The sequence below is a fragment of the Oncorhynchus clarkii genome, chromosome 25, assembly GCF_045791955.1.
Source record: "Oncorhynchus clarkii lewisi isolate Uvic-CL-2024 chromosome 25, UVic_Ocla_1.0, whole genome shotgun sequence".
Taxonomy (NCBI): domain Eukaryota; kingdom Metazoa; phylum Chordata; class Actinopteri; order Salmoniformes; family Salmonidae; genus Oncorhynchus; species Oncorhynchus clarkii.
Window position 1 is genome coordinate 3,370,210 of NC_092171.1, and position 1,039,791 is coordinate 4,410,000.

At 41.8% G+C, this 1,039,791-nt stretch overlaps 4 protein-coding genes across 6 annotated transcripts in view; 1 reads left to right on the forward strand and 3 right to left on the reverse strand.

Annotated features, from left to right (window-relative positions):
* Positions 1-133,647: 133,647 nt before the first annotated feature.
* Positions 133,648-145,616, reverse strand: LOC139383939 (photoreceptor cilium actin regulator-like). The gene is made up of 2 exons (XM_071128559.1): positions 141,914-145,616; positions 133,648-134,018 (listed from the first exon to the last, which is right to left on the reverse strand). The coding sequence occupies exons 1-2, from the start codon at positions 145,270-145,272 to the stop codon at positions 133,898-133,900; spliced, it is 3,480 nt and encodes a 1,159-aa protein (XP_070984660.1). The 5' UTR covers positions 145,273-145,616; the 3' UTR covers positions 133,648-133,897.
* Positions 145,617-174,401: 28,785 nt separating this feature from the next.
* On the forward strand, positions 174,402-257,533 carry LOC139383723 (CAP-Gly domain-containing linker protein 4). 3 transcript variants are annotated; one of them, XM_071128279.1, is made up of 15 exons: positions 174,417-174,515; positions 186,695-186,847; positions 191,638-191,777; positions 192,761-192,854; positions 193,149-193,310; positions 194,023-194,141; positions 201,018-201,260; positions 202,115-202,250; positions 202,542-202,673; positions 214,184-214,366; positions 214,771-214,905; positions 232,710-232,833; positions 252,487-252,551; positions 252,803-252,878; positions 255,144-257,533. In XM_071128279.1, the coding sequence occupies exons 2-15, from the start codon at positions 186,709-186,711 to the stop codon at positions 255,529-255,531; spliced, it is 2,136 nt and encodes a 711-aa protein (XP_070984380.1). In that variant the 5' UTR covers positions 174,417-174,515; positions 186,695-186,708; the 3' UTR covers positions 255,532-257,533. The 3 variants fall into 3 exon arrangements, with proteins under 3 accessions (XP_070984381.1, XP_070984380.1, XP_070984382.1); XM_071128280.1 differs by lacking the exon at positions 255,144-257,533 and having other exon boundaries at positions 174,402-174,516; positions 252,803-253,556; XM_071128281.1 differs by lacking the exons at positions 174,417-174,515; positions 186,695-186,847 and adding an exon at positions 188,467-188,529.
* A 4,717-nt stretch (positions 257,534-262,250) lies between these two features.
* LOC139384000 (c-ros oncogene 1, receptor tyrosine kinase) lies at positions 262,251-940,512 on the reverse strand. Its single transcript, XM_071128628.1, has 29 exons — positions 939,747-940,512; positions 720,098-720,208; positions 702,318-702,473; positions 591,758-591,962; positions 410,169-410,302; positions 378,400-378,531; positions 356,838-356,975; positions 356,245-356,348; positions 352,114-352,286; positions 350,166-350,260; positions 339,878-340,012; positions 324,974-325,139; positions 315,730-315,877; positions 313,204-313,314; positions 305,017-305,155; positions 303,278-303,448; positions 301,310-301,408; positions 300,756-300,914; positions 298,390-298,503; positions 291,147-291,333; positions 289,536-289,626; positions 286,725-286,789; positions 286,251-286,380; positions 279,387-279,484; positions 273,700-273,792; positions 265,037-265,138; positions 264,372-264,506; positions 263,750-263,840; positions 262,251-263,408 (listed from the first exon to the last, which is right to left on the reverse strand). The coding sequence occupies exons 1-29, from the start codon at positions 940,510-940,512 to the stop codon at positions 262,251-262,253; spliced, it is 5,406 nt and encodes a 1,801-aa protein (XP_070984729.1).
* Positions 940,513-1,032,326: 91,814 nt separating this feature from the next.
* LOC139383970 (WD repeat-containing protein 43-like) overlaps positions 1,032,327-1,039,791 on the reverse strand; it is a 44,035-nt gene continuing 36,570 nt past the window's right edge. The window contains exons 16-17 of the mRNA XM_071128595.1: positions 1,036,647-1,036,705; positions 1,032,327-1,036,425 (exon numbers count right to left, since the gene is read on the reverse strand). Coding sequence (XP_070984696.1) covers positions 1,036,285-1,036,425; positions 1,036,647-1,036,705 — 200 coding nt within the window. The 3' untranslated portion in view covers positions 1,032,327-1,036,284. The remainder of the gene's footprint in view (positions 1,036,426-1,036,646; positions 1,036,706-1,039,791) is intronic.

Sequence of the window (1,039,791 nt, forward strand, 5' to 3'; positions counted from 1 at the left end):
TGAAATCATTTTTAATTCTCATCAATAGTCAGTAGATTTGGTCAGAAGTTGTGGTCAGTAGTAGTGGTAAGTAGTTATGTGGTTCAATAGTTGTGGTCAGTAGTATTGTGGTTGTGGTCAAAAGTTGTGTGGATATAGTCAGAAGTTGTGTGATCAGATGTTGTGTGGTTGCGATCAGTAGTTGTGGTCCCTAGATGTGGTCAGATGTTGTGTGGTTGTGGTCAAAAGTTGTGTGGTTGGGGTCATTAGATGTGGTAAGCAGTTGTGTGGTTGTGTTCAGAATTGTGTGTGGTTGTGGTCAAGATCAGAATTGTTTTTGTTGTTCAAATGCCAGATTTGAGAAGCAGACGAAGATGTGAGTAAGTCGTTACAAAGTGGAATAATTAGCTAAATTGTGTCAAAAGTGACATGATTTCAAGTAGAGACAGGCAGTTGGAAGTGATGATAACACAATGGGGATCTTTAGAATCATGATGAAATGCCATGAAAGTGGGTTTGGGCCCAAACAAATTGACAAAAATGTGTGCAAGTCCCACAATAAAACAATTATTCCAATTTAGTTAATAAATTTGCCTTTTACTCATCAAGAAACAGTACATAAAAACACCAGTACTTGATTTCACTTCCATATTAAAATCAAGAAGAAAAAAACAGCTTACTGCTGTGCAATGTCACATGTAATCACTATCAATGAAGACTAGGGTGGGCCAATTTCTATTGTAGATTTTCTCAAATTGAAATAAAAATAAAGTAGGTTCTGGAAGTATTCTAAGGGTGATTACTATTTTGCATAATAATTATTAGAAGCACTAAACATACATTAAATGACCAAAAGACATCTCATTCCAAAATGGTTATTATTATGGAGTTGGTCCCCCCTTTGCTGCTATAACAGCCTCCACTCTTCTAGGAAGGCTTTCCACTAGATGTTGGAACATTGCTGCGGGGACTTGCTTTCATTCAGCCACAAGCGCATTAGTGAGGTCTGGCACTGATGTTGGGTGATTAGGCCTGGCCCGCAGTTGGTGTTCCAATTCATCCCAAAGGTTTTTTCATGTTTTTTTACCCCCTTTTCACCCCAATTTCGTGTTAGTCTTGTCCCATCGCTCCAACTGCCGTATGGACTCGGGCGGGGCAAACCCGGAAGACGCTGGGCCAATTGTGCGCAGCCTCAATGGACGCTGGGCCAATTGTGCGCCGCCTCAGGTCTCTCAGTCACGGCCGGCTGCGACACAGCCTGGGATCGAACCAGGATCATCCCAAAGGTGTTTGATGGGGTTGAGGTCAGGGCTCTGCGCAGGCCAGTCAAGTTCTTCCACACGACCTTGACTAACAATTTCTGTATGGACCTTGCTTGAAAAAGGAAAGGGCCTTCCCCATAGGGCCTTCCCCCCACAGAGATGGAAGCACAGAATTGTCTAGAATGTCATTGGATGCTGAGCGTTAAGATTTCCCTTCACTGGAACTAATTTGAACGGCTGATCTCCCCATGTGTGGTTCCCACCATGATGCATGGAGGAGGAGGTGTGATGGTGTAGGGGTGCTTTGCTGGTGACACTGTCTGTGATTTATTTATAATTCAAGGCACACTTAACCAGCATGACCACCACAGCATTCTGAAGCGATATGTCATCCCATCTGGTTTGCGCTTCCAGGCTGTGTAAGGGCTATTTGACCAAGGAGAGTGATGAAGTACTTCATCAGATGTCCTGGCCTAAACAATCACCCGACCTAAACCCAATTGAGATGGTTTGGGATGAGTTGGACCACAGAGTGAAGGAAAAGCGGCCAACACAGCATATGTGGGAACTCCTTCAAGACTGCTGGAATAGCATTCCAGGTGAAGCTGGTTGAGAGAATGCAAAGACTGTAAAAAGCTATCATGAAGTCAAAGGGTGGCTACTGGTAAGACAAGGACCGACGACTATGTATTTTTGTAAATAACAGCTGGTACACGATATCTAAGGAAGTCTCTAGCTATTGCTCGCCTGAGGAAGAGTATCTCATGATAAGCTGTAGGCCACACTATCTACCTAGAGACTTTTATATGTATTTTTTGTAGCTGTTTACATACCACCACAGTCAGAGGCTGGCACTAAGACAGCATCAATTTTCTTGCTATGCCCTCAGACGAACCATCAAACAGGCAAACTGTCAATACCAGATGAAGATCGAATCGTATTACACCGGCTCTGACGCTCGTCGGATGTGGCAGGGCTTGCAAACCATTACAAACTACAAAGGGAAGCACAGCCGAGAGCTGCCCAGTGACACAAGCCTACCAGACGAGCTAAATTACTTCTATGCTCGCTTCGATGAAAATAACACAAACATGCACGAGAGCATCAGCTGTTCCGGAAGACTGTGTGATCACGCTCTCCGCAGCCAATGTAAGTAAGACCTTTAAACAGGTCTACATTCACAAGGCAGCAGGGCAAGACGATTACCAGGACGTGTACTGCGAGCATGCGCTGACCAACTGGCAAGTGTCTTTACTGATATTTTCAATATCAGTCTGTAATACCAACATGTTTTAAGCAGACCACCATAGTGCCTGTGCCCAAGAACTCTAAGATAACCTGCCTAAATAACTACCGACTTGTAGCACTCACGTCTGTAGCCATGAAGTGCTTTGAAAGGCTGGTCATGGCTCACATCAACACCATTTTTCCAGAAACCCTAGACCCACTCCAATTTGCATTACCGCCCCAACAGATCCAGAGATGACGCAATCGCCATTGCACTCCACACTGCCCTTTCCCAGCTGGACAAAAGGAACACCTATGCGAAAATGCTATTTATTGACTACAGCTCAGCGTTCAACACCATAGTGCCCTCAAAGCTCATCACTAAGCTAAGAACCCTGGGACTAAACACCTCCCTCTGCAACTGGATCCTGGACTTCCTAGCGGGCTGCCCCCAGGTGGTGAGGGTAGGTAACAACACATCCGCCACGCTGATCCTTAACACAGGGGCCCCTCAGGGATGAGTGCTCTGTCCCCTCCTATACTCCCTGTTCACTCATGACTGCATGGCCAGGAACGACTCCAACACCATCATTAAGTTTGCAGATGACACAACAGTGGTACGCCTGTTCACAGACAAAGACGAGGCAGCCTATAGGGAGGAGGTGAGAAACGTGGCTGTGTGGTGCCAGGACAACAACCTCTCCCTCAATGTGATCAAGACAAAGGAGATGATTGTGGACTACAGGCGAAGGAGGACCGAACATGCCCCTATTCTAATCGATGGGGCTGCAGTGGAGCAGGATGAGAGCTTCAAGTTCCTTGGTGTCCACATCACCAACAAATTAACATGGTCTAAGCACACCAAGACAGTCCATTTTTCCCCCAGGCGACTGAAAAGATTCAAAAGATTCTATAGTTGCACCATTGAGAGCATCCTGACTGGATGCATCACTGCCTGGTATGGCAACTGCTCAGCCTCCGACCGCAAGGCACTACAGAGGGTAGTGCGAACAGCCCAGTACATCACTGTGGCCAAGCTTCCTGCCATCCAGGACCTCTATACCAGGTGGTGTCAGGGGAAGGCCCTAAAAATGTCAAAGACTCCAGCCACCCTAGTCATAGACTGTTCTATCTGCTACCGCACGGCAAGCGGTACCGGAGCGCCAGGTCTACATCCAAGAGGCTTCTTAACAGCTTCTACCCCCAAGCCATAAGACTCCTGAACATCTAATCAAATGGCTACCCAGACTATTTGCATTAACCCCCCCCCCCTTCCCCTTCTTTTACACCGCTGCTACTCTCTGCTGTTATCATCTATGCACAGTCACTTTAATAACTCTACCTACATGTACATATTACCTCAAATAGCCAGTGCCCCCGCACATTGACTCTGTACCGGTATCTCCTGCATATAGTCTTGCTATTGTTATTTTACTGCCTCTCTTAAATTACCTGATACTTTTATTTCTTATTCTTATCCAGATTTTTTCAACTGCATTGCTGGTTAGGGGCTCTAAGTAAGCATTTCACTGTAAGGTCTACTACATCTGTTGTATTCAGCACATGTGACTAATAAAATGTGATTTGATATGTTTAAAACTTTTTTGGTTACTACATGATTCCATATGTGTTATTTCATAGTGTTGATATCTTCACTATTATTCTACAATATAGAAAATAGTAAAAATAAAGAAAAACCCTGAAATTAGTAGGTGTGTCCAAACTTTTGATTGGTACTGTAGTGTGGGATAATTAACAGTAGCAGCAGTGTATGTGATGAGTCAAAATAATTTGTGCAAAAAGTGTCAACCGGACAGTTAAATAGTTAACCAATAGCTATCTGGACTAACTATTTATCAGTATTATGGCTTGGGGTTAGAAGCTGTTCAAGGACCTGTTGGTTCCAGATTGTTGCATCAGTACTTCTTGCCTTGCGGTAGTAAAGAGAACAGTCGATAACTTGGGTGACTGGAGTCTTTCATGATTGACACTTTCCTGGGTTAGAGTTCCTGGATGGCAGGGAGCTTGGCTCCAGTGATATACTGGGCCATACGCACTACCCTCTGTAGCGCCTTGCGGTCAGATGTCAAGCAACTGTTGTTTACGAAGCATGTGACAAATACATTGTGATGTGATTTGATTTTGACATAGGGCTGAGGTTGAGGGTACATATGGCTGAGGGATCATAGGGTGGACCCCCACAGATACTCAGACGAACTGGAAGAAATAGAAATGTTGGGACCAGCACCATTGTGGAATAACACCGCATAACATCGAGTGGCAAGATACTGCAGCTAGCTATGGCCACATGACTTACACAAAGGCTTTTGCGGCAGCATTTCTCCTACCAGTTAACATATTTTCCCGGGAGGTTCGCCACTGAATGAAATGTTTGGTATTGTCATCAGACCTTGCAACAGTAAGAAATCCTTTCCACCATTCTGGGGGAGACAGAGAGCAGGGACCAGAGAAGGGTGGATTGCTGTGTTAATTTGTCTTGAGAAGACAGAGCCATAATTTCCTACACTGGCACTGATCTCGCAGTAATGAATGTTCTCCTGGTAATATTCTACAATGTTTACACTTGTTTCATGAGAGCAAAGAATCATGATAATGAAAATATTGCCCTGGCATTATGCATGCACGGAGCTTTTGATCACAATTTAAACATCCCCTAGACCCCCACACACATTCAATTTCCATCTCTCTCACACACACCTGAACTCTATATATGCAATTCTGTCTCTTTTTCTTGTTAAAGCATATAGCCAGGGGACTTTTGCCTGGGCTAAGAAAAGGATCCGTGCAGTACTGCTGTTCTAAAGTGAGCCTGCAACTTAATCCAAGACTGAGGCCTCCAGGGTACCACTAGAGTCTGTAATAGGACTACTGAGAAGTACCAAGGTTGCATCCCAAATGGTACCATTTTTCCTATAAAATGCCCTGGTCAAAAGTTGTGGGACACAGACCATGTTCTTAGAAATATTAATCTAATTCCTGGATATGGAAAAGGGGAATCAAAATTGTATTGAAAATATGTATTGAAACTATTTTCAACTCGTTCAGTCAATAGTAAAAATATTTCTAATAATTTCGTTAATTTGATTCAGTAATGATCAAAGCATGCAGGACCCCAATGAACTAACAACTCGAAACAATCATGATTCTACAAGCCTCTCGTCCACCATAGGGGGCTTATTGGAGCTGTCATGCGAACTTTACATTATTAATTCAGATTGGGCCCATCTGCTAACCTGGACCTCTAATAGACTTTCTTTGAATTAAATGCAACTTTTGATCCCTGGGACATTGGCAAGTGGGCTAACAGCTGGGCGTTGAGTTGGTTTAACAGTGAATGTTAGTTCACAACATTCACCTTTATTTCACAAATCACCTTTGTCAAATGTTTTATAAGCCAATGTGCAGTATTTCTCTGAAAGCATAAGCATAAACTTGGCCAGAATCGTGGCACTGCTGAGATGAAAATGGCAGATGGTAGCAACGGGCATGTGAAACTGACAAAGAACCCGGCAAACATGACCCCATTGGTATAGGGTGGGCAATACACGTAGGGCTAATACCATGAGCTCATATTGGGGCACAAATAAGACCAATAAGGGCAGCCGATCCAAAGGTTGGGCTTTTTTCAGGCAAAGTGAGGGCTGCCCTTACCAGAAATGGGCTGTCTACACAGGGCTAATACCTTGGGGCCATGAGCAAAGTCACATCAACCCAATGTGGGCAGCTCAAATGGGGGCAATATTTTTACCTGCATGTTTGCTGGGAAATACTATTTTTATCTCTTCTTGAGGTAAGGCAACTTGTCTACAAAACTGAACATCATGCCATTTTCACACTCCACTGATGTGCATAACCATTATTACATACAGTGTATCATGAAACAGCATATTCTTCTGTAACAACATGCTTTTGAACTGTCTTATATTCTCATGTTGGTGCAACCCACACCCGAGTGTTATGTCTACTAGTGCCAAAATAATGCTAATAATAACTTAACTATACTAATTACTACGGTAATAACTATACCAACTAAGGAAATAGTAATATTCACAAATTACTATTTGGCCAAGTTTGCTTAACATAGATCGTGATTATGCCGTACTTAGCATCTGAGATCTTATTGGTGTGTTCAGATAAGTTTATCATACAGTTAAAAACCGTAGAATTTATTCAAAACATCTGCAGGCAATTTGGGATAAAGGAGATCTTACAGACAAGATCAAATCCAAACAATTGCAATTTACAGTAAAGCAAAAAAAAGAAAGCAATCATTACACTATTTCTCATATCGAGTCTTAACATCCCAATGAAGCTACAATGGTTTACGGGGTGCAGAGTATGAAATAGCAACCTCTGTTTGTTACCAATAAAACTGACAAATGGAAAGATGAGACATGGTATTGAATGATAAAAAAAACATAAGTTTAATGCAGTATTAGTATCATAATGAGTGGAATAGGCCATATGGAAGTCAGAAATCTTAAGTTATAATAGTGTCATCATTTCCACATTTGAAACAAGTTATGATATTGATTTGTTGCTGGTACTTGTCATTGGGTGCATTCATTGTAGTTCGATCAGGGCACCGGGTGGTCAAAATGTGCACATGCTTGCCATTGGTCCTGAAGTGAAATGTCCACCTACCCAGGCCACCTCTGGAGATAAAAACAATTGCACCCATTGGCCAAGCGTTAGGTGGTAGGGCTTGTTGCAAATTATTTTTGAGGTAGAGATTTACGTATTTTTCCAACCAAGGTATCACATGCACAGTATTCCCCCGAAAAGGATAAATAATCACAAGACCTACATTATAACCCAAAGAGTTCTAGTGATATTCTGCCACACATAATACAACAGGTTTCTTAAATCCTAACAAGCTTGTTTGTACTGCTAAAATCCAGCTGGTCCCAAATCTGTAGCCCATACACTTCATGGGGGCAGTCCGTTTTTGTAACACAAACATTCCTTGATAGATGAAGGGCTTTTGTAGGTCTTCTCTCTTCTCCTCTTTTTCCATCTCTCTTTCTTTCCCTTTAACAATACCCGGGGGAAGCGATTACTATGGTAAGATTTCACCGGACTTGTTTTTATTGAGTTCCCATGAGTCTTTGCTGCATCAAATGAGCCAATAAGAAGCTGCAGTCACCACCTTGGCCTTGCGTGGGTGCTCTGCTTATGTCGGATTGGACAGTCCAGTGGGAGGTTGGGGTATGGACAAATGTTCACCAAAGATGGTGAATAAATGAAGATGGTTCACTCGGGCCATTTACCATTGAAAAAAAGTCAATCATTTCGACTGCTCATGAATTTAATTTGACTAAATAAGTATATATAACACACTGTCATTGTTAGAATCTTAAATATCACAAACAGAACTGGAGTTATAACCATTTTAAGGATGGCATTTTTTATGTTTTTTTTCCATTGCCCCTCCTTCTCCCGACAGTAGAGCCTGCTCTGCTCCTTCTCCCAACAGTGGAAGGTGCTCCGCTCCTTCTCCCAACAGTGGAAGGTGCCACGCCCAGTTAATAATCACCCAGGTAATTGCCTCGAAACTGAACCTAAACTTTACCGTAACTAATTTCACGCATATAACAACAGATTAAATAAATTAAGTAAAGTATGATGGGGAGAAAGTGGGAGAATGGGTGAGTTGATGAGCAAAGGGAAGCGAACAATGTATAATCATGAAATCACCAACTGTGAATGAAAAACAGGGCAGGCTATTGTATTGGTACAGTAAATTTTAATTATAATCTCAAAATGCAATGTCCCTATATCAGTCTCCAAAATTAAAGCAGTCTTATCAGTTGACTCTGTCCTACTTGGAGTACACAGTTAGAGCGTGCACATAATTTACAATGGTAAGAAGACCAAGACGAATGGATGCACATGCTGCGTTAACGCTGCTACAAGATCTGAATTAAACAGACTCAGATGGTGGGGAAGAAATGAATTATGATATCTCTGATTATTCTTCTGATTACATACCTCCGAGGCCTAAGAGCAAAAAAGTCAGACAGTACGCACTGAGCACACCACCAACTGAAATTGTGAGACAGAAAGGGATGGCACCGTTTGGATAGGACAAGCTGGTGACAATGCTACGGGCCGATTATCAGCACAAAATGTTATCACTGAGAGAGCAGGCCCTACTAGAGTTGCAAATGTATACTAAATATGAATAATTCTTTACAAAGTAATTCAAGTATAAATTACCTAAAATACGATGGATTGCCATAGATTTTCTGTTAATTACCAAATTCTATCAATTGATGTGTCTATGGAGCATTTGGTGGGAAGAACGTGTATATGGAGAGCTTCTGGTCAGACATGTTTTCTTTGGAGAAACCATGTCACGTCATCGCTACAGAGAGATCATGCGTTACCTCTGTTTTGATGACAAAGAAACGAGAACACGACGCCTGGAAACAGACATTTACTATGGTATCCAAAATTTAAATAATTTACTATTTTTGACTGCTATCATATGGACACATTCATTATAATGCCATTATTGCTTTTGTGCAGATTTTTCCTATTTATCTAGCACACTAGGCGCTGATAATGATGTTTAGGCTAATGATGTTTTCATAATTTGACCACACATCTTGCTGAACCTGCACTGTAAAGCCCAAGACATTTTTTAATCGAGTACTTTTAACAAGTTGAACTCAACTTGTTGAACTCTACTAGTTAGGGGTAGGCGGGATGCAAATGTCTCAACTGGCCAATTGCCAGGGAAAATGCAGAGCGCCAGATTCAAATAAAATACTATAAAATTCAAACTTAAATCACACATGTAAGATACTCAATTAAAGCTACACTCGTTGTGAATCCAGTCAACATGTCAGATTTAAAAAATGCTTTTCGGCAAAAGCATAAGAAGCTATTATCTGATAGCCTGCTCCATCTGCACCATCAGTAAACAAAGGGGTTAGCATATTTCAACCCTGCAGGCGCTACACAAAACGCTGAGATAAAATATAAAACATGCATTACCTTTGACGCGCTTCTTTTGTTGGCACTCCAATATGTCCCATAAAGATCAAAATTTGTTCTTTTGTTCGATTAATTCTGTCCATATATATATACAAAATGTCCATTTATAAAGCACGTTTCATACAGAAAAAAACAGCCTACAAAAAAACGCAATGTCACTACAAAATATTTCAAAAGTTGCCTATAAACTTTGAAATATTTTGGCAAACTACTTTTGTAATACAACTATTAACGTATTTTTAAACGTTAATAATCGATCAAATTGTAGACGGGGCAATCTGTGTTCAATACAGGAATGAAAACAAACCAGCGCCACTTTTCAGGTCTTGCACAACTCACAAAAGTTTACCCAGTTCCTAGTTGGCCTACTTCTTCATTGCACAAAGGAATAACCTCAACCAAATTCCAAAGACTGGTGACATCCAGTGGAAGCGGTTGGAACTGAAAACAGGTTTCTAAGAAATATCCCTTGGCAATAACATATAACATAAACAGTTAGTCCTCAGGATTTTGCCTGCTACATAAGTTCTGTTATACTCACAGACATGATTCAAACAGATTTAGTAACTTCAGAGTGTTTTCTATCCAAATCGATGAATAATATGCATATCTTATATTCTTGGCATGAGTAGCAGGAAGTTGAAAGTGGGCAGGCTATTTATCCAAAAGTGAAAATTCTGCCCCCTAGCCCCAAAAGGTTTTAACATGTTTATGTGATACTGACTAAAAACTAATTGAGAAGTTCTAGTTTTAAGACAGTTCAATTGTCGCACGCTAGTTTGCAATTTTGACCTGTTCTTCTGTGTTCAATGAGCTTGCTTGAGCTAAGGTGGGAGGGGTGGCAATATCTAAGGTGCATCGTTAAAAACTTGCAATGTGCACGGGTGGGGATATTTAAGACCAACCAAACGCTGGTCTTAACAGTAATGTGGTTGATTATGGTATGGATTTTAAAATCAGAAGTGCAGCCTATCCAACCTTGACGGACAGTGCCCATATGCACATGGAATAAGAGAGATGTGCTTTTTGTGCACGTATACCACGTATTAAGAAACACACACAAAAAAAATCAACCATTTTGACACATTTGATTAGAAACCAAGCAAATCCTCCCCTCCTGTCAATGAAGGCTGTTTTTTGTCTTTTACAATGCATTTGCTAAATAGAGAGACTACTTTAAAATAAATCCTAATCACCAACTCTTTATTATAAAAGGAGCATCATTATTGGGAGCATCCCCTTTTTAATCTGTAGGCTATTGTACATTATTTTAGCCAGCTCCTGTTATTATTTTGGTGGGTGTAAAACACCCTCCATGTAGGCTATGCCCATCATGGAACGAGAGGTGAAATGATCCGGTGACAGTTGTATTTAGAAACATATTATTTTCCTGTAACAATTGTTTTTTTCCCATTACTTTGATTAAAAAAACATGCTGACTAGACCAGGCACATGTGTGCGCATGTTGATTTTGTATATCCACATCAGACGCGCTCCGAACACGCAGGTTGAAATATCAAAATGAACTCTGAACCAACTGTATTAATTTGGGGACAGATTAAACTCAGGAAACATGCATGGACATTTAGCTAGCTGCTGTTGCTAGCTAATTTGTCCTAATTTGTCTTGGGATATAAACATTGTGGTTGTCATGTTATCTAAAATGGATAAGGTCACACAAAATTGTGTGTTCTCTACTCCGACAATTATTAATCCACAGATAAAAGGGGAAACCTAGTTAGTTTCTAGTAATCTCTCCTCCTTCAGTAGTCTTCTTCTTCTATGGGCTTTATATTGCAGTTGGCAAACTTTAAGGTGCATTTTTACCACCAACTGGACTGGAGTGTGGACCTCAGTTCATCGTTCAATCACCCACATGGGTATATGCTCCTAAAAATCTATGAGGATATGGGAGAGGCGGGACTTTGAACCAAGTTCTATTTTAGCACCTGACTCCGCAGACGCTCGTTGGCAAATGTGAGCATTTTAGATGAAATGATTGAATAATATGTATGTGTACATTTATTTTCCAACGCTCGTAATCACCCCACTCTCTCCCAATCCGGCAGTGGATACAGTTACTATTAGAAGTGTTAGCAGCTGATGTTATTCTTCAATAGCACAGACACCAAAGCAAATCAGTGGGAGAAAAATAGGTTTATTCAAAGAGAACAAATCAAAGTTATGCTCAGAAATAGACGGCAAATGTTCCTTATTCCCTGTCCTCAGTGATTCTCCACAGAACAAAGTAACATGATGACATTTATAAACCAACCCTATTCTGTGGTTGACCACTTAGAATTCCTTGCAGTAAAATTGGGCCAATGGCCAAATAACAAGTATCCAATTTCAGGCTCAATGTATAGACCAATCGAACCAATGAGAACTTGCCACATGTAGCTTTGAGTCTAGGACTGAAACTCCTACACAGATTCTAATCAGATGTTGAACTGAAAAACAACTATTTCCACTGATCGTTAATTCCCTATTGACCTCTAGTCCTCTGCGTTGTGTATTATCTTAAAATACTCTTACAGAAGTTATAACATTAGAATGATCAACAAAGAGATTTAATGGTGGTAGTCAAGGAACAATTGAGGCCTGGACAAATATAATTGACTCTGAAAAGATAATCTCAGCTAAAGCCCACATACAAAATAAACAAACAATATATAACAGCTCAACACATGCATTGCTACAAAGACTATTGACTGTCTGTGATTTGAAGCCCCCCCCAACCCCCCCCCTAAAAGGAAATTAAAAAAGGTTGGTAAAATCTTTTAGGCTACCCTTACCCTACTATAATGAAAGCTGGTTCAACAGAAATGCATCTGGTGTAGGGTTGCAAAGCTAAGTTAACCAAAGTTACCGGAATCTTCATAATTTTTGGTTATTAACAGAAAATATGTGGCAATCTATTGTAATTTAGGTACTTTATACTTTAACAACTTTTTAAAAAATGTATTCATATATAGTGTCCATTTTTTATATGTGTCAATATTGTACATGAATGTGTAGACCATATAGACCATATGGTTCCATATGGTTCAAGAGAAAATAGCCTAATTAATGAAAAAGAAATCCAAATCAACCCTTCCAACCCCAGACATTTTTCACAACTGTTACCAGTTTGACACCAAAACATTGACAGCAAATACATACTGACAGAGTAAAATAAATACAATTTGTGTGAAATTAAATATAAACCCTCACATTGGGCGGCAGGGTATTTGTAAGAATTTGTTCCTAACTGACTTGCCTAGTTAAACAAAGGTAAAAATAAATATTAAAAACCAATGGTATTTACTAAGTTGAGCTAATGAGATGTGATTTTGCCTGGCATAGATAATGTGCTCACTCGTCAGGACACTGTTGTTCAGAGGAGCTAGCCAACAACACAGCTAACACAATAACTTCAAGCTGGAAAAACTGCAAACTAGTTGCACTTTATTTTGTTTGACCTTTTTTCAATTTACATTTCTTTGTATATAGCCATAAAAATGATACCAGCTGATTCAGAACTTTGACTGGCTGAAAAACGCTGCCTGCCCATCTGTCTCGTCCCAACTCCCAACACGTTCATTACTATGGGACAGCTGGAGATCAAATTTGAATATTGAAACAATGTTGCAAATGTCGGAGAAACAGACACCAAGGTTTATACAAATCTCTGCTGTTGAAAACTAAATGTTAGACAAAAAGAAATGTAAAGATAAAGTCTTGATGCTTTTTATAGTGGAGATCAAGTTCATAAAGTGCCTGGCTAGGCTGATGAGACAGTGGATTGCGCAGGCAGATGGAACAGAGTAAACAGGCATTTTACCGTCATAGATTTAGCCGGTGGTAACTTGTGGAATAGACACCAGCTGGAATGCGGTTTTAACCAATCAGCATTCAGGATTAGACCCACCCGTTGTATAAATGTTTTACAGCTTTGTCATTCTATTTTTATTTAATTGTCACATATTTTACATATGTTAAGGCCACACAGAGGGCCAGAGATCATTGCAGTCACCTATAAAAGTCTGAAGTACCCAAAAGGGCCACTAGATGTCTTGTGATAGATTACAATACATTTTTGAAAGATACCAACATTCTGGTAGTCTACTAGTATAGCTAGAAAGTTTACAGTAGTACACATTCCCTTTCTTATTATCTTATCTTTCTTATCCTGGCCATGCATTAGCCAAGTAGCCTATCCATAAAAGGTTTATAAATATGACTAATTTCAGGAAACTAGGCGTATGTCGCATGTTACTACTTCCTAGAGTCATTTGAACATAAACATTTATGTTTTAACAAAATGAGTTTTTGAGCAAAAATCCCATCTGTAACATGTGAAATTTCCTGTGCCTTAATAACAAACTTGTATGCCATCTGTAAATACGAATAAAACATTTCAATTACGAGCCTAGTTGGTTTAGCCACGGAAAAAGAAGGGGACCTTCCCATTAGCCATGATTGGCTGAGATAATGGATGGGCAGGACATGCCGAGTTCGGGTTGGTCTTCAATGTAGCACGCTTCTATCTATAACATGAGTTGCTCAGTATCTGTAGGTAATCATTTTTCTAATGCAGCTTTTTTTTTATGCCGAAGAACTGTATAAGTGTTGCTAATGCTGTCCACTTTCTGGAGGACCGAGTTTTGACATCAGGGAAATGCCCAGTGGAAGCAGAGTATGATAGCTAAGGAGATGGAGAAAATTAGTGTGTTTGATTGCAAATAATGCAGATGGAGTCGAAAAAAGAACATGCAGAAGAAGGCTGTTGTATTAAACACCTGTCTCTGGAATATTTCTTCAAACTAAGGGCAACCATGGCAGGTAGCCTAGTGGTTAGAGTGTTGTTGTTACGGATACAGGTATCCTGTGTCTGTGTGTATCCTGTGTGTTTCTTTTCTCTCCTTATCCCCTCACAGGTGAAAATCATTACTCCCCAATCAGTCAACAATCAACCCATCAATCAGAAGACACACCTCCTCCTGTTTCCTACCCTATCACAGTTCCTTTCCCTTGGTTTAAAAACCCCATCATTTGTTTGTTCAAGAGCTCAATCTTTGTAATGCCATGTTGGTAGATAGCTGTTCTTGGTAGATTTCAGGAGAGCTCAATCTTTGTAATGCCATGTTGGTAGATAGCTGTTCTTGGTAGATTTCAGGAGAGCTCAATCTTTGTAAATGCCATGTATGTAGATCTCTCTCTTTGTGTATTAATTAACCTCTTCTTTTGTTTGAGCACCTCCAAATCACTTTGTCATCTCCTGTGAGTATTGTTTTTGCTTATGGTGTTTGCTGGTGGGAAAAGGGGAAACCAAGACAAGTCGCCCATGGGCATACACTACCCGTAGGTAAACTTTGTTAAAACACACTAGTTAGAACTGGGCGGACCACCCACTGTATTTTTGGTTAGTTAGTTAGCTGTTGTTGAAATAGGCTAGTCTAGCTTAGGGGTGTTTTGAATACTTATTGTTTCTTTCCTTGGGTCCAGCTCAGCCCCTTTTTCCTGCTCCCCCCATTACCGTGTGTTTTACAATAAACCCTGTTTGACGGTATAATTTCAGTTGTCCTGGTTATTACGTTCACACTTTTACTTTGTCACAATTATAATTTACATGAGTTATGTTACGGGTCTCACTACCATCCCCCCTAGACTGTCGGGCCAAAAGGGATTCGTAACATAAGTGGAGCCTCATCCGGGATCTGTCTTTACTGACACCCATGCCGCTCATGTAGATTGTTGTAGTGGTATAGTTCAGTGTTGAGCGTCATAGCTGAAGTAGCATTAGTGTTTACTATTTTCGTTGGCTCTTGTGAAGTAGTGTAAGATGGCTACTTTTGATTTGAAGTCCTTTTTGGATAATCCTTCGTGGGAGGTTTTTGATAAATGTCGTAGAGTTGATTTAATGACCTTGGCTGACCATTACTCAATATCGATTCCGCAGAGTGTAGTTAAGGCGGAGGTTAAACAGCTAGTGTTAAATGTATTGTTGGAAGAGCAGGTGCTTGTGTTACCGCTGCCTGAGCATACTACCACTGTAGGGGATGTTGCTGCTCCTGTAAGCCCATTGGTGTCTGATAATGAGGGCGAGGCTCAAACACCAGCCACATTGTCCCATTTTGATCCACTCTCCCCACTGTCAAACGGTGATGCCAGAAGGGATGTCTGTTTAGCACAGTTCCAACTAGAGGTGGAAGAGAGAGCCCAAATTAGGCGAGAGACTCTCCAGTTGGAGATGTGTAAAATTGAGGCAGAAAGAGAACAGCGGCATTTAGATTTGGAGATGTGTAAAATTGAGGCAGAAAAAGAACGAGAACGAGAACAGAGGCAGATGACGTTTAAAATGCGCCAGATGGAACTGGAGGCAGAGACAGCGAGGCTAGCCTTCGTTCCTACTGTGCCTGTTTGTGAGCCGTCCTCACCTGCTGTGTCCTCAAACACGTTTGACATTAGTAGGCAGATAGCCTTAGTACCTTTGTTCAGAGAGTCGGAGGTTGACTCCTATTTTTGTGTATTTGAGCGTATAGCCGTAGCATTGAAGTGGCCTGAAGAGGTATGGTGCCTATTACTTCAGTGTAAATTAACTGGTAAAGCCCAAGAGGTTTTGTCAGCGCTACCTCTAGAGGACAGTTTGAATTATGAAGTGGTCAAAGCTACTGTTCTTCGTGCCTATGAGCTTGTGCCTGAGGCATACCGACAGAGATTTAGGTCTCATAGAAAGTCTTCTAGTAAGACTTATGTGGAATTTGCTAGAGACAAGGGAAATCTGTTTGATAAATGGCATGCTGCTAGTAAGGTAACTGATTTCAACTCTCTTCGGGAGTTAATCTTGTTGGAAGAGTTTAAAAATTGCTTACCCGAACGCATTGTAGTTTACCTAAACGAACAGAAAGTATCCTCCCTGGCAGAAGCGTCTGTGTTGGCAGACGAGTTTGTGTTGACGCACAAGAGTGTGTTTTCGGCTCAAACTGAGAGTAGAACCACTGAGTTTCCTACCTTTAGCCCTAGTCGGCCAGCAGTAGTATATCAAGCACGGCAGAAGAATGAGCGTTCCTGTTTCTATTGTCATAAAGTGGGACATATGATTAATGATTGCTTCCTGCTTAAACGCAAACGAGGGATGCCTCTTCGTGCCAAGCCGCCAACAGGTGTTGCTCTAATTCGTACGGTTGTGAGGTCTGCAACAAAACAGGTGCCTCAGGGTAACTGTAGCTTGAAAGACCCAGTCCCCGACCGCAGTTATGAACCATTCATTTTCGAGGGGTTTGTGTCCCTAACGAATGACGAAGCGTCTCAGCGTCCGGTTAAAATCCTTAGAGATACTGGTGCGGCGCAGTCGTTTATTGTCTGATGTGTTGCCCTTATCTGACGATACATACTGTGGTTCCAGTGTGTTAGTGCAGGGTATTGAAATGGGTTTTGTCCCAGTGCCGTTGCACTTTGTGAAAGTACACTCTGAGTTAATCAGTGGAATATTCAGAGTGGGGGTACGTCCTAAGTTGCCAGTGAAAGGTGTGACCTTTATAATGGGTAACGATATTGCCGGAGGAAAGGTAGTACCCGTATTGGAAGTATTGGATAAAAGTGACCACTCTCTCTCGAATGAGTTGGCACAGAGTTATCCACATGTGTTCCCCGCTTGTGCTGTCACTCGTGCTCAGGCACTACAAGAGGGTGACGTGATAGATTTGTCGAACACTGTTCTGTTCAAAGAGGATGATCAAGAGGATGGATTGTGTGATACCTCTGAGAAGCTGATCACCTCTGACAAACAGCCCAGGAAAGAATTAAAGAACGTTGAACTTATTGCTGATGCAATACAGTTACCAGTCACTCGTGAGCAGCTGATTGCTAACCAAAAGGTTGACAACAAGCTTACTAAATGTTTTTCTAGTGTTGTCTCGTTAGAAGAGGTGAAGAAGAAGAATGTGGCTTACTTCATTGATGGTAATCTCCTCATGCGTAAATGGAAATCCCATGTTGATGCAGGTGGAGATTGGAATGCTGTTTACCAAATAGTGATTCCTACAGCCTTTCGACAGAATGTGTTATCCCTTGCTCATGATCACCAGTGGTCTGGTCATTTAGGAATTACAAAGACTTATGATCGGATCCTTCGACATTTCTTTTGGCCGGGTTTAAAACAAGATGTGGCTCAGTTCTGTCGGACATGCCACACATGTCAGATAACAGGAAAACCAAATCAGGTTATTCCTCCCGCTCCTCTTTGTCCCATACCTGTAATAGGTGAACCATTTAAGCATGTGGTGGTTGATTGTGTCGGACCGTTACCGAAGACAAAATTGGGTAACCAGTTTGTGTCTCGTGTGTAAAAATGATTTTTGTATGTTTTGGCAAGGTTGACGTTGTTGTTGTTGTAGGTATTAATTTTGTTGTGAGTATTAATTGTAATACTGTGGTCGCAATCCCTAGGGTTGCTCTTTTAAGGGTGGGAGTGTTACGGATACAGGTATCCTGTGTCTGTGTGTATCCTGTGTGTTTCTTTTCTCTCCTTATCCCCTCACAGGTGAAAATCATTACTCCCCAATCAGTCAACAATCAACCCATCAATCAGAAGACACACCTCCCCCTGTTTCCTACCCTATCACAGTTCCTTTCCCTTGGTTTAAAAACCCCATCATTTGTTTGTTCAAGAGCTCAATCTTTGTAATGCCATGTTGGTAGATAGCTGTTCTTGGTAGATTTCAGGAGAGCTCAATCTTTGTAATGCCATGTTGGTAGATAGCTGTTCTTGGTAGATTTCAGGAGAGCTCAATCTTTGTAAATGCCATGTATGTAGATCTCTCTCTTTGTGTATTAATTAACCTCTTCTTTTGTTTGAGCACCTCCAAATCACTTTGTCATCTCCTGTGAGTATTGTTTTTGCTTATGGTGTTTGCTGGTGGGAAAAGGGGAAACCAAGACAAGTCGCCCATGGGCATACACTACCCGTAGGTAAACTTTGTTAAAACACACTAGTTAGAACTGGGCGGACCACCCACTGTATTTTTGGTTAGTTAGTTAGCTGTTGTTGAAATAGGCTAGTCTAGCTTAGGGGTGTTTTGAATACTTATTGTTTCTTTCCTTGGGTCCAGCTCAGCCCCTTTTTCCTGCTCCCCCCATTACCGTGTGTTTTACAATAAACCCTGAGTTTGACGGTATAATTTCAGTTGTCCTGGTTATTACGTTCACACTTTTACTTTGTCACAATTCTAATTTACATGAGTTATGTTACGGGTCTCACTACCATCCCCCCTAGACTGTCGGGCCAAAAGGGATTCGTAACAGTTGTACTAGTAACCAAAAGGCTGCTAGATCAAATCCCTGAGCTGACAAGGTAACAATCTGTTGTTCTGCCCCTGAACAAGGCATATCTACACTGTTCCTAGTGTAGAATTAATAAGAATTTGTTATTAACTGACTTGCCTAGTTAATTTTTTAAATAAGAAATAAAAATGTCTGAGAGAGGGAGAAGCATTCATCCATGTATACGGGTAAGAGAGTCTAGCTAGCTACATTTCCAGATATTTTAAGTTTCAAATTTAGTCAGTCGTTTTCATTGCTAGCTAGCTGACGTTACATCTATGATCTGTGTAGTAATTTGCTTTCCTAGTTATAGCCTAATGTTAGCTAACATTGAACCTAGCTAGTTTGTTAGCGTTAGCTACCAGCATATTCTTGCAGGGTACTAATATTATGAATTAGGATTATGGTTCATTGTTTAGCTAGCTCATTTCATTAAACTTTTTATTTGATAGTGTTTGTTTACCAGAGATGGTAATGTGAAGAAAAACATGACCTGCTCCGAAGTCAAATTAGGATATAACATTAGGGAAATGAGAGTGTCCAAGTTCTAAAATTCTCCGGTAAAATGCCTTGCTTTTATTTCGTCAAACTAGCCAGCCAATTTAATATTAGCTAGATAGCTAGCTAAAAAGCTAGATACAAAACATTGTTTTGAATGTTGATTTTAGCTGCCTAGTTAGATTGTCATATAATTAATACATTTTTAAACAGATGGGTTTATTGGTTATAAGTACAGCAGGTATGCTCTTTTGGACCACTAGAATGCTGATATCATGCAGCCTGTTATTTTTTGTGTTAATACTTTTTCATAATGACAATGACATGTTTGTGTAACATTAGTGCTAGTATGAACTTGGACCCAGCTGCAGAGAAACACAGCAGGCAGAGGTAAGGGTAAATCCAGAATATTTACTTGAGGTATTCATAGCAAAACAACAAATCAAGGGCACACGAGTACACTGAACCAAACTTGAGTCCTGAGCAACTGGCCCAGTCCACAGAGTAACCTAAAATAGTCATCCAGCAGATGATAAAAATAAGCCCAATCATGGCCACCTGGATACTAGAAGTAACCCACGGGTGCTCTCCAGTGGCAACCTCAGGTAGTAGACTCAAGGGAGAACCTGACTTGTGACAGTTTGTTGGACGACAACTGTCTACAGACATGTAGATAGACGTAGTATAAACCAGCCTTTAGTCTTGAAATCTTTGGTTGTTTAGTACACCATTATACTCACTCTGTATAGCACTTGGCTTCACGTGAATCCTTAAAAAGAAGAGTGGGGGTAAGGCTTAAGAGGGTGTGAACGATGCAGACAAAGAAGAGCTCTCCAGTAGGTGGTCCAAAACATTCAAAAGCCATTTTCTCAAAAGTGGGGTTACAAATGTATCAACTTTCAAAGCAGAATTCCTTTCCCATTGTTCCTCAACTATTTTCTAGTATCTACTTTTATCCAATGTAAAAAACACCATTTCAAATGTTGCTACATATGACCAAATCGAGCCGGTCGGTCACAAATGGTCTACTCATGAGGCTTTTGCCCTCATGCTTCTGCATTATTCACATACCTGCAGTGAATAGGCTACTCCATTTGGCTTGTATCCATCTCCATTTCCAAAGAATGCCTCTAGTCCAGTTACCAAAGATGCGCCCCCCCCAAACACATTCCAATTATACAGTCCTATAATGCAATATCAACGGTAGGCTTAGGCTATTTGCTAATTGAGAACGTACCTCACACATACAATACAATTTACGGGAGCCTAGTATTTTTTTATTTCAGGAGAAATGTGATGCGTAAAGGCCAATATTTGTTGAAGCCAGTTACAACAATGTTGACTGTCAAGACTCCAAACATATTGAGCAAACACTGGATGTTTTTTTTTCTCCTGTTGCTATTACTCGTTACTGTAGCCTATGCAATATAATAAACTGTATCAATCCACACTAGACTAGGTAGAGAATATTCCGTGCCCCCAGCCGAATTGGAGTTGATGACAATCCAAAGACCATCAATAACCTACAGAACTTGAGACAACTGCATGCAGTATTAAGCCATGAAACGCTCATCACACCTATAATTCATCAAAACCCAGCTCTTTCATGCCACCGCCAGTTATTGCACTCATTATTCCCGCAGTGAAAATAGCAAAAATATTTCTGACACACCCCCAAACTATAGCTCTTACCACCGGCACTAAGATTTAGAATTGCGTTAGCTTTATTAAAATAGAGCTTTAAGTCTCTTCTCTGACTGATGATCTTGGTAATGAACAATACGATGTGTGCAACATCAATCTGGGGTTCTCTTCGCCCTCCCATTCCCGTCATGTTAATCATAATGCTTTCACTGATGTCTTCATCTTGTGCCATTATGATTACGTGTGTGAGAAATCCCCAGTCTATTTCTGTCTGGGAATTCAATAGAGCATAGTCTGCCGCCTGATTGAAATGGATGTGTCGGGGGATGAGGAAGTAATAACCACATCACCACCAGAAGTTTTCTGAGGGGTATTACTTTTGTTGGATTGGATTTTTTTTTTTGATTTACCAACCATTGAATCCAGAATATTGAGTCAAACTTTTTTGGGAGGTTACTTCATAATAATCTCAGAATTTAGTTTTAGTAGCTGTCAATTGATGATACAAATATGGCAACATCATACCTGATATAATGATTTGAAAACACTAAACAATAATGTTAAAATAGGGTAAATATTAAGGGCTCTATTTTAACAAACCTAACAAAACTGTAACTCTAAACCCTGTTGGTAGCACTATAGGTTTGAGGGTGTGTCAGAAATATTTTTGCTAAATTCACAGCTGTTATTATGAGCCAAATAGCTGGCGGTGGAGCGAAAGGGCTGGGTTTTGATGAATAAACAAGTTGTAGGTGTGACAAGGGCTGAGCCACTCAATGGCCAATCAAGACGTTCCATGGCTTAATACGTTTTGTCTCGTTCTATAGGATATTGAAAGTCTTTGCATTGTCATCATCTCCAACTGGGTGCATGGAATATTCTAGTCCTAGTCCATTGTGGATTGATCCTACAGTTTAGTACAAAACAGACTAGTAATGAGACTAGTAATGACTAGGTACAGACTAGTAATGAGTAATAAGAACAGTAAAATAGAGCACTGCAGGTAAGCGTCACCAGTAGACCATTGAGAAACCATTTATGGATAGGCTACTTGTGAATGGCCAGGATAAATCTTCTTCAGACTAGGGTCTATTTTTCTCCACTTCATGTCTGACTGACATGCCCAAAGTAAACTGCCTGTTACTCAGGCCCAGAAGCCAGGATATGCATATAATTGGTGCCATTGGATAGAAAACACTTTGAAGTTTGTAGAACTGTTAAAATAATGTATGAGACTATAACACAATTAATATAGTAGGAGAAAATCCAAAGAAAAACCAACCAGAATAAAAACATTTTGAGAGCCCATGCTCTTACAATGGAAAGCTATGGGTCAAATGCAATTCCAGCTCCCAGATTGAAATTCCTATGGCTTCCACCAGATGTCAACAGTCTTGCTAAAGGTTTCAGGCTTCTTTCTTCCCAAACTAGGAAGAATTTTGAGTTTTTTTTACTGGGAGTCAGAGTTGGAAATCAGTGTGTGCGTGCATGACGAAGATGACACGCACCTGCTAGGTACACTTCAACTATGACAGACAAAATGAGAAAAAAATCACATTGTAGGACTTTTTATTAATTTATTTGCAGATTATGGTGGAAAATAAGTATTTGGTCAATAACAAAAGTTTCTCAATACTTTGTTATATACCCTTTGTTGGCAATGACAGAGGTCAAACGTTTTCTGTAAGTCTTCACAAGGTTTTCACACACTGTTGCTGGTATTTTGGCCCATTCCTCCATGCAGATCTCCTCTAGAGAAGTGATGTTCTGGGGCTGTTGCCGGGCAACACGGACTTTCAACTCCCTCCAAAGATTTTCTATGGGGTTGAGATCTGGAGACTGGCTAGGCCACTCCGGGACCTTGAAATGCTTCTTACGAAGCCACTCCTTCATTGCCCGGGCGGTGTGTTTGGGATCATTGACATGCTGAAAGACCCAACCACGTTTCATCTTCAATGCCCTTGCTGATGGAAGGAGGTTTTCACTCAAAATCTCACGATACATGGCCCCATTCATTCTTTCCTTTACACGGAACAGTCGTCCTGGTCCCTTGCAGAAAAACAGCCCCAAAGCATGATGTGTCCACCCCCATGCTTCACAGTAGGTATGGTGGTCTTTGGATGCAACTCAGCATTCTTTGTCCTCCAAACACGACGAGTTGAGTTTTTACCAAAAAGTTATATTTTGGTTTCATCTGACCATATGACATTCTCCCAATCTTCTTCTGGATCATCCAAATGCTCTCTAGCAAACTTCAGACGGGCATGGACATGTACTGGCTTAAGCAGGGGATACGTCTGGCACTGCAGGATTTGAGTCCCTGGCGGCGTAGTGTGTTACTGATTGTAGGCTTTGTTACTTTGGTCCCAGCTCTCTGCAGGTCATTCACTAGGTCCCCCGTGTGGTTCTGGGATTTTTGCTCACCGTTCTTGTGATCATTTTGACCCCACGGGGTGAGATCTTGCGTGAAGCCCCAGAACGAGGGAGATTATCAGTGGTCTTGTATGTCTTCAATTTCCTAATAATTGCTCCCACAGTTGATTTCTTCAAACCAAGCTGCTTACCTATTGCAGATTCAGTCTTCCCAGCCTGGTGCAGGTCTACAATTTTGTTTCTTGTGTCCTTTGACAGCTCTTTGGTCTTGGCCATAGTGGAGTTGAGTGTGACTTTTAAACTGATAACAAGTTCAAACAGGTGTCATTAATACAGGTAACGAGTGGAGGACAGAGGAGCCTCTTAAAGAAGAAGTTACACGTCTGTGAGAGCCAGAAATCTTGCTTGTTTGTAGGTGACCAAATACTTATTTTCCACCATAATTTGCAAATAAATTCATAAAAAATTCTACAATGTGATTATCTAGATTTTTTTTTCTCATTTTGTCTGTCATAGTTGAAGTGTACACATGATGAAAATTACAGGCCTCATATTTTTAAGTGGGAGAACTTGCACAATTGGTGGCTGAGTAAATACGTTTTTGCCCCACTGTACTTCTTTCCGTATGAAAAATTATAGTTTAATTATATTTTAGGGTACCTGAGGATTGTATAGAAATGTATTTTCACTAGTTTTAACAAAGTTTTGTGGTAGCTTTTTGGATTCCTTTCTCTGCTTGTTGAACGAGTGGATTACTCAAATCATTGATTAGTTGGCGCTAGACTTAGATTAACAAGAATGTAAGCTTTTAACCGATATAAGACACTTAATTTTATTATTATTTATTTGAAGTGCGCGTCCTCCAATTTCACCGGAAGTTGTCGGCAGGTGGCGGGACGCCTATCCCAGAGAGGTTTTAATAAGAAAGACACCTTACACATTGCCGCTGAACCAGCTTTCAAACTTCCGGACGTGTCTCCATGCTGCTTTGCTACCTGCCAAAATGTTCAGTTTTTACTTTTAATAACCGTTTAATCAAATGAACAAATTTACCAGCATCTAAGTTTTTTCCTAAACTTTTTAACCCTGCTTTATCTGCACATGGTTCTACAGGACCTCCACCAGCCGAAAAAGCAAAGTAGTAACATTAACACTAAGCCATCGAATTGCAGTTGCTGTACTCATAATATACAGGAGAACTGCCACTTATGGTGAGGATAGCTGTGTTGCAAACTCAACTTCATATAAAATCAGGCAAGGGCAATTTAAGTGTAGGAAAGGATTAAAGTGTCTGTGCCACCTGTAAGTAAAGATAGTAGTATATATCCCCCCTCCCCCAAGGCTTCTGTAAAAACATGTTGTAGGTATGCTCAACTGGTGTCGCTCATTCAGTCGACAGAAATGTTCAACCGGTTCTGAGGACAAGCCTTCTCAGGCCTCTCCTCTACCCGTTACGGTGAAGTCTCCCACCATTAGCTCTGACAAATTGGCAACCTTAGTCTTTGGCGACTCCATTACGTGCAATATTAGACTTAAAAATAATCATCCAACACACTGTTTACCAGGGGGTAGGGCTACCGACATAAAGGCTAATCCGTAGAGGGTGCTGGCTAAGGCTAAAACTGATGATCGTAGAGCATATAGGGATATTGTTATCCACGTCGGCACCAGCCATGTTAAGATTGTCGTGACTAATTTCATTAATCTGATGACTGTTAATCTTATCAACTATGTTTAATTGTTACCCAATTAAATTAATCATGTAACAATTAACTCATTAGGAATATGGGGCACCACGAGAGTGGATCTTTAAAGAGTTACCACCTGAATTAAACTCTAAAGGTCCTTACCTATCACATCCATAAACAGTCAACTTATTAAATCATAATCTCTTATCATATCATCATTCTGAACAGTCATAACCTCATGCATCTGCAAAAACCACAGACTTACACAAATTGGTTTAATTATTTATTTACTAACTAACTAAATAGTAGCAAAGGACAAACATACACACGTAATTCATTAGAAAAAGGTCCCTACCAGACTGACACAATATGGCGGGAGAGAGGGACAGCGAAATAATACTAAGGTACATTTAGAAACTACTCTCACAGTAATCATATACTTAACACACGAACCGCCGCCAGTTTGGAGTAAGAAATTATGAATGTATTTACGTGTAAATGTCTTGGTTTGTCGTGTCATTCTGAACAGAACTGTAGAGTTGATATCCCTTCCATTCGTTCCTGAAGCTGCCTCTTTAAATATAGGCTAACCAACCGTGTCGATGGTTCCCATTGGGGTGATTGTGAGTAGCGTGCAATGGTGATTTGACAAGAGTAGTAGAATAGTTCAGATTTCAGAGTTCAAACCACTTTGGACGTGAGATGCAGCTCGATGCCTTTCTGGTCTGATATGTTAATTCTTAACCCTTCATTTTATACAGTTCTTCAAAACACGCACTCTGAGCTCACTCAAGGGGTGGTGACTACTCACTTGTACAAGGTTACATTAACAATTTCCTCTTATGGTTTCTAAGATCACATCCCTCTCTTAATTAAATCTTCTTATAGCTTGGGGGCAGTATTTCAACATCTAGATGAGAAGCAAGCCCAAAGTAAACTGCCTGTTACTCAGGCCCAGAAGCTAGGATATGCATATAATTGGTAGATTTGGATAGTAAACACTCAAAAGTTTCCAGAAATGTTACAATAATGTCTGTGAGTATAACAGAACTGATATGACAGGCGAAAATCCATCCAGGAAGCGGCATTTTTTTATGTGGGTATTTTCAATTGAATGCCCATAGAGTATCTAATGGGTAAGGACCCAGATTGCAGTTCCCATGACTTCCACTAGATGTCAACAGCCTTTAGACATTGTTTCAGGCTAGTTTTCTGAAAAATGAAGAACAATGAGACCTTTCTATCATTGGACTGAGGAAGAATGCAGAGCTGGTTTGCGCGCGTGACCGAGTGCACGCCGTTTGTTGTTTTTCCTTTCTATTGAATACGCTATTGTCCGGTTTAAATATTATCAATTATTTAGACAATTGACAACCTGAGGATTAATTATAAACATCATTTGACATGTTTCGACGAACTTTACCGGTACTATTAGGATGTATTTGTCTGCATGTTTTGACCGCCTTTGAGCCAGTGGATTACTGAACAAAACGTGGCAACAAAACAGAATTTTTGGGATATAAAAGAGGGACTTTATCGAACAAAACTAACATTTATGTGACTGCAACCATATGAAGATCTTCAAAGATAAGTGATTAATTTTATTGCTATTTCTGACTTTTGTAATTCCTTTACTTGGTTGCAAAATGTTTGTATGCTTTTGTAATCGGGGCGCTGTCCTCAAATAATCGCAAGGTATGCTTTCGCCGTTAAGCCTTTTTGAAATCTGACAAAGCGGCTGGAAGTTAATCTTTAAGCCGAAGTATAACACTTTTTATGAATGTTTATTATTACTATTTCTGTATTTGGAATTTGACGCTCTGCAATATCATCGGATGTTGTCGAGGTGGGTCGCTAGTGGAACGCCTGCGCCAGAAAGGTTAACAAAAACACAAATAATTTTTCATATACAATGTAGAGAATGGAGAAATGTAGTGTATATACTTTTCAAGTTACAGTATTTCCTTTATAACCTTTTTAATGACATCACAAAATAATAACCAAAATGACATTATTATTCTTTAAATTGCCTCTATTCCCCAAGTTCTATGTTATAAATATTGTTCCCGGTATTCGCTTTAGAATGACGGACCCCATCCTAGCTGGAGGGGTGCTCTCAACTTATCTATCAACATAGACAGGGCTCTAACTCCTCTAGCTCTACAATGAAATAGGCTGCAGGCCAGGCAGCAGGCTGTTAGCCAGCCTGCCATTTTAGTGGAGTCTGCCACTAGCACAGTCAGTGTAGTCAGCTCAGCTATCCCCATTGAGACTGTGTCTGTGCCTTGAGCTAGGTTGGTCAAAACTAAACATGGTGGTGTTTGCCTTAGCAATCTCACTGGAAAGAAGACCTCCTCAATTCCTTTCATTATTGAAAGAGATTGTGATATGTCACATCTCAAAATAGGGCTACTTAATGTTAGATCCCTCAGTTCCAATGCAGTCATAGTCACTGAACTAGTCATAATCTTGATGTGATTGGCCTGACTGAAATATGGCACAAGCCTGATGAATTTACTGTGTTAAATGAGGCTTCTCCTCCTGGTTACACTAATTACCATATCCTCTGCGAATCCCACAAAGGCAGAAGTGTTGCTAACATTTACAACAGCAAAATAAAAGCTTCTAGTCATGAAATCTATGCAGCTTACTCATTCACTTTTTAGTTACTGTTTACAGGCCTCCTGGGCCATATACAGCATTCATCACTTGAGTTCCCTGAATTCCTATCGGAGTTTTTGGTGACTTCAATACTCACTTTCACAAGTCCATAGACCCACTCCAAAAGACTTTCCGCGCTATCATCGACTCAGTGGGTTTTGACCAACACGTTTCCACAGTCAAACGCTGGATCTAGTGTTGTCCCTTGGAATAAATATTGGACTATCGGACTGCTATCTTATTATGTTTCCAATCGCAACAAATAATCTGCTCAGACCTCCACCAAGGATCATCAAAAGCTGTGCTAAAAATTATTGGACAACCCAAAGATTCCTAGATGCCATTCCACCTACCGTAGGATGTCAGAGTACAACAATCGGTTGACAACCTAACTGAGGATCTACATTTAACCTTGCGTAATACCCTAGATGTAGTCGCACCCCTAAAATCAAAAAACATTTGTCACAGGAAATTAGCTCCCTGGTATACAGAAAATATCAGAGCCCTGAAGCAAGCTTCCAGAAAACTGGAAAGGAAATGGTGCTGCACCAAACTGGAAGTCTTCCGACTAGGTTGGAAAGACAGTATCGTGCAATATCGAAGAACCCTCACTGCTGCTCTATCATCCTACTATATTGAACATAATGAATGGCTCCCTATCCTCGGGATGTGTACCAAACTTACTAAAGGTGGCAGTAATAAAGCCTCTATTGAAGAAGCCAAACCTTGATCCGGAAAATGTAAAAAAAAATATCAGCCTACAGTGCCCTGCAAAAGTACTCATCCCCCTTGGCATTTTTCCTATTTTGTTGCATTACAACCTGTCATTTAAATCGATGTTATTGTTTAAATTTTATTTTTATTACATGTAATGGACACACACGAAATAGTCCAAAATGGTGAAGTGAAATGAAAAAAAAACGTGTATATATATATATATATTATTTTTTTTTATTACTAATGGAAAAGTGGTGCGTGCATGTGTATTCACCCCCTTTGCTATGAAGCCCCTAAATAACATCTGGTGCAACCAATTACCTTCAGATGTCACACATTTAGTTAAATAAAGTCCACATGTGTGCAATCTGTGTCACATGATCTCAGTATATATACTGTACACACCTGCTCTGAAAGGCCCCATAGTCTGCAACTCTACTACGCACCATCATGCAAATGGCACCATGAACACCAAGGAGCTCTCCAAACAGGTCATGGACACATTTGTGGAGAAGGACAGATCAGGGTTGGGTTATAAAAATAATCAGAAACTTTGAACATCCCACAGAGCACCATTAAATCCTAGTCAAAGCCCAGACCTCAATCCAATTGAGAATCTGTGGTATGACTTAAAGAACCCAACCAACTTGAAGGAGCTGGAGCAGTTTTGCCTTGACGAATGGGCAAAAATCCCAGTGGCTAGCTGTGCCAAGCTTTTCGAGACATACCCCAAGAGACTTGCAGCTGTAATTGATGCAAAAGGTGACTCTACATAGTATTGACTTTGGGGGGTGAATAGTTATGCATGCTCAAGTTCTGTTTTCTGTCTCCTTGTTTGATTCACAAGAACAAATATTTTTGCATCTTCAAAGTGGTAGGTATATTGTAGAAATCAAATTATACAATCCCCCCCCCCCAAAAAAACTATTTAAATTCCAGGTTGTAAGGCAACAAAATTGCCAAGGTCTTCATGTTGCCATTTGCTTGGTGCTGTTGCAGACTCTGGGGCATTTCAGAACATGTGTTTTTGTACTGATATCATGTGACCGATCAGGTGGACTTTATTTAACTAATTATGTGACTTTTGAATGTAATTGTTTGCACCAGATCTTATTTAGGGGCTTCATATCAAAGTTGGTGAATACATATGCATGCACCACTTTTCTGTATTTTATTATTTCCAAACAAGTTATTATTTTAATTTCACTTCACAATTTGGATTATTTTGTGTATGTCCATTAGATGAAATAAAAATAAAAATCAATTTAATTGACAGGTTGTAATGCAAAAAAATAGGAAAAACAACAAAGGGGGTGAATACTTTTGCAAGAGATTGTAAGGAAGTGGATGCTGGCAAATGTTTTACTTTTAAACTCAGACAAAACAGAGATGCTAGTTCTCAAGAACCAAAGATAACTGCTGTTGGATCTGCCAAATAATCTTGACGGTTGTACAGTCATCTCAAATAGAACAGAAGGACCTCAACATTACTCTGGACCCTGATCTCCCTTTTTGGACAGCTTTTTTTCCATCCTCGTAACATTTTTCTCCAAAAATTATGCAGAAAAACTAATCCATACTTTTGTCACTTCTAGATTAGACTACTCCAATGCTCTACTCTCTGGCTACCCGGATATACAATTAAATAAATGTCAGTTAGTGCTAAACACAGCTGCTAGAATCTTTGAATAGAACCCAAAAATGTGATCATTTTACTCCAGTGCTAGCCTGGCTTACTGTTAAGGCTAAGGCTGATTTCAAGGTTTTACTGCAAAACTACAAAGCATTACGTGGACTTGCTCCTACCTATCTCTCTGATTTGGTCCTGCCATACATACCTACATGTACGCTAAGACGCAGGCCTCCTTATTGTCCCTAGAATTTCTAAGCAAACAGCTGGAGGCAGGGCTTTCCCCTATGGAGCTCCAATTTTATGGTATGGTCTGCCTATCCATGTGAGAGACGAAGACTCGGTCTCAACCTTTAAGTCACTGGCTATATAGTGCACTTCCATGCCGTTTCTCTGAGGGGTGCATCACTTGAGTGGGTTGAGTCACTGACGTGAACTTCCTGTCCGGTTTTGCTCCTCCTTGGGCTCATGTGGTCGAAGAGATCTTCATGGGCTATACTCAGCCTTGTCTCACGGTAGTAAGTTGGTGGTCTGATGAAATCTTTCTAGTGGTTTGGGGGCTGTGCTCTGGCAAAGTGGGTGGGGTTATATCCTGCCTGGTTGGACCTGTCTGGGGGTATCGTCGGATGGAGCCACAGTGTCCCCCGACCCCAACTTTTAATAAAGCTTTGATTTATTTCAAAATAGTTTCACGAGCCAAACCCTTTATCAATAGTCTTGACAACTTGGTGAATCCATTGGGCATGACTAAACAAATTGCCTTCATTGAGCAGGGTTGATGTTTATTGTAGTGAGTCTTGTCCTGGAGATAGAACTGAGTAATTTTCCCCTTAGGTCAGCGGCAAAAACAACATTTTTGATCTTAATTTAAGGTTAGCGTTAGACATTATGGTTAGCAGTGCGGTTAAGGTTAGTGTTAGGGTAAACATTTTTAGGTTTTATGACTGGCGTACCAGCAAGTTACCACCCTGCAGAGCTGCCTCCAGAACGAGATTCATGAAGAAAAATGCTAACCTGCTTCATTGAGAGGACTAGAGTTATGCTTGATTTTTAATCAAATGAAACAAAATGGGGAAAAACATTAGTTTGTTATGTTATTAATACAATGTTTATGGGAACAAAAAGCACACCTCTACTGTTCTATGGGCATTGTGCATCAGGGCTGGATAGGCAGCCACTGCCTGTTCACCTCGCTATCATCCAGAAGGCAAGGTCAGTATTGGTGCATCAAAGCTAGGACCAAGAGACTGAAGAACAGCTTCTATCTCAAGGCCATCAGACTGTTAAATATCCATCACCAGCACAGAGGCTGCTGCCCACATACTAAAGTGGCCAATTGAAATCATTGGCCACTTTAATAATGTTTACATATTTTGCAATACTCATCTTGTATGTACATACTGTATTCTATAATATATATTGCATCTTAGCCTATGCCGCTCTGACAGTGTTCATCGACAAATTTATTTATTCTTATTTCATTCCTTTACTTAAATTTGTGTGTATTAGGTATGTTGTGAAATTGTTAGATATTGCTGCGCTATCGGAACTAGAAGCACAATCATTTCGCTACACTTGCAATAACATCTTCTATACACGTGTCTGTGACCAATAAAATTTGATCTAATGATTTGTTTTGACCTTCTGTTGTTTAAATTCATGCCATATCCAACCACATTACCGCTAAGACCAGCTTTCGATTGGTTTTAAATATCCCCACCATCACGTACTGAAATGGACAATTTAGTGCATGTTTTTAAGGACACACCTCAGATATAACTCCCCTCCTACCTCAGCGCAAGCGAGCTCATTTATGGCAGGTCAATTACCAATCTTGGTGCTATGGTTTGAAAATAGAAGAGCACCGGCTTTAACAGGCTGAAATTGCAAATGAGAGTGCATTTGACTATTGCGCTGGCTTAACGCCAGCCGACGATAGAGTTAAGAAAGGATTAAAGCTTCCCATTGGTCAACACATTTTCACTGCTCAAACTGTTCACAAGTGGCCACAAAATAAATGGGAGAACATTTTTAAATTCAAAGCAAGTCCCACTCCAATACCAGTAGAAAATGATGTTGTTTTGCTCAGCAGGAAACAGTGAGGAGGTATAGTATGTTTGCCCATGATGGGAACCAATAGGTTATACCTCGACTCGGATCATGTTAGGGGATCTGCTCTGTGTCTCGACAAATTAATTCCCATCACTGTCTCCGGCCGCCAACCGCCTGTCCAGCCATCCTAATAAGAAATGGATTATGCCATAGTGAAACAATCTCCTCAGACAAATTAGGCGGAAAATGTATTATAATGTCGTAAAAACACGCTGAAAGGGAGAAAAGCCTTTCTCCATTCATTCCAACATAGCCTGTGTCGATCAATAATAAGGACTGCGTTTATGATAATTATATTTAGAATTCAATGAAATGAGTCGAGATTTGGTCGTTGGTCAAACCTGCAAGTTAATTAAGTGTCAGAGCCTGAACTTTCCAATACAGTAATCCACAAACCTTCAGACTATTACAGACAAGATTAAATGGTTCACAGTTAACCCTGAGGCTTTCACTTCAAATCAAACTTCTAGATCGCTAAAGTGCACAAAGGGGATTTTGCAAGCAAATGAGAATTGAGATGGTGTTGCACATGCTGTTTTCCTGAACATGACGATACGCTCTCTCTCTCACTGTGAATAAATTATTCATTTATAATCCTCACTGAGACAGGATTTTTAGTAACTGTGAATTGTGTAGCAAATGACTTCAAAAGATAACATCATCAGCTAACAAAAAAATATGCTCATGTACTTCAGTTTGTATTGACTGCTATGTGGGTATAATAAAAATAACTTTTATCATAAATCTGTGATATTGTAGCAACTTTGCTGGTAGCTGGGAGCAGGGCACAAACACAGGTCCTAACATGCTATTTATTAAACCAAAGAGCCCTGACACATTGTTTGGGTCAATATGGAGCATTTACAGACATGGTCACTGGTTACTACATTTCCCCTCCCTCCAGAAACTCGTTCTCATACGTCAACCTTCTATCTCAAGCCCCTTCTCACCACTTTGTGGGTGCCCATTTAATGTTTTGACCACTGCCTCACTGAATAATATATTGCCTGGATTAAATTAGGGGTGCTCTATCGATCTCTCCATACACCCGTCTGAACCTGCTATCCTAGAAGTCGTTTGAGCTGAGGTCAAAATGGCGTGATTCATGATTTGGGTACATCGACTCTGGCCCAACCCATTGGTTTCTGGGACCAGACCGAATGGTTTGAATGTGTTCGCATTCAAGTCATCGGGGGGAAGCAAATCCAGACTCATCATTGATAGCGTTTGGCCAGAACGATGTGGATGGGTAGGCAGGCAAATGGGTATACCTACAAACTGGTTGAGTCAATATTATTTTCACGTCATTTCAACAACAAAAAACATTCTTCCTTCCTTCTTCCATGGAAAACTGACTCGATTTGCAAAAATAAATGAAAATCACCCAACGTTTAACATAATTCCAACGACACCTGGTAAAAACATTTTATATTTTACTTGAAATTCAAATGAGCTAACAACTCAATCAAATGTAAATCAAAACTAGACGTTGAACTGATGTCTGTGCCCAGAGGGATACTTGAACTTTACATAATTAGATACAAGTCAGTGGGCACTGTACAATAAACTGTTAATAAAAGAAGGCAGGCATGATAAAATGTAACTTAATGTGACTGACTCAAATGTGTCTGCGAATTCACCACCCAGTAACTAATTAATTAAAGTACTGTACATTATTTTAGGGCCATCTTTGTCAGTTCTGTCTGGCCATTTCCTCATTGTTACATCTGCTCCTGCCACACCCTCTACTTCTCATCCTGTGTCTCCCTAACCTGCCTCCAGCACACCTGCAGCTCTCCCTCTCTCTCTCTGTGTGAGTGTATGTGATTGTGTGAGTGCAGACAGGTGTGCTGGAGGCAGAGCAGATCCCTACCAGCTGCAACCTGTTCCATAATCAAGATCTCTACAAATACTCAGCCCTGTCATTTCCATGCTGCCAGATTGTAGCCTCTGCTCAGTCAGTCTGTGGTTCAAGCCATTTGTTCCTTCATAGATCTCATTATCCAGTTGAGCTTGTTTATCCTTAGCTTGACAATGCTTTTCTCTCCGCTATAGTGCCGTCTGCTCTGACTCTGGTCCCTGTCTCCAGTCCCTCGTCTCGTCAGCCCTGCTTCCCTGCCCTGGACCCCGCTCTACAGCTTCCTTGGATTCTGCTCCGAACCTGCTTTCCCTGCCCCTACTCCCTTGTCCCAGCCTCAGTTCCTGGTTCCCTACTACCAGCCTGAGCTTCCCCTGGCCTTGCACCCCATCTCCCCCCAGCTTTTCAATAAATACCTTAGTTACCTTTTCCCGGTCTCCTCGTCCGCCACACATAACACTCATGGCCTTACATGGAATTAATGAGGTGTCGTAGTAGGTATCTACTGTACTTCACTGAGTAAAATAGTTTAGCATTATTCACCAACAATCCTTCATCGCATTTGAGGGCATGAAGGTCATGAGTCTGCAAAGTTGCTGGATATTAGTAGGAACTGGAACAAGCTGTCATACATGGTCATTCAGAGCATCCCAAACATGCTCAATGGGTGACATGTCTGGTGAGTATGCAGGCCATGGAAGATCTGGGACATGTTCCACTTCCAGGAATTGTTTAAAGATTCTTGCGACATGGGGCCGTGCATTATCATGCTGAAACATGAGGCGATGGATGAATGTCACGACAATGGGCCTCAGGATCTCATCACCGTATCTCTGACTTAAAATTTATATTGATAAAATGCAATTATGTTCATTGTCCGTAGCTTATGCCTGCCCATACCATAACCACACTGGCACCACGGGGCACTCCATTCACAACATTGACATCAGCAAACCGCTCGCCTACACAACGCTGTCTGCCATCTGCCCGGTCCAGTTGAAACCGGGATTCATCATGAAGAACACATTTCTCCAGTGTGCCGGTGGCCATCGAAGGTGAGCATTTGCCCACTGAAGTCTTGGTTCCAACTTCGAACTGCAGTCAGGTCAAGACTCTGGGGAGGACAACGAGCAGGCAGATGAGCTTCCCTGAGATGGTTTCTGACAGTTTGTGCAGAAATTCTTCGGTTGTGCAAACCCACAGTTTCATCAGCTGTCCGGGTGGCTGATCTCAGACGATCCCGCAGGTGAAGAAGCCAGAAGTGGAGTTCCTGGGCTGGCATGTTTACACGTGGTCTGCAGTTGTGTGTCCGGTTGGACGTACTGCCAAATTATCTAAAATGACATTGGAGGAGACTTATGGTAGAGAAATTAACATACAATTATGTGTGCAAAAGCTCTGGTGTACATTCCTGCAGTCAGCATGCCAATTGCATGGTCCTTCAATCTGTGGCATTGTGATGTGTGACAAAACTCTACATTTTAAAGTTGTCTTTCATTCTCCCTAGCACAAGGTGCGCCCGTGTAATGGTTGTGCTGTTTTTTTCCGCTTCGTGATATGCCACACATGAAATATATTGGCAAAGGAGAAATTCTCACTTATGTAAACACATTTGTGCACAAAATCTGAGAGAAATAAGCTTAGTGTGTATGGAAAATTTCTGGAATATTTTTATTTCAGCTCATGAAACTGTACACATATATTTTTGTTCAGTATATTTCAATCTGTGGCAATATCTATAGCCACTAGTGGCAAACGGTTTACCAGAAGCCATTTCTGTTGAAGACCAATCAGATGGCTTAAAAACATCTGTTGGAAAATGGAAACCTAGCTGCCTACCAAAGTCATCCTGTGAGTGTCTTAAACTGGTGCTGTGATTTTCAAGACCGTGATGAGAAATGTTTTCCATTAGATTCCACAGCCACAAAGTCAAAATTGGCAATATACAGTATGTGCTTTTCAACCATGATAAACAATGGGTGAAATTAGTGGAAGGGAGGGGTTTGGCCAAGAGTTGTAGTTGGTGAAGAAGGAAACTTCACTTCCTTCCTAGGCAAAAAGGCAATCACAATTGTTAACGGCATCCCCGCGAGCATTCCACGTAGTTTGATATGTTTGGTGTTAAGGTTTTCTTCCGTCGAAAGAGAGGAGGACCAAAAGGAAGCGTGGTTATTTGTATACATCTTTAATTAATAAAGCTGAAACCACAAACAGTATACAAAAACGTGAAAACCCGAAACAGCCCTATCTGGTGCAAACAGAGACAGGAACAATCACCCACGAAACACTCAAAAATATGGCTGCCTAAATATGGTTCCCAATCAGAGATAACGATAAACACCTGCCTCTGATTGAGAACCACTCTAGGCAACCATAGACTTACCTAGACAACTCTACTATGCCACAATCCCATAACCTAAAAAACCCCAAGACAAAACACACCACATAAATAACCCATGTCACACCCTGGCCTGACCAAAATAATGAAGAAAAACACAAAATACTAAGACCAGGGAGTGACATTTGGTATGGTTACATAAGACAAATGGTTACTTAAAACCTGTTGGGGCAAGGCGTTCAACTGAAAAGGTGGCGCAGGGAATTCAAAAATAATCTTTCGAAATATTTAACTTTAACACATTAACAAGTCCAGTACCTCAAATGAAAGAAAAACACCTGGTTCATCTACCCATCCTGTCAGATTTAAAAAAATGTTTTACAGCGAAAACACAACATATATTTACGTTAGACCACCACCAAACCAAAGAAAAAACGCAGCCATTTTGTCCAGCCAAAGATAAAATCACAAAAGCAGGATTAGAAAAAAATGAATCACTGACCTCTTGAAAATCTTCATCAGATGACAGTCATATGACATTTTACACAGTATATTTATGTTTTGTTCGATAATATGCATTTTTTTTATCCAAAAATCTCGGTTTACATTGACGCCATGTTCAGAAATTCCTCCAAAAAATAATTATAGAAAGCTACGCCAGATAACAGAAATGCTCATCATAAACTTTGACTAAAAATACATGTTCTACATATAATTAAAGATACACTGGTTCTAAAATGCAACCGCTGTGTCAGATTTTTTTTAAACGTTACGGAAAAAGCCTAACATTGCAATAATCTGAGACGGCGCTCAGACGTAAGAGTATTTCTCCACCATGTTGGAGTCAACAGAAATACGAAATTACAACATAAATATTCCCTTACCTTTGATGATCTTTCATCAGAATGTAGTGCAAGGAGTCCTAGTCCCACAATAAATCGTTGTTTTGTTCCATAATGTCCAATACTAGTGTCCAAGTACCTGCATTTGCTATCACTTTCAGCTCACGTGCCCAAAATTGACTGCTGGTCCAAGATAACTTGCACGAAAACTTCCAAAAGATATATTCCAGGTCAAATAAACTGGTCAAACTAATTACAGAATCAATCTTCAGGATGTTATTATCATATATATCCAATAACGTTTCAACCGGATCATTCGTTTTCATCTGGGGCCGAATGGAACAGCCGTAGCACCCACAGAGAGATGCGCCACAGCAAAATGGCATTCTGTTGCGACACTGACTATTTTCCCTCCCATTAGGTCAAAGTTCACAGCAAATGCTCCATTACACTTTCTACTGAATGAGGACATCTAGTAGAAGGCGTAGGAAGTCCAGATCCATATCTTGTTGGGAAAGGAGGGGGCGATGACGTCAAAGTTGCCCCAACTTTCAGAATTTCAAAACTTGGTTGGAAGATTGCCTGCCCTATGAGTTCTGTTATACTCACAGACATAATTCAAACAGTTTTAGAAACTTCAGAGTGTTTTCTGTCCAATAGTAATAATACTATGCATATATTAGCAATCTAGGACAGAGTTTGATGCAGTTCACTATGGGCACGCAATTCATCCAAAGTGAAAATACTGGACGCTACCATCCCACCTGACCAACATCCGGTGAAATTGCAGAGCGCGAAATTCAAATGACAAAAATCGTCATATTTAACATTCATGAAAATACAAGTGTCATACATCATTTAAAAGCTTAACTTCTTGTTAATCCAGCAGCTTTGTCAGATTTCAAAAAGGCTTTACGGCGAAAACACACCATGCAATTATCTGAGGACAGCGCCCCGCACACAAAAGCATTCGATAAATGTTCCAACAAAGCAGAGGCATCAAGTCAGAAATATCAATAAAATTAACAGTTACCTTTGAAGATCTTCATCTGGTTGAAATCACAAGGGTCCCAGCTACATAACAAATGGTCCTTTGTTCAATAAAGTCCTTCTTTATATCCCCAAAAAAGTCAGTTTAGTTGGCGCGCTTGACTCAGTAACCCACCGGTTTCCCTCGTTCAAAATGCATACAAATGAATCTCTTAAGTTACCAATAAACTTTGTCCAAACAAGTCATACAACGTTTCTAATCAATCCTCAGGTACCGTAATATGTAAATAAATTATAGAATTTAAGACGGAGAATAGTATGTTCATTACCCGAGATAAATAACGAAGTGCATGCCCTCACCGGAACGCGCTACAAACACTACAGCCAAAATGGGAGCCACGTACAAAAACTACAAATTCTAGCTCATTTTTCAAAAAACAAGCCTGAAACTCTTTCTAAAGATTGTTGACATCTACTGGAAGCCCTAGGAACTGCAATCTGGGAGGTATTCCTTTTATATTCCCGTGGTGAGCCCCCAAAACAATTCCCGGATGGATTTTCCTCTGGTTCTAGCCTGCTATATCAGTTCTGTTACACTCACAGACATTCCTTTAACAGTTTTGAAAACTTTAGAGTGTTTTCTATCCAATACTACCAATTATATGCATATCCTAGCTTCTGGGCCTGAGTAACAGGCAGTTTACTTTGGGTACCTAATTCATCCAAACTGTCAAATACTGCCCCCTATCCCGAAGAAGAAGGCAAAAAAAAAGAAGACAAAATGAAGGCAAAAAATGAAAGTAGGGTGGTTGGTCGGGGTAGGCGTATAACACGAATGTCTCGCAACCCAAAGGACAGCTTTAGCATTTTAGAAACGTTTCAACAACTTTTTAGCTATTTTGCAACAAGGTAGCATATTAGCTAACACTTCCCCCAAGCCTAACCTTAACCGTTTCAGCTAACTTTGAACCTAATTCCTAAACTTAACCCTAACCCAATAACCTAACCTCTAAACTAGCTGACGTTAGCTAGCTAGCTAAAGTTAGTCACCTAACTAGAATCCGTAACATATTGACAAAAGTGAAACGGTTAAGGTTAGGCTTGGGGGAAGTGTTAGCTAATATGCTACCTTGTTGCAAAATAGCTAAAAAGTTGTTGGAACGTTTCTAAAATGCTAAAGCTGTCCTTTGGGTGGCTTGGGCCAGTTGCTGTGAAGGGTGCAGAGCTGTTGGCTAGGGTTGGGGTAGCCAGGTGGAAAGCATGGACAGTCGTAGAGAAATGCTTAATGAGATGCTTGATTACTGTGTTTATTTTTCAGTGGTGACAGTGCTTCCTAGTCTCAGTGCAGTGGGCAGCTGGGAGAAGGTACTCTTATTCTCCATGGACTTTACAGGGTCCCAAACGTTTTTGTAATTAGTGCTGCGGGATGCAAATTTCTGTTTGAAAAAGCTAGCCTTTGCTTTACTAACTGACTGTGTGTATTGGTTCCTGACTTCCCTGAAAAGTTGCATACCGCAGGTACTATTCGATGCTAGTGCAGTACGCCACAGGGTGTTTTTGTGCTGGTCAAGGGCAGTCAAGTCTGGAGTGAACCAATGGCTATATCGGTTCTTAGTTCAACATTTTTTGAAAGGGACATTCTTATTTAAGATGGTGAGGAAAGCACTTTTAAAACCTGTTGAGGATTTAGCGATCCCCTTTGGGAACATCCCCTCCCACGTTCAGCTGGAACGGTGGCGCATGGAACGCAAAAATATTCTTAGAAATATTTAACCTCCACACATTAACAAGTCCAATAGCTCAAATGAAAGATAAACACCTTGTTCATCTACCCAGCATGTCAGATTTTTAAATGTTTTACGGCGAAAACACACCACATATTTATATTAGACCACCGAAACCAAGACAAGAGGCAGCCATTTTGTCCCAGAAAATATAAAATTATAAAAGCAGGATTAAAAAATAAATCATTCACTAACCTTTTGAAAATCTTCATCAGATGACAGTAATAGGACATGTTACACAGTACATTTTTTTTTCTTCAATAATATGCCATTTATATCCATAAATGTCCATTTACATTGAATTCATGTTCAGAAAATACTCAAAAATGTCAGCAGAAAATGTAGGTAGCGCCGCAAGATAACGTAAATAGACATCATAAACTTTGACTAAATATACATGTTCTACATATAGTTAGAAAGATACACTGCTTCTTAATGCAATCGCTTTGTTACATTTATTTTTAACGTTACAGAAATCGCTCACTATTCAATATTCTGAGACGGCGCTCAGACATAAGCTATATTTCTCCGCTATGTTGGAGTCAACAGAAACACAGATTTCAGCATAAATATTCCCTTACCTTTGATGGTCTTCGTTCAGAATGTACTGGAAGGGTTCATACTTACCCAAAACATCGTTTGGTTTCAAGTCTTGCATCTTTGTATTAGCTACTGCTAATAACATCAGCTGAAATGCACCCAAAATGTCCTCTGGTCCGGAAAAGTTGCGCATCAAAACTTCAAAATTACATATTATATGTCGACTAAACAGGTCAAACTAAGTGCAGAACCAAGCTTTAGGATGTTATAAACATACAAAACAATTTTCAATTCAACCGGTCATTGTTTGTCCTTCTCCGGAGTGCTGGAACAAAGGAATGGCTGGGACCAATTCGCGCCCTAACGCACAGGTATTTTCTCGCGGCACTCACTCAATTCACTCCCATAGGGCCAATTCTCGCGGGATTTGAACGATTAAACGCTCTACTGAATGAGGACATCTAGTGGAAGACATAGAAAGTGTCCCCAGATCCATAGCTGGTTGGGAAGGGTGGGGGCGATGACGTCAGTTGCCCCAACTTTCATGACCACAAAACTAGTTTGGAAGAATGCCTGCCCTGTGAGTTCTGCTATACTTACAGACATAATTCCAACGGTTTCAGAAGCTTTAGAGTGTTTTCTATCCAATAATAATTATTATATGCATATATTAGCAATTTTTGACAGATTTTTTTTCAGTTTACTATGGGCACGCAATTTCTCCAAAGGGGGCAGTAATCAGCCATATCTTTACCAGGATAATTAAAGAACAACCAGGCATCCTCTACTGACGGGATGAGGTCAATATCCTTCCAGGATATCAGGCCAGGTCAATTAGAAAGGCCTGCAGAAGTGTTTCAGGGAGCATTTGACAGTGATGAGGGGTGGTCGTTTGACCGCGGACCCATAACGGACGCAAGCAATGAGGCAGTGATCCCTGAGATCCTGGTTGAAAACAGCAGAGGTGTATTTAGAGGGCAAGTTGGTAAGGATTATTTCTATGAGGGTGCCCATGTTTGCGGATTTGGTGTTGTACCTGGTCGGATCCTTGATAATTTGTGTGAGATTGAGGGCATCTATCTTAGATTGTTGGGCAGCCGGGGTGTTAAGCATATCCCAATTTAGGTCACCTAGCAGTACGAACTCTGATGATAGATGGGTGACAAACAATTCACATATGGTGTTCAGGGCACAGCTGGGAGCTGAAGGGGGTCTATAACAAGCGGCAACAGTGAGGGACTTATTTATGGAGAGATGGATCTTTAAAAGATGTTTCAAACATGAGCATAGACCTGGACAGTATGACAGAACTCTGCAGGTTATCTCTACAGTAGATTGCAATTCTGCCCCCTTTAGAAGTTGTCTCTTGACGGAAAATGATTTGGGGATCGAAATTTCAGAATTTTTGATTGACATGTCTATGAGTTCGCCTAGGGTGAGGGTGGCGTCCCGACAAGCTAGCTCCCTGCGGATGTCCTCCCGGAGGCTAACCCGGTAGTGGTCCATCAGGGCCCTGTCGTTCCAACCCGCTCCAGCGGCCAGTGTCCGAAACTCTAGCGCAAAGTCCTGTGCGCTCCTTGTCTCCTACATGAGGTGGAACAGCCGTTAAACCGCCGCTCGACCCTCCGGTGGGTGGTCGAACACAGCCCGGAACTGGCGGGTGAACTCAGGGTAGTGGTCCCTCGCTGAGTCTGGACCCTCCCAGACTGCGTTGGCCCACTCCAGGGCTCTGCCCGTCAGACAGGAGACGAGGACGCTCACACTCTCCTCTCTAGAGGAAGTCGGGCGAACGGTAGCCAGGTAAAGCTCTAGATGGAGCAAGAATCCCTTGCACCCGGCAGCCGTTCCATCGTACTCCCTCAGGGACACGAGCCGAAGAGTACTGGTCCGGACGCCGCCGGAGAAGTTGGTAGTGCAGGTTGAAGAGGAGCTGGAGACGAGGTAGGGAGGCCGCTCCTCTCCCATCTGTCCATTCTCTCCAACGCCGTCCCGATCCGGTGTAGGATGGCCGTGTGATGGAAGACACGCTTTTCCATGGATGGGAGAGGGGGCGCAGCTACTCCTGCTGACTCCATGGCTTATGGTGTGGGCTTCTGTCACAAAAGCTAGGAGTGGTGGGTGTGGAGTCAGGCGCAGAGAGCAAAGCTTCTGATGTAGACATATTTATTCAGCTGGGTCTAGCCAACATACAGGCACAATGACCAATAAACAGTTAAGCCACCAATGGATCACAGTGTGGCATTGTGTCCATATGGCAGAGGCTAGAGCTCTCACCATAGTTTAATTTCACTTTTAGATTTTGATCATTTTACTTCACATTTTTATGATTCAACCACGTGATTTTGAGAAGAAAAAAAATATTATTGAAATGAAACTGTTCCACAAAAATGTGCATATAAAAATGATCATAACTGCCATTCAGATTGGTAGAAATGGTAGGATAAATTGTAAGCTTCCCCAAACTTGAAACTGCCTATGACCTTTACTATTACACCCATTAAAAAATGGCGAACAAGCAAGTACATGCACACAAGGGAGGTCCCATGAAAAAACTTGCACACCTATGGAAATCAAAGGCCCATCCAACTGATTTGTTCTGGTGCCGATCCTGGGTTGATGAGTACTAAACAAGTTGCATTGGCACTCCCGAGTGTGCAACAGCTACCCACTGGGCACAGACTATTCCACATTGGGTCAATGTAATTTAATTGAAATGACGTGGAAACAACGTTGATTCAACCCATGTGTACCATTTCCCTTCTAAATAACAAATTACTTACGTACTTATTAAATGAACAGAGAAAAGAATAAAGACCAACATTACTAAAGGGTAGGGTATTACAGATTATTACAAATACATAATAACAACCATAGTCACAGTGATGTGGGCATTTCAACATGTTGACCATATGCACTGGAATAGAGACAGGTTGGTTAGATTTTTTGAGGCCACACCACACTTTATCCCCATAATGACTTAAGCACGATTGATGATTCATAATGTAATGTTCAGAAGCCAAAGTAATTGGTTTCCCTACCAGTGTTCAAACTCTGTGATTGTACAATGTTACGGAAACCACTTGTTAAACTCAGTCCATAAAAATCACAGAAAAGCCTTTCCCCTTTCCAATGCATCTTTCTTTCTCTCACTTCCTTATTTTCTCTTGGGCCCCTCGACAGCCTGAAATTGTCTACTTGGGGGTAAGTAATTAGCTTTCTCATCGTCTAGCCTGTGAAACTCAACCATCTTAAGCGATATCTATTCAAGTCGTTGAAAATTCAATTCTCAGAGTAAGCCGTCACAGCATAGGTTGGTAGCCTAAACTGATAAAGGAGTGATGGAATATTCAGCTCAGCCTTCCCCCTGTCGGCAGGGCTGGATTAATGTAGGTGCTCAGCGGGGTTGAAGTCCCCTGTGCCCAGGCCCATGGGGGGCCCTAGAGGAAAGCAATTATTGTTATTATTATTAGTATTTATTATGAAACCTCAAAAGCTGGTGCCAAGGTAGCAGCTACTCTTCCTGGGGTCCAACCAAAATTAAGGCTGTAACACACTGTACATTATAATACAAATTATAATAATTAAAACACATTTTCCAACAGATTTCACAATACATTGTGTGTGCCCTCCGGCCAAACCGCTACTACAACACACATACCAGGTGTGTATAGTGTATGTTATTTTTGTACCTGTCTGCTGTTCCATCGGATGTATTAAATATTAAAAAAATCTAATCTGATTTTACTGCTTGCTTGAGTTACTTCAATCAAATTTCAATCAAATGTATTTATAAAGCTCTTCTAACATCACCTGATGTCACAAAGTGCTGTACAGACACCCAGCCTAAAAACCCAAACAGCAAGCAATGCAGGTGTAGAAGCCCGGTGGCTAGGAAAAACTCCTTAGAAAGGCCGAAACCTAGAGAGGAACCAGGCTATGAGGGGTGGCCAGTCCTCTTCTGGCTGTGCCGGGTGGAGATTATAACAGAAAATGGCCAAGATGTTCAAATGTTTATAGACAAACAGCAGGGTCTAAAAATAATAATCACAGTGGCTGTAGAGGGTGCAACAGGTCAGCACTTCAGGAGTGAATGTCAGTTGGCTTTTCATAGGCGATCATTCAGATTATCTCTACCGCTCCTGCTGTCTCTAGAGAGTTGAAAACAGCAGGTCTGGGATAAGGTAGCACGTCCGGTGAACAGGTCAGGGTTCCATAGCCGCAGGCAGAACAGTTGAAACTGGAGCAGCAGCACGGCCAGGTGTAACCCACTCAAGTGGTGAACTCCTACGGACGGCATGGAAGAGCACCAGTAAGCCAGTGACTCATCCCCTGCAATCCCAGCGGAGAGAGGAGAACCGGCCAGGCAGAGACAGCAATGGTGGTTCGTTGCTCCAGTGCCTTTCGTTCACCTTCATACTCCTGGGCCAGACTACACTCAATCATAGGACCTACTGAAGAGATGAGTCTTAAATAACGACTTAAAGGTGAAGACCGAGTCTGCATCTCTCACATGGATAGGCAGACCATTCCATTTAAATTGAGCTCTATACGAGAAAGCCCTGCCTACAGCTGTTTGCTTAGAAATGCTAGGGACAGTAAGGAGGCCTGCTTCTTGTGACCGTAGCGTACATGTAGGTAAATCAGAAAGATGGGAAGGAGCAAGCCCATGTAATGCTTCGTAGGTTAGCAGTAAAACCTTGAAATCAGCCCTAGCCTTAACAGGAAGCCAGTGTAGAGAGGCTAACACTGGAGTAATATGATCACATTATTTTGTTCTAGTCAAGATTCTAGCAGCCTTGTTTTGCACTAACTGAAATTATTTAGTGCTTTATCCAGGTAGCCGGAAAGTAGAGCATTGCAGTAGTCTAACCTAGAAGTGACAAAATCATGGATGAATTTTTCTGCATAATTTTTGCATTGTTATGTAGATGGGAAAAAGCTGTCCTTGAAACAGTCTTGATATGTTCGTCAAAAGAGAGATCAGGGTCCAGAGTAACGCCGAGGCCCTCACAGTTTAATTTGAGACCACTGTACAACCATCAATAATAATTGTCAGAGTCAACAGAAGATCTCTTTGTTTCTTGGGACTTAGAAATAGCATCTCTGTTTTGTCCGAGTTTAAAAATAGAACATTTGCCGTCATCCACTTCCTTATGTCTGAAACACAGGCTTCCAGGGAGGGCAATTTTTGGGCTTCACCATGTTTCATCGAAGTGTACAGCTGTGCGTCCGCATAGCAGTGAAAGTTAACATCATGTTTCCAAATGACATCACCAAGAGGTAAAATATATAGTGAAAACAATAGTGGTCCTAAAGCGGAGCCTTGAGGAACATCAAAATGTACAGTTGATTTGTCAGAGGACAAACCATCTACAGAAACATATTGATATCTTTCCGACAGATAAGATCTAAACCAGGCCAGAACTTGTCCATGTTGACCAATTTGGGTTTCCAATCTCTCCAAAAGAATGTGGTGATCGATGGTATCAAAATCAGCACTAAGGCCTCGGAGCACGAGGACAGATGCAGAGCCTTGGTCTGGCGCCATTAAAAGGGACTTTACCACATTTAAAAGTGCCGTCTCAGTGCTATGATGGGATCTAAAACCAGACTGAAGCGTTTCCTATTCAGGAAGGCAGCTCACTGCGCAACAGCTTTTTCAAAAAAAATGAGAGGAATGGGAGATTCGATATAGGCCGATAGTTTTTTATATTTTCTGGGTCAAGGTTTGGCTTTTTCAAGAGAGGCTTTATTACTGCCACTTTTAGTGAGTTTGGTACACATCTGGTGGATAGAGAGCTGTTAATTATGTTCAACATAGAATGACCAAGCACAGGTAGTAGCTCTTTCAGTAGTTTAGTTGGAATAGTTGATGTGGAATAGAGTATAGTAGTACTGTGCACCTCCCATAGTCTGTTCGGGACTTGGGGACTGTGCAGAAACCTCTGGTGGCATGTCTTGTGGTGTATGCATGGGAGTCCGAGCTGTGTGCTAGTAGTTTAGACAGACAGTATTCAACATGTCAGTACTTCTCACAAAAACAAGTAGTGATGAAGTCAATCTGTCCTCTACTTTGAGCCATGAGAGATTGACATGCATATTATTAATGTTATCTCTACGTGTACATTTAAGGGGCAGCCGTGATGCCCTGTTCTGGGACAGTTGTAATTTTCCCAAGTCCCTCTTTGTGGCACCTGACCACATGACTGAGCAGTTAGTCCAGGTATGAAACAACTAGGGCCTGTAGGACCTGTTTTGTTGATACGGTTGTTAAAAAAGGCAGAGCAGTGCTTTTAATTGACAGACTACTGTTGCATCAATATGTTTAGGCCATTACAGTTTACAATCCAGGGTTACTCTAAACAGTTTAGTCTCCTCAACTTGCTCAATTTCCACATTATTCATTACAAGATTTAGTTGAGGTTTAAGGTTTAGTGAATGACTTGTCGCAAATACAGTGCTTCTAGTTTTTGTAATATTTAGGACAACTTATTTCTTGCCACGCATTCTGAAACTGACAGCAGGTCTTTGTTAAGTGTTGCAGGGATTTCACTTGCTGTAGTAGCTGACATGTAAAGTGGTGAGTCATCCGCATACATATACAGTACCAGTCAAAAGTTTGGACACACTTACTCAAGGTTTTTCTTTATTTTTACTATTTTCTACATTGTAGAATAATAGGGAAGACATCAAAACTATGAAATAAAACATCTGGAATCATTTAGTAACCAAAAAAGGGTTAAACAAATCAAAATATATTTCATATTTGAGTAGCCACCCTTTGCCTTGAAGACAGCTTTGCACACTCTTGGTATTTTCTCAACCAGCTTCATCTGGAATGCTTTTCCAACAGTCTTGAAGGAATTCTTACATATGCTGAGCAGTTGTTGTCTGCTTTTCCTTCACACTGCAATCCAATCATCTCAATTGGTGATTGTGGAAGCCAGGTCATCTGATGCAGCATTCCATCACTCTTCTTTTTGGTCAAATAGCCCTTACACAGTCCAAAGCTATGTTGAGTCACTGTCCTGTTGAGAAACAAATGATTGTCCCACAAATCGATAACCAGATGGGATGGCGTTTTGCTGCAGAATGCTGTGGTAGCCTTGCTGGTTAAGTGTGCCTTGAATTCTAAATAAATTAGACAGTGTCACCAGCAAAGCACCCCCACACCATCACACCTCCTCCTCCATGCTTCACGCTGGGAACCACACATGCAGAGATTATCCGTTCACCTACTCTGTGTCTCACAAAGACACGATGGACTGAAGGACAGATTTCTACTCATGTTTCTTGGCCCAAGCAAACTTCTTCTTATTGGTGTCCTTTAGTAGTGGTTTCTTTGCAGCTACTTGACCATGAATGCCTGATTCACGCAGTCTCCTCTGAACTGTTGATGTCGGTTACTTGAACTCTGTGAAGCATTTCTTTGGGCTGCAATTTCTGAGGCTGGTAACTCTAATGAATGTATCCTCTGCAGCAGAGGTAACTCTGGGTCTTCCTTTCCTGTGTCGGTCCTCATGAGAGCCAGTTTCATCATAGCGCTTGCGATTGAACTTGAAGAAACTTTCAAAGTTCTAGAAATGTTCTGGATTGACTGACCTGCATGTCTTAAAGTAATGATGGACTGTTTGTAATGGATCTCGTCCTCCTCTTCTGAGAAGGAGTAGTGAGAAGGATCGGAGGACCAATGCGCAGTGTGGTAAGTGTCCATAATGTTTAATCAAAATTAACACTGAAATACAAAACAATAAACGTGAATCAACGACACAAACGAAACAGTCCCGTGTGGCACAAACACTGACACGGAAAATAAACACCCACAACTCAAAAGTGAAACCAGGCTACCTAAGTATGATTCTCAATCAGGGACAACGATTGACAGCTGCCTCTGATTGAGAACCATACTAGGCCGAACACAGAAATCCCAAATGATAGAAAAACGAACATAGAAAACTCACCCAACTCACGCCTTGACCATACTAAAACAAAGATATAATAACAGAACTAAGGTCAAAACGTGACACTGTTGTTTCTCTTTGCTTATTTGAGCTGTTCTTGCCATAATATGGACTTGGTCTTTTACCAAATTGGGCTATCTTCTGTATACCACCCCTACCTTGCCCCAACACAACACATTTGCTCAAACGCATTAAGAAAAGTCAAGGTAAATATTGCTTGTGTAGAGAATATTTTAATTGTCAGTCATTTCCAAAAAGGCTATAATTTCTTTAATTTGTGTTAGAACTTTTTAATTTTTTAAATATTTTATGCATTTCAGGTAAACAATATGCTAGCTGTAATACTAATCAAAGCATGCTAAGCTGTCTGGCAATTTTCTACAGAAACTGTAGAAATGTAATTTCCATCACAAACTTAATTTTTTTTTTACCTTAGGCTTATTTAATCATGTTTTAAATTATTTGAATCTAGAAAATGCTCCAAGGTGTGCACAAGTTAAAAACTAAGTAGTATTTGTCTTTAGTTTTAGAAGATGCCACATAAAGCAGCACAGAGGTCACAGACATATTGAAACAAAATACAAATAAATATCCTATACGATACCAGGAACATCTGCAAAAAGACAGGGAGCAATACTGGAAGAAAAAAGAGAAGGGAGAAGTGAAATCTATCTTTGAGCTTACAACGCGAGAACAACGAAACAAGAGATGGCAATGACAATGTAACCAACGGAATAGAAGACAGACTTTAAAGAGAACAGTTTCAATGGAGACCTACCTATCAGCTAACACACCACCTCAGGCACCAGATGGCTTGCAGCCAGAACATGAGGCTAACATACCTGCCCCTAACTAACCTACCCCTGATGCACACCCTGGTACCCCTTCCTCATCGTCTGCAACATGAATGAGAAGTCAAATACTTGCTGGAAGGAAAAAGGTTGGAAGAGGTCGCACAAAAGCATACAGAGGTATTAGTATGACAAATGCCAAACATGATAATGGTTTACGGAAAGTGAAAAATACAAAAAAAGGTATGATTGACTGGTGAACAAAATGAATAGACAAGATTCCCCAAAGACAAAGACAGAACAGCAAATTAAGTGAACTCCGAAGAGCTTGAGAAGGATTTTATTGTTGCAAAATGCCATCATTGCAGAGTTAAACAAAAGTATTAAAAAAATGTGCAGTGCCAAAGACAAACAAGTGCGCTTCAAAAATTCTCAGAGGCAACATCCTGAGAAAGTATGGCCTGGTCAAAGCCGCAAACAGAGAATTTGGATTTTCAGCAAAAGCAATGAGGGCAAATGAAAACAGGCCATCAAGTCTTCAATACTGCAGGAAAAATCAGTGTAACAGAATTAGCACTGCCACAGAAGAGAAAATAACTAGATTCTATGAACGTGATGACAACAGCAGAGCAACAGGGGAAAAGAACGCACTAACGAGGAACAAGAAGAAAAAGCAGAAGCACTTCTTGAATGCCGCAATTCAGAACCTTTATCAGAAGTTTAAGAGGGAATATTAAGAAATTCAAATTTCCTACTGTGAATTCTGCAAAAGATGTCCTTTTTGGGTTGTCAAGCCAACAGCCCGGGATAGGGACACAATGCCTCTGCAAAACCCTTGCCAACCTCCAGTTCATGGCGGACAAACTACAGTATCACAAAGTGATCAGCTGCAGCAACATTGAGAAAGTTATTGAGTCTTTGTGCTGTGAGAACCTGAAGAAAGAGTGCATGTATAGAGAGTTCTCCCTTTGCCAAGCAAAAGAGCTTAAAACATCTGACTTTTATGCTGGTAAGCAGACATTGTGGTTTGAGTGGAAAAACAAACCTGAAGAGAGAGAGAGGGGGAAACATGGAGAAGTTCACTGTACATTTGACAGTAAAAGAAAAAGGTATGTGGCACACTGCAAATTCTGTTGGAGGACTTCTCCAAAAGATTGAAAGAGAAGTTGGGGAAGCACGTGTACAACATACGACACCAATACTCAACTGAGAGAATGAAGAGAATCTGGAGAAAGAGGAGATCATTGTGCATATTGACTTTGCAGAGAACTACCTGTGTAAATACACCGGTGAAATCCAGGCAGTTCACTTTGGTGATTCTCACAAGCAGATACCCTCCACACCTGTGATGGATATACCACAAATGATACAGTTTCACTTTGCTCACTGAGCTCTTCTATGCGGCATGTTATCTGGGCCCATCTCTCAAAAACACTGGCCTACTTCCTTGAGCTCTGCCCATCGGCTACTGCTGTACACTTTGTGAGTGATGGGCCTACCACCCAGTATACGTCTGAAATGTTTAACAATGGTTGTTGTTCAAAATGTTTGCAATAAAATATTGTCTTCATATGTTTGTTTTTTTACATAGATGCCATTTCCACCACACCTTGTCATTTCAATCACAACCCATATTTTGAGGTAAATGAGTAAATTATGTATAATTTACATACGGAAATAATATGATTGTTATCATAATCTCATAAAAAGGTTGGATGGAAATATATTACTTTTAATGATAAATAATTGTTTTCACCTTTCACCAAGGCAAGTGTATAGATTCAGGTATCGTGTTGAATTATTAAAATTAGGAAAACTTTAAAAATAATTTTAAATAATATTCAATACAAGTTCATGTACAAATGTATAAGAAATCCGTTATAAATCAATTGTATGATATTTCATTTTCAACTAAAATTGATGTTTAATGACGTGATGGAAATTACATTTGTGTATGGCTATATGGGAAAATTGTCAAAAATATATACATTCCTGAATAGTACGATCGCAACCATTATCAGATATAGTTTCTAGACAAATCAAAGACAAGTACAATACTGGTAAGATGGTGTTTGAATAAGTTACCTTTATTTGTCATACGGTTCCAACTTGGTGTACAGAGAGAGCACTGTAAGAACGGCCCAAGTTCTTAATTTTGTCGCTGTACATTTCAAAATGACAAAACAAATAGTTACAGTTGAAGTTGGAAGTTTACATAAACAAGTTTTAATGACTGCAACTTAAGTGTTTCAACCACTCAACAAATGTCTTGTTAAGGACAACAAAGTCAAAGTATTGGAGTGGGCATCACAAAGCCCTGACCTCAATTCCATACAAAAGTTGTGGTCAGAACTTAAAGAGCGTGTGTGAGCAAGGAAGCCTACAAACCTGACTTAGTTACACCAACTCTGTCAGGAGGAATGGTCCAAAATTCACCCAAATTATTGTGGGAAGCTTGTGGAAGGCTACCCAAAATGTTTGACCAAAGTTAAATAATTTAAAGGCAATGCTACCAAATACTAAATGAGTGTATGTAATCTTCTGACCCACTGGGAATGTGATTTCGCATTGTGGCCAAAGTGAAATGGAGACAGTAGATACAGCTGGTCTGTTGTAATATAATAGAGACAGTAGATCTAGCTGGTCTGTCATAATATAAATGAGGCAGTATATCTAGCAGGTCTAATACAGGGCTCATATGAACATTTTCTTTCACAGTGACACTGACTCCGAATGGGAGCCCCCAGTGCCAATGTGTCCATCCCCCACTGAAGCTGGTTCATCCAGCTCCTGCCACAAGTGGTGTTCATCTGCCCAAATGTATTTCTATGGTTATCCACCATTCCCAATACAATCACACACAATCTATTTTGAATACTATATAGCTATTTAGATTAATATAAAATACCCAATCCTTGTTTGAATCATTAATTTGGGTCTGGGACTGATAGGTTAATTTACACAACAATGTCTTGAAGTGTGCAGTTCTGCATAACAGATTTTGGAATGCTGTCATCTAATTTCCCCATCAATCTGCCCATGCCTTTGCACTATTTAAGTCAATGAAGGACTTTCTGGTCTCTTTGAAGCTGCATCAGTATGTCTTCCCGACAATCTTGTAGACTGGTGTTGGGAGGACCATTGGCAGAAGTCTTAAAGCAATATTACCTTGTGGATCTGGAGAATAGAATGTTTAGTGAATAACGTATTTGTTTCAGGAAAAACATTTATGAATATCTGAGGCACCACCAGCAGGGTCATTTCAAACTCTTCAAATAGAAGATATTGGGCCTGTTTCTCTCAGCTGGAGAAGCAATGTCTTTTGTCCTTGAAGACCACAAACTCCCAGTGAGTTTAAAATGGAGAAGTCCTGAGCACTCTGTAGTAAAGTAGACAAGCAATTACTTTTCGGGTTGCAGTTAATCATTAGTCTGGATAACACCTAACTCTCGAAGTCCTGCTGACCTCAGTCTGGAAAGGCTCTTTGATGTTGTCAGCACAATACGTAGATAAGGCGGTGGGTTAGCTGTGCTTTTACTGGTTGGCTCTCCTGTCTTTCTCACTCAAACACCTACACTCGCAGCCACACTTATCTCACAAGTGCCGCCCCCATCTAATGCAACAATTCGATTTCCAAATCCAAACAATGAGAAATCCCAACCCAATATTTTTTTTTTTGCCCTGTCGCACAATTTATGAGTGAATATTGCACTCAGCCTCCTTTTCAGACCAGTGTGGTCACAGCTCTCCCTGTGCTGTGAGTCACGTGGTTTGCATCAGCTAGGCTAGTTAACAACAAACAGAATCTAAAACATTTTAAAAAATATAACCCATCATGAATGGAGTATCCAACAGACGTGAATACTCTTAGACTATCACGATTGTCTTGGCCCCATTCTGTCTGGTCCACTGAGCCCTCTGGATCGTGGTCTCCTTCATGTGGCAGCAGGGGTGGCTGGTAGCCTAGTGGTTAGAGCATTGGGCCAGTAACCGAAAGGTTGCTAGATTGAATCCCTGAGCTGACAAGGTAAAAATCTGTTGTTCTTCCCCTGAAAAAGGCAGTTACTGTTCCTAGACTGTTATTGAAAATAAGAATGTGCTCTTAACTGGCTGCCTAGTTAAATAATGATTAAATCAAATAAATGTGCCAGCCAGATGTTGTTGCTCAGTCACCTGGACTGTCCTCTCACATTTGACATTATTGTGTCACAAAGTATTCAATTTCTTATAAATTCCATTAAATAATACATTTTCAAAATACACAAAAAAATCTTTCAACATGTACCTGGCAAGAACCTGCTACTGCTCAAGCTTTATGTGTCTCTTGATGTGTCCACAGTCTTATGTATTCATGTGTGTGTCCCAAGGACGTCCTCTCGTTTATAATTTTTGTTATGTTTTTATGTTCTTCTTTAACTTCAGGCTATAGTCGAGTCGTCCAACAGCAAGAGCATTTCCTGTTCCATCTCTTCAGCTGCAAAATAATTAGTGAAAGGGGGTAGCTAATCAGTTGCACATCTGAATGCATTTAACCAAAATGTCTTCTACATTTAATCCAACCCCTTCCAATCAGACAGGTGCAGGGGGCTGCCTTAATCGACATCCACGGCTTCCAGGAAGCCGTTGTTGTTGGGGGATAATTACCTTGCTCAGGACAGAACGGCAGAATTTTCCACCTTGCTGGCTCGGAGATTCAAACCAGCGACCTATCAGTTAATGGCTTAAGGATCTTAACCGCTAGGGGGGAGATTTAAGGGATAGTTTCACTGACATTTCTAGATTAAGTACTTTGAGGGAAGGGTTGAGTAAAGGATTAAGGAAAGTGCACAATTAACAGGGGTGGCAGTAACTTTGAGGTCCGAAAGGCAGGCCGATATTCGAACATCCAAGCTGCCTGTGGGGAAATCTGCAGGGAGTGATCCGTCAGCTAGAGGTTTACCAGCTACAATATCTCTGTATACTACCTTCTACTACTGTGACCTTGAGCAAGGCACTTTACCCCTAAGTGCCCATGAGATGCTCCCAGCCAATGATATGTGTGTGTCAGGTTGGTCACTATGACAGGATATCTGTGCAAATTACCAATAAAGCAAGTATGATCAAATTAAGGCCAGACTATTGATGGTAGCTGTACTGTCTCTAGTCACAAAGTGGCTGCATGGTTCTAAGAGGTTATGGTGAAGTTAAGTCTTTCAAGTTTCCATTAATTGGTTATCGATGACAATGTGGAAGACGTACAGTAGATGCTGTTTTACACAGGGTCAATCTGTGTCCCACCCCTCCACCCCCCACAAAGCTCTGTCCCCACTCTCAAAAAGGAATTTCTCAATTTCCAATCATTCAGCGTATCTTTACAAAGCTGCCCATTTATTGGCCTTGACTTCTGCATTGAAGTACAGAAATAAAGAAATGTTGGAAACATGGCTACGCTAACTTGGCTACATCAAATTGAAAGTAAACTCTTACATTAGCTAGCTAACATTAGCTAATAGAATTTGCATCCATCCTCCCCAACTTCACAAGTCCGACTAAAGCTGCCACTGTCAGAAACCATTGAAAACAAGTACAGTAACGCTAGTTAACTCAATCAACATGCAAGCATGAGATAAGACTGCCAAGTAGCTTGGTTAAATTAACCCAGCTGGAGAAATAGTAAAATCTAGCTATGGTAATTTTGCTAACATTATCTAACAAGTGAAACAGTGTTTGAAACCGTCCAGAAGAAGTTTCAGACTTAGCTAGCTACCATTACAGATACTGACATAGCTAGCTTGCTAGTTACCTAGCAAAACCTCAACAAAAAAACGTACATTTAGCTATATTCCGCTAGCGGGACACCTGTCAACAACATCCAGTGAATTTGGAGGGCTCGCAATTCAAATAAATAATTGTAATATTAAACATTAATGAACATACAAGTATCTTATATCATTTAAAAGCTTAAATTGTTAATCTAACTGCGCCCACATCAACATATTTTTCAACCAGCACAGGCTTCACAAAATCACAAATAGCGATTAAATAAATCACTTCCTTTTGAAAATCTTCCTATGTTTGCAATCCCAAGGGTCCCAGCTACAACATGAATGGTCGTTTTGTTAGATAAAATCCTTCTTTATATCCCAAGAAGTCAGTTTAGTTGGCGCTATCGATTTCAGTACACTCGTTCAACATGCAGACAAAGGAGTTCAAAAAGCTACCGCCAAACTTTGTCCAAACAAGTCAAACGAAATTTCAATGTATTATTCAGGTACCCTAAAATGTAAATAAACTATAATATTTAATACGGAAAGTAATATGTTCAATAGGAAAGTCAAATTAGTAAACCGTGCGCCGAAAGACTGATATTGTTCCGGTGCTCTGTTGTGGAAATTTCCTGTATTACCAAATCTTGAGAGAGCAAACCACATACAAGTCAGAGTTATCATAAAGTCCATCTTTAATTATATGAGCTCCATCACAACCCTGTTACTCTCAGATCAATTCAGTGTCTATAAATGAATTATCTGAGAGTGCTTACATATTGGCAACTGAGATCCTTTATAGCAAAGACACACATAGTCAGACAGCATTGGCTATAAATTATCGTTCAGCTTGTTCTCCTAAACTAAGTTCTTATCTCGTTCTTGGTACCACTTAGGACCAAAAACATTACCTCATCCAATGGCATATATCAAATACACCCCCTCCTGGACAAGATCAGAAAAGACAGTGAGCCTCTTAGGTCATATACTAAATCAAGATAAGGGCAATCTCATAGGGGACATGTAAATAGTTAGACACATTCCCATAAGACTAACCTTTCCCCTCTCTGGGGCCCAATGTGACTAAGCCCTAGTCAGAGAAGGGATAACTGCAAACTGCAAACTGCAAACAGTATTATCCAAAAGAAGACATTCTAATGACAAATATCTCACATAAGCATGCTATTAAAATCCAACATCTTATTTATCAATGTTACCTAACTAATTCTGATTCTGCCCCGACAGCACTCTTCACTAAAACTCTAAATTATTGCTCGTTTTCAAGAAACAAGCCTGAAACTTGAATAAAGACTGTTGACATCTAGTGGAATTGCAATCTGGTAACCGGAATTACATAGGAACAATAGGTTTCCATTATAAGAGCCTGGGATGTCCTTATAAGAGCCTGTGACTTTTTTCTTCTGATTTTTTTGCCTGCTATATAAATTCTGGGCCTGGGTAACAGGCTGTTTACTTTGGGCATGTCAGTCAGGCGGAAATTCAGGACTGCTCAGTCACTCAGTGGAACTAAAACTAGAATACATGCAAGTGTTCTGTTGGACCTGACTCACTGTTGGTGGGAGAATTGGACAACTTTAATAACCCAGCACCAACAACCCTACCTTGCTGTATTTACAGAATACAACCCAACAACCCAACAATTGCCCCAATGCCTGCAACCCATCCAAACAACCCAAAATGTTTTAGAGTAACTTCTCAAAGCCATGATTGCAAGAAACCTTGACCTGTCTGGTGCTCACATATTTCTCTGTCCTCAATTTATTTGAAAGCTTCCATCTGTATTTTTCCTTGTAAATGATTGCATATAGAATGAGAGAAGGAATAACACATGATCAAGATGAGCTAGCTACTAGTTTAAAGCAATGAAAGATTTAATTGTTACAAAAAAGGAATGTATGGGCGACATGTATGAGAATAATACCAGCATTTGCTTACCTTAGCAATCTTGAAGACAATACACATATTATATCACTCAAAAAAAGCATTGTCAAGGACTGTACCACAAACATATTTCAGGGGTGTTGATGCATCCTCCTCTCAATACAGCCTCTATTCCAACTACGGCAGGATGATCAGACCGCTGCCAAGTAGGTGCTCAACTTCCTGACAGTAGCAGCCTCCAGTGGATGGAATGAGCCGGCGCTTTGTACGCTATTCAGAAGAGGACTACGCGAGGAGGTCCAGATGGCACTGGAATGTCGAGACAACAACCTCTCCGTGGATGCACTCATCGCAATAGCCATCTGCCTGGATAACCTACTTCAGGAGCGTCGGTACCCTCATCACTTCTCTACCTCCCTCAGTTAACACTGTATCAGAGCCTGAACCCATGGAGGTAGGGGTCGCATTCCCACGGCTGAGCGACACAGACCGAAACAGCTGTGACTCTGTCTTTATTGTGGTCAATGGGGCATCAGCTTCAGCAGTGTCCACCTCTTGGGGCAGGTGTGAGTATCCAATCTTCATAATTTTCTGCTAAACCCTTTTAAGTGTCAATCGCAGTAGCTGGCTGCCCCTCGTGTACTGTTTCTACAGCACTAGTAGAATCCAGTGCTGTGGGGAACTTTACTGAACAGACCCTTGCCTCCTCTCTGAACATCACCTCATACCCACTCTCCTCTCTGTTTCCAGTCCAAGCATTTGATAATCAGCCACTAGGAAACGGAACCATCACACACATTACCACATCACTCACCCTCAGCGTGGAGTCCATGCATCAGGAAAACTTTCCCTTCTTTGTCATTAGTGCACCAGTTCACAATATCATTTTCGGCTTCCCATATCTCCAATGCCATAATCCCACCGTCTCATGGTCAAGGATGTGAATTACAGACTGGGCACCCAAATTTCGGAGGACCTGCTTTCCGGTCCCCTCTCGAGTCGTAGCCCCTTGTTCTGCTATAACATGGTAGCAGCACAAAACATGGTACAAACATTATTGGGCACAGACACGAGCACAAAGAGCAAGAAGGTAGAGACAACAATACATCACGCAAAGCAGCCACAAGTGTCAGTAAGAGTGTCCATGACTGAGTCTTTGAATGAAGAGATTGAGATAAAACTGTCCAGTATGAGTGTTTGTTGCAGCTCGTTCCAGTGTCTAGCTGCAGCGAACTAAAAAGACAAGCGACCCAGGGATGTGTGTGCTTTGGGGACCTTTAACCCTCCCGTCGTCCTCGTATTGTGTCTAGTCCCCGCGTCCTCCGGGTCACCCTGTCCCATCCTGGCTAAAGGCCCAATGTGAGCAAGTGTGACAGTATGCGTGTGAACAGCCTTTGCAGAAGTATTACACCTGCAGCACACCGTGTGTGTCTTGGAGTCCTTCTTGGGTGGGATACTAGTCGGATACTGGGTCCGGGTCGCTCTGACCCAAGAGCGCAGAGAGCAGAGCACAGAGCGGGGAGCCAGGCACAACCTCGCCTCTCTCGCAGACTCTCTACTACACTCAACAGCATACGCCTCGCCAGTGGCTGGAAGGGTCGCTCTGACCCACGAGCGCAGAGCACAGAGCACAGAACGGGGAGCCAGGCACAACCTCGCCTCTCTCGCAGACTCTCTACACTCAACGGCATACGCCTCGCCAGTGGCTGGCAGGGTCGCTCTGACCCACGAGCACAGAGCACAGAGCGGGGAGCCAGGCACAACCTAGCCTCTCTAGCAGACTCTCTACTACACTCAACAGCATACGCCTCGCCAGTGGCTAGCAGGGTCCCTCTGACCCAAGAGCACAGAGCGGGAGCCCTGGAAACACAGGGCCTTGGTCGCTCTGACCCACGAGCGCAGAGCACAGAGCACAGAGCAGGGAGCCAGGCACAACCTCGCCTCTCTCGCAGACTCTCTACTACACTCAACAGCATACGCCTCGCCAGTGGCTAGCAGGGTCGCTCTGACCCAAGAGCGCAGAGCGCAGAGCACAGAGCGGGGAGCCAGGCACAACCTCGCCTCTCTCGCAGACTCTCTACACTCAACGGCATACGCCTCGCCAGTGGCTGGCCGGGTCGCTCTGACCCAAGAGCAGAGAGCGGGAGCCCTGGAAACACAGGGCCTTGGTCGCTCTGACCCAAGAGCGCAGAGCGCAGAGCACAGAACGGGGAGCCAGGCACAACCTCGCCACACTCGCAGACTCTCTACTACACTCAACGGCATACGCCTCGCCAGTAGATTCGCTCTGACCCAAGAGCACAGAGCGGGAGCCCTGGAAACACAGGGCCTTGGTCGCTCTGACCCACAAGCACAGAGCGCATAGCACAGAGCGGAGAGCCAGGCACAACCTCGCCTCTCTCGCAGACTCTCTACACTCAACAGCATACGCCTCGCCAGTGGCTGGCAGGGTCGCTCTGACCCACGAGTACAGAGCGGGGAGCCAGGCACAACCTCGCCGCACTCGCAGACTCTCTACACTCAACGGCATACGCCTCGCCAGTGGCTGGCAGGGTCGCTCTGACACACGAGCGCAGAGCACAGAGCACAGAGCGGGGAGCCAGGCACAACCTCGCCTCTCTCGCAGACTCTCTACACTCAACGGCATACACCTCGCCAGTGGCTGGCAGGGTCGCTCTGACCCACGAGCAGAGAACACAGGGCAGGGAGCCAGGCACAACCTCGCCTCTCTCGCAGACTCTCTACTACACTCAACAGCATACGCCTCGCCAGTGGCTAGCAGGGTCGCTCTGACCCAAGAGCGCAGAGCGCAGAGCACAGAGCGGGGAGCCAGGTACAACCTCGCCTCTCTCGCAGACTCTCTACACTCAACGGCATACGCCTCGCCAGTGGCTGGCCGTGTCGCTCTGACCCAAGAGCACAGAGCGGGAGCCCTGGAAACACAGGGCCTTGGTCGCTCTGACCCAAGAGCGCAGAGCGCAGAGCACAGAACGGGGAGCCAGGCACAACCTCGCCACACTCGCAGACTCTCTACTACACTCAACGGCATACGCCTCGCCAGTAGATTCGCTCTGACCCAAGAGCACAGAGCGGGAGCCCTGGAAACACAGGGCCTTGGTCGCTCTGACCCACAAGCACAGAGCGCATAGCACAGAGCGGAGAGCCAGGCACAACCTCGCCTCAACAGCATACGCCTCGCCAGTGGCTGGCAGGGTCGCTCTGACCCACGAGTACAGAGCGGGGAGCCAGGCACAACCTCGCCGCACTCGCAGACACTCTACACTCAACGGCATACGCCTCGCCAGTGGCTGGCAGGGTCGCTCTGACACACGAGCACAGAGCACAGAGCACAAAGCGGGGAGCCAGGCACAACCTCGCATCTCTCGCAGACTCTCTACACTCAACGTCATACGCCTCGCCAGTGGCTGGCAGGGTTGCTATGACTCAAGATTACAGAGCGGGAGCCCTGGAAACACAGGGCCTTGGTCGCTCTGACCCACAAGCACAGAGCGCATAGAACAGAGTGGGGAGCCAGGCACAACCTCGCCTCTCTCGCAGACTCTCAACTACACTCAACAGCATACGCCTCGCCAGTGGCTGGAAGGGTCGCTCTGACCCACGAGCGCAGAGCACAGAGCACAGAGCGGGGAGCCAGGCACAACCTCGCCTCCCTCGCAGAATCTCTACACTCAACGGCATACGCCTCGCCAGTGGCTGGCAGGGTCGCTCTGACCCACGAGCACAGAGCGCAGAGCACAGAACGGGGAGCCAGGCACAACCTCGCCACACTCGCAGACTCTCTACTACACTCAACTGCATACGCCTCGCCAGTGGCTGGCAGGGTCGCTCTGACCCAAGAGCACAGAACGGGAGCCCTGGAAACACAGGGCCTTGGTCGCTCTGACCCACGAGCACAGAGCGCATAGAACAGAGCGGGGAGCCAGGCACAACCTCGCCTCTCTCGCAGACTCTCTACTACACTCAACTGCATATGCCTCGCCAGTGGCTGGAAGGGCCGCTCTGATCCACGAGCGCAGAGCACAGAGCACAGAGTGGGGAGCCAGGCACAACCTCGCCTCTCTCGCAGACTCTCTACTACACTCAACAGCATACGCCTCGCCAGTGGCTAGCAGGGTCGCTCTGACCCAAGAGCGCAGAGCACAGAGCACAGAGCGGGGAGCCAGGCACAACCTCGCCTCTCTCGCAGACTCTCTACACTCAACGGCATACGCCTCGCCAGTGGCTGGCAGGGTCGCTCTGACCCACGAGCACAGAACGGGGAGCCAGGCACAACCTAGCCTCTCTAGCAGACTCTCTACTACACTCAACAGCATACGCCTCGCCAGTGGCTAGCAGGGTCCCTCTGACCCAAGAGCACAGAGCGGGAGCCCTGGAAACACAGGGCCTTGGTCGCTCTGACCCACGAGCACAGAACGCATAGCACAGAGCGGGGAGCCAGGCACAACCTCGCCTCTCTAGCAGACTCTCTACTACACTCAATGGCATACGCCTCGCCAGTGGCTGGCAGGGTCCCTCTGACCCAAGAGCACTGAGCGGGAGCCCTGGAAACACAGGGCCTTGGTCGCTCTGACCCACGAGCACAGAACGCATAGCACAGAGCGGGGAGCCAGGCACAACCTCGCCTCTCTAGCAGACTCTCTACTACACTCAATGGCATACGCCTCGCCAGTGGCTGGCAGGGTCCCTCTGACCCAAGAGCACTGAGCGGGAGCCCTGGAAACACAGGGCCTTGGTCGCTCTGACCCACGAGCACAGAACGCATAGCACAGAGCGGGGAGCCAGGCACAACCTCGCCTCTCTCGCAGACTCTCTACACTCAACGGCATACGCCTCGCCAGTGGCTGACAGGGTCGCTCTGACCCACGATCGCAGAGCACAGAGCACAGAGCTGGGAGCCAGGCACAACCTCGCCTCTCTCGCAGACTCTCTACTACACTCAACTGCATACGCCTCGCCAGTGGCTGGAAGGGTCGCTCTGACCCACGAGCGCAGAGCACAGAGTGGGGAGCCAGGAACAACCTCGCCTCTCTCGCAGACTCTCTACACTCAACGGCATACACCTCGCCAGTGGCTGGCAGGGTCGCTCTGACCCACGAGCGCAGAGCACAGAGCGGGGAGCCAGGCACAACCTCGCCTCTCTCGCAGACTCTCTACACTCAACGGCATACGCCTCGCCAGTGGCTGACAGGGTCGCTCTGACCCACGATCGCAGAGCACAGAGCACAGAGCGGGGAGCCAGGCACAACCTCGCCTCTCTCGCAGACTCTCTACTACACTCAACTGCATACGCCTCGCCAGTGGCTGGAAGGGTCGCTCTGACCCAAGAGCACAGAGCGGGAGCCCTGGAAACACAGGGCCTTGGTCGCTCTGACCCAAGAGCGCAGAGCGCAGAGCACAGAACGGGGAGCCAGGCACAACCTTGCCTCTCTCGCAGACTCTCTGCTACACTCAACAGCATACGCCTCGCCAGTGGCTAGCAGGGTCGCTCTGACCCAAGAGCGCAGAGCACAGAGCACAGAGCGGGGAGCCAGGCACAACCTCGCCTCTCTCGCAGACTCTCTACTACACTCAATGGCATACGCCTCGCCAGTGGCTGGCAGGGTCCCTCTGACCCAAGAGCACAGAGCGGGAGCCCTGGAAACACAGGGCCTTGGTCGCTCTGACCCACGAGCACAGAACGCATAGCACAGAGCGGGGAGCCAGGCACATCCTCGCCTCTCTAGCAGACTCTCTACTACACTCAATGGCATACGCCTCGCCAGTGGCTGGCAGGGTCGCTCTGACCCACGAGCACAGAGCGGGGAGCCAGGCACAACCTAGCCTCTCTAGCAGACTCTCTACTACACTCAACAGCATACGCCTCGCCAGTGGCTAGCAGGGTCCCTCTGACCCAAGAGCACAGAGCGGGAGCCCTGGAAACACAGGGCCTTGGTCGCTCTGACCCACGAGCACAGAACGCATAGCACAGAGCGGGGAGCCAGGCACAACCTCGCCTCTCTAGCAGACTCTCTACTACACTCAATGGCATACGCCTCGCCAGTGGCTGGCAGGGTCCTTCTGACCCAAGAGCACAGAGCGGGAGCCCTGGAAACACAGGGCCTTGGTCGCTCTGACCCACGAGCACAGAACGCATAGCACAGAGCGGGGAGCCAGGCACAACCTCGCCTCTCTCGCAGACTCTCTACACTCAACGGCATACGCCTCGCCAGTGGCTGACAGGGTCGCTCTGACCCACGATCGCAGAGCACAGAGCACAGAGCGGGGAGCCAGGCACAACCTCGCCTCTCTCGCAGACTCTCTACTACACTCAACTGCATACGCCTCGCCAGTGGCTGGCAGGGTCGCTCTGACCCACGAGCACAGAGCGGGGAGCCAGGCACAACCTAGCCTCTCTAGCAGACTCTCTACTACACTCAACAGCATACGCCTCGCCAGTGGCTAGCAGGGTCCCTCTGACCCAAGAGCACAGAGCGGGAGCCCTGGAAACACAGGGCCTTGGTCGCTCTGACCCACGAGCACAGAACGCATAGCACAGAGCGGGGAGCCAGGCACAACCTCGCCTCTCTAGCAGACTCTCTACTACACTCAATGGCATACGCCTCGCCAGTGGCTGGCAGGGTCCCTCTGACCCAAGAGCACAGAGCGGGAGCCCTGGAAACACAGGGCCTTGGTCGCTCTGACCCACGAGCACAGAACGCATAGCACAGAGCGGGGAGCCAGGCACAACCTCGCCTCTCTCGCAGACTCTCTACACTCAACGGCATACGCCTCGCCAGTGGCTGACAGGGTCGCTCTGACCCACGATCGCAGAGCACAGAGCAAAGAGCGGGGAGCCAGGCACAACCTCTCCTCTCTCGCAGACTCTCTACTACACTCAACTGCATACGCCTCGCCAGTGGCTGGAAGGGTCGCTCTGACCCACGAGCGCAGAGCACAGAGTGGGGAGCCAGGAACAACCTCGCCTCTCTCGCAGACTCTCTACACTCAACGGCATACACCTCGCCAGTGGCTGGCAAGGTCGCTCTGACCCACGAGCACAGAGCACAGAGCGGGGAGCCAGGCACAACCTCGCCTCTCTCGCAGACTCTCTACACTCAACGGCATACGCCTCGCCAGTGGCTGACAGGGTCAATCTGACCCACGATCGCAGAGCACAGAGCACAGAGCGGGGAGCCAGGCACAACCTCGCCTCTCTCGCAGACTCTCTACTACACTCAACTGCATACGCCTCGCCAGTGGCTGGAAGGGTCGCTCTGACCCAGGAGCGCAGAGCACAGAGTGGGGAGCCAGGAACAACCTCGCCTCTCTCACAGACTCTCTACACTCAACGGCATACACCTCGCCAGTGGCTGGCAAGGTCGCTCTGACCCACGAGCACAGAGCACAGAGCGGGGAGCCAGGCACAACCTCCCATCTCTCGCAGACTCTCTACTACACTCAACAGCATACGCCTCGCCAGTGGCTAGCAGGGTCGCTCTGACCCAAGAGCGCAGAGCGCAGAGCACAGAGCGGGGAGCCAGGCACAACCTCGCCTCTCTCGCAGACTCTCTACACTCAACAGCATACGCCTCGCCAGTGGCTGGCCGGGTCGCTCTGACCCAAGAGCACAGAGCGGGAGCCCTGGAAACACAGGGCCTTGGTCGCTCTGACCCAAGAGCGCAGAGCGCAGTGCACAGAACGGGGAGCCAGGCACAACCTCGCCACACTCGCAGACTCTCTACTACACTCAACGGCATACGCCTCGCCAGTAGATTCGCTCTGACCCAAGAGCACAGAGCGGGGGGCCTGGAAACACAGGGCCTTGGTCGCTCTGACCCACAAGCACAGAGCGCATAGCACAGAGCGGAGAGCCAGGCACAACCTCGCCTCTCTCGCAGACTCTCTACACTCAACAGCATACGCCTCGCCAGTGGCTGGCAGGGTCGCTCTGACCCACGAGTACAGAGCGGGGAGCCAGGCACAACCTCGCCGCACTCGCAGACTCTCTACACTCAACGGCATACGCCTCGCCAGTGGCTGGCAGAGTCGCTCTGACACACGAGCGCAGAGCACAGAGCACAGAGCGGGGAGCCAGGCACAACCTCGCCTCTCTCGCAGACTCTCTACACTCAACGGCATACGCCTCGCCAGTGGCTAGCAGGGTCGCTCTGACCCAAGAGCGCAGAGCGCAGAGCACAGAACGGGGAGCCAGGCACAACCTCGCCACACTCGCAGACTCTCTACTACACTCAACGGCATACTCCCCAACCGTGGCTGGCAGGGTCGCTCTGACCCACGAGCACAGAACGCATAGCACAGAGCGGGGAGCCAGGCACAACCTCGCCTCTCTCGCAGACTCTCTACACTCAACGGCATACGCCTCGCCAGTGGCTGACAGGGTCGCTCTGACCCAGGATCGCAGAGCACAGAGCACAGAGCGGGGAGCCAGGCACAACCTCGCCTCTCTCGCAGACTCTCTACTACACTCAACAGCATACGCCTCGCCAGTGGCTAGCAGGGTCGCTCTGACCCAAGAGCGCAGAGCACAGAGCACAGAGCGGGGAGCCAGGCACAACCTCGCCTCTCTCGCAGACTCTCTACACTCAACGGCATACGCCTCGCCAGTGGCTGGCAGGGTCGCTCTGACCCACGAGCACAGAGCGGGGAGCCAGGCACAACCTAGCCTCTCTAGCAGACTCTCTACTACACTCAACAGCATACGCCTCGCCAGTGGCTAGCAGGGTCCCTCTGACCCAAGAGCACAGAGCGGGAGCCCTGGAAACACAGGGCCTTGGTCGCTCTGACCCACGAGCACAGAACGCATAGCACAGAGCGGGGAGCCAGGCACAACCTCGCCTCTCTAGCAGACTCTCTACTACACTCAATGGCATACGCCTCGCCAGTGGCTGGCAGGGTCCCTCTGACCCAAGAGCACTGAGCGGGAGCCCTGGAAACACAGGGCCTTGGTCGCTCTGACCCACGAGCACAGAACGCATAGCACAGAGCGGGGAGCCAGGCACAACCTCGCCTCTCTCGCAGACTCTCTACACTCAACGGCATACGCCTCGCCAGTGGCTGACAGGGTCGCTCTGACCCACGATCGCAGAGCACAGAGCACAGAGCGGGGAGCCAGGCACAACCTCGCCTCTCTCGCAGACTCTCTACTACACTCAACAGCATACGCCTCGCCAGTGGCTAGCAGGGTCGCTCTGACCCAAGAGCGCAGAGCGCAGAGCACTGAGCGGGGAGCCAGGCACAACCTCGCCTCTCTCGCAGACTCTCTACACTCAACGGCATACGCCTCGCCAGTGGCTGGCCGGGTCGCTCTGACCTAAGAGCACAGAGCGGGAGCCCTGGAAACACAGGGCCTTGGTCGCTCTGACCCAAGAGCGCAGAGCGCAGAGCACAGAACGGGGAGCCAGGCACAACCTCGCCACACTCGCAGACTCTCTACTACACTCAACGGCATACGCCTCGCCTGTAGATTCGCTCTGACCCAAGAGCACAGAGCGGGAGCCCTGGAAACACAGGGCCTTGGTCGCTCTGACCCACAAGCACAGAGCGCATAGCACAGAGCGGAGAGCCAGGCACAACCTTGCCTCTCTCGCAGACTCTCTACACTCAACAGCATACGCCTCGCCAGTGGCTGGCAGGGTCGCTCTGACCCACGAGTACAGAGCGGGGAGCCAGGCACAACCTCGCCGCACTCGCAGACTCTCTACACTCAACGGCATACGCCTCGCCAGTGGCTGGCAGAGTCGCTCTGACACACGAGCGCAGAGCACAGAGCACAGAGCGGGGAGCCAGGCACAACCTCGCCTCTCTCGCAGACTCTCTACACTCAACGGCATACGCCTCGCCAGTGGCTAGCAGGGTCGCTCTGACCCAAGAGCGCAGAGCGCAGAGCACAGAACGGGGAGCCAGGCACAACCTCGCCACACTCGCAGACTCTCTACTACACTCAACGGCATACTCCCCAACCGTGGCTGGCAGGGTCGCTCTGACCCACGAGTGTAGAGCACAGAGCACAGAGTGGGGAGCCAGGCAGAACCTTGCCTGTCTCGCAGACTCTCTACACTCAACGTCATACGCCTCGCCAGTGGCTGGCAGGGTTGCTATGACTCAAGATTACAGAACGGGAGCCCTGGAAACACAGGGCCTTGGTCGCTCTGACCCACGAGCACAGAGCGCATAGAACAGAGTGGGGAGCCAGGCACAACCTCGCCTCTCTCGCAGACTCTACTACACTCAACGGCATACGCCTCGCCAGTGGCTAGCAGGGTCGCTCTGACCCAAGAGCGCAGAGAGCAGACCACAGAGCGGGGAGCCAGGCACAACCTCGCCTCTCTCGCAGACTCTCTACTACACTCAACAGCATACGCCTCGCCAGTGGCTGGAAGGGTCGCTCTGACCCACGAGCGCAGAGCACAGAGCACAGAGCGGGGAGCCAGGCACAACCTCGCCTCTCTCGCAGAATCTCTACACTCAACGGCATACGCCTCGCCAGTGGCTGGCAGGGTCGCTCTGACCCAAAAGCACAGAGCGGGAGCCCTGGAAACACAGGGCCTTGGTCGCTCTGACCCACGAGCACAGAGCGCATAGAACAGAGCGGGGAGCCAGGCACAACCTCGCCTCTCTCGCAGACTCTCTACTACACTCAACTGCATACGCCTCGCCAGTGGCTAGCAGGGTCGCTCTGACCCAAGAGCGCAGAGCACAGAGCACAGAGCGGGGAGCCAGGCACAACCTCGCCTCTCTCGCAGACTCTCTACACTCAACGGCATACGCCTCGCCAGTGGCTGGCAGGGTCGCTCTGACCCACGAGCACAGAGCGGGGAGCCAGGCACAACCTCGCCTCTCTCGCAGACTCTCTACTACACTCAACAGCATACGCCTCGCCAGTGGCTAGCAGGGTCGCTCTGACCCAAGAGCGCAGAGCGCAGAACGGGGAGGCAGGCACAACCTCGCCACACTCGCAGACTCTCTACTACACTCAACGGCATACGCCTCGCCAGTGGCTGGCAGGGTCGCTCTGACCCACGAGCGCAGAGCAGGAGCCCTGGAAACACATGTAGTGGCTGGCTGAGTTGCTCTGACCAACGGGCACAGAGCACAGAGCGGGGAGCCAAGCACAACCTCGCCACACTCGCAGGCTCTCTACTACACTCAACTTCATATGCCTCGCCAGTGGCTGGCAAGCTCGCTCTGACCCACCAGCGCAGAGCACAGAGCACAGAGCACCACTATAACACTTGGTTGCTCTCTAGCACACAGCAGGGCATGTCTGGACCCGTGTAGTGGCTGGCAGGGTCGCTCTGACCCACGAGCACAGAGCGGGGAGCCAGGCACAACCACGTCACACTCGCAGACTCTCTACTACACTCAACGGCATACGACTCGCCAGTGGCTGGCAGGGTCGCTCTGACCTGTGAGCTTAGAGCACAGAGTACAGAGCGGGGAGCAAGGCACAACCTTGCCACACTCGCAGTCGCTTCACTACACTCAACGGCATACACCTCCTCAGTGGCTGGCAGGTTCGCTCTGACCCAAGAGCGCAGAGCACAGAGCACAGAGCACAGAGCAGGGAGCCAGGCACAACCTCGCCACACCTGCAGACTCTCTACTACACTCAACGGCATACGCCTCGTCAGTGGCTGGCAGGGTTGCTCTGACCCAAGAGCGCAGAGCGGGGAGCCAGGTACAACCTTGCCACACTCGCAGACTCTATTACACTCAACGGCATACACCTCGCCAGTGGCTGGCAGGTTCGCTCTGACCCAAGAGCGCAGAGCACAGAGCACAGAGCACAGTGCACAGAGCAGGGAGCCAGGCACAACCTCGCCACACCCGCAGACTCTCTACTACACTCAACGGCATACGCCTCACCAGTGGCTGGCAGGGTTGCTCTGACCCACGAGCGCAGAGGGGGAGCCCTGGAAACAGGGCCTGGGTCGCTCTTACCCACGAGCACAGAGCACAGAGCGGGGAGCCCTCCACACACAGGACCTGGGTCACCTTGACCCCAGGACCACGGGAGGGTTATCAGAATATGACTGGCAGAATGGGTGTTGTATGTGGAGGATGAGGGCTGCAATAGATATCTCAGATGGGGGAGGGAGGCCTAATAGGGTTTATAAATAAGCATCAACCAGTGGGTCCTGCAACGGGTATACAGAGAGCAGTGATGTGTCCTACAAGGAGCATTGGTGGCAAATCTGATGGACAAATGGTAAAGAACATCAAGCCGCTCGAGAGCACCCTTACCTGCTGATCAATAAATGATGTCTTCATAATCTAGCATGGGAAGGATGGTCATCTGAATCATGGTTAGTTTGGCAGCTGGGGTGAAAGAGGAGCCGGAAGGTCAACGGGGTGAAGTATAGATTACAGCTCCGCAGTGACTACCGTATCTAATTTCATGTCTCCCTTCTCAAGCCGTTTGTTCTTGGTCCCCTGGCTGAGGTTGTCCCCCATGACACCCCTCTGTCGCACCTGGAAGTTGAGGGAGGTCCCGCCTTTGCTGTCAGATCCCTACTGGACTTCCGGCGTAGGGGTCAGCTCCAATAGCTGGTGGACTGCGAGGGGCAAGGTCCAGAGGAACGGTGTTGGGATCCCAACATCATCCATGATTTCCACCTTCGCCGGCCTGCTACTCGCCCTTGAGGCCGTCCCCTAGGCCGCCGGGTACTGTCACGTCCACTCTAGCTCCCCCTCCAACTCACACTCAACGTCGCCGGTTTAATCACTGGCTCTAACTACCATCATTACGCACACCTGGCACCATTATTATGCGCATCTGAGCCTCATCATGAGACACAACTGGATTTCATCACTTCACTGATTACCTCATCTACATTATATATGTCACACCGTTAGTTCCATTACCCAGGCAGTATTGGTTGTGTTTCGTGTCCAGATGCTACTCTTGTTTTTTATCAGTCTATGTGAATTGTATTATTAAACTCACCCCCTGTTCTTGCTTCTTACAGGTCTGTGAGAGCCAGAAATCTTGCTTGTTTGTAGGTGACCAAATACTTATTTTCCACCATAATTTGCAAATACATTCATTAAAAATCCTACAATGTGATTTTCTGGATTTTCTTTTCTCATTTTGTCTGTCATAGTTGAAGTGTACCTATGATGAAAATTACAGGCCCCTCATCTTTTTAAGTGGGAGAACTTGCACAATTGGGGGCTGACTAAATACTTTTTTGCCCCACTGTAGATACTTTTGTACCTGTTTTCCCGATCATCTTCACAAGGTCCTTTGCTGTTGTTCTGGGATTGATTTGCACTTTTCACACCAAAGTACGTTAATCTCTAGGAGACAGAACACATCTCCTTCCTGAGTGGTATGACGGCTGCGTGGTCCCATGGTGTTTATACTTGTGTACTATTGTTTGTATAGATGAACATGGTACCTTCAGGCGTTTGGAAATTGCTCCCAAGGATGAACCAGACTTGTATAGGTACACTTTTTTTCTGAGGTCTTGGCTGATTTATTCAGATTTTCCCATGATGTCAAGCAAAGAGGCACTGAGTTTGAAGGTAGGCCTTGAAATACATCCACAGGTACACCTGCAATGAATTCAAATTATGTCAATTTGCCTATCAGAAACTTCTAAAGCCATGCCATCATCTTCTCTGGAATTTTCCAAGCTGTTTAAAGGGACAGTCAACTTAGTGTATGTAAACCTCTGACCCATTGTAATTGTGATACAGTGAATTATATGTGAAATAATCTGTCTTTAAACAATTGTAGGAAAAATGACTTGTATCAAGCACAAAGTAGATGTCCTAACCGTCTTTCCAAAACTATAGTTTGTTAACAAGAAATCTGTGGAGTGGTTGAAAAACGAGTTTTAATGACTCCAACCTAAGTGTATGTAAACTTCCACATTCAACTGTAGCTAAGCGCTAGCCAGTCAGATTTAAACTGGTATAAACAAAATGTGTTTAACTCTATACCATAAAACAAGACATTGCTGGCTAGGTATCATTTAGCTAATAACATGTTAAAGTTTATTAAGAAGTTTAATTAATTAGATACTCATGTTAAAAATCCAAAACTTTGATTAAAAAAAGACTGAAAAAACCAGTGCCAGCAACATTCTTTCCTCCAAAACAGAGTTAGTGGCAGCATTCTCATTCTCTACCCTTCTTCCGAAGTGTGTACTCGTTCACGCCTCCTCATTCATTCTAAAGCATTGGATTGGTGCAAGCAGGGCTGAAGGTAGTTCCCACCATACTGCTTACACTAGTCCATTCCCTTTAAATACATGAGGGGGAGTGTACGAGTGCACACTTCGGGGGAACGGTAAAGAATCAGAACTGTTTTGGACCATATTGCCCACATGCGGTGTTACCACCAGCTGAGAGGACAACAACATTGTGTCGTGAGAGCCTTTGTGAAAGGTCAAAGTAAGCAACAAAGACACTGTTTTCCTCCTAAAATGTCACGGTATCCCAAGAGTTAGCTTGACTGACAGGAGACCTTATCGAGTGGATCAGACTACTGGTGGAGGGAATGCCACTGTGTTTGTGTGGGCTGCCTCTTCATCATCTTCCATCCCTGTCCCCCATTCCCCCTAGCTTTCTTTACTTTCAGCTTGGGCTATCCTTTCCGTAGCAGCCCTGCTGTGGAAGGAGGGATATATTAGCCAGTTCCTCCTCCTATTATGACAGTGACAAAGCTGCCGGGGCAACAGCAGTAGCAATAGCTCTGGTGGCAGCAGTGGTGGCCTTTCTCATCCTCTGTCGACAGGTTTCATTGCTTGCAGCTTTGGATTTTTATCTAAGGTGGCACCTCTAGACACAAGATAAATGAAGAAAATTCCCTTTCAAACAGAAGGGGGATTCAACGGTATTCAAGGTGGCATTAACAATTTACATAACTGTTGCAGTTGGCAGTAAGCAGCTTTCCCTAATAGGCTGCATTAGAGCGAAGAGTAGTATAGAATTTTTACAGCTGTTACTAGTACAACTCAAAATAACCACATCACAGAAAAAAGCCAATATAGAGGGTTAAGTGCCTTGCTCAAGGCCATATCAACAGATTTTTCACCTAGTCAGCATAGGGATTTGAACCATCAACCTTTTGGGTACTGGCCCAATGCGCTTAGCCAACCTGCCGCCACAGTTAATCACAATGTGAAGTATCAAAACTCTGAAGTGTACAGCGTCGCTCTACTAATTCAATGCCGCGGCGCTGCGACCTCCAACACCTCATTAACTGTCCTCAATTTGAGGGAACATGGAACGGGGATGTAGGCGCGTCATTCACTATGTAAATAAATTGTTGCTAATTTGAACTAATTATTCCAGCTGCAGCTGAAACAACTGAAAACCCTCGTGGGCATTTAATTAAAGCACAGCTGCTGGGAGAACCATAACACTTTGTTGTCTCTCTGTTTGTTATTAAAGAGGCTTGCCGGGGAGTGTTTTCAGTTAATTTAAAGTCACAAGCAAGGCTGGAAGTAAATCGTCTGTAGGCTGATTGATATCATTGATATGAATTAGTGGGCGGGGGTTGGCAAACTTTTGACTGGTACTGTAAAATTTGTAAATTCGTGCATATCGGTTACGAAGCAAACTGCAGTCAGGTCAAGACCCTGGTGAGGACGACGAGCACGCAGATGAGCTTCCCTGAGACGGTTTCTGACAGTTTGTGCAGAAATTATTTGGTTGTGCAAACCCACAGTTTCATCAGCTGTCCGGGTGGCTGGTCTCAGACAATCCCGCAGGTGAAGAAGCCGGATGTGGATGTCCTGGGCTGGTGTGGTTACACATTGTCTGCGGATGTGAGGCCGGTTGGACATACTGCCAAATTCTCTAAAACAACGTTGGAGGCGGATTATGGTAGAGAAATTAATATTAAATTATTTGGCAACAGCTCTGGTGGACATTCCTGCAGCCAGCATGCCATTTGCACGCTCACTCAAAACTTTAGACATATGTGTTATTGTGGTGTGTGACAAAACTGCACATTTTAGAGTGGCCTTTTATTGTCCCCCAGCACAAGGTGCACATGTGTCATGATTATGCTTTTTAATCAGCTTCTTGATATGCCACACATATCAGGTGGAGTGATTATCTTCGCAATGGAGAAATGCTCACTAACAGGGATTTAAACACATTTTGAAAGAAATACGCTTTTTGTGCACATGGAAGATTTCTGGTATCTTTTATTTCAGCTCATGAAACATGGGACCAACACTTTACATGTCGCGTTTATATTTTTATTCAGTGTACTTTAAAAAAAATGATTTTGTTGATCAGATAATATGAATTGAAAACAACTTATCAATCATAAAAAATACTCTAAATTGTAAATATTATCATTACAGACATAAAAACGATTTATACAGTTTACTTACCTTGTTGTCCAAATCTGAATGATGGAGCTGCCAAAGTTAGTCATAACCTGTCATATTGAGTGGGGGAGAGGTGCCTCCCTGTGGCAGCAGCGTCAAATGACCCATTATGCAAGTTTTTCCTTTTGAGAGAAAGGCTAATTTCCACCCCTTAAACAATCATATATCATTAATGCAGACATTATAACCTTTCAAAAGAGGTGTTTTATGAAGAAACATGTTTCCAATTTTTTTTATGAACAGTGTGGAAAGGGTTTTACTTTCATTTTTTTTTTTTACACCAGCTTCATACAGCTGAAAATATTTTGGGATATGGAGAATATATTTTACAACGGTTTAGATGGTACAATGATTCTCTACACTCTACTTGCTTGTTTTGTCCCATAAACTGATATTAGGAGAGCTATTACAATTTTAGCAACTAAGAAATGGCAGTGATTTCTGCATAGTGCACCTTTAAGGCATTTACATATCATAATAATTTGAAAGATTGAACAATAAACAAGTTGCTTAAATCGTGTTTGCTTACATAGATTATGACTTTACGCCAATTAAGATAAGCAGAGTAAGGTGTTTACATGACTAATGCCATATTCTGCCTACTGCCATCAGTTTAATATTGAATTATTAGTGTGCATGTAAATGTACTTATTGTCTGTTACAGACAGGGCAGGTAAATTCTTGGTGTGGTGGTAGAGGTGCATCCAGCAAAGGCCTGTATGACTCACACTTAATAGTATTTAGCTGTAAAGTGCTTTTTAAGACACTAGTCTACATATAGTCTTAATACACGTTTCAATTGATCCATTTGAAGAGCAATACAGTGTTCTCCTCTCTCCCTTAGATCCAGTATGAGAATGATAGCATAATCATCATCATGATCCACATTGTTATGATCATTCTTATGGTGACAAACCAGGGCTGTATTCCAAAGGCTTGGAGTGTATGTGGATGATTTCTATAGGGTAATGGTATTGACGGTGGCTTCGTGAGTGAGTGGTGTGGTTGGGAATTTTGGTTCTAATCTCAGCATCAAGAACTAAATGGTGCAACGGTCTAAGGCACTGCATTGTAGGCTGTGTCACAACTAGGCGTGACCAGGAGTCACATAGGGCAGCTCATAATTTGCCCAGTGTCATCCAGGTTAGGGGAGGGTTTGTCCGGGGGGTTTTACTTGGCTCATCGCACCCTAGCAACTTCTTGTGGCGGGCTGGCTAACGTTAGTTGAATGGGGGTTCCTTTGGTGTGGCTGGCTTCCAGGTTAAGCAGGTGTGGTTAAATGGGTCATGCTTCAGAGGACACATGACTCAACCTTCACGTCTCCTGAGCACATTGAGGAGTTTCAGTGATGAGGTTGAATATCATGAAATTAGGGAGAGAAAGGGGATAAAATACTCCAAAAAAATTCTCATGTGAGCACTGCAGGGCAGAAACTCTTTGATCCTCCAAGCAAAAATTCTCAACATGTATTCCAAAATCGTGAATTGTCCAGTGACACAAAACTAGCAAGCCAGATGTTTTGTTTCTCATAAATCCTAAATGTACAGTGGCCCTAAAGGGACAAAAAAGCTTTTATAATAAAGTGACAGCACACACACACATTTGAAAGTCACGAGAGACTAGTGTGACACAAATACAAGAGCATGGGTGAGGTGCAACAGAAGAGAGATAGTTACCCCACACACTGCAATTTCCATCTTGTATGCGTTGTTATTTATGGAAGAGTGTGTATTTGTAGGCATGTACTATGCTAACTGTGTGTCTGCGGAGTTGAGTGTGTGACCTTGTGCATGTGTGCAATTTCAAGTTGGTTACCCCAAAATTAATAAATAGAATCATAGCTCTAGTTTGTCCAAGTACCCAGAAAAAGGCACACCTTACAATGCAATGTGTTGGCCAATATTTGACAACCGCTATTGAGTAGAGTCTTAGGGCTATCAGACTGGCATGTGGGTGTTTTCAAATGGCACTGTTTTTATGCTCACAGGAGTGTTTACAGACATATTAAATCTCTCCATATCACAAGCTGTTGTCCCCACTTGCTTCAAGATGTCCACATTGTTCCTGTACCCAAGAAAGTGAAGGTAACTCAACTAGATGACTATTGCCCTGTAGCACTCACTTCTATCATCATGAAGTGCTTCTAGAGGCTAGTTAAGGAGCATATCAGCTCCACCTTACCCAACACCCTAGACCTACTTCAATTCTCATATCACACAAACAGATCCACGGACAACACAATCACTATTGCACTGCACACTGTTCCATCCCAGGGTTTCCCAAATTCGGTGCTGGGGCCCCCCCTGGGTACACGGTTTGTTTTATGCCCTATCACAACACAGCTGATTAAAATCATCAAGCTTTGATTATTTGATTTTTTTTATTTAACCTTTATTTAACCAGGTAGGCCAGTTGAGAACAAGTTCTCATTTACAACTGCGACCTGGCCAAGATAGAGCAAAGCAGTGTGACACAAACAACAACACAGAGTTACACATTGAATATACAACATACAGTCAATAACACAATAGAAATGTCATATACAGTGTGTGCAAATGAGGTAAGATAAGGGAGGTAAGGCAATAAATAGGCCATAGTGGTAAAATAATTACAATTTAGTAATGAAACACTGGAGTGATAGATGTGCAGAAGATGAATGTGCAAGTAGAGATACTGGGGTGCAAAGGAGCAAAAAAAATATAATAACAGTATGGTAATGAGGTAGTTGGATGGGCTATTTACAGATGGGCTATGTACAGGTGCAGTGACCTGTGAAATGCTCTGACAGTGGGTGCTTAAAGTTAGAGAGGGAGATATGTCAACAGCTTAAGTCATTTTTGCAATTCATTCCAGTCATTGGCAGTCCGTGATTGTCTGTAGACCAATCCACATACGTCTCATGTCTGAGCTGTTGAATTGCGACTCTACTTTGTCTTTATACTGACATTTTGCTTGTTTGACTGCCTTGCGGAGGGAATATCTACACTGTTTGTATTCATCCATATTCCTAGTCTCCTTTCCATGGTTAAATACGGTGGTTCGCGCTTTCAGTTTTGCGCGAATACCACCATCTATCCACGGTTTCTGGTTAGGGTAGGTTTTAATAGTCGCAGTGGGTATAACATCTCCTATACACTTCCTTATAAACTCACTCATCAAATCAACGCATACGTCGATATTATTCTCTGAGGCTACATGTAACATGCGTGGATTCCGATTGGTCAGACCATCATTAAATAGTCCTTAGTGCATATACTTCCTGTTTGAGTTTCTGCCTATAGGAAGGGAGGAGGAAAATGGAGTCGTCGTCAGATTTGCCAAAAGAAGGGCAGGGGAGGGCCTTGTACGCATCGAAGAAGTTAGAGTAGCAGTGATCCAGTGTTTTTCCAGCGCGAGTGCTATCGTCAATATGCTGAAATAATTTAGATAACCTCGATCTTAAATTTGCTTTGTTCAAATCCCCAGCTACAATAAATGCAGCCTCAGGATATACTGTATGGTTTCCAGTTTGCATAAAGTCCAGTGAAGTTATTTGAGGGCCGTCGTGGTATCGGCTTGAGGGGGGATATACATGGCTGTGACAATAACCGGAGAGATGTTAATTCCTGCGATGCACAAAGAATCCAGGTGGCTGTACCTACAGCATATCCCAAGAGAGCCATGTTTCCGTGAAACAAAGTATGTTACAATCCCTGATGTCTCTTTGGGAAGCAACCCTTGCCCTGAGTTTGTCGACCTTGTTATCTAGAGACTGGACATATATTTTGGTGGGCATTCTATGTTTTGTTTTCTATGTTTCTTTATTTCTATGTTTTGGCCGATATGGTTCTCAATCAGGGACAGCTGTCTCTCATTGTCTCTGATTGGGAATCATACTTAGGTAGCCCCTTTTCCCTCCATTCAGTGTGGGTAGTTGACTTTGTTAGAGGCATTATAGCTGAAGTTAAGCTTCACGGTCGGTTCTTTGTTTTCTTGATACATAAATAAAAGGAATATGTACGCTCAATACGCTGCACTTTGGTCCACTTATTCTTTCCAGGAAGACGGCCGTGACAATTATGATATTCTGAGAGAGCAACATGGCATTCTAACAATGCAATTAGAAATGCCAGACGGGCTCATTTTTCTATCTTAAGCACTAATAATAATAATTAGAGAGTGTTCTTTTTGACCCTTGATAGCCTGATAAATTCTACCCCCTTCAAACCTGTGAACTTTACTCCACATCTAAATGTGCTGAGTTTGCGGCATATTTCAGAGATTCCCATCATAATGTTGGTTATCAGTCAAGCAATACCTGATGAGAAGTTTGATGATACGTTCCCTAGATTACCAACCAAAGGCTCTATGAATGTATTTTCCCTGGTTGACACAGACATGCCCAGGAAAGTGATTTCACAACATAAGCCTCTACCTGCCTCCTCTATCCTATCCCCACCACCTTCTTCAAAACAGTTTGAGAGACAGCCTTAGTTGCTGTAAAGTGGTAAATGATCTTTGAGCCAACCCAGATGCCAAATAGCTCTGTCTTTTTACTCTTAGATTTAAGTGCTGCATTTGACACTGTTGACCGTGATGTCCTTCTGGACAGACTGGAGAGGTGGTTTGGCCTCTCCATCCAGTTCTTTAAAAAAAATCTAACTAGGCAAGTCAAGTAAGAACAAATTCTTATTTACAAAGACAGCCTATCCTGGCCAAACCATAACAACACTGGGCCAATAGTGTGCCACTTATGGGACTCCCAATCACAGCTGATTGTGATACAGCCTGGAATTGAACCAGGGTGTCAGTAATGACACCTCTAGCACTGAGATGCAGTGCCTTAGACCGCTGCGCCACTCGGCAGCCCCAAGTTGTAATTATGACTAAATTTCCACAATTTATATTCTTAAAATGTGAATTTAAACCTAACCCTAACTAATGAAAGCCAGGTTTGATGCGTTGGTCCACCAGACCTTCCTCGCAGTTGGGCGGAAGTGTCAGGGAATGAGATTGGAAGAGCTATCTTTATTTTATCCTTCCTGACTGCTGATGAGCTCTTAAAGTGGCAGCGCAAGGTAGAGGCTCTGTGCAGGATTTTGCCATAAGAGATCATAGCTTTCATCTGGATTCACCTGGTCAGACAATGTCATGGAAAGAGCATGTGTTCCTAATGTTTTGTACACTCAGTGTATAGCAGCCTACTCAATTAATCAGAACTATTCTTACTATAATGAACTGCTTCAGCTTCTATACAGCATGAATTCTACAGATAACACATATTGGGGTACCACAGGGTTCAATTCTCGGGCCGAATCTTTTCTCTGTATATATCAATGATGTCGCTCTTGCTGTGGGCGATTCCCTGATCCACCTATACGCAGACGACACCATTCTGTATACTTCTGTCCCTTCTTTGGACACTGTGCTAACTAACCTCCAAACGAGCTTCAATGCCATACAACACTCTTTCCGTGGCCTCCAACTGCTCTTAAAAGCTAGTAAAACTAAATGCATGCTTTTCAACCGTTCGCTGCCCGCACCCGCCCCCCCAGGACGGTTCCGACCTAGAATATGTGGACAACTATAAATACAGAGGTGTCTGGCTAGACTGTAAACTCTCGTTCCAGACTCATATTAAAAGTCTCCAATCCAAAATCAAATCTAGAATCCGCTTTCTATTTCGCAACAAAGCCTCCTTCAATCACGCCGCCAAACTTACCCTAGTAAAACTGACTATCTTAACGATGCTCGACTTTGGCGATGTCATCTACAAAATAGATTCCAACACTCTACTCAGCAAACTGGATAGAGTCTATATTAGAGTTATATAGAGTTATATTGCACTTGTGATTTAATGAATATAAATATTTTTAGTAATATTATTTGAAAGTGGCGCTATGTAATTCAGTGTTTGTTGATGACAATTATCCCGCTAAAGGGATGGGTAGCGTCAAGAAGTTATCGTTAAATATACTTTTTTTTTTGGGGGGGGGGGGGGGGGGGTACTTTGCAAGGCCAGGATAAAAAATACAGGACGCATTGCTGTTGAACCAGCCTTCATTAAAGTAGCCTGGGGTAAGGGTAGCCTACGGAGGGCTTGGTTTTTAATCATATTAAAACACCAACAATATTTCTAAATAGGATGGGGTCATAAGCATAATATCATAAATAATTTATTTCGTTCCATGGCACAATTGTATTGTTGTCTATGTGCAAGGCAGATAAAAAAAAAAAAACTGCAGTTGATATGACATTATAGAAGGAATGAACAGTTTGGAAGAGCATGTCTTTGGTATTTGGACGATGAGTACTCTTTAAAAATGATGATGGATTGCCTACTTGAACAAGCAAAATGAAGTAGGCCTGTGGAGGCCTATTACTGAATAGTATGCCTATTAGATAGTCTGAGGGTTGGCCATAATATTCGCAATACCTACCTTTTTTAGGTATCTCCAAACTTGTTAAAAAACATTTCCCTTCATTTCCACTCCTGCCTGCTTTGTGTCCAGTTGAGAGGTGCGTAGATCTTAACCCATATCTGAAAGGCACAATCTCCAGATTACAGTATATGACAACATCTGCATGGGAGCAAGGCATGAGTGTCGAGCTAACCGATGACATATGGCAACATAGGATAGAGCGTATCCACACCTCATTATTTTTCATAAGGAACGACCTCATTCAGTTCAAAGTTTTGCACTGTCTCCATTACTCAAATGACAGATTGGCAAAATTATATCCAAATGTTGACCACACATATTTTGGTCCTGCCAATCTTCGAGTAGCTTCTGGGACCCCATCTTTTAGGCATTCTCACACGTGTAACAAAACTATTAGCCCCAATCCGTTCACTGCTATTCTGGGAGTACTTCAGCTAGATCAGAAAGTTACCACGCATCAGGCGAATGTGATGGCATTTGCCTTGCTGCTAGCTTGCCGTTTTGTCCTCTTTCATTGGAAGTCGACAAAATCACCTTCTTTAATGAAGTTGGTTAAGGCCGCTGGAAAAGTTTGACTTCACCTCTTTAACATAATGTAAATGGTTTATTTAGTAAGCAGTCATGTCTGGTGTAGTGGCTATGTATTGTGCTGGTAAGATTCCATTATAATTTCAACACCTGTTATTTTGTCTTTTATTTTTTATGCTCTATAGTTTCAATTATTTTACCTGGCAAGTCAGTTAAGACCAAATTCTTATTTACAATAACAGCATACTAGGGAGCAGTGGGTTAATTGCCTTGTTCAGAGGCAGAACAACATATTTTCACCTTGTCTGCTCTGGGATTCGATCCAGCAACCGTTTTGGTTACTGCCCCAACGCTCTAACCACTAGGCTACATGCTGCCCCTAATTATTTTTCTATCCTGTCATTCGATGCTGACTTACTGTTTTTTTCTACAGCCTGGGCCGGTGCGTCTCGGTCCTGGGGGCCCGGGTGGTGCACATCTTTGTTCATGCCGTAGCGCTAGTATACTCGACTCAAACTTACCAACTCATTATCAAGCCCTTGATTGGCGTCGTGTTTGCTGGAGGCTGGGGTGGGGGTGTGCGCCTCTTCTGGGTTGATGATAAAGGGGCGATGATAAAGACTATGTTTCACAACAGTGAAATGTCCTTTAACCAACAATGCAGTTTAAAAAAAAGTTTTAAACTTCTCTGGGATAAGTGGGACGTGTGAAAATGCAGAGCACCAAATTCAAATAAATTACTATAAAAATTTAACTTTCATGAAATCACACATGCAATACACCAAATTAAAGCTACACTTGTGAATGCAGCCAAGGTGTCAGATTTCAAAAAGGCTTTACGACATAAGCAAACGATGCTATTATCTGAGGACAGCACCCCAGCAAACAAACACAGACAATCATATTTCAACCCTCCAGGCGCGACACAAAACGCAGAAATAAAGATATAATTCATGCCTTAACTTTGAAGAGCTTCTTCTCTTGGCAAATAGTGCGTTTGAAGATGTATTTTCATAGATGCTAAATACCACATTTGGAAGAAGACATTTAAAGACATTTAAAGTAGTCAACATACTTGAAGTTGGTCCAAAATACATCAAAAGAAAATAATACTGCATGATCAGTTTGATTTGGAGTTCTGATATTTGGCAAGAGTGGTAAATAGTACAGCAGTTACTTGTCCTAGGGCAATATTTCCAATTTGTGATGATGGTGGCACAGTGGGCACATGTCTGAACCTTGGCAATGCTGCTTGCTGCTTTAATTATTGTTATGTTCCTTTTTCTGTTGTTTTTGGTGAAAAAAATGCTAATTCCTGTGAGATTAAAAAAAAGCCCAGAACTGTGTAACTTAGAAACATGGTATAGGCCCAATGGCCACACCCGCTAATGTAATACCATGCCAATTGGCCACATGGTCACTGCTATAACAAGCAATTGAAAATGCTAACTTTGAAAGGAGAGCTCCCCGCCCCCCGTTTAAACTAAAGTCATGTGGCGTTGTTGGACAGGAAAAAACATTCATGCAAGCTCATTGGTTCATAGCAGCAGTATTGTTTCAGCGATAGTTTTGGAAAATAGTATGTTTGAAGATGTGCATTCATTGGGGCTACTGGAGAAGAAGACGTTTAAAGTAGTCAACATCACAAAAGTCAAAAATACAGATGTAGGCACACACACAGAAACATACATACACACACACACACACATTGGAATTTATTTGAAAATCGGGTAGGGCTTATTCATTAACTCAAGTGCTATAAATGTTTGTTGTGTTACAACTCATTGCTCATTGCTGCAAGACTGAAAAGGTATTAGATATACAAGGGCATCTGAATGCAAGACAGCGGGGTGAAAGTTGGGAGGGATAGAGAGTTCAGTAGAATGCGAGGGAGTTGTTGATTCCTTGGGTTTAGATTTAGTGAATGATTTTATGATGGTGAAAATATGCCAATATGCCTATATATTAACTGATTACCTGAATTCAATTCCTGGTTGTGTACTAACTGTGTTAACTTGTCCTGATTGGATAGTTCTGCTACAGAGTGACAGAAAAGGATGCAGTTACACTGAGTTATACAGGGTCATTAACATGAGAGGCAGGAGGTGTCACACCCTGATCTGTTTCACCTGTCCTTGTCTACACCCCCTCCAGGTGTCACCCATCTACCCCATTATCCCCTGGGTATTTAAAACCAGTGTTTTATGTCTGTCTGTGCCAGTTTGTCTTGTATGTTCCAAGTCAACCAGCGTGGTTTTCCCGTGCGCCTGCCTTTTCTATTCTCCTTTGCTAGTCCTCCTGGTTTTGACCCTTGCCTGTTTTCTGGACCCGCCTGCCTGACCATTCTGCCTGTCCTGACCTGCCACACTGTACCTCCTGTACTCTGAACTGGTTTTGACCTTTTGCCTGTCCACGACTATTCTCTTGCCTACCCCTTTTGGATTATTAATAAATATCGAAGACTCCTCCCGTGTCTGCATCTGGGTATTGCCTTCTGCCCTTATGAGGTTTCTAAAGCACGAGAGAGGATGTGTATCCATGGAAATTATTTGAGCCACTTGTGCATGTTCTGATGCTTAAAATATGGTAATCATGTTTGGCATTTGTCTATATCCACTCAGATGTACAGTACATGTACATTGTTATCACAGTGAGGAAAAAGTTTAACCTATGTCTATTTGTAAGTGTCTGTTATATATAATTTGGTGAACATCTTCAATGGCCACTTTCAGCAAAATCTACTCAAGGTCTTCAAGTGTTTTTGTAACGCTGTCACTTTAAAAATAGAGCTGATGCCTGCACAGAATGTTGCCAAGTGCAAATGTATATCAGATAATGGAAAATCAGACATTTGTCAGGTCATCCGTGACTAAAGAGTGTATCAAGATAAGCATGTGAAAGTTATGCCAGACTAACGTGAAGGAGTTCAACGTGAAGATTTCAATCAAATTGGTTTGTTGGTATTTGTTGCAGTAGAATCTCTGATGGTATGTAGCTAGCTAGGTAGTGACAGAATAACGTTGGTTATCTAACTAGCTACAACGAACAGGTTGTGGATAACAAGCTAATGTTAGTAACAAATTATTGGTGTTTTTTTTATTAAGCAGTTTTATATCTACGTCTTTAAGATGGTGGTGGATAGTGTCAGACTGATAGTAACGTTATCAACTGTGAGTGGAATTACAGTAACCAACTTAGTTCCTAACCAACATAGTTATTAGCTACTCCACGTTACTCACCTTGTGTTATTTTAGTTGAAAGACACTCTTCATAGAATACTAGAATGGACATGAACATTAATTTGTGGAAGCATCATGATGTCGAAGAGAATTCCCTTGGTAGATAATGCGGTCGACATTTGATTGTGAGGAATTCTAAATCAGGTGAACAGAAGTACTTGAGTTCCTGTATGTTGTTGTGGCCACACCACGTCTCGTTAACCATGAAGCATACGCCCCCGCCCCTCTTCTTACCAGAAAGATGTTTGTTTCTGTCGGCGCGATGCGTGGAGAAACCAGCTGGCTGCACCGACTCCGATAGCGTCTCTCCAGTGAGCCATGTTTCCATGAAGCAAAGAACGTTACAGTCTCTGATGTCCCTCTGGAATGCTACCCTTGCTCGGATTTCATCAACCTTGTTGTCAAGAGACTGGACATTGGCGAGTAGAATGCTAGGGAGTGGCGTGCGATGTGCCCTTCTCCGGAGCCTGACCAGAAGACCGCTTCGTTTGACTCTTTGCAAACTGGAATCCATATATCCCGTGGCTGCATTCATTGTAGCTGGGGATTTTAAGGCTAATCTGAAAACAAGACTCCCAAAATTGTATCAGCATATCGATTGCGCAACCAGGGCTGGAAAAACCTTGGATCATTGCTATTCTAACTTCCGCGACGCATATAAGGCCCTGCCCCGCCCTCCTTTCGGAAAAGCTGACCACGACTCCATTTTGTTCATCCCTGCCTACAGACAGAAACTAAAACAAGAAGCTCCCGCGCTGAGGTCTGTTCAACGCTGGTCCGACCAATCTGATTCCACACTCCAAGACTGCTTCCATCACGTGGACTGGGATATGTTTCGTATTGCATCAAACAACAACATTGACGAATATGCTGATTCGGTGAGCGAGTTCATTAGAACGTGCGTTGAAGATGTCGTTCCCATAGCAACGATTAAAACATTCCCAAACCAGAAACCTTGGATTGATGGCAGCATTCGCGTGAAACTGAAAGCGCAAGCCACTGCTTTTAATCAGGGCAAGGTGACCGGAAACATGACCGAATACAAACAGTGTAGCTATTCCCTCCACAAGTCAATCAAACAAGCTAAGCGCCAGTATAGAGACAAAGTAGAATCTCAATTCAACGGCTCAGACACAAGAGGTATGTGGCAGGGTCTACAGTCAATCACGGATTACAAAAAGAAAACCAGCCCCGTCACGGACCAGGATGTCTTGCTCCCAGGCAGACTAAATAACTTTTTTGCCCGCTTTGAGGACAATACAGTGCCACTGACACGGCCTGCAACCAAAACATGCAGACTCTCCTTCACTGCAGCCGACGTGAGGAAAACATTTAAACGTGTTAACCCTCGCAAGGCTGCAGGCCCAGACGACATCCCCAGCCGCGCCCTCAGAGCATGCGCAGACCAGCTGGCTGGTGTGTTTACGGACATATTCAATCAATCCATATCCCAGTCTGTTGTTCCCACATGCTTCAAGAGGGCCACCATTGTTCCTGTTCCCAATAAAGCTAAGGTAACTGAGCTAAACGACTACCGCCCCGTAGCACTCACTTCCGCCATCATGAAGTGCTTTGAGAGACTAGTCAAGGACCATATCACCTCCACCCTATCTGACACCCTAGACCCACTCCAATTTGCTTACCGCCCAAATAGGTCCACAGACGATGCAATCTCAACCACACTGCACACTGCCCTAACCCATCTGGACAAGAGGAATACCTATGTGAGAATGCTGTTCATCGACTACAGCTCGGCATTCAACACCATAGTGCCCTCCAAGCTCGTCATCAAGCTCGAGACCCTGGGTCTCGACCCCGCCCTGTGCAACTGGGTACTGGACTTCCTGACGGGCCGCCCCCAGGTGGTGAGGGTAGGCAACAACATCTCCACCCCACTGATCCTCAACACTGGGGCCCCACAAGGGTGCATTCTGAGCCTTCTCCTGTACTCCCTGTTCACCCACGACTGTGTGGCCACGCACGCCTCCAACTCAATCATCAAGTTTACGGACGACACAACAGTGGTAGGCTTGATTACCAACAACGACGAGACGGCCAACAGGGAGGAGGTGAGGGCCCTCAGAGTGTGGTGTCAGGAAAATAACCTCACACTCAACGTCAACAAAACTAAGGAGATGATTGTGGACTTCAGGAAACAGCAGAGGGAACACCCCCCTATCCACATCGATGGAACAGTAGTGGAGAGGGTAGTAAGTTTTAAGTTCCTCGGCGTACACATCACAGACAAACTGAATTGGTCCACCCACACAGACATCATCGTGAAGAAGCCGCAGCAGCGCCTCTTCAACCTCAGGAGGCTGAAGAAATTTGGCTTGTCACCTAAAGCACTCACAAACTTCTACAGATGCACAATCGAGAGCATCCTGTCGGGCTGTATCACCGCCTGGTACGGCAACTGCTCCGCCCACAACCGTAAGGCTCTCCAGAGGGTAGTGAGGTCTGCAAAACGCATCACCAGGGGCAAACTACCTGCCCTCCAGGACACCTACACCACCCGATGTCACAGGAAGGCCATGAAGATCATCAAGGACAACAACCACCCGAGCCACTGCCTGTTCACCCCGCTATCATCCAGAAGGCGAGGTCAGTACAGGTGCATCAAAGTTGGGACCGAGAGACTGAAAAACAGCTTCTATCTCAAGGCCATCAGACTGTTAAACAGCCACCACTAACATTGAGTGGCTGCTGCCAACACACTGACTCAACTCCAGCCACTTTAATAATGGGAATTGATGGGAAATGATGTAAAATATATCACTAGCCACTTTAAACAATGCTACCTAATATAATGTTTACATACCCTACATTATTCATCTCATATGTATATGTATATACTGTACTCTATATCATCTACTGCATCTTTATGTAATACATGTATCACTAGCCACTTTAACTATGCCACTTTGTTTACATACTCATCTCATATGTATATACTGTACTCAATACCATCTACTGTATCTTGCCTATGCCGCTCTGTACCATCACTCATTCATGTATCTTTATGTACATATTCTTTATCCCCTTACACTTGTAGTAAGGTAATAAGGTAGTAGTTTTGGAATTGTTAGCTAGATGACTTGTTGGTTATTACTGCATTGTGGGAACTAGAAGCACAAGCATTTCGCTGCACTCGCATTAACATCTGCTAACATGTGTATGTGACAAATAAAATTTGATTTGATTTGTTGTCTGATAGCTAACAAGCTAACGGCATGTAGCTAATGTGTTAGCCACCTAGCTAACTTTGCCAAAATGTTGTGAAAGGCGGTAGGATGGTTAAACTGATCACAGATTTAATCTTTCCACTGAAGTCTCACTTTGTACAAGTAGTACCTAAATGGTTTCACTGACCTTTCTGTGTGTTTAAACGTTAGCTACCTTTTCCAACAATAACAGTGTTGAAAATGTGTTTTGCAAAGTTGGGTTACTTTGCTGTAATCATCATGTCTGATTTATGATTTCCCTATCTGTTGGAATAGGTCCAATTTAAAATATTTAGATTGAAAGACTTCCACATTACAGTCGTGGCCAAAAGTTTTGAGAATGACACAAATATTCATTTTCACAAAGTCTGCTGCCTCAGTTTGTAATGATGGCAATTTGCATATACTCTAGAATGTTATGAAGAGTGATCAAGAGTGATCAGATGAAATGCAATTAATTGCAAAGTCCCTCTTTGCCATGCAAATGAACTGAATCGCCCCAAAACATTTCCACTGCATTTCAGCACTGCCACAAAAGGAACAGCTGACATGTCAGTGATTCTCTCATTAACACAGGTGTGAGTGTTGATGAGGTCAAGGCTGGAGATCACTCTGTCATGCTGATTGAGATCAAATAATAATTGGAACCATTGTTCTTCCTCTGTCAACCATGGTTACCTGCACGTGAACACGTGCCATCATCATTGCTTTGCACAAAAAGGGCTTGACAGGCAAGGATATGGCTGCCAGTAAGATTGCACCTAAATCATCTACTTATCAGATCATCAAGAACTTCAAGGAGACCAGTTCAATTGTTGTGAAGAAGGCTTCAGGGAGCCCATGAAAGTCCAGCAGCTCCAGGACCTAAAGTTGATTCAACTGCGGGATCGGGGCACCACCAATGCAGAGCTTGCTCAGGAATGGCAGCAGGCAGGTGTGAGTGCATCTGCACGCACAGTAAGGCAAAGCCTTTTGGAGGATGGCCTGGTGTCAAGAAGTGCAGCAAAGAAGCCACTTCTCTCCAGGAAAAACACCAGGGCAGACTGATATTCCTCAAAAGGTACAGGGATTGGACTGCTGAGGACTGAGGTAAAGTCATTTTCTCTGATTATAATCCCCTTTCTCATTGTTTGGGGCATCCGGAAAAATGCTTGTCCGGAGAAGACAAAGTGAGCTCTAACATCAGTCCTGTGTCATGCCAACAGTAAAGCATCCTGAGACCATTCATGTGTGGTGTTACTTCTCAGCTAAGGGAGTGGGATCACTCACAATTTGCCTAAGAACACAGCCATGAATAAAGAATGGTACCAACACATCCTCCGAGAGCAACTTCTCCCAACCATCCAGGAACAGTTTGGTGACGAATAATGCCTTTTCCAGCATGATGGAGCACCTTGCCATAAGGATTGCAGAGGTCTTGAAAAAGAAGGGATAGCTACTGGGTGTGCCGGATTTTCCTCCAGCCCTGCTGAAAGATCAGTCAGCTGATAAAGGTCATGTTGAGCAACAGATTTTTTACAATGTGGTGTGTTACAGCCTGCACACCCAGGAGCTTTCCTGGAGTATGTTAGATATTGCAACATTATGGAAATCTAGCTAATGTTTTAGAAAGAGGCATTATGTTGCCACACTTGCCAGCAAATTATAAACATAACCATCTAAGGATGAATACACACAGACACACAAACACACACAATGTACACACACAGTTGGCACACTCAACACTTTTTAGATTGACAATCAATGTATTTGATAATATACTATATATGTAAAATGTTGCTGACATCGGCTAGCCTAATAATCCCGTCTCTTGTGTGTATTGTGGATGGTGTTTTCGGGTAAATTATAACACACCACACATTGGTAAGGTCTCCATCTGTTTCGCAGATTCAAAGCAAATTACTTTTTTCTCATATGCGCAAACGTGCACACTCACTCACTTTCACACACAAACACACAAACATTTAATGTCCATATGTAGCTCGTTTTTGGTCACAGATCCAGGAATGGCTGAAGAATTGCAACATTTACCTAGAACTAATGCTGCAGATAGCAATACTGGGTGATTTTGAAAATTCATAGTCAATCAATCAATAATATAATAGTTATTTAAGCGAAAATGTTTCTTTAATTTACACTCTGTAGAAACTACGAGAATAAAACGGTTCAGTACTTTTGTGAAGCATTACAGCACAGTTGAAAAATATATGGCAAATAGAAATCCAATATGGTTGGTGTTAAGAGATACTGTACAGTGGGGAGAACAATTATTTGACACACTGCCGATTTTGCAGGTTTTCCTACTTACAAAGCATGTAGAGGTCTGTAATTTTTAATCATAGGTACACTTCAACTGTGAGAGACGGACTCTAAAACAAAAATCCAGAAAATCACATTGTATGATTTTTAAGTAATTAATTTGCATTTTCTTGCATGATATAAGTATTTGATCACCACCAACCAGTAAGAATTCCAGCTCTCACAGACCTGTTAGTTTTTCTTTAAGAAGCCCTCCTGTTCTCCACTCATTACCTGTATTAACTGCACCTGTTTGAACTCGTTACCTGTATAAAAGACATGTGTCCACACACTCAATCAAACAGACTCCAATCTCTCCACAATGGCCAAGACCAGAGAGCTGTGTTAGGACATCAGGGCTGGGATTGGCTACAGGAAAATAGGCAAGCAGCTTGGGGAGAAGGCAACAACTGTTGGTACAATTATTAGAAAATGGACGAAGTTCAAGATGACGGTCAATCACCCTCGGTCTGGGGCTCCATGCAAGATCTCACCTTGTGGGGCATCAATGATCATGAGGAAGGTGAGGGATCAGCCCAGAACTACACGGCAGGACCTGGTCAATGACCTGAAGATAGCTGGGACCACAGTCTCAAAGAAAACCATTAGTAACACACTACGCCGTCATGGATTAAAATCCTGCAGTGCACGCAAGGTCCACCTGCTCAAGCCAGCGCATGTCCAGGCCCGTCTGAAGTTTGCCAATGACCATCTGGATGATCCACAGGAGGAATGGGAGAAGGTCATGTGGTCTGATGAGAAAAAAATAGAGCTTTTGGTCTAAACTCCACTCCGTGTTTGGAGGAAGAAGAAGGATGAGTACAAGCCCAAGAACACCATCCCAACCGTGAAGCATGGAGGTGGAAACATCATTCTTTGGGGATGCTTTTCTGCAAAGGGGACAGGACGACTACACTGTATTGAGGGGAGGATGGATGGGGCCATGTATCGCGAGATCTTGGCCAACAACCTCCTTCCCTCAGTAAGAGCATTGAAGATGGGTTGTGGCTGGGTCTTCCAGCATGACAACGACCCGAAACACACAGCCAGGGCAGCTAAGGAGTGGCTCCGTAAGAAGCATCTCAAGGTCCTGGAGTGGCCTAGCCAGTCTCCAGACCTGAACCCAATAGGACATCTTTGGAGGGAGCTGAAAGTCCGTACTGCCCAGCGACAGCCCCAAAACCTGAAGGATCTGGAGAAGGTCTGTATGGAGGAGTGGGCCAAAATCCCTGCTGCAGTGTGTGCAAACCTGGTCAAGAACTACAGGAAACGTATGATCTCTGTAATTGCAAACAAAGGTTTCTGTACCAAATATTAAGTTCTGCTTTTCTAATGTATCAAATACTTATGTCATGCAATAAAATGCAAATTAATTACTTAAAAATCACACAATGTGATTTTCTGGATGTTTGTATTAGATTCCGTTTCTCACAGTTGAAGTGTACCTATGATAGAAATTACAGACCTCTACATGCTTTGTAAGTTGGAAAACTTGCAAAATTGGCAGTGTAGCAAATACTTGTTCTCCCCACTGTATATATATATTTACCCCAAAAATATATGGGGGATTGGAAATTATGCAGACAAGTACATTGATGGAATCTGTCCACAATATTTAAGATGATCAAAAATAAATATAAATAATCACACAAATATTTGCACATAACGTGCAAGTCTCAAATCAAATTTTATTTGTCACATTCACGTGTTTAGCAGATGTTATTGTGGGTGTAGCGAAACGCTTGTGTTTCTAGCTCCAACAGTACAGTAATATATAACAATACACACAATCTAAAGGAAAGGAATTAAGATTTTTTAAATATTTGGACAAGAAAAGTCAGTTGAATAGACTAAGATACAGTACAATAAGATAGAATGCAGTGCTATACAGCAGTGCTAGCTGTGCCGCTAGAGATCCTGGTTCGAGTCCAGGCTTTGTCGCAGCCGGCTGCGACCGGAGACCCATGGGGCAATGCAGGGATGTCCTTGTTCCATTGCTTTCTAGCGACTCCTGTGGCGGGCCGTGCATGTGCATGCTAACACGGTCGCCAGGTGTACAGTGTTTCCTCTGACACATTGGAGTGGCTGGCTTTTTTTTAAAGCGGGCATTGTGTCAAGAAGCAGTGCGTCTTGGTTGGGTCATGTTTCGGAGGATGCACGGCTCTCAACCTTCGCCTCTCCCGAATCCGTACTGGAGTTGCAGCAATGAGACAAGACTGTAGCTACCAATTGGATATTGTAAATTTGGGGAGAAAAAGTGGTAAAAAAAATTAAAATAAAGAATACATATGAGTGTTGCACAATCAAGTTACACATTTGAAGTCTAATGTGAACATCTGTTCATGAAATACCTTGATGAATGCCAAGAGCTGAAATATCCTATTTAAATTTTTGCAATAAATAAGCTCTTCTTTCACGTTCTACTGTCCTCCAAGAGTTGCTGAATTTCCTATTTCCTTCTGTTGTTTTTCTTGCCAGGATTGAATGACAGTGGTGAACTTCTTATATGGCACGTAAATGAGGAGGCCATTAAGAAGAGTTGGGCTACCTGCCAAGTAGTGTTGTCACAATACCAACATTTTGACTTTGATACCGATACCAGGTTTAGTATCTCTCTCCGGCGCCGACAGAGATGGCCGCCTCGCTTCGCGTTCCTAGGAAACTATGCAGTTTTTTGTTTTTTTACGTGTTATTTCTTACATTAGTACCCCAGGTCATCTTAGGTTTCATTACATACAGTCGAGAAGAACTACTGAATATAAGATCAGCATCAACTCACCATCAGTACGACCAAGAATATGTTTTTCGCGACGCGGATCCTGTGTTCTGCCTTACAAACAGGACAACGGAGTGGATCCTATGCAGCGACCCAAAAAAACGACTCCGAAAGAGAGGGAAACGAGGCGGTCTTCTGGTCAGACTCCGGAGACGGGCACAGCGCTCACCACTCCCTAGCATTCTTCTTGCCAATGTCCAGTCTCTTGACAACAAGGTTGATGAAATCCGAGCAAGGGTAGCATTCCAGAGGGACATCAGAGACTGTAACGTTCTTTGCTTCACGGAAACGTGGCTTACTGGAGAGACGCAATCCGAAGCGGTGCAGCCAACAGGTTTCTCCACGCATCGCGCAGACAGGAAAAAACATCTTTCTGGTAAAAAGAGGGGCGGGGGCGTATGCCTTATGACTAACGTGACATGGTGCGATGAAAGAAACATACAGGAACTCAAATCCTTCTGTTCACCTGATTTAGAATTCCTCACAATCAAATGTAGACCGCATTATCTACCAAGAGAATTCTCTTTGATTATAATCACAGCCGTATATATCCCCCCCCAAGCAGACACATCGATGGCTCTGAACGAACTTTATTTAACTCTCTGCAAACTGGAAACAATTTATCCGGAGGCTGCATTCATTGTAGCTGGGGATTTTAACAAGGCTAATCTGAAAACAAGACTCCCCAAATTTTATCAGCATATCGATTGCGCAACCAGGGGAGGAAAGACCTTGGACCATTGTTACTCTAACTTCCGCGACGCATATAAGGCCCTGCCCCGCCCCCCTTTCGGAAAAGCTGACCACGACTCCATTTTGTTGATCCCTGCCTACAGACAGAAACTAAAACAAGAGGCTCCCACGCTGAGGTCTGTCCAACGCTGGTCCGACCAAGCTGACTCCACACTCCAAGACTGCTTCCATCACGTGGACTGGGAGATGTTTCGTATTGCGTCAGATAACAACATTGACGAATACGCTGATTCGGTGTGCGAGTTCATTAGAACGTGCGTTGAAGATGTCGTTCCCATAGCAACGATTAAAACATTCCCTAACCAGAAACCGTGGATTGATGGCAGCATTCGTGTGAAACTGAAAGCGCGAACCACTGCTTTTAATCAGGGCAAGGTGTCTGGTAACATGACCGAATACAAACAGTGCAGCTATTCCCTCCGCAAGGCTATCAAACAAGCTAAGCGCCAGTACAGAGACAAAGTAGAATCTCAATTCAACGGCTCAGACACAAGAGGCATGTGGCAGGGTCTACAGTCAATCACGGACTACAGGAAGAAACCCAGCCCAGTCACGGACCAGGATGTCTTGCTCCCAGGCAGACTAAATAACTTTTTTGCCCGCTTTGAGGACAATACAGTGCCACTGACACGGCCTGCAACGAAAACATGCGGTCTCTCCTTCACTGCAGCCGAGGTGAGTAAGACATTTAAACGTGTTAACCCTCGCAAGGCTGCAGGCCCAGATGGCATCCCCAGCCGCGCCCTCAGAGCATGCGCAGACCAGCTGGCCGGTGTGTTTACGGACATATTCAATCAATCCCTATACCAGTCTGCTGTTCCCACATGCTTCAAGAGGGCCACCATTGTTCCTGTTCCCAAGAAAGCTAAGGTAACTGAGCTAAATGACTACCGCCCCGTAGCACTCACATCCGTCATCATGAAGTGCTTTGAGAGACTAGTCAAGGACCATATCACCTCCACCCTACCTGACACCCTAGACCCACTCCAATTTGCTTACCGCCCAAATAGGTCCACAGACGATGCAATCTCAACCACACTGCACACTGCCCTAACCCATCTGGACAAGAGGAATACCTATGTGAGAATGCTGTTCATCGACTACAGCTCGGCATTCAACACCATAGTACCCTCCAAGCTCGTCATCAAGCTCGAGACCCTGGGTCTCGACCCCGCCCTGTGCAACTGGGTACTGGACTTCCTGACGGGCCGCCCCCAGGTGGTGAGGGTAGGCAACAACATCTCCTCCCCGCTGATCCTCAACACTGGGGCCCCACAAGGTTGCGTTCTGAGCCCTCTCCTGTACTCCCTGTTCACCCACGACTGCGTGGCCACGCACGCCTCCAACTCAATCATCAAGTTTGCGGACGACACAACAGTGGTAGGCTTGATTACCAACAACGATGAGACGGCCTACAGGGAGGAGGTGAGGGCCCTCGGAGTGTGGTGTCAGGAAAACAACCTCACACTCAACGTCAACAAAACTAAGGAGATGATTGTGGACTTCAGGAAACAGCAGAGGGAACACCCCCCTATCCACATCGATGGAACAGTAGTGGAGAGGGTAGCAAGTTTTAAGTTCCTCGGCATACACATCACAGACAAACTGAATTGGTCCACTCACACAGACAGCATCGTGAAGAAGGCGCAGCAGCGCCTCTTCAACCTCAGGAGGCTGAAGAAATTCGGCTTGTCACCAAAAGCACTCACAAACTTCTACAGATGCACAATCGAGAGCATCCTGGCGGGCTGTATCACCGCCTGGTATGGCAACTGCACCGCCCTCAACCGTAAGGCTCTCCAGAGGGTAGTGAGGTCTGCACAACGCATCACCGGGGGCAAACTACCTGCCCTCCAGGACACCTACACCACCCGATGTCACAGGAAGGCCATAAAGATCATCAAGGACATCAACCACCCGAGCCACTGCCTGTTCACCCCGCTATCATCCAGAAGGCGAGGTCAGTACAGGTGCATCAAAGCTGGGACCGAGAGACTGAAAAACAGCTTCTATCTCAAGGCCATCAGACTGTTAAACAGCCACCACTAACACTGAGTGGCTGCTGCCAACACACTGACACTGACTCAACTCCAGCCACTTTAATAATGGGAATTGATGGGAAATGATGTAAATATATCACTAGCCACTTTAAACAATGCTACCTTATATAAATGTTACTTACCCTACATTATTCATCTCATACGCATACGTATATACTGTACTCTATATCATCGACGGTATCCTTATGTAATACATGTATCACTAGCCACTTTATACTATACTATGCCACTTTGTTTACATACTCATCTCATTTGTACATACTGTACCCGATACCATCTACTGTATCTTGCCTATGCTGCTCTGTACCATCACTCATTCATATATCCTTATGTACATATTCTTTATCCCCTTACACTGTGTACAAGACAGTAGTTTTGGAATTGTTAGTTAGATTACTTGTTATTACTGCATTGTCGGAACTAGAAGCACAAGCATTTCGCTACACTCGCATTAACATCTGCTAACCATGTGTATGTGACAAATAAAATTTGATTTGATTTGATTTGATTTGAAATACTTGATATTCAATACCGAAATGATACCAAAACAGAACCACAAAAAACCACAGGCCCTATCTTATCTACTTTTTCGCCCAGGTTATTAACCCGGAGAAAGAACTAGGCCCTACATTTACAATGTGCTTGTCAATTGCTTGTTCTCAATCTGCTTTATAAATAGGAATGTTTTCAGCACTTTTATTTCCACGACTGATCAGAACTTGTTTTCTCATGGCTCTCTCTTGTCTCTCTGCAGCAGACACATGGGCAGCTGATAGCCTAGCGGTTAAGAGTGTTGGGCCAGTAACGAACAGTTGGTGGTTCAAGTCCCCAAGCCAGCAAGGTGAAAAATTCTGCAGTTCTACCCTTGAGCATGGCAGTTTACCCCCCAGAACAACTGCTCCTTAGGTATTAAGGCAGCCCCCCACTACTCTGATTCATCTGGGTTGTGTTAATTGCAGAAGACACATTTAATATCCCCTTTCCCAATATCTTTGGAACATCGAATTGCAATAAAATCAAAGTATTAAATCACAATGCATATAGAATTGTGAAAATGGCTAATTCTGTAAATGTGTCCTTTTAAAGTAAACTTCATAGGTTAGCAAGTAACACGGGACATTGTTCAGTGTCTGTCTGGCTCACTGTATAAGTCAATTTGTCAACTCAAATTATCCCTTCCTTGGACCTGTTGCCTATTCAGAGGCCACACATCCGCCGCTCTCTGAAATGTTTCTCAGGCCCTGCTGAGCCTCATGTCCATGATGCTGAAGAATCATACTACAGCATGCAGTAATTCAACATCTTAAGATACTACATGTGTGCAATTCACAGAACGTTTTCATCAGGGGGGGGGGGGGATCTTTGGAGAAATCTTTGGAGAAATTGATAGTGTGGTCAGCCAGTACCCAGAGTTGGAGCTCAGGGCGTTGCAGGTTTTTTATTAAACCTTTATTTAAGTCAGGTTTAAACCCTAACCGGATGACGCTGGGCAAATTGTGCGCCGCCCTATGGGACTCCCAATCACGGCAGGTTGTGATACAGCCTGATATCGGACCAGGGTTTGTAGTGACTCCTCTAGCACTGAGATACAGTGCCTTAGACTGCTTTGCCACTCGGGAGCTGGTGCAGCTAGTCATGCTTTAGTCTAACTACACATTCAGCACCTGCTGGCGGTTAACATTATCAAGAAGATGGTACCAGAGGTGAGAAGTATATTCAAGCAAGTAGAAACCTTGGTGAGACTTCTTAGTGAGTAAAGCCTGTGTTTCTAAGTATGCTGATGACTCAACACTGTACACGTCAGCTATCACAGCAAGTGAAATCAATGCAACACTAATCAAAGAGCTGCAGTCAGTTGCAGAATGCGTGGCAAGAAATAAGTTACTCCTAAATATTTCAAAAACTAAAAGCCTTGTAGTTGTGATAAATCATTCACTTAACCCTAAACCTCAACTAAATCTTGAAATGAATAATATGGAAATTGAGCAAGTTGAGTAGAATAAACTGCTTGGAGTAACCCTAGATTGTAAACTATCATGGTCAAAACATATTGATCAAATCAAAAACAAATTGTCACATGCGCCCAATACAACAGTTCACCTTAGTAGCTAAGATGGGGAGAGGTCTGTCCATAATAAAGAGCTGCTCTGCCTTCTTAACATAACTATCAACAAGGCAGGATCTACAGGCCCTAGTTTTGTCGCACCCGGAATACTGTCCAGTCATGTGGTCAGGTACTACAAAGAGGGAAAATTACAATTGGCACCAAACAGGACAGCACGGCGGAAAACATGTCTCAGAACATCAATGACACAGAAGAGACTGACGAATGTTCACCAGGAAAGGTTGGACAAGTTAGAGCAGACAAAAATCTGCAAACGCATAGTCAGTATGTGACATCCGCTAAATATTTTTGGGGATAATTTATTTGAGTCCAGTCCAGCCTCTGTCAGCCACCTTCAGAGCCCATCACTGTCTGCCGCCTAGAAAGGTCAAGTCCAGTCTCTGTCAGCCATCTTCAGAGTCCAGCTAGTCTCTGCCTCTTAGAAAACTCCAGTCCAGCCGCTGTCATCTGCACTCAAAGCCCAGCCACCGTCTGCACTGTCTGCCTCCTTCAAAGTTAGTTCAGTTCAGTCCAACCTCTGTCAGCTGTATTCAGAGCCCAGCCAATGTCTGCATCCTTCAAACTCCAGTCCAGTCTCTGTCAACCACTTTCAGATTACATCAACCCTCAAGCTTCAGTTCCAGTAAGTATTACTCCTGGACTAATTTAGTTTCACTGGAGACTCTCCACTTACACACAACCCCCCCCCCCCCCCCCCCCCCATATTAAACGGATTAAATAAAATGTTTCTCTCACCCATCTACACACAATGCCCCATAATGACAGTGAAAACATGTTTTTAGAAAATGTAGCAACTTATTGAAAAGGAAATACAGATATTAATTTACATAAGTATTCACACCCCCGAATCAATACATGCTAGAATCACCTTGGGCAGCAACGACAACTGTGAGTCTTTTGGGGTAAATCTCTAAGGGTTTTGCACAATATTTGCACATTATTCTTTTTAAATTCTTCAAGCTCTGTCAAGTTGGTTATTGATCATTGCTAGACAGCCATTTTTCAAGTCTTGTCATAGATTTTCAAGTGATCATGCTATTTAATCAGCTTCTTGATATACCTAACCTGTCAGGTGGATGGATTATCTCGGCAAATGAGAAACGCTCACTAACATGGATGTAAACAAATTTGAGAGCAATGTTTTTGGGCATATGGAGCATTTTTATTTCAGCTCATGTAACATGGGACCAACATGTTGCGTTTATATTTTTGTTCAGCATGGTTGACAATGCCTACTCACAATTGGTCAAAACCACACGATGCAAACCGATGACGTCATTGGAAAAACTTATCGTCCTCACTACAAAACATAGAAATGCACCGGTATCATATACAGTGCATTTTAAAACTTTTCACACCCCTTGCCCTTTTCAACTTTGTTACATTACAGCCTTATTCAAAAATTGATTAAATAAAACAATTTCCTCATCAATCTACACACAATACCCTATAACGAATAGCGAAAAACTTTTTTTTTGCAAATGTATAAAAAATATAAATACCTTTTTTACATAAGTAAAAAAAAAGGTATTAAATTCGACAACATGATTGGAGTCCACCTGTGGTAAATTCAATTTTTGGGAAATTATTTGGAAAAGCACACACCTGTCTATATAAGGTCCCACAGTTGACAATGCATGTCAGAACAAAAACCAAGCCACGAGGTTGAAGCAATTGTCCGTAGAGCGCCGAGACAGGATTGTGTCGAGGCACAGATCTGGGGAAAGGTACCAAAACATTTCTGCAGCATTGAGGGTCATGAAGGACACAGTGGGCTCCATCATTCTTAAATGGAACAAATTTGGACCAACCAAGACTCTTCCAAGAGCTGGCAGCCTGGCCAAACTGAGCAATCGGAGGAGAAAGGCCTTGGTCAGGGAGGTGACCAAGAACCTGATGGTCACTCTGACAGAGCTCTAGAGTTCCTCTGTGGAGATGTGGGAACCTCCCAAAAGGACATCCATCTCTGCAGCACTCCACCAATCAGACGAAAGCCACTCCTCAGTAAAAGGCACATGACAGCCCGTTTGGAGTTTGCCAGAAGGCAAACCTAAAGACTCTTAGACCATGAGAAATAAGATTTTCTGGTCTGATGAAACCCAGATTGAACTCTTTGGCCTGAATGCCAAGCGTCATGTTTGGAGGAAACCTGGCACCATCCTTATGGTAAAGCAAGGTGGTGGCAGCATCATGCTGTATGTATGTCTTTCAGCAGCAGGGACTTAGAAACTAGTCAGGATCGAGGGTAAGATGAAGGGAGCAAAGTACAGAGAGATCCTTGATGACAACCTGCTTCAGAGCATTTTTAGTAAACATGAAAAATGAAGTTGAAAATGTAAAAATAATATTTGAGGAAATGCTAAATAATGGACATTGAGATCAAAAACAAATAAAATAAAAAGCTTGCAGTATACTTAGTGCTCCGTTGACATTTCAGAGGTTTGCGTGTTTTTGAGATTTTTAACTTTAAGAACAGGAATTCCACAATATGAAAACTATACAATAAAATGTTTCAAAATCAATATCTATCTTACCTCCTATAATTGTTTATGTCCTCCAGATTTGAGAAGAAAGATGAAGTGTTAAACAGTGAGCCTGTCAGCTAGCCTTAATTCTCTCATAGTGTCCAGCCTGGCTGACATAATCCTATTTTTGACTGCTTGAATTAGTTACCCCGGGAGGCAGGTAGGCTAGTAGTTAGAGCGTTCGGCCAGTTACTGAAAGGTTGCTGGATCGAATCCCCGAGCTGACAAGGTAAACATCTGTCATTCTGCCCTTGAATGAGGCAGTTAACCCACTATTCCCCAGTAGGCTGTTATTGTAAATAAGAATTTGTTCTTAACTGGCTTGCCTAGTTAAAGAAAAAAACAAGTTTTTAAAATGTGATAATCCTACAAGGATAAAAACTCCAATAACTTTTGAATAGATTATGATGGAGACATGAGGTTTGGACCATTGGAGAGGTATCTACACAATTATTTTACCCATTGGTCCAAAAATGCATTTTGGATTTTGATTGAAGGCATTTTCAGTTCGTTTTGGTTGTGCTTCAGATTTATTTTGTGCCCAATAGAAATTAATGGTAAATAATTTGTTGTGTCATTTTGGAGTCACTTTTATTGTAAATAAGAATATAATACGTCCAACATTTTCTAGCATTAGAGCTACGGTTAATCCATGTTTTATGTTGCGAGCTACACATTATTTTTACATCTTTCAAACGGGCACATTCTTCTCCTCTACCCTGCAACTCGTCCCGTGTCCTTGGTATACAAGAGATGTAATTTCTGTCAATATGCCTGGTAAAATAATGGTTAATAAACAGTATTTGGCATGACAGGCCCCATAAAGTTATATTTTGTCATTTCCCGAATGTGGTTTTCTCTGTTTTGTATTTTGCTTTGCTTTTTAGATTTTTATCTCCGTTTTTTTCTTCTCAAAATTACAAGTATCCATAGAGAAACAACAAACATGTATATTCTGAGTACATGTCAATGCTTAAATCACATCAGAAGACCATTTTTGAGGTCTTGACAAAAAAACAAGGAAATTGGGAAAATTTGCTGGAAATTAATTGGCAGATATTGTGTTTTGTTTATATAATTTTTTTAATGCCAATAGTGGTTAACCAGTGGTGGGTTAATGTCAATGTGGATTTGATTGGATAGTAGCTGGGAGCTTTAAGTTTATGACAGTTTGCGATTGAACAAATAAAAAAAATGCATGTACAGCTATTCATAAGTTAGTTGCGAGCTACTGTTAGCTCGCAATCTACCTGTTGGAGACCACAGTTCTAAACAGTTCTACATTAATGTGGATGCTAGCATGATTACGAATTATCCTTAATGAATGAAAGATCACACTCCCAAGACATGCTAACCTCTCACCATTACTAATAACAAGGGTGTTTAGCATGTCTTGGAGGTATGATCTATGACCCTCTTAACTTTGTCACTCATCATGATTCCTGATTCCTTTAGGATTATCTGGAATCATGGTAGCATCCACAAAGTATTGTCTAAATCAGTGGTTCTTAAACTTTTTAAAGTCCCGTACCCCTTCAAACATTCAACCTCCAGCTGCGTAACCCCTCCAGCACCAGAGCCAGCACACTCTCAAATGTTGTTTTTGCCATCATTGTAAGCCTGCCACACACACACACACACACACACACACACACACACACACACACACACACACACACACACACACACACACACACACACACACTATACAATACATTTATTAAATATCAGAATGAGTGTGAGTTTTTGTCACAACCCAGCTCGTGGGAAGTGACAAAGAGCTCTAATAGGACCAGGGCACAAATAATAATATAATAATAATCAATAATAGCTCTCAAATTTTTCAACAGGTTTTTTTTTCAACATGTTTTTTACAAAAGGATAGGATAGATGAAAGTTTGATTTTTTCCCAACCTATAAAGAGGGTGCTCTAGCCTGTTGCGACTCTAGGGGCAGTATTTTCATTTCTGGAAAAAAAACGTTCCAGTTTTAAACAGGATATTTTGTCCGGACAAGATGCTAGAATATGCATATAATTGACCGCTTTGGATAGAAAACACTCTAACGTTTCCAAAACTGTAAAGATATTGTCTGTGAGTATAACAGAACTGATGTTGCAGGCGAAAGCCTGAGAAAAATCCAATCCGGAAGTACCCCATATTTTGAAAGCGCTGCGTTCCAATGAGTCCCTATTGAGCTGTGAATGTGCTATCAACCAGCTTACGCTTTCTACGTATTCCCCAAGGTCTCTACAGCATTGTGACGTAGTTTTACGCATGTATGTTGAAGAATAGCCGTAGGCGGCTACATTGCGTAAGTGGTCACATGATGGCTCCCAGGGTGACTCGCGTAAAATACAGAGGTAGCCATTACTCCAATCGGTCCTACTGAAAAATGAATTGTCCCGACGGATATATTATTGAATAGATATTGGAAAAACACCTTGAGGTTTGATTATAAACAACGTTTGCCATGTTTCTGTCGATATTATGGAGCTAATTTCGAATATTTTTCAGCGTTTTCGTGACTGCAATTTCCGGGCGATTTCTCAGCTAAATGTGAAGAACAAACAGAGCTATTTTGGAAAAAATGAACTTTGGCTATCTAACTGGGAGTCTCGTGAGTGAAAACATCCGAAGTTCATCAAAGGTAAACGATTTAATTTGATTGCTTTTCTGATTTTCGTGACAAGGTTGCCTGCTGCTAGCAAGGCATAATGCTATGCTAGTCTATGATAAACTTACACAACTGCTTGTCTAGCTTTGGCTGTAAAGCATATTTTGAAAATCTGAGATGACAGGGTGATTAACAAAAGGCTAAGCTGTGTTCCAATATATTTCACTTGTGATTTTCATGAATAGGAAGATTTTCTAGGAAGATTTATGTCCGTTGCATTATGCTAATTCGTGTCAGGCGATGATTACGCTCCAGGACCCGGGATGTGGAGTCACAAGAAGCTAGCAAACAAACAGCAGAGACCTGAGGACACCATCCGACCTGGAACTGAGCTCCCAGGCTTGCAAGGACAGACAAGATACAAATTCAATTTGCACTAAGGTGTGAAGTAAAAGGTTCAAAGGCCTTTGGGTCCAAGAAGTGGCAGGAGTCTTTTAAGCATCCTCTGAAGCCCTCTCCTGTTTTTCAAAAACCATTCCCTGGCATTTTCTACAAGAAATCTTCCTCCAGAAATAAAATCTTCTCCCAAGTGGGTGTGACACCTACTCCCGTTGCCTGCTGCACTGCTACTTGGATTCCACCTGCCAATTTTTTCACTGTCTGCCCTGGCCTGTCTCCCCTGTCTGGTACAGGTACCCCACCACATGCACCCCTCTCTCCCGAGCTTTCACTCGCCTCCAGCACTCATGCACTGTTGGGACGAGTGACTCTGAACTTACAACGGCTAGCCCCAAGTCGTTTAGTTTAAAAAATATATACACTGCTCAAAAAAATAAAGGGAACACTTAAATAACACAATGTAACTCCAAGTCAATCACACTTCTGTGAAATCAAACTGTCCTCTTAGGAAGCAACACTGATTGACAATACATTTCACATGCTGTTGTGCAAATGGAATAGACAACAGGTGGAAATTATAGGCAATTAGTAAGACACCCCCAATAAAGGAGTGGTTCTGCAGGTGGTAACCACAGACCACTTCTCAGTTCCTATGCTTCCTGGCTGATGTTTTGGTCACTTTTGAATGCTGGCGGTGCTTTCACTCTAGTGGTAGCATGAGACGGAGTCTACAACCCACACAAGAGGCTCAGGTAGTGAAGCTCATCCAGGATGGCACATCAATGCGAGCTGTGGCAAGAAGGTTTTCTGTGTCTGTCAGCGTAGTGTCCAGAGCATGGAGGCGCTACCAGGAGACAGGCCAGTACATCAGGAGACGTGGAGGAGGCCGTAGAAGGGCAACAACCCAGCAGCAGGACCGCTACCTCCGCCTTTGTGTAAGGAGGAGCAGGAGGAGCACTGCCAGTGCCCTGCAAATTGACATCCAGCAGGCCCCAATTGTGCCCCTATTGTGCATGTGTCTGCTCAAACAGTCAGAAACAGACTCCATGAGGGTGGTATGAGGGCCCGACGTCCACAGGTGGGGGTGGTGCTTACAGCCCAACACCGTGCAGGACGTTTGGCATTTGCCAGAGAACACCAAGATTATCAAATTCACCACTGGCGCCCTGTGCTCTTCACAGAGGAAAGCAAGTTCACAATGAGCACATTTGACAGACGTGACAATCTGGAGATGCCTTGGAGAACATTCTGCTGCCTGCAACATCCTCCAGCATGACCGGTTTGGCGGTGGGTCTGTCATGGTGTGGGGTGGCATTTCTTTGGGGGGCCGCACAGCCCCCCATGTGCTCGCCAGAGGTAGCCTGACTGCCATTAGGTACCGAGATGAGATCCTCAGACCCCTTGTGAGACCATATGCTGGTGCGGTTGGCCCTAGGTTCCTCCTAATGCAAGACAATGCTAGACCTCATGTGGCTGGAGTGTGTCAGCAGTTCCTGCAAGAGGAAGGCATTGATGCTATGGTCTGGACCGCCCGTTCCCCAGACCTGAATCCAATTGAGCACATCTGGGACATCATGTCTCGCTCCATCCACCAACGCCACGTTGCACCACAGACTGTCCAGAAGTTGGCGGATGCTTTAGTCCAGGTCTGGGAGGAGATCCCTCAGGAGACCATCCGCCACCTCATCAGGAGCATGCCCAGGTGTTGTAGGGAGGTCATACAGGCACGTGGAGGCCACACACACTACTGAGCCTCATTTGGACTTGTTTTAAGGACATTACATCAAAGTTGGATCAGCCTGTAGTGTGGTTTTCCACTTTAATTTTGAGTGTGACTCCAAATCCAGACCTCCATGGGTTGATAAATTTGATTTCCATTGATCATTTTCGTGTGATTTTTGTTGTCAGCACATTCAACTATGTAAAGAAACAAGTCTTTAATAACAATATTTCATTCATTCAGATCTAGGATGTGTTATTTTAGTGTTCCCTTTATTTTTTTGAGCAGTGTATATTGTGCATTTTGCTATTTGCCTCATGACTCCTGCATACTTTGTTGACCACAAACTTTCTTTACCCAACCATGGGACAGACTGTTTGTTCCCCCACTCGGGACTCTGACTTTCTATTGGTTACACAGACTTTTGGCAACCCATCCTATTCTAACCTCTCGACAGCTTTGTATTCATGTTACCTGATGAAATTGCTGTACAATTGCTGTACAATTCCTCTATCACAATCACTCCTCTTTCACCCCAGCTGCCAGTATTTAGTATTTAGTTTTAATGCTAGTGAGGGCCAAGAATCCACTCTCACATAGGTACGTGGTTGCAAAGGGCATCAGTGTCTTAATTGCACAATTTTCCAAGGCAAGAAACTCTGAGCGCAGCCCTATCTGGAAATCTGGCAGTGGCTACGAATTAAATTCAATTTTCACAGAACTGCTGGTTGCAATTTCAATGTGGCTCTCTTGTTCAGATATCGGTAAGTGGACTGGAGACAGGACATTACCTATGTAATTGGCAACCCAGCTCACTCAGATGCTTCGCTATATCACATTGGACATTGTCCGTAAGCTTGAGTTCATTTGCACACAAAGAATTATACAATAATGGAAAGACCTGTGTGTTGTCCTTGTTAACGCAGAAAGAAAAGAGCTCCAACTTCTTAATTATAGCCTCAATTTTGTATATATATAGTTGCGGAGAGTCCCTGTAAATCCTAGATTCAGATCATTCAGGCGAGAAACGTCAAATCAGTTTTCTTGATCTTCTGATCTTGTGTGAAGATAATGTTCTATACACATCTTTACAGGAAGCCTACTGATCGTAACAGTTTGTTGAGGGCTGATAGTTGTCACCCACTTCCCTTGAAAAATAGTTTGCCCTACAGCCAATTCTGTCGAATCAAAATAATTTGCAAAAAACAATCCGATTTCAACAGAAATATGGCTGAGACGCAAAGAAAGTTCAAGGAGAGGGGCTACAAGAATGATCAGATTAATATTGCCATTGAGAAAAAAACGGAAAAAAAAACGAGACATTACCTTTTTCAAGGTCAGTCTCGCAAAAAGACGCATTCTTGCGTTCTAACTACCCGCTATTCAAAGTGCTCTGAGCAAATATGGGGAATTGTTCACAAACATTGGCACATCCAAAAATCCGATGATAGTCTCGGTAATGTGTTTTCAGACCTTCCCTTGGTCGTATTCTCGCGGGGCAGAAATCTCAGAGACCAATTGGTAAACTCTGATTTACCACCCCAAGATATTCCTGGACAACGTCTATTTGCGCCCCTACTGGATGGAAATTACAAATGTAATGGCTTTGCTCAATGCAATGGCACTTATAAATGTAGATCCTTCAAACACCCACAAACAGGGAAATTGATCCCAATAAAAGGTGTTATTACGTGCTCCACTAAGGCAGTTATTTATCTTATAACTTGTCCTTGTGGTAAAAATTATGTAGGTAAAACAAAGCGCGAATTAAAAGTACGTATCTCAGAGCATCGTAGCACCATTAGGTGTAAAAACTTTACTTATCCAGTTGCGGCCCACTTCTTGGAGGCAGGCCACTCGATTTCAACTCTGCGTTATATTGGCATCGAACATGTCACCCTCCCTAGGAGAGGGGGTGACCTTGATAATTTATTGTTAAAACGAGAGGCTGCCTGGATCTTTAATTTGAAGGCCCTTGCGCCCTTCGGTCTCAACGTAGACTTTGATCTGAAGCCATTCTTGTGATTATTGTGACTTTGCCATTGTAATTGTTTGTAAGCTTGTGTAGTCAAATTAATCTATGATCGTATGCTATCCATTTGTTGTTTGTATGTTGTTCTTTGTATGTCATTTTAATATTTGATTATTAACCAATGATATTAGGCCACTCTTGGCCATGATTACAGACACCCGTGTCTTTTGACACTATATAAACGAGTCATCCCGCAGTGTTTGTGATTATACCCTGATGAAGACAGCTTGGCTGTCGAAACGTTGGTAATTACATTTTTGCATCTGAGCTCTTGAGTGTGCGGCTCTCTTTTATTTTCGAGAAAAAACATCACCCAGATAGGCCAGTCGTGTGAGAAACTCGTCATCATGCAAGCTGTCAGACAAGTGAAAATGATGGTCAGCAAAGAAAACTTTAAGCTCGTCTCTCAATAAAAGAAACGGGTCAATACTTTGCATACTTCTGTATGTTGTAAAAGCCTTACATGGTCGCTGCCCATATCATTGCAATATGCAAAAAATACAGAAGAGTTCAGGGGCCTTGTTTAATAAAATTAACCATTTTCACTGTAGTGTCCAAAGCATCTTTCAAGTTGTCAGTCATTCCCTTGGCAGCAAGAGCCTCTCGGTGGATGCTGCAGTGTGCCCAAGTGGCATTGGGAGCAACTGCTTGTATGCACGTTACCAGTCCACTATGTCTCCCTGTCATGGCTTTAGCGCCATCAGTACAGATACCAACACATCTTGACCACCAAAGCCCATTTGATGTCACAATGCTGTCTAGTACTTATACAATATCCTCTCATGTTGTCCTGTTGTCCAGTGGTTTGCAGAAGAGGATGTCTTCCTTAATTGACGCCCCATAAACGAAACGGACTGTCACGTTCTGACCATAGTTCTTTTGTGTTTTCCTTGTTTTAGTGTTGGTCAGGACGTGAGCTGAGTGGGCATTCTATGTTTTGTGTTTCTATGTTGGGTTTGTTGTTTGGCCTGGTATGGTTCCCAATCAGAGGCAGGTGTTTGTCATTGTCTCTGATTGGGAACCATATTTAGGTAGCCTGTTTTGTGTTGGGTTTTGTGGGTGGTTGTCTTCTGTCTTTGTGTCATTGCACCAGATAGGACTGTTTCGGTTTTCACATTTGTTAATTTGTATTTTGTAGTGTTCTTGTGTATGGTCTTGATTAAACATGTTGAACACTAACCACGCTGTGTTTTGGTCCTCCTCTCCTTCAACGGATGAAAACCGTTACAGAACCACCCACCAACCAAGGACCAAGCAGCGTGGTAACAGGCAGCAGCAGGAGAGGCAGCAGTAGCAGCAGCAGGAGAGGCAGCACTATTTAGAGACATGGACTTGGGAGGAGATCCTAGACGGGAAAGGACCCTGGGCACAGCCAGGAGAATATCACCGCCCCAAAGAAGAGCTGGAGGCAGCGAAGGCGGAGAGGCGCTGGTATGAGGAGGCAGCACGGGGGCGCGGATGGAAGCCCGAGAGTCAGTCCCAAAAATGTATTGGGGTGGCACACAGAGAGTGTGGCGAAGCCAGGTAGTAGACCTGCGCCAACTTCCTGTGCTTACTGGAGGGCGAGAGAGACGGGGCAGGTACCGTGTTATGCTGTAGAGCGCACGGTGTCCCCAGTGCGGGTGCATAGCCCGGTGCGGTACATACCAGCTCCTCGTATCGGCTGGGCTAGAGTGGGCATCGAGCCAGGTGCCATGAAGCCGGCTCTACGCATCTGGTCTCCAGTCCGTTTCCTTGGGCCAGGCGTACATGGCACCAGCTGCCCACCCAGACCCTCCCCTATAGGTTCGGGGGGGGGGTTACTGTCACGTTCTGACCATCTTTTGTGTTTTCTTTGTTTTAGTGTTGGTCAGGACATGGGCTAAGTGGGCATTCTATGTTTTGTTTTTCTGTGTTGGGTTAGTTGTTTGGCCTGATTTGGTTCTCAATCAGAGGCAGGTGTTTGTCATTGTCTCTGATTGGGAACCATATTTAGGTAGGACTGTTTCGATTTCCACATTTGTTGTTTTGTATTTTGTAGTGTTCTCATGTATGGTCTTGATTAAACATGTTGAACTCTAACGACGCTGTGTTTTGGTCCTCCTCTCCTTCAACGGAAGAAAGTGCCCGCCACATCTGTTGACTCATCCAGCTGTAACGCATATAATTCACTGGCTTGTATGCAAAGCAGTAATTAATTCAAAACATCTCCTGCCATATCACTGATGCATTATGAAACAGTTTGATGAATGCATGGTCTGTATAGTTTTTTTTTCGCCTTTTCCCCCAGCATTGTCCCAGCCATATCCGAGGGAGCAGGTACAATTAAGTCCTCCACAATAGTATGAGGCTTCCCTGTCCTAGCCACTTGGAAGCCAACCATATAAGACGCTTATAGCCCCTTCATTTTAATGATATATGCTGCTTTTATACATCTTACTACTTGAAAGTCGTCTTTATTCTCGCTCCAAAAACTCCTGTGGCTTATTTTTCAAATTGTCATGTTTCGTGCAAGAGTGAAGGTTTCTCGCGAGAGAGTAACAATTAATGTGATTGGATGTTAATTATTTGACTAGGCTACCTGTATTTGACATTGTGTTGTTATTTTGCTGAACACTAAATGGTTTCATTTTATTTTTGGCAGTGAAACGAGGCTACTCAGGCATGAAAAAACCTCACCCAAATGTATAGCCCTGTTGGAAAATATAAATGTACTCTTTGAAAATGTGAAGATTATTTTTTTTAAAGTTAATCACATTTTTATTTGGCGTACCCCATAAACGGCATTGTGCGTTGTCCTGTCGACAGAGCATGAATTAAATAAACCAAATCAAATTTAACATTAATTTCTATTGGGCACAAAATAATTTGAAATCATTGTGTTTTTTTGTCATTGATTAAGGATGTGCTTAACAACTGATCAGAAATGTTGTGCGTTCAAGTGTGTTATTTGCGTCTGTACGTTGTGTGTAAAAGATTTCTTCATTCTCATCACATGCACAAACAAATACAATGCATGACTGATCTGTCTTACCTTAACTTTCTGTTATTGTCTTTTAGTGATTTATTTTTCGGTGGACTGAAAGTAGAAACCAATTTCTAGATGATATACATTCAAAATGAATAAGCACAGGTATGCTATGACTCCTCCATCTATACAAAATTAAGAGTGGAAAGTCAGATTTTACTGCCAGTAAAATCTGAAATAGATTCCTTTGCCAACACTTCCACCTAGTGCAATGAAAAAAAACTGTGTACATAGAAGGTTTATGTCAAATGTTCATTTCCTCAGTGCCGTCCGGTCTCAAATTTCTCCCTAACCCTTTCCATAACCCCTCGATGTTTGCAGATCTGTAAGGTCTGGATAGGTATAAGCAGTGCAGTTACTTCCACCTTAACGATCTGCAGAAACAAAGGGTTAGGCCCAAGGGGGAGAGTTAGAGAATGATTTGTCTGGCGGATAAGAAAAGGATCATAGGATCATGAAAATTAAATGATCAGTACCCCCCCTCACTGAACTTTATCAACTACTATTAATAAAATAGTTACCATCTTAGATAAGCTTGCCGATCATGACTTTTTTAAAATCAAATAAGAAATGAGTGTATCAAACTTTAATAATTGAACACATGGAATCAGGCCCAAATGGTTCAGTTTGGTAGAAGTGGAATTTTGATTTAAAGCCTCATTGAGAATAAATCATTTTACAGATTGTGGATACTAATGGGGGCCGATTCAGACGTAGGAAATGTACACCTTTCCTATGCACTTCTCAGTATTTGGTTTTCAGACTTATTCAGTCGTGTAACGTCCTCTGCAGGAGTGGCTACCTGATGTCATTCAACGGCTGAAAACCCAAGCGAGCACTTGTTGGCAAACAGATTTTCTCATGGAGTTTTCATTCAATAGGGTTTTCAGCTGATGTATCTCAAGCCCTTCATTTAAATAGGGTGTACCTTTAAGTTAGACTTTTGTCGACAGACTCACTAGAAAATATTGAGAGAACGGGTTCAGAATACAACACACATGTTTTCCACCGCCAAGGAAGCTCAAGACTTCTTGGAGAAGCACATCAAATCCAACACACAAGGGGACAAGTTGGCAGATGTAAACCCCTTGACTGGGTCATTATTCAGGTGATACCCATGCACAATCACGTAGTTTAGCCTATGGCTTATGACGCTGCCCTCAGCACAAGACAAGACACCTCAAGTTTGGGTACAAGGAACAATATTACTGTTATTGCTGAGCATCGAACTTGTTATAATTATTTTGCCTATGGTCAAGGACATTTACACAGTGATGACAACACGCCAATTAATGAACAATGGAAAATATATGGAGGTGTCATATATACTCCAACTGTTTTCTAATGTGGCTACAGAACATTGAATCCATTTGGGTAAAAAATGGCAATATAAGTTGGTAGCTATCTCCCTACTAATTTGTTTAATTTTGTATTAAAAAATATATACTGGCAAGAAGAGATGGACAGACATATGCACTTACCAATAGGATGCATAGGGAGTGATTAGCTCCGTTTTGTAACGACAAAACTGGTTATATGTCGAAACCAGACAACAAAGTTTAAATTTAGCCTCTAAAATCGATAAATCAACATATCTCCAAGCAACTGGGAGAGTGTGAGCGATCAGTTATGTACAACTGCGACTCAATCAGTTGGTAAAGCGGCGCGGCGACAGGAATCCAGCAAGCCATTGCTTCCCCAAGAGGAAAAGATAAGGAGACGCAAACGAGAGTAATGAACAGTTACAGGACTATACAGGAAAACATAGCTAACATGCTCTCAATGCTCACCCAAACAAACTGCTACAAAAGAACATTCGCCTCAAAGTAAAGTAGAGGCTACTGTGTCAGACACTCAAAAACAAGGTGTACGCATGAATGAACAAGATAACAAAATGTGCCTTTTGGAAACAAAGTTGCAAACTTTAGAAGATTAATTGGACCAGCAAGAAAACACAATGAGAAAAAAACAACATGATAATATTGGTGTTGCCGGAAGACGAGGAAAAAGCAGACCTTTTTCGGCGTGAATGCTAAATAGCCACGCATGGTAATCTTCAAACTGTGTAACTATCAAACCAAAATAAACATCCTGAGGATGTATGTATATATATATATATAAATGTGTTTTTGCTTTGTCATTATGTGGTATTGCATGTAGATTGAGGGGATTTTTTTTAATCCATTTTTAGAAAAGGGCTGTATAATGTATCAAAATGTGGAAAAGAGAAGGGGACTGAATACTTTCCCGAATGCACTGTACATTTCAATGCATAGAGCATGGTGTTATTTCAAACTTTATAAGAGCTATTGATGAGAGCTAGGTAAATGAGTAATTAATTTGAATAAGGGAATTGTGAATATATTGTTTTAAATACTGTGCCATTATGCAGAATGTATATTCTACTGCCTTTTAACTTGCAGCGATGGGCACTCTCGAATGTCTTAATTATAGTCTACCCCGACTTTCTCTCTTTCCTATTTCTATCATGTTAAATAATAGCCACTATCGGTATCGACCTTCAGTAACCACACATATTCAACTGACAATTTACTCTTCCATTTGGTGAAGCCTACATTATCATTCCTTTTAATTACATTGTTTCCTTTACCTTGATTTGCTTCCTCTGTAAACGCCATCACGGCCATGTGGTCGTTTATGAGGAGAATCATTATAACAGTTGATAATTAAAAAAATAAGACATCTAGACTAATTCAAATCGGATGCAGACCAAGCTGCAACAGTTTGAACCCGATGCATGGCCCAACAGTTGGCCGTGTCATCACACAGTTCCACGGTTAATGCAGGCAGGAGACGAGGGTACAGCCTACTATTGTACACTATTCTGCCTATTACAATTCTATGTACACTAATCTGTACTCTAAATATTACAATGGGTTGGAAACAAGGTTTTCCATCTGTTCCCATCCCCCCTAGCAACCAGGATAGCTTGTCAGTCCTCCTCTCCCCAACCCTTCCCCTTGGGCCTAAAAACAAAGAAAATGAAAAGCATGAAAAGAAGGTACATACAGTGCCTTGCAAAATGATTCACCCCCTTGGCGTTTTTCCTATTTTGTTGCATTACAACCTGTAATTTAAATTGATTTTTATTGGAATTTCATGTAATGGACATACACAAAATAGTCATTGTTTCAGTGAAATGAAAACATTTTAAAAAGCCCCTAAATAAGATCTGGTGCAACCATTTAGCTTCAGAAGTCACATAATTCATTAAATAAAGTCCACCTGTGTGCAATCTAAGTGTCACCTGATCTGTCACATGATCTCAGTATATATACACCTGTTCTGAAAGGCACCAGATTCTGCAAAACCACTAAGCAAAGGGCACCACCAAGCAAGCGGCACCCGGAAGACCAAGGAGCTCTCCAAAGTACAGAGAAGTACGGATCAGGGTTGGGTTAAAAAAAATATCCAAAACGTTGAATACCCCATGTAGCACCATTAAATCCATTATAAAAAAATCGAAAGAATATGGAACCACAAAAAGCCTGCAAAGAGAGGGTCGTCCACCAAAACCCACAGACCAGGCAAGGAGGGCATTAAAACTTCTTATGGCTGGGGGTTAGTATTGAGTAGCTTGGAATAATAAGGTGCCCAGAGTAAACTGCCTGCTACTCAGGCCAGAAGCTAAGATATTAATATTATTAGTAGATTTGGATAGAAAACACTCTGAAGTTTCGAAAACTGTTTGCATGATGTCTGTGAGTAGAACAGAACTCATATGGCAGGAAAGAACCTAAGAAAAAATCCAACTAGGAAGTGGGAAATCTGAGGTTTGTAGGTTTTCAAGTCTTTGCCTATCCAAGATGCAGTTTACATTTGGTCCAATTGCACTTCATAAGGCTTCCACTAGATGTCAACAGTCTTTAGAACCTTGTTTCAGGCTTCTACTGTGAAGGGGGAGCGAATAAGAGCTGTTTGACAAAGGGGTCTGGCCATGAGAGCTAGCTGCATTCCTTTTCATTTCTAAAGACAAAGTTTTTGTCCGGTTGAAACATTATTGAAGATTTATGATAAAAACATCCTAAAGATTGATTCTATACATCGTTTGACATGTTTCTACGAACTGTAATATAACTTTTTAGACTTTTCGTCTGGACTAAGTGTGCCTGCGCCTCATGAATTTGAATTTGTGAACTAAAAAACAAAAAGGAGGTATTTGGACATAAATAATGGACTTTATCGAACAAAACCAACATTTATTGTGGAACTGGGATTCCTGGGAATGCATTCTGATGATCATCAAAGGTAAGTGAATATTTATAATGCTATTTCTGACTTCTGTAGACTCCACAACATGGCGGGTATCTGTATGGCTTGTTTTTGTGCCTGATCGCTGTACTCAGATTATTGCATGGTGTGCTTTTTCCGTAAATCTTTTATGAAATCTGACACAGCGGTTGCATTAAGGAGAAGCATATCTTTAATTCCATGTACAACACTTGTATTTTCGTCAACATTTATGATGAGTATTTCTGTAAATTGATGCGGCTCTGCAAAATCACTGGATGTTTTGGAAGCAAAACATTACTGAACATAACCCGACATTGTAAACTGAGAATTTTGGATATAAATATGAACTTTATCGAACAAAACATACATGTATTGTGTAACAAGAAGTCCTATGAGTGTCATCTGATGAAGATAATCAAAGGTTAGTGATTTATTTATTTTTTATCTGCTTTTTGTGACTCCTCTCTTTGGCTGGAAAAATGGCTGTGTTTTTCTGTGACTAGGTGCTGACCTAACATAATCGCATGGTATGCTTTCTTCGTAAAGCGAAAGCATACCATGCTTTCGTGGTCGGACACTGTGGTGGGATTAACAACAAGTTTATCTTTAAAATGGTGTATAATACTTGTACATTTAAGGAATTTTAATTATGAGATTTCTGTTGTTTGAATTTGGCACTCTGCACTTTCACTGGCTGTTGTCAAATCGATCCCGTTACCGGGATTTCAGCAATCAGAAGTTCATCAGGGAGGCAACAAAGAGACCAAAGATAACCTTGAAGGAGCTGCAAAGCGCCACAGTGGAGATTGGAGTATCTGTCCATAGGACAACTTTAAGCCTTACACTCCACAGAGCTGGGTTTTAGGGATGAGTTGCCAGACAAAAGCCATTGCTTAAAGATAAAAATAAGCAAACATGTTTGGTGTTTGCCAAAAGGCATGTGGGAGAATCCCCAAACATATGGAAGAAGGTACTATGGTCAGAGACTAAAATTTACCTTTTTGGCCATCAAGGAAAACGCTATTTCTGGTGCAAACCCAACACCTCTCATCACTCCGAGAACACCATCCCCACAGTGAAGCATGGTGGTGGCAGCATCAAGCTGTGGGGATGTTTTTCATTGACAAGGACTGGGAAACTGGTCAGAATTGAAGGAATGATGATGGTGCTAACTATAGGGAAATTCTTGAGGGAAACCTGTTTCAGTCTTCCAGAGATTTGAGACTGGGACAGAGGTTCACCTTACAGCAGGACAATGACCCTAAGCATACTGCTAAAACAACACTTGAGTGGTTCAAGGGGAAACATTTAAATGCCTTGGAATGGCCTAGTCAAAGCCCAGACCTCTATCCAATTGAGAATGTGGTATTACTTAGATTGCTGTACACCAGCAGGAACCCATTTCATCTTGAAGGAGCTGGAGCAGTTTTGCCTTCAAGAATGGGAGAAAAAAAACATGTGGCTAGATGTGCCAAGCTTATAGAGACATATCCCAAGAGACTTGCAGCTGTAATTGCTGCAAAAGTTGGCTCTACAAAGTATTGACTTTGGGGGGGTGAATAGTTATGCACGCTCAAGTTTTCAGTGTTTTTGTCTTATTTCTTGTTTGCTTCACAATAAAAAAAAATATTTAGCATTTTCAAAGTGGCAAGCATGTTGTGTAACTCAAATGATACATCCCCCCAAATCAATTTTTATTCCAGGTTGTAAGGCAACAAAATAGGAAAAATATGGAATCATGTAGTAACCAAAAAAGTGTTAAACAAATCAAAATATATTTGAGATTCTTCAAAGTTGCCATCATTTGCCTTGACGACAGCTATGCACACTCGATGCACTTATTGATGAAGCCAGTGACTGTGGTGTACTCCTCAATGCCATCGGAAATGCTAGAAAAACAGTCCTGTAGCTTAGCATCTGTTTCATCTGACCACTTTTTTATTGACCGAGTCACTGGTGCTTCCTGCTTAAATCTTTGCTTGTAAGCAGGAATCAGGAGGATATAATTATGGTCAGATTTGCCAAATGGAGGGCAAGGGAGAGATTTGTTCATGTAAATGTGGTGTAGAGTTTTTCTTTCCATCTGGTTGCACGTTTAGCATGCTGATAGAAATGAGGTAAAATGGATTTAAGTTTCCCTGCATTAAAGTCACCGGCCACTAGGAGTGCCACCTCTCGATGAGCGTTTTCCTGTTTGCTTATGGCGTTACATAGCTCATTGAGTGCAGTCTTAGTGCCAGCATTGGTCTGTGGTGGTATGTAGACAGCTACGAAAAATTTGAAAACTCTCTAATTAGATGTTGTGGTCTACAGCTTGTCATGAGATACTCTACCTAAGCTGAGCAAAACCTTGAGACTTCCTTAGATATCATGCACCAGCTGTTGTTTACAAATATATATAGACTATCCCCTTTTGTCTTACCGGAGGCTGCCGTTCTATCCTGCAGAATACAGTGTATAACCCAACAGCTGTATGTTATTCATGTTGTCGTTCAGCCACGACTCTGTGAAAATTTAGAAAAAGCTATTGCACAGCAACACACTGCCTCCTTGAAGACAAATAATGTATACGAAATGATTCAGTCTGGTTTTAAACCCCATCATAGCACTGAGACTACACTTGTGAAGGTGGTAAATTATCTTTTAATGGCATTAGACCAATGCTCTGCTTCTGTCCTCGTGTTCCTAGACCTTAGTGCTGCTTTTGACACAATTGATCACCACATTATTTTGGAGAGATTAGAAACCCTAATTGGTCTACACGTACAAGTTCTTGCCTAGTTTAGATCTTATCTGTCAGAAATATATCAGTTTGTTTCTGTGGATGGATTGTCCTCTGACAAATCAATTGGACCTTTCAGCGTTCCTCAAGGTTCCGTTTTAGGACCAGTATTGTTTTCACTATATATTCTACCTCTTGGTGATGTTATTCAGAAACACAATGTCAACTTTCAGTGCTATGCAGACGACACACAACTATGTTTCGATGAAACATGGTGAAGCCCAAAAATTGCCTACTACGGAAGCTAAAATGTTTTACTTTAAACTTCGAACGAGATGCTATTTCTAGGTCCGAAGAAATAGATCTGCTGAACATATCAAAAATATTTCAAGTACAGCTTTTGTCCATCGGTACATTGCAAAAATCAGAAACTTTTCGTCCCAAAATTATGCAGAAAAACTAATCCACGCTTTTGTCACTTCTAGATTAGACTACTGCAATGCTCTACTCTCCGGCTACCTGGATAAAGCACTAAATAAACCTTGCTCAGTGCTTAACACGGTTGCTATAATCCTGACTAGAACCCAAAAATTTGATAATATTACTCAAGTGCTTCCCACTCAACATTGGCTGCCTGTTAAGGCTACGGCTGATTTCAATGTTTTACTGCTAACCTACAAAGCATTACATAGGCTTGCTCCTACTGATCTCTGATTTGGTCCTGTCGTACATACCTACGTGTACGCTACTGTCACAAAACTCAGGCCTCCTAATTGTCCCTAGAATTTCTAAGCAAACAGCTGGACGCAAAGCTTTTTCCTATTCAGCTCACTTTTATGGAATGGTCTGCCTATCCATGTGAGAGACGCAGACTCTGACCTTTAAGTCATTACTGAAAACTCATCTCTTCAGTCGGTCCTATGATTGAGTGTAGTCTGGCCCAGGGGTGCGAAGGTGTACGGTAAGGCACTGGAGCGACGAACCACCCTTGCTGTCTCTGCCTGGCAGGCTCCCCTCCACTGGGATTCTCTGCTTCTGACCCTATTACGGGTGCTGAGTCACTAGCTTACTAGTGCTCTTCCATGCCGTTTCTAGAAGGGGTGCATCATTTCAGTGGGTTGAGTCAGACGTGATCTTCCTGTCTGGTTTTGCGCACCCTCGGGCTTGTGCGGTGGAGTAGATCGTTGTGGGTTATACTCAGCCTTGTCTCGGGTAGTAAGTTGGTGGTCTGTTGATGTCTCTCTAGTGGTGTGGGGGCTGTGCTTTGGAAAAGTGGGTGGGGTTATATCCTGCCTGGTTGACCCTGTCCAGGGCTATCGTCGGACGGGGCCACAGTGTCTCCCGACCCATTTCTGTCTCATTCTCGAGTATCTATGCTGCAATAGACTTTGTGCCAGGGGGCTAGATTCAGTCTGTCTTATCTGGTGTCCTCTGTGAATTTATGTATGCTCCCTCTAATTCTCCCTCTCTCCCTTCCATCCAGGAGGACCTGAAAACCAATGCAAATGTTTAGCAGTTTTTGTGTATTCATTTGAGTTCAAATCACTTGCTAGAAATAAGCACATCAGAACTTCCTAGTTTATTCTTATTTCGCAGCCTGGAGTGCCTCTTCATGGGCCCCTGTGGCTCAGAACACATTTTATGATCTGAGGGGTGAAGCCTTTGGTTACTTCACCACAGGCCCTGTGGTAAAGTAGGCAAAGACTCCACCTATCAGTGATCACCTAGGTGACTCAAATCAAAGGTTTTTGGTCACATACACATACAGTTCATTCGGAACTTATTCAGACCCCTTGACTTTTTCCATTTTTTTTTGCCGTTACAGCCTTATTCTAAAATGGATTAAACACGTTTTATCTCATCAATCTACACACAATACCCTACAATGACAAAGCAAAAACTGTTTTTTAGACATGTTTGGAAATATATCACATTTACATACAGTAAGTACTTTGTTAAAGCACCTCTGGCAGTGATTACAACTTTGAGTCTTGGGTATGATGCTACAACCTTGGCACACCTCTCAAGCTATGTCAGATTGGATGGGGCACGTCACTGCACATTTATCTTCAGGTCTCTCCAGAGATATTCGATCAGATTCAAGTCCGGGGTCTGGCTGGGCCTCTCAAGGATATTCAGAGACTTGCCCCAAAGCTACGCTTGCGTTGTCTTGGCCTTGTGTTTAGGGTTGTTGTCCTGTTGGAAGGTAAACCTTCGCCCAAGTCAGGTCCTAAGCGCTCTGGAGCAGGTTTTCATCAAGGATCTCTCTGTTCATTGCTCAGTTTCTTTCCCTTCATCCTAACTAGTCTCCCTGCCACTGAAAAACGTCCCCACAGCATGATTCTGCCACCACCACGCTTCACTGTAGTGATGGTGACAAGTTTCCTCAAGATGTAACACTTGGCATTCAGGCCAAAGAGTTCAATCTTGGTTTCATCAGACCAGAGAATCTTGTGTCTCATGGTCCGAGAGTCATTTAGGTGCTGTTCTGGCAAACTCCAACTCATGGAGACCTTTTAAGCTGTTTTTCAGTCTCTGTCCCAGCTTTGATGCACATGTACTGACCTTCCCTTCTGGATGATAGCGGGGTGAGCAGACTGTGGCTCGGGTGGCTGATGTCCTTAATGATATTTTTGGCCTTCCTGTGACATTGGATGCTGTAGGTGTCCTGGAGGGTAGGCAGTGTGCCCCCGATGATGCTTAAGGCAGACCACACAACCCTCTGGAGAGCCCTGTGTTTTTAGTGTTTTTAAGTTGTATTCAACCTATATTTAACTAGGCAAGTCAGTTAAGAACAAATTCTTATTTACAATGACGGCTTACCCCAGCCAAACCCTCCCCTAACCCGGACGACGCTGGGCCAATTGTGTGCCGCCCTATGGGACTCCCAATCACGGCAGGTTGTGATACAGCCCGGGAATGAACCCAGGTCTGTAGTGATGCTTCTAGCACTGCGATACAGTGCCGTAGACCGCTGTGCCACTCAGGATCTCCGGTTTTGGAAGGTGCAGTTGCTGTACAAGGCCGGGATACAACCCGACAGGATGCTCTCAATGGTGCATCTGTAAAAGTTTAAGAGGATCTTAGGGGCCAGGTTGAAGAGGTGCTGTTCTGTCTGTGATCCAGTCTCTGTGGTAAGGGGTCAAAGAAAAACCTACACCTTCAGAGAGTGCCTCAGGATGAGATAAAATGTTCCTATGAGGTAAGTTTTAACTCAAGTTTTTATGTCCTTGTACAATTATAGTGTTATAACAAAACAAATATATTAATGGAAAGATAAAAGGGTTAGTATCCACATCAATGACAACATAGAGCTCGTGTCACGTTCTGAACATAGTTATTTTGTGTTTTCTTTGTTTTAGTGTTGGTCAGGACGTGAGCTGAGTGGGCATTCTATGTTGTATGTCTAGTTTGTCTATTTCTATGTTTGGCCTGATATGGTTCTCAATCAGAGGTAGGTGTTAGTCATTGTCTCTGATTGGGAACCATATTTAGGTAGCCTGTTTTGTGTTGGGTTTTGTGGGTGGTTGTCTTCTGTCTTTGTGTCTATGCACCAGATAGGACTGTTTCGGTTTTTTCCACATTTGTTGTTTTGTATTTTGTAGTGTTCACGTTTATTGTCCTTATTAAACATGTTGAACACTAACCACGCTGCATTTTGGTCCTGGCTGGAAGGGATCGCCTCCTATGGGAACAGGCGGAGGCAGCTAGGAGAGCGGAGGCAGCCGGAGAGAGGAGCCAGCGATATGAGGGAACACGGCTGGCAAGGAAGCCAGAGAGGCAGAAAATATATTGGGCGGAGGCACACAGGGAGTGTGGCGAAGACAGGTAGGAGACCTGTGCCAACTTCCTTTGCTTACCGGAGAGCGAGAGAGACCGGGCAGGCACCGTGTTATGCTGTGGAGCGCACAGTGTCCCCAGTGCGGGTGGATAGCCCGGTGCGGTACATACCAGCTCCTCGTATCGGCCGGGCTAGAGTGGGCATCGAGCCAGGTGCCATGAAGCCGGCTCTACGCATCTGGTCTCCAGTGCGTCTCCTTGGGCCGGCATACATGGCACCAGCCTTACGCATGGTGTCCCCGGTTCGCCAGCACAGCCCAGTGCGGGCTATTCCACATCGCCGCACTGGCAGGGCGACCGGGAGCATTCAACCAGGTAAGGTTGGGCAGGCTCAGTGCTCAAGAGCTCCAGGGCGCCTGCACGGTCCAGTCTATCCAGTGCCATCTCACCGCACCAGCCCTCCGGTGGCAGCCCCCCGCACCAGGCTGTCTCTCTGTGCTTTGTCTACGGGTGCTCCTGTCTTTCCAGCGCTGCCAGAGCTTTCCGCCTGTCCAGAGCTGCTAGAGTCTCCCGCCTGTCCAGAGCTGCTAGAGTCTCCCGCCTGTCCAGAGCTGCTAGAGTCTCCCGCCTGTCCAGAGCTGCTAGAGTCTCCCGCCTGTCCAGAGCTGCTAGAGTCTCCCGCCTGTCCAGAGCTGCTAGAGTCTCCCGCCTGTCCAGAGCTGCTAGAGTCTCCCGCCTGTCCAGAGCTGCTAGAGTCTCCCGCCTGTCCAGAGCTGCTAGAGTCTCCCGCCTGTCCAGAGCTGCTAGAGTCTCCCGCCTGTCCAGAGCTGCTAGAGTCTCCCGCCTGTTCAGAGCTGCTAGAGTCTCCCGCCTGTCCAGAGCTTCTAGAGTCCCCCGCCTGTCCAGAGCTGCTAGAGTCTCCCGCCTGTCCAGAGCTGCTAGAGTCTCCCGTCTGTTCTGAGCTGCTAGAGTCAGTCTGCAAGGAGGCGCCAGAGCCACCAGTCTGCAAGGAGCCGCCAGTCTGCAAGGAGCCGCCAGAGCCGCCAGTCTGCAAGGAGCCGCCAGAGCCGCCAGTCTGCAAGGAGCCGCCAGAGCCGCCAGTCTGCAAGGAGCCGCCAGAGCCGCCAGTCTGCAAGGAGCCGCCAGAGCCGCCAGTCTGCAAGGAGCCGCCGGTCTGCAAGGTGCCACCAGAGCCGCCAGTCAGCCAGGAGCCGCCAGAGCCGTCAGTCAGCCAGAAGCTGCCAGATCCGTCAACCAGCCTGAGTTATCTCTCGGTCCTGAGCTACCTCTCGGTCCTGAGCTACCTCTCGGTCCTGAGCTGCCCCTCGGTCCTGAGCTGCCCCTCGGTCCTGAGCTGCCCCTCGGTCCTGAGCTGCCCCTCGGTCCTGAGCTGCCCCTCAGTCCGGAGGAGTTTGTTTAGTCCAGTGGGCCCTTTAGTAGGGTTGCCAATCCTAGGTCGGCGGCGAGGGTCGCCGTTCCTAGGAGGAGACTAAAGCGGACAAAGACTATGGTGGAGTGGGGTCCACGTCCTGCGCCAGAGCCGCCACCATGGACAGATGACCACCCAGACCCTCCCCTATAGGTTCAGGTTTTGCGGCCGGAGTCCGCACCTTGGGGGGGGGGGGGGGGTACTGTCAGGTTCTGACCATAGTTCTTTTGTGTTTTCTTTGTTTTCGTGTTGGTCAGGACGTGACCTTATTGTGTCCTTCTTAAACATGTTGAACACTAACCACGCTGCATTTTGGTCCTTCTCTCCTTCAACGGAAGAAAACCGTTACAGCTCATGTCAAGTTTTTCTGTTATATACACTTGTGAAGTTATGTATACCCCAGATTGTTAATATCAATGACAAAAACATACATTAATTACTGTCTGTGCCAGTTCCACCCCTTTCTGTTCCAATTTACTATTTCAGACAAGACACACCTCGGGGAGGCCTCCCTCCACAGGGAGTAGGGAGGTACAGGTTGTCAGGGTTAGTTTTGGTCCAGGGGGTAACGCTGGTTTCTGTATGGAGTTAATGCACTGGAACATTGCATTGTAATGTTAATTTGTTTTTCCGGCAGATGCTAGTACCAGTATGGCAGAATTCATGAAGAAGACGTTGGACGAAACCCCAGTAAAAAGGGATAAAAAGGTTGAGGTCCATGTGATTAAAATAAAAAACCAACATCACACAATTCCTAAAAAAAACACATGGAGGACCTAAACCAAAGGCTTTCTGGTAGTTTCCAAAACATGCCACACACAAAATAAATGGAAAAGGGTGAATGTGGATAATTGCTTTGTAAGTCCCCTGCACTCAAAACAGTTACACAACTACCAAATAAGTATTGGTCAGATGGCTTTTCATAAAATAAATAAATAAAATTACGTGAGAATAGGGTTTGTCGACAAAATAAGGGCCGCTCATATGTGTTGGTATTGTAGTTTAGCATCCTGATGGTGAAGGGAAATCGTAACGCTACAGCATACAATGACATTCTAGACGATTCTATGCTTCCAACTTTGTGGCAACAGTTTGGGGAAGGCCCTCCCTGTTTCAGCATGACAATGCCCCCGTGCACAAAGCGAGATCCATACAGAACAAGTTTGTCAAGACATCAGTGCCAGAACTCACTAATGCTCTTGTGGCTGAATGGAATCAAGTCCTGCAGCAATGTTCCAAAATCTTGTGAAAAGCGAAGTGTTCAACGAGAGGGTCTCCACATACTTTTTGTTAAGTGTGTTTTCCACATTATTGTCTGGAAATCCTCAATGCTTCAGGAAGCTTTGTTTCCCCACTATTCGGAGACCCTTGTAGGTACGGGCCCAGGTCTCCCTGGTCTGAATCTATCACTGAAAAAGCCTATTTTAGGCATTGGTATTAGGTTTACGGTTAGGGTTAGAATTAGGGTTAGAATTAGGAGTTAGTGTTAGGGGTTAGGGTTAGGGAAAATTACATTTTGAATGGAAATCAATTGGAATCATAATCAAACACATTGTCTTATATTATGGAACTGTGCCCTTGTCATGACTTCCGCTGAAGTCAGGCAGCGTTCGGCGGGTGACGTCACCGGCTTTCTAGCCATCGCCGCTCCATTTTTCATTGATTCATTTGTTTTGTCTTGTTCCCTGCACACCTGGTTTTCATTCCCCAATCACACTGCATGTATTTATTCCTCTGTTCCCCCTCATGTCTTTGTGTGAAATTGTTTGTGTTATGTGTTAATTGTTGACAAGCCAGACTGGTTTGCTTATACCGTGGTGTTCACGTAGATGTTTATTGTTAAACATAAAATATTTGTGACTGTTCTGCACGTTTTGCACTTTTGCCTATGGGCTGGAGGTTTTGACACAATTGCGTCCATCTGTTGGTTTTTTCTGCCTCAATAAAGTGTGCGCCTCTCCACAACTCTCTGCTCTCCTGCACCTGACTTCGCTACCAGTACGCACACACTTGACAGCCCTATGAGACACCTGGTCTGGAATTGCCAAAGTGTTGACTTCATTCTACGCCTGACAGTCTGTGGTATTGCTATACAACAATGTGCGGGCAGTAACACAACTATACGTCACTTCAACTCCAACATATTAATTGATTGCCTTTTCAAATGATAGAAAGTAGCATTTTGTGGCCAGTATAAAGTCAGATTACTAATTAAATTCACTCTGTGGAAATTGTCAAATATCTTGAAACACAGAAAATGGCTAATGGCAGCCCGGAACGCAACCATTGACTGTGAATGATTGCAGACAGGGACACAGACAGGACATTGTGCTGGTGAGAATGGAATAGGGCCCTGTCTGCAAACAATCACAGTCAATGGCCGTGTTCCAGGCTGACTACATTACAGACACATGCCAGATCTCACAATGCCTGGATAGGTGTTTAACATATCAGCTAAACACAAATTATATAGCAATCAGATCCACGATTGTGCAGTCGATGACATGACATGCAATCAATGGTTGATGCAATTTTTGTATTGTGGTCGCCTTAGAAGGCTACCAAATGCTACGCTGACATTTAATTTAAGTAGAATAACATTATTTCTCGCGAGGGGCCTTAATTTATGGTGTCAGACACATGCATCTGTGGTTGTTGGGAAAGATTTTCTAGATTTTTTTTGCTGTAACTGGTAGTGTAATGCAGGTTGCAGCTTCATAGATGTCTAGCAGTGCTAGTTGAAGGAGACAGGGATATACCAGGGATGCATTTCTAACTCTGTTATATTAGTTTGGATGATGTTCCCTTCCCTGTCCCTAAGGGAACGAAGGTTCATAGGTTACACCTTTCACGACACGTTCCTTGGAGATCCCCTTTTCTCTCACAGCCTCTTCCCCCTATTGGAGTAGATCGCCTTAGGACAGCCACAACTGCAGCTGAGTGAAAAAGGAGAATATCAGTCCTAGAGGCTCCAGAACAACACCAGGAGATAGAAACAACAATTCACAAACGAAACGCTAGACAAGGTGACCAGTGTCTATGAACTTCTATTTATTTTCATACAAAGATATCTTTATCCATTCACCATGTTAAAATGGTTTCCTCTGTCCATGTATAGACATTGCCATGCTAAAGTGGTAATGTTTGGGTTGATTAAAGGGAGAATAATATATATATATATATATATATATATATATATATATATATATATCTTTTAATTATCTTCATATTTAATCGATTTATGTCACCAAACTAACACAAGTGAAATAATTTTCTTTGTTCTTGTGCTTCCGGCTCAAAGTGAGGTAAGCGTGGATCAATGCCTCCCCCCAATGGACAAGGGATGACATTGCAGGCGCCACTCAACACTGTCTATCCCGAATGACAGGCTGGCCAGACTGAGAGCTCATCAACCTCCAACCCCTTTGGCTCCCACCCTGGGCCCAAACCCCCAGTCTTATCAGCTTCCCCTGGGGGATGATAGCAAAAATGAAACCCAACAAAGACCCTGAGAGTGACCAAGAGGAGAGACCAGTGTCAGTTATTTATCTAATCAACTAACTATGTTTAATTGTTATCCGATTTAAATCAATCATGTAACAATTAACTCATTAGGAATTGGGGCACCACGAGAGTGGTTCTTTACTGACACAATATTGTGGCTTGTTACAAAAGAGATGGAGATAGAGAGATGGAGACAGAGACATAATACTTCGATACATTTAGAGGCTGACACGCTCTCTAAGCTCACTCAAGGGGAGGTGACTACTCACTTGTGCAAAGTTATAGAAACAATTTCCTCTTATAGTTTCTAAGATCACATTCCCATCTTAACAAATTCACATTCATAATTTTTCATATTTCATACACAACATAGAGGATGGAGACATGTAGTGTGTATACTTTTCAAGTTACAGAATTTACTTTATAACCTTTTTAATGACATCACAAAATAACAACCAAAATGACATTATTATTCTTCAGACCGCCTCTGACCATTCCCCAAGTACTATGTTAGAAATATTGTTCCTGGATGGGAGACCAGATGCTGCTGGAAGTGGTGTTGGAGGGCCAGTAGGAGGCACTCTTTCCTCTGGTCTAAAACAAAATATCTATCTATATATACAGTGGGGAGAACAAGTATTTGATACACTGCCGATTTTGCAGGTTTTCCTACTTACAAAGCATGGAGAGGTCTGTAATTTTTTATCATAGGTACACTTCAACTGTGAGAGACGGACTCTAAAACAAAAATCCAGAAAATCACATTGTATGATTTTTAAGTAATTAATTTGCATTTTCTTGCATTACATAAGTATTTGATCACCTACCAACCAGTAAGTATTCCGGCTCTCACAGACCTGTTAGTTTTCGTTTAAGAAGCCCTCCTGTTCTCCACTCATTACCTGTATTAACTGCACCTGTTTGAACTTGTTACCTGTATAAAAGACACCTGTCCACACACTCAATCAAACAGACTCCAACCCCTCCACAATGGCCAAGACCAGAGAGCTGTGTAAGGACATCAGGGATAAAATTGTAGGCCTGCACAAGGCTGGGATGGGCTACAGGACCATAGGCAAGCAGCTTGGTGAGAAGGCAACAACTGTTGGTGCAATTATTAGAAAATGGAAGAGGTTCAAGATGACGGTATCCATGCAAGATCTCACCTCGTGGGGCATCAATGATCATGAGGAAGGTGATGGATCAGCCCAGAACTACACGGCAGGTCCTGGTCAATGACCTGAAGAGAGCTGGGGCCAGAGTCTAAAAGAAAACCATTAGTAACACACTACGCTGTCATAGATTAAAATCCTGCAGCGCACGCAAGGTCCCCCTTGCTCAAGCAAGCACATGTCCGGCCCGTCTGAAGTTTGCCAATGACCATCTGGATGATCCAGAGGAGGAATGGGAGAAGGTCATGTGGTCTGATGAGACAAAAAAAAAAATGCTTTTTGGTCTAAACTCCACTCGTCTTGTTTGGAGGAAGAAGAAGGATGAGTACAACCCCAAGAACACCATCCCAACCGTGAAGCATGGAGGTGGAAACATCATTCTTTGGGGATGCTTTTCTGCAAAGGGGACAGGACGACTGCACCGTATTGAGGGGAGGATGGATGGGGCCATGTATCACGAGATCTTGGCCAACAACCTCCTTCCCTCAGTAAGTGCATTGAATATGGGTCGTGGCTGGGTCTTCCAGCATGACAATTACCCGAAACACACAGCCAGGGCAACTAAGGAGTGGCTCCGTAAGAAGCATGTCAAGGTCCTGGAGTGGCCTAGCCAGTCTCCAGACCTGAACCCAATAGAAAGTCTTTGGAGGGAGCTGAAAGTCCGTATTGCCCAGTGACAGCCCCGAAACCTGAAGGATCTGGAGAAGGTCTGTATGGAGGAGTGGGCCAAAATCCCTACTGCAGTTTGTGCAAACGTGGTCAAGAACTACAGGCAACGTATGATGATTGTAATTGCAAACAAAGGTTTCTGTACCAAATATTAAGTTCTGCTTTTCTGATGTATCAAATACTTATGTCATGCAATAAAATGCAAATTAATTACTTAAATATCATACAATGTGATTTTATGGATTTTTGTTTTAGAGTCCGTCTCTCACAGTTGAAGTGTACCTATGATAAAAATTACAGACCTCTACATGCTTTGTAAGTAGGAAAACCTGCAAAATCAGCAGTGTATCAAATACTTGTTGTACCCACTGTATATATTTCCCAATGCCCCAGGGCAGTGATTGGGGACACTGCCCTGTGTAGGGTGCCGTCTTTCGGATGGGACATTAAACGGGTGTCCTGACTCTGTGAGGTCATTAAATATCCCATGGCACTTATCTTAAGAGTAGGGGTGTTAACCCCGGTGTCCTGACTAAATTCCCAATCTGGCCCTCAAACCATCACGGTCACCTAATAATCCCCAGTTTACAATTGGCTCATTCATCCCACTCCTCTCCCCTGTAACTATTCCTCAGGTCGTTGCTGCAAGTGAGAATGTGTTCTCAGTCAACTTACCTGGTAAAATAACCAATAAATAATTGTTCCATTATTCGCTTTAGAATGTGTTAGAGTTCCGGCGGAAAAATGTCTGTGAACAAAGCCACATTCCTGTGTGAATTTGGAGAGGGAGCTGAAAGGAAGATGGCTAAAAGTTCTCACTCTGTGGGTGAGAGGGGGTCTGGCTGAAGTCAAGCTGATCCGACCCATCTGGATCCTCACAGGACATTCATGACACCAGATATAGTGAGTCCTGAAAAAAGACATGAGTTAGAATGCCATATTAGAGCACTCAGTGCTGATATGTTGACGTACAGTAAAGAGTACTTTTGATTGTCGTAGGCAGGGCCGGCCCTAGCCTTTTGGGAGCCCTACGTGAGATCTGGTTGTCCCATAGCACCTTGTGGGCAAAACATTTTAGTGACCCCGTCTTGATGGTGGAAAGAAAGAAACGTGGATTTCCTGCAATTCTACACAGTAGGAGTAGCAAAAATGTTGCAGCCCACATGAAAAAATACTACAGTTTGTTATAGAATACTACAGTAATTACTATACACTAGTATCCCTTGATAATGTGTAGTACTTACTATATAATTCTGTAGTATACAGTTCTGTAGAATACTATAGGAAATACTACAGTACACTACAGTCTGCAAAAAAGTAATATTTTTTAACTATAGTAAATACTACAGTATTTACTTAGCATATGCCCTTCCCATTCGCCTCCGCCATAAGTATAGACCATATATTGTATTCCCTACAGGTTACAGAAAAGAGCAGACCCTCAGACCCACCTACCTACCGGTTGTGGAAAAGTTGCTATTTTAGTGTTTCTCCAGTAGGTTTCCTCAAAGAGAAAGCCTCCAATTCTATGACAAAGATATTTTAAAAAAACAACATTATAGTAAATACTTCAACAATGTCTGAAAAAAACACTACAGTAAATTCTACAGTATACCATGGTCCATAAAAACACTACAGTAAATACTACAGTATACTACAATCCACAAAAACACTAAATTCAATACTATGGTATATACACAACTGTTTTCTTTAACTACGGTATTTACAGTGCATTCGGAAAGTATTCAGACCCCTTGACTTTTTCCAGATTTTGTTACGTTACAGCCTTCTTGCATCCCCTATTTTGTCTCTCAACAGATCTTAGATCGTGTTCAAGTCCAGGGCTCTGGCTGGGCCACTCAAGGACATTCAGAAACTGATCCCGAAGCCTCTCTTGTGTTCTCTTGGCTGTATGTTTAGTGCCGTTGTCCTGTTGGAAGGTGAACCTTCAACCCAGTCTGAGGTCCTGAGCACAATAGAGCAGGTTTTCATCAAGGATCTCTCTACACTTTGCTCCGTTCATCTTTCCCTCAAACCTGACTAGTCTCTCAGTCCCTGCAACTGAAAAAAATCCCCACAGCATGATGCTACCACCACCATAATTCACTGTTCAACATGCAAAGGAGTCCAAAAAGCTACCGCTAAACTTCGTCCAAACAAGTCAACCGACATTTCTATTTAATCCTCAGGTACTCTAAAATGTAAATAAACTATAATATTTCATACGGAAAGTAGTATGTTCAATAGGAAAGGAAAATTAGTAAGCGGACCTCGCACGCCGAAAACTGATATTGTTCTGGTGCTCTTCGCACCAAAACTCAAAATTCTTGCTTGTTTTTCAAAAAACAAGGAAGATTAGTTAGCGGACCTCGCGCGCCGAAAACTGATATTGTTCTGGTGCTCTTCTCACCAAAACTCAAAATTCTTGCTTGTTTTTCAAAAAACAACCCTGAAACCTTGAATAAACACTGTTGACGCCATAGGAATTGCAATCTGGGAGACATATTTACATAGGAACAGTAGGTTTCCATTATAAAAGCCTAGGATCTAAAAAAAAACATTCTGGTTGGTTTTTCTTTGGCTTTTCGCCTGCCATATCAATTATGTTGTAGTCTCGGGCATTTAAAAAAAAAAATTAAACATATAAGTGTTTTCTATCCAATGCTACCAATTATATGCATATCCTGGCTTCTGGGCCTGAGTATGAGGCAGCTTACTTTGGCCACATTAGTCAGGCAGAAAACTAGACCCTATTCCTATTCCTATTTAAAGCAAGCTTTCTGCAACTCTACACATTTTGCCATGGGCCAAATAGAACATTATGCACTTATGCCATGTTAATGATATCTGAGTGAGACTGATTAACAAAATCAATAGGGGCCCCCTTGAGGTCATGGACCCTGGGCACCTTTCCTACTTACACGGTTGGTGTTCGGCCAAGATTGCTACAACTTTAGATAGCTTGCTAGACTAATTTACCAATCTAAAAATGGTTAGCTGACATGCTAATTGAGTGTCAGTCACTGACATAACAAAATAAAAAGTGCTGATGCACAACCACATTTCGAAATGGAACCTTGTATTCTAACTTTCAACAGTAAGTTGAGACCCTGATTGAGTCCCCCCCTCACCCCCAAAGTAATTCATTTTTCACTTTAAATTATTTTTGGTTCGGGACCTTTGTAACTGGTTGAGCTTGTATCAATTGCCAGGAGAATGTACTACAACAGGGACATGGTTTGTAGTTATTTTACAGTATATGTATGTCTGGTCAGGTTCATCACAGCATGGTAGGTGAAATCTAAAATCTCACATTTCAGGCTAGTCCTTGCAAGCACATTTTCAAGTCCAATGTCTCAAATAAACCTATAATCAAGTCAGGGTTGTCATTGCTTTCTTTTCTCAATTAATAATTTTCCCATAGAATTAATAACGATTAGAAAGGTTTGAGTAACTTTTTATAATTCTGAATTCAATTCCTCTTGTCTGCAGGTTCTCTACGCTATGATGTCCCCCCCAAGGCTCTCACCTGAGGGCCAGTGTTCCCCCTGCCACTGCCCCCTACCCCATGCAAGACAAGAGTGGACCAGGACATCACCCTAATTGTCCCTCATCAATCAGTAAGCAGCAGTCTGAGTCACAATATGCCACAGCACAGTCCTGCGCCCAGTACACAAAGTGCAATTAATATATATTGCAACTAGAAGAGGGTGTGGTGTTCAGATCTTGCAAAGACAGGTCGGAGAAGAGAAAGGAAGGAGAAGGAGCTTCACCCAGCAAAGGTTAACAGATTGGCAGTGTCTGGAAATATTTATTTATTAATAACTGTTGATGTTCAAAACTGTGCACCCTCCTCAAACAATAGCATGGTATTCTTTCACTGTAATAGCTACTGTAAATTAGACTTTGCAGTTAGATGAACAAGAATTTAAGCTTTCTGCCAATAGCAGATATGTCTATGTCCTGGGAAATGTTCTTGTTACTTACAACCTCATGCTAATGGCATTAGCCTACTTTAGCTCAACCATCCAGCTGGGGACCCACCAATCCTGAAGAAGTGTTGAAGTAATATGGTTACAGGTTCATCTGCATCACCTAAAGCCCATTCTTGGGGTTAGCTGAATTGACCACCAAGTGCTAACAGTCAGTATTTTTGTGGAAATATTCGCTCAATCATATTTCTCAGACACCGGAACTTGTTAATTCAAATAGACTTTATTAAAAAGTAACAAGCCAAGCAGGCCCATGGATCAACTGCCGGACTCAGTCTCTATCCACTCCTTTTATACAGTTACATGCTTATAAGCCAGTCTTTATATGTTATTTGCCGAATCTAAATTTTCCATGTGGGTATTATGCTAGCTAAAGTTCAATCTTTGAAGTTGGTAGCTAACTCGAAAATGCATCTTCTTTAGGAGTGCTATTTATATCCTGTCGACTACTGATCATTCATCCATACTGTGTGTGTCTCATCGTTGCAGATAATTTATGACAAATGTGTAAAGTACAGTGCGGCAAAAAAGTATTTAGTCAGCCACCAATTGTGCAAGTTCTCCCACTTAAAAAGATGAGAGAGGCGTGTACACTTCAACTATGACAGACAAAATGAGAAAAAAAATCCAGAAAATCACATTGTGGGATTTTTAAAGAATTTATTTGCAAGTGATGGCGGAAAATAATTATTTGGTCAATAACAAAAGTTTATCTCAATACTTTATATACCCTTTGTTGGCAATGACAGAGGTCAAACGTTTTCTGTAAGTCTTCACAAGGTTTTCACACACTGTTGCTGGTATTTTGGCCCATTCCTCCATGCAGATCTCCTCTAGAACAGTGATGTTTCGGGGCTGTTGCTGGGCAACACGTACTTTCAACTCCCTCCAAATATTTTCTATGGGGTTGAGATCTGGAGACTGGCTAGGCCACTCCAGGACCTTGAAATGCTTGTGTGTGTTTGGGATCATTGTCATGCTGAAAGACCCAGCCACGTTTCAGCTTCAATGCCCTTGCTGATTGAAGGAGGTTTTCACTCAAAATCTCACGATACATGGCCCCATTCATTCTTTCCTTTACACGGATCAGTCGTCCTGGTCCCTTTGCAGAAAAACAGCCCCAAAGCATGATGTTTCCACCCCCATGCTTCACAGTAGGTATGGTGTTCTTTGGATACAACTCAGCATTCTTTGTCCTCCAAACACGACGAGTTGAGTTTTTACCAAAATATAACTATTATATTATATTTTGGTTTCATCTGACCATATGACATTCTCCCAATCGTCTTCTGGATCATCCAAATGCTCTCTAGCAAACTTCAGACGGGCCTGGACATGTACTGGCTTAAGCAGGGGGACACGTCTGGCACTGCAGGATTTGAGTCCCTGGCGGCGAAGTGTGTTACTGATGGTAGGCTTTGTTACTTTGGTCCCAGCTCTCTGCAGGTCATTCACTAGATCCCCCCGTGTGGTTCTGGGATTTTTGCTCACCGTTCTTGTGATCATTTTGACCCCACGGGGTGCGATCTTGCGTGGAGCCCCAGATCGAGGGAGATTATCAGTGGTCTTGTATGTCTTCCATTTCCTAATAATTGCTCCCACAGTTGATTTCTTCAAACCAAGCTGCTTATCTATTGCAGATTCAGTCTTCCCAGCCTGGTGCAGGTCTACAATTTTGTTTCTGGTCTCCTTTGACAGCTCTTTGGTCTTGGCCATAGTGGAGTTTGGAGTGTGACTGTTTGAGGTTGTGGACAGGTGTCTTTTATACTGATAACAAGTTCAAACAGGTGCCATTAATACAGGTAACAAGTGGACAGAGGAGCCTCTTAAAGAAGAAGTTACAGGTCTGTGAGAGCCAGAAATCTTGCTTGTTTGTAGGTGACAAAATACTTATTTTCCACCATAATTTGCAAATAAATTCATTAAAAATCCTACAATGTGATTTTCTGGATTTTTTTTCTAATTTTGTCTGTCATAGTTGAAGTGTACCTATGATGAAAATTACAGGCCTCTCTCATCTTTTTAAGTGGGATAACTCATGAGCACCAGCTATCAGTGTATTAGCCTGGTTTTGTTAGTTTAGGAAAATATGTGGTACATTCTAGGTTACATTCTATTATATTTCTTCACCGCAAGAGTGTGACATTGAGTCATTTCTGGTTAATTTGATATCTTTTGAATACTAAAATGGATGTTTATTCTGATGTTCTAAATATGAGAGTACACATGGAAACAATGTATTTAATGTATTATAGTATATTAGTAATTATTATAAATGGTTAAATCCACTATATGATCACAATGACTTTGATAGACATTTCGATTGTTTCTTTTGTTAGTATATTATACAGTAGATTTATGGAGAATTACTGTGGGAGTGCTATTGATATCCCGTCAACTACTGACCATTCATCCATACTGTGTGTGTCCCATCATTGTAGCTTAGGAAATAAATGAACTATCCATCCATTGCTCCTTCCTGTGTTGACTTACTGACTTGAGGGATTGGACCAGGCATGTCACACTAAGTACCTATGCTGGGCAGCGAGTCAACTAGATATGGCTCTGAAGGCAACACTTGCTGACAACCTACAGGCCAGCACTGAAACTTAAACCCACAGAGTGTGCTACTTTACAGGACCTGCTGCAGTCCCATACCACAAGTGACAATGACAACCCTATAGGCAAGTCCTTACAAAGAACAAAGCACATAGAGATTATACAAGGAGAAAAAGACTGAGAATGTTATTGAGAAAAAAAGATTAATGATGGGTGTCCAAATTATGAAATGGTACCAAGATAGAGCAGGAGAGAACATGAAACCCTTAATACATTTATTGAGACCTCTTTAAGACTTAAACATAACAATCCCCATTAAAATGAGAATGATAGCTAAGTACGAGATCTGACATAATTGTTCTGGATATTCAGATATGATATGTGACTGTAAATTGAATGTTGTGCAAAAAGCAATAACAAGTAGTACAGTATGCGTTTTGATTGAATTCCATAGTATCGATTTGAGTCCAAACGTCAAAGTTGTTCATGTATGCACATTTTTATTGGAAACAAATCAAGATAGAAAAACAAGAGAAATACTTTGACAAACCAAAATAGGAAACATGGAGTTGAAAATGTTTAATGGAAAATATAAGTCAGAAAGAGAGTCTATAAAATGAGAAATAAACACGTATACACACATGCACACACACACACACACAAGCACGCTGAATCCAGAATACAATAACATAATAGAAAAATGTCTCTGAGAATAATTAAAGGGAGTAGTGGGTAGTGGTACCACCTGGTAAAGAAGCTTTCTTGGAATTAGCACTCCCAGTGAAAAAAAAGTATTAAATCCTCCTGCTAATTCGTAATCCGACTTGGTCTTTCACTAACCAGCCCCCTCATTCACAATGTAAGGCTCTGACCCACAATGCATAGGTCCGGGTGCGAAGCAGAGCGGGCATTCCATCTAAAGTCCGATTTGCTGTCCCATGACTTGTCGTCTCTGGTTGGCTCGTCCTCCAGCCTATGGGAGTGAAATGAAGAGGTGGTTTGAGGATTAGAGAAATATCACAGGTTGGTCAGCAACCAGTTAGCACAGGGCAGAACAAGCTACGGTTAGTCATAGTGGAATAATGTGTTAAGGATTAGCTAGCTACATACTACTGTTGGCTACCTGGATGAGGAAAATAGAGGGCACACAAAATCTAGTGTTATGACTTCACAGTAGCAAGATCAGAGTGAAAACATAATGATTTTAAAACAGTTAATCATTGTAACTCAAAACGGAAGGGTCAGGGTACTTGAATGGTTTTGAAAATTCACCATCAGTCTTGTATGTCTCATCATTGTGCCGTAATCTCCTTAAAGAACTTCAATTTTTTTATGCAAAGCTCCCCTCTCACCCACCTAATGTCATTTGGCTGGGAATAGTTCTGCAACATTCAAACAAACCAGTTTTGCAGCATTAATGTTGCCCTAGTGGTTTTCTAGTAAAACAGAGAATCGACAGAACTTTGTGTGAGTGTCTTTGAGGTTGATTCAATCTGTACCACTGATGGTCTGCACTGTGCACAATTGACATTTTTCACAATTTCACAGTATTCAACCTCATAGTGTGGAAAAATACATAAAATGCAGGAAATTACATTTTTGACTGCACTGTATTAAATGTGTTTATGGAATTAATGCTGTAGATTGCACTGCATTATGGGTAAAAAACAGAAGACTACTGTTATTAACTGTAATTGGCAGCCTCTTGTAAAAGTTTCACTACCATACTGCCTTTTTTTACAGTAAAAGCTTATGCCTACTCTAGATTCAAATCTACAACCTCATGTTGTCGGGTGAGACACATGAAGCTTAGTAAATATCTCCTTGAAACAGCGGTAAAGTGGAAGAATATTTTCAGCAGCTGCTGACTTCTCTCTCCTGGATGCTCTCCTGCTCAAACTGTTCCGTTCTGTGTTTCACCGCCCCGAATAGATTTTCCCCTGTTCATACAGTGGCTTGCGAAAGTATTCACCCCATTTGGCATTTTTCCTATTTTGTTTCCTTACAACCTGGAATTAAAATATATATTTTTGGGGCTTTGCATCATTTGATTTACACAACATGCCTACCAGTTTGTAAATGCTAAATGTTTTTTTATTGTGAAACAAGCAAGAAATGTAAAAAAACAGAACTTGAGCATGCATAACTATTCACCCCCCAAAGTCAACAATTTGTAGAGCCACCTTCTGCAGCAATTACAGCTGCAAGTCTCTTGGGGTATGTCTCTATAAGCTTGGCACATCTAAACACTGGAATTTCCGCCATTCTTCAAAGCAAAACTGCTCCAGCTCCCTCAAGTTGGATGGGTTCCGCTGGTGTACAGCAATCTTTAAGTCGTACCACAGATTCTCAATTGGATTGAGGTCTGGGCTTTGACTAGGCTATTCCAAGACATTTAAATGTTTCCCCATAAACCACTCAAGTGTTGCTTTAGCAGTATGCTTAGGATCATTGTCCTGCTGGAAGGTGAACCTCTGTCCCAGTCTCAAATCTCTGGAAGACTGAAACAGGTTTCCCTCAAGAATTTCCCTGTATTTAGCACCATCCATCATTCCTTAAATTCTGACCAGTTTCCCTGTCCCTGCCGATGAATAACATCCCCACAGCATGATGCTGCCCCCACCATGCTTCACTGTGGGGATGGTGTTCTCGGGGTGATGAGAGGTGTTGGGTTTGTGCCAGACATAGCATTTATCTTGATGGCCAAAAAGCTACATTTTAGTCTCATCTGACCAGAGTACCTTCTTCCATATGTTTACGGAGTCTCCCGCATGCCTTTTGATTTTTAAGCAATTACTTTTTTCTGGCCACTCTTCTGTAAAGCCCAGCTCTATGGAGTGTATGGCTTAAAGTGGTCCTATGGACAGATACTCCAATCACTGCTGTGGAGCTTTGCAGCTCCTTCAGGGTTATTTTTGGTCTTTTTGTTGCCTCTCTGATTAATGCCCTCTTGGTCTGGTCAGTGAGTTTTCGTGGGCGACCCTCTCTTGGCAGGTTTTTTGTGGTCCCATATTCTTTCTATTTTTTAACAATGGATTTAATGGTGCTCCGTGGGATGTTCAAAGTTTTGGATATTTGGATATAACCCAAGCCTGATCTGTACTTCTCCATAACTTTGTCCCTGACCTCTTCGGAGAGCTCCTTGGTCTTCATGGTGCCGCTTGCTTGGTGGTGCCCCTTGCTTAGTGGTGTTGCAGACGCTGGGGCCTCTCAGTATATATACTGAGATCATGTGACAGAACATGTGACAGTTAGATTGCACACTGATGGACTTTATTTAACTAATGATGTGTCTTCTGAAGTTAATTGGTTGCACCAGATCTTATTTAGGGGATTCATAGCAAAGGGGGTGAATACATATGCATGCACCACTTTTCTGTTGTTTTTTAAAAATAACATTTTGAATTTTTTTTTCTTTTTTTTTTCGCTTCACCAATTTGGACTATTCTGTTTATGTCCATTACATGAAATCCAAATAAAAATACATTTAAATTACAGGTTGTAATGCAACAAAAACGCCAAGAGGGATGAATACTTTTGCAAGGCACTGTAGATTTAGGATTCTACCCAATCCCAATTTTAATTTATCTCTTTGTCTCTCTTTCACCCAACACAATATAGGTTTTGAATTAGTGTTGTAATGAATCCTCTTCTTTGGTTAAATACACTGTTCATTTATATATCTTTTTTTACGGTATTATACAATACAACTAATAGCAATGTACTAAATTGTTGTTAATCGCAATGGTTATTTTAGGCGTAATATGTAAATGATACCGTAAATTCCAATTAAATGTTGGTTTAACAGTACATTCATGTATTTCAAATGGTACTGCAATTCCACCCCACAGAATACAGTACCTTACCATGTTTTTGGAGCGGCAAAAACCTTTTTACCACATGGTGCGTGGTATTGTTGTTTCTGTCTCATCTACATATTTTGAGGCGTGCCTTGTAAGACACTGCATTTGTTGCATCTGTAAGTGAAAGTACTGTACCAATTTATTTGTGGTTGTAGGTCCCAAACAATAAAATGTGTATAGGGGACAGAATGGAGTGGCAGCAAGCGTACAACCTTTAATGGTTGAATATTTCCCATGTCCTTGGTCTATTTTGCCCTGTACTCCCTGCAAGTTTGGAAACCTTTGCCAAGGCCTCTATAAGTGCAAGTGATATTAAAGAACACCTTCCTAATATTGAGTTACAGCTCTTTCTGCCCTCAGAAAAGCTTCAATTTGAAGGGGCATGGACAAGAAGTTGTCAGATAACTGGCTGTCCTTTGGGTGGTGGACCATTCTTGATACACACGGGAAACTGATGAGTGTGAAAAACCCAGCAGCTTGGCAGTTCTTGACACACTCAAACTGATGCGCCTGGCACCTACTACTGTAAAATACCCTGTTCAAAGGCACTTAACTCTTTTGACTTGCCCATTCAACCTCTGAATGGCACACATACACAATCCATGTCTCAATTGTCTCAAGGCTTACAAATACTTATTTAAGCTGTCTCCGCCCCTTCATCTACACTGATTGGATTTAACAGGATCATAGTTTTCACATGGATTCACTTGGTCATTCTATGTCATGGAAATACCAAGTGTTCCTAATGTTTTGTACATTCAGTATACATATTTGATATGCTGTAATATGAAAATATATTACCTAGCAGCCAACCTGCTTGCACCAATCCCATGCTGTTACAGGTAAATACTGTAAAATACAAACCCCACCTTCCCTCAATGAATTTCATTAATTAATTAATTTATTAATTACAATTGCCGTTAAAACATTACATACAGTCCGAGTATTGGTACCATAAAAGGATTACGGTAACATACTGTAAATAATGTAAATTACTGTACATTTTCAGCATTATACTGGCAGCAGAGTTGCAAGCAAATTACTGTAATTATATAATACAGCTGTGTTGCTGTAATGATTACAGTGGTCTCAATAACTATTAACTAACTAATAATACAGCACTGTTTCTTACTGTAGAACATTTTACAACATCCCTGCTGTAAAGCAAAATTACAGTATTTACCTGCTAACTCACCTGGCAATTTAACGCTGCAAATTTACAGGGAAAGTTTTTCAGTGTAGGGACAGTGTAAGTTGAGCCATAGTTTAATATTTTGTCAATGTACTTCTTCAGTGTCATTCTGTCTATTTTTTCCTTCCCCTGCTGGTGCTCAAATGGACTTCCCTTCTCAGTTCTTTGACTGCTCTTTCAAGAACCTCCAGGGGGACTAGACCCCTGCTTGTTAAATCATCAGATTAAATGAACACAATTTTAGTCTCCAAGGCATGATGATGTCTGCTCTGTAACAATGAAAATGCACTTGAGTTCAAATGCATGACAAATTGCAAAACAAAGTCGAAGCATATTTTGCATAAAACTTACTAAATGTGGCCTCCCGGGTGGCACAGTGGTTAAGGGCGCTGCACTGCAGCGCCAGCTGTGCCACCAGAGACTCTGGGTTCGGGCCCAAGCTCTGTCATAACCAGCCGCGACCGGGAGGTCCGTGGGGCGACGCACAATTGGCCTAGCGTCGTCCGGGTTAGGGAGGGTTTGGCCGGTAGGGATATCCTTGTCTCATCGTGCACCAGCGACTCCTGTGACGGGCAGGGCGCAGTGTGCGCTAACCAAGGTTGCCAGGTGCACGGTGTTTCCTCCGACACATTGGTGCGGCTGGCTTCCGGATTGGATGCACGCTGTATGGCTTGGTTGGTTGTGTATCGGAGGACGCATGACTTTCAACCTTCGTCTCTCCCGAGCCCGTACAGGAGTTGTAGCGATGAGACAAGATAGTAGCTACTAACAATTGGATACCACGAAATTGGGGAGAAAAAGGGGGTAAAATTTTTAAAAATATATATATTTTTTTTATTTTTACGGACTAAATGTAATCACCATTTGTATGGAATATGAAGGAGCCATTGATTCAACTTGCCCCTGGCCAAATGGCACAATTAACCCCAAAGCAAACATTTTGACTCCAGTATATTAGCAAACACAGCTACAGTACAAGGACACATTTTCATGCTAAGTTTAGGACTAAATATTGTAGCTTATAGAGACCCCAACTGGTGTATAAAACAATCTAATTTGGTTTAGATACAAGCTTCATGAAACATATAATGACTTTGGGGACCTAACTTGCTTACCACTTTTCCATGTGGTTTCTTCCTTCAGACTCCATGAAATGATGACCTCTTCCTAAATATTTGGTCACATTATTAATTTTGTTTCCTAGAAACAAGGGATGGCTCCAGGGCTGGCACTAGCCTTTAGGCAGCCCTAAGCAAGATTTGGTTGGGGGGCTCCCCCACCTCCACTTTAGTGCCCCCTCTCTTGACGGCGGAGATACATTTTAAAGTACATTTCCTGCTATCCTACTCATTTTACCATTGGGAGTAGAGAAAATGTTGCAGCCAAAATGAAAAAAACTGCTTACTATAGAATACTACAGTACTTACTATACAATTCTGTAGTAAACTACAGTACACTGTAGAATACTATACTACACACTGTAATATCCTCGATCATCAAATTTTATTTGTCACATACACATGGTTAGCAGATGTTAATGCGAAGGTAGCGAAATGCTTGTGCTTCTAGTTCCGACAATGCAGTAATAACCAACGAGTAATCTAACCTAACAATTCCAAATCTACTACCTTATACACACAAGTGTAAAGGGATAAAGAATATGTACATAATCATGTGTAATACTTGAATATTATAGTAAATACTACACTATTATCCAATAAAAATATCACTGTTAAAATTACTACAGTAATGTCCTCTAAAACGCAACAATTTTTTAACTATAGTAAATACTGCAGTATTTAATTTCCAGATACCCTGCCCGTTCCTTTTGTGCCACCCATAAGTGAGAAACCTACAGTATAGACCATATGTTGTGTCTCCTACAGGTTGTAGAAAGAGCAGGAGCTTGGAATTATCCCGTCAGACCCCAATCCTACCTACATGGAAATGGAAAATGTGCTCTTTAGTATTTCTCAATTGGGTTTCCTCAAGGAGAAAGCCTCCACTTCTATGTCAAAGATATTAAAAACAAAAACACTATAGTAAATTACATCAGTCTGAAAAACACTACAGTAAATACTACAGTATACTATTATCATCAGAAACACTACATTAATTACTATAGTATATATACTAACTATAGTATACTTTAGTTTTATAACACATTTCATGCGATGCTACTCATTTTGCCATTGGGCAGAGAAAAATCTTTGAAGTTTAAAAGAACATTTCCTACAATCCTACACATTTTGCCAAGATGTGTTAATGATATCTGAGTGTCAATGACTAACAAAATCAAGGGCCACTGCCCACCCCTGGGCATGCACGGTTGGTATTCGGCCATCATTACTAAAAGTTTAGTTAGCTGCCTTGCTGACATTTTAATTTAGTGACTGTCGGTGATAAAAAGTGCTGATTCACAACCACATTTAAAAATGGCACCTTGTGTATTCTACTATTCTAACTCTCAACAGCAAGTTGAGACCTCGACTAAGTTCCTAAAAATATTTATTTTTTTGCCAGGGGGCCCTATGCGACCGCTTATGTCGCTTATGCCTGAAGCCGGCCCTGGTGGCTCAACTACACCCTTGGCATGACCTACCCCACTCTCCCCTGCAAATGTATGTCAGTTATTTTAGTAAAACAAACTAATCGAACTTCTTCAAGCCTAAAAACACAAAACACTGCACTTTGGAGAAGTGTAGATGGTTGTTTTCCAACTATTTATACAGATTTTATGATTTGGTTACCAAAAGGAGAAGACTAATGTGACCTGAAACCTTGGGAGTAGTTTTCAAGTGTCTTGTAATTTTATCACCTATATTGGTCATAGATTTCAAATTACATTCATGCTGGTAGTCAAACCCTAATGGTTATGTATAATCTTATCAAGCATAATTTCCTCTCAAGTGGTTTTATATCAATAGCTCAACGAAACCAGCAGGCTTCAAAAAAATTAAATATGTGCTCAAATGTTTACACCATGACAAGTGTGTGAATCCATTACATTTTCCCTCTAATATTCGTCTCTGAATCTGGGTGACATTAAACACCAAAAAAGTACAAATTGATTTCATAAAAAGAGACAAGGGTGCACTTTGAAATACCATTGAGATTAGTAAATAATTTCTCCAATAGTATTTTCAACTTGAGTGATAAGATAAAAGAATGCTACATTTCAAGCATGAATGCAGTTGTCATTTTATGTAACCCATAACAAGTTGTGTTGATGAAAACCCGAAAGTAGAAACCTGTCTAACATGGCCCACAATTAGTAAACTTGATTTCAGAGGTCATGCATTTTAATATTTGTGATTTGTAATACTAGTTTTAGTCGAGCATAGAGCACATAGTCTTATGGCTATTGTGAAATGAATCAAGTCAATAGAATAGTTGAATGGTGCAGAAAGGTGAGCATATGTGCTGACTATTTTTAAATAGACGGGTACATGATGCACATGCCTTGTTCTTTCATTTGCAGTTTTTACTAAAACAGGATGATAATCGCCTCATGAAGACAGCCAATTATTGGTTCATATTGTTTCCCTATTAGTGATCCCATACTGTGCTACAGCAGAGAGGGAGTTTTGACTACAAGGAGAGTGACAGGGGGCTTTTCCCTTCTTTGAGGAAAACAAATACTCATTGCAATATCCTAAATCATAGACATACCCTTCCTTCGATAAATTTGCATGCGAACACATCGATTTATGAATTGAAAGATATTAGAGCATACGACTAGTGGGAGCATACTACTTTATTATTGGATTTTGAAAGAGAGAGATTTAGTTAGAGGGAAACATTGACACTCACCCTTGTGTGCTGATGGCTGGCTCACTCCCACAAGTCTCTGCGAATGAGACGATGGTTGCCCTGGGTGGCAGGCTTAGACTGGGCCTCTGGTCTGAGTGGCTGCGTCGGATGAAAGGCTGTGGCCCTCGCACGGACATAGGGAGCCTGCCACGATCTCCCCAAGGACGTGGGACAACATGGCCACCGGTGGAGGCCACCGGTGAAGTCTGTGGGGGGCGGGGTACGGGATAAGGCTGGGCCTCAAACAGTGAGGGTGAGGCCGGGCAGAAAACAGAGCGAGCGTTACTTATTAACTGAGAGATAGCTGAAGCCCCTGCGGTAGAGTCCTCGCTGTTGTTCTCTCGTCTCCATCTTTGTACCCTAGGGGACGCTGGTGGTGAGGGTGCCTTGAAAGAATGTGTGGAGCCAGAAGAGCTGGAGTTTGGGGTCATTACTTGTCTTGAGGCAGGTGGGCTTGGGAGTCTTCTCTGAAGTGGTGGTGGGGTGGGAAGTTTGCGAATGACCGGAGGGCTGGTTGAGGATGGAAGCATAGACCGCTTTCTGAAGGTGGGGGGACTGGGGAATCTTCGATGCAAGCAGGTTGGGGTTGAAGGTGTGGAAGGCAGTATTCGAGTTGTAGATACAGGCAGGGTAGCAGGTGGTTGGATACTGACGGTTGAAGTGGGAGTCACTGTCTTAAAGGCGCTGTCATCGCTTTGTCTACATCCCGATGCAGCTCGATTGGGAGAGGGCCACCTGGGCACATCCTGACCTTTCTCCATCGAAGACTCTGAGGAGTGCCGCAAGTGGATTACTTTTCTGGCTTGCTTGTAGAGAGTGGCCGCCACCTCTGTCTCTGGGTTTACCTCCAGCTGAGGCTCATTGTGGCTAACCCTGGAACTAGCAGAGGTATTCTGCCGTACAGTCCAGGCAGGGGGCATGCTGCTCGAGCCCTGGAGCAGGTTGCCTCTGCTGGGTAGCAATGGCACAGACTGCATGGAAGCACGCAGCTTCTGAGATGCAATAGCCATCTTGGGAATAGGGGATCGGCCCCTACTAACAACCCCATCGTCTATGTCGCTTACTGTGAGGCTTTGTGCACCTTCAAAGGAATTGTCCATCAGGACCTCAAGAGGAGGGGGTGGCAGACTTTGTACGTCTAAGTCATCTGTCCTACTGCTGACCCCACTGCTCAGTATGGCCTCGATGTCACCTACTCCAGGCATAACAGGGACCCCACACTTTCGAACACCTTTGATAGGCCCTAACATTTTGGAGGGCTCTTGGTTGGGCTCTTCAACCCCCTGGCTGAAGGTGTCAATCAGCCTTTTGACAGAATTCCTTCCCCGGTACAGCCCTGAGGACAGACGAGGTGACAGTGGAGGGCTAGGAGGTGGGGTGGCTTTCAACACCCCCTTGGTGGTTTTCTTGTCTTTCTTTTCTTTTTCCTCCTCCATGTCCTTGCTTGCCCCCTGTTCCCAGGAGCTACGCTTAGTGGGCACTGCCTGGTCCTGAAATGGAAAAGTGTTGTTTTTCTTCCGCAGGGTGGATTGTAGACGTTTGGATGCCAGGGACTTTGCAGTATATCCTGGGTTCTGTTTAGTGGGACCTGTCTTGGCATTCTCTTCCATCCTGCCTTTGCTCATCCTCTCTAGCCTCTGACTCAGATCTTTCTGTGTCCTCTCTAGTTCAAGCAATGTTGGATCTTCACCTTTGCTGCGGAGGGATTCTACAGACTGTGAACGACCCTCTTTGGGAACAGGGGTCTTTTTAATTGCCCTCTGTACAGGAGCTGCTGTTTGGGGCCTTTTTGGTGATTGCTCCTCCCCCTCTGTCCACTGGCGCCTGCAGGTCTTGGGGCTGTCTGTTGGTTTAGTTTTGGCACTGTCACATTGTGAGGGAACAAATCTAATCTGACCACTTATGGCATCTTTCATTTTCAGGGTCATTTCCACATTTTGAGGGTTCTCTATGCGCCTGGGTGCCAGGCGACTAGGTTGCTGGTTAGGATCAGATGGTGAGGAGTAAGATTGCTTCCTGCCACCTTCTCCCTCTTCTTCCCCCTCCTCATCATCATTGTCATCCTCCTCACCATCATTTAAAAAGGCAGATCCTAGTAGTGACTCTGTGTCTTTCTGCTCTTTACCCATTCTGGTGCAGGCCGAGTCTATGGAGTTTAGGGAGCTGCTTGGACTAACTTTCTTGGTAAACTTTCGCCTTGGTGCCCCTTGCCGGACTAGGGTAGCATTGCTGCCAATAGGGCTGTAAGGAGTGGTTTGGTTGGTCGCAGTGTACTCACAGCTTTCACTGTGAATTATTTCAGACCCAGCTAGTGACTCGCTCTCGGCCCCAATTCCACTGTCCTCACTGAACAATGCAGAGTCCTCTGGTCCGGTCGTACGGAGTGAGGCAGCCTCAATGCGGGTCAGCAACTGCATCAGTCTTGTCTCTACATTACGCTTAGCTTTTAATTTCTCCTCCAGCAGCTCAGAGACAGAGATGAAATACTCAGCTGCCTCCTCTAAGGCAGAGTCCCCAATGCCACCCACAGACTGACCCACATTTTGCATCCTTTGAGTGGTATACTGAAGTAGCTGCTGCAAGAGGTCTGGTGAAGACTCAGCATTGGTGGATCCAGACTTGAGGGGGGTGAAACTGGATAGGTTTTTTATTGGGCTTGGCCAGGCGAGATGCTGCCCATTGTCCTTCAGAAGCCTTTCACCCTCGTCTGCCATTTCCTCCAGCCCTCGGTTGATTTCCTCGTAGCGCATAGCCATGAAGGTCACCATTGGCTGCACAGACACCTGGGTTTGGGTTGCCTGGTCCAGGAGCCGCAGCAGAATCTCATATTTGCTGATGCTTGGGTTTAAATAGGCATACACAGCCTGGTGGGCTTTCACTAAAGGTTCCGGAAAATCAACTTTCTGCTCCACAAGGGGATATTTTTTCTCCTTCTCTTTCTTTTTGGTCGGTTTGATTCCTTTGCCATTTTTCTTTGGTTTTCGTCCACCCTTTTTGTCAGCCATATCTTGCCTATCTCCTTGTTTCTCTTTTACATGTGGCCCTGTCTCTTGAGTCCCCACTTTTTTGTCAAGGATGACCCCCTCTGGAACCAACTCGGTCAGGGAGGGTCTTTTTTTCTGTGGGGTTGAAGGTGCGTCCTTCTGAACAGAGTAGTTCTGATCAGCCAGTCTACTCTCCCCACTTCCCCTCTCCCAAGTCTCTCCATCTGTGTCTCCTGTTCCGGAGGAGCCTCCACCCCCTCCATCATCAGACTGGGACTTCCCTTGACTCTCTTGGCCCCCTGGTAGTAGTGTCCTTCCCCTCCTAAAGGTGGCCTGACCCGGAAAAGTGTTACCTTTAGACGGGGAACAGCCCATTGCGGCAGCTCAATTTAAGTTGATTTCTTCAGTGAACAAGAACTCTGTGAAACTCCCACAAAGACGGAGGGGAAATAACCTTCACAAAGGAAAGAGAATAATAGCCAAGGTCCTTAGCTATCAGCTGCACCTGTCATCTTCAGATGGCTCCAATCTGCAACAGAGTTGTTGATACTGGCAGGTTCTTTATCCTTACAAAAAAGAAGACAAACAACACAAAACAGGGACAAATCCATTCAAACGTGTCCTATTTTCTTGCCTATCATAGATAGGTTTAAACAAAATATCCGCATATCCATTTTCATGTTTTCTGTTAATTCCCTTTGCATAACATCAACATCTTACAGCTTGTCCTATGGAACAACATCCCTGTGTACTTGTAGAGGACGAGAAGCTGAAAGGATTAGAGAGGCTTTCAGTGAACTCCTCAGTGTGCACATGGCACATTAAAGCAAAGAAAAAAATCACACTTGTAAGACCTTAAGCTCATTACGGTAATCAGGGCTGCTTTCAGGTGGCTTTTAATAGAACAGACAACAATATCTCACTGTTTAGTGCCCTAGCCAAACCCAAAGGATACTCTAAATACAGTATACTGCCAAGTAAAATGGACTGGATGCTCAAAATCGACTCCTATATTAATATTGTTATTTCAATACAACAGATGAACCAATAGTGGGTTTTCAACTGAACTCAACCTGAACGGCTTTGCTCATGCACATTATGTAATCCAAAGTATACTTGCAACCAATAGCTGGTTATTCTACACTCTCAGAAAAAAAGTTGTGGTTAGACTACAGCATTGTTCCCTGGTGTCACGACTTCCACTGAAGTCGGCTCCTCTCCTTGTTCGGGCAGCGGTCGATGTCACCGGCTTTCTAGCCATCGCCGCTCCATTTCTCATTGATCCATTTGTTTTGTCTTCTTCCCTGCACACCTGGTTTTCATTCCCCAATCACACTGCATGTATTTATTCCTCTGTTCCCCCTCATGTCTTTGTGTGAAATTGTTTGTTTCGTGTTAAATGTTGACGCGCCAGAAGGGTTTGCTTATACCGTGTTGTTCACGAAGATGTTTATTGTTAAAATTATTTGTGACTGTTTTGCGTTTTGCACTTTTGCCTAGGGGCTGGAGGTTTTGACGCAGTTGCGTCCGTCTGTTGGTTTCTCCTGCCTCAATAAAGTGTGCGCCTGTTCACAACTCTCTGCTCTCCTGCACCTGACATACCAGTATGCACACACCTGACTCCTGGGGTACAAAAATATCAAATACACATTTTACCCCCTCTGGAATCAACTCGGTCAGGGAGGGTCTTTTTTTCTGTGGGGTTGAAGGTGCGTCCTTCTGAACAGAGTAGTTCTGACCAGCCAGTCTACTCTCCCCACTTCCCCTCTCCCAAGTCTCTCCATCTGTGTCTCCTGTTCCGGAGGATCTCAAATGGTATTGTTCGGGACCTTTTAGGGTATATGCGCAGATAATTTAGTATAATATTTTTTTTATAAAGGTACACTCATCACACACTCGCAACAAAATGGGTACGGTGACGCATCATTTCTGTTTAAAAGGGTGGATGCATGGATTAGTGGGGGAGTGACTTTCAGTTAGTTCTTTCTGGGCACCCGTTAGTTGAAGTGTTGTACCAGTTTAAGTGATCTATGGTTATGTTAATATTTGGTTTTGCATGTCTGCGTTATAAGCAGGTTGGTATTTAATGAGCTTACTATTGTACTAGAGCAGTGGTTCCCAAACTTTTATAGTCCTGTACCCCTTCAAACATTCAACCTCCAGCTGCATACCCCCTCTAGCACCAGGGTCAGCACACTCTCAAATGTTGTTTTTTTTGCCATCATTGTAAGCCTGCCACACACACACTATTCGATACATTTATTGAACATAAGAATGAGTGTGAGTTTTTGTCACAACCAGGCTCGTGGGAAGCGACAAAGAGCTCTTATTAAAGGACCAGGGCACAAATAATAATATAATAACAATCAATAATTTTGCTCTTTATTTAACCATCTTACATATAAAACCTTATTGTTCATAGACAATTGTGAATAAGTCACCACAGGTTAATGAGAAGGGTGTGCTTGAAAGGATGCACATAACTCCGCAATGTTGGGTTGTATTGGAGAAAGTCTCAGTCTTAAATCATTTTCCACACAGTCTGTGCCTGTATTTAATTGTCATGCTAGTGAGGGCCGAGAATCTACTCTCACATAGGTAGGTAGGTGGTTGCAAAGGGCATCAGTGTCTTAATAGCACGATTTGCCAAGGCAGGATACTCTGAGCGCAGCCCAATCCAGAAATCTGGCAATGGCTTCTGCTTAAATTAAATTTTCACAGAACTGCGTGTTGCAATTTCGATGAGACTCTCTTGTTCAGATATCGGTAAGTGGACTGGAGGCAGGGCATGAAAGGAATAACGAATCCAGTCATTTGTGTAATCCGTTTCGGGAAAGTACCTGTGTAATTGCGCACCCAACTCATTCAGGTGCTTCACTATATCCATCAGACTGTTAAACAGCCACCACTAACATTGAGTGGCTGCTGCCAACACACTGACTCAACTCCAGCCACTTTAATAATGGGAATTGATGGAAATGTATGTAAAATATATCACTAGCCACTTTAAACTATGCTACTTAATATAATGTTTACATACCCTATATTATTTATCTCATATGTATACGTATATACTGTACTCTATATCATCTACTGCATCTTTATGTAATACATGTATCACTAGCCACTTTAAACTATGCCACTTTGTTTACATACTCATCTCATATGTATATACTGTACTCTATATCATCTACTGCATCTTTATGTAATACATGTATCACTAGCCACTTTAAACTATGCCACTTTGTTTACATACTCATCTCATATGTATATACTGTACTCGATACCATCTACTGCATCTTGCCTATGCCGCTCTGTACCATCACTCATTCATATATCTTTATGTACATATTCTTTATCCCTTACACTTGTGTGTATAAGGTAGTAGTTTTGGAACTGTTAGCTAGATTACTCGTTGGTTATTACTGCATTGTCGGAACTAGAAGCACAAGCATTTCGCTAAACTCGCATTAACATCTGCTAACCATGTGTATGTGACAAATAAAATTTGATTTGATTTGATATATCACATTTGACATTGTCTGTAAGTTTGTGTTTATTTGCACACAGAAAAATGATACAATGATGGAAAGACCCGTGTGTTGTCCCTGTTAATGCAGACAGAGAAGAGCTCCAACTTCTTAATCATAGCCTCAATGTTGTCCAGCAAATTGAATTTAGTTGCGGAGAGTCCCTGTAATCCTAGATTCAGATTATTCAGGCGAGAAAAAACATCACCCAGATAGGCCAGTCATGTGAGAAACTGAAGTGAAAATGATGGTCAGCAAAGAAAACTTTAATCTCATCTCTCAATTTAAAAAAAAACGTGTCAATACTTTCCCCCTTATAATAACCAGCGCACTTCTGTATGTTGTAAAAGCGTTACATGGTCGCTGCCCATATCATTGCATAGTGTAGAAAATACACAACACTTTAGGGAACTTGCTTTAACAAAGTTAACCATTTTCACTGTAGTGTTCAAAACGTCTTTCAAGCTGTCAGGCAGCAAGAGCTTCTCGGTAGAAGCTGCAGTGTACCCAAGTGGTGTCGGGAGCAACTGATTGCACACTCGTTACCACTCCACTATGTCTCCCTGTCATGGCTTTTGTACCATCAGTACAGATACAGTGCCTTGCGAAAGTATTCGGCCCCCTTGAACTTTGCGACCTTTTGCCACATTTCAGGCTTCAAACATAAAGATATAAAACTGTATTTTTTTGTGAAGAATCAACAACAAGTGGGACACAATCATGAAGTGGAACGACATTTATTGGATATTTCAAACTTTTTTAACAAATCAAAAACTGAAAAATTGGGCGTGCAAAATTATTCAGCCCCTTTACTTTCAGTGCAGCAAACTCTTTCCAGAAGTTCAGTGAGGATCTCTGAATGATCCAATGTTGACCTAAATGACTAATGATGATAAATACAATCCACCTGTGTGCAATCAAGTCTCCGTATAAATGCACCTGCACTGTGATAGTCTCAGAGGTCCGTTAAAAGCGCAGAGAGCATCATGAAGAACAAGGAACACACCAGGCAGGTCCGAGATACTGCTGTGAAGAAGTTTAAAGCCGGATTTGGATACAAAAAGATTTCCCAAGCTTTAAACATCCCAAGGAGCACTGTGCAAGCGATAATATTGAAAAAGTTCAAGGGGGCCGAATACTTTCGCAAGGCACTGCACCAACATGAGCAGCAAGTACGTTTGGCTACATGGAATTCCTGCGAGAGAGTAACGGTTAATGGGATTGGATGCTAATTATTTGACTGGGCTACCTGTATTTGACATTGTGTTGTTATTTCGCTGAACACTAGATGGTTGAATTTTATTTTTGGCAGTGAAACGAGGCTACTCAGGTGAGATAAAAACCTCACCCAAATGTATATCCCCAGTGGAAAATATAAATGGACTGTTTGAAAATATGAAGAAAAAAATATGTTAAAACAAATATACATGTGTACATACACACACACACTACCGTTCAAAGTTTGAGGTCACTTAGAGAAAAGTAAATTTTTTGTCCATTGAAATAACATCAAATTGATCAGAAATACATTGTAGGCATTGTTAATGTTGTGAATGACTATTGTAGCTGGAAACGGCTGATTTTGTATGGAATATCTACATAGGCATACGGAGGCCCATTATCAGCAACCATCCTTCCTGTGTTCCAATGGCACGTTGTGTTAGCTAGTCCAAGTTTATTATTTTAAAAGGCTAATTGATCATTAGAAAACCCTTTTGCAATTATGTAAGCACAGCTGAAAACTGTTGTCCTAATTAAAGAAGCAATAAAACTGGCCTTTTTTAGACTAGTTGAGTATCTAGAACATCAGTATTTGTGGGTTCGATTACATGCTCAAAATGGCCAAAAACAAAGACTTTCTTCTGAAACTCATCAGTCTATTCTTATTCTACGAAATGGAGGCTATTCCATGTGAGAAATTGCCAAGAAACTGAAGATCTCGAACAATGCTGTGTATTACTCCCGTCATAGAACAGCGCAAACTGGCTCTAATCAGAATAGAAAGAGGAGTGGGAGGCCCCAGTGCACAACTGAGCAAGAGGACAAGTACATTAGAGTGTCTTGTTTGAGAAAGAGACACCTCACAAGTCTTCAACTGGCAGCTTCATTAAATAGTACCCGCAAAACACCAGTCTCAACGTCAACAGTGAAAAGGCGACTCGGGAGAGCTGGCGTTCTAGGCAGAGTTCCTCTGTCCAGTGTCTGTATTATTTTGCCCATCTTAGTCTTTTCTTTTTATTGGCCAGTTTGAGACATGGCTTTTTCTTTGCAACTCTGCCTAGAAGGACAGCATCCCAGAGTCGAATCATCGATGACGTTGTGACTGGTGTTTTGCGGGTACTATTTAATGAAGCTGCCAGTTGAGGACTTGTGAGGTGTCTGTTACCCCAAACATTTGAACAGTAGTGTAAATATGTATATACAGTGGGGCAAAAAAGTATTTAGTCAGCCACCAATTGTGCAAGTTCTCCCACTTAAAAAGATGAGCGAGGCCTGTAATTTTCATCATAGGTACACTTTAACTATGACAGACAAAATGAGAAGAAAAAAATCCAGAAAATCACATTGTAGGATTTTTTATGAATTTATTTGCAAATTATGGTGGAAAATAAGTATTTGGTCAATAACAAAAGTTTATCTCAATACTTTGTTATATACCCTTTGTTGGCAATGACAGAGGTCAAATGTTTTCTGTAAGTCTTCACAAGGTTTTCGCAAACTGTTGCTGGTATTTTGGCCCATTCCTCCATGCAGATCTTCTCTAGAGCAGTGATGTTTTGGGGCTGTTGCTGGGCAACACAGACTTTCAACTCCCTCCAAAGATTTTCTATGGGGTTGAGATCTGGAGACTGGCTAGGCCACTCCAGGACCTTGAAATGCTTCTTACGAAGCCACTCCTTCGTTGCCCGGGTGATGTGTTTGGGATCATTGTCATGCTGAAAGACCCAGCCACATTTCATCTTCAATTCCCTTGCTCATGGAAGGAGGTTTTCACTTAAAATCTCACAATACATGGCCTCATTCATTCTTTCCTTTACAAGGATCAGTCGTCCTGGTCCCTTTGCAGAAAAATCAAATCACATCAAATTTATTTATATAGCCCTTTGTACATCAGCTGATATCTCAAAGTGCTGTACAGAAACCCAGCCTAAAACCCCAAACAGCAACCAATGCAGATGTAGAAGCACGGTGGCTAGGAAAAACTCCCTAGAAAGGCCAAAACCTAGGAAGAAACCTAGAGAGGAACCAGGCTATTTGGGGTGGCCAGTCCTCTTCTGGCTGTGCCGGGTGGAGATTATAACAGAACATGGCCAAGATGTTCAAATGTTCATAAATGACCAGCATGGTCAAATAATAATAATCACAGGCAGAACAGTTGAAACTGGAGCAGCAGCACGGCAAGGTGGCCTGGGGACAGCAAGGAGTCATCATGTCAGGTAGTCCTAGGGCATGGTCCTAGGGCTCAGGTCCTCCGAGAGAGAGAAAGAAAGAGAGAGAGAATTAGAGAGAGCATACTTAAATTCACACAAGACACCGGATAGGACAGGAGAAGTACTCCAGATATAACAAACTGACCCTAGCCCCCCGCCACAAACTACTGCAGCATAAATAAAAAGAAAAACAGCCCCAAAGCATGATGTTTCCACCCCCATGCTTCACAGTAGGTATGGTGTTCTTTGGATGCAACTCAGCATTCTTTGTCCTCCAAACATGACGAGTTGAGTTTTTACCAAAAAGTTATATTTTGATTTCATCTGACCATATGACATTCTCCCAATCTTCTTCTGGATCATCCAAACGCTCTCTAGCAAACTTCAGACGGGCCTGGACATGTACTGGCTTAAGCAGGGGGACACGTCTGGCACTGCAGGATTTGAGTCCCTGGCGGCGTAGTGTGTTACTGATGGTAGGCTTTGTGACTTTGGTCCCAGCTCTCTGTAGGTCATTCACTAGGTCCCCCCGTGTGGTTCTGGGATTTTTGCTCACCGTTCTTGTGATCATTTTGACCCCACGGGGTGAGATCTTGCGTAGAGCCCCAGATCGAGGGAGATTATCAGTGGTCTTGTATGTCTTCCATTTCCTAATAATTGCTCCCACAGTTGATTTCTTCAAACCAAGCTGCTTACCTATTGCAGATTCAGTCTTCCCATTCTGGTGCAGGTCTACAATTTTGTTTCTGGTGTCCTTTGACAGCTCTTTGGTCTTGGCCATAGTGGAGTTTGGAGTGTGACTGTTTGAGGTTGTGGACAGGTATCTTCTATACTGATAACAAGTTCAAACAGGTGCCATTAATACAGGTAACGAGTGGAGGACAGAAGAGCCTCTTAAAGAAGAAGTTACAGGTCTGTGAGAGCCAGAAATCTTGCTTGTTTGTAGGTGACCAAATACTTATTTTCCACCATCATTTGCAAATAAATTCATTAAAAATCCTACAATTTCTTCTCATTTTGTCTGTCATAGACGAAGTGTACCTATGATGAAATTTACAGGCCTCTCTCATCTTTTTAAGTGGGAGAACTTGCACAATTGGTGGGTGACTAAATACTTTTTTGCCCCACTGTACACACATTGGTATTTTTAAATGTGAATCATATTTTTTATTTTGCGTACCCCCAATATCATTGTACACCTGTTTGGGAATACCTGTACTCGAGGAAGCTCTGCAGAGTGGTCACTAGCTGGCACAGCCACAAGGTCATGCAATCTTTTGATTTTAAACCTAACCTTAACCTGACTGCTAACCCAAATGCCTAACCCTAACCTTAAATTATGACCAAATTATTTGATAATTTTAGTTTTCATACATTTTACGGTCAGTTCTGCCTCCAGGGCAAGACTTTTGACTATAAACGCCAACCTGCTCTTTGTAATGGCTTACATAAGAATGTGACAATGAAGAGCTGTAAATAATATTGTAGTGAAACTTGGTATGGACTTCTTGGTGTAATGGTTAAGGTGGTGGCTTGACAATCGCTGGACCCAGGTTCAATTTCTGGTTGGGGTTCCCCTTGAATTCGCTCCACTGGTGTCAGAAGAGTGATGGCAGAGAGATTGTTAAGTGTTAGGGACCTGATATTGAGAAGAGATACATTTTTGCCACTTACAATGGACCTATGGCTTTGTCACTGTGGTGGTACCATAAAAAGGCCTATGATACACTATTGACTATTTTAAGGTACGAAATGCAAGAGGACACTTGTGTGTCTATACTTAATGGTACAATGCATGTACCTTACAAGGCACCACTACAGTGACCCCACTATCACAGACAATAAACTCTGTAACTGTTTTAAAGTCACCATTGGCCTCTGAGCGGATTCCTTCCTCTCCGGCAACTGAGTACGAAAGGACGCCTGTACCTTTGTATAAAAACCTAAAGTGATACTGGCAAGGGCAGCATGCGGGTCTTTATTTTCTTTAAGATTTAATCTAATTATTCCTATGCAAGCCGACTCAGATGTTCGAGTGCTTTTCCTATTTTGAAATACACTGCTCAAAAAAATAAAGGGAACACTTAAACAACACAATGTAACTCCAAGTCAATCACACTTCTGTGAAATCAAACTGTTCACTTAGGAAGCAACACTGATTGACAATAAATTTCACATGCTGTTGTGCAAATGGAATAGACAACAGGTGGAAATTATAGGCAATTAGCAAGACACCCCCAATAAAGGTGTGGTTCTGCAGGTGGTGACCACAGACCACTTCTCAGTTCCTATGCTTCCTGACTGATGTTTTGGTCACTTTTGAATGCTGGCGGTGCTTTCACTCTAGTGGTAGCATGAGACAGAGTCTACAACCCACACAAGTGGCTCAGATAGTGCAGCTCATCCAGGATGGCACATCAATGCGAGCTGTGGCAAGAAGGTTTGCTGTGTCTGTCAGCGTAGTGTCCAGAGCATGGAGGCGCTACCAGGAGACAGGCCAGTACATCAGGAGACGTGGAGGAGGCCGTAGGAGGGCAACAACCCAGCAGCAGGACCGCTACCTCTGCCTTTGTGCAAGGAGGAGCAGGAGGAGCACTGCCAAAGCCCTGCAAAATGACTTCTAGCAGGCCACAAATATGCATGTGTCTGCTCAAACAGTCAGAAACAGACTCCATGAGGGTGGTATGAGGGCCCAACGTCCACAGGTGGGGGTTATGCTTACAGCCCAACACCGTGCAGGACGTTTGGCATTTGCCAGAGAACACCAAGATTGGCAAATTCGCCACTGGCGCCCTGTGCTCTTCACAGATGAAAGCAGGTTCACACTGAAAGCAGGCTCACACCCCTTGTGAGACCATATGCTGGTGCGGTTGGCCCTGGGTTCCTCCTAATGCAAGACAATGCTAGACCTCATGTGGCTGGAGTGTGTCAGCAGTTCCTGCAAGAGGAAGGCATTGATGCTATGGACTGGCCCGCCCGCTCCCCAGACCTGAATCCAATTGAGCACATCTGGGACATCATGTCTCGCTCGATTCACCAACGCCACGTTGCACCACAGACTGTCCAGGAGTTGGCGGATGCTTTAGTCCAGGTCTGGGAGGAGATCCCTCAGGAGACCATCTGCCACCTCATCAGGAGCATGCCAGGCGTTGTAGGGAGGTCATACAGGCACGTGGAGGCCACACACACTACTGAGCCTCATTTTGACTTGTTTTAAGGACATTACATCAAAGTTGGATCAGCCTGTAGTGTGGTTTTCCACTTTAATTTTGAGTGTGACTCCAAATCCAGACCTCCATGGGTTGATAAATTTGATTTTCCATTTGATAATTTTTGTGTGATTTTGTTGACAGCACATTCAACTATGTAAAGAAAAAAGTCTTTAATAAGAATATTTCAGTCATTCAGATCTAGGATGTGTTATTTTAGTGTTCCCTTTATTTTTTTGAGCAGTATATAATTATCAGATCAAATGTATATCTACTAGAAGGCCCAAATCCATGGGTGAAGTCATTGTGCTTGCTGAAGTTAGGGACTTTCTTATTAAGGATGTCGATGCTAAAGATATGTATGGCCATGATCTGGTGTTAGATGCAGTTTTCTTATTACTTCTTGTTTATAGTTTTCACCAGCCTTGTCATTAGGCGTACCTCTTGTTTTACCTTAAATAAACATAAACAAGCCACCAAATATATATCGTTATCCTAGCTTAAGTTCAAGTTTAAGTCTTTTAAATCTTTGAAGACCATTTTAGTTCACCTTCAGAGGGTCACCTTACCAAACCTCTTGAGGATTAGACACTTTTTTTCAATTTTCACCTAAAATGACATACCCAAATCTAACTGCCTGTAGCTCAGGCCCTGAATCTTGATACCATTTAAAAGGACTTTGAAACACTTTGAAGTTTGTGGAAATGTGAAAGGAATGTGGAAAAATATAACACATTAGATCTGTACCATCATCTTTGAAATACAAGAGAAAAGCCATAATGTATTGTTCCAGCCCAGGTAAAATGTAGATTATGGACACTAGATGGCAGCAGTGTATGTGCAAAGTTTTAGACTGATCCAATGAACCATTTAATTTCTGTTCAAAATGTTGTACCAAGACTGCTCAAATGTGCCTAATTTGTTTAATAACTTTTCTAGTTCAAAACTGTGCACTCTCCTCAAACAATACCATGGTATTCTTTCACTGTAATAGCTACTGTATATTGGACAGTGCAGTTAGATGAACAAGAATTTAAGCTTTCTGCCAATATCAGATATGTCTATGTCCTGGGATATTTTCTTGTTACTGACAACCTCATGCTAATCGCATTTGCCTACGTTAGCTCAGACCTCCCGTGGGGGACCCACCGATCCTAAAGAAGCTTTTGTTTTAGGCTCACTGCAGTAAATATACCCACACTTCCCAAGAGGACTCTATTAATAGTGGGCCTGAAAGGGGAACACCTTTAATTATATTCTCTGGTCGACTGTAGTTCAGCCTCACTTGGATCAATATATTACACAAAAGGTGACAAGAGAAGAGATAAGAGGGTAGAAACAAGTGAGGAGAGGGGTGAGCAAGTTCAGAAATATGGTAACAAAAGTATGTTCAAATGTTCAGTTCAGTAAGTCTTTATTGTTCCAGAAGGGGGAAAAATACAGATATTTTACAACGCGAGTCCATAAACAACATTTACAAATGATGAATAAATACAGTATAATAAGGATTATAGGAAGTTCAAATACATGCAAAAAAAGGCCAAAAAGTAAAGAAGTCAGTGGCACACAGAGCAGCAAGATTAATTTCACAACAAAATAAAAGTTTAAATACAGAAAAAGTAGAATTATTAAAATGTAAATCAAACTTGTATAATATATTGATCATACACTGTAAACCCTGTCATTACTCAAAACTTTTGAGGAAACCCATTGCACTTAGTATATCTGAGTACAGTTACTTAGTGATTTTGTAGTCCTCACTTAAACCGATAGTCACTGCGATCCTGTAGGGGGTTCACAATTGAGGTGTATAAAAAATAATTTAAAAAATGCGCCCACTAAGCCCCAATATAATTTCCCTGTGTGCCTTGCCTTTTCGAGTGAATTGTAGCATTACCACCCATGACTATATTTGTTAGTAACATGGTTGTTGAATTTGATAATTTTTAGTCCTGTGGCCTTCAACAAGTGAATTCCTAGGTGAATGTTATCATTATAATTAAAATGTTTTATGACAATACATTACATACAGTCAGGGATGGACTGGGAGTAAAAAACGGCCCAGACCAGCACACCAGAACTGGCTGTGTATACTCCCCCACGGCCGCCCTGCTAATGAAAACATGACCAGTCCCTAATACGACCACCTAGCTGCATCACAACCATTGATCACCATTGCAGTACTACTTTAAAAAGGTTGCGGAACGCACACACACAAATGCTGCACATTGTTATAAAACCTCTACAGAAAACACACTGAATTTGTCATGATTGAACTACCTCACATCACATGAAGAAAATATGTCACTATTATATGGCTTTTCTCTGCAACTCTATAGATCACCATGTCAGTATCCAGGGCCATTAGGATGTCCTTCCCGGTGGCCATCAGCATTAAAGGCCTCTAGGTGTTCTTGTGAGAGAGTGCTCTTGATATACTTTAAGGTAGAGAAACTTCACTCACAAGCTACCTGGGTAACAGAGAGGGTGAGTAGGAACTACCTGGGTTGCTGAGAGGGTGAGTAGGAACTACCTGGGTAGCTGAGAGAGTGAGTAGGAACTACCTGGGTAACTGAGAGGGTGAGTAGGAACTACCTGGGTAACTGAGAGGGTGAGTAGGAACTACCTGGGTAACTGAGAGGGTGAGTAGGAACTACCTGGGTAACTGAGAGGGTGAGTAGGAACTACCTGGGTAACTGAGAGGGTGAATAGGAACTACCTGGGTAACAGAGGGTGAGTAGGAACTACCTGGGTAACTGAGAGGGTGAGTAGGAAGTACCTGGGTAATGGAGAGGGTGAGTAGGAACTACCTGGGTAACTGAGAGGGTGAGTAGGAACTGGTATCCAAGGCCAAGTATATGGTATGCATCAGTCAGCAGGTTGTACCGTCTCAGCATCTGCTAACACAGTGGAAATTCTTTGCAGCATGAGCAGCATTTATTCTTCATTTCCACCTCATCTTCATTTCCACCAGGTCATCCACCACTGTCCTGGTCATGTATTCCTCCAATCCTGAACTTTTACCGTTTTTCCACTGTACAGCGAGGCTCTGCAAATTGTCAACAGTTGCTCTTGTAACAGTATAATTAAATTGTTAAATTCCAGCATAAAATTGACATTATGCCACCTCCTGGTGGATTACTGTGTTTACATTGTCTAACACACTCAGTGATAAAGGTATGGGATTCTGGGTAATCCACAGCAGAATTATGAAGAATTGCTGTGGGTGAGTTGAAAATGTAATGGTCTAGGGATAGAAATGTATAAAGTTGACATTAAATCATAAAACCCACATTTTACCTTGTACATTAGCAATTTATGTTTAGTAATTAATGTTGTTGGTTTAGCGTCAAATAAGCCACTCTATGTGTTACTTGCCATGTGAGTTTTATGCTAGCTAACCAATGCATCTTCTTCAGGAGTGCCATTTGTATCCTGTCGACTACTGATCATTCATCCATACTGTGTGTGTCCCATCATTGCAGGTAATTTATGACAAATATATAAAATATATGTTTTATAAACTCATGAGCACCAGCCAGCGTATTAGCCTGGTTTTGTTAGCTGAGGAAAATACGTGGTACATTCTAGGTGTATTATATTTCTTCGCCACAAGAGTGTGACAGAGTAATTTCAGGTTAATTTGATTTCTTTTGATACTAAAAAGGATGATAGTTTATTCTGATGTTGTGAATATGAGATTACACATGGATTTTTTTTTATTTTTATTATTGTTAAATCCACTATGACTTTGAAAGACATTTCAATTGTTCTTTTGTCAGTATATTATACAGCAGATACATGGAGAATTGCTGTGGGATTGCTGTTTATATCCCGGCTACTACTCATCATTCATCCATACTGTGTGTGTCCCATGATTGTAGTTTTGGAAATAAAATAACTATCCATCCATTACTCCTTCCTGTGTTGACTCACAGACTTGAGGGACGGGACCAGGAAGGTCACATTGGTGCTGTGACCTGGATCATCAATCAAGATTGGTGTTCCTCATCGAACTGGGAGCCGTCCTATCTTCTCAGTCTACAGGCAGCGAGAGGAAACACAGATACATCTGTCATTTGTTACGTTTTTTTTTTCTTCATTTTGAGCTACTACAATGAGTTTAAACCGTATTGGTTGTTCAGATCTGCTTACACCTGTCAATGTTGGTAGGGGAAGAGGTGTGTTGAGGTCACCTATTCCTTTCCCAACTGGTAGTACTTGTATGTGTGTGGTGATGTCAATGTTAGTGAAATTGCAGGGGAAGTTCCTTTAGTCAGTGGGGACAATGCAGCTTCTCATGGTCATCATGTAGTCAACTCACCTAGGCCCCAGGTTGTTAGCACCTCCACTCCTAACCACAAAGATGATTCAGTGCTAATAGGCCAGATGAGTACCATAGTCCAACAGATAGGACAGCAGCTAGCTGATAGCATTATCTTGCACTTCAGCTCTAGTAGCCCAACAGGAGCTACAGCCACAAGCCAAAGTGAACCAAGACAGAGACCTGACCCTCCAGTTAGCCAAGATCTAGACTTCTCCCAAGTCCAAGTAGTCACCCCAAAAAAAGTCTAAGAACCACCTTCCTTTAGAGGGGTGAGATCAGACACAATTACCTTTGATGAATGGGAAGAGGCCATGAAAAACTAAATTAAAAAGGAGCACATGAAAATAGAGGAGCAGGCCGAACAGATTCTCATCCATCTCAAGGGAAGAGCAAAAGATGTAGTCAAAATTGAAAATCAAGAATAGTGACATTGACATTCTAGCTAACCCAGATGCCATCTGGGTTAGTGTCCTCAGGAAGCATTTTAGCTGCAGTCAATACTCATATATCCCACTTCAAGATACAAATCTACCCAAAGAACAGGAGGACCCATATGAATATTGGCTTAGATTGAACCGTGCAGCAGACACTGCTACAGAAGGCCTGAAGGAACAGGGTAAGGCAAATGAAGATCTTAGCACAGACATCACACGCATGTTCATCAGGAACTGCCCAAGCAACGAACTAGCCTTCACGTTCAGAGCCAAAACAATTGACAAGTTGTCTGCACCTGAAGTACAAGATGTGTTAAACGACTACCATGCAGAGATGAGCTTCAAAGCCACCGAAGAAGTACACAGAGAAACAAGTGAGAGAATCAGTGAACAGAGTCAAGGTTAGTTCCACTTCAGTCCCAGCCGCAGATATACAGGAGCCACAGCAACCTAAGAGCTCAGATCACTGCTCTAGAGAGAGTAATTGATATGCTAGAGAAGGTATTGCTGTGGGGCCTTAGACCAGCTCAAATCTCGGGGAAACGGACTGCTAGTAATCTACCCAAGATTGAAGGCCTGAATGCCACACCTTGTTCTGTGTGCAAAGATTGCACTTACTCTGCTCTCACTCGTTGCTGTGAGAATAGACTGTGTTCAGTGTCATTCAGCTCACCATTCTAGATGCAACTTTCCGAAGACGAAAATTGATAATGAGAGTAAACCTCCCAACACCACCACTGATATGGAAGAATGTGAGTCCCTATACAAGCTTTACAGCGATAGTATCCCTGACAACAAAACTGTAATTTTTCAAATGACACAGAGAATTCCAAGAGCTGACAGTTTATTTTACACACCAGTCTCTATTGTAAATGGCCCTACACTAAAAGCAATGATTGACAGTGGGTCAATGGCATGCACTCTGAGTAAGGGAGCCGAAGCAAGCCTTTTTACATTCTACTCCGGACATGAAAATATATTTGGCGGATGATGTTGTTATTGTTGGCTGTGGTGGTCATCAGGTTACCCCTAAAGAAATGTATGATCTTGACTTCGCAGTTTGCGGATGTAAAATCATAATCCCTGCACTTGCCGTGCCAGGCCAAGTTGATGAGATGATACTGGGCAACAAACTATAGTTTGTTAACAAGAAATTTGTGGAGTGGTTGAAAAACTAGTTTTAATGACTCCAACCTAAGTGTAAGGAAACTTCCGACTTCAACTGTATCTATTCTTTTTTTTTTGTGTGTGTGAATTTTACCCCCTTTTCTCCCCAATTTCGTGGTATCCAATCTTGTCTCATCGCTACATCTCCCATACGGGCTCGGGATAGACAAAGGTTGAAAGTCATGCGTCCTCCGATACACAACCCAACCAAGCCGCACTGCTTCTTAACACAGCGCGCATCCTACCCGGAAGCCAGTCGCACCAATGTGTCGGAGGAAACACCGTGCACCTGGCAACCTTGGTTAGCGTGCACTGTGCCCGGCCCGCCACAGGAGTCACTGGTGCGCGATGAGGCAAGGATATCCATACTGGCCAAGCCCTCCCTAACCCGGACGACGCTAGCCTAGTGGTTAGAGCGTTGGACTAGTAACCGAAAGGTTGCAACTTCAAATCCCCGAGCTGACAAGGTACAAATCTGTCGTTCTGCCCCTGAACAAGCAGTTAACCCACTGTTCCTAGGCCATCATTGAAAATAAGAATTAATTCTTAACTGACTTGCCTAGTTAAATAAAGGTTAAATATATATATATCCATCCCCTGGACCAAAATTAACCCAGCCAACCTGTGAAGGGAGGCCTTGTCTGAGAGAGCAAATTGGAACAGAAAGGGGTAGAACTTGCACAGAGGGAAAATTCATGTAATTTTTTTAATTGATGATATTAACAAGCTGGGGAATACATAACCCATTTAACAACTCATCTATGGAAATGTACCTGGACTTCACAAGTATAGACAACTGAAAAACTTGACTTGAGTTCCATGTTGTCATTGATGTGGATACTAACCCATACACCCTTGTATTCTGAAGAAATGGAAAGATACATTTGTTAACAGTATAATGTTATAAGGAGATAAACTTAATGGTATAAGGATGTAAAAAAAAAAAAAAGTTAACACTTACCTCATGTTTTGTCTTGGGGTACTCTCTGTATGTGCAGGTTTCTCTTTGAGTCCTTGCCACAAAGACTGGATCACTGAGTCACCTAGGTGATCACTGAGAGGTGGAGCCTTTGCCTACTTTACCACAGGGTCTGTGGTGAAGTAACCAAAGGCTCCACCACTCAGATCATAAAATGTGTTCTGAGCCACAGGTGCCCACGAAGAGGCACTCCAGGCTGCTAAATGAGAATAAACTGGGAAGTTCTGATGCGCTTAGTTCTAGCAAGTGAATTGAACTCTCAAATGAATACACAAACACTGATAAACATTTGTATTGGTTTTCTTAAAAAACAACAATGGGCAAGACAATAGTCTGTAGACTATGGGCTGTTCATGTTAAATTTGCAACAGGTTGGATCGGAGGTTTGAGTAAAAAACGGATTATACACATAATCCATATTATGACCACTCTATGCACTCTAATATGACCACTCTATGCAAGTCAAACACATTCAGTCTCAGTAGCAAGTTGACAGAAGTTTGCTACGACGGGTTGGTGTCACATCACACGGGTAGCTAAATTGTATTTTTTCTTTGGTTACGAGTTAGTGAACGCGAAGGAAATCTGCCCGTCCGCAGCGTGCTGTCAGCCTGGCGCGCTGCTAATTTGTGTGATAGCGGCTCTGAAAACATTTTGCGGTTTGACGCTGAAAATAATGCTGCTCAGTGCTAGGCTTGAATGTACAACCCAGGGTAGCTTAAAGCAACAGTTACAATCGGTACGTTCTGACTTTACCATCTTCCACCGAGCCTGAAAGAACCGGAGAACGCAAAACGGAAGTGCGCATTTTGGAACATACGTATGCTGTGAACAACAATAGCGGAATCAGCGGTTCGCCTTCAAAATAAAAGTCTCAATTGAAACTGATAAAAACGGGAAAAAGTATGGAATGTTATTTCTCGCTGTTAAAGTCCCACAATAAAAGCTACGACACTAATATTTGTGAAACATCTTTACAGTTGTATTCTCTGAGTGTCACTGAGTAAGCTGATACCCCATTTCATGGACCCAAAATTGTTTCAGTATGATATGTTAGATAAAGGAATAAAGACAGACACCAATGTCAGGTTCAATAGCCTTGTTTGTGCATTGTACAAATCCCTACAACTGGAGTCCCGGGGAACAGTCCGGCTAGTCGATTACCTATCAACTAGACTCCATAACAAAAATCAGCTGTACATTACAATATGAATGTCCAATACGCACAATAGACTGAATAGTATGAGGATTCTGTGTTATGCAATATAGCCCGTTACCATATATGTGATTGAATATTATCTGCTGTTGGCTTGTGTGGATGTATGTGTTATGCAACATAGCTGACTTGAAACATTGTTAACAGTTTCAGGACCATGGGCCTTTCTCATGATGGAAAAATACAGAATGTCATGAAGACAGGACCTGTGCAATGAGTTGGTGGGGGCACATTCAGAACGTAGTGTTGCGAGAACAAACAGTCTTTTGTTAGATAACAGGAGCCAGGTGCCTGATAACTGTATATTCTACACAGCTACAGCGACTGACCGCTGAAGCGCTAAGGGGGCTGGGACCAGCCTCTGCGCCAACAATCAACAATAGGCTGGGTGAGTCTAAACCACGCCCAGTCTCTACTCTGTGACAGGCCGGCTCGGAAGCAGGAACTACCCCTGTCAGAGTATATTTATAATATCTTTGTCAAGAACAAGTCAGTTCTCCGTTTGCCCTGCGAGGTGGGACAGAGAGCCCGTATATACGAAAATTGCATTTACCACTTAATGCTTAGCTAATAAACAATACATACCATACAATCGGTGACTCATTGTCATATTTATCCTGATACCAGATTCGAATTGACGCAACTCTAACAATTGTTGACCCCCGAACGTGATCTGGTGAAGGGCTTCGCTGGACATTGGTGTGCCAGCCGATTGGCCAGTACTGTCGTCAGACGGTGTGTCTCACAAATCCTGACCGGTCAACTAAAAAAGGTAAGCAGAGACATGTTGCGAAAAACTAAAGTTCTGCACATCGGCGTTATCCAAATGTAGTTTTGTAAGACTGTAACGGTTCTCCTCTTGTGAAGTAAAGGCGGACCAAAGCGCAGCGTGGTGGTTGTTCATTGTATTTATTGACGACACTATACATGAACAAACTAACGAAAACAAAACAAGAAACGTGAGAACTCAAAACAGCCCTGTCTGGTGAACACTACACAAAGACAGGAACAATCACCCACAAACAAACAGTGAAACCCAGGCTACCTAAGTATGATTCTCAATCAGAGACAACTAATGACACCTGCCTCTGATTGAGAACCATACTAGGCCGAAAACATAGAACTGCCCCAAAACATAGAAAAACAAACATAGACTGCCCACCCAACTCACGCCCTGACCATACTAAATAAATGCAAAACAAAGGAAATAGAGGTCAGAACGTGACAGTACCCCCCCCCAAAGGTGCGGACTCCGGCCGCAAAACCTAAACCTATAGGGGAGGGTCTGGGTGGGCGTCTGTCCGCGGTGGCGGCTCTGGCGCGGGACGCGGACCCCACTTCGCCATTGTCTTAGTCCGCCTTATTGTCCGCCTCCGTGGCTTACTCACCATGCCCACCCCTCTCAATGACCCCACTGGACAGAGAGGCTGCTTGGGACAGAGGGGCAGCTCGGGACAGAGGTGAAGCAGCTGCTCGGGACAGAGGGACAGCTGCTCGGGACAGAGGGACAGCTGCTCGGGACAGAGGGACAGCTGCTCGGGACAGAGGGACAGCTGCTCGGGACAGAGGGACAGCTGCTCGGGACAGAGGGGCAGCTGCTCCGGGCGGAGGGGCTCTAGCGGCCCCTGGCTGACTGGCGGCACTGGCGGCCCCTGGCTGACTGGCGGCCCCTGGTTGACTGGCGGCACTGGCGGCCCCTGGCTGACTGGCGGCACTGGCGGCCCCTGGCTGACTGGCGGCACTGGCGGCCCCTGGCTGACGGGCGGCACTGGCGGCCCCTGGCTGACGGGCGGCACTGGCGGCCCCTGGCTGACGGGCGGCACTGGCGGCCCCTGGCTGACTGGCGGCACTGGCGGCCCCTGGCTGACTGGCGGCACTGGCGGCCCCTGGCTGACTGGCGGCACTGGCGGCCCCTGGCTGACGGGCGGCACTGGCGGCCCCTGGCTGACGGGCGGCATTGGCGGCCCCTGGCAGACGGGCGGCATTGGCGGCTCCTGGCAGACGGGCGGCACTGGCGGCGCTGGGCAGACGGGCGGCGCTGGCGGCGCTGGGCAGACGGGCGGCGCTGGCGGCGCTGGGCAGACGGGCGGCGCTGGCGGCGCTGGGCAGACGGGCGGCGCTGGCGGCGCTGGGCAGACGGGCGGCGCTGGCGCTGGGCAGGCGGGAGGCTCCGGCAGAGGCGCCGGACAGGCGGGAGGCTCCGGCAGAGGCGCCGGACAGGCGGGAGGCTCCGGCAGAGGCGGAGAGGCGGGAGACTCCGGCAGAGGCGGAGAGGCGGGAGACTCCGGCAGCGCTGGAGAGGAAGGCTCTGGTAGCGCCGGAGAGGCGGGAGACTCCGGCAGCGCTGGAGAGGAGGAACGCTCTGGACGGATGGGCCGGAGAGACAGCCTGGTACGGGGAGCTGCCACCGGAGGGCTGGGGTGTGGAGGTGGTGACGGATAGACCGGGCCGTGCAGGCGCACTGGAGCTCTTGAGCACCGAGCCTGCCCAACCTTACCCGGTTGAATGGTCCCGGTCGCCCTGCCAGTGCGGCGAGGTGGAATAGCCCGCACTGGGCTATGCAGGCGAACCGGGGACACCGTGCGCAAGGCTGGTGCCATGTAAGCCGGCCCAAGGAGACGCACTGGAGACCAGATGCGTAGAGCCGGCTTCATGGCACTTGGCTCGATGCCCACACCCGCACTGGGGACACCGTGCGCTCCACAGCATAACACGGTGCCTGCCCGGTCTCTCTAGCCCCCCGGTAACCACAGGAAGTTGGCTCAGGTCTCCTACCTGGCGTAGCCATACTCCCTGTTAGCCCCCCCCCAAGACATTTTTGGGGCTGACTCCCGGGCTTCCATCCACGACGCCGCGCTGCCTCCTCATACCAGCGCCTCTCCGCTTTCGCCGCCTCCCGTTCTTCCTTGGGGCGGCGATATTCTCCTGGCTGAGCCCAAGGTCCTTTACCGTCTAATTCGTCCTCCCATGTCCATACCTCCTCGCGCTGCTCCTGCTGCTGCTTTCTCCTTTGCCCATTACCACACCACTTGGTCCTGTTGTGGTGGGTGATTCTGTAACGGTTCTCCTCTTGTGAAGTAAAGGCGGACCAAAGCGCAGCGTGGTGGTTGTTCATTGTATTTATTGACGACACTATACATGAACAAACTAACGAAAACAAAACAAGAAACGTGAGAACTCAAAACAGCCCTGTCTGGTGAACACTACACAAAGACAGGAACAATCACCCACAAACAAACAGTGAAACCCAGGCTACCTAAGTATGATTCTCAATCAGAGACAACTAATGACACCTGCCTCTGATTGAGAACCATACTAGGCCGAAAACATAGAACTGCCCCAAAACATAGAAAAACAAACATAGACTGCCCACCCAACTCACGCCCTGACCATACTAAATAAATGCAAAACAAAGGAAATAGAGGTCAGAACGTGACAAAGACACCTGTTTGATGTAAGTAACCAAATTGTATTAATTTATATTGATAAAGGATCATAAGGAATGCTGTGGTGAATGCAATTTTGAAACTGATCAGATCATTTGTGATATGACAGTAAATGTTATGTACTAGATACTGGGTATCAAGTTTGTTTGAAGTTAATAAGTCAGGGACTATTAACAAGTGTGAGTGTGGGTAAACGTAGGTATAACAACGAATGTAATGTACTAGGTACTGGGTGCCAAGTGTGTATGTGGTGGGTCGGTGAACCTACTGGAATGTATGTGTAAACGTAGGTATAACAATGAATGTAATGTACTAGATACTGGGTATCAAGATTGTTTGTAGTTAATAAGTCAGGGACTATTAACAAGAGTGAGTGAAGTTCTGGGGCTACTCAAGTGTGAACGAAAGTGTGTATATGCATGTGTGAATGGGGTTAACAAATGTATGCGACTGGTCAGAACGTGTGAATGAAGTACATTAGATATTAGTCGACGTACAAATATCGGTTTGGATGGTCTGCGTATAATGGTGCAGGCAAGATACCTGTGTTATACTGAGAATGGTTTACTGACTGATTGTAGTACACTGGGTATTAAGTCGGAGCGCTACTACCAAGTTTGAATGACCTGTGGGTATTTCTTGAAGTCATATCATAAATTATTAGGGGTGGTAGTAACGTTAACATAGATTAGAGTGATGATTTTACATTGGAATTAATCCTAAATTCATATTACAATTGAACCCTAATTTTGTTTAAGTTAAATAAAATAGAACGCAATATAAACGTTCAAAATGACTAATCAGAGGTCGAAAAAGTATTGAAAACATTAAAGTCTACTCTGGAGACCAACGGGGGTAAAAATGGGAAAGATTGGAAGAAGCAAGGGAAAAAATTATACAGAGAATGGACAGAAGAGGGCAGTATCGCCGCGCCCAACGGGCTCCCAGTCGACGGGGAGCCTGGTTGGATATTGGAGACGCTAAAACTGAGAATAAGGAGAATCCTCGCTGGGGAAAAGCTTAGACCATTGAATTGTAATGTTTTCTGGGAATTGTCTCGGTGCTGCAGTTTGCTAGTACAGACGATTATGATGGTATGGTTATTGGCGGGGAAACTCAATCATTTGAATGGTGTTGGGGTAAAGTTTTTGCCTTCGATGCGGGGGACTGGGGTTCGTGTCTCAGCCTTGACATCGATAGACTAAAATTCATTCTGATTATAATTCATCTATTTGTATGTTTTGCCTGGAAAAATACGGTCGCTAGTGTTTGTATAAGATATGAACTGAAGTTTTTAATATGTTGTTTAGGTTGAATTGAGAGAAGAATTCATTCAAAATAATGGCGAGGCAATTTCGATGTAATACGTTATGTTGCCCAAAATGATCTGCTGGAATAATGTATTGAGACGGGAGTCGTATTTAAATAAATGTATCATAAAAGAGAAAGTTACCTAAACCTGATTCATTTTAAGGAATAACAGAGAGATACGATAAAGTTTTGTGCCATCAGGTTGTTATATTTTTTTTATGAATCGACTGACATACGATATAAATTGAGCAAAGAACATGGTACGTTTAAAATGTTGGGGTATAGAAAGTTGGGAAGTTCGGTTGGTTTTACTTTTTCGATAGAATTTAAAGCAGAACTCAATCTGAATAGGGGAGATATATATACGACAAGAGGCAGGCTGACTTGCGGCGCCATTACGTTGAATAAACAACAACGTTCCTCAAATTATGACAGAGAAAATGTGTTGTGGCATTTAGAGGGAAAATGCATGCGTTATAGCTTTGAGTCACTTTTCAAAAGTGGCTAAAAGTTCCAAATACATTTTTAAAAGGGAGCTGAATATCGTAAGGATAGTCTGAAAAGATGCTACAGCTAGCAACAGAATTGCTAGGCGTTCCATTGGGCTATATTTGGCTATAATATAGGGAGGTAAGAATAGTTGAATCGTAAAAAGTTGTGATTGTTTCCCGGGTATTGATTTTTGGTTAGGTAACGCCAGTGAATTCGAACAAGAAGTTAACGTATTCTAAACATTATCTGTTTTCAATACGGGGAACAATGAAAGGTCTACAATAGGGTATGGCTGGCTGGGACATGTTTTATTTTAAAGGGACAGTGCACGTTTATCACAGTCGTTTGAGTGTAATGGCAGGGTATAACGTATTTTGGGGCGACAATTTGAAGAGAGACAATGGGTTTTAGACATAACCATTAAGGTAATTTAAAACGAATGATTTCATTGGTACAATATAATTATTATAACTATTAGGTTTTATTTGTAGTAAACGTTTTGGGTTTAAGGGGATTTCCATGTTCCCAGAGACAAGATATCTTAAAGGGGTACACTCACATATGGAATATTAGGAGTTTTATTTTCTGAGTTTTGATTAAACAAGTGATTTTTTTAAAGATAAAGGGTTCTTTAATATGTCTAATATGGTATGGAACACAAATGTAAGGGATGGTGTAACCTTTGACCTGCTTTCATGGCTCTCCCAGGTGGTCTGATCAGCCACAGGGGGCTGAATAATGAATTTGAATAATGAATTTGTGGTCATGGGTAATACTGTGTTTCTTTTAAGGTAAATACATTTTAATTTTAGTTTTTTTTTTAAGAGTTTAATTAACCTATATATGGACTTTAGAAATTGCCACCATAGACATGTTTTTCTAAAAATCCATGAGTTTAGATAAAACCAAACAGTGAGACATTTAGTTAAAATTTGGAAACATGAGAAAAAGAGCAACAGACAGATAGGGGGAAAAGGCAGACAGAGCAGCCCCCCCCCCCCCCCCCCGCTGCGGAGACCTTGGAAGTTGGAGAGCAGAGAGGAGAAGTTTTAGAAGGGCAACCAGGACGAGCAAAGATAGCAGAATGGGTAGATAATAGTTACTGAGTGGAGACAAAAGGGAGAATTGGACATGTGGAAAATGAAAGGGGCGCTCCTACATGATAATGTCAGAACATAAGGATAATACTAATCTTACCTAAATCATTATTTAGAGTAGGTAAGGTTGTTACCTGGGCAGAGCCAGGGATCAAATGGGGGAGGGTGTCCGTATGGGGATTACATGATAACCAACTTGGGACAGTTCTGGGATTGGAGAAGAGGGTATCCTTATAGCATAGGGGATCCCACAAAGGTGGATAGGTTTTCCATGATATGGGGGAAACCTGGGAGCACTGTTGAACTCTGTAAAGGTGATGAAATCCTACTAACCATTAAGTCCATTAAGCTTTCTGATGCAGGAACCTATACCATCGGTCTGGAAAGAAATGGGGCAGACATGATGGGTGTGTTCTCTGTAAAGGTGCTGCCGAGGCCACCGCGGTCCCAGACGAACCAGAGCCAGACCCAGACACACTCCTCCACCACTCCAGGCCCGACCCTGCCTCCACCAACCAAAATACCAAACCCTATCCAGGTAATTAATGTTAAGGATATCACAGATAGCGACCAATTGGGCACTGAAACTGGATATGACAGTAGGGAAAATATGTGGTTGGCATACATGTTGTGGTCTGTCTATATATGCTTGCCAATTGATTCTTCATGAGATGCACCTTTGAGCAATTTAGACAACTGGTTGATTGTTGGTTGAACTAACACTTTACATTCCTTCATGAGTGAGGGTCAATTTCACCTGCACGATTCATCAATTCACGTTTTTGTACAAAAGGTCTAATAGAAATGTGTAAAACCATGCTTGACAGTTTATGACAAATAGTTAAACAATTTTGCATGTAATGGCGTATGCAAGGAACTAATGCCTAGATGTTTTGAGGGGTAAGACTATTAAACAGAGAATCATCTACTATATTTTGATCAACATGACATGAGCAATTGATAATGTGGAAAAAAGCTGACACTTGTACGTTATCGATTGCAATTTGTTCAAAGGAATAAGAAATTGCTTTAATGATGTGTCCAAGTGACTAGATGATTTGGAATTGGTACAAGTAGTATCAAGAATTGCACTTTTGATCTAAGAAATGCACCAAAGTGACTGAGAAAAACTGTAATCCCAACTCCACCCTTTGTAAGACTCTGTCTCTAGTGTTCCCGGAAGTCCCTCCTCAAAAGACTCCCTGGGGTGTTAAGGCGTACTACAGTTGCATCACTGGTACAGGTAGGGGTTTTGACTATAGGCAGTTGCCTGCAGCAGATTGTAGTAATAACATAACCATTAATGCCACCTGGCCAGTGAAAGGCTTGAATCAAACTAAGGGTGTTGCTGATGTATGGTGGATGTGTGGCCCAAACAGGCATTTAACACCTGTCCTTAGAGGTAACTGGCAGGGTACGTGTGCTTTAGCCAGTCTGATAATACCACTAACCATTATTGAAGTTACAGCTCATCAGCTCCTGGGATCAACTAGAAAAGTACCCAATGATGTTCACCCGTACTCCAGATATAAGCGTGATACACCTTGGTCTGAGAAAACAGATAATATACATTTCAACCTACTAGGTGTGCCAGTGGGTGTTCCTCAGGGATTCTAGGCTCTAAACAGGAATGATGGTTTATGGCATCTGCTCCCCATTATTGGCCCAGCTATTGTAGATGCTACACAGACCTCATGGATTAATTATATATACTATAATCAACAACGTTTTGTTAACTATACCCGCTCTGCCCTTACTGCTATGGCCGAGCAATTGGAGGCTACTACCAGGACCGCCAGGCAGAATAGATTGACTTTGGATATGATCCTGGCCAGTCAGGGAGGGGTTTGCAAAATGTTTGGTGAACAATGTTGTACATTTATACCTAATAATACCAGTCCTGATGGGAGTATATCAAAATCAGTGGTTGGGTTGGACGAGCTTTCGGCAGAAATGAAGGGCGTGGCTGGGGTGGAGGAGTCTGGCTGGATGTCTTGGATGGGGGTGTGGCTTGGTGAGTATGCATCACTGGTGGTTACTGGATTTCTGACCCTAATTCTTGTATTTTTGTTATTGATGTGTTGTGCTGCTTGCATCCTACCTTGTTTGAAGAAGTCTGTTACAGATGTGGTACAGGCTTCAGGTATGATGCCCGTGCTTGATGCTCCTGAAAGAGATGCAGATACGGAATCTAACTTCCGGAGAAAGACGGGGCTGACTGAGGATTACCCCTGGTTTTCTGTGGGTGAGGTCGTGGAATGATAACTTCTTAAATACATAACGTGTACGATATAACTTGTCCTCTCTTATGTGAAGGTTTAGAGTCCCTGGGTGGCAAGGAGCCCACCTGGTACAGGATAGGAGTAGCTGAGAGGACCAGATGGTTTATAATAATACTTTGCTTTGCTTTACTCTGTTTTCAATGACCAAAGTTTTATCCTATATCTAACATGCCAATAAACAATAAGGTTTTATCCTATTTTTGGGAGAGACAAAAGCATATATCTTTTGTTGATTTTTTTTTTCTCCTATTTTTCTTTGTTGATTTTCTGTTTTTCTGTAAAAAAATAATATATATTTTTTAATAATAAACGTTTTATAATTTTCATGAAATGCTATTAACATGTTGGGATCGCTGAAATAAAGGATAATGAGTGACACCCTTGTGGGTGTCAAAAGGGGGAATCAAAAACTCCAGTTTATATATATATATATATGTTAATCAACAAAGGGACGTGCATCACTTCATATATTCAAAAAATAAAGGTTTAAAATTCCTGGGTTCATCAGCAACCTAGTATATTGGATGGTGTGGTTATACCCCTTGCCGGTGTAAAAAGGGGGATTATGAGGATTCTATGTTATGCAATATAGCCCGTTACCATATATGTGATTGAATATTATCTGCTGTTGGCTTGTGTGGATGTATGTGTTATGCAACATAGCTGACTTGAAACATTGTTAACAGTTTCAGGGCCATGGGCCTTCCTCATGATGGAAAAATACAGAATGACATGAAGACAGGAACTGTGCAATGAGTTGGGGGGGGGCACATTCAGAACGTAGTGTTGCGAGAACAAACGGTCTTTGTTAGATAACAGGAGCCAGGTGCCTGATCACTGTATATTCTACACAGCTACAGCAACTGACCGCTGAAGCGCTTAGGGGGCTGGGACCAGACTCTGCGCCAACAATCAACAATAGGCTGGGTGAGTCTAAACCACGCCCAGTCTCTACTCTGTGACAGGCCGGCTCGGAAGCAGGAACTACCTCTGTCAGAGTATATTTATAATATCTTTGTCAAGAACAAGTCAGTTCTCTGTTTGCCCTGCGAGGTGGGACAGAGAGCCCAGATATACGAAAATGTAATTTACCACTTATTGCTTAGCTAATAAAAAATACATAGCATACAATTGGTGACTCATTGTCATATTTATCCTGATACCAGATTCGAATTGACGCAACTCTAACAATAGTGAGGTGATTTCGCACAGTTGAAGTTCCACAATAAGAGCTACAACGCTAATATTTGTGTAATTTGTCTAGAGTCTATTGATGCACCGTTGCGTCAATCTAAGTAACATAACAAAAAAATCCCCATCAAAATCTGTCAATTTAATCTAGAGACGTCTCAATCCGCCTATGGCAACCTTCCGCATCTGCGGTGGAAGGTGGCCGAGCTACTATGGTGTTTGTCAGATCATGAGACATCCTTCTCACAAAAACATCTGTCGCGTCCTAACGGTTTGGCCTACAAACTAATATGACCTCTATGGAAAAATGAGACTCATGAACACAACTCCTCTGAAGGTAAAATGTACCGGTTTAAATAATTTATGGAAGAATGGAGGTAGTTTTGTGCCTACCCAAAAAGGGGTTAAATATGTGTAAAAAAAAACAATATATATTTCCTGAGTTTTGTTATATCTCCTAGATATAGGACAGACACAGAAACCTTATTCCTTATGATCCATTTTTTTACTGTCTTTTTTTGTACATGAATGAATGTGTTATTCAGTGCGTTTCTATGGGCTATAGTAGTAAAGGCCAAATTCAATATTTTATCAAATATTTTTTATATATATATATATTTTTATACCTAAAAGGGTCCTACATTTCAAAATCAAATAGATACATGATTCATCGCCTCCTCAGTGGCGCAGTGTGCCACTAGAGATCCTGAGTTCGAGTCCAGGCTCTGTCGAAGCCGGCCGTGACCGGGAGACCCATGGGGCGGTGCACAATTAGCCCAGTGTCGTTGGGTTTGGCCTGCAGGGATGTCCTTGCCCCATCACGCACTAGCGACTCCTGTGGCGGCCAGGCGCAGTGCATGCTGACACAGTAGCCAGGTGCACAGTGTTTCCTCCGACACGTTGGTGTAGCTGGCTTCGGGGTTAAGTGGGTATTGTGTCAAGAAGCTGTGTGGCTTGGTTGGGTTGGGTTGTGTTTTGGGTGGGCGAACGGCTCTCGACCTTCGCCTCTCCCTAGTGCGAAAGGGAGTTGCAGCAATGGGACAAGACTGTAACTACCAATTGGATAACACGAAATTGGGGAGAAAACAGGTTAAAAAACTAAAATAAATAGAAAAGATACATGATCATCTTAAAACAATTCCATATGTCAGTTTAACGTCCTCAAATCTGGGGATTATCAGGTGGTAACTCTCCTAGCAGTTGTCAGGCCCGATGTGGAGTTATCACATGATAAATCCTGGGTTCTCATACCTTATTGCTTAAACAAATCTTGTTTTAGCCTTATCTAGTACAATTGTGGCTTGATTCCACTATTTTTATCGGTTTGCGTTCGTTTCAATGTGGGACTTTTATTTGGAAGCCGAATCGCAGATTCCACTATTGTTTCTCACAACACACACGTCAACGTTAACATCGAGTTGAGGAATTTAGTTTCATCATCATGAGCATCCTGGACCAAATACAGAGACAGATTGCTCACCGGTTACCTTTTCCATAGGAAGACCAGGTACTGTAAATCGTTCTCTCTAAAGTGTTTGACATTGCACCAATAGCTAGAGTGGCAAATTGGTACGAGGTTGTGGTTTGTTGTTGTTTTTATGCGCAGCAAGCTTGGCCTGATCAGCTGTGGCAATTCATGCAGTTGTGTAGCTAGCTAACTGAGCGTAAATTAACGTTACCGTTTCATATCATTGTCATCTATTTAATATTTTGAGTAAGGATCATAATTTACTCGTGAATGACACCGTAGCTAGTATCTGCGAAAATGATCAGCAGTGTATGTGAATTGGTAACTTGTGTAGTTAGCGTCAACTACTGATGCAGAGCCTGTCTGCATGAAATGGACTAAGCTAGCAACCCGGTCTAGTCGAAATATTGTTTTCGTTTAGACCGGGTTGAATCTGACTATTGAGTCTTCTAGTTGATAAAATGCATATGATATTTACAGCTCACGCTTCACCAGGATCCATTGTGCTGGTTTGTGAAAGTATATTGACAAGATTATCATGTATCTTGCTGCTGCTAGCTAGCTAGCGGGAAATGACAAAACACCCAAATAGGCTATACAGGGCTTTTGGTAATTGTATAGATGGCCTGGTTAATAGTCAAAGAGCTACCCCACTTTGGAGTCCCTATTGCTAACTGCTGCCACAATGACATGTTCATTTCTGAGGGACAGATATTGGGTTCAGATATAGGCTTCCGAATGTCACAGCGGTCTAAGGCACTGCAACTCAGTGGTAGATGCGCCACTACAGACCCTGGTTCGATTCCAGGCTGTATCACAACTGGCTGTGATTGGTAGTCCCATAGGGCGGCGCACAATTGCCCCAGCGTCGTTAGGGTTTGGCCGAGGTAGGCCACATTGTAAATAAGAATTTGTTCTTAACTGACTTGCCTACTTAAATAAAGGTACAATAATAAAATCCCGAAAGGACAATGTAGTGCCAGACCATGTCACCTGGAATATTTTTTTATTTACTGGCCATTTGAAAAATGTAAAGACCCATATGTAATGGGGAGTCCACCCACGTTGCTCAGAATGACATAAATCATATTTAGATTATGGTAATTCACTTTAACAGAACAAGCAACTCCTGTTAGCCAATAAACTTAATTTTCAAACATTTGACAAAATGCAATTCAGGGGAAAACTCCATCCTAAACATTGCACCTGGTGAGAGTTGTTTAATATGTGACAGAAAATAAAATCTCCTTTAGAAACGTAAAAAGAGGGGGAATCTAAAGATGCAACAACTAGGATGGGCTGCTAATATGACTAGGATTGTGCCTTTGGCTTTTGGACAGTGAAAGAAATGTGATGAAAACCAATAGAACAGGAGAGAAATGGCATATGAGGAGTAAATAGAAATACATTTGCCAAAACGATATAATTACTCCTGTCTATACATAAATATTTCACCAGAAAGCATGACTTGGCCACAGAGGAGTCAATTTTTATTTTATATAGCTGTGGATTGTTTCATATCATGCCAATTTGTGAAGCCCACAATTTGGGCAGAGCGCATGGCAATAGGCCTAGCTGATTGAGTTGCAGCTGTCAGTGAAAAGCATCTAAAATATGTGTGAAGATAATGTCTTGAGTATTCTTTAAAAAGATGTTCAAACGTTCATAAATAACCAGCAGGGTCAAACAATAATAATAATAATCACAGTGGTTGTAGAAGGTGCAACAGGTCAGCACCTCAGGAGTAAATGTCAGTTGGTTTTTCATAGCCGAGCATTCAGAGTTGGAGACAGCAGGTGTGGTAGAGAGAGCGATTCGAAAACAGCAGGTCCAGGACACTGTAGTAGAGGTCGACCGATTAATCGGAATGGCCGATTAATTAGGGCCGATTTCAAGTTTTCATAACAATCGGAAATCTGTATTTTTGGGCATCGTTTTTTAAAATGTTTAATTTTTTTAACACCTTTATTTAATCTTTATTTAACTAGGCAAGTCGGTTAAGAATACATTCTTATTTTCAATGAAGGCCTAGGAACGGTGGGTTAACTGCCTCATTCATGGGCAGAAAGACAGATTTTCACCTTGTCAGCTCGGGGGATCCAATCTTGCAACCGTACAGTTAACTAGTCCAAAGCAATAACAACCTGCCTCTCTCTCGTTGCACTCCACAAGGAGACTGCCTGTTACGCAAATGCAGTAAGCCAAGGTAAGTTTCTAGCTAGCATTAAACTTATCTCATAAAAAACAATCAATCATAATCACTAGTTAACTACACATGGTTGATGATATTACTAGATATTATCTAGCGCGTCCTGTGTTGCATATAATCTGACTGAGCATACAAGTATTTAAGTATCTGACTGAGCGGTGGTAGGCAGAAGCAGGTGCGTAAACATTCATTCAAACAGTACTTTTGTGCGTTTTGCCAGCAGTTCTTCATTGTGCGTCAAGCTTTGCACTGTTTATGACTTCAAACCTATCAACCCCCGAGATGAGGCTGGTGTGACCGAAGTGAAATGGCTGGCTAGTTAGCGCTCGCTAATAGCGTTTCAAACTTCACTCGCTCTGAGCCTTGGGGTGGTTGTTTCCCTTGCTCTGCATGGGTAACGCTGCTTCGATGTGGTGGCTGTTTTCGTTGTGTTGCTGGTTCGAGCCCAGGGAGGAGCGAGGAGAGGGGCGGAAGCTATACTGTTACACTGGCAATACTAAAGTCCCTATAACAACATCCAATAGTCAAAGGTTAATGAAATACAAATGGTATAGAGGGAAATAATCCTATAATGACTACAACCTAAAACTTCTTACCTGGGAATATTGAAGACTCATGTTAAAAGGAACCACCAGCTGTCATATGTTCTCATGTTCTGAGCAAGGAACTGAAACGTTAGCTTTCTTACATAGCACATATTGCACTTTTACGTTCTTCTCCAACACTTTGTTTTTGCATTATTTAAACCAAATTGAACATGTTACATTATCTACTTGAGGCTAAATTGATTTTATTGATGTATTATATTAAGTTAAAATAAGTGTTAATTTAGTATTGTTGTAATTGTCATTATTACAAATACATTTTCTATTTTATTTTTTAAATCGGCCGATTAATCGGCATCAGCTTTTTTGGTCTTCCAATAATCGGTATCGGCATCGAAAAATCATAATCGGTCGACCTCTAAAATGTAGCACGTCCGGTGAACAGGCCGCAGGCAGAACAGTTGAAACTGGAGCAGCAGCACAACCAGGTGGACTGGGGACAGCAATGAGTCATCAGGCCAGGTAGTCCTGAGGCATGGTCCTAGTGCTCAGGTCCTCTGAGAGAGAGAGAGAGAGAGAGAGAGAGAGAAAGAAAGAGAGAGAGAATCAGAGAACGCATACTTAAATTCGCACAGGACACCGGATAAGTATGGATTAATACTCCAGATATAACAGACTGATCCAAGCATAAATACTGCATAAATAAATACTGGAGGCTGAGACAGGAGGGGTCAGGAGACACTGTGGCCCCGTCCGACAATATCCCCCTGACAGGGCCAACCAGGCAGGATATAACCCCACCCACTTTGCCAAAGCACAGCCCCCACCACTAGAGGGATTTTCACCAACTTACTACCCTGGAACAAGGCCGAATATAGGCCATGAAGATCTCCCTTTAACGGCACGAACCCGAGGGGGGCGCCAACCCGGACAGGAAGATCACGTCAGTGACTCAACCCACTCAAGTGACACACCCCTCCTAGGGACGGCATGGAAGAGGAACAGTATTTATTAAACTTTTATTTAACTAGGCAAGTCAGTTAAGAACAAATTCTTCAAATTCGGGGAACAGTGGGCTAACTGCCTTGTTCAGGGGCAGAACAAAAGATTTTTACCTTGTCAGCTCAGGGATTCAATCTAACAACCTTTCAGTTACTAGTCCAACGCTCCAACCACTAGGTTACCTGCCACCCAGTAAGCCCCGTAATAAGGTTAGAGGCAGAGACCGCAAGGGTGGTTCGTTGCTCCAGTGCCTTTCCGTTCACCTTCACACACCTGGGCCAGACTACACTCAATCATAGGACCTACTGAAGAGATGAGTCTTCAATAAAGACTTAAAGGTTGAGACAGAGTCTGCGTCTCTCACATGGATAGGCAGACCATTCCATGAAAATGGAGCTCTATAGGAGAAAGCCCTGCCTCCAGCTGTTTGCTTAGAAATTCTAGGGACAGTAGGGAGGGCTGTGTCTTGTGACCGTAGCGTACGTGTAGGTATGTACTGTAGGACCAAATCAGAAAGATAGGTAGGAGCAAGCCCATGTAATGCTTTGTAGGTTAGCAGTAAAACCTTGAAATCAGCTCTAGCCTTAACAGGAAGCCAATGTAGAGAGGCAAGCACTGGAGTAATATGATAAAAGAAAATGCCAATTATTTCGCATTCATTGTTTTCATTGTGTGAATTGTGTTCCCTTTGATTGTTTGTTTATTTTTATTAGTTCCCCATGAGATATCATCGGTACTAAATAAATGTAATGGGAAAAAGAGTAGCTCCAGTCAAGACACATAGAAAGGGAGGCGGACAGGCTGAGTAGAGAGAGAAATGCAAATGAAGAACCTGAATTTTCCTTATTTTTTTTACCGTTTTTATTTGTCGGCTTTATGTATTTAGACTTATTTGAAGATTGAAGTTTATAGGTCTACTGCTGCATTGGCCTATAGGCTATGAGTTCCATGCACTCTTTAGCCACCAATGGATCACGGTTTATTATTGTGTCCATATGGCAGAGGCTGGTGCTCTCGCATTAGTTTAATTTGAACTTTTAGATTTTTATAATTTTATTTCAGATTTCTATCATTAACCTCTTTGGGCTGGGGGCAGTATTGAGTAGCTTGGATGACTAAGGTGCCCAGAGTAAACTGCCTGTTACTAAGGTTACTAAGATATGCATATTATTAGTAGATTTGGATAGAAAACACTCTGAGTTTCTAAAACTGTTTCTAAAACTGTTTGAATGATGTCTGTGCGTATAACAGAACTCATATGGCAGGCAAAAACCTGAGAAAATATCCAACCAGGAAGTGGGAAATCTGAGGTTTGTAGTTTTTCAAGTGATTGCCTATCCAATATACAGTGTAAATGGCGGGTATCTGTATGGCTTGTTTTGGTGGCTGAGCGCTGTACTCAGATTATTCCATGGCATGCTTTCACTGTAAAGCTTTTTTGAAATCTGGCATAGTGGTTGCATTAAGGAGAAGTATATCTTTAATTCTATGCATAACACTTGTATTTTCATCAACATTTATGATGAGTATTCCCTGTAAATTGATGTGGCTCTCTGCAAAATCACGGGATGTTTTGGAGGCAAAACATTACTGAACATAACACGTCAATGTAAACTGAGATTTTTGGATATAAATATGAACTTTATCGAACAAAACATACATGTATTGTGTAACATGAAGCCCTATGAGTGCCATCTGATGAAGATCATTAAATGTTAGTGATTAATTTGATCTCTTTCTGCTTTTTGTGACTCCTCTCTTTGGCTGGAATAATGGCTGTTTTTTTGTGAGTAGGCGCTGACCTAACATAATCGAATGGTATGCTTTCGTCTGAAGTCTTTTTGAAATCGGACACTGGTGGGATTAACAACAAGTGTATCTTTAAAATGGTGTATAATACTTGTATGTTTGAGGAATTTTAATTTTGAGATTTCTGTTGTTTGAATTTGGCGCCCTGCACTTTCACTTGCTGTTGTCGTATCGATCCCGTTAATGCGATTTCAGCCGTAATAAGTTTTTAACTATGTGACAATGATTTTGAGAAACAAAAACGTTATTATTGAAATTAAACTGTTCCACGAAAATGTGCATATGAAAATCATAACTGGCATGCAGATCGGTAGAAATGATATGATAAATTGTAAGCTTCCCCGGTCTTTATAAAACACACACACACACACCAATTTAATTCCACTTTATTATGTAAATTAACCTATAGGCCATTAATCGTGATGGTCAAATGTATTACCATCAATGAATAAAAAGCATTATTTTGAAATGGGATTTTTTTTTCTCAGTCATTTTTTGGGGCAACAGTTTTATCAACTTTTTAATAAATTTTTTTTATCGGCCAAAAGCCGGGAACTCCAGTTTTGTGTGTGTGTGTGACTGCTCTTTTGTTGGTTTTGACCTAGCCCATGAGTGTGTCTGTGTGTAGTCTGTCTACCTAGGCAGAGAGGTGGCCTCCCTCATTAACAATGATCAGACCAAGGGCTTTCCGAGACTAGTGTGTGGTTGTGTGTGTGTGTCTTTATTTGCCTGGCATCAAAGAGGACAGGTGGCAGTGGAAAAGGTCTCCCAGTCTCTCTCAGTAGGGCTAGGCAGGATGTGTGGTTACCCAGGTGGTGCCACCTGGCTGCTGTAGGCATTTCCATTGGCACCAATAAAGAACCTATACTAGGAGAGTAATTGAGTTAAGCTCGTGTGTGTTGATATGTAGCCTTTTCATAGCTTTTAAGTAGATTCTACCTGAAACAATACAAGAAAGACCTCTAACCTCTCTGGCGCCGGCATTCCGCTAGCGACCCACCTCGACAACATCCGGTGAAATTGCAGAGCGCCAAATTCAAAATACAGAAATAGTCATAAAAAACATTTATAAAAAATACAAGTGTTATACATCGGCTTAAAGATGAACAACTTGTTAATTCTACCGCTCTAAAGCATACCATGCGATTATCTGAGGACAGCGCTCCGCTTACGAAAGCATACGAACATTTTGCAACCAAGTAAAGGAATTACAAAAGTCAGAAATAGCGATAAAATTAATCACTTATCTTTGAAGATCTTTATATGGTTGCAGTCACAAGAGTCTCAGCTACACAATACATGTTTGTTTTGTTCGATAAAGTCCCTCTTTATATCCCAAAAACTCAGTTTTATTGGTGCGTTTTGTTCAGTAATGCACTGGCTCAAAGGCGGTCAAAACATGCAGACAAATACATCCTATTAGTACCGGGAAAATTCGTTGAAACATGTCAAACGATATTTATAATTAATCCACAGGCTGTCAATTGTTTAAATAATCTATAATATTTCAACCGGACAATAGCGTATTCAATAGAAAGGAAAAACAACGAAGGGCGCACACTCGGTCACACGCGCAAACCAGCTCTGCATGATTCTACAATTCACAAGCCGGAAACAATGTAGTGGAAGCCATAGGAACTGCAATCGGGGTCCTAACCCATTAGATACTCTATAGGCATTCAATTGAAAACTACCCACATCAAAAAAAAAAACACTTTCTGCCATATCAGTTCTGTTATACTCACAGACATTATTTTAACAGTTTTGGAAACTTTAGAGTGTTTTCTATCCAAATCTACCATAGGATATGACACATGTCATTCAGGAGTTCCAATGGGGCAGTCCCGTTTTATTTATCTTATGTACTTACACAGAAAGTAATATTTGCATGATTTAGCTTATTCATTATTTGTTTGCTATCATTCATGTGACTGACCAATACTGGTTCATGCATGTGGCAGACCAATACCTCACGAGGCTTCTTCTCTCCAAGTTGAGACCTTGAAACTGAGATATCATTCTCAAAACATGGGTTTGGGCACAGTGATGATTTCTTCCAGGTGTTCAATCAGTCACTTGCATGAACACAAATGGGTTATTTAAAAAAGCATAAACATTTCCATCACACACCCCTTTGAGCAAGATCAAGTTATTTATTAGACTTGGGATGGTGTATCAATACACTCATTCGCTACAAAGATCCAGGCGTCCTTCCTAACTCGGAGGAACTGCCAGAGAGGAAGGAAACCCCTCAGGGATTTCACTATAAGGCCAATGGTGACTTTAACCCTTTAGAACCCATAGCGGCCATCGACGGCCTGTCTTTACATTACTATAGCAGCTGCAAACAGCCTTGTTTTACTCACAATAATATCTTTGTCAAAATCGCAAAATGAGCTTGCTAACAACCTGTTGTCATATTCACGTGGCTGTTGTCATCAACCATTACCCCGTTTCCGGTTATGCGTTCATTTGACTAAAAATGACTACGCCAAAGCGGCTACGACTTTTCACTGTAGAAAGTGATACGGATTCGGACACGTCCTTGCACTTTTAAAAGTGATGATGTCGAGGTGAGTGAACACCTACTCATGGAATAGAAACACCATAATATTAATCACGTTAATTAAGCAAGTAATAGTCAAAAGTTTGGACACACCTACAACTCATTCAAGGGTTTTTCTTTATTTTTTATTATTTTCTACATTGTTGAATAATAGAAGACATCAACACTTTGAAATAACACAGGGAATCATGTAGTAACCAAAAAAGTGTTAAACAAATCAAAATAATATTTGAGATTTGAGATTTTTCAAATTGCCACCCTTTGGCTTGCACACACTTGGCATTCTCTCAACCAGCTTCACCTGGAATGTTTTCCAATAGTTTTGCAGGAGTTCCCTCATGCTGAGTACTTGTTGGCTGTTTTTCCTTCGCTCTGCTGTCCAACTCATCCCAAACCATCTCAATTGGGTTGAGGTCGGGTGATTGTGGAGGCCAGGTCATCTGATGCAGCACTCCATCACTTTCCTTCTTTGTCAAATAGCTTTAATGCATGGAAACTTAATTCAGTTTTACCTAATTTCTATCAGCATGTTAAATGCACAACCAGAGGGCAAACAAAAGCTCACCCTCCATTTGACAAATCTGACCATAATTCTATCCAGCTGATTCCTGCTTACAAGCTAAAATTAAAGCAGGAAGAATCAGTGACTCGGTCTATAAAAAAGTGGTCAGATGAAGCACATTATAAACTTCAGGACTGTTTTGCTAGCACAGACTGGAATATGTTCCGGGATTCTTCCGATGACATTGAGGAGTACACCACATCAGTCACTGGCTTTATCAATAAGTACATCGATCCCACAGTGACTGTACGTACATACCCCAACCAGAAGTCATGGATTACAGACAACATTCGCATTGAGCTAAAGCTGCCACTAGAGCTGCCTCTTTCAGGGTGCGGGACTTTAACCCGGAAGCTTATAAGAAATGCTGCTATGCCCTCCGAATAACCATCAAACAGGCAAAGCGCCAATACAGGACTAAGATCGAACCATACTACACTGGCTCTGACACTCGTCGGAGGTGGCAGGGCCTGCAAACTATTACAGACTACAAAGGGAACCACAGCTGCGAGCTGTCCAGTGACACAAGCCTACCAAATGAGCTAAATCACTTCTATGCTTTCTTCGAGACGAGCATCAGCTGTTCGGGCGACTGTGTGATCACTCTCTCCATAGCCGATGTGAGTTAGACCTTTAAACAGGTCAACATTCACAAGCCGCTGGGCCACATGGATTACCAGGACGTGTGCTCCGGGCATGTGCTGACCAACTGGCAGGTAGCCACGTCCGTAACCATGACGTGCTTTGAAAGGCTGGTAATGGCTCACATTAAGACCATTACCCCAGAAACCCTAGACCCACTCCAATTTGCATCCCCCTCAAACAGATCCACAGATGATGCAGTCTCTATTGCACTCCACACTGCCTTTTCCCACCTGGACAAAAGGAACACCTAAGTGAGAATGGTAATTCATTGACTACAGCTCAGCATTCAACACCATAGTGGGTAGGGTAGGTAGTAACACATCTACCACGCTGATCCCCAACACTAGAGCCCCTCAGGGGTGCGTGCTCAGTCCCCTCCTATACTCCCTGTTCATCCATGACTGCATGGCTAGGCACGACTCCAACACCATCATTAAGTTTGCAGACGACGATCAACGACGAGACAGCCTATAGGGAGGAGGTCAGAGACCTGGCCGGGTGGTGCCAGAATAACAACCTATCCCTCAACGTAATCAAGACAAAGGAGATGATTGTGGACTGCAGGAGAAGAAGGACCGAGCACGACCCATTCTCATCGACGGGGCTCTAGTGGAGCAGGTTGAGAGCTTCAAGTTCCTTGGTGTCCACATCAACAACAAATTAGAATGGTTCAAACACAAGACAGTTTGAAGAAGCCACGACAAACCTATTCCCACTCAGGAGACTGAAAAGAGTTACCTCAATTAGCCAGACTAACCGGTGCCCCCGCTCTTTGACACTGTACCAGTACCACCTGTATATAGCCTCGCTACTGTTATTTTCACTGTCATTTTACTGTTTTTTAAATGTTTATTTCTTTACTTATCTATTGTTTATCTAAAACTTTTTCTTGTTTTTTTTTTTTACATACATTTCACTTGGTTACGGCTTGTAAGTAAGCATTTCACTGTAACCTGTTGTATTTGGCGCACGCGACAAATACACTTATATTTGAATTGAAAATAAGAAAAGGTTCCATATCAAATTATACCATGCCAGGTTGGAGAGGATTGGTGCATTCCCCATTTACAATGTGGATGCTACAATGATTACGAATAGTCAAATCAAATTTTATTTGTCACATGCGCCGAATACAATAGTTGTAGACCTTACCGTGAAATGCTTACTTACAAGCCCTTAACCAACAAGTTCAAGAAATTGGGTTAATAAAAGATTTACTAAATAAACATTAAGTGAAAGAAAAAAAAATCTATCAAAAAGTAACACAATACATGTACATAACAATAACAAGGCTATACACAGGGGGTACTGGTACCGAGTCAATGTACGGGGTACAAGTTAACCAAGTTAATTTGTAAAGTGACCTTCTAAAGTAGTGCTGAAATGAGTCATGATGAGTAAGAAAATTACAGAAGCACAAGTATCATACCCCCAAGACATGCTAACCTCCCCTGTTATTGTAATGGTGATAGTTTAGCATGTCTTGGGGGTATGCTAACTTTCTCACACGTCATTATTCCCCATTCATTCAGTACTATCTGTAATTCATGAATTAAGCATCCTCATTAATCTAAGAACATAGATTAACAGCTACTCGCTACTCTTCATTGTTGCTCTTTATTTATTATTTAGTTTAGTAAAGTAAATATATTCTTATTTCTTAACTGCATTGTTGGTTAAGGGCTTGTAAGTAAGCGTTTCACTCTAAGGTGAAACCTGTTGTATTCCACGCATGTGACGAATACAATTTGATGTTTTATTCTTATTTACAATAAAAGTGACTCCGAAATCACACAATACATTGCAGAGTTCATTTCTATTGGGCATAAAATAATTTGGAACACAACCAAAACAAACAGCAAATGCATCCAACAAGTTTGAAGATTCACATGATGGATGTAATCATTGCGCACTAGGAATATGGGACCAAATACTACACTTTTGAATACTTTAATACACATATGGGAATTTGTCCCAATACTTTCGGTCGACTTAAATGAGGGGACTATTTCTAAATGGTTCACCCGATATGGATGAAGATAGCCTGCACTTTAATCTTGTTATCATTATATCATTTCAAGTCCCAAGTGCTGGAGTACAGAGCCAAAACAAAACAATCAAAAATGTGTCCCTGTCCCAATACTTTTGGAGCTCACTGTATGTGCTGTTGGTTGGAGTCAGCACTATTAAATGGGTCTGCTCTACACGAGGGCTTACATATCCCTATTTTCCACTATTAATTCTGTTGAAACCGGAATTGTGGTATAATAGTACACAGTAGCTATTTTTTAATCTAGTCAGTTGGAAAGGACCCTGTAGTTATACAACCACATTTTCTAACATGGTTTTTAATCCAACATAAACAACGACAGAATGTGTAGTGGTTGAACGTTTCCACTAAGTATATATTTTTTAAAGACAGGTGTGGCCCAAAATCCATGCAGTGGGGTTGGACTTGGACCAGGTGACCCTCTAAAACCTTTTAGAATTCCTGTTAGAAAAGTAATTGTGCATATAAATGGATAGGCCATTCGTTTAGGAGAATCAGACCTTTTTATTTGCATGCCGTTGCCTGCCATCCATTTTCTCATTTATGTTCTGCTTTGATAGCAATGATGATGAAATGGTACTAGGCTAGATGGATTCTGATGGTAAGATCTGAGCTAGTGTCTGGGCTTTAGCTCAGGGGGCTATCAGTTTTTTATCACAATCAGTCACAAAGTAGCATGTAGGCCAATGGTGTTTTTTCTTCTGGTCTGACAAGTCATCTGTAATATACAGCACATGTGATAACTGCTGATGTAGCCTAAAACTTTTGATTGATTGGTAGATTATCATGACCCGTATTTATTACTCTGCTCTTGTCTGTGTGTCTATAGGCCCTGGGTGGGAGATGACCAAAGAGGATGTCCCGGTGCCAGAGTCTTCAGAGGGGGACACTGACCTGGGCCGTCACAGCACGTTGTCCCACAGTGGTGTAGCGCGCCCCACCATCCACCAGGTGGCCTCGGCCCCCATGCCCACTGACTGCGGTAAGGAAACACAACATCACATGAAATTCAGATCTAAGTGTATTGAAAGATTAAAGTGCATTTGAAACATTTCATTAGGCCTACACGTAAAAAAATGTAATGCACACACTCAAAGGCATACAAATGTCAGTCACACACACACACACACACACACACACACACACACACACACACACACACACACACACACACACACACAGTACATACAGTACATACATCCTTTGATTGTTAATATAATCCTTAAAACCACACTGAGCTGACAGATATGAATGGATCTATTAAAACAAAAACTATAAGTCTGACATATACTGTATATCTGAAAAATGGCTGGATTCAGCTCGCTGTGGTGATTTCAATGGTGTGTATTATACTGCCATCCAGGGGACGTAAGTGGTACTACACCACCTCGTGGTGTGCTTTGTACATTTTCATTGGCTCAGAGAGGCTCATGTGATGTCAACAGCTATAGACAAACTTCTGTGTGGTTTGACCACCAGAGGGCATCTTTGAGAAGCATTTGATAGCCTTCAATAATGGCTGTACTAGAGAATGCTGACACGCGGTAAACTGGCGTTCAATTTCCCGACGGCGAGGAAGGAGTAGGCTGTCCTTAAAAATAAGAATTTGTTCTTAACTAATTCCATATATGTTATTTAATTGTTGTGATGTCTTCACTATTATTATGCAATGTAAAAACAAAGGGAAAAACCCAGGAATGAGTAGGTGTGTCCAAACCTTTGACTATTACCTGCTTAATTAACATGATCAATATTATGATGTTTCTATTCCAAGAAAAACGAAAAACCCACTGGGTTTCCGTTTGGATAGAATGGAAAATATGGCACTGTACAGCGTGACGGTCGGGAGTACAGTACTGGGCTATTTTGCTAAAGAATCCCTGTGTCGTGTGGGCAGGGCACGCGGGAGACCGGGGTTCAATTCCCCGACAGGGAGGAAGGAGTAAGCTGTCCTTGTAAATAAGAATTTGTTCTTAACTGACTTTCCTAGTTAAATAAAGGTTACACTAAGAGCATAACATTTCTACCCCCTAATTGTATAATTGTAGTCCAACCAATACGCAAATGTAGATTCAGTGAAAATAAAAATCTCATTGATTTATCAAGACCAGTCCCCATGCTTGTCTCAGACCAGCGCAAAATGGTGCTAAAATAGTTGTAGGCTATTACTTCAAATCCTATTGCTTCTAACTTCAATATGCTCTTTAAATAAATAAGCGCTACACCACTTTTAACAACACATTCACTCAACACTAGTGAGACTCATGTCATCTACGGTAGGCCTACAGTATATCGATAAATCTGACGTGACTCTCCCCCAATAATTATATATAGAGGATTGGAGGATATTTCTGTAATTCAGTGATATTTATTCCCATAGTAATTCGTTATGGATCCATAACTAAATAAACATCTGCATTTTGCAATAATATTTTTATCATTATTTTATTAATGAAAGCATAAAGATTTGTTATTTAGAATGATTTCTGTTTCTAAAGGGAGAAAAACCTACAGTCATCTCATGGGTCTCCCAGTCGAGGCCGGCACCGGTATTGAACCAGCATCTTTAGCAACACAGCTTGTACTGCTATGTAGTGTCTTGGACCGTTGCACCACTCAGGCGCTGTACAACGTGACCGGTCGGAAGTGGCCTACACTACTACAGTAAGAGCAAAATAATCCTAACAAAATAAAAGAATAACAACCTTAGTGTAAAAACAGTTTTAGTAAGTAATACTGAAGTTGTGCACAATTATCAGTTTCTATTTAGGTTTGTCGCCCAGTCATTGTCAGTTAGAGACACAGTAGGACTCAAAAGCATAATCAGTGCTCTAACTCCCCCTTGCGCAGATCTGGAGCAATGAAGTGGTGACACAGGGTACAGTACTAAACCACAAATTATCTCTAAGTCCCACGGCGCAAGCTCAAAACTTTTAAAGGAGGAACCACTGTAGTATACGTAGTATTAGACAAATCAGCGTTGTAGTGGGTGTGGCCAACAACGCCATCTCCGACCCTTTAGAGGCCCTTCTCTTAGCCGCAGAGACAACTTTGCAGTTTAGAAGCCAATTCCCTACAATTCTACACATTTTGCCATGGGGCTGAGTGAAAATGTGCAGTTTAAAGCACATTTCCAGTAATTCTAAACATTTTGCCATGGCTTATGCCGTGTTCTTACGCTATCTGAGTGACTCAAACATTGTAACAAAATCAATGGAGGCCCAAACAACAAAGCACAAAAACCTCAACCAAATGTATTGCCCCATTGGAAAATATAAATGGACTGTTTGAAAATATGAAGTACAAAAAATTATAAATATTTATGTATTTATTTTGGCGTAGAGCAGGTCAGCCACCACGGGGAGACTCGTCGAGGCCTGGTGGAAGACGGAGTCTACATCACGAGGTGATGGCCCCCTCTGCTGGACGTGCCAGGTCTCGACGGGCTCTCCGGCCAGGACTAATTGAGGCTGATTGTGGTTGGTGGGTAATCAAGGGCTGATTGCTCACCAGCTGTACGAGTCCCATAAAGCTGCCAGAAGGGCAGCACACAAGGAGAGGGACTAGGCGAAGAAAGATGACTTCCGTGTAGTTGGAGACGGTGCCTGAGCTAAAAGGAGGGAGTTCAGTTTTTGTGCCTGACAGGATACAGCAAGACCCTGAGCCCAGAAGACGGTATCCCGGAGAGGGTCTCATGGGGAAGACCTATCCTTTTCTTATGATTTATTATTTAAATAGGCATCCTTGAAACCAAGCTAATCCTACTCTGTCCATGTCTGATCTGTTTAAGCATCTTGACCAAACCCCCTGGTCTGCCACAATATATTTATCAGTTGAAGTCGGAAGTTTACATTCACTTATGTTGGAGTCATTAAAACTCGTTTTTCAACCTCTCCACAAATTTCTTGTTAACAAACTATAGATTTTGCAAGTCGGTTAGGACATCTACTTTGTGCATGACACAAGTACATTTTCCCAACAATTTTTTAAAGACAGAATATTTCACTTTTGCATTGCATCACAATTCCAGTGGCTCAGAAGTTTACACTAAGTTGACTGTGCCTTTGGGATAGGGGGCAGTATTTATCACGTCCGGCTGAAGAGCGTGCCCAGAGTAAACTGCCTGCTACTCAGTTTCTAAACCTTTTTGAATGATGTGTGTGAGTATAACAGAACTCATATGGCAGGTGAAAACCTGAGAAAAATCCAACCAGGAAGTGGGAAATCGGAGGTTTGTAGTTTTTGTAAGTGATTGCCTATCCAATATTCAGTGTAAATGGGGTCAGATTGCACTTCCTATGGCTTCCACTAGATGTCAACAGTCTTTAGAACATTGTTTCAGGCTTCTACTATGAAAGGAGAGCGAATAAAAGCTGTTTGAACCAGGGGTCTGGCTTAAAGAGTGCAAGCTCCGTTCCCTTTCATTTCTAATGGCAAAGTAATTGTCCGGTTGAAACATGATTGAAGATTTATGTTAAAAACATCCTAAAGATTGATTATATACATCGTTTGACATGTTTCTACGAAGTGTCATAGAAATGTTTTGACTTTTCGCCTGAACTAAGTGCCTGCGCCTTGTGCATTTGGATTACTGGACTAAACGCGCAAACAAAAAGGAGGTATTTGGACATAAACATTTATTGTCTAACATGGAGACCTGGGAGTGCCATCAGATGAATATCAAAGGTAAGTGATTAACTTTAACGCTACATCTGACTTTTGTGACACCTCTCCTTGGTTGGAAAATGGCTGTATGGTTTTCTGTGGCTAGGCGCTGACCTAACATAGTCGCAAAGTCTGCTTTCGCCGTAAAGTTTTGGAAACTTTAGAGTGTTTTCTATCCAAATCTACTAATTATATGCATATTCTAGCTTCTGGGCCTGAGTAGCAGGCAGTTTACTCTGGGCACCTTATTCATCCAAGCTACTCAATACTGCCCCCCGTTCCCAAAGAAGTTAACCAAACCAAGCTCTTATTTAGAGCGACTTAGTCAGTGTTTTCAACTAAGGTTGATAAGACAACCACCTATCAAAGCCATTGCAATTAAAACCTTACTTGCCGCAGTCAGTGGTAGTAAGAAAAGACAAGTGCAAGTAAGTGATGGTGGCATCATTGCTCTTTTCTCATCCACCCAGGTTCTTCTGTGATTCAGATGTCACAGTTGGTTAGAGCATGGTGCTTGCAACTCCGGGGCTACATTCACCAGAGCACAATGTTGTGGGGTGTTCAGATATAACTATATTGTGTAGTACAAAGCTGCCTGGCATTGTAGAATAATAGTAGTAGAATAAGGAATCTCATCTGCTCTATTCGTGTCATTTCATATTGCCTTGGTTGTAGGTTTCACTTATTGTATGCACACGTACAGTCTACTGACTACATGTATTAATTGCAAGCAGACCTGGGTTTAAATATTAATCGCAATCGTTAATATATATTTTTAGAATTTGTTGTACCCTGTTTTGAGTGGCAGATGGGCGGGGTTTGCATTTTTGTGACTTCTATTACTTCCATTTTGCCAGACATCCTCTATCAAGCCCAAATTAAATATTTGAAATTATTTGAATTACTATTTGAACCCAGGGTGTATTCATTAATGCACACAGTTGCGAACCATAACAAAACGGAGCATATCCCATTAGACAAGTTCAGGTTAGTCTCTCCCCGTTTCAGCCATTTGCTTTAATTTGGTTCCTAGTGAATACACCCCAGGTCTCATTGCAAGTGACATGATGAAAAGTGTCTTTCTGTTTTTGCTCTCGTTCCCTCCAGAGTTCTCCTTCTTTGACCCCGAGGAGCCCCAGTGCAGGGAGGTGCTGTTTGAGTCCAGCACCACGGTACCGGAGCTGTTCGCCGTACTCAGGCAGTGGGTGCCCCAGGTCCAGAAGAATATCAGCCTGATCGGAAATGAGGTGACCCTTATTCCTCCATTACACCTAGTTTGTGTTCCAAATGTATCCGTCTTCCCTATTTAGTGCCCTCAGGGCTCTGGTCAGAAGTAGTGCACTATATCAAGGGCATAGGGTGACATTTGGGACATATACTTAATATCTCTCCAGGTTAGTTCATTAAGATAACCCATTTGTTTAACCTCCTGGGGTTGTAGACAAAGAGACAACACAAAGGACATTGTCAATGACGACACTAATGCCTGATTCACACTATGGAGCTGACCCATAGTGTGCTGGCGTCAATATTTTATTTTCCCATTGTCCATGCGTAACTAGGCCAAGCCAGTACGTCTCGTTTTGGCTTTGCTCGATTTGGGTCTATAGTTTGAATCCGGCATCAGTCAGCCACAATCAGACATATTTTTTACACAAAAACGTTCATTTGTATGATAAAATAACTATTCAGTGTAGCTAATCACCTGTGGAAAACATTTGTATTGATTTAAATACTGCAACATACTATACAGTACAGTGAGCTCTGATCTTGAAATCAAACGTAATCTCTCTCTTCCCCATGTCTTAGTGCTCAGTGTTGCGCCAGATTTCCCCCGCCCCCCCATTTTTTTAATTACTTTCTCTAGATAGTGTGGCAACTGGATAATTGACCCCCTGAGAAAGGGAACAACTCTGCCTCTGTCCTTAGGGAAATTTAGCATTCAGGCAGGTGGACATTTCTTTATGAATTCCAAAGCTTACAACTTGCTTTAGTGATAACATAGCACTGCAAAAAAAAATAAAAGACCTCACAAATGACTTCCCACAACAAAAGTGATAGCCACCTTTGTTTGGGTTTCCAGCTTCTGAAGTTAATATCGGTTCAGTGCTGTAAAATCCCTTGGTCTCAGACATTTCTAGGTTTTCATGGCTATTATTAGATCTGTGTTGCACATAGCTAACTTACTATTTAGACATAGCAGTGATGCTTATCGTTGCACCACTGTTAGATCCTAAAGAGAGGCTGTGGTGTGAATGACCGAGATGGCTTGACCGACATGAGCCTCCTGCACTACTGCTGCAAGGCGGGGGCACCCGGCATAGGTGAGTATATATGTGTGTGCCTGCATGTGATTGAGTGTCTTGTTTATCTGTCTGTCTCTCTCTCTCTCTCTCTCTCTGTCTCTCTGTCTATGAGAAATACTGTTTGAAAGGCTTAAAGTCTGCCCTGACATTGTGTACTGTAGTGTTCAGCCATTGACCGACCGACTGTCCGTCCGCCTGTCTGTCCGTCTGTCTGTCCGTCTGTTTGAAATATTGTTTGAAGGCTTAAAGTCTGCCCTGACATTGTGTACTGTAGTGTTCTGGCAGCCATTGACCGTCTGTCTGTCCCCTTAGGTGACGCAGACATGGCGGCCAGCTTCGCCAAGCAACTCCTGTCCCTGGGGGCAGAGCCTGGTCTGCGGTCGCGGTGGACCAACATGAGTGCCCTGCACTACGCCGCCTACTTCGATGTGCCCCAGCTCATCCGGGTGGTTCTGCATGCCTCCCAGCCCGGGGGTGAGGAAAGTGGAGATGGGGGAGAGAGGGGAGTAGGTGGTGGGGGGGATAGGGGATAAGAGAGGGGAGACACTTTGGGCTGGATAGATAAATTGTGGAAGAGATAACTGGAGAGAATGCTACGAAGGGAAAGAAACTTTACTACCAACACTGTCATTTGATACTTTGTCCCCCTGCAACCACACTCACATGATCTCAAAAAATAAGGATTCAAGCTTCCAGTTTTCAGAATAGGACACTCATACAGTGTGTGCAAAGGGAGTACTTGTGTAGGCAAATATGCTGAATAATCTGTAGGCAACAAGAAACGCACACCTGTTTAGGCGAGGTGCTAACTAGCGGAGTAGAACACATGAAAAAGAAAAGGAGAGCTGCACACTCTCTGAGCTCAGACGCAATCATTGTATAACCAATGTTTCAACAGACTGTGTCTGTCAAGGTATAATGACAAACACTGAGCTCCTAGAGTGTAAGACTCTTACATTCTTTTTCAAATATACTGAATAAACAGACACAAACAGTAAATAGACCACACTTACTGTTGTCTGTTCAAATAAAGAAGAACCAAATACAATTTGCTGACCTCTCTCTCTCCTTAAACTTTTTGTCTTCTTGTGATGATGAAGCATTGAGATATAAAGCACATTCCTGCAAAAGCAGACAATGAAGTGTTATTTAATCTAATTTGATTGGATCTATGAACTTGTTTCAGAGGTAGACACCACCTGCAGTGACTTTGACTTCGGCACGGCCCTGCACATTGCCGCCTCCAACCTGTGCTCCTCCGCAGTCAAGTGTCTGCTAGAACTGGGAGCTAACCCCACCTTCAGGGTATGTTCCCCAAATTGCCCTTCTCCTTGGATAAACACTTAGGGCTGATTTCCCAGACACTTTCAACAGAGAACCTAAATCGCTCTGTGCTGTACATTTGCCTGGGAAATGTGGTGTCAATGGGTACCTTTTGCTTCCTGTAACATAATTCAACTCAGCTGGTACCTGGTACCACCTACCTAACTAGCTTAGAGGCTGTTCAGCTGTCTCTCCTCACATTTGACTAATGTAAAACACAACTCAAGACCACTTTACTACCATTTTACCATAAACACACTGCTGGTTTGATTTATAGGAGTGGGTTTTATTTAAATACACACTCACACGCAAACACACATACTACACATGCCTTCTCATTCATATAGAAAGTCTGCATTTCTACGCATGGATGTTCTCCATTCCACTCATGTATAGTCATAGTAAATGAATATATACACCACACACAGTCACACATACCGTCACACCTCCTTTCCGCTCATTCCCCGTTCTCTCGAAATTATACCCCTCAGGAATGTGCAATCCTTGTGACACAAAGACCCCGTCGAGCAGATGTGTGTTTCTTTGCCACTGAAGGTGTCACACATCCCTCCTATGCCCGACTCTCGCTTCTTCGCTTTACCCTCCCCAACTCTCTCATTCAGTTCTCTCCCGCAGGTTTTTCCTGCAAATTAACAGCACTAATTTATCTCCTAAACCAATTTTACACCCCCTCGGTGCGAGTGGAGAGGAACGCAACACCAGATGAATTTTCATTGTTGATATTATTTACCCCGGCTAAAAAGCCCGCTGTGTCTCGAACAACCTGCGACTCCTGTTTAAGCGTTTAAGGCCCAGAGGGGGGACAATTAAAGAGTCTCTGTGGCTCAGTCTTTAGCATCGAGAAACATTTTGGTTGGTTCTCAGGTAGAGGTAACGGTGCGAGGGAATGTTCAAGGCAATATGTTTGCGGAAACATTTTGTCAAGGTCAAATGAAAACAATTGATTGATTGGTTGATTGCACTCTTTCAGATGCCCAGCCCATACCCCGATGACACTACTTGTATAGTATAAATAATAATAGACTTGTTCTATATATCACTTTTCATTAGTAGAATCTAAGTCATTTTGATCTGGCAGTTCTTCGGTGATGGCTTTCCACAGCTTTAGAAGGTAGGCAGTTCGAAAAGGTAGTATCTTGAGCGGAGGGAGCATATATGGAACAGCCACGCTGGGAGGTAGAAACATCTGACAAACAGGCCACAGCGTTCTTCATCGGGTACCTTTTTGTCTTCGATGTTCGCAGTCCCTCTTCTGTAGGTAGGCTGGATCGTCCACTACTGAAATGTAGCACCCACCTGGGTGATGCTTCGACGACTGAAAAGCATAAGTAAGACCATCACACCTCAGCAGTAATCTGGAAAAGCCCCCCTATGGGGCGAGCTTCTGCATCCCCTCACACCGCAGTCCACTTCCCTCTAGGAACCGGGGCAGGTGGCCAAAAAACTGATGCTGTTAATCTGGTGTTGCATAATTCAAATCATATTAGCTAGCTATATTAGCTTGCCAAGCCAAAACAAAACAGACTTGCCATAAGCAGTCCTGCAATTCCGTGGATCACAACCAGGTATTACAGTTCATCTCTCAACAACTTATCAAAAAACAAAAAAAGTTAATAAAAAAAAATGCAGTAGAAAACACTTTGATTGCAGAGATGTAGGCGGAGGATATACGTTCTCACCCCCTCCCACTCTACTGTCCTGTCCCTATAAATCTTATTTGAAGAAAAGCTCCTGTGTTAGTCCTCCATACTGCCATCCCCTCTGTTTGATTCAGTAAGGCTTGTGACTCACCACAGCACATTGTTATTCAGCGAGATCTGCGAGAGAGGTGATGGGAGTTCATTCATGTTGTGAAAGGCACAGGCTTGGCAATTTTGAAGTTCGTAATCATCTCTCCGAGCCCCGATCACAATCTGTCAATTAGAAAGATAGAGTTCATCAAGAAGTGTAGCTTCATGGGTATACTTCCAATAACATACCCGAGGAGGATGACAATGATTGTTAACTGTACGTTGTAGTTCTGCCTATTTTTGGGGGGCAGGGAGCGTGGAGCTTATCCTTCCTCTGTAGTTTCATGTTTTCTTTTTCATGTGCACAAGTGCAGTGTAATACCTTTTCTTGTTGTTATTTCTCAACAATGCAGTAATCAATATCAATTGTACTGTAAAAATAGATTAAGTCAAGCAGAACAAAAGCAAACGAGAAATAGAAATAAGAAGAACACAAGAAAGTAAGTACGCTCTATACATTGTCAGTTCCATGGTCAGTGCCAATACCATATTAATAATGTGCAGGGATACTGGAGTGATAGAGGTAGAAATGTATAGGGGTAAGGTGACTCGGCATCAGGATGTATGACAGAGTAGCAGAAGCGTATGCCAGTGTGTGTTGATGTGTGTTAGGTCAGTATGAATTTGTGTGTGTGAGCAAATGAAGTGTTTGTGTGTGTTGGAGTGTCAGTGTTTGGGAGTGAGTGTGTAGAGTGTGCATAGAGTGAGTGTTCATAGAGACAGTGCAAAAATATAAACAAACTAAAAGGGTCAATGCAGATAGTCCATGTAGCCATTTTGGTAGATATTTAGCTTATGGCTTGAGGGTAGAAGCTGTTCAGGATCCTGTTGGTGTCAGACTTGTTGCTCCAGTACCGCTTGCTCTGTGGAAGCAGAGAGAACAGTCTATGGGTTCTGGGCCTTCCTTTCACACCGCCTGATATGGAGGTCCTGGATGGCGGGGAGCTCAGCTCCAGTAATGTACTGGGCTGTCCGCACCACCCTCTGTAAGCACCATGCAATTGAGGGCAGTACAGTTGCCATACCAAGCAGTGATGCAGCCAGTCAAGATACTCTCAATGGTGCAGTTGTAGAACTTTTTAAGGATTTGAGGGCCCATGGCAAATCTTTTCAACCTCTTGAGGGGAAAGAGGCACTGTCGCGTCTTCTTTACGACTGATTGCGTGTGTGTGGACCATTTTAAGTCCTTAGTGATTTGGACACAGGAACTTGAAGGTCTCGACCCGCTCCATTGCAGATCCGTCGATGAAGATGATCGTGAATATGCCTGCCAGCTGTTCTGCACATGCTCTGAGAATGAGCCCTGCTATACTTTCCGGCCCTGCTGCCTTACGCCTGTTAACCTCATTAAAAACCTTACTCACGTCGACATCGCAGAGCTAGATCACCCAGTCCCCTGGGTCAGCCGTTGCCCTTGTGCACAGCTCAATAGTTTTGCATTTTTTTAAAGCATGCATTGAGTTCATCTGGTAGAAAGGCATCATTGGACAGATTACGGCTGGGTCTTCCTTTCTAATCTGTAATGCACTGTAGCCCCTGCCACATGCGTCAGGCGTAAAAGCCTGTGTAATAGGATTCAACCTTGTTCCTAGATTGTCCTTTTGCTTGTTTGATGGCTCTGCAGAGGGCGTAGCAGGACTTCTCGTACTTTTTTGTGTCCTCAGCCGTAGCCTCTGTGTTTGCTGCGCTAGCCCTGTGTGCGGTAGCCTAACCTTTATTTTAGCGCCAACCTCTGTGTTAATCTAGGGCTTTTGATTGGGGGAACAAGTTTTTTGTGTATCACATTTACCATTTGGCCTCAGTTGACGCAGTACACTAAACAGGCATTCGTTTGGAATACCAATGTCTTCAATGTGCTTTGAATTTCCCCTCTCATCTTAGACAAAGTGCTTTCTCATATAGGCTCACTCTGAGGCTTTTTGTCTCTGTAGCACTGCAAAGTGCATGCTGAGGGCTTTGCTTCAGTGGCTCCCTGATTTAACTCTGACATTTACTTTGAATAGAGACTTGCACCAGGTGAAATTGACAACGCGCCCTCATCCAGTGTTGTCCATATTTGCATTCAAATGGATTTGCCTCTATCATTTTGCCCATTCTGCATCATTGGATATGTTTTATTTCATCACATGAGGGCAGCAGAGTGCTGGCGTATCTGTGAATCGATTCTGCTCCTTACACAACTAGAGTTTCGAGGAGAAAACTGATGTTTGATTTGGCACAGTGTACTGGCTATACTTTTCAACCTCTCTCGAAAACAAGACTTGGTCTCCAAGGAGTACAAAGATCCAAGACTATGACAGTGCTAGAGGGCATAAACATTAATCGCCAGCTTAATACGTAAGCATGAAAGGGAAGCAGGGCAAAAATACATTGCTGCCTTTCTTTATTCCTAATTGACCTAGCTGTTACTAAGTCTATGAGCTGTCAAGAAACGTACTGTTGATATAAGTTGAACATTTTGTCTGCTCCTTTTTCTATTACATATTTTGAAGGAGAATGCATTGTACTTTTATTCAGACAACAAGGAAAGGGTGAAGGAGCAGGTAAAGACATAGGACAGGATGTGGTTTGAACTCCTATTACTGGGGATAATGTGTAGTCCGGAGTCAGACAGAAGTGGTGGCACTGCTATCTGCTCTGCTCTCTTTTTTGGTGTAATGACTTTTGGCTATTTCCACATTCCCAAATTGCTCCCAAGGTTGATCCAGACTTGTGGAGGTCTACAATTTTTTTTTCTGATTTTTTTTCTGATTTCTTTTGATATTTCCAATGATGTCATGCAAAGAGGCTTGAGTTTGAAGGTAGGCCTTGAAATACATCCACAGGTACACCTCCAATTCACTCAACTGATGTCAATTATCCTATCAGAAGCTTTTAAAGCCATGACCTTATCCAAGCTGTTTAAAGGCACAGTCAACTTTGTGTATGTAAACTTCTGACCCACTGGAATTGTGATACAGTGAAATAATCTGTCTGTAAACAATTGTTAGAAAGATTACTTGTGTCATGCACAAAGTAGATGTCCTAACCGACTTACCAAAACTATAGTTTAACATGAGATTTGTGGAGTGGTTGAAAAACGAGTTTTAATGACTCCAACCTAAGTGTCTGTAAACTTCCGACTTCAACTGTATCTAACAATGGAAAGCAACATGGTTGCTACTGTGTACGTGTCCATCTCTCTGATGAGCTATTTAGTGCAGACTAGCATTAGCTAGCCAGCTTTCGACTGAAACTGGTCCAGGTCAGTTGTTAGCACTACTAGCACAGAAACCATATCAGTCAGTGGCCGAAATTGCTATCTTGCTTCTTTGCCGAGCTACTCACCGTTACGAGAAAAAGCCTGTCCAAATGTATGTCCTGGCTTTGTTGGCTGCCTACTAGCCCCTCTTTCACATTTTAATAACGGTTCAAGACGTGGTTTGATTTGCCTGCCCAACTTGCTATCTTGCTGCTATCATCCACCGCGAGCCACCTACCCTTACAACCCCTCGGCAAACTACTGCCCATGTCGCAAAGAATCCCTTCTCCCAATTAGAGAAGCTGACCGTTTCGCCCTGACCGCCGCCCATGGCAACTGTTGCTGTCGGAAACAGATGCCAAGAGATAAACAAACTATTTGTTTTGGTTGTTAGTCTTGTAACCAGACATGACATGTTAGGCAGCCACCCTCCAGGTGGTATGAACATAGCCTTCATTACAGTTAACTTTGCAAAGTTCCGTATTTTCTTGTTATTATACGTGAGCTTTATCTTTCCCGCGTCTCCTCTGAGCACTAAATGACTGCATTGGAAAATATCTTAACACGCTAATTGGTCCGTTGATTCTCCTTAACACCTGTCTGCAAATAAAGCAGCTACTGTAGGTAACTAGGTGCCCAGCTGGAAATGTAAAAGAGAAAATTACAGAAGAGCTGCACTGGCAAAGTCAAGGTTTTCCTAGGAATGAAAGTATGGAACTGAATTAAAGGTTGGAAGAAAATGACTACCTGCCACACACCCACTGCCATTTAAATTCATTCCTGGTCACCTGAAGGGCTGTTTTTAACACATCATAACTAGCATTACGTTAACACCCATGGCCTGACTTTAAACACATTCCAGCTCACACATACAGTTCCTTCTGAAAGTATTCACACCCATTGACTTTTTCCACGTTTTGTTGTTTCAAAGTGGGATTGAAATTAATTTAATTAGCTTTATTTGTCAACGATCTACACAAAATACTCAGTCAGTGGAGGAAAAAAATATAACTCAGTATTCATCCCCCTGAGTCAATACATGTTAGAATCACCTTTGGCAGCGAAATGTTGAAAAGGTCAAGGGGTGTGAATACTTTCTGAAGGCACACACACACACTCTTCTATCTCCAAAGACCTTAATGCACTAAGGATATGCTTTTGTACAACAACATGATAAATTACTTATATAACATTCATATCATATCGACAGACATTACACATATACGTCAATCAGCAGCGTGTCCATTAGCACAGTGTGAAAGGCAAGCTCTTGCAGAGAGCTCCTTTGACAATTCATAAAGAACCACTCGCCCCTCCAGAGGGGTGGGTGAGTGAGGTCCCAATTACTTCAGCAGCACCAATTCAAACGCCCTCCCTCGTCTATTACACCTCTGAAGCCATCTCTCCTCTGACACCTCAGTGCTCTGACTGTCTCTCTGACAGTTATGAGGATCTCTGAGGCTTAGCCATTTCACTGAACCGGGTGTGTGCCCGCGTCAATGTACTGCACATGAAACACCGATAGGGTGTATTTTCGTTGGTATTGGTGGTAATCAAGTCCAAACTTGAGCTTTCCAGACCTAAGTAGAACCACCAGTCTCATGAAGTGACATTGTTAACTTTTTTGAAGGCTCATTTTTGCTCTATTACCACAGACAGCTGCTATTTTAAAAATCAGCTGGGGATAAATCCGTCTACTTCAGTGTTGACTCTCTCTTCTATTCTTTTTTATTCTCTCCCTGTCTTTCTCCCTCTCTCTGTACCCTCATTTATTTTCCTCTTCTTGCCCCATGTCTCTTCCCCCAGAACGATAGGGGCCAGTGCCCGGCCGACGTGGTATCCGAGCCCTTGGACATGCTCTTGGAGATGGCGGACGCCGCCACCCTGGCCAAGGAGCTGCGCAGCCTGCTGAGAGAGGCCCTTCCCCGGCCCTGCGCCCCCCTGACCCTCCCTGCCCAAGATCCATCAGGCCTCTCCGACAAGGCTCGGCTCCAGCTCATCACCATGGGCATCCAGCTGGGCGACCGCGTGGTCATCGCCGGTCAGAAGGTAAGCGGCCAGTTCCATAGCCATCAATGAAGGGTCTCAAATCCACAGCCTGTCATTGGTTGATTGTCCATAACTGGTAGAGAAAAAAGGAGCCGTCTGCTAATTTGAGTGAATGATTAACAGCTCATCTGCCAAGACAATTACTGATTGTAACTCTTAACAATATAGCACTCTGTGAAAGATCATGACACTCTAGCCCCAGGATAATGTCTATGACAACACCATCTTTGGCGGTCAAGTATGTTTTTCTTCTTCTTAAGACAAGGGAAGGAAAAGAAAGGGATGAAAAATAATAGAAAAAGGTGAAACGGTGAATTTAAGGACTTGTAATCTGTGTTGTGTTCCTGCCTGAAGACACCCTCACTCCTACACGCACACACTCCAAACAGATTCTGAGTGCACGCGTGTGCACACAGACAGACAGACAGGGCCCCCTCAAAGAATAAGCTATTAATGAATTCCCACGCCACACTGAGAGCGAGAACGCCGGGCGTTGAGTTCACACAGATTGGCTAATCATAACCCTATTTTCTCCCTGCCGCTCTGGTGAGCCAGGCACTTTGATCTCTATTTTCTTTTAATTCATTTTTGTCCCTTCTCCTCTACGTGTTTATAGTTTTGGACGCATCAAAACACGCTTGAGTTGCCACGGGTTCTTGATAGGGGGGCCTGCCCTTACCTACGTGCGCAGCCGTGCTCTCCCAAGGATGGACAGATAGAGGATGAAACATCCATATTGAGAGAGTTTCCCCCCCCACCCTATTTTTTTACTGACTGTTTATCTTTTGGAGTAGGGCCCTGTTTGTTGTCTCTATAGCTGTTTAATGTGTGTGTGCATATGTGTGTGTATTCAGGTGGGCACACTACAGTTCTGCGGCAGCACCGAGTTCGCCGGCGGTCTTTGGGCCGGCGTGGAACTCGACCAAGCGGAGGGGAAGAATGACGGATCCGTCGCTGGAGTTCAATACTTTTCTTGCCGCCTCAAACACGGTATGTCCGCTACAACCCCGACTGACAGTACTCCCTAAGCATTAATCAATCCAATCGCTACGTATCACCTTAGACTCAGTCGATATCCTCCATCCGAAGCTATTAGGACCTATCGAACAAGTTGGTTGCTCAATGGCGTCTCACTATGGCAGGAGCTATTCTCCTCATGTGAGTGAACATCTCAAATGGCTGCCCCAATCTGGTGTTTGGCCCATTTTGACCTCTTGCTCTCTTCATTGCTTTTAGCAATCTCTTTTTCTCTATCTCTTCTCACATTCTCCCCCCTGACAGGGATCTTTGCACCCCTGTCCAAGATCAGCAAACCCTCAGAGCGATGCAAAGCCAGCACCCAGAGAAGTGCCACCCCCATACGGCCCTCTCAGCGCATCAACCTGTCGCGCGTCACCTCCAAGATCAACACAGGTAACAGTTTCTCTGACAGGGACTTCAAATATTTGTACCACATCAGTGGATGGATGGATAGGCTACAGGGTAAAGGATAGTTTGGCCTATAGTCCCTCAGGCCACAAAGACAAATGAACCTACCTGTGATGGAAAGCTCCCATCGTTATGAAAGCATAGAGAAACTACTGAGCCTGAGGGGCTGAGAGGTTGAGTTAGGGAGGTAGGGAGCGGAGTCGGACAGGTGGGAGAAGATGGAGAATGGCATAAAGGGAGGAGAGCCAATTTCCACTTTACCGTTTATCTCATTACACCCCCTCCAGGATGTGTTTTCTGGGGACCCATACACATTAATGCATTATTAGAGGCAACACATCACAGAAACACACACCTCGCCACCTCACCCTCCTTAATGACATTAGTTTTCGATTTAATGTCTCAACCCCCTTCCACCTCAATATGCTTCCACTGGCTGAGACATAACTCTGAAATGAATCCACTCTGGGCAGGGGGGGGTGTACTCTATAACACAAAGCCATGATTCAGACTGTAATGGTCATGTAAACCATAGCTTCTCCACCTCCCTGCTGCTCGGGGTTGGCTAGAAGAGGGGCCAATGACGAAGTCACAAACCCCATGAAAAGCGAGGAGACTTATCTCTGCTAACCAGATTTCTGCGAATGCCCGACGGAAAGGCGCAATGCCACCTCTGATGTTTGTGACTCGATCTTTCCCCCACCTCACCTGGGAATGAGTAGGTTTATCTGTCTGTCGGAGCTCTCCGGGGCAGAAGTCAAGTTCTCTCCCAAGCCTTGATTGGATTGTCTTGTCGTGGTGGCCTGCCTTTTTCGCTCCTTAATACATGCTTACGGAGAGCTGCCCACGGTGATGAGGCTTCTTCAGAGGAAAGATGGCAAGCCTTGGGTTTGGGTCTCATCCTCTGGTGCTATTGCTTCTCACCATCTCTGCTAGCTTGTTGTTGTTGATAATAACCATCTTGACCTGGTCTGTGGCGGTCATGAAATTTTGTCAGACGGTTATTGTCATGCAACAGTCTGCCAGTCTCACGGTAATTGACCGTTAATTAACATACACACGTTTAGCATCTCCAGGCCTCCACGTATACAAGCCTTTGGAACATCTACATTTATAAAAGTCTAATAGATAAATTGAATATACTGTACCATCACAATAAATCCATTATTTATTTTAGGCAAGTATAAAGAAACGGTTTGATAAGAAGAACATTTATTTCAGAAGAACAGAATGAGAACTGCATGTTACTGTCTATGTGCCATAGCCTGTAGGCTTGTTCATTAAGCAGACAAGAGATGTTTTATTTCACCTTTATTTAACCAGGTACAACTGCTACCTGGCCAAGATAAAGCAAAGCAGTTCGACACAAACACAGAGTTACACAAGGGATAAATAAAAGTCAATAACACAATAGAAAAATCTATATGTAGTGTGTGCAAATGTAGTAAGATTAGGGAGGTAAGGCAATAAATAGGCCATAGTGGCGAAATAATTACAATGTAGCAATTAACACTGGAGTATAGATGTGCAGAAGATTAATGTGCAAGTATAGATACTGGGGTGAAAGGAGCAAAACATAAATAACAATATGGGGATGAGGTAGTTGGGTGGGTTATTTACAGATGGGCTGTGTACAGGTGCAATGATCGGTAAGCTGCTCTGACAGCTGGTGCTTAAAGTTAGTGAGGGAGATATGACTCCAGCTTCAGTGATATTTGCAATTTGTTCCAGTCATTGGCAGCAGAGAACTGGAAGGAAAGGTGGCCAAAGTAGGAGTTGGCTTTGGGGATAACCAGTGAAATATACCTACTGGAGCGCGTGCTATGGGTGGGTGCTGCTATGGTGACCAGTAAGCTGAGTTAAGGCGGGGCTTTACCTAGCAAAGACTTATAGATGACCTGTAGCCAGTGGGTTTGGCGATGAATATGTATTGAGGGCCAGCCAACGAGAGCATACAGGTCGCAGTGGTGGGTTGTATATGGGACTTTGGTGACAAAACGGATGGCACTGTGATAGACTACATCCAATTTGCTGAGTAGAGTGTTGGAGGCTATTTTGTAAATGACATCGCCGAAGTCAAGGATCGGTAGAATAATCAGTTTTAAGTGTGTATGTGAGTAAGCCGATGATGTGAGTAAGATCTTTAGACAGGTCAACATTCACAAGGCCGCAGGCCCAGACGGATTACCAGGACGTGTACTGCGAGCATGCGCTGACCAACTAGCAAGTGTCTTCACTGACATTTTCAACATCTTCCTGTCCGAGTCTGTAATACCAACATGTTTTAAGCAGACCACCATAGTGCCTGTGCCCAAGAACACTAAGGTAACCTGCCTAAATGACGACCGACCCGTAGCACTCATGTCTATAGCCATGAAGTGCTTTGAAAGGCTGGTCATGGCTCACATCAACACCATCATCCCAGAAACCCTACACCCCAACAGATCCACAGATGATGCCGTCTCTATTGCACTCCACACTGCCCTTTCCCACCTGGACAAAAGGAACACCTATGTGAGAATGCTATTCATTGACCACAGCTCAGTGTTCAACACCATAGTGCCCTCAAAGCTCATCAATAAGCTAAGGACCCTGGGACTAAACACCTCCCTCTGCAACTGGATCCTGGACTTCCTTTCGGGCCGCCCCCAAGGTGGTAAGGGTAGGCAACAACACATCTGCCACTCTGATCCTCAAAACTCTGACCCCTCAGGGGTGTGTGCTTAGTCCCCTCCTGTACTCCTTGTTCACCCACGACTGTATGGCCAAGCATGACTCCAACACCATTATTAAGTTTGCTAATTACACAAAAGTGGTACGCCTGATCACAGACAACGATGAGACAGCCTACAGTGGCTTGCGAAAGTGTTCACCCCCCTTGGCATTTTTCCTATTTTGTTGCCTTACAACCTGGACTTAAAACAGATTTGTGGGTGGCTTGTATAATTTGTTTTACACAACATGCCTACCACTTTGAAGTTGCAAAATATTTTTTGCAACAAGAAATAAGACAAAAAAACAGAACTTGAGCGTGCATAACTATTCACCCCCCTGAAGTCAATACTTTGTAGAGCCACCTTTTGCAGCAATTACAGCTGCAAGTCTCTTGGGGTATGTCTATATAAGCTTGGCACATCTAGCCACTGGGATTTTTGCCCATTCTTCAAGGATAAACTGCTCCAGCTCCTTCAAGTTGGATGGGTTCCGCTGGTGTACAGCAATCTTTAAGTCATACCACAGATTCTCAATTGGATTGAGGTCTGGGCTTTGAATAGGCCATTCCGAGACATTTAAATGTTTCCCCTTAAACCACTCAATTGTTGCTTTACCTCCGTCCCAGTCTCAAATCTCTGGGAGACTTTAACAGGTTTCCCTCAAGAATTTCCCTGTATTTAGCACCATCCATCATTCCTTCAATTCTGACCAGTTACCCAGTCCCTGCGATTGATTAACATTCCCACAGCATGATGCTGCCACTACCATGATAGTGTTCTCGGGTGATGAGGTGTTGGGTTTACGCCAGACATAGTACAGCCAGTACCTCACTGGGGCAAAGCTAACTGACATCCAGGACCTACAGTTGAAGTCGGAGGATTACGTACACCTCAGCCAAATACATTAAACTCAGTATTACTGTCACGCCCTGAACTTAGTTATCTCTGTTTTCTTTATTATTTTGGTTAGGTCAGGGTGTAACTAGGGTGGGTATGTTAGTTTTCTTGTCTAGGGTTTTTTATATATCTAAGGGTTTTGTAAGTCTAGGGATATGTATGTCTATGGTGGCCTGAATTGGTTCCCAATCAGAGGCAGCTGTTTATCTTTGTATATCTTTGTAATACCATAGGGTATTTGTGGGTTCTTATTCTATGTTTAGTTGCCTGTCTGCACTGTCCGTATTAGCTTCACGTTAGTTCAGTGTTGCATTTCTTTAATAAATTAAGAATGTACGCTTACCACGCTGCACCTTGGTCGCTTCCATACAACGACCGTGACAATTTCACAATTTCTGACATTTAATCCTAGTAAAAAAAAAACTGTATTAGGTCAGTTAGGATCACCACTTTATTTTAATGTGAAATGTCAGATTAATAGTAGAGAGAATGATTTATTTCAGCTTTTATTTCTTTCATAACATTCCCAGTGGGTCAGAAGTTTACATACACTCAATTAGTATTTGGTAGCATTGCCTTTAAATTGTATAACTTGTGTCAAATGTTTTGGGTATCCTTCCACAATCTTCCCACAATAAGTTGGGTGAATTTTGGCCTATTCCTCCTGACAGAGCAGGTGTAACTCAATCAGGTTTGTAGGCCTCCTTGCTCGCACATGCTTTTTCAGTTCTGCCCACAAATTTTCTATAGGATTGTGGTCAGGGCTTTGTGATGGCCACTCCAACACCTTGACTTTGTTGTCCTTACGCCATTTTGCCACAAAATGCCTTTCAGGTCGATATAGGTCTCGTTTTACTGTGGATATAGATACTTTTGTACCTGTTTCCTCCAGCATCTTCACAAGGTCCTTTGCTGCTGTTCTGGGATTGCACTTCTCGCACCAAAGTATGTTCGTCTCTAGGAGACCGAACTCGTCTCCTTCCTGAGCGGTATGACGGCTGCATGGTCCCATGGTGTTTATACGTGCATACTATTATTTGTACAGATGAACGTGGTACCTTCAGGCATTTGGAAATTACGACCAAGGTTGAACTAGACTTGTGGAGGCCTACAATTTTTTGGGGGCTGGTTTTCTTTTGATTTTCCCATGATGTCAAGCAAAGAGGCACTGAGTTTGAAGGTAGGCCTTGAAATACATCCACAAGTACATCTCCAATTGACTCAAATGATGTAATTTAGTCTATGAGAAGCTTCTAAAGCCATGACATCATGGCTGCAGGTAAACATCAGAAAACTGCAGGTAAACTACAAGTTTCCTTTTCGCACTCTTGTCCCTGTCAAATTCTCATGTTCTCATTTTCTCTGTCTCATTTTGTCCCTTTATTTATTTGTCTACGTGTGGGGAAAAGGTTCTCCATCCACCCCAAAAATCACCTGATAAACCAAAAAAGCTGCCCAGTTCCTGAAAAGGGCACAGATGACACCCCTGAGGCCAAGACAGGTACTATAGTCAAATTGGAATGGCCTGTCTTGCACTGTGTTTGGGAAGTATGAATTCTTCCCAGAATGGGTTCCAAAGGCTTATCATACACTACCAGTCAAACGTTTGTACACACCCACTCATTCAAAGGTTTTTCTTTATTTTTACTATTGTCTATTTTCTACATTGTAGAATAATTGTCAAAACTATGAAATAACACATTTGGAATCATATGTTAACCAAAAAATTGTTAAACAAATATATTTTATATATATTGTAGAGTTTAGATTTTTCAAAGTAGCCACCCTTTGCCTTGATGACAGCTTTGCATATTCATTATTGGCATTCTCTCAGCCAGCTTCACCTGGAATGCTCTTCCAACAGTCTTGAAGGAGTTCCCACATTGGCTGCTTTTCCTTCACTCTGCGTTCCAACTAATCCCAAACCATCTCAATTGGGTTGAAGTCAGGTGATTGGAGGCCAGGTCATTTGATGCAACACTCCATCACAACTCCTTCTTGGTCAAATTGCCCTTACACAGCCTGGAGGTGTGTTTTGGGTCATTGTCCTGTTGAAAAACAAATGATAGTTCCACTAAATGCAAACCAGATGGGATGGCGTATCGCTGCAGAATATTGTGGTAGCCTTGCTGGTTAAGTGTGCCTTGAATTGTAAATAAATCACTGCCAGTGTCACCAGCAAAGCACTATAACACCACCTCCATGCTTCATTGTGGGAACCACATATGCTGAGATAATCCGTTCACCTGCTCTGCGTCTCAAGCAAATCTCTTCTTATTGGTGTCCTTTAGTAGTGGTGTCTTTGCAGAAATTCGATGGCCTGTCTCATTTGAATCGTTGATGTTAAGATGTGTGTGTTACTTGAACTCTGAAGCATTTATTTGTGCTGCAATTTCTGAGGCGGGTAACTCTAAGGAACATATCCTCTGCTGCAGAGGTAACTCTAGATCTTCCCAGAGTGTTTCATCTGAACATATGACATTCTCCCAATCTTCTTCTGGATCATCCAAATGCTCTCTAGCAAACTTCAGACGGGCCTGGACATGTACTGGCTTAAGCAGGGGGACACGTCTGGCACTGCAGGATTTGAGTCCCTGGCGGCGTAGTGTGTTACTGATGGTAGGCTTTGTTACTTTGGTCCCAGCTCTCCGCAGGTCATTCACTAGGCCCCCCCGTGTGGTTCTGGGATTTTTGCTCACCGTTCTTGTGATCATTTTGACCCCACGGGTTGAGATCTCGCGTGGAGCCTCAGATCGAGGGAGATTATCAGTGGTCTTGTATGTCTTCCATTTCCTAATAATTGCTCCCACAGTTGATTTCTTCAAACCAAGCTGCTTACCTATTGCAGATTCAGTCTTCCCAGCCTGGTGCAGGTCTACAATTTTGTTTCTGGTGTCCTTTGACAGCTCTTTGGTCTTGGCCATAGTGGAGTTTGGAGTGTGACTGTTTGAGGTTGTGGACAGGTGTCTTTTATACTGATAACAAGTTCAAACAGGTGCCATTAATACAGGTAACGAGTGGAGGACAGAGGAGCCTCTTAAAGAAGAAGTTACAGGTCTGTGAAAGCCAGAAATCTTGCTTATTTGTAGGTGACCAAATACTTATTTTCCACCATAATTTGCAAATAAATTAATAAAAAATCATGCAATGTGATTTTCTGGATTTTTTTTCTCATTTTGTCTGTCATAGTTGAAGTGTACCTATGATGAAAATTACAGGCCTCTCATCTTTTTAAGTGGGAGAACTTGCACAATTGGTCGCTGACTAAATACTTTTTTTGCCCCACTGTATGTTAACTGAGATTTTTGATGTTTTGAAAATGGCACCCTGCACTTTCACTGGCTGTTGTCATTTCATCCCGTTAACGGTATTTCAGCCCAAAGAGGTTAAACGAGGCTTACGGAGACTTGCAACAGCTTATGGAGAAAGACACCAAACTTGACCTCAATTCTATTACCTTGTCTGACTATTGGAGGAAAGGCCTAATCCCCAGAGGACTCCGTATTATGAAGTTTCCAGCTAATGGAGCACAAGGTAAAACTGAATTTAGAGATAAATGGGAGACTATTCTCAACAGGTGTTATTTTGACCTAATGATACTTCTAATATAAACATTTAAAAAGGACAGACATGTAGTCCAAACAGAAATTGAATCAATAAAAACGGAAAATCACACAACAGTGACAATTCTAACAAAGCACAATGTGATACGATCTTGAAAGAAGTCTATTGCGATGGCAAGGTCTTTGCCTGGAGAAAACCAACCCACAAGAATTCAGAATCGCATCCGCAGAGGAAGACTTGACCTGTTTCTTTCAATTTTCCAAGAGGTGACGATGAGCATCACCCCAGACACTCAGAGGCCAGCTCCTCCCAAGATTTTTTAGAGCATGAAGAGGAGCCACACAGGTTCCTCAACGAGAGAGGGAGATTTTGATTTTGATGTGGAGAATCTGTTTAAAGGACTCTAACCAAACACAACATAATCTTTCTAAGACATAGAGGAATGCAGTTAAATCATTGTCCAAAAATGGACGGTTTGTGGTTAAAAAAAGCAGACAAAGATGGCGTTACAATAAGTGTGGTAAAGACAAATATGTGACAGAAGCCTACCGTCAATTAGACAATGATGAATTCTACCAATCTCTTACCTTCAACCCTACAGAGGACCTAAAAACTGAATTGAAAGGGATCCTCACAGAGCTAAGGAGAATGGCTACATTTCAGACAATGAGTTCAAATTTATTTTCAATGGCAGTCCGCTTATGGCTTATTTTTACCTTCTTCCAAATTTCCGCAAGAATCTTGAAAACCCCCCAAGCAGACCCGTCATTAGTGGTAATGAAGTCTGACAGAACCCATCTCTAAGTACATTGATTACTTTAAGCCTTTTCTGCCGTCACCCCCAGCCTATCTTCAAGATACCACAGATGTGTTGAAAAAAATTAAGGAATTGAACAATATGGGTACAGCTTCCTTATTAGTCAACATGGACGTGGAGTCTCTATACCATTAAACATGAACAAGGATTGGTAGGTATGCACCATTTCTTGAGTACCCGGCCTGAGACCCAGATGCCACCTACATAATTAATTGTCTCACTGACTGAATGGACTTAATATCCTTGTCTTTCAGGACCGTATTTTTAAACAAGTCAAAAGATGTGCCATGGGAGCATGCTACAGCCCTTCCTACGCTGGTTTGTACTTGGGTAATTGTGAAAATGACTTCATTTTGGATCCTTCTAATAACCAGTTCTTTGACCGGATTATATGTTTGGGACTCTATATTGATGATGTTTGCCTGTTCTGGTCCGGCTCAGAAGATGAACTTATTTCCTTCCACCAATAACAGCATTAACCCTAACATCAAACTAACAATGGAGTACAGCAAGGATAACATACATTTTTTGGACTTTGACAAACATGTAAAAGGTTGTTTGCACACATCAATCTTTAGTAAGCCTACAGATGGGAATATCATTCTGAGGGTAGACGGCTTTCACCCCAAAAGGCTAAAAGAGAACATTCCATATGGCCAATTCCAAAGAGTCCTCAGAATTTGCGATCTGGAAACAGACTACAGTGTCAAATCTGCTGAATTGGAGAATCACTTCTTGAATCGTGCCCTGAAATATACAGGTATATGGGCCAGACGACTTGACAGAGAGAACTTGTTGCATAGGGGAGTGCCTCGTGATACATCAGAGAGAGTGTACTTTGTTACAAAATACAGCACTGAAGCAGAGATCATTAAAAAGAATTGGAGAATCATCCAAAGCGATACACTCTTCCCAAGTCTTCCCAGAGCCACCAGTAATAAGCTTTAAGAGATGTCCTACCCTAAATGACAAATTAGTCCACAGCTATCTTCCTGGTGACTCTCAAAAAACTTTGCTAGATCACAAACCCAGGGTCTCTTTTAAATGCAACCATTGCAGAAATATTTCACAGAAAAAGTATTTTGTTGACACAGCTTCTAAAATATCAAGTCAAGCATTTAATTAACTGCAAAACCACTGATGTCATCTACAGGTTGGAATGTCCACAGTGCAAGGTGTTCTACATTGGACGGACAAAGACCGCCTTAAGACCGCTTAGCGGAACACAAGTACGTCATACGGGTAGGCAATAAAGACTACCCCATGGCAAGGCACTACAATTCCTTACACCATGGCAACCCTGCCTCCCTACAAGCTATAGGTATTGATCATGTTCCGGCCTCAATTAGAAAAGAGGACCGTCTTAAACAGCTAAATCTTTGCCCAGTCATATGTAAGGTTAGAACTACCTTTCTAGGCGTTTTGATGCTTGTAGCTTGGAGTTGATTTTTTTTGATAACATATCTACAGTATTTCACTTTTTAATGTGTAAAGTATTGCTAACTAGGTGTTGTTCAATCTATTTTGTAACCACTTCCTCTTCAAATTGGGTCTGATTAGACAAATCTGTTCAAAAGGGGACATTGTATTAACATTTCTTTGTACTCCCTGACGGTCATACAGTTTAAATGCGTCTGATTTTTTAAATCTTTCTGGGATAGGGGGCAGTATTTTCACGGCCGGATGAAAGGCGTGCCCAAAGTAAACTGCCTGCTACTCAGGCCCAGAAGCTAGGATATGCATATTATTAGTCGATTTGGATAGAAAACACTGTGAAGTTTCTAAAACTGTTTGAATAATGTTTGTGAGTATAACAGAACTGATTTGGCAGGTGAAACCCAGAGCACAATACATCCAGGGAAAACATTTTTGAGGTCAATCTGTTTTCAATGGCAAGCCCGTTTTAATAGAAATATGCTTGCAGTTCCTATGGCTTCCACTAGATGTCAACAGTCTTTAGAAATTGGTTGATGTTTTTCCTTTGAGTAATGAAGAAGTAGCCCTTTCCTTTCTGGGAGTCGAGCCAAATGGACTCTTTTGTTTGGGGCGCACGACCTGAAGCTTGCTCCACTTTGATTTTATCCGCTATTGAACACAGTTTATCCCGTCTTAAATTTAATCTGTTATCTACTTTTTAAAATACCTAACGTTGGATTAGGAAAGTTGTTTGAAATGTTTGGACCAAGATTACAGGTAATTTATTAGATAATTTGTAGTTATGTTGGGCGAGTTGGAACCAGTGTTCTTTCTGAATCAAACGCGCCAAATAAATTGACATTTTGGGGATATAACGACGGAATTAATCGAACAAAAGGACCATTTGTGATGTTTATGGGACATATTGGAGTGCCAACAGAAGAAGATCTTCAAAGGTAAGGCATGAATTATATCGTTATTTCTGAGTTTTGTGTTGTGCCTGACGGGTTGAAATATGATTGTCATGTGTTTGTTTGTTGGGGTGCTGTCCTCAGATAATAGCATGGTTTGCTTTCGCCGTAAAGCCTTTTTGAAATTGGTGGCTGGATTAACAAGAAGTTAAGCTTTATTTTGCTGTATTGCACTTGTGATTGTATGAAAGTTAAATATTTCTAATAATTTTATTTGAATTTGGTGCTCTGCCATTTCACCGGATGTTGTCAAAACGATCCCGCTAACGGGATTTGATACATAAGAAGTTTTTAAACCTTTGTTTCCGTTGAACATGTCATACAAATAAAGGCATTTTAATTAATTATATGAAGAGTGCCTTGGTCCTCCTTTCTTTTTGAAAACTGTTTAATTTTATCTCTGGGACCCTCAGGATGACAAATCAGATCAAGATTACTGAATGTAAGTCACATTATTTACCTTCAGAGGTGAATGTATCAAACCAGTTGCTGTGATAAAATGTTTTATTGTTGTGCACAATCCTCAAACAATAGTATGTTTTTTTTTGTTGCTGTAATAGATACTGTAAATTGGACAGTGCAGTTAGATTAATATCAACATAAGTTTTCTGCCCATATAAGACATGTCTATGTTCCGGAAAGTTAGCTGTTGTTTACATTATCATTCTAATCACATTATCGCATATTGAGCCACAACAGTACCGGTTTAGGGACAACGATAAAATTGATACAATGTCGATCCATTTAAGCAGGCGTGAATTGCGTGCTTCATGGGACCCAGGGAATGATATAGATCTCATGGCAGACATGATAGAAATGGATGGTTTGGTATTAAGATTGTAGGCACACACCCTGCTGTGTGATTTAGGGTGTAGAGAAAGAGCACTTCCTCTGTACATGTCTTGCAAGCTTCGGTTGGAAGCTTGATGCACTGCTTGATCAAAGTGGTGTGCAGTGACTGATTTCTGGTAGTTTTTCTCAAGGCCTTACCACATTCATCTAAACATTGTCTTCTGATCGCATATCTTGTTTTTCCCATTTATATTATTTTGCTTATGGTGAATTATTAACTTTTACCTCTTCGCTAACTGTCCACTCCTTATTTTCCTCCCCCAGGTGCTCTCTCTCGTTCCCTCTCTTCCTCTTCATCCTCCCTGGACTCCAGACATGGCCTGACCGTGCAACCTCGGCCATTTCCACGACAACGGCCTCCCGCAAGGCAGCGGCGGGAACGGCTTCAGCCCAGCTCCAAAACCATGCCCCCTCCGACCCGGTCTAATCCCAGCCCCAGTCTCATTGGTACTCCACTTTCGTGTCATAATTTCAAACCAATGAAATCCACCTACGTTGCTTTGAGTGATATCCATGTACCTTATATGGTGGAACCAGTTTAAAGTCGTAGAGGAGCCTTCATTTCGCTCTCTGATCCAATTTATTAGTTAGTTACATTGACAATTGAGAGTCACATCGATTAGTGCGCTCTTGCGCAGTATAGCCAATAATTACTTTAGTATTGACCTTGAGGCCATGGTAATGTTGAGAGCTGAAATTACTATTATTATTATGTCCAGGAAGGTGCTTGAATAATAAGTCATAATTATGATGGTGGCATTAGTGAACATTTTAATGGCTTCCCTGATGTTACAGCTGCTTACGGTGTTGGTAAAAGCATTAATATTCTCTCTCCCCCTCCCATGTTCCAGTACCCCGGAGCCGGACTCCCTCGGCCAGTAGCTCCGTGTGTGACGGGCCCGAGGTGCGCCTAGGGGAGAGGGTGTTGGTGGTGGGCCAGAGAACAGGGGTGGTCCGCTTCTACGGCAAGACCAACTTTGCCCCAGGTCAGATCACTGTCTATTCCCCAAACCCACTACACACATCATGCTACATCCACTGGTAACCATGAGAACTGGCATAATAACTACCATACTAACAGGGTTGCGGTCAATTATGTTTCAATTCAGTCAATACGGAAAGTGTTATGAAATGACGGAGTCACCCATGATTCACCAAACAATATTTTGAAAGGGGAAGTTAAGTATTTTAAGCATGTTTTCATTTCAGTCTCCTCCATATCCACTATGACTCATGTGAAGGTCAAATTTCAGAGGAGGAACTTCTTGATGCAATTAAAGCCTTTAAGTCTGGTAAAACTCTAGGGTTGGATGGCATACCCGTGGAGGTATACAGTGGCTTGCAAAGGTATTCACCCCCTTGACATTTTAAAGTGGTCCTATGTACAGATACTCCAATCTCAGCTGTGGATCTTTGCAGCTCCTTCAGAGTTATCTTTTGTCTCTTTGTTGCCTCGGATTAATGCCCTCCTTGCCTTGCCTGTTCTATAATATTTGGTGGGCGGCCCTATCTTGGCAGGTTTGTTGGTGTGCCATATCCTTTCCATTTTTTTATAATGGATATAATGGTGCTCCGTGGGATGTTTAGAGTTTCTGATATTTTTTTATAACCCAACCCTGATCTGTACTTCTCCACAACTTTGTCCCTGACCTGTTTGGAGAGCCCCTTGGTCTTCATCGTGCCGCTTGCTTGGTGGTGCCCCTTGCTTAGTGGTGTTGCCGACTCTGGGGCCCTTCAGAACAGGCGTGTATATATACTGAGATCATATGACAGATCATGTGACACTTAGATTGCATACAGGTGGACTTTATTTAACTAATTATGTGTCTTCTGAAGGTAATTGGTTGCACCAGATCTTATTCAGGTGCTTCAAAAAAAAGTGGGTGAATACATATGCACGCACCACTTTTCCATTTTTTTTTTCTAGAATGTTTTGAAACTAGTTTTTTTTTTTTTTTTCCCCACTGTGTCCATTACATGAAATCAAAATAAAAATCTATTTAAATTACAGGTTGTAATGCAACAAAATAGGAAAACCGCCATGGGGGTGAATTGTTTTGCAAGGAACTGTACCAATCCTTTTTTCAATATACTCAGAGGACTGTTATTAGCATGTTTTAACCACTAGTTTTTACTGAAACAGGGTCCAAGTGGTAAATATAAAGATCTAGTCCATAAAAAAAAAATTGCGACCTCTTACACTTCTGTGTTGTGATGCAAAATTAATTACATAGAATTAAAAAGGTGTTGTCGGATATTATTCATCCTAATCAGACATGTGTTTTACATGGACGATATTTTGGAGATAATGTAAGTACTGGAAACAATAGAACACTAATGAAAAACATGGAAAACCAGGCCTGGTATTCATAGCTCACTTTGAAAAGGCTTTTGATAAAGTTCTACTGGAGTTTATATATAAATGCGTGGAATATTTACATTTTTGAGAATCGCTTATAAAATGGGTTAAAGTTATGTATAGTAAATAATGGCTACTTCTCAAAGTGTCGGAGTAAAACAAGGTTGTCCACTATCGGCATATCTATTTATTATTGCCATCGAAATGTTAGTTGTTTAAATCCAACCGATCCAACAATAATATCAAAGGGTTAGATATCCAGGGCATTAAAATAAATGTAATTGTAGGCTGATGTTGTCTTTTAAATCCATATTTTGGATCCTTCATAGATTATCTAGTTTTTCTAACCTCTCTGGATTACAACCAAATTATAATAAATTGTACTATATTATGTATTGGATCACAAAAAAAAAAAAACTTTTACATTATCGTGTAGTTTACCAATAAAATGTTCCTATGGTGATGTGGACATACTCGGTATACATATCCCGAAAGAGAGAAATTATCTTATCTGCCTATGGAAAAATCACCCCGATTAACTCTTTAGTCATGTCCCAGTTTACCTATTTGCGTATGGTCTTGCTTATACCAGTTTTATTAATTATATGAGCTAAAAATATTAAATTTTATTTGGAATGGCAAGGCAGACACAATTTAAAGGGGCCTATTTTTAGAATATGAATTTGGAGAGCTGAAATTCTTAAGTATTAAAGCGGTGGACTTCTCACTGAAGACATCAGTCATACAAAAGTTATACTTAAATCCGAACTGGTTCTCTAGCAAATTAATAAGAATGTCTCACCCCATGTTCAAGAAAGGCCTTTTTGCTCTTTATTCAGTTTATAACCTCTTACTTTCGGTTATTTGAAAATGAAGTAATCTCCAAAATATTGCTATTTTTAAAACAAGCCATAGAAAGTTGGTTGAAATTTCAGTTTAATCCACCAGAAAACACAGAACAAATAATGCAACAAATATTGTGCTTAGACTCAAAAAAAGGTATAATCTTTGTAAAGGATATCATAAATAGGACTTGTCAAGTTATGTCACACATACAGCTAACTAAAATATATGGAAATGTCTGCTCTACCCAAAATTACAACCAACTAATTGCAGCATTACTGCAAATATGGAAGAGGCAAGTGGAAGAGGGAAAAGTAAGGAACTTCTCTGCCGGCCCTGCATTAAAGTCCAAAATTGGTTAAATAAAATAGTCATGAATGAAAAAAGTTTACCAGTTTAATTTAAGGACCAAAAAAATCACAACTTTGCCATATAAACTCAGCAAAAAAATAAACGTCCTCTCACAGTCAACTGAGTTTATTTTCAGCAAATTTAACGTGTAAATATTTGTATGAACATGACAAGATTCAACAACTGAGACAAACTGAACAAGTTCCACAGAAACTTAACTAACAGAAATGTAATAACGTGTCCCTGAACAAAGGGGTGGTCAAAATCAAAAGTAAGTCAGTATCTGGTGTGGCCACCAGCTGCATTAAGTACTGCAGTGCATCTCCTCATCATGGACTGCACCATATTTGCCAGTTCTTGCTGTGAGATGTTACCCCACCCTTCCAACAAGGCACCTGCAATTTCCCGGACATTTCTGGGGAGAATGGCCCTAGCCTTCACCTTCCGATCCAACAGGTCCCAGACGTCCTCAATGGGATTGAGATCTGGGCTCTTTGCTGGCCATGGAAGAACACTGACATTCTGTCTTGCAGGAAATCACGCACAGAACGAGCAGTATGGCTGGTGGCATTGTCAGGCTGGAGGGTCATGTCAGGATGAGCCTGCAGGAAAGGGTACCACATGAGGGAGGAGGATGTCTTCCCTGTAACGCACAGCGTTGAGATTGCCTGCAATGACAACAAGCTCAGTCCGATGATGCTGTGACATACCGCCCCAGACCATGACAAAACCTCCACCTCCAAATCGATCCTGCTCCAGAGTACAGGCCTCGGTGAAACGCTCATTCCTTCAACAATAAACGCAAATCCAACCATCACCCCTGGTGAGACAAAACCGCGACTTGTCAGTGAAGAGCACTTTTTGCCATACCTGTCTGGTCCAGCGACGGTGGGTTTGTGCCCATAGGCGACATTGTTGCCGGTGATGTCTGGTGAGGACCTACCTTAAAACAGGCCTACCATCCCTCAGTCCAGTCTCTCTCAGCCTATTGTGGACAGTCTGAGCACTGATGGAGGGATTGTGCATTCCTGGTGTAACTCGGGCAGTTGTTGTTGCCATCCTGTACCTGTCCTGCAGGTGTGATGTTCGGATGTACCGATCCCGTGCAGATGTTGTTACACGTGGTCTGCCACTGCGAGGATGATTAGCTGTCCTCGCTGTCTTAGGCGTCTCACAGTACGGACATTGCAATTTATTGCCCTGGCTACATCTGCAGTCCTCATGCCTCCTTGCAGCATGCCTAAGGCACGTTTACGTTGATGAGCAGGGACCCTGGGCATCTTTCTTTTGGTGTTTTTCAGAGTCAGTAGAAAGGCCTCTTTTGGTGTCCTAAGTTTTCATAACTGTGACCTTAATTGCCTTCTGTCTGTAAGCTGTTAGTGTCTTAATGACCGTTCCACAGGTGCATATTCATTAATTGTTTATGGTTCATTGAACATGCACTTGAATGATGCTGAGTGTGTGCAAAGCTGTCATCCAGGCAAAGGGTGGCTACTTTGAAGAATCTCAAATATAAAATGTATTTTGATTTGTATAACACTTTTTTTGTTAGTACATGATTTCATAGTTTTGATGTCTTCACTATTATTCTACTACTATGTAGACAATAGTAAAAATAGAGAAAGACCTTTGAATGAGTAGGTGTTCTAAAACTTTTCACCGGTAGTATGTATTTACAAAGAAATATTTGAGGGATTGGAAATGATGCAGACCATTATATTGATGGAAGCTACAATCTATCTGCAACCTAAAAAGTGTTCTGAAATTCTACTGGCAAACGCTTACCTACATACACAAATCTATGGGGCCAAAGGTAAAATCCTTTAAGTCATTTTTATTTTGTGCAAACTGCCACCTAAAGGAAAGACATTGGGGATGGGTGTGGTTACCGCATAATTACAATACAGTGAGCTCCAATAGTATTGGGACAGTTACACATTTTTGGTTTTAGCTCTGTACCCCCACACTTTGGATTTGAAATGATACAATGACTATAACGTTATAGTGCAGACTGACAGATATAATTTGAAGGTATTTTCATCCATATTGGGTGAACTGTTTAGAAACCAAAGCACTTGTTATACATAGTCCCTCCATTTTATTGGACCACAAGTATTGTGACAAATTTAGTTTTGGTCCCATATTCCTAGCACTGTTAACATCAAGCTTGTGACTCTACAAACTTGTTGGATGCATTTGCTGTTTGCTTTGGTTGCTTTAGATTATTTTGTGCCGAATAGAAATTTATGGTCAATAATGAATTTTGTCATTGGAGTCACTTTTATTGTAAATAAGAATATGTGTTTATAAACACTTCTACATACATGTTAATACGACCATGATTACAGATAATCCTGAATAATTTGTAAATAATGATGAATAAAAAAGTTAGATGCACAAATATTACCCCCCCCCAAGCTTACCTCTTGGGGTATGATATTTGTGTGTATTTATTATAGTAAAGGTGAGGATGCTGCATTTTACATTTACTTAACTTTTAACTGCATTTGTTGATAACTAATCTAAAAAAAATACTCTGGATACATTCAATAACATGATAAGAATATCCTTTCAACATTTGGGGTAGGTGCAAAATAAGAAAAAATAATTAGTAGCATTACACAGTTCCTAGTAATTTCAATGCAATTTAATAAAGGAGAGTCTTCAACTATAAGGTGCTTTTTTTTTTTAGCTCTGCTGCTGAGGAACTACAGCAAGCAGACTTGTTTTGTTTGGAATAAAGCCCTGCATCCCCACCATCATACAATTACTGTTGTTGTTTACGCAATCCAAAATTGTTCCATTATAAATCGCAATCTGGGTCAGGTGGGCATCATTTCAAAGCTTGTTATGTTGCCCAAAAAAAAAATATGATCTTAGTGTTAGGCTTTTACAAGGCAATTCAGAAAACGGGTTAATGTTCTCCGTCACTGCGATTCATTTCAGCTATATGGATTTAGATCCACAATAAAAATCTCCTGGTGGATAGGGGTTCAACTAAATATATTTCCAAATAAATGTATTCTCAAATACTTTATTTTCTTGGTTACGCAGTGTGCACTGAACTGACATGCATGATTATTGCTGACACTCTGATGTTCAGATGAAGGGAATGAAATAGTCTGTAATCCGCTCCATCGCGGTGCTCAACTCAAACAGCGGTGTGTAGCCTACTCTAGCTGCTGGCAAAATAATTCAATGCCTCTACTTTTTCACTCAGGATATAACTTTCCAGTGCTACTATTCTTGCCATGTAATGTTGTTATTAAAACTAAATCAGACATCTCCATAGTACAATAGCTTACCGATTTACCTAGTCGGCTTGTTCTGTGTTCTATGCGAGAGTCATGTGGAAGTAGGAGTGCTGAGGGTGCTACAGCACCCCCTGATAAATCAGAATTTTAAAAAATATCATAAAAAATGTGTAAGTATAACAAATGTTCACAAAAGTAGTGCACTGGGCCTTTATTACTCCTGTATGAGCAGACCAAAATAGTTGTCAGCAGCACTGGGAGAAAAAATTCTCACAGCATATCCAACCATTTGTAATTTAGGTACAAAATGAAAACAAGGAGATGACAATTAGGCTTTACAGGTAACATAGTATGATGTTCATTATAATTTACTTAATTCATTTTTAGCAATGTTGCTTTCAAAAAGGTTGCTGCTGTTCCCATAGATAGACAGTACATGGTTGCGCTATGTATCATTGACCCTGGATAAGCTAAAGACTGGGCTAACACAGCTAACCTTTTAGGTCAATAATATGCTAATTTTGTAAACAATTTGCTGCCTTCATAATCCTGAGAGAAATTGAACTAGATAGTAGCTAGGTTAGCTGACTTTTCTCAAAACAAACATCATTCTGGCTAGCTACTTCATTTCACGCTTGCTAGCTTGTACACAGCCAAATATCACTCCAGAAACACAATGGGTAAATGGCGTTCTAAAATGTTTCATGGTGGAGACAAACGAGGGCGATAGTGCAGGGGTTGAGGAGGAGGACGTTGAAGAACGAGTGAGAAGATGGAAGTGGATATGGAACTTGAGGTAAAACAACTGATGGATGGTTGGGCAGTGGGTATGGAGCTCGAGATAAAACAACAGAAAAGGACACGAAATGGATGTTTCCGCAGTGATGATTTTCATGACCACAACGCCCGCTCGCATTTTAAGGCCCGCCTTCCCACATCCATGATTTGTTGGGAGAGTTGGCTGTCTGAAGAAGACCCATCTTAGAAATGTTTTTGTTGATTTTGTCGTCGTTGCCAAAAGAATGTAATTGAAATCAGACCCTTGACACTAATGCCTATGGTCTGGTTTTTGGGACTCATGGGATTACACCCATGAGCAATCCCCAGGGTAAAATTCTCTACTGTATGGAGTATCGTCATACATAATATTAAGCATCATAGTGCTGTATATTTGTTTTCTCACTTGTTTGTACTTCTGTTGCCATGCCAAAGCATTTCCTACAAGCTGCCTTAATCAGGGTTAACAATTTGTTATTTAAACATGTTCACCAAGTCAGAAACAAACAAAGCTGGTTTTCAAGGGATTTTCATGTTTGCAAGTTTATGGCAAGTTGTTGATAGTATATTGAAGTATATCATGCTCTTAACACATGTTCTTTACATAGCGATTGCGGTTGCATTGAACATTTCCATTAGCATTGAGTAATAGTGGCAGCAGCATCACTTGACCTCCCCATTAGCAATATGGATTATGCAATGTATACATGATACGTAATATGCAGTGCCTACTGAAAGTCTACACACCCCTTGCAGTCTTCACATTTTGCTGCTTTATAATTAAATCTAAAAAGGATTACATAAAAAAAAAAATCCTACAGATTTACCCAACCTTCTAAATTTTAAAAGTCAAAGATAATTCTAGAACATTTTCCTAATAAATACTTTAAATACTTTTTTTTCTTCTTGATGTCTTAGAGTTAATACTTGGTGGAAGCAACTTTGGATCCATTACAGCTGTGAATAATTTTGAATAAGATTCTAACAAACTTTATGCAAACTTCCTGTTATTGCTAATGGATAGAGGTTAGTATGTCTTGGGCATATGATCTTTGACCCTATAACTTTCTCACTCATTATTTAAGTTTCACTCAGGATTATCTGTAGTCATGGTAAAATCCACATTAATGTAAGGGTGTTTAGAAACATATTCTTAATTATAATAAAAGTGACCCCAAAATAACAGTACCTTATTTACCATAAATTTCTATTGGGCACAAGATAATCTGAAACACAACCAAAACGAACCGCAAATGAATCCAACAAAGTAGTCTCAAGCTTGATGTAGTCAATCCGTGCTAGGAATATGGGACCAAGTACTAAACTTGTGACTACTTTATTTTATAAGAATCGTTAGGGGTGTCAACAATTTTGACTCCTACCTTTTTGAGGATAATACGTATTACTTGTTTTAAAAAATCTATATCGCTGAGCAATTGTATTAGTATAAAATATAATTTCAGACTTTTTTTGACCCTACAATGTGCATTCGGAAAGTAGTCAAGCCCCTTGACTTTCTATGTTACAGCCTTAATCTAAAATATTATTCAGCCTTATTATTTTTCCTCATCAATCTAAACGCAATACCCCATAATGACAAAGTGAAAACCGCTTTTTAGAAATGTTAGCAAATGTATAACATTTTTTAAGGAGAAGTGGATCTAAAATTCCATGCATAACACTTGTATCTTTTAGCAATGTTTATTATGAGTATTTCTGTAAATTGATGTGGCTCTCTGCAAAATCACCGGATGTTTTGGAACTACTGAGCGCAAATGTAAACTCAGATTTTTGGATATCAATATTGATTTTATCGAACAAAACATACATGTATTGTGTAACATAAAGTCCTATAGTGTCATCTGATGAAGATCATCAAAGGTTAGTGATTAATTTTATCTCTATTTCTGCTTTTTGTGACTCCTCTCTTTGGCTGGAAAAATGGCTGTGTTTTTCTGTGACTACGTGCTGACCAAACATAATCGTTTGGTGTGCTTTCGTCGTAAAGCCTTTCTGAAATCGGACAATGTGGCTGTATGTACAACAAGTTCATCTTTAAAATGGTGTAAAATACTTGTATGTTTGAGGAATTTTAATTATGGGATTTCTGTTGTTTTGAATATGGCGCCCTGCAATTTCACTGGCTGTAGGCGAGGTGGGACGCTACCGTCCCATATATCCCAGAGACGTTAATGCAACCGCTGTGTCAGATTAAAAGAACTTTATGGAAAAAGCACACCATGCAATAATCTGAGTACGGCGCTCAGACACAAAAATAGGCCATACAGATACCCGCCATGTTGTGGAGTCAACAGAAGTCAGAAATAGCATAGTAAATATTCGCTTAACTTTGATGATATTCATCAGAATGCACTCCCAGGAATCCCAATTCCACAATAAATGTTTGTTTTGTTCGAAAAAGTCAATTTATGTCCAAATACCTCCTTTTTGTTTGCGCGTTTAGTCCAGTAATCCAAATTCATGCGGCACGAGCACTAGGTCCAGGTGACAAGTCAAAAAGTCCCGTTACAGTTCGTGGAAACATGTCAAATGATGTAATCAACCTTTAGGATGTTTTTAACATAAATCTTCAATAATATTCCAACCGGAGAATTCCTGTGTCTTTAGAAATGCAATGGAACGCAGCTCGCTCTCAGGGGAGCGCGCGTGATCAGCTCATGGCAAACACCTGATTGAAAGAGCTCTCTTTCTCGCCCCCTTCATAGTAGAAGCCTCAAACAAGGTTCTAAAGACTGTTGCCATCTAGTGGAAGCCTTAGGAAGTGCAATATGACCCTGTAGACACTGTATATTCGATAGGCAATGAAAAACTACAAACCTCAGATTTCCAAGTTCCTGGTTGGATTTTTTCTCAGGTTTTTGCCTGCCATATGGGTTCTGTTGTACTCAGACATCATTCAAACAGTTTTAGAAACTTCAGGGTGTTTTCTTTCCAAATCTACTAATTATTTGCACATTCTAGCTTTTAGGCCTGAGGAGCAGGCAGTTTCCTCTGGGCACCTTTTTATCCAAGCTACTCAATACTGCCCCCCAGTCCCAAATAAGTTTTAATTGAGCTCAGGTGCATCCTGTTTCAATTGATTATCCTTGAGATGTTTTTTAAACTTGGACTACACCTGTGGTAAATTCAATTGATTGTACATGATTTGGAAAGCCACTCACCTGTCTATATAAATCCCACAGTTGACAGTGCATGTCAGAGCAAAAACCAGGCCATGAGGTTGAAGGAATAACCGTAGAGCTCCGAGACAGGATTGCGTCAAGGCACAGATCTGGGAAAGGGTACCAAAAAATGTGTCCAGCATTGAAGGTCCCCAAGAACACACTGGCCTCAATAATTCTTAAATGGAAGAAGTTTGGAACCACCAAGACTTCCTAGAGCTGTCCCCCCAGCCAAACTGAGCAATCGGGGGAGAAGGGCTTTGGAAAGGAAAGTAACCAAGAACCCTGATACAGTTCTTGTGTGGAGATGGGAGAACCTTCCAGAAGGACAACCATCTCCGCAGCGCTCCACAAATGAGGCCTTTATGGTAGAGTGGCCAGACAGAAGCCACTCCTCAGTAAAAGGGGCTTGACAGTCTGCTTGGAGTTGGCCAAAATACACCTAAAGGACTCTCAGACCATGAAGAACAAGATTCTCTGGTCTGATGAAACCAAGATTGAACTCTTTGGCCTGAATGCTCAGTTTCATGTCTAGAGGAAACCTGGCACCATCCCTATGGTGAAGCATGGTGGTGCCAGCATCATGCTGGCGGGATGTTTTTTAGTGACAGGGACTGGGAGACTAGTCAGGATCGAGAGAAAGATGAACGGAGGAAAGAGAGAGATCCTTGATGAAAACCTGTTCCAGAGCGCTCAGGACCTCAGACTGGGGCGAAGGTTCACCTTCCAACAGGACAACGACCCTAAGCACACAGCCAAAACAACACATGAGTGGCTTCGGGACATGTCTCTGAATGTCCTTGAGTGGCCCAGCCAGAGCTCAGACTTGAACGTGATCGAAAATCTCTTTTTTAGAGACCTGAAAATCGCTGTGCTATTGGGAGAAACTCACCAAATACAGGTGTGCAGAGCTTGTAGCGTCATACCCCAAAAGACTCAAGGCTGTAATCGATGCCAAAGTTGCTTCAACAAAGTACTGAGTAAAGGGTCTGAATAAATGTCATATTTCAGTAACTTTTTTTTAATGTACATTTGCAAAATGTGAAAAAATTGTTTTTGCTATGTCATTATGGGATATTATGTGTAGATTGATGAGGAAAAAAACTATTTAATCAATTTTAGAGTAAGACTTTAACATGACAACCTTTTGAAAATGTCAAGGGGTCTGAATACTTTCTATATGCACTGTAGCTCAGTATTTGAAGTATTTATTTTATACAGTCATTATTGCTTATCTTTTTTGCTGTTGTCTATAATTTCAGACCCCACTGTATATCATATACGTAAATATAGCTATGATTGTGTTTTCTGTACTAGTGTTATAAACTCTCCACTGGAGAAAATGTTTGGTATCACTTTACTTGAAGCGTTATTGGAACACTACTCTGCAGGATCAATCCTTTAGATACACGAAAGCCAGAACTAGTTGGGTACTATTAAGTGACAATTGACGGCTTTGGGCAGGTCTGTCTGTCATTCGGAACAACTTTGGTGCCACACAGTTTTGTTTTCGCTTCATTCAGCCATTTTCAAGGTGCTGTAAAAGGGTCATTCTTTAAAAAATATATATATTTCACCTTTATTTAACCAGGTATGCCAGTTGAGAACAAGTTTTCATTTACAACTGCGACCTGGTCAAGATAAAGCAAAGCAGTGAGACAAAAACAACACGTGATAAACAAACATACAGTCAATAACACAATATAAAAATCTGTAGACAGTGTGTGCAAATTAAATAAGGAGGTAAGGCAATAGGTAAGGCCATAGTGGCGAAGTAATTACAATTTAGCAATTAAAACTTGAGTGGTAGATGTGCAGATGAGGATGTGCAAGTAGAATACTGGTGTGCAGAAGAGCAGAAAAAATAAAAATAATGGAATGAGGTATGTGGTTGGTTGGATGGATGGGCTATTTATAGATGGGCTGTGTACAGTTGTAGCGATCGGTAAGCTGCTCTCACAGCTGATGCTTAACCTTAGTGAGGGAGATATACAGTTGAAGTCAGAAGTTTACATACACTTAGGTTGGAGTCATTAAAACTCATTTTTCAACCACTCCACAAATTTCATGTTAACAAACTATAGTTTTGGCAAGTTGGTTAGGACATCTACTTTGTGCATGACACAAGTCATTTTTCCAACAATTGTTTACAGATTATTTCACTTATAATTCACTATCACAATTCCAGTGGGTCAGAAGCTTACATACACTTAGTTAACTGTGCCTTTAAACAGCTTGGAAAATCCCAGAAAATGATGTCATGGCTTTAGAAGCTTCTGATAGGCTAATTGACATGATTTCAGTCCATTGGAGGTGTACCTGTGGATGTATTTCAAGGCCTACCTTCAAATGCAGTGCCTTTTTGCTTGACATCATGGGAAAATCAAATGAAATCAGCCAAGACCTCAGGAAAAACATTTGTAGACCTCCACAAGTCTGGTTCATCCTTGGGAGCAATTTCCAAATGCCTGAAGGTACCACTTTCATCTGTACAAACAATATTACTCAAGTATAAACACCATGGGACCACGCAGCCGTCATACTGCTTAGGAAGGAGACCCGTTCTGTCGCCTAGACATGAGCGTACTTTGTTGCGAAAAGTGCAATTCATTCCCAGAACAACAGCAAAGGACCTTGTGTCACACCCTGACCTTATATTCTTTGTTTTCTTTGTTATTTTGGTTAGGTCAGGGTGTGACATGGGTGATGTATGTGTTTTTGTCTAGGGGTTTTGTATGTTTATGGGGGTGTTTCCTATCTAGGTGTTTTTGTAAGTCTATGGTTGCCTAGATTGGTTCTCAATTAGAGGCAGTTGTCTATCATTGTCTCTGATTGGGAACCATATTTAGGCAGCCATATTCTTTGGGTATTTTGTGGGTGATTGTTCCTGTTACTAGTGTTCCTATGTGTTAGTGTTCACATTACGGGACTGTTTCCTCTTCGTTGATTTTGTCGGTTTATTGTTTTGTTCGTTGTTTAAGTATCCCATTAAAATATGTATTATCATCACGCTGCATTTTGGTCCTCCTCGTTACACCTTGTGAAGATGCTGGAGGAAACCGGTACAAATGTATCTGTATCCACTGTAAAACTAGTACTAAATCTACGTAACCTGAAAGGCCGCTCAGCAAGGAAGAAACCACTGCTCCAAAACCGGCATAGAAATTGTCAGACTACGGTTTATAAATGCACATGTGGACAAAGATCGTACTTTTTGAAGAAATGTTCTCTGGTCTGATGAAACAAAAATAGAACGGTTTGGCCATAATTGCCATCGTTATGTTGTGGAGGGAAAAGGGGAGGCTTGCAAGCCAAAGAACACCACCCCAACCGTGAAGCACGGGGGTGGCAGCATTATGTTGTGGGGGTGCTTTGCTGTTGGAGGGACTGGTGCACTTCACAAAACAGATGGCATCATGAGGAATGAAAATTAACATCTCAAGACATCAGTCAGGAAGTTAAAGCTTGGTCGCAAATGGGTCTTCCAAATGGACAATGACCCCAAGCATACTTCCAAAGTTGTGGAAAAGAGGCTTAAGGACAACTAAGTCAAGGAGTTGGAGTGGCCATCACAAAGCCCTGACCTCAATCCTATAGAACATTTGTGGGCAGAACTGGAAAAGCACGTGCGAGCAAGGAGGCCTACAAACCTAACTCAGTTACACCAGCTCTGTCAGGAGGAATGGGCCAAATTTCACCCAACTTATTGTGGGAAGCTTGTGGAAGGCTACCCAAAATGTTTGACCCAAGTAAAACAATTTAAAGGCAATGCTACCAAATAATAATGGAGTGTATGTAAACTTCTGACCCACTGGGAATGTGATGAAAGAAATAAAAGCTGAAATAAATAATTATCTCTACTATCATTCTGACATTTCAAATTTTTTAAATAAAGTTGTGATCTTAACTGACCTAAGACTGGGAATATTTACTCTGATTAAATGTCAGGAATTGTGAAAAACTGCATTTTTAAATGTTTTTTGGATAAGGTGTATGTATGTAAACTTCCGACCTCAACTGTACATCCCTCCCTACCTTGTAGGCTTACCCAGTATCGAAGGCTTGGCTCGACAATCTCCAAATGTCGTTAACAATGGCAATTCTGACATGTTAATCTTGGTGGGGCAAACACAACCAATATTTTTCAAATATTTTTTTGCCATTAAATCCACTGCACAACATTGTATTATTTCATTATGCCTATTTGTCTTAAAAGAAAGGAAAATACAATCACGAGCATTCACTTTTTTATGCAATATACCGACGCACAGACAGCACATTGCTCAAACAAAACAATCCTTGCAATATCAACTGGAATTACATGGGTCTATTAAGTCAAATCAAAATCCAACTGTCACATGCGCCGAATACAACAAGTGTATACTTTACCGTGAAATGCTTACTTACAAGCCCTTAACCAACAGTGCAGTTCAAGAAGAAAATATTTACCAAGTGGACTAAAATAAAATGTAATAATAAAAAGTAACACAATAACGAGGCTATATACAGGAGGCACCGGTACCGAGTCAGTGTGCAGGGGTACAGGCTAGTTGAGGTCATCTGTACATGTAGGTGGGGGAAAAGTGACTATACATAGATAACAAACCAACAGCGAGTAGCAGCAGTGTACAAAAGGGGGGAGGGGAGGGGGAATGTAAATTGTCTGGTACCGATTTTTATGAATTGTTTAGCAGTCTTATGGATTGGAGGTAGAAGCTGTTGAGGAGCCTTTTGGTCCTAGACTTGGCGCTCTGGTACTGCGTGCGGTGGCAGAGAAAAGAGTCTGTAACTTGGGTGACTGGAGTCTCTGACAATTTTATGGGCTTTCCTCTGACACTGCTTTTATATAGGTTCTGGATGGCATGAAGCTTGGCCCCAGTGATGTACTGGGCCATTTGCACTACCCTCTGTAGCGCCTTACGGTCAGATGCCGAGCAGTTGCCATACCGGGCGGTGATGCAACCAGTCAGGATGCTCTCTGGTGCAGCTGTAGAACCTTTTGAGGATCTGGGGACCTGAGGGGGTCTCCTGAGGGGGAAAAGGTTTTGTTGTGCCCACTTCACCACTGTATTCTTATGTTTGTACCATGATAGTGCATTGGTGATGTTGTTGAGAAAACTGTTTGATTGAGAAGAGACTGTCACTGGCAAACATGGTTTAAAGACCCAACAGCGTTATTTAGTTTCTCCTCCTCGTGAAGAAAAGCACATGAGCTAAATATAAAGTAAGCAAAACAATGAAATCATTCCAACATTATCTAAAATGATTAATAAGATACTGTACTAATGAGTGAGACCTATATAAGCAATATAACAATTGGAATTTACAAACTTTGTAATGTACAAAAACAATTATAATGTACAAATATTAATGCGCGAGTAATCGATATAGCTACCTGTTATAGGCACAGAATTCAGATCATGGGCCGTTCTTACTGTGTTATCCCTGTACACCAAGTCAGAACCGTAGGATAAATAAAGGGGCCATATAAGCAGACAATGAAAGCTCTTGCATTATTCGATGATTACATTTCTCTATAACAGGTTATAGGCTGCATGTGCACCACCAAGTCAGAACTGTAGGCAAAATTAAGGGGGGTAAATACACCAAGTTATTAAGATGAGTTACATAAAATCTTACTACACAACATTCAGTCGTGGCCAAAAGTTTTGAGAATGACACAAATATTAATTTTCACAAAGTCTGCCTCAGTTTGTATGATGGTAATTTGCATATGCTCCAGAATGTTATGAAGAGTGATCAGATGAATTGCAATTAATTGCAAAGTCCCTCTTTGCCACTCTTTCATAGTTTTGAAGTCTTCTATTAATTATACAATGTAGAAAATAGTAAAACTAAGGGAAAACCCTGGAATGAGTAGGTGTGTCCAAGCCTTTGACTGCTACTGTATATACTGTGCATTCAAAGTATTCAAACCCCTTGACTTTTTCAACATTTTGTTAGGTTACAGCCTTATTCTAAAATGGATTTGAATACCCCATGATGACGAAGCAAAAACATTTTTGCAAATTTATATTTAAAAAATTACATTTTTCACATAAGTATTCAGACCCTTTGCTATGAGACTTGAAATTGAGCTCAGGTGCATCTTGTTTCCACTGAGCATCCTCAATATGTTTCTACATCTTGATTGGAGTCCACCTCTGGTAAATTCAATTTATTGGACATGATTTGGAAAGGCACACAACTGTCAACAGTAGCAGTCAAAAGTTTGCACACACCTACTCATTCAAGGGTTTTTCTACATTGTAGAATAATAGTGAAGACAAACTATGAAATAACACATATGGAATCATGTAGTTAACAAAAACGTGTTAAACAACGTTTTACATTCTTTAAAGTAGCCATCCTTTGCCTTGATGACCTTTGCCTTGATGACAGCTTTGCACACACTTGGCATTCTTTCAAACAGCTTAACCTGGAATGCTTTTCTTTGCAATTTCTCACATGGAATAGCCTTAATTTCTCAGAAGAATTATAGACTGATGAGTTTCAGAAGAAAGTTATTTGTTTCTGGCTATTTTGAGCCTGTAATCAAACCCACAAATGCTGATGTGCCAGATACTCAACTAGTCTAAAGAAGGACAGTTTTATTGCTTCTTTAATCAGAACAACAGTTTTCAACTGTGCTAACATAATTGCTAAAGAGTTTTCTAATGATGAATTAGCCTTTTAAAATTCTAAACTTGCATTAGCGAACACACCATTCCATTGGAACACAGAAGTGGTGTTGCTGATAATGGGCCTCTGTACGCCTATGTAGATATTCCATTAAAAATCATCTGTTTCCAGCTACAATAGTCGTTTACAACATTAACAATGTCTTCACTGTATTTCTGATCAATTTGATGTTATTTTAATGGAATAATTTTTTGCTTTTCTTTCAAAAACAAGGACATTTCTAAGTGACCCCAAACTTTTGAACGGTAGTGTATTTTGATTTGCATGACTTTTTTTTTTTGGTCACTTCATGATTCCATTTGTTATTTCATAGTTCTGATGTCTTCGCTATTATTCTACAATGTAAAAAACATAAAAAAATAAAGGAAAGCCCTGGAATGGGTAGGTGTGTCCTAACTTTTAACTGGTACTCTCTCATAGAAGATGAATAGAAGATAAGCTTAGGCCTAACCCCAGAGGGATAGAGATATGCTGGTGGCATGCTACGACACCGATGGCTACTGCGTCTGTAATACAGATATAGACGTACAAAGGAAGGTCATTCGTTCATTTTCAATCTGAATTATTTGTATAAGGCATTGTAGTAGTTACTCTGGTAGGCCGGAAACCGTCTTCCTCAGCAGCTCAAGTTCAGCTGTCGGAGTCAGTTGGTACTAAAGTTTAATAATAGCCACACCATACCAAACGTTTCTAAACTTTTTATTAGGGTAAAATCAGAAGTAAGTTAAGCCATTGTTTATAGGGAAGATACGATTAGAAGAGCAATTGTAAACCAGGGAAAAACGCGCTACTCTCCCCAACCCCCCCTCCCCCAGTAAATTTCCATTGGTCCTTAACATCATCCATTGGAATACATCAAGCTGCTGAATCTTGTTGAAGACAGTTGTTTAAGAATGTGACTACATTGGATATTGTAGACACAGCATGCAAGAGTTTCTTCTACATGAATGCACTTACCCTTGTCTTGCATTGTGATATTTGCAATCAAGTATTGAATGCAAATATTGAAGGGGCAGCAGTAGCCTAGTGGTTAGAGTGTTGGGCCAGTAACCAAAAGGTTGCTGGATCGAATCTCCGAGCTGACAAGGTAAAAATCTGTCGTTCAGCCCCTGAACAAGGCAGTTAACCCACTGTTCGCCGGTAGGCCGACATTGTAAATAAGAATTTGTTCTTAACTGACTTGCCAAGCAAAATAATAAAATGGATGGCCTCGAGAAGCTGCTTGATGGCCTCGAGAAGCTGGCCTTGAGAAACTGCTCTAATCATGGTTTGACTTTGACTGTCTGTCCGCCTCTTTTTCTATCTATCCATCTGTCCCTCAGGGTTCTGGCTGGGGATCGAGCTGGACAAGCCCAGCGGGAAGAACGATGGCTCGGTCGGCGGGGTGAACTACTTCAGCTGTCCTCCCAAACATGGTGTCTTTGCCCCTCCATCACGTGTACAGAGGTAAGTACATACCCCTCTGGGCTACACCATTTTATATTTGTAAACAACAAACAAAAAAATCTGTAAGGATTGTCTTTAATTATTTCTCACATTTAGAAATGGGATTAGAGAAAAAAATTAACTGAACCAAAGGTGCATCTGGTGAATGTCACTGGCACAATTACCGCATAACTGTGTAACTGACGGTTATGGATGAAGACTGTGATGAAAATAAAATAACCGCCATATGTGGATTGAACAGCTCACTCAGGGCGGGATGAACGGGCATTTGTGCACTTGAGTCCATTTCTGCTAAAACATGGACTCTTAACAACGTGATGAAACTAGAAATAGAATGAATAGAACGGGCTTGGAACCTCTAACCCTGGAAATTTGACTGGTAAACTGAGTACACTCAGAATGGCTGTCTGTTATTGTATTGCAATCATTTCCATGGTAATGTAGAATGTTCATTCAAATTATTTCGAAGGAATTAATTAACATAATTTCAGTGCATATTAATGGGTACACTTACTGCTCTACTTCCTGCTTTGCTCCTATGGGTACGCTCACAATGGCCGCCAGTCCACCCATTATGACATCATTGACTTCAATGGGGATGCCCATTCTATTCATTCTATTTCTATGGCAGCACATGCACGTGAGAGTGGAGAAGAGGATAACCTGTTTTTCTTTATTTTTTTCTATTCGAACGGTTATCACGGTGACATCAGTAATTTGGCAGGCCAATAACCATCATCCAAACTTCCATGACCATCACAGCCCTATTCATTACACTCATCAATATTTGGATGGCACTAACAAGCCAGGCCTCGACAATGCCATTTGTGAGAGCTGTTGAAATATTTGATTTTTGCTTTCTTGAGGACACTGCTAACAGTCCAGATTGGGGATTTACTCGACCACGGGTGTCAAACAGGGACAGGAAGCTAAGGCCTATTCACAGCCAAGCCGACTGGGTTGTGTTCATTACGAAACAGGGAAGGCCAAAGGGCTACCTGGCCTGGTCTGTCTGTTAGAAATATATACATCACATTTTATTGGTCACATACACGTTTAGCAGATGTTATTGCGGGTGTAGCGAAATGCTTGTGTTTCGAGCTCCAATAGTGCAGTAGTATCTAACAAGTAATATCTAACAATTTGACAACAATACACACAAATTTAAGTAAAGGAATGGAATTAAGAATATATATATTTGGACGTGCAATATCGGAGCGGCATAGACTAAAATGCAGTAGAATAGAATACAGTATATACGTATGAGATGAGTAGTGCAAAATATGTAAACATTATTAAAGTGACAAGTGTTCCAATTATTAAAGTGACCAGTGATTTCAATTCCGTGTACAGTTGAAGTCGTAAGTTTACATACACTTATGTTGGAGTCATTAAAACACGTTTTTCAACCACTCCACAAATTTCTTGTTAACAAACTATAGTTTTGGCAAGTCGATTAGCACATCTACTTTGTGCATGACACAATACATTTTTCCAACAATTGTTTACAGACAGATTATTTCACTTATAATTCACTGTATCACAATTCCAGTGGGTCAGATGTTTACATACACTAAGTTGACTGTGGATTTAAGCAGCTTGGAAAATTCCAGAAGAAGATGGCTTCAGAAGCTTCTGATAGGCTTATTGACATAATTTGAGTCAATTGGAGGTGTACATGTGGATGTATTTCAATGCCTACCTTCAAACTCAGTGCCTCATTGCTTGACATCATGGGAAAATCAAACGAAATCAGCGCAAAACTGAAAGCACGTACCACCACATTTAATCATGGCAAGGTGACTGGGAATATGGCCGAATACAAACACTGTAGTTATTTCCTCTGTTAGGCAATCAAACAAGCAAAGTGTCAGTATAGAGACAAAGTGGAGTCGCAATTCAACGGCTCAGACATGAGACGTACGTGGCAGGGTCTACGGACAATCACGGATTACAAAAAGAAAACCAGCCCTGTCGCGGACATCGACGTCTTGCTTCCAGACAAGCTAAACACCTTCTTCGCCCGCTTTGAAGACAATACAGTGCCACAGACACGAACCGCTACCACGGACTGTGGGCTCTCCTTCTCCGTGGTCGAGGTGAGTAAAACATTTAAACGTGTTAACCCTCACAAGGCTGCCGGCCCAGACGGCATCCCTAGCTGCGTCCTCAGAGCATGCGCAGACCAGCTGGCTGGTATGTTTACGGACATATTCTCTCCTTATCCCAGACTGCTGTCCCCACATGCTTCAAGATGGCCACCATATCACCTTCACCCTACCTGTCACCTTAGACCCACTTCAATTTGATTACAGCCCCAATAGGTCCACAGATGATGCAATCGCCATCACAATGCATACTGCCCTATCCGATATGGACAAGAGGAATACCTATGTAAGAATGCTGTTCATTGACTACAGCTCAGCATTCAACACCATAGTACCCTCCAAACTCATCATTAAGCTCAAGTCCCTGGGTCTTGACCCCTCCCTGTGTAACTGGATCCTGGACTTTTTGACGGGCCACCTCCAGGTGGTGAAGGTAGGAAACAACATCTCCACTCCGCTGATCCTCAACACTGGGGCCCCACAAGGGTGCGTTCTCAGCCCCCTCCTGTACTCCCTGTAAACTCATGACTGTGTGGCCATGCACGCCTCCAACTCAATCATCAGACGACACAGCAGTGGTAGGCTTAATTATCAACAACGACGAGACAGCCTACAGGGAGGAGGTGAAGGCCCTCCGTCAGGAAAATAACCTGTCACTCAATATCAGCAAAACTAAAGAGATGATCAAGGGACTTCAGGAAACAGCTGAGGGAGCACCCCCCTATCCACACCGACTAGACAGCAGTGGAGAAGGTGGAAAGTTTTAAGTTTCTCGGTGTACATATCACCGACAAAATGAAATGGTCTACGCACACAGACAGTGTGGTGAAGAAGGTGCAACAGCGCCTCTTCAACCTCAGGAGGCTGAAAAAATGTGGCTTGTCACCGAAAACACTCACTAACTTTTACAGGTGCACAATCGAGAGCATCCTGTCGGGCTGTATCACCGCCTGGTACGGCAACTGCACCACTCACAACCGCAGGGCTGGTGCATTCTGCACATCGCATCACCCGGGGAAAACTACCTGCCCTTCAGTACACCTACAACACCCGAGTTCACAGGAAGGCAAAAAAGGACAACCACCCGAGCCACTGCCTGTTCACCCTGCTCCCATCCAGAAGGCGAGGTCCGTACAGGTGCGTCAAAGCTGGGACCCGAGAGATGTTTTTCAATCTCAAGGCCATCAGATTGTTAAACAGCCACCACGAGCACAGAGAGGCGGCTGCCTACCTACAGACTTGATATCATTGGCCACTTTAATAAATGGAACACTAGTCACTTTAATAAATCCACTTTAGGAATGTTTACATATCTCGCATTACTTATCTCACATGTATATACTGTATACTGTTTTCTACACTATCTATTGCATCTTAGGCGCTCTCACTGCTCATCCATATATTGTATATTTAAATATTCTTATCCCATTCCTTTACTAGATTGTGTGTATTAGGTTTTGTTGTGGAACTTGTTAGATATTAGGTTTTGTTGTGGGATTGTTAGATATTACCTGTTAGATACTGCTGCACTGTCGGATCTAGAATCATAAGCATTTCGCTAGACTCGCAATAACATCTGCTAACCATGTGTATGTGACCAATACTGTTTGATTTGACACATGGCTGGTCGAATGCCGAACTCTTCAATGCTGAAACATCAATCCATGGGTGAGACAGTGCCACTTTTTAATTTGTGCCTCAATCAAAATGAAAAAAGTAATCTTGCAAATTCAGCAGGCTGTGGTGTAAAATAAGCTTTTAAAAGTGTTGACGTTATTTTATTAATTATTGTTAATGCTGTCTTTGGTGTGCTTATGTAACAGATGTGAAACGGCTAGCTTAGTTAGCCGCGTTTCAATCGGTGACGTCACTTGCTCTGAGACCTTGAAGTAGTAGTTCCCCTTGCTCTGCAAGGGCCGCGGCTTTTGTGGAGCGATGGGTAACGATGCTTCGTGGGTGACTGTTGTTGATGTGTGCAGAGGGTCCCTGGTTCGCGCTCGGGTATGGGCGAGGGGACGGTCTAAAGTTATACTGTTACACTTATCAATGCACAAGCACCTTTTTCCCGCTCCTATCGCTTCTTGTGGAGCTTGTCGCGTGGTGGCCATAGACATATACAGTGCTTTCAGGAAGTATTCACACCCCTCGACTTTTTCCACATTTTGTTGTTACTACCTGCATTTTGTGTCACTGGTCTACACACAATATCCCATAATGTCAAATTGGAATAAGGTTTTACCTTTTTTTGTACAATTTAGTTCAAGCCTAAATAAGTTCAGGAGTAAAATATGCTTAGTAAGTTACATGGACTCACTCTGTGTTCAACAATAACATGATTTTTGAATGACTACCTCATCTCTGTACTCCACACATACAAATCTCTGTAGCTCCCTCAGTCGAACAGTGAATTTCAAACACAGATTCAACCGGAAAGACACGGGAGGTTTTCCAATGCCTCACAAAGAAGGGCACCTAAAGGGTAGATGGGTAAAGATAAAAACATTGAATATCCCTTTTATCCCTTTTAGCATAGTGAAGTTATTACTTAAACTTTGGATGTTTTATCAATACACTACAAAGATACAGGCGTCCTTCCTAACTCCGTTGCCGGAAGGGAAGGAAACTGCTCAGGGATTTCACCATGAGGCCAATGGTGACATTAAAACAGTTGAGTTTAATGGCTGTGATAGGAGAACAATGAGGGTGGATCAACAACATTGTAGTTACTCCACAATTACTAACCTAATTGACGGAGTGAAAAGAAGAAAAACAATATTCCAAAGCAATATTCCAAGCATCCTGTTTGCAACAAGGAACTAAAGTAATGCTGGCATAAATGTGGCAAAGCAATTAACTTTTTGTCCTGAATATTACATTTTATGTTTGAGGCACAGTGGTGGCTGCCTCATGTGATGGGTATGCTTGTAATCATTAAGGACAAAGGAGTTTTCCCAGGAAAAAAAAGAAACAGAATGGAGCTAAGCACAGGCCAAATCATAGAGCCTTGAACCTTGTTCATTGTGCTTTCCTGGGAGAGGAATTTACCTTTCAGCTGAACAATAACCTAAAACACAAGGCCAAATCTACACTGGAGGTGCTTACCAAGAAGACAATGAATTACAGTTTTGTTACAGTTTTGACATAAATCTACTTGAAAATCTATGGCAAGACCTGAAAATTGTTGTCTAGCAATGATCAATAACCAATTTGACAGAGCTTGAAGAATTGTGAAAGGAATAATGGGCAAATGTTGCACAATCCAGATGTAAAAAGCTCTTACAGACTTACCCAGAAAGACACACCGCTGTGATCGCTGCCAAAGGTGCTTCTACAAAGTATTGACTCAGGGGTGTGAATACTTATGTAAATGAGATATTTCTGTATTTCATTTTCATAAATTTGCTTACATTTCTAAAAAACATGATTTCACTTTGTCATTATGGGGTTTAGTGTGTAGATGGGTGAGGAAAAAACATATATTTAATCCATTTTGAATTCTGTTAGTAACACAACAAAATGTAGAAGTAAATTAATAATTTCTGAAGACACTGTAATCCATAGAAGGGTTTTGGAACCTCACACCCTGGCAAATTGACTGTTAAACTCATGGGTATCCTAGCAATAGCTGCCAGTCTTGACTTGAATGGGAACTACCATCTATGAATTATATCTCTATGCTTGGTTAGTTTGTTTGCCTATCGCAAATTTAAAAATACAATCCTGTGAGAAATGTACCATTTGGAAAGCAAATGCTGTCCTTACTAAATGTGTAATGTGATGATTTTACGTACAAAACCTTTTTAATAAAATATTTAATCAGTCGTCTTCCTCAAATGAAGGGGATGATGACAATATTTGCGAGACGTAGGGTATCTGATTTCGTTGGTCCTCAACTCATGCCTCAGACGAATAATTCAGGATAAATGGAGTTAGCCCTGAGTTAGCCTGCCCCGGAGCAGGTTAGTTCTGAAAGCTTCATTGCCATAGAAATTAACCTGGCCACTTTCACGGTACTGGTTATTCCAGGTTGAACTCAGAGTTGACCAAAGTTACCTCGCTAACTCGTCAAACATTATTCGTAGTATAGAGCTCAGGATGAAGCCCTCTCTGTTGCCGTCTCCTTTGTCCCACCGGCTACAGCACTGTGCTCCCAGTTCACCCCCAACAAGCTGATCGCTGTGTCTGTGAATGCATCCCCACACAAACACACACACACACAGGAGACATAACACTAAAACAATTAACAAACCTATCAATAATTAGGAATTGATGATTCATCATAATAATATGGTAAGTGAGTAATGCACCAATGCATCACCGGGGGCAAACTACCTGCCCTCCAGGACACCTACAACACCCGATGTCACAGGAAGGCCAGATAGATCATCATGGACAATAACCACCCTAGCCACTGCCTGTTCACCCCGCTATCATCCAGAAGGCGAGGTCAGTACAGGTGCATCAAAGCTGGGACTGAAAAACTGAAAAACAGCTTCTATCTCAAGGCCATCAGACTGCACATTAGAGGCTACTGCCCTATATACATAGACTTGAAATCACTGGCAACTTTAATAATGGAACACTAGTTACTTTAATAATGTTTACATATTTTTCATTACTCATCGTGTATGTACTGTATTCTATTCTACTGTATCTTAGTCTATGTCACTCAGACATTGCTCGTCCAAATATTTATATATTCTTAATTCCATTCCTTAACTTAGATTTGTGTGTATTGCTGTGAAATTGTTAGATATTACTGCACTGTCGGAGCTAGAAACACAAGCATTTCGCTACACCCGCAATAACATCTGCTAAACACGTGAAGGTGACCAATAACCTTTGATTTGAACAATAAATCATGCGAAGCAGCTACAACTGTCAGTAAGTGTCCATGATTGAGTCTTTTAATGAAGAGTTGGTGATAAAAAATGTCCAGTTTGAGTGTTTTTTTGCAGCTCGTTCCAGTCGCTAGCTGCAGCGAACTGAAAAGAGGAGCGACTCAGGGATGTGTGTGCTTTGGGGACCTTTAACAGAATGTGAATGGCAGAATGGGTGTTGTATGTGGAGTTTGAGGGCTGCAGTAGGTATCTCAGATAGGGGGGTGAGGTCTAAGAGGGTTTTATAAATAAGCATCAACCAGTGGGTCTTGCGACTGGTATACATAGATGACCAGTTTACAGAGGAGTATAGGGTGCAGTGATGTGTCCTATAAGGAGCATTGGTGGCAAATCTGATGGCCGAATGATAAAACACATCTAGCCGCTCGAGAGCACCCTCGCATGGGTAGGATGATCATCTGAATCAGGGTTAGTTTGGCAGCTGGGGTGAAAGAGGAGGAATTACGGTAGAGGAAACTAAGTCTAGATTTTACCTTAGCCTGCAGTTTTGATATGTGCTGAGAGAAGGACAGTGTACCGTCTAGCCATACTCCCAAGTACTTGAATGAGGTGACTACCTCAAGCTTTAAACCCTCAGAAGTAGTAATCACACCGGTGGTTACCAACCACATTACCTTTGTTTTGGAGGTGTTCAGAACAAGGTTAAGGGCAGAGAAAGCTTTTTGGACACTAAGAATGGGGAGGGACCAGCTGAGTATAAGACTGTATCATCTGCATATACATGGATGAGAGCTTCCTACTGCCTGAGCTATGTTGATGTAAATTGATAAGAGCGTGGGGACTAGGATCGAGCATTGGGGTACTCCCTTGGTGACAGGCAGTTGCTGAGACAGCAGGCACCAGGCTAAAGACCCCTCAGAGACGCCAATACTCCTTAGCCGGCCCACAAGAATTTAATGGTCTACCGCATCAAAGGCTTTGGCCAAGTCAATAAAAATAGCAGCACAATATTGCTTAGAATCAAGAGCAATGGTGACATAATTTAGGACCTTTAAGGTTGCAGTGACACATCCAAAACCTGAGCGGAAACCAGATTGCATACCAGAGAGAATACTATAGACATCAAGAAAGCCAATCAGTTGAATATTGGCAAATTTTTCCAACACGTTTGCTAAACAGGGCAAAATAGAAATTGGCCTTAAATAAAATACACACCGTGGCTGCCTTCAATGTAATCTGAGAAAGATTTAGGGAGTCGCATTTCTTTACGACTTGGTCAGTTGTTTAAGCGTGTCCCAGTTTACGTCACCTAGCAGATCAAATCCAGACTTAATGTAAGGGGCTAGGAGAGAACTTAGAGTACAGGCCGGTGCTGATGGTGGACGATAACACCCAGTAACAGTCAACAAAGAGCTATTTGAAAGTTTAATGCTGTCGTGACGTTGGTACCATTTTTAATGTGATGATGATTCGTTTATCAAATCAATTGACTATGTTTAATTATCACGTTGTTTTAATTACTCGTGTAACAATTAACTAATTAGCAATCTAGGGGCACCACGGGAAAATGTTGTGTAAGTCTCTGGTTCTCCACCGGAGGTCACCATGTCCTTTGTAGTTGTAGTAGGTTGGTCTCAGAGTGTCTGTTAGAATGGATCTTCCAGAGGTGTACCACGTGGTGTTCAGCAGGCCTTATTCTTCACTCTGTTTGTTTAAAATATATACCCTAGAGAGATACCAGTAGTGGTGAGAGGAAATTATTCTTTGTCTCCCGTCTTCGGTCGAGTTTCTTAGGCTAACCGTGCATAAACAGCTGTAGACTAAATGTTCCTGTGTAGTCTTCTTCTTCAAGAGTCTCCACGTTTTCTGGTCTGTATGTGATTTTCTTCTTCTCTGTTGAAAGTTTCAGAGTTTCTAACCATTTCGTACATTTCAGCTCACGCTGTCGGTCACACTGGTCTAATGTGGAGTCTATCCATTTTACACGTCCGGCTTACCGTCCGTATGCTGGTCTGTAGAGATTCCAACCATTTCAATGTGTGAATGGTCCTCATATTCTCTCATGTGAATTTCGTTAGCTGTCCTTTTATGCCCCCTCCTTGGAGGCCGGTTCCATGACGTTGCCACGTGGTCTGTGCTCACGTGGGTGTAGTTACTGACTGGGTAAAACTTTAGAAGACTAAAATTAAATTTAATCTTCTCACAAATAGTTTCATATTTAATCATATAAGTTCCACAACATTTAGATGTCAATTTGATAACTGGGACGTATACATTTGTAGAGTTACCATTATTTGGTTATACCGTCCTTAATGATATCCCAAAACAACAACTGATTTGACATAATTGTTCTTTATGTCCTTCCCAACCAATTCCCGCATTCTTTGTGTAAGGAATATTGTCTCAATGTCCAACCTTTTGATGTTACAGTACTGCAAAGTCTCTCTCTCTGTGGAAACAAAGGCATTTTTAACTTCCGTTTCTGCAGAGTGGGAGAGAGAGTTCCTGCAAGGTATTTAAGATCCGGTTGTTAAATCATTAAAACTCTGGTGGGAGAGAGAGGGGGGAGGGGATCTGGCTATCTGTCAGCCCTGTGCCGAGCGGATCTGGCACCTATGATCCTCATCCAAGAGGGAAAGTCATGACAATGCTTAAAACCAGCAAATCAAATTATTTGGGGGCAGACTTGGTGGAGACAACTGAGCACTGAAGGTGTTCCTTGGTAAAGATTGCCACTCCACCATCTTTAGAAGATCTGTCTTGCCGAAAAAGGTTCAAACCAGAACGGTTAACATCAGTGTTCAAAACACTCTTTCTTAGTCCCGTCTCAGTAATGAATAACACATCTGGATTGGAGCTGTGAACCCACACTTTTAATTGATACATTTTTGGTAATAAGCTTCTAGTGTTAAAACCTCTTTGGGCTAGATGGGACGCTAGCGCACCACCTCGACAAATTCCCGTGAAATTGCAGAGCGCGAAATTCAAAATACAAAAATCGTAATATTAAGCATTCATGAAAATACAAGTGTCTTACATTGATTAAAAGCTTAACGCTGTTGGATTAACAAGAAGTTGTCAGATTTCAAAAAGGCTTTATGGTGAAAGCATACCATGTGATTATCTGAGGACAGCGCATACACCAGCATTTAAAAACATTTTTCAAACCAGCAGAGGCGTTACGAAAATCAGAAATAGCGATAAAATAAATCACTTACCTTTTGAAGATCTTCCTCTGTTTGCAATCCCAAGGGTCCCAGCTACACGACAAATGGTCGTTTTTTTTCGATAAAGTCCTTCTTTATATCCCAAAATAGTATGTTTAGTTGGTGCGTTTGATTCAGTAATCCACCTGTTCCACTCATTAAACATGCAGACAAAGGAATCCCAAAAGTTACCGGTAAACTCTGTCCAAACAAGTCAAACAATGTTTCTAATCAGTCCTCAGGTACTCTAATATGTAAATAAATGATCAAATTTAAGACGGAATGTAGTATGTTCAATACCAGAAATAAATAATGAAGTGCTCGCCCTCATCCACGCACGCCACAAGACTACAGTCTAATGAGAGACACCTTCAAAAACTACAACTGCTAACTCATTTTTCAAAGAACAAGCCTGGAACCCTTTCTAAAGACTGTTGACATCTAGTGGAAGCCGTAGGAACTGCAATCTTGGAGTAATTCCTTTGAATATCCCATAGACAAGCATTGGAATGGCATGTGACCTTCAAAAAAAAGATCTGGATGGATTCTCCTCAGGTTTTGGCCTGCCATATCAGTTCTGTTATATTCACAGACATTATTTTAACAGTTTTAGACACTTCAGAGTGTTTTCTTTCCAATGCTACCAATTATATGCATATCCTAGCTTCTGGACCTGAGTAACCGGCAGTTTACTTTGGGCACATCAGTCATTCAAACTTCCGAATACTGCCCCCTAGCCTTTTGTATTTATTTTATTTCACCTGTATTTGACCAGGTAGGCTAGTTGAGAACAAGTTCTCATTTGCAACTGCGACCTGGCCAAGATAAAGCAAAGCAGTACGACACATACAACAACACAGAGTTACACATGGAATAAACAAATATACAATCAAATATACAGTAGATAAATCTATATACAGCATATGCAAATGAGGTCGGATAAGAGAGGTAAGGCAATAAATAGGCCATGGTGGCGAAGTAATTACAATGTAGCAATTAAACACTGGAATGGTAGAATGTACAGAAGATGAATGTGCAAGTAGAGATACTTTGGTGCAAAGGAGCAAGATAAATACAGTATGGGGATGAGGTAGATTGGCTGGGCTGGGCTAATTACAGGTGAGCTATGTACAGCTGAAGTTATCTGTGAGCTGCTCTGACAGCTGGTGCTTAACGTTTAATGAGGCAGGTAAGAGTCTCAAGATTTTTGCAGTTCGTTCCAGTCATTTGCAGCAGAGAACTGGAAGGAGAGGCGGCCAAAGGAGGAATTTGCTTTGGTGGTGACCAGTGAGATATACCTGCTGTAGCTCGTGCTACGAGTGGGTGCTGCTATGGTGACCAGTGAGTTGAGATAAGGCGGGGCTTTACCTAGCAGAGACTTGTAGATGACCTGGAGCCAGTGGGTTTGACGACGAGTATGAAGCAATGGCCAGCCAACGAGAGCGTACAGGTCGCAGTGGTGGGTAATATATGGGGCTTTGGTGACAACGGATGGCACTGTGATAAACTGCATCCAATTTGTTGAGTAGAGTGTTGGAGGCTATTTTGTAAATGACATCGCCGAAGTCGAGGATCGGTAGGATTGTAAGTTTTACGAGGGTATGTTTGGCTGCATGAGTGAAGGATGCTTTGTTGAGAAATAGGAAGCAGATTCTAGACTTAATTTTGGATTGGAGATGCTTAATTTGAGTCTGGAAGGAGAGTTTACAGTCTAGCCAGACACCCAGGTATTTGTAGTTGTCCACATATTCTAAGTCAGAACGGTGGGATTCGATAGTGGTCGGTAATCTGTTTGTTGACTTGGCTTTCGAAGACCTTAGAAAGGCAGGGTAGGATAGATATAGGTCTGTAGCAATTTGGGTCTAGAGTGTCTCCCCCTTTGAAGAGGAGGATGACCGCGGGAGCTTTCCAATCTTTGGGGATCTCAGACAATACGAATGATGTTGAACAGGCTAATAATAGGGGTTGCAACAATTTCAGCAGATAACTTTAAAGAGAGAGGGTCCAGGTTGTCTTGCCCGGCTGATTTGTAGGGGTCCAGGTTTTGCAGTTCTTTAGGAACATCAGCTATCTGGATTTGGGTGAAGGAGAAATGGGGAGGCTTGGGCAAGTTGCCGTGGGGAGTGCAGGGCTGTTGACCGGGGTAGCCAGGTGGAAAGCATGGCCAGCCGTAGAAAAATGCTTATTGAAATTCTCATTTATAGAGGATTTATCGGTGGTGACAGTGTTTCCTAGCCTCCGTGCAGTGGGCAGCTGGGAGGTGGTGCTCTTTTTCTCCATGGACTTTACAGTGTCCCAGAACGTTTTTGAGTTTGTGCTACAGGATGCAAATTTCTGCTTGAAAAAGCTAGCCTTAGCTTTCCTAACTGCCTGTGTATATTTGTTCCTGAAAGCCCTTAAGAAGTTATGCAGAAAACCCAGGCTTTTACAAGAGCAGATATCAGAGCACAAGTCAGAATTGGGGCTAGCAACAGTAGACGGGCCAGGGTGTGCATGCACATTTCCAGATATCATCAGCAGTAATACAATCAGGGAATGGCAAAGGACATGGAGAGCAGTGTTGATTTATGACATTTGAATGTGCATTAAATGGCAACAAGATCATATTGTGCAGCAATTTCATCAGGTAACATGAATACAAAGCCGGCAAGAGGTGGTTAGAATAGGATGGGAGGCCAAGAGTCTGTGTAACCAATAGAGAGTCAGAGTCCCGAGTGTGGGAACAAACAGCCTGTCCCACAGTTAGGTAAACAAGCAAGTTCATAGTCAACAAACACGCAGCAGTCATGAGGCAAATGGCATAAAGCACAATACATTTTTTTACAGACTTGGGGCTAGCCATTGTAAGTCCAGAGTCACTCGCCCCAACAGTGCGTGTGTACTGGAGGAGAGCAAAACCTCGCGAGAGAGGGGGCAGTGTGGCAGGAGTACCTGTACCAGACATGGGGAGACAGGCCAGAGCAGATGGTAAACAGTTCGCCATGTGGAATTCAAGCAGCAATGGGAGTAGGTGTCACACCAACTTGGGAGAAGCTTTTTTTGGGAGGCAGATTCCTGATAGAAAATCCCAGCTAGCTAGCAAGTCTCTGTCCGCCGTTTTTTCCACGTGGAAAAGGAGGTTGTTAGCGAGCTATAGCTCTTCAGTTTCTGTGCATGGTCCTTTACAACATCCAAACAAAGTTGTCCTGTGGCTGTTGTATTTTGGAGATTGCGAGGAGGTTATCTTCTGATGTGATCAAATGTGATTAAATACTTTCAAGTGATATCCTCTGGGTCCACATTGTACATTTTGTTATACAGTTGAAGTCGGAAGTTTACATACACTTAGGTTGGAGTCATTAAAACTTGTTTTTTAACCACTCCACAAATTTCTTGTTAACAATCTATAGTTTTGGCAAGTCGGTTAGGACATCTATGTTGTGCATGACACAAGTCATTTTTCCAACAATTGTTTACAGACAGATTATTTCACTTATAATTCACTGTATCACAATTCCAGTGGGTCAGAAGTTTACATATACTAAGTGCCTTTAAACAGCTTGGAAAATCCCAGAAAATTATGTCATGGCTTTAGAAGCTTCTGATAGGCTAATTGACATAATTTGAGTCAATTACAGTGTACCTGTGGATGTATTTCAAGGCCTACCTTCAAACTCAGTGCCTCTTTGCTTGACATCATGGGAAAATCAAAAGAAATCAGAAAAAAAATTGTAGACCTCCACAAGTCTCTTTCATCCTTGCGAGCAATTTCCAAACCCCTGAAGGTACCGTGTTCATTTGTACAAACAAATGTACGCAAGTATAAACACCATGGGACCACGCAGCTGTCATACCACTCAGGAAGGAGATACAGTGCCTTGCGAAAGTATTCGGCCCCCTTGAACTTTGCGACCTTTTGCCACATTTCAGGCTTCAAACATAAAGATATAAAACTGTATTTTTTTGTAAAGAATCAACAACAAGTGGGACACAATCATGAAGTGGAACGACATTTATTGGATATTTCAAACTTTTTTAACACATCAAAAACTGAAAAATTGGGCGTGCAAAATTATTCAGCCCCTTTACTTTCAGTGCAGCAAACTCTCTCCAGAAGTTCAGTGAGGATCTCTGAATGATCCAATGTTGACCTAAATGACTAATGATGATAAATACAATCCACCTGTGTGTAATCAAGTCTCCGTATAAATGCACCTGCACTGTGATAGTCTCAGAGGTCCGTTAAAAGCTCAGAGAGCATCATGAAGAACAAGGAACACACCAGGCAGGTCCGCGATACTGTTGTGAAGAAGTTTAAAGCCGGATTTGGATACAAAAAGATTTCCCAAGCTTTAAACATCCCAAGGAGCACTGTGCAAGCGATAATATTGAAATGGAAGGAGTATCAGACCACTGCAAATCTACCAAGACCTGGCCGTCCCTCTAAACTTTCAGCTCATACAAGGAGAAGACTGATCAGAGATGCAGCCAAGAGGCCCATGATCACTCTGGATGAACTGCAGAGATCTACAGCTGAGGTGGGAGACTCTGTCCATAGGACAACAATCGTATATTGCACAAATCTGGCCTTTATCGAAGAGTGGCAAGAAGAAAGCCATTTCTTAAAGATATCCATAAAAAGTGTTGTTTAAAGTTTGCCACAAGCCACCTGGGAGACACACCAAACATGTGGAAGAAGGTGCTCTGGTCAGATGAAACCAAAATTGAACTTTTTGGCAACAATGCAAAACGTTATGTTTGGCGTAAAAGCAACACAGCTCATCACCCTGAACACACCATCCCCACTGTCAAACATGGTGGTGGCAGCATCATGGTTTGGGCCTGCTTTTCTTCAGCAGGGACAGGGAAGATGGTTAAAATTGATGGGAAGATGGATGGAGCCAAATACAGGACCATTCTGGAACCTGATGGAGTCTGCAAAAGACCTGAGACTGGGAAGGAGATTTGTCTTCCAACAAGACAATGATCCAAAACATAAAGCAAAATCTACAATGGAATGGTTCAAAAATAAACATATCCAGGTGTTAGAATGGCCAAGTCAAAGTCCAGACCTGAATCCAATCGAGAATCTGTGGAAAGAACTGAAAACTGCTGTTCACAAATGCTCTCCATCCAACCTCACTGAGCTCGAGCTGTTTTGCAAGGAGGAATGGGAAAAAATGTCAGTCTCTCGATGTGCAAAACTGATAAAGACATACCCCAAGCGACTTACAGCTGTAATCGCAGCAAAAGGTGGCGCTACAAAGTATTAACTTAAGGGGGCTGAATAATTTTGCACGCCCAATTTTTCAGTTTTTGATTTGTTAAAAAAGTTTTAAATATCCAATAAATGTCGTTCCACTTCATGATTGTGTCCCACTTGTTGTTGATTCTTCACAAAAAAATACAGTTTTATATCTTTATGTTTGAAGCCTGAAATGTGGCAAAAGGTCGCAAAGTTCAAGGGGGCCGAATACTTTCGCAAGGCACTGTACATTCTATCTCCTAGAGATTAACGTACTTTGGTGTGAAAAGTGCAAATCAATCCCAGAACAACAGCAAAGGACCTTGTGAAGATGCTGGAGGAAACGGGTACAAAAGTATCTATATCCACAGCAAAACAAGTCCTATATCGACATAACCTGAAAGGCCACTCAGCAAGGAAGAAGCCACTGCTCCAAAACCACCATAAAAAAGCCAGACTACGGTTTGCAACTGCACATGGGGACAAAGATCGGACTTTTGGAGAAATGTCCTCTGGTCTGATGAAACAAACTGGTTGGCCATAATGACCATCATTATGTTTGGAGGAAAAAGAGTGAGGCTTGCAAGCCGAAGAACACCATCCTAACCGTGAAGCACGGGGATGGTAGCATCATGTTGTGGGGATGCTTTACTGCAGGAGGGACTAGTGCACTTCACAAAATAGATGGCCTCATGAGGAATGAAAATGATGTGGATATATTGAAGCAACATCTCATGACATCATTCAGGAAGTTAAAAGCTTGGTCGCAAATGGGTCTTCCAAATAGACAATAACCCCAAGCATAATTCCAAAGTTGTGGCAAAATGGCTTAAGGACAACAAAGTCAAGGTATTGGAGTGGCCATCACAAAGCCCTGACCTCAATCCTACAGAGAGTTTGTGGGCAGAACTGGAAAAGCGTGTGCGAGCAAGGAGGCCTATAAACCTGACTCAGTTACACCAGCTCTGTCAGGAGGAATGGGACACAATTCACCCAACGTTTTGTGGGAGGCTTGTGGAAGGCTACTCAAAACGTTAGACCCAAGTTAAACAATTTAAAGGCAATGCTACCAATTACTAATTGAGTGTATGTAAACTAGAGGTCGACCGATTATGGTTTTTCAAGGCCGATTATTGGAGGACAGAAAAAAACTGATACCGATTAATCGTCCGATTTATTTAAAATTAAAAATAAATGTACATATATATATATATATATATATATATATATATATATATATATCTCATATACACACACACACACATTTTTGTAATAATTACAATTGCAGCAATACTCAATTAACACTTTTTTATTTTAACTTAATATAATACATAAATACACACACACTGCTCTGAAGTGACAGTGATACTGATTTAAGTTACCTGTGATGAATGTTGAAAACAAAAACTGTAATTTTTATATGCAGGAAATCCTATTTTAGTAATGGACATGGTAAGAATTGACGACCAAAGTGCAAGTCATAATTCCCATGGCACCTTCTAGCAAAATCTGAAAAGCGGTTCCTTCATTTATTCCATAGGATATTTTTAGATTCACTTAAAATAAGGTCTGTGTTTCGTGTAGGCTTACACCACCGTGCCAATTTTATAACTGTGTAGATATCCATAGGACAAGGTAGCTCTGATAAATATTGGCTAAATATAAGCGAAGATCATTTTTTTTGTAGAGTGGATTTATGAAAATATGTTGACAAACGTTACCTTATCCTAGTGAGATTTACACGGGTATCAAAACGCCGAGGCGGTTTAAGCCTGCACGAAACACAGACCTTATTTGAAGTAGATCAAGACATTCTCTATGGAAGACATGAACGGTAAAATAACGAAGGAAACCCTTTCAAGTTCATCCACACGTTATTACAGGAATTATAACGCGTCGACTATTTCTCTCTAAACCATATACCTTTGACTAATCCGGAAACTATCACCTCGAAAACAAAACGTTTATTCCGTTCCATATTTTATCTAACGAGTGGCATCCTTGAGTCTAAATATTCCTGTTACATTGCACAACCTTCAATGTTATGTCATAATTACGTAAAATTCCGGCAAATTAGTTCGCAAAGAGCCAGGCGGCCTTAACTGTTGCATATACCCTGTGTCTGCGTGCAATGAACGCAAGATAAATTACACAATTTCACCTGGTTAATATTGCCTGCTAACCTGGATTTTTTTTTAGCTAAATATGCAGGTTTAAAAATATATACTTTGTATTGATTTTAAGAAAGGCATTGATGTTTATGGTTAAGTACACATTGGAGCAATGACAGTCATTGATCGATTTTTATAAGATAAGTTTAATGCTAGCTAGCAACTTACCTTAGCTTATTGCATTTGCATAACAGGCAGGCTCCTCATGGAGTGCAATGTAATCAGTTGTTAGAGCATTGGACTAGTTAACTGCAAGTTTGCAAGATTGGATCCCCCGAGCTGACAAGGTCGTTCCTAGGCCGTCATTGAAAATAAGAATAGTTAAATACAGTTTCAATTAAGGTGTTAAAAAAATATATATGCAAATTGGCGCCCAAAAATACCGATTTCCGATCGGCCCTAATTAATCGGCCATTCCGATTTAATCGGTCGACCTCTAATATAAACTTCTGACCCACTGGAAATGTGATGAAAGATATAATATCTGAAATAAATCATTCTCTGTACTATTATTCTGACATTTCACATTCTTAAAATAAAGTGTGTTTACATACACCTTAGCCAAATACATTTAAACGTCTGACTTCAAATGTTTCTGTCTGTTACCCAAAATAAATTAAATTCAATCAAAGCAACAATATATGCAATTCAACTAGTTATAATGCATAGTAATAATGTTTGGTGGCGAGACTTGTGCTATTAATACAAAAAATCCAGAAAATTCCAAAGCTAATTTGAGCTATGTACTAACAAGGCTTTTCAGCATAAGCAGCTTGACTACTCCTAGAATACTGTAGCTTTATTGATCAACTGTTCTTCAACAACAGATGTACTCACATTGGATGGGTTGATTAGGATTCAAACCTTCTCTCAATCAGCCTAATGCGTACTCTTCGAGTAGGTTTACCCCATTAATGTACTTGGTAATGTAAACATGTTTTTTCATGCAAGAAATCATCCCATTCCACTAATTGAAACATGATGGGGAGGTTTTCCTGGACACAGAGTCAAGGAAGTTGATTCATTTGATTGAAGTTTCTTTTAAAGGTAGACGGCACTATACATACGTATTTACTAGCAACCTATCAAGGAAGAGGAGTCAAGAAAAGGGGAAAGTAAGTCTTATTTGTTTTAGATGTTGAGATGGAATTAATTAGTTTGTTTATTTTTATTATCTCGTTCCGTCTCTCCATCTACCTCCTTACATTTTCTTCCTCTCCCAGCTCCACACCTGCAATCATCTTTCTCATTTTTCTTACTCTACTTTTACTGTGTGATGAGTAGAGTTTTTTTTCTGAAAGGATTGGACTCCTTTTCTCATTCTTCCCCTAATTTTTTTCCCTAATTAACCTGCGGGGCAAGCGGGAAGCTCTGCTAAATCTAGGCTTGGGCTAATAGAGATCTTCCTCTCGCATTCTCTCCATCACCGAGAGCCAGAACAGTCACTCTTTCTCTCTCTCCTTCTTGCTGTCTTTCTCTTCCTGTCAGCAACTATCAGGACCCATTAGATAACAAATAGTGAGGCGTTACTTTTTTCTTCACATTTTTTCTGCTTTCTTTCATTCCCCCCTCCTCTCCTTTTCTGCTTTCCAAACAAGATAAGGCAGTTTTTTTGCTAAATTCTCCACTTCGCCTGCCTAAGTGGTAATGGTTTTCAAAGCTCCAGCTATTATCGCTGACACACAGCGGCAAACACATCCACCAAGTTGGACAGGCACCTTGTGCTGGGATACCACATTTTTATTTTATTTTGTGTCTATTCGAGAGTTGATGAATGGTAGGTGAGCGGTTCTGGGTCAATTCCATCTCAACTCATTCCATTCCGGAAATTAATGGATAATCAATGGTTTAATTGGAGAAATAGCCCATTATTTTAAATTATAACTTTTTTCCTGCCCTATTCTTTTAGTGAATTTCAATTCATTCCCTGTGTAGTGAATACGCTCAAGTTGAAATGGAATTGACCCCAACCTTGTACTGCCGATTTTGTAGGGTGTTATTAAAGAAGGCTGCTGTTTCCGGATCTCAGTAAGGGCTTTAACGATTGTGTGTCTTAGACTTTAGTGTAAATGTTTTTTAATTTTATTTAACATTTTTCCACAGGATCCATGGCTCTATGGATTGTCTTTCAGAGCTGTCCTCCTCACGTCTCAACCGTCCTTTTGCTAGTGAGTTTTTGGCCTTGGTTTTTCCTTATTTATTCATTTATTCTTGCAAACGCTGAGTAAACTTAATTAACGATGATAACATTTTAATGATGGAAAATGCAGTTGTCTTCATGTCACAATTATTTCGGTACCCTTCACTGTGTGCGTGTGTGTGTCCTTCTTTGTATTTGTTTATGTTAGTGTGTGTATGTGTACTTCATATTTGTGAATCTGTCTATGTGTATTCACACACGTGGTCTGTCATATTTCAGGAATCAGGCGCAGCTTCAGCACGTCGACGGCCATCGCTGCCCAGAAGGAGCAGAGCCAGAAGAGTCCCGTCAACAGGTTGCCATTTTCTCATAAGCACTCTCCTCCACATTCCACGTGTCTGCATTTCTCCTCCCTGACCGTTTTCAGCTTTCTCCCTAATCCCCCCACCACCGGAGATAAAATCAATAGTGGTCAGCAAAAAGTATAGTTTTGGAGAATTGCCAGTGCTCGATAGCAGGGTTATAATGAGTATGAAAGCAATCCAAGATCAATCCATCTCCTTCGCGTTCCTCTCCCTCTCTCGTTTTACATCTTTCTCTCACCCCTCCCATTCCTTCCCTTCCTCCCTTTGCCACTCTCTACATTCTTCCCAGTCCATTGTCTCATTTTCTCATTACACCCTCCTTTCACTATTTTTACTCTCCTTTCCCCATCCTGATTTCTAATCATCTTTCTCACGCTGCACTATTTCACCCTCTTCCTCTACCCTTTTACTCCTTCTCTTGCTTGCTGCCTTACGCTCTCCCTCTCTGCTACCTTACTCTGCTTCTCTCCCTCTACACTCACCCTTCTCTCTCCACCTCTAACCCCATTCATCCATCTCAATCTTAATTCAATTTAAGGGGCTGTATTGGCATGGGAAACATGTTTACATTGCCAAAGCAAGTGAAATAGATCAAATAAATGAAATAAACTGTAACAAAATCAGCAGTAAACATTACACACACAATAATAAAGACATTTCAAATGTCATATTATGTCTATATACAGTGTTGTAATGATGTGGAAATGTGACTGACCGGCTGAAATCGGTCTTATGTATAGCGAAATCAGATTTTTTTATTTTTACATTGGATAAAAGTAGACAGCTACAAAATTGTGTATCATACACTGCATTTTTTGAGGAAAAATGGAAAAGTAATTCTGCTTTGAACGTTGAAAAACTTGTAAACTGACATTTGAGAAAAGAGCCTTTGAATGTTTTGGTACTTATTGGAGAGCTCTCCTTTGTCTACACCCATTCCAGGTAAACGGAAAGTGTCCAGATAAAAATATTTGACGCTTTCCCAGACACACTTGTTTAAATTGATGCGTCATGTGAAAGAAATGCTATAACCCCCAGCCACATCCAATGGTGGAATTCCTTATATTTAACCATACGGCACAAGTTTATTTTTTTCATTATTATTGACGGATAGCCAGGGGCGCACTCCAATACTCAGACATAATTTACAAACGAAGCGTTTGTGTTTAGCGAGTCTGCCAGATCAGATGCAGTAGGGATGACCAGGGATTTTCTCTTGATAAGTGTGTGAATTGGACAACTTTCCTGTCAAAATGTAAGGAACATGTATGGAGTAAAAAGTACATTAAGAAAGAAAATAATGTAGTGAAGTAAAAGTTCCCAAAAAATATAAATAGTAAAGAAATACTTGTAGTACTTTAAAGTATTTTTACTTAAGTACTTTACACCACTGCCTTCACACCAAAGTCAAGGTATTGGTGTGGCCATCACAAAGCCCTGACCTCAATCCTATAGAACATTTGTGGGCAGAACTGAAAAAGTGTGTGCGAGCAAGGAGGCCTACAAACCTGACTCCGTTACACCAGCTCTGTCAGGGGGAATGGGCCAAAATGCACCCAACTTATTGTGGGAAGCTTGTGGAAGGATACCCAAACGTTTGACCCAAGTTAAACAATTTAAAGGAAATTGTATGTAAACTTCTGACCCACTTGGAATGTGATGAAAGAAATAAAGCTGAAAAAATCATTCTCTCTACTTTTATTCTGACATTTCACATTCTTAAAATAAAGTGGTGATCCTACCTGACCTAAGACATGGAATCTTTACTTGGATTAAATGTCAGGAATTGTGAAAAACTGAGTTTAAATGTATTTGGCTAAGGTGTATGTAAACTTCCGACTTCAACTGTATATCAAAATCACCTAGAGATTGTCTTTTACTTTTTTTGCTTCAGAAGTAGCTTCAAACTGAATATTACTCACTCTGTTTTGTGTTGGATGGTGTTTCCATGTTCCGCTGTGTTTCTTCTGCAGTTTTTGGTTTGTTAGAAGTTTTTTATTGATTGTCCTTGCTGGTAATAGTACATTCAGGTATTTTTGTCCAAAATCAAGGTTTTACTTACTGAATTTTGATTTGTATTGAAGGTTTTAATGTTGAGGTTAGTATGCTCTAGAAGTCCTTGCAAATGTTTTAAATATTTTATCGACATTTATTCAACTCTAATTCTATATTTTTTGCAGAAGAACTCAGGAGCCCATGAGCTCACTCTTTTTCTCTCTTGCTCCATCTCTCTTTATCTCTCCCTCTCCCCTCAGGTCACGTTCCAACTCCCACCGTCGGCGCTGGAGCACCCTGAGTAGTGGCTGGGGTCCGGGAACAGGCGGCACAGGAAGCTCCGGAGGAACCACTGCCACCACCACCACCTCGTCTGGCTCGGACGCCTCAGTGCGCCTCCACCTGGGCATGCAAGTGCTGCTGAGCAGTGCGAATGAGATGGCTCTGATCCGCTACATGGGCCAGGCTGACTTCGCCCCAGGCCTGTGGCTAGGCCTGGAGCTGCGAATCGCCAAGGGCAAGAATGATGGCCAGGTGGGCGGCCGCCGCTACTTCACGTGCCGCCCGGACTACGGCGTGCTGGTGAGGCCCAGCCGTGTCACCTACCGCGGCATTAATGGTGCCCGGCTCGTGGATGAGAACAGCTGAGGACACTAGGACCCAGGGGGTTGGGTTAGGTGGGTGGGAAAGCAGTAGAGCGAGCATATCGGAGAAAAGTTTCTGTTTGTTGTTTGTATTTTTTGTTTTTGGGGGGGGGGGGGGGGGGGGGCCTAGCGAGTTTCCTTTGTTCGTTTTTTCTTGGGTTTTGTGTTTGTTTCTTTTGCTCCTTGAAATGTCCCCCAAAAACAACACTACCTAATTAGTTATTGTTATATACATTTAAGAAATGTTTTATTTGAAGATGTATGTTATGGTGGTGTGGCTAGCCTACATTTTAACTACACATCAGCTAGTTTGTCCTATTTACTTGCTGATTTACCTGTTTTGTTTTACCTGTTTACTCTACCCGTTGACCATCAATGGACACTAGAAAACTAGATATTACATTTCAAATTGAGACTACGAGAGTTGTCATGCTATTGAACACACTGTAGGTATGAGGCAACAAGCTTTGATTGTCATAGATAGGTTTGATAGGGTGAAAGAAAATCATTTTCAGAAATATTTATACTTGTAATTTTACTGTGTGATTTGATTCAATTGATGGAAATGCACTTGATTGATGGAAAATATGTATAAATCCGATACAGTAAATTAATACTTCCATTCTTCCCTAAGCTCCCTCACTGTACTGTATGTAGAGATTTGAACTGATATCAAGGCTAACCTCTGGTCAGCAACGCAGCTAAGCACCTTAAAGCAAGACAATGTCCTGGTACAGAGGTACTAAAATATCCCCTGATTTGAGCACTTTGGATTAAATGGATAAGGCTGTTTGTAATGATAATGCAGGGTTATCTTGGTTCACTGCTGACTGTCCTAAATGAGCGAGAATGTGCACTGTGTTTGGCCAACACTGAATTTGCAGTCGCTGCCAACTTGTGCTGAATTGCTAATTGACCATCAGCTCCTACACCCTAGGCACTGCTGTGGATCTGAGCGGATTGGATGGGTGGAAGCAATATGGTAATGGCTTCACCTTGCCTTCTGATTGGCTGGGTAGAAATATTGCTTATACCTATCAATCGGTTTCAGATCTACAGGAGTGCATAAAGGATATGGGCTAGGGGTTGATTTGGAATTCAGCCATATTCAGCCATTAATGCTATGGCACCCACTTGAGTACTGGTATAGTGCCGTCAAGTGATGCCAATTTATACAAATATGGTCCTACACTGACGTGACACTCATAGGCCTATTGATGTATGCTACCTACTTTTGGTCAGATTGAACACCCCACTGGCTCTGTGACATAAGATTTGTCTAAAGATAACTTCCATCTGCACGACTGCTAATGACGTCTTATGTCGTCCTTATGACAAACTACAAAATGCTTTGTGAAAGCTGGTTTCCGTGAAGCGCATTCCAAAGTTATATACCGATAAAGATTACAGTCTTGACAAGTCAGCAGGCAACAAGCTATTGATTATATCTGTGGAGAAAAAAAGAGACCTTATTTAACACAAGCTCCATGTGCCACCCAATAACAAAGGTAGAACGCAACAGTAGCCCAGATTCTGAATGCGATGTACCATTGATCGGTCTGGTTGGGCCCTATGCAATTGAAATGTGTTGGCAGGACGAATCATGGTTGCCTGAGATATTCGCCTGAGGTTTGGAGATGAAAGAAGCTCGGTGGTATGAGTGCTAATTCAACTGCTCGTATCTCTTCTCTGTTGTCAGTTCTGTTATTTCTGTAACAGTCACCGTCGTAACAGTCAGGTCTGTTACGGTCATTGTTGTGGCAATTGAGACAATTGTGTAACAGTCATCGCCTTTTCAGTCAATTCTGTAACACTGTTACTTAGTACTGTTGGGTTCTATAATGTCGTCTCAGACGACACATGATCGGAAAGCCCAAGTTAAAATGCACTTGAAAGTCATTGGTTGCATTGTGTGTCTGCGCAGCGAAAGGGTTTCAGTATGGAATAGTGGCACGTAGTGTAAAAATTGTATTTGTAAAATGAATAAAGATTCTATTCTAATTTCACCGTTAGTTTCTCTCTGTCTTTTGGATGCCTGTGCGCCAAACCTCCCATGTGGGCGGACTGTCTATTAGCAAACGCCTGAATGACTTCAGCAAACTTTCCATCCCTGTTTGCAGCGCATTCAGAAAGTATTCAGACCCCTTGACTTTTTCCACATTTTGTATAAAAATGTATAAAAAATGTCAAATTGAAATATCACATCTACATAAGTATTCAGACCCTTTACTCAGTACTTTGTTGAAGCACCTTTGGCAGCGATTACAGCCTCGAGTCACACCTCTATTTGGAGAGTTTCTCCCATTCTTCTCTGCAGATCCTCTCAAGCTCTGTCAGGTTGGATGTGGAGCGTCGCTGCACAGCTATTTTCAGGTCTCTCCAGAGATGTTCAATCGGGTTAAGTCCAGGCTCTGGCTGGGCCACTCAAGGACATTCAGAGACTTTTGCCGAAGCCACTCCTACATTTTCTTGGCTGTGTGCTTAGGGTCGTTGTCCTGTTGGAAGGTGAACCTTCGCCCCCAGTCGGAGGTCCTGAGCGCTCTGGAGCAGGTTTTCATCAAGGATCTCTCTGTTCATCTTTCCCTCGATCCTGGAGGGTGCCAGGTTTCCTCCAGACGTGATCAATCTTGGTTTCATCAGACCAGAGAATCTTGTTTTTTCATGGTCAGAGTCCTTTAGGTGCCTTTTGCCGAACTCCAAGCGGGCTGTCATGTGCAATTTACAGAGGTTTCCATCTGGCCTCTCTACCATAAAGGCCTGATTGATGGAGTGCTGCAGAGATGGTTTGGGATTATGGAAGTTTCTTCTCCATAGAGGAACTCTGGAGCTCTGTCAGAGTGACCATCGGGTTCGTGATCACCTCCCTGACCAAGGCCCTTCTCCCCCGATTGCTCAGTTTTGCCTGGCAGGCAACTCTAGGAAGAGTCTTGGTGGTTCCAAACTTCTTCCATTTTCGAATTATGGAGGCCACTGTGTTCTTGGGAACCTTCAATGCTGCAGAAATGTTTTGGTACCCTTCCCCAGATCTGAGGCTCGACAAAATCCTGTCTTGGAGCGCTATGGACAATTCCTTCGACCTCATGGCTTAGTTTTTGCTCTGACATGCATTGTCAACTGTGGAACCTTATATAGACAGGTGTGTGCCTTTCAAAATCATGTCCAGTCATTTTAATTTACCACAGTTGGACTCCAATCAAGTTGTAGAAACATCTCAAAGATGATCAATGGAAAAGGATGCACCTGAGCTCAATTTTGACTCTCATAGCAAAGGGTCTGAATGCTGATGTAAAAAGGTATAGTTTTTTTTTTCTAATAAATTTGCCAAATGTTTTATTTAATATATTTTAGAATAACAAAATGTGGAAAAGCTCAAGGGGTCTGAATACTTTCCGAATGCCTGATGAGAAGAGAGATGTCTGGGGGGGTTACACTTTTTGATCGATTACAAAATGGGGCTTAACCGTTCTCATTTGGAGGCCAGATTCCATCAGTCCTGTAATAACATGGTTTATTCCCTTTATTTGTTGATTCAACTACTGCTCTGGCACACTGTTTTATACTGAATTACACAGCTACTTCTAACTCAATGAAAACTATGCGAGTTTCCGGGATGCATGACTTTCCCAAGAAATATCTAAGTATGCCAATTTACTCTGAACAATTAAAGGCCTCTGTAACAATATTTATAGGATGTCCCTATTCAACTGGGACAGTCAACTGTTTTTTGCATTTGCCACATGGACAAAAACAATATCTATCTGCTACTGTGTAAAATCCTGCAATGGATGTTTGAATCGAGCTGTATAAGGGCTCGATTCAATCCATAGCGCTAAAGATCCGTGCTACAGCGCAATAAAAATGGTAAGGCAATGTTCCCACGTTAGCGGAGACTGCATTCACGGTAAACGTCGGCTCAATCAGGAATTTCCTTTCAATTTCAATCGCGCTATAAACGCTGAACTTCCGCGATACGGAGTGAATCGAGTCCTAAGTCTGAGTGAGTTAAGTCAAGTCTGGCAGCAGCAACCAATAGTCATTATATAGTAATTTATTAATTTTGGCAGATGTCATCTGAAGGGCAACATACAGAGGTTACCAGTCATAGTACAATACATCATAATTACAACATGTTACAGATGCAATTTAGTTGGTTTTTACAAGGAGCAACGGAGTTCAGATGAGTTGCTGCAAAGAAACAGAAAATTATGTGAACACAGCCACTGGAGATGAGCAATTGTGCAACATGTTACTCGAACCCTCTATCATAAGCATAAACCAAACAACACCTTGTGTTATCAAATGTTTTCACTACAACAGCTTGTAAAGCTTTATGAAAGAGTGTTCAAGTAAAGGGTTAACAACATAGCCAGGCAAACAACTGACACATTGGCACTTCCTGGATACACTCAAATCAACTTAATCTTAGCTTAGCATAGACTAGCACTCATGTCCATTTGAGACTTAAGTACATGAAAGTTGATTCGCACTGTACATTAAAATTAATTCATAATCACAATATTTTTGAATGTTTAAAAGCAGACTGCATTGACAGTGTTGAGGCTATGCACATTGAATGTAAATGTAGACATGGTTGATAACTGATGGCGTAAGAAGTTAGATCATCACAAAATATTAACCATAGATTTTTCACAAGTGGACCACAAGCAATTTGTATTCAAACTTTTCACTCAGAATAATTTATATTCTATAGTAGTCATTCTTAAAATAGAAAAGATAAATTATGCAAATGTATTAACATTGAGTACTTTAAAATAGCAGTTTAGGGGTAAAGACCTATTCAGCAATGTTTAAATATAGTTGCTGGGTAAGGCAACAACAAAAAAAGTTCTGAATCAAGAAAAGGTTGTTGAAAAAAGGCCCCCAGCAAAAATGCCAACATTTCCTATTTTAAAAGCACACTTTCAAATTAAATTAATCTCCAACTATGTGTCCATGGAAGTTGATGGAACACTCATTTCTGTCTTTCCATAGAGGGCCATAATATATACATATGAGAAATGGAAGGTAAACTTGCCTGAATAAACGGTATAAAGTAAGCCCCCATTGTATTGTGCCTCGAATAACATTCTTTATCTCTCTTTCTTTCTCCCCCTTCTCCCTCCATCTCTTCCTCTCTCTCAAACACACAAACATATGCACACACAGATGAATGCCCCTTACTCACGCACCTTAAAGTTCAAAAATAGCCACCCACATGCAGTGCTTATGGCACCATTACACCCCCCAACAATTCCCATTCACTCCCACCCTTATACCATAGCAACATTCAACTAGATGAGTGCATTTAGTTTCCAACTATCTGAAATACCATTCATTGGTCAATTTAATTCGACATTGGACAAAAATTCCTGCTTCTAAAAAAATGCCAAATAGCTAACCAATGTCAAATGAATTTGGATATGGTTGGGTATAAGAAGTGGGTTCATTTAATAATATACAGAGTTCCCAACATAATAAATAAATGAGAAGGCAGGCAAACATCAACAAACACTTTCATCCTCTCCGGAATCCAGTGTACGATTCTCACAATATTCTTGTAAAAAATCATTTCTGATTGGTGAATCAACTGCCAAGTCCAGAAATCCCAAAGGAAATGGATGAACTGCAATGATTGACGGCCAAATAAGTTAATTAATGCTACAGTCAGTTAGACATCTGGCAGATGTGTATTGTTCTCAGTTACCATGTTCTACATGTTTTTGATTGTGAAACACAAACTGTTTGTTTCCCGAATGACTTGTGATGAATGGCTGCATTGACATCTACAGAGCCACGAAGATAAGCGGTCGACTCGTGAAAACATTGCGGATAAATTAACTAGTTCAACCAGATGGAAACATTTCACCCTGTCCTGTTACAATAGCTGACAACTCATTTAGCCCGCTCTCTTTGTATAGTGTATCACTCCCTTAGCGGCTACATTTTAGCAGGTGTTGCAAAATGTCCATCGTTTCTGTTTTACTAGCCAATGGTCCACAACTTTTTCTTCCCAATGGTCTTTGAAGCTCTACAATGTGCTTTAAAGTAACTGCCCAGTGAAAATCTAACTTTTATATTCTGTTAATGTTGTTGACTCGTCCTATACTCGTATTTGTGGCCAAAGCATGAATTGGGGGGGGGGAAACACTTCAAAACTCTCTTCAAAAAATGGTTGCTATTTCCTCATAGAACATATCATCTCCCTGAGGAGGATGAGCTGGCCAATCAGTGGTCTGGAGGAGGATGAGCTGGCCAATCAGCGGGCTATTTACGTGAATATTGTTTATGACTGGTATAAATCCATACCATTCTGTTGTTGGGGTACGCACACACCATTCCAACACAGAAAAGCTACTTTTTAACATACTCATTTAACCATTTTTGGAAGGAAAACTATTTCTCTCATATTTAAAGTAATTATAAGTCAAATTTCATAGAAATCTGGAAACACTGGGCAGTTACTTTAACAACCATTGGTATTTCCGCAACCATTTTAGAGATTATTTTACTCTTTTTTTTTTACTCCGCAACCATTGGCCAGGTGAAAATGGGTCAGTCCAATCTGTGGATGAAACCAAGGCGTCGAGACGGGGAGGGGGGGGGCTCGTAAGGCGGCGGGTACTGTCCTGACACAATGTTGCACGGAGTACCATCTAGTCTGGCTGTACGCCTGTCTGCCTATACACATGGTCTCTGAGGTGAGAGACAAAAATAAAGGTTGGGCTAAAGCACCGTGGCATTGTGGCCCTCCATCCGGGGCAGCCTGGGGTCCTGCACCGTCCCCATGGTGACCAGCAGCGGACGGCTGTCCTCGGCACTGGCCGTCGTCGAGCAGCTCAGCGACAGCTGGGTCCCCTCCACTCCTCTCTGGAGGGCCACGGGTGGCGGGGGAAGAGGAGACGGGGGAGTATGGGGGTTGACAGGGTTAGTGTGGTGGTGGGTCGCCTCCAGGGGCAACCCTTGCTCCTGGTAGCCGTAGCCGATGTTCCCGCAGGGGAAGTGGCGAAGTCTGAAGAGGGGGACTGGGGGGAGGGTGGCAGAATCTAACAGGAGCGGGGTAGGGGCAGTGATATCCGAGAAGGTGGCCTGGGGTGGGGGCGGAGGGGGCAAGAGGGGCTTGCAGAGCCCCTGCTGTTGCTGCTGCTGTTGGTGGTGCAGGAGCTGCATCTGCTGTTGTTGATGCTGTTGCTGCTGTGGATGGAAGGGATACGGTGGCTGGAACTGCTGCTGCTTGTGCTGCTGTTGCTGGAGACCCAGGGCCCCCGCAGCCTCGGCCACAGTCCGCCCCTGGTACTCCTGCCCTTCGCCCGGAACCCTCCCACCTCCAAGCCCCCCACCTCCACTGCCCATGTCTCCCTGCCTTTGCTGCTGCTGTTGTTGCTGCTGCTTCCTCTGCTGCTGCTGGAGGAACCAGGAGCCATAGGTGGGGTTCCACAGGTTGGTGGGCTTCCCATTGTGACCATCCTTATCCTTAGGGTAGCCCTGGGTGAAGGCCAGATTAATGTGGCCCCCCTCTGGGTTGGGCTGCTGGGTGGAGATGGGGGGAGGCGCCTTGAAGGTGGAGATGAAGGAGGTGGCTGTGATGGGGGTTGTGGTGAATGTCTGAGGGTGGGGGTGGAACTGGGGTTGTTGCGCCATCATCTGGGGCTTGATAGTTTCGGGGGGTTGGCTGGAAAGGAGGAGGGGCTGGTTGACTGTTCGTTTCTCCTCGTTGGAGTCGGGGGCAGAGGGTGGCGGTGCAGGGCCCTCCCCGTCGGGCATCTGAGTGGACACCAGCAGGGGAGAGGCCGTGAGATCCTCAGGGCGCATGGGCACCCGCTCCTCCGCTTCGGGGAGGGGCCCATATTCCACAGGCAAGGTAACAGTCACCACATCGGGGTCCTGGAGAGGATAGGGAAGCATTAGACACTAACAATGGCAAACAACGTGCAATGACATCATGAACATTACCGTTGTCTGAATTTGTAGAAAATGACACGACACAAGTAGAGTTCAAAATGTCAATTCTAATGCAACCATGATTGACTTTATTTAAGTAGATGACAGAAACAATCTCAAAAGGAATACAGCTTTTACACACAGACAGACAGGTTATGAGCTGTATCACATTATAAAATATCCATACATAATAAAATAACCTCTTGGCAGTAAAACAGACATTTAATACTTGAGCACAGTTCCAGTGCAGATGGGTGTTGACTCTCGATGTTCACACTCCCTACCTGTAAGCAGTAGTCAATCCTCTCCAAGATGGTGGAGAAGTTGGGCCTGTCCTCCGGTTGATGCTGCCAACTCTGTGTCATTATTCGGTACCTGAAACACATACACACACACACACACGACCACAAGCACAATCAAAAACCATATATTCCCCCTTCGATGATAATTGTTTGACAGACACAAATTCACGCACACTTTATCAAAAGTGCCGCCTCCCCGTCATAATACCACTCGACTGATTTAATACAAATCATTCTGAATTAAGTGTAATATCCCGCTAGTTTGAGTGATCACCGTTGAAAAGTCAGTAGGGGTAAAACAGAATCCTGGGGTACCCCCCAAGACAGTGCAAAATCAAGCTTGAGAAGTTATTGATATTTTGTGTGTTTGTTCGCTTGTATCCATGTGTATATCTGCATTCTATGTATGTGCATGAGTGAAAACAGTATACTGTGAGGTTGTGTGTGTAATATCTATGTAACAGAGTAAGTTCCATCCCTATGTGAGTGACAGTTCAGACAGGGACAGAAGTTGACTGAGTGACAGTTCACTTTCAATCTCAAGAAAGTGCTTCACTAGCACACATCTGCTACATGTGTTTGGATGGTATGTGATTGGACTTACACGGGCCCTGGGCAGTTTTTGGGAGGGTCCATCCTTCCCCCGCTGGTGACAAACTCCAACACTTCCTGGTTACTGCGACTGGGATAGGGCATATAGCCCAGAGAGAAGATCTCCCATAGCAAAACCCCAAAGGACCTGAGAGAAAGTAGGAGAGAGAGGAAGAAGGAAAGTGAGAGGGGGGGAGTGAGAGGTAGGTGAGGGAGCAAGAGAGGAATCATTTGTATTTCGTTTTTAGACAGAAGAGAGAATCATAAATCTTAAGGGTGATAAGGGCAAAGTGAGGGGTGAAGGAGGGAGGGAGGAAGCCTAGTGGTTAGCGCATAGGGCCAGTAACCGAAAGGTTTCTAGATTGAATCCCTGAGCTGACGAGGTAAAAATCTGTTGTTCTGCCCCTGAACAAGGCAGTTAACCCACTGTTCCTAGGCCGTCATTGTAAATAAGAATCTGCTCTTAACTGACTTGCCTAGTTAAATAAAAGTTACATTAAAAATAAAAAAGGAGGACAGCAGATAGAGTAAAAGAGGAGGCTTTCAAAAGGTGAAAAAGAGAACGTTCCATTGAAGGACGGAAAAAGGGAGGTAATGGAGACTGGAAGGGTGAAATGAAAGGGAGTGACATTCAAGAGAACTGAGACATCATTGAGAGTGAGTTACAATGGAACGTACCACGTGTCCGTTTTGGATGTGAAGATCCCCTCCATGAAAGCTTCGGGAGGCATCCACTTCACAGGCAGCATGGCGCGCCCACCCTTTCTGTAGTAGCTCGCCCTGTGTGGAGACAAACCCGTTCACACACACAGGGGGATCTTGTTAGACACGCTGCATGACTTTATTGAAAGCACAGCAGGTAGAAAAAGGGATGAAAACAGAACAGAAAGAAAAATAGGAAAATAAATGAAGACAGAGCCCCTAGTTTGACTCCTAATTATCCTTAAACCTCTGAAGACTAGCCACATCCATTCCAGTTGGAAGAACTTAAATGTTTTATCTCAGAACACTCAAAAGTTGGATTCTCCACCGACTGTAGTATAAAGGGAACATGGGTGTTAATAACACTCGGTGGAGACTAAGGATCCTGAATGCCTGAGACATGCCATTAAGTTATCCTGACAATCACACCTCACTATTGTTACAGCCCCCCCCCCCCCCCTCTCCCCATTATTGTAACATAGGGGTTGAACAATAGTTCTGTATATCTACCCTAATCTTCACTCATCGTGGAGTTCTATGACAACGGTACAGTCGTCATGACTGTCGACGTGCGCCAAGCTCCAGGTTTAAACTGCTACGTGCTGTCTGAGTTCCATCATGATTCAAATAGGTTACATGTCAATAGGTTACATGAACAACTACACGGATGTGACAGAGGAAAGAAAGGTAAAGTAATGGAATGGAATAATGCAAAATGTAGGCTACACATTTAAGGAAACTAACACTAATGCTACAGTTATGTATGTGGGTATTACCAAAGTTTGACTCCGATAGTGGCTAATATTTAAAACTTCTTAGGGCTAAGCCCCTTTTTTACCCATTTCCTCCAGCAGTCTATGTTCAAGGTTTCCGGCTTGTAACTTCAAAAACGAATAAGAAATATCAGATTTAGTACAGGGACACAGTCTTGGAAATGTGTGTTTGCGCCCCATGAAGACAGGACGCACTTGCTAAAATCAGTTTCCTATTGAACATACTTCTTTCAGTAATAACTATCATAGTTTGATTACATTTCCGGGTATCTGAAGAGTAAATAGAAATGTATTTTGACTTGTTGAAACAAAGTTTAGGGGTAGATTTTCATATTCCTTTCTCTGCATGTCAAAGTGGATTACTCAAATCGATGGCACCAACTAAAGGGACTTTTTGGGATATAAAGAAGGATTTTATCTTGCAAAACCATTTCTGTAACCATTTCCATGTCTTGATTTGGCGTGAAGTGTCCTCATCATAACAAAAATCCCCAGAGTTTTCAAAGTAACAGAATTTTCTAAATACCCTTTTCTCAGGCAGATGGACACCTACTTAGCATTTATTTTTTTAAATGTGGATCCTTATTAGCTTTTGCAGAAGCAGCAGCTACTCTTCGAGGGGTCCACAAAAAACACAAAACATGACAAGTAACAAAACACTGATACCCAAAGACAGACACCCAAATACAATGATATACAAACAATACAACACAAATTAAACAAACAATACAACTAAAACATAATGCATGTGTGTGAGTGTGTGTTTGTGTGTGTGTCCGCCATTCCATGAGTTGATGTTTAGTCCGATTTTTTAAGGTAATAGGAGTTCAATGCAATCATGACTGTATAAGTTCAATGCAATCATGAATGTATAAAACTGTGCATTGCCATGTATTCATTTTGGACTTGGGGACTGTGAAGAGACTCCTCCTGGTGGCATGTCTTGTAGGGTTTAGTTTATTAAGATCCCCAATAGCTACTGCACATGCAGCAGCTACTCTTCCTGGGGTCCACATAAAACTTAAAAATACAGTGGGGCAATAAAGTATTTAGTCAGCCACCAATTGTGCAAGTTCTCCCACTTAAAAAGATGAGAGAGGCCTGTAATTTTCATCATAGGTACACTTCAACTATGACTGACGAAATGAGAAAAAGAAATCCAGAAAATCACATGGTAGGATTTTTAATGAATTTATTTGCAAATTATAGTGGAAAATAAGTATTTGGTCAATAACAAAAGTTTATCTCAATACTTTGTTATATACCCTTTGTTGGCAATGACAGAGGTCAAATGTTTTCTGTAAGTCTTCACAAGGTTTTCACACACTGTTGCTGGTATTTTGGCCCATTCCTCCATGCAGATCTCCTCTAGAGTAGTGATGTTTTGGGGCTGTTGCTGGGCAACACAGACTTTCAACTCCCTCCAAAGATTTTCTATGGGGTTGAGATCTGGAGACTGGCTAGGCCACTCCAGGACCTTGAAATGCTTCTTACGAAGCCACTCCTTCGTTGCCCGGGCGGTGTGTTTGGGATCATTGTCATGCTGAAAGACCCAGCCACGTTATATATTCAATGCCCTTGCTGATGGAAGGAGGTTTTCACTCAAAATCTCACGATACATGGCCCCATTCATTCTTTCCTTTACACGGATCAGTCGTTCTGGTCCCTTTGCCGAAAAACAGCCCCAAAGCGTGATGTTTCCACCCCCATGCTTCACAGTAGGTATGGTGTTCTTTGGATACAACTCAGCATTCTTTGTCCTACAAACACGAAGAGTGGAGTTTTTACCAAAAAGTTATATTTTGGTTTCATCTGACCATATGACATTCTCCCAATCTTCTTCTGGGTCATCCAAATGCTCTCTAGCCAACTTCCGACGGGCCTGGACATGTACTGGCTTAAGCCAAGCGGCGGCGTAGTGTGTTACTGATGGTAGGCTTTGTTACTTTGGTCCCAGCTCTCTGCAGGTCATTCACTAGGTCCCCCCATGTGGTTCTGGGATTTTTGCTCACCGTTCTTGGGATCACTTTGACCCCACGGGGTGAGATCTTGCATGGAGCCACAGATCGAGGGAGATTATCAGTGGTCTTGTATGTCTTTCATTTCCTAATAATTGCTCCCACAGTTGATTTCTTCAAACCAATTGCAGATTCAGCCTTCCCAGCCTGGTGCAGGTCTACAATTTTGTTTCTGGTGTCCTTTGACAGTTCTTTGGTCTTGGCCATAGTGGAGTTTGGAGTGTGACTGTTTGAGGTTGTGGACAGTTGTTATACAGTTGTTATACTGATAACAAGTTCAATGAGGTTCCATTAATACAGGTAACGAGTGGAGGACAGAGGAGCCTCTTAAATAAGAAGTTACAGGTCTGTGAGAGCCAGAAATCTAGCTTGTTTGTAGGTGACCAAATACTTATTTTCCACCATAATTTGCAAATACATTCATAAAAAATCCTACAATGTGATTTTCTGGATTTTCTTTCTCATTTTGTCTGTCATTGGTGAAGTGTACCTATAATGACAATTACAGGCCTCTCTCATCTTTTTAAGTGGGAGAACTTGCACAATTGGTGGCTGACTAAATACTTTTTTGCCCAACTGTAAATTACAAATAAAATAAGAGTTCTATATATAGGAAATACACCAAGAGACTATTAAGAGTTGAGGTCAGGGCTCTGTGCAGGCCAATCAAGTTCTTCCACACCGATCTCGACAAACCATTTCTGTATGGACCTCGCTTTGTGCACGGGGGCATTGTCATGCGGTAACAGGAAAGGGCCTTCCTCAAACTTTTGTACTTTTGCAAATAATTGTCTATAATGTCATTGTGTGCTGTAGCGTTAAGATTTCCCTTCACTGGAACTAAGGGGCCTAGCCTGAACCATGAAAAACAGTCCCCTACCATTATTTCTCCTCAACCAAACTTTACAGTTGGCACTATGCATTGGGGCAGGTAGCATTCTGCTGGCATCCGCCAAACACAGATTCGTCCACCGGACTGCCAGATGGAGAAGCATGATTCATCACTGCAGAGAAAGTGTTTCCACTGCTCCAGATTCCAATGGCGGCAAGCTTTATACCACTCCAGCCGATGCTTGGCATTGCGCATTGTTATCTTAGGCTTGTGTGCGGCTGCTCAGCCATGGAAACCCATTTCATGAAGCTCCCGACAAACAGTTGTTGTGCTGATGCTGCTTCCACAGGCAGTTTGGAACTCGGTAGTGAGTGTTGCAACTGAGGACAGATTATTTTTACGAGCTAAGCACTTCAGCATTTGGCGGTCCCGTTCTGTGAGCTTGTGTGGCCTATAACTTGAACTGGAAACGCCTAGTCGTTTCCACTTCAAAATAACAGCACTTACAGTTGACCAGGGCAGCTCTAGCAGGACAGAAAATAGATGAACTGACTTGTTGGAAAGGTGGCATTCTATGACGGTGCCACGTTGAAAGTCACTGAGCTCTTCAGTAAGGCCATTCTACTGCCAATGTTTGTCTATGAAGATTGCATGGCTGTGTGCTCAATTTTATACACCTGTCAGAAACGGGTATGGGTGAAATACCCGAATCCACTCATTTGAAGGGGTATCCACATACTTTTGTATATACTGTATAGTGTACATATTAATATCCTTATATACAGTGCAGTTAAATCAGATCTTTAGAAAGAGCAGAGGCGCTATGAAACAATGTTATTTTTTTCTTCATTTAAACTTGCTTTTTGCCTAAGTAAACGCTGGTGGCAGAGCATTCAACGATGACATGGCTGTATACATAACTGAGCGACGCATTAAGTCTGTTATTGGTTTGGGTACCATGAAGAAACACGTAGTGGCATGTCTGGTGGGGTATCTATGTATGTTTGAAGTGTATGCAAATACAGTTGAAGTCTGAAGTTTACATACACTTAGGTTGGAGTCATTAAAACTCGTTTTTCAACCACTCCACAAATTTCATGTTAACAAACTATAGCTTTGGCAAGTCGGTTACGACATCTACTTTGTGCATGACGCAAGTCATTTTTCCAACAATTGTTTAAAGACAGATTATTTCACTTATAATTCACTGTATCACAATACCAGTGGGTCAGAAGTTTACATACACTAAGTTGACTGTGCCTTTAAACAGCTTGGAAAATTCCAGAAAATTATGTCATGGCTTTAGAAGCTTCTGATAGGCTAATTGACATCATTTGAGTCAATTGGAGGTGTACCTGTGGATGTATTTCAAGGCCTACCTTCAAACTCAGTGCCTCTTTGCTTGAAATCATGGAAAAATCAAAAGAAATCAGCCAAGACCTCAGGAAAAACCATTTTAGACCTCCACAAGTCTGGTTCATCCTTGGGAGCAATTTCTAAATGCCTGAAGATACCACGTTCATCTGTACAAACAATAGTAGGTAAGTATAAACACCATGGGAATCAATCCCAGAACAACGGCAAAGGACCCTGTGAAGATGCTGGAGGAGACAGGTACAAAAGTATCTATATTCACAGTAAAATTAGTCCTATATCGACATAACCTGAAAGGCCGCTCAGCAAGGAAGAAGCCACTGCTCCAAAACCACCATAAAACAGACAGACTACGGTTTGCAACTGCACATGGGGACAAAGATTGTACTTTTTGGAGACATGTCCTCTGATTTGATGAAACAAAAATAGAACTGTTTGGCCATAATGACCATCATTATGTTTGGAGGAAAAAGGGGGATCGTCGCAATCTGAAGAACACCATCCTAACCGTGAAGCACGGGGGTGGCAGCATCACAAAATAGATGACATCATGAGGATGGAAAAATTATGTGGATATATTAAAGTAACATCTCAAGACATCATTCAGGAAGTTAAAGCTTGGTCGCAAATGGGTCTTCCAACTGGACAATGACCCCAAGCATACTTCCAAAGTTGTGGGAAAATGGCTTAAGGACAACAAAGTCAAGGTATTGGAGTGGCAATCACAAAGCCCTGACCTCAATCCTATAGATTATTTTTGGGCAGAAATGAAAAACTGTGTGTAGCAAGGAGGCCTACAAACCTTACACCAGCTCTGTCAGGGGAAATGGGCCAAAATTCACCCAACTTATTGTGGGATGCTTTCTACCCGAAACGTTTAACCCAAGTTAAACAATTTAAAGGCAATGCTACCAAATACTAATGGAGTGTATGTAAACTTCTGACCCACTGGGAATGTGATGAAAGAAATAAAAGCTGAAATAAATCATTCTCTCTACTATTATTCTGACATTTCACATTCTTAAAATAAAGTAGTGATCCTAACTGACCAAAAACAGGTCATTTTTACTAGGATTAAATGTCAGGAATTGTGAAAAAACGGAGTTTAAATGTATTTGGCTAAGGTGTATGTAAACTTCCGACTTCAACTGTAGATTATATAAGTGGTTAGGCATTTTCATCACACAATTGTTTCTTTTTAAGACTAGAAGAGAAGTAGTCAATTTCTACTCAACCCTCAGTCATGAAAGACTATCATGCATGTTGCTTTGTTTTGAGCCAAGTGCAGTCTTTCTTTGCTGACCGTATTACTGGACAGTAATCAAGATGCGACAAGATCAAAGCCTGAACAACTAGTACAGTTGATCTTTGTGTAAAAAAAGAAATTTGAATCTTTGTTTTTATAACACACATACATCTCCCCATCTTCACAACAACTTTGTCAATATGACTTTACCATGATAACTGACCATCCAATGTTACTCCTATGAGTTCAGTTTCTTCAACTATGCTCAACTGCAGTTTAGGTTTAGGTCTAGAATGCTTTGCACCAAATACAATGCTTTGGGTTTTAGATGTATTTAAGACCAGTTTATTTCTAATTACCCATTCTGACACTGCCTGTAACTCCTTGCTAAGAGTCTCAGTGCCTGTAGGTGCTGATGTGTAGACTGTGCAATCATCAGCATACATAGTAATTTTATCTTCTTGTAAGACAAGTGGCAAATAATTTGTAAAATAAAGAAGTGTAACGCCCCAAGGCAGCGGCCCTGAGGGATGCCGCACTGTACATAGCTGATGTTAGAGAAGTTTCCATTGAAGAATACTCTGAGTTCTATTGGATAAGTAACTCTCCAAGTGTGTGATGGCAAGTTCGTTTTTTCAATAACAAATCATGATCAATAACATCAAGTTAATAACATCTAGTTCATTTTATCCTTGTTTTCATTTCAACAATTTACTATCTGTGAGGTGCTAGATGCCTTGCTTAAGATTGATGTAAAAGAAAATCCGCTGGAGCTGTTATGCTTGATCCACTTTTGCTGCAGCTCTCTGCCCCTCTGATTGTTGAATCCTTAATCCATATTTTTTACCTGAAAATTATATCTGGTTTGGATGGCGGCCCATGTACTTCCCCTTAACGAAGGTGGTGACACTTGTGACCTAAATAATTAAAACCCTATTTCTAAACGTTCTTGTCTAGCTATACTATTAGAAGCCTTGATTTATTATCAGGTAAGATCTTTCTTATCTTTGAAATGTATCCTAAATGTACATCAGTCGGGTTTTAGACCAGCACTATCTCTGCTGCATCCCTAGTTATAAATGATGTTATTAACTGTGTGGATAAAAGGCTGCATTGTGCTGCTCATCTTCATTGACCTGTCAAAGGCTTTCAATACTATTGATCACTCACTGCTAATTCAGAGGCTTTCCTCAATTGGCCTAGAGCAGGCTGCATATAACTGGTTTAAAAATTACTTGACAGATAGAACTCGAAGCATATCTACTAATGGTGTTAAATCAGTTTTCCTGGATATTACGAAAGTTGTCCCGCATGGGTCGGTTCTGGGTCTTTGTTAACTGTTTTCATTAACAATATCGACTTATCTGTAAAAAAAATATATAAATAAGTACAGTACCTGCCTTGTATGCCGTTGACACTGTTGTGTATGCTATTGCCGCCACGGTTGGCCAGGCTCTATCTGAACTACAGTCTGCCTTCATTGTATTACAGAAAAACTTTATTGACCTGAAATTAGTACTGCATGCAGTTTAAACTAAGCATATATTGTTCTCTAGAGCGCATAAAAAGCTGTCTTTAATTAGCATATTGATGAGTTAGAAGCTGAGAATAAAAATGTGGCTTCTTCAATAGAAATAGAAGTGCCTCTCGCTAAATAGTAGAAAGCAGATTATTCAGTCAATGTTCCTATTGGTCCTAGTCTATGACTGAAATTCACTTCATTAAAGCCGTCAGATATCATAGCGCACTGGGCTTTATTACGGGCAACAATTTTAGCATTCATCATTGCAATCTCTACCAGAAAGTTGGTTGGCACTCTTTGATGTCACATCGGTTGATACATGGCTATGTTTTCAGTTATAAAGCCCTTTAACAAAACGTCCCACTGTACCAAACATCATTACTAAACTTTAGACATACGAGTTATCACATCTGGTCTGTGGCCTGAATGCAAAGCGCTATGTCTGGAGAAAACCAGCCACAGCTCATCGCCCATCTAACACCATCCCTACTGTGTGCATGGTGGTGGCAGCATCATCCTATGGGGATGTTTTTCAGCTACAGGGACTGGGACACTGGTAAAGATAGAGGGAACAATGAATGGAGAAAAATACAGACCAATCCTTAATGAGAACCTGCTTCAGAGTGCAAACGACTTTAGACTGGGGCGAAGTTTTGGGACAGTCCCACTCTTTACATATTTTGTCATGTTTGGATAAAGGTGAAATGTAAATGAGAGAGTGCTGAAATAGTAGTAGGCCAGACTCGACCCTTGCTTGCAGCAGTATATTGTACATGTGCTCGAGAGGCAGTAACCCAGACAGCCAGACCATCCCAGACCACAAAAGTATACCTTCATAGTAGCTGGGTTTAAAGAGTGTGTGTGACGGCAGTACCTGTAAATGTCCCTGGCCATTCCAAAGTCCCCTATCTTGGCCACTCTCCCCTGTCCTTTGGTGGTCAGCAGGCAGTTCCGAGCTGCAATGTCCCTGCAAAGTAACAAGACAAGAAGAACCTTACAGAGGAAAGTGTTTGTGTTCAAATCACATTTTATTGGTCACATACACATATTTAGCAGATATTATTGCATATGTAGCAAAATGCTTGTGTTCCTAGCTCCAACAGTGCAGTAGTATCTAACAATACACACAAATCTGAAAGTAAAATAATGGAATTACGAAAAATATAAGTGTTAGGATGAACAATGTCGGAGTGTCATTGACTAGAATACAGTAGAATACAGTATATACATATGAAATTAGTAAAACAGTATGTAAACATTATTAAATTGACTAGTGTTCCACTATATAAGTGACCAGTAATTCCATTTATATGTACAGTACATAGGGCAGCAGCCTCTAAGGTGCAGGGTTGAGTAACCGGGTGGTAGCCGGCTAGTGACAGTTTCTAACTTCAGGGCAGGGTACTGGGTGGAGGCCGGCTAGTGATGGCTATTTAACAGTCTGATGGCCTTGAGATAGAAGCTGTTTTTCAGTGTCTCGGTCCCAGCTTTAATGCAACTGTACTGACCTCGCCATCTGTATGATAGCGGGGTGAACAGGCCGTGGCTCAAGTGGTTGATGTCCTTGTTGATCTTGTTGGCCTTCCTGTGACATTGGGTACTGTAGGTGTCCTGGAAGGTAGGCAGTGTGCTACCAGTGATGCGTTGGGCAAACCACACCACCCTCTGGAGAGCCCTCTGGTTGCTGGCGGTGCAGTTGCCATACCAGGCGGTGATATAGTGCGACAGGATGCTCTCAATTGTGCATCTGTAATAGTTTGTGAGGTTCTTAGGGGCCAAACCGTATTTGCACCTTCTTCACCACACTGCCTGTGTGGGTAGACCATTTCAGATTTTCAGTGATGTGTTCAGTGATGAGGAACTTGAAGCTTTTCACCTTCTCCCCTGCGGTCCTGTTGAGGTGAATCTAATATGGTGCCAGAGGAGGAGCCGGAGGAGATGGCTGCCGTATTACGACCTCCTAACCAATTGTGCTATTGTGTGTGTTTTTTCCAGTATTTGTAACTTATTTTGTACATAATGTTTCTGCCACTATCTCTTATGGGGTGGCAGGTAGCCTAGTAGTTAGAGCATTGGGCCAGTAACCTAAAGGTTGCTAGATCGAATCCCCGAGCTGGCAAGGTAAAAATCTGTCGTTCTGCCCCTGAACAAGGCAGTTAACCCACTGTTCCTAGGCCGTCATTGTAATTAAGAATTTGTTCTTAACTGACTTGCCTAGTTAAATAAAGGTACACTTTTTTTAAAGGAGGACAGCAGATAGAGTAAATTATTGTAAATATTTTTTTATCCTTTTTTTTTTAAAGGGGAGGATCAGCTTTAATATTGCGGATAGATTGTTGCTTCCATCAATGCAACTGTCTCCATAATTTCTAATCCCCCATATATTTATATGCTGGCACTAAGACCGCACTCAAAAAGCTGTATAAGGCCATAAGCAAACAGGAAAACGCTCATCCAGAGGCGGCGCTCCTATTGGCCAGGGAAACTTAAATCCGTTTTACCTCATTTCTACCAGCATGTTAAATGTGCATCCAGAGGGGAAAAAACTCTAGAGCACCTTTACTCCACACACAGATACGCATACAAAGCTCTCCCTCGCCCTCTATTTGGCAAATGTGACCATAATTATATCCTCCTGATACCTGTATACAAGCAAAAACTAAAGCAGGAAGCACCAGTGACTCGGTCAATAAAGAAGTGGTCAGATGACACAGAAGCATGAGAGCATCAGCTGTTCCGGACGACTGTGTGATCACGCTCTCCGTAGCCGATGTAAGTAAGCAATTTAAACAGGTCAACATTCACAATTCCGCAGGGCCAGATGGATTACCAGGACGTGTACTCCGAGCATGTGCTGACCAACTGGCAAGTGTCTTCACTGACATTTTCAACCCTTCCCTGACTGAGTCTGCAATACCAACATGTTTCAAGCAGACCACCATAGTCCCTGTGCCCAAAATCACTAAGGTAACCTGCCTAAATGACAACCGGCCCGTAGCACTCACGTCTATAGCCATGAAGTGCTTTGAAAGGCAGGTCATTGCTCACATTGACACCATTATCCCAGAAACCCTAAACCCTCTCCAATTTGCATACCGCCCCAACAGATCCACAGATGATGCAATCTCTATTGTGATTGTCTCCACCCTCTCCAGGTGTCACTCATTTTCCCCACGGCGCTGGGTTTTTCTTTGTGGAGAAGAAGGACAAGACCCTGCGTCCGTGCATTGACTACCGGGGTCTTAATGATTTAACGATCAAGAATCGTTATCCCCTACCCCTCCTCTCCTCGGCCTTCGAACCACTCCAGGGAGCCACCATTTTTTCCAAACTGGACCTTCGGAATGCCTACCACCTGGTTTGGATATGCGAAGGAGATGAGTGGAAGACAGCCTTTAATACAGCCAGTGGACATTATGAGTACCAGGTCATGCCGTTTGGACTCACCAACGTCCCCGCTGTTTTTCAGGCTCTAGTAAACAATGTGCTCCAGGACATGCTAAACCGTTTCATGTTCGTTTACCTTGACAACATCCTGTTTTTTCCCCGGTCTGCCCAAGAACACGTTCTTCATGATAGACGAGTCGTTCAGCATCTCCTGGAGAACCAATTGTTTGTGAAGGCCGAGAAATGTGAGTTTCACCGCTCAACAATCTCCTATCTAGGATATGTCATCGCTGATGGAAATGTGCAAATGGATTAGGAAAAAGTGAAAGCGATGGTGGAGTGGCCTCAGCCTACGTCAAGGGTGCAGTTGCAACGTTTCCTGGGGTTCGCTAATTTCTACCGCCGTTTCATTCGGGGCTACAGAACTCCAGCGACTCCCCTCTCGGCACTCACCTCTCCCGAAGTACCGTTCACATGGTCTCCAGTGGTTGACAAAGCCTTTGTGGAGCTGAAACATCGGTTCACCACAGCACCCATCCTCGTACATCCGGATCCATCCCGTCAATTTGTGGTAGAGGTTGATGCTTGTGATGTTGGAGTGGGGACCATCCTGTCCGGCAGAGAGGAACTATGACGTTGGCAACAGAGAACTCCTGGCTGTCAAGTTGGAGCTGGAGGAGTGGAGGCATTGGCTGGAAGGAACAGCCCTTCCTGGTCTGGACCGACTATAAAAATGTGGAATATCTCAGTACAGCCAAGCTCCTTAACTCCAGGCAGGCCCGGTGGGCTTTATCGTTCACCAGATTCAACTTCACCATTTCCTACCGCCCAGGGTCCAAAAATGTGAAGCCGGACGCCCTCTCCTGCATATACAGTTCCTCTGCCACACCCTCGGTCTCCGAAACCATTCTCCCTACCTTATGCCTTGCCCCTTCATTGGTTTAAAACCTTGGTTCGCAAGGCCCAACATTCCCAGCCGGAACCTGAAGGGGGCCCGGCTAAACGGTTATTTGTTCCTAACTTAATCCGGTCCCGGGTCCTGGAATGGGCTCATTCCTCAAGGCTGACCTGTCATCCAGGTTCTCGTCGTACCCTAGCCTTCATCCGACAATGTTTCTGGTGATCCACAGTGATTCCTGAAATTTCTGCATTCATCACCTGGTGCTCAGAACAAGACTCCACAGCAAGCTCCTTCGGGCCTCCTTAAACCACTACCTGTCCCTCATCGTCCCTGGTCCATATATCTCTCTGGGCTTTGTCACTGGGCTCCCTCCGTCTGATGGCAACACTGTTATTCTGATGGTAGTGGATCGATTCTCCAAGGCCGCCCATTTCATCCCTATCCCCAAACTAACCTCTGCCAAGGAGACGACCCAGCTTATGGTGCAGCACATCTTCCCGATCCATGGACTCCCGGTGGACGTGGTCTCCGACCGGGGTCCTCAGTTCTCGTCTCAGTTCTGGAAGGCATTCTGCACCCTTATTGGATCGTTGGCCAGCCTGTCCTCCAGATTTCATCCCCAATCCAACGGCCAGTCGGAGCGAGTAAACTAGGACCCAGAAACCACCCTGAGATGCCTGGTCTCAACCAACCGCACTACCTGGAGCCGATAACTGGTCTGGGTGGAGTATGCCTGGAACACCCTTCCCTGTTCGGCCACAGGACTCTTTCCTTTTGAGTGCTCTTTGGGGTATCAACCTCCAGTCTTCCCGGGACAAGAGCAGGAGGTCATCGTACCCTCGGCCCAGATGTTTGTCTGCTGCTGTCGACGTACCTGGAGAAGAGCTCAGGCGGCAATTGTCAAGATCAACTCCAGGTATCGTCGACAAGCGGATCGTCGTTGGACCCCTGCTCCCCGCTACCGCATAGGGTATTGCTTTCCACTCGGGACCTGCCCCTTCAGTTGGAGTTCCGCAAACTGGCCCCCGTTGCATTGGTCCTTTTCCCATCCCCGTACCCTCCTTATTCACCCTACCTTGTGTCTAGGATTAAGCCTGTGTCTCACAGTCCTTTGTCTTCTGTTTCTAAGCTTATCCCTCCCCCCTGGGTCATCGATGGCCAGCCAGAGTATACGGTGTGACGCCTCCTGAGCGTTCGACCATGGGGCAGGGTTTTGGGAGGGTTATGGTTATTTTATTTTTCTGGCACCACTCCGTCAGGGACCTCACCTCCTACCTGTTGGCTGTCTTGTCATTGTTGGTAATCAGGCCTACTACTGTTGTGTTGACTGCGACTTGATGATTGACTGCGTGGCCACGCAGTCATGGGTGAACAGGGAGTACAGGAGGGGTCTGAGCATGCACGCTTGTGGGGCCCCTGTGTTGAGGATCAGCATAGCGTAGGTATTGTTCCCTACCTTCACCACATGGGGGTGGCCCGTCAGCAAGTCCAGGACCCAGTTGCATAGGTCAGGGTTCAGACCCAGGGTACAAGCTTAATGATGAGCTTGGAGGGTACTATAGTGTTGAAGGATGAGCTTTAGTCAATAAACAACATTCTTATATTGCTATTCCTCTTGTCCAGATAGGGTAATGAGCAGGGTGACTGTGACTTTTTGTGAACGGATGTTGTACCTAATAAACTGGCCGGTGAGTGCATGTGGACACCCATATGTTGTTGTAGTATGATAAAGTGTTTGCAACTGTTTGAGATTGTGTGAATGTGGGGTCTGTGTCTTTGTGTGTTTGTGTGTGCATGCGCACGTATGTGTGCTGGTATGTATAAGTGGGTAAAATGAGTTTGTGTGTGAGAAAGAGTATGTGTCTGTCACTGCATATTATGCTGGTTTGACTATATGTGAACACTATGTGCACACACTTACACTATAAATACACAATAGTATGTGGACACCCCTTCTAATTAATGGATTTGGATATTTCAGCCAGGTATATAAAATTGAGCACACAGCCATGCAATCTCCATAGACAAACATTAGCTGTAGAATGGCCTTACTGAAGAGCTCAGTGACTTTCAACATGGCACCGTCATAGGATGCCACCTTTCCAACAAGTCAGTTCGTCAAATTTCTGCCCTGCTGTTATAGCAGCAAATGGGGGACCAACTCCGTATTAAAGCCCATGATTTTGGAACGAGATGTTCGACAAGCAGGTGTCCACATACTTTTGGTCTTGTAGTGTAAGTCCATGTATGTTTTTCTACCATAGTAGGCCTACCGGTGTATAAACTGGTTCTCCTCCAGGTATTGGCATCCCTGTGCGATATCTCTGGCCACGTTGAGCAGGTCCACCATGGAGAGACTAGAGGGGTGCTCCTATAAAGACATACCAGACAGAGAGGGAGAGATCAGACTCATACATACAGAGAGACATATACAGAGATACAAACAGGTGGGCAGACAGACAGACGGATGTACTGAAGAGCAGAGCAGCCAAACACTTTTGTTGTTCTTCTGTTAGCTTTCAGACTGAAATATTTTAATCTACTCAATAAAGTACCCCTACACTCAAAAAAAGAAGGTTATTGAGGGGTTCTTTGTCAATGGTGACCCTGCTGAAGAAAACAGCATACATTTCAAACTGGTCCATGCTGGTCTATTTTTTATTTATTTCACCTTTATTTGACCAGGTAGGCTAGTTGAGAAAAAGTTCTCATTTACAACTGTGACCTGGCCAAGATAAAGCAAAGCAGTTCGACACATACCACAACACAGAGTTACACATGGAATAAACAAACATACAGTCAATAATACAGTAGAAAAAAGTATACAGTAGTGGCCAAAAGCAAGCATTTCATAAGTGTCAAAGGCTTTTACTGACAATTACATGAAGTTGATGCAAAAGAGTCAATATTTGCAGTGTTGACCCTTCTTTTTCAAGACCTCTGCAGTCCGTTCTGGCATGCTGTCAATGAACTTCTGGGCCACATCATGACTGATGGCAGCCCATTCTTCCATAATCAATGATTGAAGTTTATCAGAAATTGTAGGTTTTTGTTTGTCCACCCGCCTCTTGAGGATTGACCACAAGTTCTCAATGGGATTAAGGTCTAGGGAGTTTCCTGGCCATGGACGCAAATTATCTATGTTTTGTTCCCCAAGCCACTTAGTTATCACTTTTGCATTATGGCAAGGTGCTCCATCATGCTGGAAAAGGCATTGTTCGTCACCAAACAGTTCCTGGATGATAGGGAGAAGTTGCTCTCGGAGGATGTGTTGGTACCATTCTTTATTCATGGTTCTTAGGCAAAATTGTGAGTGAGCCCACTCCCTTGGCTGAGAAGCAACCCCACACATGAATGGTCTCAGGATGCTTTACTGTTGGAATGACACAGGACTGATGGTAGCGCTCACCTTGTCTTCTCCGGACAAGCTTTTTTCTGGATGCCCCAAACAATCGGAAAGGGGATTCGTCAGAGACAATGACTTTACCCCAGTCCTCAGCAGTCTAATCCCTGTACCTTTTGCAGAATGTCAGTCTGTCCCTGATGTTTTTCTTGTAGAGAAGTGGCTTCTTTGCTGCCCTTCTTGACACCAGGCCATCCTCCAAAAGTATTCGCCTCACTGTGTGTGCAGATGCAATCACACCTGCCTGCTGCCATTCCTGAGCAAGCTCTGTACTGGTGGTGCCCCGATACCGCAGCTGAATCAACTTTAGGAGACGGTCCTGGAGCTTGCTGGACTTTCTTGGGCTCCCTGAAGCCTTCTTCACAACAATTGAACTGCTCTCCTTGAAGTTCTTGATGATCCAATAAATAGTTGATTTAGGTGCAATCTTACTGGCAGTCATATCCTTGCCTGTCAAGCCCTTTTTGTGCAAAGCAATAATGATGGCACGTGTTCACGTGCATGTAACCATGGTTGACAGAGGAAGAACAATGGTTCCAATTATTATTCGATCTTATTCAGCATGACAGAGTGATCTCCAGCCTTGTCCTCATCAACACTCACACCTGTGTTAATGAGAGAATCACTGACATGTCATCTGGTCCTTTTGTGGCAGGGCTGAAATGCAGTGGAAATGTTTTTGGGAGATTCAGTTCATTTGCATGACAAAGAGGGACTTTGCAATTAATTGCATGTCATCTGATCACTCTTCAAAACATTCTAGAGTATATGCAAATTGCCGTCATACAAACTGAGGTAGCAGCCTTTGTGAAAATGAATATTTGTGTCATTCTCAAAACTTTTGGCCACGACTGTAGTGTGGAAGTCTTTCAATCTAAATATTTTAAATTGGACCTATTCCAACAGATAGGGAAATCATAAATCAGACATGATGATGACAGCAAAGTAACCCAACTTTGCAAAACACATTTTCAACACTGTTATTGTTGGAAAAGGTAGCTAATTTTTAAACACTTTTCGAGAGACCTGAAAAGTTAAACATGGCGCTGTCACCGACTGACCAAGAAAGGTCAGTGAAACCATTTAGGTACTACTTGTACAAAGTGAGACTTCAGTGGAGAGATTAAATCTGTGATCAGTTTAACCATCCTACCACCTTTCACAAAATTTTGGCAAAGCTAGCTAGGTGGCTAACATATTAGCTACCTGCCGTTAGCTTGTTAGCTATCAGACATCATGATGCTGCCACAAATTAATGTTCATGTCCATTCTAGTATTCTATGAAGAGTGTCTTTCAACTAAAATAACACAAGGTGTGTAATGTGGAGTAGCTAATAACTATGTTGGCTAGGAACTAAGTTGGTTACTGTAATTCCACTGTCAAAGTTGATAACGTTACTATCAGTCTGACACTATCCAGATGCACTCACACCTGAATGCTGCCATTTCTGAGCATGCTCTGTACTGCTGGTGCCCTGATCCCGCAGCTAAATCAACTTTGCGCTTGCTGGACTTTCTTGGGCACCCTGAAGCCTTCTTCACAACAATTGAACCGCTCTCCTTGAATTTCTTGATGATCCGATAAATGGTTCATTTAGGTGAAATCGTACTGGCAGCAATATCCTTGCCTATGAATCCCTTTTTGTGCAAAGCAATGATGACGGCACATATTTCCTTGCACGTAACCATGATTGACAGAGGAAGAACAATGATTCCAAGCACCACCCTCCTTTTGAAGCTTCCAGTCTGTTATTCAAACTCAATCAGCATGACAGAGTGATCTCCAGCCTTGTCCTCGTCAACACTCACACCTGTGTTAACGAGGCAATCATAACAAACTGAGGCAGCAGACTTTGTGAAAATTAATATTTGTTTCATTCTCAAAAATTCTAGCCATGACTGTATATACAGTGTGTGCAAATGAGGTAAGGCAATAAAATAGGCCATAGTGGCGAGGTAATAACGATATAGCAATTAAACAATGGAGTGATAGATGTGCAGAAGATGAATGTGCAAGTAGAGATACTGGGGTGCAAAGGAGCAAAATAAATAAAGTACTTATGGAGATATGGAGTATCTCCACAGTATGGAGATGAAGTAGTTAGATGGGCTGCTCTGACAGATGGTGCTTGAAGTTAGTGAGGAAGAAAAGAGTCTCGGGCTTCAGCGATTTTTGCAATTCGTTCCAGTCATTGGCAGCAGAGAACTGGAAGGAAAGGCGACCAAACTAAGTGTTGGTTTTGGGGATGACCAGTGAAATATACCTGCTGGAGCGCGTGCTACGGGTGGGTGATGCCTTGGTGACCAGTGAACTGAGATAAGGTTGGGCTTTACCTAGAAAAGACTCATAGATGACCTGGAGCCAGTGGGTTTGGCAACGAATATGTAGTGTGGGCCAGCCAACAAGAGCATACAGGTCGCAGTGGTGGGTAATATATGGGGCTTTGGTGACAAAATGGATGGCACTGTGATAGACTACATCCAGTTTGCTGAGTATATTGTTGGGGGCTATTTTGTAAATGACATTGCTGAAGTCAAGGATCGGTAGAATAGTCCGTTTTACGAGGGCGGCATGAGTGAAGGAGGCTTTGTTGCAGAATAGGAAGCCAATTCTAGATTTAATTTTGGATTGGAGATGCTTAACGTGGGTCTGGAAGGAGAGGCGACAGTCTAACCAGACACCTAAGTATTTGTAGTTCTCCACATATTCTAAGTCAGAACCTTCCAGAGTAGTTAAGCTAGTCGGGCGGGAGAGTGCGGGCAGCAATTGGTTGAAGAGCATGCACTTAGTTTTACTAGCATTTAGGAGCAGATGGAGGCCACGGAAGGAGTGTTGTATGGCGTTGAAGCCTGTCTGGAGGTTAGATAGAACAGTGTCTAAAGAAGGGCCAGATGTATACAGAATGGTGTCGTCGGCGTAGAGGTGGATCAGAGAATCACCAGCAGCAAGAGCGACATCATTGATATATATAGAGAAAAGAGTCGGCCCGAAAATTGAACCCTTTGGCACACCATAGAGACTGCTAGAGGTTCGGACAACAGGCCCTCCAATTTGACACACTGAACTATATCTGAGAAGTAGTTGGTGAAGCAGGCGAGGCAGTCATTTGAGAAGACAAGGCTATTGAGTCTGCTGATAAGAATGCGGTGATTGACTGAGTCAAAAGCCTTGGCCAGGTCGATGAAGACGGCTGCACAGTACTGTCTTTTATCGATGGCGGTTATGATATCGTTTAGGACCTTGAGCGTGGCTGAGGTGCACCCATGTCCAGCTCGGAAACCAGATTGCATAGTGGAGAAGATACGGTGGGATTCGAAGTGGTCGGTGATCTGTAACTTGGCTTTCAAAGATTTTAGAAAGGCAGGGCAAGATGGATTTGGGTCTATAACAGTTTGGGTCTAGAGTGTCTGCTCCTTTGACGAGGGGGATGACCACGGCAGCTTTCCAATCTTTGGGAATCTCAGACGATACGAAAGAGAGGTTGAATAGGCTAGTAATAGAGGTTGCATCAATTACGGCGGATCATTTTAGAAGGACAGGGTCCAGATTGTCGAGCCCAGCTGATTTGTAGGGATCCAGATTTTGCAGCTCTTTGAGAACATCAGCTGTCTGGATTTGGGTGAAGGAGAAGCGGGGGGGGGGGGGGGGGGGGGGTTGGGCAAGTTGCTGCAGGGGGTGCTGAGATGTTGGCCGGGGTAGGGGTAGCCAGATGGAAAGCATGGCCAGCAGTGGAAAAATGCTTATTGAAATGATCGATTATCATAGATTTAGGAGTGGTGACAGTGTTTCCTATCCTCAGTGTAGTGGGCAGCTGAGAGGAGGTGCTCTTATTCTCCATGGAATTTACAGTGTCCCAAAAAAAAATTGGAATTAGTGCTACAGGAAGCAAATTTCTGTTTGAAAAAGCTAGCCTTAGCTTTCCTAACTGACTGAGTATATTGGTTCCTGACTTCCCTGAAAAGTTGCGTATCACAGGGGCTATTCAATGCTAATGCAGAACGCCACAGGATGTTTTGTGGTGGTCAAGGGCAGTCTGGGTTGAACCAAGGGCTATATCTGTTCTTAGGAGGATGTTAAAAGTTAATTTGTGGAATTTCTTTCCTTCTTAATGCATTTGAGCCAATCAGTTGTTTTGTGACAAGATAGGGGTGGTATACAGAATATAACCCTATTTGGTAAAAGACCAAGTCCATAATATGGCAAGAACAGCACAAATAAGCAAGGAGAAACAACAGTCCATCATTACATGAAGGTCAGTCAATCTAGAACATTTCAAGTGCAGTTTTAAAACCCATCAAGCGCTATGATGAAAGTGGCTCTCATGAGGACTGCCACAGGAAAGGAAGACCCAGGGTTACCTCTGCTGCAGTCCTTTTTTGTACTTTTTGAGGTGGAGCGACCCATGAGACAGATAACATTTTTAGTTGAGCTAGATTAGTAGCAGCAAGATAAGGTATTGGGAAAAAATGGTGACAAAGTGATTTCTGTAAGAATTACAGGGTGGGTTACAGTTACCTCGGGGCCTTACCCCACCCTTAAAGGTACCGACCAGTACCGGGTACGTTTTTAAATTTTTATTTCACAAGGCAAGTCAGTTGAGAACAAATTCTTATTTTCAATAACGGCCTAGGAACAGGGGGTTAACTACCCTTTTCAGGGACAAAATGACAGATTTCTACCTTGTCAGCTCGGGGATTTGATCTTGCAACCTCTTGGTTACTAGTTTAATACTCTAACCACTAGGCTACCTGCCATACCGAAAATGGTTTGACATAAGCGCATATTTAGTATCCTATTACTATAGTAACTGTAGAACCTGTCATTGGTTCTACCTGGATCCAGAAGGTTCTGCATGAAAGGGTTATAAATGGAACTCAAAAGGGTTCCCCAATAAGGACATATGACAAAATCCTGCAACCAGAGGGTTCTTCATGATAGGGTTCTTTGTAGAACGCAATTTGGTTCCCCTACAGGGACAAAACAAAGAACCTCACCATGGTTCCTTGTGAGAGAGTTCGATGTCGCACCCAAAAGGGTTCCCCCATAGGGACAAATTACAGAATGTCCGACTCTATTGGTTCTTATCTTTAAATTCAGGTCACTGGCAATTCAGTTCACTGGCAACCAAGAGGTTTGGAGTTCAAATCCTAAAATTGACCCCCAATTAATCAGAATACAGCAGCATACTGTCCCTTATAGCAATAATATCTTAATCCAGTTCCTAAAATTTACTGTATTTTCACGACAACCAGTAGCGGGGACATTTTTAACAGTGTAATGAAGAACCCTCTGGTTATAGCAGTGTAATGAAGAGCCATACAGTATCATTGGCTATACAAAGAACCAATATAAAGAGGTTCTCCACAGCCCAAAAATGTGTTCCCCTGCAGGGACAAAATTAAGTACCTTTTGTTCGGTACTTACTAGTTTATCCTAATGATGGCAAGCAAGACCCACAACCAAGAATAACAAAGAACACATTGTAGCTTGTGTATTTGGCCCTCTCTGTGCATGCACCTTCTTGTTATATTTTGGCAAATGTAGTCAAACACACTTTTCAAGATTTCAGAAATATCTGGTCCAAGGAACCATCTCCTGCTGTTGTGAGCAAGACACTTAGGGCAGCATTTTCCTGTCGCAAAAATACCTACGATGTGAACTAAAGTAATAATGCTATCAACTAACACACTGTTATAATTGAAATATACGGAACAAGCAAGCAAATCAACTGACCAGTCTGGGCCGCGTCTCTCTCAGGAAACTCTTGAGGTCTCCTCCAGCCATCAATTCCAGTAGGATGAAGCGTGGCAGGGCCTGAAGACTCACCCCTATACAGCGCACTATGTTCTGGTGGCTGAATTTACTGCACAGGAAGAGACAGAGAAAAGAGTGGGGGAAGGAATAGGGAGAAAAGGGGGAGGGAGGATAGGGAATGGAGCAAGGAGAGAGGGGGAGGAAGGGAGGAGATCCGGAAGGAGGGAGGTGAGAAGAAACAATGGAGGAAGAAGGAGTAAAGAGAAAGTGATGGATGAGGGGGAGGGGAGAGATGGGGAAGGTGGGAGGAGAGGGTCAGAAATAAAAAGTTATTGCATGGTTGTGGAAGAATGGTCTGCCATGGTAGGAGCATGTTTGTAATACTTCTTCAACCAAAAGCTTGTACGTGTGTGTGAGACTGTGTGTGAGTTTGTGTGTACGTGTGTGTGTTACCTGATAATGAGAGCCTCCATGAGAAAGTCGAGCTCATCCTGCTCAGAGCACACCTCAGGGAGTGTCTATATTAGACGTACACAGAACATATAATGAGGTCATTCAGAAAGAACATAGACAATGTCTCACAGTACTAGGGAGCAATCTACACATTGGGGCTAATTTATGAACATATGCTTAACACTAGAGCTGCTAAAGCAGTCATTTGGACTGCTCATGAATGATTTATTTTTACTACTCTGCCATTTTTAGTCATGCACCCCTAAATAAATCTACACTGAATGTACAAAACATGAATAACACCTACTATTTTTGACTGCTGTTATATTGACACTTATGTTCATTATAATTGCTTTGTGCAGATTTTCACTATTTATCAAGCACACTTGGCACTTATAATGATGTTTAGGCTACTGATGTTTTCATCATTTGACCGCACGTCTTGCTGACCATGAGTCTTGGTGGTTGGGGTATTGTTTTTTTTGCAGATATAAAAATGTGCTGTTCCCACGTTCCAACACATGCTTTCATAGATGTAACAAAGACACTTGAAACACTTGAATGACAATACTATTGTGTTATTTGAAATAGATTTGTATTGTATTCTAATGTCACCTAAGACCTTCATAAACACAACCAAATGACAATTTTTGTGATAGCATATACAGTGTCTTGTAAAAGTATTCACCACTCTTGGCAGTTTTTTCTGTTTTGTTGCATTACAACCTGTAATTTAAATATATTTTTGATTTTGATTTCATGTAATGGACACAAAATAGTCCAAATTGGTGAAGTGAAATGAAAAAAATAACCCGAAAAAAAAAAAAAAAAAAAAAAACGGAAAAGTGGTGTGTGCATATGTATTCACCCCCTTTGCTATGAAGCCCCTAAATAAGATCTGGTGCAACCAATTAGCTTCAGAAGTCACATTATTTAATAAATTAAGTCCACTTGTGTGCAATCTAAGTGTCACATAATCTGTCACATGATCTCATTGTATATATACACCTGTTCCAAAAGGCGCCAGAGTCTGCAACACCACTAAGCAAGGAGCACCACCAAGCGGCACCATGAAGACCAAGGAGCTCCCCAAATACATCAGGGACAAAGTTGTGGAGAAGTACAGATCAGGGTTGTGTTATAAAAAAATATCCGAAACTTTGAACATACCATGGAGCATCATTAAATATATTATAAAAAAATTGAAAGAATATGGCAACACAACAAACCTGCCCCGAGAGGGTGCCGCCCACAAAAACTCACAGACCAGGCAAGGACGACATTAATCAGAGAGGCAACAAAGAGACCAAAGATAACCCGGAAGGAGCTGCAAAGCTCCACAGTGGAGATTGGAGGATCTGTCTACGTAACTACTTTAAGCCGTACACTCCACATAGCTGGGCATTACAGAAGAGTCGCCAGAAAAAAGCCATTGCTTAGATAAAAAAATAAGCAAACACGTTTGGTGTTCGTCAAAAGGCATGTGGGAGACATATGGAAGAAGGTACTCTGGTCAGATTAGACAAAAATTGAGCTTTTTGGCCATCAAGGAAAACGCTATGTCTGGCACAAACCCAACACTTCTCATCACCCCAAGAAGCATGGTGGTGGCAGCATCATGCTGTGGGGATTTTTTTCATCGGCAGGGACTGGGAAACTGGTCAGAATTGAAAGAATGATGTATGGAGCTAAATACAGGGAAATTCTTGAACGAAACCTGTTTCAGTCTTCCAGAGATTTGAGACTTGGACGGAGGTTCACCTTCCAGCAGGAAAATGACCCTAATCATAATGCTAAAGCAGCACTCGAGTGTTTTAGGGAAAACATTAAAATGTCTTGGAACTTGTAGCTGTAATTGCTGCAAAAGGTGGCTCTACAAAGTATTGACTTTGGGGGGATGAATGCATGCATGCATGAATGCATGCTAAATTTTTCAGTTTTGTTGTCTTATTTCTTGTTTGTTTCACAATAAAAAATATGTTGCAACTTTAAAGTGTTAGGCATGTTGTGTAATTTAAATAATACAAAACAAATCCATAGGAAAAATAGGAAAAATGCCAAGGCGGGGTGAATACTTTTGCAAGGCACTGTATGCAAGTATTAGTTACACTGTTAGAATTTTGCTGTCAGAATGACTGCCATTAGCTTGAAGGGGCCTCGAGGCCCAGCAGTCCTAGTTTTCTATTTTTATATATATATGCTGATATGCTTCAGTTTGCTGCCTTATGACTGGTTTCACATTTGTCTCCAGTGACCATAAGGTAAAATATATATAAACCAATTGTCATTTATATTTAAAATCCCCTTATCCAAACAACTTACTAATTTACCAAGCTGTTATCAATAGCTCTTATCAGTTAGTAAATTACAGTGCACGGAGAATGGTGTTATTTATATAGGGAAGAAATACACTCGATTTTGTTCCACTTGAAGCTGTATTCATCGTTTCCTCGTGTGTGGTGGTAAAATTATGAGGTAATTAAGTCAAGGTCAGAATTCGGCTCATCTGAAAGCCACAATTTCATTTCTTTGATCTCAAACCCCAAACTAATAGTGGGTGAATAGCATGTTGTTCTCATGCTTTAAGTTCAAAGTCATTATACGCATTTAGAGAAAAGTGCATACGAAGGGAATTACATTCCATTCACGCACGCTTAACTCGGGTCGGAATTCCCCCTTATTGAATAAAATGCTCATATGTACAAAATACACACATTCTTGCTGATACGTGATGTTTGAGGCCCTGTATATTCTGTCTGTAAGTTGCTTGTTTGTTTGTGGTTTTGCTTGTTTGTTTGTGCCAGGGCTCACCTTAACTGCTACTTGCATGGGATTGGACTCTCCAGGTATCCCTACTGCCATCCCTTCATACACCTCACCGAAGGCACCATGTCCCAGTCCCCTACACACACACACACACACACACACACACACACACACACACACACACACACACACACACACACACACACACACACACACACACACACACACACACACACACACACACACACACACACACACACACACACACACACACAGCACTTAGTAATCTTTCTTCAGTAGAGGTCATTGATTACTGAGTGGAAGGAAAGTGGGCCTATGGACAGTATTGCAGCAGGTGGCTAGCTTAGCTTTTCACCGTGATGTACTATAACCTCTGACATCTGAAGTACTGACGCCTCCGAACAATAAATATCATGGCTTTCAGGGGTCACTGGGTCACCTGTAATGTTGGTGCTTTGTGATAACATTGCATTGGGATTGTACAGGCAACTACCGTATGAAACTACCGTCCATATAATATTAAAATAAGTTTGATTTCCGACTTTAGTATGGAAGTCCATTTTACTGAATTGCTTTACTTTGCAAAGCAGAAGGAACAACTGACATTCCAATGAATGGCAGCAGAAGATATGCTTTCTGGTCCTGTGTGGCTCAGTCGTAAGAGCATGGTGTTAGCAAATCAAAGGTCTTAGGTTCAATTCCTGCAGGGCTCACAAGCTAAAAATGTATGCACACTCACTGTATTATGAGTCGTATCAACGTGACTTCTAACCCTGCTGAAAAAAACAACATAGACCAGCATAGGCTGGTGACCAGCCTTCATAGTGTTTTTGTTGGTGACCAGCCTTTGCTGTGTTTGGGACATTGGTTGCCAGCGTACCAGCATCAAGTCGATGCAAAAAGGCTACAATCTACAATCATTTAGCTGCTCTAAATTATTTTTACCAACAGGTAAACAACACTTTGTTGATAAAAGTAAACTATTTTCAACAGAATTGGCTGGAAAGCCTCAATGCTTTAGGAAGCTTTGTTTCCCCATCACTACTTAACAAAAACATTGTTGATTCCATTTGAACTCATCTCATATTTTTTGTATAGCCAATTAGTGATACTGAACATGAAATGCCCATGCTTTCAAAAGTCTGAGTTGCAAATTTACACTGAACATTTGTGATAATAATTTTAACACCCACAGTGTTAAAGTAAACAATTTCTTAGTGTGTATACAGTATGTGACCCACTGGAATAGTGTTAAGATAATAATTTTCAAAGTGTTAATACCCTAACACCCCAAGAGTCCCTAACTCCATGGGTGTGGGAAATTCTGACTTAAATTAAGACTTTATTAGAGCTGATGCTGTTACACTACACTTTATTAGAGCTTATGCTGTTACATTGTTGGGTGTAGTTTAAAACAACAACAATTTATTCTTGTTGTTTTTGTTGTGGTCCTCTGTCGCTCAGTTGGTAAATCATGGCACTTTCAATGTCAGGATAGAGGGTTCAATTTTCGGAACCAGCCATACGCAATACATTTATCCACGCTTGACTGCAAGTTGCTTTGGATAAAAGCATCTGCTAAATGGAATATATTATATTGAAGTTGTTTATGACAATTTTTACAGGTTGGTTTACCTGGTGAGGGAGATGTTGCGTCGGGGCACCTCCTTCAGGTCGTTGACAGAGGCGGTCTTCCCAGCGAAGCAGTAGTTGGGGTTGTAGTCGGTCATGATGGTGGAGGCCCTCAGCTTGCTCAGTTTACAGTCTGGGCTCTGGAGCTCCAGCTGAATGGACTGTAGCTCTATATGCTTCCGTCTGTACACTGCATAGACAAGAATATAAATATATTATGATGAAACATGGACAGATATGTGAAGGGATGTAAAATATGAGCAATGTCGGCGTCCTGGATTATTTTTCACATAAATTGAAAGCAGTCATTCCCCTCCATGTGCAGTGCCCTTGTATGTTGTATTATCGTGTATTGATTTAGTGTATTCTGTATGGTAGTGGTTCTCAACCAGGGGTACTAGGACCCATGGGGGCACTTGGCCTATCCACAGGGGATGCTTGGGAAGACTTATGATATCATATGCCTACAGGTAAAATACACATGATGGGGTACTTCAGGGGTACTATGGGCAGAGCGAAATTCAGTTGGTGCTACAGTAACTGAAAAAGGATAGGAACCACTGCTGTATGGTGACCTAAAATATATATATTTCCATGCCAATGGAAAATCAAGTTATTGTATCGTGAAAGCTTCATGTCTCTAGGATCAACTGAAGTCATTCAAAACCACTTGTGCATTTAATTTAATATGTGGTGATACTGTAGATCTGAAAATAAAGCACTATTAAAACATGTTTTTTAAGTTGATACTTTGTCAACAATATGACAAAGTGAGCAGGAAGACATACATTCTTATTTGCCTACGCTTTAAATGGAGTATATTTTATTAAGGCTTCATAAATAATAAAGACTCCATAAGACATTTAGAAGGCTTGTTTTCCCCTCTTCAAACTACACACATTACCCCCATAATGACAGGTTTTTAGAAAGTTATTACAAATACAAAACTGAAGTATGATATTTGCATAAGTATTCTGACCTTTTACTAAGTACTTGGCAGCGATTACAGCCTCAAGTCTTCTTGGGTATGACGCTACAAGCTTGACACACCTGTATTTGGGGAGTTTCTCCCATTCTTCTCTGCTGATCCTCTCAAGCTCTTTAAGGTTGGATGGGGAACGTCACTGCACAGCTTTTTTCAAGTCTCTCCAGAGATGTTTGATCGAGTCCAAGCCCGGGTTCTGGCTGGGCCACTCAAGGACATTCAGAAACTTTTTACAAAGCTACCCCTGTGTTGTCTTGGCTGAGTGCTTAGGGTCGTTGTACTGTTGGAAGGTGAACCTTCACCCAGTATGAGGTCCTGAGCGCTCTGGAGCAGGTTTTCATCAACGTTCTCTGTATACTTTGCTCCGTTCGTCTTTCCCATTGATCCTAACTAGTCTCCCAGTCCCTGCCGCTGAAATACATCCCCACAACATGTTGCCACCACCATGCGTCACTGTAGGAGTGGTGCCAGGTTTCCTCCAGACATGACGCTTGGTATTCAAGCTAAAGAGTTCAGTTTTTGGTTTCATCAGACCAGAGAATCTTGTTTCTCATGGTCTGGGAGTCCTTTAGGTGCCCTTTGGCACCAAGCGGGCTGTCATGTGTCTTTTACTGAGGAGGGGCTTCATGTGTCTTTTACTGAGGAAGGGCGTATTACCTAAAATGGATCAATTTAAAGTGTAGGTTCACAGCTCCAATCAAGATGTGTTGGTCCTTACTGAGACGTGGTTAACTTCTTGGTGACGGGGCAGTATTTTCACGTCCGGATGAAATGCATGCCCAAATTCAACTGCCTGCTACTCATCCCCAGAAGATAAGATATGCATATGATTAGTATGTTTGGATAGAAAACACTCTGAAGTTTCTAAAACTGTTTGAATCATGTCTGTGAGTATAACAGAACTTATTTAGCAGGCGAAACCCAGAGGACAAACCATTCAGATTTTTATTTTTGTGAGGTGAGGTCACTCACTTTTTAATGCGTTTTCATTGGGAATCCAGATTTCTAAGGGACCTTCTTGCAGATCCTATCGCTTCCACTGAATGTCCCCAGTCTTTAGAAATTGGTTGAGGTTTTTCCTTTGTGTAATGAAGAAGTAGCCCTGTTCAAAACGAGGGTCACTTCAAGTGTACTGTTAGAGGCGCGTGACCAGAAAGGTAGTGTCAGTTTGTTTTCTTCCTATATTGAACACAGATCATCCCGTCTTCAATTTGATCGATTATTTACTTTTAAAATATATTACAAAAGTAGTTTGAAATGTTTTGGCAAAGTTTACAGGTAACTTTTGAGATATTTTGTAGTCACGTTGCGCAAGTTGGAACCAGTGTTTTTCTGGATCAAACGCGCCAAATAAATGTACATTTTGGATATATATCGACGGAATTAATCGAACAAAATGACTATTTGTGATGTTTATGGGACATATTGGAGTGCCAACAGAAGAAGCTCATCAAAGGTAAGGCATGATTTATATTTTTATTTCTGCGTTTTGTGTCGCATCTGCAGGGTTGAAATATGTTTTCTCTCTTTTGTTTACGGAGGTGCTACTCTCAGATAATAGCATCGTTTGCTTTCGCCGAAATGCCTTTTTTGGAATCTGACATGTTGGCTGGATTCACAACATGTGTAGCTATAATTTGGTATCTTACATGTGCGATTTCATGAAAGCTAGATTTTTATAGTAATTTATTTGAATTTGGCGCTCTGCATTTTTTCTGGCTCTTGGCTAGCGTCCCACATATCCCAGAGAGGTTAAAGAACAACCAGGCATCCTCTACTGACGGGAGGAGGTCAATTTCCTTCCAAGATACCCGGGCCTGCTCTCTGAAGTATTTTAGGCAGCGTTTGACAGTGATGAGGGATTGTCGTTTGAACGCGGACCCATTACGGATGCAAGCAATGGGGCAGTGATCGCTGAGATCCTGTTTGAAGACAGCAGAGAGAGGGAGGGCAAGTTGGTCAGGATGATATCTATGAGGGTACCCATGTTTACAGATTTATGGTTATACCTGGTAGGTTCCTTGATAATTTGATTGAGGACATCTAGTTTAGATTGTAGGATGGCCTGGGTGTTAAGCATATCCCAGTTTAGGTCACCTAACAGTACAAACTCTGATTAGATGGGGAGCAATCAATTCACAGATGGTGTCCAGGTCACAGCTGGAGGCTGAGGGGGGTCTATAACAAGCGGCAACAGTGAGAGACTTATTTATGGAAAGGTGGATTTTAAAAAGTAGAATGCTCGAACTGTTTGGGCACAGACCTGGATAGTAAGACAGAACTCTGGAGGTTCTCTCTGCAGTAGATTGCAACTCCGCCCCCTTTGGCAGTTCTATCTTCACGGAAAGTGTTGTAGTTGGGGATGGAGATTTCAGAATTTTTGGTGGCCTTCCTCAGCCAGGATTCAGACAAGGCTAGGACATCAGGATTGGCAGAGTAATTACAGTATTTAACATTAGATCGTCTCTAAGATTTACAGGAATGTGGTTGTGAATATAGATCGCAACACCGCCCCCGTTGGCATTTCAGTCTTTTAGGTAACCATGTATTGCTACCACTGTATCATCAAAGGTATTTTCTAAGTGAGTTTCAGATATAGTCAGAATATGAATGTCATCTGTTACAGGCTGCATATGAGCTATTTGTAGCACTTTTCTTGGTTGCTTGATTGTTTTTTAATGCTTTACTGGGAAGCTTATCAGAAGTAGACTTGCTCATATTATTCATCATTGAAAAGTCATTGTTTCAAAGCAGACTTGAAATGCGTGGAGCCAAGATGATTTGGATGGACTCCGTCATTCCTGTAGACCATCTTCTGTTTCCAGAAGGTGTCAAAATTATCTATAAAAGTGAATCCAGCAGAGCTACAGTAATATTTTGCCAGCAGTAATCTTCACACCCGCGGCCCAACGATTGTCCTGGACCTGAAATGATTGGCAGCTTTTTAGTCTTTTAATGCTAAAATCAGTTCTTTAAAATACATTTTCAAATGTTCCCAGCCAGCCCTCCTGATGTTGTTTAACCCCACATGGACTATGACAATGTAATTACCCGGCATCTGTCGCAGAACAGTCGGAAGTAGCCTTGTGATGTTCTGTATTCTTGCTCCTGGGTAGTATAGCGTTTTTGCCTTTGGGACGAGATGTTTCTCACCATAAAGCTGCCTATAATGACAGCTGGTGATGTTGAATGGGCTGGTCTCTCAGTCAACCTCATGGTCTGATGAGGGTGGGGGCTTCGAGGATCTGAACCCGAGTGAGAAGCCTCCGGAGAGGGAGACAGAACTGAGGACGAAGACGCAGGTACCCCTGCATCTGATCTTGAATGGGAAGCCCCCAAGGAAGAAGGCACCGGAACCTCTGGATCCAGGGTGGCATAGGAGATATCTTTTGCCAGAGGAAGCTTTCTTCGTCTTTCACAGCAAGTGGCGTACCTCCATGGCTGGTTGGTTGGGTCGAGAATAGCTCTGTTCTCCATGGAAGGGGGAGACCCCTTCTGGGATGGAACCCTGCTGAGCACCGGCCAGTGTGGAAAGCGAAACTTCCACCAGACCAGAGCGGCGTCCGGCTACTTGGGTGGAAGAAAAAGAAAAGATAGGTGGGCGTGGATACCCCAGTACCATGTGTAGGTTTGCTACTTGCTTGCTATGAGTAGCCGCTTCACTCCTGTAGTCCTCCGCAAGCAAGCAGTTGCCACATTGAAAGTCAGCACTGTCCACATTGTCCCGGAACAAAGCAAAGTAAACACAGCTCCTGCAACGCTGGAAACGTTCAATAGCGACCTCCATTTTAAACCTCAGAGCCAGCTAGGCTTTTGTGTCTATCCCCCCATGCGGAATCTGGCAGAATCCTGGGACAGACAGCAGCGCTCACAGCAACTAAGCCCAACAGAGCATCCAAAACAAAGTACACTGCTCAAAAAAATAAAGGGAACACTTAAACAACACAATGTAACTCCAAGTCAATCCCACTTCTGTGAAATCAAACTGTCCATTTAGGAAGCAACACTGATTGACAATACATTTCACATGCTGTTGTGCAAATGATTGAAATTATATGAAATTATAGGCAATTAGCAAGACACCCAAAATAAAGGATTGGTTCTGCAGGTGGTGACCACAGACCACTTCTCAGTTCCTATGCTTCCTGGCTGATGTTTTGGTCACTTTTGAATGCTGCCGGTGCTTTCACTCTAGTGGAAGCACGAGGCTACAACCCACACAAGTGGCTCAGGTAGTGCAGCTCATCCAGGATGGCACATCAATGCGAGCTGTGGCATGAAGGTTTGCTGTGTCTGTCAGCGTAGTGTCCAGAGCATGGAGGCGCTACCAGGAGACAGGCCAGTACATCAGGAGATGTGGAGGAGGCCATAGGAGGGCAACAACCCAGCAGCAAGACCACTACCTGCGCCTTTGTGCAAGGAGGAGCAGGAGGAGCACTGCCAGAGCCCTGCAAAATGACCTCCAGCAGGCCACAAATGTGCATGTGTCTGCTCAAACGGTCAGAAACAGACTCCATGAGGGTGGTATGAGGGCCCGACGTCCACAGGTGGGGGTTGTGCTTACAGCCCAACACCGTGCAGGACGTTTGGCGTTTGACAGAGAACGCCAAGATTGGCAAATTCGCCACTGGCGCCCTGTGCTCTTCATGGATGAAAGCAGGTTCACACTGAGCACATGTGACAGACGTGACAGAGTCTGGAGACGCCGTGGAGAACGTTCTGCTGCCTGCAACATCCTCCAGCATGACCGGTTTGGCGGTGGGTCAGTCATGGTGTGGGGTGGCATTTCTTTGGGGGTCCGCACAGCCCTCCATATGCTCGCCAGAGGTAGCCTGACTGCCATTAGGTACCGAGATGAGATCCTCAGACCCCTTGTGAGACCATATGCTGGTGCGGTTGGCCCTGGGTTCCTCCTAATGCAAGACAATGCTAGACCTCATGTGGCTGGAGTGTGTCAGCAGTTCCTGCAAGAGGAAGGCATTGATGCTATGGACTGGCCCGCCCGTTCCCCAGACCTGAATCCAATTGAGCACATCTGGGACATCATGTCTCGCTCCATCCACCAACGCCACGTTGCACCACAGACTGTCCAGGAGTTGGCGGATGCTTTAGTCCAGGTCTGGGAGGAGATACCTCAGGAGACCATCCACCACCTCATCAGGAGCATGCCCAGGCGTTGTAGGCGGACGTGACAGAGTCTGGAGACGCCGTGGAGAACGTTCTGCTGCCTGCAACATCCTCCAGCATGACCGGTTTGGCGGTGGGTCAGTCATGGTGTGGGGTGGCATTTCTTTGGGGGTCCGCACAGCCCTCCATGTGCTCGCCAGAGGTAGCCTGACTGACATTAGGTACCAGGATGAGATCCTCAGACCCCTTGTGAGACCATATGCTGGTACGGTTGGCCCTGGGTTCCTCCTAATGCAAGACAATGCTAGACCTCATGTGGCTGGAGTGTGTCAGCAGTTCCTGCAAGAGGAAGGCATTGATGCTATGGACTGGCCCGCCCGTTCCCCAGACCTGAATCCAATTGAGCATATCTGGGACATCATGTCTCGCTCCATCCACCAACGCCACGTTGCACCACAGACTGTGGAGGCCACACACACTACTGAGCCTCATTTTGACTTGTTTTAAGGACATTACATCAAAGTTGGATCAGCCTGTAGTGTGGTTTTCCACTTTAATTTTGACTCCAAATCCAGACCTCAATGGGTTGATAAATTGGATTTCCATTGATAATTTTTGTGTGATTTTGTTGTCAGCACATTCAACTATGTAAAGAAAAAAGTATTTAATAAGAATATTTCATTCATTCAGATCTAGGATGTGTTATTTTAGTGTTCCCTTTATTTTTTTGAGCAGTGTATATTAAAACACTGTCATCTTTTAAACTTGAGGTTTCTAGTTCAGGTTTTGGCATTCAACAGCGTTCAACAACAACAAACATACGTCGCAATCTGATGACGTGTTAGGTCTGTGAAGGATCAGCCATTGATCCATCAAAGTACCTAGTCTGTGCGCAGCAATCTTCCTGATTGTGTGTGTGTGTATGCACATACGCGTGCTTGTGCGCACATAACGTGTTCACATGTAATGGTGTGTTGTGTTCTCACAGTATGTATAGATACCTACATGTTTTTAATATGCCTTACACCAACATTTGTGTGTTTTTGTGCCTGTGTGATTCCGCGTAAGCTTGCGTGTGTGTGTGTGTGTGTGCACACAACCATAGGTGTGTATCTGTCGCATTTCACCACTCACTGATCATGACTCCAGACACAGCTAGCAGCAGGGCAGCGATGAGGGCTGAGGTCCCCACAGACAGACCCAGGGCCAGATGGGACAGGGAGGGCTGGGGTGGCAGCGGAGACACCTCTGTCAGGGGAGAGAAGAGTTCAGATCTGGGTGAAGTACATCTTATTAGAAGATGTTGTGAATTTACTTTCAATCATCTGATGACTGTTATTTATCGAAATAACTAACTATCTTTAGTTATTACCCGATTAAATTAATCATGTAACAATTAACTCATTAGGAATTTGGGGCACCACGAGAGTTGTTGGTTAAAGAGTTACCATCTCCCGAATTAAACTCTACCACATCCATAAAACAGTCAACGTATTAATCATAACCTCATATCATATCATCATTCTAAACAGTCGTAACCTCCAGTATCTGCAAAAAACCCAGCCTTACTAATTCAGTACTACACAAATTGGTTTAATTATTTATTTACTAGCTAACTAAATGATAACATAGGATAAACATACACACTTAATACATTAGGATAAGGTCCCTAGCGGCATGTTACAAAGGAGATGTAGATAGAGAGAGAAAGAGACACTTATCGTTGATACATTTTAGGAACTACTCTCACAGTAATCACATACTTTGGACAGGAACCACCGCCCGTTTGGAGTAAGAAATCATGAATATATTTACGTTTAAATGCCTTTGTTCACTGTGGATCTCTGTCGGTACCAGCCCTCCTAAGGAAGGGTGTTGAGATTTCAGTGGAAAGCTTGTAAGGCTCTGATTGTCCAAAAGGGGTCCCCCCTACCCTCTGTCTTCTACTGTTGTTCACTCTGGAAGATGCTCCTTGGATGATAGGCTAGCCAGCCGTTTCGACGGTTCCCATTAGTGATGAGAGTAGTTGAATACGGTGATTTGAGAAGGGTAGTAGAATAGAATGGTTTGAAGAGTAGTAGAATGGTCCCACTTAAATTCGCTTTTCTAGATACGTTCCTTAGGACAGCTAATCAGCTGCACCAGTGATTTTTCAGGAGGGGAGTTTCTCTTCTCTACCTCGTGTTGATATTCAGAGATCAAACCACTTTGGACGTGAGCTGCAGCTAAAACGTCTCTCTGGTCTCCATGTTAATATCTTTACCAATCCTTTTATGCACTCTGGTCAACAGGGTTCTGTCAGACTGACACGCTCTCTGACTTCACTCGGGGTGTTGCTACTTACTGTGCAATGTTTATAGGAGACAAACTATCTCTTATGGCTCCTAAAATCATATTCCTATCTTAGGAAAAATACTTTCATAATTTGTCATATTGAAAATACAACGTAGAGGATGGAGACTTCATATACCTACTGTATATACTTTTCAAGTTACAGTAGGTGAGGTGTCAATACCCAACCAGCTCCCTCCTCCCCTCTTCTGTGTGTAAGAGGTGGTTATTGTGATCCATTGCCAAGCTGATCTGACCCATTCAGATCCTTACAGGACAGTCATGACAAATTAAGTGAATATTAATGATGGGCACAAGTTCTAATTGCTAATCCTATGGATGGATACAAATATGGAAAATCTATTCCAATATCAGCTGAATATTTTTTCGATACGATAATACTAGATATCGACTATATAAAAAACTAACTTTTCTGTTGACTTCCACAGCTCGGTTAAGTCTGCTTGCTGACTGCCCATTACGCCTGGTATGAATGATCTGAGAGCTATATCATATAAAATGTTCAATATTAGTGCCAACCACTACGGAATATATTGTTGTCGCAGTCATCTTTTGGTGGTGGATAATTTTTTGTGTTGGCTCAGAATCTTTGTTTACCCAGACAAGAACCATAGTAAACTTCTATTAGCGCCTGCATACGGCATATTATTTCAATACTTTACATGTGCTACACAATGGTCACCAATGGTATAGTCCACAAAATGCAAACTCCAAGGTCAGTCAAGCACACATTAAAATACTTTCAAGTACTAACCTTTAAAGTTTTTAAAAGAATGTGACTTATGTTTTTGACCCAAGTCTGGAAAAGTAATATGGAACAATGATTTCACCTCTGCAAGCTATCCTAAGTATTGATCAAAATTGATCAATTGATCAAAAAATTATAACAATTAGTGAATTATTACTACATCATTAAAAAGCATTTCCTATGAGTAAGATTCAATAAAGTATAGAACCCCTGCTAATAGATTACTTTTAAGTGGATGATTTAAGGAAGATTAATTATGTTTTAATTTATATGTAGAATTCTATTATAATCATCAAATTGAGCAAGGCACATATATCTCTGATTGTTATATTACAAAGGTAGTGAGAGAGAGTGTGTGTGTGTGTGTGTGTGTGTGTGTATGTGTATGTGTGTCTCTGACCTGTTGATGCATTGACACAAGAGACACCGTCGGGGGCAAGTTCGAGGTCCTCGTCACAGTAACACATTGTCCCCTCCTCGTTCTCATGACACTCGCCCGTCTCACAGTGGCTACAGTTCTGCACGGGGCAGATGATCACTTCTCCATCACTTTCCATCCCTATACAGGCACAGACACAGGAAATGGTCAACGGATATGCTCCGTGCAGATGTCTTACCGTATATGCTGCCCCATTGCTTTATTCCTCAACCCACAATATACAATGTTACAGATGCAATAGCCTCCATATGCTAGAATAGAAAATAATAGAATAGAATAGGCTGGGAGCAGCACAGTGTCAACTGCAGAGCAGCGCTTTGCTCAAGGGCACAACAGTAGTGAAAGGTACCTGGGAGCAGACACCAGCAGACCTCCGATTGCCAGTTCAATTCCCACCTTCATCACCCTGTCTGACGCCTGCCTACTGGTCCGCCTCACTAACCTCTACCTTGCCAGTCGCCGCACTGTAGTTCATAGACTGTGTACTGTAATTGTCTCATTTCATCATCCGTTACCTTTCAGAGCATCCAGGAAGATCTCTCCCTCTGGGTTGGTGAAAGAGGAACCGTCATCCCCGTCCTGCTTTGGGTCATTTGCTTCAGAGGTGCTGCCACCTAGAGAAAGTGAAGGGGATGGTCGTGGTAATAAAATGACGCAATCAGTCAGCGAACTTACTACAGAGTACCTCCATGGTATATAGTAGGTGTCGAACTCATTCCACAAAGGGCCGATTATCTGCAGGTTTTCGCTCCTCCTTTAAACTTGAATGATGAATTAAGGTCACTAATTAGTAAAGAACTCCCCTCATCTGGTTGTCTAGGTCTTCATTGAAAGGAAAAATCAAAAACATGCAGACACTAGGCCCTCCATGGAACTAGATTGACACCCATGGTATGTACAGTAGGTTTAATTTAATCTAAAGTGCTACCTGATGATATTATCTAATGATAAATAATGATAATAAAGTTTTATGGACCAACAATGACAAAGTGACAGAAAGGGTGATTGAAAATCTACATGACATCTACAATTCGGAAAGTATTCAGACCCCTTCTCTTATCCAAATTTTGTTACGTTACAGCCTTATTCTAAAATTGATTAAATAATTTTTTCCCCTCATCAGTCTACACACAACACCCCATAATGACAAAGCGAAAGCAGGTTCTTAGACATTTTTGCAAAGTTATTACAAATAAAAAAACATAAATACATTATTTACATAAGTATTCAAACCCTTTTCTATGAGACTCGAAATTGAGCTCAGGTGCATCCAGTTTCCATTGATCATCCTTAAGATGTTCCTACAACTTGATTGGAGTCCACCTGTGGTAAATTCAATTGAAAGGCACACACCTGTCTATATAAAGGTCCCATGAATGCATGCCAGAGTAGAAACCAAGCCATGAGGTCGAAGGAACTGTACGTAGAGCTCCGAGACAGGATTGTGTCGAGGCACAGATCTGGGGAAGGGTACCAAAATATTTCTGCAACATTGAAGGTCCCCAAGACCTCAGGGAGGTGACCAAGAACCCGATAGTCATTCTGACAGAGCTCCAGAGTTCCTCTGTGGAGATGGGAGAACCTTCCAGAAGGACAACCATCTCTGCAGCACTCCACCAATCAGACCTTAATTGTAAAGTGGCCAGACAGATGTCACTCCTCAGTAAAACGCACATGACAGCCCACTTGGAGTTTGCCTAAAGACACCTAAAGGACTCTCAGTCCATGAGAAACAAGATTCTCTGATCTGATAAGGCCAAGATTGAACTCTTTGGCCTGAATGCCAAGCGTCACGTCTGAAAGAAACCTGGCACCATCCCTACAGTGAAGCATGGTGGTGGCAGAATCATGCTGTTTTTGACTGGCAGGGACTGGGCAACTAGTCAGGATCGAGGGAAAGGTGAATGGAGTAAAGTACAGAGAGATATTTGATGAAAACCTGCTCCAGAGCACTCAGGACGTCAGACTGGGGCTAAGGTTCACCTTCCAACAGGACAACGACCCTAAGCACACAGCCAAGACAACGCAGGAGTGGCTTTGGGACAAGTCTCTGAATGTCCTTGAGTGGCCCAGCCAGAGCCCGAACATTTCTGAAGAGAACTGAAAATAGCTGTGCCGTGACGCTCCCCATCCAACCAAATAGAGCTTGATAGGATCTGCAGAGAATAATGGCAGAAACTGGGGTATCGTTTGTTGATTTATGAGGGGGAAAAAATATTTTATACATTTTAGAATAAGGCTGCAATGTAACAAAATGTGGAAAAAGTCAAGGGGTCTGAATACTTTCCCGAATGCACTGCTTTATATTATTTTTATTTATTTTATTTAACCTTTATTTAACTAGGCAAGTCAGTTAAGAACAAATTCTTATTTACCCTCCCCTAACCCGGATGACGCTGGGCCAATTGTGTGCCGGGATCGAACCGGGCTGTATATTCATATTACTATATACTGTATATTTACTGTATATATTTTTTACCTACCTCTATACCCCCCTCCTCCACCACCGGATGTACAGGGGCCTCCCCCTCCCCCGAAGCCCCCTCGGGTCTTCCAGCCCAACTTCTGGCAGGGTTGCCCCCCCTGGCCTCCAAGTATTAGGGGTCTCCCACCCAGAGACCCAGGATTACTGTCATTCCAACCTCCGCCTCCACCTACACACACAAAGATACAAAGGACAAACACTAAGACAGTTATACACTGGATTAAATCATGTGCACACATTTATTGACACGTTCTGGATAGCCAATCAATCAATGAACACTTGATCGATTGATTGATTGATTTCTGGACAGTCACAGTCCTTAAATGTTGCAAGCAAATCCTCACATGGGCACCATAATGTGGAGGATCATCCTCATATGGGGCACCAACATGTAGATAAAGGCTGTTCTTATGGGATGGCAGATGGTAATATTATGATTCATTTGATTGAAACTCCCTAGCATCCACCCATTCACACTCAGGTCAATGTCTGAAATAGAATCAGGAATGCTTCCAGTGCTGAGCCAGAAAGACAGTAACCACCTCTGTATCTGATAGAGACTTGGCAGTAGTTTGTTGTAGGGGCCTCCACCTCTCCTCTCAAAACCATGCTCCGGCTCTAGTTAGCACGAAGACACCCACAATTAATCCTACACAAACTCTCCCAGCTCGCGTCTTGCCCTATTTTCTCCTCTTCTTTCCCACCAGTCAAATGAGACAAACAAGTACATCCAAAACCTAAAAAAAAAGAAAATCCTACGCCAGCAACAAACAGTAAACAGACCAGACAGAGCAAATGTATTATTTGCCCTCAACGGGCTACACTCACAGTAAGCCAAAGGCCTACTGAACAGCCTAATATGACTCACAATGAGTGAATAATGGATGCAGAGATGTGTAAAAAATTAATGTAGAGGCGTTGTGTTTGCACCCCAGGTAGAAAAGGAGAGAGACAAATTGTGAAGTTAATAGGCATGCAAACCTGTCATCTTGTCCTGTCTTAATTTACTAGTAAGAAATATAAAATTACTATGAACTGAAGTAGGGGTCCTATGAAACTCACATTTTCTTTTGCCATAAACAGACCACAAAGCTGGAGTACACCCAAAACAGGAGTGTATAGTTTCCAATGCAACGTTCTACGGTCAATTTCTCACATATAAAATGTATAAAAAACTTAACAAATAAACCAACTTTATACAATACTGTTAACAAAAATTGCCTATCCCCGCTAAAGCATACTCTAGCTGTAAGTAACAAGCCACACAGAAAAGGTATTTGAAACACATAATGGAGCACAAGACACTGAAAACACTGGGTTGGGAGAGGAAAGTGGTAAATAATTATATTGAGTTGTTAGTAGAACTCAGTTGGGGAGCAAGCCTTTAAAAAGCTGTAGTTGTATTGAACTCAAACTGCACCAAGGGAGCGGGACACAGGGGGACAGAATGGATTGGGGGCACACACTGAGGCAGATGTCCCCGCAAACACACAGAACAAGCAAACAGACACCCACAAACACAGGCGCACACAGGCTGACACACACACAAACACAGGCGCACACAGGCAGGCACACACACACACACACACAGGCAGGCACACACACACACACACACACACACACACACACACACACACACACACACACACACACACACACACACACACACACACACACACACACACTGTCAAGCAGTTCTTCACAACACAAAACACACAGTGTTGTTGGAAGTTTTACCTGCCGCTCCAGACTTCCCGTTACGCCCTGGTACATTGGGGTCGTCCATTAACTCATTCTGGCTGCCTGATTGGCTGCTGTACCCACGTCCCCCACCTCCACCTGCGATGATCAGGGGGATGTGGACACCCCTCTCCACCTGTTACCATGGCAAATTAGTCAGTGTGACACCAATCTCTAACATATATTATACATTTAATGTGGGTGTGCCCAGACCCGCTTCAACCCAGCTTAAATAAAAAAAAGGCACAGGTGCTCAATCGAGGAAAGAAACAACAACATGTACTCTAAATGATCTAATATATCCCCTTTCATTTCCTTATTTTACTAGGGCTGTGTCGGTCATGAAATTTTGTCAGACGGTAACTGTTATACAAATGCCTGCAGGTCTTAGGGTAATTAACCGTTACTTAACATAAACACATTTAGCATCTCCAGGCCTCCACGCATGATGCGTGCATTTAGAACATCTGCATTTTTTAAAAGTCTAATAAATCAATTTAATATAGCCTACACCATCACAATAAATCCATTATTTATTTTAGGCCGGTCTAAAGAAACATTATGATAAGAGGAAAATGTAAAGAAGAACAGAATAGCATATTCTGAGTCGGCCTATTTTGTTATCTGGCTATGTGCATTGTCAATGGCAGCCTAGGCTGGAGACTAGTTAATTTAGCAGACAATATATGCTTTGTGCCATTATTATTTTTTTTACATCATATGACTTCATAGTAAGAAAAACATAATTGAACTTAGCTGAATGAAATTGGAAGGATATTCTTCCCATTCCTGATCGAGTGCGCATATATTTTCCTCTACGACTTCCACAAGTGTCAGGAGACTCGTCTGAAGTCAGTACATCCGATTTGCCAACTCCTGTCTGTAGTTTTCGAACCGTTTGGGATACACACTAATATGACCCCTCTGTGCAAAGGTGAGACTCTCACAAACACTTACACATCGGTTGTTTTGCTCTAGGACACACTCACAAGACTCATCTGAATGCCCCCAGTACCAGTTAAAAAATTATAAGTAAAAATTGAGACTTTTTTAGGGCAAAAATAAGGTGTTAAATGCATGTAAAAAATAACATTAAATAAATACATGTGTCCTGATCTTTCTAAAATCTCTCACATATAGTGTTTCCTCAATTAAACGTTTTGAGCTTATGCCATGACCGTCTGTGGTAGATGGTGTCAGATTGTGGTAAATTGTGCAATTCTCTCATTGCACCACACTATCACAAGGGGGATTTAGAATGCTGATCTATCGGTATTCTAAACTGTGGCACAATTTACTATCTTTTCGTAAATTAATGGAGGTGTGAATGTCCGAGAGTCTCTCTTCTCTCGCACTAGATTCCTGCATCAGGCCCCCCAAAAAGTTGCTGCCGGGTGGTCGTGGAGTTGAGAGAGAACTTGGGTAAATACAATTACACTTGACATGTGGACTGATTATTTTCGAAAAATAGGCACGGTGGGCTTTTGGTTTCTCTCCCTCTAAAAACAGAAATAAATAATTCTAAATAACAAACTTTATTCACCACAGTGTGAAAGAGTGATAGCCTCTCTATATAAAGTGAGTTTCTGAATGTCCTTCTTTGCGGATGTGAAGAAGTAACTGAATGAAAGAGAGTGCAGCGAGAATGAGGGGGGTGGTGTTGCCCATATTTTCAAGACCTGAGCTACTTTTATTTAAGAGATGTACTAGTTTATTTAGGCAATCTAATATATTTGTTTAGTCTTGGCCTATTTAGTAGGCTGTTTTGCAGCATAAAGCTATATTTGTTAGCATAAAGCTGAGTGACTCACTCATCTGTGGCTTTGGATCAAAATAAATAAGTACCAATATTGTTCCTGATAGTCTTTAATAAAGAAATGTTTTGACCAAGTTAATTTGCTCATGTTGTGTATGTTCAATTATTTGTGACATTGTGGTTACAATGAAGAATGTTAACAAAATAAATCAATCATCGTTTTGCAAGCCTTTCATTTTTCCCTATTTATATTTTTGTAAGATTTGATTTAATCTTTTTAGACAATACAAAACATACACATACAACCTACATCACACCTGCCCGGATCCACCTGCTCACATCGCTATCTCCAGCGCCCGCATCACTCTCTGCCACATGGCCTCAAACTGCACCATTTTATTTCTCTCTGTCGCCCACATGCACTTTCAACATTTGGATAATAAAGCATTTCAAGGCGGACATTGGTTGAATTTCAGTTTTTAAGTATATTTTTTCTCAAGATAATTGATGAGAAAAGTATCGTCCAACGCATAGGGTATGGTATCTCTGCACCCTTATATGCCATGTCTTGAAATATGCAGACAGATGGATAAAAAGTTAATTTCCATTGTGATACTTCTGACAGCCACATTTCTAACTCTACCCATAACTTTTGGACTTACAAACATTCCCAGAAGGCATGGATTATTATAACCTAATGAAAAATTAACCTGGTAATCGAATTGAATTTACTGTAGACCAAAGACCTATGGGTTTAACCTTCTGAATAAATGATTATATTGAAGATAGAAGCCACCTCTTAATGAATTACAAGAGCCGATCCGTTACCCAACAAAATAATATACATTTTTTTGTCTAATTGTTTTTATGACGACAGTCAGTAGGCTATTATTCCGCTTTTCCTGCATTAATTAATTTGTCTGCAAGCCCAAGAAATGTTTTCTGATATTACATACAGACAGAAAAGTTTTTGGGATACCAATATTACAACCTGGAATACGACTTTCCCGAATTGGATCCTTTGTTCGTACCCCCCAATGCAATTGAATTGATTCCAAAGGCTGGTCCAAAACACCTCCGGCGGAGAAGAGGTATTCGGAGTGGACTTCTAGTCCGACACAGGAGGCGCACACACCACCCACCACTTCAGAGTATATTACTCGCTAATGTTCAGTCTCTGGATAATAAAGTAGACCAGCTCAGGGAGAGAATCTCCATCAGGAGAGACATCAGGGATTGTAACATATACTCTGTTTCACAGAAACATGACTCTCTCTGGATATACTGTCTTTGTCCATACAGCCAGCTGGGTTCTTAGTATATTGCGCAGACAGGAATAAAGAACTCTCTGGTAAGAAGAAAGGTTGGGGTGTATGTTTCATGATTAACCACTCATTGCCCGGATTGTGATAACATACAGAAACCCAAGTATTTTTGTTCCCCCGACCTAGAATACCTCACAATCAAATGCCGACCGTATTACCTCCCAAGATAATTTTCTTAGGTTACAGCCGTGTATATTCCCCCTCAAGTCGACACCACAATGGCTCAAAGAACGTCACTGGACTTTATGCAAACTGGAAATCACATATCCTGAGGCCGCATTTATTGTAGCTGGGGATTACAGCAAAGCAAATTTGAGTAAAACACTACCAAAGTTATATCCACACATTGACTGTAGTACTCGAGCTGCTAAAACCCTTGACCACTGCTACTCCAACATCTGGAAGGCCTACAAGGCCCTCCCCCACCCTCCCTTAGGCAAATCTGATCATGGCTCCATTTTGCTCCTCCCTTCCTATAGGCAGAAACACAAACAGGAAGTACCCGTGCTAAGGACTATTCAACGCTGGTCTGACCAATCGGAATCTACGCTTGAAGATAATTTTGATCACGCGGACTGGGATATGTTCCAAGTAGCCTCTGGAATTAACATTGATGAATACACAGATACGGTGACTGAGTTTATCAAGAAGTGTATAGGAGATGTTGTACCCACTGTGACCATTAAAACCTACCCTAACCAGAAACCGTGGATAGATGTCAGCATTCGCGCAAAACTGAAAGTGTGACCAACTGCATTTAACCATGGCCAGGTGACTGGGAATATGGCCAAATACAAACAGTGTAGTTATTCCATACCTTATGGCAAGGCCGTAAGGCAATCAAACAGGCAAAACATTGGTATAGAGACAAAGTGGAGTCGCAATTCAATGGCTCAGACACGAGACGTATGTGGCAGGTTCTACAGACAATCACGGACTACAAAGGGAAAACCAGCCACATCGTGGATACCGACGTCTTCAAGTTCCTCAGTGTACACATCATTGACGATGGTCCACCAACACAGACAGCGCCTCTTCAACCTCAGGAGGCTGAAGAAATTTGGCTTGGCACCTAAAACCCTCACAATCTTTTACAGATGCACAATGGAGAGCATGTTGTTGGGCTGTATCACTGCCAGGTACGGCAACTGCACCCCCTGCAACCGCAGGGTTCTCCAGAGGGTGGTGCGGTCTGCCCAACACATCACCGGGGGCAAACTACCTGCCCTCCAGTACACCTATAGCACTTGAGGTCACAGGAAGGCCAAAAAGATCATCAAGGACATCAACCTGTTCTCCCTGCTATCACCCAGAACGGGAGGTCAGTACAGGTGCATCAAAGCTGGGACCGAGAGACTGAAAAACAGCTTCTATCTCATGGCCACCACTAGACGGCTTGCACCTGGTTATGTAACTCGGCACCTTAGAGGCTGCTGCCCCATATACATAGACTTGAAATCACTGTCCACTCTAATAATGGAACACTAGTCACTTTAATAATTTTCACATATTTTTGCTTTACTCATCTCATATGAATATACTGTATTATATTCTGTCACTCAGACATTGCTCATCCTAATATTTATATAATTGTATATTCCTTAATTCAATTGTTTTACTTTTAGTTTGTGTGTATTGATGTGAATTGTTAGATATTGCTGCACTGTTGGAGCTAGAAACACAAGTGTTTTGATACACCCGAAATAACATCTGCTAAACATGTGGCAAATAAAAAATGATTTGATTTTGATTTGGCTAAAAATAAACCGTGCCATGAATTAAGAACAGATTTTTTTCCCTTCACAATGCAATGCAGTACATTGACAACTCAAATCGCTTTAAAGAGCCTTCAAATATTAGAAAACAAATTTATACCAAAACAATAACTTAAAAAACAGTGATGACACTGGATCTCTTCAAATTGCTGTGCAGGAAAAGGATGTCATCCACTGTGTCTGGTCGCTCACAGCTGGCTTCTCTCCGAAACCACACATCCATCTGAAGGTGACACATTAACCACACAATTACCAGGTGGACAGTAGGCCTCTTGAAGCGATAGAGGAAATCAAGAAGATCCACAAGTATTCTTTCACAATAGCTGGCCTTATGTTAGTTTTGTGATGCACTGTCCCACTCCATGGTGGAAAATGTTCAGTCTTCGTTTATGTAATGGGCTATAAGGTACAAGTATTCTATTTTAGAACATCGGCAGTCCACATGTCAAGTGTAATTGAGCCATTGTATTTCCCCAAGTTCTCTTTCAACTCCGGGGCAACCCACCTGCTGATTTTTTTTGGCCTGATGCAGGACTCTATTGCAATAGGAACGAGACTGACAAACATTCACGCCTCAATTAATTTACAAAAGTACAGTCTAATAGCTTGACAATGTGTGAATAATCCCCCAATTTGTGCAACAGTTTAGACTACTGATGCTGCGGTACGTCAGAGAGGAATCCTATTGTAACGTGTAGCCTAATGGCCCAAAAAGGGCAAACTTGCAATGTATTCGATGCTTATTAAGCACTCTAAAGTTTTACATTTCTAACTCAATATCACAGACCATATTTGCCCTAACGAAAAATGCATCAACCCATACATATATTTAAATGTATTGTAGTCTGTATAATAATATATTGTAATATATTATATTGTAATTCTGTTGCCTATTGGAGTATTTGTTTCATATCCTACTGACCATGCCTCACGCAACTGCAAAAGGTTGGATAAAGCAATTTCACAAGTTTGGCTGTTTTTAAACTTTGCTATAATGTATAAAGGCTTTACACTTTTTTTTCATTATAACATACTCTCTGGTATTACTTATCCTTTATTTAGTATTGTTTACCTTGTTCCTAACTGGCAGATAGATTATGTTGTAATCTAACAGCACCTGTTAGTCATGCAACAGTATCTCTTGCGCTTTTGACAATGATTTTACACGAGGCCTATTTGACATGATATACAGTGGCTTGCGAAAGTATTCACCTCCCTTGGCATTTTTCCTTTGTTGCCTTACAACCTGAAATTAAAATAGATTTTTGTGGGGTTTATATCATTTGATTTACACAACATGCCTACCACTTTGAAGATGCAAAATATTTTTTATTGTGAAGCAAACAAGAAATAAGACAACAAAACAGAAAACTTGAGCGTGCATAACTATTCACCTCCCCAAAGTCAATACTTCGTAGAGCCAATTTATACAGCAATTACAGATGCAAGTCTCCTGGGGTATATCTCTAAGCTTGGCACATCAAGCCACTGGGATTTTTTTCCCATTCTTCAAGGCAAAACTGCTCCAGCTCCTGTTAGTTGGATGGGTTCTGCTGGTGAACAACAATCTTTACGTTATACCACAGATTCTCAATTGGATTGAAGTCTGGGCTTTGACTAGGCCATTCCAAGACATTTGAATGTTTCCCCTTAACCACTCGAGTGTTGCTTTAGCAGTATGCTTAGGGTCATTGTCCTGCTGGAAGGTGAACCTCCGTCCCAGTCTCAAATCTCTGGAAGACTGAAACAGGTTTCCCTCAAGAATATCCTTGTTTTTAGCATCCATCGTTTCTTCAATTCTGACCAGTTTCCCATTCCCTGCCGATGAAAAACCTCCCCACAGCATGATGCTGCCACCACCATATGGGGATGGTGTTCTCGGGGGATGAGAGCTGTCATAGTGTTTTCCTTGATGGCCAAAAAGCTACATTTTAGTCTCATCTGACCAGAGTACCTTCTTCCATATGTTTGCGGAGTCTCCCACATTCCTTTTGGCGAACTCCAAACATGTTTGCTTATTTTCTTCTTTAAAAAAATGACTTATTTTCTGGCGACTCTTCCGTAAAGCCCAGCTTAGTGGTTCTTCCTTTAAAAGTTGCAGCGTACTGCAGCACAGCTTGCGTGGTGCCAAAAAATTATATGGCATGTTATTTAATTGCAAACTACTGGTACCATTAATGCTAGTTAGTGCTAGTTTGACCACCAGAGGGCATCTTTGAGAAGCATTTGATAGCCTTCAATAGTGGCTGTACTAGAGATTTTAAAACCTTTTTTGTAAGAACTTAGTATGGGACTGATTTTAAGAATTTTTTCTTAATTTGATTAATATTATGGTGCTTCTATTCCAAGAAAAGGAATGTAACGGAAAATATGGCGATGTACAACGTGACGGTTGGAAGTAGGCTACAGTGCTGGGCTATTTAGCTAAAGAATCCCTGTGTCGTGCGTGGGCACTTGGGAGACCGTGGTTCAATTCCCCGACGGGGAAGAAGGCTGTCCTTGTAAATAATAATTTATTCTTAACTGATTCCATATGTGTTATTTTATAGTTATGATGTCTTCACTATTATTCAACAATGTAGAATGCACCGTAAAATGGGTTGCCAACCGCCATATAAAGTCCAAAGAAGAAAAAAAGAAAGCCTGAGGAAGGAAGAGAGATGACGAGAAAGGAATTCGGTTTACCCTTTTACCTGTGGATTAGTTGTCGGAGTAGAGACCTTGTTCATTTCAGGTAAAATAACAACCCAATGTTTATATCCCAGGACAAATGAGCTAGCAACAGCAAGCCGGCTAGCTAAATTGCCATAAATATTTAATGCTTTTCAACCTGTCCCCAAATTAATATCATTGGTGCAGAGATTGTTCTGATATTTCAACCTGCGTGTCCTGATCGTGTCTGGTATGGGAGTACAAAATCAATATGTGCGCGATGGCGCACACGTGCGTCCGGTTTGGTCAGCCTGTAACGGTGAGTTTTAAAAGCATGGTAGGACTACTCTTTTGATGATAAGTGTTTGATGTGATTTTCGATTGCATTTGCGTTGATGTCAGAGTGATTAGAGGGACAATAGAGAGCTGAGTACCAGACCATTAGCGGTTGTTAGTGAGTTGGGCACTACCAACGCAACAGTGCCAATCATGTACTGAGTGCATAGGAGGAGATTACTGTGACTCAATAGTGAAGTGGAATTTGACTGTGGCCATGACTCAGGACTGTCAGAGTGGCGGTAATGCAGTCACCGCAACAGCCCTAATCCTTTCCAGACTCTTTTATTTCCATTACTTCCATCCTTCACATCTGACAGTTGAAGCCTTTTCTCCTTACCTTGAACACATAGGTGGCTCCTCCTCCTCCTCCGCCCCCGCCCCCTTTGACCTGTGTCTTCTTGTCCAATGGTGTCTGCTCTACACAGATCTTGTTCAGTGTCCCGTTGGTCTACCAATGAGAATTGGGAGAGAGTGATACCTGAGTTTCTTTATTCAGGGGAAAAATAACACATTTGAGACACTGTACATCTGTATAATCCAGACTTCCTCACAAATCATGCATTGATATCAATGGAAGATGTCTGCTAGTCAAGTTCCAAGCTCATATCTGTAGGTAGGATTGGGCCTTTACTAGCCTATTCCCAGATCTGTTTGAGCTGTCTTGACAAACTCTACAGTCATTGTCATGCAAAACAAGTGTCCAAGAGTGTCCAAGAGCATAGGAGCAAGTGTCCAAGAGCATAGGAGTACTACACCTAATGTTTTATTCTACCCAATCTACCCATCACTGCCTTGGGCTATTGTAACAAATGAGAGATTTATCGAGAGCCAAACGACCTGCGGTGCTGATGACAGGTAATAGTAACCAAACAGTCAGTCCTCTTCCTTCCAACCACGACACTTTCATAAATCTGGACTTCAGGCTCCTACAGCCAGAGCTGGAGAGGGAGGGGCCAATAAGGAGTTTGATTGACAGCTGCAGGAGGAGAGGGGGCAATGGATTCCGACCTTGGCCAGTGCCCCATGGGAGGCCGTGGATTGCCAGAGCTCAATTTCACACAGAATTACCACCCTCCCTCCTGCCCTAACCGACACCCTCCCACCTCTGGCTGTCGCTTTTGTGTGTGTGTGTGTGTGTGTGTGTGTGTGTGTGTGTGTGTGTGTGTGTGTGTGTGTGTGTGTGTGTGTGTGTGTGTGTGTGTGTGTGTGTGTGTAAAAGCCTAAAAGGATATTAATACTTCTACAGAGGGGAGGCTGTGAGAAACATAGAACACACCGGCACTCAACTAATCAGTTTTTAAAGCCCCCTTTGAGAGCATCTACTCCCTTCAGGATTATAGACCTGATAGAATTATAGACCTCAAGTGACTCCAAATGCATCTGGGCCACCTCTCAGCTTTTCATTTCAACATTTTTCTCCAAGATATTTTGTTCCATTTTCCAAATGATTCCTGACTGAGAACTCCAAAGTATAAGACAACTCTGGGATGAGGCCAAAAACAAAATAATGGGCTGAGAGTAGGGGTGTAAACGTTTAAACAAAATTGGGATTCTTGATGTTAAGAAATCATACCTAAACGAAAAACAATGTTTATTTTAGATAGGCCTAGTGCACGGTTCTGACTGTCTGCCTGGAGGCAGACCTGACTTTATATTGTGCCCCTCCCCTCTCCCTCCGTTCCTGTCAAGCTCTCTCGCTTTGAAAGATAAGCGTTTGTGTTCTCCAAAGTACTGCAACTAATTAGTCTCCTTTCCAAAAATACTGAATTTTAGGACTTGAGTCGATTCGTAGCAGAATTTAATCTTGACACTTAGAAATGGGAGTCAACACCGGGAGTCGATATGCAAGGAGTCGAGGAATCAATTATTTTGGAGTCGACTCTCCACCACTACGTCATCCTCATCCACATTTGAGAAAATGGTAGAGAAAGGCAAGCGACAGCAGCGAAGTCCTGTATGGCAATACTTTGAGAAGTTAAATCAAGCGTCTTGCCATTTCCATTGTTGGACTGAGACTCTCACCTAGGGATGTGACAAATTGAAAATGTGGTGAGACCTAAACTGTTACTGGAAGCAGTGCGGCTGCATTGTGAATTCACGTGGAATTGTATGAATTTGTGTTATAATTTCAACAGAAAACGGATAAAAATGCTGTTTAAACGTTAATAATTATTTTCCATTTCTCACATTCCTAATGAGAGTCAATTCAATCCAACAATGTTTACAGTGGAAATGTCAAAGCAGTTTTGAGGACGTTCTTCTTTTGCCATATCCCTGAGACTTCAACATTACAGTTTGGATTGAGCTATAATAGGCTACTTATGCACTTGTGAATAACTGACAGGATTGCGTATAGGTGTAAGTGATGAAGCAATGATTCCACCTGGTTAATTAGAAAGAAAAATAAAGCATTACTATAGCCCCCCTGGCCTAAGAACCCTGGTATAACCTGGGTTTGTCTTCAGTGTATTTGTTTTTTTCCAAGTTATCAGACCCTTCTTAGATACAGTCATCTTAGATAGGGCTCCTTAGTGGCGCAGCGGTCTAAAGCACTGCATCTCAGTGCAAGAGGTGTCACTACAGTCCCTGGTTTGAATCCAGGCTGTATCACATCCGGCAGTGATTGGGTGTCCCATGGGGCGGTGCACAATTGGCCCAGCGTCGTCTGGGCTTGTCCGATCTAGGCCTTCATTCTAAATAAGAATTTGTTCTTAACTGACTTGCATAGTTAAATAAAAAGGTTAGATTTACACAGTCCACTTAGATCCAAGTGCCTGGCTAGGGGTCAATTTGGGATGAGGCATAATTGTTAAAATATTGAGCCTTGACATGTATTCAGAGCTTTTGGGAAGTTGGTACTCACATTGGGGCAAGCGTCCTCTCCCTTTTGGCCCACCAGGAAATAAAGCAACTCGCCCTTCTGAAGCAGGAAGTCCGCTGTGAGTTGGACACCATGTGACTTGGTCATGGCCAATACACTGCGACCGCCAGCCGCCCCACAAGCTGTGATCCTGTTTTGGAAATACACAAACAGAAAGGCATGACTTTGGTATTACTACTTTGTATGAACCAGCTGTACATAAGGCATTTTAAATGCATTTATCACATTTGCTTTAACTTAAAGGTCTGATATGTAACTTTGTGGGCGACCCGACCAAATTCACATAGAAATGTGAGTTAAATATGTGTCATCCACATTGAAAGCAAAACTGATAAGCAGTAGATCCGTTCTATGTGCACTATTTCTATGCTTCCAGTCCTTATGTTTCGGTTTTGTGTCTTTAAAATTAAAAATACAACTCGGCTCCTTCCTTCATTGAATCAGATTCATTCATTCATCACTGATATTGCAAACTACTTTAATGCCCTTTCCATTGGCAAGATAAGCAAACTTAGGGATGACATGCCAGCAACAAACGCTGACACTACACATCCAAGTATATTGGACCAAATTATGAAAGACAAGATTGTACTTTGAATTCTGTAAAGTCAATGTGGAAGAGGTAAAGAAATTATTGTTGTCTATCAACAATGACAAGCCACCGGGGTCTGATAATCTCAATGGAAAATTACTGAGGATAATAGCAGATCATATTGCCACATCTTCAATTTAAGCTTACTAGAGCGTGTGCTCTCAGGCCTGGAGGGTAGCTAAAGTCATTCCGCTACCCAAGAACAGTATAGACCCCCTTACTGGCTCAAAAAGCCGACCAATCAGCCAGTTATCAACCCTTAGTAAACTTCTGGAAAAAATTGTGTTTGACCAGATCCAATGCTATTTCACAGTAAACAAATTGACAACAGAATTCCAGCACGCTTATAGGGAAGGACACTCAACAAGCACAGCACTTACACAAATGACTGATGATTGGCTGAGAGAAATTGATTATAAAATGATTGTGGGGGCTGTCTTGTTAGACTTCAGTGCAGCTTTTGACATTATTGATCATTGCCTGCTGCTGGAAAAATGTATGTGTTATGGCTTTACACCCCCCCTGCTATAATGTGGATAAAGAGTTACTTGTCTAACAGAACACAGAGGGTGTTCTTTAATGGAAGTCTATCAAATATAATCCAGTTAGAATCAGTAATTCCCCAGGGTAGCTGTTTAGGCCCCTTGCTTTTTTCAATCTTTACTAATGACATGCTACTGACTGAGTAAAGCCAGAGTTTCTCTGTCCGCGGATGACTCAACACGATACACATCAGCTACTACAGCAACTGAAATGACTGCAACACTCAACAAAGAGCTGCAGTTGGTTTCAGAGTGGGTTGCAAGGAATAAGTTAGCCCTAAATATTTCTAAAACTAAAAGCATTGTATTTGGAACTAAACCTCAATTTAATCTTGAAATAAATCTTGAAATAAATCATGTGGAAATTGAGCAAGTTGAGATGACAAAACTGCTTGGAGTAACACTAGATTGTAAACTGTCATGGTCAAAACATATTGATGCAGTAGTAGCTAAAATGTAGTAGCTAAAATGGGGTGAAGTCTGTTTATAATAAAGTGATGCTCTACCTTCTTAACATCACTATCAATGAGGCAGGTCCTACAGGCCCTAGTTTCGTCGCACCTTGACAAAGTCGTGTGGTCAAGTGCCGCAAAAAATGACTTTTTTGCTGCTCAGAACAGGGCAGCACGGCTGGACCTTAGATGTACACAGAGAGCTAATATTAATAATATTTATGTCAATCTCTCCTGGCTGAAAGTGGAGGAGAGATTGACTTCATCACTACTTTTATTTATGAGAGGTATTGACATGTTGAATGCACCAAGCTGTCTGTCTAAACTACTGGCACACAGCTCGAGCACCCATGCATACCCCACAAGACCCCATAAGAGGTCTCTTCACAGTCCCCAAGTCCAGAACAGTCTATGGGAGACACACAGTACTACATAGAGCCATGTAATTCTATTCCACATCAAGTAACTAACGCAAGCAGTAAAATTAGATTTATAAAACATAAAAAAAAACACCTGTGAAGCAACGCAAACATTGGTACAGACACACACACACACACACACACACACACACACACGGATTTAGTATTGTAAATATGTGGTAGTGGTGGAGTAGGGGCCTGAGGGCACACAGTGTGTTGTGAAATCTATGAATGTATTGTAATGTCTTAAAATTTTGTAAATTGCCTTAATTTTGCTAGACCCCATGAAGAGTAGCTGCTTCTTTGGCAGCAGCTAACGGGGATCCATAATAAATACATATTCAAATACTTTCAATTTTGTACATCAGTTTCAAACAGTTGAAAATACAATATTTTGGTTTTCGAAAATATATTTAATAGCAGTTTAGATCGTAAAATCATTCTCTACACTTAACATGGCTTGTTTTGTCACAAACGGCAAATATACATTTTAGCAAACAGGTAATGGTGGATAGATTCCTACTGATTGCACCTTTAAGGCTTGTTATAATAACAAAATCTCAAATGCAAATGTAAATACATTCATAAGGTGTTACACACAGGTGGTATAGTGCACTACAAGGCTTCTGAAACAGAGCAAAATATCAAATCAACCATTGGTTGTCTTCACACTACACTTAGAAATTAGTAGAACCATATAGGGTTTTTCAATTTGTCCCCATAGGGCACGTGTAAAGCTCATTCCACAGAGGGCTGAGTGTCTTCTCGATCCTCTGTTATACTTGATTGATGAAATAAAGTAACTAATTAGTAAAGATATCCCATCACCTGTTTGTCTATGTCTTAATTGAAAGGAAAAAACAAAAACCCTTAGACACTAGGCCCTCCATGGAATGAGTTTGGCACACCTGCCATAGGGGCACATTTTGTTTCTAGGTAGAACCCTTTGCAGAGGGTTGTACCTAGAACCCTCTATGTAGGGTTCTTCATAGAAACCACAGTATATGGTTCTACCAAGAACAATTTTATCCTCTATAGTTTTACCTGGAACCCTCAATGATGGGTTCTACTGAGAAACCTTTCATCATTGGAGGGTTTTTCCTAGAAAGCTCTATGAACGGTTCCACCAGCCTATTAGTCTTTAAAACTTGTTATGGCTGCAATCCCGATATCGGGATAAGTGTCATCAACAACCGCTGAATAGCATAGCGCCACATACAATAAATATTACTATAAATATTTATATTCATGAAATCACAAGTGCAATATAGGAAAACACAGTTTAGCCTTTTGTTAATCCACCTGTCGTGTCAGATTTTGAAATTATGCTTTACAGTGAAAGCAATCCAAGCGTTTGTGTAAGTTTATTGATCGCACGATAAAACATTAAGTACACTTAGCATTCAGGTAGCTCGGTCACGAAAATCAGAAAAGCAATCAAATGTATCGTTTACCTTTGATGATCTTCGGATGTTTTCACTCATGAGACTCCCAGTTACACAACAAATGTTCCTTTTGTTCCATAAAGATTATTTTTAGATCCAAAACAAACCTCTGTTTGTTTGTTGCGTTATGTTCAGAAATCCACAGGAAAGAGCGGTCACGACAACGCAGACGAAAATTCCAAATAGTTTCCATAATGTCCACAGAAACATTTCAAACATTTTATAATCAAGCCTCAGGTTGTTTTTAAAATATATAATTGATAATATATCAACCGCAAATGTCTTTCACAGTAGGAGAGGGGAAAACAGTGACTGTCCAAATTCTGTTGCGCGAGCAAAACTCATGTGACCACTTGACGCAATGTTATTTTTCTGACTAATTTTTCAAAAATAAAAACCTGAAACTATGTCTGAAGACCTTGAGGAAGCGATAGGAAAAGGAATCTGTTTCATATCCCTTTAAATCCAGCAAAGGGAGGCTATGGAACATGGAGTTTTCAAAATAGAAGCCACTTCCTGTTTTGATTTTCCTCAGGGTTTCGGCTGCAATATCAGTTCTGTTATACTCACAGACAATATTTTGACAGTTTTGGAAACTTTAGAGTGTTTTCTATCCAATACTAATAATAATATACATATAATAGCAACTGAGACTGAGGAGCTGGCCATTTAAAATGGGCACCTTTTCATCCAAGCTACTCAATACTGCCCCTGCAGCCATAAAAAGTTAAAATTACATTATATATGACAACGCATTTTTTTATTTAGTTTACCTTTACTTAACTAGGCAAGTCAGTAAAGAACAAATTCTTACAGTCGTGGCCAAAAGTTTTGAGAATGACACAAATATTCATTTTCACAAAGTCTGCTGCCTCAGTTTGTAATGGCAATTTGCAAATACTCCAGAATGTTATTAAGAGTGATCTTGAAGAATTGCAATTCATTGCAAAGTCCCTCTTTGCCATGCAAATTAACTGAATTCCCCCAAAAACATTTCCACTGCATTTCAGCCCTGCCACAAAAGGACCAGCTGACATCATGTCAGGGATTCTCTCGTAAATTCTCAGGGATCAAATCCCGGTAACGGGATCGATTTGACAACATCCGGTGAAATGGCAGGGTGCCAAATTCAAATTAAATTACTAGAAATATTAAACTTTAATGAAATCACACATGCAATACACCAAATTAAAGCGACTCTTGTTGTTAATCCAGCCAACATGTCAGATTTCAAAAAGGCTTTACGGCGAAAGTAAACCATGTGATTATCTGAGGATAGCACCCCACCAAACAAACACATGACATACATATTTCAACCCACCGGGCGCGACACAAAACTCAGAAATAACAATAAAATTCATGCATTACCTTTGAAGATCTTATTTTATTGGCACTCCAAAATGTCCCATAAACATCACAAACGGTCCTTTTGTTCGATAAATTCCATCGTTATGTATCCAAAATGTCAATTTATTTGGCGTGTTTGATCCAGAAAAACACCGGTTCCAACTCCCGCAACATGACTACAAAATATCTAGTAAGTTACCTGTAAACTTGCTCCAAACATTTCAAACAACTTTCCTAATTCAACTTTAGGTGTTTTTTTACGTAAATAATCGATAAAATTTAAGACGGGATAAACTGTGTTCAATACTTTATGAAAACAAAGTGGAGTGTGCTTTCACTCGACCCTCGTTGTGAACTGCCCTACTTCTTCATTTCTCAAAGGAAAAACATCAAACAATTTCTAAAGACTGTTTACATCTAGTGGAAGCGATAGGAACTGCAAGCAAGTGCCTTAGAAATCCAGATCCCCATAGAAAACCCATTGAATAGAGAGTGACCTCAAAAATACAATTTCCTGGATGGCTTGTCCTTGGGGTTTCGCCTGCCAGATAAATTCTGTTATACTCACAGACATCATCAAACGTCAGAGTGTTTTCTATCCAAATCTACTAATAATATGCATATCCTAGCTTCTGGGCCTGAGTAGCAGGCAGTTTACTTTGGGCACGCTTTTCATCCGGACTTGAAAATACCACCCCCTAGCCTTAAGAAGTTTTAACACAGGTGTGAGTGTTCATGAGGACAAGGCTGGAGATCACTCTGTCATGCTGATTGAGTTCGAATAACAGACTGGAAGCTTCAAAAGGAGGGTGGTGCTTGGAATCATTGTTCTTCCTCTGTCAAACATGGTTACCTGCAAGGAAACACGTGCCGTCATCATTGCAATGCACGAAAAGGGCTTGACAGGCAAGGATATTGCTGCCAGTAAGATTGCACCTAAATCAACCATTTATCGTATCATCAAGAACTTCAAGGAGAGTGGTTCAATTGTTGTGAAGAAGGCTTCAGGGCGCTCAAGAAATTCCAGCAAGTGCCAGGACCGTTTCCTAAAGTTGATTATTCTGTGGGATCGGGGCACCACACGTACAGAGCTTGCTCAGGAATGGCAGCAGGCAGGTGTGAGTGCATCTGCATGCACAGTGAGGCTAAGGCTTTTGGAGGATGGCCTCGTGTCAAGAAGGGCAGAAAAGAAGCCACTTCTCTACAGGAAAAACATCAGGGACAGACTTATGTTCTGCAAAAGGTACAGGGATTGGACTGCTGAGCACTGGGGTAAAGTCATTTTCTCTGATGAATCCCCTTTCGATTGTTTGGGGCATCCGGAAAAAAGCTTGTCCGGAGAAGACAAGGTGAGTGATACCATTATTCCTGTGTCATGCCAACAGTAAAGCATCCTGAGACCATTTATGTGATGGATTGCTTCTCAGCCAAGGGAGTGGGCTCACTCACAATTTTGCCTAAGAACACAGCGATGAATAAAGAATGGTACCAACACATCCTCCGAATACAACTTCTTTCAAAAATCCAGGAACAGTTTGGCGACAAACAAGGCCTTTTCCAGCATGATGGAGCACCTTGCCATAATGCAAAAGTGGCTTGAGGAACAAAACATTGATATTTTGGGTCAATGGCCAGGAAACTCCCCAGACCTTAATCCCATTGAGAACTTGTGGTCAATCCTCATTAGGCGGGTGGACAAACAAAAACCCACAAATTCTGACAAACTGCAAGCGTTGATTATGCAATAATGGGCTGCCATCAGTCAGGACATGGCCCAGAAGTTAATTGACAGCATGGCAGGACGGATTGCAGAGGTCTTGAAAAAGAAGGGTCAACACTGCAAATATTGATTCTTTGACACTTATGAAATGCTTGTAATTATACTTCAGTATTCCATAGTAACATCTGACAAATATCTAAAGACAGTGAAGCAGCAAACTTTGTGGAAATTAATACTTGTGTCATTCTCAAAACTTTTGGCCACGACTAATTTCAATGATGGCCTTGATCAGGGGCAGAACGACAGATTTTTAAGTTGTCAGCTCGTGGATTCGATCTTGCAACCTTTCGGTTACTAGTCCAACGCTCTATCCGCTAGGCTACCTGTCACCACATTACATATATTATCAGTCAACGTTTAGACACACCTAATCATTTAAGTTTTTCTTTTTATTTTGACTATTTTCTACATTGTAGAATAATTGTGAAGACATCAAAACTATGAAATAACATATATGGAATCATGCAGTAACCATAAAAGTGTTCAAAGAAAGTGTTCTTCAAAGTTTGCCCTTTGCCTTTGATGACAGCTTTGCACATTCTTGGCATTCTCAAAACAGCTTCACCTGGAATGCTTTTCCAACAGTCTTGAAGAGTTCCCACATATGCTGAGCCCCTGCTGTCTGCTTTTCCTTCACTCTGCGGTCCAACTCATCCCAAACCATCCCAATTGGGTTGAGGTTGGATGATTGTAGAGGCCAGGTCATCTGATGCAGCACTCCATCACTCTCCTTCTTGGTCAAAGAGCCCTTCACAGCCTGGAGGTGTGTTGGATCATTGTGCAGTAGAAAAACAAATATTAGTCCCACTAAGTGCAAACCAAATGGGATGGCATATCACGGCATAATTCGGTGCTAGCCATGCTGGTTAAATGTGCATTGAACTCAAAATAAATCACAGACAGTGTCAACAGCAAAGCACCTCCACACCATCACATCTCCTCCTCCGTTTTTCACGGTGGGAACCACACATGCGGAGATCATCTGCTCCCTTACTCTGTGTCTCACAAAGAAACGGAGGCTTGAACCAAAAATCGCCAATATGGACTCATCAGACCAAAGGACAGATTTCCACCGGTCTAATGTCCATTGATTGTGTTTCACGGCCCAAGCAAGTCTCTTCTTCTTATTGGTGTCCTTTTAGAAGTGGTTTCTTTGCTCCTCTGAACAGTTGCTGTTAAGATGTGTCTGTTACTTGAACTCTGTGAAGCATTTACTTGGGCTGCAATTTCTGAGGCTGGTAACTCAAATGAACTTATCCTCTGCAGCAGAGGTAACTCTGATTCTTCCTTTCCTGTGTCGGTCCTCATGAGAGTGAGTTTCATAATAGCGTTTGATGGTTTTTGCGACTGCACTTGAAGAAACTTTCAAAGTTCTTGAAATTTTCCGGATTGACTGACCTACATGTCTTCAAGTAATGATGGACTGTCAATTCTCTTTGCTTATTTGAGCTCTTCTTGCCATAATATGGACTTTGTATTTTACCAAATAGGGCTATCTTCTGTATACCACCCCTACCTTGTCACAAAACAATTGATTAGAAGGCCAGCAATCCGGAGTTGCCTCTTCACTGTTGACGTTGAGACTGATGTTTTGCGTGTACTATTTAATGATGCTGCCAGTTGAGGATTTGTGAGGCATCTGTTTCTCAAGCTAGACACTCTAATGTATTTGCCTTCTTGCTCAGTTGTTCCCCCGGGGCCTCCCACTCCTCTTTCAATTCTGGTTAGGGCCAGTTTGTGCTGTTCTGTGACGTGAGTACAACACAGCATTGAACGAGATGTTCAGTTTCTTGGAAATTTCTCACATGGAATAGCCTTTATTTCTCAGAACAAGAATAGACTGACGAGTATCAGAAGAAAGTTATTTGTTTCTGGCCATTTTGAGCCTGTAATCGAACCCAGAAATGCTGATGCTCCAGATACTCAACTAGTCTAAAGATGGACAGTTTTATTGGTTCTTTAATCAGTTTTCAGCTGTGCTAACATAATTGCAAAAGGGTTTTCTAATGATCAATTAGCCTTTTAAAATGATAAACTTGGATTAGCTAACAGAACGTGGCATTGGAACACAGGAGTGATGATTGCTGATAATGGGACTCTGTACGCCTATGTAGATACAGTGCCTTGCCAAAGTATTCGGCCCCCTTGAACTTTGCGACCTTTTGACAAAATTTCAGGCATCAAACATAAAGATATAAAACTGTATTTTTTTGTGAAGAATCAACAACAAGTGGGACACAATCATGAAGTGGAACAACATTTATTGGATATTTCAAACTTTTTTAACAAATCAAAAACTGAAAAATTGGGCGTGCAAAATTATTCAGCCCCTTTACTTTCAATGCAGCAAACTCTCTCCAGAAGTTCAGTGAGGATCTCTGAATGATCCAATGTTGACCTAAATGACTAATGATGATAAATACAATCCACCTGTGTGTAATCAAGTCTCCGTATAAATGCACCTGCACTGTGATAGTCTCAGAGGTCCGTTAAAAGCGCAGAGAGCATCATGAAGAACAAGGAACACACACATCATTAGTCAAGGACATTTCTGTCTGACCCCAAACTTTTGAACCATACTGTATGGTTCTGTAATACATACTGTAATACACAATGTATTATTATTAAGAATGTCAGCGGTTGTCTTACCTGTAGATGCCAGTCTCCGGTACCCTCCAGATTTGGATGCCTTTGAATGGGCTTCTGGTTGCCACATTAACATTGACATTGCTGTTCCGATAGGAGCTGGTACACTGGGTTGGGGTGGGCCCCTCTGAACCAACTGCCCCACAAGTGTGAAAGGCCCATTTCGTTGCTGTAAAACACATTGTTACACATACATCAACATTTGCGTATGGACACGTACACACACATGAACACATTTTGCACACACACGCACTCTCACACTCGCACACACATACACACTGTTGAAACTCATCACATTTGTTTTATTTCACTTCAGCAAGCCCCTCCAATGCTCTATACTATCACATCATCAAACCCCAACACACTGAAAAGGCAGAAATAATTATGCATCCTGCTTGTCTGAGTCCTGATTATTCATGGCATTAATGAAATAAGCATCTTCATCATGTTTCACTGCAGTAAGACATTTCAATGCTATTGTCTCTGTCCAAAGAAAACTTCCAAACTATACATTCACTTTTTGTCAATTTCTTTTTTGACATGATTTTTACTCTCGTCGGAGTGTGACAGAGTACAGAAAAATTGAGGAATTCATGAACGCGCAACACCTGTTGAATATGGCCGGTGTCATTAAATGTCTGCAAAAAAAGTACAGTGGCTTGCGAAAGTATTCACATCCCTTGGCATTTTTCCTATTTTGTTGCCTTACAACCTGGAATTAAAATAGATTTTGTTTTGGGGGGGGTTGTATTATTTGATTTACACAATATGCCTACCATCTTGAAGATGCAACATACTTTTTTTATTGTGAAACAAGCAAGAATACAAAAAAAACTGAACTTGAGCATGCATAACTATTCACCCCCCCCCCCCCCCCCAAAGTCAATACTTTGCAGAGCCACGTTTTGCAGCAATTACAGCCGCAATTGAGGTATGTCTCTATAATCTTGGCACATCTAGCCACTGGGATTTTCGCCCATTCTTCAAGGCAAAACTGCTACAGCTCCTTCGAGTTGGTTGGATTCCGCTGGTGTACATCAATCCTTAAGTCATACCATAGATTGTCAATTTGGATGATGTCCGGGCGTTGTCTAGGCCATTCCAACACATTTAAATGTTTCCCCATAAACCACTTGAGTGTTGCTTTAGCATTATGCTTAGGGTCATTGTCCTGCTGGAACAGTCTGTCCCAGTCTCAAATCTCTGGAAGACCGAAACAGGTTTCCCTCAAGAATTTCTCTGTATTTAGCGCCATCCATCATTGCTTCAATTCTGACCAGTTTCCCAGTCCCTGCTGATGAAAAACGTTCACTCAGCATGATGCTCTCACCACCATGCTTCACTGTGGGGACGGTATTCATGGGGTCATGAGCGGTGTTGGGTTTGCGCCAGACATAGCATTTATCTTGATGGCCAAAAAGCTACAAATACAAATATTTTTACTTAAGTACTTTACACCACTGCCTTCACACCAGCACATTAGCATAGTTTAAATACTGTTACACACACACTTTCACATAGTATTCCATACATAAGTTAAGGCCATGCAACCTGAGTTGAAATCTGAGTGATGTGCCATACATTTATGGGGTGGACACTTGATACGGTCACATGATATTGTTGTGGTATGTCACAAAATCATGTTACGACCACAAATCAATATTAATTTTAAATATCAATATTTTGCTAAGACTTGCTAAGTGGATGGTCTCTACAGAAGGTGTAAACGGTACAGCCAAATGGTTACTTGCACAGTAGCAACATCAGAAATAGATTGTGTAAATTTAAATAAAATATACAAGGACAATATCAATAACGATATCAGTGATAGACAATGTAGTTACAGTGGGGCAAAAAAGTATTTAGTCAGCCACCAATTGTGCAAGTTCTCCCACTTAAAAAGATGAGAGGCCTGTAATTTTCACTTCAACTATGACAGACAAAATGAAAAAAAAAATCCAGAAAATCACATTGTAGGATTTTTTATGAATTAATTTGCAAATTATGGTGGAAAATAAGTATTGGTCAATAACAAAAGTTTATCTCAATAGTTTGTTATATACCCTTTGTTGGCAATGACAGAGGTCAAACGTTTTCTGTAAGTCTTCTCAAGGTTTCCACACACTGTTGCTGCTATTTTGGCCCATTCCTCCATGCAGATCTCCTCTAGAGCAGTGATGTTTTGGGCTGTTGCTGGGCAACACGGACTTTCAACTCCCTCCAAAGATTTTCTATGGGGTTGAGATCTGGAGACTGGCTAGGCCACTCCAGGACCTTGAAATGCTTCATACGAAGCCACTCCTCCGTTGCCCGGGCAGTGTGTTTGGGATCATTGTCATGCTTTGGGACCCAGCCACGTTTCATCTTCAATGCCCTTGCTGATGGAAGGAGGTTTTCACTCAAAATCTCACGATACATGGCCCCATCCATTCTTTCCTTTACACGGATCAGTCTTCCTGGTCCCTTTGCAGAAAAACAGCCCCAAAGCATGATGTTTCTACCCCCATGCTTCACAGTAGGTATGGTGTTCTTTGGATGCAACTCAGCATTCTTTGTCCTCCAAACACGACGAGTTGAGTTTTTACCAAAAAGTTATATTTTGGTTTCATCTGACCATATGACATTCTCCCAATCTTCTTCTGGATCATCCAAATGCTCTCTAGCAAACTTCAGACGGGCCTGGACATGTACTGGCTTAAGAAGGGGGACACGTCTGGCACTGCAGGATTTGAGTCCCTGGCGGCGTAGTGTGTTACTGATGGTAGGCTTTGTTACTTTGGTCCCAGCTCTCTGCAGGTCATTCACTAAGTCCCCCCGTCTGGTTCTGGGATTTTTGCTCACCGTTCTTGTGATCATTTTGAACCCACGGGGTGAGATCTTGCGTGGAGCCCCAGAACGAGGGAGATTATCAGTGGTCTTGTATGTCTTCCATTTCCTAATAATTGCTCCCACAGTTGATTTCTTCAAACCAAGCTGCTTAACTATTGCAGATTCGGTCTTCCCAGCCTGGTGCAGGTCTACAATTTTGTTTCTGGTGTCCTTTGACAGCTCTTCGGTCTTGGCCATAGTGGAGTTTGGAGTGTGACTGTTTGAGGTTGTGGACAGGTGTCTTTTATACTGATAACAAGTTCAAACAGGTGCCATTAATTCAGGTAACGAGTGGAGGACAGAGGAGCCTCTTAAATAAGATGTTACAGGTCTGTGAGAGCCAGAAATCTTGCTTGTTTGTAGGTGACCAAATACTTATTTTCCACCATCATTTGCAAATAAATTCATTAAAAATCCTACAATGTGATTTTCTGGATTTTTTTCCTCATTTTGTCTGTCATAGTTGAAGTGTACCTATGATACAAATTATAGGGCTCTCTCATCTTTTTAAGTGGGAGAACTTGCACAATTGGTGGCCAACTAAATACTTTTTTGCCCCACTGTATATGCATACAATCAGGGGTAAAGTGGCTGAACAGTAGGATACAAAAATAATTGTAGTAGCAACGTGTGATAGCAGAGAGTCGTGAATAGAGGCACTGCAGATAGTGCTGATGACTGCTCCGTCCAAACCACGCATGAACAAGGGAATCTATTGTTGGGGATGAATCAGAATAGTTGGGTAACATAGATAAGATGTTTTATTTTCATTATATGCTTGTGAGGTACTTCTCGTTTAGAATGTATCTTGTTGTACTATAATGGTGGCCATTTTCAGTTATCCTTTCTCTGTCCTGGGTTCAGTTACTTGGGCCGCAGAGAGGGGAGAGGTCAAGCTTGTCTTCATATGTAAACATATATTTTAAACCATGTGAAGGGATGATTGAGGGGGAACCAATTATCTCTTGGCTCCACAATGTCTGTGTGCCACTCACTGTGTCTCTGTGATCTTGTCCAGGAGGGGTGTATTTGATATATGCTAGTGGATGAGATTTTGTTTTTGGTCCTGAGTGGTACCAAGAGCGAGATAAGAACATACTTTAGAAGACAAAGCTGAACGATAATTTATAGCCAATGCTGTCTGGCTATGTGTGTCTTTGCTATAAAGGATCTCAGTTGCAATGTGTAAGCACTCTCAGATAATTAATTTATAGACACTGAATTGATCTGAGAGTCACAGGGTTGTGATGGAGCTCATATAATTAAAGATGGACTTTATGATAACTCTGACTTGTGTGTGGTTTGCTCTCCTGATTTGGTAATACAGGAAATTTCCACTACACTATATTCGGAGAACCTGTTTCTGTCCTGTCCTTGACTCTGGTGCAGGGCATGTGATGTCCATAGTCCACAGATAGTTTGTCTAGCTGTGTCCAGTCCAAGTGGTGCTTTTACAGGCAGACCATCTATGGGAGGAAGGACGTCAGCGTAGTGCAGCAGCTGAAACCTGGTCCCGACAGTCAGAACGCTCCTTGGTGACGACAACACCAGGCTCCAGAGCATCGAAGCTGTAAAACAGGGAATAAAAAAAAATCAGAAGACATTACAACCTTGCACAACATCAATTCACCTCCCAAGTTTAGATAAGAATAACCTCATACAATGAAAAGTATTTTTTTACCTGAAGTGCTGGTGCTGCTTGATCTGTGGCAGCGGGCCTGAAGTACAGAGTCAGGTGTTGCTGTCAGCCATAGCTTTCCACTAGCACCGTACCATCCTCCAGTCCAAATAGCTGTGGGATGTTGACCCCACGTCACAGTGCTGCCCTTCACAACACCAGAAATCTTAGACAAAGTGTTCACTCTGGTCTTTCTGAAGTGCTGCTTGATGAGGCCAAAGCATCAGTTGGGGACAAACTTGGAGTGGCCTGCGATGTGAATTTCCAGATTGTGGTGGAGCTTGTGAATGGTTCACCAGGCACAATACCAGAGCACAAACTTGTTCTTGTTTTGGCCACTGCAGTTATCACAATTCAGGTCCACACCTGTTTTCCTAACTCCAGTGGTTGGTGAAGAAATGGTGCATGTAGTTGACTGCGCTGCTGCCTTTGCTTGCTTGTGCTAGCTCTCTTTTTGATGACTGTATGACCGTTGGATTAGAGTAGCTAGCTAAAAAATGAACTATAATCCAAATCCATAGAGTAACGTTACTAGCAATACAAACCGATTGTCATAGCAATCTAAAGTTAACCAAATAACCATAGGTTTAATGTTAGTTAGCAAGCCAGCCATCGAACTCCAGCTGGCCAGCTAACAGCAAGCTTTAGCTTGCAATGAAAGCAACTTTCTGACTAAATTAGAAACATATGATATCTGAATCTGTAGCAAGATTCTTACCTGTATACATGGATGAAAGCTTCACGGATGACTGCAACCCCTATAATCAGACATCCTGTGTTTCCGTTTAGTTTGCACAGCTTGTTTGGCCCGTTGTGATCCACTGATTTCAAAATGTGTTATTTTCAGCATTTGTCATCCAAAAAAGTAGTCCATCACAGCTTTTTCCCACTGACCTTTATCGATAGCGCCTGATAAACTCAGGGCACCAATGTTATTGAGAGCAGTAGCAACATATTTGCAGTTCTCCATGGATAACGTTATATCTTTCAAAAAAACTGCAGTAGAAAGGACTACCTATGTATTATGAGCAGCTCATTTTATAGACAAGATGCTACACTGCACCAAACTCATCTCTCGGCATGTCCAGCCCACTCATTAACTCAGCCTATCATAGCTAGCGGGAAGATTGCTGGCTTTTTCTGTGGCTAAACCAACTAGGCTTGGAATTTAACAATTGTATTCATAATTACAGATGACATACAAGTTTGATATTAAGGCACATGAAAGTTCACATGTTCGAGAAGGCAGTTCTGCCAAAAACGTTCAAAAGGCTCTCCTGTAAAGTCGTGACTTGCGACATATGCCTAGTTTCCTGAATCGGGTAACATTTGGGTTCTCTCCCTGCTTGAAAAGTGTCAGCCCAGTATCTCACTATTTGCATGTTTTATGGACAAATGTTTGTTTTTCTAGGGGTGAAAGTAGTTTTTTTCCACTGCTGTATATGTTCTTATACTGTCCTGAGCATTGATGTACAAGAATTCAAACTAGGATAGGATACTTTTCGTCAATATATTTGGGCTAAACATTGACATGATTGAATTTCATTACTATCTCATGCGAGGCACATGAGATTTTGTCATGGCTGCTGGTTTGGGGGCAATTGTAACGTGTTAAAATGTTAAATTTACCTGAGCCTAGCAGCCTATTTCTGAAAATAACTTTATGATTGTAGAAATTTTACATTACACAAAACCTAACTTTAAATAGCCTTGGTGTCATGTAGAGTGCTAAGGAAGTTGTAAACAGGTATTATTTGGGCACAATCAGACTATTCACATGTTTTGAGAGGAACCAAATGGCCATGCGCAAACAGTGGTGTTACTGTAAATATAGGTTACTTATGTAACAGTTGTTAAAGTACTGTGTGAATTTTCCTAGGTTCATATATTAATATGTCATGTTGATTTGTTATCATGCATGCCTGCATCCTGGGAGTAGGGGAGTGTGTACTTACGTTTTGCCCTGCGTGCTCAAATCATTTTGATGCACTATGAGAGGTAGGCCCGCTTTTTCTGTCATCTTTAGAAAAGTTTGATTCTTTTAAGCACAAAGTCATACACACCGTGTGTTGTTCATGAATAATGTTGTACTTTTAGAGGTTACTCATAAGTGGATGGTATTGTTAAGATGTAATTGTACTTTTTAGGATGATATCAACATTCTGAATTCAACATATGGTTAATAGCTAGCTAAGGTATTAGCAGGCTATTGTATGTGTGAACGATGGCTAGCTCCTCAAATGATCCCAGTCCCTTATATTGTGCATCTGTTGTAGAAAGAGGCGACAATTCGCTGAACATATGTGCTCTACAAATGTTTTATTTTCTTTTGGATGCAGGTATGTGGTTTTATCTATGTAAAATATATGTTATGTGTTGATGCATAATAAGGAGAGGCTGTACTCATTTTTGTATTCAAAAATAATTTTGATGCACTATGAGGGAAAGAGGCGACGATTCACAGAACAGATGTGCTCACCAAACGTTTTCTTTACTTTTGGAAGCAGATGCAGGATGCAGAGTGTGAATTCTGCTTGATTAAAACTATCTGATCTCCAAAGTCCATGTCTATAGTCTCAATCAACCACACACAACGCAGAGTTACAGTGGTGCAGTACAGCACCGGTTCCACTTACATAGACATAATTATATTTCTTGCAAAATCAATACATATGTCTATGATAATATGATAATTCCTAACATGAAGTTAAGACTTTTTGGATTAAAATCAAATATTGTGATCTGACCGTCTTATGTACAGACCTTTACATGATATGAATGATTAGGAGACAGATGTATGTTTAAAAAATTACTGGCATAGTTCAAGTGGTCTCTGAGCAACAGAGTAAAAGACAAAACATTTTACCCCTAGTCTCCCCTACTCTGAAAATGTCATGAATCGGACCAAGAACATGTGTTCCAAATGTATTCTGAAGTTTTGTCTTTGTATTTTGGTGAATGGTAATATGGCATTTTTTTTCCAGTTCCTGAAGAGTTTCAGTTTTGGAGGTACAAGTTTTTTCTTCTGACAGCCACGCTTTGCCAGGTGACAAACATTTCTCCTCATTTGCAAAGTAATCCCAGGCATTTGTTGCTAATGGGAGTTATTTTCAGCCCAGATTAGCATGAGATTACTTTTGTCAGATGGACGTGACTGGATTTAACACTGATTGAGTCACTAAAGCCTGATTTGGGGGAACGATGGGAACGGCGCCTAGGGAGCCGGGACAGTTTCAAGGTGTCGAGTGCCTCAATTTGTAGAATTCAGCCTGACATTCAAACTGATTTTGCTATGTTTCACTGATGTGAAGTGAAACAATGGTGAGTGAGTGTTCTGTCTGGTTTAACCAGGCTTGAACGGACTAGGAAGTAAAGAAAGATATATAGCACAGCTAGTGTTTGCAGTTGCTTCAGACTCATTTGATTTATGTGTATCAATCACAAGGTGCCAAGTGAAAGTCAAAGTCATTATGCTACAACAGTCCTGTTTTACATTGTCACCCATTTTGAAAATGAACATATATGTATAGCCAGTGTGTCTCACTGAATTGAAGGACACTTAATTAGAACTCTTGGTGTGACTGTAATGGTTTAGGCCTGTTGGGGAGATACCACTGTCAGCTGAAGGGTTGTTGTTGATAACTCTGCCATCTTGGAGCTATAGGAAAAACAATTCTATTAATAATGTTACCCATTGAGATTTTCGAAATCAATGAAATGTTGCAAATACCATAATCTATCAAATAATGCTAAAAACATGTATTTGATCACTTTTTTTTTGCAAACAATCACACTTTTTTATCCCTAAGCGGACATGCCCTCTTATGGACCCAGTGACATCATTGCTGACAAGAGACTTGGGCTGTGATAAAAAAAACACAGATAAACGACCAGTACTACGAGTGACATTTACAGTAAAGGAGATTTATGCTTGAGTCAATATTTGCTGCATTTACAGTGAGCGCAATCTCCACAAACATCTGTGTAATTGCTTTTAAAAGTCTGTCGTTGTATCCAGATCTGCGTTGGAATAAATCCCAGACTTGGGATCTTAATTGTCATTTAGATATCTCCCCCACCTGTCAACACCAGCCCCAAAAACAGACATGAATCTGAGGTTAGAGGGGCAAGGTGTCACGCCCTGACCTTAGATATGGTTAGGTCAGGGTGAGACTAAGGTGGGTACTCTAGTGTTGTATGTCTAGGGTTTTGTATGTCTAGGGTTGTTGTAGGTCTAGGGGGTTTTGTATTTCTATGTTGGCCTGATATGGTTCCCAATCAGATACAGCTGTTTAACGTTGTCTCTGATTGGGGATCATATTTAGGCAGCCCTTTTCCCAACTTTCTGGTGTGGGATCTTGTCTACAGTTAGGTGCCTGTGTGCACACTAGTAGCGGTTCGTTTTGGTTGTTTTGCTTCTGTGAGTTTCAGTTGATTAAAAATATGTGGAACTCTATTCACGCTACGCCTTGGTCTCATCATTTCGACGAGCGTGACAAGGACTCTAAACTATCCAGTAAAAGTAAATGGGTTCTTAAGCTGGTCTTCTTGCCACCAAACCAGATAAAGAAGCTGTGAAGCCCCCAGTGTACCCACTTTAACTGCATACTGTGAACTAATTGCTCTACATACAATTTAGAACGTACTCTTAAGTAAAATGAGTGCAGTAAAACAAGAAATAAACATACTAGTCTCAACATACTACATGTGCATATTACCTCAATAACCTTGACTAACCAGTGCCCCCACACATTGACTCTGTACCGGTACCCCCTGTATACAGCCTCGTTACTGTTATTTTACTACTGCTCTTTTTTTTTTTTTTTTTTTACTTATTTTTTCCTTATCTATTTTTAGTTAACACTTAATTTTCTTAAAATGGCATTGTTGGTTATGGGCTTGTAAGTAAGCATTTCTGTAACTATGGGACCTGCTTTTCTTCAGCAGGGACAGGGAAGATGGTTAAAATTGATGGGAAGATGGATGGAGCCAAATACAGGACCATTCTGGAAGAAAACCTGATGGAGTCTGCAAAAGACCTGAGACTGGGACGGAGATTTGTCTTCCAACAAGACAATGATCCAAAACATAAAGCAAAATCTACAATGGAATGGTTCAAAAATAAACATATCCAGGTGTTAGAATGAACAAGTCAAAGTCCAGACCTGAATCCAATCGAGAATCTGTGGAAAGAACTGAAAACTGCTGTTCACAAATGCTCTCCATCCAACCTCACTGAGCTCGAGCTGTTTTGCAAGGAGGAATGTGAAAAAATGTCAGTCTCTTGATGTGCAAAACTGATAGAGACATACCCCAAGCGACTTACAGCTGTAATCGCAGTAAAAGGTGGCGCTACAAAGTATTAACTTAAGGGGGCTGAATAATTTTGCACGCCCAATTTTTCAGTTTTTGATTTGTTAAAAAAGTTTGAAATATCCAATAAATGTCGTTCCACTTCATGATTGTGTCCCACTTCTTGTTAATTCTTCACAAAAAAATACAGTTTTATACCTTTATGTTTGAAGCCTGAAATGTGGCAAAAGGTCGCAAAGTTCAAGGGGGCCGAATACTTTCGCAAGGCACTGTAAATACAAATAAACACTTATACGTGAATGTGGATGCTACCATGATTATGGATAATCCTTAATGAACTGTGAATAATCATGAGTAAAAAAGTTAGACGCACAAATATCATGCCACCCCCCCAAAAGAAATGCTAACCTCCCATGCTATTGTGATGGTGAGAGGTTAACATGTCTTGGGTGTATGATTTTTGTATGTCTGAAACTTTCTCACTTAACATTATTCACCATGAAATTAGGATTATCCGTAATTATGGTATCATCCACATTAATGTAGTGTTTAGAAACATATTATATTCTTATTAACAATAAAAGGGACTCCAAAATGACACAATACATTATTTACCATTCATTAATGAATTAACTTAATTTTTTACTTGGGGTGGCAGGTAACCTAGTGGTTAGAGCATTGGACTAGTATAGTAACCGAAAGGTTGCAAGATTTCATCCCCGAGCTGACAAGGTAAAAATCAGTCGTTCTGCCCCTGAACAAGGCAGTTAACCCACTGTTTCTATCTAGCCCGTCATTGAAAATAACAATTTGTTCTTAACTGACTTGCCTATTTAAATAAAGAAAAAACGTTTTTTTTAAATGTAGCCTTTATTCATTTCTACTAGGCACAGAATTATCTGAAACACAAACAAAACAAACAGCAAATGCATCCAACAAACGTGTAGTCAGTCACAAGCTTGATGAAGCCAATGCATGTTATGAATGTGGGAGCGGAATACTTAACCTTTTACTACTTTAATACACATACAAGTGAATTTGTCCCAATAGTTTTGCCCCCCCTAAAATGGGGGGGGGGGGGGGGGGGGGGGGGGGCTATGTACAAAAAGTGCTGTCATTTCTAAAGGGTTCCCCCAATATGAAAATACCCTCAAATGAAAACTGACAGTCTGCACTTTAACTTCATAGTCATTGTTTGATTTTAAGTATAGAGCCAAACAAAAATGCTTCACTGTCCCAATAACTACGGAGTACACTGTAAATTCATATCATAGGCCTAATAGTACTGTAGAGCTCTTTTTACTTCCACACAATATAGCTGGATCGCCCAGTCCTGCCCCTAGGGGTCTACCACCCTACAGCACCCCAACCCAACACATCACACTCAACTTGGATCTTAGTAAAACATGAATTATTGGTTTCAGGTGTGATAGGCCAAGGCCAGAGTAACAACCAACAGTGCGCCAGACCCCCCCGGGCCAGGACTGAGAGCCCAGCAGCTAGGGATTGGCCAAACAGGTATCTCCCTTGACATGGGAATCTTTTCAATACAGACTCTTGCCGACGAAGTTCAAATGAATTTAAGTTATTTGCATATACCTTCCTATTGGTTAATTCTGATACTTGGGTATCATTATCTTCATCTACATAGGGGGGGTAAAAACCAGGAAATAAGTTGACTGCTATAGACTGACAGTGTCACAAAAACGATGCTCACGCTTCAAATGGGGCAGAGGTCTGTGTGTTGTTGTAATTCTGATGGCCAGAGATCTAGCAACAATGACAAGAAGCTGCCATGTGGGGAATTGTAGGTGGCTTGATTCGGCTAGTTTTATATTGTTATTGATACCATGTCTTGTCTTGAGGTGATTTGACTGATTGTCGTCTACGCTAATGTCTTGTCTTGAGGTGATTTGACTGATTGTCGTCTACGCTAATTTGGCTAAAATCCACTGGAAATTAACAACTTTTACAATGTATTTGAGCAACAACAAGTGCTCATTGTGAAAATGTATTAATGTTTTCAGTAAACATTGGAAACTAAATATAGCTTATATGTTGTCAACAATCTAAGCCAACCCCGTCTGCTTTGCCCCGTAGTTAAGCACACGTCGGATTTGTTGCTAAACAACCAACCTGTCTATGTTAAAGGCCCAGTGGAGTCAAAAACTGGATTTCTGTGTGTTTTATATACACTGAGTATACAAAACATTAAAAACACCTGCCCTTTCCATGACATAGACTGACCAGGTGAATCCAGGTGAAAGCTATGATTCCATTTTGATGTTACTTGTTAAATCCACTTCAATCAGTGCAGATGAAGGGGAGAAGGCAGGATTTTTTAAGCCTTGAGACCATTGAGACATAGATTGTGTATGTGTGCCATTGAATGATCAAGACAAAAGATTTAGGTACCTTTGAATGGGATCTGGTAGTAGTTTTGTGTCAAGAACTGCAAAGCTGCTGGGTTTTTCACACTAAACAGTTTCCCATGTGTATCAAGAATGGTCCACCACCCAAAAGACATCCAGCCAACATGACACAACTGTGGGAAGAATTGGAGTCAACATGGACTAGCATCCCTGTGGAACGTTTTAGACACCTTGTAGACTCCATGCCCTGACGAATTGTGGCTGTTCTGACGGCAAAAGGGAGTGCAACTCAATATTAGTTAATATTAGAATAGACCAGTAATAAAGAGAATTCCAAGCCTCTCTGCCAGTAAGAGCTAGTTTTATGTTTTCCCCTCCCCACTCAAACCACTCCCAGACAGTCCTGACAAAATTCTTGCTTCAGAAATTACTATTTGCTAAGAACACATTTAGTTTTTTTTTTACCATTTTAATTGAAAACAATCACCGTAAGGTACAGACCTGGAATAACTATCATTTTAACTATGCTTTGTGGAAAGTAACTATTTTTTTGACGGAACAAATAGTTACTTTGGAGGTGACTACAAATATTTGTTTACAGATCCCAAAGAAGCATTACTTTTCAAAACTACTTGAATACAGATCTCAGAAAGTGACTACTTTTCAGAAACTACTGGATTGACTGCCTTCAACAAATGGCAGGGTTCTATCTGAAACTGAATTCATTAAGATAGAAATAGAATGAAATAAGCACACACAATCACCTATACCAGGACTCTCTAACCCTGTTCCAGAAGAGCTACCGTCCTGTAGGTTTTCAACTATACTATTTAGATTTATCCGACAGTCCTATTTGATCTACAGAATACATTTCTAGCTGAACATTATGCAAATGTCCATTCTCCTAAATGTCCATTGCCCAAGGTGTACATAATAAAGTCAAAACAATTAACCAATTTTGTACAGATAAGTATAGATAAATTGTGCCGCTCAACTAATGTAAGACTCTTTTAAAATCGAAAGCTGCAATGCATTTTATGATACCTGAAAATACTGCAGAGAAATTCAAAGCCATTTGCAAACAGCTTAGCGAAAACAACTTTGAACCTCATTGTCCATCCAGTGTTCTTGTTTCAAACATATTCTATACCATCTTTAAAGGGAAAGTTTACTCAGAATACAAACTAACTTGATTTTCCACCTACCGTGGCTATTGTTGATTCAATGATATTTAATTTCCGTTCGACACTTAATAGACATATTTTGTTACTGTTAGCATTCTCAGTAACACTTAACAATAAACACTTCTTGTGCCTGTGTAATAAAACTGTAATTACTTTTGGAGCAACATTTTATTAGCATGTTGTTGCATTTTAATTGCATGGCAATGAGTTTTCGTAATAAATTAATTATTATGCAATTATAAAGCAATTTCCAAAGTCCTATGTAACAACAATGTTGCTTTTGTAATAATCACAAAGTTACTACACATGTACTGTATAAGAACTGGATGTAAAGTGACCAAAAAAGTGTTAAACAAATCAAAGTATATTTTATATGTGAGATTCTTCAAAGTAGCCACCCTTTGCCTTAATGACAGCTTTGCAAACTCTTGGCATTCTCTCAACCAGCTTCAAATCAATTAACAGGTGTGCCTTGTTAAAAGTTCATTTGTGGAATTTCTTTGCTTCTTAATTAATGTGTTTGAGCCAGTCAGTTGTGTTGTGACAAGGTAGGGGTGGTATACAGAAGATAGCCTTATTTGGAAAAAGTCCATATTATTGCAAGAACAGCTCAAATAAGCAGAGAAACGACAGTCCATCATTACTTGAAGACATGAAGGTCAGTCAATCCGGAAAAGTTCAAGAACTTGGAAAGTTTCTTTGAAGTATCTAAAATATAAATATATTTTGATTTGTTTAACACTTTTTTATTTACTACATGATTCCATATGTGTTATTTCATAGTTTGTTGTATTCACTATTATTCTGCAATGTAGAAAAACCTTGAATGAGTATGTGTCCAAACTTTTGACAGGTACTGTAAGTCCCGAAGATAAACCAACGAGACAAAATACACGATTACCTTGACTATACTCCTGGAAAACGTCAATCATTGTTGCGTGCTGTTTAAAATTTCTCTAGTTCTCTAAAAGGAGCCAATTCCAGCTTACAATGTTAATTTATGCAGTAGAGGTTGGAAGAATCTAAGGTGGAAAATGTCAACTCGGTGAAACGATCTACATTGACATTCTCCGGAGGCAAATTGGAGCGTTTTCCACTTCAAAACTGTCTGTCCTGCTCCATTTGATCCATAAATGAGACCTACCGTTACGCACGTGGTTATGGATGAATCCGGTAGGTGGCGCACTTACTTTGTTTGAGGTAAAAGCAAGTGTTCCTTTTTTATAATATGTGTGTAGTGAGTGTAAATAGACTGCCTGGGTAACTGTGTGTGGGTCTGTGTGTTAGGTTGCGTGTTAGTGTGCGTGTCCCGAGAGGAGAATGGAGAGAGGAGAGAGTGTCTTTATGTGTGGGAGTGGAGAACATTGTTCTAACTTGAGATTCAGAGATAAAAATGTATAATCTTCCCTCTCAGACTGCTTTTCTGTATATTACAAATACAGCGCCTACGCCTGAGACACTCACAACTATACGACAACAGATGGACACTTACAGTCAGTTGGAGTAGGAAGGTCTGACAATGTTCTTGAGTTCCCATTGGACGGGGTGGTTGTTTTAATGTTCTGATTGGTTGGTTTCAATGGCAGTTTAGTGGTGCCGGTTACCGTTGGAGGAAATTCACCATTGGCTGAGGAGAAAAACAGACAAATAACAACTTAGTGACATTCTTTGCTTACCATGCCTTTGCACAGCTCTCTTAATTTCCAAACAGTTGGAGATAAGCAGGGTTGTGTTCATTAGAGACCCTAAACCAAAGAAAGCAAACTGAGACAGATGGGGACTACCTGTACTTGTCCAATAAGAAACACTTATTTTCATTTCCATTGTTAAACATTTTAAACATTTGTAGTTTTGAGCCCTAATGAACATGGCCCAGGTTTAAGCTTGGTGAATACTTGGCTGGATAACCCCAATCTGAAGTTGCATGGTGTTGATTTGTCCAATAGGGGGCACTCTTACCTCAAGACCAATAGAGTTGGATATAGTGGTGGTGGTGGGAAAGGTTGGGAGTGCTTAAATCCAACTCCTTCCCATCTTCCTCCATCCCTAGGTGGGTAAGTACATTGGATCCGGGGCTTTCATACCACCAGCTCAACCCAATAAAGCATATGGACAGACCAACCACCTCAACCTACCCCAGCCTTAGATCATAAAGTTCACAAGTGCCTTGATCTTTTCCCCCTCAATTTCTAACCTAGAAATACATCTCCCAGGTAAAAGGGATGTTGATTAGGTATTGCTACTCTGGACATTAAGTACTAGACCTTGCAGAGGCTGTGAATTGGGCCTGTGAGGAGGGCTATGATGATATGGGACTGCATACTGGACTTCTGGTTAAAACCCACACAAACTAGGGTACAGTGGGAAAAAGAATAACACTCTTCCCAATAATCAGCTGCAAGGGCCAGGTGTAAATCCCAGTCTCTGATTGGTCTGTTCCCCAATCAGCAGCAGAGAAACTGAAAGGCAAGATAGAAATAGCCAATCTGATTGTAAGAGTTTTGACGTTCCTCAAGAAATTATACAACGAACCAACCGTACAAAAAAGGTTTAAAAAACGTATGATCATTGAGTCACTATCAAAATGCTGATATAGTGATTGCAATTTCAAGGTATTGTTACCAGCAGTGGAAACCAATGTGGTTAATAGTGTTCTAAACCACCAATTCTCCATTAAAAAAGTTTGAAGAACAGCTCCCAAGAACACAATGTCAGTGTCAGTTGTGCGACTGCGTCAGACTATTGTCGGAATCCTTGTCATATCCATGTGAGATCCAGTCAAATGTTAATAGCCAGGTTATATCATACCTGCCTTTGTCACTCACATGTGAACATACTCTTTGAGCAACTGTGACATTTTGTCCATTAAAGGGACTGTCGGATGTCTAAATTAGAATTTCATGAGCATTCCGGATGTCTCACCTTTCCAAATTTCTCACAAATCCAATAATTTCCACTGAAAAGCCACAAAATGTTGTTTGACCATGATCAGAAATGAAAAAAACTCAGTTAGTAGACAAATGTCCTGTAAATTGTCAAATGACATTTTATTTGTCACATGCGCCAAATACAATAGGTGTAGACCTTACCGTGAAATGCTTACTTACAAGCCCTTAACCAACAATGCAGTTTTAAGAAAAATAATTGTAAAGCAAAAAAAAATAGACAACTCCAATTTAAGAATATTTACTAAATTAACTAAAGTAAAAAATAAAAGAGCAACAATAAAATAACAATAACTAAGCTATATAGAGGAGGTACCGGTACCAAGTCAATGTGCGGGGCTACTGGTTAGTCGAGGTTATTGAGGTAATATGTACATGTAGGGTAAAGTGACTATGCATAGATAATAGATGATAAACAGCGAGTAGCAGCACTGTCTGCTCCTGGATGGCAGGAGGCTTGGCCCCAGTGATGTACTGGGCCATATGCACTCTGGTGCAAATTTCATGCAATCTGTTCAGGAAATAGTTGAATTCAATTAATGAATTAAATTGATAAATGAAGCAGTGCAAGCTTCCACATGCGCTCCGCTCCCCCTCACCTGTCAACTGCAGCTCTTCCCAGGTCAGTGTAAATGTGTATGTGTGTGCAAGCGTGCGTGGGTGCATGCGTCCGTCCGTCCGTCCGTCCGTCCGCCCGTCCGCCCGTCCGCCCGCCCGTCCGCCCGCCCGCCCGCCCGTGTCTGTCTGTCTGTCTGTCTGTCCCTCTGAATGCTCAGCTATAGCATGAAATGCCAACTGACATTTGCTCCTGAAGTGCTGACCTGTTGCACCCTCTATAACCTACAGTGGCAAGAAAAAGTTAATGAACCAGTTGGAATTACCGAGATTTTTGCATAAATTGGTCAAAACATTTGATCTTCATCTAAGTCACAACAATAGACAAACACAGTCTGCTTAAACTAATAACACACAAACATTTATTCTTTTTCGTGTCTTTATTGAACACACCGTATAAATATTGACAGAGTGGAAAACGTATGTGAACCCTTGGATTTAATAACTGGTTGACCCTCCTTTAGAAGCAATAACCTCAACCAAACATTTTCTGTAGTTGCGAATCAGACCTGCACACCGGTTAGATGGAATTTTGGACCATTCCTCTTTACAAAACTGTTTCAGTTCAGCAATATTCTTGGGATGTCTGGTGTCGAACCGCTCTCTTGAGGTCATGCCACAGCATCTCAATTGGGTGGAGGTCAGGACTCTGACTGAGCCACTCCAGAAGCCATATTGTCTTCTGTTGAAGACATTCTGTTGTTAATTTTTCTTCTGTGTTTTGGGTCGTTGCCCTGTTGCATCACCCAACTTATGTTGAGCTACAATTGGTGGACAGATAGCCTTACATTCTCCTGCAAAATGTCTTGATAAACTTGGGAATTCATTTTTCTGTCGACGATAGCAAGCTGTCCAAGCCCTGATGCGGGAAAGCAGTCCCAAACCATGACACTCCCTCCACCATACTTTACAGTTGGGATGAGGTTTTTGATGTTGGTGTGCTGTTCTTTTTTTTCTCCACACATAGTGTTGTTTGTTCCTTCCAAACAACTCAACCTTTAGTTTCATCTGTCCCTAGAATATTTTGCCAGTAGCACTGTGGAACATCCAGGTGCTCTTTTGCGAACTTCAGACATTCATCAATGTTGTTTTTGGACAGCAATGGGTTCTTCCCATGTCCTCCCATGAACACCATTGTTGTTTAGTGTTTTATGTATGGTAGACTTGTCAACAGAGATGCTAGCATGTTTCAAAGATTTCTGTAAGTCTAGCTGACACTAGGATTCTTCTTAACCTCATTGAGCACTCTGCACTGTGCTCTTGCAGTCAACTTTGCAAGACGGCCACTCCTAGGGAGAGTAGCAACAGTGCTGAACTTTCTCAATTTATAGACAATTTGTCTTACCGTGGACTGATGAACATCAAGGCTTTTAGAGATACTTTTGTAACCCTTTAAAGCGTCATGCAAGTCAACAATTCTTAATATTAGGTCTGCTGAAATATATTTTGTTCGAGGCATGGTTCACGTCTGGCAATACTTCTTGTAAATAGCAAACTCAAATTTTGTGAATAATTTTTAACAGGGCTGTCACGACTCCCACCGAAGGTGGCTCCCCTGCCTGTCGCCGGTCAACTAGCCGCCACCGATCCCTTTTTCCTTTTCTGTTAGTATAGTCTTGTTAGTTGCACCTGTTACTTTTTGTATTTCTTGATTTTTGTCTACTTAAACCTGTTAGGCCCGCTTAGGATTGTGCGGATTATTTGTTACTCTGTTGGTTGTGGATGTGTTTTCGTTTAGTTTTCTCCGGACTGTTTGTCCTGTGTTTGGGCTAGTCAGTGTTATGCGCCCTGTAATTTGGCGTGACCGTTTGTGCCGGAGAATACATAATTACATTTCCCTGAACCCTCTGCTCTCTGCGCCTCTACCCACTACCCACCACTTCTAGTAAACCCTGAAAAGGGCAGGGCATCTCTAACCAACATCTCCAATTTTGTCTCATTGACTGAACTCCAGGTTAGCTGACTCCTGACTCCAATTAGCTTTTGGAGAAGTCCTTAGCCTAGGGGTTCACATACTTGTTCCAACCTACACTGTGAATATTTAAATTATGTATTCAATATAGACAAGAAAAATACAATAAGTTGTGTTATTAGTTCAAGCACACTGTGTTTGTCCATTGTTGTGACTTAGATCAAGATCAGATCAAATTTTATGACAAATGTATGCAGAAATCCAGGTAATTCCAAAGAGTTCACATACTTTTTCTAGCCACTGTATGTGGTTATTATTTGATGACCCTGCTGTTCATCTTTGAAGGTTAGAACAACTTGAAGAACAATCTGGCCTTAATGGCCATGTACTCTTATAATCTTTATCAGGCAGAGTCAGAAGAGGACTGACCACCCCTCAGAGCCTGGCTCCTCTCTAGGTTTCTTCCTAGGTTCCTGGCTTTCTAGGGAGTATTTCCTAGCCACCGTGCTTACTCGTTGGGGTTTTATGCAGGGTTTCTGTATAAGCACTTTGTGACAACTGCTGTAAAAAGGACTTAATAAATAAACTTGATTGATTGTCCTTCAGGAGACCAGTGTCCATAGTCATCAACTCACCAATGGGTTATAGTATACTGCTAAAAAGGGTGCTTTGCAGGTCTAGATAGAGCCTTTTGCAGGGCCATATATGAAGCTAGCCCTAGAACCCTTTTGGTTCTATTTCACGCCTTTTCTTCTAGCAGTGAAGCCACTGCTAGAGTAGTGGGCATTTTGTTCTATACTAAATGTCTTGCAGAGTTAAAAACTGGAACGAGCTTATGATATCAAAACATTTTCTGCTTTGGCTCAAGATGGTCAATCAGTTGCCTTTTAAAATGAAGAATGAAGTAGGGCTGGCCCTTTCTTCCAACATAATGCCACTAATTTAGACAACTTCCTTTAAAGGTGGTCCTTTATATTACTTACCACCGAGCAGCTTCTGAAAGAACAGCGCCTTTCTGTTCCAGATACATAATCTATCCATCTCTGGAAAATGCATCGAGGACTCTGTTTGGGACTAGCTCATCTGAATATCAAGTTGAGAGCCAACTGCATGTTTCTTAATTATGATGACAGGCCCCATTTGTTCCCCACATCATGTCGGCTTGCCAGCCCTTGCCGGCTTGCCAAAAAAACAGATAATCCACTTTTCCTCCACGCATCGTTCCACAGGCATTATGGGACATTGTAAAAAATGGCTACCTTTCATTTTTGTCTCTTTAATAATCCCTCCCCCCTCGGTTCCCCTGACCTGGCTCTGCCATCACTACTTCCTTGAGCTGAACTGCTCTCGTTCAACATAATATGGCAAGGGGCTCCCGCCATGGCTGTGTGAGGTATGTACTTCTTCGAGTACAGTACATGCCTTTCGGTCTTAGCCATGCACTGACTGTAAACTTCCACTCAAGACCCAAACCCTGATGGAAAAAATGGGAAAGACATCCATTTTGATTGTCAGGTCAACACAAACAGTTAATATTTAAGATCATATTTTTAGTAATATCGACAACATAGGGATTTTATGCTTGATTATTGGCCTCGTTTTTTTTGGCTTGGTCATTAAGAGGCCAAAGCCCCAAAAAACGAGGCCAATAATTTAAGAGGCCGAAGCCAAACAAAGTCTTGAGGGGTGGCTTAATGTGGGTGTCTCTTGTGTTTGTGTGATTGCACGTGACAAGCGTTTGTACATTCACTCTGTCAAAACAGTACACAATTACATGAACACACCCTTTTAGATAACTTGAAACAGCTTAACTAGGTCTTGTGTCTTGAAGTCACCTAGGCAAGCTAGTGCTAGCCCACTTCTTTTGCCAATTACCTTCAGCCGGCTCGTGTGGGACTGTGGCAAAGTTGGTTTGACATTGGATAGCCTATCCCTGGGGCTAGTAAGAGACTGTCAACAAATTACACAATGTAAATGGGACAATATATATTTTAGCTGTCTCATTAAATGCGTTCATTATTTGTATATGAAATGTTACAATTTATAAGGAGTTTGAGGTTTTTAAGTCTATTAAGCTATTGACCGTTTAAAATACACTACTTGACCAAAGTATGTGGATACCTGCTCGATGAAAATCTCATTCCAAAATCATGGACATCAAAATGGAGATGATCCCCCCCTTTTCTGCTATAACAGCCTCCACTCTTCTGGAAAGATGTTGGAACATTGCTGCGGGACTTGCTTCCATTCAGTCACAAGATAATTAGTAAGATCAGGCACTGATGTTGGCAGATCAGGCCTGGCTTGCAGTTGGTGTTAAATTTAATCTCAAAGGTGTTCAATAGGGTTGAGGGCAGGGCTTTGTGCAGGCCAGTCAAGTTCTTCCACATCGATCTCGACAAACCATTTCTGTATGGACCTTTCTCTGTGCACGGGAACATTGGCATGAGAGCAGGATTGAAATAAACCCGACCCAAGGAAAACTGTTATGGTACCCTTCTTTGTGTGACATACCATTTTTTCCTATCATGACGTAAATCTCAGTTTTGGATGAGACGGACTTTGTGACCAAAATGATCTTATTTACACATATAGGCTGTTTTGTTTTGCTTTTGTGCTTGTCTTTCTTGCACTAACACTTGCAGTCATCTTTTCTTAATATTTTGCTGATAGTTGCTCTTTTTAAGGAAAGTTTTACTTGCAATGTCTGTGAAATGTGGTTGTCTTACCAACTTAGTTGATTGCACTGACTGAGTCGCTCTGGATAAAAGTGTCTGTTAAATGACCAAAATAGACATGTATTAAATCAAATTAAATGTTATTGGTAACATACACACGGTTAGCAGATGTTAATGCGTGTGTAGCGAAATTCTTGTGCTTCTAGTTCCAGCCATGCAGTAATATCTAACAATATCTAACAAGTAATCTAACAATTTCAAAACAACTAACTTATACACACAAGTGTAAAGGAATGAATAAGATGTAATGTGTAATGTAAAAGGATTAGGTTTCTGTATGGGCACATATCATAATCAATCTACCGGGTGGTGGTCTGCATATAAAACACCTCACTGCAACTTTGACTGAGAGGCAGAACTCATGTACAGTTGAAGTCAGAAGTTTACATACACCTTAGCCAAATATATTTAAAATCATTTTTTCTCACAATTCCTGACATTTAATCCTAGTAAAAAAAATCCCTGTCTTAGGTCAGTTAGGATCACCACTTTATTTTAAGAATGTGAAACGTCAGAATAATAGTAGAGAAAATGATTTATTTCAGCTTTTATTTCTTTCATCACATTCCCAGTGGGTCAGAAGTTTACATACACTCAATTAGCATTTGGTAGCATTGCCTTTAAATTGTTTAACTTGGGTCAAATGTTTCGGGTAGCCTTCCACAAGCTTCCCACAATAAGTGTACTGCATTTTGGCCCATTTCTCCTGACAGAGCTGGTGTAACTGAGTCAGGTTTGTAGGCCTCCTTGCTCGCTCACGCTTTTTTCAGTTTCTATAGGGTGGAGGTCAGGGCTTTGTGATGGCCACTCCAATACCTTGACTTTGTTGTCCTTAAGTCATTTTGTAACAACTTTGGAAGTATGCTTGCGGTCATTGTCCATTTGGAAGACCCAATTGTGATCAAGCTTTAACTTCCTGACTGATGTCTTGAGATGTTGCTTCAATATATCCACATAATTTTCATTCCTCATGATGCCATCTATTTTGTGAAGTGCACCAGTCCCTCCTGCAGCAAAGCATCCCCACAACATGATGCTGCCACCCCCATGTTTCACGGTTGGGATGGTGTTCTTCAGATTGCGAGCATCCCCCTTTTTTCCTCCAAACATAACGATGGTCATTATGACCAAACAGTTCTATTTTTGTTTCATCAGACCAGAGGACATTTCTCCAAAGAGTACGATCTTTGTCCTCATGTGCAGGTGCAAACCGTAGTCTGGCCTTTTTATGGTGGGTTTGGAGCAGTGGCTTCTTCCTTGCTGAGCAGCCTTTCAGGTTATCTCGATATAGGACTCGTTTTACTGTGAAAATAGATACCACTGGGACTCAGTGGGCATACTCTGGAGCAGTGTAAAGCTGCAGGCCAGGACAATGGCAACCTGACCTAAACCCACCGGAGACTGCTGGGGCGAAGCTTGATTTGCCACAATCTAACAAATGTTAGTAGAACATTATGAGGACATTTTTTATAAAACCTAAAGAAATAAGATTTTGTTATCAAAAACATTATTTGAATGTTATCATCCCAATGTTAGCTAAAACCCTAACCAGAACTTAATGGGAATCTTAGCTAATGTTCTGGGAATGTTCCTGGTTTGTTGGGTGACAATCTCACTGAGCGTCAAATTCAAAGCAGGCAGATGAACCAGTGAAACGATCCCCCAGAGCCTAATTATGTCTCTGTCTGTAATTGAGTTTAGTCGGTTAAATCCCACCCGTTTTGCCTTAATGACTGTCCGTCTTCCAAGCGGCAACAGCTTCAGAGCTCCCCAGCTTGCTATTCTGGGCACAGTCACAGATTATCTATTTTATTGACCAGATACTCAAGTGGCCGCACTAACAATGAAAATACATTTCTTAAAATTGGAAGGTAGGAGGCAAGATCAGGTGGGACCAGTTCAAACAGGTACTTCAGAGCGTGAGGGAGAGAGTGAGGGATATACAGCATATGTTCTGCTGATTAGAGACGTGAGTATCATGTGTTGCTGTTTCTCCTCAGATTTTTTTCCATCTCAATTACCATATGGATAAAGTGGGAAAGGTCAGCCAAGTCTTGACCTTTAAGAATATATATATATATATATATATATATATATATATATATATATATATATATATATATATATATATATATTCTTAAAGGTCAAGACTTGGCTGACCTTTCCCACAGCAGAACATATGCTGTATATATATATATATATAGCCAGTCAAAAGTTTGGACACACCTACTCATTCAAGGGTTTTTCTCCATTTTTACTATTTTCTACATTATAGAATAATAGTGAAGACATCGAAACTATGAAATAACACATATGGAATCATGTAGTAACCAAAAAAGTGTTAAACAAATAAAAAACATTTTCAAAGTAGCCACTGTTTGCCTTGATGACAGCCTTGCACACTCTTGGCATTCTCTCAACCAGCTTCATAATGCAGTCACCTGGAATGCATTTAAATTAATAGGTGTGCCTTATTAAAAGTTCATTTGTGTAATTTATTTACTTCTTAATAATGCGTTTGAGCCAATCAGTTGAACCGTGACAAGGTAGGGGTGGTATACAGAAGTTAGCCCTATTTGGTCTTCTGATTTGGTTTAAGCATTGTTGTGGACTTAGAACATTAAAGTTGGTTGTGTTTCTATTTCTAATGTGTGATTTTGAGAGTGAAAACCTTTAAAGAAATGGGGGAAATCCAAAACCTGGAAACCGTTTTTTATTATGGCAAATAACGTATTTGCTGGCAATAAATGTATTGGCTGGTAAAAGCTACCTCCCAGTGGCTGGTGGACTATTTTTTTAGGCCCTGTTCATAAACTACCTCATTAGCTATCAAGCTAACAATCTGGTTACTTTACCAGAGTATTTAAACATTTGGAGGCCCAGAAAAAATGAAAAGGGACAACTTCTTTAGAAGATCAATGGTCATAGCAATGAATGAATGACTGATTTCTTGCATGTTGTCACTCACAAACTTGACACTCTTAAAGAGTGTACAATGTTGTTATGCACGACACAGTGCCTGGAAACAGCCCTTAGCTGTGGTATATTGGCCCGAGGTGCCTTATTGCTATTATAAATTGGTTACCAAAGTAATTAGAGCAGTAAAAATAAATGTTTTGTCGTACCTAGCATTCAGGGATCGAACCACCCAGTTTCTAATCATTTTTAGAGCATGTGTGCTTCAAAAGTAGCTAGAATTCATATAGGCCAAATATGCTATATCTCAATCAATGAAACACCAGTGGTACCAATGACATTTTTTTATTTAGAACCTTGACTACAATTGAAAAATTGAAACGGGCCAAAAATGTTTAAGTGTTTTAAGAGAGTTGGAACCAAAGGGTTTGAGTTTTGAATCCCGTGCTGACTAGGTGAAAAATCTTAGCCCTAGTCGCACAGGATAAGAGCATCTGCTAAATGATGTAAACATTTAAAATGACTTTCTAATTTCTATTTCATGTTTGACATTGCAAATAAGAATCTGTTCTTAAATCACTTTATGGGTTAAATCGTCTACTTCTATTGACAGTCTGAAATTGTTGTTTTACAACCCTAAACAACAATACTTACAGGCCAGGAAGCAGTCCATACTGAAGGAGATGTTATCCAGACAAATCGCTGATCCTGGACCTGATCCATTGTCAGTACTGAACTGGAGCCAGAACCTGAGGAGAAACACAATATGATCTCATTCAACTCTAGTATGAGATGAAGATGAAGTATGCCTGCTCCCAATGCAGATTCAAGTCTAGGACAAGATAAAGATAGAGTATGTTAAATGAGTGTAGATATCCTTGCAAAAAGTTTCTTGAGCGTAATGATATCCCTGTCTTATCCTTCTCATTCTCGACTCAAGTTTTCTACTGGAATTAGTACATAAAGGAGTTCAAACATGACATAACTAAAATATTCTACGAGCACAACTACATACTTCAAAAGTAACATTGTTGATCACAATGATTTTTCTGCCAGTACTAGAACATGTCAAAAAGACCTCATGTAGAGAATGAGTGACTTCTGCCCTTACTATAGTGTTCTATTAGAAATTGCAAATAGACAGAACACTGATGCATGGCCTCAAAGACCAGTTTCCATTACTGGACGAGGATCTTTTTCAATTCATAGTGAATTTCAGGTAGCTACTGTTCTTTTCCCTTCATTTTACTCATCCTATTTAGTGTGCAATGGTGAGACAAAGGGAACAGAAAAGATACATGACAGACTACTGTAGAGAGACAACTTTGTTACTTTACTTTGTTACAGAATAAAATCCTATCATAATCAAGACACTCATCTTTTCCCCCATCTTGCGTTACAAAAATGTCTTCAAAATTTGGCCATTTTCTTGGTGGTCGAAATGCATCCATTGTAATTCCTGATTGAGAATACATCTAAGTAATATTTAATTTGCATTTTATCTTTATTTAACTAGGCAAGTCAGTTAAGAACAAATTCTTATTTTCAATGACGGCCTAGGAACAGTGGGTTAACTGCCTGTTCAGGGGCATAAATTTGGTTACTAGTTCAACACTCTAACCACTAGGCTACCCTGCCGCCCCATGTGGAAGTGTTGGCCGTCTTTTTCATAGTACCCAAAAGGTTGATAAAGTAACTCCTAATTTAACTCCTAACTTGGCCTTCATCTACTTCCATACTGCCCTTCACAGTCCAACAACATGGATCGCTACTACAACCTAACCTTTATCCACTGACTTCCCTATTCCTCTGCCTATATTTCAGAGATCCAAACCAAAGGTCATACCTCGAGTCCGGGTGAGTTCATAAGGCGTAAGGACACGCATTTTAATTAAGAACATGGGCAGAACAAACTCCATAAAACCGGGAATAAAAATATAATAACTCTGAGGATTGGGAATAGCACCAGCTCTGACGATAGAGAGTGCTCAATCAAGCACACAGAGATGAAACAAGCCGTACAGCTTTTTTTTTTAAATTTGATTTATTTCAGCTCCTCACAGTGAATAACTGAAAAATGCCATAGCTAATTGGAGGAAAAGGCAGAGGAGTGGAGGCCTCTGTATAGATGTTCACTTCCTTGTTTGTTTGTTTTTATAAACAAGTGATACAGTGAGCGATAAGGTGAACATGGAATTCACCGTACAAGGCAAGTGAACAAGTTGGGATTCATTACGTTTGCAGGGTGAAAGGGAGGGTTATCTTAAAATGGAATGTAAATGTTGAAAATCTGCATTTGGAAGGAAGAACTGAAGAAAAAAGCTATTCATTACTGTGTCTTTGGACCTGAGAGGCTATATGTATTTTCTTTCATCCCAAACGAATACACAAAGCACATGCAGCTCTGTGGTTTGCAGGTTCTTTTATGCTTTGACATGGTGCATGTTTCCAATGTAGTATGATTCTATAATCTCACCATCTAATGGCGCAGTGCCCCACATTGACCCTGTTAAATATTCATACACTTCACTTTGTTTGCCTAAGGCTGGGATTGGCCAAATCACTTGTCTCTCTGTCAATGGACCAAATTGATCCGCCGTACCAGTCAACAAGTCCGTAGAGAGGAACAATAATGCGTCTCCAGCCTTTCTTGGTCTTGGGCTCGTTGGCAGAGTACCACAGTCTGCGCTGCTCCTCTGGTCGTGTGCTGTTTTCCACCAGCCACAAAGACAGTGCCCCTCTCTGGCCACCTCCAGAACACATCAAGAACCGTACCTGTTAGGGAGATAAAAAACGTATGAGTACCATGAGTCAGAATAGGACTTGACTAAGACACACATTGACATCTCAAATCATTTGTTTGAACGCATCAGAGAAAGCTCTTGGCTTTCCTCTTCTGTTTTTTTACTGAGACACAATGTATTTATTTCTCTTCTAGAATTACATTTCCATGAAAATAACAATCAAGGCAAGGGCTGATTTCAAGGTTTTACTGCTAACCTACAAAGCATTGCACGGGCTTGCTCCTACCTATCTCTCTGATTTGGTCCTGCCGTACATACCTACACGTACGCTGCGGTCACAAGACGCAGGCCTCCTAATTGTCCCTAGAATTTCTAAGAACACAGCTGGAGGCAGGGCTTTCTCCTATAGAGCTCAATTTTTATGGAATGGTCTGCCTACCCATGTGAGAGACGCAGACTCGGTTTCAACCTTTAAGTCTTTACTGAAGCCAATCTCTTCAATGGGTCATATGATTGAGTATAGTCTGGCCCAGGAGTGTGAAGGTGAACGGAAAGGCTCTGGAGCAACGAACCGCCCTTGCTGTCTCGGCCCTATTACAGGGGCTGAGTCACTGGCTTACTAGGGATCTTTCATACCGTCCCTAGGAGGGGTGCGTCACTTGAGTGGATTGAGTCACTGATGTGATCTTCCTGTCTGGGTTGGCGCCTCCCCCTTGTGTTGTGCCGTGGCGGAGATCTTTGTGGGCTATACTCGGCCTTGTCTCAGGATGGTAAGTTGGTGGTTGAAGATATCCCTCTAGTGGTGTGGGGGCTGTGCTTTGGCAAAGTGGGTGGGGTTATATCCTTCCTGTTTGGCCCTGTCCAGGGTGTCATCGGATGGGGCCACAGTGTCTCCTGACCCCTCCTGTCTCAGCCTCTAGTATTTATGCTGCAGTAGTTGATGTGTCGGGGGCTAGGGTCAGTTTGTTATATCTGGAGTACTTCTCCTGTCCTATCCGGTGTCCTGTGTGAATTTAAGTATGCTCTCTCTAATTCTCTCTTTCTTTCTTTCTCTCTCTCGGGGGACCTGAGCCCTAGGACCATGCCTCAGGACTACCTGACATGATGACTCCTTGCTGTCCCCAGTCCACCTGGCCGTGCTGCTGCTCCAGTTTCAACTGTTCTGCCTGTGACTATTATTATTTGACCATGCTGGTCATTTATGAACATTTGAACATCTTGTCCATGTTCTGTTATAATCTCCACCCCTCATAGCCTGGTTCCTCTCTAGGTTTCTTCCTAGGGTTTGGCCTTTCTAAGAAGTTTTTCCTAGCTACCGTGCTTCTACACCTGCATTGCTTGCTGTTTGGGGTTTTAGGCTGGGTTTCTGTACAGCACTTTGAGATATCAGCTGATGTACGAAGGGCTATATAAATAAATACATTTGATTTGATTTGATGCTCTACTGTCATAATTACGAGTTTAGAAGTAGTGTACCCACATCCAGTTACTTGCAGTTGAAGGGTACATCATGAAGATAAATACCTGCACTCTGTTGAATGTTCCCCAGTGTTATTAAATGCAACATTTTAACCTGAAATGTCTTCATCCAGCCAGACATTCAGGGAAGACATTTGGGTATAAAAAAATCTCGATAAAACTGCAGGAGCAGTGTGCGGGTATCTGTCTTTATTTCATGAAAGTTAAACCTGCAGATTCATCAATTGTCTCAGCTGTACACTTTGCTATACAAAGTTCCCTATTCATATTGCTCATATATTCTTCTCAAACTAACTGCACAACATTCCACCTGACTAAATGCTATCTTTCTGTCTCTCCAGTATGCACAGGTGACGAATAGGGTTTCCCTCTGATAAAATGTGTAACTATAATTTCAATGATGTAGTATTAGGTATTCTATCGCAGTATACCATCTCCCTCACTCAATAATCATTGATCCAGATTTCACCTTTGTGAAACTGTGAGAAGTTCCCCGACATCAAAATTATAGAAGTCAAACAGTGTTTGCCAGGCATTACTTTGAAGTGAACATGACCTGCAACTAATAACCAAGCCAATCTACTCTTGAGATTGGGTCCTGCGTCAGACAAACCAGACAGGCAGGTACCGTACATTGGACAGCTCAGGGTCGTGTAAGGGGAAAGATTGAGGTGATAATCTGGAATCATGGCTAATCTTTGGGCCCTTGCCAAGGAAACACTGACTGGGCTGTAGCGGTGCCACAAGCACAGTTCAGGACTGATATCCTCATCTCTGTTTATCTTTCTATCTCTTCATCTTTCGTCTCTCTCTCTCTAGTCGTGCTTATCCACACACTCCTCTCTCTCTCCTGTTCACGCTCTCTCCCCAGCACTCCACCTTCCCCCACCTCCAAAATACAGAAGGGGGTGCCCTTCTATGGACACCATACCAAATACCTCTAAATATGGTATTGGCCCACTTGCCAGACACCTCCTATAAAGAGGCGGATGTTTACAACCATAGCCGTGGACTCGCCCTGTCTAGACCTGACTAACAACCCCGCTGGTCGCAGACTGACCAATAAGGTATGAATAATGCATTCCATATCGCCAGCCTCTTATTAATTGGGTTGACCTTGTGTCTGGAAATCTCCATGATAGCTTGCTAACCCGCCACTATCAGGGTTGGGACCAAATTTCATGCAATCTGTGCATTCAGGAAATAGTTGAATTCAATTAATTAATTAAATTGATAAATGAAGCAGTGCAAGCTTCCACATGCGCTCCCCCTCACCTGTCCACTGCAGCTCTTACCAGGCCAGTGTAAATGTGTGTGTGTGTGTGCAAGCGTGCGTGGGTGCATTCATCTGTCTGTCTGTCTGTCTGTTTGTTTGTTTCGTATATAGCTTCAAGATATTCAACAAGAACTTTTAAATCCATTAGTTGATTTAAGGAGTAAGGAGAGCTCTGCTCATTATACCTACAAATAATTTTCAGTCTTTCGGCAATCCTGCTATCATCAAGAACTTTGTTTTTCAATAGTAATCCTGCTCTATTTTTATTCCAGGTGTGCCTGTTTTCTTCCAGACTCTCCTGTCTAACATAATTAGTCTGTCCATTCATTCATGTTGTTGTTTGTGCTCCACACTCTGTGTCTCCATCCCAAATGGCACCCTATTCCCTACATGGGTCCTGGTCAAAATAAGTGCCCTATAAAGGAAATAAGGTGCCCTTTGGGACACACCTTGTGTATAAGTTTGGTTGGTCAGACTTAAAAGACTACATCTGAACTATTTGTGCTATGCGCCTTAATTATAATTACCCAATGCTGAGTCTCCAAATGTGCACACAACGGGAGGGCATTGTGTGTGTGTGTGTGTGTCTCTGAGTGTCTGGTGTATCTGTCTCTATCTGTGTGTGTGTGTGTGTGTGTCTCTGAGTGTCTATCTGTCTCTGTGTGTGTGTGTGTGTGTGTGTGTGTGTGTGTGTGTGTGTGTGTGTGTGTGTGTGTATCTGTCTCTGTCTCTCTCTCTCTGTGTGTATGTGTGTGTGTGTGTGTGTGTGTGTGTCTGGTGTGTGTATCTGTCTCTCTCCACGTGTGTGTGTGTGTGTATCTGTCCCTCTCTCTGTGTGTGTGTGTGTGTGTGTGTGTGTCTGGTGTGTGTATCTGTCTCTCTCCTCGTGTGTGTGTGTGTGTGTGTGTGTGTATCTGTCCCTCTCTCTCTGTGTGTGTGTGTGTGTGTATCTGTCTCTCTCCTCGTGTGTGTATGTGTGTGTGTGTGTGTGCGTGTGTGTGGTGTGTGTGTGTGTGTGTGTGTGTGTGTGTGTGTTTGTGTGTGTGTGTGTGTGTGTGTCTCTGAGTGTCTGGTGTATCTGTCTCTGTGTGTGTGTATGTGTGTGTGTATCTGTCTCTCCTCGTGTGTGTGTGTGTGTGTGTGTGTGTGTGTGTGTGTGTGTGTGTGTGTGTGTGTGTGTGTGTGTGTGTGTGTGTGTGTGTGTGTGTGAGAGAGAGAGAGAGAGGGCTCTCACCTCACATCGAGAGTTCCGTAGGGGAGGGGGGAAGAGAGGGCTCCTGAGCAACGTTGACACCTGATGATCCTTGGACTGCCCTCCATCCACACTGAACATGGCGCCTGGAACGCACACACACACACGCACACGCATACATGCATACAAACAGATAAACAGACAGAACAGAAGATTATATGCACCCACACACACAAACAAGTACGTAAACACACAGAAAACCAGTTAAATATCTGTGCTTTGCAACTAAACAATTCAATGACACGGCAGATTTTACAAAAACAAGAGAGGTTGTGTTTTCTCTGTTATGCCCGAATTTGAGCATACAGTGTCTTACTTTGCATTACAGCCACTAAAGGCATTCAGTAAATTGATGATGACCAAGTCCAAAAACCCCTATTCTCCAGAACTGGATTGGTACTGTGTAAGCAATATGGTTCAGCTCTACTTTTTCCACATATATTCCACATACACATTCTACATCTATCCAGTCGTTTCAGATCTTCCCAAATGCCTTAGGGGTAATAGACTGCCTCGACGGAAGCTAGGGGTTGTGTACAGGGCTTGTGTTATCGATATCAGAATGGATGATTCACCTGAGGATGATGAACAGCTGGGCCGCACCCCCTTTGGCGGGGTGTGGACACGCCTCCAGGAGGATCCCTTGGCCGCTGTTGGCTGCCAACCGCACTCACCATCCTCGAAGGAGCAATAGCTGCCAATGAGAAACTGACCTGAGAGGGAGAGAAAGACAGAGAGAGCAAGAGAGGTAGAAAGAGGAGAAGAAAGTGAGTAGCCTTGTAGCTCAATTGACCTAGAGAGATACAGACAGACAGTGAGAGAGATGGAACATCAGAGAGGAGGACATGATGAGAGGAGTGTCTCAGTAGCAAGGGCAGAGGGAGAGAGGATGGGAGAAAAAGAGAGAAAATTGAGAGCATACATACGGCTAGAGATTTTGAGGGGGAGTGCGGGAGAAGAAGGAGAGAAAATATGGGGCTAATCCTTTTGGTCCCAGTGATTTATAAAGAGTGAGTGAGTGACTGATGGAGGGAAGGAGAGAAGGATGGGGATGAGGGAAGGGTGAAAGGGGAGAGACCAGAAGAAAGAGCAAAAATACAGGGGCTAATAATTTCAGAAAAAGTGAGAGAAAGAGCAAAAGGGGGGGGGCGCCCAACCAGCTTTTACACATATGAAAGAGATGTGTCGAAGAGAGAGAGGAGAAAGAAAAGGGGAGGATGAAAAATTAATTATAGAAAAAAGGTTTGGTGATGCAAGCCTGCTGTCAATTGGGGGGGGGGGGGGGGGGGGTTGACTGCACTCTATATATACAGTGGGGGCAAAAAAGTATTTAGTCAGCCACCAATTGTGCAAGTTCTCCCACTTAAAAAGATGAGAGAGGCCTGTAATTTTCATCATAGGTACACTTCAACTATGACAGACAAAATTAGGGAAAAAATCCAGAAAACTGGTGTTACAGCAATGTCAAGAGTGCATTGGAATATTCCAGAGAGCATCGCAAGGATGAATTTGTTGTTGACAGCTTGGTTCCAATAGCCACACTACAAATAACTCCCCAATATATTGCTCCATTCTGAGTGGTTTGCTATTGTGGAAATGGGAACAGGGCCACAATCAAAGCTGAAAAATGGTAAGAGAACATTTGATTATGCTCAGTACAGTTGATAACAAAAATAACAATGGATTGAAATGGTGCAAATGTGTGTACTATCACTAGCATACCATAACCATTTGTAGCCGCTATACTTCTAGTCAAGACTTTTAGAATTACCACAGAAATACATCAACCGAGCAATTAAAACACATTGGTAGATGCTAAATGAGGTATAGAAGGGGTTCTGTTGTTCTTAGCGGAGTGCTATATGACCCCATGATACTTCTACAGGGGTTAAGGAATCTTCTGAGACCTACAGTGGGGCAAAAAAGTATTTAGTCAGCCACCAATTGTGCAAGTTCTCCCTCTTAAAAAGATGAGAGAGGCCTGTAATTTTCATCATAGGTATACTTCAACTATGACAGACAAAATGAGAAAAAAAATCCAGAAAATCATATTGTAGGATTTTAATTTATTTATTTGCAAATTATGGTGGAAAATAAGTATTTGGTCACCTACAAACAAGCACCAGGCTGGGAAGACTGAATCTGCAATATATCAGCAGCTTGGTTTGAAGAAATCAACTGTGGGAGCATTATTAAGAAATGGAAGACATACAAGACCACTGATAATCTCCCTCGATCTGGGGCTCCACGCAAGATCTCACCCCGTGGCGTCAAAATGATCACAAGAACGGTGAGCAAAAATCCCAGAACCACACGAGGGGACCTAGTGAATGACCTGCAGAGAGCTGGGACCAAAGTAACAAAGCCTACCATCAGTAACACACTACGCCGCCAGGGACTCAAATACTCCAGTGCCAAACGTGTCCCCCTGCTTAAGCCAGTACATGTCCAGGCCCGTCTGAAGTTTGCTAGAGAGCATTTGGATGATCCAGAAGAAGATTGGGAGAATGGCATATGGTCAGATGAAACCAACATATAACTTTTTGGTAAAAACTCAACTCGTCGTGTTTGGAGGACAAAGAATGCTGAGTTGCATCCAAAGAACACCATACCTACTGTGAAGCATGGGGGTGGAAACATCATGCTTTGGGGCTGTTTTTCTGCAAAGGGACCAGGGTGACTGATCCGTGTAAAGGAAAGAATGAATGGGGCCATGTATCGTGAGATTTTGAGTGAAAACCTCCTTCCATCAGCAAGGGCATTGAAGATGAAACGTGGCTGGGTCTTTCAGCATGACAATGATCCCAAACACACCGCCCGGGCAACGAAGGAGTGGCTTCATAAGAAGCATTTCAAGGTCCTGGAGTGGCCTAGCCAGTCTCCAGATCTCAACCCCATAGAAAATCTTTGGAGGGAGTTGAAAGTCCGTGTTGCCCAGCAACAGCCCCAAAACATCACTGCTCTAGAGGACATATGCATGGAGAAATGGGCCAAAATGCCAGCCACAGTGTGTGAAAACCTTGTGAAGACTTACAGAAAACGTTTGACCTCTGTCATTGCCAACAAAGGGTATATAACAAAGTATTGAGATAAACTTCTGTCATTGACCAAATACTTATTTTCCACCATCATTTGCAAATAAATTCATAAAAAATCCAACAATGTTATTTTCTGGGTTTTTTTCCCTAATTTTGTCTGTCATAATTGAAGATCTTGCTATGATGAAAATTACAGGCCTCTCTCATCTTTTTAAGTGGGAGAACTTGCACAATTGGTGGCTGACTAAATACTTTTTGGCCCCAATGTAGCAGTGGAGTGTCACACCTTGACCATAGTTTGCTTTGTATGTTTCTATGTTTTGGTTGGTCAGGGTGTGATCTGAGTGGGCATTCTATGTTGGATCTCTTGTTTGTCTATTTCTATGTCTGGCCTGATATGGTTCTCAATCAGAGGCAGGTGTTAGTCATTGTCTCTGATTGGGAATCATATTTAGGTAGCCTGGGTTTCACTGTGTGTTTGTGGGTGATTGTTCCTGTCTCTGTGTTTTGCACCAGATAGGGCTGTTTAGGTTTTCCCTTTTATTGTTTTGTTTAGTCTGTTCATGTATAGTTGTCTTTATTAAAAACATGAATAACCACCATGCTGCGTTTTGGTCCGCTTCTCCTTCACCACAGGAATGCCGTGACAGAATCACCCACCATAAGAGGACCAAGCGGCGTGGTAACGGGCAACAGCAACAGCAGCGAAAAGAGGAATGGACATGGGAGGATTAGTTGGATGGTAAAGGACCCTGGGCACAGCCTGGAGAATATCGCCGCCCCAAAGAAGAGCTGGAGGCGGCGAAGGCGGAGAGGCTCTGGTATGAGGAGGCAGCACGGCGGCGTGGATGGAAGCCCAAGAGTCAGCCCCAAAAATGTATTGGGGGGTGGCACACAGGAAGTGTGGCGAAGCCAGGTAGGAGACCTGCGCCAACTTCCTGTGCTTACCGGGGGGCTGGAGAGACCGGGCAGGCACCGTGTTATGCTGTGAAGCGCACGGTGTCCCCAGTGCGGGTGCATAGCCCGGTGTGGTACATTCCAGCTCCGCGTATCGGCCGGGCTAGAGTGGGCATCGAGCCAAGTGCCATGAAGCCGGCTCTACGCATCTGGTCTCCAGTGCGTCTCCTTGGGCCGGCTTACATGGCACCAGCCTTGCGCACGGTGTCCCCGGTTCGCCTGCATAGCCCAGTGCGGGCTATTCCACCTCGCCACACTGGCAGGGCGACCGGGACCATTCAACCGGGTAAGGTTGGGCAGGCTCGGTGCTCAAGAGCTCCAGTGCGCCTGCACGGTCCGGTCTATCTGTCACCACCTCCTGTGGAGGTGTCACGCACCAGCCCTCCGGTGGCAGCCCCCCGCACCAGGCTGTCTCTCCGGCTCATCCTTACAGGGGCTCCCGCCTGTCCAGCGCTGCCGGAGCCTTCCTCCTCTCCAGCGCTGCCGGAGCCTTCCTCCTCTCCAGCGCTGCCGGAGCCTTCCTCTCCAGCGCTGCCGGAGTCTCCCGCCTCTCCAGCGCTGACGGAGTCTCCCGCCTCTCCAGCGCTGACGGAGTCTCCCGCCTCTCCAGCGCTGCCAGAGCCTTCCTCCTCTCCGGCACAGCCGGAGTCTTCCGCCTGTTCGGCGCTGCCAGAGCCTTCCTCTCCAGCGTTGCCGGAGCTTCCCGTCTGCTCAGCGCCATCTGAGCTACCCGTCTGCCCAGCGCCGCCTGAGCCACCCGTCTGCCCAGCGTCGCCTGAGCCGCCAGTCTGCCCAGCGCCGCCAGTCTGCCCAGCGCCGCCAGTGCCGCCAGTCTGCAAGGGGCCGCCAGTGCCGCCAGTCTGCAAGGGGCCGCCAGTGCCGCCAGTCTGCAAGGGGCCGCCAGTGCCGCCAGTCTGCAAGGGGCCGCCAGTCAGCCAGGGGCCGTCAGTGCCGCCAGTCAGCCAGGGGCCGCCAGTGCCGCCAGTCAGCCAGGGGCCACCAGTGCCGCCAGTCAGCCAGGGGCCGCCAGAGCCCCTCAGCCGAGAGGCGCCAGAGCCCCTCAGCCCCTCAGCCCAGAGGCGCCAGAGCCCAGAGGCGCCAGAGCCCCTCTGTCCCGAGCAGCTGTCCCTCTGTCCCGAGCAGCTGCACCTCTGTCTCGAGCAGCTGCACCTCTGTCCCGAGCAACTGCACCTCTGTCCCGAGCAGCTGCCCCTCTGTCCTGAGCAGCTGCCCCTCAGTCCAGTGTCATTAAGTAGGGTCGCCATGGCTAGGAGGCCACGGAAGCGGACAAGGTGGGGGACTAAGACCACGGTGAAGTGGGGGCCACGTCCAGCCCCAGAGCCGCCACCGCGGACAGATGCCCACCCAGACCCTCCCCAATAGGTTCAGGTTTTGCGGCCGGAGTCCGCACCTTGGGGGGGGGGGGGGGGTACTGTCACACCCTGACCATAGTTTGCTTTTTGCTTTGTATGTTTTGGTTGGTCAGGGTGTGATCTGAGTGGGCATTCTATGTTGGATTGTTTGTTTGTTTGTCTATTTCTATGTCTGGCCTGATATGGTTCTCAATCAGAGGCAGGTGTTGGTCATTGTCTCTGATTGGAAACCATATTTAGGTAGCCTGGGTTTCACTGTGTGTATGTGGGTGATTGTTCCTGTCTCTGTGTTTTGCACCAGATAGGGCTGTTTAGGTTTTCCCTTTTCTTGTTTTGTTTAGTCTGTTCATGTATAGTTGTCTATATTAAAAACATGAATAACCACCACGCTGTGTTTTGGTCCGCTTCTCCTTCACCACAGGAATGCCGTGACATGGAGGCTCTTCAGAGGAGGAAGGGGAGGACCATCCTCCTCAGTAAAAAAAGAAAAAGGGAAACTAACAAAGTTATCCTTTTTAGATAAAACTATATTCACGTCACCAAATAATTGACTAACAAACACTGTTGAAATGAAGGTCTACAGTAGCCTCTACAGCACTCTAGAGGGTAGCACCGTGGTGTAGCCAGAGGACAGCTAGCTTTTGTCCTCCTCTGGGTACATTGACTTCAATACAAAACTTAGGAGGCTCATGGTTCGCAGCCCCGTCCATAGACTTACATAGTCCGCCAACCTATCAGAGCTCTTACAACATGAACTGACATGTTGTCCACACAATCAAAGGATTAGAGAATGAATCTAACAGTGAAAGTATAAGCTACAGCTACAGTGCCTTGCGAAAGTATTCGGCCCCCTTGAACTTTGCGACCTTTTGCCACATTTCAGGCTTCAAACATAAAGATATAAAACTGTATTGTTTTGTGAAGAATCAACAACAAGTGGGACACAATCATGAAGTGGAACGACATTTATTGGATATTTCAAACTTTTTTAACAAATCAAAAACTGAAAAATTGGGCGTGCAAAATTATTCAGCCCCTTTACTTTCAGTGCAGCAAACTCTCGCCAGAAGTTCAGTGAGGATCTCTGAATGATCCAATGTTGACCTAAATGACTAATGATGATAAATACAATCCACCTGTGTGTAATCAAGTCTCCGTATAAATGCACCTGCACTGTGATAGTCTCAGAGGTCCGTCAAAAGCGCAGAGAGCGTCATGAAGAACAAGGAACACACCAGGCAGGTCCGAGATACTGTTGTGAAGAAGTTTAAAGCCGGATTTGGATACAAAAAGATTTCCCAAGCTTTAAACATCCCAAGGAGCACTGTGCAAGCGATAATATTGAAATGGAAGGAGTATCAGACCACTGCAAATCTACCAAGACCTGGCCGTCCCTCTAAACTTTCAGCTCATACAAGGAGCAGACTGATCAGAGATGCAGCCAAGAGGCCCATGATCACTCTGGATGAACTGCAGAGATCTACAGCTGAGGTGGGAGACTCTGTCCATAGGACAACAATCAGTCGTATATTGCACAAATCTGGCCTTTATGGAAGAGTGGCAAGAAGAAAGCCATTTCTTAAAGATATCCATAAAAAGTGTAGTTTAAATTTTGCCACAAGCCACCTGGGAGACACACCAAACATGTGGAAGAAGGTGCTCTGGTCAGATGAAACCAAAATTGAACTTTTTGGCAACAATGCAAAACGTTATGTTTGGCGTAAAAGCAACACAGCTGAACACACCATCCCCACTGTCAAACATGGTGGTGGCAGCATCATGGTTTGGGCCTGCTTTTCTTCAGCAGGGACAGGTAAGATGGTTAAAATTGATGGGAAGATGGATGGAGCCAAATACAGGACCATTCTGGAAGAAACCCTGATGGAGTCTGCAAAAGACCTGAGACTGGGACGGAGATTTGTCTTCCAACAAGACAATGATCCAAAACATAAAGCAAAATCTACAATGGAATGGTTCAAAAATAAACATATCCAGGTGTTAGTTAGAATGGCCAAGTCAAAGTCCAGACCTGAATCCAATCGAGAATCTGTGGAAAGAACTGAAAACTGCTGTTCACAAATGCTCTCCATCCAACCTCACTGAGCTCGAGCTGTTTTGCAAGGAGGAATGTGAAAACATTTCAGTCTCTCGATGTGCAAAACTGATAGAGACATACCCCAAGCGACTTACAGCTGTAATCGCAGCAAAAGGTGGCGCTACAAAGTATTAACTTAAGGGGGCTGAATAATTTTGCACGCCCAATTTTTAAGTTTTTGATTTGTTAAAAAAGTTTGAAATATCCAATAAATGTCGTTCCACTTCATGATTGTGTCCCACTTGTTGTTGATTCTTCACAAAAAAATACAGTTTTATATCTTTATGTTTGAAGCCTGAAATGTGGCAAAAGGTCGCAAAGTTCAAGGGGGCCGAATACTTTCGCAAGGCACTGTATATGCACAGAGGGAAAGTGTCAGTAACATGCATGTCAGTCTCTCCTGGATCAAAGTTAAGGAGAGATTGACTGCATCCTTATTGGTCTTTGTGCGAGGTATTGATGTGTTGAAGGTACCGAACTGTTAAGCAGTTGGCACAGAGTTCAGACACTCATCAGTACAAGACATGAAACCCAAGGTCTCTTCACAGTCCCCAGGTCCAGAACAGAGGCTGGGAAACAGTATTAAATAGAACCATGACTACATGGAACTCTCTGCCACCCTAGGTTTCTCAAGCTAGCAATAAACCCAGTTTAAAAAAACAGATAAAAGAACACCTTACTGCACAAAGGGGACTGTGAAGCGACACAACCATTTTATATTTTGTATTGTAATTTGCACTGTACTGTGTGTTAGACGTAGATATTGTGTGTATGTACTGATATGTAGGCTGTGTGTGACGTTTTAAACGTATGTATTTCAATCTTTGACTAATAATGTTCTGTACTATGTATTATGTTCTGATTCATGTGGACCCCAGGAAGAGTAGCTGATGCTTTTGCAGCAGCTAATGGGGATCCTAATGAATACGAAATCCCAAATACGTGACAACAATGTAGGCCGTGCGAAGCGGTTAGTGGTCATGATATGAAGGTTTGACTTGGAAAGGTTTTTTCGCCTGGTCAGAGGCAGCTGATATGTTGTGCAATGAAATCCAAAAGTGAAGGGAAAAGGTGAGAGGAGGAGAGCGTGTATATAGATGCGAGAAGGAATTGTATGTGGCAACTACGAAAGTGAACTGTGTTTGTATGTGATCAGGGGTGTATTCAAATGGAAGCAAACAGAATAAAACGGGGATAAACATACCTGAATTTGTCCAATAGAATCTCTCGTTTGCAACTGTTGGACTAATGATTACACCATAGATTAGCTACTGGCAAGAGTGTGCAAAGCGGCATTGAATGTGCCTCTGTCTGTCACCTTGATTACTCAAAATTATCTCGACCTGTGGAGCTACGTTGTACATTTTCATTCAAGGTTGTAGCAACCTCATGGTGGGTACGGGGAACATTCAAGTATCATGTAGTAGCCTAATCGATCGATGTCACATTGAGCTGGGTGAATGGAATATGAATGACAGTCATCCATTATGCTGTAATAGAAAAAAGGCCATGCTCAAAAAATAATCTTATCTTAATCTCTCTGGGATATGTGGCGTCCCACCTGGCCAAAAGCCCGGGAAAATGCAGAGCGCCAGATTCAAATAAATTACTATAAAATCAAACTTTCATTAAATCACACATGCAAGATAGCAAATGCAAGCTACACATGTTGTGAATCCAGCCAACATGTCAGATTCCAAAAAGGCTTTTCCGCAAAAGCAAACGATGCTATTATCTGAGGATAGCACCTCAGTAAACAAAGAGAGAAACCATATTTCAACCCTGCAGGCACTACACAAAACACAGAAATAAAAATATAATTCATGCCTTACCTTTGACGAGCTTCTTTTGTTGGCACTCCGATATGTCCCATAAACAGCACAAATGGTCCTTTTGTTCGATTAATTCTGTCGATATATATCCAAAATGTCCATTTATTTGGCGCATTTGATCCAGAAAAACACCGGTTCCAACTTGCTCAACGTGACAACAAAATATCTCAAAAGTTACCTGTGAACTTTGCCAAGACATTTCAAACTACTTTTGTAATACAACTTTCTTTTAAACCTCTTAGAGCTACCCTCTACTTTTTTCAATTTCCGCCTGAAGACATACCCAAATCTAACTGCCTGGAGCTCAGGCACAGAACCAAGGATATGCATATTCTTGGTACCATTTGAAAGAAAACACTCTGAAGTTTGTGTAAATGTGAGGTGAATGTAGGAGAATATAACACAATAGATCTGGTTTAGATAATACAATGAAAAAAACCTATGTTTTTTTATTTATTGTTGTATCATCATCTTTAAAATGAGCAAGATAAAACAAACATTCAGATAGGATGATGGGGACAATTTCAATGAAAAACATAAGAGAGCAACAGAACTTGTGCAAAGTTTCAGAATGATAACTTCCAAAATGAGTGTGCTACATGACATTTATCATGAAATCACCAAGGTGTCCCACACAAGTAGCCCAAATGTACCCAAGTGGCCAAATTGGTGAAGTTATACATTTTGAATGGAATAACTATATACAAAATACCAACATGGTATTCTAACAGACCCCCCCAAAAATAGAGAAAAAACATGAAAAAAAATATACACATTTACAAAATAACACTTTCAATATTTGGAAGACCCTCAGTCCTCTACACAATAGTATGCTGCTGATGACAGGTGCCATAGCACATCCATGCCTGCAGAAATACATTTGGGCAGATGAACACCACTTGTGGCAGGAGCTGGATGAACCAGCTTCAGTGGGAAATGGACAGCTTGGCACTGGGGGCTCCCATTCGGAGTCAGTGTCACTGTGAAAGAAAATGTTCAGTTAGAAAAGTTTCACATATGAGCCCTGTATCAACAGGCATAATAAACACACACATATATATATATATACACACATACATATATATAGAGTACAGGGAACATAAGGTTGAATATATTATTATAGACCTGCTAGATCTACTGTCTCATTTATATATTATGACAGACCAGCTAGATCTACTGTCTATTTTATATTACGACATTTCAGCTAGATCTACTGTCTCTATTATATTATGACAGACCAGCTAGATATACTGTCTTTATTATATTACAACAGACCAGCTGTATCTACTGTCTCCATTTCACTTTAGCCATTGTTGTGGGCCTGCCCTCCCCTCAGCAGCCTCAAATAGGCAATTTCATTTCACAAATAATATTTTATATTATTAATTTCAAACCACGGCATTGGCATGAGAAAAACTTACCAGTCCAAAACGATGTCCTCTCCGTTCAAAAAATATTCCTCCATTTGGGAATCGCTAAATGAATCATCCTCCAACAATCTCTGTCTCATTTTCCCGATCAATTTCTTCTAAAATTGTATGTACATCTGTATATATAGACTTAGATTTAGCTTTCCCTGACTTAGTCGCCATACTGATTGATATATAAACAGCTGAAGACTCGCTTTACCAAAACAACGCTATGTGTTTCTCCTTCCGGTATGAAACTTCAATAGCGAATGACCCTCTTTACGACGGAGTTTACGACATGGGTTGGTCTTCCAACACATAAACATTGCATATTGCCGTTTACCTCAGCTCATTGGCTATCTACCCAGCTAGATTTCAAGACGATCAGTGATCATTGGGTTAAAATACAGTCAATCAACGAAACAGCGGTCATATCATTGGTGCACAATTATGTCATTACTTGTTGTCTTCAAATCGGTTTCTTTCAGTCAATATGTCCCGCGAAATGACCCATCAGGTTTGGCTGTGTTACAAACAAACCAGTTGATTGCAATGTAACCAAACATGACTGGAAAAGTCACATTTCGTGTGTGTATTTACATTGAATGTGTCGTAGAAAATGGAATGAGACGGAATTCACGACAGAAGCGGTTCACAAAATGTTTCGTGTTAGGCTATAAAAATAGATTTAAAAAAAAAAAAAGACCATTCATTTTGTAACATTGAACATTTGGATTGCAAACAGAGGAAGATCGTCAAAGGTAAACCATTTATGTTATTGCAGTTTGTGATTTTGTTACGCCTGTGCTGGTTGAAATAGTTGTTTTTTTAATGGGGCTCTATCCTCAGATAATTGCATCGTATTCTTTAGCAGTAAATCCTTTTTTAAATCTGACAACGCAGTTGGATTAGCAAGATTCTAGGCTTTCGAAACATGTGAGACACTTGTATTTTCATGAATGTTTAATAGGACTATTTATGTAGCGATCACCGTATGTTGTCGAATTTAATCCTGTTAACGGGTTCGGTGCGCAAGAGAGGTTAACGTAAATAATCGATACATTGAAGACGGGAGGATCTGTGGTCAATACAGGAAGAAAATAGTAATATGCATATCTTATCTTCTGGGGATGAGTAGCAGGCAGTTGAATTTGGGCATGCATTTCATCCGGACGTGAAAATACTGCCCCCTGTCACCAAGAAGTTAACTAGCACCCACCGCCACTGATATATAGCTGCCTAAAAGCCACTTCATAGGTGGAAGATAGTTGCCCAAGGCTTCTAGGAGGACAATTTGTCCTGTTTCACATTGACTCTACCAAGTCATCTCAGCAAGGATGCATGCTGCCAGCTCTAGCACTTTAAGGGCCTGTACCACTCCTGCAGTTCGTTCCCATGCTGAAATAGTTCCATCTGTAACTTGTTCTCTCTACACTAATTGGCACTGGATGACACAATTAAGTAGACTCAAAGATACTCACAGGGAAGGGAACACACGTTCATGCACACACAAACACACACACACATGCATGCAGACACACACACAAACACACACAACCAAATCAGCATCAGTGGCCACAAATGCAATTATATCTCTGTCTTCCACTGATTGATGATCAGTGAAGCCTCTGCTCAACTATTGCGACTCTGCAGAGGCGAGGCAGAGCAAGAAAGGGAGGGTGGAAATGATGACCTATGACTGTAAACACATCGACCAGCATAGTCTTCGATCCTCTAATGGGCGGATGTGTAAAAATGAATCCACCCCCCCATCTTCAATATCAATGCCATAAATTCCTCTTGATTGAAATTAGATAAATTATGGATTGATCATACGGAATAGGTTATGCCGAAGGGTAACATGGTGTGTTTTGGGACTCTGGAGTCGCGAAAGTTTCAGGGAGGGTAGATGGACACAAATGCAGGGCACAACTGCAAGTGACTGAGGAAGAGAGAGGGATCAGAAAGAGAGAAATAGGAGGGAGAGAGAGATGGGACAGAGGGGGGAGCGAGAGAGCTGGGAGAGGAGAGAGAGAGAGATGGGACAGAGGGGGAGAGAGGGAGTGGTGGGAGGGAAGGAGAGTGCAAGCCATGGGAGAGCGAGCTCTAGTTCCCAACACAAATAGACTTTGTGCTTACCATCACGTTGCAATCCTCAGGACATAATTTGAGTGGAAAAGGGCAGGTGACTAATAGATCCATTGTTTATGACATGAGAAGTAGAGTAATGTACAGTACTTTCCACTTCTCATGTAAAATAGAGTCAATCCACTAAATTAGATCAATGATGTAACTAGTGTTATCGTAACCACTGACAAATAACTACTCCATAATTGACAGGGTTGACTGACACTATTTGAAGATGAGATACAACAGAGAAGTTGCCACAAAGAGGAAGCTTCAGATGGGTAACGAGCTTCCAAATAATTTGTTATGCACACCTCTCAAGTCACTCACTGTACAAAGGCTACGGTTTCAACAATTCCAGTGAACCCCAAGCTGTGTAACCTCTGGCCGCCACGCCTACCAATCTCCATGCATTTCATGTTTTAAGTAGTGATTAATTCAACTGTCATGCAACGGTCGGTCTCTCTGGGGCATCTCCAGCACACGCCACATTCAAATGTACATTATGCCCCTGGGTTAGTGTGCTAGTCTAATTGGCATTGATAGCTTGATGGTACTAGGATCATTAGCAGGGACAAAGCCATCAGGCCTGGGATATGAACCCTCACGTTAGCCTCTTATTTCGCTAGCCCCCACGGTTCGCTGACCTTTAGGCACAGGGAAGTGGCCATCATAGGCATGCTAATGTTATTTCTGGTCAGCTTCACATACTGTACATGTGCATGAATGGAGATTCATTTAAGGTAAATTAACCTGTTGGATCTCTAGGGGCGCTATTTCATTTTTGGATAAAAAACGTTCCCGTTTTAAGCGCGATATTTTGTCACGAAAAGATGCTCGACTATGCATATTCTTGACAGTTTTTGAAAGAAAACACTCTGAAGTTTCAGAATCTGCAAAGATATTGTCTGTAAGTGCCCCAGAACTCATTCTACAGGCGAAACCAAGATGATGCGTCAAGCAGGAAATGAGCAGAATCTCTGAAGCTCTGTTTTCCATTGTCTCCTTATATGGCTGTGATTGCGCAAGGAATGAGCCTACACTTTCTGTCGTTTCCCCAACGTGTTAGCAGCATTGTGACGTATTTGTAGCCATATCATTGGAAGATTGACCATAAGAGACTACATTTTCCAAGTGTCCGCCTGGTGTCATGCGTGGAATTCGGTGCGCAAACGCCAGCTGCTTGTACTTTTCCATTTGATTGAGGGGAGAAACCATGCTTCCACGAACGATATATCATTGAAGAGATATGTGAAAAACACCTTGAGGATTGATTCTAAACAACGTTTGCCATGTTTTCAGTCGATATTATGGAGTTAATTTGGAAAAAAGTTCGCGTTTTGAGGACTGAATTTTCGTTTTTTTTTTGGTAGCAAAACGGAGCTATTTCGAATTCACAAAGAATCTTTTTTGGAAAAACTGAGCATCTGCTATCTAACTGAGAGTCTCCTCATTGAAAACATCCGAAGTTCTTCAAAGGTAAATTATTTTATTTGAAGGCTTTTATGTTTTTGTTGAAATCTTGCGTGCTGGATGCTAACGCTAATGCTAACGCTAAATGCTATGCTAGCTAGCCACTTTCACACAAATGATTGTTTTCCTATGGTTGAGAAGCATATTTTGAAAATCTGAGATGACAGTGTTGTTTACAAAAGGCTAAGCTTGAGAGATGGCATATTTATTTCATTTCATTTGCGATTTTCATGAATAGTTAACGTTGCGTTATGGTAATGAGCTTAGGTCTGTAAATAGAATCCCGGATCCGGGTTTGGTCGACGCAACAGGTTAACATTCTGTATGTTTTTCCTGGAATTCGTTTCAAATGTGTTTACAGAGATATATATGTACAGCGACACACATGCAATTATATACAGTGCCTTCAGAGAGTATTCATACTCCTTTGCACACCTGGAGTGTACAGTATTTGTCCATTATTATTTAAAAAATTCTTTAAGCTCTGTCAAATTGGTTGTTGATCATTGCTAGACAACCATTTTCAAGTTTTGCCATAAGAACATTCTCACTGTCTTCTTGGTAAGCAACTCCAGTGTAAATTTGGCCTTGTGTTTTAGGTTATTATCCTGCTGAAAGTTGAATTCATCTCCCAGTGTCTGGTGGAAAGCACACTGAACCAGGTCTTCCTCGAGGACTTTGCCTCTGCTTAGCTCCATTTCTTTCTTGTCCTGAACAACTCCCGACATGATGCAGCCACCACTATGCTTGAAAATATGGAGAGAGTACTCAGTAATGTGTTGTGTTGGATTTGCCCCAAACAAATCCAAAGCATGAATGCCTTCATGCCCCAAAGCATATACTTTCCTGCAACCTGCCTCACCCAATGTGTTACAGATCTGCTATTTTTAAACTTTAGAATCGGAACCCCCATCAGAAGCTAGCCAGCTAACTAGCTACTAGCTGGTAGTCAGTTAGCCACTGCTAGCGGTCTTCACCATTAACTCCGACACCAGCCAGCGTAACTGGCTGAAATGGAGTTAGGCACAGGAGAGCAGAAGTTAGGTTGCCAAAGGAGACTTTTATTTTGGCGAACAAAACACACAGCACTAAGAACACAAAACACAATATGGGTTGATATAACCCAGCGCAAACCAGTCTAGCGTGCACATACACGAAACAACAAACAATTCCCCACACAGACATGGGGGGGAACAGAGGGTTATATACATGTCTAATACTGAGGTAATTGAAACCAGGTGTGTAGGAAAACAAGACAAGAAAATGGAAAAATTAAACGTGGATCGGCAATGGCTAGAAAACCAGTGACGTCGACCACCGAGTGCTGCCGAACAAGGAGAGGAACAGACTTCGGCGGAAGTCGTGACAGAACCCCCCTCCCCACCCGAGCCGCGCGCCGACACTTGGCCCCGGGGACGACTCGGAGGACAGTCCGGACGGAGACGGTGGAACTCCCGCAGCATTGAAGGGTTCAACACGTCCTCCACCGGAACCCAGCATCTCTCCTCCGGACTGTACCCCTCCAACTCCACGAGGTACTGAAGGTCACTCGCCCGACTCATCGAATCCAGTATGGAGCGAACAGAGTACACTGGGGCCACCTCGATGTCTAGAGGGGGCGGGGGAACCTCTCACACCTCAGACTCCTGGAGCGGACCAGCCACCACCGGCCTGAGGAGAGAGGGGTTAATACAGTAATCGGGGGGAGCTATAACCTGTTAAACACCTCGTTCAGTCTCCTCGGGACATTGAACAGCCCCACAAACTGTGGACCCAGCTTCCGGCATTGCAGGTGGAGGGGTAGGTTTCGGGTCGAGAGCCAGATCCGGTCCCCCGGTGCGAACATCGGGGTCTCACTGCGGTGGCGATCTGCGTTCTCCTTTTGGCGCAGCACGGCCCGCTGAAGGTGAACATGTGCGGCGTCCCATGTCTCTTCCGCGTGCCGGAACCAGTCGTCCACCGCAGGAGCTTCTGTCTGACTCTGATGCCAAGGAGCCAGAACCGGCTGGTACCCCAGGATGCACTGGATGGGGGAGAGGTTAGTGGAGGAGTGGCGAAGGGAGTTCTGGGCCATCTCTGCCCAGGGCACGAACGCCGCCCACTCCCCTGGCCGGTCCTGGAAATAAGACCGCAGAAACCTACCCACATCCTGGCTAACTCTCTCCACCTGCCCGTTACTCTCAGGGTGAAAACCCGAGGTAAGGCTGATCGAGACCCTCAGACGTTCCATGAACTACCTCCAGACTCTCGTAGTGAACTGGGGACCCCGAACAGACACTATATCCTCAGGAACCCCGTAGTGTTGGAAGACGTGCTTTAACAAGGCCAACACAGTCTGTAGGGCCGTAGGGAGACCGGACAGAGGAAGGAAACGGCAGGAGTTAGAGAAACGATCCACAACAACCAGGATCGTGGTGTTTCCTTGTGATGGTGGGAGATCAGTCAGGAAATCGATCGACAGGTGCGACCATGGCCATCGTGGAACGGGTAAGGGGTGTAAATTACCTCTGGGCAGGTGCCTAGGAGCCTTACACTGCACGCACACCGAGCAAAAGGAAACAAACCCTCACGTCCTTAGCCAAACTGTGCCACCAGTACTTCCCACTCAGACAGCACACCGTCCGACCGATGCCTGGATGACCAGAGGAAGGTGAAGTGTGGTCCCAATAGATCAGCCGGTCACGGTCAGCAGACGGAACGTACAGATGCCCAGCGGGACACTGGAGGTGAGCGGGCTCTGCACGTAACGCCTGCTCAGTGTCCGCGTCCAGCTTCCACACTACCGGTGACACCAGGCAGGAGGCCGGGAGTATGGGGCGGGATCCATGGGCCGCTCCACTGTGTCATACAGCCGGGACGGTGCGTCTGCCTTCATATTATGGGAACCTGGTCTGTACGAAAGATGGAAAACAAAACAGGTGAAAAACATGGCCCACCTTGCCTGGCGAGGAATCAGTCTCCTCGCTGCCCAGAAGTACTCCAGATTGCGGTCGTCAGTCCAGATGAGAAAAGGGTGTTTAGCCCCCTCAAGCAAATGTCTCCACACCTTAAGTGCCTTAATGACAGCCAACAGCTCCCGGTCCCCCAAGTCATAGTTTCGCTCGCCGGGCTGAGCTTCCTCGAGAAGAAGGCACATGGACGGAGCTTCGGTGGCGTACCCGAACGCTGAGAGAGCACAGCTCCTATCCCAGCCTCGGACGTGTCCACCTCCACTATGAACGCCAAAGAGGGATCCGAATGGGCCAGCACGGGAGCCGAGGTAAACAGAGCCCTTAGGTGACCAAAAGCCCTGTTTGCCTCAGCCGACCAATGCAAACGTACCGGTCCCCCTTTCAGGAGTGAGGTAATGGGAGCCGCTACCTAACCAAAACCCCGGATAAACCTCCGATAGTAATTGGCAAACCCTAGAACCCGCTGCACCTCCTTTACCATGGTGGGAGTCGGCCAATTACGCACGGCTGAAATGTGGTCACTCTCCATCTCCACCCCGAGGTGGAAATTCGGTACCCTAGGAAGGAGACAAGAACAGGCATTTTTCAGCCTTGAAGTACAGGTCAAGGCTCCAACAGTCGACCAAGCACCCTGCGCACCAGGGACACATGCTCGACGCGTGTAGCGGAGTATATCAGAATGTCATCGATATACACCACTACACCCTACCCGTGCAAGTCCCTGAAAATCTCTTGGAAGACTGATGGAGCATTCATCAACCCGTGCGGCATGACGAGGTACTCATTATGCCCTGAGGTTGTACTGAACGCCGTCTTCCACTCGTCTCCCTACCGGATACACTGCATGTTGTAAGCGCTCCTGAGACCAAGTTTGGTGAAGAAGCGCGCCCCCCGTGAATTGACTTGATCGCAGTGGCGATAAGAGGTAGCGGGTAACTGTACCTCACAGTGATCTGATTTAGGCCTATGTAGTCAATACACGGGCGCAGACCTCCCTCCTTCTTCTTCACAAGAAAGAAACTCGAGTAGGCGGGTGAAGTGGGGGACTGAATGTACCCCCGACGCAGGGATTCGGAAACATATGTTTCCATTGCCGCCGTCTCTGCCTGTGACAGGGGATACATGTGACTCTTGGTAATTGCGGCGTCTACCAGGAGATTTACCGCACAATCCCCCCGTCGATGGGGTGGAATGCGCACGGTGGAGACCTGGTCTGGACTTTCCACCGTAGTAGCACCAACGGAAACCCCTAAACCCCTCCCTGAGCACTCTTGCAGCCACCCCGTGAGAGCCCTCTGTTGCCATGATATGGTGGGGTCATAACAAGCTAACCAGGGGAGGCCTAGTACCACGGGAAGCGCATGAGAGCCAATAAAGAAGAGACTGATTCTCTCCTTGTGACCCCCCTGCGTCCCCATGCCCAGGGGAATGGTAGCCTCCCTAGTCAATCCGGACCCTAATGGTCGACTGTCCAGAGCGTGAACTAGGAAAGGCCTAACCACTGGAACAACAGGGATCCCTAAACTATGGGCAAATGCTCTGTCGATAAAATTCCCAGCTGCGCCTGAATTGACGAGCACCTTATGCTGGGAATGCGGGGAAAATTCAGGAAAGTAAACATGCACAAACAGGTGTACAACAAAGGGCTCTGGATGAGAGTGGTGCAGGCTCACCCGGGGTGACACCAGAGTGCCCTTCCTGCTCCCTTGACCCCTATAGGAACCAACCCGGCACCGACCAGCCGTGTGACCTCTGCGGCCACAGATGGTACACGTGAAGGCCCCTCCTTATTTGGTTACTACATGATTCCATATGTGTTTTTTCATCGTTTTGATGTCTTCACTATTATTCAACAATGTAGAAAATAGTAAAAATAAAGAAAAAACCTTGAATGAGTAGGTGTGTCCAAACTTTTGACTGGTACTGTACATGCATAATGAACTGCACACACACGCACGCACACACTCACTCACGCACACACACACATACAGTGGGGAGAACAAGTATTTGATAACCTGCAAAATTGGCAGTGTTTCCTACTTACAAAGCATGTAGAGGTCTGTAATTTTTATCATAGGTACACTTCAACTGTGAGAGACGGAATCTAAAACAAAAATTCAGAAAATTACATTGTATGATTTTTAAGTAATTAATTGGCATTTTATTGCATGACATAAGTATTTGATTACCTACCAACCAGTAAGAATTCCGGCTCTCACAGACCTGTTTTTCTTTAAGAAGCCCTCCTGTTCTCCACTCATTACCTGTATTAACTGCACCTGTTTGAACTCGTTACCTGTATAAAAGACACATGTCCACACACTCAATCAAACAGACTCCAACCTCTCCACAATGGCTAAGACCAGAGAGCTGTGTAAGGACATCAGGAATAAAATTGTAGACCTGCACAAGGCTGGGATGAGCTACAGGACAATAGGCAAGCAGCATGGTGAAAAGGCAACAACTGTTGGCGCAATTATTAGAAAATGGAAGAAGTTCAAGATAACGGTCAATCACCCTCGGTCTGGGGCTCCATGCAAGATCTCACTCCGTGGGGCATCAATGATCATGAGGAAGGTGAGCGATCAGCTCAGAACTACACGGCAGGACCTGATCAAGGACCTGAAGAGAGCTGGGACCACAGTCTCAAAGAAAACCATTAGGAACACACTACGCCGTCATGGATTAAAATCCTGCAGCTCACGCAAGGTCCCCCTGCTCAAGCCAGCGCATGTCCAGGCCCGTCTGAAGGTTGCTAATGACCATCTGGATGATCCAGAGGAGGAATTAGAGAAGGTCATGTGGTCTGATGAGACAAAAATAGAACTTTTTGAACTAAACTCCACTCGTCGTGTTTGGAGGAAGAAGAAGGATGAGTACAACCCCAAGAACACCATCCCAACCGTGAAGCATGGAGGTGGAAACATCATTCTTTGGGGATGCTTTTCTGCAAAGGGGACAGAAAGAGTGCGCCATATTAAGGGGAGGATGGATGGGGCCATGTATCGCGAGATCTTGGCCAACAACCTCCCTTCCTCAGTAAGAGAATTGAAGATGGGTCGTGGCTGGGTCTTCCAGCATGACAACGACCCGAAACACACAGCCAGGGCAACTAAGGAGTGGCTCCGTAAGAAGCATCTCAAGGTCCTGGAGTGGCCTGGCCAGTCTCCAGACCTGAACCCAATAGAAAATCTTTGGAGGGAGCTGAAAGTCCGTATTGCCCAGTGACCGCCCCGAAACCTGAAGGATCTGGAGAAGGTCTCTATGGAGGAGTGGGCCAAAATCCCTGCAGCAGTGTGTGAAAACCTGGTCAAGAACTATGATCTCTGTAATTGCAAAAAAAAGGTTTCTGTACCACAAATTAAGTCCTGCTTTTCTGATGTATCAAATACCTATGTCATGCAATAAAATGCTAATTAATTTACTTAAAAATCATACAATGTGATTTTCTGAATTTTTCTCACAGTTGAAGTATACCTATGATAAAAATTACAGACCTCTACGTGCTTTGTAAGTAGGAAAACCTGCAAAATCGGCAGTGTATCAAATACTTGTTCTCCCCACACATCACACACATACACACACATCTTGTACCTAATTCTTTTGAGGGTGCATTGGCCCCTCAAAATGGTGGACAATGATGGCCAAATTAAACTTATTTTAATTAATCATGACTTAAAGAAGCATTATCTTCTATATTGTAATAGAACTGTGGCCTGTGCATTTCAATGGGCATGATGGCCCTGCACACAGACGTCCAGCCAGCCACAGACATCTAACATTGGCATACAACTGTTCCTTTGAGAAAACAAATGTGTTCCCGTAAACGAAAAATAAGAACCGCAGAAACATTTTAAGGGTGAGAAATGCTAGCAATGTATGGTGTCGAAGTGGGAAACGTTTATGCTCTGACTGCGCTCTGCAGTGCCTCTGTCAAGTAAGTTCAGGCAGCCGTAGTTGTGGGCAACGTCCCAAATGTCACTGTATAGTGCTGTGGTCAAAAATAGTGCACTATATAGTGAAAAGGCTGCCATTTGGTACATAGCCATAGCTGTGTAATGGCAGGCAGTCGGGGCACAACAGCTTCATTAAAGGAGCTCTCACCATGGTTGATCTATTTTGCTGCTTTACCAAGGTTGAGGATGGCTCGGCGCACGCGATATATGCCCCCCCCCATCCACCTACCCCCACCCACACAAACAGACTTCAACCTCCATTACCCACAACAGACCCAGTCCAATGGTGAAGTACACTGAGCAAAAATATAAACACAACATGTAAAGTGTTGGTGCCATGTTTCATGAGCTGAAATAAAACGGACAAAAAGCGAAGTTCTCTCAAATTTTGTGCACAAATTTGTTTACATCACTGTCAGTGAGCATTTCTCCTTTGCCAAGATAATCCATCCAACTGACAAGTGTGGCACATCAAGATGCTGATTAAACAGCATGATCATTACACAGGTACACCTTGTAATGGGGACAATAAAAGCACACTTTAAAATGTGCAGTTTTGTCACACGACACAATGTCACATATGTCTCAAGTTTTGAGGGAGCATAAAGTTGGCATACTGACTGCAGGAAGGTCCACCAGAGCTGTTGCCAGAGAATTGATTGTTCATTTCTCAACCTGAAGTTGCCTCCATTGTCTTTTTGCCTTTTTGTTACAAAAAAATAATTCTGATTGGCTGGGCCTGGCTCCCTAGTGGGTGGGGTGCAGCCCACCAATGGCTGCACCCCTGCCCAGTCATGTGTAATCAATAGATTAGGGCCTAATTTATTTATTTATATTGTCTTATTTCTTATGAATTGTAACTCAGTAAAAACGTTGAAATTGTTGAATGTTTATATTTTTGTTCAGAATAGATAAGCTGTACTCACTGCACATGTCCCCTTCGTCGTCGCCGAGTGGGCAGTCCATCGTGAAGTCACACAACTGTCCCAGAGGGACCCCCGGGCCATGGTGACAATGGTACTGGCCCTGGAGGGGGATGTTGTGGAAAGGGGAGAGATCTGGAGAGAAGCAAAGAGAGCGAGACAGAAACACATCTGTCAACAGAGAGAAATGAATCATCATCACAATGACATGGTTGAGGCTTGAGGGTGTCATGAAATGGACACCGTAAACAAAACTGCTACCATGTACTATTTACAACAGAAAAGTGTAGTTTGCATAGATATACACACACATGTACTTTTACATATGATATTGTAACGACCCTGGGTTTATAAGCGCCAAAATCGACTCTGCAGCACGAGCATGCTTTTGCGGCACAGTCGATAGCGCGCCGGACCTCGGGCAAGAAGGTTGAGGGTTTGAGACCTGCTCCCTGCCTGTTTCATTACCATGGTGTCAGAAGTGATCGAACCCTGCATCCACGACAGTGCGTGTGCTTGGCCGGTGAGCGCGTTACTGTAAGACGTAGAGTCGCAAGCTAGCGCGAGAACGCGCTCTTTGAAAGGAGGGAGTTGTGTAACAACCCTGGGTTTTTCAGTGCGGAAATCAACTCTGCTGCACGAGCATGCTTTTGCGGCACTGGTCGAGGGTTCGAGACCTGATCCCTGCTGTTTCATTACAATATGATCCCATGTTGTTGTGGAACGGGGAGGGATCTGGAAAAATCATAGAGAGAGATAGAAACACAGAGCAATGAGTGCTGGAGGTTAGTCTTGCGGTACTGCTGCCATCGTCAGATCACATACACTGAGTGTAAAAAACATTAGGAACATACTCTTTTAATGACATATACTGACCAGGTGTATCCAGGCGAAAGCTATGAACCCTTATTGATGTCACTTCTTAAATCCACTTCAATCAGTATAGATGAAAGGGAGGAGGCGTGATCAAGAAGGATTTTCAAGCCTCGAGACAATTGAGGCATGGATTGGTATGAGTGCCTATCAGGGTAGCTGGGGCAGCAGGGTAGCCTAGTGGTTACAGCGGTGGACTAGCAACCAAAAGGTTGCAAGGTCAAATCCCTGAGCAGACAAAGGTACATTCTGCCCTTGAACAGGCAGTTAACCAAGGCTGTCATTGAAAACAAGAATTTGTTCTTAACTGACTTGCCTAATGAAATAAAGGTCAAATAAAAAAATCAGAGGGTGAATGGGCAAGACAAAATATTTAAGTGCTTATGGTGTACCAGTTTGTCAAAGGCTCTAGTCACCCAAGTCATAAACTGTTCTCTTTGCTAACACATGGCCAAGTCTAGGACCAAAAGGCTCTACCCCCAAGACAATTTACTGCTGAACAATTAATCAAATGGCCAAACTCTGTTTTTACACTGCTGCTACTGGCTGTTTATTATCTATGCATAGTCACTTCACAAATTACCTCGTCTAACATGTACCCCGCACATCGATACCGGTACCCCCGGTATATAGCCTCGTTATTGTTATGTCATTTTCTTCTGTTACTTCTTGATTCCATTTTTTTTACTTTAGTTAATTTAGTAAATATTTTCTTAACTCTATTTCTTGAACTGCATTGTCGGTTAAGGGCTTGTAAGTAAGCATTTCACAGTAAGGTACAATACCTGTTGTATTCGGCACATGTGACAAACACAAATTGATTTGAATGTGTCAATAACTGCAATGCTGCTGAGTTTTTCACCCTAAAAAATATCCCGTGTTTCCCACAAGAATGGTCCACCACCCAAAAGACATCCAGCCAACTTGACACAACTATTGGAAGCATGTGAATCAACATGGGCCAGCATCCCTGTGGAATGCTTTCGACACCTTAGGACAAAAGGGGGTGCAACTCAACATTAGGAAGGTGTTCCTAATGTTTTATACACTCAGTGTATATCGCCCATGGAGTCCACATATATTGCCCCTAGAGGCCACCAGTCTACCTCTTCACTATTTATCGGTCTCCCTCTCTCATACCTGCCATATACTTATCTCTACATGAACAATACAAATCAGAACAATGAAACATCTCCACAGTTATTAGCCATGTTGCCAGACTGCTGTCATACACCATTTAATACATAACATCATGGTGCATGTGTAAGTCTATTGTAATGCATTTGTAGTGTGTCACATAATATTCTCACTTGAAATAACAGGCTGGATGACATAATACAAACCAGCAGGGTAACACCGAAGAAAATGAATAGGAGAAGAGATTCAAACTGCATTTCTTCCAACAGATACTGTGCAAAAGCTGTCAACTTCTAGTCAAGGATCAAGGAACTTCCAGGGAGAAAGAAAATAGTTAAATGTTTCGGCCCTCCAAGATCATCATTGAATAGCCCTACAACTGTACACCATAGAAGTGTCTGCTGAGTTGTTTGGTTGACCCAACTGATGGATTGTTTGGTTGACCCAACTGCTGGGTTGCAGGCTTTGGGTCAAATTGGTTTGGTTGTTTTCTGTAAAAAGAGCAAGGTTGGGTTGTTGATGCTGGGTTTTTGGTACTGAGTTATTGAGATATGACCCAGCGGGTCAGATCAGAAGACTGGAGGCATAGTTTAGTAGGAGTGTGGCTGGGGCTGTGGCAGTCATGACATTTCGTCATGCAAATTAATGCAATTATATTAAGAATAATATAATGAAACTGAATAAAATAAAATAAAAAGTGAATTTTTCCCATTCTGGGAAGGCGATAACTAGAATTTGTTAAATGTTTTAGTTTTCGCCTTATGTAGCCCCGCCCACTTGACCCAGTTCCATTCAAACGCAATTGTGTTTGTCTTTCCGTTTCACAACTTCTGTCAACGCTAGCGAATTACCTCAGAGCGGTGGCTAGCTAATAATTAAAAAACGTGCATCTTTAACACATCTTAACAAATAAACAAAAACAAAACGTGTTAATGCTGAACAGACAATAACAATAACATCACAGCCAGTAGCATCCTAGGTCAAAATGAACTGAAATGAATATTTATTTGTGGCTGTACCATTTCAATGTATTTGAAGATGATGAGCTGATGGCCTCCCAGTGGCTGGAAGACTGTGGATACCCTGTAGACCACAGAGGCCCTGTTGTCATTGTTGAAGAGCCCTGACAGAGTGCTGAACTACTAAGAGCTGTTGGATATCCAGTGTCCTGTCATGGGGAAGGGCTGTGATATCTGGATGATGTCTACATTGGGATAACCTGTGATGTATTTGTATTTATTATGGATCCACATTAGCTGCTACAGCAGTTTTTAAAATTTTAAACATTACAATACATCCACAGATTTTACAACACACTGTGTGCCCTCAGGCCCCTACTCCACCACTACCACATATCTACAATACTAAATCTATGTGTGTGTGTGTGTGTGTGTGTGTGTGTATGCGTGTATGCATGTGTTTGTGTGTGTATGCGTGTGTCTGTGCCAATGTTTGTGTTGCTTCACAGTCCCCACTGTTACATAATGTGTGTTTTATCCCTTTTTTAAATCTAATTTTACTGCTTGCGTTAGTTACTTGATGTGGAATAGAGTTCAATGTACTCATGGCTCTATGTAGTACTGTGTGCCTCCCATAGTCTGTTCTGGAGTTGGGGACTGTGAAGAGACCTCTTGTGGCATGTCTTTTGGGATATGCATGGGTGTCCGAGCTGTGTGCCAGTAGTTTAGACAGCTTGGTGCATTCAACATGTCAATACCTCTCATAAATAAAAGTAGTGATGAAGTCAATCTCTCCTCCACAGATTGACATGCATATTATTAATATTAGCTATCTGTGTGCATCCAAGGGCCAGCCGTGCTGCCCTGTTCTGAGCCAATTGCAATTTTCCTATGTCATTTTTTTGTGGCACCTGACCACACGACTGAACAGTAGTCAAGGTGCGATAAAACTAGGGCCTGTAGGATCTGCCTTGTTGATAGTGCTGTTAAGAAGGCAGGGCATCGCTTTATAATAGACAGACTTCTCCCCATCTTAGCTACTACTGCATCAATATGTTTTGACCATGACAGTTTACAATACAGTTTTCCTCTAAGCAGTTTAGTCATCAACTTGCTAAATTTCCACATGATTTACTACAAGATTTAGTTGAGATTTAGGGTTTAGTGAGTGTTTTGTTCCAAATACAATGCTTTTAGTTTTAGAAATATTTAGGGCTAACTTATTCCTTGCCACCCACTCAAACTAACTGCAGCTCTTTGTTGAGTGTTGCAGTCATTTCAGTCGCTGTAGTAGCTGACGTTCTGGCATGTCGTTAGTAAAACTTGAAAAAGCAAGGGCCCTAAACAGCTACCCTGGGGAATTCCTTATTCTAACTGGATTATATTTGATAGGCTTCCATTAAAGAACACCCTCTGTGTTCTGTTAGACATGTAAGTCTTTATCCACATTATAGCAGGGGGTGTAAAGCCATAACACATACGTTTTTCCATTAGGAGACCATGATCAATAATGTCAAAAGCTGCACTGAAGTCTAACAAGGCAGCCCCCACAATAATTTTATCATCAAATTTCTCTCAGCCAATAATCAGTTATTTGTGTAAGTGCTCTGCTTGTTGAGTGTCCTTCCCAAGCATGCTGAAATTCTGTTGTCAATTTGTTTACTGTGAAATAACATTGTATCTGGTCAAACACATTTTTTTCCAGAGGTGTTGGTAACAGGCTGATTGGTCAGCTATTTGAGCCAGTAAAGGGGGCTTTACTATTATTCGGTAGCTGTGAGTGATTTAATCAATAAACAAAACACGAACAACGCAAAAACATGAAACTGAAACAATAACGCCTGGGGAAGGAACCAAAAAGAGTGACATATACAAGGAAGGAATCAGGGAGGTGATGGAGTTCAGGTGAGTGATGATGCGCAGGTGCACGAAACAATGATGACAGGTGTGCGCCATAACAAGCAGCCTGGTGACCTAGAGGCCGGACACGTGACAGTACCCCCTCCACGACTCGCGGCTCCAGCTGCAGGACGCTGACCAAAAGACGATCCCGGGGACCAGGAGTTGGACTGGTCACCTCTGCAGAGGTGAAGGAAACCTGTGAATCCGGCTGAGACACAGGAGCATGGCAACCTATAGGATTAGGAGTGCACCGGTCACCCCTGCTGATGCATGGGAATCTGTCGCCGGCTGGGACGCGTGAATCTGACAGGGGGCTGAGGCAGGGGAACCTGATGATCTAGCTGAGGCACGAGAGCCTGACGAGCTGGTGGAAGCAGGAGAGCCTAGCGATCCGGGGAGGGCATGAATTCCTGACGAGCCGGCTGAGGCATGAGAGCCTGACGAGCCGGCTGAAGCATGAGAGCCTGACGAGCCGGCTGAGGCATGAGAGCCTGACGAGCCGGCTGAGGCATGAGAGCCTGAAGAGCCGGCTGAGGCATGAGAGCTTGACGAGCCAGCGGAGGCAGGGAAGCCTGGCGATCTGGCTGAGGCATGGAAGCCTATTGCTGCTCCCGGACCCGACATCATTCCACCTGACACAAAAAATATATAAACGCTCCCTAATGCTTCCCTTAGGTGAGGCGTTATTTTGTAACGGTGTGCGCTGAAAGTCGGGAAGCAAGTTCAGGGAGTGAGTGATTTAATTAATAAACAAAACACGAACAACACACAGACATAAATCTGAAGCAGAAACAATAACGTCTGGGGAAGGAACCAAATGGAGTGACACATATAAGGAAGGTAATCAGGGAGGTGACCTAGATGCCGGAGAGGGAGCACAAGTGACAGTAGTGGAATGACTTTAGCTTCCCTCCCTGTGAAGGTGGTGTAGGGTACACCCCAACTGCAACCATGTGGCTACAACATGCAGGTGCAAATTGTTATGTTTTGCACAGGACTGGAAGAAAGTAAGGTGCTCATCTGGACTCCGTCCCAGCAAGTTGTCATTCCTGCTCCCTATCATGCACAGTTGTGTGCAGAGGCTGTCTTGAGGTTGAATGCATTATACTCAACACACATGCTGCCATTTATTGTTGAGGAGTATCAATCAGGCAGATTGTCACTGAGTGACAAATATATGCAACTCTGTAGGAGTATGTAGTCAGATGTCTCTCCTGTTTGCAGATGCTATTAACAAATTGTTAAAAACCCTGACTTAATGCGTCAACAGTCACAGTATTGTGGAAATTGTTTTTATGGCTTTGCTTTGTATTAATATTAATGAGTATGTAAAACAAATAATTCAGTTGTTATATAATTAATTTAAATGTATTTAACAACACTTTTAACACAACTTTAATACATATTGGGAAATCGACCCTGTGAATGGCTTTTCACTGGTCAGTTCATTCAGCATCTTCATTAATGATATCACCACGCAGGATACACAGGGCAGCACAGATTCAAAGTATTTTGTCCATTTTAGATGAGGTTGATTGGCACACGGTGACAGTACCCCCTCCACGTCGTGCGGCTCCAGTCGCAGGACGCTGAATTACGCTGAATTAGCTATCCATTTTGTACATGTGGTGTCTTCCTCTGACAGATGTGTGCCTCTTTGTGAAGGCTGGAATTGTGATCTTCCTCTCGTGTAGCAGATCACGGTCAGCCATGACCTCATCACCTGGACAGAGGTACTCCAGGAACCCAGAATCCGATGTTACATATTTGTCGCTACATCTCCCTTTCATATGCTGAGGAAATGAACATCACAAGGTGCAATGGCCACCAGGTATTTGATAGTGTTCTGGGCGTAGTAATGGCTGAATGACTCTCCCCTTGAATCCAGATTCTTGCTCTTCTGTAAAGCAGTTTCTGAGCAGTTTGTTCCTGGGTAGTGGTCCTTAAAACATTCTGGCATTGTAGCACGGATGGTTTCCCTTGGCAACAATGGAATTTCCTCAGATTCTCTTCCATCATGCCAATCCAATAACAAATCACTCGACTGACAATACTCTAGAAAACACCAAAACTTTCTGCACAAGTCCCGCTGCAGCAAGTTGAGATACAGCTTCATCAGTATCATCAAGAGTTGGTATGTCAGGTCTAACTGAAAGCTGCCTTTGTAGAGGGATAGAAGACGTTCCGCCAGGGTAGAAAAGGCAGCAAGAGACAAGCCTGTATGCAGTCGACAGAGTGCTTCGTTCCTCAGCAGGGTTTTGTAGAGAGGTGTTGCTGGGCACTGTGTCCGTGCCTCACAGGTAGTGGGCTTTATATGATCATCTGAGTTGTAGTTGTGATCACTTAGAGATGGGTCATCCCATTGAGTTTGGGCATCCTTCTCTGAAGGCATATCCATTCCTTCTGTTTGTGTTGGCCAATCCCCATTTTCAATTTGGTGAACACTTGAGCCTGTTGTGTCATCTGTTAATAAATTAGTATGGCTTTGTTAGTCAATGGACAATTAATAACAAATCCGTACAATGAAACACCATACTGCATGAACGCTCCTAATAATATTTAATAATCATAATAATTAAGTACAGTATATATCAAATGGGATTTTTTTATTGAGTTGTATAGGAAATAAATGGTGCTATTGAGAGACTGTGATTAGATACAAGAGCAAGAGGGAGACACAAAATGAGAGCAGGCAAACTGCTCAAGCGTTTGGCTTTCCTGTCACTGATGACTGCCTGACCAACACACAATGCTTCTTCACGAGTGGAGCATCGCAGCCAAGCCATTTTTCTAGGTAAAGATGCTCCACCATAGGCTTCTTGTAAAAGAAGTGGTAGGAGCACACAAGGGGATGTTTTAGTGGTTTCTTTAGGTTCAACGCTTTGATGCAGAGCCTCAAAGACTGCATCTTTAGGAGGTGGATGCGGGTCATATGGGGCTAAATAAATAAATAAAATGTAAAGAAACTCTGTCATCAACATTGTAAAGTCTGTGACAAAGTATAACACAAGGATAATCCATAACTCTAACCATAAATATCTGAATCCCATCTTTGACCCAACTCATCATAAATCACGTAAACTCTGACAGTCGCGTTTTGCATACAGCGACGTTACCATAGGACAAGGACCACAAGGACCTGTGCCACCAGTAGGGTGGCACAGGGGGATAGGATTTCTGACAAATGTGTGATGTCACCATGATACCATGGCCATCAGTCGGGAGCATTGAGATGGTAGCTGTGGAAAATTTGCATATCTATGCAAATTGTAAAACAGAAGCATCAGCAGACAGACTTGATTGAGTCGCAAATGGCACCCTATTCCCTAAGTAGTGCACTAGTTTTGACCAGGGTCCATAGGGACTAGGGTGACATTTGGAATGCACTCTTGTAAAAACTGACAACTCGCTCGGAGTTCATCATCGGAAGCTGATGATCGTAGATAAAGGGAGAACAAAAAGAAAAGCAGGAAGCTTGCTGATGGGGATCACTTTTTCCATTTTCATAGGGAAGAAAGAAAGAGCGATATTATCGCGGATGGCTGCGTCCGTGTACTGTACCATAGTTTGCCCTTGATTTGTGTGAGACAATATAAGATTAAGTTAGGCCTGAAAACCTGAGAGTATGAGTACACACCAAAGAAACACCACAGACAGTGAGTTCTACACTTTCAATTGAATAAAAGTGTGGTGTAGGAATATAACGATGTCTGTGTCATTGTATAAATGCAAATTACAAAAATTGCTCCAATAGATGTCTTTAGAACGATAAAACTCTTATGTCTAACTGTGTGGTCAAATGTACAGCCAGCTAACTGTAGACCTGTATGCGTCCCAAATGGCACACTATGCCCTATATAGGGCACTATATAGGGAATAGGCTGCCATTTGGGACATATCTCTATTCTTTCCCCCTACCTGTTAGCACAGTAGGGAATACCTGCAAATAATGACTTCTCACAATGACCTTCAATTATGTTCAGAAAAACATCTCAGCAGTGACTGCCTCTTGTGTTAGGTCTTTATTTCTCCCAACGCTTGGCTAGAAAGCCTTCATACAGTGAGAAACAAAACACCACCTTATGTAATCCCCATGGCAGTTAATGCTTTTCCCTAACATTAGACAGAGTGAAAAGGCTTGCTAATGCTCAACTTGAGATTAATGAGAACGACAATCTTAGTCAAAAGTATAATAGAAATAAGAGCTATGCGCCAGTGTTCTGTGTGTATTATGGGGGGGTCATATGTGAGCTCTTTTGTAAGTATAATAATATGGGCTTTTTATGGCCTTGACTGTTTAGGTATGTTGACAGTAGCAATTATGTGATTCTGACTCCCTGGTTGCTTACTGTGAAGAACTGACAATTCCACAACTTGATTAGAAAACAAAACAGGATTTCTAGACCCTAATCTACACCTCATTATCACACCTCGCCTTGAGACATAGCTGTATAACACTTACAGCTGTAGTCCACAGCCAGGTATCATAAGCACCATCAACCCTCTTATAGAATTTGGAGCTAGGTATTTACCTGTCTCAGCTGAGAGTTTCTGTATCGATTGAGTTTGAGGAGGCCATGTTGAAATCCAAAGCAGACCTCTACTGACTGACTGTGGCCAGGCAGACACATGCCTCCAAGCTGACCGCAGTTGGTCTGCCTTAATCACGCTTGTCAGATTCTGAAAATGCGGAAGGTGCGAGACAAAGCGGGAGGTGCAAGACAAATTGCCTAGGGGAGTCAGCGTGTTTTGTTATCCCAATCGCCCACGGCTCTGTGCTGGCTCTGAGGAATGATGTATTTGGGGAGGAAAAGGCAAAGAGATGACAGGAAAGGCCACTGTGGCTGCTAAACCCTACTGACAAATGGCAACATTGTTGCCGAGTGGATTCTGTCTCATTCTGGAGATTGAGTAATATCTGTCCACTTGAAATGAGGACTCTCATCTCAGCTGGCAAAATTGGTTGATGTTACAAACATAAAAATGAGGTCTGGTTGGAATAACGTTGTTATGATTGTCCTGTGAGGATCCGAATGGGTCAGATCAGCTTGGCAATGGATGACAGTTGTCATGGTTCCCATTCTACTGCAGGTTGGGGTGACTCTTAGTTTTCTTTTGATCACTGCTCCCGAGAACCCACTTATTCTAGGGTACACCTGACTAGCACTACATAACCCCCTACTCTCCTGATCCACGGGGCACCTACTAGACTGGGGTAAGATTTGCCAGAATAAATGTCTAAAACCCCCACCTACAGCCTCGTTGCGTCCCCCTGCATCCATTGAAGACCAATACTTCTTCTCTCTCCCTACTGAATACTTCGACCTCCGGGAGGCCTTCAGTAAGAGGCAAGCCACCACCCTCCCTCATCATTGTCCATAAGACTGCGCCATAGAACTCCTACCCGGCTCCACCCCTCCCCGGGGCCATCTTTACTCCCTCTCGATCCCTGAAGCTGCAGTCATGGACAATTACATCCAGAACTTGCTGGAGGCAGGTTTCATTTGCTCCTCAACATCCCCGGCTTGTGCAGGTTTCTTCTTTGTGGGAAAGAAGTATTGAGGTCTGCGTCCCTGCATCGACTACCGAGGGCTGAACAGGATCACGATTAAGAACTGTTACCCCGCTACCCCGCATGTCCGCCATCTTGGAGCTGAAACAGGGGGCCCAATTCTTCACCAAACTGGACCACCGCAATGCTTACAATCTTGTGAGAATCAAGGCGGGAGATGAATGGAAAACTGCCTTTAACACCCCTAGTGTACACTGAGTATTTAGTCATGCAATTTGGATTATCGAACTCATGGGCAGTCTTCCAAGCATTGGTCAATGACACTCTTAGGGATATGTTGAATCGGTTCGTCTTTGTTTACCTCTATGAACATCCTGGTCTTCTCCAAGACCCTTCCAGAACACGTCTGCTGTTAGCTGTAGAAAAGTCGTGTCATATTGGTTTTAAATTTGTGATGCCATTAAAAAGGTTATAAAGGAAATACTGTAACTTGAAAAGTATATACACTATATGTAAGAAGTCTCCATCCTCTACGTTGTATATGACATATGAAAAACGATGAACATATTTTTGTTAAGATATGAATGTGTTTTTAGGCGCCATGAGATCATATGTCTCCTATAAACTTTGCATAGTAAGTAGCCACGCCCCGAGGGAGGTTAGAGAGCGTGTCAGCCTGACAGAAATGTCCCTTTCTACCAGAGTGCATAAAAGGATTGGTAAAGAAATTAACACCAGACCAGGAAAGACGGAGAGCTGTAGCCCATGTCTAAAGTGGTTTGAACTCTGAATATCAACGCAAATCACTGGTACAGCTGATTAGCTGTCCTAAAAAAAGCTGTACCTAGAACATTGAATTTAAGTGGAACCACTGTACTACTCTCCTCACCCAATGGAACCATTGACACGGCTGGCTAGCCTATCTTCAAAGGAGCATCGTCCAGAGTGAACAACAGTAGAAAAGACGGGTCCGGACCCTTTCGGACAATCAAAGCCTTACAAGCGTGCCGCTGAAAGGCCCATCCTCCTTCCTAAGGAGGGCTGGTTCCAACAGAGATAGACGGCGAATGAAGGCATTCACACGTAAATACATTCATGATTTCTTACTCCAAACAGGTGGCGGTTTGTGTGCAAAGTATATGATTACTGTAAGAATAGTTTCTCAAAGGTATCAACGAAAAGTCTCTCTTTCTCTCCCTCTCCACGTTGTTGTGTAAAAAGCCACCATGTTGTGTCATTCAGCTAAGGACCTTTTCCTAATGTGTTAACTTCTTGGAACTCTGGGGGCGGTATTTCATTATTGGATAAAAAAACGTTCCCGTTTTAAGCGTGATATTTTGTCACGAAAAGATGCTCGACTATGCATATAATTGACAGCTTTGGAAAGAAAACACCCTGACGTTTCCAAAACTGCAAAGATATTGTCTGTGAGTGCCACAGAACTGATGCTACAGGCGAAACCAAGATGACATTTCAAACAGGAAGTGCCCCAGATGTTGAAGGCGCTGTGTTCCAATGTCTCCTTATATGGCTGTGAATGTGTCACGAATGAGCTTAGAAATTCTGTCGTTTCCCCATTGTGTCGACAGCATTGTGACGTATTTGTAGGCATATCATTGGAAGATTGACCATTTTACACTACATCTACCAGGTGCTCGCTTGGTGTCCTCCGTCGCAATTATTGCGTAATCTCCAGCTGCGTGTATTTTTCCGTTTGCTTCCGAGGAGAAACAACTGCCACGAATGATTTATCATCGAATAGATATGTGAAAAACACCTTGAGGATTGATTCTAAACAACGTTTGCCATGTTTCTGTCGATATTATGGAGTTAATTTGGTAAAAAGTTTGGCGTTGTAGAGACTGCATTTTCTGATTTTTTTCTTAGCCAAACGTGATGAACAAAACGGAGCGATTTCTCCTACACAAATAATATTTTTGGAAAAAATTAACATTTGCTATCTAACTGAGAGTCTCGTCATTGAAAACATCCGAAGTTCTTCAAAGGTAAATTATTTTATTTGAATGCTTTTCTTGTTTTTGTGAAAATGTTGCCTGCTGAATGCTAGGCTTAATGCTATGCTAGGCTATCAATACTCTTACACAAATGCTTGTGTAGCTATGGTTGAAAAGCATATTTTGAAAATCTGAGACGACAGTGTTGTTAACAAAAGGCTAAGCTTGTGAGTGAATATATTTCTTTCATTTCATTTGCGATTTTCATGAATAGTTAACGTTGCGTTATGGTAATGAGCTTGAGGCTATGATTACGCTCCCGGATACGGGTTTGCTCGACGCTTTTTTCTATCCAATACTAATAATAATATGCATATATTAGCATCTGGGACTGAGTAGGAGGCAGTTCACTCTGGGCACGCTATTCATCCAAAAGTTGTGAAAATGTTTTAATACATTGACTGTGTTATGGATGTGATAGGTGAAGACCTTTATAGTTTAATTCGGGAGATGGTAACTCTTAAAACAACCACTCTCGTGGTGCCTTAAATCCTAATGAGTTAATTGTTACATTATTAATTTAAATCGGGTAAAACTTAAACATAGTTAGCTGATTAGATAAATAACAGTCATCAGATTAATGTATGTGTGGTCACGGGAATCGAAGCCACTACCCTGGTGTTACAAGTACCATACTCTATCAACTGAGCTACAAAGCAACACATATGGCTCACTTTTTCTCATGCTGCTTAGGTCTAGGTCTCATGCCGCTTAGGTTTCACCTCATGACGTAATTTCCAATATCACTACCCAGAATCAGGAAGCCACTGTTTCAGTCCTGCCATTTGATTTGTTATCTCTTGATGGTGTATTTTACAGCAGTCACCGGTGGACAACGTCTGTGTCAATAAGGAACATAGCTCGGCTCTCTTATGAAATGCTGATTGGCTGGTCCTGTTAAAGTGATGATGCACTGTGAGATTATTGCGAAATAAGGAATGATGGATCACTAGTAATCTAAAGCTTATTTTTCCCGCTTATGATTCCTGTTGCCATCATCAAGCTGTCAAAACGAGTGATGATAAAAATTAGTATATGATAGATTTGATGAGGTTAGTGTCAGTGGGGAGCAGTTATTGTTCTTTGAAAGGTGCCAAAACAGCCAACATTTAGGTAATGAACTAGAATATTAGATTCAATTAATATCATATAGTCTCAATAATGTTAGTCAGGCTGTTGACACTGACCTTACTGGTGTACTTCTTTAAGAAAAATAGTATATATTATAAACATCAAGGTCATTTTAAACTACAGATGTCGGATCTTAATTTGACCCCTTTCATCGCAAGAGGAAAATAATCTTGCAGATGTAGGATTTTAATATATGAAGATAATATTTAGAATCACTGCCAGGGAAGCAGGCTACAGCACATCTTGTGTGAATTCTTATGTGAATTATAATAAATTGACATATTTGCAGGGTGTAGATGTATTTTTTCTTAGGGAAAATCCTTTTTTAATAAATTGTTTTATTATATATTGAAGGCAAGCAATAGGCCAAATAAATTATTGGTTACTGCAGTGCCTTTGTGGTCCAGCGGTTTCCCTTGGCACACATATGCCAGAGTCAGTATGTACAGTATGTATCATCAATAACATCTACGGTATCATCAATATTCACCGCTGTAACGCGGTGGTCTAAGCAGGCGAGTCTGGCTTCGAGCCTCATGAGTTCGATACCAGTGCTCTACGATCTAGTGACACGACTTAATTGCATTTACAATGTCAAATGCATAATAAACATCTTGACAGCTTTACAAAATTAAATATTAAAGCCATACAATACAGGCTTTCAATCCACACCAAAGACCATAACTAAATTGACAAATTATACATTGCCTAGCGATAAAGCCTGGGCAAGCATACACACTGGAGGAAAGTTTAGCATTCTACAGTACGCCTACAACTGTCAATCAACTGATGGCTCAAATCAGGTCATCAACTCAGCCAGGAAACAGAAACAGTAGCCTATTATTTTCACACCTTTCATTGGAATATAATCAAATAACAAGAAGCCTACATCGATGGCACAAGATTATCGCCAGCGGATGTCTTGTTACATCAACAATATGCGCTAAATTAACCAGCACAGCTGATCTCAATTGCAGCTGTTATTGGTCACCTCATTACCGCTCCCTAAAAAATGATGTCAGTGTTACTTAGTCCTGCTTGTGAAGCGGATATGAGTCGGTCATGGCCATGTGTTGAGGTAGCCATGCCTGCATACTCCAAAACCAGGGTCTGCCTTTGGCCCAAGACTGTAAAATGGTTTAAGACGTTGGTTGCTCCCGTGGGAGAGCTGGGTTCATATCCAACTTGTTACACTTGCAAGCAAAGCCTTTCAAGATACACTACTTGACCAACGGTATGTGGACATCTCATTGTGGACATCTCATTGTCGAACATCTCATTCGAAAATCATGGAAAATAATATGGAGTTGGTCCCCCCCTTTGCTGCTATAACAGCCTCCACTCTTCTGGGAACGCTTTTCACTAGATGTTGGAGGATTGCTGTGGGGACTTGCTTCCATTCAGCCACAAGAGCATTAGTGAGGTCAGGCACTGATGTTGGCCGATTAGGCCTGGCTCGCAGTCGGCATTACAATTCATCCCAAAGGTGTTAGATGGGGTTGAGGTCAGGGCTCTGTGCAGGCCAGTCAAGTTCTTCCACACCTATCTCGACAAACCATTTCTGTATGGACCTCGCGTTGTGCACTGGGGCATTGTCATGCTGAAACAGGAAAGTGCCTTCCCCAAAATGTTGCCACAAAGTTGGAAGCACAGAATTGTCTAGAATATCATTGCGTTAAGATTTACCTTCACTGGAATAAAGGGGCCTAGCCCAAACCATGAAAAATAGGCAGGCATTTGGCATCATATGTTGTTACGTTTTGCGTCATGTGATGCAGAATGCATCATACAGGGATGATTTCTGTATTTTGAAAGTTATAAATCTTGAAAAACATTTTGGGACTACATTAACAATGGACTAACGAAACAAATAACAAAAGATTGTTTTAGGGCAGAATTTTCCTTTAACTCATCAAGCAAACCTACTCTAAACAACTTGGAATAATACTTGGATGATGCTAATATGGATGTCCGGGAGTCCATACTAGGACAGCCTCTTAGTTTGTATGGATGCACAACCAAAATGCAACAGAACAAAAAAAAAAGAGGAGCACACCAACCCACATTTGCCAAAAGATTTACATGTAACTGTGCTTGTGACATGCTCAGTATGACAAGTGAGTAGACACAGATTGGGATCAGGCTGGTAAGTACATCTGGGGGCAATATTTTGATTGTAAGGTCACGTAAAAACAAGTTCTAAGACCTCATTTGAATACAACTTTCACTGCGGCTGTGTTCAGAATTAAAAAGTGATTTGAATGCTGACTGAGTAGGTAAGTCTGTTGAAGCATGCATCATAAAAGTCGATACAACAACATGTCTGTGGCAGACACGAAAGTTCACTTCTGGGGTGATGCATTTCTGTTTTTGTTATTTGCCATGAGAGGGTGAATCACCTTAGTTTAATCACAATTATTGTGTCTGGCCTGAGGTCTGGGGAACCAATTGAAATCCATCACATCTAGCTCGTTCTTTAGCAAGCCTCTAATAAGAACCTTAGTTATCTTAATGCTATGGACTTCCCTATTTGTGTTTTTCATTATAATGACTTAAAACCATTCGTGTGTTTCAATGAGTAGAAGTACTCCAGAGTTATGTCATGAACTGAACCATGTATTTTCTTGGCCGGTTGTAATTCCATACTAATTTCCCTATGCATTGTATGTCTTTATACTGTATATATCCACATCAATTAAATGATTCACATATTCTTTCCTATCATATCCATGTTCTCTTTTCTTGTTTCAACCCTTTTCCCCATCCCCATTATCGCCAATAAAGACAATGGTTTAATTTAAATTCTCCCATTACATGGTAACATAATCATTATCCAATAATTACTAAATAGTAGGGTTTCTTTGGGATTCATCAAAACAAACACCACTTTGTACTATTTGGTAGCAGTTATGTTGAATGAACTACCAGAAAGTACCCATTTGTACCACAATATTTCCATGTAAACACTAGGCAAACACCCGCTGAAACAGGACAGTAAAATGATGCTCTATCACTAGATCATCACTGTATCTACAGTATATTGCTCTGGTTACCACCACATCACTGCTTTGTTTCCGTACTGGGCTTTTCAATTAGTAGTTGCCAATTGTGTTGAATGTACCAGAAAGTACCCATTTGTAACACAATGTTTAACTGTAAACACTAGGCAAATACTGTACTTGCTGAAAGAGTGAAATTAAGCACTACCACATGATTGTGTTGTTAACATACTGAGTTTTTCTCTGGGGTCTTCCCTCTCTCCAGGTGCCCCTTCACACAAGGGCGAACGCTTCACTCATTCAAATTCACTAGAGGCAGAATGGGGAGATATTCAGATTTACAGTTGGAGGGATCCTAAGATGGATGCCCCTGATGCACCCTCTGGACAGCGGACAGGAGGCATTCGGTCAAGAATTCTATTAACTGTCCAGAGCCACACTCGATTGGTCAGAGTAGATAGAGCCCAATCATGATCCATCTCTGTCAGAGGATGCCGCTCAGTAGGAGAAGAAGGGGGATGTATGCCTGGTGCATTGCGAGTGTGGTGACCAATGTGACAAAATGGAAAAGGAACAGAAAGAAACATCTTCCTTTCATTTTGAAACACTTTTGTGTACAATGTGTCTCAGAAATGACATGTTCATGGAATGAAATGGCTAGACTAACGTGGGCAAGCCAAGTCCTCTGTGAAGGATAGGAAGTTGGGAGAAAGGGGACAGCTAAAAGAAATACGAAGCTACCAAAAGTGCACAGAATGGCGAGGTACATCAAAGCACCAGAGAATGGTGGGAGTGTGAAAGGGGTCAGCTGTCTGTCTCTTTGTAAAGCCCCCTGTGCTACACAGAGTCGTCTTTGATACCTCGGTGGTCCAATGACCTTGATGTACGGCTCTTTCTTCGTTGGGTCACAGAGGAGCTAGTGATGCTCCCTTCAAAGGAAATAATCAGACAGATGGAGAGATTTTGAAGTATGGGGAGTTTTGAGACATTTTGGGGTTGATCCACATTCTGGTCTACTGAAGATCTGAAAGGGTTGCAGGGTTTATAGACATCCACCAAAGTGAAGTTATGAAAGTAATACTGTATAACCATTGACCACTGTGTAAATACATGTGACATGTAATTGTAAGATGTACATGTGACATGTAATTCATTGTAAAATGTTTTCTAATCTGACTGAATGCTAGGCTGATCCAGACATCTGTTCTAGTTGGCATTTGTCTTTGTATTAATATTCCACCCAGCTAGCCCAGGGCCATTGAAGACTTCCTCAATATCATCAAATAAGACCCACTGCTATAATTGCCTCAGAGAGGGTGGATTTGTAATACAAACTCAGTTTGTATTGGTAAAGAGGGGAACATTTTCACAGAAGATGTTTGTGGAAGAGCCCAAGGGTAGCTGTCACGGGGATAGAAAAGGAGATGAGGCTGAGAACCGCGAGCTAAAGACGGGAGGGTGTATATTTTAGGAAGTTGTGGGTAAGTGAGATTTAAGGCAAAACATCATTAATTGATGCTACTGAAGTGATTGTTTATATGTTGTTGTCTTTTTGTGGGGTAAGCTGTACGGGGGGTCTGAAATTATTGACACCCTTGATAAAGATGAGCAAAACATTTTAATGAAAATACTGAGCTACTGTACTCAGTCAAAGTTTCAGTCAGTTTTTTTACATGCAGACCACCACCCGTTAGAGTGATAGTGATATGGGCCCATATCAAAGCATCGGGATATTACATTTACAGAAACCTAATCTTTCAAATATAGTAGTCACAAATCGACTTTTTAAAAGAATCATGCTAGTAATATCACATTACACATTACATGTATATTTTGGTCATTTAACAGGCACTCTTATCCAGAGCGACTCAGTCAGTGCAATCAATTAAGTTGGTAAAACAACCACATTTCACAGACATTGCAAATAAAACTTTCCTTAAAAAAAAGCAACTATCAACAAATTATTAAGAAAAGATGATTGCAAGTGTTAGTGTAAGAAAGACAAGCACAAAAGCAACACAAAACAGCCTATGTGTGTAAATAAGATAATTTTGTTCATAAAGTCAGTCTCATTCAAAACTGAGATTTTTCGACATGACAGGAAAAAATGCTACCAAATTCGATTTGAGTGTATTTAAACTTCGGACCCATTGATCATTCTCTCTAATATTATTCTGACATTTCACATTCTTAAAATAAAGTGGTGATCCTAACTGATGTAAAACAGGGAATTTTTACTAGGATTAAATGTCAGGAATTGTGAAAAACTGAGATTACATGTATTTGGCTAAGGTTTATGTAAACTTCTGACTTCAACTGTATATTGTATGCTAAAAATTGGGAAATTATATTATTTTAAACTAATATAATTGCTTAGAGAAACAGATTTTGTTTAACAAGTAATATTATTTTTTCTCAAAAACGTAGAGATCTAAATGATTGACACCCCTGATATTAATATCTCATCTTTTATTTTTTTTATTTTTTTACATTGGTTGTGAAATTAGACCACTTCTCCATAAAGAATATTTCAAGATCCTTGGTATCATTTGTCTGCGCTTATGGACTGCCATCTTCAATTCAAACCACAGATGCATATGCATCTTTCTTTGTCAAAAACCACTACTAGTGTGTGTGGCCAAAGAGCTCTATTTTCATGTCATCTGACCATAGCACCGAGTGCCAAGTGCCAATGCCGTTTAGCAAACTCCAGGTGTTTACATTTGATGGATGGCATGAAAATAAAGATGTATCTCAATCCAAAAAAGCAACATAAAAACTTTTTATATGTATCTTACATTTGCAGTAGTACAGACACGCACACGCACACACACACACACACACACACACACACACACACACACACACACACACACACACACACACACACACACACACACACACACACACACACACACACACACACAGGAATTGTTTCTCTGTGCTCTAGTGCGTTTCTCTCCTACTACTTCCATTCACCAATACCCTCATTATGCATTGTAATTTTACAGGTCCGCTGATCACTATGTTCTCTCCACTTGGCTGAGCATATGCAATGCATACCAATGCATTTATTGATTCATGAGTGTCTCACCAGTGGGCCTAACATTTACCAGGCTGATTGAGATCCCAGGTCAAAAGTAGTGCACTATGTAGGGAATTGGGTGCCGTTTTGGACGCAGACCTATGTCTGTACTTTATCTCACCAAGAGGATAGACACCTATTCTTGGTTTATTAGTGAAATAGAAAATGTGTTTACAACTAGTTAACAATAGACTGGTGGTCTTGATTCCTGATCAATTCAAAGAGATGCTTGTATTGTGATAGAAGACGGTTACGAATGAGCTCATTGTTGCTATCCTATGTGTCATTTGGTAGATCTCACATTACAAGAGTACGTATCATGGTGCACATTCTGTACGTGAGAAATATTTTGTTCCAAAGCAGTTACGACACAATATGCTTCAATGCCACACAGCCATTGCATTGGGATGAGTCTACAGTTCTCTATCAGTGTGGCCAGCCTCTTATCCTGCCACTACAACCTGTCCTTCCATCCATCCATATACACTCTTTCTACTCCACCAACAGTCTCCTAACTCATTTCGCTCCCAAGGCTCCCCGGGATAGGAGTGATTGATGGGCCAGGGGGACCCTCTTCCGCCGCTGAGTACCTAATCACTGAGTATAGACTTGCAGTAACGCCACATTAGAGTCCAGCAGCTGCATGGTGTAAGGGTTAGGTAAATGGGCCAGGGAATAGGAGGTTAGAGGTTGAAGTCCCCCGAGGGGACTTGCTGCTGTCTTGTCAGAGGTACTTATCCATCTGTGAAAATGACAAGTGACAATGTGCAAGTAATATAAATATCTTCAGAGTGAAAAAAACTTGAAGTGTATAAACAGGAATGAACATAAATGACAATTGATAATCTAGTGGCAACCAGAGTCAACGTCATGACAAAGACAGAGACAAACTGAAACACATTTGTTATTGCCACGATCTGTTAATGAACTCATCCATCAGTCTTTTCGCTAACAGTCCTGTTTGCTTCGTGTTAGACATACTTGAGGATGCTAACAGTGTGGAAGGCTGTGATTCTCCTGAATAGCCAGCTAATCTGTATTCCAATATAGCAGCTGGTGAGAAATACAAATGTGTCACCGACGATATGCTCAAGACATTTCGACTTTTCAAAGGGAACGATGAGCGTAAGAGATAGATGTACCGGCACTCAAGTTGGTTTCTGGGTAATGAATGGGAATCACTTGTTGGCCCCTTGACAGATGAGTTAATTAGCATGGCAGAGGATGAAAAAAACTTGACACATTGCTCAATTAATTTGGCCCGCATGGCTGTTAGCTGACGAATATCTTGTCTTTCACACCGCCACGGCTTGATTAATCGCTGTTCTCAAGTGCAGGGAAGATGCCACAAAAGGAGGGAGCTTGTCAGAATGCAAATTGTACACTGTCAAACTCGTACAGACCCGGAAACAAGCTAATAGACATATTTTTCTTATGAGGGGAGTCGATCAAGATTGGATTTACCTTAAGGCTTGGAAATCTGTAGGAATCAGATTAAAACTAAGATGCTTCGTTTGAATGTTAATAATTATCACCTTTTAGATGTAAAGTCCCCTGTTTTGGTGGCCTGCGTGGTTATGGTACCGGTTCTGACTGAAGTTTGCTTATAAATCGATACACTATATATACATGGGTATGTGGACACCACTTGAAATTAGTGGATTTGGCTATTTCATACACACCCTTTGCTGACAGTTGTATAAAATCGAGCACACAGCTGTGCAATCTCCATAGACAAACGTTGGCAGTAGAACAGCCTTATTGAAGTGCTCAGTGGCTTTCAACGTGGCACTGTCATAGGTTATCACCTTTCAAACAAGTCAGTTTGTCAAATTTCTGCCCTGCTAGAGCTGCCGCAGTCAATGTAAGTGTAGTTATTGTGAAGTGGAAACGTCTAGGAGCAACTCAGCCGGCTCAGCCGCGAAGTGGTAGCCCACACAAGCTTACAGAAAGGGACTGCCTAGTGCTGAAGCGCGTAGCACGTAAAAATCGCCTGTCCCAGGTTTCAGCAAAGTTGTTCGTCAGGAGCTTCATGAAATGGGTTTCAATTGCTGACAAGCCTAAGATCACCATCCGCAATACTGAGCGTCGCTTGCCGCCGTTGGACTCTGGAGTGGAAACGCATTCTCTTGAGTGATGAATCACCCTTCACCATCTGGCAGTCCGACAGACAAATCTGGTGGATGCCAGGAGAACGCTACCTGCCTAAATGCATAGTGCCAACTGTAAAGTTTGGTATATCATATGACACAAAACGAAGCAACATATGATGCCAAATGCCTGGTTGTTTTGCATGGTTTGAGCTAGGCCCCTTATTTCCAGCGAAGGGAATTCTTAACGCTACAGCATATGATGAGATTCTTGACAATTCTGTGCTTCCAAATTTGTAGCATCAGTTCGGGGAAGGCCCAAATCCCCTGTGCACAAACAAGGTCCATAAATAAATGGTTTGTTGAGATTGGTGTGGAAGAAGTTGACTGGCCTGCACAGAACCCTGACCTCAACCCCACCGGACACTTTTGGGATGAATTGGAACGCAGCCTGCGAGCCAGGCCTAATTGCCCAAAATCAGTGCCTGACATCACTCATGCTCTTGTGGTTGAATGGAAGCTTGTCCCCGCAGCAATGTTCCAACATCTAGTGGAAAGCCTTCCCAGAAGAGTGGAGGCTGTTGAAGCAGCAAATGGGAGACCAACTCCACATTAATGCCATGATTTTTGAATGAGATGTTCAACGAGTGGGTGTCCACATACTTTTGGTCATGTAATGTACGTGGACAGCATAGATCGAAATGGCTTGCATTGAGCGGTATCCCTGATTCTCACGGACACAGGAGTATGTAACTTCTGTCTGTGTGAAGCAGGATGTGAAATCTGACACCACTTGAAGCTCAGATGTCCCTCCTACTATTACATTCACTCTTCCGACTGTCCATCAACTCCTGGCAGAACCCTACGTACGTCACTATCAACATAAATCCTACACCACTATCAAAATAAATCCCTACATTGTAATGCAGCAGGAGAGGGTGGTTTAGTCACTGTAGTAAATTCAGAGATTTGTTTATGGCCTGTAATCTAAAATAATTCAGATTTTAAACAAAAAACACTTTCTGTTTGTCATAGATCGACAAGATTAATATGAGATGAAAGATGAGTTCCTAACGAGTTCAAGAGCGTTCACAGCGATGGGGGCAGATATTTTGATCAAGAGAGACCTTTAGAAAATATACAAATTTTCTCTAAAACTAAATGTACAAATATGTACAGAACCAGTCAAAGGTTTGGACACACCTACTCATTAAAGGATTTCTCTTTATTTGTATTATTTTGAATTATTTATTTAGAATAATAGTGAAAATATAAAAACTATGAAATAACACATATGGAATCATGTAGTAAACAAAAGGTGTTAAACAAATCAAAATATATTTTATATTTGAGATTCTTCAAATAGCCAACCTTTGCCTTGATGACAGCTTTGCACACTCTTGGCATTCTCTCAACCAGCTTCACCTGGAACGCTTTTCAAACAGTCTTGAAGGAGTTCCCAAATATGATGAGCACTTGTTGGCTGCTTTTCCTTCACTCTGCGGTCCAACTCATCCCAAACCATCTCAATTGGGTTGAGGTCAGGTGATTGTGGATGCCAGGTTATCTGATGCAGCACTCCGTCACTCTCCTTTTTGGTCAAATAGACCTTAAACAGCCTGGAGGTGTGTTGGGTCATTGTCCTGTTGAAAAATAAATGATTGTTCCACATAGCGCAAACCAGCTGTGATGGCGTATCGCTGAAGACTGCTGTGGTAGCCATATTTGTATCATATTTGTACTGTGTGCTTGAGCTTGTGTCCTCAAAAGTGACTGTCACGACTTCCGCCGACGTCGGTCCCTCTCCTTGTTCGGGCGGCATTCGGCGGTCAGCGTCGCCAGCCTTCTAGCCATTGCCGATCCACCTTTCATTTAACATTTGTCTTGCCTTCCCACACACATTGTTCCAATTCCATAATTACATGTTGTGACTTTAACCCTCTGTTTCCCCCATGTCCTTGTCCATAATTGTTTATTTTAAGTGTTTGTGCACGTTATGTCTGGCGTGCGAAGGGTTTTTGTCCCATTGTATATATTTATTGTTTTGTTCACGGTGATTTTGATTATTAAATTGCTCCGTTGTAACACAGTCTTTGCTCTCCTGCGACTGACTTCTCTGCCGCCAGTACGCACTCCTTATAGTGACTAACTATTTTTTTATCAGAAAGGTGAGATTTCTTTCTTGGAGTATGCAGCACTACTAGTTATTGTTTAGTGCCCTCATGATACATTTTCAATTACATTTAGTAACATTTATGAGGTTTTTAACATCTCTTGGCATAAGTGCTTGCGAAATCCGTAAAATGTATTTATCACAGCTGACCACAGATGTGAGACGACCAGAACAGTCTGCATATCTCAGCGTTTGCGGGTTGGAAATGGGAAAATATTTGATCTGAAGCACGATCGCTAATTCAAAGAACTGCTTTAAACTGAAGATACACACCGTGCCCCCCCCTCCCCCCATTTCTGATAAATCTTAATTTATATCAAGTATGTACATCTAATATATTTTTAAACATGGCCTGCACATTGAGAAAGAGGCACAACTCTTAACCCAAACATACTGCAAACCACAGGGAGAGTTAAACAACGACTAAAACCCTGAGCTCCAATCGGCCTTAGCCCCCCTGAAGCTTCACAATAGCAATCATTAATAGTCCTAATTAACTCATTAGAGGCAGAGACTGGATCAAAACAAGCAAAAACCCCACAAGAGATACAAGTTTTAAAAGCGGGCCTTTTCGAGCCAGGCTTAGCGACAGGTGCTCATGGGACAAGAGGTACACTCTACAACGTTCACCTCAATTGTAGATCAGCCGATACTTGTTGTGGAGAGCTGGTGCAACGGATTAAAGCTTGGAGAGACATGCAGAGGTGGGTGGGTGTTGAAACATATCCAGGGCGGGCGTGTGTGTGTTGGCCCCAGAATGGGGCCATTGTGAGCTGCCCAACAGGAGAACAATTAGCCTTGTCTAATTTTTGGGATTTGCAACAGCAACCTGTTCTGTTGTCGGAGGTCTGAGAGGCACTGGTACGCAACAAGTCGTTAGGGATGAGTTGTATGTGTGGAGGGGGTGTCTACGTGTGTTGGGATCATCAAATGCATTTTTACATTATCTGTAAAGTGCAGCATGTGGCAAAATGAGGAAGTAATACAAACAGCAATACAGTCCTTGCATGTATGTTGCAAAGGTAATCAAACTTGTTAAAAGGTTTAAAAACAATTATAATGAATGCAGCAGTTTGACAATGGATAACGATTCTCCAAACTGTTTGAATTGTTTTAATCCATCAGGTATTGACTGAATTATAGCACATAAAACATTTTACTGGCATAGACAAATAATGGATTACGTGGATTTTGGTGGGAATTTAGGTATTACAATTATTGTAAAATGTCACAGTTTCTTTTCTTAGAATGAACTCATGTTCTTCTCATGTTGGTATCAGGAATTTTATATTTTGTGATAAAATGAAGAAAATGTATTTGCATGAATTCATTTGGGTGCAATTGATACATTAACATAAAGGGGTGCACAGGGCTGCAACCACAAAAACATCCTCTGTCTAGGCCTACCTGCACTCACCTTCACTGTATAGACTGCCTCATTAATTACTGTTGTTTTCACGTTCTATTCAACAAGTGTGTCAATAGCAGGATACCCTCGGATTAAAAATCTGATTACACCTATCTATACATACTTTACATTGTTTGCGAGAATCATACATAGGGTGTTTCTCAAAATGCACACTACTGGGCTCTTAGCACGCAAATTGGAGCACGGGAGAGTCGGAGAATGAGTCCAAACCAAAGTAACAGCTCTGGTGGACCTTTCTGCAGACAACATGCCAACTGCACGCTCCCTCAAAACTTGAGACATTTGTGGCATTTTGTTGTGTGACAAAATTGCACATTTTAGAGAGGCCTTTAATTGTCCCCAGCACAAGGTGCAATGATCATGCTGTTAAATCAGCTTCTTGAAATGCCACACTTATCAGGTGGATGGATTATCTTGGCAAAGGAGAAATGTTCACTATCAGGGATGTAAACAAATTTGTGCACAAAGTTTGAGAGAAATAACCTAACACTTTACATGTTGTGTTTTATATACAAAATAAATGTTCATACTTGAGTAAAATTAAAGATGCCTTAATAGAGTGTTTTATTTATTTTATTTCACCTTTATTTAACCAGATAGGCCAGTTGAGAACAAGTTCTCATTTACAACTGCGACCTGGCCAAGATAAAGCAAAGTAGTTCGACATATAACAACACAGAGTTACACATGGAGTAAAACAAACATACAGTCAATAATACAGTTGAAAAATAAGTATATATACAATGTGAGCAAATGAGGTGAGATAAGGCAATAAATAGGCCATGGTGGCGAAGTAAATATCATATATAGCAATTAAAGCACTGGAATGGTAGATTTGACAGTAGATGAGTGTGCAAAGTAGAAATACTGGGGTGCAAAGGAGCAAAATAAATACATAAATACAGTAGGGGAAGAGGTAGTTGTTTGTGCTATAGATGGGCTATGTACAGGTTCAGTTCCATTATCTTGTCTGAAAATGTTGTAGTTAGGGATGGAGATTTCAGAGTTTTTGGTGGTCTTCCTAAGCCAGGATTCAGACACGGCTAAGACACCCGGGTTGGCAGAGTGTGCTAAAGCAGTGAATAAAACAAACTTAGGCTTCTAATGTTTACATGCATGAAACCAAGGCTTTTACGGTTACAGAAGTCATAAAAAGAGAACTAGACACTGCAGGGCCTGGATGTCTAGGACGTCCGGAACAAAGAGTAAAAGGAGCAGGTTTCTGGGGGCGATAAAATAGATTCAAGGTATAGTGTACAGACAAGGTAAACCTAGGCATTGACTGATGATGAGAGAGATATTGTCTCTAGAAACATCATTGAAACCAGGTGATGTCATCGCATGTGTGGGTGGTGGAACTGAAGGGTTGGATAAGGTATAATGAGCAGTGCTAGAGGCTCTACAGTGAAATAAGCCAATATCCAGAACAGCAATGGACAAGTCATATTGACATTAAGGAGAGGCATGCTTAGCCGAGTGATCATAAGGTTCCAGTGAGTAGTGCGATCGGTTGGGGTCACGGCGATTCCGACAGATAGCCGAGCCATGGGTAGCAAGCTAGCAAAAGATGGAGGTCTGTTTTTAGCCACCCCGTGCATTTCTGTCAGTAGATTAGTGGGTTCCGTGTGGTAGAGGGGACCAATCCAATTGTCAAAATAGTTATAGTTATAGTGGCCCAAGATCATTGTTCGATAAACTTGTTCAGATAGCAGCTGATATGCTCAAGACAGCTACGATTAGCAGGTCCAGAGCTTTAAAAAAATATATTTGAAAGACAGGGTCCTGAAAAAGGGAGATTTATTTTATGGCTGAGTTTACTTAAGTATTAAAAGTGTATTACAAGTGTAAATTATTTTAAATTCCTTATATTAATAAAACCAGACGGCACAATTTTCTTGTTTTTAAAATTAACGGATAGCCAGGGGCACACTCCAACACTCATACATAATTTAGAAACAAAGCATTTGTGTTTAGTGACTCCAGATCAGATCAGATGCAGTAGGTAGGATGAGGGATTTTCTCTTTGAGTTTGTGAATTAAACCATTTCCCTGTACTGCTCAGCATTCAAAATGTAACTTTGGTGTTAAGGAAAATGTATGGAGTAGAAAGTACATTATTTTCTTTAAGAATGTAGTGGAGTACAATTAAAAGATGTCAAAAATAGAAATAGTAAAGTAAATTACAGATACCCCAAACTTTACACCACTGAGTGAATGGTGGTTAACATAGTTGACAAAGTTTGGAAAATTCACTCAACTGACTTTTGTCTAATGTCTGTGCCCTAACAGTCTACTTCCATTGTGACGCTTGGTCAATTGAGCATGTAAATTCAATTCGAATATCCCATAAAGTATTTGTCCGCATTCTGTTTCTCTGCTTTTATTGATGCACAATAGCTGCTGTGACAGTGGCTTGTCTGTTCCAATAACCAAAAGGGGAAACCAGCCATAACTCAACTGTAACTCTTTTGAAATCCACATTTTATACCACATTTCTTCAATATTATACACTTCCTCGAAACGTCAAAAGCAAAGGTCCCTACAATTCCGCGTAGAGCTCGGAGGAAATTGAATAAACGGGATTAACCTAATTTAAGGACCTCTCGAGGTTCACAGAGAGATATTATCCCCTGTAGCACGCCAACCCTGCATTTCATTCCAAAACATATGGTAATGGGGTTTACATCCAGAACAGCAGCCGGAAAAATCTCCAGTTTGAAAAACATTTGCACTGCTTTTCAAACACCCTTAGAAGTGACATCAAAACATAGCTATGAAAGCAACAACTCTTTCCAAAGTTCACTGTATTCACTGTGTTCACTGTATTCCCCTAAGCTAATACATTAGTAGCTAACTCAAGTAAGTGTTTTATTTCAAAGACAAATGTACTAACCTGTTCACTTTTCAAATTTGAAAGAATAAATTATAACATTTAAATAACGTAAAATAATAAAATATTACATATATATTATGTAAATATTACATTTAAGCAACTTGTTCGGTTCTTCTCTTTGTAATGTTCAACAAAGCAGAGCATCGTGCTCAGAACATAAATGTCAATTTCACAAAAAGCTAACATATGTTGTAAGCAAGGACCAACACTTTGACACTCGATTCGAGACTACAGAACAGTTAAAGAACAATTCAACTAGATGTAACATGCCTTCACAGACTTATATTTTAGTAAGCATTTGACATGTATTCACAATTAAATAGTGGAAACAGCAGAAGCTAACTTTTAGAGAGAATCAGCTATGTTATCTGCATACACAACATCACCAAATGTATGTGGACACCTCATTCTAAAATCATGGGCATTAATAAGTGGAGTTGGTCCCCTCTTTTCTGTTACCATTTCTGCCTTCTGAAAGTATTCAGACCCCTTCCCTTTTCCATATTTTGTTACGTTACAACCTTATTCTAAAATGGATTAAATAAAAGAAAACCCTCAGCAATATACACACACACAATACTCCATATTGACAAAGCGAAAACAGGTTTTTTAAAATGTTTGCATATTCATACATGTATATATATTTTAAATACCTTATTTACAAAATAATTCAGACCCTTTGCTATGAGACTTGCAATTGAGCTCAGGTGCATCCTGTTTTCATTGATCACCCATGAGATATTCCTACAACGTTTTATTTATTTAACCCTTATTTTAACAGGTAAGTAGACTTAGAACTCATTCTCATTTACGGGGAATAGTTACAGGGGAGAGGAGGGATACATGAGCCAATTGTAAACTGGGGATGATTAGGTGACCATGATGGTATGAGGGCCAGATTGAGAATTTAGCCAGGACCAGGGTTAACACCCCGATAAGTGACATGGGATCTTTAGTGACCACAGAGAGTAAGGACACCCGTTTAACGTCCCATCCAAAAGACAGCCCCCTACACAGGGCAATGTCTCTAATCATTGCCCTGGGACATTGCTTTTTGACCAGAGGAAAGGGGGCCTCCTACTGGCCCTCCAACACCACTTCCAGCAGCATCTGGTCTCCCATCCAGGACCAACCCTGCTTAGCTTCAGGAGCAAGCCAGCAGTGGGGTGCAGGGTGGTATACTGCTGGTAAATTAAATTGATTGGACATGATTTGTAAAGGCACCCACCTATCTATCCATATTTGGTCCTACAGTTGACAGTGCATGTCAGAGCAAAAAACCAAGTCATGAGGTAGAAGGAATTGTACAGGGAGCTCCGAGACAGGATTGTGTCGAGGCACAGATCTGGGGAAGGGTACCAAATAAATTCTGCAGCATTGAAGGTCCCCAAGAACACAGTGGCCTCCATCATTCTTAAATGAAAGAAGTTTGGAACCACCAAGACTCTTCCTAGAACTAAGCAATCTGGGGAGAAGGGCCTTGGTCAGAGAGGTGAATAAGAACCTGATTGTCATTCTAACAGAGCTCTAGAGTTCCTCTGTGGAGATAGGAAAACATTCCAGAAGGACAACCATCTCTGCAACACCCCACCAATCAGGCCTTTATGGTAGAGTGGCCAGACGGAAGCCACTCCTCAGTAAAAGACACATGACAGCCAGCTTGGAGTTTGCCGAAAGGCACCAAAAGACTCTGTGTTTTTCAGCGGAAGGGACTGGGATACTAGTCAGGATCAAGGCAAAGATAAATGGAGCAAAGTACAGAAAGATCCTTGATGATAACCTGCTCCAGAGCTCTCAGGACCATAGACTGGGGCGAGGTTCACCTTCCAACAAGACAATGACCATAAGCACACAGCCAAGACAACGCGGGACTGGCTTCGGGATAACTCCAACCTGACAGAGCTGGAGAGGATCTGCAGAGAAGAATGGGAGAAACTGCCCAAATACAGGTGGGCCAAGCTTGTAACGTCACACCCAAGAAGACTCAATGCAGTAATCGCAGCCAAATGTGCTTCAACAAAGTACTGGGTAAAGGGTCTGAATACGTATGTGAAACGTTTTAAATTTGTTGTACACAGGCAAACATTTCCCAAAAAATGTCATGCTTTGTCATTATGGAGTATTGTGTGTAGATAGATGAGAAAAAAAACAATTAACAAATTGTCCCTATACTTTCCTGTAGCAGGGCTCCACTCTTCTGGGAAGGCCATCCACTAGATGTTGGAACATTGCTGCGGGGACTTGCTTCCATTCATCCACAAGAGCATTAGTGAGGTCGGGCATTGATGTTGGGTGATAAGACCTGGCTCGCAGTGAGCGTTACAATTTTTCGCTAAGGTGTTTGATGGGGTTGAGGTCAGGGCTCTTTGCAGGACAGTCATGTTCTTCCACACGAATCTCAACAAACCATTTCTGTATGGACCTAGCATTGTGCACAGGGGCATTGTCATGCAGAAACAGGAAAGGGCATGCCCCAAACTGTTGCCACAAAGTGGGAAGCACAGAATTGTCTAGAATGTCAATGTATCCTGTAGCATTAAGATTTCCCTTCACTGGAACTAAGGGGCCAAAAAACAGCCCCAGATCATTATTCTTCCCCCCAAACTTTATAGTTGGCACTATACACTCAGGTAGGTAGCGTTCTCCTGGCATCCGTCAAATCCGGATTCACCAGAAGCGGGATTCATCACTCCAATGAATGCATTTGCACTGCTTCAGAGTCGAATGGTGGTGAGCTTTACATCATTCCAGATGATGCTTGGCATTAGCCATGGTGATCTTAGGCTTGTGTGTGGCTGCTCGGCCATGAAAACCCATTTCATGAAGCTCCTTATGTACAGTTCTTGTTTGGAACTCGGTACTGAATGTTGCAACCGAGGACAGCACTCGGTAGTCCCGTTCTGTGAGCTTGTGTGGCCTACCACTTCGTGTCTGAGCCGTTGTTGCTCCAAGACATTTCCACTTCACAATAACAGCACTTACAGCTGACCAGGGCAACTCTAGCAGGGCAGAATTTTTACAAGCTGACTTATTGGAAAGGTGGTGTCCTATGATGGTGAGCTCTTCAGTAAGGCCATTCTACTGTCAATGTTTGTCTATGGAGATTGCATGGCTGTTATCAATATTATACACCTTTCAGAAACAGCTGAAATAGCCGAATCCACTAAAACTTGAAGGGGTGTCCACATACTTTTGCATATTTTATTTATTTATTTTACCAGCAAAGTCAGTCAAGAACAAATTCTTATTTTCAATGACGGCCTAGGAACAGTCGGTTAACTGCCTGTTCAGGGGCAGAACGACAGATTTCTAACCACTAGGCTACCGTGCCAACCCAGGATAGCCTAGTTTAGATGTGGATATACAGCACACACTTGATGTAGACAATGCCCATAACCACAGATCTAAGGTCAGATTGCACAACTCAAAATCCTAACCTTCACGATTAGGAACCATTAGTAGAACCAACATTTCTGACATTGGGTCAGTCTTTTGATTAAACTATTAACCACTCCACAGTACAGTAGCGTGCAGACACACAACACAGCAATTGCTAACTTAAACGCTCACTTACCCATGGTGCAGTTGGTGGTGAAGCCCGGTTTGATCGTGGCGGTGGCATCCTGTTCGCTCGGCCGGTCATAGCTGGCTTGGATCCTGAAGGTCGCCATTCCACGGGACCCCAGGGTGAGGTGGACCACTGCCCAGCTGCCGAGTAAAGAGATGAGCATGAAGATCAGGGCGACTAGTAGACACCCCGGGCGACAGGGCCCCCCATGCCTACTGTAGGGGTTGGGAGTCAGGACAGGAGTTCCCTCTTCTTCCACCTGAATTTCCCCCTCCGTGGAGGTCTCAGGAGAGGGGGTAGACTGGGTTCGTGTGGAGCATGTTGTGTTCGAGTCCCCCTCCTCCCCCTGCATTTTGGGAGGTTCCCCCTCATCCTTAGCCTGTTGGTGCATGCTCCTGCCGGGTAACTTGTGGACAAGCTTTTGGCGAAGGCTCTTACTAAAGCTGACAGGTGGTGTGCGTGGATGACACCCTGCACTTCAGTACCAGAGGTGGCAAAAATAGAGTGTGCAGGTGTGTGTGTATCAGAGAGAGAGTCAGAAAGGGTGTGTGCATGCCACACACACCAATGTTAGCTCCTGTGTGCAAGGATATCCTGAAGCGAATGCTCTCTCCAGCAAGCCACCGCCTGCCTTTGTGTAGTTCAACGTGGTCCATAATTTTATTAAGCAAATTGCAGCTGATATCACTTTGGATTCGGGCTACTGACCAATGACTAATCCCTCCCGCTCTCTCTCCTCCCTCCCCTTGCCCTCTCTTCCTCCCCCTCTCCCCTACCAACCCCCTATCACCATGCCTATTTTCTGTATTATTTATTTATGACATACTGTATGCCTCTCCGCCCTCCATTGGATCAAAATAAACAACATGAGGTAGTACAGTAGCTGTGGATTTGTGGCTATTTAGTAAACACAATGCACACATACTGTAAACCACAACCACAACACTTCTAGTAAGTTGTACTGAAAGTCAATGAAAAGTCATTATTAATTAAAATGTTTGTGGTACTGACTCAAAACTAAATGAGAAGTCACACCAGTTATATTTTTTGTAAGATCTGATAACTGAACTTTTTTTCCCAGCTTGCTCTACTGCAGGTAAACTTTTTAGAATTGTTTTTAATATATGCGTTTTTGCCTGTACATTGAGTAATTGAATGGTTAAATGTTATGCTACACAATAAAATAAATATAATTTTTGCAACCGTTACTGAAATGGTTGTTCCAGTTTAAATGACTTAGGTAGTTTCCTCCCACTGTTCTTAACCCTGGCACTCATTATGAATGCAGGTTGTGGGTGAATAAAAATGTTGAATGTTGGATAGCCTAATGCTTGATAGATTCCAATAGGGAATTACACATCACTTTGCAAACCAGCATAATGTGATTTACAGTTAGGGTTGCAAGATTATGGTACATTTTCCAGGTATTCCAGAAATTCTGTCTGGAAGTTTGGGAAAGTTTGCAACCCTACTTGCAGGTCTAGTGTGGCCCCTTGACTTTCTCCAATTTTGGTAAGTTAAAGCCTAAAGACTCTGACCATGACAAACAAGATTCTGTGGTCTGATGAAACCAAGATTGAACTCTTTGGCCTGAATGTCAAGCGTAACGTCTAGAGTAAACCTGGCACCATCCCTACGGTGAAACAAGGTGGTGGCAGCTATGGTATCTTTTTCAGTGGCAGGGACTGGGGGATTAGTGAGGATCGAGGGAAAGACGAACGGAGCGAAGTACAGAGCGATCCTTGATGAAAACCTACTCCAGAGAGCTAAGGACCTCCGACTGGGACGTAGGTTCACCTTCCAACAGGACAATGACTCTAAGCACACAGCCAAGACAATGCAGGACTGGCTTCGGGATAAGTCTGAATGTCCTTGAGTGGCCTACCCAGAGCCCAGACTTGAACCCAATCGAACATCTCTCCAACCTGATAGAGCTGGAGAGGATCTGCAGAGAAGATTGGGAGAAACTCCCCAAATACCAGTGTGCCAAGCTTGTAGTGTCACACCCAAGGCTTTAATCGCTGCCAAAGGTGCTTCAACAAAGCACTGAGTAAAGTGTCTGAATAATTATGTAAATGTAATACATATTATAAAATTATAAAACACGTTTTTGCTTCATCATTATGGGGTATTGTGTTTACTTGATAGCTACCTACACAAATAGCTAGCTAGAACAAAGTGTTAATAAGATAAATTCATTAAAAAGATCAAAGTTCTCCAGTAGGCATCCACTAATAACATGTGGAAAAAGTAAATTGGTCGGAATACTTTCCAAATGCACTGTATGTAATCATTACATTTTAATGACAATATTCACCTAGAAAGACCACAGGACTGAAAGTGAACGAATTCAACAACATTGTATTTGTTAGTGACAAAGACAGTCATGGGTGGTAACGCTACAATTCAATCGAAAAGGCAAGGCACACTGGGAAATGATTGGAAGCTTGGCTTAGTGGGGGCATTAAATTGAAGTATACTTATTAAAAAAAACTACATTTGTATTACTCATAGCAGGAGAGCACTCAGCTATTTAACCTATGTTATCCCATCGGTCACTATTAAAAAAAAGTTTCCAGTTATAAGGCTCTATAAATGTCACTGAATGATGTATCAATGCATTTCCAGAAATTATTGAAAAAATCAAGGGTCTCAATGAAATATGTGCAGTGTCACATGTTTAGTGTAAATTGTCACATGACCAGAGCTGTTTACTTCCTGGTTGAGAAGAGGATGGCTGCATCAAAGCTCCCAAACAAAAGGTTAGTAATGTATGTTAACATAAAGATAGGACACTTTTTTTGTATTGATATATGCATTTGCATTTGCAATTACTCAACTTTGTTCAGTGTGGTCATAGAATGTGTAAACATGTTGATGGTAACAATAGTGACAGGCTATTAGGTATACACATACTGATACACATACATAGGTCTTGTTCTAACTAACTTTCTACTCTGTTCTTTCTTTTAGTTTCACTTTGAGGCAAGTTCTGGATATGTTGGATCTAGGTGACTGCCCAGACAAGGCATGCAACATTACAGTTATCCCTCAAAATGAGAAAGATGCTGTCGTGAGTGATTGTGATAGCGATGGGTCAGATGCCAGCCAGGCTGTTGAATGCACATGCTGAACCTATGCAAACAGATCATGACAGGAACAACGTTATCAGTGATAATGACCTACCCCTCACCACCCACCCCCCCTCCACAACCTCCCCCACCCCTCTCCATTGTTGATAATGAAGAGCCAAGGGCCTCTACCCGTCAGAGGGTCCAGTCAGAAGAACCAAGGGCCTCTACAAGCCATAGGGGTCAGCCAGAAGAGCCAAGGGAAAGCTGCAGGTGGTCAAAAATAGAGATTGAGTGTTCAAATGATCGAAGAGGCCTGCCACTGATGTGATTCCAAAACACGTAGTATACAGCCCAAATATGCAAATGTTCGTCAAGAAACCACTGCCGTACTACCTATGCATGTGAGAAATGCAAAGCGCCACTGCACTTTGAGTGCTTCAAGATATACCATGGACAGTAGAAAAGGAGATAAGTGCGAATTAAAAAGGGCTGAAAAAGACAATAAAATAAAAATAGAAAAGTCGATAAAGGGTGAGGAGAAGCAGTACAACGCAAGAAAAGAAAAGTCGACAAAAAATACAATCAAAATGACTGAAGTGTTTTTAGAAAAGAAGGTCAATTGATTCAAGACATACTGTATGACATGTATAATTGTATTTTGTTCAGTGTAGGCCTCTACTTGAATGCATGTTCTACAGGCTACCTCTATCCTAAATGTTACCTTTACTTTCAGTGGGAATGAATAACACGACTGCTATACAGTTGTTAGTGAATGTTGCACTAAAATGTCACAATGAAAATGTTACAATTAATATTGCACTAAAGTACAAGTTCAAATGTTACAATAAGGTTACAATATTAATGTTTCAATATATGTTGCACTAAACTAACAATGTTACAATGTATGTTACAATAAAGTAACAATGTTGAAATACGTTGATGTTTTTTTTGTCTTTGCTCTCAGTATTCATATCGTGTTGTATAAGGGTTTTTGATGTGTTAAATAGTCACACTAGAATGTGACGGGGCATTCTAGAGGCAACGCTGGGGACTGCCAGTGACAGAGTTTTAAATGTGTAATTAACTGGGTTGAGATATATAAGAACTTTGATAACTGCATGGGAGAAATACGTTAATTTAGTATACGTAACATTATCCCACCAGTCACAATTGTGACCGACCATAAAACACACCTTTTCACCTACTTTCCCATTAATATTTTGAAAAATAATGATTGATTACTTCAAAGGGTTACTAATGACACTTGATTTGGATATTTTCATGTCTGGGAAAAATTTGGGATTAAATGGGTTAAGTTTCCTAACTAAAACAATTTTGGGTAATCGGTATCCTAAAAATGTTTGAGTAGGCAGAACTTATCCGGTATTACATTGGACACACTTTGCTGTTTACTTTAAAACCGCAGATAATCATAGCATTCACATGTAGATGTTGTAAAAGATACATTTACAAGACAACTCCAGCTTCAATATTGTGACTTAAATGGTATTTTCTTCTTGCAGAGTTCAGTTTGGCGGACAGAAAATGTTACCCATAATGTTATCGATGTTGATACATGACTAAAAGTGCTTGAACTACTGAGGACATGGATGTAATGCAGAGACTAAAAAGTCCATCACACTAAATATCTCCAAAGATGTTTGTAGTGCCTCCTAGGGTTTCATTGAGTGGTGGAGCAGTCAGTAAACCATACCAAATATATGCATGAGACATAAGTAACTCAGGACCAGTACATACAGATGTAGGATCCATATATGACCATTATTGACGCAGCAAAATAATCCTGCAGCAACAGGATTAGAACATTTTTTCCATTCACACTTTTCCGCCGATGTCATGTTGCTTGATCGGTGGTTAGACTATTAGCTGGCCAAAATTATGCTAAACTGTAATGGAAAACTGTAATTTTGCAATTTTGTGTTTTATTAAAAGTAATATAATCTAAAACATTTCACTGCATCATACTGTAAATTAAGGTGCATTGTGAGAAAGTGTTGTGGGCAGGGAAATAATTGCTGTATTTTGAATGATAATGAATTACCACCCCACGGAATACAGTACCTTGCCGTATTTATTAAGGAGGTTATACAATTTTTAAAACATTACAATGCATTCAAAGATTTCCACCACAACTACATACAGTACCAGTCGAAAGTTTGGACATGCCTACTCATTTCAGAGTTTTTCTTTCTTGTACTATTTTCTACATTGTAGAATAATAGTGAAGCAATCAAAACTATGAAATTACACATGGAATAATGTAGAAACCAAAAAAGTGCTATATCTGGTGCATGTATCTGGTCAAACACAAAAGTTTACTAAGGGTTGGTAACGGTCTGATTGTTCGGCTATTTGAGCCAGTAAATAGGAATTTACTATTCTTAGGTAGCGGAATGAGTTTTGCTTCCCTCCAGGCCTGGCGGCATACACTTATTAGTAGGCTGAAATTGAAAATATGGCAAATAGGAGTGGCAATATCACCAGTAATTTTCCATCCAAGTTGTCAAGATCCCTGTGGCTTGTCTTTGTTGATAGACAACAATACTTTGTTCACCTCTTCCACACTCACCTTTCAGAATTCAAAATGTTTTTTTGCTAATCTTGCCAATGAAAAAAATCATTAAAGTAGTTGGCAATATCAGTGGGTTTTGTGATGAATGATCCATCTGATTCAATAAATGAGGGAGCTAAGGTTGCCTTTTTCCCAAAATTGCAAGTGAATGAGTTAGGGTGATAAATAACTTGTGTGGCTTTGATGAATTAGATAATTTTGTGTCTTCTGAGTAGGAGACTAAGCTGCCTGACTAGAAAGCATTAACTGGCTGACTGAAGCTGGCCGTTTTTACAGTACCATAATATGAAAAACAGATGTTACTTACCATCGAGCTGCCTGTAAACTACTATCAAATTCACCCTAACAATTTTCCAGTGTACATGAAAAGTGCAAATTAATGCAAATCCTGTGGCACAGGAAAATTATCAGCGACAACATAGTGATCAAATTAAGATCCTACATCTGTACACACATCCTTCACTGCAGACAACATACAGTTTCCTAAGACACACACACACAATCATCCTCTTAAGCAAAAGGCAAAACACACACACACAGACACACACAAACCATCCTCAAATACAACAATCTCTCCTATCCCCTCCCCACATCCATCCACCTTCCAGCATAGTACATTGTATGGGCTCTGGGAAAAAGAAAGAGGGGATTTCTGCATTGATAGAGAATAAGCTTTGTTATAAGGGGCAAATGCTCCACTATATTCCATAGTTTTCACCTTTATTTAACTAGGCAAGTCAGTTAAGAACAAATTCTTATTTACAATGACGGACAAGGAACAGTGGGTTAACCTCTCTTGGGTAAGGGGCAGTATTTTGAATTTTGGATGAATGAGGTGCCCAATGTAAACTGCCCGTTACTCAGGCCCAGAAGCTAGAATATGCATATGCATGGTAGTATTAGATAGAAAACAATCTAAAGTTTCCAAAACTGTTAACATATTGTCTGTGAGTATAACAGAAATTATATGGCAGGTGAAAACCCGAGGAAAATCCATCCAGGAAGTGGGATTCTTTTGATGTGGATACTTTTCTATTGAATGCCTATACAGTATCTAAATGGTTAGGACCCAGATTGCAGTTCCTATGGCTTCCACTAGAGGTCAATGGTCTTTAGACATTGTTTCAGGCTTGTATTCTGAAAAATGCAGAGCTCGTTTGCATGAGTGACCGATTGCATGCCGTTTGTTGTTTTTCCTTTTTATTGTATACGCTATTGTCCGGGTGAAATATGATCAATTATTTAGACAATAGACAACCTGAGGATTAATTATGTTTCACATGTTTCAATGAACTTAACCGGTACTATTAGGATGTATTCAACTGCATGTCGTGACCGCCTTTGATCCAGTGGATTACTGAACAAATCGCGCCAACAAACTGAGTTTTTGGGACATAGAGAGGGACATAATCGAACAAAACAAACATGTGTGTAACAGGGACTCTTGTGACTGCGACCATATGAAGATCATCAAAGGTAAGTGATTAATTTTTTCGCTATTTCTAACTTTCATGACTCCTCTACTTGAAAATGTTTGTATGATTTTGTAAGCGGGGCGCTGTCCTCAGATAATCGCATGGTATGCTTTTGCCGTAAAGCCTTTTTGAAATCTGACACAGCGGCTGGATTAACAAGGAGTTCATCTTTAAGCCGATGTATAACACTTGTATTTTTATGAATGTTTAATTTGACTATTTCTGTATTTTGAATTTGGTGCTCTGCAATTTCACCAGATGTTGGCTAGCGTCCCACCTGCCCATAAGAAGTTTTAACTGCCTTGATCTATTCAAATGATCTATTCAAGAAAATCAATTCCACTGGCTAAATTATTCCAATGTGAATCTCTCTTACAAGAATACACAAAATATGCCAAGATAGATTAGATATAATCGTATAATTTGTACGACATTACATTTACATAGTATTCTGTCTTGTGTGGAAGTTTATCTATTGAAGACCTCATATAAGCATTGCAAAGACTAATCTAAACATATATGATTCTAGATTTATGAATCTAATTCAGTGTGCATGCACTATAATACACATTTAATATCACATTCTCACAAAATTGGAAAATAATTTGAATGCTAAAGTGTCTCTTTATTATGATATGAACAGAACCACTGAATATCATCACTCAAACATCTAAATCGAATGAATAGTGTGTCAATCGGTGCCCTGGCTTTCCCTTCCATGTAAATAAGTAATGCGTTATAGAAATTATGATTATATACACACTCGCGTCATCTGAACAGACAGCTGATAATATTTCTCATTATGACTCTGAGGTTGCATCCCAAATGACACCCTATTCCCAACATAGTGCGCTACTTTTGACCAGAGCCCTATGGGCCCTGGTTTGAAAGTAGTGCACTACAAAGGGAATAGAGTGCAATTTGAAAGTCAAACTCAGAAGGGAACGTAATGATAGCGACCACAGTGCTTTAAACCAACTGACCTTTGAGGCTCTGTGTACTCCCGCATTTCTCAAAAAGCCCATCCATTAACCACAATGTATCCTCATTGTACCGAAACAAAAACGGACAGATGGCTCTGTAGGCTAGACTTCTGCCCTTTGCCAATTAATCAAATACATTTCATCATACTATTACTATACTGTGTGTGAATATATAAACTCAGCAAAAAAAATAAACATCCTCACTGTCAACTGTAAATATTTGTATGAACATAAAAAGATTCAACACCTGAGACATAAACTGAACAAGTTCCACAGACATGTTACTAACAGAAATGTAATAATGTGTCCCTGAACAAAGGGGGTTCAAAATCAAAAGCAACAGTCAGCATCTGGTGTGGCCACCAGTTGCATTAAGTACTGCAGTGCATCTCCTCCTTATGGACTGCACCAGATTTGCCATGTCTTGCTGTGAGATGTTATCTCACCCTTCCACTGAGGTACCTGCAAGTTCCCAGACATCTTTTGGGGAGAATGGCCCTAACCATCACCCTCTGATCCAACAGGTCCCAGACGTGCTCAAAGGGATTGCGATCTGGGCTCTTCGCTGGCCATGGCAGAACACTGACATTCCTGTCTTGCAGGAAATCACTCACAGAACGAGCAGTATGGCTGGTGGCATTGTCATGCTGGAGGGTCATGTCAGGATGAGCCTGCAAGAAGGGTACCACATGAGGGTGGAGGAAGTCTTCCCTGTAACGCACAGTGTTGAGATTGCCTGCAATGACAACAAGCCCAGTCCAATGATGCTGTGACACACCGCCTCAGACCATGACGGACCCTCCACCACCAAATCAATCCCACTCCAGAGTACAGGCCTCAGTGAAACGCTCATTCCTTTGATGATAAATGGGAATCCGACCATCACCCATGGTGAGACAAAACCGTGACCTGTCAGTGAAGAGCACTTTCTGCCGGTCCTGTCTGGTCCAGCGACGGTGGGTTTGTGCCCATAGGTGACGTTGTTGCCGGTGATGTCTGGTGAAAACCTGCCTTACAACAGGCCTACAAGCCCTCAGTCCAGCTTCTCTCAGCCTATTGCAGACAGTCTAAGCACTGATAGAGGGATTATGTGTTCCTGGTGTAATTCGGGCAGTTGTTGTTGTCATCCTGTACCTGTCCCACAGGTGTGATGTTCGGATGTACCGATCTTGTGCAGGTGTTGTTACACGTGGTCTGCCACTGCAAGGACGATCAGTGGTCCGCCCTATCTCCCTGTAGCACTTTCTTAGACATCTCACAGTATGGACATTGCAATTTATTGCCCTGGCCACATCTGCAGTCCGCATGCCTCCTTGCAGTCCGCATGCCTCCTTGCAGCATGCCGAAGGCACTTTCACGCAGATAAGCAGGGACCCTGGGCATCTTTCTTTTGGTGTTTTTCAGAGTCAGTAGAAAGGCCTCTTTAGTGTCCTAGGTTTTCATAACTGTGACCTTAATTGCCTACTGTATGTAAGCAGTGTGTCTTACTGACCGTTCCACAGATGCATGTTCTTTAATTGTTTATGGTTCATTGAACAAGCATGGGAATCAGTGTTTAAACCCTTTACAATGAGATCTGTGAAGTTATTCAGATTTTTACGAATTATCTTTGAAAACAGGGTCCTGAAAAATGGACGTTTCTTTTTTTGCTGAGTTTATATGCACTGTATATAAAATCATATTTTACAAGGTATTTATTTTTGGCTCACGCAGTCTCGCTCTGTTTGTGGTAATTTGGCAGGATGGGGTTGTTAAGGTCATTACTGTATTGACCATGTTTGTTATGCCTGTCTCTCTTTTGCATTAGCTTTTTATCCGTTCACATTCGCTTGTGGGGTATGGGTCCAATGTCATTGACTAATGTGCTAGGAAGATAAACTCTTGCCCACCATCTTGTGTCTATGGTAACAACAGTGCAGTATATGGCTGGTATAGTAGGTCATGGTAGATAAATATCATAATATGCTAGGCCAGAGTGTCTTTGGGTGTTCAAGTCAATGTAACGGCAGCACATGACTGAACACGCACACACAGTCTTGTACAGCTAACCTTGTGGGGACACACAATTCAGTCCCATTCAAAATCCTTTTTCCCTAACCCCTAAACCTAACCCACTAATTCTAACCTTAACCCTAAACCCCCTAGAAATAGCATTTGACCTCGTGGGGACTAACAAAATGCCCCCATATTGGTCACATTTTTGGGACTTCTGGTCCCCACAAGAATAGTTAAACTGGTCCACACACACACATCGCAAATTGGCCAGTGTTGATGTCCTCTAGAGGAACTCCTGGCATCAACAGGTTAAAGTCTGGCAGAATCAACTTACATCTACAATAAAGTCAATGACATCAACATGGCTATAACACACCAATTCTAGGTTCAAATCCAATAACTCAAAAGGGTTAACCATCAAGACAGGAGTCCCAGACAGTATATCTTTTAATGTAACATCAAACTATTTGGACTATAGAGTATAATAGAGGTTTTTCACAGATTCAAGCTAAATTCATACTAAAATCCACGACAGCAACACTATAATTGGTTATAGCACAACAATTCTAGGTTCAAGTCCCAGTAACTCAAAGGTGTTAACTACCCAGTATATATTTGAGTTAATACAAAAACAACTGTTTTATGTGAAATATTACCTTTTGTCTGAAGTAAAAAAATCCAGCAAATTCTAAAGCTAATTTGAGCTATGTACTAACAAGGCTTTTCAGCATAAGCAGCTTGTCACGACTTCCGCCGAAGTCGGTCCCTCTCCTTGTTCGGGCGGCGTTCGGCGGTCGACATCACCGGCCTTCTAGCCATAGCCAATCCACTTTTCATTTGTTTTGTCTTTGTTTTACACACCTGGTTTCAATTCCCCAATTACTTGTTCATTATTTAACCCTCTGTCCCCCCATGATTTTTGTGACTGATTGTTTGTATGTATTCGGTCCGTTATTGTGGGCTAAGTTTATTGTGTTGATTATATTTGAATTCTTGAGTAAAGTACGCTCATTACTCAATTCGAATGTCCTGCGCCTGACTCTTCCACACCAGCTATACACAGGGCGATTACAGAATCACTCACCCGAAGAATGGAGTCAGCAGGAGCAGACGCCCTCCCGGTTGCAGTGGAAGAGCACGATCAGCAGCACGCGACCATGTTGCAACATCTGGGCACCGCTATGGATCGCGTGCTGCAGACAATGGATTGTTTGGAGAAAGGAGGTTTCCCAGCGCCTCCACCAGCCCCACTACAGCAGGTCCCACTGTCCACCCCTCCTTCACTCGATCCCAGAGGGATTCACCTCGCGCTCCCGAGGGAGTATGATGGGACTGCTGCCGGATGAAAGGGGTGTCTACTACAGCTGGAGCTTTACCTGGCGACCGTCCACACGGCTCCTTCGGGGTGTGAGTGCGTGTCCGCCCTCGTCTCCTGCCTCCTGCCTCGTAGTGTGAAGGAGACGCGGCATTGGACCATTACGCAGAGTTCACCCGCCGCTTTTGGGCAGTGTTCGAACACCCGCCTGAGGGTCGAGCGTCAGTTCCACCTGAGGCAGGGGACGAGGAGCGCGCAGGATATTGCCTTGGACTTCCGGACCCTAGCCGCCAGCACGGGATGGAATGGCAGGGCCCTGATCGATCACTACTGGTGCAGTCTGAGCGAGGACGTCCGTCGAGAGTTGGCCTGCCGAAACACCAACCTCACATTGGACCAGCTGGTCCGCGAATGTCCGGATAGGAGCCTGTCAGTTCCATCCCCCAGCACCTCCGCTCCGGTGCCCAAGGAGCTGGGAGGTGCTGCACTTAGGGTGACCGGAGGAGGGGCCATTCCATGCACCACCTGTGGCCGCAGAGGGCACACTGCTGGTCGGTGCTGGGGGGGTTCCTCAGGGAGTCGAGGCAGCAGGCAGAGCATTATCGTGTCATCACAGGTGAGTCGGCACCAGGCTCACCCAGAGCCCCCTGTTCCTCACATGTATGTGTTTATTTTATTTCCTGAGTTTTCCCCGCATTCCCAGCATAAGGCGCTAGTAGATTCAGGCGCAGCTGGGAATTTTATAGACCGTTCATTTGCCCATAGTTTAGGGATCCCATTGTTCCTGTGGATATGCCCTTCCCTGTGCACGCCCTAGATAGTCGACCATTAGGGCCAGGGCTGATTAGGGAAGCCACCGCTCCACTGGACATGGTTACGCAGGAGGGTCACAAGGAGAGAATCAGTCTCTTCCTTATGGATTCTCCTGCGTTTCCCGTGGTGCTGGGCTTACCATGGTTGGCCCACTATTTCGTGGCAAAGGGCTCTCAAGGGGTGGTCACGAGAGTGGTCAGGGATGTGTGTGGGGGTTTCCCATCGGTGCGACTATGGTGGAAAGTCCAGACCAGGTCTTCACCGTGCGCATCCCCTCAGAATATGCCGATTTGGCTCTCACCTTCTGTAAGAAGAGGGCGACTAAATTACCACCTCATCGACGGGGGGATTGTGCGATAAATCTACAGGTAGACGCAGCACTTCCCAGGAGTAACGTGTATCCTCTGTCACAGGAGGAGACGGTGGCTATGGAACTAACACTGCAGATAGCAATACTGGATGATTTGCAAAGCCATAGTCAATGAATCAATCATTTAATACATATTTGAGCAAAACATTTTATTTTTCATTTACAATCTGTAGAAGCTATGAGAATTGAAAGGTTCAGTACCTTTGTCAAGAATCCCAGCACAGTTGAAAAATATATGGCATATAGAAATCCAAAATGGATGTTGTTGAGCGATAGATGGGAGGGGTTGAATGGAGCTGAGGATGAGACTAATAACAAGATAACCAATGTAAAACATACTGTAAAATCTGTAAAATGTATGTAGATTCAGAAATTTTGTGAAATAACAGTTACAAATAGAAATCAAACTGGATGGACATTAGAAATAGAGGAAGGACGAAAACAAACAAAATATAACTGTTATAAAATAGATTGTGTCTGTAAAATGTGTATGTATAAACTGACGGTAGAAGCCTAAGTCTTGTTGTTTATTAGTTTACTCGAATTGGGGGAAGGGTGGTAGGGTTACCGGGGAATAATAAAGGTATAGTCAAAAAAAAAGTATGTGTCTATATAGGTGTGTGTATGTATATATAGTCGTGTATATACAGTCGTGGCCAAAAGTTTTGAGAATGACACAAATATTCATTTTCACAAAGTTTGCTGCTTCAGTGTCTTTAGATATTTTTGTCAGATGTCAATATGGAATACTGAAGTATAATTATAAGCATTTCATAAGTGTCAAAGGCTTTAATTGACAATTACATGAAGTTGATGCAGAGTCAATATTTGCAGTGGTGACCATTCTTTTTCAAGACCTCTGCAATTAGCCCTGGCAAGGCTGTCAATTAACTTCTGGGCCACATCCTGACTGATGGCAGCCCATTCTTGCATAATCAATTCTTGGGGTTTGTCAGAATTTGTGGGGTTTTGTTTGTCCACCAGCCTCTTGAGGATTGACCACAAGTTCTCAATGGGGAGTTTCCTGGCCATGGACCAAAAAAAGAAATTTATGTTTTGATACCCGAGCCACATAGTTTTCATATTTCTGACTTTCGTGTCGCAACTCCCTGGTTGAAAATGATTTGTTATGCATTTGTGTGCTGGATGCTGTCCTCAGATAATGGCATGGTTTGCTTTCGCCGTAAAGCTTTTTTGAAATCTGACACCTTGGCTGGATTAACAAGTTAAGCTTTATATTGATGTATTGGACATGTGATTTCATGAGTTTAATATTTATAGTAATTTAATTTGAATTTTTGCCATCTACCATTTCACCGAATGTTAGCCAGGTGGGACGCTACCATCCCACCTATCTCAAAGAAGTTTAAGAAGGAAATAAATTAAACAAATGAACTTTTAACAAGGTACACCTGTTAATTTAATGCATTCCAGGTGACTATCTCATGAAGCTGGCTGAGAGAATGCCAAGAGTGTGCAAAGCTGTCATCAAGGCAAAGGGTGAATACTATGAATAATCTAAAATATATTTTGATTTGTTTAACACTTTTTTTGTCAATGTAGAGAATAGTACAAATAAAGATAATCCCTTGAATGAGCAGGTGTGTCTGTCATGTTGTAAAATGATTGGAGACAGGTGCAGGAATACGTAATAGGGGTTTTATTTTCTCCACGCTAACAAAAGTGCGAGGTGTAAACCTCTACTTAATACACGGGGCCCGTAAAACAAGTGCACAATAACACGTAGCATGAAAGCGGATACAATAGGACAGGTACTCACACGACCAACGGACATGTTAACAATATACAGTATAAACATACTAATCAGGGGGAATGGGAACCAGGTGTGTGTAATAAGACAAGACAGTCCGGGGTTGGTGGTAATGAATCCAGTTCAATGACGCCTTGAAGGCCGGTGATGTAGACCCCCGGAGCTGGTGAACGAAATGAGCAGCAGTACCAGGGGGGATCCTTGACAGTGTCCAAACTTTTTACAAGTACTGTATGTGTAGAAGTCAAATGAATATGCAACCATTTATAAAAAAACATTGTGTGTGTGTGTGTGTGTGTGTGTGTGTGTGTGTGTGTGTGTGTGTGTGTGTGTGTGTGTGTGTGTGTGGATGGATGGATGGATGGATGGATGCATTCACAGACAGTGATCAACTTATTGGGGGTGAACTGGGAGCACAGTGCTGTAGCGGTGGGACAGAGGAGATGACAGAAAGGCCTTCGTCCTGAGCCCTATACTACGAATCAGGTTTGAGGGGTTTGCGAGGTGACTTTGGTTAACTGAGTTCAATTCGGGATGAACGGCAGTGATGTAAAGTACTACAGAAGTCGTTTTTGGGGGGTATTTGTACTTTACTGTTTATATTTCTGACAAGTTTGTTTTACTTCACTACATTCCTAAAGAAAATAATGTACTTTCTAGTCCATACATTTTCCCTGACAAACAAAAGTACTTGTTACATTTTGAATGATTAGCAGGACATTAGTTTGTCAAATTCAAACATTTATCAAGAGAACATCCCTGGTCATCCCTACTGCCTCTGATCTGGCGGACTCCCTAAACACAAACGTTTCATTTGTAAATAGTCAAATTGCCAGGGATAAAGGTTTAAAATAACTTCTATGGATTATATGTCTATGGCCACAACGCAACAAGCTGTTCCACAAGGAGCGATAGGAATGGGAAAAATGCTTATGAATTGATAAGCACACCAAAGACAGCATTAATGATAACTTATAAAGACAGTGCATTCGGAAAGTATTCAGACTTTTTCCACATTTTGATATGTTACAGCCTTATTCTAAAATGTATAAAACATTTAAAGAATCCTCAATTATCACACAACACCCCAAGTTTCAGTGTTGCTACAGTTTGCAAACAAAGTAATTGTGACACTATTTATGTCATAGAGATGGGCATATCCAGTCGTCGGAATGTTATTACTTTAAAATTAGGTGTGTTAGCTGGGTCTGGGGAATAGTGTGACACCAATCAGGCCCCAGAGGTTTGGAGTACCACGATGAGGATGACCAGATGAAGATGGAATCAACAGACTGAATACAGATCTGATATAGGCTCTCCTGGACAGGTACCGTTTTGTAGGTTTGCTTCAACCCTCATCTAGTGCACCTGATTCTAATAACTAGCTGGTTGATAATTTAGAGGGTAACTCAAGGAATCTGAGCATCCACCTATTCCTCCTACCCGTTCTCTTGTAACCTCTCTCACTCCATGGTTGGAGATTGGACTGAGAGGGATGGAAGCACAGGCAGCTTGTAGTTAACACATTTTACAATGTGTGATGCATTCACCATTACATCATCATTTAAAATAAAGTGAATAATCGAATTAGCATAATACAAAAATCCCCATCAAAATACGTCAGTTTAAGCTAGAGATATGTTTTTTTGCATTGGATGCTTGTCAATCCACCGTGTCAACAGATATTACACTTCCGCAACTGTGGTGAAATGTTGCAGAGCTAGAGCGGTGTTTGTCAGTCCATGAGGCACCCAGAAAATTGGTGTTCTCGTGAAAACGTCTGTAACATGTCAGTTGTTTTGATCTAGGAAGCCCACAAGACTCACGTGAAGGTCCTCCTTTACCAGTTTAAAAAAATTAATGGAAGCACAGTGCATTCTGAAAGTATTCAGAACCCTTCCCTTTTCCCAAATGTTGTTACTTTACAGCCATTTTCTAAAATGGATGAAATAAAACATTTATCAATCTACACACAATACCCCATAATGACAAAGCAAAACCAGGTTTTTAGAATTTTTTGAAAATTTATAAAAATGTTGTTATGAGATTCAAAATTGAGCTCAGGTGAATCTTGTTTCCATTGACGAACCTTGACATGTTTTTACAACTTGATTGGAATCTACCTGTGGTAAATACAATTGATTGGACATGATTTGGAAAAGCACACACCTGTCTATACAAGCCCCACAGGTGACAGTGCAGGTCAGAGCAAAAACCAAGCCATGAGGTCGAAGGAATTGGTGGAAACCAAGACTCTTGTCAGGGTAGGTTTGCCGGTCATTACTAGCAGAAGGGACCTTTCTAGGGTGGCAGGTTATGAGAATTAAGTTAGGGTTAGCTAGCATGCTTAAATTGTTCCAGACATGACTCAAACATACATTGCTACAATCAGGCCTGCCCTGAGAACAGTCTTGGTTTCCAGTAACACGATGCTGCAAACCCTAGAGCCTGGCAATCTCGCTAGCTAGCAACTAAACATGAACCTTTTCACGAGTTTGAAATATCTCTAACGGTTTCCCCACCGCGAGTTGTTTTATGGACATGTCAGATTGCGGTCATTGTTCCAAAATGTGATTGTTATGCAACAGGACAGTTAACACACTCTGCCTGCTAATTATCTGTAGGCTGTTTCAAATTGTCCATTTCAAATGATTTTCTAACAACAGTTTGATTTGAGGTGTGTTCTGCCTCTTCGTTAATGTCAAATAGAAGTACCACATTTCAATGTTGTGGACAATTTATTTTTGAGGCTTTACTGAGCCGGACATACATAATTCTCTCTTCGAGTCCAAGCACTCTCCACGTGTTTCCGCACAGGCACATTTTCTGGCTGGTGCCCCCATTGCCATCATTATTATTTGTACATGTGTCAAATCAAAATGTATTCGTCACATGTAGATGTTATTGCGGGTCAACTTACACACAGCTTTGACACACACACACACTTAGTGTGTGTATGCATTGATATGTAGGCTACGTATGCCTTTTTTAAAATGTATGTAGTTCTGTCCTTGAGCTGTTTTTGTCAAATGATGTTCTGAACTGTCATTCTGTATTATGTTTCATGTTTTGTGTGGAACCCAGGAAAAGTAGCTGCTGCTTTTGCAACAGCTAATGGGGATCCTAATAAAATACCAAAGGTTATTGCGGGTGTAGCGAAATGCTTGTGTTTCTAGCTGACAGTGCAGTAATATCTAACAAGTAACATTTTCACAACATATACCCAATACACACAAATCTAAGTAAAGGAATGTAAATAAGAATATATCAATATATGGATGATTAATGTCACTAAAATGATTAAGACACTAAGATACAGTAGAATAGTATAGAATACGGTATATACAGTTGAAGTCAGAAGTTTAAATACGCTTAAGTTGGAGTCATTAAAACTAGTTTTTCAACCTCTCCACACATTTCTTGTTAACAAACTATAGCTCTATAGCAACAACTGTTTACAGGCAGATTATTTCACTTATCATTTACTGTATATCAATTCCAGTGGGTCAGAATATTACATACACTAAGTTGACTGTGCCTTTAAACAGCTTGGAAAATTCCAGAAAATTATGTCATGGCATTAGAAGCTTCTGATAGGCTAATTGACATAATTTGAGTCAATTGGAGGTGTACCTGTGGATGTATTTCAAGGCCTACCTTCAAACTCAGTGCATCTTTGCTTGACATTATTGGAAATTTAAAAGAAATCATCCAAGACCTCAGAAAAATATTGTAGACCTCCACAAGTCTGGTTCTTCCTTGGGAGCAATTTCCAAATGCCTCAAGGTACCACGTTCATCTGTACAAACAATAGTACGCAAGTATAAACAACATGGGACCACACAGCCGTCATACTGCTCAGGAAGGAGATGCGTCGAGTAACAATGGTCGAGTGTTATAGCAGCGCGAGTACTACAGTTGATAAACAGTGCCTTGCGAAAGTATTCGGCCCCCTTGAACTTTGCGACCTTTTGCCACATTTCAGGCTTCAAACATAAAGATATAAAACTGTATTTTTTTGTGAAGAATCAACAACAAGTGGGACACAATCATGAAGTGGAACGACATTTATTGGATATTTCAAACTTTTTTAACAAATCAAAAACTGAAAAATTGGGCGTGCAAAATGATTCAGCCCCCTTAAGTTATTACTTTGTAGCGCCACCTTTTGCCGTGATTACAGCTGTAAGTCGCTTGGGGTATGTCTCTATCAGTTTTGCACATCGAGAGACTGAAATTTTTTCCCATTCCTCCTTGCAAAACAGCTCGAGCTCAGTGAGGTTGGATGGAGAGCATTTGTGAACAGCAGTTTTCAGTTCTTTCCACAGATTCTCGATTGGATTCAGGTCCGGACTTTGACTTGGCCATTCTAACACCTGGATATGTTTATTTTTGAACCATTCCATTGTAGATTTTGCTTTATGTTTTGCATCATTGTCTTGTTGGAAGAAAAATCTCCATCCCAGTCTCAGGTCTTTTGCAGACTCCATCAGGTGTTCTTCCAGAATGGTCCTGTATTTGGCTCCATCCATCTTCCCATCAATTTTAACCATCTTCCCTGTACCTGCTGAAGAAAAGCAGGCACAAACCATGATGCTGCCACCACCATGTTTGACAGTGGGGATGGTGTGTTCAGCTGTGTTGCTTTTACGCCAAACATAACGTTTTGCATTGTTGCCAAAAAGTTCAATTTTGGTTTCATCTGACCAGAGCACCTTCTTCCACATGTTTGGTGTGTCTCCCAGGTGGCTTGTGGCAAACTTTAAACGACACTTTTTATGGATATCTTTAAGAAATGGCTTTCTTCTTGCCACTCTTCCATAAAGGCCAGATTTGTGCAATATACGACTGATTGTTGTCCTATGGACAGAGTCTCCCACCTCAGCTGTAGATCTCTGCAGTTCATCCAGAGTGATCATGGGCCTCTTGGCTGCATCTCTGATCAGTCTTCTCCTTGTATAAGCTGAAAGTTTAGAGGGACGGCCAGGTCTTGGTAGATTTGCAGTGGTCTGATACTCCTTCCATTTCAATATTATCGCTTGCACAGTGCTCCTTGGGATGTTTAAAGCTTGGAAAATCTTTTTGTATCCAAATCCGGCTTTAAACTTCTTCACAACAGTATCTCGGACCTGCCTGGTGTGTTCCTTGTTCTTCATGATGCTCTCTGCGCTTTTAACGGACCTCTGAGACTATCACAGTGCAGGTGCATTTATACGGAGAATTGATTACACACAGGTGGATTGTATTTATCATCATTAGTCATTTAGGTCAACATTGGATCATTCAGAGATCCTCACTGAACTTTTGGAGAGAGTTTGCTGCACTGAAAGTAAAGGGGCTGAATAATTTTGCACGCCCAATTTTTCTGTTTTTGATTTGTTAAAAAAGTTTGAAATATCCAATAAATGTCGTTCCACTTCATGATTGTGTCCCACTTGTTGTTGATTCTTCACAAAAAAAATACAGTTTTATATCTTTATGTTTGAAGCCTGAAATGTGGCAAAAGGTTGCAAAGTTCAAGGGGGCCGAATACTTTCGCAAGGCACTGTACCTTTTACAGCCTTTTACTCAGATTTGCTTTGTTAAAATCCCCATCTACCCCCGCACTTCTTCCCAGAGAGATATTTATTTCTGTCTGAGCTGGTCAACTTCATTATCCAGAGACTGAACATTTACGAGTAATATACTCGGAAGCCGTGGGTGGTGTGTGCGCCTCCTAAGTCGGACTAGACGTACCTCTCCTCCGCTGGTGTTGTTTTGGGTCTGGAATCAGTTCAATCACCCTGGGGGGTGCGAACAAAGGATCTGCTTCGGAAAAGTTGTATTCCTGGTCGTAGTGCTGGTGAGTTACCGCCCCTCTGATATCCAATAGTTCTTCCCAGCTGTATGTAATAACATAAAACAAATTCTGGGCTAACAATGTAAGAAATAGTAAATAAAAAAACGAAATACTGCAAATGTTCTTTAGAGCTAGAAGCGAGGCAGCTCTCTGTCGGCACCAAAGCAAGTGCCTCATTTTCGGTATATCATGTTTTTGTTTCTACTGTATGTATGGAGCATAATGTCTATACAGTTTTATTCACGTTAAGTACTGGTGACAAATAATCCATTCCGATTATTGCATAGATTGTGAGGGACACCTATGATCTGTGCAAAAACATTTTTTTGAAGGTTGTACTGATTATGATGAGCTAATGCTAAGCTATTTGCCAGCTATGTGTGGTGACATGTTTGTTCATATTATATAATGCATTCTGGGTGTCACGTAAATGTCTCTCAGACGAAAGATGTTATAATGAGGTGAAGGAATGTTTCACTCATCTTTCAATTGAATGACAGGAACACACCCCCTTCAACATACAGTGGGGCAAAAACGTATTTAGTCAGCCACCAATTGTGCAAGTTCTCCCACTTAAAAAGATGAGAGAGGCCTGTAATTTTCATCATAGATACACTTCAACTATGACAGACAAAATGAGAAAAAACAATCCAGAAAATCACATTGTAGGATTTTTAATGAATGTATTTGCAAATTATGGTGGAAAATAAGTATTTGGTCAATAACAAAAGTTTATCTCAATACTTTGTTATATACCCTTTGTTGGCAATGACAGAAGTCAAACTTTTTCTTCACAAGGCTCAACATAACAACATTTTACCCTGAGACACACATACTTAAAAATACTTTGATCATGCAGGGACTGTGCATGGTTAATACAGTGGCTTTTTATATGCCTGAGATGAAATCGAGGCTAGAGGAGGAGGTTGGTTGGTGGTTGGGACAATATTGCCAGTTTGGAGATTTCAGGATCAGGGTACCTATTAAAGCCACATTGATATTAACTGTCAAATAGCATACTGCAGAACAAGCGGGGCCAGGTGCGCCAAGAAAACTGTTGATAAGATCAACCGCTTTGACAAGCCAAAATTGAAATGCGACACATTTTAACGTTATCTCTCGAGGGGGCTGGGAAACTGTTGCGCCCCTCCTTCAAATAGGGTGTGTGATTGGGAAGAGGTTGGTTGGGTTTGCTCTGTAGGGTCAAAGGGGAACCAATAGAAACGGCTAAATCTGACATGTTCAACTCAACATTCCGCAATAAAACATTCTTCCATTCAAAGTCAACTGTTATGACTGTTTGTTGTGGTCTTGACATCGAGCAGCATCTAAAATCACATCTCTCAAAGGACTGCAGATCTTTATTTCCCAGAAGTCATGAAAATTACACAGTTTGTTGACCACTATGAAGATTTGCTCAAGGCTAAGTATTAGCAATGTTGTTCACAGCTGAGTCACAAAAGCGATTGGGCTTTCCCGCCTTTCTGTGCAAAGCAAATTAGTCAGCTATTTCATTGTACATTTTTTCCACAGAGGATGAAAGGGAAGCGAAACAAACAGACCGAGGAGAGAGAAAAAAAGGAGTCGACGAGGGATTCGTGTTAGGGTGGCAATTTTACATGCTCTAGAAACACTCACAAAAACAGAAAAGCAGCAGCTGATGAGACAGGCAGGAAAATACAGTCCATGTCGCTTTCTATCAGCTCTCTTGAACCTCATTTCAAATACAGACTGGGACAGGCAGACAGACGGGCTCAAAATAAGACACAGATCGAGGAGAGAGAGAAAGAAAGAAAGAAAGAATAGAGATTTGCATGCTCTGAAAGCCTCTAGGGAGTCTAGGAGAGGCTACACTTCCATTGAGTGCCAAATTGACCCCATGTCACAACTGACAAAACCCATTCAAAACCCTTTTTAAGCCTTGTTCACACTGGCAGTTTGAAGTGACTCAAATCCTCTTTTTTTTTTTTTTACACATCCGATTAAACTCATTCATACAAATCTGATTCCTGACTTTTGTCTGAACGGTCAAATCTGTTTTTTTTTATACTGTTATTTGGTGTATTTTGTCGCTTGCAAGCTACTCTGTTGACAGTTTGATAAGAACATGTGATCTTATCCTTTGAAGCTTTGAAAGTTTTATTACCATTCAAAGCAGCTGGGAGACTTTCATGGCAGGCATTATTGTCACCTTAACTTGCAAAACAACATCTTCTGAGTGAAAGGAAGCCCCAGCACCACCACCACCAATCAGCCTACTAGCGTAGCCATGGCAGCAAATGACTACAATCTCAACACACACAGATACAATTTGGTCACCTGTAACTTTCTGTTTGGAAAGTCAGTATTCCAAAATGGAAAGCCTGCAGTTTCAACAAGGTTTTAGGGCTCCATCACATGCTCAGGGAACCACCTGGCTTCAAGTTCAGCTATATTAGGCTGGCCTGGTTACAGTCATGACTGTCCTGTGAGGACAATAATCGACCAGATCAGCTTGGCAGGGCTGACAATAACCAGACCATCTCCCACCCACAAAGGGGGGAGGAGGGAACTGCCGGGTTGACAGCTCACACCCGTTTGTAAATTGAAGCAAGATTGAACTGTCTTTGTTCAGACACCTTTGCCCGCCCAAAACTGTAACGTCCAAAAAGTGGTTAATGTATCCAAAGAATTTGGGGAATGGTCAGTGGGGAGATGTAGAAAACTGTCATATTGTTTTTCATTTTGTGATGTTATTAAAAACTATATGGACCAAATACCATATTTTGGAAAGGATACCCCTTAGCGGTATGACAGCTGCATGGTTCCATGGTGTTTATACTTCCGTTGTATTTTCTGTACAAATGAACTTGGTACCTTCAGGCGTTTGGAAATTGCTCCCAAGGATGAACCTGACTTGTGGAGGTCTACAATTTTTGTTTTCTGAGGTCTTGGATGATTTCTTTTGATTTTAACATGATATCAAACAAATAGGCAGTGATTTTGAATGTAGGCCTTAAAATACATCTACAGGTACACCTCCAATTGACTCAAATGATGTCAATTAGCCTACCAGAAGCTTCTAAAGCCATTACATTGTTTTCTGGAATTTTCCAAGCTGTTTAAAGGCACAATCAACTTAGTGTATGTGAACTTCTGACCCACTGAAATTGTGAGAGTGAATTATAAGTGAAATAATCTGTCTGTAAACAATTGTTGTAAAAATTACTTGTCATGCACGAAGTAGATGTCCTAACCGACTTGTCAAAACTATAGTTCGTTAACAAGAAATTTGTGGAGTGGTTGAAAAATGAGTTTTAATGACTCCAACCTAAGTGTATGTAAAATTCCGACTTCAACTGTATACCCACAGTAAAACGAGTTCCATATCGACATAACCTGAAAGGCCGCTCAGCAAGGAAGAAGCCACTGCTCCAAAACCACCATTAAAAAAAGCCAGACTACGGTTTGCAACTGCAAATGGGGACAAAGATGGTATTTTTTAGAGAAATGTCCTCTGGTCTGATGAAACAAAAATATAACTGTTTTGCTATAATGACCATCATTATGTTTGGAGGAAAAAGGGGAGGCTTGCAAGCCAGAGAACACAATCCCAACCGTGAAGCACGGGGGTGGCAGCATCATGTTGTTGAGGTGCTTTGCTGCAAGAGGGACTGGTGCACTTCACAAAATAGATGGCACCACGAGATAGGAAAAAAAATGTGGATATATTGAAGCAACATCCTGACATCAGTCAGGAATTTAAAGCTTGGTCGCAAGTGGGTCTTCCAAATGGATAATGACCCCAAGCATACTTCCAAAGTTGTGGCAAAATGGCTTAAGGACAACAAAGTCAAGGTATTGGAGTGGCCATCACAAAGCCCTGACCTCAATCCTATAAAAATGTGTGGGCAGAACTGGAAAAAGCGTGTGCGAGTAAGGAGGCCTACAAACCTAATTCAGTTACACCTGTATTTGTGTTGATAGGAATGTGATTTTAGTTTTCTAATGAGATAGTTGTTGATTTTTTATTTTATTTATTTACTTATTTCACTTTTATTTAACCAGGTAGGTTGATATTCTTTGCTCAGTAACTAGTCATGCTCCGAGTGAAGTCAGAAATCTTGGTAGCGTGACGGAACACCCCTTTTTACCAAGTGAGCATAAAGGCTTGGAAGAGGAATCAACCTTTAGACCAGGAAACGTGAGGCGGGTAGCTTCATGTTGGAAGTGGTTGAAACGTTGAACCTCAACACGAGATGAAGTAATACACTCACCTTCTTTTAGACCAGAGAGACAAAGAGCTGCAGCTCATGTCCATCGTGGTCCGAATCCTGAATACCAACACAATGAGGAAGAGGCGAGTAGCTCACCTCAGACAATCACTGGGACAGCTGATTAGCTGTCTTAAGACACATATAGAGAAAAGCAAATCTGAGTGAACCTTCTGCTACGCTCACCACCAATGGGAACCGTCAACATGGCTGTTTATCTTCGAGTGAACAGCAGTAGAAGACTGAAAAGGGGAGACAATCAGAACCATACAGCTGGAAGGCCAAGAACTTTCCGAGAAGGCTTGGTTCCGACCGAGATAAACGATTAACTAATGCATTTCACGCGTGAATAAATTCATGTTCTTATTCCAAACGGGCGGCGCTTCGTGTGCAAAGTATATGGTTAATGGGAGAATAGGTGTCCCTTTTTTTCCCCTCTCTTTTCCCCACCCGCTCTCCATCTGTTGTAACAAGCAGTCATATCTTGTCAGTCCACTAGGGACCTTTGTCTCATGTAAGTGTGGGTGCGTATTCTGTGTTATTATTTAGTTAGCTAGTAAATAAATTATTAAACCAATTTGTGTAGTACTGAAAAATGCGCAAGGCTGGCGTTTTTGCAGATTCAAGAAGGTTAAGACTGGTCAGAATGATTATTTGATAAGAAGTAATGATTAATAACATGACTGTTTATCGATGAAATAGGTAAAGACATTATAGAATTTAATTCGGGAGAAGGTAACTCTCTAAACAACTTCTTCCGTGGTGCCCCAAATCCTAATGAGTTAATTGTCACATGATTAATTTGAGTAACAATTAAACATTAGTTAGTGGATTCAAATAAATAAGTCATCAGATTAATAAAAGTAAAGTCACGACATTACTCATCCACTCTTGTTGCTGAAACTATGCTGAAAGGGCATTGTCCTTTGCAGCACAGTTCCAGCAACTAAGTGGATGCAAATAGAACATTCTTTGAGAAAATTTATGAAAATAAAATATCTGGGCCAGAACAGCATGGTTCAGGTCGGCACGACACAGCCCATTCCTACTCTTGTGCCTAAAAGACACAGACAAAACATTTTAACAGCTCTAACTGCCAACATGCGAGGAAAATGTGACGTTTGACGTAAATTAATAGTAGATGTGTTTAAGGAATCAGAACATGGACTAAATTAGAAGACGCGTGTGCGGGCCGACAAGAGTGACGAAAACAGAACTGATAGTAATAAACTGTCATCCTACGTGGACTGTGTTTGTGTGAGTGTCTGTCAATCTAGAGAAAGAGAGGTTAAGATAGGCAGTGTATGTCACCCAAGACAGGTGAAGATAGGAAATGTGTGTTGTGTGTATTTTGTGTGTGTATGAGTTCTCGTGCACGTGTGTGTGGTTACTTAAGTGAATACATTAATTGAGTCCTTCTGTGTCGGTGCTCGCCAAGGCCAGTGCTGAATGTTAAGGAAGTAGGAGCTGACAGAATGCTAGCAGTGGCGGCGTGGTGGCTTCCGTCGTCGTTGTGCTGCTGCTGCTGCTGCATGTATCTTGTGTATGCGGCATTGGGCTAATCTGGGCAATTTATAGTGGCAGGACTAATCACATTAGACCTGTAATTGGTATGCAATGTGATGTACATCTGGGCCGATGTGCTAAGTGCCAGCTATATAGTGCTCTGGGAAGTTGGGAAGGGCTCAGATAAGGCTGTTCAATCAGGTCAACTGTTGGTGACAATTTTTTCAGACTTGTTTCAGCTGGTTTAATGAATTGGTAAGAATGGATACTTTCTGCTACTTTCCCCTCAAGTAAATCAACTAAAATGGTAACTACCTGGTACAAAACTCATGTTTCAATGAATCCCAAAGACACTTACATCATGTCACGTTAATAGCACGTACACAGCAGACTATAACATAAACTGTAACCCCCCCACACACACATACGCGCACACACAATTATGCAAAAAAGGACACATCCCAGTAGTTTTAATCACATATTAATGCCCACAATTGATCATAAATGCTTCACAGATCTCCCATGTCCATTTATATTAAATATAATAATTAGAAAATAGCTAGAAGTAATAGCCAACCCTTGAATCCTCTGTTGCCATGATTCTGGGAGTAGTCCAAAATGTTCTCGCACAACAGTTCACATACCAAACTAAAACAATCTTTGTATTTTTGGACTCCAAGCCAGAGCCATCAAAAGTAAAATAACTGTTTTGCTTTTCTTACTTCCGAAAAGGAGGTCAATCAACATGTTGGATGTATAGTTGGCAAACTGTGGGCTTCTGGCATTCCTAAAGGTAATGTAGTTTGTTCCCATTTGTACTCCTAATTTTCACGGCCACCCCTCAGTTGAAGTAGGAAGTTTACATACACCGTAGCCAACTACATTTAAACTTAGTTTTCACAATTCCTGACATTTAATCCTAGTAAGAATTCACTGTTTTAGGCCAGTTAGGATCACCACTTTATTTTAAGAATGTGAAATGTCAGAATAATAATAGAGTGATTTATTTCAGCTTTCATTTCTTTCATCACATTCCCAGTGGGTCAGAAGTTTACATACACTCAAGTAGTATTTGGTAGCATTGCCTTTAAATGGTTTAACTTGGGTCAAACGTTTCGGGAAGCCTTGCACAAACTTTCCACAATAAGTTGAGTGAAATTTGGCCCATTCCTCCTGACAAAGCTGGTGTAAATCAAATTTTATTGTTCACATACACATGGTTAGCAGATGTTAATGCGAGTGTTGTGAAATGCTTGTGCTTCTAGTTCCGACCATGCAGTAATATCTAACAAGCAATCTAACAATGACCTTATACACAAAGTGTAAGGAATGAATAAGAATATATACATATATGGATGAGCGATGGCCGAACGGCATAGGCAAGATGCAGTAGATAGTATAGAGGTGAGTAATGTAGGGTATGTAAACATTATATAAAGTGGCATTGTTTAAAGTGACTAGTGATACATCTATTACATCCAATTTGTAATTATTAAAGTGGCTAGAGATTTGAGTCAGTATGTTGGCAGCAGCCACTCAATGTTAGTGATGGCTGTTTACCATTCTGATGGCCTTGAGATATAAGTGTTTTTTCAGTCTCTTGGGCCAAGCTTTGATGCACCTGTACTGACCTCGCCTTCTGGATGATAGTGGGGTGAACAGGCAGTGGCTCGGGTGGTTGTTGTCCTTGATCTTTTTGGCCTTCCTGTGACATCGGGTGGTGTAGGTGTCTTGGAGGGCAGGTAGTTTGCCCCCGGTGATGATTTGTGCAGACCTCACTACCCTCTGGAGAGCCTTGTGTTTGTGTGTGGAGCAGTTGCCATACCAGGCGGTGATACAGCCGACAGAATGCTCTCGATTGTGCATCTGTTGAAGATTGAGTGTTTTTGGTGACAAGCCAAATTTCTTCAGCCTCCTGCGGTTGAAGAGGCTCTGTTTTCCAGTTCTGCCCACAAATGTTCTATAGGCTTGAGGTCAGGGCTTTGTGATGGGCACTCCAATACCTTGCCTTTGTTGTCTTTAAGCCATTTTGCCATAACTTTAGAAGTATGCTTGGGGTCATTGTTAATTTGGAAGACCCATTTGCGACCAAGCTTTTACTTCATGACTGATGTCTTGAGATGTTGCTTCAATATATCCACAATTTTTTTTCCTATCTCATGGTGGCATCTATTTTGTGAAGTGCAGCAGTACATCCTCCAGCAAAGCACACCCACAACATGATGCTGCCACCACGTGCTTCACAGTTGGGATGGTATTCTTCGGCTTGCAAGCCTCCCCCTTTTTCCTCCAAACATAACGACAGTCATTATGGCCAAACAGTTCTATTTTTGTTTTATCAGACCAGAGGAGATTTCTCCAAAAAGTACGATCTTTTTCCCCATGTGCAGTTGCAAATTGTAGTCTGGCTTTTTAATGGCGGGTTTTGGAGCAGTGGCCTCTTCCTTGCTGAGCGGCCTTTCAGGTTATGTCGATATAGGACTCGTTTTACTGTGGATATACAGTGCCTTGCGAAAGTATTCGGCCCCCTTGAACTTTGCGACCTTTTGCCACATTTCAGGCTTCAAACATAAAGATATAAAACTGTATTTTTTTGTGAAGAATCAACAACAAGTGGGAAACAATCATGAAGTGGAACGACATTTATTGGATATTTCAAACTTTTTTAACAAATCAAAAACTGAAAAATTGGGCGTGCAAAATTATTCAACCCCTTTACTTTCAGTGCAGCAAACTCTCTCCAGAAGTTCAGTGAGGATCTCTGAATGATCCAATGTTGACCTAAATTACTAATGATAATAAATACAATCCACCTGTGTGTAATCAATTCTCCGTATAAATGCACCTGCACTGTGATAGTCTCAGAGGTCCGTCAAAAGCGCAGAGAGCATCATGAAGAACAAGGAACACACCAGGCAGGTCCGAGATACTGTTGTGAAGAAGTTTAAAGCCGGATTTGGATACAAAAAGATTTCCCAAGCTTTAAACATCCCGAGGAGCACTGTGCAAGCGATAATATTGAAATGGAAGGAGTATCAGACCACTGCAAGTCTACCAAGACCTGGCCGTCCCTCTAAACTTTCAGCTCATACAAGGAGAAGACTGATCAGAGATGCAGCCAAGAGGCCCATGATCACTCTGGATGAACTGCAGAGATCTACAGCTGAGGTGGGAGACTCTGTCCATAGGACAACAATCAGTCGTATATTGCACAAATCTGGCCTTTATGGAAGAGTGGCAAGAAGAAAGCCATTTCTTAAAGATATCCATAAAAAGTGTCGTTTAGAGTTTGCCACAAGCCACCTGGGAGACACACCAAACATGTGGAAGAAGGTGCTCTGGTCAGATGAAACCAAAATTGAACTTTTTGGCAACAATGCAAAACGTTATGTTTGGCGTAAAAGCAACACAGCTCATCACACTGAACACACCATCCCCACTGTCAAACATGGTGGTGGCAGCATCATGGTTTGGGCCTGCTTTTCTTCAGCATTGACAGGGAAGATGGTTAAAATTGATGGGAAGATGGATGGAGCCAAATACAGGACCATTCTGGAAGAAAACCTGATGGAGTCTGCAAAAGACCTGAGACTGGGACGGAGATTTGTCTTCCAACAAGACAATGATCCAAAACATAAAGCAAAATCTACAATGGAATGGTTCAAAAATAAACATATCCAGGTGTTAGAATGGCCAAGTCAAAGTCCAGACCTGAATCCAATCGAGAATCTGTGGAAAGAACTGAAAACTGCTATTCACAAATGCTCTCCATCCAACCTCACTGAGCTCAAGCTGTTTTGCAAGGAGGAATGGGAAAAAATTTCAGTCTCTTGATGTGCAAAACTGATAGAGACATACCACAAGCAACTTACAGCTGTAATCGCAGCAAAAGGTGGCGCTACAAAGTATTAACTTAAGGGGGCTGAATCATTTTGCACGCCCAATTTTTCAGTTTTTGATTTGTTAAAAAAGTTTGAAATATCCAATAAATGTCGTTCCACTTCATGATTGTGTCCCACTTGTTGTTGATTCTTCACAAAAAAATACAGTTTTATATCTTTATGTTTGAAGCCTGAAATGTGGCCAAAGGTCGCAAAGTTCAAGGGGGCCGAATACTTTCGCAAGGCACTGTAGATAATTTTGTACCCGTTTCCTCCAGCATCTTCAGAAGGTCCTTTGCTGTTGTTCTGGGATTGATCTGCACTTTTTGCCCCAAAGCACGTTCATCTCTAGTAGACAGAATGCGTATCCTTCTTGAGCGGTATGACGGCTGCATGGTCCCATGGTGTTTATACTTGCGTTCTATTGTTTGTACAGATGAACGTGTTACCTTGAGGCGTTTGGAAATTGCTCCCAAGAATGAACCAGACTTGTGTGGGTCTACAATCTTTTTCTGAGGTCTTGGCTGATTTCTTTTGATTTTCCCATGATGTCAAGCAAAGAGGCACTAAGTTTGAAGGTAGGCTTTGAAATACATCCACAGGTACACCTCCAAATGACTCAAATTATATCAATTAGCCTATCAGAAGCTTCTAAAAACATGACACCATTTTCTGGAATTTTCCAAGCTGTTTGAAGGCAACTTAGTATATGGAAACTTCTGATCCACTGGAATTGTGATACAGCGAATTATAAGTGAAATAATCTGTCAGTAAACAATTGATTGAAAAATGACTTGTGTTATGCACAAAGTAGATGTCCTAACCGATTTGCCAAAACTATAGTGTTAACAAGAAATTTGTGGAATGATTGAAAAACGAGTTTTAATTACTTCAACCTAAGTGTATGTAAACTTCTGACTTCAACTATAGGTTCCTGCCTATCTAGTGAGTTTTTCCTAGACACCATGCTTCTACATCTGCATTGCTTGTTGTTTGGGGTTTGTCACGAACGTCATCTTGAAAATGACCGGACCAAGGCGCAGCGTGGTCAGTGTACATTTTTCTTTATTATAAATGTCACAAACAAAACAAGAAACAACAAAAACGAATGTGACGCTTACCAGGGCTATACAGGCCACTAACAAAGACAACTACCCACCAATACACAAAGGAAAAAAGGCTGCCTAAGTATGATTCCCAATCAGAGACAACGATAGACAGCTGTCCCTGATTGAGGCCCATACCCTGCCAAAACATAGAAACAAAGAACATAGTTTCCCACCCGAGTCACACCCTGACCAAACAAACATAGAATAAAAGGATCTCTACGGTCAGGGAGTGACAGGGTTTTAGGCTGTGTTTCTGTGTAAGCACTTTGACACCATTTACATAAGTATTCACACCCTTGAGTCAATACTTTGTAGAAGCACTTTTTGAGTCGACTTGGGTATGTCTGTATCAGCTTTGCTTATCTGGATTTTGGGATTTTCTCCCATTCTTCCTTGCAGATTGTCTCAAGCTCTGTTAAATTAGATGGGAAGCGGCAGTGAATAGCAATCTTCAAGTCTTTCAACAGATTTTCAATTAGGATTCAAGTCTGGGCTTCGGCTTGGCTACTCAAGGACTTTCACATTCTTATTTTGTAGCCATTCCAGCTTTGCTTTGGCTGTTTGGGGTCATTGTCCTGTTGGAATGTAAATCTTCGCCCCAGTCTGAGGTCCTTTGCACTCTGAAACATGTTCTATTCAAGGCTTTGCCTGTATTTGGCTCCATTCATTGTTCCCCCTCATTACCAGTCTCCCAGTCCCTGCCACTGAAAAGCATCCCCATAGCATGATTCTGCCACTACCATGCATCACGGTAGGGTTGTTAGACATGTTTTCTCCATACATAGCGTTTTGCATTCAGGCCTTAAGAGTTCAATTTCTGTCTCATCAGAACATTTTGCCTTTCACATGCCTTTTTGCAAACTCCCAGAGTGCTGTCATGTGCCTTTTTCTCAGGAGTGGCTTCCATATGGCGACTCTCCCATAAAGCCCCGATTGGTGAAGTGCTGTAGAGACTGTTGTCCTACTGACAGGTTCTCCCATCTCAGCCAAGAAACTCTGTAGTTCTGTCGAAGTGGTCATTGGGTTCTTGGTCACCTCCCTGACCAAGGTCATTCTTGCCCGATTGGTCAGACAGCCAGCTCTAGGCAGAGTCAGGGTAGTTCCCAATGAATGAGACCACAGTGTTTTTGGAAACTTTCAACACTCTATAAATAGTTTTATATCTTTCCCCAGATATATGCCACATGTGGACTCCAATCAAGTTGTAGTGACATCTCAAGTATGATCAAAAGAAATTGGACGCTCCTGAGCCTAATTTATCAGTGTCATAGCGAATGGGTGTGAATACTTATGTAAATTATATATTTTTGTACATTTTCAAAAACTTTGTGTAGATTGGTGAGAATTTTTATTAAATACATTTTTTATTCAGGCTGAAACAACAAAATGTAGAATAAGTGAAGTGGTATGAATACTGTCTGAGGGCACTGTAGATGCTTTGTTGCATAAAGGACGTATTAAATTATTACAGTTATTTGCACTCTGGTGAAGTCCTGTGGTGCATGCTGCAGATTACTCATTGACCTAATGGCTGCAGTTACCTGAGTGTATCCTTGGTGGAAGACAACTCCATCATTCCCTCCTTCTCTCCACTCTCTAACACTTAGTTACAATTCTCTATCTATCTCCCTCTCTTTCCTTCTCAGTCATTATTTTTGTTTGCCTCTATCCCTCTCATTATCTCTGTCTCCCTTCTGTTCATTATTTATCTCTCTTCTCTTGCTCACTGTCACTCTTTATACCCCCTCTGTTTGAGTCTGCATCTCTGCTCTTCTGTCATCCCCCTCTGAAGGGGAATTGCACTCGCTGATTTGGCCTTATTTTTTCAGCTTGCTCCTCAAGAAATGCTGGCGGCCATGACAGAAGCCAAATGGGAGTTGGCTTAGGGGTGTGTTTTGATGTGTGTTTTTCTTGGGTGTGTCCTTGCCACCACCAAGACACACCCATCTGTCAGAACCTTGCCCGCACCGGTTTCCCCCTACTCAATCACAACAAACAAACCTCCTGCACATTGAATTCAATAACTACAGGCAGATGTATGGGGAAATGCCAGAGGAAGCTTTGAATAGGTCAGTAGTCTACAAAGTAGTATGAGAAGAATGCAATTGCTGAATTTATATAGATATTATAAACTAAGTGTTTTTAGAACTTTCAAATATAGTAGCAGGTCTATATAACATAAACATCCCTTTACATAATACCATAGAAGCAGTGTTCTGCTAATATAACAATGTGCACATTCAAATCTTTCAATGTCATTCCCAGCCAATACAGATACTGTGCCTATCTGCATTTTGTCTGGTGGTAATGGGGCTACCTTGGCAAACATGTCAGAGTGGTCATACCTTCCTGTGTGGTATCTTGGTGCAGAATACGAAGGGTTTCTCCCCATATTGACTGATACCATTCAATTCAATAATTAAAAAAGACAATACAAGTAAAAGTTGTGGCTAGTAAAATGTTTATGCCGATTGCCTGGTCTCTTTCCATTCAGAGACATCAGTATGAAGCCTGTCTATCAGTCTGGACTGTGCTGGCTCCAAACATGTTTCTGTGAACACATACACACAGTCACATTTCTATTACCAATGGAAGTTAGGATAGGTAATATCTGACACACAATCAGGTACAATGTTGAAGTTTGAACAAGTCAGCCTAAGCCTACCTAATTATTTTCTCCCCATCGACGACTGTTGGTGAGCAGGCAAGAGGTGAGGCTGGAGTTGAGGTCTTTGCATTAGCTGTAATTGTTGATGAAGCCATCTGCATCATCAGGGCACTATCAGAGGCCTCATGGCATATCCTATAGTAGTCCAAGGAAACTCTGGCAACAACGAAAGAGGTATCACAATTGTAGTTGTGTTGCATGACACACTTTTATTATTTTTTGAAAATAGTAAGTGAACAGTGAATGGAATAATTTTGAGGTCGCTAAACCATTTCACTCACATTGCTGGACATGTTATGATACCCATCTTTTCTCTTTCTGGTAGGTCCCGGCATCCATTCATGAGCAAAGGATAGAAGACCCCTCTCACGCTGTACGTTAAATTGTGACGTGTCAGGCATTAACGTGCATAATGCAACTCATTCTGTGTGGTATAGCCTCTCCACCAGGTGTAGCACTTCTCTTGCAGATTAGAAACAAGAAAGGGACAGGGTCAGGGTAAGGGGGATACCTAGTCAGTTGTACAACTGAATGCATTAATTTTTTGCGTCATCACTGTAAGCCATCATGACTCTCAAAAGCCGCGACAGCCGCTGTTAACTTTAGCACTGCCCTAAAACACAATTCAAATTCGACACAAACCTTCAAATAGGTATGTAATGACATGTTTTATTTATATTTAGAGGTGGTAAGTTGGAAAGATTGGGTGAAAAAAAGCAATATCTCCCCCTTTCCATATCACACATTAGGTTTCGCTTCCCCACCCACCATTTTTTTTAAAGACCCGACGGAGCTCATTGCCTTCATCAATCATGCAGAGACGGGCAGCATGAAGGTCTCGTCATTGATTTTTCTGGAAACGGGAGAAATAGTGCTTTAGAATATTACAGTTGACCTGGAAGAATTACATTTTGGGGGCGCTAAAATATGGTCTATTGTACGTTACAGAGCGATGTACAAAAGTGCTTTAGCTAACTATACTGTATCTAAAGTCAATCAGTCTACGTCACAATCATGACAAAATGTTTTCCTGCTAATTAGTTGCCTTGCTTTTGAAATGTTATCGTGTTTCCAAGCCAAAACCGAGTTATATTTAGGTAGTTTGGTTGCTAGCTAGCTAAAGTTAGCTATGCTAGTGATGATAGTGATAATGATTATCAAAATATAACCACATAATCAGATACATAACCAGAAGTCTATGGTCTAGTTACCGGTATACCCACCACCACTGTGGACCAACGAACTCCAACCATCTAGCCGCATGATAGGGTCCTTCGGCAGGGCATGGGGGGGGGGGCAAATGGTCGAATGGTGAAGAACATCTAGACGCTTGAGAGCACCCTTTCCTGCCAATCTATAAATTATGTCTCCGTAATCTAATTTAGCATGGGTCGGATGGTCATCTGAATCATGGTTAGTTTGGCAGCTGGGGTGAAAAAAGAGCAATTACGATGGAGGAAACCAAGTATAGATTTAACCTTAGCCTGCAGCTTTGATATGTGCTGAGAGAAGGACAGTGTACTGTCTAGCCATACTCCCAAGTACTTGTATTTGGTGACTACCTCAAGCTCCAAACCCTCAGAGGTAATAATAACACCTGTGGGAAGAGGGGCATTCTTCTTAACAAACCACATGATCTTTGTTTTGGAGATGTTCAGAACAAGGTTAAAGGTAGAGAAAGCTTGTTGTAGAGCATTTAATTAAAGGTAGCGAAAATCCGGGGAGGGGCCAGCTGAGTATAAGACTGCATCATCTGCATATAAATGGATGAAAGAGCTTCCTGCTGGATTAAATTTTTTTGTTTTTTTTCTCATTAATCTACACGCAATACCCCATAATGACAAAGCAAAAACAGGTTTTGAGAATTATTTGCAACAAACCTCCCCAGAAATATCACATTTACATAAGTATTCAGACCCTTTACCCTCACAAACTTTTACAGATTAATAATTGAGAACATCCTGTCGGGCTGCATCACCGCCTGGTATGGCAACGGCTCTGCCCACAACCGCAAGGCTCTCCAGAGTGTGGTGCGGTCTGCACAACGCATCACCCTCTGGGGCAAACTTCCTGCCATCCAGGACACCTACAGAACCCAATGTCACAGGAAGGCCAAAAAGATCAAGGACAACAACCACCCGAGCCACTGCTTGTTCACCCCGCTATCATCCAGAAGGCAAGGTCAGTACAGGTGCATCAAAGCTGGGACCAAAAGACTGAAAAACAGCTTCTATCTCAGACTTTTAAACAGCCACAACTAACACCGAGAGGCTGCTGCCTACATACAGACTTGACATTATTAGCCACTTTAATAATGTCACTTTAAAAATGTTTGCATATCTTGCATTACTCAACACATATGTATATACTATTTTTTTTACCATCTATTTAATCTTGCCTATGCTGCTCTGTCATTGCTCGTCAATATACACTTCTCAAAAAAATAAAGGGAACACTAAAATAACACATCCTAGATCTGAATGAATGAAATATTCTTATTAAATACTTCTTTACATAGTTAAATGTGCTGACAACAAAATCATACAAAAATGATCAATGGAAATCAAATTTATCAACCCATGGAGGTCTGTATTTGGAGTCACACTCAAAATTAAAGTGGAAAACCACACTACAGGCTGATCCAACTTTGATGTAATGTCCTTAAAACAAGTCAAAATGAGGCTCAGTAATGTGTGTGGCCTCCACGTGCCTGTATGACCCCACTACAACCCCTGGGCATGCTCCTGATGAGGTGGCAGATGGTCTCCTGAGGGATCTCCTCCCAGACCTGGACTAAAGCATCCGCCAACTCCTGGACAGTCTGTGCTGCAACGTGGCGTTGGTGGATGGAGCGAGACATGATGTCCCAGATGTGCTCAATTGGATTGAGGTCTGGGGAACAGGAGGGCCAGTCCATAGCATCAATGCCTTCTTCTTGCAGGAACTGCTGACACACTCCAGCCACATGAGGTCTAGCATTGTCTTGTATTAGGAGGAACCCAGGGCCAACCGCACCAGCATATGGTCTCACAAGGGGTCTGAGGATCTGATCTTGGTACCTAATGGCAGTCAGGCTACCTCTGGCGAGCACATGGAGGGCTGTGCGGCCCCCCAAAGAAATGCCACCCCACACCATGACTGACCCACCGCGAAACCAGTCATGCTGGAGGATGTTGCAGGCAGCAGAACGTTCTCCATGGCGTCTCCAGACTGTCACGTCTGTCACGTGCTCAGTATGAACCTGTTTTCATCTGAGGAGCACAGGGCGCCAGTGGCGAATGTGCCAATCTTGGTATTCTCTGGCAAATGCCAAAACGTCCAGCACGGTGTTGGGCTGTAAGCACAACCCCCACCTGTGGACGTTGGGCCCTCATACCACCCTCATGGAGTCTGTTTCTCACCGTTTGAGCAGACATTCACATTTGTTGCCTGCTGGAGGTCATTTTGCAAGGCTCTGGCAGTGCTCCTCCTTGCACAAAGGCGGAGGTAGCGGTCCTGCTGCTGGGTTGTTGCCTTCCTACGGCCTCCTCCACGTCTCCTGATGTACTGGCATGTCTCCTGGTAGCGCCTCCATGCTCTGGACACTACGCTGACAGACAAAGCAAACCTTCATGCCACATCTCGCATTGATGTGCCATCCTGGATGAGCTGCACTACCTGAGATAGTTGTGTGGGTTGTAGACTCCGTCTCATGCTACCACTAGAGTGAAAGCACCGCCAGCATTCAAAAGTGACCAAAACATCAGTCAGGAAGTATAGGAACTGAGAAGTGGTCTGTGGTCCCCACCTGCAGAACCAATCCTTTATTGGGGGTGTCTTGCTAAATGCCTATAATTTCCACCTGTTGTCTATTCCATTTGCACAACAGCATGTGAAATTTATTGTCAATCAGTGTTGCTTCCTAAGTGGACAGTTTGATTTCACAGAAGTGTGATTGACTTGGAGTTACATTGTGTTGTTTATGTTCTTATTCCTTTACTTACATTTGTGTATATTAGGTAGTTGTTGTGGAATTGTTAGGTTACATGTTAGATATTGCTGCACTGTTGGAACTAGAAGCACAAGCATTTCACTACACTTGCAATAACATCTGCTAACCATGTGTATGTCACCAATACGATTTGATCCTCTGAAGTTCTGTCCGGTTGGCTGCACAGCTATTTTCTAGTCTCTCCAGAGATGTTTGATTGGGTTCAAGTCCGGGCTCTGGCTGGGCCACTCAAGGACATTCAGAATCTTTTCCAGAAGCCACTCATGCGTTGTCTTGGCTGTGTGCTTAGGGTCATTGTCCTATTAGAAGGTGAACCTTCACCCCAGTCTGAGGTCCTGAGCATTCTCAAACAGGTTTCCTCCAGATGTGACGCTTGGCATTCAGTCTTGTGTTTCCTTAGACCAGAGAATATGGTTCTCATGGTCTAATTGTTTTTAGGTGCCTTTTGGCAAACTGCAAGCAGGCTGTTTATGAATGTTCATGCAGATTAGAAATTCTGATATAATATTAACATAGAGCCATGACAATCATTCAAAAGCAATGACCTCTTTATATAGTAATAAAGTGGTAACTATTCCAACATTGGGATTTGCATAGGCTCTTTAGGAACTCATACACGTCTATAAGCCTCATTGAACCTACAAAACTGTCAGTGTTCAACCTTAACATGTGATGACAATAAAACAGACTGATAAACAGGAAGTAAATATATTCTCACAGGTGGCCAAAAATAACTATCTAAAAGCCACGCCCTTGCTAAGCCACTATAACATCATAAATTACAAATATTCTTCCCACACCACTTGTGTCATGTGTACGTGTGGAACCGCTATCAAATGAAATGTTATATTTTAAAACAGCCCAAGCCCATGCCTTTTGATCAGCATTTCATCTCTTTCCTACCCTCACTCCATTTTGGTAGGGAGCAAGCGTAGGGTCTTACATTAAGAGTAATAATCATGATACCGATAGAAAATTAGCAGCAATACTATTTTCAAAAGCCTGTGAGACTTCAGGCTTTTGGAGTTGCCTATACGCGACCGAGCAAAATAATAGGGCGACACTTGATTTGGCATACATTATTGCATGCTAAATGAGAACAAATACATGAGCTATACCACCTCCACTTATATGCACAGCCAGAAACCAATTATCCAAATAGCCTATACAGATGGAGATTCAGTGAAACAAAACCACATTGATTGTGAAGTCACAGGCTTTTGGTTGGAAGTAGACCTAGGCTACTCAACGACTGAGAGTGAAGAGCAAAACAATCCACTTGTTAAGCTACATAACATGCAGTCAAAATGTTCCAATAAATGAGCCAACTAGACAAGATGATCATGAACAGTGGCCATCTGTCATTCAGGGCAGGTGGGGCTGAGCACCACACTTTTTTTTTGGGGGGGGGGCAATAATACGTGCCGCATATCAGTTTGCAAACAATGTGAAAAAGTACAAATATTGATTTTAATAAATCTGCATACGAACAAGCTTTCGAGTAAGGCATCCCCCAAAATGCAGGTGTTTCAGCTTAGCTCAGTGCTTTCTGTGGTGGTGGGCCTAGCCAGCAGAAAATACAGAGCATTGTGCCTGATTGGCTAAGTTTTCTGTCACTCATGGGACAGTACGTCATCCCCAATTAGGTTAGACCTATAGAGATATCCCTCTAGTGGTGTGGGGGCTGTGCTTTGGCAAAGTGGGTGGGGTTATATCCTTCCTGTTTGGCCCTGTCCGGGGGTGTCCTCGGATGGGGCCACAGTGTCTCCTGACCCCTCCTGTCTCAGCCTCCAGTATTTATGCTGCAGTAGTTTATGTGTCGGGGGGCTAGGGTCAGTTTGTTATATCTGGAGTACTTCTCCTGTCCTATTCGGTGTCCTGTGTGAATCTAAGTGTGCGTTCTCTAATTATCTCCTTCTCTCTTTCTTTCTCTCTCTCGGAGGACCTGAGCCCTAGGACCATGCCCCAGGACTACCTGACATGATGACTCCTTGCTGTCCCCAGTCCATCTGGCCGTGCTGCTGTTCCAGTTTCAACTGTTCTGCCTTATTATTATTCGACCATGCTGGTCATTTATAAACATTTGAACATCTTGGCCATGTTCTGTTATAATCTCCACCCGGCACAGCCAGAAGAGGACTGGCCACCCCACATAGCCACATTCCTCTCTAGGTTTCTTCCTAGGTTTTGGCCTTTCTATGGAGTTTTCCCTAGCCACCGTGCTTCTACACCTGCATTGCTTGCTGTTTGGGGTTTTAGGCTGGGTTTCTGTACAGCACTTTGAGATATCAGCTGATGTACGAAGGGCTATATAAAAATAAATCAATTTGATTTATATTAGAAGTGCCCATCAAAGAAGGCTCAAGGTCATTGGCCAATGATAGTTATATCTACAGTAGCTTTGATTGGACTGATCATGTCAACATCTTACTTTCAAAGTCTTAGCTAGCAGTGATCATCAAGTCGACAATATACTGGCAAATCCTTTGTATTCCTTGTCATATGAAAATAAATTATGAAGAGATATTATAGATAAAATGTATCGGTGCTCATCAGCCATTGTACTTAAAAATGACACAAGTTGGAAATCCCAAATTCAACAATGAGTCGTTTGGAAGGAGTCAGTGGCTAACTGCAAGTATTGCAAGGAAACTACTAACGTTAGCCTGCTATTCAATGGAGTGGCTGTGGTTTGTTTCCGAGTTCCCACCATAAATACAGAGAATACCAGACTTTGATGACAAAGTTTGAAGACAAAATTTGCCAAAATTTGCCAACTAAGGCCTTCACAAGGTAAGCCCAAAATTGTTTTGTATGCTGCTGCATAAATTATGTAATATTCCAGGGAGAAATGTATACTGTAGCTGACAAAGTAATAATAAGTGTATGCTGTGTGGTAAGCTGTTAGTAGCCCATATGCCTCACTCGAATAATTTGGTCTATTTTTACCAACGCATTACTGTAAACACATCGTTCGTGCTGTGTGCTTGTTTGGCAACTCTTTTTGTACAGCTTTGACAGTGATAGTAGTTGTTGTGCATGGCTTGCACTTGCTAATTCAGCAGGCATAACATTCTGTAATACAATTATGTTATTTGACGTGTCATATTAAAAGCTTATTTAATACTTCATATAGTGTTATGACGTGTATCTTTTTGACACGCAACGACCCAAACGGTGTTCAACGTGCCTCACCCTAATAATTTGGTCTATTTTCACCTCTTAATTTTGTCGACTGTTCTAACTTGGTGATGCGCAAATAGCCTATAACCTGTTTTAGAGAAATCTAATCGTTGAATATTGTAAGAGCTTTCATTGTCTGTTTATATAACCCATGTATTTACCCTATGGTTCTGACATGTACAGGGAGTACATTGTAAGAACGGCCCATGTTCTGAATTATGTTGCTGTACATTTCAGAAGTGCTGAACAAATAGTTATATTGACTACGTCCGTCAACGCTCTTATCCGCTTGTTGTCCACTTATGCCACATCTCAATTGTCAGTAGAAACCACATCAGTTATGTTTTTGTGTGTGGGGGCTTTGCTGGCATGCATCCCACTTCTTTTTTTTGTTGTTGCCCTAACAAGATTTAAATGCTAAAATCGCCACGGATCATGAGCAGCACTCACCTTAACTTAGCTAACATTTCTCCAGCCTAATTGTAGCCTAATCAATATCCAAATGGAGATTCAGTGAAAACAAAACTCTGATTTAAAAGGAAGAAACCACAAAGTTAAATCTAGAATTGGCTTCCTATTTCGCAACAAAGCATCCTTCACTCATACTGCCAAACATACCCTCGTAAAACTGACCATCTTACCTATCCTCGACTTTGGTGATGTCATTTCCAAAATAGCCCCCAACACCCTACTCAACAAATTGGATGCAGTCTATCACAGTGCCATCTGTTTTGTCACCAAAGCCCCATATACTACCCACTACTGTACGCTCTCGTTGGTTGGCCCTCGCTTCATACTCGTCGCCAAACTCACTGGCTCCATGTATATACACATATATATATATATATATATATATATATATATATACACATATATATATATATATATATATACACATATATATATATATATATATATATATATATATATACATATATATATATACACATGTATGTATATATATGTATGTGTATATATATATATGTATGTGTATATATATATATATATATGTGAGAGAAGATAAGTACTCACATTAGTGGGTGCTGAGCTAATACACACAAAAACAGTTCTTAGGGATGCAGACACACATCCCACTCCCAAGTTCAAGCACTTGCCAGCCAGACTTATGTTCCCGACACAGAACAGCAAATTAAATTGCAACGGCACATTAAACAAGGGCCTGTTGATTTACCTTACATGGCATATAATGAAAAATAGATCCTTAGAAACTCCCACTACTCATTTCAGTGATGAAAACATTGTAACTAGGGCCTAAAGTGCTATTAAATTACAAAGATGAAAGGAATATGGGGGAGAAATCACATGACACCTGCTTGCACTTTTTAAGTTGAATTATGCCCCAAATTCAATTACTCTTCAACCTCATACGTAAGTGAGCAAAAGGAAATTGCTCTACCAAATGACAGCTTTGGTGATTAGGGAAGGGTTGCGATGGGGGGGAAGGGGGTGAGGGAGGTGGGGCTGACTGGCACAAGAGCCTTCAATGTTCCGAGGTGATTTGGTGCATTTGTATATGGCTTGTATTGCTCATAATTTTACTCCTGACATCTTGATTGCTTCCAATTATTTTGTACTTTTCCCACTTTAAATATGTTTGCTCCCTTTTGAAAGGGAATATTTAAACTGTTATTTATCTCGAAAAGCATAAGCCCTCAGTGCTGTTTAAAAATAGTATGTTCCATATGTACATAGGAAGAACCAAACACAGTGGAGCTCTCTGTGTCTAGTGAAGAGCAACAATATGCTACAAAATAGGGTAGTCTCTTTGGTATTCCTTTTACAACTGACAGCTTTTAGACCACAGCCCATGGAAGCAAAGGGTTTAGTTGTACAGTAGGTGTGGTTGAATCATGTAATTTCATAGGGACTACCTAGTCATGCTCCCTTAAAGGGTGATGAGAAGATCACAATTATTCATGTTAGTCAAAGGTTTGTCTATGATAAATGTATATTTAATTTTTGGTATTGTCAACAGCAAAATACTATGCAACTTTTTACTGCAGCATACTGTAAAGGATGGTGCATTGTAGGGAAATGTTGTGAGCGGGGAAAGAATTGCTGTATTTCGAAATGGTACTTTAATTCCACCCACATAATACAGTACAGTACTAGTAGGTGCATGGTATTTTTGTTTCTGGCTAATTAACATATTTTGAGGCATGTCTTGTAGGTGGCGGCTATACAGTGCTTTCAGAAAGTATTTACACCCCTTGACTTTTTCCTCATTGTGTTGTGTTACGAAGTGGGATTAAAATGGATTGAATTGTTAATCATTGTCAACAATTTACACAAAATACTCTGCAATGTCAAAGTGTAAAAAAGTCTTAACATTTAAAAGAAAACACTGATATCTTCATTAGATAAGTATTCAACCACCTAAGTCAATACAAGTTAGAATGACCTTTGGCAGCGATTACAGCTGTGAGTCTTTCTGGGTAAGTCTCTAAGAGCTCTCCACACTTGGATTGTCCAACATTTGCTCATTATTATTTTTGTAATTCTTCAAACTCTGTCAAAATGGTTGTTGGACATTGCTAGACAACCATTTTCAGGTCTTGCCATAGATTTTCAAGGAGAAACTAACTCAGCCACTCGAACATTCACTGTCTTCTTGGTAAGCAACTCCAGTGTAGATTTGGCATTATGTTTTAGGTTATTATCCTGCTGAAAGGTGAATTCCTCTCCCAATTCTGGTGGAAAGCAGACTGAACCAGGTATTCCTCTAGGACTTTGCTTGTGCTTAGATCCACTCCGTTTCTTTTTAATCCTTAAAAACTCTCCAATCTGGAATTAAACTTTTTTTTGGGGGGGGGGGGGGTTGCATCATGTGATTTACACAACATACCTACCACTTCGAAGATGCAAAAAAATATATATTGTGAAACAAACAAGAAATAAGACAATAAAAAATGGAAAACTTTAGCGTGCATAACTATTCACCCCCCCAAAAGACAATACTTTGTAGAGCCACCTTTTGCAGCAATTATAGTTGCAAGTCTCTTGGGGTATGTCTCTATAAGCTTGGCACATTTAGCCACTGGGATTTTTTCACATTCTTCAAGGCAAAGCCGCTCCAGCTCCATCAAGTTGGATGGATTCTGCTGGTGTACAGCAATATTTAAGTCAGATCACAGATTCTCAATCGGATTGAGGTCTGGGCTTTGACTAGGCCATTCCAAGACATTTAAATGTTTTCCCCTAATCCACTTAAACCACTTGAGTGTTGCTTTTGCTGGAAGGTGAACCTCCGTCCCAGTCTCAAATTTATGGAAGACTGAAACAGGTTTCCTTCAAGAATTTCCCTGTATTTAGCACCATCCATCATTCCTTCATTTCTGACCAGTTTCCCAGTCCCTGCCGATGAAAAACATCTCTGGGTGATGAGAGGGGTTGTGTTTGTGCCAGACATTGCGTTTTCCTTAATGGCCAAAAAGCTACATTTTAGTCTCATCTGACCAGAGTACCTTCTTACATATGTTTGGGGAGTCTCCCAGCATTTGGCGAACACCAAATGTTTTTTCTTATTTTTTTCTTTAAGCAATGGCTTTTTTTCTGGCCACTCTTCCGTAAAGCCCAACTCTCTGGAGTGTATGGCTTAAAGTGATCCTATGGACAGATTCTCCAATCGCAGCTGTGGAGCTTTGCAGCAAATTCAGGGTTATCTTTGGTCTCTTTTTCTCTTTGGTCTCTATCTGATTAAAGCCCTCCATGCCTGGTCCGTGCGTTTTGGTGGGCGGCCCTCTCTTGCCAGGTTTCTTGTTGTGCCATATTCTTTCAGCTTTTAATAATGGATTTAACGGTGATTCTGTGGGATGTTCAAAGTTTCAGATATTTTTTAGAACTCAACCCTGATCTCTACTTTTCCACAACTTTGTCCCTGACCTGTTTGGAGAGCTCCTTGGTCTTCATGGTGCCGCTTGCTTGGTGGTGCCCCTTGATTAGTGGTGTTGCAGACTCTGGGGCCTTTCAGTACAGGTGTATATTTACTGAGATCATGTGACACTTAGATTGCACACAGGTAGACTTTATTCAACTAATTATGTGACTTGGTTGCACCAGATCTTAGGGATTTCATTGCGAAGGGGGTGAATACATATGCATGCACCACTTTTTTTGTTGAATGTTTTGAAACAAGTAATTTTTTTTTTCATTACACTTCACGAATTTGGAGTATTTTGTATGTCCATTACATGAAATCAAAATAAAAATACATTTAAATTACAGGTTGTAATGCAACAAAATAGGAAAAAGGCTGAGGGGGATGAAAACTTTTTCAAGGCACTGTACAAGCATACGTATAACATGATGCAGCCACCACTTTGCTTAAAAATATGGAGATTGGTATTCAGTAATGTGTTGTATTGTATTCCCCCCAAACATAACACTTTGTATTCGGGACAAAAACGTAAATTGTTTTACCACATTTTTTGAAGGATTACTTTAGTGCCTTGTTGCAAACAGGATTTTTTTTCTGTACAAGCTTCCTTCTTTTCACTCTGTCAATTAGGTTTGTATTGTGGAGTAACTACAATGTTATTGATCCATCCTCAGTTTTCTCATATCACAGCCTTTAAACTCTGTAACTGTTTTGAAGTTACCATTGGCCTCATGGTGAAATCCCTGAGTGGTTTCCTTTCTCTCCGTTAACTTAGTTAGGAAGGATGCCTGTTGCTTTGTGGTAAGTGGGTGTATTGATACACCATCCAACATCTATTTAATTGATTTGGGTGTAATGTTTATTAAATTCAGGCTGTAACACAACAAAATGTGGACAAATCAAGTGGTGTGAATACTTTCTGACAGCACTGTATACAATACACCATAGTTTGTAACTGCCCTCAAGTTCCGACCTCAAGACTATTACTATAATCCTGTGAGATACAATATTTACATCCTTCTCCAAAGTGCTCAATCTTGTGGGATAAAGGATGTATGATTGCAGTTAGTTTCACTCTGGTGATGTACTGAATAGATTGCATAAAACATGGTGAATGAAGCCTCAGTGGCAGAGAAAAAGAGAGAAAGAGAGAGAGTTAGTGTGTAGAATGTATGGTGGAGTGAAGTTACGGACTGACAAGACTTGCTCCTAAATAATGCAGTGCATGAATCCATCTATTGGTTTAATCTCTCTCGATCCACATTCTCTCATTCAAGTAGACTAAAACTGGGCCAGGATGACTGACATGTACTGCTGTGAAAGTATGAGACTCTGACACTTGTTAAGGAGAAGTGTATCTATATTTCCATGAATAACACTTGTATCTTTTATCAGTGTTTATTATGAGTATTTCTGTAATTTGATGTGGCTCTCTGCACTTTCACCAGATGTTTGTTTGAGACAATGCATTTCTGATCATAACACACCAATTTCAAATGAGGTTTTTGGAGAAAAAGATTAACTTTATCGAACAAAACACAAATTTATTGTGTAACATGAAGTCCTGTGAGTGCCATCTGATGAAGATCATCAAATGTTTGTGATTAATTTAATCGCTATTTCGGATTTTTGTGAGCCCTCTTCTTGGCTGGAAAATGGCTGTATGGTTTCTGTGACTAGGGGCTGACCAAACATAATCATTTGGTGTGCTTTCGCCGTAAAGCCTATTTGAAATCGGACACTGTGGCTGGATTTACAAGAAGTTTATCTTTAAAATGGTGTAAAATACTTTTCAATTATGGGATGTATGTTGTTTTGAATTTGGCGCCCTGCAATTTCACTGGCTGCTGGTGAGGTGGGACGCTACCGTCCCACATATCCAAGAGATGTTAACCTCTTAAGTCGACCCCCTACTTTTTCGAACATTCTGTTAAAAATCGCGCAACATTTCAGCGTCCTGCTACTCATGCCAGGAATATAGTATATGCATATGATTAGTATGTGTGGATAGAAAACTCTCACGTTTCTAAAACTGGTTAAATCACGGCTGTGACTATAACAGAGCGTGTGTTTCATCGAAAAGCGCAAGAAAAACTGGTCACTGAAAACTGGAAAAAATATCCATGCGCCACTTGCATGTATTGTTTAAGGGACACCAAATTAAATGGTGCTGAGATTTAATTTCCTACAGCTTCCACACGATGTCGCCAGTCTTGTCAAAATACTTATTTTCCACCATAATTTGCAAATACATTCATAAAAAATCCTACAATGTGATTTTCTGGATTTTTTAAATCATTTTGTCTGTCATAGTTGAAGTGTACCTATGATGAAAATTACAGGCCTCTCTCATATTTGTAAGTATGAGAACCTGCACAATTGGTGGCTGACTAAATACTTTTTTGCCCAACTGTATATGGGGCTTTGGTGACAAAATGGATGGCACTGTGATAGACTGCATCCAATTTGTTGAGTAGAGTGTTGGAGCCTATTTTGTTAATGACATCGCCAAAGTCGAGGATAGGTAAGATGGTCAGTTTTACGAGGGTATGTTTGGCAGTATGTGTGAAGGATGCTTTGTTGTGAAATAGGAAGCCAATTCTTGATTTAACTTTGTGGTTTCTTCCTTTAAATCAATCAGAGTTTTTTTTTTTTCACTGAATCTCCGTTTGGATATTGGTTAGGCTACAATTAGGCTGGAGAAATGTTAGCTAAGTTAAGGTGAGTGCTGCTCATGATCCGTGGCGAGTTTAGCATTTATATCTTGGTAGGGCAAAAAAAAGAAGTGGGATGCATGCCAGCAAAGCCCCCCACACATAAAAACATAGCTGATGTGGTTTCTACTGACAATTGAGATGTTCAAACTATGGCATAAGGTGACAACAAGCGGATAAGAGGCAATCCGTAATTTCGATTAAGACATTAATGAGCAAGCGTCGATGGACATAGTCAATATAACTATTTGTTCAGCACTTCTGAAATGTACAGCAAACATAATTCAGAACATGGGCCGTTCTTACAATGTACTCCCTGTACATGTCAGAACCATAGGGCAAATACATGGGCATAAAAACAGACAATGAAAGCTCTTACAATATTCAACAATTACATTTCTCTAAAACAGGTTATAGGCTATTTGCGCACCACCAAGTTAGAACAGTAGATGAAATTAAGAGGTGAAAATATACCAAATTATTAGGGTGAAGCACGTTGAACGCCGTTTGGGTCGTTGCGTGTCAAAAAGATACACGTCATAACACTATATGAAGTATTAAATAAGCTTTTAATTTGACACGTCAAATAACACAATTGTATTACAGAATGTTATGCCTGCTGAATTAGCAAGTGCAAGCCATGCACAACAACTACTATCACTGTCAAAGCTGTACAAAAAGAGTTGCCAAACAAGCACACAGCACGAACGATGTGTTTACAGTAATGCGTTGGTAAAAATAGACCAAATTATTTGAGTGAGGCATATGGGCTACTAACAGCTTACCACACAGCATACACTTATTATTACTTTGTCAGCTGCAGTATACATTTCTCCCTGGAATATTACATAATTTATGCAGCAGCATACAAAACAATTTTGAGCTTACTTTGTGAAGGCGGCACATCGGTCATTTGTTGGCAAATTTTGTCTTCAAACTTTGTCATCAAAGTCTGGTATTCTCTGGATTTATGGTGGGAACTCGGAAAAAAACCACAGCCACTCCATTGAATAGCAGGCTAATGTTAGTAGTTTCTTTGCCACTGACTCCTTCCAAACGACTCATTGTTGAATTTGTGATTTCCAACTTATGTAATTTTTAAGTACAATGGCTGATGAGCACCGATACATTTTATCTATAATTTCTCTTCATAATTTATTTTCATATGACAAGGAATACAAAGGATTTGCAAGTATATTGTCGACTTGATGATCAATGCTAGCAAAGACTTTTAAAGTAAGATGTTGACATGATCAGTCCAATCAAAGCTACTGTGACCTTGAGCCTTCTTTGATGGGCAATTCTAATATAACTCTATGGGTCTAACCTAATTGGGGATGACGTACTGTCCCATGAGTGACAGAAAACTTAGCTAATCAGGCACAATGCTCTGTATTTTCTGCTGGCTAGCCCCACCACCACAGAAAGCACTGAGCTAGGCTGAAACACGTGCATTTTGGGGCTGCCTTACTCCAAAGCTTGTTCATATGCAGCTGTATTAACTCAATATTTGTATATTTTTTTACATTGTTTGCAAACTGATATGCGACACCTATTATTGCCAAAAATAACAAGCCAAACAGGCAAGCCCCCCCCCCCCCCCAAAAAGTGTGGTGCTCAGCCCCACCTGCCCTGAATGACGGGTCGCCACTGCTCATGATTATCTTGTCTAGTTGGCTCATTTATTGGAACATTTTGACTGCATGTTATGTAGCTTAACAAGTGGATTGTTTTGCTCTTCACTCTCAGTCGCTGAGTAGCCTAGGTCTACTTCCAACCAAAAGCCTGTGACTTCACAATCAATGTGGTTTTGTTTCACTGAATCTCCATCTGTATAGGCTATTTGGATAATTGGTTTCTGGCTGTGCATATAAGTGGAGGTGGTATAGCTCATGTATTCGTTTTCTCATTCATGCCAGAATGTATGCCAAATCAAGTGTCGCCCTATTATTTTGCTCGGTTGCGTATAGGCAACTCCAAAAGCCTGAGAAGGTTGTGAAATATGAATATGAGACTCTAGGATAGGATAGCTGCTAATTTTCTGTCGGTATCATGATGAAAATACTCTTAATGTAAGACCCTACGCTTGCTCCCTAACAAAGTGGAGTGAGGGTAGGAAAGAGTTGAAATGCTGATCAAAAGGCATGGGCTTGGGCTATTTTAAAATATAACCTTTTTATATGATAGCGGTTCCACACATACCCATGACACAAGTGGTGTGGGAAGAATATCTGTATTTTATGATGTTATATTCCGTTATATTCTTACTACAAAATGTATTTGTGTTGACTGATTGGGGCTGGTGTCTTGTCTGTTTAAGAACAAAATAATGAAATATGGATGTCATTAATTTGGACGTAACATTATTAAACTCAAAATATGCCATTCTGTTGTGTTGAAAATACATGTTTTAGTTTTGTAATGTTTCTTTGGACCTGCCTAAACAAATTGATATTGGATTTATTTTTGATGGTGTATATTCAATGGATTGATTAAAATAGACGCCCACCCACATCTGCACACCACTAATAAAACTCATCACCAGCATGCTGGTATGCACACAGAGGGTATAAAAGCATATGCAGGCAAGAATGTGGTACAAAGGGCCTGTTTGTAAGGGGCTCATATAATTTTTTTACAGTTAAAGTACTGTAAATCCTATGTAAAAGCGTTATTAATTGGGTTGTTTTCTTTAAAAAGAGCCAGGTTGGGTTGTTGAAGCTGGGTTATTAAGATATGACCCAGTGGGTCAGATGAGAAGACTGGGGACGTGGCTTAGCAAGGGCGTGGCTTTCAGATAGTTATTTTTGATCACATGTGAGAATAGATTTACTTACTGTTTATCAGTCTGTTTTATTGTCATCACATGTTAAGGTTGAACACTGACAGTTTTGTAGGTTCAATGAGGCTTATAGACGTGTATGAGTTCCTAAAGAGCCTATGCAAATCCCAATGTTGGAATAGTTACCACTTTATTACTATATAAAGAGGTCATTGCTTTTGAATGATTGTCATGGCTCTATGTTAATATTATATCAGAATTTCTAATCTGCATGAACATTCAAGGAAAATGTAAAAGTGTTCTTTACAAAATGTATATGATGAACAGGAATGAGATTTACTCTTACATGTAGCTAAAAAGAACTGTCTGAAAGTCACTCCCTTGCTAAGCCGGGCCCCTAGTCTTCTCATCTGACCCACTGGGTCATATCTTAAATGCCTCCAGTATTCAGATGTTGACCCTTTCCACATTTTGTTATGTTACAGCCTTGTTCTAAAATATATGAAATAAAACGTTCTCAACAAGCTACACAGTACCCCAAAGAGAAAACAGGATTAAAAAAAACAAAACAGAAATACCTTATTTACATACAATTGGGAGAACAAGTATTTGATACACTACCGATTTTGCAGGTTTTCCTAGTTAAAGCATGTAGAGGTCTGTAATTTTTATCATAGGTACACTTCAACTGCGAGAAACAAAAATCCAGAAAATCACATTGTATGATTTTTAAGTAATTAATTTGCATTTTATTGCATGACATAAGTATTTGATCACCTACCAACCATTAACAATTCCGGCTCTCACAGACCTGTTAGTTTTTCTCTAAGAATCCCTCCTGTTCTCCACTCATTACCTGTATTAACTGTACCTGTCCACACACTCAGACTCCAACCTCTCCACAATGGCTAAGACCAGAGAGCTGTGTAAGGACATCAGGGATAAAATTGTAGACCTGCACAAGGCTGGGGTGGGCTACAGGACAATAGGCAAGCAGCTTGGTGAGAAGGCAACAACTGTTTTGCGCAATTATTAGAAAATGGAAGAAGTTCAAGATGACGGTCAATCACTCTCGGTCTGGGGCTCCATGCAAGATCTCACCTTGTGGGGTATCAATGATCATGAGGAAGGGGAGTGATCAGCCCAGAACTACACGGCAGGACCTGGTCAATGACCTGAAGAGAGCTGGGACCACAGTCTCAAAGAAAACCAGTAACACAGTACGCCGTCATGGATTAAAGTCCTGCAGCGCACGCAAGGTCCCCCTGCTCATGCCAGCGCATGTCCAGGCCCGACTGAAGTTTGCCAATGACCATCTGGATGAGCCAGAGTAGGAATGGGGGAAGGTCACGTGGTCTGATGAGATAAAAATATAGTTTTTTGGTCTAAACTCCACTCGCCATGCTTGGAGGAAGAAGAGGGATGAGTACAACCCCAAGAACACCATCCCAACTGTGAAGCATGGAGGTGGAAACATCAGTCTTTGGGGATGCTTTTCTGCAAAGGGGACAGGACGACTGCACCATATTGAGGAGAGGATGGATGGGGCAATGTATCGTGAGATCTTGGCCAACAACCTCCTTCCCTCAGTAAGAGCATTGAAGATGGGTCGTGGTTGGGTCTTCCAGCATGAAAACGACCCGAAACACACAGCCAGGGCAACTAAGGAGTGGCTCCGTAAGAAGCATCTCAATGTCCTGGAGTTGCCTAGCCAGTCTCCAGACCTGAACCCAATAGAAAATCTTTGGAGGGAGCTGAAAGTCCGTATTGCCCAGCGACAGCCCCAAAACCTGAAGGATCTGGAGAAGGTCTGTATGGAGGACTGGGCCAAAATCCCTGCTGCAGTGTGTGCAAACCTGGTCAAGAACTACAGGAAACGTATGATCTCTGTAATTGCAAACAAAGGTTTCTGTACCAAATATTAAGTTCTGCTTTTCTGATGTATCAAATACTTATGTCATGCAATAAAATGCAAATTAATTACTTAAAAATCATACAATGTGATTTTCTGGATTTTTGTTTTAGATTCCGTCTCACATTTGAAGGGTACCTATGTTAAAAATTACAGACCTCTACATGCTTTAAGTAGGAAAACCTGTAAAAATGTTGGTGTATCAAATACTTGTTCTCCCCACTAAGTATTCAGACCCTTTGCTATGAAACTTGAAATTGAGCTCAGGTGCATCCTGTTTCCATTGATAATCCTTGATGATTCTACAACTTGATTGGAGTCCACTTGTGGTAAATAAATGTTTGTTTTGTTCAATAAAGTCCATAATTTATGTCCAAATACCTCCTTTTGGTTTGCACGTTTTGTTTGCGAGATCACTTGTTCAGACAAAATGTCAAAAGTGTTCTATTACAGTTCGTAGAAACATGTCAAACGATGTATAGAATTAATCTTTAGGATGTTAACATAAATCTTCAATAATGTTCCAACCGGAGAATTCCTTTATCTTTAGAAATGCAATGGAACGCAGCTACCTCTCACGGGCGCACGCGTGATCAGCTCATGGCACTCTGCCAGAACTATGGCTCAAACAGCTCTCATTCTCTCCTCCTCCACAGTAGAAGCCTCAAACAAGGTTCTAAAGACTTGACATCTAGTGGAAGCCTTAGGAAGTGCAATATGACCCCATAGACACTGGATATTCGATAGGTAATGACTTGAAAAACTACAAACCTCAGATTTCCCACTTCAGGTTTTTGCCTGCTATATGAGTTATGTTATACTCACAGACATCATTCAAACAGTTTGAAACTTCAGAGTGTTTTCTATCCAAATCTACTAATTATATGCATATTCTAGCTTTTGGGCCTGAGTAGCAGGCAGTTTACTCTGGGCACCTTTTTATCCAAGCTACTCAATACTGCCCCCCAGTTTCAAAGAAGTGAACAGGCACTAAAAATACTAAAGCCACATTTTTCCTTTTCAAATTGTATGGGGCTTGGATGCAGGTCAAAATATTGTCATTTTTAAAATCAAGAATGAGCAACAAGCAATCCCCCTTCATGCGAGCTCACAAACCTACCTCAACATTTTTACCTGTCTCACAATGAGGTATGCCCAAACACCACCTGAAAATAAGTATCCTTACAATAACTGTAGTAGAGGTCATCCTGAAACTTCTTCTTTTCAGAAGTGAGAAGAGCCAGGAAGAGATCTGACCCTAGTTCTGGACATCACTGCATTTAGAGAGTGCTCATTTAGTGTACTACACCATTTTCCGTTTAAGAAGTGAGGAGAAACAGTAAGAGATCTGACCCTAGTTGAGGACATCACTGGATCTAGAGAGTGCTCATTTACTCTACTACACCAGTCCGACAAATCAACTGTTTCTCCTGGAGACCTGAGTGGAATACTATGAAGAAAGCTCAATCTACTCAGGCTTTTATAAAGCTAGCCAACTTAAGTTAGCTTCACATTCCAGGTCAGGGTTCAACTGTACTATGACATTGGATATTGCTTGTCCACCTGCCGCTGACTCTGGCAGGCTTGTAACTGTGGTTCGACTAGCCATGTCACACATGGCTAGTCGAACCACAATGTTAATAGAGACAATGCTGAAACATACATCCATGGGCGAGTCAGTGCCACATTTTCATTTAGCAGGCTGTGGTGTAGAATAGGTTTTAAGAAGTGCCATCTTTATTTAATTGTATTACTTTATTAATTATGCTGTCTTTGGTGTGCTCATCAATGCACCTTTTTCCCCACTCATCGCTTCTTCTATCTGTGGAGTAGCTTGTTGGGTTGTGACCTACCGGCTCAATTCGGTCTTATGTAGCAAAATTTCAAATGTTTTTTTTTTTTTTTAACATTGGATAAAAGTAGAGACTCAGAGCTAGAAAATAGTATATCATACACTACAGTTAAGGAACAATGGGAAAGTAAATCTGCTTAGAGTTGATAATCTTGTAACCCCACTTTTGAGAAAATGGCACTTAAATGTTTTAGAACACTTACTTGAGAGTTCTTCTACAGTGGTTGCTAAATTAAAGTTTTGAGATTATGCTGCGGGACTTATTGGTATTTTGTGGTTTAGTACGGTACCCTGTGTCACTGCTTCATTGCTCCAGACCAGCGCAAGGGGGAGTTAGAGGACTGATTATGCTTTTGGGTCCCAAGGCGCTGATGTGTTTCCAACTGACAATGAATGAGCGACATAAACCAAATAGAAACTGATAATTGTGCAATGAACTGAATGATGAGGATGAAGAAGGTGATTGAATTTAGACCAATAGAGTAAGAATTGCTATTCCTCTGTCCTGCACGCGCACACCCAGAAAAATACACTTATTTACTCGGTTTCTACTCGTCAGTATTACTTACTAAAACTGTCATTACACTACGGTTTTCATTCTGAGAGAAACAAAAAAACTTTTACATGATATTCTTAAGGATGTATGTGTTGACTAAATATAAGCAAGTGATGTCTGCTAAATAATCAAGCTGAGGGTGCATTCATATAGCCTCGGCACCTACATAAAGCTGAGTGACTCACTCATTCATAGCTTTGGATCAAAATAAACAAGTACCAAAATTCTTTCTGATCGTCTTTAATAAAGAAATGTGTTGGTTATCCTGACCTGGACACCATGTACTATAGTCCCTAAAAGGAAAATATTACCAGTCTCTTGCGCATGTAATTTTCCATATGGATCCATAACGAATGGATAAATATTCCTGAATGACAGAAATATTGACACAAAGTAAGCTAATGAAGGTTCTTAACTTGTGCCTAAAGGTAAAGTTGTACAGCGCCATATTTTCCTAACGGAAACCCTGAGGGTTTTATTTTAGTTTTTTTCTTGGAATAGAAACACGATAATATTAATCAAATTAATTGAGCTACATTTCTTAAATCAATCCAATATATTATGTTCTTACAAAAAAAAAGGTTTTAAATTCTCTAGTACAGCCAATAACTTTTGGTTATTTGAAAACAAAATAATCTACAACACATCGTTAATGTTTTTAAACACTTGTTTTTCACAAGGGTTAATAGACACAATGCGATCCCAAAAACATCGGGTCCAGCATCTCTCTTGCTGATGTCATTGGATGTCTCTGTTTTAATAGTCTCTAAAAGGAAAAATATTAGCACCGTCTCTTGCGCATGTCATTTTCCAGATTTTCCCTAACAAAAAATGCCCCTTAGATATTAATTCAGAATCCTCCAATCACCTAAATGTAATTATTGGCGGATATCCATATAGATTACAAAATAGTTGGGAAGAGATTCAATGGCGCATGGTTTATGAATTGACACAGATTTTTTCGTTCCTATTATAGTCGCTGAAAGGAAAAATATTACCGTCTCTTGCACATGTCATTTTCCTTTCATAATGCATCCTTATCTGCAAATGTATTATTATTATTAGATATTCTCACAGCGCACATTTGTAAATCCCGAACTCTAAAAGTAATTGGAAAGGTAGATCCAAATTATTTGTGACAATGTGGTTACAATAAGGAATGTAAACAAGATGCTGTTTTTTATTTACAGTGATGGACAGCTGGAGGCATTTTGAAAACAGGTTTTCACAAGTGTACTGTAGTACTGTAGCAGGTGTCGCCCATTATGCAAACACTGTTTCCATATAGCAGGACAACAGACTCTTCATAGCCCGGCTACTGTAGGTGTGAATATCCCCCAATTTGCAATGTATAGAAACACCATCGTATTGATCAAATTAATTAAGCTACATTTAAAATCTACCCCATATACTATGTTCTTACAAAAAAAGCTTTTAAATTCTCTAGAACAGCCAATATTACAAAAAGTAAAATGCTTTTCAAAGATGCCTTCTGGTGGTCAAACTAGCACTAACTAGCATTAATGGCAACAATTGCTGACAATTAAATAACGTGCCATAGAATTCTGTGGCAGCCTGCAAGGTGTGCTGCAGTATGATGCAACTTTTACAGGAAGAACCACTGTATATCTACACCCATTCAGCATTGTTCACACCCTCTTTAATGATTCACATGTGATGCCATGTGCTATACAGAGTGAGTACAGTAGTGTACTAAACAACCAAAGATTAAGACTAAAGACTGGTTTAAACTATTCTATCAACATGTTTGTAGACAGTTGTCACAGTGACATCATGAACATTTTCTTGTTGTCCGACATCAAATGTTTTATTGTTATGGAAAAGTATAATAAAAAAATGACAGGCTGCATGATATCAGCAGCCTGGTAGTGCAAAATAGCATAACTGGTGTATTTTAACACCAATAAACCCATCTGTTTAAAAATGTATTCAGTATATGTAAATCTAGCAAAAGCAGGCAAATAAAAGCAACTTTCTAAAGAAGGTTTTGTTACGTTTCGAGCTTGTTCTCTAGCTAGCCAGTTCAGTGACCATAGTGACCATAATATGGATTTGGTATTTTATCAAATAGGGCTATCTTCGGCATAATACACCCCTACCTTGTCACAACAAAACTGATCGGCTCAAATGCATTAAGAAGGAAAGAAATTCCACAAATGAACTTTTAACAAGGCATTCCAGGTGACTACCTCATGAAGCTGGTTGAGAAAATGCCAAGATTGTGCAACACTGTCATCAAGGCAAAGGGTGGCTACTTTGAAGAATCTCAAATATAAAATATATTTTGGTCACTACCTGATTCCATATGTGTTATTTCATAGTTTTGACAATGTACATTTCCAATAGTAAATATGAAGAAAAACCCTGGAATGAGTAGGTGTGTCCAAACTTTTGACTGGTACTGTAGATGACATCTAAACTTTGTTTTTCGTTATTACAGGAAAATAAATTCACAACAAGATCATTAATTACAAATTAAAGGAGAGCTAAATACAGAAAATAGCTTACGGTTGTGAGTGTGACAAAATAGAAGTAGGGCATTTTACCAGAACTTTAGAACTTGGACACTGTCTCGTTGGCCTAACGTTATATCCTAATTTGACTTTGGTTCAGATCATGTTGTTCTTCACATTACCGTCTCTGGTAAAAACACACTATATCAAATAAAATCAAAGTTTATTTGTCACATGCACAGGATACAGAAGGTGTAAACGGGACAGTGAAATGGTTGCTTGCATAGTGGAGTCTTTTGTCCGACATGTAACTAGCTAGCTAAACAATGAACCATTATCCCAACTCATAAAGTTATTACTCAGCTTGAATCTGCTGGTAGCTCAAGCTAACCAATTAGCTAGGTTCAATATTAGCTACCTAGCTAACATTAGGCTATAACTAGCAATGCAAATGGCTGAGATACAAATAATATTACTACACATATCATACACGTAACTTTAGCTAGCAAGCTAACAGTATGCTTTACCTTGCAATTAAAATGTATTAAATATATATATATATATGTTTCAAAAAACATTTTAAGTGTAGCTTAAAATGTCCGTCGGAATGTCAGATGGTGAAGCATGATTCATCACTGCAGAGAATGCATTTCTACTGCTCCAGAGTCCAATGGTGGCGAGCTTGACACCACTCCAGCCGACTCTTGCCATTGCACATGGTGATCTTAGGCTTGTGTGTGGCTACTCGGACATGGAAATCAATTTCATGAAGCGCCCGACTAACAGTTCTTGTGCTGACGTTGCTTCCAGAAGTGGTTTGGAACTCGGTAGAGTGTTGCAACCGAGGACAGACGCGCTTCAGTACACTGCAGTCCCGTTCTGTGAGCTTGTGTGACCTACCACTTTGTGGCTAAGCTGTTGTTGCTCCTAGACGTTTCCACTTCACAATAACAGCACTTACATCGACAGGTGCAGCTCTAGCAGGGAAGACATTTGACGAACTGACTTGTTAGAAAGGTGGCATCCTATGACAGTGCCAAGTTGAAAGTCACTAAGCTCTTCAGTAAGGCCATTTTAGTGCCAATGTTTGTCTATGGAGATTGCATGGCTGTGTGCTCGATTTTATAAACCTGTCAGCAAAGGGTGTGGCTGAAATAGCCATTCACAAATTTGAAGGGGTGTCCACATACCTTTGGGTATATATAGTGTACCTTGAGGTGTACGCCGTATTCTTGTTTGTGCTCAGATTTGAGATACTTGCTGTGAAGGTGCATGCAGTTTCAGAACAGATTGTCCATCGGCCTTAACCCACCACAACAGTGCTATCCCTATAGAGCAGAGGTTCCCAAACTTTTTATAGTCACGTAAACCTTCAAACCTTCAAACATTCAACCTACAGCTGCGTACCCTCTCTAGCACCAGGGTCAGCACACTAAAACGGCACCGGAAGAAATGGCAGCAGTTTAACGGGTGCCCAACCAATTGTGCTATTATGTGTTTTTTCTGCGTTATTTGTAACTTATTTTGTACATAATGTTTCTGCAACTGTATCTTAAATGGCAAAAAAAAGCTTCTGGATATCAGGACAGCGATCACTCACCTCGGATTACACAAAGATGTTTTCTTCAACAAGCAAGACGCACAGTACATTCTCCAAACACCCGACAGGGCCAACATCCCCGACATTTGAAAGAGGAAGAAACTCAGGTACAGGGGACACAGAGTAGGATGCCTCGTGAGGACCCGCAGAAGGCGAGTGGGAAAGCTGCCGTTATCGTCAATATAACCTACAATCTTTGGACAATAAATTAGACGAGGTACGACCACAAATATCCTACCAACGGGACATCAAAAACTGTAATATACTATGTTTCATGGAATCATGGCTGAATGACGAGATGGGCCGGCAAGATAGAATCGGCATGTTAGAACAGCACACTCCGGTAAGACGGGGGGGACAGTGCATATTTGCAAACAGCTGAGGAAGTCTCTAGATTTTGCTCGCCTGAAGTAGAGTATATTGTGATAAATTGCAGGCCACACTACTTGCCTAGAAAGTTTTCAGCTATACTTTTCGTGGCTGTTTATTTACCACCACAAACAGATGCTGGCACTAAGAACGCACTCAGTCAGCTGTATAAGGAAATAAGCAAACAGGAAACTACTCACCCAGAGGCGGCTCTCCTAGTCGCCGGTGACTAATGCAGAGAAACTTAAATCAGTTCTACTAAATTTCTATCGACATGTTAAATGTGCAACCAGAGGGGAAAAAAATTCTAGATCACCTGTACTCCACACACAGAGATGCGTACAAAGCTCTCCCTCGCCCTCCATTTTGTAAATCCGACCACAACTCTATCCTCCTGATTCCTGCTTACAAGCAAAAATTAAAGCAGGAAGCACCAGTGACTCGGTCTATAAGAAAGTGGTCAGATGAAGAAGATGCTAAACTACAGGACTGTTTTGCTATCACAGACTGGAACATGTTCCGGGATTCTTCCAATGAAATTGAGGAGTAGACCACATCAGTCACTGGCTTTATCAATAAGTGCATCGAGGACGCTGTCCCCACAGTGACTGTACGTACATACCGCAAACAGAAGCCATGGAAAACAGGCAACATTCACACTGAGCTAAAGGGCAGAGCTGCCGCTTTCAAGGTGCAAGACTCTAACCCGGAAGCTTACAAGAAATCCTGCAATGCCCTGCGACGAACCATCAAACAGGCAAAGTGTCAATACAGGGCTAAGATTGAATCATACTACACCGGCTCTGACGCTCGTCTTATGTGGCAGGGCTTGCAAACTATTACAGACTACAAAGGGAAGCACAGCCGCGGGCTGCCCAGTTACACGAGCCTACCAGATGAGCTAAATCACTTCTATGCTCGCTTAGAGGCAAGCAACACTGAGGCATGCATGAGAGCATCAGCTGTTCTGGACGACTGTGTGATCACGCTCTCCGTAGCCGACGTTAGTAAGACCTTTAAACAGGTCAACATACACAAGGCTGTGGGGCCAGAGGGATTACCAGGACGTATACTCCGGGAATGTGCTAACCAACTGGCAGGTGTCTTCACTGACATTTTCATCATGTCCCTGACTGAGTCTGTCATACCAACATGTTTCAAGCAGACCACCATAGTCCCTGTGCCCAAGAACACAAAGGCAACCTGATAAATGACTACAGACCCGTAGCACTCGCGTCTGTAGCCATGAAGTGCTTTGAGAGGCTGGTATTGGCTTACATCATTACCATTATCCCAGAAATCCTAGACCCACTCCAATTTGCATACTGCCCAAAAAGATCCACAGATGACGCAATCTCTATTACACTACACACTGCCCTTTCCCACCTGGACAAATGGAACAGTTACGTGAGAATGCTATTCATTGACTACAGCTCAGCGTTCAATACCATAGTACCCTCAAAGCTCATCACTAAGCTAAGGATCCTGGGACTAAACACCTTTTGTTTTTATTTCTTTACTTACCTATTGTTCACCTAATACCTTTTTTGCACTATTGGTTAGAGCCTGTATGTAAGCATTTCACTGTAAGGTGAACCTGTTGTATTCGGCGCACGTGACAATTCAACTTTGATTTGATAATTATTATTTGTTTGCCATCATTGTAAGCCTGCCACACACACACTATACAATACATTTATTACACATAAGAATGAGTGTGAGTTTGTCACAACCCGGCTCATGGGAAGTGACAACGAGCTCTTGTAGGACGGGAGCACAAATAATATAATAATAATCAATATTTTGCTCTTTATTTAAACATCTTACATATAAAACCTTATTTACATTTTTTGATGAACAAATAACTCACCACATGTTAATGAGAAGGGTGTGCTTGAAAGGATGCACATAACTCTGCAATGTTGGGTTGTATTGGAGAGAGTCTGTCTTAAATAATTTTCCACACACAGTCTGTGCCTGTATTTAGTTTTCATGCTAGTGAGGGCAAACAATCAACTCTCACATAGGTACGTGGATGCAAAAGGCATCAGTGTCTTAACAGCGCAATTTGCGAAGGCAGGATACTCCAGAAATCTGGCAGTGGCTTCTGATTAAATTTTCACAGAACCGCTTGTTGCAATTTCGATGAGGCCCTCTTGCTCAGATATCGGTAAGTGGACTGGAGGCAGGGCATGAAGCATAGCCTCAGCTTGTAAATCAGCTAGAAAGATGTGTCGGCATCGAGTAATTGTCTCTGGCCCCCTCCCAGTTAGGGGGAGTGATGATCTCTACAGCAGAGTCTCACAACTCAAACGCTGGTTGAAAACTGTTTTCTGTCCCTCCCAAAAGATGTAATTTGTCAATAATTGGCCCTCTTTCTGGCACTCACCCACAAACAGGACCAAGCCTGGCCTGCTGAGGAGTGACAGAATCCATCCTAGCTGGATGGGTGCTCTCATCTTATCTATGAACATAGACAGGGCTCTAACTCCTCTAGCTCCACAATGAGATAGCCAGCCTGCCAGCTTAGTGGAGTCTGCCACTAGCACAGTCAGTGTAGTCAGCTCAACTATCCCCATTGAGACTGTGTCTGTGCCTCGATCTAGGTTGGGCAAAACTGAACATGGCGGTGTTCGCCTGAGCAATCTCACTGGAATAAAGACCTCCTCCATTCCTGTCATTCTTGAAAGGATTGTGATATCTCAAAATAGGGCTACTTTAGATCCCTCACTTCCAAGACAGTTATAGTTAACTAATATCTGATAGCTTAAGCCTGATGAATTTACTGTGTTAAATGAGGCCTCACCTCCTGTTTACACTAGTGACCATATCCCCCGGGCATCCTGCAAAGGTGGAGGTGTTGCTAACGTTTACGATACCAAATTTCAATTAAAATATAATTATATATATATATATATATATATATATATAAATAAAGACTATTTTGAGTTTCGGGTCATGAAATCGATGCAGCCTACTCAATCCCTTTTTATAGCTACTGTTTACAGGCCTCCTGGGCCGTATACAGGGATCCTCACTGAGTTCCCTGAATTCCTATCGGACCTTGTAGTCATGGCAGATAATATTCCCATTTTTGGTGACTTTAATATTCACATGGAAAAGTCCACAGACCCACTCCAAAAAGCTTGCTGAGTCATCATCGATTCAATGGGTTTTGTCCAACATGCCTCCGGACCTACTCACTGCAACAGTCACACATCGGACCTAGTTTTGTCCCGTGGAATACATTTTGTGGATCTAAATCTTTTTCCTCATAATCCTGAACAATCGGACCACCATTTTATTACGTTTGCAATCGCAACAAATAAACTGCTCAGACCCCAACCGAGGATCATCAAAAGCCGTGCCATAAATTCTCAGACAACCCAAAGATTCCTGATGCCCTTACAGACTCCCTCCACCTACCAAAGGATGTCAGGTGGTTAACCGATTGTTGTACTCTAACTGAGGAACTTCATTTAACCTTGCGTAAGACTCTAGATGCAGTCGCACCCTTAAAAGCAAAAAAACGTTTGTCTTAAGAAACTAGCTCCCTGGTATACAGAAAATAGCCCAGCCCTGAAGCAAGCTTCCAGAAAATTGGAACGGAAATGGTGCTACACCAAACTGGAAGTCATCCGATTTGCTTGTAAAGACAGTACCGTGCAGTATCGAAGAGCCCACACTGCTGCTCGATCATCATATTTTTCCAACTTAATAGAATAAGAACAACCCTTATTTTATTTTTGATACTCTAGCAAAGCTAACTTAAAAGCATCATTCTCCAAGAGAGGATGGCTTTCACTTCAGCAGTGATAAATTCATGAACTTATTTGACAAAAAGATCATGATCATTAGAAATAAATTACGGACTCCTCTTTAAATCAGCTCAGTTTTCCTGAGTCTGCAAGACAATGCCAAAACTTAGGATCAAGGGAGAGACTCAAGTTTTTTAATACTATATCTCTTAACACATTTATGAAAATAGTCATGGCCTCTAAATCTTCAAGCTGCATACTGGACCCAATATCAACTAAACTACTGAAAGACCTGCTTCCTGTGCTTGGCCCTCCTATGTTGAACATAATAAATAGATCCCTATCCACCGGATTTGTACCAAAATCACTAAAAGTGGTAGTAATAAAGCCTCTTGAAAAAGCCAAACCTTGACCTAGAGAATATAAAAAAACTAATCAGCCTATATCAAATCTCCCATTCCTCTCAAACATTCTAGAAAAAGTTGTTGCGCACAAACTTACTGCCTTCCTGAAGACTAACAACGTATACGAAATGCTTCATTCTTGTTGTAGACCCCACTCGTGAAGGTGGTAAATTACCTTTTAATGGCGTCAGACCAAGGCATTGCATCTGTCCTCGTGCTCCTAGACCTTAGTGCTGCTTTTGATACCATCGATCCCCACATTCTTTTGGAGAGATTGGAAACCCAAATTGGTGTAAAAGGACAAGTTCTGGCCTGGTTTAGATCTTATCTGTCGGAAAGAAATCAGTTTGTCTCTGTGGATGGTCTGACAAATCAACTGTACATTTTGGTGTTCCTTAAGGTTCCGTTGTAGGACCTCTATTGTTTTCACTATGTATTTTACCTCTTGGGGATGTCATTTGGAAACATAATGTTAACTTTCACTGCTATGCGGACGATACACAGCTGTACATTTCGATGAAACATGGTGAAACACCAATATTGCCCTCCCTGGAAGCTTGTGTTTCAGACATAAGGAAGTGGATGGCGGAAAATTATTTCCTTTTAAACTCGGACAAAACAGAGATGCTAGTTCTAGGTCCCAAGCAACAAAGAGATCTTCTGTTTGATCTGGCCATTAATATTGACAGTTGTACAGTCATCTCAAATAAAACTGTGAAGGACCTCGGCGTTACTCTGGACCCTGATCTCTCTTTCGACGAACATATCAAGACTGTTTCAAGGACAGCTTTTTTCCATCTATCGAACATTGCAAAAATCCAAAACTTTGTCCAAACATGATGCAGAAAAATGTATCCATGCTTTTGTCACATCTAGATTAGACTACTGCAATGCTCTACTTTCCGGCTACTTGGATAAAGCACTACATAAACTTCAGTTAGTGCTAAACATGGCTGCTAGAATCCTGACTAGAACCAAAAAATGTGATCATATTATTCCAGTGCTAGCCTCTACATTGGCTTCATGTTAAGGCTAGGGCAAGTTTTACTGCTAACCTACAAAGCATAACATGGGCTTGCTCCTAGCCATCTTTTCGATTTGGTCCTGCCGTACATACCTACACGTACGCTACGGTCACAAGATGCAGGCCTACTTATTGTCCCTAGAATTAAGAAAACAGTTGGAGGCAGGGCTTTCTCCTATACAGCTAAATGTCTATAGAATGGTCTGCCTATACAGTCGTGGCCCAAAATTTTGAGAATGACACAAATATTAATTTCCACAAAGTTTGCTGATTCAGTGTCTTTAGATATTGTTGTCAGATGTTACTATGGAATACTGAAGTATAATTACAAGCATTTCATAAGTGTCAAAGGCTTTTGAAAATTTCATGTAGTTGATGCAAAGAGTCAATATTTGCAGTGTTGACCCTTCTTTTTAAAGACCTCTGCAATCCGCCTTGGCATGCTGTCAATTAACCTCACTAGGGTAGGGGGCACTATTTTCACCTTCGGATGAAAAGCGTGCCCAAAGTAAACTGCCTGCTGCTCAGGCCCAGAAGCTAGGATATGCATGTAATTAGTAGATTTGGACAGAAAACACGCACGTTTCCAAAACTGTTAAAATAATTTGAGTATAACAGAACTGAAATGGCAGGCGAAAATCCATTATGTTTGTAGTTTTCCATTGGCTGCCTATACAGATTCCATTGATTTAGGAATTTCACTTCCTATGGCTTCCACTAGATGACAACAGTCTTTAGAAATTGTTTCAGGCTTGTATTCTGAAAAATGAGGGAGTAAGACCACTCTGAATGAGTGGACACAGCAGTGTCCCAGAGGATTTTCATGCGAGCAACCGAGAGCGCGCCTTTCTTGTTTTCCTTCTATATTGACAAAGTTTTTGTCCAGTTGAAATGTTATTGATTATGACTAAAAACAACCTAAAGATTGATTATAAACATCGTTTGACATGTTTCTATGAACTTTACTGACACTTAAGATTTTTCGTCTGCCTGTTCTAACTGCCTTTGAGCCAGTGGATTACTGAACAAAACTCGCTAACAAAGCTGAGGTTTTTGGATATATAGCGGGACTTTATTGAACAAAACAAACATTTGAGTAAATGGGAGTCTTGTGAGTGCAACCATATGAAGAGCATCATAGGTAAGTGAGTTGTGTAACTCCTCTATTTGGCTGGTAACTGTAATGATTTGTCTGCTGGCCACTGTTCTCAGATAATCGCATGGTATGCATTCGCCATAAATCCTTTTTGAAATCTGACACCGTGGTTGGATTAACAAGAAGTTGATCTTTAAACCTATGTATAACACTTGAACGTCTTTTATACATTTTTATAATGAGTATTTCTGTTTTGAATTTGGCGCTCTGCAAATTCACTGGATGTTGGCCAGGTGGGACGCTACCGTCTCACACCCCCTAGAGAGGTTAACTTCTGGGCCACATCCTGACTGATGGCAGCCCATTCTTGCATAATCAATGCTTGGAGTTTGTCAGAAATTGTGGGTTTTTGTTTGTCCACCCACCTCTTGAGGATTGACCACAAATTATCAATGGAATTAAGGTCTGGGTAGTTTCCTGGCCATGGACGCAAAATACCGATGTTTGTTATCACTTTTGCGTTATGGCAAGGTACTCCATCATGCTGGAAAAGGCATTGTTCGTCACCAAACTGTTCTTGTATGGTTGGAAGAAGTTGCTCTCGGAGGATGTGTTGGTACCATTCTTTATTCATGGCTGTGTTCTTAGCAAAATAGTGAGTGAGCACACTCCCTTGACTGAGAAGCAACCCCACACATGAATGGTCTCAGGATGCTTTATTGTTGGCATGACACAGGACTGATGGTAGCGCTCACCTTGTCTTCTCTGGACAAGCTTTTTTCCGAATGCCCCAAACAATCGAAAGGGGATTCATCAGAGAAAATGACTTTACCCCAGTCCTCAGCAGTCCAATCCCTGTACCTTTTGCAGAACATCAGTCTGTCCCTGATGTTTTTCCTGTAGAGAAGTGGCTTCTTTTCTGCCCTTCTTGACACCAGGCCATCCTCCAAAAGTCTTCGCCTCACTGTGCATGCAGATGCACTCACACCTGCCTGCTGCCATTCCTGAGCAATCTCTGCACTTGTGGTGCCCAGATTCCGCAGCTGAATCAACTTTAGGAGACGGTCCTGGCACTTGCTGGACTTTCTTGGGCGCCCTGAAGCCTTCTTCACAACAATTGAACCGCTCTCCTTAAAGTTCTTGATGATCCTATAAATGGTTGATTTAGGTGCAATCTTACTGGCAGCATTATCCTTGCCTGTGAAGCCCTTTTTGTGCAAAGCAATGATGACGGCATGTGTTTCCTTGCAGGTAACCATGTTTGACAGAGGAAGAACAATGATTCCAAGCACCACCCTCATTTTGAAGCTTCCAGACTATTATTCAAACTCAATCAGCATAACAGAGTGATCTCCAGCCTTGTCCTCGTCAACACTCACACCCATGTTAACGAGAGAATCACTGACATGATGTCAGCTGAAATGCAGTGGAAATGTTTTGTTGGGATTCAGTTCATTTGTATGGCAAAGAGGAATTTTGCAATTAATTGCAATTCATCTGGCCACTCTTCATAACATTCTGGAGTATATTTAAAATTGTCATCAAATAAACTGAGGCAGCAAACAAACTGAGGCAGCAGGGGTGTGAAGGTGAACGGATAGCCATTGGATCAACGAACTAGCCTTGCTGTCTCTGCCTGGCCGGTTCCCCTCTCTCCTCTGGGATTCTCTGTCTCTAACCCTATTACGGGGGCTGAGTCACTGGCTTACTGGTGCTCTTCCATGCCGTCCCTAGGAGGGGTGTGTCACTTGAGTGAGTTGAGTCACTGACGTGATCTTCTTGTCCGGGTTGGCGCCCCCCTCTGGTTTGTGTCGTGAGGGAGATCTTTGTGGGCTATGCTGTCTCAGGATAGTAAGATGGTGGTTGAATACATCCCTCTAGTGGTGTGGGGGCTGTGCTTTGACAAAGTGGGTGGGGTTATATCCTGCCTGGTTGGCCCTCTCTGGAGGTATAGTCGGACAAGGCCACAGTGTCTCCTGACCCCTCCTGTCTCAACCTCCTGTAATTATGCTGCAATAGTTTGTGTCGGGGGGGGGGAGTATTTCTGGAGTATTTCTCCTGTCTTACCCGGTGTCCTGTGTGAATTTAAGTATGCACCCTCTAAATCTCTTCCTCTTCTCTCTGAGGATGTAAGCCCTAGCACCATGCCTCAGGATTACCTGGCCTGTTGACTCCTTTCTGTCCCTAGTCCACCTGGTCATTTTGCTGCTCGTTTCAACTGTTCTGCCTGTGGCTATGGAACCCTGACCTGTTCACCAGACATGCTACCTTGTCTCGGACCCTCTCTCTCTACCACACCTGCTGTCTCTAACTCTGAATGATCGGCTACCCTCTCTTTCTACCAACTGGCATTTACTCCTGAGGTGCTGACCTGTTGCACCCTCTACAACCACTGTGATTATTATTATTTGACCCTGCTGGTCTATGAACATTTGAACATCTTGGCCATGTACTGTTATAATCTCCACCCGGCACAGACAGAAGAGGACTGGCCACCCCTCAGAGCCTGGTTCCTCTCTAGGTTCCTGCCTTTCTAGGGAGTTTTTCCTAGCCACCGTGCTTCTACATCTGCATTGCTTGATGTTTGGGGTTTTAGGCTGGGTTTCTGTATAGCACTTTGTGAAATCAGCTGATGTAAAAAGGGCTTTATAAATACATTTGGTTGATTGTGTCATCTGTTTCGGGAAAGTACCTGTGTAATTGCGCACCCCATCTCACTCAGGTGCTAGGCTATATCACATTTGACATTGTCCTGAAAGATTAAGTTAATTTGCACACAAAGACCTATTTGTTGTCCTTGTTAACCTCTCTGGGATTGTTCGGGACGCTAGCGTCCCACCTCGCCAAGAGGCAGTGAAATTGCAGGGTGCCAAATTTAAAACAGAAATCATAATAAAAATTCCTCAACCATACAAGTATTTTACACCGTGTTAAAGATATACTTCTCGTTAATCCAACCACAGTGTCCGATTTCAAAAGGGCTTTTCGCCAAAAGAAGGCATTCAGCCATTTTCCAACCAAAGAGAGGTGTCACTAAAAAGCAGAAATATAGATAAAATTAATCACTGATCTTTGACGATCTTCATTAGATGTCACTCCCTGGAGTCAATGTTACACAATACATGCATGGTTTGTTCGATCAAGTTCATATCCAAAAACCTCAGTTTACATTGGCGCCATGTTCAGAAATGCCTCCAAAACATCCAGAGAAATTTCAGAGAGCCACATCAAATAACAGAAATACTCATCATAAACTTTGATGAAAGATACATGTTTTGCATAGAATTAAAGATAAACTTGGTCTTAATGCAACCGCTGTGTCAGATTTTAAAAAAGCTTTACGGCAAAAGCACAATATACAATCATCTGAGAACAGCGTTCAGCCACAAAAGCAAGCAATACAGTTACCCGCCAAGTTGTGGGGTCAACAAAAGTCATAAATAGCATTATAAATCTCACTTACCTTTGCTGATTTTCGTCGGAATGCACTCCCAGGACGCCCACAATAAATGTTTGTTTCGTTCGATTACGTCCAAATACATTTGTTCACGCGTTTAGTTCACTATTCCAAAGGCACAATGCGCGAGCGCAAAATCCAGACGAAAAGTCAAAATAGTTCCATTGCAGTTTGTAGAAACATGTCAAACGATGTTTACAATCAATCCTTAGGGTCTTTTTATAATAAATCTTAATAATAATATTCCACACGGACAATAGCGTGACCGCGCAGTAAACAACTGATTGGCCTCAGCCTAGTCCACTTGTTGAAACAGCTCTTATTCGACCACCTTCCACAATAGAAGCCTCAAACAACTTTCTAAAGACTGTTGACATCTGCTGGAAGCCTTGGGATGTGCAATCTGGCCCCATAGACACAGCATATTTGGATAGGCAATCACTTAAATGAAACTACAAACCTCAGATTTCCCACTTCCTGGTTGGATTTGTCTCAGGTTTTCACCTGCCATATGAGTTCTGTTATACTCAGACATCATTCAAACAGTTGTAGAAACTTCAGAGTGTTGTCTATCCAATACGACTAAATATATGCATATACTGTATTAGCATCTGTGACAGAGTAGCAGGCAGTTTACTCTGGGTACCTTATTCATCCAAGCTACTCAATACTGCCCCCCTGTCACCAAGAAGTTAATGCAGACAGAGAAGAGCTCCAACTTAATCAGAGCCTCAATTTTGTCCCAAACATTGAATATAGTTGGGGAGAGTCACTGTAATCTTAGATTCAGATCATTCAGGCGAGAAAAAACATCATCCAGATATGCCAGTCGTGTGAGAAACTCGTCATCATGCAAGCGGTCAGACGTGAAAATTATGGTCAGTAAAGAAAACTAATCTCATCTTAATTCAAAAAAACATGTCAATACTTTGGTACGATACCAACATGAGCAACAGCTACATACGGATCTTTAGTGGAATTCCCGAGAGAGAGTAACGTTTAATGTGATTGGATGTTAATTATTTGACTACCTGTATTTGACATTGTGTTACATTTTTATTTGGTGTACCCCCGACGGCATTGCACGTATCCCCAGTTTGGGAACACTTGCTATAGAGGAACTACCTAAAGTTTGTTGTTTCTTTTATTCTTACCCATGTTCTTGCTATAACAATTTTGAAAGGTTAGCACAATAAAAAAGTGGTGCGAAGCAAGGCCAATCTGGAGGACTTTCCTTAAATTTGACTGTTGCAAATCTCCAGAGAACCTGCAAACAATCTCTAGACCGCCTGCAAAATAAGGACCCAAGGGCCCAACTCCAGTCTGAGTTCTTGTACTAGCTCTGCTACAGTGCTTGCTTTCAGAGTTCAACACAGCATCCTGTGGAATCTATTTCAGTATAATGTACGTAGCCTGTTTTTCCCCTCCAGAGCTTACAGTCCCAGATGCTTCACAATGGTGATGCGCACCAGAAATCTCAAGAGGATTGCACATCGCATGCTTCCTATTTCTTGTATTACTGTTTTATCATGCAAGCCCAGTAGTGATCAAAAGCACAAGCGTATTCTGGTGTGGAGATGTGGAAACCCATGGAACACACTCAGGGAAGGTTCCAGGGAAGATTTATCCCACTGCTGCAGGCGATGGATTACATGTCAAAATAGGACCAGAGAGCAGATCATTCAGACAATGGGGATTGGGGAGAAGGGTACTCCAGGCGATATGGGACACAGCCAATAGAAAGGTTTGGATGACCTCTAACCCACTTGTTCTAGAAGAGTGATAGCTGGCTATAAACCTGCCTGACATCGTCATGGTGAACTGTAGGGACAGATTGGCCCAGTGGAGTACCGGCCAGAGGATACGAGCCTCACTAAATGGAATCTCTCCTGTGCTGTAGAAAAATACAAAAGGAGGACAGAATTCAGTTTCTTACTTATTGAAAGGAAATACTGGGTTTACATTGTTACGCTTTATTGATGTTATGAGCTCATGCAGTAGTTTAAATGTTAGTTAATCATTACAGACAGTGATTCACTTAGTTTTAAAGAAAAACGTGGACTCATCGTTGATCTGAAGGATATAATAATTTTTTTGATTGTAACAAGCCTAATTCTAACCAGGTTCTGATGGTTTGCTGATGTATATGGTTTGCGTGTGATTGAAATACTACACAAAGATTAATGTGCTCTCTGATATCATTAAAATAAAATTGTATTTGTCAAATGCTTCGTAAACAACAGGTGTGGACTAAAAGTTAAATTCTTACTTATGGGCACTTTCAGACAATGCAGAGAGAAAGAAAATAGAGAAATAATTGAAAAGTAAAATACGTAATAACAAAAGTTTTAATAGCTACACAATGAGTGACAATAACTTAGCCATATACAAGGTGTACCAGTACCGAGTCGATGAGCAGCTGTACGAGGTAACTGAGGTAGATACTGTATGTACATATACAGTAACTAAAAATAAAGTGACAGTAAACTGTAGCAGCATTGTATGTGACGATAAACAAATATATAACAAGTTAGTGCAAAAAGACAGTCCGGGTAGCTATTTGGTTAAATATTTAACTAACTATTTAACAATCTTATGGCTTGGGGGTAAAAACTGTTCAGGGTCCTGTTGGTTCCGGACTTGCTGCATTGGTAGTGCTTGCCATGCAGAAGCAGAGACAACAGTCTATGACTTGGGTGGCTGGAGTCTGACAATTTTTAGGGCATTCCTTTGACCCCTGTCTGGTATATAGGTCCTGGATGGCAGGGAGCTCGGCCCCACTATCTTCTGTAGTGCCTTGCGGTCGGATGCCAAGCAGTTGACATACTAAACAGTGATGAAGCCGGTCAAGATGCTCTCAATGGTGCAGATGTAGAACCTTTTGAGGGTCTGAGGGCCCATGCCAAATCTTTGGGCCCTCAAAGTGTTGCTGTGCCCTCTTCATGACTGTGTTGGTGTGTTTGTACCGTGATAGATCCTTGGTGATGTGGACATGTGGAGTAACTTGAAGCTCTCGACCTGCTCTACTACAGCCCTGTGAATGGGGCTGTGCTCTGCCCTCAGTTACTAATCACTAACCATAAGATTTCACCCTTCTTATAACTGTAAAATGCGTTTGTGTGTTTTGTTAGAGAACCTTTGCATATTTTCTAAAGGTCTCTCTTGATCAAAATGTCTGCCCCACCGCTATGTACTTCACAATCGTTAGGAAGTCGACTTTAATCTTTCATAATTCATCTTGTCCTTCTATGACAAACTGAAAGTGTTTTTAATTTGAAATCCATTAATTATTTTAGATTACTTTGATGAAGTTGGCTATAAATTGACGTTTCAGACAATCATTAGGCCAGGGCAATTTAAGTGTAGGAAAGGATGATACAGCGTCTGTGCCACCAGTAAATACAGTAGTTTTAATCCCCCCGCATCCGGACAATTTTCTCATGGCTACTGGAAATAAATGCTCAACCGATGTCGCTCATTCAGCCGATATAAACTTTTTTCTTTCCCCACTAAGCAACAAGTCAGAGTCAGAACCCGAGCCTTCTCAGGTCTCTCCTCCACCCGTTACGGGGTCTGAGCAGCCGAAACCTCCCACCATTAGCTCTGACAAATTGAAAACCCTAGTCATTGGCGACATTACCCGCAATATTAGACTTAAAAATACATTGTTCACCAGGGGGCAGGGCTACCAACGTAAAGGCTAATCTGAAGATGGTGCTGGCTGACGCTAAAACCTGTGAGTGTAGATGGTATAGGGATATTGTTATCCTCGTCGGCACCAACAATGTTAAGATGAAACAATCAGAGGTCATCAAGCTCAACATAACTTCAGCCTGTAACTCAGCTAGAAAGATGTGTTGGCATCGAATAATTGTCTCTGGCCTCCTCCCAGTGATGAGCTCTACAGCAAATGCAAATGAAAACTGGTTTAAAACTGTTTTCTGCCAATCCTAAAAGATAAAATTTGTAGATATAGTAACTGGCCCTTTTTCAGGGACTTCCTCACAAACAGGACAAAGCCTGGCCTGCTGAACAGTGAATGACACAATCCAAGCTGGAGGGGTGCTCTCATCTTATCTATCAACACAGAGAAGGCTAATTGTATTTGTCACATGCGCAAAGTACAACAGATGAAATGCTTACTTACAAGCCCTTAACCAACAATGCAGTTTAAAAAAATACCTAACAAAAAATGGCTTAAGCCTGAAGAATTGACTGTGTTAAATGAGGCCTTTCCTCCTAGTTACACTAGTGACCATATCACCCTCTTATCCAGCCAAGGCGGAAGTGTTGCTAAATTTACGACAGCAAATCAAAATTTACAAAAAAAATATGTCTGCATTTTCGTCTTTTGAGCTTCTAGTCATGAAATCTATTCAGTCTACGCAATCACTTTTTTTATAGCTAATGTTTACAAGCCTCCTGAGTCGTATACAGCGTTCCTCACTGAGTTCCCCGAATTCCTATCGGACCTTGTAGTCATCGAAGATTACATTCAAATTATTACCTGGTTTAGATCTTATCTGTCGGAAAGATATCAATTAGTCTATGTGGATGGTTTGTCATCTGACAAATCAATCGTACTTTTCGGTGTTCCACAAGATTCCTTTTTAGGACCTCTGTTGTTTTCACTATGTATTCTACCTCTTGGTGATGTCATTCGGAAACATAATGTTAACTTTCAATGCTATATGGACAACACACAACTGTACATTTTGATGAAACACGTTGAAGCCCCAAAATTGCCTACCATGGAAGCCTGTGTTTCAGACATAAGGAAGTGGATGGCGGCAAATGTTAAACTTTTAAACTCGGACAAAACAGAGATGCTAGTTCTAGGTCCCAAGAAACAGAGGTCTGCTGTTTGATCAAATAATTAATTTTGACAGTTGTCTCCTCAAATAAAACTGTGAAGGACCTCGGTGTTACTATGGACCCTGATCTCTCTTTTGACGAATATATCAAGGATATTATCAAAGATAATATTGAAGAATATTTCAAGGGCAGCTTATTTCCATTGTCGTAACAATGCAAAAATCAGAAACGTTTGGTCCTAAATTGATGCAGAAAAGCTCATCCATGCTACCCAGATAAAGCACTAAATAAACTTCAGTTAGTGCTAAATTCGGCTGATAGAATCTTGACTAGAACCAAAAAATACGATCATATTACGAGAGTGCTACCCACTCTACACTGACTTCCTGTCAAGGCTAGGGCTGATTTCAAGGTTTTACTGCAAACCTATAAAGTATTATATGGATTTGCTCCTACCTATCTCTCCGATTTGTTCCTACTGTACATACACTATATATACAAAAGTGTGTGGACACCCCTTCAAATTACTGACTATTTCAGCCACACCCGTTGCTACCAGGTGTATAAAATTGTGCCCAAAGCCATTCAATCTCGATAGACAAACATTGGCGGTAGAATGGCCTTACTGAAGAGCTCAGTGTCATTTAACATGGCAGTCATAGGATGCCACCTATCCAACAAGACAGTTCGTCAAATTTCTGCCCTGCTAGAGCTGCCCCGGTCAACTGTAAGTGCTGTTAATGTGAAATGGAAACATCTAGGAGGAGCGAAAGCTCAGCTGCGAAATGGTAGGCCACACAAGCTCACAGAACAGAACCGCCGAGTGCTGAAGCATGTAGGTCCTAATAATCATCTGTCCTCAGTTGCAACACTCACTAGCGAATTCCAAATTGCCTCTGGAAGCAACATCAGCACAAGAAATGTTCTTTGGGAGCTTCATGAAATGGATTTCCATGGCCGAGCAGCCACACAAGCCTAAGATGACAATGTGCAATGCAAAGCGTTGGCTGGAGTGGTGTAAAGCTCACCGCCATTGGACTCTGGATCAGTGGAAACACTTTCTCTAGAGTGATGAATCGCTCTTCACCATCTAGCAGTCCGATGGACGAAGCTGGGTTTGGCCGCAGGGATGGTTATCCTTCTGTGCAGGTGCAGGTGCATCACACCTGCATTGCTTGCTGTTTGGGGTTTTAGGCTGGGTTTCTGTACAGTACTTTGAGATATCAGCTGATATAAAGAGGGCTATATAAATAAATGTGATTTGATCTGTAAGGTTCTCCACAGAAGAACTTTGGACCTCTGTCAGAGGAACCATCAGGTCACCTCCCTGACCAAGGCCCTTCTCCCCTGATTGCTCAGTTTGGCAGGGCGGCCAGCTCTAGGAAGAATCTTGGTGGTTCCAAACAGACATTTGTTGGCGCCGTTCCCCAGATCTCTGCCTCGACACAATCATGTCTAGGATATCTATGGACAATTCCTTCATCCTCATGGCTTGGTATTTTGTGTAGATTGATGGGGGGGGGGGGGGGGGACTATTTTAATCAATTTTAGAATAAGGCTGTAACGTAACAAAATGTGGAAGAAGTCAAAGGTTCTAAATACTTTCCGAATGCACTGTAGTGTATATGTGGGTGTACAACACACACTTGAGGTAGACACTGCACATAACCACAGATACAGGTCAGATTACAGAACTCCAAATCCTAACCTTCATCATTAGGGACTATTAGTAGAACCCAAAAATCTGATCCTGGGTCAGTCTTTAGACCGCACTTCATTTATATTTAGCCATAAAGAGTTATTTTAAAGATTAACATATTCACTTATACACTCACTTGGTGTAGGCTACAGTACTGAAAACTATTGAATATAACAACTATTGAATACAACAATCTGTCACTATTGAATGCAACAATCAATTCAATTTAGTCAAGGCACTTTGAGAAATATGCAAATAAGGTAGAATACATTCTCAAGTTGAATTGTACGTTCACTCAACCTAAAAGTTGAAAAACTGAACTTGAGAATGCACTCTGTTGGTTCAGCTGTATGCCTAAATGTTGAGCAAACTCACAATCCTATTGCACCTGGATTCATTACAATTTTAAGTTGAATCAACTTCAATGCTATTTTGTTGAGCAACTCACAGTTCTATTGCAGCTGGTTGCCTTACAATTGTACATTGATCAACATTTTTTTTTTTTTTTTTTAACAGTGTTGTAATATATTCTGAATGAAATGGACATCAATGTGAGAAATAACTGACTTTTCATAGCTCTAATCATTAATAAATGGTCTAACCACTGCAGGGCAATGATGCTTCAATAGAACCCATGTTAAAAAGTAATGGAAGGCTAGCTGGATAGAACAATTACAACCCTTCTTAAAAAAGTTTAATCAAACCATCACTTTCGGATGACAATTGTAATCATCTCAAATTCACTTTAAATGCAGCCCATATATTGTGAAACTGTCCCACAAGCAGTATAACATCCCAGCACATGACCTCATGTTGCTTCCATCAAAACAAAAAATCTCCTTGAATCTGGAATAAAACTAGACGGTGCTCTTATCACATGGTAAATGTTAATATCGAGGACAAAAATATATTCCATGAATACTTTATTTTTATGTACACATATTGGCCACATATTTGTTGTTATTTGCATTCTAAGGTACTATGTCTTTTTAGTCCCACAATAAGACGTCTTTATTATGGCTAACAATGATGTTATGAAGGATTGTCCAGAAACACATGACTTATAATGGTTAAAGCTGCAATATGTAACTTTTTGGACGACCTGACCAAATTCAGATAGAAAATGTGGGTTATAGATCTGTCATTCGCATTAAAAAGGAAATCTAAGAAGTGGTAGATCTTTTTATGTGTGTTATTTCTATACTTCCTGTTCTTAACTTTAGTTTTTGCATCTTTTACATTTGGTTATGGAAAATATATTTCACCACGGTTTAGTTAATACAATGATTCTCTACACAAAACTTGCTTGTTTCGTCACATAAAATGACATTTTAGCAACCAGGAAATGGCAGTGAGATTTCTGCAAGGTGCATCTTTAAATATTAATATCATACAGTGGACGTCTACGCCTGTAGGCCTATGCATGCAATGCCCTGATGCATTTGGTGCTCAAATCTCTGACAGAAAAACCGTGAGGTGGACAATTATTGTTTTAGGAAAGTAAAAAACAATATAACAATAGGCTATAAAATTTTGCTTATGCTACACATCAAAAACACAGCAATAGTGTTTTTGTAATTTGTTATAGGCTGTATTTAAGGTCATGTAAATGTGGCTCATTTGGCCAATATCCCTTGTTTATTGATGGTGCCAGCTGCATGGGCGGACACCCTAATGGGTTACGTACCCAATACATATAGACAACTAATAAATGTAAATCTTCCCAGTTACTTGTCCTGCGCCAAATCTTCCTAACAGAAACCCTGATATATAGTATATACTGTACAGTGCCTTCAGAAAGTATTCACATCCCTTGACTTTTTCAAAATGTTGTGTTACAAAGTTGGATAAAAATGTATTTAATTGCCATTTTTGTCACCTATCTACATAAAATACTCTGTAATGTCAAAGTGGAAGAAAATGTCTAACATTTTAAAAACAAAACACTAATATATTTATCTTACATATGTATTCAACCTCCTGAGTCAATACATGTTAGAATCACCTGGGCTTTTCATAAAATAGATGGCAAAGTCAAAGATACTGGTTTCCCCTATCCATCTGTAATGAAGTTTTCAATAAATGCTTATGAAAAATCCTAACCTATCTGACAATAATAAAGAAATGCATTTTGGCATCGTAGCATGTCGATGGCATCTCTCTGTCTCTCTGGGGCTAGGCCTAAGCTTCTCTTCCTTTATAAATACATTTTTTTAAGCTGCAATATGTAATTTTCTGAGAGACCTGACCAAATTCACATATAAATGTGAGCTATAGATCAGTCACTCATTGAAAGCAAGTCTAAGAAGTGGTAGATCTTTTTGTGTTTTATTTCTATACTTCCTGTTCTCAAATTGAGTTGCGTCTTCTACATTTGGTTTTGTACACCAGCTTCAAACAGCCGAATATACAACATGGTGGGTAATGGAAAATATAACTTCACAGCGGTTTAGATAGTAAAATGATTCTCTACACAATACTTGCTTGTTTTGTCAAATTAACTAAATTTAAGTGAACTATTAGAATTTTGGCAAACAGGAAATGGCAGAGCAATTTCTGCATAACGCATTTTTGAATAAGAAAACCCTTTATTATGGCTTAATATGTAACTATGAAGTGATATTAAATGCCTTATTAGTTACTTATATACACTTATAAACTACAAATAACTGCCTAATACGTATGTGTACCTTTAAATAAAAGCACGTGGTTGTGGTGACCTTTTCACCCCCCAAGCACAGAGTTACAGTATACATACTGGATTTTCTTAGTGTGTTGCATTATTTAAGTATTTTATATTGTGGCAACATGGTGATTGTATCATACCATGAAGCCCACAAACATTTAGTTTGATGTCAGTTAGACTTGGGCTGTTTGGAGTAGTACGATGAATTGCTCATAAAGATCAGATTGTGTACAGACTATACCAACCAGTTCTGATTGAGAAATTATTCAATAGAGGTCATGATGCAAAGCCAAGGAATCAGATGCAACACTTGGAGCCCAAAATTAATGTTGGATCAAATCAGAGTAATTCGTGTGTCCATGACAAAACAAGTCTATACTAGGCCGATTTGAACGTGATAGCTCGAGGTAAATATGTTTTCCTGGAGAACGCCATTTGCTGTTCTTGGCTTAATTACATTATTAAAACCTGTGGCGACAAGAGACAGCTAATTTTCCCAATTAGCAGCATGATTAAGGCAAGCAAGGTTGGTCAGGAGCAATGAAAAACCACAACCCCACCTCCCTCTCTCACCCATAACGGGTCAGATTACATACCCCTGACCAGACGAGGTTGTATTGAAATGTGCCCAGGAGCCAAAGTAAATCCCCTCCTCTTAACACATTGTCTGCAAAGCCTACATCTTGCATGACAAGGGACTGCTCTATAGAGAGATGGAGAAAGCCTAATTTGAAAGCTAAAAATCTTGATTTGCATGAAAATGAACAGAGCATAGCTAAAGACACAATACAATTAACCTCTACGGAATCGGTATCTTCCCCACACGGGACCGTTGAGCTAATGTGCGCTAATGTGATTTGAATGAGGCTGTAAGTAACAAGAACATTTCCCAGGACATAGACATATCTGATATGGGCAGAACACTTGGGCAGAATTCTTGTTAATCTAACTGAACTGTCCAATTTACAGTACCTATTATAGTGAAAGAATACCATGCTATTGTTTGTGGAGAGTGTACAGTTATGAACTTGAAAATGTATAAATAGACCAATTAGGCACATTTAGGCAGACTTGATACAACATTTTATCAGTCTAAAACGTTGCACATACACTTCTACCATCTAGTGGCCAAAATATAAATTGTGCCTAAACTGGAATAATACATTGAGGCCTTTCACTTGCATTTCAAAGATGGAGAAAAAAAAAATCATGTTTCTTTGTAGTATCTTTTACCAGATCTAATGTTTTATTCTCTGACATTAATTTCACATTTCCACAAACCTCAAAGTGTTTCCTTTCAAATGGTACCAAGAATATGCATATCCTTGCTTCAGGTCCTGAGCTACAGGCAGTTAAATTTGGGTATATCATTTTAGGTGAAAATTGAAAAAAAAATGGGGCATTCCCTTAACCAGTCAAAACAGTTTATATATGAAACAAAGTAAACCCTGAAATCAAATAAGAAGATTACTATCGCGTCCTTTACCCCTTTCTGGGGAATTTGGTACACTGAAATGGGTAGAAAAGTTTAGTAGAGACCCTTGCCGTCCTCCGCAGACCTTTTTTAGGTTTGAAATGTTTCTAAGTCAAAGCAAGTTTTGTCTTACATTTATATAGAAAAGCATTCATCATAGCTACATAGATACTGACTCAACTGTGATACTGACCACCACAAAAACATCCTGTGGCGTTCTGCATTAGCATCGAATAGCCCCCGTGATATGCTACTTGTCAGGGAAGTTAGGAACAAATATACACAGGCAGTTAGCTTTTCTAAGGTAAGCTTTTTCAAACAGAAATTTGCATCCTGTAGTACTAATTCAAAAAAGTTCTGGGACACTGTATGGAGAATAAGGGCACCTCCTCCCAGCTTCCCACTGCTCTGAGGCTAGGAAGCACTGTCACCACCGATAAATCCACAATAAGTGAGGATTTCAATAAGCATTTCTCTACGGCTGGCCATGCTTTCCACTTGGCTACCCCTACCCCGGTCAACTGCCCGGCACCCTCCACAGCAACCCGCCAAAGCCCCCACCATTTCTCCTTTACCCAAATCCAGATAGCTGATGTTCTGAAAGAGCTGCAAAATCTGGACCCCTACAAATCAGCCGGGCTAGACAATCTGGACCATCTCTTTCTAAAAATATCTGCCGAAATTGTTGCAACCCCTATTACTAGCCTGTTCAACCTCCCTTTGTATCGTCTGAGATTCCCAAAGATTGGAAAGCTGCCGCGGTCATCCCCCTCTTCGAAAGGGGGTGACACTCTAGACCCAAACTGCTACAGACCTATATCTATCCTACCCTGTCTTTCTAAGGTCTTCGAAAGCCAAGTTAACAAACAGATTACTGACCATTTCAAATCCCACCATACCTTCTCCGCTATGCAATCTGGTTTCAGAGCTGGTCATGGGTACACCTCAGCCACGCTCAAGGTTCTAAACGACATCATAACCGCCATCGATAAGAGACATTACTGTGCAGCCGTATTCAACGACCTGGCCAAGGCTTTCGACTCTGTCAATCACAACATGCTTATTGGCAGACTCAATAGCCTTGGTTTCTCAAATGATTGCCTCGCCTGGTTTAGCAACTACTTCTCTGATAGAGTTCAGTGTGTCAAATCGGAGGGACTGTTGTCCGGTCCTCTGACAGTCTCTGGGTGTGCCACAGGGTTAAATTCTCGGGCCGACTCTCTTTTCTGTATACAGTGGGGCAAAAAACTATTTAGTCAGCCACCAATTGTGCAAGTTCTCCCACTTAAAAAGATGAGAGGACTGTAATTTTCATCATAGGTGCACTTCAACTATGACAGACAAAATGAGAAAAAAAATATCCAAAAAATCACATTGTAGGATTTTTTCTGAATTTATTTGCAAATTATGGTGGAAAATAAGTATTTGGTCACCTACAAACAAGCAAGATTTCTGGCTCTCACAGACCTGTAACTTCTTCTTTAAGAGGCTCCTCTGTCCTCCACTCGTTACCTGTATTAATGGCACCTGTTTGAACTTGTTATCAGTATAAAAGACACCTGTCCACAACCTCAAACAGTCACACTCCAAACTCCACTATGGCCAAGACCAAAGAGCTGTCAAAGGACACCAGAAACAAATTTGTAGACCTGCACCAGGCTGGTAAGACTGAATCTGCAATAGGTAAGCAGCTTGGTTTGAAGAAATCAACTATGGGAGCAATTATTAGGAAATGGAAGACATACAAGACCACTGATAATCTCCCTCGATCTGGGGCGCCACGCAAGTCTCACCCTGTAGGATCAAAATCATCCCAAGAACGGTGAGCAAAAATCCCAGAACCACACGGGGGGACCTAGTGAATGACCTGCAGAGAGCTGGGACTAAAGTAACAAAGCCTACCGTCAGTAACACACTACGACGCCAGGGACTCAAATCCTGCAGTGCCAGACGTGTTCCCCTGCTTAAGCCAGTACATGTCCAGGCCCGTCTGAAGTTTGCTAGAGAGCATTTGGATGATCCAGAAGAAGATTGGGAGAATATCAAATGGTCAGAAAATATAACTTTTTGGTAAAAACTCAACTCGTCATGTTTGGAGGACAAAGAATGCTGAGTTGCATCCAAAGAACACCATACCTACTGTGAAGCATGGGGGTGGAAACATCATGCTTTGGGGCTGTTTTTCTGAAAAGGACCAGGACGACTGATCCGTGTAAAGGAAAGGATGAATGGGGCCATGTATCGTGAGATTTTGAGTGAAAACCTCCTTCCATCAGCAAGGGCATTGAAGATGAAACGTGGCTGGGTCTTTCAGCATGACAATGATCCCAAACACACCGCCCGGGCAACGAAGGAGTGGCTTCGTAAGAAGCATTTCAAGGTCCTGGTGTGGCCTAGCCAGTCTCCAGATCTCAACCCCATAGAAAATCTTTGGAGGGAGTTGAAAGTCTGTGTTGCCCAGCAACAGCCCCAAAACATCACTGCTCTAGAGGAGATCTGCATGGAGGAATGGGCCAAAATACCAGCAACAGTGTGTGAAAACCCTGTGAAGACTTACAGAAAACGTTTGACCTCTGTCATTGCCAACAATGGGTATATAACAAAGTATTGAGATAAACTTTTGTTATTGACCAAATACTTATTTTCCACCATAATTTGCAAATAAATTCATTAAAAATCCTACAATAAGATTTTCTGGATTTTTTTTCTCATTGTGTCTCTCATAGTTGAAGTGTACCTATGATGAAAATTACAGGCCTCTCATCTTTTTAAGTGGGAGAACTTGCACAATTGGTGGCTGACTAAATACTTTTTTGCCCCACTGTACATCAATGATGTTGCTCTTGCTGCTGGTGATTCTCTGATCCACCTCTACGCAGACGACACCATTATGTATGCTTCTGGCCCCTCTTTGGACACTGTGTTAACTAACCTCCAGGCGAGATTCAATGCCATACAACAAATTTGTTTTATTTAGTATAGCATAAGAATCTGTCCTAGCATCCTAAATAATGCCATGGACTATTTATTTTTATAGTCAACTAAGGGGAAGCATTATGTAAGATGCAAAAATATTCCAACTGATTATAGGCTACTGAAGCCAACAATCTTTCGCTGCACCACAGAGTTTTGAAGAAAACAGTGGAAATAAATAACGACAATCCCATGCTGATATTTTTTGCTGACCAGCAGATGTCCCTAATGTGTATTGTGAACAGATAATGAAGCTCAGAGTAATGAACCGTTTTTTTTCAGCACATTTTGGTGTAAGCGCCGAAGCCATCAGTAAGGTTTGAAAATTCTGGTAAAATTCCCAGGTTTACCAGTAATCCCGGTTGGAAGATTCCTGGAAATCCTCCAACCAGGATTTAATTATAGTCTAGGAATTTTACAACCCTACTTGTAGGCCTTTAAACCATGATCTTCAGGCCACTGTATTAGGGTAAAGTTAGGCCTCAAGATAAGGCCTTATGAGATACTGTATGCATTGTCATAAATCATTTAATTATAATGATAATATCTGCCTCGGATTTCATTTCTTGAAGGCCACAGTACTGAACAAACAAATTCAACAATGATGTCTCTGTCACCACCACATACAGTCATGTGTGCTAACACTACAATACTCTTAAAAAGGCAAGACACACTGGGAAATTATATTGTAGGCATGGCTTTGTGGGGTCGTTACTCAATATTTTTAAGCTGATACAACAGGGTCACAGTGACTATCTGTTTGAGTAATGACACAAAATCACTAAGTAACTGTACTCAGATATATTAAATGCAACGGGTTTCTTCAAATGTTTTGAGTAATGACATCACATTGGGGTTTAGTGTAGGAATCAAAACTAATACATTTCTCTTTTTCCTTCCTTCTACTAACTTGGTGGGTAATAAGATACGTTACCAGACTGCAATAAAAAAAAATTGTCAAAGCAGATGCTCGATTCCTATTATGCAAATAAGATATTCTGGGGGTTGTATTGACTAAGACATCCTACTGACTCATAGCGGGAGGAATTGCATTTCTTAAGATTTTTGCAGACTCACTCAGATGACTCTCATGCACCACAACAAAGAACGTGGTGGTTCATGAGAGTCATCCGAGTGAGTAGGTGTTTAACCATAAGGGCGTTTTGTGCTTTTGGGTGCAATACGTGTAACCCAACATGCTTTGGCTCTGCAAAGACAAAATCAAGCTGCGAAGACGCAGGAGGTGTCAAATGCAATCAATGGGAGGTTCTTGGGATAAGGGCATGAGCTGAGCCAACAGATAGAATCTCATCTCACTCCAGCTTGCATCAGGGAAGGGAGCCCCTGAGCGATGGTTCTCCTACATAGGGATTTTCTGATTATCACTCTTCAATAGGCATATCAAACATGGCATAAGGAATCCTTCCCTCTTCACTTTCCTTTCCTGATCACCGATAGTGCTTGATGTTTGGGGGAACATTTATCTGTTGCGGAAGCTGGTGTGGATAGGAAAGGAAGGGGTGGAGGGATGTTGATAGGAAGGCAAGGGAGGTGTTTGAGAGGTAGTTAGCGAGCACAATTGTCTCTGGCAGCTTGACCTTTCAAATCAGACCGTGGTTGAACTTGCTTCACCTCTGGGAATGCCAGTGGAGCCAACGCTACCTGAATGCAGAGCACTGCCCTACGAGCTCCATGCCAACCGGCAAGGGAGTGGGCTCCAGATGTGACATGTTGCACCGAGGACTGGTTCAATGGGAACACCAAATAAATATACAAAGAATACATTAAACATGGGACAAACTCCTGGGAGAAGAGAGAGGATTGGAGCAGCAGATGTTGTGACCTATGCAGTCTATACTTCTCTCAGACCCAGGAAAAGTGACAGTGAGGAAAGTAGGGATAGTGGACTGTCCAGGGACCACAAGTCCTTACTGGCAGGAACCAGGCATAGCTAACTGGTCTAAGATTACACAATCTAATACCTATATAACGTACTAGACCATAATACTTTACTATAATAGTACAATAATTTGTTGGATAATATATTATATATATTTTTAGTTTGTAGTATACTACAGTGTATACTATATAATGTGTTTTTTCCAGGCCCAGTGTCTGGATTGTGCTGCTGTTCCTGAGGATGAGTAGGGTGTAGGAGGAGTATGGGCTAGGATGAGTCAAGAAGACAAGCACGACCCTGGGACACTGGCAGAGGGGTGGAGGAGCTGTAAAGTGGTTAGGGACGGGAACAGAATGAAGCATTACCAATAGATCCCAGAATGCTTGATGATGAGGGGAAGTAGACAGGACTGTCTGGACACTAATGAGCAGTGATGGGCCTCCACCAGTTCACGGGGGCAGACTGGAAGGGGGAATTTCAGGCCATGTGCCAGCGCTTCTGGTAGGGCCATTTGGCTAGGATTGCTCTGCCAGCTCCTATGATGAGCAAAGTGCCAGGTGTGTGTGTAAATTGCAGATGATGGGGTCACCATCTTGTGGAAAAATTCTCTGTCAGGGGAATTACACAGCCCAGCTAATTTAATCGGGCTTCCAAAAACCCAAGCCTGACAAAAACCAGAGTTTACAACGTTACGCGTCAGGGGCTTTGGAAAAGTTCATTTATCTTGTGTGATGCGTCACCTTATGTGATATGATATGTTAACTCCCACTGTTTGGAATCAACTTAATCTTGTCCAGACCCCATGGCTGGAGACAAATCAGATGTGTTTATTCCAGGCCAGCAAACAGAATGAAAGAGACAGCTTTCTGCGAGCCGCCCCCCAGGCTCCTCTGATTTATACCTGAAAGCATAGTGTTATCAAGATAATAACAGATTTACTTTGCTTAAATCTGACTAGAGCTTGGAGAATAAACCAAAACATTATCAATACCGACCATTGATCGAGGACATTTTATTGATAGATAATAATGATAAATAAACTTTACTAGAGGAATGTGAATTTTTAAATGAAGTAACTCTGCTGATATGGGCTATTGCTAACTGGACATAGCTAACATTCAAAGTAGTACTAGTAGTTTTAAGAGTAATTTTTATTTTTTAAGTAACCTGTGTACATTGTTATTTATTGTTGAATTGATTATAGTTGTAATAATTCAGTCAATTTATTGTGATGCGGATTTTCTCCATACATCCCAGCTCTAAATCTGACACTAAAAAATGGATTGTGTTTGCCAAGGGAATGCAGCTTTACCATATTCTATGAAACCAAGGCTCTTGAATATTTGCTTTCAATAGTTGAGGTAAGTCAATCACTATTCTATTTTATCCTATTCTAATACAACCAAACTATTGCATACGGTATATGAAAAGAGGTAATTTTACCATACTTTCTTTTTCATGAATCGTATACAATTATCCCAATCGTTTCGTCTTTGTCTCTGGGCATATATATCTATTACATTTACTTCCCCCTTCAGACATCATTTTTTAAATGTAAACCAAGGGTTATTTACAGGAGGTGTGGCCTATTAGGGGCATTGTTTTCTGGTAAAAAACAATTTTTTTTGATATTTTATAAACAATACACAAAAACGACAACATCATACAAAACATCAACTACTTCACACCTGCACAGATTCACTGCCACATGGCCTGAAACTGCACCATTTTGTTTCTCTCTGTAGCCCATACACTTGACATATTTAAATAATTAATAATCTGATTTTTCCATTGTTAATGATGGCGGATTGATGGCGGATTGATTAATTTCCAAGTTTTTAATTTACGTTTTTTCAAGTTGCGTGATAAGACAATCGTCCAACCCATCGGGTATCTGACTACACTCCGATATGCCATGTCTTGAAAACTGCAGACAGACAAATGAAAAGTAAGTTTACATTGTAATACTTCAGACAGCCAACTTTCTAGCTCCGCCTACAACAATCTGGACATTATAGCATTCCCAAAAAGCATGGATTATTTGATATATCTTCCCTATCATATGAACATCCTTTTCTGACTCAAATAAGATTACCCAAAGGTTGTGTCACGTCTGCTCCTGCTCCTCCCTCCCCCTGACACTTGAGGGCACCAGGTTGCCCTGTATCACGCACTCCTGCCATCCGTCACGCATACCTGCCTTCCCTCGTCACGCGCATCAGCGTTATTGGACTCACTTATCACCTGTTAATTTCCTCCCCTAAATTTGTCAGTTCCCCAGCTCTGTGCCCCGCTGTTGCAATGTTTTGTTTTTGTCTTTAGTATTAGTTTGCTGACGCAGTTCCTGTTGTCTTCTACCGACCATTTCGAATCTCACCGTACCTTCTCCACTATGCAATCTGGTTTCAGAGCTGGTCATGGGTGCACCTCAGTCAAGCTCAAGGTCCTAAACGATATCATAACCGCCATCGATAAGAGACATTACTGTGCAGCCGTATTCATCAACCTGGCTTAGGCTTTCGACTGTCAATCACAACATCCTTATTGGCAGACTCAACAGCCTTGGTGTCTCAAATGATTGCCTCGCCTGGTTCACCAACTACTTCTCCGATAGAGTTCAGTATGTCAAATCGGAGGGCCTGCTGTCCGTACCTCTGGCAGTCTCTATGGGGGTGCCACAGGGTTCAATTCTCAGGCTGACTCTCTTCTCTGTATACATCAATGATGTCGCTCTCGCTGCTACCATTCTGTATGCCTCTGGCCCTTCTTTGGATGCTGTGTTAACTAATCTCCAGATGAGCTTCAATGCCAATACAATTCTCCTTCCGTGGCCTCCAACTGCTCTTAAATGCAAGTAAAATGGATCGGATTCCAGCCGGCCAACCAAAACAATGACGCCGTAAAAGAGGCAGACGAATGGGTACATCGCGCACCGCTTGCCAATGTCCAGTCTCTTGACAACAAGGTAGATGAAATCCGAGCAAGGGTAGCATTCCAGAGAGACAGTAACAGTCAGAGACAGTCTTTGCTTCACGGAAACATGGCTAACTCGAGATACGTTATCGGAGTCGGTACAGCCAGCTGGTTTCTTCACGCATCGCGCCGACTGAAACAAGCATCTTTCTGGTAAGAAGAAGGGCGGGGGGTATGCCTTATGATTAACGAGACGTGGTGTGATCATAACATACAGGAGCTCAAGTCCTTCTGTACACCTGACTTAGAACTCCTCACAATCAAATGTCGACCGCATTATCTACCAAGAGAATTCTCTTCGATTATAATCACAGCCGCATATATTCCCCCCCCAAGCAGACACATCGATGGCCCTGAAAGAACTTCATTGGACTCCATGTAAACTGGAAACAACAAATCCTGAGGCTGCATTCATTGTAGCTGGGGATTTTAACCAGGCTAATCTGAAAACAAGACTCCCTAAATTCTATCAGCATATCGATTGTGCAACCAGGGCTGATAAAACCCTGGATCATTGTTATTCTTCCGCGACGCATATAAGGCCCGCCCCCGTCCTCCTTTCGGAAAAGCTGACCACAACTCCATTTTGTTGCTCCCAGCCTATAGACAGAAACTAAAACAGGAAGCTCCCGCGCTCAGGTCTGTTCAACGCTGGTCCGACCAATCTGATTCCATGCTTCAAAATTGCTTCGATCACATGGACTGGGATATGTTCCGCATTGCGTCAAACAACAACATTGACGAATACACTGATTCTGTGAGTGAGTTTATTAGCAAGTGCATCGGCGATGACGCACCCACAGCAACTATTAAAACATTCCCAAACCAGAATCCGTGGATTGATGGCAGCATTCAAACAAACCTGAAAGCGCGAACCACTGCTTTTAATCAGGGCAAGGTGTACGGAAACATGACCGAATTCAAACAGTGTAGCTATTCCCTCCGCAAGGCAATCAAACGAGCTAAGCATCAGTATAGAGACAAAATAGAGTCGCAATTCAACGACTCAGACACGAGAGGTATGTGGCAGGGTCTACAGTCAATCACGGATTACAAAAAGAAAACCAGCCCTGCCGCGGACCAGGATGTATTGCTCCCAGACAGACTAAAAAGCTTATTTGCTCAATTTGAGGACAATACAGTGCCACTGACACAGCCCGCTACCAAAACCTGAGGACACTCCTTCACTGCAGCCAACATTTAAACGTGTTAACCCTCGCAGGATTGCAGGCCCAAACGGCATCCCCAGCCGCGTCCTCAGAGCATGCACAGACCAGGTGGCTGGTGTGTTTACGAACATAATCAATCAATCCTTATCCCAGTCTGCTGTTCCCACATGCTTCAAGAGGGCCACCATTGTTCCTGTTCCGAAGAAATCTAAGGTAACTGAGCAAAACGACTACCGCCCCGTAGCACTCACCTCCATCATCATGAAGTGCTTTGAAAGACTAGTCAAGGACCATATTACCTCCACCCTACCTGGCACTCTAGACCCACTCCAATTTGCTTACCGCCCCAATAGGTCCACAGTCGACGCAATCGCAACCACACTGCACACTGCCCTAACCCATCTGGACAAGAGGAATACCTATGTGAGAATGCTGTTAATCGACTACAGCTCAGCATTTAACACCATACTACCCTCCAAACTCATCATCAAGCTCGAGACCCTGGGTCTCGACCCCGTCCTGTGCAACTGGGTACTGGATTCCTGACGGGCCGCCCCCAGGTAGTGAGGGTAGGTAATAACATCTCCACCCCGCTCATCCTCAACACTGGGGCCCCACAAGGGTGCGTTCTGAGCCCTCTCCTGTACTCCCTGTTCACCCACGACTGCGTAGCCATGCACGCCTCCAACTCAATCATCAAGTTTGCAGATGACACTACAGTGGTAGGCTTTATTACCAACAACGACGAGACGGCCTACAGGGAGGAGGTGAGGGCCCTCGGAGTGTGGTGTCAGGAAAATAACCTCACACTCAACGTCAACAAAACAAAGGAGATGATCGTGGACTTCAGGAAATAGTAGAGGGAGCACACCCCTATCCACATTGACGGGACAGTAGTGGAGAGGGTAGTAAGTTAAGTGACCTCTGTCATTGCCAACAAAGGGTATATAACAAAGTATTGAGATAAACTTTTGTTATTAACCAAATACCTATTTTGCACCATAATTTGCAAATAAATTAAAAATCCTACAATGTGATTTTCTGTTGTTTTTGGTCCTCATTTTGTCTGTCATAGTTGAAGTGTACCTATGATGAAAATTACAGGCCTCATCTTTTTAAGTGGGAGAACTTTCACAATTGGTGGCTGACTAAATACTTTTTTGCCCCACTGTATGTATATACTGTACTCTATACCATCTACTGCATCTCGCCATCTCGATGTAATACAAGTATCACTAGCCACTTTAAACAATGCCACTTTTATATGTTTACATACCCTACATTCGTCATCTCATATGTATATACTGTACTCAATACCATCTACTGCATCTTTCCTATGCCGTTCTTTACCATCACTCATTCATAAATTTTTATGTACATATTCTTCATTCCTTTAAACTTGTGTGTAAAAGGTAGTTGTCATGAAATTGTTAGGTTAGATTACTCGTTATTACTGCATTGTCGGAACTAGAAGCACAAGCATTGCGCTACACTCTTATTAACATCTGCTAACCACGTGTGTGACAAATAACATTTGATTTGATCACTACTCTGGACGGTTCTGAATTAGAATATGTGGATAACTACAAATACCTAGGTGTCTGGTTAGACTGTAAACTCTCCATCCAGACTCACATTAAGCATCTCCAATCCAAAATTAATTATAGAAATCGTCTTATTATTTCGCAACAAAGCGTCCTTCACTCATGCTGCCAAACACACCCTCATAAAACTGACCATCCTACCGATCCTCGACTTCGGCGATGTCATTTACAAAATAGCCTCCAACACTCTACTCAACAAATTGGATGCAGTCTATCACAGTGCCATACGTTTTGGCACCAAAGCCCCATATACTACCCACCACTGCGACCTATATGCTCTCGTTGGCTGGCCCTCGTTTCATACTCGTTGCCAAACCTACTGGCTCCTGGTCATCTACAAGTCTCTGCTAGGTAAAGCCCCGCCTTATCTCAGCTCACTGGTCACCATAGCAGCACCCACCCTTAGCAGGCGCTGCAGCAGAAATATCTCACTGGTCACCCCCAAAGCCAATTCTTCCTTTGGACGCCTATCCTTCCAGTTCTCTGCTGCCAATGACTGGAACGAACTGCAAAAATCTCTGAAGCTGGAGACTCTTACCTCCCTCACTAGCTTTAAGCACCAGCTGTCAGAGCAGCTCACAGATCTGCACCTGTACATAGCTCATCTGTAAATAGCCCATCCAATCTACCTCGTCCCCTTACTGTATGTATTTATCTTGCTCCTTTGCACCCCAGTATCTCTACTTGCACATTCATCTTCTGCACACCCTACCATCCCAGTGTTTAATTGCTATATTGTAATTACGTCGCCACCATGGCCTATTTATTGCCTTACCTCTCTTATCCTACCTCATTTGCACATGCTGTATATAGACTTTTCTACTGTATTATTGATTGTGTTTGTTTATTTCATGTGTAACTCTGTGTTGTTGTATGTGTCGAACTGCTTTGCATTATCTTGGCCAGGTCGCAGTTGCAAATGAGAACTTGTTCTCAACTAGCCTACCTGTGAAATGAATAAAAATGAATTAAATGTTTTACTCCCCGTACCTGCTTCATCTCTCAGCGTCATAACATGGGACAGAATGCAGCAGCCAACATAAGAAGCATCGGGGAGTACTGGCATTCCGGTTGGTATGTTGACATTGGCTCTGGGTCGCCACTGATGGAACCGGGGGTGCCTAGCCAGCTCGAGAGGTTTCCTTGCCCCGGTTGGTTTGGATGGCCCCAATCCCACGTTGGGCCTCAACCGGATCGTCAGTTCTTGTTCGCCCAGCCGGTCCAGAAGTTTTTTGTTGTTGGTGACGTCGGGGTGGATTCCGCCGCCGATGGAACCGGGGGTGCCTAAGCCAGCCCATCGGGCTTCCACATCCTGGCTGGCTCGAGAGGCTTCCTTGCCATGGTTGGCTGGGCGGCTTCCCATTCCACGTCATTTTCCACCGGATCATCGGGCTCCCTCTCTGCAGCGGGATCGACAGGCTCCCATGCCTCAACGCTCCTGCGGCTTCGTCAGGCTTCTACGCCGCAACCGGCTTGCCCAGTGCCCATTTCTCGGCCGGTTTGCCCAGGTGTCACGTCTGCTCCCGCTCTTCCCTCCCCCTGGTGCTTGAGGGCGCCAGGTTGCCCTGCATCAAGCACTCCTGCCATCCATCACGCACGCCTGCCTTCCCTCTTCACACACATCAGCGTTATTGGACTCACCTGGACTCAATTATCACCTGTTAATTTCCTCCCCTATATTTGTCAGTTCCCCAGCTCTGTTCCCCACTGCTGCATTAATATTTTTTTGTCTATATTATTAGTTTGCTGACGCTCTTACTGTCTCTTTCCATGTCCGTTCTTTATTAAATGTTTGACTCCCCGTACCTGTTACCAAGTAATTTACGGTTTCTATGCCTTTAGTTTTCCAATTGGACCAATTTATCTGAGAATTCTGAAAAGCTATCCAAGGATAAGGTCGTTTTTTTTAGGAAGTGATATTGGTCATTGTAAAATATGTTTAATTTTCTTCCATATTGTTATAGTGTTCTTAACTATGAAGATGTTAATATTCTTAGCTTTATCCTTTGAAAATAGATATGTAAAAGATTCTGGGGATGAGCATGAGGTCATCTGTAAGTCTTTGCTAGGTAAAGCACCTCCTTATCTCAGCTCACTGGTTACCATAACAACACGCACCCGTAGTACTCGCTCCAGCAGCTATATTTCACTGGTCATCCCCATCATCTGCACATATCACTCTAGTGTAATTTGCTAAATTGTAATTACTTTGCCCCTATTGGCCTATTTATAACCTTACCTCCTTACTTAATTTGCACACACTGTATACAGATTTTTCTATTGTGTTCTTGACTGTACGATTGTTTATCCCATCCGTAACTCTGTTGTTTTTGTCGCACACTTTGCTTGGTCTTGACATTTTCTCTCTCTCCTATTGAAAAAGCTACAGTACGATTGAAATATTATTGATTATTCATTGTAAAAACAACCTGAGGATTGATTATAAAAAACGTTTGACATGTTTCTACGAACTTTACAGATACTATTTGGAATTTTCGTCTGCCCCGTCGTGACCGCTCGAGTCTGTGGATTACTGAACAAAATGCGCAACCAAATGGAGGTTTTTGGATATAAAAATAATCTTTATCGAACAAAAGGAACATTTGTGTAACTGGGAATCTCCTGAGTGCAAACCTCCAAAGATCAAACTTAAGCGATTCATTTTATAGCTTTTCTGACTTTCGTGACCAATCTACTTTGCTGCTAGCTGTTTGTAATGTTTTGTCTGCTGAGAGATTTGTCCTTACATAAATGCTTGGTTTGCTTTCGCTGTAAAGCTTTTTTGAAATCTGACACGCCAGGTGGATTAACAACAAGCTAAACTGTGTTTTACTATATTGCACTTGTTATTTCAAGAAAATTAAATATTTTTAGTAATTTAATTTGAATTTGGCGCTCTGCAATTCAGCGGATGTTGCATGTCCTCTGAAGCTAAAAAGACAGAGCTCGATCTTTTCACGGCCCCCCTAACCCAATTTTCAATAGATAGCCCACTCTCTGCAATTATAGACAATGGTCCTATAGAATTTTTCATACCAGGCCACGGTGACCACTATCTGGACCTCAACAACACCTTGGTGCATTTATGGTTAAAAGTGACCAAAAGAGATGGTACTAATATTGCAGGTGATGCCAAAGTGAGTCTCATTAATTACCCAGTGGCCACCATCTTCTCCCAAGTGGATGTGACTTTGGGTGAATGCCTAATCAGTCAAAGCAGTGCCACATACCCTTATAGGGCCATTTACTCAACTACTCCGAAGACACTCTCAAGACACAATTCAGCGCCAGGCTGTTTAGCAAGGATACTGCAGGAGTCTCTATGGAATCGATAGACCCTTCCACCGGTGCAAACAAAGGACTGGAGGCATGTGCTCGCTACTGTGCCGAATCTCGAGAGTTTCATCTGCTAGGGCCTATACACTCTGACATTTTCTTTCAAGAATGTTTACTTTTAAATTAGACTAAAATTAACCAGGGCCACGGATGAGTTTTGTCTGATGTCTGCCCAGGATGGTGACTTTAGTTTAAAAGTGTTGGGGGCAACCCTTTACCCCGATACATTGTTATAGGTTTGGTTGATCACGCCTCTAATACGGGCAGCTTACATAAAAACCCATTTAATTTTCAACACTTCAATGCAGAGTATTTAGCTCTCTGTCAGGACGGAGGTCAGGTCCCTGCTAAGGCTTTCCAACCGCAATTTAATAACATATCTGTGCGAGAATTTTATAATATATTCCTGGCTAACGGGAGGCATCTAAACGATCTCTCTTTACCTATTGACAGAAATTATTTTGCAGAGGGTTACACATTGTATGCTTTCAATTTATCACCTGATGATGACACCTCAGGAAATCTGTCTGTGGTAACCTCAGGCTGGAAATACGTTTCCGTACACCTTTAGCCTGTACAGTTGGCATGATTGTTTATGCATGCTCTGATTCAATGTTGGAAGTGAATGCCCGAAGACAGGTCTTAGTGGATTATTATTAAGGATCGTTGAGCAAAGACATGAATACCCAAGAGTTGGAAGGGCTCATGAGCCGATTGATTGGAAAACAATTTTGTGGAGTGTGGGCTTGTGATAAATTACCTATTGAGAAATGGCCGGAGCGGCCATCCTAAACACATGCCGGGTGAACATTGGCTAGCTGTGACATTAGAAGATGAAGGAGGAAGAAAAATCTCAACTTTTTTTGATTCCTACTGCTTTCCCCCCGGTTTTTCACATTTCCCCAAATCTATTAAAGAATTTTTGACCAAAAACGGATCAAAGTTAAACTACAGCATCAAACAAGTGCAAGCTAACCTTTCCATTACATGTGGTCAACACTGTGTATTCTACCTATGCCAAAGAGCCCGGGGAGTTTCTTTTGAAGATGTTATGCCTCATTATAATGATGATTTAAGAAGTAATGTTAACGTTCTAGCTTGTTTTGTTAGAAAATGTCATATGTGTCCTTTAAGACCGTGTAAGCAAGGCGTATGCTCACGTCAAATGTTTAAATGCCACATTTATCAAATAAAATGTATTGAATCGTAGTAATCATAGTAATTGAAAAGTCTAACCACCCTGAAAGATCGGGATTAGGAAAAGGTCCGGAGATGTTCAGGGGGGTAAATGAGTTATCATCATCCCTTTCATAGGGGGGAGGGGTTGTTGAGACATCGTTAGGGGTGCTGTAGCTCGATGTTTTTTTCTATTTAAAGCTTGAATCTGTTGACGAAGCTTATAGTTGGATACACCCGAGAGAGGAATGTTGAGGATTGCCAGGGCCTTAAGAAACTGATGCCACCCGGGAGGTCTTCTGTCATCAGCAACCTTTTGGGCTGCCGTGGTACTTCTAAGCAAGTCAAGGATATGTGAACCCTTGACAACAGCGCCCTGAAGGATAAACTCTCCTTTGTCATCCCAAGTAGCGGTCCCCTTTGAGTATTGATCTTGTTCATAATGTATCTAACATTTTTCCTGTTACGTGCCGGAACATGTGTCAACATGTCACGTATAACTTTATCTTCAACAGGCATTTTATCTTCAGCCGGTAAGATTGCAGGTACAGGCAATACAGGGGCTTGGCTATCGCGAGGCGCTTCATCTTTTAAAGGGTCCGGTAGGGAAAGCTTTAAATGGTTGGTCTCTCTTTCACCTTGTTTTACCAAGGCCAAATACCATTGCAAGAGGTTTGTGTATTTTTGGACCTTATAAGGGTTCAATCCTTTTCGATTCAAAACATCCTTCATGGCCGTATCCAAATCATTTCCCGCTGTTTGTCTGATATTTTCAGGACCCTGCATTTGTTTTTTAAGTCTATCCAACTCTTGTTGAGGCACCAAGTACATTTTATTTGCCATCATACTCTGTGTTCAATCCTCACGTCTGGCAGCAAAAAGTCTGGTGATGAAGGGAACAGCTATAGTTAGCAAAGGCAGAAGAAAACCCTCAGACTGTTGTATGCTATGTCTTTTCTTTTGAAGACTGGCCCTTTTACTGGCAAAGAGTTTGATTGCTATCTTTTGTCTCTTTATTTTTTTAAATTAGGTCAGGGTGAGTGGAATGAGTCCTTTGAGAAGATACAAAGCAATCTCACATAGGGATAATATGAGATCTGAAGAACAGTGAACAAGATGGCCTTCCGTTCTTTAGCTTTAGCCCCAACTAGGCTTCTCGAGGGGCAGGTTTCTTTTTAAACGCAGAGACATAGCGGTTACTTTTTAGGAATGTACGCAGCCGGCCACTCCCATGGGAAAAGACCGGTTCGTAGCCTCAGGGGTTCTGGAGTATTTGCTTTTAAATCCACAATTAAATAAGAAAATGGCGCTTTGGTAACGTCCTCATAGCTCTCCATTAAGTAGGATTTCCTTTCCGGGGACATCTGCTGAGCTAGAGTGTTAATTTCATCTCTTTCTGACTTGTGTAACTCTTCTACTTGGCTGGTTACTGTTTGTAATGATTTGTCTCCTGGGCTGTGTTCTCAAATATTCATAAGGTATGCTTTCGCCGTAAAGCATTTTTAAAATCTGACACCGTGGTTGGATTCACAAGATGTTAATCAATGTAAAATAGTTGTATCTTTTCTGAATGTTTATAATGAGTATTTCTGTATTTGAATTTGGCGCGCTGCCATCTCACTGGATGTTGGCCAGGTGGAACGCTAGCGTCCCACATACCCTATAGAGGTTAAGTCCAGGCAAACTCCAGGGCTGGATGGCATACCAGTGGAAGTATACCAAACTTGTTTTGATATACTCAGAGGACCATTATTAGCATGTTTTAACCACTACTATATAAGCAAGATTATCGGACACGCAACAGGAAGGTCTGATTTTGTCAGGCGGTGGGTAACTGGTGCAGTGAATCAGGCGCAGGAGAGCAGATATGAGTGTACAAGGTATTTAATTCCATGACAGCACCAGTATACAGACAATACTAAAGGTGCGGAGAAATACCGGTCACTCGAAAATAACGGGCGTAAATACATAACCCGGCAAACAATAACCAGCCGTCAAGAACCGACATGAACAATCAATAAACACGCACACTAACATGTGGGAAACTGAGGGTTAAATAATGAACATAGAAATAGTGAATAGAAACCAGATGTGTAGAAAACAAAGACAAAACAAATGGAAAATGAAAAGTGGATCGGCGATGGCTAAAAGAACGGTGACGTCGACCGCCGAACGCCGCCCGAACAAGGAGGGGGACCGACTTTGGCGGAAGTCATGACAGATTTCCTTATTACTGAAAGAGGATAAACAGTGTGGCAAAAAAAGTATTTAGTCAGCCACCAATTGTGCAAGTTCTCCCACTTAAAAAGATGAGAGAGGCCTGTAATTTTCATCATAGAGTAGGTACACTTCAACTATGACAGACAAAGTGAGAAGAAAAAAAATCCAGAAAATCACATTGTAGGATTTTTAATGATTTTATTTGCAAATGATGGTGGAAAATAAGTATTTGGTCAATGACAAAAGTTTATCTCAATACTTTGTTATATACCCTTTGTTGGCAATGACAGAGGTCAAACGTTTTCTATAAGTTTTCCCAAGGTTTTCACACACTGTTGCTGCTATTTTGGCGCATTCCTCCATGCAGATCTCCTCTAGAGCAGTGATGTTTTGGGGCTGTTGCTGGGCCACACAGACTTTCAACTCCCTCCAAATATTTTCTATGGGGTTGAGATCTGGAGACTGGCTAGGCCACTCCAGGACCTTGAAATGCTTCTTACGAAGCCACTCCTTCGTTGCCCGGGCGGTGTGTTTGGGATAATTGTCATGCTGAAAGACCCAGCCACGTTTCATCTTCAATGCCCTTGCTGATGGAAGGAGGTGTTCACTCAAAATCTCACGATACATGGCCCCATTCATTCTTTCCTTTACACGGATCAGTCGTCCTGATCCCTTTGCAGAAAAACAGACCCAAAGCATGATGTTTCCACCCCCATGCTTCACAGTAGGTATGGTGTTCTTTGGATGCAACTCAGCATTCTTTGTCCTCCAAACAGAGTTGAGTTTTTACCAAAAAGTTATATTTTGGTTTCATCTGACCATATGACATTCTCCCAATCTTCTTCTGGATCATCCAAATGCTCTCTAGCAAACTTCAGACGGGCCTGGACATGCACTGGCTTAAGCAGGGGGACACGTCTGGCACTGCAGGATTTGAGTCCCTGGCGGCGTAGTGTGTTCCTGATGGTAGGCTTTGTTACTTTAGTCCCAGCTCTCTACAGATCATTCACTAGGTCCCCCCGTGTGGTTCTGGGATTTTTGCTCACCGTTCTTGTGATAATTTTGACCCCACGGGGTGAGAACTTGCGTGGAGCCCCAGATCGAGGGAGATTATCAGTGGTCTTGTATGTCTTCCATTTCCTAATATTTTCTCCCACAGTTGATTTCTTCAAACCAAGCTGCTTACCTATTGCAGATTCAGTCTTCCCAGCCTGGTGCAGGTCTACAATTTTGTTTCTGGTGTCCTTTGACAGCTCTTTGGTCTTGGCCATAGTGGAGTTTGGAGATGGTCTGTTTGAGTTTGTGGACAGGTGTCTTTATACTGATAACAAGTTCAAACAGGTTCCATTAATATAAGTAACGAGTGGAGGACAGAGGAGCCTCTTAAAGAAGAAGTTACAGGTCTGTGAGAGCCAGAAATCTAGCTTGTTTGTAGGTGACCAAATACTTATTTTCCAACATAATTTTCAAATTAATTAATAAAAAATCCTACAATGTGATTTTCTGGATGTTTTTCTCTCATTTTGTCTGTCATAGTTGAAGTGTACCTATGATGAAAATTACATGCCTCTCTCATCTTTTTAAGTGGGAGAACTTGCACAATTGGTGGCTGACTAAATACTGTTTTGCCCCACTGTATGTTAATATAATCTAAGTTTGTAGGGTATCTGTCCTTCGTTAAAAGGGGATTCAGCAGAGCAAAACGTGTGCAGCCAGTCCCCATCATACTATTGTCGATGTAAGTCCAATAATAAAATCCATAAGAATATTTATACATTAATAGCAAAAAGTTTGCACCCTATATTAAAAGCTATTTTTGTGTTTACAGCTGACAGATTGCCAAGAATTATCACGGATGCATTATATACTCTGAACAATTAAACGCGAGAAGATGACATAGATGCAATTCTCGCGTTCTGTACAAAAAGTTTTTCAAACACACCGAGATCCGAGGATTTACCCGTCCCATCAAATCCCCCGGGAACCTCCACCCACTTGCACCATATTCAAGACTCATACAAGCAACGCACAACTCAGGCGCAAGTACATTGCTCAGAATCAACCCATCCCGGACACGGTATGAAGCCATTATATATATATATATATATATATATATATATATATATATGTTATTAGTTATACATATTTTATTATTTATACATTTTTTATGATTGAATAGGTGTAAACAATGACAAATAATATTTTTTTCAGACTCAACAATACATGCCATGCAGAAATCTGGAATGCTTTGCGAAAAAAGTCAAGAGCCCCCGGTTTCCGCGATTCGTCAGAATAGACCTCGTCAAAAGAGCAGAGGTAATTAGTATTATACCTGACATGTATTTGACATTTTTTATCTAATATATTTAATGTTTAATAACCTATTTTGTATGTATTATTTTCTTTCAGACTCCTCCCCGGCGTATAATGGCACAGAAGACCTACGCACCTAGAGCATGCGGAGGATTTCGGCTCACCGGACATTCACAATAAAACACCAAAACCAGAGGATTTCACCGTTTTAAATGACATTTCAGAGGTAGACGACCTGCTATTATGTGAGGCGGCCAACCTTCTTGATTCCTCCAATTCTTGGTGGAAACACCCAAATCTGAAATAGAACAAGCTAGATTTTTCACAGCTCTAAAATCTCCCGAAAAGTTTTGCTCCACAAACAAATGGTGGCTTTACTCGAGCGACAATACAGTCAGGATCTATCCTTCTGGCATAGAACAATGCCACGTTTGTTAAACAGCAATCCGATTAAAAAATGAAAATACAGGCGCTAAAAACATATATGTAACATGTAACCTTCCAGAATACACATAATTAATTATCCAAATGGCTGAGCCAACAGACATAATTGAGACAGTTGAAAGCCTGTTATCCCAGATACCGCCTGAACTCCAAGCTATAATTAACCAGATGAATGAGGATGAGGTAACAGACATAATTACGATAGATGAAAGCATATTATCCCAGATTCCCTCCGAACTCATAGAATTAATTAATCATATGAATGAGTCCAGGACGACCGATGAAAACCTGTTATCCCAAATGCCCTCATATCGTTAATTAACCAGATGAATGAGAGCCTAAGATATTCTACACCGGACCCCCCACAAACCCTGCCATTAACACTTGTTTCCAAAGAGTCTGAACTGCAATACAATGTTTTTGAGGAATGGGAAAATTGTCTAATAAATCAGGAGGTATCGATCAGCAATGGTATCGATAGAAGTGTCCGGGTTGTGTACCGAAATAAATGCAGCAATATAGAGATACAACATTTTTTCAATTTCACATGGATGAATCAGAATCTTGACTATGCAGTGTTTTATGTAATGATATTGGATACTCTGAATGAACTGTTAGACAGGGCGAGAGATTATAGCGAACCTCGTGATGTCTTACAGTTGGAAATTTGTGTAGATAGCCTGCAAAACACTGTATCTCTTATTTTACCCAATGGCGAAGCAGATCTTGAACAATTTATAGCCCTGCTAGAACGACTTGTTCAGTAATAGATGTATCCGTCATAGCCAATAGAACCCTCGAGCTTGTAGTGCAAATAATACGTCAACCCCTGGGTGGTGGGGGTCAGAGAAGGAAACTAGATAGCCTAATATGCAATCAGAAAACAACCCACAACCTCATCCTCAGATTCTGTATTTTATGTGCAAAACGACCATTATTATGCTATTACCAACATCACAGCGTTTTTAGGCTCACCATATGTGTGTCCATCCTGCCATACCGGCTACACCCGAAAGGGGGGTTGGCACTCGTGCAGTTATAACTGTTCAGTATGTCTGGATGAAAATTGTCCGATGCAGCCCTTATTAATGTCACAACTGTTTGCAGATTTACAGGCCTTGGGGTGCCATGTTTAAATGTTGTGTTTTTCGAAACAGTAGGCCGAACGACATATGCGGTGACAATCCGCATAGGGTGTCAGGTTTAACTTTTTATGGCTGCAGGGGCAGTATTGAGTAGCTTGGATGAAAAGGTGCCCATATCAAACGGCCTGCTCCTCAGTCATAGTTGCTAATATTTGCATAGTATCATTAGTATTGGATAGAAAACACTCTGAAGTTTATAAAACTGTTTGAATGATGTCTGTGAGTATAACAGAACTCATATTGGCAGACAAAATCCTGAGTTGAAATCAAAACAGGAAGTCAGAAATCTGAGTTTGTATGTAGTCCCCAATGAAATCCCCTTGAGATATGAATGATGTTGCACTGCCTAGGGGTTCCACTAGATGTCAACCATCAATATAAATTATAATGAGGCTTCTATGTTGTTGTGGGAGTGAATGAGAGCAGAATATATCAGCTGTCCATCAAGCAGCCATTTTGTGATCCCACTTTTTCCTCATGGTAGTCACTTGCGTTCCATTGCTCACGAAGACAAGAAAGAATACTCCGGTTGGAACTTTATTGAAGCTATATGTTAAAAACATCCTAATGATTGATTCTGTACTTAGTTTGAAATATTTCTTCGACCGGTAATATCACTTTTTGAAGTTTTTGTCCAATATAACGCTGACCAGAATTAGCGTTTGGATATGTATACCAAACGCTCTAACAAAATAAGGTATTTGGACATAAATAACGGACATTTTTGAACAAAACAAACATTTATTGTGGACCTGGAATTCCTGGAGTGCTTTCTGATGTAGATCATCAAAGGTAAGGGAATATTTATCATGTAATTTCTTGTTTATGTTGACGACATCTTTGCGGCTGAAGTGTTTTTAAATTGAGCGCCGTCTCAGATTATTGCATGCATTTCTTTTTCCGTAAAGTTTTTTTTAAATCTGACAAAGCAGTTGCATTAAGGAGAGGTATATCTATAATTCCATGTGTATATTATCATCTACATTTATGATGAGAATTTCTGTTGAATGATGTCGCTATGCAAAATCACTGGATGTTTTTGGAACTAGTGAATCTAACGCGCCAATGTAAACTCAGATGTTTTTGATATAAATATGAACTTTATCGAACAAAACATGCATGTTTTGTGTAACATGAAGTCCTATGAGTGTCATCTGATGAAGATAATTCAAGGTTAGTGATTAATTTTATCTTTATTTCTGGTTTTTGTGAAGGCTATATTTTTCTGGAAAATGTCTATGCTTATTGTGGTTTGGTGGAGACCTAACATAATCGTTTGTAGTGCATTCGCTGAAAAGCCTATTTGAAATCAGACACTTTGGTGGGATTAACTTCTTAATCACTTACCTTTGATGATCTTCATATGTTTGCACTCAGACATTAATTTATTCAATAAATGTTTATTTTGTTCAATAAAGTCTCTTTATATCCGGAAACCTCCGTTTTGTTTGCGCATTTTCTTCAGTAATCCACAGGCTCAAACGCAGTCACAACAAGCAGACAAAAAAAATCAAAATTGTATCCGTAAAGTTCATAGAAACATGTCAAACAATGTTTTTAATCAATCCTCAGGTTGTTTTTAGCCTAAATAATCGATATTATTTCAACCGGACAAGAACATCGTCAATATAAAATGTAAACAAGAAAGGCACTCTCTCAGTCGCACGCAAGAAAAAGTTATGTGACACGGCAGGGTCCACTCATTCAGACTGCTCTTACTCCCTCATTTTTCAGAATACAAGACTGAAACAATTTCTATAGTCTGTTGACATCTAGTGAAAGGCATAGGAACTGCAATTTGAGTCCGAAGTCAATGGATACTGTAATGGCATTGAATAGAAAACTACAAACAAAAACTACTTCCTGAATGGTTCCTGAAGGTTTTCGCCTGCCAAATCAGTTCTGTTATACTCAGACATTATTTTAACAGTTTTGGAAACTTTACTGTTTTCTATCGAAATCTACTAATTATATGCATATCCTATCTTCTGGGCCTGAGTAGAAGGTAGTTTAATTTAGGCATGCTTTTCATCCAAAATTTCAAATTCTGCCCCCTACCCTAGAGAAGTTAAAGGCATCAAGAAGTTCCTCCTCTGTAATTTGAACTTTGCATGAGTCTTTCTGTACAGATGTTAATTTTACATTATTAATATTTAAAAAATCCATACAATTAGCCTCGGTTAACGGAGATGGATGAGAGTGAAATGAAAACATATTCTTAAAGTACTTCCTCTTTCAAAATATAATTTGGTGATTCATGCGTGACCCCATCATTTGTAACAAGTTTGAATACATTTGTTTTGGTAGCATTTCTATGGTGAAGATTGGTGCATTTTCCCCCATATTCCATCCAGTTCGCTTTATTTTTTTTAATAATGAATTACACTGGACCTTTCTTGAATAAGTTCCTCCATTTATTTTTCCTCTAACTTATTCTGTGCCTCTATGGTAGTCACAAATTCTACCGAAGGTGGCTCCTCTCCCTGTTCGGGCGGTGCTCGGCGGTCGTCGCCGGCCTACTAGCTGCCACCGATCCATTTTTCCTTTCGGTTGTGTCTGTCTATTGTTTACACCTGTGTCTTATTAGTTGATTTCGGTGGGTATATTTACCTCCGCTGTCTGCTAGTCTTTGTGCGGGATTGTTTTGTGGTTACGTTCGTTAGGGGTGCGTGTCTGCACCACAGGGTTTTATTTTTCTCACAGCAATTGCGCCGTTCGGTATGAGTTGAGGAGTAGAGGTTTCTTCCCTGTGTGTGTGGCGACCTCGTTTTGTTTCAGTCCGATGTTGTAGTTGAGTTGGGACTGCCTAATAAACTATTTTGCCACTGGGACTTCCTTGCTCTCCTGCTCCCTGCACCTCCCTCCATTAGGAGGCTCATAACAATGGTACAGTTTTATTGCTACTGACTGTTCTGTTGGTCCTTCAATTTCCTTTGTTAAGATGGACTCTTTTGACCTGCCCCTTACAAAAAGCGGTTCTGCTGTACCTATGTTCTGTCGGAAAAAGTCAGTTATAAAATCCTCTGTCATAGTAATAAACAAGTTATCATCCAGTAAGCATTGATTACATTTCCAATATCCTCGCCCACGTGGAAATTCTGTAAGAGTAATATATATGGCAATTATGTGATGATCCGACCGCACTCTGTCCCCTATCAACACTAACTTTTGGTGCCAGAGTGAATGACATAAGAAAGTAATCAAGACGACTGGCTTGATAAAGCCTCCGCCATGTATATCGCACTAGCTCAGGGTATTTAAGCCTCCATATATCCACTAATTCCAATATACCCTTGACATTCCTGATTTCCTTAAGTGCCTGAGGGTGATAGTTTGTAGTGTGATTTCCTTTACGGTCCATAGAGGTATTTAAAACTGTATTATAATCTCCCACCATAATAATAGAGCCTAGTGTTGCTTGTAGAGTTGGTAAATTCTTATATATATTTTCAAAGAAGCTTGGATCATCATTATTTGGACCATATAAGTTAATAAGTCATATGTTTATTGTCCAATAACATATTTAAAATAATCCATCTACCTGATGATCTGTTTGGACAATTTGCACATTTGGATCAAAATTACTGTTAAGTAATATCATCACCCCTTTTTAAATGTATTTATTTACCCAAAAATACATTTCACTCCCCTAGTCCTTTTTCCACAAAACTTCATCTAAAATTGTTGAATGAGTTTTCTGTAAACAATATATATTTATGTTCCTTCTCCTTTAACCAAGAAAATACTGATCTTCTTTTATTATCTGCTAAGCCATTACAATTATAACTATTTCACCAATTACCATAATGAGACAATTACCTAGTTTAAATTATATTTATCATAATATATGTTTGTAAACGTACCATTATGTAGGAGAGTTAAAAAGGTTATTCCATCAAACTTCAAATTATTAGAATAGTACACAACGCAGAACAGAACAACCAGGTTGAGGGTCAGTGGCAAAAAAGCCAGCGAACAGGAATATTCCAAGTTCAGACAGAAGGGGGGAGGGAGTCAGATCGCTATGATCGCCAGGAACTTTACTTTTGGTGTCTATTTTTAATTGTTGCGCTACTGGTGCTGCTTGTTGATGTTACGTAGGCATCTATAGTAGCTGAATGATGTTAACATCTTCGGGTTTTGTTTCATTAAATGTATTTTATTTAATCTGGGTGCTTGTGTCACCTACTAACACCCTGGTATTACCCGTAGCTCCCGTTCTCCTCAGTCCGAGAAAACACAGAGACAGGTATGTGTTGTAGATTACTCCTTTGTAGAAGTCCATAACGTGAAATAAATAAAACATCCCAAGGTTAATGCTGTATATATTGTTATAAGGGAGTGTGAGACTATTGAAACATGTAACTTTCAGAGTTGTGTTGTTGTTAATATAGTTTCCAGAGTCCTAAAAGTGCTGCTGTTGCTAGCTTGCATGCCTTTCTATGATGCAGACGGTTAGCCGAGCTGAAAACTGGTGCTGGCGTTGAATTATAGGAGATGTAGTTTTGGCCCTCTAAGGTCTGAATGGGATAGAGGCGATTTCACGTTGTAACTTGTTTGTGTTGCAGTGTTTTTGTACATGAGTTGTTGTATTTTGGTACTGTCAACACAAAGCATCTAGCAATGTATTGGGGATGTGAGACAGGATATGTGTTTTAACTTTCTTCATGCTCCTGTATTGAACAACTTGTCAGATGATGCATTGGAGACTGATGTGTTCCTGTCCTGTCTTTTCACAATACTATTGCAGGTATGGTTCTATTGTCTAAGAATTAAGATTATACATTTGTTGTATTAAGGAGTGGTTATTATTTTATACTATACCTTATGGCTTTATGTATGAATGTGATTTGTGTGAGTCCGTGTAAACGCAGAGAGAAAGAACAACTTGTCAGATGGTGAGTTGGAGACTGATGTGTTCCTGTCCTGTCTTTTCACAATACTATTGCAGATCAACATAAAAGCCAAAAAGCCAAAAAGACAAAAGGTGTCGCTCTTCATTTCTTGGTTCTCCTGTGGTACATATAAAGGCCGTTACAATTAAAAAGTAACATGATGATTAAGTGTCTATATAGCTCTACCATGATATTTGCATTGCTACTAAGTAAACCTCAAATTGGTCCCCACTATTCCACCCACTAAAACCCCTCATCCCGAGTGTTGTTGTCATCCCAATTCCCAGCAGACAACCCAGATCCCATGTCCCCGGAGAGACTGGGACTCATCCTTTGAAAGAGCACACAGTGCCACCTACAGAACAGAAGTAGATCAACCGCCAAATGCATGTCCATCGCCCTCACCTCGATTTGTATTGTATATACACAAATCGAGGTCTCTCGGAGGACCTGAGCCCTAGGACCATGCCTCAGGACTACCTGGCCTGATGACTCCTTGCTGTCCCCAGTCCACCTGGGCGTGCTGCTGCTCCAGTTTCAACTGTTCTGCCAGAGTGCCAGAGACGGCTTTCTTCTATCTCCTCCTCTGACGAGGAGGTGTAGCAATTATCGGACCAAAATGCGGCGTGTAGATTGCGATCCATGTTTATTAAACTGAAGCAACACGAATCTAAATACAAACACTACAAAACAATAAACTTAACAAAAACCGAAACAGCCTAATACTCGTGCACATAAACACGGACATCAGGACACTAAGGACAATCACCCACGAAACACTCAAAGAATATGGCTGCCTAAATATGGTTCCCAATCAGAGACAACAATAAACACCTGCCTCTGATTGAGAACCACTTCAGACAGCCATAGACTTAACTAGAACACCCCACTAAGCTACAATCCCAATACCAACACACCACATACAAAAACCCATGCCACACCCTGGCCTGACCAAATAAATGAAGATAAACACAAAATACTTTGACCAGGGCGTGACACAGAGGCTATGGAACCCTGACCTCTTCACCGGACGTGCTACTTGTCCCAGACCTGCTCTTTCAACTCTCTAGAGACAGCAGGAGCGGTAGAGATACTCTGAATGATTGGCTATGAAAAGCCAACTAACATTTACTCCTGAGGTGCTGACCTGTTGCACCCTCTACAACCACTGTGATTATTATTTGACCCGGCTGGTCATCTATGAACATTTGAATATTTTGGCCATGTTCTGTTATATTCTCCACTCGACATAGACAGAAGAGGACTGGCCACCCCTCATAGCCTGGTCCTCTCTAGGTTTCTTCCTAGGTTCTGGCCATTCTAGGGAGTTCTTCCTTGCCACCGTGCTTTAACACCTGCATTGTTTGCTGTTTGGGGTTTTAGGCTGAGTTTCTGTATAGCACTTTTTGACAACAGCTGATAGGCTTTATAAATACATTTGATTGATTGATATAGGCATTAAAAAATATAGATTTCTTAAAAAAAACCTGTTTCTTATTTTCCATAATTAGCTATTAATATTTGTAGTAATGGTGGCAGTTTATGCAAAGGATTTTTACCTCTCACCAGTCTCACCATTACATTATAGCAAGCAATTATTATTTTAGCAAACAATTATTGTGATTCATCCTATATTGTCCCTAACATCTTTTACTCCCTCGCAACAGTTGTGGGAACCACACAAACTTATACACACTCAACCCCTTTCCCTCACAATAACCATAGACTCAGATTCTCAACAGTTGCACCATCCCAGAGCCCACCTGAAGAAAGGTCTTGATTTACCAATGCATATACAGTTGCAGCTGTATGAGAAGGCCTGCAAAACTGAGCTAAAAAAGGGGAGATTTGATTAACCATTGTCACGACCTAGGTGATGCAGGTTTCTCCTGAAACCTCCACATGGTTCCCCGTAGTGACCATATTTCCAAGCATCTCTGCAGTCAGACCTTTGATTGTGCCACCAGGGCCACAATAATATACCCCCTCTCTTAATGTCCGAGTGTGACCCCCTCTCCATGGGTTAGTGTAGCTAGTGTTGCCAGCACTGCCACTGCCTGGGTGGGGGCACCCCACCGGAATAGACACCTGCTAGGTACAAGTTCATCAAGGTTCTCATTAGCAGCTTTGAGAATGTCCTTGTATATTACGCTCTCCCATCAAGGGGCTTTGGCCATCAGTATCGCTCTCAATCTATCCAACTGCCCTACCCTTTCTACCACCTTAGCTCGTAGGCCCCCCTTTAGGTTATAATCTAGAGGCTGACTCTCTAACATGTCCTTAACACAGGGCTTTTAAATATTTAATTAATACATGCAGGCCTGTTTCATTATTCCTATCCTCCTTTTTCCCCCCATGCACATGAAAGCTTCATTGGCTTTCTTTATAACACGACTTCTCTCTTTTATTCATAAATGAATTATGTTCTCTCGCTCCTTAATGTGATTCATTGGATTTGACAGAGGCTGGTTAAAGCAGCTGTTTTTCGGCAAGAATGTATTAGCGGAGTATGATAAGTAATATAAACATTTTTTAAAAAGAGGTACAAGGAAAGGTGGAGAGGAGAAGGGCGGATGGAGGGACGAAGAGAGGAAGGGTGAACAGGGGAGGAGGGAGCAGTTACGTAACTAACACATGGGAATAAAGGCTGCACGCCACCAGTTTTACACGCAGAGAGAGAGAGAGAAAAGAAAGAAAAAAGAAAGAAAAAATAGATATTTTCATTTTCTACAGGAGCTATGGCAGTTGGTCAGTACATCATGCCTCATTTGCGGTATTGTTAACAGTAAGAAGTACGCTGAAGATACGGCTTACATTTTTCCTCTCGCAGTGATGGTTGCAAACCTTTAAAAACTACAGGGGAGCTCAAGAAAACAGGAAATGTTGCTTCTGTTGTTAGCTGTTAGATGGAAGGCTAATAAAATGCTATCTTAACACTGGTATTACTGACATATGCCACTAACTTACCTGTCAATGTAACAGCAGCCATGACAGGTGTTTGTCAATGTGAAAACTATGCAGCTCCATGCAAGCTAAGAATAATCTAGCTGATCTAGTTTACAGGCTAACCTAAATCTGGGCTAGGATGGGCATGTGTAATCGAATACTCAAGTACTCGAACTGACGTCAAAAGTCAATCTTTAACCAGAGATCACTTTTTTTTTCAAATGCTGTAAAACTGTTTGGTCTAAATGTTGTCTTGAAGACACTATTCATTTGTTCCAACAATGAGCTGAAGTTCTGGAATGATTGCGTAATTTTAGGCTTAGCTACTTCGAGGTTGTCACTAGCTACCACAGCCATAAAGTCAAAATTGGCTATATAATTTAAATTCAGGAAAAAAAAAATGTGCTTTTTGGTCTTAAGGTTAGGTATAATATTGACAGTGTGATTCAGGTAAAGGGTTAAGGTTTATAATTCGATTTTAAGAAGCGAAATTGTGGAAACAGGCAGGGTTTTGACTTGTGGCTGTGCTAACTAACGTTAGTGACGACCCTACTTTGCGAACTGCTAGTGGCGTTTAGAATTGGTTAATTTAGGCCAGAAATGGGCAACTTTGATTGGGGTGGGGGCAACAAAAACATTTAACTCACCATAAAGGGCAGCAGTGGCTCGTGGGTCTGCATACCCACATCCATACACATTTCTAAATGGCACCTTGTGTATTCTATTATTCTATCTCTCAACAGTAAGTTGAGACCCTCGACTCAGTTCCCGTCTGTATATTGAAAAGAATTTGGTTTGTAACCTATAAAAATATCTTAACTTACTAAATTGAGAGCCCTGTTTCAAATTATCCCTCTTTGAGAATAACTGTTCCAAACATGAAATGCAAATCATTTCACACTACAGTGCATTCGGAAAATATTCAGACCTCTTCCCTTTTTCAACATTTTGTTACGTTACAGCCTTATTCTTCAACGGATTAAATAAAAAAATGTTCCTCATCAATCTACAGACAATACCCCATAATGACAAATCGAAAACAGTTGTAAAAATGTTTTATGCCTTCAGACCCTTTGTTATGAGACTAAAAATTGAGCTCATGATTTGGAAAGGAACACCCCTGTCAATATAAGGTCCCACAGTTGACAGTGCATGTCAGAGCAAAAACCAAGCCAGGAGATCGAAGGAATTGTCCATAGCTCTAAGACTTTTCCCAGAGCTGGCTGCCTGCCCTAACTGAACAATGGGGTGAAGGGCCTTGGTCAGGGAGGTGAACAAGAACCCGATGGTCTCTCTGACAAAGCTCCAGAGTTCCTCTGTGGAGTTTGGAGAACCTTTCAGAAGGGTAACCATCTCTGCAGCACTCTACCAATCAGGCCTTTATGGTAGTTGCCAGACGGAAACCACTCCTTAGTAAAAGACACATGACAGCCCGCTTGGAGTTTGCCAAAAGGCACCTAAAGGACTCAGACCATGAGAAACCAAGATTGAACACTGGCCTAAATGCCAAGCGTCACATCTGGAGGAAACCTGGCACCATCCATACGGTGAAGCACGGTGGTGGCAGCATCATGCTGTGGGGATGATTTTCAGCGGCAGGGACTGTGAACGGAGCAAAGTACAGAGATACCCTTCATGAAAACCTGCTCCAGAGCACTCAGGATCTCAGACTGGGGCGAAAGTTCACCATCCAACAGGACAACATCCTCTAAGCAAACAGCCAAGACAACGCAGGAGTGGCTTCAAGACAAGTCTCTGAATGTCCTTGAGTGGGCCAGCTAGAGCCTGGACTTGAACCCGATTGACCATCTCTGGAGATTCCTGAAAATAGCTGTGCAGTGACGCTCCCCATCCAACATGACAGATCTTCAGAGGATCTGCAGAGAAGAATGTGAAAAACTCCGCAAATACAGGTGTGCCAAGCTTGTAGCGTCAGACTCAAGAAGACTCGAGGCTGTAATCGCTGCCAAAGGTCCTCTAACAAAGTACTGAGTAAAGAGTCTGAATATTTACGTGAAAGTGATATTTCCGTTTTTTATTTGCTTAAATTAGTTATTGTTGCACACTATAAAACAACAATAAATCTAAATAATGATAGTAAAAGGCATTGGAGCACCTTAAATGAAATGTTGGTTAAAATGGTCAACTCAACACTGTTACACACACACAGTTTGCGTTCCAAATGGAACCCTATTCCCTACATAGTGCAATATTTTTGACCATACAGTATCAGAATCAATATTAACGCAACAGAGTCATCAAAGGCCTAGCCATGATGTTATGTCCACCTTTTTGACTCTGACAGGTGACAACTACTGCTCTGCAAGCTCAGGCTCACATCAACTGGTGTTACAGCAATGTCAAGAGTGCATTGGAATATTCCAGAGAGCATCGCAAGGATGTATTTGTTGTTGACAGCTTGGTTCCAATAGCCACACTACAAATAACTCCCCAATACATTTCTCCATTCTGAGTGGTTTGCTATTGTGGAAATGGGAACAGGGCCACAATCAAAGCTGAAAAATGGTAAGAGAACATTTGATTATGCTCAGTACAGTTGATAACGAAAATAACAATGGATTGAAATTGTGTAAATGTGTGTACTATTACTAGCATACCATAACCATTTGTAGCCGCTATACTTCTAGTCAAGACTTTTATAATTACCACAGAAACACAATAACCCAGCAATTAAAACACATTGGTAGATGCTAAATGAGGTATAGAAGGTAAACAGAAGGTGTTCTGTTGTTCTTAGCGGAGTGCTATATGACCCCATGATACTTCTACACTTCAACAAACAGCTACCTGGCTACATTATAACAGGGGTTAAGGAATCTTCTGAGACCTATATGAAATGAATAGAATAAAAATAATATTTAAAAAATTGTGTTATTTTAAGTTTATAACTCTGATGTGTTTTTTTTTTTTTCTGTGTGAGTGTATCCAAAGGTTAATTTCGGCACCCAGAATCAAATCTCAGTTAGGCTATCACAAAAGGACTACCCATAAGCATATACTTGTGTGCATGTGGTGGGTCCATGCATGCATGTGTTTATGTGTGAGTCAAAGTACTGTACATACAATTGGTATGCTAAGCGTATGCCTCTGTTTAGTGTTTGAAAGTGTACACTGCCAATGCCCCGGATAAAATGTGCACAGACACATGCATCTTTACCGGTGCCAAACCTCTTTCATTTAGCAAACAAATAAAACGATCTAATTCGCCAAGGAAGATGTACAAAATTACAAAGCCAAACAGGTCATTTTAATGAGCACACCAAACCCATGATCCTTACACACACTAAATAACTATTATCTTTACATATTCACTTCACTACTTCTTCATTTTATCATTCAAGCAGGAGGAATCTTAAAGGAAAAATCCACTAAAAATATATATTTGTATTTTTCTTTTATTAATCCCAAAATCTTTTGCTTGTCAGCAGGCAGTTTCCAAGATATTACACTTTCAAGAATCAAAGTGTCACCGGCCACATCTTTATAATGATGCTAATTTCCCGGACAGCTTTTAAACAAGAGGCCCTACAGTGGGGCCTCTTGCCATTAATACAGGTAACGAGTGGAGGACAGAGGAGCCTCTTAAAGAAGAAGTTACAGGTCTGTGAGAGCCAGAAATCTTGGTTGTTTGTAGGTGACCAAATACTTATTTTCCACCATTTTCTCATTTTGTTTGTCATAGTTGAAGTGTACCTATGATGAAAATTACAGGCCTCTCTCATCTTTTTAAGAGGGAGAACTTGCACAATTGGTGGCTGACTAAATACTTTTTTGCCCCACTGTATATAAATTATTGTTTCCAATTAATCATGGGTACAATATTTACTGAGGCCATATCTATTTCAAATTAGGCTGCTCCGTTAATTGGTAATAATGCCCTATTGCATTATTCCAAGTGACGGCAAAAAGTGAAACTAATTAATGTGAGCATGCGACACTCCAATGAAGGAGAGACCCTATTCCCCGACTCAGGTAGAAACAGCTGATTGAAGAGGGAGAGAAAGTGGGAGAGGAGAGAGAAAAAGCAAGAGAGAGAAAGATGGAGAGAGAGATGAGAAATTGACCACATTTACATGTGTTCTGTTATTGAGTTGACGCATATGAACATCATATCCCATTTACAATAACCTGAATAAGCTTGTATCCCGGTTATGAGAAACCTGATTAAGATAGCTGGAATATGCTGATCTTAGACAGAATAATGTGACATGCAAACAGAGCTGATTGACTCTGCTCGACACAAAATACCAATCATATCTGGCCCTGAGCCATCTTTGGCTACATGATTATTGCAGCTCAATGGCTGTAACTTTTTTGACAATTTTGATACCTTTTGAAATCACGTTTTAGAAAGGAGGATGGGATCCAACCAAATCGTGTGGGATCCTGGATCCTTTCACAGCACTGTAAGGCTGCGTTGAGACAATTACTTATCAATGACTCAAGCCCAGCTTAGCTAATCCTTACCATTGTGATGCAGAGTCACCATAATGCTTCAGCAATTGTACACTACACCAGGGGCGTCGGTAGACACAATATGAGTAACCTAATTTATGTTCCTTTAACTGCCCTGAATGCCTCTACTGATCCTACAGCTATTGTATGCAGTAAACATGTGCCTATGAACCAGATTTATACTGTTAGCACTAAGCTGGTGTGCCCTATGAGGAAGTACACTGTGAGCAGCTCACCCTGCACTAACATAAAGAACATGAACACATCTACTTCTGCTAACCTACTCAGCAAAGCAATAAAAGGAAGTAAGCATCCCTGAAGAAAAGTGCTCAAAATAGCCCATGTGTAGTTTAAGAAACAAGGTTCATGAAATCAATAATTTGCTAGTAACAGAAGACATTCATATCTCTGAAACTCACTTAGATAATACCTTTGATGATGCAGTGGTAGAAATACAAGGTTATAATATTTACAGACAATATAGAAATGCCAATGGTGGAGGTTGTGGTTCTATATTCAGAACCACATTCCTGTAAAGATAAGAGAGGATTTCATGTTAAATACTGTTGATATAATATGGCTACAGGTTAATCTGCCTCACCTAAAACCCATTCTGGTGGGAAGCTCCTATAGACCACCAAGTGCTAACAATCAGTATCTGGATAACATGTGTGAAATGCTGGACAATGTATGTGATGTCAACAGAGGTATATTTTCTGGGTGATTTAAATATTGACTGGCTTTCATCAAGCTGCCCACTCAAGAAAAAGCTTCAAACTTTAACCAGTGCCTGCAACCTGGTTCAGGTTATCAGTCAACCTACCAGGGTAGTTACAAACGGCACAATAATGAAATCAGCAACATTTATTGATCACATCTTAACTAATGCTGCAAAAATGTGCTTGAAAGAACTATCTAGATCCATTGGATGTATAGATCACAATATAGCACCCGTATCTAGGAAAACCATAGTTTGAAAGGCTGGGCCTAATATAGTGTAGAAGAGGTCATACAATAGGTTTTGTAGTGATGCCTATGCTATTAATGTAAAGAATATCTGTTGGTCGGTGGTGTGTACTGAGGAGCAAACATACAATGCACTTGACATGTTTATGAAATTGCTTATTCCAGTTGCTAATAAGCATTCACCCATTAAGAAAACAACTGTAAAAACGGTTAAATCCCTGTGGATTGATGAGGAATTTAGTAATTGTATGGTTGAGAGGGATGAGGCAAAAGGAATGGCAAATAAGTCTGGTACACAACCGATTGGCAAACTTATTGCAAATTGATAAAAATGTGGCTAAACAGAATAAAAAAGTTTAACTATACTATGAAACAAAGATAAATAAAATAATGATAGTAAATGACATTTTGGGAAAAAAATCTAACTCATCTCCATCATTCATTGAATCAGATGGCTAACTCATCACAAAACCAACTGATATTGCCAACTACTTTAGTATTTGTTTTTTTGGCAAAATTAGCAAACTTCGGCATGACATGCCAGCAACAAAACGCTGAAACTACACATCCAAGTATATCTGACCAAATTATAAAAGACAAGCATTGTCATTTTAAACTCAATTTTTCTTGGAATAGAAACACCATAATATTAATCTAATTAATTAAGCAAGTATCAGTCAAAAGATTGGACACACCTACTCATTCCATGGATTTTCTTTATTTTGACTATTTTCTACAACTATGAAATAACACATATGGAATCAGTTAAGAACAAATTATTATTTACCAGACAGCCTACTTCTTCCTCCCCATAGTGGAATTGAACCTCGTTCTCACCCGTGTTTTCTAGTAGAGCCATTGTTGAAGGCTATCAAATGCACCTCAAAGATGCCCTCTTCTGGTCAAGCTAGCAATAACTAGCATTAATGGTACCAGTGGTTCACACTTACAGTTGAAGTCGGAAGTTTTCATACACCTTAGCCAAATACATTTAAACTACATTTCACATTTCCTGACATTTAATCCTAGTAAAATTGCCCTGTCTTAGGTCAGTTAGGATCACCACTTTATTTTAAGAATGTAAAATATCAGAATAATAGTAGAGAGAATTATTTATTTCAGCTTTTATTTATTTCATCACATCCCCAGTGGGTCAGACGCTTATATACACTCAATTGGCATTTGGTAGCATTGCATTTAAATAGTTTAACTTGGGTCAAACTTTTCAGGTAGCCTTCCACAATCTTCCCACAATAAGTTGGATGAATGTTGGCCCATTCCTCCTGACAGCTGGTGTAACTGAGTTAGGTTTGTAGGCCTCCTTGCTCGCACATGCTTTTTCAGTTCTGACCACAAATTCGAGATAGGAATGAGGTCAGGGCTTTGTGATGGCCACTCCAATAGCTTGACTTCGTTGTCCTTAAGCCATTTTGCCACAACTTTGGAAGTATGCTTGGGGTCATTGTCCAAAGTGGCAAAACCGGAAAAAACGGGTGGAAGCCGGCTAGTGATGGCTATTTCACAGTCTAATGTCCTTGAGATAGATGCTGTTTTTCAGTCTCTTGGTCCCAGTTTGATGCACCTGTACTGACCTCGCCTTCTGGATGATAGCGGGGTGAACAGGGCATGGCTCGGGTGGTTGATGTCCTTGATGATCTTTTTGGCCTTCCTGTTACATCGGGTGCTGTAGGTGTCCTGGAGTGCAGGTAGTTTACCCCTGGTGATGTGTTGGTCACCAGGCTCTGCAGTTGCTGGCGGTGCAGTTGCTGTACCAGGCGGTGATACAGCCCAACAGGATGCTCTCAATTGTGCATCTGTAAATGTTTGTGAAGGTTTTAGAGGCCAAGACAAGATTCTTCTGCCTCCTGATGAACTCAGTCACCGTATCTGTGTATTCGTCAATGTTATCTCAGAGGCTACCCGGAACATATCCCATTGTGATCAAAACAATCTTGAAGCATGGATTCCGATTGGTCAGGCCAACATTGAATAGACCTACGCGAAGGGTACTTGCTCTTTGAGTTTCTGCCCGTAGGAAGGGAGGAGCAAAATGTCTAAGGGAGGGCGGGGGAGGGTCTTGTAGGCATTTCAAAAAGTTGAGTAGCAGTGGTCCAATGTTTTTCAAGATCGAGTAGTACAGTCAATGTGTTGGTAGACTTTTCCTCAAATTTGCTTTGTCAAAATCACCAGCTAAAATGAATGCGGCCTCAGAATATGTGGTTTCCAGTTTGCATAAAGTCCAGTGTAGTTCTTTGAGGGTCATCATGGTATTGGCTTGAGGGGGAATATACATGGCTATCGCTATAACCGAAGAGATTTCTCTCGAGAGTTAATGCCATCTGCATTTGTTTGTGAGGTATTCTAGGTCGGGTGAACAAACAGACTTGAGTTTCTGTATGTTATCACACCATGAAGTTAATAATCATGAAACATGCACCCCCGCCATTCTTCTTCCCGTAGAGTTCTTTATTCCTGTCTGTGCGATGTACTGAGAACCCAGCTGGCTGTATGGACAGGGACAATATATTCCAAGACACATTTTTCCGTGAAAGAGTATGTTACATTCCCTGATGTCTCTCTGAAAGGAAATCCTCGCCCTGAGCTCGTGTACTTTGTTATCCAGAGACTGAACACTAGCGAGTAATATACTCGAAAATGGTTTGCACGCCTCAAATCGGACTAGAGGTCCACTCTGATTACTTATTCTCCCCCGGTGGTGTTTTGGAGCAGCCTCTGGAATAAGTTTAATTGCCCTGGGTGTACAAACAAAGAATCCAATTCGGGGATTACAGGGATAGGACTCTGAATTTATACAGCAACATCTCCCCCATAAGCATTTCTGTCTCTTCTATAGATGTTATATCCTTGTATTTCTACTGCTGTATCAATAAATTAATTTTCTAAGTGAGTCTCAGAAATTGCTAATATATTATTGTTATCTGATGTTAGCAAGTTTTTGTTTTCATTAACCTTATTTCTAAGGCTACATTCTGTATATTAATATGGGCTATTTTCAGCCCTTTCCTTTTTAGATTCTCAGAGATAGACATAATATGGAAAAGAGCAAACAAAGTAAAATACAAATATATACATTCATTGTGTGTGTGCTGCGTGGTTGAAGCTTGGCTCTCTCATCCCTTCCAGGCTTTTGAGAGGGAGGGTGGACAATGAGCCTGCAGCGTCATAGCTGATTTTAGCAATATCCCCACATGCTCTGGCAGGTTTCATGGATGGGATAAGTTCTTTCCTTTTCTGGCGCACAGCTTCAGGATAGTCCTCGTTGAGGAAGATATACATTCCTCTCAAGTTCTTTGCTCTTTCCAGAATAGCTACATTGTCCTTGAACCACCCTGCATCCCACTGCTGGTTTGCTTCTGAAGCTAAGCAGGGTTGGTCCTGGGTTGTCCCTGGATTGCAGACCAGATGTTACTGGAAGTGGGGCTGGAGGGCCAGTAGGAGGCACCCTTTCCTCGGGTCTACAAAAATATGTATAGATATATACGGTATATACACTACCGTTCAAAAGTTTGGGGTCACTTAGAAATGTCCTTGTTTTTGAAAGAAAAGCACATTTTTTGTCCATTAAAATAACATCAAGTTGATTAGAAATACAGTGCAGACATTGTTAATGTTGTAAATTACTATTGTAGCTGGCTGATCTTTAATGGAATATCTACATAGGCATACAGAGGCCAATTATCAGCAACCATCGCCCCTGTGTTCCAATGGCGCGTTGTGTTAGCTAATCCAAGTTTATCACTGGCAGATTCATTAAATAGTACCTGCAAAACACCAGTCTCAATGTCAAAAGTTTTGGAGGCGACTCCGGGATGCTGGCAGATTGGGAAGAGTTTCTCTATCCAGTGTTTGTTCTTTTGCCCATCTTAATATTTTATTGGCCATTCTGAGATATGGCTTTTTCTTTGCAACAGTGCCTGGAATGCCAGCATCCTGGAGTCGCCTCTTCACTGTTGATGTTGAGACTGGCAGAGTTTCTCTATCCAGTGTTTGTTCTTTTGCCCATCTTAATATTTTATTGGCCATTCTGAGATATGGCTTTTTCTTTGCAACAGTGCCTGGAATGCCAGCATCCTGGAGTCGCCTCTTCACTGTTGATGTTGAGACTGGTGTTTTGCGGTTACTAAACTCAGCAAAAAAAGAAACGTCCTCTCACTGTCAACTACATTTATTTTCAACAACTGAGACATAAACTGAACAAGTTCCACAGACATGTGACTAACAGAAATGGAATAACGCATCCCTGAACAATGGGGGGGGACAAAATCAAAAGTAACAGTCAGTATCTGGTGTGGCCACCAGCTGCATTAAGTACTGCAGTGCATCCCCTCTTCATGGACTGCACCAGATTTGCCAGTTCTTTCTGTGAGATTTTACCCCATTCTTCCACCAAGGCACATGCAAGTTACCGGACATTTCTGGGGGGAATGGCCCTAGCTCTCCGATCCAACAGTTCCCAGGCGTGCTCAATGGGATTGAGATCCGGGCTCTTCTCTGGCCATGGCAGAACATTGACATTCCTGTCTTGCAGGAAATCACGCACAGAACGAGCAGTATGGCTGGTGGCATTGTCATGCTGGAGGGACATGTCAGGATGAGCCTGCAGGAAGGGTACCACATTTTATTTTACCTTTATTTAACTAGTCAAGTAAGTTAAGAACAAATTCTTATTTTCAATGACGGCCTAGGAACAGTGGGTTAACTGCCTGTGCAGGGGCAAAATGACAAATTTGCACCTTGTCAGCTCGGGGATTTGAGCTTGCAACCTTCCGGTTACTAGTCCAACGCTCTAACCACTAGGCTACCCTGCCGCCCCGAGGCAGGAGGATCTGTAACGCACAGATTCGTTCATGCAGATGGACAGGAAACCTGAACATCTTTCTTTTGGTGTTTTTCAGAGTCAGTAGAAAGGCCTCTTTAGTGTCCATAACTGTGACCTTAATTGCCTACCGTCTGTAAGCTGTTAGTGTCTTAATGACCGTTCCACAGGTGCATGTTCATTAATTATTTTTGGTTCATTGAACAAGCATGGGAAACAGTGTTTAAATCCTTTACAATGAAGATCTGTGAAGTTATTTAGGTTTTTATGAATTGTCTTTGAAAGACAGGTTCCTGAAAAAGGGACATTTCTTTATTTGCTGAGTTTCTTTAATGAAGCTACCAGTTGAGGACTTGTGAGGAATCTGTTTCTCAAACTAGACACTAATGTACTTGTCCTCTTGCTCAGTTGTGCACCGGGGCCTCCCACTCCTCTTTCTATTCTGGTTAGAGTTTGCACTGTTCTGTGAAGGGAGTAGTTCACAGTGTTGTACAAGATCTTAGGTTTCTTGGCAATTTCTCTCATGTAGCCTTAATATCTCAGAACAAGAATGGACTGATGAGTTTCAAAGGAAAGGTCTTTTTTTCTGGACATTTTTAGCCTGTAATTGAACCCACAAATGCAGACCCTCCAGATTATGAACTAATCTAAAGGCCAGTTTTATTGCTTCTTTAAATCAGTACAATAGTTTTCAGCTGTGCGAACATAATTGCAAAAGGGTTTTCTAATGATCAATTAGCCTTTTAAAATGATAAACTTGGATTAGCTAACACAACGTGCCATTGGAACACAGGAGTGATGGTTGCTGATAATGGGCCTCTGTATGCCTATGTAGATAATCCATAAAAATCTGCCATTTCCAGGTACAGTAGTCATTGACAACAGTAACAATGTCTACACTGTAATTCTGATCAATTTGATGTTATTTTAATGGGCAAAAATGAGCTTTTCTTTCAAAAACAAGGACATTTCTGTGTGACCCCAAACTTTTGAACAGTAGTGTATATCCCAATGCCCCAGACTAGTGATTTGGGACATTGCCCTGTGTAGGGTGCTGTCTTTCCAATGGGACGTTAAACGGGTGTTCTGACTCTCTGTGGTTACTAAAGATCCCATGGCACTTATCGTAAGAGTATGGTGTTAACCCTTGTGTCCTGGCTAAATTCCCAATCTGGCCCTCATACTATTATGGCCACCTAATTATCCCCAGTTTACAATTGGCTCATTCACCCCCCTCCGCCCTCCCCCTCCACTGTAACTATCCCCCCCCCCCTCCCCTGTAACTATTCCCCAGGTTGTTGCTGTAAATGAGAATGTGTTCTCAGTCAACTTTCTGGTAAAATAAGTGTTAAAAAACTCAGGAACTTGACCACTATCGGTTTGTCAATTTCGAGATAATCTGATTTCTCTGTCATTGTTATCATGGATTCAAATACAGAACTGATGTCCTCTCTCAATGACTTAGATTGATGTAATTTTGCCATTCTCCTGTTTAAACTCACCAAACTGTTCTTCAGGTCCTGGACCTCTAGTCAGGTTGCCCATTCTTTTATTGTTTTTGCACCATTATTTGGACACAACACTTGAAGCTATTTAGTGGTTGTTGTAACAACTGCTGGTAGAACTATTTTTGTTCATTTAAAACTTCAGGCCAGGGTCCTTTTTTTTCTCAATTTCCGCCAGACTGACGTGCCCAAAGTAAACTGCCTGTTGCTCAGGCCCTGAAGCCAGGATATGCATATACTGTAAGTATTACCATTGGAAAGAAAACACTGAAGTGTGTAGAAATGTTAAAATAATGTAGGAGACTATAACACAATAGATATGGTAGGAGAAAATCCAAAGATAAACCAACCAGATTCATTTTTTTGAGAGCCCATGCTCTTCCAATGGAAAGTATAGGGAAATAATTAAATCTAGCTCACAGTATGCAATTCATATGGCTTCCACTGGGTGTCAGCACTCAATGTTCAAGGTTCCAGGCTTGTGTCTTCCAAAATGAGTAAGAATAATGACTTGGAAATTGTGACTTAGAAATCGTGTATGCGCGTGCGCGATGAAGAGGAGACACACCTGCTAATATCGTTTTCCTATTGAACATACTTATTTCCATATGACATATTATAGTTTGATTACATTTTAGGGTTGATGATTAAATAGAAACGTATTTTGAGTTGTTGAAACAAAGTTTAGAGGTAGGTTTTTGGATTCCTATCTTGGCTCGTTGAACGTGTGGATTACTCAAATTGATGGCTCCAACTAAACAGACTTTTTGGGATATAAATAAGGATTTTATCTAACAAAACGACATTACATGTCATAGTTGGGGGAGCCTTTGGATGACAAAATCAGAGGAATATTTTCAAAATGTAAGTAAATGTTTAATCTCAATTTATGAATTTATGAAACCTGTGCCGGTGGAAAAATATTTTGATGTGGGGCGCCATCCTCAAACAATTGCATGGAATACTTTCACTGTAAAGCCTACTGTAAATCAGACAGTTAGATTCACAAGAATATAAGCTTTCAACCGATATAAGACACTTGTATGTACCTAAATGTTTAATATCCATAATTTGTATGATTATTTATTTGAATTGCGCGCCCTCCTTTTTCACCGGAAGTTGTCCTGCTAGCGGGACGCCTAGCCTTAATTATAAGATCCTTCACCTGTAATAGAGACACACAACTGTCCTTAACGGTACTACCGCCTGCTTTGGTCTTTGTCATGGTAGCAACATAGGTTACGCTGTTAATCCTCGCAGTTCCAGACAGGGCAGGTCACATGGAATATTAGAAACAACAACAAATAGCACAGCCACAAGCCCGAGACAATCCTGGGTCCCAGCCACAATGGCTAACCATGTCACAGGCTGCGTTCAAGCCCTCAAGAAAACTCTGCTAGCTTGATAGGCAGCTAGCTAGCAGCTAAGCTAGCTGCCACCCCAAGCAGCTCTTCAGACCCGACCTTGGTCGATTTGATTTGATTTGATTTGGTCGGCAGGATCACTGGACAGATAGTAGCGGTCCCAGCAACTGATGCCAACAGCGACGTGGGATACAAACTCAAAAGAGGGAGAGCTAGCAACCAAACTGTTTCAATAGACTTTTAAAACATTCCAAAACAACAAACTTACCAAAATAACAAACTGAGCTCTCTCGTTCCACAGGAAGTGACGCTTTGACTGTGACATGATGACTGTGAAAGGATGGGCTGAACAAATGCATTCTTAGTATTTCACTTTCAACCACAAGAAGACAAACTGAAATGCTATCAGCAACATGTTGGATCATTATAAACATGGTCAGCATGAGAGTGGAGAGGCAAGAGAGGGGAATTTAAAGGAGCACATTTAAATGGATTCATAGGGAGAGTGGGGAGGGATAAAGAGCCTCGAAGCTGAGAAGTTGATGCATGGACATAGATATGGTGACAGATAGTGTAACGACAATGCTGGTAGACGGGTAGCAAGTGCAGGTAGAGTTTAATAATAAATGTAACAAAGAACAATGCAAGACAAACCAAGTGTAGAGTACGTTCATGGAACCACATTAATACTGCCTGGGGAATAGACCTAACAGAGTGCCAGATATAGGGGAGTTAATGAGAGAGGAAATGGATTCCAGGTGAGCCTAATCATGAGGAGCAGGTGCACGTAATGATGCTTGCCAAGACCAGTGGTTAGTAAACCATCGACGTCGAATGCTGGAGGGGAGGAGCGGGAGTAGACGTGACAGAACATTTGTGAGATAGTGAATGAAAGATAAGGAATGTCAAAGATAGGGAGGTTGAGGAATGAGAAATATACTGTATGTGGACAAATTACTAGTTTTGTCCTGCATGGGGTCTTGGGGATTTAAGCCACTGTGTAGCGACTGTAGGACCAACTAAGTGAAATTAATGAATTATGGAATCCATACTCTACAGTATTCTATATCGTCCAATTACTTTTTCTCTGCTGACCCTAACAGGAAGAACCAAGGTATATTGAACAGGTGAAACTCCAAGGTTGGACCTCCAAGCTATAGAGGAAAGCCAAACGTTTTCCCAGTATCATAAAGATACAACCATGTAACATTTTAGCCACTGTGTAGCTACTGTAGGACTAACCAGGTGAAATTAATGAAGTATGGAATCCATAGACCAACACTATTCTATATCGTCCAACTACTTTTTCTCCTCTGACCCTAACAGGAAGAGACAAAGTCTATTGAACAGGTGGAACTCCCCAAGATTGGACCTCCAAGCTCAAGAGGAAGTCCAACATTTTTCCCAGTGTCAGAAAGATACATGTAACATTGCCGAATAATTGGAAGCTAAACAAGTCGGATATAGATAATCCCAAAAATGCCAAGATTCAGTTTAAACGCCTTAGCATGACAGTTTAAAAGCCTTACCATCTTAACTCTTGCTATCAGAGAGCAAACAGATTATTCTGCCCTTCGCAAGAAGAAACAACCTGAAATGAATGAGGAATAACCACAACATACGAGTATCACACCGTCTTGTGATCTATCGCCTCTCAATGTTTCTTGTCTGACAGTCTATAAACACCCAGATTACTCTAACTCACATATTGTTGCATGTGAAGGAATCATAATACAAGCAATAAAGGGAAGTGTCTGCCATTTCATCTGGGCTTTATTGGAAAGCTCATTAAGACACAAAGGCTCTGTGAGAATGAGTCGCCTTTGAGCGCCACTTTGATTATTGGAGCTCTGAAGCCCGTTTCATAATCATCAACCCTTCTCGGCTTTGTGTGTGGGTGACCATCAAAGTGGAACTGGCCTAGAATGTACTGTACCTAGATGGAGTTTCCAGTATGTATGAGAATGCCTGTGACTGTGTGTTCACGTGTGCGGGTGTGTGTCTGCACTGGTGTTCTTGAGGCAACAACACAAAATACACAGAACCCAAGTCTGTTAAACTACTCTGGGTATACATAAAATATGTAATCTAAGTCATGAGAAACAAGACGCTCAACTTTGAAGGTTACTTTTTAAATCTGTTCCTAATCAAATATAATTATTTACCCAAGTGGGAGATGAGATGGCGCCGAGGCTTTTTTAAACTGATCTCATGCATCATTTGCATTTGAGAGTTATTCTGTCAGGCGTTGTGTTACGCAAATACATTTGAATACGTGATATCCACTTTCAAACGGCATTCAGCTGTACACTGCACACCAATGCATTTATGCACTGTAATTGGATCATTTAGAAAACATACAGAGTTTTGGTCACATGACTGTCCCCAAGGCTCTGGGCAAACTAAGTGTTTCATTACCCACAGGACTGCACATTTTTTATCCAGCCCAGAAAATAGCACACCTGATTCAACTGAATGGCTTGATGAGTAATTGACGAGTTGAATCAGGTGTGTAATTCTGAGCTCTATTAAAAATATAAAATTGTACAGTCCTGTGAGTCCCCAGGACTGGAGTTGAGAAACTTGATGCAGAGTTAAAGGAGGAGTATCACAATTAATGTTATTTGTACTTTGGTATGGATAGTTGCCGCACTCGAGTCATGTCTATGATTCCTTCAAAATAACAGTTGCCTTTGTGCACTTCAAAGTCAACTGTGCAGCAATAAGATAAAAGAAAACCTCAAAGCAAGGGTATGTCAAGGTGCCAAAATTGAACGAGCTTTATTGCCCCAAAGAGGGGGGCAAAAGCTGGTAAAATATCCCAGTTGGGTAGATCGATCGATCCAACTACACTTATGGAGAGAAGAGCCTAGGATAATTAATGCAGAATTATGTCTGTATATATTTGAATACAAAGAGAGAGGATTTATCCATGGGAAGACAATAAGCCTCTTATTGATGCTCCTGCAGAGCGCATTGTATGTAATAGTTCTTCATGGGAGGAGACCAAGCCTTGAATGCAGAGATCATTTTGTCATTAATTCCCCAGACCCAGCAGTCTGATTGTTTGATCTATTGTGCCAAACAAGAGAATCGGGAGAGATTTCCCGCTTTATAATTGCAGTGGAATTAACATATTGATTTTAATATTTAAAAACAATAAAAAACAAGTGCCATGCCCTATGACATGAAATTATTATTATTACTACAGTATAGTTTATTATCAGTGGAGGAATTGCTTCTTTTGTGAAAAGTTATTGTCATGTTATAATGCGTCTACAGCTGGATTTGTGAAAGAGATTTGGAAAATTCACCTTGGTCAAAGACAACATGGCTAGGAGTTCCCAAATAGAGGACATAGGGGAGAGTGGGGTACGTTGAGCCTTGTTTTACATTCTAGATCACCTGAGGAAGGCCCGCAGCATCATCAACCCCACACACCCCGGCCACGAGCTGTTCAGTCCCTTACCATCGGGCAGACGATATCAGAGCATGAGGTCTGATACCAACAGGCTCAGGGACAGTTTCTATCTTCAAGCCATCAGACTGCTGAACACATAAACTGGACTGATCAACTGCTCTGATCTCCTCACTTTAGCACACATGCTCTCACTCATGCACATACCCACACTGACATACAAATATACACACACATATGCATTCATGCTACACACACACACACACACACACACACACACACACACACACACACACACACACACACACACACACACACACACACACATTACAACTACTGCTACCAGACTATTATTATGATTGCTAAATACTGCACCGTTTAACTTGTTGAGTGTAGGGGGCAGTGTTTTGATTATTTTGGATGTAAAACGTCCCCATTTGAAACTGCCTATTTCTCAGGCCCAGAAACTATAATATGTATATAATTGTCAGATTAGGATAGAAAACTATAAAGTTTCCAAAACTGTCAAAATATTGTCTGTGAGTATAACAGAACTGATATTGCAGGCGAAAACCTGAGGAAAATCAAACCAGGAAGTAGCTTCTATTTTGAAAGCTCCATGTTCCATAGCCTGCCTTCGCTACATTTAAAGAGTTATCAACCAGATTCCTCTTCCTATCACTTCCTCAAGGTGTCAACAGTCTTTAGACATAGTTTCAGGCTTTTATTTTGAAAATAAGCGAGAAAGATAACATTGCGTCAGTGGATAGCTGGGTGTTCGCATGAGTTTTGCTTGCACAACAGAGTGGGGCAGCCAATGTCTCTCCCTCTCCTATTGAAAAAGTGATTGTCCCGGTTGTTATATTATCGATTATATATTTTAAAAACAACCTGAGGATTTATTATAAAAAATGTTTGACATGTTTCTGTGGACATTACGGATACTATTTGGAATTTTTGTCTGCAATGTCGTGACCGCTCGAGCCTGTGGATTTCTGAACATAAGGCGCCAAACAAATGGAGGTATTTTGGATATACAAATAATCTTTATGAAACAAAAGGAACATTTATTGTGTAACTGGGAGTCTCGTGAGTGAAAACATCCGAAGATCCTTAAAGGTAAGCGATTAATTTTATTGATTTTCTGATTTTCGTGACCAAGCTACTTTGATGCTAGGTGTTCATAATGTTTGGTCTAGTGATCAATAAACTCACACAAACGCTTGGATTGCTTTCGCTCTAAAGCATATTTTCAAAATCTGACATGGCAGTTCGATTAACAACAAGCGAAGCTGTGTTTTGCTATATTGCACTTGTGATTTCATGAAAATTAAATATGTTTAGTAATTTTATTTGAATTTGGCGCACTGCAATTCAGCTGGTGTCCCGCTAACGGGATGGGGTGCGTCAACTTGCCCCCAAATGCTCCCTTCCTGAAAACCTGTGTAAATATTGGACTATAAATTGTGCCTTCCTGTATTATACTTATGCTAAAATGTTTATTCTATTCTACTGAACAATTTACTTTTTGTTCCAATTCTTATATTTTATTATTTCTTATTGTTGTTGCATTGTTGAGAAGGAATCTGCAAGTAAGCATTTCATTGGAAGGTGTGTACCACATGTATCCCTTACATACAACTAATAAAACACAAAATCTTCTGCTCTGTAACATTAATAATGTGCTATCTTGAGTTCATATCCATGACACATTGCAAAAATAGTATGCATATTATGTATAAAATGGACCAAATGTAATCATAATTCCGATAGGGTATTGTGGCCATAGGCTCAATTTACCCCATAGCCATTGAACTAAACCCCCAAGGCAAACATTTTGAGTATGTTAACCCATACCTTAGCCCAAGGATGAACTTTCATGCTAGGTTTAGTACCTCATATTGTAGTTTATAGAGACCCCTTAACTGGTGTATACAATAATCTACGTTTGTTAGATTTTTTGGGGACCTAATTTGCTTACCACTTTTTCCATGTGGTTTCTTCCTTTACAGACTCCATGAAATGACCTCTTCCAAAATATTTGGTTACATGATTCCTTTTGTGTATTGTTTCCTAGGAGGAAGGTGTGGCTCAACTAACCCTTTCATGTTGGTTATTCAATATATGCACTACCTGTCAAAAGTTTTAGAACACCTACTCATTCAAGGGTTTTTCTTCATTTGACTATTTTCTACATTGTAGAATAATAGTGAAGACATCAAAACTATGAAATAACACATATGGAATCATGTAGTAATCAAATAAGTGTTAAACATATCAATATATATTTTATATTTGAGATTCTTCAAAGTAGCCACCCTTTGCCTTGATGACAGCGTTTATACTCTTGGCATTCTCTCAACCAGCTTCATGAGGTAGTCACCTGGAATGCATTTCAATTAACAGGTGTACCTTGATAAAAGTTAATTTATGGAATTTCTTACCTTCGTAATGCGTTTGAGCCAATTAGTTGTGTTGTGACAAGGTAGGGGTGGTATACCGAAGATAGCCCTAATTGGTAAAAGACCAAGTCCATATTATGGCAAGAACAGCTCAAAAAAGGAAAGAGAAATGACAGTGCAACATTACTTTAAGACATGAAGGTCAGTCAATCCGGAAAAGTGCAGTCGCAAAAACCATCAAACACTATGATGAAACTGGACTTATGAGGACCGCCACAGGAAAGGAACACCCAGAGTTACCTCTGCTGCAGAGGATAAGTTTATTAGAGTTACCAGCCTCAAAAATTGCAGCCCACATAAATGCTTCAAAGAGTTCAAGTAATAGAATGTCATGGTTCCTCCTGGCACCAGAGGGTGGCAGAGACCGCCCTATAAACTTTTATTTGACTCAGGTGTGTCTTATTATTTCATTATTGTGTCCCTGTTAAAATAGGTGTGTTTCTGTTGTCTTTTGCAGAGGCTTGAATTGTTTACCTTGTTCGTTTGTTTCCTAAGTTTGAGACTTGTTTGTTGTTTTTTCAAGTGTAATGTGATCCTGCGACTACCATATGTCAGTAAAGTATTATGTTTATCCTTAACCGCTGATTCCTCGTCTGGTCTCTTCTCTGCACCTGGGTCCAACCTTACCATGTCACAGCAAGCGTTTGCCGCAACATGGACCCAGCAGAGATCACCCAGTAAGCATCAAGGAGCACTGTTAGGACAGCAGAAAGAACTGCTCACGCAAATCTCCGGGACCCTTCGGGCAGAGTCCCTCCAACCACGGCACTCCCCCAACCCAGGAAGAGCCATTGCCCAGGTCGCTTCACCCAGTGCTAAAGACGTTATCGTGGTTCCTCCAGGGAACCTGCACCGGGAACCCAAGATACCAGCCCCCGAGAGATATGACGGACACCCGGGAGAATGCAAGGGGGTTCCTCACTCAGTGTTTTCTGGTCTTTGAGCTACAGTCCTCCTCATTCCACACCGATCGGGCCATGATCGCCTACATCATCTCTCCACACTCGTGCAAGGCCCTGGCGTGGGCAACGGCAGTATGGGAAAATCAGCCATCATCCTGCAGATCCATATTAGCCTTCACTGCCGAGCTGTGACGAGTCTTCGACCACCCAGTCGGCGGACGCCATTGAGTTCCCCACCTTCACCGCCGAGAGTGGGTGGAATACAGAGGCCCTGGTTAACACTTTCCACCAGGGTGTGTCCAACTCCATCAAAGATGAACTGGCCGCTCGGGAACTGGGAGAAGATCAAGTCCCTGATAACGCTGGCAATCAAGATTGACAACCGCATCCGAGAACGGGTGAAACAGCACCCTTTTGACACCACTCCAGCATTCCGGTTTCCTGAGCACCCCAAACCCAACGAGCCCAGCATGCCAGCATAGAGTATCCCATGCAGCTGGGTCGTACATGTCTGAGCTCACAGGAGCGCAAAGGCTGCTGCCTCTACGGGGGAGGTCTTGGCCATCTCTGTGCTACCTGCCCAGAGCTGACGGGAAACGCCAGGGCTTGCTAGGACAGGGGGAGACCCTGATCAGCTGTGCAGTTACCTCCCGGCTACCTAGTCACCATCTGTTACTGATTCAAGCCTTTGTGGACACCGGGGCCGCAGTTAATTTCATTGATCAAGACTTTGCCAGAGAGTTACAGATCCCCTGCGTTAAATGTCCCATCCCTCTGCAGATTGAAGCCCTATTGGCTCCGGTCAGGTGGAATATCAGACCAAGCCCATTCTACTGCTGGTTGGGGTGAACCAGTGAGACTCTTAGTTTTCTGTTGATCACTTCTCCCAAGAACCCACTTATCCTAGGGTACCCTTGGCTAGATCTACATAACACACTAGTTTCCTGGTCCACGGGACACCTACTAGAGTGGGGTAAGGACTGCCAGACTAAATTTCTAAGACCCCCACCAAGAGCCTTGCCGTGTACTCCTGTATCCCTTGAAGACTGAAAATCTTCCGCTCCCCCTCCCGAATACTTTGACCTGCCTTCAGTAAAAGGCAGGCCATCACCCTTCCCCCTCATCATCCTTACGGCTGTGCCATAGAACTCCTACCTGTCGCCACACCTCCCCTGGGAAGTCTGTAATCCCTCTCGACCCCTGATGCAGCAGTCATGTACAATTACATCTGGGAGTCATTGGAGGCAGGTTTCATTCGCCTCTCTACATCACCTGCTGGTGCAGGCTTCTTCGTGGGCACGGAGGCTTGCATCCCTGCATCAACTACAAAGGGCTGAACCAGATTACGATCTGTAATCGTTACCCCCTATCCCTGATGTCCTCCCCATTGGAGTTGGTCCAATTCTTCACCAAACTGGAGCTCCGCAACGCTTACAATCTGGTGAGAATCAGAGAGGGAGATGAGTGGAAGACTGCCTTTAACTTCTTGGTGACAGGGGGGCAGTATTGAGTAGCTTGGATGAATAAGGTGTCCAGAGTAAACTGCCTGAGACTCTGTCCCAGATGCAAATATATGCACATTATTAGTAGTATTGGATTGAAAACACTCTGAAGTTTCTAAAACTGTTTGAATGATGTCTGTGAGTATAACAGAACTCATATGGCAGGCGAAAACCTGAGACAAATTCAACCAGGAAGTGGGAAATCTGAGGTTTGTAGTTTCATTTAAGTGATTGCCTATCCAATATGCTGTGTCTATGGGGCCAGATTGCACTTCCCAAGGCTTCCAGAAGATGTCAACAGTCTTTAGAAAGTTGTTTGAGGCTTCTATTGTGGAAGGGGGTCGAATAAGAGCTGTTTCAATAAGTGGACTAGGCTGTGGCCAATCAGTTGTTTACTGCGCGGTCACGCGGACGCGCTGTGCCTTCTTTTTCCTCTGTAATGAATGCGCTATTGTCCGGTTGGAATATTATTGAATATTTATTATAAAAAGACCCTAATGATTGATTGTAATCTTCGTTTGACATGTTTCTACAAACTGTAATGGAACTCTTTTGACTTATTGTCTGGATTTTGCGCTCACACATTTTGCCTTTGGAATAGTGAACTAAATGCGCGACCAAAACAGAGGTATTTTGACATAAGTATGGACGTAATTGAACAAAATGAAAATTTCTTGTGGAAGTAGGAGTCCTGGGAGTGCAAAGCTAAGTTAAGATTTATAATGCTATTTATGACTTTTGACTCCACAATTTGGCGGGTAACTGTATGGCTTGCTTTTGTGGCTGAACGCTGTTTTCAGATTATTGAAGATTGTGCTTTTGCCGTAAAGCTTTTTTGAAATATGACATAGCGGTTGCCTTAAGAGCAGGTTTATCTTTAATTCTATGTAACACATATATCTTTCATCAAAGTTTATGATGAGTATTTCTGTTATTTGATGTGGCTCTCTGCAATTTCTCCGGATGTTTTGGAGGCATTTCTGAACATGGCGCCAATGTAAACTGAGGTTTTTGGATATGAACTTGATCGAACAAACCATACATGTATTTTGTAACATTGAGTCCTGGGAGTGTCATCTGATGAAGATCGTCAAAGGTTAGTGATTAATCTGATCTATATTTCTGCTTTTTGTGACACCTCTCTTTGGTTGGAAAATGGCTGAATGCTTTATGTGACTAGTTGCTGACTTAGCATAATGATATGTTTGTTCTGCTTTCGCCGAAAAGCCTTTTTGAAATTGGACACTGTGGTTGGATTAACGAGAAGTGTATCTTTAAAATGGTGTAAAATACTTGTATAGTTGAGGAATTTTAATTATGAGATTTCTGTTTTGAATTTGGCACCCTGAAATTTCACTGGCTGTTGGCGAGGTGGGACGCTAGCGTCCTGAACGATTCCAGAGTGGTTATTAACACCCTTAGTGGCAACTATGAGTATTTCGTCATGCCCTTCGGATTATCGAACTCACCGGCAGTCTTTCAAGCAGTGGTCAATGACACCCTGAGGGATATGTTGAATTGGTTTATCTTTGTTAACCTCGACAATGGCTTGATCTTCTCCAAGACCCTTCCGGAACACATATTGCACATCCGCCAAGTCCTGAGACGCCTCCTGCAGAGTCAACTACACATCAAGATAGAGAAGTGTGAGTTCCACGTATCCCAGGTTTCCTTCCTGGGTCACATTTTCTCTACCGCAGACATCCAAATGGACCTCGTAAAGATCGAGGCAGTGGCCGACTGGCCCCGTTCCACATCGATCAAGCAGGTCCAGCGGTTCCTCACGTTTGCCAATATTTACAGGCATTTTATATGCAACTTTGGTGTGGTGGCAGCGTCTCTCACGGTCCTAACCCGCAAGTCCCAGACCTGTTTTTGCTGGACTCCGAGGCTGACAGGGCATTCATGGAGCTCAAGGGACGTTTCACCTCTGGACCCATTCTCGTTCATCCTGATCCAACTTGTCCCTTTTTTGGTGGAGGAGGACGCTGGAGCAGGGTTGGTCTTTTCACAGCGGAACGAGGAGGACAAGAAACTGCAACCATAAGCCTTTCTCTCCAAGTGGTTCTCACCAGCGGAACGCAACTACGATGTAGGCAACCGGGAGCTCTTGGCAGTTAAGTGGGCTCTTGAGGGGTAGAGACACTGGTTGGAGGGGCAACTCATCTTTTCGTGATCTAGACGGACAATAAGAACTTGGTCTCCATTCAAGAAGCCAAGAGATTGAATGCTCGCCAAGCCAGGAGGACTCTGTTCGATTTCACACTAGCTTATCGCCCGTGATCCAAGAATCCAAAAGCAGACGCCCTGTCCCGCCAACCCAATGTCTCTAATAAGGAGAGGGACCCTGAGCCCATCATCCCCAGCTCACACACTGTGGCCGCTGTGATATGGAGTATTGGACAATGGTTCACAAGCCCAGACCCGAGAACCTGACCACCCGACGGGGGACCCACTAACAGACTTTACGTTCTGCGATCAGCCCTGTCCCGAGTACTACAATGTGGATGCTCCTCTTAATTAATTGGTAATTCAGGGGTTAATCGGAGACACTGGTTTCCTTGCGGCGGAATTTCTGGTGGCCCAACGTGATTGAGGATATGAGACCCTTTGTTGCAACCTGTTCCATCTGTGCCCAAAGCAATTCCTCATGACAGGGACCGGCTGGGTTGTTCCAACCTCTGCCCATCCCCAGCCGGCCCTTGTCGGTTCTCCAAGGCTGCCCATTTCATCACCTTACCCAAGTTGCCTTCAACGAATGAGAGCGCTGATCTCATGATTATCCTTGTCTTTAGACTTCACAGACATCCCTAGGACATTGTCCCAGATTGTGGGCCCCAGTTCATTGCATGGTATTGGAAAGCCTTCAGTTCCCTGTTGGGGGCATTGGTGAGTCTCTCCTCTGGGTTTCACCCTCAGTCTAATGGGCAAACTGAGCAGGCCAACCAGGAGCTGGAGAAGTTCCTCCGCTGCTTCGTCTCCACTCAGGCCAACAACTTGAGCAAGTTCCTCATCTATGTTCAAAACACACTGCTGAACCCTTCCACTGGACTGTCGCCGTTCGAGTGTCAGTTCGGATTCACCCCCCATTTCCTGAGGCCGAAGAGGGGGTGCCATCAGCCGAGGCATTCATTCAACGATATCGCCGCACCTGGATCAGAGCGCGACATTCCTTGCTCCACTCCTCTGCCCGACACCAACATCAGGAAAACCAGCACCGAAGACCTCTTCGGCTCCACCGAGCTGTCCGGGTGTGGCTGTCCACCCGTGATCTACACTTAAAAGTTGACGCGCTGAAGCTCGCTACATATGACCATTCATCAACCTGGTCACCTCCAGCTTCCCCCAAGGTCCCCAAGAACACAGTGGCCTCCATTATTCTTAAATGGAAGTTTGGAACCACCAAGTTTCTTCCAAGAGCTGGCTGGCCGGAAACTGAGCAATCGGGGGATAAGGGCCTTGGTCAGGGAGGTGACCAAGAACCCAATGGTCACTCTGACAAAGTACTCTAAGACCATGAGAAACAAGATTATCTGGTCTGATGAAACAAAGATTGAACTCTTTGGCCTGAATACCAAGCGTCAAGTATAGAGGAAAACTGGCACCATTCCTACGGTGAAGCATGGTGGTGGCAGCATCATGGTGTGGGATGTTTTTCAGCGGCATGGACTGGGAGACTGTTCATCTTACCCTCAACCCTGACTAGAGAAAAGTACAGAGAGATCCTTGATGAAAACCCACTCCAGAGCGCTCAGGACCTCAGACTGGGGTCCAAGGTTCACCTTCCACCAGGACAAGCACCCTAAGCACACAGCCAAGACAATGCAGGAGTGGCTCCAGGATAAGTCTCTGAATGTCCACGAGTGGCCCAGACAGAGCCTGGACTTGAACCTGATCGAGAGAGACCTGAAATTAGCTGTGCAGCGATGCTCCCGATCCAACCTGACAGGTGTGCCAAGCTTGTAGCGTCATACCCAAGAAGACTTGAGGCTGTAATCGCTGTGAAAGGTGCTTCAACAAAGTACTGAGTAAAGGGTTTGAATGCTTGTGTAAATGCTATATTTCAGTTTTATTTTTCAAATGCATTTGTAAACACCGTTTTTGATTTGTCATTATGGGGAATTGTGTACAGATTGATAAGGGGAAAAAATTTAATCCATTTTAAAATAAGGCTATAACTTAGCAAAATGTGGAAAAAGTCAAGGGGATCTGAATACTTTCCGAATGCACTACACATACTATATAATTTTTACTGACAGTTATCTTTGTTTGTTTTTAATCCCATCCTTCAGCTATCCTCAACCCATCTATCTCTGAAGACCATCCAGTTTTGATTTCTATTTTCCATGAATTTTCAACTGTGCTGTTTCACAAAAGTTCTGAACCTAAATACAGGTGAAGTCAGATGTTTACATATACTTAATTTGGAGTCATTAAAACTCATTTTTCAACCACTCCACAAATTTCTATTTAAGAGTCTATACGTCTAAACGTGCCCGTTTTAAGCGCAATATTTTGTCACGAAAATATGCACGACTATGCATATAATTGACAGCTTTGGAAAGAAAACAGTCTAACGTTTCCAAAACTGCAAAGATATTATCTGTGAGTGCCACAGAACTCATGCTACAGGCGAAACCAAGATGAAACTTCAAACAGGAAATGAGCAGAATTTCTGAAGCTCTGTTTTCCCTTGTCTCCTTATATGGCTGTGAATGCACCAGGAACGAGCCTGCGCTTTCTGTCGTTTCTTCAAGATGTCTGCAGCATTGTGACGTATTTGTAGGCATATCACTGGAAGATTGGCCATAAGAGACTACATTTTCCAGGGGTCCGCCCGGTGTCCTTTGTCTAAATTGGTGCGTAATCTTCAGGTGCGGGCATTTTCTCCTGGGATTCAGGAGAGAAAGCACACTTCCACGAACGATATATAATCGAAGAGATATGTGAAAAACACCTTGAGGATTGGTTCTAAACAACGTTTGCCATGTTTCAGTCGATATTATGGAGTTAATTTGGAAAAAAGTTTGGCGTTTTGATGACTGGATTTTCGTTTTTTTTTGGTAGCCAAACGTGACGCACCAAACGGAGCAATTTCTCCTAAACAAATTATCTTTCAGGAAAAACTGAACATTTGCTATCTAACAGAGTCTCCTCATTGAAAACATCTGAAGTTCTTCAAAGGTAAATTATTTTATTTGAATGCTTTTCTGGTTTTTGTGAAAATGTTGCCTGCTGAATGCTAACGCTAATACTAACGCTAAATGCTACGCTAGCTAGCTACTGTTACACAAATGATTGTTTTCCTATGGTTGAGAAGCATCTTTTGAAAATCTTAGATGACAGTGTTGTTAACAAAAGGCTAAGCTTGAGAGCTAGCATATTTATTTCATTTCATTTGCGATTTTCATGAATAGTTAAACCTCTTCAAATCGCGCAACATTTCAGTGTCCTGCTACTCATGCCAGGAATATAGTATATGCATATGATTAGTATGTGTGGATAGAAAACACTCTGAAGTTTCTAAAACTGGTTAAATCACGGCTGTGACTATAACAGAGCGTGTGTTTCATCGAAAAGCGCAAGAAAAACTGGTCACTGAAAGCTGAAAAAAGTATCCATGAGCCACATGCATGTATTGTTTAAAGGACACCAAATTAAATATGGACACGGATGCAATTCCTACAGCTTCCACACGATGTCGCCAAAAACGTCATTTTCATTGACAAAAATCCTTTGAGACATGACCAATAGATCCGTCATTCCATCCAGCCTACAACAATCAATTTTGGAAGATTGAAAAATGGATATTGTTTTCTTGAGTAGCTGCTATTGAATACAGATCGCCCAGTGATCAATTTGATCGCTTATTAACGTTTACAAATACCTAAAGTTGGGTTACAAAAGTAGGTTGAAGTGTTTTGTCAAAGAATATAGGCAACTTATATAATTTTTAAAAATGACGTTGCGTGTTGGAAGAGAGCTTTTTTTCCTGAACCAGACAGGCTATACAAATGGATATTTTGGGCATACATGGACGGATTTAATCGGGAAAAAGACCAATTTGTGATTTTTATGGAACATATAGGAGTGCCAACAAAGAATATCATCAAAGGTAATGAATGTTTTATATTTTATTTCTGCGTTTTTGTGTAGCGCCGGCTACGCTAATTCTTTTGTTTACGTCCCCTTCAGGTATATTGGGGTGTTGCATGCTATCAGATAATAGCTTCTCATGCTTTTGCCGAAAAGCATTTTAAAAATCTGACTCGTTGGCTAGATTCACAACGAGTGTAGCTTTAATTCAATACCCTGCATGTGTATTTTAATGAACGTTTGAGTTTTAACGAGTACATTTAGCATTTAGCGTAGCGCATTTGCATTTCCAGGTGCCTAGTTGAGACGTCTGCGTCTCAAGTAGGATCAAGAGGTTAACGTTGCGTTATGGTAATGAGCTTGAGGCTGTATTCACGATCCCAGATCCGGGATGGCTAGAATCATAGTTTTGGCAAGTCGGTTAGCACATCGACTGTGTGCATGACACGTCATTTTTTAAAGACAGATTATTTAACTTATAATTCACTGTATCACAATTCCAGTGGGTGAGAAATGTAAATACACTAAGCTGACTATGCCTTCAAACAGCTTGGTATTTCCAGAAAATTATGTCATGGCTTTAGAAGCTTCTGATTGACTCAAATTATGTCAATTAACCTATTGGAAGTGTACCTTTGGATGTTTTTCAAGGCCTAACTTCAAACTCAGTGCCTCTTTGCTTGACATCATGGGAAAATCAAAAGAAATCAGCAAAGACTGCAATTACCAAATGCCTGAAGGTACCACGTTCATCTGTACAACAATAGTACCCGAGTATAAACACCATGGGACCACGCAGCCGTCATACCGCTCAGGAAGGAGACGCGTTCTGTCTCCTAGAGATGAACGTACTTTGGTGCGAAAAGTGGTAATCAATCCCAGAACAACAGCAATGGACCTTGTGAAGATGCTGGAGGAAACAGTTACAAAAATATCTATATCCACAGTAAAACGAGTCCTATATCGATATAACCTGAAAGGCCGCTCAGCAAGGAAGAAGCCACTGATCCAAAACAACCATAAAAAAGCCAAACTATGGTTTGAACCTGCACATGGGGACAAAGATCGTACTTTTTAGAGAAATGTCCTCTGGTCTGATGAAACAAAAATAGAACTGTTTGGCCATAATGACAGTCGTTATGTTTGGAGGAAAAAGGGGGAGGTTTGTAGCCGAAGAACACCATCCCAACCGTGAATCACAGGGATGGCAGCATCATTTTGTGGGTGTGCGTTGCTGCAGGAGGGACTGGTGCACTTCACAAAATAGATGGCATCATGAGGATGGAAAATTATGTGGATATATTGAAGCAACATCTCAAGACATCAGTCAGAAAGTTCAAGTTTGGTAGCAAGTGCATCTTCCACTTGGACAATGACCCACAGCATACTTCCAAAGTCGTGACAAAATGGCTTAAGGACAACAAAGTCAAGGTATTGGAGAGGCCATCACAAAGCCCCGACCTCAATCCTATCAACAAAATTGTAAAAACAGTTTAAATGTATTTGGCTAAGCTGTATGTAAACCTCCACCTTCAACTGTACATGGTTGTATATACACTTAGGTTGTAGTCATTAAAAACTAATTCCATAAGCACCTCTCTAAAGAGATAAGCCATGAAAGCTTTGTGATTTGCCTGAGATGTTAAATTGTCTGTCCTGTAAGAATTGAACCTGCAACATCGTGGCAACGACCCTGCTTCTTGCAGACTTGCACTAAAGGAGTGGGTCGGTGTCTCTCTTCCGTTCGATGCTAACATTGCACCTGTCTAATTCAGCTGAAAGAACTTGGTAGATTGATTAGAATAAGAAAAACATGCTACATTAAGGAGTGGGAACTGCTGTGTTGTGTTCAGTGAGAGAGCTTCAGCTGAAGATAATGATAGTTGACAGCATTCGGCAGCTTTCCAGCCAAAGACAAGCAACCAAATTAGTTAATGCAGTCTGCACCCCTTTTCCCCTCTCTTCTCAACTTCATTTTTGTCTGGGCATAGATAGCCAATCATAATAATAACAGTGGGACTTCCTCTTGTCGAAGTCGGTTGCCAGGGTATTTTCATTAGCGAGAGATTTTGGCCTTCTAAAAAACTCTGGTGCGAGCTTTGTCATGTGCACATGTGCCCCATTTGAAGGTGTGAGCACACTGGCAGAGGGAAACAAACTCACATAAGTACACAAAGTCATTATTATACACGCATGCGCACGAACACATAAACCAATTCTTCAGTGAGCTCGACTGCATTGATCGGCAAATGAATGTAATGTTTATATTTACACCCTGCTGTTTAGTGATGTATTTTGAGTCAATCCCGAGCTGAATGATTTTGGAGCACCTGGCACTTCTTCATTCAAACAAACAACTATGGCAACATCTGAAAGCGAAAAACATTATTTGAATGAGAGCCCAAATTATTGTTTGGTTACCAGTTACTGTTAAAATGTCAAAACAAAATGTTTTTAAGATCAACTTCTGCTAAATGTCAGCGTGGAAGAGGCAGTCAAAATAAGCCTAGGGGCATCCACAACATATACTGTAGATCCATGGAAATGCACTGCATCAGCATTGTTACACACAAACTGAGCCTGGAGAGTTCAGGTGAGGTCAAGATACAAACTGGTGCTAGTAAACAATTGATAATGAACTCTGGTCAAAGTTCTGTCAGTCACCCACTGGCAGAGTCAGACAAAACAAAAATATTGTGGGAATATCAATGCAAGGAAAATATGTTGACACATTTAGTAGCATACAGTAACAGCAGTTTTCTGATGGAGTGCAAACATCTGGTAGAGAGTGGACCAGGTGCATGTTTTAATTCAGAAAGCTAGCTGAAATACTGTAAAATGCAGCCATTGGTTTGAGATGGACTACATTGCAGTTGATGTCTACAGACTGGCGGATCTACAAATCACCTTGCACTGTAAAAAACGACATCTATGTCGGTGATCAGCAACTGAGCAAAAGGGACGCTCTAGAACACAGCCATTGGAAATTAGACGATAAAGGCAGCTAGTGGGATAGGGAAAGATGATTACATGAAATAATGTGGGCAGAAAGACTTGGGTAAACCCCACTCTAAATCTATAGCTACGCTCAGACATGTTAAGGTATTGATTGGAGTGCATCTTCTCTCTCAATGACAGATCATTTGTCAATGACTTTATAGATGGGTAACTGAGTAACTGAACAAACCAGTGAGAAAATACAGGCAAGAGAAGCACATTGCGTCAGAACTACTGGTGGTGTTTCCATTTGGGATAAGTGATGAATCTTAGGGGATACCAGAGCCAAATATTGAGAGAGATTGGTTTGGTTTCTTAGTCTTGTGACTATGCTGCATTTACACAAGCAGCCCAATTCAATATCTGTTCAACTCTCTGTATGGATCTGGTGTTGGAACATCTAGTGGAACTTGGACTTGCTTCCATTCAGCCACGAGCATTAGTGAGGTCGGGCACTGATGTTGGCCGATTTAAGCCTGGCTCACAGTTGGCGTTCCAATTCATTCCAAAGGTGTTTGATGTGGTTGAGGTCAGGGCTCTGTGCAGGTCAGTCAAAGTCTCCCACACCATTCTCAACAACCTATTTCTGTATAGTCCTCACTTTGTGCACAGGGGCATTATAAAGGGGCATTATAATGCTGAAACAGGAAAGGGCCACAACGTTGGGAGCACAGAATCGTCTAGAATATCATTGTATGCTGTAAAGATAAGATTTCCCTTCATTGGAACTAAGGGACCTAGCCCGAACCATGAAAAACATTTCCCAGACCATTATTCCTCATCCACCAAACTTTACAGTTAGCACTATGCATTGGGGCAGACAGCGTTCTCCTGGCATCCGCCAAACCCAGATTCGTCCGTTGGACTGCCAGATGGTGAAGCTAGATTCATCACCCCAGAGAATGCATTTCATAGAGTCCAATGGTGGCGAGCTTTACATCACTCCAACCAACAATTGGAATTGCACATGGTCTTATGATCTTAGGCTTGTGTACGGCTGCTCGGCCATTGAAACTCATTCCATGAAGCTTCTTACAAACAGTTCTTGTGCTGACGTTGATTGCTGTGGGCAGTTTGGAACTCGGTAGTGAGTGTTGCAACCGAGGACAGATGATGTTTTACACGCTACGCACTTCAGCACTCGGCGGTCACGTTCTGTGACCTTGTGTGGCCTACCACTTCACGGCTGAGCTGTTGTTGCTCCTAAACATTTCCACTTCACAACATCACTTACAGTTGACCGGTGCAGCTCTAGCACCTTTCCAAACTTACTTGTTGGAAAGGTAGCATCCTATGACGGTGCCACATTGAAAGTCACTGAGCTCTTCAGTAAGGCCATGCTACTGCCAATGTTTGTCTACAGAGATTGAATGGCTGTGTGGCCAATTTTATACACCAGTCAGCAACGGGTGTGGCTGAAATAGCGGGATCCACTAATCTGAAGGGGTGTCCACATACTTTTGTATATATACTGCACCAACCATCTGTTTAATTTGTTTCCCCCAGCAAAAAGTGGAACACGAAAATATCAAGGATAATGTCACCCAACTGTTATTATTAATAGGAATGTGGTTGACATTTACAGTTGATTTACATGGTGGAAGTCTATCTTAAGACACTAAAGTCCACGGAGAATAAGAGCACCTTCTCCCAGCTGCCCACTGCACTGAGGATAGGAAACACCGTTATCACGGATAAATCTACGATAATCAATCATTTCAATAAGCATTTTTCCATGGCTGGCCATGCTTTCCACCTGGCTACCCCTACCCCGGCCAACATCTCAGCACCCCCTGCAGAAACTTGCCCAAGCCCCCCACCCCTGCTTCCCCTTCACCCAAATCCAGACATCTGATGTTCTGAAAGAGCTGCAAAATCTGGATCCCTACAAATCAACTGGGCTAGACAATCTGGACCCTCTCTTCCTAAAATTAACCGCCAAAATTGTTGCAAGCCCTATTACTAGCCTGTTCAACCTCTCTTTCGTAATGTCTGAGATCTCCAAAGATTGGAAAGCTGCCGCGGTCATCCCCCTCTTCAAAGGGGGAGACACTCTAGACCCAAACTGTTATAGACCTATATCCATCCTGCCCTGCCTTTCTAAAATCTTCGAAAGCCAAGTTAACAAACAGCTCACCGACCATTTTGAATCGCACCGTACCTTCTACCCTATGCAATCTGTTTTTTGAGCTGGACATGGGTGCACCTCAGCCACGATCAAGGTCCTAAACAATATCATAACCGCCATCGATAAAAGACAGTACTATGCAGCCGTCTTCGTCGACCTGGCAAAGGCATTCGGCTCTGTCAATCACCGCATTCTTATCGGCAGACTCAATTGCCTTGGCTTCTCAAATGACTGCCCCGCCTGGTTCACCAACTACTTCTCAGATAGAGTTCAGTGTGTCAAATCAGAGGGCATGTTGTCCGGACCTCTGGCAGTCTCTATGGGGGTACCACAGGGTTCAATTCTCTGGCCGACTCTTTTCTCTGTATACATCAATGATGTCGCTCTTGCTGCTAGTGATTCTCTTATCCACCTCTACGCAGACGACACCATTCTGTATACATCTGGCCCTTCTTTGGACACTGTGCTAACAAACCTCCAACCAAGCTTCAACACTCCTTCTGTGGCCTCCAACTGCTTTTAAATACTAGTAAAACTAAGTGCATGCTCTTCAACCGATTGCTGCCCACACCCTCCCGCCCGAATAGCATATTCTAAGTTCTGACCTAGAATATGTGAACATCTACAAATAACTAGGTGGCTGGTTAGACTGTAAACTCTCCCTCCAGACTCACATTAAGCATCTCCAATCCAAAATTACATCTAAAATTGGCTTCCTATTTCACAAAGCCTCCTTCACTCATGCTGCCAAACATACCCTCGTAAAACTGACTATCCTACCGATCCTTGACTTCGGCGATGTCATTTACAAAATAGCCTCTAACACTCTATTCAGCAAACTGAATGTAGTCTATCACAGTGCCATCCGTTTTGTAACCAAAGCACCATATACTACCCACAACTGCGACCTGTATGCTCTCGTTGGCTGGCCATGAATACACATTCGTCGCCAAACCCACTGGCTCCAGGTCATCTATAAGTCTTTGCTAGGTAAAGCCCCGCCTTATCTCAGCCTACTGGTCACCGTAGCACGCCCTCCAGCAGGTATATTTTACTGTTCATCCAAAGCCAACACTGATTTGGCTGCCTTTCCTTCCATTTCTCTGCTGCCAATGACTGGAACGAATTGCAAAAATCACTGACGCTGGAGTCTTATATCTCCCTCTCTAACTTTAAGCATCAGCTGCCAGAGCAGCTTACCGATCACTGTACACAGCCAATCTGTAAACAGCACACCCAACTACCTCATCCCCATACTGTTACTTATCTTCTTGCTATTTTGCACCCCAGTATCTCTACTTGCACATCATAATCTGCACATCTATCATTCCAGTGTTAATGCTAAATTGTAATTATTTCACTTCTATGGCCTATTTATTGCCTTTCCTCACTACTCTTCTACATTTGCACACACTGTACATATATTTTTCTATTGTGTTATTGACTGTACATTTGTTCATGTGTTGTTGTTTTTGTCACACTGCTTTGTTTCATCTTGGCCAGGTCACAGTTGTAAATAATAACTTTTTCTCAACTGGGCCTACCTGGTTAAATAAAGGTGAAATAAATGTTTTTAAAAAGTGCCAGTATATTGTGTAACTGTGTCATCCTGCATATGATTATGGTACAGGTGCTGACATTTTCACACACACACACACACACACACACACACACTCACACACACACACACACACACACACACACACACACACACGTACTCTTACCCACTTATATAAACTGCATACACATACACTACTGTATGGGGTCACTTAGAAAATCCATTAAAATAAATAAAAATTACAATGTATTGTTGTAAATGACAATTGTAGCTGACTATTGTATTTAAATGTTGTAAATGACTATTGTAGCTGGAAACGGCAGAAGTAGTACACAGCATTGTATGAGACCTTCAGTTTCTTGGCAATTTCTCAGAACAAGAATAAACTGACAAGTTTCAGAAGAAAGATCTTTGTTTCTGACCATTTTGAGTCTGTAATCGAACACTCAAATGCTGATACTCCAGATACTCAATTAGTTTAAAGAAGGCAATTTTTTTGCTTTTTAAATCAGAACAGTTTTCAGCTGTGGTAACATAATTGCATAAGGGTTTTCTAATGATCAATTAGCCTTTTCAAATGATAAACTTGGATTAGCTAACACAACGTGCAATTGTAACACAGTAGTTATGGTTACTGATAACGGGCCTCTGTCGATATTACATAAAAAATGAGCCGTTTCCAGCTACAATAGTCATTTACAACGTCTACACTATTTCTGATCAATGTGATGTAATTTTAATGGACAAAAAATGTGCTTTTCTTTCAAAATCAAGGACATTTCTGTGTGACCCCAAACTTTTGAACGGGGGTGTATCTAAATTGTATTGTGTGCATTTTCACAGGCAATTCCTCTTGCACATGGATGGCATGGTCAGTGAACTTCCAAACCAGAAAGAACTGCCCAGCCATCATTGAGAAATCCACTCAGGCCAAATACAGGGCCAACTACACATAATCATCAGCATTCTTGGCTCCTTATAAATCCCTCACCACCTGGCCAACAGTACCACTCCACCTGGGTCTATAGGAGTCAAGAGAGAAGCCTCTTGTTTCAGGAGGACCTTCACTCATCCCTATCTGGCAACCCTCCCTGGTCCCAGGTGACACGGGTGCCACTCCAATAGCCAGTAACACCTGATTGGACGGCTGAGAGGAGTTATTTTACGTATCTGGAGTGTGCCAACAAACCAGGGATGATAAGTCCCTCTGGACAGCTGGAAACCTTGTTTGTAAGGCGCTTGCTAGAGAGGAGTTGAGGGAAAACAACCTGGACTCAGGGGTAGACGTAACATAGCAAATGTACATCCAAGATACTCCAATTAGTATGATATGTTACGAATTACAATTTGCATGATATGTTCTGAATTCTCAAAACATATACAGTAAGTTTACGAATTCCAATTTGTTGTCACTAACATTAGCCACGTGGCTAGGTGGCTAACGCTAACTAGGGTTAGGGGTTAAGGTTAGGGAAAGGTTAGCTAACGTGCTAAGTAGTTCTAAAGTTGTAAGTGTTTGCTAATTAGCTAAAATGCTGTTGTCCATGATGAGATTCAAACATGCAACCTTTGTGGTGTTAGAAATTCGTGTTATATACTATCCATCCACTCTGACCAAACACCCTACTTCTGTTTTTGACCTTCATTCTTATGTATACCAAATTTAACATATCATACTAATTTGAGTGTCCCGACATACTATATTATGTCTCGTCTACTGTATAAGACCAGGCTGGGGAAAATGGCCAGCCAACCTCCCCTGAGTCTTCTCTCGGTTTCCCTGTTGACCAAAGATTACTTTTAGAATTAGAGCACTAGACTGCCCCTGCAGTCAAGAAGGGGGTGAGGGGAGACGACACGATAGGAGCAGAAATCCAATTCCCCAATTCCTCATTTGCAGGTGAAAAACCACAATATATTTGCTCAGGCTGAGCGGACTAATGGGATAGAACAAGATGGGGCACTGACATTGTCGTCAGGCAGCCAGGAGGAGCATGTGAGCCCATTCCATGTGTGAAAGCTTGAATGGCAAATATCAAAGGGCTATGCTAACAAAATGTGGCAGGGGGTTTAGCTCGCCAAAATTTTTAACTGTATAAATATGGTTTAACATTCCATTGCTGCGTCAAGAAGAGCCGAATAAGAGTGCTCTTGAGCTACGAATGAAAAAATAAGTAAATACATACTCAGTTGGTAGAGCATGGTGCTTCTAATGGCAGGGTAGTGGGATCGATTCCCGGGACCACCCATACGTAAAATGTATGTACACAGTCGGTTCGGATAAAAGGTGTTTGCTTAATGGCATATATTATTATATATTACAAACACACAAGCCATCCTGTACGCAAATAAATATTTAATCCTAATGCACATGCTTACAATTTAACATTTCAGTATTCAAGGCTGAAAATAGTTGACAAATAATACACACAAATACAGTGGTGTATAGTACTTAAGTAAAATACTTTCAAGTTTTTTGTGGTATCTGTACTTTACTATTTATATATTTTATATTTTACTTCACCACATTCCTAAAGAAAATAATACTTTTTCTCCATACATTTTCCCTGACACCAAAAGTACATTTTGAATGAAGATGCTGACTAAAAATGTACACTACAGACGGCTATATCGGTCCGCTAATACAGGACTAGTACAGGCCCAGTGTACTATTTTTGTGCTGCAGCACCCTCGGCACCCCTGCCTCCCGCTGCGGTCTCAATCTTAGCAGGACTTTCAAAATGGACATCATAGGCGCCAGACATACAGTACTACCAATGATGTGTAGTTCAGTGTACTTTGTTTTCTTTTTCATGTCTTTGATACCTAAAAGGGTCCACCACAGAGGTGAGCAAATGAAAGTCTGCCGGTCATTCACTAGCAGGGAGGATATTAGACAACACCGGTGGTGTCCCCTTTCAAAGTGCCCATGATACAAAACCTACTCTGAGGTAGCACTTTGGACAGGGAGAACACATTTGCTTTGATAAGTAGGGCACATTAAGAAGGACAACTCCTACCCTACATTTGCTTCACGTCTGGTTTGTCAAGCATTCATTTGTTCACTCCACAAAAACGCTTCTCCTCAGTGCTTCGCCAAAGGTGATCAGCTAAACTAGTCGTTTGGCTGTGAAGAACTAAGACACTGTTCCCTTGCAAATGTTCCCTCTGTGTTTCTTCTTATCCTTTCAAACTCAGCGGGGCGGAATACGCAATTAGAGATAGTAAAGATGAGAGTGTGAATGCGAAAAGAGAGGGGGTGTGGTGGATGAAAGTCTTGGGCTTACATAACTGTCTGGGAAGACAAAAAGCAGACCACATATTCAACGAGGCTTGCTAGGAGGAGAGAAAGAAGAACTTTTGCCCGCCACTGTAACGGATCCGAAGTTGACAAGAGATCTCTCATTCAAAGACAGGCGGTTGTTTTTTCCATCAGTGTCTTTATATGAGGCTCAAATGTTTCATTTCTACATCTCAGACTTTGTACTGTTCTACCCACCAGGAGTCAGAGTAGCATCCCAAACAATTCTGTAAGAGACACAGAGAAAGAAAGGAAGGGAGCGAGAGGGAGGGAGAGAGAGATTAATGGAGAGACAGGCAGACAGAAAGATCCAGAGGAATTAGGGGTGGAGGAATTTGAATACAAGTTGAAAAAAAGTGAGTGACAAATAGAGAGGTTAGGTGGAACAGAGTGAGAAAGAGACATTGCATCGTTAAAATTCATCTAGAAACTGTGACAGCAACAAGGGCAGAGAATGCAGGACAAGGGAAGCAGCATAAAGTATGATGTGTTAGTGTCAGAATAAATTGCTGTAATTGTGAGGTGAAAAACAGCTGTTTCGGGGTAATCAAAAAACGTAAAGCACTTTTATGATTCCAGAAAAAATATATATTATTCACAGATGGGAAGTACAGCTGCCACAGACCGGCCAGGGATGAGCGAACTGCTTTGACACTGCAGTGTGGGGCTCTAATCCTCAGGGCACCCTACAATCTAGCCTACTGATTCCTTCTCTTTGAGCTCCAGACAAGAATAGGGCTGGCCCTTTGAAATGTGGAGGGATTTCTATCCCAATCTACCAAAACTAAGTTGGGGAAATGTTGGTAGCACTTTAACGCCGACAGGTATTAGTCCTTGTGATGCAGTTCTAATGTATTGCAAGACTTGATGTATGCAACCATGGCCCCCTTAAAATGTATTATCGCAATTTAGAATGTGTGGATGGGGGTTTGAAATCCTCATCCATCCCACATTCCATTAAGCCAGGGTCAGATGGATTTCTCTGGGTGTTTAATGTCCGTGAACGCACAGGACTGATGTGAAAATAGAAACACTTGTGCTTTTTATTCAAATTTAACAAAGTATTGAGTTTATCTGTTCAAAATGCAGACAGTTTCTCTGAAAGCAGACCTTTAATAACAAGTTCAACTACTTTTGTTTTTTCACTACCCATGGGTCAATGAAAATGCGGGTAGGATTGCACACAAAGTAGACAGACTCCAATAATAGTTATTTTCTTGTGGCAGCAGGGGTAAAAGCTTTCCATACTCTCCACATGCAGGATTCAGAGGCACTAAGAACCAACTGAAGAAAATGCAGATTCTGTGGAACCAGATGATGAGCAGAGACCGAGACTTAGGATGTACAGTGCCTTGCAAAATGATTCATCCCACTTGACATTTTTCCTGTTTTGTTACATCACAACCTGTAATTTAAATATATATTTTTTTGGATTTCATGTATTGGACATACACAAAATAGTCGAAGTGAAATAAAAATAAAAGAAAAACTGAAAAAAAGTTTGGTATGAAGCCCCTACATGATACCTGGTGCAACCAATTACCTTCAGAAGTCACATAATTAGATAAATAAAGTCCAGCTGTGTGCAATCCAAGTGTCACATGATCTCAGTATATATACACCTGTTGTGAAAGGCCCCAGAGTCTGCAACACCACTAAGCAAGCGGCACCACCAAGCAAGCGGCACCATGAAGACCAAGGAGCTCTCCAAACAGGTCAGGGACAAAGTTGTGGAGAAGTACAGATCAGGGTTGGGTTATAAAAAAAATCAGAAACTTTGAACATCCCACAGAGCACCGTTAAATCCATTATTTAAAAAATGGAACCTGCCAAGATAGGGCCGCCCACCAAAACTCACAGACCAGGCAAGAAGGGCATTAATCAGAGCGGCAACAAAGAGACCAAAGATAACCCTGAAGGAGCTGCAAAGCTCCACAGCTGAGATTGGAGTATCTGTCCATAGGACCACTTTAACCTGTACACTCCACAGACCTGGGCTTTATGGAAGACTGGGTGAACAGTTATGCATGCTCAAGTTCTGTTTGTCTTATTTCTTGTTTGTTTCACAAAAAATATTTAGCTTCTTCAAAGTGGTAGTCATTTTGTGTAAATCAGATGATACAAACCCCCAAAAAGCCAGGTTGTAAAGCAACAAAATAGGCTAAATGCCAAGGGGGTGAATTTTGCAAGCCATTGTATATTGTGATCACTACATCAAATGGATTTGGATATAGCTTTAAAGCAAATTTCAGCAGCATTAGTAAAGATGTGATCAATACATGTTGATGATTTCATTCATGTGCTGTTTGTAAATACCTGAACCAGGTTGCAGGCACTGGTTACAGTTTGACGTTTTTTCTTGAGTGGGTAGCTTGAATATTCAATATTTAAATCACCCACAATATATACTTTACAGTATATACTTCTCTGTTGATATCACATGCATTATCAAGTATTTCACACATACTATATTATCCAGATACTGACTCTATAGCAGCTTACCACAAGAATGGGTTTTTGGTGAGGCATTTGAATCTGCAGTCATATTACGTAAACAGTACATAACATTAGATCGTCTCTAAACTTTACAGGAATGTGGCTCTGAATATAGACTGCAACCCGGTTGGCATTTCTGTCTTTTCGGTAGATGTTATAACCGTGTATTGCTACCACTGTATCATTAAAGGTATTATCTAAGTGAGTTTCAGAAGAAGTCAGAATATGAATGTCATCTGCTACAAGCAAGTTATTGACTTCATGGACCTTGTCTGTCAAGCTGCATTCTTTAATGTGGGCTATTTTTAGCACTTTTCTGGGTTGCTTGTTTTTAATGCTTTTACTGGGAAGCTTATCAGAAGTAGAATTGCTCATGTTATTTATATTGGAGCTGATAGTGCAGGGTGAGCTGCACAAAAGTGTTTCCTCCTACTAGGGCACACCGCCTCAGTGCTAACAGTGTAAATCTGTTTCATCGGCTCATGATGACTGCATACAATAGCTGTAGGATCAGAGGTATTCAGGGCAATTTGGTGGGACAAATTAAGTTTACTTACATTGTGTCTGCCAACACCCCTAGGATAATGTACATTTGATGGTAGGGATTAACTGGTAGGGTAGGGATTAACTGATCTGGTCTTGGGTCATTGGTAATTCATTGTTTCATTGTAGCCTTATCATCTTGGCTCCTGCTCACATATGTTTTGGATGGACTCCTATAGAGTATCTTCTGTTTCCAGAAAGTGTGAAAGTTATATATAAAAGTGATTCCAGTAGAGCTACAGTAATATTTTAGTTAGATGTGTAATACCAGTAGCCTGCTGAATCTTTCACACCTGCGGGCCCAATGATGGTATTGGACCTGAAATGATTGGCAATTTTGTTGGAGTCTTTTAATGCTAAAATCAGTTCTTTAAAATACATTTTCTGATGTTTCGAGCTCGGCCTCCTCCTCCTCCCAGCATCTGTCGTTGAACAGTTGGAAGCAGCCTTGTTATTTCCTGTACTCGTGCTCCTGTGTAGCACAGGGTTTTTGCATTGGGAACCGAGATGTTTCTCACCATAGTGATGCCAATGATGACAGCTGGTGATGTTGAATGAGCCGGTCTCTCAGGCAGCCTCACGGTCTGATGAGGGTGGGAGCTCTGAGGATCTGAGGTGGAAGCCACCGGAATGTCCATTCATTTAGCAACATTACTCTGTCACGTCATAACCAGTGGTACATAATCCTGCCCACCGTTCACCTAACATGTCAACTTTACTTTATCAGACCAAACCACATTGATGTACAGTACATCGGTAGAACATTGAATAATAAGAAGATCCTTTGAAAAACATAGGCTTTTTCTATTGAAAGTAGATAATAATAATAATAATAATAATAATAATAATAATAATGCTGCTGCCACCACCATGCTTCACTGTGGGGATGGTGTTCTCTGGGTGATGAGAGGGGTTGGGTTTGCGCAAGACATAGCGTTTTCCTTGATGGCCACATGCCTTTCGGCAAAAACCAAACGTGTTTGCTTATTTTTTTCTTTAAGCAATGGCTTTTTTTCTGGCCAATCTTCTGTAAAGCCTGGCTCTGTGGAATGAAAGTGGTCCTATGGACAGATACTCCAATCTCAACTGTTGAGCTTTGCAGTACCTTCAGGGTTATCTTTGATCTCTTTCTTGCCGCTCTGATTAACTTCTTGCTCCTACTTGAGACGCAGATGTCTCAAGTAGACACCTGGAAATGCGCTACGCTAAATGCTAAATGTACTCGTTAAAACTCAAACGTTCATCAAAATGCACATGCAGGGTATTGAATTAAAGCTACACTCGTTGTGAACCTAGCCAACAAGTCCGATTTTTAAAATGCTTTTCGGCGAAAGCATGAGAAGCTATTATATGATAGCATGCAACACCCCAAAATGCCTGAATGCGACGTAAACAAAGATTTAGCGTAGCCGGCGCTACACAAAACGCAGAAATAAAATATAAAACATTCATTACCTTTGACGAGCTTCTTTCTTGGCACTCCTATATGCCCCATAAACATCACTATTGGGTCTTTTTTTCATTTAAATCGGTCCATATATACCCAAAATAGCTTTCTATGGAAGCTGTGTAATTCAGAAAAAAACATTGTTTTAAAACGCAGCGTCATTTTTTAAAATTAAAAAAGTTGACGATAAACTTTCACAAAACACTTCGAAATACATTTGTAATCCAACTTTAGGTATTAGTAAACGTTTATAATCTATCAAAATGATTACAGGGCGATGTGTATTCAATAGCTCCTCGTCTTCAAATCAATGGCTGAAAATGTGCACTTCACAACATCCTGGCGGAGACCGGAAGAAATTGAATCCAGTTAGTTGGATTTACCAACAAAAAAGTCCCTGGAAAATGACGACAATGGCGACATCGTGTGGAATGTGTAGGAATTGCATGCAGGTCCATAATTAATTTTGTGCCCTTTTAACATCTCATGAAAGTGACGCATGGAAATTATTTTTAGCTTCAGAGAGCAGTTTTTCTTGCGCTTTTCGATGAAACACACAATCTGTTATAGTCACAGCTGTGATTTAACCAGTTTTAGAAACTTCAGAGTGTTTTCTATCCACACATACTAATCATATGCATATACTATATTCCTGGCATGAGTAGCAGGACGCTGAAAAGTTGCGCGATTTTTAACAGAATGTTCGAAAAAGGAGGGGGTAGACTTAAGATTAATGCCCTCCTTGCCTGGTCCGTAAGGTTTGGTTGCCGGCCCTCTCTTGGCAGGTGTGTTGTTGTACCATACTCTTTCCATTTTTTAATAATGGCTTAACAATGCGCTGTGGGATGTTCAAAGTTTCTGATATTTTTTTATAACCCAACCCTGATAATAGCCGTATATAGGAAAGCGTCACAGATCCCCCGTACTGCTGCTCATTCCGTTCACCAGTTCTGGAGGTCTACGTCACCGGCCTTCTCGGCGTCACTGAACTCGATTCATTACCACCAAACCCAGACTGTCTTGTCTCATTACGCACACCTGGTTGCCATTCCCCCTAATTAGTATGTGTATATATCTGCCCTCTGTTCCCCATTGTCCTTGTCGGTTATTGTTTCCATGTCCATTGGTCGTGTGAGTACTTCTACTATTTTATCGGCTTCCTTGCTACGTGTTATTGTGAACTTGTTTTACGGGTTCAAACATCCCAACCATCATTGAGCAAATGCACAGGGCGCAATACTTCTCAGAACTGAACTTGAGGAGTGCCTACAATCTGGAACGCATTTTTGCAGGCCACAAATGGAAAATGGCCAATTCTTGTAATGCCTTCTGGCCTGTCTAATGCTCCTTCAGTCTTCCAAGCCTTTACTAACAAAGTGTTATGGGGCTTGTGGTTTTTATAGACAGCATTTTGGTCTATTCTTCTGACCGGACCACCTCAACCTGTAGTACATAAGGGCAGCGAAGAGGCTAAACCCGAGACAGGCCAGGTGGGCCTATTTCAGGATTACCCAACACAGGCTCCGTGTGCACCCCGCTCCGTGTGCACCCCGGTAAGGAGGCAGTCCCGCATACCCATGGTCACATAGGCGCAGATCTCCGGGCACTGTGCAGGTGCGAGTCTCGACACCGAGACACCTCCGTTATGGAAAGCTTCTTCTCCTGGCGGTTCCACAACAACACTGGTCTCACCTTCGGAGGACTTGTCACTGACCTTCCCCCCCTCCCAGGGGAATACCACCGTTCTCATCGTTGTTGACCGGTTTTCCAAAGCTTGTCGCCCCTTTCCTCTCCCTGCGCTCCCGTCAGCCATGCAAACCACGGAGGCTCTTTTTACGCACGTCTTCCGGCACTACGAGATCCCGGAGGACATTGTGTCAGATCGTGGCCCTCAACTCACCTCACGCGTATGGAAACGTTCATGGAACGCCTGGGAGTCACGGTCAGTCTCACCTCCAGGTACTGCCCTCAAGCTAATGGGTAGGTGGAAAAGGTAAATCAGGAAGTGGGCAGGTTCCTGAGGTGTTACTGTCAGGACCGTCTGGGGGAGTGGGCAGATTTTCTACCTTGGGCTGAGTACGCTCAACATTCCCTCCGCCACTGCTCCACTAACCTTACTCCTTTCCAGTGCCAGTTGGGGTATCAGCAAGGACTGGCACCTTGCTATCCGAGCCAGGCCCCTGGCGCAGTGAGGAGACATGGAACACCGCGCACACTCATCTCCAGCATAAGGAACACTGCAGTGAGGCGCCTGTCTTCTCTCCAAGCGACCGGGTCTGGCTCTCCACCCAGAACCTGCCCCTCCGCCTGCCCTGCCGGAAGCTGAGCCTGCGGTTTGTAGGTCCGTTTAAAGACTTGTGGGTTATTGAGGTAACCTACCATTTGCAATAGCGGATAATAGCAGACGAAATTAGCACATCTTTAATTTAAACAGACTATAAAGTGTGTGCCCTCAGGCCTAGAGGGAAGCTAAAGTCATTCCGCTACCCAAGAATAGTAAAGCCCCCTTTACTGGCTCAAATAGCGAACCAATCAGCCTGTTACCAACCCTTGTGTTTGAAGAATGATTTTTCACAGAAAACAAATTGACAACAGACTGATGTCAGATGATTGGCTGGGAGAAATTGATGATGCAATTATTGTGGTGGCTGTCTTGTTAGACTTCAGTGCAGCTTTTGACATTATCGATCATAGTCTGATGAAAAAAACATGTGTTTTATGGCTTTACAACCCCTACTATAATGTGGATAAAGAGTTATTTGTCTAACAAAACACAGATGGTGTTCTTTAATGGAAGACTCTCCAATATAATCCAGGAAGAATCAGGTATTCCCCAGGATAGCTGTTTAGGCCCTTTGCTTTTTTTCAATCTTTACTAATGACATGCCACTGGCTTTGAGTAAGACCAGTGTGTCTATGTATGAGGATGACTCAACACTATACACATCAGCTACTACTAGAGACTGAAATGACTGCAACACTTAACAAAGAGTTGCAGTTGGTTTTGGAATGGTAGCAAGGAATAAGTTAGTCCTAAATATTTCCAAAACTAAAAGCATTGTATTTGGGAGAAATCATTTACTAAACCCAAAACCTCAACTACAAGTCCAGAACAGACTATGGGAGGCGCACAGTACTACATAGGAACTTCACTGGACTTTATGCAAACTGGAAACCATATATCCTGAGGCTGCATTTATTGTAGCTGAGGATTTTAACAAAGCAAATTTGAGAAAAAGGCTACCTAAATTCTTTCAGCAAATCTGACCACGACTCCATTTTGATTCTCCCTTCCTATAGGTAGAAACTTAAACAGGAAGTACCCGTGCTAAGGACTGTTCAATGCTGGTCTGACCAATCAATCCATGCTTCAAGATTGTTTTGATCATGCGGACAGGGATATGTTCTGGGTATCCTCAGAGATTAAAATACGTATATACGCTGAGTGATTTTATAAGGAAGTATATAGATTTGTACCCACTATGACTATTAAAACCTACCCTAACCAGAAACCATGGATAGATGGCGTCATTTGCGCAAAACTGAAAGCGCGAAACAATGCATTCAACCATGGACAGGGGACAGGAATATGTGCTAATACAAACAGGGAAGTTATTCCCTCCGCAAGGCAATCAAACAAGCATAATGTCAGTATATATACAAAGTGGAATCTCAATTCAACAGCTCAGACACGAGACGTATGTGGCAGGGTCTACTGACAATCACAGACTACAAAAGGACAACCAACCGCGTCACGGACACCAACGTCTTGCTTCCAGACAAACTAAACACCTTACTTGCCCTCTGAGGACAATACAGTGCCACCGACGTGGTCCGCTACCAAGGACTGTGGACTCTCCTTCTCCGTGGCAGACATGAGTAAGACATTTAAACATGTTAACCCTTGCAAGGCTGCCGGCCCAGACAGCATCCCTAGCCGCATCCTCAGAGCATGCGCAGACCAGAGTGTTTACAGACATATTCAATCTCTCCCTATCCCATTCTGGTGTCACCACATGATTCAAGATGGCCACCAATGTTCCTGTACCCAAGAAAGCAAATGTAACTGAACTAAATTACTATTGCCTTGTGGCACTCACTTCTGTCATCATGAAGTGCTTTGAGAGACAAGTCATATCATCTCCACTTTACCTGTCATCCTAGACCCACTTCAATTTGCTTGCCACCCCAATAGGTCCACAGACGATGCAATCGCCATCTCACTGAACACTGCCCTAACCCATCTGGACAAGAGGAATACCTATGTAAGAATGCTGTTCATTGACCTATAGCTCAAGATTCAACACCATAGTACCCTCCAAGCTCATCATTAAGCTTGAAGCCCTTGGTCTCAACCTTGCCCTGTGAAATTGGATCCTGGTGGTGAAGTTTGGAAACATTTCCACTTTGCTGATACTCAACACTGGGGCCCCACATGGGTGCGTGCTCAGCCCCCTCCTGTACTCCTTGTTCATCCATGACTGCGTGGCCATGCATGCCACCAACTCAATCATTAAGTTTGCAGACGACACAACTGTTGTAGGCTTGAATACCAACAACGACGAGACAGACTACAGGGAAGAGGTGAGGGCACTCGGAGTATGGTTTCAGGAAAACAACCTCTCACTCATCATCAACAAAACAAGGAAGGTGATCGTGGACTTCAGGAAACAGGGGGGTGCTCCCTCTGCTATCTACAACGACGGAACAGCATTGGAGAAGGTGGAAAGTTAAGTTCCTCTGCTTTCACATCACAGGCAAACTGAAATGGTCCACCCACACAGACAGTGTGGTGAAGAAGGTGCAACAGAGCCTCTTCAGCTTCAGGAGGCTGATGAAATTTGGCTTGTCTCCTAAAACCCACACAAACTTGAGAGCATCATGTCTGGCTGTATCACTGCCTGGTTTGGCAACTGCACTGCCCACAATTGCAGGGCTCTCCAGAGGGTGGTGCGGTCTGCACAGTATGTCACCGGGGGCACACTACCTGCCCTCCAGGACACCTGCAGAACCCAATGTCACTGGAAGGCCAAAAAGCTACCATCCAGAAAGCGAGGTCAGTAAAGGTGTATCAAAGCTGGGACTGAGACTGAAAAGCAGCTTCTATCTCAAGGCCATCAGACTGTTAAACAGCCATCACTAACACAGAGAGGTTGCTGCCTACATACAGACTTGAAATCATTAGCCACTTTAACAAATGGATCACTAGTCACCTTAAATAACACCACTTTAATAATGTTTACATATCCTACATTGCCATACCATCTACTGCATCTTGCCTATGCCGCACAGCCATCGTTCATCCACATATTTATATATTCTTATTCAGCCCTCACATTTGTGTATATAAGGTAGTTGTTGTGAGTTTATTAGATTACTTGTTAGATATTACTGCATTGTCGGAACTAGAATCACCAGCATTTCACTACACTCGCATTAACATCTGCTAACCATGTGTATGTGACCAATCAAATTTTATTTGTTTTATCTTTAGCTCATTCAGTACAAACAGTTCACTGTTTTATATATATAATGTGGGTGCTTTAGTGTGTTTGAACCCCAGGATCCCTAATAAATACAAAACACAAACATATTTTGAGGCGTGCCTTGTAAAAGGCTATATTTGTTGCACTCCTTGATTATCTTCCCTATATCTGTCACTCATCTTGGTTCTTTCCTCAGGTGTTATTGACTTTGTTTTCATGTCGGTGCGTTGTGTTTCGTGTTCATTGTTTATTTTATTTATTAAACACTCACTCCCTGAAATTGCTTCACGACTCTCAGCACACTCGTTACAATAACTACATTATTTACCTTCCAAGGTGATTTGTTGCTGTGCACTATCCTCAAACAATAGCATGGCATTTTTTTACTGTAATAGTTACTGTAAATTGGACAACGTGGTTAGATTAACCTGAATTTAAGCCTTCTGGCCATATAAGACATGTCTTCGTCCCGGAAAGCTGTTGTTTACAATGTCATTCTAGTCATATTATCGCATATTGAGCATCAACTGTCCCGGTTTAGGGACACCAATCCTGTAGAGGTTTTCAATTGTTCTAGAAGTGCCAGGAAATATGAATGAATATGATGTAATGTGTAAACACTTCACATAGCATCCAACCTGCTTGCACCAATCCCTTGCAATTACTGTGAAATCCAAACCCATCCCTTCAATTCATTTAATTAATTATTCCATTCATTCATTCAGGTAGTGTTACATTTAAAAAAAAAGTATAATACAATACATTTTACGATATTGTACTGTCATTATTTGATACCAAATGAAAGTAGGTGTACTGTAATATGAAATAAAGAAAGTTTCTTGCTGCAGAGCTGTGTCACGTCCTGACCTGAGTTTCTTTTTTATGTCTCTATTTTGGTTTGGTCAGGGTGTGAGTTGGGGTGGGCATCCTATGTTTTTCATTCTATGTTTTGTTCTGTGTGTTGTTTTGCCTGGTATGGTTCCCAATCAGAGGCAGCTGTCAATCATTGTCTCTGATTGAGAACCATACTTAGGTAGCCTGTTCCCACCTGTGTTTGTGGGTAGTTGTTTTCTGTTTTTGTGTCTAAAATTGATTAAATTAGATTTTTTTCCTCATCAATCTACACACAATACCCCATAATGACAAAGCAAATACATAATTTACATAAGTATTCAGACCCTTTACTCAGTACTTTGTTGAAGCACCTTTGGCAGTGTTTACAGCCTTGAGTCCAAACACACCAAGACAGTTGTGAAGAGGGCACAACAACACCTTTTCCCCCTCAGGAGACATGGGTCCCAGATCCTTAACTGCACCATCGAGAGCATCCTGACCGGTTGCATCACTGCCTGGTATGGCAACTGCTCGTAAGGCGCTACAGAGGGTAGTGCATACAGACCAGTACATCACTGGGGCCAAGCTTCAAGACATCCAGGACCTATATACTAGGCGGTGTCAGAGGAAAGACCAAACAATTGTCAGACTCCACTCACCCAAGTCATAGACTGTTCTCTCTGCAACCGCACGGCAAGTAGTACCAGAGCGCCAAGTCTAGAACCAAAAGGCTCCTTAACAGTTTCTACCTCCAAGCCATTATACTGCTGAACAATTAATGAAAAGCCCATCCGGACTATATACATTGACCACACCCCTTTGATTTTACAATGCTGATACTCGCTGTTTATGCATAGTCACTTTACAAATTACCTCGACTAACCTGTACCCCGCACATTAACCCGGTACCGGTACCCCCTGTATATAGCCTCATTATTTATGTCATTTTCTTGTTTATTTAGTAAATATTTAACTATTTCTTGAACTGCATTGTTGGATAAGGGCTTGTAAGTAAGCCCTTGTTGTATTCGGCGCATGTGACAAATACAATTTGATTTGAGTCTTCTTGGGTATGACGATACAAATGCGTTTTTCTCAAATTTGGCACATTTGCAGAGTTTTTCTTAAATTATTTTCGGCAGATCCTTTAAAGCTCTGTCAGGTTGGATGAGTAGCATCACAGCTATTTCCAGGTCTGTCCAAAAATTCAACTCTGGGCGCTGGTTGGGCCACTAGTGGACATTCAGAGACTTATCCTGGAGCCACTCCTGCATTGTCTTGGATGTGTGCTTAGGGTCGTTGTACTGTTGGAAGGTGAACCTTCACCCAGTCTGAGGTCCTGAGCACTCTGGAACAGGTTTTCATCAAAGATCTCTCTGTACTTTGCTCTGTTCATTTTTCCCTTGATCCTGACTAGTCTCCCAGTCCCTGCCGCTGAAAATCATCCCCACACCATGATGCTGCCACCACCATGCTTCACCATAGGGGTGGTGCCAGGTTTCCTCCAGACGTGACGCTTGGCATTCAGGCCAAAGAGTTCAATCTTGGTTTATTCCAAGACCAGAGAATCTTACGTGCCTTTTGGCAAACTCCAAGCAGGATGTCGTTTCAATGTTTACTGAAAGAGAAATGATACCATTTTTTCAACCTGAGAGTCATTGTCCATAGCTAATTTTCTTTGAAGAACAATTCATAATTCATAATTATATTACATGTGGTGTTCGGGTCCACTGGACCAGAAGGTAATAAAAGTGTGTGTGTAGGTAAAAATGAAAAAAAGGTTTACTTTGTGCCTTCCCTCTGTCTTCCTCCTCCCTGGGCCTGCTGTTTCAACATGTTATTCCAATACATTATTTCGATATTGTAAACTTTGGAAGATTAAGAATTTTACAACGATGAGGATCATGTCTGTTAATTCGGAGTCTGACAGTGAGATGGAAGAGGAGGATGAGATTGACCCTCAGCCAGCCCCAGGACCAGTCGCTCAGCATCCAACCCCAGGACCAGTCCCTCAGCAACCAGCTCATTAGCAGCCTGAAGGAGGAGAAAATTGGATGTCCATTTTTTTTTAATTTAATGGTCTTCTTGCCAAAGGAATGAGCCACCCCGCATGGCTGCCAATGTGATAAGGATGCAACCAGGGGCAACACGGATGAAGGACTCATGTGCAGGACATAAAGTCTTCTTTTGAACTGTTCATCCCAGACACCATCCAGAAAATAATTCTGAACTGCACTAATTTTAAATAAAGGGAGAATGGGAACCTCCCCAGAGTGGAGAGACAGACTAGGCCATGATAGGAGCTGCAACCTTAAAGAACAAAGGATCTAAACCATCTGACCCAGATGATTTTTGGGGGTCAAGTTTAAGGAGCTCCTTTAGCACCTCAGACTCAGTGACTGCCTGCAGGGAGAAACTGTAGCGGGGAATGGGGGAAAAGAGGGAAAGTCACATTAGAAGGGCTGGGAGTTGAGGAAATGTTGGACTGGCAAGGAGGCATGCCTGAGTCAAATAGGAATGCTGACTTAATGAAGTGGTGATTTAAGAGCTCAGTCACACATTCCTTGTCATTAAAAAACACATAATCAACATTAAGGGTTACCGACAGCTGTGAGGAGGGTTTATTCTCCAGGTCTTTCACCATTTTTCCGAACTTCTTGGAGTTAGACCCATAGAGAGAGAACTGCTCCCTAATAAAGTAACTAACTTTGGCCATCCAAATAGCCTGTGTGGCATTCATTTATCATTTGCCTGAACGACAGCAAGTCAGCCTGAATATTTGAGTGCCTTTCCCCAAATGGTCTTCTTGAGGTGGAGTAACTCTGCCAGATCATGGTCGAACCAGGGGCTGAACCAGTTTTAATTCTCCTTTTCTGTATGGGGACATGCTTGAAAAAACACTGAAATGTAAAAACAGAAGGTCCAAGGATTTTCAAGAGAGGGGATCAAGCTGGTTCTATACCAATTTACAGAGTTCAGGTCATGAAGGAAGGATGCTTTTTAGCAAGCATATTTGATTGTCCCACCCGGCTATCTTAAAGTGAAATAATGCACTAACTGTAAGTCGCTCTGGATGGGCGTCTGCTAAATGATAAATGTTAATGTAAAATGTGTGTGTACAAGGATGTGGGCATTCGTATCACTTCTGATAAATGATACACGCATTGGCACTGCTTCGAAGATAGTAGCTTATCGTTTCCAACGCTTGCTTCGGAGCTCCGGTATCAAACGTAACATCACTAGTCGTCAGTGTTAAGACTTATCCCTTAGACGGGTCTGGATAATATATTACCCCCTCTGCCACATCTTATTATGGTCAGTCTCTCTCTCTCGGTCTGTCTGTCCTGGCCCACACATACCACCATTTACACTGGCTCTAGACCAAGAAGGTCAAGCTGTCCTCAGCTGAGCAGGCACCGAAACACGGGCGCACACACACACCATGCTCTCTCCCCTTGGCTCCAGGACAATTTCTACATCCAGTAAGGCTATGATCCGTTAATGCAAGACATTATGGCAATACACAGTGCATTCGTTAAAGGTATTCAGACACCTTCCCTTTTTCCACATTGTTACATTACAGCCTTATTTTAAAATGTATTAAAAAAAACATTCTTCATCAATTTACAGACAATACCCCATAACGACAAACCAAAAACGGGTTTATCAATTTGAGCAAATTCATTCAAAATAAAACAGATATACCTTATTTACATAAGTATTCAGACCCTTTGCTATGAGACTCGATATTGAGCTCAGGTGCATCCTGTTTCCATTGATCATCCTTGAGATGTTTCTACAACTGGACATGACTTGGAAAAGCACATACACCTGTCTAAGGTCTCACAGTTGACAGTGCATGTCAGAGCAAAAACCAAGCCATGAGGGTGAAGGAATTGTCCGTAGAGTGCCGAGACAGGATTTTGTAGAGGAACAGATCTGGGGAAAGGTAACAAAACAATTACTGCAGCATTGAAGAGCACAAAGAACACAGTGGCCTCCATCATTCTTAACATTTGTGGGGTGCTCATGTTCTTGTTATTCACCCAATGTTTGCCGGTCTGATGGACCCACAACCTTGTTGGGTTTTTAAAACAATACAACCATAACAATGTATGTAAAAATTACAATTTAGACAGCATACATGGTTAATATTTGCCATTTACCTCTGCTAGATCACATTTATCAATAAAAGCGCTATTCGTTAATCAAGCCATGGTTAGAATAACAGTTGTCAATATAAAAGGTAAACAAGAAATGCCCTCTCTCAGGATTGCGCATGAAAAAGCTCTGTGACACGTCAAGGTCCACTCATTCAGACTGGTCTTACTCCCTCATTTATAAGAATACAAGCCTGCATTTCAAAAGACTGTTGACATCTAGTGGAAGGCATAGGAACTGCAAATTGAGTCCTAAGTCAATGGATACTTTAATGGCATTGAATAGAAAACTACAAAACAAAAACAAAAAATACCTCCTGAATGGATTGCTCTCAGGTTTTCGCCTGCCAAATCAGTTCTGTTATACTCACAGATACAGTTTTGGAAACTTTAGAGTGTTTTCTATCCAAATCTACCAGTTATATGCATATCCTAGCTTCTGGGCCCGAGTAGCAGGCCGTTTAATTTGGGCATGCTTTTCATCCAAAATTCCGAGTTATGGTCAGGTTTTCCAAATGGAGGGCTAGGGAGTGAACGCGGAGTGTACGCGGAGTGAAGGTGGACTACAATGTTTTTTCCCTTGTGGTTGCACATTTAACATGCTGATATAAAACTTAAATTGATTTAAGTTTCCCTGCATTAAAGTCACAGGCCACTAGGAGCGCCGCCTCTAGTTGAGCATTTTCCTGTTTGTTTATGGCGGAAAACAGCTCATTTAGTGTGGTTTTAGTGCCAACCTCGCTCTATGGTGGTATGTAGACAGCTATGAAAAATACAGAAAAACTCTCTAGGTAGATAGTGTGGTCTACAGCTTGCCATGGATTCCCCAGTAGCTTGTGTAGGATTGTTACCTATTTCCTAAGAGTAGCCCCTTCGCCCCTGTAGTAGTCCGCAAGCGAGCAGTTGCTACATTGAAAGTCAGTGCGGTCCACATTGTCCAGGAACAAAGAAAAGTAAACACAGCTCTTGCTGCGGTGGAAGCGTTCAATAGCGACCTCCATTTGAAACCGCAGAGGAACACGGGACAGACAGCAGCACTATTTGCAACTAAGCCCAACAGAGCCGCAGGATACAATATAAATGTAACATTTACAAGGAAACACTGTCAGATTTACAAAAACATTAAACCGAGGTCTCTCATTCAGCTTTCAAATAAATGTATAACAAAAACATACGATTCTAAACATTCTAAACAATAAAAATGCAGTTGTATATTGCTGCTGTTTGTCTGATATCCAACAGTCCATGGTCAGCTCTGTTGACCATGAGAAAATGGGGTGAGGTATACTATTTTTTCACCTTTATTTAATCAGGTTGGCAAGTTGAGAACAAGTTCTCATTTACAATTGCGACCTGGCCAAGATAAAGCAAAGCAGTTCGACACATACAACAACACAGAGTTACACATGGAGTAAAACAAACATACAGTCAATAATACAGTAGTAAAATAAGTCTATATACAATGTGAGCAAATGAGGAGAGATAAGGGAGTTAAAGGCAAAAAAAGGCCATGGTGGTGAAGTAAACACTATAGCAAGTAAAACACTGGAATGGTAGATTTGCAGTGGAAGAATGTGTAAGGTAGAGATAGAAATAATGGGGTGCAAAGGAGCAAAATAATAAATACAGTAGGTGGAGCGGTAGTTGTTTGGGCTAAATTATAGATGGGCTATGTACAGGTGCAGTAATCTGTGAGCTGCTCTGACAGCTGGTGCCTAAAGCTAGTGAGGGAGATATGTGTTTCCAGTTTCAGAGATTTTTGTAGTTCGTTCCAGTCATTGGCAGCAGAGAACTGGAAGGAGAGGCAGCCAAAGGAAGAATTGGTTTTGGGGGTGACCAGAGAGATATACCTGCTGGAGCGCGTGCTACAGGTGGATGCTGCTATGGTGACCAGCGAGCTGAGATAAGGGGGGACTTTACCAAGTAGGGTCTTGTAGATGACCTGGAGCCAGTGGGATTTGCAACGAGTATGAAGCGAGGGCCAGCCAACGAGAGCGTACAGGTCGCAGTGGTGGGTACTATATGGGGCTGTGGTGACAAAACGGATGGCACTGTGATAGACTGCATCCAATTTATTGAGTAGGGTATTGGAGGCTATTTTGTAAATGACATCGCCAAAGTCGAGGATCGGTAGGATGGTCAGTTTTACAAGGGTATGTTTGGCAGCATGAGTGAAGGATGCTTTGTTGCAAAATAGGAAGCCAAATCTAGATTTAACTTTGGATTGGAGATGTTTGATGCTAGTCTGGAAGGAGAGTTTACAGTCTAACCAGACACCTTGGTATTTGTAGTTGTCCACATATTCTAAGTCAGAACCGTCCAGGGTAGTGATGTTGGATGGGCGGGCAGGTGCAGGCAGCGATTGGTTGAAGAGCATGCATTTAGTTTTACTTGTATTTAAGAGCAATTGGAGGCCATGGATGGAGAGTTGTATGGGATTGAAGCTCATCTGGAGGGTTGTTAACGCAGTGTCCAAAGAAGGGCCAGAGGTATACAGAATGGTGTCATCTGCGTAGAGGTCAGAGACTCACCAGCAGCAAGAGCGACATCATTGATGTATACAGAGAAGAGAGTCAGTCCGAGAATTTAACCCTGTGTCACCCCCATAGAGACTGCCAGAGGCCCGGACAACAGGCCCTCCGATTTGACACACTGAACTCTATCAGAGAAGTAGTTGGTGAACCAGGCAAGGCAATCATTTGAGAAACCAAGGCTATCGAGTCTGCCGATGAGGATGTGGTGATTGACAGAGTCAAAATTCTTGGCCAGGTCAATGAAGACGGCTGCACAGTATTGTTTCTTAGTGATGGCGGTTAAGATATCGTTTAGGACCTTGAGCTCGGCTGAGGTGCACCCATGACCAGCTCGGAAACCAGATTGCATAGTGGAGAAGGTGCGGTGGGATTCGAAATGGTCGGTAATCTGTTTGTTGACTTGGCTTTCGAAGACCTTAGAAAGGCAGGGTAGGATAGATGTAGGTCTGTAGCAGTTTGGGTCAAGAGTGTTCCCCTCTTTGAAGAGGGGGATGACCGCAGCTGCTTTCCAATCTTTGGGAATCTCAGACGACACGAAAGAGTTTGAACAGGCTAGTAATAAGGGTTGCAACAATTTCGGCAGAATTCTTTTAGAAAGACAGGGTCCAGATTGTCTAGCCCGGCAGATTTGTAGGGGTCCAGATTTTGCAGCTCTTTCAGAACATCAGCTGACTGGATTTGGGAGTAGAAGAAATGGGGAAGGCTTGGGCGAGTTGCTGTGGGGGCTGCATTGCTGTTGATCGAGGTAGGGGTAGCCAGGTGGAAAGCATGGCCAGCCGTAGAAAAATGCTTATTGAAATTCTCAATTATAGTGGATTTATCGGTGATGACAGTGTTTCCTATCCTCAGTGCAGTGGGTTTGTGTTGAGTTTGTGTTGCAGGAAGCAAATTTCTGCTTGAAAAAGCTAGCCTTGGCTTTTCTAACTGCCTGTGTATATTGGTTTCTAGCTTCCCTGAAAAGTTGCATATCACGGGGGCTGTTCGATGCTAATGCTTACGATGCTTTCGATGCTAATATTTACCTGGTCATCAATGACATGTGGCCCATTGTTTACCTTGTTACCTTGCAATGACCACAAGGGTGTTTCAAAGTTCTGCCAGTCAAGTTGAGCGCATGAATATACACTCCCCACCCACTCAGCCTGTTCTTTCAGGCTTCCTGATAGTTAGAGATGAGAGAAAATGTACAATTTGTTAAATTCTGTGCATTTTAATAGGGATGATGTTTTGGTCAAAGCTATTTTTACTTGGGAAATAGGATGACTGTGCGGGACTTAGCTAGCTAGCAAAAAGACAGTAGTAGACAACAATTTAAGACTAGTTATGTTCCAAAATATGCACTTGCGTTCTCCTGTTCTTTCAAGGGTGATGTTCCAAGAACTCCTGAGAGAGCTTATCTTCTGGTATGGGAGAACGCAGAGCGCTTAAAATCTCAAATTTGAAACATACTTCGACATGATCTCAAACCTAAACTGGAAACTGCATCATCACGCAGCCGGCATCAACAAAGCTAGCTTTATGCAATGTCTGCTTGCATTGTACCCAATGTATCAGCGTAAACAACTCGTGCTTGCAATTCAGTGAACAACTAATGGAAATATTTAACACGAATAACAAGTAACAGAATCAATTATCTCAGTACCTGTCAGTGAATTAAGCTTACACCGTCCAAATTTCTTGGTCTGCTGCTACATCATTGTGGACGTATGACAGCAAGCTTTTATGCATTGTACAGAGGCTGAAGCAAAGAGAACTATTTTGCTTACTGTTTAAGAATGATAAATAGCCCGAATAGTGGTGTTTCACTGTGAAGCTAATATTGAGTTGCATTAGGACTGTTGGTGTGTTTATTTGCAATGAGCAGGCTTCCATTGTGATAAATGCATACAACTATAACACCCATGCATATTATTAAATCAGACTTATTCACTATAGCTTGGTTTTATATTCACCTTATGCATTGATAACTAATTGATAGGGGACAACTAGACTAGAAGGCCTAAACTACTTCATCCTAATCTAAGATAAATGCTTTGGATACAAAACACTGGCATAATATAAAGGGGGACATGTCCAATTTAATTATATGCATGCATATCAAACAGGAATATATTAAATGTATTCACCATTCTACTTGCAGGGGATTAGACAGATGCAGCCCCCAGAGCCTCAAAACCAGAACCGTGGGGAGACATCAACACTTCATTTTTATAAATATTAACCCTCATTCGTTATACTGTATCTGTGCATGAATCCATAGAAAACAGTTTTTGTACAATATAAGTCAAGTTTTATTAGTCGTATGTACTGGGTACACTTGGTCCAAAGAAATAATACAAGATAGAAAAAAAAACTGAACATCCCCAAGTGAGGGACATCAACATTCAAAAGATTGTTCAGTACGTGGCAAATGTTATGACAGCCACACGTTTTTTTTATACACAGGACAGGAGTTTACAGGTTTTTGTTTCAGCCTTTCACTAACACCTTCTTAAACTAATTGTGGTCGATGAATAGCTGAACATGGCGTGTAATAGGCAGGAATAAAACTTGCACAAGGTGCAGTACCATGGGGCCAGAAATCACCCAGCTCTGTATTTTAGAATGAGCTTCAAACTGTATGTTACAATGAGCTGATAATTCTGCATGATAAGAGCATAACGTGTGGATCTACTTCTAACATAGTGATGTTGCATACTGCTGAATGAACTCCTGACTAAACTCCTGGGATAGGGTGATTTTCCTGGTGAACGGGAGATTCCCAAGTTCTTTACATCTGGGTGATGGGGTGGCATGTGCTTCCACCTGATGAGAACATAGCAGAAACATAAGGCCATGGAAGGAGAAATTAACTTCATTGAACCAGCACTGAAATTTGAGCAATCTGCCGAGAACCACAACTACCTTTGTTAATGTACAATGGTTTTGTAAACAGTTTTGCATGTCCATAGGCTTGACCAAGTGTTCAACAATTTACTTTTAATTGATCATTTTCATTATATGCAATGGTGAAACACAAGGGGATGAGAAAATGACAAGAAGAAACAGACACTGCATGCATGTATTGACTGATCATATAAGAATGCACAAATAACATGGCTGGATAGCAAGCCTACTGTAGATTGAACAGAGCACAGCCGGGTGCATTTGCTACATTTTCTATCACATTTTGTTCAAATGTCTTGCCTCCAAACCAGTTGGGCACGACCGTTTTGTCCTGCCAAGCCAATGCTATGGAGTGAAATGAACGCATTAGTTGCCATCTGTCCCTGAAAACAAATAGTAATTAAAAAAAGACTTGCTACATTTGCTAACAAGCCCACCAATTCAGGATAAATAAAATAAAAAAAACTGTCCAGGTCTTCACAATTGACACAGCTGCTTTCATCCCTAAAGAGCTGATAACCAGGACGAGATCGCCTGCTAGCTAGCCATCGAGTCCAACAATCTAACTTAGCTTGTCTAGCAGGCTGATAAACAGCAGTGACTCAACATCTGAATAAAACATTCACCATGAAGTAGTTTGAACAGTTTAACAAAATATTGTTAATAAATAAACGTAATACTTAATTTTTACCAAGTTATTTCATATTCCTCTGGAACATTTTGTCACAAGCGGGGATTTTTTATTGTGTTTACAGGTTTACAGTGGGGCAAAAAGGTATTTAGTCAGCCACCAATTGCCACCAATTGTGCATGTTCTCCCACTTAAAAAGATGAGAGAGGCCTGTAATTTTCATCATAGGTACACTTCAACTATGACAGACAAAATGAGAAAAAAAACCCAGAATATCACATTGTAGGATTTTTAATGAATTTATTTGCAAATTATGGTGGAAAATAAGTACTCTTATGGAACTTCTGGTAAAATTAGTACATACAGTGCTTGCCTTTTCGTGTTATGTTTAGAATCTAAGAACTAAACACATATTAGAACACAGCTAAAATGTGCACTTCTCAGTCCTGGAGATAGCATAAGTACTCTAGCTATAGATAACACCACCCACAGACACACACACACACCCTCCCTTCACCTGCACATACACAAACCATCCTACCCTGCCTTTAAGGTCTTCGGAAGCCAAGTTAAACAGAACACCGGCCATTTCAAATCACACCGTACCTTCTACACTATGAAATCTGGTTTCCGAGCTGGTCTTGGATGCACCTCAGCCATGCTCAAGGTCCTAAACGATATCATAACCGCCATCGATAAGAGACAATACTGTGCAGCTGTATTCATCGACCTGGCCAAGGCTTTTGACTCTGTCAATCACCAAATTCTTGTTGGCAGACTCAACAGCCTTGGTTTCTCAAATGACTGCCTAGCCTGGTTCACCAACTACTTCTCTGACAGAGTTCCATGTGTCCTGTTATCCGGACCTCTGGCAGACTCTATGGGGGTGCCACAGGGTTCAATTCTCGAGCCGACTCTCTTCTCTGTATACATCAATGATGTTGCTCTTGCTGCTGATGATTCTCTGATCCACCTCTACGCAGACGTCACCATTCTGTATACTTCTGGCCCTTCTTTGGACACTGCGTTAACTAACCTCCAGACGAGCGTCAATGCCATACAACTCTCCTTCTGTGGCCTCCAACTGCTCTTAAATGCAAGCTCTTCAACCGATTGCTGCCCACACCTGCCCACCCACCCAGCATCACTACACTGGACGGTTCTGACTTAGAATACGTGGACAACTACAAATACCTAGATGTCTGGTTAGACTAAATTCTCCTTCCAGCCTCACATTAAGCATATTCAATCCAAAATTAAATCTAGAATCGGCTTCCTATTTCGCAAAAAAGCCTCCTTCACTCATGCTGCCAAACATACCCTCGTAAAACTGACTATCCTACCGATCCTTGACTTCGGCGATGTCATTTAAAAAATAGCCTCCAACACTCTACTCAGCAAATTGAATGCAGTCTATCACAGTGCCATCCTTTTTGTCACCAAAGCCCCATATACTACCCACCACTGCGACCTGTATGGTTTCGTTGGCTGGCCCTCGCTTCATATTCGTCCCTAAACCCACTGACTCGAGGTCATCTATAAGTCTTTGCTAGGTAAAGCCCTGCCTTATCTCAGCTCACTGGTCACCATAGCAGCACCCACACACAGCACGCGCTCCAGCAGGTATATTTCACTGGTCACCCCCAAAGCCAATTCCTCCTTCGGCCACCTTTCCTTCCAGTTCTCTGCTGTCAATGACTGGAACAAACTGCAAAAATCACTGAAGCTGGAGACTCATATATCCCTCTCTAGCTTTAAGCATCAGCTGTTAGAGCAGCTCACAGATCGCTGCACCTGTAAATAGCCCATCTAACTACCCTTTAACCATATTGTTATTTATTTGATTTATTTTGATCATTTGCACCCCAGCATCTCTACTTGCACACTTGTCTTCTGCACATCTATCACCCCAGTGTTTAACTTGCCATGCCGTAATAATTTCGCCACTGTGGCCTCAACAGTTGGCACCTCCTCTTTACATAAGACGTGCTAACCAACATTTTAGTTTTTCAACTACCAACCTAGATTTCTAGTCTGTTTTTGGAATTGGACCATCAGTGAGTGGAACAAATATAGAATGATTCAGCCTTGCGGGTGATGCGCCTGAGGTGTGTCGCATTATTCTTAGTACCCCAGGCAAAATGGGACCTCAGGGGATTATGTTGTCATCTTATATAGATATGTATTCATTTTCTCCCCGTGACACACCTGTGAGTCACTCCCGTAGGAAGCTTATACTAGCTGATAAAGTACTGCATGTCTCCAAAAAAGTTTACCGCAAATGCTATTAAAAATGAGTCACACACACTATTAAATAGGGTCTAATACTTTCATAATACCAGTCTGGATGTATTCATTCCCAGTTATCCAAATAAATAAAGAAGAATCCAGCAGTGAACTTTATTTAACCCACCCTCTGAGCTAAAATCAAGGTTGTGTTCAAGTGCACAATATTTTGCTCCATATTGATTATTTAAGCTTGACAGCCATTACATAGAAATATTCATTGTTACTTTATCTATATGCTCCTCTGTGTGTGCGCGTCTGTGTGTGTGTTTATTGCTCTATATGCACCTGTGTGTTCCTGTGCGTGTGTGTGTTTCTCTATATGCTCCTGTGTGTGTTTTTTTCTCTACATGCTCCTTTGTGTGTGAGCGTGTGTTTCTTTCTCTAAATGCTCCTTTAAGTGTTCCTGTGCATGGGTGTGTTTCTTTCTCTATATGCTCCTGTGTGTGTGTGTGTGTGTGTGTGTGTCTTTCTTTCTCTATATGCTCCTGTGTGTGTCTTTCTCTATATGCTCCTGTGTGTGTCTTTCTCTATATGCTCCTGTGTGTGTTCCTGTGTGTGTATGTCTTTCTCTATATGCTCCTGTGTGTTCCTGTGCGTGTGTGTCTTTCTCTATATGCTCCTGTGTGTGTCTTTCTCTATATGCTCCTGTGTGTGTTCCTGTGCGTGTATGTCTTTCTCTATATGCTCCTGTGTGTTCCTGTGCGTGTGTGTCTTTCTCTATATGCTCCTGTGTGTGTTTGTGTTTTTCTTTCTCTATATGCTCCTATGTGTGTTCCTGTGCGTGTGAGTCTGTGTGTGTGCGTCTCTCTGTACTCCTGACTTGTTTCTTTATGATCTGAGCATTCCCCTAGCAGAGCATTAGAAAAGAGAGAGGAGTTGGCTGGGCTCAGCGGACTGATAGTGTGTGGGCAGATAGCACTCCCTAATCCGTAACACATGCAACTGTGTCCCTGGTGTGCATTTGGAGTCGGGCACACAACTACTCACGTAGACATGCATGCCGGCTATCACATAGGAGACACACATTTATTTGTTTTTTTCTTTATGCAGCACCTTATTACTAATGGATGGATGTATTTATCTTTTTCCGTGCACACGCGCACACACACTTTCCTTTGGGATCCCTCATAATCGAATATGATTTCCCTCCAGGCATCACAGGTCCGGGTTGTTGTTGGTCTGGCTGGCCATGTGTCTGGAGATGGCTTAAGAGGCCGATCCGTGACTTGCAGAACTTGTCTCAGTGGGGGCAGGGATGGTTGGTCATGTGGCCAGGGCTAGTTGTTACTGGCACCGGAGTCTGTGCTTTGCGGCGTGCTACCTTGCCGGCTGTTAATTCTCTTATTTTGACCTCATAGACTGGGGTTCCATTTTTGATTTGGGCATGGATTTCCCTGTTTGGATTCTTATGGCATTTCTTCAGCTGTGCTTTGTGGTTGTCACAGAAACACTTTTCTAACCTCAAGGGGCATGATCCATCCCTGGGCTGGGAGTAGAAAATCTGTTTAGGAAGCCATGAGTCACTCATTCTCACGAGGTTACCTACCTGAGTTGCTTCACTCCAAGACACTGATGTCTTCCTAGCTGATGTTAAGTATTTTCCTGAGACAACATTGGTAGAATCTTTCAAGAGGTTTGATGTGTTTATTGATATGCAGTCCAAGTTTCTGCACTGTATAACAGGGTAGGGATGATCACTGAGCTGTACACATCCACTCTGGTCCTGGTGGTAATGTCATGAGTGTGCCAAAGGCAGCACTAGCTCGAGCAATCTGATGTCGCATTTCATCATTGATTAGGATATTGGTGGAGAGGTGTATACCTAGGTATGGAAAACTGGGAACGGTTTCAAGTATTGCATTTTTGGCAGTGATCTTGGGGAGTGGCAGGTGTACTCCCGGAACTTGCTGGAAGAGGATATTAGTTTTGCCTGTGTTGTGTAATACCCATCCTGCTGCATGCTTCTGTCAATATGTTAACGATGAACTGGAGCTTCTGAGCAGGCACTCACTTGCGCATCATCTGCATACTGAAATTTTACAACAGAAGGGGTTGTGGTTCTTCACTTGGCTCTGAAACAGTTGATATTGAATATCTTCCCATCTGTCCTGTAGGTGATGCGTATGCCTCTGTGGAGTCTGGTCTCTGTCAGATGGAGCATTGCTCCAAGGAAGATGGAGAAGATGGTTGGTGCGATCATTGAGCCTTGCTTTTCTCCGGTACTCATCTCGATTTGCTCTTTGGTTTCACTACTGGAGAGAACGACAGCCTTCATACCGTCATGCAGGAGGCAGAGGAAGTTAACATTTTCAGGCAAACATATCTCAGGTAAACAGAGTCAAAAGCCTTGGTCGGTCACACAAACACAAAGAATGGAAATTGAACTTTCAGCCCTTGCAATACCTGCACCTGATTGGTTCTCTGCATGCATGGTTGAACACACATACACACTAATAAAAGTGGGTTCCTCAAGTGTTCTTTAGGAAGGGTGATATGATTTGTAATGCACTAATTCTGTGTGGTCAAAGGGATTAAACAGAAACAACTGAAAGGTTAACGGTTTAGGCATTCATTCCGAGTAGTTAAGGTCATGGCTATGGTTTGGGGAAGACTCTGCAAACCAACCGATCTCATAACATCGAGTATCATCAATTATTCCCACGGCTTGCTAGAGCATTGTTGACTGCTGTAGTGCAGTGGTATGAGCAGCGCACATCCGATCAGAGCATCTTGAGTTTGTGCCCAGCGCTAGGCAATAATTTTCAATTTTTGGGTTGAGTGCAGAGGAAGACATATATCGACATTCTTAAGACCTTTTTAAACATCCAAAATCAAAGTCTATTTCTAGTGGCTGGTTATGGTATGACCATGACTAGTTACGGTGTCTTGTGAAAGACTCAAGTAAGGTCTTGTGTCAGTTGAGAACTGTTGACTAAAGGAGTGGTACTCAATTCTCTCCTCAGGGACCCCCACCTGTTCCAGAGCTTGCACACCTGATTCAACTTGTCAATTAACACAATAATAACACCTACTGAATTTTAACAATTTTGTTTAACCTTTTTAACTAGGCAGGTCCGTTAAGAACAATTCTTATTTACAATGACGGCCTACCCAGGCCAAACCCTAACTTTATACTATGGCTAACCAGATTTAAAAAAAATATGGTTCATCAAAAGGTTATTTGTAGGACCTTTGAGATTGAGAATGGTTATTTATAGTACCATTCTCCAAAAATCGATCCGCTCTGATTATATTCCATAGAACCATTTTTTTATGTGTGCAGTTCCACCTTGGCGGAGAGATGAACACACAGTAAAGGGCATCAATGCCATCTTAATATTTTGGTTATGTTTCCCATTTGAGTAGTTTCTGTGTTTTTAGGTCTGTATGTTGAAGTTGAATTCTTTGTTTGTAACTCTTAGAAAAAGAGTTCCAAAAAGGTTCTTTGCAGAGGAATAGAGTTAAACCAAGAACAATTTATCCTTAGAACCGTTTTTGGAACACAAGAGTGAAACGTTTTTGATAGAAACAGTTCTTTGATGATTCTTTGAAAGGCAAGAAGTGTTCTTCAGAAAGCAATAAGGGGCCCCTTCAGAATCTGTATTTTTGTTCTTTATTTTAAATAGTATCTGTCACGACTTCTGCCGAAGTCGATACCTCTCCTTGTTTGGGCGATGCTCGGCGGTCGACGTCACCGGTCTTCTAGCCATCGCCGATCCATTTTTCATTTTCCATTTGTCTTGTTTTCCCACACACCTGGTTCTCATTTTCCTCATTATGTGTTGTGTATTTAACCCTCTGTTTCCCTCATGTCTTTGTGTGGTATTGTTTATTCTGTTTCATGTTATGCACATGTTAGTCTGTTGCTTTGGGTTATGTTAACCCGTATTGTTATTTAGTTTTCACTTTGCCGTGTGCTTTTGGTTCACCTAAATAAAAGGCTCCGTTGGCTTATGGTTTCTATATATCTGCTCTCCTGCACCTGACTCCTCCCAGCCATTTAAGCATACCTGACAGTACCTGAGCATTGGTGTTTGACTCAGTGTTTAAAAGGATAGGTGTGAGAACTTTTTAAACTTTATCTACATTATATGGGAATATTTGTACACACCAAATTGGCCAGTGTTACCTAGTTAAGATTTTTCAGTGTAACGTTTCTAGAGTTAGATCAGGAGTTAAATTAACTCAGTGGTGTAAATAACCATTGTGATTGTTTAATTCTTACTCTGTGTAGAGTAAAACACTCAACCACACCCATCATTATCATATTTCTCAGCATGCTCTAAAGCAAGTTGATTTTTAGAATTGTTTGTTTCAATATTTGGGTTTTTGCATGTAGATTGATTAGTGGTTGATCTAATGCTCCACAAAGATAAATTACAAATGTTTCTAATCGAATCAAATCTGTTAGTAGTTGGACTTATCGAATCTGTTGCTAAGATGGTTTTTCCAGTTTAGATGGTTTATGTAGTTTCATTTATCAATCTTGCCTACCTTGGCAGTCATTCTGAATACAGGTTGCGGGTCATTAAACGTTCCAATTATTGAACATCCTCACTGGCTGGATTCCAATAGGAATTACACATTACTTTGCAAACCAGCATAATGTGATGTACAGGCCTAATCTGGTTTGTAAACGAGGAGTTTCCTAAAAGCACTAGGCCCGCAAATAAAGGCTTTATATTATACTTTATGTACTGTTATTTTAGGCTAGGTTTCTATATAGCACTTTGTGACATGATGTAAAAAGGGCTTTATAAATAAATTGGATTGATAAAGAGTTTGTTAAAGGATAATAAGCTTGGTGGAACCGTTCATAAAGGGTCATAGGAAGAACCATTCAAAGATATAAGGATTCTTGCTAGAACCTTTAGATAATAAAAGGGTTCTTGGTAGAACCATTTATACAGGGTTCTAGGAAGAACCCTCTGCAAATGGTTCTACTTTACCTAGCACTAAAAAGGGTTCCACTATGGGGACAAACAGAAGAACCCTATGGTTCTACTTGTATTTGCTCATACATAGGCCTATTTGTGTGTGATTGCACATACAGTGCCATTCAAAAGATTGGACACACCTACTCATCCAAGGGTTTCTCTTTATTTTTACTATTTTCTACATTGTAGTACAATAGTGAAGACATCAACACTATGGAATCATGTAACCAAAGTGTTGAACAAATTCTTCAGAATAGCCACCCTTTGCCTTGATGACAGCTTTGCACACTGTTGGCATTCTCTTAACCAGCTTCACCTGGAAAGCTTTCCCAACAGACTTGAAGGAGTTCCCACATATGCTGAGCACTTGTTGGCTGCTTTTCCTTCACTCTGCGGTTCCTGTGGCGGTCCTCATGGGAGCGAGGTTCATCATAGCACTTGAAGATATTTGCGACTGCACATGTTCTTGAAATGTTCCGGATTGACTGACCTTCATGTCTTAAAGTAATGATGGATTGTAGTTTCTCTTTGCTTATTTGAGCTTTTCTTGTCATAATATTCACTTGATTTGACCAAATAGGGATATCTTCTGTAAACCAACCCTACCTTGTCACAACACAACTGTTTGGCTCAAAAGCATTAAGGAAAGACATTACACAAATACATTTTTAATGAAACGCATTCCAGGTGACAACCTCATGAAGCTGGTTGAGAGAATGCCAAGAGTGTGCAAAGCTGTCATGAAGGCAAAGGATGGCTACTTTGAAGAATCTCAAATATAAAATATATTTTTATTTATTTTACACTTTAACACTTCATGATTTCATAGTTTTGTTGTCAAAACTATTATTGTACAATGTAGAAATAGTAAAAATAAACAATAAATGAGTAGGTGTCTAGAATTTTGACTGGTATCGTAAGTGGCATTTGGCATCACTACTTCACAGGAGAGGCATTTAATGTATTTCTGAGTTACTCAAGAAAGAAAAAAAAACAAGTTGGCATGCAGCTAAATTATTAACTCCATGATGATTATTAATATATATTTTTTACATTGTTTGCAAACTGATATGTGACAAATATGAATGCCAAAATAAATTTTTTTGCTAAACAGGTGATTGAGCCCCACCTTCCCTGAAAGACGGGCCGCCACTGATTGTTACAACATCTGACGGAGTCCTAGCCTAGCTTATTTAAGTGATAATGCCAGAGAAGCCAGTGTTGAGGATATAAAGTTGAAGTCGGAAGTTTACAAATACATTTAAACTCAGTTTCACAATTCCTGACATTTAATCCGAGTAAGAATTTCCTGTCTTAGGTCAGATAGAATCACCACTATTTTAAGAATGTGAAATGTCAGAATAATAGTAGAGAGCATGATTTATTTCAGCTTTATTCCTTTCATCACATTCCCAGTGGATCAGAAGTTTACATACACTCAATTAGTATTTGGAAGCATTGCCTTTAAATTGTTTAACTTGGGTCAAATGTTTCGGGTAGCCTTCCACAAGCTTCCCACAATAAGTTGGGTGAATTTTGACCCATTCCTCCTGACAGAGCTGGTGCAACTGAGTCAGGTTTGTAGGCCTCCTTGCTCGCACTCGCTTTTTCAGTTCTGCCCACAAATGTTCTACAGGATTGACGTCAGGGCTTTGTGATGGCCACTCCAATACCTTGACTTTGTTGTCCTTAACCTCTTGCACTTAGCCATCCCAGATCCGGGATCGTGAATACAGCCTCAAGCTCATTACCATAACGCAACGTTAACTATTCATGAAAATCGCAAATGAAATGAAATAAATATGCTAGCTCTCAAGCTTAGCCTTTTGTTAACAACACTGTCATCTCAGATTTTCAAAATATGCTTCTCAACCATAGGAAAACAATCATTTGTGTAACAGTAGCTAGCTAGCGTAGCATTTAGCATTAGCGTTAGCGGTAGCATTCAGCAGGCAACATTTTCACAAAAACCAGAAAAGCATTCAAATAAAATAATTTACCTTTGAAGAACTTCAGATGTTTTCAATGAGGAGACTCTGTTAGATAGCAAATGTTCAGTTTTTCCTGAAAGATTATTTGTTTAGGAGAAATCGCTCCGTTTGGTGCGTCACGTTTGGCTACCAAAAAAAAACGAAAATCCAGTCATCAAAACGCCAAACTTTTTTCCAAATTAACTCCATAATATCGACTGAAACATGGCAAACGTTGTTTAGAACCAATCCTCAAGGTGTTTTTCACATATCTCTTCGATGATATATCGTTCGTGGAAGTGTGCTTTCTGTTCTGAATCTCAGGAGAAAATGCCCGCAGCTGAAGATTACGCACCAATTTAGACAAAGGACACCGGGCGGACCCCTGGAAAATGTAGTCTCTTATGGCCAATCTTCCAATGATATGCCTACAAATACGTCACAATGCTGCAGACATCTTGAAGAAACGACAGAAAGGGCAGGCTCGTTCCTGGTGCATTCACAGCCATATAAGGAGACAATGGAAAACAGAGCCTCAGAAATTCTGCTCATTTCCTGTTTGAAGTTTCATCTTGGTTTCGCCTGTAGCATGAGTTCTGTGGCACTCACAGATGATATCTTTGCAGTTTTGGAAACGTCAGACTGTTTTCTTTCCAAAGCTGTCAATTATATTCATAGTCGAGCATCTTTTCGTGACAAAATATTGCGCTTAAAACGGGCACGTTTTTTTATCCAATAATGAAATAGCGCCCTCATAGACTCAACAGGTTTTAAGCCATTTTGCCACAACTTTGGAAGTATGCTTGGGGTCATTGTCCATTTGGAAAACCCATTTGCGACCAAGCTTTAACTTCCTGACTGATTTCTTGAGATGCTTCAATATATACACAAATTTTTCTTCCTCATGACGTCATTTTGTTTGTGAAGTACACCAGTCCCTCCTGCAGCAAATCACCCCCCTGCTTCAAGCTAGGGATGGTGTTCTTCGGCTTGCAAGCCTCCCACTTTTTCCTCCAAACATAACGATGGTCATTATGGCCAAACAGTTCTATTTTTGGTTTCTTCAGACCAGAGGACATTTCTCCAAAAAGTACGATCTTTGTTCCCATGTGCAGTTGCAAACCGTAGTCTGGCTTTTTTATGGTGGTTTTGGAACAGTGGCTTCTTCCTTGCTGAGCGGCCTCTCAGGTTGTCGATATCGGACTCGTTTTAATGTGGATATTAATACTTTTGTACCTGTTTCCTCCAGCATCTTCACTGTCCTTTGCTGTTGTTCTGGGGTTGATTTGCACTTTTCGCACCAAAGTAGGAGACAGAACGCGTCTCCTTCCTGAGCGGTATGACGGCTGCATGGTCCCATGGTGTTTATATTTGCGTACTATTGTTTTTAGAGATGAACGTGGTGCCTTTAGGTGTTTGGAAATTACTCCCAAGGATGAACCAGACTTGTGGATGTCTGCAATTATTTTTCTTGGCTTTTGAGGTTTTAGCTAATTCCTTAGGATTTCCGCATGATGTCAAGCAAAGAGGCACTGAGTTTGAAGGTAGGCCTTGAAATACATCCACAGGTACACCTCCAATTGACTCAATGATGTCAATTAGCCTATCAGAAGCTTCTAAAGCCATTACATAATTTCTGGCATTTTACAAGCTGTTTAAAGGCACAGTTAACTGTAAACTTCTGACCCACTGGAATTGTGATACAGTGAATTTTCAGTGAAATAATCTGTCTAAACAATTGTTGGAAAAATTACTTGTGTCATGCACAAAGTAGATGTCCTAACTGACTTGCCAAAACTATAGTTTGTGGAGTGGTTGAAAACTAATTTTAATAACTCTAACCTAAGCGCACGTAAACTTTCGACTTCAACTGTATGTGACCCGTTTCAGGAAATTAGGCATACTACTACTACTTCACAGGAGAGACGTTTGAACTTTAAAAAAATCTAAATGTGTTTTTTTTGGCAGAAATGCTTTATCGAACATGTGAACTGTCATGTGCCTTAATAACAATCTATGCCATCTGTAAATACATATACAATTGTTAAATTCCGAGCCTAGTTGGTTAAGCCAAAGAAAAAGCAGCAACTTTCCCGCTAGCCATGTTTGGCTGAAATAATGAGTGGGCTGGACATGCCGAGAGATGAGTATGGATTGGTCTGTCATATAGTGCACTTCTGTCTATTTGAGCTATTCAGTATGTGTAGGTAATCCTAATTAACGCAGCTTTTAAAAAATGTATTGTGTAGTAAAACTTAACCGTAGACTCCACTGTGCAAGTATCCATTTTAATAGAATGTCACTGCAACAACTGTTTCAAAGCACACTCGTATGAGTGTACCAGAGCGCAAAATAACTGATGAATTTACACAAATGCTCAACACGGGTTGAATATGGCTGGTGTCAGTAAATGTCGGCAAAAAAGCATCATTAAATTGTTGCCAGGAGCACAGTTACAATCACCAACGCTCTGGATAACATGAAAATAACATAACCAGCTTTGCTAGGGTGAGTAAAATGGTCAGAGTCTGGGTAAGGTCTAAAGTTTAAGATGATTCTTATGGCATTGCACACGGTCAGTTTGAACCTGAGTGACTTGACACAATGGGCCAAGAAAGCTGTACAAACAAAACAGAAACAACACAGAACGTCTTACTTAATGAAAGGGGTTGCAGCCTGCCGTTAAGCATTCATCCATGTATACAGGTAAGAGTCTAGCTACTGTTTCAGATATTATAATTTCTAAGTTTCTAATTTTGTCAGAAAGTAGTTTTCATTGCAAGTTAAAGTTTAGCTGACGTTAGATGGCTGGCTCACTAGCTAACATTACTTTTATGATCTGTGTGTGGTAACGTTCTCAGAATGCCATTACGCATGACTAGTTAAAGCCTAATGTTAGCTACCATTTAACCTATTTGGTTAACTTTAGATTGCTATGACTATCAGTTTGTAATGCTGGTACTCTATGGATTAGGATTATGGGTCATTGTTTAGCTAGCATGTCTAAACAAATATATCTCTGGCATTTGTCTTTCAGCATCAGTGAAACACGCCTGACTTTCCTCCACCAGTCATACAAGGAGAATGGTCTAATGCCCCATCAAAAAGAGACCTAGCACAAGCAAGCAAAGACAACAGCGCAGTCATCTACATGCACCATTTCTTCACCAACTACAGAGTTGGGGAAACACATATGTGGACCTGAATTGTGATAACTGCAGTGGCAAAAACAAGAACAAGTTTGTGTTCTGGTATTGTGCCTGGCGTACCATGCACAAGCTCCACCACAGTCTGGACATTCACTTCCTGATCACAGGCCACACCAAGTTTACCCCCGGCTGATGCTTCGGGCCACATCAAGCAGCGCTTCAGAAAGACCAGAGTCAACACTTTGTCTGAGATAGCTGGTGTTGTGAAGGACAGCACTGTGACAGGAGTCAACATCCCACAGCTGGTTTGACTGGAGGATGGTACAGTGCTGGTGGAAAGCTATGGCTGGCAACACCTGACTCCATACTTCAGGCTGCTGCCACAGATCAAGCAGTACCAGCACTTCAGGTGAAAATAATGTATTGCATTGTATGAGGTTATTCTTCTTATCTAAACTTGGGAGGTGAATTGATGTTGTGCAGGGTTGTAGTGTCTTGATTGTTTGTTGTTGTTATTCCGTTTTAGAGCTTCGATGGTCTGGAGCCTGGTGTTGTCACCAAGGAGCGACATACAATAGTATATGACATACCATTTTGAAGCTCTGAGTCTCTACTTTTATCCAATGTAAAACACTCAACATATAAGACCCATTTAAGCCGATCAGTCACAAATGTGCTCACTCATCAGGACACTGTTGTTCAGAGGAGCTAGCCAACAACACAGCTAACACAATCACTTCAAACAGAAGCTGTAAAGACTGCAAACTAGCTGCACTTAATTTCATTTGACTTTTTTTCAATTGACATTTCTTTGTATATATCAATAAAAATGATGCCAGCGGATTCATGATTTCGACTAGCTGAGAAATGCTGCCCGTCTCTCAGGCCCGACATGTTTATTACTATGAGACAGCTGTAGATCTAATTTTAATATTGTTGCAAATGTCCGACAGACCGACAGCAAGGTTTATACAAATCTCCACTGTTGAAAATGAAATGTTAGTCTAAAAGAAATGAGAAGATGCTTTTGATTGTGGATATCAAGTTTATAAATTGCCTGGCTAGGCTGATGAGCGAGTGGATTGAGCAGTCAGATGGAACAGAGTAAATAGGCATTTAAACGTCATAGATTTAGCCGGTGGGAACTTGTGGAATAGACACCGGCTGGAATGCGGTTGTAACCAATCAGCATTCAGGATTATACCCACCTGTTGTATAATTAGGTGGTAGTGAATTATGTAGTTACATGTAACAAGGTTATATAATAGGATGCATTGCTAACATTATGCTACATTGCAGACTGCAACATTTTTATTACAGAACATTAGTTACATTTGAAACAAGACATCTTGTAATTACATATACATAATCATTAATTACATATGTGGAATAACCTTAGACAAGCTGATTTGTAATTAGATATCCTTGTTCCACTTGTGTAATAAACTATACCGCTAAATCCTTTAATTACATACTATTTACATAGTAATTACATATACCTACTATGTTATAAATAAATACTATTTAGTTACTGATTAATATACTGGTCAAGTGTTACCAATATGGTAATCTGGACACTGCACATATGCAATATTAGGACCCCATTTCACCATACTGTTTACACCTTCTGTATCCTGTGCATGTGACACAAACTTAGATTTTATTTGATATAGTGTGTGTTTACCAGAGACGGTAATATGAATAACATGACCTGCACCAACGTCAGATTAGGATATAGGCCAAGGACTAGATAAAGTGTATTTTTACCTGTAGTACTTCCTTATTGTAGGCTACTACTTTTACAACATTTAGGTGTGACACCTTTGGTTGTTTACTACACTGCTCACTCTGTTTAGCACATGTTCTCACATGTGAATTCTTAAAGAGATGGGTTGGGCTAAGGCTTGAGAGGGTGTGAACAATACTGAATGGGTGTAAACAAAGAAAAGCTCTCTAGTAGGTGTACCAAAACATTCAAGGGCCATTTTCTTAAGTGGGGTTATCAACTTTCAAAGCAGAATTACTCTCCCACTGTTCCTCAACTGCAGTGCATGATATACAATTTTTTGGGGCGTAGTGCAACCACTTCCTATATGCTCCTGGAGGCAGTTTTATCCCCTGTTCTGACACTCACTTTCTGTGCAATATCCATCTCATCTATTGTTATACTTGATCTGTCAATGCAAGTAAAATTCTCTTTGAATACAGAAAACTAAATGAAAGTGTAGTTCTGCTTACCCTGTGATGGGCGGCAGCATGTCAGTGGACAAGAGGGCTAGCGGATTTTTGTCCCTCTCAATGAGCCACACCGTGTAGCGTCCGCTCTGCAGGGGGTGCAGGAACACGGCCATGTCCATCCCACAGGGGTCCCAACCTCCCCACAGCCAGGGGCTCAGGACCCATGGACCTGCCAAGGCAGAGCCATTCACCCACAGGAACTGACCTGAAAAGGAGAAAGAGACGTTATCTCTTTCATTTGTCATTTGGTCATCTGTTACTTCCAATCCTTCAGCATTGATTTTATGTTTTTATTGTTTTGCTTTGTATGTCTCTTTCATGCCAATATAGCTTGAACTTGAAGGAACTCCTGGCCTCTACCCGCTAGACACTTCTGTAGATATGATACTATTGCTTAGGTGGACGCAATATGGCAAAATCTCCACCAGCCAGGGGACAGTGTGGAACTACTACTCTGCCTATATTATTTCAGATCAACAAGAAATGCCAATGGGAAAGGGCTATTGGGTAGTTTCTGGAGAGTATGAAGCGGGGTGGAGTGATTATTATTGGTATTATTAACAAGTGCATCTTAAATGTCAGCGGTATGGGTAGTGAGGCAACAAAATGATCCACGTGAACGCCACATGATATGCCAATCACTGACAGGTTTGCCATAATGGAGTGTTATTGATTCAGTGATGTAACGAGAGCCCACGAGGGGACCACGCACCCTTTGTTGTGGTTCATGGATTACAGATATCCCCACATTCCAGACCAAGATGTACAGTTCTGTGACGGCACCCTCCTTTACAAGCAATCATGAGAACAAACAAACGACTCTTCCTTTCGCCTTTTATGACTCTGAATGGCCCTGAGGGGTGGTCAGCAGACATAACATATGCCTTTGGCAAGTCAGCAGACCGTCTTGTGATCTACATGTGTTACTGGGTAAATGACCAGCCAGGCTTTTGAGTACTGTGGATTTGTATCCCAAGAGGAGAGAAGAAGTCAGGATTTTCCACTCTTATTAAAAAAAAATTGTGCCAATAGCACAAAGGACATTTAAACTTGTTTTCTGGACAATGTATCAAACCAAAAAAACTCGTGACATGTTGATACTTGAAGCATACTGTGAAAATTTTCCTAACCTTTCCTATATCATTAAAAAGGGTTTAATTTGTATTTGCTGTATTATCAAATGTATGAATTTGACCAAAAGCATGTTTAGTACCTACAGGCTACGTATTTCATCTTGCGGACAGTTAAACTGTTTTCTGTACAAGTAGAAACATTCTGGGAACACTTATGAGGAAATCTCAAATTTAGCTCATGAACATACTGTGAGTATCACTATAAATTACAGGACTTGCAAAGATGTCAGATCAAGTTTCTTCATAGTGTAACCACACCAAGTTGAACTGAGTGATCAAATCTCCTTGGAAACCAATCACCGATTGACTTTTCTTATCCTACTCAGACGAAGAAATCATCCCTGAGGGGATCCTGTGAGACGAGCTGACTGAGTTCGCAATCCATCCGGGCTGGGACCTGAAGGAGGGATTCGTTGCATTTGATTGTTTACATTTGAATGCTAACTGAAGTGCTATAATTTTGTGGTTGTGAACACCTGTGTTGTTGTAGTCTCTAACATTTTAATTTTCAATGAATATGATCATATTCTCAAAGCCCTGTGTATGTATTATTTTATTTGCCTGAGATTAGTACGGGAGCCATTCATATTGACCTGGGGAGACTTTCACCTCAATAACTGTTGTATCCTATTATACCATACCTTTAAATTCAATCTGTTAACTACCTCACTGCCCAACTCATTTAGTATAGTAAATAAAACCTTAAATGAATTTGTGGCACTGAGTTAATTTGCGAGTGATTAAGTTCTTGAGGTTCCGGAGCTTGATGACTGTTCAGAATGAGTATATAAAGTAAGGTGACTGTTGATTAAGACTATTGATGATATAGGAATAATGGTATAACAGTTAATGATTATCAGTAGTTGAGTCAATACAATTATTTTGGATAGGATAACCAAATTAAATCAAATAAATCAGACCAATTAATTATTCCAGTAATTAATCAAGAAATTATCTTGAATATTAATTAGCCAAAACTCAGTGACACTTTAAGTTGCCCCAATTACTATGTAACTACACTGTAATAACCGCATGGGCACAGGCTCTGGTATGCCATTGAGTGCACAATTATTACACAATTGGAACAAGGAGCGTGTAATTACACAACCACTTGCTGAAGGTAATTCCATGTGTAATTAATGTTTTAAACATTCTTGTTACAATATGCAACTAATGTTTTGTAATTACACGTTTGAAAGTCACCTGTTAAATAACCCAAACCTTGTTACATGTAACTACAAGGTGCCACTACCATCGAATCCACATATCAGGGTTGATAAATAGGCTAGGATTGAGTAACAACAATTGTAACAAGGCACACCCGGTCATGTACCTACCCAGGAGCCCCAACTTCATGTTAAGTGAAACCCAGTAGGGTATAACCTTTCTTGGGGCTAGGCCTCCTGCTAGCGGGACAACTTCCGGAGAAACTGGAGGGTGCACAATTCAAAGAAATAATCATAAAAATGATGGATATTTAGGTACATACAAGTGTCTTATATCGGTTGAAAGCTTAAATTCTTGTTAATCTAACTGCTCTGTCCGATTTACAGTAGCTATTACGGCGAAAGCATGCCATGCGATTGTTTGAGAACGGCGTCCCACATCAAATATGACTTTGTAGTTACAATGTAACAACCTTTGCAAATAATAGCCAGCAAAAAGGAGACAGGAGAACATTTTTCAGTTAACTTTTTTTAATGGATATGGCAAAGCATCATATTCAAACCATTCCAGACTCAAAGCAATAACTATTAGTAAAACATACTCATTATTTAGTAAAACGTACTAACACAGGGTGGTAAAGCTAGCTAGATAGCGTTCCCCAATTTTTCACTAATGAAGCAAGAGCTGAGCACTGCTGAGCACTGGCACAATGTCAACACATTTTCCAACTTGGTCAATAAACTTTACAAAATCGTCACAAAACTTATGAAACATTTAGTTAACAATGTTATTTCACTATTTTGCACATTACAAACCTATATAAACAGAACCAATTAAGAGACAGAAATAGCCTGTGGCTTCCATTTAGGCTGCAGAGAGTGAGAGGTCAGCACTGTTTAAACTATTTTTCAGTGAGAATCGCTATTGGCTCATTGATTTGTCGCTAGAAATGGATAGATGTCGTTTTGCATTTGCATCAATGACGTAACGGCACCAATTTACCTTGACCCGACATAGCATTTTCGCCCCCTCTACCGCCGCACAGCCCTTCCCTTTGTGTTTCTCTGACTGTGTGTGCGCCATTGTCGTGTTTCACAGACAGCTTCTCCCACTCTCGTTCGCTGCACAATTGAGTAGGAAAAGTCGCAAAATGCTATTAAAATCATAGTGTCTCAAAACTGCACAGAGGCAGTCTGAAAAGTAGCTGAATTTTTCATTAAAATATTTAACCAAAATAAGTCTTAAAATTGAGTCTTAAAACTCACTAAAAATAGTGACAACTTGGCAACGCTGGAGATCAGTTTGACAGACCTCCTGGTGACAACTTCCTGGTGACAGGCTTATTTTTCTTATTTAGTGAAAAAAGGTATTATTTTATTTTTTATAAACAAAAAACACAACACCCACACCTGTCCATGAACACACAAAAACCACACCATGCCCACACCTGTCCATGAACACACAAAAACACACAGTAGCATAACCTTTAAATACACATACTGTATACAGTGGGGAGAACAAGTATTTGATACACTGCCGATTTCGCAGGTTTTCCTACTTACAAAGCATGTAGAGGTCTGTAATTTTTTATCATAGGTACACTTCAACTGTGAGAGACGGAATCTAAAACAAACATTTTTAAGTAATTAATTTGCATTTTATTGCATGACATAGGTATTTGATACATCAGAAAAGCAGAACTTAATATTTGGTACAGAAACCTTTGTTTGCAATTACAGAGATCATACGTTTTGTGTAGTTCTTGACCAGGTTTGCACACACTGCAGCAGGGATTTTGGCCCACTCCTCCATACAGACCTTCTCCAGATCCTTCAAGTTTTGGGGCTGTCGCTGGGCAATACGGACTGGCTGTGTGTTTCGGGTCGTTGTCATGCTGGAAGACCCAGCCATGACCCATCTTCAATGCTCTTACTGAGGAAAGGAGGTTGTTGGCCAAGATCTTGCGATACATGGCCCCATCCATCCTCCCCTCAATACGGTGCAGTCGTCCTGTCCCCTTTGTAGAAAAGCATCCCCAAAGAATGATGTTTCTACCTCCATGCTTCACGGTTGGGATGGTATTCTTGGGGTTGTACTCATCCTTCTTCTTCCTCCAAACACGGCAAGTGGAGTTTAGACCAAAAAGCTCTATTTTTGTTTCATCAGACCACATGACCTTCTCCCATTCCTCCTCTGGATCATCCAGATGGTCATTGGCAAACTTAAGACAGGCCTGGACATGCGCTGGCTTGAGCAGGGAGACCTTGCGTGCGCTGCAGGATTTTAATCCTTGACGGCATTGTGTGTTACTAATGGTTTTCTTTGAGACTGTGGTCCCAGCTCTCTTCAGGTCATTGACCAGGTCCTGCCGTGTAGTTCTGGGCTGATCCCTCACCTTCCTCATGATCATTGATACCCCACGAGGTGAGATCTTGCATGGAGCCCCAGACCGAGGGTGATTGACCGTCATCTTGAACTTCTTACATTTTCTAATATTTGCGCCAACAGTTTTTGCTGTTTTTTGTCCTGTAGCCCATCCCAGCCTTGTGCAGGTCTACAATTCTATCCCTGGTGTCCTTACACAGCTCTCTGGTCTTGGCCATTCTGGAGAGGTTGGAGTCTGTTTGATTGAGTGTGTGGACAGGTGTCTTTTATACAGGTGACGAGTTCAAACAGGTGCAGTTAATACAGGTAATGAGTGGAGAACAGGAGGGCTTCTTAAAGAAAAACTAACAGGTCTGTGAGAGCTGGAATTCTTACTGGTTGGTAGGTGATCAAATACTTATGTCATGCAATAAAATGCAAATTAATTACCTAAAAATCATACAATGGTATTTTCTGGATTTTTGTTTTCGATTCCGTTGAAGTGTACCTATGATAGAAATTACACATGCTTTGTAAGTAGGAAAACCTGCAAAATCGGCAGTGTATCAAATACTTGTTCTCCCCACTGTAGGTGTCTGGCAAGACTGTAAACTCTCCTTCCAGACTCACATCAAACATCTCCAATCCAAAATCAAATCTAGAATCGGCTTTCGATTCCACAACAAAGCCTCCTTCACTCACGCCGCCAAACTTACCCTAGTAAAACTGACTATCCTACCGATCCTTGACTTTGGCGATGTCATCTATAAAATAGCTTCCAATACACCACGCAGCAAATTGGATGCAGTCTATCACAGTGCCATCTGTTTTGTCACCAAAGTGCCTCATACCACCCACCACTGCGACCTGTATGCTCTATTTGGCTGGCCCTCGCTACATATTCGTCGCCAGACCCACTGGCCCCAGGTCATCTATAAGTCTAAGCTAGGTAAAGCTCCGCCTTATCTCTGCTCACTGGTCACGACAACAACACCCACCCGTAGCACGCGCTCCAGCAGGTATATCTCACTGGTCATCCCCAAAGCCAACACCTCCTTTGGCCGCCATTCCTTCCAGTTCTCTGCTGCCAGTGACTGGAATGAATTGCAAAAATCACTGAAGCTGGAGACTTACATTTCCCTCACTAACTTTAAACATCAGCTGTCTGAGCAGCTAACCAATCGCTGCAGCTGTACATAATCCATCTCTAAATAGCCCACCCAATCTACCTATATCATCCCCATATTGTTTTTATTTACTTTGATGCTCTTTTGCACACCAGTATCACTACTTACACACCATCATCTGCTCATCTATCACTCCGGTGTAAACCTCTCTAGGGTATGTGGGACGCTAGCATCTGGCCAACATCCAGTGAGGTTGCAGACCGCCAAATTCAATTACAGAAATGCTCATTATAAAAATTTAGAAAACAAAACATATTTTACATAGGTTTAAAGATTATCTTCTTGTTAAACCAACTATAGTGTCATATTTATAAAATGCTTTTCGGCGAAAGCATACCTAGCCCAGAACATACCTAGCCCAGAACATAGCCCAGTTGACAAATGATTACAAACAGTAACCAGCCAAGCAGAAGCGTTACAAAACTCAGAAATAGAGATAAAATTAATCCCTTACCTTTGATGATCTTCATATGGTGGCAATCAGAAGACTCAATAAATGTTCCTTTTGTTCGATGAAGTCTCTTTATATCCAAAAACCTCTGTATTGTTAGCGCGTTTTCTTCAGTAATCCACAGGCTCAAACTCAGTCAAAACAATCAGACAAATCCAAATTGTATCCGTAAAGTTCATAGAAACATGTCAAACAATGTTTATATTCAATCCTCGGGTTGTTTTTTGCCTAAATTATCTATAATATTTCAACCGGACAATAACGTTGGCAATATAAAAGGTAAACAAGAAATGCACATCCGCCTGAAAAAACTCTGCGTCACATTAGGGTCCACTCGTTCAGACTGGTCTTACTCCCTCATTTATAAGAATACAAGCCTGAAACGATTTTAAAGACTGTTGACATCTAGGGGAAGGCATATGAACTGCAAATGGAGTCCTAAGTCAATGGATACTGTAATGGCATTGAATAGAAAACTACAAAAAAAAAACTACTTCGTGAATGGATGTTTCTCAGGTTTTCGCCTGCTAAATCAGTTCTGTTATACTCACAGACACTATTTTAACAGTTTTGGAAACTTTAGAGTGTTTTCTATCCACATCTACCAGCTATATGCATATCATAGGCCGTTTAATATGGGCATGCTTTTCATCCAAAATTCCGAATGCTGCCCCCTACCCTAGAGAGGTTAATCTGCTAAATTGCTACTTTGGCCTATGTATTGCCTCACCTCGTCATGCCATTTGCACTGTACAGTGCCTTGCGAAAGTATTCGGCCCCCTTGAACTTTGCAACCTTTTGCCACATTTCAGGCTTCAAACATAAAGATATAAAACTGTATTTTTTTGTGAAGAATCAACAACAAGTGGGACACAATCATGAAGTGGAACATTTATTGGATATTTCAAACTTTTTTAACAAATCAAAAACAGAAAAATTGGGCGTGCAAAATTATTCAGCCCCTTTACTTTCAGTGCAGCAAACTCTCTCCAGAAGTTCAGTGAGGATCTCTGAATGATCCAATGTTGACCTAAATGACTAATGATGATAAATACAATCCACCTGTGTGTAATCAAGTCTCCGTATAAATGCACCTGCACTGTGATAGTCTCAGAGGTCTGTTAAAAGCGCAGAAAGCATCATGAAGAACAAGGAACACACCAGGCAGGTCCGAGATACTGTTGTGAAGAAGTTTAAAGCCGGATTTGGATACAAAAAGATTTCCCAAGCTTTAAACATCCCAAGGAGCACTGTGCAAGCGATAATATTGAAATGGAAGGAGTATCAGACCACTGCAAATCTACCAAGACCTGGCCGTCCCTCTAAACTTTCAGCTCATACAAGGAGAAGACTGATCAGAGAGGCAGCCAAGAGGCCCATGATCACTCTGGATGAACTGCAGAGATCTACAGCTGAGGTGGGAGACTCTGTCCATAGGACAACAATCAGTCGTATATTGCACAAATCTGGCCTTTATGGAAGAGTGGCAAGAAGAAAGCCATTTCTTAAAGATATCCATAAAAAGTGTTGTTTAAAGTTTGCCACAAGCCACCTGGGAGACACACCAAACATGTGGAAGAAGGTGCTCTGGTCAGATGAAACCAAAATGTAACTTTTTGGCAACAATGCAAAACGTTATGTTTGGCGTAAAAGCAACACAGCTCATCACCCTGAACACACCATCCCCACTGTCAAACATGGTGGTAGCAGCATCATGGTTTGGGCCTGCTTTTCTTCAGCAGGGACAGGGAAGATGGTTAAAATTGATGGGAAGATGGATGGAGCCAAATACAGGACCATTCTGGAAGACAATGATCCAAAACATAAAGCAAAATCTACAATGGAATGGTTCAAAAATAAACATATCCAGGTGTTAGAATGGCCAAGTCAAAGTCCAGACCTGAATCCAATCGAGAATCTGTGGAAAGAACTGAAAACTGCTGTTCACAAATGCTCTCCATCCAACCTCACTGAGCTCGAGCTGTTTTGCAAGGAGGAATGGGAAAAAATTTCAGTCTCTCAATGTGCAAAACTGATAGAGACATACCCCAAGCGACTTACAGCTGTAATCGCAGCAAAAGGTGGCGCTACAAAGTATTAATTTAAGGGGGCTGAATAATTTTTCACGCCCAATTTCTCAGTTTTTGATTTGTTAAAAAAGTTTGAAATATCCAATAAATGTCGTTCCACTTCATGATTGTGTCCCACTTGTTGTTGATTCTTCACAAAAAAATACAGTTTTATATCTTTATGTTTGAACCCTGAAATGTGGCAAAAGGTCGCAAAGTTCAAGGGGGCCGAATACTTTCGCAAGGCACTGTATATATATACATATATATATATACATATATATATATATATATATATATATATATATATATATATATATATACAGCATATAAATGGTATGGTGTAGAATGTAAGCAAACCCATACATCTCAACACAGCCAGCATGCAAAACAGCCAGCATGCATCATTCTACATTAGAGGGAGCATGGTCTACCAGCTGCTGCTATTTGATGCAGTCCCACAACAATGGCCAAAGTGAAATGGAACAGCACTTTATGTTCCCTGTACTCTATATATATGTTTATTATACCTGTTGATATATGTGAAACTATTCTAACTGAACATTTTCTTTCAAAGTGGCACTGACTCCGACTGGGAGCCCCCATTGCCAACTTGTCCATTCCCCTCTTTCAGCTGTACCACTGCTGTCTCTGGCTCCACGCCATCTAGAGGTGTGAAGGCACTGACAAAGAAGCGGAGGAGGGGAGGTGTGCCACCCGCTAACAGAGGGACAGAAGGGCGTTGGCACACCGTCCTAGAAGATGATGTGGAGCCACCCCAACCAACTTTTAGGCCGAAAAGGATGCTAGGACCTCAGGTGAACCCAACCACAACTTACACCCTTCAGCTTTTTCAGCTGTTTTTCACACAATATGTTGTAGATTCGCTCGTGTCTAACATGAATAAGTATGGGGAGAGGAAGCAAGCAGGCAAAAAAGGTAGCATGGAAGCCCATATCCATGTCAGACTTTTTGTGCTACCTTTCACTGGTCATCTACATGGGGCTGGTGAGGCTGAAATGCCTGAAGGACTACTGGAAAACGTCATCTCTCTACCAGCTGTCTTTCTCCATGACTGTTATGTCCTGCAAAAGGTTTCTGGTTCTCTCACAGGCGCTTCATATCAGTGACCCAAAGGTTGATGAAGAGAATGAGAAGAGAGGCACAGCAACGTTTGATAGACTGTGCAAAATCAAACCTCTCTACCACAGCATTGTTGAGGCCTGCAAGATGTACTTTCAGCCAGCCCAGAACGTGTCAATCGATGAGAGGATGGTAGCCTCAAAGGCCAGAATTGGCCTCAAACAATACATGAGAAACAAACCAACCAAGTGGGGTTACAAGATGTTTGTGTTGGCTGAATCTGTGTGTGCCTACACATGCAATTTCTTTGTCTATGAGGGGAAGAACAGTTTTGCTACCGGTAAGGGACTTAGCTATGACTCTGTAATGGAGTTATTGGATTTTCAACTGCTAGGGAAGGGCTACAAACTGTTTGTGGATAACTTCTACACAGGCCCTACCCTGTTTGCAGACCTAAGGAAGCTGGATGTGTGGCCTTGTGGCACCATTCGTACCAACAGGGTGGGCTTTCCGATGACGAAGGTGAACGACATGCCTAAGCGGGCTGAGCTGGGGACCATGCGATGGATCCGTGAAGATGGCCTGCTTTTTGTAAAGTGGATGGATACAAGAGAGGTGGTGATGTGCACAACAATCCACAAGTCCTTTAATGGGGATCATGTTGTCAGGCGTGTGAAGGACGGTGCCGGGGTATGGACCACCAAAAATGTCCCCATTCCAACTGCAGTAAAGGACTACAACAAGAGCATGGGAGGTGTGGACCTGTCAGATAGGCTATTACAATGTTCTACATAAGACAATGAAATGGTACAAGACCTTCTATCATTTCATTGAATGCATTAAACCTACACAAATAAATGGCTAAGAGCTGTGGAAAGCCCTTCCTCTCACAGAAAGTCTTCAGAGAGCAGCTCATCAAGGAGCTTGCTGGCTAAAGCACCACTGCACCACACCCTGTCCCTTCTGCTCCTGCCACAAGTGTTCATCTGACCAAATATATTTGTGCAGGTATGGATGTGCCTAAGGGCCAAAAGGGCACAGCATGGAGGCGTTGCTGTGTTGTTTGCAAGATGAAGTCCCCTATCACATGCACCACATACTCGGTGACCCTCTGCTTTACATCAGAAAGAGATTGCTATGGCATCTGGAATCAGCAGCAGAATATTGTGTCGAGCTTTGGCAAAGTGGGTGGGGTTATATGGCAAAGTGGGTGGGGGCTAGGGTCAGTATGTTATATCTGGAGTACTTTTCCTGTCTTATCCGGTGTCTTGTGTGAATTTAAGTCTGCTCTCACTTTTTCTGAGCCCTTGGACCTGAGCCCTTGGACCATGCTTCAGGACTACCTGCCATGATGACTCCTTGCTGTCCCCAGTCCATCCGGCCTTGCTGCTGTTCAAGTTTCAACTGTACTGCCTGCAGCTATGGAACCCTAAACTGTTCATTTTTACTCTTGAGGTGCTGTCAAGGTCTCTAGGTTTCTTCCTAGGTTTTTGCCTTTCTAGGGAGTTTTTTCTAGTCCTAGTTTTTCCACCGTGCTTCTACACCTGCATTGCTTGCTGTTTGGGGTGTTAGGCTGGGGCTATATAAATTGATTTGATTTGATAGAGGACTGAGGGTCTTCCAAATACTGAAAGTGTGTAAATAGTTACCAATGTTATTTTGTAAATGTATATATTTATATTTTTTTCATATTTTTTTTTCAATCAATTTTTTCCCCATTTTTTTTTTTGGGGGGGGGGGGGGGGGTGTTAGAATACCATTTTGGTATTTTGTATATAGTTTTTTTCCAAAAGGTATACCTTCACCAATTTGGCCACTTTCTTTCAAATGGTACCAAGAATATGCATATCCTTGGTTCTGTGCCTGAGCTACAGGCTGTTAGATTTGGGTATGTCTTCAGGCGGAAATTGCACAAAGTAGGGAGCGTGTGTTTCATCGAAAAGCGCAAGAAAAACTGGTCACTGAAAGCTGAAAAAAGTATCCATGCGCCACTTTCATGTATTGTTTAAAGGACACTAAATTAAATATGGACACGGATGCGATTCCTACAGCTTCCACACGATGTCGCCAAAAACGTCATTTTCATTGATAAAAATCCTTTGAGACATGACCAATAGATCCGTCATTCCATCCAGCCTACAACAATCGATTTTGGAAGATTGAAAAATGGACATTGTTTTCTTGAGTAGCTGCTATTGAATACAGATCGCCCAGTGATCAATTTGATCGCTTATTAACGTTTACAAATACCTAAAGTTGGGTTACAAAAGTAGGTTGAAGTGTTTTGTCAAAGAATATAGGCAACTTATATAATTTTTTAAAATGACGTTGCGTGTTGGATGAGAGCTTTTTTCCTGAACCAGACAGGCTATACAAATGGATATTTTGGGCATACATGGACGGATTTAATCGGGAAAAAGAACAATTTGTGATGTTTATGGAACATATAGGAGTGCCAACAAAGAATATCATCAAAGGTAATGAATGTTTTATATTTTATTTCTGCGTTTTTGTGTAGCGCCGGCTACGCTAATTCTTTTGTTTACGTCCCCTTCAGGTATATTGGGGTGTTGCATGCTATCAGATAATAGCTTCTCATGCTTTTGCCGAAAAGCATTTTAAAAATCTGACTTGTTGGCTAGATTCACAACGAGTGTAGCTTTAATTCAATACCCTGCATGTGTATTTTAATGAACGTTTGAGTTTTAACGAGTACATTTAGCATTTAGCGTAGCGCATTTGCATTTCCAGGTGCCTACTTGAGACGTCTGCGTCTCAAGTAGGATCAAGAATTAAGACACTTTGTGAATACAGGCCCTGGATGAAAGCTGTTGCCCAATACCTTGCACAGCAGTCTTTCACCACAGGATCCTAGAGGTATTTCCGTCAATGCTTATGAACTGAATATTTGTATGTGAATTTCCATATATCAATGACACTAACAAAATGATTGAATTGATCAGCAACATGTGCAGTGAACATGACTTTGGCGATGGATGGTACATAATGCATTTATTGTCATCTCACTATCAGGCCACTGCAAGCTGTAACATGGGCTTGGATGGTGACACACATCTTCTTCAAGCTTCCTGACTGAATACTGGGGTTTTTCAGTGGTTCTAGAAGCAAGGGCCTTACCTGGGAGTACAGCAACAGTCTCTCAGCCATTCTGTCAACATGTATTGTATTAACCACTCAAATTCTTACTCCCTGCTATGAATGCAAGACCTCAAAACTTGAGAATCTGTGGCATTGTGTTGTGTGACAAGTGCACATTTTAGAGTGGCCTTTTATTGTCCCTAGCACAAGGTGCACATGTGTAATGCTGTTTAATCAGCCTTTTGATATGCCACACCTGTTTTCTTGGCAAGGGAGAAATGCTGACCAACAGGGATGTACTTGTGAAAGTATTCACCCCCTGTCACGGCCGTTGTTGGTGGAAAAAGGTGAGGACCAAAGCGCAACGTGGTGTGTTCATGATGTTAATATTTAATGAATCAAACTGAACACTGAAATACAAAACAACAAAGTGAACGAACGAAACCGAAACAGTTCTGTCTGGTGCAGAATACAAACACTCAACAGAAAACAATCACCCACAACTCAAGGGTGAAAACAAGCTACCTAAGTATGGTTCTCAATCAGGGAAAACGGTTGACAGCTGCCTCTGATTGAGAACCATACCAGGCCAAACACAGAAATCCCAAATCATAGAAAAAATAACAGACTGCCCATCCCAACTCACGCCCTGACCATACTAAAACAAAGGAACTAAGGTCAGAACGTGACACCCCCTTGGCATTTTTCCTATTTTGTTGCCTTACAACCTGGAATTAAAATGTATTTTGGGGGGGGGGGTTTGTATAATTTAATTTACATAACATGCCTACCACTTTGAAGATGCAAAACATTTTTTATTGTGAAACAAACAAGAAACAACACAAAAAAAACAGACAATTTGAGCGTGCATAACTATTCAACCCCACAAAGTCAATAGTTTGTAGAGCCACTTTTTGCAGCAATTACAGCTGCAAGTCTCTGGGGGTATGTCTCTGTAAGCTGCCCATTTTCTGCCCATTTTTCAATTCAAAACTGCTCCAGCTTCGTCAAGTTGGATGGGTTCCGCTGGTGTACAGTAATCTTTGTAAGTCATACCACAGATTCTCAATTGAATTGAGGTCTGGGCTTTGGCTAAGCCATTCCAAGACATTTAAATGTTTCCCCTTAGTGTTTCTTTAGCAGTATGTTTAGGGTCATTGTCCTGCTGGAAGGTGAACCTCCGTCCCAGTCTCAAATCTCTGGAAGACAAACAGGTTTCCCTCAAGAATTTACCTGTTTTTAGCGCCATCCATATTTTCTTCAATTCTGACCAGTTTCCCAGTCCCTGCCGATGAAAAACATCCCCATAGCATTAAGCTGCCACCACCATGCTTCACTGTGGGGATGGTGTTATCAGGATGATGAGAGGTGTTGGGTTTGGCCCAGACATAGCGTTTTCCTTGATGGCCAAAAAGCACAATTTTAGTCTTATCTGACCAGAGTATCTTCTTCCATATGTTTACGGAGTCTCCCACATTCCTTTTGGCGAACACCAAAGGTGTTTGCTTATTTTTTCCTTCAAAACTTCTTAAGGCTAGGGGGCAGTATCCTGAATTTCCGGCTGACTGACGTGCCCAAAGTAAACTGCCTATTACTCAGAATCAGAAGTTAGGATATGCATATGGTAGCATTGGATAGAAAACTCTGAAGTTTCTAAATCTGTTAAAATAATGTCTGTGAGTATAACAGAACTGATTTGGCAGGCAAAAAAATGTTTTTTTTTTGAGGTCACATGCCTTTTCAATGCAAGCCTATGGGATATACAAAAAAATAGCTCCCAGATTGCAGTTCCTATGGCTTTCACTAGATGTCAACAGTCTTTATACAGGGTTTCAGGCTTGTTTCTTGAAAAACAAACAAATAGTTGTAGTTTATCCAAGGGGTTCTCATCAGGAAAGATAGGCTTTTGGCGCGCGTGAATGAGGGTGCGCCCTTTCGTTATTTTCCTTTTCTATTGAACACCGTTCTTTCCGTCTGAAATAATATTATTTATTTACATATTAGGGTACCTGACGATTGATTAGAAACATTGTTTGACTAGTTTGGACGAAGGTTACCGGTAGGTTTTTGGATTTCTTTGTATGCATGTTGAAGGAGTGGATTACTGAAATCAATGGCGTCAACTAAACTTAATTTTTTGGATATAAAGAAGATCTTTATTGAACAAAATGAACATTCATTGTGTAGCTGGGACCCTTGGGATTGCAAACAGAGGAAGATCTTCAAAGGTAAGTGATTTATTTTATCGCTATTTGTGATTTTTGTGAAGCCTGTGCTGGTTGAAAATGTATTTTGATGTGGGGCGCTGTCCTCAGGTAATCTCATGGTATGCTTTTGCCGTAAAGCCTTTTTGAAATCTGACAAAGCGGTTGGATTAACAAGAAGTTAAGCTTTTTTAATGATGTAAGACTTGTATGTTCATGAATGTTAAATATTATTATTTTGTCATTTGAATATGGCACCATCCAATTTCACCGGATGTTGTTGAATTTGATCCCACTACCGGGATACGATCCCTAAGAGTTAAGCAATTACTTTTTTTCTGGCCACTCTTCCATAAATCCCAGCTCTGTGGAGTGTATGGCTTAAAGTGGTCCTATGGACAGATACTCCAATCTCCGATGTGGAGCTTTGCTGCTCCTTCAGGGTTATATTTGGTCTCTTTGTTGCCTCTCTGATTAATGGCCTACTTGCATGGTCTGTGAGTTTTGACAGGTTTGTTGTTGTGCCACATTCTTTCCATTTTTTTATAATGGATTTAACGGTGCTCCGTGGGATGTTCAAAGTTTTTGATATTTTTTATAACCCAACCCTGATCTGTACTTCTTAGAGTTATCTAATAACTTTTTATTTTGTATTTTTAGCCCATAGACATTGTAATTCTTTTCTCACTCAAATATCACATGAATACACATTAGACATGGCAAAATATATAGAATTGCAAGAAAATGTGTTTTAAAACTACACAATTTCCTTTGCACTCCATGTCAAAATGTGTAGAATTGCAGGAAATGAGCTTTAAACCTGCAAAATGATCTACACCAACAGGAGGGGTGTGAACAGTTTGTGTCATGAACAGTGCCGTTGCCCTTAGAAATAGAAGTGGTGTGCAGGATGTTCCCCAATGCTGGAAGTGGGCCCTGAGTGGAAAGGTTTGGGAACCCCAGCTCTAGAGTTCCATAGCCCAGCTGTCACGCCCTGACCATGGAAAGCTGTTTATTTTTTATGTTGCTTGGGCGTGATAGTGACTAGAGTGGGTCATCTAGGTGTGGTGGCCTGTCATTCTATGGTGGCCTGATATGGTTCCCAATCAGAGGCAGCTGTTTATCGTTGTCTCTGATTGGGGATCATATTTAGGTAGCCATTTTCCCCATTGTTAGTTGTGAAAATGTGATGTGGAAAAAATGCAAGTTCTGTGCAAGAGCTGACTGGAGATGCAGCAAACATCTGCATACTTGATCCGGGGAAACACTTTGGAAGTGTATGCGCTCTCGTCGAAGAGAGACAACATAAATTGTCTGCAACAGTGAAGTGGGCTGTTTCTATGTGAATTAATGAGGAGGCAGAAAACTGAATAAATAAAACTTCTTCAAAAATGATTTAAATTGGCAAGTTGAACATAGGCTATAGATAATTAGCAGGCAGCTTGCCTTGGTTTGAGGGCAGCACAGGTTAACTGTCCTACCCAGGACCAAGTAACTTAATGTAAAGTGAAACCCAGAAGGGTATAACCTTTATAATTACTATGTAGTGACACTGTAGTTACATGTAACAAAGTCAGATTTCGGTTTGGTTTATTAACATAGAAATTCACAGGTGACTTTCAAATGTGTAATTACAAAACAGTTACATGGGGGAACAAGACAATATCTAATAGCATCAGTAATTACACATGTGGAATAACCTTCAGCAAGTGGATGTGTAATTACACATTCCTTGTTCCAATTGTGTAATAACTGATAGAGAGGTACAATGTTATTACCATTGATTTACATAGTAATAGGGGCAGCTTAATGTAAGAGTTTACGACTCAGTTATTGGTACTGCAAATAGTGGATAAGACAAGACAAACCTGCTCAGGGATGGACTGGGACAAGATATCGGACTGGCATTTCTAACATACCAGCCCATTTTTTTCCTTCAGTCCCCCACACTGGCCCAAACAAAACAGGCCTACTGGTCTAATGATAGACCAGCTTATCTGACATTTGCCCTAAATGCCCTGTGGCCAGTCTGTTTCTGACCATGCTGATTTTCTAGTTCAAATGTAGGATAATTCAGGCTCCATCTCCATCACTATAATGTTGTTAATTAGCCAAATAAATCATGTTTTGATACACAATTATGGTGCAATCACCTCTTGAGATAACATTTAATCTATATCCTGTATAGAAGTAGTGAAAACCACAAAGCCACAACATACCTAAGATAATATAGAAAGAACAATACCATTAAATATAGTGCTCTATACGAATGATCTGCAAGTAAAGTAGACTATCAAAGCATGAATGCAGGACATATCCTATGTTCTGGGGCTGAAATGTTCTTAGATCAAAACTGGAATCATATAGAGACATACCCATAAAACAACTTCAGTAGACTTCTTAAGGTTTTCTATTCAACATGAGTATTGGAGGTTGCTTAAGGTCAGCTTTTTCAAAGTGAGACAAGTAATGCATGAGAAAGCCATTAGCAAAGACTGAATTAGACTGAGTATTATCACTTGAAAAGCTGTATTTTATAACCAATAAAATGCAAATCGCATGCCAGATGCAAAAGCCTACTGTGATGTAAGTTTAATTCATTGAAATGCACATTTTTAGATATGAGTGTGGCATGGCTGAGATATGAGAACAATGTCAAAGGGCCATTCATCTGGATATTACGGTGTCCATATTAAGGACAGCCTCCGGCTATTGCCTTTTACAAGAAGAAGACCTATCGCTCAAACTCAATCAACGCCATGACTAAGGAAAAACAGTCAAATGAAAACAGTCAAATGAATAAAAAAAAACAGAGGCTCTATATCAAAGCGGTGTCTACAGGCTTTGATATGAAGTCCCCACTCTCCAACAGACTCATTGAGCTCATTCAATCAGGTAGTTCACCGGAAACAGCAGCGGGGTGAAAACTACAAAGGCTTTCTTTACCATTTTTTAAAGGAGAAAAATCCTATTTAATGCAGTAATAAAATGTCAGGGTGAGGGAGAGAGAGGAAACTGATTTTTTTTTAAACGTGTTTTTCATTATTCCGAGTGAAATCCAACAAGGAATTAATGTGACATTGTTTTTTATTTATTTGGTTTTCCACTGAAGTGATGATGGAGCAGGAAACTTGCTCGGCTCTTGGATTTACAGATCTGAGAAAGCTGTCGTGAATTTATGACTTTGGCATTTGTCGTTTTTCAGGTAGTTTTATTATTTTTTCATTTCCAGCGAGCATTTAATACTTGCTTGGCAAAGACATTGTAATATATCAGCTTCTGTGGTATCACAATGTATCAAATCCACCACACTAACTAGTATATGGACTGAACTGTGTGTCACTTGTGCACTCCCTCAACCACGCATGGACACCATGTGAGAAATGCTGTTACAGAAACATATGGAGAAGTGGATGGTGATGAATTGGAGACATGAAGGATCTGATGTGATGTCATGATGGGTGGGATTAGCATGTACTGTCAATCAAAGCGTTATTCAAACCAATGAAAAACTTTGATGTGGAGCGCTCAGTGTCTCTACATGGTCACACTGTTTAGTGACTGACAAGGCCTGATATTCCTACACTTAACATATTGCAGAGGTTTCTCTCCTTTCATCATTGCTGTGACAAGTTACGGTGCACTATGGGTATATATGCTGCAGTTGTAATTTTGAATCCATTTGTATAGGCTATGAATTTTACTGTGGATAAATTACTTAATTAGCTGATTTTCTATGGCACACTTTTTATCTGCCTCTGGAGCTTACCACAAGAACATGATGACAATACCCAGAGGTCCAATGAGAACCGCAATGTCAACACATGGACATTCAGTCCCAAATCAATTAAAATACAGAGACTGAATTAAATTAGGCCTGAGCACAGTAGCGTAGCAATCAGTACCTTCAAAGTGTGTATTTGTTTCTGTACCATCTTGTACCTTTTTAAAGACAGCTTTTTCCATTCCTATTATCCCTTTTGAAGGTGACCATTGTCTCCCAGAGGCTGTCGGGCACCATGGTGAATTCGGAGGCCCTCAATTTATGGTGCTCCTGCTAAGCCTTGTTTGTTTTTTCTCTGATGTGCATGATGTATAGTACTCAGAGACTCCCAACAACTTGGAGCCTCTGAGTATTAGGCTCTGAGTTTTCCAAAAAGTTTTGGAAAGCATCATCCAGTGTTTTCCTCATGGAGATGCTGAAAAATACCTGCTCAATACAATTATTGGCAGGTCACAGCTTTCACAACAAAGTACAAAGTCGAAAACTAGAATTCCATTAGCGGATTTCTGCACCCTTATCGCAGTGCTCTTGACATTGGCAAGACTTGCCTTTTTTCTGGTAATAATATTCCCTCCCTAAGCCTTATATAAAAAAGCTTTTTGGCTTATTCCAAAGTTGCAGCAACAGGAATGGTTGAACAAACACTTTTGTCCATATGGAAAATGGGAAGGCTTATGTTTGACATTCGTTCTTTGATAAAGCTGGGTATTTACTTAAGCAGTTGGGGTATAGTCAATTGCTTGAGTTGCTTACCCAACAGCTTCTTCCCCCACCTGTTAGTTCAAGTTTGAGTTCTGCTGTGCTCAGCCAGACACATAACACCAGATTGTAGCTCAAAATGGCTGTCAGATAGCCAGGATGAACCAGCTTGATTGCTGTGTTCACCATTCTGTTTACTGCACATATCAGTTAGTAAAATTAAACAGCATGCAGCAATCAGGCTGGTTCCACCATTGCTAGCTGTCAGATCCAGTCCTAACCAAAGTACTCAAAGTGCCCGTTGATATTTACAATTCTGTTTGAAATTTTTGCTTTTCCATCATAAAAAAAAGCACCAACTTTTGTCTGGTCTTGCTGCAACAAGTCCACAATTTCCTCAAAAAGCCATTGATGATTTTGGTTTAAAAGGAAAACATTTTGTGGAAACAAATTAAATTCTCACAATTCTCATGCTAGAGGGGAACCTGTCAATGTCCAAAGATTGGTACTCCATTTGCCACGCAAGCTCTTGTAAATTGGGTTATTTTGCCACACTTAATGGACTTTGTTGAAGGCAATTACTTATTATGGTTATGGTGTATTACATGGATATTGTCCCCTGAAGCAAGTTAGCCTAACCCCAGAAGACAGTGCAGGGAATTAACATCCAAAGAGATAGCCACATCCCAAATAATTTACAAGCTAGTAAACACATCCTACAGTTTTCCTGTGCTGTTACTGATTCAAATCAAATAAAGCTTTTCTTGACAGCGCACCAAATCATTCCAATTTTTCTCAAGCACAGCATTGACTGAGATTATATCTTCAGCCCAAATGGCGCCCTATTCCCTTTATAGTGCACTACTTTGGATCAATATATAATCCCAGTCGAAGGCTGAAGGGAGAATTAAAAAAATGTAAATGTAGTTTTTCAAAAGACAATGCGTTTTCCTTCTGAATGATCATGGGTTTTGACTATTCATAACATTTCTTAGTGCAAATTACAGTACATTATTGGAGTGCAGAAAATAGATCTTTCTGAAAGCTTTTTAACACACAGAAGCAAAGAAGCTGACTTGTTTCTCTCTCTAAATCTTGGCAAGCATATTGTGGCAATAATTTTGCCATGATACAATATGAATTGAAAAGCCAGTGTGTTCATTTAGTTGTTCCACAGCATGTTGTCACTGTTATTTCACTCAGCCGAATCCCGAGAACCTGTTCTGTTGGCTTATTATTATTTTCTCTATTTTGACTGACAGCTGTAACCTTCAATCTGTATTCATCCTTGTGGATGTAAGCCTCATGGCCAGCTGTTTTATGCACTAGTTACTTTCACATTGATGTTGATATAGGCGGAGTGTCCAATAGGCTAAGGGAAGATCAGCTTCCCCTAAAGTAAATTGAATTAGCCAAAATGATCTGCATAATTACTTGTGCCTATACAGTAATGAATAAAATATTTCTAAATACTACACCAGAGAGCATGATTTGGCCACAGATGAGCATTAGCTTCTTAAAAAATGTGCTGTGTTGCTCACAATTTGGGCTGCAAATACAGTGGCAAGAAAAAGTATGTGAACCCTTTGGAATTACCTGGATTTCTGCCTAAATTGGTCATCAAATTTGACCTGATCTTCATCTAAGTCACAAAATTAGCACACAAATTATTGCATTTTTGAACAGTGTGGGTTGGACAAAGTAAGTGAACCCCTAGGCTAATGACTTCTCCAAAAGCTAATTGTATGCAGGAGTCAGTGAACCTTGAGTCCAATCAACAAAAAACATTTGAGTTTGCTATTCACAAGAAGCATTGCCTGATGTGAAACATGCCTTGAACAAAAGAGGTCTCAGAAGACCCAAGATTAAGAAATGTTGACTTGCTGGAAAGGTTACAAAAGTATATCTAAAAACCTTGATGTTCATCAGTCCACGGTAAGACAAATTGTCTATAAATGTAGAAAGTTCAGCACTGTTGTTACTCTGCCTAGGAGTGGCCGTCCTGCAAAGATGACTGTAAGAGCACAGCGCAGAATGCTCAATGAGGTTAAAAAGAATCCTAGAGTGTCAGCTAAAGACATACAGAAATCTCTGGAACATGCTAACGTCTCTGTTGACGAGTCTATGATATGTAAAACACTAAACAAGAATGGTGTTCATGGGAGGACACCACGGAAGAAGCCACTGCTGTACAAAAAAATATGTTTGCAAAAGTGCACCTGGATGTTCCACAGCGCTACTGTCAAAATATTCTGTGGACAGATGAAACTACAGTTGAGTTGTTTGAAAGGAACACAACACTATGTTTGGAGAAAAAAAGGCACAGCACACAACATCAAAACATCATCCCAACTGTAAAGTATGGTGGAGGGAGATCATGGTTTGTTGCTGCTTTGCTGCCTCAGGGCCAGGACAGCTTGCTATCATCGGCGGAAAAATTAATTCCCAAGTTTATCAAGACATTTTGCAGGAGAATATAAGGCTATCTGTCCTCCAAATGAAGCTCACCAGAAGTTGGGTGATGCAACGGGACAACGACCCAAACCACAAAAGGTAAATCAACAACAGAATGGCTTCAACAGAAGAAAATACATCTTATGGAGTGGCCCAGTCAAAGTCCTGACCTCAACCCGATTGAGATGCTGTGGCATGTACTCGAGCAGTTCACACCAGACATCCCAAAGAATATGGCTGAACTAAAACAGTTTTGTGAAGAGGAATGGTTCAAAATTCCTCCTGACCGTTGTGCTGGTCTGACTCGCAACTACAGAAAACATTTGGTTGAGGTTATTGCTGCCAAAGGATGGTCAACCAGTTATTAAATCCAAGGGTTCACATACTTTGTCCACCCTGCACTGTGAATGTTTACACGGTGTGTTCAATAAAGACATGAAAATGTATAATTGTTTGTGTGTTATTAGTTTAAGCAGACTGTGTTTGTCTATTGATGTGGCCTAGATGAAGATCAGATCACATTTGATGATGAATTTATGGAGAAATCCAGGTATTTCCTAAGGGTTCACATACTTTTTCTTGTCACTGTAGCCTACCAAATAGCTGATTATTTAGTTGCGGTGGTCCGTGAAAAGCAGTTAAATAAGCCTATCGCAATATTTCAAAATACATTCTTAGTAAAAACATCTATTACTGAAAAGAGAAGACAGAGAAAAGGCTCTAATCTGTCTCAAAATGCTCAACTCCCAATTGAGCGAACAGTAATCTATTTTATTGGCACCAGCAGAGAGCATCTGGGTGAGTGCACATTCACTGTCTATATCATTGCAAAAGTACCACTGGAAAGTTTTTTGGGGGGACAATAATCTTTTTGTAGGCCTAGATTAAATGGTTGTTTTTACTGATGTTAGTCACTGTCAGCAGGGTAGGCTACTTATTTGTGTTATATAAAAAAATATGTTGCAGTCATATAAAGTATAGTAGAAATGCATGAAATGTGTTAAAATCTAATTTTATTTGTCACATGCTTCATAAATAACAGGTGTAGACTAACAGGTAAATGCTTACTTACGGGCCTTTCCCAACAAGGCAGAGAGAAAGACATTTGAGAAATAATAGAAAAGTAAAACACGTAATAATAAAAGTAATAATAAATGCAAAATGAGTAATGACAACTTGCCTATATACATGGGGTACCTGTACTGAGTTGATGTGCAGGGGTACCATGTAATTTACGTAGACATGTACATGTAACTATGAATAAAGTGACACATGAAAAACAGTAGCAGCAGCGAATGTAATGAGCCAAAAGGTGTTGTGCAAAAAGGGTCAACAAAGAAAGCTATTTGGTTAACTATTTAACTAACTATTTAGCCATCTCATGGCTTGTGGGTAGAAGCTCTTCAGGGTCCTGGTGGTTCCAGACTTGCATCGGTAACGCTTCCGTGCGGTAGAAGAGAGAACACTCAATAACTTGGGTGGCTGAAGTCTTAACATTGTGCCTTCCTCTGACACCACCTGGTATAGAGGTCCTGGATGGCAGGGAGCTCGGCCCCAGAGATGTACTGGACCGTACGCACTACCCTCTGTAGTGCCTTGCAGTTGGGATGCCATACCAAGCGAGTGAAGATGCTCTCAATAGTGCAGCTGTAGAACTTTGTGAGGATCTGAGGGCCCATGCCAAATCTTTTCAGTCGCCTGAGGGGGAAGAGGGGTTGTTGTGCCCTCTTCACAACTGTGTTGGTTTGGACCATGATAGATCCTTAGTGATGTGGACACAGAGGAACTTGAAGCTCTCGACCCACTCCACTAGAGCCCTGTCGATGTGAATGGGGGTGTGATCGGCCCTCCATTTCCTGTAGTCCATGATCAGCTCTTTTGTGTTGCTGATGTTGAGGGAGAGGTTGTTGTCCTAGATTGCCTCATCTGTGGGTTAAGGCATTATGCCAATTGGCGTGGTTCTAAGGTATCTGGGATGATTGTGTTGAGGTAAGAAATTACCAGCCTTTCAAGGTTTCAGATGTGAGTGCTATGGGGCTATAGTCATTTAGACAGGTTGGCGTTCTTGGGCACAGGGCCTATAGTGGTCTGCTTGAAACATTACAGACTGGGTCAGGGAAAAGTTGAAAATGTCAGTGAAGACACTTACCAACTTGTCAGCGTATGCTCTGAGTACAGATCCTGGTAATCCGTTTTGCCCTGCGGCCTTGTGAATGTTAACTTTTTTAACGGTCTTACTCAAATCTGCTTAGGAGAGCACAGTCATCCGGAACAGCTGGTGCTCTCATGCATGGTTCAGTGTTGCTTGCCTCAAAGCAAGCATAGAAGGCATTTAGCTTGTCTTTACCTTTTTTTTAGGGAGGGGAGGGGTTCCACCTATGGATGATGGTTATATGTGAGCTACTCAAAGCCTGACTATTGGGTCAGTACAGCTCAGCTAACTAGTAGTAGCCAGCCGGAGAGCACTGTTGCTGAAAAATCTCCCATGGTCCTAGTTGCTCCTGTAAGTCGCTCAGTATAAGAGCGTCCGCTAAATGACAAAAATGTTAATGTACCGAGAAGCACAACCAGTCATTCTAGCTAGAGAGGGCACGGTTAAGCTAAATGAGGGGGGAGGTAATGTTGGAGGTAAAAGAGCTAACAGAAAGAGCTATCTCTAAGCGTGTACTGGGCGATGCTATCTGTGGTGTTGGTCCTGGCGTTAGCTAGTCAACATTAGCCCCCTGAGCCAATCGCCTAAATATTGCTAGTACACTGCAAACTGAAGTGATTGTCATAGGTGAGGTATCTGGTTAGTTTTGCCTATTAACGTTAGTGTGGCGTAGGCTAAGGGACTCACCCTGTGCAGAGGTAAAAGTAGCCATAGCTCCAGTATGGAGACCCGGGCTATAAATGTGCTGTTTGATGTTTAGCTGTGTAGCTAGCTAGTCCTGTCATAGCTAGCTAGCATTCACCCAGTGGGTCAGTATTCTAGTTATAGCAAGAACACTGCTTGGGTGCCTGGCGTGGGCCACCCTGGCAAGGGGAAGCGGTAGCCATGACTCGGAGAGTGAGCTACAAGCCTGTCATAAACTGCACGCAGTAAACCAGAGAGAACCGCAAGTTGGAGTTTCTCTACAGGCTAGACGGCTCTCACGACCGCAGTACCGGAAGGTAGGACTGGTCAGCCTAGCCAGCGAGGGCGCTAGAAAGCTAGATGGAGAAAATAATACTGCTGTGCCCGTAGAGAGCGAGCAAAGAAGCTAGTTCTAGTTGTGTGCTTCGCCGATCCTTAGCTGTGTAGCCAGCTACTCTTGGTGTTTAGCTAGCTATCATTACCCTCAAAGGTTAGTAACCTAGCTATAGCAAGCACACTGCTAGCTGAAAATAATGTGCATTCTTTGTTAGCTAGCTAAATTAGCTTAGAGTATGGCATCTTCAATGTCTCTTTCCTTTCTTCCATCTAGGTGGGAACAAGCGGCACGAAGCAGGTAGCTACAGTACCCGGCAAAAGTTGACACACCTACTCATTCATTCATTTTCAACATTGTAGAATAATAGTGAGGACATCCAAACTATGAAATAACACATATGGAATCATGTAGTAACCAAAATGTTTTAGATTCTTCAAAGTAGCCACCCTTTGCCTCGATGACAGCTTTGCACACAGAGGTAGTCCCTGGAATGCTTTTCCAACAATCTTGAAGGAGTTCCCACATATGCTAAGCACTTGTTGGCTGCTTTTCTTTACTCTGCAGTCCAACTCATCCCAAACCATCTCAATTGGGTTGAGGTCAGGTGATTGTGGAGACCAGGTTACCAGATGCAGCACGCCATTACTCTCCTTGGTCACATAGCCCTTACACAGTTTGGAGGTTCCACTGGGCCGTTTTTTTTGTGTGTCTCAGTGCACCCATTGTTATGCATCAAGCTCAAATATGATAATTGCCCAATTTTCCTTGGTAAATGTTATGTCATACTACTGTTTTTATGGGGGGATTCTCTCTTGTGGATCAACCATGTTAAATAACACCCGTGTAAGAAAGAGTACACAGCACATTCCCACCTACAGTAGGTCTAACGTCAAAGGTCAAATATCTTCTCTAACCCAGAGCCAGAGTTTAAAGTTGTTCTCCTTAAGCATATGAAAGATAGAACAGCCGGCGGAATTCAAATGCAATGTATGATGATTACAATGAAAAAAATAAGTGCTGGAAGTTCAGAAGTTCAACATTTTGATCTATTGAGACACCAGTATGAAAACCAACAGCAGTGTTTGTAAGTTTCCCTCTACTTGTAATAGTAGAGTTAACAATGTAAGAGTAATCGACAAACAGCCTATTCTCTTGAACTGTACTTACCCTGCACGGGAAGTAACTTAAAGGGATAGTTAACACCAACATCAAAACCTGAACTTTGGAAGTAGTTAGTCAAATGCTCCTTACGACAGATTAACAAATTAGTTACAACACACTTAAAGTATTTGGAGATGGGGACATCAACTTTGTCTCGCAAATAAACAGACAGGTGTCAGTCAGGAGAGTTGTTTAGGATTTACTGAGGTAGAAAAAGGGGTAAGAAAGTTACAGGTATAGAACATAAGGGAGTTTTCCTATACAGCCCAATGATGCGTACATCAACTGATTTCATTTTCATTACTTCAATTCATGCCCGTGAGGTTAGAGACTATTAACGTGTAAAAGCAGCAAATAAAAGCAAACATGACAGAGAGTCTTTAGCAGTGATTTTTAAAGAGGGTTAGTGGGAGCAGCATTTACCTGAGGGAGCTAGCGCCGGACTAGCTGACAACCCACGGAGGCAAGCGTCATCGCCGTTTCCTTCCTTCACTTAATGCCGTGAGAGATGCCACATAGGCTGTCGACAGTGCCAGGCCTGTACGTTAATAAGCTGTGCACTCGGGCCAGGAAATGGGGAGAAAAGGACCAAGGAGAGGCTTATTTTTGTATTAATTTTCTTTAGCTACAGACTGCAAAAAAATCTACAATATTTTTTTACCTGGCCTAGGTTTGGCTGAGATTATCCAAGTGCGTATCCCAAAAACATTGCGCAAAACTTCGAGTTTGAGCTGAGAATGGAAAACATTAAATGAGTTCATATCACTTCCCTATCCTTCTAAAGTCAGACCGAAACCGAAATAGAAAGTAATGTAAACGTTAGGTTATGTCCTGGGAATGTTCTTTGTTTGCCGGGGAGGCTTATTAATCATGGAATGATTTAATTTTACTTATTTTATCAAAGCAATGTTTTTTAATCTCTTTGATGAGTTTGCTGTGTATGGTAATGTTACACAGTTCCTCCCTATTCTATAGGAGCTAATCAAAAGACAATTCCCAACATTTTGCAGGTGACAACTTAATCAAAGTGCAACACAACTTTAAAGGAACATCATAGCACAATCTATGGGGGACTGGCTTCTGTTTCAAATGTTGCCTAAATGTTCTTTGGGATGTCCTGGGACTCACGAAGGAGAAGTGGTAGTGGCTCAACTCAACCAGGCGCTGGGAAAGGGGGAAGCGGGCACAAGATCCAAAAACAGGGAAATATATAAAGAATTGAAGACACCATGGCCTTTGTAGTTGAGACAAAAAGGAATGAATCCATAAAATAAGTGGAGCCGGAAACACACAGGACCCTGGCAAACTCCTCACGGCGACAGATACCGGCCAAGGAACGCCGGCATGGTCATTTAATGGAAATAGGAGAGGAGAAGGAGGAGGGAGAATGTGGGGAGATGGTGCCCCTGGGAATGGCATTTGGAATCATGTGGAGCGTATCCCTGGAGGCAGGGATATCTACCTGATTTAAGTTACATTAGAAAAAGACACAGAGGTAATAACACAGAGGTAATAACAGAGGTAGTGGACTCGCTCTTTTGTCTTCCTCTCTCCCTTGCCATACACATACAGACACACACACACACACGCAACCTCTTTGGATTCTCTCAAATTCCATCCACTCCTACTCTCTTTTTCCTCACATACACGTATACACACCATCTCCAGAATCTATATAAACCCATCTACTCACTGTCTCTCACACACACACACACACACACACACACACACACACACACACACACACACACACACACACACACACACACACAAGCTTTCCAGAAGCTTTCTGATCCATCAATTTGATCTCTCAAACTCCCTCTCTTTCTACCCCCAGCATATTTTCTGTCATCGCTTGATGACATATTGAGGAATAGTACGATGAATACCATTAATATTGCACTGAAGATGCAACAAGACCAATTATTTACCTATGAGCTTTGAAACTCCCATCATGAACTGTGCATCACGTTTATGTTCTATTTCTCTTCAGGAGAGTAGATTTGCAGTGTGCAAATGAGTGCACAGATGTGAACTGTGAACAATGATTGTGCATGTGTGCTGATACTGTATGTGCTTCCCTGCTTATACACCTGTGTGTGTCTTCTATTTTAATGTCTACGTGTTGCAACTCAAGTATGGGTTTGCAAAATTCCAGTAACTTTCCCTAAATTCTCAGCTTTTGCAGAGATCCCAATGGGAAGATTACCAGAATCAGGAAGCATTGCATTCTTCAACCAGGATTTCTGGAAAATCTGGGAATTTTTGGGAAGTGACCAGAATTTTTCAACCCTAGAATCAAGACAGGGTAGCGAGGGGAGTTGGGCAGGGAAGTCAGCTGAGGTAAGGCCTTGATGGATCACTTTCCAGAGGGGCGTCAGCCACTCTCCCCTGCGAACACAGCCTAATGGTAGAGAGCCTCCTAAGGCTAGGCTAAGCTAAGCCAGTGTGCCAGAGCCGGTACCAGTCAACCCACAGGGGTATATGGAATGTGGGGGTAGGGAGTGTGTTTGCGAGTCTCACACACAGTAATTACGACACACACATACACACACAAAGTTATTGTGGCTAGGTGTCAGTCGGCAGACACAGAGGGTTTTGGGAGTGTGCATGTGTGGTAATATATGTGTACCCTCCCACACAATGTAGCACCCAGAGGGTATATGGTAGGTTGTTTGTATGTGTGAGCATGTGTACTCCCCTATTACCTCACTTATATGTCTGTCAAGTGCATCTGCATGTGTTTCTCTCTACCACCTATGTGCCTCACACCGCCTCTATTCTTGTTTACCAATTTATCAGCATGCTTGCTCAACAATCATCTAATTGAACAAATTTGACCAATTCAACCTTCTACATGCAGAGCACCACGTGACCTCCTGTCAGTGGCACATTCTGTCCTCCGGCAGACAAGACGCCAGGGCGATCACAGAGACAGTGGGAGGACTGCTGAAATCTCGCAGTGCCATGCCTTGGCTGATTAGGAACTATTACCATGGGCTCCTCAGTCAAACTCAACTAGACTCTGTTTATTATCAGATGGCAGCCTTCGTTTCCACTGCTGTGGGACACACATGCAGAAAGTACACTCAAGGTTGACAGCTATAACAGACGGGCAAAGGCTGCACTGCTTCATCTTTCAAGGGGGAGGGAGGACAGCTATAGGGGAGGGAGGAAGGTTTATGTGTGCTGTTTGATGGAGCCTCATAGGCACAATAATGGGATTAATTAGGGATGTGTGGCATATGCACAAAACCCACATTCAAATGTGAAGGCACAAACACACACACATCTATCCCCCCCACACACACACAAAGCATGGAAACCAAACCAACAAGAACGGTATCCTACAGGGAGGCTGCAAACAACAGCTGAAAAAAATCAATACCAAGTCAGCTGCTTGGCTTTTTTTATCGGAAGGCACAGCTGTCTTCAACACATGTTAGAGACTACCGAATATTAACACAAAAACCTGAAATTCAACATAGTTCATAATTGGAAATAAACACTTAGACTGGAAAAACCTTGTTTCCGTTCTTCCATGGCATGTGAAATAAACCGTTTGTTTTCTACAATATTAACACTTTCATTCTTAGAAATAAGGGTATGGTTAGGGTAAAAAGTGTTTTTTGGGTTACAAAAAGATAGGTACACAATTATCTCACATGATACTGTTCGGTACCTTTTAGGGTGCATGTACGGATAATCGACACGGAAAAAAAATATGAACGCAACATGTAAAGTGTTGGTCCCATGTTTCATGAGCTGAAATAAAAGATCCCAGAAATTGCCCATACGCACAAAAAGCTTATTTCTCTCAAATGCTGTGCACAAACGTGTTTACAGTGCTTTGCAAAAGTATTCATCCCCTTTTTCCTATTTTGTTGCATTACAACTGTCACATTCTAACCTTAGTTCCTTTGTTTTGTCTTAGTTTTAGTATGGTCAGGGCGTGAGTTGGGGTGGGCAGTCTATGTTCCTTTTTCTATGATTTGGGATTTCTGTGTTTGGCCTGGTATGGTTCTCAATCAGAGGCAGCTGTCAATCGTTGTTCCTGATTGAGAACCATACTTAGGTAGCCTGTTTTCACCCTTGAGTTGTGGGTGATTATTTTCCGTTTCAATGTTTGCACCATTCGGGACTGTTTCGGTTTTCATTTTGAGTCTCTTGTTCTTTTGTATTTTGTATTCAGTCTCATTAAATTATATTAAGGATACATACCACGCTCCGCTTTGGTCCTTCGTCCACCAACAACGGCCGTTACAGAATCACTCACCACAACCGGACCAAGCAACGTGGTAACCAGGAGCAGCGGGTTCAAGACTCCTGGACTTGGGAGGAGATCTTGGATGGCAAGGGACCCTGGGTACAGCCGGGAGAATATCGCCGCCCCAAGGAAGAGCTGGAGGCAGCGAAAGCCGAGGGGCGGCCTAATGAGGAGCTAGCACGGCAGCGCGGCTGGGACGAGAGGCAGCCCCAAAAATGTATTGGGGGGTGGCACACGGGGAGTGTGGCTAAGTAAGGTAGGAGACCTGAGCCAACTCCCCGTGCTTACCGTGGAGAGAGGTGGACCGTGCAGGCACCGAGTTATGCCGTGAGGCGCACGGTGTCCCCGGTGCGCAGGCATAGCCCGGTGCGTTACATAGCAGTGCCTCGTATCGGCCGGGCTAGAGTGGGCATCGAGCCAGGTGCCATGAAGCCGGCTTAGCGCATCTGGTCTCTAGTGCGTCTCCTCGGGCATGGGTACATGGCACCAGCCCTAAGCATGTTGTCCCTGGTTCGCCAGCACAGCCCAGTGTGGTCTATTCCACCTCGCCGCACTGGCCTGGCTACGGGGAGCATCCAGCCAGGTAGGGTTGTGCAGGCTCGGTGCTCGAGACCTCCAGTGCGCCTCCACGGTCCAGCCTATCCGGTGCCAGAGCCGTCCATAACTCAGGTGCTCCCGGAATCGCCCTTCACTCCGGACCTGCCGGATTCGCCCTTCACTCCGGAGCTGCCGGAGTCTCCCACCTGTCCGGTGCTGCCGGAATCTCCCGTCTGGCCTGAGCTGCCAGAGTCACCCGCCGCGGAGGCCACGGAGGCGGGTTAAGAGGCGGACAAAGACTATGGTGGAGTAGGGTTCACGTCCCGCGCCAGAGCCGCCACCACGGACAGACGCCCACCCAGACCCTCCCCTATAGGTTCAGGTTTTGCAGCCGGAGTCCGCACCTTTGGGGGGGGTACTGTCACGTTCTGATCTTAGTTCCTTTGTTTTGTCTTAGTTTTAGTATGGTCAGGGTGTGAGTTGGGGTGGGCAGTCTATGTTCTTTTTTCTATGATTTGGGATTTCTGTGTTTGGCCTGGTATGGTTCTCAATCAGAGGCAGCTGTCAACCGTTGTCCCTGATTGAGAACCATACTTAGGTAGCCTGTTTTCATCCTTGAGTTGTGGGTGATTATTTTCCGTTTCAGTGTTTGCACCATTCGGGACTGTTTAGGTTTTCATTTTGATTCTCTTCTTCTTTTGTATTCAGTCTCATTAAATTATATTATGGATACATACCACGCTGCGCTTTGGTCCTCACCTTCTTCCACCAACAACGGCCGTTACAACAACCTGTAATTTAAATTGATTTTATTTGGATTTCATGTAATGGACATACACAAAATAGTCCAAATTAGTGAAGGGAGTTGAAAAAAATATATTGTTAATTATTATTTTTTTTTTATGAAAAGTTGTGTCGTGTGTATGTATTCATCCCCATTGATATGAAGCCCCTAAATAATATCTGGTGCAACCAATTACCTTTAGAAGTCACATAATTAGTTAAAACCTCTTGCAACTCCCCCCCTACTTTGTGCAATTTCCGCCTGAAGACGTATCTAACAGCCTGTAGCTCAGGCACAGAACCAACGATATGCATATTCTTGGTACCATTTGAAAGAAAACACTCTGAAGTTTGTGTAAATGTGAATTGAATGTAGGAGAATAACACAGAATAGATCTGGTTTAGATAAAACAATGAAAAAAAAGTTATGCAAAGTTTCAGAATGATAACTTCCAAAATGAGTGTGCTACATGACATTTATCATGAAGTCACCCAGGTGTCCCACACAAGTAGCCCAAATGTACCCAAGTGGCCAAATTGGTGAAGGTATACATTTTGAAACAAATAACTATATACAAAATACCAAAATGGTATTCTAACACACCCCCCCCAAAAAAATTATTAGAAAAATAAATGAAACAAAAATATTATTGTTAAAAAAATATATATATATACACATTTACAAAATAACATGGGTAACTATTTACACACTTTCAATATTTGGAAGACCCTCAGTCCTCTATCAAATCAAATCTATTTATATAGCCCCGACCTAAAACCCCAAACAGCAAGCAATGCAGGTGTAGAAGCACGGTGGCTAGGAAAAACTCCCTAGAGAGGCAAAAAACTAGGAAGAAACCTAGAGAGGAACCAGGCTATGAGGGGTGGCCAGTCCTCTTCTGGCTGTGCCGGGTGGAGATCACAGTGGTTGTAGAGGGTGCAACAGGACAGCACCTCAATAGTAAAAATGAACAGTTTAGGGTTCCATAGCCGCAGGCAGAACAGTTGAAACTGGAACAGCGGCAAGGCCAGGTGGACTGGGGACAGCAAGGAGTCATCATGCCAGGTAGTCCTGACGCATGGTCCTAGGGCTCAGGTCCACCGAGAGAGAGAAAGAGAGAATTAGAGAGAGCATACTTAAATTCACACAGGACACCGGATAAGACTCCCATTCGGAGTCAGTGTCACTGTGAAAGAAAATGTTCAGTTAGAATAGTTTCACATATGAGCCCTGTATCAACAGGTATAATAAACAGATATATAGAGAGAGTTGAAAGTTGGATATATTATTATATTATTATTACCTGCTAGATCTACTGTGTCTTTTATATTATGACATTTCAGCTAGATCTACTGTCTCTATTATATTATGACAGACCAGCTAGATCTACTGTCTTTATTATATTTACAACAGACCAGCTGTATCTACTGTCTCCATTTCACTTTGGCCATTGATGTGGTCCTGCCCTCTCCTCAACAGCCTCAAATAGGCTATTTCATGTGGGTTGGGGTGGGTCGGCAGACACACGCATCTCACATTTCATGACATTAAATGTTTATATATTGCTTCTAAAATAAAATAAAAAAATCACAAATAATATTTTATATTATTAATTTCAAACAAGGGCATTAGCATGATAAGAACTTACCAGTCCAAAACGATGTCCTCTCCCGTTCAAAAAATGTTCCTCCACAATCGCTAAATGAAGCGTCCTACAACAATCTCTGTCTCACCTTCCCAATCAATTTATTCTAAAGTTGTGTGTACATCTGTATATCTAGACTTGACTTAGTCGCCATAATGATTGATATATTAACAGCTGAATCTACGCGTTCACAAAACAATGCAATGCGCAATATGTGTTTCTCCTTCCGGTATTTAAAATTCAATAGCACATGACTCTCTTTACGCTGGAGCTTACTACATGGGTTGGTCTTGCAACACATAAACATGGCGTATTGTCGTTTAGCTCAGCTCATTGGCTATCTACCCAGCTAGATTTCAAGACGATCAGTGGTCATTGGGTTAAAAGACAGTCAATCAACGAAACAGCGGGCAAATCATTGGTGCACAATGATGTCATTACTTGTTGTCTTCAAATCGGTTTCTTTCAGTCAATACGTCCCGCAAAATGGCCCATCAGGTTTGATTGTGTTACAAACAAACCAGTTGATTGCAGTGAAACCAAACATGACTGGAAAAGTCCCGTTCTGTGTGGGTGATTTACCTGGAATGTGTCGTCGAAAATGGAATGAGGCGGAATCCACTACACAAGCGGATCACAAAAAGTTTTGTGTTAGGCTATAAAACCGGATTTTATCAAACAAAAGATCATTCATTGTGTAACAATGAGCATTGGAATTGCAAACAGACTAAGATCATCAAAGGTAAACTATTTATTTTATTGCAGTTTGTGATTTTGTTGCGCCTGTGCTGGTAGAAATAGTTGTTTTTTTATGGGGCTCTATGCTCAGATAATTGCATCGTATTCTTTCGCAGTAAATCCTTTTTTAAATCTGACAACGCAGTTGGATAAGCAAGATTCTAGGCTTTCGATACATGTGAGACACTTGTATTTTCATGAATGTTTAATATGACTATTTATGTAGCGATCACCGTATGTTGTGGAATTTCAGCCCGCTAGCGGGTTCAGTGCGCAGAAGGGTTAAATAAAGTCCACCTGTGTGCAATCTAAGTGTCACATGATCTGTCATATGACCTCAGTATATATACACCTGTTCTGAAAGGCCCCAGAGTCTGCAACACCGCTTAGCAAGGGGCACCACCAAGCAAGTGGCACCATCAAGACCAAGGAGCTCAGGGACAAAGTTGTGGAGAAGTACAGACCAGGGTTAGGTTATAAAAAAATATCCAAAACGTTGAACATCCCACGGAGCACCGTTAAATCCATTATTAAAAAATTAAAAGAATATGGCACAACAACAAACCTGCCAAAACTCACAGACCAAGCAAGGAGAGCATTAATCAGAGAGGCAACAAAGAGACCAAAGATAACCCTGAAGGAGCTGCAAAGCTACACAGCGGAGATTAGAGTATCTGTCCATAGGACCACTTTAAGCCGTGCACTCCACAGAGCTGAGCTTTACAAAAGAGTGGCCAGAAAAAAGTAATTACTTTTTTTTTAAATAAGCAAAAACCTTTGGTGTTCGCCAAAAGTAAAGTGGGAGACTCCCCAAACATACGAAAGAAGGTACTCTGGTCAGATTAAACTAAAATTGAGCTATTAGGCATCAAGGAAAATGCTATGCCTGGCGCAAACCCAACACCTCTCATCACCCACAGAACACAATCCCCACAGTGAAGCACAGTGGTGGCAACATCATGTTGTGGGGATTTATCAAACTGGTCAGAATTGAAAGAAAAATGGATGGCGCTAAATACAGGGAAATTCTTGAGGGAAACATGTTTCAGTCTTCCAGAGATTTGAGACTGGAACGGAGGTTCACCTTCCAGCAAGACAATGACCCTAAGCATCCTGCTAAAGCAACATACAAGTGGTTTAAGGGGAAGCATTTAAATGTCTTGGAATGGCCCAGTCAAAGCCCAGACCTCAATCCAATTGAGAATCTGTGGTATGACTTACAAAGATTGCTGTACACCAGTGGAACCCATTGCCTTGAAGAATGGGCAAAAATCCCAGTGGCTAGATTTGCCAAGCTTATAGTGACATACCCCAAGAGACTTGCAGCTGTAATTGCTGCAAAAGGTGGCTCGACAAAGTATTGACTTTGGGGGGGTGAATAATTATGCATGCTCAAGTTGTCTTATTTCTTGTTTGTTTCAACAAAATAGGAAAAATGCCAAGGGGGTGAATATTTTGCAAGCCACTGTACATCCCTGTTAGTAAGCATTTCTCCCTTGCCAAGAAAATCCATCCACATGACAGGTGTGGCATATCACAAGGCTGATTAAACAGCATTACACAAGTGCACCTTGTACTGGGGACAATAAAAGGCCACTCTAAAATGTGCAGTTGTCACACAACACAATGCCACAGATGTCTCAAGTTGAGGGAGCGTGCAATTGGCAGGCTGACTGCAGGAATATCCATCAGAGCTCTTGCCAATTAATTTAAAGTTAACTTCTCTACCATAAGCCGCTTCCATTGTCAGTACCTACATCTGACCTCACAACCACAGACCAAGTGTATGGCGCCGTGTGGGCGAGAGGTTTGCTGATGTCAACGTTGTGAACAGAGTGCTGTGGGTTATGGTATGGGCAGGCAAAAGCTACGGATGACGAACACAATTTCATTTTATCGATGTCAATTTGAACGCACAGAGATATCATAATGAGATCCTGAGGCCCATTGTCATGCCATTCATCCGTCGCCATCACCTCATGTTTAAGCATTATGAAGCAAGTCCCCATGTTGCAAAGATCTGTACACAATTCCTGGAATCTGAAAATGTCCCAAAATGTCCCAATTATTCAATGGCCTGTCACCAGACATGTCACCCCTTGAGCATGTTTGGAAGAGGAGTGGGACAACATTCCACAGGCCTCAAACAACGCTGCATGAGGCAAATGGTGATCACACCACATACTGACAGGTTTTCTGATCCATGCCCCTACCTTTTTTTAATGGTATCAGATGCATATCTGTATTCCCAGTCATGTGAGATCCATAAATTGGGACTAAATGAATTCACTTTAATTGACTGATTTCCTTATTTGAACTATAACTCAGTAAAATCTATTACATTTCTGTTTCCAAGGTTACAAACTTATTTTGTGTACCCTCAGTATCCACCATAAGGTACAATGATACATTTTTGCCACTGAAAATGAACTGACGGCTTTCTCACTGTGGTGATACCCTAAAAGGCAAATCTGTACGATCATCATTATCATATTTACCAGCATGCTCTACTGCAGGTTGATATTTTACAATTGTTTGGAAGTTTCCTGGAAATGGGAGGAAGAAAATTGCTGAAAAGTTCCAGGAATTTTGCAACTCTACTTGCTGGTCTGATGTGGCCTGTAAACCAACTTTCAGGACACTATTGTTAAAAAATATGACTCAACATATGAGATACATATTTAATAGTAAAAAAAAATCAACAGTCATCTCTCTGACACTAAGAAATACAGTCATGGGTAGTAACTCAACAATCCCCTAGAAAGCAAGGTACACTGGGAAATTATATTGGAGGTGTGGGGGAGTGGCTTTCAGTTAGTTATTTTGGCCACCCGTGAGTGGAAGTGTTGTACCAGTTCAAAGTGTATGAACCAATATGTTTTACTCATAAAAGTAACAACATGGTGTGGTCAAAGGATTAGTAATGTGTAATCATTACCTTGTTACCTATAACTTCAAAAATAGTCATGTTTTGAGGGTTTTACTTCTTAATGGATAGCTTACCCACAATGTACTATTTCGCAATGTCATATGGAGACTCTACAAACAACCAATCAGATTCCCCAGTTAACCCACAACAACTACTCCCTGGGCTCCAATGACATGGATGTCAATTATAGCAGCCCCCCCCCCACGCACCTCTCTGATTCAGAGGGGTTGGGTTAAATGTGGAAGACACATTTCAGTTGAATGCATTCAGATGTGTGACTGACTAGGTATCCCCCTTTCCCTTGATCCTGGTCAGATGCTGCACGCACCTTACTCTTCCTGCACCTGCAGACTTGCTTCTGACTAAAAAGTAGAGTGGAAAATCATTCCTGCCAGCTCCAATTGTTTAATACTTTGTCTGTGCTTGCTTGCTTTTTGTCCTCCAATTTGTTTGGTCAACTTTTCAACCTGTTCTCCGTGAAGTAGGCTACCAGAGTTATTTAACCTTGACATAGGACTAGCACGCTACAGTAGCTGACTGACTGTGCTGTTGTGAGCATTTCCATCTGCCTGGAGCCTTCATCCAATCGCAGTCTTATTGTTGATTCTTCCCCTTGTCTCCTGCGTCCGATGCCGCCTCTGGGTTATCGCCTCTGGGTTATCTACTTTGGATTTAACTCAATATATCGCTATTGGATTAGCTGACTCTCCCTCGGCCGGTGAAATGGCCTCTCTCTCTGAAGCTCCTCTCTCCTTGGCTCTTTTTTGGTAGCTAACTCAGTGTCGGTCGGGAAGCCTCCTCTCTCTCGACTTTATATCTGCTGGATTTTTTTGTGTGTTCCGTAGGTTCCTGCCTGTGCTAGACTAGTTGGTGTCGTTCTCTGGCTTACTACTTCGCTATGTCGACCGTGGTGGTTGGCTAGCTAGGCTAGTTAGCTAGCTAGGCTAGCTAGCAGGCTAAAATAACTAACTTTAGCTAGTTGAATTGCTGGCTAAGATAACTGAATATACAGTACCTGTAACATTGTTTGATAACTGGTTAGATGGCGTTATATATTCCCAAAGCTTTGGTTTACTTCGATGTAGCTAAGTGTTAAGAGCAACTGGCTGGTTCTTGCAGTGCTAACATAACATTAGCAGGCTGGTAGGGCTAACGTTAGCAGGCTAGTAGGGCTAAAGTTAGCAGGCTAGTAGGACTAATGTTAGCAGGCTAGTTGGCTAGCAACCATGCAAGCTTATTTGGAACAATAAATCATAAAGTATTTACTTGTGAGTTGGCTGAAAATGTAAATTAAATGCAAATGGTTTGGTTAGATTTTAAGTTATACATGTTAAGTTATTACTGTCGGAGTTTACATTATAGAAAATAGGCTGGCTTGCCGGGTCCTCCATATTATGTCCTAACCCGCCAAAACATTTTCTGGCATTCTTCGGAATTCTGATAGATTTTATGTAATAACTCCAAAAATTGTGAGGTGTAACTTTAGAACATATACTAATGCAAATCCATATGTTAAATGTGGTTACGTTTATGCTACCTACCCTGTTTAAGTGGTGTATGGTAGAGGTACATTTTTGCCACTCGCAAGGAACAAATGGCTCTGTAACTGTGGTGGGATCCTATAAAGACAAATTGTTCTTTTTCTAAAGGCACTCTTTTCTACCTGTGGACTGTATGTAAGAAAGGTACTGAGGTATGTGGAGTCCAATTATGTACACTACCAGTCAAAAGTTTGTACAGACCTAATCATTGAAGGTTTTTTTTTTGTTTTTACAAAAAAAAAATTACATTGTAGAATAATAGTGAATACATCAAAACTATGAAATAACACTTATGGAAACATGTAGTAACCAAAAAAAGTGTTAAACAAATCAAAATCTATTTTATATTTCAAATTCTTCAAAGTAGCCACCCTTTGCCTTATGACAGCTTTGCACACTTGGCATTCTCTCAACCAGCTTCATGAGGTAGTCACCTGGAATATATTTCAGTTAACAGGTATGCCTTGCTAAAAGTTAATTTGTGGAATTTCTTTCCTTCTTAATGTGTTTGAGCCAATCAGTTGTATTGTGACAAGGTAGGAGTGGTTTACAGAAGATGGGGCTATTTGGTAAAAGACCAAGTGATGAAACTGGCTCTCATGAGGACCGCCACAGGAAGACCCAGATTCACCTCTGTTGCCGAGAATACGTTCATTAGAGTTACCAGTCTCAGAAATTGCAGCCCAAATCAATGCTTTACAGTGTTCAAGTAACACACATGTCAACATCAGCTGTTCAGAGGAGACTGCATGAATCAGACCTTCAAGGTCGAATTGCTGCAAAGAAACCATTACTAAAGGACACCAATAAGAAGAGGAGACTTGTTTGGGCCAAGAAACACGAGCAATGGACATTAGACCGGTGGAAATCTGTCCTTTGGTCTGATGAGCCGTATCTTTGTGAGATGCAGAGTAGGTGAACGGATGATCTCTCCATGTGTGGTTCCCACCGTGAAGCATGGAGGAGGAGGTGTGATAGTGTGGGGGTGCTTTGTGGGAACTCCTTCAAAACTGTTGGAAAAGCATTCCAGGTGAAGCTGGTTGAGAGAATGCCAAGAATGTACAAAGCTGTCATCAAGGTAAAGGGTGGCTAAATTGAAGTTTAACACTTTTTTGGTTACTACACGTTTCCATACTATGTGTTATTTCATAGTTTCATATTATTCTACAATGTAGAAAATAGTAGAAATAAAGAAAAACCCTTGAATGAGTAGGTGTGTCCAAACTTTTGACTGGTACTGTACCTATAACTACATGTGCAAAGGAGGTACCTTATAGACTATCACTACAGTGACAAGCATTTGTACAAATTTAAGAACTAATCTTTACATTTTAGTGTATAGCAATGATATCACCCATACACAACCCTACCCCCCCCCCCCCCACTCCTACTGCAGACACACACACAAAAACCCTTAGCCCTCCTCACACAAAATTAGCCCCCCTGATGATCTCGCAAATAGCACGTCCATAACAGTGTGTGATAATTACCCATCCCGCCAGACAGGAGCAGTTTCAATTATTTACCACTGTGGCAGGCAACATCTCTTACAGCTCTGAGAAGAACAGGAGTGCATCCCAAATGGCAACCTGTTCCCTATTTACTGCACTACTTTTGACCAGGGCCATTGGGCTCTGGTTAAAATTTGAGCTCTATATAGGGAATAGGGTGCCATTTGGGACACAGTCCTGTGTTCACCAGGGTTTCTCTAACAAATGATCAGACCGTATGTAGACGATGGAGCTGTGGATACCATACGCTCTGAAATGACTGTGGGCTACACTCAATCAAAGCAGCATTACCCGGAGAATTGAGAAAACAACATCCTTTAAAAGATTCTAGAGTCATGTACCAACCAAAATAATGTTTTTTGTCAATTTGAAAAAAACTATCTCAATTGTAATTAAACATAATTTCTTGGTGCTCTGACGTCGTCTTGTTTTTGACTTAATCTCCAAAACCCTGTTAGACATTTTGAGGGAACGATGAGCTGGGCCGGTTTGATCGACTACGATTTGAGGAAATCCACAAAAAAATTGTGTTTTGTGATCTGTCATCATGCAGCATGAGTATGGTTCGACTGGTCCCAATAGTGGCCGTGCTCACGTGTAGCAGCTATTATCGATCGCTTTTCCCCATCTGAGCTGCCAACCTCTGTGCTTAGTCTGAAAGAGAAACTGCCTGTGCGTATGCATGCACACATGACAAGGATTTAAACAGAAGTGTATATACACGAAGATATACACTTTTTCGGGTCTGGGTAATAAATGTGAATCAGTCAAAGTAGCCACAAAGAGGTCTGCCTAGTAACAATCCGCTGAGCAAAATAGTTTGAATAGCATTTTTGTCCCATTACACTTTCATTTAAGGTTGTATATTTCAAATATATGTGACACTAAATGCACCAAAGAAATTCAGGAGGTTGTTTGATCTTTCTGAGGTGGGACTCCCAGACCCCCAGGCACTTGGCAGATGTTGTTCCCACCACATCTCAAATCAAAGTTATGCCCCAGACTGTGAGCCTCATGATGGACTCCACAAAAAAGTACTTGGTACCTTTCTTTGAGCTACACCTTAACAACATAGCAATACAATTAGATATTCTTTATGTCTTCTCATGATATAGTTGGTTGTTTCTTTGCACATATACCAGCCGCAAGTAAGCCCTAACCTTCAGGGCCAAAAAACAGCTGTGCTCTGAAGAAGCACTCTCAGATTTGTTTTAATGCGCTCCTCCGATAGCCAGTCATTCCTATCTCTCCAGCACTCCAAAAGGGGTCCTGCCCTGCTTGTGGGTGTGAACAACGTGATCCTCATAGCAATGTTGCTCCTGTTTCTCGAACACTGAGGTTACGGTGGATCGGAACCGGTGAGAGATATGCATCAGAACATGAGGAGTTGGGGGTCAAAGGTTGGGTGAGTCACGCCAAGCAGTAGAAAGTGGCTCAGATTGCATGTCCACACTAGCACACTAGGGAGAATTAAGCAATTTAGTGGGCATGCATTCTAAGTAGAATGGTTCTTGGAACATAGTCCGAGCCTCCATGGCAGTGTACTGCTGCCTTAACTACAGGACACCAGCTTACCATTCAAGGCTCGTCCTCCTCCTTTAACCTCTAGTGCTGCTTTGTAACACACACACAAGGGTGATGTATCAATGCAAAGGAGGTAATATCCATGGTGGCCACAACCACTGAAAATGCCTAAGCTGAAAGACCACATGTAAAGATTTTATGATAAATATCTAAATAATGCAAAACAGGCTTTTTCCTAATTAAGTGCAAAGAATGCCGCGTTTGATCTACGGAGCCACTATTTGCTCTGTGCATCTACGGACCTTACCAATTCATTTCTCACCTGAGTAATTTCTAGGAAAAATAGTGAGAGATGTTAATTTATTTGAATTACAATCAGCCGGTGTGAAATAATGACTACCTGTTGAGGACGAAAATAACACAGCTCCCTAATGCAATCTGCTCAGGCATGAGTTACTTTGTGAAATACGCTTCCTTACTTCTCTCCAGCAGATATTGGCAAGAACAGCCTAGCATACACAAATAAGACTTTTCGGGGGATTATAGATTTTTTTGTTTTAGCAGCAGGTGGGAAAAGTCTTTGCGGAACCGATGGTGAGCAGAACTGCCATGTGCTTGTTGTTATTGACTAATATACCCTAACAAGAACTCTTACTATTCCCTTCCTCTTGTCATTACTTGTATTATTCACTGTTTGGCCTGTAGATCAATCTAGACTCCCACAGGCTATTGGCACTGGTGTTCCTGTCTATATTGAGAATAATTCAATATACTTCAAGTTCCTCTCCTTTTTTTCCAACTCTTGGCTCCAGTAGTACACGCCCCACATCAACAGATGGCAGTGTAGAGCAGAAGCATCAACAGGTCAACCATCTGGGTATCACTCCAGATGAGCTGGTGCTTCAGCTTAACCACGCATCAAACGATTTAATCAAGCCAATAGCACACCCAGTTGATTTCCTATCACCTCCCCCGTCTTTCCCTTGGTTTCTTTCTTTGGTAATGGCACTCTCGGTTGCCGGGGACAATTACACCATGGGCTCAATTACACCATGGGCTCCGGCTGCAATCGAGCTCCAGCTCGGTCACAAAGAGGGGGCGGTAACTGGGCAAGGCTGCCCCCTCCCTCCCCTCGCTATATGGGCTGGTGATATTCTGCAGCAGCCAGTCAGTCCATCACACTGGCATTTAGCACTGGGGTGATGGACAATTCTAATGGTCTGTCGGCAGCCTTATCAGTCCAGAGAGAGCCTGCTGGTCAGCGGAGACATGAGCCGACTCCAGAACGAGGGTGTCAATCTACATGTCTGACTGGAAGGTTTTTATTACGGCAAAGCTTTTCATGTTAAATGGTCTGAGTTTCTGTGAAGCAATGATATAACAAGGTATTTACAGGGTAGTTATATTGGCAGTACAGTAATTCTCAGAAGTTGTATAGCTGTAGTCTGCTGTGTTCTACCCATAGTATGTTTCACAGTAGCTGCCAATGTAGCCGCTGTGAAAATATATTTATTTGACAATGAGTGGGACCAGATATGGTTATTTTTTTGGTTATCCGGGTGTTGAGAAGGGATTACATTGAGTCATATGTTTCTTGTTCAAACTTTCATAGAGGGGATGATATGAAACATAATTAGTTCATGGAATGCATGGCTGTAAATTTTTAATTAGGAAATAATTAATAGATATGTGATTCATTTGGGGAATGCACGCCATTTCATGACCTTGGAGGAGTAAATGTTAACGCATTACCTCGTCATGTAATCTGATTTAATGTATGTATGATGGTGTCTTATTTCAAAAGCATTTCATCTATTTTATTATGTAATAGTATGGAGCCAACCATTTATCAACCTCAAGTGTCAGAGAGAGAGAGAAAATAGGGCGCACACCATTATCTGTCCGATGGTTATTTTCTCTCAATCACTCTCTCATACTCACAATCTCCCTCTTATATTTTTTCTTCCATCTTTCTTTCCATGCCTCAGATTATCTCTATATCTCAGATTTATCCTATTTCTCTCTGTCTGTGTAAGTGACCCGTTCACTGTTGGTCTCATACTAAGCCACTTGCTCCCTCCTTTAACCATCCAGAGCTATTTCTCTCTTTTGCTCTCTCTCTTAGTCCTGCATGGCCAATGTCAGCATCTGTGTTACCCTCTCTCATTCGCTCTCTGCAACTCTCACTCTGTCACGTTCGTCATAACGATGAGACCAAGGCGCAGCGTGATAAGAATACATACTTCTTTTAATGAATAAACACTGAACAAACTATACAAAACAACAAAAACGACCGTGAAGCTAATAACACGAGTGCTGACAGGCAACTACACATAGACAATAACCCACAAAACCAAAATGGAAATGGCAACCAAAATAGGATCCCCTTTCAGAGACAACGATAAACAGCTGTCTCTGATTGGGAACCAATTCAGGCCACCATAGACCTACATATACCTAGACATACCAAAACCCCATAGAATTACAAAAAACCCTAGCCAAGACAAAAACACACATACCACCCTCGTCACACCCTGACCTAACCAAAATAATAAAGAAAATAACGATAACTAAGGTCAGGGCGTGACACACTCTTTCTTTTGATCGGTCTCTCTCCAGCTCTCTTTTTTGCTCTCCCCAACACTCACTCTCTCTCTCTTTCTTTTACTCTCCCCCTTTGCTCGGCCTCTCAATCTCTGTCCCTTGCTCTCTCTCTCTCTTTAGCTCTCCACTCTCCACTCTCTCTCGTTCCCTCCCTCCCGTTAACCAAACCAGCGTTCCAAAGGCCCTGGCTGTGACTCGGGCCTTTGAAGGATGTAAAAAAGAAGCCTTCACTGGTATCTCCAAGATTTCTTTCTTTTCACGTCAAGAGTGGCACTCGGCGCTAGAGGCACTTTATTTCAAAGATTAAAGCAACACAATCATAAGCAGAACAAGCAAGTAGCGCAGCATGACATGCGCACACACACACAACCTCACAAAAGGAGAGAAGAAAATATGCTGAGAAGAACAGAGAGCGAGAGAGGGAGGGAAATTGAGACGTGTTCGCAAAGGAGCTGGGTTCTACTGGTGTTTCTGCGTTGCACCCCATTAGGACTATTGGATGAAACTTTAAACAGAGTTTAGCTGACAATTTCAGATTGGTCCTCGTTCAGACTGCCTTTGGTGTGTGTCAGTGTTTTGTTTTGTTGTGACATTCCCAGTACAAACTCAAAGACAAGTCTCTCAAAGCCTAACAATGTTCTGATGTGTCTGATGTGTTTGGTTAACTTGCGATGTGCTCAGACTCTGTTCCGAAGAGCCTCTCTCTCTTCGGATCCAATTTGAAGTGAGAGACAGCCACACTAAAAAACTTTGTGATACTACCATTGCGACCACCTTCGGGCATATACCCCCTAGGAACAACAGTTGTTTCCTTCTTGCCTCTCCATGCAAACTTTCTCTGTGAATCGCTTACCACCGGTTTCCTCCAGGGTAAATGCAACAGGCCTGCATACAAACCGTATACTGTCAGGCCTCAACTTTTCAACTCAAACAACTCCTATTTTCACTTATGATTCTCATCACCACCGTGAAAGACCACCTACTGAGCATTGTCGATAGCCCTGCATACAACCTGAGTACCATCTGTCCTCAACCTTTCAACTCGAACCACTTCTATGCTCACTAATCATTATCATCACCCATCTCCCCTAACACCTGTGATCCACAACCCACTTACCTCCTGCACTGACAACCTCAGCACGACAGGAAGTAGACTTTGACATTCTCTCGATATAATTAGTGTCAGCGCTCAGTTCCTCTTCGGCTCAAATTTCTACCCACTCACCATCAAAGCTCTTGACTCAATTAAGATTGCCATCTTTGAAGTCCAAAATGACACAAGGCAGGTAGCTCTCGTGGGAGATTTGTCAGGCTTTGCAACTGAAGTAATAGGGCCTAGCGCCTAGGGATTGGCTACCACGTTGTGTGACACACTTTGTGTATCAACGAGGCTTAGAAAGGGACTGCTACGCTACATGTAAACATGCGCATACAGTTAATTGATCACTGCTCGTCACAACACATAAGATGGTAAATAGTTTAGTTAAAAATGTGTGTTGCTGCCAGGTGCGATCTCGATTTGTACTTAGTGATAAACCACACACAGTGCAACAGCTATTGTATATTACTGCATTTTCATGTGACCAACTGGGGTTCAAACTTGGAATCCTGCACGTCAGGACTGATTTCATTTGATTTGTTAACCCTCACAGATTAAGCCCAGGCATTAGCGCAAGGAGCTAATGCAAATATTCTGGCTCAGGCAAGGTCATCACACAATTATGGTTTCCCAGATACATATACTGTACAGCACTAAGGGCTGCTATGCTGTCTGCAGCTACTTCTCCCAGTGTTTTTTCACGAGTAGATCTCGCCGTTAAGACGTTAAACAGTCTGCCTCACGCCATACTGCCTCCGGTTATTGCCTCACTCACAGATCCTTGCAGCTTATGCTCACAGCGACGTCTGTAGATCTAGATAACTCTAAATAATTATAGGACGGAGTGCCAAGGGACAGTTGCAGGACACATGCTAGGTTCTTCTGGCCATGCTACAGTACATTTCAAATGAGAATGTGACGGCTGTCGAATTATCAGCAGAGTGCAGGCCTGTCGTGTGTTTGCCTTCTTACTCTCCCTCTGCTATAACAACCTGAATCCACACCAAAGTGTGTCATAGCTCCAAAAGCAAGGTAGTTGGATGTTTCTTTCATTGTGTACATTTCAAGTTCTCTTCGCTTAAGACACAGAGAATAAAAGTATGGCTTCTTCAGAACAACATTGCTTCATAACACTCACTGATCCTCTAGTAATAATTGTGCTAATGTATTAATTGAGCATGAAAAATTAAGGGGGCCAGTTTATTGACTGTTCAGAGTCTACCCACTGGGCAAAAACTGGTTTGGTTGAATCAACCTTGTTTCCAGGTCATTTCAACGTGAAAAAAAGTCATCAACCTAAGGGAATTTGGTGTGTTTTCCACCCAAAGTTACACCTAAATCCAATGACATGGTGGTTCACGTTGAATTCAGGTTAGTTGACAACTCAACCAAATGTAAATCAAAACTAGACGTTGAATTGACAGATCTGGCAACATCCTTCATCCCGACAATGTTAGACCAAAGGCACTTCTTCCTCTGAACCAGAGGCAGAAGGCATGAGTCATCTCTTCGCATGAGAGGGAGATAGAGAGCATTGGTATATGTCCTCTCCAATAGTGTGTATTCATGGATGCAAAGGGGAAACAAGCTTCCCCCAAACATTTTACAATAAAAATATATACTTTTTAAAAATAATGTATATTTTCATAATTTTGCTTCAATTCACAAGAGGCTGAATGTATCTCACCGGAGAAGGTATCTGAGTGAGTGAAACAGCTCCCCTCTGTCTCGGTATGTGTAGGCCATCTGTCTGATGCCGTCTGGTCAAAAAGAGTATGACATTATTGCCGCCCATAGCATTGATTGCAAGGGAAAGGAAGCAAGGCCTCCCTTGATAAAAAAAGTATAAATAAGAGCCAATCAGCGTTGAGCTAAATTGAGTGAGCTCAACTGTGAATGGTCCTGGCGCACCCAAAAAAAAACTGTCATGGGAGGCCAGGATGGATTTAAGTCATTGACAGAAACAACTTGAATTGCATTGTCCAGTGGGTAGGTAGCTAGCTAAAATTGTCCCTTTCCTAAATTAGCCATGGATGGCAATAGGGAGTTGGACTTGTGGTTTTACTTAATTCTCCGTACAATGATTATAACAGCAATTCTGATCCAACCACTAATTCATACATTGTGCCCCTGGCCTGAGAGGAAGTACGTTTCATATGTAGCTAGATGTAGAAGGCTAATGTTAACTAGCTAACATTGCCCATGAAAAGGAAGTTAGGCTAGCGAGCAAGCATTTTAGCCAGGTAGACTAGAACAACAAAACAATTAAAGTTTGTACTGTATGACAGCCATAAACTGTTTCGTTAACATGAAAGAGAGGAGGATAGGCTGAGTTAACATGTTTTTCTTACTTGCACGCACGCATGCATGCATGCATGCATGCATGCATGCATGCACACACACAGACACACACACACAGACACAAATCAGAACCATGGACAGCCACATCATATTTAGCTTTGGTTGATTGGACTAAATTGTTTTTGGTATCTTTTAATTGTCACTGCATTAGACAAGCAGAGGTGATTTGATGAGGTTGTTGTTTAGTGGAGCGAAAATGTCGGAAATATTAACTTTCTTGACCACGTTGCAGGTCAATTAACTGCTTTTTACATGCAATTTGAATTTTGGAATTCCCCGGACAGAGGTTACTCTCTGGTTTTGTGATGAAACAAAGGTGTGGTTGAATTTATTCTGTAACTGTGTCTTATTGTCTTGGCCTTCAGGCCAATATATCACGACGAACAGGTTATAGAGCAAACAACGCAATTATCAAAACATATAGATTGTAATATGTTTGTTTTTCTGGCTTGGTTTCCCCAGTGATTTAATCTCTCCCTTGATCTGTATCTCGTCATCTCTCTCTCTCTTTCATGCCTTTCTCTCGACCTGGTCCGCCTGTCACCCCGGCGCTCCAGCAACCATGTTTTTATGTATTTATGTGTGTGGCACTAGAGAAAACGGCAGCGGGGAGAGAGAGCAAGGGAAAGTGAGAGAGAGAGAAGAAGAGCAGAGGCACACAGGATGTGACACTTGATCAATGAGGAGGAGCTTTGTTGAGGCTGACTCGGTGCACCGTCTGAGAGAGAGACCTGTCGTCAGCGAGGGAAGGAAAATAAGAGAATTAGGGGGAGACATAAAGGAAGAAGAGAGGTATTCACTGGAAGGAAAATCAAATTCTTTAGAAGCAAGGTTTACGTTTCTGTCTTAAGGAACCCCGGGTGTATACTTTCCTCCAGTAAAGTATTCAAAATGCAATCTTCCAGCTTTCAGGCTAGACTGGAAGAAAAATGTCTAAATATAGAAAATCATGTTTAACGAGCTGTAATAAAAGATCCCATAAATGTTCCATGTGCACTAAAAGCTTATTTTTCTTAACTTTTGTGCACAAATTGGATCACATCCCTGTTAGCATTTCTCCTTTATCAAGATAATCCATCCACCTGACAGATGTGACATATCGAGAAGCTGATTAAACAGCACGATCATTACACGGGCGCACCTTGTGCTTGGGACAATAAAAGGCCAATCTAAAATATGCAGTTTTGTGACACAACACAATGCCATAGATGTCTCAAATTTTGAGAGAGCGTGCAATTGGCATGCTGACTGCAGGATTGCCCACCAGAGCTGTTGCCAGAGAATTGAATGTTCATTTCTTTACCATAAAGCCGTTTTAGAGAATTTGTCAGTACGTCCAACCTGTCTGCAATAAAGCCTTTTTTTGTGGTGGAAAACTATTTTGTTTGACTGGGCCTGGCTTTCCAGTGGGTGAGCCTGGCTCCCAAGTGGGTGGGCCTATGCCCACCCACTTGGTTAAAGGTTAAATATATATATATATATATATATATATATTTTAACCTTTAACCTTGGTTCAAGGGATTTAGAATGAGTTGCTTATTAGGCTATGCAGTATATCGATGTGTGCCCGATGCCGACCCTTAAATCTGATTCTCCACTGGGCGCAAAATATTAAGAGCGCCTATAGGCTATTTAGTGTGGTCTCAATCAAATAATCCATAGCCTTAAGTGCATGTTAGGAGAAGCAGAGCAAAGTTATATTTCTAAGATAGCTGCTGGGATGTTGTAAATAAATCTAGGCTGCATTATACACTGAAATAGATATTCCAACTCTGAGCCCCGGCCTGCTCTTGCTGTGTAGGCATACAGTAGCAATTCAGGAGAAGAGTCAAAGTCAAAGAAAAAATGTGTTTATTAGGCCTTGTCCACACAATGCAATATATTGCGGGTGGATTAGCCTATAGCCTGTTCAGTTTGAGAAGGAGAACACGATGATCAGAAGGAGGACCGGAGATCAACTATGATAGCTTGCTACAATTATAATTGACTTTAATAAAAATAATAATGCTTCTTGTCAGAGTTATTGACCTCATAATAACCCAGATTCTAATTACTTTCATTGTGGTGCTGAAACCTGGAAGCAGCAGCAACAGTCAATCGGAAATGGACACCTTATGGTGCTGAAAGTAAGCAAATTTGAGTAGGCATAATTAATATAAACCATCTTAAACCATCCGTCTTCATTTTAATTAGACTTTACTAACAAAAAGATGGCTTTGTGTTGGGGGCTATTACTTCCTATTTACCCCTCCTGTTGCGTTTGTTTCATGTTAATTAATTATGTGTTCCCGGTCCAAAATGACCACCATTATAGCTGATTATAAATCCATAATAATACATATGATGTCAGCTAATGTTGTGTTAGATCTTTTTATCAACTTAAGTTCTTGTGAACATTACAAGTTTTTAACTTCTATTTGTGATTTATGGCCGGTAGGCCTTATTGACCTGAGCTAATACAATGTGTTTTAGGAATAAAAGCATCATGTATGGATTATTTTGGCCCTGGGTTCATCCTGATAACATTTATGGCCTACAGCCGACCTCTCCTCTCAGGTAGGGATGAAGACCAGGACAAATTCCCATTCTTTGATCAGAATGTAACAACAACCTCAGCAGGGCCCTCTTCCTCATCACTGGATTGTTCCACATCGGTTGTCTCTTGGTCTGGATCATATTCTGTGTTGTCTTCAACTTCTGACACTTCCTCCTCTAATGCATCTTTACTGTCAGTTTCCTGGCCTCTCTCCTCCTCACCAGTGTCATGATCAAAGATATGATCAAGAGCCTCACATACAGTATATAATTTGGTCATTGTGCTGCCACAGAATGAATTGTGAGTCTCAAAAAAGGCCTAAAAAAGATTTATATACCAGAGCTGCGAGAAAAGTTCTATATATTATTGAAACAATGTTGCGATTGTTTTTGAGAATGCCAAAAGGTGTGGTTCCCGTCGGGGTTGCCATGGAAGCCAAGAAGGGGTGTGTGTGTGTGTGTGTGTGTGCTCAAACACACATGCATGTGGGGTCTGGGAGAGGAAGTGTGTCCATCTGATGAATGGGCATGTGCCTGAACTCAATTGTATACACTAACTGTAGTCTCACCCATTCATTTCTAATGATCAGTAATTTTTGAAATGGAACACCACAGGTATACAAAAGTGAAATAAAACACCCAAATGTTATGAAAATCATCAAAGTGTTTGTGTGTTCAGATGCCCTGTGTGGACAAAGTCATGGAACCTTATGACAATCAGATTAAGTGAACTACATTTTACAGAGAGAAAACCTGAACACAACAGGAGGTTTAAGAAATAAGAGGTAGGTCCTGGAGTGGCCTAGCCAGTCTCCAGATCTCAACCCCATAGAAAATCTTTGGAGGGAGTTGAAAGTCCGTGTTGCCCAGCAACAGCCCGAAAACATCACTGCTCTAGAGGAGATGGAGGAATAGGCCAAAATACCAGCAACAGTGTGTGAAAACCTTGTGAAGACTTACAGAAAACGTTTTACCTTTGTCATTGCCAACAAAGGGTATATAACAAAGTATTGAGATACACCTTTGTTATTGACCAAATACTTATTTTCCACCATAATTTGCAAATAAATTCATTGAAAATTCTAAAATATGATTTTCTGGATTTCATTTCCTCATTTTGTCTGTCATAGTTGAAGTGTACCTATTATGAAAATTACAGGCCTCTCTCATCTTTTAAAGTGGGAGAACTTGCACAATTGGTGGCTGACTAAATACTTTTTTGCCCCACTGTATATCTCTGTCCATTCTTAGCCTGTAATTTCATTAATGTGTGTGGTATTAAAACATATTCTGTTGATATGTCAAATGACGTAAAATTGTTTGAAATGTTTATAAAAAAGGCATTTTTTTCTCATACCTGCAAATACGATTATAGATTCATGCAATGCTTTTACTATAAAGGAGATCTTTCCACCCACGGTGGTCTGTGAACCAACAACCTTCTGGCCCACAGCCCTCTGCGCGGTCAAAATTCCTGCGTTGCCATATAATGCTTACAGGATGAAGAACAGTTTCTAAAACTGCATATCTAATGATCTGGTCTGTCCAAGAAGTGAGGGTAAACAGTAGGCATTTTCTTTGCTATCCACTATGTTAAAATTATTATTTTGGGTATTGTGGAGGACCATCCATTTTCATATCAGAGAGGTCCGATTTTCTCCATGTAACCCTTTTTATAAACAACGTTCACTTCCTTAGCAAACCAAATGCATAGCTGGAGCCCTGAGCACGATATAATTTATTTGACATATCTTACATTTCTTGTAGCTATACTTAACTTCCTTAAGCAGTGGCGTAGCATGGACCCCGTGCTACCCAAACGGTATGGAAAATCATACAGTCGGTATTTCGAAATACCCAATTATACGGTTTATCGCCCAAGCCTAGAGAGGACGGAAGATCTCTCTCTCTCTCTCTCTCTCTCTCTCTCTCTCTCTCTCTCTCTCTCTCTCTCTCTCTCTCTCTCTCTCTCTCTCTCTCTCTCTCTCTCTCTCTCTCTCTCTCTCTCTCTCTCTCTCTCTCTCTCTCTCTCTCTCACACACACACAAACCAATTGGCACTGGGTAAGGACTGGAGATTGAGAACACACACAAAATCTTAGTTGAGAATAAAAGGATTGCTTATCTAACCCAGAGTGGGCATTGCTGCTGGTTCCCCAGGATAATGTCATTGAGAAAGGTGCTGAGCGAGGGGGGTTAGGGGGAGGAAAGGGGTGAGAGGGAAGGACAGAGAGGACAGACACTGCATGATTGTTTGTGTGTGAACATTCAAGTGTGTGTGCATGTACACACACTTGTGCTTTTGTGTTTATGTGCATGTGCACATGCACCTGTGTGTGTTTGTGGTTCTGTGTGTGTACTGTATGTGTGTGGAGTGGTGTGGATAAGTGAATGTCGTGATCACAGTAGTGGAATTAATGGAACGATATGACGCTGTGAGCTTCGGCTGAGGCTCTGCAGCAACATATTGAACATGTGGCAAGAGACAGAGAGAGAAAGAAGAGAGAGAAAGAAAGAGATGGAAAGAGAAAGAAATTGAGAGGGACAGTCATAAAGGAGAAAGAGAGAGTGACGGATAGAGATAAAAAGAGAGAGATACTGGCAGAAAGAGAGATGGAAAGAGTGATGGAAAAGAGAAAGAGATACTGACAGAGAGATAGAATAAAAGTAAGAGAAAGTGTATAGTGAAGAGGAAGAGAGAATCCGGCTACAAAAGAGACAGACATGAACAGAGAGATGTTGATTTTGTCCATCCACACCAGACTCGATCAGGACATGCACATTGAAATATCAAAACAAATTCTGAACCAACTATAGTAATTTTGGGACAGGTCGAAACACATGAAGCATTCATGGACATTTAACTAGCTAGCTTGCTGTTGCTAGCTAATTTGTCCTGGGATATACACATTTGGTAGTTATTGTTGGATTCTAGCTTTAGATATGCTTACTCATGTTACTATACTGGAACTTATTGATTACTTTACATGTATAAGGAATGTATATGTTGGGATCAATGGAGGGTGGATAGGAACTAGGTGTATGAAAAGTTACTGAGTGAGAAAGTGGATTGCAGGAAGTTTACATTCTGTCAAACATGTTATTGTTAGGGAGGCAAAGGGCAAGAGTCTGGGTTCAGTCACTGATAAGGTAGGACAGCCGTGGATTAGGGAGGAGTGAGGAATTCTGCCCGAGGACAGGTCAGATAAATTGATAAGGAACAGTCCTATTAAACACACACACATATACAGTTGAAGTCGGAAGTTTACATACACCTTAGTCAAATACGTTTAAACTCAGTTTTTTTTAAATTCCTGACAAAAAAAATCCCTGTCTTAAGTCAGTGAGGATCACCAATTTATTTTAAGAATGTGAAATGTTAGAATAATAGTATAAATAATTATTTATTTCAGGCTTTATTTCTTTCATCACATTCCCAGTGGGTCAGAAGTTTATATACACTCAGTTAGTATTTGGTAGCATTGCCTTTAAATTGCTTAACTTGGGGCAAACGTTTCAGGTAGCCTTCCACAAGCTTCCAAGTTGGGTGAATTTTGGCCCATTCCTCCTGACAGAGCTGGTGTAACAGTCAGGGTTGTAGGCCTCTTTGCTCTCACACGCTTTTCCAGATCTGCCCACAAATTTTATATAGGGATGAGCTTTGTGATGGCCACTGCAATACCTTGACTAAGTTGTCCTTAAGCCATTTTGCCACAACTTTGGAAGTATGCTTGGGGTCATTGTTCATTTGGAAAACCCATTTGCAACCAAACTTTAACTTCCTGACTGATGTCTTGAGATGTTGCTTCAATATATCCACATAATTTTCGTTCCTCATGATGTTATACATTTTGTGAAGTGCACCAATCCCAAAGCACCCCCACAACATGATGCTGCCACCCCTGTGCTTCACGGTTGGGATGGTGTTCTTCAGCTTGCAAGCATCCACCTTTTTCCTCCAAACATAATTACGGTCATTATAGCCAAACAGTTCTATTTTTATTTCATCATACCAGAGGACAATTCTCCAAAAAGTACGATGCTTGTCCCGATGTGCAGTTGCAAACCGTAGTCTGACTTTTTTATGGCAGTTTTGGAGCAGTGGCTTCTTCCTTGCCGAGCGGCCTTTCAGGTTATGTCGATATAGGACTCGTTTTACTGTGGATATAGATACTTTTGTACCCGTTTCCTCCAGCATCTTCACCAGGTCCTTTGCTGTTGTTCTGGGATTGATTAGCACTTTTCGCACCAAAGTACGTTCATCTCTTGGAGACAGAACGCGTCTTCTTCCTGAGCGGTATGATGGCTGCGGGGTCCATGATGTTTATACTTGCGTACTATTGTTTGTACAGATGAACGTGGTACCTTCAGGTGTTTGGAAATTGCTCACAAGGATGAGCCAGACTTGTGAAGATCTACAATTATTTTTCTGAGGTCTTGGCTGATTTCTTTTGATTATCCCATGGTGTCAAGCAAAGAGGCATTGACTTTAAAGGTTGGCCTTGAAATACATCCACAGGTACACCTCCAATTGACTCAAATGGTCAAATAGTCTATCAGAAGCTTCTAAAGCCATGATTTTCTGGAATTGTACAAGCTGTATAAAGGCACAGGCAACTTAATATATGTAAACTTCTGACCCACTGGAATTGTGATACAGTGAATTATAAGTGAAATAATCTGTCTGTAAACAATTGTTGGAAAAATTACTTGTGTCGTGCACAAAGTAGATGTCCTAACCGACTTGCAAACTATAGTTTGTTAACAAGAAATGTGTGGAGTGGTTGAAAAACAAATTTTAATGATTCCAACCTAAGTGTATGTAAACTTCCGACTTCCATGAAGGTTCTAGCATCAGGCAGGGCCATGACTACACCAACGAGAGGAACCAATAAAGTTCCTGACTTAGCAACAGAGATCTATTGGCTGTCTAGATGTGCAAGGAGTTGTCTCCACCTTGCTGGAGGGTATAAATATATGTGCTTGTGTAAACATGTCTTTGTCTTCGCAGCTGTGTGACCCAGTGGGCGAGTACATTTGGTTTGAGCTTTTTCTAGTTGTCCGTGAGTTTTTACTGTTTGTTCAGAACCATTAACATTATTAAACCTGAAATGTGCAACTTTTTTATTTATTTTCCTTGTAGAATTTTTACCTGTTTTGAGTCACACAAAAACATGTGTTCTCTACACCAACAATTATTCCACTGATAAAAGGGGATACCTAGTTAGTTTCTAATAATCTCTCCTAGTTCACTCTTCTTCTTCTGTGGAATTTACATGGTAACTAACTTTAACGTGCATTACCACAATCAACTGAACTGGGGTAGCTTGTGTTGTAGTAGTGTGACAATGGTGACGGCGGCTGAAGCAGCTATTATCAACTTCAAGGTGATATTGTTGCTAACGTGTTAGCATCACACTTTAAGATTAATTTTCAAACTTTGCTTACAAATTATCATTATCTGGTGAGTGGCAATGTTTTTTGTTGCAGTTCGCTTGTGTAATAGTTTAGCTTCGGTCCCTCTACTGTCACGCCCTGACCTTAGAGAGCCTTTTTATGTCTCTATTTGGTTTGGTCAGGGTGTGATTTAGGTTGGCATTCTGTTGTATTTCCTTGTGTTTGGTCAAGTGTGGTACCCAATCAGAGGAACCACACTCATGTTAAGCAATTTAAATGCAATGCTACGAAATACTAATTTAGTGTATGTAAACTTCTGACCCACTGGGAATGTGATGAAAGAAATAAAAGCTGAAATCATTCTCTCTACTGAAATGCAAGCAGCAGGTGATGAGACCAGTTGCAGAAAGTATTACAATACCAAAAAATACAAAACACAACATTTCACTCAAGTCAACCTTACCAACATGATTGTAATCCAGTCTATCATCCGTACTATTCATATTAACTGGACCTCCCGAGCACAAACTAGAATTGTTCACTTTATTTTATGATGATGTAATGATGAATGAATCACACAGGTGGGGAATGTCATTAGATAGAATAGCATTTTCTGGTCCTAGGGACCCAAAGGGGTGCCATTTGTGTTTTTGCCCTAGCACTACACAGCTGATTCAAATGATCCACTTATCAAGTGTTGATGATTTGAATCAGGTGTGTAGCGCTAATACAAAAACAGCATATCTTCCTACACTGTCCCACACTGGAAACAAACCAGTGATTCTCTGCACACAAACACACAAGACTCTCCCTACATGTTTATTTATCCTACTGTTTTTCCCCAAACAAATGTCAAAGATTTTTCTCAAACCATACCAATTGGATGGCTCCATCCGCACCATTTCAAGATAGATGTGAAGTGAGCTTACGGCATGTTCTTAACTCTGTTAAACGTTTGTATGTGATCATGCATTAGTGTATGTCTGTGATTCCTTTCATGACCCACCTACTCATTCATGTCGCCTCTCTCTTAGACCAGGGTTTTCCAAACTTGGACCTGGGTTTTGGTCCTGGCTCTTCACAGCAGATTAAAATAACCAACTAATCTTCAAGCTTGGTTATTTGAATCAGCTGTGTAGAGCTAGGGCAACAATCTAAACGTGCACCCGGGGGAACAGGACCGAGTTTGGGAAGCCCTGTCTTAGACCATGGTACTGTAATTGTACTCCTCAGTCTTGCCTTCATCGTTCGTAAGTGAGAAGAGATGGTGGTACTGCAGAGGTTGCCCTCTGCCTTATTCTTCTGAGGCAGGCATCTCCAGAGGAACACTGAGGAGGGATAGATGGGAAGGAGAGAAAAATGACATGGTCTTCTCAGTAAGCCATACTAGTATAAATACAGGTATTCTGGTTGGAAATGGGGTGCTTGTCGAGGCAAATAATGCATTACTAAACCATCTAAAAAAAACATTAAGGAGCCGAGGGGAGGATACTCGCATGTACATGGAAAGGAAGCTATAGGTGGAGTTGATGCCGTATGTCTCCTAGTTGAACATCTTACTTGCATCTCATCCATTAGACTAAAACCAGCCATTAAGCTAACAGAGATATAAAAAGGAATGTTTGGTTAGAGTGTGTGTGACAGTGTGTGTCTCACTGTGTCACCAGAGTGGCATACTACTCAGATTTTTTAAATTAAGTCAGCCAGCTTCAGCTTCACATTCCAGGTCAGGCTTCATCCGTACTTTGATGGTGGATATTGCTTGCCCTTTGTCGCTAACTTTAGCAGGCGTGTGCATGTCGAATGTTGAATGCTGAAACATCAATTCATGGGCGATCCAGTTCTACAATTTCATTTGTAACGAAATCAAAATGAAAGAAAAGTTACCTTGCAAATTCAGCAGGCTATGGTGCGAAATAGGCTTTTAGAAGTGCCTTCTTTATCTTATTATCGTTAATGCAGTATTTGGGGTGCTTATCAATGCACTAGCACCTTTTTCCCCACTTCTATCCCTCCTATCTGTGGAAAAGCTTGTTACTTTGTGGCCATAGACATATCATCCAGAGAAAGGTTTTGGAACCTCTAACCCTGGCAATTTGACTTTTAAACTCATGGGTACACAAGCAATGGCTGCCAGTCTTGACCTGAATGGGTACCACCATCTATGGATTAGGTCTATGGTTGGTTGAGTCTGTCCATTTGCTTTTTGAAAAATTCTAAATACAATTGTGCAAAAAACGTACAGTTTGGAAGAAAATCCACTTTGGCTTAATACAATATTTAACCAGTCGTCTTCCTCAAATGCAGGGGATGATTCTTCAATCTTTGCGAGAGGGAGGGTATCTTTCTTTCTTTGGTCCTCAACTTATGGTTCAGAAACTTCAATCAGGATAAATGGAGTTAGCATTTGGTTAGCCTGCCCCGGAGCAGGTTCATTCTGAAGGATTTGTTGCCATAGAAATTGACCTAGCTAAAAGGTGAGCCACTTTCATGGTAACGGTTATCCTGCGTTTAACCTTGCCTGGAAACCCGATCTTGCATTGCATGTCGGGAAGAATGGAGCGTTTGAATCAGGAAAGTTTCCTCTCATGACCTCTACAAGCCAGAATGTTGAATTAAATTATGTTTTAATATACTTTTCCTGTTTTCTGTGCAGTTGGTCCTTTTGCAGGTAGGAATGTGAGACAATACACTGAGTGTATTAAAGACATCTGCTCTTGCCATTACATAGTCTGACCAGATGAATCCAGGTGAAAGCTATATCTCTAATTGATGCCACTTGTTAAATCCACTTCAAATCAGTATAGATGAAGGGGAGGAGACCTGTTAAAGAAGTATTTTTATACCTTGAGACAATTCAGACAAGGATTATGTAAGTGGGCCATTCAGAGGGTGAATGGGCAAGTCAAAAAGGTTGAAGTGCCTTTGAACGCGTTATGGTTGTAGGTGCCAGGCGCATCGCTTTGCGTCAATAAATGCTATGCTGTTGGGTTTTTCCATAACTGTAAATAAACCATGCACTAATACTGTATACAATTTTTTTTACAAACCAATCAGTAATTAGGAATGTAGCAAGGGGTGAAGCGGGTCACCACCTCCAGAACCTTCTATAAGCGGGCTCACAACTGGGGGTGTCGCATTAGAGGGAGATGTACACATTATTACACACAACCACGTACATAGATAAAGGCAGGTTTCCAGAAGAACATCATGTTATTACAATATTAAGAAACGGGTAAATGTACAAAGAAATATGTTATTCTGTATTTACTTTGATTGGGGTTGTACTGGATTACAGGTGGATATCCTTGATCTAGAAAATGAGGTGAAAAAAATAACACTTTGTAAATGATAGACATCTAATGATAGGACTGGATGGTTTCAAATACTAACGTTAATTAGCTAGCTAGCTAGTTATTCTACTCATCAAGCCTTTAAAATAGGAAGTCAACTTGGCTGTATACAACTAGCATTAGACAACTAACTAGGAATCATATCTAAGCGTTGAACGTCTCTCTGGTTGATAACATTAACTAGCTAGGTCATAGCAATGTATAGCTTGCTTTGGGACACAACATCAGGAGGCTGTGTATTGGTTGCATCGTTCTGGTGGTTGGCCATAGAAAATAACCATACCACATTATAGCCTGTTTCACCAAAAAAAGCACCATATTCCTGTTAGACAGGGGGCTGCCATGCACTTCACGTGAGACTTCATACCACAAAATTGACCACTGTTTACACAGCAGTAATGTGGTTCCTAGAGCTTGCTATCTAGCTAGCTAGGTGGATAGCTAGTACCGCCATGTTCAACATTTAACATTGTTAGCTAGACACAAACAAAACCATGCATAGAATGATCCGCACAAAAAGGCAACCAAGCTTGGTCTATTAGCTAACTATCGCCAACCATCACTGCCCAAAGACAGATTCAACAAACAAAGTAACAACTTTGAGATAATTCTTACCTTAACATAGTAGCTAGTTGATAGTGATGTTATATTTGATACATACCGGAGCTCCGAGGCACATGTCAAAATCGCTATCAGAAGTACGTCATGCCCAAAGCTTTGTTTGATCACATGCTTTTTTAAACCTTGTGTTGCAAAATGCTAGATCCCACAGATTTTTCCTGTGGTTCCGGTGCTTTCTTCAAATCCAAGCAGCTTTCAAACACCGACCACTACTGGACACGTACTTACAAATATGGTTAGGATTTTGTACTAAAAATGTACCTGACCTGCAGCATAGCAGGAAGAGTAGGGAACTATGGTACATTCAGGGTCTTGAGGGTATGAGGTCAAATCCTGTTGAAGACACACTATTTAGAATTGTTTTTTTTTATGTGAAAACACAATTTCTGCACTGTTCAAATAATTTGTTTTTATTTAGTATAGTATTATCTTATGTCTTAAGCGTCCTACATAATGCAGTAGATTCAGTTTTTGAAAAATAGTCAACTTGAAGGCACAACATAGTTTTTTGATGATGTTTTGATGAACACAGCAGAGAAATAAAAAGTATATGATAATCACACACTGCTATTTATTGCTGACCAGCAGATGTCACTAATGTGCATTGTGAACAGATAATGCAGCTCACATTTACAACTGCGACCTGGCCAAGATAAAGCAAAGCAGTTCGACACATACAACAACAGAGTTACACATGGAATAAACAAACATACAGTCAATAATACAGTAGAAAAGGACTATATACAGTGGGTGCAAATGAGGTAAGAAGGGAGGTAAGGCAATAAACAGGCCATGGTGGCGAAGTAATTACAATATACCAATAAAACACTGGCGTGATAGATGTGCAGGAGATGAATGTGCTATGTGTGCTCTTCACCAAATACCATTTCATATTTTTAACAAGAGTAATAGTTAGTATATTACATTTACGCAAATCATGAATGCTTTTAAAACTATCTAGATATTTATTACTTTCCAAATAAACGTTATATTTCCATGGAAATACATGGGTAGTCATAAGAAACACACCCCCCCCCCCCCCCCCCCAATAGGGATCGACTATCGATGATTGCTATGGGGCGCAATCAGGCGATGTAGGCTTGTACACAATCGCCCAACCTTGTTTTAGGAACGTCAGGCAGAATTTAGGGTACCAACTGCCTAGCCAGTTGTAGCTCAATCTTGGGTGCAATGATCACGTTCCCGCACTGACTGACTGTGTGGAGGCTCATTGATTTAACTTTACGCTAGCCTACATGATACACTAGTAAAGTAATAAAATATATAGCTGTCGGCTATATTAGCCAAGACTTACAGTTCTTTGTGCAGCTTCAAATGTCGAACAAAGTTGGAAAATGTTGCGTCTCCGTCTGTAATTTTCTTCCCGCATGTTTTGCAAGTTGCAATCCATTTTTTGTTGATACAGTGTGGTCTTTATATCCGAAAATAATAATTTAGGGTATCTTTCCAAGGGCTCCATCTGAATTCACACACCGATGTTCCTCTGCATTGCCACACACAACTTTTTCTCAGCTGGCACAGTTTTATTGGCTGCTGTCCGATTCAAACTGTAATCCGTTAAATGAAGAGTTGATGCGCTGAACACTTTTAATAGCATCATTTTTTAAAATTTGGGCTTGGGGAGGGTGTCAAATCAAGTCACGAGTCATTGGTGTCAAAGTCGAGTCCAAGTCATCATATTTGTGACTTGAGTCTGACTCAAGTCCAAGTCATGTGACACAAGTCCACACCTCTGCAAGACACTGTGTTACATATTGCTTCCTTTCGCAAGTCGGTGTGCGGATTGCACATTCTGGTCACCAAAAAAAGAAGGGAAAATGGGAATGGGAAAAACTTACCTTACACCTATACACTATACTCCTCCACCACCATGGGGCATTGCGTTCACAACGTTGACATCATCCACTGCTCACCCATACGACGCCATACACGTGGTCTGCGGTTGTGAGGCCAGTTGGATACACTGCCAAATTCTCTAAAACGATTTTGGTGACTTATGGTAGAGAAATTCACATGAATTCTCTAGCAGCTCGATTGGCCATTCTTAGAGTCAATATGCCAATTGCACACTCCCTCAAAAGTTAAGACATCTGTGGCATTGTGTTGTGTGACAAAACTGCACATTTTAGAGTGGCCTTTTATTGTTCCCAGCGCAAGGTGCACCTGTGTAATGATCATGCTGTTTATTCAGCTTCTCGATATGCCACACCTATCAGATGGATGGGTTATCTTTGGCAAATGATAAACGCTCACTAAAGGGATGTAAACAAATTTCTGAACAACTTTTTTTTTAAATGCGATTTTTGTGCATATCTACAATTTCTTGGATCTTTTATTTCAGCACATGAAACATGGGACCAATGCTTTACATGTTGCATTTATATTTATGTTCAAAAGCTGTCAACTACCTTGTCCATTTCTCATCCGAATAGGTTTATGTATTAAGCTAGGTCAAATGTAGGAGCGGTTTTGCAGACACAGATTACACCGAATCCTGGACTGGAAATAGAGGTAAAGGAGGTGCAGCGGTTCTTAGGGTTTGCCAACTACTAAAGGAGGTTTATCCGGGGTTTTTGGTCAGGTAGCGGCTCCCATTACCTCACTGCTGAAGGGGAGCCCGGTACGTTTGCAGTGGTCAGCTGAGGCGGACAGGGTTTTTAGTCACCTGAGGGCTCTGTTTACCTCAGCTCCCGTGTTGGCCCATCTGGATCCCTCTTTGGCGTTCATAGTGGAGGTGGACGCGTCCGAGGCTGGGATAGGAGCTTTGCTCTCTCAGAGCTCGGGTACGAGGAGACTGAACACTCGCCAGGCAAGGTGGGCCATGTTTTTCACCCGTTTTGTGTTCACCCTCTCCTATCGACCAGGCTCCCAGAACGTGAAGGCAGACGCATTGTCCCGGCTGTATAACACAGAGGAGCGGCCCATGGATCCCACTCCCATACTCCCCGCCTCCTGCCTGGTGGCGCCGGTAGTGTGGGAGCTGGACATTGACATTGAGCAGGCGTTAAGTGCAGAGCCCGCTCCCGTCCAGTGTCCCGCTGGGCGTCTGTACATCCCATCTGCTGTTCATGACCAGTTGATCTATCGGGCCTACACATCACCCTCCTCTGGTCATCCTGAGATCGGTGGGACAGTGAACTGTTTGAGCGGTAGGTACTGGTGGCCTACCTTGGCTAAGGATGTGAGGGGTAACCTTCCTCCTGCTCTGTGTGCGCCCAGTGTAAGGCGCCTAGGCACCTGCCCAGGTGGAAGCTACAGCCATTACCCGTTCCACAGCGGCCTTGGTCGCACCTGTGGGTGGATTTTCTTACCGATCTTCCCCCCTCCCAGGGTAACACCGCGATGCTGGTCGTTGTGGATCAGTCCTGTCGTCTCCTCCCTCTGCTCGGACTCCCTGCGGCCCTACAGACTGTAGAGGCCTTGTTTACCCACATCTTCCGGCACTACGGGGTGCCTGAGGATATAGTGTCTAGGGTCTAGGGTCTGGAAGGCATTCGTGGAACGTCTGGGGGTCTCGATCAGCCTTACGTTGGGGTTTCACCCCGAGAGTAATGGGCAGGTGGAGAGAGTAAACCAGAATGTGGGCATGTTTCTGCGGTCCTATTGTCAGGACCGGCCGGGGGAGTGGGATGCGTTCGCGCCCTGGACAGAGATGGCACAGAACTCTCTTCGCCACTCCTCCACGAACCTTTCTCCCTTCCAGTGCGTACTGGGGTACCAGCCGGTTCTGGTGCCTTGGCATCAGAGTCAGACAGAGGCTCCTGCGGTGGACGACTGGTTCAGGCACGCGCAGGGGACATGGGAAGCTGCCCGTGTTCACCCTTAGTGGGCCGTGCTGCGCCAAAAAGAGAACGGAGACCGTCACCTCAGTGAGGCCCAGGTGTTCGCACCAACTAGTCAGACTGGGTCTGGCTCTCGACCCGAAACCTGCCCCTCCGCCTGCCCTGCCGGAAGCTGGGTCTGCGGTTTGTGGGGCCATTTAAAGTCCTAAGGAGAGTGAACAAGGTTTGTCATAGGTTACAGCTTCCCCCAGATTACCTTATTAACCCCTCGTTCCATGTCTCTCCTCAGGCCAGTGGTGGTTGGTCCGCTCCAGGAGTCTGAGGTGCGGGAGGTTCCTCCGACCCCTCTAGACATCGAGGGGGCCCCGGCATACTCCGTTCGCTCCATACTGGATTCGAGGCGTCGGGCAAGGGGCCGTCAGTATCTCGTGGAGTGGGAGGGGTACGGTCCGGATGAGAGATGCTGGGTTCCGGTCGAGGACGTGTTGGACCCTTCAATGCTGCAGGAGTTCCCCCGTCTCCGCCTGGATCGCCCTGCGCTGCTGGAGCCATGCGGGGGGGGTTACTGTCATGACTTCCGCAGAAGTCGGTCCTTCTCCTTGTTTGGGCGGCGTTCGGTATTCGACGTCACCGGTCTTCTTGCCATCGCCGATCCACCTTTCATTTTCCATTTGTTTTGGCTCATCTATGTATTTAACCCTCTGTTCCCCCCATGTCCTTGTCCGGTATTGTTTATTGTAGTGCTTATGCTGGTGTGTAACAGGTTTTGTTAACCCATTGATTTATTGTTCTGTTTACGGTGGTTTTGTTTATTAAACTGCGGCGTTGTAAATCCGTTTTTGCTCTCCTGTGCCTGACTTCTCTGCCACCAGTACGCACCCCCTACAAAAGGGCTGAAAGTAGCCAATATTAATATATGTAGAAATACCTTACCTTAGAAATAATGTTAATGTAATCAATAACTTGCTAACATCAGATAGCATTAATTTATTAGCCATTTCTGAGACTCACTTAGATAATTCATTTGATGATACAGCAGTAGCTTTACAAGGATATAACGCTTATGAGGGAGGTGTTGCTGTATATATTTAGAGCCAAATCCCTGTAACGCTTAGAGAAGATCTTATGTCAAGTGTTATTGAAGTGTTGTGGTTGCAGGTTCACTTGACACATCTAAAGCCTTTTCTTTTGGGGTGTTGCTATAGGCCACCAAGTGCTAACAGTCAGTATTTAAATAATATGTGTGAAATGCTTTATAGTGTATGTGATGTAAACAGAGCGGTCTACTTTCTTGGGGACCTGAAAATTGACTCGTTTTCATCAAGCTGTCCACTCAAGAGGAAGCTTCTCACTGGAACCAGTGCCTGTAATCTGGTTCAGGTTATTAATCAAACTACCAGGGTGTTTACAAACACTACAGGAACAAGATCAATCACATGTATCGATCACATGTTTACCAATACTGTATAACTTTGTTCTAAAGCTGTATCCGTACCCATTGGATGCAGTGATCACAATATAGTGACTATATCCAGGAAATCCAAAGTTACAAAAGCTGGTCCTAAAATATTGCTTAAGAGATCATACAAAATATTTTGCTGTGATTAATAAGGAGCATCCAGACCCTGCACTTGATTAATTTATTGATAAACATGCACCTGTTAAAAAAACTGACAGAACTATTAAGGCTCCATGGATTGATAAGGAATTGAACAACTGTATAGGGATGGGGGAAAAGCAGTGGATACTAAGTCTGGCTGCACATCAGACTGGCTGAATTACTGCAAATTGAGAAATTATGTGACTAAGCTCAACAAGTAGAAGAAGAAACTGTAACATGAAGCCAAGATCAATGATATAACGAATGATGGGAAAAAAACTTTGGAATACTTTCAATTAAATTACGGGCAGAAAGACAGATTCAACTCCATCGTTCATCATTGTTATTATTCAACAATGACAAACCTCCTGGCATTGACAATTTAGATGGAGCTACTGAGGATGGTAGCTCCGACACATTGGTGCGACTGGCTTCCGAGTTGTGTCAAGAAGCAGTGCGGCTAGGTTGGGTTGTTTCGGAGGAAGCATGGCTCTTGACCTTCGCCTCTCCAGAGTCCGTATGGGAGTTTCAGCAATGAGACAAGACTGTAACTACTACCAATTGGATACACACGAAAATTGGGGAGAAAAAAAGGGTAAAATAATATTTAAAAAAAGATATCGACCATAAACCTGTTGTTGAAAAAAATGTGTGTTAGGGCTTTTCAACCTCTGCCATATCGTGGATTCAGAGCGATCTATCTAATAGAACTCAAAGGGTTTTCTTTCATGGAAGCTTCTCTGTTGTAAATTGTGGTGTACCACAGCTGAGCTCTCTAGGCCCTCTACTCTTTTATATTTTTACAAATGACCTGCCACTGGCAATAAACAAAGCATGTGTGTCCATGTATGTTGATGATTCAACCATATACGCATCAGCAACCACAGCTAATGAAGTCATTGAAACCATTAACTGTCACCCCTGACCATAGAGAGCCATTGTTTCTCTATGGTGTAGTAGGTCAGGGCGTGACTAGGGGGTGATCAGGTATACAGTGGGGCAAAAAAGTATTTAGTCAGCCACCAATTGTGCAAGTTCTCCCACTTAAAAATATGAGGGAGGCCTGTACTTTTCATCATAGGTACACTTCAACTATGACAGACAAAATTAGAAAAAAAAATCCAGAAAATCACATTGTAGGATTTTTTATGAATTTATTTGCAAATTATGGTGGAAAATAAGTATTTGGTCACCTACAAACAAACAAGATTTCTGGCTCTCACAGACCTGTAACTTCTTTAAGAGGCTCCTCTATCCTCCAGTCGTTACCTGTATAAATGGCACCTGTTTGAACTTGTTATCAGTATAAAAGACACCTGTCCACAACCTCAAACAGTCACACTCCAAACTCCACTCTGGCCAAGACCAAAGAGCTGTCAAAGGACACAGAAACAAAATTGTAGACCTGCACCAGGCTGGGAAGACTGAATCTGCAATAGTTAAGCAGCTTGGTTTGAAGAAATCAACTGTGGGAGTAGTTATTAGGAAATGGAAGACATACAAGACCACTGATAATCTCCCTCTATCTGGGGCTCCACGCAAGATCTCACCTGGTGGGGTCAAAATAATCACAAGAACGGTGAGCAGAAATCCTAGAACCACACGGGGGGACCTAGTGAATGACCTGCAGAGAGCTGGGACCAAAGTAACAAAGCCTACCATCAGTAACACACTACGCCGCCAGGGACTCAAATCCTGCAGTGCCAGACGTGTCCCCCTGCTTAAGCCAGTACATGTCCAGGCCCGTCAGAAGTTTGCTAGAGAGCTTTTAAACGATCCAGAAGAAGTTTGGGAGAATGTCATCTAGTCAGATGAAACCAAAATATAACTTTTTGGTAAAAACTAAACTCGTCGTGTTTGGAGGACAAAGAATGCTGAGTTGCATCCAAAGAACACCATACATACTGTGAAGCATGGGGGTGGAAACATCATTATTTTGGGCTGTTTTTCTGCAAAGGGACCAGGACGACTGATCCGTGTAAAGGAAAGAATGAATGGGGCCATGTATCGTGAGATTTTGAGTGAAAACCTCCTTCAATCAGCAAGGGCATTGAAGATGAAACGTGGCTGGGTCTTTCAGCATGACAATGATCCCAAACACACTGCCCGGGCAACGAAGGAGTGGCTTCGTAAGAAGCATTTCAAGGTCCTGGAGTGGCCTAGCCAGTCTCCAGATCTCAACCCCATAGAAAATCTTTGGAGGGAGTTGAAAGTCCGTGTTGCGCAGCAACAGCCCCAAAACATCACTGCTCTAGAGGAGATCTGCATGGAGGAATGGGCCAAAATACCAGCAACAGTGTGTGAAAACCTTGTGAAGACTTTCAGAAAACGTTTGACCTCTGTCATTGCCAACAAAGGGTATATTACAAAGTATTGAGATAAACTTTTGTTATTGACCAAATACTTATTTTCACCATAATTATTTTTTCTTTCTCATTTTGTCTGTTATAGTTGAAGTGTACCTATGGTGAAAATTACAGGCCTCTCATCTTTTTAAGTGGGAGAACTTGCACAATTGGTGGCTGACTAAATACTTTTTTTGCCCCACTGTATCTATGTCTATGTTGTGTTCTAGTTTATTTTTCTATGTTGGTGTTTTGTATGATTGCAATTAGAGGCAGCTGGTAATCGTTATCTCTAATTGGGGATCATATTTAGGTAGTTATTTTTTCCCACCTGTGTTTGTGGGATCTTGTTTATGTGTAGTTGCCTGTGAGCACGCCATGTTCGTTCGTTCATTCTTTATTTGTTTTTATGTGTTTCCGTTAATAGATATGTGGAAACCATATCACACTGCACCTTGGTCCGATAATTCTTACAACAAACGTGACATTAACAAAGAGTTGCAGTGTGTTTTTGAATGAGTGGCCAGTAATAAACTGGTCCTGAACATTTTTAAAACAAAGAGTATTCTTTTTGGTACAATCATTCCCTAAATACTCAACCTCAGCTGAATCTGGTAATGAATGGTGTGGCGGTTGAACAGGTCGAGGAGACTAAATCACTTGATGTTACCTTAGATTGTAAACTGTCATGTTCAAAACATATATATTCAATGGTTGTAAAGATGGGGAGAGGTTTGTCCATAATAAAGAGATGCTCTGTTTTTTTGACACCATTCTCCAAAAAGAAAGTCCTGCAGGCTCTAGTTTAGTCTTATCTTGATTATTGTCCAGTCATGTGGTCGAGTGCTGCAAGGAGAGACAATTAAGCTGCAGCTGGCCCAGAACAGAGCGCCACGTCTTGCTCTTCATTGTAATCAGAGGGCTAATATAATTACTATGCATGCCAGTCTCTCTTGGTTAAGAGTTGAGGAGAGACTGACTGCATCACTTCTTTTAATAAGAAACAATGTGTCCCAAATTGTTTGCATACTCAACTTACGCACAGCTCTGACACACACACTTACACCACCAGACATGCTATCAGGGGTCTTTTCACAGTCACCAAATCCAGAACAAATACAAGAAAGCTTACAGTATTATATAGAGCCATTATTGCATCAAACTCCATTCCATCTAATTTTGCTCAAGTGAACAGCAAACTTGGTTTCAAAAAACATATAGAGCAACACCTCACGGCACAACGCCTCTCCCCTATTTGACCTAGACAGTTAATGTGTATGTATTGATATGTAGGCTACGTGTGCCTTTTGTGAAGAAGAAAAAATAATTGATGTAGTTCTGTCCTTGAGCTGTTGTTTATTAATGTTCTGTATTATGTCATGTTTTTTGTGGACCCCAGGAATAGTAGCTGCTGCTTTTGCAACAGCTAATAGGGATCCTAATAAAATACAAAAATGAGTGGAATGGTATGTCTTACAGAGAGAAAAAAAAGTACATTAAGGGGTAAACCTTTAAGAGTATGTATTAGGCTGATTGTGAGAAGGTTTGAATCCTTATCAACCCATTCAATGTGAGTACATCTGTTGTTGAAGTACAGTATATCAATAACGCTTAGTGCTTAGGTCAAATTAGCTTTTGGGTTTCCTGTCTTATTCGGCCTCAGACAAAAGCTAATATTTCACATAAAACACACTACCTTTCAAAAGTTCGGGGTCACTTAAAAATGTCTTGTTTTTGAATGAAAATGAATGAATGAAAAGCAAATGGTCCGTTAAAATGACATCAAATTGATCAGAAATACAGTGTAGACATTGTTAATATTGTAAATGACTATTGTAGCTGGAAACTGATATTTTTTTGGAAGGAATAGTCTAAAGAAGGTTGCAGAGTGTACAGAGGCCCATTATCAGCAACCATCACTCCTGTGTTCCACTGGCACATTGTGTTAGCTAATCCAAGTGTATCATTTTAAAAGGCTAATTGATCATTAGAATACTATTTTGCAATTATGTTAGCACAGCTGAAAACTGTTGTCCTGCTTAAAGAAGCAATAAAACTGACCTTCTTTAGACTAGTCGAGTATCTGGAGTATCAGAATTTGAGGACAAGTACATTAGAGGACAAGTACATTAGAATGTCTAGTTTGAGAAACAGACACCTCACAAGTCCTCAACTGGCAGCTTCATTTAAATAGTACCCACAAATCACCAGTCTCAACAGTGAAGAGGTGACTCCGGGATGCTGGCCTTCTAGGCAGAGGTATCCTGTGTCCATTGTCTGTTATTTTTCCCATCTTAATCTTTTATTTTTATTGGCCAGTCTGAGATATGGCTTTTTCTTTGCAACTCTGCCTAGATTGGCCTCCATTGTTGTGCCAACCTGAAGCCTATTTATAGTACTCAAGCTCTGATTTAGCTAGAAGTGTTTTCACACGTGAGTACTGGGTGTATGTAATCGGTAAATGAGTGTGGCATTTTGCATGGCAGTTTTTTCCAAACGAAACACAAGACCTGTTAGTTTTGAATGATGTGTCTAATGTAGAGAACTGTGTTCAGGGTTTTGCAAAAACTGTGTTTTACACTTGCAAACTGAGTTTAAAGCAGATCATGTGCTTGTAGTTTTGCAGACTTGGTCTGAAGACTAGGTACATGAGTTAATGTTTTTACTGAGTGTGCCTCAAGTACCACTTTTAGTGTGTAAGCGATTGTAAAAAACTGTAATAGAAAATGACTCAAGTAAAAGTGATAATCACCCGCTAAAATACTACTTGAACATAAGTCTAAAAGTATTTGGTTTTAAATATACTTAAGTATAAAAAGTACATGTAATTGCTAAACTATCCTTAAGTATCAAAAGTAAAAGTATAAATAATTTAAAATCCTAATATTAAGCATGCCAGATGACACAATGTGTTTTTTATTTATTTACAGATAGCCAGGGGCACATTCAAACTCAGACATCATTTACAAACTAAGCATTTGTATTTAGTGAGTACGCTAGATCAGAGGCAGTAGAGAAGACCAGGGATGTTCTCTTGATAAGTCTGTGAATTGGACCATGTTCCTGTCCTGCTAAGCATTCGAAATGTAACAAGTACTTTTGGGTGTCAGGGAACAGGTGTGGTTTAAAAGTACATGATTTTATTTAGGAATGTTGTAAGAGGAAAAGTTGTCAAAAATATAAATAGTACAAATAAACCAACAAGAAGTACTGAAAAAGTATTTTTACACCACTGCTGCCAACCTTGTCGACCAAATAATCACATGGGGCCAAGTTTTTATCAGTTTGGTGCATAATGAACACGACCCAATACGGCTATAACCTTGGGCAACAGAATAGACCCACTGTTGTTGTGTCAAGGAGAACATCCTCCCTCTAGTTTTTCATCAGAATGGACAATGTTCATTGTTCTCAGGTCAGGTGCAAGACTTTTACACACTGTTCACAGCATGGCCACTGATGTAAGATCAGCAAAAGTCGCTTCCTCTGGGCTTTCCCAAAGAACGAGTGCTCCTGTCCTGCACTTGGATCAAAGAAACTTCATTACTTCCAGGCTTCTGCCACAATGATCAAGGCCCAGAGACGTAGGAGGGGAAATTAATGTGAATGAGTGCATTGAGATGGATATGATTGAATTGATATTCATTGATTGAGCCTCATGCTGCCTCCCCTACGCTACAGTGAGTTCAGAAGGTGGAGGAGGTTGTTGTTCACCCTACAGATGTAAACACACACACACACACACACACACACACACACACACACACACACACACCTAAGCCAAAGCATAAACAAACCTGACAATACCTGACAAAAGTGTTGCCAGCCGCTAATTCAACTCGCTAGATCATTCTGATGATAGTATACTTTACTTTAACTTTATAAACCTCCCTGGTACCAGTGGGACGGTAGCGTACCACCTCGACAACAGCCAGTGAAATTGCAGGGCGCCAAATGTGTGTTATACATCATTTTAAAGACAAACGTCTTGTAAATCCAACCACAGTGTCCGATTTCAAATAGGCTTTACGGCAAAAGCACACCATGCGATTATGTTAGGTCAGCGCCTAGTCACAAAAAAACCATACAGCCATTTCCCAACCAAGGAGAGGGCTCACAAAAGTCAGAAATAGGGATTAAATTAATCACTAACCTTCTGATGATCTTCATCAGATGGCACTCACAGGACTTCATGTCACACAATAAATGTGTGTTTTGTTCAATAAAGTTAATCTTTATGTCCAAAAACCTCAGTTGAAATTGGCGCGTTATGTACAGTAATCATTGTCTCAAACAAACATCCGGTGAAATTTCAGAGAGCCACATCAAATTACAGAAATACTCATCATAAACATTGATGAAAAATACAAGTTTTATACATAGGATTAACGATAAACATCTTGTTAATCCAGCCGCTGTGTCAGATTTCAAAAAGGCTTTACGGCAAAAGCACACCATGCGATTATGTTAGGTCAGCGCCTAGCCACAGAAAACCATACAGCCATTTTCCAAACAAGGAGAGGTGTCACAAAAGTCAGAAATAGCGTTAAAATTAATCACTTACCTTTGAAGATCTTCATCTGATGGCACTCCCAGGTCTCCATGTTAGACCATAAATGTTTGTTTTGTTCGATAATGTCCCTCTTTATGTCCAAAAATATAAATTTTGTTGGTGCGTTTAGTTCAGTAATCCAAAGGCACAAAGCGCACTCTCAACATCCAGACAAAAAGTCAAAAAAGTACAATAAAAGTTTGTAGAAACATGTCAACCGATTTTTAACATCCATCCTCAGGTTGTTTTTGTCATAAATAATCAATAATATTTCAACCAGACAAAAGCTTCGTCAATAGAAAAGGAGAAACAAGATATGCCCGATGACGATCACACGCTGGACTCATTTCTGGAAATGTACATTGTCCACTCATTGAAAGTGCTGTATCTCCCTCATTTTTAGAGTAAAAGCCTGAAACAATGCCTAAAGACTGACCACATGTAGAAGAAGCCATAGAGATCGTGAACTGGGTCCTGAGTCTTTGTATGGTGGATAGGCTTCCAATGGAAAAACAGCCTTTCAAGATAATAGTACTTCCTGGATTGATTTTCCTCAGGTTTTGCCTGCCATATCAGTTCTGTTATACTCACAGTCATCATAACATCATTTCTGTTGCACTCACAGACAATATCTTTGCAGTTTTGTAAACTTTAGAGTGTTTTCTATCCAAATCTACCAATTATATGCATATTCTAGCTACTGGGCCTGAGTAGCAGGCAGTTTAATTTGGGCACGCTTTGATCCAAAATTCCGAATGCTGCCCCTACCCTAGTGAAGCCTTAATTATTTGTCCTTAACACGTGACAATAGTCGATCATATACATATTCATCTCTATGTGATCATACAAACTACCTTTTGATAATACCAAGTTCAAACAGAGGGTGTGGGCGACACTTAGGTTGAGGCTTGGCGCTAATGGGTGAGGCTTGGCACTGGTCTCCTAAAATGAACACTATACACACACAAGTCACTGAACAAAGCTGCAACCAAATGAAGTCATATCTCTGAAGTTGTATGAAGAACTGGGAAGGAATATGAATGAATTGAATATGCAGTTTGTGGAGTTGGATAAGGAGAGCAAAATGGTTCTTTATAAGGGTTTTACTCCCAGACATTTGAGTATTTCTCTGTCTTGCACTGTGTCTCTGGTTGAAAGGTTTGATGAATTCTGTTTACTAGATGTGAGAGGTTTTTTTGGAGATTAAAATGATCATTAGTAGGTACGGTAGATGCACTTGTCGTTAAGCACAGCTAAGATAAAACTCAACTTCCCACATATTCTGACAATGTCTTCTTTCTTTTTCTCTGTCAATTTCAATTTCAAGGATTTCCGTAAACAGATTGGGTTTGCAAGATGAAAAAGTCCAGCTGCAATATATATTTGTCTAATGTCTTTGTCTGTGCTAATAATGACTAGGGAAAGAAATTCAATCTCCTTACATCTCCTTCCTCTCTACCATCCTTTTTTTAAATAATTTGATTCACTAGCATATGTGTCCATTCCCTAGCTCATTTTTCCACTCAGAACGCGTTAGCGGCTTCCTGATGCTTGAAACTACGAGTTGACCACCGATAAGTCATCACCACCCCAGGTAGAGGAAGAGAAAAATCATTAAGCACCCCTAAGAAGATAACGAGAGGAAGCAGGTATATCCATCTTCCTCAATACCACTCACCCAAAACTCAATTATATACATTTCCTCTGTATGGAACTCCTTCTAATGGATCATTCTTTGCGGGGGCGGGGAAAAATTAGGATGGTGCACGGTCCCCACGTTAGTGCAGCGCTAATAACTTCCTGAGCAAGAAAAATTAAGCCTGGTCTCAGATCCGTTTGTGCATTCTCACTAAACTCCTACGGTCATGCGCTCCCACTGTCAATCTGGCCCTGTTGAACTATGTTGAGGCAACACAGATGGATCATGATTCTTTCAGGAGGGGCTCCGACTACAGCCCGTCATATGTATAATGATTTGGCCTACTTGTTTAGATTTTTTTTTGATAAAGCAGTCAGGCAGACAGCAGCTCGCTAGGCCTGGAGTCCTTTTTACACCTTAGAGACAGGGATGCGGTCGGTCAATAAGCCTGACCAAAAATACGTTATTAAATCACGGTGAAAATAAATGAGACAAATCAAATGCCAGAGGGAGTTTGCTGTCCTCGTTTACTCTCTGCCTATCATTGGGTTGCCGCTCATTCTGTCTGTCTCTCTTTCCCTCTCACAGTCTTTCCTCTCTGTCTGTGTCTGACTCCCCTTTATCTCTCTTTTTCTCACTAACTGTTCTCTCCCTGTCTTTTTCCTTGCATTTCTTTCTCTTTTACTCATGTTATCTCATTCTATTTCTCATCTGTTTTTTCCCAGCTTGCTCCGACTCCTTCTCACTGTCCCTTACTGATATATCATTACCCATCAGTAGTCATACTTTGCTCAAACGATGAATAATGGAAGAAGGGTGGAAAGACTGAACATAAAAATGTATGGTTTGTGTCAAGTTAGCTTATATCTCCCTGACAGTATTTCTTCTGGGAGAGCGGGAGACACAGAGGGACATGGACTTGTTAGTTCTCGGAAGATGAGGAGCTGTTCACACAGACAAAAGTGTTTGCGATAGAGAGATGAGAAAGGAAGAATGAAAAATAAATCAAGATTGTGTCGCTACATGAAAAATGGATGTATGAATACTTTCTGAAGGCACTGTGTAAGCTGGACTGTGGTAAGCTCGCTTCTCTAAATCCTTGTTGATCAGCTGTGATCTCCACAGATCCCGTTTGAGCCTCCGCAAATACAGCAAAACGCGAGTGTGGAACACAGACTGAGAACACACTTCTTTCTGTTTCGATTTAGTTTAATTAAAATCTTAGACTTGAAAGACTCTCCATAAATTACAAAATAAATGTTAAAATATGAATGTCAGATAACATTATGCAAATGTTTAACAGCAGAGAAAACCCCCTAAATTATATTTTTTCAACTTGAAATTTGATTACTTTTCCGAGAGTGACCCCAACATTAGAAAAAGTGGAACATCGCATGTGTTCATATTTCCATGAAAGCTGTACACCACCAGGGTACAAAGGTTGTCTTAGGGTCATTTTTGACCTGGCTGTTATAAAATATATATATATATATATATATATATATATACACACACACACACACACACACACACACACACACACGAGAAATTGAGATTGTGTGCTACTGATTGAACTCAGATAAAACTACAACTTTTTTGTGCATGTGCAGCATCACCCCTCCACGACCCCACACGACTCAAGTTATCAGACAAAATAAACATTTATTGAAAGCATTGTTTACTAATGTGGAATGCAATCAGAGGCTATAAAGGTGCTGCAGATGACAGTCCCCCAAGTTCTCTCTTTGCTGAAGCCATGAGTGCACATTTCAAGGCCCAACAGGTTGTAGATCTGATTTTGTCCAGGAGGAACAAGAGAACAATGATTTAGAAGAGGTGGTATTTGAAGAAGAAAATGGGGAAGAATACAACCCAGAGCACGATGCATCATCTTCAGATGAAGAAGAAATCCCCCAAGCTGAAAGAGAGACATTTTTGTCAAAGAACAGAAAAATAACATGGTCCTTGTCACCATATGACAACCAGGGCAGGATGACAAATTTGGAGCATTTCCGTAAATATGGAGACAACTGGAAAAGGATGGATGAGATTGACCTGTGTGCATACATAGGGCTGCTAATCTTAGCGGGTGTGTATAGGTCCCGAGGTGAGGCTACATGTAGTCTTTGGGATGCAGAGAGTGGAAGGGCGATTTTCCGTGCCACGATGCCACTGAAAGTCTTTCACACTTTCTCAGGAATGCTACGATTTGATAACCTTGAAAAGGTCACACAAGATGTGTGAGAGACAAAGTGGGAGAAGTACCTCTACTACCCTGGGCCTGAAGTAACAGTGGATGAGCAACTGGTTCAATTCAGAGGTACATTTTTATTTTCATATCTGTAATGTAATTGATTTTCACTCTTAATTTTATTATGTATTGCTTTAATATCATTGATTTATATGATTGTTTTCTGTGACACGGATAGTAATCTCTTTAGTAAAAAGGTCGCTGTCCTTTCCAGCAGTATATGCCCAGCAAGCCAGCAAAATATTGCATCAATATATGGGTGGCCTGTGATGCACAATCCAACTATGCTTGGAAGATGCAAGTCTACACAGGGAAGCCGACCAGTGGAGACCCGGAGAAGAACCAGGGGATGCGGGTTGTGCTTGATGTGACAGATGGACTGAGGGGACACAATGTCACGTGACAATTTCTTCACCTCTTATGAACTCAGCCAGCATCTCCTGAAGAGGAAGATCACCATGGTTGGCACAGTTAGAAAGAACAAGCCTGAGTTCCCCCCTGCACTCCTCACAACAAGGGGGAGAGAGGGCTTCTCATTGAAGTTTGTCTTCACCCCCACCACCATTCTAGTTTCTTACCTCCCAAAGAGGAACTATAATGTGATCCTCCTGAGCACACTGCACAAAACGGCTGAGATCAGTGATCGTGAGGACAGGACGCCAGCCATCATCCTGGACTACAACCATAACAAAGGAGGCATGGACAACCTGGACAAGGTGATTAGAACTTTTACTCTCCATCTGCAGGAGGATGACTGCCAGCTGGCCCCTGGTCATCTTCCATAACATCATTGATACAATGCCTTCGTGATACGGAACAAGATCAACCCTACCTGGATGCATGATAAGCGGAACAAGAGGAGGTTGTTCCTGGAGGAGCTGGGAAAGGCACTTGTAACCCCATACATTCAAAGAAAGGGAGCACTTCCCCTGCACAACAGCCTCTGCAGCGCTTGCAAAGCTGTTCAGGGGGCTGAATCTTGTCCTGATCTTGTCCTGATCCAGCTGGGGCAGGCAAGAGGAGGAGATGCCAATTCAATTCTACCCCCCAAAGAAGGACTGTAGTAAAACAAAGCAAAGTCCATGCACACACACTTGCATATTGTTTTACATGTGCTAATTAGAGTTGATTGATTTATGTCCTTCAAGTTTTTGTTTTGTATCTATTCTTATTTTATTTTTCTTGTTGTTTATACACCTTGTGGGTGGGGGCAATGGTTTGAAAAATGGGAGAATGTAGTTGAATTCCTCATTGTACAGTATAAGTATATACCACTATTTTGCCAAATAGTTCAAAGACTGTTATTGTTTCCCTTCAATAAAATGCATTCAAAACTACTTCCTGCACATTTCTGCTACTTTCTTAGGCTATAGAAGTGATATCTATTGCAAAATTTTTTTTTACACCTATGCAGTACCTTTAGCAATAATAAATAACCTCTATTTTAGTAAAGAAAACAATTATTACAGGTGTGTAAGAAAAAGGAGTGGTGTCCACTGATTAAATGCAGACTTTCTGCATTGTGAAGAGGGAAAACCCAGATATTCACAACGTTTGTTATGAATGACAGGTTGTTTCTTCATGAAAAATAGATTCGGGGTTTAAAATTAAATTAAGCTGCTTTATTTTAGGGGTTTAGTGAAGGCGTGACATTTTTTACCCTTCAGACATGGGGAGTATACAGAATGTTAAGACTACAAGGGTTAAGTGTCAACTCCTTCCATCACAAAACGCGACGCTGTGCACATCAAATAGGCTTCCGAAAGGACAATGTTAAAAAAAAACAAATATTTGCAATAATTGAATTTCTGACTTCTGTCAGACTCCTTTTCCCCTGAAAAGTAAATTCACTCAGGTGCTGACACACGCAATTAAAATTCTATCAAGCCTCTTACCATTATATAATTAGTAAAAGCCCATACAGTTCACCCTACACAGTTTTCTTCCACTTAAATTACACATTTGAAAAGTCTGAACTTCTGCAGTCCATTCGCTATAGTATTCCTTTACTACCAACCCTGCAGGACTTCAAACCAGTGCGTGCTGCCCTTGTGAGTGGTTTGTGGGAGAGGAAGTTGGGATGACTATTGTGAAACTGTTCCAGGTCACTTGGGTCAGGGGAAGGCAAAGCATACCATTGGACTAGGGGACACAGTGAGCAGTGGTGTAAAATGCTAAGTAAAAATACTTTAAAGTACGTCTTAAGTCATTTTTGGCAGGTATCTGTACTTTATTTACATTTTTGACAACTTATACATTTAATTCACTTACATTCCTAAAGAAAATCATGTACTTTTTACTCCATACATTTTCCCAGACACCCAAAATTACATTTTGAATGCTTAGCAGGACTGGAAAATGGTCCAATTCACGCATTCTCAAGAAAACAACCCTGGTCATCCCTACTGCCTCTGTGTCTGAAAAAAAAACATTAAATTGTGCCATCTGTTTTGCAATAACTTACTTTTGATGCTTAAGTATATTGTGCAAAGAAATGTACTTTTGATGCTTAAGGATATTTCAAACCATATACTTTTAGACTTTTACTCAAGTAGTATTTTACTGAGTGACTTCACTTTTACTTGAGTAATTTTCTATTAATGTATCTTAACTTTTACTCAAGTGTGACATTGGGTACTTTTCCCACCACTGACAGTGAGTAAGTGAGTGAGGTAGTGTAGGTTTTGCTCGCTGAGAATGACAACCAATAGACAAGTTCTTAGTGATCTGGCGGTTTGACTTAATTTGTTGTGTTCCAGTTTATCAGACACAGATTAAGCCTAGTCATGATCTAAAAAGTTGTTTAAATTGAGAATCAGTGCACACAATAATGCACACAGTCAGATTAATATAAAGCATTTAATTAAAAACTATACAGGCTTTGCAAGAGCAACGATTTCCCTAATAATCCTGTTTACATGGACACATCTGAAATCAGGCTACCTGATAAATGCAGAAAAACATATACTTCTAAGACGCATACATTCAGTTGTTCCCGAACCCATTTCACTCACGCTAAAGAGGGAGGCTCGCTTGGCTGGTGCTAGCACACGTGCAGATCAAATATACAGCTGGAACGAACGCCAATTAAGGTGTGTAAACATGTCCGAATAATTCAAAAGATTGCTTGGAAAACCAGGTGTTTTAATCGGCGTGTGCTTACTCCGATTTTGACATGACTATTACATAATCTGCTTACTGCCAGAGTAATTTTAATATCAAATGATTACTGTGCATGTAACATACACAATAAGCTAATCCGACAATAAACTAATCATTACTCAAGCAGAGTTAATTGCTACAGCTTCTTAACATTGTCCACATTAAAGCAATAAAAAGTCACTAAGGTGCAGAGCGTGCAATTTGCCTGCTGGGGGGACAAGAACCCAGCTCCTTTAAAACCATTGACACCTGCGTGCCATTTTCAAGGGATTGTTAAATAAACGTTAACTATTTGGTTGTAATATCATCACCTTGAAGAGCATAGTTAGAACTATATATTTTCAATTATTCCATGCAAAACAATTGAGCACATTTATCTCCATCATCAGTTATACAGCAAGTAACTGCATGCCTTTCATGATCAGTAAACATCAATTGATCATGTAATTTCAGATACATGAGGGTAACTTCACTATCTCTCAATTGGACATTTGAGTGATATAAAAGTGAACTATACCTGACAGGTATGTTTAGGTTAATTTCCTATCCTTTGTGGCCTCTGCCTGTCAAGCAGCAGAATGGCGCATTTGCCGATGTACTATTAGCTAATAATGTTAACTTTGCAAGCAACTGGTAGAAACTTTGTACAGTTGGCTAATCATAGTGGTAGGTAGACCTAATGTACTTTTTTACTCCAACCAACGTAGGTCTACCTAGCGAAGTTAGCTAAAATTATTCCCTTTTCAACATTGTTTTTAAGAGTGTTTAATCATGATTGCTGACAGACATGATAGGCTACATTGATTGATGGAACATGTCAAATTGGCTAGTTAGCTAATAACAGATCATGGCAATATGGCTAGTTAACAAGCTAACTTTCAGGGGATAAACTATATGACTATATCCAAATATTGTTTGATTTGCTTGCCATTCATAGTGGTGATTACTGTAGTCCGACTGACAACTTTACCAGGATGAGGACTTGCCGATGTCAAGCTCTTTCCAAAAGTCTAATCTCTGCTGAAGAAAGCTAAATTACACGTTGTTTGTTTAACTAGCTAGATATGTAACTATCTGAAAATACATGATCGATGTTAATCTCTTTCCAAAAGCCTAATCTCTGATGAACCAAGCTAAATGACACGTTGTTTAGCTAGCCAGCTACATGCCAAATGGATAGGCTACCCTCACGTATCTGAAAATACATGATCAATTGTTGTTTGTCTGAACATGAGAGAGGAAGATTTTGAAAACAGCAAAACAATCGAGAGAGAACAGGCAGAGAGATCCTGAGAGTGACACACAGGGAACTGTAGAGGACGGTGGAGCAGTAAAGAGACCCCAGGCTGAAAGAAGGGAACGTGTTGATGAAGGTGCTGCTATAGCAGAAGCTATAATGGTACAAGCACACACTGAGGATGTTCAGGAGCCTCCAGACAATCCTAGGCGCTACCCAGAACGAAGGCACCGTCCACCAGACAGACTGGACATATAAACAAACAAACAAAAACAAACTGTTCGAGTCAAATTAAAAGATGCAAAATAACTACAATAACAACCCAATGTTTCAGTTGTGGTTTGGTAAAAGTAACTCTGATTGTATAAGAGAAGAAATGTTATGTTCTGTTAATTACCGATGTCCCCTTTAAGGATGGAGCACTCTTGGTCATGCGCAGTGTTGTTCTATGTTATTCTGGTACTAACTCGTTTTAGTAAATGTGAAGCTCCAGTTCAATTTCTGGTATTCAGAGTCTTTCTTATTATATACATAAGTACTAAGAGTTAAGACACTACATTAACAATCCCTTGAAAACAGCATGTAGTTGTCAATGGTGTTAGCATGTGTAATCAATGATCAGGTGACTCAATGATGAGACTGATAACCATACAAAACTGTACAGCAGGAAATCTCTACTCAAAACAGCAACCCTCAAAGGTCTGTCAGGCAATGCAAATCAATTGTTGTTTGTCCAACTTCTTTCTCATTAACACTAACTTTCACAAAAATGTTCCAATTTAGTCAATGTACCTTAAAGGGATACTTTGGGATTTAGGCCATGATAATCTTAATCCACTTCCCCAGAGTCAGATGAACTTGTTTTTGTGTCTCTGTGTCCAGTATGAAGGAAGGTAGAGGTAGTTTCTCGAGCCAATGCTAACTAGCGTTAGAGCAATGACTGGAAGTCTATGGGTCTCTACTAGCATGCTAACAGACACCCATATACTTCCAGACATTGTGCTGATGGTAGTTAGCATTGGCTTGCGAACCTAACTCTAACTTCCTATATACTGGACACAGATGGATAAAACTGGTTTCACCAGTTCATCTGATTCTGGGGAAGTACATAAAGGGCCTCATTGCCAAAATCCTGAAATATCTCTTTATGACAATATCAGTTTTCATGAAACAAAGCCAGATGAAACAAAGCCAAGATATCTTACATGTACTTTCATTGGGTCCCTGAATATACTTTAGAACACACTCAAATTAGAGTGCATTCAATTAGATTAATTAAACAAATAAATAAAAATCCTCTGCAGGAAGTAGCATTTGTAAATCAATCTAATTCATATGGGGCTTTTCCTTTTATAGTATCTTGTGTTTACTTTATTGCGTATTTAAAGTCCTGTTCCCTTGACACAGATTAAGCCTATTTCTAAACTGTGAAGCATGTTCATGGGAGATACTCTATTTAAAATCATTTTTAATCCAGAAGTTAGCATTTAGTAATGCAAATCCTGAATTTAATTTTGTCCTGTCTTTTACTGGAGCTGCCCTCCTGGCAATGTTTTCCTGGGGGAATAAATGTATCACTATATCTCAATGGGAATTCCTGGTCTAAATAATGTCGATAAAACAGATATGAAAGTTTTAAATATCACAGCCTCTTTCAGTGGTCTCTACTTTTTCAAGGTCATTGGATCCCTTGACACACACTGTGGGATACAAACAATTCAAGCTATTCAATTAGCAGTACCTCCTCCCAGAATTGGGATTCAATAACAGTTTGTTCAAATAGAGGGGGAAAGAAAACGCCATTCTCTACCCTAGAGTGCGAGAATTCTGATGAAAGAAAAGAGGACAAGGCAGGGGAAATCCATAGGCCCCAAGCAGAATTTATTCAAGGGGAAATAAATCCACATTGTTTTCTATTCAGTAGAATAAGCATTTATAAGTGCTGAGGAGTTTGAATGTAATGTGAATCCAGTACAGTACAAAATCCTGGGGAGCCAGGGCACAGGAAGATTGCAGAGAAGTCTTGAACTGCGCTTCAAACTAACCGTAGGCAATGGCTGGGAGGAAAAACACACAGATTTGCCTTAGCATAATAACAATGTAATAATATCAAGAAAGTTGAATTGTAGACAAACTGAAATATATTAACATTTAAAATGTGGGTGGTAGCTCGGGAGTCAACACTATTGAACTGAAAAATGTTTTAAAGTGTTTGTTTCTTCCCACGGAATGACTAGAGCTCCTTCTCATTGCTAAATCCAAGAGTGTGCTAGGTCACCAGAATAATATCCAGCTGACCTTTGCCATGCATAACTAATAATACACTTGTGAGCAGTTCTTATGGAACATTGCAGCTGGACAACCAGTTCTTAGATGTTAAATGTTTTTGGTTACTTAAAAAACAAGACTGCCAAAGAGGCCATTGGAGAAAGAAAAAGGTTCTGGACTCTCTTTTCCAGAAGTTGCTGACACAGTGAATAGCAAAAATCCCCCAAGTGTGACAAAATGAGTTGTGTGTCGCAGTGCTATGAGGTTACTTGAGGTTACTTTTAAAAGCAACTCATTAGGTTACAACGTTATAGCCATTAAAAGTAAGAGTAAGTAACGGTGTAATGTAATTCGTTACATTACTTTTGTGTTACCAAGAACATAAAACCCTCTGAACATGCCTCAGGACACGATCAGGACACACAGGTTGAAATATAAAAACAAACTGAACCAACTATATTAATTTGGGGTCAGGTCGAAACACATGAAATGTTCATGGCAGTTTAGCTAGCAAGCTTCCTGTTGCTAGTTAATTTGTTCTGGGACATAAACATTGGGTTGTTATTTTACCTGAAATGCACAAGGTCCTCTACTCCGACAATGAATCCACAGATAAAAGGGTAAACCGAGTTTGTTTCTAGTAATCTCGCCTCCTTCGGTCTTCTTCTTTGGACCTTATATGCCGGTATGCAAATAACTTTAAGGTGTATTACCACCACCAACTGGACTGGCGTGTGGATCTCAGTTCATCTTTCAATCACCTACGTGGGTATATACTCCTAAAAAAACAATGATAGAGAATGGACTTGCAGCGCATCAAGCTCTAAAAATAGAACCAAGTTCTATAACGCCTGGCTATGCAGACGCTCGTTGACGCATGCGAGCAGTTTGGATTAAATGATTGAATAAACGTGTGTACATTTATTTTGCAGCGCTCACGCACATGAAGCCAGCGGTGTGGTCAGCATGCCACACTGTCAGCAGCACTGACATCATAGTACATCATGGGAGAGCTCAAGATCGAGATCTCTGTCAGATTTCCTAATAGTTGTTTTTATTTGTTTTAGTAAAATGATCCGTGTATTTTGCATAAAACAACGTCTTATTTTTTAAACCCATTATTATTTGGCCTTTGTAGTTAAGCAGCCTATATTGAAATGTAACTGTTCCACAACAGGAGAAATGGATACACATTATAATAATAAAGAAAGATGTATAAATAAGAGTGTTTCACCTGTCCTTCTGCCTGTCTCCTGCCCCCTCCAGGTGTCGCCCATTATCCCCTGTGTATTTATACCTGTGTTTTTTGTCTGTCTGTGCCAGTTTGTCTTGTTTGCCAAGTCAACCAGCGGTTTTTGTCTCAGCTCCTGCTTTTCCCAAGTCTCTCTTTTTCTCGCCCTCCTGGTTTTGACCCTTGCCTGTCCTGACTCTGAGCCCGCCTGCCTGACCACTCTGCTTGAGCCTGACTGCCGTCCTGTACCTTTGCCCCACCTCTGGATTACTGGCCCCTGCCTGCCCTTGACCTTTCTTTTGCCGGCCCCTGATGGATTATTAAACTGTTGTTAATTCGACGTAGTCGGTATCTGGGTCTTACCTTCAAACCTGATAAATAGCCTATGTCCAAGTGTTCTAACGAAATTCCACATTAAACTATCGAAATGTGAATGCAAAGAAAAGTGTTGCAACACAACGAAATTCTATCTTGATCAATCCAACGCTTCAACGAAACTTTTTCCATTAATCAAAACCAACATTTAAGCAGCTTTATGAAATTAAATATATATATTATAGCCATTAAATGCAGGCTATTAGGTAACAACAAGCCCGACTTGAATTATCGGAAAAAATAAAAAAAATAACGTGCAATAAACTGCTGACAATGAATGCAAACTGTCAGATAAATCCTAAAGATAATGCATTGAAATAAATAGCATGCAATCAAAATAATGACTTACAATCATCAAATAAGCATACATGTTCATTTAGTTCTCTTGAGGTGACAGGTTTAGCCGAACAGAAATCTAGCTTTTGCTGTTTTGTTGCAGAAGCACTGCCATCCTCAGCGTCAACGGCAATGGGCTAGCGTGGGTCTTTCTCCACCAGTTTTGTGGAACTGTGCTTGTCCTGATGGTCCTGCAGAATTAGTAATTTGGGTATAAAGTCTGAAAGAGGGGGAAGCCCCCCTAGTGAAAGTAAAACTAGAACAGTCATTGCAGTGAGTGCGGGTGATTTAGTCCAGGGGGTTGCAAGGGCATTAATGGTCAAAGAGTTGTTGGGCTTCTTCATATTTTAAGTTGAACGTTAATTCAATGTTCTTAGAAGACTGCTTCATAGTCCAATATCCCTAGTATCCACAGATTTTTTTGTTGTTGTTTACCCAACCCCCTGAGACAAACGCACACACACTCAAGGGATTGGAAGCACAATGTCAGCCAGGAGCTAGTGCCCCTTGAGCAGTCAAGGTCTTGCTGTTGAGTCGTGTTGTTTTTGTAACTTTAGCCTAGTGGTTAAGAATGTTGGGCTAGAACGTTGGGCCAGTAACCGAAAGGCTACTGTTAGAATCCCAGAGCCACAAATCTGTCGAAGTGCCCTTGAGAAAGACACTTATTCAGAACGACTTACAGGAGCAATTAGGGTTCAGAGCGTCCGCTAAATTATTTTTAAAAAATGTGCCTCTAACTCTCCCATAATATGAGGTAAGACTTGGCCAACTATGGCTAAGAATGAGGCTTCAGCCATTTGATCTAACATACTCGTATGGCACCTGCGGCCGTATGTATCAATCATCTCAGAGTAGGAGTGCTTTTCTAGGTGCAAGTCCCCCCCCCCCCCATAAGCATGGTAACAATTGAAAGGGAACAGTTTGGAGATTATGGAAAAATTATTAGACCAAAGTTGAGGACACAACAGTTCACCGGACAAGGCTGAATCCAAACAATACACTGTTGATTTTATCTGCAATTGTTGATAACGAAATCAAAAAATACTTTGGATACATTCAGTAACATGTGTCTAGAGTAATATTCCTGGAAAATGTGAGGTAGGTGCAACCTAAGAGGGTTTGAGTGAGAGGATTAACTGGTGTCTAAGTGGCCACACACCTCTCAGGCCCTAAGTTCATTTTTATGACTCAAAGAAGTCTTCAACTATAAGGTGCTTTTTTTGAGCTCTCCTAGCTGTGCTGTTGAGGAACTATAGCAAGCGCACTCGTGGTTGTTTTGTTTGGATCACAGCCCTGGTCCCCCGCCATCACACAATTACTGTTGTTGTTTACGCAATCCAAAAACGGCCCATTATAAATCGCAATCTGGGTCAAATGTGCATCATTTGAAAGCTTGTTCTATTGCCAGCATGACTAGCTAAGTCATAAAATATTTTCTTGCAGTGTTAGGTTTCACAGGGCAATTCAGAGAAACTTAGCGTAATTGTGGAGTGCATAGAAAGGATGCGTGCATTCAAGAGAAAGTTTCACCGCAAATTTCCTTCACAATACATAAACATAGGCTCATTCTGTTCAAAACACGCCGGGGAATGACGCCATGTCATATTGTAACTGTACATCAAACAGGGATCATAAATGTTGACACTGTATATGACAGGTTTATGATATGGAAATGTGAAGTGCAACTTTGGACTCATGGGTGTTTTAGCTTGCTTTTTAACGACATAAAAGCAATATTTATTATAATCCTCAACGTCTCATCTTTCAAAATACATCCAGCCCTCTTAATTTAGAGAATTTCCCTCACAACAAAAAAGTTTGGCCAATTAGCGGGAGGGATGTGGGCAAATTCTTGTAGCGTGTGGTGCTGAAGTCCAGAACTTCTGTCAATCAAAACCCATACAGTGCTGTGAAGTGCAGAGCCTGAGCTCTGACATCATTTATAGCACTGTGTTCCAATTTAGGCACTCATCAGTAGGAATGGTATCAAAGAATGCTTCTTAAACACATTTACATATCCTAAACTAAGGCCCCGTTCACTTTTATTGCCAGAGACATGGTTAAATTGTTTTCCTTTTCAATTCCATAATAATAATTACTATATGTGGTGACAGCAGCTTGTGGCGACAGCTGAGGCTGGTGTTTATTAGAGGATCCGCCCATTCTTTTTCAATTTTCGCCTAAAATTACATACCCAAATCTAACTGCCTGTAGCTCAGGCCCTGATGATATGCATATTCTTGGTATCATTTGAAAGGAAACACTTTGACGTTTGTGGAAATGTGAGAGGAAAGTAGGTGAATATAACACAATAGATCTGGTAAAAGATAATACAAAGAAAATACCAACCGTTATTTTGTAATTTTTTTGTACCATGATCTTTGAAATGCAAGAGAAAGGCCAAAATGTATTATTCCAGCCCAGGTGCAGTGTATGTGCAACGTTTTAGACTGATCCAATGAACCATTGAATTTTAGACTGATCCAATGAACCATTGCATTTCTGTTCAAAATATTGTATCTAGTCTGCCCAAATGTGCCTAATTTGTTTATTAGTAACTTTTCATGTTCAGAATTGTGTGCACTCTCCTCAAACAATAGCCTGATATTATTTCACTGTAATAGCTACTCTAAATTGGACAGTGCAGTTAGATTAACAATAATTTAATCCCATATCATTTAAGCCCATATCAGATATGTCCTGGGAAATGTTCTTGTTACTTCCAACCTCATGTTAATCGCATTAGCCTATGTTAGCTCAACCGTCCCGTGGAAGGGACACTGATCCCAAAGAAGTAAATTCATTGATTTATCTTGGGTCACTTCTCAACAATATCAATATTTTGTCTTGATTGCTAAACTATTAGAGATTATAAAAGTACAACACTGGGCATTCAAAAGGCCTCACCTGGTCTGACTTTGCGCTCATCTAGTTCTAATCACACACTAATTTTATTTGTCACCAACGTGATATTTACAGCCTATTCGTTTGGCTTGATTGAAGACACAACGGCCTCATTCACTGTCACGCCCTGGCCAGAGAGAGGTTTTTATTTTCTATTTTGTTTAGGCCAGGGTGTGACTAGGGTGGGCATTCTATGTTCATTTTCTAGGTTTCGAGTCGCCTGCCTGTCCGGCGCTACCAGAGTTGCCCGCCTGTCCAGGGCCTGCTGCGAGGGTCCCCAGTCCGGGGTCGGCGACGAGGGTCTTCGCTCCAGAGGCGCCACCTAAGTGGGCCAAGCCTAAGGTGGAGCGGGGTCCACGTCCCGCACCAGAACCGCCGCCGTAAAGAAGAACCACCCGGACCCTCCCCTTTAGAGTCAGGTTTTGCGTCCGGAGTCCGCACCTTTGGGGGGGGGGGGGTACTGTCACGCCCTGGCCAAAGACAGATTTTTATTCTCTATTTTGGTTTGGCCAGGGTGTGACTAGGGTGGTGACTATGTTCATTTTCTAGGTTTTATATTTCTTTGTTGTTTGGCCGGGTGTGGTTCTCAATCAGAGGCAGCTGTCTATCGTTGTCTCTGATTGAGAACCATACTTAGGTAGCCTTTTACCACTGGGTTTTTGTGGGTAGTTGCGTTCTGTTTTTGTGTCTGCACCAGACAGAACTGTTTCGGTTGTGCTCTTTGTTGTTGTTTGGCTATTCAGTGTTCAGTTCAACGAATAAAAGATGAACACGTACCATGCTGCACCTTGGTCCTCACCTTCTTCCACCAACGGCCGTTACATTCACACTTGGTTTCCCAACCTCTACCTCTTTATTAGGCACATTCTGGAGACCCAATGGGAGTCTGGCCTGCAGGGTATGGCCCTAAATGAGGGCCGTGGTGCCACTCTAATTTCATTTTCATCTGTGAAAGGCAGTCGTCATTACTCTGGCTAATGTTCTGGTCTGTTTTCACTCTGCCATGTCCAGACAGAACCTTCCTTTCCTAGCCAACATGATAAACAGAATAGAATAGAATAACGTGTCCTATCATCCGCCCTTCCTTGAAATCCTCCCTCATCCCTGCAGACAAACTTTTGACAGAGCTGCGGCAGTAGGAGAAACTCAGAGAGGTTTATAGTCAGTTTCAAAGACAAGACTCACAAAACCACACCAGAGTGATACATGTATACTTGTGACGCCTCCAAAAGGTGTTAGGGGGGAAATACAGAGCTTTTCCATACAAAGGCTTTTCATTTTATTCTGGGAAAGGCAACAAGTTCCCCATGAGAAATACCCTAATCCTTGCGAGGAGGTAGACAGGTTTAAGGGCACCCGCCATTGGTGAGCTGACCTCTTTATCTTTGATTCAACCAACTGTTGAAGGTGAGAACAGGCGAGCAGGTTTCAAAACACGCAAGTAGTCTTCGATGCTGGATGCTTCAATGCCTCCCAGAAAGGTAAGAGTGAATAGAGAGCCAGCCCAAGATGCATGTTCCCATGAGGAGCCAGAGTATGTCTGATCACAGCAAATGGAAAACCAGATTGTCACACGTCGGCATTAGAAGCACTATGTGTGTGTGTTTGTCTCTGTTGGTGTAGCCGTCAGTGTGTTTTTCTGTGTGTGTAGCCCTGCATGTGCGTGTGTATGTATATTTGTAGCCATACTGTATATGTGTACAATATATGGCCTTGTGTGTAACCCTACGCGTGTCCTCCACTCACGCTCACCGAACAGGAACCACCTTGGGGAACCAACCATCAAAGAACCAAATTAATCAAACACGCAAGAGGTGGTGGTTGGGGTACAGGTGTGACCATGTGCACCACCAGAGAGGGATTCTGGGAAAGACCTGATATACCCCTCAGCTTACATTTGAAGGACACTCAAACTCTCCAAGAGTGTACTACTTTTGACCAGAGCCCTATACAAAAGTAGTACATTATATAAAGGAAATGGTGCCATTTGTTATGTAGAGTTCTCCACTGGAAGAAGATTCACTCTTCCTATAAATGAGCTCCGATGCTCGAGTGCAAAAATAAACCAGGATAACTCTTTACTTTGCCATTACACATGTCTCCCATTGGCTCAGGTCAAGATCTACAGTGGGGCAAAAAAGTAATTGTACAAGTTCTCCCACTTAAAAAGATGATAGAGTCCTGCAATTTTCATCATAGGTACACTTAAACTATGACAGACAAAATGAGAGAGAAAAAATCCAGAAAATCACATTGTAGGATTTTTAATGAACTTATTTGCAAATTATGGTGGAAAATAAGTATTTGGTCACCTACAAAAGTTTCTCAATACTTTGTTATATACCCTTTGTTGGCAATGACAGAGGTCAAACGTTTTCTGTAAGTCTTCACAAGGTTTTCACACACTGTTGCTGGTATTTTGGCCCATTCCTCCATGCATATCTCCTCTAGAGCAGTGATGTTTTGGGGCTGTTGCTGGGCAACACGGACTTTCAACTCCATCAAAAGATGTTCTATGGGGTTGAGATCTGGAGACTGGCTAGGTCACTCCAGGACCTTGAAATGCTTCTTACGAAGCCACTCCTTCGTTGCCCGGGCGGTGTGTGTGGGATCATTGTCATGCTGAAAGACCCAGCCACGTTTCATCTTCAATGCCCTTGCTGATGGAAGGAGGTTTTCACTCAAAATCTCACGATACATGGCTCCATTCATTCTTTCCTTTACACGGATCAGTCGTCCTGGTCCCTTTGCAGAAAAACAGCCCAAAAGCATGATGTTTCCACCCCCATGCTTCACAGTAGGTATGGTGTTCTTTGGATGCAACTCAGCATTCTTTGTCCTCCAAACACGACGAGTTGAGTTTTTACCAAAATGTTACATTTTGGTTTCATCTGACCATATGACATTCTCCCAATCTTCTTCTGGATCATCCAAATGCTCTCTAGCAAACTTCAGACGGGCCTGGACATGCAGGGCTTAAGCAGGGGGACACGTCTGGCACTGCAGGATTTGAGTCCCTGGTGGCGTAGTGTGTTACTAATGGTAGGCTTTGTTACTTTGGTCCCAGCTCTCTGCAGGTCATTCACTAGGTCCCCCCCGTGTGGTTCTGGGATTTTTGCTCACCGTTCTTGTGATCATTTTGACCCCACGGGGTGAGATCTTGCGTGGAGCCCCGTGGAGAGGGAGATTAACAGTGGTCTTGTATGTCTTCTATTTCCTAATAATTGCTCCCACAGCTGATTTCTTCAAACCAAGCTGCTTACCTATTGCAGATTCAGTCTTCCCAGCCTGGTGCAGGTCTACAATTTTGTTTCTGGTGTCCTTTGACAGCTCTTTGTGTCTTGGCCATAGTGGAGTTTGGAGTGTGACTGTTTGAGGTTGTGGGCAGGTGTCTTTTATACTGATAACAAGTTCAAACAGGTGCCATTAATACAGATAACGAGTGGAGAACAGAGAAGCCTCTTAAAGAAAAAGTTACAGGTCTGTGAGAGCCAGAAATCTTGCTTGTTTGTAGGTGACCAAATAATTATTTTCCACCATAATTTTCAAATAAATTAATTTAAAATCCTACAATGTGATTTTCTGGATTTTTTTCTCTCATTTCGTCTGTCATAGTTGAAGTGTACCAATGATGAAAATTACAGGCCACTCTCATCTTTTTAAGTGGGAGAACTTGCACAATTGGTGGCTGACTAAATACTTTTTTGCCCCACTGTATAAGCTAATTAATTGAGTAAGGAATCAATCATTTTCAGCGTGATCTTAATGGATATAGAATTGAATATGGAGGACATTGGCCATGAAGAAACAAATTGATTGGAGTGGCTGGATTGATGGGTGATTCAAGCCAAAATGAGAAATAATCGGGCCACTAAGATACACGATATAGAAAATGTGGACACCACTTCAAATTAGTGTATTAGGCTATTTTAGCAACACCCGTTGCCGACAGGTGTAAGAAATCGAGCACACAGACAAGCAATCTCTATAGACAAATATTGGCATGTGGAATGACATTACTGAAGAAGTCAGTGACTTTCAACTAAATTTCTGCCCTGCTAGAGCTGACCCAGTCAATTGTAAGTGCTGTTATTGTGAAGTGGAAACATCTAGGAGCAACAACTGCCAAGCCAAGAAGTGGTAGGCCATACAAGCTCATTGAATAGGACCGCCGAGTGCAGAAACAAGTAGCGCGTAAAAATCTTCTGTCTTCAGTTGCAACATTCACTACCGAGTTCCAAACTGACACTGGAAGCAACTTCAGCACAAGAACTGTTCGTCGGGAGGTACATAAAATGGGTTTCCATGGGCGAATAGCCTCACACAAGCTTAAGATCACCATATGCAATGTCAAGTGTTGTCTGAATCACGCTTCACCATCTGTCATTCCGACAGTCTAATCTGGATTGGCGTATGCCAGGAGAACGCTACCTTCCCGAATATATAGTGCCAACTGTTAAGTTTGGTGGAGGAGGAATAATGGTCTGGGGATTTTTTCATGGTTCGGGCTAGGACCCTTAGTTCCAGTGAAGGAAAATCTTAATACCACAGTATACAATGACATGATACATTATTTTGTGCTTCCAACTTTGTGACAACAGTTTGGGGAAAGCCGCTTCCTGTTTCAGAAAGACAATGCCCCCGTGCATAAAGCGAGGTCCATACAAAAATAGTTTGTTGAGATAGATGTGGAAGAACTTGACTGGCCTGCACAGAGCTGACCTCAACCCCATCAAACACCTTAGGGATTAATTGGAACACCAACTGCGAGCCAGGCCTAATCCCCCAACATCAGTGCCTGACCTCACTAATGCTTTTGTGGCTGAGTCCCTGCAGCAATGTTCCAACATCTAGTGGAAAGCCTTCTCAGAAGAATGGAGGCTGTTATAGCAGCAAAAGGGGGGACCAACTCCATATTATTGCTCATGATTTTGGAATGAGATTTTCGACAAGTGGGTGTTCACATACTTTTGGTCATGTAGTGTAGCTCACACTTTAGCCTGGTAGATGAATGACTAATTGTGGATGTACTGGCGGTATACTGTATGTGTGAGAATTACTTAGAGTGGCAAGAAAAAGTATGTGAACCCTTTGGAATTATCTAGATTTATACGTAAATTGGTCATACAATTACATCTGATCTTCATCTAAATCACAACATACAAACACAGTCTGCTTAAACTAATAACATACAAATTATTGTATTTTTCTTGTCTATATGGAATACATAATGTGTAGGTTGGAAAATGTATGTGAACACCTAGGCTAATGACTTCTCCAAAACCTAATTGGAGTCCAACCAATGAGACGAGATTGGAGATGTTGGTTAGAGCTGCCCTGAGACCAAAGATTAAGAAATGTTGACTTGCATAAATCTTGAAAGGGTTACAAAAGTATCTCTAAAAGCCTTGATGTTCATCAGTCCACGGTAAGACAAATTGTCTATAAATGGAGAAAGTTCAGCACTGTTGTTACTATCCCTAGGAGTGGCCGACATGCAAAGATGACTGCAAGAGCACAGCGCAGAATGCTCAATGAGGTTAAGAAGAATCCTAGAGTGTCAGCTAAAGATTTACAGAAACCTCTGGAACTTGCTAACATCTCTGTTGATGAGTCTACGATACGTAAAACACTAAACAAGAATGGTGTTCATGGGAGGACACCACAAAAGAAGCCACTGCTGTCCAAAAAAAACATTGCTGCACATCTGAAGTTCGCAAAAGAGCATCTGGATGTTCCACAGTGCTCCTGGTAAAATATTATGTGGACAGATTAAACTAAAGTTGGGTTTTTTGGAAGGAACAGACAACACTGTGTGTGGAGAAAAAAAGGCACAGCACACCAACATCAAAACCTCATCCAAACTGTAAAGTATGGTGAAGGGAGCCTCCGGGCCTGGACAGCTTGCTATCATCAACGGAAAAAATGAATTCCCAAGTTTATCAATACATTTTGCAGGAGAATGTAAGGCTATCTGTCCGCCAATTGAAGCTCAACAGAAGGTGGGTGATGCAACAGGACAACGACCCAAAACAGAAGTAAATCAACAACAGAATGGCTTCAACAGAAAAAAATACGCCTAATGGAGTGGCCAAGTCAGAGTCCTGACCTCAACCCGATTGAGATGCTGTGGCATGACCTCGAGAGCGGTTCACACCAGACATCTCAAGAATATTGCTGAACTAAAACAGTTTTGGTAAGAGGAATGGTCCAAAGTTTGGTTGAGGTTATTGCTGCCAAAGGAGGTTCAACCAGTTATTAAATCCAAGGGTTCACATACTTTTTCCACCCTGCACTGTGAATGTTTACACGGTGTGTTCAATAAAGACATGAAAACGTATAATTGTTTGTGCGCTATTAGTTTAAGCAGACTGTTTGTCTATTGTTGTGACCTAGATGAAGATCAGATCAAATTGTATTACCATTTATGCAGAAGTACAGGTGATTCCAAAGGGTTCACATAATTTTTATTGCCACTGTATTATGGCTGTATTGGAAGATTGTGTGCGATAATGTGGATTTTTTTTAAGCCTACTTTCGATGAGTTTGAAAGTGCACATCACAACATCATGAGGTCTTTGATAATACTACAGGTCACAATATCCAATTTGCAGTCTACCAATCAGATTTCAGGAAAGGACCTCTACTGTAAACCATAACTGTCAACCCTTGCCAGTTATAAGATACTGTACATGTTTGCAAAGGGATGGTAAAGGTTCGAAAGCATTGAACAGAGCAGACATAGCCTGGTCCCAGATGTTTGTGCTGAATAAATGTATAGCCAATGCCTATGGAGTTGGTCAACTATAGTAACCAATTGGCCTCAAGATTGAAATCGCTGTTTCAGAGAAAGCTCAACCTAAATCACTACGTACACGTTTACCAATATGCTTCCCTTCCTCCCTCCCACACACACACATACACACACACAACACAAATCCACCACAAACAAAGGGTTCCGGGACATCACCAATGTTGCATCCGCTTGTTAATTCACCTACCACCTTCTAGCTCCTAGTCAACTTTGCATTTTGTTTTATGTGTGTTATTTCTTAGTTCTCTAGTTCCTTGAGTGCTGCTGTGTTGTCGGCCTGAGTGGGGATGAAAGGAATGAGCGCCAGTGTTCTAGTCAGACTCTGTAGGAGGGCAAACCACCCACCACCTCTGAGTATATTACTTGCTAATATACAGTCTCTGGACAATAAGGTAGACAAACTCAGGGTGAGGATTTCCTTCCAGGGGGACATGAGAGATTGTAACAATTTGTCTTACAGAGTCATTACTCACGCAAGATACACCTTCCTGGGCCATACGCCTGCTGGCTTCTCCGTACATTGCAGACAGGAAGAACCCTCCAGGAAAATCAAAAGGTGGAGGAGTATATTTCATGATTAATAACTCTTGGTGTGATTGTAAAAAAGTACAAAAACTGAAAAACTTTTGCTATCCCAATCTGAAATACCTCACCATCAAATGCCGACCTCATTACCTCCCAAGAAAATTCACATTGGTTATTGCCATGGCCGTTTATATCACCCCTCAAGCCGATACCACAGCGGCACTCAAGGAACTACACAGGACACAGTAAACTGGAAACTGCACATCCCAAATCTTTATTTGTGCTATTTTCTACATTGTAGAACAATAGTGAAGACATCAAAACTATGAAATAACACATGGAATCATGTAGTAACCAAAAGAGTGTTAAACAAATATATTTTATATTTGAGATTCGTCAAGAACGGAGAACACCAACGTGAGAGTTAGTCTCATCTTTCCGTAGTGGTATTAGTCTATAGTTCGGACGCTACAGACGTTTTCGCGAGAAGACCGATTTTCGGGATGTCTCGTGGCCTGACAAGCATCGCTGTGGCTCTGCCACCTTCCACCGCAGATGAGGAAGGCTGACATAGGCGGGTGCGGTGCTTTGAGACGCCCATGCCAGATATCTCTAGCTTAAACTAATCAAAATTATATTTTTGCTGCAGTAGTTTATGTGTCGGGGGGCTAGGGTCAGTCTGTTATATCTGGAGTATTTATCCTGTCTTATCCGGTGTCCTGTGTGAATTTAAGTATGCTCTCTCTAATTCTCTCTCTTTATTTTTCTCTCTCTGAGGACCTGAGCCCTGGGACCATGCTTCAGGACTACCTGGCATGATGCCTCCTTGTTGTCCCCAGTCCACCTGGCCGTGCTGCTGCTCCAGTTTCAACTGTTCTGCCTGCGGCTATGGAACCCTGACCTGTTCAATGTGATTACTATTATTTCACCATGCTGGTCATTTATGAACATTTGAAAATCTTGGCCATGTTCTGTTATAATCTCTACCCGGCACTGACATTCATGATTTCTGATTTCTTGTTTCAAGTTTTGATTAATACTTGTTTCAAATTTGTACTGCACTGTTAGGAGCTAGTAACACAAGCATTTAGCTGCACCCACTATAAAACATTTACTAAACTGTGTATGCGATCAATAAACTTTGGTGTGATTTGATTTAATTGGACAGATTGCAGACTGTATTGTAATTACACCCCAACGAACATCAGGGATAATTCATTTTTTCCCCTGACTTCTCGTTTAAATGTATTTTGTAGCTTTAATTACTACCCCTTGTTTGAATTGTCTTTTCTAGTTAGTTACAGACTGAGTGAATGCAGGCTGACAGTGCATCTCCATGTCAGAGGTAATTGGCTGAGCAGGCATTAAGGCGGGCTGAACGGTGGTGAAGCGCCACCATCTGGAAGTGTAAAGAATTACACAACCTGCTTGGCTTTGTCATTTCATCCTCAAGGTAGGGCAGTGTTTTCCAGACTGGGATCTTTGGCCCAACAAAAAGCCTGATGCCTTTACATATCAATTGTATCTTTCAGTTCTGTTATATGAATGGAAATCTGACAGTAACTTGAGTGATAATCATTTCAGGTAAGGTTCAATTAAGGACATTCATTGTGAAATGAGTTGGAAGAAACATTCCCATACCCAGGGAGCACGGGTAATTGGGTAATTGTGGTGGTTGATAATTCAGACAAAACGCATGGCGGCAGGATATATATAATTGAAAACTTTGTATAATGCAGGGAAAGAGCTAGGCTAGAGTTGACATAGGGCTGCTGTGGAAAACGAGTGAGTGAATGAGCTCATTGTTGCTTAAAGCCCTCAAGGTTGGTCAGTGCATTAGGGGGTAGAGGCTTTCAACAGCAACCAGGTGTCTATGGTCTCTGGTTTCTCCAGTCCTCCATTGCTTTGGGGTAGATTAAAGGTGAATGCTTTAAATAACTAATCTATATTTTCTCATTAGTGGTGGATCGTAAAAAGGTTTGTTGATTCTAAAGGGTTGAAAAGGTTGGAAAGAAAAGTCTTCTGGTGTCTAAAGCTTTTGAATACAAGCATGTCTATCTCTCTTTGAGGCATAGCTCAAGAGTGTGGGAAGTACAGCTCTTCCACTGTGCTCTGTGATTCATGGTTGGGGTCAATTCCATTGCCACTCATTTTTGTCATTTCTTTTCGATAAGAATTGGAATCTCAGTTTACTTTCTGAATGGACTGAATTGAAATGGAATTGACCCCAACCCCACTGTGAGTGAGCCTATATACCCTTGCTGAACATGTACACATCTGGGGAAAAGAGCAAAGCTTGATTGGGGTCTATGGTGGGTCACTTAATGTTTAGCCCCACAAACGAATCATATCACCCATCTGTGTGTAGTTGCCATTAGCACAGATGTTCCCATTCCAAATAGGAGGGAGTAAGTTCCAAATGCAGCCCTTTAAACATTTATAGAGTGAATGATCATGCATGTTAACATGCGCTAATAGGGTTTGCCACTGTCTTGTCATGGTACACTATGTCATCAGAGTTTTTAATATAGACTTTAAGGACCGGTTTCCTGGACACGGATTAAACATAGTCCTGGACTAAAAAGCATGCTCAATTGAGAATCTAAACACTCCATTGACAGTGATTTTTAGTCCCGGACTAGTTCTGATAATCTGTCTGGGAACTTGCCACAATTTTTGTCAGAATTCCCCTCAACCAAGTAAATCCAACTGTTACATTCTCTCTTTCATCAGATGTTTTCTGGTGATTGGAGAGGTTGGTTTCACTTTCAACGCAGAGAATGTAGCAATGTGGCCATCCTCACCACACATTGCCATGTATCCAAGCATGTTGGCATGGAGATACTGGGTCAACCGGCACTAGTTTGCATGTCCTGTTCCTGCCCGCCCTATCAGGTCATGAAAATAGAAAGTGGAGGTTGATGAGGATGATGGCCGGCGCTTCACCGAAATGCATGTTCTTAACTGACTTGTCTAGTTAAATAACGATAAAAAAATGTTAAAATACTTTGAGGACTCGGTGTATATCTTTTACATGACTGACTAAACTTCCAAACAAATGCTCACTAACCTAAACAGTAAGATCATAATAATTCAGTAAAGTGCAGAGAGGACTTTAGTGTAGATTTTTTATAGAACTTACTGAAGTGACTGAACATACAAATGAATGCTGACTAACCTGAACATAATCATGGGAATGTCAGTAAGAGCAGAAGAGTTGACAGTGGTTTTAAAGAAATGATGTTCAACTTCTCTAAATTATTTTGTCCTGACTTGACTGATAACATTAATCTGATAACTGGTCTTTATCTAATCAACCAACTATGTTTAATTGTAACCCAATTAAATGAATCATGCAACTATTAACTCATTAGGAATTGGGGCACCACGAGAGCGGTTCTTTCAAGAGTTATCATCTCCTGAATTAAACTCTAAAGGTCTTTACCTATTACATCCATAAACAGTCAACTTATTAATCATAATCTTATATCATATCATCTTTCTGAACAGTCGTAACCTCCTTGCATCTGAAAAACTCCAAGCCTTACTTATGATTCAGTACTACAAAAATTGGTTCAATTATTTATATATTAGCTAACTAAATGGTAACACAGGATAAACATACACACAATACATTAGAAACAGGTCCCTAAAACGAGTCCGATATCGATATAACCTGAACGGCCGCTCAGCAAGGAAGAAGCCACTGCTCCAAAACTGCCACAAAAAATGCCAGACTACAGTTTGCAACTTTTGGAGAAATGTCCTCTGGTCTGATGAAACAAAAATATAACTGTTTGGCCATAATGACCATCGTTATGTTTGGAGGAAAAGGGGGAGGCTTGCAAGCCGAAGAACACCATCCCAACTGTGAAGCACCGGGGTGGCAGCATCATGTTGTGGGGTGCTTTGCTGCAGGAGGGTCTGGTGCACTGCACAAAATAGATGGCATCAAGAGGATGGAAAATTATGTGGATATATGGAAGCAACATCTCAAGTCATCAGTCAGAAAGTTAAAGCTTGGTTGCAAATGGGTCGTCCAAATGGACAATGACCCCAAGCATACTTCCAAAGTTGTGGCAAAATGGCATAAGGACAACAAAGTCAAGGTATTGGATTGGCCATCAAAACCCTGATCTCAGTCCCATAGAAAATGTGCGTGCAGAACTGAAAATGTGCATGCGAGCAAGGAGGTTCTACAGTACATACCTGATTCAGTTACACCAGCTCTTTCAGGAGGAATGGGCCAAAATTCACCCAACTTATTGTGGGAAGCTTGTGGAAGGCTACCTGAAACGTTTGATCCAAGTTAAACAATTTAAAGGCAATGCTACAAAGTACTTATTGATTGTATGTAAACTTCTGACCCACTGGGAATGTGATGAAAGAAATTAAAGCTCAAATAATTCATTCTCTCTACTATTATTCTGACATTTCACATTCTTAAAATAAAGTGGTGATCCTAACTGACCTAAGACAGGGAATTTTTACTTGGATTAAATGTCAGGAATTGTGAAAAACTGACATTAAATTTATTTCGCTGAGGTGTATGTAAACTTCCGAATTCAACTGTATTTACGTGAAAATGCCTTTGTTTGCCGTGTGTCTCTCCTAACCGGGCAGCCTTGGAAAGGGGGTTGGACCTTATTGCGGCACACTTGTAAGGCTTGTCGTGTAGTGCCAGTGATTGTACAGGAGGTGACTTTATCGTCTCTACCTCGTGTTGAGATTCAGAATTCAAACCACTTTAAACGTGAGCTGCAGATCTAAGTCTCTCTGGTCGTATATGTTAATTCTTAACCCATTATTTTATACAGTTCGTTCAAAGGGGCTGTTCCGACAGACACGCTCTCTGACCTCACTCAAGGGATGGTGACTACATACTGGGCACCATTATAGAAACAATTTCCTCATATATTTTCTAAAATTACATCCCTCTCTTAACAAAAACATGTTCATAATTTTTCATAGCAGGATGGAAACTTTTTGCATGTAGTATGTATACTTTCCAAGTTACAGTATTTCCTTTTATAAGATTTGCAATGACATCACAAAATAACACACACTATGACATTAGTGTTTTTTAGACCACCTCTGACTATTCCCCACATTCTATGTTCGAAATATTTTTTCAGTATTTACTTTAGAACGTGTTAAGAGTTTTGGCGGGAAAAGTCTGTGAAACAAAGTCACATTCCTCGGGTGAATTTGGGGAGGGAATTCCTCTGGTGAATTTAGGGAGGGAAACCTGAATCTTCTCTCTGTGATTTACAACAGAGTGCGAGGTGTTAACCCCCACTAGTTCCCTCCTACCCCACCAAAGCAGTCATTTGGACTCTGTGAGTGGAGTTAATTGATTACCCAAACGTCCATGGTCAGCTGCATTTGTTCTGGTCATAGTGACATAGCAATGAGAGATTCTACAATAGTCAATATCAGACCAAATTAGGCCAATCTTTCTCATCAATCAGTGACAACATTCATGCCAAAATTAAATGTTTTTGTATTTCACGCTCTTGCAAATGCTTGTCTTGGCCTGCAAATCTCTTAATTATGTAAAATACTTTAGCATTTGACTTTGGCCACTTCCCAGACTAATACATTAAAAAGCACTGTTAGTGGATATTTAGACTGTTTGTGTGATATTTATTCAAATGTCCATTTCTCAGACATAGGCTTAAATGGGATAGATATTTTCACAGAAATGTAATTGCTGCCACATTACCCATCCCAACGCATTACATGCATGACGGGTTGAGAGCAGCAAATGATCATCCGCAGCGCATAACTGCATTCCTGGAGCAGTTTTAGAGGTTATGTGCCTTGCTCAAGGGCACAACGGCAGTAGGTTGCACCTGGGATATTAATGCCAGGAGCCCTCCAGTTGTCGTCTTAAATACAACCAGATTTTTCCAAGCAGCTTGGAATTCCAACCAACAACCCTCCTAAAAGGCTACCGCCACCTCACTAGGTCTTTGATTGTACAGTATGTAATATGAAGACTCACAATGTACAATATAATTCAAGCAAGGTTACTCTCTAACCTCGCGGCCTTTGAGTGTAGAATATGACTCAACCAACTCTTTCCACTCAGTGACACATTTTATTTTACTTTCTCATCCCGGTGTACAAATATAGTGACTGCAAACACAACTATGCCACTCAACTCTTGGCTGACAAAGCAGCAGATGAAGATGAATGAAGTGCCAGCCATGTGCCAGCCAAGACCCCAAAACAACAATCCCCCTTTGCCAGTAGCTAGCTACCCCCTCAACACCAATTGTCATCTCTCTTGCCAGCCCAGCAATGCTTTTTGCTGCCCCTCTACTTTCTGAGAGAAAATCACCTCAGACAGATGACCTCGATCACTAGCCACAGTGTACGTAGAATCTCAACAAGGAGGTCCTCCCGGGTGGCGCAGTGGCCTAGGGCACTGCATCGCAGCGCTAGCTGTGCTACCTGGAGGTCCGTTGGGCGAAGCACAATTGGCCTAGCATCGTCCGGGTTAGGGAGGGCTTGGCCGGTAGGGATATCCTTGTCTCATCGCGGGCCGGGCGCAGTGCACGCTAACCAAGGTCGCCAGATGCACGGTGTTTCCTCCGACACATTGGTGCGTCTGGCTTCCGGGTTGGATGTGCGCTGTGTTAAGAAGCAGTGCGGCTCGGTTGGGTTGTGTTTCGGAGGACGCATGGCTTTCAACCTTTGTCTCTCCCGAGCCCGTTCGGGAGTTGTAGCGATGAGACAAGATAGTAATTACTCACAATTGGATACCATGAAATTGGTATCCAATTGTTAGGGTGTAAAAAGGGGTAAACAAAATTATCTCAACAAGGCCTGCAATGGCTCAGAGTTTTATAATGCTTGGTGGCTGTAGGGTATAGTGTAATCTCCTTGAGCAATTTATGGTATATTGGAGAGGCAGGGTGCTGAATGGGTGCTGAACACAAAAAAGCTTTGTTGAATCAAGAGGCTTCAGTCATGTTGCCTTGTTGTACGGTACAGTTGGGCAAAATATACATGTTCCATGTTCCAAGAGTCCAGTGTCCTTTTTTCCTGAATCTAGAGACCCACAGTATGCAGTGTTTTGTTATGGCTCAGCACCTTGATAATTAGTTGATTTGCTGAATTAAGTACAGTGAGGCAAAAAAGTATTTAGTCAGCCACCAATTGTGCAAGTTCTCCCACTTAAAAAGATGAGAGAGGCCTGTAATTTTCATCATAGGTACACTTCCACTATGACAGACAAAATGGGAAAAATGAATCCAGAAAATCACATTGTAGGATTTTTTATGAATTTATTTGCAAATTATGGTGGAAAATGAGTATTTGGTCAATAACAAAAGTTTATCTCAAAACTTTGTTATATACCCTTTGTTGGCAATGACAGAGGTCAAACGTTTTCTGTAAGTCTTCACAAGGTTTTCACACACTGTTGCTGGTATTTTGGCCCATGCCTCAATGCAAATCTCCTCTAGAGCTGTGATGTTTTGGGGCTGTTGCTGGGCAACACGAACTTTCAACTCCCTCCAAAGATTTTCTATGGGGTTGAGATCTGGAGACTGGCTAGGTCACTCCAGGACCTTGAAATGCTTCTTACGAAGCCACTCCTTCGTTGCCCGGGCGGTGTGTTTGGGATCATTGTCATGCTGAAAGACCCAGCCACGTTTCATCTTCAATGCCCTTGCTGATGGTAGGCTTTGTTACTTTGGTCCCAGCTCTCTGCAGGTCATTCACTAGGTCCCCCCATGTGGTTCTGGAATTTTTACTCACTGTTCTTGTGATCATTTTGTCCCCACTGGGTGAGATCTTGCGTGGAGCCCCAGATTGAGGGAGATTATCAATGATCTTGTATGTCTTCCATTTCCTAATAATTGCTCCCACAGTTGATTTCTTCAAACCAAGCTGCTTACCTATTGCAGATTCAGTCTTCCCAGCCTGGTGCAGGTCTACAATTTTGTTTCTGGTGTCCTTTGACAGCTCTTTGGTCTTGGCCATAGTGGAGTTTGGAGTGTGACTGTTTGAGGTTGTGGACAGGTGTCTTTTATACTGATAACAAGTTCAAACAGGTGCCATCAATACAGGTAACGAGTGGAGGACAGAGGAGCCTCTTAATCTTGACCATACTTGAGACGCAGACGTCTCAAGTATGCCCCTGGAAATGCAAATGCGCTACGCTAAATGCTAAATGTACTCGTTACAACTCAATCTTTGATCAAAATTCACAAGCAGGGTATTGAATTAAAGCTACACTCGTTGTGAACCTAGCCAGCAAGTCAGATTTTTAAAATGCTTTTCGGCGAAAGCATCAGAAGCTATTATCTGATAGCATGCACCCCCCAAAATGCCAGCACGACACGTAAACAACAGATTTTGCGGTAGCCGGCGCTACCCAAAACGCAGAAATAAAATATAAAACATTCATTACCTTTGACGAGCTTCTTTCTTGGCACTCCTATATGCCCCATAAACATCACTATTGGGTATTTTTTTCGTTTAAATCGGTCCATATATACCCAAAATAGCTTTGTATGGAAGCTGTGTCATTCAGAAAAAATCATCGTTTTTAAACGCTGCGTAATTTTTTAAAATTAAAAAAGTTGACGATAAACTTTCACAAAACACTTCGAAATCCTTTTGTAATCCAACTTTAGGTATTAGTAAACATTTATAATCTATCAAAATGATTACAGGGCGATGTCTTTTCAATAGGTCTTCACTTGCAAAACAATGGCTTCTAATGTCTTCATCAACTGCATCCGGGTGAAGACTGGGAAAATGGAGGTCAGATAGATGGATTTTCCAACAATTAATTCAATTGAAAATGAGGACAATGGCGCCATCGTGCGCAATTTGTATGAATTGCAGGCAGTTCGATATTAAATTCTGTTCTCTTTTAACAACTCGTGGAAGTGACTTATGGAAATTATTTTTAGCTTTCAGAGAGCAGTTTTTCAATGAAACACACGATCTGTTATAGTCACAGCCGTGATTTAACCAGTTTTATAAACTTCAGAGTGTTTTCTATCCACACATACTAATCATATGCATATACTATATTCCTGGCATGAGTAGCAGGACGCTGAAAAGTTGCGCGATTTTTAACAGAATTTTCGAAAAAGGAGGGGGTAGAAGTAAGAGGTTAAAGAAGAAGTTACAGGTCTGTGATAGCCAGACATTTTGCTTGTTTGTAGGTGACCAAATACTTATTTTCCACCATAATTTGCAAATAAATTCATAAAAAATCCTACAATGTGATTTTCTGGATTTTCTTCTCTCATTTTGTCTGTCATAGTTGAAGTGTACCTATGATGAAAATTACAGGCCTCTCTCATCTTTTTAAGTGGGAGAACTTGCACAATTGGTGGTTGACCAAATACTTTTTTGCCCCACTGTATGTGTGTGCTGTGCTAGAACAAAAGCCTGCACACACTGTGGGTCTGCAGGACCAGGTTTGAAAAACAGTGTATTAGAGGGGATCAACCACAGTGAGAGCATCTTGACAATAACTAAGAATTCATACAGTTTTGATTGTTTAGAACAACCTTAACCGTGCCGATATCAGTCATAAAGGTACATTAAATAAAGTAAATGACATAGTTATTTTGATTGAGCCAGTTAGATAGCTGTTGTGATGAGAGGTCCTCTCAGGGGAAGGGTCACCAAGGGTTCAACAGGGGGAGCCAAATCTCTGCCCGACCTAAACAGTTTGCCCTCTAAAGTCATTATATGGATGAGGAAATACAACATTCGGTAAAAAAAAAATAAGTACAAGTAAATAAATGAATACATCATGTGTACATTAATTACCAGTCTGAGTGAGAGTGGTGCCAATATCAACACGAGCTCGTCTGGAATCTAATTGGGTAGTGTACCCTAGAGACCCATTTGAATGGACGGTTATGAAAGCAATGCAGGAGCTGTGTAACTTTGAGTTAGTTATATCATATGACACAGATACCGTCAACCTTCACTTGAACTTTGGATGTTTCTTATTTAGACTTCAGAGGAATGGTTTCTGGCGTCTGTGAGAAAAAAAACAAGAGCTAGTAAAAATCAATGTAATAGAAAACTACATCCCCCAAATTTAGCCTTTGAGATAATGCTGCTGCATCGTCTTCCCTCCGCTCTATGTAGTCCCTGACGACTTGCTTTTCCCTTTGAAGATAATTGCTTCACTAAATAATTTATTATCTCCCAATAGTACAAGCTAAGTCAATCTATTTGCTTGCAACTGTATTAGTATGTGTCACAAACAGAAGAAATGAGTGTGTGTCTGGCCTATGAAGTAATGCTTGATAATGTCACTGCATTGGCAGGTAAAGTTATTACATTTTTAAAGATGCAAAGGCCTGCATGCAAACAAGAATGTGTGTGTGTGCGTGTGTGTGTGTGTGTGTGTGTGTGTGTGTGTGTGTGTGTGTACGTGCATGTGTGTCTGTACGTGTGTGTGTGTGTGTGTATGTGTGTGTGTGTGTGTGTGTGTGTGTGTTCTTGTGGGCATGCACGCGCATGTGTCTGGTAGGCAAGGCAGGCATCTCAAATTCAATCCTAACCTATACCATAACAATAATGTGTCTCATCCCTAACCCTAACCCAAATCCAACCTACACCCGATACCTGATCTAACCTGTTTACACTAGCACAGTATCCATACTACGACAGCTTCAATGAGTCCAGGATAATTGTTTCCCAAGAAAAGGCCCCTTCAACGTTCACATGCTACATTTCCACAATACTCGTGATCTGATATTTGAGGCACTTTGTATTGAAAAGGACATCATCAGGGGTGCTGTTTGATTATTCCTTGATTATCTCCTTGGTTCTGCCCTCAAGGTAAACAGTAAAACAGCAACAGCAGGTTGAGGAAAAGAGAAATGTTTTGTTATAGATGCACCCATCTTGGCTTCCTTCCTCCCCCCTCTATCTCTAGTTATCTCTCTGTATATCTTCCCCTTTGTCATAGCAAGGTTGAGGAGTCACACACTGTGCTCCTGCCCCCATTCAAACTCCAGATGACACTTTGTCTGCACTCTGTCGCTAAAAAACAAATCAATGGCCATGGCAAACAAGCAACCTACTGGATATCTCCCCCCTGCCGGTGCCCCTCTAGGCCAGCTGATGCCTTTTCACCTCGGCGTGTGTGAACGAAAATCTATGTGTAATCATATTCACACAAATCCTCTGCAGTGGCAGTGGGGGGGTAGACATCTGGAATTGAGAATGGCCCTCTTGAATCGAGGGGTTGCGAGAGAAGCCAAGCGCTTTGAAAATAATTGTCTTTTTCATCAAGCTTGATTTCTTCTAAATCTCTGCACCTTAACAGAGGTGATTCATTTGTAATCTGCGCTATTCGCCACACCAGCCATGTCTCAGAGGAGACAAATCATATTGGGCTCAAAGATGGCTGCTTCGTTCAGTTGACCGGCTATGCAGATTTTCCCACTGTCACCTCCAGCCTTGCTGGAGTGCCCTCTGACACTGGACCCAGCCTTTGCAGTCACACAGCCTTAATCAACAATTCTACCCCATGATCCCCTATGCTAATCGCCTGGCCAAAGACATCAGTGCCCCAAGCTATTGTCATATAGCGGGGGAAGAGTCGGATGCAGTGCAGTCACTTAGCATGCTATGCTAAGCCCTGCTAGTGTGGATAAAGAGTCCCACCCTGAGTGGGATTAGATGTTGTTTAAGAGTACTTACACCAGGGCAAAGCAAATCAACATATGCTTCAATTACGTGTAGGCTTTGCATGTGCCAAGTCAGTAAGTCTTTGGTGAACCTCTAGGTAGTTTAACTAGGTCTAAGACGTGTGCTGTCTTAAAGTGGGTTGTCCGTACTATTAGTGCTATAGTGCTAGATATAGAAGTGAGTCTATGTATGCCAAAGCAATTGTCCCAAAAACCACCCCCCTGCTTTATCAATGCTTGTGTGATAGGTCATCTGTTATTCTCACCTAAAAGCAGCTAGCCAGTATCGCAGGTTCCCAATGTAGTGCGACAGCCTAGAAGTTTAACTTTACCATAGAATAACGAAAGAGCTTGTGCATTTCCCGGATCATATTTATCCAACTTTTCAGCCCTTATTTCCGTCCCTATAAATTGCAGGCGCCGGTGGAATGTACTGAGACAGCGGCTACGCCTAATCATTCAAAGCACGCCCACCGCATTTGCCTGATCTAAAGGGTTGAGGTGATTATGCACGTACATTTCCTTTGTGCTTATTTTACCTTCAGCCATGTATGGTGCACTCCTTTTTTTGTTACCCACGTGTAGATGACATTGATTGCTGCTGCCAGGTTGCAACTGGTGGAAGGGAAGCGAGAGACAGAGAGGGCCTGAACAGGTAACTGTTCAGGTGACTTTATAGCCTGTGGCTTTAAAGTCAGATCACGTTAATTTGATCACCCTCGTGTAATTTATCTGTGTATTATTACAATTTAAAATTCCTGCATTGGGCACAAGCCCTACGTTCAACTGTCTTTGAGGCAGGTGCTACAATTATTTCAGTGAGAATTAATTATTATGTTTCCTATCCGACCACATGCTGTTGTGGCTTCAGCATTTCACCAAAACTAAATGTATTATGTCTGACTTTATAGTCCACTGTGGCTAAACAAAATCAGAAAGTATCTGCTGTTAAATATATACGAGATATCATCTTTGATCACTTTGTCATTACGTTTGTTTGGGTTGTTTCCATTGTTGGTATCATTACCTTGCAATTTCAAAGACTTTACGGACTTTACGGAATTATCAGGCGAGTGTGGCGATACAAAGAGAGGTAACTGAATTGCATTGACTGACTGAGGCTTTGTAGAGCGTCTCCCTCTCTATACTTTATGGATTAACGTGGCCTTTTTTAATCTCAACCCATCATTTAGAATGCTTGAGGGGACATGATAAATATCATTAGAACATGTAAGGAAGTGGACACACCCTCCATTCTCACCATCATCTCTGGAGATGAGTTTTCTCCTCTTACAAACGCAAAGCTATGCTAAGAACATGACTGAGGCTTGGGAATAATGGTGCTTTTGTACTCACGTTTGAAATGATACAGACTACTACCATGAATTGTCTCCTTGGAGATACAGTGCATTCGGAAAGTATTCAGACCCCTTGACTTTTTCCACATTTTGTTAAGTTACAGCCTTATTCTTAAATTGATTAAATAAAAAAAAAATCCTCATCAATCTACACACAATACCCAATAATGACAAAGTGAAAACAGGTTAAGAATGTTTCGCAAAAAACAGAAATAGCTCATTTACACAAGTATTTGCTATGAGACTCGAAATTGAGCTAAGGTGCATCATGTTTCCATTGATCATCATTGAGATGTTTCTACAACTTGGTTGGAGTCCACTAGTGGTATATTCAATTGATTGGACATGATTTGGAAAGGCACACACCTGTCTATATAAGGTCCCACAGTTGACAGTGCATGTCAGATCAAAAAACAAGCCATGACGTCGAAGGAATTGTCCGTAGAGCTCAAAGACAGAATTGTGTCGAGGCACAGATCTGAGGAAGGGTACCAAAATATTTCTGAAGCATTCCATAATTCTTAAAACTTCTCTAGGATAGGGGGCAGCATTTGGAATTTTGGATGAAAAGCATGCCCAAATTCAACTGCCTGCTACTCATCCCCAGAAGATAAGATATGCATAGTATTTGTAGATTTGGATCATGATTGTGAGTATAACAGAACGTATGTAGCAGGCGAAACCCCGAGGACAAACCATTCAGATTTTTTTTTACATTTGAGGTCACTCTCTTTTCAATGAGCTTTCATTGGGAATCCAGATTTCGAAGGGACTTGCTTGCAGTTCCTACAGCTTCCACTGGAAGTCACCAGTCTTTAGAAACTGGTTGAGGTTTTTCCTTTGTGTAATGAAGAAGTAGCCCTGTTCAAAACGAGGGTCACTTCATGTGTACTGTTTGATAGAGGCGTGTTACCAGAAAGCTAGCGTCAGTTTGTTTTCTTCCTGTATTGAACACAGATCATCCCGTCTTCAATTTTATCGATTATTTACTTTAAAAAATACCTAAAGTTGTATTACAAAAGTAGTTTTGGCAAAGTTTACAGGTAACTTTGAGATATTTTGTAGTCACGTTGCGCAAGTTGGAACCAGTGTTTTTCTGGAACAAACGCGCCAAATAAATGGACATTTTGGATATATATCTACGGAATTAATCGAACAAAAGGACCATTTGAGATGTTTATGGGACATATTGGAGTGCCAAAAGAAGAAGCTCGTCAAAGGTAAGGCATGATTTATATTTTTATTTCTGCGTTTTGTGTCGAGCCTGCAGGGTTGAAGTGCTGGGGAAGTACCTTCTACATCATTTTCTCTTTCATTCAGCAACTTTAAAATTACACAGAAGTACAGTGTCCATATTAGGCCAGCCTCAGTCTCAGCAGGACTTACTGGATACATTGTATTTCATACTCTTTTGTTGACGGAGGTGCTATCCTCAGATAATAGCATCGTCTGCTTTTGCCGAAAAGCCTTTTTAAAATCTGACATGTTGGCTGGATTCACAACACGTGTAGCTTTAATTTGGTATCTTACATGTGTGACTTCATGAAAGTTAGATTTTTATAGTAATTTATTTGAATTTGGCGCTCTGCATTTTCTCTGGCTTTTGGCTAAGTGGGACGCTACCATTCCACATATCCCAGAGAGGTTCAATTGAAGAAGTTTGTAACCACCAAGATTCTTCCTAGAGCTGGCCGCCTGGCTAAACTGAGCTATCGGGGGAGAAGAGCCTTAGTCAGGGAGGTGACCAAGAACCTGATCAGGCCTTTATGGTAGAGTGGCCAGACCGAATCCACTCCTCAGTAAAAGGTACATGACAGCCCACTTGGAGTTTGCCAAAGGGTACCTAAAGGACTCTCAGACCATGACAAACAATATTCTATGGTGTGATGAAACCAATATTAAACTCTGGAGGAAACCTGGCACTATCCATACGGTGAAGCATGGTGCTGGCAGCATCATGCGGTGGGGATGTTTTTCAGCGGAGGGAACTGGGAGGCTAGTCAGGAACGGAGAAAAATACAGAGCGATCCTTCATGAAAACCTGCTCCAGAGCACTCAGGACCTCAGACTGGGGCGAAGGTTCACCTTCCAACAGGACAGTGACCTTAAGCGGGACAAGTCTCTGAAAGACCTTGAGTGGCCTGCCAGAGGCCGGACTCGAACCCGATCTAACATCTCTGAAGAGACCTGAAAATAGCTATGAAGCAACACTCCCCATCCAATCTGACAGCTTGAGAGGATCTGCAGGGAAGAAATGGGAGAAACTCCCCAAATACAGGAGTTGCCAAGCTTGTAGCTCCATACCCAAGAAGAATCAAAGCTGTAATCACTGCCAATGGTGCTTCAACAAAGTAAAGAGTAAATGGTCTAAATACTTATGGAAATGTCATATTTCAGTTTTTGCTTTGCCATTATGGGGTATTGTTTGTGATTGATGAAGGGAAAAAACTATTTAATCCATTTTAGAATAAGGCTGGAAGGTAACAAAATGTGGAAAAAGTCAAGTGGTCTGCATACTTTCCGAATGCACTGTATATCAACAACACTCTGGAATAGAGTCTAAGTTTTCATGCATGTCGTGTAATATTCTACCTGAAGGTTTCACCCAGTTAAAAGCATCTCTGGTTATCTTCAGCCTTGTTCCGTGTTGTCCTTTTGTGTTCTCCTAGTGTAGTATTCTAACATTGAAAACCTCTTTTCCTGTAGCACCACCGTAACCAAATGTCTTTGTTGAACCAAGGTTGTAAAACAAACACAAAAGCAGCTTTTCCAAAGAGTGATTCCTGAACAAGCACACAGCATTTCTGAAAATAATCTTAGGTATGAGTGTTGGTTGTCTCCTCTGTATGAAATACAATGTATCCAGTAAGTCCTGCTGAGACTGAGGCTGGCCTAATATGGACACTGTACTTCTGTATCATTTTAAAGTTGCTAAATGAAAGAGAAAATGATGTAGAAGGTACTTCCCCAGTTTCGGAGTTGCGATACCTTCATTCTTACCTTCCTCCCAGCCCTGTGTACTTCCTCCTTTCTTCTCCCTCCTCCCGTTCCCCTCTTCCCAGGGGTTCTCTGCCGCCACCACGCTCCATGTGAAATCCGGGTTATCCTCAGGCTGCGGGTGGTCACATGACTTCCTGTTGCCGGGGCACCCCGTATCTAAAGGAAGATGATATACAGTCAATTCACGGCATGTAGCTACTATGGGTGAATTGTGTCATAAATCATAAACAAAATGGCTGCATCTCAAGTCATGAGTGGCCTCTTTCCCCTTGCCTTCTCTTTCAAGCACTGATCTGAAAATACAGGATGAAAGCAATATGGCTGGAGGTCCACTGTTGCACTCGATCAGTTTGGATCAAGGAAAGGAGATAAGTAGAGGAAGCTGCTTTCGAGTATTGAGATGTACCCCATGTAGAAGTGCAGAAGATGAGGAGCAGGAGGAGTATGAAGATCAAAATGAGAAGTATGTTTTCCAAAGAGAGCTATTCTGTAAAGTTTAAACCCATCTGTTACAGTTTAGAATTATCGGTGAGACACACGGGCTATACAAATTATTGTTGGAAGTGAACACAAAGGCAACAGGCAACTGCTTCAGAAGTAATTCAATTTGTAGCGCACACGGAAACAATCCCTTCTCTGTAAGGTATTGTATAATCCACAAAGTCAAATTGCTGTTTTCCAGGGAAGGTTAGCATGCACCTATAGATTTTCAAACAATCCGCTGTTATTACAATAATAAACCATTCAGAAAAGTATCACTCAGACAGACAATTGAACAGTGGTGGTGCACACTCCCTCCCTCTTTCCTTCGTTCCCTACCTACATCCATCCATCCATAAATTCATTGTTCCCTCCCGAGATGGCCACCAGCAGAGAAACAGAGATGTCCCTGTGGCTTAGGTAACTGACAATCTGTCTTTTGGAGTGCTCTATCAGTTTCAAATGGTTTCTCGCCATGGGTTATTGTACAAAAAAGCCCCAAGCCAGAGTGAATCTATCAGCCTATCATTCAATCACCTCTCAGGGGTCCTGGCAGGCTGGACGCTTTACACAACAACATGCTGTAGCGGAAGACACAAAACATGACCTCATAGCTGTAAAGTCTGTTAACTGAGGTGTTTCTTGTTGCATCAGTGAACATCGTTAGATAGAAGCACATCCATAGATGTTTATCTTTGGTTCAGCATGAGTATGACTGTATACTGTGTGATATAAACTGTCCTGTATACACTAGTGTTACAGATACAGGTATCCTGTGTGTGTATTTATTTTCTCTCCTTCTCCCCTCACAGGTGGCATTCATCATTCCCCAATCAGTCATCAATCAGTCGCTAAGCAGAAGACACACCTGCTCCTGTTTCCATTACCCTATCACATTCCCTTTCCCTTGGTTTAAAAACCCTGTCTGTTGTTTGCTCTAAAGTGCCATATCTCTGTCAATCTCTCGGTAGTTCTCTGGTTTTGTTTTCACTACTACATGTCACTTTGTCCCCCACATGTGAGTATTGTTTTTGTTATGTTTGATGGTGGGAAAAGGGGGTACTAAGACCAGTCGCCCATGGGCATACACTACCCGTAGGTAAACTTTGTTTAAAAACACTAGTTAGAACTGTGTTTTTTTTTTTAGTTAGTTAGTTAGCTGTATTGAAGTAGGCTAGTCTAGCTTAGGGGTATTTTTGGATATTTGTTTCTTTCCTTGGGTCGAGCTCAGCCCCCCCCCAATCCCCTCCCCCCCCCCCCCTTACCGTGTGTTTGCAAATAAACCCTGAGTGTTTGACGGTAGATATTAGTTGTCTGTGGTTATTTCGTTCTCACCGTTACTTTGTGATTTGTAACACTAGAGAGGGGATTCACAAGCCATGCAATTGGTGTAAAAATGCTGACTGACAACTTCTACCACACGGTAGTTAATTTATTCCCCTTGTGATTTACAGAATGGTGTGTGGGATTTATACCAAGTTGCTGTTACAGTAGGCCTATTGTGAATCCCAAAAATGTGTTATGTGGCCAGGAGCGTTTATGATCCGGAGTTCGGTATGGTACTGTTTTATGCACTCTTTGAGGACCATTGCATGACCGAGGTCACTTGGGGTTCACTCAACCATTTACCGGGCAGACTGTTTTTAGGCCCCAAGTAAGGGACATTTACAAGTGAACTTAAGTTATTATTTTGAGACTGTGTTGTGACCTTTATGTGCTTTATTTTGGTAATACAACCAATGCAAAAAAGCATGGTTGTTTTGAAGTTATTTCGATGTTTCAAGGTTTTTGCAACACTGACTTTTACATAAGCCCTTTGCTTTCTCCTTTTGTTGATGAGTTGGTCGCATCTGTCAGTAAAGTCTACACCAATACAAATTTTCTCTGGTAGGCACGACCTAACCGGCACCCCTAACAACAAGTCAAAACCGTTACAACACACACGTCAAAATGAGAATGCATGAGTACAAAAGATCCCTACCAATGTGTTCTCCAGCTCATAAAATATTTTAGAAAAAGGCTCACTGCTGGTTTTTTGCAAGGTATGGAAAACAGGGGTGTCAAGCCAAAAGTATTACTTGTTAAACAATCTCTTTCTCTGAGCAACAGTATTAATAAAGTAAACTTCTTTTTTTAATACAATTAGCTTAGTATTTGTATTTTATACAGTAATTGTTGCTCATCTTTATCAAGGGTGTCAATTTCAGACCCCACTGTACACAGATACACACTGAAATAGAGAAACATCCCTTACAGACACTTATCTTCTATACATGACTCACACACTCAGACAAATGTATGCAAGACAGTCTTATGCACACATATCTAAATATACAAATATATATCACAGATATACTACTTATACATGACTGACTCTCCAGCAGGCACAAACACATTTACTCACACACACACACACACACACAAATAGCTATTGTACATTTGGCTGTTTCTCCCATTTTTCACTCTCGTATACCGCACACATTAACGCATGCAAAAGCACACTTGTGCATTATGACTGCCTTACCACTCATGCACGTTGCCAAATCGGCCAGAGAAATGACTCCAGGCTTTCAACGGAATCACAAGGCTGGCACAAGGCTTTCCCATCCACTACATGAGCAAACCGTGTGAATTGCCCATTTATCCTCATTTGGATCCCTAACTCATTCGTATGTCTTAATGTGCCCCTAAATACGTAATCACATTCCCTTTGGTATCACTCAGCAATACTACTGTGATAGAGAAATTATGTATTCACCTTATTTGTTGGGTATTTTAATTATTTAATTAACAAACTAAGATATTTCTGTCCTGCTAATACTGAGTTTAATGGTGTCCCCTCTAGCTTCCTGCAGCTAGTCTGTGTGAGGAAATGGGTTTTACTAGCGAGCTATACAACTTTACAGCCACGTTCCATTCTATGATCAGTGGTGCACTGGGGAGATGTATTACATGGACTGGCTGTACCTGGGATAGAGATGGACTGGAACAAAGGGTCCTAGACATCCTTGTCATCAGGGAAATTAAGCCAGGGTTGGGTGTTAGAACAACATGTGTTAACGACAGGATGAACCCAAAGTGGCTTATGATGCTGTTTGACCTGCCCGAGAGTTGTGGAACTAAACATTATTGGTGTCATGTCTGTTTCATTGATAGGGAAGCTCTCGGCAACACAACTTAGTGTGCGGTCGACGGGTTCGTTATTGCAATATTAAATAAATAAAAATGTTTTAAGGAATAACCAAGTCTCTCTCAGTACTGAATTTCCACGACCCTACATATGATGGTTTGATTACACCATCAAAGATGTCAAGCTTATTCTTATTCTATGTTTCCACAACTGCCAAAGTAAACAGAAGCAGCAGTCTTCTCTCAATGTATTTTTTTTTTCATCCGGTTCTTGTCTTTGTTTCTGTCAAGGAATTCATTTTGTTTGGCAAAGGGATGTTTTTTCAGAGAAGGTCAAGGTAAACACCATTTCTGTGTTTGGCCCTTGGTACAATGTAATTTAAGCTGGCATTCTGAATCGCATAATTAAAATGGTGTTTCTAAAGAATTTAGACTCAGTTTTAGTGATGTGAAGGTTTTACTAGAATATGCAATATCCCAGCCCTTGTTAGGCCCAGATTTTCACGTGTTTTAAATATATTTCCAGCTGAGGTTGGAATGATACTGAGAAATTGATGGGATGGAGTTTTAGCCTGCTTGAAGACATCAGGCAGTACAAATTAATAGACCAATAACAAATAGTTTCAAACCTCTCTGCCAATAACAGCTGGTTTTCAGGTTACAATCCTCTCATTAGGCTTTTCTAATTAATCCCCTCACTTAGACCAGTCCTAGCAAAACTCTTGCTTGAGAAATTACTCTTTGCTATGGTCTCAGAACAAAGGGTATGGTTAGGTTACAGCATTGTTCCCAGGGATACAAAAATATCAAAATACACAATGTACTTTCAGAGGTACACCTCATATGGTACTGTTCATACCATTTTAGGGTACATGGGCCGATAATCTAGTACAATGGTACATTTCTGCACCCAATATTTTGAATTTAAAAAGGTACAATCATCACATGTGCAAAAACCACCCATTATATTTCCCAGCATGCTCTAAAGCAGGATCGTTTTTTGAATTGTTTGTTTCAATGTGTATTTTTGCGTGCACATTGAATGATCTCATGCTACATAAAGATAAATATCACATTTTTCTAAACTAATCCAATCTGTTAGTAGTTGGATTTATTGAACCCATTAGTTAATAAGATGGTTATTCCCGTTCAGATGGTTTAGGTACTCTCATACATTTTTCTTACCTTTACAGTTATTCTAAATTCAGGTGATTTAAAAGTTAACCAATTTGGATATCCTAAATCTGTCTGGAATACAATAAGAATGACGTCACTTTGCAGGCCAGCAAAATTTGATTTGCCTGATGTGGTTTCAGACCATTGTCTTGGAGTAAAACTTGGCTGTCAAAGAATGGCATTATGGTATACACTGAGTGTACAAAACATTGGGAGCACCTGCTCTTTCCATGAGACAGAGCAGGTGAATACAGGCAAACTATGATCCCTTCTTGATGTCACTTGTTAAATCCACTTCAATCAGTGTAGAGGAAGGGGAGGAGACAAGTTAACTGACTTGCCTAGTTAAAGGTATAAAAAAAATACAAAAATTGCCAAATCGGCACTCAAAAATATCGATTTCTGATTGTTATGAAAACTTGAAATCGGCCATTTCGAATTAATCGGTCGACCTCATATGTACCGACATTTGTTGTTTTTCTCAAATCTGCGATCTTGACAACACGCTGCATGATTTACAACTGTCCCATTGACGGAACGCCGATCCTTAACTAACTTCCTGATCGATGTCTTGAGATGTTGCTTCAATATATCCACATAATTTTCCTCCCTCATGATGCCATCTATTTTGTGAAGTGCACCAGTCCCTCCTGCAGCGACGCACCTGCACAAAATGATGCTGCCACCCCCGTGCTTCACGGTTGGGATGGTGTTCTTTGGCTTGCAAGCCTCAACTGGCCAAACAGTTCAATTTTTGTTTCATCAGACCAGAGGACATTTCTCAAAGTACGATCTTTGTCCCCATGTGCAGTTGCAAACCATAGTCTGGCTTTTTCATGGTGGTTTTGGAGCAGTGGGTTCTTCCTTGCTCAGCAGCCTTTCAGGTTATGTCGAAATAGGAATCCTTTTACTGTGGATATAGATAATTTTGTACCTGTTTCCTCCAGCATTTTCAGAAGGTCCTTTGCTGTTGTTCTGGGATTGATATGCACTTTTCACACAAGTACGTTCATCTCTAGGAGACAGAAAGCATCTCCTTCCTGAGCGGTAATGATGGCTGCGTGGTCCCATCGTGTTTATACTTGCGTACTATTGTTTGTACAGATGAACGTGGTACCTTCAGGCATTTGGAAATTCCTCCCAAGGATGAACCAGACATGTGGAGGTCTACAATTTCTTTTCTGGCGTCTTGGCTGATTTATTTTGATTTTCCCATGTTTGTTAACAAGAAATTTGTGGAGTGGTTGAAAAACGAGTTTTAATGACTCCAACTTAAGTGTATGCAAATGTCTGCCTTCAACTGTATATACTATGGAACGCCGTTTGGGTCTTTGCGTGTCAAAACAGATACAGTAGCACTGTCAAAGCTGTACAAAAGTCGGCAAACATCAAACATTGGCCAGGAATGACGTGTTTACAATACCACTTTGGTAATAAAGCATAATTTGTCCAACTTCTGGGATAGCTAGCTTTAGCTTGGTACCTAGCTAGCAACAATACAACCAGCCTGAAAACAATGACCCATGAAAATGCAGTGATTTTCATTATTCTTAGCAATGATTTAGGAATCCTTGTAAGTATTAGCTTGTTTGCCACTTGTTGTTCGCCTATTGAAATGTAACTTCAGTTCATGAAAATAAATAGCTAGCCAGCTACTTAACCCTGTTGCCCTAAGCTAACATTATAAGCAGCCAGCTAGCTTCATCTGGCTAGTGAGGCTCGACCGGTCCGTGTTGTGTTGAGAAGCTAGCCACAATAAGGATTAGCCACAATAGTGGACTTTGTGGTTTGCCTTCAAAATAAAAGTATGTAATTGACAGTGATGCAAATTAATACAAATAGTAGAATTATACCAAACGTTTATTTTGAAGGCTAATGGCAAAGTCCACTATTGTAGCTAATCCTTATTGTGGCTAGCTTCACATAGATGGGTCTGACCACCATTAATCAAATAAGAACTGTCTTATAAATTAGGGTTATTTTAGATGACAGCTAGCTAACTACAGCAACTGAAACAGATGTCGTTTTGCTATGTTTTTGGGGAAGAACATTGTTTGCATCCATGAGCTAACTAGTTTTTTTTAATGACCAGCACTGTAGGTAGGCGAGAACTTTACCTGCATCATAGCATACGTACCGATGAATCGTTGTGACATCTGAAATACTAGTGAGTGTAATCAATGTGTAATAACTAGGTAAATTATTGAACGCGTTAAATTATTATGTGATGTGCAGTCATATTCAGGTCCTGATTGGTCAACAAGCTTATTTGACACACAAAGACCCAAATGGCGTTCCATATAAATCCTGGTTGAGAATGAAACGAATGAACAAATGAAAAACGAAAGAGCACAGCATGTGAAAGAAATAGGTTTTGATTATGTTTACTGGTAATGGTGACATACGTATATGCCAACAAATTACTTTTTGGTCAGTGTGGTGTGTGTGTGTAACCTTTATTTCACTAGGCAAGTCAGTTAAGAACAAATTCTTATTTACAATGAAGGCCAGGTCAACGCTTGGCCAATTGTGCGCCGCCCTATGGAACTCCAAATCACAGCCAGATGTGATACGGCCTGGATTCGAACCAGGGACTGTTACGCCTCTTGCACAGAGACAGTGCCTTAGACTGCTGTGTTTGTGTGCGTTAACACTTAAAAGGCCACTAAAATGTTAAATATCGGTTATCGGTATCGTATATTTTGGCAAGGAAAATATCACATCGGTCAAATGTCATATCGATGCATCACTACTCTTAATAGTAAGACATCTAATTTAATTGTTAAACAAAAACGTATTACCTTTAAATGTGGAATGAGCACAACCAGTTCACTGTGCACTAGCGCCATTTGATGAATGGAAAGAGACATCTGTTACAAAACACCCACACATTTTATGACATTGGGCGACACGTGACAGCCACATGGATAAATAAAACATGACACCGATGTGGGGGTGTTTGTTTAATCTGGAATATGCTTTTATTTTAATATTTACCACTGTAGCAGTATAGGAGAAAGGTTCAATTAAGAGTTATTTAAAGACCCCCCCCCCCCCCCCCCAAAAAAAAATGCTTGACTTTGTTGTATTTATGGGGACTCATATATAATTCACATGTTCTGAGACCCACCTGAGCCCCTCGTAATTTGCACTCTGGGTGCACCATTTTCCCTAGTGTACTACTTTGACCAGGGCCCATTTGGCTTTAGTCAATTAGTGCACAATGTAGGGAATTGGTTGCCATTTGGGACGCATCCTCAGTGATTAGGGTAAATCAGTTGCTTACATTATAAGAAACGAGAGTGCCTCGAACTACCCTAGTCCAAGGTTAACTTTCATGTGAATGCCCCTTTGTGATAGGCTACTTTCCAGCTCAGCTAGTTTCTGTAAACTAGTCAGCTAATGAACACCACTTTCCCATGCAAGGCCATTTCAACCTTTTAACACTACATTGAATGCAGAAACGTAACATACTTGCAGAAATATATATATATTTTTTAACAACATAAGCTGAACATTTAACTTTACATTTAATTTGATTTAATCTACTTTTTACATCAGCAGAAGTCATATAGCACTTATACAGAAACCCAGCCTAAAACCCCAAACAGCAAGCAATGCAGATGTAGAAGCACTTGATCCCTATCAGCATAAGGTGTACAAAATGCTACGTAGCAGGTGTCATTATTGGGTATCATGATCACACAACATACTGTACGTATTGAAAATATAACGTACAGCACGTATAATGATCACAACATACGTATTGCTAACAGATTGCATTTTGATTACTGTTACAGTGCTATTTGGTTGTTAATTGGATTCGTCCTGACGTTCTTGATTTTTGGGGGGGGGGGTTTGTACTTCAAACATCAAATATAGATTTCTTAAAATCAATCCCATATACTATGTTCCTACCAAAAAGTTTATTAAAATTATCTTGTAATGCCAATATTGAAGACTATCAAATACTTCTCAAATATGCCTTCTGGTATTCAAACTAGTACTAACTAGCATTAATGGTAAAAATGGCTGACAATTAAATAACATGCCATAGAATTCTGCAGCAGCCCGCAGGGTGTGTTGCAGTATGACGTAACTGTTAAAGGAAGAACCACTGCACCGGCTATACAATCTGCTAAACTGTGTACGCGACCAATAAACTTTGATTTGATTTATTATGTGATCACATGATGTGTCAATTGTTCACATAAACTGATAACTGGCTAAATACAATTGTTATACAGGCTATTATGACGATGACCTACTTGTTAAGCATTATTCTCAGACAATTACAATATCTGACGTGGATAATGGATTGAGTGATGACTGAAGTCGGTTGTCATAAGCAAGTGGCAGCTGTCAAGATAAAACCGAGCCATATTGTAGGTCTTGTGTCATGCTTAGCCATATGAAACTGGACCTTTCCTTGTCCTACCTCATCAAAAGCATTCTAGTCAGCAAATATTTCTCAATGGCTTTGCATTGACCATCTATTATATAATGGCTCTTGCAAGTCATTTGGTAATCAAGACACAACCTATCAAATACAAACCACCACAAAACATTGTCTCAACGATGACACCCACAACTATGAATCAATGTGCCATTGCTACTTTGTAACAACAATTTTAAGTTCTATTGTGACTTTGTAAAACATCAGACAACAGTTGAGTTATTAATAATGTTTGTCAAGAGACATAAATAAGAAGAACAATGGGTGAAATGCGAAGGGAACAACTCTGTGACAGACAAATCTCATTCACTGTCTGTAAAAGTCTGTTTCACCAGTATTTTTCCACTTGGCATAGAAGTTCATCCGTACCATTATACATTTCCGGGTACAGTGTTAGCCTTAGATATTACATCAAAGCCATTATTTTCTGTGGTCCTTATAGGGTTATAATGAATAACTTCTGATTATTCTCCAAATAAATAGTCTCTTTCTGGATCTATTTTCAGCCGCTGCTTTTGTTAAGTTGCTGAATGGTCTCTCAGCACAACATCCACCCATATTAATTAAGCTAAGGTTGCGACACAGATGGCACTCTAATTTCTTCACAGTGCACAACTTTACATTCATAGGCTCTGGTCAAAAGTAGCGCACTATATTGTCACACCCTGATCAGTTTCACCTGTCTTTGTGAGCGTCTCCACACCCTCCCGGTGTCGCCCATCTTCCCCATTATCCCCTGTGTATTTAGACCTGTGTTGCCAGTTCGTCTTGTTTGTTCAAGCTAACCAGCTCTTGCTTTTTCCAGTTTCTCTCTCTTCTCGCCCTCCTGATTTTGACCCTTGCTTGTCCTGACTCCGAGCCCGCCTGTCTGACCACCCTGCCTACCCCTGAGCCTGCCTGCCGACCTGTACCATTGCCTCCCTCGGGATTACCGACCTCTGCCTTACCCTGAGTCTGTACTGTTGCCCCACCTTTGGTTTACTAACCCCTGCCTGCCTTGACCTGTCTATTGCCTGCCCCTGTTGGGATATTAAAATATATTATGTGGGCTAGGTGTCCCGTCAGCGGGACACCTGTCGACAACTTTCGGTGAAATTGGATGGCGCGCAATTCAAATAAATAATCATAAAAATTATGGATAAAAAAAAAAACATTTAGATACATACTAGGGTCTTATATCAGTTAACTGTTTTGGGATAGGGGGCAGCATTTTCACTTTTGGATGAATAGCGTGCCCAGAGTGAACTGCCTCCTACTCTGTCCCAGATGCTAATATATGCATATTATTAGTAGTATTGGATAGAAAACACTCTGAAGTTTCTAAAACTGTTTGAATGATGTCTGTGAGTATAACAGAACTCATATGGCAGGCAAAAACCTGAGAAAACATCCAACCAGGAAGTGGGAAATCTGAGGTTTGTAGTTTTTCAAAGCTGTGAATACACAGTGTCTATAGAGTCAAATTGCACTTCCTACGGCTTCCACTAGATGTCAACTGTCTATAGAACCTTGTTTCAGGCTTCTGCTATAAAGGAGGGGCTCATGAGACCTGTTTGAGTCAGTGGTCTGGCAGAGTGTCTCAGGTTCGTGACGTGCGCTCCCAACAGAGTTAGCTCTCGTTCCAGTGCTTTTCTTCAGACAGAGGATTTCTCCAGTTGGAACATTATTAATGTTTTATGTTAAAAACATCCTAAAGTTTGATTCCATACATCGTTTGACTTGTTTCTACGAACTGTAAGGGAACTTTTTGAGTTTGCCTGGACGAGGTGCTCCTACCTCATGAAGATGGATTACTGGGCTGAACACGCTAACAAAAAGTGGCTATTTGGACATAAATTATGGACTTTATGGAACTTTATGGAACAAATCAGTAATTTATTGTTGAACTGGGATTCCTGGGAGTGCCTTCTGATGAAGATCAAAGGTAAGTGAATATTTATTGTGTTATTTCTAACTTCTGTTACCGGCTCACCGGTAGGAGTGAATACTCTGGTGGGCCATATGGGGAACTTTTCTGCTTCCCCTACTCGCACCCCTTTTCATGTCATTCTGCTTGGGGAAACCAGTCCAAATCACTCCGGGTCCTCATTGACTTGGGCCGATGAGAGCTTTTTGGATGTGACACTGGCTTCAGAGCTGAACATCCCCACTCAGCCCCTCTCCATTCCCGTGGATGTTAGAGCGTTGGACGGGGATCTCTATAGGTCGTGTTACCCATAACACCACTCCCATCAGCCTACGGGTGTCAGGGAATCACAGCGAGACCGTTCAGTTCCTGCTCATCAAGTCCCCCCAGAACCCTGTGGTTTTGGGATTCTCCTGGCTCCTGGCTCCAGCAACACAAGCCACTCATCAACTGGTCTAAGGGGGCCATCATGGACTGGAGTCCATTCTGCCACGCCCATTGTCTGGCGTCGGCGCAACCTGCCCCGGGACGTCTTCCTGGGTCTTCGGAGGTGGTTCTGGATCTCTCCGCCATTCCCGCGGAGTACCAGGATCTCAGGGAGGTGTTCAGAAAGTCCTGGGCCACTTCCCTTCTGCCACACCGCCCCTATGACTGTGGGATTGACCTTCCATAGCACCACCCCAGGGGCATCTGTACTCGCTGTCGGGACCTGAAACCAAAGCTATGGAGGACTACATTGAGGACATCCTAGTTACTGGAGTTATTCGTCCCGCTTCCTCTCCCGCTGGCACAGGGTTCTTCTTCGTGGAGAAGAAAAGTCAATGAAATGACTGTGAAAAACGTATCCGCTACCACTAATTTCCTCGGCCTTCGAGCCGCTCCAGGGGGCCACTGTGTTTTCCAAGCTGGATCTACGTAACACCTACCACCTGGTGTGGATACGAGAGGGTGACGAGTGGAAGACCACCTTCAACATGGCCAGCGGCCACTACGAATATCTGGTCATGCCCTTTGGCCTCACCAACGCCCCTGCGGTGTTCCACGCTCTGTTGTATGATGTTCTCCACGACATGCTGATCTGGTTCGTCTTCGTCTACATTGATGACATCCTCATCTTCTCCCGCTCCCTCCAAGAACACGTGATCCATGTCCGGCAGGTATTCCAGTGGCTTCTGCAGAACCACCTGTTCATTAAGGCAGAAAAGTGGGAGTTCGATTGCTCCACCATTCCCTTTCTGGGCTACATAATCTCTGTTGGGAGTGTCAAGATGGATCCTGAGAAGGTGAAAGTGGTGGTGGATTGGCCTCAGCCTACGTCCAGGGTGCAGCTGCAACGCTTCCTGGGTTTTGCCAACTTTTATTGCTGCTTTTCTGGGGTTACAGCACCCTGTCTTCCCCACTGTCTGCCCTCACCTCTACCAAGGTTCCGTTCACGTGGTCCCCCGCCACAGACTGGGCATTCAGGTACATTAAACACAGCTTCACCACGGCTCTGATCCTGGTTCATCCGGAACCTTCCTGTCAGTTCGTGGTGGAGGCCGATACTTCTGACGTCGGAGGAGGGGCTGTTTGATTCCAACGTTCTGCCCTGGACCTTAGGTTTCATCCCTTTGCCACCTTCTACCAGCGCCTCACCGCCACGGAGAGGAATTACAATGAGGGGAATGTTGTTGCCATCCTGTACCTGTCCGGCAGGTGTGATGTTCGGACCCTGGGCATCTTTCTTTTCTAAGTCGGTAGAAAGGCCTCTAGTGTCCTAAGTTTTCATAACTGTGACCTTCATTGACTACTGTCTGTAAGCTGTTAGTGTCTTAACGACCATTCCACAGGTGCATGTTCATTAATTGTTCATGGTTCATTGAACAAGCATGGGAAATAGTGTTTTAACCATATACAGTGAGGCAAAAAAGTATTTAGTCAGCCACCAATTGTGCAAGTTCTCCCACTTAAAAATATGAGGCCTGTAATTTCCATCATAGGTACACTTCAACTATGACAGACAAAATGAGGGAAAAAAAATCCAGAAAATCACATTGTAGGATTTTTAACGAATTTATTTGCAAATTATGGTGGAAAATAAGTATTTGGTCAATAATAAAAGTTTATCAATACTTTGTTATAGACCCTTTGTTGGCAATGACATAGGTCAAACGTTTTCTGTAAGTCGTCTCAAGGTTTCCACACACTGTTGCTGCTATTTTGGCCCATTCCTCCATGCAGATCTCCTCTAGAGCAGTGATGTTTTGGGGCTGTTGCTGGGCAACACGGACTTTCAACTCCCTCCAAAGATTTTCTATGGGGTTGAGATCTGGAGACTGGCTAGGCCACTCCAGGACCTTGAAATGCTTCTTACGAAGCCACTCCTTCGTTGCCCGGGCGGTGTGTTTGGGATCATTGTCATGCTGAAAGACCCAGCCACGTGTCATCTTCAATGCCCTTGCTGATGGAAAGGAGGTATTCACTCAATCTCACGATACATGGCCCCATTCATTCTTTCCTTTACACAGATCAGTCGGCCTGGTCACTTTGCAGAAAAACAGCCCCAAAGCATGATGATCCACCCCCATGCTTCACAGTAGGTATGGTGTTCTTTGGATGCAACTCAGCATTCTTTGTCCTCTAAACACGGAGGACAGGGGAGTCTCTTAAAGAAGAAGTTACAGGTCTGTGACAGCCAGAAATCTTGCTTGTTTGTAGGTGACCAAATACTTATTTTCCACCATAATTTGCAAATAAATTCATTAAAAATCCTACATTGTGATTTTCTGGATTTTTTTTCTCATTTTGTCTGTCATAGTTGAAGTGTACCTAATGATGAAAATTACAGGCCTCCCTCATATTTTTAAGTGGGAGAACTTGCCCAATCGGTGGCTGACCAAATACTTTTTTGCCCCACTGTACAATGAAGATCTGTGAAGTTATTTAGATTTTTACGAGTTATCTTTGAAAGACCGGGTCCTGAAAAAGGGACCTGTTTAAGTGTGCTTGTTCCTCAAAGGCACAGCTATGAGAGCAAAAGTAAATGTTTAAATCACCTTAACGTTGAAGACTTAAAAAATAAAAATAAAAACAATTACCCCTTGTCTCCCCAATTGCGTGATATCCAATTGGTAGTTAGTCTTATCCCATCGCTGCAACTTAAATGTTTACTGAAATGACTTAGGAACTGTGCACACTTTCAAGAGGTGTGTGTGTGGCCACTTGGAGACACAAGTTAGTAATTTCCCTCAAACCCTTTTCTTATTATGCACCTACCCCACATTCCTATTGCATTTGGCTGTGTTAAAAAGGTTCCTGATTGCTTAATAACCCTTTCATGACACAATGACCCTGACCCCATTTATCAAGGGTAACTGAAATTGAACACCCTTGCTGCTTTTCAGAGTCAGGGGTCGTTTAGAATCATACCAAAGGTGGCTATCTTGATTTAGAATACAAATTAAATTGCTAAATTTGAGCCAGGCATCACAACGCACATTTTTCTCAAATTGAAAAACACTTAATGTATTTGCATTCGACAGTGCCCGACGCATCCTGAAAACGATTTGACAAATGTGCTTGTGAATTATTTAACTGGGATGATGAATATGTTTGTTCTTGATTACTACTGAATCGCTTGTGAGCTCCAGCTTTTTTATGTCTCGATTCCACTTTTTTATGGCCTGGTTCCTCTAGGGTAAACTCATTCACTGTCCCCTGAGATGGAGCCACACTGTCAAATATATACAGGCAGACAGACAGATGAATAGATGAGTAGTGAGTCCTCTTTGACAGACAGAGGAGACAATACAAGATGTGGATAGGATAAATGAAATAAAGCGTAAATGATCAGACAGCCGCACTGGGGGAACAAACATTTATGGTAATCATCTGGTCCTTGCTCTATTTTTGCTACCTGAAGATTGATTTCCATCAAAAACCCATCTTGCTCTCAATTTATTACAGAGGCGACTGCCTGGATGCGTGGCCTCAACCTAGGGTTGTAGTAGATGAGGGGAAACGATTTGGGCAGGTTTGGGAGCGCGAGAGAGAGAGAAAAGGTAAAGACACAAGGGAGGATGAATGGTCAACTATTAACAAAGAGGTTGGATGATGATCAGAGGATGGTGTTTCATTCTCGCAACACCAGGTATTGATCATTCAACCGTACTTGACAGGTGTTGACACAGTGGCACCGCTTGAAGCTCGCTTGAAGCTCCTCTGTCTGTAAGTCTCCATAAATTCCCACTGTCAAACATCCAACCAGATGTTGTGGCTCAAATTGTGACTCTTCAAGAACTGAGAATCCCACTACATACGATGAGTTCCCCCCCCTTATAGTGGACCACTCCACAAGTGTCCATTTGGGTCTGTCTCATCGCTGGCAATCATTGGCTGAATCGGGACAATCCATCTCGATCTGGAAAGAGTTGGAGAGAGAGCGCTGAAGTAGGAAAAGATAGAGGGCGAAAGGAGGGCGAAGTGAAAGGAAGGAGGGAGGGGGGGTTGCCCATGCTGCTGGTGGAAAGTGGCCATAATAAATGCCAGCGCCAAGCAGATGCTGTGGAGACAGCTAAGATCTATCACCGGGCCTGCAGAAGCACAGTAGTGCTCACCGGCCACCACCCTCTTCCATTCCCTTCCTCTCTCCACTCGGCTCCACTCTCCAGCCTGCCCCTATCAGCACTGTGCACCCCTGCCTGTTTCCTCACCGAACTGACATTATAGTTCGTCTTGTAGGTACAGTATTGGTTCGGAATAGCAAACAGAAGGCACTGTTTGTTTGCGCTCAACAGTACCCCATGCGACAATGCTTTCAACCATGCAATAGGTTTGCCAAAGATGTTAAGTGTTCTGGGCATGGTTAAAGCTCTGGGGCCGTATTCAGAGTCAGAGGATGAGTGCTGATAAAGGGTCAGTTTTGCCTTTTAGATCATCATAAGATTATATGGCCAGGGGGGACCTGATCCTAGCACTTCTTCTCATAGATTATTTTTGAAGATGGGCTTTTACTTATTTTTGTATTAAGGCTCATGTATCTCACAATCGCCTCCTGTTTTTTGCAACTGAACATTTGCCAAACCCATACACATTGTCATCACACATAACATTCTAGTGAGAGTCAACTACTATATGTTGGTCACCATTAAGATTTGATTTCCCTCAACCCACAAGGGCCTTATTTGCGGAAGCATTCTCATTCCGAGCTGTTTTGGTCATTTGCGCTTTTCATGTCTAGATGTTGTCTTTCTCATTGCCAGCTAACTATCCTGATTCATCAATCTCGAAGGCACAGTGCTAATTAGAAACACACCCCCCCCTCCTTTTTCTGGGGGTGAGTGAGTGGACGTCACTGGGTGAGGGACATTTCTGTCATCCCATATAGAATGACAGCACACACGGGTGGCGCTCGTTTCGGGCCGACGGGCCAGTTACCTCTAAATCAAACTGGAGCCCCGTTTTAGAGTGACACCAATTAGTGTCTCGTAGCTGCCAATTACAGGTGGTTGAGCCAAAGTTCCTGGGAGTCACAGGGAGGGAAGCGCTTCATAAACAGTATGCGGTGACAGTTTAGTGCCAGCCATCTCTGAATTATCACTTAAAAAACCACCTCTGACCTCTGAGGGTCCGCGAGGGTGAAAGTTCAACCTGGCTGAACCCTTGGAGTCCCAGTGATTTGAATGTGCTGTAAGAAGCCAAGCTATAATGGATATATAGACAGACATACACTGAGTGTAGAAAAGATTAAGAACAACTTCCTAATATTGAGTTGCACCCCCCCCATTTTGCCCTCATCACAGCCTCAATTCGTCGGGGTATGGACTCTACAAGGTGTCAAGCTCTACGAGGATGCTTGCAGGTATGCTTCCCCATTTTGACTCAAAATGCTTCCCACAGTTGTGTCAAATTGGCTGGATGCCCTTTGGGTGGTGGACCATTCTTGATACACAAGGAAAACTGATGAGCGCGAAAAACCCAATAGTGTTGCAGCTCTTGACACAAACCGGTGTGCCTGGCACTTACTACCATACCCCATTCAAAGGCACTTAAATCTTTTGTCTTGCCCATTCACCCTCTGAATGGCACACATACACAGCCCATGTCTCATTTGTGTCAAGGCTTAAAAATACTTTAACATGTCTCCTTCCCTTCATCTACACTGATTGAAGTGGATTTAGCAGGTGAAATTCATAAGGGATCATAGCTTTCACATGGATTCACCTGGTCAGTCTGTCATAGAAAGTGTTCCTAATTTTTTTGTATACTCAGTGTATATCCATGTATTGCACCTGAGTTTCAGTAACACTTGTTTCAGTAGAACTCGTTTCAGAGTATTTCCTTGTTTTAGTAACACTTGAAACACTAACACTGGTTTTAAGTTACACTTCAGTTAAACTTGTTTCAGTTCAAATTCAGAGACTTCGAGAAACAACATCCCGGAGGCTGCTAATTGTTAAATGTGCCAGGGATGGTGAAAAACAAAACCGCAGAGGGCGAAGGACGAACGAGACTGAGATGGTTATGGATGTTGTTGGAGAGCTGACGGCAAGCGCCACATCACATAAAGAGAGCGCCGTCTTTTTGGGACAGAGTGATGGGGCCTGTCAGTTAATCTTAGAGGCTCTGACAACAAAACGCTAACTAGATGCTCACCTGACGTTGGCGCTACGGCCTTGGGGGAGTTTAGCTCATCCTCGGCCAGCCAGGAGAAGTTCCAGTAACCTCGTGGGACACCCAGTCCGGCTCGACCCACCAGCAACTCACCTTGAAGAAAGACGCATAAGACAAGGTCATGATAATACAACATGACAAACATATAGTTTTTTTTCCCCCAAGGAGAACGTAATTACATTCACCAATCTTTTCAATTGCTTATTCAGATACACATGAAGGGAGGGGGACAGGCGAGAGAGGGATGAATAGTTGAAAGTGGTTAAAGGACACTTCTTTTTAAACGAGTGGGGAAATCTCACTCCATTCTTATTGTTTCATTTTTATTGGATAGGAAAGATTGAGGAGTTAGTGTGCTGAAATCGTCCCGTGGTGTGTCTGCATGCTCTGATAATGCACTATTGATTCATCTCAACTCATGCGGCTAAGTAGTCGAATTGACAGATGTTGTTTTTACACCAGACACCGACGCTTTGAAGGGAGATCACAGTGGGTAATGTTATTTGAATCCCAAATCTCTAGATACCTTTGTTCTCTACAACAATGAGGTGAAGGTTGAAGGATCAAGCATAGGCAGCTCGTCTAATAGAAAGTAAATTGAATAACATTTGCCAAAATTATGTAATTACTTCTGCAAAACAAATAGGCATAGGCGTATCGCAATATTTCAAAATGCAAAAAAACACAAAAGAGAAGACAAAGAAAAAACTGTCTTTTGGTGGAAATTACAACATTATATTATTCACATTACTTTATATTTAGAATATATTTTTATATTAGTACTTTCTCACGTCTATTCTTCTGAGGAGCCTCTGAGGCTTAATGCTGACATTTGATTTACGATGTCTTGGTGATAAAACCTAAAGACTGCATTCCATTCAATGATTAGTGTCTGTGTGAAATATTGTTCTGTCTGCCGGTGCCAGGCAAACCCTCCCTCTAGTTTATTTCTCCCACATCGCAGATGGACACTGGACCTCATCATTTGAGGAAAGGACCTAGTGTCCTATGTTACATTAGTATTTCTGTATAAACTATTAGTAAATGACCTAGAGACAGACATTTGGCACCATGTAAATCTTGTAGTCTGTTGCGTGAGAGCACAATGTACCCTTGCATATTTTTACATATCTGTTCTTTGTCATGGAGACTCAGGAGGATTAGGAAGAGTTGTAGCCTAGCCCTGCCTATTTGGTCTCTCGGTGATCACTTAAGGTGGTATTTGACCAGCTCCATTATTGTAATAATTAATAATAAAGTTTGTTTTTGAAGAAATCCAAAAATATCTCTCCTTTTGAATCACGAAAGTCTTTAGTTATCAACAGTAGCCTTTTTATTGGCACTTAGCGGAGAGCATTGGTGCATATTCAATGTCTTTAGCATTGGGTGAGTCAGTGCCACTGGAATTTTTTTTATTTTTTTTTAGGATACAAATGCTGTCCTCAAGACTAGATAGTAATTGTACAACGGCTTTGTATCCCCCCTTTTTGTAGGCCTAGATTAGATGTTTGCACTCAAGACGAGGATGTTTTTATTGTTTGTCATTTTTGTGGTATGAAAGATTTGGCTAATGTCTCCAGTCATGTAAAGCATTGTAGAATTGCATGAAATCTGTTTATTAAAGGTCAAATTTTTTCCAGATACGACAACTAAAAAATCTTCTAGCTGGGGCTGAGCAAGAAATGAGAAGGCAGGCATTGTTCCGATGTTTTTTTTTGCAGTGAGTAGGTTATGTTAGCCTTAATTATGACCATCCAATCTACTCATCAGGAACAGTAAGCTATTTTACATTAGTCTGCAAATGCGATGATTGCAATAATTTATCATAAAGGTGGATTTTTTGTGAAAAAAGTACTTCTCCAAACATCAATGAAGGGATGGGATGGGCTCCTAATGTTTCTACCCCAGTTCTATCACTGAAGAATCCTAAGAACAGCATTCCCTTGGAGTACCGAGGGATATTTGCGAAAATAAATACAAGTTCAGTCCTTTAGTCAAAACTCCAGAAACTACAGCATTAGTGGGGCCCGAAAGAGTTGGGTATAGAACAATAATAGCTGTTGTAATTACCTAAGGACACGTTTTTAGGACTTTCTTTAACCCCTGAAACTTGGAGGCGAATTGGTTTGTGACCAATTTGTGGTCTAATGCTAAACAGGAGATGTGACGGTAGTTTGACAGTTGGAGAGGTGCAAAGTAATTAAGACCTGCCACGGGTCTTTCTTTTTTCTTTGTCGTTGTTGTGTTTCTTTCTCTCTGCCTTTTTTGTGTTTATTTTCCTCTCTTGTCTTGTGTTCTTTCTCTACATCTCTCCCCTCAGTACTCACAGTATTAAGAGTGTATCCATGTAATTTCAGCAAGCTATGACAACCACCATCTCAGATTGTTCTGACATTGTTTCTGTAGTTAGAAACGGGTTGGCATTCCGATTGGCATTCAGAAAATACAATTTTGTTTAAATTTAATTTTATCTCTGAGATATTAAGCTAATTGATTGAACCCAAATGTGCAATTTTATTTGATAGGATTCAGATAATATTCAATACAAATAATACCCAAATAGTACCCAATTTGGAACAAACTTCTTCCTACCAATGAGTAAAACGTAAAAAAATCCACCAATGGTCAAAAGCCACCCACGGACTCCCACACCCCAGGCCCATCCCACCCCAACAACAGTATACAGTATCAGTGCTCTATGTTTGACAAGTAGTATGAAGCTGTGGCTTGGAATATTGCTTATTCATACTATCTCATGTATTCCCTGTGAATCTGTGAATCTGGTGACCCCCCCCCCTGTTCAGTTACGTTTGTAATTAAAGTCACTTGTATTACTTACCATAAAGTAGTCTAAAGGTACCAGGTTTTGACCACTATTTGCCACTCTTCCTGCTATACCACTATGCTCTTTTATACATTGTGCTGGTCTCTTGTGTTTATTAAATAGATCATAAGGTTTTCTTTGCAACTTTTGGTAGAAAACCAATAGATTTGGATCAGGATGAAAATACATTGTGTGGTCATCCTCACAATTCAAGCCTGTCCGCTCTACTATATACTGGTTGTTGGGGTGGGATTGGCTTGGGGTGTGGGGGGTCAGTGGGTGGCTTTTGACAAACAAAAAAACATACATATTGGTAGGAAGAAGTGTGGTCCAAATCGGATGTTGGGTACTATAAATTAAAATGGCCAATTGTGGCGCAATCAATTAGCTTAATTTCTCAGAGATCAAACTGTATTTCAACAAAATAATGTTATAGGAATGCTAATTGCAACAGTTAGTAACTACAGAAATATTCTGAGTGGGTGTAGAAATCCTCTTTCTTGTGCTTTGTAAGTTAGAATGACCCATGACCGAAGTGCATCGTTCAATACACTGTATGTACCCTTAGAAGAAGCCCAGCAAATCAAAATCCTCTAATTTCAAATTAACACTAAAGGGGAGATTGATAGAAAGCACAGCACGAAATTTATAAGCCAGCGAGCACAGTGCATTTGCACCTTCAGAGTGGAGGCTGATCTCTCCAGTCCCTATCCCTTAGCTTGAATTATAATCCTCTGTGTTTATATTAGAGCAACATTTTATATAGATAGTGCAGTATTAAGAGACTCATGCAGAGACACCAATGCACTCATGTGTACCATAGATTTGCACATTAATGTGAGTGCAGTTACAGATCTGATTTTTCCTCTTTGCCACTCTCCCTCCATACCCTCTATTAGGCTCATCGGACCCCTCAATAAGGCCAGCATGGCCATTATAATAAATGTTCTTTCTATTTTTACCACGTCCCTTCAGTCCATGTCAACCAGCTCTATCTGACTGCATTATTCAAAGCATTATTTATGAAGTGATGTTCGGAGGATCAACCCCTCCTCCCCCACAGCCTACTCTGCAACAGACTCGATGGAGCTCACTATAGCTTCACCAAACTTCCATCAGGCAAACTGTGACACCCCCCTCTTTTAAAAAAGCCCCACAAGTGCTCCATAGATTGATCAATGAGGCTTGAACTGCACATAGTAAAAGCCTGCCACCTAAACACCCACTCACATACAAAATAGACACACAGCCTTTCTGGAGCTGTGATCACACACACACAAACATACATACATGATACACACAGCCTTTGGGGCTCTAGAGCTGTGATCACAGGGGTTCTGAGGCAGAACACGATGGAATAACAACACTACACACACACACAAACACATCACAACTGTGAAAATGCATGTTTGTAGATGAGACAAAAGATTGACCTCTGGTTACATACATTACTGCCTAATAAATTGATTTGCTGTCCGGCCGTGATGGGTCATTTAAATGCTGGTCAAAGTCAAACGGCAAAACGTCAGAGCCATTCTCGGATTTGTACCTCCAGTTCAACACAAAGGTGCTGTATTGATATCCATCAGGCATTCCTGACTCTCTGCTTAGCGGTCTGACTTCCAGCAGGCTTTCCTGCAGTCAAATGACCAAGTGGCCTCATGGGTGGAATATTAGTTAAAAATGTCATCATTTCAAAATGAATAAACATTATTTCAAAAAACCCACCGAACATTAATTTTGTTACATTTCAGTCTTCTGTGATGTAATATTGGGATGCAAACTCATACTGTAAAGTAGAGTTAAAATGTATTACATTTTATCTGACACTGTTGAGGTTGCTAAGGGGAGGACGGCTCACAATGTCTGGAACGGTGCCAATGGAAGGGCATCAAACCATGTGTTTGATGTATTTGATACCATTCCACTAATTTTGCTCCAGCTATTACCATGAGCCGGTCCTCCCCAATTAAGGTGCCACTAACCTCCTGTTATCTGACATGGTACATGTGTCTTATGTTTAAGCCCATAGCCATGTGTGTGAGGTGTATATACTTTGAAACAAAAGAAGATTTGTTTAAAACTACCAAGAAACACTCTGTGACCCTGATTTAGCCCACTGCAGTAAAAGGTTAATTAAGAGCATTCCAACATTTCAGAGCCCCTCCACCCTCTCCCCTCTGTGTTCAATTCCTGGAATGTTACTACGATTAATGGGAAGGTATTAGAGGTTGACCGATTTAGGATTTTTCAACGCCAATACCGATACCGATTATTGGAGGACCAAAAAAAGACGATACCAATTAATCTGCCTATTTTTATTTATTTGTAATAATGACAATTACAACAATACTGAGTGAACACTTATTTCAACTTAATATAATATATAAACAAAATCAATTTAGCCTCAAATAAATAATGAAACATGTTACATTTGGATTAAATAATGCAAAAACAAAGTGTTGGAGAAGAAAGTAAAAGTGCAATATGTGCCATGTAAGAAAGCTAATGTTTAAGTTCCTTGCTCAGAACATGAGAACATATGAAAGCTGGTGGTTCCTTTTAACATGAGTCTTCAACATTCCCAGGTAAGAAGTTTTAGGTTGTAGTTATTCTAGGAATTATAGGACTATTTATCTCTATACCATTTGTATTTCATTAACCTTTGACTATTGGATGTTCTTATAGGCACTTTAGTATTGCCAGTGTAACAGTATAGCTTCCGTCCCTCTCCTCACTCCTCCCTGGGCTCGATCCAGGAACACATCGACAACATCCACCCTCAGCAGAAATACCCATGCAGAGCAAGGGGAACAACTACTCCAAGTCTCAGAGCGAGTGACGTTTGAAACACTGTTAGCGAGCACCCCGCAAACTAGCTAGCCATTTCACATTGGTTACACGAGCCTAATCTCGGGAGTTGAGAGGCTTGAAGTCATAAACAGCGCAATGCTTGACGCACAACGAAGAGCTGCTGGCAAAACGCACGACAGCGCTGTTTGAATGAATGCTTACGAGCCTGCTGCTGCCTACCACCGCTCAGTCAGACTGCTCTATCAAATCATAGACTTAGTTAAAACATCATAACACGCAGAAATACGAGCCTTAGTTTCCGGAATCGACCATATTAGTGACCTATCATCTCGAAAACAAGACGTTTATTCTTTCAGTGAAATACGGAACCGGGGTGGCATCTAAATATTCCTGTTACATTGCACAACCTTCAATGTTATGTCATAATTACGTAAAATTCTGGTAATTTAGGCGGCCCAAACTGTTGCATATACACTGACTCTGCGTGCAATGAACGCAAGAAAAGTGACACAATTTCACCTGGTTAATATTGCCTGCTAACCTGGATTTCTTTTAGCTAAATGTGCATGTTTAAAAATATATACTTCTGTGTATTGATTTTAAGAAAGGCATTCATGTACATGGTTAGGTACACATTGGAGCAACGATACGCACCGCATCAATTATCTGCAAAGCAGGACACACTAGATAAACTAGTAATATCATCAACCATGTGTAGTTAACTAGTGATTGATTGTTTTTTATAGGAAGTTTAATGCTAGCTAGCAACTTACTTTTGACTTACTGCATTTGTGTAACAGGCAGTCTTCTCGTGGAGTGCTATGTGAAGCAGGTGATTCGAGCGTTGGACTAGTTAACTGTAAGGTTGCAAGATTAAATCCCCCGAGCTGACAAGGTGAAAATCTGTCGTTCTGCCCCTGAACGAGGCAGTTAACCCACCGTTCCTAGGTCGTCATTGAAATTAAGAATGTGTTCTTAACTGACTTGCCTAGTTAAATAAAGGTGTACATTTTTTTATCTGTGTCCAAAAATACCGATTTCCGATTGTTATGAAAACTTGAAATCGGCCCTAATTAATAGGCCATTCCGATTAGTCGGTCGACCTCTAGAAGGTATACACCCCCAATACCCCTTGATGCACTCAAGGGGTATTGCACCCAGGACATTTGCCAGGTATTCAGGCACAAGTCTTCATAAATTACCCATCACACAAAGCAAGCTTAGCAAACTAACATGTACTGGATAATTTTTTTTATGTTGCAAAAAGCCCAAATATAAGACACGTTATAAGCTATCGTGTCAACAACCATGTGTGCGCTTAACCATTCTCTCAAATGTTTGTTGCTGCTGTTAAGAAGACAACCTATGAAATATTCCTTGCGATTAAATACTTGTTACGTGCCTGCATCGTTTTGGGGGAAATCATCTGGACATCAGTGTTATTTGTATGTCTAATTTCTTGTTCTTAAAAAAATATAAAAAATGTTACATGTGTATTGTTATTGTATTGCTAAATATTGCTGCACTGTTGGAGCTTGAAACATAACATTTGTGTATTTGGCACTCAGACAACTAGCAAGCCACTGGCATATTTCCCATTAGGTAGAAGAGGCATTTGTCTCGGTCCTCACATCATCAAGGGGCCTCATGAGCTGCTCACTTATTACAATCTTCCGCATCTGCAGTGGAAGGTGGCCGAGCTACAGCGGTATTTCGTCAGACCAGGAGACATCCGGAAAATCACTCTTCTCACGAAAACGTCTGTAGCATATTGTGCTACACACTAATATGACCACTCTATGAAAAGTTGAGACTGTCACGAACCCGTTGGTGTTGCGCTAGAACTCCCACAAGTGTCACAGGACTCGTCTAAAAGGTAACCAACCCGGTGCCTGCTGAAAAATTAATGGAAGTGAATATGGCATTTTCACATGAAAGGTGAAAATTCAATCTACACACAATACTTCATGTCAAGGCGAAAAGTTTATTTTCATGAAAGTTATTCCATGACAAACACATTTAATTATATGAGCTTTCTTTTCTCTCAGATATAGGACAGAAACTTCAAAACATACTTCCCTTTGATTACATGTTTGACTATCTTTTTTCCATGTATGAATCTGTAATTCAATATGTTTCCATAGGCTAGTAGCAAATAAAAAATAAAAAATTACAAATCAAATAGTTAAATGATCGGTGGTATGACCACCGTAAAACAATTCCATGTTAGCTTAGTAGAAACCCAGCCCCGGGCCCTTCGACTCTAGGCAAGGGGGATACAATAAGCATTTCTTTAGTAAAATGACAGGTGCTGCTGATAATACTGCCATCGTCGTTGAGGGAGAGGAAAAGGAAATGTGTGTGTGTGTAGCCCATGTATCTGATACTGTCTGGCCAAAAATATTATGGCATGTCATACATACTCTTTTTGTCCCAACAGCATTTGATACATGGGCTACATATTGCTAGTTTAACAAAACCAAAATGTAGATGAATATATAAATATGCAATTTCATTGAACTATCCCTATTCACTGAACTGAAAGCGTCAAAGTAAATAGAATACAATATAACCCAACAAGCACCAAATGGGGTCAAATTGGTAATGATTGCAAAGAAATACTGTCAAGCAGCAACACTTTTTTATTTAATTTAACCAATTGTTATACAAATGGATTACATTTCCCCAAATTAGGGGGGGGGGGGGGGGGTTGTCAGTGCTTAGTTGCTTCGGGTTTCGATATTATGACGTTTTTAGGGTTATGTTTTTTTATGGTTAAGCAGTGATTCAACTCTCCCTACAGTTCTCCCATCCAAACAATAACACTTTCCTCTGTGACAAGACAGCTGTATGATATGTTTGGGATCATGAAACCACCACTTTTGCCTCAAGCAAACCTTTTCATCTCGGCATACTGGATTTCTGTCTGAAGTTAATTTGCGCATGAAGGGAGAGTTTGATTGTCAAATGAAGTGTGAAGATACAACAAAGGACATTCCCCACTAGATCCTCACATTTAAGAGCCTATCACGGAGATTGATTCAAGCCTCTTTTTGAACCTCTGTTAATGCCAGTCTCCTGCTGGCAAATATCAGGGCTTGTGTTCCAATAAACTGACCACAGTTAGGTGTACAAGGGGATCCTAATTAGCAAAGGTTAAACTTGTTTCCTATTGTACACATTGCGTAGGATAAAAGATCAGAGGGTTTATGTCATGAGGGTGCAACACCTACAGTAGCAGTTTGTTGTAGATATTGTGCCTAGTCATTTGCATAATTACTAGAAAAAAACACTACAAGAATCGGCTGATATGATTAAGTAAAAAATGTTATGGCAATGACCATGTTATGTCTGATTTAAGGCTCTATTCAATCCATATTGCGGAAGTTCAGCGGTACTGCATGATGAAATTTAAGGGCAATGTTCCCGCGTTAGTGGAGACTGCATTCATTGTGAACACTGCCCATGTCGGCATACCCAACGCTGCCGTTCTGTCCTGCCGATGTATTGAAAAAACTGCTAAATTTCTATCACGCAATCTGTAACGCTTCACCAATACAGATTGAATAGAGCCCCTGGTTATAATTAGTTATTACAGTATGTACCTGTTGTGCAATGCATTGCGAGAATGTCATGAAATGGTGCCAGTGTGGCAATGCATGGTGTTGTTACTTTGGAATTATGAAGTAAAAGTAACCTGATATACTGTAAGAGTCTGATATAGTGTAGCTTACTGTCATTGATACAGGACTCTGATATACTCTAGCTGACTTACAGTATACCAGAGTCCTGTATCAATGACAGTCAGCTACAGAATATCATAGTCCTGTATCAATGACCATCAGCTACAGCATATCAGACACTTACAGTATACCAGAGTCCTGTATCAATGACAGAGTCTGATATGCTGTAGCTGACTGTCATTGATACAGGTGTCTGATATACTGTAGCTGACTGTCATTGATACAGGACGCTGATATACTGTAAGAGTCTGATACACTGTAGCTGACTGTCATTGATACAGGTGTCTGATATACTGTAGCTGACTGTCATTGATACAGAACGCTGATATACTGTAGCTGACTGTCATTGATAAATTGATAAACTGATATACTGTAAGAGTCTGATATGCTGTAGCTGATGGTCATTGATACAGGACTCTGATATACTGTAAGAGTCTGATATACTGTAGCTGACTGCTTTCATTTGGACCATCTCAGCCATTGCTCTAGCTTGCTCTGAAAATGCTTATGTCCGGTCTATAATGAAGCTTTGGCTTGAATGACAGGCAACAGGGATCATTATTGCTATCTAGTTGTGATTGCTGGAACATGTCTTTGTACAATATAGACTCTGTACCTTGCAGTGCAGCAATAGGCACTTAAATCAATACCGGCTGTCACTATAATAACCAGTCAGTAACATTTCCAGTAAGCCCAATGATTACACTTCGAAGGAAGAAATCCAGGATGTCTTGCTCCCAGGCAGACTAAATAACTTTTTTGCCCGCTTTGAGGACAATACAGTGCCACTGACACGGCCCACAACCAAAACCTGCAGACTCTCCTTCACTGCAGCCAACGTGAGTAAAACATTTAAACGTGTTAACCCTCACAAGGCTGCAGGCCCAGACGGCATCCCCAGCCGCGCGCTCAGAGCATGCGCAGACCAGCTGGCTGCTGTTCCCAGCATGCGCAGACCAGCTGGCTGCTGTTCCCACATGCTTCAAGAGGACCACCATTGTCCCTGTTCCCAAGAAAGATAAGGTAACTTCCGTCAGCATGAAGTGCTTTGAGAGACTAGTCAAGGACCATATCACCTCCACCCTACCTGACACCCTAGACCCACTCCAATTTGCTTACCGCCCAAATAGGTCCACAGACGATGCAATCTCAACCACACTGCACACTGCCATAACCCATCTGGACAAGAGGAATACCTATATAAGAATGCTGTTCATCAACTACAGCTCAGCATTTAACACCATAGTACCCTCCAAACTTGTCATCAAGCTCGAGACCCTGGGTCTCGACCCCGCCCTGTGCAACTGGGTACTGGACTTCCTGATGGGCCGCCCCCAGGTAGTGAGGGTAGGTAGCAACATCTCCACCCCGCTGATCCTCAACACTGGGGCCCCACAAGGGAGCGTTCTGAGCCCTCTCCTGTACTCCCTGTTCACCCACGACTGCGTGGCCATGCACGCCTCCAACTCAATCATCAAGTTTGCGGACGACACTACAGTGGTAGGCTTGATTACCAACAACGACGAGACGGCCTACAGGGAGGAGGTGAGGGCCCTCAGAGTGTGGTGTCAGGAAAATAAACTCACACTCAACATCAACAAAACAAAGGAGATGATTGTGGACTTCAGGAAACAGCAGAGGGAGCACCCCCTATCCACATCAATGGGACAGTAGTGGAGAGGGTAGTAAGTTTTAAGTTCTTCGGAGCACACATCACGGACAAACTGAATTGGTCCACCCACACAGACAGCGTGGTAAAGAAGACGCAGCAGTGCCTCTTCAACCTCAGGAGGCTGAAGAAATTTGGCTTGTCACCAAAAGCACTCACAAACTTCTACAGATGCGCAATCGAGAGCATCCTGTCGGGCTGTATCACCGCCTGGTACGGCAACTGCTCCGCCCACAACCGTAAGGCTCTCCAGAGGGTAATGAGGTTTGCACAACACATCACCAGGGGCAAACTACCTGCCCTCCAGGACACATACACCACCCGATGTCACATGAAGGCCATAAAGATCATCAAGGACAACAACCACCCGAGCCACTGCCTGTTCACCCCGCTATCATCCAGAAGGCGAGGTCAGTACAGGTGCATTAAAGCAGGGACCGAGAGACTGAAAAACAGCTTCTATCTCAAGGTCATCAGACTGTTAAACAGCCACCACTAACATTGAGTGGCTGCTGCCAACACACTGACTCAACTCCAGCCACTTTAATAATGGGAATTGATGTAAAATATATCACTAGCCACTTTAAACAATGCTACTTAACATAATGTTTACATACCCTACATTACTCATCTCATATGTATATACTGTACTCTATCATCTACTGCATCTTGCCTATGCCGTTCTGTCCCATCACTCATTCATATACTGTATCTTTATGTACATATTCTTTATCCCTTTACACTTGTGTGTATAAGGTAGTAGTTTTGGAATTGTTAGGTTAGATTACTCGTTGATTATTACTGCATTGTCGGAACTAGAAGCACAAGCATTTCGCTACACTCGCATTAACATCTGCTAACCATGTGTATGTGACAAATTTGATTTGATATTCATTGCTCTATAGTATCAATCATAATCCATTTATCCTGTAAACCTAGCAAAGGAGCTGATCGAAGACTACAGGAAACTGTGAGGCGAGCACGCCCTCATGGGTCTGTAGTGGAGCGGATCCACATCACTAAGGAATTAACATGGTCCACAGACACCTTCACAGTTCTGAAGAGGGCATGACAATGCTTCTTCCCTCTCAGGAGGATGAAAAGATTTAGGATGGGCCCTCAGACCCTCAAAAAGTTCTTCTGTTGCACCATTTAGAGCATCATGGCTGGCTGCATCACCGGTAAGTCAACTGCAAAGCAAGGCGCTACAAAGTGTGGCAAGTATGGCCCAGTACAAGCCCTAGACTGTTCTCTCTGCTACTGCATGGCTCGTGGTACCAGTGCACCAAGTCTTGATCCAATAGGACCCTGATTGAGCTTGTACCCCCAAGCCATAACACTGCTAAATGGCTAATTAAATGGCTACCTGCTGCTGCTACTGTCTATTATCTATCCTGCTTCCTAGTCACTTCAACCCTAACTACAGTATGTACAAAGCTACCTCAATTACTTCTTACCCCTGCACATTGACTCGATACTGGTACTCCCTGTATATAGCCATGTTATTTGTACTCATCATAGTTATTAACTCTATTTATTCCTTGTATCACTATATATATTTTTTCTTTCATTTTTCTTTTATATCTTTAATTGTTGAGAAGGCCAGTAAGTAAGCATTTCACTGATATTCTACACATGTTTACGAAACATTTGACAAATGAAATTCAATTTGATTTAATATAAGGTGATTTTACACTTCAGCGAAACTGCCACAGGATAAATAAAGCCAACGTGCAATGGTTTATGCATCTCACGATTAGCAAACAAGGTGGATCAGTTGCAGGTGCTCAGGTTCCAATTGCTTCTGATCATTTGTGACTAATGAAAGCTTCTACTGAGAACACCTGTCACGCCCTGACCCTAGATTGCTTTGTATGTTTCTATTTTTCGTTTGGTTAGGGTGTGATGTGGGTGGGTATTCTATGTTGTATGTCGAGGTGTTGTGTTTCTATGTTTAGGCCTGGTATGGTTCCCAATCAGAGGCAGCTGGTTATCGTTGTCTCTGATTGAGAACCATACTTAGGCAGCCTTTTCCCACTATGGGTGTGGGTAGTTGTTTTCTGTCTCTGCACCAGACAGAACTGTTTGGTGTTGGTCTATTTTTGGTATTTTGGTCGTAGTGTTCTGAGTTCAAATAAATATACATCATGAACACGTACCACGCTGCACTTTGGTCCTCTTCACCTTTTTCAACCCACGACAGCCGTTACAACACTGGCCTAATGCGGGTCAGGGTTAGGGAGTAACGGATTACATGTATTACATGTAAATGGTTACATGGAAGGGATTACAAAAAACAATAACTGTAATCCATTATGGTACCAGCAAAAATATTGTAATCAGATTACAGATACTTTTGAAAAACTAGATTACTTCGAAGATTACTTTTACATTCAGAAAGAAGGTTTGCGGAAAAAATTGACACTTCTCTGTTTTCCCAATGACATTCAAATCAGCATTGAAAAAAGGCGCAAGTTTAAGTTTGTTCCAGCTAAGCGAGTCTGACCACAAGTCAGAGACCACTATGATGACACACCAAATGTGTTTGATGAATCGCTGGAAAAGAGCAGGAATAGGCTTTTGTATGCTACAGTCCAAGCTATGTCTTCCAATGGTGTGACTGCTGTTGGCATCCAAAGATTATCGAACTTGAATAAACGCTTGGAGGTATGGATGAACAGTTGTGTAGTCTACGACGATACGGATATCATTTATTATTGATATCTACATAGCACATTGATGTGAATCACACTGCTGCTCTCTCATTTAGCTATTTGCGCCTTATGGATTATGATTGTTGTTGATGGCTGTTCACAAATATAAATGTGTATATGAACCCAATAATGGTTGAATTCAAGAAGTTTAAGCTGCCTATCAATTATTGATTTTGAAATCAGTGGACTGCCAGTGAAAAATGCACTCTTGCAACAGCTGCATAATGCGGACCTAATTCATGCTGAAAAAATAAATCCATAGGCCTAGTGGACACATGCTCAAACTTGCACACTTTTAAGGGGCAACCTGTAGATGCTAAATCAATTTTTCTGAGTTGTAAATTATATATACAGTACCAGTAAACATTTTGGACACACCTACTCATTCAAAGGTTTTTCTTTATTTTGACTATTTTATACATTGTAGAATCATAGTGAAGACATCAACTATAAAATAACACAAGGAATCATGTAGTAACCAAAAAAGTGTTACATTTTTTCAAATATATTTTATTGGAATGACTGGAATCTGTTTTTTAATGTAAAGATGTCATTTAATCATATTATGCAGTAGAAAGCTATGGGTTAGAAGAAGCCTACATAACCAACCCATAGAGTAACATTTTACATCCATATATGGCCAGCTATGTAAACTTTAACGTTGATTTATCCTGCAATAGATGTCGTTCAATTGCTAACATACATTTTTGTCTTCATCTAATGCCTCTTAAAGGGAAAGTAATCTAAAAGTAACGGAATGTAATCAGATTACGTTACTGAGTTTGGGGAATTCGAAAGTTACGTCACTGATTACAATTTTGGACAGGTAACTTGTAACTAACGGATTACATTTAGAAAGTAACCTAGCACCTCTCAATTCATTTATCAGAACAGCTGTCCTGATGTTGAGCGGCAGAGGGAAAACCAGCGGTTCCTGTGAAATATCCATTAAAGCCGTGCTTACATCAAATGGGTCTTTATTTCCTTTCAGGGATTCAAATGATTTGATGGCGTAATTACATGGCGCTCAATCTTTTATCATTACAGATAATGATGCTAATGGTGATAATGACAATGATAATGTTGGTGATGATGATGGTGGTGACAATGAGGAGATGTCTTCAACTCCGTCTTATGGTCTTTGTTGCAAATCTAAAAAAAACAAGAGATGTAGATTGCATCTGTTTTTGAATGGTCTTGTACAATACTAACAGATCTGAAAATGTCACTCACAAACCTATAGATCTGTCATTGACAATCCTAAAAGTCACATGCTAATTAGGTGAAAACTTGTAGAAATTGTATTTTAGGTGTCAAAATTAAGCATGCCATGCGGTCCTCTGTCTAATCTTGCAGAAGGACTAATTATATCTTAGTCCCACCCCCAGTCATTAGTACTGGATGACAAGCAGTGGGCTATTTCTATGGAGTGTCTGTCTGGAAGGTTATGGTGATACCCAAATGGCACCCTATTCCCCATATTATATATTACTCAAGATGCTATGACTGCTTTTAGTGTCTCAAAACAATTCTTTGAGTGGTCCACAATGTGTCTTAAAACCTGTGTTTTTGTATTGTCAATTATTTATTATTGTGGAGTGACTAACTTTTCTATATCTACCTAACTCTACAGGTCTGTGGCAGCAGTCTACCTCCAGGTGGACGTGCTGCCTCACGTGACACGGCTCTAAGGCAGCCTTTCTTAAATTATGGGTTGCGACATGTTAGGGTAAATTTGTAATTATTTCATGAATTACTGGAATTGATTTGGCCAAGTGCAACTGCACAATCTGTACAGTGCTCTCTCTGCTTAGCAGCGGTCTCTGCTCAGTTTGGCAGCTGTGCAAGTGGGAGAGGTAGATCTGCCCATGTGCTTTGCGGTTTACCGGATATTTTTTCTGCAGTTTTCTTGAAGATCACTCCGCTACCCACACGCTGCAGCCGTGTTGTTCAGCAGCAGATGATGCCACTGACTTGTCATTCCAACTTGCCATCACTCACCGCTGTCATGGACTTATGCTAGTCAAAAGGGCTGTGTTTCAAACAAAGTAGACAGCCCTCAGCCCTTGGGGTAATCCCCACGGCCATATTTGTGAAAGTACAAACAAATGTAAAAACAAATGTAAATGAGTTAGAAATTGTGCTACTAATGTACAAACATCTCTCATAATGATGTAATGATGTTTTTGTTTGGTTAGCTAATTAATCTGTTAGCTATCATACAGTAGTTCTATATTAATTATGATATAGTTAATAAGTAGAAATGCAATCATAGTTGACTGTAGTGCATATAAAGCAATAACTGAAAACACAGTCATCGTGGGATGAATGAGTAACGAATTTCCAACCAAGGGCGGTCCATTTAAAAATCATTCCTTCCTCCCTTGTCAGACGTCATGATATGTCATCAGAGGTGTCCACTTAATTTGAGGGCTGAGGGGATAGGGTGTGTCTTTTAAGTGTTTGGAATGCAGCATATACAGTGGGGCAAAAAAGTATTTAGTCAGCCACCAATTGTGCAAGTTCTCTCACTTAAAAAGACTGTATCTTTCATCATAGGTACACATCAACTATGACAGACAAACTGAGGAAAGAAATTCCAGAAAATCACATTGTAGGATTTTTAATGAATTTATTTGCAAATTATGGTGGAAAATAAGTATTTGGTCACCTACAAACAAGCAAGATTTCTGGCTCTCACAGACCTGTAACTTCTTCTTTAAGAGACTCCTCTGTCCTCCACTCATTACCTGTATTAATGGCACCTGTTTGAACTTGTTATCAGTATTAAAGACACCTGTCCACCACCTCAAACAGTCACACTCCAAACTCCACTATGGACAACACCAAAGAGCTGTCAAAGGACACCAGAAACAAAATTGTAGACCTGCACCAGGCAAGGCGACTGAATCTGCAATAGGTAAGCAGCTTGGTTTGAAGAAATCAACTGTGGGAGCAATTATTAGGAAATGGTAATCTCCCTCGATCTGGGGCTCCACGCAAGATCTCACCCCGTTGGGTCAAAATGATTACAAGAACAGTGAGCAAAAATCCCAGAACCACAAGGGGGGCCCTAGTGAATGACCTGCAGAGAGCTGGGACCAAAGTAACAAAGCCTACCATCAGTAACACACTACGCCGCCAGGGACTCAAATCCTGCAGTGCCAGACGTGTCCCCCTGCTTAAGCCAGTACATGTTCAGGCCCATCTGAAGTTTGCTAGAGAGCATTTGGATGATCCAGAAGAAGATTGGGAGAATGTCATATGGTCAGATGAAACAAAAATATAACTTTTTGGTAAAAACTCAACTTGTCGTGTCTGGAGGACAAAGAATGCTGAGTTGCATCCAAAGAACACCATACTTACTGTGAAGCATGGGGGTGGAAACATCATGCTTTGGGGCTGTTTTTCTGTAAAGGGACCAGGACGATTGATCCGTGTAAAGGAAAGAATGAATGAGGCCATGAAAACCTCCTTCCATCAGCAAGGGCATTGAAGATGAAAGGTGGCTGGGTCTTTCACCATGACAATGATCCCAAACACACCGCCCGGGCAACGAAGGAGTGGCTTCGTAAGAAGCATTTCAAGGTCCTGGAGTGGCCTAGCCAGTCTCAATATCTCAACCCCATAGAAAATCTTTGGAGGGAATTGAAAGTCCGTGTTGCCCAGCAACAGCCCCAAAACATCACTGCTCTAGAGGAGATCTGCATGGAGGAATGGGCCAAAATACCAGCAACAGTGTGTGAAAACCTTGTGAAGACTTACAGAAAACGTTTGACCTATGTCATTGCCAACAAAGGGTATATAACAAAGTATTGATAAATTTTGTTATTGACCAAATACTTATTTTCCACCATAATTTGCAAATAAATTCATAAAAAATCCTACATTGTGATTTTCTGGATTTTTGTTTCTCATTTTGTCTGTCATAGTTGAAGTGTACCTATGATGGAAATTACAGGCCTCATCTTTTTAAGTGGGAGAACTTGCACAATTGGTGGCTGACTAAATACTTTTTTGCCCCACTGTATCTGACAGCTCAATCGTCATGAAACACAAATACGGTGATGACTTGGCGCAACAACAATGTGTTTTGTGTGTGGAAGTGCTTAGTAATGTGTCCCTCAAAACAAACAAATTAATAAAACAACACGTCCTGACCGAACAACCACAACATGACGGTAAACCCAGGGAGTTCTTTCAGAACAGGGCAGAATACTTCAGGAAACATTTTTTGTAATACATTTTAGAATAAGGCAGTAACGTAACAATGTGGAAGAACTCAGGGGTCTGAATACTTTCCGAATGCACTGTATGTTACAGTATATGGCGGGTAACGTATCAAATCTTGGAACACTTGTGTGCAGGTGGGTCGGGTTGTGGCAAAAAAATCTCTCCTGATGTCAGTTATTGGGTAGGGCTTGGAATTTTTGTGGCCGGTATAAGGCAGGTGGGGCTCCATAAAACTGACTCATGCAGGACTCCGCTCAGGTGATATGTACGCACTAGCTCTGGTTCAGGGCATTATGTTTACCACTGTTGCTTTTGCAGCTAACACACTAGCTAGCGCACACTAGCTAGCTACTACACAACACAATACTAGCTAGCTAATACACCAATGTTGGGGTCAATTCCATTTCAATACTTGTCAATTCAGACTGTAAACCAAATTCCAATGACAAATTCCTAAACGAAAAGCATTGAAGAGAATTGGAATTTAAATTTTAGAGTACTTCCTGAATTGTCTGGAATTGAAAAGGAATTGACCCCAACCCAGTCGTGCACACTACAGCTAGTACAACACTAGCTAGTACCCAGCTTCTAATTCTAAATGTAATTTCACCACCCGTGCTGTTGGTGGCGATAACGCACCATCCTCTCTGGTACCATTCGACCTGCCTGAGCACGTATGTCTCACAGCGTCTGTATACTGAGAAGGGTCTGGCTTCAGCAGATCCTTATTGGCCACAGCGGCACTGTATGAAAGTGGACATGATTTACCTCTGCGGCTTCCCTGCTCCCCCATAATCGCAGAGTTAATGTAATGGGGGGGCAAGCTTTTAAATAGTGGAGTGCCACTCCATAAATCTGGCCCAGTCTCCTGACCTTCCCTCTCCCTCCTCTCAATCTTCCCCTCACTCGCTCGCTCTGATGCTGAGCCGACGCAATGGGACAGCTAGCGCTAAATCATCGCAGACACCGCCCATCTATGGTTGGGTTACCACATCTAAGGGGTGCCCCTCTCTCTCTCTAAAGGTCTTTCTGAAGGGTGCCCCATCCAAACCCATTATGTTATTCATTGCTTCTATATTGTACCTATGTCCCTGCCTCCCAAATGTTCAAAGGGAAGAACCTACAACACAACTGCCTGTGTAAACATATGTTCCAATAACCACACTAGCACTATTTAGAATGAATGGATTGGGCATGGTATGTTAGCATGGACATTGGAACGTAGCCTGAGCACAGGACTGCACCTATTTTAAAGGATGTAACAAATCTGTAACTCCTTACAGAAAATCTTCTGCAGTTTTGTATTGTTCAAAGTATTAAACCACTAATTATCCAAACTCTGGGTGGATGCCACTGCGTGTGCTGTATGTGACTACTTTGATAGGCTAGTAATGGAAGATTAGAGAGTGTAAAATTCTAATTAAACTGTGACTGTCAATTCGAAGGCTGAGACAGGTATATTTTTGGTAGTAGTATTTCCTGTAGGAGAGAGAATGTTTGTTATAGTGGAGAGTTTATTGCTCAACTGTGTGAATATCTGGATCTGTGAGTGGGAGAGTGTCTGGTGAATGGATGTGCATCGAGGGAGGAGTCATATGGTGTGTGTGGGTATATGATAGGAGGTGCATGTGTAAAAGAAGTCATGCTGCTTGTGAGTACCACTTCCCCCGGATTCGGCACATACCTGGCTCGAAACCGGGACCTCTGCTTCACAAACATGTGACCGTTCTCCTTCAAGAGTCTCTACTGGTCACCCCACTCAAAAGCTAGCTGTTGAGCGGCACAAACATGGACACTTATGGATGAGGACAAAGTTTCACACATATCCATGTGCTACATTCACCCCTCAAATATAAGCAACAGCGACCCCAGCGCAATTGTAGATCTGGATCACGGCACAAGTGTAAAGGATATCAAGCTGCTTGATTAGCGAGTACCACTTCCTCCCGATTTACCTGGATCAAACCTGGGACCTCTGCTTCACAAACAAACGTGGCCATCCTTCCTCAAGCGTCTCTACCGGTAACACCACTCAAAAGCTAGCTCCCGTAGCATTTGCTGGAGGAGGACTGATGTGTCTTTGTGTGTGTGTGTGTGTGTGTGTGTGAGAGAGAGAGAGAGAGAGAGTGTGTCTCTGTCACTGCCTGTGTATAATGAGAGGTGCACTTGCACAAACAAACCGCACTCATCACAGACCGGTGTGTGTCCATCTCTGTCTGCGTGCGCCAGTCTCAATACACATAAGCCTATCACCAATATTGATCCACAGGGGGCTGCTGTGTGTGCCTCTCTGTGTGTGCCTCTCTGTGTGTGCCTCTCTGTGTGTGCGCCTCTGATTAACACTGACTAAATACGCATCCAAATCGATGATGGCCCGAAGGGGCCAATGATAGCTACCCAGCCAAACACAAGCTGCTGTGCCATTACTGTGTCTGTGTGTGTGTGCGCTTGTGTTTTACAGTCTCCCCACTAACAAATTACCCAGACTCTTCCATTGAGAGAGCTGACAGGGCTAAAGAAAAAACTCTGTAATCCTCCAATAATTATGAGAGAATTACCAGCAATCATCATGATCCTACTGAGTCTGTGTTTTTAGTGTGGCTAAAGCTTACCTGAATGGATCGGGGCACCTATTTATTTGCATTGAAAATTACTGGAGATCAGGGATACTCAGGATAGCTGGGTTAACGATACAGTTGTGTGGATATACTGAACCAGTCAAAAGGTTAGACACACCCACTCATTTAAGGGTTTTTCTTTATTTTTTACTATTTTCTACATTGTAGAATAGTAGAGAAGACATCAAAACAATTAAATAACACATGGAAGAAAAAAAAGTGTTAAACAAATCAAAATATATTTTCTATTTGCGATGCTTCAAAGCAGCCACCCTTTGCCTTGATGACAGCTTTGCACACTCATGGCACTCTTTCAACCAGCTTCATGAGGTTGTCACCTGGAATGCATTTCAATTAATGCCTTGTTAAAAATTCATTTGTGGGATTTCTTTCCTTCTTACTGTGTTTTAGCTAATCAGCTGTGTTGTGACAAGGGAGGGGTGGTATACAGAAGATAACCCTATTTGGTAAAAGACCAAGTCCATATTATGGCAAGAACAGCTCAAATAAGTAAAGAGAAATGACAGTCCATCATTACTTTAAGACATGAAGGTCAGTCAATCTGGAACATTTCAAGTACTTTGAAAGTTCTTCAAGTGCAGTTGCAAAAACCATCCAGAGCTACGATGAAACTGGCTCTCATAAGGACTGCCATAGGAAAGGAAGACCCAGAGTTACCTCTGCTACAGAGGGTAAGTTCATTAGAGTTACCAGCCTCAGAAATTGCAGCCCAAATAAATGCTTCACAGAGTTCAAGTAACAAACACATCTCAACATCAACTGTACAGAGGAGACTGTGTGAATTTGGCCTTCATGGTTGAATAGCTGTAAAGCAACGACAACTAAAGGACACTAATAAGAAGAGACTTGCCTTGGCCAAGTAACACGAGCAATGGACATTAGACCGGTGGAAATCTGTCCAAATTTGAGATCTTTGGTTCCAACTGCCGTGTGTGAGATGCAGAGTAGGTGACCGGATGATCTCCACAAGTGTGGTTCCCATCGTGAATCATGGAGGAGGTGGTGGGATGGTGTGGGGGTGCTTTGCTGGTGACACTGTCAGTGATTTATAGAGAATTCAAGGTACACTTAACCAGCATGGTTATCTAAGCATTCAGCAGCAATACGCCATCCCATCTGTTTTGCGCTTAGTGGGACTAAAATGTGTTTTTCAACAGGACAATGACCCAAAACACACCCCCAGGCTGTGTAAGGGTTATTTGACCAAGACTGAGTGTGATGGAGTGCTGCATCAGATGACAATCACAATCACCCGACCTCAACCAAAATGATTGGTTTGGGATGAGTTGGACCGCAGAGTGAAGGAGAAGCAGCCAACAAGTGCTCAGCATATGTGGGAACTCCTTCAAGACTGCTGGAAAAGCATTCCAGGTGACTACCTCATGAAGCTAGTTGAGAGAATGCCAAGAGTGTGCAAAGCTGTCATCAAGGCAAAGCGTGGCTACTTTTAAGAATCTAAAATATTAAATCATATTAAATATATATATTTTTTAAATATACTTTTTTGGTTACTACATGATTCCATATGTGTTATTTCATAGTTTTTATGTCTTCACTGTTATTCTACAATGTAGAAAATAGTACAAATAAAGAACATCCCTTGAATGAGTGTATGCATTTGAATATATGCATTTGCGTGAGCATACACACACTTATAACACTTTATTGAATGATACTCTACATATATATGCATATCCATATTAGTTATCAGTATGCTACATATAAAATTAAGAGATGCATGCATTCTCTCTCTCTCTCTCTCTCTCTCTCTCACACAAACGTATTAACACAAACTTGAATAACACTCACTGATACGAAATTACAGCAAATTATGCAAAGAGTCGAATACGAGAATGTGTACACACAAACAGGGTCATGTTTGGGTTATACAAGCACATCTTGACTCACACATTTGCACACACATAATGTAAGATACACATATGTTAATTTCATTCAGCAACCCGCCCAGTCTAACATTTTCTTCTCAAATCCTCCTGTGGTGCAGAAAGTCTCCATGGTCTGCACTCTAACTTACCTTGCCTAACTAACTTAGGCCTAAGCACAATGCCACGTGCACACACAATTACTTTCCCCTCCAATCTGTCTGTCTGTTCTGTACAGTTGCCCACCCTCCCCTCCTCCCTAACTCTTCTCTCTCTCTCTATCTATTCAATTTAAGGGTCTCTATTGGCATGGGAAACACATGTTTACATTGCCAAAGCAAGTGAAATCGACAATTAACAAAAGAGAAATAAACAATAAAAAACCAACAGTAAACATTACACTCACAAAAGTTTAAAATGTGATTATGTCTATATGCAGTGTTGTAATGATGTGCAAATAGTTCAAGTACAAAAGGGAAAATGAATAAGCAGAAATATAGGTTGTATTTACAATGGTGTTTGTTCTTCACTTTTCTTGTGGCAACAAGAACAGTTGTTGGGGATGAGGGGGGGGGGGGGTGCTGTCACCTCCAGGTAGGTGTTTGTCCCCCTGTGTGCTGAGGGTATAAGGTTCTTGTCCAGGTCTGGCATTTAGGTCACCACAGACTAGTACAGATCCCTTGGCCTGGTAATGATTGATTTCCCCTTACAGGATGGAGAAGCTGTCTTCATTAAAGTGTGAGGATTTTGTTGCATTACAACCTGTAATTTAAAAGGATTTTTGTTTGGATTTCATGTAATGGACATACACAAAAAGTCCAAATTGGTGAAGTAAAATGAAAAAAAACTTGTTTCAGAAAATGTACAAAAAAATTAAACGGTGGTGCATGGATATTGCATGGATATTTGCTATGAAGCCCCTAAATAAGATAATTATTTAAATAAAGTCCACCTGTGAGCAATATAATATCACATGATCTGAGTATATAAACCTGTTCTGAAAGGCCCTGCAACACCACTAAGCAGGGGGCACCACCAAGCAAGCGGCACCATGAAGACCAAGGAGCTCTCCAAACAGATGTATTTTTTATTTTTTTTTATACCTTTATTTTACTAGGCAAGTCAGTTAAGAACAAATTCTTATTTTCAATGACGGCATAGGAGTGGGTTAACTGCCTGTTATGGGGCAGAACGACAGATTTGTACCTTGTCAGCTCGGGGATTCGAACTTGCAACCTTTCGGTTACTAGTCCAACGCTCTAACCACTAGGCTACCCTGCCGCCCCAGATCAGGGTTGGGTTAAAAAAATATATCCGAAACATTGAACATCCCACAGAGCACCATTATTAAAAAATGGAAAGAATCTGGCACAACAACAAACCTGCCAAGAGAGGGCCATCCACCAAAACTCACCGACCAGGCAAGGAGGTTCAAAGCTCCACAGCTGAGATTGGAGTATCTGTCCATAGGACCACTTTAAGCCATACACTCCACAGGCTGGGCTTTACAGAAGAGTGGCCATAAAAAAGCCATTGCTTAAAGAAAAATATAAGAAAAAACATTTGGGTTTTTTTTGTTCTCCAAAAGGCATGTGGGACACTCCCCAAACATATGGAAGAAGGTATTCTGGTAAGATGAAATTGTGCTTTTTGGACATCAAGGAAAGCGCTATGTCTGGCGCAAACCCAACACTTTCCATCACCCCGAGAACACCATCCCCACAGTGAAGCATGGTGGTGGCAGCATCATGCTGTGAGGATGTTTTTCATTGGCAGGGACTGGGAAACTGGACAGAATTGAAGGAATGATGGATGGCGCTGAATACAGGGAAATTCGTGTGGGAAACCTGTTTCAGTCTTCCAGAGATTTGAGACTGGGACGGAGGTTCACCTTCCAGCAGGACAATGACCCTAAGCATACTGCTAAAGCAACACTTGAGTGGTTTAAGGGGAAACATTTAAATGTCTTGGAATGGCCTAGTCAAAGCCCAGACCTGAATCCAATTGAGAATCTGTGGTATGACTTAAAGATTGCTGTACACCAGTGGAACCCATCCAACTTGAAGGAGCTGGAGCAGTTCTGCCTTGAAGAATGGGCAAAACTCCTGGTGGCTAAATGTGCCAAGCTTATAGAGTCATACCCCAAGAGACTTGCAGCTGTAATTGCTGCAAAAGGTGGCTCTACAAAGTATTGACCCTGTGGGGGGGGATAGTTATGCACGCTCAAGTTCTGTTTTTTGTCTTATTGCTTGTTTGTTTCACAATAAAACATATTTTTCATCTTCAAAGTGCTAAGCATGTTGTGTAAATCAAATGATACAAACCCCCCCAAAATCAATTTTAATTCCAGGTTGTAAGGCAACAATATAGGAAAAATGCCAAGGGGGGTGAATACTTTCGCAAGCCACTGTAAGTTGCAGGAGGACATTTTTCTTCATTAAGATGTTTTTCTTTTGAATTTCTAGCCAAATGTAAAATATCCTGTTTTGATTCAGTTAAAAGAGTTAGGTCTGCTCTATATTTGGTGGATGGGACTACCAGCTCTCTCTAACCTAGAGGGTAACCAGTGCGTCCATCTCCTCTAGAGGCATGTTGTTAGTCGTGTGGTTTGGCCTCAGACCAGTGAGTGTGAGCAGAGCCTGCTGGGAATCTGGGCATCTGGGCATCTGGGCATCCCCCCCCCCCCCTGCAAATCACATCAACACAAATCACACCACCAGTCGGATTGTGGAGTCTCGTGGATTGTGTTTGAGTACGCTATCCAAGGGTCAACGTGGAGGGTCAGCTAAAGTAGTCAGCTGGGGTGGCAACTCTGGTACAAGAGGGCCCTGGTGTGTACAGGTTTTTGATCAAGTCTAGCTGTATTTAACAAGCCTGATTTAAGGAATTGTGGTCTAAATGGAAGATTATGATGAGTTGGGTGATTTAATCATTTTACACAGGGAGAAAATGTACCTATCATCCTCACTCAACATCACCAGGGTCATGTTCATTAGGCACCAAAACAGACTGAAAGAGGGAGGGACTACCTGGTTCATTTCTGTTTTTCCATTTCAATACATTTTCAAATGTTTTCTGTTGCATACGCTTATGAACACCACTCAGGCAAGTACTGTCCTGCAACCCACAAGCTTTAGCGAACAAGAGAGTGCCTACTGAACGAACACTTGCAGACTAGAATTCAAGACAGACATAAAGAAGAAGACACAGCACAGAACGAATCAGAGAAGATTGTTCTTCTGTCTTACCCTCATCTGGCCAATCATAAATTACCTATTCTTCCTGCAGAGCTCTGGGTAAGTAGTCAGTGGACATCAGTTGAAAAAGCCCTGCACATGAATACAATGGAAAGAGGCATCAAAAGAAAGAGGGATAACCATGAAAGGGTATCAAAAAAGCAAACCATACTCAACAATTCCGTCTGAGTCTGATGACTATGATTGACAGAGAGAGAGGATTTACAAATATATATTTTACAACCAGGTTGACTGTGTGCAACAATGGACTGGCAGGAGGAGAAAAAGGGGAGATGAGTGTAAAATCACCTTGCCCAAGGGTACGCTACTGCTTCAAACAATCAATAGCCCTGAGGATTGATGCCAGAGCCCAGATTCATGCAGGGAGGGATACAGTATATCTGCAGTGGCTCAGCGCATCAGGCTGAGGAACGGGGAATAGCACCCCATCTGCCAAGCATAAGTCACCTATTATGTAACACCTGTATCCGTATCATACCAACCCAAACCGTCCCATGCTGGATACCATCTTTCCAGAACAGTTCCAGCAACTGTGACAGCCCAGTACAGCTTGGTTTGGTTTGGCCCTATTTTGTGAATCAGGCTACAGTTTCCTGGGAACCCACTTGCTTTTCCTTTGAAACTTACTCCTATTAACTCAACAGTAACGTTTTGAGGTGTTCCAGGTAGAAACACATTTGTAAAGCTGGCATGTGTCTTCACGTCTGAAAATATGTCAAAGATAAGTGATTCAGATGGTAATTCAGATGGCGAGAAAAGTGATTCAAGCTGATATGTAAACTAATGAGTTTCATTGTGGCTCAGTTGGAATGAGAACTCCACTCCAGTGATTAAGGTGATATTGACGTTTGAATTAATTCCTGATTGGCTAGCGGGAGACAGCCTCTGGAACTGTGCCTCCCACACCAAAAGCAATTCACTCTCTAAAGATTTTACCCACCATTATCACCCTCCCCACACATACTCTGTCTCTCTCTCTTTCTCCCCACTATCAATTTCCCCCCTTGCTCTATTGCAGACATTCCAAATTGTGTAATCGTTTCCTGACTCCAGGCCATTTAAAGAAGGTGAGAATATAATTACATTTTTGTACCTAAATGTACCTTTATCTCTGACAAGTGGGAGCTATAATTTACTGACCAAAAATATGAATGCAACATGTAAAGTGTTGCTCCCATGTTTCATTAACTCAAATAAAAGATACCAGAAATGTTCCATATGCATAAAACTACTTTTTCTCAAAAATGTAAGTGAGCATTTATCCTTTGGCAAGATAATCCATCAGCTTGACGTGTGGCATATCAAGAAGCTGATTAAACAGCATGATCATTACACAGGTTGTGATGTGGACAATAAAAGTCCACTCTAAAATGTGAAGTTTTGTCACACAACACAAATCCACAGATGTCTTAAGTTTTGAGGGAGTTTGCAATTGGCCTGCAGAAAGTTCAACCAGAGCTGTTGCCAGAGACTTGAATGATAATTTCTCTACCAAAAGCCCCCACCAACGTCGTTGTTTAACTTGGGCCAAACGTTTCGGGTACCCTTCCACAGGCTTCCCACAATAAGTTGGGTGAATTTTGGCCCATTCCTCTTGACAGAGCTGGTGTAACTGAATCAGGTTTGTAGGCCTCTTTGCTCGCACGCGCTTTTCCAGTTCTGCCCACACATTTTCTATAGGATTGAGGTCAGGGCTTTGTGATGGCCACTCCAAAACCTTGACTTTGTTGTCCTTAAGCCATTTTGCCACGGCTTTGGAAGTATGCTTGGGGTCATTGTCCATTTGGAAGACCCATTTGCGACCAAGCTTTAACTTCTGACTGATGTCTTGAGATGTTGCTTCAAGATATTCACATAATTTTTGTTCCTCATGATGCCATCTATTTTGTGAAGTGCACCAGTCCCTCCTGCAGCAAAGCACCCCCACAACATGATGCTGCCACCCCCGGGCTTCACGGTTGGGATGGTGTTCTTCGGCTTGCAAGCCTCCCCCGTTTTACGACAAACATAACGCTGGCCATTATGGCCAAACAGTTCTACTTTTGTTTCATCAGGCCGGAGGACATTTCTCCAAAAAGTACGATATTTGTCCCCATGTGCAGTTGCAAGCCGTAGTCTGGCTTTGTTATGGCGGTTTTGGAGCAGTGGCTTCTTCCTTCCTGAGCGGCATTTCAGGTTATGTCGATATTGGACTCGTTTTACTGTGGCTATAGATACTTTTGTACCTGTTTCCTCCAGCATCTTCACAAGGTCCTTTGCTGTTCTTCTGGGATCAATTTGCACTTTTTTGAAACAGACTTGTGGAGGTCTACAATTTGTTTTCTGAGGTCTTGGCTGATTTTTGATTTTCCTATGTCAAGCAAAGACGCACTGAGTTTGAAGTTAGGCCATGAAATACATCCACAGGTACACCTCCAATTGACTCCAAATGATGTCAGTTAGCCTATCAGCAGCTTATAAAGCCATGACATAATTTTCTGGAATTTTCCAAGCTGTTTAAAGGCACAGTCAACTTAGTGTATGTAAACTTCTGACCCACTGGAATTGTGATACAGTGAATTATAAGTGAAATAATCTGTCTGTAAACAATTGAAGTCGATGTCCTAACTGACTTGCCAAAACTATAGTTTGTTAACGAGAAATTTGTGGAGTGGTTGAAAAAGAGTTTTAATGACTGCAACCTAAGTGTATGTAACCTTCCAACCTTCCAACTCTATATGATGCTGTCAATGCCAACGGGTGATGAGAATGTCTGATGATGAGGATGTTGTATCGGTGAGTAGGCAGCAATAAATTATGCACTTAGAGATGTACACACACACAGTGTATTCACTCACATACAGTGACTTCTGAAAGTATTCAGACCCCTGGACTTTTTTCACATTTTGTTAGTTTACAGCCCTATTCTAAAATGCATTCAATATAACTTTTTAGTCAGCAATCCACACACAATACCCAATTAAGACAAAGCGAAAAACAAGTCTGACATTTCTGCAAATGTATTTAAAATAAAAAAAAACAGAAATACCTTGTTTACATAATTATTCAGACCCTTTGCTACGAGACTTGAAATTGAGCTCAGGTGCATACTGTTTCCATTGATCATCCTTGAGATGTTTCTACAACTTGACTGGAGTCCACCTGTGGTCTATTTAATTGATTGGACATGATTTTGAAAGGAACACACGTGTCTACAGTCGTGGCCAAAAGTTTTGAGAATGACACAAATATTCATTTTCCCAAAGTCTGCTGCCTCAGTTTGTATGATGGCAATTTGCATATACTCCAGAATGTTATGAAGAGTGATCAGATGAATTGCAATTAATTGCAAAGTCCCTCTTTGCCATGCAAATGAACTGAATCCCCCCAAAAACATTTCCACTGCAATTCAGCCCTGCCACAAAAGCAACAGCTGACATTATGTCAGTGATTCTCCCGTTAACACAGTTGTGAGTGTTGACGAGGACAAGACTGAAGATCACTCTGTCATGCTGATTGAGTTTGAATAACAGACTGGAAGCTTCAAAAGTAGGGTGGTGCTTGGAATTATTGTTCTCCTCTGTCAATCATGGTTACCTGCAAGGAAACACGTGCCGTCATCATTGCTTTGCACAAAAAGGGCTTCACAGGCAAGGATATTGCTGCCAGTGAGATTGCACCTAAATCAACCATTTATCAGATCATCAAGAACTTCAAGGAGAGCGGTTAAATTGTTGTGAAGAAGGCTTCAGGGTGCCCAAGAAAGTCCAGCAAGCGCCAGGACCGTCTCCTAAAGTTGATTCAGCTGCAGGATCGGGGCACTACCATGACAGAGCTTGCTCAGGAATGGCAGCAGGCAGGTGTGAGTAGATCTGCACGCACAGTGAGGCGAAGACTTTTGGAGGATGGCCTGGAGTCAAGAAGGGTAGCAAAAGAAGCCACTTCTTTCCAGGAAAACCATCAGGGACAGACTGATATTCTGCAAAAGGTACAGGGATTGGACTGCTGAGGACTGGGGTAAAGTCATTGTCTCTGATAAATCCCCTTTCCGATTGTTTGGGGCATCCGGAAAAAAGCTTGTCCGGAGAAGACAAGGTGAGTGCTACCATCAGTCCTGTGTCATGCCAACAGTAAAGCATCCTGAGCAGCCTAAGAACACAGCCATAAGTAAAGAATGGTACCAACACATTCTCCGAGAGCAACTTCTCCCAACCATCCAGGAACAGTTTGGTGACGAACAATGCCTTTTCCAGCATGATGGAGCACCTTGCCATAAGGCAATAGTGATAACTAAGTGGCTCGTGGAAGAAAACATTGATATTTTGGGCCAGGAAACTCCCCAGACTTTAATCCCATTGAGAAGTTGTGGTCAATCCTCAAGAGGCGGGTGGACAAACCAAAACCCACAAATTCGGACAAACTACAAGCATTGATTATGCAAGACTGGTCCGCCATCATTCAGGATGTGGCCCAGAAGTTAATTGACAGCATGCCAGGGTGGATTGCAGAGGTATTGAGAGAGAAAGCCTTTGACACGTATGAAATGCTTGTAATTATACTTCAGTATTCCATAGTAACATCTGACAAAAATAGCTAAAGACACTGAAGCAGCAAACTTTGTGAAAATTTATATTTGTGTCATTCTCAAAACTTTTGGCCAGGACTGTATATGAGGTCCCACAGTTGACACTGCATGTCAGAGCAAAAACGAAGCCATGAGGTTGAAGGAATTGTCCGTAGAGCTCTGAGACAGGATTGTGTCCAGGCACACATCTTGGGAAGGGAACTATGGCAATTCTGCAGCATTGAAGGTCCCCAAGAACACAGTGGCCTCCTACTCCAAATTTGGAACCACAAAGACTCTTCCTAGAGCTGACTGCCTGGCCAAATTGAGCAATTGGGGGAGAAGGGCCTTGGCAGGGAGGTGACCAAAAACCCAATGGCCACTCTGACAGAGCTCTAGAGTTCCTCTGTGGAGAGGAGAGAACCTTCCAGAAGGACAACCATCTCTGCAGCCCTCCACCAATCATGCCTTTATGGTAGAGTTGCCAGACAGAAGCCACTCCTCAGTAAAATACATATGACAGCCCACTTGGAGTTTGCCAAAAGGCACCTTAAACTCTCAGACCATGACAAACAATATTCTCTGGTCTGATGAAACCAAGATTGAACTCTTTGGCCTGAATGCAAAACGTCACATATGGAAGAAATCTGGCACCATCCCTACGGCGAAGCATGGTGGTGGCAGCATCATGCTGTGGGAATGTTTTTCAGAGGCAGGGACTGAGAGACTATTCAGGATTGAGGTTAAATTAACAGAGCAAAATACAGAGAGACCCTTGACGATGATCTGCTCCAGAGCGCTCAAGACCTCAGACTGGAGCGAAGGTTCACCTTCCAACAGGACAATGAATCTAAGCACACAGCCAAGACAACGCAGGAGTGGCTTCAGGACAAGTCTCTGAATGTCCTTGAGTGGCCCAGCCAGAGCCCGGACTTGAACCCGATCGAACATCTCTGGAAAGACCTGAAAATAGCAATGCTTCCCATCCAAGCTAACAGAGCTTGAGAGGATCTGCAGAGAAGAATGTGAGAAACTTTCCAAATACAGGTGGGCCAAGCTTGTAGCATCATACACAAGAAGACTCAATACTCTAATCACTGCCAAAGTTGCTTCAACAAAGTACTCATTAGAGGGTTTGAATTCTTATGTAAAAGTGATATTTCAGGTTTTTTATTTATTAACAGAAATGTCTAAAAAACAGTTTTTTCTTTGTCTTTATGGGGTATTGTGTGTAGATTGATGAGGGGAAAAATCTATTTAGTTACTTTTAGAGTAAGGCTGTAACATAACAAAATGTGGAAAAAGTCAAGGGGTCTGAATATTTTCCCGAAGGCACTGTATGTGCACACAAACTGACAAGCATATTCACAAGCTCATGTATTCACACATGTATACAGGAATCTTGGACATTCATTACACATACAACTTATGGTACCAACCCATGGTACACACATACACAGAAAAAGCCTTCAGTTAAAGACACATGAATGTACTCACACACACACACAAGCACATTAATCAAATGCAAAATGAGAGAAGATGGGTCTAGCTAGGTACCAAGGGGCTCACCAAGGGCTGTGTCAGCGTTGGACTTGAGTAGCAACAGAGTGCTCCTCTATACGTGCAACAAATTGCCTGGCAAAAAAAGAGAAATTGGTTACCTATTTTCTGGACCTCTGTGTGAAATAATTGAACCTGTTTGCTCCCTCCATGAGACCGGTGAGGAGTCTGAGAGTCAAAAAGAGTCTCTCTGGGATTCTTTACACATACGCAGGCACCCAGACATTTCTAAGCCACCGAAATCAGTATGTTGCTTCAAGCCTCGTTCTGAAATAACAGCTTTAAAAGCTAGGCAAGTGTTTAAAAAAATATGAAGAGGGAGTATATAATGTACTTTCTACATACACTTGAACTGATATATACAGTATAATTATTAGGATTGGGGAGTATTAACATGGTCCATGATACTATTGTTACTTCTTACTTGCAACATTGTGTATAACATGAAAGTTGGCCAGGGCATGTGTCCTTCACCCTCTGTATTTTCCTAACTTCCTTCCAAACACTTTCTACACTGTGTTCTACTTTTCTATTTGTCTGTCTCTCCTGTCTCTCCGGATGCAGTGCGCAGTCTCGCTGAAGCCAACTCATAATGGACGGCCATCTATGGGCATTTAGCTCAATTAAATGCAACGCAAAGGACACAATATTACCGCCGTCTTTAGATGGATGCTTATTTTACATTTTCTGTCTCTTTTAATTGGGCTGTAAGAGAACATCCATGAAGATACATCCCTTTTCTGGAAAAGAAAACTAACCCCAAAAAAACGAATTTGAGTGCTCAAAAGTTTTATAAAAATATGTAGTAATTAGTTGGTTAGGCTCTGTTCTTTCATTTGCCTCTGACACAGATCATTGATAATGCAGTCATTAAATCCTAGAGCCAGTTGTAATTGGAAATGGTAGGAATTTAAAGCGTCCTTGGGGAGGCGGATATAGGGGAATAGAGCACCATCGGCACAAAAGTGCTGACAAGCTCTCTGCGGTTGTAATTCCGGCAGTACATGTAGAAATTCAACAAAATGAATAATCTGAGTTTGTTTCTGAAATGTGTCCTCCATTGTCATGATTTATTGGCAGAGTGTGTTATGGTAAAATGAGAGTGCAGTGGTAGAATATAAACATTATGATATATACAGTATTTAATGTCTCACAGAGCAAAGATAGAACAGTGATATTATCTGTTACTTTGAGGTGGATGTATACAGATGTAGGATCTTAATTTGATCACTATTTTGTTTTTGAGAATGTTCCTGTGGCGCAGGAAATCCAGATGAGCTTCGTGATTTATATAAATTAATTGAAAACCCGCACTAACACACGGTTATATTAACAGTATTCCACTTTTCATGTAGACTTAGCTTGACCAGCTAATTCATTATGGACTAAACCTTCAAATCCTGTTGCTGCAGGATTATGTTGCTGAAACAACACAGGTCAAATTAAGATATGAATATGTGTCAGGCTTTATACAAATGTCATAATGCACTGTGGTTGTTCTGTTGCTGCTTCAGTACTGCAATAATAAGCAGTTGCAGCATTACTATCTCAAATTATAAGTGATAACCCAAGTATTCTGACAAATCCCATTTCCATACTATATTTTGGCCCTAACAACTCACCTCGTCGTACAATTTGTAATGTTGGGGGAATGTAGTCCTAATTCTAGACCATTATACACAATGGTGACACTTAAAAGCACTACCACCGATTCATTTTGAAGGGAATAGCTTATCCTTTTCTAGGGCATTACATTACTTGAGTCCCCACACGTAACCCAGCTTGGTTTTTACTGACGCTTGCTGCCTGGCCCATATCCTCTACCTTGGGGTTCCAGAACTGGCCTGCATCCCTATAGCCCCGGTGTGGACACACTCTCCCAACCCCAAGATCACTAGGCTGTGTCCTCATAAACAACCCTTCCACTGCTATCCACCATGCCACTTCCCCATAAACCACCATACTACTGCCATCCTAAACTCCCACCATCTGACCAGCTATTTCAGCCAGTGAGGAACAGAGTTCCCAGCCTCCACTGGGAGACTGGAGTCCCCTGGAGTCCCCTCTGTGAGTGTGTGGATAAAACGTTGCCTGGCGCCTACTGCCCTCTTGTCAGCCCTAAAACCATTGATTTGTCAAACAATCGCTCCTAGCAGCTGTTCCCAGATCTGCCTGCTGAGCCAAGAGATCCATGGCGGCGGCCCTCCAATTCCCCTCACTGCTGTGACTCGGCTTCCACTCAGACACCATACGGATGGCCATACGAGCGCCTCCACCATGTCGCTGGTGAAGCCTAAACAGCCTGACAGCCCCATTTGTTGCCATAGGAGAGAGGAACACTCAGAGTTTCCAAGCACCGCCCAAGATTCTTCATCTAAAGGAGCCGCAGGCACAGCAAGCACTGTCACTTCTGGTGGGGAAATGACGATACTTTGTTCGACCGCCACAATCGTGATGAACATAGTTCAAAATAACTCGAATTGCCTCTCACCTGTCAATTAAGGGGCAGAGTCAAGATCTGGAATTTGTTACAATTCAATCACCACTCATAACACTCCGAATAATAGCAATAATGATAATAATATTGACAGCATACAGGGTGTAAGGGTTTTAGTATGATTGGGAATGTAAAGAGTGAGGTGAAGGACCACTGATACATTACTTGTCTTTACCTCTAACTACATTGGCAGCCGATATCCCTCATATTTACTGACTCTACATAGAGAATCCACGAGGGATACAATCAGGAACAGATTCAGACCCAGGACACCAGGTGAGAGGACTCTGGCGAGTAATCAATCAAGTAATTACCAGGGAAAGAAGAGAAGCAGCAATGCTGCTGACCTCGAAGCTAGGATTTGAGGATCCCTGCTATAGAAGGAAGAGGAAGATGATGGGAGGAGATAGGAAGGAGCTTAGACGTCTATCTTGAATTTTTGTTTATATTAGATGTCTTACAAATACTCCCACTACACTACTTATTCAGAAAACCTTTGCTGTATACTACAGGAAAAGAGAATTGACCCCATCTGACCTGATTTACCCCTCTGGCTAAACAGAGTTCTCTATCTTCAGCGGCTTGGTTTTCAATTTCAACCTCACTATCTAATTTTCATCCCCCTCATCATTCTTTCGCTACATTCAAACCCCCTCTCTATCTTTTTTCTATTCCCCATACACATCTCAGCTAGCTCTCACAGTCTCACGTCAGAAATAGACATCCATGTTTCTCAAACATTAAATTCCGAAGTTCTTCCAAACCTTCATATTTTTAAGAGTTAAAGGTTAAGTTTAGTCATTAAGTCTGAATGGATAAGGTAAGGGCTAATGCTTGGGATAGGCTTAATCTATGGCTAGATTCAAACATGCAACTTTCGGCACCAGAGGCAGATGCTTACGCACATCCGCCATCCACAACACCCTAGCAAAACTAAAACCAACTTGAAAGTAACAGCGCTCATTGTTGCCCCTAGCCGCCGGTTTCCAAGTAATCTCTCAACGTCCTCAGACATAGACATTGAATAATGACCTGTATCACGGTTGACCTGGCTGACACATCTACCCATCTTCTCTAGCCTCCTATCTCAACCAGTGGAGGCTGCTGAAAGGCTCATAATAACGTCTGGAACGGCGCGAATGGAATGGCATGTATTTGAAACCATTCCACTCATTCCACTTCAGCCATTACCACGAGCCCATCCTCCCCAATTAAGGTGCCACCAACCTCCTGTGATCTCAGCCTTTCTCCTCCTCTAACCTCCCTCTCTCCAGCCACTATCCATTTCTCATTGTTTCTCTTTCCTAACATTTTATTGTCGGGCAGCCATTTCCGATCTAATTCCACCTTTCCCGCTTCATTCTTAATTGCGGCATGGAAACGATGGATGGGTGCTTAATGTTGAAAAGTATTTTAGAGAGGAACCCTCTCTAAAACTTGGGGAGATTCCCTCCGTGCTAATGGCCTGCTGTTCCCTGCACCGGACCGAGGGTGGGCGGTGTGTGTGAGTGATGATGTGCTAGAGATTTCCTGGCAAGGTGACTGACCTTGCACTATCCATATTTGTAAACACTTACGCGCCCGTACACAAGAAGCTGTGGCGGGGGGGGGGTAGATGTAGTTACTAAAACCGTCTGAGCTTGGACATTGTTATCCTTACCATGTCCCATGTTTATTATTTCATATTATGAGAATGTGCATTGGTTAGTTAGCTCGCTATGTGTTTACTTTGTGAATAATGTATTTGGAGCAGCTATTGTGGAACAGTCTGTAAGTACTCATTAATGATTGGTGGTGTATCAGAGGTAGAAAGCAGGTTTTCTGCCGGCTACCGCAGTTGGAATCTCAAATAAAAATGCTGGTTCATGTTGCATTAGTAACGGGTGCCAAATGCCATGGTCTTTATTTCTCCACTTATCATTGGTACAGCAGTTCACAGTTAGGCTTTGGTGCCTAGCTGAAGATCAGAACAAAACATTGATTTTACTTCATGTGAAATGTGAACCTTGCGATCCTCTGAGCGTTACACATTTCTGGTAGGAACAGGTTGTTATCAGCAGCATCTGTTCGGATGGGTGCAGAGCACGATGTCGGCCTTCCCAGGCCTGAAGAACGTTTTAGCACGTTCTAAATGTTCAAATGGTACCTATGTTTGATTGCAAATGCTACCTTTCAAATACTTTTACTTACTTTTACATAATACTTTTACATAATGTATTGTATTTCTGAATTAATGTCGTTATTTGCATTACAATTTGGGCAAGAACTGCCATACAGAAAATTCTCCAGGGTTAAAAAATATACACTGACCAGATGAATCCAGGTGAAAGCCATGATCCCTTATTGATGTCACTTGTTAAATCCATTTCAATCAGTGTAGATAAAGGGGAGGAGATAGGTTCAATAATAATTCATAAGCCTTGAAACAATTGAGATATGGATTGTCTATGTCTGCCATTCAAATGATGAATGGGCAAGACAAAATATTTAAGTGCCTTTGAACGGGGTATGGTAACAGGTGCCAGGCGCACCGGTTTGTGTCAAGAATTGCAGCGCTGCTGGGTTTTTCACGCTCAACAGTTTCCCGTGTGTATCATGTAAGGTCCACCACCCAAAGGACATCCAGCCAACTTGAGACGATGTGGGCCAGCATCATTGTGGAACGCTTTTAACACCTTGTAGAGTCAATGCCCTGATGCCCTCAATGCCCCGATGTTCTGGGGGCAAAGGGGAAGGTGACTCAATATTAGGAAGGTGTTCTTAATGTTTTCTACACTCAGTGTATTCAGAATGACTGACAGGGTTTGGAAGACTAAGCATCCTAACTGGAACAACCATTTCAGTAACAGGTGCAACAAGTAACATATTGAATTAGTTTAGAAAATGTTTCTAATTTATATATGAGTAAAACAATTCATTAATGAATCAATCAGCAAGCAGCTTCTGACATTTTTCCCTTTCTACTCGTTTCGGTTAGCCTCCGAGGGGAGAAAAACTGAGTCACTTCTGGGCTTTCGATTGGTGCTACTTTCATAAGCATGAGAAGTGACATTTCAAAGTCTTAGTCAAAACCTATTCAGTTATTCTAAAAGCTTTTGGACCATTGTAAAGGGATTCATCATTGTATTAAATTCTTACCGTCTTCTAAAGCAAGGGTCTGAGTGACAGACCTCTCTGCTATGCAATTGTCTTCCCTCTATTTCCAAAATAACCAATCTGAGACACCATTGTTTCGCTCATCGCAACAGGCAGAAATGCATGAGTGCCAAGGTATAGTTTAGCGCTTTTATCTTACAAAATGAGAGGCTAGTCTGGAAAGAGTTTTTAAAAAAGGGATGGGTGGGGATGTTTTCCAGGCAATGCTTCATGCCAATTTCTTTCCAAGAAAAACTGACCAAATTTACATGCACACCAATATCCTGTTTTTGAGTTGACGCATATAAACATCATATCCTGTTGACAGTAACCCTGAAAAAAGCGTGTATCCCAGTTATGAAAAACCGGGATAAGATACCTGGGATATGCAGATCTTAGAAAGGATACTGTGGCATGTAAATCTCTGATTTAATTTACTGTAGTTTTTCGCGGTCTGCGCAGGCTCAGTTTCACATATCATGGGTGTTGTGTGATGATGTTTTTCCTCTGTCAAACATATCTCTTCAAAAAGTAGACTACATGCTCAGGTCGATCCACCACAATGTATTTCACTGATACTCAGCACTAGACCATATAGCCTACTAGCTACTTTCACCCCTAATTTAGTTTTCTGCTTATATTTCCGACATTTGGTAGGCCATTGTTTGTCACCTATAGTAAGATACATGCAGCTTTTCTTCTGTCATAACTTGTTGCCCCAGAGGACTAAATGAAGTAGTACTCACCAGAACAATTTCTTACATCGATAGAATGAATAATCACCTGTAAAGTTGTCTGTTTTGTTTAGGAAACCAGGGAGAAAACGCAATAACTCCAAAAGAGTGGAAAGATCGGTCCGGTGCAAAATGTCCAAATTGTCATCAGTTTGACGGTTTTAAGGAAATTAAAAGCTGAGAAAACAATGAAACGTGTTTCTGATAACACTTCAGTTCGTCTTGGGTGCATAACATTTTATGTGGTTTAAATACTCTCTCCTTGAAAAACAGCGTCAAAGATAACACATTACACACACATTTGCATTTCAGGGATACAGGGATACCAGTGAGCGGGATATAAAAGGTGCATGTAAACAGCTTATCCTGAATAAGACCTTAAGCGGGATATGAGCTACTATCCGGAATACAGTGCACGGAATACAGTGCACATGTAAACGTTTTCTCTGTCATTATCTATGGTGTGTCTAGTTTGCATCTACCTGAGAGCTCCTAAATTGGTCACCTTAGATAAGGCCTTCCAGCATTTAGCCACACTGGCTTTGAATCATTGAAGGGTCCATATTATCTGGATTAGCCTGATCCCAGATCTGTTTGTGCTGTCTTGCCATCTTCTATGGAGGGTATACAAATCCCAAGGGAGGTGAGTCACTGGGCAAGCTGATACAATAACCCTGAAATACAATTAGAGCCTTGACATTGTGTGTCTGATGGACTTTTGTAAGTGACACATTCTTCGGACAGTTACACTACATGACCAAAAGTATGTGGACAGCTACTTGTCAAACATCTCATTCCAAAATCATGTGCATTAATATGGAATTGGTCCCCCATTTCCTGCTATAACAGCCTCCACTCTTTTGGTAAGGCTTTCCAGTAGATGTTGCTGCGAGGACTTGCTTCCTTTCAGCCACAAGAGCATTAGTGAGGACGGGCACTGATGTTGGGCGATTAGACCTGTCTCAGAGTCAGCATCCAATTGTCATGCTGCAAGAGGAAAGGGCCTACCCCAAACTGTTGCCACAAAGTTGGAAGCACAGAATAATCTAGAAGGTCATTGAATGCTGTAGCGTTAAGATTTCTCTTCATTGGAACCAAGGGGCCTAGCCCGAACCATGAAAGACAGCCCCATTAGTCTTCCTCCACCAAACTTTACGTTTGTCACTATGCATTCAGGCAGGTAGCGACCTCTTGACTTCTGCCAAAACTAGATTCGTCCGTTGGATTGCCAGATGGTGAAGCGTTATTCATCATTCCAGAGAATGTGTTTCTACTGCTACAAAGTCCAATGGCGCCGAGCTTTACACCACTCCAGCCAACGCTTGGTATTGCTCATGGTGAGCTTAGGCTTGTGTGCGGCTGCTCGGCCATGGAAACCTATTTTATGACGCTTCCGACTAACAGTTATTGTGCTTACGTTGCTTCCAGAGTAACTCGATAGTGAGTGTTGCAACTGAGGACAGATGATTTTTACGCATTTCAGCACTCGGCGGTCCCATTCTGTGAGCTTGCGTGGCCTATCACTTCACGGCTGAGCCGTTGTTGCTCCTAGACGTTTCCAGTTCACAATAACAGCACTTACAGATGACCGGGGCAGCTTTAGCAGGGCAGAAATTTTACGAACTGACTTGTTGGTCAGGTGGCATCCTATGATGGTGCCACGTTGAAAGTCACTGAACTCTTTAGTAAGGTTATTCTACTGTCAATGTTTGTCTATGGAGATCGCATTCATTTGAAGGGGTGTCCACATGTTTTTGTATAGTGTATCAAATCAGAGGGGGAGACAGGCAAGTGGGAAAAACAATGGGAAGGGTGGACACAGGGATCGAAATCCTGGTCTCCAGGGTCTTACATGTGTCAGGAGTCAGACGCGTTCCACTCGGCCACGGGCTCTGCACGTCTGAAGCAATTCAAGCAGCTTGTCTATGTACATTGTTAGTCAATAGTAGGCCACCTGTTGAAGTGAACCTTTGTAGCTGACAGCAAACTAGACGGTGTTCCTTTGTGTGTCTCGAGGAGAACAAATACACTCTGACTCCACCAAGCCCTGATTGACATTTTTGTACAGAGACGCACACCACCGAGAGTCACGGTGGGTTAATTGCGAACAAAATGATGGCACACGTAGGCAAGTGGCTCATCCGCGTTTCAGATGCATATGCTTTGTTCAGTTGTCAAAGTTCTATCTGTAGAAAGTGATTTTCACAGAAACAGATATTTTTCAGGAAATATCTAAACATGATATTGAGATATTTTGATATTGACATTTGTATTTGAATAATGCAGTGGAAAAATGTAGGTTTCATGACGTATTCTTAAATTCAATGTGGCACCATTTTTGTTCCAAGGCCATCAATTTGACAATTTGCCAGCAACATACCACCCTGCATCCCACTGCTGGCTTGCTTCTGAAGCTAAACAGATGGGAGACCAGATGCTGCTGGAAGTGGTCTTGGAGGGTCAGTAGGGGGTACTCTTCCCTCTGGTCTTAAGATCAATGCCCTAGGGCAGTGAAGGGGACATCGCCCTGCGTAGGATGCCTTCTTTTGAATGGGATGTTAAACGAGTGTCCTGACTCTCTGTGGTCACTAGAAATTCCATGGCACTTATCGTAAGATTAGGGTTGTTAACCCCGGTGTTCTGGCTAAATTCTCAAACTGGCCCCCTTTCCATCATGGCCACCTAATCATCCCCCTCATTCCTAATTGGCATATATCACTCCTCACCTCTCCACCTGATAGCTGATGTGTGGTGAGCGTTCTGGCGCAAATCGGTTGACGTGCATCACCCAAGTGAATGCGACACATTTTGTGGTGGATGAGGTGCGCTTCCCCTTACTATGTAAAGTTTTTTTGGTGTCTAGAAAAGCTCTACTTTAGTCCAATCAATTATTATTAATTCTATCATAACCAAGCATGGCAAATGGCATGAATATGAATATCCAATGACAATCCACGATGAGTCATGCTGTCAGTGAATTTTATTGAACTGTAGCTTGCCAAATACTGTGTCTTATCTACTTGTGAGGGGTGTGTAACCAGTGGCAGGGAAGTCAGACGCAGGAGAGCAGAACTAGGTAATAACCGGAGCAGTTTAATACCAAAACAAACGGCATAAAGAATCACAAGACATAGGTACAAAACCGTTGCGCACCAGTCAACATGTACACAAGCACTTACAACAAACAATTCCACACAAAGACATGGAAGGAACAGAGGGTTAAATACACCACTTAATGAGGGGAATGAAAATCAGGTGTGTAGGAAAATAAGACAAAACAAATGGAAAATGAAAAGTGGATCGACGATGGCTAGAAGACCCGTTATGCAGACCGTCGTTTCTCAGCAAAAGATACATAAACATGTATGAGGCCATCTAGTCTTTATAAATGCTTTTGAGGTGGGTATCAGTACCGTCAAGAGAGGTTAAATAAATAGGAATTACTGAGAATAAAACCAGCATTTTACAACATGCCAGTCAACAATGTGCCACTGTCAAACACAATGTCATCCCCTTCCCACCTCGAGCCCAAACGGAGGGGAAGTGACATACTGTACCGTCCCTGCAAACCACAATGACGCCATGAGTGAGCTAAGCGAGAATGAATGGTGTCACCTTAAACATACTGCCTGTCTCGCTGTTTTACCGCTGTACCGATGAAACACTGTACCATTTCCTTGTGTCATCCAAACACTAGTTCTCATAAATCGGCTCACAAAAACCCTCACAACCCCCACCCCTCATCACACCATCACTGCTGTCCCCAACACCACCTCCCTCTCTCTCGTTAATTCCCAAACCCCACCCCCACCCCCACCCCCAACTGAACACACCATCACTGCTATCCCCCAATAACTTCACTTCCCTGCATCCCCTCTATATCCTTTCCTCTGGTACATCGAACCTCGCTGCACTGCTGAGTCAGACCCCTTCCATGGACTATCCAGTTTTCCAGACAGCCCACATGCTGCCAGAGGTTTTTGGCAGCCCAGATGTAAGTCTCCCCCCCTTAGTTCAGTGCCATGAGTCCTCCACCCATTTCTCACTGTTCCCTCTTATCAGATGGATATTCACATGGGTGAAGGACACTGCCAGTGTGCTTTAAACACCCCATTATTCCTCCTAAATAGAGGTCATAGGTTTAGCAATTTGCAACCGCTAGCAATGTCTTTAAGCCTGCTGTTAGCTAAGTGCGGGTGCCAGGTTCTCTCCCCAAGGGCAAAGAAGAGATATACCTGGGTAGTTGGCAGACAGTGTTAGGGGTGTGAAATGGATGGATGTATTTTTATCTGACGCTAATAAATAAAACAGCAGAAGCCACACAATAGCAGAAACCCCCACCACCCCATTCCTGCCAAATAAAGGAAGTGAACGAGTGATAGCCGAAAAAAGGCAGAAATTATAAAGCTGCAACCAAAACAATAAACAGAGATAGAGTGCGAGATGGGTTACAATTGTTGCTATGTTTATGTGAAGTGTAAGTAACATGCATGTGACAACCCTGGTGAAAATTAAACAGCTGGCACCAGAACAATAGAATGAGATGTGAGATGGGTTACATCTGTTGCTGTGTTCAATGGAGTGCAGGTGGCCTGAATGAGATTCAGCTTTTTGGATGTGGTTTGCAGACCAAAGAGGTCCTTCGGCAACTGATTTCATTGGTTGGAAATGGTTAAAGGTGCACTATGCAGAAATCATTCCACCATTTTCTGGTTGCTAAAATTCTAATAGTTTGCCTAATTTTAGTTCATGTATAGTGTGGAGAATCATTGTACCATCTAAACCGCTGTGAAATATATTTTCCATAACCAAAAATATTGCATTTTCAGCTGTTTGAAGCTGGTGTACAAAACCTAAAGTAAAAGACGCAAAAACAAAACTGGGAAACAGAAATAGCACACACACAGTACATATCTACCACTACTTAAACTTGCTTTCAACGAGAATGACAGGTCAGTATCTCAAATCTCTACGTGAATTTGGTTGGGTCTCCCAAAAAGTTACATATTGCAGCTTTAACATTGACGTAACTGATGTAACTGATTGTGACCTTTGACGCCTCAGAATGTTACGTAGTGTAACTCCGATGTTCCTTTCTGTATATTTCAATAATTCAATTACCTTTCATTATGTTGCATACCTGTTAAGAGCATTGAGCCAGTAACCGAAAGGTTTCTGTTTCAAGTCCCCGAGCCGACTAGGTGAAAAATCTCTCGACGTGTCCTTGAGCAAGGCACTTAACCCTAATTGCTCCTGTAAGTCGCTCTGGATAAGAGCGTCTGCTAAATGACTGAAATGAAATGTAAACTATGTATCATGACACCTTCCCAAATGGCACCCTATTCGCTATATGTTGTACTACTTTTTGACCAAGACCCATGGGTGCCATTTGGGATGCAGGCCAATATAAGCAAATGAACCCTGAGTAAGAACAGTATTACTTAATGTCTATATTTAATGACTACTAATGATGACACTGGCCTGACAAGATTCCACTTCTGACACCAAATGAAATGGTTGTGGGAACGGTAATGACCTCAGCATGCCACAAACCATTAACCTTGCATATAGCCCACCAACCAGGCTGTTAGCATAACAAGTCCAGATCAGTTGAGTGGTCACTGTATTGCTCTAATGGGTACTAAGATATAGTAGAATACTAATGCCAGCTGATGGGATAAGTTAAACAGACACCCACGTAACATCTACTGTGTGGGATTGCATAGGTCTTAACAACCACTATTTTAAAGTTTTGAAAATGAAATACAGAATCAAATTTACATAAGTATTCCTAACCCTGAGTCAATACCTGTTGGAGTCATCTATGTCAGAGTTTTCAGCTGTGAGTCTTTCTGGGTAAGTCTCTAAGAGCTTTGCACACCAGGGTTGTACAATATTTGCACATTATCGTTTTGAAAATTATTCATCCTCTGTCAATATGGTGGATGATCATTGCTAGACAGCCATTTTCAAGGTCATCATTGATTTTCAAGCCGATTTAAGTCAAAACTGTAACTCGGCCACTCAGGAACATTGAATGTTGTCTTGGTAAGCAACTCCAGTGTATGCAGTATTTGGCCTTGTCTTTAGGTTATTGTTGTGCTGAAAGGTGAATTTATCTCTGAGTGTCTGTTGGAAAGCAGACTGAATTAGGCTTCCTTCTAGGATTTTGCCTGTGCTTAGCTCTATTCCATTTATTTTTATCCTAAAAATATCCATAGTTCTTGCAGATGACAAGCATATCCATAACATAATGCAGATAGCACCATGCTTGAAAATATGAAGAGTGATATGTTGGATTTGCCCCAAACATAATGTTTTGTATTCAGGACATGAAGTTAATTTCTTTGCCACATATTTTGCAGTTTTACTTTAGTGCCTTATTGCAAACAGGATGCATGATTTGGAATATTTTTATTCAGTACAGGCTTCCTTCTTTTCACTCTGTCATTTGTTACTATTGTGGAGTAACTATACTGAACAAAAATATAAAACGCTACATGTAAAGAGCTGGTATAAAAGATCCCTGAAATGTTCCATATTTGTTTACATCCCTGTTAGTGATTAGGGAGGGGGATGTTGAGGAGTATTTCTGTCTGTAATAAAGCCCTTTTGTGGGGAAAAACTCATTCTGATTGGCTGTGCCCCTGCCCAGTCATGTGAAATCCATAGATTAGTGCCTAATGAATTTATTTCAATTTACTGATTTCCTTCTATGAAGTGTAACTCAGTAAAATCTTTGAAATCGTTGCATGTTGCGTTTATATTTTTGTTTAGTATACAACTGGGCTCTCCAACCCTGTTCCTTGAGAGCTGCTGTCCTATAGGTATTCACTCCAACCCTAATCTGATTCTAATAATTAGCTGGTTGATAAACTGAAGCAGCAGTTACAACAGGGGTTAGAGTGAAAAATGACAGAAGGGTAGCTCTCCTGTTACAGGGTTGGAGAACCCTGATTACTACAATGTTGTTGATCCATCCTAGGTTTTCTCCTATCATAGCCATTAAACATTTAAACATGTCAACCCTCGCAAGGCTGCAGGCCCAGACGGCATCCCCAGCCGCGCCCTCAGAGCATGCGCAGATCAGCTGGCTGGTGTGTTTACGGACATATTCAATCAATCCCTATCCCAGTCTGTTGTTCCCACATGCTTCAAGAGGGGCACCATTGTTCCTGTTCCCAAGAAAGCTAAGGTAACTGAGCTAAACGACTACCGCCCCGTAGCACTCACTTCCGTCATCATGAAGTGCTTTGCGAGACTAGTCAAGGACCATATCACCTCCACCCTACCTGACACCCTAGACCCACTCCAATTTGCTTACCGCCCAAATAGGTCCACAGACGATGCAATCTCAACCACACTGCACACTGCCCTAACCCATCTGGACAAGAGGAATACCTATGTGAGAATGCTGTTCATCGACTACAGCCCGGCATTTAACACCGTAGTGCCCTCCAAGCTCGTCATCAAGCTCGAGACCCTGGGTCTCGACCCCGCCCTGTGCAACTGGGTACTGGACTTCCTGACGGGCCGCCCCCAGGTGGTGAGGGTAGGCAATAACATTTCCACCACGCTGATCCTCAACACTGGGGCCCCACAAGGGTGCGTTCTGAGCACTCTCCTGTACTCCCTGTTCACCCACGACTGCGTGGCCACGCACGCCTCCAACTCAATCATCAAGTTTGCGAACGACACAACAGTGGTAGGCTTGATTACCAAAAATTACGAGACGGCCTACAGGGAGGAGGTGAGGGCCCTCGGAGTGTTGTATCAGGAAAATAACCTCACACTCAACGTCAACAAAACTAAGGAGATGATTGTGGACTTCAGGAAACAGCAGAGGGAACACCCCCTATCCACATCGATGGAACAGTAGTGGAGAGGGTAGTAAGTTTTAAGTTCCTCGGCGTACACATCACAGACAAACTGAATTGGTCCACCCACACAGACAGCATCGTGAAGAAGGCGCAGCAGCGCCTCTTCAACCTCAGGAGGCTGAAGAAATTCGGCTTGTCACCAAAAGCACTCACAAACATCTACAGATGCACAATCGAGAGCATCCTGTCGGGCTGTATCACGCCTGGTACGGCAACTGCTCCGCCCACAACCTTAAGGCTCTCCAGAGGGTAGTGAGGTCTGCACTACGCATCACCGGGGGCAAACTACCTGCCCTCCAGGTCACCTATACCACCCGATGTCACAGGAAGGCCATAAAGATCATCAAGGACAACAACCACCCGAGCCACTGCCTGTTCACCCCGCTATCATCCAGAAGGCGAGGTCAGTACAGGTGCATCAAAGCAGGGACCGAGAGACTGAAAAACAGCTTCTATCTCAAGGCCATCAGACTGTTAAACAGCCACCACTAACATTGAGTGGCTGCTGCCAACACACTGACTCAACTCCAGCCACTTTAATAATGGGAATTGATGGGAAATGATGTAAAATATATCACTAGCCACTTTAAACAATGCTACCTAATATAATGTTTACATACCCTACATTATTCATCTCATATGTATATGTATATACTGTACTCTATATCATCTACTGCATCTTTATGTAATACATGTATCACTAGCCACTTTAACTATGTCACTTTGTTTACATACTCATCTCATATGTATATACTGCACTCAATACCATCTACTGTATCTTGCCTATGCCGCTCTGTACCATCACTCATTCATATATCTTTATGTACATATTCTTTATCCCCTTACACTTGTGTCTATAAGGTAGTAGTTTTGGATCTGTTAGCTAGATTACTTGTTGGTTATTACTGCATTGTCGGAACTAGAAGCACAAGCATTTCGCTACACTCGCATTAACATCTGCTAACCATGTGTATGTGACAAATACAATTTGATTTGATTTGATTTAAACTCTGTAACTGTTTTAAAGTCACAATTGGCTTCATGGTGAAATCTTTGAGCGGTTTATTTCCTCTCTGTCAACGGAGTTAAGAAGGACGCCTGTATCTTTGTAGTGGCTAGGTGTAATGATACACCATCCAAAGTGTAATTCATAACTTCACCATGCACAAATGGGTAAAAAAAAGGCGAAATTGAATATCCATCTACCAATAGGTGTCGTCCTTTGCCAGGCATTGGAAAACATTCCTGGTCTTTGTGGTTGAATCTGTGATTTGAATTCGCTGCTCAACTGAGGGACCTTACAGATAATTGTATGTGTGGGGTACAGAGACTAATTAGTCATTAAAAAATCATGTTAAACCCTATTATTGTCCATGCAACTTACGTGACTTGAGCAAATGTGTATTTTTGCCATAAAAAAGGGGTTGAGTAATTATTGACTCAAGACATTTCAGCTTTAAAAATGTTATTAATTTGTAAACATTTCTAAAAACGTAATTCCACTTTGACATTATGGGGTATTGAGTTTAGGCCAGTGACACAACAAAATGTGGAAAAAGTTAAGAGGTGTGAATACTTTGAAGGCAGTGGGTATACAAAAACGCACACTCGCACATAGACATGCACACACATGTGAAATACAGCTTCTCTCACACATGTATTCTCTTGACCTCTGTCTTTACACACACACACACACACACACACACACACACACACACACACACACAAACACACGTGAAAAGCACATTGTCTCATAACACACACGACCCCACGCTGACACACACCTACTCTTTCCCTTTCCCTCAATAATTAATGTTGTCCCGCAGGGCGCTGCTAGTCTTGCCCGGTATGTGACCGCATGCAGGGATGCCACGCTTTGGAGAGGTGGAACCATGCATCGCAGGAGAGGACAGAGAGAGAGAGAGGGAAATATGAGTTAGAGAGAGGATAAATTAGGGACGATAGAGGGAAATGAGGGGGAGGGAGGAGAAGGAAAGCATTCAGTGTGCTATCTCAGCTGCTGTGATTAAAACAATGCCTGAGTTCAACTGTAAAGCTAGCTAGGCATGGTGGTGGGAAGAAGTGGCCGGGTAGGGAATGCAGGCAACCAATCCCCTACCTCCCTGCAGTGTGCTGACTTGGCCCACCCAGTACATAAAGGGACTCCCACAGGTCTCCCTTGGTATGTGCTTTAATTTGATTTCATTATGGTTCCTCCTGCTCACCAAGGCATTAGGATACTATTTTTAAATGCTAATCAGCCAACTCCATTTGAAAGAGATAAGGATTTAATGATACAGTATAGTGTTGAGAAAGGCAGCGGATTAGTGAGGGGAACGCATTAGTGTGTGCGTGTGTTGTGGGGGGGGGGGGGGGGGGGGGGGGGGGGATCTGTGTGTGGGAAGATAAAAAGTGAGTAGGCCTGTGTGTGTGTTTTATACTCATAGAAAGTGTGCACATGTGTGCATATTTACATTTTTGGGCACTAAAATACTGGGATTTTGTGTCTGAGAATTTTGAATGGAGCCAATGCTTTTTAAGTGGGAGTCATCTGTTGCCGGAAGGATGACAACAGAAGTGCATCACCTGACAAAAAAATGCACAAACAGTCGTTCTTTTTACAAATGCTACTGGTCCGACTATACTTAATTTGAGTTGCACTTTTGGTGGACAGAAAAATGCAATGATTTATTGAAGGTCATACATGATTTCAACCGTGTTCATGCGTCTGACTGTCAACGTAGCCTTACGTAGCATGATATTGCTCAGCAGAAGTAAGAACACCACTGCAAGTGATCTAGGTGTATATATATACACATTTATACAACTGGTGGGTCGAATCCTGAATGTTGATTGGTTAAAACCGCATTTCAAGTTACCACTGGCTAAATCTATGCCGTTAAAATGCCCATTTACTCTGTTCAATCTGACTGCGCAATCCACTGTCTCATCAGCCCAGCCAGGCAATTTATAAACTTGACCTCCAATATGAAAAGCATCTAGACATTATCTCACATTACTTTTAGACTAACATCTAGCTTTCAACAGCGGAGATTTGTATAAAACCTTGCTGTCTGTCTCGCCGACATTTGCAACATTGTTTCAATATACAAATTTGATCTCCAGCTGTCCCATAGTAATGAACGTGTCGGGAGTCGGGACGAGACAAACAGGCAGCGTTTCTCAGCCAGTCGAAATCATGAATTACCTGGCATCATTTTTATGGATATGTACAAAGAAATGTAAATTGAAAAAAGGTCAAAACGAAGTGCAGCTAGTTTGCAGTCTTTCCAGCTTCAATTTGAAGTGATTGTGTTAGCTGTGTTGTTGGCTAATTCCTGACGAGAGAGCATATTTTCTATGCCAGGGGAAATCTTGCCTCATTGCTATGGATGCACCCAAATAAATGCCACAAGAAAACATCTAAATCCAACAGCTTCTGTTGATATTCTGGCTGTACTGTTTGATGTGACTGTAAATTATCCGAGGTTGGCTAGCTAGCAAGCAAGGGATAAGAACGTTGCCAAGCAGTGTGGCAATGGAACATTTAGGACAAATGACTGGTTCAGGTCCATAGATACAGAACAAATGACCAGAAAGCTTGAGTAGCAACCCTAGATTTGTGTCAGGACTATATGTTGTGGAATGATGAAATAGTATTAATAAATTAATAAAAATAACGCAATGAAAGTCTTAATCATTATTTAAATATGTTGGTAACCTGTTGTTTAAAAGTGATAATGCCCCCGAAGCCAGTGTTTGGAGGATATTTTGACACGGTTTGCCGGCCCTCAACTTCGTCCTGACTTCTCTGGCATTATCACTTAATTTAAGTATTTAATTGGAAGCGTACCCGATAGCCAGCAGTTAAAATCTCAGGCAAGGATGGTCCCTATTCACCTCATTTTCAAACATAGCTATGGGCACAGCCAAACAATGGAAGTGATTGATTCGACTTCTGCTTTACTTTCCTACTGGAGCACTGGTGGCAAACTTGCCACAGTAAATTAGTTGAAGGAGTATAAAAGTCAAGTAAATAAGTGTAAGTGTTATTTATATTTATTTAAGTGTAGGGGATCTTTATTTTTACCATTTTCTGCATTGTAGAATAATAGTGAAGACATTAAAACCATGAATAGCACATATTGTAGTAACCAAAAAAGTGTATATATTTTATATTTGAGATTCTTCAAAGTAGACACCCTTTGCCTTGATGACAGCTTTGCACACTCATGGCATACTCACAACCAGAGTCATGAGGTAGTCACCTGGAATGCATTTCAATTAACAGGTGTGCCTTGTTAAAAGTTAATTAGGGGAATTTCATTCCTTAATGCGTTTGAGCCGGTCAGTTGTGTTGTGACAAAGTAGGGGTGGTATACAGAAGATAGCCCTATTTGGATAAAAGACCAAGTCCATATTATGGCAAGAACAGCTCAAATAAGCAAAGAGAAAAGACTTTAAGACATTAAAGTCAGTCAATCTGGAAAATGTCAAGAATTTTTACATTTTCTTCAAGTGCAGTCGCAAAAACCATCAAGCTCTTTGATGAAACTGGCTCTCATGAGGACCGCCACAGGAAAGGAAGACCCAGAGTTACCTCTGCTGGAGAGGATAAGTTAATCAAATCAAATGTTATTTGTCACATGTGCTGAATACAACAGGTGTAGTAGACCTTACCGTGAAATGCTGACTTTACAAGCCCTTAACCAACAATGTAGTTCAAGAAAGAGTAAAAAAAAAAAAATTACTAAATGAAGTAAAAAAATGTAATCAATCAAAAAGTAACAATACATTTACATAACAATAACGAGGCTATATACAGGGGGTACCGGGTCAATGTGTGGGGGTACAGGTTAATTGAGGTCATTTGTAAAGCGAATATGCATAGATAATAAACAGCGAGTAGCGGTAGTGTAAAAAAAGGGGGGGGGGGGATCATTGTAAATTGTCCAGGTGACAATTTGATTAGTTTAGTTGTTCAGCAGACTTATGGCTTGGGGGTAAAAGCTGTTAAGGAGCCTTTTGGTCCTAGACTTGGAGCTCCGGTACTGCTTGACGTGTGGTAGCAGATAGAACCTTCAATGACTTGAGTGACTGGGGCCTTTGACAATTTTTTGTGCCTTCCTCTGACACCGCCTAGAATATAGGTCCTGGATGTCAGGAAGCTTGGCCCCAGTGATGTACTGGGCTGTACGCACTACCCTCTGTAGCGACTTACAGTCAGATGCAGAGCAGTTGCCATACCAGGCGCTGATGCAAACAGTCAGGATGCTCTCGATGGTGCAGCTGTAGAACTTTATGAGAATCTGGGGACCCATGCCAAATCTTTTCAGTCTTCTGAGGGGAAATAGGTGTTCTTGTGCCCTCTTCACAACTGTCTTGGTGTTTGGACCATGATAGTTTATTGGTGACGTGGACACCGAGTAACTTGAAACTCTCGACCCGCTCCACTTCAGTCCCATCGATGTTAATGGTCAGCTCCTCTGTCTTAATCACATTGAGGGAGAAGTTTTTGTCCTGGCACCACACTGCCAGGTCTCTGACCTCCTCCCTGTAGGCTGTCTCATTGTTGTTGGTGATCCAGCCTACCACAGCAAACTTAACGAAGGTGTTGGAGTCATGCTTGGCCATGCAATTGTGGGTGAACAGGGAATACAGGTGAGGACAAAGCAAGCATGCCTGAGGGGCCCCAGCGTTGAGGATCAGCGTGGCAGATGCGTTGTTGCCTACCCTTACCCCCTGATTCAAGTTCAGGATCCAGTTGCAGAAGAAGGTGTTAAGTCCGATGGTCCTTTGCTTATTAATGAGCTTTGAGGGCACTATGGTGTTGAATGCTGTGCTGTAGTCAATGAACAGCATCCTCACATAGGTGTTCCTTTTGTCCAGGTGGGAAAGGGCAGTGTGGAGTGCGATTGAGCTTGCATCATCTGTGGATATGTTGGGATGGTATGCAAATTGGAGTGGGTGTGGGTTTCTGGCAAGATAGTGTTCTGAGCCATGACCAGCCTTTCAAAAGCATATCACGGCTACCGATGTGAGTTCTACGGGGCAGAAATAATTTAGGCCGGTTACCTTCACTTTCTTGGGCACAGGGACTATGTTGGTCTGTTGGAAACATGTAGGTATTACAGACTCGGCCAGAGAGAGTTGAAAATGTCAGTGAAGACACTTGTCAATTTGTCGGTGCATGCTTTGAGTACACATCCTGGTAATCCATAGGCCCCACAGCTTTGTGAATATTGACCTGTTTAAAGGTATTGCTCACATCGACTACGGAGATCGTGATCACACAGTCATCCGGGACAGCTGGTGCTCTCATGCATGCTTCTGTGTTGCTTGCCTCAAAGCGAACATTAAAGCATTTTGCTCGTCTGGTAATCTCGCATCACTGGGCATCTCGTGGCTTTGTTTCCATTTGTAATCCGTAATAGTTTTCAAACCCTGCCACATCCGACGACCGTCAGAGCCGGTGTAGTATGATTCAATCTTCGTCCTGTATTGATGCTTTGCTGCTTGATGGTTCATCTGAGGGCATAGCGGGATTTCTTATAAGCGTCCAGATTAGTGCCCCGCTCCTTGAAAGTGGCAGCTCTAGCATTCATTAGAATAACTGCAGATTGCAGCCCAGATTGCAGCCCAAATAAATGCTTCACGGATTTCAAGTAACAGACACATCAACATCAACTGTTCAGAAGAGACTGTGTGAATCAGGCATTCATGGTCAACTTGCTGCAATGAAACCACTACTAAAAGACACCAGTAAGAAGAAGAGATTTACTTGGGCAAAGAAACATGAGCAATGGACATTATACCGGTGGAAATCTGTCCTTTGGTCTGATATGTCCAAATTTGAGATTTTAGTTCCAACGCAGAGTAGGTGAACGGACTATCTCCGCATGTGTGGTTCCCACCGTGAAGCATGAAGAAAGTGGTGTGATGGTGTGGGGGTGCTTTGCTGGTATCACTCCATGATTTAGCCTGTGACTTATTTAGAATTCAAGGCATACTTAACCAGCATGTCTACCACAGCATTCAGCAGTCATACGCCATCCCATCTGTTTTGCGCTTAGTGGGACTATCAGGTGTTTTTCAATGGGACAATGAAACACATCTCCAGGCTGTGTAAGGGCTATTTGGCCAAGCAAGAGTGCTGCACCTGGCCTCCACAATCACCCGACCTCAACCCAATTGAGATGGTTTGGGTTGAGTTGGACCACAGAGTGAAGGAAAAGCAGCCAACAAGTGCTCAGCATATGTAGGAACTCTTTAAAAAACTGTTGAAAAAGCATTCCAGGTGAAGCTGGTTGAGAGAATTCCAAGAGTGTGCAACAAGGAAAAGGGTTGCTACTTTGAAGAATCTAAAATATTAAATATATTTTGATTTTTTTAAAACACTTTTTTGGTTACTACATGATTGAATGTGTTATTTCATACGGAAGGGAACATTTTGACATTTGCCGAATGGTCGATGAGAAACTCCATATTGAAAATGTACGGTCCCTTACTAGACGCCCGCAAACGTTTGTAAAATTCGCAGACGGAGGCGGGCCATGCACGGGAGCCAGATCTTCCGGGAAGTCATCGAATGAAGTCTCTCGGACATTCGGTTTCCGTTTTATAACATTTTCAAATTCTTGTCATTTTTCCGCTGTCCTGGTAAATCCCACCAGAGGGCGAATCATATGGAATCATATTGCAAATGTACAAACATCACCAATCACGATGTGGCCTTTTCTCCTAAACGGAAAATACTTTGAAGACGAAACTTGGTGAGCATAGGTTTGGCGTAATGGGCAGTTGGCCCCGAACAAGATGACGTCAAGGCCTCAACGCTTTTTGAGTTATGGCCATTTTTCTGGAATTAAAGGTCCAAAATGAATATAGAGCGCTAATTTGACCGCTTCATGTTAAAGTACATAAACCTACGGTGTCAGGAAAAAAATAACCAGCCATTTATCTATCGTAATTTAAGAGAAATCGTACATTGTACAATTGGTGATGTTCAAAACTGTGTTTTTTCCCCAAAAAAGTTACATATCCAGTTGCAGCGTGTTCAGATGAATCTTTTTTAAGTGTGTTTTGGAGCTCTGCGTGTTTCTCTGTGTGTTTCGGAGCATCTTTCCAAAACCTCATATTTGTGATTAGGCAACCCTGATGAACTGTAAATCAGTCATTTCTCCCAACAGATGTCAAAGAAAAGCTCTCTCTCTCTCTCTCTCTCTCTCACACACACACACACACACACACACACACACACACACACACACACACACACACACACACACACACACAGCAAGAATGGAGTGACAAAGTGCAGTGCTTAAAGACACTCAGAGCCTGCAATGGCATTACCATAATCTCTAGGCTGTGCCGAGTTCATTGAGATGCCCCTCTTGACCGTAGCTCGCTCAGTCTGAGTGCAGTGACCGTGAAAAAAGGAAGGCCCAAAATGAAGCCTGCACCTACATTTCAGATGCTTTTGGGTGACAGTGGGAGAACCGTTAGGGTGAGAAGCACAATTCGACCTCAGGAACGTCCCTGAGGTCCTCCAGATCTGTGCAAGCCTAACCTTGACCATGTGGCATTAACCCTTAACAGTTAAAAGAAGGTGTTTACATCAAACAGTTTGCATTGACTTCTCTCCCCATAGGAATAGATTGCCTGCTCCCCTAAATTCAACCTGAAGCCTATGTGGGTTATGAATGTCTTAAGAACCTGTCTTCGATTACAATCCATCAGGCCACTATGAGGTCTACCTGTGTTGATTCTAAGCTTCCTGGAGCAACCGGAAGTGGTTAATTAAAATCACCCCGAAAAATGTTTTTCCATACCCAACCAGCAGTTTGTGATATATCGTGCATTCAACCCTGTGTAAATCAGTCAGTTCTTAACATATAGACTTAAAACTTTCTGTATTCTGTAAAAGCATACCCCAATCAGGCAGGATATGTGTTTACTTATAGCTTCCTGTGCCAACCGGAAGTTCCTTAAAATGATGTCATAGGGGCTGTTTCGAGGGTTAAAAAGGTCAGATCTTTTCAAAACTTCATATGTGTGATTAGGCAACTCTCATGAACTGTAAATCAGTAATTTCTCCCAACAGATGTCAAAGAAAAGCTCTCTCTCTCTCACACACACACACACACACACACACACACACACACACACACACACACACACACACACACAAACAAAAAGCAGGGATGGAGTGACAAACTACGGTGCATAAAGACACTCAGAGCCTGCAATGGCATTACCATAATCTTTAGGCTTTGCCGAGTTCAACGAGATGCCCTGCTTGACCGTAGCTCGCTTGCAGCGACCGTGAAAAAAAGAAGGCCCAAAATGAAGCCTGGCCCTAAATTTCAGGGGCTTTTGGGGGACAGCGGCGGAACTGTTAGGTTTAGAAGGACAATTCAACCACAGGAATGTTCCTAAGGTCCTCCCGATCTGTGCAAGCCTAACATTGAAAGTGTGGCATTAACCCTTAACAGTTAAAAGAAGGTGTTTACATCAAACAGTTTGCATTGACTTCTCTCCCCATAGGAATACATTGCCTGCACCCCTAAATTCAACCTGAAGCCTATTTAGGTTATTAATGCCTTATGAACCTGTCTTTGATGACAACTCATCAGGCTACTATGAGGTCTACCTGTGTCGATTCTAAGCTTCCTGAAGCAACCGGAAGTGATTAAATTCACCCTAAAGGTGTTTTGATATACATAACCTGCAATTGTGAAAATCACTGCATTCAACCCTGTGTAAATCAGTCAATTCTTAACATAAAGACTTAAACCTAAGGATTTTGTAAGAGCCTACCCCAATCAAGATATATGTTTACTTATAGCTTCCTGTGCCATCCGGAAGTGCCTTAAAATGGTGTCATAGGTGCAGTTTCGAAGGGTTAAAAAGGTCAGATCTTTTTAAAACTTCATGTGTGATTAAGCAACCCTCATGAACTGTAAATCAGTAATTTCTCCCAACAGATGTCAAAGAAAAGCTCTCTCTCACACACACACACACACACACACACACACACACACACACACACACACACACACACACACACACACAGCAAGGATGGAGTGACACAGTGCGGTTGTTCTGAGCACCAAGCTAACTGGCTAATATTGGCTAGCTACCTCCAGACAGATGAGAGAATACCCCACACTGACCATTTAACTCACCCTAGCAGAGCTGGTTAGGCTATTTTCATGTTATCCACAATGATGGTGACTAACTGTGCAGCTGGCAACAACTGAATGACACTTTGTTGCAGACGTTTACTGACACCGGACATATTCAACGGGTGTTGAGCATTCAAAAATGCATCAGTTATTCTGCGCTTTGGCACACTAAGACGTGTCTTTTGTTAAGAAATGTAGCTAGATAGCTAGCTAGGTAAACAATGAATCCCAACGCATGACGTACTGTTAGTCAGCGAGCCAGCAAGCTAACGTTAGCTAGCTAACAGTACACTTGAAATGAAAATACTTTGTCAAAATTAGAGTGGAGTCTTTTGTTAAGACATGTAGCTAGCTAGCTATCTAAACAATGGACCATAATCACAACTCATGACTTTACTACACGGCATGAAACAGCAGGTAGCTAACCAACCAGGTTATAAGGCTATAACTAGTCAAGGAAATGTGTCTGAGATACGAAGAATAAGATCATACACATAATGTTAGCTAGTGACCCAGTCAGCTAAAGTTAGCTAGCTAACAGTACACTTAAAATGAAACCACTTTCTGTCTGATAGCTAGACTATCTTACCAGTATACATCATGGTTGGACACGTCTCATGCCATGCAAGGTTGCCTTAGTTTGACAATGTAATCCAGACTGGTGTTTTCTCCTCGAATTCCAGTGATTTCAAAACCCGGGCCTCCAGAAAGTGGAGAGCATACACATAATGTCAGCTAGCTAACAGTACACTTTAACTTGACTTTAACTTCTTGGTCCTACTTGAGACGTCTGCGTCTCAAGTAGGCACCTGGAAATGCAAATGCGCTACGCTAAATGCTAAATGTACTTGTTAAAACTCAAACGTTCATTAAAATAGACATGTAGGGTATTGAATTAAAGCTACACTCGTTGTGAATCTAGCCAACAAGTCAGATTTTTAAAATGCTTTTCGGCGAAAGCATGAGAAGCTATTATCTGATAGCATGCACCCCCCAAAATACCAGCACGACACGTAAACAACAGATTTTGCGGTAGCCGGCGCTACCCAAAACGCAGAAATAAAATATAAAACATTCATTACCTTTGATGATATTCTTTGTTGGCACTCCTATATGTCCCATAAACATCGCAAATTGGTCTTTTTCCCGATTAAATCCGTCCATGAATGCCCAAAATATCCATTTGTATGGCCTGTCTGCATCACGAAAAAAGCTCTCTTCCAAGACGCAACGTCATGTTTAAAAATGATACAAGTTGCCTATATTCTTTGACAAAAAACTTCAACCTACTTTTATAACCCAACTTTAGGTATTTGTAAACGTTAATAAGCGATCAAATTGATCACTGGGCGATCTGTATTCAATAGCAGCTACAAAAGAAAACAGTGTCCATTTTTCAATCTTCCAAAATCGATTGAGGTAGGCTGGATGGAATCAATGATCTATTCGTAATGCCTCAATGGATTTTTGTCAATGAAAATGACGTTTTCGGCGACATTGTGTGGAAGCTGTATGAATTGCATCCGTCTCCATATTAAATTTGGTTTCCTTTAAATAATCCATGAAAGGGGCGCATGGATACTTTTTTCAGATTTCAGTGAGCAGTTTTTCTTGCGCTTTTCGATGAAACACACGCTCTGTTATAGTCACAGCCGTGATTTAACCAGTTTTAGAAACTTCAGAGTGTTTTCTATCCACACATACTAATCATATGCATATACTATATTCCTGGCATGAGTAGCAGGACGCTGAAAAGTTGCGCGATTTTTAACAGAATGTTCGAAAAAGGAGGGGGTAGGATAAAGAGGTTTTAAGTTTATGCAGTTTTACTACGCAATATTATTATTTTTTAAAGCCGCGTTTGACACGATTACCTAAACATTCTGACCAGCTCCAATAGACAGACGCATGCTATATGCCAGATCAATCCAAACTCACCTCTCGGCATGTCCAGCCCACTCATTATCTCAGCCAATCATGGCTGTCATGGGTTGCTCCCTTTTTCTGTGGCTAAACCAACTATGCTCGTAATTTAACAATGTTATTCGTATTTACAGATGGCATACAAGTTTGAAATTCAGGCACATAAAAGTTCACATGTTTGAGAAGACAATTCTGCCAAAATAAATCGTTGTGACAAAGTCGTGACAAACACGTAGTTTCCTGAATTGGGTCACATATGTGTGTAAGTGTTTGTGTATATGTGTATTATACTTTCCCATCATAAAAATGTATCCCCATTGCCCAATGAAATTCCTTCATCAATACCAAAATTCGACATTCGGCCTTGTACAGACTGCATTATGAAAGCAATGGTGCAATGTATCCAAAAAATATGAGCCTTGTTTAAAATGCATAAAGAAGAAAATTGGGTAGGCCTACTGTTGCCTACACAAAAAAGGGCCTTTCTGACTACAAGTGCACCAGTATCCCAAAGTATTAAGTGAACACAAGCATAGATAACAGTATTGGCATTAAATGTTTGCAGTTTGCATGTTTCAGTAATGATTAACATGGTTGCAAATCTCTGCTTGATTTTGTTTTTTGGTATATTTGGCATTTCTATACATATTCTTTATTTCCACTGAAGAAAGCAATAATTAATCAACACACTACTGTAAATGAAAGGATGCTTGCTACCTGTTATTAAATGGAAATTGCTCTCCGTAAGTAAATGGTGAGAAATGCTCAGTCTGAATCCAAATTGGCTATGGGTTTCACAGCACAATAATGATACAAGTTATGCCACCTTAAAAATGGTTTATATACAACATATGGGGCATAATATGCTGGGAATAGTGGCATAGGAGAGTCTGAAATTAATTAAATACCATAACCAATGTTCAATGTCAGTAGCAATTCCCAAGAAATGCTCAGCCTGAATCCATTCGGCTATGGGTTTCACAACCCTATAATAATGATACTATAATAATGAAGTTAAATCACCTTAAAAAAAGTGGTATAGGACAGTCTGACATAACTCCTAACTTGTGTTCAGTCTTCGCCATTGAGAACCAATGTCCTTCATGACTGGGAAAGGTTTTGATTCTTGATTCTAAGCCGTAGAAAATCCTACATCCATCTCATTTGATCAGGGCAGGATGGATCAACAGTGATTCATATTACTGGTTTGCATCCTAAAAGAAAGGATAGTTATGTTTTGCTGCATAACAGACTTACATTATTTCTCTACCCCATATGATGTTGATCATTGTCAGGTTATTTTACATGCCTGTATAAGCTTTAGTAACAAAATAACACCATGGTTCTAAACACTTTAAACAGGTAGTTTGTAAATGTGTAGAATGTCTTTGTTTTGGGTCCATACTGGTAAGTTAACTTATGTAAATTAGACAGTCACAGAGGATTTTCTTCTGAATAACTGGGCAGGGCATAGTGCTGTCCATTCAACGTCAGGCAACTTTGATGCAAGGCTTCATCACACCTGTAGTGACTACTTCTATCCGTCACGCCCAGTATTGCTTATCCATTGTTCACTAGATCAATGAAATTACACCCAACACAATGTTGAGTAACAGAATGCTTCCCACCACTTCATCACATAACTAGACGTGAGAAGGATGTGATCCGAACGCTGCCACCAGTGTAGCGGAAGAAAGTGAAATCTGCAACAGGGACTCTAACTAGGGATCATACGTGGCAAAGTGAGCTCTAACGGCCGTTGCCATGAAAGCCTAGTAGTCCTCTGGGCAGAGGCAGTAGGCCTAAAATGCTGGCATATGCCTTGTTACAATAGCCTAAGTATTTGACACGACCGTAATAATCATCATGAAACGGCCTTGGAAGAGCCATAAATGTTAGCCAACATAATTAATTATTTTACATTAACCTGTTTAACTGCATTGACATGTCTTAATAATTGATCATAGTCCAGACTCGTTATAGTTGCAAATGCCATGTAGTTGCACCAGGGGAATTTAACCTGTTTCCCCACATTTATTGATGAATTAATTTCCCATCATGAAAATGTATCCCCATTCCCAAATCAAATATCTTCATTGATACCACAAAAAAAAAGGAATACAGCTTTTTACCCCAATCAGGCAACCCTCATAAATTCCGACATAGTATCCCAAACAAGCATAGAAAACAGCTTTGACATTAATATATACAGTGCCTTTTGAAGGTTTTCAGACCCATTGACTTTTTACACATTTTGTTACGTTACATACAGCCTTATTCTAAAATGTATTCAAATGTTTTTTTCCCCCTCATCAACCTACACACAATACCCCATAATGACAAACAGGATTAGATATTTTTTCATACCCAAGAAGACTTGAGGCTGTAATCACTGGCCAAAGGTGCTTCAACAAAGTACTGAGGAAAGGGTCTGAATACTTATGTAAATGTATTGTTTTTTAAAATGTTGAATACATTTGCAAACATTTCTAAAAACCTGTTTTTTTTCATTATGGGGTATTGTGTGTAGATTGATGAGGGAGGAAAACAAGTTAATACATTTTAGAATAAGGCTGTAATATAAAATGTGGAAAAAGTCAAGTGGTCTGAACACTTTCCGAATGCACTGTATTTGCACAAATTGAATGTGAGATTGTGTTGATTGGGAATATTATGTTCAACCCTCAGAGTATCGAATGAGACAAATGTGTTATCAACAAATAGGTCACTAAAAAACGCTAGACCATTCCTATACCAGAACTGGAATGCTGTTTCAATCTGCGATGCTGGGAAAAGATGATTAGATGTTAATGGAGAGAAGCCACTTGCTTGTTTAAGGCTAAAATGATTTCGGAATTGGGACCAGATTTTAAGGGAGTTCTTAACAATGGGGTTCAAAACATAGGGGCCAAGGTTCATAAGCAGTGTGGAGCACAGTAACAAGACAGGAGAAGTTGGAAGACTAACTCCATGATAGCCCAAGTAGGACCATCCTTGTTTTCAAATGTAGAAACCTAGTAAACACATATAGATATATTTTCTGACCAGTAGTAGTATAACAAATTGGGAAGGCCCAGCCCGTTTCCATTTTTCAACTGGTTGTCAATTCCTTTGTCTTCTTTTTCACTGTTCTCATCACTGTCTGTCCTGTGCAATTGTTTACAATGCATCAGTGCTACAAAGTTATCATAACAGGCAAAAAGTGATTGTCTCCTCACCATTCCCCGACATGCATTGTCAATGCTGTAGTTCTGTTTTACCTTCAGCAATTAGCAAGACCAAGCCTGCTTCTTTCCCCGAATAAACTATTAGTCCTAGTATAAAAATATCCTATAGCTTTTCCTGGGATTTCACAAGAAGAGGAATGGTCTATTGTAGATAGGCTATAGCCCAGGGGTAGGAACCCTGATCCTGGAGTTCAGCAACAGCAGGGGGGTTTGTATTATTTCATTTACAGAACATGCCAACCACTTTGAAGATGCAACATTTTTTGGGGGGGGGTGAAACAAACAAGAACCAAGACAATAAAACAGAAAACTTGAGCGTGCATAACTATTCACCTGCCAAACTCAAACTTTGTAGAGCCACCTTTTGCAGCAATTACAGCTGCAAGTCCCTTGGGGTATGTCTCTACAAACTTTGCACATCTAGCCACTGGGATGTTTGCCCATTCTTCACGGCAGAACTGCTCCAACTGCTCCACCATGCTTCGCTGTGGGGATGGCATTCTCGGGGTGATGAGAGATGTTGGATTTGCGCCAGACATAGTGTTTTCCTTGATGGCCAAAAAGCCCAATTTTAGTTTGGGGAGTCTCCCACATGCATTTTGGCTAACACCAAACGTGTTTTTTTTTTTTTTTTTTTTTTTTTTATTTCAACAAGGACTTTATGGCCACTCTTCCATCAAGCCCAACTCCGTGGAGTGTACGGCTGAAAGTGTTCCTATGGACAGATACTCCAATCTCCACTGTGGAGCTTTGCAACTCCTTCAGGGTTATCTTTGGTCTCTTTTTTGATTAATTCCCTCCTTGCCTGGCCTGTGAGTTTTGGTGGGCGGCCCTCTCTTGGCAGGTGCCATATTGTTTCCATTTTTTAATAATGGATTTAATTGTGCTCCGTGGGATGTTCAAAGTTCCACATATTTTTTTATAATCCAACCCTGATCTGTACTTCCCCACAACCTTGTCCCTGACCTGTTTGGAGAGTTCCTTGACCTTCATGGTGCCGATTGCTTGGCGGTGCAGACTCTGGGGCCATTCGGAACAGGTGTATACATACTGAGATCATGTCACACTTAAATAAAGTCCACCTGTGTGCAATCTAACTAACTATGTGACCTCTGAAGGTAATTGGTTGCACCAGATCTTATTTAGGGGGCTTTTAATTGTTTTCATTTTTTTATTTCACCTTTATTTAACCTGGTAAGCTAGTTGAGAACACGTTCTCATGTACAACTGCGACCTGGCCAAGATAAAGCAAGGCAGTGCGACTCAAACAACAAGCGTACAGTCAATAATACAATAGATAAAAAAGAAAGTCTATATACAGTGTGTGCAAATGGCGTGAGGAGGTAAGGCAATAAATAGGCCATAGTAGCGAAGTAATTACAATTTAGCGAATGAACACTGGAGTGATAGATGAGCAGATTGTGATGTGTAAGTAGAAATACTGGTGTGTAAAAAGCAGCAATGTAAATAAAAACAATATGGGGATGAGGTAGGTAGATTGGGTGGACTATTTACAGATGGGCTATGTAGAACTGCAGTGATCGGTTAGCTGATGTTTAAAGTTAGTGAGGGAAATATAAGTCTCCAGCTTCAGCTTTTTTCAATTAGTTCCAGTCACTGGCAGCAGAGAACTGGAAGGAAAGGCGGCCAAAGGAAGTGTTGGCTTTGGGGATGACCAGTGAGATATACCTGTTGGAGCGTGTGCTACGGGTGGGTGTTGTTATCGTGACCAGTGAGCTGACATAAGGCGGAGCTTTACCTAGCATAGACTTATAGATGACCAGTGGGTCTGGCGACGAATATGTAGCGAGGGCCAGCCGACTAGAGCATACATATAGCAGTAGTGGGTGGTATGTGGGTGGCTTTGGTGACAAAACTGATGGCACTGTGATAGACTGCATCCAGTTTGCTGAGCAGAGTAGTGGAAGCTATTTTGTAAATGAGATCGCCGAAGCCTAGGATCTGTAGGATACCCTCGTAAAACGAACTGTTTGGCGGCGTGAGTGAAGGATGCTTTGTTGCGAAATAGGAAGCTGATTCTAGATTTAATTTTGGATTGGAGATGTTTAATTTGAATCTGGAAGGAGAGTTTACAGTCTAGCAAGATACCTAGGTATTTGTAGTTGTCCACATATTCTAAGTCAGAACCGTCCAGAGTAGTGATGCTAGTCGGGCGGGTGGGTGCGAGCAGCGAACGGTTGAAAAGCATGCATTTAGTTTTACTAGCGTTTAAGAGCAGTTGGAGGCCACGGAAGGAGTGTTGTATGGCATTGAAGCTCGTTTGGAGGTTAGTTAACACTGTCCAAAGAAGGGCCAGAATTATACAGAATGCTGTTGTCTGCGTAGAGGTGGATCAGGCAATCATCCGCAGCAAGAGCGACATCGTTGATATATACAAAGAAAAGAGTTCGGCCCGAGAATTGAACCCTGTGGTACCCTCATAGATACTGCCAGAGGTCCAGACAACAGGCCCTCTGATTTCACACACTGAACTCTGTCTGAGAAGTAGTTGGTGAACCAGGTGAGGCAGTCATTTGAGAAACAAAGAATGTTGAGTCTGCCGATAAGAATTCAATTTTTGACATAGTCGAAACCCTTGGCCAGGTCGATGAAGACGACTGCACAGTACTGTATTTTATTGATGGCAGTTATGATATCGTTTAGGACCTTGAGCGTGGCTGAGGTGCACCCGTGACCAGATCGAAAACCAGATTGCACGGCGGAGAAGGTATGGTGGAATTCGAATACTGAATGGTCAGTATTCTGTTTATTAACTTGGCTTTCAACGATATTAGAAAGACCGGGTAGGATGGATATAGGTCTGTAATATTTTGGGTTTAGAGTGTCACCCCCTTTGAAGTGGGAGATGACCGCGGCAGCTTTCCAATCTTTAGGGATCTCGGACGAGGGGGTTGCAGCAATGGCGGCGGATACTTTTAGAAAGAGAGGGTCCAGATTGTCTAGCCCAGCTGATTTGTAGGGGTCCAGGTTTTGCATCTCTTTGAGAACATCTGCTATCTGGATTTGGGTGAAGGAGAAGCTGGGGAAGCTTGGGAAAGTAGCTGTGGGGGGTGCGGAGCTGTTGGCTGGGGTTGGGGTAGCCAGGAGGAAAGCATGGCCAGCCGTAGAGAAATGCTAATTGAAATTCTTGATTATCGTGGATTTATCGGTGGTGACAGTGTTACCTTAGCCTCAGTGCAGTGGGCAGCTGGGAGGAGCAAAGGGGTTGAATACATTTGCACGCACCACTTTTTTTAAACAAGTCATTTTTTTCATTTCACTTCACCAATTTGGCCTATTTTGTGTATGTTCATTACTTGAAATCCAAATAAAAATCATTTAAAATGACTAAATTACAACAAAAAAGAAAACGTCAAGGGGTATGAATACTTTTGCAAGGCTAATGTTGAGATTTTAGTGGAGCACATATGAATTATGATCATGCGCGGAGGAAGTTGTATCCATACTTTCAGCATTTGGCTTCCGTGTTTTAAAAGTGTTAAAAAAAATGCGGTGGATACTACCGGCATTATCTAAAACTGTAATACCAACACAGAAGGAAGTAGATCGGAAGAGTCATTATGTTAACACAATGTCTTGATTGCAGCATTCGTAGGTCAATGTTTATTCTAAGCAACAATATTTATTCACAGTTTACTATATACCATGTCTGTCTGCTTGTTTTTTTTCACACACACTGTAATAAAATGCAGGCATCATGGGACTAACCATTAATGCCTAATGCAGACCTGTGTTTATTAGTTATGCGACTGCTTTGTTTTTGGAGTTTGTGGATTAATAATCCTTTAAATGTAAGACATGGCTGCATTTTAATGTATGGATAAATAGCATTAAACTAAAGTGACCGTGGCACAGTTGTGCCATTTCAGCACCATGGACACCTCCACTCATTCATTACCACACTGGCAAGTATGACGTGGCAGGTAGGCCAGCGGTTTTAAGAGTGTTGGGCCAGGTTGCTGATTCGAATCCCTAAACTGACTAGGTGAAAATCTGTCAATGTGCCTGCCCTTGAGCAAGGCACTTAACCCTAATTGCTGTAAGTCGCTCTGGATAAGAGCATCTGCTAATTGACCTTTTGTTATGACAGCATCGACGCTATGAGGTTCATTGCTTCCATGTCAGCACCGTGGACAGCTCCACTCATTTCAGGACAGCACAAAGCTGTGCCGCTCACACAGCAACAATCCATTCACCTCATAGTAACAGACTCTCTCATTTTAGGTGAGCTTGAGAACAGAAATTCAAAGCACATGCAGTTCGAGCAATGTGGTGACACTTCTCTCTTTCACTGGGTACAAGGACTGTGGGTGCTGAATGGAATCCACACACACACACACACACACGGAAAAGGAGGAGGTCAAAAGGGGGGTGAGTGTAACGGATGTGAAACGGCTAGCCTAGTTAGCGGTGGTGAGCGCTAAATAGTGTTTCAATTGGTGACGTCACTTGCTCTGAGACTTTGAAGTAGTAGTTCCCCTTGCTCTGCAAGGGCCGCGGCTTTTGTGGAGCGATGGATAACGATGCTTCGTGGGTGACTGTCGTTGATGTGTGCAGAGGGTCCCTGGTTCACGCCCGGGTATGGGCGAGGGGACGGTCTAAATTTGTACTGTTACACAGACACACACGATAAAGACTTCAGCATTACCTGAACCTGGCCCAATTGACCTCAAACACCACTTCTTTATTTGACCATACATGTTGACCATAATGGGAACAAATCCATGAAGAGCATGTTTACTTGAAATGGGAAAATGTAGTGGTCATGCCTTGTTTCAAATGACCACTTATGTTGCCCCCTGCAGCTTTCGAAGGGCACTGCCAAGGTTCAACCCGATACAAAAGTCTGAGATCAGAACAGAAGAATTGAATGAATTTGTTTTTCAAATAACAGAATGTACCTTTAAAGAAAGGTAGAAGGACAAAATTAAGGAAGCAGCAATACAGAAAGGCACATAAGGTGAAGGTCGACTCAGAAATAAAAAGGAATAACAGAGATTGGATTCTTGGCCCCCCAAAATTATATAATGTTAGTTCAGTCAATCTCCTCCTATTGATTTGTTACTGCAATTGTGGTAGCTTCACATTCTGTCTACTCACTGTTTTACTTCCCCAGAAAAAGTACAGTGGCAAGCCTCATTGCCCCTCGCCGAGCTTCACATGAAGTTTAAAGTGAGAGGAGTTATGTAGGACTGGCACTGTACAATTCAATGCCAAACAAAGGATGGGATTTTGAATGAGTTCGGTTCAAGTACAATTGATGTATTCATTAATTGTTTCAAAGAGCCACTCATAGTTCCATTGAAGTAAGACATTTTGTAACGATCAAGCTGAAACTAACAATGGACAATTTTATTAATTACCATGACTTGTTTTTAGCTTATTTTCCAAAGCAACGTTAGATGTCCCATCTTTATACTTTTGCGTCAACATTTCTCACAAGCTGTGTTGCAGAAACTTCTGTATTACCTTTAATTGGCATTTGAGGATATGTTAGACAGTGGTACACCCAAACACATCATCAAATCAATTCCACCACCAGAGCAGTGCCACCAGCTACCTTGTTTTTTAGTAGAGTTCCTTTTTCTAAGTCTTATGCTTTACTGAGACAGCAATGGACACAGGGGGGGGGGGGGGGGGGGGGGGGGGGGGGGGGGGGGGAGACAGATGACGGAGAGTAACAGTGGGAAGGGCACTTGAGGGGATTGAACCCAGATCACTCAACCACAGGCTCCTTACTAGCTTGTTTACATCTCTGTAAACTATGTCAAAGGAAAAGCAACCATGCATTTCCAGGCCTCATCAACAACCATGTTATTAAGGATGAACGAGGCGACATCAGTCCATCCGGGAGAATTTGAGGGCTGCATCCACAGCGGCACCCTAAATCCTAGATATTGTAATACTTTTGATCATGGGGCCTTGGTGAAAAGTAGTGCATTATATAGGGAATAGGGTGTCATTTGGGACGCAAGTCTCTTTGAATGATCTGTTAATTTCTTCCGCTTCTGCTTCCAACATATGACCCACTTTGAATGTAGCCCTACGAGGATGGGCGGTGTGACGAGAAGCCAAGAGGAAGGAAGGGGTGTCCTATTGGAATAATTTGGGTGGCAACTTTCATAACTCTGTTTGATTATTTGTCGCCTGTTCTATCATAGTGTGAGTCAGATGTAGAGATGCTGATAGTACGACTATCTCACCATTTCTCTCTGTCCGTCTTTCTCTCGCTCTTTGTCACCCTCTCAATTTCTCTGTCTATAGCTCTGACTCTCCAGCTCTCTCTCTTCCTGGCTCCTGTAAAAAAGCAGGTCATGCCTTTCCTCCATTTCCTGTTCCTCAATCACCCAGCCTGACAATCACCCAGCCTGTTGCCAATCTGACAAAAGAGAACTCAAATGGGAGTAGAGGCTTTTTATGTGGGACGCATGCCTCTTTCAGAGAGGCCTGTTCTTGGGGGGGTAGAAAGAAAAGGAGAAAGAGAGAAAGAGAGAAGCTCTAGATGTGTCTTTGAGATTTCCGTAGTAGTATCATCACCACAGATCAGTTGCAATATGCATGGAAAGTGAATATGGAACAAGCATTTCTAAAAGTAAACACAATGGGAGACACCAAGTCATTTTTTAAGACATGTAATTGACAAGTTAGCAGTTAGAAAAATACTATTGGAGCAGTAACTATCTAAAACCACAGATTATATTGGCTAACTGTGGGGCAAAATATCTCTTCGCTAGCAGGCGTCTCCAGTGATGTAAACGTTTGTGACATATCCACTTTCCAAGTGTATTGATGCCATAAACCAATTTCCTCCAAACTATTTCAACCAAAACTTACTATTCATCAAAATTAATTTCCTATTTGAATACTGTTGATTAAAAAAACAGTTCTGCTCAGTCTGTTCATTCAATTACTGCTCAGAACTGAATGAATCCTTAAATCAAGCAAACAGCAGAACTTATTCACTCTTCAAGGCTTAACATTTTAATTACAGTGAAAAGGCAAAAATGGGGGAGAACCGTACATTTTGAATAGAGACAATCAAATGGTCACACACTGAGTTTCCCAGACACACTAGCGGCAGTAGACCCAGCCAGGCGGTGAAATGTATGCTGGGAAAACAGGCAACCTGAGGTAAGTCTTTGGCTTGAGTTGACCTCGGAACCCATTGCAGTACATCTCACTTTGCAATTGGCAAACCATCCGACTTGGCACCCCTCCCCTGGCCCTTGTGGCTCCCCTTTACTACTCTCTGCTCTGTACGAGATAACATCTGTCCTCGGTTGCCGAGCCCAGACAGATGGCAAACAGGGGGAGCGGGCCGGCGGATAGAGAGCGAGGAAGAAAGCCTCCGGGGGGATTAAGCTGGTGGGGCCTACGCTGTCTGTCTTCTCCCCGCTACAAATTCCTCTTGATGGGGGAAACGAGTCTGGGGAGCGTGTCTGAGAACCAGGGCTATCAAGATCATGTTGGATGTAATTATCCAACGGAGGATGTCAGTGATGACTTGATTCCAGAGGAAACTGGCATAAATAACAACAGAAGAGCAGTTTTAGCGGTTACATAGAGAAATGTGCTGGGTGTAGTGGACTTATCTCCCCTTCTTCAATGGGCATCACTTTGTCTTCATTGATGTTGAAGGCTAGAGTAGATCAATATAATCTACTCTGTTGTTGAAGTACAGTAAATCAATAAAGCTACAGTACTCTAGCAGTAAAGCTGCTGATGCTGAAAAGCCTTGTTTACAATGGAACACTGGTCACGTTATTATTATTATTAATAATAATAATTATAATGTTTATATATTTTGCATTACTCAACTCACATGTATATACTGTATTCTATACTATTCAACTGTATCTTGGTCTATGCCGCTGTGACATTGCTCATCCAAATATTTATATATTCTAATTCCATTCCTTTACTTTAGATGGGTGTATTGTTGTGAAATTGTTAGATATTATTGCAATGTTAGAGCTTGAAATGCAAGCATTTCACTACACTCGCAATAACATCTACTAAACACGTGTATGTGACAAATAAAATTAGATTAGATTTTTAGTACATAGGTCAAATTAGCTTTGTAATTTCTTGTCTTTATCGGCTTCTGACAAAAGCTAATATGTGACCTACCGGCTCAATTCAGTCTTAATGTAGCAAAGTATATTGTGTTTTATTTAATGTTTTTTTTTTTACATTGGATGAAAGTAGAGACTCAGAGCTAAAATAAATTGCATATCATACACTACGGTTGAGGAACAATGTGGAAGTAATTCTGCCCCTCGCTTTTGAGAAAATGTTCTTTGAATATTTTGGTACACTCATTGGAGAGCTCTTCTTTGTCTACACCCATTCAGTATCGTTCACACCCTCTTAAACTATAGCCCCGTCCGTAATCTCAGAGCACTGTCAGATTGTCCGTTTGTAAATTCAGAGCATTCAGAGCGCATACTGGACGCACTGGCTGAGGAGTATGGTTGAGCTAAGCGTTCTGTCCTAACAGCAGCAGTCAAGCACCCATATTATGTCACTTAATTTTTTTATTTATTATCTAACTCCAGGTTTTATCCCAGTAGGTCTTATAAGCACAACTGAACCTTAGTCCAGGTGCTACAAAACTAGGGTTTAGTGAATGATTTGTCCCAAATACAATGCTTTTAGTTTTTGTAATACTTAGGCCTAACTTATTCCTTGCCACCCATTCTGAAACTAACTGCAACTCTTTAAGTGTTGCAGTCATTTCAGTCGCTGTAGTAGCTGATGTGTGTAGTGTTGAGTCATCCGCATACATAGACACACTGGTTATACTCAAAGTCAGTGGCATGTCGTTAGTAAAGATTGAAAAAAGTAATGGGCCAAGACAGGTGCCTTGGGGAATTCCTGATTCTACCTGGATTATGTTGGAGAGGCTTCCATTAAAGAACACCCTCTGTGTTATATTAGACAGGTAACTCTTCATCCACAATATACGTTTTTCATGCAGCAGACTATGACGAATAATGTCAAAAGCTAAAACAATCATTTTTACACCTCTTCCACACTCAATTTACAGAATTCAAAATGACAATGCTTGTCTTTCATCATTTGATCAGTTATACTTAGATGTGTAGTGTCAGCGTTTGTTGCTGGCATGTTATGCCTAAGTTTGTTAAATCTTCCCAATTTAAAAAAAAACATTAAAGTAATTGGCAATATCAGTGGGCTTTGTGATGAATGAGCCATTTGATTTAATAAAATATGTAGTTTGCCTTTTTGTCCAAGATTTCATGTAACTTCATGTAATTCTTTATATAATTTATAATTGTTTCATAGTATACTTCCTTCTTTTTATTCAGTTTAGTCACATAACGGGCCACCCCCAGGTGGTAAGGGTAGGCAACAACACGTCTGCCATGCTGATCCTCAACACAATGGCCCCTCAGGGGTGTGTACTTAGTGCGAAATAGGAAGCCGATTCTAGATTTAATTTTTGATTGGAGATGCTTAATGTGAGTCTGGAAGGAAAGTTTACAGTCTATCCAGACACCTAGGTATTTGTAGTTATATTCTAAGTCAGAGCCATCCAGAGTAGTGATGCTGGATAGGCGGGCAGGTGCAGGCAATGATCGGTTGAATAGCATGCATTTAGTTTATTTGCTTTTAAGAGCAGTTGGAGAATTGTATGGCATTGAAGCTCATCTGGAGGTTAGTTAACACAGTGTCCAAAGAAGGGACAGAAGTATACAGAATGGTGTCATCTGCGTAGAGGTGGATTAGAGAATCACCAGCAGCAAGAGCGACATCATTGATGTATACAGAGAAGAGAGTTGGCCCGAGAATTGAACCCTGTGGCACCCCCATAGAGACTGCCAGAGGTCCGGACAACAGGCCCTCTGATTTGACACACTGAGCTCTATCAGAGAAGTAGTTGGTGAACCAGGCGAGGCAATCATTTAAGAAACCAAGGCTGTTGAGTCTGCCAACAAGAATGTGGTGATTGACAGAGTCGAAAGCCTTGGCCCGGTCGATGAATACAGCTGCACAGTAATGTCTCTTATCGATGGAGGTCATGATATCGTTAAGGAGCTTGAGCATGGCTGAGGTGCACCCATGACCAGCTTGGAAACCAGATTGCATAGCGGAGAAGGTACGATGTGATTCAAAATGGTCAGTAATCTGTTTGTTAACTTGGCTTTCGAAGACCTTAGAGATGCAGGGTAGGATAGATATAGGTCTGTAGCAGTTTGGGTCTAAAGCATCTCCCCCTTTGAAGAGGGGAATGACCGCGGCAGCTTTCCAATCTTTGGGAATCTCAGACGATACAAAAGAGAGGTTGAACAGGCTAGTAATAGGGGTTGCAACAATTTCGGCAGATAATTTAAGAAAGAGAGGGTCCAGATTGTCTAGCCCGGTTGATTTGTAGGGGTCCAGATTTTGCAGCTCTTTCAGAACATCAGCTATCTGGATATGGGTGAAGGAGAAATGGTGGGGGCTTGGGCGGGTTGCTGTGGAGGGTGCCGGGCAGTTGACTGGGGTAGGGGTAGCCAGGTGGAAAGCATGGCCAGCCGTAGAGAAATGCTTATTGAAATTCTCAATTATAGTGGATTTGTCGGTTGTAACAGTGTTTCCTAGCCTAAGAGCAGTGGGTAGCTGGGATGAGGTGCTCTTATTCTCCATGGACTTTACAGTGTCCCAGAACTTTTTTGAGTTTGTACTGCAGGATGCAAATTTCTGTTTAAAAAAGCTAGCCTTAGCTTTTCTAACTGCCTGTGTATATTGGTTCCTAACTTCCCTGAAAAGTTGCATATCACGGGGGCTATTCGATGCTAATGCAGAATGCCACAGGATGTTTTTGTGCTGGTCAAGGGCAGACAGGTCTGGAGTGAACCAAGGGCTATACCTATTCCTGGTTCTACATTTTTTGAATGGGGCATGCCTATGGTGGTGAGGAAGGCGCTTTTAAAGAATAACCAGGCATCCTCTTCTGTCGGGATGAGGTCAATGTCGTTCCAGGATACCCCGGTCAGGTCGATTAGAAAGGCCTGCTCGCAGAAGTGTTTTAGGGAGCGTTTGACAGTGATGAGGGGTGGTCGTTTGCTCGCAGACCCATTACAGATGCAGGCAATGAGGCAGTGATCGCTGAGATCTTAGTTGAAAACAGCAGAGGTGTATTTGGAGGGTGAGTTAGTTAGGATGATATCTATGAGGGTGCCTGGGTTTACGGATTTGGGGTTATATCTGGTAGGTTCATTGATAAATTGTGTGAGATTGAGGGCATCAAGCTTAGATTGTAGGATGGCTGGGATGTTAAGCATGTCCCAGTTTAGGTCACCTAGCAGCACGAGCTCAGAAGATTGATGGGGGGCAATCAAATCACATATGGTGTCGAGGGCACAGCTGGGGCCAGAGGGTGGTCTATAGCAAGTGGCAACAGTTAGAGACTTGTTTCTGGAAAGGTTAATTTTCAGAAGTAGAAGCTCAAATTGTTTGGGTACAGACCTGGATAGTAAGACAGAACTCTGCAGGTTATCTTTGCAGTAAATTGCAACACCGCCCCCTTTGGCAGTTGTATCTTGTCGGAATATGTTATAGTTAGGAATGGAAATTTCAAGGTTTTTGGTGGTCTTCCTAAGCCAGGATTCAGACACGGCTAGGACATCCGGATTGGTGGAGTGTGCTAGGGCAGTGAATAAAACAAACTTAGGGAGGAGGCTTCTAAAGTTAACATGCATGAAACCAAGGCTTTAACGGTTGCAGAAGTCAACAAATGAGAGAGCCTGGGGGATGGGAGTGGAGGTAGACACTGCAGGGCCTGGATTAACCTCTACATCACCGGAGGAACAGAGGAGGAGTAGATTAAGGGTACGGCTAAAGGCTAACAGAACTGGACGCCTAGTACGCTCAGAACGAGAGTAAAAGGAGCAGATTCTGGGCACATAGATTATATTCAAGGCATTATGTACAGACAAAGGTATAGTAGGATGTGAATACAGTGGGGGTAAACCTGTGCATATAGTGATAATGAAATAGATATTGTCTCTAGAAATAGCATTTAAACCAGGTGATGTCACTGCGTGTGTGGGGAGTGGAACTAAATTGTTAGCCGAGGCGTGTTGAGCAGTGCCTTAGAGGGATGACGCGACAGACTGGCGAGAGTTGTCCGGGATAAAGGTAGCTGATGATAACTAGCAAAGGATAGCTGACTGCTAGCTAGTGGCTTCGGAATGTATTCAATGGGCCTCGTAAGCCAACAGTCCGTTGTGCTCTAGACAGCTAGCATTCAGGGGACGTTAGCTGAAGGTGAGAAGGTTCAGAGCTTGCGATAGGAATCCGGGGATATGGAGAGAAAAAATAGTTCCGGTATGCTCTGGTTGAATCGCGTTGTACAAACTGGCGAGAGCTTTCCGAGCTAAGGTTAGCTGACCGTTAGCTGGCTAGTTAGCTGGCTAGTTTATGTTGGAGAGATACCAGTAAGAGGCAAACAAAAAATATGTTCGAGAAAAAGCAGGTCCACACCACATTGGGTGAGGCGGGTTGCAGGAGAGTATTTTGAAATAAGGGTTTAGAAAAATATAAAAAGATATGCGAAGAAAAATATATAAAAACATATATACATGGGACACGACAAGACGAAGGACAAATGCGTCTGACTGCTACGCCATCTTGGAATCCCTCATCAATGATGAGACAGCCTATAGGCAGGAGTTCAGAGAATTGGCAGTGTGGTGCCAGGACAACAACCTCTCCCTCAATGTGAGAAAGACAAAGGAGCTGATTCTGGACTACAGGAAAAGGCGGGCCGAACAGGCTCCCATTAACATCAACGAGGCTGTAGTGGAGCGGGTCGAGACCTTGAAGTTTCTTGATGTCCACATCACCAACGATCTATCATGGTCCAAACACACCAAGACCGTCGTGAAGAGGCAAGACAAAACCTTTTCCCCTTCAGGAGACGGAAAAGATTTGGCATGGGTCCCCAGATCCTCAAAAAGTTATACAGTTGCACCATTGAGAGCATCCTGACAGTAGGCGCTACAGAGGGTAGTACGCACAGCTCAGTACATCACTGGGGCCAAGCTTCCTGCAATCCAGGACCTCTATAATAGGCAGTGTCAGAGTAAAGCCCATGCAATTGTCAAAGACTCCAGTCACCCAAGTCATAGACTGTTTTATCTGCTACTGCACGGCAAGCAGTACCCTAGCACCAAGTCTAGGACCAAAAGGCTCCTCAACAGCTTCTACCCCCAAGGCATAAGACTGCTGAACAATTAATCAAATGGCCACCGGGCTATTACATTGACCACCCCCCCATTTGTTTTGTACACTGCTGCTACTCGCTGTTTATTATCTATGCAAAGTGACTTCACTCTTACCTACATGTAAAAATAACTCTAACCTGTACCCCCGCATACTGACTCGGTAACCGTACCCCCTGTATATAGCCTCGTTATTGTTATGTTATTGTGTTACTTTAGTTTATTTGGTAATTATTTTTCTTAACTCTTCTTGAACTGCACTGTTGGTTGTGCTTGTAAGTAAGCATTTTACGGTAAGGTCTACACTTGTTGTATTCGGCACATGTAACAAATAAAGTTTTACCTGATAGGTGTAAGGACAGACGACAGACGCTGGGAGATGAGAAACAAGTACAGTAAGTGAACATTTAATAAATAACTGAACAAGAAACAAGAAACAAGAAACAAACAAAGATAGCTTCTGGACAGGGGAAACATAACGACAATAATGCTAACACGGGGATCAAACCGAGGAACCGACAGATATAGGAGGGGCAATCAACAAAATAATGGCATCCAAGTGAGTCCAAAGATGCGCTAGCGCGTAACGATGGTGGCAGGTGTGTGTAATGATGGGCAGCCTGGCGCCCTCAAGCGTGCGGGGGGGGGGGTACTGCTACGCCTGCTCCTACTCCCCCCACCCCTGACCCCTGGCGCCCTCGGGCTGACCGAGGGAGCCTGACAAGCCGGCTGAGGCAAGAGGATTGTGTTGACAAGCCTCGTTATTGCAGAGCTCTCATTCCATTCACTGTGTGCATGTAGTGACCTTGCTCCACTATTAATAAGTGAATACAGATGTAGTTTAACTGTAACTCTGACCTGTGTGATATGTTTGTTTCTCCTCATTTGATAAAACAGAAATAACCACCACTATGACCTCTTATACACTATATTAAGCTCAGCCTTCGGAACTTTGGTTATCCTAGATATGGCTACTATATTGTGATCGCTACATCCAATGGATCTGGATACTGATCTCAAGCTCATTTCTGCAGCATAAGTAAAAATGTGATCAATACATGTTGATGATTTCATTCCTGTGCTGTTTGTAACTACCTGGGAAGGTTGACTGATAACCTGAAGCAGGTTGCAGGCACTGGTTACGGTTTGAAGCTTTTTCTTGAGCTTGATGAGAGCCAGTCAATATTTAAATCACATTGAAAATATACCTCTCTGTTGATATCGCATACATTTCACACATTATCCAGATACTGACTGTTAGCACTTGGTGGTCTATAGCAGCTTCCCACAATAATGGGCTTTAGGTAAGTCTGGTGAACCTTTAGGCATATTACATCAACAGTATTTAACATGAGATCCTCTCTAAGCTTTAGAGGAATGTGGTTCTGAATATCAACGGCAACACCTCCACCATTGGCATGTCTGTCTTTTCTGTAGACGTTATAACCATATATTGCTACCAACGTATCAAAGGTATTATCTAAGTGAGATTCAGAATATGAATGTAATCTGTTACTAGCAAGTTATTATTATCATTAACCTTGTAAACGTGGGCTTTTTTTTAGCACTTTTCTGGGATGCTTGATAGTTTTCATTGCTTTACTGGTAACCTTAGCAGAAGTAGACGTGCTCATGTTATTTATGTTAGTGCAGGGTGAGCTGCACACAGTGGACTTCCTACTAGGGCACACCACCTCAGTGCTAACAATATAGGCACATGATTACTGCATACAATAGCTGTAGGATCAGCAGAGACTTTCAGGGCAGTTAGAGGGAAATCATTAGGTTACTTACATTGTGTCTACCAACGCCCCTGGTATAATGTACACTTGCTGAAGCTTTATGACAACTCAGCGACACAATGGTAGGGATTAACTAAACTAAACTGGGTTTTCATAAGTCATTGTCTCAATGGAGCCTTATAATGCTGTGAAAGGATCTAGGAACATCAATTATTCGGGTGGATCCCATCCTCCCTTTTTAAAATGTGTTTTGTTTCCAAAAGATTTCAAAATTGTCAACAAAAGTTACACCCCTTGAGCTGCAATAATCAAGTAGCCAGTTGTGAAGAGAAATAATCCTGCTAAAGCGTTCAATCCCAAGATTCAGAGAAGCCACAAGGCCAGATATGATGGGTATTGTATTACTGTCTAGCAGAGAATCAGTTAGAATCCAGTTTCAACTGTTCAGAGCTGCCCTTCATAATGTCATTAAAACCCACATGGAATACGATAGAATAGATTTCCATGTCTTGGCATAGAACATTCGGGAGCAGTTTACTAAAGTTTGTATCCACTCCGGCTGTTCATTGGGAGTGTTGCCTGCTTTGCGGGAGGCCGCTCTCTTCGGCTTCCACGGCTCGTGACATGTGTCCCCTCACAACCCCCTGCCGTTCCATGAGATCTTGTTTAATCTGTTTTTCGAAGGTAATTTTTACGTTATTTGGATCCTGGATGCTGATTAGACTAGCATCGTTTCAAACCATGCTGTATTGGGCGTCACAGGCACACTATGCCTGCTAACAGTTCCGTCTAACTTACCACTGCGCCTTCATAAGAATATTATCATGTTCATCATACTGGACTCGCTAAATGTACAGTAGCCCTTATCCAGCTATCCAGTTAGCTAAACACTGATTCAAATAGCTCCGTGAGAAGCTTACTTGAATCAGTGTGAAACTGCAGCAAACACAAAATTACATGTTTTCAGTTACATTAGTATAGAGCACAGAATGTCTTACACAGTAAGTGCACTAAACGTACGAAATAAGGAATAAGATTACTCAGTCTAGAGTCAAATATAAAATAAAGTTACTAGAACACAACTGTATGCTTGATACTGTATCCTTGATACTGCTAAGTTTGGTGTCGCTAAAGAGAAATAGCACTGAAGCTAATGCAAAGTAGCTAACACAATTCTTCAACTTTTACAGAAACATGACAATTCTGTGATAAATATGTATCTTGTGTTAATAAACAAATGTACTTACAGATATTGCATCTTACAAAGTTTATAAAGAAGGATGTTGAAGGATTGTAAGTACTATAAGGACTGTAAGGATTGTAAGTACTATATCTTGCTTCACTTCTGGCACTGTTTCACATGACACAAACAGGTAATTTCTACACTGCTGCACTTAAACTGTCACTAGGGGGTGCTAAGCAACTAACAGGTCCAGAACATTCAAATCAAATCAAACGTTAAGTCATATGCGCCGAATACAGTTAAATGCTTATTTACAAGCTCCTAACCGACAGCGCAGTTTCAAACATACTGATAAGAATAAGAGATAAAAGTAACAAGTAATTAAAGAGCAGCAGTAAAAAATAACAATATATGCAGGGGGGTGCCTGTACATGTTGCTGTCCGCATCACCTGTGACTGTATTCATGATACAGTATTGTATTGTACTGTATTTATGATTCGAAATATCAGATTTACATGAGTATTCAGACCCTTTACTCAAAACTTTGTTGAAGCACCTTTGGCAGCGATTACAGCCTCGAATATTCTTGGGTATGGCGCTACAAGCTTGGCGCACCTGTTTTTGTGGAGTTTCTCCCATTCTTCACTGCAGAGCATCTCAAGCTCTGTCGGGTAGGATTTATTTGTTTAATTTATTTTTTATTTCACCTTTATTTAACCAGGTAGGCAAGTTGAGAACAAGTTCTCATTTACAATTGCGACCTGGCCAAGATAAAGCAAAGCAGTTCGACACATACACCGACACAGAGTTACACGTGGAGTAAAATAAACATACAGTCAATAATGCAGTAGAAACAAGTCTATATACGGCAAAAAAAAAGGCCATGGTGGCAAAGTGGAGGATGGGGAGCCTTGCTGCACAGCTATTTGCAGGTCTCTCCAGAGATGTTCGATCGGATTCAAGCCTGGCTCTGGCTGGGCCAGAAATTCAGTGACTTGTCCCGAAGCCACTCCTACGTTGTCTTGGCTGTGTGCTAAGGGTCATTGTCCTGTTGGAAGGTGAACCTTTGCTGAGATCTTGAGCGCTTTGGAGCAGATGTACTTGCGCGGTTCAGCTTTCACTTGATCATGACCCAGTCCCTGCCGCTGAATTAAATCCCCACAGCATGATGCTGCCTCCACCATGCTTCACCGTAAGGATGGTGCCAAGTTTCATCCAGAAGTGACAATTTGCATTCAGACCACAGAGTTCAATCTTGGTTTCATCAGACCAGAGAATTTTGTTTCTCATGGTCAGAGTCCTTTAGGTGTCTTTTTGCAAACTCCAAGCGGGCTCTCATGTGCCTTTTACTGAGGAGTGGCTTCCATCTGGCCACTCTACCATAAAGACCTGATTGGTGGAGTGCTGCTAGAAGGTTCTCCTATCTTTACAGAGGAACTCTCCCATCAGGTTCTTGGTCACTTCCCTAACCAAGGCCCTTCTCCCCCGATTGCTCAGTTTGGCCGGGCGGCCAGCTCTAGGAAGAGTTATGCTGGTTCCAAACTTCTTCCATTTAAGAATGATGTAGGCCACTGTGTTCTTGGGGACCTTCAATGCTGCAGACATTTTTTGGTACCCTTCCCCAGATCTGTGCCTTGACAAAATCCTGTCTCGGCGCTCTACGGACAATTCCTTTGACCACATGGTTTGGTATTTGCTCTGACATGCACTGACAACTGTGGGATCTTATATAGACAGGTGTGTGCCTTTTACAAATCATGGTCAATCAATTGAATTTACCACAGGTGCACTCCAATCAAGCTGTCGAAACATCAAGGATGATCAATGGAAACAGGATGCACCCGAGCTCAATTTCGAGTCTCATAGCAGTACTTATGTAAATAAGGTATTTCTGTTTTGTATTTTTTATGAATTTGTAAAAAATCTAAATTAACTGTTTTCGCTTAGTCATTATTGGCTATTGTGTGTAGATTGAGGGGAAAAGATAATAATAAAGTATTCCGACCCCTTCCCCTTTTCCACATTTATATACGTTATTTATATACAATTTTAGAATAAGGCTGTAACGTATATAAATGTGGAAAAGGGGAAGGGGTCGGAATACTTTCCGAATGCACTGTATATGTGTTTTTATATGATTTGGATGGGGAATCGTGCAAATGTTAGGCTAAATGTATGGTTGATGTTGCATGATGTAGCTAAATCGTTAACGTTATAGTTTATAGTGGTTGATTAGGTAAGAGAGCAGAGTCATGGGTAAAATTATAGCTAGCCAAAATAGATTCAAATTAGATATGTTTTGGAGGGAAACAGGTAATGTTATAATGTTGGAGGGAGACAAATTGGAGGGAAACAATGAGTATAATGTTGCAGGGTAAAAAGTATTGGAGGGAAATTGACGGATATAATGTTGGACGGAAAAGGTATAACGTCGAGTCGGCTATCTTCCAGAGATTAGGCCTAGTTAGTGAGCATTTAGCCTGTGATGAATACATTATACAAATGTATTGATGATAAATGTAATATCAGGTTACACCAAAGTCTCCCACAATGCCCACTATAAGAGAAATTTGGGTTGTCAATGGGAACCCAGACCAAAGGCAAGGCGAGATATAGACTCACAGACCAACCCCAACACTCAGAGAGGAAGAAGAACAGTTGCCACTCCGCTTTCCATGGTAACTCTACAGCCGAATACAAGGACTCAATTTGGGTTGCTCCTAAAATAACTGTGTTGAGAGTATAATTATGTTCAAAATATTGTAGTAATTTCATCATCTCCTCTGCAGAGCCTTCCCAGACAACCAAGTCCATTAAAAACATGGCAGTTAACACTACCATGCCAGTAGATAACTTTGGCCTAGCATTAGCATCGACTCCTGTGAAAAACGGATAATCTAAACCTCCACCAGCTAAGCGGTCATGGATGGAGTGTGTGGAAAGTGTTGATGACTCCATAATGATGTTACACGATCCAGATGATCCCTCATACCATCCCAGTGTATCAGCTTTAGGTGACTCTACAATTCATCAGTATGTCACTAGATACTTGCTATGCCATACTCTACAATGACATTTTTAACAACCACTTTCTGTTTTAGTAATAGTACTATCCCCCAATGTACATATATTTTTATAAAAAATAGGTTGAATAGATAGCCTATAAGTATAGTAGTGGAAATTACACTAAATTTCTCACCTTACTGATACCACTGAACGAAGGGTTAGGGCTAGGGGGAGGGCTTGAGAGTTAATTGGGATTGGGAGCGGTTGTCGCACTGCTATAAATGTCTCTTATCAGCTTTATTTACTACAGTAGCCAGGGACAAAGGGTGCCAGTCTGTGAAGAAGTGGATTGAGAGCATTAAAAACCACCTGTACTGGTCGGTATGGCAAGTGGGGTTAAAGAGGGTTGCCAGGTGGAGGTAAATCATGTACAGAATGTCCATGACCACGAGGACCCTCTTTTCCCCAAGTGCTTGCAACAAATGGCTGAAGCCTGGTATGTACTGTAATTATGATACCCATGCAACACAATTATAATCTATTCTAATCTGCATGGTGTTTATATCCTATTTCTAAAATTCTTCTTTTTACATTCTACTAATATTCTAGCGACCAAACCAACCTTGGAGAAGCAGCTTCTCAACAAATGGCTACGAAAAGACGTCTCAAACCTGTCCCCTCACCACCCTTGAAGAGTTCCACAGTGTCATTCTATGGTTTGCGCCAAAGAACCTTTATCATTTTAGGCTGTACCTGGCAGGATTACACTTGAATGAGAATGCAAACCGCAGCAGCTGCAGAGGGAGTGCTGGATTTCGTGGGCAGCTTTCCCAACTCCAAAAAGGGGAAGCATTCCATGAAGCGGGTGAAAATTCCCCTAACATACCATGAATTCCAATAGGTTATTTATAATCTGTTAAATCATTTTGGATACACAAACATTCCAAAAATAAACATGATTTTTGTATATGCATATTTCCTGTAGACTACATTTCCAACATCTCCAGAAATGACACTGGAATATTTTAACATCATAAATCAGAAAAGTAAAGGAAATGAAATTCATTACTCCTTAATCTACCATTTTTCTTTTCACAAACATTAAGGGCTACATAGAAAGACTGCTGGATGTCCTCTTCATTGAGGTCATCCCTGATCCAGCACCATATGAGGAAAAGGTGTGTGAGCTCTCCATCCCAGAACCCCTGTGTGCCCAGTACGATAGACCTGACAAGGAGGAAGCCATAGCTTCAGTGACGCAGGGGAAAGTGAAGACTGATCTCTATAGACCCTTCCGCAAAAGGCACCAGAACATGTTTAAACATATGATGAAGAAGATTAAGTAAGAAGTGGTACACACACACACATGCACTCACACACACACACATCCCACTAAACTCTCTTTTTTTCTCTGTAGGTATCTCCATGGCCATTCCCGTCCTAGGTCTGCGAGACCCCACTACGGTGTTCAAAGATGACAGCTGCCTGCTGACAGTTTTGTCCTGGTGGGCTCCTTCATGGCCTTCTCAGTCCCCCTCACCATCATGGTGATTAACTACTTCCTCAGTGCCTTGCAGACTGAAGCTACCCTCTGCCTGGACCAGCTGGTTTCCCTGCCCAAGTGCAGTGCCACCCCAACTCTGGGCTTCTTCCCACAGGCATTCCTTAGCCGTCAACCTTCTGGTATACATTCAACAAGACGTACCGTTCAGCCTTCTCCCGCTACATACGCTCTCAGTATGGCCCAGAGGGGAAGCCTCTGCAGCACATACTGGTCAACACCATCCCTCCACTAGCAAACAACTTCACTCACCTGGCCCTGGAGGAAATGGGGTGGAAGAGAGGCGTGTGGGGCTGCCTTAATCGACATCCACGTCATTGGCACCCTGGGAGCAGTTGTTGTTGGGGGTTAACTGCCTTGCTCAAGGGCAGAACGGCAGATTTTCCACTTTCCCGGCTCTGGGATTCGAAACCAGTGACCTTTCGGTTAAGGCCCAATGCTCTTAACCGCTAGGCCGCCTGCCACCCAGGAACAATCTTTCATTCTAATTACAATTTCAGCCTACATTGATGCTTTGATGAACTACCTCTACATTGACTCTGGTGCTCATGCTGAGGAGCTCCAGCAGATGTCCATCCCTGAGAACCTGAAGCGGTTGAGAAACACCTCGATTTAGTTGAATCCTGTGTAGACTCCTTCAGTGTCGGAAAACTCCTGACGGATGCGGAGGAAGACACATGAAGGTATCACCGCCATGTTCCTGCTGCCCAGGAACACCAAGCATCAGCACACAAAGCTCCGATGGGCCAAATACCTGAAGTGATATTAAAATATTTTTATATTAGTCTGTCATCAATAGACGATATTAGATAAAGATCAACAATAATTATCTCCATGTAATATGTGATATGTAATTCTGCAAATAACACATAAGATGAGGTAATGTAACTTGATGTTTTATCTAAATGTTATCAGCCATCACCAGTACGCCATCAGCACCACCAGTAAGCCACCTGCATGCCACCAGAACTTCCAGTGTTCCACCAACACGCCAACAGCCACTTCTTGCCATGTGATCCTTACAAGTGAGTTGTTCAGTAATATTATCCATGTCATGTTCATTTAGGATAATCTCTACATGTACAGTATCTTGCCAATGTACCCTGTTATACATGTCTAGCCTCCTGATAGTACCACCTGCCGTCAAACCTGTCCGATGCCAGAAGCTATCCTAGACCCCACAGTAAACTCCCTTAATTAAGTAGGACAGCCTGATTCCTCTTCAACTATCCTGGCATGACTCGTGAAGTGAATACTCATTCACACAATATTAAAGCGCACAAGAAACAGTTTTTCTTGTATATGTTTTTTGTAATGTTTAGACCAAAGCCATGTTTTGACTGCAGTGTGATCAGTTCCCTGGCTCAATAGTGTAAACTGCCATCCTTTTCTTGTCTCCCTCCCCACTCAGAAGTGTTATGGAGGTATTTGACTGTCGAAAGATAAATCCATCTAGGCATTGTTAATGTTGCTTTATCCTTCCCATGTGTTAGCAGTTGAGTGTGTAGATGAAGGAGAGGAGGTGTCCATTTGAATTTCTCTCTCTATCGCTACAGGATTGACTTCCTATCAGGAGTGGTGCCTATACGTCATTCCAATCACTAGGTTTGCAAAGGGAGGGTATATTACAATAAACTAGCAGAATTTTGGTAAATGTCAAGGTATTTTTTGAATTTTAAAGGGGAAATCTGTAGTTGCTACATACATTTTTGGACTTATATATTCAATTATATGTACCGATTGATTCTTGAAGAACATAACTTATAAATAAATGCCTCATGAACTTAGTTTAACTGTCGTTCCCCATCAGAACCCAAAATATAAGCTTGTTTTACTGCAATATTTGTAAACAAAGTAAATGTAAACCAACATTTACCTCAAAAAAGATATTGCTTCTAAACATGGTTAAAAGTGTAATTGTGATATAATGGATGGTCAGTCCTTTCATCCATAGCTCTGTCTATGAATTTCAGAATGGTAACATTTCTCCAGCTCCATCCCTCAGGGCGGGGATGACACTTTGTTATTGTTTCAACTGTTTATTACCGCTTAAACAGACGACATCTATTGCCTTTTTGCGTACTTCAGATTATCAAGGGTGTCTGTATTTCAGGTAGATCGCTCAAGAGTGACTTCAAAATTGGATGCCTATCCATGTCCCGAGGATATCAGGAAATTCCTTCAAAACTAGGGGCAACAGTGAGAGCTATCAAGAAGTCTTGGGTGGCGGATGGGTGTAATCCCATGACTGTGGATCAGAAGGTTGTATGGTCAGTCCCAGTGGTCGACATTTATTTTTTAACCCAAACCTTAACCCTTAAGAATGAGTGGCTAAACTTAATGTTTTAACCATATCCAAAACCTTTAACCTTCTAAATTTGGCATTTGGAGAAACGGGAAGATACTGAGCAGGAGGAATCAACCCAGGTTGTCAAAAACACAAGAAATTTTACATTTGGCGCAACTTCAAAAATTGACCCATTGAGAAACGTGGATAAACGTCTAATTCTAAAGTGATACTGTGAGAGATACGGTCTGCATGGCCGTATCACATGTAAAATATCTAAAATAATCAAATAAGATCATTTTTAAATAAAAAAAGAGAATGACAAAGCTCTAAAACACTATCCTAAATATAAACCATGAACTTAGTGAATACCATTGGTGTTAAATGTGAGGGTTTCAGCTTGAAATATCCTTTATATATTTTACTATGTCAATGTATCTTTGTTGTATATGTTTTGCTGCCAAACTGGTGGTAATTGGAATAGTTCATTTAAAATAAGGCCGTTGTTGCTGCTTTCTTAATTAATTTGGCTATTTTCTCTTGAACCATATGGTATATTCACTAAACTAATGGACAATATGGAAACATTTAAAAGTTATTCAGGTATAAATTACCAAAGTTACCATAGATTGCCATAGCTTACTTGTTATTTTCCAAAGTTACCAAAGATTCTGATTACTTTGGAACATTTCCAGTAGCTTTGCAACCCTAACCATCACTATCCCTCTTCTCAAAGTCATGCACTGACGAGTATCTAAGAAACCTCATGTATGCTTATGTATTCCTCCCTGTCTTCTGTCCTTCTGTTATACATCCCAGGCAGTGACAACTGATCAAATTTGATGCTGCAACACTTATTGATACCAGCTAGTGTCCAAGTATGAGGAAAGGGATGTACTTTGACTTTTCACTCCACCATTTTTTCCACCTCAATATCATGGTCTGTCAATTCTGTTGAGTATCTAAGAAACTGTATGTATGGATGTACGCAGTGCTTGTTGGTTTTTTGGGCTTCAAGGGAATGGGGGATTCTGGGGGCTGAGATAAATAGACGAGTCTGGCCTAAGTTTTAAAATGAAAGACAGCTATGACGCGTCCCTTATGACACCCTGTTCCCTACATAGTGCTCTACTTTTGATCAAAGCCCAATAGACCCTGGTCAAAAGATGTGCCCTATCTAGGGCAGGGGTGTTCAACTCTTACTCTGCGAGGTCTGGAACCTGCTGAATTTCTATTCCACCTGATAATTAATTGCACTCATCTGTTGTCAAGTTCTAAATCCCTAATTAGAGCGGAACAATGACAAACTGCAGTGGAACTGGCTTCGAGGTCCAGAGTAGAGTTGGAAGGATCTAGGGTGCCATTTGGAACACAGCCCTAGAGCTCGAGATGGTGTCTCACTATCAACTCGAACACGGGGTGATGAGCCAGGTTGGGAACGAATGATAATGAGAAGAAGAAATGACTCTCTCTCTCTCCCTCTCTCCTCGAGCTACCCAGACACTGAAAGCAAAGCAAGGTAGAAAAAAAAGTTATTATCACACTTACAAAAATAAACCTGTCTGGGAAAAAGTTTGGGTATTATGTACTGTTTCTGTACTTCTAAATGCCAGTGACCTTATACTGTGTGTGAAATATGAAGACATAAATGCAGTTTCAACAGGTGGCTATGCAAATCACATTTACGCTCTTCGCAGATAGCAAGATAGCAGGTCATCTGTGAGAAATAATGGTGCAATAACTCCTTTTGGGCATTTTCTTTGTGGACACAAATTAAGAGAGCAACGGCTTCTGGTCATTTTTGTATGATAAAAAATGACTGACTTAATAAGACCTTATTATTAACCCTTTGACACGTACGAACACACAGGTATGATCATTCTACAGTGGTCCCTGTAGCGTACACTCAAACTGGTAAGATTAGAACACTTTTTAGAATGTCCAGTTATGATTAACGCAACAGTCAGCATTTGACCTGGCCACACTGTTTTTTAACAGAAACATTTTGCACAAACACAGTATTTTTACAAAGTTATGTCCTCAATGTGAGCAGTCTATTTTTTGATGACCTGTTCAGACATTCACAGAAGTAGTGACAGCATAACACAATTCTCATCCAAACTGGAAAATATAGGCTACATTAGTCATAGTGCTAACTGAGGAAAGAGTGACCTAGCACAAGCAGTCACATTAGCTGACTCTCGGGTGACAGAAACCATAAAATAAATCATCAATCCGACAATCGGTAGTTTGTGCGCGCAGCCATTTTTTCTTTTTCTCGTCAACCAAAGATAAGAGGTGACATGATGAGTTGGGTCTGTTTGCAGTATACATGTTGAAGTGGGGGTATGCATCTTGAACTTCCGGAAGTTTACTCCTCGTTTTGTTATAACATCTTTGGTCTGACAGACGCATACAAGAGAACCAGAATGCATTCTATGATGTCAACAAACATGGTGCCACATATAGCTTAGCATTAGCTCATTATAATCAGTACAACCTTCAAAAAAGTATTTTACACACATCATGTGTACATTAAAATCAATGCAAGAATCAGAATGCATGATTTGTGAACAGTGCCCCATGATGGCAGTGGGGTTATGGTATGGGCAGGCACAAACTACAGACAATGAACATAATTGCATTTAATCTATGTAAATTTGAATGCACTGTGATACTGTGACGAGATCCTGAGGCCCATTGTCGTGCCATTCATCCGCAGCCACCACCTCATGTTTCAGCATATAATGCACAGCCCCATGTACACAATTCCTGGAAGCTGAAAAGGTCCCAGTTCTTCCATGGCCTGCATACTCACCAGACATTGAGCACGTTTGGGATGCTCTATTCCAGTTCCCACCAAGATCCAGCCATTTCACACAGCCACTGAAGAGGAGTGGGATAACATTCCACAGGCCACAATCAGCCTGATCAATATGGTGGCACATGGTGGTCACACCAGATCTGATCCACGTCCCAAACTTTTTTTAAGGTATCTCTGATCTACAGATGCATATGCATTCCCAGTCGTGAACACCATCAATTCAAATCTTAGGGCTTAATTTATTTATTTCAATTGACTGATTTCCTTACATGAACTGTAACTCAGTAAAAATTTTGAAATGATTGCATGTTGTGTTTATATTTTTGCTCGGTGTATATCTGGGAAATCTGAATTTAATACACTGAATTTAACTTGATTGCTTCAAGCATCTTGTGGAAAAAGTGCAAGACGAGAGAACAGAATAGAAAACAGCCTAACCCAAGCCATAATGCCACCATGTGTGAAGGGAGTTCTTCCCTCAGAGAAAGCTACAACACAATACTAATGAAAGGAATTGTGACTCAATAGCTTCACAGAAGCTGAACACCATTTCTGATTCCCAGCTGAATCTTTTTTAATGTCATGGAAGGCTGATATCAGGGTCTTGTTTATTAGAGTCCATCCCTCCCTGTTTGTTTCAATCCATGTTATTCCATTTGGTGCCAAATGATCACGACCCAGAAGTTGGGTGACAGGAATTCCTTGCAGCATGACCACATGTGGAGGGAAAACTCTAAATCCCTCTGTGCCAGTACTCACCACTTTGATTCATCCATTGGCCAATTAGACCAAATCACTCCAAACACTCCCGAGTGACGCAGTGGTCTAAGGCACTGCATGAGGCATCACTACAGACCCTGGTTTGATTCCAGGCTGTATCACAACCTGCCGTGATTGGGAGTCCCATAGGGAGGCGCACAATTGGGGTTTGGCCGGTGAAGGCCGTCATTGTAAATAAGAATTTGTTCTTAACTATCTTGCCTAATTACCCACGTGCCATCTCCTCATTGGTTATACCCACGTGGGTGACTGAAAGACGAACGGAGGTCGGTGGTGGTAATACACCATTCATGAAAGTTAGTTAGTAGTCTTCTCCTGGTAAGGGCTTTGTCATCATGGTAGATCACTAGTCAACATTTAACTAACTGTTAATTAATTAGGGCAAAACCAAGGCAAATTAGAAGTGTTGTCATCTAATCCTTTTGACCAGATTTTATTTTGCTGAAGATAGTGCTGTTACTTTGTTGACTTTCTGATCAGACTATGCCATTTAGGAGGAGGAGACTCTGAAACCCCCAGTTAACACTCTGTCCTTCATCTTTACTTTTAAAACACCATGGTTAACTCCAGTGTGTTAGCTCAATTTCCCCAGAGGTGTCAGTGTCAATCATTTATTGATTGTCGTGGAACGTATTTCGCCTTTTGGCGAACAATAAACATGTTTGCTTATTTTTTTCTTTAACCTCTCTCGGGTATGTGGGACACTAGGGTCCCATCTGGCCAACATCCAGTGAGGTTGCAGATGCTCATTATTAAAATTCAGGAGACAAAACAGATTTTACACAGGTTTAAAGATCAACTTCTTGTTAAACCAACCACAGTGTCATATATATAAAATGATTTTCGGTGAAAGCATACCTAGCTCAGAACATACCTAGCTCAGAACATAGCCCAGTTCACAAATTATTAAACAGTAAATAGCCAAGCAGAAGCGTTATCAAACTCATAAATTGAGAAAATGAATCCCTTACCTTTGATGATCTTCATATGGTGGTAATCAGAAGACATTCATTTACTCAATAAATGTTCCTTTTGTTCGATGAAGTCTCCTTATATCCAAAAACCTCTGTTTTGTTAATGCGTTTTCTTCAGTAATCCACAGGCTCAAACTCAGACAAAACAATCAAAACAATCAACAAATCCAAATTGTATCCGTATAGTTCATAGAAATATGTCAAACAATGTTTATATTCAATCCTCAGGTTGATTGTTAGCCTAAATTATCTATATTATTTCAACCGGAAAATAACGTTGTCAATATAAAAGGTAAACAAGAAATGCACATGCGCCTGAAAAAACTCTGCGTCACGTTAGGGTCCACTCGTTCAGACTGGTCTTACTCCCTCATTTATAAGAATACACACCTGAAATAATTTCTAAAGACTGTTGACATCTAATGGAAGGCATAGGAACTGCAGATGGAGTCCTAAGTCAATGGATACTGTAATGGCATTGAATAGAAAACTAAAACAAATAAAATAAAAACTACTTCCTGAATGGATTTTTCTCAGGTTTTCGCCTGCTAAATCAGTTCTGTTATACTCACAGACACTATTTTCACAGTTTTGGAAACTTTAGAGTGGTTTCTATCCAAATCTACCAGCTATATGCATATCATATCTTCTGGGCCTGAGTAGCAGGCCGTTTAATTTGGGCATGCTTTTCATCCAAAATTCCGAATGCTGCCCCCTACCCTAGAGAGGTTAAGCAATGGCTTTTTTTCTGGCAACTCTTCCGTAAAGCCCAGCTCTGTGGAGTGTACGACTTAAAGTGGTCCTATGGACAGATACTCCAATCTCCACTGTGGAGCTTTGCAGCTCCTTCAGGGTTATCTTCGGTCTCTTTGTTGCCTCTGATTAATTCCGTGAGTTTTGGTGTTTGGCTTGGTTTGTTGTGGTGCCATAGTCTTTCCATTTTTTTTAAATGGATTTAATAGTGCTCCGTGTGATGTTCAAAGTTTCAGATATTTTTTAATAACCCAACCCTGATCTGTACTTCTCCACAACTTTGTCCCTGACCTGTTTGAAGAGCTCCTTGGTCTTCATAATGCCGCTTGCTTGGTGGTGCCGCTTGCTTGGTGGTGCCGCTTTCTTAGTGGTGTTATAGACTCTGGGGACTTTCAGAACAGGTGTATATATACTGAAATCATGTGACAGATCATGTGACACTTAGATTGCACACAGGTGGACTTTATTTAACTTATTATGTGACTTCTGAAGGTAATTGGTTGCACCAGATGTTATTTAGGGGCTTCATAGGAAAGGCGGTGAATACACATGCACACACCACTTTTCCCTTTACATTTTTTAAGAATCTTTTGAAAGAAGTAATTTAAAAATAAAAATCTATTTAAATTACAGGTTGTAATGCAACAAAATAGGAAAAACCGCAAGGGGGGTGAATACTTTTGCAAGGCACTGCAGCTAGCCTCCATCACAGTTCTCTCTGCGACAGTGAACCAACCATCTCTTTCTTCTCCTCTCCTCACCAGCCAGGCCAGGCCTCGGCTACTATCTAGGGAAATAATTTAGTTAGTCAGAAACTTGAAGGCCTGTATGTCTCAGTCTCTCAGCCGCTGCATGTTAGCCATTGATAAAGCATCATCTCGGGGCCCCCGTGTCCCGACTCACTACTCTTCCAAAAGCCATCACCCACAATATGATTAGCTTAAAGAAAGGATAGAGAGAGGAAAGAGAAGAGAAAGGATGAGCAGAGAGAGAAATAATGGCAGAGAGGAATGGAGAGAAAAGGGAAAAGAGAGCGAGAGAATAAAGGGAAAAAGATTGAGCTCCCTACAGGCTGTATGATTGGATATATATAAATTACTTCAGAAAGGTATACACATGCAAATATACCAATATTTTGTACTTCAAACAAGAGTATAGTGTATTCAATTTGTAATAAACTATACCACCTTCGTTTTAAAGGATCATCCTTATTGCTCCATCATTTGCTGATGATCAAAACAGAATAAAATTAGTAATTGAAGAAGTGTGTGAATGGACATTGAAGAAGAGCGTGAATGGAACATGTGAATGTCATTTTCATTAATTTCTCAAAGTCAGATTGGGTTCATTCTAATTCCCCAGTGAATGGTTCTCAAGCAAAGATATCTAACAAAAGTATGTAGTGTACCTACCTATCTACTGTACCTACATCACATTAACCCACACATCTTGACTGCTATTCATTACATTTACTTTGACCTTTGTGAAAGAAGCACCAATCTGAGCCCTCTCATTGAATAAATCCAAGTTGGACCAATTAGATGAGGCACATTGGTGACAAGGTCATGGTGACAATGGCCGAACTGTGTATAGTACTCGATGCACCATCCAACTAGAGTCATATAATTATATTATTATTCGTCTATTTTCTATGGTGTGTATCACTCCACTCAAAAATAGGGTGAATACACAGCAAATTCGTCAGTGTTAAATTAACACACTACTTAGCGTAAAGCCTTATTTTCATATTTCCCAGAGTGCCTTCATTTTCGATTGAATTGTAGAGTTAGCACCCATGACTGTTAGTGACAAAGACGTGCTTGTTGCATTCATCCATGTTCAGTCCTGTGTACTTCACCAAGGGAGATCCTGAACAAATATGTAAACATTAAAATGTAATTATTTAACACAATACGTGTTTCATAAGGCCTTATTTTGAGAGATTAGATTTACCCCAATTAAGTGGCCTGAAACTCATGGTTTACAGTCCACAGAAGGCCTGCAAGTCACATTATGCTAGTTTGCAAAGTAATATGTAATTGAAATTAATCCAGAGTGGGGCTATCCAATCTTTGGCATTTTTAATCACCAGCAACCTGCATTCAGAATGACTGCCAGGGTTGGGAAGACTATGATATGAGACATATTGTGTGTACATGCAAAAATGTTGATATTGAAAGAAAGTTTTTAAAAATCTACCTGAAATAGAGCATGCTGGGAAATATGATAATGATGGGCGTAGTTTTGATTCAACTATGGTATTAACACTCCACGGGGGTTCTATTACACCAATGAGTGTTAATTTAACACTTACAGTGTTAATTGTTATGTTACACTGAGAAATCAACACTAGGTAACACTAGACAATTTGCTGTGTACTAAAACATGGGGCCATATGTATCAAATATCTTAGAATAGGAATGCTGATCTGAGGTCAGTTGCCCCCTGTCCATGTAATGTTATTCATTATGATCTAAAAGTGATCCTAGACCAGCACTTCTACTCTGAGACCCTTGATAAATATGGGCCATGGTGTTTACAGTCCTGGATAAAAAATAATTAGCTTTTTCCCATTTTAGGAAAGGAAGTATCTGTTGAAGTAAGATTTGGTGGGTGTAATGTTGGCTCGGATTGTGCTGGAGATTGTAATGTAATCTGCTAACACTAATTTAGAGAATCACCTTAAAGTACAAATCAGCTTTCTCAGGTGACATACCAAACTGCTAAATTTGCTCATTCATTAAAATCATGATACAATGAAGATGAACCTTTACTGGCATTATTAAGTCTACACCCTGCAGCAGAAATAGTAACAGAGACAGAGGCCCCACACATTAACCCAGCAAGCTTCCAACAAAACAAAACAGTGCTCGTGGCTGCACGACTTGTTAAACTTGACACAATAAATCATTTGTGAAGACCAATAGGCATGCGTCAATGGCGTCCTCTTCGAGCAGGCCGGAGGAGTGTGTACCCGAGCATCGCTAATCATTTACATGCGGCAATTACAAAAGCATAAGATTTAAACAGAGAGACATGAACAATTCTGCCATCTTTGAAAAAGCTTATGTGCAGTCTCACGGCTGTGTTGGGCCTCTGTCTGTGTTACTACAGCCTAATCTGAGCCAAAATTCCACCAAATCTTACTTCCTTTCCAACATATACTTCCTTTCCTAAAATGGGAAAAGGAAAACATTTTTTCTTCTGGACTGTAAACACCATGGAAGCTAAGGGATAAAATGCTAATTTTACTGCCATGAAATCATGTTGAACTTCCCTGCACAATTTGTGCGAGCACTCTTTAGAAAATGCTAATCTTTTTTGAAGAGCTTAGCCAACACACCGAATCCCTCTCCCCGTTGATACAATTTTTACAGTCGGCACCACCTCAATGTAACATATTACTGTCGCAATAAACCAACCTCTCATTATTCCTTATTGTATATGACTCTGTTTCTTCCAACCACTCTTTATAAAGAAAATGTGACATTGCGAAAGCCTCATTATGTCTTTGTTCGGTTGTCAGTTGAGAAATAGAGACTCGTGCAAATGGCAGAATGCATGTTGATATGTACTGTAGGAATTTACATGTATAGCTTAATCACTACCCCATCCCACCCATCCCACTCCCATGCCTCTACGTACAGTCAGGTCACCCGTGATAGAAGTCAGTATCGGACGTCCATCCACGACGGAAGATGAAATGGAAACCAGACAATTTTGCTAGGTTGTTGTGGACGCGGATGAGCATAAGCATCTGCCTCTGGTGCCAAAAGTTGCATGTTTGAATCTAGCGATAGAAAGTTGTTTTTGAGACTTTAATTTTAGCCTATCCCAAACCTTAATCCTTACCTTAACCATTCAGAGTTAATGCCTAACCTTAAGATTTCTGAGTTAATGCCTAAACTTAACCTTAAAGACTTCAAAATCTGACATTTGAGAAACATGGATGAACGTCTAATTCTGATGTGAGATTGTGAGAGCTTGTTGCTATGTAAGCTGTTTAACTCATCCTATCTTCCTAGCACAAAAGGTTACATAGACTTTGAATTGTTCCCTCCCTTATTTTTCATTGCTAATTCTTAAAAATTAATTGGAAGTGGCATATTTACAAGACGCTATTTAGGTAACTGGAAATAGTTTAGCGCCATTGAAACACAATGGTGATGGATGGTAGGTGAGTTCCCCACCTACAACATAAAGTGCTTTCAGTAAGTAAAAATCTCTATGTTAATCAATTATCTTAATCAGTTATTGAGACAAAAAGTTCAAATGTATCAGTCAAAAGTTTGGACACACCTACTCATTCAAGGAGTTTTCTTTATTTTTACTATTTTCTACATTGTAGAATAATAGTGAAGACATCAAACTATGAAATAACAGATAAGGAACAATGTAGTAACCAAAGAAATGTTAAACAAAAATATTTGAGATTCTTCAAATTAGCCACCCTTTGCTTGATGACAGCTTTGCACACTCTTGGCATTCTCTCAACAAGCACCTTGAATGTGTGTCCAACAGTCTTGAAGGAGTTCCTACATATGCTGAGCACTTGTTGACTGATTTTCCTTAACTCTGTGGTCCAACTCATCCCAAACCATCTCAATTGGGTTGAGGTAGGGTGCTTGTGGAGGCCAGGTCATCTGATGCAGCACTCCATCACTCTCCTTCTTGGTCAAATAGCCCTTACACAGCCTGGAAGTGTGTTGGGTCATTGTCCTGTTGAAAAACAAATGATCCCCTAAGCATAAAAAAGATGGGATGGCATATCGCTGCAGAATGCTGTGGAAGCCATGCTGGTTCAGAGTGCCTTGAATTCTAAATAAATTACAGACAGTATCACCAGCAAAGCACCCCCACACATCACACCTCCTCCTCCATGATTCACGGTGGGAACCACACATGTGGAGATCATCCGTTCACCTACTCCGCGTCTCACAAAGACACGGCGGTTGGAACCAAAAATCTAATTTGGACTCAAAGGACAGATTTAGAACTGTCTATTGTCCATTGCTCATGTTTCTTGGCCCAAGCAAGTCTCTTCTTATTATTGGTGTCCTTTAGTAGTGGTGTCTTTGCAGCAATTTGACCGTGAAAGTCTGATACACGCAGTCTCCTCTGAACAGTTGATGTTGAGATGTCTGTTACTTGAACTCTGTGAAGCATTTATTTGGGCTGCAATTTCTGAAGTGCAGGTAACTCTAATGAACTTACAAGTGCCTTGCAAAAGTATTCACCCCCCCTTGAAATTGTTCCTATTTTGGTGCATTACAACCTGTAATTGAAATTGTATTTGAATTGTATGTCATGTAATGGACATACATGGTGAAATGAAATGAAAAAATTACTTGTTTCAAAAGATTCTACAAAATTTCTAATGGAAAAGTGGTGCGTTCATTTGTATTCACCCCCTTTGCTATGAAGCCCCAAAATAAGATCTGGTGTAACCAATTACCTTCAGAAGTTACATAATTAGTTAAATAAAGTCCACCTGTGTGCAATCTAAGTGTCACATGATTTCAGGATATATACACCTGTTCTGAAAGTCCCCAGAGTCTGCAACACCACTAAGCAATGGGCACCACCAAGCAAGCGGCACGATGAAGACCAGGGAGCTCTCCAAACAGGTCACGGACAAAGTTGTGGAGAAGTACAGATCGGGGTTGGGTTATAAAAAAATATCTGAAACTTTGAACATCCCACGGAGCAACATTAAATTCATTATTGAAAAATGAAAAAGTATATGGCACCACAACAAACCTGCCAGGAGAGGGCCGCCCACCAAAATCCAAGGACCAGGCATGGAGGGAATTAATCAGAGGCAACAAAGAGACCAAATATGACCCTGGAGGAGCTTCAAAGCGCCACAGCGGATATTGGAGTATCTGTGGGGATGTTTTTCATTGGCAGGGACTGGGAAACTGGTAAGAATTGAAGGAATGATGGATGGCGCTAAATACAGGGAAATTCTGGAGGGAAACCTGTTTGTCTTCCAGAGATTTGAGACTGGGACGGAGGTTCACCTTCCAGCAGGACCCTAAGCATACTGCGAAAGCAACACTCGAGTGGATTAAGGGGAAACATTTAAATGTGTTGGATTGGCCTAGTCAAAGCCCAGACCTCAATCCAATTGAGAATCTGTGGTATGACTTAAAGATTGCTGTACTCCAGCAGAACCCATCCAACTTGAAGGAGCTGGAGCGGTTTTGCTTCGAAGAATGTTAAACATCCCAGTGGCTAGATGTGCCAAGCTTATAGAGACATACCTTAAGAGACTTGTAGCTGTAATTACTGCAAAAGGTGGCTCAACAAAGTATTGATTTTGGGGGGGTGAAGAGTTATGCACGCTCAAGTTCTTTTTTGTTGTTGTCTTATTTCTTTTTTTTTTTCACCCCAAAAATATTTTGCATCTTCAAAGTGGTAGGCATGTTGTGTAAATCAAATGATACAAACCACCAAAAAAACAATTTTAATTACAGGTTGTAAGGCAACAAAATAGGAAAAATGCCAAGGGGGTGAATACTTTCGCAAGCCATTTTTCCAGCAGCAGATTAAGATCGATGATGTCAAAAGCTGCACTGAAATCTAACAAGACAGCCCCCACAATATCATGACATTCTCTCTGCGTAACATGCGTGGCTCCTTCCAGTATGAATCTTCAATGGAAATGACCCTCTTTACGCCGGAGTTTACTACATGGGTTGGTCTTCCAACACATAAACATTACATATTGCCGTTTACCTCAGCTCATTGGCTATCTAACCAGTTAGATTTCAAGACGATCAGTGGTCATTGGGTTAAAATACAGTCAATCAACGAAACAGCGGTCATATCATTGGTGCACAATGATGTCATTACTTATTGTCTTCAAATCGGTTTCTTTCAGTCAATACGTCCAGCGAAATGACCCATCAGGTTTGGTTGTGTTACAAACAAACCAGTTGATTGCAATGAAACCAAACATGACTGGAAAAGTCACGTTTAGTGTGTGTATTTACATCAAATGTGTCGTCAAATTTAATGAGACGGAATTCACAACACAAGCGGTTCACAAAATGTTTCGTGATAGACTATAAAAATGGATTTTATCAAACAAAAGACCATTCATTACACTTGTATTTTCATGAATGTTTAATATGACTATTTATGTAGCGATCACCGTATGTTGTCGAATTTAATCCCGCTAACGTGTTTGGTGCGTAGGGAGGTTAAGAACAACAAAGTCAAGGTATTGGAGTGGCCATCACAAAGCCCTAACCTCAATCCAATAGAAAATGTTTGGGCAGAACTGAAAAAAGCTTGTGCGAGCAAGGAGGCCTACAAACCTGACCTAGTTACACCAGCTCTGTCAGGAGGAATGGGCCAAAATTCACCCAATTTATTGTGGGAAGCTTGTGGGAGGCTACTCGAAACGTTTGACCCAAGTTAAACCATTTAAAGGCAATTTTACCAAATACTAATTGAGGGTTTGTAAACTTCTGACCCACTGGGAATGTGATGAAAGAAATAAAAGCTGAAATAAAAGCTGAAATAAATCATTCTCTCTACTATTATTCTGACATTTCACATTCTTAAAATAAAGTGGTGATCCTAACTGATTTAAGACTAGGATTAAATGATAAATTGAATTGTGACAAACTAAGTTTAAATGTATTTGGCTAAGGTGTATGTAAACTTCTGATTACAACTGTATGTGTTCAACCTGGGGGTTGTGTGTGAGAAAAGTCGATTGAAATAATAGATTTAACAACATCAGTGGGAACACCGTGGGGGTGAAATTGGAGAACAACAAGCTTTCTGCGGAATTCTGGATAAGTTGCAGGTGTTTAATGGCATAAGTGGGGAGCCCAGTCAACAGCGAGTTGAAGTAGTCCAGATGGGAAATTACATGTACCTGGATTAGGACATGCGCCACTTCCTGTCTGAGGTAGGATCATACTCTATGGATGTTGTTTAGCATGAACCAGTAGCGAGTTATTGCTTTGATGTTTGCAGAGAACAACAGGGTGTTGCCCAGGGTCACGCCAAGGTTCTTTGCACTTTGGGAGGGGGACACCGTAGAGTTGCCAGATGTGATGGAGAGGTCTTGGAGTGGGCAGGCCTTCCCCGGGAGGAAGCACAGCTCCGTCTTTTTGAGGTTGAGCTTGAGGTGGTGGGCCGACATCCATGCCAAGATATCTGCCAAGTACGCAGAGATGCATGTCGCCACCTGGGTGTCAAAACGAGGAAGGAGAAAAGTAGTTGAGTGTCTTCTGCATAGCACTAATAGGAGACCACGTAAGGATATGACAGAGCCAAGTGACTTGGTGTACAGAGAGAAGAAGGCCTAGAAACGAGTTCTTAGTGAGAGTGCATGGTGCAGACTAGTGATGTTACATTTGATACCGAAATCGCTAAGCAGCAAACTTTGCAGTGTGCCGATGTACACTAACTTTCAAAGTTTGGAGTCACTTAGAAATATATTTGTTTTTGAAAGAAAAGCTCATTTTATGTCCATTCAAACTTCTCATGGCTTGAATCCCGCTAACGGGATCGATATGGTCACAGCCAGTGAAAGTGCAGGGCGTCAAATTCAAAACAACAGAAATCTCATAATTAAAATTCCTCAAACATAGAAGTATTTTACACCATTTTAAAGATACATCTCTGATCTACCCATCCCGGATCCGGTATCAGGAATACAGACTCAAGCTCATTACCATAACGCAACGTTAACTATTCATGAAAATCGCAAATGAAATGAAATAAATATGCCATCTCTCAAGCTTAGCCTTTTGTAAACAACACTGTCATCTCAGATTTTCAAAATATGCTTCTCAACCATAGGAAAACAATAATTTGTGTAAAAGTAGCTAGCTAGCGTAGCATTTAGCGTTAGCATTAGCGTTAGCATCCAGCACGCAACATTTCAACAAAAACATAAAAGCCTTCAAATAAAATCATTTACCTTTGAAGAACTTCTGATGTTTTCAATTAGGATACTCTCAGTTAGATAGCAGATGCTCAGTTTTTCCAAAAATATTCTTTGTGTATTAGAAATAGCTCCGTTTTATACATCACATTTGGCTACCAAAAAAAAAACGAAAATTCAGTCCTCAAAACGCGAACTTTTTTCCAAATTAACTCCATAATATCGACTGAAAACATGGCAAACGTTGTTTAGAATCAATCCTCAAGGTGTTTTTCACATATCTCTTCAATGATATATCGTTCCTGGAAGCATGGTTTCTCCCCTCAATCAAATGGAAAAATACTTGCACCTGGCTTTGCGCACCAGTTTCGACGCAGGACACCAGGCGGACACTTGGAAAATGTAGTCTCTTATGGTCAATCTTCCAATGATATGCCTACAAATACGTCACAATGCTGCCAACATCTTGGGGAAACGGCAGAAGGTCTAAGCTTATTCCTGTCGCATTCACAGCCATATAAGGAGACATTAGAAAACAGAGCTTCAGAAATTCTGCTCATTTCCTGGTTGACGTATCATCTTGGTTTCGCCTGTAGAATGAGTTATGGGGCACTTACAGACAAAATCTTTGCAGATTCTGAAACTTCAGAGTGTTTTCTTTCCAAAACTGTCAAGAATATGCATAGTCGAGCATCTTTTCGTGACAAAATATCGCGCTTAAAACGGGAACGTTTTTTATCCAAAAATGAAATAGCGCCCCTAGAGATGCAACAGGTTAATCGCACCACAGTGTCCGATTTCAAAAAGGCTTTACAGCGAAAGCATACCAAACAATTATGTTAGGTCTGCACCTAGTCACAGAAAAATACAGCCATTTTTCCAGCCAAAGAGAGGAGTCACAAAAAGCAGAAATAGAGATAAAATTAATCACTAACCTTTGATGATCTTCATCAGATGACACTCATAGGACTTCATGTTACACAATGCATGTATTCTTTGTTCGATAAAGTTCATATTATATAAAAGAAATCTGAGTTTACATTGGCGCGTTATGTTTAGTAGTTACAAAACATCCGGGGATTTTGCAGAGAACCAGATCAATTAACAGAAATATTAAATAAACATAATAAACATTATTAAAAGATGCAAGTGTTATACATGGAACTTTAGATACACTTCTCCAAACCTCTTAAGTCTACCCCCTCCTTTTTCGAACATTCTGTTAAAAATCGCGCAACTTTTCAGCGTCCTGCTACTCATGCCAGGAATATAGTATATGCATATGATTAGTATGTGTGGATAGAAAACACTCTGAAGTTTCTAAAACTGGTTAAATCACGGCTGTGACTATAACAGATTGTGTGTTTCATCGAAAAGCGCAAGAAAAACTGCTCTCTGAAAGCTAAAAATAATTTCCATGCATCACTTTCATGGGTTGTTAAAAGGGCACAAAATTAATTATGGACCTGCATGCAATTCCTACAGATTCCACACGATGTCGCCATTGTCGTCATTTTCCAGGGACTTTTTTGTTGGTAAATCCAACTAACTGGATTCAATTTCTTCCGGTCTCCGCCAGGATGTTGTGAGGTGCACATTTTCAGCCATTCATTTGAAGACGAGGAGCTATTGAATATACATCGCCCTGTAATCATTTTGATAGATTATAAACGTTTACTAATACCTAAAGTTGGATTACAAAAGTATTTCGAAGTGTTTTGTGAAAGTTTATCATCGACTTTTTTAATTTTAAAAAATGACGCTGCATTTTAAAACAATGTTTTTTTCTGAATTACACAGCTTCCATAGAAAGCTATTTTGGGTATATATGGACCGATTTAAACGAAAAAAAGACCCAATAGTGATGTTTATGGGGCATATAGGAGTGCCAAGAAAGAAGCTTGGTAATGAATGTTTTATATTTTATTTCTGCGTTTTGTGTAGCGCCGGCTACGCTAAATCTTTGTTTACGTCGCATTCAGGCATTTTGGGGTGTTGCATGCTATCAGATAATAGCTTCTCATGCTTTCGCCGAAAAGCATTTTAAAAATCTGACTTGTTGGCTAGGTTCACAACGAGTGTAGCTTTAATTCAATACCCTGCATGTGCATTTTGATGAACGTTTGAGTTTTAACGAGTACATTTAGCATTTAGCGTAGCGCATTTGCATTTCCAGGTGTCTACTTGAGACATCTGCGTCTCAAGTAGGAGCAAGAAGATAATGCAACTGCTGTGTCAGATTTCAAAAAAGCTTTTACATAAAAAGCACACCATGCAATAATCTGAGTACAGTGCTCAGACAACAAAATCAAGCCATACAGATATCTGCCATGCCGTGGAGTCAACAGAAGTCAGAAATATAATTATAAATATTCACTTACCTTTGATGATCTTCATCAGAATGCACTCCCAGGAATCCCAGTTCCACAATAAATGTTTGATTTGTTTGATAAAGTCTATAATTTATGTCCAAATACCTCCTTTTTGTTTGCGCGTTTAGCCCAGTAATCCAAATTCATGAGGCGCGATCACTAGGTCCAGACTAAAAGTTAAAACGTTCCGTTACAGTCTGTAGAAACATGTCAAACAATGTATAGAATCAATCTTTAGGATTTAGATCTACTGTCTTTATTTTATTATGACAGACCAGCTAGATCTACTGTCTCTACTATATTATGACAGACCAGCTAGATCTACTGTCTAAATTATATTATGACAGACCAGCTAGATCTACAGTCTATCAGTCTATTCGTGTTCTGAGAAATGAAGGCTATTCCATGCAAGAAATTGTCAAGAAACTGAAGATCTCGTACAACTCTGTGTACTATTCCCTTCACAGAACAGCACAAACTGTCCCTAACCAGAATTGAAAGAGGAGTGGGAGGCTCCGGTGCACAATTATGCAAGAGGTCAAGTACATTAGTCTCAAGTTTGAGAAACAAATGCCTCACAAGTCCTCAACTGGCTGCTTCATTAAATAGTACCCGCAAAACACCAGTCTCTAAGTCAACAGTGAAGAGGAGACTCTGGGATGCTGGCCTTCTAGGCAGGGTTCCTCTGTCCAGTGAATGTGTTCCTTTTCCCATCTTAATATTTTATTTTTATTGGCCAATCTGAGAAATGGTTTTTTCTTTGCAACTCTGCCTAGAAGGACAGCATCCCGGGGACGCCTCTTCACTGTTGATGTTGAGACTGGTGGTTTGCGGTACTATTTAATGAAGCTTCCAGTTGCCATTGGAACACATTGGAGCACAGGAGTGATGGTTGCTGATAATGGGCCTCTGTACTTCTATGTAGATATTTCATAAAAACTTTTCCGTTTCCAGCTACAATTGTCATTTACAACATTAACAATGTCTACACTGTAGTTCTGATTTATTTGATGTTATTTTAATGGACAAAAATGTGCTCTTCTTTCAAAAACAAGGACATTTCTAAGTGACCCCAAACTTTTGAACGGTAGTGTATATACAGTATTTGTAACACTGTTTTTACACAGTAGCCTACACATGCATATACAACACTCTCATGTAATATGACACACATTGTAAAGTGGGACCCATATTTATTCTCTTACACTGATGTTTTTAGTCTTATTGCCTTTCATTCTTGTCTTAAAAATGTATATCACACAAGTACTTCAAATAATCCTTCTTCATTGTTCTATGGTACAAAGGGTCAATGACATTTATGCTCCCTTGTAATCAATTCAATCTGAAAAAATAGAAAATAATTTTATGATTAATGTGCACTGAACAATGTCACATACTGTTGCAGACTTAAAGGTCAAACCAATTTCCGTTGTAGTCAATTCAGAAAAGGAATGTTTCTAATTGAAACAGTGTTCTGTTCTTCTTTATTTGCATTGAGGTCTTCTTCCCATAATGCCTTGTCCAATGGACCACGTGAATCCTGAGTTGAATTAATTGGACTCCAATGAAATTAATTGAACAACTGATTTACCTTTTTCTTTAGCTATTGAGGTATTGTGTCATGTCAATAAAAACGACATTTCCTGGCAATGCAAACGTCCAATGCACCTCAACCAATATACTACATCTAGAAATTGTCTTTGGCATTTTACCAAAAACTTTGGTATGCACTTATGTTTCTATTTCTTTGCAGTGGAATAACCACAGTAAACTACTGGAGATGAGCAGCAAAATATTGTTGAAATAATACTAAGAAAATGCACAGTGTTTCATGGAAAGGAACATGGCATTGGCTCTTTGTCATCTGGGTCAAAAGGGTGATGGGTTTTTCATATTCACAATGTCATTCCTCTCTCTCTTTCTCTCCCCCTCTCTTTGACTCATACACAAACAGATCCTTGATGTGTGTACACCTGAATAGGGCTGTTGCGGTGAGCATATTTCCACCACACCGGCGGTCACATGTCATGAAGGCAGTCAAATTCCATGTGACCGTTTAGTCACAGCTGATGGTCATTAGTAGCCTACCAAACTTGCTAACTGTCTGGTATTCAGCACTCAATTGTCCCTCTAATCACTCTGACATCAATGCAATTGTGTTTGAAAATCTAATCAATCATTTAACGAGAGCCCATGTTGCTCAACATTTCTATAGGCTATGCAATTACGTGAGAAAACATATTGAATACCTCTACTAAAAAGAGGATCCAATCAGCTTTTTATAGGCTAGGCCTACTATATTTATTTCTCAACTTTCCTAATATTAAGTACAATGTCTATCTTTACAACAGGAGGTTAGTCTACCTGTCTGGCATGGAAATTAACCACGGGAAAAGCATCCTCCATTCACTATTTAACTACATATATTATTTCGTATATATAAAGACAAGATTAAATCAATAATAGTCTAATGGGTGACAATATTAGCCTATCACTGCCTTACCTCCCTTATCTTACCTCATTTGCACACACTGTATTTCTACTGTATTATTGACTATGTTTGTTTATGTGTAACTCTGTTGTACATGTCGAACTGCTTTGCTTTATCTTGGCCAGGTCGCAGTTGTAAATGAGAACTTGTTCTCAACTAGCCTACCTGGTCAAATAAAGTGAAATAAAATAATAATAAAAATAAATCACTTTTAAAAAATCACACATAAGAAACTGCCTTTTTTTGGCTACTTTTTCTAATCATAGTCGCACACCTCATGTAGTCTAGGCCATAGGCCAATATGTTTTGATTAGGTTTGTATCACAACTAAAGTGGCCAAATAACTTCTTAAAATGAAGCACATGAATCCACTTTACAAGGGGTTTAGAGACTAACTGGCATAAACAGCACAGAAGTTTCAAGTTCGGGGAAGATAATTTTCACCATAAAAATGCACCTTTATAATAAAAGCATTACTTGCATAATCACAACTGTCCCAGACTATGTTTGGAATATTTATTTCTCGCACAGAATAGAATAGGTTGACCTTTGTACCATGGGGGATAGTAGATTGACATAGGCCAGTGCTTTTGCTGTTCGTTAGGCCTACTCATCTTGTTGGCTGATGAAAAGTAAATGTGGACAGTTCTTCCAATATCTTCTACATGTCCCTCGGAATTGGATAAGGACAAGCGCAGTTGCGTCCTGATGTGTCTGTCTTCACTTGTAGCCTGTGAAAAAGACCCAATCATGTGATTGAATGCGCAGCACTCACAGAGAAGGGTGCAATGGCCACTGGCCGCAAACAACATGTATTTTTTTAGGATGAATTACGGCTACACAAAGGGGATGCCGCCGTAAAATTCTAGGCATTATCAAGTGCTTGTCAAATTATGAATGCGTTACTGATGTAGTGTGTATAGCCTGCGCAAAAAAACTAAGCAGAGCTCATGCCTTTCAAGCAACTTTTTTCAAATGATCATTAGAGTCTTAATCATGCAGCCTTACAATATATTAAAAATCAGAACATCTAGCCCAACGTTTGTAGAACAACTAAAGTTACATAACTCTAATTAAGCATATAGGAAAACCTATTTCTTTGTTAACCGCTCAACACAGAATAGCAGCAGGATGTGCACACTCCCTCAAATCGTTGGGAGAAAATATCCTTTCTATTTTACTCAGCTTTGTTCAATTGTATTCTTTGTACTATAAAATAATGCCATGAAATTCTAAGCCAATCTTGTCTGCTAAGTGAACTAGTGTAGCCCACAGCCATTTGGCATAGCCAGATCAGGACAACTCAGAGCATGTTATTCCGTTCTTCTGAAATAGACAAAATGTTCTTCATATCATGCGTCAAGACCTATCTAAAATAAATAATGGATTTATTGTGAAGATGTAGGCTATATTACATGAATTTATTAGACTTTTTCAAATGTACACGTTCCGGAAGCCAGGAGATTCTACATGTGTTTATGTTAATTATGGTCAATTACTGTAAGACCGACAGTGACTTGTTTGACAATCACCGGCTGACAAAATGTCATGACCACCACAGCCCTACGCCTGAACACGCAATATTAATATGGAGAGGCATAGACACCACTCACTCCTCTGCATACATTACAGTTGCCAGCCATCCATCTCCCTCACCAACCAGATCTAAGAGTTCATACTGCATGGCACCGCTTCGGTCTCAAGAACACCTTGGCTGTTCTCTGGAACGCTTTGGTCTTTTGACATCAGTTCTTTTTCAGAGCTGATCTGATTGGTCAAAAGACACAATTAGTGAAACAAATATCAGAATTATGATGCCTGTGTAAATGTAGCCTAAGAGTTTTGACATTTGTGTGTATGAGGGCCTAGTACACATTAGGGGTGTCAATAAGGTTGAAACATCACAGTTATTCAGGCACTAACAAGCCTTCCATTAGCCCCCCCAAAAATGTTTTTGCTGCTCTTCATTATTTGCAACAAATACTGTACACACTCATGAGAGGCTAGAAGCAATGCAGCAGGTCTAGAGGCAGATTAGCACCCCTGGAACAGGTGAGGGAGTGAAGTGTTCAAGGACACATGCAGTAGGCCGCACGTGAGATTCTGATTCCAGTAACCCTTTATGTCACTAGCTCACAACCCCACCAAATCTTCCTGTCAGCCCTGGGACACAAACCGATAACCCTTTGGTAACTCATGCTTCTCTCTAACCTCAAGACAATCACCACCTGCCCATCATAGCCCTGATCTTTGTATTTGCGAATACGAATAAGCCCAACCTTCCCTTAAGGATATCAAACTGTGATTAATATAAAATTAGCAACCTTGTCAACCCTGCGCTTGTCCTTATTTTATTACGTTTGCAATTGCAACAAATAATCTGCTCAGACCCCAACCAAGGAACATCAAAAGTCGTGCTATAAATTCACAGACAATACAAAGATTCCTTGATATCCTTCCAGATTCCCTCTGTCTACCCAAGGACGCCAGAGGACAAAAATCAGTTAACCACCTAACTGAGGAACTCAATTTAACATTGCGCAATACCCTAGATGCAGTTGCACCCCTAAAAACTAAAAACATTTCTCATAAGAAACTAGCTCCCTGGTACACAGAAAATACCAGAGCTCTGAAGCAAGCTTCCAGAAAATTGGAACGGAAATGGCGGCGCACCAAACTATAAGTCTTCCAACTAGCTTGGAAAGACAGTACCGTGCAGTACCGAAGAGCCCTTACTGCTGCTCGATCATCCTGTTTTTCTAACTTAATTGAGGAAAATAAGAACAATCCAAAATGCCTTTTTGATACTGTCGCAAAGCTAACTAAAAAGCAGCATTCCCCAAGAGAGGATGGCTTTCACTTCAGCAGTGATACATTCATGAACTTCTTTGAGGAAAAGATCATGATTATTAGAAAGCAAATTACGGACTCCTCTTTAAATCTGCGTATTCCTTCAAAGCTCAGTTGTCCTGAGTCTGCACAACTCTGCCAGGACCTAGGATCAAGAGAGACACTCAAGTGTTTTAGTACTATATCTCTTGACACAATGATGAAAATAATCATGGCCTCTAAACCTTCAAGCTGCATACTGGACCCTATTCCAACTAAACTACTGAAAGATCTGCTTCCTGTGCTTGGGCCTCCTATGTTGAACATAATAAACGGCTCTCTATCCACCGGATGTGTACCAAACTCACTAAAAGTGTCAGTAATAAAGCCTCTCTTGAAAAAGCCAAACCTTGACCCAGAAAATATTAAAAACTATCGGCCTATATCGAATCTTCCATTCCTCTCAAAAATGTTAGAAAAGGCTGTTGCGCAGCAACTCACTGCCTTCCTGAAGACAAACAATGTATACGAAATGCTTCAGTCTGGTTTTAGACCCCATCATAGCACTGAGACTGCACTTGTGAAGGTGGTAAATTACCTTTTAATGGCATCAGACCGAGGCTCTGCATCTGTCCTCGTGCTCCTAGACCTTAGTGCTGCTTTTGATACCATCGATCACCACATTCCTTTGGAGAGATTGGAAACCCAAATTGGTCTACACGGACAAGTTCTGGCCTGGTTTAGATCTTATCTGTCGGAAAGATATCAGTTTTTCTCTGTGAATGGTTTGTCCTCTGACAAATCAACTGTAAATTTCGGTGTTCCTCAAGGTTCCGTTTTAGGACCACTATTGTTTTCACTATATATTTGACCTCTTGGGGATGTCATTCGAAAACATAATGTTAACTTTCACTGCTATGCGGATGACACACAGCTGTAACATGGTGTAACATGGTGAAGTCCCAAAATTGCCCTCGGTTGAAGCATGTGTTTCAGACATAAGGAAGTGGATGGCTGCAAACGTTCTACTTTTAAACTCGGACAAAACAGAGATGCGTGTTCTAGGTCCCAAGAAACAAAGAGATCTTCCGTTGAATCTGACAATTAATCTTAATGGTTGTACAGTCGTCTCAAATAAAACTGTGAAGGACCTCGGCGTTACTCTGGACCCTGATCTCTCTTTTGAAGAACATATCAAGACCATTTCAAGGACAGCTTTTTTCCATCTACGTAACATTGCAAAAATCAGACATTTTCTGTCCAAAAATGATGCAGAAAAATTAATCCATGCTTTCTTCACGTCTAGGTTAGACTAATGCAATGCTCTACTTTCCGGCTACCCAGATAAAGCACTAAATAAACTTCAGTTAGTGCTAAATACGGCTGCTAGAATCCTGACTAGAATCAAAAAATGTGATCATATTATTCCAGTGCTAGCCTCCCTACACTGGCTTCCTGTCAAGGCAAGGGCTGATTTCAAGTTTTTACTGCTAACCTACAAAGCATTACATGGGCTTGCTCCTACCTATCTCTCTGATTTGGTCCTGCCGTACATACCTACACGTACGCTACGGTCACAAGACGCAGGCCTCCTAATTGTCCCTAGAATTTCTAAGCAAACAGCTGGAGGCAGGACTTTCTCCTGTAGAGCTTCATTTTTATGGAATGGTCTGCCTACCCATGTAAGAGACGAAAACTCGGTCTCAACCTTTAAGTCTTTACTGAAGACTCATCTCTTCAGTGGGTCATATGATTGAGTGTAGTCTGGCCCAGGAGTGGGAAGGTGAACGGAAAGGCTCTGGAGCAACGAACCACCCTTGCTGTCTCTGCCTGGCAGGTTCCCCTCTTTCCACTGGGATTCTCTACCTCTAACCCTATTACAGGGGCTGAGTCACTGGCTTACTGGGGCTCTTTCATACCGTCCCTAGGAGGGGTTGAGTCACTGATGTGATCTTCCTGTCTGGGTTGGCGCCCATTTTGGGTTGTGCCGTGGCGGAGATCTTTGTGGGCTATACTCGGCCTTGTCTCAGGATGGTAAGTTGGTGGTTGAAGATATCCCTCTAGTGGGGTGGGGGCTGTGCTTTGGCAAAGTGGGTGGGGTTATATCCTTCCTGTTTGGCCCTGTCCGGGGGTGTCCTCGGACTGTCTCCTGACCCCTCCTGTCTCAGCCTCCAGTATTTATGCTGCAGTAGTTTATGTGTCGAGGGGCTAGGGTCAGTTTGTTATATCTGGAGTACTTATCCTGTCCTATTCGGTGTCCTCTGTGAATTTAAGTGTGCTCTCTCTAATTCTCTCTTTCTCTCTTTCTTTCTCACTCTCGGAGGACCTTAGCCCTAGGACCATGCCTCACGACTACCTGACATGATGACTCCTTGCTGTCCCCAGTCAACCTGGCCGTGCTGCTGCTCCAGTTTCAACTGTTCTGCCTTATTATTATTGGACCATGCTGGTCACTTATGAACATTTGAACATCTTGGCCATGTTCTGTTATAATCTCCACTCGGCACAGCCAGAAGAGGACCACCCCACATAGCCTGGTTCCTCTCTAGGTTTCTTCCTAGGTTTTGGCCTTTCTAGGGAGTTTTTCCTAGCCCCCGTGCTTCTACACCTGCATTGCTTGCTGTTTGGGGTTTTAGGCTGGGTTCCTGTACAGCACTTTGAGATATCAGCTGATGTACGAAGGGCTATATGAATACATTTGATTTGATTTGAACCTATCGGAGCCCACACGCAGCGGGGATGTAGACAACCAGAGAGATAATCAAGATGAAACCAATTTGCACATGTCAAAGGCGGTACTGTGATGATAGCAAAAACGAAATAGACGTAGATAAAGAGACTGGAGATAGAAAATAATCCAGGGAGTTTCTGGGGTTTAGTTTCCATATCTTTTTTCCCCTAAGCATTTTCAAGAGGCCAATTAAGACCGCCATGCTTTGTGATTACGGTGACATCAGTCATTTTTAAGGAGACAAAGACATTTTCGAGGGAGGACCGGTGATGGTGAGACGATCATTAATTTGTTGACCAGGTGACAAATTGACTCACCCTTTCCGAACAGCAAAGTTATTCTGTTTCAGGATGTTGCCTTCTTAGCGGCAGCTGTTGAAATGGCCTCAGGGAGCACGCCCCCAAATCCGTTTTGAATGGGATTTTCTCCATGCCTCTCCAAATGCCCTTGCATATCTATTCAGCAGTCGGCTACCTGCGCTCTCATGCTTCAGTAAACACAGTTAATGGGAGCTTCAGCTTTGTTGATGAAAACTGAAGTAGGAAGAGAGCCCTGACATGCTAATGCAAAAGGGGCCTTAGTCACTGTCGAAACCAACCACCGACCACTATCGATTTCTATGACTTTGGTAAACACAAATGGACACGGTAATCAAATGTTTTTTTAACATGTTATGGTGGCTTTTATTGCAAGTCACAATAATGGTTTATCGATATAGTGTGGTTTGGTTCACTGAAGCCAGTTGATGAAGGTGACTTGTGATGATATATTATTTTCAATTGAATTCTTCTGCTGATAAAACTGCAGATAAACCATTCACAACAAAACATTTGCATTCTAGCATTGTCCAGTCAGTGCATTACATCCACTCAGACACAGTCCACAAAGCTACACCAGCATAGGCCTATCTGTGGAAACTTTTGCTTTTTCACAGCTTCTTCCTTGACCGATTTGCAATGAGTTAGTGCCGGTACACTATATTTTTAGAAGTCCGATTTTGAAGTGCATCAAGATGGTCCTGAAGCTTGATGGCTGGCTGGCAATGGATGGGTGGAGGTGGTGGAGGACAGCGTTAGGAATGATGGAGTGAGAAGAAAGGAGAGAGAGAGAGAGGAGGTCATGGCTCCAGGTTTAAGGAGTTGCAGGCTTTGGAGAGAGACCGTTCTACTAATCCCTGGCAGTCAAGACTCGTTCAGCCTCAGAATCTCACTTCAAATGAGGTCTCTAGGGAGGAGTTAGCTCAGCACCTCTACACACACAGGTACACAAACACACCGTCAGCCCTCTGGGAGAAGTGCCTCACACCACTTGCTTCATTTGCAGAACTTTCCTGACAGTGTGCGAATATAGTACTCATGAGAGAGAGATCGAGGGAGGGAGAGAGATAATTAGAGAGGGATATAGCGGAGAAATAGATTGTGAAATACAGTAATCTTTCATTTGAGAAGGTAAAGATGGCGGAGAGATGATTGCACAGTGCAGTGGGTAAGAAAAAAGGCTAACTAATCGGGCTCTATCTATTAAATCTTGACACTTTTCTTAACAAGACCTGAAAAGTTTGGAAGAGAGAGAGATGACCTCTGCCTGCCAGTAAGAGAAAAAAACATTGTCTGCAAGATCCAGAAAAAAACCAGACATTGCATATCCCTTTGAGCATGATGAAGTTATTAATTGTGACCGGCTCGATTTGGTCTTTGAAATTGTGTTTTTTACATCGGATATCATAAACTCAGCAAAGAAAGAAATGTCCTCTCAGTGTCAACTGCGTTTATTTTTAGCAAACTTAACATGTGACAAGATTCAACAACTGAGACATAAACTGAACAAGTTCCACAGACATGTGACTAACAGAAATTAATAATGTGTCACTGAATAAAGGGCGGGGGGGGGGGTCAAAATCAAAAGTAACAGTATGCCCACCAGCTTCATTAAGTACTGCAGTGCATCTCTTCCTCAGGGACTGCACCAGATTTGCCGGTTCTTGCTGTGAGATGTTACCCCACTCTTCCACCAAGGCACCTGCAAGTTCCCGGACATTTCTGGGCGGAATGGCCCTAGCCTTCACCCTCCGATCCAACAGGTCCCAGCCTGCAGGAAGGGTACCACATGAGGGAGGAGGATGTCTTCCCTGTAACACACAGCATTGGGATTGCCTGCAATAACAACAAGCTCAGCCTGATGATGCTGTGACACACCGACCCAGACCATGACGGACCCTCCACCTCCAAATCGATCTCGCTCCAGAGTACAGGCTCCAGAGTACTCAATGTAACGCTCATTCCTTCGACTATAAACGCGAATCTGACCATCACCCCTGGTGAGACAGAACCGTGACTTGTCAGTGTAGAGCACTTTTTGCCAGTCCTGTCTGGTCCAGCAATGGGGGGTTTGTGCCCATAGGTGCCGATGTTGCCGGTGATGTCTGGTGAGGACCTGCCTTACAACAGCCTATTGAGGACAGTCTAAGCACTGATGGAGGGATTGTGCATTCCTGGTGTAACTCGGGCAGTTGTTGTTGCCATCCTGTACCTGTCCCCAGGTGTGATGTTCGAATGTCCCGATCCGGTGTAGGTGTTATTACACGTGCGAGGACGAACTGCGAGGACGATCAGCTGTCCATCCTGCCTCCCTGTAGCTCTGTTTTAGGCGTCTCAGTACGGACATTGCAATGTATTGCCCTGGCCACATCTGCAGTCCTCATGCCTCCTTGCAGCATGTCTAAGGCACGTTCACGCAGATGAGCAGGGACCCTGTGGCATCTTTCTTTTGGTGTTTTTCAGAGTCAGTAGAAAGACCTCTTTAGTGTTCTAAGTTTTCATAACTGTGACCTTAATTTCCTACCGTCTGTAAGCTGTGCATGGTGCATGTTCATGAATTGCTTATGGTTCATTGAACAAGCATGGGAAAAAGTGTTTTAACCCTTTAAAATGAAGATCTGTGAAGTTATTTGGAATTAAAAAAAAAAAAAAGGATGTTTCTTTTTTCGCTGAGTTTATATCATACCCCACAGTTGAGGAACAATGGGAAAGTAATTATAATTCTGCCTTGAAATTTGATAAACTTCTAACCTCACTTTTGAGAAAATGGTCTTTGTCTACCCAGCATCGTTCACACCCTCTTAAGCTTTAGCCCCGCCCATCTCTTTAAGGAGCGTTCAGAGCACACACTGGACGCTCTGGCTGAGGAGTAGGGTTGACCCGAGCGTTCTGTCCTAGCATGCAAGCTAGCTGGCTCACATTGGCTAGCTTGCTAGATACTTCCAGACACAAATGAGAGAACAGCTCACTCTGAACATTTTACCTACCCTAACAGAGCTGGTTAGGCTGTTTTATGTTGTCTAAAGCGTTGGTGACTGCAACTGTGCTGCTGGCAACAATTTAGTTATGTGTTTTTGTCAACGTTTACTGACACCGGCCATATTCAATGGGTGTTATGCGTTCGTAATTTCATTAGTTATTCTGAGCTCTGGCACACTCAAACAAGAGTGATCCAAAGATCGGAATAGATAGTCAGAGTAAATTTACCAGCTACGTCTATCAACCTTTATCGCATGAACATTTTATTGAAATGGTAACTTGCATAGTGGAGTCTTTTGTTAAGACATGTAGCTAGCTAGCTAAACAATGAATCATAATCCCAACTCATGACATTATTACCCTGCATGAATCTACAGGTAGTTAACCAACCAGGTTCCATGTTAGCTAGCTAACATTAGGCTATAACTTGCAAAGCAAATGGCTCTGAGATACAAATAATATTACTGCACAGATCAATGTGCAATGTGCAATGTTAGCAGGTGAGCCAGCTGACTTTTTCTGTGGCTAAACCAACTCGTAATTTTATTTGATTTGTATTTACAGATGGCATACACATTTGTTATTAAGTCACATGAAAGTGCACATGTTCCAGAAGGTATTTCTGCAAAAATGGGCATTTTGATAAAAAAAATGTTTGCTTACGTTCAAACGGTGCTCCTGTGAAGTAGTGGCGCACGACATATGCCTAGTTTCCTGAAACTAGTCTTAATTACACTGAATGGTGTACACCCAGTCACTACCAAGATACAGGCGTCCTTCCTAACTCAGTTGCTGGAAAGGAAGGAAACCAAAGGGATATTACCAGGAGCCCAATGGTGACTTTAAAACAGTTACACAGTTTAATGGCGGTTATAGGAGAAAAGTGAGGATGGATCAACACCGTGAATCACACAAACACAGCTTCTTACTATGCAATTGTTTCTGAAGAAAAAGGCCTGACTCCACTTTGGTCCTTCTTTTGTTACCAAAGGCGACTGTACGCACAGACAGCTCTCCTCCCTCTTCTTGCAAGCGGTCAGCAGTCATATAGTCATTACTATATGTACAGTGGCCCCAAGTGGCCCCAAGGGGCAAAATAGCTAGAGTGAAGGTCTAAGCATTAATGGGTTAGTTCACATAATTTACAAAATGACTGATTTGTTTCCCTACCCGAACACAGTCAAAGTCTGGACAGGGGGATACTGCAATCCACATTTAGATTTTTTTTTACCTTGTCACAGCCACCAAGAGCTAACTTTAGCATTTTCTAAAAAAAACAAAAACAATATACCAGTCAATGTAGCCCAAATTAGCACACCTTTATGTATTTTCGAGAAATCCTCTCAAACTCACTTCAAACCAAGTCATTATTAAGCAACACAGTCACGTCAAAGTTACTTTAGTCCAATTAAACTGTATAGGAGCATATACTAGCCTGATACGCTCCCACAAAATTGGCTAGCTAGACAGATATTTTCAGTGTATTCCGCAAGTGAGTAGTGTCTAGGTTGTGAATGTGTAAAAGTTGGGAACGTTATTAACATTCAGGAAAATCCCCTAACTAAAAAACGATGGGTTTTTTTCTTCACAAAATGAAAATAATAGTGCAGTTATCACAAAACCACCACTAACAGGTCCTGATCACCATCATGACGGGACAAATGTAAATGAAACAAATGCCTAATGCAACAATGCTGTAATGTTAGTAGGAGGAGATATGTATCTTTCAAATGATTTGCTATGGATACCCAAGTCATCGTCGTTAACAGTTGGAAAAATTTCAGGCAGTGAGATCTGGAAGGGACAGCAGCGAAGTCGTCTATGGCAAAACTTTGAAAAGTTATATAAAAATGCTAAATTTGCAAGGTGGAATTGAGCTACAGTGGCAGTACAGGCATAATGCCTAAACATCTGAAAGGGGGGCACCGTCAGACCCAAAACGTTTCTGGCAGCAGCGCAGGCCCCCAACAACAGACATTAGACAGGCTTTTCACATAAAAGTGCGATAAGGGACGGAGTGAGAAAATCACAGCGCTGATTACAGAAATTATTGCAGTTGATATGGTAGAGGATGTCGGCTTCAATGCCCTGATGGCAGATATCAAACCAAACTACAACCTGTCATGTAGAAAAACTATGACGGCCCGAATGGATAAATTGTACAATGATTGCTCTGCAAGTACAAAGTGTTAGCTCTCAACACAGATGTTGGGACGTCTGTGAACACGTCATACTGCAACAAGCCATCACATTGATGAGAAGTGGGACATCAAGTTCCATGTACTGGTTACTGAGAACATGGAGGAGATGCACACAGCAGAGAACCTAAAAATGGCATTAACACTAGAACCGCCATAGATATTTGATTTAGTAAAAAATCGAATTCAGTCATCAACAAAAAAGCTACTGTATGTCCTGCTCCTTCCTTGACTTTTCCCAAATGTTTGTATTTTACACTGCTCATTTGTCAGAATTTTAAAATTACAAACAGAAAAGTATTTAGAGCCTTTCTACCTGTTTTTTCACACCTATTCCCAACTTAATCCGCCAAGACAATGTGCTGTAGGACGTTGGTACCCAGCCAGGCGCTAATGCGTCTCTCTTTCCTCGCTGAATGAATGGACGAATGGGCACCTTACTTCACAAATTAATTTGAATGAGGCCTTACTGAAAGACAAGGAGGGTGAAGAGGTTGATTGAATTTAGAAAGACAGCGTAATGATGAGTTTGTATTATGCCTATTTATCAGCAGCAAATTTGTCCTCACGCCTTGAGGGTTGATACCATTCTCGTTTACGTTTTACTTTGTAAAAGGAAGCTGTTATGGGACTGTTTTATGTACTATAACTATGTTACTAATCAAATGTATTGTAAGGGAAAGAAAACATGCTACATATTGCAGTAGGTCTTTGGAATAATGCAAAACATATCCTTGACTCTATCCAGCAAAGCAAATGATGCCAGCCCACTGAATGAATGACAAATGGATTGAATGGGCGATACTTCACAATCAAATTTAAATTAGGCCTAACTGAATGATGAGGGTTAAGAGGTTGATTTAATTTAGAACAACAATAGTGTGATGATGAGTTTGTGCTATGCCTATTGATCGGTGTGGGCGCTCATGTTAATAATCTGACCGTGCACCTTGCATTGGGTTGGCAGGGTAGCCTAGTGGTTAGAGTGTTGTACTAGTAACCACAAAGGTTGCAAGTTAATTTCCCCATGTCATTGAAAATAAGAATTTGGTCTTAACTGACTTGCCTAGTTAAAAAAATGTTGATACCATTCTCATTTTACGTTGTTGTCACGTTCTGACCTTAGTTCCTTTGTTTTGTCTTTGTTTTAGTATGGTCAGGGCGTGAGTTCGGGTGGGAAGTCTATGTTTGTTTTTCTATGTTGGTTTCTGTGTTCGGCCTAGTATGGTTCTCAATCAGAGGCAGGTGTCGTTAGTTGTCTCTGATTGAGAATCATACTTAGGTAGCCTTTTTCCACCTGTGTTTTCGTGGGTGTTTATTTTCTGTCTTTGTGTATGTCGCCAGACAGGACTGTTTCGGTTTTCGTTCGTTCACTTTATTGTTTTTTTGTATTTCAGTGTTCAGTTTTGATTAATTAAATATTACATCATGAACACTTACCACGCTGCAAATTGGTCCTCCGATCCTTCTCGCTACTCCTCCTCAGAAGAGGAGGACGAGATCCGTTACAGTTGTAAAAGTAAGCTGTTACAGGACTGTTTTATTTACTGTAACTCTATTACTAATCAAATGTATTGTAAGATAAATGAAAACATATGAGGTGCAGTAGACTTTTTGGAATAATGCAAAACATATCCTTGTATCACACCCTGCCTTTGACTTGTCGTTTGCCTGCCCCCGTACTAGAAATAAACTCTTGTTTCTTTGACACTGTCTGCATCTGGGTCATACCTGAAACCTGATACCTTTATTCTATCTAAGTTGATGAGCAGGAAACAAATGATGCCAGTCAGCCTGCACAGCCGGCCCATCAAAACTACACCTAAACTATACCAAAACTAATTTCACAAATTATAAGATTTAGCCTATCGACAAGAGTAACCCTTTGACACGTACCAACAAACAGGTGTGATCATTCTACAGTGGTCCCTGCAGCATATGCTGAAACCGATGTGATTAGAACGCTTTTTTAGAAATTCCTGTTTTGTTTGACTGTAACCCACTGGGCGTAGTGGGTGCGGAGTCAGGCGCAGGAGGCAGAAGGTACAGAATAACTCTTTATTACGCACAGTAAAAATAGTACCTTATTTGTAAGGAAAACCACAATGAAGGCAATGTGAGCACCAGACAGAAAATGTGCAAGACTTTGTGCAAATCTGTGCAAATGTCTGCATAGTTGATCTGCGGAAACACTGGGGAACTGCCTGGGCTCTCCTCGAGATTGTATGGCTCAGTAAAGCGTCAAACATAAATTGTCCGCAATAGTGAAATGGGTGACTTCTATGTGAATTAATAAGGAGGCAGAACACACCTCAATTCAAACTGTTGTTTGAAAATGAAACTCCTTTGATTTTTTTTTACTGAAGTTGAAACCTAGCCTATAGATAATTAGCAGGCAGTGTGCCTTGGTTTGAGGGCAGTGCGTGTTAACTGTCCTGTTGCGTAATAATCACATTTTGGAACATTGAGTGCATTCTGACATCACATACATTAAAAAAGTTAATGCTTGGGTGACCGTTAGAGATATTTAGAACTCACACGTGAAAAGGTTAAATTGACAATAATCTGATGAGTGACAATATTAGGCCTATCAGTTGTCAAATTGTACATGAAGAGATGGGCGCCACTTGTAATTGACAGATGCAGGGAAAGGAGCATTGCTTGATCAAATCCTCCTTCAGAGTCATGCAGGTAAAACATGTTGATTTCTATATAGTATCTGAAGGAGCATATTTTTTTCCCAAGAATATCCATGCTGTCCATGCATTCAGTACATGACCACTCATGCACATTGCTCTGGCTACTAAGCAAACACTAGTAACATAATAAACATAAAATGTAAATATGCTATTATGTCTTAAATAGATGAATGGGCGATAGAAACTGATAAGGGTACATGTGACTTTTGTTAAGTTTTGGTTAGCTGCCGATGTCGAAACCAAGTACTTACTCAATGGCTTTCCATATCTGGGGAAAGACGAAACCAGGCCAGTGGGTGATTGACTGTCTAAACTGTGGTTTTGAGACTCGTGGAGTCTTACATGGGCAAATGTGACCATGGACAACTTCATCACAACAATTTCCCTGGCAGACAAGTTTATTGCAAAGACTAGCCTGCTTGGAACAGTGAACAAACAAAGGCGGAAGCTGCCCCCCTCTGCACAAAACAACATACCAGTGGAGCTGTACTCCACATCAGTGATGGAGAGTGGTAAAGCAAAACTCACGGTGATCAGATGTAAAATAAATAAAAGTGTTTGCATCTTAAGTGCCATGCATCCCACTGGATCTGGAATGTGAATTTCGTGAGCTGCCAAGCAGGCCGCCAAGACAACAGGTCCTGCTCTCCCTCTTCCCCAAGTACCACAGTTCCACTCTCGAAAAATAAGACATTACTGTCAAAGTCGGCACGTGCACACAAAACAAGGTCCATGAAAACTGTGTGTAACCGATTTGTTTGTGGGGCTTGCTCACACAAATCACTGAAGCTGTGTGCTGACTGTGGTGCCAAAGCATAAAGAGAAGATACGATTGATTCATGTGTAAAGGCAATGGTATAAGGGAACAATAGAGTGTCCGATGCAATCAACAAATTACTGTTTTCATTCATATATTTCCACAAATATTTCTTTATGCAATTCGTCCTTTACACTTCTTCATGCACTGGTGCTTTTGATTAGGATTACAGCAAATGATTTCACCTGTGCAGCTAGCTGGTTATATTATTATTATCATCTTTTTCATTTCTACTTTGTCAAACAGCTGTAACTGGACTTTATTAATGACTATAGATCTATCACTAATCGAATCTGCAAATAAAGTTGATCAAATAGATTACACTGTAATGATTTTATTGTAAGTGAAATGAAACTAGGCTACATACAGGCCTATGTTTTTCTAAGACTTTGTAGAATAAAAAAAAACAGTCAAGTATATCTAAACAAATAACTATAGTTGTTTTTTTCTGGGTTTTTTTCATTAATATTTCTTTATGCACTATTTATCAAGCATGTTTGTGCATCTTGCGGGTTGATTTACATCTGATGAATATGCTAAAGAGGACGACCGGCATTGTTCTCTCGCAGGTATTTATATGCTGAAAGGCCAGGCGGTTGTAGTGTTAACTACCATCATTGCTGAGTGGGTGAGGGACAGCAGTAAGTACAGTAAGGACAGTAAGGTTTGAGCCATCTGGTAGCAATGCCTGCGGTAAATGGAACTAGTCACAGTAATTAGGCTTCTCCAAGCTCTGATGCTGCTGATGGTCATTAGTAGCCTACCAAATGTGCTAACTGTCTGGTACTCAGCACTCAATTTTCCCTCTAATCACTCTGACATCAATGCAAACATGTTTGAAAAAATATAATCAAACACTTAACGAGACCCCATGAGCTTATGTTGTGCAACATTTCTATAGGCTATGCAATTACGCGTGATGGCAAAGCATGATGGAAAGCATCCTCCATTCTCTATTTAACCAAAAATGCAGATTTAAGAATAATTTATGTAACAAACAAATAAAGAGCAGAGTCAATGTGCGGGGGCACCGGTTAGTCGAGGCAATTGAGGTAATATGTACCTGTAGGTAGAGTTATTAAAGTGACTGTGCATAGATAATAAAACAGAGAATGTTCAGGAGTCTTATTGCTTGGGGGTAGAAGCTGTTTAGAAGCCTCTTGGACCTAGACATGACGCTCCGCTTGCCATGTGGTAGCAGAGAGAACAGTCTATGACTAGGGTGGCTGGAGTCTTTGACAATTATTAGGGTCTTTTCTATACCACCTGGAATAGAGGTCCTGGATGGCAGGAAGTTTTGCCCCAGTGATGTACTGGGCCGTACACACTACCTCTGTAGTGCCTTGCGGTCGGACGCCGAGCAGTTGCCATACCAGGCAGTGATGCAACCAGTCAGAATGCTCTTGATGGTGCAGCTGTAGAACATTTTGAGGATCTGAGGACCCATGACAAATCTTTTCATTCTACTGAGGGGGAATGGGTTTTGTTGTGACCAATTGTCTTGGTGTTCTTGGACCATGTTAGTTTGTTTGTGATTTGGGCACCAAGGAACATGAACCTCTCAACCTGTTCCACTACAGCCCCATCGATGACAATGGGGGCGTGCTCTGTCCTCCTTTTCCTGTAGTCCACAATCATCTTCTTTGTCTTGATCACGTCGAGGGAGGGGTTGTTGTTCTGGCACCACAAGGCCAGGTCTCGGACCTCCTCCCTATAAGCTGTCACGTTGTTGTCGGTGATCAAGCCTACCACTGTTGTGTAATCGGCAAACATAATGGTGTTAGAGTCGTGCCTGGCCTGCAGTCATGACTGAACAGGGATTACAGGAATGGAATGAGCATGCACCCCTGAGGGGCCCCCGTGTTGAGGATCAGCATGGCGGATATGTTGTTACCTACCCTTACCACCTGGGGGTGGCACGTCAGAAAGTCCAGGATCCAGTTGCAGAGGGAGGTGTTTAGTCCCAGGGTCTTTAGCTTAGTGATGAGCTTTGAGGGGACTCTGGTGTTGAACTCTGAGCTGTAGTCAATGAATAGCATTCTCACATTGGTGTTATTTTTGTCCAGTTGTGAAAGGGCAGTGTGGAGTGCCATAGAGATGGCATCATCTGTGGATCTGTTGGGGCGGTATGAAAATGTGGGTCTAGAGTTTCTGGGATAATGGTGTTGATGTGAGCCATGCCTTTCAAAAGTATATTTGAGTTTAACCATATTATTTGTTGTATTATTTGTTATTTATTTTCTAGTGGATAAAACTGAAATTGCAAGCAACTTTCTATTGCTTGTTTTAAAAATAGCGATATTTTGGAGATTATTTCATTTTCAAATAACCGAAAGTGAGCAATTGTAATCTGAATAAAGGGGAAAAGGCCATTCTTGAACATGGGGTGAGACATTCTTACTAATCTGCTATAGAACCAGTTCAGATTTAAGTGTAACATTTGCATGCCTTTAGTGAGAGGTCTAATGCTTTAATATTTAATAATTTCTGCCCTCTGAATTCATATTCATTACAGTTGAAGTCGGAAGTCTACATACACATAGGTTGGAGTCATTAAAACTCATTTTTCAACCCACTCCAGAAATTTCTTATTAACAAACTATAGTTTTGGCAAGTCGGTTAGGACATCTACTTTGTGCCTGACAGAAGTCATTTTTCCAACAATTGTTTACAGACAGATTATTTCAAAAATCATTCACTGTATCACAATTCCAGTGGGTCAGAAGTTTACATACACTAAGTTGACTGTGCCTTTAAACAGCTTGGAAAATTCCAGAACATGATGTCATGGCTTTAGAAGCTTCTGATGCGCTAACTGACATCATTTGACTCAATTGGAGGTCTACCTGTGGACATATTTCAAGGCCTATCTTCAAACCCAAGGCCTCTTTGCTTGACATCATGGGAAAATCAAAAGAAATCAGCCAAGACCTCAGAAAAAATATTGGAGACTTCCACAAGTCTGGTTCATCCTTGGGAGCAATTCCCAAATTCCTGAAGGTACCACGTTCATCTGTACAAACAGTAGTATGCAAGTATAAACACCATGGGACCACGCTGCCGTCATACCGCTCAGGAAGGAGATGCATTCTGTTTCCTAGAGATGAACTTACTTTGGTGAGAAAAGTGCAAATCAATCCCAGAACAGCAACAAAGGACCTTGTGCTGGAAAAAACACATACAAAAGTATCTATATCCACAGTAAAACGAGTCCTATATCGACATAACCTGAAAGGCAAGGAAGGAAGAAGCCACTGCTCCAAAACCGCCATAAAAAAGCCAGACTACGTTTTGCAACTGCACATGGGGACAAAGATCGTACTTTTTGGAGAAATGTCCTCTGGTCTGATGAAACAAAAATAGAACTGTTTGGCCATCGTTATGTTTGTAGGAAAAAGGGGGAGGCTTGCTAGCCGAAGAACACCATCCCAACCATGAAGCACGGGGGTGGCAGCATCATGTTGTGGGGGTGCTTTGCTGCAATCCCAAATGGCTCAGTTACATAATGAATGGTCGTTTTGTTCGATAAAGTCCTTCTTTATGTCCCAAAAATTTCAATTTATTTGGTGCTTTTGATTCAGAAATACACCGGTTCCAACTCGCCTGTAAACTTTATCCAAACATTTCAAGCAACGTTTCTAATCCAACCTCAGGTACCCTAAAATGTAAATAATCAATCAAATTTAAGACGGAATAATCTGTTTCCAATACCAAAGAAAAATAACGAGGAGCGTGCACCTGTTCACGAGCACCAAAAGACTAGAGTCCTTTCTGAGTGGCACATGGAAAGAATAGGACTACTTCTTCATTTCTCAAAAGATAAACATCGAACAATTTCTAAAGACTGTTGGCATCTAGTAGAAGCCATAGGAACTGCAATTTGGGTCCTAATAAATCGGGTTTCCCATAGAAAAGAATTGGAAAATCCAATGACCTCAATTCTTATTTTTCCCTGGATGGATTGTCCTCTGGGTTCCGCCTGCCAAATCAGTTCCGTTATACTCACAGACATTATTTTAACAGTTTTAGAAACTTTAGTGTTTTCTATCCAATTCTACCGATATATATATATATTGAAGCTAGCATATCCTAGCTTCTGGGCCTGAGTAACAGGCAGTTTACTTTGGGCACGCTTTTCATCCGGACGTCAAAATACTGCCCCCTAGCCTTAAGAAGTTTGCTGGAAAAAACACAGTTAACAGCGAGAGGACTTTTTTTTTTTGCTGAGTTTAGTTTGTTGCTAGAAAACCTGCCAATATGACAACCAAATTATCAGTTGCTGAAAACAGCTGGTCAAACTAGAAATTTAATGTGGAAGGATTTGACAGCATAGCGCCACTTGCGACATGACTACAGTAGGGACTGGAGAAATTCACGTTCATCACTCACCATGTTTGTACATCAGATACTCCCCAAAAAATATCTCTCTGCAAAAACAAATCAATTGCTTCCGAAATAGTTAAGTTTTTTTCCATTGGACCTGCGTTTGCAATGTATGCAATTTCAGTTTGTGTGCTTGTTGGTTTAGCTTTCTGTAACTTTGTAAAGTATGATCTGCATGTATTTTGTGTCATAATTGCCAGGTGTCCCGATATCTTTTCCAACCGTCCCATTATCTGGTTTTAATGTCCGTCAGAAACAAGTATTCAACAGTGCTGTGGTATAAGCATAAATAGCTGTTCTGCTACAGTCTTCTCACTCTACTATTGTTGCACAGGATGCTGCTGAGGGGACGGCTCATACTAATGGCTGGAATGAAGTGAATTGATACCATTCCATTTATGCCGTCCTAGCCATTACTACGTGCTCGTCCTCCCAATTAAAGTGCCACCAGCCACCTGTGCGTGTAGTGCCATGTTTGAAAACCAATCTCTGACTTATGTTGCACCAGGGAGTAAACAGCTTTTCTGACGGAATTCCCGGGCGTTCTAGCTAGAACGGTCACAACACAATTGTGACTGCAAGGCTGATATGCAGGGACATGACTTAGTGTCAATGCCAGTAGTTTCAGCCTCTGCCTTGTATTCCAGTTGTCTAGACCGCTGAAAACCCCTAAAGTGGTGTACCAACGCTTCACATTTCTGTGTCTCCCGCTAGTTTATTTTTGAAAACATAAGCGATTCACAAAGTAAGCAGAACAAGGATAATGTCAATCTCCCGATCCCATGAAATGTAAAATGAACAGAAATATTTATGGTCACATAAGCATTAGTCTTTGAAAACGAATCACGGAAACAGGAGGCAAAAATGGAGGTGTGTGTGTGTGTGTGTGTGTGTGTGTGTGTGTGTGTGTGTGTGTGTGTGTGTGTGTGTGTGTGTGTGTGTGTGTGTGTGTGTGTGTGTGTGTGTGTGTGTGTGTGTGTGTGTGGGTCAGCAGAAAGACAACAATCCCCTGATTCCACATCACTAAAAAACATTGTCAGCGTCTTTGCAACCTAGTTATTCAAAGCCAGAAACAAAACTGTACACTGTCAGATAGAGAGGAAAGGTAGAGGGAGGGGAGGGAATGCAGAGTTAGCGATAGATGAAGGGAGCGAAGGGAGTGGGTTCCTGTTTGCTTTTAATTAGCTCTTATTTTTCATCAATCCCAGCAGAGTCATTGGTTGCGTCTCATATAGCACCATTTCCCCTAAATACTGTACTACAATCGACCACAGCCCTATGGTTCCTGGTCAAAAGTAGTGCACTACAGATGGAATAGAGTGCCATTTAGGACGCAATCGCTATTTATGAGTTTGATCTTTGGGAAGTTTTCCTGGTGCCAATAAGCCAACGTTTTCTTTGTGACATTACTGACATCCGTAGTGGTTGCTGTTTGGGTGGGTACAGTTGCTATGTCGTACCTTAGAATTACTGGAATGCAAGTTCATCAAAGAGGGAGTGGTGAAATCTGTAGGTTAAAAAAATAGCAATGGCACATGTGATGTCAGATGCCATTCCATAGACACGGCACTGGCAGCAGGGATAGTTGTAATATTAAAAGACAGCTCAGCAGGTTCTTGCAGTCTTGTGGCACGCAGAAGACCTGGGTTCAAACCATGCATTTGTTTCACCTGTCTTTGTGCTTGTCTCCACCCCCCTGCTATCCTGCCTTCCTTTTTTTCAAGTTCTGTTTCCTAGTTTTCCCGGTTCTGACTATTCTGCCTGCCTTGACCCTGAGCCTGCTTGCCACCCTGTACCTGCTGGCTCTGATCTGATCATGAATCCCTGCCTGTTCTCGACCTGCCTTTTGCCTGCCCCGTGTTTTCAATAAATCATCTGAGAGCTGTACTATCTGTCTCCTGTGTCTGCATCTGGGTAATATCCTGAGTTGTGATAGAATTTGTTTATTTGTAGGGACATGTTAAGTAGGAGTGGTATGAATGAAGGAGAGTGGTAGTATAGCAGTTGTGCACCCATAGCAGCCATTATTGTAGGTTGAGGCAGAAGTAAGGAAGAGTTTGATTTTGAGTATTTGGTATGGCAATAGTTTGTTATGGAGTTTTGTTGTAGTAGCACAAGCAATGTTAGTAGTAGCAGATGTACTTTTAGGGAGACATTTCCTGACTGCCCTTGCAGCGTTCCATTTTCCAAATTTACCAATAACCATTGACATTTAATACATGGAAAATAGATTTGGAATAGGCCTACTGTAGATAGTATATCACACATTTCAGTGTGGCATCATCACCTTCTCAAGGTTATTCCACTATGGTCAATAATATGAATTACAGTGGTTTGCGAAAGTATTCACCCCCTTGTAATTTTTCTTATTTTGTTCCCTTACAACCTGATATTAAAATATATTTTTTGTATCATTTGATTTACGCAACTTGGCTACCACATTACTTTTTGTGAAAGAAACAAGAAATAAGACAAAAAAAACTGATCTTGAGCGTGCAGAACTATTCACCCCCCCCCCCCCCAAAGTCTATACTTTGTAGAGTCACCTTTTGCAGCAATTACAGCTGCAAGTCTCTTGGGGTATGTCTCTATAAGCTTGGCACATCTAGCCACTGGGATCTTTGCCCATTCTTCAAGGCAAAACTGCTCCAGCTCCTTCAAATTGGATGGGTTCCACTGGTGTACAGCAATCTTTAAGTCATACCACAGATTCTCAATTGGATTGAGGTCTGGGCTTTGACTAGGCCATTCCAAGACATTTAAATGTTTCCCCTTACACCACTTGAGTGTTGCTTTAGCAGTATGCTTTTGGTCATTGTCCTGCTGGAAGGTGAACCTCCGTCCCAGTCTCAAATCTCTGGAAGACAAACAGGTTTCCCTCCAGAATTTCCCCGTATTTAGCGCCATCTATAATTTCTTCAATTCTGACCAGTTTTCCATTCCCTGCCAATGAAAAACATCCCCACAGCATGATGCTGCTCTGTGGAGTGTACGGCTTAAAGTGGTCCTGTGGACAGATACTACAATCTCCGCTGTGGAGCTTTGCAGCTCCTTCAGGGTTATCTATGGTCTCTTTGTTGCCCCTCTGATTAATGCCCTCCTTGCCTGGTCTGTGAGTTTTGGTGGGCAAGTTTGTTAGCAGGTTTTTTGGCAGGTTTGTTTGGTGCCATATTCTTTCCATTTTTTAATAATGGATTTGATTGTACTCCATGGGAAGTTCAAAGTTTCTGATATTTTTTTATAACCCAAGCCTGATCTGTACTTCTCCACAACTTTGTCCCTGACCTGTTTGGTCTTCATGGTGCTGCTTGCTTGGTGGTGCCCCTTGCTTAGTGGTGTTGCAGACTCTGAAGCCTTTCAGAACAGGTATATATATACACTGAGATCATGTGACAGATCATGTGACACTTAAATAAAGTCCACCTGTGTGCAATCTAACTATGTGACTTCTGAAGGTAACTGGTTGCACCAGGTCTTATTTAGGGGCTTCATAGCAAAGGGGGTGAATACATATGTACGCACCACTTTTCCTTTTTTTTTTTTTAACTTTAAGTTATTGAACTTAACCAATTTGGACTATTTTGTGTATGTCCATTACATGAAAACCAAATAAAAAATCTTGTTAAATTACAGGTTGTAAGGCAACAAAATCCACATACTTTAATGAAGACAGCTTCTCTATCCACACACAAAATAGGAAAACGCCAAGGGGGATGAAAACTTTTGCCAGGCACTGTATGTGCGGTGCCAGGGACAGGTCTTGTGGCCGTGCTGCCACTCCTACAACATATACCTCTGGAGGCAGAAGTTCAATTCCCTGTTCTGCCACTCATCTACATCTCTATCATAAAGCTGTCCAAAAAAAACTTGAAAACCATTAAAAATATATATTCAAAGAGTTCTGTGTGGTTATACGGTCAGAAAATGATACACATCAACAACAGGTATGTTTTTTAAAGTTTAGCCTAAACTGGCATAATGCCCACACCATCATTGGCATTATTTTGACTCAATAATGAATAGAAGGGTGATGTGAAAAGATAATGAGAAAATATTTTGACCAAACCAATTGTCTTGAATCAGATTAACATATGCGAGCGGGCAGCCTTGCATAATTGAACGTCCAGACAGATAAGGCAAGGGGAAATATTGAGGATATTTTGCCCTTCTTGGATCGGTGTCCAGCTAGCGGGACAACTTCCGGTGAAACTGGAGGGCGCATAATTCAAAAAAATAACCATCAATATTATGGATTTGAAAGATATAGGTATATATAAGTGTCTTATATCGGCTGAAAGCTTAAATTCTTGTTAATCTAACTGCACTGTCCGATTTAAAGTAGCTATTACAGCGAAAACATGCTGTGCGAATGTTTGAGGACGGTGCCCCACATTACAATATTTTTCCACCGGCACAGGTTTTATAACTTCACATATAAATATTAAATATTCACTTACTTTTTGAAAATCTTCCACTGATTTGTCATCCAAAGGGTCCCAGCTATAACATCATTTTGTTAGATAAAATCCTTCTTTGTAGGATAGGGTGGCAGGTTAGAGTGTATGACAAGTAACTGAAAAGTTGCAAGATCGAATCCCCGAGCTGACAAGGTAAAAATCTGTCATTCTGCCCGAGCAATGCGGTTAACCCACTGTTCCTAGGCCGTTGTTGAAAATAAGAATTCATTCTTAACTGACTTGCCTAGTAAAATAAAGGTTAAAAAAATCTAGATCCCAAAAAGTCAGTTTAGTTGGCACCATTGATTTGAGTAATCAACTTGCAGAGAAAGGAATCCGAAAACCTTCCCCTAAACTTTGTTTCAACAAGTCAAAACACGTTTTCTTTTAATTTTCTCCTACCATATCTATTGTGTTATATTCTCAATACATTACTTCAAAGTGTTTTCTTTCCAATGGTACCAATTATATGCATATCCTGGCTTCAGGGCCTGAGCTACAGGCAGTTTACTTTGGGCACGTCATTCAAGTGGAAATGGAGAAAAAAGGCACCTAGCCCTAACACGGAACCCAAACCGGCTGCGCTCTTGCACTATCGTCAGCTATCGTGCATACATTTATTTTGCCCCCACCACACCAAACACGATTACGACACGCAGGTTAAAATATCAAAATAAACTCTGAACAAATGACATTAATTTGGGGACAGGTCGAAAAGCATTAAACATGTATGGCAATTTAGCTAGTTAGCTTGCACTTGCTAGCTAATGTTAATTTGTCCTATTTAGCTAGCTTGCTCTTGCGAGCTAATTCGTCCTCGGATATAAACATTGAGTTGTTATTTTACCTGAAATGCACAAGGACCTCTACTCCGACAATTAATCCACACATAAAACGGCCAACCTAATCGTTTCTAGTCATCTCTCCTCCTTCCAGGCTTTTTCATTGTTTAATTTATATGGTGATCGCATCTAAACTTTATATGTATTACCACGACTACAGGCAAAACAGTTCGTCTTTCAATCACCCACGTGGGTATAACCAATGAGGAGATGGCACATGGGTACCTGCTTCTATAAACCAATGAGGAGATGGGAGAGGCAGGACTCGCAGCCCGATCTGCGTCAGAAATAGGAATGAGTTCTATTTTAGCCCTTGGCGTCGCAGACGCTCGTTGGCATGCGCGAGCAGTGTGGGTGCAATAATTGAATAAGGACTGACAAGGACTGACAAACTATGAGGTGATAAAATATATTAATTGCAGCAGGTCTTTCATCAGCCAATTGTAGTTTAAAGTTGGACATAGCCAATTTAATGGCATAAATTGGTATTCTGAATCTCAGCCAAGGTTGTAGAGTCTAAAATGACCTGCTCTGATATGTAGACCGTTTGAAAAGTTCAGACAATTTTCAGTTCTTTGTTTCATTCCAGGTTAGAGACAGAGAATGACCTTGACGGAGACATGACTAAAGAAGACTAGAAATGCTCACATGAATGCTTGTGCACACACACACACACACACACTGGAAAGTAAAACACAATAACCTATGTACACACTTCCAAATCTTATGCATGCACCCAACTGAATTCATAAAATACACATACATTTTCCTTTGGCATACACACACTCACTTCCTATGACACGCAATTTAATTCCTATATATGGCGCATACAGTATCTTCAAGTACATTTTCACAGGCATACAAAGTCAATGACACAGACACACTCCCACAGGTAATCCTGCAGGCTTTGATGAGGTGACAGTTGTTCTTCACGCTGTCCCTCTCCAACAGAGAGCTTTGTTGTTAGCCAGGGGGTTAGCCCGCTAGCAAGGCCACTCTGTACCGCACTCAGTCTTGTGTTTTCTCTCAGTTTTCACTCATATCTCTCTGAGGTCACAACAAGACAGGCATATCCTCGGGCAGTTTCACCTGAAGGCCCCCTCCGCATAGTCTAGCCCACACAGAGCCAAGCCTCGAGCATCCCTACCACATTGTGTTTGTGCTTCAGAATATCAGTGCACCAGGGCATCACTTGAGGCTGGGAACTATTTGCCTTTGCTCCAAGTTGACATGAAAAGGGGGTGTTGAAGCACAAAGTGTGTCTAAAAAAGTTTGATTAAGCTGTAAGTTTCCCTGAGGCAGAGAATGGGAAGGCTATACTCAACAAATAGAGCACAATGAGAGAGAGCGCAAGAGAGAGAGAGCATTACAAACAAAGGTTGTGCTCCTCTGCTCAGTTGCTGACGCATGCCAGATCTTACAAAGCCTTGATAGGTATTTTATGTATCAGCTGACCACATCATATGTTATATAAAGGCGTGGCATGCAACCATTGGTTGATGAGCGCAACGTCTGAGAAGGGGAACGCGATCATAGGCTTTCCAAACATTGGGCCGGCAGCCTAATTCAAGATGGAACCTATGGGTTGGACACACCTCCAAGGACACCCGTACCTGCAGCCTGAAGCTGGTGTTTGGAGGATATTGGCATAGGCTAATATATCCTCCAAACACCAGCTTCGAGGGCATTATCACTTTTATACAATGGGTTACCAACGTATTCAAATAATGATTTCCATATTTTCATTAAAAATGTTATTTTGATTAATTTGTTCATACCATTTAATCCTTCTACAAGATATAGTCCCAACACAAATCTAGGGTTGCTACCCAAGCCAACTGGTCGTTCATTCTATCGGTTCGATTGCTAGAGACGTGACCCAGTCATTCAGTCTATTTGTTCTGTATCTATGGACGCGACATAGTCGTTCGTTCTAAATGTTTCATTGTCATACTAGCTGGTAACGTTCTTATCCCTTGCTTGCTAGCTAGCCATCTACGGCTAACTTACAGTCAAGTCCAAAAGTGCAGCCAGAATAACAGAAATGTTGCTGCTTTAGCAATTGTTATAGCTGTTTTCTAGTGACATTTATTTGGATACATTAATAAAAAGGGGCAGGCAAGGGGTGGCAGCATCATGTTGTGGGGGTGCTTTGCTGCAGGATGGACTGGTGGACTTCACAAAATAGATGGCATCATGAGCTAGGAAAAGTATGTGGATATATTGAAGCAACATCTCAAGACATCAGTCAGGAAGTTAAACCTTGGTCGCAAATGGGACTTCCAAATGGACAATGACCCCAAGCATACTTGCAAAGTTGTGGAAAAATGGCTTAAGGACAACAAAGTCAAGGTATTGGAGTGGCCATCACAAATCCGTGACCTCAATCCTTTAGAAAATGTGTGGGCAGAACTGAACAAGGAGGCCTACAAACCTGACTCAGTTACACCAGCTCTGTCACGAGGAATGGGCCAAAATTCACCCAACTTATTGTGGAAAGCTTGTGGAAGGCTACCCAAAATGTTTGACCCAAGATAAACAATTTGAAGGGAATGCTACCAAATACTATTTGAGTGTATGTAAACTTCTGGCCCACTTGGAATGTGATGAAAGAAATACAAGCTGAAATAAATCATTCTCTCTGCTATTATTCTGACATTTCACATTGTTAAAATAAAATGGTGATCCTAACTGACCTAAGACAGGGAATTTTTACTAGGATTAAATGTCAGGAACTGTGAAAAACTGAGTTTAAATGTATTTGGCTGAGGTGTATATAAACTTCCGACTTCAATTGTATATCCATAAAAATGATGCCAGCTGATTCATGATTTCGACTGGCTGAGAAACGCTGCCTACCTGTATGTCTCGCCCCGACTCCCAACACGTTCATTACTATGGGACAGCTGAAGATCGAATTTTAATATAGAAACAATGTTGCAAATGTCAGAGAGACAGACAGCAAGGTTTATAAAAATCTCCGCTGTTAAAAACAAAATGTTAGTCTAAAAGAAATGTGATATAATGTCTAAATGCTTTTTATAGTGGAGATCAAGTTGACACATTTCTTGGTTGGGCTGAGACAGTGAATTGCACAGTCAGATGGAACAGAGTAAATAGGCATTTTAATGTCATAGATTTAGCCGGTGGTAATTTATGGAGTAGACACCAGCTGGAATGTGGTATTAACCAATCAGCATTCAGAATTAGACCCACCTGTTATACTTTTTTTTATTGTCACATGCTTTGTAAACAACAGGTGTAGACTAACATTTATAATAATAATATTAGTCAAAAAAGTTGTAACGAGAGGAATACATACACAAGCCACCGGGCTCTGACAATCAAGATGGAAAATTACTGAGGATAATAGCAAACAATAATGCCACTCCTATTTGCCACATCTTCAATTTAAGCCTACTAGAAAGTGTGTGCACTCAGGCCTGGAGGGAAGCTAAAGTCATTCCGCTACCCAAGAATTGTAAAGCCCCCTTTACTGGCTCAAATAGCCAACCAATCAGTCTGTTACCAACCCTTAGCAAACTTCTGGAAAAAAATGTGTTTGACCAGATACAATGCTATTTCACAGTAAACAAATTGACAACAGACTTTCAGCACGCGTATAGGGAAGGACAGTCAACAAGCACGGCACTTACACAAATTACTGATGATTGGCTGAGAGAAATTGATGATAAAATAACTGTAGGCCTGTTTTGTTAGACTTCAGTGCAGCTTTTGACATTATCGATCATAGTATGCTGCTGGAAAAACATATTATGGCTTTACACCCCCTGCGATAAAGAGTTACTTGTCTAACAGAACACAAAGGGTGTTCTTTAATGGAAGCCGCTCAAACACAATCCAGGTAGAAGCAGGAATTCCCCAGGGTAGCTGTTTAGGCCCATTGAAGCGTGATTCATCAGAGAACGTGCTCCAGAGTGCAACAGCTATAAAATAACTACCGTGGTAGGTTGTGTGGGTTTTGACACTCTTATATAAGTGTCATAACCAGCCATAAAATAACTACTGTGGTAGGTTGTGTGGGTTTTGACACTGTTATGTAGGTGTCATGACCAGCCATAATATTTATAATAACACTATGTCAGCTGTTATGACATGGTTATCAAGTAAAGTGTTACCCAGTTTTGTTATATATCAGTCTTTTGTGATGTATATAAAGTGTTATATTGGGATGCAAACAAAAAATGTAATACATTTCAACTCTATATCTGACATGGTACATGTGTATTCTTTTTTAAGCCCACAACCATGTGTGTGAGGTGTATACTTTTTTTTCAAAGACTACCAAGAATCACGTTTTGTGACCCTGATTTAGCCCACTGCAGCAAAAGGTTAAAGACGTCTGCATCTACAGTTAGAGACATTAGCAACCACCAAAACAATAAGATCACTTAGAGAAAGTCTTTATGTCAATCTGGCCTCGAAAATCGCATAAGCATTATGTTCACACAACATGAAAACAGACTCGAAAAAGGTATTACACTACAGCATTCATTCATCACACTTCAATCAACCCCACCCAGCCACACAGATTAAGCACTGCTGCAAAGCTTAATGATGAACAGGCGTAAGTCAGTCAGATACTTTGAGCTTGTCTGGGGCCCCAGAGAGCCATGGGGCTCCATGTGGTGGCGCCCGCTCTCAGTCGGGGCTGTAATCACACGGCATGCATACTTCGCCTCCAGACCGCCAAGACAAGGCGAGGGGGAGGGGAGGAATGAGGATGACCAAAGAGACTCACACTAGGACATCCGTGTCCGCGGTTTGGGCTAAGCCGCTTTTGGACCGAAGCTTTGACTCCATTTTCAAAGCAGTGGCCTGCGCCCAATAGACGCTAAGCCTAGCGTTTGAGCCGGGAAGCAAGGCAGGCAAGCACAGGGTATAACGAAAAGGGAGGAGGTACAGAGGAAGAGCGAGAGAGAGCAAGAGAGAGAGAGAGAGAGAGAGAGAGAGAGAGAGAGAGAGAGAGAGAGAGAGAGAGAGAGAGAGAGAGAGAGAGAGAGAGAGAGGGGGGGGGGGGGGGGGGGGGTAGGAGAGAGAGGGGAGAGAAAGAGAGAGAGAAAGATAACAACACTGCTTCCATGAGCCATGGGGCAGCTGGAAGCTGGAGGAGTGTGAGACATTGAGCCGCTCAAACACACACATAGACACACACGCAACACACACACACCATTTGGCCCCTCGGGCCAAAACTCCCTTGTGTGAATAATTGTATTTCAAATCCATGTGTTTGCATTCACTGTGTGTATCTGTTTTCTTGCTCTGTCTCTCTCACTTGTATTTGCTCTATCACAGACTGTACAGTATCTCGCTCTGATGCTGATGAGAACGGAAAATGGGCCTGCTCTCTCTTTGGTAAACAGGGGAGAACCTGACTTCCTCTGACTCTGTGTCTCTCTCCTTGTATCTCTCTCTCTCTCTGTCACCCTCTCCATCTTTCTAGGTTAGGGCAACAAAGAGGTCCATGCTTTTTCTACAGCTCCCTTTCCCTTTTTCCCTTCCTCTAGGGTTTAAATATCACCATCGACATGTCACGGTTGAAGGCCAATGCACACCAAATGGGGGGGGATAAAACAGATGACTTCATTGACATTGTTGTAGACATTCCAACTGCTTGTGTCCTTTTCTTATGAAAGAAGGGAATGACGAGCGGCCAAAAATAAGAAATAACTAAGCTCTATAAATTGCTCCTCAATATAAAATATCCTTTAGGTTCTATCCCATGCACAGCAATGTAGCGAACCAATGCCTGTAGAGGAAGTGGAGGAACGGTTCCGTTTGTGGTCTCTATTCATTAAGAAATTAATTGCAAGTGAATGCATAAACAACGACAAGGGGAGGTCTCTGTCACAAGCTATCGTCCTTCGAATAAAAGGATTGGACACTCATATAAATAAAAAAATATGTCATCCATCCAAGTTGGCCACTACGGTGGCCTGGAGGCTCACTTGTCATTCTAAATGCCTTTTAAGAAGATGAATCGATTTGATCTCTCTAATTGCAACCATTCCTACCTTCACCCATAATAAGACCCATCAGACAGTGAGGTTTATTTACTATCAACTCAGTGTGTGGATGCTAATATGATAAGCAAATGTGATTTGTCATAAACATGGTAAGACTTGATTTGGAGACATCTAGTTTGATATAACTTCTGCATAGAACTCAATATGGATTAATCAAGATTGTCTTGTGATTTCTTCATTATAAAAAACAGAATTCCCATGCTTTTGAATTAGCATCAGTTGTAATTAAGATTTAGAATTGTATGATATTAGGTGGGTCTCAGAAAAAAATAGTCAGGTAATTAAGAAAACTTGGAACAGTTTTTGCTCTCGAGGCCAGAACTCCACAGCCCAACATGTGCCCTCTCAAACTGCTGCCAATTACACGAAAACTCCCTCACCTCTCTTTTGTTCTCTTTCTTTCTAACTCTCTCTAGTTCATTGTGGCAGTGGAATATGTGGCAAATTGCTGCTAACATTGTTTGTGAGTATAATAGTGATGTTACTAGCATGTACATGTAGAACACATGGCTATGCTCCGTAGTCCATACTGGCATCCAACTTAATGAAGCAATTAATTGTATTTGGTATGCATCCTAAGTGATATAATAGTGTGGAAATTGGAACATAGTGTTAGGATTGTGTATTGGAGGCGAAGTTAGGTGCAGGAGAGCAGAGTCTTGTGAACAAAAATGACAGCACAAAGTAACATAAAAATGTGCCCAAAACACGGAACATAGACAAAAATAATGTGCGTAACAATATCCACAATATCAAAATACATGTAACACAAAACAATCCTACACAAAGACATAGACAAAAAATAATGTGGTTAACAATATCCACAATATCAAAATACATGTAACACAAAACAATCCTACACAAAGACATGATGGGGAACAGAGGAATAAATACATATGAATTGATTGGGGAATGAAAACCAGGTGTGCAGGGAACAAGACAAAACAAATGGATACATGAAAAATGGAGCGGCGTGTCGTAGCTGAATCAGAATTAGTTAGGTAACATTGATAAATAAGATGTTTTATTTACTTTCATAATATGCTTATGTGAGATACTTATCATTAGGATGTCTTATTTTGGACTATACTGTTGGCAGTTGCATTTTCCTCTCTCTTCTCTAGGGAAAAGTCACTTGGGTCCCAGAGAGGGAAGAGGTCAGGCTTTGTCTTTTACATGTCTGGTAATAGGCAGAATATCAGAAAGGGAGAAGTCAGGTTTGAACATTGTCTTCATAATGAATATATCTGTGAAACCATGTGAAGGGCTCCACAATGTCTGTACTCCAGTCACTTCCTCCTTTTCCCATTGGGGGGAGGAGTATGGCAGTGTCTGGAACCATTGTATGTCCCCTCTGTGTTGAAACGTATCTTTCATAGTATATGACCTAGAGGCTCACTCCTCTCAGGGAGCTTGTCCAGGGGTGGGTTGTATTTGTGAGATGGAAGTATCTAGAATTGACAATTGATATATGCCATTGGATGAGGTAATGTTTTGGTAATAGGAAGTACCAAGAACGAGAAGTAGAACCTCGTCTTAGAGCAAACTGAACGATAATTTATAGCTAATGCTATCTGGCTATGGGATATTCCTCTCTCAAGTAAAAGGCCCTTTGTGCAGTTTTCCTAAGACCTGTGGTTTGTCATGTCGACTAGGTGGTGGATCTTTGCTATAAAAGATCTCAATTGCCATTATGTTAACACTCTCAGAATTGATTTTTAGACACTGAATTGATCTGAGAGTCACAGGGCTATGGTGAAGCTCATATTATTAAAATATGAAGTTTAAAGTATAACTCTGACTTGTGTGTGGTTTGTAAACTCTCCTTTCACTTAGTAATACTGGAAATTACCACGACAGACGATGGCTAGAAAGCCGGTGACGTCGACCACCGAACGCCGCCCGAACAAGGAGAGGAGCCAACTTCGGTGGAAGTCGTGACACAGAGCCTATGTGTATACAAAAAAAAAGAAAACAGAATGGTGCCGGAGGAGATGGCTGCCATTTTACGAGCTTAACCATTTTGTTATTGTGTGTGATTTTCAAGTTATTTGTAACTTATTTTGTACATAATGTTTTCTGCCTTATGATTGAAAATAGCTTCTGGATATCAGGACAGCGATTAAACACCTCATACTGGATGAAGATTTTTTTCTTTAAAGAGTTGGACGGGAAGGATTTACTTCAGACACCCGACAAGGCCAACATCCGCGTCATTCGCATGAGAAAGCGACAGAGATATTGGGGACATAAACTATTGGTCAAAAGTTTTAGAACACCTACTCATTCAAGGGTTTTTCATTATTAATACTATTTCCTACAATGTAGAATAATAGTGAAGACATCAACACTATGAAATAACGCATATGGATCATGTAATCATGTAGTATGTTGGGTCATTGTCCTGTTGAAAAACAATTGATAGTTCCACTAAGTCCAAACCAGATGTGATGGCGTATCGCTGCAGAATGCAGTGTTAGCCATGTTAGTTAAGTGTGCCTTGAATTCTAAATAAATCACAGACAAGAGTCACCAGCAAAGCACACCCACACCACAAAACCTCTTCCTCCGTGCTTTACGGTGGGAAATACAAATGTGGAAATCATCCGATCACCCACACGTGTCCCAAAAGTCACGGCGGTTGGAAGCAGAAGTGTCCCATTTGGACTCCGGACCAAAGGACCAATGTCCAAAGGGCTAATGTCCATTGGTCGTGTTTATTGGCCCAAGCAAGTCTCCTCTTCTTATCGGTGTCCTTTAGTAGTGGTTTCGTTGCACAATTCGACCATGAAGGCCTGATTCACACTCTCCTCTCCTCTGAGCAGTTGATGTTGACATGTGTCTGTTACTTGAACTCTGTGAAGCATTTATTTGGGCTGCAATTTCTGAGGCTGGTAACTCCAATGAACTTATCCTCTGCAGCAGAGGTAACTCTGGGTCTTCCATTCCTGTGTTGATCCTCATGAGAGCCAGTTTCATTTCATAATGAATATATCTGTGAAACCATGTGAAGGGCTCCACAATGTCTGTACTCCAGTCACTTCCTCCTTTTCCCATTGGGGGGAGGAGTATGGCAGTGTCTGGAACCATTGTATGTCCCCTCTGTGTTGAAACTTATCTTTCATAGTATATGACCTAGAGGCTCACTCCTCTCAGGGAGCTTGTCCAGGGGTGGGTTGTATTTGTGAGATGGAAGTATCTAGAATTGACAATTGATATATGCCATTGGATGAGGTAATGTTTTGGTAATAGGAAGTACCAAGAACGAGAAGTAGAACCTCGTCTTAGAGAGCAAACTGAACGATAATTTATAGCTAATGCTATCTGGCTATGGGATACTCCTCTCTCAAGTAAAAGGCCCTTTGTGCAGTTTTCCTAAGACCTGTGGTTTGTCATGTCGACTAGGTGGTGGATCTTTGCTATAAAAGATCTCAATTGCCATTATGTTAACACTCTCAGAATTGATTTTTAGACACTGAATTGATCTGAGAGTCACAGGGCTATGGTGAAGCTCATATTATTAAAATATGAAGTTTAAAGTATAACTCTGACTTGTGTGTGGTTTGTAAACTCTCCTTTCACTTAGTAATACTGGAAATTACCACGACAGACGATGGCTAGAAAGCCGGTGACGTCGACCGCCGAACGCCGCCCGAACAAGGAGAGGAGCCAACTTCGGTGGAAGTCGTGACACAGAGCCTATGTGTATACAAAAAAAAAGAAAACAGAATGGTGCCGGAGGAGATGGCTGCCATTTTACGAGCTTAACCATTTTGTTATTGTGTGTGATTTTCAAGTTATTTGTAACTTATTTTGTACATAATGTTTTCTGCCTTATGATTGAAAATAGCTTCTGGATATCAGGACAGCGATTACACACCTCATACTGGATGAAGATTTTTTTCTTTAAAGAGTCGGACGGGAAGGATTTACTTCAGACACCCGACAAGGCCAACATCCGCGTCATTCGCATGAGAAAGCGACAGAGATATTGGGGACGTAAACTATCGGTCAAAAGTTTTAGAACACCTACTCATTCAAGGGTTTTTCATTATTAATACTATTTCCTACAATGTAGAATAATAGTGAAGACATCAACACTATGAAATAACGCATATGGATCATGTAATCATGTAGTATGTTGGGTCATTGTCCTGTTGAAAAACAATTGATAGTTCCACTAAGTCCAAACCAGATGTGATGGCGTATCGCTGCAGAATGCAGTGTTAGCCATGTTAGTTAAGTGTGCCTTGAATTCTAAATAAATCACAGACAAGAGTCACCAGCAAAGCACACCCACACCACAAAACCTCTTCCTCCGTGCTTTACGGTGGGAAATACAAATGTGGAAATCATCCGATCACCCACACGTGTCCCAAAAGTCACGGCGGTTGGAAGCAGAAGTGTCCCATTTGGACTCCGGACCAAAGGACCAATGTCCAAAGGGCTAATGTCCATTGGTCGTGTTTATTGGCCCAAGCAAGTCTCCTCTTCTTATCGGTGTCCTTTAGTAGTGGTTTCGTTGCACAATTCGACCATGAAGGCCTGATTCACACTCTCCTCTCCTCTGAGCAGTTGATGTTGACATGTGTCTGTTACTTGAACTCTGTGAAGCATTTATTTGGGCTGCAATTTCTGAGGCTGGTAACTCCAATGAACTTATCCTCTGCAGCAGAGGTAACTCTGGGTCTTCCATTCCTGTGTTGATCCTCATGAGAGCCAGATTCATTTTAGCGCTTGATGGTTATTGCAACTACACTTGAAGAAACTTTCAAAGTTCTTGAAATGTTTCTTAATGTAATGATGGACTGTCATTTCTCTTTGCCTATTTGAGCTGTTCTTGCCAAAGTATGGACTCTGTCTTTTACCAAATAGGGCTATCATTTGTATACCACCCCTACCTTGTCACAACACAACTGATTGGCTCAAACGCAATAAGAAATTACACAAATGAACTTTTAACAAGGCACACCTGTTAATTGAAATGCCTTCCAGGGTTTACCTCAGGAAGCTGTTTGAGAGAATGCCAGGAGTGTGCAAAGCTGTCATCAAGGCAAAGGGTGGCTATTTGAAGAATCTCAAATATAAAATATATTTTGATTTGTTAAACACTTTTTTGGTTACTACATGATTCCATATATGTTATTTCATAGTTTTGATCTTTTCACTGTTATTCTACAATGTAGTTAATAGTAAAAATAAAGAAAAACCCTTGAATGAGTAGGTGTTCCAAAACTTTTGACCGATAGTGTATGTTGCGTTGCCTTGTAAGGATCCTACAGCGAGTAACCTGCCTCTACCAGCCGTCCTATTAGCCAATGTACAATGTACATTAGATAACAAAATAGGTGAGCTACAACCACGAATAGCCTACCAATGGGACATTAAAAACTGTAATATCTTATGTTTCACTGAGTCGTGGCTGAACGACGACATTGATAAAATGCAGCTGGCGGGGTTTATGCTGTATGTAAGATAGAATAGCTGCCTCTGGGAAGACAAGGGGTGGTGGTCTGTGTATATTTGTAAACACAGCTGGTGCACGAAATCTAATATTAAGGAAGTCTCAAGGTTTTGTTCACCTGAGGTAGAGTATCTCATGATAAGCTGTAGATCACAATATTTACCAAGAGACTTTTCATCTATATTTTTCATAGCTGTCTATATACCACCACAAACCGATGCTGGCACTAAGTCCGCACTCAATGAGCTGTATAAGGCCATAAGCAAACATGAAAACGCTAATCCAGAGGCGGCACTCCTAGTGCCGGGGACTTTAATGCAGGGAAACTTAAATCCATTTTCCCTCATTTCTACCAGGATGTTAAATGTGTAACCAGAGGGAAAAAAAACTCTGAACCACCTACTCCACACACAGAGACACTTTGGATACGTAATAAGCTCTCCCTCGCCCTCCATTTGACAAATCCAACCATAATTCTATCCTCCCGATTCCTGCTTATAAGCCAAAACTAAAGCAGGAAGCACCAGAGACTCGGTCAATAAAGAAATGTCAGATGAAGCCGATGCTAAGCTACAGGACTGTTTTGCTAGCACAGACAGGAATATGTTCCGGGATTCTTCCGATGGCATTGAGGGGTACACCACATCAGTCACTGGCTTCATCAATAAATGCATTTATGACGTTGTCCCCACAGTGACTGTAGGTACATACACCAAACAGAAGTAATGGATTACAGGCAACATCCGCACTGAGCTAAAGGGTAGAGCTGCCGCTTTCAAGGAGCGGGACTCTAACCCATACGCTGAGAGGAATTCTCGCTATGCCCTTAGACGAACCATCAAACAGGCAAACCTTCAATACAGAACTAAGATTGAATCGTACTACATTGGCTCCGATGCTCGTTGGGATATAGCAGTGCTTGCAAACTATTACAGACTACAAAGGGAAGCACAACCACGAGCTGCCCAGTGACACAAGAATACCAGACCAGCTAAATTACCTCTATGCTCGCTTCGAGGCAAGTAACATTGAAACATGCATGGGAGCATCAGCTGTTCCAGATGACTGTGTGATCAAGCTCTCTGTAGCCGATGTAAGTAAAACCTTTAAATAGGTCAACATTCACAAGGCCGCAGGGACAGACGGATTACCAGTACATGTACTCCAAGCATGTCTGACCAACTGGCAAGTGTCTTCACTGACATTTTCAAACTCTCCCTGACTGAGTCTGTAATACCAACATGTTTTAAAGCAGACCACCACAGTGCCTGTGCCCAAGAACACTAAGGTAACCTGCCTAAGTGACTACTGACCCATAGCACACTTCACGTCTGTAGCCATGAAGTGTTGAAAGGCTGGTCATGGTTCACATCAACACCATTATCCCAGAAACTCTAGACCCACCCAAATTTGCATACCGCCCCAACAGATCCACAGATGATGCAATATCTATTGCACTCCACACTGCCCTTTCCCACCTGGAGTAAAGGAACACCTACGTGAGAATGCTATTCAATGACTACAGCCCAGCGTTCAACACCATAGTGCCCTCAAAGCTCATCACCAAGCAAAGGACCATGGAAATAAAACACTTCCCTCTGCAACTCGATCCTGGATTCCTGACGGGCCGCACCCCAGGTGGTAAGCGTAGATAACAACACATCTGCCACGCTGATCCCCAACGAGGGAGCCCCTCAGGGGTGCGTTCTCAGTCCCCTCTGTACTCCCTGTTCACCCATGACTGCATGGCCAGGCATGACTCCAAAACAATCATTAAGTTTGCTGACGACACAACACTGGTAGGTCACATCAATGACAACAATGAGACTATGAGCCTATAGGGAGGAGGTCAGAGACCTGGCCGTGTGGTGCCAGGATAACAACCTCTCCCTCAGCGTGATCAAGACAAAGGAGATGGTTGTGGACTACAGGAAAAGGAGGACCGAGCACGCCCTCGGTCATGACAAAGCTTATTTCCCCCCAGGAGACTGAAAAGATTTGGCATGGCTCCTCAGATCCTCAAAAAGTTCTACAGCTGCACCATCAAGAGCATCCTGATGGGTTGCATCACTGTCTGGTGCCACCCTAGTCATAGACTGTTCTCTATGCTACCACACGGCAAGCGGTACCGGAGCGCAACGTCTAGGTCCAACAGGTCATAATCTATGCATAGTCACTTTAACTCTGCCTACATGTACATATTACCTCAATTACCTCGACTTACCTGTGCCCCCGCACATTGACTCTGTACCTCGTACTACCTGTATATAGCCTCACTACTGTACTTTTACTGCTGCTCTTTAATTATTTGTTCATTTTATTTCTTACATATGTATTTTTTACCTAACACTTATTTTTCTTAAAAGTGCATTGCTGGTTAAGGGTTTGTAAGTAAGCATTTTGTGTTTGGTGCATGTGACAAATAAAATTTGATTTGATATAGGGTCATTCCATTTGATTTCAATCCCTTTTTGAACTCACTCCTTTTGATTTGAACAAAACTTTCCATACATATTTGAGCATGGTAGAAGTGGTCAGAAAGTTACTTTTTGGACATGAATGCCAAAACATTCAGGAGATAATGGTGCCCAAAGTTTACCCCACCATACCATAAGACATCCATGTCTTCTTACTCATTGGAAAAGATAAGCGGTTGAGCTTAATTAAACATTACGTCATTTCTACATCTTTAACGTCAATTATCTAATTTTATCTAACCCTATTTGACATAATCTGAGGTGTTTGTGTTTTGTCCGGAATCGGATGAGAAACAGCATGCTGTTTAATACGTCTGGGGTAGAGGTCTGTTTATGTGCGTGTTTCATACTAACACTGCCCAAAGGTGTGTACTTTAAAAAAATATACATATACTGTACATGTATGTGTGTGTGTGTGTGTGTGTGTGTGTGTGTGTGTGTGTGTGTGTGTGTGTGTGTGTGTGTGTGTGTGTGTGTGTGTGTGTGTGTGTGTGTGTGTGTGTTTGTGTGTGTGAGAGAGCGAAATACTTCACATACACATTCCCCTTCCTTCGTTACCACTTCCTTGGCCTGCACTAACCTACACCAGCAGCAGCAGTAGTTGTAGGAGGTGAGAGTGAGCGTTCAACAAGTATAATGTTGGAGTATTGACTCATCCCTAAGCTTTTTTCTTGCCGCGGCACCACAGCTGCCTACTCACTGCCTGGGACACTAGAGAACCACGTTCTACATCAGTGGAGTAAGAAATGGGGAAGAAGGCTTCATTGTAATGGCTGGGAATGTAATGAATGGAACAGAAAAAACATGCAAAGACTGAATGCAAAGTGGTGCATTCATAAATGTTTTTAAAAAATGATCCTACTTCAAAAAGGAAAAATGTAATTCATTTGAATACATTTCATGCTGTTCCCTTCATTCCATTCAAGCCGTTCAATTCCAAGTGCCCGTTCTCCTGATTTCGCCCTCTGTCAGCTGATGTCCATCTCAGCACTGCTGTACTCCATTCAGAGCATGTATGACCCCCCTCAAAATGTCTTACTGTAACCTCATAATGATTCTGAATATATTTCAGCAATTTAGAGTCAGTTTTAAACTTGTTACATAAAGAGATATATGAACTAATAGCCTATACATGTTACTTAATACTTACTTAAGACCACACATGCCATTGTATGTGAACTGCAGACCAACATGACTACAATAGATGAGAGTTCAGCGCGAACACACACAGTATCAGAGCTAGATTGTGTTCACTAGCAATGGGTCATTAGGGAACGAACTGGTCTTTTTGGACAGATCATTTGGCTCCCTGAATAGCTTACTGTTACTATTGCTTTTGAGCTCAAGACCATGTTTATCTGCAATTTTAAAAACATTCTCTGAATATGGTAATTCCTCACTGCAGGACAATATAAAGTGAGGAGAGAGCATCATTCCGGTCCAAGCGGATTTTTGTAGTGCATAAAATACATTCTGGTAGCACTTTATTCTTTCTTTACTCCACGTAATAACACATTTATAATGGATTATTAGTTTATTTATAATTTCTTAATCATTACTCCCACATTTGTAAATGTTAGTGACCTAGTTACTCACACATTTCTAATCAACGTTAGTGTGACATTTTTTAATAAGTATCTAATAACGATTCATAAGATCCTTCAGAAGATGTTTAATACATGACTTTATGAAACAATTTCCAATCATTAGTTAAATATTTTTGTATGGCCTCATCTAAAGTGTTGTTTTTTTTTACTTTATAAATATTTTGAGTGACTAGTGTAAATTATCACAAAAAAATGGACATGCCCTTGGTAGACATTCCAGCAGTACCTGATGCTACTTAAGGTTTCAAAATGGCCTCTATAACATATCAATGCTTAAACAATAAGCACACAATACAGAGGATGTTTAAGAAAATATATTGAACATTTTATTAGAAAACAGTCTGATGTGAGGTGTGATGTGTATCTTCAGACACACTATGCTGAGTAAATAAAGTTTTTAGTCCGAAAATACTAACATAAGCGTTTCTTGGCAGTGACTTTTCTACTAAAACCAAAGTGTGGATTGCAGTCACTCCTTAGAGCAGTCTAATCTCCAATAACCCAAAACTAAAATCATAATTTGGTCAGCTGCTTGATTAAATTCTAGGTTCATACATGTTAGAAATTGAGAGTTCTGGTTGGTCTCCACCCTCTCAAAAGGAAGATGAAGCCACACACAAATACTTAACTAATGATTAGTAAATGGTTTATAAGGACCTATATTAAACATCTTATGAATAAACTATTTACTAATCAATTATAAATGCTTTATTACGTTGTTATTGTAAAGTGCAGCCAAAAATCTAAAAACATTTGCATTCCATCTAATAATTTGGTCAGGTATAAATTCATTTGATCTCACATGTCACAATCTGATGTCATGGCAGGCAACGTTTTAGGTTTTACATTAGAGATTTCTGACTACTGAACAAAGAGCCATTTGGTAGCAAAATGAATGTCTCTATTAGCTGAACGGAGCCAAATGATCCAGCTCACCAAAAATACTTTGAATGCCCATCACTAGTGTTTCCACTTTTGCATTCTTGTATCTCAATACTTTAGCCGCTACTACATATGCACACCTGTTAGCTTGTTTTTGTTCAGGTTTGTTAGGTGTTTCCCTGTTGATCACAAGCTGTTTCCACTGGTTAATGAATGATATGAATAGGTGTGCAGCCATTATCAAGATATGTTTTGACACTGTACCCAGTGTGCTAGCTGGAGTGATTTTGAAGCCCGTGAAAAAGGATATAGGAACTTCCATGCAAAGCTGGTCATTGTTTATGCAGCATCAGTGGATCTCTGGCTTTTAAAATTAGCATAAAAAGTAATGATATATTCATAATAATCATCAAATGTGCATGCTTTAAGGACACAAGGCTGTAATGATATAGTGGATTTAAAAACAACAATTGGTGGATGGCGGAGACTGCATGATATCCCGGCTTCTATATTAATGATAGCTGGGAGAATTTAAATTTTAAAAAAATAACATTATTTCACCCTTATTTAGCCAGGTAGGCAAGTTGAGAACAAGTTCTCATTTACAACTGCGACCTGGCCAAGAATAAAGCAAAGCAGTTCGACACATACAACGACACAAAGTTACACATGGAATAAACAAAACATACAGTCAATAATACAGTTGAAGAAAATCTATATACAGTGTGTGCAAATGAGGTAAGAAAAGGGAGGTAAAGGCAATAAATAGGCCATGGTGGTGAAGTAATTACAATATACCAATTAGACACTAGAGTGATTGATGTGCAGAAGATGAATGTGCAAGTAGTAATACAGGGGTGCAAAAGAGAAAGATAAATAAATACAGTATGGGGATGAGGTAGTTGGGCTATTTACAGGTGCAATGATCAGTGAGCTGTTCAGAAAGCTGGTGCTTAAAGCTAGTGAGGGAGGTAAGAGTCTCCAGCTTCAGTGATTTTTGCAATTAATTCCAGTCATTGGCATCAGAGAACTGGAAGGAAAGGCGGCCAAAGGGGGAATTGGCTTTGGGGGTGACTAGAGAGATATACCTGTTGGAGCGCGTGCTACGGGTGGGTGCTGCTATGGTGACCAGTGAGCTGAGATAAGGCGGAGCCTTACCTATCAGAGACTTGTAGATGACCTGAAGCCAGTGGGTTTGGCAACAAGTATGAAGCGAGGGCCAGCCAACGAGAGCGTGAGTGAAAGATGCTTTGTTGCGAAATAGGAAGCCAATTCTAGATTTAATTTTGGTTTGGAGATGCTTAATGTGAGGCTGGAAGGAGAGTTTACAGTCTAACCAGACAACTAGGTATTTGTAGTTCACATATTCTAAGTCAGAAGCGTCCAGAGTAGTGATGCTGGGCGGGTGGGCAGGTGTGGGCAGCAATTGGTTGTAGAGCATGCATTCAGTTTTATTTGCATTTAAGAGCAGTTGGAGGCCAAGGAAGGAGAGTTGTATGGCATTGAAGCTCGTCTGGAGGTTAGTTAACACAGTGTCCAAAGAAGGGCCAGAAGTAAACAGAATGGTGTCGTCTGTGTAGAGGTGGATCAGAGACTCACCAGCAGCAAGAGCGACATCATTGATGTAAACAGAGAAGAGAGTTGGCCCGAGAATTGAACCCTGTGGCACCCCCATAGAGACTGCCAGAGGTCCGGACAACATGCCCTCCGATTTGACACACTGAACTCCATCAGAGAAGTAGTTGGTGAACCAGGCGAGGCAGTCATTTGAGAAACCAAGGCTGTTTAGTCAGCCGATAAGAATGTGGTGATTGACAGAGTCAAAAGCCTTGGAAAGGTCGATGAATCCGGCTTCACAGTAATCGATTATCGATGGCAGTTACAATATCATTTAGGACCTTGAGCGTGGCTGAGGTGCACCCATGACCTGCTCTGAAACCAGATTACATAGCGGCGAAGGTATGATGGTATTCGAAATGGTCGGTAATCTGTTTGTTAACTAGGCTTTCGAAGACAGGGCAGGGTAGGATAGATAGAGGTCTGTAGCAGTTTGGGTCTAGAGTGTCTCCCCCTTTGAAGAGGGGGATGACCGTGGCAGCTTTCCAATCTTTGGGAATCTCAGACGATACGAAAGAGAGGTTGAACAGGCTAGTAATAGAGGTTGCAACAATTTTGGCAGATCATTTTAGAAAAGAGGGTCCAGATTGTCTAGCCCGGCTGATTTGTAGGGGTCCAGATTTTGCAGCTCTTTCAGAACATCAGCTATCTGGATTTGGGTGTAGGAGAAATGGTGGGGGCTTGGGCGAGTTGCTGTGGAGGACGCCGGGTAGTTGACCGGGGTAGGGATAGCCAGGTGGAAAGCATGGCCAGACGTAAAGAAATGCTTATTTAAATTCTCAATTATCGTGGATTTATCAGTAGTGACAGTGTTTCCTATTCTCAGTGCAGTGGGCAGCTGGGAGGAGGTGCTCTTATTCTTCATGGACTTTACAGTGTCACAGAACTTTTTCGAGTTTGTACTACAGGATGCAAATTTCTGTTTGAAAAAGGTAGCCTTAGCTTTCCTAACTGCCTGTGTAAATTGGTTCCTAACTTCCCTGAAAAGTTGCATATCACGAGGGCTATTCGATGCTACTGCAGAACGCCACAGGATGTGTTTGTGCTGGTCAAGGGCAGACAGGTCTGGAGTGAACCAAGGTCTATATCTATTCCTGGTTCTACATTTTTTGAACGGAGCATGCTTATTTAAGATGGTGAGGAAGGCACTTTTAAAGAATAACCAGGCATCCTCTACTGACGGGATGAGGTCAATATCATTCCAGGATACCCCGGCCAGGTCGATTAGAAAGGCCTGTTCGCTGAAGTGTTTTAGGGAGCGTTTGACAGTGATGAGGGGTGGTCATTTGACCGCAGACCCATTACGGATGCAGGCAATAAGGCAGTGATTGCTGAGATCTTGGTTGAAAACAGCAGAGGTGTATTTGGAGGGTGAGTTAGTTAGGACAATATCTATGAGGGTGCCCGTGTTTACGGATTTGGGGTTGTAACTGATAGGTTCATTGATCATTTGTGTGAGCTTGATGGCATCAAGTTTAGATTGTAGGATGGCCGGGGTGTTAAGCATGTCCCAGTTTAGGTCACCTAGCAGCACGAGCTCAGAAGATAGATGGGGGGCAATCAATTCACATATGGTGTCCAGGGCACAGCTGGGGGCAGATGGTGGTCTATAATAGCAAGCGGCAACGAGAGACTTGTTTCTGGAAAGGTTAATTTTTTAAAGTAGAAGCTTGAATTGTTTTGGTGCTGACCTGGATAGTAAGACAGAACTCTGCGGGCTGTCTCTGCAGTAGATTGCAACACCGCCCCCTTTGGCAATTCTATCTTGGCGGAAAATGTTATAGTGGACATTTCAGGGTTTTTGGTGATTTTCCTATGCCAGAAATTAAGATGATGACCTGTTTCATTTTCAATTGGTGAATGAAATTCATCTGAAATCCTCCATATGATGGAACTGAGCAGGAACATTTCAATCCCAGCAGTTCGGTGTCCTCCATTCCTTGGTTTAAACAACACTTTTAACTAGAGTGCATTTTCAAAATCACAGTGATTCCACAGCCCTTAACAGTGCTGCTAGGGCGCTGTTAAGATAATTCAAGCAGTTCTTGTATTGAATTCTTATGAAATGCAACTTTTTCATTTATGACCGTCACAACAAAATGTTTTTGATGAAAAATATGTATAATTGTATAATTTGTATAATTACGCTGAGGCTTTAACAAAGCGAGATGTTCGGCCTTGCTTCCTTTTCAAGGCAATGAAAGAGAATCTGCAGCTCTTTATTAGGCCCTCCCGTCTCCAGGGTAGACAGATTTGACAAGAGAACGGAGCCATCTTAAACAAAGAGAAATATTGAGCAAACAGTGCTGATGGTAGGAACTGTAACCCGGCATCGATGCTCAGACAAAAGACAATTTAACACTGCATATTTTCCCCTCGACTAGAACGCTAAATATGGCCTCGGTACGGAACGGAAGATTCAATACAAAGGATCGTCTGATGTAAGAGATGTTCTTCTGTCGCATACCTGGGTCGTGTTCAGTAGGGGGCATGATGTAGCAAGATGTTTTGTGATGTGTGTGTATATATATATATATATATATATATATATATATATATATATATATATCATTATTTGTTACCCAGCATAGACTGCTTATTGCATTGGTAAAAATACTATTTCAAAAGAGGCCAAGAATAGAGAGAGAAAGTACACCCTGTTTGAGATGATGTCAGTTCAAAATACAAGAATCTCCATCAGACAATGAATGATATTTTTGGATGACATTTCCACTCTCAGCAGTTTGAAATGGTACTTCATCAGAAAAAAATTACCTCAATGATCAATCAAATTGGACTTAGGGTAGGATTATGTGTGGAGAGGGGCCCACCTCTGAGCAAAACCATCTTGTTTTTACTCTGCCTTTGAAGTTCTTCACAAGTCTAACAAAGAAATGTATCAGTTGACCTCTCGTAATGTGATTTATAGATGATAAATCACATGACATGTGTCATCTATAGAGAAGAGATTGGGGGTCTGATAATTGAGTAAAGTTATCAAACCTTCAGAAAAAAAATCTCAATTTTCAAATATACTCTATACTTGACCCTACAGAGTATCTGTTGTCACACTTTATTTCTATAGTCCCATATAGATGATCAACAGATAGTCATACTATCAACAAACTAATTGTTGATAAGCAAATGTTTGCTAAGATTAGGGTTAGGTTTAGTGGATAGTCAGTTGAAAAACAACAATACCCTACTTGAAAGGTTAAAGCTGATTGGTTGGGGGTCAACTAATCACAGTCCACCAGTCCATTGTGGTAATCATACAGTAGCAATCTGCTGTTGGTAATTTCTCAACTTATTGTGACGTGTTTGTGACTGGACAATGGGACAGTGGGAGGGCTACATTTCTTGAGTAGGGGGCGATTACTAGTGCCTTGTCAAAAGCAATCATTCCAAATCATTTTCTGCCACCCCTCATCCACTTCTTGTACACACCCATTCCCTTAGCAATCAGGGCTTTCAAGTTATGGAGTTATTTTTTAATAAGAAACAGACAGGTACCCCCCAAACTGTACAGGGCCATAACCAACTGCTCAGAGTTGAACTGCTTAAAGTATTTATTAAGGAGTGGAGAAGTCCCACTCCTTTCATAATTGTTTAGCTTTTTTGAAGAGATAGTCAAGTTTTGGAACGACAGAGAGGATAGGGGAAGGTTGAGTCAAAGGGCAGTGTGCCAGATTCGAGCCAACAGAACAACTGAGGAGACCGAAAAACTGCTTTATTCAGATATCTGAGGTTTGGTTGCGTCTTGGCTGTAGTGCGAGCAATCTGGTCAAATCTGAGGGTGATGTAAAAAAAAAAATGTGTGGTTGGGCAATTACATAATGAAAGAATTTAGTTCACTCTAAACTGATAATTGATTTAGTGTGAGTACATGTGGTCATTGTCGGAAATAGTAGATAGCGGTGTGAGATTATCTCCTATGAGTGTGGGGAAAGAGTGTGACATAACAATCCCAATACTGTAGGTTGAATGAGATTGTAAATTACAATTACTCATCTCTGATTGTCTTTGACCATTACCTGATTACATTTATGTTGCTGATTACTTGTCTGTGAATCTACACAGCAGCATGCTGGCTTGCTTCTGAAAATAAGCACGGTTGATGCCTGGATGGGAGACCAGATGCTGCTGGAAGTGGTGTTGGATGGCTAGTAGGAGGCACCCTTTTTTTATTATATTTTTTATTTCACCTTTATTTAACCAGGTAGGCTAGTTGAGAACAAGTTCTCATTTGCAACTGCGACCTGGCCAAGATAAAGCATAGCAGTGTGAACAGACAACACAGAGTTACACACGGAGTAAACAAATAACAAGTCAATAACACAGTAGAAAAAAAGAGAGTCTATATACATTGTGTGCAAAAGGCATGAGGAGGTAGGCGAATAACTACAATTTTGCAGATTAACACTGAAGTGATAAATGATCAGATGGTCATGTACAGGTAGAGATATTGGTGTGCAAAAGAGCAGAAAAGTAAATAAATAAAAACAGTATGGGGATGAGGTAGGTAAAATTGGGTGGGCTATTTACCGATAGACTATGTACAGCTGCAGCGGTCCCCCAAAAATATCCTAATTCCCCACGGCAGTGATTGGGGATATTGTACTGTGTATGGCGCTGTCTTTTGGATGGGATGTTAAACAGGTGTCCTGACTCTCTGTGTTCACTAAAGATCCCATGGCACTTATTATAAGAGTAGGGTTGTTAACCCTGGTGCCCTGGCTAAATTCTCGATCTGGCCTTCATACCATCAATGGGGTGGTTGCAGCTCATCCCCAGCTTACTATTGTCTCATTTATCCCCTGTAACTAGTCCCCAGGTTGTTGCTGTAAATGAGAATGTGTTCTCAATCAACTTACCGGGTAAAATAAAACACATGGTTGGTCTGTTTTTAGGTCTGGCACTGCATCTCAGTGCTTGCAGTGTCACTACAGACACCCTCGTTCAAATCCAGGCTGTGTCACAACTGGCTGTGATTGGGAGTTCCATAGGGCGGCGCACAATTGGCCCAGCATCGTCCGGGTTGGGCCTGTGTAGGCCGTCATTGTAAATAAGAATTTGTTCTTAACTGACTTTCCTAGTTAAATCAAATGTATAATTCGATTGTCCAATCAAATAAAGGCCTTAGAAGTTCTTTGAAACACAAGAAAGTACAGTCGTGAGATACTTCGCTCTGAGAAAGAAGGCATGAAGGCTGAAATTTTCTTAACTGTAATACACTGTAATAGAAAGTCAAAATCAGCATGACTGCTCGCGGGGAACAGTGCCATGGCCTGTCAAAAAGACAAAGAGAGATAGCTCTCATTGTCTGCTCAGCTCATCACTGCTGGACGGGAAATTACATTAGGCGCAGCATCAGAATCTGCATGTTAGCACCAGGGGGCCGAAACCGATTTGGAGTGGATTAGCAGTCTTGTTACAGTTCATATAGCCAGCCAGTTATTTAATGAGGACTGGCCCCTATGGCAGAGATCCCAGACAGTTATAAGCAGACCGCGCTGCCAGACTCTGTGGCAGCTTGATATTGGGTAGTATGGAAACACAGGCAAGCGCACATTACTTGCAACACATTCAATTAAATCCCCACCTCCTCCGTGGAACAAAAAAATGGTGGTTGCTGTGATGGTGTTTGCACATGCTTCTATGGTGGAGATAAGTCAGAATGATGTTGCTTGTTTTCCCCCAGATATTCCCCTAAGGTGTATGTGTCGAACTTTTATCACAGCGGGCTGTTTTTAGCTGGCATTACTGTTTGCCTGAGTACCTACTCAAGTAAGGTAGGTCCAGTCCTTAAGAGTCTAAGCTGGGGGGGGGGTTCTACTAAGCTAACATATGGAATTGTTTTAAGATGGTCATACTAAGGATAATGACATTCTAGACGATTCTGTGGTTACAACTTTGTGGCAAACGTTTGGGATGGCCCTTTCCTGCTTCAGCATGACAATGCCCCTGTGCACAGAGCGAGGTCCATACAGAAATGGTTTGTCGAGATCGGTGCGGAAGAACTTGACTGGCCTGCACAGAACCCTGACCTCAACCCCATCGAACACCTTTGGGATGAATTAGAACGCAGACTGCGAGCCAGGCCTAATCGCCCAACATCAGTGCCCAACCTCACTGATGCTCTTCTGGCTGAATGGAAGCAAGTCCCCGCAGCAATGTTCCAACATCTTGTGGAAAGCCTTCCCTGAAGAGTGGAGGCGGTTATAGCAGCAAAGGGGGACCATCTCCATATTAATGCCCATGATTTTAGAATGAGATGTTCGACATGCAGGTGTCCATATACTTTTGGTCATGTAGTGTAAAAGAAAGATAAGGAAAAAAACTTTTTTTACTCATATTAACAGAACATTTGGGGCACTAAACTACTTCCATACACTGAGTGTACAAAACATTAGGAACTCCTTCCTAATATTGAGTTGCACCCCATTTTGTCCTCAATTCATCGGAAATGGACTCTACAAGGTGTCGAAAGTGTTCCACAGGGATTCTGGCCCATGTTGACTCCAATGCTTCCCACAGTTGTGTCAAGGTGGTTGGATGTCCTATGGGTGATGGACCATACACATGGAAAACTGTTGAGTGTGAAAAATCCAGCAATGTTCAAAGACAATTTAATATTTTTGTCTTGCCCGTTCACTGTCGGATTGTGTATGCGTGCCGTTCAATGTCTCAATTGTCTCAAGGCTTAAAAATCCTTCTTTAACCAGTCTCCTCTTTATCTTCACTGATTGAAGTGGATTTAACAAGTGGCACCAATAAGGGATCATAGCTTTCACCTGGTCAGTCAATGTCATGGAAAGAGCAGTTGTTCCTAATGTTTTGCACACTCAGTGTATACTTACATTATCTGTTTTAACTGTTACCGCCTTCAGACGAGTCTTGAGACATGTACATGTTCGTGACAGTCTCACCTTTCCATAGAGGGGTCATATTAGTGTGTTGCCCAAACTGTTCGGAATTTTTCGCGTGAGAAGACCTATTTATATTTGACAAACCACCGACAAACACCACTGTAGCTCGGCTACCTTCCACCGAAGCTGCAGAAGGCCACCATTGGCAGATACTGAGGATTGAGACTCAGCCCATGCAAAAAACTGATATCTCTATCTTAGACAGATTTTTGATGGGGATCCATTTCTTATGCTAATGAGATTGACTCTAGGGGGCTAGACTACTTTATGGGTGTGAATTGTTTTGGATTAAATGTATGCTCAAAATAACTCTATGCCATTGGGATTTGCATAGTAATTTTTTTGTGGGAAAGCCAAGTAGTGTGTGATGTAGTAACTACAATTTCTTTCAACTAATGTTCCAAACTTGAACATTTCTCCCCCTTGAATATTCCTCCCCAGTATGGTGCCAAGAGGAATCATGGTACCTCTTGTAAACCCACACTTCAACTCTATCAGCGGTGTGTGTGTGTTCCCCCAGAGAAGTAGTACCGTACGAGGGGAAGAGCAAAAGCAACTTTCCCTGAGTGCCTGGAGATGGCATCTTGGTGGCAGGGTTTCAGACGGATAAAATCCTAGTCACAGTTCTGTCCCCCTTCATAGTTGGCAGCCACAGACCAGTCGCCGCCACGCCTCATCAAACATAGTAAAAAAAGAGTTAAGTCTGAGGTGATGAAATATAATTAGAGTGAAAGCTTTATTCTTTAACCTCCTTCAGCCAGTCCCAATTCACCCCCTACCCCTCCTCCTTGGCAATAGGTAGTTGATTGATCTGCAAACATTGAAGGGCCAGGGCGAGGGGCAGGGAGTGAATTGGGTCTGCTATCACATTACACCATGCAAAGAAATATGCATCTTCATGCATATTGACTTAAACATAGGCAATTGAGCACTGCTGCTACATATGATAGATAAAGTGATTACAAATTGTGCTATCTTTTCTCTCCTTCATAGAGATAAAAGCTACTTAAGGTATAACAACATGCATGTGACCAATATAATCACACTGCAAAAGCAATGAGTTTTCTCAAAGGGTGAGGAATTGGCTGGAATTATTGGGTGAAATGGGTTCTTCGAAAGCCAATCCGTTTCGGCAGACGATCATCGATAATGACAGGTCTTAATCCGTCTTCAACAGGCATCTGCTGGTTCCCAGAATCCTTTTGGATTACTGCATGGCATATCGACAAAGAAAACCCAGACACTGGGGGCTTACATCATTATGCACAACAAATGACACGCGCTCAGTCGTTTCGACACATGGCATTTCTTTCTGTTATCACCGGCTTCCAGCTTGAGGTGTTACACATCCTTATTCCCCTCTTTATGCAGCATATCAGAGACAGATAGGGACCTGAGAACTGGGAACGGTGGCTTGATTCATCAGGTGATAGGACCAAGAAAGTATTTTAATACTGTGGCCTCCTGAAAGGATCGAGCCAATTCCCCATTCCCCCAATCCCCAGTCATCACCAAGGAAACTCGAAATGGAGATGCAAGGAAACTCGGGTATTCAAACAGCACCTGCCTATCTCGGAACATCTCCAGACGACCGTATTACAATGGCTGGTTAAATAGTCATTTAGTGTCGCCATCGAGGCATGCCCCAGATACCAATTAAGAGTGTCTTATTTGCGATTGAAACAACTGGAATCCTCTCATTTTAAGTAAGTAAGTCAGAAGGAAATACGATTTTCAGAGCAACAAAACATTAGAAGATGGCTATCACATTTGCTCTGATGTCTGCAAATCAAGTCATGTAGGGTGACTCATTCGCCACTCCCCAACAGCTCTCCCTAGTGGCTGGGATGAAAACCAATAATCAAAACAACAACTTACTCATTCAAGGGTTATCTATATTTATACTATTTCATTTATTGTAGAACCATAGTGAAGACATCAACACTATGAAATAACACATACTGAATCATGTAGTAACCAAAAAAGTGTTAAACAAATCAAAATATATTCTAGATTTAATTGACATCCACATTTCTGGCGCCCGGAAGGGTGGCTAGAATCTAAAATATATTTTGATTTGTTAAACTTTTGTTTTGGTTATTACATAATTCCATATGTGTTTTTTTCATAGTTTTCATGTCTTCTCTATTATTCTACAATGTAGAAAATAGTACAAATTAAGAATAACCCTTGAATGATTAGGTGTGTCCAAACTTTTGACTGGTACTCTATATTAAACAAATAAATGGTGACCCCTTACTATAGATACTTATTCAAGATGGATATTTACATATTGTAATGAGGGTTAGTTTGGGTTACTGGTGTCATGACGTGGCCTTCTTTGGGTATAGCGAGTGCTCTCCCTCTTACACCCAGGTTCGGTTATCTCAGGTCGTAAATTCCCGGAGGAGACACTCTCCCTCATGCAGTATAGAGAGAGGGTTCACAGTAGAACAAAGGAACTTCTACATCACAGAACTTCAGGACTGACCAATGTCCATGTTTTGGAGAATGCGTAAACGGTCGGTGGAGAATCCGGCTATGACCGGTCCATTTTGTTTAATGTTTGTGACCTCATTGAGAGACAATACAGCCACATTAGCATAACTCTGTTTATACAAGAGTCTCCGTTATGAGATTTGCATCTAAATATTGTATAAAATGAATGAGTAAAGATTAAACTATTTGTGAAATTATGTAATGTGATTTTAAACTGTTTAACCTCGCTAGGGTATGTGGGACGCTAACGTCCCATCTGGCCAACATCCTTTGAGATTACAGAGCGCTAAAAATTCAGAAAACAAAACATATTTTACATAGGTTTAAAGATTAACTTCTTGTGAATCCAACCACGGTGTCAGATTTTTTAAATGCTTTACGGCGAAAGCATACCTTACGATTATTTGAGAACATAGCCCAGTTGACAAATTATTACAAACAGTAACCAGCCAAGCAAAAGCGTAACAAAACTCAGAAATAGAGATAAAAATTAATACCTTACCTTTGATGATCTTCATATGGTGGCACTCAGAAGAAATTAATTTACTCAATAAATGTTCCTTTTGTCCGATAAAGTCTCTTTATATCCAAAAACCTCTGTTTTGTTCCCGCGTTTTCTTCAGTAATCCACAGGCTCAAACGCAGTCAAAACAGGCAGACACAAAAATCCAAATTGTATCCGTAAAGTTCATAGAAACATGTCAAACAATGTTTATATTCAATCGTCAGGTTGTTTTTAGCCTAAATGATCTAGAATATTTCAACCGGACAATAACGTCGTCAATATAAAAGGTAAATAAGAAATGCACTCTCTCGGGATTGCGAATGAAAAAGCTCTGTGACACGTCAGGGTCCATTCATTCAGACTGGTCTGACTCCCTCTATTATAAGCATACAAGCCTGAAACAATTTCTAAATACTGTTGACATCTAGTGGAAGGCATATGAACTGCAAATGGAGTCCTAAGTCAATGGATACTGTAATGGCATTGAATAGAAAACTACAAAACCAAAAAGAAAACTACTTCCTGAATGGTTTTTCTCAGGTTTTCACATGCCAAATCAGTTCTGTTATACTCACAGACGCTATTTTAACAGTTTGGAAACTTTAGAGTGTTTTCCATCCAAATATATGCATATCATATCTTCTGGGCCGGAGTAGCAGGCCGTTGAATTTGGGCATGCTTTTCATCCAAAATTCCGAATGCTGCCCCCTACCCTAGAGAGGTTAATGAAAGAATCCAATTCCCTTTGGAGTTTAACTAAGTCATTGGCCCGCCCCATGAGCACAGACATTGATCTGGAGTCATGGGACAGCCTTTTTTGTTGTTCCGAATAAAAACCCCGCCTTGAGAAGCCCACTTCAGACCATGAGTACCTCGATTACCGACAGGGCTTGGTTTGAGTAGAGACCATGCATAACTCGGTCAGCTGAGGGAGCAAAGGTTTGAGTAGAGATCACAAAAACCTCAGTATAAGCTAAGATTGTAATGGTTTTTGAATTCCTAACCATACCAAGCGTCATATCGGTTTAGCCCACTAGGGCACATCCCCTATAATTTCCTTGTAACCATATCTACTGTTTGTTTGTAATGCACTTCTGTGAATATTTAGTTAGTTAGTAAATAAATGATTAAGACAATTGATGTATGGATGATTCATAGTAACGGCTGGGTTCGTGCAGATAACCAACAATTTACGATGTTTGGAATGAGACTAACGTGAGGTAAAGAATAATTTATTAATTAGAAGATTAATTGATCAGATATTAAAATATCAGAAAAGTTATATTAGGAAAACTATAACTTTAATCTGAAGATTTTCCTTGGTGCCCCGACTTCCTAGTTAATTACATTTACATGATTAGTTTAATAATGTAATAGTAATTAGAGAACTGATTTGATAAAATAACAGTCTTCAATTTAATGATGCCAAAGACACAACACTGGTAACTGATTCCTGTTAGCCAAGAGTAAATAAATAAGTAATATCCGGTTTGTTACAGTTTTGTATGGTGTACACTCAAATTGACTTGTCAGGGCGGTCGAGATATTCCAATTCCGTTTGAGCTAGAGTGCACCTACAACTGTAATCAGAGATTAAACCATCAGTTCAGAAATCTTACCTGTTGCCATGCATGGTCTATGCCTAATCGAACAAACCTGCCTAGCTGTGACCAACCATCATGTGTGGATAAGAAGATAACTCCAGTAATAACTAAAAGTACAACAATATATCACACATACACTCACCCTTACTTCTGGCCACACACATACACACACGAGAGCAGACTTTTATTGCAGTGACCGTCGGCATGGCATCTGTCCCCTCCTTTTCCCAGAGGAGGTCATTTCATTGCTTTGTGGGGTCTATTTAGTGCAAATGATGGGGCAGAGGGATCAGTAGTGTCCACTGGGAGGACACATGCATACATAATCACCCTTGCCTGTTATCAAGAGACAGAGAAACACACACACACACACACACGAGGTACAGTATCAATCATACACAGACATGATAACATACACAGGCTCTCATCTCTCTTGTTCTCTCTCACATACACAGATTCATGCAAATGTCCAGCCTCTCAGCTCTCTCTCTCTCACACACATACACTTTTCCTCTCACAGGTCTGAAGTTAACATACACTTATGTTGGAGTCATTAAAACTAGTTTTTCAACCACTCCACAAATTTCTTGATAACAAACTATAGTTTTGGCAAGTCGGTTAGTACATCTACTTTGTGCATGGCACACAAGTAATTTTTCTAACAATTGTTTATAGGCAGATTTTTTCACTGTATCACAATTCCAGTGGGTTAGACGTTTACATACACTACGTTGACTGTGCCTTTAAACAACTTGGAAAATTCCCAAAAAATTATGTCATGGCTTTAGAAGTTTCTGATAGGCTAATTGACATAATTTGAGTCAATTGGAGGTGTACCTGTGGATGTATTTCAAGGCCTACCTTCAAGATCAGTGCCTCTTTGCTTGACATCATTGTAAAATCAAAAGAAATCAGCCAAGACCTCAGAAAACAAATTGTAGACCTCCACAAGTCTGATTCATCCTTGGGAGCAATTTACAAACACCTGAAGGTACGACGTTCAGCTGTACAAACAATACAACGCAAGTTTAAACACCATGGGACCACGCATTTTTCATACCGCTCAGGAAGGAGACACGTTCTGTCTCCCAGAGATTAACGTATTTTGGTGCAAAAAGTGCAAATCAATCCCAGAACAGCAGCAAAGGACCTTGTGAAGATGCTGGAGGAAACAGGTACAAAAGTATCTATATCCACAGTAAAACAAGCCCTATATTGACATAACTTGAAAGGCCGCTCAGCAAAGAAGAAGCCACTGCTCCAAAACCACCATAAAAAAGAAAGACTACGGTTTGCACTGTACATTGGGACAAAGATACTACTTTTTGGAGAAATGTCCTCTGCTTTGCTACAGGAGGGACTGGTGCACTTCACAAAATAGATGGCATCATGAGGAGGAAAATTATGTGGATATATTGAAGCAATATCTCAAGACATCAGTCCGGAAGTTAAAGCTTGGTCGCAAATGGGTCTTCCAAATGGACAATGACCCCAAGCTTCATTCCAAAGTTGTGGCAAAATGGCTTAAGGACAACAAAGTCAAGGTGTTGGAGTGGCCATCACAAAGCCCTGACCTCAATCCTATAAAAAAATCTGTCAACTGAAAAAGAGTGTGTGAGCAAGGAGGCCTACAAACCTGACTCAGTTACACCAGCTCTGTCAGGAGGAATGGGCCAAAATTCACCCAACTTATTGTGGGAAGTTTGTGGAAGGCTACCCATAACGTTTGACCCAAATTAAACTATTTAAAAGGCAATGCTACCAAATACTAATTGCGTGTATGTAAACTTCTGACCCACTGGGAATGTGATGAAAGAAATAACATCTGTAATGAATCATTCTGACATTTCACATCCTTAACATAAAGTGGTTATCCTAACTGACCTAAGACAGGGAATTTTTACTAGGATTACATTTCAGGAATTGTGACAGAGTTTTAAATGTATTTGGCTAAGGTGTATGTAAACTTCCGACTTCAACTGTATACTACACAGCCTCTCACACACATCCTCACACACACGAGCCCACAGCAGCCATACGCTTATCGCACACCTACACACACAAACACAGTCCAGATGCACCTAGGAGTGACAAAGAGTAAATGTGACATCTGCTGTGCATTACAGTGGAGGCTGTTGATATGGAGGGTGTAGAGACAGATTGTGCTCTGAGACCCGTCAGTGACCCTCTCTGGATGGCATAGATCTAATGTAATCACTGTGTACCCCTGTGTATTTATCTCTTTCCTCCACACATACTCACCTTTGAAATATTCAAAGAAAATCAGACAGACCCCTTTGAGTGTATGTATGGGTGCATGTGCGTGCGTAAGAGAGAGAAAGAGAGAGAAAGAGAGAGAGCGAGAGCAAGAGAGAGAGAGGGAGTATATGCAAGTGTCTGTGATCTAGCTGAATACCTGGAGGGGAATAAGGAATGGCTTCCTTATCGTCAGCTAATTAAAGCTAAAGCAGGACACAGGAGGGACTGACAGAACAGAATCAATTTTAATCTAACACTTTCCTCTGTCATAAAGACATCATCTCAAAAGATATACATTTTCTGAAGACTAGGTCTAGATCCCAAATGGCTTCCAATTCTTTCTTTTTTTACCAGGACCATAGGGTTCCCATAGGGTTCTGGTCAAAAGGAGTGCACTAGTTTGGTTACGTCCCAAAGGGCACACTATTCCCTATGTCTGTTCTTTCAGAGTCTCTCAATTTATGAATTCCTCTCTCCTTTTTGACATTTATCGATTGTAAATGGGCGGTTTGATTTTGTATTTTTGTGCTGTTTTGGGGGGGAAACAACAGGGTGACTCAGTTATCATATCATTATATACCACCTTTGGCGCAGGAGAGGATGGCTGAAGTTTTAACGTGCTCCTAACCAACTGTGTTATTTTGTTTGTTTGCAACTTATTTTTGTAACTTATTTTGTACATAATATTGCTGCTACCGTCTCTTATGACTGAAAAGATCTTCTGGACATCAGATCAGCGATTACTCACCACGAATTGGTAGAAGCTTTCCCAGGAACATGCCCATGCCCATGCCTTCTGAGAATTTGAAGGCGAGCTACTAATCCCCCACTGCCATCCGTTCTACTGGCAATCATTGGAGAATAAAATCAATGACCTACGAGCAACATCAAACTACCAACGGGACATTAAAAACAATTATATTTTATGTTTCACCGAGTCGTGGCTGAACGATGGCAGGATAGAACAGCAGCCTCTGGTAAGACAAGGGGTCAAACATCAAACGAAGTCTCAAGGTTTCTCATGATAAGCTGTAGACCACACTATCTACCTAGAGAATTTATCTGTATTTTTCGTAGCTGCCTACATACCACCACAGACCGATGCTGGCACTAAGGCCACACTCAATGAGCTGTATACCTCCAAAAGCAAACAGGAAAACTCTCATCCAGAGGCGGCACTCCTAGTGGCCGGGGACTTTAATGCAGGGACACAAATCCGTTTTACCAAATTTCCACCAGAATGTTAACTGTGCAACCAGAGGGGGAAAAAAACTCTAGACCACCTTTACTCCACACAGAGATGCGTACGAAGCTCTCCCTAGCCCTCCAGTTGACCATAATTCTATCCTCCTGATTCCTGCTTACAAGCAAAAATTAAAGCAGGAAGCACCAGTGACTTGGTCAATAAAAAAGTGTCAGATGAAGCAGATGCTAAGCTACAGGACTTTTTTGCTAGCACAGACAGGAACATGTTCTGATTCTTCTGATGGCATTGAGGAGTACACCACATCAGTCACAGGCTTCATCAATAAGTGCATTGATGACATCGTCCCCACAGTGACAGTACGTACATACCCCAACCAGAAGCCATGGATTACAGGCAACATCCTCACTGAGATAAAAGGTAGAGCTGCCGATTTCAAGGAGCGGGACCCGGAAGCTTATAAGAAATCACGATATTCCCTCTGACGAACCATCAAACAGGCAAAGCTTCAATACAGGACTTAGTTCGAGTCGTACTACACTGGCTCCAACGCTCGTCAGATGTGGCAGGGCTTACAAACTATTACAGACTACAAACGGAAGCACAGCCGAGAGCTGCCTAGTGACATGAGCCTACCAGACGAGCTAAACTACTTCAATGCTCGCTTTCAAGGCAAGTAACACAAACATGCACGAGAGCATCAGCTGTTCCAGATGAATGTGTGATCAAGCTCTCCGCAGCAGATGTGAGTAAGACTTTTAAACAGGTCAACATTCCCAAGGCCGCAGGGCCAAACGGATTTATGAGCATGTGTTGACCAACTGGCAAGTATCATCAGACATTTTCAACCTCTCCCTGTTTGAGTCTGTAATACCAACATGTTTCAAGCAGACCACTATAGTCTCTGTGCCCAAGAACACTAAGGCAACCTGCCTAAACGACGACCAACCCATGTGCTATGGTCACGTCTGTAGCCATTAATTGCTTTGAAAGGCTGTTCATGGCTCACATCAACACCATTATCCCAGAGACCCTAAACCCACTCCAATTTGCATACGGCTCTAACAGATCCACAGATGATGCAATCTCTTTTGCACTACACACTACCCTTTCCCACCTGGACAAAAGGAACAACTATGTAAGAATGCTATTCATTGACTACAGCTCAGAGTTCAACACCATAGTGCTCTCAAAGCTCATCACTAAGCTAAAGACCCTGGGACTAAACACGTCCCTCTGCAACTGGATCCTAGACTGCGACGGGCCGCCCCCAGCTGGTGATCGTAGGTAACAACACATCCGCCACACTGATCCTCAACACAGGGGCCCCTCAGGGGTGCGTGCCTAGCCCTCTCCTGTACTCCCTGTTCACTCATTACTGCACGGCCAGGCACGACTCCAACACCATCATTAAGTTTGCAGATGAAACAACAGTGGTAACGACGAGACAGGCTATAGGAAGGAGGTCAGAGACCTGGCCGTGTGGTGCCAGGACAACAACCTTTCCTGTAACATGATCAAGACAAAGGAGATGGTTGTAGATTACAGGAAAAACTGGACCGAGCACGCCCCCATTCTCATCGATGGGGCTGTAGTGGAGCAGGTTAAGAGCTTCAAGTTCCTTGGTGTTCACATCACCAACAAACTAACATGGTCCAAGAACACCAAGACAGTCGTAAAGAGGGCACGAAAAAACCTATTCCCCCTCTGGAGACTGAAAAGGTTTGTCATAGGTCCTCAGACCCTCAAAAGGTTCGACAGCTGCACCATCGAGAGCGGTTGCATCACTGCCTGGTATGGCAACTGCTCGGCCTCCAACCGCAAGGCACTACAGAGGGTAGTGCGTACGGCCCAGTACATCACCGGGGCCAAGCTTCCTGCCATCCAGGCTCAGGCGGTGTCAGAGAAAGGCCCTAAAAATTGTCAGACTCCAGCCACCCTAGTCATAGACTGTTCTCTCTGCTACCGAATGGCAAGCGGTACCGGAGCGGCAAGTCTAGGTCCAAGAGGCTTCTAAACAGCTTCTACCACCAAGCCATAAGACTCCTGAACATCTAATCAATTGGCTACTGCAGACTACCCCCCCCCCCCCCCCCCCCCCCCCCCCTTTACACTGCTGACATTCTCTTATCATCTATGCATAGTCACTTTAATAACTCTACCTACATATACATACTACCTCAATTACTTCAACTAACCGGTGCCCCCGCACATTAACTCTGTACCGGTACCCCTGTATATAGCCTCGCTATTTTACTGTTGCTCTTTAAATATTTGCTAATTTTTTCTTATTTTTTACTGCATTGTTGGTTAGAGCCTGAAAGTAAGCATTCCACTGTAAGGTATGTAGTATTCGGCGCATGTGACAAATACAATTTGATTTGATTAGCCTCTGGCTTGAAACATAATTTAGTCTTTACAGTTCGGTTCAGTACGATTGTGTGAAAAGGGTAAGAAGCCACTGTCATTTTACATTTTTATAAAGCGTTGTGTGGATAATCTTGTCCAACTTTGGACCACTTTACTGCCTCATAAAGGTTGGCCTTTGGCAGGTGTTGAAATAACATTTCAGCCCCGGTGGGTAATGCAAATATTAAATAGCACTTCGACTCCATACAGACGGTCCGCTTCAATCCGACTTCACTTGATGTGTTGTTAGATTGGCAAACAGTTCTCTTCACGATCAAAGAACCCTGGATGCATCCCAAATGGCACTCTATTCCCTAGATAGTGTGTTACTTTTGACGAAAGCCCGATGGATACAAAGACATTTGCAAAATGGTATATTTACACTACATATTTAACTTCAGAAAGTATCCGCACCCCTTGACTTCTTCCACATTTTGTTGTGTTTCAGCCTGAATATAAAATAGATCAAATTGAGATTGTTTGTCAATGGACAACCCACAATACTCCATAATGTCAAAGTGGAATTATGTTTTTTGAAATTCTTATAAAATGTATAAAATCTAAAGCTGAAATGTCATGAGTGAATACAAGCATACATACATACATACATACAATACAAGCATTTTGTTATGGCAAACCTAAATAAGTTCAGGAGTAAAAATGTGCTAATCAAGTCATATGATATTTGAATGACTATGTCATCGCTGTACCACACACATACAATTATCTGTCGAGCAGTGAATTTCAAAAACTGATTCAACCATAAAGACCAGGGAGGTTTCCCAATGCCTCGCAAAGAAGGGCATCTATTGGTAGAAAAAAGAAGACATTGAATATCCCTTTGAGCATGGTGAAGTTATTAATTACACTTCGGGTGGTGTGTCAATACACCCAGTCTATACAAAGATACAGGCGTCCTTCCTAACTCAGTTGCTGGAGAGGAAGGAAACCGCTCAGGATTTTTACATGAGGCCTTTGGTGACTTTAAAACAGTTAACGTTTAATTAATGGCTTGATAGGAGAGCACTGAAGATGGATCAAAAACATTGTAATGTCAAATCAAATCAAATTTTATTTGTCACTTACACATGGTTAGCAGGTGTTAATGCAAGTGTAGCGAAATGCTTCTAGTTCCGACAGTGCAGTAATATCTAACAATATTACCTAACGATTTCACAAAAACTACCTTATACACACAAGTGTAAAGGAATGAATACGAATATGTACATAAAAATATATAAATGAGTGATGGCCGAACATATAAACATATAATATAAAGTGGCTAGTGATAAATTGATTACATAAATGTTTCCATTATTGGTAAATGATAGAGTGAATATAAGGAATCTTGTAGAGAATGCAATTATTCCAAAACATGCGTTCTGTTTGCAAAAGGGCACTAAGGTAATTCTGAAAAAAAAATGTCAAAGAAATTCCTTTTTTTTTTTGTCCTTGACCTGTTTACGTGTGAGTTCCAAAAATCTTTAACGGTCGACCCCAGCGTGAGTTTATGCACGTAATGTCAGAATGCACTCACTGTTCCAAAATGTGGTTGTTACGCAACAGGACAGTTAACCTGCACTGCCCTCAAACCAAGACATGCTGCCTGCTAATTATTTATAGGCAAACTCTGTGTACATTTGTACTCTCTACTCTTAAATTCCCACTTTCTTTTCACATCCACAGTCCTGATGAATAGAATTGGTTTCATTCATCTGACAGTAATGATTATCCATTGTTACTGCAGACTGCTTCCTGTTCATCACGGACATCTTGAAGACTTATGATGTGTTACCAGTACCACGTCAATTGTGAGGAGTACTAGTAGCTACATTGGAAGTCGGAAGTTTACATACACTTAGGTTGGAGTCATTAAATCTTGTTTTTCAACCACTCCACAAATTTCTTGATAACAAACTATTGTTTTGGCAAGTCAGTTATGTCAAGCCCTGACCTTAGAGAGCCTTTTAATGTCTCTATTTGGTTTGGACAGGGTGTGATTTGGAGTGGGCATTCTATGTTACGTTATCTATGATTTTGTATTTCTATGTTTTGGCCGGGTATGGGTCTCAATCAGGGACAGCTGTCGATCGTTGTCTCTGATTGGGAACCATACTTAGGTAGCCCTTTTTCCCTCCTTTCTTTGTGGGAGATGTGGGAGACGTTTTTTAGGGCACATAGCCTACAACGTCACAGTTTGTTTGTGGTGTTTATTGTTTTTGTCGGCGTCATCTTAAATAAAGAAAATGTACGCTCGCAACGCTGCACCTTGGTCCTCCCATCAACAGCAATTAGGACATCTACTTTGTGCATTACACAAGTAATTTTTCACAAACCCTGACCTCAGTCCTATAGACAATTTGTGGGCAGAAGTGAAAAAGCGTGTGCGAGTAAGGAGACCTACAAACCTGACTAAGTTACAGCACTGTCAAGAGGAATGGGCCAAAATTCACCCAACTTAATGTGGGATGCTTGTGGAAGGCTACCCGAAATGGTTGACCATGTCACGTACATTGTTGTAAGAACTGGATCAAAATGCAGTGTGGTTTGGGTTCATCATCTTTATTATGTGAACCGGCAAAAAACAAAGAACGTGAAGCTATGCAGTGCTCAAGGCAACTATACACAAACAAGATCCCACAGCAAAAGCTGGCAAAATATGATCCCTAATCAGAGACAACGATAGACAGCTGCCTCTGATTGGGAACCATACCAAGCCAACCTAGAAATAAAGAAACTAGAATGCCCACCCTAGTTATACCCTGACCTAACCAAAATAGAGAATAAAGGATATCTAAACAATTTAAAGGCAATGCTACCAAATACTAATTGAGTGTATGTAAACTTCTGACCCACTGGGAATGTGATGAAAGAAATAAAAGCTGAAATAAATAATTCTCTACTATTATTCTGACATTTCACATTCTTAAAATAAAGTAGTGATCCTAACTGACCTAAGACAGGGCATTTTTACTTAGATTAAGTGTCAGGAATTGTGAAAAACAGAGTTGAAATGTGTTTGGGTAAGGTGTATTTAAACTTAGAGTAGTAGAGTAGAGTATTTACATAAGTACATTATACTCGATACCATATGTAATACGCGACGAACGGAAATCATCCTACTAATGGTATTTGACTATGATGATGTATTCACCTAACGGCAACGCCGGAGGACTTGAGTGAGACTACCTTTATATGCATGCGATAGCGGAAACCTCACCATATTTGCAATATTCATGCAATCTGAAAGTGTATGGGTCAGTCGTGAAATATGACCGATTTTATGGTGTGCCAAACCCATTTCCCAAGAACACCTTTTTCCTAATTGGATCCGGAGATATGTTTTCTCCATCACACCCCCTTCCTTTCCTCCTTCTCTTCCCACTCTCCAATGTGTTTGGGAGCAAGTTGGGACGGTGGCAGGCAACTGAGCTAACTGCATTAGCATCAATTTACTGGTGCGGCAGAGGACAGCTGTGTACGACGATAGATGTATGACTCGGCTAGCACAGCAAAAAGTGTCTGTGTGCGAGAGAGAGAGAGAAAGTGTCTGTGTGTGTGTGTGTGGGAGAGAAATTGTGTGTGTATGTGTGGGTTGCTATATTCCAACTTCACCGGCTCTCCGAAGTAAGACAGTACTGCTAAGTCAATTTATGCAGATTGAACACACCCCCAGAAGGCTCACACACATACACACCCGTAGTGACCTCCTCCTGCTAAGAGGTAGGAGATGATGAATGATGCTTATGGCCTTTTGTCTCAGTTCCTCTAGCATCAAGAACCTCACAGGGGAGGATTCAAATATCAAGTCGCAGTGTCTTCAGATCACAGTGGGCATACGTCTCCTCCTTCCCCTCTGCCCCGAAAGCACCTGGCTGAGTAAATGCAATGCAGGCGGAGAGAAATATCTTGATAGTATGTCCCTAATTCCTGTGTGGGATGGAGAAAGTGTGTGTGTTTGTATTCTTATTTATTATGGATCCCCATTAACTGCTGCCAAGGCAGCAACTAGTCTTCCTGGGGTCCAGCAAAATTAAGGCAGTTTATACAATTTTAAAAACATTACAATACATTCACAGATTTCACAACACACTGTGTGCCCTCAGGCCCCTACTCTACCACTATCACATTTATAGTACATAATCCATGTGTACATGTGTGTATAGTGTGCATATGTCTGTGCCTATGTTTGTGTTGCCTCATAGTCCCCGCTGTTCCATAAGGTGTATTTTTTATCTGTTTTTTTTTATCTAATTTCACTGCTTGCATCGGTTACTTGATGTTGAATTGAGTTCCATGGAGTCATGGCTCTATGTGTTACTGTGCGCCTTCCATAGTCTGTTCTGGACTTGGGGACTATGAAGAGACCTCTGGTGGTCTTCCGGGGAATGCATGGGTGTCCGAGCTGTGCGCCAGCAGTTCAAACAGACAGCTCGGTGCATTCAACATGTCAATACCTCTCATAAAAACAAGTAGTAATGAAGTCAATCTCTCCTCCACTTTGAGCCAAGAGAGATTGACATGCATATTATTAATATTAGCTCTCTGTGTACATCCAAGGGCCAGCCGTGCTGCCCTGTTCTGAGCCAAAAAGTCATTTTTTGTGGCACCTGACCACATGACTGTACAGTAGTCCAGGTGTGACACAACCAGGGCCTGTAGGAACGGCCTTGTTGATAGAGCTGTTAAGAAGGTAGAGCTGTGCTTTATTACTGATATACTTGTGCGTGTGTGTGTGTGAGTTGTCATTCTCTGCCCGAACCCGACGGGGCAGATTCGGGCTGGGCCGGGCTCGAGCTTGTCAGGCTGTGTAAAAAATAATTTACAAAAATTCAACTGCTGCAGGAAGTGCAGCCAGCTGGCAGTTGCTGAAGCTATACCTAATTACAGCCATTTTATTTTAGTTTCTTACCTGTTGTTTCTCTTACTGAAAAGTTATGCTACTGAAATCCCTCATTTGTCTCTCCGTAGGAGAGCCAATCATAATCGCATTCATAAATTGGTTATAACCACGGAACATCACTGTAACACATGCAGCAAAATGGATGAGAAGGTTGTGATGAAGCGTCTTGCCACAGGCAAATGTATATTGGTTGCTCAGGAGGGAAAGGGGAAGTCCTGTGCTTCTATTGTGGAGAGAGTAACCACTTACTCAATCGCTATCAGATTCACCCCTCAAGAAGGGGTGACCACAAACCCTCCACTTTCGCCCGGGTAAACACCTCTACGTTTTTGAATTTTACCAAAAGGCAGTTTGTTATCCCGGCTCTTCTTTCTGCTAATTGGGTCACTCAGTTAGTGGAGGGACTAGTGGACTCGGGGGCCGCAGGTAGTTCCATTGACGAACAATTGGCACAACAATTAACAATTAGGAGTCAAACTAATCCCTGTTAATCAACCCCTTAGGATAAATGAGCTGAACGACAACCTTCCGGATCCTATCTTACAACCTTTCGGAACCCATCTTACATTGGTACCCCAGATAATCTTAGGTTTTATTACATACAGTCGGGAGGAACTACTGGATATAAGAGCAACGTCAATTCACCATCATTACGACCAGGAATACGACTTTCCCGAAGCGGATCCTCTGTTTTGCCCACCACCCAGGACAATGGATCGGATCCCAGCCGGCGAACCAAAACAACGACGGCGTAAAAGGGGCAGAGAAAGCGGTCTTCTGGTCAGGCTCCAGAGGTGGGCACATCGCGCACCGCTCCTGAGCATACTACTCGCCAATGTCCAGTCCCTTGACAACAAGGGTGATGAAATCCGAGCAAGGGTAGCATTCCAGAGAGACATAAGAGACTAACGTTCTTTGCTTTACGGAAACATGGCTCACTCGAGACACGCTATCAGAGTCGGTACAGCCAGCTGATTGCATCGCGCTGACAGAAACAAGCATCTTACTGGTAAGAAGAGGGGCGGTTGTGTGATCATAACAACATACAGGAACTCAAGTCCTTATGTTCACCTGACTTAGAATTCCTCACAATCAAATGTCGACCGCATTATCTACCAAGAGAATTCTCTTCGATTATAATCACAGCTGCATATATTCCCCCCCAAGCAGACACATCGATGGCCCTGAACAAACTTTATTTGACTCTATGTACACTGGAAAACACATATCCTGAGGCTGCATTCATTGTAGCTGGGGAATTTAAGAATCTAAAAAACAAGACTCCCTAAATTCTATCAGCATATCGATTGTGCTACCAGGGCTGGTTAAACCCTGGATCATTGTTATTGTAACTTCCGCGACGCATATAAGGCCCTCCCCCACCCTCTTTTCGGAAAAGCTGACCACGACTCCATTATGTTGCTCCCTACTTATAGACAGAGCCTAAAATAGGAAGCTCCCGCACTCAGGTCTGTTCAACTCTGGTCTGACCAATCTGATTCCACACTTCAAGATTGTGATATGTTGGGCATTGCTTCAAACAAAAACTTTGACGAATACACTGATTCGGTGAGCGAGTTTATTAGCAAGTGCATCGGTGATGTCGTACCCAAAGCAATGATTAAAACATTCCCAAATCAGAATCTGTGAATTGATGGCAGCATTTGCGCAAAACTGCTTTTAACCAGGGCAAGGTGACCGGAAACATGACCGAATACAAACAGTGTAGCTATTCCCTCCGCAAGGCAATCAAACAAGCTAAGCGTCAGTATAGAGACAAAGTAGAGTCGCAATTCAACGGCTCAGACACGAGAGGTATGTGGCAGGGTCTACAGTCAATCACGGATTACAAAAATAAAAACAGCCCCGTAGCAGACCAGGATGTCCTGCTCCCAGACAGACTAAACAACTTCTTTGCTCGTTTTGAGGACAATACAGTGCCACTGACACGGCCCGCTACCAAAATCTGCGGACTCTCCTTCACTGCAGCCGACGTGAGTAAAACATTTAAACGTGTTAACCCTCGCAAGGCTGCAGGCAAAGACAGCATCCCCAGCCGCGTCCTCAGAGCATGCACAGAACAGCTGGCCTGTGTGTTTACGGACATATTCAATCAATCCCAGTCATGCTTCAAGAGGGCCACAATTGTTCCTGTTCCCAAGAAAGCTAAGGTAACTGAGCTAAACGACTACCGCCCTGTAGCACTCACTTCCGTCATCATGAAGTGCTTTGACAGATTAGTCAAGGACCATATCACCTCCACCCTACCTGACACCCTAGATCCACTCCAATTTGCTTACCGCCCCAGTAGGTCCACAGACGACGCAATCGCAGCCACACTGCCCTAACCCATCTGGACAAGAGGAATACCTGTGTGAGAATGCTGTTCATCGACTACAGCTCAGCATTTAACACCACAGTACCCTCCAAACTCGTCATCAAGTTCGAGACCATGGGTCTCAACCCCGCCCTGTGCAACTGGGTACAGGACTTCCTGACGGGCCGCCCCCAGGTGGTGAGGGTAGGTAACAACATCTCCACCCTGCTGCTCCACACTGCGGCCCCACAAGGGTGCGTTCTGAGCCCTCTCCTGTACTCCCTGTTCACCCACGACTGCGTGGACATGCACGCCTCCAACTCAATCATCAAGTTTGCGGACGACACTACAGTGGTAGGCTTGATTACCAACAACGACGAGACGGCCTACAGGGAGGAGGTGAGGGCCCTCGGAGTGTGGTGTCAGGAAAATAACCTCACACTCAACGTCAACTAAACAAAGGAGATGATCGTGGACTTTAGGAAACAGCAGAGGGAGCACCCCCCTATCCACATCGACGGGACTCGGCGTACACATCACGGACAAACTGAATGGATGCTGCCGTCCAAGATAGGCAAGATGTATATGACCATGTGTGCAGAGTTTTATAGTCCATGGCTGTGCCACCATCAGAGGAGCCAATGTGTCTGTGCCATCCCCTGCCAAGAGAATAGAGCTGGACATTTCAGAAAATGTCACAGAGAATTCCGATGAAGAAGATGCGAACGGCCAGTACATCACTGGGGCCAAGCTTCCTGCCATTCAGGACCTACAGTATATAATAGGCGGTGTCAGAGGAAAGCCCATAAAATTGTCAGAGACTCCAGTCACGCAAGTAAGATATAGACTGTTTTTTCTGCTATCTCAGGGCAAGCGGCACTGGAGCGCCAAGTCTAGGACGAAAAGGCTCCTCAACAGCTTCTACCCCCAGGCCATTAGACTGCTGAACAATTCATAAAAATCGCACCTGGACAATTTACATTCACCCCCCTTTTGTACACTGCTGCTACTCGCTGTTTGTTTGTTACCTATGCATAGTCACTTCGCCCCCACTTACATGTACAGATTACCTCAACTAGCCTGTACCCCTACACACTGACTCGGTACCGGTGCCCCCTGTATATAGCCTTGTTATAGTTAATCTTATTGTGTTACTTTTTATTTTAGCCTACTTGGTAAAACTTTTCTTCAACTGCACTGTTGGTTAAGGGGTTGTAAATAACCATTTCACGGTGAAGTCTACACTTGTTGTATTCGGCACATGTGGCAAAACATTTTTGATTTGATTTGACAATGAGGTGACAAGATACACCACACAAAGGCCTGTGATGGCAGACGAAGGAGACCTGTTGGCCTGTTGAAACACATTATGTCCACAGCTAGCCAAGTTGACGAGAGATGGTAGCCCAATTATTCTGACATTTCCAATAGGTTGCCCAGCCTATTCAATCATTAATGAATTATTCATTTCCATTTTATTTATTAAAGAAAAATTATGAAACAGTCGCATTAATGTTATTTAGCAGGCATGTGGTTTATTTGGGCCTATTCCCAATTATTCAAGATTACCTTTATTTAATTTTAAAATTGGAATGCTTCATTCATAATAAAAGATCCCAGAAATTTTCCATACGCACAAAAAACATTTCTCCCAAATTTTGTGCACACATTTGTTTACATCCCTGTTACTGAGCATTTATCCTTTGCCAAGATAATCCATCCACCTGACTGGTGTGGCATATTAAGAAGCTGATTATACAGCATGATCATGACACAGGTGCAGTTTGACCTGGGGACAATAAAAGAACATTCCAAAATGGACAGCTGATGAAACTGTAGGTTTGCACAATCAAAGAATTTCTGCACAAACTGACAGAAACCTTCTCAGGGAAGCTCATCTGCTTGCTCGTCATCCTCACCAGGGTCTTCACCTGACTGCAATTTAGCTTTGTATCCGACTTCAGTGGGAAAATGCTCACCTTCGATGGCCATTGGCAAACTGGAGGAATGTGCTCTTCAGGGATGAATCCTGGTATTAACTGTACCGGGCAGATGGCGTTGTGTGGGCTAGCGGTTTTCTGATGTCCAGGTTGTGAACAGAGTGCCCCATGGTGGCGGTGGGGTTATGGTTTGGGCAGGCATAAGCTACGGACAAAGAACACAGTTGCATTTTATCAATGGCAAATTGAATGCACTGAGATACCGTGGCGAGATCCTAGGCCCATTGTCGTACCATTCATCCGCCGCCTTCACCTCATGTTTCAGCATGGCCCCATGTCGCAAGGATCTGTACACAATTCCTGGAAGCTGAAAATATCCCAGTTCTTACATGGCCTGCACACTCACCAGACATGTCACCCATTGAGCATGTTTGGGATGCTCTGGACATGTACGACAGCGTGTTCTAGTTCCCAACAATATCCAGCAACTTCGCAGAGCCATTGAAGAGGAGTGGGTCAACATTTCACAGGCCTCAATCAACAGCCTGATCATCTCTATGCAAAGGAGATGTGTAGCGCGACACGCCGTATAGTGGTCACACCAGATACCGACTGATTGTCTAATGCACACCCATACATTTAAAAAATATATATGTGACCAACAGATGCATATCTGTGGGTCAACATTCCACAGGCCTCAATCAACAACCTGATCAACTCTATGCAAAGGAGATGTGTATAGTGCCACATGTCGCGCCGCATAGTGGTCACACCAGATACCGACTGATTGTTTAATGCACACCCATACATTTAAAAACATGTATCTGTGACCAATAGATGCATATCTGTATTCCCAGTCATGTGAAATAAATATATTAGGGCCTAATTTATTTATTTCAATTGACTGATTTCTAAATGTGAACTGCAACTCAGTAAAATCTTTGAAATTGTTGCATGTTGCGTTTACATTTTTGTTCAGTGTACTGTAGTTGTAAGGGTGGCAGATATCGGCGCTTAATGTGTATTTTTTTTTTGCCTTGCGTACATTAGTACCAATTAAGTTGACACCTCGAGGGGACTTGATTTGTGATCTGACTTAAAATTATTTAAAGTTGTCTCAGAAATATTAAAATCTGAAAGGGATCTACAGTTGAAGTCGGAAGTTTACATAAACTTAGGTTGGAGCCATTAAAACTAGCTTTTCAACCACCACAAATTGTGGCACTGAAGCCAGGATATGCATATAATTAACCCATTGGAAAGAAGACACTTCGAAGTTTGTAGAAATGTTAAAATAATGTAGGAGACTATAACACAATAGATTTGGTAGGAGAAAATCAAAAGAAAAACCAACCTGAATCCTTTTTTGTTTTTGAGAGCCCATGCTCTTCCAATAGAACGTATAAGGAAGAAATGTAATCTAGCTTCCAGTAGGCCTTTCCTATTGCTTCCATTGGGTGTCAGTAGTCATTGTTCAAGGTTGCAGGCTTGTTTCTTCCAAAACGAGGAAGAAATATGTGTTTTACCACAGGGATACAGACTTGTGTATGCGCCGACACGAAGAGGACACTCACTGGCTAATATCATTTTCCTATTGAAAATAAAACATTTCCGTATGAAATATTATAGTTTAATTACATTTTAGGGTATCTGAGGATTAGATAGAAATGTATTTTGACATTTTTAACAAAGTTTAGAGTTAGCGTTTTGGATTCCTTTTTCTGCGTGTTGAACGAGTGGATTACTCAAATCGATGGTGCCAACTAAACACACTTTTTGGGGTATAAAGAACGATTTTATCTAACAAAACGACACTACATGCTGTAGCTGGGTCACTTTGGATGACAAATAAGAGGAAGGTTTTCAAAAAGTAATTGAATATTTAATCGCTATTTGTGAATTTATAAAATGTGTGCCGATAGAACAATATTTTCATGTGGGTCACCGTCCTCAAACAATCGCATGGCACGCTTTAGCTGTAAAGCCTACTGTAAATCAGACAGTGCAGTTGGATTAACAATAATTTAAGCTCTTAACCGATATAAATCATTAGTTTGTACATATTTGTTTAATATCAATTTTTCATGATTATTTATTTGGATTGAGCGCCCTCCAGTTTCACCGGAAGTTGTCCCGCAAGCGGGATGCCTAGCCTTATACAGCTTGGAAAATTCCAGAAAATGTCATGGCTTTAGTAGCTTCTGATAGGCTAATTAACATAATTTGAGTCAATTGGAGGTGTATCTATGGATGTATTTCAAGGCCTAACTTCAAACTCAGTGCCTCTTTGCTTGACATCATGGGAAAATCAAAAGAAATACAAAAGAATTGTAGACCTCCACAAGTCTGGTTCATCCTTGGGAGCAATTTCCGAATGCCTGAAGGTGCCACGTTCATCTGTATAAACAATAGAACGCAAGTATAAACACCATGGGACCACGCAGCCTTCATACCGCTCAGGAAGGAGACACGTTCTGTCTCCTTGAGATGAACGTGCTTTGGTGTGAAAAGTGCAAATCAATCCCAGAACAACAGCAAAGGACCTTGTGAAGATGCTTGAGGAATCAAGTACAAAAGTATCTATATATTCAATAAAATGAGTCCTATTTCGACATAACCTGAAAGGCCCCTCAGCAAGGAAGAAGCCACTCCAAAACAACCATAAAATAGCCAGACTACAGTTTGCAACTGCATATGGGGACAAAGATCGTACTTTTTGGAGAAATGTCCTCTGGTCTGATGAAACAAAAATAGAACTGTTTGGCCAAAATGACCATCATTATGTTTGGAGGAAAAAGGGGGAGGCTTGCAAGCCGAAGAATACCATCCCAACCATGAAGCACGGGGTGGCAGCATCATGATGTGGGGGTGCTTTGCTGCAGGAGGGACTGGTGCACTTCACAAAATAGATCTCAAGATGTTAACTTCAGTCAGGAAGTTAAAGCTTGGTCGCAACTGGGTCTTCCAAATGGACAATGACCCCAAGCATACTTTCAAAGTTGTGGCAAAACGGCTTAAAACCACTCTGGGATATGTGGAACGCTAGAGTCCCACCTGGCCAAAAGCCAGTGAAAATGCAGAGCGCCAAATTCAAATAAATTACTATAAAAATCAAACTTTCATGAAGTCACACATGTAAGATACCAAATTAAAGCTACACTTGTTGTGAATCCAGCCAACATGTCAGATTTCAAAAAGGCTCTTCCGCGAAAGCCAACGATGCTATTATCAGAGGATAGCACCTCCGTAAACAAAGGGAGAAACCATATTTCAACCCTGCAGGCGCGACACAAAACGCAGAAATATGTAGATAGAGGCGCGTGACCAGAAAGCTAGCTAACAGTACACTTCAAGTCACCCTCGTTCTGAACAGGGCTACTTCTTCATTACACAAAGGAAAAACCTCCACCAATTTCGAATTTCTGGAATCCCAATGAAAACCCATTGAAAAGAGAGTGACCTCAAAAAACAATCTGGTTTGCCCTTGGGGTTTCGCCTGCTAAATAAGTTATACTCACAGACATGATTCAAACAGTTTTAGAAACTTCAGAGTGTTTTCTATCCAATACTAATAATATGCATATCTTATCTTCTGGGGATGAGTAGCAGGCAGTTGAATTTGGTAATGCATTTCATCCGGACGTGAAAATACTGCCCCTTGTCGCCAAGAAGTTAAAGGACAACAATGTCAAGGTGGCCATCGCAAAGCCCTGACCTCAATTCTATAGAAAATTTGTGGGCAGAACTGAAAAAGTGTGTGCGAGCAAGGAGGCCTACAAACCTGACTCAGTTACACAAGCTCTGTCAGTAGGAATGGGCCAAAATTCCCCCAATTTATTGTGTGAAGTTTGTGGAAGGCTAGCTGAAATATTTGACCCAAGTTAATCAATTTAAAGGCAATGCTACCAAATACTAATTGAGTGTATGTAAACTTCTGACCCACTGGGAATGTGATGAAAGAAATAAAAGCTGAAATAAATCATTCTCTCTACTATTATTCTGACATTTCACATTCTTAAAATAAAGTGGTGATCCTAACTGACCTAAGAGGGCAGGGCATTTTTACTATGATTAAATGTCAGGAATTGTGAAGAACTGAGTTTAAATACATTTGGCGACGGTGTATGTAAACTTCCGAATTCAACTGTATGTATACAGCGGGATCATTGTTATACCTATTTATCCTAGTCATTGTCATACTATTCTTTTTACCATTGTCACTGAGTAATTCCTTTTATGAAGTGTTTATAGTAGGTACTACACCCTAAAGCATTATACTAGCCTCTTAATCCTGTATGTAAGGACATCCCTAATTCTTTGTGTATGTACATGAGTGTGTGGGTCTGTCTGTCGGTATGTCGGTATGTGCTCCACCTCCATCTGAGATCAATTAGACCTCTGGTACTGACCAGTGCCTGCATGAAAAGATCATAAACACTGTTTCTCAGACACTCTTGGCTGGCAGAGGAAGCAATGGAGAAACACAATCAGGTACGGGCTCTGCCCACTCATCAAGCAAATAAGTGATAAACGGCCAACTCTATCTCCTCGGAAAGACACCAGACAGAAATAAAGGCAGTCATGGAATAGGCCAGAAAAGGGTTCTAAGATGCCAAGAATTCTGTGTGTTGGAGTTCATCCACGATCAAGCCTAAATGGATTGGGCGGACCGTTAATTGGACAACCGAAATACAGAGCGAATTCTGATTATCATCCCCGCTGCTTGGAAGTCGATGCTTGTCAGTATTGTTGGTGGCTAGGTTGTTATCAATAAACGTTGAAGTAAGGTGGATAAAGTTCAATTTGCCTGCTGTGGACAAAGAGACCCCCAGCTCCACTAGAAAAGCAGGGACTGTGAAGAAACATAGGCATACAAACACATAACATACACTACCGTTCAAAAGTTGAATGTCCTTGTTTTTGAAAGAAAAGCATTTTTTGTCCATTCAAATTACATCAAATTGATCATAAATACAGTGTAGACATTGTTAACCTCTCTAGGGTATGTGGGACGCTAGCAGTATCCAGTGAGATTGCAGAGCACTAAATTCAAATACAGAAATACTCATTATAAAAATTCAGAAAAGATAGAACTATTTTACATAGGTTAAAAAAATGTACTTCTTGTGAATCCAACCACAGTGTAAGATTTCAAAAAAGCTTTACGGCCAAAGCATTCCTTACAATTATTTAAGAACATTGCCCAGCAGACAAATCATTACAAACAGTAGCCAGCCAAGTAGAAGAGTTACACAAGTCAGAAATAGAGAAAATGAATCACTTACATTTGATGATCTTCATATGTTTGCACTCAAGACATTCATTTATTCAATAAATGTTCCTTTGGTTTGATAAAGTCTCTCTTTATATCCGAAAACCTCCGTTTTGGTCACGTTTTCTTCAGTAATCCACAGGCTCAAACGCAGTCACAACAGGCAGACAAAAAAATCGAAATTGTATCCGTAAAGTTCATAGAAACATGTCAAACAATGTTTATTTTCAATCCTCAGGTTGTTTTTAGCCTAAATAATAGATAATATTTCAACCGGACAATAACGTCGTCAATATAAAAAGGTAAACAATAAACTCTCCCGGTCACGCGCATGAAAAAGCTTTGCGACACGGCAGGGTCCACTCATTCAGACTGCTCTTACTCCCTAATTTTTCAGAATACAAGCCTGAAATAATTTGTAAAGACTGTTGACATCTAGTGGAAGGCATAGGAACTGCAATTTGAGTCCTAAGTCAATGGATACTGTAATGGCATTGAATATAAAAATACAAATCCTACTTCCCGAATTGGTTTTTCTCAGGTTTTCGCTTGCCAAATCAGTTCTGTTATACTCACAGACATTATTTTAACAGTTTTGGAAACGTTTGAGTGTTTTCTATCTAAATCTATCTATGCATATCCTATCTTCTGGGCCTGGGTAGAAGGCAGTTTAATTTGGGCATGCTTTTCATCCAAAATTCCAAATGCTGCCCCCTACCCTAGAGAAGTTAATGTTGTAAATTACTACTGTAGCTGGAAACGGCAGATTGTTTACGGAATATCGACATAGGCGTACAGAGAACCATTTTCAACAACCATCACTCCTGTGTTCCAATGGCATGTGTTAGCTAATCCAAGTTTATCATTTTAAAAGGCTAATTGATCATTAGAAAATCCTTTTGCAATTACGTGAGCACAGCTGAAAACTGTTGTACAGATTAAAGAAGCAATACAACTGTCCTTCTTTAGACAAGTTGAACTTCTGGAGCATCAGCAACATTTCTTCTGAAACTCGTTAGTCTATTCTTGTTCTGAGAAATTAAGGCTATTCCATGCGAGATATTTCCAAGAAACTGAAGATCTCGTACAACGCTGTGTATTAGTCCCTTCACAGAACAACGCAACCTGGCTCTAACCAGAATAGAAAGAGGAGTGGGAGGCCCCGGTGCACAACTAAGCAAGAGGACAAGTACATTAGAGTGTCTAGGTTGAGAAACAGATGCCTCACAAGTCCTCAACTGGCAGCTTCATTAAATAGTACCAGCAAAACACCAGTCTCAATGTCAACAGTGAAGTGGCGACTCCAGGATGCTGGCCTTCTAGGCAGAGTTGCAAAGAAAAAGCCAATATAAATAAAAGATTAAGATGGGCAAAAGAACAAAGATTCTGGACAGAGGAAAATTGGATATACAGTGCCTTGCGAAAGTATTCGGCCCCCTTGAACTTTGCGACCTTTTGCCACATTTCAGGCTTCAAACATAAAGATATAAAACTGTATTGTTTTGTGAAGAATCAACAACAAGTGGGACACAATCATGAAGTGGAACGACATTTATTGGATATATCAAACTTTTTTAACAAATCAAAAACTGAAAAATTGGGCGTGCAAAATTATTCAGCCCCCTTAAGTTAATACTTTGTAGCGCCACCTTTTGCTGCGATTACAGCTGTAAGTCGCTTGGGGTATGTCTCTATCAGTTTTGCACATCGAGAGACTGAAATGTTTTCCCATTCCTCCTTGCAAAACAGCTCGAGCTCAGTGAGGTTGGATGGAGAGCATTTGTGAACAGCAGTTTTCTGTTCTTTCCACAGATTCTCGATTAGATTCAGGTCTGGACTTTGACTTGGCCATTCTAACACCTGGATATGTTTATTTTTGAACCATTCCATTGTAGATTTTGCTTTATGTTTTGGATCATTGTCTTGTTGGAAGACAAATCTCAGTCCCAGTCTCAGGTCTTTTGCAGACTCCATCAGGTTTTCTTCCAGAATGGTCCTGTATTTGGCTCCATCCATCTTCCCATCAATTTTAACCATCTTCCCTGTCCCTGCTGAAGAAAAGCAGGCCCAAACCATGATGCTGCCACCACCATGTTTGACAGTGGGGATGGTGTGTTCAGCTGTGTTGCTTTTACGCCAAACATAACGTTTTGCATTGTTGCCAAAAAAGTTCAATTTTGGTTTCATCTGACCAGAGCACCTTCTTCCACATGTTTGGTGTGTCTCCCAGGTGGCTTGTGGCAAACTTTAAACAACACTTTTTATGGATATCTTTAAGAAATGGCTTTCTTCTTGCCACTCTTCCATAAAGGCCAGATTTGTGCAATATACGACTGATTGTTGTCCTATGGACAGAGTCTCCCACCTCAGCTGTAGATCTCTGCAGTTCATCCAGAGTGATCATGGGCCTCTTGGCTGCATCTCTGATCAGTCTTCTCCTTGTATGAGCTGAAAGTTTAGAGGGACGGCCAGGTCTTGGTAGATTTGCAGTGGTGTGATACTCCTTCCATTTCAATATTATCGCTTGCACAGTGCTCCTTGGGATGTTTAAAGCTTGGGAAATCTTTTTGTATCCAAATCCGGCTTTAAACTTCTTCACAACAGTATCTCGGACCTGCCTGGTGTGTTCCTTGTTCTTCATGATGCTCTCTGCGCTTTTAACGGACCTCTGAGACCATCACAGTGCAGGTGCATTTATACGGAGACTTGATTACACACAGGTGGATTGTATTTATCATCATTAGTCATTTAGGTCAACATTGGATCATTCAGAGATCCTCACTGAACTTCTGGAGAGAGTTTGCTGCACTGAAAGTAAAGGGGCTGAATAATTTTGCACGCCCAATTTTTCAGTTTTTGATTTGTTAAAAAAGTTTGAAATATCCAATAAATGTCGTTCCACTTCATGATTGTGTCCCACTTGTTGTTGATTCGTCACAAAAAAATACAGTTTTATATCTTTATGTTTGAAGCCTGAAATGTGGCAAAAGGTCGCAAATTTCAAGGGGGCCGAATACTTTCGCAAGGCACTGTATACTGGATATAAAACCAACGTCAACTTACCAACAATACGACCAGGAATATGTCTTTCCCGAAGTGGATCCTTTGTTCGGACCTCCACCCTGGACATGGGATCTTATCCCCGAGGCCGACCCAAAACAATGTGGTCGCCGCAGTAGAGGCAGATGGAGGGGCCTACTGGTCAGACTTAGAAGGCGAGCACACCACCCACCGCTTCCAAGCATATTACTCTCCACTGTCCAATCTCTAGACAACAAGTTGACAAAATTAGGGCACGAGTTGCTTTCCAGAGACACATCAGAGATTGTAACATACTATGTTTCATGGAAACATGGCTCACTCGGGATATGTTGTCAGAGTCGGTACAGCCACCCGGTTTCTATACGCATCACGCCGACAGAAACAAACATCATTCTGGTAAGAAGAAGGGCGGGGGTGTATACCGTATGATTAACGACTGGTATAATCATAACAACATACAGGACCTCAAGTCCTTTGTTCACCTGAACTAGAATTCCTTACAATCAAATGCCGACCGCATTATCTATCAAAATAATTATTTTCGATTATAGTTACAGCCGTGTATATCCCCCCCAAGCAGATACCGACGACGACCCTGAAAGAATTTCACTGGACTCTATGTAAACTGGAAATCATATACAGTGGGGCAAAAAAGTATTTAGTCAGCCACCAATTGTGCAAGTTCTCCCACATAAAAAGATGTGTGTCCCCCTGCTTAAGCCAGTACCTGTCCAGGCCCGTCTGAAGTTTGCTAGAGAGCATTTGGATGATCCAGAAGAAGATTGGGACAATGTCATATGGTCAGATGAAACCAAAATATAACTTTTTGGTAAAAACTCAACTCGTCGTGTTTGGAGGACAAAGAATGCTGAGTTGCATCCAAAGAACACCATACCTACTGTGAAGCATGGGGGTGGAAACATCATGCTTTGGGGCTGTTTTTCTGCAAAGGGACCAGGACAACTGATCCGTGTAAAGGAAAGAATGAATGGGGCCATGTATCGTGAGATTTTGAGTGAAAACCTCCTTCCATCAGCAAGGGCATTGAAGATGAAACGTGGCTGGGTCTTTCAGCATGACAGTGATCCCAAACACACCGCCCGGGCAACGAAGGAGTGGCTTCATAAGAAGCATTTCAAGGTCCTGGCGTGGCCTAGCCAGTCTCCAGATCTCAACCCCATAGAAAATCTTTGGAGGGAGTTGAAAGTCCGTGTTGCCCAGCAACAGCCTCACAACATCACTGCTCTAGAGGAGATCTGCATGGAGGAATGGGCCAAAATACCAGCAACAGTGTGTGAAAACCTTGTGAAGACTTACAGAAAACGTTTGACCTCTGTCATTGCCAACAAAGGGTTATATAACAAAGTTATGAGATAAACTTTTGTTATTGACCAAATACTTATTTTCCACCATAATTTGAAAATAAATTCATAAAAAATCCTACAATGTGATTTTCTGGATTTTTTTTCTCATTTTGTCTGTCATAGTTGAAGTGTACCTATGATGCAAATTACAGGCCTCTCTCATCTTTTTAAGTGGGAGAACTTGCACAATTGGTGGCTGACTAAATACTTTTTTGCCCCACTGTATATCACAGTCAACAAACAAGCGAATATGAGAAAGCCACTAGAAGATTTTAGCTCATTTCAACTCAGCTAGAGTGCTAGGTAAGTCAAAAATAATTGAGTGCCTCCCGGGTGGCGCAGTGGTTAAGGGCGCTGTACTGCAGCGCCAGCTGTGCCATCAGAGTCCTGGGTTCGCGCCCAGGATCTGTCGTAACCGGCCGCGACCGGGAGGTCCGTGGGGCGACGCACAATTGGCCTAGCGTCGCCCGGGTTAGGGAGGGCTTGGTCGGTAGGGGTGTCCTTGTCTCATCGCGCACCAGCGACTCCTGTGGCGGGCTGGGCGCAGTGCACGCTAGCCAAGGTGGCCAGGTGCACAGTGTTTCCTCCGGCGCATTGGTGCGGCTGGCTTCCGGGTTGGATGTGCGCTGTGTTAAAGAAGCAGCGGCTTGGTTGGTTGTGTATCGGAGGACGCATGACTTTCAACCTTCGTCTCTCCCGAGCCCGTACGGGAGTTGTAGCGATGAGACAAGATCGTAGCTACTACAACAATTGGATACTACGAAATTGGGGAGAAAAAAGGGGGTAAAATTTAAAAAAAATAAAAAATAAAAAATAAAAAAATAAAATAAATAAATAATTGCTAAAACTTAGGTCTACACAAATTGAACTTTCCCCTGTAAAAGTATGGATCACAACTCCGCAACATATTGAGGAACTCTGTCCCTTGCAGGTAAATTATCTCAAGAGATTCTCTAATGAATGTAATTTGACTCAAGAAAAAATATTGGCAACCCTGTCATTATCATCTATAGTGTGAATAGCATTAGCATCTTCGTTATCCTCTATACTATGATTGGAATTAGCATGGTAATTACCATACTCAAACAGGGTGCCATTGCTTTTATATACATGAATGACATAGATAAAGAACTGTGTACGGCAAACTGTTTCATCATACGTTGGACCACCAACGTATTCATTGCTAATGGCATAATGCTAATTGGGTAAGGCTAATTCCTAAATGCACTGGTTGTTGCATAATAGGTTCTGCAAAGTGTAAAAAAATAACTAATTGGAGAAGAAAGTTTTGAGTTATGAGGCATTAGACCAGCTACCCATATCTCTTTCAGGGATGTTGTCAAAATCTAAGATGTCCTATTTTAATGAAGTATCTAACTCCCTTGAGAATATGGCAAAGCAACATTGGGCTAGTAATTCCAGTTGTATATCATCAGATGCAGTGAAAATCTGCCAAGAATTTGAAAAACCTAGTTGTGTAAGTAGAATTGAAAGAAAGGACGCAGGGTTAGGGGAAACAAAGTCGGGAAAAAGTTTGCTAGCCTGTAGAGAGTTGCATGTTGTACTCCCTGTGTGGTTTCTACATCCTGTTTGTATATGGGCCAGTTGGATAACACTTGCCTAGTTTTCCAGACACGCTACTTGTGCCCCACTGTCAACCACACAAATAGTGACTGTTCGCGGTCCAACTTCCCAAAACCAATCTAGGTCGTCTTTTATCCTTAGTCTTTCCTTCATTTTCCCATGTGATTGTTTATTAGGAATGGATGTAGAGTGGCCACCTGTCCATTTTTCACCTGGGCCATCTGGATTCCATCCTCACTTTCAAGTGAAATCTCTAATCTAAAATATCACTGAAAAGATATAAACGGTCTTATTTGTGTAACTATGCATTTCTCAATAAGGGTTTTTCAGTGTAATGAATTCCATAATTAATGGTTAATTTATCCTGAATGCATCAGATTCTTGAGAGACTTTAAAGGGATAGTTTGGGGTTTTGGCAATGAAGCCCTGGAAATCAACCAATCCTCCCATCACTAACACAATGGAAAGGTTAATTAAATTATTTATCTAAATGTTCAACGCGTTTGGACAACGGAGAGAAATAAAATGGTGCAGTTTGAGGCCATGTGGTGGAGAGTGATGCAGAACCTGGAGATGGGGGTGTGAGCATGTGGGTCTGAGCAGGTGTGATGCAGTTGATGTTCTCGTTTATATGTGTATGTTTTGTATTGTTAAACCAAAAAGTGCAATAAAATATAGGAAAAATGACAGCTCGCAACACAAATCTGATTATTAATTAGGAATAAGATTTGATTTGATTTATTTATTTTGTTGGTACCACAATGTCACAAATGATTGAACACATACTGTTCGGTACTTATTTATTTGATCCAAAGCCACAAATGAGTGAGTCACTCAGCTGTATGCTGACAAATATAGCTTTATGCTGCAAAATAGCCTACTAAATAGGCCAAGCCTAAATGAACGAGTACATTTCATAAGGAAAACAACTAAATTAAATAGCTCAATGTCTTGAAAATATGGGCAACCTTTTTCCACCTGTATCCTCGCTGGACTCTCATTCAGTTTCTTCCCCAAATCAACATAGAAACACTCCATGTTTCAGAAACCCACTTTATATAGTATAGAGGGGCTATCATTCTTTCCACACTGTGGTAAATAAAGTCAGTTTGCAATCTTATAATTATTCCTGTCTGTTTTTGAGAGAGATAAACCAAAAGCAATAGCAAAAGCATAATCAGCGTTCTATCTCTCCCTTGTGATAGTTTGGCGGAATGACGCAATTTACCACAATCTGCCACAAAGCGTTGCGGCATAAGCTCAAAACCTTTAATTGAGGAACCACTGTACTCCCCCAGAGTCAGATGAACTCTTGGATACCATTTATGTCTCTGTGTGCATTGCCAAAATCTCAAAGTATCCCTTTAAGTCTCATATCCAACATGCTTATAACACAGTCAACAAGCAAGCAAATATGTGACCCGTTTCAAGAAGCTAGGCATATGTCACTACTTCACAGGAGAGGCATTTGAATGTTAATATATTTTTTTGCCTTCTAGAACATGTGAATTTTGATGTGCCTTAATAACAAACGTGTATTCTATCTGTAAATGCAAATACAATTGTTAAATTACGAGCCTAGTTGGTTTAGCCACGTAAAAATAAAGTAACTTTCCCGCTAGCCATGATTGGGTGAGATAATGGATGGGCTGGTCATGCCGAGAGATGAGTTCGGGTTGGTCTGCCATGTAGCATGCTTCTGTCTATAACATGATCAGCTCAGTATGTGTAGATAATCCTTGCTACCGTGGCTTTTTTGAAATACATAACGTTAGCCATGGAGAACTGCAAACATGTTGCTACTACTCTCAACAAAATTGCTGACCAGAATTTAGCAGGCGCCATTGACAAAGATCAGTGGGAAAAAGTTGATGGAGTGACTTGACACAATAACAGGACAAACAAGCTGTAGCAAGCTACAAACCCAACGGAGAAGACATGTTGCCGTGAAGTGTTCATCCATGTATATGGGTAACAGTCTAGCTACATTTTCAAATATTATACATTTCAAATTTAGTTTGTTTGTTAGTTAGCTAGTGAACGGTAGCTTGCTAGCTCGCTAGCTAACGTTCCGTGTTAAAAATCTATTTATATCACAGAAAGCAATTTACATTGCTAGTTATAGTCTAAAGTTAGTTAGCTTTAGCTACCTGCAGATTCATACTACACATCAACTAATGTGGCTAACTATGACAATCAGTTTGTATTGCTAGTAGTATGGGTTGGGATTATGGCTAATGGTTTAGCTAGCTAGCTATCTAACTAGCATGCGAGGAAAAGTGACAGAAATACATCTTCACTATCAAATAAGAGCAGCGGGATCAATGTACCAAGGGTAGACCAAGGCGCAGCGTGATTTGGGTTCATCATAATTTTTTGGGAATGTGAACCAGCAACAAAAACAATAAAGCGAAACAAGCAAACGTACAGCCTTGTAGGGCTCAAAAGCAAGATCCCACAAACAACAGGTGGGAAAAGGCTACCTAAATATGATCCCCAATCAGAGACGATAGACAACTGCCTCTGATTGGGAACATAGGCCAACATAGAAATACAAAAACTAGACTACACATAGAAATAATAAACTAGAACACCCCCCAGTCACGCCCTGACCTACTCCACCATAGAAAATAAAGGCTTTCTATGGTCAGGACGTGACAGCCCTTCTCTTTCAGACAGGCAAACTAGCCAGTTGAGGTATTTAGACCATGCACATGACTGACTCAAAGTATGGTTTAGAAACTCTGCCTGACACATGAGAAACATGTTTACTGGCAAAAATACCAAAAATTATTGGATCATAATCATATCCAGAAAATTGCCCATATCTGTTACATTACTCGTTTTGTCCAACTACTCGACATACCCCTAGTGTCTGGGTAAGCTCCATCTAATAATTATAAACTATTTCTACAATATTTTTTTCTGAACACTATCTAGTTTTGAATTTGCTACTTTGAAAATATGCAAGTAACCATTTCACTGTACTGTTTCCTTCTGTATCCTGTGCATGTGACAAATACAGTTAGAGTTGATTTGATATACTGTAGTGTGTGTTCACCAGAGACGGTAATGTGAAGAATAACATGACATGAACCAAAGTCAGATTAGGATATTAGGCCAAGGACTAGTTTTTGCCTTATTGTAGGCTACTACTTTCACCACTTGTGACTAGGGGGCAGTATTTTCATTTTTGGAAAAATAACGTTCCCGTAGTAAACAAGATATTTTGTCAGGACAAGATGCTAGAATATGCATATAATTGACAGCTTATGATAGAAAACACGCTAAAGTTTCCAAAACTGTAAAAATATTGTCTGTAAGTATAACAGAACTGATATTGCAGGAGAAAGCCTGAGGAAAATCCAATCCGGAAGTGCCTCATGTTTTGAAAGCCCTGCGTTCCAATGCGTCCCTATTGAGCAGTGAATGGGCTATCAACCAGATTACATTTTCTCCGTATTCCCAAAGGTGTCTACAGCATTGTGACGTAGTTTTACGCATTTATGATGAAGAATACCCGTAAGCAGCTACATTGCGCAACTGGTCACCTGATTGCTCCCAGAGTGATTCTCGCGTAAAATACAGAGGTAGCCATTATTCCAATCGGTCCTACTGAAAAATCAATTTCCCCGAGGGATATATTATCGAATAGATATTTGAAAAACACCTTGAGGATTGATTATGAACAACGTTTGCCATGTTTCTGTCGATATTATGGAGCTAATTTGAAATATTTTTCAGAGTTTTTGTGACTGCAATTTCCGGGCGATTTCTCAGCCAAACGTGAAGAACAAACGGAGCTATTTCACCTACAAAAATAATATTTTTGGAAAAAAGGAACATTGGCTATCTAACTGGGAGTCTCGTGAGTGAAAACATCCGAAGCTCATCAAAGGTAAATTATTTAATTTGATTGCTTTTCTGATTTCCGTGACCAAGTTACCTGCTGCTAGCTGGACAAAATGCTATGCTAGGCTATCGATAAACTTACACAAATGCTTGTCAGCTTTGGCTGTAAAGCATATTTTGAAAATCTGAGATGACAGGGTGATTAACAAAAGGCTAAGCTGTGTCTCAATATATTTCACTTGTGATTTTCATGAATAGGAATATTTTCTAGGAATATTTATGTCCGTTGCGTTATGCTAATTAGTGTCAGTCGATGATTACGCTCCCTCATGCGGGATGGGGAGTCACTAGAGGTTTTAAGCCTTGAAATTCTTTGGTTGTTTTCTCAAAAGTGGGGTTACAAGTTTACCATCTTTCAATGCAGAATTACTTTCCCAGTGTTCCTACTTAAATCCAATTAAAAAACACAATTTAAAATTTTGCTACAAAATACTTAATCGAGGCGCTCTATCACATATGAGAAAGCCACTGTCAAGCATTGACAGCATTTGGGGGGGATTGAGTTGAGGTGTCATTGGATTTTAAAGAGTTGGTTACTTTAATTAATGGGCTAATCATGTTTTTTTCTAAAGATATCACTCTTCTCGCCACTTGAGTTTCAGTCATGCAAAAAGTGAACATGGTGGATGTTCTAAAAACAGCTTTCAGGATCTGCAGTCTTGATATGTTCTCTTACATTATAAAACAGTATCTGGTTATAATACAAATCACATTCATAAAGTAACAATTGTGTAGTAATAGGCAATATTACTCACCAACTTCCATAAATCAATAACCAATCTAGTCATCTTTTTAAAGGAATTACCATGTTATTCTCTGATATAGGCATTATATAATAGAATAGAGGACACACCAAAACACAGGGCTATAGTTGGCCCTGCTCCAGTGCCGGGTTAACCACTATTTGGGTGTTGGAACTTTTACTGGCCATTCACACTTAGTCATTTTATTAACAAATGTTTGTGTAAAGGATAGCTCAGGGGCAGTTTTAACCCAAATAGCCCTGGGCTCAGTTAATGTAGTGTGAACAACCATTGAAACACATGTCAATAACCCCATCAAAACACACTTTATCATTCCAAACAGCCATAAGAATCTAAAGAGTGATATAGGAATGGCTCATAAAATAGTCTGTGGGCTCTGTGCCTGCAGAATCTCTGAGCTCTAACTGCAAAGCAGCGGTTGGATTTCAATTGAACAGCCAGCTGTTAGGGAAACGCAGCAGCAGATGAGAGCCTCAGTGACAAGGGGAAATTACAGTACATATTGGTTTTGTGTTATCGTATCTAATTGATTCCATATTCAACCAGTGGTTACTCGGTTTCTTTCACTTCAACGGGTAGCTGATCGTGGACTTCAGGAAACAGCAGGGGGAGCACCCCCCTATCCACATCGGGGGGTGGAGAAGGTATGTTTCTCACCGTACACATCAGTTACAAACTGAAATGGTCCACCCACATCACCTCAGGATGCTGAAGAAATTTGGCTTGGCACCTAAAACCGTCACAAAACTTTTACAGATGCACAATTGAGAGCATCCTGTTGGGCTGTATGACCGCCTGGTACGGCAACTGCACCGCCCGCAGCCGTAGGGCTCTCCAGAGGGTGGTGCGGTCTGCCCAACACATCACTGGCGGCAAAATAGCTGCCCTCCAGGACACCCACAGCACCCAATGTCACAGGAAGGCCAAAAGGATCATCAAGGACAACACCTACCTGAGCCACTGCCTGTTCACCCCGCTATAATCCAGAAGGCGAGGTCAATATAAGTGCATCAAAGCTGGGACAAAGAAATTGAAAAGCAGCTTCTATCTCAAGGCCATCAGACTGTTAAATAGCCATCAGTTGCACCGTAGAGGCCTTATATACATAGACTTGAAATCACTGGCCACTTTAATAATGGAACACTAGTCACTTTAGTAACGTTTACATATTTTGCATTACTCATCTCATATGTGTATACTGTATTCTATTCTACTGTATCTTTGTCTATGCCGCTCCGACATTGCTCATCCAAATATTTATGTTTTTAATTCTATTCCTTTGGATTTGTGTGTGATGTGTGTATTGTTACTTATTAGACATTACTGCACTGTTGGAGCTAGAAACACAAGCATTTCGCTACACTCGCAATAACATCTGCTAATCACCAATAACATTTTATTTTATTAGATTTTTTTCAGAATATAACCTTAAAGGTCTGGAGAAGAATGCCGGTTATAAGAGGGGATTGGACACTGGGGAGCTGTTGAAATGGATATCTGACAGGTATTTGTTGTTGACTGTATTGCTAATAATGTCAGTGTTATAGATATCCATTCTGTTAGGATCTGGGAAATTACGTCATTTCATTTTGCAATACCAGGACATAAAACCTAGGTTGAGTTTTCCAAAAGCTTTGTAGCTAACGAGCCACTTTATTTATTTCAACGAACTCGTAGAACATGAAAGTGCTTCATTTTGTCCACTTGACCGTCAAACACACATTTTTACAATTGTTAGGCTACTCGCTGCTGTGGGGCTGGATCGTTGAAATACCTGAAACGGTAGTTATTGGCATTTGAGCTCCTGCATGAGATCCTTCATTTGAAAATATACCAGAATCTTGTAACGAACAAGACCTCTTGTGAAATATCTATATCTATCTACAATCTATATATCTACAGTGTCGTGAAAAGTTTTTGCATATTTTTGATACTGAATGTTATCAGATCTTCAACCAAAATGTAATGTTTGATAACGGGAACCTGCGTGAACAACTAACACAACAATTACATACTTATTTTATTTGTTTCATAAACTTAGTTAGGCAACACCCAATGCTCCTGTGTGAAAACGTAATTGCTCCCTTACACTCAGTAACTGGTTCTGACATATTTAGCTGCAATGACTCCAACCAAATACTTCCTGTAGTTGTTGATCAGTCTCTCACGTCACACTGGAAGAATTTTGTCCCACTCTTCTATGTAGAACTGCTGTAACTCAGTGACATTTGTGGGTTTTCAAACATGAACTGCTTGTTTCAAGTCCTGTCACAACATCTCAATTGGGGTTAGGTCTGGACTTTGACTAGGCATTCCAAAACTTAAAATGTGTTGCTTTTTAGCCATTTTCATGTAAACGACTGTGTGTTTTGGATCATTGTCTTGCTGCATGACCCTGCTGCGATTCAGCTTCAGCTCACAGATGGATGGCCTGACATTTTCCTGTGGAATAAATTCTCATAAAAAACATAATTCATGGTTCCTTCTATTAAGGCATGTCTTCCAGGTCCTGAGGCAGCAAAGCATTCCCAAACCATCACACTACCACCACCATGCTTGACCGTTGGCATGAGGTTCTTACTGTGGGATGCAAAGTTTGGTTAACAGCAGGCATAATGGGACCCATGTCATCCAAAAAGTTATACTTTTGAATCATCTGTCCATAGAACATTTTTCCAAGAGTCTTGATGATCATCCAGGTGCTTCTAGGTAGGTGCTTTTTGGCAAACTTGAGTCAACTTTTTGGATGAGATGGGTCCCGTCTTGCCATCCATCTAAGTGCAGCTGGGTCATGCAGCAAGACAACAATCCAAAACACACAAGCAAAAGGGGTCTGAGCTGGCAACCCTGAGGTACAATATTTAAAATCTGATGCCACGTTCAAAATCTCCGACTTCTGACTTCAGTGTGTTCACAACAACTGGGAACTCGGAAAAAACTTCTCTGACTGGGAAAAATCTTTTTGAATGGTCATCCAACTCAGAATTCAAACTTGGGAACTCTGGCCTCTTTCTACAGCTCCAACTTCCCGACCTGAAGATCATTGAAAGCACCATACAGAACAATCCCTTTACCTCGTTTTTTATAACATCTTTGGCCTGACGGATGCTTGCGTGACAACCAGAATGCATTGTATGATGTCAACAAACATGGCGCCACACATAGCTGACAAATAGCTTAGCATTAGCTCATCATAATCAGTACAACCTTCAAAAAAGTATTTTACACGCATCATTACAATCTATGCAAGAATTAGAATGCATGATTTGTCACCAAGACTTTAAAACGTGACTAAACAGTAAATACATTATGCTCTACACATACAGTGGGGAAAAAAAAATATTTAGTCAGCCACCTCTTAAGGTCTGTGAGAGCCAGAAATCGTGCTTGTTTGTAGGTGACCAAATACTTATTTTCCACCAAAATTGGCAAATAAATTCATTAAAAATCCTACATTGTGATTTTCTGGATTTGTTTGTCATAGTTGAAGTGTACCTATGATGAAAATTACAGGCCTCTCTCATCTTTTTAAATGGGAGAACTTGCACAATCGGTGGCTGACTAAATACTTTTTTACACTGTACATACAGTGTGCTCCAGTAAAAACTACATGATATACAGAAAACAAGGCACTTACTTTGAGAGATGTGCAACGTCTACATACTTGATCTGGGGAAACACTGGGGAAGTGCTTGGGCTCTCAAAGAGATAAGGTTGTCCGGCTCAGTAAAGCCTGAAACATCAATTGTCCGCAACAGTGAAATTGGTTACTTCTTATGTGAATTCATGTCAATCAAACCTGTTCGAAAATAATTTCAAATTGACAAGTTGAAACATTGCCTATGGATGATTAGCAGGCAGCATGCCAACTGTCCTGTTACGAAACAATCACATTTTGGAGTAAAAGGTGTAAAAAAAACTCACGCTGGGGCGACCGTTATAGATATTTGGAACTTGCGTGAAAAGGTTAAAGAAATAAAAATAAGTACAATTGTTTTGTTATTTTCTAACATTAGGTTTCTGTTGATGATTTGATAATTCAGTTTCAGAAATATGCAAAAATAGAGAAAATCAGAAAGGAGGGGGACATTTTTCCATGCTACTCTATCATCTTTCATGATATAATTACCATTTAAAATAGCCATGCACGTGGCCTGGGGTGGACTAGTGGTGTTTGCCGCTGCCTTCGGAGCACACGTCTATACCAGTTCTGGCTTGAGTCTGAATCCAGTCAACGCCCTTCTAGCACCACCATCTCTCCTCACTTTCCCGTCTCTTCTCACTGTATCTGTCCAAAAGACTTGAAGTCTTTAAAAAAATAGCCATGTACATGGGTTCTTGTAAAATAGCATGGTGGTCTAGCACTCTAAGCCGCTGCCCCTGACACATGCAGAGGCATGGGTTGAAAGGAAATGCAACCACATCAAAAGTTTGTTTCTCATTTAGAACTTGAAAGAGAAATGATTTAATCACAAGCAAAATTTCCTTGACTCTCCTTCCTAATCTATAGCCCAGCTAGTATTCATCTTCCTTTCCTTTTTAACTTCTCAGTCTGTCTTTCTGCCACTCACAGTCAGTCCTTAACTCTACATCACACACACCACCCTCTCTAGCGGTCTTCTGCATTGAAGGACCAACTGCTGAGCTGAAAGAGGCATATTTGTTATACATTTGTGTGTGTGTGTGCCTGCGTGTGTATGCCTCTGTATGTGTGTTTGTGTATTATGTTCGCTCTTTAAAGCTGCATTAAACTCGTGCCTGTCAGATGTGGCAGAGAAGCCATCTCAAATCAAATAGAGCAGTTGACTCATAAGGGCTACCTCAACAGCTTTACTGGTTGACATGCAGGTAAATCACCCGGGCAAACCATGAAGGTGCAGTTTCAATACAGACGGTCCCATTGCCCATTCCTTTGAAACAATATCCTAAGGCATAGATATACCGTATGTGTGCAGCCAAAAATAATACACTTGTCAGGAAAGTGGTTTGGTTAAAAAATAAAGACGTCTGGTTTGACAGCAGGATGACATGACAAATCTAAATAGTGCACTACTTACAACCAGAGCCCTATGGGCCCTGTTCAAAAGCAGTGCATTACGTAGGGAATAGAGTGCCATTTGGAACGCAACAACTGTGTCTACTGTATAGCACATAAATGAGAATTTGTTGAGTCAGGTTGGCCGATCATGTCCGTTCTCTTTTTTACGCCCAAAAAGACATGACTACAGGTGAAACGGCAGCAATTTCAAAAGTCATCCATCCTAGGAAGATTAGTAACCTCGCCAGATGGAAGATAATGTGAGGGCCATAATTAATCATTGTATTCCCACAGGGTAAAACGAAGAAATGGATACCATTGTTAACACTCTGCATGAAGGGAATGCCGTAAGAGATCGGACGTGATGCCGTTTCTCACTTTAACAAGGATATAGATGGTTCTAACCCTTCCTTATACATTGATCACACATCAATTAATATCACACGTTGTGAAAGCTGTCACGGCCGAATGTCACTGTCAATAATTAGTCATTGTTGAGTCTCAAATGGCACCCTATTCCCTATTTAGTGCACTACTTTTGACCAGGGACCACAGGGAAATGTTTAGTGCATTACTACATAGATCATTGGTCAAAAGTAGTGCACCATGTAGAGAATAGGGTGCCATTTGGGAAGCAGGCATTGTTTCCACTGCCTGCAAAAAAATGTCATAACTGCTACCTAGTCAAGTGGAAACAACCCAGTTAAAAACATTTGGCAAATAGATATCAAACTGGATGAACATCATAAATAGTTGGGAGAGGTTGAGGATAGAGGAAGGACTAAAAACAAACAAAAGATAACTCTTGTAAAAACTGTTGTGTTCGTAAAATGGATATAGTGTGTTAAAGCTGGAGGTAGAAGCCTACAGTACCTTGCAAAAGTATTCGGCCCCCTTGAACTTTGCGACCTTTTGCCACATTTCAGGCTTCAAACATAAAGATATAAAAATGTATTTTTTTTATTCAGCCCCCTTAAGTTAATACTTTGTAGCGCCACCTTTTGCTGCGATTACAGCTGTAAGTCGCTTGGGGTATGTCTCTATCAGTTTTGCACATCGAGAGACTGACATTTTTTCCCATTCCTCCTTGCAAAACAGCTCGAGCTCAGTGAGGTTGGATGGAGAGCATTTGTGAACAGCAGTTTTCAGTTCTTTCCACAGATTCTCGATTGGATTCAGGTCTGGACTTTGACTTGGCCATTCTAACACCTGGATATGTTTATTTTTGAACCATTCCATTGTATATTTTGCTTTATGTTTTGGATCATTGTCTTGTTGGAAGACAAATCTCTGTCCCAGTCTCAGGTCTTTTGCAGACTCCATCAGGTTTTCTTCCAGAATGGTCCTGTATTTGGCTCCATCCATCTTCCCATCAATTTTAACCATCTTCCCTGCTGAAGAAAAGCAGACCCAAACCATGATGCTGCCACCACCATGTTTGACAGTGGGGATGGTGTGTTCAGCTGTGTTGCTTTTACGCCAAACATAACGTTTTGCATTGTTGCCAAAAAGTTCAATTTTGGTTTCATCTGACCAGAGCACCTTCTTCCACATGTTTGGTGTGTCTCCCAGGTGGCTTGTGGCAAACTTTAAACGACACTTTTTATGGATATCTTTAAGAAATGGCTTTCTTCTTGCCACTCTTCCATAAAGGCCAGATTTGTGCAATATACAACTGATTGTTGTCCTATGGACAGAGTCTCCCACCTCAGCTGTAGATCTCTGCAGTTCATCCAGAGTGATCATGGGCCTCTTGGCTGCATCTCTGATCAGTCTTCTCCTTGTATGAGCTGAAAGTTTAGAGGGACGGCCAGGTCTTGGTAGTGGTCTGATGCTCCTTCCATTTCAATATTATCGCTTGCACAGTGCTCCTTGGGATGTTTAAAGTTTGGGAAATCTTTTTGTATCCAAATCTGGCTTTAAACTTCTTCACAACAGTATCTCGGACCTGCCTGGTGTGTTCCTTGTTCTTCATGATGCTCTCTGCGCTTTTAACGGACCTCTGAGACTATCACAGTGCAGGTGCATTTATACGGAGACTTGATTACACACAGGTGGATTGTATTTATCATCATTAGTCATTTAGATCAATATTTGATCATTCAGAGATCCTCACTGAACTTCTGGAGAGAGTTTGCTGCACTGAAAGTAAAGGGGCTGAATAATTTTGCACGCCCAATTTTTCAGTTTTTGATTTGTTAAAAAAGTTTGAAATATCCAATAAATGTCGTTCCACTTCATGATTGTGTCCCACTTGTTGTTGATTCTTCACAAAAAAATACAGTTTTCTATCTTTATGTTTGAAGCCTGAAATGTGGCAAAAGGTCGCAAAGTTCAAGGGGGCCGAATACTTTCGCAAGGCACTGTATTGCCACCGGGGCCTGCTGGTGTAATTGCTTACCGACTAACGTTACTGCATGATTGTAGGGGTGTATTCGTTCCGCTGATTCTATTGAAAACGTTTTTTAAACAGAAGAAAATGAAACAGGGATAAAAAAAATACCTGAATTTGTCTAATAGAAACTCTCATTTGAATCTGTTGGTTTAATGTTTGCACCCTAGATAAACTAGATGCAGGCAATAGTGTGCAAAGCAGTATGTCCATGTGTCACTGTCTGTCATCTCAAATCTCTTTCTCGACCTGTGTGCACTTACGTTGTAAACTTTCATTCATAGGCTAGGTTGTAGCAACCTCATGATGAGTAGAGGGAAAATTTAAGTATCATGTAGTAGACTAAACCTATCAATGTTACATTGAACTGGGTGAATGGATTATGAATGACAGTCATCAAACATGCTGTTATAGAAATAAGGCCATGTTCATGGATTTTTTTTTTCCTCCCTCATCATAAACGACACTGACCACCACTGACATAGTCACACCCTACATAGCCACATGGGTATTGAAGCATCATGAACAGAGCAGTTGCAAATTCCGTTCTTTCTATGTTAAATGTGTTTGGCAAGCCAGAGAGATGGCCGCGGAGAGTGAGAGGACATGGGTAAGTTAATGACCTGTTAGTGATAAAAACCTTGTCTTAGTCGACGGAGAATTTACAAGAGCATAGAATGAGAAAGTGGTGTCTAATAATACCTGAATTGTCACGTTCGTTTAGAGATGGATTAGACCAAGGTGCAACGTGGTAGGCGTACATCTTTCTTTTATTTAAATGACACCAAAAAAAACTACAAAATCAAACGTAAAGCTACATGCAGTGCAGAAAGCAACTATACACAAACAAGATCCCACAAACTAAGGTGGGAAACAAGGCTGCCTAAGTATGATCCCCAATCAGAGACAACGGTAGACAGCTGCCTCTGATTGGAAACCATACCGGCCAACAAAGAAATAGAAAAACTAGAATGCCCACCCAAATCACACCCCGACCTAACCAAATAGAGAAATAGAAATGCTCTCTAAGGTCAGGGCATGACATGAATAGTATTTTAACCTACTACTTATTCTCAGTAAATACATCATACAGGCATGTTATGCAAAGCTATTTGTCACCTGACCTCACCTAGAGGTCATATTGAAATGTATACACAGAAGAAGTTAAGTTTAAGCTTAAAGCATACTTACAGTCATCATTATTATACTTGAATGGTATTATATGCATAATATCATTTTACTGATCTGTAGTATGAAAGGAACACCTACTCAAAAATTTCCAGTATGATGTTGTTTTGGGTGTGTTTGGGAAACCAAACAACCAATTACTTCAGAAGTAAAAGAGCACTCATTAGAACAGTTGTAACAGTGTCATTTTATCTGAGAACTCCTTCGTGTACCCTCACAGTACACTCCATCTGTTATCGCCTTTCTCTTTTTTTCTGACACTCTTTTTGTCTTTTACCTAAATTAGAATATAGCTTTATTTGTATGACCCACAAGGTACGAAAACCTAATTATGTATTTATGATGGTGTGTATAGACAGTATATGAATAGAAAAGGTGTGTACTGCAGTAGTTATATAGGAAAAGGCTTTACTAGAATGCAGTATATACATATGAAGTGGGTAATGTAAACATTATTAAAATGACCAGTGTTCAATGACGATGTACTGTACGTAGGGCAGCAGTCTATAAGGTGCAGGGTAGAGTCCGGGGGGGAAACAGAGACTAAGTTCAGGGAAGGGTACTGGGAGGAGGCCGGCTACTGGTGACTATAAAACAGTCTGATGTTGAGGATATAGAAGCTGTTTTTCAGTCTCTTAGTCCCAGCTTTGATGCACCTGTACTGTCTCCGATCTAGATGGTAGCGGTGTGAACAGGCCGTGGCTCGGATGGCTGAGGTCCTTGATTATCTTCTTGGCCTTCCTGTGACACCGGGTGCTGTAGACATCCTGGAGGGTAGGCATTGTGCTGATCGCGGCACCTTCTGTAGAGCCCTGCGTTTGCAGATGACGCAATTGCCGTACCAGACAGTGATACCATATCTTATTTCTATTACAGCATATTGGATGACTCTCATTCATATTCCATTCATTCATAGGCTACTACCTGATACTCACATTTTGCCTATACCCATCATGAGGTTGCTACAACCTAGCCTATGAATGAAAGTTTACAAACATACACGTTCAAAAGTTTGGGGTCACTTAAAAATGTCCTTGTTTTTGAAAGAAAATCTATTTTTTTTGTCCATTTAAAATAACATCAAATTGATCAGAAATACAGTGTAGACATTGTTAATGTTGTAAATGACTATTGTAGCTGGAAACTGCTGATTTTTAATGGAATATCTACATAGGCATACAGAGGTCCATTATCAGCAACCATCACTCCTGTGTTCCAATGGCACATTGTGTAAACTAATCCAAGTTTATAATTTTAAAAGGCTAATTGATCATTAGAAAGTCCTTTTGCAATTATGTTAGCACAGCTGAAAACACTGTTGTACTGATTAAAGAAGCAATAAAACGGACCTTCTTTAGACTAGTTGAGTATCTAGTGCATCTGCATTTGTGGGTTTGATTACAGGCTCAAAATGGCCAGAAACAAAGACCTTTCTTCTGAAACTCGTCAGTCTATTCCTGTTCTGAGAAATTAAGGCTATTCCATGCGAGAAATTGCCAAGAAACTGAAGATCTCGTACAACGCTGTGTACTATTCCCTTCACAGAACAGCGCAAAAAGGCTCTAACCAGAGTAGAAAGAGGAGTGGGGGCCCCGGTGCACAACTGAGTAAGAGGACAAGTACATTAGAGTGTCTAGTTTGAGAAATAGACGCCCCACAATTCCTCAAATGGCAGCTTCATAAATAGTACCCGCAAAACACCAGTCTCAATGTCAACAGTGAAGAGGAGACTGGGATGCTGGCCTTCCAGGCAGAGTTCCTCTGTCCAGTGTCTGTGTTATTTTTCCCATCTTAATCTTTTCGTTTTATTGGCCAGTCTGAGATATGGCTTTTTCTTTTCAACTCTGCCTAGAAGGCCAGCATTCACTGTTGACAATGAGACTGAGTTTTGAAGAGGCCAAATTCCCTCACCATCACCGACTTGACTACACAACATGCAGACCTCACGATTTAACTTCAATCACTCTGTCTATAGAGAAACAAAAGGGTGGGCAGGGAGAGTGTTCTGCCCCTACCTTCTACCATACGATCGATCTCTAATGGCTTCTTCTCCTTTGATGGTTTAATCAGAGTAAAAGCCGGGACCAGCTTTCTGCCCGGTCACAGGCATTAATTTGTCCTCTCCCGTTCATTTGTTGTTGTTTTTATTACTGCTCCAGCAACAGGCCGGCTTTCATCATCCAGCTGATGTAGCCCTGCTCAATAATAAAGCAGTAAGGGGGGCGAGATGAATGACCCGTGGGCCGGCGGGCCGATTCATAGCCCCACAGCCGAGCCCCAACATCTGTACTTCCTTCTGTAATATACTGTACACCAAAATACCTTTCTACAATTCGAGAAATGTTGGAATTGGAGCATTAAATCCAGTGCTCATATTCCACATTTGTCTTTATCATTCAATTATACATTTTCTTCTTCGTGTTCTTGGAAATGGAAGGAAATTCAATTGTATTTGGAGTTAAGCAGCTTGGTCTGAGAAAATTCTGTGCCAACTTTTTTCAGGCCTGTGGGGTTCCTCAGGGATCGGTATCAGGCCAGCTCCACATTTAGTTTGGGTCAAGATAAGAACACATATAAACGGGAGCTTGTTTCACATCAGTACACGGCTTAGGCCACTCCAGAGTCCAGAGCAGTGTGAAAAACCTCAGGATCAAACAGCTGTCAGGCTTCCAGTTCCTTACAAAAATGTCCCCCCTATCCCCTGAAGTCATTAGCTACAGCCGGTCTACTCCTCCTTAGTGGCCCTTTAGAATGGGCCAGTGCCCTGGCTGTTTGGTTCCTGTTCTCAGGCCATGTTAAAGCCGTCACACTGCACAGCCATCAGTTCCCAGGCTCATGTATTGTCCTGTCATTGTATAGCATAACGAGAGCTCCAGTGGCTCACTATTTCTGTGTGTGTGTGTGTGTGTGTGTGTGTGTGTGTGTGTGTGTGTGTGTGTGTGTGTGTGTGTGTGTGTGTGTGTGTGTGTGTGTGTGTGTGTGTGTGTGTGGTTGGTTTATCTATCCTTGTGGGGAACTAAACTAAAATCCCCAAATGTCCCCACTAGGAAAGTAAGGAGAATTCTCCCTCATCCCCATGAGGACAAAGGCTATTTTAAGCTTTGGGGTTCGATTTGATGTGATTTATTAGGATCCCCATTAGCCGACGCCAATAGCGACAGCTAGTCTTACTGGGGTCCAACACATAACAAAAAAGACATACACCTATCATCTATCAGTTACACATACTGTGTCTTCAGAAAGTATTTAAACCCCTTGACTTTTTCCACATTTTGTTACGTTACAGCCTTATTCTAGAATGTATTACATAGTTTTTTTCCTCATTAATCTACACACAATACCCCAATATGACAAAGCAAAAACATTATTTTTTTTTATTTTAGCAAATGTATTGATGCTACAAGGTTGGCACACCAGTATTTGAGGAGTTTCTCCCATTCTTCTCGGCAGATCCTCTCAAGCTCTGTCAGGTTGGATGGAGAGTGTCGCTGCACAGCAATTTTCAGGTCTCTCCAGAGATCGGGTTCAAGTCTGGGCTCTGGCTGGGCCACTCATCAAGGATCTCTCTTTACTTTGCGCCGTTCATCTTTCCCTCGATCCTGACTAGTCTCCCAGCCCCTGCTTCTGAAAAACATCCCCACAGCATGATGGGATGGGATGATAGGGATGGTGCCAGGTTTCCTCCAGATGTGACGCTTGTCATTCTGGCCAAATAGTTCAATTTTGCTTCCATCAGACCAGAGAATCTTGTTTCTCATGGTCTGAGTCTTTTAGGTGCCTTTTGGCAAACTCCAAGCAGGCCGTCATGTGCCTTTTACTGAAGAGGGGCTTCCGTCTGGCCACTCTACCATAAATTCCTGGTTGGTAGAGTGCTGCAGAGATGGGAGAACCTTCCAGAAGGACAACCATCTCCACAGAGGACCTCTATCAGAATGATCATCAGGTTCTTGGTCACCTCCCTGTCCAAGGCCCTTCTCCCCGGATTTCCCAGTTTGTGTGCGTGTGTTTGTGCATTTGTGTGTGTGTGTGTCTGATCCATGTCAGCAAGGTCTCCAAATAGTCCCATTCCCTTTATTCACTCCTGAACAGTAGGACATCTAGTATGCATACCTATATGAAATGCGTCTGAGGTGTCATTTAATGGTTTTCCTCCCGTCAGTCAAGGGATTTACCATGGATATTTGCCATCTGTATCCTCCAATACGTGACAGTTGAATCGGGCGGTTCATTATTACTCAAGCTAGAATGTGCGATTGTAACATGAGCTGTTTCATAGCAAAGTGTCATTGGCCCTTTCAAGGGATAGATTAGATATAGGTCTTCTCCACTATTCTCCATGCTTGGCATTCATTCACAGAGAAACATCTAATCGATTTAAATACGAATTTGACATCGACATCCACCCCTCCTCTCTTCCAAGGGCCTAAGCAAAAATCACATAACTTGAAACCCTCCAAAACATCTGTGTATGCTTGATTTTTGATTGGTATCAAGTTTCAAACTGGAAGTGAGCCAAACTCACTTGCTGCCAATGGCCGCAATGCACTGGTTGACTTGTGTCTTCCCACTCCCCTTTTGTTTAATCGCAGCAGATGCTATCATAGCAAGGGGAAGACTTATCTCTCCAAGCGCTTTAGGGTCAGCAAATTTCATATTAGCGATAAGCAAAAGAGTCGCCGCAGTGCTATATTGATGACCACGCTTTCCACTAGGTGAATTAATTACCCTGGCCCTGTCACACTGCCAGCCCTCTTTGTCTAGTCTTCATTTTTTTCTCTGTGCCTCTCTTTCTCTCTCTCTACCTCTCTTTTTTCCACTTAGCTCCAGAGCAGTAACAAGCAAGGTCAGGAGATGTCTAGGGAAACATTTAGTGGCGGGACAGGGGCCAGACTGAGCTTGGGCTGGAGGCAGATTCCCTGGACCGAATGCAAGCAAGCAAGGTCACCCCCGAAGTCGTCCAACTGGCATTAGTAGGGAAACACAGAGCTTTTTGATTTATCCATGTTGCACTGCTGATGTGGCCGCATCAAACCTGGCTACTGACTCCATGTTATACTGTTCCAGCAGGACCAATGACCGAAATGTACCCAGCTGCCTCAAAGAACCCCACTGCTCCCTAGTGGACATCATAACCAAGACTGTTTCAATTTTTTTTTAATGCTTGTCGATTAGCCCTGAAGCTATTCACATATTTGGACAAAATGTGACTTGGTTAAATTTGAGGATGACTTGAATAATGAGTGTACACTACAACTACGTCAATGCAGGAGGTGGTGGGTTTGGGGAAATTCTAGTTGAATAGTGATGTTCAACGACACGTCCTGCTCGCCACTGTTGGTGTAGTAGTGTGTCCTTACCCTGACAGTGACTGTACTCAAAGACACAAGCAAAACAAGAAAAACATGGGTTCAAATAAGGACAAAGCCTCTACAATGCCATTACCGAAGACGATGGATGTTCATTTGTCGATCACAACATGCAAACCCATCTATTTAGACATTTTTCAATTATTTACCTGTATAATCTGTGCTATCAAGTGTGGAGCGGGTACCTGCTTGCCTAATGCACTGAATTGAAACTTTGAGAAGCCACACTCATCTCGACTGAAAATTAACAAACTTTTCCACGCGGAGTACACTCTTCGCTGCTCAAGCCAAGAAGATAAGCCGTCTGCTCGGAGACGTCGGAGAGGGAGTACAGAAACACTCTGTACACTGTATTCCGTCCCCATGATTCTCTCAACCTCTCCACGCCGCTGAGCACATTGGGGCGCACTCACCGGCGCTCCCACCATTCAGATAAGCCCAAACAGCTCCTCAAGCTGTTTGCAGGACAACAGGTACAGCAAGCTTTACAAGGAGATTTGGAGAATATCAGGGACAACTGAGTATTAATTGAGAGCATTAATTGAGAGTCAGGTGAACTACTGTTCTGTGGTCTGGGGAAATGCATCATCAAGTGAAGTTAGGATGCTGCAGAATGCACAGAACAAAGCAGTCATGCGCAGTGTTCTTGGTTGGTCATCAATCGATAAGATCATTTAAAAAAAAACATGCTTATTTTATTTACTAATAATCATCATTTAAAATGGCCAAGTTCTATTCACAACGGTACTCAGTTGGTAAGAGAAAGACATTCCGTAAATACTAGGAATAGATTGTTCACCATCTATGCATTATCCAGACAGAAAAGAAAAATAGGCAAAAGAACATTTCGATTTAGAGCAATAAAGAAATGTAATAAATTAACTGAGCAAACTATAAACCTTTCAATATATACATTTAAACATTCTTTTAAAACTATTTAAATGTAATGCATAGAAATCTTGTGGGACTATAGTGGATGAAGAATCAATATTTTTTAGATTGATTATTTATTGGGTCATTATGTTAGTATATTATGTATTATGTATGTTTGTAATAGTGTGTTATATGTGAAAATGTGTTCGTATTATAAATTGTATTTTAATGTTTCATGACTCTTGGAAGATTAGTCCAAATGGGGACTAAAAGAGATCCAAATCAAAGCCCCTCCAATGCCACTACTCGCCCCACTTCACCCCCTTCTGCACCCCTCATCTCTGCCCTAACCTCCCCATCCATGCATTTAGAAGCTGGGGGCCCGTTCCACAGGCCAGATGGTCAAGTGGAGCGATGGGCGAATTGATACTCACCTTGCCCTTCTCTCAAAAATGAGGTGTGTCTACGAGAGGGAAACGGAGGAGGAAAGGAGATTATTGTGGAAAATTATTGTGGAAACTGTGCCTTCCCCAGAAGCTACAGAATCTCCACTTTGCTGCTACTTCTTCCCCCTTTCATGGCGGATTGTATCCTGTTATAAGTGGGTTTTGGCCAGTGACAAGGATACGGCTCACACCGCTCCACGCTCCTCGACAATACAATTACAGATCATAAAGGGAGCCGAGGAAGATGTATAAATGGAATCTAATGTGAGGTGCATCATCATCGACAGACTACTTTCTCCCCCTCCACATCCCCATGTTCATGCTTGAGAGGGCATCATGAGAGGGTGTTAATTGTGACTACCGGCATCCACATAAACACACACTGCTCACATAATGACATTGATGTCCTACTACCCTTGGAAGGACCTTGGTGTGTTAATCCACTAAGCTACACAGATATACACAGGTGACCAGTTAATTAGGTACAACCATCTAGTACCGAGTCGGACCCCCCTTTGCCTCCAAAACAGAGTGAATTTTTGGGGAATGGACACTTTGCTCGATTGGTATCAAGGGACCTAAGCTGTGCCAGGAAAACATTCCCCACACCATTACACCACCGCCACTAGCCTGTACCGTTCACACCAGACAGGACGTGGCCATGGATTCATGCTGCATACGTCAAATCCTGACTCCATGACGCAACACGCACCGGGACTCGTCGGATCAGGCAATGTTTTTCCACTCCTCAATTGTCCAGGGTTGGTGATTGCGTGCCCACTGGAGCTGCTTCTTCTTGTTTTTAGCTGATAGGAATGGAACCCGGTGTGGTTCTGTGCTGCAATAGCCCAAGGGTCGGACGATTTGAGCATTCTAAAATGCCTTTCTGCACACCATTGTTGTACTGCACGGTTATTTGCCTGTCTGTGGCCCGCCTGTTACCTTACATAATTCTTGCCATTCTCCTTCGACCTCTCATCAACGTGCTGTTTTCACCCACAGGTCTGCCACTGACTGGATTTTTTTTTGTCGCACCATTCTCTATAAACCCTAAACAATGTCGTGCATGCAAAGCCCAGGAGGCTGGCCGTTTCTGAGATACTGGAACCGGCGCGCCTGGCACCGACGAGCATACCACACTCAAAGTTGCTTAGTTCACTCATTTTGCCCATTCTAACGTCCAATTGAACAGTAACTGAATGCTTCGATGCCTGTCTGTCTGCTTTATATTACAAGCCATGGCCATGTGACTCACTGTCTGTAGGTGCAAACCATTTTTGTGAACTGATTGGTTTACCTAATAAACTGGCCACTGATTGTAGATTGCAAGTAAGTCTGTGTAACATTCTGACTTAACCATTATCCTTGTGGGTGAGAGGAGAGTGATGTACTGTATCACGGCAAAGTTGGGCAAATGGGAGACATCTGTTGATTAATCTCGATTTACCCAGAACAAGGGATGGGAAATAATTTATCTATTCAAACAATATCATTACATTTTTTTAAAACTTTGTTTCAACTTGGATACTTGTTTGACGCGCAGCCTGCAAAACTCGTACATGACTCGGGAGACACTGTGCATAGCTGCTGTAGCATGGCAGGGGAATGGGCAGGGGCTGGTGTTGTGTGTGACACTAGACTGAGATAGAGAAAAAGTAGCCACTGACTCGCACTAAATAGACAAACTTGTAAATGCTATAGGTTATTTATCATACCATCTGGCAGTGCCTGTCTTTACTGCATCAAATCGATGTAAAAAAAAAGCTAGCTAAGATGTTTGCTAGGCATGGCAGCTAGCTAACTAGGCTAGTTGAGGTTATTTCGCTGCGTTCCCCGTCCATGTCTAGAACAACTCCATTTAGATGTAACAACAGCCTACCTGTCGGTTGCTCATGGTAGCCTACTCCTTTATTTAGCTTACTCAATTCTGTAATTTTAATTGCATTTTGAATTGACTAGCGATCTCCTAAAAAAAATGTGTAAAAAAAAAAAACCTGTGTAGGCTATACAGTATGTCTTTTTATGGGGCTCACATCATCAAAATATCATTCAAAAGTTTGTTGTTTTATTAAATTAAGAATTTAAAATGTCATGGTATATTTTTGTGTGTAGCAATGTCACATAGATAATTATATTTAAATGAGGCAAATTTAATGAGCCAAATGTCCCCTCCCCTTCTGAAGTTAAAAAGATGCTTACACCTGTAAAAAAGTTATTTGTGCAAATAACCAGTGAAGAAAAACCCAAGCACCAGAACTAATGCTGCTGATCTCACGCATCCATTGTATCATGATAGATCTATGGTACCATTTACAGTGCCTTGCGAAAGTATTCGGCCCCCTTGAACTTTGCGACCTTTTGCCACATTTCAGGCTTCAAACATAAAGATATAAAACTGTATTTTTTTGTGAAGAATCAACAACAAGTGGGACACAATCATGAAGTGGAACGACATTTATTGGATATTTCAAACTTTTTTAACAAATAAAAAACTGAAAAATTGGGCGTGCAAAATTATTCAGCCCCCTTAAGTTAATACTTTGTAGCGCCAACCTTTGCTGCGATTACAGCTGTAAGTCGCTTGGGGTATGTCTCTATCAGTTTTGCACATCGAGAGACTGAAATGTTTTCCCATTCCTCCTTGCAAAACAGCTCGAGCTCAGTGAGGTTGGATGGAGAGCATTTGTGAACAGCAGTTTTCAGTTCTTTCCACAGATTCTCGATTGGATTCAGGTCTGGACTTTGACTTGGCCATTCTAACACCTGGATATGTTTATTTTTGAACCATTCCATTGTATATTTTGCTTTATGTTTTGGATCATTGTCTTGTTGGAAGACAAATCTCCGTCCCAGTCTCAGGTCTTTTGCAGACTCCATCAGGTTTTCTTCCAGAATGGTCCTGTATTTGGCTCCATCCATCTTCCCATCAATTTTAACCATCTTCCCTGTCCCTGCTGAAGAAAAGCAGGCCCAAACCATGATGCTGCCACCACCATGTTTGACAGTGGGGATGGTGTGTTCAGCTGTGTTGCTTTTACGCCAAACATAACGTTTTGCATTGTTGCCAGAAAGTTCAATTTTGGTTTCATCTGACCAGAGCACCTTCTTCCACATGTTTGGTGTGTCTCCCAGGTGGCTTGTGGCAAACTTTAAATGACACTTTTTATGGATATCTTTAAGAAATGGCTTTCTTCTTGCCACTCTTCCATAAAGGCCAGATTTGTGCAATATACGACTGATTGTTGTCCTATGGACAGAGTCTCCCACCTCAGCTGTAGATCTCTGCAGTTCATCCAGAGTGATCATGGGCCTCTTGGCTGCATCTCTGATCAGTCTTCTCCTTGTATGAGCTGAAAGTTTAGAGGGACGGCCAGGTCTTGGTAGATTTGCAGTGGTCTGATACTCCTTCCATTTCAATATTATCGCTTGCACAGTGCTCCTTGGGATGTTTAAAGTTTGGGAAATATTTTTGTATCCAAATCCGGCTTTAAACTTCTTCACAACAGTATCTCGGACCTGCCTGGTGTGTTCCTTGTTCTTCATGATGCTCTCTGCGCTTTTAACGGACCTCTGAGACTATCACAGTGCAGGTGCATTTATACGGAGACTTGATTACACACAGGTGGATTGTATTTATCATCATTAGTCATTTAGGTCAACATTTGATCATTCAGAGATCCTCACTGAACTTCTGGAGAGAGTTTGCTGCACTGAAAGTAAAGGGGCTGAATAATTTTGCACGCCCAATTTTTCAGTTTTTGATTTGTTAAAAAAGTTTGAAATATCCAATAAATGTCGTTCCACTTCATGATTGTGTCCCACTTGTTGTTGATTCTTCACAAAAAAATACAGTTTTATATCTTTATGTTTGAAGCCTGAAATGTGGCAAAAGGTCGCAAAGTTCAAGGGGGCCGAATACTTTCGCAAGGCACTGTATGTTCCATGAGAGATTATCCGTTGATGAATGATGGACAACAGATGATTTCCTCTATAAAAAAGCAACACTATGTCGCCTTTGTGCCATATGTTTGTGCCTGTGAAGTAGTGACGTGTGACATACGCCTAGTTTCCTGAAACGAGTCACAAATATGGTACATGCACTGACAATCTCTGTCCTCCGGCTCGTTCCAACATGAATGCAGAAAAGGTCACATTTCTCAATGTGACACCACTGTTGCCCATTATGGCCAAGCAGAGAAAACGAGGTGTGTGCTGATGTCATGGCATTCTAAATTCCATACACATGAACGAACACACACACACACAAATCCATTGTAACACGCACATACCCTGTTCACAGAGAAAACTAGGTCTGTGGCATTCCAAATTACACACACACACATCATCTCCACCAATGTAACTCACACAAACACTGTCTGACTTCCTACATGCTGCACGTTACCTAATCCCTGAGCATTGTAAAGTGGGGCATCTCTGAAGAAAGGAGGGTCGGCTGCATAAATAAGCAATTGATGTGTGCCTCTTTCTCCATAACTAGCTTTAAGCTAAAACTCCTGTGCCCCAGCTTCCATATGCACAGTGCCATTAATCAAAAAAGTTGTTGGAAGTTCTCAAAGAACAAATAAAAAAGTAACTAAAACATCAGGGAACGGAGACAGGGGCGACCAGCCGACCACACAGTGGCTAGAACCACAGTAGTCACCTTGAAATAAAGGATGTCGTCATATCAAATAATTGCTACAGAGTTAAACAGAAGTGCAGTGATTTAACATCATTAGAAGCATTAGGCGCCTGCACCATGTCAAGGTGTTTATCAATACCTCACCGTTTGGCAAGCTTTTCCTCACTAATATTTTCTGCAAGGTTGCTCACGAATCAGCATAAGCCGCATAGCATAAGTGTGCATACTGGGTTATATTTTTGCAATATTTTCCAAGCTCCTTGGAGACGCAGCCAATGAATATGAGCAATAATGGATAAGAAACTGAAATGTTTCCAATGTTTTGAAGCGTGGCCAGAAAGCCTAATGATTTAATTATAATTGTTTCTGCTTTTGTCACGAGGAGGAGTGATTACACTGACTGTGCGGCCCACAGATAGATTGTAGCAGGGTAAAGGTTTACCTCATTAAAATGCATACATAATATACATCTGTACCAATCTGGGGGCAGCTCTGGAAAAAAAATAGAGACGACTGTAAATTACTATAATAACGTAAACAGAATCAGTTTGACAGCGGTTCGTTGGATGTAAGCCGTGTGGGACTGATTTTCTTGCGTACAAGAAATGTCAACAGCTCTTAAGGTATTGATTGGCCGGAAATGTAGCATCATGCTATTAAGCACATACACTTCCTAAAATATTTTAATTGAACTCAACTATAATTATGAACGGTCTGAATGTCCATATGTACTTTCTAATGTGATAGTAGAACATGTACGGGGGCAAGAATAATAAAAAATGAAGGCCACTTGATCTTGCTCAATATAATTTATTGATGAAGGACTGAACAAGCAACACCTTTGGGACTCAAGTGGGGTGAGCCCGTGACATTGTCATGTGCAATCAGGCAATTCCTTGAATGTTTTGTCTACACCCATTATTATTTTAAATACGCACAGTACCAGTCAAAAGTTTGGACACACCTACTCATTCCAGGGTTTTTCTTTATTTTTACAATATTCTACATTGTAGAATAATAGTGGAGACATCAAAACTATAAAATAACACATATGGAATCATGTAGATACCAAAAAAGTTTTAAACAAATGTAAATATATTTTAGATTCTTCAAAGTAGCCACCCTTTGCCTTGATGACAGCTTTGTATTCTCTCAACCAGCTTCATGAGGTAGTCACCTGGAATGCTTTTCCAACAGTCTTGAAGGAGTTCCCACATGCTGAGCACTTGTTGGCTGCTTTTCCTTCAATCTGTGGTCCACCTCATCCCAAACCATCTCATACACACAAATCTAACTAAGGAATGGAATAAGGATATATAAATATGTGGATGAGCAATAACAGAGCAGCATAGGTAAGATGCAATAGATGGTATAAAATAAAGTATATACATTTGAGATAAGTAATGCAAGATATGTAAACATTATTAAAGTGGCATTATTAATAACCTCTTGGGACTACCCCTCCTGGATCCGGGAGAATTGTCATCAACTACACTAATTAGCATAATATATAGTTAATCACAGTTTAGCCTTTTGTTAATCACCCTGTCGTCTCAGATTTTGAAATTATGCTTTACAGCCAAAGCAAGACAAGCATTTGTGTAAGTTTATCGATAGCCTAGCATAGCATTATGTCCAGCTAGCAGCAGGAAATTTGGTCACGAAAATCAGAAAAGCAATCAAATTAAATTGTTTACCTTTGATGAGCTTCGGATGTTTTCACTCACAAGACTCCCAGTTAGACAGCAAATGTTCATTTTGTTCCATAAAGATTATTTTTATAGCCGAAATACCTCCTTTTGTTGTTCACGTTTTGTTGAGAAATCCACCGGAAATTGCGGTCACGCCTTTGTCTATTACGCACAAATCACTCTGAGAGCCACCACCTGACCACTGACGCAATGTTGTCGTTCATGCTCATTTTTCAAAATAAAAGCCTGAAACTATGTCTAGTGGCTGTAGACACATTAGGGAAGCCATAGGAAAAGGAATCTGGTTGATATCCCTTTCAATGGTAAATAGGGATGCATAGGAACACAGATGTTTCAAAATAAGCGTCACTTCCTGAGTGGATTTTTCTCAGGCTTTCGCCTGCAATATCAGTTCCGTTATACTCACAGACAATATTTTTACAGTTTTGGAAACTTTAGAGTGTTTTCTATCCTAAGCTGTCAATTATATGAATATTCTAGCAGCTGGTCCTGAGAAATAGCCCGTTTACTTTGGGAACGTTATTTTTCCAAAAATGAAAATAGTGCCCCCTAGCCTTAATAGGTTTTAAAGTGATCCATTTAATAAAGTGGCCAATGATTTCAAGTATGTATGTAGGCAGCTGCCTCTCTGTGTCCCGGCTTTGATGCACCTGTACTGACCTCGCCTTCTGGATGATAGCGTGGTGAACAGGCAGTGGCTCGGGTGGTTGTTGTTCTTGATTATCTTTTGGCCTTCCCGTTATATCGGGTGCTGTAGATGTCCTGGAGGGCATGTAGTTTGCCCCCGGTGATGCGTTCTGCAGACCGTACCACCCTCTGGAGAGCCTTGCAGTTGTGGGCAGTGCAGTTGCTGTAACTGGCGGTGATACAGCCCGACAGGCTGCTCCCAATTGTGCATCCGTAAAGGTTTGTGAGGGTTTTAAGTGACAAGCCAAATTTCTTCAGCCTCCTGTGGCTGAAAAGTCTGTATGTAGGCAGCAGCCTCTCTGTGTTAGTGATGGCTGTTTAACAGTCTGACGGCATTGCAATAGAAGCTGTTTTTTAATCTCAGTCTTCTTCACCACCCTGTCTGTGTGGGTGGACCATTTCAGTTTGTCTATGATGTGTACCCCGAGGAAATTAAAACTTTTCACTATCTCCACTGCTGTCCCATCGATGTGGATAGCGGGGTGCTCCCTCTGCTGTTTCCTGAAGTCCACGATCATCTCCTTTGTTTTGTTGACATTGAGTGAGAGGTTGTTTTGCTGACACCACACTCTAAGTACCCTCACCTCCTCCCTGTAGGCTGTCTCGTCATTGTTGGTAATCAAGCCTACTACTGTTGTGTCGTCTGCAAACTCGATGATTGAGTTGGAGGCGTGCATGGCCACACGGTCATGAGTACAGGAGGGGGCTGAGCACACACCCTTGTGGGGCCTCAGTGTTGAGGATCAGCGAAGTGTTGTTACCAACCATCACCAACTGGGGGAGGCCCGTCAGGAAGTCCAAGACCCAATTGCACAGGGCGGGGTTGAGACCAAGGGCCTCAAGCTTGATGATGAGCTTGGAGGGTACCATGGTGTTGAATGCTGAGCTATAGTCAATGAACAGCATTCTTACATAGGTATTCTGCGTGTCCAGATCGGATAGGACAGTGTGCAGTGTTATGGTGATTGCATCATCTGTGGAACTATCGGGGCGGTAAGCAAATTGAAGTGGGTCTAGGGTGACAAGTAAAGTGGAGGTGATATGATCCTTGATTAGCCTCTCAAAGCACTTCATAATGACAGAAGTGAGTGCTATGGGGCGATAGTCATTTAGTTCAGCTACCTTTGCCTTCTTGGGTACAGGAACAATGGTGGCCATCTTGAAGCATGTGGGGACAGTAGACTGGGATGGGAGAGATTGAATAAATCCATAATCACACCAGCCAGCTGGTCTGTGCATGCTCTGAGGGTGCGGCTAGGGATGCCGTCTGGGCCGGCAGCCTTGCGATGGTTAAACAGTTTAAATTTCTTACTCAACCAGGCACGGAGAAGGAGAGCCCACAGTCCATGGTAGCGGGCCACGTTGGTGGCACTGAATTATCCTCAAAGCAGGCAAAAAATATGTTTCGTTTGTCTGGAAGCAAGGTGTCAGTGACGTGGCTGGTTTTTCTTTTGTAGTCCATGATTGTCTGTAGACCCTGCCACCAACGTGGCCCGCTACCATGATTGTCTGAGCCGCTGAATTGCGACTCCACTTTGTCTCTATACTGACATTTTGCTTGTTTGATTGCCTTGCGGAGGGAATAACTACACTGTTTGTATTCGGCCATATTCCCAGTCACCTTTCAATGGTTAAATGCAGTGGTTGGTGCTTTCAGTTTTGCACGAATGCCGCCATCTATCCACGGTTTCTGGTTAGGGTAGGTTTTAATAGTCACATTGGGTACAACATCTACTATGCACTTCCTTATAAACTCACTCACCGAATCAACATATAAATCAATATCATTCTCTGAGGCTACCCGGAACACCTTCCAGTCCAAGTGATCAAAACAATCTTGAAGTGTGGATTCCAATTGGTCAAACCAGCATTGTGCTTAGCACAGGTACATCCTGTTTGAGTTTCTGCCTATAGGAATGGAGGAACAAAGTGGAGTCGTGGTCAGATTTGCCGAAAGAAGGGAGAAGGAGGGCGTTGTATGCATTGTGGAAGTTAGAGTAGCAGTGATCCAAAGTTTTGCCAGCGCGAGTGCTACAGTCAATATGCTGATAGAGTTTAGCTAGCTAGCCTTGTTCTCAAATTTGCTTTGTTACCATCCCCATCTACAATAAGTGCACCCTCATGATATATGGTTTCCAGTTAGCATAAAGTCCAGTGAAGTTCCGTGAGGGCCGTTGTGGTATCGGATTGAGGGGGGATATACACGGCTGTGACAATGACCGAGGAGAATTCTCTTGGTCGGCATTTGATAGTGAGGAATTCTAGGTCAGGTGAACAAAAGGACTTGAGTTCCTGTCTGTTGTTACAATTACACCATGAGTCACAAATCATGAAACATACACCCCCGCCCTTCTTCTTCCCAGGGAGATGTTTATTCCTGTCGGTGCAACGTACAAAGAATCCAGGTGGCTGTACAAACTCCAACAGCATATCCCGAGAGAGCCATGTTTCCGTGAAACAGAGTATGTTACAATCCCTGATGTCTCTCTGGAAAGCAACCCTTGCTCTAATTTTGTCTACCTTGTAATCTAGAGACTGGACATTAGCAAGTAATAAAAAATAATAATAATACAAAATAATAAAAAAAATACATAAAAAAATGTAATAAAATAAAAAGCGTGATGGGATGGCATATTGCTGCAGAATGCTGCGGTAGCAATGCTGGTTAAGTGTGCCTTGAATTCTAAATGAATCACAGACAGTGTCACCAGCAAAGCACCCACACACCATCACACCTTCTCCTCCATCCTTCACGGTCGGAACCACACATGTGGAGATCATCCGTTCAACTACTCGTAGTCTCATAAAGACACGGCGGTTGGGAGCAAAAATCTAACATTTGGACTCATCAGACCAAAGGACAGATTTCCACCGGTCTAAGGTCCATTGCTCATGTTTCTTGGCCCAAGCAAGTCTCTTCTTCTTATTGGTGTCCTTTAGTAATGGTAACTTTGCTGCAATTCGACCATGAAGGCCTGAGTCACGCAGTCTCCTCTGAACAGTTGACGTTGTTATGTGTCTTGTTACTTGAACTCTGAGGTGCAATCTGAGGTGCAGTTAATTGTGGATTTCTGAGTTTAGTAACTCTAATGAACTTATCACCTGCAGCAGAGGTAACTCTGGGTCTTCCTTTCCTGTGGCGGTCCTCATTAGAACCAGTTTCATCATAGCGCTTGATGGTTTTTGTGACAGCACTTGAAGAAAGTTCTTGAAAGTTCCGGATTGGCTGAACTTCATGTCTTAAAGTAATGATGGACTGTCATTTCTCTTTACTTATTTGAGCTGTTCTTGCCATTTAAGCAAATAGGGCTATCTTCTGTATACCCCCCCAGACCCTACCTTGTCACAACACAACTGATTGGCTCAAATGCATTAAGAAGGAAAGAAATTCCACAAATTAACTTTTATCATGGCACACTTGTTATTTGAAATGCATTCCACACCTCATGAAGCTGGTTGAGAGAATACCATGTGTGCAAAGCTGTCATCAAGGCAAAGGGTGGCTACTTAGAAGAATGAAATATAAAATATATTTAGATTTGTTTTTAAAAAATGTGGTTACTTCATGATTCTATATGTGTTATTTCATAGTTTTGATGTATTCACTATATTATACAATGTAGAAAATAGTTCAAATGAAGAAAAGCCCTGGAATGAATAGGTGTGTCAAAACTTTTGACTGGTAGTGTATATATATTTCCTGAGTATTATATTTCTCCTAGATTTAGGACAGACACTTTTTGAAGTGTTTTTGAAACCTTGTTTCTTATGATTTTTTCGACTGAACTAGACATTTTTGAATGTGTTATTCAATGCATTTCTATGGGCATTTATCAAATGTTTTTTCATATTTCTTTGATACATAAAGGGGTCAAATATCTAAATGATCCATAGTACTGCCATCTTAAAACAATTCCAATTGCCAGCTTAGCACCCCCCCTTCTCTCAACGACTTTGATTCGGTGATATGAGAAAACAGAATGGATCAACAACATTGTAGTTACTCCACAATACTAACCAAATTGGCAGAGTGAAAAGAAGGAAGCTGGAGAGAATTAAAATATTCAAAAACATGCATTGTATTCAACTAGCTCTCACAGTCTCACTTCAGAGTTAGACACTCATAGATGTTTCTCAAACCTCAAAGTTCAAAGTTTTAAGGTTAAGTTTAGGCATTAGGGTTGAGGTTTGGGATATGTTTAAAACAAAAAACAAAAAAACAACTGTATATTGCTGGATTTGAACTTCCAACTGTTGAAAGCAGAGGCAGATGCTTATGTTAATGCCCATCCACCATCCCCATTGCTCTAGCAAAACTGAAACCTACTTGAAGGTAACAGCGCTCACTGTTGCCCCTAGTGGCTGGTTCTAGGGAGAACCATCAAATCAAATCAAATTGTATTTGTCACATACACATGGTTAGCAGATGTTAATGCGAGTGTAGCGAAATGCTTGTGCTTCTAGTTCCGACAATGCAGTAATAACCAACGAGTAATCTAACTAACAATTCCAAAACTACTACCTTATACACACAAGTGTAAAGGGATAAAGAATATGTACATAATATGTACATATGAATGAGTGATGGTACAGAGCGGCATAGGCAGGATGCAGTAGATGGTATCGAGTACAGTATATAGGTATACATGTGAGATAAATAATGTAGGGTATGTAAACATTATATTAAGTAGCATTGTTTAAAGTGGCTAGTGATATATTTTACATCAATTCCCATCAATTCCCATTATTAAAGGGGCTGGAGTTGAGTCAGTGTGTTGGCAGCAGCCACTCAATGTTAGTGGTGGCTGTTTAACAGTCTGATGGCCTTGAGATAGAAGCTGTTTTTCAGTCTCTCTGTCCCTGCTTTGATGCACCTGTACTGACCTCGCCTTCTGGATGATAGCGGGGTGAACAGGCAGTGGCTCGGGTGGTTGTTGTCCTTGATGATCTTTATGGCCTTCCTGTGACATCGGGTGGTGTAGGTGTCCTGGAGGGCAGGTAGTTTGCCCCCGGTGATGCGTTGTGCAGACCTCACTACCCTCTGGAGAGCCTTACGGTTGTGGGCGGAGCAGTTGCCGTACCAGGCGGTGATACAGCCCGACAGGATGCTCTCGATTGTGCATCTGTAGAAGTTTGTGAGTGCTTTTGGTGACAATCCGAATTTCTTCAGCCTCCTGAGGTTGAAGAGGCGCTGCTGCGCCTTCTTCACGATGCTGTATGTGTGGGTGGACCAATTCAGTTTGTCTGTGATGTGTACGCCGAGGAACTTAAAACTTACTACCATCTCCACTACTGTCCCATCGATGTGGGTAGGGGGGTGTTCCCTCTGCTGTTTCCTGAAGTCCACAATCATCTCCTTAGTTTTGATGACGTTGAGTGTGAGGTTATTTTCCTGACACCACACTCCGAGGGCCCTTTGCCTTACAAAGAACCCTTGTCTTCCAAAAAGGGTTCTTCAGATCAAAACGGTTCTGGTAGAACCCTATCCCTCCACATAGAACCCTTTTGGAACACATTTTTTCTAAGAATGTAGGAGGCATGGATGGCGTACTAAAGCTGTGGGCTAACACAAACTTTAGCTATCTCTGATGTGCATCCAAAGTTCTAATTTCTCCATTATTATATGTATGTATATATATATATATATATATACAGTGCCTTGCGAAAGTATTCGGCCCCCTTGAACTTTGCAACCTTTTGCCACATTTCAGGCTTCAAACATAAAGATATAAAACTGTATTTTTTTGTGAAGAATCAACAACAAGTGGGACACAATCATGAAGTGGAACGACATTTATTGGATATTTCAAACTTTTTTAACAAATCAAAAACTGAAAAATTGGGCGTGCAAAATTATTCAGCCCCTTTACTTTCAGTGCAGCAAACTTTCTCCAGAAGTTCAGTGGGGATCTCTGAATGATCCAATGTTGACCTAAATGACTAATGATGATAAATACAATCCACCTGTGTGTAATCAAGTCTCCGTATAAATGCACCTGCACTGTGATAGTCTCAGAGGTCTGTTAAAAGCGCAGAGAGCATCATGAAGAACAAGGAACACACCAGGCAGGTCCGAGATACTGTTGTGAAGAAGTTTAATGCCGGATTTGGATACAAAAATATTTCCCAAGCTTTAAACATCCCAAGGAGCACTGTGCAAGCGATAATATTGAAATGGAAGGAGTATCAGACCACTGCAAATCTACCAAGACCTGGCCGTCCCTCTAAACTTTCAGCTCATACAAGGAGAAGACTGATCAGAGATGCAGCCAAGAGGCCCATGATCACTCTGGATGAACTGCAGAGATCTACAGCTGAGGTGGGAGACTCTGTCCATAGGACAACAATCAGTCGTATATTGCACAAATCTGGCCTTTATGGAAGAGTGGCAAGAAGAAAGCCATTTCTTAAAGATATCCATAAAAAGTGTTGTTTAAAGTTTGCCACAAGCCACCTGGGAGACACACCAAACATGTGGAAGAAGGTGCTCTGGTCAGATGAAACCAAAATTTAACTTTTTGGCAACAATGCAAAACGTTATGTTTGGCGTAAAAGCAACACAGCTCATCACCCTGAACACACCATCCCCACTGTCAAACATGGTGGTGGCAGCATCATGGTTTGGGCCTGATCTACTCTTCAGCAGGGACAGGGAAGATGGTTAAAATTGATGGGAAGATGGATGGAGCCAAATACAGGACCATTCTGGAAGAAAACCTGATGGAGTCTGCAAAAGACCTAAGACTGGGACGGAGATTTGTCTTCCAACAAGACAATGATCCAAAACATAAAGCAAAATCTACAATGGAATGGTTCAAAAATAAACATATCCAGGTGTTAGAATGGCCAAGTCAAAGTCCAGACCTGAATCCAATCGAGAATCTGTGGAAAGAACTGAAAACTGCTGTTCACAAATGCTCTCCATCCAACCTCACTGAGCTCGAGCTGTTTTGCAAGGAGGAATGGGAAAAAAATTCAGTCTCTCGATGTGCAAAACTGATAGGGACATACCCCAAGCGACTTACAGCTGTAATCGCAGCAAAAGGTGGCGCTACAAAGTATTAACTTAAGGGGGCTGAATAATTTTGCACGCCCAATTTTTCAGTTTTTGATTTGTTAAAAAAGTTTGAAATATCCAATAAATGTCGTTCCACTTCATAATTGTGTCCCACTTGTTGATTCTTCACAAAAAAATACAGTTTTATATCTTTATGTTTGAAGCCTGAAATGTGGCAAAAGGTCGCAAAGTTCAAGGGGGCCGAATACTTTCGCAAGGCACTGTATGTATATATATATATATATATATATATATATATATATATATGTTCCTTGGCGAATGTTTGTATGAGGCGATTAGCCTGTCTCTATCCAATCAGTGGGATTCAGATCTGAGTTTGACGGTGTTGGATTGGTTTGTTCAAGTCCTGGTGAAAAAGGAAGGTCTCTGAAAATCAAATAGGCTAAGAATGTATAGGAACACCCGACATGGGGGAACTGTGCTATCAGACCGAGCCAGCCCCACATTTTGCTTATCTGACAGGTTTGATTACATTTTTCTAGGCCAGCCTCCCTCATCAAAGCGTTTAAGAAATTATGCTGATTACAGTGCACTGAAGACATGGGGAAGCACCCTGGAGTATTGAGTGCTAAGCATTCACTGAGATAATAGCTTCATTCGTGCTTGATCAAAATAAAGGCTGCTTGTTTAATCCCTAACCTATTGGTACTTATGTTGGATTGTTCAGGGAATTGATGAGGCCTTTTAGGCAGGTTCAGAAAGAGAAAATAAACTCATTAGCGCTACATAGCGGTAAATGAACAAAGACAGAGAATTCAGAGGTATTACTGCATAATACAATACATTCATGTGTGGTCCTATTGTAGACTATATGGGCTACAACTGAGGATACTTTGATTTGGAAGGTAAGTAAAGTCAATGTGGTCAAAATGAAAGAGAAAATAATTAGCTCTTTCATGTTTTATTTATTTAACTAGGCAAATCAGTTATGAACATTAAGAACAAATTATTATTTATTAAGATGGCCTCCCCGGCTCTCAATGTAGTCTAATGCAAATTTTGGTGAACTCTAACCTACTCACCCAATCATTCATTAAGAAATGGCAACTGTTGAATAACAGAAATGCAACTTGCGGCAACAAGAGTGCACTATAATTTGATGCAAAACCATCACCACACACCTTCTTTCATGAATAGACAACGTGTGTAATGCATGAGTATAAGATGAGTCATTATTTCCTATTGATTGTGTAGCTCAACTCTGTTACATAAGCACTACTTATGCCACTTAACTCAGAAAGTAATATCACAGTGCCATCACTCTGGTTGAAAACGTATCCATCCGCCATCTGATAACAAGTGCAGTAAATTGCCAAACCCAGGCCTGAAGCTATCATCAAGACCACGACCCTTACCAAATCCAACAACACAATCAAACTGCAGTTTTCAGACAGGGCAACGAAACAAGCAACGGTGTATGAGAACAAAATACATATCGTGACATATTAGGCTACTGTGAAGGTATCCAGCTCTTTCCACAAAAAAGTTAAATAACACACAGTTTTTAGGCCGTACTTATTCCAACCAACACTAGCATCTTCGTTGCCGTTCATTCATTGATACAGTTTATTGCTAGACTACATGTCGTCCATTGAAGCATTGCATTATGTGTGTGTGTGTGTGTGTGTGTGTGTGTGTGTGTGTGTGTGTGTGTGTGTGTGTGTGTGTGTGTGTGTGTGTGTGTGTGTGTGTGTGTGTGTGTGTGTGAGAGACAGAGAAATTATGAGGAGGAGGGATCGATCTAAAACCTTACCTCCGGAGGCTATATGAAAAAAGAGGCGGGGGTCTGCTGCTCGTATCGCCGCAGTGTACTTGTCCTCTCTCCCGGGAACCTGTGCTTTCTTTTCTGGCATAAGCCTGACTCTTAGCCGGCCCCCTTCGGCGCCGAACCACCATTCCAAAATATTTGTTAGGTCAATTTCCAGGAAAAATACCGGGTCTTCCTCGTAGACTGCCAGTCCACCGCATCCCGTTTTAACCAAGTCCTCCCCAATTTCCACCACGACTTGATTCGATTTACGGCTGGCTTTCGTCAAACCCAAATTCAGAACTTTGGACAGCGGCCTCTTGTAGCCGTCCACCAGCACTGGTTGCGGAAGCTGTCCACCAGCACTGGTTGAATTCTCTGCCGCCATGCTATCGATTGCAACCAACTTTGGGTCAACAAAAGTAGCCACCGTTTTTTGTAAGGGAATGCAGTGCATCCTTAAATTAGCGCGCACCGTATAGCACCCACTAAAAGTCAGACAATCTCCGTTAAGTGGACGTTTAATCAACTCGGTAATGTAGTAGCGCAACAGAGAGGGCACTGCAAAATCCATGGCCAGGTTTTTCCTCTTGAGTCGGGAGTTGTAGGTCTGGTTGGAGTCTTTTTTGCTTCTAGCATCCCCGCTGCTGCTGCTGTTGCCAAGCCCCGCAGTGGGGAATGCAAGTCCTGCGGTGGTCATTTGCGAGGCGCACTGCAGCTCAGCAAGAAATGCCGCAGACCAAACGAACAAGTATAATATCCTGGTCGCCATGCTTGGAATCGAAAAATCTCCTTTTTGATTATGTTTTACCCCGGTTCCCTTCTCTTCTTTTTTCACGAACGCAGCACAAAATCAAAGCGCGAATCGATGATCATGCGGGCTCTGTAGTTCTGGCTAGTGCGCACCCGCGGCACATTCCCTTCACATCTGTTTGGTGATAATGGTGACTGTTGCTACTAACCCTTCTTCGTTAAAGAACAAAAGTGTCATAATTTGTCCTCCCTAAATGATGTTCTTTGTCACGGGTATATCTCCCCAATTACTCTCTTACTGCAGGGCGCTGCTTGATATGCACTGGGTCCGCTCCAGTGGCTATCAAAGGCTCCTTGTGTGTCTCGTGGCACAGTTGTGGGGTACAAGTAGTCGTTTGCCAGCGAAGAGATACAGTATCGCTCTCTCCTGTCATAAATCTTCACTGACCATGTCAGTATTCAGCTAAATCTGTTTGAGCAATTCACCGAGCGCGAACCAATTTACTCCCAATGCTTCACCTCGATAAATGGAAAGTGGAACTTTAAATCCTAATACAAAATATATTTCCCTCGAATAAGACTATACCCACGCTGTCGGGACGCAGTCTCTCCAAGACTCTTTTCCGATGGCTTTTGCTGTTTTAAGTGCACGAGATGAGTCACCTGGCTCCCTACGTTCGTATTGTAAACTCACGTATGCATCCCCTTGACATCAGTGTAAAGCCAGATATCCTCGAATATGCGAATGAATATGAGACACATCTGTGCCAGAAAGTGTAGCCTCGGTCTGAGCGTCCGCCCGTTGAACGGCTGTTACAAACGTGTCGGGGAGCAGTATGCACCTTCAGATCAGTGTCAGCATCCGTTAAGGCGCCTAAATCTCATTGAAATTATCCAGGCCAAATACTGAGCCAGAGCGGCGGTGCTCCTGAAAATACCCCTAATTAATTTCAATTAATCATTATCCCATTAGCAAGAAAATGATTTATCCACTACTCTCTCCAAATGCATCCTGACTGAATTGGTAATTGTTTGGTGTAGCCAACCCATGAACAATTTTGTCTCACCAAGAGGGAAGATAATTAAGCAAGAGGTGAGGCATAGCCAATGTAAGACTTTTCTTTTTTGTAAGACTTTTCTGTAAATTCAACAGTAAAACACTGTCAAGTGCACAGTAAAATATTGTTTTACAGAATTAATGCATTATGGGTAAAATTCTTAAAAATACTGTTAATAACTGTAATTGGAGAATATTAATGATGACATCAAAACTATGTCTAGGGTGCATGGGGTCATCAAGGCAAAGAGGGGCTACTTTGAATAATCCAAAATATAAAGTATATTTGGATTTCTTTAACACTTTTTTGGTGACTATATGAATCCATATGTGTTATTTCATAGTTTTGACATCTTCACTATTATTCTACAATGTAGAAAATAGAAGGAAAAAAATAAAGAAAACCCTAGAATGAGTAGATGTGTCCAAACTTTTGACTGGTACTGTCTATATATACAGTTGAAGTCGGAAGTTTACATAATGTCATGTCCTGACCTTAGTTCCTTTTTTTATGTCTCTATTTTAGGTTGGTAAGGGTGTGAGTTGGGTTGGGCATTCTATGTTTTGTTCTATGTTTGTATTTCTATGTGTTTTGCCTGGTACGGTTCCCAATCAGAGGCAGCTGTCAATTGTTGTCTCTGATTGAGAACCATACTTAGGCTGTTTTCTGTTTTGTGTCTGCACCAGACAGAACTGTTTCGGTTTCATCTCGGTCTCTTGTTGTTTTTGTCATTCAGTGTTCTATTAAATAATCATGAACACTTACCACCCGCTGCACTTTGGTCCTCACCTTCTTCCACCAACGAAAACCGTTACACATACACTTAGGTTGGGGTCATTAAAACTCTTTTTTTCAACCACTCCACAAATTTCTTGTTTGCAAACTATAGTTTTGGCAAGTTGGTTAGGACATCTAATTTGTGCATGACGCAAGTAATTTTTCCAACAATTGTTTACAGACAGATTATTTTACTTATTCAATGTATCACAATTCCAGTGGGTCAGAAGTTTACATACACTAGTTGACTGTGCCTTTAAACAGCTTGGAAAATTCCAGAAAATGATGTCATGGCTTTAGAAGCTTCTGATAGGCTAATTTACATAATTTGAGTCAATTGGAGGTGTACCTGTGGATGTATTTCAAGGCCTACCTTTAAACTCAGTGACTCTTTGCTTGACATCATGGGAAAATCTAAAGAAATCAGCCAAGACCTCAGAAAAAAAACAGTAGACCTCCACAAGTCTGGTTCATCATTGGGAGCAATTGCCAAATGCCTGAAGGTACCACGTTCATTTGTACAAACAATAGTGCGCAAGTATAAACACCATGGGACCACGCAGCCGTCAGACCGCTCAGGAAGGAGATGCGTTCTGTCTCCTAGAGATGAACGTACTTTGGTGAGAAAAAGTGCAAATCAATCTCAGAACAAGAGCAACAAAGGACCTTGTGAAGATGCTGGAGGAAACAGGTACAAAAGTATCTATATCCACAGTAAAACGAGTCATACATTGACATAACCTGAAAGGCCGCTCAGCAAGAAAAAAGCCATTGCTCAAAAACCGCCATAAAAAAGCCAGGCTACGGTTTGCAACTGCACATGATGACAAATATTGTACTTTTTGAAGAAATGTCCTCTGTTCTGATGAAACAAAAATAGAACTGTTTGGCCATAATGACCATCGTTATGTTTTAAGGAAAAGGGGGAGGCTTGCAAGCTGAAGAACACCATCCCAACCGTGAAGCACAGTGGTGGGAGCATCATGTTGTGGGGGTACTTTGCTGCAGGAGGGACTTGTGCACTTCACAAAATAGATGACATCATGAGGAGGAAAAGTATGTGGATATATTGAAGCAACATCTCAAGACATCAGTCAGGAAGTTACAAATTGGTTGCAAATGGGTCTTTCAAATGGGCAATGACCCCAAGCATACTTCCAAAGTTGTGGCAAAATGGCTTAAGGACAACAAAGTCAAGGAATTAGAGTGGCCATCACAAAGCCCTGACCTCAATTCTATAGAAAATGTGTAGGCAGAACTCAAACAGCATGTGCGAGCAAGGAGGCCTACAAACCTGACTCAGTAACACCAGCTCTGTCAGGAGGAATGGGCCAAAATTCACCCAGTGTATTGTGGGAAGCTTGTGGAAGGATACCAGAAACGTTTGACCCAAGTTAAACAATTTAAAGGCAATGCTACCAAATACTAATTGAGTGTATTTGAACTTCTGACCCACTGGAAATGTGATGAAATAAATCAAATCTGAAATAAATCATTTTCTCTAGTATTATTGTGACATTTCACATTCTTAAAATAAAGTGGTGATCCTAACTGACCTAAGACAGTGAATTTTTACTAAGATTAAATTTCAGGAATTGTGAAAAACTGAGTTTTAATGTATTTGGCTAAGGTGTATGTAAACTTCCATCTTCAACTGTATTACTAACATATTCATAATTTAACACAAAGCCTTGAGTATATACAAAATAGAGGGCTTACAAAAAACTGGAATAGAAGTTAGTAAAAGGCTTAAACCTAGAGAAAGACTTCATTATTTTTAACTACACTACTATAGTATGTTGTAGAGATATGTTTACCTCATCTGTATGTGGTCATTCTTATCCTACATCTTTGTCTGCTTATACATGTATGACCCTGTGCTGCATTGCTGTCCTCAAATACTGCCCAGTCTCTACGTGGCTCCAACCAGTTCAGCACCAGCAGCTTTTAAAACTGCGCTCACACACCTAATACCAATTTCCCCTGCAATACACTGAAATATTAGAAATCAGAGAGGAGAAAACCACCAGGTACTGTTTGTGCCACCTTTTAAAGAAAACTGCTTTCTTAAAGTGAAAGTTCACTCAAAACCGTCTTCATATTTACTTCATTACTCCACTGTTAATACAAGCCCAACTGCATGTCAGTAGTTCGTTTTCAAGATAGAACACCTTCAATACAGAGCAGAAACTGTGATGATGATGATGATGATGCGTTTTGTATATCATCTTTGTGGATTGTATTAACAGTGGACTAATGAACAAAATAGTATCCCTTTAAAAACACAGATTCATCATCTCACCTAGCTGTCTACAGATTCTACAGTCCCAGGGGTTATTATTGATTACTGGGTCTGAACCTAACATCTGATATGAATCAGCAGTGAGTTTCAGGCAGTCAATGGAGATCCCCTTGTCACCTGATCATCTTAAACTGTATGTTTCCTATTGGGTCTGTGAATGTGTGTGTGTGTTGGGTGCTTACAGGGCTCCTATGCTGTAGACCGTGACCCAGTAACCCCTTCCATGAAATGCATTTTCCCAAGGGGCTTAGGGAGGGATTGTGGGGCTATGGCATTGTTTGATGGTTCCTTTGTAAAATGTGGGCTTCACAGATACTTTCCTCCTCTTCATCTGGCTTTGCTGCTTTGCTCCTCCATCTTCTCCATTTGTGCTGCTGCTCTGAAAGGTCATTGGTGATTTAATCGTGTTTGTGTCTGATTTTGTGTGTCTGTATGTATGTGTGTACACAGTGTTAGTTTGTGTGAATGCTCACACATGAATGTGTTTTTTTGCATTCAAGATTGTGCGTGTGTGTGTGTGTGTGTGTGTGTGTGTGTGTGTGTGTGTGTGTGTGTGTGTGTGTGTGTGTGTGTGTGTGTGTGTGTGTGTTTATGCGTGTGTGTTTATGTGTGTATATGTGTGTATATGCTAGAGTAAATGTACATGCAACTTAGCAAATTCATGTGCGTGTGACCAAGGCTGTTTTTCAATCACCTTCAATAACAAGCACTACAGAGACATGTTACGAGAAAGCTTATCTATAAACACAGATACACAAACACAGAGCATCTGCTCATTCCGCATATGGTGCTTGTAACTTCTTAGGCAAGACGTGAAAGTAAAACCCACCAGCCAATTCCTTAAAAAACAGGCAGTCTTCTTTTTATGCCCCATATTCCTACTGTATCTGAGCATATTACATATTCGAGAAGACAAGCTGGTTTATTCATATTTGAAGACTCTCAAAGGAGACAGAAGAATAATCAGAATGCGGTCAAAAGAAGGGAGGGAGACTCAACTCCATTCAATATCTTATCTGAGATTCTGTACACAGCTACAGTATTACCTACACTACCGTTCAAAAGTTGTCCTTGTTTTTGAAAGAAAAGCACATGTTTTGTCCATTAAAATAACATCAAATTGATCAGAAATAGAGTGTAGACATTGTTAACGTATCCCGGAGTCGCCTCTTCACTGTTGACGTTGAGACTGGTGTTTTGCGGGTACTATTTAAAGAAGCTGCCAGTTGAGGGCTTGTGAGGCATCTGTTTCTCAAACTAGACACTCTAATGTACTTGTCCTCTTGCTCAGTTTTGCACCGGGACCTCCCACTCCTCTTTTTATTCTGGTTAGAGACAGTTTGCGCTGTTATGTGAAGGGGGTAGTACACAGCGTTGTACGAGATCTTCAGTTGCTTGGTATTTTCTCACATGGAATAGCCTTCATTTCTCAGAACAACAATAGACTGATGAGTTTTCAGAATAAAGTTATTTGTTTCTGGCCATTTTGAGCCTGTAATCGAACCCACAAATGCGGATGCTCCAGATATTCAACTTGTCTAAAGGCCAGTTTTATTGCTTTTTTAATCAGGACAACAGTTTTCAGCTGTGCTTACATAATTGCAAAATGGTTTCTAATTATCAATTAGCCTTATAAAATGATCAACTTGGATTAGCTAACACAACATGCCATTGGAACACAGGAGTGATGGTTGCTGATAATGGGCCTCTGTTCGCCTATGTAGATATTCCATTAAAGAATACAGAATAGGGTGCAATTTGGGGTGTAGCCTAGGGCATTAATACTTGGACACCTAGCTATCTCATGGGTAATTGCTTAGGGGTGCAACTGGACCCATTTGTCTAGAATGACAGAATTGGAGACGGCATGCTTAAAGTTGCATTAGCATATGCATAGCACAAACTATAATTGAAGGCAAAGAGTTGAGGAGGATTGTTTAAAGCGGTGTAATCACTCATTGGAGAAAGCCAGTGTCTGTAGTAATTAATAAGAGATTCAGAGTTAAAGCTAGAAGTTGAATTGATTTTAAAGCACCCTTACCATAATGCCAACTCAGGCATAGCCTAAAAGTCCCATTCTTTACATGTATTGTTTCTGCATGTTTGTGATTGTAATGCATGGTGTGTGTGTGCGTTTTGATGGTTGCTTTTCATTCATGGTGGGACTGTTACATGTAGGCCTACCCAGCTCCACCAGGGGGCTAAAGTTTCTTAGCCCCCTCAGTTCAAACTTGTGCCCCCTCAGTTTCAGTGTTATAGCCCTACATAAAAATAGCAAAAAAACTTTAAGTTACTGGGTGCCAGGTTAGCACCAAAAAAAATCTGTATCTCTGCTGCACTGTTGCACAATGGACAGAGTGTGCTGCGGTGGGTAAGGGGGCTATGGAAAGCCACTGGGGCAGTCCTTTGCGTTTCTATAAAAAGTGGGGGGGAAACGCTTTTCTCTGTGGTAAGCTAAGTGGATGATATGTTATTGAAAATGAACCCTCTTGAAACAGCTATTTATCTATCTGAATATTTTCTTCATTCTGTCTGGAAACAAGGTCTAATAGTGGATGAGACTATACAATTTAACATTATAAAGATTTTTTTGAATCAATTTCCCCAAATACCAGAGGGGAAATGTCATTGCCATTCATCATATGCCTTGATGATACTTAGAAACATATATTTACCATGTCAAAATCTCAATATTTTACATTATTTTAGGAATTATCTTAATAACAAGCATCAACTGTAATTTAATACAGCTTTACCTCAAAAAAACGTACCGTGGTGGTAATGACTTAGCATTGTGTTAATGACAGAGTGTGGTGGAAATTACATTTCATATAAAACAGCTGATGAAAATTACCATTAAATATTTTAATGTCACAGTTGTAAATGTTGAATTTTATCGAAGATATAGAACACACCATTCAAAACCTCAAAAAACAAAGATACATGCCTCGACTTTAGCATTAGGCAGAAATACATGTACAAGGTTGGAAACACTGGTTGACATTAAACAAATGATTGTTCACTGGCTGCAGTCTATTGATTCAGACTCATGAGACAGGTACATATGTGCTCACTCAAGATTAGGTTTTGCCCATAATACACTCCATTGCTTAACGAGAGAGCAAAATTCCTCCCAGACTGAGCCATCAAGCATCATATGCTGTTTTGTCACTGGATGAGGCTTCATGAGCCAAGCACATTCTTTGGCTGGTACCATACAATGTCCTCTCTCATTGGTCAAAATAATCATTTTGGCTCCCACACAACTCATCATCTTGAATAGAGTGTAGCGCTCTGCATCAACATCTTGTATAAACCAGGGTAAGGGTCTTCATCATGTTTCACAACACACCACTTTCCTCATGTACATCTGCAATGGGCTGTATTGCTGTGCAGGTCGAAGTGAAAGGTTGTGCTTTTTCTGCCTCTGTTTATTCAATTATCACGTTCTGTGGGCCAAAACAATCACATAGATGTGGAGTCATTTGAGGGGCTATTAGGTCATCCTTCTGTAGCTGTAAGACTTCAGGTGAGAGTGGTGATGTGTTCCTTGACAGGTATGACTACATAACCACTATTTTCTGGATAGTTTATCGTCTGTTTCTTTGGTTTAATTTCTATGGCCTCGTTTTTTATCGCTGGGAGAGTTGGATTCAGTTCACCACTTTATTTTCTCTTGAGGTTTCTTTCTTTGTGTTTCTTAAGATTCTCCTGATATCTTATCTCTGAGCTTGTTTGATTTTGTTTATACACACTACATGAACAAAGGTATGTGGACACCAGCTCGTCGAACATTTCAGTCCAAAATCATGGGCATTCATATGGAGTTGGTCCCCCATTTGCTGTTACAACAGCCTTCACTCTTCCGGGAAGGCTTTCCACTAGATGTTGGAACATTGCTGCAGGGGACTTGCTTCCATTCAGCCATAAGAGCACTGATGTTGGGCGATTAGGCCTGGCTTGCAGTTGGCGTTCCAATTCATCCCAAAGGGATTGAAGTCAGGGCTCTGTGCAGGCCAGTCAAGTTCTTCCTCACAAATCTCGACAATCCATTTCTGTATGGATCTCTCTTTGTGCACGGGGGCATTGTCATGCTGAAACAGAAAAGGGCCTTCCTCAAACTGTTGCCACAAAGTTGGAAGCCCAGAAACATCTAGAATGTAATTGTATGCTTAAGCGTTAAGGTTTCCCTTCACTGGAACTAAGGGGCCTGGCCCGCATCATGAAAAACAGCTCCAGACCATTATTCCTCCTCCACCAAACTTTACGGTTGGCACTATGCATTCGGGCAGGTAGCGTTCTCATGGCATCCGCCAATACCTAGATTAGTCTGTCGGACTGCCAGATGGTGAAGCGTAATTCATCACTCAAAAGAACGCTCCAGAGTTCCACTTCATAATAACTGCACTTACAATTGACCGGGGCAGCTCTAGCATGGCAGAAATTTGACGAACTGACTTACTGGAAAGGTGGCATCCTATTATGACAGGCCATTCTATTGCCAATGTTTGTCTATGCAGATTTTATACACCTTTCAGCAACAGTAATCCACTCATTTAAAGGGGTGTCCACATACTTTTGCATATATAGTGTATGTCCTTGTCCTGTCCTTGGTTGATTTAGGGGGCATCTTATAGAAAATAAAACATTCATAATTGAAGTCAGTAACCATAGTATGTCACATAAATAGACATCAAAATCACTCAATCATCCTAACATAATGCAACATGTGATGGTCTTGTTTAGCAAATAAGTGTTCACTTTCAACCTAACTGTCACACCGTGACCTTAGAGAGCCTATTTGGTTTGGTCAGGGTGTGATTAGGGTGGGCATTCTATGTGTTGTATTTCTTTGTGTTTGGCCGCGTGTGGTTCCCAATCAGAGGCAGCTTTCAATCTTTGTCTCTGATTGGGAATCATACTTAGGTAGCCTTTTTCCCCACCTATGTTGTGGGCTCTTGTCCTTGTATTGTTGCTGTTGAGCCCTCCCTACAAGGCTGTACTTTCGTTGGTGCTCTCTTTCTTGTTTTTCTGGTTATTAAAGAATACGATTAACCTACGCTGCATCTTGGTCCACTTCTTCAGACGAGCGTTACACTAACCATGATCATATATGTAATTTGTGTTTTTTCAGGTGTTAAGATAAGTAAAAGTATATGAACTAATACATTTTGTCATTACCACCACATTCTGTCCTTTCCATCCATATTCATTGACATTTTTACAGTATTTGATCATAAATAGCAGGGATTCTAGCCGTCCAATCTCCAGTTGATCTGTTAGCATACAATGTATCCTAAACACATTATTAAAACATAATTTTAAAAATCCCCCAAAAATAGTAATGACGTACAATAAAAATATTATCTTCTCAAGTCATATTTACATTTTAATTAATTTCCCGGCATCACAATTTGAATCTCACTCCATGAAATCCATGTTCTCCACTGTCACTATTCATATCCATGATAACCCAGTACACAACATAAAAAAAACATTGTTATCATATAATTTGCTTGTCATGGTGGGAATGACACAATACTTAGAGACTAACATATTTCCCGAGTGGCGCAGTGGTCTAAGGCGCTGCATCGCAGTGCTAGCTGTGCCACTAGAGATTTTGGGTTCGAGTCCAGGCTCTGTCGCAGCCGGCCGCAAACGGGAGACCCATGGGGCGGCACACAATTGCTCCAGTGTTGTCCGTGTTAGGGCAGTGTTTGGCTGGTAGGGATGTTCTAGTCCCATCACGCACTAGTGACTCCTGTGGCAGGCCAAGCACAATGCACGGTTGCCAGGTGTGGCTGGCTTCTGGCTTAAGTGGGCATTGTGTCAAGAAGCAGTGCTGCTTGGCTGGGTTGTGTTTCAGAGGACACACGGCTCTCGACCTTTGCCTCTCCCAAGTCCATATGTGAGTTGCAGTGATGGGACAAGACTGTAACTACCAATTGGGGAGAAAAAGGGGTAAAGAAAAAAAGTTGGGGTGTGAGACAGAACAAAAACAGTGAAATCCAGACGAAATTCTTTAGAAAATGTCATTAAAAAAATGTTGAAAGCTGGAAACAAAAGTGTAAGGTTATTTTAGTCTCTACTTAATGGATGTGGGGTCTAAATAAAGATTGTATCTTAAAAATCTATCGCTGAGTCACAAAAAGTCCTGTATTTGCAAAATCACCCATAAAAGGGTGGGGTCAAGTTTACTAGTCGGGCCCTTGTGAGGACGTCGTGTTGGAGGCCAAATTGCCTCCTTCCTGCTTCTCTGCTGTTTCCATAGGGGGCGTTTTGCAGGAATATCTGCCCTATGATGGGGTGTGTGAGGTTTTCATCCCGACATTGACTGACACTGAATTGATTATGGACGAGGTCTCTCCAGAGCCTGGAGAGGAGAGGGTGTGCTCTGACACTTTCCCGGACTTGGAGAGAAAATTACTGCACTGTAAAATGTTCCTGGGTGTGGCACGGAAGTTGTGTCACTGCTAGTGTGTCTGGAGACAACTCCAGTGTTCACAGTGCATGTTTCGGGAGAGAAGGCAAACATTGTTTGGATAGCTGCAACACTTGTGATAAATAACTTGTGGTTTATTTTATTGCATTGACCAGTTTAATGTAATTTTCTTTGTTGTCTTTGGAGAGCATGTGTCCGGTTTCTCCATCATGTTTACTTGTTAGGACTAGGGTATTTTTTCTCAAATTCCACCTCACGGACGTGCCCAAAGTAAACTTCCTGTTGCTCAGGGCCTGAAGCCGGGACATGCATATAATTGGTACCATTGGAAAGAAAACACTCTGAAGTTTGTAGAAATGTAACAATAATGTAGGACTATAACACAATAGATATGGTTGGAGAAAATCCAATGAAAAACCAAACAGAGTTTTTTTTTTTTGAGAGCCCATGCTCTTACAACGGAATGTATAGGGGAAAAATTAATTCTAGCTCCCAGGATGCAATTCCTATAGCTTCCACATGGTGCCAACAGTCTATGTTCAAGGTTTCAGGCTTGTAACTTCCAAAACAAATGATAAAGACCAGTTTTAGTACAGGGACGCAGTCTTGGAAATTTGTGCATGCGTGGGCGATGAAGACAGAACGCACCTGGTAAAATATTGAACATACTTCTTTCCGTGTGAAATATTATAGTTTGATTACATTTTAGGGTATCTAAGGAGTCAATAGAAACATATTTTTACATGTTGAAACAAAGTTTAGGGGTAAACTGACTTTTTGGGATATAAAGAAGGATTATCTAACAAAACGACACTACATGTTATAGCTGGGACTATTTGGATGACAAGTCAGAGGAAGATTATCAAAAAGTAAGGAATATTTAATCGCTATTTGTAAATTTATGAAACCTGTGCAGATGGAAAAATATTTTGATGTGGGGCACCGTCCTCAAACAATCGCATGGCATGTTTTCACTGTAAAGCCTACTGTAAATCAGACAAGAATCTAAGCTTTCAACCGATATAAGACACTTGTTTTTACCTAAATGTTTAATATCCATAATTTTAATGATTATTTATTTGAATTGCTTGCCCTCCAGTTTCACCGGAAGTTGTCCCGCTAGCGAACGCACACTGCTTTAGCTCACATAGAAGATAGCGCCAAGAATGGGTGTGGCAAATGTATTTAAATTCCGTTTCGGGATGTTTTACTTAGTTCACTTTTGAGTGACTGGAGGGGAGGCTGTATCTGAGCCTGGTAGACCCCACCTGAGCTTTATTGATTAAGACAGGGTTTGCCTGATGAGAGGCTTTTTCTTTGAAATTTAGAAGTCAGAACTTTATATATATTTGAACCCTACAGACGAAGAACCATATATGTGACAATTTTTCCATTTTAAGATAATCAGTTATTTTTATATTATTAATTGTGTGTACCACATTAGGTGTTTTATGGTTGAGAAATAATTCACCATACCCATATCTTCCAACAACAATTTATATTTTTTTGTCATTTCAAATAATACTTTTTTTTATTGCCGTTTTAATTTTTAGAATGTGGAAGAACAATATATCTCCAGTGATGATTTCAGTTTGTGACATTTTGCATGACTCTTGTAAGCTGTCCTTTTTTAACACCTGATATGATGTTTTAAGTACTTTCAAGTACAGATGCCCTTCATGTAAATAACGTAAATGCAATATGCAGTTTATTCATTTGTATGGAGGTTCATTTAAAGGTGGTCTATCAACTTTAGCAATGATGACTTTTCTTAAAAGTTGAGTCATGAAATCTTAGTCTCATTTAAAATGAAGCCCTCAATGTGAACATACCATAGAACTACCAAAATAGAATACAATTAAATTAATTAAATCAAAACAAGCACAACTTGTAAATATCAAATATGGATCAATGTGATGTACCAATATGCAGGTCCCTAAGGTCAATATTACAAAACGTTCAGAAAACCATTCTCTTTGTGTTTAACACTATGATCAGCAATTAAGTTGTGAATTGCGTTAAACCCATGCTAAAGGCAAGAAATGTCCTTCTGCACTGAGGTGACAGCAGTAAATAAGTATTAACTGCTTAGAGTTAATGCTAAATGTGGTGACAGAGAGACAGTGTATATTGTAATGAATAAAAAAAGGGAATCAAGATCAAATGAATACTCACGTATGTGACGACTTATTTGTTTTTAATTCATTCAGATTAAAAAAGGTTCAAATGATCACACAAAATAATTATACACAGAACACATTGTACATAACATTTTCTACACTAGGAACAACATCTTAAAATTAAATTAAATTAATTCAATATATTGTGCTGGTTCAAATCATACACAAATTGATTTACATAGAAAACACCTACGATACATTTAATTTCCTACAATAGGGGTGACATGTCTTCTGAAATGTATGCAGATTCAACATACTACAGTATACAGGTTCAGGGGATCATAAACTCACAGAAAAAACGTTTAATTATGTAGCTTGGTTTAACAACAAATTATTCACTCTGCAGTGATTCATAAAAAGAGCGTGCAGCAGCTGGCAAGTAGTTGAGCATGGTAATCAGATCTTGGTACTTGTTTTTTTTGATGGGCAGAGGACTCTCATATGCTCTAGGGTAGTGGCTTGCAAAATAGGGAGGTTGAGGTGTAGCTCCTTGTTTTGGTTTGGAGATCAGCCACGATTTCCATCCCTCAAATAGACTGTGGCTCTGTTTGGCGTACAGATTCCAAGGATCCTCAACTGAAATTAGAACAGAAACATTTTAAGTTCCTCACATCAATAAACAACTTTCACAGTCAAGCATTAGGATATTTTATTGTTAGAACAACATGTTGCATGTTGATGGGATGTTAGTAAACTATTCTCTGTGCAATACCTGTGACTTTTAACCACCTCACTGAGGTGATCTGTAGTCCAGCTGGTCGCTTGAGGACAGAATCTGGGAGGAGCCTGAAGCCTGAAGCCGAAATTGAGACTCTGCTGTTTGAAAATGTCCCTATAAACCCAGAATTTTGCAGATGATGTGGTATTATTCTCTTTGTAGAGTCGGTACATTCGCAACAAATTCAGATCAGGGCTGAGGTATTCTCTGTGTACATCCCCCTTCATCCGTAAGTAGTGGTTCTGGGTTCTTGGGAAAGATAGAATGTGCTCCTTGATGCCCTCTTTCACTGTAGCATGTATCCGATGTGGCCTGTAAGGAGACAACAAGGTGTTGTTAAACTTGTATTCTCTCAATGGTCTAGGGACCTGCCTTAGAGTGCAACTGTGTCGCTATAACCGGGGTACAAATCCCGGTCACGCCATTTCCGTTTGTGGCCGGGGGTCCTGTAGGGCGGTGAGAATTAGGCCAGTGCTGTCCGGTGGCAGGGGGAAGGTAATCGGCACTCAGTCCTCAATGCTCAGGTGGTAGTTGGACAGCTTAGTTACCATCATTTTGTTTAAAAGTAATAAACATTTTTATATTTTTGTTTCAGAATTCGCTATTCATCCATTCGATACTCTATGTTAATGTTTAGAAGATTGTTTAGAGCACTGCTATAGTGAAATAATCCAGGCTGGAATCCATAGCGCATTACCTATTGCAATGCTTCCCTCTTCCATCTTCTAAAGGAGACCTAGCCTCAGTAGCCTGATCTGGAGACCCTGCAACCTCACCTGCCTCAGCTAACTTTTCCTGAATAACCTGACCAAAACAATTACATTTCAATTAGCAGGTTATTAAAAACTAGTACAGAGAATACAATATGTTTGTAATTGATATTCATATAGACATTAATTCATATTTTCACTTGCCTGAAGACGGCTGTTGGTTAGCTGGAACACAGACATGAAAGTAACCTTGCACACATTCAATCTCTGGCCTGCTTGCTGTAGATGGTATTTGAAGGTTTGTTTCCGTCGTTTGTTCTCCTTTGTATCCTCAGGTTTACGTCTCCGTTTCACCTCATGCTGCAATAAAAATTGACAATGATGAATTCAGAATTTAATATACTGTAGCACATTCAGGATATTGCTTGATCAGGACCTCCATCTTTCACACACTCCCAATCTATACACAGAATGAGTTTGTATTGCACCATTGTGTAACACAGCACTTTTAGAGTTAACGTTAATGTACGTATCATTACTGTCAAAGTTAAACTATGCAAGTGTTCAATATAGCTATTATAATAATAGGCGTTTTGTCTTATTTCTAACCTGTTCTAAGCCGGAGAGAATCAACGCTTGTTGTTTCTCGTATGGGACAGTATAGAACCTGTTGAACAGATGCAGCTTGCGTTCATCAGTCAACTTTCCACAATCCTTTCTGCACGTCGTGGAACACGCTCTTCCCTGCAGGATACAGTGTAACTAGCTAGATAATGTACCATGTCGAATCATCCGGTGGACGGAGAAAAAGTAGCTAGCTATGTTTCTTCTATAATCTAGCAATAACATTTGTAACGATAATGTATGAGTTAGTAGCCAACGAACTTTAGCTAATATGTTTTCTCTATAGTTACAAATTAGACAACCCAGAACATACATGTTAGTTACTGTACTCTATAGCTAGCTAGCTTGATTGTTTGATATACGGTTCTTCCACATACCTCTTTTGGACAGCTTTTCCCAGTTTTTTCTTGACCCTTACGATTTGTATAGGGTTTTCCCGCATCCCGTAAGATCTTCCTTTGCCTGTCTTTCCATTCTTTTAGTTTTGTTTTAAGTTTCTTTCCCACATTTCTGCGATTTTCATCAGCAACAGAAAGGTTGTGCGCTTGTCCGTCCATTCTGAGTGGTGCACATAAATGGTTATTCCACGAGAGCCTATCTTTAAATTTAAAATTATTGTTAATTAGCGCGTGGAAAGCTTGTGAAACCGGTTCACTATAGAAAAATGGTGTCCAATAATGATTTTTCATGTATATCTCTTTTTTTTTTTAAATGTCACATATATGGTTCTTCGTCTGTAGGATTCATTTGTAAATATCACTGTCATCTTTAAAACACCAGCACTGTGTAAATAAATCCAACACTAATTTGCACCTCTACCTGCCTGTCTGCCTCCTGCTGAATCTTTGTCCTAGGAATGCTGGAAGGCATCTACATTAAAAACTTCTTAGGGCTGCAATCCCGTTAACGGGATGACATGACAACAGCCAGTGAAAGTGCAGGGTGCCAAATTCAAAACAACAGAAATCTCATAATTAAAATTCCTCAAACATACATGTATCTTATACCATTTTAAAGGTAATCTTGATGTTAATCCCACCACAGTGTCCGATTTCAAATAGGCTTTATAGTGAAAGCAACACAAACGATTATGTTAGGTCACCACCAAGCCAAAGAAAAACTCCAGCCAAAGAGAGGAGTCACAAAAAGCACAAATAGAGATACAATTAATCACTAACCTTTGATGATCTTCATCAGATGACACTCATAGGACTTCATGTTACACAATACATGTATGTTTTTTTTATAAAGTTCATATTTATATAAAAAAATCTGAGTTTAAATTGGCACGTTACACTCACTAGTTCCAAAAACATCCAGTGATTTTACATAGCCACATCAATTCAACAGAAATACTCATCATAAATGTAGATGATAATACAAGTTATACACATGGAATTATAGATATACCTGTCCTTAATGCAACCGCTGTGTCAGATTTCATAAAAACTTTACGGAAAAAGCAAACCATGCAATAATCTGAGACTCACAAAATAAAATAAATAAAATAAATACCATTTTCCGCCATGTTGGAAACCAGAAACCAGAAATCACATTATAAATATTCCCTTACCTTTGATGATCTTCATCAGAATGCACTCCCAGGAATCCTAGTTCCACAATAAATGCTTGATTGTGTTCGATAATGGCGTTAGGTACAACTATCCCTGCTTGTGCAGGTCCTGCATAACTTCAAACAAAAACTTTAAAAAGTTATATTACAGGTCGAAAAAACATTTCAAACTAAGTATAGAATCAATCTTTAGGGTGTTGTTATCATAAATCTTCAATAAAGTTCCAACTGGAACTTTGTGTCTAGAGAAGCAATGGAACGCAGGTCGATATCATGTGGAATGAGCGTGACCAGGAAATGGCTCTCTGCCAGTAACCTGACTCATTCAGCCAGCTCTTATTCAGGCCCACACACAGTAGAAGCCTCATTCAAGTTTCTAAAGACGGTTGACATCTAGTGGAAGCCATCGGAAGTGCAACTTCATCCATATCCCACTGTGAATTCAATAGGGCCTGGGTTGAAAATCGACCGACCTTAGATTTCTCACTTCCTGTTTGGATTTCTTCTCAGGTTTTTGCCTGCCATATGAGTTCTGTTATACTCACAGACATCATTCAAACAGTTTTAGAAACGTCAGTGTTTTCTATCCAATACTAATAATAATATGCATATATTAGCAACTGAGACTGAGGAGCAGGCCATTTACTCTGGGCACCTTTCATTCAAGCTACTCAATACTGCCCTTGCAGCCATAAGACGTTATTAAGCTGCTGCAGCACGTCAGATATAGGCTACAAAAGCACTCAATGATCTCGGAGTCTCTGTATTTGAACTTCATGATTATTGTGGTATAGCACGATATAAGCAGAATTCAATATAATTCCAATGCAAGAACCACCCCAAAACTTAAACTGCCCTCTTAGTCACTTTATCCTCTATGAATGTACAGTATATTATATTTTATTCATGATCAACATTTCCTTAACAAAACATTCTAAATGAATGGGGGAATATGTTTGGATTAACTGTAACTTCACTGATGAATATACATTTTAAGGGGCATTGATAAACAATTGACACAATGAAAGAAATCAGTCTTTGCTAACAGCTATTGCTAACGTGCAGATGCTTTGGAAAACACTAGTGAAATGAATGACTTGTGTTTTATTGCACACCTTCCTCATAGTGTATGTAAAAGTATCCTACCCTCGTACCCAGGTAGCTACTTCCTCCACTGTATTCCGTTTGTGGTCACCACTAAAGTGTCAATGCCTGCTGGGGCAGAGATCCTTATGCCCTCTCCTCCTCCATCTCCTCCGTCCTTGTATATGCCCTGACACGTGTAGTGGGTAGAGGCGATTGAAGAGAGGTGTTGCGTCTCCCTCCAGCTGCCTTCCCAGCTCTGAATTGACAGTCATAATAATAATAATAATAATAATCTGGAGTAGGTCATCTTTTAAGGTTGACTCAGAGGTGCAGGGCGTGACCTTTGATAAGTGGCATCTTCCGCGGAAGGCGACTTGAAAGATTTGGCTTTAAAAATCCTTGTTTATCTAAGTAACATAAAGAAAATATCCATCAAAAACTGAAAAATTTAAGCTAGAGATATCAGTTTTTGCATGGGCTGCATCTCAATCCACCACATCTGCCTTTGTCGGTCTTCCTCGTTTGTGGTGGAAGGTGTGGCCAAGCTACCGCTGCGTTTGTCAGACCATGAGACATCTGTAAAATCGGTCTTCTCAAGAAAACGTCTGCCCACGTCTGAACTGTTTTGACCACTCTGTGGAAAGACGAGATTCTCACGAACAACATGGTGTTCTTTTTTGCCCCACAACTGTCACGGGACTCATCTGAAGGTAACCTGGTACCGGTTAAAAAAATAGTTTCTTGCCAACAAAAAAAGTAGTTAAATATGTGTCCAAAAATTTCAATATTTCCTGAGCTTTCTTATATCTCATAGATATAGAACAGACACTTGAAAATCTTATTTCTTATGATATTTTTTTGACTGTCTGTTTTGCCATTTATGAATGTGTTATTCAATGTGTTTCTATAGGCTATAGTAGTAAAACCAAAATTCAATTTTTAATTAAATACTTTGTATTGCATTAGAGGTACTAATATTCAAAATCAAATAGCTAAATGATCCATGGTATGACCATCTTCCAATAATTCCATATGTTAGCTTAGTAGACTCCCCCCCCCCAAAGGCTTAGACTTTAAGAGGTTAACTTTAGTCACATTTGTCATTGAGAGCCTGAGTGTGGATCTGACATCCTTTGTATATTTTAGCAATTGTCTCCACTGAGTCACACGTTAGCAACATTAACATCCTCTTTGAGAACTATACACTAGACTGTAACCTCAGATTCCAATAATAAAAATAGTTATTATGCTAATTTGTTCAGAGCAAGGTGCAGCAAAAAATGGATGTGTTTTGATAATACCCATCTGTCTTTCTATCCCCGTCGAGGCAGACAGACAGACGAAGCAGAGAGACTGACAGAACACAGTGTCATTTTCAGTTGATTAAATACCTTGGTGAGGATGCAATGTTTGGACTCCTCCTGCTTAGTCATTCAGATAGGAGACCGCTAATGCTAATCGAAGGTGGAAAACTGACTTTTTTATGATGGCTAACTCAAAAGGGTCAACACATTCTGCTCTGCTGCATTCACTCAGTATCTATTAGTGACTTGGAGTGTTTCTGTCTGTAATAAAGCCCTTTCGTGGGGACAAACTCATTCTAATTGGCTGGGCCTGGCTCTCCAGTGGGTGGGCCTGGATGCAATTGGCCTCAAAGGCCCACCCATGGCTGCACCCCTGCCCAGTCATGTAAAATCCGTAGATTGGGGCCTAATGCATTTATTTCAATTGACTGATTTCCTTATATGAACTGTAACTCAGTAAAATTAATGTTGCGTTTATATTTTTGTTCAGTATAGTATTCAGTGCTTTCCAATTCTCTCCTTAAGTACCCCAAACCATTCCATCTATTTGACCTATTCCAGCATAAGCACACCTGATTCAACCATTCAAGGGCTTGATGATTAATAGACCCAGTCGAATCAGGTGTGCTGGTGTTGGAATAAATCAAACAAACTGGGAGAACTTAAGGGAGGTTTGAGAAACACTTTTATTCTGTATGTCAAATGTCCCACATAACTTGTTTGGTGACAGTCCAAGATGCAGTATGAACCAGTGGTAACAATCTGCTGAATTGAATTAAGGTTTTGATCGTGGACATGTTTTTTTTATGGTTGGATGAGAAAAGAGGAAAGGCTACGCCCATACTCAGGCTCTGTGTGTAGTTAACTGACCCTCTCTGCCCGTTCATCGCCATTTTACCTGTTGTTGTTGTCTTAGCTGATTAGCTGTTGTCTTAGCTAGCTCTTCCAATCAACACCTGTGATTTGTTTTATGCCTCGCTTTATGTCTCTCTCTAATGTCAATATGCCTTGTATACTGTTGTTTAGGATAGTTAACATTGTTTTAGTTCACTGCGGAGCCCCTAGTCCCACTCAACATGCCTCGAATGCCTCTTTTATCCCACCTCCCACACATGGGGTGACCTCACCAAGCATGGCTGGTGCGTCCAGAGATGCAACCTCTCTTATCGTCACTCAATGCCTAGGTTTACCTCCACTGAACCCGCACCCTACCCCTGTCTGTACATTATGCCCTGAATCTATCCTACCACGCCTAGAAATCTGCTCCTCTTATTATCTGTCACCAACACACTAGATGACCAGTTTTGATACCCTTTAGCTGTACCCTCATCCTACTCCTCCTCTGTTCCTCGGGTGATGTAGAGGTTAAGCATCAGCTATCTGAGCAGCTTACCGACCGCTGCAGCTGTACACAGCCCATCTGTAATTAGCCCATCCAATCTACCTACCTCATCCCCATAATGTTTGTATTGACCTTTTTGCCCTTTTGCACACCACAATTTCTACTTGCACATCCTCATCTGCACATCTATCACTTCAGTGTTAATTTGCTAAATTGTAATTACTTCGCTATTATGGCCTATTTATTGCCTTACCACCATTTGCACACACTGTATATAGACTTTTTCTATTGTGTTATTGACTATACGTTTGTTTATTCCATGTGTAACTCTGTGTTGTTGTTTGTGTCGCACTGTTTTGCTTTATTTTGGCCAGGTCGCAGTTGGAAATGAGAACTTGTTCTCAACTAGCCTACCTTGTTAAATAAAGGTGAAATTTATATATATTTTTTAAATATGATAAACCCCCCCCACCATTGCCTTCCTTCAGAGGCCCTTCTCCACTGTTTTCACCAGAGAGAGAAATCTGAAAGAATTTGTGATTGCCTTATCATCTTCGCCTTTCAGTGTGAATGCCTTATAAGGAATTAATTGCCTCGCTTATTCACTCGCCCAGCTTTATTAAGAAAATTGATAAACTGACCACTTCCAAATAAATTAATCTCGTCCTGAAAAATAATTTTCTACAACCCCTTTTCCTGGCTCTCCCTATAGAAAATGGGCCCTAGAGGGTAAGTCTTTTTTTTGTTGAAAAAGTTAACTGGTTCTTTCAGGTTTTGATGTGTTTAACCTCTCTGATCTCCCCATCCCGGATCCGGTATCAGGAATACAGACTCAAGCTCATTACCATAACGCAACGTTAACTATTCATGAAAATCGCAAATTAAATGAAATAAATATGCCATCTCTCAAGCTTAGCCTTTTGTAAACAACACTGTCATCTCAGATTTTCAAAATATGCTTCTCAACCATAGGAAAACAATAATTTGTGTAAAAGTAGCTAGCTAGCGTAGCATTTAGCGTTAGCATTAGCGTTAGCATCCAGCACGCAACATTTCAACAAAAACATAAAAGCCTTCAAATAAAATAATTTACCTTTGAAGAACTTCTGATGTTTTCAATGAGGATACTCTCAGTTAGATAGCAGATGCTCAGTTTTTCCAAAAAGATTCTTTGCGTATTAGAAATAGCTCCGTTTTATACATCACATTTGGCTACCAAAAAAAAACGAAAATTCAGTCCTCAAAACGCGAACTTTTTTCCAAATTAACTCCATAATATCGACTGAAAACATGGCAAACGTTGTTCAGAATCAATCCTCAAGGTGTTTTTCACATATCTCTTCATTGATATATCGTTCTTGGAAGCATGGTTTCTCCCCTCAATAAAATGGAAAAGTACAAGCAGCTGGCAATTGCGCACCGAATTCCACGCAGGACACCAGGCGGACACTTGGAAAATGTAGTGTCTTATGGTCAATCTTCCAATGATATGCCTACAAATACGTCACAATGCTGCTAACACCTTGGGGGAACGACAGAAAGTGTAGGCTCATTCCTTGCGCAATCACAGCCATATAAGGAGACAATGGAAAACAGAGCTTCAGAAATTCTGCTCATTTCCTGGTTGACGCATCATCTTGGTTTCGCCTGTAGAATGAGTTCTGGGGCACTTACAGACAATATCTTTGCAGATTCTGAAACTTCAGAGTGTTTTCTTTCAAAAACTGTCAAGAATATGCATAGTCGAGCATCTTTTCGTGACAAAATATTGCGCTTAAAACGGGAACGTTTTTTATCCAAAAATGAGAGATCAAAGAGGTTAAAGGTCCAATGCAGCAGTTCAAATAATTTCTGGGTAACAATTAAATACCTTACTGTGAATGTTTTCAATTAAAATGGTCAAAAAGAAACAAAAATAGCTTTTTAGCAAAGACCAATTTCTCAAGCAACAATTTTTCTTGGACTGTTAGGGAGTGGGGAGGCTAAAACTAAAAACTAGCCGTTATTGGAAGAAAGGCTTGGAACTTTTGTTCTTATTGGTCTATTAACTAATTTACCGCCAGGTGATGTCACCAGACAAGCCAAAACTCCATTCCTTCACAACAAGCTGAAATATCAGGCAGTCTTTTCAAACAGCTCTTATATTAAAGGGCATTTTCACAATTTCACAGTATTAGTCCAACCCCATAGTGTGGAAATATATTTTTAAAAACACAGGAAAATATTTTTTTTGACTGCACTGGGCCTTTAAAGCTGGTGGACACATGCAGCTCAAGTCGTATTACGATTCCTATAGGATCATCAATAAGCACATGCTTGCAAAATGTGTGTGTTGAGACACCTTGCCGCCTGATATTGAGCTTCTTGAATCTCTAAAACCTAATTTGAGACTATTTTTGAAGCAATGTGAAGTAGGAAGTCTGAACTGAAGAAACAAGACATTATAGCTTACCTGAAATATTTCTGAATCCCAAATCAACTCCTGGTCTCTACACCCGCCCTAGTGTAGATCTGAGAAGATTGGATAGTTGTCCGTGATGTGGCGACAAATCTCTCTGTTAGAGGGCAAGATGCAGCTAGCAACATATTGCTTCCATTTATTGGTTGATTTGGGATTCAGGAACAGCTTAGCTACCACTACCTGCTGCATTATGCCCATTTCATACACAGCACGGACAGGGTACTAGCACAAAAATGTCAGAGTAGGTGATCTTGATCAATCGCATCAGTGTCGAGAACGCTGATGGTTTCCCACTCTGGAAAACAGAGATGGAGAGTTTCACCAGCACCACACGCCAAGTCAATTTCCTTCAAACAACTTTGGAGGAAGAGAGAAAAATTAGGGATGGGATATGACGGATAGGAGGACCTATTAAGGGTTCGGAGCCATTTTTCACGGCCCTTGATGTCAATATGAGCCATCTGGTAGTAGGGTAGCACTAGTATTATAGGGTTGGATCAAATATAAATGACTCAGGAGCCAGATGGAGATCATATGTGGCGAACGTTTGTTTGGCTTTTTGACATACATCAAGAGTTTGGGGTTAAATGATCGATGAATTTAAATGTCTAGATATGAGTTTGAGAGATGTTCTGTGCAAGCTGTAGTATGATAGGAAATGAGTTAGGGTGTGTGTGTGTGTGTGTGTGTGTGTGTGTGTGTGTGTGTGTGTGTGTGTGTGTGTGTGTGTGTGTGTGTGTGTGTGTGTGTGTGTGTGTGTGTGTGTGTGTGTGTGTGTGTAAACACAGATGCACCATACTAGCTGCTGTATCTTTAGAAGCTTTATATTGTAAGATTACAGATAAAAACAGACTACTTGTCAGATCTCTGTCACACACGCACGCACGCACGCACACACGCACGCACACACACACACACACAGTACATTCATACACATATAATCAAACACCTGCTGTGTATTATTCAAAGGATCAACGAAAATGCTATGGGGCTTGATCATAGTCATTATTAAAGGGGCCTAGACACATAATATGCCAAATATGCTGTAATTAAAAGGGCAAGACATGCCATAACCCCGTTGCCTCCAGTTATGTCTCGATTTTCTTTGGAGGTTGCGTTGCAATTTCTATGTGTTTTTTCTCCTGTTGCTAGCATCCTGAAACAACCTCTAAAAGTATATGTACCCCCCCAAAAACAGCCACTAAGACATTAATGGTGAGATTTGTTTCCAGCTGCCCACATGCCATTTCCTGTCATGGCAACAACAACAAAAATATGCAGTTTTCTGGCATCTAATTGCACACCTCGTTGAGAAATCGCTAAGCTCCTCATTCCTTTGTGAGAATTCAGTTTCTCAGAGTTCTGCAAGAGTGCTCCACCCTTTTCTATTTACTTCTCTCTCTCTAGCAGTTCTCACTCTTTTCTGCTCACACTCCCTGTATATCTCTCCATTCCTCCCTGTCTGTATCCCCTGTATCCTTATCTCTCTCACCCTCTCTCAGTATCTCCCTCTCTCTTCCTCTCCCTCTTTAAGTTCTCTCTTTTATGTTCCCTTAAGGCTGGCTTACAGTCCGGCTATCGACATGTCTGTAGACAATTGTCGCCGCAACATCATGAACATTCTATTGTCGTCCGACATCAAACTTGTCATTGTTATGAAAAAGTATAAACACAAAACAGCCTCTGCATGACATCAGCAGCCCGGTGTTCCAAATAGCATACTTTCTCTATTTTAACACCAGTAAACCCATCTGTTTAAAACATTTATTCAGAAAATGTCAGGCAACTAAAAGCAATTTTCTAAACAATGTTTTGGGTTGTTGCTAGCTAGTTAGCAAATAATGACCAGAGTATAGCTGACCACGTTTTATCTTTAGCTACTTTTGATTCATTATTACAGGAAAATAAACATCAATTAACATCAATCAACAACATTAATTACAAGGTCATGGAGAGTTTACATAAAATTGCTTACTGCCACCAGGGTTGGCTAGGTTACTTTCTAAATGTAACCCATTACAGTTCCAAGTTACCTGTCCAAAACTGTAATCAGTAACGTAACTTTTGGATTACCCAAACTCAGTAACGTAATCTGAGTACATTCAGTTACTTTTAGATTACTTTCCCCTTAAGAGGCATTAGAAGAAGACAAAAATGTATGTTACCCATTGAACAACATCGATTGCAGGATAAATCAATGTAACGATGTACCTTGCTGGCCATATATGGATGTTACATTTTACTTTATGGGTTGGTTATGTAGGCTTCTTCTAACCCATCGCTTTATACTACATACAACAATAAGATTAACTTCAACTTTGGGTTTTAATGTAAAGATATATCAGAATTCCAGTCATTCCAATAAATATTATACCCATTGATCTTCAAGAATAGGAATTGGAAATATGGTTGTTGTTTTACCTGAGCATGACCCCAAAACTAAGGACTTATTAGCCAGCCATTCTCTGTTGTTTATGATTTTGTTGTCATGGAGGACTGATTACATTTTGATTCAAATTGGAAAATAAATGCTGCGCTCATGGAATGGCATGCTTTGAGCACTACAGAAACATGCTATTTTCATGTGAAAAATGAATGCCATATGCTGCATTTGCTATAGGCCTATTGTTTACCTTTTTGTTGGTGACACTTTAACATCTTGATAATATTCAGCTATTTAAAGGGCAAATCCACAGATGAAACAATAACAAAACATCACCTTGCCTCTGTTTTGGTAAAAGCTGAGGAATAGGCCTGGACAAATGTAACCACTTTTAGATTAATAGACATGAAAATGATTGTTTTAACCACTTTTAGATTAATTAACATGAAAATTATTGTTTTAACCATGTATGAGGCTATATAGTGTTTGTTTACTATTACAATGTTTACATACATTGGAGTAAAACAAGCTTATATTTTGGGTCTCAAGGAGTGTGAAAATTGAACTAAGCTCATGAGGCATTTCTAAGTTATATTCTTCAAGGATCAATTGATACATATAGATCCTTGTCATTTATAAATCCAAAAATGGATGTAGCAACTATAGATGGCCCCTTTTAAGCCTATCAAAAGTGTGCAAGTTTGAGCATGTGTCCATTAGGCCTATAGATTTTTATCAGCATGAATTACATTGTGTCACACCTGCTTAGGCTGCCCTTCATTATGCACACCTGTCACCATCATTACCCGCATTAGCGCTTCATTGGACTCACCTAGACTCCTTAACTTTGTTGTTTGCCCCCTCTATATCTGTCTGTTCCTCAGTTTGTTTGCCTTTTCAGCATTAATGTTGTTTTGTTTCACCTGTCCAGATGCTGTGTATTCTGTTTCATGTCCTCTCATTTCCCAGCTCCTGTCCTTACAGATTGAACAATAAAATCCCCACCTTTATTCCATAGGCTGGGATCCGGACTAAGCAGCTGTTGCAAGAGCGCATTTTTCAGTTGCGGCCCACTGGTTTCAAAAACAATGATTGATAGGCAGTTTAAACTTCTTGAATTCAACCATTATTGGGTTCAAATAAAAATGTATATTTCTGAACAGCCAACCACAACAATCATAATCCATAAGGTGCAAATAGCTAAATGAGAGAGCAGGCAGTGTGATTCACATCAATGTGCTATGTAGATATCAATAATAAATTATATCCGTATCATCGTAGACTACACAACAGTTCATCCTTACCCTCAAGCGTTTATTCAAGTTGGATAATCTTTGGATGCCAACAGCAGTCGCACCATTGGAAGACATAGCTTGGACTGTAGCCTACAAAAGCCTATTCCTGCTATTTTCCCACGATCCATCAAACCATTTAGTGTGTTATCATAGTGGTCTCTGATTTGTGGTCAGACTCACTCAGGTGGAACAAACTTAAACTTGTGCCTTTTTTCAATGCTGATTTGAATTTCATTGAGAAAACAAGGAAGTGTCAAAGATTTTTATTCTCACAAACATCCTTTCTGAGTTTAAAACTAATCATCTAGTTTTTCGCAAGTATCTGTAATCTGATTACGATATTTTTCTGGTAACGTAATGGATTAGATTTAACGTTTTTAATGTTATATGCCACACTGTGACGCAATTAAAGTAGGTCATTCTATAGGAGAATTTAAGAACTGAATCATCTTGTCACAGGAGGATTTGGTCTGGCTGCTGCAGCAGTCAGGTAATAACCACAACAGACTTTGCGACATTCGAAGAGACTTTTTCATGTCTGTGCGACAAGGAAACTGACAGTTGCAGCGACGGTCTACAGACATTCCACTGGAATATAAATTGTCTACAGACATTTTGTTAAACCAAGTATAAACTGTCCTTAACTCTCTGTGTATCCCTCCCTACCGTCGCACTCTGTGCATCTCCGCCTCTCTCTGTAACTCCCTCTTCCCCCCCTCTCTCTTTCAATTCTCTGTTTTTTGCTATCTCCCTACCCTCCCCGTCTTCCTGTCTCCTGGTAACAGAGGTAAACGAGCCTTATAAAGTTGGTCTGTGCTGAGGAATACATATTGCAGGTTTAGTTTGCTCTGCATCGCTCTGGAGTTTTCATTACACCCAAATGAATCACAACAACAATGTCAACAACAACCGCACAGGCACCAGCTTATTACAAATGTGGTTACAAACTGACGCCCGCATGCAGAAATGGAAAATGGATGGCGGAGGAGTATGTAATATTTACACGGGCATAAGGGGTGATGGCGATAAGAAATTGCCCTGATTCCTGAGGTTTTGTCTTGTTCTGGCCCAAATTGCAACTGTCTTAAACAGATGTGGCCCCAGTCTTGCTTTTCACATCTCTCTGTCTCTCACCAAACGGAAGAACACTACCTGGAATTGTCCAGTAACAAATAGTACATTTATGTTTCCTGTTGCAAAACGTTTTACCACAATGAACACAACCCAGCTTATGAAAAATTGAGTAAAGGAACATATGACTACTACGGTGTCCACTGCCTCAGTCTCAGCACAACTTCTATAGCTACCTCATATATTTTGTTGTGAGCGTTTCTAACTGTACAGCTGCTGGATGGGTTGAATACTAATATGAACTGCTTGTTTATGGTCTCGCCTGGATAGTGGATAGACTACTGTTCTGACAGCAACAACCTTTTTCCCCCAACTTTCCCTGAAAAGTATTTTCCATTGCAGAGACGACAGCTTGGAAGTACTAGGAACATACATTTTGACCACGGCCACCACAGTTCAGCAGGTCACTTCCCCATCGGATTCCATCATGACCACTATCATTGTGGGCAGCTCGACGGAAAGAGGTTTTGGCCTGCCTACGGTCTGTGGACTGACCAAGGTCCACTGTCACCCAGAAGCCGTGTCCATGACAGTAACTCTCGCTTGCCCACGGTTCTGGCCAACTACTCCAGTGTTGACACCATCGTCACTTACATAGGTTTTAAACAATAAAAACTCTTGTAGAAATGGCACTATTGTTATTGTGAGTAACCTAATTTATGTTCCTTTAACTCCGCCTTCTAGTGAGTTTATACAAACTGTCAACTCCTACCATTCTGATATATTAGCGACTGTCAGAAAATGTGGTTGTTGCATTAATAATTTGGTTCTTATTCCAATGGTTACCTCAAGGCAGATTCCCCAGGGGCAGAGTGTCCCACACTCAGTGAATATGGCACTTTAAAAAAAATTTAAGCACACAGCCAAGACAATGCAGGAGTGGATTATTGTCTCTAAATGTCCGTGAGTGGCCCAGCCAGAGCCCAGACTTGAACCCGATCTAACATCTCTGGAGAGACCTGAAAATTCTGCAAAGAAGAATGGGAGAAACTCTCCAAATACCGGTGTGCCAAGCTAGTGTTTTGCAGGCACTATTTAAAGAAGCTGCCAGTTGAGGACTTGTGAGGTGTCTGCTTCTCAAACTTGACACTAATGTACTTGACCTCTTCCTCAGCTGTGCACCGGGTCCTCCCACTCCTCTTTCTATTCTGGTTAGAGACAGTTTGTCTTGTTCTGTGAAGGGGGTATTACACAAGGTTGTATGAGATCTTCAGTTTCTTGGCAATTTCCCGCATGGAATAGCCTTAATTTCTCAGAACAACAATAGACTGATGAGTTTCAGAAGAAAGGTCTTGGTTTCTGGCCATTTTGAGCCTGTAATCAAACCCACAAATGCTGATGCTCCAGAAACTCAACTAGTTTAAAGAAGGCCAGTTTTATTGCTTCTTTAATTAGGAGTTTTCAGCTGTGTTAACATAATTGAAAAAGGCTTTTCTACTGATCAATTAGCCTTTTAAAATGATCAACTTGGATTAGCAAACACAACGTGCCATTGGAACACAGGAGTGATGGTTGCTGATAATGGGTACACCTATGTAGATGTTCCATAAAAAAAAACATATCAGCCGTTTCCAGCTAGAAGTCATTTACAACATTAACAATGTCTACACTGTATGTATGATAAATTTGATGTTATTTTAATGGACACAAAATGTGCTCTTTCAAAAACAAGGACATTTAACTTTAGTGTGTATGTATATATATATATATATATATATATATATATATATATACAGTGCCTTGCGAAAGTATTCGGCCCCCTTGAACTTTGCGACCTTTCGCCACATTTCAGGCTTCAAACATAAAGATATAAAACTGTATTTTTTTGTGAAGAATCAACAACAAGTGGGACACAATCATGAAGTGGAACGACATTTATTGGATATTTCAAACTTTTTTAACAAATCAAAAACTGAAAAATTGGGCGTGCAAAATTATTCAGCCCCTTTACTTTCAGTGCAGCAAACTCTCTCCAGAAGTTCAGTGAGGATCTCTGAATGATCCAATGTTGACCTAAATGACTAATGATGATAAATACAATCCACCTGTGTGTAATCAAGTCTCCGTATAAATGCACCTGCACTGTGATAGTCTCAGAGGTCCGTCAAAAGCGCAGAGAGCATCATGAAGAACAAGGAACACACCAGGCAGGTCCGAGATACTGTTGTGAAGAAGTTTAAATCCGGATTTGGATACAAAAAGATTTCCCAAGCTTTAAACATCCCAAGGAGCACTGTGCAAGCGATAATATTGAAATGGAAGGAGTATCAGACCACTGCAAATCTACCAAGACCTGGCCGTCCCTCTAAACTTTCAGCTCATACAAGGAGAAGACTGATCAGAGATGCAGCCAAGAGGCCCATGATCACTCTGGATGAACTGCAGAGATCTACAGCTGAGGTGGGAGACTCTGTCCATAGGACAACAATCAGTCGTATATTGCACAAATCTGGCCTTTATGGAAGAGTGGCAAGAAGAAAGCCATTTCTTAAAGATATCCATAAAAAGTGTTGTTTAAAGTGTGCCACAAGCCACCTGGGAGACACACCAAACATGTGGAAGAAGGTGCTCTGGTCAGATGAAACCAAAATTGAACTTTTTGGCAACAATGCAAAACGTTATGTTTGGCGTAAAAGCAACACAGCTGAACTTACCATCCCCACTGTCAAACATGGTGGTGGCAGCATCATGGTTTGGGCCTGCTTTTCTTCAGCAGGGACAGGGAAGATGGTTAAAACTGATGGGAAGATGGATGGAGCCAAATACAGGACCATTCTGGAAGAAAACCTGATGGAGTCTGCAAAAGACCTGAGACTGGGACGGAGATTTGTCTTCCAACAAGACAATGATCCAAAACATAAAGCAAAATCTACAATGGAATGGTTAAAAAATAAACATATCCAGGTGTTAGAATGGCCAAGTCAAAGTCCAGACCTGAATCCAATCGAGAATCTGTGGAAAGAACTGAAAACTGCTGTTCACAAATGCTCTCCATCCAACCTCACTGAGCTCGAGCTGTTTTGCAAGGAGGAATGGGAAAAAATTTCAGTCTCTCGATGTGCAAAACTGATAGAGACATACCCCAAGCGACTTACAGCTGTAATCGCAGCAAAAGGTGGCGCTACAAAGTATTAACTTAAGGGGGCTGAATAATTTTGCACGCCCAATTTTTCCGTTTTTGATTTGTTAAAAAAGTTTGAAATATCCAATAAATGTCGTTCCACTTCATGATTGTGTCCCACTTGTTGTTGATTCTTCACAAAAAAATGCAGTTTTATATCTTTATGTTTGAAGCCTGAAATGTGGCAAAAGGTCACAAAGTTCAAGGGAGCCGAATACTTTCGCAAGGCACTGTATATACACTAAGCAAAAAAAGAAACGTCCTCCACTGTCAACTGCGTTTATTTTCAGTAAATATTTGTATGAACATAAGATTCAACAACAGACATAAACTGAGCAAGTTCCACAGACATGTGACTTACAGAAATTGATTAATGGGTCCCTGAACAAAGGGTGTGGCAAAATCAAAAGTAACAGTCAGTATCTGGTGTGGCCACCAGCTGCATCAAGTACTGCAGTGCATCTCCTCCTCATGGACTGCACCAGATTTGCCCGTTCTTGCTGTGAGATTTTACCCCACTCTTCCACCAAGGCACCTGCAAGTTCCCAGACATTGATGGGGGGGAATGGTCCTGGCCCTCCGAGCCAACAGGTCCCAGACGTGCTCAATGGGATTGAGATCCGGGCTCTTCGCTGGCCATGGCAGAACACTGACATTCCTGTCTTGCAGGAAATCACGCACAGAACGAGCAGTATGGCTGGTGGCATTGTCATGCTGGGGGGTCATGTCAGGATGAGCCTGCAGGAAGGGTACCACATGGTTTTTATTTTATTTTTAATTCAAAATACAGATCAAACATTTTAATTCTTACATCAGACAAAACAGAACGCAGATATTAACGAGAAAATCCTGGAACAAACAAATATAAAAAAATAAACAATTCTAGTGCAATTGCAATCACTCTTATTGTAATGATTTAGGAAAATTGTATTCTTGTTATTGTTCACAAGGTGTCACGGCCGTCAACAGAAGAAGACCAAGGTGCAGCGTGGTGAGCGTACATATTCCTTTATTTATATGACGCCGACAAAAACAATCCAAAACAACCGTGAAGCTAAAGGCTATAGTGCCAACAAACAAAGACAACTTCCCACACTGAAAGGAGGGAAAAGGCCTACCTAAGTATGGTTCCCAATCAGAGACAACGATAGACAGCTGTTCCTAATTGAGAACCATACCCGGCCAAAACATAGAAATACAAAATCATAGAAAACAAAAACATAGAATAGCCACCCCAAATCACACCCTGACCAAACCAAATAGAGACATAAAAAGGATCTCTCAGGTCAGGACGTGACACAAGGGTTAATGTTTTAATAAAATAGTTCAATTCAATCAAAATAATTGGTCATTTTGGAATAGAATTTGGAAATTTTTGTTTGTGTATGAAGTATTTGGCAACAAGAATAAAAAATAAAAAAATCTATCATTTCAGTGGTCTTGTTATCATTGCAATAGTAACATATTATGTCTCTCATGTCAATAATATGGGTAGTGTTCATAATGGTAAATAAGTATCTTGCAAGTTTTTCCCAAAATTCTGACACAAATTTACATTCAAAGAACAATAGACAGATTCTCACCTTCTTTTTCACATAAAATGTAGATATCATCAATAGCCAGAAATTTGGATATCATAGATTTACATGGATATGTCTTGTGTAAAATTTTGAAGTGCACTTCCTTAACTTTGTTTGGTATACAGTATTTGTAAGGCCTTAACCGTGCATTTTTCCAAACAATGTCAGGAATAAGCATGTTCCAGAAAAACGTTTCTCCCGGTGTAAGTTGGTTTTGTGAATGAAGAATTTGTCTTATATATTTATTACAACAAGATTTCTCAAGTAAGCCCACACCTTCCAATCTGACTTCTGGATAAACTTTGTGATCATTACCAAAGCTAAGATGAGTTTTCATTAATGTAGTTAGACCACTGGGAACAGCTTTGATAACAGAAATAAACTCTCTGAAAGGTATTGGAAATTCTTTCAATGTTATAAATTGTTCATGTGTGAGAATATTACCCTTGTTGTCAAAAACATCAAGAACAAAGTCAATATTCCTCTCATACCAGCTGGGGTAAAACAATTACTTATTCCTTACAATCATGTCTGAATTATTCCACAAGAGAGCTTCATGTGGGGAAAAATTGTGCAGGAAACATATTTTCCAGGCCATTAAAGCTTGTTGGTGAAACCTAGCCAATTTAGCAGGTAATCTTTCAGGAATATAATTACATTTCAGTAAAAATTGAAGACCTCCCAACTTATTAAACACATGATTTGGAATTGGGTATTGATCCAACATCTTTTCAACCAGTTTATCTTGAAAGTGTTATTTATGTCAACAAAATCCAAAACTTCCAGACCGCCTTCAGCTCTTTTGTTAGAAAGGACTGACTTTTTTAGTTTGTGAGACTTGTTTTTCAAGTCAAGAAAGGTCTTATTGATCTCTTTACAAGTAGCAGGATTTACACATAACGATAATGAGGGGTACAGAAAACAAGACAGTCCCTCTGCCTTGGACAGAAGTACTCTCCCAAGTATAGAAAGATCTCTTTGTAGCCAATTATTGAATATATTTTTGGTTTTCTTAATTTTAGGAGATACATTTAAATGTTGTCTGACTAAGTTGTTTTTTGACAGATGTATTCCTAAATATTTAACACAGTCCATTAAAGGAATATTTTCAATTTATTTATCATCAGAGTAAAAAAAACATAAGATTTCACATTTAGAAACATTCAGTTTTAAACCTGGTGCAATAGAAAATGCAGTTATAGCATTAAGGGCATGGGCGACCTGGTCTTTGTCTCTTAAGAAAATAGTAGTATCATCAGCTAGTTGGGAAATTTGGATTTCTTTGTTAAAAATGGTTAAGCCATACAAATTTGCATTATTAAGAATATCTAGAGATAGAAGTTCCACAACCAAAATGAATAAAAATGGCGAAATTGGGCATCCCTGTTGTACACTTCTGTTGATACTGAATTTTTTGGAAGTATTAAGGTTTAGTAACACAGAACTATTTATATCTTTGTAAAACATGCAAATTACTTTGATAAAATTTTCACCAAATCCAAAACGTTTAAGAGACCTAAAGAGAAATTCATGTTCAAAAGGCTTTACAGAAGTCCAAAAATAAGACAACTGCATCTGAGTCAATTGCATCTGAATAATCTATAAGGTCCAAGACTAAACGAATGTTAGAGTTTATGTGACGGCCCTTCATAAATCCTTTTTGAGTGTCATTTATAATGGTATCTATTCCTTTCTGTAATCCTATGGCATAAACCAGAGCAATCAATTTGTAATCAATATTAACAATTATTGATTACAAATAATTGGTCTCCAATTGTCAATGAGAGAAGGGTCTTTATCGGGCTTCGGAATCAATGAAATAAGGCCCTGTTTCATAGTGGAGACCATTTCCCCACTTTTAATGCAATCTTGAAACATATTAAAAATCGGGTCTTCTAGTAACTCCCAAAACTGTCTATAGAATTCAACTGACAGGCCATCAGGGCCAGGGGATTTCCCTTTTTCATTGAATTCAGAGCCTCTCTAATTTCTTCAATTGACACAGGTGAATCGCAAACTGAGTGGAAATCATCCTCAATTACAGGGACATAATTCTGAATGTGGCAAATGTAGCTTTCACAACCATATTCCTGAAATTGAGAGCTGTAAAGGTTTTCATAAAATAAATGTACAAATTATATTGTAATGGGATCTTTGCAAAAAACATTGTTAATTTTGAGTGCAGGTATATATTTTCTTTGGTAGTTTCTCTTTTCAAGTGCAAAAAAGTAACTAGTGTTTCTTTCCCCCTCTTCAATCCATTTTGCTCTTGACCTTACAAAGGCACCCTTTGCCAGATCCGTGTAAAGCTGTTCTAATTCTAGTTGTAAAGACTTGAATACAGACTACTCTTCTTCAGATAGATTATCTTTCTTTAGAAAACTGTCAAGCTTGCTCATCATCTCTTTTTCTCTAAGGTTCTTTAATTGCATCAGCTCTTTGGTAACTACCTCTCTGACTGAATATTCAAAAAATTCCCATTTACATCCAAGACCCAAGTTCTTTCTTGCAAAAATATCTTTAGCTAACGATTTGATATGTTCAATGACAGTAGTATCTTTAAGAAGTGCGTTGTTTAATTTTGAAAATCCTTGAGTACCTTGATTTTTAAGTAGGTTGTAAATTCAAGGAAATCAAGTGATGATCAGAAAAGGGAGCCAACTGATGATCTACATCTATAACATATTGTAACAAAAAATGGGAAATTAGGAATAAATCTATTCTAGATTTCCATTACATAGTTTTGTTGGTCCAGGTACAACCCTTTGCATCCGGATTGAAATAACGCCAGGCATCCTCAACACAGAGATCCTTGCATAATGTTATAATATTGCTATTTTGAGGGCTTTGATCAGGTGTTTCATTAAAAACATCCTAAAGATTAATTCCATACATCGTTTGACATGTTTCTACGGCCTGTAACGGAACTTTGAGTTTTTGTCTGGACTTAGTGCTCGCGCTTCATGAAGATGGATTACTGGGCTGAACACGCTAACAACAAGTGGCTATCTGGACATAAATTATGGACTTTATGGAACAAATCAGTCATTTATTGTCGAACTGGGATTCCTGGGAGTGCATTCTGATGAAGATCATCAAAGGTAAGTAAATATTTATAATGTTATTTCTAACTTCTGTTGACTCCAACATGGCGGATATTTCTTTGGCTGGATTGGGCTATGAGCGCCGTACCCAGATTATGCTTTTTTCGTAAAGTTTTTTTGTAGTCCTCATGCCACATTCACGCAGTTGACCAGGGACCCTGGGCATCTTTCTTTTGGTGTTTTTCTGAGTCAGTAGAAAGGCCTCTTTAGTGTCCTAAGTTTTCATGTGACCTTAATTGCCTACCATCTGTAAGCTGTTAGTGTCTTACCGACCATTCCACAGGTGCATGTTCATTAATTGTTTATGGTTCATTGAACAAGCATGGGAAACCCTTTACAATGAAGATCTGTGAAGTTATTTTGATTTTTACAAATTATCTTTGAAAGACAGGGTCCTGAAAAAGGGACGTTTCTTTTTTTGTTGAGTTTACCTACCATCATACCTAAGCCAATATGACACCAATGTTGAGGAAATCTGCAAATCAACTTGATTGGAGGTACACAACACACTCCCCGCTTCGTATTATGATCCGTCCGGCTGTTACCGAGAACCACTATACCAGATTTTTGACAGGGTCTTTTGCATTAAGGTTGTCAGACAATTTTTTTGCCCAGACGTCAGATTAAAACAAGGCTACAGCGTCCATAAGGTTACCATTAGACTTACATCCATTTGTTGGTGCAAAATTCTTCACAATTTATCACTCTGATGTGCACATTTCTGCCCAATGAAAATCAACAATGTGATACATTTTGGTAACATTTCTGATGATTTTTAGTAAGAGATATAAACCGGTTGAGAAACTCGGTTGCTGCTCAACAGTAGCAGCTAGCTAGTAGAAGGCTAGCAGCTGTAGCTAGCTAACACCAGTTGGATGAAAAGCAAAGGGAAGGTAGCTCGTTAGCTATGGAAGGTTTTTCATATGGCTGGATTCTTGCTTGTAATCAGAAGAAAATAAATAAGCTAGTGACGTCCTTGGCTGCTATTATAGCCAGTTAGATACACCGGACTTTGGGAAAACTGACACGCTGCTAATTGTACATGCACACACCAGAACAGAAGTGTCACTGTTACAAGATGCAGAGAAAATTCTATCCCTTACATTATCCTTTTCTTCTGGTCATAATAATCCACATTCGTGTGTACACGTATGAACACAGTGTCAAGTTACTTTTCAATGTCTTCCCGAAAACCTGAAGTAGCCATCCACAAATAAAATGTAGCAGGGGTGCGGATTGCGCACGAAGCATCCAGTTAAAATAAACAACATCATAATAATCATTGCTTGCTTGCGCGACCTGTGAGCAGTCAAAAAAAACTTGTAACATTTGTCAGATTTGTAACTAGTTATTCTTAAAAGTGTTTTGTACTTGTTTAATGATAGTATTTTACAGGTGTTTCTCAGCAGTTTGTCATTTTGTAATAACTCACTATGGTTTACAGGTAATGTAGTAATAGACCTTTACTCAGTAAACGTTAAAGTACATTTTCATGTAAATAGTTAATGGGTTGATTATTTTGTGTATTTTCCAGGAGCTTTCTCGATTGTCTTCTTAACAGAGATCATGGGAAAAAATGTGTTTACTTCATATTGGTTTAAATGGGTTTCTGGTTTTTCGCGTCACTCTGGAAAATCAACTGTTAATATTAAATAAATACTAATAACTAATTGTTTCTGTTGCCATTTGTCATTATTGTGCACTTTTCCTTCAATTGTATTTCTTTGTTTTGAGATATTATAATGTTGTATAATCAATCACCTTCCAGTGTAAAAAACATGGAAATGAATAACAAAAAGAAATGCTGTTTTAAGTGTGAAGAAGGCATTGGTCTGATAACGAAAAAATAAATTCACGAGGACCACAATGCGTACTGCACCCATGCTCTACCAAGGTTTTCCAGCACACAGCTTTGACCTAGTTTTTGATCTATTTTGGTCTATTGTACTTCCAACAATGTGTAGGCAGGTTGCTTAGGATTCAAACCTTTTTAGCCTCTTGAAGCTAGGGGTTACTATTTTTATTTTGGAAAAATAACATTCCCAAAGTAAACTGCCTATTTCTCAGGACCAGATGCTAGAATATGCATATAATTGACAGCTTGGGATAGAAAACACTCCGTTTCCAAAACTGTAAAAATATTGTCTGTGAGTATAACAGAACTGATTGCAGGCGAAATCCTGAAAAAAATCCAAGCAGGAAGTGACACTTATTTTGAAACCCTTGGCTTTCTAGGCATCCCTATTGCCCATTGAAAGGGATATCAACCAGATTATTTTTCTGTGGCTTCCCTAAGGTGTCTACAGCCTTTAGATGTGGTTTCAGGCCTTTATTTTGAAGAATGAGCATAAACGTCCACATTGCGTTAGTGGTCAGTTGTTGGCTCTCAGTGTGATTTTTGCGCTAAACAGAGAGGTAGCCATTTTTCCTCCCGGTCCTAGTGAAAAGCCAACTGTCCCGGTTGATATATTATCGAATAGATATTTGAAAAACACCTTGAGAATTGATTATAAAAAACGTTTGCCATGTTTCTGTCGATATTATGGATATAATTTTGAATTTTTGTCTGCGTTGTCGAGATCGCTATTTCCGGTCGATTCCTAGGCATAACGCATCAAACTAACGGAGGTATTTGGATATAAAAAATATCTTTATGGAACAAAAGGAGTCTTGTGAGTGAAAACATCCGAAGCTCATCAAAGGTAAACGATTAATTTGATTGCTTTTCTGATTTTCATGACCAAGTTACCTGCCGCTAGGTGTACATAATGTTTTGTTAGTATATCGATAAACTTACACAAACGCTTGTATTGTTTCCGCTGTAAAGCATAATTTCAAAATCTGAGACGACAGGGTGATTAAAAAAAGGCTAAACTGTGTTTCGCTATATTTCACTTGTGATTTTATGAATATGAATATTTTCTAGTAAGATTATTTGACCGTTGCGCTATGCTATTTAGCGTAGTTGATGACAATTATCCCGGATCCGGGGAGGGGGGGGGGGTTCCAAGAGGTTAAACAGCCTAATTCATACGCTTAGACTAGGTACTCACGCAAAAAAGTGATTTGTACCGCATACAAGGTAATCTTTTGCTTTTTTCCACACCACACTAAGACATTAACCCATTCCACTACCTTTTCAATTTTTTTTGATAATATGGAAGTAATCTTTGCATTTATACTTACAACACCATCAGGCTGGATACAGCCCTTAGCCATGGTATATTGGCCATATTCCACAAAGCCTTCCCTAGTGGCGCAGGGTTTAATCCCAGGCTGTGTCACAGCCGAACGTGACCAGGAGCCCAATGGGGCCGTGCACATTTGGCCCAGCGTCATCCGGGTTAGGGGAGGGTTTGGCCGCGGGGATTTCCTTGGCTCATCATGGTCTAGTGACTCCTTGTGGTGGGCCGGACACCTGCAAGCTGACAGCGGTCATCAGTTGGACGGTATTTCCTCCGACACATTGGTGCGGCTGGCTTCCGGGTTAAGCAAGCAGTGTGTGAAGAAGCAGCACGGCTTGGCAGGTCATGTTTTGGAGGACACATGACTCTCCCGAGTCCATTGTGGAGTTGCAGCGATAAGATCGTAACTACCAATTGGCTATCTAAAAAAAACAGAGCTACCTTATTGCTATTATAAACTGGTTACCAGAGTAATTAGAACAGAAAAATGTATGTTTTGTCATTATGTGGTATATGTCATATGTCAGTCAATCAGCATTCAGGGCTCGTTCAATAAATATTTATACATTATTTTAATAGCAGGACACTGTAAAGTCCATTATCCCTCTAAAGAGTGTTAACTAGGCTATTTGAGAAGGTTTGAATCCTAAGCAACCTGCCTACACATTGTTGGAAGTACAATATACCAACATAGCTACTGTAGTAGGTCAAAGCTGTGTGGTGGAAAACCTTGGTAGAGTATGGTGGAATTACGCAATGTGGCACTCGTGAATTTCAATCAAATGTATTTATAAAGCCCTGCAGCTGATGTCACAAAGTGTTGTACAGAAACCCAGCCTAAAACCCCAAACAGCAAGCAATGCAGGTGTAGAAGCACGATGGCTAGGAAAAACTACATAGAATGGCCAAAACCTAGAGAGGAACCAGGCTATGAGGGGTGCCAGTCCTCTTCTGGCTGTGCCGGTGGAGATTATAACAGAACATGGCCAAGATGTTCAAATGTTCATCGATGACCAGCAAGGTCAGATAATAATAATCACAGTGGTTGTAGTGTGCAACAGGTCAGCACCTCGAGTAAATGTCAGTTGGCTTTTCAAAGCTGATCATTCAGAGTATCTCTACCGCTCTGGCTGTCTCTAGAGAGTTGAAAAAGCAGATCTGGGACAGGTAGCATGTCCGGTGAACAGGTCAGGGTTCCATAGCCGCAGGCAGAACAGTTGAAACTGGATCAGCATCATGACCAGGTGGACTGGGGACAGCAAGGAGTCATCAGGCCAGGTAGTCCTGAGGCATGGTCCTAGGGCTTAGGTCCTCCGAGAGAGAAAGAGAGAGAAAGAGAGAGAGCATACTTAAATTCACACAGGACACCGGATAAGACAGGAGAAATACTCCAGATATAACAGACTGACCCTAGCCCTCCGACAGCATAAATACTGGAGGCTGAGACAGGTGGTGTCAGGAGACACTGTGGCCCAACCGACGATACCCTAGGACAGGGCCAAACAGGCAGGATATAACCCCACCCACTTTGCCAAAGCACAGCCCCCACACCACTAGAGGGATATCTTCAACCACCAACTTTCCATCCTGAGTCAAGGCAGAGTATAGCCCACAAAGAGCTTTGTTGCTCCAGTGCCTTTCCGTTCACCTTCAAACTCCTGGGCCAGACTACACTCAATCATAGGACCTACTGAAGAGATGAGTCTTCAATAAAGACTTAAAGGTTGTCGTGGAAATTTCCTCTATTTACCAAATGATGAGAGAAAACCACACACCAGTCAGAGTTATGCTTAATCTTCACCTTTAATAATAATTAAGCTTTTGCAATAGCATTTTGACTTTCAACAGTTCAGTATCTTTAATGAAAAGTTGAGAGTCCCAACATAATGGCAAATGGGATCCTTTATAGCAAAGATCCACCCCCCCTAGACGACATGACAAACCACAGGTCTTAGGAACTTACACAAAGAAAGACTTTACTTCAGAGAGGAGTATCCCCTAGCCAGACAGAGTTGGCTATAAATTATTGTTCAGTTTGGTCTCCTAAACAAAGCTCTTATTTCGTCCTTGGTACAAAATGGCACCAAGACATTACCCCCACCCTATGATATATATCAAATTGTCATCAAATCAAATCAAATCAAATTTTATTTGTCACATACACATGGTTAGCAGATGTTAATGCGAGTGTAGCGAAATGCTTGTGCTTCTAGTTCCGACAATGCAGTAATAACAAGTAATCTAACTAACAATTCCAAAACTACTGTCTTGTACACAGTGTAAGGGGATAAAGAATATGTACATAAGGATATATGAATGAGTGATGGTACAGAGCAGCATAGGCAAGATACAGTAGATGGTATCGGGTACAGTATGTACAAATGAGATGAGTATGTAAACAAAGTGGCATAGTATAGTATAAAGTGGCTAGTGATACATGTATTACATAAGGATACCGTCGATGATATAGAGTACAGTATATACGTATGCGTATGAGATGAATAATGTAGGGTAAGTAACATTTATATAAGGTAGCATTGTTTAAAGTGGCTAGTGATATATTTACATCATTTCCCATCAATTCCCATTATTAAAGTGGCTGGAGTTGAGTCAGTGTCAGTGTGTTGGCAGCAGCCACTCAGTGTTAGTGGTGGCTGTTTAACAGTCTGATGGCCTTGAGATAGAAGCTGTTTTTCAGTCTCTCGGTCCCAGCTTTGATGCACCTGTACTGACCTCGCCTTCTGGATGATAGCGGGGTGAACAGGCAGTGGCTCGGGTGGTTGATGTCCTTGATGATCTTTATGGCCTTCCTGTGACATCGGGTGGTGTAGGTGTCCTGGAGGGCAGGTAGTTTGCCCCCGGTGATGCGTTGTGCAGACCTCACTACCCTCTGGAGAGCCTTACGGTTGAGGGCGGTGCAGTTGCCATACCAGGCGGTGATACAGCCCGCCAGGATGCTCTCGATTGTGCATCTGTAGAAGTTTGTGAGTGCTTTTGGTGACAAGCCGAATTTCTTCAGCCTCCTGAGGTTGAAGAGGCGCTGCTGCGCCTTCTTCACGATGCTGTCTGTGTGAGTGGACCAATTCAGTTTGTCTGTGATGTGTATGCCGAGGAACTTAAAACTTGCTACCCTCTCCACTACTGTTCCATCGATGTGGATAGGGGGGTGTTCCCTCTGCTGTTTCCTGAAGTCCACAATCATCTCCTTAGTTTTGTTGACGTTGAGTGTGAGGTTGTTTTCCTGACACCACACTCCGAGGGCCCTCACCTCCTCCCTGTAGGCCGTCTCATCGTTGTTGGTAATCAAGCCTACCACTGTTGTGTCGTCCGCAAACTTGATGATTGAGTTGGAGGCGTGCGTGGCCACGCAGTCGTGGGTGAACAGGGAGTACAGGAGAGGGCTCAGAACGCAACCTTGTGGGGCCCCAGTGTTGAGGATCAGCGGGGAGGAGATGTTGTTGCCTACCCTCACCACCTGGGGGCGGCCCGTCAGGAAGTCCAGTACCCAGTTGCACAGGGCGGGGTCGAGACCCAGGGTCTCGAGCTTGATGACGAGCTTGGAGGGTACTATGGTGTTGAATGCCGAGCTGTAGTCGATGAACAGCATTCTCACATAGGTATTCCTCTTGTCCAGATGGGTTAGGGCAGTGTGCAGTGTGGTTGAGATTGCATCGTCTGTGGACCTATTTGGGCGGTAAGCAAATTGGAGTGGGTCTAGGGTGTCAGGTAGGGTGGAGGTGATATGGTCCTTGACTAGTCTCTCAAAGCACTTCATGATGACGGATGTGAGTGCTACGGGGCGGTAGTCATTTAGCTCAGTTACCTTAGCTTTCTTGGGAACAGGAACAATGGTGGCCCTCTTGAAGCATGTGGGAACAGCAGACTGGTATAGGGATTGATTGAATATGTCCGTAAACACACCGGCCAGCTGGTCTGCGCATGCTCTGAGGGCGCGGCTGGGGATGCCATCTGGGCCTGCAGCCTTGCGAGGGTTAACACGTTTAAATGTCTTACTCACCTCGGCTGCAGTGAAGGAGAGACCGCATGTTTTCGTTGCAGGCCGTGTCAGTGGCACTGTATTGTCCTCAAAGCGGGCAAAAAAGTTATTTAGTCTGCCTGGGAGCAAGACATCCTGGTCCGTGACTGGGCTGGGTTTCTTCCTGTAGTCCGTGATTGACTGTAGACCCTGCCACATGCCTCTTGTGTCTGAGCCGTTGAATTGAGATTCTACTTTGTCTCTGTACTGGCGCTTAGCTTGTTTGATAGCCTTGCGGAGGGAATAGCTGCACTGTTTGTATTCGGTCATGTTACCAGACACCTTGCCCTGATTAAAAGCAGTGGTTCGCGCTTTCAGTTTCACACGAATGCTGCCATCAATCCACGGTTTCTGGTTAGGGAATGTTTTAATCGTTGCTATGGGAACGACATCTTCAACGCACGTTCTAATGAACTCGCACACCGAATCAGCGTATTCGTCAATGTTGTTATCTGACGCAATACGAAACATCTCCCAGTCCACGTGATGGAAGCAGTCTTGGAGTGTGGAGTCAGCTTGGTCGGACCAGCGTTGGACAGACCTCAGCGTGGGAGCCTTTTGTTTTCATTTAGATACAACCAATTCTAAATACAACCAATCCTGGACAAGCTCAAGGAGAGGAGAGTGAGGATATAGGTTAAGATAGGAGCAACAAAAGAGGGAGCATAGAATGATTCCAGACACTGCCATCCTCCTCTCCCCGATGGGAAAAGTAGGGAGTGACTGGCACACAGACACAGTGGAGCAAAAGATATGTTTACACATGATGACACCTTGACCTCTCCCCTCTCTCCGGCCCAAGCAACTTAGTCTTGGCATAGAACAGATACTGCAACCCCGCCACAGTATTATACAAAAATAACATTCTGATGAGAAGTAACTTACAAACATATGATGAATATAAAACATCTTACCTATGTTACCAACCAATTCTGATTATTCCCCAACAAGGTCGAGACCGAGTCTGCGTCTTTCACATGGACAGGCAGACCATTCCATAAAAATGTAGCTCTATAGGAGAAAGCCCTGCCTCCAGCTGTTTGCTTAGAAATTATAGGGACAGTTAGGAGGCCTGCGTCTTTTAACCGTAGTGCACGTGTAGGTATGTACAGCAGGACCAAATCGGAAAAAGATAGGTAAGGAGCAAGCCCATGTAATGCCTTGTAAGTTAGCAGTAAAACCTTGAAATCAGCCCTGGCCTTAACAGGAAGCCAGTGTAGAGAGGCTAGCACTGGAGTAATGTAATCAAAACTTTTGGTTCTAGTCAAGATTCTAGCAGTCGTGTTAAGCACTAACTGAAGTTTATTTAGTGCTTATCTTGGTAGCCGGAAAGTAGAGCATTGCAGTAGTCTAATCTAGAAGTGACAAAAGCATGGATATATTTTTCTGCATCATTTTTGGACAGAAAGTTTCAGATTTTTGCAATGTTACGTAGATGGAAAAAAGCTGTCCTTGAAACAGTCTAAATATGTTTGTCAAAAGAGAGATCAGGGTCCAGAGTAATGCAGAGGTCCTTCACAGTTTTATTTGAGATGACTGTACAACCATCAAGATTGTCAGACTCAACAGAAGATCTTTGTTTCTTGGTACCTATAACTAGCATTTACCGCCATCCACTTCCTTATGTCTGAAACACAGGCTTCCAGTAAGGGCAATTTTGGAGCTTCACCATGTTTCATCGAAATGTACAGCTGTGTGTCGTCCGCAAAGCAGTAAAAGTTGACATTGTGTTTCCGAATGACATCGCCAAGAGGTAAAATATATAGTGAAAACAATAGTAGTCCTAAAATGGAGCCTTGAGGAATAATGTTTAGTTGATTTGACAAACCATCCACAGAGACAAATTTATATCTTTCCGACAGATAAGATCTAAACCAGGCAAGAACTTGTCCGTGTAGACCAATTTGGGTTTCCAATCTCTCCAAAAGAATGTGGTGATCGATGGTATCAAAAGCAGGACTAAGGTCTAGCAGCACGAGGACAGATGCAGAACCTCGGTCTGACGCCATTAAAAGGTCATTTACCATCTTCACAAGTGCAGTCTCAGTGCTATGATGGGGTTAAAACCAGACTGAAGCGTTTCGAATACATTATTTGTCTTCAGGAAGGGAGTGAGTTGCTGTGCAACAGCTTTTTCTAAAAATGTTTGAGAGGAATGGGAGATTCAATATAGTTTTTATATTTTCTGGGTCAAGGTTTGACTTTTTCAAGAGAGGCTTTATTACTGTGAGTTTGGTACACATCCGGTGGATATTGAGCCGTTTATTATGTTCAACATAGGAGGGCCAAGCACAGGAAGCAGCTCTTTCAGTAGTTTAGTTGGAATAGGGTCTAGAATGCAGCTTGAAGTTTTAGAGGCCCATGACTATTTTCATCAATATGTCAAGAGACATCGTATTAAAAAACTTGTGTCTCCCTTGATCCTAGGTCCTGGCAGTGTTGTGCAGACTCAAGGCAAATGAGCTTTGGAGAAATACGCAGATTTAAAGAGGAATCAGTAATTTGCATTCTAAAGTTTGTGATCTTTTCCTCAAAGAAGTTCATGAATTTATCACAAAGAATTTCCTTTCTTTGTTTTTAATAGTATTTGTAATTTACCCCTGAAAGTCATATTTTGCCATTCCATTGTGTGGGTTGTCTTACAGTTGATGTAGCTTGTGTCATTGGGGCTAATAATGATGTGTATTATTATTTCACTTTCCATCTCCATTTGTCTTTCCACAATCATCAATCTGTAATGATAGACATTTTTGAAAATTTAACATCCACTCTGTCTGCACAGCTTCCCTGGCAACCACTGCAGCGGGAATGGCAAAGAAAGGGGTATATGAGCCTGTGAAGACAGACACATTTCAAATCTACATCAATTGAGCATTTCAGGCACACAAAAAATAAAAAGTGCACAGCCAGATATTGCATATTTCAAATTGAGTGCTTCAAAAACACCAGAAACCACATTCTAAAATGAGTAGATCACTACGTTAATGAATTGATAGCATCAGAACATTTTCCTTTTTAAAAACATTACAGGCTACATAGACAGGCTCTTCAACAATGTCACCACTTGATCCAGTGGTGTATGTGGGGAAGCTATGCGAGCTGTCCATTCCAGGACCCCTGTCTGCCCAGTGTGAGAGACGTGACAATAGTTGGATTTGTCTCCCACTTCAATTTTGGGGGTGACTGAAGCCAAGTGGGTGACTGAAGCCTGCTTGACTGAAGTGGGATGCATGTGCCTGGCCTGGTTCAAGGAGTCACTAGAGCACGATGACATCCCGGCCGGCCAAACCCTCCCCTAACCCGGTCAATGCCTACTGCCACACAGCCTGGGATTGAACCCGGGTGTGTAGTGACGCTTCTAGCACTGCAATGCAACGCCTTAGACCGCTGTGCCACTCTGGCCACTCTGGTAGGAGATGAGTGTTACAAATTGAACGAATCAATGCGTACTTCACTCTGTAGGGCGGCCGTGTAACTATATTAGGCTTATGATGTCTTAACTATATTAGGCTTATAATGTCTCAACATTATTTCTCAACTTTATTTTTCATGAGTGAACATGTTGATCAATATTTTGGCTAGGCTGGCAAATTGTAAATGATCAAATACATTTTTGATCAATACATACAATTCTAGACATCTTGTCATTTATAATGCAGAGGCACCAATAAATTGACCAGTACTCCTATTGTATGCTGTTTTCATGTACATTCCCTTATTCCCTAAGCTTTTAAGGCTTTATTCCCTAAGCTTTTAAGGCTTTACTAATTATTGTGAAGTGTATCAGTGTATCAGCAAACTGTATTCTGTAATTACTTACAAAACAATAGAAATGCAATTGTGCATTGCTGCTGTTTGTCTGATATCCAACAGTCCATGGTCAGCTCTCTTTGCTGAGAAAATGGATTGAGTCATACTATTTAGGCTTGTTGTTTACCTTTTAATCAATGACATGTGGCCCATTATTTACCATGTTACCTGGCAACGATCACAAGGGGCTTCAAAGAGCTGTCATTCAAGGTGAGCTCATGAATATAAGCTCCCCGCCCACTCAGCCTGTTCTTTCGGGCTTCCTGATTGTTAGAGATGAGAGAAAAGGCCAATATCATAAATTCTGAGCATTTTAATAGTGTAGAAATATAATGGTTGGTGTTGTGGTCATTCAAAGGTTATTTTTTACTTGGGACATGCATGTAGGAACACTGTGCGGGACCTTTAAAATGGGATAACTACATTAATTTCTGGTTTCAAACAGTAGACAGGAGTAGACAGTGCTTCAATCAACCAAAATACAAATGCTAGACATTTTTTGGGCAATGCACCCAGTTTCATACCCCCAGGGGGTGTTTGTGGTGGGCCCACGCGGCTGTGTTTGACTGTGTGACTGGTCATGGGGGTTAAGGTCTTCCCTCTTGTTATTTCTCTGTTCAGGCTCTGAAAATAATAGAAAAGGAAATGAAAATGAAAAGACTGGCCAAGAGGGACATCAGAACAGAATGAGGCCGGTTGGATTTCTGTTAGGACTTTTACAGTGTCTTGCGAAAGTATTCACGGCCCTTGGCATTTTTCCTATTTTGTTGCCTTACAAAATGGAATTAAAATAGATTTTTAGAGGGTTTGTATTATATGATTTACACAACATGCCTACAACAATTTGACGATGCAAAACATTTTTTTATTAAATAATACCAAAAAAAATGAAAACTTGAGCATGCATAACTATTCACCCCACCCCCACAAGTCAATGTTTGTAGAGGCACCTTTTGCAGTAATTACAGCTACAAGTCTCTTGGGGTATCTCTATAAGCTTGGCAAATCTAGTCACTGGGATTTTTGCCGATTCAAGGCAAAACTGCTCCAGCTCCTTCAAGTTGGATGGTTTCCGTTGGTGTACAGCAATCTTTAGGTCATACCCCAGATTCCCAATTAGTTTGAGGTCTGGGCTTTGACTAGGCCATTCCAAGACATTTACATTTCTTCCCTTAAACCACCCATGTGTTGCTTTAGCAGTATGCTTAGGGTCATTGTCCTGCTGGATGGTGAACCTCCGTCCCAGTCTCAAATCTCTGGAAGACTGAAACAGGTTTCCCTCAAGAATTTCCCTGTATTTAGCGCCAACCATCATTCCTTCAATTCTGACCAGTTTCCTAGTCCCTGCCGATGAAAAACATCCTCACAGCATGATGCTGCCACCACCATGTTTCACTGTGGGGATGGTGTTCTCAGGATGTTGAGGTGTTGGGTTTGCGCCAGACATAGCATTTTCCTTGATGGCCAAAAAGCTCAATTTTAGTCTCTTCTGACCAGAGTACCTTCTTCCATATGTTTGGGGAGTCTCCCACATTCCTTTTGGCAAACACCAAACATGTTTGATTATTTTTTTCTTTAAGCAATTACTTTTCTTCTGGCCACTGTTCCATAAAGCCTAGCTCTGTGGAGTGTACAGCTTAAAGTGGCCCTAGCGCCAGATACTCCAATATCCGCTGTGGAGCTTTGCAGCTCCTTCAGGATTATCTTTTGTCCCTTTGTTGCCTCTCTGATTAATGCCCTCCTTGCCTGGTCTGTACGTTTTGGTGGGTGGCCCTCTCTTGGCAGGTTTGTTGTGGTGCCAAATTCTTTCCATTTTTTAATAATGGATTTAACGGTGCTCCGTGGGATGTTCAAAGTTTCTGATATTTTTTTATAACCCAACCGTGATCTCTATTTCTCCACAACTTTGTCCCTGACCTGTTCCTTGGTCTTCATGGTGCCGCTTGCATGTTGGTTCTCCTTGCTTAGTGGTGTTGCAGACTCTGGGGCCTTTCAGAACAGGTGTGTGTATATATACACTGAGATCATGTGACACTTAGATTGCACACAGGTGGACTTTATTTTACTAATTATGTGACTTCTGAAGGTAATTGGTTGCACCAGATCTAATTTAGGGGCTTCATAGCAAAGGGGGTAAATACATATGCACTCACCACTTTTGCATTTTACATTTTTTTAAATAAGTATTTTTTTTCATTTCACTTCACCAATTTGCACTATTTTGTGTATTACATGAAATCCAAATTAAAAATCAATTTAAATTACAGGTTGTAATGCAACAATATCCAAAAAACGCCAAGGGGGATGAATACTTTTGCAAAGCACTGTATGCTCTTTGCAATTCAATCGCTGGGCATTATGCAAAAAAAGAATAACTTCACTCACCCTCTATTGAAATTCAGAAAGATATCACAGCCAGATTTCCAGAAAAAAGCAATTGCACATGTTCATTTTTTATTTCACTTTTTTTTTTATTCATAAGATCTCCAAATTTCAGCTCCTACCCGTCTACTCCCCAGCCTATAATTGTTTTCGCTTCCAGTCATCGATTCATCCATCTTTAAAGGGGTGACACCCACCTACACCATTCCTGTCTGCATTCCGCCATTCCTCTGTTGTACCAGTGAGGCCATGAACAATTCATTAGCTCCCTGACAACCTGGCATGTCAGATCCTTGAGTGCCGTAACCAAGGTGAAAGAGTGGGAATGAGAAGGGAAGGAGATAGAGAAAACATCTAGATAAGTGGAGATGGTGCAAGATACTTAAATGAATAGTCTAATTGCCTTATTAACTTCTCTGGCCCAAACATGTTAACATTCGAGGACATCTAAATTGTTTAAGTTGAAGGTGGGGGAGAGCTGCCACAAAAATGAGAATAAAGGAATATCTATATCTACATGTACATATAGTTCTCTGTATCTCCGTTTCTGCGTTATAATGTTGCTCTAATGGAAATTTCATAAAAATGCACATATTCTGTTTGCAACGTGTTCCATGGCATGTGAAATTGCCTGATTTAGGAACAAGAAATGCACTCCAAACAAACTTTTCAGGTGTTACTGAAAGTGAAGATGGATGGAATGCATTTTTTACTTTTTACAATAAAATGTGTTACAATGAAAACAAATATTGTATGATTTATTGTATATCTAAGTACATTTCCAGAAGGAAGCTCAAGTCAGACAAAACAGTATTGGTATGTACGTGATGGCCATCACTCCACCTGTAACGGCCATTGGTGGAAGAAGGTGAGGACCAAGGTGCGGCGTTGTACGTGTTCATCTTTTAGTCGTTGAACTGAACACTGAATAGCCAAACAATAAAGAGAACAACCGAATCAGAAAGCAATTACCCACAAAAACCCAGTGGGAAAAGGCTACCTAAGTATGGTTCTCAATCAGAGACAAGGATAGACAGCTGCCCCTGATTGAGAACCACAGGCCAAACAACAAAGAAATATAAAACCTAGAAAATGAACATAGAATGCCCACCCTAGTCACACTCTGTCCTAACCAAAATAGAGAATAAAAACCTCTCTATGGCCAGGGCGTGACACCACCATCTGGGCAGACCAATGCTTTTGACAGTGACGCAACACTAACGTATGTCGATGGTGTTACTAAATTATCTCAATGACATAACACTTACCTAATCTGAATGTACAAAACATTATGAACACCTGCTCTTTCCATGACAGACTGACCAGGTGAATGCTTTGTTCCCTTATCGATGTCACTTGTTAAATCCACTTCAATCAGTGTAGATGAAAGGGAGGAGACAGGATAAAAAATAGTTTTTAAGCCTTGAGACAATTGAGACATGGATGGTGTATGTATGCCATTCAGAGTGTGAATGGACAAGACAAACGATGTAACTGCCTTTGAATGGTAGTTGGTAGTTGGTGCCAGGTGCGCCGGTTTGAGTCAAGAACTGCAACGCTGCTGTTCTTTTCACACTCAACAATGTCCCGTGTTCGTCAAGAATGGTCTACCACCCAAAGGACATCCAGCTAACTTGACGCAACTGTAGGAACCATTGGAGTCAACATGGGCCAGCATGCCTTTGGAACGCTTTCGACAGCTTGTAGAGACCATGCCCGGACGAGGTTTGTTCTCAGGGCAAAAGGCTGGGAGTGCAACTCAATATTAGAAAGGTGTTCTTAATGTTTTCTACACTCAGTGTATGTCAATGGCGTTACCAATTAATTGTTTTGCGATTATATGGTAATCCATCGAAATTCACTGTTGAATTAATAGTATATGTGACACAACTGTGAAATACTGTGACCCACCAATTAGGCAGCGTGAATGATCATCATAGCCAATCATGTTTCCCTTGCTAACCATTTCCCAGGCAATATGACAAGACTTTCTGAAAAGTTTTTTTAACTCTTTCTTCTCTCTTTGCGACGCACACATCAAGTCTAATTGTTCTCGGTACTGACTCCATATCTTGATTTCTGTCACAGGAACCTTCAACAGACCTTATTTTCTCCTTCTTCTTTCCGTTACACAAGGGAAAACCTCATTTGAGAGCCACTGAAGGGATGAGTTGTGGACTATTTTCCTCCATAAAGCAGAGTCAAAACTACACAGTGGTCTCTCTTGTTGGTGAGATAAAGCCTGTATTCCAGTTTGTGATACAAGGAAATGTTGATAATGGCTTTCTTTTAAACTGTGGTAGAGCCTTACAAAATGGCCCAAATGGAAAAATGTTCAATACTGTATACAGCACATTGATATGGATTGAATACACCAAGAAATGTAGCAATCATTTAACAGTGGCTATCGAATATGAATATGTATCGGTAACCCTTAAATCACTCGTTGCTGTTATGTACAGTATGTTAAAGTTTGTATCCCTCAAACTCAACTCTGGACCTCAAAGCCGGCAGGCTCAGACCTCGTAGGGTAAGAGTTGAATACCCATGGTCTATATGGTAAAAGCAACATATGCCTACCCTCAAATGTATATCTAATAAGCAGGCATTCAATTATTACTAGATGATGGTATAGAACAGTGCTACAGTTGACATAATTCTCATAATTACAACTGAAGTGAAAAGAAATATCAGATTTAAAATGTTCTTTACTGAGGGAGCACTGACGGCTCCTCTCCATCACACTCTGTTCTGGCTAGTTCTCTATCCTGTTCCACCCAACGCCACTCGCCTCCAGGTGTATCATTGTGTACTTCCCTCAATACTTTACTAAAAAACAAACCACAGACCTTAGACCTAGGATGTATCCCAAATGGCACCCAATTCCCTTTATAGTACACTACTTTTGACCAGAGCACTATGGGGCTATAGCAAACGAATACATTGGGGCTGATTCCAAATGGTAACCAACATACAGTGGGGAGAACAAGTATTTGATACACTGCCGATTTCGCAGGTTTTCCTACTTACAAAGCATGTAGAGGTCTGTAATTTGTATCATAGGTACACTTCAACTGTGAGAGACGGAATCTAAAACAAAAATCCAGAAAATCACATTGTATGATTTTTAAGTAATTAATTTGCATTTTATTGCATGACATAAGTATTTGATACATCAGAAAAGCAGAAATTAATATTTGGTACAGAAACCTTTGTTTGCAATTACAGAGATCACACGTTTCCTGTAGCTCTTGACCAGGTTTGCACACACTGCAGCAGGGATTTTGGCCCACTCCTCCATACAGACCTTCTCCAGATCCTTCAGGTTTCGGGGCTCCAGGACCTTGAGATGCTTCTTACGGAGCCACTCCTTAGTTGCTCTGGCTGTGTGTTTCGGGATGTTGTCATGCTGGAAGACCCAGCCACGACCCATCTTCAATGCTCTTACTGTTAGCCAAGATCTCGCGATACATGGCCCCATCCATCCTCCCCTTAATATGGCACACTCTTTCTGTCCTCTTTGCAGAAAAGCATCCCCAAAGAATGATGTTTCCACCTCCATGCTTCACGGCTGGGATGGTGTCCTTGGGGTCGGACTCATCCTTCTTCTTCCTTCAAACACGGCGGGTGAAGTTTAGACCAAAAAGCTCTATTTTTGTCTCATCAGACCACATGACCTTCTCCCATTCCTCCTCTGGTCATTGGCAAACTTCAGACGGGCCTGGAAATGCGCTGGCTTGAGCAGGGGGACCTTGCGTGTGCTGCAGGATTTAATCCATGATGGCGTAGTGTGTTACTAATGGTTTTCTTTGAGACTGTGGTCCCAGCTCTCTTCAGGTCATTGACCAGGTCCTGCCGTGTAGTTCTGGGCTGATCCCTCACCCGATCCCTCAATTACTTAAAAATCATACAATGTGATTTTCTGGATTTTTGTTTTAGATTCCGTCTCTCACAGTAGAAGTGTACCAATGATAAAAATGACAGACCTCGACATGCTTTGTAAGTAGGAAAACCTGCAAAATCGGCAGTGTATCAAATACTTGTTCTACCCCGAAGTTTGTTCGCCAGGGCAGCCATCTCCTTCTTCTCCTCCTCCATCTGAAAGTGGAGTCGAAGGAGCACAGCAAGAGGAGCATGCCAGTCAACAATGCTCACGTCACGAGCCATGGAAGCCGAAGACAGCGGCCTCCCGCAAAGCAGGCTACACTCCCAACGAGAGGCCAAGAGCGGATACAAACAGCAAACAGCCTCACCTAAAGCCCGTTCTTGTGGGAAGCTGCTATAGACCACCAACTGCTAACAGTCAGTATCTGGATAACGTGTGAAATGCTTAATAATGTATGTGATATCAACAGAGAGGTATACATTCTGGGTGATTTAAATATTAACCTCTAGTGACTCCCCATCCCGCATGCGGGAGCGTAATCATCGACTGACACTAATTAGCATAATGCAACGGACATAAATATTCCTAGAAAATATTCCTCTTCATGAAAATCACAAGTGAAATATATTGAGACACAGCTTAGCCTTTTGTTAATCACCCTGTCATCTCAGATTTTCAAAATATGCTTTACAGCCAAAGCTAGACAAGCATTTGTGTAAGTTTATTGATAGCCTAGCATAGCATTTTGTCCAGCTAGCAGCAAGGAACTTGGTCACGAAAATCAGAAAAGCAATCAAATTAAATCATTTACCTTTGATGAGCTTCGGATGTTTTCACTCACGAGACTCCCAGTTAGATAGCCTGTCACAACCTGACCATAGTTTGCTTTGTATGTTTCTATGTGTTGTTTGGTCAGGGTGTGATCTGAGTGGGCATTCTATGTTACATGTCTAGTTTGTCTAGTTCTGTGTTTGGCCTGATATGGTTCTCAATCAGAGGCAGGTGTTAGTCGTTGTCTCTGATTGGGAACCATATTTAGGTAGCCTGTTTGGTGTTGGGTTTGGTGGGTGATTGTTCCTGTCTCTGTGTTTGCACCAGATAGGGCTCTTTTAGGTTTTCTCACGTTTATTGTTTTTGTTAGTTTATTCATGTATAGTGTCTTTATAAATTAAAGAACCATGAATAACCACCACGCTGTGTTTTGGTCCGCCTCTACTTCACTGCAAGAAAACAGTTACAAGCCAATGTTAATTTTTTCCAAAATTTTTATTTTTGTAGGCGAAATAGCTCCGTTGGTTCTTCACGTTTGGCTGAGAAATCGTCCGGAAATTACGGTCACGAAAACGCTGAAAAATATTCCAAATTAGCTCCATAATATCGACAGAAACATGGCAAATGCTGTTTATTATCAATCTTCAAGGTGTTTTTCAAATATCTATTCGATAATATATCCACCGGGACATTTGGTTTTTCAGTAGGACCGATTAAAATAATGGCTACATCTGTATTTTACGCAAGAGACACTCTGAGAGTCATCAGGTGACCACTTACACAATGTAGCCGCTTACAGGTATTCTTCAACATAAATGCGTAAAACTACGTCACAATGCTGTAGACACCTTGGGGAATACGTAAAAAAAGTAATCTGGTTGATAGCCCATTCACTGCTCAATAGGGACGCATTGGAGCGCAGAGCTTTCAAAACACGAGGCACTTCAGGATTGGATTTTTCTCAGGCTTGCGCCTGCAATATTAGTTCTGTTATACTCACAGACAATATTTTTACAGTTTTGGAAACTTTAGAGTGTTTTCTATCCTAAGCTGTCAATTATATGCATAATCTAGCATCTTGTCCGAACAAAATATCCCGTTTACTTTGGGTACCTTATTTTTCCAAAAATGAAAATATTGCCCCCTAGTCACTGGCTTTCATTAAGCTGCCCACTCAAGGAAAAGCATCAAACTGTAAACATTGCCTGCAACCTGGTTCAGGTTATCAGTCATCCTACCAGGATAGTTACAAACAGCACAGGAATGAAATCATCAACATATATTGATCATATCTTTACTAATGCTGTAGAAATATGGTTTAACGCAGTCTCCAAATCCATTGGATGTAGCGATCCCAATATACAGTGGTTCTTCCTTTAAAAGTTGCGTCATACTGCAGCACAGCTTGTGGGGCGCCGCAGAATTCTATGGCACGTTATAAGGCTTCCCGTTAGCGGGACAACTTCCGGTGAAATTGGAGGGCGCTCAATTCAAATAAATAATCCTAAATATTATGAATTTTAAACATTTAGGTACATAGTACAAGTGTCTTTATATCGGAAACGTCTTAAGGCTAGGCAGAATACTGCCCCCTTTGGAGGAATTGCGTGCCCATAATAAACTGAAAAAAAATCCGTCAAAAATTGCTAATATATGCATATAATAATTATTATTGGATAGAAAACACTCTAAAGCTTCTAAAACCGTTGGAATTATGTCTGTAAGTATAGCAGAACTCACAGGGCAGGCATTCTTCCAAACTAGTTTTGTGCTCATGAAAGTTGGGGCAACTTTGACGTGATCGCCCCCACCCTTCCCAACCAGCTATGGATCTGGGGACACTTTCTATGTCTTCCACTAGATGTCCTCATTCAGTAGAGCGTTTAATCGTTCAAATCCCATGAGAATTGGCCCTATGGGAGTGAATTGAGTGAGTGCCGCGAGAAAATACCTGTCGTTAGGGCGCGAATTGGTCCCAGCCAATCCTTTGTTCCAGCACTCCGGAGGAGAACTAACAATGACCGGTTGAATTGAAAATTGTTTTGTATGTTTACAACATCCTAAAGCTTGATTCTGCACTTAGTTTGACCTGTTTAGTCGACATATAATATGTAATTTTGAAGTTTTGATGCGCAACTTTTCCGGACCAGAGGACATTTTTGGTGCATTTCAGCTGATATTGTTAGCAGATGCTAAAACAAAGACGCAAGACTTGAAACCAAACAATGTTTTGGGTAAGTATGAACCCTTCCAGTACATTCTGAACGAAGACCATCAAAGGTAAGGGAATATTTATGCTGAAATTGTGTGTTTCTGTTGACTCCAACATAGCGGAGAAATATTGCTTATATCTGAGCGCCGTCTCAGAATATTGAATAGTGAGCGATTTCTGTAACGTTAAAAATAAATGTAACAAAGCGATTGCATTAAGAAGCAGTGTATCTTTCTAACTATATGTAGAACATGTATATTTAGTCAAAGTTTATGATGTCTATTTACGTTATCTTGCGGCGCTACCTATATTTTCTACTGACATTTTTGAGTATTTTCTGAACATGAATTCAATGTAAATGGACATTTATGGATATAAATGGCATATTATTGAAGAAAAAAAAATGTACTGTGTAGCATGTCCTATTACTGTCATCTGATGAAGATTTTCAAAAGGTTAGTAAATTATTTATTTTTTAATCCTGCTTTTATAATTTTATATTTTCTGGGACAAAATGGCTGCCTCTTGTCTTCGTTTCGGTGGTGGTCTAATATAAATATGTGGTGTGTTTTCGCCGTAAAACATTTAACAAATCTGACATGCTGGGTAGATGAACAAGGTGTTTATCTTTCATTTGAGGTATTGGACTTGTTAATGTGTGGAGGTTAAATATTTCTAAGAATATTTTTGCATTCCATGCGCCACGTTCCAGTTGAACGTGGGAGGGGTCGTTCCCAAAAGGGAACCCTAACCCGTCATCAGGTTAAAAGCAGTAGGCTTTACAGCGAAAGCATGGCATGCGATTGTTTGAGGACGGCGGCCCACATCAAAATATTTTTCCACCGGCACAGGTCTCATAAATTCACAAATAGCGATTAAATATTCACTTACTTTTTGAAAATCTTCCTCTGATTTGTCATCCAAAGGGTCCCAACTACAACATGTAGAGTCGTGGCCAAAAGTTTTGAGAATGACACAAATATTAATTTTCACAAAGTATGCTGCCTCAGTATCTTTAGATATTTTTGTCAGATGTTACTATGGAATACCAAAGTATAAATACAAGCATTTCATAAGTGTCAAAGGCTTTTATTGACAATTACATGAAGTTGATGCAAAGAGTCAATATTTGCAGTGTTGACCCTTCTTTTTCAAGACCTCTGCAATCCGCCCTGGCATGCTGTCAATTAACTTCTGGGCCACATCCTGACTGATGGCAGCCCATTCTTGCATAATCAATGCTTGGAGTTTGTCAGAATTTGTGTGTTTTTGTTTGTCTACTCGCCTCTTGAGGATTGACCACAAGTTCTGGGGAGTTTCCTGGCCATGGACCCAAAATATCGATGTTTTGTTCCCCGAGCCACTTAGTTATCACTTTTGCCTTATGGCAAGGTGCTCCATCATGCTGGAAAAGGATGCTTTACCGTTGGCATGACACAGGACTGATGGTAGCGCTCACCTTGTCTTCTCCGGACAAGCTTTTTTTCAGGATGCCCCAAACAATCGGAAAGAAGATTTGTCAGGATTCACCTGGCGGTCATGATTTGGGGCTGTACAAATGTTTGATGTATTAGAATAATTGTTTATGCTTATGTTATATTAATAGAAGGGGAGGGGTAATAAGACCCTTCCCTCCTTACATTTATAGGGTCCTAGACTATAGATTAACAATATATATATATTCATTATATAGTTTTAGAATTGTTCCACAGTTGTTTGTTCGCTCTCTCTCTCTCTCTCTCTCTCTCTCTCTCTCTCTCTCTTATAATGTGTGACTGAGACAGAACTCTGCAGGGGAGTGTGGGAGATAAGAGATAGTTAGACATTCCACAATAAATCAGCTTTGGGGAGTGGATGTTTACTGATTAGTTTAACACTAAAAGCCATTGTTGATATAGGGTTTTGGTTTCAGGAGTAAAAAGGTAATGACGTAGTCAGTGACATCACTAAGGCGGGACTTGAGTTTAATAAAACAACTTGAGAACTTTTGTTTGATGTAGAACTTACTCGGAAACATGCGTGCTATCTTCCTGATTGTCAATTTATGTCTGCAATTGCATTAATAAAGGCTTTTAAATTAAATATATTGTCATAATGCTAATTTCAACAATGAGCCAATGATGATACCAAAGAAACGAACCCTAACAGATTCAGCAGAGAAAATTACTTTACCCCAGTCCTCAGCAGTCCGATCCCTGTACCTTTTGGAAAATATCAGTCTTTTCCTAATGTTTTTCTGGGAGAGAAGAGGCTTCTTTGCTGCCCTTCTTGACACCAGGCCATCCTCCAAAAGTCTTCGCCTCACTGTGCGTGCAGATGCACTCACACCTGAATGCTGCCATTTCTGAGCATGCTCTGTACTGATGGTGCCCCGATCCCGCAGCTGAATCAACTTTAGGAGACGGTCCTGGCGCTTGCTGGACTTTCTTGGGCGCCCTGAAGCCTTTTTCACAACAATTGAAGCGCTCTCCTTGAAGTTCTTGATGATCCGATAAATGGATGATTTGGGTGCAATCTTACTGGCAGCAATATCCTTGCCTGTGAAGCCCTTTTTGTGCAAAGCAATGATGACGGTATGTGTTTCCTTGCAGGTAACCATGATTGACAGAAGAGAACAATGATTCCAAGCACCACCCTCCTTTTGAAGCTTCCAGTCTGTTATTCAAACTCAATCAGCATGACAGAGTGATCTCTAGCCTTGTCCTCGTCAACACTCACACCTGTGTTAACGAGAGAATCACTGACATGATGTCAGCTGGTCCTTTTGTGGCAGGGCTGAAATGCAGTGGAAATGCTTTGGGGGGATTCAGTTCATTTGCATGGCAAAAAGGGACTTTGCAATTAATTGCAATTAATCTGATCACTCTTCATAACATTCTGGAGTATATGCAACTTGCCATCATACAAACTGAGGCAGCAGACTTTGTGAAAATGTTTCTTTGTGACATTCTCAAAAGTTTTTGGCCACAACTGTAGTGTCATTTTGTTAGGTAAAATCCCTCTTTATTTCCCAGAAAGTCTGTTTAGTTGGCACCATCGATTTGAGTAAACCACTCATTCAAAATGCAGAGAAAGGAATCCTTGTTAAGCCATTTTGCTACAACTTTGGAAGTATGCTTGGGGTCATTGTCCATTTGGAAGACCCATTTGCGACAAAGCTTTAACTTTCTGACTGATGACTTGAGATGTTGCTTCCATATATCCACATAATTTTCCATCCTCTTGATGCCATCTATTTTTTGAAGTGCACCAGTCCCTCCTGCAGGAAAGCCCCCCCACATTATGATGCTGCCACGCCGTGCTTCACGGTTGGGATGGTGTTCTTCGGCTTGCAAGCCTCCCCCTTTTCCTCCAAATATAACGATGGTCATTATGGCCAAACTGTTCTATTTTTGTTTCATCAGACCTGAGGACATTTCTCCAAAAAGTACGATCTTTCCCCATATGCAGTTGCAAACTGTAGTCTGGCTTTTTTTTATAGCTGTTTTGGAGCAGTGGCTTCTTCCTTGCTGAGCGGCCTTTCAGGTTATGTCGCTATAGGACTCGTTTTACTGTGGATATAGATACTTTTATACCTGTTTCCTCCAGCATCTTCACAAGGTCCTTTGCTGTTGTTCTGGGATTGATTTGCACTTTTCGCACCAAAGTACGTTCATCTTTAGGAGACAGAACGCGTCTTATTCCTGAGCGGTATAGCGGCTGTGTTGTCCCATGGTGTTTATACTTGCGTACAATTGTTTGTACAGATGAACATGGTACCTTCAGGCATTTGGAAATTGCTCCCAAGGATGAACCAGACTTGTGGAGGTCTACAATTTTTTTTCTGAGGTCTTGGCTGATTTCTTCGGATTTTCCCATTATGTCAAGCAAAGAGGCACTGAGTTTGAAGGTAGGCCTTGAAATACATCCACAGGTACACCTCCAATTGACTCAAATGATGTCAATTAGCCTATCAGAAGATTCTAAAGCCATGATCTAATTTTCTGGAATTTTCCAAGCTGTTTAAAGGGACAGTCAACTTCGTGTATGTAAGCTTCTAACCCACTGGAATTGAGATTCAGTGAATTATAAGTGAAATAATCTGTCTGTAAACAATTGTTAGAAAAATGACTTGTGTCATGCACGAAGTAGATGTCCTAACCGACTTGCCAAAACTATACTTTGTTAACAAGAAATTAGTGGAGTGGTTGAAAAACAAGTTTTCATGATTCCAACCTAAGTGTATGTAAACTTCCGACTTCAAATGTATACTCTGGTTTATCATTAAACTCCTAGACTGGGCTTCTGTGTCTGTCATCACTTTATGACCAGAGTCCGGTATCTGTTAATTTATGGCTAAGAGTCCCCCAAAAGGAACACTTTTTCAAAAGAAAAGGTGGCGCGGGAAATTAAAAAAATATTTGGGGGAAATATTTAACTTTCACACATTAACAAGTCCAATACCGCAAATTAAAGATAAATAACTTGTTAATCTACCCAAAGTGTCCGATTTTTTAAAATGTTTTACAGCGAAAACACAACATATACAGTGCCTTGCGAAAGTATTCGGCCCCCTTGAACTTTGCGACCTTTTGCCACATTTCAGGCTTCAAACATAAAGATATAAAACTGTATTTTTTTGTGAAGAATCAACAACAAGTGGGACACAATCATGAAGTGGAACGACATTTATTGGATATTTCAAACTTTTTTAACAAATCAAAAACTGAAAAATTGGGCGTGCAAAATTATTCAGCCCCTTTACTTTCAGTGCAGCAAACTCTCTCCAGAAGTTCAGTGAGGATCTCTGAATGATCCAATGTTGACTTAAATGACGAATGATGATAAATACAATCCACCTGTGTGTAATCAAGTCTCCGTATAAATGCACCTGCACTGTGATAGTCTCAGAGGTTCGTTAAAAGCGCAGAGAGCATCATGAAGAACAAGGAACACACCAGGCAGGTCCGAGATACTGTTGTGAAGAAGTTTAAAGCCGGATTTGGATACAAAAAGATTTCCCAAGCTTTAAACATCCCAAGGAGCACTGTGCAAGCGATAATATTGAAATGGAAGGAGTATCAGACCACTGCAAATCTACCAAGACCTGGCCGTCCCTCTAAACTTTCAGCTCATACAAGGAGAAGACTGATCAGAGATGCAGCCAAGAGGCCCATGATCACTCTGGATGAACTGCAGAGATCTACAGCTGAGGTGGGAGACTCTGTCCATAGGACAACAATCAGTCGTATATTGCACAAATCTGGCCTTTATGGAAGAGTGGCAAGAAGAAAGCCATTTCTTAAAGATATCCATAAAAAGTGTTGTTTAAAGTTTGCCACAAGCCACCTGGGAGACACACCAAACATGTGGAAGAAGGTGCTCTGGTCAGATGAAACCAAAATTGAACTTTTTGGCAACAATGCAAAACGTTATGTTTGGCGTAAAAGCAACACAGCTGAACACACCATCCCCACTGTCAAACATGGTGGTGGCAGCATCATGGTTTGGGCCTGCTTTTCTTCAGCAGGGACAGGGAAGATGGTTAAAATTGATGGGAAGATGGATGGAGCCAAATACAGGACCATTCTGGAAGAAAACCTGATGGAGTCTGCAAAAGACCTGAGACTGGGACGGAGATTTGTCTTCCAACAAGACAATGATCCAAAACATAAAGCAAAATATACAATGGAATGGTTCAAAAATAAACATATCCAGGTGTTAGAATGGCCAAGTCAAAGTCCAGACCTGAATCCAATCGAGAATCTGTGGAAAGAACTGAAAACTGCTGTTCACAAATGCTCTCCATCCAACCTCACTGAGCTCGAGCTGTTTTGCAAGGAGGAATGGGAAAAAAATTCAGTCTCTCGATGTGCAAAACTGATAGAGACATACCCCAAGCGACTTACAGCTGTAATCGCAGCAAAAGGTGGCGCTACAACGTATTAACTTAAGGGGGCTGAATCATTTTGCACACCCAATTTTTCAGTTTTTGATTTGTTAAAAAAGTTTGAAATATCCAATAAATATCGTTCCACTTCATGATTGTGTCCTACTTGTTGTTGATTCTTCACAAAAAAATACAGTTTTATATCTTTATGTTTGAAGCCTGAAATGTGGCAAAAGGTCGCAAAGTTCAAGGGGGCCGAATACTTTCGCAAGGCACTGTATTTAACTTCTTAGAACTACCCCTCCCGGATCCGGGAGAATTGTCATCAACTACACTAATTAGCATAACTAGAAAATATTCATATTCATGAAATCACAAGTGAAATATATTGAAACACAGCTTAGCCTTTTGTTAATCACCCTGTCATCTCAGATTTTGAAATTATGCTTTACAGCCAAAGCAAGACAAGCATTTGTGTAAGTTTATCGATAGCCTAGCATAGCATTATGTCCAGCTAGCAGCAGGCAGCTTGGTCACGAAAATCAGAAAAGCAATCAAATTAAATAATTTACCTTTGATGAGCTTCGGATGTTTTCACTCACGAGACTCCCAGTTAGACAGCAAATGTTCATTTTGTTCCATAAAGATTATTTTTATAGCCGAAATACCTCCGTTTGTTCTTCACGTTTTGTTGAGAAATCCACCGGAAATTGCGGTCACGACAACGGCGAAAAATATTCCAAATTAGATCCATAATATCGACAGAAACATGGCAAACGTTTTTTATAATCAATCCTCAGGTTGTTTTTCAAATATCTATTCGATAATATATCAACCAGGACAATTGGCATCTTAGTAAGAGCGAGAGGAGCAATGGAAAAATTACGTTCCCAAAGTAAATGGTCTATTTCTCAGGACCAGATGCTAGAATATGCATATAATTGGCAGATTAGGATAGAAAACACTCTAAAGTTTCCAAAACTGTCAAAATATTGTCTGTGAGTATAACAGAACTGATATTGCAGGCGAAACCCTGAGAAAAATCAAACCAGGGAGTGGCTTCTATTTTTAAAACTCCATGTTCCATAGCCTCCCATTGCTCCATTTAAAGGGATATCAACCAAGTGGTCACATGAGTTTTGCTCGCGCAACAGAGTTTGGATAGATATTGCTTTTCCCTCTCCTACTGTGAAAGACATTTGCGGTTGATATATTATCGATTATATATTTTAAAAACAACCTGAGGATTGATTATAAAAAACGTTTGACATGTTTCTGTGGACATTACGGATATTATTTGGAATTTGTCTGCGTTGTCGTGACCACTCTTTCCTGTGGATTTCTGAACATAATGCGCCAAACAAACTGAGGTATTTTGGATATAAAAATAATCTTTATGGAACAAAGGGAACATTTGTTGTGTAACTGGGAGTCTCGTGAGTGAAAACATTCAAAGATCAAAGGTAAACAATTAATTTGATTGCTTTTCTGATTTTCGTGACCAAGCTACCTGTTGCTAAGTGTACTTAATGTTTGGTCATGCGATCGATAAACTTACACAAACGCTTGGATTGCATTCTTTGTAAAGCATCATTTCAAAATCTGAGACGACAGGTGGATTAACAAAAGGCTAAACTGTGTTTTGCAATATTGCACGTGTGATTTCATGAATATTAATATTTTTTGTAATATTATTTGACTGAGGCGCTATGCTATTCAGCGGTTGCTGATGACAATTATCCCGCTTAAGGGATGGGTAGCGTCAAGAAGTTAACACCATGTGTCTCACACACACACACACACAACCTTTGAGGGAAAGACAGAGGAACAGAGATTTCATTCATTGAAGGTAAATACAATTTTCTTTTAAAATATTTAGTACATAAATGCATACACATTACAATTATTAAACAATACTATACTTTAGTACACAATACATGTTTATATACATAATAATTTTTTGATTGCTTTCTTCCAAATCCCAATCTTCAAGCTGTGAGCGCCACAGCCAATGTCTCTTCCACGCTGGATCTTCAGGGCCTTCCAGGTTTTGTATGTTTTCTTTTCCATGATAGATCAACCTTCTTGCCATTAAGCCCAAGTTATGTCTTGAGGAAAGAAGGGCCCATCTTCGTAAATGTTCACGATAGTAGAAAAACTGCTGTACTTGTTTCATCATATCAAGCACTTTAAAAATAATCTCCCCACCTGAAGCTAAAGGCAAGCACAAAATAGTTGACCTCTGTGCATGCTTTGGAAGATACATACTAACTAACAGATTTGGTGGCATTTGAGCTATTGAATTCATAACGAGCTAAAATTGTCACTTTTGAGTCTGGACTATATGCGACTGAAGAGATTCTTATGGCTTACAAATCACCTTGGCCGCAGACTTCCCCTTCCAATGCGTACCCAGGCTGGGATGTTCCACCCAGGGCCTGTTCGATCTGACACAGAGCAAGTCTTATCTTAAGCCATTCTCTCATGCGAAACGCAGGAGAAAATTGCTTAAGATGGTTTGTCATTATGTCCCAGACATGAAGTACACAATACACCTAAAATTGGTCTAGGAGAAATGTTTTCTGTAGTTTATCTGTGTTAGACTCGGCATAGGGCAAGTCTAACACTTACTTATACTCGGGCAGACCTACCCCGGAAATTACTTTTTCATTATACAAGTGGTCACAAGATACACAGCAGCTCCATAAGTTCACTGCAAAAAATCCCAACCGTTTCACATTTTTCAAACATATTTTCTTTCAGTTCAACAAGGTCACCACACATCAATCATCAGGCCATTACTTTTTTTTGCAAACATTTGCTTTACTTCGAAGAACAGCTGCACTATCATGTTACATAAGCACACCATAAATATCATGAGGACATCCGGACAGGACACAGAAATAGATCATCAATCACTTTTTGACACATACCATCTACTATATCCTCTCTTGTAATGGTATTAAACATACCTGCATAGTGAGGTCCAAAAGTATTTTATATGATATATAAGGTTAAAGTGACTATAAGGTTAAAGTGCAGACTGTCAGCTTTAATTTGAGGGTATTTTTTGTACATAGTCCCACCATTTTACAGAACCAAAAGTATGGACAAATTAACTTACATTATACAGCATGTGTATTGAAGTGGTCAAAAGTTTAGTATTTGGTCCCATATTCCTAGCATGCAGTGACTACATTAAGTTTGTTACTATACAAACTTGTTGGATGCAAATGGTTTTGGTTGTGTTTCAAATGAATTTGTCCCCAATAGAAATGAATGGTAAATAATGTATTATGTCACTTTTATTGTAAATAAGAATATAATGTGTTTCTAAACACTTCTACATTAATGTGGATGGTACCATGATTAAGGATAATCATGAATGAATCATGAATAATGATGAGTGAGACAATTAGAGGCACAAAGATCATGAACATCATACTGGGAAGCTTGGAAGGGATATAAAAAGCCATTTCCTGGAATCTAATTGAAAATATCAAATGACCTTGAACTCGCCACTACAGTATGTCTGACAAAACACATCTCATGTTCGTCATTCACCAATTACATCTATTATCCAAGGTAACAGCATCCTTGGATACTACAATCTTTAGTAAGAGTATTAGTAATAGTAATTATTATACATTTTTGATCATATCCATAAGGTACTCAGAAACGGAAAACACTAGCGGTTGTGCAGAGGCTGTGTACAGAAGCACAAGTTCAGAGCTTGCCTATACTGTAGGAACAAAACTCAACCCTCTGCCCCTCTACCAGATAACAACTCCTGTTTACTGTGGAATGGCCTTAAAGGGATAGTTCACCCTAATTTAAAAAATATGTATTGGGTTTCCAAAGCAGGTAAACAAAACCAAAGCATGGATTGCTGTCTCTCACTTTCCGCAGACTTACAGGACATTACATGGACATTTAATTTCAAATGTTTTATTTTGGGTGAACTATCCCTATATTACTACTGAGTTAAAGTGTTAATATGCAAATACATGTGCTTTTTGTGTCACTATAGGTAGAGCTATGGTCTAGATGGGTGTATGTTTGAGGAAGCTATTAAAATGTGTAATGATGGTTGATGAGAAATGAATGGGTGTTAATGGAGAAACCGAGCGACGGGGGTCAGGAAGGTAATCACATGGATATATCGCTCTGTTGTACAGAGAGGGGAAGTCTTATACGTGAGATGGGGAATCCAGTATCTGTTCCGGAGGTGTTAGTGCCAGTGAAAGGGCAGGGCGCCAAATTCAAAATAACAGAAATCTCATAATTAAAATTCCTCAAACATAGAAGTATTTTACACCATTTTAAAGATAAACTAGACTAGTCAAGGATCATATCCACCTCTAACTTACCTGACACCCTATAGCCACTTCAAATTTGCTTATCACCCCCATAGATTCACAGACGATGCAATCGCCATCGCACTGCACACTGCCCTATTCCAACTGGACAAGAGGAATACCTATGTAAGAGTGCTGTTCATTGACTATAGCTCAGCATTCAACACCATAGTACCCTCCAAGCTCATTATTAAGCTCGAGGCCCTGGGTCTGGACCACGCCCTGTGTAACTGGATCCTGGACTGCCTGACGGGCCGCCCGTAGGTGGTGAAGGTAGGAAACAACACCTCCACTTCGCTGATCCTCAACACCGTGGCCCCACAAGGATGCGTGCACAGCCCCCTCCTGTACTCCCTGTTCACCAATGACTGCGTGGCCACGCACGCCTCCAAGTCAATTATCAAGTTTGCAGAAAACACAACAGTAGTGGCCTGATTATCAACAATGACGAGACAGTCTACAGGGAGGAGGTGAGTGCCCAGCATACAGGGAGGAGGTGAGTGCCCTGGGAGTGTGGTGCCAGGACATTAACCTCTCACCCAACATCAACAAACAAAGGAGCTGATCGTGGACTTCAGAAAACAGCAGAAGAAGTACCCCCCCTATCCACATCGACAGGACCGCAGTGGAGAAGGTGGAAAGATTCAAGTTCCTCGGCATACACATCACTAACAAACTGAAATGGTCCACCCACACAGACAGTGTGGTAAAGAAAGCGCAACAACGCATCACCGGGGGCAAATTACCTGCCCTCCAGGACACCTACAGCACCCGATGTCACAGGAAGGCCAAAAAAGTATCATCAAGGACAACAACCACCCGAACCGCTGCCTGTTCAACCCGCTATCATCCAGAAGGTGAGGTCAGTACAGGTGCATCAAAGCTGGGACCGAGAGACTGAAAAACAGCTTCTATCTCAAGGCAATCAGAATGTTAAGTAGTCATCACTAGCACATTAGAGGCTGCTGCCCTATATACATAGAGTTGAAATCACTGGCCACTTTAATAATGTTTACATATTTTGCATTGGTCATCATATGTATGTATTGTATTCTATTGTATCTTAGTCTATGCCGCTCTGACATTGCTCGTCCAAATATTTATTTGTCTGCCGGAGGGCTTGCCTGCCCCGGTCTGCTAACTGCTAGCCCCTGCTAACTGCTTGCTTGCCAGCCCCGGTCTGCTAACTGCTAGCTTGTTTAGCCCCGGCCTACTAACTGTTAGCATCGCCATGTTCCCAGTCAGTCCAACCACTCACTGGACCCATATGTTCCCTTGGCTACGCATGCCTCTCTCCAATATCAATATGCTTTGTCCATTACTGTCCTGGTTAGTGATTACTGTCTTATTTCACTGTAGAGCCTCTAGCCCTGCTCAATATGCCTTAACCAACCATGTTGTTCCACCTCCTACATATGCGATGACATCACCTGGTTTAAACATCCGTAGAGACTATATCTCTCTCATCATTACTCAATGACTAGGTTTACCTCCAATGTACTCACATCCTACCTTACCTTTGTCTTTACACTATGCCTCGAATCTATGCTATCGTGCCCAGAAACCTGCTCCTTTTACTCTCTGTTCCGAACGTGCTAGACGGCCAGTTCTTATAGCATTTAGTCATACCCTTATCCTACTTTTCCTCTGTTCCTCTGGTATCCCGGATGTCCTGTCTTAGGAAAACCACCAAAAACCCTGAAATCTCCATCGCTGACTATAACATTTTCCACCAAGATAGAACTGCCAAAGTGGGTGGTGTTGCAAACTACTGCAAAGATAGTAATACAGAACTCTGCAGGCTATCGAAGTCTGTACCCAAACAATTCGAGCTTCAACTTCTAAAAATTCACCTTTCCAGAAACAAGTCTCTCACTGTTGCTGCTTGCTTTAGACCTCCCTCTGCCCCCAGCTGTGCCCTCGATACCATATGTGAATTGATTGCCACCCATCTATCTTCTGAGCTCGTGCTACTAGGTGACCTAAACTGGGACATGCTTAACACCCCGGCCATCCTACAATCCAAGCTTGATGCCCTCAATCTCACACAAATTGTCAATGAACCTACCAGGTACAAATCAGTAAACACGGGCACCCTCATAGACGTCATCCTAACTAACTCGCCTTCCAAATACACCTCTGCTGTTTTCAATCAAGATCCCAGCGGCCACTGCCTCACTGCCTGCATCCGTAATGTGTCTGCAGCCAAACGACCAACATCACTGTCAAACGCTCCCTAAAACACTTTTGCGAGCAGGCCTTTCTAATTGACCTGGCCGGGGTATCCTGGAATGACATTGACCTCATCCCGTCAGTAGATGATGCCTGGCTATTCTTTAAAAGTGCCTTCCTCACCATCTTAAATAAGCATGCCCCATTCAAACAATTTAGAACTAGGAATAGATGTAGTCCTTGGTTCACTCCAGACCTGTCTGCCCTTGACCAGCACAAAAACATCCTGTGGCGTTCTGCATTAGCATCAAACAGCCCCCGTGATATGCAACTTTTCAGGGAAGTTAGGAACAAATATACACAGGCAGTTAGGAAAGCTACGGCTAGCTTTTTCAAACAGAAATTTGCATCCTGTAGTACTAACTCAAAAAAGTTCTGGGACACTGGAAAGTCCATGGAGAATAAGAACACCTCCTCCCAGCTACCCACTGCTCTGAGGGTAGGAAACACTGTCACTACTGATAAATCCAATATAATTGAGAATTTCAATAAGCATTTCTCTACGGCTGGCCATGCTTTCCACCTGGCTACCCCTACCCCGGTCAACCCCCCGGTACCCTCCACAGCAACCCACCAAAGCCCCCACGATTTCTCCTTTACCCAAATCCAGATAGCTGGTGTTCTGAAAGAGCTGTTAAATCTGGACCCCTACAAATCAGCCGGCCTCAACAATCTGGACCCTCTCTTTCTGAAATGATCTGTCAAAATTTTTGCAACCCCTATTACTAGCCTGTTCAATCTCTCTTTCGTATTGTCTGAGATTCCCAAAGATTGTAAGCTGCCACGGTCATCCCCCTCTTCAAAGGGGGAGACACTCTAGACCCAGACTATATCTATCCTTCTAAGGTCTTCGAAAGCCAAGTTAACAAACAGACTCCCGACCATTTAGAATCCCACCATACATTTTCTGCTATGCAATCTGGTTTCAGAGCTGGTCATGGGTGCACCTCAGCCACGCTCAAGGTCCTAAACGACATCATAACCGCCATCGATAAGAGACATTACTGTGCAGCCGTATTCATCGACCTAGCCAAGGCTTATGACTCTGTCAATCACCACATTCTTATTGGCAGACTTGACAGCCTTGGTTTCTCAAATGATTGCCTCGCCTGGTTTACCAACTACTTCTCTGATAGAGTTCAGTGTGTCAAATCGGAGGGCCTGTTATCCGGACCTCTGGCAGTCTCTATGGGGGTGCCACAGGGTTCAATCTTCAGGCCGACTATCTTCTCTGTATACATCAATGATGTCGCTCTTGCTGCTGGTGATTCTCTGATACACCTCTACGCAGACGACACCATTATGTATACTTCTGGCCCCTCTTTGGACACTGTGTTAACTAACCTCCAGACGAGCTTCAATGCCATACAACTCTCCTTCCGTGGCCTCCAACTGCTCTTATACGCAAGTCAAATGAAATGCATGCTATTCAACCGATCACTGCCTGCACCTGCTCACCCGTCCAGCATCACTACTCTGGACGGCACTGACTTAGAATACGTGGACAACTACAAATACCTAGGTGTCTGGATAGACTGTAAACTCTCCTTCCAGACTCACATTAAGCATCTCCAATCCAAAATTAAATCTAGAATTGGCTTCCTATATCGCAACAAAGCCTCCTTCACTCATGCTGCCAAACATATCCTTGTAAAACTGAACATCCTACCGATCCTCGACTTCGGTGATGTCATCTATAAAATTGCCTCCAACACTCTACTCAACAAACTGAATGCAGTCTATCACAGTGCCATCCGTTTTGTCACCAAAGCCCCATACACTACCCACCATTGCGACCTGTACGCTCTTGTTGGTTGTCCCTCGCCTCATACTCGTCGCCAAACCCACTGGCTACAGGTTATCTACAAGTCTCTGCTAGGTAAAGCCCCGCCTTATCTCAGCTCACTGGTCAGGTATATCTCAATGGTCACCCCCAAAGCCAAATTCCTCCTTTGGTCGTCTTTCCTTCCAGTTCTCTGCTGCCAATGGCTGGAACGAACTGCAAAAATCTCTGAAGCTGGAGACTCATATCTCCCTCACTAGCTTTAAGCTCACAGATCACTGCACCTGTACATAGCCCATCTGTAAACAGCCCATCTACCTACTTCATCCCCACACTGTATTTATTTATTTATCCTGCTCCTTTGCACCTCAGTATCTCTGCTTGCACATTCATCTTCTGCACATCTACCATTCCAGTGTTTAATTGCAAAATTGTAATTACTTCGCCACCATGGCCTATTTGTTACCTTAACTCCCTTATCTTACCTCATTTGCACTCACTGTATATAGACTTTTTATTTTATTTTGTTCTACTGTATTATTGACTATGTTTTGTTTATTCCATGTGTAACTCTGTGTTGTTGTATGTGTCGAATTGCTATGCTTTATCTTGGCCAGGTCGCAGTTGCAAATGAGAATTTGTTCTCAACTAGCCTACTTGGTTAAATAAAGGTGAAATTAAAAATTTAAAAATGGGGGCATGTTTGTTAACAATACCATTTTACAGAGGCCACCGAGTACTGAAGGTGATCCTTGGTAAAGATTGCCACTCCCCCACCTTTGGAAGATCTTTCTTGCCAAAAAAAGGTTATAATCAGAAAGGTTAACATCAGTATTCAAAACACTCTTCCTGAACCATGTCTCAGTAATGACCAACACATCTGGATTGGAGCTGTGAACCCACACTTTCAATTGATCCATTTTCAGGTAATAAGCTTCTCGTGTTAATGTGCAAAATATCCAGGCTTTTACGAGAGCAGAAATCAGTGAAGCAGATATAAGAGCACAAGTCAGAATTGGAGCTAGCAACAGTAGATGGGGTGTACATGCACATTTCCTGATATCATCAACAGTAATACAATCAAGGCACGGCACAGGACAGGGCTCTGCTGTGTTGATTTATGACATCTGAATGTGCATCAGATGGCAACAAGATCATATGAAACAGCAATTTCATCAGGTAACATGAATACAAAGCCGGTGAGAAGTGGTGAGAATGGGATGGGAGGCCAAAAGTTAGTGTAACCAATAGAAAGTCAGAGTCCCGAGTGGGGGAACAAACAGTGTGTCCCACAGTTGGGTAAAGATAGTTTGTAGTCAACATAGCATGCAGGAATCATGAGGAGTGAGGAGTCATGAGGAAAATATAAAAAAGATACATATATATATAACGACTCGGGGCTAGCTATTGTAAGATCAGAGTCACCCGCCCCAACAGTGCCTGTGTGCTGGAGGTAAGCAAAAGCCCGGGTGTTTTCAGATTTCTGTTTGTTTGCCAGAGCATTTGCTAGATTGTTTGGGGATAACAATCCTTGGGTTTAGGAACCCGTCGCAAGACCCACTGGTTGATGCTTATTTATAAAACCCTCTTAGGCCTTACTCTCTTCTATCTGAGATAGGCCTTGTAGACCACACTATTTGCCAAGATAGTTTATCTATATTTTTTGTGACTATTTATTTACCACCACAGAAGGATGCTGGCACTAAGACCGCACTCAGTCAGCTGTACAAGGAAATAACCAAACAGGAAACCGCTCCGACCACAAGGCAATACAGTGGGTAGTGAGTACGGCCCAGTACATCACTGGGGCTAAGCTGCCTGTCATTCAAGATCTCTACACCAGGTGGTGTCAGAGGAAGGCCCTACAAATTCTCAAAGACCCCAGCCATTGTCTGTTCCCTCTACTACCGCATTGCAAGCGGTACCAGAGCGCCTTGTCTAGGACCAAAAGGCTTCTCAACAGCTTTAACCCCCCAAGTCATAAGACTCCTGAATAGGTATTCAAATGGTTCTGTTCATCATAAATGCATAGTCACTTTAACCATACCTACATGTAATATACTACCTCAATTAGCCCGACTAACCGGTGCCTGTATATAGCCTCGCTACTGTTATAGCCTCGCTACTGTTATTTTTACTCTTTACTTATCTATTGTTCACCTAATACCTATTTTTAACTTAAACATTGCACTGTTGGTTAGGGCCTGTGAGTAAGCGTTTCACTGGTCTACACCTGTTGTATTCGGCGCACGTGACAAATACACTTTGATTTGATTTGAAATCACTAAATTATAACCTAATTTATTTATTTAAATGTACTGATTTCCTTGTATGAACTGTATTTTTGTTCAGTATAGGTAGTGTTCTCCCGTGGCTGTAGGCGTTATAAATTAGAGTGAATTGGGGTTGTGTGGGTGTTGTTTGTGATTGATGTTTATATCATATGATGTAATGTTAGGTGGAACCTGATCTTGTATTCTTGATTTATGACCACAGATGTCAAATCTGGGATTAGGGACTGATTTCTATAGAAGGGGATTTGTAATACAAGAAGATTGTTACACATATTAACATCTTTAACCCGTACAATATTAATAGATAAAATATGTAAGATCATTGAAGATCTCTTGCACATATAAACATAATTCTGTCAACTGACACTGCAGAAAACAGTTTTTAAGAAGTTACATTGGTGATGGGAAAAGTTCTGAATTCCAAGACATACATCATCAAATGAACTGTCACATTGCAGCTAGTTAAGCTTATGTTAGGAACAAATGCATAAAGGTCAAATGCTTAAAAGGGTATGGTTCCACACAAATACCAGTAGGTGCTATGAAAATATTACATTGTAAATATTATTAGATCAGATTTGTAAGATCACAAAGGATCTCTTACACGCACACAATTTTATCCACCGATGCTGACTACATCAGTTTTCTAGAATTACATTTTACATCCCATACATATACTAGTAATTTAAATACAGTTTGCAGAAGCTTGGTGGTAGTTGAATTAAATTCAAATCTTGGTAGTGTTTTCAGCAGTTCACTACTTTTTTCCACATGTAGCGGTGTAGATAACTACTGAAACTACTGATTACTTTGTTTGTTGCTAAAATAAAATATGTGTGAAGTAGGAAAGAATTAACTTTACCGTTCGGCATCAGAGCTGCCGAATTTCCACTTGACTCAAGACTCTGTTCCTGCAATTTATGGTCTATTACATTTCAGATTTATTTAGAACTCAAATACTGTGGCGGTCTAGCGGTGCCAGCATGGGTTTAAATCCCATTTATCTTTCAGCAAAAAACTCTGTCTGATTTGGGGAAGTGACAATGAGACAAGAGATTCATTGAATATCACACAATTAAAAAGTAGGTGTCAAATGTAAACGTTCACAAAGGCGAGAATTTGATCATTGAGTTGGTCACCATCTGGCACCGGTGAGGATAATGTTTTGCGACTGAGGACCAGTCGAACAGGCATAAACACCCACCTTGGATCTTGGAGAGGAGAGTCAAACGATTTAAATGAGGGGACAGGAGGAGAAGGAGGAGGGGAAGCATGGGTGAGCGGATTGATGATAAAACATTCTATTTATTGGAGGGAACAGGCATTAATCACTCCCCGCCAGGGCCCAGGGGCCAATAACGCGAGAATGCAACCCAGCGCCAAGGTACTCCAGCTCTGAATAGGAGGCGTGTGTGTTTGGTGTGGATGGGATTAAATACAATGATTAGCATGCCGGGATTCTTATCAGCTAATTTAGAGGAGTGACACGCAAGCGTCGAGTGACTTCCTCCTCAGAGATGCATTCAAGCCTGTAGCCAACGGTGAAAGTAGACAATATCACACAAGGGGAAATAGACTGGAGATGAGAGGGTGTCAATGTCACTTCCTGTGCCATGTCCCCCATCCGTGGGCCACGGTCTCCCATCTCCGGCTGGCTAATTACCACATTCTTCTGTTATGTTATCATCTGCAAAGGTTGAAGGCTGTATTTGAAATTTGGCCCTCCGGTTAGGATTGTCCAGAAGTGATGCTGTGTTATGCTGGCCTAGAGACAAATCCCTAAATAGCTGTGTAGGAAGTACAGTAAAATAAGACACTTTTTTTATAAAAGTCCAAACAATTTTATTAACACCCTAGGAGGGAGATTTGTCAACTTCCTGAGGCGATCAAGCTGTCTCTTCATGAATAAGGAGAGAAACAGAGTGGCTTTGCCAGCACAAACATTTCTCTCCACTCCAAATCAAAAGGTGTCATCTGGCCCTAGAGCTTGATGTCAGCAGTTTTAGAGGTATCACGCCGTCCCTCAGACACCCTAGATCAAGACACAGCTTTTCCTACTGAAAGATACGCCTCGGAACGAAGGCGAGAGGGAAAGCAGTGGGAGGAGATATTTGCTATCCTTGCACCTTCTGATGTGAACCACAAGGTGTCTGTCTGCTTACTGAAGACTGTAATGACGTTCCTTCTTATTTTTCTGTTGTTTTGTTCCGTGTTGCACAGGCTCACTGTGGCAAGCCATCAATGTAATAAGTACTCGGATTCTTGGGTAAATGATGCGTCTTGCCATAGAGATCTGGCATATACAAAATCACACTGATTGGCCCAAGGAGGGAGCTACAGTAATTAACCCGAGACGCCCTAGACAGATCCATCTTGGCCCCAAATTGTGTTTATGTCACTCAAGCTGAAGGATAGACAGCAACCCGGTTCCCCCAAGGCAAAATATGACTCGGCTAGAACATAAAGAAGACTCCTGAATCGATGAGTTAACACTGTGTGTTCTCTCGTTCTCAGCCCCAACCTCAGCAATTATGTCAGGAACAGAGGGAGGAGGTGGGTGCCGGGTTCTTAACTAACTCCTCTGGGGGTAACCCTAAATCGCAGCAGTTAATCCTGTCAGAACCATTCAGGGTAAGCACATTTTAAAATTCATTTCAGTCCATGAAAGAAATTTCAAAATCTCTTCACAGGTTTCTGTTAAAGATACCTAACAAGAGCACCTTTGGAAATGTCTCGTGATGATGGTGGAGATAGCTCGGGAATACTTTAGTACTTCGGTACAATTAGCTGCACAAAAAGCAGTGCAACCGTAAAGTGAAGTGTTCTCCACCTCCACCATCAGTCACTGAAGGTAGGCCTTGAGGGTTATCTAGAGTGGCTATCAACTCCACTTTTTCTCTTCACTCACATGTTTTGTGCAGACGATAACCTTTTCTCCACTTGAACACTCTGATCTATTCTCAGTTTTTCATCGAATGCAATAATACAAGTCAAGAAGCAATTGGTTCTCTTGTTGCCTCGTGAAACTGCACTGTTGTACTGTATTGTGAATTTAACCAATAAGAGGAAGCATCACAAAAGTGACTTCAAAAACAGTCTAAGCAGTCTAATGTCAAGATGAGTCTCAATCCCACACTATCGGTTGTGTAGATCCAGCCTTCAGAAAGTATTCATACCCCTTGACTTATTCCACATTTTGCTGTTACAGACTGAATTCAACATTTTCAGCGACTACAACTGTGAGTCTTTTGGGGTAAGTCTCTAAGAGCTTTCCACGCCTGGATTGTGCAACATTTGTCTTCTTGGTAAGCGACTCGTGTAGATTTGGCTTTGAGTTTTAGGTTATTGTCCTGCTGAAAGGTGAATTTGTCTCCCAGTGTCTGGTGGAACGCAGACTGAACCAGGTTTTCCTCTATGATTTAGCCTCATCTTAGTTCCATTACATTTGTTTTTATCCTGAAATACTCCCCAGTCATTAACGATTAAAAGCATACCCACAACATGATGCAACCACCACTATGCTTGAAAATATAGAGAGTGGTACTCAGTAATGTTTTGTATTGGATTTACCGCAAACATAACACTTTATATTGAGGACAAAAAGTGAATTGCTTTGCCAAATTGTTTGCAGTATTACTTTAGTGCCTTGTTGTCAAACAGGATTAATGTTATGGAATATTTGTATTCTGTACAGGCTTCCTTCTTTTTACTCTTTCAAATAGGTTAGTATTGTGGAGTAACTACAATGTTGTTGAGCCATCCTTAGTTTTCTCCTCTGACAGCCATTAAACTCATTGTTTTAAAGTCACCCAGCATTGGCCTCATGAAAGAAATCCCTGAGCAGTTTTCTTCCTCTCAGGCAACTGAGTTAGGATGGACGCCTGTATCTTTGTAGTGACTGGGTGTATTGATACATCATCCAAAATGTAATTAATAACTTCACCATGTTCAAAGGGATATTCAATGTCTTCTTTTATGTTGTTGCCATCAGGCATTGGAAAACCTCCTTGGTCTTTGTGATTGAATCCATGTTTGAAATTCAGTGCTCGACTGAGCGACCTTACAGACTATTGTATGTGGGGGGTACAGAGAAGAGGTAGTCATTAAACAATCCATGCGACTTAAGTAACTTGTTAAGCACATTTTTACTCCTGAACTTATTTAGGCTTGCTATACCAAAGGGGTTGAATACCTATTGACTCAAGACATTTCAGCTTTCAATTTTGTATTAATTTAATACAAATTAGAAAAACATAATTCAGGCTGTAACACAACAAAATGTTGAATAAGTCAAGAGGTGTGAATACTTTCTCAAGGCCTCATTAAACACTATACATACAAAAGTATGTGGACATCCCTTCAAATGAATGGATTTGGCTATTTCAACCACACATGTTGCTGATAGGTGTATGAAATCGAGCACACTGCCATGCAATCTCCATAGACAAACATTGGCAGTTGAATGGCCCTACTGAAGAGCTCAGTGACTTTCAACATGGCACCGTCATAGGATGCCACCTTTCCAAAAAGTCAGTTTGTCAAATTCAGCCCCAAAGTGGTAGGCCACACAGCTCACAGAATGGGACTGCCGATTGCTGAAGCGCGTAGCACGTAGAAATCATCTGTCCTTGGTTGCAACACTCACTACTGAGTTCCAAACTGGCTCTAGAAGCAACGTCAGCACAATAACTGTTTGTTGCGAGCTTCATGAAATGGGTTTCCATGACCGGGCAGCGACACACAAGCCTAAGATCACCATGCGCAATGCTAAGCGTCAGCTGGAGTGGTGTAAAGCTTGCCACCATTGGACACTGGAGCAGTGGAAACGTGTTCTCTGGAGTGATCAATCATGATTCACCATCTGGCATTCCGACAGACGAATCTGGGTTCGGCGGATTCCAGGAGAACACTACCTGCCCCAATGCAAGGAATAATTGTCTAGGGCTGTTTTTCATGGTTCGGGCTAGGCCCCTTCGTTCCAGTGTACACTACAGCATACAATGACAATCTAGACGATTATGTGCTTCCAATTTTTTTGGCAACAGTTTGGGGAAGGCCCTTTCCTATTTCAGCATGTCAATGCCCCCGTGCACAAAGCGAAGTCCATACAGAAATTGTTTGTCGAATCGGTGTGTAAGAACTTGACTGGTCTGCACAGAGCTCTGACCTCAACCTCATCGAACACCTTTGGGATGAATTGCAATGCCAGTTGCGAGCCAGGCCTAATCGCCCAACATCATTGCCCGACGTCACTAATGCTTGTGTGGCTGAATGGAAGCAAGTCTCCACAGCAATGTTCCAACATCTAGTGGATAGCTTTCCCAGAAGAGTGCAAGCTGTTAATAGCAGCAAAGGGGGCGCCAACTCCATATTAATGCCCATGATTTTGGAATGAGATGTTTAACGAGCAGGGGTCCATATTTTTATTTTATTTATTTTTATTTCACCTTTATTTAGCCAGGTAGGCCAGTTGAGAACAAGTTCTCATTCACAACTGTGACCTGGCCAAGATTAAGCAAAGCAGTGCGACAAAAACAACAACACAGAGTTACACATAAACAGACAAAAATACAATAGAAAAATCTATGTACATTGTGTGCAAATGTAGAAGAGTAGGGAGGTAAAGGCAATAAATAGGCCATAGAGGCGAAATATACTTTTGTAATATATACTTTTGTTCATAGTGTATTTCGGACACGTCTATTTAATGTAAAGTGTTTACGAGGGTTGTTTAGAAAGTGTTGACAGCAGCATGGCCAAACACCGACCAGAGAGGCACTCTCTGCACCACCAACAGATTGCCCGTCGATCTAATTTGGTCCTGTAATATGCACCTGCAATTATCCCTAAATGACGCTCTGCAATTTAGCATGTACCGTTTTTTTCCCCCTCTGTTATCCTCCACAGGCAGCAGCGGTAAGACACCTTCTCTCCTCAGAAGTTATTTGCTGGAACTAATGAGCGCAGTTCGATTACAGGCTTAAAATGGCCAGAAATAAAGACCTTTCTTCTGAAACTCGAGAGAGCAAAAAAGTGGCTTGGCGTTTAGTTTTTAAATGGCTTTGATGAATGACTCCTGCCCCAGTGGCTTCCACTGTCATTAGTTTGACCCCACATAGAAGTGAAGTCTTAAGAAAATGGAAAATGTATTTAAATCCTTTTTCATCAATGAGAAAATTGTTCATTCCCTGTGATCCTGCGTGCCGGGACGATTAAATAAAATGCAACCTGGCGTGGTTAGAAAGACACTTCAGATGTGTCTTGTGAGTCCTGTGGGTGTCCTAGAGAAAAACCGCCGACATGTTCTAGATTGTCTCACCTTTGAACAGAGGGTCGTATTAGTGTGTAGCCCAAACTGTTCGGATGCTACAGAAGATTTTGTGAGAAGACCTGTCACCTTTCACCGCAGTAGCGGAAGTGTTACATAGGCGGAACCGGTGGATTGAGACTCATCCAATGCAGAAAACCATATCTCTAGCTTAAACTGACAGATTTGTATGTTTTTTTTTGTATTATGCTAATTTGTTTATGCGGGGTCGCAAACATTTACCTTATTAATGCGATTCAGCTAATAGAGTTAAACACTGTTCCCAGTATCCACTTCATTGGGTCTGAGTTTGTCGTTCCCAACTCAAGACCAATTACAACTGGGTCGTATTAATTTGGGCAAACCATAGTAAAAAGATTTGCAACGCAAAACGAAAACGAGTATTTCTTATTGGATATGTTCAGGTAGTCCCTTCTTGTTTCAGTCAGTTTTCTTTAATTTGATGCCTAATGAATACGAACAACCCTGCTGTCTGCAAAACTAGATGGTATAGCTCTATTTTCATGTTTGCATTAGATTGCTATAACAATAGCTCCAGGATTTACATTAGTTACAACTTGACATTTATCTTATATGCAATTATTCCTTTGGGGAAAATCAAAATAGTCTACCTTAAATCTCTTATTTTTTAAAGTAATACTATAGATTTGTTCAAGTTTCAAAGGGATCCTTCTATTCATTTTAAGAATGAAACAACATTGACACCCAGTGGTTACTGTCAAAAACAATCATCCAATAAGTAACATCTCTGTACTGTAAACTACTTATTGTATTTGCCCTTGGCCTCCTCGAAAAGTATTTAATGCAAATGGGTTTGACGTTATTAGAATGCAGGTCCAAAATTCAATCTCTCTCCTTTGCCTGGATGTGAAACTGAAAACCAGAAAGAGTGACAAAGTGAGTGACTTTAATGAATCAAGTGAAAACACCCAATGATTAAAAACATTGATATATGTGCCTGAGGATGGCACATACAATTCCCTTGCCTGGGTATGAATGCCAGGTCCTACCAATCCTACTCTGTCTCTCCTTGATTTCACAGGTGTCTCTGTAGAAAAAAACATTATAAAATGGAAGGAGAATGTGTGTCTACTCAACTCCTGCTGTATCCTACCAGGTAAATGGGAGTAGGGGATGCCCTTCTATATTTGCTGCTGCTGCCATCTCTGAGGTTGTCATTAAAAGGAGGCAAAAGCCTCAATTACGCTGAAGTACACATCGTAAAGTCCACCAGTTGAGGGAGTGAGGAATTAAATCACAGAGCAATGGGCAACACACCCTGCTGGGAAAGACATCCATACTAACGTCTTCAAATATCAACTCTAACACCCTGAAGAATAAGCGGGGAACAATCATTTTAAATTGACATTTTGGGTTTAAAATAAAATCCCATCCCCTCACATGGAGGAGCATTTTTGTGGAACTTTGCTTAGCAACTAAAGTTTCCTGTGTGCCAGAAGAGTGCGTTAGCCTGCTAAGCCAAAGTCTAGACATTAACTTTGGGATTCAATGCAATTGTTCAGTAGTCTGGCTAACACCAAACTCAAAGTCTTCCTGACTTCATAGTCTGGAAAGGCTGCTTTATGTTGTCGGCACGATGTGTCGATAATGAAGGGGGCTGTGCTTTTTTAGTGATTGGTTCTCCTGTATGTATTTTTCACTCAAACACCCACATAGACAACTACACACAGCCACTGATCGCCGCCCCCTTTCAATACAACTGTTGAATTTTCAAATCCAAACAATGTGAGGTCTCAACCCCCAGGAAAGGAAAAAAAAATGTTTCAGAGAAGCAATCAAAGTTCAGCCCATTTCTGTGTGAATACTGCATTTACAATGGACTCCTGTCCAGACCAGTGTGTCACAGCTCTCTCTCGCTGTGTACCATGTGAGCTGCATCAGCCAGGCTAATTGTTTAGGTCTCAGGCTTGCAATGTTACTCATCACACCAGCATGGTCACCGAACCACCTTGTTACACTAAATCCCCCTTTGACCTCTTCTCGTAGAAAGCCATCCAGGTCACGGCAGCAATGTGACTAACCTCTATTACACAATGGTTGTGGCAGATCAGTACTGATATTTTGCCCAATTATTGGTAAAATATCAGATCTGATTGGTCAACAGACCAATTAGTGGCAAAATATCAGAATTGGGCTGCCTGTGCAAAGCCTAATAACTTTGCCTGGTAATCGGTTTCACAGCAATCTGAGCATGGAATGAGAATTATAGAATATGTTGATGTAAACAATGCTTTGACTATGCACATTTTTAGATAATTGTGTTTTGTTTGTCCAATGTCAAGACACTGTACGCATAGATCAGGGGCAGACTGGGACAAGAATCCACACCAGCCCACATCACTCTGCGCGCCTCCAGTTTTATCCATAGTAACCAACTATTTGATCTGAATCAGTTTCATACAGTGTTGTTTCAAAGTAGCCTACATTGTTGTTTTGAATGATGTTCAATGATCACATTTTAGAGCAGCTGGTGATAAACTGTAGCATACCTGTGTATTTTGCCCAGTGGCATGGCTGTTTTGGCCACATGAGAAAAATATAGTGGTGTTGTTTACTGTAATGTCGTCTTACCGTAACGTTATACTATGCTATTATATTCGGTTCTGTTATGTAGAATAGACAGTGGAAAACACATTTTGTATTAAAACTACTCTGGTCATGGTGCTGATATTTTTGGAGTTAAAATGTAAGCATCCAACTCTCGGAGAGTTCTTTAAATGTAACTCCAATTGCCATTTTATTATCAACGTAATTTTTAATCAACTCCCTTGCCATTTTACACTTTTCTGTGTTGTTTTGAATTCACAATAATTTACAGCAGAGTACATTTGTCTTTAAATGTACAGTGTATGAAGACTACCTACACCACCTACACCATGTGTACCACTATTTCCAACAGCTTACAGATTGGATTCGTTTAGGAGATCTATGTGTTTTATCTTTGTCTATCATAAGATCAAAAACAATTGTTTAATTGTAGGCTAACTCTGCAAGCCTCCCTGCACAATCAATGAACAAACAGCATCGGCCCAGACTACATTGATAGAACATTTAGAATATAGCATAAGGTAACAATTCCATCCAGTATGCATAATAATACAGTCCACAATCAAAGGCCATTACTAGAATATGTTTAATTTTGGAGTATAGGCTAGACCAATTATTTTTTCAAGTTTATCTGCCAAGCGTAATATGCAGTAGGCTACAAGGCTATGTATTGGATAACAGCACAATTATTATTTTAATTCAGTATATATAGGCTTATGTGTAAACTCTAATATGGGTATGGGTGTTCTACATGCAACATCTTAAATGTTTTGAATGAATCATCACCTTTGAAAGCGCTGTCCATTTCGTTGTGTTAGACTTTGAAACATCCACAAAAACCATGTTTCCACTCAGTTTCAACCTGTTGATCGATCACAGTGAGACAATGTAGCCTAACAGTGTGTTTTAAAACGCATTAAACAGATTTTCAAATGTATTTGCATTAATGTCTGAGTGGTTAGAGGGGCAGAGGAGTGGGAGGCCCCGGTGCACAACTGAGCAAGAGGACAAGTACATTAGTGTCTAGTTTGAGAAACAGACGCCTCACAAATCCTCAATTGGCAGCTTCATTAACCTCTCTAGGGTAGGGGGCAGTATTTTCACATCCGGATGAAAAGCGTGCCCAAAGTAAACTGCCTGCTACTCAGGCCCAGAAGCTAGGATATGCATATTATCAGTCGATTTGGATAAAAAACACTCTGAAGTTTCTAAAACAGTTTGAATGATGTCTGTGAGTATAACAGAACTTATTTGGCAGGCGTCACTCTTTTCAAAGGGTTTTCTATCTAAATTTCTACGGCACTTGCTTGCAGTTCCTATCGCTTCCACTGGATGTCAACAGTCTTTAGAAATTGGTTGATGTTTTTCCTTTGAGAAATGAAGAAATAGGGCTGTTCAGAAAGAGGGTCGAGTCTAGTGTACTGTTGTGGTTGGGGCACACGACCTGAAAGCTCGCTCCACTTTCTTTTCGTCCGGTATTGAACGCAGTTTTTCCCGTCTTAAATTTTATCGATTATTTACGTTAAAAATACCTAAAGTTGTATTAGGAAAGTTGTTTGAAATGTTTGGACAAAGATTACAGGTAACTTATTAGATATTTTGTAGTCATGTTGCGCGAGTTGGAACCAGTGTTTTTCTGGATCAAACGCGCCAAATAAATTGACATTTTGGAGATATAACGACGGAATTAATCGAACAAAGGGATCATTTGTAATGTTTATGGGACATATTGGAGTGCCAACAGAAGAAGCTCTTCAAAGGTAAGGCATGAATTATATCGTTATGTCTGAGTTTTGTGTCGCGCCTGGCAGGATGAAATATGATTGTCTGTGTTTGTATGATGGGGTGCTGTCCTCAGATAATCGCATGGTTTGCTTTCGCCTTTTTGAAATCTGACACCGTGGCTGGATTAACAAGAAGTTAAGCTTTATTTTGACATATTGCATGTGTATTTTCAAGAATGTTAAATATTTACAATTCTGTAGCTTGAATTTGGCGCCCTGCACTTTCACTGGATGTTGGTCAGGTGGGACGGTAGCGTCCCATCTAGCCTATAGAGGTTAAATAGTACCCGCAAAACACCAGTCTCAACGTCAACAGTGAAGAGGCGACTCCGGGATGCTGGTCTTCTAGGCAGAGTTCCTCTGTCCAGTGTCTGTTTTCTTTTGCCCATCTTAATATTTTATTGGCCAGTCTGAGATATGGCTTTTTCTTTGCAACTCTGCCTAGAAGGCACTGTTGATGTTGAAACTGGTGTTTTGCGGGTACTATTTAATGAAGCTGCCAGTTGAGGACTTGTGAGGCGTCTGTTTCTCAAACTAGACACTCTAATGTACTTGTCCTCTTGCTCAGGTGTGCACTGGGGCCTCCCACTCCTCTTTCTATTCTGGTTAGAGCCAATTTGCTCTGTTCTGTGAAGGGAGTTCGATTACAGGCTCATTTATTTTTTTAATGTGAATCACATTTTCAATTGGCGTACCCCCGACGGCATTGCGTACCCCAGTTTGGGAATACCTGCTCCAGACAAAGCGAGTGCAACAATATCCGTAGGCTAGTTATTGGTTTCATAACAATACCTTGAAGGATCACATCTCCTCCAATGTGTTTTGAGAAGGTGAGGAAAGGGGATGTGAGGAATCAAGGAAATACAATCTAGATTCAACCTTGGACTCGAGACAGTGAATGACTCAAATTTCCAGGTGCTAATACACATAATACCACCGTCCTGCCCTCGAGCCCAGCATTTAAATGGAGCGCCAGCAGTGCTAATTATATGTAAAAATGTAAACCATGGGCTCTCATTTTGCTTGTCACACCGGCACCATTATGACTATAACCTCATCAATTTAGCTCCATCAGGATTTGAGGAAAAGGGATATTCAGCTCTCTGGTTAATATGCATGATATTTCTCTGAGTCATGTCCTTCCTCTCTGTGTCTCAAGGTGAAGGATAAGGAGGGGTGGGGGTGGGGGGGAGTGAGTGTGCAATCACAGTGAAACTATATCATTTTAGTGTCACGCCACCAGATGGTCCATTTCAAAATGTCAAGTGGCGCTGCATGGAAAATGTCAGTTATACAGGCCAATTTATCTGGCATGACTACTTTCAAAGAGAAACGGGTGTAATTTTATTTTCTGGAAATGTGCTGTTATATAAGGGTAAAATGTCAAAGATTTTGCTGAGTTAGTTCATAAAAGGAAATCAGTCAATTTAAATAAATGCATTAGGCCCAATCTATGGATTTCACGACTGGGCAGGGGCGCAGCCATCGGTGGGCATGGAAGGGCATAGGTTCACCCACTTGGGAGCCAGGCCGACCCACTTGGGGAGCTAGACCCAGCCAATCAGAATTCGTTTTTTACTCCACAAAAGGGCTTTATTACAGACCGAAATACTCCTCCACACCCCCACTCCCCCCTCTAACGATCCCACAGGTGAAGAAGCAGTGCCTCTTCAACCTACGGAGGCTGAAGAAATTTGGCTTGTCACCAAAATCCACCCATAACCATAAGGCTCTCCAGAGGGTAGTGAGGTCTGCACAACGCATCACCGGGGGCAAACTACCTGCCCTCCAGGACACCTACACCAACAGTAAAAAAAAAAATATTAAAAAAAATGTTTAACCTTTATTTAACTAGGCAAGTCAGTTAAGAACAAATTCTTATTTTCAATGACGGCCTAGGAACAGTGGGTCAACTGCCTGTTCAGGGGCAGAACGACAGATTTGTACCTTGTCAGCTTGGGGATTTGAACTTGCAACCTTCCGGTTACTAGTCCAACACTCTAACCACTAGATGTCAGGCCAAAAAGATCATCAAGGACAACAACCACCCGAGCCACTGCCTGTTCACCCCGCTATCATCCAGAAGGCGAGGTCAGTACAGGTGCATCAAAGCGGGGTCCGAGAGACTGAAAAACAGCTTCTATCTCAAGGCCATCAGACTGTTAAATAGCCATCACTAACATTGAGTGGCTGCTGCCAACATACTGACTCAACTCTAGCCACTTTTAATAATGGAAAAATGTATGTAATAAAGGTATTACTATCACTTTAAACAATGCCACTAATGTTTACATACACTACATTACTCATCTCAGTGGGGCAAAAAAGTATTTAGTCAGCCACCAATTGTGCAAGTTCTACCACTTAAAAAGATGAGAGCGGCCTGTAATTTTCATCATAGGTACACTTCAACTATGACAGACAAAACGAGAAGAAAAAAAAAATCAAGAAAATCACATTTTTAATGAATTTATTTGAATTTAATTTATTTGCAATTCTAAAAACCCGATATACATTAAATCCATGATCAAATAATTTCTGCATATTAAACCTTTTAAAGTAATGTCCAATTATTAACTTAAAAAGGACAATGTTTCTAATGTACATACTGGAGATTACATTTGTGCTATAGAACAAAGGGGAAATCTTGCAACAGCCATTATTGATGTACAAAGTAACACTGTTTAAACCAGCATATCTTTTGATAGGATCCAGTTACACACATAATGAAGTGTAGCCTACTCGAGAAACTACTAAAAGCACTTTCTCATTGTCCAACAACGGTTGGTTTGTGCCCATAAGCGACGTTGTTGCAAGTGATGTCTGGTGAGGACCTGCCTTACAACAGGCCTACAAGCCCTCAGTCCAGCCTCTCAGCCTATTGTGGATAGTCTGTGCACTGATGGAGGGATTGTGCATTCCTGGTGTAACTCGGGCAGTTGTTGTTGCCATCCTGTACCTGTCCCGCAGGTGTGATGTTGAGATGTACCGATCCTGTGCAGGTGCTGTTACACGTGGTCTGCCACTGCGAGGACGATCAGCTGTCCGTCCTGTCTCCCTGTAGCGCCGTCTTAGGCGCCTCACAGTACGGACATTGCAATTTATTGCCCTGGCCACATCTGCAGTCCTCATGCCTCCTTGCAGCATGCCTAAGGCAAGTTCACGCAGATGAGCAGGGACCCTGGGCATCTTTCTTTTGGTGTCAGAGTCAGTAGAAAGGCCTCTTTAGTGTCCTAAGTTTACCATTCCACAAGTGCATGTTCATTAATTGTTTATAGTTCATTGAACAGGCATGGGAAACAGTGTTTAAACCCTTTACAATGAAGATCTGTGAAGTTTTTTGGATTTTTACGAATTATCTTTGAAAGACAGGGACCTGAAAAAGGGACATTTTTTTGTTGTTGCTGAGTTTAGAATACTAGTGAAGACATCAAATCTATGAAATATCACATGGAATAATGTAGTAACCAAAAAAGTGTTAAACAAATCCTAATATATTTTATATTTGAGATTCTTCAAAGTTGCCAACCTTTGCCATGATGACAGCTTTGCACACTTGGCATTCTCTCAACAAGCTTGATGAGGTAGTCACCTGGAATGCATTTTAATTAACAGGTGTGCCTAGTTAAAAAAATCATTTGTGGAATTTCTTTCCTTCTTAATGCATTTGAGCCAATCAGTTGTGCTGTGACAAGGTATTGGTGGTATACAGAAGATGGTGTTTTACCAAATAGGGCTAAGTCCATATTATGGCAAGAACAGCTCAAATACGCAAAGAGAAACGACAGTCCAACATTACTTTAAGACATGAAGGTCAGTCAATGCGGAACATTTTAAGAACTTTGAAAGTTCCTTCAAGTGCTGTGCAAAGAAACCACTACTAAAGAACACCAATAAGAAGAAGAGACTTGCTCTTGAGCCAGGAAACACGAGCAATGGACATTAGACCGGTGGAAATGTGTCCTTGGTCTGATGAGTCCAAATTTGAGATTTTTGGTTCACAAATGTGCCTTTGTGAGACGCAGAGTAGGTGAACAGATGCTCTCTGCATGTGTGGTTCCCACCGTGAAGTATGGGAGAGGTGAGATGATGGTGCTTTGCTGGTGACGCTGTGATTTATTTAGAATTCAAGGCACACTTAACCAGCATGGCTACCACAGAATTCTGCAGTGATACGCCATCCAATCTGGTTTGCACTTAGTCCCACAATAATTTGTTTTTCAACAAGACAATGACCCAACACACCTCCAGGCTGTGTAAGTGCTATTTGACCAAGAAGGAGTGATGCATCAGATGACCTGGCTTCAACCCAATTGAGTTGGACCTCAGAGTGAAGGAAAAGCAGCCAACAAGTGCTCAGCATATGTAGGAACTCCTTCAAGACTGTTGGAAATGCATTCCAGGTGAGGGTGGTTGAGAGAATGCCAAGATTGTGCAAAGCTGTCATCAAGGCAAAGGGTGGTTACTTTGAAGAATCTCAAATATAGTTTGATTTGTGTCACACTTATTTGGTTACTACATGATTCCATATAAGTTATTTGATTGTCTTAATGTCTTCACTATTATTTTACAATGTAGAAAATAGTAAAAATAAAGAAAATTAGTAGGTGTGTCTTAACTTTTGACTGGTACTGTATATAATAATTGACTTGCGTAGTTAAATAAAAAATTAAGAACCAACTCTTATTTACAATGACGACCTACCGGGGAACAGCCTTGATCAGGGGCAAGATGGAGTCGCAATTCAACGGCTCAGACACGAGACGTATATATATATGGCAGGGTCAACAGTTAATCACAGACTACAAAAACAGCCACGTCACGGATACCAGACAAACTTCCAGACAAACTAAACGCCTTTGCCCGCTTTGAGGATAATACAGTGCCACCGTCGCGGCTCTTGACATTTAAACATGTTAACCCTCGCAAGGCTGCTGGCCCAGATGGCACAATTGAGAGCATCCTGTCGGGCTGTATCACAGCCTGGTATGGCAGCTGCACCGCCCTCAACTGCAAGGCTCTCCAGAGGGTGGTGTGGTCTGCACAACGCATCACCGGGGGCAAACTACCTGCCCTCCAGGACATCTACAGCACCTGATGTCACAGGAAGGCCAAAAAGATCATCAAGGACAACAACCACCCGAGCCACTGCCTGTTCAGCCCGCTATCATCCAGAAGGCGAGGTCAGTACAGGTGCATCAAAGCTGGGACCGAGACACTGAAAAACAGCTTCTATCTCAAGGCCATCAGACTGCTCAACAGTCACCACTGCTATCTTTAAATGCCGGGTCTCCCGCGTGTTAGCGTAGCAATGACAACCCGCGGCTTCCCTATTCCATCTATTGATGTACACTGGACCCTATGATAACTTGGCTACATAGCTGCTGCCTGCTGGACTGTTCATTTATCACGGTCTCCACTTTGTTAACCTTTGTTTATCTGTCGGCCCTAGCCCCGAACTCAGACCGTGTGTAGTTAACCAACCCTCTCTGCCCATTCATTGCCATTTTACCTGTTGTTGTTGTCTTAGCTGATTAGCTGTTGTTGTCTTACCCGTTGTTGACTTAGCTAGCTCTCCCAATCAACACCTGTGATTGCTTTATGCCTCGCTTTATGTCTCTCTCAAATATCAATATGCCTTGTATACTGTTGTTTAGGATAATTATCATTGTTTTAGTTTACTGCGGAGCCCCAAGTCCCACTGTACATGCCTTAGATACCTTCTTTGTCCCACCTCCCACAGGGGGTTAATGGGAGGTTGGGATGCATAGGTCACATCAGGATTAATATCATCAGAGGTCAAACATAAGACACCCAGTATAACCAGCATGTCCAGAGATGCAACCTCTCTTATCACTCAGTGCCTAGGCTTACCTCAACTGTACCCGCACCCCACCATACCCCTGTCTGCACAATATGCCCTGAATCTATTCTACCACTCCCAGAAATCTGCTCCTTTCATTCTCTGTCCACAACCCACTAGACGACGAGTTATGCTAGCCTTTAGCCTTACCCTCATCCTACTCCTCCTCTGTTCCTCGGGTGATGTGGAGGTTAACCCAGGCCCTGCGTGTCCCCAGGCACTCTCGTTTGTTGACTTCTGGAATCTAAAAAGCGTTGGTTTCATGCATGTTAACATCAGAAGCCTCCTCCCTAAGTTTGTTTTACTCACTGCTTTAGCACACTCAGCCAACCCTGATGTCCTTGCCGTGTCTGAATCCTGGTTTAGGAAGGCCACCAAAAAATCAGAGATTTCCATTTCCATCAGAGATTTTGATTTGAACGAGAGATTTTTACGTCAGCTCAGGGATTCGATCCAGCAACCTTTCGGTTACTGGCCCAACACTCGAACCACTATCAAGTGACTCAAAATGTATTCACATAGATTCTAAACATGGAGGGGAGGGACCTGGAAAATGTATATATAGCCTAGTTCTGAATTTGTAACGTGGGTGGGATATAATCACTGGTGTGGCTTTGTGACAACCACAAGAGCAGCCGCTCACCAATTTGACAGCTCCACCTCAGTTACACCTCTGACATCGCCCCAGATAAAGACATTGATATGCTATGCAATTGTCGGTTACCGCTGATTATCACTGATCTGCTTTAATCTTGGCCTTAGCGTGCTAGTCAGAACTAGGAAACTCTGAAATGTCCGACTGGTTGTTTACACGTGCTGCGTTCAACCAGTTAGCAAGTCAGACTTTTTTTGTTTCTAGTTCCGATTAGTTTGTCCCTGCATTAGTCTTTCAAAGATTGTCATTCATTGGACAGGGAAACAAAACCACACCTACCAATGGGAGGGATCCATTGACAGATGCTGGACAGCGGACAATGATCCACAAAAAAAAAAAAAATCTGTGGGATGGGACTGAAGAAATGTTACTACTGACCATCCATGATATCAAAATTATAGCGTTAACCATGTTGAAGCTATAGGGCATTCTAATTTGTGACAATTTCACAGTATTATTCCAACCTGTGTGGAAATATATAAAACAAAAGGAAAATCACATTTGACTGCACTGGGCCTTTGAAAAGGACAATCATAAATAGATAAAATAGGCTGCATTGGACCTTTAAATGGGTAAATGAAGACTACGCATTATACATTACTTCAAGTTAATCACACAGGGGATCGAGTTTGATCACTTTGTAAAAGAAGGAGTCTAGCTCATTATATATATATATATATATGTGTGTGTGTGTAAATAAAAATCTTACATATAGGCCTAGTTCACTTCATTTCACGTTACAAAAGGAATTTGGGATACCACCACATATGATGAATGACACACAGTTGAAGCACATTCAGATTTGCACTCTCCGCCTCCAGAGGTTTGCTCAGCTAAAATGGGAAGGTGTTCCTTACAGGAATACATCAAGGCCTTACAGGAATACATCAGGGTGCTCTTTAGAAAGCATCAATCTTCAGGTTTCTAGGTGGTATAATATGGCGCCGTGGGAGTTGAATCCCCACTTGAGACTCCCAGGTCTAATAGCCAACGTGCTTTTCAGCCTTGTGGTATGAACGCTCGAGAAATCGGAGCTAGGTTTCCATCCAACTGGCAAGAGATTTCTACACAAATAGGCACCTTTTACCACCAAACGGACTCAATGCAGATAAAAAAAAAAAATCTGTGTGCGATGTAGTGCACACAAGTTTTCCATATACTGAATCCAATCTGAAGTTCAATGCATTTCCAACTAATCTTCAACTCCACCAATTAGTCAAAAACTTGTATTAAATAGCAAATGTGCCCACTCTGGTCTTGGCATGGACACTCTGGCAGATATAGTGCGGGTAGGCTGGTCTACATGAGATTGATAAATAAAACAGCAGTCAAGCATCAATCATGACAACATCAGAAAGTCCAGTACCCAGTGTTAAGTTCATGTTTTAAGTATTCCTATATTTATGTTATTACGGGGCTATCAAGCAGTCAAGAGTGTGCCTGCGCAGGGAGTCTTGTTGTTGATGGACCTAGCCTTGAGTGTAATTGCTACCTTTGAGTGTGTTCATACGGTATAGTAAACTTTGTTAAACTGGAACCTTGTCGTTGTGTCATTTCGAGTTAACACCCAGTTGCACAGGGTCGGGTCGAGACCCAGGGTCTCGAGCTTGATGAAGAGTTTGGAGGGTACTATGGTGTTAAATGCTGAGCTGTATATGAACAGCATTCTCACATAGGTATTCCTCTTGTCCAGATGGGTTAGGGCAGTGTGGTTGCTTCGTCTGTGGACCTATTGGGGCGGTAAGCAAATTGCAGTGGGTCTAGGGTGTCAGGTAGGGTGGAGGTGATATGGTCCTTGACTAGTCTCTCAAAGCACTTCATGATGACGGAAGTGAGTGCGTCGGGCGGTAGTTGTTTTAGATCAGTTACCTTAGCTTTCTTGGGAACAGGAACAATGGTGGCCCTCTTGAAGCATGTGGGAACAGCAGACTAGGATAAGGATTGATTGAATATGTGCGTAAACACACCAGGCAGCTGCTCTGCGCATGCTGAGGACGCGGCTGGGGATGCCATCTGGGCCTGCAACCTTGCGAGAGTTAACACGTTTAAATGTTTTACTCACTTCGGCTGCAGTGAAGGAGAGTCCACAGGTTTTGGTAGCGGGCCGTGTCAGTGGCACTGCATTGTCCTCAAAGCGAGCAAAGAAGTTGTTTAGTCTCTGTCTGGGAGCAAGACATCCTGGTACGCGACGGGGCTGGTTTTCTTTTTGTAATCCGTGATTGATGTAGACCCTGCCACATATCCCTCGTGTCTGAGCCGTTGAATTGCGACTCTACTTTGTCTCTATACTGACGCTTAGCTTGTTTGATTGCCTTGCGGAGGGAATAGCTACACTGTTTGTATACGGTCATGTTTCCAGTCACCTTGCCCTGGTTAAAAGCAGTGGTTTGCGCTTTTAGTTTCGCGCAAATGCTGCCATCAATCCACGGTTTCTGGATTGGTAATGTTTTAATAGTTGCTGTGGGTACGACGTCGCTGATGCTCTTGTTAATAAACACGCTTGTAATAACATGACTCCAAGTTTATGTCGATATGGTTATCAATATCTGCACATAGGCATTTCCACCAACACTTCTCGCATAATTACATTTTACTAACACAAAAAGATCCAACCAAGTCAGACAAATGATCTGTCAGCATTTATAAAATTGTACAAAAACACTTTACATTACAGCTGTCATGATTTCGTTTTTGTTTTAAATACGGTATTGTTTTACTTGCATGGAAACATTGCTATTGACAGTAATGCCTTGCAGGCTCTATCTTGAATCTTTTGTTAGTTCTATTTTCGGTGCCTTTCATCAGATTATCCTACATTGTAAAGTGTGAAGAGATTTAAACTTTCTGAAGAGATCTACCTTTTAGTAGATTCAACTGTTGTAGTTTTCCACCTTCTGTCCTAATGGAGTATTTTTAAATCTTGCTTTAGGTTATCTGCTCTGTAGATGACTAATGTTTGTCCTTATACCCATGTGCAACCCTGCTCATCTCAGCCCCAAATAGTACCCCCGTCATTTTGTTTCTATTGTACAACTAACCCGTGGTTGCATTTTTTGAATAATCTGTAAATAGGAGGTCCCAAGAGCATAATTTATATCAATTCAACTTTTAGTCTGCCCACAAAGTGCAAAACTATGTCAAGGAACATTCAGTCAGTTGTATTTTCCTCTCAAGAAAAAGTAAAGTAGCAAACAACAGCTGAGTACAAGGAGAGTGATTTTCAACCAAATTTGTTGACCGATGTGTAAATGAACAAAATGAGCTGCAACCATTTTGAAAACCCATTAATTCACCTAATCGAGCAAAGTTAATTATTTTCTCTGGCCACCCCTCAAGCTAGGATTTTAGGCCGTGGAATGATCTCCATGCCCTGAAAAACTCATTGGACAAAAGGAGTGAAGGACAAACAGAAGAGGGTTGGGAGAAAAATGGTTCAGTTGGAGACTGAACTTAATTCAAGGATTCTCGTGGGTAGCAGGGGACGCCTACAAACACTGCAGCTTTCATACAGATTTACATTGCAAGGGGACATTATCTATTAGTCATGGTTGCATCCAAAATGGCACCGTATATAGTTCACAAATTTCGACTTGAGCACTACGGGCCAGATGAAGTAGTGAGCTACAGTTCAAATCAGAAGTACAAATATATTTGGCCAAGGTGTATTTCAACTAAATTTTTCACAGTTCCTGACATTTAATCCGAATAAAAATTCCCTGTTTTAGGTCAGTTAGGATCACCACTTTATTTTAAGTGAAATTTCAGAATAATAGTAGAGAGTGATTTATTTCAGCTTTTATTTCTTTCATCACATTCCCCAGTGGGTCAGAAGAATACATACACTCAATTAGTATTTGGTAGCCTTCCACAAGCTTCCCACAAAAAGTTGGGTGCATTTTGGCCCATTCATCCTGACAGAGCTGAGCTGGTGTTACGGAGTCAGGTTTGTAGGCCTCCTTGCTCGCACACACTTTCAGTTCTGCCCACAAATGCTCTATAAGGTTGAAGTCAGGGCTTTGTGATGGTCACTCCCATACCTTGACTTTGTTGTCCTTAAGCCATTTTGCTACAACTTTGGAAGTATGCTTGGGGCCATTGTCCATTTGGAAGACCCATTTGCGACCAAGCTTTAACTTTCTGACTGATGTCTTGAGATGTTGCTTCAATATAGCCACATAATGTTCCTTCCTCATGAAGCCATCTATTTTGTGAACACCAGTCCCTCCTGCAGCAAAGCACCACCACAACATGATCCTGCCACCCCTGTGCTTCACGGTTGGGATGGTTTTCCCATTTCCTCCCCTTTTTCCTCCAAACATAACGATGGTCATTATGGCCAAACAGTTCTATTTTTGTTTCATCAAACCATAAGACATTTCAGCAGTGGCTTCTTCCTTGCTGAGCGGCCTTTCAGAAAGATTTTCCCATGATGTCGAGCAAAGAGGCACTGAGTTTGAAGGTAGGCCTTGAAATACATCCACAGGTACACCTCCAATTGACTAAAATTATGTCAATTAGCCTATCAGAAGCTTCTAAAGCCATGACATTTTCTGGAATTTTCCAAGCTGTTTAAAGGCACAGTCAACTTAGTGTATGTAAACTTCTGACCCACTGGAATTGTGATACAGTGAATTATAAGTGAAATAATCTGTCTGTAAACAATTGTTGGGAAAATGACTTGTGTTGTGCACAAAGTAGATGTCTTAACCGACTTGCCAAAACTATAGTTTGTTAACTTCTTTGGGATAGGGGGCAGCATTTTCACTTTTGGATGAATAGCGTGCCCAGAGTGAACTGCCTCCTACTCAGTCCCAGATGCTAACATTATTATTGAATAGAAAACACCAAAGTTTCTAAAACTGTTTTAATGATGTCTGTGAGTATAACAGAACTCATATGGCAGGCAAAAACCTGAGAAAAAATCCAAACAGGAAGTGGGAAATCTGAGGTTTGTAGTTTTTGAACTCACCCCTATTAAATACAGTGGGATATTGGTTGTTGCACTTCCTAAGGATTCCACTAGATGTCAACCGTCTTTAGAAACTTGAATGAGGATTCTACGGTGATGTGGAGCCGGATGGGAGCTCTTTGGGTCAGTGGTCTGCCTTCAGCTTCGTTCTCAGTCACGCGCTTTCACTTGAGAGGTAGCTGTCGTTCCATTGCTTCTCTACAGACAGAGAAGAAGTCTCCGGTTGGAACATTATTGAACTTTTATGATAAAAACATCCTAAAGATTGATTCTATACTTAGTTTGACAAGTTCCTTCGACCTGTAATATAACCTTTTGAAAGTTTCGTCCGAAAGGACCAGATCGCGCATTTGGATTTGTTTACCAAACGACCTAACAAAAGAAGCTATTGGACATAAATGGACATTATCGAACAAAACAAGCATTTATTGTGGAACTGCGATCCTGGGAGTGCATTCTGATGAAGATCAAAGGTGTGTGAATATTTATAATACTGTTTATGAATAATGTTGACTACCAAACATGGCGGATATTTCTCTGGCTGGTTTGGGCTCTGAGCACCGTTCTCAGATTATGCTTTTACCGTAAAGTTGTATTAAAATCAAACACAGCGGTTGCATTAAGGAGAAGTGTATCTATATTTCCATGTCTAAATTTTTTATTTTCATCGACATTTATGAGTATTTCTGTGAATTCATGTGGCTCTCTGCAATATCACTGCATGTTTTGGTACTACTGAACGTAACACGCCAATGTAAATTAAGATTTTTGGATATAAGTATGAACTTTACTGAACAAAATATACATGTATTGTGTAACATGAATTCCTATGACTGTCGTCTGATGAAGACCAAAGGTTAGTGATTAATTGCCATCTTTTTTTGTGACTCCTCTCTTTGGCTGGAAAAATGGCTGGGTTTTTCTGTGAGTTGGTGGTGACCTAACAATCGTTTGTGGAGCTTTCGCTTTAAAGCATTTTTGAAATCAGACACTGGCTGGATTAACGAGAATTGTATCTTTAAAATGGTGCCTAATACTTGTATTTATGAGATTTGTATTTGGCGCCCTGCAATTTCATTGGATGTTGCCGAGGGGTTCCGGACAGTCCTAGACAGGTTAACAAGAAATTTGTGGAGTGGTTGAAAAATGAGTTTTAATGACTCCAACCTAAGTGTATGTAAACTTCCGACATCAACTGTATGTAGGGAATATGGAGCCATTTGGATGCATCCCATGTCAGGCAACAAGGCCACCATTTCTCTGGAATAAACAGTGGGGGGGGGGGGGTCACACTTGATTTACACCCAGAACCACAGACAAAGTGGAGAAAGGAGGAGATTGGGACAGAAGCATGGGTCTTGAATCTCTGGAAAATATTCAAAATATGGGGCTTTCAGCTTGGTTGTGGGGATAACACGTTCCCGCCTTTGTTGGCTGTCCTGGGAAAAGAATAGGCCTCGTTCACAGCCGGTCACACGCACCCACTGCCTGTCCATTTTTTTTTGTGGAACCATTTATGTTCTGATACAATAAAAACAAAGCATGAAAATAAAAGTACATCAATCTCAGGTCCATTTTTGTGTGTTCATTTTGAGATTGTTTCCTTTGAAGAGCATCACTCTTCCTCGCTCTCGTTTCCCGGTTCCATGTCGGAATCACCGTTAGCTTTGGATTCCGTCCTCATGCCTTCCTCCGTCTCTTCTTCTCTATGCTCGTCTTCCATAGTCTCATCCTCTATGCCATCCTCCTCCCAGTTCTGCACAGACAAATTCCCAGGTCAACCCAACAACTCAGTAAAAGACCGCAGTTCACAAGTCAAACAAGTCAAACTAACAATAAACATAATGATCTGTGAGAATGTGTTTGTTCAAGAGCAAAAGCCTGCTTTACAACACCGCCATATAAACTTGAGTAGGCGTTTCACAACCCATCTGCATTCCTTCCCACCCACAGCCCCTTTGTCTCAGTACCACTTACATCAGAATCTTCGTCTGGAAGACCTTCATCGCCTGAAGCCTTGTCTTCATCAGAGGACGCTGAGCGGAGGGACAAGACAAAAACCAGTCATTCACAAAGCCACCGTCGAGACACTTTACAGAACCACTTGACAGATTTATTACATCAGAGAGACATGAATCATACCACAGAAAAGGGGGAAAGATGGCCAGAGAAATGGAACAGACCAGAGAGGTGAGGGAACTAAACTGTAAAAAAAGCCCCTTTCTCTTAAATTCAGTTGGGTGAAAAGTACATATTCGCATTTGAATTAGTTGACATTCAGGGCCTGTTCGCTTTGACAGCACAGTTGAGCTAAAAACTCAAGAGGCGGGGGATCTCGACTGGCTGCTTGATGTGATTCTTCCCTAAAGCAAATACACAGGTCCGCTAGAGCACATTTACACAGGTAACAGTCACTAGGGATGTTAACGCAAAATTGGGATGTTAACATTTACAACAAAAAAAACACAGAAATGCCTTGCGCCACGGATTTAGTCACTGGGCTGCTGAAGGATGTTCTTGCCATGTACGAGACACCCCTGATTGATCGTGCCCACCGGTCACTGCATCCAAGCCCTGGGACGGTGAAAGGCCCCCTGATATTCGAGTGCACTTTTTCCATGAGAAGATGGAGAATCTCGGACAAGGGAGCTGCTTCCCCACTTTAAAGTGTGGGACTGTGGGTTTAACGTCGCACTCTCAAAATGAGAAAACATGTTCTATTTAGGCTTGTACCTCTTTTGGGGAGGTATTGTCTGGGGTGAGGGGCAGGAGGTTGAATTGTTCAGTTCTAATGCCATTGTCTTTTCAGTGTTTTTCCCCCTATACCTTTTCCAAATACATTATTACTCTGAGACAAGTTATCCCGGGGTTTTTGGGTATTCATTGCTTTTCCACTCTATGCTCTAATGAAAGGATTGTCTAACGGGAGTGCTCAGGGTTCCCGGAATAATACCATCAAGTATATTTCGTGAAACATCAAAGGGGCTAACAACCCTGTGAAACGTAAGCAGGTGATGACACATTTAAAGGCTTTGAAGGCGAATCTGGCATTTATACAAGATACTCACTTGAGGACTAGTGAGCACTTTCTGATTTGCAGGGACTGGGTTGGTAAACTGTTCAACTTACATAGTAAATCAAGAGGTGCTGAAATTTTGGATGATAAATCTAACCCCTTTGTATCTTCTGAGGTAATTGCTGATCCTAAGGGACGATACATCATAGTAATTGGTTAACTATTTGGCAAGTTTGAAACAGTTGATGTCATTAAAATGAATGTGTTGGCCAAAGTTATATATTTATGTTAAAAACTGTTGGGATAGGGGGCAGTATTTTCACGTCCGGATGAAAAGCGGGCCCAAAGTAACCTGCCTGTTTCTCAGGCCCAGAAGCTAGGATATGCATATAATTGGCAGATTTGGATAGAAAACACTCCACATTTTCTAAAACTGTTACAATTATGTCTGAGATTAAATAGAACTGATATGGCAGGCGAAACCCCGAGGACAAACCACCCCCCCCCCCCCCCAAAAAAAACATTCAGCATAACACTGATTTCAACAGCTAGTACTATAAACTATAAGCCCAAGTCCTCCCAAATTGCAGTTCCTAGGGCTTCCACTAGATGTCAAGTCTTTAGAAAGAGTTTCAGGCTGGTTTTTGGAAAAAATGACCCAGAAATTGTAGTTTTTCTAGGTGGCTCCCATTTTGGCTGTAGTGTTTCCAAGCGGGTGGAGGAAAGCGCGTTCTTTCTTATTTATCTCCGTTAATGAACATACTATTCTCCGCCTTAAATTTTATAGTTTATTTGCGTATTAGGATACCTAAGGTTTGATTATAAACGTTGTTTGACTTGTGTTTGGATACGTTTATTAGTAACGTTTGGGATTTGTATGCATTTTGATGGAGGGAGTGGATTATTGACTGAAGCGCGCCAGCTAAACTGAGTTATGGATATATAAAGGACATTGTCGAACAAAAAGGACCATTTGTGATGTAACTGGGACCTTTGAGTGCCAACAGAAGATGATCATCATATCTGGCACTGACCCCTCTAGGGGTCAGCACCATTCTCTCTTCACAACTGAAGGATTCTCTCTTCACAACTGGCTAAGTGATCATTGCAGCGCAATGGGCAAAACTTTTGTTGACAATTTCAATTCCTTTTGGAAACAAAACACGTTTTACACGGATGGGATCCACCCAAATAATTTGGGTTCCTGGCTCCTTTCACAGCATTATAAGGCTGCATTGAGACAATGACTTATCAATGACTCAGCTCAGGTAACCCCTACCATTGTGACGCTGAGTTGTCATAATGCTTCAGCAATTGTACATTATACCAGGGGTGTTGGTGGACAATGTAAGTAACCAAATGTATGTCCCTTTACCTGTACTGAATGCCTCTGCTGATCCTACAGCTATTGTATGCAGTAATCATGTATCTAAAAACCAGATTTATACTGTTAGCACTAAGCTGGTGTGCCCTATGAGGAAGTACACTGTGAGCAGCTCACCCTGCACTAACAAATAACATATCTACTTCTGCTAAGCTTCCCAGCAAAGCAATGAAAATAAATCAAGCATCACAGAAGAAAAGCGCTCAAAACAGTCCGCGTTAAACATATGTAGCTTAATAATTTACTAGTAACAGATAAAATTAATATTCTGACTGTCTCTGAAACTCACTAAGATAATACCTTTGATGATGCAGTGGTAGCAATACAAGGTTATAACATTTACAGACAATATAGAAATGCCAATGGTGGAGGTTGTAGTTCTGTATATATTCAGAACCACATTCCTGTAGATAAGAGACAATCTCATGTTAAATAATGTTGATATAATATGGCTACAGGTTAATCTGCCTCACCCAAAACCCATTCTGGTAGGAAACTGCTATAGACCACCAAGTGCTAACAGTCAGTATATGGATAACATGTGTGAAATGCTTGATAATGTATGTGATATCAACAGAGGGGTAAACTTTCAGGGGGTGATTTAAATATTGACTGGCTTTCATTAAGCTGCCCGCTCAAGAAAAAGCTTCAAACTGTAACCAGTGCCTGCAACCTGGTTCAGGTTATCAGTCAACCTACCAGGGTAGTTACAAACAGCACAG

Excerpts from the sequence above, each read along its gene's own strand:
- LOC139383939 (XM_071128559.1), bottom strand. The coding sequence starts at position 145,272 with ATGGGCTGTTCCCCGTCTAAAGGTAACACTTTTCCGGGTCAGGCCACC. Across the intron at positions 134,019-141,913 it reads CCAGCCATCAGCACACAAGG|GCTGGAGGACGAGCCAACCA; the intron begins GTGAGTGTCAAT and ends TCACTCCCATAG.
- LOC139384000 (XM_071128628.1), bottom strand. The coding sequence starts at position 940,512 with ATGGCGACCAGGATATTATACTTGTTCGTTTGGTCTGCGGCATTTCTT. Across the intron at positions 289,627-291,146 it reads CGCAACATCTCCCTCACCAG|GGGACTGGGACATGGTGCCT; the intron begins GTAAACCAACCT and ends GTGTGTGTGTAG. Across the intron at positions 286,790-289,535 it reads CCATGCAAGTAGCAGTTAAG|ACACTCCCTGAGGTGTGCTC; the intron begins GTGAGCCCTGGC and ends CGTCTAATATAG.
- LOC139383723 (XM_071128279.1), top strand. The coding sequence starts at position 186,709 with ATGACCAAAGAGGATGTCCCGGTGCCAGAGTCTTCAGAGGGGGACACT. Across the intron at positions 193,311-194,022 it reads GCATGCCTCCCAGCCCGGGG|AGGTAGACACCACCTGCAGT; the intron begins GTGAGGAAAGTG and ends AACTTGTTTCAG. Across the intron at positions 202,674-214,183 it reads CACCTCCAAGATCAACACAG|GTGCTCTCTCTCGTTCCCTC; the intron begins GTAACAGTTTCT and ends TTCCTCCCCCAG.